The following is a 1,027,392-nucleotide window of genomic DNA, read 5'->3' as shown; positions in this document are numbered from 1 at the left end:
GAAAATTTAGGAAAGGTGACTATGCTCATGTTTTCATGTGCAACGATGACAGGAGGAGTATGTGGGAAAGGAGTCCATAAAACTTGGCGGTAAATGATAGAAGAAACTAAAGAAGGCCAAAGGAGAGATGGAGGGACAAGATAACAGAAGACCTGAGAGAGAAAGTCTGAAAACGAGAGGAAGATGGGGAAGGAACACCTGGAGGAAGAAAATTAGACTCTCTATGACGCGGGAAAAGGCTGAAATAGATACGCCTTTCATTGTTCACGACATTTCAAAATAAGCAGAAGTTAATGAATTTATACTAAACTAGCTGGTGTACCCGTGCTTCACTCCGGAATTCTGATGATGATGATTATGCTGCCTGTTTTTAGGGGCCTAACATCGAAGGTCATCGGCCCCTACTACGGAATTCTACACTGTATACAGAATTCTAGATGAAATATATACGCTGTGAATAAGATTTTATTAAATTGCGTAATAATATAGGTATCTAAAAATTAAATATGAGGCGCCTTCCTGTAAAATATCGTTCCATCCAGCGTGAATAAAGTTATTTATCCTATACTGTAGGGATTTATTTCCCGACTTTACATATAGATTTTCATTGAATTCTGTTCATCCATTTTCTCGTCGCTCGGCAATGATATGGATTTAGCAACAAAAATCGATTTTTAATTTGTTATCATGGCCGGTACAATAAAAATGTAGAAGTCATAAATTATCAGAAATTTAATTCCATATAAATTTATTTATATAGAAATTGATCGATAGCACCACTATTAACATAGATTTTTGTGAATTGGATTTCAGGCTTTCCCCTAAACTACCATTTCACTCAGCGTGAATAAAATTGTTTGTAGCCTAGATCGTAGTGCATCATTCCCTGACTTTACATACTGATTTTCATTAAATTATCTTCAGCCATTTTATCGTGATGCGCATACATACATACAGAGAGACAGAGATGACGGAAAAGTTAAAAGTGCATTTCCTTGTTACTGAGGACAGGACCGATACAGAAATACCATTCTTTTTAAATTCTGAGCAATGTACAGACAAAACTCTTATTTTATATATATATTGTACCTTCCCCTGTCCGCCATTTAGCCTAGCTCAGCGGAGACGCTGCGTGGTACGTTCATGCATAAAGGTAGATATGGGTCAAAAAGTATATCTAAAATTCACTTAAAATCATAGGACAGGTCCTAGAATACATTATTCGTAAGTGAGAACTCGAAAAAATAATAGGGTGGAAATGTTTATTAACAATAAGCGTGAGACAAGAATGGTAATTTCCCGAACAAAAAAAAAACAAAACTTACAAAAATATTACAGTAAAATTTGCCTTCACAATTTTAAATAGAAACACGGGTCTCGTATCTAAATTACAATTACTACTGTGAAATACGGTGGTATTATTGTGTTTTTGACGTAGGATTCAAATAAATTAAACTGTGCATGGCATGTAGCCTCGATCTGAGTCGTCTCTTTACATGAAATATAATTATAGATTCGCACATCTTGACCTGATTAAACAAATCCGAACTAGTCGGTAAATAAACACAAAAAACACTTGCTTGGGACTGGCATTTACCCCCAAAAGGACACTGAACTTACAATCACGGGATCCGCCCGGAACAAATTGGAGAGGGAACAGAACCTCACAACCTCAAAATGCACGTGATGCAAATCCCTTGATCAACGATGCGTACAATAAAAATGGACAAAAACACATCGGACAAACACACACAAGGTCAAAATAAACAAATCCTGAAAAAAAAACAAAAAACATATATATTGGACATCATCGTCTGGGGTCCTGGGTCTCGAACGCGAGACCTCTAGGTCTTTGGATGTCAATTGCCATGTATTACGCACGGTGGGTGATCGCCGGTTAACATAGCAACCCCTGGTCAGCAGTAGAGAGAGAAAGTGAACGGCGAAATATGTTTACACGCAAACAGAACTAACCTGCCTCGGTCTAGATAACGGGTTTGTATGTACAGCCAGTCCATTCGATCATTGCGGCTCAGTCAGCCAACATCAATAGTCTTCACCTGCGTTTGGGGACATAGAACCTATTCTCCTCTTGGCTTTCAAAAGCATTCTCGTCTTTCAACACGTTGTCAGAGAGGCGGGTCTCTGAGCTAAACTTACATCCCATTATGGCACATCAAACTGTGTCCCAATATTGGCTGCACCCGGCTAAAATAGCGACACGAAATGAATTATTATTATGCCGCAATTAGGCCTCACATCAGCCTGTACTCAAATACATAATTCGCATCTCTCAAGAGGATAGCCTGTTCTCTTTACGTTGTCTCACGCCTCGCATCTAGAATACACAGGTTCGAATCTAGGCTCACTCTTAGCCTATACTCGCATCCAAACCTCCTTGGGCTACTTTCACACATATCTCACTGCGGTGTCACACACACATATCTCGGCTCTATCTGGTCACGCATCTACCCTGTAAAGGTTCTCATCCCAAACACGGGTAAGGATTAGTCTGTTGCGGTGTCATATAAAAGACCCTCTCTGGATCACAACGATATAAATATCTATCTGGTCTCGCTGCAAGAAGAAAAACAAGCTCCATGCGTAGTAATGCTCATCCTAAAGCTGTTAACTATGTCGTCTCCGATACCGGGTTCCCCGTTCGAACCTCTGGAGGTAAGTTGACCTCCAACTCATTTTGACGACTTTGATATCAATATAACCCTCGCATCCACACATGGTGCATAAGAAATCTACATACAAAATCGCGTAATAACCACTAAACACTCATTACCCTCATACCATCTAAAGCAAAGCTAATAACACATGGCTGGTGCCTGCCGTCAGCCCCAAGCTATTACTTAACCTACACTAGAAATAAACATGTCTAAAGCATTTAGAAGCTAAATTTTAAATATTTACATTACTGAAAAGGCCCCGAGTCGAATCTATACCTACAAGTCACGATTAAATGCAGTTCAACTCATCTGAAATCCTCCTCCATAGCCTCAGCGCGTCGTCCAGGGCTGCATTGTGGAATTAGCACATTCTGGAGCTATGTGCACTGGATCGTGAAGCCTTGCACTCGAATCTTGGGAATGCCATTACAGTTGCTCTCTTCTTCTTTGTCGATCTTCGGCAAATCCTGGAAACTGGATGATGAAGTATGACACTCCTCTTCACTGCCTTGTATGTATTCGCATACAATGCCGCAAACTAGGCCAGATGTTAGTAACTTTAATCTGCTACTTATGATGTTAGTCCGACCATGAGTGAAGCCTATTATGGGTATGCCACCCGGTCACAACAAGTCCGTATGGCGTAAGTACGCGTACCGCACCAAATTGAAGAACTTGATCCAGTTACGATATTTGTTTACTCACAGAAAATGTTCGGGTGAGCTAGTCTACTCCCTATCTATAACGTTCTAATCACTTTGTTAGAAACACTTTGTCTCGAGACTGTATACGAGAGACACGCACTATACACTGGTCTTTCAGCAACTAGACCCAAGCTCACACGGCTGCAAACGTATTTATAGTATTTTCCAGTTTCTGGTGGACTGGGTACTTCCCCGTTCTCACGAGAGATTGTTTACCGGCCGTCCCTTCTCAACGGTTGTTTGAATTTAAGTAAGGAAACCTTTAATATGCCTACTTGTCACCGCTATGGTGCAAATAGTGATCCATAATTCCAATCAATATTTTCCAGTGTTTTACATTCGCCGAAACTTGCACTCGTGTGAAAATAACATCTCAGATTAGCACGGTACTAGGCCTTGAGTGCTCAGATTTGGCTATGTGTTGTTGGCACTACTGCATTCACGTGACAAATTCAAACATCTCTGTCTCACGATCTTCCTTCTCCTATTCTGACTCGCTTGGGAACGCTATCTACGGGGTCTCCACGAGTAAGTTCAAAATAAGGCATGCTTCCCCTTTTCTATGAGTAACCGCAAGGACTGCTGCTTGCGCTACAGGGTTCGCTCCCGGAAGTACCGTATCACCACATTACAAAGTACGATCCAAATATCTTCATGTACGTTAATAAAATATTCAGAGCCCGAACTACAAGACTGGACAGAACCGGATGCAGCTGTGCAGCACTGGACACCTGACAAGCGAGCCGACTCCAGGATGGACACATTTTTTAAGTATTCCACGTGGACTATCACTGACAAACAAGTATGCTCTTGATCAAGAGTAATCTGTTATTGGTTACAGCAGAGGCGACTGTAGAGTGTCATCATTCTATTTACAGTTGGAGATGGTAATGCTCGAGTCGCCGGCCATTACTGAGGAAACCGTGAGAACTATACCCGCGAATGTGTTGATTTTTCTTGAAACGCCGACGAATGACAAAGAACTTTCCCTTTTTTCACACCAGAAAAATGCTGCAGGGAGCTGTACTTTAAATAAGACTACGGCCGCTTCCTTCCCACTCCTATGCCTTCCCTATCTCATCATCGCCATAAGACCTACCTGTGCCAGACCAACGTGAAGCAAATCCGGGAGGCATTAGGAAGTATGTTGCAAAACTGAAGAAAGTATTCATGGATTTAAAAGACGGATTAACGAAAATACTTGTCTAAAATAATTTTGAATGATCAAATAATACACTGCTGTGCAAAACTTAAGGTCGAAAGTAATGTTCGCATGTTGTGTGACGGCCAAGTAACATGCTTTGATGAAACTTGAACCATACATAGGAAAAACTGCTATAATGTGGTACGGTAGGCAACAGAAATCAAATTCCTAGATCCCAATAATATTGCACTTCAAACCCCCGGCGTGGTGTTGGCAGAAATTATAGTACACAACCTCTTATTCTCAGCAATTAAGGACACTTTTATTCTCCGTCCCGCGTAGTAGGGAAAATAATACTAATCCACCAGCGGTAAAAGTTCATATAACCACACTTCAGCTGAAAATTGTAGTGTAGATACATTGTAGTATAGATACAGTACCTACATTTAGATCGTGCCATATCTTGCCTGCTATATTCGTGTGTTATCTTATGTGTGTATCTATTAGAGCGTAGTATTAATAATAATTTGTCTAAGCATTTAGCTTTGTTGGTAATCTTTGAGTACAGTAGTTCTTCCACATTTCATTTCCGTTTGTGCTTAGTAGTGACGTAAGGTACCGGTATTGTAATTAGGATACGTCTGAAAGTAGTTTAAAAAATACTGTAGTGTATTGTACAGTAGTATACGAGTAATATCCTATTAGAATTTATTGTGCTTATCTTATTATTGTAAAATATTTGTGTAGCACTGGTGTAGTAGAGGTATCCGTAGAAACTCATACTAAAATTCTGTTGTTGTAATTAGGATAGGCTTAATTGCAATTTGGAATTGTGTAGTTCTTGTGTATTACTTTCGATATTCAGTAATTAACAGCAGTTTTTATCCTGTTAGGGGTTGTAGGATAAAAAATAGAGTACGACTAAGTAGTATTGTAGTGTATTCATATATTAATTACCTTATTGTAGTGTGATCTTTGAGTACTATCCCAGACAATATATCCCTCCGTTCACTTATTTTTTGCAAATAAGTTATTTTATTTTTATTTTTATTTCTTCCGAAAAGAATGGCTAAGGAGCGCGAGTGTACGAACTGTGGGTGTGGCGAGGCATTGAGGGGTATGAGGGAGGTGTTGGAGAGTTTGAGGGAGATAATTAGGATTCTCACAGAAGACAGGAAGGAACAATGTACAGGTTACAGTAGGTGTACAAGAGGGAGGGGAAGGAAAGGGGGGAGTTGTAGAAGACAGGTGGTCTAAAGTTCTAAGGGGAAGGAGATTGCAGGCTAAGGGCTCTATTCAGGATCAGAATTCAAGACAGGTGTCTGTGTGAAATCAGTACGAGTCACTCCAGGTAGAACAACAGAGGGAAGATGAGGGATAGGGAACTGTTGCTGAGACGTGTGGAAGGAGGAAGGGAAAAGGTAGGAAAGGGAAATGTAGAGTAGAGGATAGAAAAAGACAGGTGGAACAGGGTCACTGGAAGGAGAAAAGGGAGGAGGAAGTAGCTTCTGCAGTTATCAGGAAAGATAGGGTTGACCAGGAAGGGAGGGGATCAAATGAGGTGGGTAGTGTTGAGGCTCTGGTCATGGGGGATTCCATCGTTAGACACGTGGGGAAAGTGTGTGGAGGAAAGGGAACCAGGGTAGAATGTTATCCAGGAATTAGGTTGAGGCAGATGTTGAGGAAAGTAGAAGAGAGGGAGGAGGGGAAGGAGAAGGTGGTGGTGGTAGTGTTTCACGTTGGTACCAGCAACGTAAGGCAAGCTAGTATAAGTACCAACATAGTTGGAGATGTGTGGGATCTGGTAAATGCAGCACGGATGGAGTTTAAGAAAGCGGAGATTGTTATTAGTGGAATACTATGTAGGAGGGATACTTACTGGACGGTGATTGGGGATTTAAATGAGACTATGGAATGGGTATGTGGGAAACTGGGAGTGAAATTTCTAGATCCTAATGGGTGGATAGGAGATAGGGATCTGCGCTCAGATGGCCTTCACTTAAAACGCAGTGGTACGTATAAGTTAGGAAATTTCTTTGGAAGGGTAATAGGGAGGTACATTCAGGGAAACGGGGTGGCCTAGGGAGCGGTGATAAGGGAACAGAGAAATGGAAATCAAGTAGGGATGACATAAAATTGTTAGTGTTGAGCTGTAGAAGTATTGTGAAGAAAGGAATAGAACTAAGTAATTTAATGGATATATATTTACCAGATATTGTAATAGCAGTTGAATCATGGCTGAGAAATGATATAATGGATGCAGAAATTTTTTTACGGCACTGGAGTGTGTATCGTAGAGATAGGATAGGAATGGTAGGAGGGGGAGTATTCATTCTGGTGAAAGAAGAATTTGTAAGCTACGAAAATGTTAAAGATGAGAAACATGAAATTCTAAGTATAAGCCTCATTTCTAAAGATAATAGGCAACTTGATATATTTGGAGTGTACAGACCGGGAAAGCGTAGCACTGACGCGGATACGGAATTATTTGATAGGATAGTCGGCTATGTGGGAAACGACATGGAAACAAATGTGATTGTAGCAGATCTGAATTTGCCAGATGTCAGTTGGGAAGGAAATGCAAACGACGGGAAGCATGACCAACAAATGGCAAATAAGTTAATATGGGAAGGACAGCTGATTCAGAAAGTGATGGAACCAACCAGAGGGAAAAATATCCTGGATGTCGTGCTGATAAAACCAGATGAGCTCTATAGGGAAACTGAAGTAATAGATGGTATTAATGACCTTGAAGCTGTTTTGTCATAATTAAAAATAAATGTGATAGAAAGGAAGGTCTTAAAAGTAGGACTATTAGGCAGTAGCATATGGCTGATAAAGCAGGCATGAGACAGTTTCTAAAAAGTAACGATGATCGGTGGAAAACGGTAAATAAAAATGTAAACAAACTCTGGGATGGGTTTAAAGAAATTGTTGAGGAATGCAAAAACAGGTTTGTACCTTTAAGGGTGGTAAGGAATGGTAAAGACCCACCATATTATAATAGAGAAATAAAGAGACTAAGAAGGAGGTGCAGACTGGAAAAAAATAGAGTTAGAAATGGCTGTGGAAGGCTCAGGAACTTACTAGAAAATTGAATCTAGCAAAGAAGGCAGATAAGGATAACATGATGGCAATTGGTGGTAATACAAATTTTAGTGAAAATGGAAGGGTATGTATAGGTATTTTAAGACAGAAACAAGTTCCAAGAAGGACATTCCAGGAGTAATTAATGAACTAGGAGAGTGTGTATGTGAGAATCTTCAAAAGGCAGAAGTATTTAGTCAGCAGAATGTAAAGATTGTTGGTTACAAGGATAATGTCCAGATAGAGGAGGAGACTAAGGCCAAAGAAGTATTAAAGTTTACATATGATAACAATGACATTTACAATAAGATACAAAAGTTGAAAACTAGAAAAGCAGCTGGAATTGTTCACATTTCTGGAGTGAGTAGGAGGGATACCGACTGGAGGGTGATTGGGGATTTAAATGAGACTATGGAGTGGGTATGTGGGAAACTGAGTGAAATTTCTAGATCCTAATGGGTGGATAGGAGATAGGAGTCTGCGCTCAGATGGCCTTCACTTAAATTTAAAATGCAGTGGACAATGGGTTGGGATATAGTACAATATCTGAAGTACTTATTTGATTATTGTTTGGTCAGAGGAGCTATACGAGATGAATAGAGAGTTGCTATAATAAGCCCTGTGTATGAAGGAAAGGGTGATAGACATAAAGCTGAAAATTACAGGCCAGTAAGTTTGACGTGCATTGTATGTAAGCTTAGGGAAGGCATTCTTTCTGATTATATTAGACATGTTTGTGAAAGTAATAACTGGTTCAATAGAAGGCAGTTCGATTTTAGGAAATGTTATTCCACTGAAGCTCAACTTGTAGGATTCTAGCAAGATATAGCAGATATCTTGGATTCTGGAGGTCAAATGGACTGTATCGCGATTGACCTGTCTAAAGCATTTGATAGGGTGGATCATGGGAGACTACTGGCAAAAATGAGTGCAATTGGACTAGACAAAAGAGTGACTGAATGGGTTGCTATATTTCTAGAAAATAGATCTCAGAGAATTAGAGTAGGTGAAGCTTTATCTGACCCTGTAATAATTAAGATATGATATGAGTAAAGGAGTGGAATCGGAGGTAAGGCTTTTTGCGGATGATGTTATTCTGTATAGAGTAATAAATAATTTACAAGATTGTGAGCAAGTGCAGAGTGACCTCGAAAATGTTGTGAGATGGACAGCAGGCAATAGTATGTTGATAAACGGAGTTAAAAGTCAGGTTGTGAGTTTCACAAATAGGAAAAGTCCTCTCAGTTTTAATTACTGCGTTGATGGGGTGAAAGTTCCTTTTGGGAATCATCATAAGTATCTAGCTGTTAACATAAGGAAAGATTTTCATTGGGGTAATCACATAAATGGGATTGTGAATAAAGGGTATAGATCTCTGCACATGGTTATGAGGGTGTTTAGGGGTTGTAGTGAGGATGTAAAAGAGAGGGTATATAAGTCTCTGGTAAGACCTCAACTAGAGTATGGTTCCAGTGTATGGGACCCTCACCAGGATTACCTGATTCAGGAACTGGAAAAAAATCCAAAGAAAAGCAGCCCGATTTGTTCTGGGTGATTTCCGACAAAAGAGTAGTGTTACAAAAATGTTGCAAAATTTTGGTTGGGAGGAATTGAGAGAAAGAAGAAGAGCTGCTCGACTAAGTAGTATGTAGGATGTTAAAAGGTTTGTTTTTTTCACCTATTCAATACATATAAATTTTATAATTTAGGAATTTATTGTAGATTCCACTTGAGACATGTTTCGCCCTTCATTGAGGGCATCATCAGTCAAAATATCACCTCAAGGTAAAAAATCAGGTAACTGGTTAGTAGTAGACATGTACAAATTGATACATATTATTAACAACATACAAAAATTAAGTAGGGGAAATAGTTGCACAAAAGTGATGGTTGAACATGTAGGTTTATAGATGAAAGGTCAGCACCAATGCCTAAAAATAACATAGTAGAGTTCTGCAGTGGTGCTCTGGAGAAACAGTTGACGCAATCATATGATAATAAAAAGTTAAAAATATTTACATTATAACAATTAAGGGAGAAAAGGTGTAGTGTTTGGCGTCAATGTTTTTAACCTACAATTGATGTCAAAGGTTGGTAACTATACAGTATTTACATTGTTCTATTGAACAGTTGAGAAAAAGTTTTAAAAAATATTTACATTTAACATTCAGTGTAAATGTTTGTAAATAAAAACTAATGTCAATGGTTGGTAACTATTAGTAATTACATTATCTAATTGAATAGTTGAGAATTTACAATTAAATACATATTTACACAAGAGCAGTTGGTGCGCAAGGATAAAAAAAATTTCTAGTACCAAGTGCGTCCTGATGTTTTAGAGGTTGGAAGAAGGAAATAGCATTGATATTTCAGAAAATGTAGAGCAGTTTATTTTAGTTAAAAATCACCGGGGGTAGGGAAAATTTCATAGCCGTATGAGTGACTGACCAGTCTCCATCCCGATCTCGGCGCTGCAACTGGAAAACTTTCAGTTTGATGCCTAAAAAACCTCATACGGCTATGAAATTTTCCCTACCCCGGTGATTTTTAACTAAAATAAACTGCTCTGCATTTTCTGAAATATCAATGCTATTTCCTTCTTCCAACCTCTAAAACATCAGGACGCACTTGGTACTAGAAATTTTTTTTATCCTTGCGCACCAACTCCTCTTGTGTAAATATGTATTTAATTGTAAATTCTCAACTATTCAATTAGATAATGTAATTACTAATAGTTACCAACCATTGACATTAGTTTTTATTTACAAACATTTACGCTGAATGTTAAATGTAAATATTTTTTAAAACTTTTTCTCAACTGTTCAATAGAACAATGTAAATACTGTATAGTTACCAACCTTTGACATCAATTGTAGGTTAAAAACATTGACGCCAAATACTACACCTTTTCTCCCTTAATTGTTATAATGTAAATATTTTTAACTTTTTATTATCATATGATTGCGTCAACTGTTTCTCCAGAGCACCACTGCAGAACTCTACTATGTTATTTTTAGGCATTGGTGCTGACCTTTCATCTATAAACCTACATGTTCAACCATCACTTTTGTGCAACTATTTCCCCTACTTAATTTTTGTATGTTGTTAATAATATGTATTAATTTGTACATGTCTACTACTAACCAGTTACCTGATTTTTTACCTTGAGGTGATATTTTGACTGATGATGCCCTCAATGAAGGGCGAACCATGTCTCAAGTGGAATCTACAATAAATTCCTAAATTATAAAATTTATATGTATTGAATAGGTGAAAAAAACAAACCTTTTAACATCCTACATTCAGTATCTTCAATACGGATAACAATGATTTTTATCACTTGTAAGTAGTATGTTCCGAGCTGTCAGCGGAGAGATGGCGTGGATTGACATTAGTAGACGAATAAGTTTGAGTGGCGTTTATAAAAGTAGGAAAGATCACAATATGAAGATAAAGTGGGAATTCGAGAGGACAAATTGGGACAAATGTTCATTTATAGGAAGGTGAGTTAGGGATTGGAATAACTTACCAAGGGAGACGTTCAATAAATTTCCAATTTCTTTGAAATCATTTAGAAAAAGGCTAGAAAAATAACAAATAGTGAATCTGCCACCTGGGCGACTGCCCTAAATGCAGATCAGTATTGATTGATTGATTGATTGATTGATTGATTGATTGATTGATTGATTGATTGATTGATTGATTGATTGATTGATTGATTGATTGATTGATTGATTGATTGATTGATTGATTGATTGATTGATTGATTGATTGATTGATTGATTGATTGATTGATTGATTGATTGATTGATTGATTCATGTAAACAGCATGCATATTCACAGTTTTGTTTGTAATCAAGACGATTGTCTCTAACTGTGTAGTCTTTTCTTCTTTCTGTTCCATATTACACGATGTAGAAGCACCCAATAATGTTCATGATAAAGGGATATCCTTATTTATAGTCTTGTGACAATATTCGTTAGCGGATGGTAAGTAACGTCACTCATATGAATAATAAGACAATAGGGCGTGGTGTCAGCAGTAATGTTTTCAGATGGTTCAGATTCTAAACGAATATCGACAGGGGATTATTTTATACATTCTTCATGATAAGGGCAGTCTATAACTACACTCGGTGCTTTATTTTTAAATTCTTCAGGTGAAAATAGCGGACGATTTTCTTTCTGATAATACGATGACTGGAATTTACAAAACATGTCATAGAGCATCACAAATTTGTTTTTCTCAAAACGAATGTCCTTGTTTTCGTATGGATACGTTATTCCATTGAGATATTGAGATATTGAGATATTTATTAATTTACAGTGATCAAACTGTGAGCTATCTTTTTCATGGTTGAATTTACGGTGGGTTTGAAATACAAAAATAATATACAAAGGCTTTTCAGTAAAACGTTATGTTTTAACAGCCCAGCTATGCTTGTTATAAGAGCCAAAGCCATAAATTTATATACCGGCTATGTGAATATTTTGAGGAAGTGCCTGATAACGGTGGGCCTCTTCTTCCTCTTACTAAATTGGTGGATCGAGTTTGTGACGCTTTAAAAGAAGTAGACATATATAGGTCTTTTCTACTCTGATGGCGGGCGGCCAACAAGCTGTCAGGGGAAGTGGAGTGGAGTGTGAATATTTTGAGGAAGTGCCTGATAACGGTGGGCCTCTTCTTCCTCTTACAAAATTGGTGGATCGAGTTTGTGACGCTTTAAAAGAAGTAGACAACTATAGGTCTTTTCTACTCTGATGGCGGGTGGCCTTCATGCTGTCAGGGGAATTGGGGTGCGGGCAGTATGTCACTGCCCAATCAGGTAATAGATCGCCTGGCGGAGGCGCTGAGAACTACTCAGTATCCCGGGGAGTTTACCGCGCTCACTTCGCTCTCCGAACTGCTGTGTTGCCAAGTAGCCTTGCGGTGTGCATGTGGGTATTACTAGAAGCTTGCTTGACGAGTTTGTTTTAAGATAATTCTTGTTTTATGAGTAATTCTTGCCGTGGCCTTTACTGCATTATTCGATTAGCGTGCTCATGACACGTGATGTAACGTTAGTTTGTTTCTATTTGCATTGCTCAATGTTGTTGTATGTAATAACTGCACTATATATCTTATAATGGCGAAGAGGAAGGAGATAAGGAGCCAGGGTAGAAAAGTGATCAGCGATGTTCATGAATATTTTCAAAAGGAAGCAGAAAATAATGGGCCTTTAGTCAGTGTGTATAAAGTGCAGCAGAGAGTGTCGGAAGCTTGTCAAGTTAGTACGCGAACCGTTCAATGTATAGTAAAGGAAAGTAAAGACATTACCTACCCAGTCATCCGGTTCCATCTCATTTCAATCACTGCGCAAACGAATCAAAAGGAACTGTATAACAAAAGCAATCGACAGATTCCATAAAGATGAAATAAGAGGAACTCTCCTTAGTTACGGTATTACGTAAAGGTGAATACCCGACACTGAACAAATGCGTTGTGTAACTCTGTACTTTTGAACGAATCATTTTTCGATCTGTTGTCAATGCACTTTTTATATGCATTATTAATTAACTCGTATCGTACTTACATCGAAGATATAATAAAATGTGAAAAATAAATAAAAACTCATCCACAGGCCATACCCGAACTATAAGATACAAAGTTCTGTATTTTAAAGTTATGTGGATTTCAATACAACTTTAACACGCGCGCGGGCTCTCCTGGCAACGTTGTATTAGTGGCCTCTGTCTCTTTCCCTTTAACGGCCTCTCAAGTCGTGCTGGATTGGTCGGCCCCATGCTCCCCGCTAAACCTGACAGCATGTCGGCTGCCCACCATCAGAGCAGAAAAGACCTTTAGTCCTGATCAAGTGGTGTGGTTAGATGAAACGTAGACAAATGCCGGACATTCTAAAACGGTGGCCTGGACAGATGAAACTGTAGCAGGGACTTTCAAAGCACCTACTGGGAAGGGAAGTAGACTTGTTTTGCTTCATTTAGGTGGCGTTAATGGATTTGTTCCGGGAGCTATGCTTCTTTTCAGATCAAAGAGCACTCGTGATTATTACGAAGAAATGAATTGGACTACTTTCACAGCGTGGTTTAAGAATGATTTGCTACCAAACGTAATTCCCAATTCCGTAACTGTTATGAACAATGCACCCTATCACTCTGTGAACTAAATAAAGCAGCGACAATGAAAGACAGAAAAGATATCAATCTTCTGTGGTTGGTGGGAAATAATGTACCGGGGATATCTGCAGATATGACAAAGGCAGAGCTGCTACAACGTGTACAACTCCATAAGCCTAGATTTTGCACCAAGGAAATGGACTCCAGGAAGGGGGGGGGGTGACACTTCATAGGGAGCGTCCCAAGCAGTTCCGAGATGGGTCCCTCAATCTCCGCGAACTAGTGAAAACTAAAACTCCCTTTTGGAGGGTTAATTTAGAAGGCAGTGGTTGGCATTACATATTCAGTTGCGCGGTAGGCGGTACAGCCAAATACAGTTGAGACAATACACGACACTGAGCGAGATATCGAGGGACAGCTATTGGAGCTCACTCTAGCGGATAGACCTGAACGGTACTGATTCTGTCATAAGAGCACGTGCATTTTTGTGTGAAGTTTTTGGTGTTATATATGCGTTCTCAGTGAGTTGACATAATTAAATAGTAGCGTGTGTCATTCCTTGATATCTCCTCTCAACATGAGGGGAAAGGTATGTGCTGTGTTTGGCTGCAGTAATTACGAGGTAGAGAAAAATGCACGGTCGTTCTTCAGGTTCCCTCGTGACAAGAACATGTAAGTAATATTGTGTTTGCATATATATTCTTCCACTGACAGAGATTTTTAGAGTACTTCATGTTTTAACGGGCTTAAAATATAATATGCATATTTTATTGTATAGTGCAGCAGTTAACCTTCAATACCGATGTGTTGTTGTAGGTGTGATCTGTGGGTTTTGAAATGTCACAGAAGCGATTTGGTTAAGGTGTACAAGAAAGAAGGGACGTTACGCTTATATAAGAATTATAAGATCTGTTCAGATCATTTCCAGGCCAGCGACTTTAAAAATCCTTGACTATACAGCCAAGGGTATGTTACATTTTTACTCTAATTGTACGTAAATATTCCTCAAAGCATCACTATCGACAACATTTTCAAACTTTTCTTTCTTTTATCCCTCTTCTCAGATTAAAGCCGGAATTTTATAGATTTTCTTTCTGTTAGTAGGCTTCATGTTAAGAGGAAAATTGTCCTGCTATTAAATGTTAATTCATTGCATCGTGTGTAAGGAATGTGCCGATATTTTTATTGACAAATGTCTTAATGTGATGAAACAATGTTTTTAAATGAGGAAAAAGACAAATCCAACCGTAAGATTTCAGGCAGGTATGCTAAAGCTAAAAGAAGTAATGCATAAATGAAAGATCAAGCCATTTCACAGCAGTCCATTTCACACCTTGTTTATATGTCTAATTTCAGTCTTTAAATAATAACCTTTAAAATAATTCTTCATTCATTTATCCAGAATTGCTTTAGCAACTTCAAAGTTAATATCTCAATACCACTTTCTTTCTAGACGTAATTTATTTATCCATTTCCGTATATACATTTCCATTGATATTTGAATTTAGCGCGATTTATTCAGGTCAAGTCACTAGGAGCGCCACCGTCGAATTGTCTCCCATTTTAGCAAGGTGAAATCCGTAAGTGTCGTGTATTGTCTCTACTGTATTTGGTACAGCAAATTCTAAACACAACACCGTTACCGTTGCGCGCGAAGGGAACTTTGTCGTACGGTGAGTAATAGTGTTTGTTAGACGAAAATTTGTTGAGATTCTTTCGCATTGAACGAGATTTTTGATCCAGTTTTTTAGAGAGTTTGGAGTGAAATTATAATTATACGCGTTCTTAGTGTGAAGAAATAGTATTATGATCATGAACTTACTTCACATTGAACTATCTAGCTGTTGGGAGTAAACATGTGTGTGTTTGTGCTTCTTACCTGTTTGTTTGGAATAAATAAATTCAAAAAATAAACTGTGTGCATTATGCTGTTTTTTTACTTCTTCCTTTCGTTCTCCTGTTTTCCATTCCCATACATAAAAGTCGTGGGAGGGTTCAACGAGCGAACGAGCGAGCGAAAAATGAGGTTATGTTAGATCGTGATTTAGGCAAGTATGGCGTTTTGGGGTTTTATATGAATTGCATTAACATTTTCAGTAATCAATGTTGCATTTATTATTTAATGGATGTAATTTTACTTTAAAATGCGAACGGTTAAACAACGATACAAGATAGCGTTATAACAGGATTGCCAACATACAAATACGGTAACTGCAATTTACTTTTTTAAGTATAAGATACGAGAGGAGCTTGTGATACAACTTCCCTACCGAAATGCAATCATTATCTCTATCACAATTAAAATTTTAACAAAGTAACAACTGTCATTATCAGGTTTATTACGAGGTACATTCGTGGTATTTATTTCCTTATGTTGGCGGAGAAAAAGGGGCCACTATAGCTTCCATGACCTGTTTTCTCAGTGAATTTTATTATACAGGAGTGATGGATCTATTTCTCTTAAATGATACTTGGTGGACTCCATCGCTACGGCTCAGGGTCATAGGGTAATTAGGCTTCCTCCTTACCACTGCCACTTCAATTCAATCGGGCTAATTTTGGCACAAGTGAAAGGATATGAGACTGAAAATAACAAATCCTTCTGTCTCAATGATGTCGAAAGCTTAGTGCACGAGGCAGTCAAACTTGTTACAGCGGGTAAGTGGAAAAGTGTTGTGAGTCACACCTGGAAAGATCTATATCAGGCAAAAGAAGCTGATAGAATTGTTGAATGTCGAGTGGAAGAACTTATTATTTCCATGGGTAAGGATGACAGCAGTGACTCCAATGTCATTAGTGACAAGGACGAATACACCGTAATTTTCGGAGACTGTGGCGTATTCCCTTTGTATTGGTTACTGTGAGTACATAATTTGTACTCATTTTACCACGGTGATACTATTTTCATGGTTTTACTTTTTTCTGACTTATTTTAATTACAGTGATACTATTTACAGAGTTCGGTTTTTAATGTTGTTATTTTATATTACGTTTATAGCCTACTGTTATTGAGTTACAGTTATTCTATTCTCTGAGTGTGCTTCATTTTGACTGGAATGTTTTGTTATTATATTTACGCTGTTTTTGGTTTGTGCTCAATTTCGACTGGAGTGTTTTGTTATTATATTTACGTTGTTCTTGGAGTGCAGTTAATTTTAATTAGAACGTTTTTTATTATGATTAGGTAGGCTATTCTTGGTTTTCAATATATTAGAGCTAGTTTTCGGACATTTCCGTACTCATTTCCATCGCATTAACACAGAATTTTACCTACGTATGCGTGGAATATTTTAGGAGTGTGTGTTTGTTTATATCGTACGGTTCAAAACCGGCAACACTGTCTGAGAAACGTCAGGGCCAGACAGCCAGCGGTTGGACTATAAATGTCGTTATCATAGGTAAATTTTAATATTTCTTTAGTATTAGTCGCCTCCTCTATCTTAACCAACAATATGTACATACTGCCGACTGAATAGTTCTGCCTTTTCAAGATCCTCACATGCAGACTCCCCTTGTTCATTCATGATTCCTGGAATGGCCTTCTTGGAACCGGTTTCTGCCTTAATGTACCTATACATACATTTCCATTTTCCACAAAAAATTATATGAATGCCAATATTATGCTTGTCATCATGTTATCCATAGTTGACCCTTTGCTAGATTCAATTTCCTAGTAAGTTCCTTCAATTTTTCCTTATTTTCACAGCCATTTCTAACTCTATTTCTTTCCAATCTGACCTCCTCCTTAGTCTCCTTATTTTCTGTTATAATTTAGTGGGTCTTTATCATTTCTTACCACCTTTAAAGGAACAAACCTGTTTTCACATTTCTCAACAATTGCTTTAAACCCGTCTCAGAGTCTGTTTACATTTTTGTTTACTGTTTTCCACCGATCATAATTACGTTTTAAAAACTTCCTCATGCCTGTTTTATCAGCCATCTGGCACTACCTAATTGTTCTACTTTTGAGACCTTCCTTTCTATCACAGTTTTTTAACTGCAACAAAACAGCTTCCTGATCACTAATACCATCTATTACTTCGGTTTCTCTATAGAGCTTATCTGGTATTACCAGCACCACGTCCAGAATATTCTTCCCTCTAGTTGGTACCATCACTTCCTGAATCAGCTGTTCTTCCCATATTAACTTGTTTGGCTTCCTGTTGTTCTCATTACCTTCTCAATTGACATTTAGTAAACTGAGATCTCCAACACCGGTCGAGTTGGCCGTCGCGCAGTTGTGAACATGCATCCAGGTGATAGTGTGTTCGAAGCCCACTGTCGGCAGCGCTGAAGATTATTTTCTGTGGTTTCCCATTTTTACACCAGGGAAATGATGGGGCGGTGCCTTAATTAAGGCCACGGCCGCTTCCTTCCCATTCCTAGGCCTTTCCTATCCCATCGTCGCCAATGGACTATATGTGTCGGTGCGACGTAAGGCAAGTTGTAAAGAAAAACGAGATCTCTCGCTACACTCACATTCCTTTCCATATCGTTTCCCACATAGCGCATAGCCGATAATCCTATCAAATAATTCTGAATCAGCGTCAGCGCTACCCTTTCCCGGTCTGTACACTCCAAAGACATAAAGTAGCCTATTATTTTTATAAATGAGCCCTACACCTAGAATTTTATGTTTGTCATCTTTAACTTTTTCGTGGCTTACAAATACTTATTTCACCAGAATGAATACTCCCCATCATACTATCCCTATCCTACCACTACGATACACACTCCAGTTCCGAGGGAAAATTTCTACATCCATTGTATTATTTCTCAGCCATGATTCAACTCCTATTACAATATCTGGTAAATATATATCTATTAAATTATTTAATTCTATACCTATCTTTACAGTACTTCTACAGTTCAACACTAACATGTTTATGTCATCTCTACTTGACTTACAGATCCTTGTACCTTTATCACCACTCCCTTGACCACCCCGTTTCCCTGAAAATGCCTCCCTATAATCATTCTAAACACATTTCCTAACTTATCCGTACCACTGCGGTTTAAGTGAAAGCCATCTGAGCACAGAACCCTTTCTCCTACCTACTCATTAGGATCTAGAAAGCATGTATATAGAATGTACTTTCAAAGTCTTTCTTTGGCAGTCTTTTTAAAGCAACAACAATGAAAATGTAACGAAAATAAACAATCTTTAACAAGAAGGAGATACACACATGTTCATAATAAACAGAACACCTCAAAAGACTAGAAATTGGAAGTTCATATTCACAGGACATGCTCATTATTGCGTTCTGCAGAATTGATTAGCATTTCAGTCACCTAGTTTCAGCATGTGTCCTGTTGCCTAGTAGTCACTGGGTCCTCTATGGGCATTGAGAACTTGTTCCATTCAGGTGGGTCTCAAACCCAGAATTACATTTCAAAATATCAATGTCCAAAGGGCCCAAGAATTCATCTCAGGAACCTTTAATTACACTTAAGGGTTCACAAGAAACGCTTCGTATTATACTTAAAATCTAGTAAGCTTTTACACTCGCTACCCTTACTCAATATGGGAGCCACACTCAAATTGCGGATCGAATGGTCCAAAAAATACAGGAGCCGAAGCTCCTACTGGATGACCAAGAAATAGAAAAGCAAAACAATAATTTAAAGGCCGAGAACAAAATGAAAGGGATGCTGAACACGTCAAGCGATCCGGTGACATGACATATCATAAAACCTCGTTGGTCAGAAGGCCCGGCGACAGAGACTATGAGACATTCCACAAGGTGACTAAGACAATAAAGGAGTTAAAGTCCGAAACACAAGATAGAAACTTAGAGTTAGAAAACTTAGTCACCAGAAAGAAAAGTGCATAAGGGAAACAAGGGTACACACTCGTACGTCCTGATATTTTCATAGTACACACAAGGTGGTTCCATATCGTCCGTAGTCAGCCTTTAAACCCACACAATAAAACCTAACTGAAAATAAGGTGTCCCTCGCCTGTCAAATGGGAGCGGGACTCCGTTACTCCCATAGGTCCGAGGCTTGCTTAAAATGTTCTGAGCTCGGTCGATTCATGAAGCAGGATGGTACCCTACTTGCACATAGTCCAAGTGAGGATCTCTCCTCTAACGGGCAAAGTATTCACTGGCATCCTGGAAGGGAGGGTGCGATCAGTCGTTGAGAGTAAGCTGGATGAAAACCAGTGTGGTTTCAGACCACAGAGAGGCTGTCAGGATCAGAGTTTTAGTATGTGCCAGGTAATTCAAAAATGCTACGAGAGGAATGGGCAGTTGTGTTTATGTTTCGTAGATCTAGAGAAAGCATATGACAGGGTACCGAGGGAAAAGATGTTCGCCATACTGGGGGCTATGGAATTAAAGGCAGATTATTAAAAGCAATCAAAGGCATTTATGTTGACAATTGGGCTTCGGTGAGAATTGATGGTAGAATGAATTCTTGGTTCAGGGTACTTACAGGGGTTAGACAAGGTTGTAATCTTGCACCTTTGCTGTTTGTAGTTTACATGGATCATCTGCTGAAAAGTATAAAATGGCAGGGAGGGATCCAGTTAGGTGGAAATGTAGTGAGCAGTCTGGCCTATGCTGACGACTTGGTCTTAATGGCAGATTATGCCGAAAGCCTACAGTCTAATATCGTGGAACTTGAAAATAGGTGCAATGAGTATGGTATGAAAATTAGCCTCTCGAAGACTAAATTGATGTCAGTAGGTAAGAAATTAAACAGAATTGAATGTCAGATTGGTGATACGAGGCTAGAACAGGTCGATAATTTCAAGTATTTAGGTTGTGTGTTCTCCCAGGATGGCAATATAGTAAGTGACATTGAATCAAGATGTCGTAAAGCTAATGCAGTGAGCTCGCAGCTGCGATCAACAGTATTCTGTAAGAAGGAAGTCAGCTCCCAGACGAAACTATCTTTACATCGGTCTGTTTTCAGACCAACTTTGCTTTACGGGAGCGAAAGCTGGGTGGACTCAGGATATCTTATTCATAAGTTAGAAGTAACAGACATGAAAGTAGCAAGAATGCTTGCTGGTATAAACTGGTGGGAACAATGGCAGGAGGGTACTCGGAACGAGGAGATAAAGGCTAATTTAGCAATGAACTCGATGGATGAAGCTGTACGCATAAACCGGCTTCGGTGGTGAGGTCATGTGAGGCGAATGGAGGAGGATAGTTTACCTAGGAGAATAATGGACTCTGCTATGGAGGGTAAGAGAAGTAGAGGGAGACCAAGACGACGATGGCTAGACTCGGTTTCTAACGATTTAAAGATAAGATGTATAGAACTAAATGAGGCCACAAGACTAGTTGCAAATCGAGGATTGTGGCGGCGTTTAGTAAATTCACAGAGGCTTGCAGACTGAACGCTGAAAGGCATAACAGTCTATAATTATAATGTATGTATGTATGTATGTATGTATGTATGTATGTATGTATGTATGTATGTACACTGACTGACAGAGCAAATGCAACACCAAGAAGGAGTGGTTCGAAAGGGATGAAAGTTGGGGAAAAAACAGAGACGGCACGGACGAATAATTGATGTTTATTTCAAACCGATATGCAGGTTACACAATGCGCACGGCATCGACTCAGTAGGATGGAGGACCACCGCGAGCGGCGATGCACGCAGAAACACGTCGAGGTACAGAGTCAATAAGAGTGCGGATGTTGTCCTGAGGGATGGTTCTCCATTCTCTGTCAACCATTTGCCACAGTTGGTCGTCCGTACGAGGCTGGGGCAGAGTTTGCAAACGGCGTCCAATGAGATCCCACACGTGTTCGATTGGTGAGAGATCCGGAGAGTACGCTGGCCACGGAAGCATCTGTACACCTCGTAGAGCCTGTTGGGAGATGCGAGCAGTGTGTAGGCGGGCATTATCCTGCTGAAACAGAGCATTGGGCAGCCCTTGAAGGTACGGGAGTGCCACCGGCCGCAGCACATGCTGCACGTAGCGGTGGGCATTTAACGTGCCTTGAATACGCACTAGAGGTGACGTGGAATCATACGCAATAGCGCCCCAAACCATGATGCCGCGTTGTCTAGCGGTAGGGCGCTCCACAGTTACTGCCGGATTTGACCTTTCTCCACGCCGACGCCACACTCGTCTGCGGTGACTATCACTGACAGAACAGAAGCGTGACTCATCGGAGAACACGACGTTCCGCCATTCCCTCATCCAAGTCGCTCTAGCCCGGCACCATGCCAGGCATGCACGTCTATGCTGTGGAGTCAATGGTAGTCTTCTGAGCGGACGCCGGCAGTGCAGGCCTCCTTCAACCAATCGACGGGAAATTGTTCTGGTCGATATTGGAACAGCCAGGGTGTCTTGCACATGCTGAGGAATGGCGGTTGACGTGGCGTGCGGGGCTGCCACCGCTTGGCGGCGGATGCGCCGATCCTCGCGTGCTGATGTCACTCGGGCTGCGCCTGGACCCCTCGCACGTGCCACATGTCCCTGCGCCAACCATCTTCGCCACAGGCGCTGCACCGTGGACACATCCCTATGGGTATCGGCTGCGATTTGACGAAGCGACCAACCTGCCCTTCTCAGCCCGATCACCATACCCCTCGTAAAGTCGCCTGTCTGCTGGAAATGCCTCCGTTGACGGCGGCCTGGCATTCTTAGCTATACACGTGTCCTGTGGCACACGACAACACGTTCTACAATGGCTGTCGGCTGAGAAATCACGGTACGAAGTGGGCCATTCGCCAAAGCCGTGTCCCATTTATCGTTCGCTACGTGCGCAGCACAGCGGCGCATTTCACATCATGAGCATACCTCAGTGACGTCAGTCTACCCTGCAATTGGCATAAAGTTCTGACCACTCCTTCTTGGTGTTGCATTTGCTTTGTCAGTCAGTGTATGTATGTATGTATGTATGTATGTATGTATGTATGTATGTATGTATGTATGTATGTATGCATGTATGCTTGTATGTATGTATGTATGTATGTATGTATGTATGTATGTATGTATGTATGTATGTATGTATGTATGTATGTATGTATGAAAATAAGGAAACCCACCATTAAAATATAGATAGCACGCCGTAACTGTTAAATGTTAGAGGAGAACGCTGGTATCTTCGCGTCACCGCACGCAGATAAGTTCACAAGTTAGTTCAAATAGCTGCCTACCTTACCGCTGACCAATTCTAGTGTTGTCTTCTGGGAGGAGGGCCTCACTTAATGTTGCACAGTCGCAGATTCAGATCGGATCCGTAACGGTCAAGCTTACAGTATTCACTGGGAAGAGCTGGTAGCTGATTGGTAGATGGCATAAACAGGCAATAAGTTAACTGTGCGATAATGACATAACCAGAGAGTAGTGGCAATTTAGAAACAAAATACTGTAGCTCAGTATGTGCCAACCCCAATATCCAAGCAATTCCCAACTAAGTTGAACAAAATCCAAGACCCTAGGCGAACATCAGAACAACAGTATGGTAGTAATAACTCGTAATGAACTAGTAACTAAAGTGAATATTGTTCAGTTCGGCTTGCCTCGGTGAGACTTTACTATGTTCAGGTGTTAGAAAGGATGCCTGCAATTAGGGAGAGCCGTACTTCTGTCATAATAATAATAATAATAATAATAATAATAATAATAATAATAATAATAATAATAATAATAATAATAATAAATTATAATAATAATGATTTTATTAAGATAATTTAGAGTCACTTTAACCCTAAGGTCTAATCGTGACTTCTAACTGTAGAATTTACATTAAATTACAGGGTGAAGAATGAAAAAATATAAAAGTGGTATTTTAAACTGAACATTTATTTTTGAATACAGACCAGTGTCTTTGAAAAACTTGATAATTTGTTTGCACAGTGAAGAACATGAGTGTGTCCCTTTAATATCCTTAGGTATACCGTGGTACTGGCGCCATTTGTCATACAGTGAACAGTCTGTAATGATGTGCTTCACAGTCAACCCACTATTGCATGTTGTACAGATGGGAGGCAGTTTCTTCTCAAGGAGGTAGCTATGACTTATCTTGGAGTGGCCAATCCCTATTCTAGTTGTTAGGACTTGATCTTGCCTGTGAAGGTTGTGAAGATAGTGTTGTACTGTAGATTCCGTTGTTACTTCGTGGAGTTTGCTGTTCGAAGTTTGAAGCCATTTTATCTTCCACTGTTGGTATAATTTTGTTTTAGCATAGGCAATAAAACAGTGTGAGGGGTAGCTATTGTTAGATCGCCTAGCGGGAGGTAAGTAGCGTCTTTAGCTGCTTGATCAGCAGATTCATTGCCTTGAATACCTCTAAGAGAGGATGACTTGTTTGCCTTCTTTCATGATGTTGTTAAACAACAGTTGTATTTCTTGTACAAGGATGTGTTTCGATGATGGACTTTCTATTGCGTTTAATGCACTTTTTGAATCAGAAAAAATGATGGAGTTATTACAGGTGCTGGTTTTCAAAATATATAGCATAGCCTGCTTTATTGCGTACAGCTCATTAGAGAAGACTGTATAGTAGTCAGGCAATCGGTATAGCATGGTACGTTCAGGATATATAATCACACATCCATTTCTTTCCTCACATTTTGATCCATCAGTATAGATTGCAGTGTGCCTTGGGTATTTGTTAGAAATTTCAAGAAATAATTGACGGTAGTGAGATCTGTCAGTTTCATCTTTGACACTGTAATTTATTTCAAAGTTAATTTTTGGAAGGGTAATAGTCCATGGTGGGACATTAAGAGAGTTGTCTGTGAGGAGTATTGGAGGGATATTTAAATTTAGTTCTTCAAGAAACTTGGCTATTCTGACATTGAAAGGCTGTGGTTGTGATCCTGATTTAATGAGTGTGCCTTGATGCTTGTTAGGAAAAGCATACAACTTAAATCTTGATTCACTCATAGTTGCTACCTTGAGCGCGTAAGTCAAACTTAGTTGTCTACGTCTAATTGTGAGTGGTGGTTCATTTGCTTCTATTTGAATGCTGGCTACTGGACTGGTACGGAAGGCTCCTAGAGCAATTCGAAGAGCTGAGGACTGGATGGAATCAAGGATTTTGAGTGAAGACATTCTTGCGGAATTGTATACAATGCTGCCATAGTCTAATTTAGCCCTAATAATGGCTTTGTACGTGTTCATTAGCACTTGGTAGTCTGCCCCCCAGTTCTTTGCTGCCAGGATCTTCATTATGTTCAGCCTTCGCAAGCAGTCATCTTTAAGGTTTTTCAGGTGAGGTATCCAACTTAACGTTGTGTCGAATAAAACTCCTAAGATTTTCATAGTTGTTACTGTTTCAATTTTGTGATTGTCCATGTACAGCTCAGGGTCTTGTACAGTATGTTTACATTTGGAGAAGAGTATGCATTTGGTTTTAGTTTTGGAAAACTTGAACCCTGTAACTTTAGCCCATTTTTTAATATTATCAATTGATTCTTGAAGTAACTGTTGAGTAGTTAATTTATTTCTTCCTGCACTTAGTATAGTCAAATCATCGGCAAAAATGCAAGCCTTTACTGGTAGGTGAATTTTGGAGACAATGCCATTTATTGCAACGAGGAATAATGTGACACTGATGACTGATCCTTGGGGTTCTCCATTGTCAATGGTTACTTCATGTGAAAGAGTTCCATTTGTCCTGACTTGAATTCGGCGATCTTTAAGGAAATCATAAATGAAGTGAAGCATGTTTCCTGAAATATTATGTTTCATCAGTGTTTCAATTAGATAGTCTTTCCACACCATGTCATATGCCTTCTCAATGTCTAAACTAACAGCTATGAGGTGCTGATTATTTAGGAGAGCTTCTCGGATTTCTGATTCTAAACATATCAGAGTATCTGTTGTTGAACGTGCTTGACGAAAACCATTTTGTGCATCACTAAAAAAGTGTATATGTTCCAAATACCAACGTAATCACTTGTTAACAATTTTCTCCAGTAGCTTACGCATTGTATTTGTCAAGGCGATGGGACGATAATTATCTGGGATCAAAATGTCCTTTCCTGGTTTGAATATAGGCACTACAATAGCACAACGCCATTGATCTGGAAATAGTTTGGAACTCCATATATAGTTGAAAATAGCAAGTAGATAATTGAGTGCACTATGTGGAAGCTGTTTTAAAAATTCATATGGAATGGTGTCTGGGCCAGGACTAGATCTGCCGCATTTGTTGAGTTCTGTAACCATTTATTGTAACTGTAAAGTATCATTATAAGCATAGTTCGGTGTAGGTACAGTTTCACTTAAGTCTGTTGGATCTCGAGTTATTTCATGCGAAGAAATTCAGGTTCATAATTGTTATCGCTAGAGATTTTTGAAAATGATTTAGCCAGTTGATCAGCTATTTGTTGAGGTTCATTTACAATTGACCTAGCGACTGGATCTCTTAGAGAGGTAATACAGAATGTATTGTATTTGCCACTTATTCTTTGGATTTTATTCCACATAACTTTTTGTGAAGTTTGGCAGCTTAAGGAGGAGACGAATGTTAACCAGGAGGTTTTCTTTCTTAATTTTATTTTATTTCGTGCTATTGCTCGGTGTTTTTGAAAATTGATTCTATTTTCAGGCGTAGGATTTCTTTTGTATAGGTAGTAAGCACGGTTTTTATTTTTGATAGCCTATTTACAGGAGTCATTCCACCAGGGAACCGTTTTCTTGAAGGGCATAGGAGCTGTTTTTGGGATGCTCTGGTCAGCAGATTTAATTATTACTTCAGTGAAGTCTTAAACAATATCATTGATGTGCTTAGAAGGGAATTTATTTGTTGGAGTTAGATCATTTAAATAGTTATTTACAATCTTTCTAAATGATTGCCAATTTGCCTTATTTAAATTCCATTTACAGTATTGGAGTTTTGATGTGTTGTCTGGAGGACTTTGATCATCATTAATTATGATGGGGAAGTGGTCACTTCCTTGTAGAGTTGAATAAATAGACCAGTTAAATAGTGCAGCTATGTCTGGCGTACATATAGTTAAATCTATGCTACTGTATGTTCCGTGCTATATCAAAACGAGTTGGAGCAGTTGAGTTCAATAATACTAGGTTAAATTCATCTAGTATCTTCTTTATTTCTTTCCCCCTTGCATCAGTATTGCGACTACCCCATAAACTGTTGTGGCTATTAAAATCATCCATCAAAATGAAGGGTTTGGGGAGTTGGTGTATTAGGTTTCTTAAATCATCAGCGTGAGATGTACTATTCGTAGGAAAATAAACATTACATACACATATAGCTTGTGGTAGGTATACTAAAACTGCGACTGCTTCTAAATCAGTAGTTAAAGGAACCTCTTGAAGGTGTAAATTATTTTTAACATAGGTGGCTACGCCTCCACTTGCATGATTTGGATTAATTCGGTTTTTATAATGTACGTTGAACTGTCTTAAATGGGAAACAAAGTTTCTCTAAAGTTAGTTTCTTGTAGACAGACAACTGAAGGCTGATGTTTATTTAGTAGAAGTTGTAAATACTCTCGCTGTGATCGAAAACTGTTGAGGTTCCATTGAAGTAATGATATAGTCATAAGAATGACAAACAAGTGTAGAGGGGATTTTATCATCAATATGTGAGGGAAGTAGAGTCATCGCTGGAGTAATCTGGAACTAAACTGTTAATTGCTTCACCTCGGTTTTCACTGCTAGCCTTAAGCAGTTTCTTGACTATTCGAGTACTCCTGTTCTTAATGGATTTTTCAGTGTAGTATGGATATAGTTTTTGAAGGGCTTGGGCTAAACCCTCTAGATCTTGGGTGTAATTGGAAGCTATTGCTGCAATGTCATTAACTCAAATACTGTTTTCAAAAAAGGATTGGAGTTGTAAGTAATTGAGGGGAAAGGACTGATTGTAGGCTTCTAGAACTTGCTTAATTGGCTTAAGCATATCACTAATAGTTGTGCTTTCTTTTTCTGTCTTTAGTTTCTTGTAAGTTTGTTTTGTCTTGTGTTTCCCTGTCTGTTCACTTGTCTTAGGTTCAGTTGTTAGGGGAGGTTCCTTAAAATCAAGGTCTTTTCTTCCTGTAGTTTCACTGCTAGATAGTGATATTGGTCTCTTCGATCCAGCAAGGTGAAACATGAGGGGTTTTGAGGGCATTCCAAATGAGAGTTTAGAGTCGTTTCGACTGAGGGTAAAGGCCCACAGTTTTGATTTTGAGAACACTGAAGAGATATAGATGTAGCAGTTGTCTGAACAGTAGTTTGTGAGGGAGTACAGGTAATATTTTCTTGACAGTTTGTTTTAATTTTTTGTGTATCCTCTACTAGTTGGGGAAATTCTGTTAGATTGATCTTGCCACGAGAATGACTGTTTTGATTTAATGAGGAGCCTTCATTTATTATTTCATCATTATCAGGACAGTTTCTAGCTAAGTGTCCCTCAGTTTTACAAAGAAAGCAGGTGAGTGTGTCAGATGATAAATAAATCCAGTTATTGGTACCCTCATATTCGATTTGGTGTGAGTCTGGAAGTTTGTTAAGGTCTTCATTTTGAGTATAAATATGTCTCCGAAAACTGAGAATGTGAGAAAATCCGGGGATTGTTAAACCTGCTCATTGACATTGGTTTAAAGCCGAGTTTGAGAAATTCTTCTTCAATAACAATATCATGAATCACAGGGCAGACATTGGATAGAATAAATCGTTTGTTTTTAGTTAGGAGAGGTCTTATTTCCAAGGAGACATTATTTATGAGAATCTTAGGATGTTTTGAAATTAATTCTTCCACACACTTTTGACTTGCAAGGAAGATACATATTCTTCTATTAGATATCCGTGAGACAAATCGGATGTTACTAGGGCTAGTGACTTTTCCAATTGCTAGTATATAATCTCGGATACTAATACCATCGCAAGATTCAATAACAATAGCTTGATCTTTGGTAGGGTAGGATTGCGTTGCTGCAGAGTAACTTAACCTTGGATTGTTAGGAGATTGATTAAGTGTGTTAGGAACATTAATAGAGGTTGTCATGAGGTAACCTGGTTCACCGGTACGGGTGGGAATTATGCTTTCTTTATTCTGTCGATTCGTGAGGTTACTTGAGACTTGCTGATTTTCATTATTTAGATTCATTGAGTTAGAAAAAACTTGACGACCTCCATCAACAGAGGCGGCCATTATCGGTTAGCTAACAAGATGAGGTTATAGGTATGAGATTGATCCTTTAATGAACACTAATCTCCACAACGCAGATTTAAAACCACAATCACTACAAAAGTACTTAGCAGCTTCACTCTGGTGCTTCAGACGGTAAATTTTAGCTTAGAATGACCGATTATTCAATAGTTCCAAGCAACAATATTACACGCGAACATCATGTAAGTCACCTAAAAGAACTCCTCTACTGGAGAAATCGTGAATTTGAAACTAGACCTACTTCAAACTGTACTCAGAAGATGTCAATACAGTAATTCGACGTAATTTTCTTATTGTGAAGTTTCATGTACTGTATGAAATTCTACGTGTTTTGTTTACCAATCATCAAGAAGTTTGGACCTTCTTTGACAGAGGTCACTGATAAAAACTATCATGCACCCTGGTGCGAAGTGGAAGAACTTTAATTTAAAGAGGTTTTGTATTCATAAGCTAGTTTTTTTACTAAATTATGTTCATTCATTTTTGGGTTGGCAATATTGATCTTTTCTTTCCGCAAGTTTTGAATTTAGCCAATCATGAATTTCTGTAATTAATTTTCTGCCTATCACAGGCTTCTTCCTCGATTCTGAGTGTCACTTTTGATGTTATCCAATAAAATAGAGAGGGGGTTGGCTGATTTATTCGTGAAAGGTCTCGAACTTTCCCCGAGGGTTTATAAACTGCGGAATTTCTCGTCTCTTGGCCATCTCATCGTCGTCTAACTAGGAGTGTGTGTCAAGCAGGAGGCGGGAGGTGCATCGTTCATCAGGCAGCAGTTCTTCAGCAAGGTAATGGCCATCTAACATCTTACTTTTGCTAGCTCCGCAGTTTAATCTGAGGGAAAGGTCCGAAACATTAACTATGTAACCAACTTCTCTAAAATGTAAGTTATGCCGGCTAATGTAAAAACTTCATAAAATCTTTAACTGTAAATCGGGGATAGAGAGTGAGGTACCCTCTCGAGCTCCCCTTCATATTGGTTTGAGGCGACTACGTTTTGTAACTGGTCTTTTTCCTTTCCGTACTGTCTTAATTTATTCTTATACGAGTCACCTCCATAGTTTGGGAATAGCCCCTGTTTCATCGGCCTAGTGCCCTTTAGGGTTTTAAAAATTCACATTTAGGAGTGCAAATACTCGCCTCCATTCAATTTGGGTTTCGGGATATTTACTTAACCTATTCTTTTCTGCTACGGCCCAATAGGTTGGGTACTAGATACCTCTGTTTCAAATTTTGTAAGTTGTGCCTTGATGGCAAGTAATTAAATTTTTTGCCTTGTGTAGGTTTGGGAACTGAGAGCACTTTAGCACTTTTTTAAATGTTGTAAATGTGCCTCTGGGAGGCCGGATTTTGTAATTGCTGGAGCAAGGGCTCCATATATTAGGGGATTTCTGCCCTTAAATAAAGTTGTGATCTTTGTAAATTCGAGCGTGTAGCTCAGGAAATGTAAGCGAGGGGCTTGAAGCCCAGGACTTGTAGAATTCACTACCTTGTATTTTACTGGACTCATTTCTAACTTGCCTATAGTACCTGTATATTGTTATTTGTTGATTTTTTGAAATTCTAAAAAAAGAAAAGAAAATATAACTTTTGTTAAAGTTTTAAATTCCATTCCTGACTTTGTAGTTAGACCCATTCACCCCGGCACCTTCTTTCACCTCTGCGTCCACGGGTAACCGCGTAACAACAATTATTATTATTATTATTATTGTACCGGGCGGTACACCTCTACTCTGTTTATTTAAAAGTTGCGCCAGTTGAAACTCCTCTTCTGGAGGAAGGTTGAACTTTATCTATTCTATTAATTCTCTACTTTCTCAGAAGATGTCACCACGTGGAAAATTTTGAGTTTTTGAACTGTGTCACTTTTGATGTGTTTTTGTTTCGCTTGAAGTAAGAAGTGTGAACTTTCTCTTCTAGAGGACACTACTGAAGAATTACAATAGTGCAACCTAGTGCGAAATCAAAGAACTATTTTGTTGGAGAAATTTTTATTTCAAAAGTTTGTTTCTTGTTAAATTTCTTTCTGTTATTGTTTAAGTTGGCTGTATACCCCTCTTTTTCCCCTTAGTTTGGATCTAGCCAATCCCGAATTTCTTTAATTAATTTTCCACCAATAATGTGTTTCTTTTTCCTCTATGTAGGGGTTTCTTTTCCCGAACCAATAAAGATTTTGTGGGAGGGTGTTTTATTTCCCCTAACGCCTAGAATCTTCCGCGAGAGGATATAAACTGCTGATTTTGGGGTCTCCGGGCCACTTCTGTTCCATCTTTCAGTGTATTAAGTACATAGCAGGAGGCGGGAAGCGCCTCTTTCCTCGGCAGCGATCTACTACCAGGTAATGGCCTATTAATATCTTCTTTTCTTGCTAGGTCGGCAGTTTAACTCTCGCGGCGGGTTCGAAGCGTTTTCCATCATGTAACCTTTTCCTAAAATGTAACTACTCTTTTCTTCTTTTTCTTGTAAAGTTACATATTGGGATAGAGAGTGCTAACCCTCTCGAGCTCCCACTCACATTTGTTTTGAGGTGAACTTATTTTCTCAAACTTTTCTTCGTTTATGTAATGTAAAGTGTTCTTCTCTAAGTCACCTCTGTAGTATGGGATTAGCCCTTGCGTTAGTGGCCCAGAGCCAGATTAGGTTTTAAAAGCAAAGTGTATTAGGAGTGCAAGTTCGCCTCCTCTCAAGTTGTATTTTAGAGGTCATGTATTAATCTTTTCTCACCTAATAGACCTCAGTAGGTTGGGTATTTTACCCCTGTGTATATGTCCTTTGAGGACAACTTGAAAGTTGAGTTTGGTGTGGCCTGGGAGAGGCTTAACTTTAAGAGCGAGTGGCTCTTTTCTAAAACTGAGAGTTGTATGCCTCGAGGAGGCTTTGCTGTGTAATTTGGAGCAAGGGCTCCAGGGTTTGAGTGGGGTCTTCTGCCCCTTTTGTTGAAATTGGTATATCGTAAAGTTGAGCTAGTTGCTCAAGAATTGTGTTTTCAGGGCTCGAAGCCCAAATTCTTTAATCCCTGTAATTGTACATTTCAAGTTGTATTTCGGCTACTAAGTACCTGTTCTATTTGTTGTTACCTAATTTTGAAAAGAAAATATAACCTTGTTAAATTTTAAAATTTAATTTCTCTTTAGTAGCTTGAGACCTATTCACCACCCAGCACCTTCTTTCATGCTTAACTACCACAAAAACTCGGTAACAAGTGGTAGCAGAGCGTGGTTGAATGGGTCTCAATTTAGCCCCTTTTGACGGCTAAACATTGCTTTGATTCGAACTCTAACAATTTTCTCAGTTGCTGGAATTTTTTGAGTTTTTCAAAATTGTTCTGTCATCATGCCCGGCCCTCGCGATGTTCTCCTCCTTAACTACTTGCGCAAAGAGGAGTTGATATATGAGTTAACTATCAGAAACGTTCAATCTGGAGGCACGGTTGCAATAGACACTAACAAGCTTAGAGAGTCCCTTGATTTGCCCATTTCCATCCCCAATTTGGGAGAGAAAGAAATTGACGACTCTCTTTCCACGATTGTCGAGAATATTACTGGGCTAGCATCGGTAGTCAGCTTTTTTGATGAAAACGATCCATCTCCTAATCAAATTAAGCGTGTGCAAGGCAGGCTGTATCACTTTGCAAATAGAGTTAATGATCTATTGTCTCTAAAGGTGAATGACGTTCAGAGGAAGCAAGCTAATACGCTCCTTGAAACTATTTCTGAATTGTCTAATAAGGTCACTCAATTGCTAACCGGCGAAGCTCCTCCCAAAACTGATCAACCCGCCACGGTGAATGTAGGTAACGAGGAAGAGCCTCCTCAGGGAGAAGTCAATAGGATAACCGTTGCTGCTCAAACTATCTCTGCCCCATCGAACAACGAATCTGAACGCCGTGCGTCATTGAGTAACATCCGCTCTGAATTAACTTCCTTGCCCTTGAAACCTTTAACGACTATGACACCTGGGTTCAGCAGCTTGCCTCATCCATTGGCAATGTTGCTTAGAGGTATCTCTAAGTTTTCCGTCAACACCACCAGTGACGTAATTTCATTTTTAAGATTTCTAGTGGAATTTCAGGATCATGCCCTTGTGTTTTCTCTTTCCCCATGTCAAATTTTGCAAATTATCTATCCTTATGCTATTGGTGTTCTATCTGACAAAATAGTTAGAGCCATTGCCGAGCAATCTTCTATTGAGGATTTCCACGCCCATTTGCTAGCTAACTTCATCCCGGCTAGGGCCAGGTCCTCCCTTATTCAGAAATACTATTATCGGGTACAGCGCTTGGATGAAAACCTGGCAGACTTCATCCAAGATATTAAGTTTTATACTAGGGTGTTTGCTCTCCACTTCCCTGAGGATCAGACCGTGCAAGCTATTGTTGAAGGGATTTCACCACCCTACAGGTCATATTTGTGTTTCGCGGCGTGCCCGCAAACCTTCTCTGAACTGGAAGCATTAGCCGTCTCTGCGGAAGGAGTTAGGTATGCCGATTCCTTGCGTGTGGCGAAAGAACCCCCGCCTTCCTTTAGTAACACTCGGCCTCCACCTCGCCGACTAGTCAATCCCCGTAAATGTTATGCTTGTGGGTCGCCTGACCATCTGCGGAATAAGTGTCCTCTGATCAAGTCAAGTGGGACAAGGAATGGAGTAGGGTCATCACAAGGCTGTTTTAAGTGTGGGGCCTTCTCACATATCGCCAAGAATTGCCCAAACTCAAATAGCACCCCCTCCTGCTCAACTTCTGGTGCAAATTCCAGCTATTCCAATAATAAAAAGTGACTAGTGGCGTCGGCTGAGCCGACTAATCCATCTTCCCGAGAATTAGCCCCTAGTAAACAGGTTGTAAATGCAGAGAACGACCAGCCTTCAAATTCATCTTTTGAATGCCCTAAAGAGTGTCTTAGGATTGCGGCGGATACCCCCGCACCTGTTCCTTTTCTTAAGATTGAGTTAAATAACGAGCCTATAACAGCTCTCTTAGATTCAGGCAGTGTTTGTTCCATTATTTCGGCTGATTGGTATTCTAAATTGAAATCTGTTTGTAAACTCCCTGACTATGTCTCTTCTCCTGTTCAATATGTTTCGGCTAATTCATCTCCATTAGAAATTCTAGGTTCCATACATGTCAAAATTCGGGTTTTTAAGTTTACATGGAAGATCAAATTGTTTGTGGCCAAGCGTTTGTCTTGCCCCATCATATTGGGAGCGGACTTCATTTCTCACACTGGTCTTGTGCTCGATCTCCAGTGTAGGTCGTGCATATTCAAATTTGCGTCCAATTGTAGAATTCCCTTGTTAAAGTGTAATTCTGTATCATGTTCATCTATTTCGCCTACCCAGGATGAGATGTTGTTAGACCTTAGACATCTACCTGAGGAGCAGGCTGATAGTATTCGGAAACTGTGTCAGTCGTTTCCCGAGGTGTTCTCTGATACTCTTGGTGTTACTGACCTTATTGAATACAAAATTGAGGTCACGGATTCAATTCCTGTCCGTTTTCCACCGTATAGGCTATCTCCACCTAAAATGAAGGCTCTGAAAGAAATCATCGATCAGATGTTGAAGGATGGTATTATTAGGCCCTCTAAGTCAGCGTATTCTTCGCCTATTTTTCTAGTCCCGAAACCCCAAGGAGGCTTCAGGCCTGTCATTGATTACAGGGCTCTCAATCGGAAGGTGGTGTTGCAATCTGTGCCCCTTCCCGACCTTCATTCTTGCTTTTCATGGTTTCGTAAGGCCAAGTTCTTCACCATCTTGGACTTGAATCAGGCCTATAATCAAATTCCCCTTGCCGAAGAGTCTAAACATCTTACAGCGTTTGCCACGGACTGGAATTTATATGAATACAACCGCGTGCCTTTCGGGCTCCCCACGGGGGCAGCTGTGCTCACTAGGCTACTAGATAGGGTCTTTTCCGACATCAAATTTGAGTACTTATATCACTACTTGGATGATGTCGTCGTATTTTCCGAAACCTTTGAAGAACATCTAGATCATTTGCGAGAAGTTCTCAATCGCCTTCGTAAGGCTGGGTCAACTGTTAAGTTGTCCAAGGTTGCCTTTGCTAATCCCTCTATGTCATTCCTAGGGCATATTGTGTCACCTGATGGTGTAGCAGTCGATCATTCTAGAACACAGGCCATCCGTGATTTTAAACCTCCTAAGGACATCAAAGGTATCGCTAGATTCATTGGTATGGTGAATTTCTTCAGGAAGTTTATTCCTAACTTCGCTAATAGAGCGGCGCCCTTAAACCTTCTTCGTAGGAAAGGCATCAAATTCGAGTGGGGACCTTCTCAACAAGCCGCTTTCGAAGATCTTAAATTAGCTCTCTGTAATGCCCCTGTACTTGCTATGCCTGATTTCTCGAAGAAATTCATCGTCCAAACGGACGCGTCGTCGTCAGCTGTAGCTGCAGTCCTTCTTCAAGAGACTGAACTAGGGAGGCGTCCCATCGCCTATGCATCTAGGACTCTATCGGTTCAAGAAGCCAAGTATTCCATCTATGAGCTCGAAGGGTTGGCAGTCTTATTCGCCTTAGAAAAGTTCCGTCTCTATCTGGAACATGTCAAATTCGACCTGGAGACAGATAATCAAGCCTTAAGCTGGGTCTTAGGTAGGCCGCGTCGTACTGGTCGTATAGCCCGTTGGGCCATCCGTATTTCTGCCTTCCAATTTGATGTACGACATATCAGAGGTACCGAAAATGTTGTTGCTGATGGACTCAGCCGTATGTTTCATAACGACGTCGAGACCCACGAACCGGTCGATAGTTCATCACCTTCCGAGTCCATACTATCTGGTGTTAATGCCATCTTAACAGGTGCTCCCATGCTTTTTAGGGATATTGAGAAATACCAACGTGAAGATCCGACGCTGGCTCCTATAATGGAAACCCTTTCTTCTGGGGAACATGTTGTCCCTTATGTTCTGAGGAATGGTGTTCTATGTTGCCCTTCGAGGCATGATAAGTTGATGAAAGTTGTTGTTCCAGCGGTTCTTGTACCTATGATCTTCAAATACTATCATGAGACCCCATTGGGGGGGCATCTTGGAATCTTTAAAACTCGTGAAAAGATTCGTGAAATGTTCATATGGAAAGGTATGGACGGTGAAATTCGAGAACTTGTAAAAGCTTGTAAATCTTGTTTGATCAGTAAACCCACCATGTCCACTAAAGTAGGCCTTTTGTCTTCTCATCAAGCGTCGCGCCCCATGGAACGCCTGTATATCGATTATGTGGGACCCTTCCCCCAGTCAAAGGGTAATGCCAACAAGTTCATCTTTGTGTGTGTAGATGGTTTTACAAGATTTTCCTGGTTATTTCCGACTAAGCTGGCTACCGCTCAGTCCACCATTACTTGCCTAAATTCTATTTTTGCTTCTTTTGGTCCGTGCCAATACATTGTATCTGATAATGCTAAAGCTTTTACATCAAATCTGTTTCGTAAATTCTGTTTTGACTTGTCCATCTCTCATGTAACTACATCTGCTTATTACCCTCAACCATCTCTGGCTGAACGGGTTAACCGCAATCTCAGGTCCGCACTTATTGCCTATCATCATGAAGATCATTCTAGGTGGGACACGTCCCTGCATTGGTTAGCTTTTGCTTTGAATTCGGCGGTTCATGAATCTCACAAATTTACTCCAGCTTCTTTGATGTTTAAGTTCGTTCCCAACACGCCGCTCTCTAACCTCTGGTCTCTGAATGACATTCTGCCCGAGACAATAGATCCGGACAACATTAAAGATCTTTGGAAGAAGGCTAAAGCTAATCTTAAAGTGTCTCATGAAAAGGTTAGGGAAAGGTATGATCGTGGACGGAGACCCACCACTTTGAAGGTAGGTGACCAGGTTATGGTCAAAAATTTTGTTCCCGCGGGCAAGCTTGCCCCCAGATTTCATGGGCCTTGTATCATTCTCGATTTTCTTACGCCGGTTACCTTATTGCTAAGTAATCCAGCCACCGAGAGGATATTTAGAGTTCACCTGTCCCAGGTGAAACCGGTGTAATTTCTGTGTTAACTTGCTCCATATTATTTTGAAAGGATATGAAGGTTATATTTTTTTTTTTGAGTTTCACTTTTAAGGCATTCTGCCCCTTCTGTAATATTTTGGTTTTAGATGTAAGCCTTATGTAAAACCTGCCCCGACCCGTTAAACTGCCATCCTGTTCTTGCCACGGCCATTACCACGCTCCCGTCTCCTGCTCCACTCTACACAGTGGCTTAATGAATACCATGAATATCTGCACGCCGCTGGCCCCTCACTCTCTCTACAAGCCTGTACCCTCAAAGAAAATAATTGTCCAACACAATTCTGCCGCCTAGCTTTAATGTTTCAGCGCCCCCGCAGCCGCGCAGCGCCGTGCAGCGACTGGGGAGGGGGATGGGCCCCCTCCTCTCCAGCGAGGACGACATGTGCACGGCGAGCCGGAGCTCACCTCCCGGCCAAGGCTGATGTGCGGCGCACGACCTGCTACATGCCCGCAGCCTGTATCTGTTCACCGCGGGCGCGGCGTACTTCAACACCTCTGCTCCCCTCATAGTGCGGGCGAGCGGTATCTCAGGGTACTTGAGGGGTCCGAGCGGCCTCCGTTGGACGCAAGCTGCAACGGCCGGTCTGGCCATCCGACTCAATCTACATCAACTACATGGACAGTCACCATAAGCAATAATTACATTTGGGAATTTAACAACAATATTTGGTGGACATTGCAAAATTTTTCTTCACCTTTAAGTATTAAAAGTTTATCTTCAGAAATACAAATTCTACAAACATAAAAAATTTACTGCACCGGCAACAACAAAATTTTGAAATTGCAACCAACCAAATTACTAAAATCTTATAAATGCTTCCGCAATTAATCTTAATATCAACATCAAAACTTGGACCTTATTTTGGAAACAAAGCTTATGTTCTTCTGTGTTACCCCTTGGAGGAACTTTTGGGGGGGGAGGTCTGTACCGGGCGGTACACCTCTACTCTGTTTATTTAAAAGTTGCGCCAGTTGAAACTCCTCTTCTGGAGGAAGGTTGAACTTTATCTATTCTATTAATTCTCTACTTTCTCAGAAGATGTCACCACGTGGAAAATTTTGAGTTTTTGAACTGTGTCACTTTTGATGTGTTTTTGTTTCGCTTGAAGTAAGAAGTGTGAACTTTCTCTTCTAGAGGACACTACTGAAGAATTACAATAGTGCAACCTAGTGCGAAATCAAAGAACTATTTTGTTGGAGAAATTTTTATTTCAAAAGTTTGTTTCTTGTTAAATTTCTTTCTGTTATTGTTTAAGTTGGCTGTATACCCCTCTTTTTCCCCTTAGTTTGGATCTAGCCAATCCCGAATTTCTTTAATTAATTTTCCACCAATAATGTGTTTCTTTTTCCTCTATGTAGGGGTTTCTTTTCCCGAACCAATAAAGATTTTGTGGGAGGGTGTTTTATTTCCCCTAACGCCTAGAATCTTCCGCGAGAGGATATAAACTGCTGATTTTGGGGTCTCCGGGCCACTTCTGTTCCATCTTTCAGTGTATTAAGTACATAGCAGGAGGCGGGAAGCGCCTCTTTCCTCGGCAGCGATCTACTACCAGGTAATGGCCTATTAATATCTTCTTTTCTTGCTAGGTCGGCAGTTTAACTCTCGCGGCGGGTTCGAAGCGTTTTCCATCATGTAACCTTTTCCTAAAATGTAACTACTCTTTTCTTCTTTTTCTTGTAAAGTTACATATTGGGATAGAGAGTGCTAACCCTCTCGAGCTCCCACTCACATTTGTTTTGAGGTGAACTTATTTTCTCAAACTTTTCTTCGTTTATGTAATGTAAAGTGTTCTTCTCTAAGTCACCTCTGTAGTATGGGATTAGCCCTTGCGTTAGTGGCCCAGAGCCAGATTAGGTTTTAAAAGCAAAGTGTATTAGGAGTGCAAGTTCGCCTCCTCTCAAGTTGTATTTTAGAGGTCATGTATTAATCTTTTCTCACCTAATAGACCTCAGTAGGTTGGGTATTTTACCCCTGTGTATATGTCCTTTGAGGACAACTTGAAAGTTGAGTTTGGTGTGGCCTGGGAGAGGCTTAACTTTAAGAGCGAGTGGCTCTTTTCTAAAACTGAGAGTTGTATGCCTCGAGGAGGCTTTGCTGTGTAATTTGGAGCAAGGGCTCCAGGGTTTGAGTGGGGTCTTCTGCCCCTTTTGTTGAAATTGGTATATCGTAAAGTTGAGCTAGTTGCTCAAGAATTGTGTTTTCAGGGCTCGAAGCCCAAATTCTTTAATCCCTGTAATTGTACATTTCAAGTTGTATTTCGGCTACTAAGTACCTGTTCTATTTGTTGTTACCTAATTTTGAAAAGAAAATATAACCTTGTTAAATTTTAAAATTTAATTTCTCTTTAGTAGCTTGAGACCTATTCACCACCCAGCACCTTCTTTCATGCTTAACTACCACAAAAACTCGGTAACAATTATTATTATTATTATTATTATTATTATTATTATTATTATTATTATTATTATTATTACTTAATGACCGGTTTATGGCTGAATGGTTAGTGTGGTGGCCTCTGGTTCGGAGGGCCCTGAATATTCGACTGGATCGGGAATTGTAACTGCGTCGTCTATAGTTAATTCCTCTGGTTTGGGGACTGGGTCTTTGTACTTGTGTTTGTCTCAATAACCACACAACATATCACACTAAAAACCACCACAGAAACACACAACAGTGAATGCATCCTTCCGCATAGAGCTGACGTAAGGAAAGGCACCTGGCCATACAACTAGGCTGAATCCATACAAAATGCCGAACCAGTTAAGTGAGAAAATGCCACGAATTATTATTATTATTATTATTATTATTATTATTATTATTATTATTATTATTATTATTATTCTTTCTTTCTTTCTTTCTTTCTTTCTTTCTTTTTTTCTTTTCTTTCTTTCTTAATCTGTTTACCGTACAGGGTTGGTTTTCCCCTCGGACTCAGCGATAGTTCCCACTTCTACCACCTCAAAGGCAGTGTCCTGGCGCGTGAGATTTTGGGTAGCGAATACAACATTGGAGGAGAACCAGTACCTGGCGCAGACGGCCTCATCTGTATGCTGAATAGCGGTCTTGCGGGAAGATGGGAAGATTGAAAGAAATAGGCAAGGGAAAGGGATGGAAGCGGCCGTGGTGTTAATTTAGGTACTATCCCGACATTTACCTGGAAGAGAAGTGGGAAACCACGGAAAACCACTTTGAGGATGACTGAGAAGGGAATCGAACCTTTCTCCCATTCAGTTGACCTCTCAGGGCTGAGTGGATCCCGTTCCAGCACTCGTACCACTTTTCGAATTTCGTGATAGAGCCGGGAAACGAAGCAGGGCCTCCGAGGGTGGCAGCTAATCGTACTAACCACTACATCACAGAGGCGGGCATTATTATTATTATTATTATTATTATTATTATTATTATTATTATTATTATTATTATTATTATTATTATTATTATTATTATTATTATTATTAATGTTACGGAGTTTCCGTGGAAGAGAGAGGTGAAAGAAGGTGCTGGTTTGAACGGGGCTATCTACGATAGTCAAACATTAATTTAAAACTTTAAAAGGTTATATTTCTTTTCAGATATTAAATTTTCACAAACAACAAGATTTCAGGTACAGAGGTAGTTTGATACAAAATAGAAAAACAGAAAAACCAAGATTTGGTGAGTTACAATTTGACCTTCAAGCTCATAATTTACAAAGGTCCCAACACCAATAATGTTGCGTTTAGACAGATAGTTAAAGGGACGAATCTCCCAATTACTTTTACAGGATATTTAAAACACAATTCTCAAGAACTCTTTGTTCCAGCGGTTACTGCTTACGGCCTTCCAAAGGCACCACTCAATATTTACACAAATATCTATTACATTACAAGAAAAGAGCCTCTATGCTCTATAATTCAACCAAGGAGACTGCGCTCCCAAACTCTTAAAGCCTTTAACTTTTACACTTGTGATTAGAATGTCTAGTTCAATAAAAATTTACACTTTCTGGCCTCTCTAGGCACAACCTACATTTCAAAAGTCTGTAGCAGTTGCATTTTAAGAAATAATACAGGGGTATCGAATACCCATTCTACCGGGCCTTCGTGAAAAGTACAGGTTAAAGTTACTGGCCCAAAAATCAAAATGTACAGAGGCTGAAACTTACGCTCCTTGAAATCAAAGATCAAAACCCTACTTGGGCTAGTGGCCCGACGATGCAGAGGCTAACCCCACACTACTGAGGTGACTAGATGGACAAGTTAAGTTAGAAGGCTACAGATAGGAAATGGTTACAAAAACATAGTCACCTCAAATACAAGTTGATAGGGAACTCGAAAGGGTGTCGCACTCTCTATTCCCGAATTTCAGTTAAGTACTCTTGATTTACTCGAAGACTGCGTGCCAAAAGCCTGGATTAAATTCCAAACCCCTCCGCAGTGCTCATATTGAGTGAGGTCATATGGCGCTGTTGATGGTGATTCGTCCGTTGGATGGAGGCGTTAAGCCTTGAGCAGACCACTTGGTACTCTTCGACAGGAGTAGGCCATGTGCCGGCACCGGGTTTCACCCTCTCTCTACTATCATATATCACGTCATTCATTTCATCTCATAACTTCTCTGATGAGGTTGACGTCTTATACGTCAGGAAGGGCATCCGGTCATAAAAACCCGCCAGGACTGATTCGTCTCACCTCATACCCGACCCCGTATGGAAACGGGACAAGGGATGAACAAACAACAACAACAACACTCTTGATTTACTCGAACTTTTACATGAGAAGAAAAGAGTTTACATTTTCGGAGGTGGACTGTTACATAGTTAAAGATTGGAACCTTCCCCTCGAGTCAGCTTGCGGAGATAACTACAGAGATAGAAAAAATGGTGGCCATTACCTTAGCTGATGTTCTGCCTGTCGATGGGTGAGGCAAACTATTGAAAACGGGTTACATAATAGGTGACGGCTTAGGAGGTTGAGAAGGTTCAAACACTGCATTAGTCAAAACCCGACTCAGTTTCTGATGGGGCAGATGTTTGTTGAGTAGCAGCAGATTTCCGACTGTGAATAGATTTACTAGTGTACTCTCCTGTAGATACATTTACCATAGGAACTTCGTCGCTTTTAAGAATAGCGGCCCCGGACAAAAGTTGACTAACCCTACTAGACATATCCGACAGGTGTTCCAATAGATTGCTTGCTTCCTTGGCATGATTTTCCTTCAATTTTAGAGACAATAGGTCCCTAGATCTATTGTAGAAATGACCGAGCTCGATAGCTGCAGTCGCTTAAGTGCGGCTAGTATCCAGTATTTGGGAGATAGTTGGTTCGAACCCCACTGTCCTTTTGGGGATCATTTTAAGTATCTAGGTGTTAATATAAGGAAAGTTCTTCATTGGGGTAATCACATAAATGGGATTGTAAATAAAGGGTACAGATCTCTGCACATGGTTATGAGGGTGTTTAGGGGTTGTAGTAAGGATGTAAAGGAGAGGGCATATAAGTCTCTGGCAAGACCCCAACTAGAGTATGGTTCCAGTGTATGGGACCCTCACCAGGATTATCTGATTCAAGAACTGGAAAAAATCCAAAGAAAAACAGCTCGATTTGTTCTGGGTGATTTCCGACAAAAGAGTAGCGTTACAAAAATGTTGCAAAGTTTGGGTTGGGAGGAATTGAGAGAAAGAAGAAGAGCTGCTCGACTAAGTAGTATGTTCCGAGCTGTCAGCGGAGAGATGGCGTTGAATGACATTAGTAGACAAATAAGTTTAAATGGAGTTTATAAAAGTAGGAAAGATTACAATATGAAGATAAAGTTGGAATTCAAGAGGACAAATTGGGGCATATATTCATTTATAGGAAGAGGAGTTAGAGATTGGAATAACTTACCAAGGGAGACGTTCAATAAATTTCCAATTTCTTTGAAATAATTTAGGAAAAGGCTAGGAAAACAACAGATAGTGAATCTGCCACCTGGGCGACTGCCCTAAATGCAGATCAGTATTGATTGTTTGATTGATTGATAAACGCAATTCTCGCGGCATAGAGAAGGTAGTATATAGAGATTGAGGCGGCGGTGTGCTAGACAAAGGAAACGAATGGACATCGACTTGGAATTTTACAGTACCGATGCAACGCAAGGCAGATCATGGACAAACGCTAACGAAGAACAAAGAAATACAATCATAAGACTAGCCATGGCTACCGCCACAAGTTATGTAGCAATGCGAAATTCCATCTACCAAACGAGAATTGCGTATGTTCGCTGTGTGGAAAGTGCTGCGAAAAATACCATATTGTGTTGTGTTTAAAAAGGACCAAAAGCATCACGCAAATTAGCAAAGAATAATGAAGAATTTTATGTAATCATATAGTATATTGTATATGCTCTTTCGGGTGCTTTTCCTATTAATAATTTGGTGTATTATCCATCTTCTTTTTTACCCCACTCTACCTTCAGGATCTCTTCTTTTAACACTTTTCGATGACAAATATTTTGGTTAATTTGGGAAAATAATTGGACATGCATCAGGGAGAAGCTCATTATGTTTAGGTGGTGGTATAGTTAAGTTGATTTTACCATCACAAATTGTATCCCCTGTTGGAAAACTTTCGTGTGTGACAGGTTTTATGCATACGACTGAATCCTTCCCAGGTTCATTATCCCTGTTGTGTAAGATCAATTAGTGTAACCTCTTTGATTCTTGTTACACCTTAGATTTGTTTTCGAGGGCTTTGAAATAAGCAAAGAAACGCACTGCAAAAGAGTATATTTGGATCTTTTGTTGTTTTATAAAGATGAACTACGATTCATTGTACGCTGCTAAATCTAAATAAGTACATATGGACATTGTAAGTATTCAAGAGTGTTTATTAGCGAGAATAAAGGTAGTTTTGTACACATTTTGGCGACCGCAACAGGACATGGCTTAATTGCAATGGATAACGTAACGAAAGTTCGTGCGGTTCATCGACGTGCATACACGTGGATTTACAATAAGATCGTCAACAACTTATAGAGTGAAGAAACAGATCCTGTTGTCATTGAAGAGGACTTTAATTTACTGCAGGAGAAACATCAAGAACTACGGACACTGGACCAGCAGATATTCGATTTGATCTTGGAGCAAGATATGGATGAGGATGACATAGAGAAAGAGGTTAGTGTCACTGATGATATAATTTGTAAATTTAATAACCTGCAGATTAAGGTAGCTGCTATGTTAAAAGAGAGAGAACAGCAGAATACTATCAGTGAAAGTGCTCCAAGTGTTGACTCATTTACTCAAAGAAAGTATAGGCTTCCACTTCTAGAACTTAAAAAATTCAGTGGTGAACCGAAGAGCTGGTTACAGTTTTGGGCCCAGTTTGGAAAAATTGATGAAGATACCAGTTTAGATCCCTAGGATAATTTCCAGTATCTTATTCAAGCCACTACTGAAGGCTCTCGTGCCAGAGAAGTGGTCAGTAGTTATCCTGCTACTTCTGAGAACTACCCTAGGGCTGTGGAACCATTAAAGTCCCGTTTGGGAGAGAGGATGTACTAGTTGCAGTATATGTTAGAGAGTTGCTTAGGCTAGTATTGCAAGCTAGTAACCCATCCTCTGGCATGACCTTATGATCGTTATATGACCGGCTTGAAAGTTACTTAAGGGCTCTGGAAACTTTAAAGGTTACCACGGATAGGTATGAAGCAATGCTTTTTCCTCTCATGGAGTATTGTTTGCCTGAAGAACTTCTAAGAGCATGGCAACGATCTCTAGCTTCACATCAGCGAGAGGCTAATACACAGGGTGAGGACCCCGGAAAGGCTCGGCTGAAACAACTCATGGACTTTTTAAGATCTGAGGTCGAAAGTGAACAGAGAATTTCTATGGCAATGGATGGTTTCGGTCTCAGGGATGTGGGTAAATCTAGAGCGAACGTCACAATGCCTACAGTAAAAGGTGCAATGAGGCAATCCACATTTGTTTCAAATGATATTCTCACTGCTGCAGGGCTGCTCACCGCCTCTAAAGAGGAGAGGAAATGCCTATTTTGTTCTTCTGGTCACAGTTCTCAAGATTGTATTAAAGCTCAGGACTTGTCTTTATTAGAAAGACGACAAGTAGTGGATAAAAACAGGGCATGTTTCTGCTGTCTGCGAGTTGGGCACCTAGCTAAGAGATGTAAAAACCGTCCCAAATGTGTCATTTGTGGAAAGGTGAATTTTGCATTAATGTGTGGGCGGATTCAGAAAGAGCGATGTGGCAAAGGGGATGAAGTTTCTCGGCCAGTGATCCAAAATAATAATAATAATAATAATAATAATAATAATAATAATAATAATAATAATAATAATAATAATAATAATAATAATAATAATAATAATAATAATAATAATAATAATAATAATAATATAATCAAAGACGAGGCCCTCGCAGCTGCAGCAAATCATTGCAATGTTCTAATGCAAACACATGTAGTTTATGTCAGAAGTACCGGTAATGATCGATTGCGTAAGGCGAGACATTTGATCGACTCAGCATCTCATCGCTCATATATATTGGCCTGTACTGCTGATGAAATGGGGTATGTTCCACGCTCTCAATAATTAATTCAGCATTCACTGTTTGGAGGAGCTACCACGGAAGTCGTGCAACACAATGTTTTCATACTTTACCTTTCTAAATTGGACAAATCATACCATAGCCATTTTGATGTGCTTGAACAACGGAAGATCTGCGGACGAATTGCTACTTTTTAGATGGCCCTTGGATACAGGAACTTGCTTCGCAAAATATAGAGTTAAGTGATGTTGGCTCTTCGGCAGATAATGATATTTTAGTTCGAGCTGATTTTGCTGGCAAATTTTGGACTGGTAGACGGGTACAATTGAGTTCAGGACTAGTAGCAATGGAGGCAATTCTTGGCTGGACATTGGCAGGGAAAATTCCTGACATCACACCCAGTAATGAGAATCTAGCCATGGTGGTATGTAGGATGTTAACCAAAGAAGCCACCATCACAGATTTGTGGACTCTAGATACTTTAGGGATTAGTGATCCATCTGAGAAATTCAGCAGATCTGAGATTGAGTCTACTACGCAGCAACATTTCCTTGATATAGTATCAGTCAATAAAGAAGAGAGTTTTGAAGTTCACCTCCCATGGGTTGCGAACCATCCTCCACTGCCTGATAATTACCAATTATCACTGAAGAGACTTATATCTACTGTTAAGAGATTGAAGACTGAAGGTTACTATGATGCTTATCAGGAAGTACTATATGATTGGCTGAGGGAAGGGGTGATAGAAGAGGTGCCTCCTCAGGAAATGGATGTTCATTGCCACTATTTGCCTCATCGTCACATTGTGAAACCTGGATCAACAACACAAGTGCGCCCCGTGTTCGATGCCTCGTCTAAAGAAAATAAACAGCTCGGCCTCAATCAATGTCTTGAGAAAGGCCCTAATTTAATTGAGAAAATACCTTCTGTGTTGGCACGTTTCCGACTGAAGAAGGCGGGAGTTGTTGGAGACATAAGAAGAGTTTTTTTCCAGATCAGCTTTCGCAAGAGGGACAGAAATATTTTGAGATTCTTGTGGTTAGACAGAAATGAAAGTCTCAAGACATACAGACATTGTCGTTTTGTATTTGGAACCTCTCCAAGTCCTTTTCTATTAGAATCATGGATCAAACTTCACCTTGAAAATACATCAGTACTATGTGAGGAAGGAAAGTCACCATGGCCCAAGTCATTTGTGGAACTTCTTATCCATAGCTTCTATCTTGATAATTGCCTTGCCAGTTTGGACGATGAAGAACAAGCTTAACAGTTTATTGATGTAGCTTCAGGTGTCATGAGGAAACGGCAATTTTGTCTTCGAGGGTGGGAGTTGACCGGAAGTAATGGTGTTTCCGGACCTACCAATGTGTTAGGACTCTTATGGAACAAGTCCGACGATTACCTATCAATCAACATACATAACTTTTTTCGATTAGCTTCGAGAAAATAACAAAGAAAGTTATTTTGAGTCCTGCCATAGAATTTTTGATCCGGTGGGTGTCACATATAGTGTAGCATTAATACCAAAATTGATACTTCATCAGATTTGGAGGGAAGTTTTGACATGGGATGAAGAAGTCAATGAAGAAATCAAAATTATTACCAGCGTAATAATTTATACCCTCTCCATAAATAATTTTGGACTAACCGCATGGTTGTGGAAATTCGTGTTCTTAAAGTGGTTCGCCGCTTCGTTATTCATTAAGTAATTCATGGTCAAAGATACCCTTATTTTCTATACTTATAAACTGGAATCTTCTCGGGCTGGAAAGGTTATTATGATGCCCTTCTGTCGTGTAAGTCCAGACGGTGCCTTTACTGTATTCTCCTGCATTCTAGTGGCGTAGGTATGAACTACCTCACCACTCGCGCTTACTTCCTCTGGGCGCGTGTGCGCACGTTATCGCGGACGCCGTGGACAGACTGATGGATCTTGAGTAATCGCCATTACGGTTTGGAAAGTGAAGCAAGATGGTAGTGTGGCGTGTCTCTCTCCCTAGCGAGATGAATTGTGGAATTATGGTGGACCCAGGCTGAAGTTACTTTGCTAGGGCTTAAGCTCTAGTGAACCTCGAAGGTTCTCTTTAGATTTTTCTTCCTCGCCTGGAATTTGTAGTACATTTTAAGGATTTCCTCTACTATATGTAAGTATGGATATGATGCTGGAGCGACCTCACAACTACGGCGGTATGCTAATCTATAAGTGTTTTTCCAACTCATCTTATACCGTTTCTGTGTGGCCAACTGAAAATTCCAAAATGTGAAGTGTGTGCCGGGACGCGATGTAGTTTTGCATCATCTAAAACCTACGTTTTTGCCTTGTGGTATTTGAACATTTTTCGGGTTATTAAAAGGAACTTACAGTATATGTAAATAACTTTTGTCAACTTGGAACTTGCGTGTACTGTAAATGAATAATTTTGGTTTTCTTATTCTTCGAGGTTGTAAATTCAAAACTTAATGTTTGATTATGGCTTTCTAGGCCTAATAAGTAGGAGGTAAACGCAATGTTTTTGCTGGGTTACTAACCAAGCGAGTAGCTACAAGGGTGTGGGAATTACATGTGTTTTCTGTTTCCGTTCTAACTTCATTTCCGTCTTCCTTATTTAATTTTATTTCCTATTTGCTTTGTAGTTGGGTAGTATTTCAGCGTCCCGTTTTTCTCTTGTCTCTTATGATGTTTTTGCCTATTGTTGATTTGTGGCCTGTGATTGGCCCTTTTCCTTGACTGACCTATCGTGCTTTTGTTGCTATGGAAATGAAAATGATGTTGATATTGTTGATGAATGTTGATGAATGTTGATGAAGATGAACTGATGTCCCCGTTACGAATTTTGCTTTGTGGGCGGTTTAACCTGTTTCCCTTTAGTTGATTTTGGCAATTTTCTTTCCCTACCTGCATATTTTTTTACCCGGTGTTGCGGATATTATTATTATTATTATTATTATTATTATTATTATTATTATTATTATTATTATTATTATTATTATTATTATTATTTTGGGTATTCCGCTCTTGGAAACTTGATCGTAATTTTCCACCCATCCTTGTAGGAGCTCCTTTGGAAATACCTTAAAGAACGTTTCAGTATCAACAAAATAACTGTTTAATTCAAATTGATCCAAGGTTGAATAAGATGTGTGATAGAACTAAGTACTTGTCAAGGTAATTTATTGGTATTTAAAAGATACCTTCGAGTTGAAGAGGCGTTTCAGAATTGTATGTAGTCTGGTTAATTTTCTTTTTCCTTAATTGGTTAACGAATTTTTTTCTGTAATGACCGGTCGACCGTAGGTTTTTCTGATATTTGAGCAGTAAGTTTTTAAAATTTAATTTTCCAGCGAGGATATACCTTTATTAATTTGTAAGTTACTTAAAGTTTGTTATTAAATCTCTCTTTGTTTCCAAGTAAGTATTGGTGTTTTTTTTTTAAAAAAAGGGTAATTTTGAAATGACCAGGTCTACATTTAATCCACCCCTCTGGTGTCATCGGTTTATTAAATGGTGAGTGATGGTTCCTTTTTTCTCTTTCATTAGTGTTGGTCTCGCACGTTTCCATGACTCTGATCTGTGCCTTGGCTGCATGGTCAGAGCATTTGTGCTGTCACTTGGGGTGATTGTGTCATCAATTGCTCTAAGTGCTACAAAATGAAATTCTTGAGTTGGCTTGAAGAAGTTCCTCTTTTAGCTCAAGTCAAGGTTCCTCTTTGGTTATCTAACTGCAACAGCCCAAACGACTCCTGGACACTTCACATTTTTCAGATGCCTGTCAGATATCATATGCAGCGGCTGTATTCCTGCGTGTTGAGAAAGGGGGTGAAATTTGTGTTCACTTGGTTGCACCAACTGGAAAATCAGGCAAGGGATTGGCCATTCCCAGGTTAGAACGTTTAGCAGCATCAATGCCAACGAGATTATATGTATCGATTGTAAAGGATTATTGTATTCACGATATTAAGGCAAGTTTTGGACAGATGATTCAACTGTTCTCGTTTGGATTCAGCGAAGTGAAGCATGGGATATTTTTGCCATGAACCGGATTAAAGAGATACGAGAACTGTCAGTTGGTTGTGATTGGCGACATGTTCCTTGAAATGAAAACCCATCAGATCTTCCATCACGTGGATGTTTTGTGATACAATGCCGTTGGTGGGAGGGTCCTGTTTGGTTTTCTTATAATGAGGAAGAGATAAATTTGGAAAGAAGGAAGAATGTCTTTTCATTGATATTAAGAAATTCAGAAGACACCAGTAAAGATAGGTATTACCGATACTTTTCTCAGTACAAGAAAATTGTAAGGATGATAGGCTGGATGTCGCACCAGCAAAGCTCAACGCATACATCGTGACCTGACAAGTGAGGAATTTGACACGGCAGAAAGTAAGATTTTACGGTGGGTGCAGGAGGAAGTGTTCATAGATGTTTTCAATTCCAAACTAGAGAGCTTAAATCCATTTGTTGACGAACAGGGATTGATTCGTTTGATGACCAAGATATCTAACCGAGATGATGTCAGGGACTTTTGCTATCCCATTGTGCTTCCAAAGGCTGATCACCCAGTCGTTCAGCGACTGATTATGGATGCCCATCTTAGCAACTGTCAAGCTGGTACGAAGATGCTTTTGTCAATTTTGAGGCAACAATATTGCATTCTAGGAGGTAGACAAACAATTAGAGCTGTTATTAACTCCTGCATGATTCGTAAACGTCACAGTTCAAAGAGGTTGGCAGCTCATTCTTCACCATTACCTGAGAGTAGAGTGCGTGACGCAAGAATTTCTGAAGTTACTGGAGTTGATTTTGATGGTCCTCTTTACATCAAAGCCGATGATGGAACCTCGAAGATGGCATGGGTTTGCTTATTCACTTGCGGAGTTTACCGTGCAGTTCGATTGGAACTGGTGTCTTCGTTATCCACAGACAGCTTTCTACAAGCTTTTAGACGTTTGTGCAGCAAACAAGGAAGACCTGTCATTGTCTACAGTGACCAGGGAACAAATTTTGTTGGGTTTAAGAACTCCTCTCACAAACTGGACTGGAATGCAATCTCACAATACAGTTCAGCGCGGAAAATAGTTGGCGTTTTAATCCTCCAGCTTCGCCATGGTGGGGAGGTTCGTGGGAAAGACTGGTAGGAATGCTCAAAACTCTTCTCCATCGAGTGCTTGGTCGATCATCTGTCAACTATGAAGAGATGCAGACAATCCTCTGTAACAGCTAAACCGTCATAAATTCTCGGCCGTTAACCTATTTGTCTGACAACCCATCAGATCTGGCTGTTCTAACTCCAAACATGTTTCTACACGACATAGAAGAAGTAGGAGTACCTGAGTATGACCTGTTCGAAGCAACTGATCTTTGGGAAAGGCTGCAGTATCGCCATCAGCTGAAAACGAATCATAGAGAAAGATTTCGTACTGAGTATTTAGGTCAGTTGAAGTTATTTGCCAGCAAGGATAAGCCACATGATCTCAAAATGGGAGAAATTGTTTTAGTTGGCAATGATGACACTAGAAGAATGGATTGGCCATTGGGACGAGTCGTTGAGCTTGTTAAGGGAAAGGATGGCAATGTTAGAGTAGTTTGTGTCGTCACTGCTTCAGGCGAGCTTATAAGGCCAGTTCAAAAATATATCCACTTGAACTCGAGTTTCCACCACCTGAGGATACCCAGGAAATCCGAAACCACCTAAGGAAAGACTTTGTTCCAAGTGAAGAAAATATAAAGGATAATCACGAGGCCGGAGCATGTGTCTCCTCTACTCCTCCTGAAGGTGGTCCTCAAGTTTCAAAGCAGGCAGTGAAAATAACTCGCCTAGGACGATTGATTCACAAGCCAAAAAAGTTAAATTTGTGATATGTGTCGATTAACATATTTATTTGTGTTATGTTGTTGAATTTTATCATTTTGTAATTGTTTCAGGACTATATTTTATGAAAGTGGTAAGTTGTAAGTCAATTCATGTTAACATTCATTTGACAGGTGGGAGGATATTTGTGTGAGATCAGTTAGTGTAACCGCTTTGATTCTTGTTACTCCTTAGATTTGTTTTCGAGGTCTTTGAAATAAGCAAAGAAACGCACTGCAAGAGAGTAGATTGGGATCTTTCTTTTTGTTGTTTTATAAAGATGAACTATGTATCATTGTACGCTGCTAAATCTAAATAAGTACATATTGATATTGTAAGTATTCAAGAGTGTTTAGTAGCGAGAATAAAGGTCGTTTATTCCCACAATCCCGTTTAAAATTACAAATCCATTTTGTTTTCATTCCTCGTCTGAAGTAAAACGAAACGAGGTAACAAAACCTTTTTTAAATGCCATAGTTGTTACGATACATGGAAACACAACATTTTCTGGGCATCTGCAAATACACGAAAAATTTTATTAATAAGCCAAATTCTGTCCGCACCTTCACAAATAATAACGTTATTGATTTAGCGTCCCACTAACTACTTTTACGGTTTTGGGGAGACGCCAAGATGCCGGCATTTTGTCCTGGAGGAGTTCTTTAACGTGCCAGTAAATCTACTGACACGAGGCAGGCGTATTTGAGCACCTTCTAATACCACCGGACTGAGCTGGGGTTAAAAAGCTGTTCACGCTACTCAGTTCTGCTTAGCCTTCACATTATTTCAGTAATAGCCTCTACGTACGGTATGCATATTCTATCACTTATCTTGTTAGGTATATCTACTCGAACCTATGCATGAAAAATTAAACGAAACACGAAACGAAGTTCACTAGACATCAACATACACGGATAGATCCCGCGCTTTCATTTTGGTCTCCATTGGAAGTTGCCAAACTTACATGACTTCGGCTTGTAACTGTAATCGGCTACTGGCTATGGTTTCTTCCAGAGCCATCTACAGTTAAAGCCGGAAGGTACGCTTGGCAACGCAGTACGTATCTGTCAAGCGGAAGGCCGAGAGAAAAGGGGGCGCGTCCGACTTTGAATTACATCACCCATATTCACCACATTTAGACCAATACGATGATCATGATAAATGCACACTTTTCGTAAAATGTTACTAAGAAACACACACATCGGTAAATGCATTAGAAATACACATATAATATGAAAAAAACACTTGAGAACAGTACTCTCAAGCTCCATTATTGTGGAGCGTTGACAGCTTCCTCCGGTTAATGTTTTTATCCTCTCTGCTGACATAACTCGTGTTCTTCATCTGCTTTCAACACTTATTTAACACGACATTGGTAAATGTGGACAAGACACAAGCTGTCGCACCATTATTGTCATGCCCACAATGACGGCGTTCAAACCAGAACTGTTCAATCAATCAATCAATCAATCAATCAATCAATCAATCAATCAATCAATCAATCAATCAATCAATCAATCAATCAATCAATCAATCAATCAATCAATCAATCAATCAATCAATCAATCAATCAATCAATACTGATCTGCATTTAGGGCAGTCGTCCAGGTGGCAGATTCCCTATCTGTTGCTTTCCTAAATGATTTCAAAGAAATTGGAAATTTATTGAACGTCTCCCTTGGTAAGTTATTCCAATACCTAACTCCCCTTCCTAGAAACGAATATTTGCCCCAATTTGTTCTCTTGAATTCCAACTTTATCTTCATATTGTGATCTTTCCTACTTTTATAAACGCCACTCAAATTATTCGTCTACTAATGTCATTCCACGCCATCTCTCCGCTGACAGCTCGGAACATACCACTTAGTCGAGCAGATCATCTTCTTTCTCTCAATTTTTCCCAGCCCAAACTTTGCAACACTTTTGTAACGCTACGCTTTTGTCGGAAATCACCCAGAACAAATCAAGCTGATTTCTTTGGATTTTTTCCAATTCTTGAATCAGGTACCGGTATTCCTGGTGAGGGTCCCATACACTGGAACAATACTCAAGTTGGGGTCTTACCAGAGACTTGTATGCCCCCTCCTTTACATCCTTACTACAACCCCTAAACACCCTCATAACCATGTGCAGAGATCTGTACCTTTTATTTACAATCATATTTATGCGATTACCCCAATGAAGATCTCTCCTTATATTAACACCTAGATACTTACAATGATCCCCAAAAGGAAATTTCATGCCATCAACGCAGTAATTAAAACTGAGAAGACTTTTTCTATTTGTGAAACTCACAACCTGTCTTTTAACCCCGTTTATCAACATACCATTGTCTGCTGTCCTACTCACAACATTTTCGAGGTCACGTTTCAGTTGCTCACAATCTTGTAACTTATTTATCACTCTATAGAGAATAACATCATCCGCAAAAAGCCTTACCTCCGATTCCACTCCTTTACTCATATCATTTATATATATAAGAAAACATAAAAGTCCGATAATACTACCTTGAAGAATTCCCCTCTTAGTTATTACAGGGTCAGATAAAGCTTCACCTACTCTAATTCTCTGAGATCTATTTTCTAGAAATATAGCAAGCCATTCAGTCACTCTTTTGTCTAGTCCAATTGCACTCATTTTTGCCAGTAGTCTCCCATCATCCATCCTATCAAATGCTTTAGACAGGTCAATCACGATACAGTCCATTTGACCTCCAGAATCCAAGATATCTGCTATATCTTGATGGAATCCTACAAGTTGAGCTTCAGTGGAATAACCTTTCCTAAAACCGAATTGCCTTCTACCGAACCAGTTATTAATTTCACAAACATGTCTAATATAATCAGAAAGAATGCCTTCCCAAAGCTTACATACAATGCATGTCAAACATACTGGCCTGTAATTTTCGGCTTTATGTCTATCACCCTTTACTTTATACACAGGGGCTACTATAGCAACTCTCCATTCATCTGGTATAGCTCCTCCGACCAAACAATAATCAAGTAAGTATTTCAGATATGGTACTATATCCCAACCCATTGTCTTTAGTATATCCCCAGAAATCTGATCAATTCCATACGCTATTTTAGTTTTCAACTTGTGTAACTTATTGTAAATGTCATTGTTATCATATGTAAATTTTATTACTTCTTTGGCCTTAGTCTCCTCCTCTATCTCGATATTATCCTTGAAACCAACAACCTTTACATACCGCTGATTGATTACTTCTGCCTTTTGAAGATCCTCACATACACACTCCCCTTGTTCATTAATTATTCCTGGAATGTCTTTCTTGGAACCTGTTTCTGCCTTAAAATACCTATACATACCCTTCCATTTTTCACTAAAATTTGTATGACTGCCAATTATGCTAGCCATCATGTTATCCTTAGCTCCCTTCTTTGCTAGATTCTATTTTCTAGTAAGTTCCTTCAATTTCTCCTTACTCCCACAGCCATTTCTAATTCTATTCCTTTCCAGTCTGCACCTCCTTCTTAGTCTCTTTATTTCTCTATAATAATAAGGTGGGTCTTTACCATTCCTTACCACCCTTAAAGGTACAAACCTGTTTTCGCATTCCTCAACAATTTCATTAATCACATCCCAGAGTCTGTTTTCATTTTTATTTACCGTTTTCCACCGATCATAGTTACTTTTTAGAAACTGCCTCATGCCTACCTTATCAGCCATATGGTACTGCCTAATAGTCCTACTTTTAAGACCTTCCTTTCTATGACATTTATTTTTAACTACCACAAAAACAGCTTCATGATCACTAATACCATCTATTACTTCAGTTTCCCTAAAGAGCTCATCTGGTTTTATCAGCACCACATCCAGAATATTTTTCCCTCTGGTTGGTTCCATCACTTTCTGAATCAGCTGTCCTTCCCATATTAACTTATTTGCCATTTGTTGGTCATGCTTCCTGTCGTTCGCATTTCCTTCCCAATTGACATCTGGCAAATTCAGATCTCCCGCTACAGTCACATTTCTTTCCATGTCGTTTCTCACATAGCCGACTATCCTATCAAATAATTCCGTATCCGCGTCAGTGCTACCCTTTCCCGATCTGTACACTCCAAATATATCAAGTTGCTTATTATCTTTAGAATTTCATGTGTCTCATCTTTAACTTTTTCGTAGCTTACAAATTCTTCTTTCACCAGAATGAACACTCCCCCTCCCACCATTCCTATCCTATCTCTACGATACACACTCCAGTGCCGTGAGAAAATTTCTGCATCCATTATATCATTTCTCAGCCATGTTTCAACTCCTATTACAATATCTGGTAAATATATATTAAATTACTTAATTCTATTCCTTTCTTTACAATACTTCTACAGTTCAACACTAAAAAATATATGTCATCCTTACTTGATTTCCAGTTCCCTATTCCCTTATCACCGCTCCCTAGGCCATCCCGTTTCCCTGAATGTACCTCCCTATTACCCATCCAAACAAATTTCCTAACTTATACGTACCACTGCGGTTTAAATGAAGGCCATCCGAGTGCAGATCCCTATCTCCTACCCACCCATTAGGATCTAGAAATTTCACTCCCAGTTTCCCACATACCCACTCCATAGTCTCATTTAAATCCCCAATCACCCTCCAGTCAGAATCCCTCCTGTTGATTGTCATCTCTTCCCAAAACAGGTCAGGATAGAGAGAACAGGAATTCTTTATAATTTTCACAATCCAGGTACTCTTCATATACCACTGTTCTGCAGGCACACACAACACAATGTGATGGCACGACTAACCCGCCTCTCTGAAATACTTCAAAATAGGGATTACCTGTTTCATTATTCTGCAGGAGACCAAAACAAGTGTCACGGCTTATCCTTCTGGATATTGTCCTTAGTGTATACCCAGAAGTGTACAGTATATCACCCTGACATCTCAAAGTGCCCACAGAAAATCACATGATAAAAGTGAGTCTATCTTGTTTTATTACTTCCGTACTGAGCCCAATAGAATCTGTCTTGATGTAATCAGACACTTCTAATTGGCTATAGCCAAACCTCACTTTTCCATACCTCCACCGCCATCACCGCAACCCTAGAACACCCTTAGCCGTAATTTTCATCTCACGTCCTAGAACTTGAAGTGCAGCAACTTTGTAGTTACAACTAATAATCTATAAGTACTGGCTAAACCTTCTTTGTAAGTTATCACTTTGAAACTTTATTGACAGTAAATAATTTGCTTTCGCAATTCCAACGAAACTTTTTGAGTAACTCTTCTTCCTTTTAGTGCAATAATAATAATAATAATAATAATAATAATAATAATAATAATAATAATAATAATAATAATAATGCTATATGCTTTACGTCCTACTAACTACTTTTACGGTTTCTGGAGACGCCGATGTGCCGGAATTTAGTCCCCCAGGTGTTCTTTTACTTGTTAGTAAATCTACCGACACGAGACTGACGTATTCGAGCACCTTCAAATACTACCGGACTGAGCCAGGATCGAACCTGCCAATTGGGGTCAGAAGACCAGCGCCTCAACCGTCTGAGCCACTCAGCCCAGCCCTTTTATTGCAAAGTTATAAATGTTCCCTTACAATTATGAGGTAAGACAAAAAGTGTGCTTTCACTGCTTACCTCACGATACTGTATGAGATTGTGAAGCATTTTCATAGATTTCTTTGTACACATTTAACACTAACATTACAAGAAGTGAAAACCAAAACCAAACCCCATGGCACTACAGCCCATGAAGGGCCTTGGCATGCCAAGTGACTGCTGCTCAGCCCAAAGGCCTACAGATTACAAGGTGTCGTGTGGTCAGCACGACGAATCCTCTCGGCCGTTATTCTTGGCTTTCTAGACCGGGGCCGCTATCACACCGTCAGATAGTGAACCTCGATCCAGCCCTCATGTCCAGGTAAATATCGCTGACCTGGCCGGGAATCGAACCCGGGCCTCCGGGTAAGAGGCAAGCACGCTACCCCTACACCACGGGGCCGGTCCTTACAAGAAGTGGTTCCTACATAATTTAATAAATATGCATTTAGTTGAGACCACTTTGATATTGTAATATTTAACCATCTGTTAAACATGCCATTTCTGTTACCAACAGCTGATAACTATTAACATATACAGTGACATTCATATCTTGGTGAATTTTGAGTAAATGGGTTACGTTTGGCATATCTTGTTTACCCTACTCTACATTTCCAGGCTCCTGCCATCAGGATGTTTTCTTTTAACACTTTTCGGTGACAAATATTTTGGCAAATTTGGGAAAATAATTGGACATGCATAAGGGCGAAGCTCATTACGTTTAGGTGGTAGTATGGTTACGTTGACTTTACTATCGCAAATTGTATTCCCGATTGAAAAACTTTCGTGTGTGACATCTTTTATACATGCGACTGAATGCTTCCCAGGTTCCCAATTATCCCGTTTAAAATGATCAATCCATTTTTGATTAAATTCCTCGTCTGAAGGAAACCTAAACGAGGTTGCAAAACCTTTTTAATGCTATAGTTGTTACGATACATGCGAACACAACATTTTCCGGTCATCTGCATAACACGAAACGTTTTATTAATAAGCCAAATTCAGTCCGCAACTTCACAGATAATAACGTTATTGATTTAACGTCCCACTGACTACTTTTACGGGTTTTTGGAGACGCCGAGATGCCAGAATTTTGTCCCGGAGGAGTTCTTTAATGTGCCAGTAAAACTACCGACACGAGGCTGACGTATTTGAGCACCTTCTAATACCACCGGACTGAGGTGGGCTTAGAAAGCCAGCTCTACAGTCAAAGCTATTCAGCCCTGCTTAGCCTTCACATTGTTTCGATAATAGGCTCTACATATGTCTGTTCTGTCACTTATCTTGTTATATATACTCGAACATATCCGTGAAAAATTAAACGAAACACGAGAGGAAGTTCACTGAACATCAACATGCACGGATAGATCCCGCGCTTTCACCTTGGACTCCACTGGACGTTGCCAAACTTAAATGACTCCGGTTTGTAACTGTAGTTGGCTATGGTTTCTTCCTAGCGCTTTTAGTTGTCAGTGAGTTGGCAATCCTTCCTGGCAAAAAAACAACTACTGCACGTCTTGGCTTTTCTACCTGGCCATTCTCTTTATTCTCTTTGATTCTCACAGTTCCCTCTTAGCAGTGATAGAGTACGGTCGAGTGGATAATCGCTGTGACGAGGTAACGTGGACGTCCTCGAGGTGTGAAAGTTAATCGTCGAGCGAGAAGAAACAGTTCAATTGGAGCAAGATACAGTAGATAATTTAAGTGAAAATAGTGGAAAAGTGAATAATTCTGATAGGCAAGATAAGTGTGTGGATAAAGGACTTAGTGATCAGGTTCCGAAGGCTGAGCCACAGGAATTTTACCCTAGTACACATTTGGGGCCATTTGTTATTTTTGTGGAGTCAACCACATCAAAAAATGTTGGTTATATGCATCCCATGACCTTGGGTAGATCTTTTTATGAGCATAATATCCCGGAAATCAAAACTGTGGCACGAAAGGGTAGAAATAGAGTACAACTTGAATTTGTATATGCCGTCCAAGCGAATTCATTCCTGAAGCATCCCATATTAGCTGAACTTAAACTCAGGGCGTACATACCCAGCTCCAATGTATTACGCGTAGGTGTTATAAGGGGAGTAGAAAAAACCCTAACTGATGCTACTATATTACAACATTTAAAGTCTACGGCAATTATAAAATCAGTTCAACGTCTGAATCGTAGGATTATTAGCCAAGAGGGTAATCAGTATGTCCCAACGGGATCTATTAAAGTTGTCTTTAGGGCACAGAAACTTCCTCAGTATGTTTCATTGTATCAGGTACATTTAGAAGTTGAACCATATGTTTTTGCCCCTACCATTTGCAAAAGATGCCAAAGATATGGACACGTAGATAAACATTGTAGAGCGACAAGTTCAAGGTGTGGGCGTTGCGCCCTGCACCACAGCACGGAGAATTGTACAGAAACATTTCTTCAGTGCGTGCATTTTCAGGGTACCCATTTAACCGGGGCCCCTGAATGCCCAGCACACCAGCAGCAAGTACGTATTAAAAAGATCATGAGCACTGATAACGTATCGTTCAAGGACGCGGTGAAGAAAGTACAGCCTGTTGAATACAATACTGATGCCAATTTTCCCCCATTAACTAGGGAGGTTCCGACTCCTACACCAGAGGATCCGCGAAAGAGAAAATTTACGCAAGTAATTTTGCAGTCTCCTAGACCTGTGCCCGCCCCGCGATATGATCGGGATGGTTATTATAATTTAATTCGAGCTACCCCTAGTATGGAAGTGGATACTACCCGAGTGGCAAATTTTTCTAACAGTCCTAGCCAGAGGATCGCGACTTCTACAGACGTGCCTGCCTCCACTAGTAGCGCCTCTATGACGCAACCGATTTCTTCGTTTCAAAGACAAAGAGACCATCTACAAAGTGGTATTTACCAATCTATCAAACAATTGGTGCAATTATTGGGGGATGACCCAGCAATAGCTCATAATATAAATCAGTTAAGGGTCAAGGTTTACAATTTCATACAGTTCTATGATCAGAATCACGCAATGGAACTCTAGGAGTCTCATGAATATACGTCATGAGCTTTTTAAATTGATTCAGGAAACCGTACCGCATTTTTTAGCAATACAAGAAACTTGGTTTGACCCTGCGTATCGCATCGCGTATCCTAATTATAAAGTTATTCGTAACGACGGGCCAGGATATGGAGGAGTCGCCTTTTTGGTTCACTCTTCCCTGACATACAAACTTAATTCGAATATTCAGGCAATACCCTCTACGTATGTTCTAGGAATATATTATAAGCAAATCCTGCTTATGAATATGTGTTGTTCACCAGACGTTCCCATTACTGAAAGGCAATGGGATCAATTTTTTCACAGAACCATATTTTTTCATTTTTGGGGACTATAATATTCACCATACGGTGTGGGGAGGAAATATGGACACGCCTCAAGGTAAATATTTCCTCAATGCAATAAACAAGCATTCTATTGCAATTTTGAATGATGGTTCCCCTACGCGTCTTTCTGCACCTTCCACTCCTCCCAGCGCAGTGGATTTAACTTTATGTAAGCGAAGTATGTTGTCTATCACCACATGGCACACTTTAGGTGACAATTACTCAAGTGATCATTTTCCCATTGTTATTTCATATGGTGTAGGCAGACCTATTTCTGCACCTGCGCATTCATTTGACAATAACGCTGTTCGTTCGTTACGGAGATTTAAACCGCAATTATATACCGCATATCTTGAAGATAATTTACGACGAATACCTGACAACTTTTTCTCTTATCAATCGTTACTTCAGATTCTAAAGGATTATATTAATCTTCATCACCCCATAATAGCAACCCCCACTCCAACTTATAGGCGCCCTCCGAAAGTTAAATGGTGGGACGAGGAATTCCATTTGCTGATACAAGCTCGTAAGAGTTTGTTCCACCAATATAGGCAACACTCCACGCCTGAAAATTACTTCCGGCTCAAGCATCATATAGCACACACTCGAAAGGTTTTGCACACAAAACGTCGTTTAGCTTGGCGAGAGTTTATATCTTCCCTTACTCGTAAAGTTTCTATAACAAATTAGTGGAATGCTATCAGGGCGCTCACAAGAGTTACGCAACATTCCCCTTCCATGACAATACCACGCCAGGTGTTATCAGATTTTCTTGTCCGTGAGACTCCAGATTATGTAGTACCTCAGTATGTCCACTCACAAGACACGCACGATACACGTTTTTCCATGTTATTACAGCCGTCTGACCACCAGGAATTAGAAGCAGTTTTTCAATCTTGTTCGATTTCATCTCCCGGTCCTGATAATGTATCGTATCAGATGCTTAAATTATTACCACTTAGAGCTAAGAAAGTATTATTACAGATGTATAATGATATATTTCGAAATTTTATTACACCACCTACCTGGAATGAATTTTTCTTATTCCTATTAAAAATAGACAGCTACCATCTGAACCGAACAATTATCGCGGTATAGTGTTAGGTTCATGTTTCCGCAAAGTCTTTTTAAAGATATTACTTCGGAGGATTTTATGGACACTGGAGTATTATAGTCTAACACTGCAATATCAATATGCCTTTTTCAAGGGACGTAGTTCATATGATGCGTTTAATATGTTCGTTATCGACTTGTTACTAGCTCGTCACAGGAAACACAGCACGATTGCGTTTTTTCTAGATATTCAGCGGGCCTATGACTCTGTACCACTGAATATCTTATGGGATAAACTTGCATCTCTCAAAATACCTGAGGGCATTATTATCATTCTTAGACAATTGCTTACATATCGAACATTGTACTTTAAAACAGCACAATATGCAATACAGCCACGTCAGGTGAGTACAGGTTTGCCTCAGGGAGATATACCGAGTGCATTCTTTTTGCTATATTTATGAAGGATTTCGAAACATTCTCCGTCATGCTCGTATACAGGCGTACGCAGATGATTTTCTGATTTATTATACGCATAAGAATTTACAGGTCTGTAGACAGCACATCATGTACCGGTATACGCTTAGAGAGGCCATAACATGGTTGGATGTTCATGGACTACATCTTTCTATCGCTAAATGTCGAGCGATGATTTTCACACACCATCGTATCTATGATCGAAAACCGATTTCTTTTGATCTTTATGCAATCCCCATAGTTAGTCAACATAAATATCTAGTATTACTTATAGATCAGAAGCTTACATGGAAACAGCATTTTATCTACTTACGATCGAAAAGTGATCAGTATATACAGATAATAAAAGCTGTCACCCGTAGACAATGGGGAGCGGACCCGTGTGTGGCAATATCATTATACAAGTCTAATATTAGATCGATATTGGACTATGGAGCACATATCTTTTACTTGGCAACAAGTACGAATTTGAATACTCTTAATATATGTCTATTCAAAACATTACGCGCATGTATAGGAGCTCTGAAATCAACGCCTACAAATGCACTTTTGGTGGAATCTTGCGAACCTCCCTTACGTATACGTAGCAAAATGCTTGCTATGCAATATTTACTTAAAAAATTTTCTCTGACGAGGCACCCTTTGATCCCGAAATTACAGCTCCTCCATGAGTATTATTCCATCCGGCGTCATGGTTTACGAAGACTCCCCGCTCAATATCATGCCTTTGGTGTGTTAGAATCAATCCAAGGTACAGTACTGCAAAGTGTTACTTTACTGCCCTATACTTTACCGTATTATGTTTCCCATTATCGACCACAGATAATCTCGCCTACCCGCAGTAGCTATACTGAAGTCATTGTGCACAGGAACCAGATCATTTGCCCGCTAAAAGATTGAAACTTTCCTGTATCTCTCCAAGCATACATATATACACAGATGGGGCCAAGAATACCACTGGGGTTGGAGCTGCTTTCTCTATACCTACAATAAATGTCAAGAAACAATATGGTTTACCTAGAGATTGTTCGATTTTTATTGCGGAATTATTCGCTATTCAACAAGCTTTACTCTTTGTTCAGCGGCATGGCTACAAGCGAGTTACGATATATACGGATGCGATGAGCGCGTTGCAGCCCCCTGATTTCCTATGCGCTATCTTATAACTGGTATGTATATAACGTTAAAAGTCTTCTCTATGTGCTTGACAACTCCGGTATTTATATAACTTTAGTCTGGTTACCCGGACATGTGGGTATTTTGGGTAATGAAAAAGCGGACTTCCTTGCAAAACAAGCTTCTCGTCTCCCTGTTCCGAATTCTAATAATATCGTTCCTTCGTCCGATTATACAGTTGTAATTCGACAATCAGCGCGTGATGAATGGCAAAATGAATGGAGACAGACTGCACAAGTCAAAGGTACTTTTTATTATCAGCTACAAACATCTACCGGTAAAACCATGGTTTATGAGAAGATTATATTCCAGAAGACATATCACTAACATTATTAGGTTGCGTTTTAATCATGCACTTACACCATTATATAAATTTCGGTTCCATATAGCTCATGATTCAAACTGTTCGTGCGGTGCAAATAATCGCGATACGAACCATTTACTGTTTGAGTGTCCTACATGTGTCAATCCACGTAAGAAATTTATTAGTACTCTTATGCGACTCAAGCAGGTTTTTCCAACCAGTGTTTCTTGTTTGCTATGTAATCCTTCTGCTGAGATCATGAGAGTCATAAATACGTTTTTGGACGAGGCAAATATTGTGTTGTAAAGTTCTATGTAGTGTATGGCGGATCGTATTCATATGCTCCTGGTTCCGTTGGGGTGATTCATCATATTTGTGTGGTATTCAGTGAGAGTGCTATAGTGGAATACAGTAGTATGTGTCCCTGTCAAAGAATCGGTTTTTCAAGGATTGAAGTGTTCATTTGTATCCAATGTTGTTCAGCAAGTAAGGAAGTATAGAGTGATATAGTGGAATACAGTGGTGTGTAACTCTTTCAAAACATAAAAGCAGTTTTGCTAGGATTGAAGCGTTCCGTTGTACAAGTGTTACTCAGCACGTAAGGGATTTTAGATTGGGTGAAATATCTTAGCTAAAGCCCAAAAGCTTCACCAACAACAACAATAACTCTTTGATTCTCTTTGACCTGGCTTATAGTAGTATACTCTTTGATAGAGTATAATGTATTACACCACGGCCGACTTGATGCGTCGCTCTAGCTAGCTCCTTACCGGCCTTGACAATCGGGTCCACGCACTGTAATCGGAGTAGTTACACAGCTCGACACGTGGCGCTGGCGGCCAACCTATTCCCGGTAGAAATGCATACTTCTTTATGGAAAATATATTGACTTTGATTGATGATTTATCGTAATTTAGAGTTATGGAGAATGTTACAAAGGTTAATATTGTTAAAATGATTAATCCTAAAGGTTACTTTCGTTGATATTTGCACAAATTATGTCGTGAAATGAAACTGCGGGGAGATGACTTAGTCCAGCTGACGTCCTGATATTGACTCTGATTGCCGATGTATCTTAATTTAGGGAATAAAATAGTATGTTACATTTACTAATATTGTTAAAATGATTAATCCTAAAGCCTACTTTCATTGACATGTGCCAAAATAACGTCGTGAAATGAAACTGCGGAGGATGGAGTAGTCCAACTGACGTTCCTTAATTGTGAGGAATAATAGTAATCTTTTTTATTATCATGGCATTTAGATACATAGCAGAACTTAGCACAATACTTTTGTCTTCTGATGTTAATATTAAGATTAAGAGTCATTGTTCAATTAGAGTTTTAAAATTCTTCAGGCGCTGCTCTCAGGAAGGGGGCTGGACAAAACATAAAAGTCTTACATTTTCTATATTCGTTGTATGCATAACACAAATATTTTGACTCAAACATGTTTAAATTGTAATTTCAATATTAATATAGTTTCTGATTGCATTTCATTCATACCTTTCACTAAAATATTAAATACCCGTCAAGTTGGCCGTGCTCAATTCAGACAGTCATTTTTACTTGCAATGCAGTAGGGTGGACCAAGTTGGCCACGCTGCATGCAGGTGTGAGCTGTGAACTTGAACCCGGGAGATAGTGGGTTCGAACCCCACTGTCTGCAGCCCTGGAGATGGTTTTCCGTAGTTTCCCATTTTCACATCAGGCTGTACCTTAATTTAGGCCACGGCCGGTTCCTTCCCACTTCCTTGTCTATGCCTTCCAATTTTTCCATCACTTGCACAAGGCCCCTGTTCCGCATAGGTTGCGGCCGCCTGGCGCGTGGTACTGGTCATAATAAGAATAAATTGCGCACAAATGTGCATTACATTTTAGAGTAATCCAATAAGGAAATTGTTCTTTTACTGCATTCACTAAAATGGTATCGATCACATCGTTTGTTACATAACACGCACACGCACTGCACAGATGGGTCATGAAAACCAGGTCGTACGCACAGTTTGTGATGGAAACCATGTATGGCCAATCTGTTCAGAGCACTCCTCAGTTCGTTGTTCGGCCCAGTCCAACTTCGATTAATCATTGCGTCCGTCCGGTAGAATTCCAAGTCAATTTCCGATCGTTTTCTTAGTCTAATATGAAGTAGTTCTTGTTCTTGTCGTGTGGAGGGTAATTGTAGTCTCATTCTTATGTCTTCCATAAGGAAGGTTTCTCTGGCTAGCTCATAAGCAAGTCTTGATTGTGACATTTTGGAAATACCTAAAATTCTTTTCAAGAATCTTGCCTTGACATTCTCAATAACTCTAAGGTCAGATAGAGTTAGATGTTCCCAAATTAGCTCCAAACCGTATGTCAGGGCAGGTAGAACCTTTGCATAGAACAGCGTCATGGCTGTATTTAGAGACAGTTTAGTGGGTTCCTTCATATCATACATATTTCTGTTGGCTGCCAATGACCTTTCTCTTACATGAATTCTAAAAGAAGTAGAAGAGGGCTGGAGCGTAATCCCCAAGTATTTGAATGAATTCACAACTTCCAGGGCTGTTTCACTACTTGTTATCCTGTCATTTGCTGCTATTCTCCCTCCTTTCCGGAAAACCATTTGGACGGTTTTCTTTCTGTTGATTATGAGACTGTTCATGTCGGCATACTCATCGAGGTTATCCATTACTGCTTGTAGGTCATCTCTGTTGTTCTATCATATTGCTATGTCATCTGCATCATGGTACATCACAACTGATGTGTTGTGGTTGATATTTGTGATATCTGCTAAGGCTATGTTAAATAGTATCGGACTAAGGGGGTCCCCTTGCAATACCCCGTTGCTTTGTATATTGGCTGCTGAGGATGCTTTGCCATCTTGTACCGTGACCCTGTTGTAAGCAAGTATGTTATTTATGGCTATGGTTAGTGGGTTGTTTGCTCCAATCATATTCGCTAGTTTTCTAAGGAGTATTTCTCTGTTTAAGAGGTCAAAAGCCTTCTTAAAATCCACAAAGATTACATAAAATTTCCCCTTTGACCACCTCATTGATTCACGTATATTGTCCAAGAGATTCTTGAATGCATGTAATGTCCCTCTTTCTTTCATGAAACCAAATTGAAGTTCGGGGACCATAGTTCCTGTTTCTGCAATTAGTCTGTTCTCTAGGATCTTGACATAGGCCTTACAAATGTTATTTTCGAGGGCAATACCTCTTTACGAATCAGGGTCATCCCTGTCTCCTTTGCCTTTGAAGAGCATTTTGATATGCGACTGTCTCCAACCTTTAGGTATTTTTCCTGTCGTCAAACACGCGCTGAACAGAGTGATCCATGTATGAAGCAGAATGTCACAGGTGTCTTTCAGATTTTCATTGAAAACTTCATCTGGGCCAACTGCCTTCTTATTTTTCATGGACTGGATAGCAGTTTTGACTTCCTCCTGATCTATAGGTCTTGTTGTACAATATAGATTTTCTCGAAGTGGGAGAGCTATGTCAAGATTTTGCTGATTAAGGATCTCCGAGAAATGTTTCTCCCATGTAGCCATTGGGAATTCGGGAGAAGAGCACGTAGCTCGTTGTTTGAGAGCAATGTAAGGGTCTTTCATAGCATCTTGGGCTTGCTATTTAGCCTTTTTTTCTAGGTATTGCGCCTTCTTTTGTTTGAGTAGATCCTTATATGTTTTCCTTTTCACTGCATACTCAGCATATGTGGATTCCACACCTGTTTTCCGTGCCTTGTGTAAAAGTTCCAAAGTATCTTGTCTGACCGTGAAGCACTCCTTGTCGAACTATGGCTTGGCGATCCTCGGAGTCTTCTTGATTTGTGCTTTCTTTATGAGGTCTAGAACACTATCCAGAGCAGCGTCAATCATTCCTTCATTTATTTATGGAAAATCCCTATTTAAACTTGCAGTTCCTCTACCCGATTTTTACCCTGTTATTAAACATTCCGCTTATCGTCAGTGGCAAGAAGATTGGACTCGATCAGCTTCTTATAAATGTTGCTATTGTTACAATATTCAACCTTGTATTCCTCCCTATCCTTGGTATTTGAAGGGTAACTATTCTCGCCGCCACATTACCAACATTATTCGTCTTCGCTTTAATCATGCCCTTACTCCTCTGTATAAACATCGTTTTAACCTCTCCCCCACTCCTCCTGTCTATGTGGTACTCCGTATGCTGATGTAAATCATGTATTATTATTCCAATGCGCTGTGTATGATGCTTTTCGTCCGGCTTTTATTTCTCGTCTTATCAGTCTTCAGTTCAGAAAGCTTTCCCCACCAATGTCTCCTGTTTGCTTACCGATATGTCTCCGGCTATAATACATGCTATCAATCAATATTTGGATGACTCTCATATTCATTTGTAAATTACTGTCTTTTTATTGTTTGCTCGGTTACATACTCCTGCTTCCACTGTTTTTTACTTCTATGCACTTCCTTTGTTACGTTACGCGCTATTTAAGATGTGTACATAGACATGATGCTCAACTTTGTTCTTGTGACCTTTTTAGTGAGACTCATTGCGTGTGATCTTCGTAGTGTGAATAATTGCGTGTGATTTCGCATATTAAGTGTAATATCACGATAATAAGTGTAGTGGCTGGGTGAAATAATAGAGCCCATAACCTCTCCAACAATAACAACAACTTCATTTATCATCTGAGATACTCTTTCCAAGTCTTCTTTTCCATCCTCTATGATAGACATACACACATTCCTTGTAATGCATAGATTAGGACTCTTCTTGGTTACTGGATTTTGATTTCCTAGCTGAACTTTAATAGCGACAGGTATGTGCTTCCTAAGAACTGCTGTCGGATGTGCGGCCATAACCTCTCGATCAAGAATTGTTAGGCAACGTCCTTTGACAAAAAAAGAACAACAGTACTTTTACCATTTGGAGCCACGTAGGTTACTTCTTCTGCTTTATTTACTAGTTTATAGCCTTCATCTTGTAGGTAATCAAGAATAATGTTAGTTTTATGATCAGATTTGTCTAAACGACAGTTAATGTCGCCCCCCAGAATCACATTTCTGTCATCTTTTACCGCTGTTATTGCCTTAACTATATGTTCCATTGCATCGTCTGCTGGTCTAGCAGGGCTAATGTAGATACCGATGATGGTTATTTTTTCCGTCTCAATTATTAGCATATTTTCGTCTTTATGGACTTCCCTTGGTGTACCTATGCCTTCTCCATACAATATACTATCTCCTCCTTCGGGCCTTCCTCGCTCCTTTGGTGTGGCTAGAACATGTCTGCTGTAAAACTGTGGAAAACTTAGGTGTTCCAGTAGAAAAGTCTCAGTAAGTATGGCTATATAAAACTGTTGCCAGAAATTATCAGGAAGGGAAGAACAAAGAGATTTTAAACCTTCCACATTCCAAAGAATAATGTCCAAATTTAGTGCCTTAGTCTTGTCGCGTGATCTTATTTTAGACTTACAACTGTACACCGGCTCTTCCTCTTCAGAGACGAAAAGGCCGAACTAAGATTCCCTGAGGCCAGAAGTTTTCGTCCTGTAATGAATCAAGGTATCTCAAATCCACTGCTATTTTGAATGCCTTGTTTGATCCTTTTGTTTGTAATGACTCGCATTCGATATCTCCAAGGATACTATTTGTTCGGAGGAAGTTTATTATAGATTCTGACTCTGTTTCTTTGAGGAGCCTCCCCATATACATCCACGCTTTCTTGGGAGCTGCCTGTAGCTGTCCTAAATTTGGTTTAGTTCTGATTATTGTGCCCCCTTTTGCATGCTCAATTCTATTCCGTAATGTTGTTGGTCTTCTTCTTTGATGGGTCCAGTATTGGCCTGATTGGCATCATCGTTTGTTTTTTCTGCCATATTAGTATTTTCTGTCATATTTTCGTTACAGTTGTCAAGGGAATTCATGCTGCATTCTTCCTGAGTACCTCGTTTATGATTATGAGAGTGGTCCTCGATTATCGTGTTATCACCTGGTACCTGTAATCGTGGCTTCCCGTGCATTATAGTGCTTGGTACTTGGGAAATGGGAGATTTGGTTTGTTGGTCCATGCTGCTTTGTTAGAGTTGTGTTTCACCTTGACTACAGTATTGTAGTTGATCCCGATTGTGTGCAGAATTTTCATCTATTTTTGGAGTTGCAGGATTTCGTATTTCTTTATGTTTTCTCTTGTTTGGCAGTGAGGGCCAACTCGCACTTTCAGTGTTTTTGAGATGGTCAGCTAGAGTTTCAGATTGTTTCACGTGTACCTCAAATATTTGTGCTAGTTTCGTTAGTAATGTCTTATTTAGGGCATCAATAGAAGATTTAACATCTGCTATTTCACCTTTAATTTCCGATTTGTTCGGTATCATGTCCAGTCTCTGAGCCAGGCTCTCAATTTTGTCACCTGCCACTTACTTTTTGTTAATTATCTCATGCTTGCACTTCTCACACATCCATAATAATTTGCAGTGTTTACGTTCCAACATTTCAATTTCACCTGAGGTCATTAAAGTGCACTCCTTGTGATGCCATCTTTCGCAAATCCCGTCACACTGTATAGATATATCTTCCTCTCTTACTCTTTTGTTGCAAGTTCCGCAAGTTACCACTTCAACGCTGCACCCTGATGTGGCCATCACTTTCGTACTATCTAAGCTATAACTTCTTTGAATGCAAGATTCTGGTTTCTTGTTTTCACTTGTATGCGGAAATTTGTTACACGATTATCCTGACCATACACATAAATTAGCACAAGGATAACACTTGTAGCACTTGTTATATAGATTTTGATGTAATTGATCTTATACAATACCTGAAACTTCACTTAAATTCACTATTATTCAATACAATTTACGACTGCTGGGCGGCGGAAAGTAACAGACAAACATGGTTATCCTACCCAGTTGTATCCCCCGATCCGCAGTCTCACGCTCCAGGACACTGCCCCCCCGACCCGCAGTCTCACGCTCCAGGACACTGCCCATGAGGTGGTAGAGGTGGGATCCCTCACTGAGTCCGAGATAAAAGCCGACCCTGGAGGGGTAAACAGAGTAAGAAAGAAAGAAAGAAAGAAAGAAAGAAAGAAAGAAAGAAAGAAAGAAAGAAAGAAAGAAAGAAAAACGAAGGTAAATACACGAAATACGTAGAAACGGAAAACTAAGATGAGAGTGCTACCTGCTTTTAGGCACTCCGTAGTTTTGTCCTGATCTACAGAGAATTCGTGAAATGATAGTTTCCCTTTGCTCTTTTTTTTTCCTGTTCGGAATACAAAAAAGGCACACAGCAATATATATTCGAATATTTCCTAACACAGTTAAAGAAAAGCATATCACCATAACATTTAAAAACTAATTAGCGCATAAATAAAAATCCTTGTTCAGGACGAAGTTACAGCGAGATATCACTTTGTTCTTGTTTCCATAAAATTTCTGCTCGAAGTACGAAAAGGAGCACAAGAATGTCAGAAATTCCAAGATTTGTAAACACAATTTAAAAAATATAATCACCACACTACACAATAAAAAACCCTCATTAGTGCATAACTATCAGATCTCAATATCAAGCCAACAAGCAACTCATTGCGAACACATTGCCAACATTTACGGCAGCAAAACCAAATAAATAAAAGTGGAAATGCGGCAGTTTGCGGTTCACAGCTTCCTGTCAGTGGGTAGTAGGCCAGTGCTCCAGCGGCGTAACGGTTAAACTTTCCAATCACAGCTCTGTGCTGGGCTTCACTAGCGATTGTCAAGGCCGGTATTTATTATTATTAGAAAAGCGCACGAATGTGCATTACAAAGATCATTGACCGTTTTAGTCTTTGCTATAGTCGCATAGAGATTTGTTGTTGTTTTTACATCTTGTGATGTGATACATGTCACAGAACTGATCACACAGAGAACATTCACATTTTTCATTTGGGTCGTGATAAGACCTATTTTTACATATTTTATGGTGGTACCCGTGTACTGCTAGTTTTATTATCACATGTCTTAGCTTCTGGTTGGTGTTCATCCAATTTCGATCCAACATGGCATCTGTGCTGTAGAACTCTAGCGGAATTTCTTCTCTCTTCTTCCGCCTCTCCGCTAGGTGTGCTTCTGCATTCATTGTGGGTGGCAGTGGTAGTTTTATCCTCAGTTCTTCAATATGAAAGGGTTCCCGTGCTAGTTCGTATGTTAGGCGGGAACGCGTGTATTTTGAGATGCCCATTATGGTCTTTAGGAATTTTGCCTTAACTCCTTCTATGGTGGCCAGGTCTCTCTTTGTTAGTCTTTCCCATATCAAGTGGATTCCATAGGTGAGTATTGGTAGGATCGTTGTGTCAAATAGGCGCATAGCTGTTTTTAAGGATAACTGCTGTAGACTGTTGATGTCGTACATGGCTTTCATGGCTGCAACTGCTTTGTCTTTTATGTGTAGTCTGAACGTCCCAGTAGTCTGTAAGGTTATTCCCAGGTATTTGAATGAGTTTACTATTTCCACTTTGCCGTCTTCGTATTCTATGTTGTCGTTTACTGCGTTTCGTCCGCCTTTCCGAAAGACCATCTGTTGAGTTTTTTCCAGTTTATTTTCAGGCTGTTTTTTCCTGCCCATTCAGCCAGCGCTGAGAAAGCGTGTTGGAGCTCTTCCTTCTTTGTTGACCCTAGGACCATGTCGTCTGCATATATGTAGATCACTGCATCCTTTGCTCTTTCTCTGATTGCTTTTGTTGCGTCCGCGGTGGCAATATTGAATAGTATGGGGCTGAGTGGATCACCTTGCAGCACTCCATTAGTTTGGGTGATTTCCTTTGTTTTATGGGTCGCATCATCTATGGTGATCTGGTTGTTTGCCAGAATATTTCTTATTAGAGCTGTAAGGGGAGTATTTCCAGCCATAGTTTGGAGTTTTGACATTAGTATATTCCTGTCTATTATGTCGAAGGCTTTTGTATAGTCTATGAAGACTGCATAAAATTTTCTTTTGTGAAGCCGTTGTGCTTCTTCTATGTCACTGAGTAGGTTTTGGATTGCATGCAGGGTTCCTCTTCCTCTTCTAAATCCAAATTGCTCTTCTGGCATTTTGGGGTCTACTTCTTCAACTATCCGGTTGGTTAGGGTTCTTGTTAGCAGCTTGAAGATATTGCTTTCTAGAGCGATTCCTCTGTATGAGTTTGGGTCGCTGATTTCACCTTTCCCCTTATAGAGGGTTATAAATGTTGATTTTCTCCATTCATCGGGAATATTTCCTAATTCTAGGCATTTATTAAACAGTTTGGACCATATTTCTGCTAGATGCTGCGCGGATTCTTTAAGGTGCTCATTATAAAACCCGTCTGGTCCAGCGGCTCTTTTGCATTTTGTAACTTTGATAGTGTCTAACACCTCTGCTTTGGTGATGGGAGGTATCGCTTCAGGCTGGTTGTTGTATTCAATTTCGTATGCCGCCTTTTTCCTTGCATTGTTGAGAATATGAGTGAAGTGCGTTTCTCAAGTTCCTATTTCTACGTTGCTACTTCTTGATGATCTTCTGGGTCTAATGGCTACATATGGGTCTTTTATTGCTTCTTCAGCGGTTTTTTCACCTTCTTTCTCTATGTATTGATTGCGTTCTTGTGTTAGTAGGTTCTTGTAGTATTTTCGTTTTTCGCCGTATATTTGTAGATCTTCTGGTTTTGACGTCATCTTAGCTTTATGCAACGCATTTAATGTGATTTTTCTTTCTGTGTAGCACTCCTTGTGGAACCACGGTTGAGCTTTTCTTGTGTTCATTTTGTGGGTTATACTTGCTATTAGCATATTGTTGATTGTTGCTAGGGCTTTGTTTAAATCACTTTCTTTGATTGCCTCTTCTGCTTCAGTTACATTTCCTAATGCTCTCTCTAGTTCTGCCAAGTTTATCTTTCTGGATACGGTGATTTTTTCATTTGTTGTTATGACTTTCTTTGGAATCTTGAGTGAGAATTTGGTCTGTATGGGGATGTGTTTTCTCAGCGGGGTTACTGGTGAAGTCCACAATCCCTTTTGTTCTAGAATGTGTATATCGTCTCCTTTATGGAATACCAGGTCGATGGTGCTACTTCCATTGTGGGCAAAGTAAGTTTTATGTTTTGGGTCATTCACTAATTTGAAATTTTCTTCATCAAGAAATGTGAGGACAGCTCTACATTTCATGTCGGGTTTGTCTAGTCTGCAGTTCATATCTCCTGCTAGTATGATATTTTCTTCTGTGTTTGGAATTTTCCTTAAGGAAAGCGTTAGGAGCTCCATTATTTCTATGTCTGTGTTCGGGCTTATATAAATGCCTATTACAGTGAACTTTATTGTTTTTGCAATTATTAGATTTTCTTCTGTATGTAGGGTCTTCATGGGTCCTATCCATGGTTTGTAGTAGGTAGATACACCTCCTGATGGCCTTCCTTCTGTTGGTTTCCTTGCTAGGGAGTGGATAGGGTAGAATCCTTGTATGTCTATATGTTTCGTGAGGAATGTTTCTGTGAGGACTAGTATGTCTGATGTTTGTAAAGCGTTTTCTGGTGCTAGTTTTAGTAGTCCGTTTAGCCCTTCTACATTCCACAGGAGCATGCTTATGGGATTATTCGAGAGATACGCCTTCGTTCCTCCTGGAGAAACGAAATCGAAATCGGCGCACAGTTATTCTTCTTGGCCAGAAGTCAGGATTAGATGTTAATTCTAGACATTCGAATGGGATTCCAACTTTATAGGCTCTGTTTTCTCCTCTTGTTGTGATCTCTTCGCAACTGATGTTTCCTTGGATTCCTTTCTTCCTCAGATAGTTTGTCACCATTTCTGTAGTCGTTTCTTGGTTCAATTTCCCAATAAATAGCCAGGCTTTCTTGTCTGCCGCTTGTAGATCATCTTCTACTGTTCCAGTGCCAATTAATATTTTAGGTGCTGGTCGGCGTTGTTGAGTGCTTTTTAATTTTAGTTGTGACTGCTGCTGTGTATTTCTTTCTTCTTCCGTATCCGCTCTTATTTGTACATTTGTGTTGTTGTCTCTTGGTTGTTGCTTATCGTTTCCTTTTTCTGGGAGTGGGGGGAATTTTTGTTTGGAATCCTTGGAGTCTTTGTTCCTATTGGTTGTTTCATTGGTTTTCATACTTTTTTGTTTGGTCGCAGATGGTTCCGGTTCCCCTGTTGAGTATCGGTTGATTGCTTTCTGTACTTTTTGCTCTATGACTGCATCCAGTGTTTGTTGTATATATTCTGTCATTGATTCCACCTTGTGTGTCAGTTCTTCTATCTTTGGGTTATTTACTAGCATGCCCTCTATTTTGGACATGAGTTTCTGGAGTATGTCTTCTTTCTGTTTAATTGCTTGCAGATTTAATTTACAGGTCTTACATATCCATGTTAAGTTGCAGTTACTTTTGCACATTATGTCAAATTCTCCTTGTTTTATTCCAGCGCAGTCTTTGTGATGCCATAATTCACAGGCTCCCTCGCACTGTATTGCTTGTTCGTCCTCTTCAAATCCTCTCTTGCATGCACCACACTTCTCTTCTCTTTGGTTTTCTGTGCGTTTATTTGGCGACATCTTTGGGCAAGTGCGCACTTTCCGTTTCCTCCAACGAGCTAGAAAGAGGACTAGTCCTCTTGTCCTCTTTCTAGCTCGTTGGTTTCCTCTAACGGTGTTTACTCTGTGAGTTCTTTTTTAGCCGTCCGTAATCTCTTTGTCTTTGTTTTTGCACTTGTATAAATTGTAGTCTGCTATAAATGTTGTACACCTGATATTGGTTAGTTGACACTCGTGTTAGTTTGTCTCTTTTAGGTATCTGATTCTTCTATTTGTCACTTACGGGTTGATTTATTTGGACTATAGGCGAACACCTTCTGTCGCATAAATTTATAACGTCATGGCCATCTATATACACTCCTTGATAACTGGAGAACTATCCACGAGTATTTATAAATTCCAGGATAGCCAGCGGAGTTTTATATATGAAGTTAATATCGATTGCTTCTTGGCGAATACTTCTCAGGCATTCTGGGGCGAAAATTTAAAATGGCGGGTCTAACACAAATCCTCAATAGGCAGTTTTGTTATCCGATAGGCCGTGATTTCCAATTGTAACCGTCACTGTCGATTGTTTACCATGTTCATATCAACAATGGCTCTCAACGGCTTCATGGACCACGGAACGCTATTATGTAACACTAATAACCTGTATGGCTGGTCATTAAACAATGTACACAAGAATTCCGAATAACTGATCGAACACTTAACTATTTGCAGTACAGTTTGCCTGTTTCTATCTCAGATACGACGCATCACCGCATACATTTCACATGACCATTTGTGAACTGTGACTTTTCCCCAGTCACTACACACAAATATTATTTCACGTGTATATAAACACAAAGCTGATTCCACCAAATATACGTCAGTAGAGTTCTCATAGAATCGCTAAATGTATTACGATATGCACACGCAGAACAATAGATAGGAAAAACACATACACGAAAGTTAATTCAAATTACAATCCACCAAATATACGGTAACTGTAAAGCGTGAAATCTATCTATTTTTCCGTCTTCATAGACACTGGATGATATCAATATAACACCCAATTCCAATTATCTGTGCTACACCGATATTTTCAAATGTATAACAAACATAAAACACATTTCCTCATACAAAACACCACACCTGTACCTATACCTGTACGAATGGGTACCTGAGACTTCTTCCTCTTAAAAGATTATAATTATGAAAGAAGAAATCATAGAAGTCAAACCTCTATCCTCTTTGCAGGACGAATAGAAGTACATTCATTTCTATTCGTCCTGCTCTTTGGTCTAAACCCGGTATAAGGAGCGCAGCGAGGGATCCAGTCAGCCATGATTACACAAACCGACGCAAACGCGTCCTGATCCTTGAACGCGTCCGAGTCGTAATGGTGCAGTACTTGGTGCAGTATATGTGCTAAACTCGTCCTCTTTGTGCTAAACTGTGCTCTTATTTTGTTTTTACTGTATTATCACAAAGATATTATAAACATTCAGAAACAGTTAACAAATCTAATAAAAGATGTCGAATTCAAATTTAATTCTTTGTCAATTGTGGATGGGTAGTGTAAGTGTGTTTAGCGATAGTTTTATGTGGAATTTTGGGATGTATTCGCACATTAGCATACTATGTGAATGATTTCGATAATATAGCCTAACCTTAAATTAATTTGGCATTATTGTACCTTAATGAAGGAAGTTAAAATTAATGAATATATAAGAATGTGTCTTTCGTATGTTAAATTATGGATATAAATTTAAATAGAATGATTTAATTTAATGCTTGTGAGTTCAAACACTTTTATGACATAACTCTGTAAGATACAGCTACGGTCCTTTAACTAATTGTTTGTTTTCTATTTTGATTTATAGTGATGCCAAAGCAATACACTCTTGTTTAGGTTCCTTATTGGTTAAACCAGTGATATTGCACATTTTATTGTTTCCTAATTTTCTTTGCAACGCCTCTTCTGCGATATGGTCAGTGCAAAAATGATTTCCATGCTGAATGTAAGTTGACTTTGTATGTTGACTAATGAATTCTGTTATAAACAACTACAGCTGGTGTGCAGATACAACATGAAGTGTGGCTGAAAGAAATATTGGAAAATGAGGATAAAGTAGAGAAATTAAGTAGAGGCTTAAAATTGTAAATTTTTATTTTTCATTTCAGTTGGAGCCTTATATGACTGAAAGTTTTATAATGTCGGCATTTCAAAGAATGGGAGAACAACCCCAGAATGTAAAAGTTATGAGAAACAAATACACAGGGGAGCCAGCTGGCTATTGTTTCGTGCATTTTTCAACGGATGAGGCGGCTTTAAATGCCATGCACAAACTTAGCGGAAAAATTATTCCCAACACAAATCCAGTAAGTTTATCTTATCCATTTGAATTTGTTCATCAGGCTGTTTCTTGGGTGCAACTTCGGTAATGGTACAAGACTAGCTCTGTGAGAGCACTGTGACGGGAATGAAAGACAATGCTCTTTTGTTGTTAGTAGTACACTTACACCCACCAGACATTCTACCAACTGTTGACATAAGTGCGTTGAGAGGTTATAATTTTTTGGTGTTAGTTTCTTTACAACATGTAGGCCTATGCCTCAAGTTATAAACTTCATATCTGGTCTGTATTGTCAACCTTAATGGGCTTGTTGAACTACAGAAAATTCCCACATATACTAGTTCAACTTGTATCATATGTTAACACATTGGAGACGGCCATATTTGAATGTGCTACTTTCCAGAAATTGCAGGATTTTTAATGGTTTTTGAAAATATTTCATTGCTAGGGTAAGCCATGATAATAACATCTTTTGGAATGCATAGAAAGATCACACTTTCTTCTACACAAAAATGAGTTTTAATTATCATAGTAGTGCAGCAATTTTTAAATATAAATTTATGAAAGTAATATGTTTTACAAACGAGAAGAAAATCTGACGCAGCTATGAATGCCAATTCGGTTAATATTTCGAAATTTGACTTTGTGGGCACATCTACTGAAACACACTAATACAGATTCTAACCTAATTGGTCAATTTGCACCGATATCCTTCTTTACAATCAGTAATTTGCATTCCCACTGCTCTTTGTTTGACGGCGGGGTTGCATCGAGTTGCTGCAGGTACATGGGAAACGCCCTCATTTTTAGGAAGCAGTATAAAGCAGTATTACTGAACCCACTTCAAGGAAGCGATGTAAAACTACGTTACACTTCACACCAATTTGAAATTAGCTCATTTTCTGCATTTACTAGCCTGAAGCGCCAGAATCATCACGTTTACTTAATGTGTAATTGTTATCCTCATCCTCATTTCCAGAAGTCGTTTCTATCATAAGCAAATCCATTACGGATTCATTGTCAAAATTTTGTACACTTGAATTAGACATGCTAAATATTCACAAGAATACACAAACAAGCCTGCCTCTCGAACACACACTCTTCTTGTCCGCATGTACCGTACGTACTTTCCCGCCCATTTCACAGCTGAGAGTCAGCGATGATGCAGCCTTAGGTTATGTAGGAACGTGGCTGTGTTATCAATGCCTTGCAAGAAGAGCTCTCGACTTATGCTCGTAACTAATATATTTTAAGCCTAAAAGAAGCATTCAACAGTATTTTATACTCCGCACGGCCTTACTTCTAAATTGAAGTTTCGCAAAACAAATGAGCATCGCCTTCCCTCTGTTGCCAGCGCGCTACGCCTGCGAGAACAGCTGATGCAATATGACCGCGGTAAACAGCCCTTTTAAATTGTAATACAGTACTCAGAAAAACAAATGAATATGGATTGAAAACAAATTCACAAGAACTACACTTTCTAACAATATCTGACACTAAAAGAAAATATATTATTAACAATAAAAGAGAATGAGGAAATAACACATCACTAACGGCTAATGGCTGGCACAGAAAGGAGGTTATGGCCTACAAAGGGAACACACTACTGATCTCAGAGTCACTGGAACCCTCCAACAATATGAAAAACACACTAAATATTGAAGGAAAATGCAAAAGATTGCGAACCGTACCGAATACCATACATGCTGAGCGAGATAGGTTAACCACGTGGCGAATGTAAATATTAGAGTTGGCAACAAAGTTTCGAGATTGTGCTCTGCCTATACAAATCGATATGAATGGCAACTTGGGATTGGTTGGATTTCTATGCTTCAGTGCATAACCACCAGACAGAGCCAAAATCTGCTAAAACGTCAATTTAGAAGTAGAGCCGTACGGAGTATAGTGAAGTCAGCTCGCTGAAACGGCTGCTACAGTGAAGTCGTGCTCGTAGTTTCTCCGAGCTCCGTCAGCAGCAATGAATTAGCGCGCCCGTAGTTTCTACGAGCGGCATCTCCAATGTGTTAAACTGCAGAAATGTTCTCACTCTGCATAAGGAGTTAGACTTTGTTTAGTTGTGTGTTTTTTTAATTGATCCTTTGTGTTGTGATGTTTTATTATAAAAGTAAAATGATATTTAGAGCAGGTTGGTAGGTCCCCGGCAGTGACATATCTATATATCTCCTACATGTAATATGAAGTAAAATTTATAAGATTCCACTTCTTAAATTCTGTGCTTTATTTCTTGTACTGTTACTGAAGTTATGCCACAATTTCATATTGCCATTGGCTATGCTGTAGGATTTCTCTGTCGAGTAGTGTCTTGTATTTCATTGTTATTTGGAGATTGGGAAATGAAGATGAATTTAGTTAGCTGAAACATTTTCAATGTACAGTCAACCCTCAATTACTTGTACTAAGTGGGTGAAGGTCTGTTAGAGTTACTAAAAATTTGTGTTATCGAAGGGAATTAAAGTTGTGGATAAAACTTTACTAATGGTGGTGCAAAAGAGAGGTTAGAAATCCAACATGCTGTGGCTCGCATGATTTCATAATACGTTGCACAAGGCTTTTAACCTAGATGTGGTTTGTGACAAGACCGTTGGTCTGTTTTAAGTAGATTATTGGGTAATTACAAGAACGTCGGTCTAGATAAGTTAGGCTAAAAATTGTGAATTTCACTCTTTCTGTACTTGACCCATTGAATTCTAATATTATTGGCTATATATAAGGGGCAGTCAAATGAAAACCGAACACCCGCTACAACATGACAATAAGTACAATAATTACCAAAAACGTTAATACATTTATCCCACTGGGAGACAAGACAAATCAATTCGTTTTGTAGAAAGGGGTGGGTCACTAATGGATCTACAACCGCACCCACTCTTGCATTTCTTCCTCCGAATGAAACCAACGTCTACGAATGTCTTTATTCAGTTGCCGAAAATGTGAAAATCACAAGGTTAAAGATCCGGGCTGTACAATCGCTGAGGCATAGCCTTCGCCAGATTGGAAGTATGGGGGCGAGCATTATCCTGCAAAATCTGTCTGACAGCATTCCAGGGCGTTTTGCCTTCATGGCGCATCACAGTTTCTGCAAAATGTCTTCATAGTGCTGTGCATTGATTGTGGTTCCATGCTCGAGGAAGTTGACAAGCAGAAGGCCTCTGCAGTCAAAGGAGGAGGTCATCATGACTTAACTGGAACTTGTGTGATCAGCTTTGGATTTCTTTGGCTGGGGTGAATTGCGATGTTTCCATTGTTGGCTTTGCCGTTTGCTCTCAGGCTCAAAATGGCACTATGTTTCATCCCGTATGACAATGCGGGATAGAAACACATACTCTTCCTCGTGGTACCACTGCAGATGGATTCAGACAAGACGCCATTCTGTTAATCTTTTATCCCTCCGTCATTTGATGCGGAACCCACTGTGCGCAAATTTTGGGGAAATGCAAATAATCTTTGCTAATGGCATGCACGGAGCCATGGCTAATGCTGACTGGAACACACATTTCTTCCTCTGTGATCCGTCGGTGATTCTGCCCTATAACATCAGGAGTAATGGCTCGATCGGCCTGTCCTGGGTGCGCATTGTCTTGCAGTGATGTGCACCTTTCTCAGAATCTCCTATGCCACTTGTGCAATTTCATCATGGACATTCAGTGTTCGCCATACACAGCAGACAAGCAACGAGTTTTGCATGCTTTAACACCCTCAGCCACCAGAAAACAAATCACACTTCTTTGCTTGCCTCCATTTCTACAGCTGGACGAAAACACAGGACCATTCTGTGCACTAACAAAGACATAACCAAGGACATAACCCAACAACTGTGTGCACCTGTGAATTATCACTGTGCAGTTTTCTTACCACAGTGATGGCAGTTTGATACCTAACAACAGTGTTGCCACATTTTGTGTGGAATGTGTGTTATGGCAGGTGTTCAGTTTTCATTTGAATGCCCGTTATATAACACAGAATACCCATTTAAAATAAGATTCTATGTGCAATACACTGTATAATACATAACATAATGTAATGATGGACTGAAATACTTCTTGGTAAAGCTTCCGTACCCGGTGTGCAAAAGTGAGGTTAGACATCCAACATGGCGTGACACGGGCGACGTCACATAACACTCGGGAGGCTTGCCAACTTACTCATTCTTAGTGACAAGACCAGAGCTTGGCCTAGATTTGCAAAGATAGGTTAGAGCTGCTAAATTACATTTTTTTCTTGCCGTGCGGGCAGTATGCGCCGCGGCCATAGTTGGGGGCCACTGTTCTCATGACAGAGCTTGGCCTGGATTTGCAAAGATAGGTTAGAGCTGCTAAATTACATTTTTTTTTTTCTTGCCGTGCGGGCAGTATGCGCTGCGGCCATAGTTAAGAGCCTCTCAAAGGGAGTGTGGCCCCCAAAGGGGGCCACTGTTCTCATGACAGAGCTTGGCCTGGATTTGCAAAGATAGGTTACAGCGAGTTAAAATTCATGGTTCTCTTACTTTTAGCGAATATGGCAGCCCTGTACTTGCACACGATGCGAGCTCCGTCGGAGACATTAGAAAGCTTGTCCGGCGAATAGGAACTCTTCGCAAATATTAGCCGGCCAATAGAAACATAGCACATGGTCGCTATCATCTCATTTATACAGTCTCGGTTTTAATTCTTCTATATAAGTAAGAATACTTTTTGGGGCGGGATGGTGGGTTTCTAGCAAGCATGAAAGATGGATCTCTCCTTTCTGCTACTTAAGGTATTGTTGCACTTCATTCTTATGATTTTTATCATCCCTAAGTCTGCACACCGGGTATGGAAGCGGCACCCACTTCTTACTTTTCTTAGTTTATCACTCACATCTGCAGTTTCATTATCATGAAAATGCAGAAAACTTGAAATAAGTAAGAAGCACACAACCAGCGTTGTTTTACTGAATCTATTAAAGAAACTACAGTATTTAAAATAGTTTATGTTGGGTCCACCTTGTCAATACACTTTAAATTATTGAAAATTACTTTATTAACTCGTACAATATGCATTCCCTTTCTGTTCCTGAACATGTATGAATTAATAATTTTTTTTTCTGTTTACAATTGGCTTTACGTCGCACCGAAACAGATAGGTCTTATGACGACGATGGGAGTTGGAAGGAGGTGGCCGTGGCCTTCATTAAGATACAGCCCCAGCATTTGCCTGGTGTGAAAATGGGAAACCACGGAAAACCATCTTCAGGGCTGCTGACAGTGGGGTTTGAATCCACTATCTCCCGGATGCAAGCTCACAGCTGCGTGGCCTTAACTGCATGGCCAACTCGCCCAGTAAAGTAATTTTCAATCATTTAAAGTGTATATTGACAAGATGGACCCAACATAAACTAATTTAAATAGTCTCTTTAATAAATGTATTTAGACAAGTCACTACAGGATCAAATAGAGTACCTGTTTTGGTTAAGTTTAACAACAGTTTAATTGAATAGGGGAGTTTCCACATCACTCCTCTTTGACCAGTTAATCTTCACTGAGGGCTAACGGTCGCTTGTGCGGGCTACTATTGTAGCCCAGACCACTTCTAATCCGTTTGGCGCCTGTATGGCGCGCCTAGTCAAGCCAGAAACACACTCGGCAGTTAATTGCAACATTGACAGGCAGTTATAGAGAGTATTCCTAGTAGCGAATATAGGTACTCTGTACTGCAACAAAATAAATGACTGGGCTTCACCTGTAGCCTGCGTGAGCATCCGAGGGTTAATTTAGCCAATTACGTTGCTCGAGCCGTTTATAAGTGTAAAACCTTTTCTGAACCCTTCTGCCATCTATTGAGTGGCGTTTGTGCATCTTGATGATCACAGAATTCAGGAGGAGAGCCATCAGGATCTTCACTTGTCCTGCTATCAGCATGGCGACTTACAGTGCTGCTTTAGTCTTGTTTTTAAGGATTTAGCTGAAAATTATATTGCATGTATGTTGTTGGATTAAGAAGACAGTTATGCTGATAGTGACAGTCATTTTTGTGATCCGAGTGGTGGTAATGATGCAGAAGATGGTGCAGGTGACAGTGACATTTAGACAGTGTGGGTGGAGTTTGGAATAGTGCGAAAGGTTCTTATTTCATGGTGAGACTGGTTTGCATGTGCACTTTGAGGATAGCTCTGAACCTCTAGATATTTTTGAGCATCAGGATGTAGTGCTACACGAAGGCTAATACAGAACGAAGGAAAATTTTAGAGCATTTCTTTTCTGATAAACTAGCAGCACTTATAGCAAAAGGGGGGGGGGGGGGGGATAGTATGTGCCTGATTAACATATTGTACGTTTCATGTTAACTTTTGCCGTAGTGAAGACGGTGATCATACTTGAGAAGGGAAAAATGACCAAATAAATTTCTCAACGGGTAAACCCGGTTAAGGTTAAATCTGGTGAACGTTGTGGAATTCAAAGTCCTATCCACTCTGCAGATGAAGAATACACACATAGTATCCCCTGCCTGTCGTAAAAGGGGCGACTAAGGGATGATCAAATTAGAACCATGATACTATTTGTAATTAGTACCACCACGCAGGGAACACCATGGGTCACTTTTACTTGTGCGTAGTACCACTATGTTAGGTACACAATAAGTTTGTGATTAGTAGCGACAATGTGTACTCAGGATACATTTTACAGTACCTGTGATTCGTACCACTATATGAGCAACACCATGGTTCTTCATTGCCTATGTTTAGTACCCACTATGTGAGGAACACCATGGGATAGTGCGAGTCCCTGTAGTTAGTCCGCTTATGTGAAGAACACCATAGGTTTGTGTTGCCTGTAAATAGCGACTCAATGTGCAAAACACCATAGGTCTGAGTTACATGTGCGCATTACATTACCTGTGAGTAGTAAGTAGTACGTTTTGTGTAATACCGCAATACTACTTTGATTAGTACCGCAACATGACAAATACCATGGTTCTACTTTCCTAGCAATGAGTACCATTATGAGGGGCCGATGACCTGGATTTTGGACCCATTTAGACTACAAGCATCATCGATTCAGTACTGTGCTTGAGAAGGTGTCCCTTGGTCAGTAATACTATTGTTTAACGCTAGTTTCTGATGACCTAGATGTTAGGCCCCTTTAAACAACAAGCATCATCATCATCATCAAAGTTCTATCCAGTAATGAAATGGTGTATGGCTTTTAGTGCCGGGAGTGACCGAGGACATGTTCGGCTCGCCAGGTGCAGGTCTTTTGATTTAACGCCCGTAGGCGACCTGCACGTCGTGATGGGGAGGAAATGGTGATGATGAAGACAACACATACACCCAGCCCTCGTGCCAGCGAAATTAACCAATGATGGTTAAAATTCCTGATCCTACTGGGAATCGAACCCGGGACCCCTGTGACCAAAGGCAGCACGCTAACCATTTAGCCATGGAGCCGGACTTCTATCCAGTATTCTTGCATATTGTCATCCAGAATCCTCAAATATCAACCATTTTCCAGCCATCTTCTCTCACTGTCATATATCACATTATCTTAGTCATCAGAGCACCCACATCTGTTGAGGAAACAAGAAACTGCTAATTTTATTCAGTTCAACTTTGATGCCAATCCATGGGTACCATCTGTTAATTTGTATCCAATTTTTTGGCTGATCCTGTATTATAAAAACAGAAGTAGGTCCACAGGATGGAGTATTGGGCATGTAGGGAAGTACACTTGAAATGGTGTTCTTCTCAGTTACTGCTATCAGTGTTGGCGATGTTGCAGTCACAAAAGGGCCTTTTGTGTACACCCACCATCCCAATAGAGAGGAGGTGGAAGCTAAAATTATGAAACAAGAACTGAAGTGGAAAGCAACAAGTCATTCCAAGCGTCCTCCTGAGGCTAGAGGTGGTAGAATACACCCACAGTATCCTCTTCCTGTTGTAAGAGGCTTCTAAAAGGACGACCAAAGTGTTTCAGTTTGAGAGCATGGGTTGGCAACTATGGTTCCCATAGTTGAGTCTGGCATTGCTTCCACTTGTGCCAGTTCTCCTCACTTTCATCTTTTCTGTCTGACCTCATTCGGTAAACTCTTGTTTTTTTCCAACCCTCATGGTATTACGAGGGTAATCCCCCAAAAAATAAGGTCTCCTTTTTTAAATATATATATAAATACAGAACTCTGTTCATGTGGCTGTTGGTCACAATATCGTGAAGTGTGTTTCCCGTGCTCGCATGTAAACATGCGCACACTGCGCTGAGGCACTCAGTCTTGGCTTGGCAGCCGTAGAGAATGGAGCTCCTGTTGGATGTTACTGCGAAGTGCGCGCAGTTATTCGTTTTTTTTAACGCAAAAGGTACTGAACTGATTGAAATCCATCGCCAATTGACGGAAGTGTATGGCGAGTCCTGCATGGATATGAGAAATGTTCGTAAGTGGTGTAGAGAGTTTGCAGCTGGCTGGACTGAAATTCATGGCGAACAAAGGAGCGGGAGACTGTCAGTTTCCGCCGGGACAGTCTTGAAGTTTGAGCAAATCATGCGTGAAGATCGGCGGATCACTTTGGTTCCTGATGTTTCCCGAAGCGCCGCTCACAAAATTTTAATGTTAAAGTTGGAATACCGGAAGGTGTGCGCAAGATGGCTGCCACGCATGCTGACTGAAGACCACAGGCGGCAATGAGTTTATTCTTCCCGCACATTTCTTCAATGCTTTACAGCCGAACTGGACAACTTTTATGACTCTGTTGTCACGGGTGATGCAACCTGGGCATTCCACTCAACATCTGAGACCAAGCAACAATCACACCAGTGGCGGTAACCCTCTTCGCCAAAGCCGTGGAAATTCAAGCAAACACAGTCTGCCGGTAAAGTCATGACAACTGTGTTTTGGGATCGAAAAGGGGTATTGGTGGTCGACTTTATGCCCGCTGGGACCACAATTAACACTGGCAGGTACTGTGAGACCCAGAAAATCTCAAGATGTGTAATACAGAACCGGAGAAGAGAAATGTTGAGCAAGGGCATAAACATTCTCCATGACAACACGCGCCCGCATGTCGCCCGGCAAACCGTTGCTCTCCTGCAACTGTTTCAGTGGAACATCATCACCCACCAACACTATAGTCCTGATTTGGCGCACAGTGACTACCACTTGTTCCCTAAGTTGAAAGAATATTTGGCTGGAAAGCGATTCAACACCGATGACGAGGTGAAAGATGAGGTTCACAACTTCCTGAACAGCATAGCGGCGAGCTGGTATGACATGGACATACAAAAGCTGTCCCAGCGTCTACAAAGATGCATTGACCAAAATGGTGATTATGTTGAAAAATAGCTAAATGTTCAAGCTGTAAAATAATGTATACCATTGTAGAAATAAACAGGTCTATGTATTTTTTAAAAATAGGAGACCTTATTTTTGGGATTACATTCGTATTATGACAAGATCACAACCATAATGTTTGTTGTTTTATCTATTTTAATGTTATAATTTTTTTCCAACATTGTCTTTATCTTATATACACATGTTTTAGTTATCATATGATCTATTTAAATTTTTATTTTCCACGAACCTGCTACGCTGGCGTAGCAGGGGGAGAGGTGATACTCCCAGGTGGCGGATAGGGGGGGTCCTAACCAGCTTGCCGGCGGACTTGAGGGAAATAAAATACCTCTCGCGGACCAAACACGCAGACGAATACACCCATGGTATCCCCTGCCTGTCGTAAGAGGCGACTAAAAGGGGCGACCAAGGGATGATTGGATTAGAACCATGAAACTACTTGTGATTAGTACCACCACGCGGGGAACACCCTGGGTCTCTGTTACTTGCGCGTAGTGCCACTATGTTCGGTACCAAATAGGTTTGTGATTAGTAGCAATCAGGAGCACTGTGCGGTCAGGCTTTTACGGTACCTGTGATTAGTAGCACTATATGAGCAATACCAGGGTTCTGGCTTGCCTATGATTAGTACCCACTATACAAGGAACACCACGGGATAGTACGAGTCCTTGTGGTTAGTACATTTAGGTGATGAAAACCATAGGTGTGCGTTGCCTGTAAATGGCGCCGCTATGTGTGAAACACCATAGGTCTGTATTACATGTGCGAATTTCACTACCCGTGAGTAGTACCATGATGTGTGTGGAATACCGCGAGTCTACGATACTTTTGATTAGTACCGCACCATGTCAGATACCATGGTTCTACTGTCCGAGCGATAAGTACAATTATGAGAGGCCGATGATCTATATTTTTGACCCCTTTAGCTGTTAAGCATCCTCGATTCAATATTGAGGTATAGAAATAGTCCCTTGGTCAGTATTACTATTGTTTTCCGTCATTTTCTGAAACCGAGGCATTGCGGGTCGGCTCCACTGATTGTTTTAACTTCATATCCATCCGTTCATTTTTCGTCCTCACGCTTTCAATTCTGGTCAGTGGAGGATTTTGAATTTTTATTTTGTCATTGCATTTAGTCTCATTTCGTACCATCAGGGTCGATAACCTCGATGTTAGGCCCCTTAAAACAACAAGCAGCATCATCAATTTTTATTTTGGCTGAGGATGGCCACTAGGTGGCTGGCTGATACTAGTCCCAAGACTTATCTAATATTATATTGTATTGAAATTTATTTCTTATAATTACAGTTCAGTACGGAATAAAAATGAAATGTATAGCTTATAATAGTCAGTAGTGTGCGACGTCTGAGTAGGCTTTCTCTAGAAGAGAGAACCTCAGAATACTGATGCAGAGTAGAACATGGTTCCTTGATGGAAAATGTGATGTGAGTCCATCATTATTCATACAAATTTTCACCATCGTGAAGTAACATATCGGTGCTTAGTAATGAGGCTGCCTCTCTGAGCAGTAGCACTGGGATAAGTTGCATTTTATCTCTAGTGTACGCCCTTCTGCCTAGCAAGAAGAAGTGGCAGTATACAAAAGTCTTTGAAATAATAATAATAATAATAATAATAATGTTGGTTTCATGTCCCACTTAATATTTCACTGTTTTCGGTGGTGCAAGAATGTTGTCCGCGGGAGTTTTTTCATACCGAAAAGTCTACTGGCGTGGGGCTGACATATTTGAACCCCTTCAAATTTCATCGGACTGAGCCAGGATCGAGCCTAGCTCAAGAAGGCAGTGCCTTAACAATCTGAGCCACTCAGTCTGGTGGTCCTTGAAACAAGCTCATGGAAACCAGAAACTCTAACTGTTCCTGTAACAATGTAATGTTCCAGTTTGAGCAAAACCGAGGCCAACGTGAGAGACAGGCCACGGTCCACTAAAGTCACGTGACAAGACCAGTCCCAGGAATGGCAGAGCGAAGCCGGTTATTACATGTGTTCTTGCGGTGTTATTGCTAGTTTGTTGTGGATTATGGAAGGAAATAACGGATATTTTGTGTTTATTTGAATATGTTGGTGTTGTGCAACAGTTCCTTACATTCATAGTGTTGTGTGCGGAAGTGTAAGCAAGTATTTATTTACAAAAATGTGTATATAACCTCAATGTTCTTCACTTCATTCAGCAATGTTGGGCTGCAATACACAAGTTGGATAAGTTACAACTCCCAGTGCTGAGGATTTAGAGGTAATACATTTATTTCCTATTTAATTACAGATACCGGTATATGAAAATGCCTCGTCGCTGTAGTGTCTTCGGCTGTCGGTCTAATTGTGACACTGAAACTGAAAAAACATCGACTTTTTCCTTACCGACGGATAAAAGCCGCCGTAAGCTATGGCTTCGTTACATTCCGACAGATTTTTCTAAACTGAAAAACCCAATAGTATGCATAAAACATTTTGATGAGTCGTGCATAATTCGAGTGGACAGGGTTACAGTTAAGGGAGAGCTGAGAGAGTTTCCAAGAATAATTCCGAAACTGACTGAAACTGCTGTGCCAACTATTTTTACAAATACACCTTCATATTGTTCGAAGTCCACTCCCAAAGTAAGACGTCTTGCTGATGTAGAAGAGGATAATCTTCAAACAGCTATTCAGGATAGTATTGAATCCAATAAAATTTACCTGGCAGAGGACTCGTTGAAGTGTCTGAACGATATTAGTTTATTTCTAGAAACCAAGCAAGTTTATTCCAATAAGTGGACTGTAATTAGGCATGAATGGAAATTATTTATTTGTCTGCTGGGAGTTGATAGGGGAATGCCATGTGTTACTACCTTTATCACTGTACTGGAAGATTTGACATTCAGTGTAAATATAAAAACCGGTAATGACTTCAGTGTAAATGCTTCCTTCAAAAACATTAAGATATTGAACTCTATTAACGCTCTAGAAAATATTATGTCACAGGTGGAAAAGGGAGAAATAGTGCCTAATATTAGGTATAAGGTTGACTGCGCTATTCAACTTTTGCAAACTATTCCCAATTATGATGACAACGAACAGTTAAAATTTATAGTAGAACAACTTAATGTGTCGCAGACCTCAAAAAACAACAGACAATATGGTAACAGAACTATGATAGTAGCATCTTGTTTATATATTTATTCAGTCTCTGCATACAATGCTCTTCGAAAATGTGATTTAATGTTTTTACCACATCCTAAGCTCCCTCTGTGGATCAGCGGTAGAGTGTTGGCCTCCGGATCCCAAGATAGCGGGTTCAAACCCGGCAGAGGTAGTCGGATTTTTGAAGGGCGGAAAAAAGTCCATTCGACACTCCATGTCGTACGATGTTGGCATGTAAAAGATCTCCGGTGACACATTTGGTGTTTACCCGACAAAATTCATTAAATCTCAGCCATAGACGCCCAAGAGAGTTTCGGTTTACTCGGTCTGCCACCTAGTGGGGGCCTAGAGTAAAACGGAACGTCGAAATTGACGAGCAGACAGCCAGATGGTGTCAAATTGAAATGTCTGCACATGGTAGCTGAGGCTATACGATGATTATTATTATTATTTTTATACCACATCCTCGTACCTTACAGAAACTTATTTGTAATTATCAGCTAGTGAACTCTTCACTACAAAGCAGTTCCTACTTAGAAAACAGGGTTAAGAATTTAAAAGAACATGAGCTCTTAGTTTCTCTGTTGATGAACGAGATATATATACAGCCACAGTTGTCATTTAAGGGTGGTGAGATATATGGAAGTAGCAATTTTGATGCACAAAGCATGAGCAAAAACTGCTCAAGTGTTCATGGTATGTTGATGTGGTGGCTATAATTCCAGTTGCAAATATGACAAGTGAATAGTTGAAATCATTAACTTGTAATGTTTTGTGCATGATGGAGAGAGTTGGTTTCAAAGTTGTTAGTCTCATAGCAGACAAGTGTGAATAGGAAATCATTTGAACTTTTCACTCCTAACAAAATTCTTCAACCCAGTATTGAGCATCCCTTAATTCCTCCAGGAAACTGTTTTTTATGTTTGACACTGTACACATTTTGAAATGTATTAGGAACAACTGGGGAAAAAAAGCGTAATGTCAACAAGACTATGTATTTTCCTGATGTGAATAATCATTCAGTAATATTGTCAGCACAGTATAGACATTTGGAACTGGTATTTGAGAAAGAAAAAAACTCTTTAGTTAAATACGGGCATACACTTTCAACTAAAGTTTTGTACTCAACATCTATTCAGAAGCAAAATGTGAAATTAGCATTAAAAATTTTTAATGATAATAACATAGTAGCCTTGAAGCATGCCACGAAAGACCTACCTGGAGTTTCTGAAGAGAGAAACCAAACTGTCATCTTTCTACAAATTATTATGAACTGGTGGAAGATCGTTAATGTTAAAAGTGCATTTGAAGGGAAGAGATTCAATGATCCATTTGGGGACGAAATTAGAAAAGTAACAGATGAGCAGGTTCAGTTCTTAAGTGGCATGTGTCAGTGGCTGAAAATTTGGAGGGCCTCAGTTCGGTCGAGTGATGCTTTAAGATCACACAGACCTTGATTGTAACAACTGAATCTTTTCTTCAGATCATTCCATATTTGTTTGACAAATATAGGGTGGATTATATCTTGTTGGGTAAATTTCAAAGTGACAGCCTAGAAGGTCGTTGTGGATCCTACAGACAGCTAAGTGGTGCCAATTACTACATTAGTTACATTCAGGTTCTAGAAAATGAAAGGAAACTAAGGTTCAAAAATGATGTACTGTTTGCAGCTCAGAATATAAGCTTAAAAACCTTGAGACCTGTTAAAGAGAAGCAAGATTGTAATTTTGATTTACAACAATTTTCTGAAATTCTGGATGTACCATTCGAAATGGATGTTATTCCTTGTAATACTTTGCCCATACTGACCTATGTAGGAGGGTATGCAGCTAGAAAGGTTTTACAAAAGTCTAAATGTGATATACCGTATGTAGTGTATGGCTTCAGTTAAGTAAGGAAGTTGAGGTAGATCCATCATATGATTTTGTTAAGGAACTGGATAGGGGTAAACTCACTTTGCCATCTGAGGTAGTTGTATTTACAGTTGGATTGGTGTGGCATGCAGTCTCTCTTCTTGTAAAAAATTTCATTCAGCATTTTATGTCATGTGGGAAACAACTCTTTGTTGCTCAAAAATAAGTTTGTCAAAATTAGAGAAATCAGACATACATAATGCTGAATGTAAGTGTTCTCTTAACAACACACTGTTAAACAAACTTGAAAGTGTATCTCTCTGTACAAACAAAATTCTACTCAATAATTTTGAGAAAAAGTCAAATGATAAACCACGTTCCAAGGTGACTTCAAGGAAGATAGAAAAGCTTAACAATTATTACAATTACAATTGAAAATAAAATGAAATTACAAACAACATTTTCTCTTAAACTCTTCTTTAAGCCAACCTATTCCAACATTACTAAAAAGGTAAGCGATTTACACACTTCATTTTCTCTTTAAACTCTCCTTTCTTTAACACACAATTCTCCTTTTGTTTCAGACTTCAATCCTAATTTCTCTTTCAATTCTACACAAGTTACTCCTTCCAACTACCATTTGACAAGCCACTTACCATCAAGCACCCTTCTTCTCTCGGACTTCTGGATAAACCTCACTTAAAATGGACCACAGAAGCATCTCTACGCTATAAAAATTATAAGAATTGGATCTGAACTCCACTCTGATTTATTCCCGACGTTCGAAATATTTAACACTGATAAATTTTCTGTACTACTCTTCTTGTTTCAACATTGCAATTTACTGTAGACCTCACTTGAAGTGAGCAATGTATTAATGCACCATTTGGAATTGTCAGCTACATTTTATTCATTAATGTGTTAATCAATATGTTTAGGATCTATTAGTTTTCTATTACGCCCTCAAACTCCACAGGACACCTATTTGCTATATTTAAACAAGGACTTTCAGGAGGGTGTATAAATTTTACGACTATCCACATTTCAGTCTTTAAACTATTGTCAACCATTTCGCTCACCATTTGTAACATCATCTTCACATTTATATTTAATTTAATTACAATCAGGTACCTGATTATTTACCTTTCAGTTTGAGATATAGGCTGATGATGCTCTTGATTGAAAAGCGAAACATGTCCCTACAGTTTTAATTCTTTTTATGTATTGAAAAGGTGGAACAAATAAATTTTCATATTTATTTGACCTTATTTTTAAGCGTATTAATTTGATGCTTTACTTGGTGAGTGTAGCATATTTGTCGCCTTTGTGTATCGTGTTTCCTGATCGTTACAGCATCGTGTGTGTTTTACAGCTGAGGATTCAGGACGGTAATCGTCCTGCAAGTGAGAGAGGCTAGCGACGTAGCGGCTTCATTAATCAGGATGAAATATTGAGTTTTTTATTGTGTGGTTCGTGCACTGTTAACCATCGTTTCTGTGCGTAGTTCCATTGGAGTTGTAGGCCAAGTAATTTTTCTTTCGGTTCTGTGCTTCTCTCCCTGTCGATGCCGTATATTAACAATGTATGAGACATTGATGTTTGTATGTGATCGTTTCGCGTATTTCAGTGCAGTTGTGTTCATACTTTGTTCATAATTTTAATGCCTTGAATGTATATCAGAGAGCTGTGTTTGGTGACAGTTTCTGATATTCTCTCTTCACATTATGGTCACAAAATGTAACAAGCGTTATCTCCAAGTGTTTAGAGATACCTATAAAATGAAATTTCTGTTCATGTTACTGTCTGATTAAGGAATCTGTTATGTAATTTGTTCCGTGTTTGTTACATTATCTTGTAACAGTTTTTATGTTTTCTTAGTTTAAAATTTTAAATATTAATGGTCAACTCACCTTGAAACTGTAGATATGTATGCCTTTTATGTTGTCCTTTTTTTTATCGAGACTGTGGTGGAATATACGTGATGAAATCCAATTTTAAAAAATCTTCCTATTTTCGATTTCTAAAAGTTGGCAGGTATGGATATAACAGCTTTACCAAATGAAGCATTCGATGAAGATCATAGAGTTGTGATATTAAAAATGAGAGTGGGAAAAATGGAAAACACTAAAGGAGATAGTAAAATAAAAGTGCAGAAATTAAATTTCTGGAGAAAAGAAGACACCGTGGTGGAATGACGTGAGAGAAGCAGTGAAGAAAAAAAAAAGAAGAAAGCATAGCAAGAATGGAATAGAATTAAGAAAGCAGAGGGAAGTATCTTCATAATAATAGGAAATATAAGAAATAAGTAAGAGAAGTTGGGAAGAATTTACACAAAAGATGGAAACGGTTGGAGCTGACAGTAAAAGAATGCCGTATGGAATTATACGAAGTAATAGGAAGGAAAGTGTTTTATCAAAGCTGATGGAAGAGAAAATAAAGAAAAGATGGAAGGAGTATTTTGATAAGCAGTTAAATGTGAGAAATTATTCAGAGAAGACAGTAGCAACACGGTGTGACGACTCGGCAATAATGATGCTGTAAGTCATAATATGTCGCATAAAATATGCTACCAATTTTAATCTAAGGTTTTATGGTGTACACCAAAAATTTTAATAGTCTTTGTAAGAATATGTTCATTTTTATATATATATATATATGTATGTATTGTTGTAAGTTATGTTAATATTGTACTTAGGCCTTGTCACTAAGTTTCCTATGGCTGATGATGGCATACAAATAATGCCGAAAGCGGTCCCAGTGTTTAAAAGGTAATAAATATGTGATGTGTTAATGACGTCACATTGTTTTTGTATTGAAAAGGTGGACATAACTATCCTCAATTTATAGTGTAATACTCTTCTGCCTATAACATTAATATTTCTATTGCTGTATGCTGGTAATAGTTACAATGAAACATTCTTAACTATAATTTATTTTATTACAAGTTTACTAGCAAGCATGAAACACTTTATTATATTTCTGATCATATAACTATATAATCTAGTGATTAGAAATTGTATACCACCACCTCTCCTACCGCGCCGGCCAACATTCTGATGGTAAAAATATTTTCGATAAAGTGGATTCGAACCGTCTAACCATGGCTTCGGACGATGCTGACCTAACGCTTTAACGACCACAGCCACCTGACACCGCACGACGAATGCACGTATTACACTACTTATGTATGAATGTATTTATACTACACATTACAGTATTTATATCACCAACAGTATTTTATATAATATTATAAGGAGACTGCATTTTAAGGTCTGTTGTCCTCGTTAATGAGAAATGCCTGCTGCATAATATCTTAGAGCAACCAGAATCATTGCTTCTAGCAAAATAGCATTATTTCGCGCAGTTGACATTTTAAATGAATCCTCCTTTGATACTAGACAATCCTTGTTGTTTGCTTATGAATTATACATCAATCAAAATACTCCGTTACACACAATTTTCCAAGATTGTAAACTTTTGTTGGAATGCGGCTTCTTAACCTCACACCCACATCAAAATTATTTCCTATTTAACCAAAGACTTCAATAAATTCTTCCATTTTTCTAATGCTAATACTACGTTCTAATTTTAGTACATTTTCTGTTAAAGTGCTGCAGTACTGGCAGTCAAAACTAACCCTTCTACTAGGAAAATCATAGATATGTTAATAAAATGTCAAGAAGGTTGAATATAAACAGCAGTTTAAACCTACAATATAGAAGGTTTAACTTTGAACTAAGTTTAAATTTGATACTAAGTTTAAACCAATATGGGGAAAATGAAAGTTAGTTTAAACTCAGACTTAAACCAGATTAAAATAAACTTCGTTTAAACTCATTTGGGGAAAATGACCCTAAGCCTCATATAACAACAGTCGTGTTTTAAGACAGTAAGTGTTATAATATACGGTACCATTGTACTGTATTGCGCAAGATATGTAGAATAAGCAGTTTTGAGCAATTGTATCTCCTGATTCCTCCCAATTTTTCCTGATTTTTGGTTTTGTAAAGTTGGCAGGTATGTTTAAGGCACATTTTGAGAAGTACTAAGCACTGCTTATAATTGAAGGGAAGAGGGTGATCTGTTGGAACGCAGAGGAGTTCATGACTGAAGGACATTTGAAGGTGGCACAACTGACCGTCGGAAGAAGCTTTCTTTGCTGCAACATCACATTCATAGCTGGCTATGTGGGCTGTTAACCTCTGTTAAGAGAAAGCTTCTTAAGAACAACAACTCAGATTCCTAAAAACTGGATTATGGAACATTATTCTGGGGAGGTTTTCATTTACGTAGCCTTTCACTAACAGTAGTCAGAAAACTATGTTTATATCATTACATAACCTTTTGCAGTTTTAACTCTTGGACTTCTGAAGTTATTTCTTTTAAACCATTTTAGTTACTTTTAAGGTTAGGCTGCATAATATGTGGAGTATCTTACATATCCTTTTCTACCTAACTATGTATCTGTACTATTATAAAGCGAGATTACTTAATATTTTGTTTTTTGCAGCCTGTTCGTTTCAAGTTGAATCATGCAGGAACAACAGGTCGTCCCTCACTTGACCGTGAATTTTCTTTGTGGGTTGGAGATCTTACACCTGAAGTTGATGACTATACGCTTTACAGAACATTTGCATCCCGTTACCAGTCCATCAGGACAGCTAAAGGTAAAAATCAAACTGCTAAAATGACTATAAAACTACAGTAAGTATTTTTCCTGCATTGAAGAATTTTAGGTTTCTGGTATCACAAACTTAACACGTTGACTGCCAGGACACGTAGCAAGAAATATGCCAGCTTTCTTTCACCAGGCGAGTTGGCCGTGCGGTTAGGGTCGCGTAGCTGTGAGCTTGTATCCGGGAGATAGTGGGTTTGAACCCCACTGTCAGCAGCCCTGAAGATGGTTTTCTGTGGTTTCCCATTTTCACACCAGGCAAATGCTGGGGCGATACCTTAAGGCCACGGTCGCTTCCTTCCCACTCCTAGGCCTTTCCTGTCCCATCGTCGCCATAAGACCTATCTGTGTTGGTGCGACGTCAAGCAAATAGCAAAAAAAAAAAACTTTATTTCTACTGTGCATATTGTAAATCAGAAGTTAAACAATATTCCAAGTGATATTTCACTTAAGTGTTCAGTATACATACTAAATACAATAAAAATTTGTAGCACCCCAAGGTACCACCGTGGCCCCACAGAAAAGTTCACTGCACGATTTTGGCTAGATGGCTAGAGCAGAACAATCTAGTGCTACTAGAAGGTTGTGTTGCTTGTTAGTACTCATTGTAGCCAACAGACTGTGCCACGAATTGTTTACTAGTGCTTAACACTACAAACCCAAGGCACTCGTAGTTCTACAGTAGGGTGTGTGTTAAATACTTCATGAACTCAGGGGATAATGATGCTATTTGTTCAGTCTGAGAATTGTGGTAAGTAGTGTCTATTTCAAGCTGATCTGTTATGTTTTGCAAGACTAAAAATGCTTTACCAAATTGAATTTGAAATATATAAAAATAATAATTTGGAAACCAGCAGGCCAGGATTTGCTGTGAGGCAATAGCGGTATGCTAGCATAGCAAAATGAACAGCTCAGCGGTCTGCTGGCCTGGAAGGGAAAGTCACATAACACTTATCAGCAGACTTTGTACGCCCCGTTGCCTCGCAAGATACTTACTCAGCGGTACAATGTACCACTCTGGCAGTCAACGTGTTAAATTTAAAGTTGCTTGGATTTTCTGTTTGTTCGTATTTTCAAACTAGGCCTACAACTTTAAAATAACAGTTACTACATTTGTTCCTCTCCTTCTCTCCAATTTAATAGTGCCTGTGCTTAATAAAGTTTTGATCCACTTATATGGCTTATGCCCTTCCTGATGCTGTTCATATGTAGAAGGATATATTCACTGTAGCGTGTTTCTGTGATGGTTGGTGGTGTGGTGTGTTCTATCACCGAGCCAGAGGAGTTAATGAGATGCGACTAAATTCTCAGACCTGAGCAGAAATCGCACCAAAGGTTGCAATGCTGACTATTCAACCTTTGTGCTGGTCGACATTTAATGCATTTCTGTGGTACATAATAAGTTAGTTTTTGTTATGTACTTTATCAAAATTAATCTAGTCTTTTTTTTCTGTGCCAATTCTGAACTTCATTCTTTCCTCCTAGGTTGAGAGAACTGCCCAATGATGTTCAGTGTCATCTGGTTATGGTAGTTTTTCACTTTAAAGGTTCTGCAAGTTTGATGATCATTTTGTCTCGTTTGTTTCTTTTACTTCAGTTGTGCTCAAGACATTCAGCCATTACAGACATATAAATTGCTGTTCAGTCCAGCAGCCATCAGCACTTTTCATGGCCCTTGTAATCTGTACATCGCTTTTGTCTCTTGGCACACACTATTACATAATGAGATGCCAGTGCTTTTTGATATAGGGTTTTATGATGTCGTTTTTAACTTGTTCTCGGTGCAAAAGGGTGTATTTGTAATGCTGAGACTTAGTTCTGAACATTCAGTATGCATGAGGATGCTATTCAAGTTACCCTTGCAAATGTCACGTTTACTGATGGGTTCTGCTCAGATTGCAGAGTCTGAACAACCCAGGCATTGAAGTCTCCTAGAAAGATAATTTTGTCAGAGCCAGGTATATTTCACACATTTGCTCTCACCTCCCACGATAGACTGTCCCATTACACTGTTGGCCCTAAAATTGTTTCTTGATAGGAATGACACTTCGACATGAACATCAAATATCTTAATCAGAAGGAAATTGTTAAACTTAACTGGAGTGCAAATATTATATTCTAATGTTGTTTTAGACTGTGATGTCTTGTGAAACAGGCTCCTGGGTGCTGTCATTAAAATGTAGAATGGTGAGTATGATCTCAAATAGATTTTGGTACATTACGGTGAAAAATATAAGGGATTCTAAAACAAGTTCTGTAGTCCAAAACATTTTCATATTATACTTACTCCTCGGCGCTACAGCCCTTGTAGGGCCTTGGCCTCTCTGACGATTCTAGCCCAATCTTCACGATCTTCTGCACGCCTCCTCCATCATCTTATTCCCATCTTTCTTAAATCCTCCTCCACCTCATCCAGCCATCTTTTCCGAGGTCTTCCTTTCCATCTTCCACCACCTGGATTTCCTTTGTAGATCTTCTTGACACCCTATTATCCGGCATTCTCCACGTGTCCAAACCACCTTAATCTGTTGCTTTTTATTTCGGTTACGATACTTGGATGTCCATAGAGTTCTTCCAATTCCTTGTTTTTCCTTTTTCTCCAAAATTCCCCTTCCTTCACTGGGCCAAAAATCTTTCTCAGTATTTTTCTCTACCATCTGTTCAACAGTTCTTCATCTGCCTTGGTCATTGTCCATGTTTCAGAACCATAAGTTACCACTGGTCGTAATACTATTCGATAGACTATCAACTTTAATCTTCTACCAAGGCTGCGTGATCTAAACACTTTCAGTAAAGCTAAGTAAGCCCTATTGCCTGCAGCAATCCTCGCTTTTATTTCCTCTTTCATGTCATTATCTTTTGTCACCAGCACTCCTAAATACTTAAACTTTTCACATCTCTCGTAGTTAATCCCATTCAATTGTATGCACTTGTCTTCCCTAACTATGGTCCTCCTAGATGCAAACAGGTAATGAGTTTTGGCATTATTCACTCTTAGGCCCATTTCTCCTCCTTCCTTTTCTAATCTATCCAGTCCTTCCTCTAGGTCTTTCAATCTTCTAGAAAGCATATCAACGTCATCAGCATACGCCAGATTCCGTGTTACACGGTTGAACAGCGTACTGCCTGGATTACTGACCTCCACCTTTCTCATCACACGCTCCAAAACCACATTGAAGAGTAGGGTAGATAACACATCCCCTTGCCGCAAACCTTGGTTTACTTCAAACTCTTTAGTAAGATTTCCTTCTATTTTAACCATGCATTTAGTACCCGTTAGGGTCATTTGTACCAGTCTTATCAATTTAGTTGGAAGCTCCATGTCCATCATTGTTTGATACAGTCCCCATCCTGAGCTTTATTTAGACAACGTCGTTCTTCCAGTTGTTGACACTTACCGATTTCTTGGGCTCCTCTTTGACAGTAAATTATCGTGGGAGCCACACGTGCGGCAGTTAAAAGTGCAATGCACTAGGAAGCTTAATATCCTTAAGTTTCTTAGCAGCACTTCTTGGGGGGCTGACCGCACGGTGCTCCTGCGATTCTATCGGGCACACATTTTATCCCGGTTAGACTACAGCAGTGCAGCATATGGCTCCGCAAGACCAAGCGTTCTTGCGAAGCTGAACAGTATCCACCACAGCGGGGTTAGGTTGGCGACAGGAGCTTTTCGTACAAGCCCCATCGCTAGCCTGCTCGCTGAGTCTGGTGTGCCGCCTTTACACCTGAGGCGCCAGCAACTTCTACTTACATATGCTGCAAATTTGCGACAGATGCCACTTCATCCAAGCTATCCTTGCGTGTTCAACAATGGCAACCGTTTGCTGTACGCTGCTCGTCCTCGAGCGACGCGGCCAGTTGGGATACGCTTGGATAGCATTTCCGAATTGTTTGACGTACCTTCGGTTCCTTGCCTTGTCAGACAACGAAGTGGGGTACCTCCGTGGATCGTACGACGACCCGAAATAATCCTGGATCTGCACACTGGCCCAAAGGAAAACACGGACCCTTCGATTTATCGGAGGCTCTTCCTGTCCGTTGTTGGCCGCTATCCAGGTTCAGTCGTCGTCTACACGGATGGTTCAAGGACAGATACAAAGGTGGGCTGTGCGTTCGTTGTTGACAATGATAGGTTCCGCTTTGCTCTTCCGGCAACCTGTAGTGTGTACACAGCAGAGCTCTATGCTATCTGTGAGGCTCTGCGGTACGCACTGTACAATGAGCGCCGACACTTTCTTCTGTGTACTGACTCCTTGAGTTTGCTCCAGTCTATAGATACCTGTTTCCCTCGGCACCCTCTGGTGCAGCTAATCCAGGACCTGCTGGCCGGGTGTTGGGATGCTGGCACCAGAATCACGTTTCTGTGGCTCCCAAGCCACATGGGCATAGAGGGAAACGAGTTAGTAGATCAGGCTGCCAAGGAGGCAGTTACACTGCCCCCGTTGCCTTTCAAGGTTCCAGTAAGTGATACTCGCTCCCAGCTGCGACATCTTGTTATGTCCCATTGGGAGATGGAGTGGCAGGCCATTCCACTTCCCAATAAGCTGAGAGCGATAAAAGGAACAATGAAGGTATGGAGGACTTCCCTTCGGGCTTCGCGGAGGGAAGCCATGGTATTATGTCGTCTTCGGATCGGCCACGGTATCTTGACTCGCTCGCATCTTTTGAAAGGAGAACCGCCTCCGGTGTGTACCTGCGGCGACCATCTTACCGTGGTGCACATCCTTACGGAGTGTGTGGACCTGGTCGATCTGCGCCGTAGTCTTAACCTTCCGAGTACTATCTCCCTTATCTTGCGTGATGACGAGCAGTCAGCAGACCTTGTCGTCCGCTTTATGAGGGATAGTGGACTGTTTTATCGTGTGTGATGCTGTCCTTTGTCCTAGTGTATTTTGTGTCACTTTCGCTTTTATCCTATTGACTTAATTTTAGTTTGTGTTGCGTATTTTAATGTGTTATTTTAACGTCTCTCGTCAATTATGTACTACCAGGCAATGCCTTATTCTTTTGTTTTCCCGTAGATTCTCTTATTTTATTAGAAAATAAGGCATTGCGCATTAGATCCACTGATTGTTTTAATCTCACCCTCATTTTTCTCCATCATTTTTTTTAAAACTCTAGTCAGTGGATATGTTTTTAAAATTTTAACATCATCTCTCATGTCGTTTATCTCGTTCTATTAGGGGCTGATGACCTTCGATGTTAGGCCCCTTTAAACAACAAGCATCATCATCAGCGTTTGATACAGTTTCCTCCTTTTCACACTATCATAAGCATGCAGAAAATCCACAAACAGCTGATGCACATTCACATTATATTCATAGCATTTCTTCATTATTTGCCTGACAGTGAAGATGTGATCTGTTGTTGATCTACCGTGTCGAAAGCCACTTTCGTAGTCTCATAGAATCTGCTCAACCAGTGGAGTGAGTCTCATAGGCAAAACCTTGGCTGAGACCTTATAGACCACACTAAGCAAAGATATACCTCTATAATTTTCACAATTTGCTTTATCTTTCTTCTTATGAATTGGGCAAATAATTGCTAAGCTCCAGTGCTCTGGCATTTGTTCTGTTTCTCAAACTTCCACAATTAATTGGTGAACAAGTTGCGTCAACTGTTCACCCCCGTATTTAATCATCATATTATGTCTCCGATTAATTCCATTGATGACATCAAGCATAAACATTTCTTCCTTGATCAGAGTTAGTCAGAGGCTCTTGTCACAGAGTATTCAGACCCATTCATGCATGCAATCACTTTGATTCACGGTTTAAACTTTTGAAAGGCCATGGAAAAAAAAAAAACCAAAATTTATCCAACAGGGTGCATTTACATTATTCAAATAATGCTTTGATAAATCACTGGCAAACATAACCTCACGCAACGAAAGAAAAAAGCACACAATTCAGACATCAGCATTGACAATGTTGTTCGGTGCGTACGAATTGATCATATAAGCCAACTGTCGTCATTGTTCGTGTTCGTGGATTCTGATTCTCCGCACACTGCCTGCTGCGTGATATTGTGGTATTCCTTAAAACGCTGAATACAAAAAGAGAGACGATTTTGCACGAACTTTGCAAATATGAAGCACACTGAAGTGAAAGTACGGAACGGAAGATGCGTTCTAGCATGACGCAGATAAATTTTGAATTTAAGTTACGCTTTAAAATGCTATTCTCTTCAAATGTAAAGGCAATTTTGAATTAAAAGTCTGAAATTTCGGTAATGGGACCAACATTGTTCTTTGAATTACGATTTATCCATATTTTGAATTAAACAATTTAAATAACATGCGAAACTATACCTCATGTTTTAGGGATCGAGACCTTTTTCGAATTAGGTGGGATTTTGAATTAACCGATTTGGAATTATCGAGGTTCTACTGTATATTTTTTAGATCACTACAGTTAATCTACAAAGTGGATTATGAGGGTCTACTGTAATGTGTGTGTGTTTTTTTTTTATGCCCCATTAGCTACCTGTTACACTAGACACCATGGTACTAGAATTTTGTCCCACAAGAATTCTTTTACATGCCAGCAATACTATTGATGCGAGGCTGGCATGGAGCATCTCCAGCTTGAACTAGGTTCGAACCTGCTGATTTGGGTTCTGATTTATGATGACTCAGCCAAACAGACCCTGTGTAAAGCTGTAACCTGCACTGGAACTTAGTATTAGATGAGGAATGGTGGAGAGGAACGATATTTACCTCCACCTTGTGTCTGAAGGAATCTGAACGGGTAAACAGAGCCTGGTTTCCAGTCCTGAAATCTTTAAATCCTGGAAGACACGATACCAGCGGCAGAGCAGATATAGCAACGGATGATCAGTTGCCTGTCTTTGGCCTAAGAACAGCCAATCAGCGATCCCACTTCCCCAGCATGGCAGACCAATAGGCAAGCAGCATACCGTAGCCTGCACTATATAATGAGGTGGAATCAGAACACTTCATTCCACTGAGAGCTCCGCTGCTATCAAAGTCAGTCGGAGCCCTTGACTATGCTGAATGTTGTCTGGTGAAACATCAGGACATTCACGTACTCCTGGACCACGGCCTACAAGCCCGGAAAACACTTATGTGATTTGTAGCGCCGGCCGTGAAGGCCTCAATTGCTATTTGAGAGTCAGCTGTTTGTAGATCACACTAGTCACGTTACTGGCACCTGGCTGGCTGACTGCTTTGAGTGCTGTTATCTTGTAGATTATTTTATGAGAGAAGTGCCTTTTACCACCTGGTATGGAATAATGATGTAACAATGAGGGCTAAAGAAGTTGTGTACAAGGGATATTACTTACCTTCGAGTACAGGCAGCTGAAATGAATTTCCTGAGGAGTGTGGTACAGAAGACAGGGAGGGATAGAGTGAGAAATGAAGAGATAGGCCCTACGGAAAGAGATAAATGTGCAGACATTAAATGACACTGGAACAGAACAGATTGAGATGGTTTGGACATGTCAAGCAAATGAAAGAAAGATTGCCAAGACAAGTACTGGAAAGACAGATGACTGGGAAGAGAGAACGAAGACCAAGATTACAATGGATGGACTCTGTGAGGAACAGCATAGGACAACGGAACCGGAACTGGAATGTAGTATTACAAGGAGCAGCTTTCAAAAAATAAGAACCGACTGTCACAAATGCAAACTTTAAAAGAGCATATACTATCACAATTTGATATAAATGGCTTTAATGTCAACACTATTTCACAGCGGAAGGAAAACTACAGCTTGTGTATTGCAGTCTATACATAGCTCTACACACAGCTATACAATTGATGTGGATTTATCAGTGAGTGGCATATTAGTTGACAAGCTGTAAATCTGTTTTCAAGAGCAAGGCACTTTCAGCATAAATATATCAAAGAAACTGAAGCAACACGTCCACAAACATTGTTGGCATCAGGAAGGGCATCTGGCCGTAAAAAACATACCACCAAGAAAGAAATCAGGCTATCCAGGAGATCAAAACTCAGAAAGATTTACAAAGAAGCCCGTGAGAGAGAGAGATTTATTAAAGAAATAAATCATCCGTCCTCCAATGAGGGTGGCCATTTGATCCGGAATACAGTTTCAGTGGAGTTAAAAAATATCAGTTTTATCATTGAAGCTGTTATCTTCTTTTTTCCCAGGGTTAGTGGGGGGAGGAATGTCAATCACATTCTCAGGTACAGATGGAAGTGAATGATTTGCAGTGTGTCCCTCCGTATCTGTATTACTATTTTTTCTAACTCGCAGAATGGAACTTTCAAGTTTTGTAGGAAGTTCGATGTCTGGCTAGGGAGGGCGCCTCTTGCTCCGAATAGCAGGCCTCTGACAATCCACCGATCGATAAATATTTTATACTTAGATGAAAGGTAAGGCAAGCATGGAACATAAATAGCTTGCTTTTCTAGGTTCACATCCCGAGCCTGATCCAGGTCCCTTTCAAAGCGAATGGTGGGATCTAAGACCATCGCTTTAATGTCCTCTCTGTTGATGGCTACAATGTCCGCCCTCCGATTAGAGTCATCGGTAGAGACACAGTGCACCTCCCATCCACGCTGTCTCAAGCCTTGAGCAATCGACGATTTTACACGGTGGTGTCGGTGGTTGCGCATTAGTTCAGTGCTCCGGCAGAATCCCAGCACATGTCCAAGGATTTCTGTCTCGTTGCAGCCATTTTGGTGGCAACGCGTTGTGTTGAACGACCTACCGGGAACCGACCTGACTGCGGTGAGGTTGCATGTCATCTTCACTGCATTTATGTATTCAGAAGAGAACAGAGGTGATTTATGAGTCATCCAGGAGATTGCTTTCGGGCAGTCTGAATATAACACTACTCCTTTTCCTTTATGTGGTAGCTGGCACCACGACTGAAGGGAATTATCAGCAGAACAGGCAGTCGGAGTTCTTTTAAGAAAGGTTCTCGATTTAGATTGTAGATTAGTCTTGAGGTAGTGGTCTTTGATAGGCAAAGTGTCTTCTTTAAATTTCACTTTTTCGATCAACTTAAGGTTTGTTTTCATAAGATAATCCTGTATTATTTCCATTCCATGTCATGATAGGGGAAATCTTCATGTGAAATAAACAGATTGATGTCTGAACTAAAAGCTTTTGAAGTAGTTTGATGTCACTCATAGCAGCGATCACTTAATTAACTCTGTTCTTGATGTGTTTTATGAAATATTTCCTAGTTGTTTGCAGAGTCATTCCCAATATTTATAGCTGTTCACTCTTGCAAGTTCTGTGTTTGGTAAGTTATATTGCTCCATTTCTGAAAGTAACCAGAACAGTCTTCAAGTTTTTCTTTTTTGTCCAGGTAATAAGTTTATCAAACGCTTCATGCAGCTTTTCCTGTGACGTGAATGCTAGAGCCATATTATCTGCATAATTTAATATGGAGGTGTCTTCTGTTTGTTTGTTTTTTTGTCACATCCATCGTGGCGATGTTAAACAGCAGAGGGGGGTCTCCCTGTAGTACTCGTACAGTTTGTTCTTTTGGCTTGGATCATGATACTTGATCTGGTCCCCACACCTTTGCAAACTATGTCGGAATACTAAGTTCAAGTAAAATCTGAGACCCTTGCCATTAGATGACAACTTTGATCCTTTGTGTGCCTTTCCATAAATGGATATCTGCTTGTTGCTCCTGCGTCTGGTTCCTGTGACCTGGAAAGTAGCCAGTACTGTTCCTCTCATTCAGGGGTTTGGTGACTGAATATGTTTATATGTTTAATATTTTAATATTATTTTCATTTTATTATTTATTATTTTAATATTATAAAAATATAGTTAGTGTTCATAAACCTGTATTCTATCATAAGAAGACGCTACATAAAGGGGCTTTTCAGACTCAGTGGCATGTAAATTATCATCAATAAATTCAATTCAAGACTCATAGTGTCAAGATTGCAATTGCAGTCTAGTAAGGAAGATGAATGGTGGGGTATACATCAAGTGGGTGAATTATTATAAGATTACAAATTTTTATTCTTAACATACTTTATTCGGTTTTGGTTTTGTTAGAGTTTCGTTTGTCCATGAATTATTTTCTAACGTAAAGTTTTTAACTTCCTTTTAATTCTCACCATTCCTTGGGTCTCACGTACTTTGTATCATTACTTAGTGAGATTATTTTACTTAAAATCGTTGTCTTAGTTTAAAAATGCTCTTTCTTTCTCAAGATATTTATGCCATTAATTTAAATTTGGTCTTTTCAGTGATCTTGGATAATGCTGGATACAGCAAAGGCTACGGTTTCATTCGATTTGCTAATGAGGATGAGCAAAAGGCATGCCTTACACAGATGAATGGTTATAAAGGATTGGGTGGTAAACCTATTAAAATAAGTAATGCTGTGCCAAAAATACACAGATTTCAGGCTTCAAGGTAAGTGAAATGTAGAAAAGGATTATTCAATTTCTTATTAGAATTTTGTGCTTTTGGATACAGTGCGCTTCCGGTTTTTTGCGGTAATTAATGCATGAATTTCTGTGAATTATAGAAAACCATGGATTATCCTAATTTTTCCATTGTACCTAGTATAAACCAAACCATTGGTTAAATATAAATACCGTATTTACGTGAATCTAATGCGCACCTTTTTAAAAAAAGACTTATGCAATATTCAAAATTTGGGTGCGCATAAGATTCGATGGCACATTGCGTTTTGGTACACACTTGAATCTGTCATTCACCGGCAACATCATTGTTTAATTCTCAACTTTGTTACATTATTGTTGGCCTATTAGTGCGTAGTGGGTTTGCATTAGTTAGTCACGAAATAGAAGGCAAGCAGAGAAGAGCATCGTATGATATTTTCAAGCGTAAAGTAATTCCTTATGCTGGAAAATACGGTAATGGGAGGGCGAGACGAGACTTCAGTGTAGCTGAGAGTAATGTTTGTGTATAAAAGAAACAGAAATTGACATTATTTGTACTGCTACTGGAAAGTGACTAGTGACTCCGTAACAAACAAAGCAAAAGAGGTGGTTGCAGTTCTTAATATACCGCGGCAAGAGTTTAAGGCTAGCCGTGGGTGGGTTGATTGCTTTATGAAATGGGTGGGCTTATCTCTACGATTCCATACAACAATATGCCAAAAGCTTCCACAGGATTTTGAGAAAAATCTTCAAGAATTTCAGCAGTATGTCAGTTTGAAAGAAAAGAGTGTGAGGGATTGATTCAAGGAGCATGTTGCACAAGGACTAAATGAAAAGGCTGAAGGAAACACAATAGAGGAAGAGTGGATAGTAATGAAAAATGAAGTTAGCAGGACTGCTGAAGAAATATTAGGAAGGGGGAAAAGATCAACTAAGAATCAGTGGATAACTCAGGATATACTAGACCTGATTGATGAACGACGAAAATACAGGAATGATTGATGAACGACGAAAATACAGGAATGCTAGAAATTAAGAGGACAGAAAAGAATACAGGCGATTAAAGAATGAAGTGGATAGAAAGTGCAAAGTAGCTAAGGAGGAATGGCTGAAGGAGAAGCGCAAGAATGTTGAAAGTTGTATGGTCCTAGGAAATGCATACAGGAAAATCATGGAAACCCTTGGAGAAAGGAAATCTAGGTGTATGAATATTAAGAGCTCAGATGGAAAGCCACTTCTTGAGAAAGAAGACAAAGCAGAAAGATGCAGGAACACATCCAACAGTTGTATCAAGGTGAAGATGTAGATCATTTGGTTCTGGAACAAGAAGAGGGTGTTGATGCTGATGAAATGGGAGACCCAGTTTTGAGGTCAGAGTTTGACAGAACTGTTCGAGACCTAAATCGGAACAAGGCACCTGGAATTGATGACATTCCCTCTGAATTACTGACTGCCGTAGAAGAAACCAGCATGGCAAGGTTACTCCATTTAGGGCCGGTTCTACCACCTACTGGTAAAGTAGCGCGTAACTTGCCCTCCGAGTAAAAGGATGTTTCCGTTGGACCCCTCCCAGGTAAGCACTATTGGCAGCATAATTCGTTGTTACCTGGCGCATAGTTTATCGGCCGCTTCGAGGGCCCGATAAGACTTTACCTGCCGGGCAAGTTTTGAGAGCTGAACATTATTAGCTGTATTTCTGGTGACATACAACTTAAATTAGCTTAGTATACTGAAAAAAGCTTGATACTGTAACAGTAATCTATATTGTGTTGCAGGATTTTGAACATTGATGCTTCCCTTGAGTTGCAACGGTCACACCAGCCTCTGGCATCGGTAGCATGGGGAACACATTTTATACGTCAAGCTTTCACAAAGAAACTCTAAAAGGATATAAAAACAAAACCTAGTTGAAAATCATTTACGAGGTTTGTCCGGAAAATACGTATAAAAGTTGAATAATAACTTTATTTGACAATTATTCAGGTATTACAATATGGTCTCCTTCAAAGTACTCTCCCTGAGACAAGATGCACTTCTGCCAACGCCATTTCCACTGTTGATAACATTGTTGAAAGTCTTCAGTTGTGATGCTGTTCAGTTGCCGTGTCGTTTCTCCCTTGATGGCTTCCACATCACCCAAGTGCTGCCCCCGAAGCACCATTTTGCATTTCGGGAACAGGAAGAAGTCACAAGGGGCTAAATCATGTGAATAAGGCGGGTGGTCTGTCACGGTGATTGAGCTTCGGGCCAAAAACTCACGCACAACGAGCGACGTGTGAGCGGGCGCATTGTCATGATGAAGGATCCACCTGCCCCCTTGTGCCAAATGCGGTCGAACTCGGGCCACACGAGCTCTGAGACTTGATGTTGATGCGCTGTTCCTCAATCAGAGAGAGCTCCATACCGACGGCAGGTGAAAACGGGTAACTTTCAACAAGCAGCCGCACACTGCTACTGACACGCAGAGCTCTCCGACTCGAACTGAGCGTTGAGAAGATTGGCGACAACAGCAGTGCCTTAAAGTTAAAAACTTTTATTTTATAACCACGTATTCAATACAAAGATAATGCACTCAATTATTTATAAAATATTCATGAGGTACATTGGTTTTTAGGATATGTTTCGTTCGTCTTTGCGAACATCATCAGCTATAAATAACAAAGCCTAAGGTCAGGGCCCTGAGTTTATTTAAACGGTTAAAAATTTCGTTATATTAAAAGAATGGTAAAATTGTGATAAAATAGTTGTATAGTATTAAAATTAGACTGTAACATAGTATAACGATTAGCATCAAGAATTTTTCATAAAGTACAATGAATATTGATAATCTGAAAAGTAAAAACAATCATAAGGGTTATCAAATTAGAAAAGATTGTAATAGTAGACATTAAAAAGACTTCGATGTTTGAAGTGTGGATTAATTGTAGAGTTGTTGGGTATAAACTTGAAGTTTGAAATCCATTAGACCGGTGAAGATATTTGCTAGCGGTAACAGCGTGAATAGGACAAGGCAGGCCGCTTGTTATTGCCTCTAGTGAATTGTGTTGGGTTGAGACTGATAATATTGTAGGCACTAAAATATGTCCATATGTGACGCGTGGATAATGTTGAAAGCATGAACTTTAAATTATTTAAATCTGCTGTGATAGAAAGGGAGTGTCTGCTGACGTTAGTTGTTAGTTAGTTAGTTAGTAACCTGCTGTTGAGATTTATCACATGTAACAGCAGTGCCACCTGGCGGCGCCTCCACGATACGTGATACGTCACCCCGACGGATTTATACGTATTTTCCGGACAAACCTCGTAAAATGGGCTAGATTTTCTACTTCTTCAGTTTTCAGACGCTACGTATAACTTAGTGTGTGTATCCTACTTACCCCAAGCGTTCTCGTAGCGGAATGGCTAACACACTCGCTTCATAATACGAGGTATGCAGGTATGCAGTGAAACTCGGTTAAGAAGTTCCCGCATAAGAAGTTTTCCCGCCTAAGAAGTGTAATATTCTTGGTCCCTTGATCAGTTGCATTAAGATATATGTATATTTTTCCTGTTTAAAGTGTTCCGTTGTAAATATATTCCCTGGTTAAACAGTGCATATTTTAGAGCCCCTTGAGATAGAAAACGTCCGCTCAAAGCAGCGCATGGTTAGAACCCTCCAGTCTCCGCGCAAGTTGTACCCTGTGTTAGACTGGTCGCGCGCTCGCGGTATGTGTCTGGTGTCACGGAACATGTGCGGGCCTGCCAAGGCCATAGGACGTCACGCTAATGACAACACGGACACCAGATGCTCACTGTCACCTTGTGGAATCGAATTGAACCCATCAGTCGAAATTTTCACTCCACCGTTCCATCTAGCGGAATAGAATCGAACGGGATTCTACGTGGGAAACATAAAGCACGCAATGGATGGTTTGATAAAACTTTAATGCAGTAATTTGCGGGCTGCAACAGGGTGAAGTCATTAATCGAGGTGGTCTAAACATGAATTAAAAACCGTAAAATGTATTTATCCCCAACATTACTGTTAATCTACCACAAAATTGAATATTCTAACCTGTTTGATTTTTCATTCCCTTGCTTATTTCCTTCCAGGCATTCTTTCTTACGTTGTTGTTGCAATAATACTTATGGGTCTTGCCGTAGAGGAAATTACGTTTTTGAACTAAACTGATAATATTTTCTGTGTCCATTATTAGTGAGGTGAATAAAAACAACTTCCCGACTGTATGCAGGAAGCAGCCGACTTGCCAACAGCCAGCTGATACATATGCCGCCACAGCCGGCCGAAAGATCCCGATCGTTTACGAAGTTGAACGAATGTTGATAGCCAACTGGGTGTTGGTGGGAGGCACACAGACGCATTGCAATACCACGTGTTGGCATAAAATTGAAAGTTATTTTTGATTTTACCTTTATACCAGCTAAACATTGTATTATCATGTCGCTCGTAATTATTACATCGCATTATTAGAACGTAACACAAGGATGAGGAGACATTAATGAAAATTCTCGCGGGGAAAGAAACTGTTCACGTTTAGATATGCTAGCGTTGCTACTGCGCCTTTATCACTCCCACGTAATACCCCAGATACTTTTCCATGCACTCATTTCTGCAACTTCGAACCTGTGTTTCTTTTCTTCATTACCTATAGCATGAAGAGGATTGAAGCGGGAAAATAAACTCAATACTGGCTTGGCCATGCAGTACTTGTGAAACAGCCAGAAACTACGCCCATTGCCGTGACAACCAGTAGTAATGCAGGGGCGATTTAGGCCTAGGTTCTAAGATCTCTAAGAATAAGTTGCTAGATTTCCCATTTGCTGCCGTTATCCTTGAAGCAGGTGTCAGGGGTGTGAGGAAGATAGAAAGCACATGCTAACAAACTGTAGTACACGTCTTATCTTTGCGTCTTGTAAACCTAAGCTACGGATTGCCAAGCACAGTGTAGCGTCGTAATTATAGGAGTCGGTGAAGTTGGTTGTACTTGTAATATCAACGTACAAACTTTTTAAGTGAAAATGAGCGGAACTCAGAGGAAAGATATCAAGCGAATGGCACTAACAATAAAAGATAAAGTGGAGATTATAAGGAAAGTGGAGTTATCTACACTTTCCCGTGTTGCCTTGGCAAAGGAGCTGGGGATGCCGCTGTCTACTTTGAACGGTATTATAGCGAAGAAAGAAGAGATCTCTGCTTTTGCAGGGAATACTTCAGCAAATTGTAAGGAAGTTTAATCTGAAAAGTACGATGAAATAGAACAAGCTCTGCTAATGTGGTTTAAACAGCAGCGAAGTTTAAACATACCTTTCAGTTGTACTATTGTGCAGGAGAAAGCCGCATGCAAATTAAGGGTACCTTTTACCGCATCGAACGGGTGGCTGGACCACTTTAAAAATCGAGCCGACATCGTTTACAGAACAATTTGTTGCGAAGCAGAGACTGTAAGTGCGGAGGAAAGGAAAGCGTGGAATGAAATGGTTCTGCCTGCTAAAATAAGCAAACCTTGCAACATTTTTATATAACTTAATATGTTCCCTTCTCTTATCAAATATATTTTAATACGGTATGTTCAATTATTTTACTTTATCTCTAAAAATATTGTCATGATAATCAAATTTTTATATTGTGGCTTTCTGTTAGCAGTTCTTATATATCGGCCTATTTCGGTATTGTTCACAAACAAGGAAATCTGTTGGCTGTTTCACATGTATTTCAAAGTACAGAATAAGTTTTTGGGCATTACCCCTTTTAAGAAGTTTCCTGCTTAAGAAGTTTTTTTTTTTTTTTTCAGTCCCTTGAAAAATTTCTTAACAGAGTTTCACTATTTCAAAGAAATGTTTAATCGCAATATTATGTCTTCTAGGAAAATGCTTTATACAGTATGTGTGCTACTTATAGAAAGTGATGTTATGATTAATATAGCATAATAGGACTGTGGCCCAGGTAGCAGATTCCCTATTACCGTATTTCTTGGCATAATCGTCGCACTTTTTATACCAAAATTTTCGAAAAAAATTGTAGGGTGCGACCATTATACGATGAATATTTAATACCAGTATTTGTATTACTCAAAAAATGTATTTATAACTAAATTGTATTTGATACAAATTTAAGATGCACGTAATACTCGCGTTTATACATCAAAATAATTAAAATAGTCTAAAACAAAATTCATAATTTTTCGCAACAATTCGGCGAACGTTTTTCCAACCTGAAAATAAAAATGAAAGTATTAAGTTAATTTGTCATTAATTTGAGTATTAAAGTTAAAATATTACACTTGCAAAACATTATCGCTTTGTTGTGAAATGCGGACTTACCGGTACGCAATTTATTCCAAATCTTCGGTGTCGCTATCGCAGGTTTCGCTATCTGATGCGCCGTCCTCGCCTCTGTTAATACCAGTATCAGATTCTTCGTCTCCCTGCCACACTGCGTCATCTTCGGAACCGTCTAGTGCATTCGAAATCCCAGTCCTTTTGAAGCTCTTGGAGACTAGTTCAGGTGGTAATAAGATCCCAACTCTTCTTCACCCACGAGCATAACAAGTCCAAGGGTGGACGCCTGATATTTCCGGCGGGCGTCAATTGCTGATCGCCGCTCATCATCCACTCGTAAAATCGACCTAAGTGGTCTTTAAAGGGTTTATTAACACATACGTCTAGTGGCTGCAAAGCAGATGTTAGGCCACCAGGAATGACTATCTGTCGTGTCTTATTTGTAGTGAGAATTTGCTTCACTTCGTTCACGAGGTGACCTCGGAAACTGTCTAAAACAAGCAGAGCTGGTTGTTTTAGTAGTGCACCAGGTCTTCTATTCCACGCAGTTTTAACCCAGTCCAGCATGAGTTCTACGTCCATCCAACCCTTTGGTTGCACTCGTACATGAATTCCACGGGGAAAGTGTATATTCTTAGGCATCGTTTTCCTCTTGAAAATGATGTAAGGCGGCAACTTTCTCCCGTCAGCTGTAATGGCTAGCATTGCCGTGCATCGCAATTCCTCACTACCGCTGGTTTTCATTAATACACTCCGTGATCCTTTTAGCGCAATAGTGCTGTTGCGAGGCATATCAAAAAAGATTGGAGTCTGATCGGCATTACCGATTTGAGAAAGCAAGTACGAAGTTTCCTTGCGCAAACGTATGACAAATCGGTGGAAATTTACAATCTTGTCCGTGTAATCAGCAGGCAACTTTTGGCTTAGTGTTGTTCTCCTTCGCACTGACAGATTGTGTCGTCGCATGAACCCCTTAATCCACCCACGAGTCGCCTTAAACTGAGTTACCGGTATGTTGTGTTTGCGCGCTACCTCCTGTCCCTTAATTTGTAACATTTCATATGATACACTGCCGCCATTGTTACGTATTTCACTGACGTACCTAAACACTACTTCATTCAATTATAGGAAACTTCCCTGTTTTAGGACCTCTAAACGCGCGTCTAGAAGGGTTTGTGCTTTTTAGCTTGTTTTTTACTTTCCGCCAGTCACGCACCAACTTTTCACTCACAGAAAATTTGCTTTGTGCAGCTCTGTTCCCGTGCTGTTCAGCGAAGGCAATTACGCTTAGCTTGAAGCCCGCAGAATAGTTTCTATATTTACCCATAATCGCTTATAAATGCTTCACACGTTAATGTTTTGCGATATAAATGACTTTCCGTAATTGTTCACTATTAAAACAAATTATTTCTGCAAACACCCAAAACACAAATTAAAAACTTACATTCTCACGCACACATGTCTACAGTAATCACGTAAATCTGAAACAAATAAATGCATCTGTGATCTGTCCATTCCAGAGCAGCCAGTAGTGTTAGGCAGCAAGGAAGCATGCAACAATTGTATCAGTTTAGCTCGTTGGTTGCGACACACTACTGCGCTTGCGCAAAGCTCGCAAACCGGAGCTCTAGCGAGCGCGGTGTAGATCTACTGTATAGTTGTCAGTTGATTGTATTCCGAGATGTCAGTAACAAACATTCATTTTTTTCAATTTCTTTTAAACATACGGTAATTAGGTTAATATTTCTTCCCAGTTATTGATGATTTTACATTACATTACTGACGAGTTTATAAAATAAAACTTTAATAGCATTGGATAATAATTATCTTGACTGCTTGGATAAAAGTTTTCATCCCATGCCCGGACACTTATGACGTAGTAGTAAGATAAGAGTCTAGCGATGACAACTGAGACATCGTAAATAATTCGGCTGAATAATTCCGTGGAAATCTGCGTTATCGTCTTGGATTTCACTTCGTGCGCAGTAACACAGGAGCCGGCCCCATGGTGTAGGGGTAGCGTGCTTGCCTCTTACACGGAGGCCTCGGGTTCAATTCACGGCCGGGTCAGGGAATTTTACCTGTATCTGAGGGCTGGTTCGAGGTCCATTCAACCTACCTAGCCGGTATTTCCTGGCGACGTTGCCGATAAGCGATAACTTACAGCCTTAGTATTTCAAATGGGAACTCATAATATGTAGGTGGTGAATAAATAGTACACTGTCTCGCGACCACGTTGTCAAACTGCCGATAGTCTACCGGTAAGCCATGCGTCGTACATATACCGGTATTATTTATTTATACGTTGTGCAACATGTCTCAAACGTGACTGTGTTGCCAAATTGCCCATACACGTATTTAAATTGCGCATTCATGTGCAACTTACGTTGCAGTTCCATTTACCTTTTAACCAGATTAGTGAACAAAATTTGGACGTGCGACGATTATGTAATTAAAGGTTTAAAGTCCGATTTTTGTATTGAAAATAAAGGATGCGACGATTATGCGGTGGCGACGGTTATGCCGTGAAATACGGTAGTTGTTTACATAGTATTCTTGTAAATGATTTCGAAGAAATTGGAAACTATTCCATTCCCGAATTCCTCTTCCTATGAATGGATATTTACCCCGATTAGTTCTTTTCATTTACTGTAGGCTTACCATCCAATTTTATCTTCATAAAGTTAAACATTATAATGAAATGCATTATCAATAAATGGAAACATGTGGAACTAAATGAAGTCACAGAGCTAGTTGCAAATAGAGCATTGTGGAGATGCTTAACACTTTGGCGACTATGAGACCTGCCGGCGGGTCACGTCAACTCTTTACTTCTGGACAGTGAGACCTGCCGGCGATTTCATGACACATTATATATACTGGAGCCGTATCGCGCGCCGTTCACAGAATATGCTTTCGTTCTTTCTGGTTTGTCTCTACATAAGGCAAACTAACTTCGTATACAGTGGGACATGCAGGGAGTACATAGGAGCTAGGATAATTAAGAAATTATTCAATATGCTTGTTCCATTACTCAATTTTATGTGAGGAAAATATGTACAAATATAAGAATAGAGACATTCAGGTTAACACTGTTCATAAAATCATAACTATCAGTTGTATTGGAGTTGAATATTTAACAGCATCGTTATTATTATTATTAATAATAATAATAATAATAATAATAATGTAAAGAAAATTATATGACATATGGATTATTAAAACAGTTAATAATTTGTTAAACTAATACACTGATGGTAAAAAAAAGGGAATGAATGCAACAATGTGAGGTACCGCTTCAGTGTTGCTTATGAAAACAAAGCAGGCACAATGATGGCTTCTTGAGACAATCCTCACAGTACGTGGACACTTTCCTGCAGTGCTGCTGAGCATAAGTTCTGTCATGGATGCTCACTAGTTCTGCATAACAACTGGCCCAACATTTACGTACTTTTCTATTTCGGCCATCTTTTTCTTCTGTTTCCTTCAAAATATGACGGCGTTTGGGAGAAGTGGAGAGAGTAGCTGCTTTTCTCACACTGTTCCCCAAAATTCCAATGACCAACTCCTCTTTAAATTTTCCAGTTTGAAATTTCTCCCCCATTACTTCATTATGTAAAATGAGCGCATTCACAATAGCCGTTCCAAGCAGGAGTTCCAGTGCAACTTTATGATACCATCTAATTGTTCTCCTCAGTACAGTGAAATAGCTGCTCAGTTGGTCAGATAAGTCAATACCTTGCTTCTTTGGGTTGTAGTATAAAATTGCTTCAGGTTTCACTACGTTTCCGCCTTTCCTATTCTTTTTTCCTGTATCAATCAGTTCTATTTATGTCTCGTAGAGATGAATCTCACATTACGTTTATCTTTCCAGTTTGCTACAACAATTCCAGAATTACTTTCTTTGCCAACTATCTCTTGCTTCTTCGTTAATGTACATAGCAGTACAGTTTTGGGAATACCTTTCAATTTTTTTCTTAGAGTTCCTACTGAATGTGTGTCATTTTCTATCAAATACTGGGCAATCGACAAATTATTACAGAAGTTGTCTGTTACCAAAGTACGACCTTGGCCAATATAATCCTGCATTAACTTTTTAACAACAATATTACTGACTCATTCATCAGATGTAGAAGGAACATGGGTCTCCTTTCCCTGATAAACAATTACCTCGTAAGTGTATCCTTTCGAATCGCTCAACTTGAACAATTTAATGCCATATTTTGAAGCTTTACCAGCGATGTATTGTCTAAAAGACAAACGACCTCGAAAAGGCACCATTGTTTCATCAATTATTACAGCTTCCCCAGGAACTTTGAAAGTTTTGAAATTACACACAAGAAAGTCAAGCAATGGTCTAATTTTACCGAGCTTGTCTGACTTATCTAGTTTGGCATTATCTGCAAAATGAAGAAATCTCAAAATATCCTTAAATCGGTCACATGTCATTACTAACGGTATTTTTTTTTTTGCTAGGGGCTTTACGTCGCTCCGACACAGATAGGTCTTATGGCGACGATAACGGTATAAAAGCGCTGCGGTATAAAAAATGCTTTGACCAATAGTCTGATATTTTTGGGTACCTTACTAGCCCCATATAAATAATGAGTGCGAAGAAGTTCCACAACTCGGGCTCAGTTACATTACATCTATCCATTTATTTTGTTTTGTGCTTTTTCCATTGCGGTTTGTTTCCACCAGTATCAAGTTAATAATGTCATTACTAATGAGTATCTCTGTTGGCATATCCCTGTCACATAAATTCTGAATTTTCTCTGTTGGTGGACGTTGGAACTGTTTAAGATGTTGTCTAGTGACATCGAACCATGTCCTACCTGAATCACTGGTGTTTGAAGGCTTGGTTGACCTGGTTGTTCATTTGCAAGTATCTGCCCCGTGTGTTGTGTTCGTTGTCGCAGCTGATCCCCAGGTGGCTGTCCATTAACTTGACGCTGAAGGTTGTCCCTTTTTTGTATTTTACGTGGACGAGGCTGATCTTCTTCCTCCGAGCCTTCGACATATGAATCATCTGTACTTTCAGATGAAGCCACATACGATGAACCACTGTCATTTGCGTCTTCTGCATCATCATCGCTTACGGAAAGAATTGCGGCTGAGAAACGGGTTTCCCGCAGTCGGTTTGAAGTCTCATGAGAAGTTGACGGAAGGGGATCTGGAATGCATGTGCTTGATTCGCAAGATTTAATTTCAATTTCGTTTTCCTCATCGTCCTCCGAAATAATCTCTTGGAGTAATTTAGAAATATTTTCCACATCCATGCCATTTATTCTGGAAAAAACAATATTGTTCACTAGATACCCCAAGCAGTGATATAATGTACGATATGTCTCAAAATATAACTAATACATATCTTTGACTCATTTGAAACGTAAGAAAGTAAGAAATTCAGCTCACTTACCGAGTCATTGTAAGAATCATATCAGCAGAACTGCTTCACAACACTACGTTCGATCAAAACAAACAATGCTGCATAAAGACCGCCAATTCAGTGAGGTCGCCGGCAGGTTACAGAGTGAACGCGAATCCTGTGCGTTACTTGTGGACGATGAGACCCGCCGGGCAGTCTCAGCACACAGTGCACCGTAATGCCTATAGGTTGTACTTAAGATGTGTAATACAGAGGTACCAACTATTACGGATTGTCCGTAAATATTACGGATTTCACCTCACGGTTACGGAGTTACGATCAAAGGGGAAATTATTACGGAAAAGCTGACATTACCACGAAAGAATAATTTTCTACTGAAACAAAGGAAAAGGAAAAATGTTGAGTCCTTTCGAGCCTTTCTCCTAAATCGTCTTTATTTCAATGCGTGTGAGTTGGCAACGTTACTTATTCGATCGTGACTTCCTTTTGCTACCCATAAGCGTTGTAAAATTCATTGTGAATGAAGGAACTCAGGCGCTGCTCTTCTCCACTACAAATCCTTCAGTGATGTTGTATTTGCTGTGTTAACTGTACCTGACAGTTGACAGAAAGATTGAGAAAGAAGTGAGGCCTACATTAAGCACATCTGCACGAAAATGTCATCACAGTCGGAAGGATGCTTCAAGAAAAACTACACTGAAAAGCAGCTGCCGCGTGAGAAACAAGCTACAAGGAATGTTTTATCACAGAACCAACAGGTTGTGTGCAAATGGTATTGTGTAATATGATATACTTTTGGATAGATTGCTAGAGGGAAGGGCGAACGGGGTGTCATTATCAAGAAGGAAGGAGTATGCTTTGGACTTAACTCGAAATTTTTCTCGGGTTCGGAGGGCGATTACTGATAATCCACTTCAAAGTTGGCACCTCTGGTAATAGTATGTGATATATCCATTAGAGTTCAAGTATCTCTGATTTTTCATTTTGTTCTTAATGAATAAACTCGGAAAACAATACGCCGCCGTCAACGTGTTAATCAATTCACAGAAGCCTGCAGATAGAATACTCAAAGGCAATAAGTCCGTAAGGAAGATGTGTGTGTATATAGTTATATGCAGGGAATGAAAATAAATTTTTAAATGTAAGTTAGAAAGACGATGTAAACCTGGGTACCTTCTATTACGAAGCGAGCAACTTGACCAATCTACTACGAGAATAATAAGAAAATGTAATCTCGACATTTTAATCCCAATTAGGTATTGATTTTGAAGCTCATAGATTCAAATCACGAAAGCTTGACATAAATCATTGTCCATAACACTTAAAACGCTCCCCTTATTAGGCTATTTGGTGATAATCAGCAGATGCAAGCACAGGAAAATAAGACAATCAAAATGAGCTTCATACATTTGGCGATAGCACCACAGTTGAAAGCAAGAAGTCGCTGAAAATCAATCTAGCCAACTCCGTATATAGGTGTCTATCTCCGGGTAGCTACCTAGTGCTTGCACAGAAGCGGTTACACGCAAGCCAAAGTACCAGCTGATTTACACCCGCAGGTAGTTTACCTCCCGGGCAGCTGCCAGCCATTTTTCCAGCAGATGGTCGAACCGGCCCTTAGTATGTAAGATGTATGAGACAGGAGAAGTGCCATCCAATTTCAGCAGAATGTTGTTATACCTATTCCCAAGAAAGCCAGTGCTGACAAGTGTAAAAACTACCGCACCATTAGTTTAGTATCTCATGCCTGCAAAATTCTAACACGTATTATTTACAGAAGAATGGCAAGACAAGTTGAAAATGAGTTGCGAGAAGATCAGTTTGGTTTCAAAAGAAATGTAGGAACGTGAAGCGATCCTGACTTTACATCTTATCCTCGAGGATCGAATTAAGAAGGACTAGCCCACGTAAATGGCATTCGTAGATCTAGAAAAGACATTCGATAATGTTGATTGGACCCGGCTATAAAGATTCTGAAGGTGATTGGGATCAGATACCGAGAACGCAGAATTATCTACAATCTGTACAAAAATCAGTCTGCAGTGATAAGAATCGAGGGCTTTGAAAAAGAAGCAGCAATCCGGAAAGGAGTGAGGCAAGGCTGCAGTTTGTCCCCCCTCCTTTTCAATGTTTACATAGAGCAGGCAGTAAAGGAAATCAAAGATGAATTTGGAAAGGGAATCACAATCCAAGGAGAGGAAATCAAGACCCTGAGATTTGCTGATGATATTGTTATTTTACGTGAGACTGCAGGAGATCTCGAGAAGCTGCTGAATGGTATGGACAAAGTCTTTGGTAAAGAGTACAAGATGAAAATAAATAAGTCCAAAACAAAAGTAATGGAGTGCAGTTGAACAAAGACAGGTGATGCGGGAAATATTAGATTAGGAAATGAAGTCTTAAAGGAAGTAGATGAATATTGTTACTTGGGTAGTAAAATAACTAACGTTGGCAGAAGTAAGGAGGACATAAAATGCAGACTAGCCCAAGCAAGGAAGAGCTTTCTTAAGAAAAGAAATTTGTTCACTTCAAACATTGGTATAGGAATTAGAAAGATGTTTCTGAGGAGTTTCATCTGGAGCGTGGCATTGTATGGAAGTGAAGCTCGGAAAGAAAGAGTATAGAAGCTTTTGAAATGTGGTGTTACAGAAAAATGCTGAAGGTGACATGGATAGTTCGAATCATGAATGGAGAGGTACTGAATCGAATCTGTGAGAGGAGATTGATTTGGCTAAATTTGACGAGAAGAAGAGATAGAATGATAGGATACATCTTAAGACACCCAGAAATTCTTCAGTTGATATTTGAAGGAAGTGTAGGTGGTAAGAACGATAGGGATAGACCAAGGTATGAATATGACAAGGAGATTAGAGCAGATGTAGAATGCAATAGTTACGTCAAAATGAAAAGGTTGTCACAGAATAGGGTGGCATGGAAGGCTGCATCAAACCAGTCTATGGACTGATGTCTCAAACAACATGTCATCACACTTTGGAAAGATAAAACAAATTTGATGGACCAAATAGGCAACACTGTTGATAATGCCAATTTGGTTTGATGTGCCACATAAATTCATGATTGTTGAGAAAAGGACAAAAGAATTTGCCATCAAAACATCATGGTGTGAAAAACAATGCATAACTGTAATGCTGGCTATCACAGTAGATGGGCACAAACTTCCCCCTTTCTAAATTTTCAAGCGCAAAAGAAGCCTCAAAACCCCCTAAAAATGGAAAACTATTCTTTGATGATTTCATTGTTCAAAATCAAAAGAAGGGACGGACGACTGGAACTTAAATGCTTGACTGGCTCCGAAACAAATGGGAACTCCGTCCTGGTAGGCTTTCCAAACTACCACCAATGCTTTGTATTGATGCATTTCGTGGTCATCTCACTGACAACATAAAAATGAAGATTCACAGCCTAGCTAGTGATCTTTTATTGATGTAAGCGACAGATTCTTCACAGAATGATAGCACCGCCTACTTGAATGTTGACCAAAGTTTTTCGATGCCATTAGGATATGTTCTAGGAAGATTATCTTTCAGGAGTTCGTGGAATTTGGTTTTAGTGTCGTCGTTCAGACAATCAGCATACAGCTTATGCCTAGTGAGCTTTTCTGTTTTCTTCGTTGTTCGTGAACAAGCAGGGCCATCACAGATCATATCAGTCTGTAATCGGTCAGCGCTAGTCAGGGCCCTTGCGATTAAGTTATCGCGCTGGTCTCAGGCATGCATAGTGTCATAATCTATTAGATACCAGTGTTTTGACCTTGGGTGCTGCCAAGATGTCTCAAACTTATCTTTCTGTCGGAATAGGATGTTGTTGATAACCAGATCATGTTCCGAGCACTTGGTGAGTAGGAGAGTTCCATTAGAGTTGCCATCCTTACAATAATAATTATTAATTTAATGTTGTAATGGTCCACCTTTTCATTATTATAATATGCAATGTTTTTTAATTACATTACTAGAGACTAGTTTTGGCCTTGACCGGCGATCATCAGCCTTAGGGGGCTGTCACACAGGCTCGATCGAACGACTGCGATCGACCGACTAAGAAAACAAACCTACAGAGGGCAGTGGCACCAGTCACACAGCATCGATCGTCAGCGATCAACTACGAGCGATGAAGATCGACTGGTTTGTAAAAACAAACGTGTCCGTTTTTCAGTCGCAGTCGTTCGATAATGGCGGACGCAACATAGTCATCTGTTGATGAAATCGAAACATTAATTTGCTTAGTGTATGAAAACAAAGTGGTGTATAATCCTAGACTCCCTGGATATAGTAATAGGGAGACCGTGAATTTTGTATGGCATTCTATAGTGTGGAGAATTGGGACAAAAACTGGTAAGTAATTATTAGATTTATTACGATTATCTTATGAATAGTGTTATCTTAGATTATTTATTGATAAAGTACATTATACGGAATAGAGTGGTAAAATGAGTTACACTAGGAGAAGTAGTAATTATCATTCTTGTAACTTAATTGAAGAAATGTTTGGAAAACATAAGCAGTGCTTTCCTAACCTCCATCTCGTACCTAATGAAATGAATACCATTGTTTGCTTTAATGACAAATAAGTGTAGGCCTATGCCATAAGTAGGCCTACTACATGTATATTTTCTTTGTCACAATATTCTGATTCATTGTTTCAGGAAAAAGTTGTGCCAAAACATGGCAAATTCGGAGGGCTGGATATCGAACTTGGAGAGATAACATCCTCCCTCTCCTCCCAGGTTCTGCTGTACAGAAAACATAAAATGGGTCTACTTCAATGCCCTCAACTTTCTGGAACTCTTCATTGCTGGAAGAAGGTACAATTCTGTAATATTTATTTTTAAAAGTAGGCCTACATTACAGACCAGTGTTCTAGTTGTGAAAGAGTGAGGGGAAGATTCAGTCTGTAGGCCATAAGTTCCACCCATCTGTTCATTAATTTATCAAATATAACTGAAAGTAATATAATATAATCTAACCTAGCAATCATCTTACTAAAATAATTATTGAAAGTAACAATTTCTTAAACAGAAGGCTTGTGTCCAGACTAAAATGTAGCTCCAATTTAGAAGAATTGCATTAATATGTTGTTCATTTTTTCAGTTCTATAACAAACACATCTATGGAAGTGGCACCTGGTGTATGAGAGCCTTTTCACCAAGCTGAAATATAGGAGGAGGAAGCAGAAATAATTTGTGTTGGAGGGGTTTAACTCCTACAGTTCAGAAATTACTGAAGGGACTTCAACTTCCAGTCCAGTGGCTTCTGCTTCTACAAACAGCTTTGCCAGCAGTTAAAAATAAAAGAAACAGAAATGTGAAAGTGACAGTGATGTGTTAAGTGAATATTTAGAAAAGATACTGAAAACTGAAAAGAAAATATAATCAATGTTATTTTTAGTGTCTTCATGATGACATGGAAAGAATGAGTGAACTAGGTCGAAGGGTTTTCAAAGTTAAAATTCAGAAACTGTTGTATACAGTGTTAGACCAAGAAAGAATCTAATAAAATTTATGTTCTTGAGAAATGTTCTACTTTTTAAATTAAATCATTTTTTGTTATACTTATCTATCAATATTTATTGGAATACTCAGTGAGTTATGTGTATTAGGACCTGATGGGAAAGAACCTTAACTCCAATTTTTATTAATTATTAGCATTATTACAACATCTTAATTTGTATATTTTATGTGGTAGAACAGGTATGGTTTACAAGGAAAGGAGTTTTTGAAATACATGTAGTAGGTCCTTTCTGTGTGTATGTAGTAAGCAGTTGTAAAGCACAGGTGGTCTGAAACCAGACCAGCGTATTGATAGTTCTGTCCAAGAGCTGACTTCCTTCTTATGGTATACTGTTGATCACAACTGCAAACTCATTGCACTAGGTTTGTACAGCACAGGTGGTCTGAAACCAGACCAGCGTATTGAGACTTCCTTCTTACGGTATACTGTTGATCGCAACTGCAAACTCATTGCACTAGGTTTGTACAGCACAGGTGGTCTGAAACCAGACCAGTGTAAGGACATTAGTAGTTTTGTCCAGGAGCTGACTGCCTTCTTACAGAATACTGTTGATCACAACTGCAAGCTCATTGCATTGGGTTTACTGCATCTGTGTTCAATGTTGCTTGCTATACTGCCGTCCTGCGAGAATACACATCCTAAATACCTATTTTAAATTATCTACCTGTTCCAGTTTTGTATTCTCAACCTGACATTCAGTTCTATTTTATCTCCTCATTCCAAGTACTCTCCTGCCATTGTACCTGTCTGCACCAGCAATCACTACTTTCATGTCTGTTACCGTACTTATAATTTATTAATAACATATAGGCCTACAGAGGGCATCAAGGTAGACTGCTTATTTTATTTCTTGTGCTGTAGATCCATTAATATTAGATTGCACAGTTTCAATAGACCAAGTTGTTTGCATAGGACAAAATTCTTACTACAGTTATACCTGACAGAATCCCTCCCTGCCACCTTATAACTTTGTAACTTAGGTAGCCTTTATCTCCTCATTCCAAGTACTCTCCTGCCATTGTACCTGTCTGCACCAGCAATCACTACTTTCATGTCTGTTACCGTACTTATAATTTATTAATAACATATAGGCCTACAGAGGGCATCAAGGTAGACTGATTATTTTATTTCTTGTACTGTAGATCCATTAATATTAGATTGCACAGTTTCAATAGACCAAGTTGTTTGCATAGGACAAAATTCTTACTACAGTTATACCTGACAGAATCCCTCCCTGCCACCTTATAACTTAGGTAGCCTTTATCTCCTCATTCCAAGTACTCTCCTGCCATTGTACCTGTCTGCATCAGCGATCACTACTTTCATGTCTGTTACTGTACTTATAATTTATTAATAACATATAGGCCTACAGAGGGCATCAAGGTAGACTGATTATTTTGTTTCTTGTGCTGTAGATCAATATAAACAATGAAAAACAAAGATGAAAAATTCATTTGTAACTATTTTGACGGATGTTTCCACCAAAGTTTTGTAGATTTTAATCTACAACATAAAAAACTGTATTTTGTGTGATGTGATATTAAGGGGATATGATGGCAGAATATGTACATTATTTATAAAAAATATATTCATATGACAGTTACATGCTTGTAATAACAGGTTGAGTAGATTAATTACCCTGTAAGTCAATCCAAGATCTTACAAGGCCCATACACCCTACTCTGTCAAACATTCATTTATATAATTGGTATTTACAAACAGTTTTGACAGGCAATGTAAGATATAGCAAAATTAAATCATTTACCACCTGAGGCCTAAATAACATTTTACTGTAGACGGCAATAGTAGTCTATTTAGTTGTTAGAAAGGCATACTCTTCACTTCTAAAAATAGAAGGCAAGGTGCTTGTTATTAGCACCTATTATTTTTTGCAGTGGTTGGTTCTCATTTTTGGTGAAATTGAAGGCAAAGTTTTCATTTTCCTTGAACTGATACATAAGGAAAGTATTTCAGGATGGATAGATAGGCTTGGTCATGTTCATATCAGTAAAGAAGTTACATATGAACAATACACAGAAAGGCAAAATCAACATTGAGGTAAGAAAGAGAGTCCTACCAGACCTTTGCGGAAAAAGTTGTTACTCTCTACCAAGGAGTTTACCAGTAACTTGGATGGAAGTGCAGGATTTATATTAATTGGCTTATTATTGCCAAGTGAGCAATTAGATCAGCTTGCCAGTGCAAAGTTTGGGGAGACAGTACTTTATGCTTAGTGATGAGGATAATAAACAAGACCTTGTGTGTAATTTACATGTAGTTTTGACAAGTATCAGTCTATTACACTGCCAACGTACTTATTAGAACAATATTCCAGAAGCTTTTCCTATAGTTATTAAGCTAGTGTACAGAGCACTAGCCTCACCTGAACTCCTCAAGAAATGTACACATATGTGAATACACAGAATCCTAAAGAGAATTTACTTTGGAAGAGATGTCCATAGACAACCTTTCTTCACGGCCATTTGGTAAAATTAGCTGCTTTCGAAGCTGCTGTAGTCTTCAATGATATAAATTAAAACAGGATTGTCATTCTTGCAAAGTTTGGATATGGACCTGGATTCTTTGCACAAAACGCAGTAGACCTACAGAAATTCAGCAACATGCTTGTCAAGAAAGCAATATGATACTATTCTGAACATGGCACAATAACAAAGAAGAGGAGAGGCAACAAGAGATTTGCAGAGGATCATGAGGGAGAGAAATAATGTAAGGAACTCCATTGCTTTTATCATTTTCACAATATTCAGAGCATATGTGCATTTTTCTTTCTTTCAAAATTATTTACAGGATTGTAATGAAACTTGACACACTATTTCTACATTAGGTAATGTAAATTTTGACTGGAAGCATTTCTTGATATGTCTATTATTTTGGTAGGTGGGATCTCACCAAGTGGTATGAAAAAAAAAAAAATGTTAACCTCCATCTAATAAACACCTCAAAATATCATTTGAAAAGACAGTAATTATGCTCCAGGATCCAGCATCATTAAAACAAATAAGCATAAATGGTATCAGTCTTAATATTTGAAATACAATGAGCCACTTTTGTGAGGCTTTTGTTGGAATTTTTACCCTGTCAAGAATTCTGGCTGTAGTGCTCTATGAATGGCATCATATAATGGGAACAAATCCACTGATGTATTGTGAGCAATCCTAAATCTGTATGAGTCACCGATGTCCAGAAACCTGTAGGCCTAAATAAATATATTTCCACTGTTGATGGTAGCACCTTCAAATTATGAATTCAAATTGATGTAGCCTACATAACAGTTTTCAGTCCTTTTTATCAATACTTTATTAGAATCCTGCAGAATGCCACTAATCTTTTATTTGATATATTTTGCCACGGACATACAGTAGTTGTTTCGAAGGTGAACATCACTTTTGACTTTAAACCTAAAAAAATCGTTGTGAATATTGAATTTAACGATAGTGTCAGCCTTTCCTCAGAACTTATACTTTTCCTGTAATTTGTTTGCCTGATGTTTATTACTGACTTCATTTTTTCCTCTAATTCCTTATACCGTAATTATTGATGGGCATTCGGTACTAGTTCCTGAATTTTTCTTCGTCATTCCGCAACGAAGGCACACTTTGGTGGAATTCTCCATGGCTCTTTACCTTGTCCACTGCGATCGTCTGGTTCTTTCCTTTCTCCTAATATATTCATAGGTTAGAATCATATTTCCACCCGAATTATCGCTTTCACAACACATTCTTTTTCTCTCGTGAATATGAATACATCTATAGCCTGTACGGTACTGGGCGGGAGTATCAGCTGTTTCCGTGCAGTCGATCCCTCTCGATCGATGAGCAGTGTGACAAGGTAAATGAATTTAGTCGTTAGTACTCGATGCCAGTTGGTCGCTCTTGATCGTTCGATGCCCTGTGTGACAGCGGGCTTAATGTAATACATCTAATAACTAAACAAATGTACAAATACACAATTTGCATTAAAATCTGGGATGAACTGTGTAATATTTGAAAAATATTTAGGCTCTAAATTCTTAGAATCTGGAGTATGCTCATCATACAAACTTTCTTGCATTAATATTCATAGAATTGTTAGTTCCGTCACTGCTAATCATAACAATTTCAATTGCAAAACAGGAACTGGTAAATGTTGATTCTGTAGTCAGATCATCAATCACCAAATCTACTTGAGTGGTATTAGCAGTATGCAAGCCACTGGTCGCCACTGTAAATAACCACCAGCTGACGCAGAACTGCTAGATGGTGTTTCCACATCAACTAACGTAAATAAAATGAAATGTTCCCGTAGTGCTTGTTCAAATCATGCTGAAAAGCTGTTTGACATTGTCAGGATGGTACATGAACATATGGTTAAAACTGACACATTCTCTTTTTTTTTTTTTTGCGAGGAGGGAGTATGTTAGTCAAAATGGCATAGGTTAGATGAGACTTACCTCTCGTTGCGACATGTGGTGCGTGGCCTATTGTTGTGTGCCTCATACTAACGGTTGTGAGATTCAAAGGAAAAGGAAGCGGTGGGGCAAGGGAAGAGGTCGCGGAAAGGAGAGTGGGGGAGAATTAAGGTGGGGCCGAAGGATGTGGGAAAACAGATTGCTGTTGAGGAAAAGTGCTGTGAATAGTATAAAAAACTGAGTTATGACTTGTTGGTTTGACATTTCTAAAAATGGGAATTAGAAGGTCAAATAGGATATTTGGCTTTTCTGAAATGTCATTAAGATTATGATTTGGGTTAAAATATTGATCTATATGTATGAAGCTGCTTTAAGGAGGGGTCATTTGTTGATGATTTTGAGAATTTTCATATCTTGTTTTATGTCTGTGAATTTGTGATTATAGTCATGCATATGCTGTCCTACAGCTGAAAATTTATTGTACTTCAGGGCATTGACGTGTTCCGAGTACCTTATATTGAAGTTCCTCCCAGTCTGTCCGACGTAAGAAGAATTAAAACTGTTGCAAATAATCCTATATACTCCTGATTTTTAAAAACTATTGAACTTGTTTATGGATGTGGCATTATGTAAGACTTGTGCATTCCTATGGTTGGTTTTGAAAACTATTTTTACATCGTGCTTTTTAAAGATGTTGGTGTCTTTGTAAATTTGTTCATTGAACATAAATATAGAAAGGGAGGAGTTGGTTTGTTTATCTTTTTTCAAAATGGTAGAGGGGCAATATTTATATTTATTGCTTATTCTTTCCATAAAGAAACTGTTGTATCCATTAGATTTAGCTATATTACGAATGGTGTTCAACAAATTTTTGAGATCTCTTTTAGACATTGGAAAATTGAAGGCTTGGTACACCATGCTGTTGCCCGGGGTGTGAAGAATCTTGATGGATTATAGTGACTGTTTGGGTGGTTCCCTATGGGAATCAACCTCCATACCATCTGATGGCCAAGCAGGCATCAATTTTTGGTAGTGAGACAAAGTCTGTCATAGTGCACTGGTACTGCCGGTGGCTACAATTGGCCTACGCAGTGGCCTCCACGGTAAGCACTAGCCATGCGTCTTGATAGGTTTGCTAGGTACCAACTGATGAGCCCAGTGGAAAGGAGAGTGGGGGAGAATTAAGGTGGGGCCGAAGGATGTGGGGGGGCGAAATGCTGGCAGCCAGGAATGAGTTAACTGGAAATTTTATGATGTCCAATAACAGACCATTTATATTGGTATTATAGTTAATGATTGGGCGAATGGGGGCGCTGGTTTTGTGTATCTTGGGGAGGGCTTTGACAGTGGGTAAACCTGGGTTCATACTTAGTTTTTCTTGATCTTTCAATAAATACAAAGTATTCTTGAGGGTCTGCTTAAGTTGATGTTGGGGTAGGGTCCTTCTTTAGTGTAGAGAATGAGCTATCTTTAAAAAATTTATTTGCTTGGCTTACATATTCGTTTTTATCCATTATGTACCTTTGCCTGCTTTCGTAATTATAAGATTATCATCACTGATTTTCTTTTTGAGAGCATGTATTTGCTTTTGTATGAGTATCGAATCCTTGTAGCTATTGTTGTCATTAGTAGGGGATGAATTGCGGGAGTTAATGTTGCTTTTTGGGTTAAGAATGGAATTTAATTTTTTTTTTTACTTCAATTCTTACTTCGTCTTGATTATCTGCTGGCAATTTGCTAATGGCTAATTCTGCTTCTACTGTTGTAGTGATGGCTGTGTTCAGAGTGTTAAAATTATCCCAGTTGTATATAGGACCCCTGGCTAAAATGGAACTTTCATCTTCATTCAATCGTACCGTGGACAGATTTATGATCGGAGGGTGAAATTGGTTGGGCATGTTAGGCCTAGTGTTTTTATTGGTTTCTTTAGCATAGTTATTGTTGAGTTTAGAGTTCATTAACGTATGCGGCTTTTTCTCTAGGGTTTGTTATTTCCTTGATAATACAATAAATAATCTATTGTCAACTTGGGCTTGAAATAGTTTCCAGTGAGCATCCAAAAGTAAACTCGTAGTTTCGAAGTGAGTCTCATATAGTCTATGGTTAAAAAAGGACTTGTACAAAAAAAAAATTTCCTCTCTCAGTCAAATCTTATTTGCTCTAGTTTCGGTTTTAGCAATTTGAAAAGACGAACCATGATCCTTAAACTTACTTTTAAGGAAGTTGGGTTTCTAATTGTTGATGTTTGAGAAATTCGATGTCTTTCCCCAATTTAGCTACTGTATTTTGACTTTAAGACCTAAATATAAGTAGACTCTGTTTTGCCTGGTTGGCTTCATAATCATACGATATAAACTTCATGGTTTTTATCTGTATTGAATTGTGATCACAATAATAATTATTAAATGTCATAATGGTCCACCTTTTCAATACTATAATATGCAATATTTTTGAATTACATTGTAACTGTTCCACCTCGTCACAACACTTGGGGAGATGAAAGTTATTATCTTGGGACACATGAATATCAAATAAACTATTTGTGGCTTGCCCGCAAATTGCCACGCAAATAGAAACAATTAACATTCCATGGTTCCCCATTTCTCTATGTAATGTTTGGGCGCCATGGTTTCAGTTTTAAATAAAACTGTAAACCAAAATTTATATTTACTAGCATAGAGACTTATACTTAGATCACAGGGGTAGGATTGTAAATAATTAACCTTTAAGTATCGCTTAAGAAAGAAAATTAACGCAATATAAAATACAAATTAATTTATTATACAAAAAAATGAGATGAATCGGAAAAGTTTCCTTAAAGCGTGGAGGAATTTATAATTTACTGAATTTACTATTGCTTGCTTTATCTAATTGAAGCTCACCAATTGCAGCTTCCGTTGAAGTCATCTGGTTTCCGTGGTTACTCGTTCTCTTCTTCTCGATGTAGACTTTGCTCCATGGACATCCTTCCTTCTCTGATATGGTACGGGCTATCTGGACTAGCACTCCCTACATGCCTAGTCTTTAAATTAGACATTGGCCCTATACTTGTAATAACTGATCAGCGTTGATCGTATGAGGAGAAAATTCAGAGATATGAATTTTTCCATATTAGTAGAAATCTCAATCCAACTGAGCTATACTATTTATACGGTACAGACTTGTACCAAAATTCCGTAGACTTGAACTAAACATAGTTCTTCGTCCACAATATTTACTGAATATCACACAAGCCATAAGCTTGTTTCGTTTCTCGTAGATCCGATAACATAACCGAATCTAAGTACTGTATCGAAGCGATAACACATTGTATAAAAATAACTATGTCGCGGAGCGACCACACACTGTTTCAAATATCAAATCGCGTCGTTCAAAGTAGATGTTCACAGTAGAAGTACTAGTGATGGAGTATCCGTAGTTAGGTTGTAAGGTTCTAAGCTCTCGTTCTCGTGTTGAGAATCAGTATATATCCGGGCTCACCCCCACTCTTGGTAACAGTTCAATCTCAAAACTCATATCCAACGAAGTATCTGATTCGATAGATTGAAGCATCAACTCCCCTTCCCTTCTTCCTCGACAAGTCCAGAAGGCGTGGCGATGATATAGCTGACCAGCTTGCAAGCCTCGCGTACGGGTCGCTGTTTACTAGCCTTAGTCATAAAATAAACCCATGACTCACGCAAAATCCCAAGCTTCAAGAATAACCCTCCGTATACACAAATATGAGATGAAATGAAAACGACTATGTCTCAACATATTGACCGTATTTACAACATAATGAATTCTTATCCTACATAATATAATAATTTAAATAATAAAACGATGTTATCATATATACAATATGATTCCAAAAAGCCTTGATTACAAATGATTGACGTTGAATAAATATGTTACTACAAATAATTGCCGATAGCGGATAAACTTGATATCAAATGATATCGCGTAAAATGATATTATATTAAATTAGTAGGGCTGGAGAAGCCTGGACAGTTACAACATTACTAAACTAGGGACTAGTTTCGGCCTTGGCTGGCCATCATCAGCCTTAATGTAATACGTGTAATAACTAAACAAATGTACAGGCACACAATTGATATAAAAACAATGTACAAACACACATCGTCATCATCATCATTGTACAGTTCCAGTTTCCCGGGTACAGTTAATGAGCCTTTTCCACTTCTTCCTGTCCATATACAACTTGTTATCTAGAATATTATCCACTGGCAACTAGATCAACCTTGATCATGTCCATCCGTTGGGTTTTAGGTCTTCCTGCAGGTCTTTTCCCCTCTACCTGCCTTTCCAGAATTTATTCTGACTTTTCTTGTAGGCTCCATCCTCATCAAATGCCCATACCACCGTAGTCTGGATGTACCAATTCGGTCTAATAGGGATGTCTTTATTTCGGCTTCTTTCCTTACCTCCTCATTTCTTAACTTGTCTATCTTGGTCTTCTGGATGGTGGATCTAAGAAATTTCATCGCTGGTGCTTGCAGTCTTGATGAATCTCTTATTGTGAGGGTACACGCTTCAATACCATAGGTCAATATTGGTATGAAATAGCTGTTAAACATCAGTTTGGCCGGTTTTGGAATCGTGTCATCGCATAAACGTGTTCTTACTTGTTGGTAAACACACAATTGACATTAAAATCTGGGATGAGCTATGTGTAAAATTTGTAAAATAAATTAGGCTCTAAATTCTTAGCATCTGGATTATGCTCATCATCCAAACTCTTTCTTGACCACAATTAGTTCATCCGCCTTTAGGGGTAGTTTCCCACCCCAAGGGCAAGAGAGTGCCCCATCCTCTTATCAGCACGTCTGCCCCTCTACAGAGCCACTGACATGATAGAAGGGGACTAATTCCGGGAGTCATTCGTCGCCTACGTGCCAGTTTGTCTAGCCACTGGACGCCACTGTAAATAACCACCAGCTGACGCAGAACTGCTAGATGGTGTTTCCACATCAACCAACGTAAATAAAATGAAATGTTCCTGTAGTGCTTGTTCAAATCATGCTGAAATGCTGTTTGACATTGTCAGGACGGCACATGAAAATATGGTTAAAACTGACACTGGGTAAAGAATGGGAATCTGTCAAGGATCGTGTGATTGTTGATGTGCAGCAGCAATCCCACATTAAAAGATATCACGCACAGGCGTCTTCCGAAGATCGGTACCAGTGCAACAAGTCCTGCAGCGATCAGGGGGTTGCAACAGGAGCAGGATTGTGCAGTATGGAAGCTCCTTGTGACACATTCTTACTTTGTAGCTGGTACAAATTCATAATTCATTGCAGTGTCCATGAAGTTAACCTGAATAAATGATAGACAAAATTAGATAAAATTAATGAACTTCAGGACTTTCTATGCCATTGACCACAATGAATTCATCTGCCTTTAGGGGTAGTTTCCCACCCTAAGGGAAAGAGAGTGTCCCATCCTCTATCAGCACATCTACCTCTCTACAGAGCCATTGGCATGATAGAAGGGGACTCCTTATCCGGAAGTCATTCGGTCGCCAGAACCTCAGTCTAAAGCAGGGTGCACCACGTGGCAGATTTGACATTTGAGTAGGACTCCTTACATCCCAAATTGTCGTGGGTAACAGGTAAAGGAAAAGCAGATATGGAGTGGGTTTCCTTTCCTATCCGACTTCCCTTGGTCAACCCTCGTTCTTTTCTAATCCTGAGAGTATTAGTTTTGCTAGGCCTAGGGAGTCTTCATTTTTAATGGTTTTCGTGAGCGTTCTCTTTCGTTTGTTCATTCTTCGAAGGATCAAACTACTTCCTTTTTCCCTTCTGATTAGTGTTAAGATTGCCCAGTTGGAATAGTTAAAATAATACTACTACCATTACTTTCAAACATTCAGTTTATTGTTAACTACTATCCTTCATCCTAGAGCTTTATTTGTGTTTATTAATGTTTCTCCTCTTTGCTCTGCCATTTTTCCCACAACTTGGTTGTAATCCGTATCACGCATGTGGATTTGACCCAGTTTTATGGCCAGATGTCCATCCTGATGCCAACCATGTATTTTTCCGTCTAGTGTTCACATTAACTCAGGTGGGTTTTCAGTGATGATGGGATATGGTCTTAATTAAAGTACAACCTCAGCAATTGCCTGGTGTGAAAATGGCAAATTATGGAAAACAATCATCAGAGGTGCCGGTGGTGATGTTCGAACCTGCCAACTCCTGCAAGGAAGCTGGCCTGTAGCGTGCAACTAGCTCGTTCAGTCGTGTGTGGTTTAATGCCATGTCCGGATTATAATGCTGTCTCTTAGAAGCCGTCACATATATATTTTTCCATTACCTGTTAACATATGGCAATATGAAAGGTGTTAAATCATGCAGTTTATTATGTGTACAGCACAGCAAATGCCAAGCTGAGAGAAGAAAGTGAAGGAATTCTGTATGTCGACAGCTATCTAAGTTTCATATGTAACGCGAATCGAAATGGGCAGCCCGGCAGGCAAATGAAGCACATTTGAATACAGAACTTTTTCTTGAGAAGTACTTGTCCAATTTTGTAAATAATTGTGGTGCTGTAACATTCGTAATTTTTATGGTTATGTGCAGAAAACAGCATAGTTCCATTAGAGAAAACAAAAGTTAGTACCATTATCTCGGAATATATTGATATCATGAAAAAGTATTGCAAGTCTGATTTATGAGCCCCTAGGTATCGTTACTGAAAGTGAAAACAGGATGTCAATATCTGTAACGATTCAAGAGTTATTTAAGGTGGGCTTCTTAGCTGAATAACCCAATATATATAAATACAGTAAAGCCCCGATTATCCACGAGTGCCACACAATTTTGTTTAAATTATATACCTAAAAAAAAAAACACATTTTAATCCAAGCAAAAAACAGGGAAAATACAATAGGCCCTACAATGCAAAGGTCGAAAATTACTGACAGGTTGATTGTGCATCGTAATACGAAGGCCTTCTCGAAATTTGTGGATGAATGGCAGGCTCTTGCCCTTTTGTTTTGGTCATGGCTTTTACATTCTGTGATCACTGACCTTGATGACCTGAGCAGGCAAGTGTATTGATCCATTCTGTCAAGTTCATTGACCTTCCCCCTCTATACACATATTCTCTCAGCCTGCCAGTGGTATCAGTTGTCGGTAAGCATGCTTAGTGTCAGTCATGTTTTATGTTTCTTTTTCAGTGCTCAAGTTTAGTGTTTCGTTAGTTCCTGAAATTAATAATGTTTGAATAATGAAAGAAGGTTATGTTAACGATTGCACAAAAACTTGAAATGATTTCTGAAATAGAAAATGGCGCTTGAGAGAAGCAGATGTTTTTGGATTACAGGATCAGGGAAACAACAGTATGAGGCGTTTTAAACCAAAAAGACAAACTGTTGGCCTTTGCATCAGTGTCGGTCAGTACTTCTGGGATGAAGAAACAAAAAACAATGTAGAAATCCACTTATAATGAACTTGACTCGGCATTAGCGGAATGGTTAGCTATGTGCAAAGTGATGCCACCCCCGTGTCTGGTCCTACCATTTCGAGGAACAAGATTACGATGCACATCTGGCAGAAAAACACATGTTCAGTAAAGTACAATATAGAATTTAAAAGAAAGGATTTTCCAAAGCAACAGCAAAAACTAGTGACTGTTTTTTTTGAAAAGACATAACTGAACACTTTTTGTTAATACTACAGTATTGTTTTTTGTTTACAATTCTCTATTCTAGTGATTTAGACATAGAACAAAGGTTTCTGCTGTACTGTACATATTTTAAAAATTGTACATGTTATGTTTATGTACAATAAAACTTACTTCTTATGCTGAAATTTATTTGATCTTTACATGTCATTTTTAGTCTCTTTCGGGTTATCCGCAATTTCTCTATCCATTACAAGATATTAGAATCATTCCGTATTGACGGTTTTCACTTTACAATGGCGAAAAATGAAAGTATCCTCCAAATCAATACATCATATATTCCGTCATTAGACGGAGTAAACAAGATCAGACATGTTTCGGCTCGTTTGAGCCATCTTCAGTGAAAAAAATTAGCGGGGTTGGAATAATTTACATAATATGAGTTGAAAAAATGCTAAAAAACATAATGAAAGCGCAAATGAAAAAACAAACAAAAGAGAGCCTATACGGAAACAAAATTAGTACAAATATACAATATTTACATCAATATGCAGAGCAAAAAACAACTTATTGTGACAAAATTCAGTGAAACAGGTGTTAATTTGAAATAATAATAGATACTAAAAACTGCGTTAACCTAAGAAACAAGGGAATGAGAAAACAAATGATGTAGATGGAAATGAATGATAGTAGCACATGGTGAGGTTGTGGACCTCATAGTTTACAAACTATTGGTTTATAAAAATCACAAAACAGTTTGAAATCGCTGTCAAAATCATCTTAGTGGAAATCCATCACATCAAACTGGTCAGGAGGAGAGCGGGAGCAAACATTTTGAGAGAAACCAAGCCTGAATTAACCTGCAGGCGAAAAGCCTGTGATAAGGAGAAAAAAACACTATGAAATTTAAGGCTTTAGAAATAGCAGCATTCTCACTATCTTCTCAATCTAGCAGTCCCTTTCTTCATTATTGTTTCATAATGTTGGCTGGTGTTTTGCCTTATTCTCTATCCGCTGTGCCTTGCCACCAACCAAATACCGTGGATAATCAATAATTAAAAAGTCACACTTTTAATTGTTATTTTAAGTATGTTATGAATTGATTAATATTTTTACTAATAATAATATATTTACGTCCCACTAACTACTTTTTGACAATTTTTGGAGACACCGACGTGCCAGAATTTTGTCCCGCAATTTTTTTCATGTCAGTAAATCTACCGACACAAGGCTGACATATTTGAGCACTTTCAATTACCAGCCGACCAAGCCAGGATTGTACCTGCCAAGTTGGGCTGAGAAGGCCAGCACCTCAATCGTCTGAGCCACTCAGCCCAGCGATGAATGTTGTTTTTAAAATGTAAAATCACATATAGCCTGTAGATACATCTGCTCTGAATTTGCACACAGTTACATAGCTGAATCACATTGGAGACTGGTGAAGAGGATTCAGATTAAGTAATCCACCTCTTTTCTTGCCATGTTGTAATATTTAATATTGTGTGTAAACTAAATTTGTACACTGGAGGTTGTATTTCTCATCTGAATTCAAAATACATCTTGTCATGTTCATGCTTTCTGCAGTGTTTTCTCTTTGTCTTATTTCCTGTGACTTAATTTATCATAGATATGAATCGGACTCTCTGACTCCTTGGGCACCCATCCTTCATCCATCTAGTAAAAATATAATTAATGATAATTGATAGATTGCAACATGATTGACCTGCTTCAATGAAGTTGACCTTGTTCCATCAACTCAACTGTAACATAATTATCAATATGTAGCATATACTCATCTACTTTGATTCAGTTCCTAAATATGACTAATACCTTTTCTCTTAGAATTGGCATTTCTCAATCACTTAAATGCATTTTGAAAATCTGGTTCTTGTAACTGCTATGTGTCCTCTAACCACACTGGGTTTACTGCATGTTATTCTCTGGTTTAAAATTTTTCAGAGATCCTTCCAGGTAGGAAGTAGGGCTTGTGAAAAATTACTGAAGACTCTACTTTTCAAAATATTTGTAATAAACCATTACACTCTGGTTTTAAGATCATTCTATTGTGCAGAGCATCTATTTCAGCTTAATGACCACCCCCTCACCTCCCCCTCCCCCCAATAATAGGAAATAGAAACATTTTGGGGAGGCCATACAAATCATTCTTTAAGCTGTATGCTGATGAGCCCAATTGGAACACTATGGCAATACAGGGTCTCTACATGGGCTCATAATTTTGTTAATTTTGTTTTATTTGATAATATATTAATTGCTGGTTCTGAATTGAGCTGTGTATTACTATGAAGTCTACCAATTAAGTTAATCATTGTCAAAACATTTGGCCCTCCCTATCTCTGTCGTGTTCCTCTGGAAGGTATGTTTCTTACTTGTGTGTGTATTAGAATAAAGATCTTTATAACATTTGTTTAGATCAGGTCTATTGTCTTGAAAAGCTGTGATGAATTCCATTAAAATTGTAGCTGTAATTCTTTGTACTTGGAAGGTGGCAGTAATTTTGTTTTCTTGCGTTTTTGCCCAGTTCAACAGACTCAAGGTGTACGGACTACTTTGCGGCAGTTTCTCAGGAGGGTACTTCTAGGTGTGTAACTTCTCTGTACTTACTGAAATCTTCATACAAATTTGAAAAATATTGCTATAGTCTACATTGCAGATCAAGTGTGTTGCCAGGTATTCTGTTCCATATCTTGAAATTTTCCTTTTTTTTTCTTCTGGAAACTGGTGGAAAACTGAAAAATATCTCTTCACATGCCTTGTATTTGATAAATTAAATAGGTTTATATATTCAATCACTTTCACAACTTTTCAGTAAGGTAAAGCAACCTAAATATTAAGTCATGTTCTTTAAATGCTACTTTGTCTTACCATAAATAATAAACAGTAAGCATAAAGCTATAGTACATACTTTTGCTAAGGTTTTATAGTAAATTTTAAAAATTGTATGTGTAAAAACCTGTAGTAGACTGCTTGTTTCATGGTAAAAAGTTGGTCTATACTGCCGTCACCAAGAGAACCGAACCTGGTGTAAACAAAGAATATTGCAAATCCGTATGTATCCATCCGCAGTCTGAACGCTGATTGGAGAATCACTGCGCTTCTCCTGAGCACATGGCAGGAACCACGTAGGCAGCCTTGAAACTGTCGTTACTTCACTTGATTGCGGTGATTGTCAAAGAGTTAGCTCTACATAGACTGTTGCTGGATACCGCTGATGTCAACATGTAGTTGACACGCTATTGTGATGTGGATTACGAGACAAATTATACTCAATGTCCGTGAGAAATAAACAACAATGAATGGCAAATGACATCTGCGTATTAAACATATCAGAAAAGAAAGGTAGATATGAATTTATGGCCAAAACGTAAATACAGTACATAATAAATCAATCACAACTGCGCATGTAAGTAAAACTTCACACATTTAATGTTTCAATAAAGTATAATTCTAGAGGGGAACTTATAGCTTAGAAAAGGCAATATTAAATAAGTGCAGTACTCTACCTAATCAGAATCTGATAAAGGACGAGCTCCTTCCAAGTCAACGCTTCTTCGATTTCCCAGGTAGTGTTACCAATCCTTGGTGCAGTCATTTGCTGCGGGCGGAATTAATGCTTCACTCCGAAACACCAGTGAATTCGGTGATCCATATTGCACGAGAACAAGTAATGTCTCAGTCACTCACTCACTGTATCTGCTTGCTTCCCATGCTCACAGCTTAAGAAATGGTGGGTCAAGCATGAGCGCATGCGCTCCTGGTGCTCTTCAATTTGAATATTAAATAACAAGGAATACAAATGGGTTTTTTTTGTGTGTTTTTCTGACTTAATTTATTTGAGGAATTATATTTTGGACATTTTGCATCTAGGATCGCATTAGCCATGATGTGGCTGATGAACTAGTTTCATGTCTCCGCGAAGGTGTGACGCAGCAGCACTAACCAATAAACGTTCACCCAAGCACGTGCTTATGTTTACATCACGACTGGTTCTCTGGGTGAAATCTGTATAGAAAGCCTTGCTTAGTTAATGCTTCTTCATTGGTGGTGGCTGTTACTTGTCTCTAGGCATACAATTTTCTTACTTAACATACCACCTTACACTTGACTAAACAAACCCAATTCTTGCAAAGAACATGCATCCACACAAATTGCAATTTATAGGTAGTGAACGTTGTGGCTTATTGAAGTGTGCTTGCTGTTTGGACATTTCGCTTCTACAACTAACAGTTGGACATTGTCAGGTATGGATCGCCACCAAAGTAAGCGATCCTCTGCCAGTATTTTTTATGTCTGCGGGCTTATCTTAGTTCCCTTCATGATTTGCTTAAGCTGGTCTTTGGTGTTGTGCCAGAGCAAGGTTCACAATAGAGGATTTGGTGAATGAGCCTACTGTCATTCGTATAACATAGATGTCCCCAGTTCATCGTAGTCAATGACAGTGACACTTTTAATACGTGCTTTCTCTAAAACTGCAAGATTGATGATAGTCCTCCCACTTGATGTTCAAAATGGAACACAGTTTCTGCTGCTGAAAGCACTTCAGCTTCTTTATGTCATGGTGGTATAAGGTCCAGGCATCATATCCATAAAGTAGGGTTGGAATTACTACAGTTTGTAAACCACGAGTTTGGTACGAACAGTTAAGACTTTCTTTCTGAAGACTCTGGGATAATCGTCCAAATGCCATGTGAGCTGAGCAGAGTATTTTCCGTGTCCTGTTCCAAAAAGTGGTCATCTTTTTCATTGTCATATCTGAAATTGTGATATAAAATTCTTCAATGGGTGTTCCTGGAGCAGGTTGTGAAAGTAACTTGGGTTTCTGAAAGTTGATGGTGAGGCCAAAATGATCAGACACACTTGAAATGATTGGCGGATTGTTGTATCTCATCGTGTGTAAAAGCAGGTGATGCAATGTCATCAGCATGTCATACAATGTTGCCATCCAAATGATCTCTGGCGACACATTTGGTGTTCACACGACAGAATTAATTAAAACTCAGCCATAGACTCCCAAGACAGATTTCATTTACTCTGCCACCTATTGACATAGAGTAAAATAGAACTGAAATAGACAAGCAGGCAACTAAGTGGCATCAAGTTAAAATCTTTGCACATTGTAGCTGAGGTCATACAATTATATATATAATTCGCTGGGTCCATCAAGGACCACGTTAAGTCTTGTTGCATTTGACACTGAACTTGGCCTTCTTTAGAGCCCAAATTTCCCTCATTCTTTGTGAGTGGGCCTGCTTACTCTCCTCTGTCCAAGGGGCACCGTGTGTGTCTTCTCTTCGGTTGCTCGTCTTGGTTTAGCCCGTTCGTCAGTATTTTCTTGCAGAAGAGATCTCTGTTAAGGGCGTCTTCAGCTGAGATATGTAGCATTTGCAGGTCTTCTTTGGTATTTCTAAACCAGGGAATTGTGGTTTTGGGGTTTGAATCAAAAAAGTGAGAGATATCTTTAGTTAACTTTCTTCCGTCCATTCTTTTCAGATGACTGTAAAATTGTGCCCGTAATTTTCTCTATTCTGCTGTAGACTTCCTCGTTGGATCTCTTTTGATGGATTCCATTTCTGTACTTTGATCCCAAGATTCCTCTCACAATTTTGCGTTCTCTTTTCTCCAGTTCTTCAAGGAGTCCTTTGTTGGCATTTAGAGACAGGGTTTCGGCTGCATATAGAATTACTGGCTTCAGAACTGTTTCATAGTGACGTATCTCTGTGATTTGGAAAAGGCATTTTTTGTTGTAGATTGTGCGGGATGTTTTGGTAGGCTATTTCCAGTTTGTGAACTCGCTCCTGAAGTGCTTCTTTGTCCAGTCCATTTTTCATGATGATCTCACCCAGGTATTTGAATTTGTCTACTCGGGTGATGTCCCTGTATTTTGTATGGAGTTTTGGTGGAGCCTCTTTGATGTTAGTCATTACTTCTGTTTTCTCAAACGATATCTGCAGACCAGTTTGTTCGGCAATTTCCTTTAAAATTTCAACTTGAGCTCTAGGGGTTTCTATGTCGTTTGAGAGAACAGCAATATCATTGGCAAATGCTAAGCAGTCTGTTGCGATCCCCTTAGATTTGGTTCCTATTCTTAATGGACTGTAGTTGGTTTCCTGTAATCTCACTTGCCAGGTTCTGATGATCTTTTCAAGAACACAGTTGAAGAGTATCGGGGATAGCCCATCACCTTGTTGGACTCCTGTTTTGATGTCAAAGGAATGCGAGAAACATCCATGGAACTTCACCTTGGATTTTGTATCGGTCAGGGTGACTCTAATTAATGCCAGCATTTTCAAATCAACTCCAAATTCATTTAAGATGTTTAGCGGGACTTCCTGGTCAATGGAGTCGTACACTTTCTTGAAGTCCACAAAGACAGACACATACTGCTTGGACCTTAGTGTACAATATCTGATGATCGTTTTGAGATTTTGGATCTGTTCGGCTGTTGAGCGACCTTTTCTGAACCCTCCTTGGTATTCACCTATTTGATGTTCGACTTGTGCTTCCAAACACTCCAGGATGGCAAGTGATAGAATTTTGTAAGTCACAGGTAGCAAAGATATTCCTCTGTAGTTGTTGATCTTCATGCTGCCTTTTTTTGTGTAATGGATGAATCAAAGCTATTTTCCAATCTTCGGGTAGGGTCTCCTTGTTCCAAATTTCTTCTGTTTACTTTTGCAAGATATCAAGTAATTCCTCTGGGGCATATTTCCATAGTTCTGCTGCTACTGAGTCTTCCCCCGGTGCTTTGTTATTTTTGAGACAGGCAATGTGGCGCTTGATTTCATCTCTGTCGGGTGGTCTGGAATCTGGGTACATGAGTAAGGATTCCTTGGTCTCAATGGGGCTTCGCAGTTTGGAGCAATTAAGTAAATTCTTGAAGTAGTCTGCCAGAATACTGCAATTTTCTTCATTTGACGTCGCCAGTGTGCCGTCCTTTTGCTCAAAGCATAGAGATGGTGGTTTATAGCCAGTGAGTTTGCGTTTGAAGGCTCAGTAGTACTCTCTGCTTTCATTCTTCCTAAAGTTTTGTTCTATCTTTTCAATGAGAGATTTTTCGTATTTACGTTTCTCAGTTCTGAACACCCTAGCTGTTTGGGCACATTGAGTTTTGTAGGTTTCCCAATCATTTTCTGATTTCGTAGAGTAGTACTGTTACCACGCATTGAGTCTTTCTGTGAGGACTGATTCGCAGGTATTATTCCACCAGGCATGCTTTTTGCTTCTCTTGATTTCTGCAACGTCTTTGGCGGCCTCAACAAGGAGACTTTTGGTGTTGTTAAAGTCACAGTCATTTGGTCTAGCCTTCTCCTGGAACTCTCGAACCTTTTCCGAAGTTTATCATTGTCGAGGCGTGTGATCTGTTTGGCTGTCTTCCTTGTGTTTGCGGGAATTAGTTTGAATTTGATAAGAGACATATAATGATCTGAGGCCACATTAATGCCTTTCTTTACCTTGACATTCCTAATCTCAGGGCTGTTTCTCCTGGAGATTGCAACATGATCTATTTGGAACTCTGCAAGAGTTTGGACGGTAGAACACCAAGTCATTTGCTTTCTGGGTAGATGGCGAAAGTGGGTCGACATGACCTGCAGGTTGTGATTTTCGCAAATGGTCACCAGTCTTTTGCCATTGGGATTGGTTCTTTTGTGAGCAGGATAATTTCCTATAACTTTCTTGTAGTTCTGTTCACGACCTAGTTGGGCATTGAAGTCACCCAAAAGAAGCTTGACATGGTGTTTGGGGATTTTGTTTCATTTTTCATCCAGTAGGTCCCAGAAATTATCAATTTCATCTGGATCAGACTTGTTCTTATCGTTTGTAGGAGCATGTGTGTTAACTAGGGCGTAGGTTTTGTTCGCACATTTAATTGTGAGTATAGACAATATGTCATTCACAGGTTCGAAATTTGCAACCGATTTAAGGATCTTGGTTCTAACAGCAAACACGGTTCCAAGCATCACAGCTCCATTGAGGATTCCTCTTTGCGCTTTGCTCTTGAAAAATCGGTAGCCTTCGGATTAAAAAATGTCTTCATCTGGGTATCTTGTTTCCTGTAGGGCCATTATGGATATCTGATTTTCTTGAAGAGCTTTGGTGAGGGTTTTCAGCTGCCAGTTTGTGTAAGTGAAATTATGTTGAAAGTTGCTGGAAAGGTTTTGGACTTTGGCCTGAGTTTTTGACTCTTCGGGATACACCGAGATGCTCCGACTCGTCTCTTGCATTATGTCGAGTCTCCCCCAGAATCCGAACGAGACTTGTGCACCGTGGCGTTCACGACGAGGAATTTATCCGAAGATTTACCCCTTGGGGTGTGTTTCTTGAAACGTTGCGCCATATTGCTTCTTGACTTTACTTTGCTTTGGACGGGTATCCATCCTTTTACAACTAGGGTTGTTAGCCTCAAGATGTTTCCTGGCTTCTGGTCATTTACCTGTCTTCGCCGTAACCCTGGCAAGGGACCAGGTTTTTTTTTTTACGGTGGTATTTTATTTCCCTACTACCCTCTGACTCTGCTGGCGGCAGAGCCAGCGAGCTTCCCCAATTCCAATGGGACGCGGTGGAGGTAACGGGCATATCCCCACCATACAATTACTATTATTATTATTATTATTATTATTATTATTATTATTATTATTATTATTATTATTATTATCATCATCATCAGTTTAATATTATCAGCATACTGCATTTCAGTTGCCTTAGTAACATTGTTTAATTGCTGTGAGCGAAGTCTGGCCAAATTGAAGAGCCCTTTATCAAAGCGATACTTGATCCCTATGCCTGGGTGGTTTGTAGGTTATATTTCACCAGACATGATAGCCAGGAAAAGAGCTTTAAGGCATGTGTGATTGGAAACATGCCATCATGAAGTGCCTGGACTGAACTTACAAATCATTCTGGGCTGCCAAAGCACCTTAAGCACTGCCCATATAGCAGATCAGGGCCGATGACCTTCGATGTTATGCCCCTTAAAACAACAATCATCATCATCATATAGCAGATCTTGGTACAGAATCACAGCCTTTTCCACATTATAAAATACCATTAACAATGGTTTCTTTTGCTCCCTTCACTTTTCCTGATGATGTCTTGCACAGATCATATCATTTGCACTGTGGAAGCTCGGAAACCACACTGAGATATGCAGAAAAAGAGGTATATTTTTCTATTTCTTAGTTTAAACTAGAGAAAAATCGTAGCATGCACTTTCCGTGGCTTAATTAGCATAGCATAAACATTTGTAGAGGTTAAAATGGCAGAATTTATGCAAGTTCATGTTAAAAAGATGTACAAAGAGAGAAGAGTACCATAATTTAATTTTTCCTTACAAAATTTCATGTTTTATTGGTTATACAAAAGCCTAATTCTTGTGTTAGTTAATGTTCAACTTCAGTTACAGTACTGTGCATAATAATTCTGCAATATGCGAATAACAGGAACCATCAAGTCAACCTAAAGACTTGAAGTACCAAAGATGGTCAAAAATCTTAATATAATCGAAATCATATTCTTTGTAGAAATAGCATCAGGTTTATGCATACATTATAACTCCTGCTTAAAGTTATTCTGTAGATTCACAAATAAGTATTTATTATTTTCCACCTAGTCGATACAATGATTGCTTAAGGCAATTTAATGGTTAAAAGTGATGCATGTTTCATATATTATCAGCATCTTCAGCCACATAACACTGTTTAGATGAAAAATATATAAATTGACAAAGTAATGCTTAAGAGGAAGTGTCCTTAAAATTAACATAAGATTGACAACATTAAAACAAACAAAAAACTCAAGAGTCTTAATTGTAAATCTATTGAAGTGCGATACGGGCCATGAAGCTGATTTTATGTTATTCTGTAGTCAAAGCAAAAGATAAAACTACAACTTTGTGCATACTGCTGAGTGTCTTCAACATTGGGTGCTTCACCATTTTGTAAGGTCATCAATGGGCTGTGTATCCTAGCACTGAGGACTTCATTGTTAGAAAAGCAACAAAAGGGGTTGTTTAACTACAGGGAGATGATTCATGATTTTTGTTTTACTGTACTAGCAGTTAGCAAAGCTAGTAACTGAAAAATGTCACAAATTTCATAGTGAATCACTAATACTAGAATTTCCTTCAATTATCTCAAGGAGGATGAGTTTTTACTGCAAGAAGGGAATGTCTTCCTGTGAATAAAGAGGTACAGTAGAACCTCGATAATTCAAAATCGGTTAATTCAAAATCCCGCCTAATTCGAAGAAGCTCTCTTTCCCGGAAGCATGAGATACAGTTTTGCATGTTATTTCAATTGTTTAATTCGAAATACGGATAATTCGTAATTCGAAGTACAATGTCGGCCCCATTACCGAAATTCAGACTTTTAATTCGTAACTTCCTTTACATTTTAAAACAATAGTATGTTACAATGTTACAGAGTAATTTCAACTCGAAATTTATCCGCTCCCCGTCATAATAGAACGCGCGTTCCGGAACGTGGAGGGGTAGCTTTCCGCACTTACTTCGGTGGGTCTACAGTGCGCTTCATGATTGCTAATTTAAACATAAGAGTTTCATTTTTGGTCCGTATTGAACTGAGAATGGAAGATAGGAAAAAACTAGTTTTTTCCTATCTTTCATGATTGCTAAGTTGAATGAATCGGAATTCTTTTGTATTCAACCTTTTAAGGAACGCCGTGATATCACACAACAGGCAGTGTGCGGGAAAATAGAATCCGCGAACACCGGCGATGCCGACAGTTGATGAAAAAATTCGTAGGCACTGAAAAATATTGTCATCGCCGGTGAAACTGCATTGCTTTATTTCAATGCGAGCCCAAACGGTCTTATGGTTTTAAAGGAGAAATTGTCAGCCGGGAAATCGTACAAGGGTGAGGGATGGGGGTCATAGTATAATAATGTGTTGCAATGCACATGGAAGCAAGATACTTTATCCCCTCGTCATAGGAAAGTTCGATAAGCTACAATGTTTTAAGGGCGTCGGGCACTTTCCATGCCAGTACAAAGCATCTAAAAATGCAAACAGTACAGAAATCCAATAAATAATGCATTTGCACAGGGGAACCGGCATAATTTATCCTCGTCTTTGAATTGTGCGATTTTTTTTCTTTCGTTGCGTGAGGTTATTTTTGTGAGTGATTTATCCAAGTGCATTATTTGAACATTGTAAATGCACCTTGTTGGATACATTTCGGAAATAGTTTTTTCCATGGCATTTGACGGGTTTAAACTGTGAATCGAGGTGATTGCATGTATTAACGGGTCTTAGAATACTTTGTGACGCGGCAAGTGTTTACATTTCTGGAGTAAGAGAGAAGTGCCATGGCGGGAAATCGTACAAGGACAGAGTTATAGGAAAGTTCGATTTTAAGGGCATCGGGTACTTTCTGTATAAATACAAGGCATCTAAAATGCATACAGTATAGTAATCCAATTAATAAAGCACTTGCACGTGGGAGCCAGCATAGATTTCTCCTCGTCTTTGAATCATGCTTTTTTTTTCTTTCTTTCGTTGCGTGAGGTTATGTTTACCAGTGAGATATCCGAATGCATTATTTGAATACTGTAAATGCACCTTCTTGGATACATTTTGGAAATAGTTCTTTTTTTATGGCATTTGAAAGGTATAAACTGTGAATCAAGGTTAAATGCATGCAGTAACGGGCCTTAGAATATGTTGTAACGTGGCAAGGGTTGGTACTTCTGAATTGCGAATTGGCGATTAATTCGAAATCACGTAATTCGAAGTCCGATTTGTGTCCCAACGACTTCGAATTAACGAGGTTTTACTGTAATCTTATCTGAAAAAATCTGGTAAAGAGACAATTGCCACTGACCAAGAGCATCTGGAAGATTTTCATTGTACATCTTCCAAAATGGCCTTGGAAGATGTCAACAAAGAATTGTTACATCAGAATTCCTTTTTGAGCAGAGAGATAAGTATAGAAAAATAAATTTGTTGCATATGAAAAGATTTACAGTTTTAGAGGGCATGAAATTTCAAAAGATTAATTAATCTGAAATGTGGTAGAAAATTGCATGAATCCTACCTTAGTACGAGTTATGATTGAACCACTGAGTTTTTCTTCGAAGTCAAAACTGAATTATTGGAAGAAGGGTAAAGAAACATGGGTCAACATGGTACTCTTGGTTCGGGGCACTGGGAAATCCTCTTTCTTATAATCAACATTGTAGCTTCTGTGAAAGTTCAGCACCAGTACATGGTCGCTTAACCCTTTCCCTCCCACATTTTCATTCTGCTTATCCCCAGTTTTACGCCTATTATTTAGGAAACATTGAAGCAGGGCACATAGTTTCAGAAAAAATTAAATATTATAAAGACAATTGATCCCAATGATTTCACATTTTCAATAATATTAGAAAACACACCATCGCATCCATTTCTGTATTCATTGAGTCATAAGTTTATTGGTTCAAAACTCCACCCCGTGCTGGTGATACTCGACACAGAGGTAGGCTGTAATTGTCACATTCTCATGTTGTCAGAATCCCTCTAAACCAATAACAGCGTGATTCTGGAAGTGGAATGTTGCCCATGTATATCAGCTTTTATTTCCTCTCAGCAAGTATCTTCCCATTCTGTATCTATTTTACCGGAATGCGCCTGTTTGAATGCTGCATTTATATATATGCAGTTGGTTATGTCACTGAATAGTTTTTCTCTTCCTAACATACGTAAAAAAAAATCTATACTCTTTCAAAATTATGAACAAGCTCATCATCCATATAATCATTTGGAGTAACGAAAAAAATGTTTGTGTTACCTGAACTGCCGCTGCATCACCATCAAGTGCGATTTCTCGATATCTGTTTTCACTTATCACTGTTATCTCTAAAATTATCTTCGTTGATATGTTATTTACTAACTAAAAATTCATCTCCAGCCCTACTCAACGATTCTGTGCCATTTTTTCACCTATATTCAGCACAGTTTCTATATCCGCAGTATTCAATCCTGCCATGTTTACAAACGAAGCAGCTGGCCTGCGCTCGTGGAAGTTCAAGACCGTTGCCTAGACAACTTCAAGACAGATTATCCCCCTTCTTTTATTTCCTAAGCCTTGTAGATTGTACTGCGTGTTCATGAATGCCTTATGAACACTTCACTGCCGAAAAAAATACTAAACTATCGCATAGATCGCAGACGTATGCAGATAATGCAGCCGGGCGCTAAGGACCGGAAGACAAAGTGAACAGTCGGGAGCTAAGGGTGGGAAATTGTTAAGATCAGATATCTCAAATTATCATCATTGACCAGCTCTAGTTATCCCTTCCATCTTTGTCCATGAACCCCTCTTCTTGCTTAACCTTCTCCCAATCTTGTTGTGTCTCCTTGACATCTTTCTTTACTAGATCTGTCCATTTTTCCTCTGGACCTGCCCTCTTTTGTAGTAGAATGTCACCTGTTCCCACCTCCTCTCATATTTTTTAAATTCCCGGTTTTGTCTTCCTGGTCTTCTGGATCATGGTGAGTAGGAACTTCATTTCTGCAGTTTGGAGTTTAGAGTTGTCTTGCCTCATTAATGTAGTATCCAACCAGTGAGCACAGAATAATATAGAAATGGCAACTGCAATACATTCGCTCATTGAATCCAGGTTTTGCGCATGTCGCCATATTGGCGAGACGACCCGTGGCGGTTTATTCCTACAAGAATCTGTAATTTCAGTGACATTTCAGTGTTGTTATTTTGACTTCTTACCAATCTGATGGAATAGCATATTAGTCATAATGATGTGTACTCGACAGTCTAGAACACTTCATAACCACAGTAGCTTAAATGCTTGGAACTATGAGATCAAATGGCTTGTTATTACATCACATTCTATTTTGCTCATATTGCAGATTTGCAAGGTATAGGTATAAAATATGGAACATTTTCACAAAGGCATATATTAGACAAAGTAACATCATGAATGGTTTATGGGTTATTATACAAATAGTATTTACACATAATGCCATACACAAAAAAAAAAAAATATAAGCAGTATGTTGCCTATTATTAAGATAATTACAAGGCTAATAACAAAACTTTTCTAAAGGAAAAATATGGGTTAGACCCTACATAATTATTATAGAACTGGAAAACCAAAAAGGAAATAGAAGTAAATCATATAAATGTAAAATAGAAAGATATTTAGACATCAGTATTGTTGATTAACTAAGCTGTCCATATCATGGCTGAATGGCCAGCATCTTGGCCTTCAGTCCTTGAAGCCCTACGTTCAATTCCCAGCTGAGCCAAGGGATTCTAATAAAAAGGTTAATTTCCTTGGTTCGGTATCATTCTGTGATTTTATTTTACGTAAATAAATATCACACGAGAACACGTTCACTTCCTTGTATAAATTACTTTATTTACTCTGTACTTCACAACACACAATTATACACACTAGCAAATGATACTATATACAACGCTTAATAGCGGAGTACCCTGAAGTCGATTCTGACAATTACAGATATCAACAACAGTGACACGCGCACTATAAGGCCGCTATTAGCCGTGGGCGACTAGTGGATTTAAGTACCGGGCGATCAGTGGCGCAACTTGTGAATACTTGCTCGGTTCATACCGGGGAATAGTCAGTTGAGAGAATGGCGTCCTACGAAGAACTTCTTCTTCTTGCTCTTCTATTATAATGGAAAAACCGAAGGGTTAGGAAAGTGCGGAAACATCCTATATTTGTTTTTCGGCTGACTAGAGGATTATATTATACATTGTTTGACGATCTAAATGAGGATAGTACATTTTTCAATTACCTGCGCATGTCAACGTCGTCATTTTGCGAACTGCTTGGCCACATAAAAGAAGAAATAACGGGAAACGACATAGGACTAAACAAGTGTTTCCCAGTTCAGCTGTAATTCACTAACAGAGCCATATAATGGATCAATGGTACTTGTAAATGTAAACGATTATAGAATTTATATGGGCATTACGTACTGTATTTCCATATAAGAGTAGTAAACGTTTTATAATACTCACACACCGGGCGAGTTGGCTGTGCGGTTAGGAGCGCGCAGCTGTGAGCTTGCATCCGGGAGATAGTGGGTTCGAATCCCACAGTCGGCAGCCCTGAAGATGGTTTTCCGTGGTTTCCCATTTTCACACCAGGTAAATTCTGGGACTGTACCTTAGTAAAGGCCACGGCCGCTTCGTTCCAACTCTTGACCCTTTCCTATCCCCTCGTCCCCATAAGACCTATCTGTGTCGGTGCGACGTAAAGCCACTAGCAAAAAAATATATAATACTCACCTAAAGTTCTTTAAAATGCTGTTCCAAGAATTCAGTGTTTTTATTTTGTCAGTGTAGGCCTAAGCTTCAGTTCTGGGATCCCAAGTGACCGGTTTTCATTCTAAGTCAAAAAGGGTCTTCATTATTTATTTGACTTTCAAATTATTGTGCCATCTCCTTCATTTGCTGTTGTAGTTTATTTGATGTCTCCATGTTCAATAAATAAACTATCACAATAAGTAAATATTCACTCTGCCACAGCACGAGACCAAACAAGGTAATGAAGAAAAAGATAATGGTTAGGTGGATCGCTGATTCAATTGCGTTCCATCGTCCGCATTACGTCAAGCTGGTGTGAGAACACGAACTTGAGTGATGTTTCCGTATGCGCGGAGAGGTACATCCGGCGACTAGTTGCGCCACTAGTCGCCCACGGCTAATAGGCTACATTTACTGCAATGCCCCGTAACGCAGTTGAGCAACTAAAAGTCGCCAGAGCAGTCGCCGGCTCAAATGACGGCCGGCAACTAGTTGCTCAGTTGCGCCACTAGTCGCCCGCGGCTAATAGGCTCCATTTGATCCAATGGTCCGTGACTCGCCAGAGCAACTAGTTGCGCCACTAGTCGCCCACGGCTAATAGCGGCCTAACATACTCTCTCTCGAATTTATCGCCTCGCTCACTTTTGCTTGAGTCCAATACTCATAGACTCCACCTCGGAGCCCAACAGTCACTCCCAGTCCATCACTTGCCTGAGTCCCAAGAACTAAGAACTGCCTTCACTGACTGACAGCTCGATATTTATACCACTCGATCAACCATCTAGAATGATCGACTTCTGGAAGAGTTCTTACAACACTCTAATGGAACACACTTGAAATATCGATCGACCAGCTAGTCGAATGGGTACTCGAACGTTCCTCCGCTATTTACAAACACCTATGGAAATATCTACAACATTCGTAATGTGTCTACATGTATCTGGATAATAAAACCTTACAGTAAGTTTCCAGAACCTTTCATATATACCAAATATAGTACAATAAGTCTAACATACGAACATTTTGGAATTTTGTACCGCTTTCGACTCTCTAGATTTTGAGGTTAAACAATACGTATTTGAGGTTCTACAATTTTATATTACATATTTACAGGGAAATCATATATTAATCATATTTAACATTTATTAAAAGATAATTTAGCCTTAAATAAACTATAATTAAAATATATTAAACATACTAATTGAAGGTTTTACACCAATTACAATGTCATACCTACGACATCGGGGACTGGGCGTATGTGTTGTACCCAACATTCCTACAACTCATACTGTACACTACACTAATACGCAGTTTGTTGAACACAGGAGACACTGCTCACTCTCACCGGAGGATCTGCCTTCCAGGGGCTGCACCAGACTAGCCACATGAAATTACAGCAAACTCCCGATTATCCGGTTTGCGGATTATCCGTGCTTAGTTTGGAGATTTAAAAAAAATACAAAACAAAGTCTGAAGTACTGTATTCTGTTATTACAACAAATGTTTTTGTTTAGAATGCATTGTTGTGCTTTCGACTCACGTTTTACCACCGGAAGATGCTGCGAGTACCATTCCCACTGTCGGTCATCCATGAAATATATTCTGTTGTTTCCCATTTTATCTTCAGGTGAATACCGTGACTCTAACCATGTAATTTGTCCATGGTCAATTTCATGTCTATATCTTCATGCCTGACCATTTTCCTAGGAGCTAAATGTAAATAATTTCCAACACCCGTAAAGCTGCTGATCAAAGGAGAAGTTTTATTCTGGTATAGTTCCTTTCAGAATTCTTGCTCTGCGTTGATATGAAGTGAAAGCATACTCTTAACCCATTGATGCTCCTAATTATGAGAAAAACTTTTTCAGCTATTTTTTATCGTTCATGTTTATAATGGACCTGATAAGAAGTAAGAACTGAAATGTCAAAAAATAGATTCTCCAAGTATGGAAATTTAAGTTGCCTAGGAGCACATACGTAGTCGAATTTAGAAGGAAACGGTAGCTTTTACATTCACTGTTCATATATTATTCCAATTTCTTTGCTGAGGAGCACATACATAGTCAAAACCAGAAGGAAACTATAGCTTTTCACAATCATAATCCACATATTATTCCAAATTATGGGAATTTCATTGCCAGTTGACTGCTTGCGGAATACCTTGAAGCATTCACTTGGGTGCAGAGGTGCATCGCATTTTCTGCATAAATACATTGTGGGATTTCGTCATACTCACGAACGCCTGTACTTCATCATTTCTGTGTCCCAATACTGCAGCGGTATGTAGCTAACAACTGGTCATTGATATCTACACCACCCATGTGTTTATTATACTGGGCAATGAGATGTGGAAAATCCACCGATATTCTTCTCATCTCAATATCTGTAGGACTTCGTCTTTGTTTCGATGTTGTTGCGGTTAGGTAGATGTTACATCATCATTGTCATTCCACCTTACCACCAATAGGTCCTTTGTAGACGATGCAGAGGTTGCAAATCGGGGATCCTTTTACCAGTTTTTTTATTTGTATTCTTGGAGAACCCCAGTGACTCCTAATCTCCTCCAAGTTAGCTCGTGCAAAAAAAGGGGGGAAATGATCAAAATACACCTTAGTACCAGGCACAAGATCTACACAATCCAACAACCCTAGAACCACATCAAAGATTTTCATATGATAATACCGGACAGCTTGCGGTTTTCAGCTAGAAAGTCAATAGTGCTGCTACCTACATGGCTTGGAGTGACCAATTCTTCAATAACGTATTGCCATCTGTATGATTTCTTGGTGCAGTGGCGTGTTGTTTGTAATGTATCAGTGTTTGTCACTAAATAATCTTATATTGCTATTATATTCCAAGAAAAGCGTTATGCGCTGAAAAAATTAACGAACAAGATAATGGCAATGGGAACTGATCAGGACCGCAAGTATTAGAAAAATAATGACCTCGCATCTATGTTGAGGTTACGTTCTATGTCCCTTATATTAAGAAATCAATCAAATACTCCACTGAAATATTGGTGGGACGTAAAACCAATATCATTTACAAATATGGAACTCTAGTACACTCAAACTTGAGGGTCCTCGTTGTTAATAGTACCATAAATTTCACAATTGAATACTTGTGGGCCTGTAGCGTAGTGGTTATCGCGGTAGTCTTGAGATTGAAAATTGAAGTCCATGAGTGTTTGATTTTGAAGTAAAGCAACTTGGTGCCTTCAATACTTTATTGCATTTGATATGTCTTAATGATACGATATCACAACTTGATGACGGACATGACTGTTGCATGCGTAACCATTTTCAACAATACAAAATCATCTGACCAATCGGTAATAGGCTTGGAAAGTGCCAACTTCAATTAATGAAATAATTTTACAAAAATGAAAAGTCTCTTCATAACATCTTGCCCCCCTTGAAAGGAGTTCTTTCAACTAAAGTATTGTAACATTTTAATCTTATACCTATTGTAAAAACACTTATTCTGAACATATGCATTAATACAAAACTCTATACATACATATTTTTATCATTATTGAAATTATATCTTTGGTGAAAAATAACACAAAGTTAAAGATATCACAGGAAATCTTGAATTCAGTTCTCCTTGTCATCCCCTTCAATGGGAAGAGGGCATATTTTCTTGATGCTTCGGGTAAAAGTTCCACCAGCCGTCCGAACGGTGACAACCCTCACCTCACCATCTCGTCCAGGGTGAACTTGAACTATCCTACCTCTAGGCCACTCTAGAGGACCGGGCGAGTTGGCCGTGCTCGTAGAGGCGTGCGGCTGTGAGCTTGCATCCGGGAGATAGTAGGTTCGAATCCCACTATCGGCAGCCCTGAAGATGGTTTTCCGTGGTTTCCCATTTTCACACCAGGCAAATGCTGGGGCTGTACCTTAATTAAGGCCACGGCCGCTTCCTTCCAACTCCTAGGCCTTTCCTCTCCCATCGTCGCCATAAGACCTATCTGTGTCGGTGCGACGTAAAGCCCCTAGCAAAAAAAATAGCACTCTAGAGGAGGGATGTTGTCCTCAATTAATAGCACCAAAGAATCAACATCAATACGTCGATTGGTATCATGCCACTTGACGCGTTTTTGCAATTCCTGCGAGTATTCTCGCTGCCATCTCTGCCACAACCGCTGCCGAATTTTCTGCAAGTGCTGCCAACGTGACAAGCGGTTATCGGATTCTCTCAACAAATCCCTTTGCACGGGTTGCACGATCGAGTCACTTAGAAGAAAATGTGCTGGTGTTAAGACTTCTAAATCATTTGGATCATTTGGCAAGGGAGTAGGGGGACGTGAATTTAATACCGCCTCTATATTGCAAAGAATAGTTAGCGCACGTCCCTGTGTTTCAGTCAGCAAATGTCTTTTCATCATCTTTACAGCTGCTTCCCACAATCCCTCGAAGTGGGGTGACCGGGGAGGAATGAAACTCCACTGTATCTGCTGCTGAGCGAGTGAGGAGGTAATGGTCGTTGACCCCTTTTCCAAAAAGGATTGGATATCTTGTAGTGCTTTCGCTGCTCCAATGAAATTCTTCCCATTATCAGAGAAAAGCGTTGCACTGCAGCTAAGAAAGCTTTGGTTGTTAGCTCTGACACTAACTCCAAATGCACTGCCTTGGTACTGAAGCAGGTAAATACAGCTACATAGCTCTTGTAAGTATGAATGCGGCCCCTTCTGTGGCTTTCTCTTACAGATATTGGACCTGCATAGTCCACTCCTGTGGTAACAAAGGGTCGAACAACTAATGTAACCCTTTCTTTTGGTAAATCTGCAATGCGTACCTCTGGAACTGTAGGATGGTAACAAAAGCACTTCAGACACCTCTTGACAATCCTTTTCGCTTCTCTTCTGCCGCTGATAGCCCAATATCGTTGTCGAGTTGCATGTAGCAGTTGCTCTGGGGGACGATGTTCATTTTCCATGATCATTCTGGTGATGTGATGATTTGCTGGTAGAAGCTCAGGATGTCTGTTCTGATGTTAGCTCCGAAAAATGAAGCCTTCCTCCAACCCTAATCAATCCGTCACTATCCAGAAACGGACTGAGTGACTTTAGAGAACTCTTCTTTGGGAGGTCTTGATTATTAATTAAGCAATGTAGTACTTGAGGGAATGCTTCTAATTGTGTCCATTTGACTACCTGCTTCTCTGCTTTACAAGTTTCTTGTATTTCTAGTGAACCTTTTTTCCTTTCTGGCGATTTGAGTTTGCAATTATAAATGAATCTTTGACAATATGCTACTATACGGCATAATTTCGGAAATGACGAGAATTTATTCAGTAGAATGCTGGTTGATGTTGCTGTCAACGTAACTGCTGTGACCTTCAGCTCTAGTAGTTTTGTTTCAAATTCTTCTGAATGCTCTGGTTGTTGACGTTGTGTGCGAAGCCAAGAAGGTCCACTCCACCACAGCTTTTTATCTTCGAGTTCTAATGAAGTAATTCCTCTTGAGAGAAGATCAGCTGGATTTTCAGTCGAAGGAACATGCTTCCAGGTGGTTGCATCAGTGGCTTCTTGAATCTTTGCAATCCTGTTTGCCACAAATGTCTTCAGCAGCCTTGGCTCAGTGTTGATCCATCCCAAAACAATTGTACTGTCACTCCATAATCTGATCTGACCAATTTTTTCTTTCAAAGCACTCACTGTTGTTTTGACAAGTTGTGCAAGAAGAAGGGCTGCCTCCAGTTCGAGTCTTGGCAACGAAATGGTTTTTAAAGGAGCTACTTTCGTCTTCGCACAAAGTAAATTGGAAATGTAGAGACCACTTTGCGTTTGACAAACTGCATAAATGCATGCTCCAAAAGCCTTCTCTGAAGCATCACTAAATCCAAACAAATCAAAAGAATCAGAGCAATTCCCAGGATTTATGTTTCTCATAATTCTGATGTTGTTCAGTCTTTCTAATGACGCATAATACTCGTTCCAAATCTGAAGGTGCTCTCGAGACAATGGCTGATCCCATTCAAATCCATCTACCCATAAGTGTTGCATCAGCATCTTCCCTTTGATCAGTACTGGACCCACGAGTCCTAGTGGATCAAAATCTGTGCGATTTTGGAGGCGACTTCTCTTTTGTATCTTGGTGACTGCTTTGCCAGCTCAACTCGAAACTTAAGGCAATCTTGTGCTGAGTCCCAGAGGAGTCCACGAGTCTTACTAGCTTCACCTTTGTGTCTAAAACCAGTCAAGTCCCTTCGTCGCTTTTGCTCTCCAAATCCTGCAAGATCTCTTTGCTGTTGGACCTCCATTTCCTCAAATGCATTCCACCACTCTTGAGTATATTTTGTATTTGCCGCCGTAGCCCGATCACGTCTTCTAGAATGTCTCCAGGCTTGTTGAATGTTGGGTCTGCCAAGCGAATGTCCTTTGGAATAATAATCTTGTCCTTCTTGATCTCCAACTGTGGCAATCGTCCTGTTATAGTTGGCAAAACTAGAAATTCTGCTTCCACCTCAAATTCGTCATTCCTTGAAGCGAGATGTACTCTCGTAATTCTTTTTGTTTCCACTGTGGAACAGTCTACTCCAATGATCTGTGTGTTTGTCTTGACATTCGGTAAACCAAGTTTCTTATACAGACCTTCCTTTATTAGATTCGACTGAGATCCCGGATCCAGTAAGGCTCGGCATGTCATTCTTCTTCCGTGAACATCTTTCACATCAATTAAAGCTGTTGACAAAAGTATTTGTGATGTTACTCCTTTCGCCAAGCTCACATTGAATGAAGCAGGTGAATGCTGAGATTCGACACAGGTTTATGGGCACTTGATTTTCTTTAACACTTTGTTTCTGTTTGTCATCTTCCTCAGCATGTAAAGTGTGTTGTGAAGAACTCCACATTTCTTGCATTTTGATCCTCTGCAATTTCTTGCAATATGTCCTGGTTTCAAACAGTTATGACACTGTCCTTTTTCTTGAAGCAGTTTTCTTCTGTCTTCAACTGATCGTTTAATTAATTCTTCACATGTAAAAATGAGGTGACTTCCACCACACAGATTACAGCTTGCCTGAGACGTCGTCATAACTTTCTTGCTAGGTTGTCTGTCCTTCGAATTTGCCTTCGTGTTCAATGCCTTGGTTTTGTTATGATTTAAAAGCATGTATGATTGGGAACGCTCAGTTAAAAATTTCAAGAAATCATCCAATGTTGGCATCTTTTCTGGAGTGTTGCCTTTCACCCTTTCCTGCCAGTCTCTTTGCTCAATGAAATCCAGGTGCTTCTTTGCTAGATGAATAACCAATGTGTCCCAATATTGTACCGCTTGCTTCATTGCTTTTAATGAAGCCATGTGAGTTTGAATATGAAATTGTAATTGCCTGAGTGATTCAGATTTGTTCTCCTTAAAAGCTGTAGGAAACTTGAAAAGTTCATCTGGATGTGTCTCGATTATCATCATTTGATTATCATATGTATCTACAAGCAAGTTCCACGCACTTGTGTAGTTTTCTTCTGAAATGGTAAAACCTTGAATGACTTTGCGTGCCTCGCCCTGCAGAAGACCGATCAGATACTGATATTTTTGGATATTTGTTAGTTGAGTATCATTATGAATGGTTGACTCAAAACTTCTTAAAAAGCAACCATTTTGTGAATTCGCCGTTAAATTCCGGTAATTTAATTTCTGGTAATTTCTGCATTCTTCTATTATGATGTTGTGGAACTTCCTGTTGATGAATGGCGTTGTTTACTGCCGTGTTCATTTGAGCTAGCAAATTATTTTGAACGTCGTCTGCTTCATCTATTATCGTTTGCAGTTGTGTAACTGCGCGGAAATAAATAGATTCAAATAGCTCTCGCTCTCCCTCACATTCCTCTTCAAACTGTAGGGCAGCTATTTCATCAGTTATCTCTGTTTCCTCTATTTTCATTTGTACTTCTTCAAAAGAATTCCATAGCTTTTCACATTTTTAAATTCTAACCTTCACCTCCGATTTTGACATGTCAGCTGTAATTGACTTTATTATTCTTGTTAACGTGCCCTTTACTCGACCACGCGATTGTTTCAATTTCGTTAGTTGCGACATATTGAAATTAAGGTTATGCTGTGAAAGTTTGAATGGATTGCGTGAAGGTTATGTATAATTGCAAAGGAATCGTGTTGGTGACTTGAGGTTATATGACAAAGGAATTTGGATCTTTTTTATTTATGACAACAGGAGGAGGATCAATGGGCTTGAATTATCATTTTCTTATTATTATTATGTTGATCAGTGCATGTTTATGTTACGAAAACGTGTGCTGAGAGAAAGAGGCTAGAATCTGAGAGTACCGTATGTATAGCAAGGATGATATATATATGTTGAAAGAGACTCACCCTCTCACGGAGATTCTTGCATTGAGCGGTGAGAAGAATGTAAATCTTGAAATCCTGTCTTTACTTCTTTGGATGTACCAAGTACGAAAACTCGAATCGTACTTGCCTGATTACTGATTTGTGCTGCAACCCGTTGAAGTTGTTGGCCTCAGCGGTCTGATTTTCGTTATGAACGAGAATGCAATATCCGTGAATGATTCCACGAATTCGAGATGTATTGTATTTTTACTCAGCTGCTTAACCTCAATAGGGAACATGCATGATCCGGGGTTTTAATTAAAAATATGCTAATCTGATTCAAAATTTCATGCAGAATTCAAAAATGTGATCAGAATGTACAAATAATAACTCCAAACATGATTAAAATCTACGAAAATGTCACGTCACGCAAGTACGCGATCTCATTGGTCTGACGTCATCGTACAGGTTGACTGAATTAGCAGACGAAATAACACATAGTGTGCTGTGAGAAGCAGGATACACTTCGCGTATTTCTACTTTATGTTAGTGTCTGGTATGGTTAAATTCGAGGTCTATACATTGGATAATAATCTGAGTGGTATATTTTAGACTTAAAATGAATCCTGCGCAGACAGTGAGGCAGAAAACTTATAAATGGTGTAGAGTTCCGATGTGCAATAGCACATCGCATACCATACCAAACACATTGTTTATAAATGTTCCAAAGACGCTAAAACTAGGCAGAATGGATTTTGGCGAGCCGGAGAAATGCTGGTGATATATCGGAAAAGTCTACAGTTTATTTTTTTGAAGATTTTAACGTAAGATGAATTTGTTTGAATTTTCAAATCACTTTTCCATGTCAGCTGTTCTAGTGGTAAAACTTTAAATTTTAATGTATTATGCTTTATTTAAATGCTTCAATTACATCTTGGAATATGAAAGTAATAAACAGTGCATTAAATAATGCTGATTATTAAAGTATTCTCCAAACCTAACCTATGTTTTGGGTGATCCATGTCAAGATAATAAATCAAAGGGGTTATGAACCATTTTGACAGCTCTAATTCTACCAATATATCTTGGCATGGGACAGTTATGTATGTCTTTATTGAAGAGCTTAATTGGTAAAGAAATTTAGGCTATATCTAAATACTCTATAATGTAACAAAGAATAGGCGTAAACATCATGAAAGGAAACAACGTGAATTTAACAAACGTATAACTCTACACAAAACCAATGCTTGTCTGTTGGGGGTCTTATAAGTTAACAATGCTCAATTATAATAATTATCATAATATTAATGAAATAAATAACATAATTGCACACAGGTGAAAATAGTGATCTAGGTGTTTAAAATATTATCCTACTTAGCCAAAGTTTTAGGTTCTACAAGCCAAGTCAATAAACCGAAGGGTAAAAATACCGCGCGAGTTGGCCGTGCGGTTAGGAGCGCGCAGCTGTGAGCTCGCATCCGGGAGATAGTGGGTTTTGAACCCCACTGCCGGCAGCCCTGAAGATGGTTTTGCGTGGCTTCCCATTTTCACACCAGGCAAATGCTGAGGCTGTACCTAAGGCCACGGCCGCTTTGTTCCCATTCCTAGGCCTTTCCTGTCCCATCGTCGCCATGAGACCTATATGTGACGGTGTGACGTAAAGCAAAAAAAAAGAAAGTCACAGCACCCAATGACATTCCTGTATTGAGCGACTAAAATGTCACCAGGACACTTTGCTTTCCTGATATGCTCAGCTTGTTAAAAGCCAAATGTAATTAATGTTATTGTCTTCACGCCTCGCTAACTACTTCTACGATTTTTGGGAGACGCCGATGTGCAGGAATTTAGTCCTGCAGGAGTTCTTTTACGTGCCAGTAAATCTACCGACACGAGGCTGACGTATTTGAGCACCTTCAGCTACCACCGGACTGAACCAGGATCAAACCTGCCAAGTTGGGGTCAGAAGGCCAGCACCTCAACCGTCTGAACCACTCAGCCCGACTTGTGAAAACTAGATGAAGTCATATTTATCTTTATCATGTTTAATTTTTTCCCTCCACAAAGATATTTAATTCTCTTTCATGGGCCCCGGAAGTGGGTAAGCCAGTTGTCCCAACCATAAATATATATTTTTTTTGGGGGGGGGGGGAATGATAGATTATAGCCCTATAGTACTATGATCTTTCTTTCTTTCTTAATCAGTTTATCCTTCAGGGTTGGTTTTCTCTCGGACTCAGCGAGGGATTTCACCTCTACCACTTCAAGGACAGTGTCCTGGAACGTGAGACTTTGAGTATGGTGATGAAACTGATGAGGAGGGCCATTACCTCGCCCAGGCGGCCTCACCTGTTATGCTCAACAGGGGCCTTGTTGGAGGATGGGAGGATCGGAAGGGATAGACAAGGAAGAGGGAAGGAAACGGCCGTGGCCTTAGGTGCCCGGAGGAGAAGTAGGAAAATACGAAAAACCACTTCGAGGATGGCTGAGGTGGGATTCGGAACCGTTCTACTCAGTTGACCTCCCGAGGCTGAATAGACCCCGTTCCAGCCCTCGTACTATTTGTTTTCAACTTTCGTGGCAGAGCCGGGAATCGAAACCGGGCCTCCGGGAGTGACACACATTAACTACTACACCACAGAAGCGGACTAGTACTATAATGCTACCTATATGTTTATGTTAGTGCTGAAATCCGATTTCTTACTTTACTAATGCTGAAAGCCCGAAAATGTAATGTTATTCTTTAATAGGGGAATCAGTCTAGAAGGAAATGTTGAAAGTGATGTGATATCTATCCAGGTTCGTTGTTATCCTAATACTATGGGTTACAGTACATTGCACGTATATAAAAGACGCCACTTACAAACTTGCTTGTTATCCGCGAATTTCTGCGGCCACAAAAGTCACATTTTTCAAGAATGATGACATCTACACATGGTAGATTGTCTGACTGTGCTGTTTTGAACGTTTCTTCTGTCATTTCGAAGTTATTCGCGATCATGAATAATAAACAATCGGCTTTTAGCAACGGCTGATGCACAACGGCTGGTAGAGCTCCATGCGGTACTGGATCGTGACGTCACAGCGCGCCGCTTACGTCAGAGGCCGTTTCACTCGCCTTGCGGAAAGGCACTATTAAATATTTTTTTAATGGTAGAAAACAAGGCAACATACCACAATGTAATACGTTTACGTACTATTTCATTGGTGTGCTTTTCAAAAAAAATATTTTTGAAAATGATGCATGTTCCCAATTGCGACACATTGTTTTCACTTCTGCATTTCACATTTCATGATCTTGCTTGGTTTGAACATCTCAGGTTATCGAGAGCCATGCTGTTGGGCGCCAATGTTTGGTTTTGATTTTGAAGTAAAGCAACTTGGTGCCTTCAATACTTTATTGCATTTGATATGTCTTAATGATACCATATCACAACTTGATGACGGACATGACTGTTGTATGCTTAACCATTTTCAACAATACAAAATCATCTGACCAATCGGTAATAGGCTTGGAAAGTGCCAACTTCAATTAATGAAATAATTTTACAAAAATGAAAAGTCTCTTCATAACAATGAGTTTCAAATCCAGTCGGCTCTTTTTACTGTAAGAAAATAATAATAATTTTCTTTACGCCCCACCAACTACTTTTACGGTTTTGGGATACGCCGACGTGGCGGAATTCCATCCAGCAGGAATCCTTTTACGTTGCAGTAAATCTACCTGCACGAGGCTGACATATTTGAGCACCTTCAAATACCAGCGGACTGCCCCAGGATCGAACCTGCCAAATTCAGATCAGAAGGCCAGCACCTCAACCGTCTGAGCCACTCAGCCCGGCGTAAGAAAATTATTTTAGAGGCTTGAGCACCAGTCCAACTAATTTAATACGCATGTAGGGTAATTCTTCACGCATAAATATGTGAAAGAAACTTTAGGAAATTATATATACAGATTGGTATTCAAGGTACGGCAAAAGCGAGATAGCAGCATGTGGTGAGTTCTTGTGTAGAGTTTGGGAAGATCGGCCGGGTACCGAAGCAGAAGAGGAAGAAGAAGGAATAATTACCAAAAACTCCTGCTCCTTAATTACATCTTCTCTTTCCCGAAATCTTAATAAATCATGGATATTGCTAAGGTATACCTCTGACACTTTGGCTGAATGGTCAGCGCTTCGTGGCCCTTGTCTTTCTTTTGATGATACTTGATGGTCCTCTTCCATTTGCCTTCTGAGAGGATGGTTGGCCAGTTATAGTAGTAGTAGTAGTAGTAATGTTTTATTTTACCTGGCAAGATTAAGGCCTTCTTATACTTCCTCTTAAAACAATAATCACCACCACGGAATGGTCAGCGCACTGGCCTTTGGTTCAGAGGGCCCTGGTACGATTCCCGGCTGAGTCAGGGATTTTAATCACGTCTATTAATTCGTGTAGATCGGGGGCTACTGGTTTTGTGTTCGTCATACGCATCTTCAAATATATACAACACATCACACGTAAAACAACCACAGAAACACGCAATAGTGAATATCGTCACCTTTCTTTAAAAACATCATAAGTCAAAATTACAAAATTTTACAGGAGAGACAAAAAACGTTCCATGGCCTCAAATGATGACCTTTTTGTCCTTTTATGGGTGCCCACTGTTAATTCGCCATGAAATTCATCTTGTGACTACACAGACATATAAGTTTAAGTAATATGCATTTTATAATCGGATCAAATATGGACTTACGAGCTTTTTAATCTTACATTCAACATATTTTATGTCACGAGGTTTTTGAACTAAAAATGTGGAATGAAGATTTAAAAGTCCATAGTTTGTTTGTTTGTTTTTTTTTTCATAATTTTTACTTTTTACCTACTAATATAGTCCGCCTGGTGGCCGTGATCATTAAGTCCTTGCAGTCTATATGGTCTGACACCGGGGTTAACTCGTTTGAGTCCCATTCATCGAAAAACTGTTCAACATCAGAATGTTGTCCGACTGGGTAGGGGAGGTGGTGGTATACAATTTCTAATCACTAGATTGTGTGCCAAAAGTTGGATTGAATTCCAAACCACACAGGTACGGTGTGAGGGCATATGACGCTGTTGATAGTGATTCGTCCATCGGATGGGGACGTTAAGCTTTGTGCAGACCCCTTGGGGTTATTCGACAGGAGTAGGCTACATGCCGACACCAGGTTTCACACACTCTCTACCTCATCACCATCATCATCATCATCATCATCATCATCATCATCATCCCACATCCAGACCCACAGGTCGCCTTTGGGCGTGAAATACAAAGATCTGCACCAGGCGAGCCAAACATGTCCTTGGACACTCCCGGCAATAAAAGCCACATGGTAAAGAAAGACCTACCAATGTACCGATTGTTGATTTGTAAAGTTTTTGGAAAAAGTAACACTGAAGAGAAAATCAAAGAGTTCACATATTTTAGTTGTTCATAGACTATTATTAAAGAAAAGAAGAACCAACTTGGTAATTATTTTTAGTATTTTTTGATTTCATGTAATCTAAAAGAAAAAAGTACAACTGAACTATAAATATTTACAGTTATGGCCCACAGTTCAGTAACATATGACTGTCCTCATTATTGATGAGGCAAGGTATCACAGAAATGGTGATATTCACTGTCCAGTACTTGTTTTAATTGTTGGAGGTGGTTCCTTTTCTCTTTCGTGATCTTCAGCTTTTGAGTATACAATGGTGGAATCTTGTCTTTTGCACACTGAGTATCACCCCTTTGTTTCCTTTGAGGAAGATTATTCCAAGAATCAGAGTGATTCAGCTTGTATTTGATAGTCCCACTTGGGTTATAATGAATGGTCCGGATGTCTGTAACAAGATCTCCCACTTTTCTTCCAGGATGCAATGATTTGTAGATCGTACAGGCTTTATTGTAATTCTTGAAAAAGTCGTGCTGAAGATATTTGACATTGTAGGGTTTGGGATTCATCCTGGCATGTTTACAGACATCTATGTATGCTGCTGGAGAATAGATATCTTGATTTATAAGACGTTTCTCTATTGTGGAGTGCATGGAGTCACCCCCTCTAGGGACACCATGATCTTGACGTCGGTATGGGGGCTTGTGTGCTTGTTGATCCCGAGGGCTACGCCAGCTCGGGGTTACCCATGCTGGATTGGCCTCGGTGTAGGGCCAGACTAACAAGGTGTCCCCCGAGTTGCTTGAGACGTGTCTGTGCTCTTTATTCTTCAACACTATTTCTACCCTTCCAATCTCACCTTCTTAAATTTCATTCCTCTTCCTGTCTGGCCACCCTCTCTGCCTCGGGTAGATTAGGTTAGTACGGAGGTTTTATCCTCCCCCAATCACAAGTTTCGGGTCATGGGGAGGTGATGCATGGCTACTGGGAGAGTAGTTCCAAGCGACCCCCTCCAGATACCGGGCGCCCTCTGGAGTAAATAGCCTTGCCTTCTGTACATCTTGTTGGCTCTGCCGAACGTCGACCTCATATTTCCGGAGTACTCGTGGGACCAGAAACGGAACCTCTTTCTCTTCCTTCTTTATCAAAGGGTGGCACCCTTCATAAAACAGCGTCGAAGATTGCTAAGAAACAAAAGCGGTATACTCCAGTTCCAGTGGATTATGTAAGTGACGATTGTCTTCCTCGATTCCTGGTTGCTTCCAGGGTCGATGGTAAGAGTTTTCTTGATGAATGTCCTTTCATGGTCAGTAATTTCATCGAAGAAATTGTTGCTGGTGAAGTCGACGAGATGCGCAAGCTCCGCGATGGATCCGTACTTATCAAGACGTGTACGGCTGAACAGTCCAGACGGCTACTTAAAGCAAAGTTATTCGGAAAGGTAGAGGTGAAAATCGAGAAGCACCAAAGCCTTAACACCTGCAGGGGAGTTATATTCCACAGGGATTTGGTTAAGTCTTCCGGTGATACGATGATCCGGTACCTAGCACGTCGGGGTGTAACCGACGTGAAGAGGTTGAAGAGGCGTGTGGGTGAGAAGCTACTCGATACGGGTGCTTTCATCCTTACCTTCGACGCCGAGACCGTACCTGAACGGATAAAAGTGGCAGTGTATCGTCTGACTGTTCGTCCATATATTCCAGCACCAATGAGGTGCTATAACTGTCAAAAGTTTGGCCACACCTCATTGCGATGTACAGTTTCAACGACCTCTAAAATGTGTGGGAAGTGCGAGCATGTTGGGGTTGAATGCACACCACCACCTGTGTGCGTCAACTGCCCGGGTACATATGCTCCAATCTCCAAAGAGTGCCCCACATTCAAGCGGGAGAAGCAGATCCAGGAGATAAAAATGCTGGATAAGCTATCTTATCCAGACGCCTGGAGGAAGTTCAAGTCCATGGCTGCTCTGGAGTTCTCCATCTCCTTCGCTCCACAGAGTTTTGTACAGAACACCAGTACTGAAAATGCATCGAAAAGTCAAAGCCAGCAGCTAAATTCAATAACTAAGGAAACTGGAGATTCAAATCGTGAAGCACCGAAAAGAGCGTTAGTGTCAACGTTGCCTGGGAAGGGCCCTTCCCAGGAACGTTCGGCTGGGAAGTCCTCCCCCAACAGAGCGGGGGGAAAGACTTCCCCAAATAGGGCTGGAAAGTCCAGCCCTCCTTCCAATGCCCAGATCATAAAGGAGGAGAAGGTGAAGCCACAGAGCTCCCTTAAAAAATTGGAGAAGAAGCCTTCTCCAACTCAGTCGGGGTCCACTGGATCCCCGAAGAAATCTGGCAAGCCATCTGCCGGCTCTCCTCCAAAAAAGAAAGAAACGGTGGGCAAGAGCGAGAGGCCCCAACGTCCTCTTGTTCGATCACTTTCTGGAGAACCTAGTTCTCCCAGAAAGAAGGCCCACTGTTCCCGAACAATGAGATCACCGTCCACGGAGTGTCCAGTCACTGTGCCTCCTTCTTCTGAGGAGACAATGGAGACTGAGCCACTCATTGTCGTGGATGCTGATTGTGACAATAACGATACCGACAAAGACGGTGGATCCTGGCAGGTAATGGACCGAACGAAGGGCAAGAAATTGCTCTGAATTCTAGGCTTTACCTAGCCACACAATGGCAGTAATGCAGTGGAACTGCAGTAGTTATCACTGTCGCCTGGCTGAGTTACGTCAGTTGATATCCGTCTATGCGGCCTCCATAGTCTGTCTACAGGAATCTCGTTCGAGGCGTGGACACGACACGACTATGAGAGGATATCGTCTTTATTCCAAAGACAGATTAGCTGCGGTTGGCACGGCAACTGGGGGCGTTTGTACCCTAGTTCGCTCCGACATCTTCAGCGAAGAAGTACCGCTCCGTACTCAGCTAGATGCAGTTGCAGGTTTCATTCCGTTGCCATTAATGACAACGGTTTGCAACGTGTACATTCCACCTGATTACGACCTTGAAATTCGTGCACTACAAGATTTGATCACTCGGTTGCCGCCTCCTTTCCTCATGCTGGGAGATGTGAACGCCCGTAACATACTATGGGGTTCTCCGTCTTCCTGTGCTAGGGGGAGGATGGTCGAGTGAATGATCAACCTGTTTGATCTTTGCATGCTTAATACAGGGGAACCACACATTTCAGCAGTGCACATGGCACATTCTCACACCTAGATGTCACTTTGTGCAGCCGTGCCCTTGTTCCCCTGCTACGGTGGCAAGTACACGACGACCTCTGTGATAGTGACCACTTCCCAATAATTCCAACTCTCTTGAATCAAAGACAGTCTGAAGTACCCAAGCGCTGGTTACTTCAGCGGGCAAATTGGCCAGAATTTTCGAAATGCGCAGTGATCGCTGATGATATGCTGATATAGATGTTGATTTCCAAAGGGAATGATGATATGCTGGAGTCTGACGATCTCGTTTCTTCCATTACTACTGGAATTTTGGGTGCTGCGGAGGAAGCAATTCCTTCCTCATCCGGTATTCATCGCCGGAAACAGGTCCCATGGTGGACGGATGAAATTTCAGCGGCCATATGTGATCGCCAACAGGCTTTTAAGCATTATCGTCGGAATCCTACGGTGGCCAATCATATCACTTTTAAGCGTCTGCGCGCGAAGGCCCCTCTTTGATTCGAGAAAGTAAGAAAGCTACGTGGGAAAAGTGTGTCGTCCATCACGGCACATACTCTGTCATCACAAGTGTGGACAAAACTCCGCCGTATTGTCGGAGTACAGAATGTGCCCTCAGTACCCGGAATCTCCATTAACGGAGATATAGTTATGATTCCTTCACTCATTGCAGACCACATCGCGTCACATTTCGCAAATACGTCCCGCTCTAGGAGATACGACCCTGCATTTCTTCCAATTAAACGTGAAGCAGAGTCACTCCATCTCTCTTTTGCCTCTAGTGCTTCGCATCCCTACAATGTGCCCTTCACGGATTGGGAGTTGAGGAGTGCACTCACGCTATGCAGAGATACGTTTCCTGGACTAGACAAAATCCATAATCAAATGCTTAAGCATTTGAGTGACATATGTCTCAGGAATATCCTCACCCTATTCAACAGAATATGGAGTGAGGGAGTGTTTCCATCTCATTGGCGTGAGGGAATTGTGATACCAATTCCCAAGCCGGGTAAAGATCCAAAACTTCTGGATAGTTATAGGCCAATATGCCTTACAAATGGCCTCTGTAAGCTATTTGAAAGGTTGGTTAACTGGCATCTTGTGTGGGCCATGGAAAAGGAGGGTCTCTTGTCGAACTACCAGTGTGGTTTTCGCTCTCATCGGTTTGCCACTGATCATCTGGTCAGACTGGAGAGTGCCATTCGGGAGGCCTTTCTTCGGAAGGAACACCTAGTCGCCGTGTTTTTTGACCTGGAGGAAGCTTACGACACTACCTGGCGATATGGGATTCTCTCCACACTACACCAGTGGGGATTTCGGGGAAATTTGCCAACGTTTATTGAGAACTTCATGTCCCTCCGTCTCTTTTGAGTCAGAGTAGGGAATGCATTTTCTCAATATTACGTTCAGGAAAATGGAGTACCTCAGGGATTGGTACCGAGTGTCACGCTGTTCGCAATCGCCATCAACGGCATAGTTGCCGCTGCTGGGCCCGCAGTCGTTCCTTCGTTGTATGTAGACGACTTAACTCTACATTACAGCTCCGGAAGGGTGGCGTTTGCTGAGAGACAGCTACAGCAAGCTATTAACAAGTCGACCGATGGGCCCTGCAATACGGTTTTCGATTTTCAGCAGCGAAAACCTCTGTTGTACACTTCTGTCGACGTCGGCCTGTGCATCCCGAACCAGGGCTCCACTTGCGAAACAGTGTCTTACCAGTGGTTGACACCTGCAGATTCCTGGGTCTCCATTTTGATATGAGACTTACGTGGCAGCCCCACATCTGTCAGTTGAAGGTTGCCTGCATGAAGAGACTTAACATGCTTAAGTTACTCGGCGGCACTTCGTGGGGGGCTGACCATGCGGTACTGCTACGATTTTACACGGCGACGGTCCTCTCCCGGATTGGCTATGGAAGTGCGGCTTATGGCTCAGCATCAAAATCTACTCTGAGCCTTTTAGACAGTATTCACCATAGTGGAGTAAGGCTGGCAACGGGTGCTTTCCGTACTAGCCCTATTCCCAGCCTACTCGCTGAAGAGGGAGTTCCACCTTTACGGATAAGGAGGCAGCAGTTACTCCTAACGTACGCTGCCAAAATTCGTGAAATGCCGCTACATCCAAGCATCAATGCATCTATCGCACCCAATACCACCAGCGGTGCCAAGACTGGCCGAATGCCACACGGCCGGTTGGGTTTCGGATTGATAGCTTGTGTCATGATTTGAATATTGATATCGGTGGTTGTCTTGAACGAACTGTTAGTGAGGTTCCTCCGTGGTTGGTTCCACGACCGGATATACGTCTAGATCTGCTGCGTGGACCCAAGGTGAACACGGATTCCTCCGTTTATCGGAGGTATTTCCAGGACTTCGTTCACCAATATCCGGCTGCGAGACTTATCTTCACGGATGGTTCTAAATTCGGAAATATTGGTTGCTCTTTCGTCATTGATGATATGAGTACAAAGATCTCACTCCCTAAAGTATGTAGCGTGTATACCGCAGAGCTTTACACCATCTTAGAGGCTCTGCAGTTTGCACTGCATGAAGAAAGAAGCCACTTTCTTATGTGTACCGATTCGTTAAGCTCTCTGCAGTCTATTGAAACCTGTTTCTCGCAACACCCACTGGTGCAGCAGATACGTGACCTTCTAGCCAGGTTAAGGGATGCTAGCACCAGAATCACTTTCGCGTGGCTTCCAAGCCACGTTGGGATTGCAGGAAACAAACTTGCGGATAAAGCTGCAAAGGAAGCTGTACTTTTACCTCCAAGACCAGTCAGTGTACCTGCTAAGGATCTTTGTTCTCAGCTACGTCGAACCATCTTGGCGTCCTGGGAATCGGAGTGGCTAGATATCCGAATTCCCAACAAGCTGAGAGCAATTACGAAGACAACTACCGTGTGGCGGTCCTCTTTCCGACCTTCACGGAGAGAGGCCATAGTACTGTGCAGGCTAAGGATAGGTCATTTACGATCCACGCACTCTTATCTCCTAGTGTGTTCTTGTGGTGCCGACTTCACCGTGGCCCACATCCTCACAGAGTGCGCCGATCTCTCTGGCCTAAGACGGAGCCTCGGCCTGCAGGAAACACTCGAACGCATACTAGCCGATGACGCGACTACTGCTGATCTCGTCATCCGCTTTATGTGCGATAGTGGACTTATCAAGGGTATATAAATTACAGGTGTACTGTTACTCAGGGAGCGTACGTTCCCTTTTGATACGTTAGTAATCCTTTCGGCCTAATTCTATAATTGTTTCTGTTTTATTTTTTACTGCGTTTCCAAATTCCTTTGTTGAATAAATAATTTTGTTTTATATTTTAAATTTCTTTTCCACTTATTTGTTCAGAGAGGATGATTACCTCATTGTACTTCCTCTTAAAACAAAAATCACCCACCTGCATGGAGTCACACTCCGTTTGTGTGTGCCCGTTCTCTAAATACTTTTGTGTAATAGTAATATCACGCAAAGAAGAAAGGTTTAGAAGTGCATTAGACAGAGTGATATTCCTATTCTGATGACAACATCAATCACTATAGAGAATTACTTCGTCACCACGCTCAAATGGTACCTCATTACTAGAGACGGGAATTATAGACACTAAAAACAGTTAAAATAGGCATGTAAATAGGCACTAACATGTAAAATAGGCATGAAAAATTACTTACAATTTAATAACACACTCTATTACTATAAAAGGAATTTATAACGAGCAACTTTTCAATGTTTTCCGGTAACAATCTTCTTCTGTCGGACAGAATGTTTTGTACTGAGAGAAAGATCTCTCAACATCACAGGAACTGGTTGTACAAAACTTCAATGAAGCCACTTCATCTGGTTTTAGTTCAACTGCTTCATCTACCTCCCTCGTAGCACCCTGGCTACTTTTACCGTCGTTTTCCATCATGGATTCTGCTGCAGGACTCTTATGGGACTTTCTGCTGACAGCGGCTACCTTCCCAGAGGTTTGGTCAAACCTTCTCCAGACTTTTTCCACAAACCTAAATGACTCCACAAGGGAAAAACTACTCTTCTCCAACTCGGGGATTGCTCCCGGCAGCTTGCTGAAGTTTGAAGATGCTCCAGTTTATATAGGGGGATATTAGCTCCCACAATTGCAGTGCACAGGTGTGTAGAAAATTGTTGTTGGTTGCTGCTCACAGGTTGGTTTTTTTTTTTTTTTTTTTCTTCTTCTTTACGTCGCACTGACGCAGATATGTCTTATGGCGACGATGGGATAGGAAAGGCCTAGGAATTGGAAGGAAGCGGCCGTGGCCTTAATTCAGGTACAGCCCCAGCATTTGCCTGGTGTGAAAATGGGAAACCACGGAAAACCATCTTCAGGGCTGCCGACAGAGGGGCTCGAACCCACTATCTTCCAGTTACTGGATACTGGCAGCACTTAAGCGACTGCAGCTATCAAGCTCGGTACTGCTCATAGTGGACTGGTAGAAAAGCTGCGATGACACAGTTTTCTGTACTCTTGTCAAATGCATTGCAGTATTTCTATGTTGATCTATATGGTATCTTTTCACATTTGATCTGAAAAATAATAACATTAACTTAAATTACAATGTTCCTATGTCTTCAATTTCTGTGGTTGGGCTAATTGGCAATAATGCTTAGTATAAACATACATCTGTTTCATAAAAAAACGAAAAAGACTATTAGAGGTGATGTTGCCAGAAGTATAAAACTTAAAGTAGGAACAAGAGAATTCGTATATACATGGAAATATGTCCTAAAAAATGTTAATTTATAATCTGGTAGTTTCCTGTAGAGTTCACTGGGTGAAAAAATAATAAAAATGACGTGAAACGATACCTGAGTACCGTAGAGGAGAGATCCTTCCTATATGCTTGCCAGGGACTCGCCAAGCTGCCCTTAGCAGTGTTCTTACTTATATAGAAGAATTAAAACGGAGGCACTATAAAATCTCAGATTTGTGAACGTTTTATATGTTGCTATTCGCCGGCTTTGGTCAGCCAGGTCAGCTGTCATGAAGACTATTTTCTGTTGCCTGAAATAGATCCTGCATCATGTGTGCCCACAAGGCTGTTACTCTCCTTGAAAATTAGAAAACCGCGTGATTTGAAATTGTCGTGGCATGCGCCCATAACCTTACTTTTTGTCTCAATTTAGCAAAACTCTAGATGGGAAGCTACAGCTTACACACTCCAGACTCTTATTGCTTCCCCCCGCCCACCCCCAGCACAACGGTTACTAACTGAACCTCACCAATCCAGACCAACGGTCTTTTCACTGGCCTGGTCTTGTTAAGGTAGTCTTTGCAGCCTTTTAAAACACACTGTGACATCGTCCAAGCCATGCCATCTTGTGTGTCTAGCCTCTGTGACGTCCTAGCTGCACCATATTCGATCTTCAACCTATGTTTCGCAAAGGCTATCTCCCACTATCTCCCGGATGCAAGCTCACAACTGCATGCCCCTAAGCGTACAGCCAACTCGCCCGGTGATTTTTCTTTGGGCATTGCTACAGACACACTTCTTCTTCACAACAAGTCACAACACGTTCTGAAGATAAAGCATACCCGTACAACAGTTCACATCGAGGAGGAGGTATAAGGGATATAGGTTATGCAACGTAGTTCGACGTTGATTTTTTCTTGCATATGTCTTACAAGGTTGGAGAGGTTGAAGGCTTCGTGGTCAAATGGTTCTTTGTTTCTCCTGATAGAAAATTCCCAAGAACTATTTCTGGTGATTTCGGAGAATTCCCATTTTTGTTCGTGGGGTAAACAGATCTTGAGAAATGAGAAAATTCTGTCGAGCACATCAGAAGAAAATCGCCTTCTTTAAATAGATTAAAAAGGCATCAAATAGGCAATTATACCCCAAATAGGCACAAAACCCTGAAATAGGCATTTATAGGCACAATAAAACCAACGAAATCTAGCTTAAAGAACCCTACAACGAATTTATATCTCAAAAGCAGCCTACGTTTCTGAACACAGGAATAAAATGGGCAAATTCCGGTCTCTACTCATTACGTATGAAAAAACACAATTGAAGCAAATTCATTAGCTGTCATAGATCCCTCTGTTTCGTCCCACAAATAACAAAATCCGTTCCTTGATTTTATATAAAAAATAGTGTAGTTGTGCACTACTAATTTCGTTTTATAGTACACCACCGATGCTTTCAGGGATGGACAAAGAAGAACTGACTGAAGGTCCAGTGTATACACATGTTTGCCTACAACCTTGTCTCCCTCTTTTTCTTTTCTTGCCTCATCTTTCTTCTTCTGATGTTCACTGTAAGTTTCAAGAGATATGTTTTTTTATCTTCTATCCAATCTTCTATACCACACTGATCCTTTTTCGGTTGAAATATTTAAATATTCATTTCAGTCAATATGTCACCAAATACTTTGAATCTCGTGGCTTCTAAATGATTTTCACCACAATAATTTTGGTATTCCTGGAATAGGTGAGCTTTTGATGTCCAGACTGGTTCCAAATACAGCTTGGTTGTAGATTTTCTGCAGTAATGAAACGGAACTTTGGGCAACACCATAAGAAAACTGCGAATGTGTTCTTGACTTTCCTTGTGTTTCTGTTGTGTCTTGGTCAGTGATTTCTCTTCATTTGTTGTAGTTTCATGGATTTTACCATTTTGACCCAGTTCAGAACTGACCATTCTTTCATGCCTGAGATATTAAGAAACATCTGCTTGCATACCCTAATATGAACACAGTTATTTTCCAAATGAAAAGTCAGTGACCTGTTTCTTCGAGAAGAATCACCATGGCGATTTTTAATATCCTTAGTGTGTGAAACTACCAACATTTTTACGTACATTTTCTTCTCTTTCCAACTTACTTTCCAAAATTGTTGAAATATCTCTTCCCGTTTCAAATCCGTCAACTCTTTGCACCTTATTACCAATTTTTTTCACTTAAAGTGCATCTACACCTCGGTAACATCTTCCTTTCCTGACGAGCAGTTTGGTATTAAGCAAAGGACCTAAACATAATTGGGGCAACACCTCAGTATTACAGAACATCACAACCACTGTAACAAACAGAATTAGCTATACAAAGAATTCCACATGAAATACGCGAAGAAGTCGGGCACGATATTGCAAAAAAACTACCACAATACGTCAGCAAAGTAAAAGATAGCATCTCTAATAATAAAGCGAACAAAACGCACATAAATAGTCTTAAGAACAAAGTCAGGCAAGATAATCTCCTTATAACAAAAGCTGACAAAGGAAATACAACAATAGTTATTAACAAGGATGAATACATTCAAAAAAAAAAAAGAATGTTTCAACAATGATACGTTTCGTATTATACACAAGGATCCCACTAACACAATACAATGAAACGTAAAAAGCTTACTCAAAAACACACGTTTTTTGTTAACTGAAACAGAAGCAAATAATCTAGTAACAATGAACCCCCAGCTACCGAATGCAAAATCTCTTCCTAAAATTCATAAAGAAAACACACCGATGAGAACCATAATAAATTACAGATCTAATCCCACATATAAGTTTTCCAAATATATTCAAAAATTTCTTAACCATTATTTTTTTTCAAGCTAATAAAAGGATACGTAATTCAATAGACTTATGTAATAAAACAAAAGATTTACAGTTAGAACAATACCACTCCATAGCCTCTTACGATATAACTAATATGTATCCAAATATCCCTACTAAAAAAAACTTTAAATATAATTAGAACCAATCTCAAAACTTACAGCAGATTAAGTACCTTAGAAATTGAAGAATTCATGACGTTACTCAAATTTGCATGATACAATTTATCAGCTAGCAGGTTTACCAATGGGGTCTCTCGCGTCCGGTATACTAGCAGAAATTTATGTAGATCGCTTAGAATACACTTCACTTTGCAAAACAGACGGAATTTTTTTCTGGTGCAGATTTGTTGATGACATTTTCATCTTCGACAACAGAACAACTTATGTCTCAAATATTATTACAATATTTATAAGTCCACCTGTTCAATACAATACAGAACAACTAACGATAACACTGTATTGAACAAAATAAATGCCATAGATACGCATATACAATTTATTAAAGAATCCGAAAATAACTGTAAGCTTAACTATCTTGATCTGACGATTACTAGGCACGAAAAACACCTGACCTTCAAAATTTACCGCAAACCCACTCGTACAATAAACACTACAAAAACGGACTCCATTCACCCTAATTCCCATTTTAAAAAAGCTGCATACCATAGCATGATTCATAGAGCATTTAGTATACCGTTATCTAAAACAGACCTTAACGAAGAACTACAACTAATTCATGAAATAGCCAGAAAAAATGGTTATAAAAAGAAATGGTTAATTCCATTATTTGAAAGAACAAATCCCGACCCAAAACTACACTGGTGAAACTAGATCAACCTAAGAAAGATTATGCAACTTTCACTTTTAATAACACGTGTATGTATTCTCTAACTAATATCTTTAAAAAGCATAATCTTAAAATAGCTTTCAGAACTACACATAATAGTAGGCACAGCATACATAACACCAAGACAGTAAACAGTAATAATAAATATCTTCAGTCAGGAGATTATCGAATTAGTTGTAATAACTGTTTTACAAGTTACATAGGGCGTACTGGTAGAAATTTTATGATCAGATATAGGCTAATGAACATGTCAGTGCCATCAAGCATAATCATTTTTCTGCAATAGGTCAGCACATGCCCGAGTACAAGCATAAATTCACGGATATAGGTAATGATTTTAATATATTAAATACAAATCCTAAAGGTCCTTTGCTTAATATAAACGAAGAACTGTACATAACATTTGATCAATATACAAACCCCAATTACAATATTAATGAAATAACTGAGAAAACTAATATTTTATTTAATAAGATTATTCCCATCATAAAGAATGATTACCTCAGATTAGTCAACAGACGACGTCATACGCAAGCTATAGCGCACACAGCGGACATGCACTCACCCCTCCACCCCCCTCACAACAGGCGACACCAACACCAGAAGTACGAGATACAATACGCGACAGACAGCCAAGCAGCATACATCTCAACCACTCCACAACAGTAAGTAGATTGTTACAGAACTCATACAATAGTACGCAACTTATATTCAAAATTTCTAATTCGTTTATTTCGACTTGACATTTATCAACACCAACATCATAAGAAAGGAAAGAGCCACCTACAATTACGACCTTGTCATTCAAATTGAACAATTTCCAGAACATCAGCGAAGTCAAACAAGCCAGGTTCAAGTCACAAAAACGAAATTAGAAAGATAAAGTGGTTGAGTTTTACATCAAGTGTATCGGCTAAGGCTTATGCAAATTCAGATTTTTAACTCGCATGTTCATCAGTCTTTTTAAAACAACATAAGAATGTACTGTCACTTGTTAATTTAAACTACAGACAGACATTTGCATCTAAGCATACCTTGCAATGTTTTAAATACTTTAATGTGTTTATATGTTTGTATAATGGGCAAATTTCACATTATTTCAATGTAATACGTAACGCTGAACAACGCAAGATTTATTGTTATCAACTGTTTTAGACTTTCAAAAGAGCATTTAAGCACGTTCAACCATGTTTGCTACTATTTTAATGTAGATATGTAATATATTTTATTGAGCCATCAGCATATAATTACACTTGACTGGCATATTTTACTGCTAATTTACTGCTGTAATATTCACAAATTCAACAAAGCTCGCCTCATACATGACTAAACATTTATAAGAATGGAACTTGTTTCAACTGAATAGGCAAAAGCCTGTGGTAAATTATTCTTACATTATGCATTAGAAAGAAAAGACGAATCCATTTTATTATAATTACATATGTATATTGGGTCATTATATTATGTAATAAGGGTATTTAACTTGTTATAATTTTAGCTATATTGTAACATTGGAATTCTTAGCAAAAGTGTAATCAACATAATGTTAAATTTCAGAATATATCATAAAGCTTTTAGGAATGAGGCATAATACAAAATGCAACCATAAGATTCTAATGCAGCTGAGGATGACCTTGTGAGAGGTCGAAACCGGTCCTATTATACATGTGATATTCCATCATACATGTGTTATTTATTGTATTGATTAGGTGGAACCTTTCTTTCTTTTTTTATGATATTTGGTGGCTATCAATACGGAACAAAAATGAAATTTATAAATCAAGATATAAATCAAAAAATCACGAAGTATCAATCATCACAATAAAGAAATCTAAAAAAATTCACTTGGCACATAATTAACCCCTTGCCTTACCTAACCGTTGAATCGATGGGGTGCGCTACCTTGGACTCGACTTACGTATCTGCCGAATCGACGGGGCAATGCAGTGGCCTGCGTTATTGACGAAACAGTGAAGTAATTGATTATTAATTCAACAGATGGCATTAAAAGGTTTCTTTATATTACAAGGAAGTCTCTTATCGCTGTATTTACATTATCTTTCTGTGAATCACCACTGTATTTGAAGATGGCTGAACAGCTGTTATAGAGATTATTCAGTTAGTAAAGATGAGCGAGCGGGAAGTTATGAACATCTTAATAGATAGTGATTGTGATGAAGATTTATATATCTGAAAGTTCTTCTTGTGAATGTAGTGATGAAGACACCTTATCTGTGCTTAGTGAAGTTAGTGATAATGATACGAGTGATGAAACAGACGTAAATATTGTGACTGTAAATGTTCCCGCGCACCGTAACGAAAAAATAGAAGAGTGGTAGTGGAAATCTACGTGTCCATTACAAGATATTCCTACAAAAGTGCAATTTGCGGGAATTCCTGGGGTAAGTCCTGTTTTTGAAAACCTTGAACTTACGGCTAAAAACATGCTAGATCAATTTCTCGGTGATGACTTTGGGCAAAGTGTTTGTGATGAGACAAACAAATGTGCGTTAATAGGTGAGTTTATTTCCTACAGTATATTTTTTCAGTGTAATGTAGCAAATTTCATTGAAATAGTTATTCGTACTGCGTTGGCCTTTGGAGAACAAGACCGCTGCTGCAGACTCATGGCCTGAAGATGACGGGAGGACAGCAACTGCAGTTTTGGTTCTTTGTAGGGGCTACTACTCGCAGGAGCACCCTGATTGTCTTCATGACGCATGGTTAATGCCGTTCCAAGATTCCTTGTATTTCTAAACTATTGTCGGTGCCAATAATCGAACCCAGCTTGCCTTAACGAGATGGTAGAATTCGAGACTGGAACCACAGTGGTGGTCTGTTTAATTCTGAGTGTTTATGTACTGGTTTCACATTATTTGAGCAAATAGTTGCAGAGATATTAATATTTAAATACAGCCGTGTATGAACCTCATTTGCATCAGAATTTAAATGGTAAATCGAAGGTTCAGAGCACATGTTTATATAAGCAAAGGGGTTAAGAGGAAAATCAACATAAGGAGCTTGGCCTTTGCAGATTACATTACGATCCTAACCAACAACTCTAAGGATGGTGCAGTTGCTGTTCAATCCTTACACGAAACAGCAGTGAAGACTGGACTACAAATATCATGCGACAAGACCAAGTACTTTGAGCGTAAGCACCCCGGGAAAACCCCTTCGACGACCATCAATGAAAAGATAGGAAAAGTCAATCGATTCTGGTATCTTGGTGAATTAGTCCACCCCAGTGGTATAGGCGAAACCTCCATCTTAGACAGATGTGGCAAACTCGTCACAGCATACCAACTGTCGTGGCAAAACCTTTGCAACAAAAAGTACACTTCAAAGAATTCCAAAATATGCCATTACAAAACCGTTGTCAGACCCCAGTTCTTATATCTGCAGAGACCCTACTGATGAACAGGAAAGGCACCATGGACGACGTGGAAAAATTTGAAAGATGTATTCTCCGGAAAATTCATGGGCCAAGAGTGCTCCCAGATAGAATCTACTGTTAAAAAACAAACTCTGAACTGCACCGACAGTTGGAAAGTGCTAACACTAGCATGCAACATTTTACGGGCACTTTCTGAGAATGGACAACGGCAAGCTTACGAAGGATCTTCTCGCTCATCAAAAGCTACAAGACTGGAAGCATGTGGCTCAGTGAAGTAAAAAAGGACTTAGCTCCTGCTGGGATTTCTGATACTGATGTCTCAGACCACCCTAAATTTTGTAAATAGGTAAATTCCTGGTTTCCTGTACCAAAAGTTGTAAAATCTCGCAAACCTCTTTCACAAGAAAGAAAGGGAAAACTAATAGCAGGACTTGAAGTATTGGGAACGAAAGCAAACATCCAATAAGAACTAGTCGTAAGCGCTCCCATGTCAGCCTAAGTCACTAATTACGTGGTATTCTTCTTCACAGTACCATATCAAGTCCCCCTGACGGCGATCACTGTGGCGAATGCAGTACGATCCCTTGCTAGGTGGAAAAGTCTTTTAGCACTATGAATTCCAGTCCATTCATTGATGTTTCCAAGCCATGAAGTTGGCCTAAAAGTAGACATTCACCGGGCGAGTTGGCCGTGCGCGTAGAGGCGCGCGGCTGTGAGCTTGCATCCGGGAGATAGTAGGTTCGAATCCCACTATCGGCAGCCCTGAAGATGGTTTTCCGTGGTTTCCCATTTTCACACCAGGCAAATGCTGGGGCTGTACCTTAATTAAGGCCACGGCCGCTTCCTTCCAACTCCTAGGCCTTTCCTATCCCATCGTCGCCATAAGACCTATCTGTGTCGGTGCGACGTAAAGCCCCTAGCAAAAAAAAAAAAGTAGACATTCAAAAAGTAGCCGGGCAGCCCATGGAGGAATTTCATATCAAGACGCATTATAACGAATACTGCAAAGCAGCATAGATCATCTAGTATATACAAGGGCTGTAAATAAAGTAGTGGCAACGTAGTCCAGACATTCGCAGGAGAAGCGCCAATAGGATTCGGGAGCGGTCAGGTGGCGCTGTGTAGTGTGCATTTAACAGGCATACAGTTAGGAGTGTTTTTGCCATGTGGCATTGAGGTGTGAAAAGTGTAGATTTCACCGCTCGAAAGCATGTTTTCAAAAGGTTATCAGTGTTCGTGGATTAAAATCTAGGTTTCCCGTGGCAAAAATGCATTATAATATTATCGAGGTTTAAGTGAAGCCTGTGGCAAGAATGAATTACTGTATAGGACGGTTGCACGATGGGTCACGGCGTTTAGTGCGGGTTGAAACGTGGTCTTGGAACACCCTCCGTACTCACCAGGCATGAGTCCTTGTGACTTTGACCCGTTTCCGAATTGAAAGAACCCCTCCGAGGCCACCAATTTCCTGACATGGCATCTGTACTTCGCGCAGTAGGGCGCGCCATCACTGTCATCAACAGAGAACTGTTTCCAATGGCTTCCTGACATTTTTTGGCAAAATGTAATAGACTTTGCAGGTGACTACATTGAAGGAATGTAATGGTTCATTAAATATTGCATTCTATCAATATTGCCACTACTTTATTTACAGCCCTCGTAGTACGTTCTTGTACGGTAAATTTTTTACTGAATGTTACCATTAGTCCTCTACTTTTAAAGGTTATGTTTTACTCGAAAACATGGCTTCAGATGCAAGCCTTTCTCAAAAGTTCTTGAATGCATTATATTCAATTCTGCCTGTCATTAATAACACACCACAAAATTAATTGGGAAGTTTTTAATCACAACTCAAGAAATTTTGGTTTAATCTTGACCTTAAGCTCAGCTGCGAAGTGCATCGAGACTCCACAAGCCAATATACTGCAGGTGGAAAATGATACAAACCTTTTTTAAATGTTAGGCTGTGCATTATAAAATGATAAGGGCATTTTAACATAAAAACATAAAAATAAAAATGTCCATCTTATATTTTGGTCAGTACGGTAATGTCCCAATATCCCAAGACCTCTCATGGCTTTATGTAAGGTGCAGCATCTGCTCAGATCATGAGAACACAGTCGTATGTATTGCCTGATGGTGCTAGAGGATTGAGTGCATCACTGAAAATTGTGGCAAATGTGCAAGGTTCACCTTAGGTAATACTTCAGAATGAGTAAAAGTGCAGAGAAACTACATTTTGTAAAGACTTTGTCCCACATACTCAGAAGGGAGCCACGAGCAACTACAGTGATAAGAATATCTCGAGCAGGGTGACCATACGTCCAATGATCTCATTGTATCCTTCTGTCCGGCGTCTCAGAAAAATGTTCAATAATTCCATAATGTCCTCCGTTTATGATAATAGTAAATTTCAACTGCCATATTTTGGCGTTTTGCTTTCAAGGCGATCTTGTATTTAGAAATTTCACCATAAAATGTCGTATCAGTATGTTCTATAAGTACATTCTAAGTCAACAAAGCATTTTAAAGAAGATAAGTTCATCAGAAAAATACAGTTAAGCACATGTTAATTGCTTACAAATCATTGGGCTCTTTTTGGTGTTCCTCTTCTTCTTTTCATTAAAATGTATTATTATTTTTCCATTTTAAGACTACTTTCCCTGGGCATGTTTAATAACATGTAATGAAATGAAATCAATATATCTGTGCTTTTAATCGTTATTCTCTAATGTCCTATATTTTTCTTGAATGTCCTACATTTTGGGGCACCATGTCCTTTTCTTTCTGCTTGTGATATCTGGTCACCCCAATCTCAAGTCATGAGACATGAGAAATCTTTCCAACCGGGCGAGTTGGCCGTGCGGTTAGGGCGCGTGGCTGTGTGCTAAGTATACCTGTTGGAATTTTATGACTTCCGTGGTTTCCTTAAACACAAGGCAAATGCGATGTGAAGATGATCCTTTAAGGAAGTTCTTGCCAGTTCCTTTTCCAGTACTTGTTCTAATTACCACAGTGACAGTACATTAACACGAATATCTATAGGTGTTATGTAGCCGTCCTTTTGTTCTTGTTATTTGGTCACCGGTATATGTATTAAGTTTTTGGAAATGTTATCTTGTACTCATGAATATGGCATTGAGTGAAAGTATTGATTTTCAAATGTGCTATATTTGATTCTGCCCATCTTGAAAAACGATTAATCGAGGCTTTAGCATTGATGGGAATGAAATTTCTGACGGTTGATGAGTGAAATGGAATGGATAATGCAGGATTTTTAAACCATGATTTAATTAGGATGCTTGCGGGACTATGTAATTTGTATGAATAATCCAGGAAACCGTTATTCCCAGGAACGGATAATCAAGGTTGCACTGTAATAGGATTTATATAGTGTCATCTTAGCTTTCAGCGGTGCTTGTTTATCACACAGCCGCCGTTGTCTTACTTGGTGGTAAATTTATGTTGCTGTGCTAATTCAGTTATCCGCCTTATATTTTGCAAAGTTTTCTTTCGATAGTATACTTCCCAAGTACTTAAACTTTGGAACACTGTCCAGTTTGGTGTGATTTAGTACGATTTGTGGTTCATGATCTTCCACTGTCTCTTCGTCACCACCGTCTTAGCCTTGCTGGTATTTAAATCGTGTCTCTCAAATTCTTGATTCCATCTCTGCAGCCTTTCCTCCACATCCTTCTTGGTTTCACCCCAGATAACATCGCCTGCAGAGACTAAAGCTTGTAATTCCTGCTACTTCTTCCTTTTTAGTACCTTTATCATGGCATCCATCATGGTGATAAATAGGAGGGGTGACAAAGCTCTGCCAAGCTGTACTCTTTGTTTCAAACTATTTGGATAGGCTGCAACCCACTTGCACACAACTTCTAGTTTTATCCTCACTGTTATTGTTATATTAATATTAATCGTATGGCGTCAGGTACCATGTGCAGGCATTTTAATTTGACACCATCTGGCTGCGTGCTCGTCAGTTACGAAGTTTTGTTTTACTCTAGGCCTACCAGATGGCAGAGTAAAACGAATCTCTCTCTTGGGCATCTATGACTTTTATTTTTGTCAGATGAACTCCCTAAGTGTCACCAGAGATCCTGTGCATGCTGACATGCGACACTGAGTGTCGAACAGACTTTTTCTGCCCTTCAAAACCCCGACCATCCCTGCCAGATTTGAACCTGCTATCTTAGGATCTGTATGCCAACACCCTAACTACTGATCCACAGAAGGAGCTATCCATACAGTATCTTCATTTTTGCAGTAAGTTTGATGATGATGATGATGATGATGCTTGTTGTTTAAAGGGGTCTAACATCTAGGTCATCAGCCCCACAGTAAGTTCGTCACAAACCTTTAACTCTTAGGCATTCCCACATACACTTCCCTGATATGCTATCATAAGCCTTTTCGCTGTCTAGGAATAGTAGAAATAGTGGTTTCCCTTTTCTCCGGTACTCCTGAGCCTTAACGATATATTGTTCCTCTTCCATAAAAAAGTTCTACAATTCCTTTTAAACTAGTCGGTGATTTTTTTTTTTTCAGAAGTATTAGCCAGTGTAATGCCATTATAGTTGGCGCATTACTCTCTACTCCTCTTCTTGAAAAGTGGTATGATTATGTCCTTTTACCAGTCTTCTGGAATGTTATTTTCCTGCCATACTTTGTTGGACTGCTGCTGACAACATATCCGCATTCAGTTCATCCACTCCAACTGCTTTCCCTTTCCTCATACTTTTCAGGGACTTTTCTATTTCAAACCATTTAATTGGTGGTTCCATCTTTCTGCTTGGCGTGTTCTACTGTGATGTAGCGCAGTCACTTCACTTATGAACATATTGAAAACGGTCTTCAATTCACTTTCCTGTTCTATTGCATTTTCCTTCTTTATCCCTGTTCTTCACTACCCTGTACTGGGCTGAGTGCCTTAGACTTTGGAGGCGTTGGTGTTCTGACCCCAACTTGGCAGGTTCGATCCTGGCGCTAACCAGTGGTATTTGAAGGTGCTTAAATACGTCAGCCTCATGTCTGTAGATTTACTAGCACATAAAAGAACTCCTGAGAGACAAAATTATGGCACCTCAACATCTTCGAAAACCGTCAAAAATAATGCACAATAATTTCCTCTGCTACATCCATGTTTTTGTCTATTCACTTCTTGACCTACTTGGTCTTGTACGGTGTGGGGTTGGTTTTTTTTTAGCATCCATTTTGCTCTTTAATGGCTATTTTGACTCTTGTTATTCCATCAAGGTATATCTTTTTCCTTCTTGGTCGATCCTGTTACCCTCTACTGTTGTTTCTCCATTTGGTAGGTTTCATTGTATTCTGTTCTGATATCCCTCCTGCAACTTGGCTGCTTCTGATTTCTGTCTTTACTTTTAATTTCTTCTTTGTTTTCTTCTGAGTTACATTAGTTGCATGGTTTAAGTCCATGAACACCAGTGTATGGTAGCTGTACATTATTTTGCTGGGAATGACCCCCATTTTCCCCTGCCTTTATTTATGATGACCTAATTGATTTAAGTGTTGTTTGCCGTTCCAGCTGGACCTGTTTATTTTGTGGCTCTCCTTTGTTTTGAAGAGCCTCCGTGGCTCAGGCGGCAGCGCGTCTGCCTCTCACCGCTGGGTTCCGTGGTTCAAATCTCGATCACTCCATGTGAGATTTGTGCTGGACAAAGCGGAGGTGGGACAGGTTTTTCTCCGGGTACTCCGGTTTTCCCTGTCATCTTTCATTTCACCGACACTCTCCAATATCATTTCATCTGTCAGTCATTTATCGTGCCCCAGAGGAGTGCGACAGGCCTCAGCAGCCGGCACAATTCCTATCCTCGCCGCAAGATGGGGGCTTCATTCATTCCATGCCTAACCCGGTCATTGACTGGAAAACAGGTGGTAGGTTTTCTCTTCTCCTTTGTTTTGAAGAAGATAATTTTGATGGTCATACCTCTTTTTCTTTTTTTTACACAGATCAATCAGTTGTTCGTCTTTTGTATTTCTGTTTCCAAGCCCTTGTGGCCCATTGATGTCCTCATAGCCACGCCTCTCAGCTCCAATTTGTGCATTTAAATCTCCAATATTTATAACATTTTCTTCATTGATTGCATGACCCAAGTCTTAAAGAAATTTTTCTCTTTTCATCAGCACTGGGTTTAACTACGGTTAGGTTGAATGGAGAATCCCACCTTCCAATACTTATTTGTTTTTTATTGCTAGTTCATGTATTTATGTAACATAATCTAGTTTAAAATCTAATTACAGTATTAAAAAGTACATGTTTCACTCCTAATGTGGAACATCTTGAGCCAAAAAAAAGATACAAAAATTGACATAAACAAAATAAAAAACACTTATTATGATAATAATGATAAGATAAAATGTTCCTTCATGTTGGGTTAAAACCTCAACAAGTCATTGTTCGAGTTTTAGATAAAATCTGATGTAAAGGATCTTCTTTCTTCAAAAGCTGGAGAAGTATGAACTTATAGTGTCTTGAGGATAGACTTAAATTGTGAAATTTTAAAATACGATGTTCGGGGGAAACTCCTAAAGAATAACCGAAGTTGAGGTTGATTTTTTGTTTTTAAGTTTTAAGATGTTGAAGGGAGTCTGTAACGAAAGAAATGAAAATTTGTTTTAAAATGTCAGATTTTGCCAACAAAAAAAATCAATGACTAGAAAGTTTTACATGATTATGACAGGAAAATTATGACAATTTTATTTTTCCCCATATTTCCATTTGAGAATTAAGGGTGGGAAAATTATGCGAGGGACAAAATTGCGCTGAGTAAATATGATAATCGATTTATTGGGCCCATACAATGGGTGATATGAATAAACCAGAGATGTATCTCTTGTCTCATAAATATTAAGACATGTCTCAAATGTATACGAATAAAAAAGCGATGTCTCAGCAGTGACCTTTGCTCCTTGAGACACACTTCGTTAGCGGATTCTCTCGGAGACACATCTCCAAATGTATATGAATAAACTGGAGCTTAGTCTCTCTGAATACCGAGCTCGATAGCTGCAGGCGCTTCAGTGCGGCCAGTATTCGGAAGATAGTGGGTTCGAGCCCCATTGTCGGCAGCCCTGAAGATGGTTTTCCGTAGTTTCCCATTTTCACACCAGGCAAATGCTGGGGCTGTACCTGAATTAAGGCCACGGACGCTTCCTTCCTACTCCTAGCCCTTTCCTGTCCCATCATCGCCGTAAGACCTATCTGTGTCGGTGCGACGTATAGCAAGTTGGGAAAAAAAGGAGTCTCTCTGAATGGAGATTGATCTCAGAATTTCTTGAGACTGCCTAGAAGGTGTCTCAAGGCGAATCAGGCTTACAGCGTGATGGCGGAGTTTATGATGGTTTTACAACGGAGAAGAAAAATTTATAAAGCACGAAGAGATTCTCTCGAACATGATTATAAAGATTTCTACCGTTTCCGGAAAGAAAATGTGGAATGGTTAGCACAACATTTTCTGGAGCTAATACACGAAACATTCATATAACAGTAATGATAAAGATGATGACGTTGATAGCCATTAACGATAGGATTTACATGCATCATAATGTCTAAAATGTTCAAAATCAAACCAGAAATATGCAAAACCGTGTAACATACAATTCTGAAAATGTTCTTAGTAATTATTAAATTAACTTAATTATTTTGAATCTATTCCACATTTGTGATTTTTTTCTGTACATTGATATTTTTTCTATTCACAAAATACGACTTAATATTTTATAAATAAAATTAATTCACAATCACGGAAAAGGCCAAAACAAAACATAGCTATGTTTAAGATATGACTTACCATTTTTCACTTTGTCCTGCTCCTTAGCTGAATGATCAGCGCAGTACTCCTCGATTCAGGGGGCCCCTGGGTTCAATTCGCGGTTGGGTCAGATTTTAACCTTAAATCCTCAACATTCCAGCAACTCACACACAACACTATCCTCCACTACAATAACACGGCAGATGACACCCATCCTCGTCGGGGGGTCTGCCTTACAAGTGCTGTACCAGGCTAGAAATAGCCACACGAAATTATTATTATTATTATTATTATTATTATTATTATTATTATTCATATTTTGATATCTGGAAGGATATTTTTTTCAAGTCTGAAAATTATCGCTCTCTATTACATGTTGGCCAAATGGTATTGAACAAATGTGTGAGTATCTTTGGTCCTGGTGTAAGCTATCCCATTTATGTTTACTTTAAGTGCCGTAAAATGCCTATTTCGGTTGCACTGTTTCTAAGTTTATTTAAAAGTTTCAACCGGCTGCTCGTGGCCTTGACAAAAATATGCTCTAAGTGATTTCACAACATTTAACAGATTCGCATAATGACAGTATTCGGCCAATGATTTGCTGCCTCTGTTAGTGCTGCTCTTTCTCAACCACCACACCAAAATCTCACTTGCGCCGAATACTACAAGGGAAGCATTTGGTTTGGATCAGACAGATTTCAATGAAACTTCGATGAATTGTCAATCCACCTGTCTTAAATTTATTGCTGATATTCACTTTGTCATAAAATCAACAACATTGTTATAATTAATTGCTAAAGAACAGCTGGGTGGTTTGCAGCTGTATTGACCTCGCGTATTCACTGTAGAAATTCACTGATAGTTCTATTTTAAAGAAATGCACTGATAGTTCTATTTTAAAGTTACATTATTCAGTGTGCTTTAGAGTGAAAATTACATTCTGACAACATGAACAGAAAGTCTTGCTCGTCAAACCCATTTTACTAACATGCACAATACAGTATGTGAATATTTCAAAATATTGGGCTTTTAATATGTCATTTACAATTGAAGCTAAAATATGTAATATGAAATCCTCGTCATTTGTCTATAAACTTGCATGCTATAAATAGTCTTAAATTTTCGGATTCTTGTTGAGAGTCATTCATTTTGTCACACTGTGGGTAACCTATATAACAACGTCAATCATGCAGCGATGTTCTGATGTCTTAATTGATCATCCTACCATGTTTCATTGAAATCGCTGCCATCTACACACCACGTTCCATTTAAAACTGGAGCAAGAATTTACTGTCAATAAATACTGGTACCGGTACGGCAGAACGGTTATTACCATTGAGTTCCGGATGCCTTAGCTCATAATGTTACTAAGTTTCATTGCAATTTGTCCGGTCCAAATCAAACAACTCCCTTGTTACTTATATTCATTTATGAATATGGATAGCATTTTGTATTATTTCTATGTTTTAAAAGTTTGAAATTTGGACAGTTTATGCAACAGTATATAGGGAACGTGCATGGTACTAGTAACAGAGCGCTCTGGCGGAGTTCCGAGAATTAATACAGTGAGAGTGCATTCCGCTGGAAGACTTGCTTCATAGTTAACGGCAAAAAATATCGTTGCATATTGTCGTCAAGATAAATATGAAGTAATTCTATGGAAGTTGTAATGCTGTACATATAAAAATACATTCAAACCTGATATTGTTGTCACAGGATGAAATGAAGAACAATATTGTAACTACCGCATATCTATTAATCTGTGAAAAGTCAAATTTCGCGAGTGAGATTTCCGGTGAAATTGACTGTGCTTTTGACAAACTATTGACAGGCAGCATCTGGTAAAGCAAATAAACAGGAATTCAGTTGGATTAACCCATTCCAGTCTGGGCCTTAATATCCCTAACAAATATTCTGGACTGGCCATTTTGAGTTATATTTAAAACATTATATCTGTACCTGTAGGAGATATTTGCATGATTATTTTTTCTTTGTGCTTGTTTGTGCATCTAGTGTTGAAAAACGGTGTTTGTATTATGTCAACTATCACTTGAGATTTTAAAATTGTTTATATATTATACTATGTTTTGCGAATGGAAAAAAGGTCTGACGGATAACTAAGCAAGTACAGTTTTCTGAAATACTGTTATATTTACCCTATTTTGCTAATATAAAATGACCATTGCAATTACAAAACAACTACAATAATGAGTACGATAAAAAATAATAATTTTTCATAATAATAATAATAATAATAATAATTACAATAATGAAAATGGGAGCTCTTATGCAATTTTATTTTAATTGATAAATTTTGTCAAAAGTTACTTGAATGTAAAAATATTGTTCCATTTACCACAGATGACTTCTGAGAAAGGTAAATTACAGTCTTCTAAACAGACAACTTTACTAATATGTAGACAATCTTACGTATTCACGCAAATTTGATATACGCTGGAACATGCGCTAGGCCGTAAAATGAACTCCAATCATAATGAAATGTAAGAAGTTGTTTCGAATTCATATGTCAATAATATGTTCATTTGCGCATAAACTTATATCATAAAATATCGAAAATATCACTTTCGTCAAGCACGTATGCCGCGAGAAGCCATGTCTTAGAGCTCACTGAGTGACAACATCTACTGATGCATGTTGATCGAAAATGTTGTAAATTCTCTGACTTAGACATAATACTGCCATCTGCTTAAATACTCGCGTAACTAATACATGAAGAAACACGATCTAACCAACAGAATGCGTGCATAGCTCGTTCTTGATTTTTAGTGAATTGTAAAACCTTACTACGGCCTATGCCCACAGCACGGCCTGAGCGTAATTTCGGCCGCTGCGAGCTATGCTCGCTGTTAGACCGGAAGGAGTTAAGTAGATAACACGGCATGTTGCTAAGCGAAGTTCTGATAAGAAAAATTTATACGAGTGGATTATGTGCAGGGGTTATAGTTCTACGTTCTTTATTATTGGTGGCAAGAAATTTGCTAATACACAAGCTACGTAAACAATGTCACTGATATACGGAAGCAGATCTTGAGGAATATTTTTCAAGATTTTGAAAATGGTCACCCTGTGTGTGCATCTGTCAACATGAATTCGCACACTTGCTACACTCTGAGTTTGTAACATATCATCTTCTGTAAATCTCCCATTGTGAAGAAAAGGCGGCATAACAAGTAAAGATTGATGTGACTGTGTTTTAAAACCTGGGAATCCCTTGTCGGCTAATATAACGTCCCCTTCACTCAAAAAGATTTAGGAAGCCTGAATTGTTAACAATAAAAGTATCATTAGTTCTTCCACCATAACAAGGGAAACAAAAACAATAGTTCTGTTTGGGGCCACAGCTAATAAAAATTTAAATGTATAACATGACTTGTACGAAGAATAAATGTAACATCTCTCATCTGTTCTTGCTGGCGTTTCTGATTTCATTTCTGTGCAATCTATTATAACCCGTGCATCAGGATAAAATATTTTAAAAGCGCTAGGCAAAGTATTATGCAGGGATAGTTTGCTAGGCCACAAAATAAAATTAGTAGTGCGTTTCTTGACTACTCCGAGAGCAGTAAAAAATATTCGCGCAGCAGTAGTCCGATGTACACCAAATATGACTGCCAAGGCAGAATAGGTTATACCCAATTTCATTTTCATTAAAAAAAGAGTAAACAAACATTGTTATTACTTATGTTTACAGACACTTTAGAAACAAAGAGAGAAAGTAAAAAACTGAATGTTTCAAATTAAACTGTGCCTCATTTTTTATGCTCTGGTATCCATAAAATGTGGTGTTGGGACCACAACTTTTATACACCTTTTCCGAAAAATTTGGAGGTACTGTGATTGACTAGCACTGTGTGCGTACATCATTCCCACTAAAAACACAAGTGAATTCGAAAGTCATTGCTTCAATCTCAAATGCTGCTTACATCGACTTATGTAGTTTTTCACACTCATTTTTCACAATAAATTCATGAATTTCCTGATTAGAAGACGTATGTATATTTGAACATTTCTTTCGTTTACTCGCTCTTAAAACCGGGATACATCACATTCTCTTTTCGGTTTCTTCTTATAGCTCTCATGAAACATAGATGGTATATATGATGGATGATTTTCAGTATTACTAGGTTTTCCTCCAACAAAATGTTCACTGCAAATGATGGACCATTTGGTGGGTTCCGATGGAGTTCTGTGTGCACTGAAATGCAGGAAAGCATTTATTATTATTATTATTATTATTATTATTATTATTATTATTATTATTATTATTATTATTTGGCGTAGTCAAGACACGTGCGCATGGAAGGACATGAATGTAAACATATGAACCTGCTGCAATGCATAGTTGAAATGAAATGTACTATTTCAAAGTGTACTTAAATGAATGTTCTTGACTTGGCATACCTGATATGTTTGAAATGTGTGATTTATGTCACAAATGAAATAAGGTAGCCTACTGTACTTACTTTATCCTTCCGATAGCAGAAATCCACTTCCTGCATCTGTCCGATTCCTATGGATGGCCAGGAAATGTGTGAAATGTAATTCCTTTCCATGCGTGTTTCTTTGTGTGTTGTGGCAGTTCATTGCACAACAGTTTCTATTTGATTTAGGCATTTTGATACACTACTACTACTACTGCTACTACTACTACTACTACTACTACTACTACTACTACTACCACTACCACCACCACCACCACCACCACAATTTCACACCCACAGTTACACAGCCTGGACTGACTGCTCAAGACAAGATCACCAAAATGTTACCGATTTCTTCCGCTAGAGGCGCTAAGAGCGGCTGTGCACGCTCCCTATCGTATTGGTTGTATATTATATACCGGGTGAGTTGGCCGTGCGGTTAGGGGCACGCGGCTCCGAGCTTACATCCCGGAGGTAGTGGGTTCAAGCCCCACTGTCAGCAACCCTGAATATCGTTTTCCGTGGTTTCCCATTTTCACACCAGGCAAATGCTGGGGCTGTACCTTAATTAAGGCCACGGTCGCTTCCATCCCACTCCTAAACCTATCCCATCATCGCCTAAGACCTATCTGTGTCGGTCCGACGTAAAACAATTTGTAGAAAAAGTACATTATATGCAGAAACACCCCTAGTTATGTACAGGTATGATCAATAAAATCTTCATATTCGTGAAGAATGGAGTACGAAGCGTGTTTAAAAAGTGTTAGAGTGACTTTCAATGACCGCAGAAAATTATGCATTTGAATGTGGATCCTAAATGTGATGATAAATACAATGTAACTTCTTACACAATATCTTGAAAGAAACTTACAGTACAAGAAAAGAAACCTTAAATCAGTCGTTCCCAAGCTGGGGTGTAAGTATACCAAGTGTACCAGCTACTACGTTTATGTAAGCCTAGAAAGAACTGAAATAATTGAATATTGATTAATACAAAAGGTATACAGTAGTTTGCAGAATAGGCTCCCAAGTGAAACACAACTGAAGAAGAAAAGGCTGTCAAGAACTATTCTAAATGAAAAAAATATCGGTGGGTGTTCCATTTCGGTTGTACTTGTTTGTTCTGCTCTTTTCTCCCTTTCATGTATAAGATTTTCCATTTGCAGTTGTAAAACTCGTTTTTGCACTGAAATGAGTTCTTCTGTTTTTTGAGAACACACTGTTGCTTTTCAATCTTTTTCACTTGTAAATCTAACACTTTCATCTGTTCCAACAAAACCACTCTTTGTAGCTCTCCGATTGTTAATTCACTCGTCAGCTGACAGATACCAGAGCCAGTGTGCGAGACTCATCTTAAGCGGAAGGAGACAAGTCTCGTTAGCAAGAAACAAACTTTATTCATATACATGACGAGTTTTGTCTCAGAGTTACATCTCATTTTTATTCATATCACCCAGTATGTCATAAGATCAAAGCAGCTTCTCTTTGGCAAGGCACATACAATTTGAATAATAAATGCTATATAAGTGATCATTTAGTACATTTAAAAGTTTAGTTTTATTGATACATTCTTTTTGATCTGTCTTTCATGATGTTGTTTTGGTGTTACAGTGGTACCAGTCACACAACAAGTTCAACGGCAGGAGGATACAGTTCCAGCCAGGACTACAGCCAGTATTATGATCCATCATATTGGCAGAATTACTCTGCATGGCAAGGCTACTACGACACAAGTTCTGATCCAACGGCTAGTTCAGCTCATATGCAGGCTACTCAGGATTACTTACAAAGTTTGAGTGCTTACTCTGCCGCTCAAGCAGTGGATGAGAGTATAAACCCAGAAGATGAGATGGAGCTTGTTGGTAAGCGATCATTTCCACATAACATTGTATAACAGTGAACATTCATCCTTCTTCCTTTCTTTGTCAAGCTTCGCTGTTGTGTACACATTATTGACTGATAATAATAATAATAATAATAATAATAATAATAATAATAATAATAATGGCTTGTGGCCTCCAGACAGGTGTGGTACAAGTCTTTTAAGTTGACGCCATATAGGCGACCTGTATGTCTGTGATGATGGGACCCTACGATGAATTCTGATGCTAAAGATAGAACAAACACCCAACCCCCTTGACAGATAATTAACTAGTGAAAGTAAAAATCCCAGAATCCCCAATCTGGCCAAAAATCGGACCCCAGAACCCCTTGGACCAAAGGCCAGCATGCTAAAAAATGTAACCATGGAGCCAAACGTTGACTGGTTAGGTTTTGTCAATGCCACTGTAGTACCATTTAGCAGAGCAGTGTGGCAGTGGAAGAGACACAGCACTCCTCAACTAATAACAGTATTTCTTGTTGATAAGTTTTAGAGGCTTGCGACATAGTAACCCATCACATTTTGTTTTCTTCCGACTGCAATATTAAGACATTCAATATTTATAGGTCGGACGCTCATTCTTGGCTGGCCATTTGCGCGTAGGAACAATAGAGCGAGTCTAGACAATCATGTGACTTACCCATGCCAGTCTTTGGGCACCCTTTGCCCCGCTCGTACATCACCGCGCTGCAGGCTGTATAAGAAGTGGTCAGAGCAAAGCAACTTTCATTTCACACGAAATCTTTATACACATTATTCTCTATACTAAAATATTCACATCACTAGTAGGCATTACTGTACATTCCAGTTAACTTAAAAAATAATACATTTTCTAACTTTCTACTCAGATAAAGTACTCATTCACACGAGCTAATAGTGGAGGCCTTTAATTCAGTTCCTCTGCACCTGACCTCGCTGTGTCCTCACTGTCTCCTGATTGAATGTTCTCTTCGGATTCACTGTCACCGTCACTGTCACTTAATGTCACTACTGCCATTAACTGTGAATGCTATTCTTTCAATCGCATCTTCGACTAGTCCTTCTCGTGCATAATATTCGAATTTGTTTTCCTCTGTGCGACGGCAAACCTTTCTCCGTTCCTCTTCCCCGATTTCTGATAACCTTTCCCTGCACAAAGCGATAACATCGTCCATTTTAAATGTGGTGTTCCTACTTTCTACAATAGAGTAAAATAATATATTATTATTGGTCCACCTTTTCAATACAAAATGAAAATTACATAGGGACTAGTTTCGACCTAGTAATAGGTCATCATCAGCCTGAAGTAAATTAAAGTGTAAATATCGAAGAAAAACATAAACAATGTAAACATAAGTACAGTCTTTTTGAAGGTACATACCATGTGGGAATTTGAGTAGAGATATATTAAAAATAATAACTCTTCCAATTGACGAAGCACTGAGCGGAAGTTATGTAAAGTTCGGTGCGCCGTATATTATAAAAGACCACTGTGCACTAAAAGATGTAATAAAGAAGAAGAGTAGGTTGAATGCTGGCTTCTTCTTAGCTGTTGTATATTCGAAGAAGATTACGTCGTATTTTATAAGGTATTGAAAGACGTCAACATCCTTGTATTTTGACGTCTTTCAATACCTTATAAAATACGACGTAATCTTCTTCGAATATACAACAGCTAAGAAGAAGCCAGCATTCAACCTACTCTTCTTCTTTATTACATCTTTTAGTGCACAGTGGTCTTTTATAATATACGGCGCACCGAACTTTACATAACTTCCGCTCAGTGCTTCGTCAATTGGAAGAGTTATTATTTTTAATATATCTCTACTCAAATTCCCACATGGTATGTACCTTCAAAAAGACTGTACTTATGTTTACATTGTTTATGTTTTTCTTCGATATTTACGCTTTAATTTACTTCAGGCTGATGATGACCTATTACTAGGTCGAAACTAGTCCCTATGTAATTTTCATTTTGTATTGAAAAGGTGGACCAATAATAATATATTATTTTACTCTATTGTAATCACAGTTCAATATGGATCTATCATTATGAAACTTATTTCTTTTAATTCCTACTTTCTACCCATTGTTTCACATCAGCCCATATCATTTCTATGTGGTTTAAATCAGGATGGTAAGGGGGTAGTCTCAAGGTAGTGTGTCCATGTCTTGCCATAATTTCATCTATGAGATACTGCTGATGGAGCGGTTTGTGCAATTTAATGATGTACAATTCGGCCTTTAGCATACTCTCTTCAAACGGAATTCCTTTCCCTCTAAGCCGTGCTTTCATGGTGTCTTTCCTACTATTAGAGGTTGTTCAGACAAACGTTATGATATTATTATTATTATCATCATCATCATCATCTGTAAAAACACACTAACGAAAACAACTCTGACCTACACAGGTGTTGGATTGCAAAACTTTGTTACAACTTGAAAATCTGTTTCTTTTTCCTAGCCTTGGGGTTGGCACTATATGTGGATTAAGCCTAGTTTTATGGCCAGGTGCTTTTTCTGACACCAGTCCTATGTGGAGGAATGTATTCACTGTTTTTGGGTGATCAGTAACACCACATTTCAAAAGGTTCTATTTTCTTTCTCTCCGAGCTAGTTATCGTCCAAGTTTCACTTCGATACAGTGTCATGCTCCAGACAAAAGTCTTCCAAAAAAATATCTCGGTAAAATCAGTGCCAATCTCACTTCATAAGAAATTGTTTGAGATACAGCATGTAATGAAGCAGTATTTGCAATTATAGCCAGATTTATTCAATGATATCCTTTATTCAGGGGGTTAACACTAAACCCTAAATGATTTCAAAAAAGCCAATTTACAACTATGTAATTCCTATATCAATGTTTGAAGTGAGCAAATTTCTTTTCTTAACCCTCGAACCGGAAGTTGAAATAGCTCTAACTGGTGGGTGAGCACCACACATTTGCAGTACCTGTCACTGTGACAGATGTATTATTCACAGAATACACCGAAACATTCAGCATGAACTGGACTATTTGAAAAGTGCTTTGCATTAACCCTCAATGTAATATTCTTTTTAATTTTGCGCCCCTTTAAATGCTCTCTAAAATATATATATATATATATATTACTTACACATCAAATATAACTTAAATGACTAATCAGTTTTTCTGAAACTTTCTAAAATATGCATTTTGTAGAGAAATTAATTCTGATGATAGGCATGCAAATCTTAAGTGAATAGTGTTCATACCTGCCAACTTTTACGGTTTATCTGTAAAATTTACGGAAATTGCGACATTTTACGGATGGACAGTGTCATTTTACGACTTCACGGACAAAAACTTGAAACGTCAACATTCTATAATCTCTCCACTTCCATACAATCGATTGTTTGCGTGGGTTGAAGCACACTCGGTCTTGGTCGAAGGCAAATCCACGATAGTCTATAACTCATTCTTTGATATGATTGGTATTTTTAGCCGTGTGATGTTTGTGTCATTATTGGAATTGAATTTAATAATGTTATTTGTTTAACGTCCCACTAACTACTTTTTAAGGTCTTCGGAGACGCCGAGGTGCCGGAATTTAGTCCCGCAGGAGTTCTTTTACATTCCAGTAAATCTACCGACACGGGGCTGTCGTATTTGAGCATCTTCAAATACCACCGGGTTGAGCCAGGATCGAACCTGCCAAGTTGGGGTTAGAAGGCCAGCGCCTTAACCGTCTGAGCCACTCAGCCCGGCGGGAATTGAATTTAAAGCCGGGGTAACAGTTCTTCCATGCGAATCCTCTTTGGTGTGAATCGAACGTGTCGACAGGCTTTGCTCCAAAAATTATTTGTTCCAGTCAGTTCGCTTGTTGTGATTTAACGTATATCCTTTGTCCACGTGAGTGTTCTTTGTTCACGAAGTTGGCGTTCGTTGAAAGTTTTGGCCTTTTAAGGTTATGACAATATTTTAATGAAGTGTTCAAGTTCTTGTGTTCTTCGTGCTTCGCAGTTTCCTATATTCATTGGATTAATTACATTTGTTCCAGTGACTGGGTATACCGCTATTAGCGAAGCCCATTATATTATAAAGAAGAAGAATTGCATTTGTTCCATGTGTATGGATGCTTTTTACCATGTGCATATTCTTTGTTCACAAGATTGGCATCGTGTTCATTCAGTTGTTAGAGACTTTGTGTGCTTTGACATGTTTTAATGAAGTGTCTGACTGCCTTGAGTGTTTGTTTGAATTTTATGTGACGTTCAGTGATCCAGATTAATTTCGATTTTCAGTACATATCGAGACACTTGTTCTCGGACATTTTCATCCGCTACATTCCTATTGTAGATTATCATGAATAAATCCAATGAGAAACTACTTCCAGACATTTAAAGAATCATATTCTGTTGATTTTTCCATGCATACTAAAATCAAGGAAGGGAGGAAAATTTGCCTTTTGCACGGTATGTGGGTGTGATATTAACATTGCACATGGTGGAAGAAACGATTTAAGTGATGATGAGTTAGTTATTGGCATTCAAGCTTCGAACATTGTGAATGATCTCCCTTTTCTTTTCATCAGTGAGAAACTACTTTTCTACTGCCTGTGACTACATCATCAACAAGTTTCCACTCAAGGATGATTATGTTAAAGCATGCTCAAGTTGCTAGGTTAGACAACGTTGAAGATGCACAGGTTTCTTCCATTCATTTTTTCTTGGAGAAGTTTCCTATCATGTTATGCAAAGAAGAGAAAGAAACTACAGATGAGGTGATAAATGAGCTTCAGGGGCAGTCCACAGCTCGTCAGGTAGATGACACTTTGGCTGCAAATCAAGATGCTGCAAGTGATTCCAGTTGGGCACAAATATCAAGAATTCGTGGAGCCGATGGACTTCTGAAGTATAAGCAAATTTCTATAGTAGTGCTCTCCATTCTCACCATACCCCATAGCAATGCAGAATGTGAACGTGTTTTCAGCCTTGTGAAGAAAAATAGAACACAGTTCAGATCCTGTCCAATGAATCTCTGGAGTCTATTTCTGTTTTCAAGACCAAGAGTTCTGGTTCCCATTATGACAAAACATTTTCTCAAGACTTTTTGCAGGTAGCTAAAAAGGTCACAACTGTGATTTTAAAGTTGAACTAGCGTGTGATTTGCAGTGTATATTATATTATTTCTTGCCTGTGTTACCTTAAACAAGTTGTATTGTGTAAAGCCTTTTTTCAATTATCGCATATCTGCCTAATTTATCAAGGAAGTCCTGTCATGTATGCTCCAAACTACTATTCACCATGCCTGCTGCTGTTTAACATGGATTTCTTTATTGTTATGTTCATCTACAAATCATTGGAACGGTATTGTCGCTGCTGCTGTTTCAGCAGTAATACCGTCGCTATATGTGGATGATTTTGCTCTGCATTATACCTCACATAATATGGCAGTCGCAGAGTGGCAATTGCAGCATGCTATTAGGAGAGTGGAACGGTGGACTTTAGAACATGGCTTTCGGTTCTCAAGCGGGAAGACCACTGTTGTTCACTTTTGCCGGAAGCGAACTCTTCTTGCGGATCCTGAGCTTTTCTTAGGGAATGTTGCTCTTCCTGGCGTTGACACCAATTTCTGGGGCTCCTGTTCGATAGCAAATTATCGTGGGAGCTACATGTGCGGCAGTTGAAATTACAATGCACCAAGAAGTTAAATATCATGAAGTTTCTTAGCAGCACTAATTGGGGTGCAGACCGCACGGTGCTCCTACGATTTTATCGTGCACATATATTATCCAAGTTGGACTACGGCAGTGCAGCATATGGCTCAGCAAGGCAAAGCGTCCTTGCACATCTGAATAGCATCACCACAGCAGGGTTAGTTTGGCGACGGGAGCTTTTTGTACAAGCCCCATTGCTAGCCTGCTCGCTGAATCTGGTGTGCCACATTTACGCCTGAGTCGCCAGCAAATGCTTCTGTCCTATGCTGCGAATTTGCAACAGATGCCACTTCACCCCAGCTATCCTTGCGTCTTTCACAATGGAAACCGTACGCTGTACAGTGCTCATCCTCGAGCAACGCGGCCAGTTGGAATACGCTTGGATAGCAGTCACCGAATGTTTGATGTACCTTCGGTTGCCTGCCTTGTCAGATAACCAAGTGGGGCCCCTCCATGGATAATACGACGTCCTGAAATAATCCTGGATCTGCATGCTGGCCCTAAGGAAAACACGGACCCTTCGATTTATCGGAGGCTCTTTCTATCCGTTGTTGATCAGTATCCAGGTTCAATCGTTATTTACATGGATGGTTCAAGGACAGAAACAAAGGTGGGCTGTTCATTGTCAACAATGATAGGTTTCTTTTTGCTCTTGCGGAAACCTGTAGTGTGTACACAGCAGAGCTCTATGCTATCTGTGAAGCGCTGCGTTACGCATTGTCCGATGAGCGCCGACACTTTCTTCTGTGTACTGACTGCTTGAGCTCGTTACAGTCTATTGATACGTGTTTCCCTCGGCGCCCTCTAGTGCAGCGGATCCATGACCTGTTGGCCGGCTGTTTGAATGCCGGTACCAGAATCACGTTTATGTGGCTCCCAAGCCACGTGGGTGTAGAGGGAAACGAGTTAGCAGATCAGGCTGCCAAGGAGGCAGTAACACTGTCCCCATTGCCTTTCAAGGTTCCAGCAAGTGATATTCGCTCTCAGCTGAGACATCTGGTTATGTCTCATTGGAAGATGAAGTGGCAGGCCACCCCTCTTTCTAATAAGCTGAGAGCGATAAAAGGTACAACAAAGATGTGGAGGACTTCCCTTCAGGCTTCCCGGGGGGAAGCAGTGGTTTTATGTCGTCTTCGGATCGGCCACGGTATCCTGATACACTCCCATGTATTGAAAGGAGAACCCCTTCCGGTGTGTACTTGCGGTGATCATCTTACCATGGTACATATCCTTACAGAGTTTGTGGACCTGGTCGATCTACACCGTAGGCTTAACTTCCCAAGTACAATCTCCCTCATCTTGTGAGTTGACGAGCAGTCAGCAGATCTAACATCCGTTTTTTTTTTTTAGGGATAGTGGTCTTTTTTATCGCGTGTAATGATGTCCATTGTCCTGGTATATTTGTGTTCACTGCGCTTTTATCCAATTGACTCAATTTTAGTTTGTGTTTGAATATTTTACTGTGTTATTTTAACTTTTAACTTGAATTATATATATATATATCTGTACTTCCAGGCAATGCCTTATTCCTTTGTCACCTATATTTTCAAATATTTTATTAGAAAATAAGGCATTGCGAATTAGACCCACTCATTGTTTTAATCTCATAATCATTTTTCATCCCCATTTTTTAAACTGCAGTCAGTGGATACATTTTAAAATTTTAATTGTATCGCATAGTGCCATCCGTCTTGTTCCATTAGGGGCTGAACCTTCTATGGTAGGCCCCTTTAAACAACAAGCATCATAACCATCATCACAAATCATTAGCCTATGATGTAAGTAGATATGATTTCATTGAATTAATCTGTTTAAAGCATCAATTATTGTATTTGTAGCCCCGAAGTTGTATTATGTTCATCAAGCCAGGGTATAATACCAATATAAATGGTCCGTTATTGGACATTATAAATTTTGCAGCTATCTCGTTCCTAGTCGCCAGCATTTCGCCCCCGTGTGCTAGGTTGGGCTTGTCAGTTGGTACCTAGCACACCTACCGAGACGCATGGATAGTGCATGCCGTGGAGGCCACTGCGTAGGCTACTTGAAGCCACCGGCAGTGCCAATGCACTATGAGAGACTTTGTTTCGCTACCAAAAATTGATACCTTCTTGGCCATTAGATGATATAGATGTAGATTCCCATAGGGAATCTGAAATATTTATCCCGAATGAGTAAATTTTATAAATCTGAAATATTTGTCCCGAATGAGTAAACGGGTGGGTTTAAAGCAATTGTTGAATGTGAAAACAGATTTGTACCTTTAAATGTGGTAAAGAATGGTAAAGATCCACTAGATTATAACAGAGTAAAGAGACTAAGGAGGAAGTGCAGGTTGGAAAGAAATAGTTAGAAATGGTTGTGGAAGAAAGAAGAAATTGAAGGAACTTACTAGGAAATCGAATCCAGCAAAGAAGTCGGCTAAGCATAACATGATGGCCACCATAACTGGCAGTCGTACAAGTTCTAGTGAAAAATCGAAGGGTATGTATAGGTACTTTAAGGCAGTAACAGGTTCCAAGAAGAACATTGCAGGAATCATTAATGAACAAGGGGAGTGTGTATGCGAGGATCTTCAAAAGGCAGAAGTATTCAGTCAGCAGTATGTAAAGATTGTTGGTTACAAGCAGAATGTCCAGATAGAGGAGGAGACAAATGCTATAGAAGTATTAAAATTTACATATGATAACAATGACATTTACATAAGATACAAAAGTAGAAAAATTGAAAAGTGGCTGGAATTGATAAGATTTCTGGGGATATACTAAAGACAATGGGTTGGGATATAGTAGCATATCTAAAGTACTTATTTGATTGTTGTTTGCATGAAGGAGCTATACCAAATGAATGGAGAGTTGCGATAGTAGCACCTGTGCATAAAGGAAAGGGTGATAGATATAAAGTTGAAAATGACAAGCCAGTCAGTTTGACATGCATTGCATGTAAACTTTGGGAAAGCATTCTTTCTGATTATATTAGACATGTTTGCAAAATTATTAACTGGTTCGATAAAAGGCAGTTTGGGTTTAGGAAATTTTATTCCACTGAAGCTCAACTGTAGGATTCCAGCAAGTTATAGCAGATATCTTGGATCAGGAGGTCAAATGGACTGTGTCGCAATTAATCTATCCAAGGCATTTGATAGGGTAGATCATGTGAGACTACTGGCAAAAAATGCGCAGTTGGACTAGACAAATGAGTGTCTGAATGGATGGCTATATTTGTACAAAATAGAACGCACAGAATTAGAGTAGGCGGAAGCTTTATCTAACCCTGTAATCATTAAGAGGGGAATTCCTCAAGGCGTATTATTGGACCTTTGTTTTCTTATATATATAAATAAATATATGTATGATATGAGTGGAATCAGATGTGAGGCTTTTTGTGGATGATGTTATTCTGTATAGAGTAATAAATAAGTTACAATATTGTGAGCAACTACAAAATGACCTTGATAATGTTGTGAGGTGGACAGTAGGCAGTGGTGTGATGATAAACGGAATTAAAAGTCAGGTTGTGAGTTTCACAAATAGGAAAAGTCCTCTGAGTTTTAATTACTGCGTTGATGGCGTAAAAGTTCCTTTTGGGGATCATTGTAAGTACCTAGGTATTAATATAAAGAAAAGTCTTCATTGGGGTAATTACATAAATGGGATTGTAAATAAAGGGTACAGATCTCTGCACATGGTTATGAGGGTATGTAGGGGTTGTAGTAAGTATGTAAAGGAGAGGGCATAGAAGTCTCTGGTAAGGCCCCTTACTAGAGTATGGTTCCAGTCTATGGGACTCTCGTCAGGATTACTTGATTCAAGAACTGGAAAAAATCCAAGGAAAAACAGCTCAATTTGTTCTGTGTGATTTCCGACAAAAGCGTAATGTTACAAAAATGTTGCAATGTTTGAACTGGGAAGACATGGGAGAAGGGAGACAGGCTGCTCTATTAAGTGGTATATAGATGTTGATTCCCTCCGAGATGTCGGTGGAGAGATGGTGTGGAATGACATTAGTAGACGAATAAGTTTGAAAGGTGTCTTTGAAAATAGGAAAGATCGCAATATGCAGATAAAGTTATAATTCAAGAGGATCAATTGGGGCAAATATTTGTTTATAGGAAGGGGAGTTAGGGATTGGAATAACTTACCAAGGGAGATGTTCAATTAATTTTCATTTTCTTTGTAATCATTTAAGAAAAGAGTAGGAAAACAAGAGACAGGGAATCTGCCACCTGGGCGACTGCCGTAAATGCAGATCAGTCGTGATTTATTTATTTATTTATTTATTTATTTATTTATTTATTTATTTATTTATTTATTTATTTATTTATTTATTTATTCATCCATTCATTCATTTATTCATTCCTGGAGTGATAGAAAGAAAAGTTATATATGTGTGATATGAGTGGAATCAGACATGAGGTTTTTTGCAGATGATTTTATTCTGTATAGAATAATAAATGAGTTGTAATATGAATCGTGTAGTTTCAAAACCCCCTATCTCCAATTTTCACGAAAATGGAGATAAAGATTGATTTGATTTTGCTGTGGGCATGTCCACCGCTGTATACTATTAGTACGCATCAAATCCCGCTCTAACAGTTCGAAATTCAATGTCAAAGTACGGGGTTATTTTCATATTCCGCCATCTCCAACGCCTTGCGCTCGGCGATAGATAACATAACCCGCCATCTCCGCCGGCCAATAGGAAGGCAATACGTAACCATGTGTTAGGGGCGCGAGGAGCTCTTGGCGCGACAGTGAGGAAGCATTTGTGTTGACACAGTGTCGTGTATTGTCTATTACTAATGGATTCACCTCATAAATGTATTGAGAAGTGTAGCCCTGGCAAGGGTAGAAAGAAATTACGTAACGAACAGCAGTGGAAATGCAAGGAAGCAAAAATATCAAGGTATGTTTTCTTATAGTAACATTATGTTATTACGTTCCTCTCTTGTGAGCATAATTGTAGAACTGTATCAGAAATTGCACTTTTAGAATAAGCTTTAGAAAACATGTATTGCTGCATGAAGTCGGCGCGCGGTGTTGTGCCGGATCGGTCGTTCTCCTCTCACAAAATGGCCGCAGTTCGAATCTCGGCCAGTGCACGTTCGATTCCCGAAAGCCCGTACCATTGTGGCTTTGTGCAGCTTCTGATATTACCTTCTATGGTCACATTGAGAAGCAAACTTCCCTTTCTTTTTCGATGCAGGCCATGCGTAAATACCTATGATATTTTAGTAAACATACACATTCTCGTAAGTGAAAAGGGTGTTTATTACACAGGTACTCGTCGGCTGGACCTCCTGTCACACCAATGTGCGGCCACAAATCCAAGGCCTACCAGTGCGGAGATATTTCTTTGTTGGATGTGAAGAAGTTTCATTCGGTATTCTACTCTACAGCATCAAAACTGCAGCAGGATAGTTTCATTATTAAGCATGTTTCTTGCATACCAGTGACGAGACGCAGGCCGGGTAACAATATCAGATCCGGAAAAGCTCACACATTCAAGTACACTATTCGGAAACGGGATGGAACGATGGTACCAGTTTGCCGAGAAGCATTTATGGGAGCTCTCCTATTGAAGAAGGACAGAATTCAAGGGGTACTAAAGCGTCATTTTGAATCTGGGGGAATGCCTGTGGAGAGAAGAGGGGGAGACAGAAGAAGCTATGCCAGTAAACCAAAACGTGAGGCCATCTGTAAATTTATTGAATCGTTTCGTGCTAAAGAGCCGCACTACTGCCGTACCAAGTCAGCGGCACGTATGTACCTGCCATGTGAACTAAATATCAAAGAAATGTGGAGACAATACAATACCACTGTTGAACCTGAATTGCAGGCAAAGCACGCCTTCTTTAGGAATATCTTGAATCGTAACTATAATATTGGTTTCGGAAGTCCGAAGACTGATGTTTGCTCAACTTGCTCACAACTAGACGAGGAACTAAAAAATTGCACATCAGAACATGCAAAAGTTGCCCTGCAGACCAAGAAACGAGTCCACAAGTTAAAATACAGTGCATTCTACGAGTATTTAAGAGAAGAAGATGAGTCTATTCAGTCTGTTTCCTTTGATTGTCAGAAGAACATGCTATTGCCCAAGCTAAATGACCAAAGTGCTTACTTCAGCAGGCAAATAAATGTGTACAACTTCACTGTAGTGTTTGGAAGCTCTAAGACGTCACTGACGCACGAAAATGTGATGATCTATTCATGGAATGAAGCTGACTTTCGTAGAGGTGCTAATGAAATTGCAAGTTGTTTGTTTCATGCTCTTAACAGCATTGATCTGTCACAAAAAAAAACTGTACGCCTATTTGCAGACGGATGCGGTGGACAAAATAAAAACAGTATTCTTGTGGGTATGGTTAGTAAGTGGCTTCTATATGCACCAGTGACTGTGAAAGAAGTTGAAATTTACTTTCCTGTAGTTGGTCATTCGTTTTTACCACCCGACAGGGTGTTTGCACGTATAGAGAAAGTTGTTCGAAAAAGAGAAGTTATCCTTAAGCCAGAGGTATACAACAATATTTTCAGTGAACATGGGAAGCTTCTCCAGCCTGGTTGTGAAGTACCAATATTTGACTGGAAGACTGCTGTTCGAGATGTGTTGAAACCTGTCGGCTCGTGGCATTTTCAGTTCAGTCCTGCGAAAAGAATTTTTCTAAAACGGAAGAAAAGCAATATATTGGTACAAGGGGAAGTTGCTTACCGTTGTACATTTGGCCAGCCAAAGAGTGTGTTAAAGAGAGGCAAAACCTTTTCTGGACTGGTTCCACAGTTAATCGAAAAAGGCAATGTTCCATTAAACAATGCAAAAGTGAAGGATGTGTGCAGATTGGTTGAGAAACATTATGGGGCTAGATGGAGGGAGCTTGCAGATCTCCAGTTTTATGTTTCGCTGGAAACACGACAGGCTGAACATCGTTGCAGTATGACAGAAGAGCAAGAAGAAGAAGAAGAAGAATACTGTGAACCAAGAGATGATTCCGTATCCTTGTTTTATTAGATTGCAATAATATGATTATGTTTTTATTCTTCAGAGACAAAAACATTCCATATTCTCAATGAACATTTAAACATTTTATACTGTATTTCATGTTTTCAATTCGTTTTCCATCTCATTGTGCTACACAGATGTTAGTAAGTGAAGTAAACATAGTATCTTTGAGCATTAGACACTAAGAGTATGTTTGCAATATCCATGTTTACTTTCAAACCCCGCCATGTCCACCTGTGACTTTCAAAACCCCCTATGTTCAAGATAAATATTGCCCTAGTACAAAAATGTAGAGATGAAACTGCATACATTTTGTGTATTTTGTTCAATATGAGCTAATTAAAGTAAAAGTAAAGAAAATGTTAAAAAGGAGTGTAAAATGCAGTCATGGCAGTTTTTTGCCCTTCCTGAAAAATTGATTTTTTTGGAGATAGGGGTTTTTGAAACTACACGACTCATATTGTGAACAACTACAAAATGACCTTGATAATGTTGTGAGGTGGACAGTAGGCAGTGGTATGATGATAAACGGAATTAAAAGTCAGGTTGTGAGTTTCACAAATAGGAAAAGTCCTCTGAGTTTTAATTACTGCATTGATGGGGTGAAAGTTCCTTTTCGGGATCATTGTAAGTACCTAGGTGTTAATATAAATAAAAGTCTTCATTGGGGTAATCACATAAATGGGATTGTAAATAAAGGATACAGATCTCTGCGCATGGTTATGAGGGTATATAAGGGTTGTAGTAAGTATGTAAAGGAGAGGGCATATATCTCTGGTAAGGCCCCAACTAGAGTATGGTTCCAGTGTATGGGACCCTCACCAGGATTACTTGATTCAGGAACTGGAAAAAATCCAAAGAAAAGCAGCTCACTTTGTTTTGTTCTGTGTGATTTTCGACAAAACCGTAGCGTTACAAAAATGTTGCAAGGACTTGGGAGAAAGGAGATGAGCTGCTCGATTAAGTGGTATATTCTGAGATGTCAGTGGAGAGAAGGCGTGGAATGACATTAGTAGACGAATAAGTTGGAGTGGTGTCTTTAAAAATAGGAAAGATCGCAATATGCAGATAGTTATAATTCAAGAGGATCAATCGGGGCAAATATTTGTTTATAGGAAGGGGAGTTAGTGATTGGAATAACTTACCAAGGGAGATGTTCAAATGATTTTCAATTTCTTTGTAATCATTTAAGAAAAGAGTAGGAAAACAAGAGATGATGAATCTGCCACCTGGGCGACTGCCCTAAATGCAGATCAGTAGTGATTGGTTGATCCTAGACCTTTTTTATCCTTGCTTCGCCAAAAACCTGTGATGTTTTAGTGCGACGTTACACCACTAGCGAAAGAAAAAAAATACTGATAAAAATTGTAATTTGAGAAAATAATATTTTCCTTTTTTTTCAGAACATAATGTGCCATTGGATATTGAGAAGATGAACAGAGAATTGATAGAACGTGACTATTGCTTGTATGACGCATTGGAAAGTTCAAAGTGGCTACCTTTGGAAGGATTGGAATGTTCGTGAAATATTCAATATGGATTTGTTTACAAGAATAAATCTTCTGTGGCCAGCAATGTCCAGTTGTGATGCTTTCTTGTGTTTTTGTATCAGTGAACTTCTTCCTATTCATTTTGTGTTCTCAGTGTCATTGAACTGCATTTCATTTGCATATCAAGCAGGTGAAAAAAGTGACATCATGGACTTCATTGAAATGAAAAGATTTCTGTCTGCTCACAATCTAGTTATTGTAAGTTCAAGCATTTGATGATTGATTAAAAAAATTGCACTTTTAATGAACCATGAAAATGTGTCTGTCAAAAGAAAAGTGCTGGGTAGAGACTTGAAGGAATTGTTGAACTAAAAATGTTGATCGATACAAAGATAAGACCTGTGAATAAAGGATCTGCATGTGGTTCCCTTATTCTCTAAAACCTGTTTAATAGAGGATTAATATTATTTTGTAGAAATACAGTAAAGTACTTGAATTCACACTTGTAATTTACGTCATGTTTACAATTCCATCATATTTTCTATTGAAATAAGAGTAAGGATGAATACCAGAAAAACAAAAATCTGATGTGTACTGGGGCTGTTGGGAAGTCACGGTCACAGGTCTTTTGTGTGTAGAATACAACCCATAGGTATTACGAATAACTGAATGCACATAGTTATTGTATGATTTTCCATAGTTTCCCATTTTGACACCAGGCAAATGCTCTGGGGCCACAGCCTTTTCCTTCCCACTCTTAGCCCTTTCCTATCCCATCGTTGCCATAAGACTTATCAGTGTCAGTGCGATGTAAAGCAAATTGTAAAAAATATATATATTGAATATACACTTTTGACATGAGGGGCCTGTGTCTTCATTTTATGTTTATTAGTGTATTACAGTTTGCTATTGTTTCAAATACATTGTATTATTCCATTATCAAGGCTGCTGAAGTACCACAACTTGACCATAGGTAGTCAGTATCCCCCATACAGCCATCTGTTATAACAATATTGTATGGGGAAACTTATTACAGAGGTTCAAAGATTGGTGTTCTGTGTCGTTGGCTCTCAGCACATAATGAACTCTTGTAGGACAAATTTATGACAAGCTGTCATCCCTTAAATCTACAGCAATTTAAAGTACACTAAGCAAATGATATTATTAATAGTAGTGTGTCAGTGTCCTTGTTAATGTATATTTAGATGTGAATATATTTGTAACATTTTATGTATTGTGTATTTTTAAAAAATGATACTGTTCAATCTGGACAAAGTATACATTTAACAGACATTGAAAGGTTCGACACAAGGTTGTTTATATACTACAATAAAGGGTGGGTTCTTATATACCGTATATGCGTGAATGCCCTCTAATCTTAGGAAGGGAAGTGTAGAAGTTTTTTTGAGTTTGTATAACTTTGTTTAATATTTACATTGAAAACCATATGTGCAACAGTACAATAAATTAAGTAACAAAGCAACTCATCGTGTCGTAATCTTCATTCTTATGTATTTGTAAATGCAAGATCATCCCAGAAGTATTTCTAATGACGTATTTTACTTCTTTTGAATAGCTCTGCTATGTGGCGTCTCTTCAAAATAACCTACATCCACAACTTCCATTGCATTTCGGTCATTGTCTTAAAGTTGTTGTGTACAGTTACACAAAATTACACTTTGCACCATCATATACCGGAGTACCTAATTATGACGCAAAAAATCTGTAATATTCTAAGGAATTATTTTGCTCATCACCAAGATATTGGTAAACATAAGCACTGGTCATGTGGATATTGATTGTGGGATCTGATAACTATAGACACCTACAATAGCCGTTAGTTTCTGTACTCAGCCTACTCATTCACGTACTTACCACTGCATAGAATGCCAGAATGTATATCCTTTATATTTGTTATATTGCATCAAAATAGACCTCAGTAGAAATGTTGACATGTATTTATGGAATGGAGAAGGCCCATTTTTGGCTATTCGCATACTCGGCACCGACAACATTCAGCTCCATTTATCTGTAGGCCTACGACACACTGCTTGCCACACAATGCGGAGACAAGGCTCTTGAGAAATCTCGGGACCCTGCCTCAGACTGCCCATCACTATCCTGCAGTGCAATTGTCAGTTTGCCCTCACTCTTCCATAATATGGATCTTCTTTGTAGCTGTGAATAACCTACAACAAAAGTCACACCAGCCATCTTGAACACATGCTACTACTAAAATTGACCCCTCACAAATGATGCAATACATATGTGACATGTTTCTCGCTTATGGTGTAAACAGAATGGATGGAAAAATGCCAACTTCTAGATTTCTGTATACCAGGAGCACTGTACCAATCTTGACACAAATAATACCTGCATCTCAACTTGTTGCTGCCATACCTTTGAAAGAATATGCAGGGATTTTTCCCGTATATACAGTAGCTTGTATTTAGACAAGTTTATCAGGAAACGTGATTCCATGTCAGCTTTTGCTGCTGCCTAAATTTGAATTTTGCTTCTCTCATTGTGGTCTATCAAAAACTTCTGCCAGTTCACAGTTCTCATTCTCTTTGCTCTAGTTTGTCTCCTACAAACATGCCAACTTTCACATGCAAGACATTAATCATACTCCCAATTACAAATGTTGATACCAGATGCTGGTAATAGTGAAAGTATTAAAAAAAACTGACATCAGTTGAAATGCTCTGTTTGTGTCAGTGTAAACTGATCACTAACAAAGGAAGAAGCTTCGTAGTCAAGGTATGTACTAAATAAGATAAGGATAGTCAGAAACTGAAAACACCTTGAACACTTATTGATGAATGCGATATATTCACAAATTGTTTTCCCTGATATTGAAGAAACATCCTGATATTTCACTTCTGGAAATTGGCATGTTTATCATTTTGTATTTGTAGGTTTCAGATTTCTGCCACATTAGCAAATAACTTGGCAGGAATGTTGGAGTGTGTTGTAAAAATTGAGAAGTGATTACTATTAGAGCAGTGTCCTCCATGAGAATTAATATTTGGAAATTGGTTTCTAAAAGCTACTTAGCTGTATTCATTTTAGGACATTGAAAGTTTTGAAATTAGTTTCACATTTCATTCTAAATATTCTTTCATAATAGCTAGATTGTAAGCACACGCTTTCATTGTAATATTTTCATCCTTATGATATTTAATATCCTATTTGTGGTACATTTTAGATTTCATTATCCAAATGTGTTAACCATTTGGTCCTTTCATTTTTTTATTATTTAATATTTTACTAGTGTATATAAGAAAATAGAATACTGGAATAATTCCTTGATCCTGGCTGGCCACTAAAGGATTTAATCCTATAACAGAACTGATGATTATTGCAGACAAAGTTTGACTGTATCTTTGTAATTAGAGAAAATATGTGATTCTGTCCTTTATATATAGCATTTGTAAAGAATAAAATAAAATTTGTAATAAAATTTGGATGTCTTAAATTTGATAAGCTCATAAGAACATGTACACTATTTCATCCTTCCCCAAATTTTGCAGTGCCAAACTTACACCAAATGGCAAGTTTTAAGTTTTCTTTTAATGATGATGATGATGTTATTTGTATTATCCTCCCCTGTGGACAACTTTGCCACAGTGGTGAGGCTTGCACGTCTCAATGAAGCAAATAGCCGAGCCGTAAGTGCAATCATATCCGAGAGATGCCTTGAGAGACCAGACTAACGAGTGGTTCATCGAAAGGTGGGTAGCAGCCTTTTGGAAGTAGCAAGGGCAGCAGTCTAGATTATTATAATTCCATTATAAATTGTTCGTTACTGGAAATCGTAAATTTTACAGCAAACTCATTTCTTGGTTGCCATTGTTTCACCCCAGTATGCCAATTTGGGCTCATCAGTTGGTAACTAACACACCTACCTAGACGCATAGCTGCTGCAAATACCTTAGCTAGGCCACAGCGTAAGCAGTTGGTATAAGTGAAGTACATTGGCAGGAAGAGCAGGATTTTTGGTCAGGGGACTACAGAATTGTTGTTGTTGTTGTTTGAGTCAGTCCATAGACTGGTTTGATGCAGCTCTCCATGCCACCCTACCCTGTGCTAAACTTTTCATTTCTACGTAACTATTGCATCCTACATCTGCTCTAATCTGCTTGTCATATTCATACCTTGGTCTATCCCTACTGTTCTTACCACCTACACTTCCTTCAAAAACCAACTGAACAAGTCCTGGGTGTCTTAAGATGTGTCCTATCATTCTATCTCTTCTTCTCGTCAAATTTAGCCAAATCTATCTCCTCTCACCAATTCGATTCAGTATCTCTTCATTTGTGATTCGATCTATCCATCTCGCCTGCAGCATTCTTCTGTAACACCACATTTCAAAAGCTTTTATTCTCTTTCTTTCTGAGCAAGTTATCTTCCATGTTTCACTTTCATACAATGCCACGCTCCACAAGCAACTCTTCAAAAACATCTTTCTAATTCCTATATCAATGTTTGAAGTGAGCAAATTACTTTTCCTAAGAAAGCTCTTCCTTGCTTGTGCTAGTCTGCATTTTATGTCCTCCTTACTTCTGCCATCGTTAGTTATTTTACTATTCAAGTAACAATTTTCATCTACTTCCTTTAAGACTTCATTTCCTAATCTAATATTTCCTACATCACCTGCCTTCATTCGACTGCACTCCATTACTTTTGTTTTGGACTTATTTATTTTCATCTTGTACTCCTTACCCAAGACTTCATCCATACCATTCAGCAACTTCTCGAGATCTTCTGCAGTCTCAGATAAAATATCATTATCATCGGTAAATCTCAAGGTTTTGATTTCCTCTCCTCGGACTGTGATTCCCTTCCCAAATTTCTCTTTGATTTCCTTTACTGCCTGTTCTATGTAAACATTGAAAAGGAGATGGGACAAACTGCAGCCTTGCCTCACTCCTTTTTGGATTGCTGCTTCTTTTTCAAAGCCCTCAATTCTTATCACTGCAGACTGATTTTTATACAGATTGTAGATAATTCTTCATTCTCGGTATCTGATCCCTATCGTCTTCAGAATCATAAATAGCTTGGTCCAATCAACATTATCGAATGCCTTTTCTAGATCTACGAATGCCATGTACGTGGGCTTGTCCTTCTTGATTCTATCCTCTAAGATCAGACGTAAAGTCAGGATTGCTTCACGTGTTCCTACATTTCTTCTGAAGCCAAATTGATCTTCTTCCAACTCAGCTTCAATTTGTTTTTCCATTCTTCTGTAAATAATACGTGTTAAAATTTTGCAGGCATGAGATACTAAACTAATGGTGCGATAGTTTTCACACCTGTCAGCACTGGCTTTCTTGCAAATAGGTATAACAACATTCTGCTGAAAATCGGATGGGACTTCTCCTGTCTCATACATCTCGCACACTAAATGAAATAACCTTGCCATACTGGTTTCTCCTAAGGCAGTCAGTAATTCTGAGGGAATGTCATCAATTCCAGGTGCCTTGTTCCTATTTAGGTCGCTCACTGCTCTGTCAAACTCTGATCTCAAAATTGGGTCTCCCATTTCATCAGCATCAACAGCCAGAACCAAATTATCTACATCTTTACCTTGATACAACTTTTGGATATTCTCGTGACATCTTTCTGCTTTGTCTTCTTTCCCTAGAAGTGGCGTTCCATCTGAGCTCTTAATATTCATACACCTAGATTTCCTTTCTCCAAAGGTTTCCTTGATTTTACCTGTATGCAACATCTAGGACCGTACAACCTTTGACATCCTTGCACTTCTCCTTCAGCCAGTCTTTCTTAGCTACCTTGCACATTCTATCCACTTCATTCTTTAATCGCCTGTATTTTTTTCTGCCCTCTTCATTTCTAGCATTCTTGTATTTTCGTCGTTAATCAATCAGGTCTAGTATCTCCTGAGTTATCCACTGATTCTTAGTTGATTTTTTCTTCCTTCCTAACATTTCTTCAGCAGCCCTACTGACTTCATTTTTCATGACTCTCCACTCTTCTTCTATAGTGTTTCCTTCAGCCTTTTCATTTAGTCCTTGTGCAACATGTTCCTTGAAACAATCCCTCACACTCGTTTCTTTCAACTTGTCTAGATCCGATCTTTTTGCATTCTTTCCTTTCTTCAATTTCTTCAACTTCAGATGGCATTTCATGACCAACAAGTTGTGGTCAGAGTCCACGTCTGCTCCCGGGAAAGTTTTGCAATCCAACACCTGGTTTCTGAATCTCTGCCTAACCATAATGAAGTCTGTTTGATACCTTCCGGTGTCTCCAGGTCTCGTCCACGTATACAGCTGTCGTTTGTGGTGTTTGAACCAAGTATTGGCAAGGACTAAATTATGATCAGTGCAGAATTCAACCAGCCGACTTCCTCTTTCATTCCTTTGTCCCAATCCAAATTTTTCAACTGTATTACCTTCTCTTCCTTGGCCTACCACTGCATTCCAGTCTCCCATCACAATTAGGTTCTAGTCACCTTTTACATATTATATTGTCTTCTGTCTCCTCATATATTCTTTCAATTTCTTAATCATCTGGTGAACTAGTAGGCATATAGACCTGCACTATTGTGTAGGGCATTGGTTTGATTTCAATCTTGATGACGATAATTCTTTCACTATGCTGGTCGTAGTAGCTTACCCACTGTCCTATTTTCTTATTCATTATTAAACCAACTCCTGCATTTCACCTGTTTGATTTTGTGTTGATAATTCGGTAGTTGCCTGACCAAAAATCTTGTTCTTCCTGCCAACGTACTTCACTTATACCAACTACATCTAACTTTAGCCTATCCATCTCCCTTTTCAGATTCTCTAACCTACCACAACGATTCAAACTTCTAATATTCCACGCTCCAACTCGCAGAATGTCAGTATCCATCTTCCTGATGATCGCCCCCTCTCGTGTAGTCCCCACCCGGAGATTCGAATGGGGGACTAGTTTACCTCCGGAATATTTTACCCGGGAGGAAGCCATCATCAGTACATCATTCCTATAGAAAGAGCTGCATGTCCTTGGGAGGTAGTTACGGCTGTAGTTTCCCATTGCTTTCAGCCGTGTAGCAGTATCAACACAGCTAAGCCATGTTGAGTATTATTACAAGGCCGTATCAGTCAATCATCTAGATTGCCACCCTTGCAACTACCAAAAGGCTGCTACCCCCCTTTCGATGAACCATTCGTTAGTCTGGTCACTCAACAGATGCCCATCCGATATGGTTGCACCTGCGGCTCGGCTATCTGCATCATTGGGACACGCAAGCCTCCCCACCGCGGCAAGGTCACATGGTTCGCAGAGGAGGACTACAGAATTATAAACACAAAATCAAACAGGGGAAATGCAGGAGTTGGTTTAACAATGAATTAAGAAAATAGGGCAGCAGGTAAGCTACTACAGTCACCATAGTGATAGGATTATTGTTGTCAAGAGAGACACTAAGCCAATGCTCACCACAATAGTCCAGGTCTATATGCCTACTAGTTCAGCACATGATGAAATCGAAAAATATATGAAGTGATAGAAGATTTGATACAATATGTAAAAGGCAATGAGAATCTAATTGTGATGGAAGACTGGAACACAGTGATAAGCCAAGGAAGAGGAGGTAATGTAATAGGAGAATTCAGATTGGGGCAAAGGACTGAAAGAGAACAGCAGCTGGTTGAATTCTGCACCGATCATAATTTAGTCCTCGCTAATACTTGGTTCAATCGCAACAAACCTCGGCTGTATACATGGCCGAGACCTGGAGACACTGGAAGGTATCAAATAGACTTCATTATGATTAGGCAGAGATTCAGAAACCAGGTGTTGGAGGCAAGACTTTCCCAGGAGTGGACGTGAACTTTGACCGCAATTTGTTGGTCCTGAAATGCCTTCTGAAGTTGAAGAAAGGAAGGAATGCAACGAGATGGGCTCTAGAAAGTTGAAAGAAAAGAGAGAGAGGGATTGTTTCAAAGAACAAGTTGCACAAGGGCTAAAAGAAAAGGCTGAAGGAAATAAAATTGGGGAAGAATTGCCAGTCGTGAAGAATGAGGTGAGTTGGGCTGCTGTAGAAAGGAAAGTTCAACTAAGAATCACTAGATAACTTAGGAGATACTAGACCTGATTGACGAACAACAAAAGTAGAAGAATATTTTAAAAAATAAGGGCAAGAAAGAATGCTAGCAATTAAAGAATGAAGTAGATAGAAAGTGCAGGACAGATAAGGAAGAATGGTTGAAAGAAAAGTGCAAGAAAGTTGAAGTTTGTATGGTCCTAATTAAGCTACATGGTGCATACAGAAAAATCAAGGGCAAATTTGTCAGGCTGAGTGGCTGGCCTTCTGACCCCGACTTGCAGGCCTAAATTCCAGCACCTCGATGTCTCCAAAAACCATAGTGGACATAAGGCAAATAATATTAGCATTATTATAGCTCATTCCATGTTAAGAAAACAGGGCTGCCATATCGAACGGCTCTGCTCAACACCATCATGGGAAAACGGCATCACATAAATTTGTGAAATTCAGTATTTAAGTTCAAGACAAAAAGCGGAAGAAACTAAGCTACAAATTATTTTTATGAACTAAAAGGGACTGGGGTTTACAGGGGCTAATTATGGTTTGTACAGAATCAGAGGTAAACTGCGGCACATAAGAGCTCAGCATTGAAGTGTAAGGCAAATTGGCGGAGAAAATTGACAAATAATTTTTATAGGCTCGAGGGGTGAGGGATGCACTTAATTGCATTTAATAAATTTCTCCAGGCAATAAATGCTAGAAAAACTGTCAAAACAAATACTGTGCATGACTCTACAATCGATCACAGTATTAATGTTAAAGATAGAAATCACACACTATACAGTTGTATTTGCTGATACTATCTAAGCTCTACAATCACTAATGGATAGAGTTGTAAGAGTCAGCAGCCAATACGGACTTGAAATAAACACCGCAAAGACAAAACTCATGGTTATACATACATACATACATACATACATTATCATTATAGAATGTTATGCCTTTCAGCGTTCAGTCTGCAAGCCTCTGTGAATTTACTAAACGTCGCCACAATCCTCGATTTGCAACTAGTGTTGTGGCCTCATTTGGTTCTATACCTCTTATTTTAAATCGTTAGAAACCGAGTCTAACCATCGTCGTCTTGGTCTACCTCTACTTCTCTTACCCTCCACAGCAGAGTCCATTATTCTCCTAGGTAACCTATCCTCCTCCATTCGCCTCACATGAGCCCACCACCGAAGCCGGTTTATGCGTACAGCTTCATCCATCGAGTTCATTCCTAAATTAGCCTTTATCTCCTCATTCCGAGTACCCTCCTGTCATTGTTTCCACCTGTTTGTACCAGCAATCATTCTTGCTACTTTCATGTCTGTTACTTCTAACTTATGAATAAGATATCCTGAGTCCACCCAGCTTTCGCTCCCGTAAAGCAAAGTTGGTCTGAAAACAGACCGATGTAAAGATAGTTTCGTCTGGGAGCTCACTTCCTTCTTACAGAACACTGTTGATCGCAGCTGCGAGCTCACTGCATTAACTTTACGACTCCTTGATTCAATCTCGCTTACTATATTACCATCCTGGGAGAACACACAACCTAAATACTTGAAATTATCGACCTGTTCTAGCTTTGTATCACCAATCTGACATTCACTTCTGTTGAATTTCTTACCTACTGACATCAATTTAGTCTTCGAGAGGCTAATTTTCATACCATACTCATTGCACCTATTTTCTAGTTCCCAGATATTAGACTGTAGGCTTTCGGCACAATCTGCCATTAGGACCAAATCGTCAGCATAGGCCAGACTGATTACTACATTTCCACCTAATTGAATCCCTCCCTGCCATTTTATACCTTTCAGCAGATGATCCATGTAAACTACGAACAGCAAAGGTGAAAGATTACAGCCTTGTCTAACCTTTGTAAGTACCCTGAACCAAGAACTCATTCTACCATCAATTCTCACTGAAGCCCAATTGTCAACATAAATGCCTTCGATTGCTTTTAATAATCTGCCTTTAATTCCATAGTCCCCCAGTATGGCGAACATCTTTTCCCTCGGTACCCTGTTATAAGCTTTCTCTAGATCTACAAAACATAAACGCAACTGCCTATTCCTCTCGTAGCATTTTTCAATTACCTGGCGCATACTGAAAATCTGATCCTGACAGCCTCTCTGTGGTCTGAAACCACACTGGTTTTCATCCAGCTTCCTCTCAACGACTGATCGCACCCTCCCTTCCAAGATGCCAGTGAATACTTTGCCTGGTATACTAATCAGTGAGATACCTCGATAGTTGTTGCAGTCTTTCCTGTACCGGGCGAGTTGGCCGTGCGCGTAGAGGCGCGCGGCTGTGAGCTTGCATCCGGGAGATAGTAGGTTCGAATCCCACTATCGGCAGCCCTGAAGATGGTTTTCCGTGGTTTCCCATTTTCACACCAGGCAAATGCTGGGGCTGTACCTTAATTAAGGCCACGGCCGCTTCCTTCCAAATCCTAGGCCTTTCCTATCCCATCGTCGCCATAAGACCTATCTGTGTCGGTGTGACGTAAAGCCCCTAGCAAAAAAAAAAAAGTCTTTCCTGTTCCCTTGCTTATAGATAGGTGCAATTACTGCTTTTGCCCAATCTGAAGGTACCTTACCAACACTCCATGCTAATTTTACTACTCTATGAAGCCATTTCATCCCTGCCTTCCCACTATACTTCACCATTTCAGGTCTAATTTCATCTATTTCCTGCTGCCTTATGACAATGAAGTTTATTTACCATCCTTTCCACTTCCTCAAGCATAATTTCACCAACATCATTTTCCTCCTCCCCATTTGCTTGGCTGTTCGCAACACCACCAGGATGATTTCCTTTTACATTGAAAAGATGTTCAAAATATTCCCTCCACCTCTCCAGTGATTCCCTGGTATCTATTATGAGTTCACCTGAATTACTCAAAACACTGTTCATTTCCTTTTTCGCTCCCTTCCTAAGATTCTTTATTACTGTCCAGAAAGGTTTCCCTGCTGCTTGACCTAGCCTTTCCAAGTTGTTACCAAAATCTTCCCAGGACTTCTTTTTGGATTCAACAACTGTTTGTTTCGCTCCGTTTCTTCCATCTACGTACAACTCCCTGTCTGCCTCAGCCCTTGTTTGGGGCCATTTTTGATAAGCCTTCTTTCTACGTTTACAAGCTGCTCTCACTTCATCATTCCACCAAGATGTTCGCCTTTTCCCATCTTTACACACAGTTGTTCCTAGGCATTCCCTTGCTGTTTCTACTACAGCATCCCTGTATGCCACCCATTCACTTTCTATATCCTGAACCTGCTTACTGTCTACTGTTCGAAACTTCTCACTAATCATATCCATGTACTTCCGTCTAATTTGCTCGTCCTGGAGATTTTCTACCCTTATTCGTTTGCAGACAGATTTCACTTTCTGTACCCTAGGCCTAGAGATACTTAGTTCACTACAGATCAGATAGTGGTCTGTATCATCGAAAAATCCGCGGAAAACTCGTACATTCCTAACAGATTTCCTGAATTCGAAGTCTATTAAGATATAGTCTATTATGGATCTGGTACCCCTAGCCTCCCATGTGTAGCGGTGAATAGCCTTATGCTTGAAGAATGTATTCGTAACAGCTAAACCCATACTAGCACAGAAGTCCAGCAAACGCTTCCCATTCCCATTAGCTTCCATATCTTCCCCACGTTTACCAATCACCCTTGCGTATCCTTCAGTTCTATTCCCAACTCTCGCATTGAAATCGCCCATTGCACTATTCTATCCTTGCTGTTGACCCTGACCATGATGTCACTCAATGCTTCATAAAACTTGTCAACTTGATCCTCATTCACACCCTTACATGGTGAATACACGGACACAATTCTAGTCCTAATTCCTCCAACTGACAAATCTACCCACATCATTCGCTCATTTACGTGCCTAACAGAAACTATGTTCCGTGCAATGGTATTCCTGATAAAGAGCCCTACCCCAGACTCTGCCCTTCCCTTTCTAACACCCGTCAAGTACGCTTTATAATCTCCTATACCTTCCTCGTTATCTCCCCTTACCCGAATATCACTTACTCCTAGCACATCCAGATGCATCCTCTTTGCTGACTCAGCCAGTTCTACTGTCTTTCTTCCATAAGCCCCATAAAATCAGACTTCTGCACTGTTATATATTTTCTGTTCTTTTATATGGTGTAGAGACATGGACCTTAAATAAAAACACAAGGAAGAAGCTGGAGGCCTTTGAAACATAGCTTTATGGGCAGATCCTGAGAATATCTTGGACCCAAAGAATGACAAACGTGGAAGTAATGAGAAGGATGAACACAACACCTCAGTTGATCAAGATAGTGTAATGCTGAAAGGTGCAGTATCTGGGACATATCATGCGCAACACAACCTACTCCAAAAAATACTCCAGGGGAAAATCAACAGCAAAAGAGGTCCTGGAAGAAGACGAATATCTTGGCTTGACAATCTTAGAGGCTGGTGCAGTATGTCATCAGCTGAACTGTCCCGCTCTGCCACAAACAAGACAAAAATAGCCATAATGATCGCCAACATCCGAAACGGAGAGGCACAGAGAGAAGAAGACTTATCGCACAAGTCTCACTCAACACAAGACAATTACACACTGATTTAATGCCTAAAAACACACGCAACAAATAAATACTGTAGGTGACTTCACTACAGAAGTGAGGTGCCGGCAGTTCACAGAGTGAGGGACTACACGAGGACTGTACCAGAGAAACACCGAAGAAGGAAAATTAAGGAAGGCAACGACGCAATGGCCGTTCCCTCCATTGTGCTTCCTCCCTACGAATGTATTTTTGAAAAAAAATAAAATGTAGTTATTTTAATAACTTATGGGGAAAATGCCTCATCTTTTTTATCTCTCTTTCATAATACATTACAAAGTACAGTATAATATCCCTTAATGACAAGGAATTATGGGTTTCTCAGAGGGGGTGTGTTCACTCCTTGTAGGTCCATAAGAGCAGTACTGTTTTAACATGGAATGAGCTATAGGAAATATTTGAAGAAACAAAAACTAGGTGTATGAATGTTAAGAGCTCAAATTGAAAATCACTTTGAGGGAAAGAAGACATGGCAGAAACATATCCAACAGTTGTATCAAGGTAAAGAAGTAGATGATAAGGTTCTGGAACAAGAAGAGGCTGTTGATACTGATGAAATGTGAGACGCAATTTTGAAGACAGAATTCAACAGAGCTTTGAGAGAACCAACTAGGAACAAGACACGACTGTCCATTCTTCCTGTATTGTGTGTCCTTCAGCCTTTTCATTTAGTCCTTGTGCAGCATGTTCCTTGAAACAATCCCTGACAACAGTTTTCTGCGGTTTCCCATTTTCACACTGGGGCTGTACCTTAATTAAGGTCACGGCCCCTTCCTTCCCACTCCTAGGCCTTTCCTATCCCATCGTCGCCATAAGACCTATCTGTGCCAGTGCAACGTAAATCTTATTATTGAAACAATCCCTCAAACTCTTTTCTTTCAACTTTTCTAGATCTCGTCTCCTTGCATTCCTTCCTTTCTTCAATTTCTTCAACTTTCGATGGCATTTCATGACCAATAAGTTGCGGGCCGAGTCCATGTCTGCACCTGGGAAAGTCTTGCAATCCAACACCTAGTTTCTGAATCTGTACCTAATCGTAACGTATTCCAAACCAATAGTGATGGAAAGTAGTTGAGTGAGGTCAAGTGAGGCTCAGAATATAAGACTTAGAAACAGTCAGCAAGGAAGTAGAGGAATTATGCTCCCTAGGAAAGAAAATAAAACAGTGCTGAAAAAGAGCAGGCTGGACATAAAGAGTAGGTTAATATCAGCAAAGAAAGACTTCATGAAGTAGAAAATTCACCTGGCTACAAACATTGATAAATGCATCAGACTGTCATTTATCAAAGTATTTTCCTAGAATGTGTTACTGTATAAGAGCAGACTGCAACTGCTGCAGTCAGAAAGAGAATAGAAGCCTTTAAAATGTGATCTTCTAGAAGAATGCTTAAGGTGGAAGTGATGGCGTGTGACCTCCCGAGAGACCTGGTACAGTACTTGATCGCTATGGACAACCTGGGTGTATGTGACTGATGGTGATGCTAATCAGGTAGGGAGAGGGTGAAACCTGGTATCAGCACATAGCCTATTCATGTCCAAAAAAAAAAAAGGAAAAACTAAATGGTCTGTTCAAGACTTTTAGCATCCCCAGCAGAGGAACGAATTGCCATTACATGGTCTTATACAGAATTTTTCGCTCTTCATGATGATGTCCAATTAGCCATATATAATTTATACAAGGTCTGTTTTTCACAATTATGTTATTTTGATTAGAGTCTATTTTTAACTTACCATGTAATAGATTTTAAAAATCAATCATCAAAACGGTTCTTTTGGATTGCCTGATCTAATAGCAAATACTTTCCCTGCACAATAAATTTTACAAAAGAAGAAAGCTATATTTTAAAAAATTAAATATAATTGAAAATTAGCCCACCTGGTGACCATGATCATTAAAGCGTTGAAGTCTAAACTGTCTGACACCGTGATTAGCTGCTTGGAGTCCCGCTGGTCGAAAAAATGTCACCATCAGAATGTTGCCCTGCAGGATAGAGGAGATGATGTTATACAATTTCTAATCACTAGATTGCATGCCAAAAGCCTAGATTAGATTCCAAACCTCTCTGCAGTGCCCATATGGAGTGAGGGCATATGTCGCTTTTGATGGTGGTTCGTCCGTCAGATGGCGACGTTAAGCATTGAGCAGACCCCTTGGTGCTATTCGACAGGAGTAGGCTATGTGCTGGCACCGGGTTTCACCCTCTCCCTTCCTACTACCATATATCACGTCATTCATTTCATTTCAATAACTCTTCTAATGAGCAATTTGTGAAAATTTGAATTTTATAATTCCACATTTACAATACTGTAATTGTCTTTATTAAAAAGACTACATTAAATTATACTTGTGAAACGTGTTTCGTCATCTTATGGGACATATTCAGTCACAAACATTTATTTATTTATTTATTTATTTATTTATTTATTTATTTATTTATTTATTTATTTATTTATTTATTTATTTATTTATTGTATGCAAATATACAGGCGTTAGCCCAATTACAAAATTTGCTCATAAGTTCTAATCTAATCGTATAAAATATAATTTAAAAATACTAAAAATAAGGCGAGGACACGTTGAAATAAGTAAATAAAAAGTCTTTATATCCTGTGACGCGGCGTGATGGCGTCTTGTCAGTCTTCAGTGTTAAAATGGTGCGGCGTGAACATGATATGAAGCTAGAAGTCCAATTAAAATCATAGGTTAAAATTGTTGTTCAAAACAACGAATTGTCAATTATAAAACAACGTAAGTGGCTGTGCGAATAAAATTATGTGCATATTGTACATAAAACAATGTTGTGGTAATGCCACATTAAAATAGCTTTCTAGATTGGGAGGTGGAGTTATACTGATGATGCAAGTTGAACTTGATTGTATGTTGACAGTAGGGGCCTCCTTGCCCGTCCTACGTCGACCACTCCACCTCAAGTGCTAAAGCTAACTGAGTGACGTCCTTGAAGGTCGTTGAGGACTGACTGTGAGGAGAGTTTGATGTAAGGGGAGAGGCGTGAGGTAAAGTATTACTCACGCGCCTTCGTGAAAAGAACTTTTTGGTTAACTCCTCGAAAAGTTAATTGATATCCTCCGATATCTCATTAAGATTATAAATCGGGTTGCATCTTTGATCAATATTTATACAAATGTTTTCTAAAAAATGTTCAATAGATTTCCTTTCTTACATAATTTGAAGGTCTTGTTTTATGTCCGTGAATGTATGATTGGTGTCGTCCATATGAGAACCGAGTGCTGAGAATCTGCCGTAGTTTGACGCATTAACATGTTCATTATAACTTATGTTAAAATTGTGGCCTGCCTGTCCAATATAACTGGCGGAACACTGCTGGCACTTAAATTTGTAAACACCTGATTTCTGAAATTTGCTACTGCCGTTATTGATAGTGTGCTGATTGAAGAAAATATGAGCGTTGTTATTGGTTGTTTTAAAAGGAACTTTCATATTAAGTTTCTTGAAAACATTCGTGATTTCGTATATTTTAGTGTGACTAGGGCCTATAGGTAAAAAGGGCGTAACTATCTTCTTTCTTTTTGGTATTCGTGGTTAATGTGCAAAATGATTTCTCAATTTTGCTAATAATTTTATCCGCAAATTGCCTGTTGAAACCGTTTCTTTTTGCTATAAAATAAATAGTATCCAACTAATTTTTACGATCTGCTTCTGACATGGGTATATTACAAGCTCTGTAAATCATACTGTAAAAGGAGGCCCTCTTATGTGCTGCCGGGTGTACGGAATTTTGTATAATGACGTTTGCCGTTTGAGTGGGTTTCCTGAATATTTTAAAACCTAAGTTTATTAGAGTCATTAATAATTGTAATAATAATTTATTACTGTGATGTCGTATTAACCGATGCAACTTCAGAAAAAGCTATGAAACTTCAAAGGGCAATGAACTCTTGCATACGATTTATATTTTCTTTGAACTTTAGGACACACATTTCTTCCTATTATGAGAAGCTATCCTGGCTGAAAATCGATCAACTAAGAAAATTACATACTGCGACACTAATGTTTCGACTTCTGAACGAAATCTACACCTGAATACCTATCCTCACATTTTAACTTCCTCTCATCTATCCATGGACATAATACCAGATCGACTTCTACCCTTATGATACCGGTTAATCATTCATCTGTATACAACTCTTTTCAAGTGTCTGGGGCAAGGCTGTGGAACACACTCCCTGTCAGTATATGTAATAGCACTTCAACAGTCTCATTTAAACGGTCTTGTCGAGATTTCCTCTTAAATACATGATCAGCTTGTATGAATGTTAGTGTGTATGAGTGCAAGTGTGATGTAGAACTATTGTTAGATGATGTAGATGTAGATATGCTAGATAATATTAATCATTAAAAATAACAATTATCTCTCTCTCCAGTCGTTCCACTCATGACCGAGTATTGTGACCCAAGGACTTCGTTGTTTCTTTTATAAGCTGATACCATTCTGTACGTACTTGCGTTTTCCAGACAGTAACTCTCCATGGTAAGTCCATGATCTCTCGTACTTGATCAACCCATCTTTTTGCGACCCGTCCTCGTGTCCTTGTGCCAGAAACTTTTCCTTGGACAATTAATTTTTCCAGGTTGTCATCCTCTCTTCTCATAATGTGACCAAAGAATTGCAGGATTCTCTGGTACACAACTTGGCATAAACTTTCTTGTATTCCAATTTCCCGGATGACAGAATCATTTGTTCGCCTGACTGTCCACGGTATTCGCAACATCCTTCTCCAACACCACATTTGAAAGGCGTTGATTCGGTTCCTGTCTTTAGCTTTTAAGGTCCAAGTTTCGCATCCATACACGAAGATCGAGAACACAAGCGAATGGACAAATCTTTTCTTCGTATTCATAGATATTGGTCTATCTTGCCAGATCTTCTTTAATTTTGTCATAGCTGTACGTCCTAGAATGATACGTTTGATTCCTTTTTCACAGCTACTTTTATCCTCGATTATTGAACCAAGATAAGGAAACTGACAGACTCTCTGGAGATTGTTAAGGAGCTGTGGCAGCTGAATCTCTGCACCTTTGTTGAGAATCATTAGTTTTGTCTTGTTCCAATTAATTTCCATGCCAAGTTTGTGACTTTCATGTTGTACACGATCCATTATCTCGACAAGCTCCTGTACACTGCTGGCTACAAGTGTGGTGTCATCTGCAAAACGGAGGTTATTAATTCTCTTCCCACCAATCGAAAATCCTCCTTCCCAACTGTCGAGGGCATGCCTCATGATATATTCACCATATATGTTAAACAACTGAGGTCATAAGATGCATCCTTGTCTCACACCTTTGGAGACTTTGAAACTTGATGAAAGATCACCATCACTGTGACTTTGGGTAAGTTGTTATGGTATAAGCCTTTTATAAGTGAAATGAGATGAGATGGAACTCCCATTTCCTCTAGAACACACCACAACTCCATAAATTTAGGTAGTTCCTAGGGACTGTTAATGTTATTTTTCCAAATTATGTGATTATGTACCGGTACTGTATTTAGTGGTTAAGTGTAAGAGAGGGCCGTGAGCCCTAACTTCGCCTCATACAAAGGCATAAAATAAATAAAAATATAAATAAATAATGTCAAGAAAATTTAATGCTTTATTATTTTCACTTTCGAAAGAAAATTTAACCTGTGAATCCATATTGTTTAATTGTTCTAATACCCCCTGTCCATTAGTAATTCTATGGTCAATTACTGTAAACATGTCTACGTATCTCAACCAGCTTATTATTCCTTTAATATTGTTGATTTTGCTATTTTCAAGAAAATCCATATAAATTTCCGCCATAATTCCCGAAGGAAGACCTTCGTGTTTATATATTTGGCCATTGAAGGTAAAGTAATTGTTAGCGACGACGAACTCCAAAATATTAATAATATCGGCTATCTCTTGCCTACTCAAATTACTGCATTTAAGTAGATTACGCTTTACAAGATTTATCGTTTTTGATACTGGAATATTCGAGAACATATTTTTGACGTCAAATGAATACATCTTATGGTTCGATTGCATGTTTAAATCTTTAATACCATCGCAAAATCCTTTGGAATTCTTAATAGACCCATTACCCTCAAATCTATAATGTTTTTAAAGTGTTTAAATCTAGACGTCTTATATATAGGGCTACTTCTGAAATAAATTATGGGTCTTACAGGTATATTCTTTTTATGTACCTTCGGTAGTACCCTAGCCGTCGGGATACCCGGGTTCATATTAATAAGTTTTGGGAATCCCTTTGATCAAGGATGAAAGAAGATCGTTTAAGAAGTTGTTTTAAGTTTCTCTGGATGATATTCGTCGGGTCATTTTTTATAATTTTGAACTGTGCGAAAAAGGATTCGGTTTTCTGTATGAATCTTTATTCATAATGACCGTCGCATTCCCCTTGTCCGCCTTAGTCACAATCAAAACATTCTCCGTAATTGCCTGTTTCAATGAAGCTATTGTTTGGTTATGATGTGTAGAAACTCTATCTTTGTTATTATTTATTAAATTAGAAAGTTTTTCTTAATATTACATCTCGTCTCTGTTTGGTTCTCTATCGGTAACTATTGTATTGCATTTTTGGCTTCCGCCGTGATCGTGATCGCGTCTTTAAGTTTAAATTGAACGGGCCAATTGAATTTGGGACCTTTCTCCATAACATTTATTTCGGACTTATCAAAACAAGTCTCTGAAAGATTAATAACAGGCTCTTGAAATACAGGAATGGTTGAATGAGTCTGATTGTTATGATCCTTAGGCGAGGGAGAATCAGTCTCAGTTCTCTTACTATTGCGCCTAAGTGTACTCGTTTTGTTGACTAACTTGTTCTGTTTATCTACAAGAAGAAATTCGATTTTATAATTTACGTAATTTTGAAACGAACTCCATTCTAATGGGGCAATGGAGGCAGACGCGATGAGATGGGCCTCGTATAACTGAGTGTTAAGTAATGCTCTTTTCCTATAAAGAAATGTAATTTCGTTCCTGATCCATAGAATGTTGGATTTATATTTATATCCTCTGATGAAGTTGACGTCAGAAAGGGCACCCGGTCTTAAAAAACCGCCACGACAGATGAATCTTACCTCATACCCGACACCGTAGAGAAACGGGACAGGGGTTGGACCAACAAATATAATTGAAAATTCTTGAATGGTGCGGTAACACAAAGAAGTCCGGTAGCGAGTAACCTATTTTGTTATTGACTGTACGTTGGTGATCAAGCAAGAAGAAATGTTTACAAATGTATGAAATAGAATCTAAAAAGGAGCTCAGTATCAGATAGCATTCGTAAGTTATCACTTTCGCCCAATGATCCAGAGGCAGATATGATAAATACAGGGTCTCCCATATAAACTATAGAGTCGATGCATAAGTTCGTGCGGTATTCTTTTGGGTTGGCAGCAATGCGGCGTGAAGAGATTGCTTATCGTTATTCTGTTGTTTTAACTGAGTTTGGACGTTGCCTGCGATATACATAAGCCCGGGAAATACAGCACACTAGACTCGGCCTCGAGATACTTCCGACAAGCGCCGCTGGAGCTTTCTTTACTGAGCTGTCTCGCCCGCTCATTGCAACACGTCCCAGTACGAAAACCTATAAAAAATCATTAAAACTAGCAATTTCACACGACACTAAAAAGAAGACCACGAGCAGTTGTATGACTTTCTACAACGTATTTCTTACACTTTGCTTAAACGAAATAAGTACCGAAATAGCAGAGAAGTCTATTAGCGAGTTTGTAACTTCTCCCCGTTTTCTCTAATTCTGCCTCAATGTATCCGATAAACTGATCGAGATTGCGGTCATAAATAACTTTGGGTTTAATCCCCACCTTATAAATTATTAGCTATCCTACCATTTCCTCCACACATCTGATGTTGCGTCATTCGTATTGAAACCGCTGTTTGGAGAGCGATGTTATGCCCGTTTCACCATTAGATAATCATATATAATTTTTCAGCATCTTCTCATGTGGTGGGCAGTGCAAGGATCTCAAATTAGTAGCCAGTCGATGTTTTCCTATGCCAGGGGACGCAAATTTTTAGCGTTGTTTCTCCATATTTCACTCTTTTTTCCCGTAAGATTCAGTTTATTGTAACAGGAATAAAGCTCCTAAATGATTTTTGTAGAATTATTTTCAATTTGGTTTACATTTTGATCAAGTTCAGATAGCTTAAATCATTTTTCTGACTTCATTACCGTATCCTACTTCTCAGTATAAAGACTGTTTTCCGTAATCTGGCATTTGAAATCATCACTATATATTTAGATTTAACAGAGATTTTCGTAGCCTTTCCTTGACACAGAAACAAGACGTGTAGGTACTTCTTTTTTGTTTGCGGGTGACGTAGATCAGTTATATACCGAAGATGTGGTATATTTATCGTTATCTGAAATTATACATTTTCCTAAATTTTGATGGCAATGCGTCATTTCATGGAGCTGGAGCCTTCCTGCGTTTGACACTTTTCTGTTGTGAACAGGATATACACAGAAGGAACTTCGTTGGTGAGAATTCAATTGATGGATGTGCTTACACTGAAATCTGATGTATTAAAATGCAAGCTACATACTCATTCCTCGAAACAGCTTGCCTGCATTTCTCTCTTAAACCGCACTCCGAAGGAAAACTCTGGAATGCTACATTATCTTGCTTTCTAGCGGTATCCGAAGTAAGATAGAGGTACACAACAGTGCACCGTGCTTTTCAACCTCACGGACACTCACCGACAAAAACAATACACACAATAAATTGCATAAAATCAACGCATCACAATTACTCCGTATATCACAATATTAAAGTCCGCCTGGAGCAGAGCAGAAACTTGACATCTAGCAGCCACACCATAAACTCGGTCGGGCCATCTCTTCAGCGGCAAATTATTATCAGCTACGTCCCGGCCTTATATATCTCGTAGGCAACGGTTTGGAGCCTTGTTAAAATGGGAGACAATTCGCAAGTGGCGGCCCTAGTGGCGTGACCTGAAAATTAGCGCTAAATTCAAATTACAATTGAAATGCATATAAGGAAATGGATAAATAAATGACGTCTATAAAGAAAGTGTTACTAATATATTAACTTCAAAGTTGCTAAAGCAATTTTGGATAAATAAATGTAAATTTATTTAACAGGTTATTATTTAAAGACTGAAATTAGACATATAAACAAGATGTGAAATGGACTGCTGTGAAAGGGCTTGATCTTTCATTTATGCGTTACTTGTTTAAATTTAGTATTCTTACCTGCTCTTTCACGGCTAAATTTGTCTTTTTCCTCATTTAAAAGCCTTCTATCATCACATTAAGGTACTTGTCAATAAAAATTCGGCACATTCCTTATACACATGATCCAATGAATTTATATTTAAGAGCTGGACAATTTTCCTTTTAACTTGAAGCCTACTAACACAAAGAAAATCTATAAATTTACCCTCAAGAACATTCAAAATTTCCCTATAAGCAATACTCACCATTACATTAGGGTAAAGCAAATTTGCATCATCATATTATTTCAACAAAATATGTACATTTCTTAAATCACCCTTTTTTCTTTCAGTGCTTGACAACGCATTACCGCGTTCCAAACAGGGTAACTTGGAATACAACCTGCCATACACACATGCATATGCATTTTCTTGAATTAAATCAAAACCCACAGGTCTCACTTACAACACATCGGTATTGAAGGTTAACTGCTGCACTATACAATAAAATAAGACTATATTTTAAACCAGTTAAAATATGAATCGCGCAGGTCAGAAATGTTCGAAGTACTATACAAATCTCTTTGTAACTGGAAGAATATCTATAAAAACATAATATTTACTTACATTTACTTGTCACGAGGGAAACGGAAGAAAGACCGTGAATCCTTCTGCACTTCATAGTCATTGCAACCAAACACAGCATATATTCTTCTCCTTGCTGATGGTGGGGTTTGGGTTGTTTTTGGACTATTACCCAGTCACCATATTTAGGGATTATCGTCCCGTTTTTTGTTGATACAAACAGATAGTCCACACGTATCACTTATTATAGAATTTTATTCACTCGTGTGCTTGTAATGTTAATGCCAGTACAAATCATTATCTAGAGGTATGTTCAAAGTCGAGGCACAGTGGTTAGAGAATGGGGGTTCAAAGAATGTAGGAGTGTAAGACCTGTGATAGATACCGAACAAAAGAAAGTCAGTTGTTTACAACGTTAGTTTAGTATGATCAAGAAACTGGTTTAAGAGTGAAATTATATTGGGTGATGGTTCATATAATAAACACTGAACACTTGTTGGTAAAGGTATGTTCAATTTTATTAATTACTGAAATAAAATACGCTGAGAGGGTGAATATTGAGGGCATTGAAAGAGCAGGTGATTACTATCGCCGTTTGGACGTCCACAATACAGTATTGGAGGTTAGAAATGTTAAAGCGGTATTTGTATGCAGGCGTTAATGCGTGGTTAAAACGCAATCGTATAATGTTAATGATGTGTCGTCGGGTATAGGAGCCGTTTAGATACCACGGTTTCGTTGGAATTTAGGGTTGCAACTGATAATAGAATTTCCCTTTGGTACTTGCAGTATGTTGCCATAAATTCTGCCAAGATTGCCGAGCATCGTGTTTAATAATTGGAAAATAATCTGTAAGAGGTATTTTTATCTGAAGAGGATCAAATAAGGAATTACTGGCTGCTTTCGCGGCTAGATCAGCTTGATCATTTCCTGGGTGTGCTGAATGTCCCTTTATCCATATTAAATTAATGTAGACTCCGGAATGTTCGCGTTGATATAGTGTGTATTTAACCTCATATAAATATCCATTATAGGACTGTGTGGGGGTACTAAGAGCGTGAAGAACACTTTGGGAATCCGTAAAAATGTTTACCTTAGGAAAAGCATGTTGTTGAACATAGAATAATGCTTGTCTAATTGCAAAGAGTTCAGCCGTAAAGATAGTTATATGATTCGGTAAATGATAATGGAAGCTTGTAGGTGTATTGTAATCAAGAAAGGCCGCTCCTACGCCGTGTTGACGCCGTGTTGAGACTCCATCTGTATATATATTTACGTCATTTTCGATTGATGAGATTTAAATTTCTTTGCTATTGGCGTAATTAATGCGATACTTCGTGAGGATTGATACTTTATGGAAGAGGATTGAATAATAATATGAGGTATAAAGTTGAGAGTTTCGTATGGAAAGGAATGCATGGGTAATTGGGATGTTCGTAGAAAAGAGGAGCGAAGAACGTGCATCTCGGCATAAGCCTGATATAACGCAGGTTATCTGCCGTTTTTGGGAGGGCGTTGGTGATAATATTCATAAATAAGTTGTAGTTTGGGTTTAATAATGGAACTCGATCGAGTAAGGTGTTTCAAGATATATTTTTGCAAGCATTAAACGTCTAATGAAGAGGGCATTCACTTGTTTCAACCAGAAGAGCATTAGTGGGGATAGTTTTAAGAGCACCAATACAAAGTCTTTATGCTTTGTGTTGGATTATCTTCAGTTGTGATAAAGTAGTTTCGGACGCTGTATCTATTATGTGAGCACTATAATCCATATATGACCGTATAGTAGCCCGATAGAGCATTAATGCGGTCGAGGGTGAGCCACACCCTCCCCATCTATCACTACATAAATCAGCGATCCAAGCAATAACTTAGTGAAATATTCATGGGGAACAATATTTGAGGCCCGGATCGTGTCGACCGGGCAAGGCACATACATAACCCTGAGCTGAAAACCCCCCCTTGTAATCAGGTAACAAGGGCAAGACTACATCTATTAGAAATAAAAGAAGAAATGGTTTAAACCAGGGGATTTATTAAATAAATATGAGAGAAAAATTAAAGCAAGAAAAGAAAATCACACAAAATAAATAGGGAAATTCATCGTATTACTGATGGACGTACCTTGTTCTTTCTCACATAGTTGAAACATGGCGTGAAAACTCACTAATACTCTTCAAAAAAAATGATACGTAATTTAAAATGCTCACTGCTCCTCGACACATCGCTATTACAATACCAGCAGCTTCCTTCCATCATAAACTATTCAACCAGGTCGCCCGTTTTACCGAGATTCAAATATCCAAGGCACTGCATCATGTATTCATTAGGCAACTAACAATGCGAAAAGTTCGCATAACAATAAGCCGTGCCGGAGAACAAAAGGCAGATAAGAATAACGACAGATGAGACTGAGCACAGCCTCCATGGACCAATCAAAGCCAAGACAAGAGCCAAAGAATACAATAGGTACGCCCATGCGCAAATACGAAACCAACATGGCGGGTACTCAAGCTGAGCATCAGCCATGAATAATAAATAAATATAGCTCTGCGCTGAAAACCAAACAAGGCGCAGAATTTGAAAGACAAATACAACAGGTCAATCGGCATATCAACCTTTCCTCTCCCACACATTCGAACTCACATGCATACCACATTCACGCACACACAATGAGGGTATCGGGAAAATAAAACACGAACGGCCGTTCAGATTTCGTGCTCAAATACAAACCATAAATTATGGCTCCACGGTCATTATCAGTGGGCCTCACGTACTCAAATGTTTGCGTGCGGCGTGCAATTACACGTAAGGTCAGAATTGGACATTACTTTATTCACATCACTGGCATGTTGCGCCTTGTACAACCTGGATTGGTGTCTCCTGCGGTCGAGACAAGGGGCACATCACGAGGATCACGCAGTATTAAAGCACGCAGTGCACCAAATCATAACCACAGAGACCCTTTTTCAATCATAACAACAAGACCACAAATACATTCATTCAAAGCACATCGTATGACGGAGCGGAAAGATGTATGCCATCGACCGTAACATACGGGAATAAAACGTCACCAAATTTAAATATAAACCAAGTATCACATACCTGTGATTATCAATGGTAAAATCAAATAGCAGTTAGCGTGAAAGGTCCAGGCTTGAACACATTAAATGAATATTTGAGGCATAAAAATGCCACACCGAACATAGCGGCAGCCATTGTTAGTATCTGCCCCACATAGAACAGCAAAAGAACTCCACAGAGTAAAAACTATCGCTCAGCAAAACGAACGACCTCACAGATAAAAACAGAGCGTGTGCTGCTCCCTACTGGACGTCATTAGACTGACACACAAAACTGAAGGAAGCTATTTACATAATTAAATGTCAAATCGTGGAACATGCGATAAGCATGGTTCAAATATCCAGCGGCACCGCCTTTTAAAATGCTCCGAAACTCGTTGATCAGACGAGTGGACGCATTTTAAAAGAGGTCCATGACTTAAAACTACGAGCGCGCGCCCACTTAACCTAGGTACTTATGAACTACTTATATCTACAATTATTTACGGACACATGAAATTTGCAAGAACAGTCACCACATTATACATTTTTAAATGAGAAAGTCTGCCTCATGGGAGGTCTGTATTAGCTTGTCACGTGCAACGCTGATTTACATCAGTCCATTATTACACTGTTTCATTCGCGCACTCAGGTTGAAATCTAGGCATTCAAAAGTCAAGGCGGCTGGGTATAATATTTCCATGCACTCAGGGATCTGGATGTGAATTCAGTTCAACTCCAGCAATTCGAACCACTTCCCTTTTTTTCTATTTCCTTTCTTTCCTTTCTTTCATTTCCGTTCTCATTCATGAAACACGATTTTTACCTGAAAGAAAAGGCATGTTAGAAAACCGGGAATTCATTAAGGACAAGGTTAATATACACCACTACAGATACGTAAGATATGGAAATATACGAGGTTTACTGGCTTCTTTGATGGTAAGCCTTTACCATCGAGACGTGGGCCTTGCTCACCTTCTTACTTACTACATCTTCCAGTTCTACTGTCATAGGTCCTAGGAATCTGGTTACCTTTTTAGGCTGAGACCATTTATAACATAATTTGGCCGTGACTTGATTTGCCGTTGAGCTCAATGGAAAAACTTTCACTACGACCAAGTCTCCAACTTCAAGCTTTACTCTCTTTCTGTTCCGATTGTACCTCTCAGCCACACGGTCTCGAGCCCTGGTCAACTGTGTCACTGCTTCCTTCCATTTGGCCTCTACGTCCATCGTCCTGGACGGTTTGGACAGATACCCAATATTCCACTTCAATTGCAGTGGGTCGACGAGATCTCTACCTAGAAATAGAGCAGCCGGGGCTTGCCGGTGCGACTCATGTACACTGCTGTTGAATGCTAAAACAAAGAAATCAAGATTACAGTCCCAGCTGCGCTGGTCAGCGTTGTGAAAGGCCGTCAGACAAGCTTTGAGATTTCGATGGAACCTTTCAACGTGCGAGGGTTTGGGATAGTGAGGGCTTAAAAACACATGCTTGATTCCCCACCCAAAGCATAAGTGTCGGAGCTTACGACAGTTAAAGGTGGACGCATTGTCGGTCACTATCGTCTTAGGGGGTCCGTAAATTCCAAAAATGTGCCGGGATAGGAAATGCACAACGTTGTTCGAATTTATCTTGCGCACGGGAAATAGCCAAACAAATTTTGAAAATGCATCAACGACGGACAAGATCCCAACGTTGCCACTCTTGGACTTGGTGAGGGGGCCAAAATAGTCAATGAATAACCTTTCTCCGGGGCATGTCGCTATGTCAGCAGAATGGGGTCCAACGAGAGAAGACTGCGCGGGTTTAGCCCTCTGGCAAACATCGCAACTTCTTACATACTCCAAAACATCACTTTTCAAGTTAGGCCAGAAGTAGTCGCGAGAGATTCGATTTAAAGTTTTATATTGACCTAAATGAGCGCCCAGATAGGAGTCGTGATAAAACTGAAGTAGCATGGGCCTCAATTTCAAGGGTACGTAAATTCTGTCACTACCATTTTTCCGACACCGACGGGACAACAATCCTCTCTTAACACTATACGACTCGTCTTCAAGAGAGCCATCCGCGATTCGTTTCAACAACTCGCGACACTCGGAGTCGTCCTTCTGGTGTTCGGAGATATCCGTGAAGGACCATGGGAAATTTTGCAAAATACTAATGGTGTTATCTTCTTCGGTTGGGACACGGTCTTCCTCAGGTTCGACCGTACTCTCCTTCACTCCCTCGAACATGCGCGACAAGCAGTCGGCTACAACATTGTCCTTTCCACGGACATGTACGACAGTAAATTTGTACGCAGATAATCGGAGAATCCATCTGGCGGTTCGACCAAGTCTTTTCACATTAGCGCTCATCCACGAGAGAGCTTGATTGTCCGTGTGGATGTAAAAATGGCGGTGCTCAAGATACGAGCGAAACTTTTCGACACCCAAAACTACTGCTAGGCATTCTTTTTCGTAAATGGAATACCTCAGTTCAGCTCCATGTAGTAGTTTACTGAAGTACGCGACGGGGACTAGCTTACCCTGCTCATCGGCTTGATTGAGCACCGCGGACACAGCGAGCTCGCTGGAGTCGCATTGCAAGGTGAAATCGCGGGAAAAATCCGGACTATGCAATACAGGGGCTTCACAGAGTGCCTGTTTCAATTGTTCGAAGGCCTGGGTTTGATCATGGCTCCAGACAAAGCGACAACCTTTTCTTTTCAGCAGGTTTAAAGGGGCCGAAATCTGAGAGAAATTTTTGATGAACCGGCTGTAAAATCCTACCATACCAAGAAATCTTCGCACACCGCGAACGTTTTTGGGCGGGGGAAAATCTTTGATGCACTTAACCCGATCAGGGTTTACACCGATTCCAGAGTCAGATACAACGTGGCCTAGAAAATTTAGCCGTTTGGTACAAAGAGAGACCTTCTTTGGGTTGATCGTGAAGCCGTGCTTGCGCAACCGACTGAGAACTTCGCGAAGATGGGCCAGGTGCTCGTCAAAGCTGGGTGAAAAGATTAGAAGATCGTCCAAAAAATTAAATACACAGGAAAATTTGAGGTCACCGAAAATTGAGTCCATCACGCGGCTAAGCGCTTGTCCTCCCACAGAAATGCCCATCGGGACTTTATTGAATTCGAACAATCCAAACGGAGTGGCGAAGGCAGTACAGGGGCGACTTTTAAGGTCCAAGGGGATCTGATAATATGCGGAATTGAAGTCAAATACAGTGAAGTACTTGGCGCCATGAAAATGCTGGAAGGCACTTTCGATGGTGGGTAACGGGAAGCTGTCGAAGACAATGTTCTTGTTGACCTTTCTGTAGTCTATCACGAATCTCAGCTTGCCGTCCTTTTTAGGGATTAGGAAGGCGGGACTACTAAAAGGGGACTTGGAGTGACTGATGACCTTCTTATCTAGCAGGTCGTTGACATATTCCCTCATAGCGGACAACTTCGGGGGCGAACAACTGAACGGAGGGGACCTCACAGGAGTGTCATCTTTGAGTTCGATGCAGTATGAAAAATTCTTAGCACACCCAAGCTTATCGGTCAAGACGTCGGAAAACTCCTCTAACAGGCAGTTCAACATGAGATTTTGGTTTTCGCTGAGCTCACATGAGGCATTGATAAGAGGAGGTTCCGTCAGAGCGGACACAGTGGGACGCTGAAATGGTGTCTCAAAGGGGTAACTGACATCAGATTTAAAGCGAAAGGCAAAGGATCGATTAATGAAATCGAGGGACAAGCCGGTAGCCAACATAAAATCGGTGCCTAGTATGATCGGCGCGGACAGGTTGGGCACAACATGAAACGTCCAATCCCACGACAAACCATGTATCTTGATATGGCACTTGGTTCTACCAACGGGACACACCTCACGACCATCGACAGACACGTACTTTCTCGGGTTCTCACTTTCAGGAAGATACTCTAATTTCATAGAAAGCACTAGGGATTTGTCTACAAGAGAAATACACGAGCCGGTATCCAACAAGCCATACAATACACGAGACCCAATATAAACTTTGGCCCATGGGGTAGATGACGGAAGGCCCCAGATCCTTTTATTGAGACCGACCTTAGGCGCCAACGGCGGGCCATCACGCCGGCGCGCCTCTAGTTTCCCTGCTGAGGGTTACAACGAGGACATACGCGCGCTGTGACACCAACAAGACCACACTGAGAACACTTTGCAGGAGGCCTGGACCAACAGTTCTTTGAGACGTGGCCTAATTTACCACAATTCCAACATGACTTGACTCTACCACCCTTTACAGGAGCTGTGTTGGATGGTTGGGTTGCATTGACATAAAGCGGGGGCGGAGTTTGAGGGCTGGGCCTGCGTTCGGGGCTACGGACGAGACGAGACGGAGGAGGGGAGGTACCAAAACTAACAGATTTGATGGGCGTACGACAAGCGACGTCAGGAAAAGAGCACTCGGATGGGATGGGAGGCGGACGGTATTGTTTGTTTTGGCTAACAACGCCCTCGAATTCGCGACCCAGGTTGATGATGTCGTCGACGCTCTGAACTAGAGACCGTTTAATGTGTAGCTTGTAGTCGGGGGCAAGATTTCTATAGAATTGGTCAAAAATCTCGTCTTCGGGCACCTTAACATTCATGCGGTTAAATAACGTCAAAATCCCAGTGGCATAGTCGTCGATGCTTTCACCTACTCCTTGGGTTCTACGGAAGATTTCCTGCTTCAGACAGTAGTCCATATCAGATACCCCGAATCGCTCCTTTATGCGGCTGGCGAATTCACTCCACGTTATGATACTCCCTTTAATAAGCCTATACCATTTGAGAGCCGGTCCCTCTAGCATTCCCGGGATGACGGGCACAAACAAATCGAGAGGTAACGAGCTACACTCAGCTATGTCCTCAACTCGCTCCCAAAATTCAATTACACTGGAGGAACTGGGCCTAGGAGAAGGGGAAGTTAATCGCTTACGATTTTAGTCAGGAATACGATTACGAAAGGTAATGACATTGTTATCGTCAGGGCATGAATTACAGCGGTTGCTTCCCGCGGACGAAACATGGAGTTCATTCGTCCCTTCCTCCATTTCGCTTTCCGGGTTAGGCATGTCGCTAGTAACACTATCGTTACGATTATTTATTTTTACAGCCTTCTGATTATCCATATCACAACCCAAGTTTCAAAGGTTTGAACACGAGACACATACACAATATAACAACAATGGATTTGAATTCAACAATGCACATAAATTATAGATCACACTTAAAATTAGGGCCAGAGACTAACTGAATCATGAGATTAAATTAAAGCGAACAGAACTGACTTCGAATGGGTTTCCAGCTCTACCTCGTCCGATTTTCTTTCAGAGGAGGTATCCCAGTCGAGCACGCTTCTGCTACCATTTACTGAGCCACACCCTCCCCATCTATCACTACATAAATCAGCGATCCAAGCAATAACTTAGTGAAATATTCATGGGGAACAATATTTGAGGCCCGGATCGTGTCGACCGGGCAAGGCACATACATAACCCTGAGCTGAAAACCCCCCCTTGTAATCAGGTAACAAGGGCAAGACTACATCTATTAGAAATAAAAGAAGAAATGGTTTAAACCAGGGGATTTATTAAATAAATATGAGAGAAAAATTAAAGCAAGAAAAGAAAATCGCACAAAATAAATAGGGAAATTCATCGTATTACTGATGGACGTACCTTGTTCTTTCTCACATAGTTGAAACATGGCGTGAAAACTCACTAATACTCTTCAAAAAAAAATGATACGTAATTTAAAATGCTCACTGCTCCTCGACACATCGCTATTACAATACCAGCAGCTTCCTTCCATCATAAACTATTCAACCAGGTCGCCCGTTTTACCGAGATTCAAATATCCAAGGCACTGCATCATGTATTCATTAGGCAACTAACAATGCGAAAAGTTCGCATAACAATAAGCCGTGCCGGAGAACAAAAGGCAGATAAGAATAACGACAGATGAGACTGAGCACAGCCTCCATGGACCAATCAAAGCCAAGACAAGAGCCAAAGAATACAATAGGTACGCCCATGCGCAAATACGAAACCAACATGGCGGGTACTCAAGCTGAGCATCAGCCATGAATAATAAATAAATATAGCTCTGCGCTGAAAACCAAACAAGGCGCAGAATTTGAAAGACAAATACAACAGGTCAATCGGCATATCAACCTTTCCTCTCCCACACATTCGAACTCACATGCATACCACATTCACGCACACACAATGAGGGTATCGGGAAAATAAAACACGAACGGCCGTTCAGACTTCGTGCTCAAATACAAACCATAAATTATGGCTCCACGGTCATTATCAGTGGGCCTCACGTACTCAAATGTTTGCGTGCGGCGTGCAATTACACGTAAGGTCAGAATTGGACATTACTTTATTCACATCACTGGCATGTTGCGCCTTGTACAACCTGGATTGGTGTCTCCTGCGGTCGAGACAAGGGGCACATCACGAGGATCACGCAGTATTAAAGCACGCAGTGCACCAAATCATAACCACAGAGACCCTTTTTCAATCATAACAACAAGACCACAAATACATTCATTCAAAGCACATCGTATGACGGAGCGGAAAGATGTATGCCATCGACCGTAACATACGGGAATAAAACGTCACCAAATTTAAATATAAACCAAGTATCACATACCTGTGATTATCAATGGTAAAATCAAATAGCAGTTAGCGTGAAAGGTCCAGGCTTGAACACATTAAATGAATATTTGAGGCATAAAAATGCCACACCGAACATAGCGGCAGCCATTGTTAGTATCTGCCCCACATAGAACAGCAAAAGAACTCCACAGAGTAAAAATTATCGCTCAGCAAAACGAACGACCTCACAGATAAAAACAGAGCGTGTGCTGCTCCCTACTGGACGTCATTAGACTGACACACAAAACTGAAGGAAGCTATTTACATAATTAAATGTCAAATCGTGGAACATGCGATAAGCATGGTTCAAGGGTTCTGCTCCCCAATTACGCCTGATAACTGTTTTTAGAATGTTGAGGTAACCCTCGGCTTTTCTGCGTAAGATATTAATATGAAATTTCCAAGTGAGACTGCGATCGAGTCGTATACCTAAATATGTATGTTGGTTAGTAAAGGGAATGCTAAAGCCGTCAAGGCAAATGGGGCTATTGTCAAATGCACGTTTATGGGTGAATATCTTTTTTTTGCTAGTTGTTTTACGTCGCACCGACACAGATAGGTCTTACAGCGACGATGGGACAGGAAAGGTCTGGGAATGGGAAGGAAGCGGCCGTGGCCTTGATTAAGGTACAGCCCCAGCATTAGTCTGGTGTGAAAATGGGAAACCACGGAAAACCATTTTCAGGGCTGCCGACAATGGGGTTCGAACCTACTGTCTCCCGAATATTGGATACTTACCGCACTTAAGCGACTGCAGCTATCGAGCTCGGTGGGTGAATATCATTGCTGCACACTTTGAAATAGAAAATTGTAGGCCGTGATTATTGAACCAATGTAATACTTTGCTCATAACAGTGGAAATCGTTTGTCGGCAGTCTTCAATGTTTGTGTGTGTGACATAAATCACAAAATCGGCTGCGAAGACTAACACTAGCAAATGGCGTTATTATTTTTTCTAAATCACTCATGTATAAGGCGAATATTATGTCACTTAATATTGTTCCCTGAAGTAAGCCATGAGAAGTCTGTCGACTCGGAATGTGGTAGTAGGCAGATTTAATTGTTAATGTGCGATTAGAGAATAATTGATATAGCATGGAAATAAATTTAAAAGGAAAACCTTTCATGGATAATTTTTCCCATAAAAAGTGTAACAATACGGAATCATAAGCACCTTTTATTTCTGAAGTATGGCTATGGTACTCTGTTTTGTCCACCGGGCTAACAAAATATCAAGAATTAGTATATTGATTGGATCTTGGGTATTACGTCCTTTTATAAAGACGAATTGGTACTTGGGAAACAGGTTATAGTAATCTAACACCCAAATTTATCGCCGAAGTAAAATTTTACAGAAAGTTTTACGTATGCACGAGCTCAACACTACTCCGCGAAAATGGTCCGGAATATCGGAAAGGTTATGCCGTTTTAATATAGATTTTAAATAAAAATCATTCCAATGAGTAGGGGTATGCACAATGTGTAAGATATCGTTATAATAATTGAGGAGAAGACGTTGTGCCTGGGAAGGGAGTAATTTGAGCATAGTGTATGTTACTGAGTCCGGGCCCGGAGATGAGCTATTTGCAGTTGATATAACAGCTTGTAGTTCATTTAATTGATTGTGTTAAGGTGGAGAAATGAGAAGGAGTTGTATTTACTGGTGAAATAAATGAAGGTTTTGTATAATCTGGGGTGAGCGAGTTAAGAAAGGAATAGAGCACGTCTCGTGGAAGTGAACACTGTGATTGGTGTTGAAAGGTTCTTGTGATCATTCGTATGGCGTTCCATAAATGGGTTACGGGGTTATGAGAATTTAATGATGATATAAATGTTTTCCAGGCATTTCGCTTTTTGTATTAAAATAAGTTTGGTTTTGGCAATGTGTCGCTTTAGTTGTAAATAATTGGCTTGGGTCATTGATTGGCGATAAGTTTGATACAAAATCTTGCGGCGGTGAATGAGTTCGTGGCATTCCTTATCCCACCATTTAATTGTTTGAGATGGTAAGGGTGAAGTTGAGATTATTGATTTGAATGGGTGATACGTATTTAAATATTGATTCAGAATTGTAAGGAGAGTTGAAAATGTAATATGACAACCGTGTACACGTGTTAGTGCATGGCTGACGTATTCACTATATGTATTATTATTAAAATTCGAAGGAGCGTATATTGCTAACTTGATCTGTTGTTTGATTCGTGGTTTGGGGTTTACTAAGACCTTAAGTAATAATTATTGGAAGTTGGTTGCTCGTATGAGTATCAGCTAACGTATGCCACGTACTATATGGAACCATAGATGTACGAAATAACGTTAAGTCCACGGCACTAGGTGGTGAGCCAGGAGGGGAGAGACGTGTGAGAGAACCGTCATTAATTATCGTAAAGTTATGTTGGTGAGATGTACAAAGAAAATTTGAACCCTTTGGAGTGTCAGATATACTTCCCCATTCTGTGTAGTAGCAATTGAAGTCGCCGAATACAAAAATATTTGGAAAGGGATCGAATTGCTAGAAAAATGGGACCATTGGCGTTTTGTAATATAAAGATCTGGAGGACAGTATAGATTAACAAAATGAATATTGTTATAAATTAAATCTACAACATAAGTTTGAAGAATCTCATTATGAATTAGTAAAGGCATATAGGCAAAAGAATTGTGGATACATATTGTAACATATCGCAATATGCCACATATTATTATGAGTAACACACAGGGTTCATTAAAAGAAAGAATTATTGCATGTAGGAGGACAATGGCTGTTAGGAAGCTATACTGCGCCTAGTTAGAGTGAAGTCGGAACCAAGCATGGATAGACGGACATTTTTCGAGTTTGAACGAAACTGTTGGACGTGTAGGCGCGGAGGTTCTGTCCGCTCGTTAACATTGTCAACCAACCACGTGCTGGAGTGGGGAGAACCGAGCTTCCGGAGCTGGCAAACAGCAAGCGGTATGGAGACAACTTGACCCAACCTGGTATAAAATTTCATTGGAATCTGTCGGATGATATCCGTCACGGAGCCATATTCCACAGTTTATTCGTATGGAGAAAACGAGACCTGAATTATCATATGCCTGTGAATAATAACCTTGTGTAATTATGCCTGTTTCATGTGTAGTACGTTCAAACCGATAGCTTAGTTTGAACCTTGTTTGGTTGCTGGACCGGAAGCCGGGGGTGGGCGGGGCGAAGTTTTTTGGCAGGACGGAGGAAGGAAGGTTGTTGAAAAAGAACTTGGAAAGGGGAAGCCGCGCCATGTTAGAAGCGCTGTTTGTTTTAATTATGGTGTTTTAATTCATGTAATAAACATTGATCTGGACAGTTACCTCTGTCTAAAATATTCGTATTTGAGTAGTCGCCAGGGTGCGGGCTGGTGAATGACTGTATACGTTGCTAATTTCAGACTGTGAGTGCTCGTTATATTTGAGGCGTCTCACGTATGTACTTTGTTGACGTTAGCAACGAATGATCGGGACGCTGGCGCGAATGCGCGTATGTCGTGTGCGTACCGTCTTATATATTGCCGTTGTGAAGGACAGGAAACTGCCCGCAATCTAATGGTGCATTTATTTAACTGTAACTCTGTTGCACAGGTTGTTGCCTAACTGCAACCTAATCATTAGAGGTGGATCCCATGTGCTCGCTGCATAAAAAACCGCGAAGAAGAAGACTTAAACAACAACTATATTGGAGGATACCGAAGCCTACTGGAGAATCATGGCCGTCTTTGGACTCGAGAGGACGAGGCCTCGATTCCTGGAGATCGCTGAGAAGTCAGGCTAAGGCCTGAATGACACCAGCGGTCATGTGACCGCCGTTGCTGGTTCCTGTCGTCAAAGCTAAGCTTTCTAATGTCTATTAGCATGTTGTAGTTATCAGATATATATACTATAGGCGAATTAGATTTCTGTGTAAATATTTGTGCATATTTAACGTCAGCCAGAGAGGCGTATGTATTGATTTAACTTCAGTAAAGTAAATGTGTTCATAAGCTATAGCATGTATTAGCTTGGGACGTGAGTGTGTTATATAGATGGTTGGGAATTAAAGGGAAGAATTAGGTTATAGTTAGTATTGTATAATTTTTATTTTCTGGTTACTTGTTTCTGTCGGTGTGTTCTACTATTTTATGTGAGATTTATTGGATAGCGTCCTCACAGAATCTTTAGGCCTTAAGCCTTAAATGTCGCATGGGAGCAAGGGTCATGTTATCAGGATTAGAGAAGGATTTTTCTTTATCCTTTATTTATTGTCATCTCTGCACGTAGCATGCATTTCAGGTACAATTTATGACGTGCGACAGAGCTGTGGACACCGTAATGAATTAAGATCTTTAGATACGGTACGCAGGGAAAGCAGATTTGGAATTTGTGCGGGTCGGACTTATGTGACGCGAGTTGTGAGGCTAGAGGATGCTGATATATGCATAACGAAGGGACAAAACTAGGAGAGTTTACCTATGGATTGAAGCCAAGACGACTGAGCGCCCATCTGTGTTGAATTAAGTGGGGGTCGAACCCATGTTACGTTGCGTAAAGAGCTCGTGTAGCCCCAAATGGCAAGTGAGGCCAGATATGTGTATGAGATAGGCAGTAGCCCTATGTATTTGCTGGATCGAGGCATTATCGTATGTAAATTTGCCGGCTGGTAATGTGGGCGGATTGAAAGTAAGATCCGACCTTGTTATTGTGAGGAGAGGAACCTTGTTTCGGGTACGGAGACCTAAGCCAGGCAGGCCAAGCTGGCGGGGATCCGCCAGCAGTGAATGAATGAAGGCCTTAGCTGACAGCGAGCCACTGAGTCCAGCCTGTTAGAACAATTCTAAGAAACCTGCAGCCCCTTGCTAGCCCGTCGTGTTTTGGTTTGTGTGTCACAGCTGTGTGCATTCCTTTCAGTGAGAGTGCAAGTCGGAAGTATTGTGCCGGGCCAGGCGCAATTGGTCTACGCCCACATATCGGAGCTGAACCCCGATAGATATCCTATGATATGCATTTTCCCATGTGTCCTTTGTTTACATGTGTGTGTGTGTGTGTGTGTGTGTGTGTGTGTGTGTGTGTGTGTGTACATATGTTTTTCTGATGGTGTTGTGACCAGTGTTTTATTGTTTATTTTGCTTAACCAACGTTGTTTAAATGTGCGTCTATTTTAGCTCGTAAGCTAATAGCTGGGTTGTAAGGTTTCTTAACCATTCTCATTTGCATATGGCTCGGGCCATATTTAGAGTCTGTGTTTTTCTTTTGGAAGGGAGAGTAGGATGGGTTGAACAAGAGGTTAATTTATCCCAGTGTCCGAATATATTTGCATCGGACCGTGTTTATATCAAGTTAATGTGTATTTGCCTAATAGTGTATTTTCTGATAACACGGCATTTTCTTGGACAATTTTAGTACTGCAAACGTTAGACATGAAATTAGAAAGTTTAGCGGCGGCGACAAACCACTCGAATGTAACGCGTATCCAAGTACATTTCCCCTGGGATCATAAATGTTTGTTCATCGGGTCGTAACCCGATTTATGTAAATTTGATTCACTTGTTGTATTTTTCAAATAATGTGCCCGGCACAGGTTTTCTTTGGCCCAGAGAGGTCGTTGGTTCGTTTAATTTTTCTTTACTTGTGACATTTAGTATGAGTGATATCTATGTTTTATTGAATAAATCCATCTTTGCTTTTCTTTTTGGGTTCTTATTCACTAGAATAATGATCGTAGATCCTGTCCAGGTATTAATTTAGTACGATTCATATTATTGCTTGATTTATTTTCTCCCAAACACATCGGACCATTCCACGCGCTCTTTCCGCTGTAGCTAGCCCACTTTTATGACAGGGGATACGGTTCAATATAGCTACTCCTGCGAAACCGTGACCATCTTGTCTTAGAATTATATACCCCGGTACAGTAAAATGGGAGTTAGGTGTAAACCATGTTTCTTGGATCATAATAATATGGGCCTACTATTCTTGAATAAGCAATTGTAATTCTTTTTTTTTTTTTGAATTGCACTCCTAACATTCCATTGAAGGAAGTTGATCATACACGTTTAAAATGTTAGCTATATGATCACGAATTTGTAAATTACGTGAGTAAGTTGGGGCTCATTTCCCAAAGTCTGTATTAACAATAGAATTGTCCGTTGGATTTCTTTTTGAAGACGGTCCTTCAACTGCGGGGCCTGTGAGGCCGACATATCTCTGTTAACCCGATTTTGTAAGTTGGATGTGGAATGTTGCACTGTCAAGTTTGCTGATGAAGTAGTAGGTTGAGAAGGAAGTCGTTCTATAGGAGTATTTTCATTTCGAATTATGGACATATAACTCCGTTTATCATATCCTGGGGCAGGCGAAGGAGGCGGAGAATACATTACCACATGTGTAAATTTCCTTTTTCTAGGGTTTTCAGTAGGAGATGGGGTAAGCTCATGAGATAATGGAGGAAAATGGGTAGGGGTTTGTTCTGGGTAATATACAGGGAGTGAAACTTTGGCTTTCGCTTCTGCAAATGAAATATGTTCTGTACTCATAATTTTTTTTCAATTGTACTTGATATTTTTGTTCCGGACACTCTGAAGATCCTGTGAAATGTTCCTTTTTACAATATTGATGAACTGTTCTGTACATTGATTGGTGGCATGATGTTGGGAGCATTTACCACATATATGAGTTTGTGCCTTACATTGTTTTTTCCGTATGTCCGTAGCTTTGGCATTTCCTACATCTGATAGGTGTAGGGCTCAATGTCTAAATACACTTTGTATAACGCTGCTTGTTGTGGTAAGGTTTGTGCACGAAATATGACCTTGATTGACCCTGTAGGTAAATACTCGGTTGTGTCGTTTTGTACGACTTTTCGGTTAAGTCGTTGTATTGCTTTGGTAGGCACCGGTGTTTCAAGTTGTTGGAGGATTTCATCATCTGAGAGGTTTTTATCAATACCGCGTATGAGTCCTACACGGAGGACATTAGAAGAGGGGATGTATGCTTTGACTTTTAGCGTCTCTAGCATAGGGTTACGTAAAAAGGCATTAGCCTGGGCTGCTGTGTGAAAGGTTACTTGAATATGATTTCTGCCTTTACGTTGGAGTGATTTTACATTTAAATCCTGTTCATAGAACCTTCGTCCTAGAGCCATAGGGTGTAATTGGCCTATATTTTTATCAGCGGTTGATTCCACGAATACTTTGTAAGGACCATAATGAAACGTATTATAATACTCAGGTATAGTAGTAGAAGGAGCTACAGCACTGCGTTGAGTATTCTGTTGATCAGAAAAACGTACCTTGTTCGATGGGGGGCTGCCCTTATTGATTACTTGTTGATTATTTGGTTTGCTTTTCAGTAGAAGATTCTGAAGAATCATTATCTATGGATTCATCATCCATAGGCACTTCGATTACTTTATCCACAATTAACTGATCGCATCTGAGAGACATAGGCTCCCCACTGGAGGCGGCCATGGTTCAGTACACTCTCACTATATACACAAAAGAACACCAGCAACCAACACGCCGCACACGATATCACTAGTACACATACGTCGTACCGTACGGCGAGCAGGCGACTGAACACAGTATATATCTTTCCACTGATAATGAGAGGAGATATAAAGTAATGACTCACGCTACTGATTACTTATGTCAACTTAATGCAAACACATAAATAACGCCAAAAACTTCACAAACAAATACACGTGTTCTTATGACAGAATCAGTAACTCCCAGGTCACTCAGCTAGACAGAGCTCTAATCGCTGCCCTCGATATCTCGTAGAGTGTCACGTATTGTCTCTACTGTATTTGTTTGCAGTTTGTGGGTTGTGAAACAGAGGTTTTTTATTGTGAACGTAGTATTTGTGTACATGTCAGAAAAACGGATATGGAATGTCAAGTTGAGAAAAGTGAGCATTTCTGACACATTTTACTCTTTGAGTTTAACCGAGGATCTAGTGCATCTGGAGCTGCGAGAACAATTTTTGAAGTGTACGGGAACGAAGCAATTGCTAAAAGAACAGCATAAAAATGGTTTTCCCGCTTTCAAACAGGACGGTTTGACTTGTCTGATGATCCACATTCTGGAAGACCTTCAGATTTTGACGAAAATCGCTTGAATGAGTTGCTTCATCAGAATCCTCGTCAAACAACGCGGGCAACGACGCAAATTTTTTTTATGTGATCTGTCAACTCTTAGATGCCATTTGCATTCGATGGATAAGGTACAGAAATCGGGTATATGGGGACCACATGTGCTAAGTGAGAGTAACAAAAATCAACGTGTAAACATCTGTTCGGCATTGCTGGCCCGGCACCGGTTGGCTTGTGATAGGCACGATGCATTCAGTTCGAACATTGTCACCGGTGACGAGAAATGGTGCTTGTATGTCAACATGAACAAGAGGAAAGAGTGGCTCAGCCCATCAGAAAAAGCAACTTCCCATGTCAAGGATAGTGCCCATCCACAGAAAATTATGTTCTGTGTTTTGTAGAACAAATATGGCATTCTTTAGCATGGACTTCTTTCGAAAAACGTAACGATTACCTCTGCTGTGTATAGTGACCAGCTAAGAAGGCTTGCCGTTGCTACTGACGACAAAAGACAAAGACAACAACCAGTCTTATTGTTCCATGATAACGCTCGTCCACATTCAGCGCAACTGACCAAAGGTGTGATTGCTGAACTTGGCTGGGAACCTTTTCCTCATCCTTCATATTGCCCTGACTTTGCCCCCTCAGATTTCCATCTTTTCCGCTGTCTTTCTAACCACGTTCAGGGACAAGTGTTTTCTGAAGAAGCTTCTCTTGACCAATGGCTAACAGATTTATTCCAGCCAAAACCAAAACAGTTCTACAGGCGAGGCATTCAACTGTTAGCTGAACGTTGGCAGAAGGTCATAGAGAGTGTAGGTGAATACATCACTGATTGATTGTGAGTTACAGTGTGTGACAGTGACAGTAAAATAATATAAAATATAAGAACCGCACGAACGTATGCATATACCCAATTAAACCGTCCAAGCGGCGTCTTTACTCTCCGATACGTAAGCTGTAGTATTGGAGGCGCGCGCTTAGTTCTTGACCTTGCAAGCAGCATGCACGTGTTCGACCTCGCAAGCTTCAGTCGCCAATGTAAATCTCTGTTGTTAACATGGTGAGACAGTTATCATTGCAACAGCGTATTTTCGTATGTAAAAGTTACTTTAAGTACAAGTCGGCTCGACGGGTACGCGATGCATTTGTTGAGCAATTTCCTGGTGAAGCGCCACCTTCACGAGCACAGATACAAGTATTTTGTAAATAAATTTAAAACTACTGGCTAAGCGCTCAATAAAAAACATGCACACATACAAATAGTTTAACAGAGGAAAGGCTAGATGACATTGGCGCGAATCTTGAAAGGTCACCGAATAAGTCACTCACAAAACGAGTACAATAAGTAGGGGTTTCGGTGTCTTCTGCACACAGAGCTACAAAACTGTTTACACGTCAAACCGTACAGGTTTACATGGGTCCATTGTTTAAAAACTGCTGATCCAGACACAAGAGTAAGATATTATGAATGGTATCTTGCATCATTGAATGATCGTTTATTCAACCTACAATTTGTGTTCTTTTCGGATGAGGCCTGGTTTCATCTTAACGGTCGTGTGAACAGTCATAACTCTCGCTATTGGTGGTCAGAAAATCCTAATGGTGTTTATGAAGTCCCTCATTGTGATAGGAAGATTGGTGTTCGGTGTGCTGTTAGTGCAAGACGAATAATTGAGCCTTTTTTCTTCAAGACGACAGTAAATGCAGATAAGTACCAAGATGCCACTTTGACAGCGTTCTTCCCTCAGTTAACGGAAGAAGAAAAATAGCGTGGGTGGATTCAACAAGATTCAGCCCCTGCTCATACAGCAGAAGTTTCCCTTTCTCACAATCTCGGTGGTGTTTGCAGGTGCTGGTCTATCACCCCCCCCCCTCGTTCTCCAGATCTAACAGTGTGTGGTGTTTACTTGTGGGGTAAACTGAAAGAAAAAGTGCATTGAACAAATCCTCACACATTGGAGGGACTGAAAGAAAACATTAAGAATGTAATCAGAAACATTACACTAGCAGAACACACTCGCATCAGCCAGAATGTAGTCACCAGGTACAATGCCTCTATAATCCAGGAAGAACGACACTTCCAGCATCTTTTATCAGGTAAGCTTTCATAAAGATCGTATGTACGCATAAAATAGGGCGGCCGGGCGCGACATAAGTTTGACTGAGGCAACTGCCGTAGCACAGAAAACACCGTGGGTTCGGTCTTAGTTTGTATGGGGAGACCCTGTACGCCATTGATGAGATGTCTAATTTATCGGGAAAACATATTCTTCGTTATATGGTAAATGGACCTACATCATTGACAAGATGGCTAATTCAGCAGGGAAACATGTTCTTCACTTGCCACAATACCACTGCGAACTTAATATTATTGAAATGGTATGGGTGTAAGTGAAGTATTATACAAAAAGGAATATCTCATTCATAAAACAAGAAATTAGGACTTCAATTTTGGCTGCATACCAACATGTGACAATACAAAATTCAGAAAACTACGTTGAACACACACAGAAAATTAAAAGTGAATTCCTCAAAGGACATGGGATTCAAGATTAAAATGTTATACAGTTTTCAAATTCTTATTCGCTTTCTGATGCATCGCCAATTATTCCGATTTAGTTGAACTGGATCTTCCAGGAACACGAAAGAAATTATGGAAGGAAAAACACCACTTGAACATAGTGGTCATGCCTAAAGGTAATTAGAACCATTTCAATAATATTAAGTTCGCAGTGGTTTGGTGGCAAGCGATGACCATGTTTCCCTGCTGAATTACCCATCCTGTCAATGATGTAGGTCCATTTATCATATAGCGAAGAATATGTTTCCCGATAAATTAGACATCTCATCTTTGTTGGATGCGCTTGTGAACGGTTGGCTGTTGAGAGAGCTCTTGCATTATTGTAGTGAAAAAGTAGTTAAAACCTATTAAAATGATTTAAATTTTGTGTGAGCGTGTTCCATTAAGTGCTATTTATATATTGGTGTTTAGTGCTTGTTGGTAGAAATTGGGACTAGTATTATTTATTTAAATTTTATAACAAGTAATTCAATTGGTGTTCAGTAGATTACGATTTCTAGGTTAAGTAGCTAGGTGTACGTACTTTATTTCGAATTTAGGTTTAGGAAACACTTTAGGTAATAATATTAACTTTTAAAACAATATTTTTGAATATCCGTAGGTTCTTTGGTATGATACTTACAAAGGCAGATTATCATAAAGAGTTCTAACTCATTGTAATTTCCGCCGCTACTTTTCCGATATTTCATACAGAAATCCGTTCAAACTATCACGAAGGTAATAAGCCTGTAAACATCGATTTAAAGAGAAGTTAAAGAGAATTCACAGTAATTTCACTGGATAATTACGGTACTTAACACTTATTTGGATTGTTGACGATTGTTGCTACATGCACATGATAGTTGCGTAAATAAATACAAAGTCAGATGATTCATTATTCCCATAATGTGTAGTCTTAGTTCCCTGCATACTTTGTACTTTCCACCTTCGTTTATTCATCGAGTAAAAGTTAATAATCAAATTCCTATATCCCAAAAAAAATTTGCATTTCAAGCCCCCGGCGTGGTTTTGACAGAAATTATAGTGGACAACCTCTTATTCTCAGCATTTAAGGACACTTTTATTCTCCGTCCCGCGTAGTAGGGAAAATAATATTAATCCACCAGCCGTAAAAGTTCATATAACCACACTTCAGCAGAAAATTATAGTGTAGATACATTGTAGTGTAGATACAGTAAATTTAGATAGTGCCGTATCTTGCCTGCGATATTCGTGTGTTATCTTTCGTGTGTATCTATTTAGAGCTTAGTTCAAATAATAATTTGTCTAAGCATTTAGCTTTGTTGCTAATCTTTGAGTACAATAGTTCTTGCAAATTTCATTTCTGTTTGTGCTTAGTAGTGACATACGGTACCGGTATTGTAATTAGGATACGTCTGAAAATAGTTTAAAAATTACTGTAGTGTGCTGTACAGTAGTATACGAGTAGCCTAATATCCTATCATAATTTCGTGTGCTTATTTTATTATTGTAAAATATTTGTGTAGTAGGGTACTGGTGTAATAGAGGTATCCGTAGAAACTCTTACTAAAATTCTGTTCTTGTATAGGGATAGGCTTAATTGCAGTTTGGAATTGTGTAATTCTTGTGTATTCCTTTAGATATTCAGTAATTAACAGCAGTTTTTATCCTGTTAGGGCTTGTAGGTTAAAAAATACAGTAGTATTGTAGTGTAGTCCTATATTAATTACCTTATTGTTCTGTGCTCTTTGAGTACTATCCCAGACAATATATCCCTCAGTTCATTTCTTTTTTAAATAAGTTATTTTCACTTTATTTTCATTTTTTTGTAAAGAATGGATAAGGAGCGCGAGTGTACGAACTGTGGGTGTGGCGAGGCATTGAGGGGTATGAGGGAGGAGTTGGAGAGTTTGAGGGAGATAATTAGGATTCTCACAGAAGACAGAAGCGAAGATAGGACTCCCTCAAACAATATACAGGTTATACTAGGTGTGCAAGAGGGAGGGGAAGGAAAGGGGGAAGTTGTAGAAGACAGGTGGTCTAATGTTCTAAGGGGAAGGAGATTGCAGGCTAAGGGCTCTATTCAGGATCAGAGTTCAGGACAGGTGTCTGTGCGAAATCGGTACGAGTCACTCCAGGTAGAACAACAGAGGGAAGATGAGGAACATGGAACTGTTGCTGAGATGTGTGGAAATAGGAGGAGGGAAAAGGTAGGAAAGGGAAATGTAGAGTAGAGGATAGGAAAAGACAGGTGGAAGAGGGTCATGGGAAGGAGAAAATGGAGGAGGAAGTAGCTTCAGCAGCTATCAGGAAAGATAGGGCTGACCAGAAGGGGAGGGGATCAAATGAGGTGGGTACGGTTGAGGCTCTGGTCATGGGGGAGTCCATCGTTAGACACGTGGGGAAAGTGTGTGGAGGAAAGGGAACCAGGGTAGAATGTTATCCAGGAATTAGGTTGAGGCAGATGTTGAGGAAAGTAGAAGAGAGGGAGCAGGGGAAGGAGAAGGTGGTAGTGTTTCACGTTGGTACCAACAACGTAAGGCAAGCTGATATAAGTACCAACATAGTCGGAGATGTGTGGGATCTGGTAAATGCAACACGGGCGAAGTTTAAGAAAGCGGAGATTGTTATTAGTGGAATACTGTGTAGGAGGGATACTGACTGGAGGGTGATTGGCGATTTAAATGAGACTATGGAGTGGGTATGTAGGAAACTGGGAGTGAAATTTCTAGATCCTAATGGGTGGGTAGGAGATAGGGATCTGCGGTCAGATGGCCTTCATCTAAACCGCAGTAGTACGTGTAAGTTAGGAAATTTGTTTGGAAGGGTAATAGGGAGATACATTCAGGGAAACGGCCTGACCTAGGGAGCGGTGATAAGGGAACAGGGAACTGGAAGTCAAGTAGGGATGACATAAAATTGTTAGTGTTGAACTGTAGAAGTATTGTAAAGAAAGGAATAGAATTAAGTAATTTAATAGATATATATTTACCAGATATTGTAATAGGAGTTGAAAAATGGCTGAGAAATGATATAATGGATGCAGAAATTTTCTCACGGAAGATGAGTGTGTATTGTAGAGATAGGATAGGAATGGTGGGAGGGGGAGTATTCATTCTGGTGAAAGACGAATTTGTAAGCTACGAAAAAGTTAAAGATGAGACACATAAAATTCTAGGTGTAAGGCCCATTTCTAAATATAATAGGCAACTTGATATATTCGGAGTGTACAGACCGGGAAAGGGTAGCACTGACACGGATTCAGGATTATTTCATAAGATAATCAGCTATGTAGGAAACGACAAGGAAAGAAATGTGATCGTAGCGGGGGATCTGAATTTACCAGATGGCAATTGGGAAGGTAATGCGAATGACAGAAAGCATGACCAACAAATGGCAAATAAGTTAATATGGGAAGGACAGCTGATTCAGAAAGTGATGGAACCTACCAGAGGGAAAAATACCCTGGGTGTGGTGCTGATAAAACCAGATGAGCTCTATAGCGAAACTGAAGTAATAGATGGTACGGTATTTGTGATCATGAAGCTGTTTTGTCGTAGTTAAAAATAAATGTGATAGAAAGAAAGGTCTTAAAAGTAGGACTATTAGGCCGTACCATATGGCTGATAAAGCAGGCATGAGGGAGTATCTAAAAAGTAACTATGATCGGTGGAAAACGGTAAATAAAAATGTAAACAGACTCTGGGATGGGTTTAAAGAAATTGTTGAGGAATGCGAAAATAGGTTTGTACCTTTAAGAGAGGTAAGCAATGGTAATGACCCACCTTATTATAATAGAGAAATAAAGAGGCTATGAAGGAGGTGCAGACTGGAAAGAAACAGAGTTAGAAATGGCTGTGGAAGTAAGGAGAAATTGAAGGAACTTACTAGAAAATTGAATCTAGAAAAGAAGGCGTCTAGGATAATATGATGGCAAGCATAATTGGCAGTCATACAACTTTTAGTGAAAAATGGAAGGGTATGTATAGGTATTTTAGGGAAGAAACAGTTTCCAAGAAGGACATTCCAGGAATCATTAATGAACAAGGAGAGTGTGTATGTGAGGATCTTCAAAAGGCAGAAGTATTCAGTCAGCAGTATGTAAAGATTGTTGGTTACAAGGATAATGTCCAGATAGAGGAGGAGACTAATACTAAAGAAGTATTAAAAATTACATATGATAACAATGACATTTACAATAAGATACAAAAGTTGAAAACTAGAAAAGCGGCTGGAATTGATAAGATTTCTGGGGATATACTAAAGACAATGGGTTGGGAAATATTACCATATCTGAAGTACTTATTTGATTATTGTTTGGTCGAAGGAGCTATACCAGATGAATGGGGAGTTGCTATAGTAGCCCCTGTGTATAAAGGAAAGGGTGATAGACATAAAGCTGAAAATTACAGGCCAGTAAGTTTGACATGCATTGTATGCAAATTTTGGGAAGGCATTCTTTCTAATTATATTAAGACATGTTTGTGAAACTAATAACTGGTTCGATAGAAGGCAGTTTGGTTTTAGGAAAGGTTATTCCACTGAACCCCACCTTTTAGGATTCCAGCAAGATATAGCAGATATCTTGGATTCAGGAGGTCAAATGGACTGTATCGCGATTGACCTGTCTAAAGCATTTGATAGGGTCGATCATAGGAGACTACTGGCAAAAATGAGTGCAATTTCACTAGACAAAAGAGTAACTGAATGGGTTGCTATATTTCTAGAAAATATATCTCAAAGAATTAGAGTAGGTGAAGCTTTATCTGACCCTGTAATAATTAAGAGGGGAATTCTTCAAGGCAGTATTATCGGACCTTTATATTTCCTTATATATATAAATGATATGAGTAAAGGGGTGGAATCAGAGGTAAGGCTTTCTGCGGATTATGTTATTCTCTATAGAGTAATAAATAAGTTACAAGATTGTGAGCAACTGCAACGTGACCTCGAAAATGTTGTGAGATGGACAGCAGGCAATAGTATGTTGATAAACGGGGTTAAAAGTCAGGTTGTGAGTTTCACAAATAGGAAAAGACCTCTCAGTTTTAATTACTGCGTTAATGGGGTGAAAGTTCCTTTTGGGGATCATTGTAGGTATCTAGGTGTTAATATAAGGAAAGATCTTCATTGGGGTAATCACATAAACTGGATTGTAAATAAAGGGTCAGTTGCAATTCAGCTAGCGAGGTGAACGGACGTGGTGCTGAACGTGCGGGAAGTACAGGAGTGCGCGAGCATGGGAGTGTCAATTGAACAATACAGATGTGCTATAGGCAGATGGCAGGCCCGATGTAGGAAGAAATCGTTACAAACGGTGAAAAACGATATCAACATCACTCATACAGTAGTGTCATTAGTTGTAGTGATGGTACTATTAGTGATTGGCGGAGTGGAGATGAACCCTGGCCCAGGACTGACATGGGACGATATCGAGAAGATTAAAGAGATCATGCAAGAATGCCATACAGAAAAGACCAAAGAAATGCTACTAGAACAGAAGAATGATTTCAAGGACTTGAAATCATTTATACAAACAGAACTGAAGGGTATTAAAGAGAGTGTATTACAAAACAAAAATGAAATACATGGTTTGAAGAAGAAAGCACTAGAGGTAGAAGAAAAATTAAGGAAACTCGAGGAAAAAGAAAAAACACGGTCGAAAGAAGCGAGGAAGAAAAACATAATAATCTACGGATTGGCAGAACCAGGGAGAGAGAACTTCAATGACTTGATAGATAGAGTACTCTCTCTAATCAGAGAGAATTTGAAAATAGAGTGTAATGATAGTGATATTGATAACGCCTTCAGATTAGGAAGAAATATGGGAAAAAGACCAGTAAAAGTCTGCATGGTATCTGGTTTGAAGGCCCGTAAAATTTTGGAAAATAGCAGAAACTTGAAAGGCACGAAGATATGGATAAAGAAAGATCTAGACAAGGAAGAAATGGAGAATGTACGAACACTACGCTTTCATCAAGGAAAAGCTAGGCATTCGGGACTAAAAGCCTTTATACGTGGAAACAGACTTATTATATCAGACGATTCGTGGAGCAGGGCATGGACAGCTGGTGAACTACGTGAGCTAGGGCATTGTCCTGATACGTCAGATAAGCGGAAGTACAGCAGTACAGTGAGCGACGCCAGCACTCCTGAGTCAACAGGTACGTGTGCAATCCTACCAAGCAAGGACAACGAACTGGATGTTGTGACGACAGAAACCGGACATCACCAACCCAGGAGATCTACCCAAGAAGGAGATGTGATCCAGAGAAAGCAAGACACCGCAGGGAGAAAAGAAGAAAAGAAACGTAAGCCAGCGTTAAATTTAAAGGACATATGGGCAAAGAAAGGATTGACTAGGTCAGAGGAAGCTAGAGGGTCAGAGGAGGAAATAATTAGTTCCCCAAGTGGATCTATTATACAAATAGAAAAACCACGAATAACGAGAAGCAAGGCCCTGGTAGCAACAGATATACCTATGAACAAGTAACTAGACTGGGTAGTGGGATTAATCAACATAGAGGGTATACTAAGTAAACTGGGAAATGATGAATTTATAGATTTAATGAGAGAGAGTGAGATTATTGGTATAGTAGAGACATGGGTGCCGCCTAGTAAAAATGTGATAATACCGGGATTTAAGGTCTGGAGTAAAACAAAATATAAAAGGAGTACGAAAGGGCGTCACCCAGGAGGGATAACAGTTATCGCAAAAGATGAAATTTGCAAACAAGTGGAGATATGGGAATCAGGATGTGAGGACATGATCTGGGTCAAAACAAAAAAAGGAAATCAAAAGGGGAGAGATATGTTTATTGGCTTTGGCTATAACCATCCATCGGGGTCCCCGTTCGAGAAGGAAAATTTCTTTGAAGAACTCGTCGACGCAGTAAATCAGATAAAATTACTAAATGAAGAAGCAGGAATAATTATAATGGGGGATTTTAACTCAAGGGTTGGCCTAACTAATCCATTATACGATAAAGAAATCGGGGAATTATTAATAGAAAAAAGGAGCAGCAAAGACAAAGAGTGTAATAAAAATGGAGAGAAATTATTAGAAATATGCGCGATAGAGGAATTGTACATTTTAAATGGGGGATGGCCGGGAGATGAATCAGGCAACCTAACATATATAGTTGAGTCAGGAGGGAGTGTTATAGACCTAGTACTGGCATCTAGAGAGGCTTTAACTCTTATTAAAGAAATCCAGGTAAAAAATTGGACAGCGTCTCATCATTTCCCAGTTGCTATTCGGCTACAGAGAGAGGAAGATAATGAAGTAGACAAACAATTCTTTAACTATGAACAGAGAAAATTAGTAAGATACAGGTGGAATGAGGAAAAGAAAGAACAATTTAGAGATTACTATAGGGGTAAAACCTTTGAAATTCTGAGAATAGGCATGGAGTATATGATAGAGGATAATAACCTAGATGAGGCAATAAGAATGCTTGAAAGATCAATAGAAATAGCTGGTAAAAAAATGGTTGTGAGTAAGAGTAGACAATATAAAAGAAATGTATGGTATACGGAGGAGTGTAAGGAGAAGAGAAATCAAGTGATTAAGGCTTTAAAAAGGTATAGAAATGAGGGATCTCAGGCCTTACGAGTAGATTTTTGTAACCAGAGGAAAGAATACAAAGATTTAATAAGCGATAAGAAAAGTAAATGGCAGGACAAAGAATCAAAAATATTACTAAAGTACTGTAAGGAAAATGAAACAAAGAAAGTATGGAACAAAATTAGCACAATATGTAAGGGTTATAAAAGCTATGATCAAGTAAAAATATCTAATGAAGAATGGTTAACGTATTTTAAGGGGTTATTAGGGGGTAAGGACACATGGGTAGAGAACAGAAACGAAATTGGTATACTGAGACAAATGGAGTGTACGCTGCCTATACTAGACGATATAATAACCACAGACGAGGTACTAGATGTAATGAAAAAAGGGAAGGGCGGAAAATCAGGTGCTGCTAATGGAATTACGCATGAATTCTGGAAAGAGATAGGTAACAACGGTCAGATGATTGAAATAATAACTAAAATATTCAATAAAATATTTGAGAGAAAAAAAATTCCAAGATCTTGGCAGGAAGGAGTAATTTGCCCGATCTACAAAAGAAAGGGAGAAAGAACGAATACGAACAACTACAGGGGGATTACATTGTTGGACTCACTAAGTAAGATCTACACTGGGATTTTAGCGAAAAGAATTATGAAATGGGCAGAAGATTACTCTATTCTCTCGGTATACCAATCAGGATTTAGGAAAAGAATGAGAACTACTGACAATGTATTTATAATCAAAACGTTAATGGATAAGTACATAAGAAAGAAAGGTGGTAGACTATACATTGCAGCAATAGACCTACAAAAAGCTTTTGATTCAGTCAGCAGACGGGCTGTCGTTGTGAAGCTGGCCGGAATAGGAATGTCAATGAAAATGATTAAAGCCATAGAAGAACTATATGCCGAAGTAATATGTTCAGTTAAAGTCAAAGAAGATGTAATGATAGGAAAGATACACTCGAACATTGGACTTAAACAGGGATGCAAACTATCACCAATACTGTTTTTGCTCTTTATTAATGATGTAATAGAATGCCTAGCGAAAGAGAATAATACTAGCCCTTGCTTATACAATAAAGAGATCCCCGGTCTAGTCTTCGCAGACGACATCCTGCTGCTCTCACTAACAACAGCAGGTATGCAAAGTAACCTCAAAAAATTGGTGGAATACTGTAATACATGGAATTTGAAAATAAATACCAAAAAAACAAAAGTAATGGTTTGCAAAAGAGGAAATAAATTAAAAAGAAATGAAAGGCGATGGCTGCTAGATGGTGTTGAATTGGAAGTTGTAAATAAATTAGAATATCTAGGAATAATATTAACAAAGAATGGGTTGTGGAAGAAACAGATACGCCATGCAAAAATAAAAGGTGTGGCCGCCCTATCAAGTATAAAGGCCTTAGAAAAGAAGATGCCTAATTTGCAATACAAAGTACATAAAAATGTTTTTAATGCCCTTGTGGTATCAAAAGCACTGTATGGGGTTGAAATATGGGGTATAGAAGTTGATAAAAAAGAACTAGATATCATAAGTAACAAATTTTGTAAAATAATAATGGGCCTACCAGAATGTGCAGCAAATAGTGGAGCGAGAACTATATGTGGAGATATCAGCATCCAAGCAGACATATGTAAGAAAATAGTAAAATATTGGTTAAGATTAAAAAGAGGAGAGGGGAGGGAAATATTAAATCTAGCCTACCAGCACCAGATGAGACACTTGGATGAGAATTATTGGTTATCGAAAGTAAAAGGTATGCTAGACAAAATAGGAATGGGGCTATATTGGGATAAGGAGATGAACGGTAAAGAAAACAGCTTCATTAAAATACTAACGATTAGAGTAAAGGACATAGAGAAACAGACGATCAGAGAAGAATGTGAAACCAAAAGAACACTAGTAGAATTCTGTGGCCTTATCCAATATATGTCAATAAGAAAAAATAGAATCACAAATAGGGAACTAAGAGGTGTGTTGTGGTGGCTTTTGGGTTTATACAAAAATAAGGGAATAAGTGAGAAACATAACGTAAATCAGTGTTTATTTTGTGATGACATAATGGGAGAAGCTCATTTACTGAGAACATGTAAGGGAACGGAGGCACTGAGAACTAAATACCTTGGTGATGAATATAAATTAAAAGTAGAAAGAGAGAAAGAATTTTATACAATAACCAAACTGTTAAATAGAGAATGGATTACCCCAGGAAAACTAGCTAAATTTTTCTGTATTCTAAGAAGCATGTGGAAGAAAGAAATTAAAATGAGATTTGTAATAACAGAAAGTAATAACAGTACAGGTCAATGATAGTAAATGTAATATACATGAGCACGATGATGACTGTACAACAAGAGATCTCGGAAATACTATAGTTATAAGTTTAGGACTATGTTTATCTTGTAGTTGTTCAGTGATCATTTATATTGGATGTTGTATATTGCTAAGTAACAGATTTAATTCAGCAGCATGCTAACAGTAATGAGTTCCTTACAATCAGGTCGTGTAAGAAATTAAAATGAGATTAGCAATAAAGTAATACCAGTGTTAGTAAATGATAGTAAATGTATGTAGATGAGCATGAGGATAGACAAGTAATTTGTAACTATAAGTATTATTAGAGGAATGAGAGGTAATATGGAAATAGAAAAATGTAATAAGCAAAACATGATGAAAATGTAAGTTAGAAGCGCAGCAGAGAAGCAATATGACGACTGTACAACAAGAGATCTCTGAAATAGCAGATGTGTATGAGTTATAAGAACGATATCTTCTAACCATATAAGTATATAATACAACTTTACAGAACATTATAGAGTAAGTCGCTAAGAAGTAAGGGCGACAATGGTTATAAGTTTAGCAGTATGTTTCTCTTATAGTTGTTCAGTGTTGTTTCATACATTAGGAATTGTATATTTCTAATTAGTAGATTTAGTTCATTAATATGTTAGCAGTAATGTGTTCCTTACAATGAGGTTGTTTGTTAGCCTGTTTTTAGTTTGCTTTGGGATTGTTAGTTTGTTCTGGCTGCTGTAGTATAGTAGAGTTGGGAAAGGAGGAGATAGGCCTATCCTATCTCAAGCATAGTGTTGACTCAGTACTCCTGCACGTGTAGATTAGAGTAAGGTGTGAACAATATTAAACCAGAGGAAACAAGTTGTCAATCAGTCAGCGAAATATGAGCCGAGTTATGGATTCCGTCTCGGCAGTGGAATACAGGCGAGGCGGCCTACATGTTGAGCTAGGTCATCCGCACACATGTGGGCTATCACACGAAGGAGTGGTGAGGAAACAATATTGACAACTTAAGGGGTCTACGAGGTTTCGATTTCGGAGCCTCATGAGACGGGTCTGGTCGTGACATCCCTGGGAAGGGTGGTAGGAGTTCCTCACCAGGGGGGATGTCGCGACCAGACAGATTCAGGTTAGATGTAGTATATATTCAATGTAAATTTGTCATTTTGATTCTAACTTTTCTTTTAATGTTATAACGTAATAAATAAAAAATTCGTTCAGTTAGTAAATTAAGGTAGGGAAGATACATGTTGTCCTAGACTATATAATATTGTTAATGTCTAGGACAAAATAATTCATATTCAGTATAGTAACAGCCAATAATTGTAAGAGGGTATTGTAAGTCATGTATCATAATTCAAGGAATTGCAATAAACGAATGCTCTCTCCCCAGCTCCAGGCGATCCGGAATTGGGGGACGGGAGTATTCTATTCTATTCTATTCTATTCTAAATAAAGGGTACAGATCTCTGCACATGGTTAGGATGGTGTTTAGGGGTCGTAGTAAGGATGTAAAGGAGAGAGCATATAAGTCTCTGGTAAGACCCCAACTAGAGTATGGTTCCAGTGTATGGGACCCTCACCAGGATTACTTGATTCAAGAACTGGAAAAAATCCAAAGAAAAGCAGCTCGATTTGTTCTGGGTGATTTCCAACAAAAGAGTAGCGTTACAAAAATGTTGCACAGTTTGGGCTGGGAAAAATTGAGAGAAAGAAGGAGAGCTGCTCGACTAAGTGGTATGTTCCGAGCTGTCAGCGGAGAGATGGCGTGGAATGACATTAGTAGACGAATAAGTTTGAGTGGCGTTTATAAAACTAGGAAAAATCACAATATGAAGATAAAGTTGGAATTCAAGAGGACAAACTGGGGCAAATATTCATTTATAGGAAGGGGAGTTAGGGACTGGAATAATTTACCAAGGGAGATGTTCAATAAATTTCCAATTTCTCTGAAATAATTTGGGAAATGGCTAGGAAAACAACAGATAGGGAATCTGCCACCTGGGCGACTGCCCTAAATACAGATCAGTATTGATTTTTTGTAATTTTTTTAACTATTAGGCCCTACTTTATTAGTGCACCCGTCCGTGCAGCGGTCAGTGCCAAGTTATCCCGGTAGCTCTTGATTTCTTCTCAGTGTATTCCATTTTCCGCTCATAAAATCTGTGATTTTATATATAGTTATTTTACGTGGTTTCGGATGAGAATCAGTCCGCTGGAATACGCGGCACGGGAGTACCTACACGCACAAGTACGAACCTGTGGCCGATAAGTTCAAAGGAATCTCTTACCGCTTGTAGAACTAATCAATTGCTTATATCTACAAAACTTATTAACTAACTTACAAACTAGCCGTTACCCAAACAGAAATTAAGACACAGTCACTTACTAAAAGAAAAATATAAGATTATTTACCGTATTGAATAAATAATGTTCGATGTAAGATAAAGTAAAATTTGGGTAGTATTATTTGAGTAATATTTAAACATGAAGGATTAGAGTCAGCGCTGGCTCAAATAAAATAAAATAATTAAGGCTTAAAATATTTACATTCTTTCTTAATTAATGTTCAAATTCATATTAATATAGGTATCTCAATATTCGTAGCCATGTTCCGAAAAGTATTTCATTTTCTCAAATTATATTCAAAAGGTCACTGAGCAATCACGGAATCAATAAAAATACACGTTGTGAATATTGTCACATTAATTATTTAAATTATTCTCACAACATTTCAGTCATCTCGCTGAGATAAAATGAACGGTTTGCTAACTTGAAACGTAGTAAAATTAAATGGAAAAAGTCAGATTGTAAATGTAAATCTGCTCATATTTTCACGTAATTATTTCCCAACAAACTCTTGCGTGAATATTAAATTGTAAAAGTGTTCTCCAACTTTCCATTCATAAATTATAATCATTCATAGATCTGAACTCTGATTATTTGGTCACATATTTCGAGTACGCACAAGTAACAACTTACGAGCTAAGACAATACCTCCCTAAAGCCTACGACATATGGCTCCTAACTAACCATTATCATATTCTTCATATTTAAAATACTTCAATTGAAATCATTATTGCATGAAAAGAAATAAACATCTAACTAACTATTCAAGTAGTTTCCAATCCACACACTCCTCTATTAACGGCTCGATGTGCTCTAGGAATATGCTCTTTCTCAATATTTCATATGTATACGAGCTACTCAACTCGTATGGATAGTATAGAATGAAATTATTACGTATTATATTGTAACGTCACCGCACTAAAGAATATTCAATGTATACTCAGTCATGAGTCTAGTGAACTGTATATTAAAGTACTCTCATATACTCAGTACCCGTTATTCACCAAAATCAGACAAAAATATAACTGTCACGATACACAATTCTACCATAATACATGTCAATCTTACCTTAAAATGGTCATCGGCGCGATGTTCACACTTTAGCATATTCTTTCCAATATGGCACAGAAACTCACTTTGTAATTCTAATACACGTTTCCTCATCGAATGGCAACTCTTACTCTTTCCGTATAACATAAACAAACCTCTATACTTTAACTATTAATCAATATACTCCAATAACTAATCACATTTCAACGCCATTCCACATATACTTTAACATAACACCGGCTTACATATAGCCGAATGCATATAGCCATTACTCCCAAAACTATATGCTAAACATTCTAGAATTGCCTTGTAAAATACGTAGTTAATAACCTTTAACTTAAAAACAATAGTACGAGTTCAATGCCCTCTTTCTATGAAGAAAAGAATACTTAACTTGACAATATTCATCGTATCGCGCAGGTAATTCGTGACGTAATCTATGTACAGGTAAGCGAGATTAATCGAAACTTCACTAGTAAATTAGACTCATAGCTACTAGGTCTTCACAAGTAACACTTCTTTCTTTTATCCAAACTAGTTTCCACTGTATGTATGCAAGTGTGGTAGCCTGTATATGTCATAATAGCATTCTAATTCTACACTTCCATCTTATCTTATAGCCTTAAATATCTCACACATCACTTCATATTTCACACGCGTTCTTAAATAATTCATAAATATCACCAAATATTCAGCACATGCCGAGTTAGATTGAGGGTGCAGATTACAAGAAACTACTCTACTAAAGAAATGTATGGACTTAGCTCGTCAGTTGCTACGTTTGGTCTGGTTGTTGCTCCATCCCTCGGCTGTAGTTAGACCCTCCGATCGGATCTGGATCTCTGGTTGGATTGCATGTTCATGGTCATCAGCTGGTCACATGACTCGCCGATCCACTCCTTATCGTCCGGTATTTTGGCTGGCCGGTGCTCATCCACGTCATCATGTCCACTGGTTGGCCGGTCCAATCATCCTCAGCTGGTCCTCTGGCTCGACGGTGCATATTCCCAGTTCAGTCCATCATGTTGATTTAGCAGATAGTCATCATTTCGAATCTGTAGACAACGAAGAAAATTCTTTTTGCGGAGCAATCAGTCATGATATATTCCATATTTCTATTATTTATAGTAATCGTCGAAGTTTTCGTTGATTGGAAAAATTTCTCCGTAAATAGTTATTAACTTTACTGCCACAGTAGTAACTATCTTCTCGTATGAAATAATCAATATTGTAAAATGGTGAGTTCCTTTTCCTTCAACCGTAGAGTGGTTGCTCACGAATCTAAGTCAGTCGTATCTCACCACAAATTAATTATTTATATAATTTTTGCCTCTTTTCTTAGCATACACCGGTGAATAATTTATCGTATGCTATCGCCGATTGTAAATAGTTAATATTCTCCTCAGTAATTAAGAATATTCTTCAAATATGTATCTTCGCTCGTAACTGCGTCTTGCTTATCCGAATGTAACTTTTTTGAGTATATTCTTAAACAATCCTTCCGCTGCTATATTTTTTTAAAACAATTCAAAATGAGCCTCTACTGTTCTGGTGTGTCTTCCAAATTAATCCGTTCCGTGACGTACGTAGTCTTCTATACGCTGTATTAATATGAAGTTCATTGCCTTAGTAGATCGCATGGGCCATACCTTCCTACGCCGCCATTTTGAAACTGGCAAAGAGATGCGAACGGGCACATTAGTATTATACATATATTAGTAAAAATGTTATTATTACAATTTAACTTTAAAAATTATAGTTTATCATTTGAATAGCACTCTGAACTTCGCCGTATCATACCTTAATAACTGTACAGTCTCTCGATCTGTAGAGAATGAGGTTCAATTGTATTCAACAAATATATCGAGAATTTCTTTTTTTTTTTTTACTAAAAGGATTTGCATTTTATACCTGTCCTTGCACAACTTTGTACGTGAAGTAGACTTGGCATTATTTCTCCCCATTTAACACGTACTGTATTTTAATGTAGACACACACTATATATAGAGAAAGTGTGTAGTAGTAGTGGTCCAGTCCTTGTACCAAACTGAGAGGATGCATGTACAAACTTTCTCTTCTTTCTGCAGTGCCAAATTTCCTTCCCAACCCCAATGCTTTAGCGATAGAAATTTAAGGATGAAATAGTTTTCTGTATGCCTATATTGTTAATCGGTACCGTATTGTATTTCTACAAAATATTTGCTGTTTATTAAGCTGTCTTGTAAAATCAATATGAATTTTCATTTTGGTGGTACTTCCGTATCCGGCCGGCATACTTAGGAAAGAGAGAAATCATATAAAAATGATGTGCTGCGATACTCAAATAGTTGAAGGGAGAGATCCATCCTTTATATACTTACCAAGGACTGACAATCCCATCCCTAACTAACTAACTAACTAACTAACTAACTAACTAACTAACTAACTAACTAACTAACTAACTAAATAAATAAATAAATAAATAAATAAATAAATAAATAAATAAATAAATAAATACCTAACTAACTAACTAACTAACTGACCAAATTAACTAACTAACTAACTACCGGTAACTACAAAAGTTTTCATTCCAAACCCTGAAGGGTTAGAGTAGGCCTCAGAAAGGGTAAAGCCAGGGGGGCTCATTCCCGACTCCCGCGCTTTGCTTCCAGCGTAGCAATGCCTCATGCTGACGTCACGTGGAGGTCTCCTGTCGGCAGCTGTTGCGGTGAACGATAAGGAACTCGCTTTCAGTATAGATCTATTTTGCGATACGCAGTCTTGTAACATTTTTCGTGTTGTGTTAAAGATGAGTAAGGTTTCTAAATATATAGTTAATTGTGCTATGGCACAATGTACTAATTGGGGATCGGAAACAACTGGTGTCTTGTACCACAGATTTCCAAAACGTGAGGAGATTAGGCGAGTGTGGATGTTGCGCTGTAAGCGAAGTGACAAATTTAATCCTGATAATGCCACAGTATGTTCCATACATTTTCGTCAGGAGGATTATGAACGAGATTTGAGAAATGAACTACTGGGATTACCGCAGAGAAAAATCTTTCAGGCAGATGCTGTTCCGTCTCTGTCCATTGCAAATTGGCATGGATTTAGACCTTCGTGTTCAACAACTAGCACCGTTCCCAGCGAAACAGCAGAGCCGGCAGGCCTATCTGTCTACTACTTTTCATACAATATTTAATAAATCGTAATAAATTTGACCAGCTACGTGGAAGTATGAATAAACTAATTCTGCCGTGCTACGGTATTGTATACTGGCTAGGGTAGCTGACTTTAGTTTAGAAGGCTTGGGTTCGATTCCTGGTACTGGAATTTTTTTAGATCTTTTTACTTTGTTCTGTTGTTTGCCAGCAGAATGTTTTATGTGAGAACACCGAGTTACGACAGTATATTAAACAACTATCCATATACTTCGCACGTTAAGTAATTAGGCTTATTTTACTTAACGATCGTAGTTTCGATTTTATATATGTTTAAAACGTGATCACTCATAAAGTTTTATCTTCATTTTACTGATTTCCAGTGATAGAGATTTGCGTCATGAAGTTAGGAGCGTGAAGAAGCGGGCGCTGTTAACATTAGAGAGGCGACTGGCACGGAATCGCTTCAAAATGAGATCTTAAAACTCCGTAAGGGGGTGGAGATTTTGGAAAAGGAAAACGCGATTTTAAGACGGAGCGAGGCTGCTCTAAAGAAGCTCAAGGAGCCTAGGTATCTAGTCTCAAAAAGATGACAACCGTCTCCGCCGAACGTGAAGGAGAGTGCACACAGAGAGGAAGTAGTTGAGATTCTGTCAAAATGTTTTACCCAAGGCAGATTCGATGTCTCTTGAAAGGCAACAAACGAGTGAAATGCTCCTCGGAGGACATAGCAAATGCTTTGTCTTTGAGATCGCTTTCCAGAAAAGCATATGATTATTTGAGGAACCGGAACATTCCTTTACCATGTCGGTCAACCTTATAAAAATGGATTCGATGCTTTAAATGTAGGCCCGGAATTTTAACAGAGGTGCTATATCTGTTGGAAGCCAGCGCAGTAAATTACAAGGAGTCTAAAAAGATCGCGGCTTTTACATTTGATTAAATGAATATAGGCGTACGAATTTCATACGATTCATCTGATGACCGCATACTAGGGCCTTACAGCAATGTCCAGGTAGCGATGGTTCGAGGGCTCTTTGCTGCATGGAAGCAACCCATTTTTTATGATTACGACGAAACAATGATGTCAGAGTTGTTAAGAAACATAATTAGTAAACTTGAGGCTTGTGACATTCATATTGTCGCAGTAACTTGTGACATGGGGGGCAAAAATGCCAAAGTGTGGAAGGAACTAAACGTACTGTACACAAGAACAAGAGCTTTTTTACCAATCCAGTGGATGATAAAAGGAAGGTGTGGATATTCTGTGATGTACCCCACCTCTTGAAATTATTGAGATACCATTTTTTATATGAAGGTTTGATGTTAACTGATGGTTCAGAATTTCAGAAGAAGACAAGAGAACACCTATTACAAACTCAAACAGGGGACCTATCAACTACACATCATATTAATGAGGTTCATCTGAGTGTAAAGGCAGATCCCGTCAGAATGTGAAAATGGCTGCGCAGTTATTTTCAGGTGCACAGCTCTTTAAACAAGGACGCTGAAAGCAACTTCATCGAGCTAGTCAATGACACCTTCGACGTGTTGAACTCCAGGGCACCTAAAGATGAAAAGACTCCTCTTAGGAGTGGATACGGCTTAAACTTAAGAAGCCAGGAAAATATTCTGAAGCGCTTTCTGGCGGTGATTATACAAGTGAGATTTGGTAAACGGAAAACTTTACTTCCGTTTCAGAAGGGGTTCATAATATCTATAAACTCTCTCTTAGGACTTTTTGAAGACATGAAACATGAAAATACGTCTTATTTTTTTAACTGCCAGATTAAACCAAGACTGCTTGGAGAATTTTTCTCACGTGTCCGTGGCCTAGGAGTTTTTTTTATAGCAATCCGTCCCCTTTTGAAGTTCGTAACAGAATTCGACTTCTATTACTCACAGGGAGTAATGAAATTCCTCTCTCCTATAGTGTGTCAGTGGAAGCTGAAAATAATTCATCGCTGAGTGATACGGATATTTTTCATCCTGATGCTGATAATGAGGAAGATTTCTTGAGCTTCGTAAGCAATGAACTATGTATAGATGTTTTTGAGGGGCCGTTAACACCTGTACCCGTAGATGAACAGGAAGAAACGTTGGAGTTGTTAAGGATGGAAGACTTGAGCCAGGACTTCGAAACTGAAGACGTAAACCAGGATGCAATTAAATACCTTGCAGGCTACTTGGCATTTAAATGTCGCTCTGTTGATGACAGCTTGGGTGATAAAAGTGAAATATTTGCCTTGCCACAGGAAGTGCCCCACGACTGGTTATCAATCATTTCAAACCAAAGAATGGTATCAAAAATTATGCAGTTTGAGGTACTGTTTGGAAGTTTTCACGGGATTTATATTTCTAAGTGTGAAAGAGTAATGCAGACTTTGATATCTATAATTAAATCAAAATTTCCAGAACTTGACGATAATATTACGTATATCACTGTACGTCAGAACTAGGACTTTTATTAGAATAAGTCACATCAACAAAAAATATCATATAGATGCTATGAAGAAGTATTCAGCGAAAAAGAGTCGACTGTGGGCAGCTTCAGCTTCTTCAACAACTTCCTAAGTCATCAAAACGTGAGTTTTAAATATGATTAAACCTATAACTATTCCAGTGTGTCTATGTATGTATTGTTCTTAAGCCGGCTTTTTAGATGATGATGCTGCTGATGATGATGCTTGTTGTTTTAAGGGGCCTAACATCGAAGGTCATCGGCCCCGCTTTTTTGATGTAATTGCTCAGAGTTTCTTCTATTTTTCTATCAACAGTATTATATCACTGATCGCAGGTGGTATGTTAAGTGCCACTTTATTATAATAAAGCCAACCTTTTAATTATTTATAAGAAATTAAACTTATTTTACCTAATTATCGAGGTATATGCTGCATGCAGGCAATGCAGGCGCGCGCTTCTAGCCCTCCCGGCTACGTCACGCGCGATCAACCAATGAGAGCGCTGTGAGCGGGAATGGCCTACCTAATATACTCTACCTACCTTGGGGTAAAGCCTTCTCTCTGGCCAGGGATTTTGGGAGCGGTGAAGGTGATTTATGGAGAAGGTGAGGGGTTAGGCGGACGTGGCCTACACTATTCCGGCATTCACCTTAGTACAGGAGAATGGAAAACCACACTCAGGAGAGCTGACTGTTGGAACCAGACACTCTCCATCTTCCGAATACAGAGGCATGGAGCCACATTAGAGCCGTGGCCACTGCTCAGTTGGAACACAGAGTTATCGGACCACGGACCAGCTGTGGCCACTTGTAGGCCGGAACTTCCTCTGCGTCTACTAACCTTCCTGCACTTAGAAGAATTATTACTTACATAGAAGAATTAAAACTGAGACTGTAAATAAGCTGAATGCCACCATTTGCTGTGTTCCTACTCACTAGAGACGGGCTGCAAACGGAGTCGCGAAGAGTCGACTCCACCGGCTGAAGAGATATCGCGCGAGTATACGAGCAAATTGTGTTCCACCAACATGGGGAGACAACTGCTGTGGGGTCAACGATGTCGTTCAAACTTTAAGAGGTTGATCGTCGTCAAAAATAAACATTTTCTTGCAAATTGCTTTACGTCGCACCGACACAGATAGGTCTTATGGCGACGATGGGATAGGAAAGGGCTAGGAGTTGGAAAGGAGCGTCCGTGGCCTTACTTAAAGCCTGTGTGAAAATGGGAAACCACGGAAAACCATCTTCAGGGCCACCGAGAGTGGCGATCGAACCCACTATCTTCCGGATGCAAGATCACAGCTGCGTGCCCCCTAACCGCACGGTCAAGTCACCCGGTCAAAAATAAACATATGCAGAATGTGTTGGATGATATTTGCCATTGACTCTTATTGAACAAGAAATACCCTTTAAATATAACAGTTTTTATATGTGTTGGCAGGTTGCTATTGAACATACGCATCACCGTTGGGCTAGTGGTTAACGTTCCTGACTGTCACGCGGACCACCGCCAAAAATTTTTACTGCCGCTTTCTTTCATATCTATTTATTTCACTGTCCATGTAGATTGTGAAGACTGTGAAATGATAAGCTGTGGTATGTCAAATCTCGGCTTTTCTGTTACGTTCATTACCATTGATGTAATTATGATACGAGATGGAATGCTAACCGGTAGACGTGCGGGCTGCTAAATTTAAAGGTCCATTTTCTCTTTAAATAAGGGCCATCGCAGAAACCCTCGCACACGTATCTGTGTTCATTCCATCACGCTTCCTTCCGTCCATTCTTGGGACAGGGAGGAAACCGACTATGCCTTAATTTTTAGGTACAGCCCCAGCGAATATCTGGCATGAAAATGGAAAAGTACGAAAAACCATCTTCAGAGATACCGACAGTGGAACTCGAACACACTACATCCCGAATGCAAGCTTACACGGTTCACTCACATTAGAATGGCGACTCTCCCATTGGATGTTGTTCATTCGCAAACGTCTCTAGGTATTCACCGACCAGTTTCATATTCTCCCCAACAGAACATATATCGTGTCCAGGTACTGAGCTGCCATATTCGGTAAAAGTAAGAGAACCGCCAATTTGCATACTGGCCCCTTTAATTTCCCTAGCCCTGTGGTCTTGTTACAAGCCAGACCTAACCAATCCAGACCAATGGTTTAGTCACCCACTGGACCTAACTAATACAGCCCAATAGTCTTGTCACTCGTCGGACATAATAATCCAGACGTTATCCAGCCTACTGAATGTTATGTAACGTCATCCCAGCCGAGCCATGTTGGATCTCTAACCTAATTTTGGCCCGATGGACCGGGTAGCATCCTAGTTCACCATTCAGCCGCTAGGATCGCGTTCTTGCCCCCGTGTATTAGCATGGCCGTATATGTCAATAAGTAAATTATTTCGTGTTTATTATCCTCTCTAACTCCTACTCTTGTGAACAGCATAAATCAGTTTCTTGATGATGCACATATTATATTATAATCCTCTGACAGTCTCTTTATGCTCACTCTTCCATTGCAAAATGTTTATCATAATTTTGGTAGGATATAAATCTCTTTACCCTCTGTCTATATGTTATCATCGTTTCTTATGTGACTCCTATGGTATGTTGTTTTCTATCAATTACATTTTAAAGTACAATACGAGTGATACATGTGTCAGTGTTAAAGTAATTAATGTTTTCGTGACCGGACGATAACACATGAGTCCAACCACACGTTTCAAGAAGAAGAAGAAGAAGAAGAAGAAGAAGAAGTAAATTATATCCTAAATAAAAAGAGCTGAATGTTTTTGTGATTATTGACAGTACTTCATTTATAGAGCGGTGCTGCATTGGCTTGGATATGTCATTGAAGTTTCAAAACTTTCCTTTTGAGAGGCTTCTTATCAAGTTTCAAAACTTTCCCTCTTCTACTTGAGTGGGTCGAAGCAATGTTGTCTAATAGAGGTCTCAGAAATTTTCATTGTAGAAAAACAGCTGGTTTGTCGTATTTACACTTTCTACACTTAATTTCACTGTTGAAAATGGCTTTCGAAGAAAACGTACACTTTTTAGTAACTTTCTTCGGGGCAAGTACTGTGTAGCGGAGGTGCCAAAATCCGTCGTTACTGCAAAAGTGCCACAGACGATGATTTCCGGTATCTGAGGGCTCCTCGATCTTGAAAACGAATAAGACCCAATGATGGACTTTGAATAGCTGGAGAAGAGATATGTTCTAAACAGCCTTTACAGTCTGTTTGTTCTTTCGCCACACGAACCATAATGTCATTGTATTCCGCTTGGCGTCTTAGGTAGCTGAAGAAGATCTCGATGTCATCGCTTGTTAGGTTCCTCGTCAATGCATAATGCAAATGTATACTTATGAGGTATTTTACGCAGGCTACAGTGGATTGGGTAGTCAAGATCTATGCCTGATACATTTCCCTCATGAACCTATTTTACTTTCTCTTTCCAAACCCCATGGCACTACAACACTTGAAGGGCCTTGGCCTACCAAGCGACCGCTGCTCAGCCCGAAGGCCTGGAGATTACGAGGTGTCATCACGTGGTCAACACGACGAATCCTCTCTGCCGTTATTCTGGGCTTTCTAGACGGGGGCCGCCATCTCACCGTCAGATAGCTCCTCAAATCATATCACGTAAGATGCGTGGACCTCGAACCAGCCCACAGGTCCAAGTAAAATTCCCTGACCTGGCCGGGAATCGAACCCGGGTCCTCCGAGTAAGAGGCAGGCATGCTACCCCTACATCAGGGGCCGGCTCCTTAATATATGACAGGAAATCATTAATTAACCAACTGAGGCGTTCATCTTCAGTACTAAAAGATGCTCGTTTGTTCTCATTCCTGGAATATGTCCCCTGTGAGGTGTTGCAGACGTCATGCGCATTGAACGATTTCAAAAAATGCTCTATAAAACAAATGATGTATTTTAAACTGTATTTAATGCTCTCGGGACAAACCACCTCCATACTTTTCAAACCAGAGATTGTTCCGGGAGGAAATACAATACGGTATTTTTAGCTCTTGCTACATTCATTTTCTCCAAATTTGTTGGGCAAATTATTTTTCTGGTTGTTTTCCTAATTTAAAATTTCTGAGCTTGAAGAGGCCTCTCAAATGATCGCCGGTCACAGTAGCAATGTTTACAGAGAAGTCAGTGACAAATTTTGGGATCGCCCGATTCTTATGACGTAACTCGGATCAAAACTTAGGAACCTAATTTCATCAGGTGGAAGTCGTATCTCATGCGTAATACTTCCTCAGTATAATGTTTTGAACATTCACTGGAAACTTGTGAAACGAAATTCCACTACCTTCAATTTCTCGTGAATAAACCATGACTGGAACTGCGAATGCTTAACATCAGACTAATGCATAATACATTCACAACCAACTCAGTTAATAAACACGTTTAAAGGCGCGAACCTGGTAGACAGGGGCAAGAAAGCGACCCTAGCTGCCCGGCACTGAACTTCAGTGTGACCACTTCGATAGCGTTCTACGGGCTCTATTTCCAGGCCTTGTATTATAACGTAGGCAACGGTATGAAGTACTTCAGAATAATACTACTGCAGTAAGTTACGTGTTAGGGCAAGTGAATGTATTTCGTCTTCTCATCAAAACCTAATACAATAATTGTTCGGACGAATAAATACATTTTCCCTTGCGTTCTAGGTCAGCTATTACTTGGTATTCTAGACCACTCAATCTCTCGACTATATTATATGGTGATGAGCTTGAGCCCGTCTTAAGCTGGTCAAGCAGATGATGTCAGGATTTGAACAAGTTCGAGTTTTACTCGAGCTTGTAGTGCGTGACTCAATCTAACGGCTTATTCTTAACTAATACCCAGTGAACTTGAGGAGATGCTGGATAATACCGATTCGAACTCTCTATTCTTTTATTTCCGTGTATTTTTACATATCACTTCGGCCCGTATCTGCATTATGGAAACAGAATTTGAGTTTGTGAGGTGATTTGCTACAAACACCTCCTCAGAATAAACGAATTGTCTACGAAAATGTGCCGCCTGAACCTTATAAATACAGGACATTAAAATAGGGTTGCCATACGCCACGGATTTCACGAACAGTCCGATTTTAGAGTAAATGAAAACGTCCGGGCCGAAAAGGCAAACGCCCGCGATATTTGCTGGATTTGAAGTCAACTTCTGGTAATTAAAAAAATTGCTGTCAAAGAAGCATCAGTATGTTATCTCTTTGCCTTCACATTATATACAATCCAAAGATAACAGAACAGCTTTCGACATATCGAAACAGTGGGCAGGCAGTCATCTCCGATGGTATCAAATACACACCATTCTAGAAGGAGAAGAAGAAGAAATACAGTAGAAACAATACGAGACATTTACGGACTTAGCCTTCTTAAAATGAGAGACCAAGGTCAGTATATACTGACCTTGTGAGAGACAATTCGACGGTGGCGCTCCTAGTGACTTGACCTGAAAAGTCGCGCTAAATTCAAATATCAATGGAAATGTATTAACGAAAATGGATAAATAAATTATGTCTAGAAAGAAAGTATTATTGAGATATTAACTTCGAAGTTGCTAAAGCAATTCTGGACAAATGAATGAAGAATTATTTAAAAGGTTATTATTTAAAGACTGAAATTAGACATATAAACAAGATGTGAAATGGACTGCTGTGAAATGGCTTGATCTTTCATTTATACATTACTTTTCTTTTGCTTTAGCATTCCTGCCTGAAGTTTTACTGTTAGATTTGTCTTTTTTCTCATTTAAAAAACATTGTATCATTTCATTAAGAAACTTGTCAATAAAAATATCGGCACATTCCTTACACACATGATGCAATGAATTAACATTTAAAAGCTGGACAATTTTCCTCGTAACATGAAGCCTACTAACAGAAGGAAAATCTATAAAATCTCGGCTTTAATCTGAGAAGAGGGATAAAAGAAAGAAAAGTATGAAAATGTTGTCGATAGTGATGCTTTGAGGAATATTTACGTACAAATAGAGTAAAAATGTAACATACCCTTGGCTGTATAGTCGAGGGTTTCTAAAGTCGCTGGCCTGGAAATGATCTGAACAGATCTTATAATTCTTATATAAGCGTAACGTCCCTTCTTTCTTGTACACCTTATCCAAATCACTTCTGTAACATTTCAAAACCTACAGATCACACCTACAACAGCCCATCGGTATTGAAGATTAACTGCTGCACTATACAATAAAATATGCGTATTGCATTTTAAGCCAGTTAAAATATGGGTCGAGCAGGTCAGAAGATTATGAAGTACCATAAAAATCTCTTTGTCACTGGAAGAATACATATGCAAATACAATATTACATTTTCTTGCCATGAGAGAAGCGAAAGAAGGACGGCGCATTCTTCTCTACTTCATAGTTACTGCAGCCAAACACAGCGCAAACCATTCCCCTCATGTTGAGAGGAGATATCAAGGAAACACACGCTACTATTTAATTATGTCAACTCACTGAAAACGCAAAAGTAACACGAAAAACTTCACACACAAATACAGGTGTTCTTATGAGAGAATCAATAGTTCTCAGGTCTACTTGCTAGAGAGAGCTCTAATAGCTGTCCCTCGATATCTCGCTGATCGTCGCGTATTATCTCTACTGTATTTCATGTTATACAGTATATCCTGTTTGATTTGCGAGATTGAGAGTTGTCGATACAGTGGGTGGTCAGTCACCTCTGGCAATGAAGAGTACTACTATAATAAATAATAATAATAATAATAATAATAATAATAATAATAATAATAATAATAATAATAATAATCGTATGGCCTCAGCTACCGTGTGCAGACATTTCGATTTGACGCCATCTGGCTGTCTGCTCGTCAATTTCGACGTTCCGTTTTACTCTAGGTCCGCTAGATGGCAGACAGAGTAAACCGGATCTCTCTTGGGCGTCTATGGCTGAGATTTAATTAATTTTGTCGGGTAAATACCAAATGTATCACCAGAGATCTTTTACATGCCGACATCGTACGACATAGGGTGTCGAATAGACTTTTTTCCGCCCTTCAAAAATCCGACTACCTCTGCAGGGTTTGAACCCGCTATCTTGGGATTCGGAGGCCGACAATCTACCACGGATCCACCGAGGCAGCTAGTACTACTATTATCCTCTTTGATTATAGCTGGGCCCACGCGAGTTGAAGTCTGACATTTGAGCGGCGAAAACAGTAACTACGAAGGAAACTGCGTTGTCATAGTTACCTCAATCTGCGGCATATCACCCTTTTGATACAGGCTGAATATTTAAACAACTATGTTGGCCTAATGCAGTTAAATAAACGTTGACCCGTTCGTAAGCTCTTGTTAATAATTCCGGCATTTAAGACAGAACGCGTCATTACCGATAAATATGAGATTACATATACACTAAACCGACAATAACCTCAACAAATGCACGTATCAAATAGAGAATAGAACTGTAGAACTAGCCACTGATGAACTTACAAAAAATAAACTAAGGACGGAAATAATATTCAGGAAACAAACACTTCAAATATTAAGTAAACCAGCAACAACTAACGCAGCTAACACAGTACTACTGCGAATAATACCACGAAAGCGACTGAGGGCAATCCAAAACCACGTGTCGATAGCGTTCTTAAATGTGGCATCTATGTTATCGTTGCCATAGCAACAGACCATTTTCGAACAGCGTTAGTCAACTCTTTCTCGCCGGTGGCGCTAAACGTCAGACTTCAACCCTCGTGGGCTCAACTATAGCTTGTTGAATGTTCGCATGTTTTGTTGTGCTTGCGATATAGTTGTGTTATATTCAGTGGCGGCTGGTGCAGAAAATCAGCTGTGTGCTGTAACCCATCCGCACTCCAAAAAATAAAAATATTTAGAAACATACCGGTATGAGGTTTTCAAGAGGCTCTCCACTTAGTTTTCCGCACTGAACAAACACGCAAACAACCCCAACACATATACACATTCCTCATAGAAAAACTATAAAACTATATAATTAAACACACAATAACACCTGCAATGGCAAAATATTCACGAACTCAAACACTTGGTGTGAGCGCGCAAAAACAGAACTTCCCAATGCCACCAACATCATTGAAATAAAACCAGCAACGGCGTAATGCAAAACTACATGTTATGTTTTTATAGTGACATTTATAAACTAGACATTTTTAATTAAAGAAAATAACAATATCATGTCCTTATTTTGACAACATAAAAAGTACAATTTTTATAGTTCATCGATTTATAAATGTGGCTATGGAATAGGCAAGTCGGTGGTATTCTATCCTCTTTGGTATTAAAAGACCTGGCGGGAACAGCTCGACAGTATTTTGTTTTCCTGTTTGCATTGAGCAATCCCCTCATAGATACTATCGCTGAGTAAAGAGGGTGCCAGCTGCCACCTTCTCATATTGGTCGTAATGCAAGTGTGACTATAGTAGGGCCCAAGAGAGTTGAAGTCTGACAGGTGAGCGGCGAAAGCTGTAACTACGAAGTATGCTGCGTTGTCATAGTTACCTCCATTTGCAGCCTACCACCCTTTCAGACAGGCTGAGTGTTTAATAAAACATTTAGGCCTAAGCCTAATACAATTCATTTACCCTTGACCAGTTCCTAAGCTAGTGTTAATAATTCCAGCATTTAAGACAGAACACGACATTATCGATATATATAAAAGATTTCATAATCACTAACAAAATCATCAGTTTCTGACAATAACCTCAACAAATGCACATGTTAATCACAGAATAGAACAACACTACCCACATTGATAGTTTTTTATTATTTAACTCGGATTGTTAACGGTACCTGTACAATTCAGGAATAAACTACGGTATAATAAACACAATAGGAAGACGATACTTCATCGAGAAAATAAATCAGTCAGAATATGAACGACGAAAGTGACTGAGAACAAACCAATCCACGTGATTATAGCGTCCTAAAATGTTGCAACTCTGTTATCGTTGCCATAGCAACAGGCCATTTTCGAGCAGCGTTAGTCTACTTTTTCTCGCCGGTGGCGCTAAACGTCAGACTTCAACTCTCGTGGGCCCTACTGTAGTGCTAGTGCTGCCTGTCTGTGGTCGAACGAAAGAATCGCTGTGAAGTGATGTCTTGGCGGCTGTTGTTTCCACAGCCTATCTCTCTGTATCGGAAACGTTGGGCACGCATGCGCAAAAGGCAGAGCTCCTGGTTTCTGGCTAAAACCTTAGCTCTCGCTGAGCTGTGACCACACAGCACCCGGCGTGGAGCGCACCAGTAGTTACCTGGTTGTGAGGGGAGTTCAATAATTTCTTATTCTTTGGCTGGCGTCTTTTTCAATGCACTGTATTTGATTGTTGATAATAGTTTTAAACTAATTTATTTTTCCAACAGACAGTGTGCTGCAGCACTTCAGCACATAAGGTACGGCCGCCCCTGGTTATATTGTATTAAATAGTTGTTATTATTTGCCTGGTGGTTTAATAATGTCGGCTAGACGATAGGTTAAGTTCAGGGAGGAATATAGTGAATAGTTTCCAAGTATAAAGCGAAGAAGAACTGAATATGAAGTTTTCTGCAAAATTTGCGGGTGAGTAACATCACGTTTATACACAGACCCATTGAAATCGTTTTTAAATTGTTAATTGTGAAGGTGCTACATCATTGTTTTCCTAGAAAAATTATTCTATTATACGTTTTTCCTCTTCACGGTTCCTACATTTCAATCAGTAATGGAGGTAGACGTGATATTCACGTCCACGTGTAATCGAAAAAGCATAAGACGGAAGTGGGTTCATCAATTTCCAAACAGCTCACCAGCTTTTTCAAAACACAGGCAAACAATCGATCACTACTGATCTGCATTTAGGCCAGTCGCCCAGGTGGCAGATTCCCTATCTGTTGTTTTCCTAGCCTTTTCTTAAATGATCGCAAAGAAATTGGAAAATTATTGAACATTTCCCTTGGTAAGTTATTCCAATCCCTAACTCCCCTTCCTATAAAAGAATATTTGCCCCAATTTGTCTTCTTGAATTCCAAATTTATCTTTATATTGTGAACTTTCCTACTTTTAAAGACATCACTCAAACTTATTCGTCTACTGATGTCCCCCCACGCCATCTCTCCACTGACAGCTCGGAACATACCACTTAATCGAGCAGCTCGTCTCCTTTCCCCCAAGTTTCCCAGCCCAAACTTTGCAACATTTTTGTAACGCTACTCTTTTTTCGGAAACACCCAGAACAAATCTAGCTGCTTTTCTTTGGATTTTTTCCAGTTCTTGAATCAAATAATCCTGGTTGGAACCAATACACTGGAACCATACTCTGGTTGGGAGTCTTACCAAAGACTTTTATGCCCTCTACTTTACATCCTTACTACAACCCCTAAATACCCTCATAACCATGTGCAGAGATCTGTACCCTTTATTAACAATCATATTTATGTGATTACCCCAGGGAAGGTCTTTCCTTATATTAACACCTAGGTACTTACAATGATCCCCAAAAGGAACTTTCACCTCATCAACGCATTAATTAAAACTGAGAGGACTTTTCCCATTTGTGAAACTCACAACCTGACTTTAAACCCCGTTTGTCATCATACCATTGCCCATCTCACAACACTATCGAGGTCTCCCTGCAGCTGCTCACAATCTTGTAACTTATTTATTACTTTGTACAGAATAACATCATCCGCAAACAGCCTTATCTCTGATTTCACTTCTTTACACATATCATTGACATCAAGAAAACATTAAGGTCCAATAATACTGCCTTGAGGAACTCCCCTCTTAATTATTACAGGGCCAGTTAAAGCTTCGCCTACTCTCTGAGTTCTATTTTCTAGAAATATATCCACCCAATCTGTCACTCTTTTTTCTAGTCCAATAGCACTCATTTTTGCCAGTAGTCTTCCATGTTCTACCCTATCAAATACCTTAGATAGGTCAATCGCAATACAGTCCATTTGGCTTCCTAAATCCAGGATATCTGCTATATCTTGCTGAAATCCTACAAGCTGAGCTTCAGTAGAATAACCTTTCCTAAAACCAAACTGCCTTCAGTCAAACCAGTTATTAATTTCGCAAACATGTGCAATATAATCAGAAAGAATGCTTTCCCAAAGCTTACATGCAATGCACGTCAAACTTACTGGCCTGTAATTTTTAGCTTTAATTCTATCACCCTTTCCTTTATACACAGGGGCTACTTTAGAAACTCTCAATTCATCTGGTATCGCTCCTTCGACCAAACAATAATCAAATAAGGACTTCAGATGTGGTACTATATCCTCAGAAATCTCATCAATTCCAGCCGCTTTTCTATTCAACTTTTGTATCTTATCGTACATGGCATTGTTATCATAGGTAAATTTTAATACTTCTTTAGCATTAGTCTCCTCCTCTATCTTGACATTATCCTTGTAACCAACCATCTTTACATACTGCTGTCTGAATACTTCTGCCTTTTGAAGATCCTTACATACACACTCCCCTTGTTCATTAATGATTTCTGGAATGTCCTTCTTGGAACCTGTTTCTGCCTTAAAATACCTATACATACCCTTCCATTTTTCACTAAAATTGGTATGACTGCCAATTATGCTTGCCATCATGTTATCCTTAGCTCCCTTCTTTGCTACATTCTGTTTTCTAGTAAGTTCCTTCATTATTTCTCCTTACTCCCACAGCCGTTTCTAATTATATTTCTTTCCAGTCTGCATCTCCTTCTTAGTCTCTTTATTTCTCTATTATAATAAGGTGGGTCTTTACCATCCTTACGACCTTTAAAGGTACGAACCTCTTTTCACATTCCTCAACAATTGCTTTAAACCCATCCCAGAATCTGTTTACATTTTTATTTACCGTTTTCCACCGATCATAGTTACTTTTTAGAAACTCTCTCATGCTTGCTTTATCAGCCATATGGTGCTGCCTAATAGTCCTACTTTTAAGACCTTCCTTTCTATCACATTTATTGTTAACTACGACAAAAACAGCGTCATGGTCACAAATACCGTACCATCTATTACTTCGGTTGCTCTATAGAGCTCATCTGGTTTTACCAGCATCACATCCAGGATATTTTTCCCTCTCGTTGGTTCCATCACTTTCTGAATCAGCTGTCCTTCCCATATTAACTTATTTGCCATTTGTTGGTCATGCTTCCTGTCGTTCGCATTTCCTTTCCAATTGACATGTAAGTTCAGATCTCCAGCTACAATCACATTCCTTTCCTTGTCGTTTCTCACATAGCTGATTATCTCATCAATAATTCTGAATCCGTGTCAGCGCTAGCCTTTCCCGATCTGTACACCCCAAATATATCAAGTTGCCTATTATCTTTAGAAATGAGACTTACACCAAAATTTTATGTGTCTCATCTTTAACTTTTTCGTAGCTTACAAATTCGTCTTTCACCAGAATGAAAACTCCCCCTCCTACAATTCCTGTCCTATCTCTACGATACAAACTCCAGTTCCGTGAGAAAATTTCTGCATCCATTATATCACTTCTCAGCCATGATTCAACTCCTATTACAATTTTTGGTTATTTATTTATTTATTTATCGTATGGCATATAAATATATACAGAAACAAGAAAGCAAGTACATTATATTTTAATGTCCAAATATGTTATCCATTCTAGAGCCTCGGTATTGGCCTCTAGAAAATCAAACCAATCTCCATTGTAGGCTCTTCTGCTACACTTCTTTACAATGTGTTCGATGGTTTGAAAAGGAGCACCACAGTCACACTCCAGGGATTGTATATTTCCCCATTTATATAGGGACGCAGCACAGACACCATGACCACATAGAATCCTATTAAGGATGGACCAAGTTCTTCTTGGGAGATCAGACCTCGAATTAGGTGGGAAGAAAGGCCAGAGATGTTCACCTGTTTTTGAGATCCAATCTTCCATCCATTGGGCATAGGGATTGAAATTGTCTTCTGTGAGCTTCTGAGCGAACTTAACTGGCGGATGTCTAGATTTCAACCGGTTCCTCTGAAGGTCAGGAATATTGGAGTGGATGGGCAAGCCACGGTTCTCATTTATCTTGGAGTATTCTCTCAACAGTGCTTGTGCTCTACGGAATGAAGGAGGCATGATGTTGCTCAAGACAGGAAGCCAGTGGGTAGGAGTTGATCTTATTACACCTGAAATAATCCTCATTGTGTTGTTGAGTTGAGTGTCCACAAGTTTCACATGACAGCTGTTGATCCACACAGGAGCACAATATTCTGCCGCAGAGAAAACTAAACTAAGGGCAGAACATCTCAAGGTAGTTGCAGAAGCACCCCAGGTTGTACCACACAACTTCTGCAGAATGTTGTTACGACTCCTAATCTTTGCTGCTGTATTTACTAGATGTTGCCTGAAGGAGAGTGTCCGATCTAATGTTATACCTAAGTACTTTGGGTAATTATTGTGTCTGAGGACCTTACCGTTAAGAGACACTTGGAGAGTACAGTTTGCCATTTTGTTATTTAGATGAAAACAGGACACCTCAGTTTTGCTGGTGTTTGGTTGGAATCTCCATTTCCGAAAATAATCACTAAGAATGGAAAGGTCATCAGTTAAAATGTTCTCCGTTTCCTTCAGGTTACTATGACTTGTAGCTAAAGCTATATCATCAGCATAGCAAAATTTTCTACATTTCGTTGGTGGCAAATCTGATATATACAGATTGAACAGGAGAGGAGCCAAGACTGATCCTTGAGGGAGACCATTGTTCAATCTTCTCAGCTTGCTAGTCCTATTCCCTAGAACAACCTGAAAGAGTCTATTATTCAGCATGTTTCCAATTAATTGTACCGTGGTTTTGCATGGTAATACCTGAAGAAGTTTATACAGCAGCCCTTCTCTCCAAACCGTGTCATAAGCAGCAGAAAGATCCAGAAAAAGAGCAGAGGTTTTCAACTGTTGCTGAAATCCTGCTTCAATGTATGTTGTGAGTGCAAGGACTTGGTCACAACAGCTACGATTCTGCCTAAAACCAGCTTGGTCAATAGGGATGTGTTGATAAATTACAATGCTGATTCTGTTGTATAATAGTCTTTCAAGGAGTTTATAGCAACAACTGAGGAGAGCGATTGGTCTGTAGCTTTGTGGTATATATTTTGGTTTGCCAGGTTTCAATATGGCAAGGATTTTAGTCATCTTAAACTCCTTGGGAAAAACACCTGTCTGAAGTATGTGGGAAAGAAGCACGTCAACCACCTTCTCGCATTCCGTCCCATATTTACGATAAATTCAGGATGTATTCCATCAAAACCTGGTGCCTTACCAACTGTCATGTCCTTTAATGCTGTATCAACCTCATCAATCGTGAAGGCTTCAGAGTACAATATTTGGTAAATATATATCTATTAAATTACTTAATTATATTCCTTTCTTTACAATACTTCCACAGTTCAACACTAACATCTTTGTGTCATCCCTACTTGACTTCCAGTTCCCTGTTCCCTTATCACCGCTCCCTAGGTCAGGCCGTTTCCCTGAATGTATCTCCGTATTACCCTTCCAAACAAATTTCCTAACTTATACGTAGCACTGCGGTTTAAATGAAGGCCATCTGAGCGCAGATCCCTATCTCCTACCCATCCATTAGGATTTATAATATTCACTCCCAGTTTCCCACATGTATGTTGGGTATTCAGCCCGAAGGCTGGTTTGATCCTCTGCAGCTCCACCAACAGCTGTCATAAATAGCCTAGGTGTCACTGAAGAGGCATACTAGGGAAATGAGGAGTGAGGTAGTTTCCCGTTGCTTTCCTCACCGAGCCAGCTGTTGCTATTACATATCAGTCTGCCAAGCCCTCTGAAATGCATGCACCAACCGACCCTATGAGCGATATTTTCACACCATTCATAACAGGGACTGGCTGCATAAGGAATGGTATTACTAGCATCACTCATACCTCAGTCACTTTCATATTGTCAAAGCCAAGGATGAGACTGAGACAGGTCAATGAAAGTAACAAATTTGATATAGCCCATACCAGAAGACATAGTGCACTGTAAACACTACATCTCGCCAGCAAAGGTTTCCCACATACCCACTCAATAGTATAATTTAAATCCCCAATCACCCTCCAGTCAGTATCCCTCCTACACAGTATTCCACTGATAACAATCTCCGCTTTCTTAAATTTCAACCGTGCTGCATTTACCAGATCCCACACATTTCCGTCTATGTTGGCACTTATATCAGCTTGCCTTACGTTGTTGTTACCAACATGAAACACTACCACCTTCTCCTTCCCCTCCTCCCTCTCTTCTACTTTCCCCAAAATCTGCGTCAACCTAATTCCTGGATAACACTCTACCTGGTTCCCTTTCCTCCATACACTTTCCCTACGTGTCTAACGATGGAGTCCCCCATGACCAGAGCCTCAACCTTACCCACCTCATCTGATCCCCTCCCCTCCTAGTCAGCCCTATCTTTCCTGATAGCCGCAGAAGCTACTTCCTCCTTCCCATGACCCTGGTCCGCCTGTCTTTTCCTATTGTGACCGTTCGCGGACGCGCGTGGTTCGAAAATAATAGTAAACTTCTTAATATGCTCAGCTAGAATTCAGTGGTTTGTACAGACTCCACTCTAGGGTATGGCCCTTCGATGAGAAAGCGGTCACATCCCCTCAATAATTAATCAGATGATGATCCTACATCTTATTTCAATATACTAGATTCTCACTTAAATTAGGCAGGAAATAAAAAAACCGCAATAAGAAATTGGAAGGACAATAACTTTAATAAAACAATACTAACTGAATATAATTAAAACAAACTGAATAAGCAAACATATTTGAAAGATATTCTTATACACTCCCTATCATGCTCTGTTAGAAATCATGTCCTTCTTGAAAATTATCCACCATAAAATTAAAACATTATCCTCACTCACAACTCTCCTTGATACTTCATTTAAATAATTATTAAACACGTTGGAAAATCAGTAAATTAAGTCTTCATTTCCTCTTAACTTCTTTGTTCATTCATTATATCTCACTTGTTAGCCGTACCTTGTCCTCCCCGCTCTACCTATTTCTATTTGTTTCATTTTGTAAACACCTAGCTAACTAACAATAACTTGAATTTCCTAACGGTCTTTCAATAAACATAAAACCGACTCAAATAAATAACAATAATACCATCGTCCCATAATTGGGTGACCACATGCCATCATCCATCCAAAGGCTACGCATAGCTGCATCTGAAAATTAAGCACTAACTACTAACATATTAAATGTCCTAATGCCAGAAGATCTGCGCCGCGTCTGCACCTCTCCATCATGCTGAAAATAATGCTACTGCATGAAATTGCTACCTCAAGCAATGCTACAAGTATTAACACACACTTACAGGTGACAATGATCTCAAAAATTCTAACTACCGTTCGAGTAACTTGTCGAAGATCCTACTTACATGTTCGCTTAACTATTCCGCTACTTCTGTTATATCAGAACTGAAATCATGACAGTTCATATACTCAACAGAAATCCCTTCGAAATGCATTCAATCAGCATTAAATACATCGCTCATTTATCTAGCACTCAAAATATGCGGCGGATATACCGTTCAATAACACCATCCTATCATATTGATCATCTCGAAGAGTCAACTTACCAACGCAATACACAATTCAATAAATCATTCACTAATTATGTCACACCAAATTATAACTTCAGATGACCCTACATACCTTATGCCATCACAATATACACCGCATAAAAAGAACAAATCCCTTTCCTCAATAAACAAGCAAAAGCAATTGAAGAGCTTCACTATTATACATACGAACATCACATAGTTCGACTGAATGAACACATCACAACATTCCGCGGAATTACTTACATTAAAGGATCACCACATCGATTATATTTCACACACGGATATACTGAAAAAGTTACCTGTAACACTCAAAATCACACATTCGCTTCACAATTATTCCATTGATACAGGAACAGCGCAGGTAAGATCACGCCTAACCCAAATATTTACAGACGGCGAGCGAAATTCTAACATATGCGCGGTCGGATAATACAACATTAACTTAACACCATTATCACGTTAGCAACTACAAGTAAAGCAAAAAGGACAAATGTACGTCTACTCATCATTAGAAGATCCAGTCTTCATTCCATCATGTGTGTAGCGGTGGTCAGGTCATTTGTTCATGCCATCTCGTCTATTTCAGCAGAGCTCGAATCCATCAAGGACCCTGCCAGTTTAAGCACACATTTCCTCCTTATTTATTTCTTGATTCATAACTGTGGATAGAATTACTGGCTTCAATCCTGAAACTTGTACAAGAAACAATTAAAAAGAGTTCACACAGATTTATAATCCCACTTCATGAGTTGTTAATCGCCTACATAAATCAATGCTATATGACGCTTATTAAGCTTGTTTAATGCTATTTAGCCCTTCGATCTTAGCAAATTCTCTAAGTTTTTAGGCATGTACCAGAGCTATGCTCACTATTTGCTTCCTAACTGGTTTCGTCATGCAAGTATTGTCAGAAAAACAAAATTCTATCTTCATTATTTTGGCAACAATATATTATTCGCTTTTCACGATCCAGAGAGCTACCATATTACAACTTCATTACACCTGATTTTGACATTTGAGGAACTTGTCACCGCAATCGCTCCTTCTTATATACAGAAATACACAAAGGAACACATCCTCTTTCTAGCTCGTTGACCGTATGCCTTCAAGATGATCAACCGTATATAATTTCAAGTTATTCCATGGCCTCCTTTTGACGTCTTCCGGACTAAATATAATGTCTGACCTTTCTTCCTCTCAGCTGTTGATGCAATTATTGATATCTGCCTGTAACTGAACTGTTCTTCATTCGAACTACCGTATACTACGGGGTTCTGAGTTTGCTTTTCCGATTTCCAACTACAAGATCTCCCATAGATTTGCGAGTTGTATCGGCTTTCGTATATTATGCAGGGGCGGTTTCTCCATAAGGTTGCAGGTTTGCGCTACCCCCATTAATTTTTTCTGTTGATTTTAGATAAAGTTTTATAATTTGGATTACTCAACTACTGTATTTTCATTCAACAAGACAAACCTTTCAAGAGCTTGAAAGAGCAAATATTGACTACAGGAGACTACAAGCCGGTACTCTTAGATGTTCAATGCAGGAGCGAAAAGTTTGCAGCAGAGAATCAACCTGAGGTAGGATGAAACCATGGCTGCAAGAGGGGTGCGCGGGGCTGATGGAGGGGTGCTTTTAGGCTGCTAGAGGTGTGCGCGGGGAGAGGAAAATATAGGCGTTGCTTCTTATACATTGCTTAAATGGAGGTTTATCATCCTGGCTCCTCCTACCATGGCCGATTTGATCCGTGGCTCTAGCTAGCTCCTTGCAGCGCAGGGAGGGATCCAGTCGGCCGTGCTCCTACGTAACCAACTACTAGCAAAGTCGCTAGAGACCGTTGGCGCTCAATGTGAGAGTCTGTTATAGAACAGGGATGTCACCTAGCGACATTGGATGGAAGTTCATCTGCTGGGTATATAATTAACAGCTTTAAATTTGAAAATAAAAACCGCCATTTCTTTCAGTATAGTTGTGAGCTTTGTTATGCGCGAAACAAGCTAAGTAGCTTATTGATTTCACTGTGTAAACATTCGTGCCAGGGTGTGTTTTTATTGTTGTGCGTTTTTATCAGTTAGTGGTATTTTGCCAGATCATGAATTCGGTGCACTTTAATGTCTGGGCCGTTTCCGCAACGGCCTGTCGAAGAAAAATACGAGGTGAAACGAATGGGTGGCCCACGCAGCGTTTAATTTCGAAACCAGATACAATACCGGAATTAGGCTACCTCAAAATGTTTTTATTTCAATGTGGTAAAGGAGTTCTTAAATGAAATAAGTTACTGGGTTGTAGTAATATTTCTGAAAATAGAAATGTAAAATGTCTGTTTTATTTTTAATAATAAAACGTATTGTTGATGTACCTGGATTTGAAAATTAGCCTGTAATCATATTATATCAATGGTAAAAATTATGCACCACTGAACTTTCAAACCACCAGTCGCCACTGATATTATGAACACATAAATTAGCCGTACATCAACGATTTACTTTACTTCCATGCCGTTCACATGAATTTATTTAACTTATGACTTTCAATGACTCCTTGACATACGATTACATGCCATTGAAAGGTCATACTATCCTCTCCTCTACATTTCCCTTTCCTATGTTTTCCCTTCCTCCTACTTCCACACATCTCAGCAACAGTTCCCTGTCCCTCATCTTCCGTCTGTTGTTCTACCTGGAGTGACTCTTATCGATTTCGCACAGACACCTATCCTGAATTCTGATCCTGAATGGAGCCCTTAGCCTGCAATCTCCTTCCCCTTAGAACATTGGACCACCTATCTTCTACAACTCCCAACTTTCCTTCCCCTCCCTCTTGTACACCTACTGTAACCTGTACATTGTTTAAGAGAGTCTTGTCTTCCTTCCTGTCTTCTGTGAGAATCATAATTATCTCCCTCGAACTCTCCAACTCCTCCCTCATACCCCTCAATGCCTCGCCACACCCACAGTTCGTACACTTGCTAACATAAACACATGACAGTATATTTTTAAACCAGATCCACGATCTTTCTTAAACTGCCAAGTGTTTCTTGTCATTGTGTTCATAATTTGTTATATGTTTTAGGACACTCTATTGATAAGTATTTTAGGCAATTGTCATTGTGTGTAACTTATAATTTTGTCATGATTTATTCTCAACCTATGAAGAAGTATGTAGGCAATACCCGTGATGACAGTTGTCAGATTCCCATTGATTTAATTATCTAGAAGAACTGATGATGACTCCAAGGGATTCGAAACCGGTCTTCACTTAATAAATATCCAAAATTTTACATTCTTTGCTAGATTCAATTTTCTTGTAAGTTCCTTCAATTTCTCCTTACTTCCACAGCCATTTCTAACTCTATTTCTTTCCAACCTGCACCTCCTTCTTAGTCTCTTTATTTTCTGTTATAATATAGTGGATCTTTACTATTTCTTACCACCTTTAAAGGTACAAACCTATTTTCACATTTCTCAGTTGCTTTAAACCCATCCCATTGCAATTTTCCATCGATCATATTTACTTTTTTTAACTCCATCATGCCTATTTTATCAGCCTTTATGGTACTGCCTAACAGTCTGACTTTAATACCTTCCTTTCTTTCACTACGACAGAAACAGCTTCGTGATCTCTAATACCATCTATTACCTCGGTTTCTCTATAGAGCTCATCTGGTTTTACCAGCATCACATCCAAAATATTCTTCCCTCTAGTTGGCTCCATCACTTTCTGAATCAGGCGCCCTTCCCATATTAACTTATTTGCCATTTGTTGGTCATGCTTCCTGCCGTTCGCATTACCTTCCCAATTGACATTTGGTAAATTGAGTATACCTGCTACTATCACATTCCTTTCCATATCGTTTTCAACATAGCTGATTATCTTATCAAATAATTCTGACAGCGTCAGCGCTACCCTTTCCCGGTCTGTACACTCCAAAGACATCAAGTTGCCTATTATCTTTAAATATGAGGCTTACACCTAGAATTTCATGTTTGTCTTTAACTTTTTCGTAGCTTAAAATTCTTCTTTCACTAGAATGAATACTCCCCTTCCTACCATTCCTATCCTATCTCTACAATACACACTACAGTTCCGTGAGAATATTTCTGCATCCATTATATCATTTCTCAGCCAGAATTCAACTCCTGTTAGAATATCTTGTGGGTATATGTCTATTAAATTACTAATTCGATTCCTTTCTTTACAATATTTCTACAGTTGAGCACTAACATGTTTATGTCATCGCTACTTGACTTCCATTTCCCTGTACCCTTATCACCGCTACCTAGGTCACCGCGTTTCCCTGAATGTACCTGTCTATACCGAATACCAATATTTCTTCAAGTCGCTGTAAGAGCGCAGTAGTATATGCACAATCTTGGCGATCAGTGTGGGTGTTGCATTGTGTTACTGATGCATGTATTTGTACGAAAAGCTGAGTTATTTCGCACAATGCGTAAACGTGCCTGTCCACTTCCGGTTGTACAAGTGATATTTTGTATAAAACTGTGAAATAAACTAATCATATTATGCTTATAGATATTTTCAAAGTTCTTTTAAAGTGTACTTGTTTTCTTTCTTTTGTGCAAGTCGGTTTTTTGTAGAACTGAAGCGTCATATTTTTTCCTCAAAATGTTCAACTGTTGTGTTGCATTTTGCAAATCTCGTCAAGGTGGTTCGCAGCCCGAAGAAATACAATTCCATAAAATACCTGTTAGAGGGAATGAAAAAAGTGGCAGTCGGCTTTATCTTTTCTTTTTCGCTAATTGCTTTACGTCGCACCGACACAGATAGGTCTTATGGTGACGATGGGATATGAAAGGTTTAGGAATGGGAAGGAAGCGTCCGTCGCCTTAATTAAGGTACAGCCTGGTGTGAAAATGGGAAGAAACGGAAAACCATCTTCAGGGCTGCCGGCAGCGGAGTTCGAACACCCACTATCTCCCGGATGCAAGCTCACAGCTATGAGCCCCTAATCGCACGGCCAACTCGCCCGCTGGATATATTTAGGCAAGATCCTAATAAAGGAAGTAGTTTTATATCTTCGGATTACTTTCGCCTTTGTTGTCTTTACACCTTAACACCTTATTTCAGAAGGTGATTAAAGCTGTGGAGGATAGTGGATACCCTGTTGTAAGAATTGTGACGGACAATCACAAGAACAAAAAGCCTGCATGTTTAGACATTTTTGACAATCCCAAATATCCAAGCGATAATGTCCCATTAAGTCTACAAACAGAAAATCAAACTCTAATTCGCGGATACTTGGGTCGTATTGTTGGAAAGAGGTTGGGGGTGTGACATTTCCGTCAGCAACACCAATAAATGGAACTGATTATGCATCAGGACAGAGGGGAACATCGATACTCAAAACCTTTTGTTTCTCTGGTGACTACTACTACTACTACTACTACTACTACTTAAATTTTTTATTCCTCCCATGAAGGGGAAGGCGGGCCTCTTAGACGGTAACGCCGTCTCTTAGGCCGGGAGATTTGTTACAGTGAAGGAGATGCTCGGAGAAGGTGAGGGGGTTGCGGGCCCATGGCCTATACTAGGAACTTCCCCGGCATTCGCTTTAGTGCAGGAGAATGGAAAAACACCGAAAACAATTCTCAGGACAGCCGACGGTTGGGGCCAGCCGTGAGCTCCAGCCCTGTCCCGTCTCCCGAATGCAGAGGCGTAGAGCCATGGTAGAGCCGTGGCCAACCCTCCTCTGCTCGGTTGGCCGGTCAGAGTACAGATCTGTTGGACCACGGACCAGTCGTGGGCACTTGTGGGCCAAGATCCAGTCTGCATCTACCGACCCTGCTCTGGTGAAGCATTTGCAGGAGTTTATAGTAGCTGCTGTACCATACTGTCGGAAGTCCTTCAAACTTACGAGCGTTATACGAAGACTTGCAAATTCTTCCCTTTCAGAATGTGTTCTGTTACAGTGTCCGGTCAAAGAATGTCAACAAACCAAGTTCTTAAGACCTATATTAACTGATATTGTGTTGCCAAGACCACTAAATGTTAACCGCCCGGTGTATCACTAAAAAGCCGCTCCAAACCTTCGTCCAGGAAAATCTTTGAATTGTGACGTAAAGTGGCCAACTGCGACGTCATAAAGGTAATTTTACCGATAATTAATATTACTGATGTAATTTACAAACTTGAGTGGACATATGACTATACTGCATAGTGTTTTGTAGGCCGTCGTCATAATGCATTGAGAACTTTGTGCATCGATGCCTGCCATCTAACGGAGAATTTTTGTCGCAGTCCATTCGCAAAAAAAACTCCCATAGAGCAGGCCACGGCCGACTGTATCCCTCGCTACGCTTCTTGTACCGGCCTTGATAATCGGCTGTGAAGCTCAGCATAAAGCTGTAATTGGAAAGTTTTACCATAATGCCGCTGGAGCGCTGACCTCCTACTCACTGACAGAAGCTGTATACAGCAAATTGCCGCCTTTCCAGTTTTATTTATATTGTTTTGATGTCGTAAATGTTGGCAATGTGTTCGCAATGAGGTGCTTGTTAGCTTAATATTGAGAGCTGATAGTTAAGCGCTAGTGAGTTTATTTTTTTATTGTGTTTACAAATCTTGTAATTTGTGACGTTATTGTGCGCATTTTTGTACTTCGAGCAGAAACTTTCTGCAAACAAGAACAAATGTTGAGTGGCTCAAAGTGATTTCCCGCTGTAACTTCGTCCTAAACAAGAATTTTAATTTACACGCTAATTCGCTTTTTTAATGGTGTAGTGATATGCTTTTCTTTAACTGTGTTTGGAAATATTCGAATATGTATTGTTGTGTGCCTTTACGTATTTCGAACAGGAAAAAAGAGCAAAGGGACACTATCATTTCACGAATTCTCTGTAGACCAGGACAAAACTACGGAGTGGCTCAAAGCAATTAGCACTTTCATCTCAAATTTCCGTTTCTATTTCGGGGATTTATCTTCTTTCTTTCTTTCTTTCTTTCTTTCTTTCATAATCTGTTTACCCCTCCAGGATTGGCTTTTCCCTCGGACTCAGCGAAGGATCCCATCTCTACCACCTCAGGGATTTTTTTGCAAGCTGCTTTACGCACCGACACAGATAGGTCTTATTGCGACGATGGGATAGGAAAGGGCTAGGAGTGGGAAGGAAGCGGTCGTGGATTTGGGAGGGTTGAAATTTTGTTGGAGAATTTTTTTTCGTGTTTTACATAATGGGCTGTGGTTAATGGTATTGTATTTTATGCAAGGTTAATAATGTTCTTTGTTGACATCTATATATCGTATTTGCTGACCGGAGATTCATATGTGAAATATTCTTATACTCTGTGTCTGTTTCAATCCGACGTTGATTCAATAATTCTCCCTTCGTTATTTTCCCCTCTGAAATTTAATTTAGACTTACAATACGCGATAACGCTACTTTTGGTGTTTAATTATTCATATTTTGAGTCAATGAGTTGCATTTCATGACGTTCGACTTGTGATATTTTCCTTAGGTGACTCGGAATAAACATGCATAACCTTTTCCTCAACCTCTCATATCGCACACCGATGTCCGCCAGGTTTTTTTTTTTTTTTTTTTTTTTTTTTCTGGATTACGGTCTGATGTAAATGTATTTGGTCTTGCTCTTCGATCATATATCCAATAGATGGCTGATGACGTCACATTCTTGAAGCAAAGGTCTCAATCAGCTGACTGGTGGGTAGTGCGAGAGTTTTGAACATTGTGTTATAGGCGAGAATAGTGATAAGTGTTCTTAAAAGTGACTTTTTGCTACTGTTAATGAAGCGATGGTGCACTATTGCGTAGCGTTTGGATTAAACCTTAAAAAAGGATCTGACATTTCCTTTCACGGGTAAGTAAATATTTACCTAAATATGATGATGATGTAAGGTGGTGGTGGTGGTGATTATTGTTTTAACAGGAAGTATTCGCAAAAAAAACACCCATAGAGCAGGCCACGGCCGACTGGATCCCTCGCTGCGCTTCTTGTACCGGCCTTGATAATCACCTGTGAAGCCCAGCATAAAGCTGTAATTGGAAAGTTTCACAATAATGCCGCTGGAGCGCTGGCCTCCTACTCACTGACAGAAAGCTGTATACAGCAAATTGCCGCCTTTCCAGTTTTATTTATATTTTTTTGATGTCGTAAATGTTGGCAATGTGTTCGCAATGAGGTGAGTCATACAGTTGTTGTCAGGTGTCTGTAGGATACGTACAATTACAGGTAATTTATTTCATTGGTTAACAGTTCCAGTTTCCCGGTTACAGCAATGTTGAATACTGTGCTTTTATTGATTTCAGTTTCCCTGCTGATGAGACAAGGAAAAAGCAATGGGTAGTTGCACTAAGAAGAGAAAATTTCTTGCCTGAAAAGCATTCAAGATTATGCTCTAAGCATTTTTCACCAGAATGCTTTGGTAATGAAGTATTCGGTGTGGGAGTTAAACTGAAGCCAAATGCAGTACCAACATTTTTTTATTTTTCGCCCCACCTTTTACCAACTGAGAAGAAGAGAAAACTTCCTGTGAAGAGGAAACTTCAAGTGGATCCTGTTGCATCAACAAGTTGTGTGTGAGCAGATTTTCTTATTTATTTTTTTATTATTTTCCATAGATTTATGCAGGAATGTGGCCTGTCATCCTTATGTGAAATATTTGTCTTTAAGACATTTAACATACTGTTCAACTGCAACATTTATTGCAGCATATTAGGTTATATATTACACATAGGTAAGACATTTTTGTTGTTGACACTTATAATTTTCATATTTTTTCAGTGTTCCTCAGGAAGAGGAGAATGAGTCTCTTCCTAAAATAAAGGTGTTCAGAAAATCTTATATTGGTGATTACACTGAGAAAATGGTAAAGTCACCATGGAAAGCAGGTTGCCACGGAAGTTATTCATAAAACCCATAAGAAGCTAAAATTGGAAAGGCAGAAGTATCGGCGAGCTATTAATCAGTTGCAGAATGGGAAAGCCTTAGTAAACCATCTGAAGGAGAAAATGATGATAACTGAAGATGCTGCTTGCATGACTGAAGTAAGAAAACAAAAGCTTATTTTTTTTTCGGTTTCCCTATATCCGCTAGCCTTTGATGGTGCTATTTGTGGATCCAACCAATCTCTGGGTTGATGACCTAACAGACAGACATACATAATATTTGGACCCTTTAGAAGTCTGTAATTTGTTTTAATTGTATCACAATCTCTGTTAAACAAATATTTCAAAAATAATGTAATACCATAAATTAACTTGTGAAAAAGCATAATGCACCTTTTAACTTCCATTGTTCCAGAAATGTCTTTCTCCTGCTGCTGCCCAACTTCTGATGCGAACAAAGGATGGTGATACAAGAGCAGAGTATCCTTCTGAAATACGCTGCTTTGCACTTACATTGAATTTATATTCAAGACGTGCATACCGCTACTTGAGGGATGTATTTCCTCATGGTTTGCACCATCCAAGTACACTGCGGAAGTGGTATCAGTCGGTGGATGGTAAGCCAGGATTCAGTTCAGAGGCTGCGACTGCTCTCATTTCGAAAGGGAAGGAGATGTCTATCAATGGAAAGCCCCTAGTGTGTGCACTGATGATAGATTAAATTTGATGGAAAAACAATTTCTTGGTTATATGAATTGTGGTACTAAAATCAAGGATCAGGATTTACCAGAAGCCAAAGAGGCTTTAGTGTTTATGGTGGTCTCACTAAATGGACACTGGAAAATTCCATTGAGTTATTTTTTGATTACTGTAATGGTTTAAGTGGCTCGGAGAGAGCAAACCTAGTGATTGAGTGCCTTAATTTTTAAATGACCTAAATGTAAATGTAGTGTCACCTACTTTTGATGGTGCTGCTTCTAATTTATCCATGGCCCGTTGTCTGGGAGCTTCTTTTGATGAAAATAAAATGGTGAACTGGTTTGAAAATCCCTCAAATGATTCTAAAGTGTTTATCTCTAGATGTTTGCCATGCTATAAAATTAGTGAGGAATACGTTAGGAGCTAAGAGAACTTTTGCCAGGGGTGATAATATCATAGATTGGAGGTACTTAGAAGAGTTAGAGAAACTTCAGAGTATCGAGGGCCTTCATCTAGGAACAAAACTTACCAAAAGGTACATTCACTGGGAGAAGGAACCCATGAAAGTAAAGCTCGCCACACAAACATTCAGTGAAAGTGTTGCAAGTGCAATGACATATTGTGACAGTGACTTAAATCTTTCTCAGTTTCAAGGGTGTGAGGAGACTGTAAAATGTGTTAGGCTCATGAACAATATGAACAGCCGTAATTTTTGTTCAAGGGGATGGCAGAAACCATTGAAACCAGAGAATATCCACAGTACGAGGGCCTACATTCAGGAGGCTATTGAATATATACAATCACTGCAGGAGATAGATGGTGGTGTTTGTCTAGTGAAGTGCTCCAGGAAAACGGGTTTCATAGGCTTGATTATGTCTAAAGTTGTCTTAGAAGTGTATGACTCAATTTTGAACATGTCACAGCTGAAGATGGATTTTCTGCTCACCTACAAACTTAGTCAGGATCACCTGGATGTATTTTTTAGTGCCATTAGGAGTCATGGTGCTCATAACAACAACCCCACAGCTAGGCAGTTTGAAGCAGCATATAAAAGACTTTTGCTCCATATACAGATAGGTACTACAACCAGTGCCAATTGCTCTGCAGTTGACCCTACTGTAATTATGAACTGTAGATACCTCACTCAAATAAATGTTGATCCTATTCATCTGCCTGCCAACAGTACTGATGTACTTTTTGTTAGTCATGATCATGACTACATTCCACACCCAGCCAACTTGACACTGTATGTTGAGGATGTAGTGGAATATATAGCAGGTTTTGTTGCGAAAAGATTACACAAAGTAGTTAAATGTGATGTTTGTAAGGCGGTTCTGCAAACAGCAGTTTCACATTCAGCACTCCTGAAGGAGTAAAACAGAGGTGGCCTTTCTATCGCATCATTAGATGTGATTTACCTCTGCATGGAAGGTGAAAAGATGATGCGACAATTCCAGCACAAAATGGCAAGGATGAAGGACCCTTTAAATGTACTTGTAATGGCACCACTGAACCATGCTAAGAGAGAAGTGTTTGATGAACTTCAGGAGCATACATTTGCTTCTCCGCCCCTTGACAACCACATTCATCACCTAAAGTGAGCAGTTTTTATGGAATACTTTAAAGTGAGGTTCCACCATAAAGCACGGTTTGAAACAGAAAAACTTCACAGTGTGAGGATACCTATGAAGCTTTCACACAAAGACTGTTCTATTCAAGAACCAGTAATGTAAGGAAGGCTGCTTTATAATATAATTATTGCATTTGCTATATAAACGTGTTAGAGTGTGTAACACCTCTATGAGGATTTCTATGCTTCCTGTGACTGGAATATTTATATAGACTCGAGTTGCTTATGTAAGAGGATGCTGGTGTGATATGCTAGTTTCACTGATTTGTATTAGTGTTCTACTTTTAGACATATTCCCTCTAATCAATCTGTCTATGAGTCAGGTTGATTTTTATAGAAATCCATTCTTAAATTACTTTTATATTGGCATGTCTTGTTTCTGTACTTTGGGGAAAATATTACTGAATGCTGCAGGACGTTTTCTTTTCTTCAGATGTTACCTCCTATTTTAGGCCTACTTCAAATGTGGCAAGTGCATTAGTTTATGGTGGGCTTTAAACTAAGCTTAATTTAGTAGGTGGCAGTGGAGTGAAATTTTACCTGTGTAGCATTTTATGTATCCCTTTGTTGTTATTATTATTATTATTATTATTATTATTATTATTATTATTATTATTATTATTATTATTATTATTATTTTGTTGTTGTTGTAGTTGAAGCAGCATATTATAAGAGATCCTTGCTTCATAGGCATAAATAGGTACTACAACCAGTGCCAATTGATATGCAGCTGACCCTACTGTATTGTGAATTTTTATAACTTACTTTAAGTGAATATTTCTTGTTATGGTACCTGTTTATCTTTTACCCTGGAGAGTTCATTTTTGTTGCCATCTGTTGATGCTGTATGGTTCACTTAAGTATGATACTTGCGTTATTTTCTATCCATAATGGTCCTGTAGGCTATGTGTCACTCTTTGCATCTTGTGTTTGGGCATTGGTTTGAAGTAGGCCTATTTCAGTCAAAAGTACACCAAGCACGGTAAATACAGTATTTTAAAGTTGTTTTTGGAAGTTATGAAGTGTTTATTGTATATGTCAGTCGCATTCATATTTAAAATTAGGCTACACTTCCTTACGGACAACTTTCAGAGGTTACCTTTCAGCTATTAATCCCTATATGATGCGGTAATTGGAAAAAAAATACTTGTCTCTTACATAATAATAAATAATTAACATTAAACAATTGCTGTTACTCACTGGGATGTAATACTTGCAAAAAAATACGATCATAATGAGGGTACATCCTATCGTAGGTCTCTTTTGGTTTTAAGGATTTCCGTCGTAATTACGTACGGTATTAGAGATTTCTTTACCTATAAATGAGCTATACATTTCCTTGCCTGCTGGTAGTTTTTATTTTGACTTTTTAAAAGGTGACTATAATGGACTAAATTATTATCTGACACAGTTCAGCTAGAAGGAGATGTTTCAAAATGTATCAATTGATAAAGCAGTAGAAATCTTCTATTCAGTACTACATCATGGCAAGGAACTTTACATCCTTATACGGAATTTTAAGACTCCCAAATTCCCAAAGTGGTTTAATCATAAATTGAAGTCACTGATTATTGAAAAGAAGAAAGCACACAAGCGATTAAAAAAACAGGTCTCAATAGTGATTATCAGCATTTCTCGAAATTAAGAAATGAATGCAAGTCTGAATCTAAACCTTGCTATACAACGTATGTCTCCAACTGTGAACGAAGTATTACTTCCAATCCACAGAAATTCTAGCAATATCTCAGTTCTAAAAGTTTATGTGATAATATTCCTTCAACAATGCATCTTAATGAAGTTACAGCAGATACTGGAGAAAATATTGTCAATCTTTTTGCTAACCACTTTTCATCTGTTTATTCTTCTTAACAGAATAGTAGTAGTATGTCATATGATTATCCATTCTCTGTCAATCTATCAGTTATAAACATTAGTAAGGCAGAAATTTACAACAAACTGATATCTCTGGAATTAAAGAAAACTGTAGGACCTGATAGTGTTTCAACTTACCTGCTCAAGTACTGCTCATTTATTTTATGCGAAGCACTTTTATCTGTTCAACTTTTCATTAAATCAAGGCGTTTTTCCAGTGGAATGGAAGAAAGGATTAGTTAGTCCAGTTTTCAAAAATGGTGATAAAACTGACATAAAACAATATAGATCAGTTATAATCTCTTCTCATATTTCCAAAAATTTTTACTCAATAATTCTTGACAAAATCACACCTCTCTTTAGAAACATCATCATTGATGAGCAACATGGATTCTTTTCAGGACGGTCAACCTGTAGCAATCTTCTTTTATTCTATCAATTCCTCTTGGATGCAATAGAGAACCACTCCCAAGTGGACTGCATTTATACAGACTTCTCAAAAGCTTTTGACACTGTCGACCACGATATCATGCTGCAAAAACTAACAGGCTACGGAATTAACGGGCCTCTCCTCTCATGGTTTGAATCGTACCTTGAAAATCGCCTGCAGATTGTTAAAAATAAGGAATCATTTTTCTGCGCCTATTATTGTTACCAGTGGAGTTTCTCAAGGGTCTCACCTTGCACCCTTACTTTTTACTCTCTACATAAATGACATTAAAATAAACTTAAGAATTCTGAATTGCTTTTGTTTGCTGACGATGCAAAAAAATTATGCAAATTAATTGTCCACTTGATCGTTTAAAACTTCAAGAAGATTTACATCATCTGGAAAAGTGTTGTTGTTTGAGTCATCAGTCCATAGACTGGTTTGATGCAGCTCTCCATGCCACCCTATCCTGTGCTAACCTTTTCATTTCTACGTAGCTATTGCATCCTACATCTGCTCTAATCTGTTTGTCATATTCATACCTTGGTCTACCCCTACCGTTCTTGCCACCTACACTTCCTTCAAAAACCAACTGAACAAGTCCTGGGTGTCTTAAGATGTGTCCTATCATTCTATCTCTTCTTCTCGTCAAATTTAGCCAAATCGATCTCCTCTCACCAATTCGATTCAGTATCTCTTCGTTCGTGATTCGATCTATCCATCTCACCTTCAGCATTCTTCTGTAACACCACATTTCAAAAGCTTCTATTCTCTTTCTTTCTGAGCTAGTTATCGTCCATGTTTCACTTCCATACAATGCCACGCTCCACACAAAAGTCTTCAAAAACATCTTTCTAATTCCGATATCAATGTTTGAAGTGAGCAAATTTCTTTTCTTAAGAAAGCTCTTCCTTGCTTGTGCTAGTCTGCATTTTATGTCCTCCTTACTTCTGCCATCGTTGGTTATTTTACTACCCAAATAACAATATTCATCTACTTCCTTTAAGACTTCGTTTCCTAATCTAATATTCCCTACATCACCTGCCTTCGTTCGACTGCACTCCACTACTTTTGTTTTGGACTTATTTATTTTCATCTTGTACTCCTTACCTAAGACTTCATCCATACCATTCAGCAACTTCTCGAGATCTTCTGCAGTCTCAGATAAAATAACAATATCATCGGCAAATCTCAAGGTTTTGATTTCCTCTCCTTGGACTGTGATTCCCTTTCCAAATTTCTCTTTGATTTCCTTTACTGCCTGTTCTATGTAAACATTGAAAAGGAGAGGGGACAAACTGCAGCCTTGCCTCACTCCTTTCTGGATTGCTGCTTCTTTTTCAAAGCCCTCGATTCTTATCACTGCAGACTGATTTTTATACAGGTTGTAGATAATTCTTCGTTCTCGGTATCTGATCCCTATCATCTTCAGAATCATAAATAGCCTGGTCCAATCAACATTATCGAATGCCTTTTCTAGATCTACGAATGCCATGTACGTGGGCTTGTCCTTCTTGATTCGATCCTCTAAGATCAGACGCAAAGTCAGGATTGCTTCACGTGTTCCTACATTTCTTCTGAAGCCAAATTGATCTTCCCCCAACTCAGCTTCAACTTGTTTTTCCATTCTTCTGTAAATAATACGTGTTAAAATTTTGCAGGCATGAGATACTAAACTAATAGTGCGGTAGTTTTCACACCTGTCAGCACCGGCTTTCTTGGGAATAGGTATAACAACATTCTGCTGAAAATCGGATGGGACTTCTCCTGTCTCATACATCTTGCACACTAAATGAAATAACCTTACCATGCTGGTTTCTCCTAAGGCAGTCAGTAATTCAGCGGGAATATCATCAATTCCAGGTGCCTTGTTCCTATTTAGGTCACTCACAGCTCTGTCAAACTCTGACCTCAAAATTGGGTCTCCCATTTCATCAGCATCAACAGCCTCTTCATGTTCCAAAACGAAATTATCTACATCGTTACCTTGATACAACTGTTGGATATGCTCCTGCCATCTTTCTGCTTTGTCTTCTTTCCCTAGAAGTGGCTTTCCATCTGAGCTCTTAATATTCATGCACCTAGATTTCCTTTCTCCAAAGGTTTCCTTGATTTTCCTGTATGCAGCATCTACCTTTCCCAGGACCATACAGCCTTCGACATCCTTGCACTTCTCCTTCAGCCATTCTTCCTTAGCTACCTTGCACTTTCTATCCACTTCATTCTTTAATCGCCTGTATTCTTTTCTGCCCTCTTCATTTCTAGCATTCTTGTATTTTCGTCGTTCATCAATCAGGTCTAGTATCTCCTGAGTTATCCACTGATTCTTAGTTGATCTTTTCTTCCTTCCTAACATTTCTTCAGCAGCCCTACTGACTTCATTTTTCATGACTCTCCACTCTTCCTCTACTGTGTTTCCTTCGGCCTTTTCATTTAGTCCTTGTGCAACATGTTCCTTGAAACAATCCATCACACTCTTTTCTTTCAACTTGTCTAGATCCCATCTTTTTGCATTCTTTCCTTTCTTCAATTTCTTCAATTTCAGATGGCATTTCATGACCAACAAGTTGTGGTCAGAGTCCACGTCTGCTCCTGGGAAAGTTTTGCAATCCAACACCTGGTTTCTGAATCTCTGCCTAATCATAATGAAGTCTATTTGATACCTTCCAGTGTCTCCAGGTCTCGTCCACGTATACAGCCGTCGTTTGTGGTGTTTGAACCAAGTATTGGCGAGGACTAAATTATGGTCAGTGCAGAATTCAACCAGCCGACTTCCTCTTTCGTTCCTTTGTCCCAATCCAAATTCTCCTACTGTGCTACCTTCTCTTCCTTGGCCTACCACTGCGTTCCAGTCTCCCATCACAATTAGATTCTCGTCACCTTTGACATATTGTATTAAATCTTCTATCTCCTCATATATTCTTTCAATTTCTTCATCATCTGCTGAACTAGTAGGCATATAGACCTGCACTATTGTGGTGGGCATTGGTTTGGTGTCTATCTTGGCGACAATAATTCTTTCACTATGCTGGTCGTAGTAGCTTATCCGCTGCCCTATTTTCTTATTCATTATTAAACCAACTCCTGCATTACCCCTGTTTGATTTCGTGTTGATAATTCGGTAATCGCCTGACCAAAAATCCTGTTCTTCCTGCCAACGTACTTCACTTATACCAACTACATCTAACTTTAGCCTATCCATCTCCCTTTTCAGATTATCTAACCTACCACAACGATTCAAACTTCTAACATTCCACGCTCCGACTCGCAGAATGTCAGTATCCATCTTCCTGATGATCGCCCCCTCTCGTGTAGTCCCCACCCGGAGATCCGAATGGGGGACTAGTTTACCTCCGGAATATTTTACCCGGGAGGAAGCCATCATCAGTACATCATTCATACAGAGCGAGCTGCATGTCCTCGGGAGGTGGTTACGGCTGTAGTTTCCCGTTGCTTTCAGCCGTGTAGCAGTATCAACACAGCTAAGCCATGTTGAGTATTATTACAAGGCCGTATCAGTCAATCATCTAGACTGCCGCCCTTGCAACTACCGAAAGGCTGCTACCCCCCTTTCGATGAACCATTCGTTAGTCTGGTCTCTCAACAGATACCCATCCGGTATGGTTTTACACCTGCGGCTCGGCTATCTGCATCATTGGGACACGCAAGCCTCCCCACCGCGGCAAGGTCACATGGTTCGCAGAGGAGGCTGGAAAAGTACTGTATTCAAAATGGGTTGAAAATCATGAGAAATATAAAATAATATATATTTTTTAAACAAGAAGAAAATATCATTTCAGTACAAATTTAGTAATAATAACATTCTAACTCCTGTTTCACAAGTTAATAACCTTGGTGTTTATTCAGTTATAACCTATCGTTTAATGAACATATAGAAAATATTTGTAAGAAAGCATTTAAAAATTGGGTTGCATTACTAGATATTCTAGAGAATTTTCAAACTTAGCTACCTATCGATTGCTGTATGTGTCTATGGTACGCCCTATACTAGAATACTGTACACCTGTTTGGAACCCTTCTCATCAGACCTCTATCCATAGATTAGATTCAGTAAATTTCTTCGTTTATATTCATTTAGAGCAGGATTCTCATATGATAATGTTAATTATACATCCTTACAACAGTCCTTAAATCTGCATAGCCTGTCACAACGCCGTGAATTGTTGGATACACTCTTCATTTTTAAATTGCTTCATTCCTTGGTGAATTGTCCACAACTCCTTGCAAAAATTAACGTACATGTACCAGACAGACGAACAAGGTTCAAGAATACATTGTCTACAAATTGACATAGAACTAACTACGCATTCAATGAGCCAATTGAACGAATATCAAGATCTCTAAACACTTTTTTGCTAGTTGCTTTACGTCGCACCGACACAGATAGGTCTTATGGCGACGATGGGACAGGGAAGGAAGCGGCCGTGGCCTTACTTAAGGTACAGCCCCAGCATTTGCCTGGTGTGAAAATGGGAAACCACGGAAAACCATCTTCAGGGCTGCCGACAGTGGGGTTCGAACCTACTATCTCCCGAATACTGGATACTGGTCGCACTTAAGCGACTGCAGCTATCGAGCTCGGTAATCTCTAAACAAAGTGGATATTGTTGTATTTAACTGCTCATTGTCAAAATTGAGAAATCACATAATCTCCAGAATTGACTATTACTTTGCTGTGATTACTTGTAATATCATTTCAAACATTGATATAGGAATTAGAAAGATGTTTTTGAAGACTTTCGTGTGGAGCATAGCATTGTATAGAAGTGAAACATGGACGATAACTAGCTCAGAAAGAAAGAGAATAGAAGCTTTTGAAATGTGGTGTTACAGAAGAATGCTGGAGGTGCGATGGATAGATCGAATCACGAATGAAGAGATACTTAATCGAATTGGTGAGAGGAGATCGATTTGGCTAAATTTGACAAGAAGAAGAGATAAAATGATAGGACACATCTTAAGACACCCAGGACTTGTTCAGTTGGTTTTGAAGGAAGTGTAGGTGGTAAGAACAATAGGGGTAGACCAAGGTTTGAATATGACGATGAGATGTAGGATGCAGTAGTACGTAGAGATGAAAAGGTTAGCACAGGATAGGGTGGCCTGGAGAGCTGCATCAAACCAGTCTATGGACTGATGACTCAAACAACAACACAACCCCATTGAACTTTCTTTTTAGTGTGTTTTGTTTATTCTTCTCTACTGTTATGTAAAATGGTATTACCGTTAATAAAGTATTATTATTTATGTCCACGGTTTTTATTGTAATTTACGCTTAACCACAACAGCTAAGCAGGGTACATCTCATATTCCGATTTCTGCTTCGAACTATCCCCCAGTCAGGTGATCGAGATGTTGACTTCAAGCCGCAACATGGACGCAAGGTCTGTCTAAGGAGGTCAAGTCACGAATGCTACTTATGGAGCCGCCATATTGGGTCTTTAAGGGAGCGTAACCAAAGGCAAGTGTATTCGAATTTAGAGGATTTCGGTACCGTGCATTGAAATAAAAAAAATACCAACTATTTTTCATAAATAATTTAATTGGGCATCTCTAGTCATGTATATATAACTGTATAACACTTAAATGATATGAATACATTCACAGCTATTTGAATAGGAAGATAATTAACAGACCCTGAAAGTGATTTTTTTTCTTTTTTGAGAAACAAGAATCAACAGAAAAGCTCGTGTTCTTCTCTTTTACTTCCTTACAATTTGGCCTTACTGTGTTTCTTATTAATATCATCTGTCAAATACGAAATCTTATGGACAGAAACATAGAAATCTGTACAGTACCTATGTCATATTATGATTACCGGTACATGAAATACTGAACTTGAAGTACTGTATTTAAAGTACTAAACGACGGTTGTAATAAATTACCTTCAGCGTTTTCTTTATTAAGAAAGTAATTACCGATACTGCGTTTCTAAAAGGTTACCCCAGTATGTTGACAAGCACTGAATGCCTCTTGAGTTGAGTGCATTAAATTATCTTTGGTAACTGTTGTTATCCATTCATGTGGTATTTCTTCGGTTGTACGGCAAAAATATTCTGCACATACGCAACAAGTATGTTGTTCTTACCTACTCTTAACTAGTTTATTGATAACCCACGCAGCTGTATAGTACAGAGTGATGGTGGTGATTATAGTTTTAGGAGGAAGTACAACTGGACAACCATCCTCTATAAACACTAATCAGAAAAAAACAAATGGAAGGTGACCAACACTTCGAAAAATGAAGGTATCAGCAAAAGAAAGATGAAGGCCGCAAAGTGCGCGGAAATGAAAAACTTCCTAGGCATCGAATGCGCTAATGCCGTCGCGGTCGGAAAAGAACAAGTGTTGACCAGGGGAGGACGGATGGGCTAGAATAGTGAAAGCAATGTCAAGACTCAGCTAAGGGCCTCGTAGTCACAACCCAAAATAAATTCCCCCCGTGGGTGGGGCCAATAGAACAACGCCCACGGTCTTCCCTGTCTGTCATAAGAGGCGACTGAAAGGGGCGTTAGGCGCTTCTAACTAGGTAGCGTGGGTTGGCGACCACGGGGCTCTTAGCTGAGCCGTAATATTCATGCAAATAATAATAATAATAATAATAATAATAATAATAATAATAATAATAATAATAATAATAATAATAATAATAATAATAATTGTTACGGAGTTGTCCATGGTAGGTAAGGTGAAAGAAGGTGCTGGGATGAACAGGTCTCAAGCTACGAAATTAAAGTTAATTTAAAATTTAACAAGGTTATATTTTCTTTGCAAAATCAAGAAATAACAAGAATGGCAGGTACAGAGTAGCAAAGCAACTATTCGAGCATGTACAATTACAGAGTTACAGGATTTGGGCTCCGAGAGCCGGACACACAATTCTTGAGCAATGAGCCCAACTTTCCTTCTATACAAGGTTCAGCAAAGGGGCAGAAAACCCCAATCATGCCTAGGAGCACTTGCTCCCCTTTACACAGTAAAGCCTCCTCGAGGCACGCAAAAACAAATTTTTATTTTGGAAAGAGCAACCCGCTCTCAAAGTTCTAGCCTATCAAAGGCCACACCAAATTCCACCTTCAAGCTGTCCTCCAAGGACATAGACACAGGGGTACAAATACCCAACCTACTGAGGCCTATTAAGTGAAGAAACAGAAATATTACATGGCCTCGACAACACCAACTTGAGAGGAGGCGTTCTTGCACTCCTAATACACTTTATATAAAACCTACTTGGCACTAGGCCGTTACTGCAAGGGCTAATCCCATACTAGAGAGGTGACTTATAGAAAGAGGCAATTTACATTACATTAAGGAAGAAACGGTTGAGAAAATAAGTTCACCTCAACGCAATATGAGTGGGAGCTCGAGAGGGTTAAGCACTCTCTATCCCAATATGTAGTTTAAAAGATAGAATTGATACTAGGTGTCTTTACATTTTAGGGGAAAAGTTACATGGTAGAACGGCTTCGGACCTGCCCCGAGAGTTAAACTGCTGAGCTAGCAAGAAAAGAAGTTATTAAACGGCCATTACCTGGTGGCTGAACTGCTGCCCGAAGAAAGAGGCGCTTCCCGCCCCCTGCTACGTACTTTACACACTGATAGATGTTATTGAAGTGGCGCGGAGACCCGAAAATCAGCAGTTTATATACCCTCGTGGAAAGTTCGAGGCGTTTCAGGAATGAGAACACCCTCCCACAAGAATTTTATTGGCTAAGAACGAAAACCCCTACACTAGATGAAGAAGAAACACATTATTGGTGGAAATTTAATTACAGAAATTCCTGATTGGACAAATTCAAAACAAGGGGAAAGATTGGGGTTAATATTGCCAACTTAAATAAGGACTGGAAGAAATTTAACAAAGAACAAACTTTTGAACCCAAAATTTCTCCAAAAACACAGTTATTTCACTTCGCACTAGGGTGCACCATTGTAGTTCTTCAGTAGTGTCCTCTAGGAGAGAATGTTCACACTTCTTACTACAGGAAAAACAAAAATACATCGAAAATGACACTTTTCAGAACACTTCAAAATTTACAAGTAGTGACAACTTCTGAAAAACTTGAGAATTAGCACTGTACTTAAAGTTCAGGCTTCCTCCAGTAGGAGAGTTTCAACTGGCGCAAATTTTACATTAGCGGCGCGGAGGTGTACCGCCCGGTACAATAATAATAATAATAATAATAATAATAATAATAATAATAATAATAATAATAATAATAATAATAATAATAATAATAATAATAATAATAATAATAGTTAAGAAAATTAAAGCCATTGGTAGACACGATTTCATAAGAAATAGAAATTCAGTCACTATTAAAGTGAGTTAATCTAGGTTAGGCTTTTTAGGGATTACATTAGGATATTATGTTAGGTTACGGTACATTAAATTACAGTAGTTGGTTAGTGCGAGTGAAGCGAGTGTTGTGATCTTTAAGTATGTCCAGCCATATAATGTACTCTATAGAGCATTTAAGATGAATGAAATTTAGCTGTAAATAATAACTACAGTACAATATATGACTGCTATTATTAATAAAATTGTTGTAATGATGGCCAGCTGGACATAAATTGTTGGTTTGAAGTGATAGGCCTATTGTTTGTTGTGATTATAATTGCTAAATGAACAGGAACAAGCATTTCAGATATCTGTGAAACATTTCTACGTTGCATGTAGGGTTAGAATGATACTGTGTAGTTTACATGAAAAGGAATGGAATGAAATGGCGTTTGGCTTTAAGTGCCAGGAGCGTCTGAGGACAAGTTCGGCTCGCAAGGTGCAGGTCTTTTGATCTGACCCCCATAGGCGACCTGCGCGTCGTGATGAGGATGAAATGAAGATGACGACACATACACCCTACCCCCGTGCCAGCAAAATTGACCAATTATGGTTAAAACTTCTGAACCTGCCGGGAATCGAACCTGGGACCCCTGTGACAAAAGGCCACCACACTAACCATTTAGCCATGGAGCCGGACACACGAAAAGGAAATTTTCATAAACATGAATACTAGTATTACATTTCCTGTTACTTTTCTTGCTTGTTTTGAAAGACAGTTCTCTTTCTTTGGGAGGTTTCCTCTTATATATGTCAAAGACTCAGGTGGATTAGGGACGTTGGAAATTATTGGGATGGAATTCCACTTGAGTAGTTTTCGTCCGTCTGCACTCTTTAGTTCAAATTGCGATTTTTAAAAATAATGCTAGAAGAAAATACATAATAAGACCTATAAATACAAAACATCGTTCATATAAACATACTATTATTCAGGAATAATACGAATGTATAACTTCACTAACCTCGTACAAGAAGCAATTATCTGTAGGTTGCCATTTGTCACGCCTACAGTTTTGTACCCACTGAGCTCTCCTTTGCTTATTTCTCGGGAAGCGAAACACTCTAATTCCGTCAGCTGTCTTATTTTGACAAGTTGGTGCGGCGCAGTACCCCGTTTTCCTTCAAAATACAAGTAACAGTTCACATTATTGCATCGGACATGCCCACATAACGTTATTTGAGACCCAATATGGCCGCTACCGCAAAGGATTGTGGTAGCGTGACCAGACCTCCCTAGACAGACCTTGCATGGACGACGTGGCGCTAAGCGCACTCTATAATATTAATGCTCTAAGGTCTTGCTTCAGTTCGAGACAAACTGCCCTTAATTATTAATATCGCTCATTTCATGCCTCTTTGCGTGCCATCTACTGAACCTGTATACAACTATCTACACCTCATGAATGACCTCCAGCGCCATCTAAAATCGGAGACGGAAACTACCTGAAGCTAGCTACAGATTGGAACCATAAGCCCCATTAGACTTCCACTTTGCTTCCACCTTTCCACTACTATCTTTTTGTTTCGCTTTTGTTCCCAATTTGGTCACTACCAATATAGGTAGAAGAGAGCAGATCTGCTCAACGTACCTGAAACTGAGAATCACACAATTGTATTCATTTTTTATACTTTACATAAATAATTGCATTATGTAGTTCAGTATAAGTTACACTGGTGGCACAGCTTATACAAATAACAACTATCCGGATGATGTGAATACGCCCTGACGTTGGTAGCAATGACTAGGTCATAGGCCGTAGTGTAGATCGGTCGAGTATTATTGGAGGTTAACGTAAAGGTAGGAAAATATAATTTAAATAGTTATGCAGGATCACATGCCTTTATTTTAGTACAAGAGAAATATTAATATACCACAAAGCCTTATTTTGTTACAAGAAAACATTGTACATATTCACAAACATGTATTTTGGTAGAAGAACTTAATGTGTGTACAGTATAGGAAAAGTAAACTTTATGTTTGCCACTATGAAAACAAATACTCATTGGATTTGTAACATATACATTGTTGATTCATAAGATTAGTTATGACCGAGCTCGATAGCTGCAGTCGCTTAAGTTCGGCCAGTATCCAGTATAATCGGGAGATAGTGGGTTCGAGTCCCACTGTCGGCAGCCCTGAAGATTGTTTTCCGTTGTTTCCCATTTTCACACCAGGTTAATGCCGGGGCTGTACCTTAATTAAGGCTATGGCAGCTTCCTAGGCCTTTCCCATCCCATCATTGCCATAGGACCCATCTCTGTCGGTGCGACGTAAAGCTAATAGCAAAATATATATATATTAGGAAACTAATTTTCTTTTGCACTGCAAAATAAGTATTCATGAACTGAGAGAAAATAAAACGTATAACAGAACCACAGCTGGTTTTATACTTCGTATGTTTAACCCTCCTATGTATCCTCTTTGGCATGGAATGGACCAATCTTCTTGTAGTCGCTGACAAAATACTTTGCCATTCCCGTATGAGACATTCTTTCGAAGCTGTCTTACTACACATGTTTCGTGTTTGCTTCAAGTTTTCTCCACAGATGCTCAGTTGCGGTCAGGTCCGGATTCTGAGCTGGAGTTCACGGAGTACCACGAACGTACAATGCCCAATGTAGTTTTGAGTCACTGTCTAGTTGAAAGTAACAATTTTTTCAAGACCCTAGGCATCAACATTCTGTTGTAAGTTCGCTTTGAGAATATTCAAATACATAAACCTCTCCATGGTACCATCAGTAAACACAAGTGTCCCGACACTGGAGGCTGCCATACTTCCCCATACCATACTCCACCATTTCCATGCTTGACCATGTCTTGAAGGTTTTGAGGGTCTAGTTCTGGTTTCGGTTTTCACCAGACCAATATCCTAGCATTGATGTGAAAGATATTAAATTTACTTTCATCTGTAAATAATACCGTATCACAGAAACCTGTTTTGGATACAGACTGGTGCACGAATTCAACCTCCATTTCTTGTTCTCTTTACTGATGTAGGGTTTTCGTCTAGGTAGCTCGAAGGATTGAGGATGGTATGGATTGCCCCTAGAGATATCCTGCAGATAGTGCAGACGCTGCCAATGTGGGAAATTTTTTGAGCATCCTCGGCAGAATTCTTGTTTCTCTAGTCGTTAGCTTTTGTGGACGACCTTTTCTTTCACCATTGATTACTGTTCTGTCTTTATATCATTTAATAATGGATTGCACAATCACTTGACTTATTCTGATTATATTTTCAATATCAGAATATGACTTGTAATGAAGATATTGAGAGACAACAATGTTTGTTTCTCTTTGTGACCCATTCTGCTGTTCCACAGTACCTGTGTCTTGCCAGCTGATTCTTCACGGAGTAGAAATTCAGTATGACCTACATTACTTTCATAGCATGATAAGAATGTAACATGTTAGAAATTGTAAATGGAATACCTTGTAGAGGAGAGATGTGTTTACTGCGACAGCTAAGAATCCACCCGCCATCCCCCAGAAGTAATTTTGCTTTTATAACCTAATGCAATTTATCATGCGCCATTGTCCATCGCCTAAATACTTACCAGCATTTCCATTGGGTGAGACTCAATGGGATATGACGTCACTCCTAGCAATGAAGTAAAATGAATTTTGTTACCAACCCGCGCACAAGAAATACACAACTTTGTCACTAACCTGCCCTAACGTATCCAGACCAATGGAGGTGTCACGCGGGATACTAGAGGCCTGGGGCTACTTCGCGGCTTCTAACGCAAGGGCTTACGCTCCCAGACCCCCTTTGCTTGATCCAAACCAATGACTTTGTCACTATCCTACCCTAACCAATCCAGACCAGTGGCTTTGTCACTAACCTACCCTAACCAATCCAGACCAATAGCTTTGTCACTAACATACCCTAACATATACAGACCAATGGCTTTGTCACCGTACAAGATTCGCAAATTCAAAAGTAGCGCCGCTGCACTAGGAATAGTTCTTTAGATGAACAGTTGGCAGGTCTGTGCACCGCACGATCACGACCATCGCGAGAAGTAAGTGAGAGAGAAACAAATGTCAGTGCAATTGCGCTAAATGCGTGCGCTGAAGGATGGTAAGTCTTACTGAACTTTTGCCTTTCAGGGTACATCACACGTCTGCACAAGTGTTCCTTGCACTATGGGGTTGGATCAGCTGCTTTTTGGCTACAACTAGTTGCCAGTTTGATGTATGAATACTTTGTTTCCGGTTGAATGCCGTGCGAATTACATCATTTTCAATTTTTATAGAACATTTCCATGCCATATGAAAAACTGTATAACCAGTGACTCAGTTATATTACACTGCATTATGTCACCTTCAGTTTGGATGTAGTTTTTAATTGATTATTAAAAATACGCACTTCGTTTTGCAGTACATAGTGTATGAATACTTTTTTCCACAACTGTACATATCTTTGGACGGGAAGATTACCTATTGTTTTCCTTTTCGCCATGAGATAACGTTAGGTGTGCCATGTCGTGACAAAGACATTATTTTATTTTATTTTTCTGTAGCTTGTTTTTAACCTCCTTGCTTTTCCCTGTTGGGTAATATGGAGGCTTCGAGCCTAACAATTTCTTTCATCAGCTATCATGTTATTTTTAATCGTTTTAAAGACATTCGTCTCATCAAATCTCTTTGATTTGATTTGGCATGATGTATATATCTTTTCAAGGTACTGTGCCAAACTTGTATATATTTTTGAATGTTGACACAGTTAAGTATGGGAGCCTGTTGTGTTTTATTAGTCAGTTTTAACTTAAATGTTTTATTATAACTCGCCTCACATCGTAATGGGATGTGATTTATTTGTGCAGATCTTGGGGTGGCTTTTATTTTCATATGTGCCTTTGTGGGGACAAATTCCTGGTTCCTTTGTCAAAGATGTAAGCGAGTTTGATACTGGCCTAGTTGAATGTGAAGATTTTTCACCTGCTTTGGAAATTACCACCTCGGTATTTTCATTCGTCGCAGCTTGTTGGATACATTTATAAATAAGGATTACTTGGCATGTTTGCTTGTTTTGGGACACAGCTGTCTCATATCCCTGGATATTTGTAATACCTTGGATATCATGAGATGATTGTTCTGTGATATTTATGTTTCCTGACTATCACCCTGTGTGGTTGACAAGTGTGCACGTGTAGGGATATATGATACCAATGTAAATGGTCCGTTATTGGACATAATAAATTTTCGAGCTAACACATTCCTGGTTGCCACCGTTTTGACCCCCTGTGTGCTAAGTTGGGCTAGTGCGTACCATGGAGGCCACTGCATAGGCTACATAGAGCCACCGGCAGTGCCAATGCACTATGAGAGACTTTGTCTCATTACCAAAAATTGATGACTGTCTGGCCATCAGATGATATAGATGTTGATTCCCGTAGGGAACCTGAAATATTTGTCCTGAATGAGTAAATTGTAACAATCATACAATTATTTATAAGTATTGCATCTGGGTGATGTAACAAGCCCATAACTATTTCAAGGAGAAGAAGAATAATCTAGAAGACATTGGTACCAGTAGTATGAAAAGGCTAGGAAACAACAGATAGGAATCTGCCACCTGGGCGACTGGCCTAAATGCAGATAAGGATTGATTGATTGATTGATTGATTGATTGATTGATTGATTGATTGATTGAAATTTATAATACCAATATAATTGGTCCGTTATTGGACATTATACATTTTCCAGCTAACTCATTCATGGTTGACAGCATTTTACCCCTGTGTGCCAAGTTGGGCTCATTAGTTGGTAAATAGCACACCCACCCACCAGCCTGAGAGATAGGCTGACAACAAGGGCGAAACATGTCCCAGTTTAAGTGTCGTGCTTAAGTTGTAAACATTCACATGAATGTATTGTATTGAATAGGTTGACCACTTCAGTTAATTTGCTTGTTTCATATTCATTTACAATTTTCAATATGGACCAACCATGCAGTTTATTACATACATGCCACTTAGTCGAGCAGCTCGTGTCCTTTCTCCCAAGTCTTCCCAGCCCAAACTTTGCAACATTTTTGTAACGCTACTCTTTTGTTGGAAATCACCCATTAAAAATCAAGCTGTTTTTCTTTGCATTTTTTCCAGTTCTTGAATCAACTAATCCTGGTAAGAGTCCCATGCACTGGAACAATACTCTAGTTGGGGTCTTACCAGAGACTTGTATGCCCTCTCCTTTACATCCTTACTACAACCTCCTAATACCCTCATAACCATGTGCAGAGATTTATACCTTTTATTTACAATCATATTTATGTGATTACCCCAATGAAGATCTTCCCTTACATCAATACCAAGGTATTAACAATGATCCCCAAAAAGGAACTTTCACCCCATCAACGCAGTAATTAAAACTGAGAGGACTTTTCCTATTTGTGAAACTCACAACCTGACGTTTATCCCCGTTTATCATCATACCATTGCCTACTGTCCATCTCACAACATTATCAAGGTCATTTTGCAGTTGGTCACAATTTTGTAACATATTTATTACTCTGTACAGAATAACATCCACAAAATGCCTTATCTCTGATTCCACTTCTTTACACATGTCATTAATATATATATAAGAAAACATGTTGTTGTTTGAGTCATCAGTCCATAGACTGGTTTGATGCAGCCCTCCATGCCACCCTATCCTATGCTAACCTTTTCATTTCTACGTAACTATTGCATCCTACATCTGCTCTAATCTGCTTGTCATATTCATACCTTGGTCTACCCCTAACGTTCTTACCACCTACACTTCCTTCAAAAACCAACTGAACAAGTCCTGGGTGTCTTAAGATGTGTCCTATCATTCTATCTCTTCTTCTCGTCAAATTTAGCCAAATCGATCTCTCACCAATTCGATTCAGTATCTCTTCATTCATGATTCGATCTATCCATCTCACCTTCAGCATTCTTCTGTAACACCACATTTCAAAAGTTTCTATTCTCATTCTTTCTGAGCTAGTTATTGTCCATGTTTCACTTCCATACAATGCCACGCTCCACACGAAAGTCTTCAAAAACATCTTTCTAATACCCGATATCAATGTTTGAAGTGAGCAAATTTCTTTTCTTAAGAAAGCTCTCCCTTGCTTGTGCTAGTCTGCATTTTATGTCCTCCTTACTTCTGCCATCGTTAGTTATTTTACTACCCAAGTAACAATATTCATCTACTTCCTTTAAGACTTCATTTCCTAATCTAATATTTCCTACATCACCTGCCTTCATTCGACTGCACTCCATTACTTTTGTTTTGGACTTATTTATTTTCATCTTGTACTCCTTACCCAAGACTTCATCCATACCATTCAGCAACTTCTCGAGATCTTCTGCAGTCCCTGATAAAATAACAATATCATCGGCAAATCTCAAGGTTTTGATTTCCTCTCCTTGGACTGTGATTCCCTTTCCAAATTTCTCTTTGATTTCCTTTACTACCTGTTCTATGTAAACATTGAAAAGGAGAGGGGACAAACTGCAGCCTTGCCTCACTCCTTTCTGGATTGCTGCTTCTTTTTCAAAGCCCTCAATTCTTATCACTGCAGACTGATGTTTATACAGATTGTAGATAATTCTTCGTTCTTGGTATCTGATCCCTATCATCTTCAGAATCATAAATAACTTGGTCCAATCAACATTATCGAATGCCTTTCCTAGATCTACGAATGCCATGTACGTGGGCTTGTCCTTCTTGATTCGATCCTCTAAGATCAGACGTAAAGTCAGGATTGCTTCACGTATTCCTACATTTCTTCTGAAGCTAAATTGATCTTCTCCCAACTCAGCTTCCACTTGTTTTTCCATTCTTCTGTAAATAATACGTGTTAAAATTTTGCAGGCATGAGATACTAAACTAATGGTGCGGTAGTTTTCACAACTGTCAGCACCGGCTTTCTTGTGAATAGGTATAACAACATTCTTCCGAAAATCGGATGGGACTTCTCCTGACTCATACATCTTACACACTAAATGAAATAACCTTGCCATGCTGGTTTCTCCCAAGGCAGTCAAAAATTCAGAGGGAATGTCATCAATTCCAAGTGCCCTGTTCCTATTTAGGTCACTCACAGCTCTGTCAAGCTCTGACCTCAAAATTGGGTCTCCCATTTCATGAGCATCAACAGCCTCTTCATGTTCCAGAACCAAATTATCTACATCTTTACCTTGATACAACTGTTGGATATGCTCCTGCCATCTTTCTGCTTTGTCTTCTTTCCCTAGAAGTGGCGTTCCATCTGAGCTCTTAATATTCATACACCTAGATTTCCTTTCTCCAAAGGTTTCCTTGATTTTCCTGTATGCAGCATCTACCTTTCCCAGGACCTTACAGCCTTTGACATCCTTGCACTTCTCCTTCAGCCAGTCTTCCTTAGCTACCTTGCACTTTCTATCCACTTGATACTCTAATCGCCTGTATTCTTTTCTGCCCTCTTCATTTTTAGCATTCTAGTATTTTCGTCGTTCATCAATCAGGTCTAGTATCTCCTGAGTTATCCACTGATTCTTAGTTGATCTTTTCTTCCTTCCTAACATTTCTTCAGCAGCCCTACTGACTTCATTTTTCATGACTCTCCACTCTTCCTCTATAGTGTTTCCTTCAGCCTTTTCATTTAGTCCTTGTGCAACATGTTCCTTGAAACAATCCCTCACACTCTTTTCTTTCAACTTGTCTAGATCCCATCTTTTTGCATTCTTTCCTTTCTTCAATTTCTTGAACTTCAGATGGCATTTCATGACCAACAAGTTGTGGTCAGAGTCCACGTCTGCTCCTGGGAAAGTTTTGCAATCTAACACCTGGTTTCTGAATCTCTGCCTAATCATAATGAAGTCTATTTGATACCTTCCAGTGTCTCCAGGTCTCGTCCACGTATACAGCCATCGTTTGTGGTGTTTGAACCAAGTATTGGCAAGGACTAAATTATGATCAGTGCAGAATTCAACCAGCCGACTTCCTCTTTCATTCCTTTGTCCCAATCCAAATTTTTCAACTGTATTACCTTCTCTTCCTTGGCCTACCACTGCATTCCAGTCTCCCATCACAATTAGATTCTCGTCACCTTTTACATATTGTATTAAGTCTTCTATCTCCTCATATATTCTTTCGATTTCTTCATCATCCGCTGAACTAGTAGGCATATAGACCTGCACTATTGTGGCGGGCATTGGTTTGGTGTCTATCTTGACGACAATAATTCTTTCACTATGCTGGTCGTAGTAGCTTATCCGCTGCCCTATTTTCTTATTCATTATTAAATCAACTCCTGCATTTCCCCGGTTTGATTTTGTGTTGATAATTCGGTAGTCGCCTGACCAAAAATCTTGTTCTTCCTGCCAGCGTACTTCACTTATACCAACTACATCTAACTTTAGCCTATCCATCTTCCTTTTCAGATTCTCTAACCTACCACAACGATTCAAACTTCTAACATTCCACGCTCCGACTCGCAGAATGTCAGTATCCATCTTCCTGATGATCGCCCCCTCTCGTGTAGTCCCCACCCGGAGATCCGAATGGGGGACTAGTTTACCTCCGGAATATTTTACCCGGGAGGAAGCCATCATCAGTACATCATTCATACAGAGAGAGCTGCATGTCCTCAGGAGGGAGTTACGGCTGTAGTTTCCCGTTGCTTTCAGCCGTGTAGCAGTATCAACACAGCTAAGCCATGTTGAGTATTATTACAAGACCGTATCAGTCAGTCATCTAGACTGCCGCCCTTGCAACTACCGAAAGGCTGCTACCCCCCTTTCGATGAACCATTCGTTTGTCTGGTCTCTCAACAGATATCCATTCGATATGGTTGCACCTGCGGCTCGGCTATCTGCATGATTGGGACACGCAAGCCTCCCCACCGCGACAAGGTCATATGGTTCGCAGAGGAGGATAAGAAAACATAAAGGTCGAATAATACTGCCTTGAGGAATTCCCCTCTTAATTATTACAGGGACAGATAAAGTGTCACGTACTCTTATTCTCTGAGTTCTATTGTCTAGAAATATATCCACCCATTCAGTCACTCTTTTTTCTGGTTCAATTGCACTCATTTTTGCCAGTAGTCTCCCATGATCCACCCTATCAAATGCCTTAGACAGGTTAATTGCGATAGAGTTCATTTGACCTCCTGAATCGAAGATATCTGCTGCATCTTGCTGGAATCCTACAAGTTGAACTCCGATGTTTGCAGAGTTATGACGCATCTGTTGGAAGTGGAAGGGATGACAACTCCTGCAGATCTGTCTCCTTAAAAAAATACATTCAATTTTCAATATATTCTTTTCATCATAATGCCTTTTTTGTTATTTATATTATACCATTTTCCTCAATTTATTAATGTCTTAATTTTCAGGCTATGATTTCCTACCTTTCAGACGGCCGATGGTAGGGTTATTATTCCCCTGCATCAGGTTCATCAGCCGCTTCTCCCATTATTTTAATGATATGAGTTTGTTTCCAGTACACTTTAATTCTGCTTTATATTTCAGTCTTGTTTTCATGTTTTGTAAAATGTTTTAACCAAAAATTGTTGGATGGAGATAGGTAAATTAAATTTAGCAAGTAGTTCACACTGAACTGCATTTATTGCACTTGTTTTCTTGTGCTTCTTATCTAGTAACGGTGACTTCGAAAACAAAATTGTATTTTCCTTTAAAATGGAGATAAAAGCGGACTGGAATTCTACATTGTCTTCTGCCGTGTTGAACATTGAACTATCCGAAAGTCGTCGAAGTGTTATATACATGGCATGTGCTCGACCTTGATCAATGACACTGAGTGGTGGCTGCTTCAGACACTCAAGTTTACGCTGTGCTTCCGCTCTACATTTTTATTCACTGCAAATGAGGAGTGGAAGCTCATCAGCAGGGAGACACTCAGACGCTCAGCGAGCATACGCGCACGCGCTTAGACTAATTTTTAGTCTACCACCCATTGAATCATTTTCTTACGCAAGCGCCTCCATGTATTTTCGGCCTGTTAGGGCCTTTATGACATCGGCGTTTGATATTTCATTACTCTTGGCCTACAGTTAATAATGAGAGGGATGATTCGTATTTTGTTTTGAGGTTTTGGTGGTCTCAGAAGAGATTTTGCTTTGAGGTTCTCTTTAAGTTTGCGTGAAACCAAGTAACCTCTGATTGAGTTATAATTGTGCACGAGATGACGCATTAATGTTTTATGGGAAGTTTATGGGAAAAGTACAAGATATGTCCATGCCTATGCGATATATTAAAAAGTATTATACCAACAAGCTGTAAGTACCTTATACCCTCATAGAAGATTATTTTCAGGTCTCTGTTTCTACCTCTTCTTTTCCCTTTATTGAAATTTATTTTGAATAAATGTTATTTTCCTTTATCCTTCTCCTTTCCTTTTGTCTACTAATTGTGCAAATATTTCATGACTCTTTTCGATGCATGGGTCAATTTCAAACTGTTTTTAGTTTGCCTTGATCAGGGTCTGCAGTATTGGATTTTACATTCTGCTACTGCGCTCACAGCTCAAATTTGGTTCTACGATCATGCTACGACTGAATTTATCTCTGCGGTATCTTTGATTTTGAACTTTAGGGTCCTCTGGGATTGTTACACATGCTGCAGATGAAAGTCCTCAAAAAACATCTGTCAAATTCCTATATCAATGTTTGAAGTGAGCAAATTTCTTTTCTTAAGAAAGGCCTTCCTTGCTTGTGCTAGTCTGCACTTTAAGACCTCACTTCTGCCATCACTTTGGTCTATTGCTCCCCTATTTTCTTTACTTGCTCCTCCATTCCTTTCAGCCATCCATCCCTTGGTCTTCCTCTTGGTCTCCCCCATGCCATGCATCTTCCTGGGTATTCTTTTCCTCCCCCCTTCTCTTCACCCATCCATTCCATTTAAGCCTTGATTTCTCTATCCTATGGTTCCTCTTGCACTAGTTCTTTAACTTTTTTATATCTTCTTTCCCTCTCCTGCGAACCATGTGACCTTGCCGCGGTGGGGAGGCTTGCATGTCCCAATGAAGAAGATAGCCGAGCCGCAGGTGCAACCATATCGGATGGGTATCGTTGAGAGACCAGACTAAGGAATGGTTCATCGCAAGGGGGATAGCAGCCTTTTGGAAGTTGCAAGAGCGACAGTCTAGACGATTGACTGATATGGCCTTGTAATAATACTCAGCATGGCTTAGCTGTGTTGATACTGCTATTTAAATCTAAGAATTTCATTTTTGTCCGTATTGAACTGAGAATGGAAGATAGGAAACTTAAAAGGGTCCACCTTTTCAATACAAAAATGTTATAGTTTATTTACAACATATATTTGATACTGCTACACGGCTGAAAGCAACGGGAAACTACAGCCGTAACTAACTCCCGAGGATATGCAGCTGTCTCTGTATGAATGATGTACTGATGGTGGCTTCCTCCCAGGTGAAATATCCCGGAGGTAAACTAGCCCCCCATTCGGATCTCCGGGTGGTACTACACAAGAGGGAGCGATCATCAGGAAGATGGATACTGACATTCTGCGAGTCGGAGCGTGGAATGTTAGAAGTTTGAATCATTGTGGTAGGTTAGAGAATCTGAAAAGGGAGATGGATAGACTAAAGTTAGATGTAGTTGGTATAAGCAAAGTACGTTGGCAGGAAGAACAGGATTTTTGGTCAGGCGACTACAGAATTATCAACACAAAATCGAACAGGGGAAATGCAGGAGTTGGTTTAATAATGAATAAGAAAATAGGGCAGCGGGTAAGCTACTATGACCAGCATAGTGAAAGAATTATTGTCGTCAAGATAGACACCAAACCAATGCCCACCACAATAGTGCAGGTCTATATGCCTACTAGTTCAGCGAATGATGAGGAAATCGAAAGAATATACATTCATTATTTATTTACCATAAACCTTTACAGCATCTATGGAAGGCCAGGGGAAAAAGACAAGCCCCCTACACGTAATGCCCCCTGACCTTTAAAATAATTACCTAAATCCTAAAGTAAAACAGTCATATACACTATTTACAGGTAAAGTAACAAAGTATAGCATAATATATACATATTTCTCATTTATACAACCTTTCACTCCCTCGTTCATTCTTCCACATATTCACACGCATTTTCTCACGGTATGTGCTTCCTAACATAACATTTAACTATATTTACATTTCTACATTTAATGTTGGCGGGTAGATCGTTCCAAAGTTGCACTGAACGAGCAAAGAAACCTAGTTTGTAGGACTCAGTTCGCGCAAAGGGGGGTATAAGACACACCCCTTTGCCTCTACGGACGGAGCTGTAATATAAGGAGAGTCAAGGGAATGGTCAAAGGTGAATAGCCCCTGTGAGAGACTTGTGTAAGAAGGTGATGTCACTTTGTATACACAAGGAGGCGATTAACGGGAGGGAAGACGGGCAGCTGTTCTTGGTAATTAGTCGTTCAGCGCGACGTTGGATTCCTTCTAGTTTGTGAAGGTTAGCTGCAGTGGTAGGGTGCCAAGCAGGTAGACCATACGTTAGTATAGGTCTCACTAGTGTCAGGTAAGCTGTCCGTATAGCATTGGACTTGCACCCACGGAGGTTTCTATGCATAAAACCGAGCACCCTGGCAGCTTTGCATCTCACTTCCTCTGTCTGTGTGTTCCATTTTAGTTGTTCAGAAATGGTTATTCCTAACAAATGCATAGTTTTAACTCACTCAATATGTACATTATTAATGTTATATATACATTCTACTGGGTGTCGAGACCTAATTAACCTAATGTATTTACATTTGCCAGCATTAATACTGAGACCGTTGACGTAACACCACACTGCTATAGTGTCCAAGTCTGACTGTAACTTCAGACAATCATCTGCACATTGTATATCCCTGTACATTACAGTGTCATCAGCGTACTGAGCTATGGTTGAGGTCACACATTTAGGTAAATCAGAGACAAATGCATTAAATAATAAAGGTCCGAGGACGGTGCCTTGACATACTCCTGAGGTTACTTTAACAGTCGATGATCGAACTCCATCAAACACAACACGTTGTGTTCGACCCTCGAAAAATGACCGCAACCATACCAGTACACTTCCCCTGTCATTCATCTGTCTTAATTTTAACAAAAGTCGTTCATGAGGGATTTGATCAAAAGCTTTAGCCCAATCCAAAGCCACTCAGTCAACCTGAACAATTTTAGATTTATCCAGAGAGAACTGCCACTCATCAATAACCTTTGTTAATAAAGTATTACAGGATCTTCCTGGAAGAAAACCGTGCTGGCTTTCACTTAGCAGATTACCTTCCCGGAAGTATTCCCGTATATTAGAGGCTACCAGTCGTTCCATACATTTACATACATGGGATGTGAGAGACACCGGCCGATAGTTGTCAATGAGTGCTTTGTCCCCTTTCTTGAAAATCGGAACTACATCAGCACACTTCCAATCTTGGGGTAGTGATCCACAGTGAAGCGACAGGTTGAATAGTTCGCAGAGAGATGGTGCCAGTGACTCAGCGCATTCACGGAGTATACGGCTGGGTATTTCATCAGGGCCGCTCGCCGCATGGGGTCGAATCCTCTTCAAACTTGCTAGTACCTCAAGTTCTGAGAAGTAGAGGCTGCTGAGAGAGAGGGGTGGTACGGGTGTGTTGGTTATATACATGTCCCCAGCTGATTGTGCCTGGGAGAAATTCTCTTTAAATTTGTCAATGAAGGCTGAGGCAATGTCTGCGGGCGTGGAGATGGATTTCCCGTTAGCTTGAAAGGAGCTTGGTGCAGCGCTGCCACAGTTCCTTTTTAGTAGCTTCCACAGCTTTTTGGTATCTGAGCAAGCCTTGTGAATATACTGATCGTAAGCCTCCTTGATCCTATTTTTAGTGTCTTTGCGTGCGGATTTGTACTTTTCCCATGCTTGTTCCGTTTGGCACTGTTTCCACTTTTTGTATAGATTGTTCCCTTATTAACTTCAAAAGTTCTTTCAGTAGTAAGGTAGAGAGGGATTTCCAGTCAGCTTTCCTGAAGTTATATTGAGGCCTGGATTTGTGTTTGACAGGTTTTCTGCAATCTAGGGTAGCTAGAGTCTCTTGAATGGCGTGGTGATCACTGAAGCCGGGTATGACTTCAACTTGAGATACTGAGGAGGGATGATGGGTGAGAAATAGATCTAATATAGAACGGGATGTTTTGGTGATACGTGTTGCTTCTAAAACAAGCTGTTCTAGAAAGAGATCGTAGAACGTGGTTAGGAATGTGTCTGCCAATGGATTTCCAGGGATGGGAGCGGAATCACGGGTCCATATTATGTCCAGGTTAAAGTCGCCTGTGAGGTAGACGGCATTGTACTTATGCTGAATGAGTTGCATTTGTCTTAGAGCTTCCAGTAATCCTTCATTTATACAGGGCTTGGATTTCGGAGCCCGATATATGCTACCTATCAAGAATTTGTTGTCCCTACATGTCACCTCCACCCATAGAGCTTCACTGTCAGTTTCCAAGTATCCAAGTCGGATTGGTTGTAATTCCGGTCGTATAGCCAGGAGAACACCCCCTCCAGATGTCCAGGTTCTATCCTTCCTGAATAACAAGTATGGTTGTGGAAATACTTCGTCATAAGTAGCACTGCTCACCCACGTTTCACAGACACTTGCGATTGATGGTTCAATACTTGCCAGTGATGTTCTTATCTCCTGCTGTCTCCTATAACCCATTATACTATGGGCATTAAATGAGAGAATGGTGATGTTTCGGGAGCCCTGTAGACTGCTAACTGAATCATTACTATTTACAGAGTTATTTACATAATTTACTTTGTCTGGAACTTCGAAGAACAAGTCCGATGGTACGGGGGACAACACTTCCAGCACTGCCAAGATGAAAAGCCACGTTTTATTTTATGGTAATCAGATGGAGAGATTTTCGCGCAGGTCTTATACGTGGACATTTCACACGACACACACTTCACGTACAGCTGATTGATGCGGCCCTTAGAACAGCAGATATGACATTCTATGTTACTCGCATTTCTGTTCGGAGGTCCTGGATTTGTTTCTACATCTCCACATGCAGCTATGGTCAGGAGAATGAGGTGAAATGTTGAAGAGGATGGTCTGGCAACCCTGCACCTTGCTTGAAGCGCACTGCCAGTACTAGCGGTCACATACACATTTTCACAGGCGCACCATGTTAAGCACAATATTTTACAATTTTTCACAATTAGCAAGATCTCTTGGAGGATTGAACCACTAGGACACTCACTGAACACCACACCATTAAAGATCACTTTGTTATTTCCTCACGTGACGCGTTTAACCACTATAAACAACAAGAAAATACGGAGCACTTGGAACACTACATGTCGACCCGCCGCCATATGAAGATTTAATACAGTATGTAAAAGGTGACGAGAATCTAATTGTGATGGGAGACTGGAATGCAGTGGTAGGACAAGGAAGAGAAGGTAATACAGTTGAAAAATTTGGATTGGGACAAAGGAATGAAAGAGGAAGTCAGCTGGTTGAATTCTGCACTGATCATAATTTAGTCCTTGCCAACACCAGGTTCAAACACCACAAATGACGGCTGTATACGTGGGTGAGAATTGGAGACACTGCAAGGTATCAAATAGATCTTCATTATGATTAGGCAGAGATTCAGTAACCAGGTGTTGGATTGCAAAACTTTCCCAGGAGCAGACGTGGACTCTGACCACAACCTGTTGGTCATGAAATGCCATCTGAAGTTGAAGAAATTGAAGAAAGGAAAGAATGCAAAAAGATGGGATCTAGACAAGTTGAAAGAAAAGAGTGTGAGGGATTGTTTCAAGGAACATGTTGCATAAGGGCTAAGTGAAAAGGCTGAAGGAAACACAATAGAGGAAGAGTGGATAATCATGAAAAATGAAGTCAGTAGGGCTGCTGAAGAAATGTTACAAAGGAAGAAAAGAACAACTAAGAATCAGTGGATAACTCAGGAGATACTAGAACTGATTGATTAACGACGAAAATACAAGAATGCTAGAAATGAAGAGGGCAGAAAAGAATACAGGCGATTAAAGAATGAAGTGGATAGAAAGTGCAAGGTAGCTAAGGAAGACTGGCTGAAGGAGAAGTGCAAGGATGTCAAAGGTTGTATGGTCCTAGGAAAGGTAGATGTTGCATACAGGTAAAATCAAGGAAACCTTTGGAGAAAGGAAATCTAGGTGTATGAATATTAAGAGCTTGTAACGTTCCAGACGTCACAGTGTAATTATGTTAATTTTATTATGTGTGATTAATTCAGGAATTTAACGTCATGATATTTATCTTGGTATGTAATTGTATTATAATTCATGGTTGATCATTTGCTCACTATCATTTCATTACTTTGTAACTACGACTTGTAAACGAGGGCTGAATCTCCTAATATTCACTTAGATTCTTGCGACATTCGTTTAAATTTAACTTGCAGTAGATTTCCTCTATCTTGCCACATCACCGAGGAAGAAGGAAGGACAAATTTAGACATCAAATTCTGGGAAAAGCGAGCACGTGTTTAAGCGTTGTAACGACAGCTACCGTATTTCGACCAGAATAATTCAAACTGATCACCGCCTATATATTCAATATAATAAATAGTTCACTTTAATCAATCTGCCGTAATTAGCCTTTTGATTTCTAATTCTCCTGCTTAATGATTAGTGCACTATCACCCCACCCCTGTGATAAGAGTCCGTCCAAGCTTGATTATAAATTTTTATCTTTAAGTCATCAACTTAAAGATTGGCGCCCTTAGCTTGCATGGTTGCATTTCTCGTTCAATGATTGTTCTCCAAGAGGGGAAGTCACAAGCTCAGATGGAAAGCCACTTCTAGGGAAGGAAGACAAAGCAGAAAAATGGCAGGAACATATCCAACAGCTGTATCAAGGTAAAGATGTAGTTATTTTGGTTCTGGAACGAGAAGAGGCTCTTGATGCTGAAATGGGAGACCCAATTCTGAGGTCAGAGTTTGACAGAGCTGCGAGTGACCTAAATAGGAACAAGGCACCTGGAATTGTTGACATTTCCTCTGAATTACTGACTGCCTTAGGAGAAACCAGCATGGCAAGGTTATTCCATTTAGTGTGTAAGATGTATGAGACAGGAGAAGTCCCATCCGATTTTCAGCAGAATGTTGTTATACCTATTCCCAAGAAAACCGGTGGTGACAGGTGAGAAAACTACTGCACCATTAGTTTAGTATTTCATGCCTTCAAAATTTTAACATGTTATTTACAGAAGAATGGAAAAACAAGTGGAAGCTGAGTTGGGAGAAGATCAATTTGGCTTCAGAAGAAATGTAGGAACACGTGAAGCAATCCTGACTTTATGTCTGATCTTAGAGGATCGAATCAAGAAGGACAAGCCCGCGTACATTGCATTCGTAGATCTAGAAAAGGCATTCAATAATGTTGATTGGACCAAGCTATTTAAGATTCTGAAGGTGATTGGGATCAGATACCGAGAACGAAGAATTATCTACAATCTGTATAAAAATCAGTCTGCAGTGATAAGAATCGCAGGCTTTGAAAAAGAAGCAGCAATCCAGAAAGGAGTGAGGCAAGGCTGTAGTTTGTCCCCCCTCCTTTTCAGTGTTTACATAGAACAGGCAGTAAAGGAAATCAAAGAGGAATTTGGAAGGGGAATCACAATCCAAGGAGACTAAATCAAAACCTTGAGATTTGCAGATGATATTGTTATTTTATCTGAAACTGCAGAAGACCTTGAGATGCTGCTGAATGGTGCGGACGAAGTCTTGGGTAAGGAGTACAAGATGAAAATAAATAAGTCCAAAACAAAAGTAATGGATTGCAGTCGAATGAAGGCAGGTGATGCAGTAAATATTAAATTAGGAAATGAAGTCTTAAAGGAAGTAGATGAATATTGTTACTTGGGTAGTAAAATAAGTAAGGAGGACATAAAATGCAGACTAGCACAACCAAGGGAGAGCTTTCTTAAGAAAAGAAATTTGCTCACTTCAAACATTGATGTCGGAATTAGAAAGATGTTTTTGAAGACTTTCGTGTGGAGCATAGCATTGTTTGGGAGTGAAACATGGACGATAAATAGCTCAGAAAGAAAGAGAATAGAAGTTTTTGAAATGTGGTGTTACAGAAGAATGTTGAAGGTAAAATGGATAGATCGAATCACACATTAAGAGATACTGAATCGAACTGGTGAAAGGAGATTGATTTGGCTAAATTTGTTGAGAAGAAGAGATAGAATGATAGGACACATCTTAAGACACCCAGGACTTGTTCAGTTGGTTTTTGAAGGAAGTGTAGGTGGTAAGAATGGGACGGGTAGATCAAGGTATGAATATGACAAGCAGATGTAGGATGCAATAGTTACGTAGAAATGAAAAGATTAGCACAGGATAGGGTGGCATGGAGCGCTGCATCAGACCAGTCTATGGACTGATGACTCAAAGAACAACTTATCTTCTTTCATGTTATTCCTATTCTACATCTCAAAATTTCATCTCACTGGCCTGGATCCTGCTTTTCTCTCTTCCTCTCATTCCCCAAGTTTCTGAACCATATGTCAGTATTAGGATATGGGGACAATCTCCATTCTACACTAAGCTTCTGACATTTTTGAAGTGTGTTTCTGCTAGTCTCCTCCACTCATGCAGTTCCTTATCGTTTCTTCCATTTTCCTTATTAAGCTGCCTGGGTACTTCAAGCCCTCCTCAGTTGTTCCCTGCCAAAATCATTATTCCAGTTGTTGATCTATTCTTCTTCCTGGTTTAAGCATCAATTCATGTTACTTTATACTAAAATTCATGTCATATCCTCGGACTATTTCATCCCATATATCTAAATGTTCATGAGCTTCCTCCTCCCTATTTCCCCACACCATCAAATTATGTGCAAACACATTGTTTTCCTCTTTTCTTCTCCAATTTCCTCTTCTACTCCCATCATTATGGGAGGATTCAAAAGAAACAACTTAATTAAATGTAATTAATTAATTGAGTTTCTTTTCAGGTGTAATTCTGTTTATAAATTTGTTTATTCGTAAATTAGTTTTGACAGACTGGAGAACCTAACAGTTATAAATTAACTTGCCCTCCATGTAAAAGGATATTTTCATTTTGACCACTCCCACATAGTGCCATCATAGTTATCCGGTGCGTGAATTATCGCTGACTTTGTAGGTCTGATAAGGTAGGTTCCCTATAGGAATCTATGTTCATATCAAGACTATACCTGCTAAACAAGTCTTGAGAGCTGAATATTATCAGGTGTATTTTTGGTGAAATAAACTTTAAATTAGTTCAGTATGTTGATAAGAACATAGTACCATAACAATGATCAATATTGTATTTCAGGTTTTTAATCATGAATGCTTGACTTGAGTTGCAACAGTCACTTGACTCTCTCACGTCTGCAGCATCGAGGACACATACAAGCTTTCGCAAAGAAACTCCACAAGGACACAAACCTATTTGGAAATCATCTCAAATGGCCTATAAACTTTCGAGCTTTTTCAAACACTAGTTATAATTTGTCATATATGCTAACACATTCAGAAGCTTTCTCATAGCATAAAGGCTAAGGTACCTGCTTTGTAACATGAGGTACACAAGATTCGAGCCCCATTATGCCACATTTTTTAAATTTTATAATTAGCTGTTGTTGTTCTTTTTTCATACCTTCCTTTATTGACAATATATTTCACTGAAATGTTTAGTCACAGTATTATATCTATTTTTTTTGCTAGTTGCTTTACGTCGCACCGACACAGATAGGTCTTATGGTGACGATGGGACAGAGCTGGGAGTGGGAAGGAAGCGGCCGTGGCCTTAATTAAGGTACAGCCCCAGCATTTGCCTGGTGTGAAAATGGGAAACCACGGAAAACCATTTTCAGGGCTGCCGACAGTGGGGTTCGAACCTACTATCTCCCGAATACTGGATACTGGCCGCACTTAAGCGACTGCAGCTATCGAGCTCGGTGTATTATATCTATTAAGGAAATGCTTTGTACATGTGCTACTTATACAAAGTGATGTGATTAAACATTAGAATGAAATAAATAACACTGATATGCATTTTTTTTAAATTCTGGTATAAGGGAAAATATTACTGATTCTTGTTAACTAAAGTGCCCTGAATCCATATCTGTGTTTAGATTATCTGTATCATGGCAGCGTTTTTTTGTTTTTGAAAAGAAAGTTGAAAAAATCAAAATTGGCAAAGTTCATTATTAAAAAGAATACATATAATTTAATAAGACAATTTATGTGAAATAACTACTTAGGTACTGAGTGATGTAGAATCCAAATCTGTATTCAGATTTTCTCTATTGTGTCCTGTTTTATGTAATTTATAGAAATAAGGACGAAAAACTACAAAATTTGAACAATAATATCATTAACGTCAAATTAGGCTAATTTTTAAAATATTTTAACACCGCAATCAAGCGTAATCAATGACACTTCAGCAGTCTTAGTTAGGTTGTTAATTAACTATTCAACATGGGTTCTCGAAAGAATTACGACATGAAAGCAACGTCTTTCTGTGCTAGGCACGCTATCAACACAGAATATTGCTCAACGGAAGAAGAAGGTCTAATGACATTTCAACAGCCTCATTAAGTGGTTTTCTAATATATTGTTGAACATAGGTGCTCAAGTAGAACTACGACATAAATGTGATGTTTTTCTGGTCTTGTTACAAACTAAAAAAATTAGAACTATTCTCTATCTTTTGAATAAGACTATACCAAGTACACATGCCAAGGTCCAATATTACAAAAAATGACACGGTGTTGGAATGCATTTCCTATTAGCTTTTATATACTCATTTGTACGGAAGAAGATGCTCTAATGACATTTCAACAACCTCATTAAGTTGTTCTCTAATAAATTGTTCAACATAGGTGCTCAAGTATAACTACGACATAAATATAATGTCTTTCTGGGCCAGTTACAAACTTTAAAAAATTAGAACTTATTCGCTATTTTTTAATAAGACTAAATCAAGTACACATGCCCAGGTCCAGTATTACAAAAAATGGCACAGTGTTGGAATGCATTTCCTTATTAGTTTGTATGTAATCATTTGTATTGTTCTATACTCACTTTCATCATTGTGTAACAATATTTGTATTCATTCATATTCCACATTGACCATGGCTCAAGGCCATCAATATTGTAATTTTCACTTGTACCTAAATCAAGTTACTCATATAATGACAGCTTTTTTAAGTGAAGTTTTTTTTTTTTTATGTATTCAATTTTGTAGTAGATTTTAGATCAGTTTTAACCAGGTACCTGATATGGTTTGGGGGTAATGGTACGGCTGATGATGCCCCATAGGAAAGGGTGAAACATGTACCATTTTTTATTTTAATAAGGATTTAACTCTAATATATTGAGTTGTATTGAATAGGTGGAAAAGAAATAAATTCTTACATTTATCATAAAAATATATTGTCGCTCAGTACGGACCAGTAATGAGATTCGTAACTTGTAATATTACATACATAATGCCGTCCCAAAACATGATAGGTCTGCCTTCCTGGTGTGCATGTTAGATGGCGTACAGCACTCATCTGGCATTATCTCTCTCTCTCTCTCTCCAAACCCTCCTCCAACAATTATCCAGCATCAGACACACTCAGCACTCATCCATGAAGAGGACCCACCGCCATTCAATCAGTCAGTCACTACTGATCTGCATTTAGGGCAGTCGCCCAGGTGGCAGGTTCCCTATCTGTTGTTTTCCTAGCCTTTTCTTAAATGATTGCAAAGAAATTGGAAAATTATTGAACATTTCCCTTGGTAAGTTATTCCAATCCCTAACTCCCCTTCCTATAAACGAATATTTGTCCCAATTTGTCCTCTTGAATTCCAACTTTATCTTCATATTGTGATCTTTCCTACTTTTATAAATGCCACTCAAACTTATTTGTCTACTGATGTCCTCCCACGCCATCTCTCCACTGACAGCTCAGAACATACCATTCAATCGAGCAGCTCATCTCCTTTCTCCCAAATTTTCCCAGCCCAAACTTTGCAACATTTTTGTAACGCTACTCTTTTGTCGGAAATAACCCAGAACAAATCGAGCTGCTTTTCTTTGGATTTTTTCCAGTTCTTGAATCAAGTAATCCTGGTGAGGGTCCCATACACTGGAACCATACTCTAGTTGGGGTCTTACCAGAGACAGCAGTATTACTTTGATGTACAGGTAAACCTCGTTGTATGCGATATTTACATTCCGCGGAATTGCCGCGCATACCGAATTCGCGTAAATCGAGAGTCATTTTATATGTAAAATATAGGGTTATGTTTCCATGTACTCGCATGTTAAGTTTAAAATAGCAAATATTATTAGTATTTCTAAAAAAAATCATTAACATGTTTCTTAAATGCATTTTAATGCAAACTTTATACTCTTAAAAATGTAACACTTAAACACACAACAATAAAATAAACTCTGCATAAAAGCTCCTGACTTTAGCTTGAATAGCAGCTCCGGAGAAAGGCATGTGTTGTTGGTTGTGATGCTCAATCCGATCCATTCTTTGCATCACTTCCGAGCGAGATTTGGCCATTCCAATCGCACTTAAGTTAGCAAAAGATTGAACAGTTTTTTCAAATTGATTCGGCATTGTCACGAATAGTTCTCACAGTGGATTCACTAAGTCCCAAAGCACGCTGAATATCAACAATATGCTCACCTTTCTCATAGCAATCCAAAACTCCTAACTTTGTTTCTAACGAATATGACTTCGACAGGCACACTTTCTTTCCGTTTATCCGGCGTTTTAAATACGCCTGTCAAGTGCAACTTCACAGCTCTACTGATCGGAACTGATGATTCAAGTCTCGACAAACATGACAGAAGATGCGCATAGAGATATGCTCGTCTCGTTTAACCTTGGCGCGCAATATAGTGTAGGTTAGAGTTAGGAACGCGTGTCTGTACCCGCCTTAAGGCATTACAGCTTCCACGTACAGTATTCTTAACAGATGGCAGCACTAGACTAAAACCAAAATCGCATATATGCGAAAACGCGGATAACGAATCCGCGTATAACGGGGTTTGCCTGTATATCGGACTGGAATGCTGCAGTTTGAGTTTGTTTAATGTATACATTGGTGCTGGAAAGTCTGAGAGAACCCTATCAATTAATTCTGCCACACACCCTTCGCGAGTTTCTTTATGTAATCGCTTGTTCTCTGTCCACCCATTCATTCCACTGCTCACCTTCTATATTATTTAACCCTCTTTGCACAATAAATTTTTCAAGCAGTTGTCCACCACTTCATTCGATGCATTTCATTTTCCAGCAGTCTGAGTTTGAGTCAAAATTACATAACACCTTCTCCCAGAAACCATTGTTATATGCAACATCAAAATGAAATTAACATATGTGTCTTACACTTGCATTGCTCACTAGGAATGTCTTTCATGAGAAGGACATTTTGACGTCTAAGATTACAAAATTTGGAATTGCCAATGTTCACATTACGATATTCTTCTTTGAATAAAGCATGTGCTTCCTTCATGTGCACTGTAAGATAATACTTTTGAACACGTTTCCTAATACCATTTTCCCATATGGTCATTTCATCCTGGAACAGTATATACAATGTCCATTCGACACAAGAATGTCACCACCAATTCTCTGTGTTCACCAGGGCCATTGGAACTTTGTTCCTTTTCTTTCTGCAGTTTTAAACCTGCCTTTTCAGCTAAGCTACTCACAACTGCTAACTGTTTCCGTGGTGATGCTGGCAACGCAAAGTTTTCTTCACTGCCTTCGCAAGAGATTTTGTGGAATCCTGTAAGGAGAAGGGACAGAAGTTCTGGGGGTTCAAAGTGTGAATTATTCTTCTGCTTGTCAGCTCTACATTTCCTCTTGTCATTCCCTTCCTGCTTCAGTATGTGTCTTCCTCTCTTTCTTTGTCATAGTTAATGACGTTATTTGCCATAATAATTGTCTGGCGATGTCTTTTCTTTCTTCATAAAACTAGCATCATGTTGGGTTCTTTCTGATAATACTTTCTCTGGTTGGCAGCTTTCCTTGCTCTCTGATCATTGTCCATATTTGAGTTTTGAACTTTAGAAGTTGTTTTTTTTTTTTTGTTATTTGCTTTATGTCGCACCGACAAAGATAGGTCTTTTGGCGACGATGAGGGAGGAAGGGGCTAGGAGTGGGAAGGAAGCGGCCATGGCCTTAATTAAGGTACAGCCCCAGCATTTGCCTGGTGTGAAAATGGGAAACCACGGAAAACCATCTTCAGGGCTGCCGACAGTGGGGTTCGAACCCACGATCTCCCGAATACTGGATACTGGCCGCACTTAAACGACTGCAGCTATCGAGCTCGGTGAACTTTAGAAGTAGTCACCTAGATGTTTGTAGACACTTGGAGACACACAGATACAGACTCACCATATGCTATGAACAGGAACAGGAAGTAGAGATTCTATATATCAATATGGTGTCTAACAGGAAGTGTATATCATTGCCATCTAGTGAGAACATGAGGAAATAAGAGCTCTCTAATGTCAAATCAGAAATTGATAACATGTCACATATGTGACTCATCCATAAGTCACAAACCTGATCATTTAGTCACATACGTGACCATTAAAGAAATGCAATAATAAATGGCATTTTAAAAATCTTTTTCAATAAATTAATAAAATAATAAAATAAACCTATTTTATTTCTGCAAGCAACATTTGGAGATTTCCATTCAAATATTATGGCTTGAGCGGGAATATAGACTGATTTGGTCATGATTGTGACTCCCAAAAACATGCCAAGTATTGTGTCATTCGGTACCTTCTCAGAACTTGCCTACCAGTTACGTTATGATATAGTATTGTTACGTGTCAGTTCCGTGGTAGCTCGTTTAGGTATTTCCAGGAAGGGGCTGGTGACTTAGACAAGCTGGAATCTCCCAGCCGACCTGAGGGGTGGGGCTGGCCTTCCTGTGTATTGTTTTCGGCGCCCGGCTTACCTGTGAGTTTCTTTGAGATTCAACACGAATGTTCTACCTCCAGTGACAGTGAAATTTCTGGATCAAATTACGTGAGCTATAAAAAGGAAGATGAGTCCTGGAGAGTCAGTTGTTGTTAGACTCGGAGTCAAGAGTTGGACTCCATGTGGGAGTCACTGTTAGAGTGAGCGACAGTTGGGCTCCGAAGCGGAGCCCATGTGACGCTCAGTGAGTTGGGGTTCAGTGACTGGGCTGAGAGCGTCAGAGGTGTTGGCTGTCGCTAGGGTTCCACCGAGGTCTCAACGAAGAGCTGTTGTAGTATTGGAGAGACCAGTGAGTGTGTAACTGGAGGCAACAGAATGAAAGACTGTGTACTGCCGTAGGAGTACTCTGTGTGTGTGCGTGCGTGCGTGCGTGCGTGCGTGCGTGCGTGCGTGCGTGCGTGCGTGCGTGCGTGCGTGCGTGCGTGTGTGTGTGTGTGTGTGTGTGTGTGTCTCTCCTGAAATAAATTAGAGTAATCAAACCGATGTTTTATTCATAACAGTATTATTGAGAATATCTTCAAATTATAAAATAAATAAACAGTAGTAACTTTAAATTAAAATCAGATAGAATAGAGTTACACCTACTGTACTGACCAATATTTAAACATCATATTTCTGAATGTATGTACTACATTTGAAAGATTCAGTTTATCTCAAGATCTCAACTTCTGAGACAAAAATAAAAGTCACCACAAGAAAGGGCACATTTTCTTCACTGAAAATCAAGTGTTTGGTAGTAAATATAATGATAATTTTCTTTGCACCTTGGTTTCAAAATCCAACTTTTCCATCAGTGGGTAATTCAGTTTCTGATGACAACAGCTCTATTGGAAGCTTATTTAACATGCAGTTTGAATACAGTGTATTAATGTCCAGATACAGTATATAATCATAGGGTTTATTCTCCACTTTCACATAACAATGTATACACTGCAAAACACCACCCTGCATGCTTTTTTTGGATAGAAGTATATACTGTGCTATCGCGAATAATTTTAAAATCACGGTTATTTCTCCTTAACGCACAGTACCACGTATATTCAGGAGCTCCCTGAAAATACACGGGGTCTACCCCGTACGCCATATAGGAGACCGTGCAGAATTGTTTGAATACATCAGCCAGTAACGCGACATCAAGGTCAGTATAATAGTTATGATATTCCTCAAATTAGTGCATTCCCTTTGCGTCCCAAACAGGGAAAGCTTTAGTTTTATCTTGCAGTCTTCCCATTACGGACGAAAAAATGCCTCCTCATTGCCTGTTAAAGGATTGTTTGGTTTATCGGCTGTATTGAACCATTTGTACTGAAACATCGCTTTTTCATCTGCATTTAAAGCATACCTGTGCTGTTCCACGTTTTTAGCAAGGTCAGAGCCTCGAGCATCACTCTTATGTACCATGTCCCATTAAATTTAATGCAGGGAAAACAGATTACTAGTGCGAACCCTGGAGATCTACTGCGGACCTTCTTGATCTGAAGTCGTATTGACTTCTACTTTAGCCTGAATCCATCTCCAGAATATCTTCAAAAATCTTTGCTCAAGGATAGTTTTTACACTCCCTTCTATTTCCTTTCTTGAAGGTAGGTACAATTGGATGGTGTTATGCATCACTTGACCAAGCGCCAAAAGTAGATTTTCAGATATTGACACAAATGCAAAATCGTTTGTATTAATTCATATTTCCAGTTAAATGTGAGGTATTCTGTACCAAAATGAAGATAGAAACATAAATTTTCTACTTAATGTATAAAATTTAGGGATATTTGAAGTATATTGTCGTAATCTGAGATAATGGCGCTTGGTCACTTGATGCTTTATTGAGGTTACGTTAGTTTTTTGTTTTGCATCACTTGACCAACAAATAAAATTGTCATTTAGTGAGCGAATGGACTTTTAAAAATTCAGTGCAATGTAAGATATGATACTTGTTAACTAATTTTATTTAAATACAGGATTAAATTATATATAACAGCATACTACATGACATAAAAAAACATGAATTTTAGAATATAGTATACCAGGCGAGTTGGCCGTGCGTGTAGAGGTGCGCGGCTGTGAGCTTGCATCCGGGAGATAGTAGGTTCGAATCCCACTATTGGCAGCCCTGAAAATGGTTTTCCGTGGTTTCCCATTTTCACACCAGGCAAATGCTGGGGCTGTACCTTAATTAAGGCCACGGCCGCTTCCTTCCAAATCCTAGGCCTTTCCTATCCCATCGTCGCCATAGACCTATCTGTGTCGGTGCGACGTAAAGCCCATAGCAAAAAAAAGAAAAAAGAAAAAGAATATAGTATAGAAATTACACTGGTAGATCTTGGTATTATGGTATCATAAACACATAGTTTCTCCAAGTGAAACATAATGCACGATTTTAAGGATTTTCAAGTTCAAAATCCATATTTCCACAATCAAACCCATCTATATCATCGTCTATTCCAGGATCACTGAACAAGCCGTTATGGAAAGGCTTAGCATCGTTGGGAATTAGCTTCATGAGGAAGCGCAGGTCGTTCAGCTTCGCTTCTGAAACTGGTTTTCCATTGGGCCATAACGGAGTGAGCAGACCATGTAGAGCTGATCCATTTTCATTTTGAAGCTGGCGACCAATTGCAGATTTCTTAATATTCACTTCAACAGAGCTTTCTGCATCAAAATGCGTTTTGAAGAAAATGCTATAAGGTTTATCTTTTCTCAACTCTATTTCTCTCATATGCAGCCAGTTTAACTTCTCACTGTTTGTACCTGTCTTCCTGTTTACAATGTGCTTCTCCAAATGAACTGTACTATGAAAATCTGGTCCAGTCATTCTGTGCACAACAAGCGGGTTCCTCTTTCGGCACACCTTCATTACATTTATGTAGTCTTCGGCGGTATAAAGGCGCTGCTGAAATTATAAAGCACATTCTATATCCCCAAAGTCGCTGTCGTTAGGGAGGAAGCTATGGCCTGGAAATAGGAATTTTTGTGTTATCTTTTCAATGGTAGGACGTTGTTCCAAAACGGTTTTCAGAAGTAGAACAATCTTTATATTACGATTCTGGCCTCCGCAAGAATCTGACCACAATATGACTTCTTTGGCTTTGTGCACGATTTCCATGAGATGCTTGTACAAGCAGGATCCAACCTCCTGAGCCCCTCGTCCTGCTTCTCCTTCCAACCAGACATAACAGTGACTTTTATTATCTTTCCCACTATGAATCCCCAAGTTATATAACCACAACTGACTTTTGTAAAAAACCACATTTGTGGGAATATGGGGCAATGGCAGTGTATATTCAAGGTCAAAACAAAACATTTCCAGTTTGTCATCCAACTTCGATTTTTCCATATCGGAGGATTTTAGGTTCTGGGCGTATGTTGCAACTTTAAGATGTTCCTTCTTCTTGTCGTCAAAGATTTCATTTTCGCTGCCAGAGGAATTCTTAATCTTGAGCTGCAAAATGTCACAGAGGTTACATGTGTCCTTCTTGATGCTCTTTCTTTGCAAATTGAATTCTGTCAGGAATATCCTTTTATACAAAGAAAGTGACACAGGATTTTTGTACCGTACTCCTGCTTATATAAATTGTACATCACATCCATTGTAGTATCTGGTGCCAGAAATTCTCTCTGTGTTTGTTCTCTGGCATAATGGGATTTGTATTTTGGAAACCTTTTTATGTGGTCAACTATTTCTTGAAACTTATTCTGAGGGCATCTGTTCCTTTCACCGGCGATTCCTCGATCCCTTATACCCTTTGGTGATTTTATCTTCTTTAAGGCTAGATGTACTCGACCACTGGACATTCTAAAGGTCTGGAGAAAGAAAGTCCTGCAAACTTGAATTCCACATATGTCGTACTTCCTGGTCACTGTTTTTCTCTTTGAATCTTTCACTCTTTCCTTTTTATTTCGTGCTCACTCACCATGGCACAAATGAGTGCTGTTTGAGCATCGTGAGAATCTGTATTATAGAATTTTTGAAATTCCTTTTGAGCATTTTCAGCACCTAACTTGTAGAGACATTTGCAAGGGCATGGATACTCGCGAAACTCCTTAGATTCCTTCAATTTTCCCCTCTGGGTCATGTACGTTTCATTCCTTATACATTTCATTTTTCTTGTCTCCCTATTTTGGCTGGGATATTTTCTTTTTCGTCCTTTCTTTGGTCTTCCAGAGCGTAATTCACTTTCATCACTAGTTTCTGTCCTTGTTTTCTCCTAAATAAAGACAGAAAATTATTACTATTAATAATAATATTTAAGGTTATAAATCTGCATAAAGAAACTTAAATAGATTAATGAAATTTTAAGTATATTTAGTAACGCATTTAACACACCTGAAATTCGTTTAGTGCAGTCAAGTGTTGTTGGCTAACTTCTGCTGGAGAGAATGTTGTGGGATCTACACCTTCAGTTGCCTGTTTCTTATCAGATTCTTCCAAAGCGATTGGAACAGCTTCCTCTGTTGTTTTATTTTCCTAGAATAGTGGTTCTTCGATTACAAAAATTTAATATTTTAGGAAAAACTAGCAAACGTGCATACACAGTTCGAATTTATTATTTAGAAGTGTGTTTAACAGCATACTGTATCGTGACGTATTATGATATCTAATAGCTGCCTCTGTGGATCAGCGGTAGAGTGTCGGCCTCCGGATCCCAAGATAGCGGGTTCAAACCCGGCAGAGGTAGTCGGATTTTTGAAGGGCGGAAAAAAGTCCATTCGACACTCCATGTCGTACGATGTCGGCATGTAAAAGATCTCTGGTGACACATTTGGTGTTTACCCGACAAAATTCATTAAATCTCAGCCATAGATGCCCAAGAGAGTTTCGGTTTACTCGGTCTGCCATCTAGTGGGGGCCTAGAGTAAAACGGAACGTCGAAATTGACGAGCAGACAGCCAGATGGCGTCAAATTGAAATGTCTGCACACGGTAGCTGAGGCCATACGATTATTATTATTATTATTATTATTATTATTATTATTATTATTATTATTATTATTATTATGATATCTAATAAGTGTAACGATAACGGGCCGCACCAACTTACCACAGATTCGCGTAATGTAACCAAAGAATTTCGGTCATCTGTCAATGAACTCAGCGTTATGAAGCTGTTCGTTGACTGCCAGTGATCTGCGTTTAATGAAACGGGCGTAGCTATTGCAGGTGTGATGGGACGCTCTAAAATATCTTCGGTTTCCTAAGATAGGAACGATCGACCTCGATAGCTGCATTCGCTTCAGTGCGGCCTGTATCCAGTAATCGGGAGATAGTGGGTTCGAGCCCCACTGTCGGCAGCCCTGAAGATGGTTTTCCGTGGTTTCCCATTTTCACACCAGGCAAATGCCGGGGCTGCACCTTAATTAAGGCCACGGCCGCTTCCTTCCAATTCCTAGGCCTTTCCTCTCTAATCGTCGCCGTAAGACATGTGTCGGTGCGACGTAAAGCAAATAGCAAAAAAGATAGGAATGCATGTTAAAGTCATAAAACAATACATACAAGCACTGATTTGTGAATTAACAGAAGATTATTGAGGTTTACTCACCTGAAGCATCTGATTCTTCGCTAACAAGAGAATTCGCTCAGACCGAGATATATGAGGATAACGGTCCATTGTGATGTGCTTAGGCTTAAACACTTATCACCATAATGGGGGATTTCGGTAAATAAAGAAAGAATAGATTAACTACAATGGTGACACATTGCAGAGAAACAATGCGAACTCGAAAGTTGTGTAACGAGGAAGAAAACCTTTGCGGGAATCTGCGATGCGGGAATCTACATGTAGCATCACTGCACGCATGTCTTGTGGTCATTTGATGCATAATTCAGACTCAGAAATGGTGGTTGGTCACTTAATGATTGAGAGGTTGGCGTTTGGTCAAAATTCATTTCCTGAGAAATCATATTGAGAATAAGAATCCGAACAATAACCTATGTAAAGTTTACACCTTTAGCTACCAGATGGTGCAATAATCTTTAAAAAATCCATTTTGGCGCTTGGTCAATTGATGCATAACACCATCCAATTATTCCCTTCTTCAGGTCTTCTGGTGTCTTCTTTTCCTTCCATATAACTCTCATCGCCCAGTATAGCCACTGCCTCTCCAGCTGTTGTCACCTTCATCCACAAGTTTTGCCTTCACTGCTTTCATCTTCCTTAATGCAACTTCCACTTCCTCCCATATTAAGTCCATTTTCATTTGTAGTTCAAATTCATCCTCCTTAATTATTTCCTCCTCTGAGATATTATTTGTATTTAGCAATTCTTCAAAGTACTCCCTCCACAAGTCAGGCTGGCCTTCTGAGCTCAAATTGACTAGTTTGAACCTGGCTCTGACCAGTGATATGTCGGCCTTGTGTTCCCGGGAATCAATATCTACATCATTTGATGGCCAGGCAGGCATCATTTTTTTGAAAATGAGACATAGCTCTCATAGTGCATTGGCACTGCTGGTGGCTTCAAGTAGCCTATGCAGTGGCCTCCACGGTATGCACTAGCCTTGCGTCTTGGGTGGTGTGCTAAGTCCCAACTGACGAGCCTAACTTAGCACACGAGGGCGAAACGCAGGCAACCAAGAATGAGTTAGCTGGAAAATTTATAATGTTCAATAACGGACCATTACATTGGTATTATAAATTTACTCATTCGGGACAAATAATTTAGGTTCCTCATGGGAATCAACATCTACATCAAATGACATTATTATCATCAATTCCTCCACATCATTTTGAGTTCCTTTTTTTCTCCACCTTTTTGCCATCTTTATTTACCATTTTGACATACTCCATTTTTTTGTTTCTCTTTTAACCATTCCGTATAATACTTTTTTCACTACTTACATGATATTCTTTCATCATCTTGGTCCATTCTTCCATGCACCCTCCTCTCTTCTGCCACTACTCTTTTTGGTTCTCTCTTGACTGGTATTTTTCTCTTGCTTCCTCTGTCCTATTTTGAAACCATGTTCTAAAAGTACTATTCTTCTTCTGCACTATTTTTTTCCATCGTTCAACCACAGGGTTTCTTTCCAGCTTTTCTTCATGCTAGTCGTACCTCTTTCAAGTTTTGCTGCTGCTCTTAGTGTGTTTTTAAATATTCTCCATTCTTCTTCTCCCATTTTTTGTTCATCCTTTTGCATATTTCCTTTTACTATTTTCATATACTCTTTCCTAGTTTTCTCATCTTTCAGCTTCCATACTTTTATTCATATCTCTTGATTTTCTGTCCCTTCCTTATCCTTAGTCCCTCACTGTTTCATTACCAGCAGTCGAGAGTCCCTGCCAAACCTCTGATTGTATTACCTTGATATCCGTAATACCTGTCTTAATTTCACTTTCAGTTATCATATAGACAACCAGTGACTTTCTAGACCAGTCTCTACTGTAGCAGGTTATTTTTTCACTCCCTTTCTTTTTAAACCAAGTTTCCAACCAACTATCAACTATCCCCAACCTTCTTTTCCAAGCATATGTTCTGTTTTCTTTTATTCATTAAATGATTTAGTCCTCAATTCAGTACAAGATCTTGTAATTTTATTACAGTTTAGTGTTGTGCTTTGTGGTAATGCAGTTAACATATTGTTTTCTGTTCCCGCCTTCTGATCGATGGCAGTGTCAGGAGGTAAATTAAGCCCTGCACAGTTTTAGCAACAAGCGGGAACTTCTGTTTGTCACATCACTCAGTTTTACTCTAATTGAGCTATTAGTTGCAGCTGTGATGTGATTTAATTCTGTTTTCATTCATATTTTTTAATGAATGTCTTTGAAATGTACCTGTAAAACTCTTTCATTGTACGAAAAAATGAAAGTGAAGGGGGAAGGTGAGAGAGAAAGAAAGAGTTGTCTCTTTATAAGAAGAAAAACTGTCAAGATGGAAAATTTTGAAAGGAACCGTCATGTTCTGAGATAGTTTTTACAGTAACATGTAAGTCAAATGAAAAGTGGGAAGTGTATATTGGCTATTACACACACTGCCTAGGGGACAAGTTTTGCGTAAGTTATCCCTATTGAATGTTATAGAATTTAAATAGGATGACGCAGGTAGTATAAAAGATGCTTCATTCTATTAGATGAGTTTAAAAAAAAAGTAAACTCGTGTCCTCATCCCGAGGTGGAGCAGCTCTTTTCATTCACACCCCCATTGGAGGTGAGCTGTATGTACAATTTCAACCACACACCAGCCCTCCTGCCATTCTTAACCTGCCAGTGGTCACTAGGATGAAAGTAACGCAAGTGGTCACGCGTTGAGCAAAATGCTCACGGTATGTTATGACGTGTTTACATAATATCCAAGCGTAAATGTATTAACACATTAAACGAACATAAGAATAAATCTCAAATGGTTATAACTGTATCTGGAAAAAAAAATTCCCAACTTTCTAAAATTGTGTGTGCATCTTTTGCAATGCCCTTAACACAAGGAGGATGAGTCACTATATTTTCAGCACAACTACGTGAGTGTGGATTTCCTCTTGGTGGATGTCTGCCCCACTTTATCACCTTATCTTTCATTATATAAACATTGTCACTAAACATTAAATTCTCATTTACCTCCAACATATGTTGTTCGCCAGCTGTAGATTTTTCTCCAGGTACGGTACCATCAGCATGTTCTTCTGGCTCTGACTCTTCAGTTATCCATAGTGTGTTCACTGTGTTCTCTTTCACAGTCCGAGTGCCTGTTTTCGCCCTCGAGTTGATCACTAGGAATTTCATCAAACCAACCTAAAATCTCACGGCTTGAAGCCGTTGTCACGCACTAATTACACAACACATGATTACAATAAGTTGCAAAGAACTGTTTCAACTATGAAAAAACATACAACAATAGCGAAACTATTACACACACAGAAATTAGCGCAAACGTGACTGGTCGCACATGAAGCAAAATGTTCACCCTTGATGGTCGCTGATAATTCCTCCCTCCCTGTCCCTTCTGAAGGTCACAGATTTGTATTTCAATGCATCTGTCCTTCTCTCAAAACTGCAGTGCGAAGGTACACCAGGGCTCAAGTTCGAAACTACACACTGTTTAAAAGAGCAGATGATTTTCAATGACCGTGAGCGTTTTGCTCATATAGCGACCACTGGTGGGTTAAATTTCTGACAGTACCGGGAATCGAACCCGGGCCCTCAAGGACGTCAGCTAATGACACTAACCGTTACGCTACGGAGGCGGAGGTGAGTAATAAGGTGCAAAACAAAAAATATTAATAGCTTTGGTTATAGGCAGTAGCTACGTCCATTCCACTTCTTTGTTCAGACTTCAGAATCACTCACCAGTCAGATTTATTTTACACAAGTTGTAAGTCCAGTGGATAGCTTTGGGAGATTTGCAATATGTCCATTATTAAGAACTGTCCACTACTGGTTAAAATTAAAGCTACCGAGTGAGTTGGCCGTGCAGTTAGGGGCACGCAGCTGTGAGCTGGCATTCTGGAGATAGTGCGTTCGAACCCCACTGTCAGCAGCTCTAAAGATGGTTTTACTATGGCTTCCCATTTTTGCACCAAGCAAATGCTGGGGCTGTACCATAATTAAGGCCACGGCCGCTTCCTTCCCACTCCTAGCGCCTTCCTATCCCATTGTCGCCATAAGACCTATCTGAGTCGGTGCGATGTAAAGCCAATTGTGAAAAAAAAAAAAAAAGCAGAGGTGGGGACACATTTTCCTTATGAAGACTCACAACTGTAGTCCAAAAATAAACAATTTTCTATCAATAAAATTAACAACATTTCAGCTTTGGCTTTTCTGGCAGGAACCAGCACACAATATTGTGCAGACAACCAGGATTTGGAGACCCAGAGGTGTTGGATCATATGCTAGGGAAGTGTTTTGTAGGCAAATTGTTGAAAAACGCAAGTCATCATAGGGTGTGCTCTTCAAGTAGCCACATCACTACAAAAATTGCACTGGGAAGTTTTGAGGAGGTGCACTGTGTTTCGGAGGATGGCAGATATCATTGAGCAGATATAATCTGTATTAACAGGAAGGAGGGATGAGGACAGATTTTTGACCCAACGGTGCAAATGGAACAGGACAATCAGCAAGTGGTTCGCAGTAAATAGAGAGATGGATAATCCACTTAGTCAATACTCTGGAAATGTAAATACGTTTATAATACATAGTATTGACTAGGCGAATTATCCATCTCTCTATTTACTGTGATTACCAAGCTCGATAGCTGCAGTTGCTTAAGTGCGGCCAGTATTCAGTATTCAGGAGATACTGGGTTCGAACCCCACTGTCGGCAGCCCTGGAGATGGTTTTCTGTGGTTTCCCATTTTCACACCAGGCAAATGCTGGAGCTGTACCTTAAGGCCATGGCCGGTTCCTTCCCACTCCTAGCCATTTCCTGTCCCATCATCTCCATAAGGCATATCTATGTCGGTGCGACGTAAAACAACTTGTAAAAAAATATATGGATATTTACTGTGATTAAGTCAATATGGACCCAATACTGGCCATTATGGTCAAGATTATTAATAAGCGGTTCACGTTGATGAGGAGAATGCTATCTATCATCCCTGCATACTCCACTTCCGTGAGAGACAAAACCTGAACACAAAGGCATGGGTAGTAAAGAGGCTTGGAGCTCAGAGAACAGCTTTCAAGCTCGTGTTAGCCATCCTGAAAGAATTCTGCATCACTGAAAAGGAGATAGATGACATAATGTACTAATATTTTGAAAGATTCTCTTAATATTTTTGCATTACCATAAATATTGTGTCATTAGATTATAAATGGAGAATCTAATTTTAGACATTTACATGTATTTGTGCCAGTTTCTCCTGGACCATGTGGTCATCTGGAATGCCAGATAGATGATTTTTTTTTTAGAAATATATCTGTATTTAGGCCTAAAACAGCAATACAAAACTGCTCTATGGCACCGTCAAGGAAAATTCCATGCAGTGTTCATTAACTTCTCCAAAGCATTTGTCAAATTAAACAGAAATATAATCTCCACAATATCTTGAGAAGGAACAATGTACAGATCTCAAACAACATACTCACGTCAGAAATCATTACGCAGACAAATGAAGTCCTGCAGGGAGGCTCCCTCAGTCCTGTATTATTTAACAATGCCGTACAATTGATAAGACAAGTATCACCAGAGATCAAAATGAATATTATATTTGCTGATGACTTAGTAGGGATCCCTGGATAGAGATGAACTACAAAAGGTAATCAATGCATTGAAAAAGTGGACTGACCAAAACAAGTTACTGACAGAAAAGAAGAAAACTGGATGCATGATCTTTAGAAAAGGGGGTAAGATGTACGATACACAAGGAAGACAAAAACTTAGTGAAACAAGAACCTCTACAAACAGTAAACCACGTCAGATATCTGGGTTTGACCCTACAGACCACAACAAATTCTTTCAGGTTACACACCAAGCAAAGAGCAACAGTCACCACACAAAATTGCGATAATCTTCAACAGAAAAATTGTGCTTATACTCACGTATGGACTGGAACTGACCTGGTACAAACTGCACACTGAAGACTTCCATACTCTAGAGAACATCAAGGCTCGCTTCTTGAAGGTTACACTTGGAGTGTTAAACGCACACTCTCCAGGATGGTGTGCATGTTTGTCTGAGAGACCTTCTTGATAGAAGATCTCAGAAGGAAGCTTGATCTGCCCTACATTCCCAATTGGAAACAGGCAGTAGATGAGAGAAGACATCTGCAAACAGTTTTACACAGCAGAGGCAGTGGTGAACCAGATCTGGACAGGAGCTCCACCACTTCAGAACGTCTCTGGCGGTCCGTGAATATCACCACAAGATGTGCAGAAATCACTCTTTCCATGAAGCGGATAACAACTGTGAATGTATTTATATGAAAATATCTGCGAAAGGTACATATCTTAACTTGTACAAATAGGAAAATATCAGTGATAAACTTTTGCACGAAGTGACAATGAATATTTATAGGGTTTTTTTCAAATTATGTATATTTTATGGCCATTTTGGCTGCAATAAATTGTTACTAAAACAAATAGTGTAGGGTAGACTACATTAAATAATGTTCAGTTAAAAAATTTTTAGATCAAAATGAAAAGACCAGGCAAGTTGGCTGTGCAGTTAGGGATGCGCAGCTGTGAGCTTGCATCCGGAAGATAGCGGGTTCGAACCCCATGTCGGCAGCCCTGAAGATGGTTTTCCGTGGTTTCCCATTTTCACACCAGGCAAACGCTTGGGCTGTACCTTAATTAAGGCCACAGCCATCCTTTATACTGCTAGACCTTTTCTATCCCATTGTCGCCCATAAGACCTATCTATGTCAGTGTGATGTAAAGCATATTGTGTGAAATGAAAAGACATTACATTAATTTTGCTTGTTACTTTTAAAGAAATATATGAAATTTTTGTGTTGTGGAAGCACTTTAAAGTTTATTTTCTTCATATATTTTATCAAAATGTGATCTTGGAATTATAATGAGAGATTTCAATGCTAAAGTTGGTAAAGGTTCTGAAGGTGACTACGTAGGCCCCCTACAGTCTTGGTGAAAAAAATGAAAAAGAGGAACAGCTTAGTACATTTGTTGGAGAAAATGGTTTTGTGCTAATGAATACATCATTTACCTTCCCACGCATACATCTGTATACCTGGAAGTCACCTGGAAACTCATTTAAACACATTATCTGAAACCAGATTGACTATATCCCAGTAAACCAAAGATACAAGAATAGCTGTACTTCAGTGGAAACATCCCCTAGCACTGATATTTACTCAGACCATAATCTTTTAGTTGGTGTTTATACAATTAGTTTGAAGAAAACTGTAAAGAAAGTGGTTACGAAGTACGATTTACAAAAACTTTAACAATCATCCACAAAAGATCAAGTTGAAGTGCAACTAAATAATGTGCTAAGCACTATACCTAACAGTTTGTACACTGAAGAAAAAATTGAAAAATTAAGATGCACTGTGGAATTGATTAAAAAATGAACCCCTGAGATCAGATTTTGCCAAAAAGAAGACCTGAATGACTGATGAGATCCTCAGAGTGATTTTTATTTCATGTGGCTATTTCTAGCCGAGTGCAGCCCTTGTAAGGCAGACCCCCCGATGAGGGTGGGCGGCATATGCCATGTGTAGGTAACTGCGTGTTATTGTGGTGGTGGATAGTGCTATGTGTGGGGTGTGAGTTGCAGGGATGTTGGGGCAGCACAAACACCCAGTCCCCGGATCATTGGAATTAACCAATGACTGTTAAAATCCCCAACCCAGCCTGGAATCGAACCCGGGACCCTCTGAATCAAAGGTCAGTATGCTGACCATTCAGCCTACGAGTCGGACCTCAAAGTGATGGAGAGGAGGATTACAAAAAGTAACACTGATGAATATAAAAACCTTAATAAAGAGATCAGGAATAAAATAAGAGAAGTCAAAGAAAACGAATTGCGGGATAAATGTGCTGAAATAGAACAGTTACACCTAAAACATGACAGTTTCAACATTCACCATAAAGTTAGGGAGCTGCCTGTAAAGTACAAAACAAGTACAGTGAACAAGTTGGTAGACAGCAGAAGATAAGTCATTGTGACTCAGAAAAGGGCAAGCATTCATGGAAGGGATACATAGAAGTGCGGTTTCTTGACAGTCGGTCAGAACCGCTACAGATAAACTGTGAAACAGGACTGAGTATTCTGTTAGAGGAAGTGCAAACAGAAATAAAGGCAATTAAAGATGGCAACACTTCAGGCCAGACAACATTAGTACAGAATTTTTTTTAAACTTTTCAACAAGGACAATGTGAAGTGACAAACTATAATGTTCAGTGATATCGACGATTCTAGCATTATTCCTTATGAGTGGCAAAAAATCTGAATTCGTTGCACTACCTAAAACACCTGGAGCCAAAGCCGTGATTAAGGTACAGCCCCAGCATTTGCCTGGCATGAAAGTGGAAAACCACAGAAAGCCAGACTGCCATTGGTGGGATTTAAACCCACTATGTCCCTAATGCAAGCTCACAGCTGCTCAGCCCTAACCGCATGGCCAGCTCGCTCAGTCTGGACGGATCAACAAAGTAGCATTGACTAGCCACAGTATGGTTTTAACTTTTTTTTTTTACATAGTTTATGCCTCCATTGGAGCACTTTAATCAGTCATATACATTAAAGTCTAATAGTATTAAATAGAGTCAGCTCTTCAGCTTCTTCTTCCGCTCCCAAAACTTGATCCTGTCAGACCTGGCTGCCCTTTCGTTGTCACTAATGGTGTATTTCCTTCATTCAAATTTTATGAGTTTGTATCGTGTTTATTCCTTCGAATCCTCTTCTCTTCTCTGCCTTCAATTTGGAGCATCGATAAATTTTATTCTTCTAAGTCATTCATGATCTCTGTGAACCAAGTGATCAACAGAGTAGCATTGACTGTCCACAGTAATGTTTTGACATTAATATAAAGGAAACCAAAGTTATGGTTATAAGCAAAAACTTTACCCGTATGTGTCATCTTGTAATCGACCAGAAACCTGTTGAACGAGTCTGGAAATACACATATCTCAGTACCATCATTAACGATCACTGGGATAATTTGGATGTAGTGAAGTCCCACGTTGGAAAACCAGGATTGTGTTGAATAAATTGAGGAAACTTTTTAAAAGTCATGAGTTAACGTTAACATCAGCCACAAAAGTGAGACTTCTTCACTGGTATGTGTTTTCTGTTCTCTATTATGGTGATGAAAGTTGCTCAATAAAAAATTAGAGGCCTTTGAGCTGAGGTTCTACAAAAGGATGCTAAGAGTGTCATGGATAGATCATGTCACAAATGCAGAGATCTTTTTTTCTCAATGCCTCAGTCACATCATGAGAAATAGAAGCAGATATCATCAACTGCAAGGAATCCTGCTAGGAAAGATACTCGGAAAGAGAGATATTGACAGGAGACAAACCTCCAGCCCACAAAGTTCAGTAGCTGCAGTCACTTAAGTGCAACCAGTATCCAGCATTCGGGAGATAGTGGGGGCGAACCCCCCCTGTCAGCAGCCCTGAAGATGGTTTTCCAGAGGTATTCCAAGTAGGTTACATCAGAGACAGCACAGTCAAGGTAGTTGCCGACATCCGGAACGATTAGGAATTAGAAGAAGAAGAAGAAGTAGGAATGAAATAATATTAGGACAATCTGCATATCTGCTATGCATGAAGAAATTTTTCTCTTCTCTTGCCTTTTTCATGGTATCTTTAAATGAAATCACTTAATGAGCCTCTGTTGCTTCCACTGTTTCTTCCTCATCCACGTATGATGCAGCAGTCACACATTGTCATCAATGGACTCATAATCTGCTGAAGCATCTCCAAATTGTGTAGAGAATCCATCGAGTTAAGATCTAGTACTTTCATTTTCATTTTCACCACTTGTGGAACCATGTCCATGTCTGTTATAGAGAAAATTTTATCCAATAATACTTATTTTGTAATATCTGTGTCCATTAATGAGAATGTCTGCAATTAAAGAACATTTTTCCCATATATGCCCTTGCATTTCTCCCAGGGAATTAAAAAATATCCATTTCTAGAAGAGTCTACTATTCAGAAGTGTCCATTAGGAGAAGTTTCACTGTGCGTAGTCATAGAGGCAACACTGTCTACAGTCACTTAAAAAAAGAAACTTGAAACATTGCTTCCTATTCTATGTGATCTCCTGTACTTAGACTCATAATGATTTCTTTACAGTTGTGTTTTGGACGTTTGCTGCCAGCATGGCTTTCACACCATTTCTACGTTTACCCTTGACAGACCTTACTGGGTGTGTAATAAATCGGCAACATTTTGACAACTGTGGTGGGTTTGAAATGCGAATGATGGACTGTCTTGAAGCATATGGTATGGAGCGAGGCAAAAAGAAATGTGCCGATCTTATTGAGGACTTCCAGGAGTGTTCTTTCCAAAGGAAGCAAGTAAGTTATTCTGACTTTTTAAAAACTTTATCTAAAGAATGGAAAGAAAGAAAAAAGTAATCAATCAATCAATCAATCAATCAATCAATACTAATCTCCATTTAGGGCAGTCGCCCAGGTGGCAGATTCCCTATCTGTTGTTTTCCTAGCCTTTTCTATCCATCAATGACATTGGAAATGTATTGAACATCATCCTTGGTAAGTTATTCCAATCCCTAACTTCCCTTCCTATAAATGAATATTTGCCCCAATTTGTCCTCTTGTATTCCAACTTTATCTTCATATTGTGAACTTTCCTTCTTTTAAAGATGCCACTCAAACTTATTCGTCTACTAATGTCATTCCACACCATTTGTCCGCTGACAGCTCGGAACATACCACTCAGTTGAGCAGCTTGTCTTCTTTCTCCCAGTTCTTCCCAGCCAAAACTTTGCAACATTTTTGTAACGCTACTTTTTTTCGGAAATCACCCAGAACAAACTGAGCTGTTTTTCTTTGGATTTTTTCCAGTTCTTGAATCAAGTAATCCTGGTGAGTGTCCCATACACTGGAACCATACTCTCGTTGGGGTCTTACCAGAGACTTATAAGCCCTCTCCTTACTACAACCCCTAAACACCCTCATAACCATGTGCAGAGATCTGTATCCTTTATTTATAATCCCATTTATGTGATTACCCCAATGAAGATCTTTCCTTATATTTAACACCCAGATACTTACAATGATCCCCAAAAGGAACTTTCACCCCATTAACGCAGTAATTAAAACTCAGAGGACTTTTCCTATTTGTGAAACTCACAACCTGATTTTTAACCCCTTTATCATCATGCCATTGCCTACTGATCTTACAACATTATCGAGGTCATTTTGCAGTTGCTCACAATCTTGCAACTTATTTATTACATTGTACAGAATAACATAATCTGCAAACAGCCTTACCTCTGATTCCACTCCTTTACTCAAATCATTTATATATATAAGAAAACATAAAGCTCCAAAAATACTGCCTTGAGGAATTCCCCTCTTAAATATTACAGGGTCACATAAAGCTTCACCTACTCTAATTCTCTGAGATATATTTTCTAGAAATATAGTAACCCATTCAGTCACTCTTTTGTCTAGTCCAATTGCACTCATTTTTTCCAATAGTCTCCCATGATCCACCCTATCAAATGCTTTAGACAGGCCAATCGCCATACAGTCCATTTGACCTCCAGAATCCAAAATATATGCTATATCTTGCTGGAATCCTACAAGTTGAGTTTCAGTAGAATAACCTTTCCTAAAACCGATATCTTGCTGGAATCCTACAAGTTGAGCTTCAGTGGAATAACCTTTCCTAAAACCAAATTGTCTTCTGTCGAACCAGTTATTAATATCGCAAACATGTCTAATGTAATCAGGAAGAATGCCTTCCTAAAGCGTACATGCAATGCATGCAGTTCTGAAATTTTCAGCTTTATGTCTATCACCCTTTCCTTTATATACAGGGGCTACTATAACAACTCTCCATTCATTTGGTATTGCTCCTGTAATCAAACAATAATCAAATAAGTACTTCAGATATGGTACTATATCCCAACCCATTATCTTTAGTATATCTCCAGAAATCTTATAAATTCCAGCCGCTTTTCTAGTTTTCAACTTTTGTATCTTATTGTAGATATCATTGTTATCATATGTAAATTTTAATACTTCTTTAGCATTAGTCACTTCCTCTATCTGGACATTTTCGTTGTAACCGACAATCTTTACATACTGCTGACTGACTACTTCTGCCTTTTGAAGATCCTCACATACACACTCTCCTTGTTCATTAATTATTCCTGGAATGTCCTTCTTGGAACCTGTTTCTGCCTTAAAATACCTCCCCTGTGAACCATGTGACCTTGCCGCAAGTGCAACCATATCGGATGGGTATCTGTTGAGGGACCAGACTAAGGAATGGTTCATCGAAAGGGGGGGTAGCAGCCTTTCGGAAGTTGCAAGGGCGGTAGTCTGGATGATTGACTGATATGGTCTTGTAATAATACTCAACATGGCTGCCATGTTGATACTGCTACACGGCTGAAAGCAACAGGAAACTACAGCCGTAACTAACTCCCGAGGACATGCAGCTATCTCTGTATGAATGATGTACTGATGATGGCTTCCTCCCGGGTAAAATATTCCGGAGGTAAACTAGTCCCCCATTCGAATCTCCGGGTGGGGACTACACGAGAGGGGGCGATCATCAGGAAGATGGATAATGACATTCTGCGAGTCGGAGCTTGAAATGTTAGAAGTTTGAATCGTTGTGGTAGATTAGAGAATCTGAAAAGAGAGATGGATGGACTAAAGTTAGATGTAGTTGGTATAAGTGAAGTACGTTGGCAGGAGGAACAGGATTTCTGGTCAGGCGACTACTGAATTATCAACACAAAATCAAACAGAGGAAATGCAGGAGTTGGTTTAATAATGAATAAGAAAATAGGGCAGCAGGTAAGCTACTATGACCAGCATAGTGAAAGAATTATTGTCGTCAAGATAGACACCAAACCATTGCCCACCATAATAGTGCAGGTCTATATGCCTACTAGCTCAGCCAATGATGAGGAAATCGAAAGAACATATGAAAAGAGAGAAGATTTAATACAATATATAAAAGGTGACGAGAATCTAATTGTGATGGGAGATTGGAATGCAGTGGTAGGCCAAGGAAGAGAAGGTAATACAGTTGAAAAATTTGGATTGGGACAAAGGAATGAAAGAGGAAGTAGGCTGGTTGAATTCTGCACTGATCATAATTTAGTCCTTGCTAATACTTGGATCCAACACCACAAACGACGGCTTTATACGTGGACGAGACCTGGGGACACTGCAAGGTATCAAATAGACTTCATTATGATTAGACAGAGATTAAGAAACCAGGTGTTGGATTGCAAAACTTTCCCAGGAGCAGACGTGGATTCTGACCACAACTTGTTGGTCATGAAATGCCATCTGAAGCTGAAGAAATTGAAAAAGGAAAGAATGCAAAAAGATGGGATCTAGACAAGTTGAAAGAAAAGAGTGTGAGGGATTGTTTCAAGGAACATGTTGCAAAAGGACTAAATGAAAAGGCTGAAGGAAACACAATAGAGGAAGAGTGGATAGTCATGAAAAATGAAGTCAGCAGGGCTGCTGAAGAAATGTTAGGAAGGAAGGAAAGATCAACTAAGAATCAGTGGATAACTCAGGAGATACTAGACCTGATTATGAACGACGAAAATACAAGACTGCTAGAAATGAAGATGACAGAAAAGAATACAGGCGATTAAAAAATGAAGTGGATAGAAAGTGCAAGGTAGCTAACGAAGAATGACTGAAGGAGAAGTGCAAGGATGTCAAAGGTTGTATGGTCCTTGGAAAGGTAGATGCTGCATACAGAAAAATCAAGGAAATCTTTGGAGAAAGGAAATCTAGGTGTATGAATATTAAGAGCTCAGATGGAAAGCCACTTCTAAGGAAGGAAGACAAAGTAGAAAGATGAAAAGAACATATCCAACAGTTGTATCAAGGTGAAGATGTAGATAATTTGGTTCTGGAACAAGAAGAGGGTGTTGATGCTGATGAAATGGGAACAAGGCACCTGGAATTGATGACGTTCCCTCTGAATTACTGTCTGCCTTAGGAGAAACCAGCATGGCAAGGTTATTCCATTTACGTAGGTGCTTTGAAAAGTTCTCGGAATGTACTAGAATTAGGTATCTTACCTCGGTGAAACTGCTTTTATTTTTCAACATAGTCTCCCTGTAGACTAATGCATTTGGTCCAGCGATGTTCCAATGAATGAACCCATCTCGAAAATGAGATTCCTCCAGGCCTGCAAAATACCTCTCCAATTCGGCTGTCAGTTCTTCCCTTATAGAAAATCTCCGTTCACCGAGGAAAATTTTCAGCTTGGGGAATAGATGAAAGTCTGATGGTGCCAAATCAGGTGAATAAGATGGATGTGGCAACAATTCGTACCCCACTTCATGAAGTTTTGCCATGGCAATAACACTTGTGTGCGGCGGAGCGTTGTTCTGATGAAAGATGACCTTTTTCCTTGCCAAACCAGGCCTTGTTTCGCATATCTTTTCCTGTAGTTGGTCTAGGAGGTTTGCATAGTATTGCCCCGTAATTGTTTGGCCAGTAGGAAGATAATCTATCAGCAGAATGCCTTTTGCATCCCGGAAAACTGAGGCCATGGCCTTTCTGGCCGAACGCACTGCCTTTGCTTTCTTTGGTGGTGGTGAATCAGCATGTTTCCACTGCTTTGACTGCTGTTTTGTCTCTGGGGTATAGTAGTGGAGCCAAGTTTCATCTGTATTCACAAACCGGCGCAAAAAATCTTGTTGGTTGAACTGAAAACGGGCCAGACTTTGTTCAGACATTTCCAATCTGGTGCGTTTATTGTCCAATGTCAATTCTTCGGTTAAAATATAATATACCCGTTCAGAAGACATCCCTACAGCTTCAGCAATCTCCCGCACTTTCAGTCGACGATCCTCCATGACCATTTTATACACTTTTGCGATAAATTCTGGGGTCGTAACACTGTTTGGCCATCCACTACGCGGATCATCATCCAAGCTCTCCCGACCAAATTTAAACTCGCTGGTCCACTTGGCAACAGTTGAAAATGAAGGAGCAGAGTCCCCCAGTGTGTTCTGAAAGTCGGCATGAATTTCCTTTGCTTTCATACCTTTCTTTACAAACTGTTTAATCACTGCTCGAATCTCAGTTTTTTCCATTGTCACAAATCACTACGCGGGAACAACAACAAAGAGTCCTCACTACCACATTCCTGCAGCTAGAGCATTGACGCGCCACATGTTAACTCACAAAGGATGTGTGATTATTGCGCGGGAACCTCGTTGCTGTAGCACTGACATCTAGCGGTGATTCCGAGAACTTTTCAAACCGTCCTCTTAGTCTGTAAGATGTATGAGACAGGAGAAGTCCCATCCGATTTTCGGCAGAATGTTGTTATACCTATTCCCAAGAAAGCTGGTGCTGACAGGTGTGAAAACTATCGCACCATTTGTTTAGTATCTTATGCCTGCAAAATTTTAACACGTATTGTAGCAAGTAAGTTGAAGCTGAGTTGGGAGAAGATCAATTTGACTTCAGAAGAAATGTAGGAACACGTGAAGCAATCCTGACTTTACGTCTGATCTTAGAGGATCGAATCAAGGACAAGCCCACGTACATGTCATTCGTAGATCTAGAAAAGGCATTTGATAATGTTGATCGGACCAAGCTATTTAAGATTCTGAAGGTGATTGGGATCAGATACCAAGAACGAAGAATTATCTACAATCTGTATAAAAATCAGTCTGCAGTGATACGAATCGAGGGCTTTGAAAAAGAAGCAGCAATCCAGAGAGGAGTGAGGCAAGGCTACAGTTTGACCCCCTCCTTTTCATGTTTACATAGAACAGGCAGTAAAGGAAATCAAAGAGGAATTTGGAAAGGGAATCACAATCCAAGGAGAGGAAATCAAAACTTTGAGATTTGTTGATGATATTGTTATTTTATCTGAGACTGCAGAAGATCTCAAAGCTGCTGAATGGTATGGACGAAGTCTTGGGTAAGGAGTACAAGATGAAAATAAATAAGTCCAAAACAAAAGTAATGGATTGCAGTCGAATGAAGGCAGGTGATGCAGGAAATATTAAATTAGGAAATTAAGTCTTAAAGGAAGTAGATGAATATTGTTACTTGGGTAGTAAAATAACTAACGATGACAGAAGTAACCAGGACATAAAATGCAGATTAGCGCAAACAAGGAAGAGCTTTCTTAAGAAAAGAAATTTGCTTACTTCAAACATTGATAGAGGTATTAGAAAGATGTTTTTGAAGACTTTCATGTGGAGCATGGCATGGTATGGAAGTGAAACATGGACAATAACTAGCTCAGAAAGAAAGAGAATAGAAGCTTTTGAAATGTGATGTTACAGAAGAATGCTGAAGGTGAGATGGATAGATCGAATCACAAATGAAGAGATACTGAATCAAATTGGCGAGAGAAGATTGATTTGGCTAAATTTGACGAGAAGAAGAGACAGAATGATAGGACATATCTTAAGACACCCAGGATTTGTTCAGTTGGTTTTTGAAGGAAGTGTAGGCGGTAAGAACGGTAGGGGTAGACCAAGGTATGAATATGACAAGCAGATTAGAGCAGATGTAGGATGCAGTAGTTACGTAGAAATGAAAAGGTTAGCATAGGATAGGGTGGCATGGAAGGCTGCATCAAACCAGTCTATGGACTGATGACTCAAACACACACCCTTCCATTTTTCACTAAAATTTTTAAGACTGCCAATTATGCTTGCCATCATGTTATCCTTAGCTGCCTTCTTTGCTAGATTCAATTTCCTAGTATGTTCCTTCAATTTTTCCTTCTTCCATAAACATATCTCTATTTCTTTCCAATCTGCAAAGATTTGATTTTAAACTGAAAGTGGTGTGATGAATGTTCTTTAAAACTAATTAAGTCTGAAAATGATATCACAGTGAATTACTACCAAAGTTGTTTAATGTCTTGGTACTTAAAAAGAAGCTAAATATCATCTCCTAACTGTCAAACTAGCGAATCTGCAGTTGGGGTCTAGATTTTACTATGTACATAAAATCAACCCTGTAGCAAATATTGCATCTGCAGATCATTTTGTATGGCTAACATATAAAACCAACCATAAAAATATAAAAATGGAATATATGTGAGCAGTCACAACTTGTTTTAGCTCTCCTGATTAAGTGACAATTGGCATTGTTGGTATTTTGCCAGAGAGGTATTCTTTGTGACAATTGTTGTTTTAAGATTTTAAAGGCTTTTATTGTCATAGTATTAGTGAAACTGATGAGAGAGAAATCACACTTAACAAGAAGTTGAAAGATAGAAGAATTTTTAGGATTATGGGCATTAAGATGGATATTGTAGGGAGCCAAGTTTCAATAGAGTGTAATCTAGGCCACAAGTAGGGTTGCCAAATGTACAGTTTTACCGGGAAAATTGTATTTATTTTTCATTTTGCTCCGCGGATGCTGAATGTACTGCTTTTCAGAAACCAAATTCTCTATTTTGACTTAATGCATTTTGGACCATAGTACCAGTGTTACGAAGTATGCAATTCTGATCAAAGAGTACATAATATTGTGAGCACTGATTCTGACCCAAAATCACTCGTCACTACCGGTTCCAGTCACAAAGGCTGAGTGTGCTCTTCATGTCATATCCCTAGAGATTACCATGTCTAGCATGGATCTTGTTCATTTTGTTATTGGATTGCTTTGTGAGTAGACATAAGTTGCATAATGACGACTATAACAAGAATTGCAAGGAATTTCACAAAAAGATTTTGTTGAACAAGAAACTGTCCAACATGATATGTTCAAATGAGAAAGCTTGTGAAATGTAACTTTGTAATAAATATTTGACACTGGTAGCCTTTATTATTACTTAATATACTGTATACATAATCTCTTCTTTCATTCATTAAATTGTGGACTCAAACCTAGGAGACAATGTCATATAATTTGCAAAACTGAAAGAAATCCATTTGATACACAATTTCCTACTTATTTATTTGTATCAGAAGCATACATTTTATATAACATAATGGTGCATAATGACATACAAGCATATCAAATAGTGTATGCCCAGGATTTACGTTCATGAAATGGGCTGTGGTTTGGTCTTCACCACATTCACATAGCCTGGATGTGCCAGAAAAGCCTCACTTTACCATATTGATTCTTGATCTACCAACCCCTGTGCGAAGCCTGTTCATTGATTTCCAAGTAGACCACTGTTCCTCATGTCCTGGAGGGAGACGTTCACTTGGTAGCATCCAACCAGCAAGTTGAGGATTTCTAGTTCTCCATAATCTCAACCTTGTAGATTGAGCAGATTCGTTTAGATCTTCGGTTGTATTCAGAAAACTCCTCCTAGACCTCAGTCGTCGATGGGCAGGTTCATATCCGTACAGTGGGTGTGCATGTGAGACAAGTGCTTTAGTTCTCTCATTCATGGATGCAACTTCTCTTTTATCCTCCTCAGTCCGTATGCAGCATATGCTCTACATGTGGTTTTGTTTACTTACAATACAAAACAATTTAAAGAAAAAACAGTAGATTCTATCATGTGGTGTTGGTAACATCTATTACGATTTCCTACGATGTCAGCATAAACGATCTCTAGTTATACGCTGAATGTTTCCTCGACAAATGAATACTAATTCAATATGTCGCCCAACAGAGTTTTTGGTTTCTCTGCCATCTAGTGAAAACTGAACATGAAGTTTGACACACAGGTATCCAAAAATTTAGTCATATTAAAATGCCTGTGAAGCAACAGAAATGTGGTTCTGCAGGAGAGTGACCAGAGAAAAAGGAATTATATAGTGTTGGAAGAGATAAGCGAGAAAAGATGTCTGATCAGTGAAACAGCAAAAAGAAAGGCCAAATTAATAGGGTACATAATAATTTCATCTGCTGTATACTGGAAGGGAAAGTTCTGGGCAGAAAGGAAAGAGGACAGCCAAACCTGTCGTAATGAAGGAACTTGGAGAATGCATGAGGAGCTGGTAACAGCAGTGACAAGTTGATGATAACCATAAAGATCTAGGAAATGGTTGTGGAAGTAGAATTAAAATATGTTTCTTGCCTGTGAATACAATGGATGCGCACTATGATAGTTAATGGCATGTTGTAATGAGATGCAATCAGAACTGCACTTAGTGTTCATGGATATAAAGGCCCTCTAACAGACAAGAAGTATGGAGGTGTAAATACATAATGCTGATGTAGAAAATTACAGTATGACAGAAGAATTTCCTGTGGACTTACTGGCCAACATTATCAGTCTTGAAGAACTATGTAGTATGAGATTATCTTGTGTGAAACCAGCTGGGCTAGACTAGAACTAAAGCTGGCGGAAGGGAGAAGGATGGAAATAAGTAGGGAAAAAACAGAGTACAGTATAAACCCGCTTATCGAGGAATCCGTGTTAACCAAGGCACTCGTCTCATCACAGTAATTAATTAAATTAACAGTAAAATTAGTAACAGTGTGCTCTGTACTTCTGCAGAGAAGCGCTACGCAACATGTACCACACACATACTTTCTTCTTCCTGACCTTTTTTCCAATTTAATACAGTGAACACAGTAGCGGCACTAAGAAGCTCCCACCCCCCACCCCCACCCCCCCGCAATAATTGAATATGGGCTCCTCGTTTCCTGATAAGGAAAGTTACAAGTTTATTTCGTAGTACAAGGTTGTATATTATTACAATAAACAACAACGGTGCAACAATAATAATAATTACCGTACACAATTTAGTTTTTGCATCCGAAGGAATTAAAATAATACTCTTATATGGTACGAACAAACGCACAAGAAATGCATATTCCAATTATAGTAACCAAAACACGCTGACCGTCACACTATTAAGAAATTATCTCGTTCTTAGGACCAAATAATTTACAACTCAACCATCCATCGTAAGCCTACTTAGCTACACTGACTGCCGAAAGTTACAAACAGGCTTGAAACTTCAATATTTCGAGTTAGATAAGGAGAATGTTTTTTTTATCACATCGTCGCTGACTACTGGGTTCTCAGAACTGGCTAATTACTTCACAAGCCTTGTTGATTGTTGTGAGTGGCAGCAAGGGATGATTATTATTGGAACAAGTTGGGAACCCACATTATTTCAGAAATAACTACTGTACTCCTATTGACGAAAGAAGCTCTGCAATATGACAGCCTAAGTTTGGAATAACCCTCTGTAATACAAATAATAGTGTGTTGGGTTCTGTAGTTTTATCAGTATATTAAGTCACTCTTCAGCTACTGAATTAAGAAACAGTCATGGGCCCCTTCACAAGCCATGGGGGTCTGTGGGGTCCTTATCGCTGCCACTGGGTGGACACATCATATTAATTTGATCCTGTTTTACATCCAGATGTCATTCTTTGTATCAATCTTGTGTAGAGGATTTATATATGTTTATCGTTAATAATAACAAAAAAAAAAAAAAAAACATACTGGTTATCAGGACTGTGTTAAATTCAGCAGGTAAAATAGCTACATGTTCACAGTATGATTCTACAGTTAACTGAGACAAATCAGTGACTTCATGTACCACAACACAGCACACGCTCCAGCCTAACTGGTTTGACAAAACACATCAGCTTGTTAAGGTGAATAAATTCTATAAAGAAGCTGGATACAGAAAGTGGTGAGAAGAATATTTTGAGAGGAGGGGTGGAAGGATAGACAGAAATGGAGGTCACTGATCCATTACACTACCTGACAGGAAGTTGGAGAAGATGATTTTATAGTTTGAAAGTAATGGGGCAATTGTTACTTTGCTTTAATATTTTAAACTTGTTTTCCATCCCTAACATTTTTATCTTGGAAGCACAGTAGTAAATTTGGAATAACCCTCTCTAATACAAATAATATTGTGTTGGGTGCCTTTTCTGCCTTTTTGATAAATCTCAATTAATTGTGAACTCTACATTTTTTACATCTTTTTATCAATTTAGCCATTTCAAGGTTATTTTAAAATAAGATACTATACTGTTACTTTATTTTAACAGTGCATTAATCTAACCTGTATTGCTTTCAGCACCAGCGTATGGAAGCCATGCGACTGGAACGCCAACGTCAGTACTTATTTGGCGACAGAACTAAGGAAGAACATTACGCTCCAGGACCAAGGATAGACAGTTATTAGATTGAATATATTTTAATAATTTTCCTTTTATGTACATATTTGTGAAAGATAATGGTAGTGTTTCCTCTGCAGCAATGGTATAGATATTATTAAATAACAAATTTGAAAATGATCTGGATATCACTTGCATTTTATAAATTGTGCACTTCATTAAATTTACTCTGCTTCATACATCAATCCTTGATTACAAAAGTACACATACAAAGAAAGAGTGAATCCCTTGTTCTTGTATCCTTGGCAGATTCCATCCAACCTTCACGAAGCTATGTGCAATAAAGTCAAAATGTTTGTACATCATAACAAAATAACATTCTCGAAATAGTTCTGAAATACTGATGCAGGACAACCAAGAAGGTGTGTCCTTTTATATTTATACCAACTTTTACCTGTGGTTTTGCATACATGGAATTTGTTTTTGTGCCAGTTTGTAGAGTTGATTTACTTTGGAAACTATATCAGAATGTGTTCTATAGGTTTTGGGAAATGTAACATGTACAGACAAATCCTGCAGTCATCGGCCAAAAACTGTGATCCAGGAGAATAAGAATTTCAACCTAAATATAGTAACATGTACCTGGATCTGTGTGAAGCTTCTTGGTGGTGGAGTACATGTATGATGTTAATGTCTTAAACACCATTGATCAAAGATTCATATTGCTGTGTATGTTATGGATCATTATTAAATTCTTTTGGTTACTGTCTATTCATTTTCATGAGCTCGTAAAGGTTTCTACGATATTGGTCTATGCACGTTGCAGTTTGATGATCTGTATACACAGGAACCATTTTATTTAGCGCATGGTTACATCACTAAAAATTCATATTTACAATTATCTCATAAATACAAACTGATATCCAGGTCACGAATGTAGTCTATTGATCTCTCTGCCTTAACCGGAACTCTGTTGCATCGCCAGGGAAAGCTCTCAGAGGACATTCTTGGACTACATTGTGAACAGTCTGCTTTTCAGTGCCACAGTCACAACTGAAGAAGTTATTTTCCTCCACTTGGGCAGGAAATCGGCACACCTGCCAGTGTTGATTCTTATTCGGTTAAGAACCGACCAGATCATGTGTGGTAGTTCAAAGTCCTGTGGCTTGGACGATATGTATGGCATCTTAAGATGTGATATACTAACAATTTGTTGGTTATTTTGATCCACCTTTTCAATACAAATTACAGTTTGTGTTGCTAAGTTGTAATGTTACAACACTAATTTACCGGGACATGTTTCGCTTTTATTCACAAGCAACATCAGCCTATACAATTGCCTCAAGGTTTGTCATATTTGGATTATTGTTACAAATTTCATTACATTGAATGTAAATCTAATTTCAGGGATAACAATATTTAAAACACAAGAATAATATACACATTAAAAATTATGACAATATGATTTGCAACGTTAAAATGGAGTAACTCTTAATTCTAAAACACATTGACGTCCAAAACACACTTTTTACAATTTGAAAATTTGGCTAAAAATTGTTTGCAATGTTAAAATAAAATTGATTCAACTGTAATTTGGCATTCAAATTTGAGTCATAAATATAAATATAAATATTGGATGTTAATATATAGGAGCCATAGTTTCTGAAGTGCGTTGGTTTCTAGAATACAGTAACATTTCAGTATTGAGAATTTTAGTTAAGAATTGTGCTCTCTAAATAATGTTATTTAAAAAGACTGTAATTTTGCATTATGCATGATTAGTCATGATTATAATCTAGAATTGAAGTCTTGGGTTCATTGGAAAATGGCTTCTAGATTTGATGAGGCTTGCTACTGCAGTTTGGCAATTTGATCAGAGGAAGTATTGACTTATTTAATTCTTGTTTGTAGCGACCAGACTCTCCGTTGGAAGTTGATTGTTTTGATGTAAGTTATTGTTAAAAGGGGCTTCAATCCAAACTTTGAGTATCTGATTATGTTTCTTTCGATTTATAGAATGGAAGAAGCATCTGGAACAAATGGAAATGGACTTAAGTAATATTGTGTGTGTGTGTTGTGCTTGTAATGTGAGTGTTGATGTTGCATTATCACTTACCCCTTTGTCTGCTGCTACAGAGTCTTGTGGACCTTATTGCATTACTGTGACTATTGCCTGTAGTGGCTCTACTCCTTGTGTTGTACGTATGAAAGAGCTGTTGTGAAGGGCGGGTAGGGGGTTGAGGGGAAGAGATGTTGGGCGGGGCGTTTGCTATTGACGTGCTATGTGGTAGGGAATTCTTATCTGTTGTCGAGGTGGGGGTGTATATTATTCTTGTGTTTTAAATATTGTTATCCCTGAAATTAGATTTACATTCAATGTAATGAAATTTGTAACAATAATCCAAATATGACAAACCTTGAGGCAATTGTATAGGCTGATGATGCTTGTGAATAAAAGCGAAACATGTCCCGGTAAATTAGTGTTGTAACATTACAACTTAGCAACACAAACTGTAATTTGTATTGAAAAGGTGGATCAAAATAACCAACAAATTGTTAGTATATCATAGCATAGTTCAATACGGGTCTAATAATTAGTTACATGTAATCTTAAGATGTCCGTCGTAACACTAATCTGCCATGTCTGCCTCCAGCAGTGATTATTATTAAACCCGTTGTCAACTAATATCCTTGCAGTTTCCAGGGATGGGTGACGAGAGCGAAGCTTTCCTTTACCAATGCTTGGGATGTCTGCGTGAACAGGGAGGTGAGGATTTTTCTGTAGTTTATTGTACTTCTGAACAAGTGCTCTTCCCCGCCACATAGAAGGATGTGGTATGTGGCTAAGTTGGTATAGGCCTGATTGTGCCAGTTATAAGATGCATGGTATGGTTGAGCTGTGTGTCAACAGATCTTGTGTGAGTATTATTCATCCAAGCTGCAGAGGGTAAACCAACCTCAGAGCTGAGGTACGGAGTGTCAAAACAGAGGATCTCCATGATGTACCACAGAGTTTCTGGAGAATGTTATTTCGAGTTTTTATTTTTCCAGCTGTTCTTAATGGGTGGTGTTTGTAAATGAACATTCTATTAAGCATCCCCCCTAGATATTTCGGGTTTCTGTTATGTTTGAGTAGCCTTGCTTCAAAGTGAACTCATTGTTCGCCAGCTTGTTGTTTAGGTGAAACGTTGAGACTTCTGTCTTAGCGACACTTGGCTGCAATCTCCATTTGCGAAAATATTCACCAATAATTGTTAAATCCTTGATCAATATGGACTCTTCTTCAAGATCTTTATGCATCATTGCAAGAGCCCAGTTGTTAGCATACCCAAACTTTCTTGTCGTGGTTACAGGAACCATAAAAGTGCTTATTGCAAGTTATCTATTGAAGTTAAACACGTACACTAGCATTGACTTTTTGTAGATTTCATCAAGAGCTACAAATGGTGTCCATATATCGTTGATGTACACCCCAGCCCAAAGTTTCTGAACACTTTATAGTTTCTCATGTACACTATCAATTAATTGGCGAGGAAAAGACTAAAATTCTTACAGTACTTCACTCGGTATATATTTTAAAGGTAACAAATCATATTTAAAGAATCACAGGTAACACGCTTCAAAGATTAAATGCAGAGAACAGTCATACTTTCTTACAATCAAAAGATATTTGTTCAACCAGTTTCTGCAAGAATATTGCAGGAATTTCACTCCAGGTAGTCTAAAGAATGTTCCAGAGACTTCCTTCTGATTTAGGACATACTTTGCGCACCCTGTGATCTAGTCCATCCCATATTAGTTCTGTAGGGTTTAATTGGGAAATTAAGCTGGCCATTCCATGATTATGAGCTCTCAGTTTTCTTCCTTTGTGTTCAGGTATGTCTTATAAATATTTTATATGTGTTTGGGATCGTTTCCCTGTTTGAGAGTAGAAAATCAGATACAGGAAAATCGGTTTGGTTTCAGAAGTGGAAGGTCAACAACAGAGCCCATTTTCATTATGAGACAACTAATAGAAAAGTAATGGGAGTATGGGAAGGATATATGGTGATGATATTCATTGACATTGAAAAGGCATTTGACAGTGTCCCCAGGACTAAATTTGGGACAGTCTGGTGCAAAAAGGAATTGGACAGCAATTTATAAAAATGATCGTGGCAGTGAACAAGGAATGTTGTAGTTGCGTGCAAATACAAGTTGGTTCAAAATCACTAGTGGGCTGAGACAGGGAAGTGTTTTATTGCCAATCCTGTTTAAAATAGTAATGGATGACATCATGAAAACAGTGAAAGCAACATATGGAGGAAGAGAAATGAACATCATGTTATTTGCAGATGATATTGTGATATGGGGAGACGACGACATGAAGGTTCAAGAACAGTTGGATGTGGTGAATGGGAAGATCGAAGAATGTGAATTGAAAATAAGAGTAGAAAAGAGTAAAACTCTTGTTATGACTAGAGGGGAGAAAGAAGGGAAAGGTCAGATTAGACTTGCAGACAAGCCCCTGGAAGTAGTGGAGACGTTCAAATACCTGGAGAGTGAATTACTGGAGAATGCCCAACTGGATGCTGAGATTAGTAAAAGGATTCAAGCTGGAAGATGTTTCTATCATAGTGTAAGAAACATGTTGTGGAACAAAGATGTGCCAATGGAAGTAAAGGAAACTGTACAAGATGTGTTACGTACCCACAACAATTTACGGAGCAGAAACTTGGACAGTGACAAAGAAGGATGAGAGTCGAATACAGGCAGCTGAAATGAAGTTCTTGAGGTGTATGATATAGAAGAGACAAAATAAGGAATGAGAAAATCTGGGAAGAAATTGGGGTGGAAAAAATTAATGATAGAATAGAGAAGAGCATACTAAGATGGTTTGGGCACATAAAGCAAATGAGTGACGAAAGAATGCCAAAAAAAAGTGTTGGAAATGAAAATGCAAGGAAGGAAAGGCCATGGACGACCATGTTTGAGATGGAAGGACACAATCCAACGCAGTATTATAGAAAGAAACCTGGACTGGGACATGGTGTTGGAGGAGGAGTGGTGGAAAGACCGAAGAAAGTGGAGAGGAACCATATTTGCCCCTACTCGGCTACAGCTGGATAAAGGGAAATGATGATGGTGATGATCCTGTTGAAACAGAATCCACACCCTATCAGTCACTGACCAGATGGAAGGGCACACCTGGAGAGGATGCTGTAGTTCGATTCAGTCTAGGATTCCATTTAATCTGTGAAGCACACCCACTCCACTAAATGAAAAACATCCTCACACCATCACTGAATCACCTCCATGTTTCATTGTTGGAGTAATACAGTCTGAGTATATTTTTTTTTGTCAAGGATTGGCAAACAAACAATGACTTTGGCCACACACTTCAAACTTAGATTCATTTATCCATAACAGAAGTTTCCAGTCATCAAGTATCCAGTTTTTGTGTGCAGTAGCCATTTTAGTCCCTTTTGCTTATTAATTTCTTCACTGCTAACCTGTCCATAAGACCTCCTTCCCTTAGGCAGTTTCACAGTAGTGAGAGGTAATTCAGTGCTGTGAGCTTTGTTTAACTCTGCCTGAATCTCAACAGGAGCTAAGAGTTTTTCTATTTCTCTTGCTTGAGAGTATCAGCGACTGATCTTCAGCTTTTTTCAGGATATAGTATCTCCCACATCGCTTTCTGTCCTCATTCAACTTAGTTTGCATCAGCCTTTAAACTTATCATAGGTAGTGGATAAGAAATATATTCTTTTTAAGCAATATGCCTCACAGAATATCCTTCGTTATGAACCGTATTGACTGCTGAACATTTCTCTACATTTTAAAGTATGGCCATGCCCAATATCTGCAATAAATGGAAAGGATAATAATAAGAACAACAACAAGCCAAACCCCATGGCACTACAGCCCTTGAAGGGCCTTGGCCTACCAAGTGACCGTTGCTCAGCCCAAAGGCCTGCAGATTACGAGGGGCCATGTGGTCAGCACGACGCATCCTCTCGGTCGTTATTCTAGGCCTTCGAGACCGGGGCCGCCATCTCACTGTCAGATGACTCCTCAATTCTAATCACGTAGGCTGAGTGGATCTCGAACCAGCCCTCAGGTCGAGAGAAAAATCCCTGACCTGGCCGGGAATCGAACCCGGGGCCTTCGGGCAAGAGGCAGGCACGCTACCCCTACACCACGGGGCCGGCGTTGGTATTATTTAACAACAGCATATCATGTGCTGGCATCAGGTTTCCCCTTTCCCTTCCTACTATCATATATCATGTCATTCATTTCATCTCATTAACTCCTGTGATGAGGTTGACATCAGAAAGAGCTTTGGATAATTTACTACAAGGTTCACTTCACTTCATACCCGACCCCTTAGAGAAACGGGACACGGTTTGGACATGCATACACCACCTATTTACACTCCCTTGGTACTTCCAGATCAAGTTCCTCACACACTGCTAAAATTAATTTCCCTGTTGTTTCGTTTTAGTGGTCTCCTTGTCTAAAAAAGAATGATAATAAAAGGCACGTCATCTGGTCGCCATCATCATGATTATGGTCTGACATCGGTGGTTAGTCGGTTCGAGTCCCATCCGATGAAAAAAAATTGCACTATCAGAAGTTTGCCGGCAGATAGGAGAAGTAGATAGATGGTGGTATACAATTTCTAATCTCTAGATTGCATACCAAAAGCCTGGATTTAATTCCAAATCTCTCTGCAGTGTATGGGGTAAAAGTAAGTAAACTGTCTCTTCATCCTAAGGTGGTGCAGTTCTTTCCAGGCACTCCCCTCCACAATGGAGGTGTGCTGCATGTACCATTTTAACCACATACCAGCCCTCCTGCCATTCTTAATTTCTGGCAGTACCAGAAATCAAACCCGGTCCTCCAAGGATGGCAGCTGATAGCGATAACTATGGAAGTGGACTTCATATCGAGTGAGGCCATACGATACTGCTGATGATTCGTCCATTGGATGGGGATGTTAAGCCTTGAGCAAACCCCTTTGACAGGAGTAGGCTATGTGTCGACACCAGGTTTCTCCCTCTCCCTACTTCATTATCGTCTTTATCTCGCCCTGAAGTGCTGGTCGCCCGTAGGCATCAAATAGACCTGCACCAGGCGAGCTCAACATGTCATCGGACACTCCCAGTACTAATAGCCTTGCAATAAATAAATGAATGAAATGGGAGGATAAATTTCTAGCAGACAGAACTCAAAGAAGAAATTGTGCAGTAACCACAGTCTGCAATTGAGCCTGCAGTTATCTTTCCGATGTTACTATATGGAATAGAAGGATGGACATTTACCAAGGCACTCTGCAAGAGACTGGAGGCATTTCAAATGTGGATGTACAAGCAGATGCTCCGCATTTCATGGAAGGACAGAATCTGGAATTCTGAGGTGATGGATTGACTGGCATAAAAGACAGGAATCCTGTTGGCCATCAAAAAAAGCAGAAGCTAAACTAGTTCAGCACTATAATGCAGAATGACAAGTACTGAATGCTGCAACTTGTCACAGAAGGACACGGAAGACCAGATGGACTTTATGGCTGAAGAATCTTGTGGACTGGTACGGGTTGAGTTCTGCATCCCTGTTACACACCACTGCATCCAAAATCAAGATCCCATGTTGATTGCCAATCTTTTCTAAAAGACATGAAGACTTGTTTAATTCCTGACTGATTTAATCTGTTCTTCAATCGCAGTCTATCATCTCGTATTATTCTTACATCAAATAATTATGTTCCCAGAAGGAAACCATAATTTAATTTTGATTGCAAATGTTAAAAACATCATATTATTCTTGTTTGTAGTATTCTGCTGATGTAAGATCCTGTAAGTATTTTAGGTGGCTGCTTGACTCCTGGATGGAGATGAAGTTCTTCAATTTTTTTCCACACTTCCCAAAACCTTTGCCTCATAATGCAGTCACTAATGCCATTTGATATAATTTCAATGGATTTCAGAAGTCTAGGCAAGGTTTTAAGTTACGTAGGTGGTTTGAAAAGTTGTCGGAATGTACTAGAATTAAGTATCTTACCTCGGTGGAACTGCTTTTATTTTTCAACATAATCTCCCTGTAGACTAATGCATTTGGTCCAGCGATGTTCCAATGCCTTGATATTCTTACCCCAGTTCATGAAGTTTTGCCATGGCAATAACACTTGTGTGCGGCGGAGCGTTGTCCTGATGGAAGATGACCCTTTTCCTTGCCAAACCAGGCCTTGTTTCGCATATCTTTTCCTGTAGTTGGTCTAGGAGGTTTGCATAGTATTGCCCCGTAATTGTTTGGCCAGTAGGAATATAATCCATCAGCAGAATGCCTTTTGCATCCCAGAAAACTGAGGCCATGACCTTTCTGGCTGAATGCACTGCCTTTGCTTTCTTTGGTGGTGGTGAATCAGCATGTTTCCACTGCTTTGACTGCTGTTTTGTCTCTGGGGTATAGTAGTGGACCCAAGTTTCATCTGTAGTGACAAACCGGTGCAAGAAATCTTGTTGGTTGGACTGAAAACGGGCCAGACTTTGTTCGGACATTTCCAATCTGGTGCATTTATTGTCCAATGTCAAGAGCCGCAGCACCCATCTTGCGGATAATTTTTTCATGCCCAATTCTTCGGTTAAAATATAATATATCTATTCATAAGACATCCCTACAGCTTCAGCAATCTCCCGCACTTTCAGTCGACGATCCTCCATGACCATTTTATGCACTTTTGCAATAAATTCTGGGGTCGTAACACTTTTTGGCCATCCACTACACGGATCATCATCCAAGCTCTCCCGACCAAATTTAAATTCGCTGGTTCACTTGGCAACAGTTGAAAATGAAGGAGCAGAGTCCCCCAGTGTGTTCTGAAAGTCGGCATGAATTTCCTTTGCTTTCATACCTTTCTTTACAAACTATTTAATCACTGCTCGAATCTCAGTTTTTTCCATTTTCCATTCTCACAAATCACTATGCCACTCTTGGTCAATACCTGTTCTCTTATGACCACAGCAATGTTAAGTTTACAAGGCCTAAAGTGTTTTTAACATGGATATGTTTTTGGCCTGGGGATCTATCTGGAATTCTTCATCAGCATCATCATTTTCCAGCTCCAGTTTCCCGGAGGTGGTGTACAACCATTTGCCACTTCTTCCTGTCAAAGTATAGGTTCAGTTCCTCTATGTCCGACATCATCACGTAGTTGCTCTAGGGAGCCGGTGTTACTTGCTCCGCTCTGGACAGCTGTTTGTCACGTGACGAGAGCAGCGGACAGGCGGGTTGCATACCATGGCCATACTGTACTTGGCGCTCGGAAATGTTACCATGTTGCCCCCATTTTTCCCGAGCTAAGCCCAGCCATCGAGCGAGAGATCCCAAGGTGGACCGTTCGATCGTTGGCTATCACTTTCTAGAGGCATTTAAGGGATGTTAAGGATTGATGACCAAGCGGGATAAAAAGAAATGTTAAAACAACACTCTGACATTTATTCACATAAGCAAACAACAAATAAAATACTCTTGCTGATGTGTTTTACAAAAATAGAACTTCCATAATATTGCATTTCTTCATTTATGGTAACACGTGCTCTTAATCTCCAGCCTTACTGTGCTGTAATGAAAACCAAAGAAAAATTAGGCCTCTTGCCTTTCCGAATCAAAATATTTGATTGAAAGAATTAAATAAGTTAACATAGAAGTTCATAAAATCATAAACAGCTGTCTTGCTAACGAGTGTTTTACAATAAATGTGTTCAAAGCTTTACCAACTCAAAGTAGTCTCAACACGTGGTTTTAAGATGTACTCAACTGAATTTATCATTTACAACATTTAACATTAGTCAATGACACCAACATGAACTTTAGTAGAAAATGAAAATTGATTTCAAAATTAATTAATTATTATTCTGATTATTATTATTATTTTCTCATCATTTAATTAACCTATGTTTCATTGTCACACGATCGTGTTCTCATTAAATTTCCACTGCATTATTTACCTAATGATCGTCATTAGCATTTCAGAATAATTATTTTCAATTAATTATTAATGACTTGGTTTCACCATAACTCCAAGTAATCATGCAGCTAACGAACTACACTTCTGATCTTTGTATTTCATTTCTATTCAAATGAATCTTAAAATATTTCAAAGTTTAACTATAAATGAGTCAGAAATTTACATTACCAACGTGTGAGCTAGTTAAATAAATTGTATTTACAAATCGAGTGCCTTCATAAAATAACGAGATGATCTTTCCTTTTAAATCTCGATAATGAAGAAAATAAATCCTTTCCTAGTCTTCCTCGACTTAAGTTAACCAAACTTTCCCTTAAGGGCATGAAAATTACTTCTTAAGGCAACACACAACGATGAGTGTAATCTGCGTCGCAGCAGGTGCACGACCAGATCAAATTAAATGGGGCTAACATGATACAAGAAAAATATACATACTTGCATGCACACACACATTCACACTAGGAAACACGTCTTTTATGTACATTGTTTACATCGAGTCCTGTTTTGGCAAGTTTATTCATGATTTTTATAGTTGGTCAGGTCGCGTAATATCTAGCAGAAATAATCTATGCACTGAAATTATCCTTCATTTATAGTGGCTAGTGATCAAAGTCATGGGTATCACTTGGTAGAAACACATTTCACATATCAACGTAAGTTCATCTAACTCATAAAATTTTAATGGAAGATTCTAGTAAAATCCATAAGCACTACCATCGTTTGGGCTACAGGTTGAAACTATCGCGAGCGTGAGCCTTAATCGTATTATTTTTATTCCCTACTTGTGAAATACACTCGCAACACGTGCTCCAATAATTATAATCTATCCTGCGTTCCCAATACACAAGAATAAGTCAAATATCACCATTAAATCATCAATTGCACAATTATACAACAAGTATCCCTCAGGATTGGTCATATTCCAGACCCTTCATGAACAGAGCACATTCAATCTCACATATAAGGACTCTACAGTAATTTTATGGCTCACGAGCGTTTAATTCTGTTTTACCCGATCTTTAGTCAATATTATTATTATTTAAGTGACTATTACATCTACTGATCCTCGTGGAATATCGTAAAATTAGATGACTTCATCATAAATACAACAAGTGATCTTAAAAGACACTAGGTTCAACCCTATTCACTCAAAATGTACACGTAAATTTCAGTCCAGTAACTTCCAACATTACAAGGAAAGTAGATTTATCGCGTGGTCAGTGATTATTAAGTATAAAGCTCCTAAGCATGGGAAATCAACCTACATGTCTACTCTAATAGATTCGAAAATTTCATTCACACGTACCTAGTCTACCACGACACCTTAAGAAGTGGAAAAATGAAATATTTCTAACTACAACAAACTAATAGATCTACGACTTAAAGAAGAAAGACCTCTAGTTGTACAAAAGGTAAGACCGATAAATTAAATTAAAAAGGTACTAAAGTTTTGATGGAGTTCGATTCCCGTCGACAGTCAATTATTTCAGCATTTTCCTCCGGTCAGTCTCCTTCCAATTACCAGACACGCCTCACATTTTTACAGCTCCATGGATGCTCCATAGCAGGTGTCCCTCGATGAAATTATGATGTCGGTGGTTGCGGAATTATCCATCTTGAGGTGTTCAACTTCCAAGACGACTTCGGTAGAATGCCGGTCACAAGCTGTAACTGAGATGACAAAATTAAGTATATTCCACAAGCGCACGTCGAATATAGTTAGCTCGTCTACACAGTCACACTTAACTTGGTGTTTAAAGCGTTTTTATTCCATAGGAATACACTAATGGTTTCTCTAAATTCTAGCAGAACGGCGTCGACTTGAACTGAAATTACTTCTCCACGTGGTCCGATACCGTGGTGCAGCACAACACGACGAAGGATATTCAGAGTAAGAGCTTCAGAACTTCAGAGTAAGAGTTTCAAGAGAGCGATTTACTCGAAACAAGGCCTTTTTATATTATCAGCCTGGGAGGTGTGATCTTCAACGAGAACGGTAATTGGCTGATGGTCTCATTTAATTGGCGCAGACTATTCCAGAAACAGACTGAGTTGCGCACGTGCGGTAGTCACGTGGCTTGCTCTGACCTTGGCACAGTCCTGCCGGTGTGTCACCCCTCTGAACGACGAAAAAAAACTCGTTCTTAGCTCGCCACTACTCCCCAAATGATATGCTGCGATTCCAAGCAGACAATAAAATTTTCACTTTCCACTTGTTGACAATATTCATAATATCGCCAATTTTAACGGGGACAATATGAACAACAGCTTTTATAATAATGAAATGGCGTATAGCTTTTAGTGCCGGGAGTGTCCGAGGACATGTTTGGCTCGCCAGGTGCAGGTCTTTTGATTTGACACCCGTAGGCGACCTGCGCATCTTGATGAGGATGAAATGATGATGAAGACGACACATACACTCAGCCCCCGTGCCAGAGAAATTAATCAATGATGATTTAAATTCCCGACCCTGCCGGGAATCGAACCCGAGGCCCCTGTGACCAAAGGCCAGCATCTAACCATTTAGCCATGGAGCCGGACTTAAAATAATAATAATAATAATAATAATATTAATAATTTGGAGCATGGATCATGTGAGCCGAACAGAACACAGATTACAGAGTATAACAGGACAAGAAAATTATTCATTGACAAAGAAAATATACAGCAGTGTGCAATATTTCCTGAATAAATACATTTTTACGATTAACTGAAGCTTTGGGAAATGCACATTTACCGAAGGAAATTTATATGAATTGTAGATATTCTTTACACTTCCATTAACATACATTTCAATATTTGTATGGCATTTCTGACTATTCAAATTACACCTGTAAAATGCAATATATCCCTGGTGTACTCTTCCTTCACAGGACCTTTGGCTCGTTTAGATAGTATTGTATCAATGCTTGGTACTATCGTTTGCGTACTAGCAAGTTGCAAAACACATTTCAAGTTTTCATCAGTGAGCCTACTACTGTGTCTAGATTTACAAATCTTCATTAAATGAAAACATCTGTTCACATAAATAAGTTGATCCAAATATACGCACAATACAAGCATTAAATGTGTACAATCTAGGAAATATCTCCCGTGGAAAACGAACATAAAATTCAGTCAAATTGTTTGTGTTTGCAAACCTATCTTTCATTTGAGTATCGCACTGTAAGTCAATCAGTTCTAGCTGCAGTTCTGGTTTAACACGTTTCCACATCCATTGAGAAGGGCATAGCAAACACCTGCAGATCCTTTTCTAATGCCTGAATATCATGAAACCTACTCTCAAAATTGTCATATAGTGACATTAAAACCTCTTTATATTCTTCCAATGTTTTTTAATGTGATTGAATATTTTATTACAATTAAACATTTTGTTGTGTTATTTTCGTGAACTATTAAATACTCTTCTTCCCAGGAAGGTTTGAAACTTGTTGGCGTCGATGGCCTACGCTGTGCTGAACTCTCTCCCATAGTAAATGCAATATTAACCAACTAGGTTTAAACATTGTGTGGTGTAAGAATAAGGACGGAAACACTACTGTCACTTCACATAAGTTCATGCGTATCAATGCGCTATACCTTTGCGCCACTGGCCTGCAATACGTACTACATCATGCACGTTCCCTACTTGCTCGCTAAGCTGCTCTTGTTCTTTGAGAACGGGGACCAAACTGGCTCCAAAGGCATTTCGCTCTCGATTGACGATACCTGCTCTATGTCCTCCCACTTGACATTCCTCTTGCTGACTTCCGACATCCCTGTGTCTATCCATCAATTCATTGGCCTCTCCCCTTTTGTTTCTCTGTCAAAGTAAATTCTTTACTGTTTGCATCCTGTCCATCCTCATAACATGGAATTAGTGTCATCAATTTAGTGTAGACAATTTTGTGCAGACAGAAACTGACACTGTGGTAACCAGGCACCAGTATTCATCATCTATACTAAGTCTGTGTCATCTTCTTCCTCACATTATTACCATGTGCTAGAACTGTATATACACTAGGCACAAATGGTGTGTGTTTTAAACAAGTTTCCACCGTCTTTGATTGGCGTTAGGTCTAGGTCATGACAAAGCCCCTTTGGTTATAATCAAATCAATCAATCGTCAGTGATCTGCATTTACGGCTGTCGCCTGGGTGATGGATTCCGAAGGCAGCAGATTTTTTCTCATAATATGTATCTTGCACATATTTGTGCCCGTAAAATTGTGTGCTCAATCAGCGACCATTTCGTTGGACATAGATCTTGGTAGGTGGGGCTATCTTGTGACATGGTATGGGAATGTTGTGTGCTGGATCAGCTGCCACACTGTTGGATGTAGATCATGATACTACATATCGCATCTTGGGAAGAAGAGGGCCACAAATGCAAAAGTGATTCTGAGAAAATGGCAATGAATGTAATAATACACGAGGGTCGAGTCATAAGTCATGGCAACCAGGTTTTTTCTCGCAAACAGGAGAAAACACGGAAAATCTAAGATGTGCATTTGGAAATATAGGGCATGTACTTATGCATAGTGCCTGAAGACAAATTCTGACTTAAGGAGATTCTCGTAGGAAAGTGACAGAACACAGGCCATCGGTAAACATTGTTCTATTATGGTATAGACAGGAAATACTCAAGACTACATACAAAGGACAGATCTCCACTGTTCACAGATCTTCGAAATAATCACCCAAGGTTTCCACTGTGCGTTGCCAGCGGTGGGGCAGGCGCTGAATACCATTCACTGCATGTGTATCGCCAACGTATGACACCTCTCTCCGAAATGCTGTTACAGTGTCCTCTTTGTTAGCACACCTAATGCTTCCCGCAGCTCTGCATGGCATTGGCATGCATTTCTGCCACAGAGAACTGCTATTGTAATATATGATCGTTGTTCCTGCTTGTTGACTTCCATTTTGTGACGCTCTCACTCACACACTGAACTTGGGGGCATGCTTAGACCCACACTGTTGTTTACATACACCATCTAGTGGCATCATACGCAAGTACATACCATACGTTTCCAAATGCATATCTTACATTTTCCGTGTTTTCTCCTGTTTGTGAGAAAAAAATAGTTGGCATGACTTATGACTCGACCTACGTATAAAAATATATTAAAAACTGAATTTACTAGACCTTTTTAAATCTTACATTACAGTTACCTCAGAAGTATCATTTTGCACTTGTGACCCTCTTCTTCCCAAGGTGCGATATACCTTTCATTATCAAAACTCTTTATCTTAGCGGGTGGAGTAAATTGTCATAAGAGGCTGCTAAGAGGGCAATGACCAAAGAATTTGCACTTGCTCTCTCTTCTTCTAAGCCCATAAACATATCCATGATTCTGTGCTTTTCCGTGTAACAGAGAAATTTACACACATCTTTTTTTTATTTTACATCTTGTGTGGCCCTTCTTTTTCTTTGGCTGATTCCTTCATTCTTCGAAGGGTTGATCCTCTTTCTGTTTCATTATTTTCTGATTACTGTTGAGAGAGGATGGTTACTAATACGAAAAGTGAAAAAAAAAAAAATTCAAACTGGAGATTTACTTTAAATTACTTATCGACTTCAAGAGACTGAAATATTATTTTACAATTTAATACCATGGTTTAGTAATTTTGGAACCTGAAAATGAAAAAAGATGACATTTTCTAAACAATTTAATTTCACTGTTCAAATAAAAAAACAAAAGTAACACACAGTCGATTTGTACACCTATTGCCATTTATCACATATTGCCTATCCACTGTAATGCTTCACTTAACATTTTTCTATACTTTAACACTTCCTTTTCTACACCTCACTGACACTTTTACCTAACTTTATTCGTCATCCATAGCGTTATGGTTAGCACTATTAGCTGCCGTCCTTAGGGGTCCCTACTGCCAGAGTGTAAGAATGGCAGGAAGGCTGGTATGTGGTTAAAATGGTACATGAAGCTACCTCCATTGGGGGTATGCCTGAAAAGAGCTGCACCACCTCAAGACGAGGACGCTAGTTTACTTTACCCAACTACACAAGCATATTTTGCCACCTCTTGCTTAATCATGATTTTCAATCCCTCAGGCAACCTCCTGATTAATGTTACAACCCTCCCCTGTGGAATCTACTCCCATTCTTCTTCAAGACTTTCCCACAGGTCCTGTAGGTTGTCAGGATAATTCTAGCAGACCCTTCTTCTTGATTCATCCCACAGATACTTAGTGGGATCCAGATCCAGACTTGCAGTATCCAGTATTCGGGAGATAGTGGGTTCGAACCCCACTATCGGCAGCCCTGAAGATGGTTTTCCATGGTTTCCCATTTTCACGCCAGGCAAATGCTGGCGCTGTACCTTAAAGAATGCCATGGCCGCTTCCCTCCCACTCCTCGCCCTTTCCTATCCCATCGTCGCCATAAGACCTGTCTGTGTCGGTGCGACGTAGAGGACCTGTTACATTATTCATCGATCCAGACTTAAGAATATGCCATGTCATTACATGAATCCTAACTTCATCCATATAGTGTTGCACACTCTGGGCAACATGGTGGGTGAGTGTTGTCATGCATTAGCATGAAATCATCACAGCTGAATGAAACAAATACACAGCATGCTGCTTAAGGATTTTATTCATATATTGACGTGCTGTGGGAGCCTCCGTGGCTCAGACGGCAGCACGTCGGCCTCTCACTGCTGGATACCGTGGTTCAAATCCCGGTCCCTCCATGTGAGATTTGTGCTGGACAAAGCGGAGGCGGGACAGGTTTTGCTCCGGGTACTCCGGTTTTCTCTGTCATCTTTCATTCCAGCAACACTCTCCATTATCATTTCATAGCATTTATCAGTCATTAATAATCACCTTGGGAGTGGCGACCCCATTGTAATAATAGCCTATATATGGTTCATTCATTACATCCCTGACCCGGTCAAAGACTGGATAACAGGTTGTAGGTTTTCATTTTCATCAACGTGCTGTAAGGGTCCCATGCTTCACGAAGACCAGATCCATCCTTGCTATCAAATCTGCCCAAAAAAGCTTTCCTTTGTAAAAATGTATAGGGATAATATGTTCTTCCCCAGTCCTCCTCCACACTCTTTCTCTGCCATCTGGTGTTGGGAGCCAAAATCAAGATTCCTTGGTGAACAGCACTTGCTCCCACTGTTTCATCACTCAGTCATAATGTTCTGTTGCACAATGCAGCCAAGCAATACAATAATGTCGGGTAAATTCTGGACCCACAGCAGATTTTCTGTAATGGAGACTGCCTTCTACTAAACTTCTTCAAAAAGAGAAGTGCTCTAACCAAATCCAGGGCAGCCAAAGTGCCTTAAAACCACCCACATAGATTATCTAGACTCAGTAACAAAGGCGTTTTCCAAATTGTAGAACTCTAAAAGGAGAGGTTTTTGTTGCTCCCTGCACTACTCCTACAGTTGTCTTGCCCAAAATATCATGCCGATAGTGCTTCTAGATGTACGAAACCCACTCTGAAATTCTGGAATTATCTTCTCCAAGACAGTTTGGAGTCGACTCAGCAGGATTTTAGCAAATGCTATGGAGAGCAAGAAATTGCTATGATAATTACCAGTCCCACCTTTCTTGAGATGATGACTATGGTGGAACTGTTCATGTTAACAGGTATTTTATGGGTTTACTATATTATAGGATCAAGGAATAGAGCCTGGTTTTCAAGATCCTCCTACAATGAATTCTAGATGTTTCTAGATGTATGTTGTCTGGTCCAGCAACCTTTCATAGTTTTAGACTATGAAGGGCTGTGTTGTATTTATGGAAAGTTGGTGGGGCTGTCATCCAAGGTTGTGAAGAATATTGCAGGATATTTCAAAAGAAAGTTGTCAACAACACATCAGTGGAACTATGGTTTAACAGCAAGCTGAAGTGGTCTTTCCAGCACATCAAGATGCCATGGATGTCAGTAAGGACGGAAGTATTTTCAACAGCTTTTAGAGTTCCTAAAGAGGAGAGAATAGATCCATACAGTTCTTTAGGCCTTGCATTAAAATTCTGTAGGTCCCTGGCATCTGACAATATTGTACAGTGAAACCCCTATTTTACATCACTCTGAAGACATTTTGAAAAATTTTGTAAATTCAAGAAAAGTGTAAAATAAAGAATATTTCTTTAGCACAGATTTTGTTTGCCATACAATTTAAAATAATAATGGAATGTTAACTTAAGGACTTAGGATTACAAAAGAGGATAGAAAGAACTGAAAAAAGCTTTAAAAAGCAAGAGTACAGTATGAACATAAATGACTTACCGAAGGAAGAACACAATAGCCTACACATCTACGAGTTGGGTGACATTAAACATACGGTAAACACAACTGTTAAAACTTGTAAAGACAACATATATTCACAGTAGTACAAGAAAAGACAATAATATTACAAGGCCTACTTCTTCAGCCGATGAAGAACAGACATATGCTTTTTCTTCTAACGTTTCATCAAAATACAGTTCATCTCTAACACTGCGTGACAGTAACATACTGTCCTCGACATCGAACTGCTGCAGAGTCACCTTTTCCACTAGAGTTTTAACCTCCTCTATGTCATCATCTTCCTTGTCATCATTCTTCTCTCTAGATGTGTAGTCTTCCAGTATTTGATCTTCAGTTCGGACCTCAGCAGTGGTCAGATCATTGTCAAAAGTGATATAGTTATTAAAGTCAAGAGTCAGCCAGCTTAAATGTAAATCAGTCAACTGTCTCTTGCTCCATTAATGTAAGCAGTTCTGAATGGTTGACATGGTTAAATGTCTCCAAGCTCAAGCCACAAAATAGAGAGCTGATAAAATACTTAATTTCATTTTAGATGCATTGTCAAGCGGTGCTCCTTTTGGTCATTACCACAGCCTTTCTGATCATTTGCGTGCAAAAGTGGTATTTAAAAGAATGAATGATGCCCAAATCCAATGGTTGCAGTTGACTCATGCAGTTTGAGGGGAAAAACAACCTTAACATTAGTTCTTTGGATGAGCCAAGAATCGTCCTGTTTTTGGAGCCATTTGCATATCCAGCTGATCGGTCTTCCACGGTTGTGAATTTGCTCGGTACTTTCTTGGTAGCTTTTGTACGTTTTTGAAGAACTGAGGATTGTTAACTTTTCCAAAGACAAGAGTGGAGGCAGCTTTTCATTTCCATCAATATTACAGGCTGAAGAATTGTAAGAACTATGACCCCACAGTAAGGATGTAAAGGTGGTGGGTTTTTTTTTTTTTTTTTTACGTCGCACCGACACAGATATTGGAACCTTTCCCACCGTCCCCCATGACTCATGGGACCATGTGACAACAAACCAACCCTTTCGGGTCACGAACACATGGGACCATGCTCCACGGAAGTCGATAGTCAAGGGATCTTTTCGGTCTGTGCCGATTTCTCCTCATTGGGATTGTATACTTAATCCACTCACATGAAGGGTTATCGACCATTCGACCTAGCTAGATCAGAGCTACTCTCCCGTTCCTGAGGTCTGAACACGGACTCCTCAGGGCCGAAGAACGTTCGCGGCAAATAAAGGCTATAAAACATAAACTACCTTAAAGGCCTACAATGAACGGAAGAGGATTTTGGATGCTTGTTTTTCGGCAAAGAATAAGCACAAATAAGTTTACCAAATTTACTAAGGCGCTCGTTGAAATATACACATACACTATGACATCCTTGGAAAATTAATATAAATTGACAAGTTGAAAAACAAATATTTAGCAACGGTAAAATCCGTGCTACCATCCATCAGTTAAACTTCATCCACATTCCATAAGGATATTTATGTGGATGACCACAGTTCCTAAGGATACTTCAAATGAAAGAAGACTTCCATCCGAACTAACGAAACAAGCTGATGGATACCTGATTTGACATACACAGAAAAATATACATCCCCGAGGGATGTCCAATCTCGTTGGCATACTACGTCCATACCATTTGTTTTGTCTGTCTATCTCCCGTTGGATATCAAAACTGTTGAGTGTTACACAAACAAAATATAACACAGATTACCTATTTACAGTTACAATTCGAACCATTTTCCTCCAAATATCAGTATTCCCTGGGACCGAATCCCATGTCATGAGGTTAAACATTTACTTACACTAATTCAACTACCCCGGAGTGGTCATTCTATCTTATATCTACCGCCACCAAATATCTGTACGTGAATAAAAAGAAATATACTGCAGAAATAATCATATGTTTACGTAAACCATGGAAAAGGAAATAATATTGCGCGTCTCCACCAATTGGAAGACAAATGAAATAAAAATCACACGAACATCGACAACGAACCCGTCACTTCCAACAACTACCAGTGAAAAATTCACGAAGTCTAAATTCGCCCAGAACAGTACACAACATAAAACAAGATCACACTCTGAAAAAGAAACACATATTATACACCAACACAAAGTATAAATGGCTGTATATCATCTCGTAGCGCCCGCTACTTGAGCGAGCTGTCGGTCCCTTCTGTGCTCCATTGAGGTTCGAACCTGAGACTCTGGTCGTCTCCATCAAGGGTCCTGTAATCAAGCCCTAATTAGTCTAATCATGTAGAGGACAGTCATAAATTCCTACATTGCCTTTAGATTATGGCTGGTGGATCGTGTGTGGTAATTACGTAAATATTCTGTCTTTATTCTCACAGAAGACTGCACCGTCTTAAAGAAAAACACTTCTCGGCCAAGCGACTACCCTCATCTGCCCTCTCACAAGGACCTTCCCTTTCTGGGGCCATAAATCACTCATTGTGAACATTCCCTTTGCACAGCGGCGAGAGAGCATTTACCGCACTCAATATCGGCAATCACCGAGTCATCAAAATCATATAATCGAGCTAATGCAGGGTACACCTGCTCGAACCAGCTCATACTATCATTATGTCCTTGAATCATTTCTCAAATTAAGTCGCTATCTTATACCAAAAATCCCGTCAACTCTCCAGGAGTCTGGGGTTCAACCATACGTTTCTTCCGTCGTACATTTTTTACCACAGTTACGTCAGCCTTTAACCCAAAGAACAATGTCCCCTAATCTCTCCACCTTGAGGCGAGATTGTGTACCTGTCATATACTACCCTACTACTCGAGATATATCGGTATATAAAAATCACCGATCACATTACTTTAAGAAAATACATATAATAATAATAATAATAATAATAATAATAATAATAATAATAATAATAATCCACTAACCTGTTGCTTGAAATGTATCAGTATAAAACACTGATCAAGTTACATTAAGAAAATAATAATAATGATAATAGTAATAATAATAATAATAATAATAATAATAATAGTAATATTCAGACATGATCAAACTCAACTAGAAAATCTCTACTTTATTAGCCTAGCTAATGTGTAGGGTGGGCCAGGTTTGAACCTCCGCACGTCTTTTCTCGAACGTCTTCAGTTACAGCCAAACTTATACACTAGCATGCAAAAACTAACTACTGTCTCTACTTTTATGACTTGAGTGCTGTCACTATCCCACATTAACTTCTGTATAGGTACATGTTAATGATACTGACACCGACTAATCCATGCTCGTATTATGCAGTCACGCAGATGAAAATATGGCATTAACCTGGCCAAATTTCTATTCATTTTTCCCCCTTAAATCCTTCTCAGCACTCATAACAACAAAAAAAAAAAATATAGGATAGCATGCGGCTTCTAAAAGGGGTCCCAAACTCTATACATCCTTCCTGGTTCACTTCCTTCCCATATCTACTTACAAGAAACAAATTAAACAAGGGTCATCCGACCACTCCAGGTAATTAACCTATCAATTACCTCATCATTAACCCTATCTTTACAGTAACTTTATTTACAAGGGGAAATACTAACATTGGAAGAAATTAGCTCAATACTCAACAGTTTATGATGTTTTTCTGGCCCCCGTCCGAAGTTTTCAGGGGCCTGCCATCGGTGCTCACTCCATTTCGCTGGCTCGTGCAGTCCTTGGTTCTAAGCGTGTGATGACCTTGCTGGAGTGATCCATCTTCCTGGTGAACAAATCACTGCAATTATATTCACACAATCTTGCACACTTGTTGATCACTCGACACCATCCAACTTCCCCTCTATCGTTCTAGAGCGATACTAGTTACGTGATGCTAATTATTATGGATATCTCAGCTAGTCTATTTAGTTAAATCAGGCAAGCTGTGATTCGTGGTTTCCTCCTTCCCAAGTCTATCGCCTCCTACGTCCGTGACTTATATCAACCGTCCTTTTCTTACTTTCTTGTCTCGATTAAATCAGATCCTGAACTTATCATTCTCCTTTACTTGGTGTTATAATCTGTTCCGGAAATCCTGCTCTCAATGTTACATGAATTTAACTGATAATATTTCTTCACACGATCTGATTTTCTTTGAAACAAAGTTTACCAAATCCCAAAGTTAGACTTCTCGAAGCTGAGCTCCCTTACTGCTACAGACATTAGCCTTTTACAGTCACTACCTAAGACATAATGACAAATATTCAGAGTTTACTTCGCGATCGGACGTCGCACAAATACCTCTGTCATATAGTTACATTTTCTACTATCGCTGCACACTGGAAAACACTTTTAAAACTTCACTCCCGTTTCTTTGTGTCAGTAATTCAAACAAAAAAAGAGGTGGACCTCGCTCGCGGACCGCACGTAGTTCCACCTTCTGAAGCTCGTTTCTGACTACTCCTCCCCCGAGAAACTGTAACAACTTATAGCCAAACCGGGAATAGGGGTGGCTAACGTGTCCTCTCCCCACTCTGATTCTGGCCTTTCCTGGATAAACCAGCCTGTCGAAATTAGCAATACGCTAGACTGTGTGACTTGGATATGCACAAGGACGGTATGATATGCGGAGTTGAATATGTTCGGCGGATCTGCAGTAATTAATTAATCAGCTTGGAGGGGAAATAGGGAATCCCCAAAAGCATCTGGTTTCAGCCATGGCGTCCGTACGCTACGGGTCTTATATAACTTGTTTACCAACGCCTTTCGCTTGGAGAGTATTTTCTATCAGAACTCTTGACTTTATAATTCCACCAAAATTCAGCACACTCCTCTAACAGGTGCAGTTTTGTTAATCAAGCCTTATTTACGCCAAAAATGCATTAAATTTAGCCCGATCGCTCTGGCATCGCTGTACGCTTGCAGATGTTTTCCAATATGGAGTCGCTAAATAGTGTTCTTCTCCTGCTTCTTCTATGACGTGTGCCTAGCTCGGGGATTCCTTAAGCCACCCAGTGGGCGGGTGAAGGCGCCTCTCTGGCGGGCTTCGTATTGCACAACCTGACGATACCCCCAGCATCCACACAAAGAAAGCTTGCTGCCAGCCTCCTTACCAAGCATATCACTTGAAATAAATACTAATTGTGCCGGTACGGTCACATCTGCCCCTCCGTTGGTTTCAAGAAATTTGAAACGGAGTTGCGAATTTCTTGAATAATTACCACTCAATCCGTCCTAATATCAATCTTCTGTAGCTGCTCTAAGTTTCTGTGATTCCAACCTCAACTGGGCATTTTCTCTCTGGAGCAAGAAACATACTCGTGCCATAATGTCGCGTCTCTGGTACAGCTCTACGCACTCCTCACAACTCTGGTCACTCAAATCATCTCGTTCCTCCACCGTCATTACATGGACTGCTGGATCTTCTTCACCATCTCCTTCTTCGTCCCCTGGATCCTCATCTTCGTCTCTCTCTAAATCCTCTTCCTCTTCTTCGGCGTTCTCGTCTACCTGATTGGCGTCTATTCTGCTGCTTCCTGGAGGATGATGTAACTTTAAATGTAATTTATTTCATTTCTCTTCAAAAACCCTTTCGAAGCCAATTTATTCTCATGTTCAATGGTTTTCGTTGGTCCATGACCTCAAAGTCTATTTAATTTAATTATATACTATTTACCATGGAATGTATTGTACAGTAGGTGTTAGACCATTGCTCACTACTGGTCTTGCTTGTCCTCTCATTTTCTTCGATAACGATACTCAGTACCCTGGGATCTAACAAATCATCCCGGGCTCGACTTCTATGAACACAAAGTTCAAACCTTCATTTTTCTTCTTCCTCCTCCTGCTGGATTTGCCACAATGGTATCGGTCTTCCCTCTTCCGCGGTCTGTCGTTTAGTCTTGCATGCTGGATTGATGGCTGCCTCGTTTGAATTCCGGAAAGTTGCTTCTTTCTTCTTCTTCTTCGCCATCTCGGTTTGCCGTACGAACCTCGGTGTAGGCTGGAAAAACCTCCTCTCGTCATCCGTGACGTACCTTTCCTGCGTTTCTTCGTTCGGCCAATATTCTTACCAGCAGACTTATTTAAATGCTCCTTAGAGTCAGCACTAATTTGCTGTCTGGGCCATTGAGCTTGAATTTTCCCGTTAGCTATCTCAGTCATGTTCGCCTCCTCGTTAATTTTCCTCTTCAAAAGGCCTATACCAGCCGTCCGCTCTTGCCTCTCTTGCACACGCCCAGCTTCCTCTATTGGTTTCATTGGGCTAAATTCCTTCCCAACTTCCGGAAAATCCTTCCCTACTTTAATTTTCCCGAACTCTTCCTTTAATTCCTGAATCATGGCGTCGTGGGTGTCTACTTTGAGCTTGACCTTCTGAGTTCTATGTGACCAGTCCTCGATCCTATCTGAAAGTTTATCGTTCCTCTTGTCGATTTCTTCCCGGATCGCGGTAATGTTTACGGACGTTAGCTCTCTTTCTTCTGCTACACGCAGTTCGATCGTGTCGGTAAACTCCTGTCGTAACGCTTCGGCTTTATGGCGTACGTCATTCAGCTTCATCTGGGTTTGGGATATTTCCCGAGTTATTGCCTCAGTTTCCCTACGCTGATTTTCCTGGTATTCAACTGTCGCCTTCATATGTTCGTCTAACTGCTCCGCGACACTTGTGCTTCGAGCCTCAACACAGTCAATGCGTTCAATTGCCGTGTCCATGGTCTTACTGATCTCCTCCTGCTTTGCCTCTACGCTCCCTACTCGTTCTTCTAAGCGTTCGGTTATCTTAATGCAGCGTTCCCGATCGACTCTCAATTGTTCGACCAATTCGTCCTGCCGCTCATCGATTCGCTCTAACCGCTTATTAATTTCTTCCCTTCCTACCTTACACTCTGTCTGTACCTGGTCTATCATTTCTTTGAGGTTTTCCTGAATGTTTCCAATAGCCTGACTCAGTTTTCCCGTCATCTTTTCCTGAATATCCTCACTAGATTGATTCAGTTTTTCCGTTAAATTGTCCTGAATATTTTCACTCGTTTGATTCAGTTTTTCCGTTAGATTATCCCGAATATCCTCACTATTCTTATTCAGTTTTGCCTGCATCTCCTCATTATTTTGATTCAGTTTTTCCTGCATCTCCTCATTATTTTCCCGCATCAGTTCCTTCATACCCTGCATGTCCTCGCGCAACTCCCGTAAGAGTTCCCTGACTACTTCCATATCCATCGTAATACAACTGTTTTCATTAAAATGAGACCCCCTTCACCTTCGGACCTTGGACCTCGGGTTGATAGACACACAAAACAATGTTCGTTCAAGAATGCGTTCCCCCCGTTCAACTTCGAAATTTTTTTTTTTTTTTTAAATCAAAACATTACTTCCAAAACATCGCCTCAAATACGGCGAACTCGAAGTTGCCTAACCTGTACCCCCTTATTTCACCGAGAGCAAAATCACGATTTAAAAACATAGCCTTTTTTATCAATAATCAATTTTGAATAAATTAATCACGCGCGCATTAAATTACCAACACAGGTGGTATATGCCAATAAAACAGGTCATCCGTCAAGCATTGAGGCAGATACACCCGATACAATAGGTCATACCGTCCCAAGACTTTCCGTCTGAAACCTAATTTATTGCCATTTCATAATCAGCTCAAGGGCCTGAGGTTACCCTTGCTAAATCACGAGCAATCTACCTTAATACGTAAATAACCTTCCCTACTAGCAATGAGGCCTACATCAAACAGTACCTTCCGACTCATACCCGCGAATACGATTACCTGAAGGGTATCGATATTCATTTTTCCCCAGATTCTGGAAAATCATTTCATTGTTTCCTGGACTCGATTGGATCCTTATTTACCTTCCGGGTACGTCCATTGCTTTGAATGACCGTCATGGTTATTGCCATGATAATAATAATAATAATAATAACCACGACATACCGAAAAAATTCCTCAAATTAACATTTATTATTTACTTAGTCATTCAGATTTAACTACTGGTCCAATTACGTGCATCCAAGTATGAACTAAATCAGTTCCTTGTCATAATTGGCCATTCCTATCCATTTTAACTTAGGCATATGTGCCATGCGCCCAATAAAAGAAAAATATTAAAATCCGAAAATACCAACCGAAAAATGCCGAAAATGCCTACACGCAAATGCCGAAAATGCCAACACGGAGGGCGCCATATGGAACCTTTCCCACCGTCCCCCATGACTCATGGGACCATGTGACAACAAACCAACCCTTTCGGGTCACGAACACATGGGACCATGCTCCACGGAAGTCGATAGTCAAGGGATCTTTTCGGTCTGTGCCGATTTCTCCTCATTGGGATTGTATACTTAATCCACTCACATGAAGGGTTATCGACCATTCGACCTAGCTAGATCAGAGCTACTCTCCCGTTCCTGAGGTCTGAACACGGACTCCTCAGGGCCGAAGAACGTTCGCGGCAAATAAAGGCTATAAAACATAAACTACCTTAAAGGCCTACAATGAACGGAAGAGGATTTTGGATGCTTGTTTTTCGGCAAAGAATAAGCACAAATAAGTTTACCAAATTTACTAAGGCGCTCGTTGAAATATACACATACACTATGACATCCTTGGAAAATTAATATAAATTGACAAGTTGAAAAACAAATATTTAGCAACGGTAAAATCCGTGCTACCATCCATCAGTTAAACTTCATCCACATTCCATAAGGATATTTATGTGGATGACCACAGTTCCTAAGGATACTTCAAATGAAAGAAGACTTCCATCCGAACTAACGAAACAAGCTGATGGATACCTGATTTGACATACACAGAAAAATATACATCCCCGAGGGATGTCCAATCTCGTTGGCATACTACGTCCATACCATTTGTTTTGTCTGTCTATCTCCCGTTGGATATCAAAACTGTTGAGTGTTACACAAACAAAATATAACACAGATTACCTATTTACAGTTACAATTCGAACCATTTTCCTCCAAATATCAGTATTCCCTGGGACCGAATCCCATGTCATGAGGTTAAACATTTACTTACACTAATTCAACTACCCCGGAGTGGTCATTCTATCTTATATCTACCGCCACCAAATATCTGTACGTGAATAAAAAGAAATATACTGCAGAAATAATCATATGTTTACGTAAACCATGGAAAAGGAAATAATATTGCGCGTCTCCACCAATTGGAAGACAAATGAAATAAAAATCACACGAACATCGACAACGAACCCGTCACTTCCAACAACTACCAGTGAAAAATTCACGAAGTCTAAATTCGCCCAGAACAGTACACAACATAAAACAAGATCACACTCTGAAAAAGAAACACATATTATACACCAACACAAAGTATAAATGGCTGTATATCATCTCGTAGCGCCCGCTACTTGAGCGAGCTGTCGGTCCCTTCTGTGCTCCATTGAGGTTCGAACCTGAGACTCTGGTCGTCTCCATCAAGGGTCCTGTAATCAAGCCCTAATTAGTCTAATCATGTAGAGGACAGTCATAAATTCCTACATTGCCTTTAGATTATGGCTGGTGGATCGTGTGTGGTAATTACGTAAATATTCTGTCTTTATTCTCACAGAAGACTGCACCGTCTTAAAGAAAAACACTTCTCGGCCAAGCGACTACCCTCATCTGCCCTCTCACAAGGACCTTCCCTTTCTGGGGCCATAAATCACTCATTGTGAACATTCCCTTTGCACAGCGGCGAGAGAGCATTTACCGCACTCAATATCGGCAATCACCGAGTCATCAAAATCATATAATCGAGCTAATGCAGGGTACACCTGCTCGAACCAGCTCATACTATCATTATGTCCTTGAATCATTTCTCAAATTAAGTCGCTATCTTATACCAAAAATCCCGTCAACTCTCCAGGAGTCTGGGGTTCAACCATACGTTTCTTCCGTCGTACATTTTTTACCACAGTTACGTCAGCCTTTAACCCAAAGAACAATGTCCCCTAATCTCTCCACCTTGAGGCGAGATTGTGTACCTGTCATATACTACCCTACTACTCGAGATATATCGGTATATAAAAATCACCGATCACATTACTTTAAGAAAATACATATAATAATAATAATAATAATAATAATAATAATAATAATAATAATAATAATCCACTAACCTGTTGCTTGAAATGTATCAGTATAAAACACTGATCAAGTTACATTAAGAAAATAATAATAATGATAATAGTAATAATAATAATAATAATAATAATAATAATAATAATAGTAATATTCAGACATGATCAAACTCAACTAGAAAATCTCTACTTTATTAGCCTAGCTAATGTGTAGGGTGGGCCAGGTTTGAACCTCCGCACGTCTTTTCTCGAACGTCTTCAGTTACAGCCAAACTTATACACTAGCATGCAAAAACTAACTACTGTCTCTACTTTTATGACTTGAGTGCTGTCACTATCCCACATTAACTTCTGTATAGGTACATGTTAATGATACTGACACCGACTAATCCATGCTCGTATTATGCAGTCACGCAGATGAAAATATGGCATTAACCTGGCCAAATTTCTATTCATTTTTCCCCCTTAAATCCTTCTCAGCACTCATAACAACAAAAAAAAAAATATAGGATAGCATGCGGCTTCTAAAAGGGGTCCCAAACTCTATACATCCTTCCTGGTTCACTTCCTTCCCATATCTACTTACAAGAAACAAATTAAACAAGGGTCATCCGACCACTCCAGGTAATTAACCTATCAATTACCTCATCATTAACCCTATCTTTACAGTAACTTTATTTACAAGGGGAAATACTAACATTGGAAGAAATTAGCTCAATACTCAACAGTTTATGATGTTTTTCTGGCCCCCGTCCGAAGTTTTCAGGGGCCTGCCATCGGTGCTCACTCCATTTCGCTGGCTCGTGCAGTCCTTGGTTCTAAGCGTGTGATGACCTTGCTGGAGTGATCCATCTTCCTGGTGAACAAATCACTGCAATTATATTCACACAATCTTGCACACTTGTTGATCACTCGACACCATCCAACTTCCCCTCTATCGTTCTAGAGCGATACTAGTTACGTGATGCTAATTATTATGGATATCTCAGCTAGTCTATTTAGTTAAATCAGGCAAGCTGTGATTCGTGGTTTCCTCCTTCCCAAGTCTATCGCCTCCTACGTCCGTGACTTATATCAACCGTCCTTTTCTTACTTTCTTGTCTCGATTAAATCAGATCCTGAACTTATCATTCTCCTTTACTTGGTGTTATAATCTGTTCCGGAAATCCTGCTCTCAATGTTACATGAATTTAACTGATAATATTTCTTCACACGATCTGATTTTCTTTGAAACAAAGTTTACCAAATCCCAAAGTTAGACTTCTCGAAGCTGAGCTCCCTTACTGCTACAGACATTAGCCTTTTACAGTCACTACCTAAGACATAATGACAAATATTCAGAGTTTACTTCGCGATCGGACGTCGCACAAATACCTCTGTCATATAGTTACATTTTCTACTATCGCTGCACACTGGAAAACACTTTTAAAACTTCACTCCCGTTTCTTTGTGTCAGTAATTCAAACAAAAAAAGAGGTGGACCTCGCTCGCGGACCGCACGTAGTTCCACCTTCTGAAGCTCGTTTCTGACTACTCCTCCCCCGAGAAACTGTAACAACTTATAGCCAAACCGGGAATAGGGGTGGCTAACGTGTCCTCTCCCCACTCTGATTCTGGCCTTTCCTGGATAAACCAGCCTGTCGAAATTAGCAATACGCTAGACTGTGTGACTTGGATATGCACAAGGACGGTATGATATGCGGAGTTGAATATGTTCGGCGGATCTGCAGTAATTAATTAATCAGCTTGGAGGGGAAATAGGGAATCCCCAAAAGCATCTGGTTTCAGCCATGGCGTCCGTACGCTACGGGTCTTATATAACTTGTTTACCAACGCCTTTCGCTTGGAGAGTATTTTCTATCAGAACTCTTGACTTTATAATTCCACCAAAATTCAGCACACTCCTCTAACAGGTGCAGTTTTGTTAATCAAGCCTTATTTACGCCAAAAATGCATTAAATTTAGCCCGATCGCTCTGGCATCGCTGTACGCTTGCAGATGTTTTCCAATATGGAGTCGCTAAATAGTGTTCTTCTCCTGCTTCTTCTATGACGTGTGCCTAGCTCGGGGATTCCTTAAGCCACCCAGTGGGCGGGTGAAGGCGCCTCTCTGGCGGGCTTCGTATTGCACAACCTGACGATACCCCCAGCATCCACACAAAGAAAGCTTGCTGCCAGCCTCCTTACCAAGCATATCACTTGAAATAAATACTAATTGTGCCGGTACGGTCACAATATGTCTTATGGCAACGATAGGATAGGAAAGGCCTAGGAATGGGAAGGAAGCGGCCGTGCCCTTAATCAAGGTACAGCCGCAGCATTTGCCTGGTATGAAAATGGGAAACCACGGAAAACCATCTTCAGAGCTGCTGACAGTGGGGTTCGAACCCAATATCTCCCGATTACCGGATACTGGCTGCACTTAAGCGACTGCAGCTATCGAGCCCGGTAGGATGTAAAGGAGAGGGCGTATAAGTCTGTGGTAAGATACCAGTTAATCCTAAGTCCTTAAGTTAACATGGTTCCAGTGTACGGAACCCTCACCAGGATTACTTGATCTGAGAAATGGAAAAGATCCAAAGAAAAGCAGCTTGATTTATTGTGCCCAGGGGCAGGTTCCCTATCACTTGTTTACCTAGTCTTTTTTTAAATGATTTCAAAGCACTTGGAAGTTTGCTGAACATGTCCCATGGTAAATTATTCCAATCCCTAATTCTTTTTCGTATACATGAATATTTGCCCCAATTTGTCCACTCAAATTCCAATTTTATCCTCATATTATGATCTTCTCTACCTTCAAATGCTGCAGTGATACTTATTCGTCAACTAATGTCACTCCACGCTATCTTTCCACTGACAGCTCGGAACATACCGCCTATGTATAGGCGAGTACACTTGAGGGTCCACCTGTTCAATACACAAAATAATTATTGATTATTATCTCATTAACCTTTTATCTGCGGTACATGTTTCGTTCAATATTCTGACATCTGCAGCTGCTACACTAATGACTAAGATTAAAATTGATATTAAAATTAACTCAGGTTTTTAAGGAATATTCCTGATGCTTATGCTTATGTGAGCTATCTTGTCTATTATACAATGATTAAAAACATTAAAGTCAATAAAACCAAAAACTACATCTTCTTGCTTATATCAGTCCTTATTAAAATACACTTTTTAAATAAACCCTTGAGATAAAGAATCTTGACTTGGATCTTGAGTTTGAAGAGATTACATGTCTTGAGGAACCTTATACATTGCTGGTTGTCAGGTGATATTAAAATAGGGCCTATGTATATGGGTGTATATTACTACATCAGACACAAGGTGACAGGCAGCAAGGCAGGCAACGGCATTTGAGTCAGCTATAGGGAGGAAACAAAAGGGTGACTTAAAAACTATGCGCACAGTATATCCACGGATAAACCTTCACGAGGGTATACATGGTCCGTTTTATAAATAAATAACTTGAGAAGTCCCCTATTATACACAATGCAGTAAAGCAGAGCACACTGTCTACAGTAAGTGAGTTGGCTGCAGAGCTGCTTAACAAAGGGGATCTCGTACAAGATACGTCTTTGATTTCTACTACTAAGACCGTATTGTCCTATTCGAATTTTAAAGGAGTCCCCTTCTCCATACAACTATTATCTTTTACTCTTCAATTTTATTATAAGTTTGCTTAAAACAAAGCAATGCCATAAATTACTCACAAGTGTAGCACCGGATACAAGGAGACAAATGCTTTTGTGTTTGAATTATCTGTTTTCCAATAAATATTCCAAAGACTTTATAAGTTGTGTGATAATCATTTTTATTATTCACACTTGTTCACGTGGTCATTTTATTAGGAACCTTTCAGGTAATGTCTTCTTCATACCTTCCGTTTTATAGTGTTTTATAGACATTTCAAAGAAAATACTGATTGTATTGAATAGGTGGAAAATAACACACAATAAAATTTTACACATTTAAAAGAAGTTACTTTCAATACGGATTAAAAAACAATGAATTTTACAACTTGCAATGAAAATAGTGCTCTCAAGAATTTTTAAGAACTCAACTTAAGTAGCGCATTTTAGTAATTTTTTTTTTCAAACAACTGAAGGTACCCAAAATGAGAGTGAAACATGTCCCATTATATTAATTTTAATAATTTTAATATGTATATGTAATTCTTGTAATTATATGTTGTATTGTATTGATAAGATGAACTTATATAAAAAGGAAATATTAATTTCCTCCCCACTGAAGACATATTACATAGTCGAGCATCTCATTTCTTTACTCCCAAGTCCTTCCAAAACCCAAAGTTTGCAACATTTTCATAACATTACTCCTTTTTTGGAAATCACCCAGAACAAAGTCCGGCTCCATGGCTAAATGGTTAGCGTGCTGGCCTTTGGTCGCAGGGGTCCCGGGTTCGATTCCCGGCAGGGTCGGGAGTTTTAACCATCGTTGGTTAATTTCGCTGGTACGGGGGCTGGGTGTATGTATCGTCTTCATCATCATTTCATCCCCATCACGATGCGCAGGTCGCCTACGGGAGTCAAATCAAAAGACCTGCATCTGGCGAGCCAAACTTGTCCTCGGACACTCCCGGCACTAAAAGCCATTACGCTATTTCATTTTCATTTCATTTTTACCCAGAACAAATCGTGCTTCTTTCCTTAGGATCTTTTCCAGTTCTCGTATCAAGTAGTCCTGGTGAGGGTCCCATACACTGGAACCATTCTCTAAATGGGGTCTTACCAGAGACTTATATACCTTCTCTTTTACATCCTCAGTATAGGTTTATTTTTTCCCTCTTCTGTTTTGGCTATTTGTTGGAATTTCTTTCTTTCTTACTTTATTTATTTATTTATTTATTTATTTATTTATTTATTTATTTATACTTTTTCCAATTGGAGATTGTCCCTGGGGACAAAGTATACAAGAAAACAAGCTGAATAATAAAATTAATTGTGAGTTTGTAAGCACATTTGACATTCTGTATGTTGTTGCATTAAAAAGTTTGGGAAATATGGTTCTTCAGGATTTGGATAGAATAATTCAAGGCAATCACAGTAACTTATCTTATTAATGCCTGATTGAGGTTAAATGATTTGCAGAACTTTACAAAAAAGTGAGGAATGGTTCATCTAGCACGAACCATTAATCCTAAGACTTTGATGCCATTCAACTGGTATTCTTGTTGATAGAATGGGATGGTTGGTTCATACGGTATGTTGTTCTCTTTACCTCATTGGAATGTATTTTGGATGTCTCAAATCAGATCTACAACTTGTGTCTGAAAAGTTTGGTGAATGGTCGTCTAGGTTGTACACCGTGCTAATTCGGACGATGCGTTCGTGCATATGCATTGCGAGACATGACACCAAGTGCCCCCTGTCGGTCAACTCAACACAGTTAAATGGAGTTGAACGCTGCAACACATCGTACAGAGTCAGTGTGAGGACTCGTGTCATTGCACAATGGAGTGAAAAACAGAGCAACGTGTTAACATGAAGTTTTGTTTCCACCTAGGCAAAACGACAACGGAAACACATGCAATGTTAGTGCAAGTTTACAACGCTCAAGCAGTGAGTAAAAAGTGCATTTTTGACTGGTTTAAAAGCTTTCAAGATGGAAAGGAAGGTGTTGAGGATGAGGCGCGTTCGGGTCGACCAACCACAAGCACATCTCCAGACAACATCGAACGAGTGTGACAGATGCTTGCGAATGATTGGCGACTATCCTTACAAATGATAGAAGATGAAGTGGGTGTAGGCAAGGGCAGTGTAAGGACCATTGTTCACGAACATTTAAAAAAGCGGAAGATTTGTGCCTGGTTTGTACCGCACAATCTGACAAACGAGCAGAAGCAAACTCGGATGGAAACGTCGGGAGATTTCATTGACATTTGTGACCAAAATCCGGAGGTGTTGGAAACCATCATTACAGGAGACGAGTTGTGGGGCTACCAGTATGATCTGGAGACCAAGAGACAGTCACTGGCGTGGTGTTCAGCATCTTCTCCGCCTCCCAAGAAAAGTCGGCGCACAAAGTCCAAGATTAAGACAATGCTGATCGCCTTTTTCGACAGCAGTGGTGTCATTCATCATTAATTTGTACCCCAGGGTACACCTGTCAACGCGGAATTCTATGAGGGAGTTTTGAAACGGCTACTGCAACGCATCAGATGGGTTCAGCCTGATCTAACCAGAGTGGACAGTGGAAGCTCCTCCACGACAATGCCCATCCGCACACCGCGATCTGCGTGACCCAGTTTCTCGCTGAACGCCAGGTGACTCTTCTTCCACACCCTCCGTATTTTCCAGATTTAGCGTTGGCAGATTTTTTTTTTTTTTTTTTTGTTCCCCCATCTTAAATTAGCCCTGAAAGGCCACCGGTTTGACAGTGTAGCAGGTATCCAACAACACGTGACAAGGGTTCTCCGGGAGATTCCAAAAGGAGCGTTTGCTGCCAGCTTCCAGTAGCTTTACAGTCGATGTCAAAAGTGTGTTGTAGCTAAGGGAGATTACTTTGAAGGCCAGCAAAGGAGTTTTGTGTGTAACTTACGTTGTCTTTATTTCATGAGACCATTCACCGAACTTTTCAGATACAGACTGTATTACAAAGCCCTTCCAGAGGTCTTTGAAGGCTATTGTGTCAATTCGATGGGTGCTGCCCGTAATAGAGAGACCGTGAACATCCTTAAGACTGTAAAGTCTGAGACCCTAAATGCTTGGGCAGTGGAATACATGTATTTTACACACTAGCACTATTAATATATTTTTCTATGAAAAATAATACAGTTCCCTTTTCTTCTTTTAGCTCTTTCGTTGAGTGTAATTTAGCATATATCATTTTTATTTTAGAGTTTGGCAGTGCTGAATTTGACAAACTCCATTAAATTTACACCTTTGCTCAGTATAACAATTTCTTGGTACTGCTACTTCCTAACCTTTCCCAAGTTTTTTGGGGTAGGCACTTGATTGGGCCCAGTTTTACGACCGGATACCATTCCTGACGCCAAACCTATCTGGAGGGACAAATTCACTCCTGCGTGCTGCTGTGATGGTTGGTAGTTTGAACGGATGAGTACTAAGATGAACACACATACTCTGTCCCCGAGCCGGAGGAATTAACAATACGGTACCGTACGTAGTTAAAGGTCCCTTGCCCGACCAGGAATTGAACCCGGGGCCCACGCACTATTCAGTCAAGAAACGGAACTCTCAGTGTAACAGGTTTTTTTTTTAAATTGTTATGTTTGTGAGTTGTACAAGTAAGCCTAATTTACAATTAGGTTTGACAGACACACTTTGGAATGTGTCCAGGAATCTAAAAATGAATTACGATACTGTACATGAGTGAAGTGACCGGAGAAACTATGTGCAGTTATGTTTAGCTGCCACTCTATTCAGCTTGAATTTAGGTTTTAAAATATTTCGTAGGAGACAATAAATGCACGTGGTTGGAATGTAGGTTATCGGTATTGAAATATCGTTATACATAACATTGTGTTCCAACGTCATTACTACGAAGATAACGGTTTGTATGGAGAATTATTAATCCATTTAAAATTAAAAAGAACTATACGTGTAAATTCTAATGAATTTCGCATTTTGTCTTTACTCTGGAATCGCTTTTGACAGTTGAGCCGAATACGTCCGAATATACACGAAGTTCGCCTGGCCAACCACATACAAAAAGTACTTGATCTATTCTAACAGATGTCTCTGGTTTTGTTTCTCTCCCTCATGCTGAAGCCGTTGAAGCTTCACCTGTCATGACTGTCAGTTGATGTTGCCGTTACCCGCGTTGTCTGGAACTTTATTTCTGTAATATTTTGATTTGATTTTCTCTGATCAATTAATATCTGTATGCTATAGGTAGTTCTGTTTTTTTCTGATTTTGACACATCTGGCAACATCCTTGTTAGACAGTTGAACGTCTAGTGTTTATTTGTATTGTTGATTTGACATATTTTGAATCGTCATTGCGACCTCGTGTTTTCGTGTTTGCCATAAGGCAGTGCGTTAGGTGGATACATTGACATTTTTCTAGAGCTGCATGACTGTAAAGTGCAAACTAGTAGTTACTGTGAAGTTGATAGGAGTGCAAAAAAGGCAGTACAGTTACGAAAGACGTTTTCATCGGTTACCGTACGTCAATTTCGGTCTTTCTCAACGTGACACATGATGAAGTTTAAACGCCGTAAGTATATGTCTTTCATCCATAATGCTGATATTGACTTGTTTATTTCAATATTTACTTTTTTTGTGTTTCTTCTGAACATTGTTTTATTGCCGTTGTTTGGTTAGGGTAATAGTTCTATGTGAGCACGTGGTCGTAGCCGCTTCGTGTACAGCGCAGCCATTGAGCATTGCGTGGGGTTCACACGAGCAACACCAAGTAAATATGTCACTTCCCGACTGTCATAATGGCGGGAATTGAAATGCAATTCATCGAGATGTTTCTTAATTTTGTCTCATTACTCATTATGATATATCAGCCCGAACGTAGCATTTTATTACAAGCACACGATGTTTCCTTTTTTTTTTTTTTCTCTCTCTGGACAATTTAGCTTTGCTTTCCATGTTTACATCATGTTTGTAAAAACAGGTCTCGTGCTCATTGTGCCAAAGCTTGCATGACATGAGCTCTGTTGACGTGCAGAGTAGGTTATAAAAATATGTAATTACATAATTTGAGGAATTGTGCCAATAATGACTACGATTACAAATACCTGAGCTAACACCTGCACAAATATCTGTTCTGTCACATAGTTTCTTCATGTACTGGTATTAAAATTTTGATGTTTTAAGTATTAATAGTGTTATTGGCACATGGAATTCTCGTTACTATAGGCTTAGTTACATTTTTTTTTTTTTTTTTTAAGCAAGAATCACGTTATGTGGGTGATAGGTGATTTTGTTTTCTGTACAGGTTAGGAGACATTTTGACAGCGAAGTAGAAAAACTGTCTAGTTGATCTATCGTTAATAGAAAGGAGGATTGCGGTCCGATTTCCGGCCGGATTAGGGATTTTAATTTTGGTTAATTCTTATCTCGGAGACTGGATGTTTTGAGTTCGTATTAATATACATTCAAGTTCAGCTAAATGAATGAATGAGGAACTTTGGGACCGCGTCAGTACTTCCATTTATGTTCTGTATGTATGTATATATGTAAAATGCCACTTTGCTCTGATTTCATACCGTAATTATTTACGTGTTTGTTACCGCTCCCTCACCCTTTCAGATGAATGAAACTTGATGGTGCCACGGAATTCTGCATTAGGAATTGAAGGTTATGATTTTGGTGTTATTAATTTTGAGAAAGCTTTCCTACTCGTTTACTCTCCGAAGAGGGCCGATGACCTGCGATGTTAGGCCCGTTAAAACAACAAGCACTCTCCGAAGAGCTTCTGCTAGCACCAGATTTCTACGTTCGAAACCTGGTGCTAGCAGCTATTATTCTGTGTGTTTTTCCACTTGCTCCAGGAAAGAGTGAGGATAGTGCAGTTCGTAACACTGTTACGAAGTTCCGGTAATCTCATTGTTTGGTCCCTTAATATAGCGTAATCGGTGCCATTAAACACAGATCGGTCCTACGCTTTACAGGTATCTGAAGATCTGAAATAGGCACGTGCAGTAACTTAAATGACGCAGAATTAAGCAGTGTTTATTAGCTGCTGCTCGGACAATAAATTATACCTTGTTCAGAAACTGATTAAAAATGTCATACTTCAAAACATGTTTGAAATGTAAACGTTGGTTTTATTTTAATCAGTAGTTCAGTTATAGGTCTAGAAAATCATTTCTATTACTCAGCCATTTGTGCCCAACTTCGGCAGATGATTTACATGTGCACCCCGTTTAACAGCGACCGCCGGACTTGGAATGATTTTTCTCGAGTATGCTACGTACCGTACATTGCATACATAAGTTTTGAAATAGCAGCATAAATTGTAATACAGTGTGTGTTTTCATTTGAGGAACTTTGGAATGCCGTCAGTACTTCCCTTGAGCATGTACTCTCTCTCTCTCTCTCTCTCTCTCTCTCTGTGTGTGTGTGTGTGTGTGTGTGTGTGTGTGTGTGAGAGAGAGAGAGAGACCGGGAACTCGCAGTTGAGAGATGCTCTCTGCTGAATGAGCCTCATTCGAACCTCTATCCTAGGATTTGAATGATGGCTACTTGGGTGAATGGTCGGCGTGTGGCTTTCGGTTCGGAGGGCCCGGGGTTCGATTTCCGGCCGGGTTAGGGATTTTAACTTCGGTTAATTCCTCTAGTCGGAGACTGGGTGTTTTGAGTTCATCTTAATAGACATCGTACAACAAATCAGCACAGAAGCGCGCAGTAGTGAATACATCCCTTCACATTGAGTTGGCGTCAGGAAAGGCAACTTAGCTAATTACATATAAAATGCCGACCCCATGTATCTGGGAGGAGGAAGATAAGAAGAAGAAGAGTGATGTATCCTACCTAGGCTTGACGGGCGGGAATCTTCTATGCTACTACAACTCCATTGGCTATGAATGTTCCGAGCTGTCAGTGGAGAGATGGCGTGAAATTACATTATAGTAGACGAATAAACTTGAATGGAGGTTTTAAATGTAGGAAAGATCATAATATGAAGATAAAATTGGAATCCAATCCAAGAGGACAGATTGGGGCAAATATTCATTTATAGGACAAGGAGCGAGTGATTGGAATAATTTATCGATGAAAATGTTTGATAAAATTCCAAGTTATTTGGAAACATTTAATAAAAGACTAGGGAAACAGTTGATTAGGAATCTGCCTCCTGGGTAGTAGGCCTAAAGGCAGGTGATTGATTGATTGATTGATTGATTGATTGATTGATTGATTGATTGATTGATTGAAGTAGATCACATGATCTGTAACTGGCGCTATTAATGCTTCCCTCTGACAACGGTTTCTCTTAATCCTCCTTGCGTGTCTCCTTTTTTCTTGTTCTTATGTTTACCTCAGAACTCAAATTACGATGTGTCAACATCGAGATCAGCCCTATCTGGGGTTACACAGAATTTTATTTTGGGCGGAGGAAATGAAGAGACTAACCTGCATACAGTTCTAGAACACTGAATGAGACGCAACCATTATGAAAAACTATTATAATCCATGAGTTGTAATGCAGAGATCTCCCGGTTTTTGTGTGGTAGGTCTATATAAATACAGTTTCCTTGTTTCCTACAAAGTGAATTTTACAAATTTTGCGTAATACTTGTTTATATATATTTTTATGTTTTTCAAGTTTTTCTGGAACCGTAGCAAACTTACCTACAGTCTCATCAGACACGTGCATATTACAATGAATCGTCAGTAAGGCAAGTCCATATAACCGTGATTCGTATGTTGTATTTCTCCGATATATATCTGAATTACCTCAGTATGTGAAAACTTCTTTCTGCAGAAGCAGTCGAAACTGGTCAAACAGGAAAGATCTTTAGAAACACATATTAGGAAAATATTGTTTTAGGAATGTCTGTTTCACAGGATTATTTTCTCGCCTTAATGAATATTCACTTTGTCATTTCCACATAACGCAAGTCGTTTCGGTAGCACTGCACAGCAGGCTGAATAGATGGAAAATCACTGACTTGGCATCAACGATAACCAAAGAAGTCGTATCGTAAGAAAACTTCCCTTAAGATAAAATAAAGTTTTCCTTTCTGAAGCAGTATTTCCCTCTATGTACTGACTTGAGTTAATGAGTGTAATTTAATTTTGCATTTTTGATGGAGGACCAGGAAAGAAGAAATTTCGCCCGTGGCTTAGGGACTATTTGGTTTCCGAAGTCTGAGATATTTGTTTTGCTTTACTTATTCTTTCTCAAACTGTGTACGATAATCGATTTCCCAGTAGTGTGTGTATCACGTTCTTAGAGTAGCTGCATTATTCAGGATCCCGATGTTCGAACGCCGGTGATAGGGCAGTTGGCAATTCAATGATTCTTCCCCTCTTACAGTCGGCATTCGAAAGAAAAAAATGACAGATATGGCGCGAGTATAAATCAGCTGTTCTGCATTGCCAAATGGAGTAAGCAGTTTTGTTTCGAAATAAAAAGAGCTATGGTTTCCACACGCTGGTCAAAAATGCGAACATATTTTATGCATGTTTACATTAATGATCATCCCAAAGTTAACAAAACATGCAATAATACAAAATTATATAACCAGCCAATTTGATTCTGTCCAGTATATTTAATAAATACATCAGTGGATCTACAGAAGTGCGTATTACTACCATTTTAACAAATGCGGAGTAACATTGCATCAACAAAGTAGCCATGTGATACTAGCAACTCTGTCGTCTAAAACAGCCATTGTATTCACTCGTGCCAAAATCTTACGAATATCTAGTGGTACCATTCTAGTGGTTTTCCTAAATCTTTGGTGTCTTTTAATTTCGGTCTGGTGGTGTTAATTCAGTCTAGTGGCTAGTAGGAACTCTGAGGCTTAAATCCAATCATTACTAAGGATTATCGAAGGCTACATTCGGGAGTAAAAATCATTCACTTAATGAAATGAAATGACGTATGGCTTTTAGTGCCCGGAGTGTCCGAGGACAAGTTTGGCTCGCCAGATGCAGGTCTTTCGATTTGACCCCTGTAGGCGACCTGCGCGTCGTGATGAGGATGAAATGATGATGAAGACGACACATACACCCAGACCAATAACCAATTAAGGTTAAAATTCCCGACCCTGCCGGGAATCGAACCCGGGACCCCTGTGACCAAAGGCCAGCACGCTAACCATTTAGCCATGGAGCAGGACATTCACTTACTAGAATACTAGTTTTGATCAGTTTTCTTCTTCTTATTTCTTTTCCCCACACCTTTGGGGTCGCGGATGCGAACATGTGGGTTTGGCCCTGTTTTAAGGCCGGATGCCCTTCCTGACGCCAACCCTATGTGGAGGGATATGATCGCTATTGCCTGTGTCTGTGGTGGTTGGTAGTATGATGTGTTGTGTGAATATGAAGAGGAGAGTTGACGCAAACACAGCCATTCTCCGAGCTAGAAGAATTAATCAGGCGCGATTAAAATCCCCGATCCGGTCGGGAATCGAACGCGGGACCATGCGAACCGAAGGCCTCAACACTGACTATTCTGTCAAAGAGTCGGACGTATGTTTTTATCATAGTGTGTTCAAAAACGTTTAGGGCAAACAGGTTACGAGACCAACTACAGCAATGAGGGACTTTTTTGACAGGACTAAGTGTTAATAAACTCTACTTCTTTCGTTCTCAAAACCTCTTTAGACGTACAAAGGGCACTAGGAAAATTTTGCAATACGAAAAAACGGTTGGGTGGACATCCCTGTTATGGTGAGGGGTGAAAACCGGTCTAGAAGACAGCAAGGCGCGATCTTCACACCAGTTGTTACCAAGCAGTGGGATTGAAAGCAAGTTATCAGTGTGGTCTAAAGGTGAATATCACGCAATTATCCGCTACAATTTTTCTCGTGGATTAACTGTTGACCAGTGCCTGGAGGAAATGACTCCTGTGCTGGGGAAAGACTGCCCACATCGGACAACAACTTTCCGCTGATACAAAGAGTTCCAGAGGGGAAATTTTGGGGTTGAAGACGATCCTGGTTCTGGGCGACCGTCTGAATCAGTGACTAAGGAAAAAATTGAAACTGTGAGGAAAATGTTGCAGCAAGAGAGGTGGTTGACGTATCGGCAGGTAGAAGAGACCCTCCACATTCCTGCACCAGTTATTCATTCAATTCTACACGACCATCTCCATGTTAGAAAGGCTTGTTCCCTTTGGATGCCCCATTCACTTTCAGAGGAACAAAGGACATATCGAGTGAAATGGTGCCGAAAAATGCTAAAACAGTTTGAAAATGGGACTTCGCGTAACGTCAATAGCATCGTTACAGGTGACGAAACGTGGCTTTATTATTACGATGTCCCAACAGAATCCCAGAACAAGGTGTGGCTGTTTGAAGATGAGGGTACTCCTGTGACTGTGCGAAAGTCAAGGTCAGTGAAGAAAAGGATGATTGCAGTATTCTTCACTAAACGGGGCATCCCGATTCGGGTTGTGCTAGAAACACAAAGGACAGTTACTGCAGAGTGGTACAGTGAGCCTTGTCTGCCTCGGGTTATCCAGGCTCTCAAGCAGCTCCGTCCAAGGTCACGGCTCAACACTTGGTTCTTGCATCACGACAATGCTCCAGCACATCGTGCTAACGTAACAATGGATTTTCTTGCCAGGTCAGAGTTGACTGTGCTTGATCACCCTCCATAGAGTCCTGATCTTGCCCCATGTGACTTCGTACTCTTCCCAGAAGTGAAGATGAAGCTGAAAGGGCAGCGTTTTGCATCCGACGAGGAGCTTCTGGCAGCATGTGATCAAGAGTGTGAAAATGTAACCGAAGAAAAGTGGCAGAGTTGGTTCAGTGACTGGTTTCGACGTATGGAGAAGTGTATTGAGTGTGGTGGAAAGTATTTTGGAAAAGTCTAAAGCATTTACTCACATTGCAAAACTTTCCTAGTACCCTTTGTATAATGTTATTGGTATCATTTCTTGAAGTCAGCCGTTTGAATGCAGTAGGCCTAATCATTTTTACCATTTGTAACCAACGACAAAATCTGAACTTGTGAAATGGAAGCATACGAATGAAACTAGACCTTCGGTGTCATGTCCTGAATCATTGTGATGCCAGTGGGAGAAATTGATTCAAACAGTCGGGCTGAGTAGCTCAGGCGGTAGAGCGCTGGCCTCCTGAGCTCCACTTGGCGGGTCCGATCCCGACTCAGTACGGTGGTATTTGAAGATGGTCAAATACGCCAGTCTCGTATTGGTAGATTTACTGGCAGGTAAAACAAATACCGCGGAGCTAAATTCCTGCACCTCGGCGTCTCCAAAAACCGTTAAAAAGTAGTTAGTGGGACGTAAACCCCATAACATTATTACTGATTCAGACAATTAGCAGATGATAATAAATTGGTCTAGTGGCGAGGAGGAGAGCAGATTCAGATTGTTCGATTTCATTTTAGCAGTTTGCACAAGTTTTTATAGGAATCCCTTGCCCCAACTATGGCATACCTACTTCACTTCATAAGGAAAAGGAATAACCATATCATGTCATGGCCATCAACTACATCATCTATCTTGATCATTAATGGGAATTGATTCTGGTTGGCAGTACTGCCAGTATTGGACTATAGTCATAGGACCCAGAAGAATGCAAGTTGGTTCATCCCGATAGGGCGTGTGTTCGATTCCCCGTCAGGAAGTCGAAAAGTTTAAGACAGGAGATTTTCACTTCCAGAGGTGCACATGGCCCTGAGGTTCACTCAGCCTACACCAAACATGAGTACCAGGTTAACTCCAGGGGGCAAAGGCGGTCGGGCTTAGAGCTGACGCCAAGTGCCGAGGTTACGGATAGTGGAGGCCTTTACCTTCCACTCCTCCAAGGGCCTTCATGGCCTGTACAGAGATGACTTTGCTTTTTGCTACTTGTGTCTTGGTATAGCAGATAGCTTTCCTTGGTCATTATCGTAGACGAAAGGGTTGAAAAAATGTCTGCTCCTAACTCCTCGAGGACGAAACTACAGTACAAGTTTTTAATGTTTATAGTCTTTATCTCTTTTTGCTTGAAAAACTGTGATTGTGTGTTTCATAAGCTAAATACAATAAAATATCCTGGCCAGTATTTAATCCTCCGTGGATATGAAAGGCAAGGGATATTTTCTTGTTACCGAATATTTAAGATTGATTCCGTTGCCAGACCAAAGGCTACTTCCACGTAGGAATTGAGAAAGCAAAATTGGATGGCTGCGCTCCAGGCGCATATCTTGAATGCGATTTTGCGATGTTTTCCACGTTCCGTGAAAAACGCTGGGGTAGTTTTTTTTAGACATTAAGTTCAACTCCGAACTTTTATATCTATACACCGCAAGAATATTGGCTTGCCCTAGTGGCTCTCAACTTGATAGACTGGTGACGACAACGGGTCTGCTTGCCATATCAAACATGGCTTCCATTCACTTACTCCTGTCTCTTCATCTCCGTTGACGGGTGCAGAGTGGGTCTTGGCCCACGGCTCTTACGTGGCTCTACGCCTCTGTATTCCGGAGACGGAGAGGGGCTGGTTCCACCGTCGGCTATCCTGAGAATAGTTTTCCATTCTCCTGCACTAAGGCGAATGCCGGGACAGTTCCTAGTACAGGCCACGGCCGCCAACCCTCTCACCTTCTCATATCTCTTCGATACAAATCTCCGAATCTGAGAGGTGGCGTCACCGTCTAGCAGGCCCGCCTGCTCCTTCAGGATAGGAATGGAAACATTTAGTAGTAGTATTCTTCACCTCTTGTCTCGTTCGGTCAACTGGTGTTGTCTTGCTACCTCGACGTGTTAGGTCTGCAGTTCATAGAAAGTCTATAATTCTTCCCTTTCTTTCGCCATTGCCTTCATTAACCGACGAGTGATACAGTATTTCGTTCTCTTAAGAAGGGATGCTTCTCATTATACTTCTCCTTAAAACGTTTTTATCACCGGGCGAGTTACCCGTGCAGTTAGGATCGCGTAGCTGAGAGCTTGCATTCGGGGGGTGGTTGGTTCGAATCCCATCGTCGGGAGCCTTAGAGATGGTTTCCGCGGTTTTCCATGTTCACACCAGGAAAATGGTGGGGCTGTACCTAATTAAGGCCACGGCCGCTACCTTCTCAATCCTAAGCCCTTTCCTGTCCTTGCGTAGCCGAAAATCTTCGATATGTTAGTGCGACGTTAAACCAATAGAAAAAATACGTTAATCGTCATCGCCACTCATGAGTACACAGGACGGATGGCAAGATATCACCTGATCCTAAAATGAATAAACTGTATTCGAGGCAGAATTCGCATTTGCTTTCACCAGGTTACCGCAATATTTCCTTCGACGTCAGTACCTCACATAACTCACCGGTACACCGTTATCTAGACCAGAGATGCTCACGCTGGGCATTCCGTCCGGGGGGCGCCCAGAACTGTAAGTGGGCGGACTGGCAGGCGATGAGCGCAGCGTATGCTATTCAACCACAGTACGTTGTGGCTACGTCACAGGCCTTGAAGGATGGGCGAAATTCTCCCAGTCACTCTCGATTACTGCTGCGATACCCAAGTTTGAAATGGGGGCAGAAAATAATGCAAGAAAGAGGGCAGAGATCCATGCCACTTTCAATTTACGTTATAAGAAAAAGTTATTTATGTTCATTGCCGTTTATGTTTTTTTTTTTTTTTTTTGGTATTTGCTTTACGTCGCACCGACACAGATAGGCCTTATGGCGACGATGGGATAGGAAAGGCCTAGGAATGGGAAGGAAGCGGCCGTGGCCTTAATTAAGGTACAGCCCCAGCATTTGCCTGGCGTGAAAAATGGGAAACCACGGAAAACCATATTCAGGGCTACCGACAGTGGGGTTTGAATCCACTATCTCCCGATTACTGGATACTGGCCGCACTTAAGCGACTGCAGCCATCGAGCTCGGTTTATGTATTTTAACCGAATACAATAAAGAGTTAGGCCTACAACCTCAATTTTTTTTATAATGTGCGTAATAAATTCACTATTACATTTCAAGAAGTGCTTTAGAAACAGTTTTAATATAATACGGAGTTACGGTGAATAAGCTGTGGCTTGTGGTCGTTTGGGTTTAAATTATCTGATAAACTCACCAAAAATCCAATCATGCTTACCGGGAATAACATCAATGAGGTTACTTATTTGAAGGCATACTGTACATCTACCTGGTAGATATATTTACGTTGTTTGTGTACTTTAATCTTGGATAGTAAATATATATGTCCTCACTTGTGATTAAACTCCCTCTCGCCATTTAGAGGCTAGTTATTACCACCGCACGCCTGTTAAATCTTAAATACCGGGCGAGTAGGGAAAACTTACACGCATCAAATAGTTCTGAGATGGGCGCGTGCTTACCCCTCGCACCACTTACCCCGCATTCACGCGACTTGTCGTGAGACGACCATAGCACGAAGTGTCGTTTGGTCAGCACGGTCGTTATTCTTGGCATTCGTGACGGGGGCTCACCGTCAGATAGCTCCGTCAAGGCCTGACAAACATCTGTTCTGTCCGTGGTGACTTGTGAACTGAGGTGCTGTTATGTAGTTTCAAAGTGGTAGTGTAACTGTGCCTTAGTTACACATTTACTGCATAATGAACAGTTTTATCATTAATATGCATTGATTCAGAGAACTCGCATTTGTCACAACTGAATTTTGTAGCTTAGAGCGTAGTATCTGTTACTCCTGCCGTACCTACAAGCTGCCACTTCTCGTCATACCTAGATAGTAATCTGTACTCTGTAGGCCGACGGGCTGAAAAGCGGTCGCTTAGTAGGCCAGTAGCCTCTGGGGGCCGATAGCGCCAGGGGATGTATTTATTTATTTATTTATTTATTTATTTATTTATACCGTGCGAGGTATAATAATGGCGATATTCACGAATTTACAGTTTTATTCCTCGAGCATTGGTGACGTCGTTCAGTCGTCATGGTATTGAATCAACTGGAGATAGTATCCGGCTCGTTGGCTGAATGGTCAGCGGTTCAGAAGGTCCCGGGTTCGATTCCCGGCCGGGTCGGGGATTTTAACCTCAATTGGGGCTGGGTGTATGTGCTGTCTTCATCCTCATTTCATCCTCATCACGACGCGCAGGTCGCCTAAGGACGTCAAATAGAAAGACCTGCACCTGGCGAGCCGAACCCGTCCTGGGATATCCCGGCACTAAAAGCCATACGACATTTCATTTCAACTGGGGATGGTGGTGGTCTTTTTCGTGATTGTTTTAGTAAGCTGCAGAACCACATGATCATTAGCCCCCATCAGTAACATAACAAGACGACTATCGAAATTAAACGTGAAGGAACGATCACTCGAAGAATTAGGAGAAAAGAGTTTAAAACGGGGGAGGGGGTTATGAAAGCTGATTTGAGAACTGTTGTTACCATACGCTGGTCCACAACGTGAATGTATTTTAATAGAAACTAGCTGTTTGGCAGTGCAACTCAGCTGTTTTACCCTCGCCCATAATATTCGCCATGTTCTTTCTTGTGAATATCGGACTACAGAATCTGAAGATCAACCTTTATGTTTTGTTCGCTGGCTCTTCAGAATACTCTGAAGCTATACATTAATTAGCCGAGAGTTGTGTACACTTCCAACTCTTCAGCCAAAAGGTCATTAGGATCAAACTCAAGGATTTTTTATTTTCATGTTATCTTCATTATACGAGCGCTACTAGACTTTCCAGCACCAAAGCGAGAGTTAAGGACGCCGTTTCATGTAAACTATGTACACTTAATACTAAAGCATAGTACGTTTCAGCTGCCTCTGCAGTCAGCTGTAGCAAGCCTGCCTCTTTGAAAGAGGCCTTGGGTTCGATTCCCGGTCAGGCCAGGGTTTTGATAGAATTCCAGTGTGGTTCGCGTAAGCTTTATAACATTATGAAGAAGTAGAAATGATTCATATCTTAGGTGGAATTCCTTTTAGAGTAGAGATGTGTTCAATGCGATGTCCAGGGACCCACCAGCCCACCCCCAGAAGTACATTTACTGGTATAACCTAATAAAGAGTAGTACACGCCATTCTCCATTGCAAGAATAGCTACTGTCATTGCTAAGGGTAGGGGCATGATTTTTTCTCATTAATTTATGTTCGATTTCGCGAAAAGGAAACAGGTTTTCGTGTTATTTCGCGAAATAGGGCCAACCCCATCGCTTTAATTTTGCGTTAACCATTTCCTAAAATTATTCATAAAATGTTCAATTCGTAACATTTTGTGAATTGTTTATGCGAAATATTGATAAGTAAATACAGAGAAACAATATTGAAAATCATTCATTAGGCCCTGTTCCGTACGTAATCTTGATTAGAACTATAATATAGCCCTAATCAAGATTACATAACAAATTACCCATTCACCCTGTATGTCCGTAGTTTCCATCCTATATTGTCATACTATTAAGGGATTTTATAGAATGATAATACGAAGAGATACTTCTGTCGAAATAAGAAAACCTTATTCTATCTTCTGTTGCCCTTCACACGCATTATATTGGAATACAATTTCAAGATCGTTATTTTCTATAAATTTCGCTGCATTGGTAAATTGTGCTTTAAACTGGCATTGTCGCTTTAATTCGCTGCAATTCGCCAAAACAAAATCACTAATTTCTTAACCAGATTAATATGATTCGTTAAGATATCTCAAAATCACTTCAAAATAGTTCTTGTCGCGCTTATCGTCAATGCGAAAAAATGATTCCTCTAGCTATGGGGAACGTGCAAATTACTACTAGCGCTAAAGGTGGCGAAACTGTAAGGTAGTGTGCAGCCCATGTTGAATTAACTAGCGTACAACTGTGGTGGTGATTGATGGAAATATTTATTTGTTATTTGTATAAAAGTGAACACGTTATTTACATACAGAGGGGATATGGAGCGTTCTCGTTGTGCTAAACGATAGTTGTGTCGTGAACTGCTATAATTCAGAACATTATAAGTTACTAGTGATTAAGATTTTCGCGTTGGCATGGAAGGAATGCGAAAAAAGACAGACAAAAATGGAAATTGGCAGTGAACCGAATGAAATAATCGTGAAATAATACCAGAAATATTTCATTCATACATAACTGACCCCTTGAAAATAACAGTGGTGTAAAATTATTCAATAAGACATTAATGACGTTTCATAGGTTCCTTGTCGCTGTTTATTACAACGCTAAATTCATTGACCCGGTAATTAATTGTGTACTGATTCCAGATTTCTCTTCTTCTTCTTCTTCTTCTTCTTCTTCTACTACTTCTGCCGATTTTCCCACGACGTGTGTGGGATCGCGGGTGCGACTGTGTCGCACATGTGGATTTCGCCCTGTTTTACAGCGGGACGCCAACCCTGTGTGGAGGAATGAAATCTCCGTTGCGTGTTTCTGTGATGGTTGATTCCAGATTTCACTCTTTCTTTAAATAAATCCGAATTAATTCCTGCGAAAAATATTAAAGGGAGTTATGACTGAATTTAGAAACTCCTTCAGTTCTGATTCTATTTTTACCAAATTTAGGTTTTACATTTAGGTACAAATAAACACATATTTAACCAAATTAGAGATATGTACAGTAGATGTATTGATTCTAACGATTTTTTCAGTTTTCTAGTAAACAATACTAGGCAGATACCCATGCATTTCTACGGTTTTCAACAAAGTTATCTTTCAGAGTTTATAATTTTGGAGAGATCACTGTCTGCTACCCTATAAAATACACCCTCAGTTCGTACGTCAAAGGGTTTTGGAGGAATGGTTATGTATTTTCGGATCTCAAGACTCATTTGAACCCCATACAATTGGAATGTTTTAAAACTGTATGTTATTTAACATGTAGGACGTAGATGCGACCAACCCGTGAAATTTTGACTTTACGTCGAATAGTAAGGGAGGAACGTTTTGTTTTAGGGGTGCATTTTTTAAATTATTATTTACCACCTGTCACATGGAAGACCAACTTTCATGTAAATGCTCGTGGGTGAAATGTCTAACCATCGTCGTCTTGGTCTCCCTCTACTTCTCTTACCCTCCATAACAGAGTCCATTATTCTCCTAGGTAACCTATCCTCCTCCATTCGCCTCACATGACCCCACCACCGAAGCCGGTTTATACGTACAGCTTCATCCATCGAGTTCATTCCTAAATTAGCCTTTATCTCCTCATTCCAAGTACCTTCCTGCCATTGTTCCCACCTGTTTGTACCAGCAATCATTCTTGCTACTTTCATGTCTGTTACTTCTAACTTATGAATTAGATATCCTGGGTCCACCCAGCTTTCGCTCCCGTAAAGCAAAGTTGGTCTGAAAACAGACCGATATAAAGATAGTTTCGTCTGGGAGCTGACTTCCTTCTTACAGAATACTGCTGATCGCAACTGCGAGCTCACTGCGTTAGCTTTACTACACCCTGATTCAATCTCACATACTATATTACCATCCTGGGAAAACACACAACCTAAATACTTGAAATTATCGTCCTGTTCTAGCTTTGTATCACCAATCTGACATTCAATTCTGTTGAATTTCTTACCCACTGACATCAATTTAGTCTTTGAGGGGCTAATTTTCATACCATACTCAATGCACCTATTTTCAAGTTCCAAGATATTAGACTGCAGGCTTTCGGCACAATTTGCCATTAAGACCAAGTCGTCAGCATAGGCCAAACTGCCTACTACATTTCCACCTAACTGAATCCCTCCCTGCCATTTTATACCTTTCAGCAGATGATCCATGTAAACTACGAACAGCAAAAGTGAAAGATTACAGCCTTGTCTAACCCCTGTAAGTACCCTGAACCAAGAACTCATTCTACCATCAATTCTCACTGAAGCCCAATTGTCAACATAAATGCCTTTGATTGATTTTAATAATCTACCTTTAATTCCATAGTCCTCCAGTATGGAGAACATCTTTTCCCTCGGTACCCTGTCATATGCTTTCTCTAGATCTACGAAACATAAACACAACTGCTTATTCTTCTCGTAGCATTTTTCAATTACCTGGCGCATACTGAAAATCTGATCCTGACAACCTCTCTGTGGTCTGAAACCACACTGGTTTTCATCCAACTTCCTCTCAACCACTGTTCCCACCCTCCCTTCCAAGATGCCAGTGAATACTTTGCCTGGTATACTAATCAATGAGATACCTCGATAGTTGTTGCAATCCTTCTTGTTCCCTTGCTTATAGATAGGTTCAATTACTGCTTTTGTCCAATCTGAAGGTACCTTACCAACACTCCACGCTAATTTTACTACTCTATGAAGCCATTTCATCCCTGCCTTCCCACTATACTTCACGATTTCAGGTTTAATTTCATCTATTCCTGCTGCCTTATGACAATGGAGTTTTTTTTTTTACCATCCTTTCCACATCCTCAAGCGTAATTTCACCAAGTTCATTTTCCTCCTCCCCATGAGCTTGGCTGTTTGCAACACCACCAGGATGATTTCCTTTTACATTGAGAAGATGTTCAAAATATTCCCTCCACCTCTCCAGTGATTCCCTGGGATCTATTATGAGTTCACCTGAATTACTCAAAACACTGTTCATTTCCTTTTTCGCTCCCCTCCTAAGATTCTTTATTACTGTCCAGAAAGGTTTCCCTGCTGCTTGACCTAGTCTTTCTAGGTTATTGCCAAAATCTTCCCATGACTTCTTTTTGGATTCAACAACTATTTGTTTCGCTCTGTTTCTTTCATCTACGTACAAATCCCTGTCTGCCTCGGCCCTTGTTGGGAGCCATTTCTGATAAGCCTTCTTTTTACGTTTACAGGCTGCTCTCACTTCATCATTCCACCAAGATGTTCGCCTTTTCCCATCTTTACACACAGTTGTTCCTAGGCATTCCCTTGCTGTTTCTACTACAGCATCCCTGTATGCCACCCATTCAGTTTCTATATCCTGAACCTGCTTACTGTCCACTGTTCGAAACTTCTCCCTAATCATATCCATGTACTTCTGTCTAATTTCCTCGTCCTGGAGATTTTCTACCCTTATTCGTTTGCAGACAGATTTTACTTTCTCTACCCTAGGCCTAGAGATACTTAGTTCACTACAGGTCAGATAGTGGTCTGTATCATCGAAAAATCCGCGAAAAACTCGTACATTCCTAACAGATTTCCTGAATTCGAAGTCGTTAAGATATAGTCTATTATGGATCTGGTACCCCTAGCCTGCCATGTGTAGCGGTGTATAGCCTTATGCTTGAAGAATGTATTCGTAACAGCTAAACCCATACTAGCACAGAAGTCCAGCAAACGCTTCCCATTCCCATTAGCTTCCATATCTTCCCCACATTTACCAATCACCCTTTCATATCCTTCAGTTCTATTCCCAACTCTCGCATTGAAATCGCCCATTAGCACTATTCCATCCTTGCTGTTGACCCTGACCACGATGTCACTCAATGTTTCATAAAACTTGTCAACTTCATCCTCATCTGCACCCTCACATGGTGAATGCACGGCCACAATTCTTGTCCTAATTCCTCCCACTGACAAATCTACCCACATCATTCGCTCATTTACGTGCCTAACAGAAACTATGTTGCGTGCAATGGTATTCTTGATAAACAGCCCTGCCCCAGACTCTGCCCTTCCCTTTCTAACACCCGTCAAGTACACTTTATAATCTCCTATCTCTTCCTCGTTATCTCCCCTTACCCGAATATCACTTACTCCTAGCACATCCAGATGCATCCTCTTTGCTGACTCAGCCAGTTCTACTTTCTTTCTCCCATAAGCCCCATTAATATTGATAGCTCCCCATCGAATTCCATTTCGTTCGTCAAGTTGTTTCCAAGGAGTCCCTCGCCTGTCAAATGGGAGTCTGACTCCGTTACTCCCATAGGTCCGAGGCTTGCTTAAAGTGTTCTGAGCTCGGTAAATTCATGAAGCAGGATGCTACCCTACTTACACGTAGTCCAAGTGAGGATCTCTCTTCTAACGGGTTATGGACCACCGGTGAATTGTATAGTCCTAGCCGCCTGAGCACAAGGAGGGCCATGACTCAGAATATGTCCGAGATGCCCGCTCCCATTCCATAGCAACTGGTATCCCGACTCTCAGGACCACTTACTAGGCCACTCAGCCGTTGCCCATGGTTCACGATCTAGGACGTAACTACAGTAACCCACAAACATGAACTTAGACTTTAAAAAATCGAGAGTGACCCTGGAAAGTACGGATTCGACACTATTTTCGTTTATTTTTATATCTCACCCCTCCTCAACTCCCACCACAAAGGGGACTGAACTTGGACTTTAAAACTCCGGAGTGTTACTATTCATCTCAGCGACCCCAAAAACTATGGATTCGACACTATTTTCGACCATGTTTATATCTCACTCCCCTCTAACCCCACCACCACAATGGGGCATAAACTTGGACTTATAAAAAATCTGGAGTGTCACAATTCAGCTCAGCGACCCCAAAACTGTGGATTCGACACTATTTTCTATTATTTTTATATATCACTCCCCCATCGCTCCCCCCCCCCCCTTCCGAAGGGGCTGAACTTGGACTTTTAAAAATTCCGTAGTGTCTCTGTTCAACTCAGCGACCCCGAAAAGTATGGATTCGACACAATTTTGGATGATTTTTATATCTCACCCCCTCGCCCCTATGGGTTCCTGGGGGTGTTTTAACCCCACGTGGTTTGTCTCCTGATACTAAAAATCCGGAGTGTCACTATCCATTTCAGCGACCCCGAAAACTATGCATTCGACCTATTTTCGATTATTTTGATATATCACCTCCCCATCGCCACCCCCCTCCCGAAGGGGCTGAACTTGGACTTTAAAAAATTCCGTAGTGTCACTATTCATCTCAGTGACCTCGGAATGTATGGATTCGACACTACTTTCGACGATTTTTATACCTCACCCACTCGCCCCCTTCCCCTCGTCCCTAAGAGTTCCTGGGGGTGTCTTACCCCGGCGTGGTTTGTCTCCTTGTACTAAAAATCCGGAGTGTCACTATCCATCTCAGCGACCCAGAAAACTATGGATTCGACACTATTTTCGATTATTTTTATATATCACCTCCCCATCGCCCCCTATCCTGAAGGGGCTGAACTTGGACTTTAAAAAATTCCGGAGTGTCACTGTTTCATCTCAGCGACCCCGAAACGTATGGATTCGACAATACTTTCTATGATTTTTATATCTCGCCCTCGTCACCCCCCCCCTAAGGGTGCCTGGGGTGTCCTACCCCCCACGTGGTTTGTCTCCTGATACTAAAAATCCGGAGTGTCACTATTCAGTTTGGTAACCCCGAAAACTATGTATCCGACACTAGTTTCAATTATTTGTGTATATCACTCCCCCCTCGCCCCCCACCCCAATGGGGCTGAACTTGGACTTTAAGAAAATTCAGAGTGTCACTATTAATCTCAGCGACCCCAAAAAGTATGGATTCTCCACTATTTTCCTTTATTTTTATATATGAACCCCCCTCGCTCCCCGTCCCCGCCCCTAAGGATTCCTGGGGTGTATTACCCCCATGTGGTTTGTCTCCTGATGCTAAAAATCCTGAGTGTCGCTATTCACTTTGGCGACCCCGAAAACTGTATTCAACACTATTTTCGATTATTTGTGTACATCACTCCCCCCTTGCCCCCACCACAGAGGGGACTGATCTTGGACTTTTAAAAAATCGGAGTGTCACTATTCATCTCAGCGACCCCAAAAAGTATGGATTCTCCACTATTTTCCTTTATTTTTATATATGAACCCCCCTCCCCCTACTCCTAAGTGTGTTTGGGGTGTCTTACCCCCACGCGGTTTGTTCCCTGATACTAAGTCAATAAGTGTATCAAATTTGGTTTAATTCGCTCCAATGGTTTAGGAGGAGATGTGGTACAAACCCACCCACATACATACAATGACTTTTATATATAGACTAGCTGATGCACCCGTGCTTGATGTACCCGTGCTTCGCTACGGGATTATCAGAAAGACTGTCTGTGTGGTTTTCCTACCTGAAGTCGTCAGAAGGAATGTAGTGATTAAAAGCAATGTTATATAAAATACTCGATCAAATTAATAAATCGCACATTTTTTCACTTTTAACGAACAGTAGCCTACTATGGTGCCGATCCAACAGTCCAAAGTTCCAGTGCTGCAATGACCTGACCGCAGACAGCCGTGAACATTTCTCTGCCATTATTCCGTTAAATATGCACACTCCTCATTCCAATCAGTGCCTCAGAGTAGGAATTGAATAGCTCGAATGCTATGATGAACCAGTTTGTTACGTATCAGTAGTATCAGAAATGTATCTAACTCCCCAGCTACTTCCCGCCAATTTTCAGGCAGGCTGTTATATTCGGTACGACCGGGTGAGTTGGCTGTGCGGTTAGGGGTGCATAGCTGTGAGCTTGGATCCGGGAGGTAGAGGGTTCGAACTCCACTGTCGACAGCCCTGAAGATGGTTTTCCGTGGTCTCCAATTTTCACACCAGGAAAATGCTGGGGCTGTAACGTAATTAACGTAGAGACGGCTTCCTTCCCACTCCTAGCCATTTCGTATCCCATCGTTGCCATGAGTCCAAACTGTGTCGGCGCGACGTAGAGCAAATTTAAAAAAACTCGGTATACAGCAGTAATCCCATCTATCGGAGATGAATGGCAACAGAGACACAAAGCAAATCACAACAAACAATGGTCAATGTAATGTTGTTGTTGATCAATGTTATCATCTTTCTCTGTTGTAGGCCTTCACAATCAGTTTTCTTTCGACTCTGTAATATAAGGCCGTCTTATAAAATAAATTATAGCGTAGACTGTAGTTTCTTATTCCCCGATTTTACATACCGATTTTCATTAAATTCTGTTTACCCATTTTCTCGTGACGGCGCTGATATGATCTTAGCAACAAAAATCGATATTCAAGAATATCTCCTTTATCACAGGCGGTACGGTCAAAATATATAAGACATAAATGATCGGAAATTTAATACTATGCAACTTTATTTCTATAGTAATAGTCAATAAGGCCACTAATAACACAAATATTCCAGAATTAAATTTTGGGCCTTCCCCTAAACTACCATTTCGCTCAGCGTGAATAAAGTTATTTATGGCTTAGATTGTAGCGACTTATTCCCCGACTGTGCATACCGATTTTATTTACGATGGGATAACTAATAAAAAATATTTTAGAATTAAATTTTAGGCCTTCCCCTAAACTACCATTTCTCTCAGCATGAATAAGAGTATTTGAGGCGTAGATTGTAGCGACTTATTCCCCGACTGTGCATACCGGTTTTCATTAAGATAGGACCACTAATAACATAAATATTTGAGAATTAAATTTTAGGCCTTCCCCTAAACTACAATTTCTCTCAGCGTGAAAATGATTAATTATAGCCTGGATTGTAGCGACTTATCCCCGGACTTCACATATCGATTTTCATTAAATTATCTTCAGCCGTTTTGTCATGATGCGTGTACATACACACAGACAGACAGACAGATCGACAGACAGACAGAAATTACGGAAAATAAAAAAATGCATTTCCTTGTTACTATGGACATGACTGATACAGAAATACCACCCTTTTTAAATTTTGAGCAATGTGTGTATATATATATATAGAGAGAGAGAGAGAGAGAGAGAGATACATAGATTAGCAACCCGCTACTGCTCATCACCTGCTACATGTTTTACTTTCAAAAATTCAGAATGGAAAGTTGAACTGTAAAGAGATGCACATTCAGTCATAGAACGTGTTCGTTCTTTCTGTCCTTTAGTTCCGCTTCTGGTTTTCCTGGTTTCCCATTTTCACACCAGGCAAATGCTGGGGCTGTACCTTAATTAAGGCCACGGCTGCTTCATTCTCACTCCTAGCCCTTTCATATCCCAACGTCGCCATAAGACCTATCTGTGTCGGTGCGACGTAAAACAGATTTTTTAAAAAGTTACTCTTCCCAATTTGTTGGAAAGAAAATATTTCTCGGCGTCTCCGAATTGAAGCACACCATCTGTTAGAATAGCTTTCCTTTGACTACTGATGAACACGGCCAGTGGTTTGTTCGTTTCCAGTATTCAAGAGCAGTGTCTGCGTCTCGTGACTTAATTATTTGATCCACACTTTTACCTTATTTTCATTTTTCATCTTAAAATCATGTTGAGATACCGATCAGGATAGCTCTTGTCTTTTTCCTTCCTTTTTTAAGCACTTGTCACGGTTGCCACTATCCATGGTTCCGCAAGACAAGCAACTTCGATTCATACCGTCGGTCATCTTTGAAATGGCTTCCCGTGATTGAGGTGACCAAGGGAGGCCATACAAGCAGTTACATTTCACGTTTCATCCGTTGCGATCCGCTGCGAGGATGGGGAGGGTGAAATAAGGTAGATTTCCGTGTCACTATAAAGGAGTTGAGTGAAACATCTCATAATTGTGTATTATTTATTCAAAATCATAATTGTAATACCCTATGATAATAAAAAATAATGGGTGCAAGAGGTACTACACTCAGGATGATGGCCGAGTTGTGGAAGAGGTTTGCCATCAAGGAAAGCTACCTAGCCACGATTGCCGAGGCTGCTGTGCGTGCGTCCGTGCTGCTTTAAGGAACCATTTATATTCCAAGACATAAACATTGTACAGTACTGTTGTATTATGGTTATGGCAAACCCGTTGAGGGCCACTTTCCTAAATAAAAGATTATATCTACGACCAAATATCTGAACAACCTTCAGGTTTGTAAACAGGTGTTTTATTACCAAAAATAGTTCATTGCGTTTATTTGACCCGAAAAAAAATTCCTTGAAGCCTTTTTGCCTCGTAATTTCCATTATATCAAACTAATACCATTTTATTTCTGTAGCATTATAGGAAATTAACAGCCTGTCAAGAAAAGGAATGTGAGATCGCTAAATGCTGCCCTTAGGTCAGTGGCACATTAAAACAAACATTAGCCTATGTAGCCTGTCTGCCTCCTCCCGATACGTCCGGTGCATGCTTGGAAATGCCGAAACGTGCTTCGTAAGGAGTGCCATAGAGTTAGTATATAATACACTAGAGGTAGCATTGGCGCTGCAGTCGCGTGCGAAGTTGAACGAGCGCGCTGTTTGGCAAAAGCTGGATTGTTTGGCACTGTCACTAATGGAGCTTCCCAATAAATTGAAGTTTATACTTCTTTGAAGGAAAATGTCAGTCTCCTGTGCAACTTATGGCTGCATAGAGTGGTTCATAAAGGGCCATAGCATATCATTTCACAGGTATTTTTCCTTGAAATTCATTTTCGTACATGACACTCATTGTCATGTGAATTGGCCTACTTGAGCTGACTTCACAATTGATTCCCCTGTCGGCGTGAATGAGATTCTTTGGATCTTACCTTGAAGACTGAAATTAATGTTTTACGAAATATAAGGGATGACATTTTCCTTTCACTGAATGGCCATGCGCATGATACCGAGCGAATGGCTGCAGGCTTTAGGTCACGTAGCTGTCAGTTTACATTCAGGACATAGTGGGTTTGAACCCCACTGTCGGAAGCTCTGAAGATAGTTTCCAATTCTCACACCAGGTAAATGCTGTAGCTGTACCGTAATTAAGGCCACAGTCGTTTTCTTCCCATTCCTAGCCCATTCCTGTCCTATAGTCATCGTAAGACCTATGTATGTCGGTGCGACGTAAAGCAAATTGGTACAAAAAAGAAAATAAGGAAAGATGTGCATGATAGCCTGGAATTATGGTCCGTTTTTCACTTTTTGTGTGTATTTATAGTAGGCCTATTAAAAGCTATTGAATATATTTTCTGTATATACAGTTTGTTACTTTCCCTTCAAACAATGCGTGTAGGAGTCACCATTCATAGCTTACCACATTTTACAATGTAGAGACTAGATGTGCCACACCGTGTGAACATCTGAGTCCTTTACTTTCGTCAATATTATTATTCCTTTAAATGCCATACAGGACTGTATACAAGCATAATGTATAATAGACTGAACGAGTTTGCGGTGCGGTTAGGGCCTCGCAGCTGTAAGCTTGCTTTCAGGAAATAGTGGGTTCAAACCCCACTGTCCGCAGCCCCGAAGATGATTTTTCGTGTTTTTTCCATTTTCACACCAGGCAAATGCTGGGGCTGTACCTTAATTAAGCCCACGAGCGCTTCTTTCCCTTTCCCAACCCAGCATCGCCATAAGGCCTATATGTGTCGGTGCGATGTAAATCAAATTGTAAAAAATATTGTAACTACTTTTTCAATTCTCTTCAGTCATATGTTTTATCACTCTCCCTTTCCATTAAAGGAAATCATTTTACAAGTTAAAATCTTAAAGCAAATCATACATTTCAGGAAAAGCTAAATAAAAACTCCATAATAGGCTGAAACCACAACCGAATGTCATATTTCCACTTGTAATGATGTTTAGAAAACATCGACAATAATAATAAGAAGAAGAAGAAGAAGAAGAATTATTAAAAAAGTGGCTTTACGTCCCACTATGTACTTGCACCGTTTTTGGAGACGCTGAGGTGTCAGAATGTTTTCCCCACGAGAGTTCTTTCATGTGCTACAAGAGGCTGACTTATTTGAGCACCATCAAGTATCACCGGACTGAGCCAGGCTCGAACCTGCCAACTTGGGCTCAGAAAGCTAGGGTCTAAACCGGCGATGATAATATTTTGTCTACTTTACCCCAAAATCTCGCCAACGTTTTTAGGCCTAAAATCTCGCTCATCCGCTTCGCACGAGAGAGGACATTTTCGGTCGTTGGGCAGAATTATACCAAATTCATGGTAATTTACACAAAAAATAGCAAATATACGAGCCCTCCTTCTAAACGTATGTTGTTAGAAGACTTAATATGAACAGTAAATTGATTTTTGTTACTTAACTGCACCTGAACACCGTCCCCTTTAATTACGCATTTAATCCTGTATTCATGCTTTTTTGGCTTTCTTTTTTACTGGAGAGAAGCATCACAAGTATACTGTAGTATCTGAGAATATTTACATGTAAGAATTTTAAACCTTATGTATATCCACACAGTTTTAAAAGGCCCCGATTTAACATTGATGAGTACGGCGGAATGAGCTTTTTGCCAAACACCTGCGATTTCAACATGCTCCGCTCGCTACACTGATTCTCTCGTAGACGGTGGCGCCAATGCTACCTCTAGTGAATCATTTACTAACTCTATGAGGAGTGCCAGCGCTCTCCGCTAGCAACCATTTTGTGTAGCCCCAGATTTATATTTTCTTGACTGTATCGGTATATGTTCACTGGAACTTTTTCATAGTCACTACAAGACTAAATACAGCAATCGTCTCTGATCTAAGCTGGCTGTGATATTGGAAATGTGACCGTTATTGACCCTGATGTAGAATAGGTCTGCTCCTAACTGAGGTAGTAATGGAGCTTTCTTTACTTCGGCTATTGCAATGGAATCATTATCAACCATTTAAATAAAATAGTTTAAAATAGTAATTGCTATTCAATAGATTTTATCACGATTTCATCCTAAACAAATAAACTGGCATACAGCCAGCCCTGCCGTCTAGGAGTAACGAGCTTGCCTCTTACCCAGATGCTCCGGGTTTGATTCTCGGTCTGGTCAGGGATTTTTACCTGGATATTTTGAGCTATCTGACGGTGAGAAAATGGCCCTGGTCTAGAAAGCCAAGAATAACGGCCGAGAGGATTCGTCGCGTCGACCGCCCGTCACTTCTTAATCCCCAATCCTTCAGAATAAACAGCGTTGATTATTGTTTTCATTTTTAACATTTATGGTTGTTTATTCACTATGCTCACCGAGCTCGATATCTGCAGTCGCTTAAGTGCGACCAGTATCCAGTATTCGGGAGATTGTGGGTTCGAACCCCCTGTCGGCAGCCCTGAAGATGATTGTCCGTGGTTTCCCATTTTCACACCGGGCAAATGCTGGGACTGTACCTTAATTATAGCCACGGTCGCATCCTTCCTGCTCCTAGCCCTTTCCTATCCCATCGTCACCATAAGGCCTATCTGTGTCGGTGCGACGTAAAGCAGATTGTTAAAAAATGTGGTGGTGGTGTTCGTGGTAGGGGAAACGGGAAATTCTTAGGCAACTTAGTGTTGAGTCTTTTATATGTTTATATGTTCGACATCACGTACCATGAAGTGCCGAATGGGAGCTTTCTTTCTTTCTTTCTTTCTTTCTTTCTTTCTTTCTTTCTTTCTTTCTTTCTTAATCTGTGTACCCTCCAGGGTTGGTTTTTCCCTCGGACTCAGCGAGGGATCCCACTTCTACCGCCTCAAGGTCAGTGTCCTGGAGTTTCACTCTCTGGGTCGGAAATACAACTGGGAAGGATGACCAGTACCTTGTCCAGGCGGCCTCACCTGCTATGCTGAACAGGGGCCTTGCAGGGAGATGGGAAGATGGGAAGGGATAGACAAGGGAGGGGGAAGGAAGCGGCCGTGGCCTTAGGTACCATCCCGGCATTTTGCCTGGAGGAGAAGTGGGAAACCACGGAAAACAATTTCCAGGATGGCTGAGGTGGGAATCGAACCCACCTCTACTCAGTTGACCTCTCGAGGCTGAGTGGACCTCGTTCCAGCCCTCGTACCACTTTTCAAATCTCGTGGCTGAGCCGGGAATCGAACCCGGGCCTTCTGGCTGATCAGCGGTCGCTTGGTAGGCCAAGGCCCTTCAATTGCCATGGTGGATTTTTTTTAAACTTATGTTAACATACTATTTGCATAATTATAATAATGCTATACTGTTAAGTGAATTGGGAGATACTGCTTCCCCTTTGCACACTGTAATGGATTTGAATAAAGCTGGGAGGTATTAATGTATACCTTTAATGAGATTTCGTCTAACATGTCTTACTATACCAGAACCTCATAATCACTAAAAATGGAGTTACTACCTTTCAGGAGCAGACATATTTAACGTGTACACTTTATATTCCCAGAGATGCGTTGGTTTGCAAAGTACGGTTTTTGTTAATTAGGCAGTCTATTTGGAAGGTGTCGAAGAAACTTCTTTATTACTTCGTCGTGGATAGTTTTTGTTTAGCGTAGCTCCTCCAAAAGTCTTGAGTCTGTCTTGACCACCGATAATGTGTTCCAATTAGCACACCTGTCTTATCCTCACAGTTCGAACGAGTCGCAGAAAAATGTAAAACGTGATGGCTTATGAGTGTATGACCGAATGGTTGGTGCCCCTGAAATATTCTTATATAATTCCCAAGATTACGTTCACTTCTGCACGCAGGAGTGCTTCATTTTCAATAATCAGTTCGTCGATATCCATTATAGGAAATAAAGACAGCAGTAAATGATTTTATATCACTTTTTACTTACTTAGCTGACTACTGTTATGAACAAACAAAAAAACTGTGTTTTCGGAGTAATCTCAAAAACTGTTGAACGAATGTAACGAAACTTCCACTGGCGTCTTTGCTATGTCCTTAGGAAATACGTAGGCTAGGCTGACATGAGGAAGCTGAGCAGAAAACAAACAAAACAATTCGAACGGGACTGTGTCGGCGTCACGGCAGAAGTTTTGACGTACCGCGTGATAGATATAGTTGAAATAAAGTATCTAGGTAGTATGTGTTTGACATGTCTCTATCACTGGGGCAGTACATGTTCTCGGCAGGAGCTCCAGTTGAACGACGACTACTACTACTACTACTACTACTACTACTACTACTACTACTACTACTACTACTACTACTACAACTACAACACTGACTGAGCAAATGTCATGGGATAGCGGAGCACTGATGCGCAAGTGTGTTGTCTGCGCACCACACGCCCCCTGTGCCAGCGGCATTTGTATAGGAGACCTTGTGAGCAGTGGCTGTGCATGTGACAGGTGTAACATGGAACGTCGTCGTGAGCTGACACCATTCGAACGGGGTATGGTGGTCGGTGCCCGACGGATGGGAAATGCGATCTCGTAAGTGCTGCGGGAATTCGGCTTCACACGATCAACCGTGTCCAGGGTGTATCGTGAATGGTTGAATGCGGGTGTCACCGTCCACAACAGACGAACGACCGGCCGTCCAGCCATCCTCGATGACCGTGACCGGCGACATCTGAGACGGATTGTCAATAGTGACAGACGAGCAACCGTGCAACAAATCACGGCTCGGTTCAACACAGGCCGTGCTAGACGCGTCTCCCAGTGGACAATCCGTAGGAACATGGGTTCTGTGGGATATGGGAGCCGGCGCCGCACACGGGTGCCACTGTTAACCCAACGTCATCGGTCACAACGACGCGCATTTGTCGCCAGTCACCAGGGATGGACACTGGAACAATGGCGTAACGTGATATGGTCGGACGAATCACGATTTCAACTGCACCATGCCGATGGGAGGCACCGTGTATGGCGCAGACCACATGAAGCGATGAAGCGATGGATCCCGCCTGCCTCGAAGGTGTGGTCCAGGGCGCTGGTGTCTCTGTTATGGTCTGGGGTGCATTTTCCTGGTATGAAATGGGCCTCCTAATTATTCTGGAAGAGACTTTGAATGGAGCTGTTCGGAAACCATCTCCACCCATTTTTGGCCTTCCTGCGCCCAGATGGTTCTGCGGTGTTTCAAGATGATACGCGCCGCCACATCGCTCTCACGTCGCCCGGGAATGGTTCCAAGAACATGCAGCGGAGGTCCAACGACTGCCATGGCCACCCAGGAGCCCCGATATGAACCCTATCGAGAATATCTGGGAGTCCTGGAACGCAGGCTCCGTGCCATGGAGCAGACCAGTATTGGCGGCCGCTCTGCAAACGATTTGGTGTCAGCTGCGTCCAGAGGACTACCAGGGACTTGTCGACTCACTTCCACGGCGTCTCACTGCAATTCGCAGGGCCAGAGGAGGTCCCACACGCTATTAGGTGACTATCCCATGACATTTGCTAAGTCAGTGTGCTGCTGCTAAAACGTTTTCATTCCGTCTTTAAAGGGGACGGTGGGGCTCCTATACGGTAATGCCGTCTCTCAGATCAGGGAGATGTGATACGGTGAAGGAGATGTTCGCAGAAGGTGAGGGGGTTGGCGGCCGTGGCCTACACTAGGACCTGTTCCGACATTCGCCTTAATGGGGGAGAATGGAAAACCATTCTCAGGACAGCCAACGGTGGGGACCAGCCCCATCCCATCTCCCGAATTCAGAGGCGTAGAGCCACGGCAGAGCCGCGGCCCCACCCCTCCTCTATTCGGTTGGTTGGTCGGAGTGCAGAGCTGTAGGACCACGGACCAGACTTGAAGTCAATTCACCACTGATCTGCATTTAGGACAATCGCCCAGGTGGCAGATTCCCTACCTGTTGTTTTCCTAGTCTTTTCTTAAATAATTGCAAAGAGTTTGGAAATTTATTGAACATCTCTCGTGGTAAATTATTCCAATCTGTAACTCCCCTTCCTACAAACGAATATTTGCCCCAATTTGTCCTCTTGAATTCCAACTTCATCTTCATATTGTGATTTCTTACTTTTAAAACCACCACTCAAACTTATTCGTCTACTAATATCATTTCACGTCATCTTTCCACTGACAGCTCGGAACATATCACTTAGTAGAGCAGGTCGTCTCCTTTCTCCCAAGTCTTCCCAGCCCAAACTTTGCGACATTTTTGTAACGCTACTCTTTTGTCGAAAATCACCCAGAACAAATCGAGCTCTTTCCTTTGGATTTTTTCCGGTTCTCGAAACAAGTAATCCTGGGGAGGGTCCCATGCGCTGGAACCATACTTTGGTTGGGATCTTACCAGAGACGTATATGCCCTCTCCTTTACATCCTTACAACACCCCCGTCATAAACCCTCATAACTCTGTGCAGAGATCTGTACCCTTTTTTACATTCCCACTTATGTGATTACCCCAATGAAGATCTTTCCTTATATTAACACAGTGATTCCCATAAGGAAATTTCACCTTATAAAAGCAGTAATTAAAACTGAGGGTCTTTTCCTATTAATGAAACACACAAGCTGACTTTTAACCCCGTCTATCATCATACTGTTGCCTGCTGTCCATCTCACAACATTATTGAGGCCATTTTGCAGTCGTTTACAATCTTATAATTTATTCATATTACTCTATACAGTATAACATCATCCGCAAAAGGACCTATCTCTGATTCTAGTTCTTTACTTAAATATAATGTATATATAAGAAAACATAAAAGTCCAATAATACTGCCTTGAGGAATTCCCCTCTTAATAATAAAGCTTCACCTGCTGTAATTCTCCGAGTTCTATTTTCTAGACACACAGCCACCCATTCAGTCACTCTTTTGTCTAGTCCAGTTGCACTCTTTTTTGCCAGTAGTCTCCCATTATATACCCTATACATAAGTCAATCGCTATACAGTCCATTTGACCTCCTGAATCCAAGATATCTGCTGTATCTTGCTGGAATCCTACACGTTGAGCTTTAGTGGAATAACCTTCCCTAAACCCAAACTAACTGCCTTCTATCGAGCAAGTTACTATTTTTGCAAACATGTCTAATATAATCAGAAAGAGTGCTTTCCCAAAGTTTACATGCAACACATGTCAAACAGACTGGCCTTTAATTTTCAGCTTTATGTCTATCACCCTTTTCTTTATACACAGGGGCTACTATAGCAACTCTACTCTGCAACCGCGACGTCAGTTGAACGAAATGAACGAAACTCTCCTCACGACGCCCGGCCACCTTAATCTTGAGACGCTCCCAATAAGCCATTTGACGCTCGCCATCGATGATTGTTTGACTGTCTGGAATTCTGACAAGCCGTTCTAACCTCTCGAATGCGTTTTCTATCATTTTGCCCATACGTGGCGACGTTTCGCCAGGTGAATTAGCGCGCTAAATCTGTGACTGCCCAGTTAGTCTGTCACTTCTTGGTGATATTGCGGTTCCTTTCGCTGGAACGTCCCGTGGATTTATATTTATTGTGTTGTTCGTGTGCTCATTCTTGTTTACAATAATTTAGTTTTGCGTTGTTTAATTTGCAGCGTAGTGTTTTGTGCAATCCACACATCTGCATATTAAAAGAGTTTACTAAAAACTGCTTTGCCAAATCCGTCCGTTCTACAGGACCGATTTGCTTCATTTTTGTTTTATTCTCTCCCGAATCACCTGCTGGTGAATCATGAGACATCGGTAGGTCTCTAACTTCAGCCAACTTCGAGCAGTCATAAAATCAAATCATTAAATGATCACTCCAATAATTGCAGGCGAAGGCTTACCCTAACCCGCAATACATGTTGTAGGTTACTTAGCAGGTTGCTAAACGACTAACACTTTCATTAATATTCTGATTTATGATTTTCATCCTTAGTATATCATTGCATGCAGCCATGTTTGATTACTATCTGTCAAGTCAGAGAGTATACACTTCCTCTGATCACGGAAGAATACTGCTAGATACTCTTTCATTTTCTAATTTTTTCCAGCTTCCAAATATATTCAACAGATGGCAGAGCGTTCCTAATAACTTACATGCTGCTAAGAGAAAAAGTCTACGAACAAACAGATCCCATCAAGACATACGCCTTAGACATTATCTGGGAACACCTATCGAAGGATAACCTAGCTACACTAGAAAGAGTGTAGGCCATGTACCTTAAAAACGTTCTCTGCCTGGAAAACAAGAAACCCCGCTCCTTCGAGACTAACCCGTAAGCTCACAAGACAACCACTGTATATACAAGAACTGCGATTAAAAATACCGTTGCCTTCTACGACAAAATACAAAGTTTTACATCAAGAACTACAGGATTTAAAAAAAAACGAATATATGGATAGATATTTACCAAATGGATGAATTCTGACTACGAACTGCGACATGCCATAACGTGCTTCTTATAAAATGTTCATAAAACCATTGAAAGGTGAGGCAAAATTCGGTAATATGACTACGACTGGCGTATCAAGACGAGTTATCTGGCGGAGCAGCACGTGTCCTCTAGTTATTCTCTAAAATTCATCTTGTCCTGTCGGTAATGCGAGACTCATGTGATGAGTGATGGCTATTCGGTCCACTGGCTCCATGGCTAAATGGTTAGCGTGCTGGCCTTTGGTCACAGAGGTCCCGGGTTCGATTCCCGGCAGGGTCGGGAATTTTAACCATCATTGGTTAATTTCGCTGGCACTGGGGCTGGGTGTATGTGTCGTCTTCATCATCATTTCATCCTCATCACGACGCGCAGGTCACCTATGGGTGTCAAATCGAAAGACCTGCACCTGGCGAGCCGAACATGTCCTCGGACACTCCCGGCACTAAAAGCCATACGCCATTTCATTTTTCATTCGGTCCACTGACATGTTCGTTGCTCGCTCCGCTGTTCTCTACCCACTGCGATAAACAAATGCTAGCACTGCTTTGTCCAATACAATCATATTTTGAATATGAAATAGTTACAATACTGCATTCCTGTGCTACAGATGTGTCTTTTACTCGTGAAAACTGGTGTTATTGCGAATATATTTTACGTATGTTTTATTAATGGCGGAAAAGCGTGTTAAGTGTTCTCCAGGGAACGTCTTCCATTAGAAAATAAAAACCTTGAAATCAAGGCCGCTTCCGCTTCTGAATATTTCTCTGGTAGTAGAGTATTCCAGCCTCAAATTTATTTTCGCTACAGACATTCACCAGCAACAGCTTTCACTTCCACATTTTTGCTTCCGCAAGTGTCTATTTTATCCTTATGGTCTGCTTTTATGCTCCTTTAAAATCTTGGAGCGAGTTTATGCCCGTGGAAAAGAAAAAGGCTGTATTAATGTTATTTTTGAAATTGAAGTATGTGAACCCCAATCACCAAACTTCGCGAACCGCTACTGACATTGTAATAGCAAAGGTGCTAGCTATATTGGTTAAGATTTGTTGATCAGCTTGCTCCAAGAATATTCCTAGCTTAAAGGTGAAATACTGTGCTTCACAATCCATGAATCGACACGTGTTGTAGTATTGAACCAGAATTTTACTAATCCATGGATATGCTGTAAATACTGTGGATTCCTTGGACTCCGCCATCGTTTCATGGCTCATTTAGCTCTAAACAGCGTTCCTCCCCTCTCTTTAGACCATTGTGTGTTACACCAGCAGGATGGGATGGGAGTTTCGATCTGTATTCTTTCCCCACGTGTCTCGTAACTTTCCATCTTTGTTTCCAGTTTCTCGTCATGCGCAGCTACTGGGAGAAATGGACGTATGTATATGATTTTGCAGCGGTATTCGCCGGAAATAAATGCCTCTAAAATACTTGTTTATAAATTGTTAGACATGAATGCAGACACCGACCGACCTTCACAATCTTATTTATGGAGTCTTTCGAATGTTGGCCTTTGTAATTTAAGGTGATAATAGTGCAAATATTGCAAAATATACAAGCATTCATGAATACACATGGGTGATGAATGTGATGATCAAGTGCCTCACATGAATTAGCAGTGAGAAAATGTCACGCTATCACAATACAATTTCTATTCGTCATCATATTATTTTCAACAGCACAAATTATTTAGTAGATGCCGATCATTTCTGAATATAATTCATTAATTCTTTCTTTCTTTCTTTCTTTCTTTCTTTCTTTCTTTCTTTCTTTCTTAATCCGTTTACCCTCCAGGAATTTTTTTTCTCGGACTCAGCGAGGGATCCCACCTCTACCTCCTCAAGGGCAGTGTCCTGGAGCATGGGATTTTTGGTCGGGGGATACATCTTGGAAGGAGGACCAGTACCTCGCCCAGGTGGCCTCATCTGCTATACTGAACATGGGACTGGTGTGGGGAATGGGGAGACTGGACGCGATAGACAAGGAAGAGGGAAGGAAGCGGCTGTGGCCTTAAATTAGGTATCATCCCGGTATTTGCCTGGAGGAGAAGTGGGAAACCACGGAAAAACACTTCGAGGATGGCTGAGGTGGGAATCGAATCCCCCCTCTACTCAGTTGACCTCCCGAGGCTGAGTGGACCCCGTTCCAGCCCTCGTACCACTTTTCAAATTTCATGACAGAGCCGGGAATCGAACCCGGCCTCCGGGAGTGGCAGCTAATCACGCTGACCACTACACCACAGAGGCGGACTGAATATAATAATAATAATAACCATCGTCGTCGTCATATGGCCTCAGCAACCGCGCATGTCAGTTTCACCGTTCTGCCTTAGGTTGGTATTACACTATCGAAGAAATTTGTCAAATATCTTTTGTAAAATATATTTTATAAAATATAGGTTATGACAGTGTAATGGAGGAATCTTTTATAAAATTTCGTTGATAACAGTTATGAGCATTCCGTTATCTTTTGCAAAAGATTTGACTTCTTACATCTAAAATGGCGGGTCGTAAGTTCAGTTAGAATGTTGCTACAACAAAACTGCTTATGCTCGAGTATGAAAAGTTGTACAACACAAGACGCCAGGAATATAAAATTAGAAATTTAAGAGAGCAACTGTATTTAAACGTAGCTGAGGTGATATAGGAAGGATCCACAGTTTTGGACGTGAAAAAGAAACTGAATTGATTACATAACCAGTATTTGTCTGAAAAACTGAATTTGAATATAATGTTTACATTATAAATTATATTTCTTCCATTCCTTTAATTTTGATTTTTGTAAGCAACTTTTTTTAATTTTTCTGATAAGCCACGTGAGATAACCTAAAACCTTGTGGGTTTTAAACTTGTAGTATGAACAAGCAGACAAATGTAGAACTTGTGGTGTCCTCACATGTAATGGGGTAATTTAAAACATACCGGTACGTTTTATGAGAATTTTGGTCATTAAACAATACAAGTGAAAAGTTAATAATAGCGAAACATGCGCATAACTGTCCTTCATGCATTTTTTTATAAAGGATGATAAATTATGTTATGCAGTGTAATGGTGCAATGGATGTATGTTATAATCTTTTATAAAAGTTAACTTGCACAAAATATTTTACAAAAGATCTGTGACAAATTAGTGTAAATCCAGCCTTTCCCTACGAGTTGGTAGACAAACGGATATCTGTTGTGCGATCTGTGGCTGAGTTGTCGGGTGAGCACCAAATGTGTCGCCAGAGATCTTTTAACTGTCTAATTCTGTCGGATTTGAATCCACGAATTTAGGATGTGAAGGCCGGGCACTGATCCGCAGAGGGAGCTATTTCTGAATATGGTGGTTTTTTTTTTACGTCCCACTAACTACTTGCTTTTTGATGGTTTTCGGAGACGCCACATGTCGGAATTTTGTCCTGCAGGAGCTCTTTTGCGTGCCAGTTATTCTACCGACAAGAGGCTGTCGTATTTGAACACCTTCAGATACCACCGGACTAAGCGAGTATCAAAACTGCCAACTTGGGATCAGAAGGCCAGCGCCTCAACCGTCGGAACCACTCATCCCGGCTATGAATAGGGTCAAAATGTTGGAAAATGCTGTATACATGAAAGTCTTCTTTCTAATTATGCGCGCACACAGTACCAGAACGTTGCCGCCTAAACGCAGAGTGGCTTAGGATGGAACCAGTTAACTGAGGTTCCCTAGTCCTTACATGGCAGTAGCATTTTTCTTGTATAATACTGACACTTTCCACATGTCTGTTTATATTTCTGCACGCAGCATTTCTTTCCTACATTCAGTAGTAGTTTTCTTGTTAGAGTTGAATTCTCTTGGGTCGTTATGCTATGAACAAAGTTGAATTCTGTTGGGTCATTATGCTATGTAGTAGAAAAAAGAATGATGAGCGTAAATAGTTCCCAGGGGAACGCTGTTTGTTCCTGTTGTACTATACGTAATCGTGTCTGTCCTTGCATTGAAAGTGTTCTCGGTATTGTCTTCGGCAATTTTCTCATATTCACACTTTCCTGTTTGAGATTTCTCGTAATATTTTGTGTGTGTGTGTGTCAAGGCTCACATTGAGTAAAACAAAGAAAATATATCGAAGATATTTAGAAGTGGATTTTGGTGCCGAAGTATGAACTTAGAAGCAACAGATCTCGAAGCTGGTGTATGTTTCGTCAGTATAATTAGTAATCCTAGGAATTGATGTGATCAAGAACTGAGAACAGTTATTATTAGCCCGCCCGGTGGCCGTGATCGTTAAGGCATCAAGTCTTTATGGTCTGACACCGTGGTTAGCCGGTTCGAGTCCCGTTGGTAGAAAAAATCACCATCAGAATGTTGGCCGGCAGGGTAGGGATTTCAAGGTATACAATTTCTAATCACTCAAGTTCTAATCTCCGCAGTTCATAGGGGGTGAGGGCATATGCCTCTTGATAGTGATCCATCCGTTGGATGGGGACGTAAAGCCTTGAGGAGGCCTCTTGGTGTTCATTATTATTATTATTATTATTATTATTATTATTATTATTATTATTATCGTATGGCATTTACAAGCATAATGTGCAAAAATATACAATGAACATATAAATTAAATAAATAATTAAACTAGAATGTCCAGCTTCAACAACCGTCCACTGCACTTGGTGGCAATTCGTGCAGAGCCCGTAAACCGTCCTTAAATGCTGGCGGTGAACAGTTCTCAACAACATGAAGCAATGTCTGCTTCTCGGCACCACACTCACACGCAGCACTTTCACAATATCCCCACTTTTTCATCATATATCGGCACCTGCTGTGGCCTGTTCTGAAAAGGTTGAGTTTTGACCACTCATGTCGAGGGAGATCGAAACCTGGCACTTTCTTCGTTGGGTCTTTAATCACAAAGGCGTTGGTGGGTGGATATTGTTCCCATCGCTGCCCCCGTTCTGCTGTTTCACAGCATTTTTCATGGGAGTGTAGGTCAGTCCAGAGTGGATTCCGGGATGTTAACCTCATCACAGGTGGATCTCGTAAGGCATTGAAAAAGAGCGAGTTCTTGTGTGCTAAGGTCTTCTTGAGCAACTACTTTCGCTGCTTTTCTCCTCAGATTTGGAGGAGCAATGTTTGCTAAAACAGGCAGCCACTGATTAAGAGTGGACCTCACTGTACCAGTAACAACTCTCATGGTTTCATTGAGCTGTGCGTCAATCTTGCTCGATTGTACGCTGTTTTCCCACACAGAAGCGCAGTATCCACCAGCCGAGTATGCTAGAGAAAGTGAAGCAGTGCGAAGAGTGTTTGCATCTGCACCCCAGTTGCTGCTCGCTAGTTTATGCAGCAGATTTACACCTGTACTCAGCTTCTTTGACAGATTCAGACAATGCTGTTTGAACGACAAGGATCGATCCAGTGTGACACCCACATATTTTGGGAAGAGATTGTGGGAGACTTCTGTTCCGTTAAAAAAACAGGTAGTTTCCGATTAGCTGTCATGTTATGCAAGTGGAATATTGTTACTTCCGTTTTACTAGGATTTGGCTGGAGTCTCCATTTGTGGAAAGTGTCACACATGGTAGCTAGGTCCTCTGTAAGTACATCCTCACAGTGTGCCAAATCCGTACTCTGAGTAATTAAAGCTAGATCATCTGCAAACTGTATCTTTTTGAAGTTGTTTTTGGCTGGTCATAGATGTAAAGATTGAATAGAATGGGAGATCATACTGACCCTTGAGGTAAACCATTATTTAGAGATCTCCACCTGCTTCTTGGTGCTATTCGACAGGATTAGGCTGTGTGTTGGCACCGGGTTTCACCCTCTTTCCTCCTACTAACATATATCGCATAATTCATTTCATCTCATTCAATCCTCTGATGAGGTTGACGTCAGGAAGGGCATCCGATCGTAAAATGTATGAATCAGAGGAATGGCATGCTAAAGAAGAAAGTTATCTTACTCCCCAGCTACTTCCCGCCAATATACAGGCAGGCTGTTACAGTCGGTACGACCAGGCGGTGTGGTTAGGGGCGCGCAGCTGTGAGCTTGCATCCGGGAGATAGTGGATTCGAACCCCACTGCCGGCAACCCTGAAGATGATATTCCGTGGTTTCCCATTTTCACACCAGTCACACCAGGCTGTACGTTAAAGCCAAGGCCGTTTCCTTCACACCACTATTCATTTCCTATCCCATCGTCGCCATAAGACCTACCTGTGTCGGTGCGACGTCAAGCAAATTAAAAAAAACTCGGTACGCTGCAGTAATCCTATCTATCGGGGATGAGAGGAAACAGAAGACAAAAAGCACATCAACAATGGTCAATGTAATGTTATTGTTGATAAAGTTTATGAGCTTTCTATATTGCAGGCCTTCACATTCGTTTTATTTCGACTCTGGATATTAGGGTGTCTTACAAAATTATTTATATCGTAGACTGTAGTTCCTTATTCTCAGACTTTACATACCGATTTTCACAAAATTCTGTTTACCCATTTTCTCGTGACTCGGCGCTGATATGGACTTAGTAACAAAAATCCAAATTCATGAATATTTCTGATTATATGTGGTACGGTAACAATGTATGACATAAGTGATCGGAAATTTAATAACTTCTTGCATAACTACTGCTAACTTACGACATATCTAAAGTTATGTTAGTTATGTAGTATTTATCGATACGACCACTAATAACATAAATAACTTATTTGAGAATTGCATTTCAGGCCTTCCCCTAAACTACCATTTCACTCAACGTGAATAAAATAATTTGTAGCCTAGCTTGCAGTGGTTTATCACCCGACATTACATACCGATTTTCATTAAATTCTCTTCAGCCGTTTTCTATTGATGCGTGTACATACATACATACATACATACATACATACATACAGACAGACAGACAGACAGACAGACAGACAGACAAAAATTACGGAAAAATAAAAAGTGCATTTTCTTGTTACTGTGGACATGACATACAGAAATATCATTCATTTCAAATTCTGAGCAATCCTCTAAACTACCATTTCTATCAGCGTGAAAATTATTAATTATAGCCTAGATTGTAGCGACTTATTCCCCGACTTTGCATACCGATTTTCATTAAATTCTCTCTGGCGGTTTTCTAGTGATGCGTGTACAGACAGACAGACAGACAGACAGACAGACAGACATTACGGAAAAGTAAAAGGTGCATTTCCTTGTTACTGTGGACATGACTGATACAGAAATACCATTCTTTTCAAATACTGAGTAATGTACAGACATAACTCTTATTATATATATGTAGATTACATTTCAGGCCTTCCCCTAAACTACCATTTCACTCAGTGCGAATAACATTATTGATAGCCTAGATTATAGCGACCTATTCCCCGACTTTGCATATCAAGTTTCGTGAAGATACGACCACTAATAAAATAAATATTTGACAATTAAATTTTTGGCCTTCACCTAAACTACCATTTTTCTCAGCGTGTATAGCCTATGTTGTAGCGAATTATTTCCCATCTTTGTCTAGCGATTTTCATTAAGACACGACCACTAATAACATAAATATTTGAGAAAAAAATTCAGGCCTTCCCCTAAACTACCATTTCACTCAGCGTGATTAAAATAATTTATACCCTAGATTGTAGCGGTTCATCACCCGACTTTACATTCCGATTTTCATTAAATTATCTTCAGCCGGCTCGTGATGCGTGTACATACATACATACATACATACATACATACATACATACATACATACATACATACATACATACATACAGACAGACAGACAGAAATTACGGAAAAGTAAAAAATGCATTTTCTTGTTACTGTGGACATGACCGATACAGAAATACCATTCTTTTCAAATTCTGAGCAAAGTACAGACAAAACTCTTATTTTATATATATATAGATGGTTAGGGCAACTGGCCTCCCACTTCCGAGACCCATGAAAAAGAAACATTAAATGTCTAGTTCATTTTTCTACGTATATATTGAACAACACACCAGCCTATATTCATGTTAGAGTGATGGCAGATAAAATTATGGTGACCGTGCTTTAGGTGATGTTCTACTGAAGCGATGAAGTGGAAAATGCATAGTAAAATACAAAATATATCCTGAGCACAAGGTCAAATCCAAAAAATATACAGTCACACTAATTCTGGGTGAGGAACAGTGCTGCATAGAATGTAGACTGTGCTGCATCTTCTGGTGAGTAAATAAACTTAGCAAACGTTACACCTAGGCCTATAAAACTTTTTAAAGTCTTTTGCTAATGAGTAGACCCTTTGGAGTAAAAAGTTAAATATGATAAAGATTAATATAACTTCATCCAGTTTTTCACAAGCCGGGCTGAGTGGCTCAGACGGTTGAAGCGCTGGCCTTCTGACCCCAACTTGGCAAATTCGATCCTGGCTCAGTCCGGTGGTATTTGAAGGCCCTAAAATATATCGGCCTCCTGTCGATAATCCTGCGGACTACATTCCGGCACCTCGGCATCTCCGAAAAGCGTAAAAGTAGTTAGTGGGATGTAAAGCTAATAACATTAATTGCATTTAGTTTTCCACAAGCTGAGCATATCAAGCAAGAACACTGTCTTGGTGAAAATTTAGTCACTCAGTATCGGAATGTCTTCGGGTGCTGTGATTTTTACCCATCGGTTTATTGATTTAAATAATAATAATGTTATTTGCTTTACGTCCCACTAACTAGTCTTTTACGGTTTTCGGAGACGCCGAGGTGCCGGAATTTAGTCCCGCAGGAGTTCTTTTTCGTGCCAATAAATCTACCGACACGAGGCTGACGTATTTGAACACCTTCAAATACCACCGGACTGAGCCAGGATCGAACCTGCCAAGTTGGGGTCAGAAGGCCAGCGCCTCAACCGTCTGAGCCACTCAGCCCGGCGGTTTATTGATTTGGCATGTATGACCTAAAACTTAGGCTAAGTTTGTACAATATTTTAAACACCAACATCACTACAGTGTGTAGTACCAGTAATGTATTTCCACTGCAGTGTGCAATTATGCAGTTATTTTATTTATTTAATTAATATTATGATAATTATTATCACTGAGCATTGTTGTCCCCAGCGGACAATAATTGGTTTTGTAGAGATGTGCATTTCTTAAATTCACGTTGTTTTCTTTCATGATGTACACGACTACCTTTTGTTGTATTATAGAGTTTGTTTTACAAGTTTCTTTACTCGCACGGATACAGATAAGTCTTTTGGCGACAAAGGGAGAGGAAAGGGACAGGAGTCGGAAGGAATCGGCCGTGGCCTTAATTAAGGTACAGCCCCAGCATTTGCCTAATGTGAAAATGGGAAACCACGGACAACCATCCTCAGGGCTGCTGACAGTGGGGTTCGAACCCACTATTTCTCGCACTTAAGTGACTGCAGTTATCGAGCTCGGTATAGAATATTTACCTGTAGCCTAAATTTGTTTACAAATGTAAGCTCTTCAATAAGGAAATAAAAGAATAACTGTCGCATGCCAAGATAAACGTGTATAATTAGAGCCGTCAATTTGGGTCATAAACCCTTTGATTTATTATTTTGATATGGATCACCCAAAACTTGGGTTAGGTTCGGAGAATACTTTAATAATCACCATTAACGTATGCACTTTTTATTACTTCCAGATTCTAAGATGTAACAGATGCACTTAAATAAAGCATCATATATTTGACTTTAAACTTGTACCATTATTGGAATAGCACTCATGAAAATGTGATTATAAATTCAAACAAATTCACCTTTCATTAAAATGATCTTCACAGCAATGAACTGTATACTTTTCCGACATATCACCGACTTTTCTCCGGCTCGCTAAAATCCATTTCTTCCGTATTTTACGGCCCTTTGCCACATTAATATATATTTTCTCGGTGGTATGCGATGTATTAGTGCACATCGGAATCATACACCATTTATAAATTTTCTGCCTCACTGTCTGCGCAAGATTCGTTTGAAGTCCAAATTATAACACTCACATTATTATACAATGCATAGACATCGAATTTAACTATACCAGATACTAGCATAAAGTAGAAATACGTGAAGTGTATCCTGTTTCTCACAGCACACTATGTTTATTTTGTCTGCTAATACGGCCAACCTGTGCGATGACGTCAGACCAATGAGATCGCGTACTTGCGTCTCGTGACATTTTCGTATCTTAATTTGGATTTTTATCGTATTTGGAGTTATTATTTCTACATTCTGACCACATTCCTGAATTCTGCATGAAATTTTGAATCAGATTAGCACAATTTTAATTTAAACCCCGGTTCATGCATGTTCCCTATTGCAGTAAAACACTTAAGCGTTATATGACATTCTGAAAAGAAAAAGAAAAAAATACCGTGTCCAGTTTGCCTGTGAAATATTGATGTGTACTTGTATTTGTCTATCATCATAGGGTGCAGACATTTAAAAATATGTTCATGAAGTTAAGTATACTGTATAAACTACAATTTAATAGGCCCACCCCAATACTGTCCTAACCCTCTTTCTTTTCCGTGCCACCGGTGTGTCAGAATGTGAAAGCTCCATACCTAAAAAGGACGTGAAATTGCTTGTAAATATAATATACGGAAGATAATAAATATGTCAATAACTACTCCAATAACCTCTATTGGCTTTCCTAAGAGCAATGTAGAAAGCAGATATCAGAAGGGTAGTACTCCTTAAACAACAATGTACGATCTACGGGCAGCAACACTCTAGGCTTCATTCACCGTAACCGCGCTAAGCGATTCCCGCGTAAAAATATAGGTCAGACAACAATCGGGACTCAGGGTGACCCGAAGTGATATGAATGGGTCACCGGTGGGCCGTCCGACTCGGCTGAACGGTCAGCGTACTGGCCTTCGGTTCAGAGGGTCCCGGGTTCGATTCCCGGCCGGGTCGGGGATTTTAACCTTAATTGGTTAATTCCTATGGCACGGGGGCTGGGTGTATGTGTTGTTTTCTCATCATGACGCGCAGGTCGCCTACGGGAGTCAAATATGAAGACCTGCACCTGGCGAGCCGAACCCGTCCTGGGATATCCCGACACTAAAAGCCATACGACATTTCATTACCGGTGGGCCGATCAAAACTAGCAGTATACCTCGATCCTTTGCTTCAATTGGAACACTATGTTGCCATTAGTTAACGGAAATTCGTAACTAGGACGTAGTTACTTACTTCGCAATTCTGGGAAATTCGCTCCGACGGATAAGAGTAACATGTTTCGGGGCACATGGTGACCCGAACCGGACGGAACGTGTTAAAGGTTAAAAAAAAAAGAACTGTATAATTAGAGTGTATTTGAGCCTTTGAAAATGCAAGCATAACTCGTGAAATTAAGTCATTTATGTGTCACCCTTAAAATTGAAGAACATCAATGTATGTCATTTAATGATTCAAATATTGTGTAATAAAGTTAAAATTAACCTACAATTAAGACAAAAAGTAAGAAATATTAACAGTTGTGTTATGACCCGGACCACGCAAATGTAAATATGTGTAAAAGGAATTATATTAATATTCTTTTATTGGTATTGTTTCTGTAATTTGTCAGTTCCATTCCATCACGAAAAAATATAGAACTCATATATTTTGGTAAAAATTGTGCCATCCGATCTGAAGGGGATAAACGTTGCGTTTTAAGACGTCCCCAAGAGGACAAATTGGGGCAAATATTAATTTATAGGAAAGGGAGTTAGGGATTGAAATAACTTACCAAAGGAGATGTTCAATAAATTTCCAATTTCTTGGTAGTATTTTATTGATATACTAGCTGATGTACCCGTGCTTCGCTACGGGATTCTCAGAAAGACTGACTTTGTGGTTTTCCTAACTGAATTGAACATAGGTCATTACAAAAATGTCAGTAGGAATGTAGCGATTGAAAGCAATGTTATCATATAAAATACTCGATCAAATGAAAAACCGCACACTTTCTCACTTTCAACGAACAGTACTACGGTGCCGATCTAACAGCCCAAAGTTCCAGAGCTAGAATAACCAGGTCGCAGACTGCCGTGAACACTCCTCTGTCATTATTCCGTTAAATATGCACACTACTCATTCCAATCAGTGCCTCAGAGTAGGGATTGAATAGCTCGAATACTATGATGAACCAGTGTGTTACGTACCAGATATATCAGAAAATGTATGAACCAGAGGAATGGCATGTTAAAGAAGAATGTTATCTTACTCCCCAGCTACTTCCCGCCATTATACAGGCAGGCTGTTACAGTCGGTACGACCAGGCGAGTTGCCCGTGTGGTTAGGGGCCCGCAGCTGTGAGCTTGCATCCGGGAGATAGTGGATTCGAACCCCACTGCCGGCAACCCTGAAGATGGTATTCCGTGGTTTCCCATTTTCACACCAGTCACACCAGGCTGTACCTTAAAGCCAAGGCCGCTTCCTTCACACCACTATTCATTTTCTATCCCATCGTCGCCATAAGACCTACCTGTGTCGGTGCGACGTCAAGCAAATTTAAAAAAAAACTCGGTACGCTGCAGTAATCCTATCTATTGGGGATGAGAGGAAACAGAAGACAAAAAGCACATCACAACAAACAATGGTCAATGTAATGTTATTGTTGATAAAGTTCATGAGCTTTCTATACTGCAGGCCTTCACATTAGTTTTCTTTCGACTCTGTGATATTAGGTGTCTTACAAAATTATTTATATCGTAGACTGTAGTTCCTTATTCTCAGACTTTACATACCGATTTTCACTAAATTCTGTTTACCCATTTTCTCGTGACTCGGCGCTGATATGGACCTAGTAACAAAAATCCAAATTCATGAATATTTCTGAATATATGAGGTACGCTAACAATGTATAAGACATAAGTGATCGGAAATTTAATAGCTTCTTACATAACTACTACTAACTTACGACATAACTAAAGTTATGTTAGTTATGTAGTATTTATGGATACGACAACTAATAACATAGGGAGGTAAGGGTTATTCTGCCCGAAGGCAGGTCCGAACCTCCGCAGAGGTGTTTCTGAGCCGGAGTTTACGTGCGGTAGGGTGGCCAGTTCCTTTCCGCTCCTCCATTCCCCTACCCCCCACCAACAGCGCGTGGCAACCCATCCAACTCCTGACCACGCCCAGTGTTGCTTAAATTCGGAGATCTCACGGGATCCGGTGTTTCAACACGGCTACGGCCGTTGGCACTAATAACATAAATAACTTATCTATTGAGAATTACATTTCAGGCCTTCCCCTAAACTACCATTTCACTCAAAGTGAATAAAATAATTTGTAGCCTAGATTGTAGTGGTTCATCACCCGACATTACACACCGATTTTCATTCAATTCTCTTCAGCCCTTTTCTATTGATGCGTGTACAGACAGACAGACAGACAGACAGACAGACAGACAGACAGACAGACAGACAGACAGACAGACAGACAGACAGATAGACAGACAGACAGAAATTACGGAAAAGTAAAAAATGCATTTTCTTGTTACTGTGGACATGACCGATACAGAAATACCATTCTCTTCAAATTCCGAGCAATGTACAGACAAAACTCTTATTTTATATATATAGATTTGTTCTTTTTCAGTGTTGATTATTATTTGCTATGAATGGTTTTTTTTCCTTCGTATTGCTCTCTTGGTAACACATTCATTGTAGACTTATACATCTGCGTTCCATTTCTTTGATTCAGGACCAAGTAGCAAGCCTTTAGGTGTTAATAATAATAATAATAATAATAATAATAATAATAATAATAATAATTCCGTGTGGCTATTGTTAACCTGGTGCAGTCATTGTAAAGCAGAAACTCCGACGAGGGTTGATGGCGTCTGCCATGTATATGTATAGAATCTGTACTATAGACAACGGCGTGTTAGTGTGGTGGACGATACTGTTGCAGAGAACACATACACCCGCTCCCAGAACCAACAGAATTAACCGTTAAATATTAAAATCCCTTGACCCGGCCACGAATCGAACGCGAGTGCGGAAGGTCAAGATGCTGACCACTTATCCATGGAACCAGACGGTCTTTAGGTTACTTGGATGGATAAGACATTGAAAGAGTGAGAGTTACCGCGTGTATTTCAGTGCACTGCGCACTGTTGTTCATTTTCTGTCTCTTCTAAATCGGCGTATGAATACCAAATGAAGTAAACTTAACTATGAACTACCCGCCACTGAATATGAATATACAGTATAAAGGTATTTTATTTATTTATTTATTTATTTATTTATTTATTTATTTATTTATTTATTTATTTATTTATTTATTTATTTATTTATTTATTTATTTATTTATTTATTTATTTATTTATTTATTTATTTATTTATTTACAAATTTTGTATAATTTTTTACTGTTTGTGTTCTGTAGTTCGTCCTCCTTGTGACTGAACAGTATCTGAGTGGCCTAGTAAGTCGTCCTAAGAGTAGGGTTGCTTGTTATTATGGAGTAGAAGGCATTTCAGGAAAAAAGAATGAGTCGTCTTGCTTCTAATGCTTGGGTGGACAGGACTACCCGATCCACAGATGGGCCCTCACTGAGCCTACTGTATGTACGGCTAGTACCCGGCATCGTAGATACAGAAGCGTTAACAAAGTTTTCAGCAACTGTGGGTCCTACAGGAGTTATGGAATCCCACTTCTGTTTGTGAGTTCCTTGGAAACGACCCTCCAACAAAATGGAATGTAATGAGTTGGGATCGGATTTTTTAAAAATTCTTATGTAGACACTTACGTGTAGAGTTCTTCCTTATTGGCGCTATTGCATATATTAAATATAATATCTTATTTCTGAATATAAGTTTCATATTAAGGACGACACCACGGTACCAACAGCAGTGTCAGATACGAGGTTAATGTCATAAACAGGTACCTCATCACGGTGGGAGTCCACCTAGGGTCAGGACTCTCTTCGTGGCTTTTCACACTAGTAATGGATGTCCAATGGGCAGTCCCCTAGAATTTGTTGTATGCAGGACGATGTCATGATTGCAGCAGAAACTAAAGAAGACCTTGAAAAGCAAGTAAAGTTGCGGAAAGAGAAGACCGAGTACCTTGGACCACCAAATAAAGGAGGAACTCTCCAAATTGATGGTAAACCTCTAAACAGAGTTCAGTCATTCAAGTACCTAGGATCCAAAATTTCACGGTGATGGGTCTCTAAATGAAGAGGTACGAGATAGTTGAAAGGCTGCTTGGAAAAAATTGAGAGATCTCACAAAAGTACTATGTGATAAAAAGATTCCTGTGAAACTTAAGTCTGTGTTATAGCCACTGTCCCAAGGTCAGTAGGTCTAGCGTTGTATGCAAGCGAATGCTGGCCAGCTAGTAAGACCATAACGAAAAAACTGCACACATTGGAAATGAACATTCTGAGATGGCATCACTCGACTGGATAAAATGCGGAACGAGAAGATCAGGGAGATAATGAGTGTTGCCTCCATTGCCGAAAAGATATTGGAGAGTACACTCCAGTGGTGTGGGCACCTGAGGAGAGCACAGCACACTTCTGTGGTGGCAATAGCGTTCAACTTTGAGTTAGACCTGAAAGGGAAAACTTAGAGGTAGGGCAAAACAGAGATGGATGGACACAATCAACATCGATATGAAAACTACAGAACTAAGGCAGTAGTATAAGTCAGTGATCACGGCAGCGGCCGCCGCCGCCGCAGGCCCTCCGCAGAAGCATCCGCCACCGCCGCAGGCCCCTCCGCAGAGGCCTCCGCCGCATTGACTGCGCTGGCTAAGAGCGCGAGTCTAACCTCACATCCACCATCTTGGAGGGGCTTAACCTAACTTTTTATGCGTAAGAGAGCTAGCCTAACTTCGGTTTTACCGCCGAATGCCCTACCTGACGCCTAAGAGAGTGAGCCTAACCTCACATCCGCTATCTTGGAGGGGCTTCACCTTACTGTTTATGCGTAAGAGAGCAAGCCTAACCTCATGGAGGGGCTTAACCTCAGTTTTACGGCCGGATGCCACCCTGACGCCTAAGAGATCGAGTTTAACTATACAGACGCTATCTCGGAGGGGCTTAACCTAATGTTTTACGCACAACAGAGAAAGCCTAACCTCATGGAAGGGCCCAACCTCAGTTTTACGGCCGGATGCCCTTCCCGACGCCAATTGCACAAGATGGAGGCTATACACAGCTCCTTATGAGACGGCTTAAGTGTGCTTGCGCAAGATGGCGGCTGCTCTTAGGAGACGGTCAAGGGCGCTTGCGCAAGATGGCTGCTATACATAGGCTCTTATGAGACGCCCCGAGGATGCTTGCGCAAGATCGCGGCTATCTAATTCTACAAGATGGCGACTATACATAGCTTCTTATGAGACGGCTTAAGGGCGCTTGCACAAGATGGCTGCTGTACATAGGCTCTTATGAGACGCCCTAGGGACGCTTGCGCAAGATGGCGGCGGCTATCTAATTCTACGAGATGGCGGCTATACACAGCTCCTTATGAGACGGCCTGGGGGTGCTCGCACAAGATGGCTGCTATATATAGGCTCTTATGAGACGCCCTAGGGATGCTTGCGCAAGATGGCGGCTATCTAATTCTACAAGATGGCGGCTATACATAGCTTCTTATGAGACGGCTTAAGGGCGTTTGCACAAGATGGCTGGCCGGGCTGAGTGACTCAGACGGTTAAGGCGCTGGCCTTCTAACCCCAACTTGGCAGGTTCGATCCTGGCTCAGTCCGGTGATATTTGAAGGTGCTCAAATACGACAGCCTCGTGTCGGTAGATTTACTGGCACGTAAAAGAACTCCTGCGGACTAAATTCCGGCACCACGGCATCTCCGAAGACCGTAAAAGTAGTTAATGGGACGTAAAGCAAATAACATTATTATTACAAGATGGTTGTTATGCATAGGCTCTTGTAGACTCCCTAGGGATGCTTGCACAAGATGGTGGCTATCTAATTCTACAAGATGGCGGCTATACATAACTTCTTATGAGACGGCCTAGGGGTACTCGCACAAGATGGCTGCTATACATAGTCTCTTATGAAGAAAGCTAGCTTAGAGGCTACTGCGCAAGATGGCGGCTGCTATTGTGAAGATCTGTATGCGTGCGGCAGAGGGCAATTTGAAATTCCACGTGCTCTTGTTTGTAAACAAAGCTACGTGCTTTTTGATAGCGGCCATCTTTAATCAACAGAGCACCGCGCTGCCATTTTTAGCTACTACCTTAGATTCGTGGTAACGGGCAATTTGAAAAATTCCACGTGCTTTTTTTTGACAACTGCCATCTTTAAGCAACAGAGCATCATGCTGCCATCTTTAGCTACTACCTTGAAAATGTGGTGGCGAATTTGAAAGCAATCCATTCGGTTTTGACAGCTGTCAGCCGCCATCTTTAAGCAACAACGCATCATGCTTCTATCTCTACGGCACTAAACCTCGTCCGTATACATGTGGTGGAGGGCAATTTGAGAAAATTCCACGTGTTTTTTGACAGCTTCCATCTTTAATCAACAGAGCATCGTACTGCTATCTTAACAGCACTAAACATCATACCTTTAAAATGTGGTGGCGGGTAATTTGAAAAATTCTACGTGCTTTTTTGACAGCTGTCATCTTTAAACAATGGCGGCTATACATAGGCTGTTAAGGCCTCCTCCTCCGCCGCCTCCTCCTCCTCCTCTGTCAAGGCATAGCTTTATATTTCTATCGAACAAGTTTAAACGTGCCTCACGAAGGCAAGAGTGTGCACGTGTTGCAGCGATGGCATCATTATAGTTGTGTATGTTTAGACTTATGGTTCATGTTTGTGGGTTACTGTAGTCACCTCCTAGTTCGTGAACCATGGGCAACGGCTGAGTGGCCTAGTAAGTGGTCCTGAGAGTCGGGATACCAGTTGTTATGGAATGGGAGTGGGCATCTCGGACATATTCTGAGTCGTGGCCCTCCTTGTGCTCAGGCGGCTAGGACTATAAAATTCACCGGTGGTCCATAACCCGTTAGAGGAGAGATCCTCACTTGGACTATGTGCAAGTGGGGCAGCATCCTGCTTCATGAATTTACCGAGCTCAGAACACTTTAAGCAAGCCTCGGACCTATGGGAGTAACGGAGTCCCACTCCCATTTGACAGACGAGGGACTCCTTGGAAACAACTTGGCGAACGAAATGGAATTCGATGGGGAGCTATCAATATTAATGGGGCTTATGGAAGAAAGAAGGTAGAACTGGCTGAGTCAGCAAAGAGGATGCACCTGGATGTGCTAGGAGTAAGTGATATTCGGTAAGGGGAGATAATGAGGAAGAGATAGGAGATTATAAAGTGTACTTGACGGGTGTTAGAAAGGGAAGGGCAGAGTCTGGGGTAGGGCTCTTTATCAAGAATACCATTGCACGCAACATAGTTTCGGTTAGGCACGTAAATGAGCGAATGATGTGGGTAGATTTGTCAGTGGGAGGAATTGGGACAAGAATTGTGTCCGTGTATTCACCATGTGAGGGTGCAGATGAGGATGAAGTTGACAAGTTTTATGAAGCATTGAGTGACATCGTGGTCAAGGTCAACAGCAAGGATAGAATAGTGCTAATGGGCGATTTCAATGCGAGAGTTGGGAATAGAACTGAAGGATACGAAAGGGTGATTGGTAAATGTGGGGAAGATATGGAAGCTAATGGGAATGGGAAGCGTTTGCTGGACTTCTGTGCTAGTATGGGTTTAGCTGCTACGAATACATTCTTCAAGCATAAGGCTATTCACCGCTACACATGGGAGGCTAGGGGTACCAGATCCATAATAGACTATATCTTAACAGACTTTGAATTCAGGAAATCTTTTAGGAATGTATGAGTTTTTCGGGGATTTTTCGATGATACAGACCACTATCTGATCTGTAGTGAACTAAGTATCTCTAGGCCTAGGGTGAGAAAGTGAAATCTGTCTGCAAACGAATAAGGGTAGAAAATCTCCAGGACGAGGAAATTAGACAGAAGTACATGGATATGATTAGTGAGAAGTTTCGAACAGTAGACAGTAAGCAGGTTCAGGATGTTGTTGAGTCATCAGTCCATAGACTGGTTTGATGCAGCTCTCCATGCCACCCTATCCTGTGCTAACCTTTTCATTTCTACGTAACTATTGCATCCTACATCTGCTCTAATCTGTTTGTCATATTCATACCTTGGTCTACCCCAACCGTTCTTGCCACCTACACTTCCTTCAAAAACCAACTGAACAAGTCCTGGGTGTCTTAAGATGTGTCCTATCATTCTATCTCTTCTTCTCGTCAAATGTAGCCAAATCGATCTCCTCTCACCAATTCGATTCAGTATCTTCATTCGTGATTCGATCTATCCATCTCACCTTCAGCATTCTTCTGTAACACCACATTTCAAAAGCTTCTATTCTCTTTCTTTCTGAGCTAGTTATCGTCCATGTTTCACTTCCATACAATGCCACGCTCCACACAAAAGTCTTCAAAAACATCTTTCTAATTCCGATATCAATGTTTGAAGTGAGCAAATTTCTTTTCTTAAGAAAGCTCTTCCTTGGTTGTGCTAGTCTGCATTTTATGTCCTCCTTACTTCTGCCATCGTTGGTTATTTTACTACCCAAGTAACAATATTCATCTACTTCCTTTAAGACTTCGTTTCCTAATCTAATATTTCCTACATCACCTGCCTTCGTTCGACTGCACTCCATTACTTTTGTTTTGGCGGTTCAGGATATAGAAAGTGAATGGGTGGCATACAGGGATGCTGTAGTAGAAACAGCAGGGGAATGCCTAGGAACAACTGTGTGTAAAGATGGGAAAAGGCGATCATCTTGGTGGAATGATGAAGTGAGAGCAGCCTGTGAACGTAAGAAGAAGGCTTATCAGAAATGGCTCCAAACAAGGGCCGAGGCAGACAGGGATTGGTACGTAGATGAAAGAAACAGAGCGAAACAAATAGTTGTTGAATCCAAAAAGAAGTCCTGGGAAGATTTTGGTAACAACTTGGAAAGGCTAGGTCAAGCAGCAGGGAAACCTTTCTGGACAGTAGTAAAGAATCTTAGGAAGGGAAGGAAAAAGGAAATGAACAGTGTTTTGAGTAATTCAGGTGAACTCATAATAGATTCCAGGGAATCACTGGAGAGGTGAAGGGAATATTTTGAAAATCTTCTCAATGTAAAAGGAAATCATCATGGTGGTGTTGCAAACAGCCAAGCTCATGGGGAGGAGGAAAATGATGTTGGTGAAATGATGCTTGAGGAAGTGGAAAGGATAGTAAATAAACTCCATTGTCATAAGGCAGCAGGAATAGATGAAATTAGACCTGAAATGGTGAAGTATAGTGGGAAGGCAGGGATGAAATGGCTTCATAGAGTAGTAAAATTAGCATGGAGTGTTGGTAAGGTACCTTCAGATTGGACAAAAGCAGTAATTGCACCTATCTATAAGCAAGGGAACAGGAAGGATTGCAATAACTATCGAGGTATCTCATTGATTAGTATACCAGGCAAAGTATTCACTGGCATCTTGGAAGGGAGGGTGCGATCAGTCGTTGAGAGGAAGTTCGATGAAAACCAGTGTGGTTTCAGACCACAGAGAGGCTGTCAGGATCAGATTTTCAGTATGAGCCAGGTAATTGAAAAATGCTACGAGAGGAATAGACAGTTGTGTTTATGTTTCGTAGATCTAGAGAAAGCATATGTCAGGGTACCGAGGGAAAAGATGTTCGCTATACTGGGGGACTATGGAATAAAAGGTAGATTATTAAAATCAATCAAAGGCATTTATGTTGACAATTGGGCTTGAGTGAGAATTGATGGTAGGATGAGTTCTTGGTTCAGGGTACTTACAGGGGTTAGACAAGGCTGTAATCTTTCACCTTTGCTGTTTGTAGTTTACATGGATCATATGCTAAAAGGTATAAAATGGCAGGGAGGGATTCAGTTAGGTGGAAATATAGTAAGCAGTTTGGCCTATGGTGACGACATGGTCTTAATGGCAGACTGTGCCGAAAGCCTGCAGTCTAATATCTTGGAACTTGAAAATAGGTGCAATGAGTATGGTATGAAAATTAGCCTCTCGAAGACTAAATTGATGTCAGTAGGTAAGAAATTCAACAGAATTGAATGTCAGATTGGTGATACAAAGCTAGAACAGGTCGATAACTTCAAGTATTTAGGTTGTGTGTTTTCCCAGGATGGTAATATATTAAGTGAGATTGAATCAAGGTGTAGTAAAGCTAATGCATTGAGCTCGCAGTTGCGATCAGCAGTATTCTGTAAGAAGGAAGTCAGCTCCCAGACGAAACTATCTTTACATCGGTCTGTTTTCAGACCAACTTTGCTTTACGGGAGCGAAAGCTGGGTGGACTCAGGATATCTTATTCATAAGTTAGAAGTAACAGACATGAAAGTAGCAAGAATGATTGCTGGTACAAACAGGTGGGAACAATGGCAGGAGGGAACTCGGAATGAGGAGATAAAGGCTAATTTAGGAATGAACTCGATGGATGAAGCTGTACGCATAAACCGGGTTCGGTGGTGGGGTCATGTGAGGCGAATGGAGGAGGATAGGTTACCTAGGAGAATAATGGACTCTGTTATGGAGGGTAAGAGAAGTAGAGGGAGACCAAGACGACGATGGTTAGACTCTGTTTCTAACGATTTAAAGATAAGAGGTATAGAACTAAATGAGGCCACAACACTAGTTGCAAATCGAGGATTGTGGCGACGTTTAGTAAATTCTCATAGGCTTGCAGACTGAACGCTGAAAGGCATAACAGTCTATAATGATAATGTATGTATGTATGTATGTATGTTTAGACTTGCAGATCACAAAAGAAGTGATTGAAACATAGCAAGACTAGAATCAAACACTGTGCTCAATGTTGTTAACTTCAACGTGCGTTCAGAACAATGTTTGATGTGTTCAGATCGTTAAATAAGTGATTAAAACATAACAAGACTAGAATCGAACACTGCACTTGATATCGTTACTTACAACATGTGTTCAGAACATGTCAGGGTAAACCTTTGTTCAAAGACGATGGATTCGAACAGAGATAAAAATAATAAGACTAGAATGCTGGACAGCTTGTGCAAGATAGCGGCTGTTATAACGTCCTCATCTTCCTGCTCGGTTTATATCTCTATCGAACATACAACGCGATCTTAAGCATAACGCATAGCTTTATATCTCTATCGAACATACAACGCGATCTTAAGCGTAAGGCAGTGCACATACTGTGTAACAACTCGCTCGGTAAACGATAATATGAATACTACATAAGTACAACTTCAAATGATTTGCTTTCTATCATTTGTCTTGTGCGGAAATCAAAACTACAGAAAAACCATACTGCGTAGCCAAGTCGCTCAGTAAACGATAATCTGATTTAGTTACAATAGAAGAAAATATAGATTCAAACCCTGTTCTCTTATCGCAAACACGGAAAGTGATATTAAACAGAACGCTTAGTGCTATAAGAAATACATTGGTTTCATTTAAGCCCCTAGCAGTCGAACAAGTTACGCATAAAAATGTAACATGAAATAACAGTCAGTCTGTTGGCATGGGTTACAAGCACGTAGCTCATGCGGAAAGTAAAATGGAACAGAACGCTAGTGTTATAAGAAATACACTGCTTACACTTAAGTCCCTAGCAATTGAACAAGTTATCGCATAAACATGTAACATGAAATATCAGTTCGGAAACATATTGTTTCAATCTGTTGGCATGGGTTACAAGCATGTAACTTATGCGGAAAGTTAAATTAAACAGACCGCCTAGTGCTATAAGAAATACACTGCTTACATTTAAGTCCCTAGCAGTTGAACAAGTTATCGCATAAACATGTAACATGAAGTATCGGTTCGGAAACATGTTATTTCAATCTGTTGGCATGGGTTACAAGCTTGTAGCTTGTGCAGGGGAGGACTTCTATGCAAGATGATTGTAAAATGCTGAGCCGAAAAAATTATCGTGCTACATACATGATAGGGAATGGAACTCAGGGGTTACGTCATATCAGAAGGATAAAAGGACTCTTCCTCCACCACCTCCTCCTGACCGCGTCCTCCTCTTCCTCCCCCTCCTAGGGCTAAAGGGCAAAAGGGCTCCTCCTCCTCTACCACCTCACTACGCCCTCCTCCTGGAAGGAGTTAGCTGAAGTTGGTACATTTTTAACAGCAGCAACATCCTCATCGATTGTTATCAGCAAGAACGCTTCTACTTTGTTAAGTGTAGCAAATTAATCTCTATTGGTAAATGGTTGTGTGTTCAGAACCGAAGAAATTCAAACCACACATAACAGAGAATGGTACCCAGGGGTCACGTCTTATCAGAATTACCTAATAAAGAATAAAATCCCCGGCGTATTAGTGGTGCAATGAGTTGCGTTTTACTAACAGAAATCTGTATCTGTTTGATGGTTTTTAGTGTTTGGAACTGAACTTTTTGAGGATGGTAGCAGTGAGGTTAGCGATGTTCTGTTGTTGGATTTTAAATTTCGCGCTACGACGTGCATACGGTGGCAGCCTGTAGGTTTAGCGCCGTGAAGATGGCAGCAGTGAAGTTAGCGATGCTCTGTTGTCCTTAAAACTGAGGTTAGGGTCCGTCAAGGTGACAGCTGTCAAAGAAAGCGCGTGGCTTTGTTTACAAACAAGAGCACGTGGTCGTGATGTCACGGTCACGTGGTATGCCACGTTAGCACGCGGAGTTCAAAATCCACGCCCACGTGGTTAGAACTCGTCAAAAAACACGTAGATTTTAAATTTCGCGCCTACATCCTTAAGTTAGTGCACATAGGTCATGCTAAGATAGCAGCACACTCTTACGATTGCTCCACGCACTAGCGGAATACGTTTAGTACGATAGTCGATGCATGCATAATCGATAGGCGATGTGTACACGCTTTTAAGCATCGTTATTCTTACTGCTGCTATGTTCACAAGATTTTTAAACATAGCTATTTTTTCTGCTTTAAGTTCGTGCGCATAGGTCATGCTAAGATAGCAGCACACACACATGCGAACGTTGTACATTCTAGCGGAATAAGTTTAGTACTATAGTCGATGTATGCATCTTCGATAGGTGATGTGTACACGCTTCTTACTGTTGCTATGTTCACAAGATTTTTAAACATACCTATTCCTTGTGCCTTAAGTTTGTGCGCATAGGTCATGCTAAGATAGCAGCACACATACATGCGAACGTTGTACATTCTAGCGGAATAAGTTTAGTACGATAGTCGATGCATGCATCGTGGATAGCTGATGTGTACACGCTTTTAAACATCGTTATTCTTTCAGCTGCTATGTTCACAAGATTTTTAAACATAACTATTCTTTGTGCTTTAAGTTCGTGCTCATAGGTCATGCTAAGATATCAGCACACTCATGCGATTGCTGCACGCTCTAGCGGAAGAAGTTTAGTACGATAGTCGATGCATGCAAAATAGATAGGTGATGTGTACACGCATTTAAACATCGCTATTCTTACTGCTTCTGTGTTTACAAGATTTTTGAACATGGCTATTCTTAATGCTGCTCTTAACGACGTAGAGCATAGAATTTAAAATCTTCGTGCTGTTGGCGAGTTCTACGTGGGCGAGAATTTTGAACTTCGCGTACTGACGTAACATACCACGTGACCGTGACGTCACGACCACGCGCAAGTTCAGTGTTCAAACACTAAAAACTGTCAAGCAGATACTGATTTCTGTTAGGAAAACGCAACTCATTGCACCACTAATAGTCGGGGATTTTATTCTTTATTAGGTAATTCTCTGGGCGAGGTACTGGTCATCCTCCCCAGTTGTATCCCCAGACCCAGAGTCTGAAGCTCTAGGACACTGCCCTTGAGGCGGTAGAGGTGGGATCCCTCGCCGAGTCCGAGGGAACAAACCGACCCTGGAGGGTAAACAGATTACGATACGATTAGGTAATTCTGATAAGACGTGACCCCTGGGTTCCATTCCCTGTTATGTGTGGTATGAATTTCTTCGGTTCTGAACACAAAACCATTTACCAATAGAGATTAATTTGCTACACTTAACAAAGTAGAAGCGTTCTTGCTGATAACAATCGATGAAAGTGTTGCTGCTGTTAAAAATGTACCAACTTCAGCTAACTCCTTCCAGGAGGAGGAGGGCGTAATGAAGTGGTAGAGGAGGAGGAGCCCTTTTGCCCTTTAGCCCATTAGCCCATTAGCTCTTTAGCCCATTTGCCCTAGGTGGGAGAGGAGGAGGAGGACGCGGTCAGGAGGAGGTGGTGGAGGAAGAGTCCTTTCATTCTTTTTCCCTTCTGATAAGACGTAACCCCTGGGTTCCATTCCCTATCATGTGTGTAGCACGATTATTTTTTCGGTTCAGCATTTTACAATCATCTTGCATAGAAGTCCTCCCCTGCACAAGCTACATGCTTATAACCCATGCCAACAGATTGAAATAATATGTTTCCGAACCGATATTTCATGTTACATGTTTATGCGATAACTTGTTCAACTGCTAGGGACTTAAATGTAAGCAATGCATTTCTTATAGCACTAGGCGTTCTGTTTAATTTTACTTTCCGCATAAGTTACATGCTTGTAACCCATGCCAACAGATTGAAACAATGTTTCCGAACCGATATTTCATGTTACATGTTTATGCGATAACTTGTTCAACTGCTAGGGACTTAAATGTAAGCAGTGTATTTCTTATAGCACTTGCGTTCTGTTTCATTTTACTTTCCGCATGAGCTACGTACTTGTAACCCATGCCAACAGATTGACAGATATTTCATGTTACATGTTTATGCGATAACTCGTTCGACTGCTAGGGGCTTAAATGTAACCAGTGTATTTCTTATAGCACTAAGCGTTCTGTTTAGTTCCACTTTCCGTGTTTGCGATAAAAGAACAGGGTTTGACTCTATGTTTTTTCTATTGTAACTAAATCAGATTATCGCTTACCGAGCGAGTTGGCTACTCAGTATGGTTTTTCTGTAGTTTTTTTATTTTCGCACAGGACAAATGATAGAAGGCAAATCATTTGAAGTTGTGCTTTTGTTGTATTCATATTATCGTTTACCGAGCGAGTTGGCTACGCAGTATGTGCACCTCCTTATGCTTAAGATCGCGTTGTATGTTCGGGGTATAAAGCTATGCCTTAACCGAGCGGGAAGAGGAGGAGGACGTTATAACAGCCACTATCTTGCACAAGCTGTTCAGAATTCTAGTATTATTATATTTATCTCTGTTCGATTCCATCTTCTTTGAACAAAGGTATCCCCTGACATGTTCTGAACAAATATTGTAAGTAACGACATCGAGTACAGTGTTCGATTCTAGTCTTGTTATATTTTGATCACTTACTTAGTGATCTGAACACATCAAACAATGTTCTGAACGCACGTTGAAGTTAACGACATCGAGTACAGTGTTTGATTTTAGTCTTGTTGGGTTTCAATCACTTCTTTTGTGGTCTGCAAGTCTAAACATGCACAAGTATAACGATGCCATCGCTGCAACACGTGCACACTCTTGCCTTCGCGATGCAGGTTTAAACTTGTTCGATACAGATATAAAGCTATGCCTTGGCAGAGGAGGAGGATGAGGCCTTAACGACCTATGTATAGCCGACATTGTTTAAGGATAACAGGTGTCAAAAAAGGACGTAGAATTTTTCACATTACCCGCCACCACATTTCAAAGGTATGAGGTTTAGTGCTGTAAAGATAGTAGCACGATGCTCTGTTGATTAAAGATGGAAGCTGTCAAAAAGCACGTGGAATTTTTCAAATTACCCTCCACCACATGTATAAGGACGAGGTTTAGTGCTGTAAAGATAGTAGCACTATGCTCTGTTAATTAAAGATGGCAGCTGTCAAAAAGCACGTGGAATTTTTCAAATTACCCTCCACCACATGTATAAGGACGAGGTTTAGTGCCGTTAAGATAGCAGCATGATGCTTTGGTGTTTAAAGATGGCGGCTGACAGCTGTCAAAACCGAATGGATTTTTTTCAAATTGCGGCCACCACATTTCAAAGGTAGTAGCTAAAGATGGCAGCATGATGCGTTGGTGTTTAAAGATGGCGGCTGACAGCTGTCAAAACCACGTGGATTTTTTTCAAATTGCCGCCAGCACATTTCAAAGGCAGTAGCTAAAGATGGCAGCACGGTGCTCTGTTGATTAAAGATGGCATCTCTCAAAAAACACGTGGAATTTTTCAAATTGCCCGCCACCACATGTCAAAGGTAGTAGCTAAAGATAGCAGCACGATGCTTTGTTGATTAAAGATGGCTGCTGTCGAAAAGCACGTAGCTTTGTTTACAAACAAGAGCACGTGGATTTTCAAATTGCCTTCCACCGCATGCATAAACATCTTCATAACAGCAGACGCCATCTTGCTCAGTAGCCTCTAAGCTAGCTTTCTTCATAAGAGCCTGTGTATAGCCGCCATCTTGCGCAAGCATCCCTAGGGAGTCTCATGACAGTCTGTATATAGCAGCCATCTTGTGCGAGCACCCCTAGGCCGTCTCATAAGGAGCTGTGTATAGCCGCCATCTTGTAGAATTATATAGCCGCCACCTTGCGCAAGCGTCCCTAGGGAGTCTCATAAGAGCCTATGTATAGCAGCCATCTTGTGCAAGCGCCCTTAAGCCGCCTCATAAGAAGCTATGTATAGTCGCCATCTTGTATAATTAGATAGCCGCCATCTTGGGTAAGCACCCTTAAGCCGCCATCTTGAGTAAGCACCCTTAAGCCGCCTCATAAGGAGCTGTGTATTAGCCATCTTGTGCCATTGGTGTCGGGAAGGGCATCCGGCCGTAAAACTGAGGTTAGGCCCTTCCATGAGGTTAGGCTTGCTGTCTTGTGCGTAAAACGTTAGGTTAAGCCCCTCCAAGATAGCGGATGCGAGGATAGGCTCGCTCTCTTATGCGTCAGGAAGGGCATCCGGCCGTAAAACTAAGGTTAGGCCCCATTAGGATAAACTAGCTCTCTTACGCATAAAAAGTAAGGTTAGGCCCCTCCAAGATCGCGGATGTGAGGTTAGGCTCGCTTTCTTAGCCAGCGCAGTAAATGCGGCGGAGCCCTCTCCCGAGAGCGTGTGAAGGTGGAGGCGGCGGAGGGGCCTGCGGCGGTCGTGGTGGCGGCCGCCGAATCCCTGACTTATAATATACTACTTAATGTCATTGGATGTTCACAAAAGGATAAATTGGTGACGGCATTCTAGAAGAGCAAACCCTGCAACTTGAAGCGAGAATATGCCATGAATAATAATAAGTCCACCAAGTTTCGTTTCGTTGCAGTTGGTCCCGTCCATCCTAAATGGCTTCCTTGTAAGCGTATCTTACCATTGACATAGTCAAGACCAGCGTAATAAGGAAAGGTCTGGCCTGGAGCACAATTACGGAGTGAAATGTTGGAGAGCCCCCATCATTTCTGGACTCCAAATTACTTCCAGACTAGTATAGTTTAAGACTAAGCAAGGCCAAGCTAAGGAAAGTGGAGAAATACCATAAATATACCGACCAGCTGGAGTTGCATAACTGAAAATGATGACCCATTATTTCCTACTTGTGACCTCACTTTATCTCTTTCAGCTTACGTCCTTCTCGTTACATATCATTTCGTTAATGTGTCTAAAAGTTGAAGTTTATACTTTGAATATTTCAATCAGGCAGTTCAGTAAGAGCCACTGGCCATTTTCAAAAAATTTATGGTGGTGATGATAAAAGAACTTTGTTTGTTCTGATCTTGTAATTTAAATGAGTTGAAGTACTGTATTACTGCGTGATAACGAGAAGCTCTCTGAAATATTTCTTACTCATAGGTACCAATGTAGAAATGTACTCATCACTGCCCGTCTGGCTGACCTTTGTGTTTTTGTGTTCCGCAGCATGGTCAAATTGCTTTTTACGCAGTATCAGCAACGAGATGGTTTCTAATAGATGTTACAAGCCTCTAGTCTTAGTAGCTATATTATTTTGAGAATGATCTTGTCTCGACGAAATAACATATCTTTGTAAACAGGCTTTGTGATTAAGCGAAACAGATTTGACGTCACTGAGATCGATCAAGGGCTTGCTGTCATTTGACATGGATTAAATGACGGCTGGAAGGTTATGGGTCATAAGGCCATGGTTACTGCTGTAAATCTGCGAGAGAAAAGTCGATATAAGCAGTTGCTGCCGTAAGATAAAGATGTAACGTGGGTGGCTTGTCTGCGTTCTTGGGCTGCTTACCTGGAAAGAAAAAACGGTCAAGTTATTTCTCCTCGATTAAGTTATCATTATCCTCCTTAATTTAGTAGTAAATGTCTGAATCATTGTGGTACCTTTACTGGTGTGGGTTATTTTATTAATTTGGCTACTTGGGCCAAGAAGGAAACATTGGAGTGGAGTTTAATTCCATCGCTGCATCTTCCAGGAGTGATGGTGGTGGTGATTATTGTTTTAAGAGGAAGTACAACTAGGCAACCATCCTCTACATAACGCTAATCAGAGAGAAAAATGGAAGGGATCCGACACTTCGAAAAATGAAGATATCGGTCAAAGAAAGACAAGGGCCACGAAGGGCGTGAAAATGAAAGACTCCCTAGCCCTCGCAAACCTAATAGCGTCGGGGTCGGAAAAGAACAAGAGTTGACCAAGAGAGGTCAGACAGGATAGATGAAAGTGAGGAGTCTGGCACAAGTAAGTGGAAGAAATGCCAGGACTCAGCTGAGGGCCCCGTGGTCGCCAACCCACGCTCCAAAGTTCAGAGCTCCTGAGACCCCTTTTAGTCGCCTCTTACGACAGGCAGGGGATACCATGGGTGTTATTCTACCGCCCCCACCCACAGGAGGATTCCAGGAGTGAGCATGGGAAACCTGCGTTTCTGACATGTACAGTTGAACATATTATCGTAGAGTTTCAACATAAAAGTTTCGGTAACTGTTTCTCCCCAATACATCGTCGGTAAAACACGATGTACCGGCGAGATGGCCGTGCGGTGAGCTTTCATCCGGGGATAGTGGGTTCGAATCCCACTGTCGGCAGCCCTGAAGATGGTTTTCTGTGGTTTCCCATTTGCACACCAGGTGAATGCTGGGGCTGTACCTTAATTAACTCCACGGCCGCTTCCTTCCAACTCCTAGCCCTTTTCGTCGGTGTCGTAAAACTTGCGCCGTGTCAAAATCAGTAAAACTTGCGCCGTGGACATTAATCATTCTAGGATCTCATTAGCGAGAGGTCTTGTTTGGGAATTCCACAGGGAAGTTTCGTATTTCAGAATGTGACAGTGTCTGATTTCTTCATCTTTATATCAGCATCACTGTTTGAAACAATTTCATTTGTCACTTATTAATCTTTTATACCCAGGGGAATGCTACAGGCCTCGCCAGGGCACACAATTTCCTTTCCTTGGCAGTAGCTATGGTTCATTGTTGACCCCTATCACTTCATAAGCAGTGCATGTCAGCGGAAACGTAGGATGAGACAGTTTTTTTTTTCTGTTTTCTGTTTTCTTTATTCAACAAATTCGCTACCATTCCATTTGCCATCCATTAATCTTTGTCCGGAAAAGTAACCCAGACCTCGAATTCGGCAGCATTTTCTTCCTTTAGTGGTATTTCATCCTTCATTCATTCTATTCCTGACCCTGTCAGTTAGCTACAAACAGGCTGTGGATGTTCTTCATGTGACTGAAAAGCTGATTCCAAGTTTCCACACTTGGTTTGTAAATAAAGTCAAACTACGTAGTTATACACATTTCACCCACTGATATAAATACAATGCAGGTCTTTGAAATGTGCAAGAATCCAACATTGATAGAGTGAATAACATTTTATATATATTAACTAGCAATTACCCGCGGCTTCGCTCGCGTGGATTTTGTAATTTGAACAAAGTAATCGTTCCTCGGCATTTTACTAAGACATTACCGGTATCTGAAAATTTATAAAATCTCACCCAAAAATTGAGTTTCATTTACCCCAGAAATTCTTTGTAAACTATGTTTGTGGTATTACCTTTTGGGGCTAATACGACCATGCGGCATACAACTGTTCATGCGAGAAACAGTTTTCTCTTAAGTAGAAAAAATAAATATATGTTTCTTTATGTTTAAAGGAGATTCCAAATACCTATTCCCACATCTGTAACATCTTCAGTTTTTGAGATATACAAAAGTATCCCCATAGAGATAATTCAACCCCTCGATCAGTCCTTCCTCCACTCCCACCCCCATCTAAGTGTATTTTCCGAAAATTAAATTTGTGTTTCTTTATTTTTAAATGAGGTTCCAAATACCAATTTTTGACGTCTGTATCATATTTAGTTTTTAAAATATAAGTATCCTCATAAAAAATAATTCAACTATTTTTCACTTCTTTTCACCCCCCGTAAAGTGGCTTCTCCGAAAGCAGAAAGGTGCATGTTCCTGTATTTTTTAAGGACTCTCAAAAATACCAAGTTTCTTGTCTCTAACATGTTAATTTTTTGACACACAATGTAAATATACCGGTAGTCATTTTAAAAATTTACCCGCTTTTCCAATCTTTTCAGCCCCTTAACTGGATTATCCAAAAACCAAAAAGTAACTGTTTCATTATTTTTAAGGAGATTCCAAATACCAGTTTTTATGTAAGTCTATAATACCTTCAATTTTGAAATAAATGTATACTCATAAAATAATTCAACTTCTTCTTCTTCTTCTTCTTCTTCTTCTTCACTTTTTTCCATCCCTCTCCCGCCTTAAGTGGACTTTCCGAAAACAAAACATATGTGTTTCTTTATTTTGAAAGGAAATTCAAAATACAAACTTTCAAGTCTGTAGAACAGCTTCAGTTTTTAAGATAAAATATCCTCATTAACATATTTCTTGTGATGCTTGTTGTTTTAAGGTGCCTCACATCGAAGGTCATCGGCCCTTAACATATTTAACTTCCTTATTTACTTATTTTCAACCCCACACCCCTTACGTCGATTTTCCGAAAAAAACAAATGCGTGTTTCTTCATTTTTAAAGGCGATTCCAAATCACGTCTGTAGCATCTTCAGTTTTTGAGTAATAAGTATATTCATAAAAGTAATTCAGCTCCTTTTTCACCCCCTTCCTACCCGTTAAGTTGATTCCCCCTCCCAAAAAGTGCGTGTTTATTTTTAAACGAGATTCCAAATACCAATGTTCATGTATTTAGCATCTTCAGTTTTTAAGATATAAGTATCCTCATACAAATAATTCAACTGATTTTTCAATTCATTCACCCCCCTTAAGTGGATTTTCCGAAGACATAAGAACACGTGTTTCTTTACTTTGAAAGAAGATTCCAAATACAGTACAAATGTCAATGCCTCTAACATCTTCAGTTTTTGAGATATAAGTATTCTCATAAAAAGAATTCAACTCTTTTTTCACCCCAGCCCGTTAGGTTGATTCCCCCCACCCCTCCAAAAATGCGTGTTTCTTTATTTTTAAAGGAGATTCCAAATACAAATTTTCACGTGTGTAACCTTAAGTTTTTGAGATAGAAGTTTCTCCAAAAAATGAATTAAAATTTTTTCACTACCTTTCACCCTCCCCCCGTAAGTCAGTTTTCCGAAAACAAAAATACCCGTTTTTTATTTATAAAGGAGCTCCCAAATGCCAATTATCACGACTGTAACATCTTCAATTTTGAGAGTTGATTCCCCCCCCCCAAAAAAAATGCGTGTTTCTTTATTTTTAGAAGAGATTCCAAACACTTTCGCGTCTGTAACATCTTTAGTTTTTGAGATATATGTCTTCTCATAGAAGGTGACCAACCCCTTTTCCCCCCTTTTTCACCCCCCCCCCCTTAATGGGATTTTCTGAAAACAAAAAAATACGTCTTTATTTTTAAAGGAGATTCCAAATACCAATTTTTACGTCTGTAAACTTTCAAGTTTTTGAGATATAGGTATCCTCATTTTAAAAATTCACCCCCTTTTCGCCCCCTCAGCGACGGAATATCCAAAAATCCTCCCTTAGTGAGCACCTACACCCTAATATAAATGTATCCTGAAAATTCACTTCTTTATGTCCAGAAGTTTTGGCTCGGCGATGATGAATCAGTCAGTCAGTCGGTCAGTCAGGACATGTTATTTTATATAGAGATTTCAAAATTTCAGTTGTACAGATATTCACACCATTCGTTGAACCGGGATATAAGTCCCTGCTGTGCAGCGCAGGTATCAGTTGCTTAAGACAGCTGCCAAACCACTTCTACTGCAGGCGAGGAATCTCCACGGCGCAACTTTAACAGAACCTTGTCTTCGTGTCCAGATAAAGAGGAGAATTGTAGTGTATATTCACTCTTTCAATTTTTTATACAATAATAATATTAATAATAAATAAAAAATAATAAATAAAAATAAAAGAAGCAAACCGCGAGGGAACCAGAAAAATGAAGCTTGCATTCCACCTTACAAAAAACACATACAATAAGAAAGCGATCTCTATTAGGACAAAACTACGCTACTATCAGGCAGTAATTCAACCAGAGTGCTTGTATGCTTCAGAATGCCTGGGATTAACAACCAGGAAAGACATTGAAGAAATTGAGAAGAAGGAAAGAAAGATTTTAAGAAAAATCCTCGGTCCAAAGAAATGTACTGACACGTATCGATTACGCAGTAACATATATATAAAACATGCAGTAGGATTTCAGATGCCATTCGAAAGCGAAGACTTAAATTTTTTGGACATATTTCAAGAATGCCCGATGACAGACTTGCTAAGAAAATATTTTAACCACTTCAATAAGCCCAGTAGAAAGGGCAGTTCTTATAGAAAATGGTTTGTTAACACGAAGGATTTGCTAGAGATAAACATCACACATTAAGACATCTACAATAGAATCACCTTCAGAAAAAAGTTACACACATTTAAGAGAATTGTAGTGTATATTCACTCTTTCAATTATTTAGACAATAATTATATTAATAATAAATAAAAAATAATAATAAAAGAAGCAAACCGCGAGAAAGCCAGAAAAATGAAGCTTGCATTCCACCTTACAAAAAACACATACAATAAGAAAGCGATCTCTATTAGGACAAAACTACGCTACTATCAGGCAGTGGTGCACAGCTGGCCAAAATCGATAAAAGAAGAAAAATGTGTTTAGAGACCCTTCAACTGCTAACGGTTATTAAGATACGTCAAAGTCATTATATCCAGTAACTAGGAATTATTTTACTTACCCACTACCGGGCTAGTTGGTCGTGCCGTTAGAGGCGCGCGGCTGTGAGCTTGCATCCGAGAGATAGTGGGTTCGAATCCCACTGTTGGCAGCCCTGAAGGTGGTTTTCCGTGGTTTCCCATTTTCACACCAGGCAAATGCTGGGGCTGTACCTAATTAATGCCATGGCCGCTTCCTTCCCACTCCTAGCTCTTTCCTATCCCATCGTCGCCGTAAGACTGTCTGTATCGGTGCGACGTAAAGCCATTAGCAACTTACTTACTTACTTACTAGCGTGCTTGCTTACTTACACAGCCTGCCTAATGCCCATGATCGTTAATGCATCAAGTCTCTATGATCTGACACCGTGGTTAGCTGGTTGAAGTCCCGTTGATGGAAAAGGAAAATCACCGTCAGAATGTTGGCCTTCAGGGTAGGAGAGGTGGTGGTATACAATTTCTAAATACTAGACAGTGTGCCAAATGCCTGGATTCAATTCAAAATCTCTCCGCAGTGTTCATATGGAAATACCATGCTCGCAGCTGCGAATTCTGCATTACCTTTTCTACATCCTATTCGATATTTCAGTAGGAAAATACATGCCGTAAGTACACTACTCGAATGTTCCACCAGCTTAGTTAAATACAGTACTGGAATGTTCCACCCGATGCTGAATTTCTTTTCGAGAGTGATGTTGGTTATTATTGTTTCTTTTCGGGATTATGTGTATCAGATTGCAAGTTTTCGATACAGTCTTGGTAGCAGGATGGATCACAGACTTAAGCAATTTTTTAAAATTATGTTATTCCGGTGAGTATAGATGACGTCTCAAAATGAGTGTAGACCCTGAGACCACGAGTTCATCGAAGACTCTCAGGATTTCCACCACCTTTTTGGGGATCGTCCTCTTGGCACCGATCATAAGACTCTGAATATCCTCTAGCTGGTATTTTTCTGTATATTATGGCACTGTAGGCAAAATTATACTGTTACGAGTAAAACTCCCGTCTGTTTCATTACTCCAGTTTACTTCAGGATGAGCCAATAAATGCACACCCCCACAATTGTAATTAACCATGAATGGCCACACTTACTTATTACAAGTGTATTCACAAGTCTACCTTACGGCGCAGCAGGCGGTCCAGCCCGTTGCTATACGTACGGACGTTTAATCCATACTTTCACCTTCCCCAAGTCCAGTCACCTCATACAGCAGCTGTGCGTAGACCGCTGGATCTGAACACAGGGCTACGGGCAACTCCACACACGTTGACTGTTAGTTCGATTCCACAAACAGTCCCGTAGTTCACATGCAGTGAACAACTAAACAGGTCAACAGTGTTAAACAGCAGGACGATACTCACAACAGAGAATATTCACATACTAGGTCCATTTACCCTCACATTCACGATAGCGGCCTCCCTCGCTGACTCACAGCGGTCATCAGTCCACAGAAATATACTAACATACAGCACTCTCATGTAGTACACACTCTTCCGTTCCGTCGTCTCCAGCCCACCTACACTGAACTCTCCAACACCACAACTCCTGGTTCAGACCTCGGTGGATCACTAGCGACAACCAACACCTCTGTCGCCCTCAGCCCAGCCACCGAATCCTAACGCGGTGAGTCTCTCACTGACTTCACCACGGAGTCCAACACTGATCCTGAGTCTAGCACTGACTGACTGACTGTCCGCAGCTAGCCTCCCTTTTTATAGCTCGGCTGATTTCAGCCAGAATTTTCGCGAGGTGGCTAGAGGCAGAACATTTCCGTTGAATCTCCAAGAAACTCACAGGTAAGCCGGCCGACGAGAACAATGCACGGAAAGGCCGGCCCTACCCCAAAAGCCGGCTGGGAGATCCCAGATCGTCTGAGTCACCAGCCCCTTCCTGGAAGTACCAAACGGGGCTGGCATGTAACAATACGTTCCTTTTTGTCGTCAACTTCGGCTGGTTATCGTGGAGTCTAGAATATAGCCTGCTTTTCTCTTAATGGCGATCAGATCAGTTCTTGTGTTGCTGTTTGTTGCAAGACCCTGAACCTTCTCGTGTACTTTAAAGCCTTTGGCTCGGAAGATGGACTGCACTATAGATGACCTGATGGTGTGGCGGCGGATGTTTCTGAGAGCTTCACCAGAAGGTCAGAAATCCAAGACGTGAGCTAACGTTTCGGTCTCACCGCAACTTCTGCGAAGGGTATCCTGATGGCATCTTCCTGGTATGGCTCTTACAGGCACCACGTTGCATGTCATTTTCAGAGCATCCCTCCACTCTGAACTAGAGAGACCTTAATGTCGCCTTAACCACTGGTTACAAGGAGCGAATTCTTTATAAAGGCAAATTCCCTGTTCTTTACTTCGTAACTAACACCACTTCGGAAATTCCTGATGCCTTACTGAACTGGCATTCGAGTAAGTATCATTTTATGCCTTACAGTAAATTAATCATATGCACCATGAACAAAAAGGGTGAAAGATAAGTAGCCTTTCTTGACCCCTGTAACGACTCTCAACCACGAACGTATTCTACTATCAACTTGAATTACTTTGATCGCATGTTAATAACCTTTAACGTGCCATTAAACATAGTGACACGAGTCTCTCTCGTCTAAGCATTCTTAAATGCCTGCAGAGTATGACGAATAACAGACTACGCCTTCAGGTCAGTTACGAAACGGAGAGTTAGGGGGCGGTGGTTGGACTTCACTGCTCAGTGTGTTCAGAGAAGTCATGTACTTCTTCTTCATCTTGTACCATATCCTCATTGTATGTCGGCTGTCATGAGGGCGATATGGTTCGTGTTCTCAGCAACTGAGTGGGGGTACTGAGCCCACACCATTCTCGTAGATTCCGTAGCCAAGATTTTGTCCTTCTTCCCCTACTTCTTCTCCCTTCAATTTTACCTTATAACATAAGCTGAAGGAGTCTTTATTTATCATTTCGAATGATATGGGCAAAGTACTCAAGTTTTTTTTCTTTTTGGTGTGCATGACCTCTAGCTCCTTGTTCAGGCGTTGGATACTTCAGTGTTACGTATTTTGCCAACCCATGTACAGTCGCTCAAAAAAAAAAAAAAGTGAACACAATCATGGTATTGTACACTTTTCTCAGAAACAATTGAACCCATAGATATTAGTCCACTAATGCCCGACTCGTTGGCTGAATAGCCAGTGTTCTGGCCTTCGGTTCAAAGGATCCCGGGTTCGATTCCTGGGCGGGGCGGGAATTTTAACCGTCATTGGTTAATTCCATTGGTTCGGGGGCTGGGTGTTTGTGCTATCCCCAACATCCCTGCAACTCACACACTACACATAACACTATCCTCCACCATAATAGCACGCAGTTACCTACACATGGCAGATGCCGCTCACCCTCATCGGAGGGTCTGCCTTATAAGGGCTGCACTCGGATAGAAATAGCCACACGAAATTAAAAATTAAGTCCTCTAATGCAGAAGACGGGAATATTAATTCCCGCTTGACTCCTGTATAGAATAGAGGCACATTCCTGAGTGAAGTGCTTCGCCGTCTGTCTGTCGGGACCACTGTCGTACTCTGGAGAGGGTATCTTGTTCCATTTTGAATAAAGAATCTGCACATACTCAAAACTAAGGCGAACAATGTAGACTCAGAAACAGACTTTCACGGAGACATCAGAAAACGCAGATTAAAATTTTACTGACAAATGAAAAGAATGAACCCTGACGCACTCACAAAACAAAGAGTCGAATTCTATGCAAAGAGGAGTTTAGCAAATACTATGAAATGGATCGGCGAATTCGAAATCAACCTTAAATGGACAGGAAAAACACAAGAAAACATCCAAAATCGAGAGATCGTTAGATTGAAAATTCACAATTTTTCAAATTGATCAAGAGGGCAAACGGGACAAAATGAAAAGAAGCCAACTGAAAGAGAATGAAAGAAATATCGTCACAAGAAAAGGCAAACGCCTGTATTCATTTTGATTAGTCCTTTATGGGATTAATCGCAACTAATAATAATAATAATAATAATAATAATAATAATAATGAAACGTCTTGACAAATAAGGGATAAGTTTCATGCTTATGACAGCAGATGGGGACATGCATACTAGGAAACGTACTACTCACAGTCAAAAAGGCTGCTCTGCTCTCTTGGAATGTATTTCAGTGGATGCTACAGTATAATAGAGCAAGCCCGTGTTGAACGAAACGAAGTCGAGGTATAAAGTAACATACAAGATCGTTGCGAGTTAACTCTCATTTCTTGCTTCATTTGGACTATTTTTAAGAATAGTAATATTACGTTAGCTTGTTGTATACACTTTTATTACATGATTGTACATTTCATCTTAATAGCTTTAAAAATAATATACTCTTTTTGATCTGTTTAACTGTGAGATTATGAACTGACCTACTGATGGAAGTTAAAAAAGGACCACATGAGGACTAAATAAGGCTAATAATGGTTCATTTAAATAACATGATGTAGTTTTTGGTGATTTATACTCTCATGTCTACTGTATGTATTTGTTCAGTTTATCCATGACAGATGTGAAATACAAAATAATTACGAATTATGTTGTATGCAGCTTTCATATATATGCTAAAAGGGCATCAGTCGAGCAACATTAAGCATTTTTGTGGCAAATGTGAAAGAACAGATCTAATTCTGCTTAACTGCTTGAATTCATAACCATTATTGACATATTATGATTTATTTTCCTTTCTGTAGGATATGTTATTTAAGCCAGGGATAGTTTTTATTTAGTTCTCTTTTTCAAAACTAGCTTTGATAGACAGAGGCCCTTTGGCATGAGCCAGTTCATAAGGAGGATATTTTTATTATGTGCATTTATGCTTATTGTACCTTTGACGTACAATACCTTCGTATTACTTATGATCATTATATGTTTAGTCAGTACGGTACAGTTACGAAATACTGTATAAGGTATGTGGTGTTGTATCTGTGATCTTTTAACTACAAATCAACTGAAATACCGTATATACATGTAATACTTCGTCTGCTGTATAAAAGCATCGATTCCGAAACTTGCGCATACATATCTGGTAGAAAAAATAATTTTTGTTAGTTTTTGAAATGTTAGTATTAATTTGACGCGAGAAATTTATGATAGATTAAGAACATAAAACTGATATTCGAGCTACGTGATCCAACGTTGTTTTGTATCAGTAAGATAATTCTAAAATACGGTTGAGGCGTTGGCCTTCTGACCTCTGACCCCAACTTGGCAGGCTCGATCCTGGCTCAGTCCGGTGGTATTATAAAGGTACTCAAATACGTTAGCTTTGTGTCGGTAGAGGGACAACATTCTGGCACTACGGCGTCTCCTAAAACCGTCAAAAGTAGTTCGTGGGACGTAAACAAAAGTAACGTTATTGTTATTGAAATATTGTTGAATGTGAAACTCGATGGAAGCGAAAAAATTACACTTCCTGCTACGACTGAAACAAGCGGCTGGTAGTTCTTTTTAACGGAAGTTGGTATGTCAGATGTCCGGTGTGAGTGACGGGGACGGGGTAAGAGTCAAAATGACCTCCGACTTCAACATGCTATTGTGCCACCCATATTACCATAGTGAACCTGTAACCTAGGCTGGCGGGTGGCGTTTGGTAACATTGCTGTGTTCGTACCTCTTCCTCACAAGTCTGTACGGTGTTCGGGAAAAGCTCACGCAAGTACTGTATTTCTCGCGGTGCTCAAGAAGCTACTTTTTTTTTCATTTTTTGCTATTTGCTTTACGTCGCACCGACACAGATAGGTGTTATGGCGACGATGGGACAGGGAAGGGCTAGGAGTGGGATGGAAGCGGCCATGGCCTTAATTAAGGTACAGCCCCAGCGTTTGCCCGGTATGAAAATGGGAAACCACGGAAAACCCTCTTCAGGGCTGCCGACAGTGGGGTTCGAACCTGCTATCTCCCGAATACTGGATACTGGCCGCACTTAAGCGACTGCAGCTATCGAGCTCGGTGCTCAAGAAGCAAACAACCTCGAGTGTCGTTTTATTGATGACTAGCTGTTAGTTTTTGTGATTGCAGCAGCGGAGAAGAATAGCAGTAGAAGAGACTGATGGCGTGGTGGTGATTACTGTTTTAAGAGGAAGTACACCTGAGCAATCATCCTCTATTAACACTAATCAGAGAGAAAGAAAGGAAGGGATCCAACACTTCGAAAAATGAGGGTATTGGTCGAAGAAAGACATGGGCCACGAAGGTCGTGAAAATGAAAGACTCCCTAGGATTCGCAGCCTAACATCGTCGAGGTCGAAAAGAACGAGAGTTGACCAAGGTGGGTCGGATAGGATAGATGAAAGTGAGGAGCCAGGCACAAGCAAGTGGAAACAATGACATGACTGAGCTAAGGACCCAATGGCCACCAACCCACGCTCCCAAGTTGAGAACCCCTGGGGCCCCTTTTAGTCGCCTCTTACGACAAGCAGGGGATACCGTGGGTGTTATTCTACCGCCCCCACCCACAGGGGGTCAGCTAACTGTACTCAGTCAGTTGTTGTTGATAAGTTTTAGGGCCTAACGACCTAGTACGCCATCACATTGTGTTTCCTTCCGGCTGTGCGATATTACGACTATTCAAGGCCTAGGCTTTCAAACCCATTATTCCCCTTCTTTCGAGTGACCGTTGCTACGCGTTTTTTCTCATGTCATTAGATATCTTCACGCGGTTTTGAACCTCACGACAACAATAATCAAATCCACGAATTAGTTTCTAACCACAACAACCGAACAGTATTTCACGTCAGTGCACAACCCGGCTCTCCCCGAGTTTCGAAAAATTATGTTGAGCCATTTTCCCGTGATGTCAACAGTGACTTAACCTACTTTCGACTTTTTATACTTAATCCGACATTAACACCAAGTACAAGGCTAGCGTTTGAAGTTTACAGACAAAATTATGAAAATGAAAATCCACAACCTGTTCCAGTCATTTGACCGGGTCAGGAATGGAATGAATGAAGCCACCGTCTAAGGCGAGGATAGGAAATGTGCCAGCTGCCGAGGCCTGTCGCACTCCTCTGGGACAATGATAAATGACTGACAGATGAAATGAAATAATGGAGAGTGTCGCTGGAATGAAAGATGACATGGAAAACCGTAGTACCCGGAGAAAAGCCTGCCCCGCCTCCGCTTTGTCCAGCACAAATCTCACATGGAGTGACCAGGATTTGAACCACGGTATCCAGCGGTGAGAGGCCGGCGCGCTGCCGCCTGAGCCACGGAGGCTCTCAGACAAATTTATAATTGTATTTATATAGATTGATCTGGATGATAATAACCACATCGCAGATTATCCATATGCCATTAATTTCGTTCATCACATATATAAATTTAATTATAGTTTTGTTTACACTCTTCAGATTTTTTACTAAGAACTTCGTTTTTATCTCGGATTGAATAACTTGTTGAAAGCTGGGAAGGCATGAATATCGTCAAATTATGTGCATATCATCTTAAAGTAAAAACCCCATGGCACTACAGCCCTTGAAGGGCCTTGGCATACCAAGCGACCGCTGCAGATTACGAGGTGTCGTGTGGTCGGCACGACGAATCCTCCCGGCCGTTATTCTTGACTTTCTAGACCGGAGCCGCTATCTCACCGTCAGATAGTTCCTCAATTCTAATCACGTAGGCTGAGTGGACCTCGAACCAGCCCTCGGGTCCAGGCAAAAATCCGTGACCTGGCCTGGAATCGAACCCGGGGCCTCCGGGTAAGAGGCAAGCCCGCTACCCCTACACCACGGGACCGGCATCATCATCTTAAAGTACTGATCTTTAATGTGATCGCCAACTAATAAATTTGTATATACTGTACACTCAGGTTTTAGATTCGATCTAGCAACTATGTTATCGTGTTTGATATATATTGTTGTTTCTTCCTTCAGACTTAAGTAATGGTTTCAACACAAAAGAGATAAAGCGTGCCATTTGCGCTTGGTTTCATAAGATGGGTAAAATAGACCTTGAACTCGTATGTTTTTGGATGTAGTTTATAGTAGAAAGATTTGTAGAAATGATGAAAAGAACATAGTTCTGACAGCTGATGCTTTATACATCACGAATCACTCTGCCGTGAACTCTTATCAGCGAAATGTATGAATAGAGCTAAGTTTCCTTATTCATTATTCTATTAATAACTTATTTTAATTGAATATGTATCGTCGAACTGCCAAGTGGAGGTAGAGAAGCCCGGCTAGCGAGGTTTGTAACACTCGCCAGTAGTGATTAGAAGAGCTAGAAATGTTGGGTGCTGCACCTTAATTATTTTCGTTATGCCTAAATTTGCTTTTCTTGCAAAGAAAACATAAAATGTTAGCACCTTTTCCCACATGTTTAATACCTTTTTGGCTTCTCTGTCGCTTTTTTTTCCTAAAGATATTAAACAAGAAAAGCCGAACATTTCGTCTGTAAAGCTTGGTTCTATGTAGTTCCTCAGCATGTCGCTAGAATCGTAGGCTCCCTATACTGCACTAATCGGGAGCTTAAGTACGCACCTGATGATTGTTGAACTAATAGCTTGCCGCTCGTCGTCAGCTGCTTATCTGCTGGCCTGGTTAGTATTACGTAGGTGATGGATCAGAATACGCCTTGACTGTATGTGGTGTCCGTCATTGTCCTATTAGCAAATAGCTTAATATACTCTATTTGCTTTTACTGTAGTTATTAGTATCAAGTATACTGAAACAGAAAATGAACACCGAGAAAATACGTGATCGTGCTAAACAGTTTAATGCTGATAGTATTCAGAGCAACGGGTCAGTTCTGAGGTGCACCCTCCCACTCCGCACAAAAAAGCACTAACGTAATCATGTTATGCAGTATATAGCTAGGGCAAAATATATGAAGAATAAGGAGGCTATATGAAATTTCTTAAACGGACTGTTGTGATTGAAGGAAGCAAAGCAGATACTAGAACAGAGGTTAGCCAAAAACTCTGATGTTGAAGAATGTTGCAACAAACAGGCATTTAACATCGACTGCAAACAAAATATGTTGACGTTGAACATTCCTTTTGTATATATAAGTATTTACTTACTGACCGGAGATGCACCCTCATTGAAAACGACAATGAAATGTTAAATGTTATCTGTTTTGGCAGTTTTCTGGACAAGTGATGTTAATAACATTGTGTTTTGGGACTCGTTTTAGGCAGAGTTTAATACATGATAATATGAGTAAATTTTGTGCCCTTCTAAATAATGAAAAATAGGTGTTGGTGATGTTTGTATGAATATTTAATTAAAAATTTGCACCTTTTCCGACTATATTAAAACACCTTTTTAACCAAAATTTTGCATCTAAAATTCCTAGCTCTAGTGCCGGTATAAATAATGCTGACCCATTTTCATATTTATTAAGGATCCAGAATACTACAGCCTGGCTATTAAGAATTAAGTTGAAACATAAAAATCAAAGTTTGTACAGTGAAACATGTATTAATGACATAAACGAGTCTTCAGCCATCAGCCCGGAGGCTGGTCGGATGCTCAGATAGCTGTACCAGAGGTTATGGGGTTATAGGGAAACTGCAAAATCCGATGGCGGCGATAAAATGAGTCGTACTAGGCAAGATGCGGAGTGAGGTAGTTTACCATTGCTCTCCTCGCTGGACCAGAAAATGCTATTGCAGCACGACTGACGCTTTCATAACTCAGACACACTGGTTGTGCTCTAATGCCATTACTCAGCACCGCCCATACCTCAGCATCTTCCAAACTGTCACAGCCATGGGTGAGACTGAGACTTCGGTGGAAGTTACATCTTGTGTTACGGCCTGTGTCAAGAGACAGATGCACAAGTACTGTGTCCATCAAGAAATGACATCAGGCAGATTTAAATGAATAGGCACTTTAAAACAGTTTTTAGTCGTAATACTAATACAGTACTTCTGATGTTTCTGTTCATGCCACGATTTACATTAGCATTTCATTCGCTGAAATATTATTCTTCGATTTTAAAACAGAATTGATTTGAATTTTACTACATTTACGTAAACATTTCTGGTAATTTCCTTCCTGATAGTCCACGTTCACTCGCTTTTTTTTTTCATTAATATAGTAACATAGAACATGACATAAAGTACATAGTGCAAGTGTTTACTATGTGAAAGAATATGTAGGAGATACCATGCGATGACTGATGGAGTGTAAAAACAGCTCGGTATCACTAAGGATGTTTTGAACCGATGAGAACTAAAGTTCAACTTTCTGCACATCGTGCGTTTTTCCGTTGTTATTATTTGAACTTTAACTGATAAATGTTATCCTTTAAGGTTTCTTTCCTAAGTGAACTCAGGTTATCTTTGAATAGGATAACTTCATGCAAAAGAAAAAATACCCAGATATTATCTTATACAGCATGAGAATGGTACAGTACCGCCCTAGAAATTTGTTTATTTTTTTAAATTCCCAACTCGAATGGCGTACTATATTGTTTTACACTTTATTTTTTTCTACCCAAAATGAAGTACATTACACATTAATTGTTACGTCCACCTTCTCAACATAATCTCCTGGTAACAGTATGCACTTTTGCCATCAATGTTTCAGGCTCTCCAGACCTTCCTGAAACCATTATTTCGGAGTGCTGCGTACCCATGCCTTGACAGTTCTGTCCAGTTCTGCAAAATCCGCAAAACGGCGACCACGCAGAGGTTTCTTCGTGTTCCCGAACAGGTGATAATCACTTGGTGCCAAGCCGGGAGAGTGTGGCAGCACCGTGAATCCCATTTGATCAATGGCAGCAGTGGTCTCTCGGCTGTGTGGGACCGGGTATTGTCATGTTCCAGAAGTACACCTTTAGTCCATTTTCCTGGCCGCTTAGTTTAAATGGCACGACGTAAGCGCTTAAGGGTTGCCACATATGCTGCACTGTTAATCGTGGCCGCAAATTCCAGCCAGTCAATGAGGATGATGCCCTTTGTGTCCCAGAACACTGTCGCCTTTCGCTTGCCAACTGATGGCACGGTTCGACATTTCTTTGGCGGTGGACTGCCCCTATTCTTCCATTGCATCAATTGTTGTTTCCTTTGTGGCTCATGGTAATGGAGTCATGTCTCATCACCAGTCACAAGCCTAGCCATGAGGTCGGCAGGATCTTGATCATGGCTTTGCAAAAGTTATCTGCACACGTCCACACGCCTCTGATTTTCGTCTGCAGACAAGAGTCTAGGCACCCACGTGGATGACACCTACCCTAACTGTAAGTGGCCGTGCAGGATCCGCTGCAGGGTGTTTCGGCTAATTCCTGTGGCTGCCTCCTTGTCCGTAAATGTGACGGATTTGTTCAGTCATCATTGATCTGCATTTAGGGCAACCGCCCAGGTGGCAGATTCCATATCTGTTGTTTACCTAGCCTTTTCTTAAAAATTGCAAAGATTTTGGAAATTTACAGATCATCTCCATTCGTAAATTATTCCAGTCCCAAACTCCTCTTCCTATAAACGAATATTTGCCCCAATTTGTCCTCTTGAATTCCAAATTTATCTTTGTCTTGTGATCTTTCCTACTTTTAAAATCAGCACTAAAACGTATTCCTCTACTAATGTCATTCCACTGCATCTCTCCGTTGACAGCTCAGAACATAACACTTAGTCGAGCAGCTCATCTCCTTTCTCCCAAGTCTCCTTCGATGGCCTCTTCGGCCCGGGCAATGTTGACTGGTGTTGACACTGTCCTATTCCTTCCAGGACTGTTCCCTTGCCCACCGATGTGCGCCCTGTTTTCCAACCTTCCACCCAGTTGTAAACTGGTTTCGTGACTGCGCATGTTCTCCACAGACTGCCACAAAGCGCCGATGAATTTCTGCAGTGGTCACGCCTTCTTTCCATAGGAACCAAGTCATATAGCGCTGTCTTTATCGGTTGCTTTCCATGTTGTCTGTTCTTGACAGTGTTGTTATGAAATGGCTATGACGAGTGCATTCGTTGGCCCCTGTGCGTGTGCAGGTTACACACGTCACCACCTTAAAAAGTCAAATGTGAACCATACCTGGACCTACAAAAAATAAAGTGCAAAACAATATATTACGCCCCTTCTAGAAAAACGTTGACGGTCCGATTGAAACAATGTAAACACCAATCGTGCAACACTGGACGGTCGCGTACTTTAGAATTCGTGCTTTAACACCATGACCGCCATGTTCTTTCAGAAGGCGGATAATTGTCATTTCGGTTTAAGAAACATACTCTAGTAAACGGTAGATGTAACCCTGAACTTATTTTCACAGTACTTACCCTTGCCGCCAAAATGACGAAATGATGACTCTTTTATTTTTATTTTTTAGAAAGACGGGTAACTCTCGCATTCCTCATAATGGGCCTATTCTGTCTTCAACTGTTGATTTGCCACATATTGTGGTCGATTTATTCAACGAACAGAAGAAAATTGTAAATTTATATCTCTATAACCTACCTTGGGTCATGTATAAGTGACACGGGAAATTGCGAGAAAGAGATAAAGGGGCGTATTGTCCTGGGACGTGCAGCCATGAGTAAACTAAGATGTGGCAGAACAGGGCACTATCCAAAATCACGAGGATTCGATTGGTTGGTGCCGTAGTATTTGCCGTGTTCTTTTACAGTTGTGAGACATGGACCGTCAAGGCTAAGGACAAAGACCACATCGATGTCTTTGAGACGCGGTGTTGGCGTAGAATGCTACGTGTAGCTCGGATCGAAAGAAGAACAAATGAGTCCATCATTACAGAGCTGAAGATTGTGAAATTTTTCTCTGCACGTGTCGGTGAAAGAGTACTTCAGTTCCTTGGACCTGCAGAAGTCTATCATAGAAGGCAGAAGACCGCGTGGAAGGACAGCAAGCAGGTGGCTAGATCAGGCGAAGATAACTGGCCTTCCTCTATAGAAGATCGAGTTGGATGGCGACACTTTGTGAAGCATGTAGCTCTCCAGAGACAAAACAATGGGGTCACGACACTCATTAATAAGTAATACGACTGATGAGGATTACGATGTATGTATTTATATAATATCTGATTAGCACAAAGGAGGAAACAGCCGAATTCCTATTCAAAATGATTCATTTTCTCGTACTGTGGAGAGCCTATGCAAGAACAGCAGGCGTATGGCGAAGTTCTGATGCTTTGATCGTTCATCCTACCAAGTTTCATTACATCGGTCTGGTCCAACCCAAAAGGTGCCCTTGTTAGTGGAAAAGTACGGAATCGAAGGCAAGTCACCAGGATGGGAAGCTACCAAGCTAAGTGGAAGGCATACAACCCATTGAAACCTGAAGTTCTTTCCCCTCAATTAAAATATTAATACCGGTACTTGTGAAATGTGAGACCTCTTGAATTACACAAAATGAACACTTTTCTTCAAAAGAAGATATCACTTATTTTAATTAATTTATGCTGTATGCTATGTCCACTATAATTTGGTCTGAAAAGTGTCATTTCTTCTGGGGGCATCGTAGCCGGGTGGCTTCTCAAGAAGGCAGCCGTGGTTCGAATCCTGTCCAATGCAAATGGGATTTCAGAAGTGTAAAGTCACATTCCTATGGTTCGGATTCCACGTTCTTGTTAAAAGGGCGAGATATCAACAGCTACGTAAAATTACATACACGTTTTTGAGTGTAATTTATTTATTTTTAACTGCTCGTTATTGTATCTTGTTCGAAAATATTTTCTTCTTGTCTCTTGTAAAATTTAATTCTCTTGACTCATGCCTATTCTGGACTGTGACCTTGAATTTATTATGGTTACAACTGGAGAGGAGTGGCCGTAGGTAGTATTTCACTATTTTCCTGGAGTGACACAAAGTTTTTTTCTTTGCTATTTGCTTTACGTCGCACCGACACAGATAGGTATTATGGCGACGATGGGACAGGAAAGGGCTAGGAGTGGGAAGGAAGCGGCCGTGGCCTTAATTAAGGTACAGCCTCAGCATTTGCCTGGTGTGAAAATGGGAAACCACGGAAAACCATTTTCAGGGCTGCCGATAGTGGGGTTTGAACCTACTATCTCCCGAATACTGGATACTGGCCGCACTTAAGCGACCTGCAGCTATCGAGCTCGGTGACACAAAGTTGTCGCTTTGTATTTGTTTAAGAACTTCAACGGAGTGATACTATTTGAATGGCCGGCGTTGAAAAGATTCAAGGTCCTGGGCAAACGAGTGACAATTAACGTGCATTTCTAGTAAATAGGAGACAATTTACTTAAAAATACTTAAATCACCCAGTGTCAACATAGCACCAAACTTCCGGTATTCTGTTTTTGTTGTTGGAAATCTTGATCAACAGTCTAATGGCCTACATGTTAGGTGTCATCCCGCAATTCGCCTCGACTTGACAAGAAATCTACTTTTCGAAACTAAGGCTGGAATTAGTTTACAAGTTGTTGGTGGAGTTTCTCCTACGATAACAAGAGTGACCTGAATCCCCTCGAGCTAAGATAGCCAGGTAAGTCTACTTTCTCACTGTTTAACATGGGGACTGAAGCTGTTTCAGTAGTACATTGCGTTGTCAAACTGACTGACAAGCCAGTCTACAGAATATCAATCAAGCTTTCTATTGTCTAATATTGTAGCAAGCAATAAGTGTATTCATTTCAGTTCATTCAACTTCAGGACAGCATGCATTGTCTTACCAGGGCAAGCGAATAGAATGGTGGAAACCGTCCATCATCAAATTTACATTTCGAAAGCGTCTCTTATTCGAACGACCTTTTTTAGCTTGACTTTTATGCTGTCAAAAATGACAAATTCGACACATCTTTCCCGAGCTGCTAACGCAGCCGCTGTCAAACGAGCTGGCTATCTTTAAAACAAAAGAAAATGTATCAACAACTGAACACTTATATTATTCAACTGTTGAGTGATTATTTGAGGTCAACACTAATGTAGAGTAAAGCCAGTTTAATGGCCGGATGCCCTTCTTGGCGCTAGTCCTATGTGGAAGGATATATTCACTATTGTGTGTTTTTTCAAGTGGTTGTTCGTGTTACAGCAGACATACCCGTCCGAAAAACGAGGAATGTTCAATGTCAGAGGAATTGACCAAACGCGGTTAAAATCACCAACTCACCCATAAACGCACTAGGGATCTTCTGAACGAAAGGCTTTGACGCCGACGCTTCAGCCACGGAGTCGGAAATTTATGGGGGAAATCTCAGAACCCTTCGACATACAATCAGGCGTGAGACAAGGTGATGGACTCTCTCCTATTCTGTTCAACGTCGACCTAGATAAGCTTATAGAAGATTGGGAGAAAGAACTCAATGTACCTCACTTTGCAGATGATCTGGCGATACTAACAGAGGATGAGGAGACTGCCGTTAAATAGCTCGAGATACTTAAGAAAGTGCAGAAAATGTTGGACTTCAATATCGTTCAAGAAAACTAAATTCTTATGTTCAGAGACAGATAACAAGAGCCTGAGAACAAAATATGTTACAATTGGCATAGTCCCTTACTTTAAATACCTCGGAAAATTTATCGAACCGACAGGCCTTGAAAAGTTCCAACAAACTCGTCTCCAAAAAATTAAAAAAAGCATTAAGGTTAGTCGAAAACGTCTACAACAAAATGTCCATATCAAGACATACAAAAAGTTTCGACATTACAACACAGTCATGAAACTAACAGTCCTTTACGCAAGTGAAACACTGCCACTCAACAGAAAACAAGAACTTGAAGAAATCAAAAAAGAAGAGAGGAAGATCATTAGGAGAATCTTAGGAGCAAGATACAGTTACAGGTTACAATCAATCAAAACAACAGAAACGTTTCCAAATATCGAAGTTGACATTAGGAAAAGACGAATGAAATTCTTCGGTCATCCCACTAGTTTACCAGAAAATTGATTGACGAAAATGGTACTAGAGGTAACTTCACTTAAGAACTCAACATCCTGTCTTAACCAACTTCGAAAGGACCTGAAAAATGCAAACATAAGTTCAACACACATTCTGGAATGAGATCTTTAGACACCAAGTAAACGACTAGGAAGCTACATCAGAGCAACCACAACTAAACCAGTACAGACCAAAGTGGTCGGAAGAACGCAAACATGCCTTCTCGGAAATAATGAAAGCCTATTTGAACAACAAGAAGAAGCCACAGAAGAATTGATTGAGTTATTTGCTTCACGTCTTCCAATATTCGGAGAATTCGCTAATAATAATAATAATAATAATAATAATAATAATAATAATAATAATAATTCGTCCTGGCGTATACGACCACAGATGCAGGGTCCACTTCCGCCATCTCACTTCATCCAATGCGTCGTCAGGGCTCACATACATCGCTTGCGTGTCTTCTCGGATTATTAGTCCAACCGCGTGGTCATCGTCCATCAGGTGACATGTGGTATGCAGTATGATTGGTTCTCTATTCGTACTTCAGGTTTTTGGAATAATTTATCGAAGGAAATGTTCGACAAATTTTCAAGTTCTTGAAAAGCATTTGAGAAAATTCTAGGTATATAATTGACAGGGGATCTGCCACCTGGGCTGCAGATGATTGATGATGATGATGATAATAATAATAATAATAATAATAATAATAATAATATAATACTAATAATAATACACCTCCGATTTGTCCGGCTCCATTGCTAAATGGTTGGCATGCTGGCCTTTAGTCCAAGGGGTCCCGGGTTCGATTCCCGGCAGGGTCAGGGATTTTAACCTTAATGAATTAATTTATTCCGATGGTTTGGGGGCTAGGTGTATGTGTTATCATGAGCATTAGAAATCATCCTATATGGGGCCCCATCCTCACAGACGTGCAGATCGCCTTTACTGCGTCAACTCGAAAAACCTGCACCAGGCCTCTTCGGAGGCCACACGCCATTATTATTATTATTATTATTATTATTATTATTATTATTATTATTATTATTATTATTATTATTGCCTCCGTTTTGACTTGAAAGATGGATGTGAGGGACAACAATACTTTGTTAAAGGCCATTAATTTAGCCTATACAAGGTCATTAACAAAATTCAGTCCCTTTAATCGACCTGTGAGGTTCACTAAGTTTCCACGATCAATGATCATGAGCCTTCGGGTAAGAGGCAGGCACGCTACCCCTACACCACGGGGCCAGCTATAAAATAATTTACTAGTCCCATTATTAACCTATAAGCATAGCGAATAGAAAGAGGAAGTGAGAGCACTTCGACTCGCTTCCCATTACAGCAATGGAGAAACCAGTGTCTACAGTGCGGAGATTTGCCGCTGCAGCGCAACGATCGCTTTGGGTGAACAGATGGCATTGTTTATACTGGATGCGCCCGTTTTCGCTTATAGCGGGAGTGATTTTTTTAGTGTAATATAACTATATTTTGGAATATAGTGAGTGTGAAAATGCCGTCGTGCTTTGTGCCGGGGTGTCGATCTGCTTACAGGTCAGGTGAAGGTAAACATTTCTTCTCTCCACCTGAAAATGAGGAGCATTTCTCTCAGTGGGCTAGAACGATCCGAAGAAAAGACATGCAGCTTACGCGTAAGTCTAGGATTTATGAGTGTCATTTTTTCGGAAGATCTTCTGTAAAGATAGACTCGTTATTAATGGGGAAACAGTTGAAACTCCGAGAATAAGGTGGAGCTTAAAGCCAGAAGCTGTCCCTCACATTTTTCCTAACTTCCCGTGCTATTTAAGGAAGTCTCTGAAAATTCGAAAACCCCATTAAAATGAGAGTTACTCAAAGAACATGTTGGCAGTGACAATATTAACAGTAGTAGCTTAGAATGTAATGAATTAAATTTTCCCTCGACATCTAAAATACTTAACAGTGACGATAATGTAAAAATAAAAGAACCTGGTCTCTGTTTGCCCTGTAAAGTAGCTGATAGTGACGTTGATGCTTCTAGAACTATTCTAAATTTGAGGAGACAAGTTAAAAACCTTGGTAGGAATTTAATTGGAACCAAAAAGAAATTAGTTGCATGCGTAGCTAAATTAAAGCAGATTGCAAATAAAGTCAATGTGTCAAGTGAAGCTGAAGACACTCTTAAGTTCCTCAGCAAGAAACAAAAAATAATTGTGGACACAATGCTCAAAAAAATGTAGCACCAGCCCGAAAGGTATGCTCTGTTCTAATGAATTTATATTAGATAGTTTGCTTTTGAAAATCAAATCCGCTAAGGGTTACAGACATTGTTTGAAGCATGAGTTACTTCCTCTCCCTACCGAAGTTCATTTGAGACGACTATGTAAAGGGTTCAGGTGTAATTATGGTATTAATGGAGATGCTGTAAATGCAGTTAAAGATTTTTATTTAAACGAGCAAGACGAAAACAAGCGACTAGGTATAGTGATTTTTGATGAAGTGAAATTGAGAGAAGACATTAGATTTCATACAACTACACTGACAGTTGACGGATTTGTTGATTTAGGAGATGAAACTCCCTACGACAAGAAGAACGTCCTTGCCAATCACGCGCTTGTATTTGTTTGTCCCTTTGTTGCACAGCTGGATCCAGCCTGTAGCAGTGTATGCTAGCAAGAATGCAACTCATGGAGAACTGTTGTCAAAAATAATAATTCAGTTCATAATTCAATTGGAACAAGCTGGGGTGAAAGTAATTGGTTTTACGTGTGATGGAAGTCAGTGTAATAAAAGGGCGTGGATGAATTTTGGAATTTGAGGGAAGAATGATGAAATGCTCCATTGAAAACCCGGCAGATCATCAAAGGCGAGTGTGGGCATTTTCTGATTCCGTGTGTATTTTGAAGTGCATACGTAATTATTTCCACGATAACGTTCTTTTGCTGTATAAAGGCAAAGAGGTGAATTACAACTTTTATAGACAGTTGTATCAAATTGACAATTCTCCTGAGTTCGCTGGTCTTCGATTTTGTCCTAAGATAACATCCTCCCACTTAGACCCAACCTCATTTCAGAGGATGAACGCCAGGTTAGCTTTTCAGTTATTCAGTAATAGTGTACCCGACGCTGTTTAGAGAAATCAAGCCTACTGAATTCAGTGATAGTGAACACACAGAAATTTTCACACGGGAAATCAATAATCTTGCAGATGCCCTTAACTCCACATTGCCCGTAAAAGGACATTATAACGGTTCTCCTTCACACAACATATTGCTTGAATTTTTAGAAAATATCTCATCTCAGAAAAGCACATTTGCATCTTCAAGAACTTTGGAATTAAGAGTAACCTTGAAAAGTACTCTGAAAATGGCGGACTACTTGTGGAGCAGAGGATTTAGGTATGTCCTGGCGGCAAAATTCAATCAATATCCTTTGGAGCGCCGTTTCGGTATTTTGCGTTCCCTTAGTTGTGACGATCTCCCTTCCACTGTGGACTCTTTACATTTACACATGCTGCAGTCTGTGTATATACCTACCAAACTCGCCTTAAATTCGACCGCAAATTGCGTGTCAGTGATTAGATTCCCCCCTCACTTCATTTGTTAGTCATATCCGTGCAATGGCTAAAGAAAGTGAACGTAACAATAAAGAAATTAAAGATTCAGCAGATGTCAAAATTAAAGAAAAAATAGTACTCACGGACTGGGAAATTGAAATAACCCTTCCTTACGAGGGAAACCTCACAGAACAGAATTTAGTGTTTTACTTGGCAGGCTACATAGTAAGAAACAGTGACAAAATATGTTGACTTCTTACTTACATTGTGCTCGCCCTCTTCGTAGTGAACAGCCGCCTGAGCTTCCTCTGGCAACATTTGCACTCATTAAAGATTATGGCACGAAGAAAAGCTTGCGATACTTGACATATCCTTCACCGTGTGTGTTTAGGTTGCTATTGCAAGTAGAAGAGGTCGTCTCAGAAAAATTGCTATCAGAACAAAATTTATGGGGTGATATATTTTTTGCATGTTTGGACAGCATAGACTCTTTAGTTGTCCGACCCACAAACTTTGGATGCAGCAGTGATCACCGATATGACCTTGTGGGAAAATGAGTGTTTCATTACATTAAGTGCCGATTCTTCTTCCGTACGAAGGTAATAAGGAAAGAGCTGCTATCGTCCAAATCAGCGAAATCGTCCCGTTCCTAACGCTTTCGAGGGTGAGTTAAAACTTTTTGTATATGTCTTAGATAATGTGAAGTGCATAATAGTTTCAACTATATCTCAATACTTTGTAAGTCATTTCAGAATTACTGATGTTTAAATCTTTTCAGAGGATAACATTAAGCCATTAAATTAGTGTGTTTACTAGCGTCCTCTATATTAATGGTTATGAATTTCATGTTTTTGGTCCGTATTGAACTGAGAATAATATATAAGTAATAATAATAACAACGTAAACGTTTCCACCTTTTCAATACTAAAATATATTCACAAAATTATAAATTACACGGTACTAGTTTCGACCCATCTAGGGGTCATCGTCAGCCGTATTGGAGCAAAGATCACTTTTGGCGAAATCCTAAGAAAATGTTATTTTAAAGAATAACAAGTGAAATGAGATGTTATTATGGTAATAGTTAACAATACAAGGAATATACATACTAAGAGGTTTTTAACAAAGAATGAAGTATAAATGGGGTGTTGTAAAAATTATAATCATGGAAATCAGTAAGTTCTTGTATTGAAATGACATATATATAAAATTATATGTGGCTTAGGAAGAGGGCTTAAGGTGGGGCTGAAGGGTGCGGGAGAAAGTGTAATTGTCTTGGAAAAGTACCTTTGATTAAATTTAGGATTAAGTTTAGGTTGGCTGCATTATTGTTTCTGAGGAAAGTGATAAATAGATCGAAGAGTATGTTGGGTTTCTCTGAGATTTCATTGAGATTGTGACTGGCATTAAAGTATTGGTCTAGGTGTATGTAGTAATTTTCCATTATGTTGAGTAAAGGGCCCTTGTTTGCTAATACGAGGATGTCCATGTCTTGTTCAATATTGGTGAAATTATGGTTATAATCTTGCATGTGTTGGCCGATGGCTGAAAACCTGTTGTATTTTATTGCGTTAGTGTGCTCGTGGTATCTGATAATGAAGTTTCTCCTGGTTTGCCCGATGTAGGTTTTTTTTACAGGTGGTACATTTGATCCTATAAACTCCTGATTTTAAAAAACTGCTGGTCTTGTTGATGTGTGAAGTATTGTATAAAACGTTCATGTTCTTATTGTTGGTTTTGAAGGCTATTTTAACGCCTTGTTTCTTAAAGATGTTGGTTAACCCCTAGATGGGTCGAAACTAGTACCGTGTAATTTATAATTTTGTGAATATATTTTAGTATTGAAAAGGTGGAAACGTTTACGTTGTTATTATTATTACTTATATATTATTCAGCGTCCTCTATTCAAATATTCCTGAACTGTACACACATGACACGTGAAAGGGAATAATTCAAAGATCATTCTGGCAACTGGAAGTCTTAGAGAATTTATTTTGTGTACGTTTTGTATACTGTTGTGCCGCTTATTGTATTAACGTGAGCAGCGCTCTTCACCCATAGCTACACTAGCGCAGTCTCCTGCCACCGCTTATTAACTACGAGAGTGCACTCGCTTCCTCTTTCAATCAAAGACTTTAATATTACTTATCTAGACTCACAGAGCGCGCTGATGCAAAGCGTAATATTGAAGACTTTCGCGCATCGCCATGTTGCGGGCGCTTCAGCTTGGAATGCATGGCTGGCACGTGGTAATGTTTACAGACCTATGCATGTTTTCGATTTGAATCATGCCTGTTAGTGGATCTGGTTTGGTATTATATGTGACGGAGTGATAATATATTGTCAAATATTTTCAAGCGATGTGGGAGCTGATACATTACGTTAGTTAAACTGATCGGCAATATTAGGCCTAAAGTTAGGCATTACCTGTGGAATGGAAAGATATTCACGAGGGTGAATTCGTGTGCAGCCTTCATTTGTACAGACTGCTATCAGAAGGAATCTGGTATTTCATTTCACATGTGAGTAGAAATTGAACTGTTAAAAAATAACTTTCATTTACCATAATCGAGAACTAAACAGGTTATAGGGTGGTTGATTCAGAAAACGCATGGACATGAAATTTAGAATATTTAGGCTTCTTTTTCTTGTTTGCCTTTTTCCATTTCATCGGGGATATGTTCTGAAAAAAACCTACATATTTTTCATACAAACTGTGTAGCGGTATTGCAAATTTGATAAACCTGGGCCTAGAATCCGTAAGATATGATTGATACAACTTGATAAAACCTAATATTAGAGTAAGGTATTGCTTCAAATTATCAATTATCTGAAAAATGATTTATTAGTATCGTATGTCTTAATTTCTCCAATATTCCCACTTGCTTTATAATAAAAATACTATTGTTAATACGCTATTCCAAAAAAATCTGACAGTATAAAGTCTAAACAAAGCTCATTACAATCTTGTCAATCCTAGTCTGCATTAGAAAACGCTAATCAAATTAACTTTTCACTATGATATGAATCTTTTGTGTTTGCAAGTGCTTTACTTACAATTTCATTTTATTTTCTTTCTGGTGTAAATCATGGTGCTCATATTAGAGAAAAATTAGAACGCACTTTCAATTTTTATATGCTCAGATAATGTTAATTCAGAATGAGTTTGTAAAAGCAGTCATATTTAAGAAGATAATATTGTGAGGAGGGTTTTACATTTTAAATCATACCATTCTTACTTAAGCCTAACCGGGCGAGTTGGCCACTGTCGGCAGCCCTGAAGATGGTTTTCCGTGGTTTCCCATTTTCACACCCGGCAAATGCTGGGACTGTACTTTTAATTAAGGCCACGAGCTCTTCCTTCCCATTCCTAGGCCTTTCCTATCCCATCGTCGCTATAAGAACTATCTGTGCCGGTGCGACGTACAGCAAATTGTAAAAAATAAAACTAAACCACGCAGAGAAACTCTAACCCTAGACATTAATTTCATTTTAAGACATACACAATAGAAGACAAGCACCAGTGTAACGAATGTCAGGCAACATTTACCTAAATCAAAATCACACAAACATGATAATTTAACTTCTACTCATCCAATTACGTTATTTCATATCCAAACCAAACCAAAACTCATGGCACAACAGACCCGAAAGGCCATGACCTACCAAGCGACCGCTGCTCAGCTCGAAGGCCTGCAGATTACGAGGTGTCATGTGGTCAGCACGGCGAATCCTCTCGGCCGTTATGTCACCGTCAGATAGCTCCCCATTGTAATCACGTATGCTGAGTGAACCTCGAACCAGCACTCAGATCCAGGTACAAATCTCTGACCTGGCCGGGGATTGAACCCGGAGCCTCCGGATAAGAAGTAGACACGCTACCCTTACACCGCAGAGCCGGCATTTCTTATTCAGAAAATGGTAAAACATGCATCTGATTTTTTTGTTTTGCTAGGGGCTTTACGTCGCACCGACACAGATAGGTCTTATGGCGACGATGGGATAGGAAAGGCCTAGGAGTTGGAAGGAATCGGCCGTGGCCTTAATTAAGGTACAGCCCCAGCATTTGCCTGGTGTGAAAATGGGAAACCACGGAAAACCATCTTCAGAGCTGCCGATAGTGGGATTTGAACCTACTATCTCCCGGATGCAAGCTCACAGCCGCACGCCTCTACGCGCACGGCCAACTCGCCCGGTCATCTGATTTTTTTAGAAAGATTTCTGCAATCATGTACTTTTTAAACAATCTGTTCAGATAATTGAGTAAATTTGCTGTAATGACTTATCTAAGAGGAATCATAAGCGATGTACCTTTCATAGAAAGATTTTATTTCACAGGTTTCCTTTTTTGTTGATATTGAAGATTATTGTTATCGGTACAGGAGTTTGTAAATATTTAATTTGTGTGTTCTCCAGCTGCTGAGAGACAGGTCATTTTTATCTCACGATATGTAATCATACCGCTTTTTGATCATGTCTTCATATTTTCAGTAAAGCTAAATAATTGTTGATCCTAGGTTTCTCAAGAGGCAGATTGCCACGTGATTCTCGTCCTTTGAGTCTGGCCTTCTTGCCATACGTACAATGTTCAAACACATCAGTTACAAACATGACCCTTATATTAAAGTGAGCGACATGATCATTTTCGAGGTACCGCTGGTGTATTTTTGTAGTAGTGTATATTTCATTCTTCTTATTCAGTCTGCTAAAGGTTTCTTTTTTTAGGTGCTCCACCTGCAGGCTATCCAAAGGATGTGTAGATTGTTCAGTTTTTATACAGAAGTATATTTTAATATTACCACAGTCTTGATATTATGTATATTTATTGCGTGTGTACACGGTAGCCGGTGTAGGCTGTCATTAATTTAATAAGGCGAATGTTTTCATGTGTGCGAAATGTAAGTTAAAGCATGAATTCCATACTTTCTCCGCGTCAAGCTGAGGAGCGCCCGCAATATGGCGGTACGCGCATGGACATGTTTTCCCCAGTCACACGCTTCTGCGCAGCCAGCGGTGTGAGGCCTTGCTTTCTATACGCTATGCTATAAGTATTGAACGAGTTATAGGAAACAAATCTATTTTGTTCGTTGCCGGAGGAACAATGACAATTCTACAAACAATAAAATACTTAGAAGAACAAACTAACGTGAACTGAAACATGGGATGGTACATGCCCCAAAGTTACCACGGACCACAGAAGCAAAGCTATGCACTCTAATTGTTATATTCGAATGCTGACTCCCTCCGAAGAAAACCCATGTCATATAGCGTTCACATATAGTATCAACATAAAATGACGGCGAAAAGAAATTTCTCTGGGGCACTATATGCCCCATTTTTCCACTCCAGAGTTAAAGTAATTTACAGCGGAGCTAGCTAGTTACAACACTGCTAGCAAAGTCAAACAAGTTACCAACAGCGAGCCATTCTTATACAGCTCACCTCATTGGCTACTGATCATATTAATTTAAATATTGTACAGTCTGCAGTAACGGGTTATTATTCAGGAATCCTTTCTATCTAATCAGTTCTCAAATGCGAAAAATTTCCTGAAAGGAAAAGGTGTTAAGAGTTCATTGAAACATTATCTAATGAAAAGCGGGTGAGATGTTTCAGTATTTAGGAATTTTTTTCCAGATTTTTTAAGATATGAGTTTTTATGCTATTTCTGCTCGTAATGCCAGTTTGGATATAATTTTAGTTTAATGAAAGCACGATGTGCAGTATAAAGAAATACGCTATAGGCAGATTCAGTCAAAAACTTATTGTTTCAGTTCAGTTTTAAAGACCTAACTGGTGTCAATTCCATGAACATCGGGGGCAATGCTACTTGATAACATTAGAAGATCTTAAAAATATCTGGGTATTTTAATTAGGATGTTTTTTAAAAAATCATTTTCACTGTATAGGAAGAGTTGGGCCTATACTGCTGCCACCACCCCCCACCATCAGTATAAAATCTGTCCATTTACCCACGAGTCTTTCAAAGAGTTCATTGAAACATTATCTAATGAAAAGCGGGTGAACTGTTTCAGTATTTAGGAATATTTTTTTTTCCAAATGTCGTAAGATATGAGTTTTTATACTATTTCTATTACCGTTCTGGTAACCCTAATTGTGGTAGATATTAATGCGGACATCGTCAAGTATGCTCTTTATCCTTGATGAGTTGTACTAAAGACGATATATATTTAACATGCTTTGCGTCCCGTGGGGTGGTTTCTTTCGTGTACCGGTATACATTAAGTGTGTTACCGTGAATGCCTGTCAGTTAACTTCGTATGTAGGTCACCGGATGCGAGTGGCGAACGGCATCGCCGAGAAGTAAATCATTCGAGGCGCAAGAGGCTCGCATATGTATTTCGGATCATACGGTGTTGTTTCTTCTTCACTTATGGAATCCCATTGACAAAAGGTCCGCACTTCGAAAAATGAAAACCCTTTCTCGTGGATAGTCGAGATTTCTTCTGAGGACGCAGAGCACAGTTCCCTGCGAAACGTTAAGAATTTCTTCTTTCCTTGACACGGCATAAGCCCAAAAGCCTATACAGTATCATGTCTTTACATACACTGATGTCAGTGCGTGAGAAGGTGCCGTGTGCTGCGCTGAATTGTGGTTGTTCCACTGTAATCGGATCCACTATCTCCCGGATGCAAGCTCACAGCGTTCATTTCTTGAGTATTTCTATTTCGTTACGTATAGCCTCTGTGTTTCTAAGTATTCGGAGGGTCAAGGGACTGCATTACCTTCGCAGGTAGGTCTCGGCAGTACCGCCGACCTCGCAAGTAGAGTTTCCTTCACACACGTGCTAGTGTTTTGTCGTCACTGTGGGTATTTGGGAAACAAGAGGCTTGTAGAATCGTCGTCTCTCTCCACTCTCGAGAACAAGTGACGTTGCACAGTGGCGGATTTCTAACGTAGCTACCGGTCTATAGTTTTGAACATTTTCTCAACTATGTACCTTATCGCTGATAATTTCACAATTGTCGCAGGAAGGGGCTGGAGGAGGGGACGAAAGCTTATCAAAGCTATATAATGGCCCTATTCACCTTTAAAACTGCGTTATCCTATCTTATCTCAGCAAATACAACATGGGCTCGTCCAACTCTTTTTCTTTTTCTTCTGTGTTTATTTAGTATCTACAAATACAACTCTTCGTGTATCTTACCCTTTGATTAAAATACGACAGTAGGTTTCGAAATACACTTGAATAAAATCTCGTCCATGCTTCTAAATAATAACTAAACCAACCAAAACCAATTTTATGGCGCAACAGCCCTGAAGGGCCATGGCCTACCAAGCGGCCGCTGTTCAGCCCGAAGACCTGCAGATTACGAGGTGTAGTGTGGTTAGCACGACGAATCCCTTCGGCCCTTATGGCTTTTTAAGTATGAGTGAATATCAGCTTTTAACTTTTGGGCAGTTACAAATGTATTTTTATGATATTGTTTGATTTAGATACCTGAGATACCTGGGTCACCTAGTGAAGATACAGTAACTTGACCATCCAAGACTTGGCTTTTCGTGCTTCCCAGCGCAACTCCAGATGAATGCGAAATATTTCCTGTTGGGCTCTCGTTCTCCTCCAGGTTTGCGACGCCTAGAAAATCTAACATGGCTCTCTCTTTCTTCAACCAATACCCTCAGTCTTCGTGAAATCGTGAATTCCACCTCGTTCTCCTACAATTCATCTTAAGAGGAACAGCTATCCTGTTAATATATCCTTTAAAATTTCACTTACCACTGTACTCCACACATACTAAGTAGGCATACATGTGGCTGCTATGCGCAATGTTCTGGGCACTTCATATGAAGCAGCATTAAAGAACGCCAGATAATCTGCAGCATTGCTGAACCTATAATACTGGGCGAGTTGGCCGTGCGGTTAGGGCGCGCAGCTGTGAGCTTGCATCCGGGAGATAGTGACAGTTCTGAAGATGGTTTTCCGTGGTTTCCCATGTTCACACCAGGCAAATGCTGGGGCTGTACCTTAATTAAGGCCACGGCCGCTTCCTTCCCACTCTTAGCCCTTTCCTATCCCATCGTCGCCATAAGACCTATCTGTGTCGGTGCGACGTAAAGTAACTTGTAAAAAAAAAAAAAAAAAGGGGGGGAAAAAGGAATTATAATATTTGGGTCCCCTGCCAATAGTAATACCCCCTCCCTCTCCTACACAGGAAGATGTTTTCTGAGTTGTCACGTAATAGAAATAGGAAATAACTTGGTTTATCTTACTACTGTATTTATTTATTTATTTATTTATTTATTTATTTATTTATTTATTTATTTATTTATTTATTTATTTATTTATTTATATGTTCGGCTCGTGTGGTGCAGGTCTTTCTACTTGACGCCTGTTTATATTAATATTCTAATCTCACTTCTGCATTTCTCTAAAAAATTACAGAACATTAACATATACATATCTACAACAGTTATAAATCCACCAGATATTATATATGACCTAAATGAAACGCATTTCTGCGGACAAAAGGAGTATCTTTGCACATTTCAGCCAATGATTTTATTTTAAAGAGCCTTTCATCTTGATATTTCCTGTAAATTCGGTAATCAGTTCCTTTTTATACAGAGCAGGTGCATGTTCATAATTATGTACGCATGGCAAATACCACCTGAAATTACATAAAAGAGGGATGAAAAAACTGCTACAAAACAGGTTTACTTCACCACCAGAATAGCCAACAAGTAGCCTGTCGTCCAGGAAGAAAAAAATAAAAAACTATATTAAAACATTAAACATCTACTCCAGAATGATCCGCCTGCTCAGTACGAGTCACGCGCTATACAGGGTGTTTGGGAGGTAAGAACAAATAACCTTATGGAAGGTGAGGATTGATATCCGCAGTTTGTAATACTGTATATATATTAAATTTAGCTGGTTTTGTCCGAGGGAGAAGCTTGAAGTAGTGCGATGTTTGTGAGGTAGATAGTAGCTTATTTTGCCCCTCGGCTTATACCACCCGCCGTACCATGTTGCACTGCAGCTGTACTAGTGCGCCGTGAGCTGTATACAAACATCATTTCACTGCTGCTTCAGGACGTATGCATCCGTCATGTGCAAGAAACCGTTCTAAGTAAATCACTTCACTGCTGATTCAGGACGTATGCGTCCGTCATGTGCACAGTTCTTAAATAAATCACTTCACTGCTGTTTCAGGACGTATGCATGCGTAAGTTGTGTGAAAATGTTTTGTGTACAAGAAGGGAACGTTTTCACACTGAAAAATATTGTAATGTTTGTAAGTCGTTCATCATTAGGTACAAACATTTTAATTTTCAACTTTCTTTTAAATGTTTGGAATAGGACATTATTCTGATTTATATATATATATATATATTTAGGGCTCTACCAGTAAATAGCAGAAAACATATTTGTACTTTTTCTCCCGAACACCGTGTATATTATTTAATTGGTATACATTGGCGTAGCAATATTAAGGGGACCAAAACAGGTAATGCCAAATTTCTGCAGAAATGGTTGCTGCATCTAGAAAGTGTATATAATAAAAGTTGTACAAAATACAGGATCCGGCAAAGGTTACTTTTAGCTGACTCTCCCTAGGGCTGGGGGCGATTTTGCTTTTTAAAATAATAAATTTAGCATTTTGCAGTGTTTATACATTCGCAGTTTAGCTTTTTATGGTGTCTTGAATAAAGCAGAATTTAAGTTGATTCTGATAACTAGGTAGTGTCCTTGATAATATTAATATTCGCCACTAATCAAATCACCGTGACAAATCTTCTTGGTCTCAGAGACGGCGTTACCCTGTTCGGGTATGGAATGAAAACTTCAACCCACCCCATCCCTGGCCACAGTTAATTGTTTGCTCTGTATTCATCATGACCCACCGCTTCGAATGACTTTTATTTGCTTCCATTTAAGTATTTTTAGACGGGCGGGCTGAGTGGCTCAGACGGTTGAGGCGCTGGTCTTCTGACCCCAATTTGGCAAGTTCGATCCTGGCTCAGTCCGGTGGTATTTCAAGGTGCTCAGATACGTCAGCCTCATGTCGGTACATTTACTGGCACGTAAAAGAACTCCTGCGGGACTAAATTCCGGCAACTCGCCGTCTCCGAAAACCGAAAAGGTAGTAAGTGCGACGTAAAGCCAATAACATTATTATTATTATTATTATTATTATTATTATTATTATTATTATTATTTTGACATTTATCAATCCATTGCCAATGATTGAAGATGACGTGGTTTATTCTGTAGTACACAGACCCTTATAGGCGATAAATGCCGAAAAGGGGCTAACGAGCTCTGTAACTCCCGCATTTTTCTCAAAATCATGAAAATCTTTCTAGAAAGACTCTACCACTGGTCCACAGACTGTGACTGGAGTTTTGGTTACGTCAGTTCCTGCTGAGTTATGCGAGACTTTGGCATATGTATAGAGACAAATGTTTCAGTCCTCTTGAGATGTTAAGTGGCCCAATTACAAAGATACCATGTGAATTGTCATGAGGTGTGCTCGTTCTGACGGAATCTTCCTTCCACTGCATCTGGTAGCTTAGTAATGTCATGCGCCTGCCGGTGTCGGCTGGAAGTGCTTGGAGTGGAGTGGACTATTTCAGCCTCCTGAGGAGCAAGAGGAGAAGATGCACCCATTCGCGCACCTTAAATGTCATTCCCCCTCTCTGGCTCGCCCAGCTCGGTGTCAACTCCGCCCGATTGCAAGTGGCAGGGCTAGCTGTCCGCTAAAATTAGATCGCAGTTGGTTCGGCGCTCTGGGGCAAGGCACACACAGCGCTCTATGGATTGGTCGGCCAAAACGTCAAAATAATTGAGAACCATAAGGCCCCCACAAAGTACTATTCTATATTTAAGAAACAATGGCTAGCATTTCAGTGACTCAAAAATAAGTCTTCGCTCCTCTAACCTGTCATCGTCAGACACGTGGGGTTTAATCTTACTGCCTGTGGAAAATGGTATGGAGTAGTTCAAGTTCAGTTCGTTCACCAGTGTGAACTATTCACATTTACCATCAGGCATTGATCCAGAACTTCCGAGTTGAAGGATGGCTGGGCAAATCTCCCTTAGAGGGAAATCTTATATGTTCGTTTACAAAGTCTATTGTATTATTATTATTATTATTATTATTATTATTATTAGTTCGGATCCATGGCTAAATGGTTAGCATGCTGGCCTTTGGTCCAAAGATTCCCAGGTTCGATTCGGGGATTTTAATTTTAATTACCGTAGTTAATTCGTCTGGCTTGGAGGCTTCAGCATTATAATTCAGTTTAGGTAGGGCCCCATCTTCTTAGGCGTTCAGCTCGCCCATACGGCGTCAACTCGAAACACCTGCACCAGGTCTGACGATGATGCTTGTTGTTTAAAGGCGCCTAACATTAGGTCATCGGCTTAACACCAGGTATCTGCGGAGGTCACACGCCATAATATTATTATTATTATTATTATTATTATTATTATTATTATTATTATTATTATTATTATTATTATTATTATTATTATTATTATAGTATTGTATAGTCAGTAGTGAAAACGAACGTATGAATTCGAAACACCACAGTATGTCTGCCCCCATTGTCACATTTCCTGACACGGGATCGATCAGTGATGAGGTGAGATGAATGTATATGGCATGTTTTATTACGGCCGGATGTCGTTTCTGACGTCAACTTCAGGTAAGGAGTTAAGGAAGAGGAAATAAAATGTAAACTCCTGTCCTCATCCTGAGGTGGTGCAACTCTTTTCAGCATACCCCAAATGGAGGTGAGCTGCATGTACCATTTCAACCACATACCAGCCCTCCTGCCATTCTTAAATTTCTGGTAGTTCCGGGAATCGAACCCGGGCCCCCGAGGACGGTAACTAATAACACTAACCGTTACGCTACGGAGGTGAACATGTGAAGATGAAATGAATGATGGTGAATGAAATTCGGTGAGGAAGTGGAAGAAGTCCGCTGTGGTCTATGAATAGGAATTGTCCCGGCATTTACCTGGAAATGAAAACGGGCAACCACAGAACAATATTCTCATAACAGCCGACAGTGGGCTTCGAACCCACGCGTCTCCCGAAGGAAGAACTTTATCCAATAGCCGTAGCGCATTAACACTCCGCTCGGTGAATTCGAAGCACCACATCAGTCGATTTTTCCATGAATTTTCTTTTATTCTCTTCTCGTCGAATTATCTTGTATAATGCTGAAGAGATAATTTTTAGTCCGGAATTTGTCACTAAAAATGATGACGTTTGCTGAAAAGATTTTTTCGAGATTTAAGAAGCTAAGGGTAACCTGATAGAGCTATTTTTCGTCTCAAGTAGATCGTTATGTAACACGTAATTAATGTTTTTGTTGATGTTTTTCTTGGATTTTTAATAGGAACACTTTGAGTTGAATGGCCTTGTTAGTAATTGTGTACGGTATGCTACAATAATGTAATTTGTTAAGACATGTCAGACGGATAGGGTCCGACTCCTTGCTCTCCCCGACCTGGCCTTCTAAATTCCCCCGTGGAACCCAGGAAATGTGTTGGTCTGGTCTCTTAAGAAGACTTTATATCGTTTTCGTGTGTGAGGTAGGGGCACTGTTTTGGATAGTAGCCACTCCTGCTTCCGCTCTGCTGAAGTTGATGATTGCTCCATTCCGCTTTGCCGGTTACAGGATACACTCCGTACAAATCATATTAGCGTGATCAGGATTGCCACCTTTTTACCGTGAAAATTCGGGACTTGGAACCACAAAACGACCCTGACACATCTGTTACTGGTATTTGTCATTTTACTGCGACTTCTAAGCTATGCTTGATTGATTTACTGGCATGTAAAAGGACTGCCGGACAAAATTCCGACATCTCGGAGTACCAGAAATCCGTAAAATGTAGTTAGTGGGACGTAAAACCAATAATATAATTAACAAACCGATGTTTTATCAGCTATTTGCTTACCTTCTTAGTTAAGTGTAGCAGTTCGTTACTTGTGTGTACGATTCCTGTATTAGTTTCGCATGATCATCGTGTTGAAAGGAATAATTGGAATTCAAAACAGACTTTGGCTTCGATGATTACATCACTCTGCCATGACATATTATGTTTCTTTGAAACTAACCCTTTTTTTTTTTTTTTTCAAGAAACTGAAATTCATTCTCTCTCATATATGGTGATTTGTCAGAATGTTTGGTTTGGTTTGGTTCCTCGCTTATCTTCAAAGAAGTTCCTTGCTGTGGACAAAAGGATCTATTATTGGAGCTTTTAGCCATCTTTTGATCTATCGCGACCTGCTGGAGCATTTCCGGGAGCGCTTGCGCGGCCAGCTGAATCACTGAGCCATTTATACCTCGTGAAGTTCGTGCGTTTGCCAATTGACAGAATGGAAAAGGGTAGTGGCTGTCTGTCGAGCGTAGCATCATATGACAACATTTGCCGAGCAACGTCCTGTATTGTTTGGGCTGCCAACTCTTCAATCACCTAACCACTAAATCACTATTTCTGTCTGTCGTGTTGAAAATGTGCCAAGTTCATTGATATATTAAATTTCAAATGAAAGTACGGAAGTTATTTTCAGTCCGTCTGGCCGTGTAATTTACAAAAATGTACTGACGTAGCTCAATGGTATGAATCCCTTATTACAGAAATGCTGTTTCTAGAGTTCTGCTGTTGGGATTGTGTAACTAACGGCTGCCATTGTGAGTGTCATTTTCATCATACAATCTAAAAATGCTTGGTTGCTTCTTGAGTTGGAGACAATCTCGAGTTACGTGAGCGCACATCGCAGTGATATGTATATGGCAATATTAACCCAGTTCGTACATAATAATGTTGTCACTACGACGTTCGAATAAGTCTATGAATGTAATTTAGAATCAAATGGTTGCACTTGATGTGTATGGTCAGCATCAGCATAATATTGTATCTCGGGTTCATTGAATATTTATAGATATCTTTTGTTTGTAATCTTTAAAAAACAGTAACCGTAAGAGCGCATATTGGACGTTATCTTTTGAAGATAAACAAATGCTCTTGGGATTTTTTTGTAGATTGCATTTTGAGCTACAATGTTACCAAAATAATGTACCTATAATAATTTAGGCAACGTGTTCACTTTTGAGGGTTCCGGACATGCAATTTTATCGGCCTTCTGCCCGACTCCATGGCTAAGTGATTAGCGTGCTGGCCTTTGGTCACAGGGGTCCTGGGTTCAATTCCCGGCATTGTCGGGAATGTTAACCATAGTAGGTTCATTTTCCCCTGGCACGGGGACTGGTTGTATGTGCCGTCTTCACCATCATTCCATCCTCATCACGACGCGCAGGTCGCCTACGGGGGTCAGATCAAAAGACCTGTACCAGGCCTCTCCTGAGGCCACCCGGCATTTCATCTAATCGACCTTCTTCATTTTTATTTGAATTGCTTGCACTCCAAATATGTTAGCATATTATATATAGTATTTAGAGCCTCCGTGGCCCAGGCGGCAGCGCGCCGGCCTCTCGCCGTTCGATTTCTTGGTTCAAATCCCGGTCACTCCTTGTGAGATTTGTGCTGGACAAAGCGGACGCGGGGCAGATTTTTCTCCGGCACTCCCGTTTTCCCTGTCATCTTTCACTCCAGCAACACACTCCAATATCATTTCATTTCATCTGTCAGTCATTAATCATTGCCCCAGAGGACTGCAACAGGCTTCAGCAGCCGCCACAATTCCTATCCTCGCCGCTAAATGGGGGCTTCATTCATTCCATTCCGGTGAAATGACTGGAAACAGGCTGTAGATTTTCATTTAATTGTGTAGTCTTTAATAATCTCTAAAAATATATCATTTCTAGTGGTGAAAGAATGACTGAAATGGATTGAGTGGTTCCTGATATTACCCTCCGTATGCAAACTCGCAGACTTTCTCTCTCTTTATAATATTATTGTGGATTAAGGTTTGTTGTATTTCAGATGATCTTGGTGTCATTCTATATCGGAGTAATGTATCATTTGAATTTAGCGATATTGATTGCTAATGAAATAAAATATAATCTCAATACGGAAGCCGAGAGGGTCTACAGAAATACGTGTTCGCTGGAAATATGGGAGACATGGTCACTCTAGTCCTCTCATAGCTCCATCTGTGGATCAATGCTAGAGTGTCGGCTTTCTGATTTAAGATATCGAGTTTAAACTCGGTGGAGGGTATCGAACTTTTCAAGGGTGGAAAAAAGTAATGTCGTACGATGTTGGCATGTAAAAGATCTCTGGTGACACATTTGGTGTTTACCCGGCAAAATTAATTAAGACTCGGCCATAGATCGCACAAGACGGATCCGGTCTACTCTGCCACCTGGTACAGGGAAAGATATGTCGAAATTGACGTGCGGGCAGCCTAAATGGTGTTACTTCAAAATGCCTGCGCTCGGTGGTGGTGATTATTGTTTTAAGAGGAAGTACAACTGGTCAAATATCTTCTAATTACATTACTCATATGAGAAAAAATGGAAGGGGCCAAACACTCCGAAAAATGAGTGTATCGACCAAAGAAAGACATGGGCCACGAAGGGCGTGAAAAGGAAAGACTCACTAGGATTCCCAAACCCAACACTGTCAGGGTCAGAAAAGAACAAGAGCCGACCAAGGGAAGTCAGATAGGATAGACGAAAGTGAGGATCCCGACACAAGCAACTGCAAGCAACGCTATGACTCAGCTAAGGGCCCCGTGGAGCTGCTAAAAGTGGAAAACAAGTGAGCAAATGCACAGTTGGGCAGCGGTGATGGTATTGTTGATAATTGTTTTAAGAGGAAGCACAACTAGGAAACCATCCTGTTAACACTAATCAGAGGTGGGAAAATGGAAAGGGTCCGACACTTCGAAAATGAAGGCGTCGGCTAAAGAAAGACAAGGGCTACGAATGGCGTGAAAAGGAAAGATTTCCTAGGATTTGCAAACCCAATACCGTCGGGGTCAGAAAAGAACAGGAGTTGACCAAGGGAGGTCGGATAGGATAGATGAAAGTGAGGAACCGGCACAAGTAGAAGCAATGCCAGGACTCAGCTGAGCGTTTCGTGATCGCCAACGCACGCTCCCAAGTTAAAAGCTCTGGGACCTCTTTTAGTCGCCTCTTAGTATGAGAGGATAATATTAATAATAATAATAATAATCGTGTGGCCTGTGCTACTGTGGTGCGTACCTTCTGATGTGATACTATCTGGAAACGAAAGCGGAATTTTACTGGAACGGATACTATGGGTGAGTTAATTGAATTCTCTCAGGTGACAGATTTTTGACCGTCCTTAGCTAGGGCGAAGCCGTGAACTTGATATCATGAGTCGGACATCACCACTGGTCCACCAAGGCAGATTTCATTACGGATATTTTGCTATCGATCCCATATTGGTTGTGCCTAGACGATGCAAATGTTGGAGGTGAGTGGAAGTTCGTGGCTGTTCCAGATCTCTGCAGTTCGAGTTTGAGTACTGACCTAGAATGTCATGTTTATCATTTACCCTTTTCATAAGGATATGCTTAATTTCCAATGTAAGTAAGTAAACTCGTGTCCTCATCCCGAAGTGTTACAGCTCTTTTCAGGCACACCCCCAATGGAGGTGAGCTGCATGTACCATTTCAACCACATACCAGCTCTCCTGTCGTTCTTATATTTCTGGCAGTACCGGGAATCGAACCCGGGCCTCCGAGGACGGCAGCTAATAACATCAACCGTTACGCTACGGAGACTAACATTTCCAATGTGAAACGTATTTATTGAGTTGGTCTTGTTCTTAGGCATTTTTTTTTCTTGGTGATTCTTGATTTTTTTTAAATGTGTGCATTCCTTTGCGATTTACTCTACTGATATACTTGATGATAAGTTACAGAGCTCCGTCCTCTACAGACTGTACCAAAGTTCAAGCATCTTTTCATATTTGTGAAGGAGTCCGTGCTGCTAGATGTGAACAGGAGTGAGTGACTTACCGTAAAATGTTAGGTGCAAACACACGTTATTTATTGCTGCATTACGAGCACATCGCGGAGCGATCATGCTACCACGTTCCTCCTGTGATACGAGCACTGCTAGGAATGTCATTCTTTATGCAGCCAGACCCTGTGATGATTGGTAAGTCTTGCTGCAGTCAGCTTTGGTCTCATAAGTAATAGCATCATCTAGTACGTCTCTTTAGGGGCTGACTGACCGAGGCGGGTAAAGGCGTGATCAGTCACCCGGAAGGACGTGGGTTGATTCTGCGCCAGGAAGTTGAAAAATTTAAGAAACGAGATTTCCACTTCCGGAGGTGTACATGGTCCTCAGGTTCACTCAGCCTACTCCAGACATGATAACCAGGTTAATTCCTGGGGACAGAGGCGGCCGGGTGTGGAGCTAATCACTCTCCCTCACCAAGTGCTGAGGCTACGGATAATGGAAGCCTTTACCTTCTCCCCCCCCCCCTCCTCCCCCCTCAGGGCTTTCATAAGTATGGAGATGACTTTGCTTTTTAGTACGCCGATTTAGTGATGCCTAGGCAATTTATGTCAGCTGACGGTGAAGCTGTTGAGGATCAAATCATCATCCGGGCTGCAGACTGAGCAGATAATGGATAAAGTAGTGATCTTGGGAAGCAGTAATTCAGGGTTCAAATTCGAAGAGAGGTAAATATTATTTTTATTCGTGCCTGAAAAACTGTTTAGATTGAGAAGAATCCCAAAGCGCGTTCTCCCCATCACAATGTAAGTAGGCCTACTTGCTCACCACGACTTTTGATGGATGCTCCACATTTACTCGTCAGAGTCCTACGATATTTAAACTGATGGTATCTGAACTTGTGAGATCTTTTCTTCTGTCACCTCTACCCTCCATCAGGTTTCACTTCGAACAGATTTCTACCGGGCGAGTTAGCCGTGCGGTTGGGTGCACGGAGCTATGAGCTTGCAACCGGGAGATAGTGGGTTCGAACCCCACTGTCGGCAGCCCTGAACACGGTTTTTTCGTGGTTTCCCATTTTCACAGCAGGCAAATGCTGGGGCTGTACCTACATTAAGGCCACGGCCACTTCCTTCCCCTACCGAGCTCGATAGCTGCAGTCGCTTAAGTGCGGCCAGTATCCAGTATTCGGGAGATAGTAGGTTCGAACCCCACTATCGGCAGCCCTGAAAATGGTTTTCCGTGGTTTCCCATTTTCACACTAGGCAAATGCTGGGGCTGTACCTTAATTAAGGCCACGGCCGCTTCCTTCCAACTCCTAGCCCTTTCCTGTCCCATCGTCGCCATAAGACCTATCTGTGTCGTTGCGACGTAAAGCAAATTGTAAAAAATAATAAAAAGGAACTAATTTATTCACATATTCCTAAGATTTATAACCCTCCAATTATTTTCTGTCGACATAGTCATTGGTTTGTGTGTAGAAGAAAGGACTTCTATGGAAGATTTTTACCGAATGTCACTCTCTTTGTCGGTGCTGGACCTCAAAAGCCTCAACGCTATACATGCCGTACACGATTGTGATCTACAAAATCACTTTGTAAGGCTGGATGCCAGCTCCATCAAGCTATTATTAGTAAAGTCAATACGTAGGTCCCACAAGTTGGTACTTGATTTCTAGTAGTAAGTACACTTCTGTCACATACGATTTATCCATTCAAATTCGTGATTATTGGTGGTGCTTAATGAAGCAGCAATGCTGATCCAATTTTTGGAGTTAGTTTGGCAGCCAATGCAATACAAACTCGCTCTTTATCCGGCCTTCTGACCGAACTGGAATTCGGTTGTTAAATGCAGTAAAACGCCGGTAAGACGCTCTTCAAGCGAACGTTTGATAATCGCCTATAAACAGAGATGGCGTATTAAGGGGAAGTGCCGCGATGAGTAGCTCAGAGGGTAGAGCGCTGGCCTTCTGACTCCAACTTGGCACGTTGTATCCTGGCTCAGTCCGGTGATATTTGAAGGTGCGCAAATACGTCAGCGCCGTGTCGGCAGATTTACCGGGACTTAAAAGAACTTCTTTCTCTCTTTCTCTTTCTTTCTTAATCTGTATACCCTCCATGGTCGGTTTTTTCCTTGGACTCAGCGAAGGATCCCACTTCTACCGCCTCAAGGGCAGTGTTCTGCATTGCGAGACATTGGATCTGTGTATACAACTGGGGAGCAGGACCAGTGCCTCGCCCAGGCGGCCTCACCTGCTATGCTGAACAGCGGCCTTGTGGATGTATGGGAAGATTGGAAGGGATAGTCAAGGAAGAGGGACGGAAGCGGCCGTGGCCTTACCATCCCGGCATTTGCCTGGAGGAGAAATGGGAAACCACTTCAAGGATGGCTTAAGTGGGAATCGAACCCACCTCTACTCAGTTGATCTCCCGAGGCTGAGTGGATCCCGTTGTAGCCCTCGAACCACATTTCAAATTTCGTGGCAGAGCCGGGAATCGAACCCGGGCCTTCGGGGGTGGCAGCCAATCACGCTAACCACTACACCACAGAGGTGGACTAAAAGAACTTCTGTGGGACAAAATTCAGTCATCTCGGCATCTCTGAAAACCGTAAAAGTAGCTACTGTGGCGTGAAACCAGTAACATTATTATTATTATTATTATTATTATTATTATTATTATTATTATTATTATTTATCGGAAGACAACCAAATACGTACAGTATAAATGATACGAGACATGTTCCATGACCTATTATTGACATAATTTCCATCCTCCCAACGACGCAGTTCTAATTGGAACACGGTTCTTTATTATTGATCTTAATTTTGACGATAGCCCGCCTGGTGGCAATGGTCGTTAAGGCGTGAAGTCTAAACGGTGTGACACCGTGGTTAGCCGGTTCGAGTCCCGTTGGTCGAAAAAAAATTCACCAACATAATATTGGTATACAATTTCTAATCACTAGATTGCGTGCCAGAAGCCTGGATTAAATTCCAAACCTCTCCTCAGTGCTCGTATGGAGTGTCGATGGTGATCCGTCCGTCGAATGGAGACGTTAAGCCTTGAGCAGACCCCTTGGTGCTCTTCGACAGGAGTAGGTTATGTGCCGGCACCGGGTGTCACCCTCTCCCTTCCTAGTGGAGTAGGTATAAAAGGACAGAGCTGGCGCAGGGGCTAATGCGCAAGATGGCCGCTATATACGAGCTCTTATGGGACTAACTGTGGGGAGCTGGCACGGGGCAAATGCGCAGGATGGTGGCTATATATAGGCTCTTATGGAGAAAGCTGGCCCAGGGTGGGATAGGCGGTATACATAGGACTTAAGGAGATGGCCTTGGGACTAATGCTCAAGATGGCGGCCGCGTGTAACTTCCTAGTGCTGAGGCCCCGAGGCAAGATGGCCGCTATACATTGGTTATATGAGACTAACTTTAAGGAGATGGACCAGGAGCTAAGGTGACACATTGTTCTTATAGGCCGAACTCTACAGAACTCCCTCAGGAGCTCACAACTTGTAACTATTGACCTATCTATTAGTTTTATCAGAGCCGGGCTGAGTGGCTCAGACGGTTAAGGCGCTGGCCTTCTGACCCCAACGTGGCAGGTTCGATCCTGGCTCAGTCCGGTGGTATGTGAAGGTGCTCAAATACGTCATCCTCGTGTCGGTAGATTTACTGGCACGTAAAAGAACTCCCGCGGGACTAAATTCCGGCACCTCGGTGTCTCCGAAGACCGAAAAAGTAGTTAGTGGGACGTAATGCAAATAACATTATTATTAGTTTTATCAGCCTGGCATTCGAGAACTGAGGCAAGGGTTGCCAAGCAAGATGGCTGCTATACTCTATTCGTGTAGACCTAACCAAAGGGCTGCCTCAAGGGCTCACAACTTATGACCTATTAGTTTTATCAGCCTGACATTCGAGAATTGAGGCAAGGGCTGCTATGCAAGTTGGCTGCTATACTCCATTCGTTATAGACCAAACTAGAGGGCTGTCTCAGGGGCTCACAACTTGTAACTTATGACCTATTAGCTTTATCGGCCTGACATTCGAGAATGAGGCAAGGGCTGCTATGCAAGATGGCTGCTATACTCTTCGTATAGACATAACTAGAGAGTTGCCTCAGGGGCTCACACTTATGCCCTATTAGCTTTATTAGCCTGACATTCGAGAACTAAGGCAAGGGCTGCTATGTAAGATGGCTGCTATACTCTATTCGTATAGACCTAACTAGAGAGCTTGCTCAGGGGCTCACAACTTATAACTTACGACCTATCAGTTTTATCAGCCAGACATTCGAGGTGAGGCAAGGGCTTCTATGCAAGATGGCTGCTATACTCTATTCGTATAGACCTAACGAGAGGGCTGCCCGAGAGTTTCAACACTTGTAACTTATGCCCTATTAGATTTATCAGCCTGACATTCGAGAACTGAGGCAAATGCTGCTTTACAAGATGGCTGCTATACTCTATTCGTTTAGACCTAACTAGAGAGCTGCCTCAGAGGCTCACAACTTGTAACTTACGACCTATTAGTTTTACCAGCCTAACTTTCGGGAACTGAGGCAAGAGCTGCTATGCAAGGTGGCTGCTTTACTGTATTCTCATGGACCGAACTCTAAGAGTGCTACCTCAGGGGCTTACAACTTGTAACTTATGACCCATTAATTTTATCGCCTAACTTTTTGGAACTGAGGCAGGGGCTACTGGGCAAGATAACCGCTGTACGTTGGTTATGTTAGACTAACTTTAAGGGGCTGACCGTCCGGCTCCATGGCTAAATGGTTAGCGTGCTGGCCTTTGGTCACAGGGGTCTCGGGTTCGATTCCCGACAGGGTCGGGAATTTTAACCATAATTGGTTAATTTCGCTGGCACGGGGGCTGGGTGTATGTGTCGTCTTCATCATCATTTCATCATCATCACGACACGCAGGTCGCCTACGGGTGTCAAATCAAAAAAAGACCTGTATCTGGCGAGCCGAACTTGTCCTCGGACACTCCCGGCACTAAAAGCCATACGCCATTTCAATTTCAGGGGCTGACCTATCGCTCATCCTTCTAACCAGCTGCCCTTCATAACTTTAGTCTAGCACAGGAGCTAGTGGTGGTGATACATGGGCTTTTATGACACTAACTTAGGGAGAGCTGCGCTAGGGCTTTTCGCTTATTGGGCTAATGGCGGGGGGGGCATCCTCCTAACAGGATGCCCTTCCTAACATCAGTCTGGCGCAAGGGCTCCTGCGTATGGATGGGCTCTGATGGGACTAACCTGGTGGAAAGTTGCTCTAGGGCTCTTGAGGAAAGATAGTTGCTCGAAGCTTGGAGGTATGCAGGTGTTAGGGTTACAAGCCAACCGGGATGTTGGAAGGTAGAAACCGCTATCAGCGCCACGCTAGGGTTGTAATCTCATCTTACCGAGGTGTAGCCAGTACTCTACTCGCTCTGTGAGGGCTCTGACATCAACTATTTAATGCTTGGAGGTATGCAGGTGTTAGGGTTACAAGCCACCCGGGATGTTAGAAGGTAGAAACCGCCATTAACGCAGCAGCTGAGGTTGTAAGCCTGTCTTACAGAAGTGTAGCAAGTACTCTACTCCTTCTGCGAGGGCGCAACCGCATAAAGGACAAACGAGCTAAATGGTGAAAGGGTAGAAAGGCTAAATGGTTAAAACCGCAAAAGGGCCAAAGGGCTAAAGGAGTAAAGGGCAGAAGGGCAAAATCCCAAAAAGGCTAAGGGACTAAATGGCAAAAGGGCAAAATGGTTTACATTTTTCTAGTATTTAGGATGTCTCTCCTCCTTTATCCGAGATTCAGACCGGCTCTACAACTAGAGGTGGAGTTAACATCCTAAGGAAGGGAAAATGTTGGAAAAGAGTCTACCATTATAGCTACTCGAACCACTATATGCTACAGAAGGATGACTTAGGTGAGAGTGAGGGCTGGGAATGTAGGAAGGTGTTTAGGTCCCTGTACTGCCGAGAGAGAGCTTACAGGTAAGGTGTTCACTTTGAAGAGCTATTACTCAATAATACCTGCACGTCGTAATTCTTGCTCTATTTCAAAAATATCTGCTTTATATTCTGTGTAACCAGCATCTTGATAGGCTCTTAGCAGTTGCAAACATTTTACGAATAGACTGGGGTCTTTACAGTAGCTTACGTCTACATGGGGTAACAGAGGCTTGTTGTGAACTTTGAGCCTGCATGCAGACAGTTGATGTGTAGAGACTTGTTTTGATATAATACGTGCTTCTGCAGTCGCGTTTCTAGGTACAAACTTAACTTGTTTTGATAGCAAAGAAGCGTTGAAATCATCTTCTACATCATACGTCCTTTCTTCTTGAGATGTTTGCACGGTGACAGAACGTGTAGTAGGCTTAGAAAATGAAGTAAAATCATAAAGCTCTGATGGCAAAGAAACTTTGAGATCTTCTTTTCTTCTTCTTCTTCTTTATTATCACTATTATTATCAGCATCCTCATCATCTTCATCATCATTTTGCTTCTCTTTATCTCGAAATGTGTGCTTAGTAACAGAACTTGTAGCAGGCCTAGACAACGAGGGAGAATTAAAATTCTCTCTCAGAGGTGTACTTTTTAAAAATAAATCAGTATATGCTTGAATACGGTTGAGCTTTTTTTATATTTTCTTCTCGATGAAGCTACATTACACGTGGCTTCGTGACGTTGAGCGTTGTATGCGTTCTTGAACTCTCTTCTACAATGTTTGCATTGAAAAATTGTCCTACAAAATATCTCATGACGTCTCTCGTGATAGCCTGGGGGAAATGTTTTTCCACGCTCTTTGCAAGTATAGCTAGAAATGGATTGTTCCATGATGGACTTTATCTTCTGCTAACATATTCTTCTTTAAAAGAAACGAACTACATCTACTAGACACCTTCTACTCTCTACTTATATAATGTAATACAAAGCTGTGTAGATTAGAAAAGTAGCCTATAGTAGCTTTAGGACGAGACCTCTTACCACGATGTAAACAGCTTGACGCTTAACAGTAAACTAATACAAAAAGCGTATAACCTATCTTATATACCTTATACGGGGTGGGTGGGGAGTTTGGAAGGGATAGTCAAGGAAGAGGGAAGGAAGCGGTCGAAGCTTGGTTCATATGGGCAATATGTTATATATTTCTGATGAAATCGAGCCTCCTGCGTCGATTGACACCTCCACCTCCTTACCGGCTGTCCTTACTTACGCCAGCCCGTAGTGGGGTGATTGAATCACCATGGCTTGTATTTCTCTCTGTGCGTGGGGGGTGATGGAGTAATGCGTGTTTTGGAGCAACTTTCGTAACTTCATCTGTTCTTGCAATAGCATATGTCAAAAAGTGCTAGAAACAACGTTTCGATTCGTCAGATTTGGAGGCTTAAATGTCAAGGAGACAAATATCTCGAAAACGGTGCGTCCTAGAGCAAAACGGACAATTTTCGTGGCAGACAAATTACCAAAGGGCCTAGTAGCAACCGAACCGTTGGACCTATTACTTTATAATTTATGCCATATTGTTCTAGATAGCGAGATCAGATGGAGTGTTTCATGGCTAGGGGCCATGGAAATTGTCCCTTGTCCCAGATAAATAACATCTGGGCACAAGAGGAGGAAACAGCAAAGTGAAAGGATGAAGAGCTATTGGAAATCAGGATGAATGTACAAGGTTGCTTTCCCTGGTCCGCAGATGGCCAACAAATAAGAAGAAATAAAAACAGTGAACGAGTGCACCAATTCTCTTGCAACTAACCTCTTCAAATTGAATATAATTATTTCTTGACAGAAAATTTTAAAAGAGCTCGTTTCATTTTCGTCGCAAATGAGTAGAATTTATCTGAGGGACTGCTAATTTCCCTGAAATTTCACGCGAAAATTGCTGTCAGTTCAGCCGTAATTGCGATAAAACGTGCATTATTTCTTAATGCATGTCTCAGTAACATTTCGCGTTTATCGCTAATAACAAAAACATCTCTGCCCTGATGATGAGGATAAATTATTTTCAGAAAGATTGTGTGTTTTTCCCTTCTAACCGCTCACTCTCCTTCCTTAAACAACATGAAATGTGGAATTTAATATGGCTTACTAAACAACGAGTAACGTTCATTAAACGTTTAAAAGTTTAATTTTGTGAAACTACAATTCAGGTTCAGATTAAGCAAAAACGAACTTATCAGTTGTTTCTGTTACGGTGATAAACTGATTATAATTAGCTTTCGTAGCATCCATTAGTAAACACGGAAACAGATTTCTGCCTAGCGCCTTGGAATAGGACACAGTAACATTGATTTCTGCGGAGTCGGAGTGTATTTTATGAGAGACCATTCGGTTTCCGCCGTGATTCCCTCCCATCGTAATCAATATGAGAATGTTTTATCTTTCTATATATAGACAGCTGCATGCTATTTGAAGGAAAGATTGGCCTTTATTTCTGTATTTGTTAGCTTCATTGGGGGAATACATTAAGGATTATCAAGCAGGCAGTGCCAGGAACGAGGACAGTTTTCCTTTCTGCAGCTCCGTTAATTAAAGGTATATATTAATGGCTCGACATTATATTCGGGCTTAACCTGTCGTTTCGTAAGGCTAAGCGGTGCAAACACTAACATATTGAAAGCAATCATAATTTGTTACTTTGCCGTACGTAGGCCAGTCAGCTGCTTGTGGAGTATTACTCAACTTTGAACCAAAGAAAGCTGAAAGTAGAGAGAGAACGCATAAGATTACGATAGTCATGTGAGGCAGTAGGCCGTGAAAATTTCCCCAGGAGCTCTGAACTTGGGAACTTTAAGGTGTGGCTATCCCCTCTTCACCTATCCTATTGGATCATGTGGTCCGGCTCCATGGCTAAATGGTTAGCGTGCTGGCCTTTGGTCAGAAGGCTGCCGGGTTCGATTTCCGGCAGGGTCAGGAATTTTAAGCATCATTCGTTAATTTCTCTGGCACGGGGACTGGGTGTATGTGTCGACTTCACCATTTCATCCTCATCACGACGCGCAGGTCGCTTAGGGGAGTCAAATCTAAAGACCTGCACTAAAAGCCATACACCAGTTCATTTCATCGGATCATGAACTCGTCGAACTCCCTCGTGTTTTGGGTTGATCTGTCCCAATATCCCTTGGTTGTCTCAAACGTATATTAGCTGATGTAATCCTCATTGGCTGTTGAAAACTACCCAGTTCTCACCAGTGACTGTCCCGAAATATGTGGTTTTAAAGACGTAGCTTAAAAATGGTGCTTCAAAGAATGATTTTGTTAATGCATGTCCTCGAAAAGTTCGTTCGGGATGTTTTGATATTCTAGTACTGACTGGAGGGGACGTCGTTGCTAAACGTCCGTGAGTATAACCTGAAATTACCTTACACGTGTCTTCTGGGTGGGGCTATTTGAGCAGCAACATTGGCTGCCAGTATTCTTTGGATCCTGGCATAATATATATCATATCATACGAAATGAAAAGCGAGTCAACAAATGATCCTTTTAAGGACCTGCTGTCCAAAAACTTAGGTCACTGTGTGAAGATTTGTCAGTTGAATACGGAAGGCCTTCTTCTTCTTCTTCTTCTTCTTCTTCTTCTTCTTCTTCTTCTTCTTCTTCTTCTTCTTCTTCTTCTTCTTCTTCTTCTTCTTCTTCAGAGTACTATACCAGGGCCCCCTGACGTTGGCAATCACTTTGGCGAATGTCGTGCGATCTCTTGCTAGATGGAAAAGTCCTTCAACACTGTGAATTCTAGTACATCCTTTGATGTTTCCAAACCACGATGTTCGCCTTCTCCCGACCCTGTTCGACTTGGTTTTGTTTGCATTTATTTTTAGTCCCATTTCCTCGCTTATTGTAGGCCTACTAATAATATTGAGCATGAGTTGGAGACCATCAAAATTGTCGCATAGGTTGACCGTATCCTCCGCATATCTTATGTTGTTAATTACACCATCATTTACTTTTGCTTGGTGATTTTCTTAAACTGTTTTGAAAATTTTATCTGAGTAAAGGTTGAATAAAATTGGAGATAAAACACAACCTTGTCTAACTCCTCTTTGAACGGCCTTTTGTCTCCGGTAAAGATTTTTGATATCCGTAAACTCCTATATCCTTTAAGACTTCTACAAGTTTTGGATGTTGTACTCTCTCACATGCAGAGGTGCCAACTAATACGGAATGACGGTCAAAGGGGAAATTATTGCGGGAAAGCTGACATTACCACGAAAAAATACTTTTCTACAGAAAAAAGAAAAGAAGGAAAACTGCTCAATCGTTTCGAGCCTTTCTCCTAAATCGTCCTCGTTTCAATGCTTTGAGTTGGCAATGATATTTATTCGATCGTGACTTCGTTTTGCTACCCATAAGCATTGTAAAATTCGTTGTGAATGAGGGAGCTCAGGCGCTGCTCTTCTCCACTACAACTCCTTCAGTACTGTTGTATTTGCTGTGTCAAGTGTACCTGACAGTTGACAGGAAGAGTGAGAAAGAAGTGAGGCCTACATTAAGCACATCTGCACTGGACTCGCTTATGGCTCAGAAGACGAAAATGTCATCACAGTGGGAAGGATGCTTCAAGAAAAACTACACTGAAAAGTAGCTGCTGTGTGAGAAACAAGCTACTGTACAAGGAATGTTTTATCACAGAACCATAGCGAATGGAAAGAGGAAGTGAGAGCACTTCGACTCACTTCTCATTACAGCAATGGTGAAACTAGTGGCTACAGTGCGGAGATTTCCCACTGCAGCGCAACGATCGCTTTGGATGAACAGGTGGCATTGTTTATATTAGGTGCGCGCGTTTTTACTTGTAGCGGGAGTAAATTTTTTAGTATAATATCTATATTTTGGAATATAGTGAGTGTGAAAATGCCGTCGTGCTTTGTGCCGGGGTGTCGATCTGGTTACAGGACAGGTGAAGGTAAACATCTCTTCTCACCATCTGAAAATGAGAAGCATTTCTCTAAGTGGGCTAGAGCGATCCCAAGAAATGACATGCAGCTTACGCGTAAGTCTAGAATTTGTGAGTGTCATTTTTCGGAAGATTATTATAAAGGTAGACTCGTTTATTTTTAAGGGGGGAAAAGTTAAGCCGGGAGCTGTCCCTCACATTTTTCCAAACTGACCGTCCTATTTCAGCAAGTCCCTGAAAATTCGAAAACTCCCACTGGAACGACAGTTACTCAAAGAACATGTTGGAAATGACAGTATTAACAGTAGTATCTTAGAATGTAATGGACGAATTTTTCCCTCTACATGTAAAGTACTTAATAGTGACGATAATGTAGAAATATAAAATCTGGTCTCAGTTTGCCCTGTAAAGTAGCTGATAGTGACGATGATGCTTCTAGAACTATTCTAAATTTTAGGAGACAAGTTAAAAGCCTTGGTAGGAATTTAATTAGAACCAAAATTAAATTAATTGCATGCAGAGCTAAAATAAAGCAGATTGCAGCTATAGTCAATGTGTCAAGTGAAGATGAAGACAGTCTTAAGTTCCTTAGCAAGAAACAAAAAATAATAATTGTGGATACAACGCTAAAAAAATGTAACACCAAACCCAAAGGTATGCGCTATTCTATTTAATTTATATTAGATAGTTTGATTTTGTAAATCAAATTCCTTAAGGGTAACAGACATTGTTTGAAGCACGAGTTACTTCCTCTCCCTACCGAAGTTCATTTGAGACGACTATGTAAAGGGTTCAAATGTAATTATGGTGTTAATATATGCCGTGAATGCAATTAAAGATTTTCATTTAAAAGAGCAAGACGAAGACACGCAACTAGGAATAGTGATTTTTAATTAAGTGAAATTGAGAGAAGACATTAGCTTTAATACAACTACACTGACAGTTGACGGGTTTGTTGATTTAGGAGATGAAACTCCCTACGACAAGAAGAACGTCCTTGCCAATCACGCGCTTGTATTTGTTTGTCTCTTTGTTGCACAGCTGGATCCAGCCTGTAGCAGTGTATGCTAGCAAGAATGCAACTTCTGGAGAGTTACTGCAAAAATAATAATTCAGGTCATAATTCAATTGGAACAAGCTGGGGTGAAAGTAATTGGCTTTACGTGTGATGGAAGTCCATGTAATAACAGGGCGTGGATGAATTTGGGAATTGCTCCATTGAAAACCCGGCAGATCATCAAAGGCGAGTGTGGGCATTTTCTGATTCCGTGGATATTTTAAAGTGCAAGGTGAAATCTGGGTACACAGATCAAGGCAGGAACTATATGCGAGTATAGAACCAATCTCGAGTGTGATAAGAAAGAGAAGGTTAGAATTTGTTGGACATCTCATGAGGATGGATGACAGTAGGCTGACGAAGAAGATAAGGAATGCAACCTGCTTAACTGGAAATAAGTGGATGAAGGAAGTCAGAGAAGATTGGGAGACTATTGGCATAAAGGAAAAATATCCACTGTTGACAGTACAGGATAGTTCCAAATATAGTCCTCTCCGTGTAAGGACGTACCCTAAGGGTGCAACCTTACCCTTTCTCCCTTGTAATATTAATATATTGATTTATGGTTACTTTTCTTGCTGTTGGGTCTTTTTCAGTGTCGGTAACCATACAGTTTAGGGACCCTACTTGCCGATACGACGTCTTACATTTACCGTTAATCTGGCACGTTGGCAACGTTCAATCACTGCTCTAGCGTGAAGTGCGTGTTGCCACCGCATCGCCGTTAAAGTCACTAGTGATACATTTGCGAGAATATTTAAAGCATATTTTCTTTTTCTGTGGGATTGTAAATCTATTTGGCTAATACCAGGTAAGTAGGATTGTGGCATGTTCGGATAATGCATTTAATAACATAGTTTGTGTGAAATGATGAAAGTGTTCAAATACGTCAGTCTCATGTCTAGATCTACCGTCACATGAAATAACTCTTGCGGGACGAAATTTTGGCAGTAGAACTTATAACATTATTATTTTCAAATCCGCAGTGAACTTGAAAGCTGACCTAAATTCCGTTCACGGAGCTTGGCACATTAGTATTCCTATATGTTTCCTGATAAGCTTGAAGATATAACCAGCCTGCAGGCTGAAAAATGCCCAATAATCTCTCTTCTTACTGGTTACCGGTATTGAAGAGAGAAGGAAATATTCGCGCAAAAGAAAGGGAAGTCATTGGATGTCTGGAACTTTCGAAAATCACACTGCAAAGACTTATTAAATAAATTGCATCGTTTAACACGCCCCTCTTTGCAAGAATATGGTTATAGTACGCCTACTGTATATCAAAATAAAGGCAGATAATTTAAGTGAGAAAGTGTGTTTATTTTCTTAATTCCTCATTGAGGATATATTCATAATTATCTTGATTTATTTCATCTTATCTTTTATCATTTACTAGGGTAGGGAAACATTCATTATCGGTGTTTACATTGAGGTTAGTTTGTTATGGTTATGTCTGATGATTTTAATATGTAACCAGGCAGGTTGGCAGCAGTGATCAGCCATTACAAAAAAAGAGAAAAGAAGAGCATCGGGCGGCGATATTTACTTTCTGGGGTATTTCCTTACGTGGCAATTACTATACAAAAAGCTCGTGGAAGGTCACAGATGGACAGACACCAGGATCCAGATTCAGATCACGGAAGCCGAGAGAAAGAGGAGGAGTGAGAGAATGAAGAGGTATTGGGAAGAAAGAAAACGTACCAAACAAGTCACTCGTGATCCTCAGGGGTCGTAACGAACCTAATAATAATAATAAAGTGCATACGTAATTATATCCACGATAACGTTAATTCCTGTAGAAAGGCAAAGAGGTGAATTTTAATTTTTATAGAGGGTTATATCAAAAGGACATTTCGGAGTTCACTGGTCTTCGAAGTTGTCCTAAGATAACATCCTCTCACGTAGACTCTATCTCATTTGAGAGGATGAACGCCAGTTTAGCTTTTCAGTTATTCAGTAATAGTGCAGTCGATGCAGTTAAGCTGTTTAGAGAAATTAAGCCTAATGAATTCAGTGATAGGGAGCACACAGAACTTTTCACATGAGAAATCAATATAATCTTGCAGGTGCCCTTAACTCCACATTGCCCATAAAAGGGCTTTGTAAAAGTTCTCCGTCACACAAAATATTTGTTGAATTTTTAGAAAACATCACAGGATTTAGGTATGTCCTGGCGGCAAAATTTAATCAAGATCATTTGGAGCGTCATTTCGGTATTTTGCGTTCCCTTAGTAGTGGCAGTCACCATTCTACTGTGGACTATTTACATTTACACATGCTGCAGTCTGTGTATATACCTACTAAACTCGCCTTAAATTCCACCACAAATTGCGAGTCAGTGATAGATTTCCCCCTCACTTCATTTGTTGGTGATATCCATGCAATAGCTAAAGAAAGTGAACGTAAGAATAAAGAAAGTAAAGATTTCGCAGAGGTCAAAATTGAAGAAAAAATAGTACTCACGGGGACTTGGAAAATGAAATAACTCTTCCATACCAGGGAAACTTCACAAAGCAGAATTTAGTATTTAACTTGGCAGGCTACATAATAAGAAAACATGGGTCAAATATGTTGACTGCTTAGATTGTGCTCGCACCCTTCTTAGTGAACTCCCACCTGAGCTTGCACTGGCAACATTGGTACGAAGAAAGGCTTGCGATACTTGATATATCCTTCACCGTGTGTGTTTAAGTTGCTCTTGCAAGTAGAAGAGGTCATCTAAGGAAAATTGCGATCAGAACTAAATGTATTGGGTGATATATATTTTTTGCATGTTTGGACAGCATAAACCCTATAGTTGTCCGACCCACAGATCTTGGATGCAGCAGTGATCACAGATGTGACCTTGTGGGAAAATTAGTGATTCATTACATTAAGTGCAAATTCGTCTTCCGTACAAAGGAAATAAGGAAAGAGCTCTTATCGTCCAAATCAGCAAAATCGTCTCAGAAGTTCTCCAAGGTTTCGGACAGCTAACGCTTTCGAGGGTGAGTTAAAACTTTTCGTATATGTCTTAGATAATGTGAAATGGCATAGTAGTTTCAACCATATCTTAATACTTTGCAAGTCATTTCATAATTTGTTCAAATCTTTTCAGAGGATAACATTAAACCATTAAATTAGTATGTGTTTACCAGCTTTCTCTAGTCAAATATTCCTGGACTATACACAATGGCACATGCAAGCGAGTAATTCAAAGGTCATTCTGGCAACTGGAAGTATTAGAGAATTTATTTCATGTATGTTTTATATATTGCCGCGCCCGCTTATTGTATTAACGCGAGCCGCGCGGTTCATCCATAGCTGTACTAGCGTAGTCTGCCGCCACCGCCTACTACGAGAGGGCACTCACTTCCTCTTTCCATATGCTATGACTGAACTAACAGGTTGTATGCAAATGTTATTGTGTAATATGATATACTTTCGAATAGATTGCTAGAGGGAAGGGCAAAAGGGGTGTCATTATCGAGAAGGAAGGAGCATGCTTTAGACTTGCCTTCCGCCCCCGAGAAAAATTTCGAGTCGATTACTGATAATCCAATTCAAAGTTTGGCACCTCTGCACATGCAAGGATGTTGTACGCTGTCGAGGCATTAGCAAAGCTAAATGCCATATATTGCACAAGATCCTGATCGATAACAACATTGACATAGCCTCGATCCAGGAAACACTTGCAGAAGATGAAATCAAACTACATTCAACAGTCTACATATCTGGATTTGAATTACTAGGTGCTGCATATGACAAGGTCACTTGTGTCGACTGGTACTGATAGCGGTATTCATGAGATTGTTTGTAAGGTAGGAGAATGTACTGTAGTCAATATGTATAAACCTCCGAGGATAAAATGGCCTGTGCATGTGCTTCACACTCACAGCCATCTTGCGATATATGTCGGAGACTTCAGCAGTCATCATGAAATGTGGAAATATCGTCATAATGATGGAAACGGAATAGCTTTGATTGATTGGACAGAACAACACAACCTCCTTGTCTTTGAAGCTAAAGACCGATGTTCATTCCGATCCTCTGCTTGGAAGACAGACCGTAATCCTGATCTGTGTTTCGTCTCATCTGGCGATAATCTTCAACCGTTGCCATTGTCGAGACAGGTTATGGCAGATTTTCCACATAGTCAACACCGGCCAGTTATCCTTGAAATGGGCTAAAGTACCCCAGTAATAAGATCATTTCCACATTCTAGATGGAACTTAAGCAAAGCCAACTGGAAAACCTAAATAAATATGCGGGATGGATTCCACTGACAAGATGGACAAGAGTTTTGTTGGAGCTACAGTTCGGTCCAAAAAATATCCCCACCTATAGATTTTACTTAATGCATGTCAAAACAACAGCAAAGAGGCTATATACATTGTTTACTAAACTTTTTTAGTTTAAAAGTTAAATTAAGTTTTACAGAACATATTACATCAAACTCAACTTACATTAATATTTTGTGTCCACCTCATGCCTTTTTAAGGGCCTGAACTCGATGTGTTAATAACTCAACAAGTTTTTCACATGTACTAGGTGGAATTTCATGATACCAGACTTGAACAATTTTCTCAATTAACTCTATTCTACTTGTACAACATTATTTACTTCGTTTTTGAGACATAATTGCCCACAAATTCTCAATAGGGCTCATGTCGGGAGAATTTGGGGCCCACCATAACCGCTCAATACCTAGATCTGCGCAACACTCCTGGACAACCCTGGCACGGTGACAGCTAGCATTGTCATCTTGGAAAATGAGAGGACCAAGATTTTCTCCACTGAAATGATCCCTTGCTGTATTTAATGCCTCATTTTTAAGGATATCATAGTATTTGAACCCTGTAATTGAACCTGCGCAAATCTTAATTCTTCCCACTCCTTTAGCAGTAATTGGTCCCCATAGCATTACATTTTCACTGAACTTCTTCGTTTCCACTACACAGTCTTTCTTTAATTCCTCTCCTGGCTCCATCCACAGTTTCAAACCACTGTCACTGCCATACACATTAAATTTCTTCTCATCCGAAAAAATCACTCTCTTCCAGTCCTCGGATGTCCAGTGTTGCTACATATCGACAAAACTTTTTCTTTCTTCAACTTCTTTTTTTTTTCTTCCTTCAGGTTGAATTCAGAAAGGCATCTTAGCATTGTTTGATGGGAAGGTGAGGTTCCAAACTCCTGCCCAATCTTAAAAGCAATCTGCTGTGAATTCAGTTTTCTGTCTTGCTTTGCCATCATTTTCATTGCCCTGCACAATCTGGGACTGGAGATTTTCTTCCGACCAAATTTGTACCTCAAACTTGACTTTCCAGTTTCAGATTGTTTCTTCAATGTATTTCCCACAGTTTTGTGTGGTCAGTTGATGATTTCCTAGCAACTTTCCTATTCGAGAATCCTTCTGCTTTGAGTCCCAAAACCATCCCTTGCTTCCTTGGAGAAAGGTCTTTTCTCTTTCCCATAACCTGTGAAACCAAATATTTGTATGAATAACCGTGGAAACACAAAGTCGTTGTTAATTATGCTTTAAATGGCACAATAGATACATATAAAAACTGTCTGGATACTCACGGAATTAGGTTTTCACACAGTTCTTCATAAAATGCACACAATTCAGCTTAACAAACAACAGCTGACAAAAAATTGGAGGGAAGATAAACTAGAGGCAACTGGTGGAGTGAAATGAAACTTCCAAGTATGTAAATGCCATCTAGTATCAATTTTTGTAACTAACTGATGCATATTTCATTTCAAATTAACTTGTCGAGTCAATGACCCATCGATTTCAAACACTTAAAAAGGCACGAGATGGACACACAAAATATTAATGCAAGCTGATTTTGATGCAATATATTCTGTAAAACTTTATTTTACTTTTAAACAAAACAAACGTTTAGTAAACCAATGAAATATACCCTCTTTGTTGTTGTTTTGACATGCATTAAGTAAAATTTGTAGGTGGGGATATTATTTTGGACCGAACTGTATCAGCAGTATTGCGAAAAATTGTCCCAAGAAGCTCTCGCTGGGAATATGTTCCTGGGTAAACAAAGGAATGTGAGAAACTATATAGGGCATTTTGTTTAAGTAATGATAATGAAATTTTATGATCTACTACATAGCCTAGATACTGCGAGGCGTACTAAGTAGACTGAGACAATTGAATCTATGGACTTCGGTACATCGATTAGAAAGGCATGGTCTCTTGAGGAAGCTCGGTGGTGGTAAGTCGCCCCATCGAGCAATTGAAGTTGTCACACCCAATCAAATTGAATACAATATAATTTCTATTTCAAGAAACCCACAAAATAAACACATACAATCAAGGTTAAGAGGGAAATAAAAGTTCTTAAATGACTAAGTTCCTCAAATTCTGAACATTTCAACCCTTTCACTTCAGAAGTAACAGTAGCCCTCAAAGATATGATAGCAGGAAGGGCGCCAGTTTTGATGGTGTCCATCCCGAATTCCTTCTCAACTGTGGAAAATACGTAAGAAAATGGCTGGCTGGAATTTATACAGACATTCTCAAATCATGCAATACACCACATGAGCTAAAAGAACCCATTGCTATGCTTAGTATGATCTACAAGCTTCTGGACAAGCTGATTTCCAGCCGAATCAGCCTTACAATTTTCGAAAACTTACCCGTTTAACAAAGCAGGTTTTCGTTCCCACCGTACCTGTTTAGATCAGGCCCATTCTCTGACAACAATCATTGGAGTTAATTTCCAGATCAAAAGACTTCAATAGCTTTCATTGATTAGCAAACGATACTTTGTCAAGACAAGGATTAATGCTCAAACTCCTAATCTTTGCTTAAGAATTGGGAATCTTAAAAATATTATGCTCATCAATAGAAACTTCCATGTCCTAATTATGAAATAGTAACACGATGAGTTGACGGAGGAAGCTTAATAACGGTCTTCTCGAGGTTCTGATCTGGCTCCCGTCTTGTTAAATCTATATATAGCAAATATGCCAGAAACCATATCCAGAAAGTTTGGATACGCTGATGGTTGGGCCCTTGCTGTTAATCATTGAGTCTTTCAAGTTACAGAGGAAATACTAACCAAGGACCTATCAACTATGAGCAGTTATTTTCGTAACTGGAGGTTACAGCCTTGTGTTGTCAAGATAGAAATATTCTCTTTCCATCTTAACAATAAACTGGCCAATAGAAAACTGCATATCTACTTTGAAAATATACTATTTTAACATAATGAATATCCCAAGTATCTGGGAGTTACTTTCTATAAGACTCTTAAGCTTCAAAGAACACCCTACTAAAACAACCGCTAAACTTAGAACCCAAAACAATATCTTGCAGAAACTGTGTGGTCCGACGTGGGGTTCATCTGCTTTTGCACTCAGGATTTCTGCCCTTGGACTGATCTGCCCAGTAGCTGAATATTGTACATCAACCTAGTTCATTAGTGTTCATATCAGGCTTGTTGATACTCTACTCAAGTAAACCATGCGTTTCATTTCATGGACAATCAGATGCACTCCAACATTCTGGTTGCCGACATTAAGGCATTTACCACCCCATTTGTGAGGCGGGCCGATGATCTTAGATGTTAGGCTCCTTTAAACAACAAGCATCATCTGTGAGGCGAGAAAACAGACTTACTGACGTGTGTCATACGATATGCAATAATCCTTCTCTCTCTGTGCATCATGATCTGCCTGATATTAACAGAAGCACACTTCGCTTTCACCATCCTCCCATGAATACTGCAAGGAGACTTGTTGAAAGTGAATTAAACATGTCTTATCGTTGGAAGCAATTGTGGACGATCTCTGCTACACCAGAACAACAAACTAGGCCATGCATTACAACCAAGCCACCAGGTTTTGGACTCTGCAGAAAGATTTGGTCTACTCTAAACAGAATCAGAACAATCTGTGACCGATGTCCAGATTCCCTATACGAATGGAAGAAAATTCCTTCTCCTGGGTGTAACTGCGGTACTGAACGACAGACTGTTCACCACATTATCCAAGAGTGTCCAATAACCCAGGGAATCCAGCTGAGCTTTCCTTGGCTACAATAAACTGCATTAACTAAATAAAAGATGTAAATCTGTCGTTGTGACCCTTGCTGTGTTTACTACTGTAAATAGTTATTTTGTGAAGTTATGTTTCACTTTTATTGTACTATATGCACATACTGTATATTGTAATATAATTTTAATCATACGCTAAATAAATAAGTACTGGCTGGGCAGTAGTCGACTTGGCATTCTCCGGGAGGGGGAGTAGGCTTTTGTTACTTTAATCTTCGATTACTACAGGTGTACTACTGTCGCAGAATTTGTAGAAGTACGTGGTTTTAAAACTTCACTGTAATGTGTCGAGATTTAATCTTGGAACATTGTATTTCCATGTCCTATCGTGAAGCATGAGTTATTGCACTGGCAACAAAGTAAAGTTGAATATTTAAACATGTCTATGCATGAACGAAGTCTGATTAACGGAGTTAGTTTTGTCTATTCTATCTCGTACAGTGGCGATTAATTTTAGCACAGTTTATTAGAATATGGCCTCCTGACCTCAAGATTGTGGGTTCGATCAAGACATAATCGATTGCCTCTCAGAAATACTTCAATGCGAGGGACCCGCGTTTGTAAATTTACTCGTACGCTAAAGTATCTGTGGTTAAAGTTATGGCACCCCGACAACTCTGAAGATCGAGGATAGTTGAAGGAACGTGTGATATTTAGTACTGAAATCGCGATAGTTAATCCGAACTCAGAAATAAGTTGTGGTTCCAAAGTGAAATTTACTTGGGGCAAGTGTGAAAAAATCAAGGACAATCTAGATTCAGTGTACATAATCTCAGAGTGCAAGTTTGGGAAGTATGCAGATATTATTGCCTTGCAAATCATATTACTTTTATTTCCCATCATCACCAACATTCAAATACCACGAGGTTGTGATATTTAAAAAAAAAGAATTTCCTTTCTCTAAATTTATATAACCCATTAATGCCCAGATAGAAAAAAAGCCATAATATATTTTACTGAAATACAAAAGGTATTTCAAATGATTTGCGCTGTTGTAGTTTTGGAGATATGCACTATGTGATATATCACGGGCATTGAAAGGTATCAACGTATGAATGTTCTTCATAATATTGTAACGTGTCAGAGAATACGATAATACTGATGTGAGCAACATGAAAATAGCATACTGTACTGTATGTAGGCCTACAGCGGCATGAACGTCAAGTCCTTGAAGAGTTTTTGTGGACGTTTGGGGAAGTTTGATCGAGATGTAGACCGACGTTGCATTTGACACAGTAGAAATTTATTCACCAGTATCCAGTATTCGGGAGATAGTAGGTTCGAACCCCACTGTCGGCAGTCCTGAAGATGGTTTTCCGTGGTTTCCCATTTTCACACCATACCTTAATTAAGGCCACGGCCGCTCCCTTCCCACTCCTAGCCGTTTCCTGTCCCATCGTCGCCATAAGACCTATCTGTCGGTGCGACGTAAAGCAACTTGCAAAAGAAAAAAAAAAGAAAGAAATTTATTCACTTTTTGTGGCAAACGCAGCCACATTGGATGCTCCGCCGTGCTACCAAATGGTCCATTTTGTTGTATTTTATATCCTCTGGACGACTCTATTCCTGTAAGCAACTTGCAAAAGAAAAAAAAAGAAAGAAAGAAATTTATTCACTTTTTGTGGCAAACGCAGCGACATTGGATGCTCCGCCGTGCTACCAAATGGTCCATTTTGTTGTATTTTATATCCTCTGGACGACTCTATTCCTGTGGGACTTACAAGTTTTGATGTGGCCCATTCTGGGCCAACCAACAGAGCCATAATATTTCTTCTTGTTAATACCAGAAGAGTTTTTGTTCATCTGTCCGTACAACTTCCACTACTACAGATGCAGTGCGCAAAATCGAAAACGTGGCCAGTACCTATCATCTTAAAACGAAATTTTTACCTGTTTAGTATTTTTGCGGACAACCCAGTGTACTCAAATAGCCCAGAAAGAAATGAACAATGTAAAAATGATATCGGCATTGTCCTTGGTATAATAAAACATACGTCACAAAAAATATAACGGATTGTAAGCATGTGAAATGTAATGATAAATAATTACCTTTTCTGTAAAATTAAAGGTACGGAGAACACCCGGTGACTACTTTCAGCATTTTGTAAAAGTATTCCTGTGAGATAATTTTCTGTTTTAGAAGCAAATTGGTGTAAGACAGTGCCATGCTACAGTTGAAACATTTGTTGCAGAAACAGTTTTTCTCCATTTTTAATTTTTTGACGCTATATGATTTACTAATATGTTCGTGATTACAGGTGCAAATACTACATTTTGTTCAGCCGGGCTGCGTAGCTCAGGCAGTAGAGCATTGGCCTTCAGAGATCAGGTTCTATCTTGGCTCAGTCCGGTGCCATTTGAAAGTGCTCAAATACGCCATTCTCGTGTCGGTAGATTTACTGGCACATAAAAGAACGCCTGTGGGACAAAATTCCGGCACATCGGCGTCTCCAAAACCCGTAAAAGTACTTAGTAGTACGTAAAACCAATATTATATTATTTAAACGTCTACCGTATAGCTCTGGCTTGCAGCCTCTGTCCAGTATTTCATTTTGCGTCTGTAATCGCGGAAATATTAGTAACTTCTGTACCGTCAAAGTGTAGAAGTATGCTTAACTGAAACAAATGATTATTGAAACATTCCTGCAGTAAAAAATCTTAACAGCAAACAAATGAAACTCACATACAGCAAGTGGTACTGCACAACATTGTAGAAACGATCTAATGAAGTAACCTGCCGAATTAGAAAAGGAAATAAAGAATGTTTTTTCTTTTGTATGATAAATCATGCCATAAACATTGAGGGATTAATCGATAGACTTTAAATAAAACATAACATTTGCATCTTTAAAGTAGTACATTCACATGTTCCTGGCGCTTGTGTTTGCTGGGAATATTTTAGAACATGCACGTTGCACTTAACATTCTACCAAAATAGACCCTGGAGTTTGTTATTACTAGCTCTAACCTTTGACTGTCTAATTCATTGAAATATCTTATTTGAGACATACTTGCTGGTTAACTTTGCGGCATGCGAGTTAACGATGCGTAACCTTTTAACAGTGTGTGTTGGAGAATGAGATTGAATAGAATGTATTTTGGATGATCTTCAAGCTCAGTATAGTGTAAGGTATGGAGTTAATAATAGGTTTTTGGCAGTCATTGGTGTTAGCAAGTAGATAGGACAAAAGAACATGGCGATGCGGAAGCTGTGTAGAATGATGACTCTTGTTCTTTGCATTGTATTTCGATAAGAATTCAATTCTCACTTAAGCCTATTTTCATGTAGATAATTTTGAAGTATGGTCATTGTTTCTCCTGTAGACCATATTTTATCTCGTAGCTTTAATTACCGCTGTTCCTTGGTCCAGAAATGTTGATTCCGTTAATCGATATTTATATGCATATCGCCTACGAAAGCTTTACTGCAGCCAGATATTTCAGTGCAGAGAAGAATTAGTATGTACTCAAGAGCACGAACCTCCCGAAATTATCCTCTTTGCTTTGTATCCATAGGTTCAATCGCTTGAGGATTGCTTTACTCGATCAGCAACAATGGACATATGCATCGCAAAGAGTTCGGAATATTAAGGATACAGTGCAATAATAAAATAATTACGGGATGTCGTTAATTGTATCACAGAGTCACACTACCTGGAAGTGTAAACTTTTACACACTCAAATGTTTTTCTTGCGATATCTAACGCAAATAAACAGTAATCAAGAAAAGGTTTTTTTTTTTTTTTAAAGTGAAAGTTCTCTCTGTCTTAGTACTGTGTATGGCCTTCTCTGGCATTTTTTTTTTGCTAGGGGCTTTACGTCGCACCGACACAGATAGGTCTTATGGCGACGATGGGATAGGAAAGGCCTAGGAGTTGGAAGGAAGCGGCCGTGGCCTTAATTAAGGTACAGCCCCAGCATTTGCCTGGTGTGAAAATGGGAAACCACGGAACCATCTTCAGGGCTGCCGATAGTGGGATTCGAACCTACTATGTCCCGGATGCAAGTTCACAGCCGCGCGCCTCTACGTGCACAGCCAACTCGCCCGGTCTTCTCTGGCATTGTTCCGGTCTCTGAGCCGCTGTGGCATACTTGCAATCAGTACATTGACGTCATCTTGAGGAAGAAGTCCGATTCCATCTGGAAAAAAAAAGGGAGCCTAGGAGTGTCTGTGGAGATTATTCAGTCTGTCCCATGCATGCTCAATGGAGTTCGTGTCCGATGGATTAGCTGGCGAATTCATATAGTTGATACCCGCCTCTCTCATTAAGTTCCTCACCGGTGTACCTCAATGAGGGCGGGCATTCTCGTCGACGAAAATGAATTCAGCATCATATTCGTCCCTAAAGGGTTGTACAAATGGTTGAAGAATTACACTGGCATACCGCTTGATATCAAAGGTATACGACAGCCATGCATAATCCCAGCCCAGAACATTACAACACCATCTCCAAATGCGTTCACCTCTTGAACATGCTGGTACTTTCTACCGCGTCCTTTCTCCCTATGTCGTAGTGTATCTGGCCTATGTGATTTCAATGTTTCATCCGCAAAAATAACATTACGCCATTCATCCAACCCTCAGTTAAGATGTCGGATTGAGCCGTTATCTCGCAACACGATGAAGATTCTTTGGTGGAACCACTGGGGCTCTTGCGTATATTGTACGTGGGCTCTTTTGGGACTAACTCGGCATAGCTGTGCTAGGGCTCTCGAGACAAGATGGCAGCTATATATATAATATAAGAGTTTTGTCTGTACATTGCTCAGAATTTGAAAAGTATGGTATTTCTGTATCGGTCATATCCATAGTAACAAGGAAATGCACTTTATACTTTTCCGTAATTTCTGTATGTATGTATGTATGTATGTATGTATGTATGTATGTATGTATGTATGTATGTATGTATGTATGTATGTATGTACACGCATCACGAGAAAAGGGCTGAAGAGAATTTAATAACAGTCGGTATCTGAAGTCCGGGGATGAGCCACTACAATCTAGGCTATAAATAATTTTACTCACGCTGAGTGAAATGGTAGTTTAGGGGAAAGCCTAAAATTTAATTCTCAAATATTTGTATTACTAGTGGTCCTATCGATAAATACTACATAACTAAAGTTGTATAGAATTGAATTTCCGATCGTTTATGTCACGCATTGCTACCGTACCGGCGTTGATAACACAGATATTCATGAATTTGTATTTTTGTTGCCAAGTCCCTATCAACGCCGAGCCACGAGAAAATGGGTTAGCAGAATTTAATGAAAGTCGGTATATAGAGTGGGGGAATAAGAAACTACAATCTAAGTTATAAACATTTTTATTCGCCCTGTGTGAAATTGTAGTTTAGGGGAAGGCGCCTAAAATGTAATATTTAAATACCTTTGTGTTTAGTCCTATCGAAAAGTACTGCATAACAAAAGTTATAGAGAATACAATTTCCGACCACTTATGTTTTATTCAATTTTACCATATCGACTATGATAAGAGTGGTATTTCAGAGTCGGGATGAAACTAAATGTGAAGGCCTACAATATTGAAAGCTCATAACATTGATCAACAATAACGTTACATTGACCATTGTTTGTGGTGATGTTCTTTGTCTCTTATGCTGCCGCTCAACTCCGATAGATGGGATTACTGCTGCGTACCGAGTATAACCGCCTGATTGAATACTGGCGGGAAATAGCTTTCTTCTTTAACATGTCATTCCTCTGGTTCATACATTTTCTGAGACCGTTCTGCTGGTACGTAACTCACTGGTTCACCATAGTATTCCAGCTATTCGATCCCTACTCTGACGCGCTGTTTTGAATGAGCAGTGTGCACTCTTAAGGCAGAGGCTCACTTAGTAGTAGTAGTATGACCTGGTCTGGAATTACAATTTAGGCATATTCCAAATTATAGCACCACAGTTCACTAAATAACTCAAAATTCAACCCTGAAAAGAGCTGTTTCTTAAAAAGAGCTTTTTCCTCTTCACTTCTATTGTTCATTTTATTCAAAATTAGCAGTGAAAAGGGGATTTCTCCTCTGGCTTGGAGGAAAAAATTGCCTCCGAGTCAGATAGATTTTTCCGCCGCCAGTGTAGTGAATTGAGATTTTCCGACTCATCGGGTACTCCTAGGAAACAGATTAGTAAAAGGGCATAGTTTTTGCCCTGGGAGTCTTCACTATTCGACCCCCCTCCCCTAAAAAAGACTAAGAGTGATCACGGCTGCCTGCGGCGTGGTCATTCCAGCCCTGGAACTTTGGACTGTTGATCGGCAGCGTAGTACTGTTCGTTAAAAGTGAGAAAATGTGTGGTTTTTCATTTGATCAAGTATTTCATGTGAAATCACTGCTTTTACTCGCGCCATTCCTACTGACGTCATTGTAATGACCTATGTTCATTTCAGTTGGGAAAACCCCTAAGACAGTCTTTGAGGATGTAAAAAGGCAGGTGGAGAGTGAGTGTCTGCCATTATAGTGCAATTCCCCAACCTGATTGTGACTGATGGTAAGCAAGCGGGCCTACCATTACAATGAAAATTCCCTAACGCAGTCTTCACATGAGAAATGACGTTAGGTGATTTCTCCGTCGCGTTTCTAGGGTAACGGTTAAGAACTGTGCAATTTAATACAGTGTTGCTCACACCGTGTTCTCTACCTCTACAGTGTAGAATTCCGTAGCGAAGCACGGGTACATCAGCTAGTCGGTTATATGAGACTAACTTTAAGGAGCTGGGCCAGGGACTGATGGGGATACATTGTTTTTATAGGTCTAACTTTGTAGAATTACTTCAGGGGCTCACAACTTGTGAATTATGAACTATTAGCCTTATCGGCATATACTTCGAAAACATGAGGCAAGGGCTGCTATACTCTATTCGTATAGACTTAAGTAGAGAGCTACCTCAGAGGCTTACAACTTGTAATTTATGATCTACTAGTTTTATCAGCCTAACTTTCGGAAACTGAAACAAGTGCTGCTATGCAAGATGGCTGCTATACTCTATTCGTATAGACTTAAGTAGAGAGCTACCTCAGAGGCTCACAACTTGAAATTCATGACCTATTAGTTATATGACCTCGCTTTGTACAATTGGTAAGAAACCGGGCGAGTTTGCCGTGCGGTTAGGGGCCGCAGCTGTGAGCTTGCATCCGGGAGATAGTGGGTTCGAGCCCCACTGTCGGCAGCCCTGAAGATGGTCTTCCGTGGCTTCCCATTTTCACACCAAGCAAATGCTGGGGTTGTACCTTGATGAAGGCCACGGCCGCTTCCTTCCTATGCCTTTCATATCCCATCGTCTCCATAAGACCTATCTGTGTCGGTGCGACGTGAAGCGAATTTTAAAAATTTAAAAAATGGTAAGAAAATTAGTGAAATCTGTACTTGCGTTTTTCTCAAAATACAGTTTTCTTAATAGCAGCAGTAAATAATTAATGTATTCTTAAGTATTGCACCTAGAAGCATGAACTCTGTTTTAAATGCTCAGTATCTTTTGCCGATTCTAGAACCACAAAAATCTCAGAAAATGAAATATCCTACTTTAGTTACCTTTCTGTGCAACGAGTCATATGTAGATAGGTACTCGCCGTACTCTGTCTGCAACCACAAACCATGGATACTGTGACCACTTTAAATCGCAACTAGTCATGTTCTGTATGTGCGATTTCTTAATATGTTGCTTGATACGAACGGCAGCGAGTCGGACATGGGTGACAGACGTGATTAAACCAGGGAGTTGTTAAAAATAGCCAAACCCTGAGAGGGACAAGTGAGGAATGAGGGCCAGTTTAGTTTTCTGTCGTGGTCACACATGGGTAAGAGTTAATTGCAGCTCTCTTTCTGCGTTAAGTGATTCAATTCTAGTTTCCGTGCAAGAGAAAGTTCTCTCAGAAATGACAGGGCGTAGTTCATAATATCTTAGAGAGAATATTGTCTGTTTCTCCGCAGATCAGCGATTGGCACGGTAAATGGTGATTTGTTCCTTGATCAGTTCAGTCGCTATGTTGTTGTTCTTGGTGGCAAAAAGCTACGTCTGTATGTCATGTTATGTCATAATTTCATCAAACGCTATACTATACGCACGGATGGATAACACAATCTAATGAGGCTGCAGTAAAATGAAGGGTTCTAGACAAAATATGATTAGGAAGTTTGTTGTTCTGTATGTGAAAATGAAAATCCACAGCCTGTTTCCAGTCATTCGGCCGGGTCAGGAATGGAATGAATGAAGCCCCCATCTAGCGGCGAGGATAGGAACTGTGCCGTCTGCCTAAACCTGTCGCACTCCTCTAGGGCAATGATTAATGAATGACAGATGAAATGACATGTTATTGGAGAGTGTTGCTGGAATGAAATATGACAGGGAAAACCGGAGTACCCGGAGAAAAACCTGTCCTGGCTCTGCTTTGTTCAGCTCAAGTCTCACATGGAGTGACCAAGATTTGAACTACGGAACCCAGCGATGAGAGGCCGGCGCGCTGCCGCCTGAGCCACGGAGGCTCTTGTTCTGTATGTGCGATTTCTTAATATGTTGCTTCGTATTGCTACTCCGCAGCGACATTTCACTTGCTTTATGGTAAGAATTATGAAATATATCGTCGATAGGCTTTATGAGGACAAAATATTTCATCTGGACATAATACATCCACGGTATCCCTTGCCTGTCTTAAGAGACGCCTAAAAGGGGACCCTGGAAGCTCTCGACTTCGATCGTGGTTGGTGACCATGAGGTCCGAGATGAATCTGATATTGCTTCCACTTGCTTGTGGTAAGCATTTCATATTTCCTAATAACTCCTGTTCTCTTCCGGCAGTTTGCGAGGCCCAGGCCCTTCCGGCCCTTCCCTTTCTTTTACCCATCCTTCGAAGGGTTGGACCTGATTAGTGTTACGAGTGGATGGTTTCCAGAATTGTACTTCCTCTTAAAACAATACTCACCACCACCGCCACCACTGGAACATGTAATGATTTCATGGAGAAGAATGTTACTCTTCTCAGCTCGCTATCTTTATTCCTGAGATCTCGCGAGAACACCATCGTCCGGATATTTGCATGGATCCCGAATTTGTGTCGAAGCGATCCCTGTTCTTCAGGAACATAGAAACATAATACACTCCGTGATCTTATGCAGACCAGAGGTGCTTAGCTGGGCCCCCGTTGAGGCTAGCCCAGTGCGGCCAGGCTCGCCTGACGTAAATGTGGGAAGCTTACATAACAAGCATACGTCACAGTGAAGCGAGAGAGCGGACACACTTTGCTGGGAAGGGAGGGAGCATTGTCGTTTGTTTGTGATTACGAAGCCCTCCTGCACTACTCAGTAAAATGCTGATTGGGCTACTGTATATAAAATAAAGCTCTATAACCTTAAAAAAATCTGACCTTTTCAACATATTCCGATTTGATTTATACTCGATATAAACAGGCAGTTATATTTTCGTATATTTATTCATTCAGAGAAAACTGACACCTTATAATTTTTGTTACAATCTACAAACAAATATACATGGTTTAAGCGTACAAGCTACGATTTACAATTTCTTGGATGGGCATGACAGTATTTCCATTTTTAAAGGTAAAATTTATGTTATTCATCAAGCAAAAGTAATATAATTACATAATTAAATAAGTTTACTGCTTGGTTTTGCACAGTGTCGTAGTCTGGTGTGACTTTCCCCGTTCACTGAATTTCTGAATATAGTATTTAAAATTTAATAGGCGTCCGATGGTAACAGCTAGCCTCTAATGGCAAGAGGGAGTTTCATCACGAGTGAACACACAAATATTTACTATCCAAGATTAAAGTACAACAACAGTGTTAATGTATCCACCAAATAGATGTACAGTATGTCTTCAAGTAAATAACCTAACTGATGTTATTCCCGGTAAGCATGATTGCATTGTTGGTGAGTTTATCAGGTAATTTTACGCAAACAACCACAAGCCACAGCCTATCCATCTTAACTCCGTATTATATTAGAACTGTTTCTAAGGCACCTCTTAAAATGTAATAATGAAAATTATACATTATAAAATGTGAGGTTGTAGGCCTAACTCATAATTGTATCCGGTCAAAATACATAAACTGCAATGAACGTAAATAACTTATTTCTTTTAACGTAAATTGAAAATGACGTGGATTTCTGCCCACTTTCTTTCATTATTTTCTGCCTCCATTTCAAACTCGGGTATCGCCGCAGTGATCGATAGTAACTGGGAGAACTTCGCCCAAGCTTCACGACCTGTGATTAAATTTTATGTAAAATATACATTGTATATACATGAAGTGGTTAAGTGTAAGAAAGGGCCGGGAGCCCTAACTTCGCCACAATAAAGACGCTTTAATAATAATAATAGCCACGTCACTCTGGTTGAATAGTAATACGCTCATCGCATACCAGTCCGCCCACTTACAGTGCTGGGCGCCCCCGGGACGGAATGCCCAGCGTGGGCACCTTTGATATAGACCGTGAACCGTTGAATTTCCGAGTCCACTCGGTCAGTCACCACTGATCTGCATTTGGTCCTGTCATCCTGGTAGCAGATTCCCTATCAGTTGTTTACCTAATCTATACTAATATATAAAGATGTAAAGTTTGTTTGTAATGCTAATGGCTAATCTCAGGAACTATTGGACCGATTCTAAAAATTCTTTCACTGATAGAAAGATACATTTTCCCTGAGTGCTATAGGCTATATTTTCAAAACAATTCTAGTGCAAGGGGGGGGGGGGACGTAGGGAGATATAAAATGCTAGGCTAATATAGGCAAAATATCGAATTTGTCGTACAAGGACGAGACAAAGCTCATTTTAAGCCCCTTGACGCAAAGAACAAAACTTGGTAAGCCCTACGGGCCCTAAAACCAACCGTTATTGAGATATTGGCACCACACTACCCCTGCTCTAGGAATCGGATAAAGAAATGAACTGCCCTAATCATGGCAACATCAGCTCCAGTATGCTTACAGCAGCGAGATTATCTACAATATATCACAAAAACCGAACATGTTACAGGCATAAAATTTGGTGTTTGGAATCTCCTTTGAAATAAAATTACACACATTTTTGTTTTCAGAAAATCCACTTAAGGGGTAAGGGTTGAAAGGAATTGAGGAAGGAGTCGAATTCTTTATATGAAGATACATACACTGACTTAGCAAATGTCATCGGATAGTCACCTAATAGCGTGTGGGGCCTACTCTGGCCCTGCGAACTGCAGTGAGACGCCGTGGAATTGAGTCGACAAGTCCCTGGTAGTCCTCTGGACGCAGCTGACACCAAATCGTTTGCAGAACGGCCGCCAATGCTGGTCTGTTCGTGGGTGCAGGATCCATGGCACGGAGCCTGCGTTCCAGGACATCCCAGATATGCTCGATAGGGTTCATATCGGGGCTCCTGGGTGGCCATGGCAGTCGTTGGATCTCCGCTGCATGTTCCTGGAACCATTCTCGGGTGACGTGGGAGCGGTGTGTCGGCGCGTTATCATCTTGAAACACCGCAGAACCGTCTGGGCGCTGGAAAGCCAAAAATGGGTGGAGATGGTCTCCGAGCAGCTCAGCATACCGCGTACCATTAAAAGTCTCTTCCAGAACAACTAGGGGCCCCATTCCATACCAGGAAAATGCACCCCAGACCATAACAGAGACACCAGCGCCCTGGACCACACCTTCGAGGCAGGCGGGATCCACCGCTTCATGTCGTCTGTGCCATACACGGTGCCTCCCATCGGCATGGTGCAGTTGAAATCGTGTTTCGTCCGACCATATCACGTTACGCCATTGTTCCAGTGTCCATCCCTGGTGACTGGCGACAAATGCGCGTCGTTGTGCCCGATGACGTTGGGTTAACAGTGGCACCGTGTGCGGCACGGGCTCCCATACCCCATAGAACCCATGTTCCTACCGATTGTCCACTGGGAGACGTGTCTAGCACGGCCTGTGTTGAAGTTGCCGTGATTTGTTGCACGGTTGCCCGTCTGTCACTATTGACAATCCGTCTCAGATGTCGCCGGTCACGGACATCGAGGGTGACTGGACGGCCGGTCGTTCGTCTGTTGTGGACGGTGACACCCGCATTCAACCATTCACGATACACCCTGGACACGGTTGATCGTGTGAAGCTGAATTCCCGCACCACTTCCGAAATCGCACTTCCCATCCGTCGGGCACCGACCACCATACCCCTTTCGAACGGTGTCAGCTCACGACGACGTTCAATGTTACACCTTTCACATGCGCAGCCACTGCTCACAAGGTCTCCTATACAACTGCCGCTGGCACAGGGGGCGTGTGGTGCGCAGACAACACACCTGCTCATCAGTACCCCGCTATCCCATGGCATTAGCTCAGTGAGTGTACAACTCAGAAACGGAAGATGTCACAGACGTTAAAATTGGTAGGCCATACTTGTAATCTTTTAAAAATAAATGAAGGCACTTTTTCTGAAAAATCCACTTAAGGGAGTGAACATTTTTTAAAAGCAGGTGATATTTTAAAATGAGTATCTTCTTCTCTTCTACCGGTTTTCCTACACCTGTGGGGTCGCGGGGTCGCACATGTGGATTTGACGCTGTTTTACGACTGGATGCTCTTCCTGACGCCAACCCTATATGTAGGGATGTAATTACTATTGCGTATTCCTGCTGTCGTTGTTAATGTGGTGTGTTGAGTGAATATGAAGAGGAGAGTGTTGGGACAAACACAAACAACCTGTCCTCGAGCCAGCAGAATTAATCACACGCGATTAAAATATCCGATCCAGCTCGGAATCGAAACCGGAACTCTGTGAACCGAAGGCCTCAACGATGAACTCTCAGCCAAGGAGTGGGGCAATTTTTAAAATTAGTGTGTCTACAGTATATCTCATAAACTTAACATGTTACAGGCGTGAAAATTGGTAGTTGTAATCTCCTTTAGAAATAAAGAATTTTTTTTTTTTTTCCCTCACATGTAGAGTTCCATGTCGCATGTTCCAGATTTAGCTCTGCCAAAAAAGGCAATGCCACAAACGTGGTTTGCAAAGAGGTTCTGGCGTAAATGAAATACGATTTTTCGGTGAGCTTTTATACTTTTATAATGTTTTAGTGCAGTAAAGCAAAGCAAAGTCACCTCCGCACAGGCCATGAAGGCTCTTGGAGGTGTGGAAGGTAAAGGCTTCCACCATTGGTAACCTCAGCACGTGATGGGGTAGAGTGGTTAACTCTACGCCCGACCACCTTTGCCTCCAGGAATTAACCTGGTACTCATTTTTGGTGTAGACTGAGTGAACCTCGGGGCCATATGCACCTCCGGAAGTGGGAATCTCGTTTTTAAAATTTTACGACTTTCTGACGGGGATTCGAACCCACGTCCTTCCGGACGAACCGAGCACGCCTTTACCGCCTCGGCCAGGCAGCCCCTTCTTAGTGCAGTACCGAAGAACAATTAATTTTTATCAACTTACGAAATCCTCGCGAGCGAAGTCGTGGGTAACGGCTAGTCTTAAATAATTTCAAAAGAGTTGGAAATTTATCAACATCTCTCTTGGTACATTATTCCAATCCCTAACTCCTCTTCCTATAAATGAGTATTTCCCTCAGTTTGCCCTCTTGAATTAGAGGCTACTTGGCCTAGGCGGTAAAGGCGTGCTCGATTCACCCACAAGGATGTGGGTTCGATTCCCCGTCAGTAAGTCGAAAAACTTAAGAAACGAGATTTCCTATTCCAGAGGTGCATATGGTCCTAAGGTTCACTCAGTCTACACCAAAAAATGAGTACTACGTTAATTCCTGGGGGCAAAGCTAACCACCCCCCATCAAGTGCCGAGGTTACGGATAGTGGAAGCCTTTACCTGGACTCTTGAAGGGCCTTCACGGCCTGTAGGGAGATGGCTTTGGTTTTTTTTGTTTTTTGTTTTTTTAAATTCCAACTTTGATCTCATGCTATGATCTTTCCTACTTTTCAAAATTCCACTGAAGCTTATTCGTCTACTAAGGTCATTGCAAGCCATCTCTCTACTGAACCCCTGTGGGCCGGAGAGGGTATCCCCTGCCTATCGTAAGAGGCGACTAAAAGGGGCTCATAACTTGGGAGTGAAGGTTGGCGACCACTGGGCCCTTAGCTGAGTCCTGGCTTTGCGTCCACTTACTTGTCCCTGGCTCCTCACTTTCATATATGCTATCCGACCTCCTTTGGTCAACTTTGTTCGTTTCCGACCCTGACGGTATTACTGTAGTTCACGAGGCCTAGGGAGTGTCTCATTTTCACGCCCTTCGTGGCCCTTGTCTTTCTTTGGCCGATACCTTCATTTTTCGAAGTGTCGGACCCTTTCCTTTTTTCCCTCTAATTATCATTTAATAGATGATGGTTGCCCAGATGTAGTTCGTCTTAAAACACTAATCACCACCACCTCTCTCCGCTGACACCTCGAAACATTCTGCTTAGTCGAGCTATCCAAGGAACTTTCGCGAATTGCTTGGTAGATATCAGCATAAAGTTAAAAAACTAAAATCCAACTGTAGATGCTAACCACCGAACATATCAACACCACAAAACGTCTTTGGTAGAACTTCACCGCAACGATAAACTAATCGTACTGCCTCCTGATAAAAGCAATACCTTTATCATAATGGATACCGAAGGATATATAGAAAAAGTAGCTGCTTTCTTAGAAGACGTACAAGAACTTTATACCGGTCATATCAAACTTTGTTATCAGTGTAATGACGTAACAAAACGACCTCCTAGACTGGACGAACTTCCTATTATACAAACAGAACTTGCATTGTCAGTTGTCTCGCGTATCGCATTGTTACATACAGTATCACATCACCTTCTGAATCTTGCCATTTTTATCATAACCGGCAAATAATTGTGATTAAATTTGTTTGTTTTCCTCCTTTCTCCATTTGGAGTTAATTAAAGCATTATCTTTTATGACGTTTATTTCGTACAGTCTATCAAGTAATATCTAATTACATACTGTATAAACAGTTGTCGCTAGCGTCCTCAAAAGTGGACCGAATGTTCCTTTTCTCTGTCACTTACTACGAATAGCTATGAAGCAGTTCATTGTCACTTCAGTGAAGAATTAAACGCTGCCACCCCAACGTTTTGCAGGTTGTGAATGTGTTAAAACGAAATACAAATGAAAAGAGAAATAAAAGCTCGCTGCCAGAGGAAGACGGACGCGACCAAGCAAGCTTGTTCCTACTCAGTGTGACTGTTGAAATCCTGGTCATAACCGCAGGACCTCTAGTTTTACGTGGAATCCGAACCACAGGCACGTGATTCCCACGTGCATTGGTGAGATGCCAGTGACTATGCCGCTCGGCTATCACGCCCCTGCAGCAAGACATTGTTTCAGCACATAGTGCAAAATTAAAGCGATAGAAAATGCAGAATGTACTATATTGTAGATGGAATTGAACTGCTGCATACATCGTTCACTATACAGTCCAGATGTACCGGTACAGTAGTATGAACACGGTGACGGGGGACATTCAAGCGCCGCAGCCATGGTCGCACCGGTACGCGAACGATGTTTTCCTGGCTAATAAAGAACGGCAGAGCCTTGAGAAACATGTCCAGGAGTGGAAAATCTGCTTGGCTGAAAATGGACTCCGATTAAACGTTGAGGAAACGGAGTACATACAGTACATGGATTGTGGACTCCAGAGGAGCGAATCCATCAAGTTCAAGTTCAATGACCAAAATTTAAAGAAAAGTGATTGATTCACGCACATGAGCTCGTTCATCTCTGTAGATGCTGACACTTCCTGATGCCATGCACATGTCGATGCAGCGTGGCTGAAATGGAGGCAAGTTGCTGTCGTCCTGAGTGATCGCCAGATGCCTGTTCAAATTAAGACCAAGTTCTGCAAGAATGTTGTACGTTCAGTTACCCTTTATGGAACTGAAAGCTGGTGGTCAGCCTCCGTAAAACATGAAAACATCGCACATGTCATGGAGATGCGTATGCCACGATAGGTGCTTATATCGTGGGAGTGGCATCCTTCGAGGAGAAATTTTTATTGACACGTGCCTTAATGTGATGGTACAATGCTTTTAAATGAGAAAAAAGACAACTATACTAGACTTAACTAAAGTTGGCGTCTGACAGGTAAGGTTGGAGGGAGGAGCACTGCACGTGCCATTTCACGATGTTGCCACATTCCAGCATTCCTTTCTACATGCTCTTACCCCTCGCTTCCGGCTCACTTGTTCCCTCCTTCATTCTGACCGCTGTGATCTGTTGTGGACTACCTGGCCGTGTCGTCCCATTTGCGATCACTCTTATACAATCAGGTTGTTATCAATGACAGTGACAGGTTTAGCAACTCCCAGCAAGACGAGCTGCCCTGAATTTTATCTTCATGGCAACCGCAGTCGCCCCACCCTCGTTTCCATGGCAACCACACAGCCACTCCCTTTATCCCGCCTCGACAGGCAGTAAACGGACCTCCCTCTAAGAAATGTCAGATACCAACTCTTATTATTAGCAGTATATATTCGTGAAAGTTCAGACAGGACTACTAAAGCTAAACAAGTAATGCATAAATGAAAGATCAATCCCTTTCACATTAGTCCATTTCACATCTTGATTATATGCCTAATTTCAGTCTTTAATAATCTGTTAAATAATTTTTCATTCATTTATCCAGAATTGCTTTAGCAACTTTGAAGTTAATATTTTAGTAATACCTTCTTTCTAGACATAATTTGTTTATCCATTTCCGTATATGCGTTTCCATTGATATTTGAATTTAGCGCTAATTTCCAGGTCACGCCACTAGGAGCGCCACTTGCGAATTATCTCCCTTTTTAACAAAGCTAAATCCGGAAGTGTCGCGTATTGTCTCTACTGTATTTGGTGTAATGTAGGTGATAGCATTTTCTTCCGGCTCACCAATTTTAGGAAATGAAGCCAAGGGAGTCAGCCTTTCATTTCCATCTCCCTTTACTCTTATTCTTCATGTTTTTCTTCTCATTTCAGTGGTCCTCTTCATTATCTTCCTGATCAGTACAGGCTAATAGCCACGCATTTTTACTCCTTGCGAAAATATTCCAGACAAAAACTACTACCATCACCTTCAACTCATTACCATGACGATTGAAAATATTTCCATCTCAGAAATTTTCGGCGTTGACTTCGCACTAAAAGTCTAAATTCGTGAATATTTCTGTTATTAACACCTATGGTAAAAATGTACGAGACAAAATGGGACAAATATTTCCGAAGATATTTGGAAATTTATTATAAATGTAATAATTGCGATTATTTATGTTATTAATCCTCGTATGGTAATCAAATTTGCCCGTCTATATAATATATTGCATCTCTCTTTTGGCACAGGCGAGACCAAAATGTAGCTTTCACTAAAGTCTCAGTCTCATTTATGGCTGTGGCTGTGTGGAAGCTGCCGAGCGAGTTGGCCGTGCAGCTGTGAGCTTGTATTCGGGAGGTAGTGGGTTCGAACTCCACCATCGGCAGTCCTGAAGATGCTTTTCCGTGGTTTCTCATTTTCACACCAGGGAAATGCTGGGGATGTACCTTAATTAAGGCCACGGCCGCTTCTTTCACACTCCTAGCCCTTTCCTATCCGATCGTCGCCATAAGACCTACCTGTGTCGCTGCTACGTAAAACCATTTTTTTAAATGTACCGTATGGAAGCTGCTGAGTAGTGGCATTCTGAGTATGACTGGTACGAATGAATGTTGCCACTCGTGTCTTGCTCAGTGAGGAAAGCAGTGGCAAACTATCCGACTTCTCAGCTCGCCTAGTATGCCTCACTATGACACCGACGTCGGTTTTTGCTGTTTCCGTATAACTGCATAAATTTTGGTGGTGTTATTTGGAGATCCTATTAGCCTCCGGGCTGGTGACTTTACAGATGGGCAGATAGACATAGGTAGTCTATTGCAGCCCCTATAAGGCAGACCCTCCGACGAGGGTGGGCAGCGTGTGCCGTGTATAGGAAACTATGTGTTATTGTGCTGGAGGATAGTGTTGTGTGTGGTATATGAGTTGCAGGAATGTCAGGGACAGCACAAAGACCCAGTCGCCGGGGCAAGGGAATTGTCCATTTTTAAGATTAAAATCCCTTTAACCCCGCCGCGTATCGAACCCAGGGCTTCTCGAAACAGTAACATTCATAAAGTAATTTGACATTTTGGTCCCCTTAATATTGTTGTGTCACCATATAGCTGGTGCACACTCCGGATATCCCAAATACCGAGTTTCAAGAAATTCTTTTAAGCCGTTCTTCCGTGATATTCACACAAACAAACAAACAAACAAACAAACAAACAAACAAACAAACAAACAAGCAAGCAAACACAGATAAAAATTGAACCCATTTCGACTGTTGAATATTTAGTTAAGATAAAAACGAAGTAGACCTATGAGGCAAATATTTGAAGTGTACAGATAGAAATTATTATTATTATTATTATTATTATTATTATTATTATTATTATTATTATTATTATTATTATTATTATTATTGTTACCGAGTTTTAGCGGTAGGTAGAGGCGTAAGAAGGTGCGGGCGTGAATGGGTTTCAAGCTACTAAAGAGAAATTAAATTTTAAAATTTAACAAGGTTATATTTTCTTTTCAAAATTAGGTAACAACAAATAGAACAGGTACTTAGTAGCCGAAATACAACTTGAAATGTACAATTACAGGGATTAAAGAATTTGGGCTTCGAGCCCTGAAAACACAATTCTTGAGCAACTAGCTCAACTTTACGATATACCAATTTCAACAAAAGGGGCAGAAGACCCCACTCAAACCCTGGAGCCCTTGCTCCACATTACACAGCAAAGCCTCCTCGAGGCATACAACTCTCAGTTTTAGAAAAGAGCCACTCGCTCTTAAAGTTAAGCCTCTCCCAGGCCACACCAAACTCAACTTTCAAGTTGTCCTCAAAGGACATATACACAGGGGTAAAATACCCAACCTACTGAGGTCTATTAGGTGAGAAAAGATTAATACATGACCTCTAAAATACAACTTGAGAGGAGGCGAACTTGCACTCCTAATACACTTTGCTTTTAAAACCTAATCTGGCTCTGGGCCACTAACGCAAGGGCTAATCCCATACTACAGAGGTGACTTAGAGAAGAACACTTTACATTACATAAACGAAGAATAGCTTGCGAAAATAAGTTCACCTCAAAACAATTGTGAGTGGGAGCTCGAGAGGGTTAGCACTCTCTATCCCAATATGTAGCTTTACAAGAAAAAGATGAAAAGAGTAATTACATTTTAGGAAAAGGTTACATGATGGAAATGCTTCGAACCCGCCGCGAGTGTTAAACTGCCGACCTAGCAAGAAAAGAAGTTATTAATAGGCCATTACCTGGTGTTGAACGGCTGAAGAAGAACGAGGCGCTTCCCGCCTCCTGCTATGTACTTAATACACTGAAAGATGGAACAGAAGTGGCCCGGAGACCCCAAAATCAGCAGTTTATATCCTCTCGCGGAAGATTCTAGGCGTTAGGGGAAATAAAACACCCTCCCTCAAAGTTTTTATTTGCTAGGGAAAAGAAACCCCTACATAGAGGAAGAAGAAACACATTATTGGTGGAAAATTAATTAAAGAAATTCGGGATTGGCTAGATCCAAACTAAGGGGAAAAAGAGGGGTATACAGCCAACTTAAACAATAACAGACAGAAATTTAACAAGAAACAAACTTTTGAAATAAAAATTTCTCCAACAAAATAGTTCTTTGATTTCGCACTAGGTTGCACTATTGTAATTCTTCAGTAGTGTCCTCTAGAAGAGAAAGTTCACACTTCTTGCTTCAAGCGAAACAAAAACACATCAAAAGTGACACAGTTCAAAAACTCAAAATTTTCCACGTGGTGACATCTTCTGAGAAAGTAGAGAATTAATAGAATAGATAAAGTTCAACCTTCCTCCAGAAGAGGAGTTTCAACTGGCGCAACTTTTAAATAAACAGAGTAGAGGTGTACCGCCCGGTACAATTATTATAGCATGTATGTCTACCTCTTAGTCTCGTATCCTGATTCGGGGCTCTGGATGAGGTGAGATGAATTTATATGTTATGTTTTATGGCCGGATGCTCTTCCTGACGCCAACTTCAGTTGAGGAGCTAATGAAGATGAAATGAATTATGGTGAATGAAGTTGGGTAAGCAGGTGGAAGTAATCGGCTGTTGCCTATGAATATGACTGTTTCGGCATTTGCTTGGAGGTGAAAATCGGAAACCACCGAAAACTATTCTCGGGACAGCCAGTGGTGGATTCGAACCCGCGCGTCTCCCGAATGCAGAGCTTAGCTCAGTAGCCGCAGCGCGTTAACACGCGCTACCGCTCCGCTTTATTATTATGATGATTATTATTATTATTATTATTATTATTATTATTATTATTATTATTATTATTATTATTATTATTATTATTTAGTTATTCTAGCCTACTACAGACGTTTTAGTTCACCTGCTATTGTGTGATTGTAGTTTGTGTACACAAGTGTCAATTGATAAAGTCATGGTCGTGTCAAACGGATGTGACGATTGTTGCTACTACGTCAGTCGTACTGCATATATCAGTCGAGTGGGAGCCGAACTCGCATATGTTAAACGGTGTTGGCATTGAGTGAAGGGATGATACGGTTTATGCTGCTACTTTCCACATAAAGTATACGAAAGAAAAGAATGGAACGAAGTGTAGACGTTAATGAAGATTGATAACAAATTTTTTCGATGTTTGAGGTACTTACTGCTACAGTTAACCGTATTCTTTTGTTTGTCCAACTCTTGTCCCGTTTCTCTACGGGGGCGGGTATGAGGTGGGATGAATCTGTCATGGAGAGTTTTTATGACTGAATGTCCTTCCTGATGTCAACCTCATCAGAGGAGTTAATGAGATGAAATTAATGACGTGATATATGATAGTAGGAAGGGAGAGGGTGAAACCCGGTGCCGACACATAGCCTACTCCTGTCGAATAGCACCAAGTAGTAGGAAGGAAGAGGGTGAAACCCGGTGCCGGCACATAGCCTACTCCTGTCGAATAGCACCAAGGGGTCTGCTCAATGCTTAACGTCCCCATCTGACGGACGAATCACCATCAACAGCGTCATATGCCCTCACTCCATATGAGCACTGCGGAGAGGTTTGGAATTTAATCCAGGCTTTTGGCACGCAATCTAATACCACCACCTCTCCTGACCTGCCGGCCAACATTCTGATGGTGGAAAACATTTTCGACCAACGGGACTCGAACCGGCTGCAGGAGCACGGTGTTATAAAGGAACGGCCACTTTAATGTTAATTTGAAAACATCCAAGTAGACAAACGTTTGTTCGCTTATGCCTTTGGCCGTTGTGATATATGCATCATAATAGGTTTCAGGAGCTATTAATATTGATCACCTGCAATGTAGCTCCCTCTAATAGTGTCGGCCTCCGGATCCTAATATCGCGGCTTCAAAAACTGCCGAGAGAGGCATGTTTGAAAGGTGGAAGAAAGGACATTCGCCATTCTATGCTGTACATTGTCGGCATGGTGTTTACCCGACAAATATGATATTCGACGGCCTGCCTGTCTTGATATCTTTCCTCTTTTCAGTTCGAGCAAATGTTGGGATAGTACTGTGTGTTGTATCTTGCTCCAGTCCTAGTTCCTAAATAATTCTTACTTGTGCCAGGCTTCTCACTTCCAACTATCCTATCCGACCACCCTTGGTCAATTCATGTTTTTTCCGACCCAGAAGCTATTAGGCTTCCGAGGGCTAGGGAGTCTTTCATTTTCACACTCTTCGTGGCCCTTGTCTTCCTGTGGCCGATATCTTCATTTTTCGAAGTTTCGGATTCCTTTCATTTTTTCTGTCTGATTAGTGTTATATAGAGGATGGTTGCCTAGTTGTACTTTCTCTGAAAACACTAATCTACCGGGCGAGTTGACCGTGCGGTTAGGAGCGCGCAGCTGTGAGCCCGCATCCGGGAGATAGTGGGTTCGAACCCCACTGTCGGCGGCCCTGAAGATGGTTTTCCGTGGTTTCCCATTTTCACACCAGGCAAATGCTGGGGCTGTACCTTAATTAAGGCCACGGCCGCTTCCTTCACATTGCCTGTCCCATCGTCGCCATAAGACCTATCTGTGTCGGTGCGACGTAAAGCAAAAAAAAAAAAAAAAAAGCACTAATCACCACCACCACCTAAATAATTGTAGTTCCGCTTACACAAGAGTCATAGTAACACGTCATTGTTTTGAAGAACCACAGTATCCTTTGCTGCTATAATGGACAACAATACACTATGAAAAGTCCGGTGTGGTGAATTTTGTCAACCTAAGTTCGTGGGTAAGTGGGTGTAAGCCCATTATACTTACGAGCACTTTGGTCTTCCTTTTGTACGTGCATGTAGCTCAAACTACTACATCCTGGTTTGTTTCAAGCTTGTCCAGAACTAGCTGGTAACTCAAGGTATAGTCCTCCCAATTACCACATAGGCTACACTCGTTAGAGCAATTAGTAAGTAGAGCTTGAGACCAGCTGTACTGGTGGGCCTTCTGTTTTAACAGTCTCAAGTTGACCGAGCGACTTGGCCGCACCGTTATGGTCACGTAGCTATAAGCTTACATTCGGGAGATGGTGAATTCGAATCCCACTGTCGACATCCTTGAAGATGGTTTTCCGTGGTTTCCCCATTTTCACACCAGGTAAATGCCTTAACTAAGGCCACGGTACAGTATAAACGTATGCTTGGGAGATGGCGAGTTCGACACGTCCACCGTCGGCAATCTGAAGATAGCTTTCTGTGGTTTCCCATTTTCTCAGCAGTTGATAACACCTCATCTAGAAAGATCGATGCTCTCTCTTAAGTTAAAGAAGTCTTTCTAACTGAAGCTGAGTAGAACTGTAACCACATTTTAACCATACGGGTAATGTGTGCGAATTACGAGCATCCGCCTGTATTACCGCAGTCTTAAGTCTAAGGAATGGGAAGGAAAATGTGGCTACACAGGCGTATTTATGAACTGGAAGCACGTTCGCTCTCAGGGAAAGCGGAGGCAATTTACGTAGTTCATATAAACAGGAGGTAATTTACGTTCCATAGCTCATGTAAGTTTGAGGTAATTAACGTTCCGTAGCTCATATAAACAGAAAGTAATTTACGTTCCGTAGCTCATGTAAGCAGGAGGTAATTTACGTTCCGTAGCTCATGTAAAGAGGAGGTAATTTACGTTCCGTAGCTCATGTAAGCAGGAGGTAATTTACGTTCCGTAGCTCATATAAACTGGAGGTAATTACGTTCCGTAGCTCATATAAGCAGGAGGTAATTTACGTTCCGTAGCTCATGTAAGCAGGAGGTAGTTTGCGTCATTTTTCGAGCTGGAGAGGCAATTTACCGGCTCTGGTTTCGTCAGACAGCCGCTTCTTGAGTTTCTCATTATCTGATGTCCATGAACTAGTTATCACGTTCAGCCTCTTCCAGAACCTGAGTCACGTACTTCTGTTTCTCTGTGTGCAGCGTCCTCTGTGTTTCTCGTCCATCTTCTGTTGATTGTTTTTAAGGGGCCTAACATCTAGGTCATCGACCCAATCTAACTTCAAGGAAACGTCCTTCTTGTCGTTCGTTAAATCGGATAGGAACTCTTCCCTAGCCCTCTTTCTGTTCAGGGTTGCTGTCGTGCATTTGTCATTGAACCATTGATTCCTTTTCTTCCCATTGATTACGTCTACCACTTTGACAAGCACGTCCTATATCTCGTGCAGTATTACTTCTATTTCGTCCATTTGCCTCGTACCAAAACGTGCTAGAAGTTGCAGTTGCCAAACTCGCTGAAATGCCTGCACCACTTGTTGCTTGTTGTTTTAAGGGGCCTAACATCGAAGGTCATCGGCCATGCCTGCACCAACCGATCCTATGAGCGACATTTTCACACCATAACAGGGACTGGCCGCATAACGAATGGCATTACTAGCATCACTCATACCTCGGTCACTTTCATATTGTCAAAGCCAAAGATAAGACTGAGACCGATCAACGAATGTAACAAATTTGTTCTAGCCCACACTAGAAGACAGTGCACTGTAAACACTAGATCTTGCCAGCAAAGACATGATCGTGGATGAATCGTGGGTAATTCCATGGCAGAAATGGGATTTGGACCAGGTGGAATTGTGTGTGCTTGGTTCTTTCTCAGTAAAACGTCGGTACATGGTGGACACCACGTCCCGTCACCCCCTCTCTCTTAAATGTATGAAAAATACAAACTATGCAAATTTTAAATATACACATTATATATGTAAGTTTCGATGTTTGAGCTTGCATCCGGGAGATAGTGGGTTCGAACCCCACTGTCGGCAGCCCTGAAAATGGTTTTCTGTGGTTTCCCATTCTCACACCAGGGCAAATGCTGGGGCTGTACCTTAATTAAGACCATGGACGCTTCCTCACCGCTCCTAGGCCTATCCCATTGTTGCCATAAGACCTTTCTGTGTCGGTGCGACGTAAAACAAATTATAAAAGAAATTAAATGTTTAACGGGCATCTGTTGCTGTACGGTTTAATGTCTAAATGTCTTTAAGATCAGTATGCAATCCATCGTGTCCAGAACACGAAATAATACGTCGCCAGGTACTGTGGGACATTTTTCTCAGCATTGCTTTCATAACCTGTCTTAAAGTAAGTCTCGCAACTTTCAATTCGTCAACCATAACATAAGGTTGCTCTGCAACAGTATTCTTGATGAACCCCCCAGGGTGTTAGGTCGGGCTTCGAGGTGGCCAGTCAAATGGAGCTGGCAAGGAAGGCGATCCACGGCCAATCCAGCATTCTAGTCGCACTTCACTGAGATATTCTCCAACCAAAACGGCAGAATGAGGAGGCATTCCATCTTACTGAAATCAACATTCATCCTTGACCCCTCTGGTATGTTTCAATATCAGCCGGTATCATGACGTGGGGAGGGTTATTCTCAACCTTTTCATAAAAAATAAGGGTGTTCCTTTGATCAAACAGACAATAGTCTATGATCGGAAACTCCGGTTTACGGCACATTCATCGTTAAAAGTCACATTGCCACGTTTCGAGATCGTAACACCTCGTAAAGTGCGTCTGATGCTTCCTTCCTTCCTTCCTTCCTTCCTTCCTTCGATTTAAATCATTATCAAATAATTCTTGAATACTCGTTGGTCGTAACTTTGTCACGCTTCATGTGCTTGCACAGAGTTGACCGGGGTATTCCCAATTCCGCGGATCGTTTGCCAGTTGGCTTCTTCGGTGATCTTTCCACTGACTATGGAACTTCTCTGCATTGTACCTCTATTGTTAATCGTCTACCACTTCTTGGTTTATCCTTCACAATGCCAGTAGCAAACCGTTTCTGTTCTCAACGCAAAAGTGTTTTCTTTGGAGGAGGTTCTCGTCCGAATCTCAGCTGGAAGTCTGAACGCACCTGTTCCAACGTTTTCTTGTTTTTGGTCTCTCATGAACCCAAGCGCTTGTGACAGTGGGTTCTTCAATGGTATATAGACAGTCGTATCAGCCATTGTTTTTATCTAAAACAGAAAAACAAAGACATTGTTATTGCGTTATATATATATCATAATTATGTTAATTCATGGGGGGTGACGGGGCTGTAGTTCAGCGAGATGTGATTGTAATTTTGGTGCAAGTAACAACATTAACATCATATACTGTAGTAATTATGAATGTCGACTCTTAAGTTTTTCTCATAAAATACACTAACATGTTCAGCTCAAATTTCAAATTTTTTCACGTACTAATTTCGACTGTCGAAAAATACATATTTGCATTATATATAGTATGTGACAAAATCATCAGTGATCAAATAAATAACAGACATGCTCGGAATATCAAGACACGTCACCCTCACGACCTAGGGAGTGGGAAGGGTACGTAAGGGCAAGTGACACCGCTCGCGGTCTTGACTCTAGCTCCATTAGCGTTGCAAAGCTGGTTTTTGGCGACTACCAGTATTATTTAATGTTCAACTTATGTTTGTAATTTCATTCTGTTTTTTTGCCGCATATAGTACTGGTACTTCGTTTAATGTTGTACGGCTTAAGGCGAGTTAAATGAAACTCTTCGTAAAGGTAAATAAATACTTGTAACATCGAATGAGGTCTAACTGTAAAGCTGTGAAATGAGGAAAAAGTAGAACTTCGTCTCGCGCTTTGCTAAATGTTGTCATTACTACTCATGTCACCGGATAGTTGAATATAGGTATGAGTAAAGAATACAAAGGATTTCAGTCCTACTTGTACGAAATGAAATATTGAAAATCTGATCCAATACAGAGTTTTGGTCTCAACACAGGAGATGAGTATATATTTCAAAAGAACGCATAGCCACTTCCATCGAATACCAGAAACTTCTACATTATGAGAAAAGTCCGGCGAACGAGATAAGCAGAGATAGACACAAGACGCTTAGAAATTCTATTCTTGTTTTCTGAAAAACCGACTCTTATCTCCGTAAAACTCAAGTTTGCTCTTTCTCTCCCAAAAATAGACAACTTGAGTCGCTTAGGGAGAAGTCCAGCTGGCACTTTGCCTCTCACCAAAATACTTGGGTGGCAAGCACTTTGGATAGGACTATCCTTCAAAGTGACTGCAGTAGTTCCAACAAAAAGCGCGGGTATGTGTAGAAGTAATATTTCTCGTAAAATAACAGAAACAACCGGTGTTGTGGACCACTTTCCTGACTGTTGACAGACAAGTGTACGTTGCAGTTGAGGATATATACGCATGTTAAATTCCCATTATGAACTATGGTTTGAGAGGGGACTGAATAGATTACGTTTAGAATAGGAAACCATGTCCGTAAACGTTGCGTTACAATAATTTCAAATCAAGGGATTTAAATCTCCCGCTTCTGCTGGATGAAGGCACGGTAATAAATTAACTAGTTGTGATTCAGACAAATTTTTAAGAAGCCAGTACTCGCCAATTTGGTAACAGTGTCCAGTGTCCAGGGAAAAATAAAAACGTATTATTTCTGTCATAGTAACAATGTTTTCTTTGTAAACAAACCAACATTCATTAATTTTGTAACAACGTCCAGTGTCAAGTGAAAAATAAAGAAACTTCTTTTTGTCACAATATATATACTGTATATATTTTTTTCGTGGTCTTCAAATGTTGGTTGGCATCTTGGTCCACTACAACAGCTCAACTTGTAGGATTCCAGCAAGATATAGGAGATAACTTGGATTCAGGAGGTCAAATGGACTTTACCGCGATTGACCTGTCTAAGGCATTTGATAAGGTGCATCATAGAAGACTACTAACAAAAATGAGTGCATTTGGACTAGACAAATGCGTGGCTGAATCGATGGCTATATTTCTAGAAAATAGAACTGAGAGAATTAGAGTAGGCGAAGCTTTACCTGTCCCTGTAATAATTAAGAGGGGAATTCCTCAAAGCAGTATTATTGGACTTTAAGTTTTCTTATTTATACATATATAAATGATACGAGTTAAGAAGTGGAATCAGAGATAAGGCTTTTTGCGGATGATGTTATTCTTTATAGAGTAATAAATATGTTGCAAGATTGTGAGCAACTGCAAAATGATGGAGAGATGAAGTTCTAGTGAAGGAGTGCCTGCTTTTTCTTGGATCGAATAACATCATATTTGCGTAATCTACCCATAAGTATTTGATACATTCATTCCTCGAAATACATTTAATCACCGTACCTTCTTCGACTGTAGTGAGCCCTTCGTTTATTTCTCCTTTATTCATATTTATAACTTCAGTTTCTTGGGGGGATTTACTGTTAGACCAAGTTCGCGAAATCTTTGTAAAGCTAGTTTAGTTAGTTTTAATGCTGAGTTTCTATTTTTTCCTGTAATAACTGTTATCTGCGAAGCCGAATATTGGTAGAGGTTGAAATCCGTTTGCAACCATGCATGTCGGATAGTTCTTTTTCACTGATTTCTCGAGAAATATGATTGTATAAAGTTGCATTACACCACGATGTAAATAATGACCTTAGTTTTCTTTAAATTAACCTGGATTTGAGTTGTATTATTCTCTTGAAACCTGAAAATGATATCTTCTTTCTTTCTTCCTTTCTTTCTTAATCTGCTTACCCTCCAGGGTCGGTTTTTCCCTCGGACTCAGCGAGAGATCCCACCTCTACCGCCTCAAGGGCAGTGTCCTGGAGCTTCAGACATCGGGTCGAGGGATACAATTGGGGAGGATGACCAGTACCTCGCCCAGGTGGCCTCCCCTGCTATGCTGAACTGGGGCCTTGCGGGGGATGGGAAGATTAGAAGGAATATACAAGGAAGAGGGAAGGAAGCGGCCGTGGCCTTAAGTTAGGTACCATCCCGGCATTTTCCTGGAGGAGAAGTGGGAAACCACGGACAACCACTTCCAGGATGGCTGAGGTGGGAATTTAACCCACATCTACTCAGTTGACCTCCCGAGGCTGAGTGGACCCCGTTCCAGCCCTCGTACCACTTTTCAAATTTCGTGGCAGAGCCGGGAATCGAACCCGGGCCTCCGGAGGTGGCAGCTAATCACACTAACCACTACACCACAGAGGCGTGAAAATTATATCGCTCAACTTATTTGGCGCAGGTGACGTAGCTAACGTTTTCCGAGCCAAAGTTTTCCGTAAGTGTGAATGACCCACGTTGTCGAAAGTCTTGCTTATGCGTAGGAAAACCAGAGTAACGTCTTGTTTATTGTGTTTTGCTGAGTTGAACACAGATCTGAGGACAGTGGTGTTTATGATTGTGAGAGGTGATTTGATTAATGAAGTGATGAAAGACTGGTAAAAAAATCCAGCTGATTATATTTTCTTTAAATAAATTCTGCTTTGTATCTACCAATGTACAAATGGATCTTGAATTATTGTCATGAGATTGTATATTACGCTCTCGTTAAAATATAAATAAATCTTATTTTTATATCTGTTTAAACATTTGCAGTTCCCACGCTTCATAATTTAGTGTCTGCGCCTTCGAAACAATGTCATTCAAGTTGTGGTTATTACATTTCTTAATTGTATTTTATCTCCCATCCGGCTCCAAATCGGCCAATCATCTGTAAAATTCTGACCAAGTAGAATATTCTCAATGGAACGATTGTTTGTATTCAAATCTGTTCCCTACGCTAGTGCTTACAGTCAATTGGGTACCTCATTCCAGACTGTGAATTTCCCGTCTCCACTGTATTGGCTGAATGGTCAGCGTTGAGGCCTTCTGTTCAGAGGTCCCGGCTGGGTCGGGGATTTTGCCAACGGTCGTAGCCGTGTTGAAACACCGGTTCCCGAGAGATCTCCGAAGTTAAGCAACATTGGGCGTGGTCAAGATTTGGATGGGTTGCCACGCGCCGTTGGTGGGGGTAAGGGAATGGAGGAGCGGAAAGGAACTGGCTACTCTACCGTACGTAAACTCCGGCTCAGGCACATCTCTGCGGAGGTTCGCACCTGCCTTACCTTACTCTGACCGTAAGGTAACCACAAATATACCTCAATGTTGTAGCAAAATTCCTAAATTGTATAAACTACGGTAGCTATCGTACTTAGGCCATGTAGATGGCTCAGGTAAATGGAGGAAAGCAATCTGATTCGCGGCCGTAAACTCAGCGCTTTCATAGTACGGATTGAATAACAAATAGGCCTGCTATGACGGACCAGTGGGTCAAGTACTGTACCAGTAGTTATCGGAACATGTATTATCCAGAGGAATGGCAAGATAAAGAAAATGATCGAACTTCGCAGCTCCTCCCTGCCAGAATTCAGAGAGGGGCTGTTCCATTTCGAAAGGTTACTCGCATAGATAACGCGTGACGCGCACGTCCCGCTTGAGGACAGGCAGTCCATTCAAGTATCGGGATGGTTAGCCTTCCTACTACGATAAAAATATAGGAGGCACGGAAGATCAGATTATGCTATTCCTTCTTCGTTACAAAGGATTCTTCAGTAAGATAAAAATTAACAACGGTAGGACACAGGAAATAAATTTTGAAATCCTTCACCTAAAAATTGTCCTGTAAACATTCCACGCGAGTCTAAGTCTCATGATAACAACACGACCTGTTCATTTAATGGATCGGTTTTAAAACACTCAGTGAGTCTGTCGCGATTACGAAGTTAGCCTTGGTTACGGTTCATTCGTGCGTGAGAGAAAACTATTTGAGATTGGAGAATTACGTAAGATTTACGCAACATTTACATGGAAAATGGTTGGCGTCGTTTATGTTGTTCTTTAAAAGACTGGAATGAATAAATAAAAGTCATTTGTATCTAAACTGTGGTTTTGGTGTGTTACGTGGCCTAAGTTTTGTATGTGTAGTATTTTCCATTTACAGTATTAGACACAGTTTCCCACACCTTGTGGGGTCGCGGGTGCGAACTCTGTCACACACACACACACACACACACACACACGCGCGCGCGCGCGCGCGCGCGCCCTATTTGGCCCTGTTTTATGGCTGGATGCCCTTCTTGACGCCAACCTTTTATATATATATATATATATATGGAAGGATGTAATCACTATTGCATGTTTCTGTTTTGGTTGATAGTGTGGTGTGCCGTTTCAATATAAAGAGGAGAGTGTTGAGACAAACATAAACAACCCGTCTCCGAGCCTGAAGAATTAATCACACGCGTTTAAAATCGCCGACTGGTCGGGCATCGAACCCCGGACCTTTTGAACCAAAGGCCTCAGCACTGACCATGCAGGCGAGGAGTCCGACATTATTTGTATTATATAGGGTATGGCTTTTAGTGCTGAGAGTGTCGCCTGCTCGGTTTGCCTGTTTCAGGTCCTTGGGCGATCTGCGCGTCGGCGTGTGAGATGATGATCATGATGATGATGATGATGATGTTTGGAGATGCCTATCCGTGTCGAATAACACCGAGGGGTCTGCTCAAGGCTAAACGGGCCATCCGACTGATTAATCACGATCAATAGTGTCATATGCCCTCACTCCACATGAACACCGCAGAGAGGTTTGGAATTGAATCCAGGCTTTTGGCACGTGATCTTCTTCTTCTTCTTTTCTAGCCTATTTCAGTCCACTCCTGGATATAGGCCTCTTCCATATGCTTCCATCGTCTTCGGTCTTGAGCCACTTGGAACCAGCGTGTTCCAGCCAACAGCTTTATGTCATCGAGCCATCTCTTCTGGGGTCTTTCGATCCATGGTTTCCAGTGAACAATCCTAGAGGTCCACCTGTAGTCTTGTCGAGCTACGTGTACTACCCATTCCCATTTTAGTCTTGCTACTCTCTCCAGGATGTCTGTTACATTCGTTCTTCTCCTGATGTACTCTGAACGGATCTTATACCTAAGGCTGATCCCTAGCATCTGTCGCTCCATGGCTCGTTGTGTTCGGTGAAGCTTGCGAGCACTTTCCTTCGTCAGAGTCATCGTTTCCAGACCGGTAGTAACTGGCAGCACGCACGTATTATAAACTTTGGTCTTCAGGTTAATTGGAACATCGTTGTTGGTCAGGATGAATCTTAGTTTTCGGAATGCTATCCAACTCATACCTATCCTGCGAGGAATTTCTGCACGTTGGTTGTCTTTTCCAAGTTTTATCTTGTGTCCAAGATAGATGTACTCATCGACAGCTTCTATACAGGGTTATTCACCTAACATGTTACACGGAAATAACTTCTAAACCATTGAAGATATCGGCATTCTGTTTTCATATTCGTAAATGGTACGTATGATAATATAAAATAACGTGCAACTTAGTCTCACGGGATGATTAATAACAGAGATATTGATACTACATATTTTTAAATAGAATGGCACAAATTCATACAGCTGGCCTAAAAGTTCAACTGAGTAAAAGTTCAAATATGTAAATATTTTTAAAATCGGACAGTTACTTTTGAGATATCAATAAAAATCGCATTTGGGCTTTTGCGTGCCGCATCAGACGACGTGCAGTCGGCCAAGGACGTATTGGCACGCAAGCTGCTTCCTGGGATTTATTCCAGCCACAGAACGGATACCAGGCATGTACTGTAAGCATAATGTGATGTACCGTAACACACCCTGGGCGTGCAACGTTGTTGTATGACTGGCAAACACACAACGGGGAAGGGAGATTAAAGTTGTTTTGTTTTGAAATCCATGCTTAATCGGTTGCGCTCAGTTTAGAGTCGTTTCCCACGGATGGGAATGGGAAGGATTTGGAAAGGACGTCGGTCGCGGCCTATCCCAAAGGTACCTATCCGGCATTTGCTTGGTGTTGAACATGGGACACTATGAAAATCACTTTCAGGTTGGGCGAGGCAGGACTCGAACCTGGGCTCTCCCGAATGCACGCTACTACAGTCGCGCTTGAGCTCCGCGGAGATTAATGCGTGTAAAATAAATAAATGATAGTGTTGCTGCCATCACACCACGATCAACTCTGAACATCCCACATAATAAGTCGAGCTGTTTGTCACCTAATGTCTAACCTGTCCCAACCCAAATAATCCAGCATTGGTAACACTGCTCCTTCGCCTGAAATAACCCAGCACAAAACGAGGTGCGCTTTGTACTACACAGACGCACACACACCCAAGCAAACGGCGCTACATGACCACGCTGTCAAATCCCCGGAAATGAAATAACAACAAACAGCCACTCTTCTTCGCAGCCTGTCGAGTTTCTTAATCGCGTGTAGCGGCTAGCATTCGTAGCTGTCGCCGCGGTGGTCCGGGTTCAATTCCCGGCTCTGATAAGCAATTTAATTCTGGTTGGAGGGCTGGAACGGGGTGTACTCAGATTCGTGAGGCAAAACGGAGAAGAGATGGGTTCGGTACCCATTTCAGCTATCCTGGCAGTGTTTCCGTAGTTTCCCACCGCTACTCCAGGCAAATGTCGGGATGGTTCCTTACATACGGCAACGGCCGCCTCCGTCCAAATTCCCCACCTGCATTGCAAATACAGTACACTACTACAGACACCACAATAACACAGGTTATCGGACACATTCTAACAGACATACATACAGTCCACATACACACACAAGCACATGGGACTAGACGACCACGATGTCCAAGTCCCGGAAATGAAATAACAACCACTATTCTCTGTACCCCTTCGAGTGTCTTAATCACGTACCTCGGACATTATTAATTTGCTTTTCTAGAAGGAGCTCTTCCTGTGTTTTGTGTTATGTTTATTTCTCAACTCATACAGTAGTATGTATTGTACACTAAAACCAGTGACAATTATAGCTTTCGTTATGGTCCTTTCAAGGCAAAGTTCTTATTTTATTCCTTTAAAACACATCAACACTCACTGTTCTGTCATGAGTTCGCCTGCTATACACACTTTGCAAACCCATCACATGTGTACGAGGTGCTTACATGCCTGGTATCCATTCTGTCGTTGAACTCACTCCTAGGAAACTGCCTGCGCGCCAATATGTCCTTGCCCGACTTCACGCCGTCTGATAGGGCAAGCAAAACCGCGCATGCTGTTCTTATTTATATCTCAAAAAGTAATTGTCCGATTTTGAAAATAATTACATATTTGAACTTGTATGCAGTTGAACGTCTATGCCAGCTGCATGAATTTGTGCCGTTCCATTTAAAAATATGGAGTTAGTGTCAATATCTCGGTTATTAAACACCTCATGAGACTAAGTAGCATGGTATTTTACAAGACCCTGGGTACCATTTACGAATATGGAATCAGAATGCCGATATCTTTAATGGTTTAGAAGTTATTTCCGTGTAACATGTTAGGTGAATAACCCTGTATATTGTTTTCCCATTTTAAGTGGTTGACTGTCTGGGCTTAGTATTTTCGTTTTATTAATGTTCATTTCCAAACCAATCTGCAGTTTTTAATTCTTGGATCATGCTTCCTAGCTCATCTCGATTTTCACTTATGAGCACAATGTCATCGGCAAAACGCAGGTGGTTCAAATATAACCCGTTGGTTTTTATTCTTTTATTATCCCAATTAAGGGTTTTGAATACATATTCCAAGGCAAGGGAGAGATTGTCACCTTGTCGATCTCCTTTGCCAACTGGGATTTTATTGGTGATGAGATCTTCGTCCACTCTGACTACCATTGTTGCTTGATCATAAATGTTTTCCAGTAGCTTTATACACCTTGAGTTTATCATGGCATTTTGAAGTGCCTTATGATTGCCCAAATGCACGTAATCTAGTGATTAGAAATTGTATACCACCACCTCCCCTGCTATACCGGGTAACACTTTGATGGTGAAATTTTTTCAACGAACGGGTCTCGAACCGGTTAATCAATGTGTCAGACCAAATACGCAGACTTGACGCTTTAACGATCATGGCTACCAGGCGGGCTACAAATCATTGTGATACGAGTGCCGAGGGAATTAAGGGTAGATTTTTTGCTAGTGGCGTTACGTCGCACCGACACAGATAGGTCTTTTGGTGACGATGGAATAGGAAAAGCCTAGGAGTTGGAAGGAAGCGGCCGTGGACTAAATTAAGGTACAGCCCCAGCATTTGCCTGGTGTGAAAATGGGAAACCACGTAGAACCATCTTCAGGGCTGCCGACAGTGGGATTCGAACCCACTATCTCCCGGATGCAAGCTCACAGCCGCGCGTCCCTAACCGCACGGCCAACTCGCCCGGTAAGGGTAGATTATTAAAATCAATCAAAGCCATTTATGTTGACAATTGGGCTGCAGTGAGAATTGACAGTAGAATGAGTTCTTGATTCAAGGTACTTATAGACAAGGCTGTAATCTTTCACCTTTATTGTTCATAGTTTACATGGATCACCCGCTGAAAGGTATTAAGTGACAGGGAGGGATTCAGTTAGATGAAAATGTAGTAAGCAGTCTGGCCTATGCTGTCTGACTCGTTGGTTGATTGGTCAGCTTACTGGCCTTCGGTTCAGAGGGTCCCGGGTTCGATTCCCCACCGAGTGGGGGATTTTAATCGCTTCTGAATAGTTCTTCTGGGTGTTTGTGTCCGTTCCAACACTCTCCTCTTCATATTCACACAAGACACTACACTACGAACCACCACAGAAACACTCAGTACTGATTACTTCCCTCCATATAGGGTTGGCGTCAGGAAGGGTATCTGGCCATAAAACAGGGCCAAATACACATATGCGACGCAGTTCGCACCCGCGACCTCACAGGTGTGGGGAAAACGGTAGGAAAAGAAGAAGAAGTCCGGCCTATGCTGACGACGTGGTCTTAATGGCAGATTGTATCGAAAGCCTGCAGTGTAATTCGTATCTTGGAACTTGAAAATGGGTGCAATGAGTATGGTTTGAAAATTAGCCTAAGACTAAATGATGTCAGTAGGTGAGAAATCCAAGAGAATGGAATGTCAGATTGGGAGTACAGTGCTGGAACAGGTAGAAATTTATTCAGGTCGTGTTTTCTCCCTGGATGGTAGTATTGTAAGTGACAAAGTGCAGTAAAGCTAATCCAGTGAGTTCGCATTTGCAATTAACAGTATTCTGTAAGAAGGAAGTCAGCTCCCGGGGAAAACTATCTTTACATCAGTCTGTTTTCAGACTATGCTTTATGGGAGTGAAAGCTGGGTAATCAGGATATATTATTCATAAGTTAGAAGTAACAGACATGGAAGTAGCGAGAATGACAAGTGGGAACAATGGCAGGAGGGTACTTGGAATGATGAAATAAAGGCTAAGTAAGGAATGAACTCGATGGATGAAGCTGTACGCATAAACCGGCGTCGGTGGTGGGGTCATGTGAGGCGAACGGAGGAGGATAGGTTACCTAGAAAAATAATGGACTCTTGTTATGGAGGGTAGAGGGAGACCAAGACGACGATGGTTAGACTCGTTTTGCAGCGATTTAAAAATAACAGGTATAGAACTAAATGAGGCTACATAACTAGTTACAAATAGAGAATTGTGGCGGTGATTAGTAAGTTCACAGAGGCTTGCTAACTGAACGCTGAAAGGCATATGAGTCTATAATGAAGATGCATGACGTTTAATATTATAAATACCCTCATATGACCAAATATGATATTGTATATTATTATACAGTAATTGTTACAACTCCGAGTATCTGCAATCACATAAATGAAATAAATATTGACATGTATTATTTTCTATCTTTAACTATGATTTTTTTAAAATGCTGTCCCAGTCGTTTAATATTTTTTGGTGCACCCCAATTTGTAATCTTGATCACCCGTGACGGACCAGCAGTTTTTCCCCGTTTTGAAATATAAGGTTTCATCACCTTACAAGTCCGCCTCTGTATTATAGTGGTTAGTGTGATTACCTGCCACCCCCGAAGGCCCCGGTTCGATTCCCAGATATGCCACGAAATTTGATAAGTGGTACGAGGACTGCAACGGAGTCTACTCAGCCTCGGGAGTACAGCTGCATAGAGGGGGGGTTCGATTCCTACCTCAGCCATCCTCGAAGTGCCGGGATGGTACTTAACTTAGACCACGGCCGCTTCCTTCTCTATTCCTTGCTTATCTCTTTCAGTCTTAGCACACCCCACAAGGCCCCTATTCAGCATAGCAGGTAAAGCAGCTTTGGAGAGGTACTGGCCCTCCTCCCCACGTGTATCTCCGACGAAATGTTGTGTCCGGGGGAAACTAAATCTGGACGGTAAACTGACTAATCACCTTACAATAAAAGTAATTAAATTCAGTACGAATACAATATTTAACGTTCAGCACTCGGCAATGGAACGAAGACAGCACCGGGCTGTTAACATAAACAACCGCTTAAGCACAACGTGAGCAGTTTCGCCGATAGAACTCGTTAAATCTACTCACATACATTATTTGGTATAAAATTAATTCATGGACAACAAATCAAATTCGGGGGAAGTCCCACGAAATTCGGGATGGATGGCAGGGGATTCGGGGCGGACTGGAACATTCTTAAAATGGTTGGTGAATATTAGGAAGATCCAAAATCGTAAAGTGACTTAATAAGGATTACATCTTCTTTACCATCCAAGAAGAACTTGATGATTCATGGTGTGGGTTACAGTAGTCACGTCCTAGTTCGTGAGCCATGGGCAACGGCTGAGTGGCCTAGTAAGTGGTCCTCAGAGTCGGGATACCAGTTGCTATGGAATGGGAGTGGGCATCTCGGACATATTCTGAGTCATGGCCCTCCTTGTGCTCAGGCGGCTAGGGCTATACAATCCATCGGTGGTGCATAACCCGTTAGAGGAAAGATCCTCACTTGGACTATGTGTAAGTAGAGTACCATCCTGCTTCATGAATTTACCGAACTCAGAACATTTTACGCAAGCCTCGGACCTATGGGAGTAACGGAGTCCCACTCCCATTCGACAGGCGAGGGAGTCCTTGGAAACAACTTGGCGAACGAAATGGAATTCGATGGGGAGCTATCAATATTAATGGGGCTAATGGGAGAAAGAAAGTAGAACTGGCTGAGTCAGCAAAGAGGATGCACCCGGATGTGCTAGGATTAAGTGATATTCGGGTAAGGGGAGATACCGAGGAAGAGATAGATTATAAAGTGTACTTGACGGGTGTTAGAAAGGGAAGGGCAGAGTCTGGGGTAGGCCTCTTTATCAGGAGTACCATTCCACACAACATAGTTTCTGTTAGGCACGTAAATGAGAGAATGATGTGGGTAGATTTGGCAGTTAGAAGAATTAGGACGAGAATTGTCTCAGTGTATTCACCATGAGAGGGTGCAGATGAGGATGAAGTTGACAAGTTTTATGAAGCATTGAGTGACATCGTGGTCAGGGTCAACAGCAAGGATAGAATAGTGCTAATGGGCGATTTCAATGCGAGAGTTGGGAATAGAACTGAAGGATATGAAAGGGTGATTGGTAAATGTGGAGAAGATATGGAAGCTAATGGGAATGGGAAGCGTTTGCTGGACTTCTGTGCTAGTATGGGTTGAGCTGTTACGAATACATTCTTCAAGCATAAGGCTATTCACCGCTACACATGGGAGTCTAGGGGTACCAGATCCATAATAGACTATATCTTAACCAACTTCGAATTCAGGAACTCTGTTACGAATGTACGAGTTTTCCGGGGATTTCTCGATGATACAGACCACTATCTGATCTGTAGTGAACTAAGTACAGTAGTGTGCAAATTAATTAGGACATGCTCATACTTTACAAGAAATTGAAGTTGGTTAGCTGTAACCGATTTTATCTGCTCAACTGTTGTACTGTTGATGGACTATTGTTGCCTTGACCATGAACAACAGTTGTCGGTCCCCTCCAGTTCAGTTGAGTGCAACAGTGTGTGTTATTTATGTGTTTTCGAGAGGAAAACTTTGTGTTTGTTTTAAAATGGACATTTCACCAATGAAGCGGGCAAAAATAGTTGCTCTTCGTGAATACACATCTGTGACTATAAGAGACATTGCCTCTGTTGTTGGTGTGGGAAAAATCTAGTGTTTCAAGACCTCTTAGGGCATATCGTGACACTGCCTCATTGTCTCCAAAGAGAAAAGGCAGATGTGGACGGAAACGAAAAACCACCTCTAGAACTAACAAAATTCTACTTAGAAACAGTAGAATTCATCCTCACAAGACAAGCAAAGACCTTCAGAGAGATTTATTGGCTACTGGGGTTGAAATTGATTCTTCAACGGTACGGCGTAGGCTTCTTGATTGTGGGCGGAAGGCATGAAAGCCAATAAAGAAGCAGTTGTTAAACGCCTGCCATGAAGAAAAACTGTTAGCATGGGCCAAAATATATCAATCTTGGACCTCCAATGACTGGAAACGTGTAATTTTCAGTAACGAATCACATTTTATTGTTCAAGATTACAGAGCACGGGTTGTCAGGTGAAACACCCATGAGGCAGTGCGAGCTGAGCATCTTGAACAGACTCTAAAACATCCCCCCCCCCCCCGCCAAAAAAAATGTTTTGGGGTTTCTTCACTGCAAGTGGTCCTTGGGCTCTAGTTCCAGTTGATTGCACTTTGAATTCAACCAGATACATGGAAATCCTTAGGCGCAGGGTTGTGCCATTCCTACAGACCTTCGCAGATGGTGGAGGAACATTTCAACATGATCTGGCCCCGTATCACACTTCTAAAGCAGTCAAGACATTCGTGGAAGAAAACAACATTAATGTGCTTCAGTCGCCTGGTAATTCACCAGACTTAAACCCCATAGCGAATTTGTGGAGTATTGTGAAAAGACGTCTTGGTAAAATGGACTGTTCAACAAAGGAACGCATGTTAGTAAATGTGGTAAAAGTGTGGTTTCATGACGGGGAACTACGAAACATCTGCTCTAACCTGATCGAATCTATGCCACAACGTGTTCAGATGGTCATTAAAGCAAAAGGAGGACACATTAGTTATTAATATTCAGTAAGCTCCTAACTGTGTTATACATATAGTAATAAATCTTGTCCCAATTAATTTGCACACTACTGTATCTCTAGGCCTAGGGTAGAGAAAGTGAAATCTATCTGCAAACGAATAAGAGTAGAAAATCTCCAGGACGAGGAAATTAGACAGAAGTACATGGATATGATTAGTGAGAAGTTTCGAACAGTAGACAGTAAGCAGGTTCAGGATATAGAAACTGAATGGGTGGCATACGGGGATGCTGTAGTAGAAACAGCAAGGAAATGCCGGAACAACTGTGTATAAAGATGGGAAAAGCGAACATCTTGGTGGAATGATAAAGTGAGTGCAGCTTGTAAACGTAAAAAGAAGGCTTATCAGAAATGGCTCCAAAGAAGGGCCGAGGCAGACAGGGATTTGTACGTAGATGAAAGAAACAGAGCGAAACAAATAGTTGTTGAATCCAAAAAGAGGACTTGGGAAGATTTTGGTACTAACCTGGAAAGGCTAGGTCAAGCGGCAGGGAAACCTTTCTGAACAGCAATAAAGAATCTTAGGAATGGAGGAAAAAAGGAAATGAACAGTGTTTTGAGTAATTCAGGTGAACTCATTTAGATCCCACGGAATCACTGGAGAGGTGGAAGGAATATTTTGAACATCTACTCAACGTAGAAGGAAATCTTCTTGGTGGTGTTGCGAACAGCTACGCTCATGGGGAGGAGGAAAATGATGTTGGTGAAATTACGCTTGAGGAAGTGGAAAGGATGGTAAATAAATTTCATTGTCATAAAGCACCAGGAATAGATGAAATTAGACCTGAAATCGTGAAGTATAGTGGGAAGGCAGGGATGAAATGGCTTCATAGAATACTAAGATTAGCATGGAGTGTTTGTAAGGTACCTTCAGATTGGACAAAAGCAGTAATTGCACCTATCTATAACCAAGGGAACAGGAAGGATTGCAAAAACTATCGAGGTATCTCATTGATTAGTATACCAGGCAAAGTATTCACTGGCATCTTGGAAGGGAGGGTGGGAACGGTGGTTGAGAGGAAGTTGGATGAAAACCAGTGTGGTTTCAGACCACAGAGATTTTGTCAGGATCAGATTTTCAGTATGCGCCAGGTAATTGAAAAATGCTACGAGAAGAATAAGCAGTTGTGTTTATGTTTCGTAGATCTAGAGAAAGCATATGACAGGGTACCGAGGGAAAAGATGTTCTCTATACTGGGGGACTATGGAATTAAAGGTAGATTATTAAAATCAATCAAAGGCATTTATGTTGACAATTGGGCTTCAGTGAGAATTGATGGTAGAATGAGTTCTTGGTTCAGGGTACTTACAGGAGTTAGACAAGGCTGTAATCTTTCACCTTTGCTATTAGTAGTTTACATGGATCATCTGCTGAAAGGTATAAAATGGCAGGGAGGGATACAGTTAGGTGGAAATGTAGTAAGCAGTTTGGCCTATGCTGACGACTTTGTCTTAATGGCAGACAGTGCCGAAAGCCTGCAGTCTAATATCTTGGAACTTGAAAATAGGTGCAATGAGTATGGTATGAAAATTAGCCTCTCGAAGAGTAAATTGATGTCAGTAGGTAAGAAATTCAACAGAATCGAATGTCAGGTTGGTGATACAAAGCTAGAACAGGTCGATAACTTCAAGTATTTAGGTTGTGTGTTCTCGCAGGATGGTAATATAGTAAGTGAGATTGAATCAAGGTGTAGTAAAGCTAATGCAGTGAGCTCGCTCGCAGTTGCGATCAGCAGTATTCTGTAAGAAGGAAGTCAGCTCCCAGACGAAACTCTTTACATCGGTCTGTTTTCAGACCAACTTTGCTTTACGGGAGCGAAAGCTGGGTGGACTCAGGATATCTTATTCATAAGTTAGAAGTAACGGACATGAAAGTAGCGAGAATGATTGCTGGTACAAGAGGATGCACCCGGATGTGCTAGGATTAAGTGATATTCGGGTAAGGGGAGATACCGAGGAAGAGATAGATTATAAAGTGTACTTGACGGGTGTTAGAAAGGGAAGGGCAGAGTCTGGGGTAGGCCTCTTTATCAGGAGTACCATTCCCCACAACATAGTTTATGTTAGGCACTTAAATGAGAGAATGATGTGGGTAGATTTGGCAGTTAGAAGAATTAGGACGAGAATTGTCTCAGTGTATTCACCATGAGAGGGTGCAGATGAGGATGAAGTTGACTCGGAATGAAGAGATAAAAGCTAATTTAGTAATGAACTCAATGGGTGAAGCTGTACGCGTAAACCGGCTTCGGTGGTGGAGTCATGTTAGGCGAATTGAGGAGGATAGGTTGCCTAGGAGAATAATGGACTCTGTTATGGAGGGTAAGAGAAGTAGAGGGAGACCAAGACGACGATGGTTAGACTCAGTTTATAACGATTTTAAGATAAGAGGTATAGAACTAAATGAGGCCACAGCACTAGTTGCAAGTAGAGGATTGTGGCGACGTTTAGTAAATTCACAGAGGCTTGCAGACTGAACGCTGAAAGGCATAACAGTCTTTAATGATATATGTATGTATGTATGTATGTATGTATGTAATGTAATGTAACAACAACTTGTGTTCACAAAGTTAGGGCCGAACGCGTCTGTGGTGTCTTGGACGAGTGTGACGTAAGCGTTGCCATGACTACTGTTGACGTGGCAGCACACAAGCAGATCCATTGACCACGACTGCCTCTGGTTGTGGGCTGCTTCTGGATTGCGTCTTAGGATTTCGTCGTGAGTGACGTAAAGAATCGATAAGTGCGCCCTCTGAACCTACATGTTTTTTCTCTGTAAATTGGAAGTCATTTGTGGGACATCTTGCATTTCATGGGCGATGTGGTTCACGTGGACCCCACTGTTGATTCTCTTTTCTGTACTATATTATCCCCATATCCTCGTAGTATTTATCGCGATATCAGAGGTCGTAAACGACTAAAAGAAAGAACATGCAATTTGAATGGTTACAGAAACATATTTTCTTAATTCTAAAACTGTAGTGTTTGTTGCCTCACGGTATTTTCCCAAGGTTTGGGTTCAGTCAGGGCATACCACCACATATAGTATACTCCGTCCTCGTCTCTCAACTTGAGAGCGTGGATTGGCGACCATGGGCACGTCACGGAACTCCTTAGTTTTTATCTGACCTTCCATGACCGTAATGGTGGTGATTGTTTTAACGAGAAATACAACCAGGCAACCATCCCCTCTTTGCTCTAATCAGAGGAACGCGTAGAACGTGGAAATGGGACTTCCAAGGCATCGCAAAGCTAATACCGTCGGAGTTTAAAGAGAGCCAGAGTTGAGCAAATAAATAGACCAGTACAAGACTCAGTTAGGTGCCTATTGTCGCCAGGTTGAGAGTTTCTGAAGAGTTTCCTCTTTTAATCACCTCTTACGACGGCCAGGGGATGCCGTTGATGTATTCTCTGCCTTCATCCACAATGGAGAGACCTTCCATGGTCAGCTGTTGTTCTCTTCTGACTCTGGTGAAATTAGGTTTGCGCCGCGATCTAGAGTATAGCGTTTTCACACATTTCTTGCCCTTTTTCTACTCTTCTTCGAAGGGTCCGACCTCCTCCTCATTCTCCTATGATTACAGTGTAGGTGATCATCTACTTTTTTCTTAAAACGTTCATCACCGAGTTTTCTCATATCACTGGGCCTAAGGAGTCACGTTACTATTGCTGTTTTTTATTATTATTTTAGGGCTTTGAGATTTGTAATCAGTATTCTCATGTACTTGATGCGAGGGTAAACTCAGTCACCAATATCACCTCCTTTGTCGTCACCATCAGTTGTTCCTGTTCTTGCGTGGCGATTGAAGCTGAAGTGCCGTATGCAAGTGAAATCTTGGTACTTAATAATAAAGGTGATATGGAAAATATCTTGAAGGAGGAAAAGAAGATCTTGAGGACAATTCTAGGCCCAGAGAAAAAATAAAGGATATAGACTCAAATCACGCAAAGCTACAGAAAGACTGTCCAACCTGGCCGCAGACATCAGGAAACGGAGACTGAAGTTCTGTGGACACGTTCACAGACTATCGTCTTCAAAGCTAACCCACAAGATTTTGACATATACTGAAAAACTGGAGAACGTACCATGGGTACAATATGTTAAAAATGATCTGGAAAGGCCCAGATAGAAACATTACAAATACTGGACAGAAACATTTACCGTCAGAAGTAAAATAGATGGGTAGTAAAGCCAGAGAATAAAGTCCCTAAAGGATCGGGGACTAAGTGGTCAGAAGGAAGGAAACAGGCACACAGTGAAAGAATGAAAGCAATATGGTCTGTTAGAAAGGCGAATCATAAATGTAATGCGTAATCCAACAGAGTCCATACGCAATTAATAGTAATAATAATAATAATAATAATAATAATAATAATAATAATAATAATAATAATAATAATTTTAAAAGACAAAATAACGAGAACCTCTAAAAAAAGTATAGACGTTATAGGATTCGAACTCACCCGTTTCGTCTCGTGTATAATTCTTATCAATCAATTACCAACTCTAATTTTTCTAAAATGAAGTATTACCGAGCTGAATGGCTGCGCGTGTTAACACCGTACGACTTAGGTGCCAAGCTCTCCATTCGGAAGACGAGTGGGTTCGAACCGCACCATCGACTGTCCTGAGAATGGTTTTGTGTGGTTTCTAATTTTCACTCCCCGGGACAGTTCCTATTCATAGGCCACAGCCGATTCCTTCCACCTTTTTACACAATTTCATTCACCATCGTTCATTTCATCCGGCATCCGGCCGCAAAGCATGTAATATAATTTCACCTCCTCATTCCCGACTTAGAGGTGGACATACAAAAAGAGTATCCGCATCGTCGTAAGGCATCACTGCCAATACCGTTCAGCCTTCAGGCAGCTAGAGACACATGAAGCCTCACGTCGCTAATTCTGGCGTCTTCTGTCGAATATTCTTGTATAATTTCTTTAGGGCCAAGGAAATCATAGATTTAAACATGATTTTAATTAAATATTCTTCCTGGCCTTCTTCCAGGTTACTGGGGTCGAAATTGGATATGCATTCGGTCTAGTTTTGCTGCCGGATGCCCTTCCTGACGTGAACCCTATGTACAGGGATGTGTTCGCTATTGCGTGTTTCTGTTGTAGTGTGGTGTGTGTATATGAAGAGAAGTGTTCAGTCTGTGAGCCAGAGGAATTAACCGTACACAATTAAAAACTCTGGCCAGGCCAAGAATCGAACCTGGCCCCCTCAGAACCGAAGACCATTACGCTGACCATTCAGCCGAGGAGCTGGACCATGATTTGAATCACATTTTTGTTCTGTACTTTGCATCTCTTCAACACGTACTACATGTACGTAACGCAACCTAATAGGTTGAAAGTCAATTTCGATTACATTTTAATTGTTCAAATCGTAATGTTTAATCTTTATTTTAAATGTCAGACTAACAATACACACGCATAATAGTGTTAGCTTCAGATTGCAATGAAAGTTAACAATCAGCAACGTAGAAACGGACGAAGGTCATGGGGATGACACTGATGGAAATGTAAAGAAAGAAGTGATGAACATGTGTTTGAAAAAAAAATGCAGAATATTTATTCTAGGTCTTGAAACGTGTAGATGTAGCTCTTGGAGATATTAAAAGCAGCAGTTTCACAACTGCCAGAAGTTTGCTAATTTGGAAAACACATGGTACAAAACAGCTGAAATCTCTCGCGATGCTGTAACTTCTTCTTCTTCTTCTTCTTAATCTGTTTATCCTCCAGGGTCGGTTTTTCCCGCTGACTAAGCGAGGGATCCCACAAAACAGCTGAAATCTCTCGCGATGCTGTAACTTCTCCTTCTTCTTCTTAATCTGTTTATCCTCCAGGGTCGGTTTTTCCCGCTGACTAAGCGAGGGATCCCACCTCTACCGCCTCAGGGGCAGTGTCCTGGAGTTTCAGACTTTGGATCGGAGGTTACAACTGGGGAGAATAACCAGTACCTCGCCCAGGCGGCCTCACCTGCTATGCTGAACAGGGGCCTTGTGGAGGGATGGGGCGATTGGATGGGACAGGCAAGGAAGAGGGAAGGAAGCGGCCGTGGCCTTGAGTTAGGTACCATCCCGGCATTTGCCTGGAGAAGTGGGAAACCACGCAAAACCACTTCCAGGATGGCTGAGGTGGGAATCGAACCCACCGCTACTCAGTTGACCTCCCGAGGCTGAGTGGACCCCGTTCCAGCCCTCGTACCACTTTTCAAATTTCGTGGCAGAGCCGGGAATCGAACCCGGACCTCCGGGGGTGGCAGCTAATCACGCTAACCACTACACCACAGAGGCGGACTGATGCTGTAACTTGATGCCCATAATTTATTTATTTATTTATTTATTTATTTATTTATTTATTTATTTATTTATTTATTTATTTATTTATTTATTTATTTATTTATTTATTTATTTCTTTCAAGTTCGATGCAAAATAGAATCAGTAAAATTACGATTGACGTCCAATATGTGGCGAGTATATTTTAAACGTTGAAATGAGGCACGGTACGCAAATTTCCTCCTGTTTAAATGAGCTGCGATATGTAATTTGCCTCTTGTTAACACGATTTACGGTATGTAAGTTGCCTCCTCCTTACCTGGGAGAACGAACGTGCTTTTCGTATATAAATACCCCACTGTACCTGCATTTTCCTTCCCGTTTGCGGACTCAGGACTGGCGTTGAAAATACGTTTCAATGGAATATTCGCAGTTGGTGGTGGGTCTAATTTATAATACTTCTTTTGGCCATCTCACAGGAGAGAAGCTGGCGACTTCTGATTTGTAGGCGTCCAGAATGTAGTTGGTGAATTCTCTTATTTACAACACTTCGCAGTGAGCCTCCGTGGCTCAGGCGGAAGCGCGCCGGCCTCTCACCGCTGGGTTCCGTGGTTCAAATCCCGGTCACTCCATGTGAGATTTGTGCTGGACAAAGTGGAGGCTGGACAGATTTTACTCCTGGTACTCCGGTTTTCCCTGTCGTCTTTCATTCCAGCAACACACTCAAATATCATTTCATCTGTCATTCTTTAATCATTGCCCCAGAGGAGTGCGACAGGCTTCGGCAGCCGGCACAATTCCTATCCTCGCCGCTAGATGATGTTTAAATGGGGTATGAGATCTTCTCCAGCCTCCCACTCTGACGAGTTCAGTGTCAGACCTAAGATGAAACGCTGGTTAATTGAGCAAACGCCTGAAAAGCTTTACATCTGATTTGCTTTTGACATTTTTGACATGCTCTGTTGGTGAAAAATATCTAATTCCCTCCATGGGAATTTAGAATTTTCCATTCTTGTAATTATGTATATAATATTTTGTGCTTACTGTTCATGCATATTTAATCTTTGTATTGTTTTGTGTACGTTACCGCACGCTAATAATAATGATGGGGGCTTCATTCATTCCATTCACCCGATCGAATGACTGGAAACAGACTGTGGATTTTCACATCATTTCGGCCGATGAACAAGTAGTACAGTGTGAGATAACACTCTGCGGGCTTTGAAAATTCGACGTCTTAGACAAATGGGAGGCCGTTCACGCACGACGTTCCTAGTAAACAAGAGACAATTTACATACTTAAAAAACAGTCTCGTTGGAGGCTTTTATATCACCCCCTACAGAGCCTGGGCGGGCAAGTAAGAACGTGATTGAGTGGGACAGCTGTCTACACTGTCGTCCTGGAATTTCAACTGACTTCCAGTATACTGTATAGCTACGTGCTCGCTGTCTCCATTGTGGGAGTGATTATAAACATACTCTCTGTAGGCATCATCCGGTGAAAGCTGGCGTTCTGTGCTGTTCGTGTACCCAAGCAGAGTTGTCACGCTCGACTCGAAGCGGGCAAGGCCGTGTATTTGCATTACGCAATACGTCTGCTCTTCTCTACTGAGCCTACTGCTGATAACAGGTGCTGTATACACAGCTACTTGATTGTGCTGGCTCCAGCGAGTCGCTTTGTATGGCTCAGATGTGCTATCTCGACAGATAACAAACACCGTCAAGAATTGATCATTTGAATTAAGAATTTCATTCGCGATGTTGGATGATTTTTAAAAAAATTAATAGATCAACAGAAGTTTTCTTCTTCCTGACTTTCCTCCAGTCTGGTGTTTTGTTTGTATATGAAGACAAACACCCCGTTCCCCAGCTAGAGCAATAACCATATACAGTTAAATCCCCCACACGTCCGGAAATCGAACTCTCAACTTTCAGCCAAGGAGCATGCAATTTAAAGAGTGCCACAGTCACTGGCTTGCTAGTGGTTTGCAGGGGTACCATTCCAAACTTATTTCAACAGTTTTGTTCTCATTTCCATCATAAATAGGTGGCATCGTTAGCCGTACGGGGCTCTTTTCAACTTTTAAGGAATCGTCTTTATAACCATCAATAATGTCTTAGTCAAAATTGCATAACCTTTCTGATTTATAATGTAATATGTTTACAGACCTATATACAGCACTGTAGATAATAAACTTTGTGTGGTATATTTGTCCTGTGACCGGGCGTGTTGGCCGTGCGGTTAGCGGCGCGCAGCTGTGAGCTTGCATCCGGGAGATAGTGGGTTCGAATCCCACTGGCGGCAGCCCTGAAGATGGTTTTCCGTGGTTTCCCATTTTCACACCAGGAAAATGCTGGGGCTGTACCTTAATTAAGGCCACGGCCGCTTCCTTCCAACTCCTAGCCCTTCCCTATCCCATCGTCGCCATAAAACCTATGTGTGTCGGTGCAACGTAAAGCCACTATTAAAAAGAAGTCCTTTGGCAACCCGTACCTTGGGAAGTATGAATAAATACATTAATAAATACAAGAATAAATAAATAAATAAATAAATAAATACGACATTTGGTAGGTAAATTCTGAAATCGTTTTTCTTAAATTCCAGATTGGATACTGACTAGACAAATCTGCAAAAACGAGAAATTGTTATTATTATTTATTTAATTTTATTATACCTTAATCCAATTTTCAGTCCTTTTATAAGAAAATAAGGCATTGAGAATTAGCCCCACTGATTATTTTAAATTCATAATCAGTTTTCACCATGATATTTCAAATTCTAGTCACTGGATAATTTTAAATTATTCCATGTCGTCTCATCTCGTACCATTAGGGGCCGGTGACCTAGATGGTAGGCCTCTTTATACAACAAACATCATCATGACTGTGTTGTGTTGTATCGTGAGCAGATAGAGAGGTGTATATTGAGACGCGCCCAGTCCCTGTTCCAGAGAAATTAATCAGATGCGGCTAAAATCCCCAACCCGCCGGGAAATGAACCCGAAGTCTTCCGCCCGAAGGCCACTACACTGACCAACGAAGGAGCCGGATCATGCATGGCTGTAGAAATAAAATAACTTTTTTTTTTTTTGCTAGGGGCTTTACGTCGCACCGACACAGATAGGTCTTGTGGCGACGATGGGATAGGAAAGGCCTAGGAGTTGGAAGGAAGCGGCCGTGGCCTTAATTAAGGTACAGCCCCAGCATTTGCCTGGTGTGAAAATGGGAAACCACGGAAAACCATCTTCAGGGCTGCCGATAGTGGGATTCGAACCTACTATCTCCCGGATGCAATAAAATAACTAAAAGTGGAGCAAGGTGTGAACATACGGGAAGTTATTGCTATTTAACTGTTTGGGCAAATCGTGTCACATTACAGTGGATTCTTACAATTAACCTTTGCTTCCAGCTGCTGGTCACGCCCCCAACTTGGAGGGAGAGAGCATTTCTTTGTGGCACATGGATGACGTTACATAATGTGTTTAAGGAGGGCTTATGATGAGAAGTACTTTGCAGTTACCGGCGGTAACACGCATGCTTCTTGTCTCTTGTGTTGCTTGTTTGTCAGGCGGAACAGAAACGGTTCATGCTTAACTAGCTGTAAACTTAATTTGAGTAGACCTTGTGTTTTACGAGTTCCACGTCTCTCCTCAAGGTTAAGTAACATAATGTAAGGCAATACAGTATTTGAAACTATTTCTCCTAAATAGTGTTACTGTTGGTGAACGTCGGGCAATATATTTCTTAGATTAGGTCATTGTTTTTATAAGCCCCTGTGGGTAGATGAGGGCGGGGGAGAGAATATTCCTACGGTATCGCTTACCTGTCGTAAGAGGCGACTAAAAGGAGGATCAGGGGTTCTGAAGTTGAGAGTGTGCGTTGGCGACCACAATTCCTGTAGCTGAGTTTGTTATTGCTTCCACTTACTTGTGCCAGACTCCTCACTTTCATCTTTCCTACTAAATCTTGCTCTCGTTAGACCCCGACGACATTAGAATTGCGAGGTCTAGAGAGTCTTTCATTTTCACGCCTTTCGTGGTTCAGCAAGGGTAGAGATACAGATAACATATGCAGATAGTTACAGCGTAGTTCTCACGACCTACAAGAAATGCTCAAAGTGGCCTCCATCTTTTCTTTGAGTACAAATTTGACATCTTCGAAGCACTGAAGCACAAATTTTGCCTGAAATATTCAGGGACTGTAGGTGTTCAAATTCAGATTGATTGCGTTCCTTGAGTTGTTCCACATCACGAATCTTCACGGAGTACATTGCATGTTTTAGTATGCCTCAAACCGAGAAGTCCGTCAGGGTAAGATCAGAAGAATACGTAGTCCATTTAACACGATCCCACGATCAGTCCATAGTGAGGGAGTGCCTCATCTTGTTGCCATATTAACTTTTATCGAATTGACTGCAAGTGTTCAAAAAGTGGACTGTTTACTAGTTCCATCAACACTTCGCAGCATCCCATTAAACAAAATTGTACCAATTCACTATATCATTCAGCTCCTCACTCCAAAGAATGGTTTTGTAAAATTGTGGATCGGCTTCTTGTCGTATTGCGTACCATTCGCAGCATTCTATAAGCCTATCAAGAGCATCTTCATTTAGGCCTTGAAGTAAAGTGGACTTACATGGTCTAAACTTCAACGTTGTCTGCATCTTTTGTAGGCTTGTTCGATGTATTCCATACTCATTTAACGCTTTTCTTGTTGATTTATATGGTGACTGCACAAAACATTGCGCAACGATATTATTAAATTCCCTTCTGTTGTAACTGTTTTTGGCCCACCTGATCGAAGAAGTTCCGTTACCATTCCAGTCTGTTCAGATCTCTTATTCACTTTACGAATATTTTCTCTACAGGGAGGTGCGATGTTTTGAAAACTTTCCACAAACAAATAAGTAACATCACCGGAATTATTTTCCTGTTTCCAGCACATTTGCACTACAAAAACATGCCGCTGCAGATTTCTGTCCATTGTCTCGCAAACAACATGAACAAACAAGCGCTAACAACAGCATACTCATTACTATCAACTTAATTTCGTAACTTCAAATATCAAGTGAGTTATGGGAACTACTGATCTTGTCAAGTAACTGCTTTACTAGTCAATCGAGCGTCTACATACTGCTAGTGCCAACTGACTTATGGGCCACCCATTTTCTTTTACAGCGTTATGCCCATCTGTGGAGCGCGATAGAACTTATTTAGCTGATGTTGATTTTTTCTTCTCAAAATCTCTTCATCTGGGCACTGAACATTTTCCTCCATTCTTCAGTCCATGATTTATTGGTCCTGGTATTCATTTTCTCAGCAAAGTGATGGTTGTTGACTGCTTTTTTTTAACTGGAGTCGATCTTGAATAATTTCCTGTGGGATGCCAATTTCCTGAAGGTCTTTTTCTGTTTCACTAAGACAGTCGTTCTTGACTTTCATTGAGAGAGTAAGATTGAGAATCCTTTTGGTGAGCCTTTTATTGTTCATTCTGGGAATGTGGCCATAGAACTTTAATGACCTTTTTTCCTGATGGTGTTGGTGATCTTTTCGTAATGCTGATAAAGTTCTCGAGACTTCAGTTTCATCCAGATTCCCTCTGAGTAGACTGGACCAAAGATTCCCTCAATATTTTCCTCTCCTGTTTCTCTATGTCTTAAATACGTGATCTGCCTTCAATGATCACGGTTTCCGAGGCGTATAGTGCTTCACGTTTAATAACAGAGTTGTAATGCCCTAATTTTGCTTTCCTGGATATTGATTTTTTGTCATATCTGTTCCAGTGAGTCTAGAGGCCTTTCATTATTATGAGCATGGTACGCAAAGTTTTCTCGGAGAGCATTTACCAATGAATGGGCATTTGGATATGCTTTTGAATCATATGAAACTAAAAGAATAAATCTTATCGAGATAGCATGACTGCATCTGGATTACGCCTATGTGTCTTTCCACAATATGGACAGGATCTGTCCCCTGCTCTCGACGCCGCCAAACCTGCACACGATGGTCATAGGAGGTTATGGAGAAGCGGGAGTCATCACTGAACATGATGCGACGCCACTCGTCCTCTATCCATGCCTCCCGGGCAAGGTACCACTCCAAACGTAGGCATTGGTGTTCTGGTGTCAGTGGCAACGGACGCATGGGACGGTAGGACCCCAATCCGGCGGATGCGAGTTGTCGAGACACTGTGCGGGAACTCACAGAATGTAGAATCTCCAGTACATGTTCGCGGATGGCGGGTGCCGAAGTTATGGGATCCCGCAATGCTTGGCGCACTATATGACGGTCCTTCCTCGGAGCGGTGTTCGTTGACCCGAACCTGCACGACGTGATGTACCCATTGAGTCCAACATCGGGCCACTGTGACATCTGAATGACCCACATGCCTGGCAATTGCACGATACTACCAACCAGCCTCACCTCCCACAATGCGGCCTCTGTCAAATGCTGGCAGTTGGTGGACGTCTAACGCGTTTGGGAGGGATCGCGGGTGCTTCGTACTGTACATACTCCTCTCTGCACCTCTTGCTTAACACTGTCTGACGCACAGCAGTTAGCTGGTAATAACTTACCAACAACAGGGCTTACCAACAACAGGACGGTGCCGTCACGAATGCACTCTGGTGGGCGTTCTACACATTACAGATCCTTGTAAATCTAATCATTTACTCGCGCATCCATGGTATGCATGTATACCGAAATGGGATAATTCTGGGCCACTCCTTCTGGGTGCTTAACTGTTTTGTCAGGCAGTGTAGAAACATAGCAAAGTCTACAACTTCATTGCTTGAAAAATTCTCCGTCCTGTGATTTAGGGTAGGCCGCAGTTAAGGGTCACAGATTTCGTTCACACTTTATTATGTCAAAAATAAACAGATAAGTGTCCTAGGATTATTTGACTTTGGCACTTACTTAACGAGACAGTGGCCCTTTAAGTTGAACAATCTGCATACCTGATGACAATTTACGGGTGAGCATCTGTAGCGTCGCTGGTCTAGGGATCAGTTTCATGGGCTTGGGATATTGTAGGCCTGCGCATTTAGTTTTCTTCCGGCTCGGGGATATTAGAGCATTTGAGGTCAAAGGAGTAATCCAACCACCTGCTTTCATGACTCTCCCTTCTAGTATTTTCTTCTTGTTTTCGTTCTATTTTTCTGATTTATATTGGCTGATGAATACGCGATTTTTTACCTTTTCAAAACAGTCTCGACACTTAACTCGTTACCGTGACGATTGAACATTACTGTATTTCTCCGTGAGCGATGTTCGGCGTTGATGGACTTCTACATTAAAAATCTAAATTCGTGAATATCTGTGTTATCATCATCATCATCATCATCATCATCAGTCGTTTCACTCATTTCTGAGGGTTGTGATCCCATCATGTTGTATGTTTTGTTATTTTCTTCCATCCTTGACGGTTTTCTGATTTTCTAAGAATCCGCTGAAAAGACAGATCGATGATCTTTTTTTATTTGATTTATCCATCTGCTGGCTGCCCTTCTGCGTGGGCCTTTACCATCGACTTTTCCTTAATTCACCATTTTTTCCAGGTTCTCACCATCTCTTCTAACAATATGGCCAAAAAACTGAAGGATCCTCGGGTTGACGCAAAAAGAAAGGCGTCTGGAGATGTTGAGCTCCGCAATGACGGACGAGTTTGTTCTTATTTCTGTCCAGGGCGCACGTAGCATTCTGCGCCAACACCACATCTCAAAGCTGCCAATGCGAGCTTTGTCACTAGCCTTGAAGACCCACGTCTCTCATGCATAGTTGAAGACAGAAAGTACAAGTGTTTCTACCAGGCGGACCTTTGTGCTCTTCGTCATTGCCCTCTCCGGCAGATCCTGGGTAGTTTACTCATGGCAATTCGTCCTAATGTGGTTAGTCTCCTTATCTCGTCACCAAAGCTTCCTGTAACAGAGATCTTTGAATCAAGGTAGACATAGTCCTTAACATTTCCCGGTTCCTTTATACAACCTGTGAGCTGGACCTGTGCTGCTCGATCGAGATTATCATAATTTTGGACATGCTTAGGTTGACCTCCAGTCCTTATACTCCACTTGCGTGCTTTACCCTTGCGAGTTTTTCAAGTTCAACTTCACTACTGGTAAGCAGAGGAGTTTCATCAGCAGAGCGCAGATTGATTCTTCTTCCACCAATTGAAATGCCTCCAGTCCAGCCATCGAGGACTCCCTCATAACATATTCGCCATAAATGTTGTGTTATCATAGTTGTGCGTTAAATATGTATGAGGCATAAATGATCGGAAATTGTAATTTCTATAACTTTAGTTACCTACAGGTTTTAGACGGAACAAACATTTCCAGAGGTACTGGACGTAGCTTCCACCGAAGTCCCAGTCTCATCCAATATGGAAGCTGCTGGGGTATGAGTTGTGCCACTGCCTTCGTAATGTCCAGGCCGTACTGTACCTCTGATGACGTCACGCTTTGGGGGGAACTTGAAGGCGATACGCATACGCTCCGCTTGAATAACACACTCGTTTAAATTACTTAAAGAACTGTTAACACCTTATAAAACCAAAATCTATCCTCAAACATTTGTTAATTCTGACATACAATGCATATCCTTCTCCGTAACGTTCATTTCTCGCGTATATACGTTCGTTTGCGTGAATACAGCCTAACACTTTGAGACATATTCTTGCGATTTTATTCATTTTCTGGTCAACTGGAATATTCACATCATACACACTGACAGAAAACATGCAGCCAATTACCATTACTATTTATTACAAATATAAATTATTTCTGTACCTCACTGTTTCCACTCCATGAACACTGCAGCTTTCCTGGATCTCTTACAGGAAGTTACACCAGTATGGAGTAGGTCTGCTCTCTTTGAAGCACTTTGTTGAATACACAAGTCGGTGTGAATTTTGGAAAAGTTACTTAAAAATATATTCACCCAAATATTTATAGGCCTACACTGTCCGGCCAGGTCTTCCAATTTCTTCCCGCAGTCACAAATGACTAGAGAATCAGCCAACTGCATTGACTTCAAAGCCAGGGATTTTTTGACACACTTAGGATTGTCTGAATTTAGAAATACCATCTTATTATATCTGACACCAACACACAAAATACTTTGTACACCTCAATTCCAAGTTCTATTGACATGTCTGATGGATACTTTAAGCTCCCTCGATTTAGGAAATTCAAATATCTTACTTCTGGAGGCAATTCATAAATAAGATCTGAATCTGTCAGAAGATAAGATTTACATAAATCACACTGCTGTTTGATACTCATTTTTTTTCCTATTTGCTTTTCGTCGCACTGACACAGATAGGTCTTACGGTTAAGATGGGACAGGAAAGGTCTAGGAATGGGAAGGAAGCGGCCTTGGCCTTAATTAAGGTAGATCCCCGGCATTTGCCTGGCGTGAAAATGGGAAACCACGGAAAACCATCTTCAGGGCTGCCGACAGTGGGGTTCGAACCCACTGTCTCCCGAATACTGGTTACTGGCCGCAGTTAAGCGACTGCAGCTATCGAGCTCGGTGATACTCATAAATAAGACTTGCATTTTCAAATACACCAAATTCAGATAAGCCGTAGGTCTGAGTACATAAAAATATAGGGCCTACCTAATGTTACCCATGTTTATGACATAATAAAAAAAATTAACTCACCATCTGGACGGGACACTCTTATTTCTCTCAGGATGTGTTTTCACACAACTGTGTTGTGATTAACTATTACATTCTCCCTGGGAATAGCCTTCTTCCATAACTTAACTCGTTCTTCATCAGAAGGAAACACTAATACCGGAGTGTACTCTCCTTGTTTATAATTGGGAACGTGCATCATTTTCAAAAATATTTTTTTTGAAAAGTACACTAATGAAATAGTACGTAAACGTATTACATTGTGGTATGTTGCCTTGTTTTCTACCATTAAAAAAATATTTAATAGTGCCTTTCCGCAAGGCGAGTGAAACGGCCTCTGACGTAAGCGGCGCGCTGTGACGTCACGATCCAGTACCGCATGGAGCTCTACCAGCCGTTGTGCATCAGCCGTTGCTAAAAGCCGATTGTTTATTATTCATGATCGCGAATAACTTCGATATGACAGAAGAAAGGTTCAAAACAGCACAGTCAGACAATCTACCATGTGTAGATGTTATCATTCTTGAAAAATGTGACTTTTGTGGCCGCAGAAATTCGCGGATAACAAGCAAGTTTGTAAGTGGCGTCTTTTATATACGTGCAATGTACTGTAAACCATAGTATTAGGATAACAACGAACCTGGATAGATATCACATCACTTTCAACATTTCCTTCTAGACTGATTCCCCTATTAAAGAATAACATTACTAATGCTGAAAGCCCGAAAATGTAAAGTAAGAAATCGGATTTCAGCACTAACATAAACATATAGGTAGCATTATAGTACTAGTCCGCTTCTGTGGTGTAGTGGTTAATGTGTGCCACTCCCGGAGGCCCGGTTTCGATTCCCGGCTCTGCCATGAAAGTTGAAAACAAATAGTACGAGGGCTGGAACGGGGTCTACTCAGCCTCGGGAGGTCAACTGAGTAGAAGGGTTTCGAATCCCACCTCAGCCATCCTCGAAGTGGTTTTTCGTATTTTCCTACTTCTCCTCCAGGCACCTAAGGCCACGGCCGTTTCCTTCCCTCTTCCTTGTCTATCCTTTCCGATCCTCCCATCCTCCAACAAGGCCCCTGTTGAGCATAACAGGTGAGGCCCCCTGGGCGAGGTAATGGCCCTACTCACCAGTTGTATCACCATACTCAAAGTCTCACGTTCCAGGACAGTGCCCTTGAAGAGGTAGAGGTGAAATCCCTCGCTGAGTCCGAGAGAAAACCAACCCTGAAGGATAAACTGATAAAGAAAGAAAGAAAGAAGGAAAGAAAGAAAGATCATAGTACTATAGGGCTATAATCTATCATTCCCAAAAATATATATATATTTATGGTTGGGACAACTGGCCTACCCACTTCCGGGGCCCATGAAAGAGAATTAAATATCTTTGTGGAGGGAAAAAGTTAAACATGATAAAGGTAAATATGACTTCATCTAGTTTTCACAAGTCGGGCTGAGTGGTTCAGACTGTTGAGGTGCTGGCCTTCTGACCCCAACTTGGCAGGTTCGATCCTGGTTCAGTCCGGTGGTAGTTGAAGGTGCTCAAATACGTCAGCCTCGTGTCGGTAGATTTACTGGCACGTAAAATAACTCCTGCAGGACTAAATTCCTGCACATCGGCGTCTCCGAAAATCGTAGAAGTAGTTAGCGGGGCGTGAAGCCAGTAACATTAATTACATTTGGCTTTTAACAAGCTGAGCAGATCAGGAAAGAAAAGTGTCCTGGTGACATTTTAGTCGCTCAATACAGGAATGTCTTTGGGTGCTATGACTTTTTTTTTTTTTGCTGTTTGCTTTACGTCACACCGTCACATAATGGCGACGATGGGACAGGAAAGGCCTAGGAATGGGAACAAAGCGGCCGTGGCCTTAGGTACAGCCTCAGCATTTGCCTGGTGTGAAAATGGGAAACCACGGAAAACCATCTTCAGGGCTGCCGGCAGTGGGGTTCAAAACCCACTATCTCCCGGATGCGAGCTCACAGCTGCGCGCTCCTAACCGCACGGCCAACTCGCGCGGTATTTTTACCCTTCGGTTTATTGACTTGGCTTGTATAACCTAAAACTTAGGCTAAGTTGGATTATATTTTAAACACCTACATCACTATTTTCACCTGTGTGCAATTATGTTATTTATTTCATTAATATTATGATAATTATTATAATTGAGCATTGTTAACTTATGAGACTCCAACAGACAAGCATTGGTTTTGTGTAGAGTTATACATTTGTTAAATTCACGTCGTTTCCTTTCATGCTGTACATGCCTATTCTTTGTTACATTATAGGGTATTTAGATATAGCCTAAATTTCTTTACCAATTAAGCTCTTCAATAAAGACATACATAACTGTCCCATGCCAAGATATATTGGTAGAATTAGAGCTGTCAAAATGGTTCATAACCCCTTTGATTTATTATCTTGACATGGATCACCCAAAACATAGGTTAGGTTTGGAGAATACTTTAATGATCAGCATTATTTAATGCACCGTTTATTAATTTCATATTCCAAGATGTAATTGAAGCATTTAAATAAAGCATCATACATTAAAATTTAAAGTTTTACCACTAGAACAGCTGACATGGAAAAGTGATTTGAAAATTCAAACAAATTCATCTTACGTTAAAATCTTCAAAAAAAGTAAACTGTAGACTTTTCCGATATATCACCAGCATTTATCCAGCTCGCCAATATCCATTTCTCCCTAGTTTTAGCGTCTTTGGAACGTTTATAAACAATTTGTTTGGGATGGTATGCGATGTGCTATTGCACATCGGAACTCTACATCATTTATAAGTTTTCTGCCTCACTGTCTGCGCAGGATTCATTTTAAGTCTAAAATATACCACTCAGATTATTATCCAATGTATAGACCTCGAATTTAACCATACAAGACACTAACGTAAAGTAGAAATACGCGAAGTGTATCCTGCTTCTCACAGCACACTACGTGTTATTTCGTCTGCTAATTCAGTCAACCTGTACGATGACGTCAGGCCAATGAGATCGCGTACTTGCGTGACGTGACATTTTCGTAGATTTTTATCATGTTTGGAGTTATTATTTGTACATTCTGATCACATTTTTGAATTCTGCATGCAATTTTGTATCAGATTAGCATATTTTTAATTAAAACCCCGGATCATGCATGTTCCCTATTGGCTTTGCAGCCAGACACACAGCAACGCTTAGGCATGGTGATTTCCCTCACTGATCATCTTAATTTAAGTATATACAATTTGTGGTTAATAATAAAACACAGAATGCACTAACTCAATTAATTTTTCACTATAAATATAACTTTACGCTAATAAACTACAAAATTAAAACACTGAAGAACGATTTTCTTAACCTATAGCTTCACATAAATACACGCTGACACTAAGTTTTCTTCACTAATTAACGACTTTCCACTTAATAATGCAGTCGATGACGACTCATTCTCACATATATCTGAGTGAACACGCGGCCATCGTTAAAAATTTAAATAAAACTGCGAAAATCTATGTTTAACTCTACTAACTCAAGTGCTAAACTTCCCCCCTAATGATCAGCTGATTGCTTTCCCGCGCTCGTTACACTACGGCCTGGACATCACGAAGGCAGTGGTTGTGCTGAGTAATGACATTCGGAGCACGGCCAGAGCGTTTGAGTGTTATGAAAGGTGTTGCTCATATGGTCAACCGTGCTGCAGTAGCATTTTCTGGCACAATGGGGAAAGCAGTGGCAAACTACCTCACTCCTCATCTTGCCTAGTACGCCTCATTTTGGTGCTTCCATGGGTTTTTTGCGGTTTCCTTATAACGCATAACCCTTGGTGGTGCTATTTGAGGATCAAACCAGCCTCTGGGTGGATGACCTAACAGACAGACTGGACGTAATGTAATGTAGTAATCGCTAATATGTCCGTTGTTGTTGTTGTTGTTATATTATTATTATTATTATTATTATTATTATTATTATTATTATTATTATTATTATTATTATTATTATTATTATTATTATTATTTGTAAGAGAAAAGTGGTCCGGCCCGCGGTGTAGGGGGCAACGCGTCCGCCTGTCACCCGGTGGCCCCGGGTTCGATTCCAGGCCGAGTAGTGGTTTTTAATTGTAAATGATTAATATCCCTGTCCTGAGGACTGGGTGTTTGTGTCGTCCTTAACGTTCCTTTCCTCACATTCAACACTTTACACTTCCGCCATTTATCAAATACACGCAGGTTCCTCACATATGGTGCAAGTAGGGGCAAAATATCTTTCTAGGTCGACGCCCCGAACAAATAGCATTTGAAAAAAAAAAAAAAAAGAGAAAAGTGCATACATAAATCATAAAGAGTCAGAAATTACATTTTACACAACTATGACTTTTCTAATGTAGTCACGTCCTAGTTCGTGAACCATGGGCAACAGCTGAGTGGCGTAGTAAGTGGTCCTGAAATTCGGGATACCAGATGCTATGGAATAGAATTGGGCATCTAAGACATATTCTGAGTTATGGCCCTCCTTGTGGTCAGGTGGCTAGGTCTATAAAATCCACAAATGATTCCTGACACATTAGATGAGATATCACTAGGGCTATGTGTAAGTAGGGTAGTATCCTGCTTTAAGGATTTTTTACCGAGCACTCTTAGAACGTTTTAAGCAAGCATCCGACTTATGACAGTGACGGAGTCCCACTTCCATTTGACAAGCGAAGGACTCCTTGGAAACAATTTGGCGAACGACATGGAATTCGATGGAGAGCTCTCAGTATTAATGGCGTATATGGAAAGAAGAAAGTAGAACTGGCTGAGTTAGAAAAGAGGATGCGTCTAGACTCGTTAGGACTTTATTCGGGTAAGGGAAGATGACGAGGAAAAGATAGGAGATTATAAGGTGTTCTTAACAGGTTTTAACAAGTGAAGAGCAAAGTGTGGGGTAGGACTGTTCATCGGGAATACTATTGCAGGCTACATAGTTTCTGTTAGGCACGTAAATGAGTGAATTATGTGGTGGAGGAATCAAGACGGGAAGTATCTGAGTCTATTCGTCATGTGAGGGTTCAGATGAGGATGAAGTTGACAAGATTTATGAAGCACTGAGTGACATCGTAGTCTAGGTCAACAGCAATGGGCGACTTCAATGCGAGAGTTGGAAATAGATCTGAAGGATCTGTCTAAGGTGATGGGTATATGTGGGAAGGATATAGAAGCGAATAGGAATGGGAAGCGTTTACTGTACTTCTGTGCTAGTATGGGATTAGGAGTTACGAATACATTCTTCAAAAGGGCCATCCACCGTTACATATAGGAGGGTAGAGGAAGCTGATTCATAGCAGACTCTATACACTATAACCAACTTTGAATTCTGAAAATGTGTTAGGAATGTGAGGGTATTACGCAGATTTTTTGATTATAGAGATCACTATCTGATTTGTAGAGCCTAGGATACAGAATTGAAATCTGTCTACAGACAAATAAGGATGGAAAATCTCCGGGACGAGGAAATTAGACCGAAGTACATCGATATGATCAGTGAAAAATTCCAAACAGTAGACAGAAAGCAGGGGTTTTTCTTAGTGGCATAACTTCGCACTAACACATTGTAGGTTTTCGGCGATGCAAGGATGTGAAAGGGCTAGGGTTGGGAAGGAAGCTGCCGTGGCCTTAATTAAGGTACCGTCCGAGCCTTTACAGAGCGTGAAAATGGGAAACGACGGAAAAACATCTTCAGGGCTGATGACGGTGGAATTCGAACCTACCATCTTCCGAATGCAAGCTCACAGCTACGTGACCCTAATCGCACAGCCAACTTGCTCAGTAGTAAGCAGGTTCAGGATATAGAATAAGAAGGGGTGGCATGCAGGGAACTGTACTAGAAACAGCAACGGAATCAACTGCTTGTAAAGATGGGGAAAACGGAATATCTTAGTGGAATGGCGAAATGAGGGCAGCTTGTAAACGTAAAATGAAGATGTAATCAGAAATGGTTCGAAACACTTGCGCAGACGGGGAATTATACATAAATAAAAGAAACAGACTGAAACAAAGTCCTGGGAAGATTTTAGTAATAACTTGGAAAGGCTAGGTCAAGCGGCGGGGATACCTTAATGGACAGTAATAAAGAATCTTACCTAGCTAGATTGCTGCAGTCGCTTAAGTGCGGCCAGTATCCAGTAATCGGGAGATAGTGAGGGCTGTACCTAAATTAAGGCCACGGCCGATTCCTTCCCATTCCTAGGCCTTTCCTATCCCATCGTCGCCATAAGACATATCTGTATCGGTGCGACGAAAGCAAATAGCAAGAAAAATAATAATAATAATAATAATAATAATAAATAAAGAATCTTAGAAAGGGAAGGAGAAAGGAAATGAATAGGGTTTTGTATCAATCACGTGACCTCATTGAAATCAGTGATTCCAGTGATGTTAGAGAAATTACGCTTGCGGAAGTGGGAAGGATGCTAAATTAACTCCATTGTCATACAGCGACAGGGATACATGAAATTAGATCTAATAGGCTATAGTGAATTATAGTACCCGTCTCCTTGGCTGAATGGTCAGCGTTGAGGCCTTCGGTTCAGAGGGTTCCGAGTTCGAGTCCCGGCCGGGTCGGGGATTTTAATCGCATCTGATTAATTATTCTGGCTCACGGTCTGGGTATTTTTGTTTGTCCTAACACTCTCCTCTTCATATTCAGGCAACACACCACACTATCAACCACCACAAGAACACGCGATAGTGAATACACCCATTCATCTAGGGTTGACGTCAGGAAAGGCATTCGGCCGTGAAACAGGGCCAGATCAACATGTGCGACACAGTTCCAACAGGTGTGGGAAAAGCGGGAGAAGAAGAAGAAGAAGAAGAAGAAGAAGATATTGAATTATAGTGGTAAGGCAGGGATGAAATGGCTTCATAGAGTAATGCGATTAGCATGGAATGTTAGTAAGGGAAATTCTGATTGGGTGAAAACAGTAATTGTACTTCTGAGTTAAGCAAGGGAACGGGAAGGAGTTATTTCATTGATCAGTGAACCAGACAAGGAGTTCACTGGTATTTTGAAAAGGATGGTGCGATCAGTGGTTAAGAGTAAGTTGGATGAAAAACAATTTGGTTTCAGACCATAGAGGGGCTGTCAGGGCGACATTTTCAGTATGCACCAGGTAATTAAAAAAATGCTACGAGAGGACAGTTATGTTTGTTTCGTAGATCTAGAGAAAGCATGTGGCAGAGTACTGGGGTGGTTGTGATTATTGTTTTAAGAGGAAGTACGACTGGACAACCATCCTCTGAAGGAAAAGATATCAGGCGTACTGAGATATTATGTGATTAGCTGTAGGTTATTAAAAGCAATCAAAGACATTTTTATGTTGACCTTTGGGTTGCAGTGAACAGTGATGGTGGAATGAGATACTGGTTCATAGTTCTTATAGGGGCTGGTCAAGGCTGCAATCGTTCACCTGTGTTTTCATAATTTACGTTGATCATCTGCTGAAAGGGATTCAGTTGAGTGGAAATGGTGTAAGCAGTTTGTCCTGTGGCGACTTGGTCTTAATGGCAGATTGTTCTGAAAGCCTGCCATCTAATATATTGGAACTTGAAAATAGATGCGGTATGATATGAAAATTAGTGTTTCCAAAACTAGGAGTGATGACAGTAGGGAAGACACCTAAGAGAATTGTATGTCAGGGTGGTAGTATACTAAGTGAGATTGAATCAAGGTGCAACAAAGCTAATGCAGTGAACTCGCAGTTGCGATCAATAGGATTCAGTAATAAAGAAGTCAGTTTCTAGAGCAAACTATCTCTACACCAGTCTGTTTTCAGACCAACTTTGCTTTACGGCAGTGGAAGCTGGGTGAACTCAGGATATATTATTCATAAGTTAGAACTGACAGACATGAAAATAGCGAGAATGATCGCTGGTACAAACAGGTTTCGAACAATGGAAGGAGGGTATTCTGAATGAGGAGATAATGGCTACGTTAGGAATTAACTCAGTTGATGAAGCTCTACGCATAAACCTGTGGGGTCATTTGGGGCGAATAGAGGTGGATAGTTTACGGAGGAGAATAATGGACGCGGTCATAGAGGGTAAGAGAAGTAGGGAGAGACGAGGACGGCGATGGTTAGACTCATTTTTCTAGTTACGTAAAGACTAAACGAGGCCACAGAGCCAGGTAAAAATAGAGCATTGTGGAGGCGTTTAGTAAATTCACGGAGGCTTGCAGACTGAATGCCGAAAGACATAACAGTCTATAATGAAGATGTATGCATTGTACAGTTTTTCGTTACCGCTGATGTAGGAGAAATTTGAAATTTTCTTTAATGGTCCCCTTAATATTCTACACCACTGTGTACTAATTAAATAGCATATACTGTAGATAGGAGCACTCTTCGCCTATCTCTGAACTGAAATACCGAGGTTCAAGACATTCTGTCAAGCCGAGACAAAAATTGAACTGAATCCACCCTCGATCTGTATAACTAATCTGAGATAGAAACGATGTATGAAGTACATATTTGAAGTGTACGGGCAATATTGTGCATGCATGCATACATTATCGTTATAGACCCTTATGCCTTTCATCCTCCTGTGGGTGGGGGCGGTAGAATAACACCCACGGTATCCCCTGCCTGTCGTAAGAGGCGACTAAAAGGGGCCCCAGGGGCTCTGAATTTTGGAGCGTGGGTTGGCGACAACGCGGCCCTCAACTGAGTCCCGGCATTGCTTCCACTTACTTCTGCCAGGCTCCTCACTTTCATCTATCCTATCCGACTTCCCTTGGTCAACTCTTGTTCTTTTCAGACCGTGACGGTATTACGTATGGAGGCCTAGGGAGTCTTTCATTTTCACGCCTTTCGTGGCCCTTGTCTTCCTTTGGCCGATACCTTCATTTTTCGAAGTGTTGGACCCCTTCCATTTTTTCTCTCTGATTAGTGTTATATAGAAGATGGTTGTCTAGTTGTACTTCCTCTTAAAACAATAATCACAACCACCACCTTATGCCTTTCAGCGTTCAGTCTGCAAGCCTCTGAATTTAGTAAACGTCGCCACAATCCTCTATTTTGCAACTAGTGCTGTGGCCTCGCTTAGTTCTATACCTCTTATCTTTAAATCGTTAGAAACTGAGTATAACGATCGTCGTCTAGGTCTTCCTCTACTTCTCTTACCCTCTATACCATAGTCCATTACTCTTCTAGGTAACCTATCCTCCGTTCGTCTCACATGACCCCACCATCGAAGCCGGTTTATGCGTACAGCTTCATCCATCGAGTTCATTCCTAACTTAGACTTTATCTTCTCGTTCCGAGTACCCTCCTGCCATTGTTCCCACCTGTTTATACCAGAAATCATTCTCGCCACTTTCATTTCTGTTACCTCTAACTTATGAATAAGATATCCTGAGTCCACCCAGCTTTCGCTCCCGTAAAGCAAAGTTGATCTGAAAACATACCGATGCAATGATAGTTTCGTCCGGAAGGTGACTTCCTTCTTACAGAACACTGTTGATCGCAACTGCGAGCTCACTGCATTAGCTTTACTACACCTTGGTTCAATCTCACTTACTATATTAACATCCTGGAAGAACACACAACCTAAAAACTTAAAATTATCTACCTGTTCCAGCTTTGTATCACCAATCTGACATTCGGTTCTGTTGAATTTCTTACCTACTGACATCAGTTTAGTCTATGAGAGGCTAATTGCCATACCTTATTCATTGCACCTATTTTCAAGTTCCAAGATATTAGACTGCAGGATTTCGGCACAATCTGCCATTAAGATCAAGTCGTCAGCATAGGCCAGACTGCTTACTTCATTTCCACCTAACTGAATTCCCCCCCCCCCCCTGCCACTTTATACTTTTCAGCAGATGGACCATGCAAACTACGAACAACAAAGGCGAAAGATTACAGCCTTGTCTAACCCCTGTAAGTACCCTGAACCAAGAACTCATTCTGCCATCAATTTTCACTGCAGCCCAATTGTGAACATAAACGCCTTTGATTGATTTTAATAATCTACCCTTAATTCCATAGTCCCCCAGTATGACACACATTTTCCCTCTGTACCTTGTGATATGCTTTCTCTAGATCTACGAAACATAAATACAACTGTCTGTTCCTCTCGTAACATTTTTCAATTACCTGGCGCATACTGAAAATCTGATCCTGACAGCCCCTCTGTGGTCTGAAACCACACTGGTTTTCATCCAACTTCCTCTCAATGACTGATCGCACCCTCCCTTCCAAGATGCCAATGAATACTTTGCTTGGTATACTAATCAATGAGATATCTCGATAGTTGTTACAATCCTTCCTGTTCCCTTGCTTATAGATAGGTGCAATTGCTGCTTTTGTCCAATCTGAAGGTACCTTACCAACACTCCATGCTAATCTTAGTATTCTATGAAGCCATTTCATCCCTGCCTTCCCACTATACTTCACGATTTCAGGTCTAATTTCATCTATTCCTGGTGCTTTATGACAATGGAGTTTATTTACCATCCTTTCCACTTACTCAAGCGTAATTTCACCAACATAAATTTCTTTCTCCCCACGAGCTTGCTTGTTCGCGACACCACCAGGGAGATTTCCTTTTACGTTCAGAAGATTTTCGAAATATTCCCTGGGATCTATTATGAGTTCACCTGAATTACCCAAAACACTGTTCATTTTCTTTTTCCCTCCCTTCCTAAGATTCTTTATTACTGTCCAGAAAGGTTTCCTTGCTGCTTGACCTAGCCTTTCTAGGTTATTACCAAAATCTTCCCACGACTTTTTTTTGGATTCAACAACTATTTGTTTTGCTCTGTTTCTTTCATCTACATACATTTCCCTGTCTGCATCGGCCCTTGTTTGAAGCCATTTCTGATAAGCCTTCTTTTTACGTTTACAAGCTGCACTCACTTCATTCCACCAAGATGTTCGCTTTTTCCCATCTTTACACAGTCGTTCGTAGGCATTCCCTTGCTGTTTCTATTACAGCATCCTTGTATGGCACCCATTCTCTTTCTATATCCTGAACCTGTTTACTGTCCACTGTTCGAAACTTCTCACTAAAATCATATCCATGTACTTCTAATTTCCTCGTCCTGAAGATTTTCTACCCTTACTCGTTTGCAGAAAGATTTCACTTTCTCTATCCTAGGTCTAGACATAATTAGTTCACTACAGATCAGATAGTGGTCTGTATCATCGAAAAATCCCGTACATTCTTAACAGACTTCCTGAATTCGAAGTCGGTTAAGATATACTCTATTATGGATCTTGTACCCCTAGCCTCGCTGTATTGCGGTGAATAGCCTTATGCTTGAAGGATGTATTCGTAACTGCTAAACCCATACTAGCACAGAAGTCCAGCAAACGCTTTCCATTCCCATTAGCTTCCATATCTTCCCCACATTTACCAATCACCCTTTCGTATCCTTCAGTTCTATTTCCAACTCTCGCATTGAAAGCGCCCATCAGCACTATCCTGTCTTTGCTGTTGACCCTGACTACGATGTCACTCAATGCTTCATAAAACTTGTCAACATCCTCATCTGCACCCTCACATGGTGAATACCCTGAGACAATTCTCGTCCTAATTCCTCCAAATGCCAAATCTACTCGCATCATTCGCTCATTTACGTCCTTTACAGAAACTATATAGCGTGCAATAGTATTCCTGATAAACAGTCCTACCCCAGACTCTGACCTTCCCTTTTTAACACCCATCAAGTACACTTTATAATCTCCTATCTCCTCGTTATCTCCCCTTACTCGAATATCACTTACTCCTAGTACATCCAGACGCATCCTCTTTGCTGACCCAGCCAGTTCTACTTTCTTTCTTCCATAAGCCCCATTAATAGTGATATCTCCCCATGGAATTCTATTTCGTTCGCCAAGTAGTTTCCAAGGAGTCCCTCGCCTGTCAAATGAGAGTGGGACTGCGTTACTCCCATAGGTCCGAGGCTTGCTTAAAATTTCTGAGCTCGGTAAATTCATGAAGGAGGATGCTACCCTACTTACACATAGTCCAAATGAAGGTCTCTCCTCTAACGGGTTAGGGACCACCGGTGGATTGTTTAGTCCTAGCCGCCTGAGCACAAGGAGGGCCATGACTCAGAATATGCCCGAGATGCCCACTCCCATTCCATAGCAACTGGTATCCCGACTCTCAGGACCACTTACTAGGCCATTCAGCCGTTGCCCATAGTTCACGAACTAGGACGTGACTATAGTAACCCACACCACGAATCATACACAAATGTAGTTTTAAAAAATACGGATAACTGTAATATTCATGCTATTTAGGCTGATGGACAAGTGTAACCTTACGATCAATATCATTAACTCCTGAGTTCGTACTGTACAAAGGTGTCTTTACCGTAGTACACGTTCGTCGTGGTTATAACGGAACCAGTTAGCTGTTTATATTATCAGAGGCTGTTATCACTTAATGCATGTAAAGGATAGCCTATTTATTTCACGGGGAACTTAGCCTTGAACGCTATCTTCATTTATAGTGGCGTAACTTATTGGCTCAATCCCGCAAATCAGCGTTTTAATGCTAGCCTTTTTTTCGTATAAGCGGTGTGCCTTTTTTGTTTCAGGAATCTTCAGGGGTGACCGGTCCTTTCGTCATTTTTTAAGAATAGATACAGGAATAATAAGAAATATGTGGAAGAAATTTGGTAGTTATTACAAATGATCAAAACACACTTATTAATAAATCAACTTCCGTTTACCTAGGCCTAAATGATAATGAGAAATGACTGCTTAAGTTACCACTAACCATAACAATAGTAAAGAAATTCCAAATGTATATGACATCCAAAAAAGAATTGCGACAAAGATACAATTTAGTTTCTATCGTGCCTAACGTCTGGTGGATACAATATTTATTTTTACATTTAATTGTTTAATATTTTCTTCAGATCTTGCGTCTACAAAAGAGGGAATAATTAAGATTAATGTGAGATTTGGTGAAAATCCTATTCCCAAATTCGTTTAGTTAGGTCATCTGGACTTAAAAACTCTGTATTAAATTCCCAAAATTCATTCGTTGGAGATAAAATCGTGCTGAAAACTTAAGCCTTGAATTTACATTAATGTTCTCCTCAAGAATAACTTCCTTGAGAGAAAATTTGTAAAAACAAGAAGTTATGAAATATGCATATACCCTGTACATTGGAATAAATAATTAATAATAATAAACATTTCCGTAATTTTGCGTGCCGGAGTTCACCAAAATGGATCCCTGGGTGTGTACATGAGACTGTGTTTTGGTACAAATGCTTCGAAGCTCAATACGTTATGTGGAGTTGTTGGCGGAATGCATACATCAGTATCGGTATGTCATTTGTATGTCTTTTTTTTTTTTTTAAGGTGGCCGTTATGTGTTACATACAAACAGCTGTAATTCCACACACATCGCGCGTTGCACACATGCATATATGAATGTCCTTTTGACTTGAAATACTTCATGCCACTGCCTCCTGAAGTGTTGTCTGTTCTTCCTGAAACGCCATGTGTATCGGAACTGTACAGTGTGAAAACCTTACATATTGCGAAGAGCCAGGAAATAGTTCATTTAATACCCCAGTGTCTGTTTCTGTTTTCTTTCTTAAATGCCTATTTCGCAGTATTTAACGCCAATAAATATGCTCAGCCCTTCAACACCGAAAAGGGAAACGACTTCGATATATTAAGAAATGAAACCAGAGCCAAGAGTTTAGAAGATAGCACATAATTAATCTTTACTGCTATTCTGTGCTACATAGTATATTGGCTCTGAAATCCCAGCAGAGCTTGTGTGCAGTCGTGGCGAAATAATGGTCACAGGTGCATCCTTACTTTGTTAATTTATGAAACCCCACTTTATTGTCTTTTTCGTTTTTACAATCGCCTTCCGTACCCAAGTTGTTGATCTCGAATATTGAGCTTGGCAACCTTCCTCTTACTTTGAAAGTTTACGGTGTTTGATCCGTTTAGATTTAAGGACGAGATTGAACATTTATGGTATCGCGAATGATTTTCTCGACTTTAATGGACTCCATGAGTCAATAAATTCCCGGAGTGATCTCATAAACAGTTCATTGGGTACCATACATGGGAACCCCGCGACTCTCCCGCTTCTAATTTTTAGGAAACTGAGTAATACTGCGTGCATTGAAAATGTCCGCTCAGGGTCCGACAACAGGTCACCGCAGCTCTCGTGTGCAGGGAGCCTAAATACTTGCCTTCAGTATTCTTTCATTGTGTGCGTAACTGAAACTGAGTTGTATGCAGTAATTTTTATGGTGAACAGCCAAACTCCGCTCTGTGTTCTCGCCCTTGTATCAAGTAACGCCTTTCAATCACCTTCCCCTTCTTATTTAGCCCCCTTTACGCAAATATTGCAAATGTGTAATGTATCCAGTCCCACCCTGTTTGTTGATCCGACCAGTTATATTTCTTTCTTTCTTTCTTTCTTTCTTTCTTTCTTTCTTTCTTTCTTTCTTTCTTTCTTTCTTTCTTTCCTGTAAGCCTCATTGATATTGATAGCACCTCATTGAATCCTATTTAATTGAACCTTTTCCTTGGAAAGGAGAATTGAAACACAGTGTCGTATATCTTTTTGTAAGTCCCATCAATAATATATATGTTGCAAGTGTAATTTTTGATGACTCGCGTGTCAATACTAAAATTAGCATACTAAGAGCAATTTCTTATTGTTTTGTGATTTTTTTTGGGGGGGGGTGATAGTGCAAGATTTAGAATTTTCTTTGTTAGCCTGTTGTTATCCATTATTCTGTGTAGGTGACCGTATTGCAACCCGCGTGACTGGTGATGTTCGTTAAGGCATTAAGTCTACTGTATATGGTCCGATATCGTGGTTTGCCGGGTCGAGTCCCGTTGTGGAAAAACATTTCACCATTAGAATGTTGGCCTGCAGGGCATGAGAGGTGGGTAGGATTAAACTTCTCTGTTGTGTTCATATTGAATAAGGGCATTCGACGCTGCTGACCTAGTTGTACTTCCTCTTAAAACAAAAATCACCACCACTGCCACCACCATCGTCCGTCCTTTGTGTTATTCGATAGGAGTATGCTATGTGCTAACACCTGATTATCATAAGTATCACGCCACATGCAGACGCACAGGTCGCCCATGGGCATGTCCTCGGACTCTCCCGGCACTAAAAGTCGTACGATAAATGCAGAAAATAAAATCGCCATTTACTGATTGTATCTGCGAATTTATTCTGTGATTTGATAGATTTCCTGTGGTTTCATTTTTCATTTACATTCCATTTTCGCATAATGGTCCTAGATTCAGGCAGCGCTGTAGTCCCAAAATTCTCACCGGGTATACTCTAAGTCAGGGCATGACTAATCCCGAAAGCCAGATCACCCTTGTGTTTAAATTTGTGGATTACAATAAACTGCCCTCAGTTTATGATGACAAAGAAGAAATCCACATTTCAATGAACTAGTTTGAAAATCATAATTTGCTTGCACAGTAGTTTTCTACAGGACCTACTTCCAGTTATTCATTAAAAAACTATCCAAGGTACCTCTTTTATTTGCGATCACACTTTTCACTGGAACAAACTCTTGAACTGGTGTATGTTGCAGTACGGTGGTTTTTCAGCCACGTCTTCATATATTTTTCAGGCTTAAATCGGTCAACTGGTGAGTCTTTTGAACGTGTGAACATAAGGTGTTGGGGGCACTTTCGTGTATCTGGGGCTATGTGCTTTCTCTGTTCACCATCCCTAAATTGTACCACCAATTAGTGGAACATAAATTAATAATAATAATAATAATAATAATAATAATAATAATAATAATAATAGTAATAATAATAATGCCGGACAAGTAAGCAACGAACAGTAATGACCTTAAATAAGTGATGGTTGAACCTTTGATGTTCAGGATTACGAGCGTAGCTGACAGAATGGGGAAATTAAAAAGGAAAGAAACCAAAGTAGAAGGTATACTCAATTAATCCGAACGCATACTCTAATGAGTGGAGCTGGCTCCATGGCTAAATGGTTAGCGTGCTGGCCTTTGGTCACAGGGGTCCCGGGCTCGATTTCAGGCAGGGTCGGAAATTTTAACCATAATTGGTTAATTTCCCTGGCACGTGGACTGGGTGTATGTGTCGTCTTCATCATCATTTCATCTTCATCACGACGCGCAGGTCGCCTACGGCGTCAGATCAAAAGACCTGCGCCAGGCCTTTCCGGAGGCCACACGCCAATAATAAGTTGAGTTAGGCAGAGGGCATACGACGCATACCCGCGTGTACCCTAGACTACAGCTCTGGTCCTAGGATTTCTTTCTCTAGTTTTTCGATGTTTTTTATTTGTGACCTGGCGCCAATTATTAGAGTTTCGGATAGGTCATGTGCTTCTGGTTTGGCGACTGGGTTGTAATGTCATAATTTTGCGTCTTGTGATACAGATTTTTTTTTGTATCTGTTCCAGATGAATTATTATTATTATTATTATTATTATTATTATTATTATTATTATTATTATCATCATCGTCGTCGTCATCATCATCATAATTCTTATGCGTACACGGTCACTGTCATTATCTAATGATATAGCCTGTTGAAGTAAGTGTGAGAGGTACCGATTAAATTCTATGACATTCTTAAAGTACTTTTTTAAACAACTTTTTTCCAATTTACTTTAAGTCTTTTAAATTTCTTTTTTTTTTACGTTTTCTTGTTATTTTCATTCTCTCCTTGTTTGTCCACTTATTTTCTGTTTTTAAGGACGACGCACACACATACATCCATTCCCCGAGCCAGTGGAAATAACCAATTAAGGTTAAAATCCCCGACCCGGCCGGGAATCGAACCTTGGGCCCCTTAAACCAAAGGCCAGCACGCCATAGAGCGGCACATAGCACTTCTAATGTTGCATGTGCTATCTCTAAGGCTGATTAATGTGTAACTCCCATACCACCCTCAAGGACTCCACGTATGAGATGTGAATAACAGCAATGAAAAAATGCATCGTTCTTAATTTTTTCGTCTATTGTTTCTCTGACGTAGTTTTTTCTCTTGAGTGAAGACGGTAATTGTGATGTAGAGTGCTTGGGACAGCTGTATATGTAAAACCAAAAGTTATGGCGTCATAATAGCGAAGCTGCTGGAAGGAAGTTCTCGCAGCTGCTTGAAAACGTTAATGACGTTCGTGTGTTCTTGTGTCGACGTTCATGTTACATGCCACAGTAACCCAGTTTCTGCACCTTAGATCCCTCACCCTACACTGGCTGCCTTCTTTTTCCTTTGGCACCGTGACAGACGCCATACTAACACTTCACTCAATGGAGGAGGGGGAACGATAAATCGAGTCTTTATTGTAGTAAGCAGACGTTTGTCACAGTCATGTAGCACTTGCTTCAGCTGAACAGGCGTAACATTTCAAGGCCTCTGTGGGCACGACTATACGAGCCACTTCAAGGAAAGTTAAGACAACTATATTCATACGTTAACATTGATGCTTTCACGGCCCGTACTTGTAGACATGATATGGGCATTTGGGCTTATACCCGCATTATTGGAGAAGTCTTCCTCGTGGACACTTTTATATGCAACCACTTAACAGTTACTATCGTTTTCCATTTAATTTCGAATAGAAATGAATCATTGGTTTAATTGTCTATTGATGTCGAAGCGTTTTTCATTTACTTGGCGCATTCTGAAAATCTGGTCCTGACAACCCCCGTGGTTTTCAATCAGTTTACTCTCAAGCATTGATCACACCTTCCTCTCCAAACTGTCATCGAACTCCTTGTCGGGTATACTAATCAATGAAATACTTCCGCAGTTGTTGCATCTTCCTGTTCCCTTGCTTGTTGATAGGTGCAATACTGTTTTCGTTCTATCAGAAGGTACCTTACTAACATTCCTTTTCAATCCTTTTACTCCACGAAGTCTTCCCATTAAATTTCACCATTTCAGGTCAAATTGAATTACTTCTTCCGGTTTATGACTTGTTTAACCATCCTTTCCACTTCCTTCAGCGCAATTTCACTGCCATCATTGTTCTCCTCCCCATGAACTTAGTTTTTCGGGACTCCCGACAGATTTTCTTTTACATGCAGAAAATATTCCTTTCATCTCTCAAGTGATTGTCTAGTGTCTTCATTGAGTTCATCTAACGAAGACACTATTCATTTTCCTTTTCTATCCATTTTTAAGATTCTTTATTACAATCCAGAAAGGTTTCCTTGCCGCTTCTGGTTAGTACCGAAATCTTCCCACGATTTCTTCTTGGGCTCTATAATGATTTGTTTCGCTTTGTTTCTTTCATCTATGTAAACTCCCTATCTCTATTACTTCTTGTTTGAAGTCGTTTTCGATACGCCTTCTTTTTAAGTTTCCAAGCTGAAGTAAATTGAAACAACTTACAATAAGTAAATGAAGGTGCATCTACATCAAGTACAACGATCTTACTTTTATTCGTAATATTCGTAACCACTTCAAAGTAGTTACTTATTGTAAATTGTTTCAATTTCTCATAGTAGCGCCTATTACGCTCTTTTCGTTTCATCTCTTTTATTCCTTCATCATTCACTTTTCTCGTTTAATCTCTTTCTTTTGCACGTTTTTGCCGAATCCTAACAACATTTTCTTTTCCATTATTAGATTTGTTATTCTATACAACTGGCCACAATGTATTCACGACAGCTGACCTCCAGCTGAGTGCACGAGTGAACTCAGTGCCATCTTATAACCGAGTATGCGTGTGACGTCACATATTTAGTACAAATTTTGCCTTATTTTGAAACGCTACTTTATGAAAACTAGGTTTTAGATTATTTTTTTTTAACAGGTAGCCTCCTCTTTGATCTGTCAATTGAGACATTAAACATAATCGTAAGTTAAATACTCTCGGCGATATACGCGTTCTACCCAAACACTAAAAGCGTCTTAATTTTTTTTTTCTCCCATGTACCCGTTGTCGAGGAACGTAAGTCTACGTTAAAAGAATTCACCGGGCCGCAGTCTCTCAAAGGTTGGAAATCGCTATTCGATGCTGCCTAGTCTATTTCTCCCTGACAGCTCGGAATTGTGTCTTTAGTTTGTGAGTAATTGAGTATGGGTGACGAAATGAAGTCTAGATCGTTAATACGGTTGTCGGCTAGCGTGCCAGGTTGCGCAGTAGTGCAATAATGTATTAGCAGTCGTACTAATAAAAAAATCTGTATACAGTAGTTTAACACTTCTATAGTTATACATTGAATAAACCTCGTTGTTGCATATTTTTCTTACTAATACACATGATAGGCCTAAAGGCACAAATACACTTGTTCCAAGCCGTAGGAATCTCTTCCTGCAGTTCACTGGCGTATTTCTTCACGTTCACCGCCTTTATGATCGCATTTGCTGGTAATCTAGGAGCAAAACCTTTGAAGAAGCCGCGTGGTAGCACGAATAGAATAGAATGCTCGAATAAACAAGAACAGAACAGTGATACCCATATTTCAGCGGTATATTATTCTCAATAGTAATAATTATGTCACTGATAATAATTCGGCTACTAACCTCATTCCGCACTCATGTCCGTAGTGCTGTGAGAACATGAAGTTCGCAAGATATATAGCCACCTCTTGGCTCTTCATTAAGTAATTTCTGTCTGTGGTAACAATGACAATTCGACTGTACTCTTTCGTTAATATATATTTCATTCTAAAACTTTCGTCATCTAGGAAAAATGGGTCCATCTCTTAAAGTGTTTTATTTTACGAACAAGTCCAGCCTCCATAACCTCTAAAGTGGTCTATGCCTTCTACGTTACAAATATCGTGGAGATAATCAACATTATCTTCCATTCTTTCAATCATGCATAAGTCGGATATTTTAACATGATTATATTTACTGCAGACAGTAAATACCACTAAATAAAACTGTTCACTCGTTGTTTCTTTTTCGTCACTCGCTCCTATACAACCCTTAACCAAGGGTCCTGGTCTGTAGGTGTAACAGATGTATACACAGGAGGCTTATACACGGTTTATTAGTAATATAAACGGTGTATAAACCTTGTATAAAAGTACTACACCATTTACACGAGCTTATTTCACTTCAGCACAAAAATTATTGCTGTTTCTACTGGAATTAACATTTTTAGACGATTAGCAACTCATCATGGAACTCCTCTTACTTATATGTATACGTTTTGTAAATCGGGATACCAGGGCTAGTGGGTGAAATAAATGCATGAAGACAATTTCTTCGTTCAGTTAAATACTCTGATGATGGCAAAAGTCGGCAATAATGAAAATGCTTATATTGTGAGAACCATTATTTTTCAAAATGATTTTTAACAACACTGTTATTAAAGACTTGACTACGTGGGACTACAATAAGACGTGGGCCGCTACCAATTAAGCATGTATCTCATTTAATTAACCTTTGTATCATCTTTCTTGTACAACCTCCTGGATCAATTCTTCCTTTTCCCGCGCAGCTGTGAGCTTGCATCCGGGAGATAGTAGGTTTGAGCCCCACTGTTGGCAACCCTGGAGATGGTTTTCCGTGTTTTCCCATTTTCACACCAGGCAAATGCTGGGGCTGTACCTTAATTAAGGCCACGGCCGCTTCCTTCCCACTCCTAGACCTTTTCTAACCCATCGTCTCCACTCGCCATAAGACCTATCTGTGTCGGTGCAACGTAAAAGCAAATTGTATTTTTAAAAACCTTCCTTTTCAGTCCCAAGACTAAGAAGACAATAATTATTCTCTTCAGTTTCGATTTCCGACCAGATCAGAGATTTTTACCTGGATCTGAGGGCTAGTTCGAGGTCCACTCAGCCTACGTGAGTGTAGTTGAGGAGCTATCTAACAGCCAAGAATAACTGTGGAGAAGATTCGTCGCGCTGACCTCGTGTCATCCATCAGGGCTGTAGTGCCATGTTTTTTAAATTTCAAGAATGCTTAATAAATAAGCAAATTTATTGATCAGTAGACTCAAGCTGAAATTTCGGTGTCTCTTAAAACGGAAATCTGTTGAAGAGTTAATCGTGGGGCTGATGATCGCTGTGCCCGTTAACAGTAAATAAAACAACCCTACCGTTGTCCTCCTGCGGATCTTAGTCCAAATATTCAATTTATCATGAATCGAAATGCAGAAAAAAAAAAAAAAAAAAAAAAAAAAAACGTGCAAGATCCGCAGGGACAAAGACATTTTATTCACAAGCGAAGTGATGCGTATTTCATCATTGCGGACGTATATGATTACAAATTCAGACCAAATGGAACACACATGTCACAGTAAAGGGTGCGCTGAGAGTCGCATCAATGCACAGAGTACCCCCACCCCCCCATTAGCGGCAATGCAGGCGTGTATTCGCGCATACAAACGATCACAAAGGTGCGAATGGCATCCTGCGATAGACTGTCCCAAGCATCTTGCACCTTTTGATGCAATTCGGCAATGAATGGTTCTAGCAGGCTCCGGAGAACGCGTAAATTCCCGCTTCATCATGCCCTATACGTGTTCAATTAGCGAAAGACCCGGTGATCTTGCTGGCCAAGGCAGTTATACACCACGTGGAGCACGTTGCCTCGCAGCAGCTCTGTGTGGACGTGCATTCTCCTGCTGAAAAAGAACATCACCTTCCTGCGAAGAAATGGCAGTAGCACGGGGACAACAACCTGTGTAGTGTAGCGGGCACTGGTTACGTTACACCGTGCAAAAGCACCAACTGTGACCGCGAGTTGTAACTGATGGGCCCCCACGCCATGAAGCGTGGGGCACTGTGGAATAGGCCGCTCACCAGGTCTCCGCCGTGCGCGTCTACGTCCATTCCCCTCTCCAGTCGATACTTCCACGACGCCAGAGTAGCCGTGCTTGGCGGTATCGTGATGTCAGTGCTACCCTGGCCAGAGGCGCACGTGATCGTAATCCTGCTACAAGCACACGGTTCTCAGTGGTCCTTAATGATAAAACAGGTGCAACATGTGACCAGATTTGTTTCCTGGATGATGTTCGGTCGGCCATCGCTGCTTGCAGAATATGTCGATCTTGGCGTGCGTCTGTCGTGGAGTCTCTTTCGTCACCCAGTGCAAACTGCAGAGCTTCTAAAGGCGGGTACAGACATGCGCGCCTAACTCCGTAACGTAACCACGTCGCGCGCCAAGGTTAAACGGGGCAATGTTACGCACCGCGGTTGCGAGGTAAACTTTTCTGCCCCGCGCCGCAGGTCGTAACGCGTAACCTACCAGTTGAGACAGTGCAGCTTTGAAAGATGGATTTAGCTGCAGCAGCCTATATTTATTTGCATTATGCAACTAAACGGAAACATAGGCGATGTTGGCAAACTCGGCTATATTCATGTAGAACTACACATGGTGGTTCAAATTTGCTGGCTGACATGAAGTTTCAGACAGTTAGTGGGCATTATAAACATTTTACTTGCTAAACCTGACCAAGACGTCGTTTCCGTTTCCAACGCTTTGTGTTGATTTTTGTTTTCGAGTTCCGCGCAAGGGTATTATTGCTTAGGCAATCAAGTCGGAGGTTTAAATGTTTCAATATGGGTAGGTTTTTTTTACAGATAGGTCTTATGGCGACGATGGTATAGGAAAAGCTTAGGAGTGGGAAGGAAACGGCCGTGGCCTTAATTAAGGTACAGCCCCAGCATTTGTCTGGTGTGAAAATGGGAAACCACAGAAAACTATCTTCAGGGCTGCCGAGAGTGGGGTTCGAACTCAATATCTTCCGGATGCAAGCTCACAGCTGCACGCCCTTACCGCACGGCTAACTCGCTCGGTAATATGGGTAGTGAAAGCATAGTAAAACAATTATTAAACACGTTTTTCATCAAATGAAAATAAACAAGTGATTGACTGTAGCCGACCCTGCTCAGCGATTTTCAGGCCTGACGACGGTTTTCTGTTCTTTAGTTTTACAATATTATATTATTACAGTATATAAACCAACGGCCGTAGCCGTGTTGAAAGACCGGATTCCGTAAGATCTCAGAAGTTAAGCAACATTGGGCGTGGTTAGGAGGTGGATGGGTCGCCACGCGCTGTTGGTGGTGGTGGTGGGGGGGGGGGGGGTAAGGGAATGGAGGAGCGGAAAGGAACTGGCCACCCTACCGCACGTAAACTCCGGCTCAGGAACACCTCTGCGGAGGTTCGGACCTGCCTTCGGTCAGAATAACCCTTACCTACAGTATATAAGATTTTAGAACGGTGAAGTGACTGAACTGACCGAAATACACATTTCGTCTTTGAAAGAAAGTCGTAATTCTCTGCAGACTTTTCTTTTACTTTTCCTCTCCATGCCTTTCTATTACATTCGGGAATGCGCAAACTCATAAGTAATTCATAAATTTTACCGGGCGAGTTGGCCGTGCGCGTAGAGGCGCGCGGCTGTGAGCTTGCATCCGGGAGATAGTAGGTTCGAATCCCACTATCGGCAGCCCTGAAAATGGTTTTCCGTGGTTTCCCATTTTCACACCAGGCAAATGCTGGGGCTGTACCTTAATTAAGGCCACGGCCGCTTCCTTCCAACTCCTAGGCCTTTCCTATCCCATCGTCGCCATAAGACCTATCTGTGTCGGTGCGACGTAAAGCCCATAGCAAAAAAAAAAAAAAAAAAAAAAAAAATCATAAATTTAATCTATAACAACGCCTGAACTTCTGGGGCAGGAAATACCACTGTCTTATGCGTGTTGTACACCATTACATTTTCCTGTCAGTTCAACATTTCACAAGAAATTTGTCAAATCTTTTCAAGGCTGTTCAACATTGCTGAAGGTTTGATAAGATTTGAATTGATTTGGCAAGGTTTGATAGCATTTCGTTTTAACATAAAGGAAAGGCAAACAGCTGTTGTAGTTGTTGGACTAGCAGCGGGGTACAGTCTGAAAACGAAGAGAAACGCGCAATAAATCACAATTTACATGGGCAAAATATTAATGTAGTTATCTTCAACATAATTTTTGCAATGTATTTACTGCCATAACATCATTTGTAGAGGTTAAGTTATACTTCATAGCTATACTCACATTAATTGAATAAAAATGACAGCAATGAAACGGAAATACGTATCTTATTACATGAAAACATATTAGAAATTCAATAATAATAATAATAATAATAATAATAATAATAATAATAATAATACATGTCTTTCCTTCTTTCTTAATCCGTTTACCCTCCAGAGTTGGCTTTTCCCTCAGACTCAGCGAGAGATCCCACCTCATCAATTTGATAGGGCCTAAAGTTGCTAAGAAGGATACCACATTCAGAGAGGCTATCTCGGTGCAAGAGAGACTGGCAGTGACAGTACGATTTCTAGCAACCGGTGATTCAAACACTAGTCTGCAGTATCTTTTCAAAATATCCAAACAGTCGATTAGTGTTATCGTACCGGAATGTGTCAAGCTCTGATTGAAGCACTAAACGGAAATATAAACGTAAGTAAGGAATTTATTGCTGGGATATTCTATGTTTCATACATCAAACATTATCTATTTTAATTGCTTATTCAACACAGAAACACTACTTTGTAAGTCTAATCAAGTCCTGAAAATCCATATCCACATCGTGGGAATTGCTTACTGTATTTCACTCAGTGGACAGACTCGAGTTGGAGTGAGGAGAATTGGGTGTAGTAGTAGTATTCGGCGAGGATAAGGAAGCTGAAGGAGTGGGTGTTGAAACGGTGTAACCTTGAAAATGTGATGGGTTCGGCAGCTGATGAACATTATGTTATGCAGCATGATGGGGATATTGGGAATATGTAGAGTGAACCGGAGAATGGAGTGGATGGGGAAAGTGGCCATTCCTTAAAATTTTGTTGAAATGCCTGGGATGGCCAGTTAGCCACAACATTTCCTTAGCTCTGTATATTTCAATAAATGCAGTATGTTTTGCTCGGTCAACAACATTTTTACTGATCAAGCAGACAGAGGCGAATGTGTGTTACGCGCCGAGGTCCTGTGTACGTCCAAGCTTGCTGTAACTTCCGCGCGCGCAGCTCTTTGATGTGACGCGGGAAAACCGACAAGCAGTGGAACGCAGCGAACCTCGTTCCGTATCGTTCATGTTGCGGGCTAAGGTTGCGCGACGAGGTTACGCAGTACCGTCCAGACAAGAGCGCGAAGCGGTTACGTTACGATGTTCTGTTACAAGTCTGGACGCGCCTTAAGATGGCGAAACGGTACGCAGTATACACGCTACGCACATTGGGAAGCGAGATCTTCGTACTAATATCATCGGAGATAAAAGAACATCCTACATTTTCCCCGATTATAGAACCATCCGTAAGGACATGTCGCGCGGCCGGATACTGGTGAACGAAGTCTTGGATTTTCTTGTAGCAAAACAATACACCGGCCCATCGCTCCCGAATTGTTGTGATTGATAAAGTGATTACTCCACAGGCATAACGCTGCTTACATTTAGTCCCGAAATTCACACGACCTCTATCCTAATGAGCGCAACTGAGATGCTATCGACTGGGCGAGTTGGCCGTGCGGTTAGGGGCACGCGGCTGTGAACTTGCAGCCGGGAGATAGTGGGTTCGAACCCCACTGTCGGCAGCACTGAAGATGGTTTTCCGTAGTTTCCCATTATCACACCAGGCAAATGCTGGGGCTATACCTTAATTAAGGCCACGGCCGCTTCCTTCCCATTCCTAGGCCTTTCCTATCCCATCGTCGCCATAAGACCTATCTGTGTCAGGCGACGTAAAGCAAATAGAGATGCTATCGAGAGGGATCTGAGCGCCCCTGAATTAAGTTATGAAGCTGTCGTAAGTTCAAGGACATGCCTGTACATGCATGTATAAAAGTTTAGCTAGACCAGACGAATGTTATGAAAGTGCATGGATAATAAGGAAAACTGATGCTAACAGAATTACCACTAATGTGAGGAAATACATGAGAAAAACAGCAGGATATACTAAACAGGATCGTAAAAGAAATAAAATGGTTTTTAGGTCATTTAGAATTAAATTAGCAGTACAATATATACATCGTTATCAAGAAAAGCGGAAAAATAATGTTCGATGAATTGTTATAGGACGATTTTCTGAAAAATCTCAAGTACAGGAACAAAATCCATCGGTCGTCCAATGAAATGTTGGCGAGAGAATGCTTTATAGGGTCGTAATAGGCCACTAGGTATAATACGTGAATGGATGGCAATGGTGATTATAATTCTTACAGCGCTAAGTTCTCATCACCCAAACAACATAAACATTTTGTGTGACATTAACAAATTGTCTGGCCAGACACTTTCTCCTACTTCTGTCATTAATTTAATTGCAGCCTCAGGTATAAGACAGTGCCGTATGGACAGAGGACATAATTAGTGATTTACTCACATTATTGTGTGCTTTGTTCTCTAGCATAAAAAAAAAATTAGCTACGTTCGGAATCAATTACACTGAGCGAGTGGCTGTGCGGTTTGGACCACATAGCTGTCAGCTTCCAATCGAGATACAACGGGTTCGAACCTCTCTGTCGAAGCCTTGAAGAAGATTTTCCGTGGTTTTCAATTTTCATACAAGTAAAATGCTGGAACTGCACCTTAATTAAGGCTACGGTCGCTTTCCTCCAACTCCTAGGCCCTTCCTATCCCATCGTCGCCATAAGACCCATCTGTGTCGGTGCGACGTAAAGCCCCTAGCAAAAAAAAAAAATAATAATAATTGAGGAGGAAACTCTTGCCTAAAAAGTTTAAACATTACTACATGTTTATAATGAAAGGGAATGTTTGAAAGTTCTTTATAAAGAATTAATTCACAGTCAGGGGCAAGGCCTATATAAAACATGGTTATGTTTTAGATTTTTGAAAATGTTTCGGGTGTGACAAGAAAAGACCAGTAATATTAAATGTACCTTTCAAATGATTTATTTAATTAATATAATTTAATTCCATATAAAATCGCCATCTACTGAACATTTCTCAGCTTGGAGCAAAATTTCGTAAGAACTCGAAACAATTTAACATCTGTTGTTAATTAGTTTCGATATTCTTAATTTTGCGAAAGGTCTTCTTTGATTGGCCAAATCCAAGATTTTCCTGATGCTTTTATGTATTTCAGCAATACTTGGTCCATACTCTTAGTCCGTGTCTGTGAAGTATGGAGTGTACGTTTAAATGTTGATTACAGTAATAGGTTAAGTGAAATTAAAATTTAAGTATTAATTTACTATTCTCTGGTTGATGACCTGTACAGTATTATGATGTACAGTTTTCTATATATTTTCACAATTTATTTTTCAAACGTAGAAAGTCACTTCACATGAGCAAAATTCACACCACATAGGCAGGAAATGGCTGCATAATGAATGGCGTTACTAACATTGCTCATACCTCAAATCACTTTCTTATTGGCATGTGGCCGTTGTCAGAGCCAAGATGAATCTGAGACAGGCCGATGTTCTAGATCATACCAGGAGATACAGCAGTGAGTCTTGGCTTTTGTTCCTCTGGAAGCTCAAAAATAGTTTATACATCTGATTGAGAAAACAACTTCTTCACTTGTATATGGACTGTAATAATGAATTCGGTGTTAAATTAAGCAGATCCAAGCCCTCCGAATGTAAACTGTGAGGTAGCTTTATGCCCTTAAATGAAGAGTGATCTGAGGTACAAAAACATAGTGTCGGTATTTTCGACTGCAAGTTCTACATAAATAAAATCGTATTACTATTTGCAGTTTTTTAATACTAACGTGATACTTGACTTTTATACCGAATAGAGAAATAATGACCTATGTCGGGTTCAGTTTAAGGTTTTCTGCTACCGCTTCACGGTCCGGCTCCATGGCTAAATAGTTAGCATGCTGGCCTTTGGTTCAGAGGGTCCCGGGTTCGATTCCCAGCCGGGTCGGGGATTTTAACCTTCATTGGTTTATTCCAATGGCTCGGGGGATGGATCTGTGTGCCATCTTCAGCATTAGAATTCATCACAGGTAGGACCCCATTCTCATAGACACGCAGGTCGCCCATACGACGGCAACTCGAAAGATCTGCACCCGGCCTCTTCGGAGACCACACGCCATTAACCGCTTCACGGGAAAATGTTCATGAAACTTGGCGTTTAAGTTTAGGATGAGGACCAGTGGTATATTGGCTATAAATTGTCCACGCATTTTATGAGAAAAGAGGGGAGGGGGGTAGGATGCTAAAACACAACACTCGATGGTTCTATTTCACGGATGGTTTTACAGGAAAATGGCTCATAACAATGTGTGTTTATAATATTAAACTCTTTTGTTCTGCACCTTCTTCCGATCCAGTGAAATATAAGAATAATATCAGTGGTGGTCGATCTTAGTTGAAGTCAAGAGTGGATAACGAACTCATGGAGATCATCCCGACAATGTTTTAAAGGCTTTGGACATCTGTCTTTACTTTTAAATACTTCGTTTTCATATTAGAAGAAAGAGATCAAATCAAGGGAGAGAGAGAGAGACAGAAGATAAAACTACCAAGGGCTAGAGAGAGCCACGAAATGAGAGTAGATCACGACGATCAGAATCTTAGAAACAACATGAGAGGTTGACAACAATGTAATCATAAGTATTTATCCCGTTAATGACGCGTGCAACAACTAGGCCTAGCAACTGGATACATTTGAGAATATTTGTAAAGATGTATTCGGCAACTCGATGCGTCTTATGTTTAGCCGATTTCACCGTGGTCCACTTTTTCACCGAATGCGTGAATCTCTTTGACGTTAGATGAAACCTACTACTGATCTCATCATTCGCTGTACGGGTGACGGTGGTGTGATTATCTCTACAGCGTGCTCTTAATCAGAGAGTTTACGGAAGACGAGACTACTACTGATCTCATCATTCGCTGTATAATTGACAGTGGTCTGATTTATCTCTACAGGGTTTTCTTAATCAGAGAGCTTACGGAAGACGAGACTACTACTGATCTCATCATTCGCTGTACAGGTGACCGTGGCCTGATTATTTCTACAGCGTGCTCTTAATCAGAGATCTTCCCTTTCTTTTGATGGATTAGTTTCTATTTCGGTTTTTAAAAATTATGTATTTTTTCACTTTTCCAAATTCATCCTTTGACTATTTATTTTTATTACTTGCATGTAATTTGTTGAGAGGGGACTGAAAACATCAGTCTAAATGCGTCTTCTAGAGCATTTGCGGAAAATGACCTACATATATTGTTTTACGTAGGTTATGTATATCTTTATTACTCTCCCTACTGCAGTGGTTGAGAAACTACCCACAGTTAGACAATATCCGCTCCTTGGCTGAATGCTCAGCGTAGTGACATTAGGTTCATACGGCCCTGGGATAGATTCCTAGCCGAGTTGGGGGCTGGGTGTTTATGATCATGTTTACACACATCATACTAATAACCGCGCCAGAAAGAATCCAATAGGAATCCATCTCTCCACGTACCGTAGTGTTGGCGTCGGTAAGGACATCGGGCCGTAAAGCTGGCCTTAGATGTCGACCCGAGATAATTGGAAGTAAAGCCAGGAAAGAAGAAAAAGAAGAGGAGGAAATAGACTAAAATACTTGTCCATTGACATCGAAGTAGAAATAGGGAATACTCTCAAACTAAATGATAGTTCATTACATACTTCTGTTTTAATCACGTGGATCCAGTCCTGCTGTTCCTTCCTCTCCCTCTCTTACTCATTCTCACTCTCCACATTTACCACAGCGTTAAATTGCTTGCGTCTGACAGACTCTATAATATGTCCCTGAAATGTCCCAGTCTCTTAACTGTGCAGTGTAAATGTTTGAGTTCAGGGTTATCTGAGGTTATCGAACGAACCGAAAGAGTGCGGTACACATATAGCTGTAGTTGTTTACTGGCCATAAATTTTCCAACTTATTCAACAATTGAGCCACCAGTGATTATTATTTAGTTCTCAGATGAATATATTGGTGTTCATCACTGATATATTGGTCTTGTTGTGCCAAAGACGGAGGCTGTTGTGTATATCCAGATGACACGCTCTATATATTTGTTTTCATTTCGTTTTATTTCCTTGCTAGAGGAAGAGGGGAGATAAGCTGGTCGGACGTTTCAACTCGTGGAATTTTAGAGGTTTGTCTTGGATCTTCGCTTTCCCCACTAAAATACGCAGTGTTCTTATAAAAATGCCATGTGATGCCGCTTTTTATACAGAGGGCTGCAAATGAGGAACACGTCATATATCGTTGTACCAGTGCACATGGCTATTCTCAAAATAGACTGATCAAATTACAACACATTTCTAACAGAGATCGCCGTTTTAAAATTGATAGCAGATCATAAATAATATGATGTACATGTATATCAACGTTCTCTGAACAGACAACATTAATTAAATAATAAAAATGATCAGCGAAGGAAGATCATCTAAAAATAAAAGAACAAAACTAGAATGCATGCTTCTATTTTAATCTTCCTTTTATCTGCTTTCTATTTTCGTTTCCCCCTCTATGCTACTCCTCCCCACTCCTATTCTTATGTTGACAGTTCCACTAGAAATACATTCGCCTGAGTGGTTATTAAAAATTGTAGTATGAAATATGCTTCACTTGGTTAATGATTCAGGTAGGTACCTTAAAAAATGACATTATTTTATGGTCGCCGAGCCGCGCTAAGCATCAGACAGTGAGATAACAGTTTTGGCGGTAAGGACTTTCTCAGGTCAACGAACCCAGTCGTCTAAAACGTGCGTTTAGGATTTCTCGAATGAAGGGACTTCTTCGCTGTTCATCTTCTTTTCCCTCTTTTTAGTTCACATCGACCATACTCTCCCGTCCAGTGCTAAATACAGCATCTCTCTACCTTTTGTTACCGCTATATGTATTCGTGTGGCTTTAGTGCCGGGAGTGTCCGAGCACATGTTCGTCTTGCCTGGTTTAGGTCTTCCTATTTGACATCTAAGGGCGACCTGCGCGTCTGAATGCAGGATAATGATAATGAGGTAGGGAGATCCCCCTGTAGGAGGAGGTGGTAGAACAACACCCACGGTATCCCCTATCTGTCGTACGAGGCGACTAAAAGGAGCATCAGGGGCTCTCAAGTTGGGAGTGTGGGTTGGCGACCACAGGGTACATAGCTGAGTCCTGGCATTGCTTCCAATTACTTGTGCCAGGCGCAGTAGAAGAATACACCCATGGTATCCCCTGCCTGGTGTAACAGGCGACTAAAAGGGGTGATTAAAGGATGATGGATTTAGAAGCATGACATTACCTATGATTAGTACAATCACGTTAGAAACATGCTGGGTCTACGTTACATGCGATTAGTACAACTATGTGAGGAACACCATGGATCTGTGATTAGCAGCATTCGGAGAGGAGCACCACGGGTTTACATTACCTGTGATTAGAACCACCATATGTAGAACCCCATTGGTCTGCGTTACCTGTGATTAGTACGACTGTGTTAGGAACACCATGGGTCTGTGTTACTTGTGAGCAGTACCACTATGTGAGAAACCACAAAGCGTTGACATGGCGCATTGTCCTATTGAAACATGGCATCTCCATCATAGTACTCTAGCACCAGAAAGGGATGCAGATGGTCTGAAAGAATGTCCACATAACGTGAACGTGTCAGCGCTCCCTGCAGCCGGACAATGGGGGCTTAATTGCAACCATGAGAACGCCGCCCAGACCAGAACTGAACCACCTCCCGCCTGGACGCAACCTTGTTGACACGTAGGATCTATAGCTTCATGGCTCACGCGCCCTTCAGCTGGGTACAACTGGAACCGGGATTCATCGGTCCATACCACACACCGCCACTGTTCTATGGTGCATAGTCGATGTTTGCGGGCCCATGCACATCGTTGAGCTCTGTGGTGAGGTGTCAGCAAAGGGAAGCAGTGCAGTTGCCTCCTTAAAGTCCTGGTAGAAATAGGTTCCTGACTCCCAACATTCAACTGGGCGGTGATCTGACTCACGGTAGCCCGTCGAGTGCCCAGTATGGTTCTGTGGAGGCGACGTGGTGTTCGTTCGTTAAACACCTGTGGTCTTCCCGTGCGGCGGTTTACGCGTGTGGTAACATTATCTCTGCGATATTGAAGATCTACCCTCGATACTGTTGATCTCGGAAACCCGAATTCTTGTGTAATCTCCGCAATGCTATGACCCATGCGCCGTGCGCCAATGATCATCCCACTTTCAATGTCGGTTAACTCGCGACATATTGTTATCTTCACGACATTGGTGCCTGTGACATACTGCTCAACTAGCCGCAACGCACAGGGGTCATACACGGCATATTTTCTAATGGGACACCCCTTCCCGTGACTTTTGGCCACTCAGTGTGTTTTTACTAGGTACTCTGTCATATGCCTTCTCTAGATTTACGAAGCATTAACATAACTGTCTATTCCTCCGTAGCATTTTTCAGTTACTTGACGCACACTGAAAGTCTGGTCCTGACAGCCCCTCTGTGCTCTGAAACCACATTGGTTTTCATCCGGCTTACTGTACTCTCCACCATTGATCGAACCTCCTTTCCAAAATGCCTGTGAACACTTTGCCTTGTACACCAGTCAGTGAAATACCTCAATAGATGTTTTAATCTTTCTCGTTCCGTTGCTTGCGGATAGGTGCAATTTCTACTATCGTCCAATATTCCTTGCTAATCCGGCTACTCTACGAAGCAATTTCATCCCTGTATTGCCTTTATATTCTACCAATTCAGGTCTAATTTAATGTATTGATGTTGTTTTATGACAGTAGTGTAGTTTATTTACCACCCTTTCCACTTCCTCGAGCTAATTTCGCTGTCGTTGTTCTCCTCCCCATGAACTCGGTTGTTCGTGACTTCAACAGAAAGATTTCCTTTTATGTTCATAAGATTTTCAAAATACTCCTTCCACTTGCCCAGTGATTCCGTACGATCTACAACGAGTTCACCTGATTTACTCAATGCTCATGTCCCTTTTCCTTCCCTGTCAATGATTCTTTATTACAGTTCAGAAATGTTTCTCTGTCACTTGACCAAGCCTTTCTTGGATATTACTGTAACCTTCCCACGATTTCGTCTTGAGCTCTGCAGTGTTTGTTTCGCTTTATTGCTTTCATCTACGTCACTTCTTGTTTGAAGTAATTTTTGATGCTCCTTTTAAATTTAGAAACTGCCATTACTTCTTTATTCCATCAAAACCAAGATGTTCGCTTTTTCCCACCTTTACACTCTGTTGTGACTAACCATCCCATTGTTGTTTGTACTACAACATCCCTGTAAGCCACCCATTCTCTTTGTACTACATCCTGAACCTGTTTATTGTCCATTCTTCGAAACTTTTCACTAATCATATTCATGTACTTTTGCCTAATTACCTCGATCTGAAGATTTTCTACACTTACTCGTCTGTAGATAGGCTTTTTTGTCTATCTTAGGCCTGGTTATACTTAATTCACTGAAGATCGTATAGTGGCCTATATCATCAAAAAATACCCTAAATGCCCGTACATTCTTAATAGATTTTCTGAATTCAAAGCAAGCTGCGATACAGTATACATGTGTAATGGTGGAAAGGCTTATGCCTGAAGAATGAATTCGCAACTGCTAACCCTTTAGTAGCACAGAAGACCAGTAACCGCTTCCTATTCCTATTAGTTTCCATATTTTCTCCATATTTTACCCACCACCTCATATCCTGCTGTTCTGTCTCCACTTCTCGCATTGAAATCGCCCATTAGTTTTGTCATACCCTTGCTCTTGACCCTGACTACGATCTCACTCAGTGCTTCAAAACCTTGTCAACTTTATCCTCATTTGTACCCTCTCATGGTGGATACATTGAGGCATTTCTTGTCCTAATTCCTTCAACTATTAAATCTGTTTCTTCGTTCATTTACGTACCTAACAGAAACGACGTTGGGTGCTATGATGTTCCTGATGAATTATCCTACCCCACGCTCTACCTCTCATATACTTGTTACGAGCCCCCTATAATTCCCTATCTCTTCCTCGCTATCCGGATGTTATTAATACACGCTTGTTGTCCAGACGTATCCTCTTTGCTGACTCAGCCAGTTCTACTTTCTTTCGTCCATAAGCCCCATTAATATTGATAGCTTCCCTTCGAATTCCATTTCGTTCGCTAAGTTGTTTCCAAGCAGACCCTGGCCTGTCAAGTGGAAGTGGGTTGGATTCCTACTCTGCCATAGGTCCGAGGCTTGCTTAAGATGTTTTGAGCGTGCTCGGTAAAAATTCTGTGACGTAGCATGCTACCCAAATGGGAATATCTCCTCGAACGGTTTAGGGGCCAGCAGTGGATTGTATAGTCCTAGTCCTCTGAGCACAAGCAAGGCCATGACTCAGAATATATCATATCCTAACTCTCAGGACCACTTACTAAGCCACTCAGTCGCTGCCCAGGGCGTGACAACGGTAACCCACACCACAAGACAATAATAATAATAATACCGAGCGAGTTGACCGTGCGGTTAGGGGCACGCAGCTGTGAGCTTGCATTCAGGAGATAGTGAGTTCGAACCCCACTGTCGGCAGCCCTGAAGATGATTTTCCGTGGTTTCCCATTTTCACACCAGGCAAATGCTGGGGCTGTACTTTAAGTAAGACCACGGTCGCTTCCTTCCCACTCCTTTGTTGTAACCAAGGTTGAAGTTTACAAAACACAACTTTTATTGCTTCACTTTATGATATTTACACAAATAACTGAAATTTATTTTGAAGCAAAAAGGAATATTGAATCTTGAGAAAAGTCTGTCTTTATACAATATGTACAGGTTTACAGTCTTTATATACACTCCTATCTTGAAAAGATAGTCTTTGTGGATTGACACGTTGATAGTCGAGAACTATCTGGCACACTAACATGAATGTCTTTGAGAGTCCTTGTTTGTTGAAGTGCCTGAATTCCTAAAAAGCAAGTTCAATTGATTGAAGAAATTCCACCTAGCGAAACTAAGGGAGCTTGCATAACTTAGGGAATGAAAATGGCTTGTAAAAGAATTACGGAACATAGGCAGCGGAAACAGGTAAGGGAGCGGTGACCAGAGGTGAAACCTCGTACTGCCAGAAATTCAGTCCACCTGGTCGAAGCACATTTTCAAGAGGAGTAGCCTCCGTGCTCGACGTAGGGTGTATTCTGGAGCTGGACACCGGGGCAAGTGGGCAAGTGAGCATTTTTTTTTTTTTTTTTTTTTTTTTTTTTTTTTTTTTTTTCGGGGGGGCCCCCGAAGCCCGCTCCCCCCGCGTGACCAACGACTCAATCTACTTTGGCCTCCGACATGCTATTATTTCTAAGAAGAAGAAAGAGATAGCAGGGGAGAGTGGGAAGTGATACAAGGAGTATCTGCCTGTTTCCATGTCAGACACGCTACCAGGCGATATTGTATTAGGTATATGGTAGTGAAGTTTGGTATTGAAGGGTCAGGGAAAAACCACATAGGCAGAAAGAAGAAAGAGCCTACATGTAAAACCTGACATCTTGTGATAGCACATGCAAGGATGTGGGCTGGAAAAAGACCAGAGGTTGTGTTAGTTAGGAACAGGTAACATGCACAAAACATACACCAATTCCTTGCCATTCCATCGTCTGGGGATCAGTCCGTCTGGGCACTGCTGTGACTAGCACGGTCCTTGCCGGCTGCGGAGCCATGCGTCAAGTACCACTAGGGCCTGTCGCACGACTCCACCTCCTTGGGGTACCTCGTACCCAGTCTCCGATCCCGGAGAATGAAGCCAAGCCCGCCGAGGCGGGGGCCTCCTGGAAGGTGGTGGGTCATGGCGCCGGGCCTCCTTCCTCTCTGCCCGCGCCATGGCCCGGTAAACAGGGCAACTGCGATGGGAGGCCGGGTGGCCCCCCGAGCAGTTGGCGCACACCGGCGCGTCTCTAAGTGTTGCGCAGGCCGTGTAGTAGTGATCACCACCACAGCGGTTGCACCTCACCTCGAGCCCACAGCTAACCTGACGGTGGCCCCACCTCAGACAGCGGAAACACTGCAAGAGCTGCTGAGGGGGACGTTTCACTCTCACCTGACTGCCGCTACCCGCTGAGGTCCTCTCCTGATTGGCTCCTCGGTTGACTGCTGTCCTGGGAGCAGTCCTGGGTTGCGGCTTGGCGGTCCTCTCCTGGTGAGCCAGCGTCGCCTTCTGCTTCCTGGTGCGGCGTCGTCTTCTTCTTCTTCCCGGGGGTTGCTTCTCGGCGGGGGAAGAGGCCGCGTCCTGGTGGCCCTCTTCCCGGCCTGGTGACCCCGGGGTAGTTGGTGGCTCCGCTGCGTCGCCATCTTCTTCTTTCCCCTGGCTGGCGGCGGCGTCGGTCGGTCCCAGGGGTTGCTTCTCGGCTGGGGAAGAGGCCTCGCCCTGGTGGCCCTCCTCCCGGCCTGGTGACCCCGGGGTAACTGCCGGCTCCTCTGCGTCGCCATCTTCTTCTTTCTCCTGGCTGGCGGCGGCGGTGGCGTCGGTCGATGCTAACACTCGACTGCGTTCCCTGTCCTGGGGGGCGCACATCGAGGTCTGCAACTCGACAGACTTGCAGGCAGGCTGGACCTGGGCAGCAGTCTCAGTACGCCAAGGGGCGTCCTTCTCCACCGCTGTGCTGCTCTCCACCAACACGGGCGCGTTCCTGGTTTGCGCCCGGGTAACAGGCCCTTCCTGGTAGGCCTGCGTCTGCGACCACTTCGCCCTGGTTGTCGCCTTGTTGGTCTGCGTGTACTTCGTGGAGTACAGCTTTCCAACTGGAGTCGCGCCGTCGCGGCGCTCGTGAGCGCCGCCGTCGTCCTCGGTCGTTGGCTCCGTCTGCGAGGCTGCTTCCTGGTAGCCCGAGACGTCCAGGTGCTCCCTGAGTCCTGGTAGCCGGGCAACCTGGAACTGCTGGGACGCGCGCTCCTCGTAGACCCTGAAGCTGGCTGCGTCGTTAGGGCGAATGATTATCGCCCAGTTAGGAACCATAATGCCGATGATCGGCAGGAGAGGCTCTCCGATGAACTCCGCAGTCGCATTCAGGTTGTCGAAGACGCGCAGCGTCCCCTGGTGTTTGCCATCTCCCAGCCGGTTGAACACCACCAGTCCCGGGCGTTCATAGCTGGGGACATCCGTCGCGTCGAGCGCGTCCAGCAGCTTGTCGACGGCTCCCTCGTAGTTGTAGTCGACCAGTCTCACTGGTGGGGTCGGCTTCTCCATCTTGGTCCTCCTGTAAGATAACCTGAAACAGAAGAAAGAGCGAGCACTGAGAAGTGCTACAGCTCAGACAATGCTCCTTCGAAAATGTACTAATAAGTACAAGTGCCTGGCTGATACTTGAAAAGTACAGAGCGCCTGGCAAGGAGAGAGAGAGCGCAGCGAGAGGCACGTATGTCCTTTCACTACGGCAGTCAGCTCGCTCCTGCAAGTGAGCATTTTTTTTTTTTTTTTTTTTTTTTCGGGGGGGCCCCCGAAGCCCGCTCCCCCCGCGTGACCAACGACTCAATCTACTTTGGCCTCCGACATGCTATTATTTCTAAGAAGAAGAAAGAGATAGCAGGGGAGAGTGGGAAGTGATACAAGGAGTATCTGCCTGTTTCCATGTCAGACACGCTACCAGGCGATATTGTATTAGGTATATGGTAGTGAAGTTTGGTATTGAAGGGTCAGGGAAAAACCACATAGGCAGAAAGAAGAAAGAGCCTACATGTAAAACCTGACATCTTGTGATAGCACATGCAAGGATGTGGGCTGGAAAAAGACCAGAGGTTGTGTTAGTTAGGAACAGGTAACATGCACAAAACATACACCAATTCCTTGCCATTCCATCGTCTGGGGATCAGTCCGTCTGGGCACTGCTGTGACTAGCACGGTCCTTGCCGGCTGCGGAGCCATGCGTCAAGTACCACTAGGGCCTGTCGCACGACTCCACCTCCTTGGGGTACCTCGTACCCAGTCTCCGATCCCGGAGAATGAAGCCAAGCCCGCCGAGGCGGGGGCCTCCTGGAAGGTGGTGGGTCATGGCGCCGGGCCTCCTTCCTCTCTGCCCGCGCCATGGCCCGGTAAACAGGGCAACTGCGATGGGAGGCCGGGTGGCCCCCCGAGCAGTTGGCGCACACCGGCGCGTCTCTAAGTGTTGCGCAGGCCGTGTAGTAGTGATCACCACCACAGCGGTTGCACCTCACCTCGAGCCCACAGCTAACCTGACGGTGGCCCCACCTCAGGCAGCGGAAACACTGCAAGAGCTGCTGAGGGGGACGTTTCACTCTCACCTGACTGCCGCTACCCGCTGAGGTCCTCTCCTGATTGGCTCCTCGGTTGACTGCTGTCCTGGGAGCAGTCCTGGGTTGCGGCTTGGCGGTCCTCTCCTGGTGAGCCAGCGTCGCCTTCTGCTTCCTGGTGCGGCGTCGTCTTCTTCTTCTTCCCGGGGGTTGCTTCTCGGCGGGGGAAGAGGCCGCGTCCTGGTGGCCCTCTTCCCGGCCTGGTGACCCCGGGGTAGTTGGTGGCTCCGCTGCGTCGCCATCTTCTTCTTTCCCCTGGCTGGCGGCGGCGTCGGTCGGTCCCAGGGGTTGCTTCTCGGCTGGGGAAGAGGCCTCGCCCTGGTGGCCCTCCTCCCGGCCTGGTGACCCCGGGGTAACTGCCGGCTCCTCTGCGTCGCCATCTTCTTCTTTCTCCTGGCTGGCGGCGGCGGTGGCGTCGGTCGATGCTAACACTCGACTGCGTTCCCTGTCCTGGGGGGCGCACATCGAGGTCTGCAACTCGACAGACTTGCAGGCAGGCTGGACCTGGGCAGCAGTCTCAGTACGCCAGGGGGCGTCCTTCTCCACCGCTGTGCTGCTCTCCACCAACACGGGCGCGTTCCTGGTTTGCGCCCGGGTAACTGGCCCTTCCTGGTAGGCCTGCGTCTGCGACCACTTCGCCCTGGTTGTCGCCTTGTTGGTCTGCGTGTACTTCGTGGAGTACAGCTTTCCAACTGGAGTCGCGCCGTCGCGGCGCTCGTGAGCGCCGCCGTCGTCCTCGGTCGTTGGCTCCGTCTGCGAGGCTGCCTCCTGGTAGCCCGAGACGTCCAGGTGCTCCCTGAGTCCTGGTAGCCGGGCAACCTGGAACTGCTGGGACGCGCGCTCCTCGTAGACCCTGCAAGTGAGCAGGCAGGGAGCTCCTATTTATAGTACACTCGATGGTCAGGCACGCGCACTGAGGGCTGCGCGTCGAAGCTAGCAGAATGATACACAGGCGCGCGTGCAGCTGGCTGGCGGAGCGAGAAGGGAGCGCCGGACATACAACATCCTTGCCCTTTCCTGTCCCTTCGTCGCCGCAAGACCTATCTGTGTCGGTGCGACTTAAAGCCAATTGTAATAATAATAATAATAATAATAATAATAATAGCCTCCATAGCTCAGACGGCAGCGCGTCGGCCTCTCACCGCTGGATACCGTGGTTCAAATCTCGGTCACTCCATGTGAGATTTGTGCTAGACAAAGCGGAGGCGGGACAGGTTTTTCTCCGGGTACTCCGGTTCTTTCATTCCAGCAACACGCTCCATTATCATTTTATAGCATCTATCAGTCATTAATAAATCACTTTGGGAGTGGCGACCCCATCGTACTAATAGCCTATATATGTTTCATTCATTCCATTCCTGACCCGGTCAATGACTGGAAAACAGGTTGTAGGTTTTCATTTTCAATAATAATAATAATAATAATAATAATAATAATAATAATAATAATAATAATAATAATAATAATAATAATAATAATAATAATAGAGAATTACATTTTATGGCAATTGGTAAGAATGAAATTGACACGATTATCAAACCAGATCTTAACATATTTTAAAGATAATAAGACCCAGCCAACTTGGTTCAAAGAGGTGAAAAGGGACCTACAGGAGCTGGGCATAACTTATGAAGATATAAACCCCGAGTTCGATTCCCGGCCAGGGCAGGGATTTATACCTGGACCTGAGGGCTAGTTCGAGGTCCACTCAGCCTACGTGATTAGAATTAAGGAGCTATCTGACGGTGAGATAGCGGCCCCGGTCTAGAAAGCCAAGAATAACGGTCGAGAGGATTCGTCATGCTGACCACACGACACCTCGTAATCTGCAGTCCTTCTGGCTGAGCAGCGGTCGCTTCGTAGGCCAAGGCCCTTCAAGGCCTGTAGTGCCATGTGGTTTGGTTTCTTCTTGTTTCTGTCTGCGATAGGCTTGAGCCTTCTTTATTTTCCATCCCATGCCGAGTTAACTCGGATGTCAACATGTCCGGTATCCCAAACACGAGTTAACTCGGATTTCAGGCAATGCGCTCTTCTCCACTTCCGAGATCAGTCTGACCCAGTACTTCTGTTGTTCATCGCGTGCTCTGTACAGATGACGGACGATTCATAAATCGTCTTAGTGTATATTTACGACCATAGAATTGCTTGATGGTGTACAGTATGATGGTCTCAGTGGTCTAGAATTGACATAGTCAAAGTTATACTGGGAAGAATAAAGGTATCAAATTTTTATGGGAGGAGGCTTAATATTGCGCCATCTGGCCTTAAAGCTGTTTTGGTACTGTTTTGGTAAACTCTTTTGGCCCTTAAGGAAGTCTTGGTATATTGTTTTTCGGACCCAGTACTTGAACGAAACTATATTTTTAACCTGACTGACAAGTAACACAGTTGAGTTTTGTACTTCCCACATAATAATTCACCAAATTTTTTGTTCATACTGTGCACAATATTTCTGTTGTTCGTGTGCTATTAGCCAGTATTATCCCTAAATGTTGCATTGTGGAAACTTAAGCTACACCCAGGAGGGCTCCTAAAATACAGGATGTTGTTACCTGAGATTGGACCAACCTAATTTCCTAGTACATCATGGAATTACTTCATGGTATACTTTATGATGGTCTCAGTTGTTCTGGCATTGACAGAGTCAAAGTTAAACTGGGAAGGAAAATTGTATCAAATTTTATAGGAGGAGGTTTAACAGCATGAGATTCGCGGATAACATCGCATTGTTTCCCAGTGGCTTTGAAGAACTCAATTCTTGCTTACAGTCAGTGAGCCTGAGTTATGTCCAACAAATGGGTCGTGTCAGGCAGTGTGCTGATCATAAGCACACTGCTAGGAAAGGTCAGTAATACATCTACCTTAGCCAGCTTGTAAATGTGAAGGAAGATACGAAACCGGAGATCTCTCGACGCATCAAGTCGAGATGGCAATCACTTGAGAGGTTCTCTGCAATCTTCTGAAAGGCACTGGGCCGGTCAAGTTGCTCGCAAGACATCCGTACTGGAGTGGAGTGCAAGAGACCAACTGAGACCAAGAAGAAGACCACAGAACCAATGGGATGAAGGCATTCGGAAGGTCGCTGAAGTTCAGTGGCAGAAATCCATTTCACTTGGAAAGAATTTAAGAAGAATTATTTGACTGAAGACTTTGAAGCCTCATTATTTTGATAGAATTGGCTACTGCTGCTGCTGCTGATGATGATGATGATGATGATTATTATTATTGGGAAATGGTACGTGCTCCCTAGGCGCTCTTTCTTCTAAAATTGGAAAATATTTGGGAAGTGTTACGATCTAAAACATTCTTACATCATTATGGCGCTTATCACACACCGAAGCCGTCTACAGGAAGAGAATTCAGATAACTCACATGTATAGAGAACTCTTCTGGAGATTATTTTGAGTAAATATTTCGACATGATAACGCGTTTAAATGTTGTTCGGTTCTTTTATATATCTTAGTTTTCTGATAATTTTGCCTGTGTCTACACTGCAAATACATTTCTAAAACGAGATACCATAACAACAAACATGCGATATACTTAAGTACTAAATTGCACCACATTATGCAAGTTTTTGGTGTGAATCATTGTACGTCCATAATGAAATGAAAATCCAATTGATGGCGTGAATCGCAGATGCAATGTATAACGAGAAAGTAAATGCCCTTAACTGTCATCTCCTGCCTCGAGTGAGAATTGCTCTCCAAATATGACCTTGGATGGAGCACATCGTTGCAAATCTTTCTTATTGGAGGGGTGATTGAACTTGTCCATTATATAGGGGTGGGCGTTAACATGGAAAAGAAATGAACGTGTAGAAAAAACTATTAAATTATGTAAAAACATGGGTCTTAATGGGAAAAATGTTTAGAGCAAATGTGAAATATCAGTGAAAATGAAAGCAAACTACAAAAGCGTTAGATTGTTCGTCATATGCCTCTGATTTCTAGATTGCAGTTCAGGACAATGCCAGAACAGCCTTAAATTCCCCTGTAACATACTGTAGCGTTTCCGTTACTGATGGTTTTAGTCACGGCAGAGAGAATGAAAAATTGTGATTAATGGATTTAAAAAATCTTTGAATGGTAGTCATTTTTTTTACTAAATTGTATCAAAGGTATAAAGTTCTCGTCAGTGAAATTCGAAGATAGCTTTAATAGCTAATTCTCGTTATGTAAGGTTTTCTGGTACCGTAGAATTAGGTTAATTCAAACCTCAAGGCCCAGAAAAAAAAAATGGAATTAACACGAATACGAATTAAACAATATAGCACATCGTACTTACCCGAATCTTTAATTCGAAACGATCCGTACTTTTTCACTGGTTCCTCGAGTTGTTTTGACAGTAGAATACGACGAAACAGTACCAGGCCATAAAACAGTAGGTGACAGTTTATCATAAAAAAACACGTCAAAAATAAAAATACGCATCAATCATGGCACTACAGACATTATTAATTCTTCACAGCTTGTTGAAAAAGTTGGCATTTTGGCTTTGTTTCTTTGACCTTTTTTTGACACAAGTTTAAAAGTTAGACTATCACTTCCATTTTGTTGTCCCTCGGAAGCATAGCCTAGCCGTTATCGCTAATACATCTGCTATTAATACTGTACCTTCCAAGTCTTCAGTAGCCAGTGGAATGTCTCATTTTATCTGCTGACAGCTGTCAACTCCACGTGGAGTTCTGAGTTTAGTCCCGTGTCGTCTCAAAACTCACGAACAGGGTCAGTTCTCATTTGAATGGATAAATGTCCACCCTACCCACATAACGACTGTAGATGTTTGAAAATATAATCGGGATTGTGTGAAAAGGTCCATTGTTAGTGCCAGCCGGAACTGGGTGCCCTCTTGTAATTGGCACCTTTCTCATCTAGAGATGGGCTGTCGTGAGTCTCGCACAAGGTATACCGTACGTGATAGAAGTTTGAGAAACCCACGGAAATCAGGTACATCCTGGCAAATTGTTTCACTTAAAACGCTGTAGTCACTTGCAATTATAGTATAGCGGCACACGCGGATGACTGTCTTTTATGACAAAACAAGAAGCCTTTCTCGTGGACAGTCGAGATTTTCTTCTGATGACGCAGAGCACAATTCTCTGCGAAACGTAAAGAATTTCACCTTATTTTCTTGACACGGCATAAGCCCAAAAGCCTATACAGTATCATGTCTAAAACAATACTGTTTCCCCCGACCTGTTCTCTCTCAGCTTATACAACCTATAACCGGTGTACATTAAATTTAGTTTATCCTTTTTCGAAGTAATACATTTCATGTTGTGCACTGCTCGGCAGAATAACTGAGTAAAGATCAGTATTATACTTGAAGAATTTGATCTATGGTAAGGTGATGAAATGAAATGGCGTATGGTTTTTAGTGCCGGGAGTGTCCGAGGACATGTTCGGCTCGCCAGGTGCAGGTCTTTTGATTTGACGTCTTTAGGCGACCTGCGCTTCGTAATGAGGATGAAATGATGTTGAAGACGACACATACACCCAGCCCCCGTGTCAATCATGGGTAAAATTCCCGACCCTTCCGTGAATCGAACCCCTGTAGCTGGAGGCCAGCATGCTCACCATTTAGCCATGGAGCCGGGCATGGTAAGGTGATAATTCCTGCTAACAATGCATGGGATATTCCGTTCTAAAAGTGGGGTTGAAGGGCACAGTGAGTCACCGCGCGCCTCATCCCTCCTACGGTCATCGCAGGCACCTGCTATCCGGAGTCGTGAATTTTGAGACTCATTAGAATGTGAATTTGATGATGATGATGATGATGCTTGTTGTTTAAAGGGGCCTAACATCTGAGGTCATCGGCCCGAATGTGAATTTAGCCACTAGTTTGTAGTCGTGAGTTTTGATACTATTTTCTGCTAATTTTAGCCCGTGAGTTTTGAGGCGTAACCGTTTAGGCCTAATGAGAATTTTTTTTTCCGGTTAGCCAAACACAAAGATGGCTGTCTTGAAGTCCATTCAGGGAGCATACCCTCAGGCGCGTAAGTTTTGGAAACTTTTCTTAGTTTCAGATCTTCTACAATTCCGTAGCACCAGCACGATTCTACTCTACATTTCTCTTCCACCCAGAGAGCATTCCATCATCCTCAAACATAGTTCTTTTGAAAAGGTAAGAGTTAGATCTTTACTTCCAATTAAACGCGATTTTTTAAATATTGTGTTGTAAAGGAATGGTAGGGACAGCGAGAAAAGTTTTTTCCACGAAAAAGTTATAAACGTTCAAATTAATGTTCTACTGTACCGTACTTGGCTTTACTGGAGAATGTGTGCTGTCACTCAACTCGATGGTATGGGATTTATTGCTGTGTTTGCAATACGTTATCATGCATCCCGTAGGTCAAGGCGAAAATTCTTAGACGATGCGTGCACTGTACCTATGAACTCAGTGCTTGACTACAGGCTAGCCTGCCAAGGCCATATACAGTAGGCTATTTGATAATGCTGTCTCGTATCTTAAATCTTAAGTCGGATATTTAAGCTCCTAGAGCCGCATTGACAGATGAGGAGCTGTGTGTATTGGTTCAGAGCAACAAAGATCAAGTTGGGAAAAACCTAAAAAAATGGGGGAAGCTCAGATGTTGTGAGCGGCACTGTAGGCCTACTTTATAAATTACTAGCAACAATCAGTGTAACGTTATTGTTGAATAGGTGTTTTTTTTTTGCTTTACATCGCACCGACACAGATAGGTCTCTTGGCGACGATATGATAGGAAAGGCCTAGGAATTGGAAGAAAGCGGCCGTGGCCTTAATTAAGGTACAGCCGGGCTGAGTGGCCTTCTAACCCCAACTTGGCAGGTTCGATCCTGGCTCAGTCCGGTGGTATTTGAAGGTGCTCAAATACGACAGCCCCGTGTCGGTAGATTTACTGGCACGTAAAAGAACTCCTGCGGGACTAAATTCCGGCACCTCGGCGTCTCCGAAGACCTTAAAAAGTAGTTAGTGGGACGTAAAGCAAATAACATTATTATTATTATTATTATTATTATTATTATTATTATTATTAATAATAATTAAGGTACAGCCCCAGCATTTGCCTGGCGTGAAAATGGGAAACCACGGAAAACCATCTTCAGGGCTGCCGACAGTGGGGCTCGAACCCACTATCTCTCGATTACTGGATACTGGCCGCACTTAAGCGACTGCAGCTATCGAGCTCGGTGAATAGTTTTAGAGGAGTGGTGGTCATTACTGCCTTAAGATGTAGTACAACTGGGCAACCATCCTATTATTATTATTATTATTATTATTATTATTATTATTATTATTATTATTATTATTATTATTATTATTATTATTAATATTGTGCTTTTACGGCCGCATGGGACCACTGTAGTCCATTTCTGTCCGGCCTTTTATGATGTTTTATGTAGTTTTTTTTCTTTTCTGTTCTTCCAGTATTTCTTCATTCTATCTGATCTTCGTTGTCGTTGTCGTTCTTCTTCTGAAAATACCCTTTTTTAGTTGTTCCCTTTTATCACATTTTGGTAGGAATCTAATTTTACTGTTCATCAATTTATTTACTTTGTTTGATTTATTCTTTAAATCTTCCAGTGTTATGTCTAATTCTTTCATGTCTTGTTTTATTTCTTTTATCCAGAACAGGTTGTTGCTTGCTTTATATAACACTAATCAGAGAGAAAAAAAATGGAAGGGATCCGACACTTCGAAAAATGAAGGTATCGGCTAAAGAAAAACAAGGGCCACGAAGGGTATGAAAATGAAACACTCCCTAGCCCTCGAAAACCTAATAGCGTCGGCGTCGGAAAAGAACAAGAGTTGCCCAAGGTAGGTCGGATAGGATAGATTAAAGTGAGGAGCCTGGTACAAGTAAGTTGAAGCAATGTCAGGACTCAGCTTAGGGCCCCGTGGTCGCCAGCCCACGCTCCCAAGTTGAGAGCAGCTGGGGCCCCTTTTAGTCGCCCCTTACGACAGGCAGGGGATACTGTTGGTGTTATTATACTGTTTTAGAGCATCTGGAACGCGCGATTTAACACTTATAAGGTACAAAGAAAATGTGGGTTTTTATAGTAAACTGAAATTTAAGTGCACATGCTGGGTTTTACACGGGAAGGGGTTTCCCATTAGAAAATGTGCCGTGTATGACACCTGAGCGATGCGGCTAACTGCGGCGTAGCTGAGCAGTCTGTCACAGACACTAGTGCCGTGAAGATGGCAACACGTTGCGAGTTTTAACCGACTTTGAACGTGGGGATGATCATCGGCGCACGACGCATGGGTCATAACATTGCGGAGATTACACGCGAATTCGGGTTTCCGAGGCCAACAGTGTCGAGGGTGGATCTTCAATATCGCAGAGAGAAGGTTACCACCCGCGCAAACCACCACACGGGAAGACTACAGGTGTTTGACGAACGGACATCACGTCGCCTCCGCGGAACCATACTGGGCGCTCGACGGGCTACTGTGAGTCGGATCATCGCTCAGTTGAATGTTGGGAGTCAGGAACCCATTTCTACCAGGACTGTAAGGAGGCAACAGCATCGCATAGGCTTCGCCAGCCGATGACCAACTCGTGTCCCTTTGCTGACACCGGGACACAGAGCTCAACGACGTGCATGGGCCCGCGAACATCTGCAGTGGACCATGGAACAGTGGCGCAATATGGTATGGACCGATGAATCCCGGTTCCAGTTGTATCGAGCTGATGGGCCCGTGTGAGTGGGGCGTATGCCCCATGAAGCTATGGATCCTGCGTGTCAACAAGGTTGTGTCCAGGCGGGAGGTGGTTCAGTTCTGGTCTGGGCGGCGTTCTCATGGTCGCAATTAGGTCCCCATTGTCCGGCTGCAGGGAGCGCTGACAGGTGCACGTTATGTGGACATTCTTTAAGACCATCTGCATCCGTTTCTGGCGCTAGAGTACGCTGATGGAGGTGTTTCAACAGGACAATGCGCCATGTCGCCGTTCTGTGGTGGCACGTAGGCCGTTGGAGGAGCACAGAGTCGACGCCTCGTCGTACTGCTGTCGTTTTTAGGGCTCGCGGAGGAGCTGCGCGTTATTAACACCACTCAGTGTATTTTGTGGTAGGACTATTTGCCCATTACTTTGGTTTTTAGTGGAAAAAAAGGTTCGATATGGCCGATATTTCTTTTTCTTCTTCTCCATTATTCAAGGTTGGCCACAATTATGGTTAATTATTGAAAAATCAGAATAGGTTTTTGTTTGAGATTAACATCTGGGATATATAGTATCCTTACCGCATTTCAGCATAGTTGGTCCTGTAGTTTAACCGTGATTGAGCGAGAAAGGAACAGCTATTATGCGATTTTTGCAAATTTCGGAAATAATCTATTTTCAGGTCAATATTTGGAGGTAAAGCTTAGTCATGTGACAGTTACTTCTGACAAAGTTTATGGAAAATTTCATGAAATTCCCAGCGGTCTAGACGTTATGTTTCGGGGAGACAAACATAATTTAATTTCTGTTTATTATAAATTCTTTCTCAGCTTAGAGGATGCCGGAAGACAAAGAATACCGTACACAATACAGTGAATTTTGATTAAAAAAAGAAATAGTTTGTAAAGAAGTTGAACAATTAAAAACGATTTATGAAGTTGTATAGAATAGATAACATAATGTTTCGAGGAGTTTGCATAGTAGCTCTTTGCCCGGTTGTGCGCGGGCTCGATTCCGGTACAGGCACAAAAGTTTAGACTGCCGTAAGAAATTAGCGCGGAGTTCACTCACAGTTGATAGAAGAAGCTTTAGTTATAATTCCACTCTCTGCCATCCTTGAAATGGTTTTCCGTGGTCACCACATTAACCTCGTGGCGAATGGCGAGATGGTTCATAATATACGTGATATTGCCGCTCCCCTCCTAACGGTAAACTGTGAGTTTTCTGCTTTAAAAATTGTCCATAATATTTTCTTGAGTTGACTATATATTTTAATATGATGGCCGAAATTTAAATTCAGGCTAATCTCGCTTGTTCTCTGAAGGAACCACGAGAACCCATAATAATATTGGCATCCCCTGTGGGCGGAGGGACGCAGACGAATAGTACACCCACGGTGTCCCCTGCCTGTCGTAAGAGGCGACTAAAAGGGGCGACCAAGGGATGACGACAATAGAACCATGAGAGGACTTGTGATCAGTACCATTACGTGCGGAACACCATGGATCGACGTTACTTGCGACTAGTACTACCTTGCGAAGAAAACAATGGGTCTAGGTTACATAGGAACAGTACCATTATGTGCGGAACACTACGGGTCCAGGGCGTTGCTTGTGATAAATATCATCGTGTACATTCGACCGGTCTGTTTCACTGTGTTCAGAATGGGTCTGCGTTACCTATGAGTAGTGCCACTTTATGAGAAACACCATGGGTCTACGTTGCCTGTTATACGCACCACTATGTGAGAAAAACCACGGGTTTGACTGGCGCCCGTGATAAGTACCACTATGTGATGAAAACCATGGGTGTGCGTTGCTTGAGAGTAATACCATTATGTGAGGAATACAATGAGTTTGTGTTGCCTGTGGGCATTACCATAACGTGTGATACGCCTTGGGTCTACATGCATGTGATTAAGGCCATGAGTATACGTGGCCTGTGATTAGTTCCACTAAGTGAGGAACACCACGGGAATACCGACTGCCGTGATTAGTCGCACTATGTCAGGAGCACCATGGGTCTGCGTTGCTTGTGAGTAGTACCCTTACGTGCGAAACACCATAGGTTTGTGTTACCTGTTAGTGGCGCCATTGTCCGTGACATACCATGGTCTACATTCTTCTTCTTCTTCTTCTTCTTCTTCTTCTTTTCCTACCGCTTTTTCCCACACCTGTGGGGTCGCGGGTGCGAACTGGATCGCACATGTGGATTTGGCCCTGTTTTACGACCGGATGCCCTTCCTGACGCCAACCCTATATGGAGGGATGTAATCACTATTGCGTGTTTCTGTGGTGGTTTGTAGTGTGGTATGTTGTCTGAATTTGAAGAGTCCCCGAGTCAGAAGAATTAATCAGAAGCGATTAAAGTCCCCGACCCGGCCGGGAATCGAACCCGGGACCCTCTGAACCGAAGGCCAGTATGCTGACCATTCAGCCAACGAGTCGGACATACCATGGTCTACATTACCTATGATTAATACCATCATGCGAGAAACACCATGAGTCTACGTTGCCTGTGATTAGTATCACTATAGGAGGAACACCATGGTTGTGCTTTACTAGTGATTAGTACCATTATGAGGGGCCAGTGACCTAGATTTTGGAGCTCCTTAGATAAGTTTCATCTCAGTACGTAGGGCATTGTGAATTGGATCCACTGATTGTTTTTGTTTCACGATCATTTTTTAACCATCATTTGTTTTGGATTCTAGTCAGTGGTTCATTTTTAAGTTCTAATTTTCATTTCGTTCACCTCGTACCATTAGGGGCCGATGACCTAGCTGTTAGACCCCTCTAGACAACAATCATCGTCATCATCATCATCATCATCATCATCGTAATCAGTAATATTAGCGAAATATTCCGTGCAAAATAATTTTTTTTTTTTTTTTTGCTATTTGCTTTACGTCGCACCGACACAGGTATGTCTTACGGCGACGATGGGATCGGAAAGGGCTAGGAATTGGAAGGAAGCGGCCGTGGCCTTAATTAAGGTACAGCCCCGGCATTTGCCTGGTGTGAAAATGGGAAACCACGGAAAACCATCTTCAGGGCTGCCGACAGTGGGGCTCGAACCCACTATCTCCCGATTACTGGATACTGGCCGCACTTAGCAAAATAATTTAAGACGCTATTAATTTATTTTGTTTTTAGAGGGAACTGGTAATATACACAAAGTGATCCTTTTCACAATGACATTAATATCAAAACAGCCATTAATATTCCACATGGATGTGTTTAGTGCAATGTGTTTAGTATGCAAAGTATTCTGTCTGTAGAAATTAATGTGACAGGTAGCCGAGAATAGAAGCAGCCAAAACTGTGATCTATTTGTCTGTTTGTTAAGTCCTCCGTGGATGGGAACTTACGTAGAATGAACGTTGTCAAAGGAAGACCTCGCGTCACGCGATCTCATTCACTCTAAATATAGTGAAAGTCACGTGTAGCGCACGCAATGACGTAATCAGAACACTCGTTATAGTATTACACAGTTTTTCTTGCTCGCTGGATATCTGGGGAAAGGAAGGCAATGAATGAACTTGAAATAATGTCGATTATGCAACTAGCATATAGCAGCGGCACGCTTTTAAGATCGATACGACTGCACTGAGTTCACAGGGAGCTCCTCAAGTTTGGTAGACATCGTCCTCGATTGGGAGAGGGAGTATGGTTCCAGATGATGATGATGATGATGATGATGATGATTATTATTATTATTATTATTATTATTATTATTATTATTATTGTTACGGAGATATCCGTGGTAGTTATGCGTGAAAGAAGGTGCGGGCGTGAACGGGTCTCAAACTACGGAATCAAAGTTAATGTAAAATTTAACAAGGTTATATTTTCTTTTCAAAAACAAGGAAATAACAAGCATGGCAGGTACAAAGTAGCAAATCAAAAGGGTAGTTACAATATTTACAGAATTTGGGCTTCGCGCCCTGACTTTACACTGCTTGGGCAATCAGCTCAGTTTTACCCCAAACACAAGTTTCAACAGAGGGGCAGAAAACCCCATTCATGCCTAGGAGCCCTTGCTCCAAATTACACTGAAAAGCCTCCACGAGGCGTACAACACTCAATTTTCAAAAGAGCCACTCGCTCTTAAATTTAAGCCTCTCCCAGGCCACACCAAACTCCACCTTCAAGTTGTCCTCAACGGACATAAACACAGGGGTAAAATACCCAATCTACTGAGGTCTATTAAATGAAAAGCAGGTTAATTAAATGACCTCTAAAATAACAATTTGAGAGGAGGCGAACTTGCACTCCTAATACACTTTGATTAAGACGTACTTGGCACTAGGCCGTTAATACAAGGGCTAATCCCATACTAAAGAGGTGACTTAAGAAGAGAACAATTTGTTTTACGTTATCGAAGAATAGGTTGAGAAAAATAAGTTCACCTCAAAACAATATGAGTGGGAGCTCGAGAGGGTTAGCACTCTCTATCCCAGTATGTAGCTTTAAAAGAGAATAAATGAAAAGAGTAGTTACATTTAGGAAACGGTTACATGGTGGAAAGCTTAGAACCCGCCCCGAGAGTTAAACTGCTGAGCTAGCAAAGAAAGAAGTCATTAATCGGCCATTACCTTGTTGTTGACCGCTGCCGAGGAAAGAGGCGCTTCCCGCCTCCTGCTATGTACTTAATACACTGAAAGATGGAACAGAAGTGGCCCGGAGACCCTAAAATCAGCAGTTTATATCCTCTCGCAGAAGTTTCTAGGCGTTAGGGGAATGAAAACACCCTCCCGCACATTCTTTATTGGCTAGGGTACAGAAACATATCCAAGTAGGGGGAAGATACATCGGATTGGTCGAGAAAAAACTCAAAGAAATTCGGGATTGGATAAATCTAAAACAAGGGGAAAAAGAGGGGTATACAGCCAACTTAAACAATAACAGAAAGAAATTTAGCAAAGAACAAACATTTGAAATAAAAATTTCTCCAACAAAATAGTTCTTTGACTTCGCACTAGGTTGCACTATTGTTGATCTTCAGTAGTGTCCTCTAGAAGAGAAAGTTCACACTTCTTACTTCAAGCAAAACAAAAACACATCAAAAATGACACAGTTCAAAAACTCAAAATTTTCCACGTGGTGACATCTTTTGAGAAGGTAGCGAATTAATAGCGTATATAAAGTTCAGACTTCCTCCAGCAGAGGAGTTTCAACAGGCGCAAATTTTAAATTAGCGGCGTGGAGGTGTACCGCCCGGTACAATTATTATTCCGGGGTATTTGTGGACCGCAGAGGTGAAAGGTGCCGGGATGAATGGGTCTAACTACAATGTCAAGAAAAGAATTTAAAACTTAAACTGAAGGTTATATTTTCTTAAATTCAACCTTAGTAAATTTTCATAACAATGAAACGTCAGGTACAATGACAAATTTTAGACAAGACAAGAACGTTCAAAATTTAGTGACAGTTTAAGAATCTGGGCTTCAAGCCCCTCGCTTTATAATTCTTGAGCTCCTAGCTCAAATTTACAAAAGAACACAAATTTACTCAAGGGCAGAAATCCCTCAATACATGGAGCACTTGCTCCCAACTTACAATATCAAGCCTCCCAGAGGCGCTTTTACAACACTTGAAAAGAGCTAACGTGCTCTCAGTTTTCCAAGCCTACTCAAGGCAACATAACATGAAAACCTAATAATCACTGGCCTTACAAGGTACTATTTACAATTAGAATCGTATTACACAGAGGTATCTAGTACCCAACCTACAGGGCCTTAGTGGAAGAGAACAGGTTAAATAAACGGCCCGAGTACAACTTGAATGGAGTCAAAGATTGAGCTCCAAAAAATTTTAAGACCTATAGGGCACTTGGCCGACGAAACAGGGGCTAATCCCAAACTACTGAGGTTGCTCGCATGGAAATAACTTTAGTGCATTGCAGAAACAAATGTGGCACCTCAAACCAAGATGAAGGGGAGCTCGAGAGGGTATATCACTCTCTATCCCCGATTTACCGTTAAAGTTTTACGAAATTTTTACATTAGCCGAAAGGAGATTTACATTTTAGAGAAGTTGGTTACATAGTTAAAGTTTCGGACCTTTCCCTCGGGTTAAACTGCGGAGCTGGCAAGAAATAAAGAAGTGGCCATTATCTGGTAGAAGTTCTAGCAGCTGACGAAGAGGCCTCCCGCCTCCTGCTTGACACACACAGTCAGTAAGATGACGATCACTTGGCCAAGAGACGTGAAAATCCGCAGTATATAAACCCTCGAGGAAAGTTCGAGACCATTCAAGATTAAACTAGCCACACCCTCTCGTTTTTATTGGTGAATTTAAAAGTTACACTGAAAATCGAAGAAGAAGAAGAAGAAGAAGAAGAAGAAGAAGAAGAAGAAGACTGTGATTGGTGGAAAATTAATTACAGAAATTAGGGATTGGCTAGATTCAAACCTGGCGGAAAGAAAAGATAAATATTTCCAACCCAAAAAAATGAACATCAGTTAGTAAAAAAAACTTATGAATACAAAACTTCTTTAAATCGAAAGTTCTTTCACTTCACACCAGGGTGCATGATCATAGTTTTTTGTAGTGACATCTATGGAAGAAAGTCCAAACTTCTTGATGAATGGCAAACAAAACAAGTAGAAATACAGTCAGTTCAGGAAACTTCACAATAACAAAATTACATTAGATTTCTGTGGTGACATCTTCTGAGTAAATTTATAAGTTGGTCTAGTTTCAATTTCACTGTTTCTCCACTAGAGGAGTTCTTATAGGCGCTAGATCTAAATGCGCGGCGTTGGGGTGTACCTCCCGGTACAATTATTATTATTATTATTATTATTATTATTATTATTATTATTATTATTATTATTATTATTATTATTTTCTCTTTTTTTTCTAAGACTTCAACCTTAAGGCTGGTAGAATTCTCAGAATAGGCGATTCTGTTTATTTGAACAACCGTTCTCGACCATTTCCTGAATCCACTTACCTGAATTGCAAAACCCGAATGAGATTTTTCCGTAATAGACACTTTGCCGACTCCAGCCCCCAAAGTCACTTTCCCGAATCAAATAACCTGAGTACCCATTTACTCGAATGGTAATTTTCCCGTAAATAATAATACACCTTAATGGAGAAAAAAACAAAAAAAAACCGAATAATGTCAACGAAGGTTGGCGGAACCGTTTCCAGTTAGCGGTTATGAAACGCCAATGCTTCTAACAGCAGCAGAGAGATTCAGCGTAAAACAAGTGGATACTGAGTGTATAATGGAAGAAAAAGTCCAGGCGGAACAAAAAAGTTGGTCCTTGGTAGAAACAGGGGAATCGTACAAGAATAGCAAAGTAAATGAGAGGTTGACTTACTTACGTCGCATGGGATATAATTTTTCTTCGTATCAATAAAGTCATGTATACAATAAGTTAATGATTTTTGGAAAGTTATATGTAATGTGTTTCACTTTTTTGTTACTGGGAAACAACATTGAGATGATATTAAAATTAAATTAGGATTAATTTTCGGGCTTCGGAGCTAATAACATTCAGGTAAATAGCTTTCGAAGAATCGGATTCGAGTTTACGGATTCGGGGATTTGTTCCTTTAGGAAAGTGGTCATTCACAGATTTTTATTCGGGTTTTTGTACGGGAATCGCGAATAAGAAGCTTTACAATATCCATAGGCGCTGCTCGTGTCCTGAATATCATTACTTGGCTCCACTAATTGTTCTCTTTCATAGCAAGTCCTATGTTCCAAGGCCGTATCAACGTCACTTCTCAAGACGTCATAACCCTACCGTAGCGTAACGACACAAGTATACCAGCTTTCTTTATGACGCGACAGATCTGCATAAGAACAAGACTTGCTAATGCAATGTACGTGATCTTACGTCGAGTAGCAACTGGCTCAGGGACTATACAAACACCTATATTACGTAATATGGGCGAGGATGAAGGGTAATGGGAATGTAACACACTAAGGGCCGGTATTATAATGATGGTTTAAACTGAAGATTGAGTTAAACTGTAACTTGAGTTTAAACCGATGTTGAGTCTTATAATGGCGGCTTAAGTTAAACTGAGGTGAAGAAGGAAATACGATCTTGGTAGCAGTGACTTGCAAGAAAATATGACTATCGATAATATTTTGTTTAGTTCTTGTACGTAAAATGGCGGATAAAAGCAATAAGCGTTGTCCTAATTTTACTTGTAAGGAAATAGAATTGCTTGTGCAATTAGTACAGAAATATTTATATAGTCCGTGAAACAGTGGCCTTATGAATTCCTCCGAAATCACCCATTTTAATAAACATACTACGGGAGGCATAAAACCGCAATGCTATTAGTAGCTGACTAAGGGGTTCTACAGCATGATTTCTAAAATAGAATCTACAATTTACACTTCTGACATTCAAACAGTTCGAAAAGTCATTTTTACATTCTTACCTTTTCGTTGCATGTTTTATTCTAGCACCAATTTGCTGAAATAGAGTTATGACAGTCTGTTTTGTAAGCTTAAATCTATTTAAAAACTATTTTTCATTCCATATATGAAAGTGACGTCCCCGTGCTTGGAAAACTCGTAGTGCCCGTGGTCGTTCAATAATTTGATCCACTTCTTCTTCTTCTTCATCGCTTGGTATTTCTTCAAACACCTCAAAAATATCTTCGAGATCCATTCGTTCTGCCATGTTGTAAGGTTATGAATTCTTAAACTTCAGTTTAAACGGTAGATGAGTGGCAGTAAAATTAATCTCTAGTTAAACTTAAGATTAATTTTTATAATACACGACTAACAGATAAACCGAAGTTTAAACTGAACCAACAGTTTAAACCTTTATTATAATACCGGCCCGAAATGGCAGATTTAGGTGAAGATACAATGAATATCTCTCAGGAAGGCTATCTGAAGCCAGTGTTGCCATATGGCCAATAGCATTTTCCCTACTAAAGCAAGAGAATTTACTTTTTTCTAAGGTTCATTATTTATATGCTATAAGTATAAAATACGTACCTAATAGCTCTAGACTTCAACTAAGTTATATTGTCTAGTTTACCCCTGGCACAATTCCGCCACCAACTAGCATGTATCAATTCTTACCTCTATCAATTTATTTCTCCACATTCCCTTAACAATATTGAATAATTTAGCAATTCTTCCCGGGTGCATCCACTCTCTGTTCAATAACTTTACAGCGGTATACAATTGAGTTTCGTTATCAGTTTTCCTCCTGTCCCCCTCATCTATAAATTCTCTCTAATTTCCCTTGTCTCTAAACAATATTTTATAAGATATGTCCATCCCATTTCTTCAGAACATAAGAGACATGTGTGATCATCCCTATTCTGTATTTTTTTATTTTTGTGTGCCCCCATTAACCGCCATATTATTCCCCTCACTTCCCTTTTTCTTATATTATCTACATTTGTCCTCATTCTCCCAATTACATTACAGAATTCCGCTAGTGACCTCTTATTTTTACACTGTGAAGCAATTTGTAGCTTTTCAATATCCTTAACTGTTAGGACTATTTTTGTACATATTCGTTGCTGCTCTGTGCAATTCATTTCCCAGTAGTATCCCATTCCTACCGTTTCCACAATGTTCCTTACCCCACCCAGCCAGTACCCTTGGTTCTGATATTTCATTCGATGTTGGTAGACTATCTGTAACACTTCGCCACCTGATCCCAAGGTCAGTCTTAACCAATACTTAATTATCTTTTTAACAATATCTCCGTGTAGACATATGATTGCACATCATTCTTAGTCCACAATTGGCTGTACAATTGGATAGTCCCATTATTAAGCAAATTTAGTTGTGATTACCTCAAGTGCAGACACTTTTTCTTCAATTCCCCCGATCTCTGCTCCGTACAATACGTATGATTTAACTACTGCATTAAATTCATTTTCATACACCCTGTAATCAGTGTTAGGCATCTTTTTGTCCAACTTTTTTTCTAAGGAAATTCCCTACACCAACATTTACTGAGGCTAATATTGTGACTAGTGCTGTAAATGTGGCATTAATATTAATTGTCTGATGTAAAATAACCGTATCGGAAGGCTGGCCGGAAATGAGGTCATTTTAAAAATTAAAATACACTCCCTGTTGGCCGTGCGGTTAGGGGCGCGCAGCTGTGAGCTTGCATTCGGGAGATAGTGGGTTCGAACCCGGCTGTCGGCAGCCCTGAAGATGGTTTTTCGTGGTATCCCATTTTCACACCAGGCAAATGCTGGGGCTGTACCTTAATTAAGGCCATGGCTGCTTCCTTCGCACTCCTAGCCCGTTCCTGTCCCTCGTCGCCATAAGACTTATCCGTGAAAATGGGAAACCACGGAAAACCATCTTCAGGGCTGCCGACAGTGGGGTTCGAACCCACTATCTCCCGGATGCGAGCTCACAGCTTTGCGTTCTTAACCGCACGGCCAACTCGCTCGGTTGAAAAAAGCTACAAGGTTACCCGTTAAGGGAGGAGATTCGAGGAGGCCTGTAATTTAAGGACCTGATGAAAAAAAAGGTCTGAAAGAGGAGGACAGCAGTCCGAGAGTGGTGGCGTTCATCAAGAAAACCTACTCCTAATATTGGGAAAGATGGTGAAGAAGAATAAGAATAAGAATTTGAAGAACTAATTATAATATTTCATACTAATGTGGATGAAAGCTTAAGAAACGACAGTGCGAGATAGTCGATGCATAATTTCAATGGAGCAAATATCATTGTGATTGAAGTTTGTAGACGTGCATCACCTTTTATTCGAGGAACTTTTCATATTAATTTATGTTTCTGAAGTATTTTAGGATCCATATTTGACCAATGACTTCGCCTTCGTGCATACTTAAGCCAGCTATATTTATGCATAGTCATGTGCCGTGGTTCCATGTGCTGCTACGAGACTTGTGTTGGAAGGACGTGGGAGGAGCCAGTAATATCCAAAGAAGAAAGATACATGGATACAGTATGCGGGAATATTGTATTTTACAGCCCACACAAATATGTGGCTCTTTTATTTTGTTAAGAATGCATGCGTTGATGAAAAGATGTCCAAGAGCCCAAAGTAATAATAATAATAATAATAATAATAATAATAATAATAATAATAATAATAATAATTAATAATAATAATAATAATAATAATAATAATAATAATAATAATAATAATAATAATCCTTTCGAATCCCGCCTATTACGCTTCACTCCTGGAATATTTCCGATTCATTTTCAGCAAAACTTGGATGAAAAATAAAGTTTTCGTTACTTATTCTGGCTCTTCTGTATTCCACCCTTTACTTGCTGGCTTTGAAAAGTAACGGTCCCGTTACCTGCGCTCTTTAAGCATATACCCTTGTAGAGAACAATATGACGCCTGTGTTATCCCTTTTCTCCAGCTCACATTCCTATTCCTTAATTCTAGAAAATTTTACTTGTCAGTTTCATGTTGTCCTTCGTGTATTGAAGCGCCTTTGTTTTTAAAATACCTGATAAACTGATTTCAGAAATTCTTGAATATGAATTAGATTAGAGAAAATCGTATAAAATATTGCTGGTGCTACAACCACGAAGATGTAGAAGACGAATCAGCTGAACCAGTTCGGACGCTTCAAGATGCCTATACAGCGATGCTAGTGGTTCGACAATTTATTATCAGTGCTTCTGATGACGACTGTAAATTCACAGTTTAATTGAATACAAAATGTTATTATTCACTGATAGGGTTCCCGAAACAGATTACGATTAATAAGGTTTTTTCATTTTGTGTGCGTAAGAATTACGCTTAGTAGGACTATGTTATTAATAGGTCTAGCGTTATATAACATAAATACTGTATATATTGGCATACTGCAGATGTAACATTTACAATATTTCAGTACAATACATTTTGTCTGTTATACTGTGCCTGTTTGGTTGTCTTCCGCTTAACCAACGGTTAATGCGCAACCCCTCGGAAGAGCTCCTATCGGGTTTTATTGTAATAATAATAATAATAATAATAATAATAATAATAATAATAATAATAATATAAACTTCACAGTGCAGGTTGTGACCGTTGAGATGACGGGTTCGAACCCCACCATCGGCAGTCCTGAAGGTGATTTTTATTGTTTTCCATTTTCACATTAAACAAATAACGGAGCTGTACTGAAATTAAGTCCACAGTCGCTACCTTTTCTATCCTCTGTTTGTACGATGTTAAACAGATATCAAAGAGGAAGAAGAACCAACGAAATATGGTATTACCACCCTATGATCCCTTTGATTTCGAACCTTCTTCTGTACAACGGCTAGCGGTTTATTTAAATCACCCTTATTGTACTAAAGAGAATTAATCTACAGGTAAGTTATAGAAAATGAAGTAGGAAAATTCTTCACGCAGGTTGTTTCATTAACTTAGCAGTGCTTTTATACAAAGTTAGAACACTCGAATAAGAATGTGCTTGATCACCTTCTTGGCTGGATGGTTAGCGTCTGTCAAGCCGTTTTCCCGTGATGTTCTCACAAACGAACAGACCGGCAAAGAGACAGAAATTGAACTGAACCCACTTTGCACACCTATTCCGAGATAGAAGTAAAAAAACTGAAGTGTTCAGGGAAGATAGTATTTTTATTTGTGTATAAAATAACAAGTCCGCCTCTGTGATGTAGTGGTTAGTGTGATTAGCTGCCATCCCCGGAGGTCCGAGTTCGATTCCCGGCTCTGCCACGAAATTTGAAAAGTGGTACGAGGGCTGGAACGGGGCCCATTCAGCCTCGGGAGGTCAACTGAGTAGGTCGTGGTTCGATTCCCACCTCAACCATCCTCGAAGTGGTTTTCCGTAGTTTCTCAATTCTAATCCAGGCAAATGCCGGGATGTTACCTAATTTAAGGCCACTACCGCTTCCTTCCTTCCTTCCTTCCTTCCTTCCTTCCTTCCTTCCTTCCTTCCTTCCTTCCTTCCTTGTCTATCTCTTCCAATCTTCCCATCTCCCCACAAGGCCCCAGTGAGGCCGTTTGGGCGAGGTACTGGTCTTCCTTCCCAGTCTCCCCGACCCAAAGTCTCACGCTCCAGGAGACGGTTACGTCTCAAAACTCACGGGCTAAAATTAGTTACAAATAGTATCAAAACTCACAACTACAAACTGGTAGCTAAAGTAAATATTCTAATGAGTCTCAGAATTCACGACTCCGGACAGCAGGTGCTTGCGATAACCGCACGAGGGACTCACGCTTCTCTTACGACAGGCAGGGAATACTGTGGATGTTATTCCGCCACCCCAACCCATAGTTGAAAAATTTATTATTATTAAAATATTTTGTCTTGTCTTGACGCTAATATAATGCATTTTTTTTACCTTTCACATAAATTTATAATAGTGACGTGTGGCCTCCGGAGAGTTTTTTTTTTTGCTAGTGGCTTTACGTCGCACCGACACAGATAGGTTTTATGGCGACGATGGAGAGGTCTGGTGCAGTTCTTTAGAGTTGACGCCGTTCAGGTGAGCTGCACATCTGTGAAGATGAGGCCATACCTAAGACGAAGTCTAACGCTGAAGACGGCACGAACATCCTGTCCCCGAGCCATAGGAATTAACTAATGAAAGTTAAAATCTCCGACCCGATCAGAAATCGAACCCGGGACCCCCTGGACCCCTTGGATCAAAGGCCAGCATGCTAACAATTTATGCATGCAGCCGGACGACATAAAATTAAAGTAGGTATATTGCTCGCTGCTAGTTAAAAAAAAACTGTCAGTTGGTAGTACTGGGGCTTAGTTCCATTATGCGCCCGGAAGGCGGCATTTACTTGAATAATGAATTTTATTTAGAGATATTAAAGATGAAGACAGTTAATTCACTCATTTAGTTTCAACACTTTGAGATTTATTTGGAAAAAAGGCGTATTTCTATTTTTCGTAGGAGTTCATCTATTCGCTTATTTCAATAGATCAACTCGACACTCTCAAACCGTTTTTTTTTTCTTTTTTGCTTTACCGACACTAATAGGTCTTGTGGCGACGATGGGAGAGGAAAGGCCTAGGAATGGGAAGAAAGCGGCCGTGGCCTAAATTAAGGTACAGTCTCAGCATTTACGTGTTGTGAAAATGGGAAACCACGGAAAACTATCTTTAGGGCTGCCGACAGTGGGGTTCGAACACACTATCTCCCAGATGCGAATTCACAGCTGCGCGCCCCTGACCGCACGGCCAACTCGCCCGGTAAAAAAATGTTCATGAAGCATCCGATTATTCTGGGCGATATAACTACATGATATTTGAAACTCACTGGATTATTTAAATTGATTATTCATTCGATTATTTAAATAATCGGTTGGAAGCTATTCGATTATTAAAAGTACTGCATTATCCCATCACTAATAGGGAGGGCATTTATCCATTCAAAAAAGAATTAGCCCTGCTCGTGAGTTTTGAGACTGGCCCAGGTAGAGAAACCTGTTCTTACTAATCCTCTTCCTGGAATTCGTGAGTTATGACACTCGTGAGTTTCGAGACTCATGAGTTTTGAAACGACACGCAGGAGACTGCCCTTGAGGGATCCTTCGCTGAGTCCGGGGGAAAAACCAACCCTGGAATGTAAACGGATTAAGAAAGAAAGAAAGAAAGAAAGAAAGAAAGAATGAATGGATGGATTAACAACTGTTTCTTGTTCGTGCAGTACTGGGTGATGACATTCGAACCTGTCAAAGATTATTCAGTGTGTTCTGTTCTCTGCTGGTCGTCTTGCCAGCGCTGTGTCTGTACATTGTTTCAGAACAAGATTTCTCCTTGGGTCTTTCTAATATTATCACTCCGTACTTCGAAGAGGGTACTTCCTATTAGCAGCGTTTTGTTTACATCCCCATGAGTAGTATTTTTAAAAGCAACATTTTTGGCCACGCTGAGTGGCAGAGCCGCGGTCTAAGGATTGCGAGTCTGTTTCTTACTCGGAGGTCCTAGGTTCGATTCCTGGCAGTGTCAGGTATTTTTAATCTGAGGGCTGGTTCGATGTCCGCTCATTCTATATGAGAACAATAGGGATGTAGGCAGAGAAAGTTCGCGCCAGATAGCGCTCGTGTACTACTGGGTAAGCGCAAGGCGATCGTCTTATGTTTCTCCCAGTCAGCTGCGAGTAATGTATAGAATGTGACCGACATTTTTGAGCTAAAGCCAATTGTACTCCAAGACTATATTAATAAATTGTATGGGTATATCCCCTGGTATATTACGGACGATTTTCAGCGTTTAAGCCTTAAACAGCTGCAAAATGAGCTACGGACCAGAAACGCTAAAACTCGCGGGAGGAAGGAAGAATTAGTACAGCGGTAATTGGAAAATTCTAACACGCTTTATTATCCAAATAATGAATAGGAGTCAGCATGCCTTTTCCTAAAGATTACAATTACTTGAGTATTGTACATTGATAAATATATATAAATGTACCTCCACAAGACTTAAATCATAAATAAATATTTTTTTTCTAGTTGTTTTACGTCGCACTGACACAGATAGGTCTTATGGCGACGATGGGACAGGAAAGGGCTAGGAGTGGGAAGGAAGCGGCCATGGCCTTAATTAAGGTACAGCCCCAGCATTTGCCTGGTGTGAAAATGGGAAACCACGGAAAACCATCTTCAGGGCTGCCGACAGTGGGGTTCGAACCTACTATCTCCCGAATACTGGATACTGGCCGCACTTAAGCGACTGCAGCTATCGAGCTCGGTAAAATAAATATTTAAACACGCACTTGCTCCCCTTGCTTATACACTTCGATTCATGTAATTTTTAAGGTTGATGGCTTACACGAAACTGCAGATACAGCCTCTGTCCACCACCAAAGGCATGTGAATATTCTTGAGGTTCCCAGTGCCGGTTCCTTTGAATATTTGACCATCAGCCATAAGGTGAAGATCACAATCACAAATTTGCATCTGATGGATTATTTCGCATTTAGAAAATCGGAAATAGATGGAACACCTGTTTCCAACTACAAATCATTGTGTTATGCTGGATACAGACTTTTCAGTGAAAAGCTTGTTTTGTTTATAAAAGGTTAATTTCAATCGGGTGAAATTCTAAAATGCAGTGCTGTGAAATCCGTGCACACAAAACATAAGACCTATGATCTGAAGCTTATTTTAGGATTACCTGGTGATATTATAGGAGGGGAATGTGAACGTTTTGCTGGAGCAGGCCCCAAGGCATGTTGTAAGCATATTGCTGTTGTAAGCTACACATTAGACCACTTCCCAAGACTGGTATTATTTAGTGTTCAGAAACATGCAGCCAAAATTTATAAACTTTTCTGCATCCCCCTACCAAACGTTTGAGGCCAGTTAGCCCTATGAAAGTGGAATGTTTGCGCTTGGAAAAAGTTTTGCTATGTATAATCTCAGTTGCACCAGTTATAACTCTAGTCGAGGGGTATTTCTGTCTAAAAGCAAGGGGGCTGTTTTCAAGGACACTTTCTCTATCAGGCCAAATGTTCAACTCTTTAAATTGGAAGTACATGACATTAATCCAAACATTAAATATTCTCCCAACAGTAGTTTTATGGGTTCCGAGTTTAAGGCATAGTTCTTTGTCAGATTTGTTGTCCTTAGTCAAGAAGAAACACAGTCTGGTTTCAAGAGGGAATACCTGTAAATTGTATCTGTTTTCTCCCAGAACAGCAAATTACAATGTTGGACGTCTACAAACCCTGTATAAAGCAATATGGCATCACGATTACGCATTGTTTGCTCAACAACCAAATTACCTGCAGTATTTTTGAGTGCTGATGTCTTTGAAAATGGGAGTCACAAATGTAACATTCACGTCTTCGGGTATATTCACGATTTCTTCCCGTACTTCAAGGGAGGTTATTTCTGCATATTCCGATACTGTAGGCTTATCGTGGTAATCAAGCAAATTTCTGGCGTATGGCCTCTTCATTGTTTTTGTTGTGTTCGCGGTCGACGGGAAAAGCGATGGAACAGCGCCCTGTTTTAATATTGCTCTCTCATCTTTAAATACAAACGCATGAATTCGGTGGTTGTTATCAAAATGCCTAATCAGTTTATAGGTAGAAAATAGGAATTATTTCTTTTCGTAAATCGCACTTACCCAACAAAGTTTCCGTGAAATCACTGGGTTGAAAATAATGGGAACACCCTTTAATATTTTCGGTCAGATTCTTCTCACCGAAATTTTTCCTTCTAATAGCTTGTAACCATTTCTTCCTCATTTCTTTATTTTGTGGAAACTGGTGAAACGAAAATGGGCTTCCCTGATAATTTCAAAGAGGAACACTGCAACAGCTCGACATAGTACGAAAATAACAATTTAAGCAACTTAAATTCGTGGATATTTAGCGACATGAGTACACAGGAGACAAATGAAGAGGGGATTGCGCTTACCCAGTAAAACAGCAGTGCGCTCTATCGGTGCTAGTTCTATACATCCCTATTGAGGAGCTATCTGACGGTGAGATAGCGGCTCTGGTCTAGAAAGTTAAGAGTAACGGCCGAGAGGATTTGTTGCGCGCAAGTTCGTCGTGCGGTTAGGGTCGCACGTCTGTGAGCTTGCATTCGGGAGAAAGTGGATTCGAACCCTACTGTCGGCAGCCCTGAAGATGTACCTGTACCTGGATTAAGGCCATGGCCGCTTCCTTCCCACGCCTAGCCCTTTCCTATCCCATTGTCGCCGTAAGACGTATCTGTGTCTGTGTGATAGGAAGCAAATTGAAAAAAAATCGTTGCCCTTCCTCGCGTAATCTGCAAGTCATCAGGTCGTAGAACGTTCTGGCTCTTATATTGTGAGCTTACGCACCAAAACAACTGGCATTTCACTGTGATTGAATACACAGCAGTGTCATCCAAATAGTTTTTCTTTTGTAGAAAAGAATAAGTCTTACACTAATATCACTTTACTTCATCTTCTGGTGTCGTCTCGTCACTAAACGTTTGCAACCATCGTGGAATAAGTTTTCCTATTTTGCGCTTCCCGTATCAAAGTCGCCTTAACGTGGATGTCTAATCTCTGTCGGAGATACTGTGTTCAGGATAATCTTCTCGCCCGCTTCCTCGTTTCTTGTTTCCTCTCTGTGATCAGTTTTATAAGTCTGTGTTTGTGATCGAAATAGGCTGCTTTCCTGCGTTTTGCGAGGGTTAAGACATCACACGGTTGACATGAGATCTTGAACATTCTGCGCACTGATAAGACGTACGCCACGCCAACGAGTTTCGACTGAGAGGTCACGGTTACTCACAGAATGTTTTAATTTCAGAAGCACACTCCTTGAACATTGGCGTATACTGAGGGCTCCCAAGGCTATCGGTGAAGCCCTAACCTCAAATGAGAACGATGGAAATCTAAAGCACATTATAATGTAAGCATCTGACACATTGTTCCATTTACAAAACTTGAACGCAATGAGGTAAGACGTCGCTCGTATTTCTGGGTACAAGGCATCGGGGAAAGATATTGCAGCCCAGACACTGCGTCCTTCTCCCCTCGCTTCGCCTCGCACGGCTTGCTGCTGAATGTCCGATACTTGCGTGGACCAGGGGAATAGGTGTGCTAAGCTTCGGTCCGTCAGATCGCCACTGCTAACGAAGGAGATAGCTCAAAGACTGGAAGTTCTCTGGAAGTTTCCGAATTGGTACATGCGTTCCTCATCTTATATACTTCTGACTTAATTATACAGATAACAGAGTGCTGGTATTTCATTCTTTTGCTTATACATCCTTGTAGAAAGACACTGCAGGCTACTGTTCTAGGAGTAATATATTCTTTTTATAGGTTGATCTGTTAAAATGAAATGCGATCTTTCAATTTAGTGTTCTCTTTGGTTAGTTGGAATCGAACCTGTGATCATGGATCAGACACCACCACTGATCTCCTGAGGAAGCTAATAAACCAGTGAACGATGGGTACGACTGCTGGTAATGCTGTAAAATTCAACATTTTAACTAGACTATAATTATTATAATAATGTTATTTGCTTTACGTCCCACTAACTACTTTGACGGTTTTCGGAGACGCCGACGTGCCGGAATTTAGTCACGCAGGAGTTCTTTTACATGCCAGTAAATCTATCGACACGAGGCTGACGTACTTGAGCACCTTCAAATAGACTACCACCGCACTGAGCCAGGATCGAACCTGCCAAATTGGGGTCAGAAGGCCAGCGCCTCAACCGTCTGAGCCACTCAGCCCGGCAACATTTTTAATTTAATAATAATAATAATAATAATAATAATAATAATAATGATAATAATAATAATGGTGCATGGCATCTGTATAGGCTTGGTGAAATGAATGGCGAAGACGTGATAAACATCCAGTCCCCACGCCAGAGGAATTAAGAGCACGAGGGAGTTGATTCTTAGAATTGAACGGGGCCCATCGGACCAAAGGCAAGCATTCTATCCATTTTGCCACAAAGCCAGATTTTAATTTGCTAAACCTCCATTGATCAGGTGTTGATTATTGACAGTAGCAGAGGCCACGGCAGTAACTTGTGAAACACCACCGACAACACAGCCTGTTGGCTGCAGCTCAGAACGCGTAGAGCTTGACATTCACTAAACAATAAAAAAACAGTAACCCAAGTCTAGTGATAGCCCACGTCTTGCTTCCAGCATACGCCACTGCCTTGCAGTGCTGATTCTGGTTATGATTCCTACATCTAGGTCCCACTCTTGTGTTACCCAAAATCTTAAAGGTAATTGAAATGTCTTTCCGTCCAGGGTGAGAATAGAATTGGGTAACCCTCCTGGTGGCTTTAAGTTTGACACCGTAGTTTGCCGGTTAGTCCCCCGTTCGTGGAAAAAAGTTTCACTGTTAAAATGTTGGCCAGCAATAAAAAAAATTATCAGTAGATCGCGTGCCAAAAGTCTGGATTCAGTGCCAGACCTCTCCGCAGTGTTCACAATATGTTGTAAGGGCATATGACGCTTATGATGGTGATTCGTCCGCCTGATAAGGAAGACGTGTTAAGCCTTGAGCAGACCCCGTGGTGTTAATCGACAGGAGTTAGCTATGTGCCTACACCGGTTTTCATCCTCTCCCTACCTCATCATCATCATCATCATCATCATCATCATCATCATCGCATATCCAGACGCCCAGGTCGCCCATGCTCGTGAACTAGAAATATTTGCACCAGGCGAGCCGAACATGTCCTCGGACACTTTTAACAGTAAAAGACATACGATGAATAATAGAGTTGGTGATTTTCTGCTTCCTGATTACTTAATACGCGTACTACAACATGTGACAATAAAATTTGGTGAATGAAGTCAGAACGGTCGATCCGGAAACACTGGCGACCCGCAACGCTGCACCTGCGTAGCAGCAGGTTTTGACCCTCTGCTCCCAACGTTGTTCAGTTGAGCATAGTGTGTGTGTGTGCCGTGTAATACCTGTTAGGCTCATTGCGTGTTTAGTGCGTTGGTTCTGAACTGCGAACAGGAACATGAACAACCAAAAGATCAATGTACAATTTTGTTTTAAGCTTGGCAAGACACCGAAAGAAACGCATGCGATGCTTGTACGTGTTTATGAAGATCAAGCACTGTCCTTGAAGTGTGTGTACGAGTGGTTCGCCCGTTTTCGAGGAGGCCGGGAAAGTATTTCTGACAACCCTCGTAGAGGAAGACCGGCGACTGCCGTCAGTGACGAAAACATTGAGAAGGTGGGGGACATTAATCACGAACGATCGGCTATTAACTGTGCGCATGATAGCGGATGAACTGTAGATTAACCGTGAATCCGTGCGACAAATCGTTACCCAGAGGTTAGGGAAGAGGAAAACGTGTTCTCGTCTTGTGCCATATCACTTGACTGACGATCAGAAGCGGGCACTGTTTAGAGGCCAGATCTCAATCCTCCAGACTTCTTCCTATTCTCACGACTCAAACTCGCTTTGAAAGGAAAGAGATTTGACGATATTCCTGACATCCAACGAAACGTGACGAGGCTTTTGTACACCATCCCAAAGGAAGCTTTCTTGCAAAAGTTTCCAAGACATGTATCGCCGACCTTAGCAATGCATAGTTATGGGAGGGGACTATTTCGAAGGACAGTAAGGTCATTGTCGTGCATTGTTCATCTACGGTATGTTGATAGTACAGCACTATTCACCGAACTTTATTGTCACAGGTTGTATTTCTTACTGTCGCGAAACAAATGAAATTCGCTGTAAATGCCTTGAGCATCAGGTTTAAGTATTCTGGAATTGTAGTACCAATTATCTCCCGGCCCTAACGGGGTTTCACAATAAAAACAACAGCTCCTTAAAATGTAAGATATCAGTGCTAAATTTGAATACAACATGTATAATTGTTGCAAGCATACGGTATTAAAATGCGGTAACTATAGTTTTAGACGTTTCTTCACACCTGTCTCTCCAAATTCCAGTTTGCTCATAAACGATTTCTTTTTACACAGGCTCTTTTTTCGTTCTCGATACCATTAACATCCCATCGTCGCCGTAAGACCTATCTGTGTCGGTGCGACGTAAAGCCACTAGCATTTCATAGTATTCAGGGATTTCGAAATTTTCAGCCCATTACTTTTTGTGTACGAGAGCTATTTAGAACTAAATACTGAGGTAAAATTTTATGCAGTCAAACGCCGAAATTTTATTTGGATCACTTGTACGGTCTTCGTGAATCATCTCTGCATTAAGATAGGCCTACACATAGCGTGCATTTTCAGAAAAAAGTTTTGCCTGTTATTCAAGGGAACCTATTATATGTACAGCCTCCGAGCAATATCTACCTATATTTTTTGTTTCTCTGATACATAATCTATTAATCTTCCATCATCTGATCTTATCGTATGCCCCAACCATCTGTGCCTACTATTACTCCCATCAAAGGTTCATAAACCGTCTCATTCATAATCGAATCTTCATATCATTATATGCTGAATTTTTCTACTATCATTATCCCTATCACAAGCTACCAGTCCTACATTTAGACTCGAGAAAAGTCTGAAATTAGTTTGTAGAAGAATATCATATTCGCTGCAGCAATACCTCAGACTGAAAATACAACACATCAGTACAGATATACTGTAATGCAAACTGTTGTAACAATCGTTGACGGAACCGTCGCTAATACGTGCGTAATTAGTTTTTTGTCATTGAATATTCTATACGATAGTCTATATGACACGTATCTACTTATCTTACGGTACGGTACTTATCTAGTATGTACAATGCCTGCAGTAGTTAGCTCACAGTGCATTCCAAGTGAAAATGAAAATCCACAGCCTGTTTCCAGTCATTCGACCGGGTCGGGAATGGAATGAATGAAGCTCCCATCTAGCGGCGAATATAGGAATTGTGCCGGCTGCCGAAACTTGTCGCACTCCTCTGGGGCAAGGATTAATGGCTGACAGATTTTAAAAAAATGTGAAATTGGAGAGCGTTGCTGGAGTGAAAGATGACAGGGGTAACCGGAGTACCCGGAGAAAACCTGCCCTGCCTCTCCTCTGTCTAGCACAAATCTCACATGGAGTGCCCGGGATTTGAACCCAGCGGTGAGAGGCCGGCGTGCTGCCGCTTGATCCACTGAGGCTCTCATGAATTTCAAGTGCCTACTAATACTTCCATCTGATGTCCACAGATCGCTCCTCGACATTAAATTCACTGTCATTGTTAAACGTCTTTTAGAAATGTGTATTTGTCCAATTTTTCGGAGATTCGGCACCAAAAATAATGTAATATTATATATAAACGGAGATATTTGCGCATTTGTTCCTCTTTTTGTTAAAGCCTTCATTTCTTCCTTATTTCCTTCCAAGTGTATCGCAAAATTTCAGTATAAAAAATTAAGTATTAGCTTAATATTAAATAAATACAGACAGATGTGCAAACCCTTTAAAACTTTGCTGGGATGATCTTCATAGCAACTCTCTTTTCATCTAGTTATCGGCTCTCTTCCACGTGATCGCCACTGATATTTACTTTACTCTTCACACTATCGTGAAAAGGCGTGGAACTAAAAAGTTTGTTAATAAGATTGTAATTTTTCCCACGTGTAATTTTCCTATAAAACCAAATGTGAGAGACGTCGAGTTTTATGTTTTAAACCCCTTCTGAAGCCCTCCTTCTTAGCATATAACTTAGTTGAGATCCTACTGTCATTTTCTTGAAAATCCACATATCCGTTTTCCTGTGATAATGAAACAGACAGAACCCTACGTAGGACATTATTTCTCCTGTCCGGTATAAAAACCAAGTATGAGATTGATATTTAAAAAAGTACAAACAAAAAGGTGATTTTTATATTGTATTGGGGTCATCAGTCCGTAGACTGGTTTGATGCATCCCTCCGTGCCACTCTGTCCTGTGCTAGCCTTTTCATTTTTACGTAACTATTACACCCTGCATCTGCTCTAATCTGCTTGTCATATTCATACCTTGATCTACCTCTAACGTTCCTACCGCCTACACTGCGCTCAAAAACCAACTGAACAAATCTTGGGTGTCTTAAGATGTGTCCTACCATTCTATTTCTTCTTTTGGTCAAATTTAGCCAAACCGACCTCTACATTCCTAATAGTATTGTACTTTTTATTATAAAAATGTTATTTGTTCGGGGCGTCGACCCATGTGCATCTTTTGCCCATACTGGCACCATATTGTATGAACCTGCGTGTTAGTGGAACGGCGGTAGTGTGTGTTGTGTGTGAGAAAAGGAACATTAAGGACGTAACAGACATCCAGTCCCCAGGCCAGGGATATTAATTATTACAATTAAAAGACCCTGACCCGACCGGGAATCGAACACGGGGCCGCCGGGTGTCAGGCGGACGCGTTGCCCCCTACACCGCGGGGCCGGACAATAGTATTGTACTCACTATGAATTTGCTTATGAAAGGTAAATGTTTTTCCATGTAATAGAATCGAATTCTACTGAATGAAATTGGGATATTTGAACGCACATTTACGCTGTTGCTTGTCCCGTAGATCTTTAAAAAAAAAAAAAAGTCACCATCGCCTGCCATAATGGAGAAGATTGCTACGTAACTGCAACCATTTTCGCACCTTAACCTTTAGTTGCTTATTAGAGGACAAGTAATTTCTGTTCTGTGTTTATTACTGTGGTTTTTTGATGACTGGAAAAATAAAAGATTTGTTTGGTGCATCTTCGTGCTGTGGCTGTGAGGGTGTGATTAATTATGGTGACATGTTTTATGAATATTACAGTCTCGCACTATACCATCTCGACTGGGGAGTCTGGTGTGATAAGGATATTTACTTAATGAGGTCATCGAGCACACATTTCAGATAACATCCCCTTTCCTTCCATATCTCTAGGAAATGCTACCTCTACCTCTACTTATCTCTCTACATAAGCTTATTCGACAGCAATATTCACTAGAATATAACGACAGGTGTTTAACACCCCATTAACTGCCAACAGGTTAGAGAGACGCCGTGATGTCGGAATTTTGTCTTGGAGTACTGTCGATATTAACCTTAAAATGACACTACTACCGAGTGAGTTGGCCGCGCGGTTAGAGTTGCCAGTTGTGAGCTTGCGTTTGGAAGATGGTGGATTCGAATCCTACCGTCGACAGCCTTGATGCTGTTTTACCGCGGTTCCCCATTTTCACACCAGGCAAATGGTGGGGCTTTACCTTAGTTAAGGCTCTGATCGCTTTCTTTTCTAGCCTAGCCCTTTCCCATTCTTACGTCGCCGAAAATCTTCGATGTGTGACTATGACGTTAAACAACCAGCAAAAAAGGTCACTGCTATAAACAATAGTAGACTTCAGATCTCTTAAAATAATATGCAATGTATTTATTTTACAATTTGCTTTACGTCGCACCGACACAGATAGGTCTTTTGGCGACGATCGGATAGGAAAGGCTTAGGAGTGGGAGGAAGCGGCCGTGGCCTTAATTAAGGTACAGCCCCGGCATTTGCCTAGTGTGAAAACGGGAAACCACGGAAAACCATCTTCAGGGTTGCCGACAGTGGGGCTCGAACCCACTATCTCCCGGATGCAAGCTCACTGCTGCGCGCCCCTAACCGCACGGCCAACTCGGCTGGTAAATAATATGCAATTACCCTGTAGTAGTTTTATTCTCTCTTTCCTCGTACTTTGGCTTTCAAGGCCGGGTTGAGTGGTTCAGAGGGTTCAGGCGTTGACCTTCTGACTTCAACTTGGCAACTAAGATCCTGGCTCAGTCCTGTAGTATTTGAAGGAACTCAGATACGTCAGCCTCGTGTTGGTAGATTTATTGGCACGTAAAAGAACGTCTACGAGACAAAATTCCGCACCTCAGGATCTCCGAAAACCGTAAAAATGTAGTTAATGGGACGTAAAGCCAATATTATTATTTTACTTTTGTATTATTTGCGAATTGACCACTTAGGACCACTGTACAATTTCATTGTTTCCTTGTCTGAAATTTCCTCTTCCTCCAGTACTTCTTCATATGGACGCTATGCTGTTTCTTTCCGTTCATCCGTCCACGCTCTTCCCGTCTTCGCAGTTCTTTCGACTCTAAACCCTTCCAAATTTTGATTCATGGTCCGAAATGTTTTCTATTCTAACATCTGAACTTCCTGGATGTTGAACTTCTCTTGGTCTTTACGAACTTCCTTAATCCATGCCGTCGTTGTCTTCTTGATCCTCTACCGAGCCCGATAGCTGCAGTCGCTTAATTGCGGCCAGTATCCAGTAATCGGGAGATAGTGGGTTCGAGCCCCACTGTCGGCAGCCCTGAAGATGGTTTTCCGTGGTTTCCCATTTTCACAACAGGCAAATGCCGGGGCTGTGCCTTAATTAAGGCCACGGCCGCTTCCTTCTAATTCCTAGGCCTTCCCTATCCGATCGTCGCCGTAAGACATATCTGTGTCGGTGCGACGTAAAGCAAATAGCAGAAGACTTCTTGTTCCTCAGGTAGCCGAGTAATGTTTCGTTAGTCTGGTTTTGTCCATTCTATACAATGTCCGAGAAATGATAACCTAGTTTTCATGTTCCAGTTTTTTCTCCGTTTCTGTATACAGTAAAACCTATCAAGCTGGACTGCCTCTGTACCACGGCAGCTGCAAATCCCCATTAGTTTATATATAGTCTACAGTTTGTTGTATAATATGACCACCTGTCTAATTTGGATCTTGACCCCTATCTGGCTATACTTCAAACGTTTTCCACCTGCATAAATTGACCATTGTAGTTCAAACTTAGCGTGGCAGTATACACATTACACATAATGTAACAAGGCCGAATTCCAAGCTTCGTGTCACCCTCCTTATTTGTCTCTTCAAATGATGATGTGCAAGTAAATGGACATTGGTCGGTTTTCCAACTTAAAAGTGGTCGAGGGTCTGGATTCCAGGATGTTATCAACTACAGCAGGCTAATTACTGTTCGACTTGAAAGAGGACAGACGGGGAAACAAGTTGTGAGCAGTATTCATTTAATTTGACCACCATCGGATCCGGGCAAGCCTGATCAGTCCAAAATGCTTATGTGTACTTCAAGGTGGTATAGAAACTTACTTGTTCATTAAGGCCGAATTTGACTTGGATAATGTGGTATGTATACATACTGCACTACAATATTGTAATGTTTATGTCCTCACCTGCTTGTGAGTAAGAATGCTATGCAGCACTTTTTGTGTAACAAGACCACCTGTCTGTGTTGACCAGGTTTGACTAGAACAATAAGTGGTCAGCTTACACATTTACCGCGATTATATTTCATAGTAACTGGTGGTATTCAGTCACAATTTCCACCTCGTGATTAGACAACATTATAATAACAAAGAAGGAACTGTCTAAATCACCCCGGCGTGAAACTCAATACTGGTACTAATATGAGACATTTCCAAACTTCATTATTTCTCAGCTGACAACATTCTAATATTCACAGCAATCTCTGTCTGCGGGCACTACAACAGACTTTGTTGTTGACCTTAGCAAAAGCTTGTTGTTTTTTTCTCCCCCAGCATTTGCTATCTATCACCAGCTAACTATAAAAACCAAACCAAACCCCATGGTACTACAGCCCTTGAAGGGCTTTGGCCTATCAAGCGACCGCTGCTCAGCCCGAAGGCTTGCAGATTACGAGGTGTCGTGTGGTCAGCACGACGAATTCTCTCGGCCGTTATTCTTGGCTTTCTAGACCGGGGCCGCTATCTCACCGTCAGATAGCTCCTCAATTATAATCACGTAGGCTGAGTGGACCTCGAACCAGCCCTCAGGTCCAGGTAAAAATCCCTGACCTGGCCGGGAATCGAACCCGGGGCCTCCGGGTGAGAGGCAGGCACGCTACCCCTACACCACGGACCAGCTAACTATGCTAACGTTAAAAACTCAGTAACAGTGGATTTTGATGAAACAGAATGCTACTTGCAAAATATTGTTCTATTTTCTTTATATATATAATTGGCTTTACGTCGCAGCAACGCAGATAGGTCTTATGGCGAAGATGGGTCAGGAAGCGGCCGTGGACTTAATTGAGGTACAGCCCTAGCATTTGCCCGGTGTGAAAATGGGAAGCCACGGAAAACCATCTTCAGGGCTGCCGACAGTGGGGTTCGAACCCACTATCTCCCGAATACTTGATACTGGCCGCACTTAAGCGACTGCGCTATCGAGCTCGGTACTGTTCTATTAAAAAAATAATAATTTAGTCCAGTATAGCTCTTCACAAGTGAGGTCAGTTACTATTGGTAAACACATGTAAGTCGTTAGTCACCTTTATTTAGAAAAAAAATTAGTGTTTCGGAGATATTTAATGTATGCGAATTGGTCTTCACTTCTCTGGATCTTAGCACTTTCAAACGATCTTGCCCGAGATAGAGCAGCGTACAATTATCCGTGGCTAAATACTGGTTCGAGTAAGTAGACTACTCACTTTTTCAGGAGTTAGTCCCTGCGCTTTATTAATGCTCTTACAGAAGGCTGGTCGACTTGATACTTTCCCATCTGTTGATTATGTTCAGAAGGTGGGGAAGGTCAGGGAATGAAAAAGTATCTAGCAGAGAATAGTATACCTCCATCATCAGAGGAAGCGTTTACTCTCTCTTGACAGGTGGTAATCGAACATGGCTGCTTGCAATGAAGAATGAAAATCACATGTATCGGAATATTAATGAAAGCAACCCACGAGGTACAGAATGTAGGGTAAGCCTTCTCCTGCAATTTGGAGTGATTATTTAGTGATTTAATTTGATGATTAATAATTAAATTTGACTGAATTCAGATAACTATCAACGTCACATGATTCACCGCCCGGTAACTCCGGAGAAAATAAAACAGAAATGAAGCAAATTGGTCCAGTAGAACGGACGAACGGATTTGCCAAGGGTGTTTTTAGTAACTCTTTTAATATTTAGATTCCTTTTCTTCTGTTGTTAATCATTACATTAGTTCAGCCTATATTACTGCCACCACTAGTATTATGTTTGCTAATGTTCCCACGAGTCATTGAGAAATCATCTCTGTTTTTCACTTCACCGATCTGGTAACCCAAAGTGATACACCACTAAAGTTTCGCTTTGTTGGAACTTCTTCATTTCTCTTTGCGTTCTTCGTCGTTTACTGTTTACAGTAGTCTGACATATTTTTATTTGTGCAGTACCAATACCAACAACTGTCGTCTCATGTGGAGGTCACAACAGGAGTTTGAGCTTTCTCACACTAGCTGCTTGTCAACAAAGTCCACATCGCTGGAACCATGTCCCACATTTTACGCTTATGGCAAAATTCTCACACCTACCTCTTGCACGATGCTGGAGAGAGGATAAGGATTCTTTATGACCTTGATTATGACTAAGCTGCGCATATTTCTTAAAATGTCCGTTTGTTCCTATAGCCGCTAAACAAACAAACAAACTAAAGTTAAAAAACAGTTTTGGCTTAAAATTGCGACCAATAAAAGGCATTTTATTGATTCCTATAAATGCCTGTTTTGACCGTTGGTGCCTACTTTGCGATAAATGCCCATTTGAGCGCCTAAAACGTAGTTCTTTAATTTATAAAATTTTATTTTACCGGTACTTTTCGCTTCGGTCTCATTGGTCGGCAGAGAGTAACAGGCCACTTATGATCGTTGAAACACAGCAGACGGTGTGGTACTCTTGTGTCTGCTACATCCAGTCAGTGTGCAGCTTTTGTGTAGTTGTACGTTACTGTAATCATTCTTTTACCGAGCGGGTGGCTGAGCGGGTTTGGGTCACGTGGCTGTCAACTTGCATTCTGGAGATAGTGTGTTCGAACACGACTGTCGACAGCCCTGAATATGGCTTCGTGGTTTTCCATTTTCACACTTGGCAAGTGGTGGGGGTTGTACCTTAACTAAAAACGCCACGGTCGCTCCTTCCCACTCTTTGCCTTTTCGTATTCCATAGTCGCCATAAGACCTATATGTGGCGGGCGACATGAAGTATTTTGTACAAGAAAACCCATATTTTAGTCCGCCTCTTTGGTGTAGTGGTTGGCGTGATTAGTTGCCACCCCGGAGGCCCGGGTTTGATTCCCGACTCTGCCACGAAAATTTGAAAAGAAAAAGGTACGAGAGTTGGAACGGGGTCCATTCAGCCTCGGGAGGACAGCTTAGTAGAGGTGGGTTCGATCGCCACCTCAGCCATCCTCGCAGTGGTTTTCCGTTGTTTCCCACTTCTCCAGGCAAATGCTGGGGTGGTACCTAACTTAAGGCCACGGCCGTTTCCTTCCCTCTTCCTTGCATGTCCCTTCCAATCTTCCCATCCCTCCACAAGGTCCTTATTCAGCATAGCAGTTGAGGTCGCCTGGGCGAGGTTCTGGTCCTCCTCTCTAGTTGTTTCCCCCCGACCCGAAGTCTCACGCTCCAGAGGGGTGGAATCCCTCGCTGAGTCCGAGGGGAAAACCGACCCTGGAGGGTACAAATATTAAGAAAGAAAGAAAACGCTTTTTAAAATATATTTGAATTAATTGAATAACTTTGTCAATTTCACATTTTTTGTGTTGATATTCATTGTGTTGATCCTTGATGATTAAATTTAAAAAAAAAATGTTAATATTTTACAGTTGGTTATTGAGCACGAAGTCCCTGACAAATAACAACAGCTGACAAAGCTACTGTGTAACTATTAGGGACTTTGAGGTTAAAGGAATAATAATTCAGTAAATGGAAACCAAAGCAACGAAATGAAAAAAACAAGGATCATGAGAAGGAAAAGTGAAGAAGGGAAAAGTGAATACTAAGCATATGGATAGGGAGGATATGGCAAAAGTTTCCAAAATTTAGTTAGGTTATAGACTGCCAAAAACTTTTACTTTTAAATATATATGCTGTAATGTAATTGGGTATTTTCATAGAAACAGAATTCTATTAGACTTCAAGGAGAGCATTGTAATTATTCGTACAATTAAATAAGAAATTTACAACATAAATATTCATAGTGTTATAGAGTTATTTAAATATTGCGTCTAAAAATAGTGATTCACATTATGCTTGAAAATGTTCATAGAAACAGAAACCTGTATTAATGATAGGAGAGCATTGAAACTACTGATAGTTTGAGATAAAATACAGTACTATATATACTCTATTTTGATGAATGGATAGAGCGAAAATGAATATTGCCGCAGGGTCTGGTATTATGTGAGTGTAAAAAAACCGTTGCTGATAAAAGTAGTATTAATTTTTAGAGAGTTATTAAACATTGAATATGCATGTAATAAAACAAAATGTTTAATTGTGAACGATAAAGGGAGAACTGAACATTGAGTGTAAATACGTTTTGAGGGAGTGAGGCAAGTGAAACCATAGGGATATGCAAGCACCCTGTTTTGAGGGAGGGAGGCAAGTGAAACCATAGGGAACTCTAAGTACCCTGGTTTATAAAACCTTTAGCTCCTTGATTAAATGTGATGAACATTGGCCCCTAAATGACACACAAGTAAGTCAGTTTACTGTGAAATATAAGATATGTAGCTGGTTTCATGAAACAAGTGGAATGTATGGTCTAATTCTGTAGAAAACACCAATTAAAGGTGTTACGGGATTACCCGTGGAATGCAGAGGTGAAAGAAGGTGCGGGCTGGAATGGGTCTAGCTACAAAGCTGAGATATTAATTAAAATTTCAATAAAGGTTATATTTTCACATATTGAAAAACTTAACAAATTTCACATAGAATTTCAACAAAAAACAACAACTCAACCACTATCCACTAATCAGGTACAAGGTATAATTTTACAAACGAAAGCCCGAGTTTCGGGGTCTTTACAAGTTCTGGGCTTCGAGCCCCAGTTTCACAATCCTTGAGCTACTAGACCAACTTTACCAAGGTACACTCATTTGTTCAAAGGGCAGAAAACCCCTTCATTCAAGGAGCACTTGCTCCCAACTTTTAACCTCAAGCCTCCCAGGGGCACTTTTAAAACACAAGAAAGAGCTGACCCGCTCTCAAAATTTCAAGCCTATTAAAGGCAATACCAGACTATTAGGCTACACTAAATTGACATCAAGGCACTGCTTATATCAAATGAAACGGGGGTATTTCGTACCCAACCTACTGGGCCTCAGTGAAAAAGAACAGATTAAGTAAATGGCCCAAAATACCAAGATGAATGGAGGCGTTGCTTGCACTCCTACATGAAATCTTTTAAAACCTAAGGGGCACTAGGCCGAAGAAACAGGGGCTAATCCCAAACTATGGAGGTGACTCGTATGAGAAAACTTTAAGACATTACAGAAAGGAAGAAACAGTAGCGAAACGTAGTAACCCCAAACCAAAAATGAAGGGGAGCTCAAGAGGGTAAAGCACTCTCTATCCCCGTTTTACAGTTAAAGATATGTGAAGTTTTACAAAAGCGACGGCAAATTACATGTTTCAAGATAGGCTACACAGTAAAGGTTTCGGATCTTCCCCGCGGTTTAGACTGCTGAGCTAGCGAGAAATAAAGATGTTAAGTGGCCATTACCTTGTAGAAGAGCTGCTGCCGGATGAAAGAGGCGCTTCCCGCCTCCTGCTACACTTCCATACACTAGGCTAGATGTTGTTTGAGTGGCCGAGAGACAGGAAAATCAGCAGTTTTTATACTCTCGGGGAAGATTCGAGACCTTTCATGAATAATTAAGACACACCCACAGTCGTTTATTGGCTGGCTAAAAGTTACGCATCAGAATTGAAGAAGGAAGACACGATTGGTCAAAAATTAATTACAGAAAAAATTGATTGGCTAACTTCAAAACTGGCGGAAGGAAAAGATTTATATTGCCAACCCACAAATGAAAGAACGAAATTTAGTAAAGAACAAACTTATGAATACAAAATTTCTTCAAATAAAGTTCTTCCACTTCGCACCAGGGTGCATGATCACAGTTTTTTAGTAAGAGAATGTCCACACTTCTTGATTAATGGAAAACAAAACAAGTTGAACTCCACACAGTATTGACAACTTTGTAATCACAAAATTTATGGTAGTGCCATCTTCTGAGAAAACTTATAAGTTGATCCAGTTTTAAAGTTTAGAGTTTCTCCTGTAGAGGAGTACGTTACGGCGGAAAATTCAAATGTGCGGCGTATAGGTGTACCAGCCGGTACAAAAGGAGTTAGCTTTTTGTTATTGAATTCACATGAAAGTTTCAATTAAAATGACTTTCAAGAAACAGGCCTAGAAATTTAGTTGTATTCGTATTATATCCAGGTGTACCATTCCATAGTATAAGACAGTTTACTAAAACATATTGCAGCATTTATAGAAACTGTATTAAAAGAGAATAAATTTATCGTTAAGCTCATACACCCATGAGCCTATCTAATACGCAGAACCGCGGCCACTCGGCGAGGCTTCGATTCAGCGAGATGAGTTAAGCCCGGTTCACATTAGATGTGCCGGGCCGTTCCGATCAAGACTGATCAAAAATCGCTAATTATTTTAAATTCAGTGGAATCGTTCTAACTGCATGTTCCGAGCCGTGCAGGGAAAGATCAAAGCCCGGTTCACACTAGATGTCCCGGGCCGTTCTGAGCAGGTCACGACCCGGGCGTGGAACCATCAGGCCGATTCACACTATACGTGACGCGATCGAGCCGATCTACACTCGATCCTCCTTTTCTGTTCAGTCTATCCCAGTACCTAGGTCCGCTAGTAAACAGTAGTGCCAAAAATTAAAATGCCTTTTTCAATCGAATCATTAGTTAAAATTGTCTTGATTTTGGACGAAGAAGAGGAGAATAGACCCATTCGGAGGTTTAGGGTGCGTCAAATGCTGACAAAGTGAAAAAGAGAAGGAGAAATGTTCACCTTATTTCCAGAGTTAATTAATGATTCGATTGAAGAAGGCATTTTAAATTTTTTGAACTACTGTCTACTTGCGGACGTACTAAGATAGACTGAACAGAACAGGGGGACCGAGTGTGAAATGGCGCATTGTCCTGTTGGAAGTGGCCGTCATCATTAGGGGACACTGTTGATATGAACGAATGATTTGGTTACCATTGATGTCCAGATACGGATCGGTGTACCGGAATAAAGGGTCCCAGTGTGCGCCATCAAAACATCACCCAGATCATCACACGTGCCATAGCCTGCCATGGAAATCGACATATTCCCACTCGGCCGTCGACGCCATGGACCAGGAATGTGGTCCTACACTTCGAAAAATGAAGGTATCGGCAAAAGAAAGGTAATGGCCACGCATGGCGTGAAAATGAAAAACTCCTTCGGCCTCGTAAACATAATACCGTTGGGGTCGGAAAAGAACAAGAGTTGACTAAGGGAGGTCAGATGGGATAGTTGAATGTGAGCAGCAATGCCAGGACTCAGGGTCCCTTTTTTGTCGCTTCTTACAGCAGACAGAGAACACCGTGAATGTTATTCTGTCGCACCCATACAAAAGGGAATGTAGGGGAAAACCAAGGCAGCTATGTTAGACTCAGGTTTTCATTTTAATGATACGAGTTGTGGAACGTTAAGGCTACAGAGCTACTTGCAGACCAGCAGACTGAAATATATAACAGTCTGTAATGAACGTATGTATGTATGTATGTATGTATGTATGTATGTATGTATGTATGTATGTATGTATGTATGTATGTATGTATGTATGTATACAAAATATTAAGGGACAGGCAAATTTAGATTAGTATCCTTCACAGCTCTGTTCATTAGCGCATATCAGTTATCACATTTTAATTTGATACGGAGTTTCTAAAATCTGTCACGGTTACTGGTCAAGAGTGGCCTTCGGGAGTTCTGGTAAAGAATGGCTTGATTTCTCGCTATTAAAGAAGCGTGCCAGTTGCTACAGTAGGCAGTGTTCAGATTCCCGTGGCCGATGTTTATAAATAACCCTGCCAATGGCCTAACTCGGGTTTTCTTTTTTCTTTCACTCTGTCTACTGTATATAAGTGAGATTATAATCCTGTCTGTGCACTTCAAAATTTTGAATCATACTGCGTATTTTTCTCGGATTTCATGTCAAAATGTGGAAATAGGTTCCGTTTAATGTTTGTTTATGAGAACGTCACGAGAAAACGGATCAACAAAATTTCTCAGAACTCGGTATAAGTTTAAAGATAACTGGGGTACACTAGGATACATTTATCTGGTCGATGGAAAAAAAAAAACCGCATGGTGCAACATCCCCGAAGGGTCATGGCCTACCAAGCGATCGCTGCTCAGCCCGAAGGCCTACAGATTACGAGGTGTCGTGGGGTCAGCACGACGAATCCTCTCAGTCGTTATTCTTGGCTTATTAGACCGGGGCACCTATCTCACCATCAGATAGGCCTAGCTCCTTAGTTGTAATCACGTAGGCTGAGTGAACTTCGAACCAGCCCTAATACCCAGGTAAAGATCCCGGATCTGGTCGGGAATCGAACCTGGGGCCTCCGTAGAAAAGGAAAGCACGCTACACGGCGTGACGCAACAATATTAAGTGGACCAAAACAGGGAGTGTCAAATTACTCCGTTAAGAATAACTACTTCGAAAAGCTGTACCTACATTATAAAAGTAGTGCGAATTATAGTTTCCAATCTTTATACTGTACCGCACATAACAAACAAATAAGTGATAATTACATTTTACACAAATTTGCAAACACCTCAGGAAATATTATTTTAATATTTAAAGTGTTTCAGATCAGATAGTGCGAAATCGGCTGCACGACGGAGGACTGATGTCAAGGAAGCCTGTGCCAACGAAATATCTTCTTAAACCATACACACAAGGCAGCTCGTGTGAGATGGCTACCAGGAACAGTGGAAGCTGATGGGGTCACCATAAGCTTGTACCCATACAGCAGGAGCAGTAGAGCCTGGAGAGGATCTGGTGGGAGATTTATGAGCGCCGACAGCAGCGAGGAGGTTCCGTCATGTTTGGTCGACGTACGCAACTTAATTCCTATCCAGGGTAACATGACTGGTCTGCATCTAACTGTAGCTACAGATTTTGCTGCCACTGTGGGCTAGGAATTTGCATTAGCGAATGATAATATTCGTACCCATCAAGTCTGAGTGGTCAAACAGCCGTCGCGTTTAATCCCAGATGCGCTGAAGGCGTGTTGATGCATGTAACAATGCTAACGGAGGAAATTTTGAATATTTCATGCAAGAAATAATTCCATGTGTTATGCTGGTACGTTCTGCTCCTGTGTGTTTCCCATTATTAGTGTACTATGCCGAGTTATATAAAAACACGGAAAAAAAGCATTTCCGAAACCATGTCCATATTGTTACATGCTAGCCCCATGGCAGCTCTTTTCGGTACTTCCAGGAAGGGGCTGGTGACTCACACGACCTGGAATCTCCCGGCTTGTGGGATGGGGCCTGCCTTTCCGTGTATTGTTCTCGGCGGCTGGCTTATCTGTGAGTTCCTTGGAGATTCAACGGGAATGTTCTGCCTGTAGTGACGTCGTGAAATTTCTGGATCAAATCACGCGATCTATAAAAAGGGAGGCTAGCCGCGGACAGTCAGTCAAGAGTTGGACTCCGTGGGGGAGTTAGTGTGAGACTCAGTGTGTTGAGGTTCGATGGCTGGGCGGAGGGCGACAGAAGTGTCGCCAGTGTCCCACCGAGATCTGAACGAGGAGCTGTTGTTGTAGTGTCGGAGAGACCAGTGAGTGTGTAACTGGAGGCGACAGAACGGTAGGCTACACTGTGTGTTCGTGTAACTCTGTGGACTGAGGATCGCCGTGGGCCAGCGGGGAAACGCGCTATCGTGAGTGCGAGGATAAATGGACATGCGTTTATGTTCGCCGTTGTGAGTATGGTCCTGCTGTTGAATACTGTTGAGCTGTTCAGTTGTTCACTGCATGGGAATGCGAAGTACTGGACTATCATTGGAGTCGAACCGATGAACAGTCGTCGTGTGTTGTATGGCCGGTGGCATTGTGTTCAAATACAGCTGTCTACGCACAGCGGCTGTAGGAGGTGACTGATCTTTGGCAAAGTGAAATCAAGGATTAGTGTCTCAGATAAAGGAACGGACTGGACCCTTGCTGCGCAATAAGGTATATAGATTTGTAAACAGACTGGTAATTATAGTGTGTGTGCATTTATTAGACCATCCTGAAATAAATTAGAGTAATGAAACAGATGGAGTTTTATTCGTAACAATATTACATATTCTCCTACGTGTGAGGAATGTGACCTGAAAGTTTGACTTGCCTGATTTTACACTCTGTATATTTGCATTATAGTATCTATCCCAACCTAGGTGTTATTTATATAATCAATATTTTAAATTAAGATATTGCACTTTCTGACAAGGAGGTAGAAGCGTTTGAAATGCGGGTCTATCGTCCAGTTCTACGAATATATTGGATGGAATATCGGATTCGCAATTCGGTTCTCGAGGAGTTTGGTGTGAAGGACAGGTTCATTAATAAAATCATTCGAATCTTCCATAGATACAATGGTCACGTCTCAAGAAGAACGGAAACCAAGGATACGCTGGTAGTAGCAGGGAAAATGAAAAAAAAAAATCCCAAGATAGATCGGTCAGATGACGATGCTTGATGAGAAATGTATGTACGGGTCATCAAGAGCTGGCTCGGCATCGAAAAGCATGGCGAGAAATCGTCAATCACTGCTGACATTTCATCACTCCGTGAGAGAGGGAGAGTCACATATGTACATGTACACATTCCGCCACTTTACGATAATATGTACATATCAACTGTAAATTAAGCCGAATACACACCAGCGTACAAAACACCGAGCTGCACGCCGAACGGAACGGCGAACCAAGAGCGAAAAGTTGGGGATATGTTCGGTGTGGTGTTCGTCTGTTTTCCATTTGGTTCAACGGAACCATTGTATCGAGTGGCATGTCCCTGAAAGCCGAGCCATATATTTACAGTATAGTCATCTAGCCTTGAAGAAGAAACGTATTACATATTCATCCCTGCTTGCCCGGGTTCGATTCCCGGCTCTGCCACGAAATTTGAAAAGTGGTACGAGGACTGGAACGGGGTCCACTCAGCCTCGGGAGGTCAGCTGATTTAGAGGGGGTTTAGATTCCCGCCTCAGCCATTCTCGAAGCGGTCTGCTTTACAGAATTGTAGAATTATTATTATTACAGTATTAACCAAATAACCACAGAAAGAATAACAATTTAAGATCTGTTGTGCCCTTGACAAAATAACACGATAATTCGGAAATTAAGTAGGAATCACAATCGACCATGGGTGGGATTTTGTGCCACTTTTGAAAAACAAGTTCTCATACAATTAACACAAGTGAATAACTGAATGATATGACTATACACATCTGAAGTGACAATAATATTATTTTAATGTATGAGGTGAGATGACTCTCTCGTGGCGGTTTTTATGACCGGATGCCCTTCATGACGTCAACCTGTACAGAGGAGTTAATGAGATGAAAGGAATGACGTGATATATGATAGTAGGAAGGGAGAGGGTGAAACCCGGTGCCGGCAAATAGCCTACTCCTGTCGAATAGTGCCAAGGGGATCTGATCAAGGCTTAACGTTCCCTTTCGACGGACGAATCACCATCAACAGAGCCATAAGCCCGAACTCAATATGAGTAATACAGAGAGGTTTGGAATTTAATCCGGCTTTTGGCATGCAATCTAGTGATTAGAAATTGTATACCACTACGTCCCCTACCCTGCCGGCCAACATTCTGGTGGTGAAAATTTTTTCGACCAACGGGACTCGAACCGGCTAACCACGGTGTCAGACCGTTCAGATTTCAACACCTTAACGATCATGGCTACCAGGCGGGCTAAAAGAAAACTCCATGTAATAGGTAAAAATTATTTTTTTTACCCCTGATCCTGTCAGGGTTGAAATGCACTAAATCCTTGTTGACGAGCTAGAATTCTTTAGTCTACTGAGTCTCTCGCACATATGGGCCAGGATTCGACACTGTATTCTTGTTTATGGTACACAGCCGTTCCCATACAACGTCATACAATTTCTTACTCGATATATTTGGTTCGCTGATCGATGCAGCTAGGATGGAACGTTGCACGATAGCTCTTCTTTAAATTTCCTCGCGCCTCATCAGAGAGTGGCCGTAATTGTACACAATTTCAAGCATCAGAGCACCTCTCTCAGTATGAGCACTACATACTCCACTACACAGCTTATGGACAGGCTGTACTAGGAAAGTTCAACCTTATAAAGACTGGGGATTAATATTTTTATGAACGTTCTTCTTATTTGTTGTCCGATTCGTTGGCTGAACGGTCAGTGTACTGGCCTTCGGTTCAGAGGGTCCCGGTTTCGATTCCCGGCCGGGTCGGGGATTTTAACATTAATTGGTTAATTCCTACGGCACGGGGGCTGGGTGTATGTGTTGTCTTCATCATCATTTCATCCTCATCACGACGCGCAGGTCGCCTACGGGTGTCAAATAGAAAGACCTGCACCTGGCGAGCCGAACCCGTTCTGGGATATCCCGGCACTAAAAGCCATACGACATTTCATTTTTCATCTTATTTGTTTATGTGGCACATGATTACTTATCATTAGTAGTAAATGGAATTTACATGAATATCTTACTAATTAATGCATTGGCTATGACGTAATAAGTAATAATATGTGTAATTTACACACACTTCAGTTTGTCACAAATTAATAAGAAAATTGACCCTGCTGTGTTTTGTAAACTTCTCAGGATCAGGTTCAGTGTTCGACTTTGCAATTTGCATTCTTCCTTTCAGACGTTTGTCAGTAAGTCAGCAGCGCCCATGGTGTTTTAAATATTTCATCACCGAAAATGGTTTGTTTTTTTTCAAGTTGCTTTTAAGTCGCACCAACACTGATAGGTCTAATAATACAATGTTAATTAATTGCTTACGTCCCACTAACCACTTTTACGTTTTTCGGAGACGTCGAGGTGCCGGAATTTTGTCCCACAGGAGTTCTTTTACGTGCCCGTAAGTCTACCGTCTCGAGGCTTACGTATTTGAGTACCTTCAAATGCCACCGGACTGAGTCAGGATCGAACCTGCCAAGTTGGAGCCAGAAGGCCAGCGCCTCAACCGTCTGAACCACTCAGCGCTGCACGATAGGTCTTACGGCGACGCTGCGATAGGATAGGGCTAGGAGTGCGAAGGAAGTGGCCGTGGCCTTAACTAAGGTACAGCCGCGGCATTTGCCCCGAAAATGATTGTTCACATGGGTATATATGTGCTGCCAAATTCCCAAATAGAGCTGATCTCTTTCATTGCATGGTCACTCAGATGGTCCAGTAGAGACTGTTGAAATTAAGGAGTGACACACACTTTCGCTTTTTACTGAAGGTTCCATCTGAAAAATTGCAGGCACTGTCTCAACATCAACATGGTAGTCCACTGAAAATAATTCGAACGAATTTTCAAATATCTTGCAATCTGTAAATGAACTCGTGATTTTCAATGAGGTTGGCATCATTTCCAAAATCAGTAAATGGATAGATTGTCATTTTGCTAAATGTTGGAAATTTTCTGAATTATGTTCAAGAAGGTTAATTGAAATTTACTGTTGGAAGAAGTGAGGTATTACCTACTTTGTACTCTGTGGTGGAGTCACTGTGATACCAGTCTTAGTGAGCTAAGCAGTGATGAACCTCAGAAATATAGTTTGAGCATGTGATCTGGTCTGGTGTTGAAATACGTCTTTGTGACGTAAAGCTTCTTCTCACACGTCTCAAGAGAGTGCGCCGTCTAAATTTAGGGCGCAGGTTTCATTGTACAGGAATTAGGGAGGGAGCGTCTGACGTCAAATAAATATTTATATAGCCAAAGTGATGCCGGTAGCGAAATCTCCTGCGGGACATCGGGAGTGGCAGGAATCCCGTGATTTGTGTGAGACGGTTGGCGCGGGCCCGCGTGCACCTGCTTACGTCCCACTCTGCCGCCGTCTAGCTCGTGACTGGGGCAGGCGCCGCACCGCGCCGCTCGAGAAGTTCAAAATAACACTTGTCCGCTCTCCTTAACGTTTGCCAATATTATCCACCCGACTATTTGAAGCATCGGGATGCTTGCAGAGTCAGGTGGCTAAATTAACTTACCTCTGATAGAACGAAATTGTTGAAGAGAATGCAGTTGCCATGTCATTGTACGCCAGATAATGCCCATTGCGTTCTCCAGATTTTGCTGCCAACGTACAGTAGAGCAAGCCACAAGATGAGAGTCCTTCGCTGTCAAAATTACGTCATTTGGCCAAGAAGTTAATGCAACTCGGCTTTGGGATGTATTGATAAAGACACACGACATGTGTATTTTGCCGCAGGAGTTGGCCATGCAGTTCGAGTCCCATAGCTGTGAGCTTGTATTCGGAAGATGGTGGGTTCGAATCCCACCATCGGTTGGCAGCCCAGAAGATAGTGTTCCGTGGTTTCCCATTTTCACACCAGGTAAATACTGGGGATCTTAACTTAATGCAGACCACGTCTGTTACCTTCCCATTCCAAGCCCAATCCCTTCCTTGCGCCGCCGAAAACCTTCGACGTACCTATACTAGTGCGACGTTAAACCAGTAGCGAAAATATAAAATAAATGCATTTTTAAAACATTCCCTATTTGAAAGGTACAATGGGAAAAAATAAGGCCACTATCAAGCTGTTGAACAGATCGAGATCCGCTTTATTTATTTCTTAAAGGGCCTCAGCATTTCTTGCTCTTGCTCCCTGCGGATATTGTGGTACACCATTAGGTTTGTGAGCCCTCATCTATTACTATCCTTCCATTTTACCTGACCGGTTCATTCTTTCTGGCATAGGACTTTTCCTTTATCGGTTGCCACAACGAGAAACTGTGAGTTTCCTTCTTTAAAACAGCAGCCACTTGACAATTCTTTCGCTGTTAACAACTTTCTTCCAAGTGGCATTTCCTTACACTAAACTAACCTTCATTAGCTTAGTCCCATTATTTCTGTGCAGAGATTTAGGAATGAGATTCTCGTACCATTTTTTAACAATTGACGGTCAATGAATGGCAGTCTGGATATTTCCAGCATGACTCGGCAACCGCGCATACGGCTAACGAGTCATTAAGTTTGTGACGTACCCACTCGGCCCATAGATGTGTGACAAAATTATAACGTGGCGGCTCACTTTAATATTAATATAAATTGTTTCTCCATAAACAATATCCCATGGGCGCCAGCCTTCAAGCTTATGGCTTGAAAACGATAGTTGTAATTAATAATAATAATAATACGTAATGAGACTCGAAAAACTCCCAGGGGTGAGGTGACGGAACACAAATCATTAAGTACACTAACATTGTGATGTTTGGAACATCACAGCATGTGATAAATTATTGAACTGTCTAATTAATTGATAATATGTATATATTTAATCACTGATAGGTCATTTTTAAATTTATATATATATATATAGGGTTTTAATCGTCCATTTCACATCATTTAATTTCTTTGTATCGTGGCTATAACGTATTCTGAACGAACCACATATTGGGTAAAGTATTTCAACATCATTCATATTAATAGCTTGCAGTAAATTTTCCAATAGCCGTTGTGAGGTGACCAGAGTCAGCAGGCTAATTTCAGCCCATTTCCAGGAAAAGTACGTCATCAAGGTTACGAGAGACCTTACCGTCTCCACCTCATGAAGAGACAGTTGATACATTATGAACGCCCACTTTTCGAACTTCGCTACCTGACGCTTTATTTCAGCGGGAAAGTTCAGCCTATGTGAATGAACGTAATGAAGCAACGTGATTGATTCACAGCAATACACAGGAGAAGGGATGAGACCTCGAATCTTACTGGACCATGTGATACGGCTGATGGAAGGAGACTTTTGAACCTATATACGTCGAAGACAAGAGCTGGAGAGGACATTCTTATTCTCGCTCTTAGACGCCGAGACACTCTCGGAAGACACTCTTACTACGATTCTACGTCTGCACATCGGAGAAGATTTTAACTTAGTTCACTTCGCATCTGAGTAATACCGTAGGATACTACTCAAAAGTTACTCTCATTGGGACTTGTTATCTCAATGACGAGAGGTATAGTCAACGGGAGACCGGTTTTGACTAGTACAGGGAAGGAGAGCTTTTATTATTAATTTAGCTACGCTACTGTTCCGTAATACGGAAGAATACAAGTGCATTCTCTCCATGAACATAACTCATGGTGGTTTTGCATTTAAAATTAGGACTCATTGCGACTTTATGTAAGGAGTACAGTAGGAAGTGTTAAAGGCAGGAAAAGCAGAAATAGGACTGGAATCCAACAACAGATGACGCAGCCGGTACGAGAGATGCACACATCATCAGCTTCAAGATAACAGAGTCTACATATGGTAAGCTAAAGGCATAAGTTACTGCAAGTCTTCGCGCAACAGTTCATTTTCTTAGAGTTTATTTCATTCAATTTTTCTTTTGTTTCCGTAAGTTCAGATTTCGTTAATACGCCGTTACGTCACGTTTTTCAACCTAAAATATAGCTGTTTTAATTTGTATTTTATGAAATGATTATTAATGATCCTTAAATTCCAAGTTAGTGTACTTAATGGTTAGTGTCCCGTCACCCTACCTCTGGGAGTTTTTTTGAGTCTCATGACGTATTATTATTATTATTATTATTATTATTATTATTATTATTATTATTATTATTATCAACTATTGTTTTCAAGCCATAAGCTTGAAGGCTGGCGCCCATGGGATATTTTTTATTGAGAAACAATGAGATATCATTTATTTATATTACTATTAAAGTGACCCGCCACGTTATAATACTGTCACACATCTGTGGGCTGAGTGGGTACGTCACAACTTGGAATTTAAGGATCATTAATAATAATTTCAGAAAATACAAATTAAAACAGCTATTTATTAGGTTGAAAAACATGACGTAACGGCGTGTTAACGAAATCTGAACTTACGGAAGCAAAATAAAAATTGAATGAAATTAACTCTAAGAAAATGAACTGTTGCTTGAAGACTTGCAGTAACTTATGCCATTAGCTCACCGTTTGTAGACTCTGTTATCTTGAAGCTGACGATGGATGGATCTCTCGTACCGGCTGCGTCATCTGTTGTTGGATTCCAGTCCTACTTCTGTTTCGTGCATAATACACTAGCTGTAATATGACTTTCCTGCCTTAACACTTCCTACTGTACTCCTTACATATACTCGTAATGAGTCCTAATTTTAAATGCAAAAACAGCATGGGTTATGTTTATGGGGAGAATACACTTGTATTCTTCCGTATTACGGAACAGTAGCGTAACTAAATTAATAATAAAAGCTCTCCTTCCCTGTACTAGTCAAAACCGGTCTCCCGTTGGCTATACCTCTCGTCATTGAGATAACAAGTTCCAATGAGAGTAACTTTTGAGTAGTATCCTACGGTACTACTCAGATGCGAAGTGAACTAAGTTAAAATCTTCTCCGATGTGCAGACGTAGAATCGTAGTAAGACTGTCTCTGTGTCTAAAAGCAAGAATAAGAATGCCCTCTCCAGCTCTTGTCTTCGAAGTATATAGGTTCAAAAGTCTCCCTCCATCAGCCATATCACATGGTCCAGTAAGATTCGAGGTCTCATCCCTTCTCCTGTGTATTGCTGTGAATCCATCACGTTGCTTCATTACGTCCATTCACATAGGCTGAACTTTCCCGCGAAATCATAGCGTCAGGTAGTGAACTTCGAAAAGTCGGCGTTCATAATGTTTCAACTGTCTCTTCAGAAGGTGGAGAGGGTAAGGTCTCTCGTAACCTTGATGACGTACATTTCCTGGAAATGGGCTGAAATTAGCCTGCTGACTCTGGTCACCTCACAACGGTTATTGGAAAATTTACTGCAAGCTATTAATATGAATTATGTTGAAATACTTTACCCAATATGTGGTTCGTTCAGAATACGTTATAGCCGCGATACAAAGAAATGATGATGTGAAATGGATGATGAAAACCCTATATATATGCATATTAATTTAAAAATGACCTATCAGTATTTAAATATATACATCTTATCAATTAATTATATAGTTCAATAATTGAATACCTCACAAGTTTAATTGAGGAAGTTTTTGACAACAGAGTAATTAGTAAACCATTAGGACCCGCAAGATCCCCTGATCTTACGGTTTGCGATATTTATTTATGGGAAAAATTGAAAAAATAAGGTTTTTCCAACAAACCCTCACACTGTAGATGAACTCAAATAAAATATCACGAGAGAACTCGAGGCTATCTCGGTAGATGAACTAATGCGTATGAATGAAAATTTCCTTTGATGAAGCCAGAAATGTGTAGATGCAGGTGGAGGACATTTTCAACATCTTCTGTGACAAGGTGAGAAATTATTTCACTTTGATTATGCGTTATTATGTGTGCTTTTTATTTACATGCGATTCATGCGGGCGCTCTCCCGGCCCCGAGCTCAACGAGTTGCCATGTGCTCGTCTGACCAGCTCGCCCATCTACCCGCTGTCCGGCTCCATGGCTAAATGGTTAGCGTGCTGACCTCTGGTCACAGGGGCCCCGGGTTCGATTCCCGGCAGGGTCGGGAATTTTAACCATAATTGGTTAATTTCGCTGGCACGGGGGCTGGGTGTATGTGTCATCCTCATCACGACGCGCAGGTCGCCTACGGGGGTCAAATGAAAAGACCTGCATTTGGCGAGCCGAATCTGTCCTCGGACACTCCCGGCACTAAAAGCCAGCCATTTCATCTACCCGCTGCGCCGCGCCGCGCCGCGCCGGCCGGCCGGGCGGCCGGCCTTTCTTTTGAGCGAAAGACCCTGTACTTATTTAAAATACCGACAGAACAATATGAATTTGTTACTTGAACTAAATGCTACACTATAAATTACTCTGCACTAAAGTAAACTGCACTAATGAGCAATTGTATTAGAGTTGTCGTTTTGGTGTAATGGTGTGGTCGGCCCTGCGAATGTAATCGCGTGGCGTTGCACGTGACTGCGATGTCGTCAGACCTCGTACTGGCGGCCGTTTGAAGAACAGTTGAACAGAGAATGGACAAGACACGTGACCTCAGCGCATTTGATCGCGGCCTGATTGTAGGTGCCAGAGTATGGTCCATTCCATCTCTAAAGTCATGCAAGCACTGGGCTCTCCACGGGCTACCTTGAGTACATGGGTTCAGGAAAAATCATTAGCGCCTGGGATCATCTGCCATAGTGTACAACGTGTTGATGGCAGGAGGTCTCCTTCGCGCGGATGGAAGGAGCTGATAAACGGGCCATAGTGCGACAGATCACTTGCGAATTCAATGCTGGACAATATGAGCAGCCATACCATACAGCTACTTGTCGTAATGGGCTACATAAGTCACTTGGGTGCCTCTGCTCACAATCAGTCAATCTATCTATCTATCTATCTATCTATCTATCTATCTATCTATCTATCTATCTATCTATCTATCTATCTATCTATCTATCTATCTATCTATCTATCTATCTATCTATCTATCTATCAATCAATAAATCAATCAATCGATCAATCAATAATGTCATTCCATCGATCATCATTGATCTGCATTTAGGGTTGTCGCCTGGGTGGCAGATTCTCTGTCAGTCTTTTCTTAAATGTTTTCAGAGTAGTTGGAAATATATCAAACGATCTTACCGCAGGTCATAAGACACAGACTAACATGGGCAGAAGAACATCACCATTGGATTCGCAAAACATAGAAAATGGTCACCTGGTACCAGTTGATACAGGCCTATGGCAGGGTACGAATGCGTCGCCAAGAACATTTCGCAATGGATCCCCCTCTTGTCAGTAGAATACGGGTCAAGAAAGTAATCAGTAAAATTACAGTTACTTTACAGAATGTTAGTCTTAAGGAAATCACTGATTTGTTTCGCTTGCGACTGGAATATCACAAAAGTTTGCTAGGAAAAGGAATACATTACTTCAGTTAGTGTGTGTGTTTTAGCATAGAAGCATTATGTCATTATCATAACTACCTTGGAATTTTCGATATGATCTTTCCCATCATTTTTATTTTACGTTAATGATTTAGCGTTTGAAAAGGATATCAATTTACTTTGCAAATACATTAATTGTTTCTTAAAATTCTGACGTCTTAAGGGGGAAAGTACGTATTTGCGTTTACTGAAAAGACGCCCTACAGGGGCACTTGAAGGAATACCTGTGTTTATCTTTAAGAACATCGTTGGAATGTCTTTGAAAGTACTGGAGAGATAAGAAAGTGCTCCATCCTGAACTGGTGAAGCTGCTGGTTCTGCTGTAGTAGAACTGAAAAACCTTTTTTCATCATCACTTAATTTTTCACATTTCTGCTTCCGTGCGATGTGTATCAATTACTAGAATGTAACGATTACGATTTCCTTTCAAGAAGTAAATTGCAAGTAAAAATTACATTTTGCAAAAAGTAACGATTGCTAAGACTATAATCTAGGGGACGATGATCTTAGATGTTAGGCCCCTTTAAACAACAAGAATCATCATCATCATCATCATCAAGACTATAATCGTTACAAGTCATTCGATTAATTTTACTTTTACACCCTCCTTCGCCACAACAGACACCCCACATATTTGGGTGTAACACTGGACAGAACACTGTCATTCAAAGAACATTACGAACGACTGCTGCCAAAATGAAGACAAACAACATCCTGCGGTACCACTTGGGGTGCCAGTGCAACTACTCTCCGTTGCTCGTATTTAGGTTTAGTTTATTCTGTCGCTGAGTATTGTGCTCCGGTGTGCATAAACAGTCCGCTTGTAAGATTAATAGATGTACAACTGAATAACACCATGCGCATGATTACAGGAACAATTATGTCAACTCCACACAGTGGCTCCCTATTCTCAGCCACATCCCTCCACCTCATTTGCGGCGTTGCAACATTCTGATAAGAGAAAATCGGAAGATCCAGACCAACAAACAACTAGTCTACCTATTTATGGTGAATTTGCTGATCTACATGTGAAACGATTACGTTCAAAACATCCCCCTATCTGCAGAGCGGAGAACCTCGTAGCTAAGAAATTCAATCTGGCTGAGAGATGGTCTCATGATTGGAAATTGTTTGCCCCTCAAGAGAGTTCAGAAATGCCCTGCATAACTGAGAAGGTGCCCTGGTTCATTCAAACTAGAAAGGTCTGGTCGAAATTAAATAGAATTCGGACCAATCATGGTGTATGTGGGGGATCTCCTGTACAAGTGGAGGAAAAAGACCTTCACCATGTTGCGAGTGTGGCGCTGTAAGGACAGACTGTTAGGCACTTAGTTCAAGAATGCCCACAAACATCTTACAGTGGTGAATTAAGAGACTTCTTCCTAGGGACACCATAGGCACTTCAGTACATTCGTAATCTTGATATAGAATTATAAATAATTTTAATGTATGCCATACGATAAATACACAAATAAATGCTCAATTACTTCCCAACTCTGAGGTCTATCAACGTCCCTTTACCAGAGAACGATACGAGGACCTGATGTCAGATCATGTCTACTAATTTGTTTTCCTTCACCATACTACAGGGCACAGCAAGACTGGCCCATCGCTCCTGAGTTGTGGCCGATTGGTCCGATGAACACTGTACGGACATGAAAATGTTTGTCTGGCCCCAAAAGTTGCCCTACCTCAGTCCGTAGATCTCTCGGCAGCATATGATACTGTTAATCACCGAATTCTCCTTGGAAAGGTATACAGCATGACAAAGGACTTCCATCTGACTTGTGCCATTAGAAACCTACTTCAAAATCGAAGTTTCTTCGTTGAGTTCCAGGGAAAAAGAAGCAGGTGGAAGATACAGAAGAACGGACTACCTTAGGGAAGCGTGATGGCACCAATGCTTTTCAATATTTACACAAATGATCAGCCTCTTCCTGCAGGGACGAATAGTTTCATCTATGCTGATGATTGTGTCATCACTTCTCAGGGGGATAACTTCGAGGCGATTGAACAAACATTGTCCACAGCTCTAGACACTCTTGCTGGCTATTACAAGAAGAATCAACTAACACCAAACCCAACTAAGACGCAAACCTGTGTTTTCCATCTAAACAACAGAGAAGCTTCCCGAACTCTGAAGGTCACTTGGCAAGGCATAGCATTACAACACAATCCTACCCCGAAGTACCTCGGAGTCACTCTGGATCGTGCCTTAACCTACAGAAAACATTGTTTGAACATCAAGCAGAAAGTGGCTGCTAGAAACAATATTGTGCGGAAGCTAACTGGAACATCTTGGGGAGCACAACCAGACATAGTGAGGACATCTGCCCTTTTGCTCTGCTATTTCGCAGCTGAATACGCATGCCCGGTGTGGTACAAATCTTGCCATACCAAAGCAGTTGATGTAGCACTCAACGAAACCTGCCGCATTATTACTGGATGTTTGAGACCTACACCTTTGGAAAAAGTGTATTGCCTTGTAGGGATAGCACCTCCCGATATTCGCCGTGAAGTGGCAGCCAAGAAAGAAAAGAGAAAGGTGTTGACATCGGAAGCCCACCCTTTGTTTGGATATGAGCCACCACGCCAGCGGCTTAAGTCTAGGAAAAGCTTCTTGAGAGTAACCGGAACACTTGCAGGAACAGCGCAGCAAGCAAGAATTCAAGAATGGCGCGTCAGGAGTCAACATACGAGGATCAGTCAATGGATGACCCCAAAAGAGGAACTCCCTCCTGGCCATGTCACAGATTGGGTGAATTGGAGAGCACTGAACAGACTGCGCTCTGGTGTTACGCGGTGCAGGGTAAACCAGAAGAAATGGGGTTTCGAAGTGGACAGTACCTTGTGTGTATGTGGAGAAGAGCAGACCACAGCCCATTTGCTGCAATGCAGTTCATGCCCATTCAGCTGCACAACAGAAGACCTGGTTAAAGCGAAGCCAAATGCACTTGATGTTGCAAGGTTTTGGGCTCACATAGTTTAATGTGGCTCTTCGCCATTGGAGTATTTATATAATTTTTTCATTATCTTTAATTTTAAGCTTATGTATGCTTCTGACACGATATAAAATAAGCGTATCCGTATCGAGAATCGATATGCAATCATGATACAGCCGCCTTTTGACAAGGCTGCCCGGTCTGTATCACGTATCATCTATGAGTATCTGTTAGTTTTCCACACATCAGTCGTGTATCATCTGTTGAGTGTTGGCTCTCCCCACCCCAGCTACAGTTCGCTGCTGCCAGCTCTTCTAAGAGCCGCGATCAGATTATATATATATTGCACAGTTCGATAGGGTTTCCAATGTATTTTTGCGATTTCCTCCCAATGCGTCATTCTTTTTCAACCAATTACAATGGTGGGAATGCTTTGGGTCCCACGAAACGGTCCTTTGTTGATAATAACTTATCAATTGTTGAACATTTTCCATGGACTACTCCGAATCCATTTTTCTTCAAATCGAAATATCCCCAAACAAAGGTTCATGCAAAACTGAACGAAGTCGGAAGGACGGTGAATAGGGTAGGGGCGAAGGGAACAGTGACGGGGACTCGGAGCATGCGCAGCACAGAGGCGATGATGATACGGAGTGCCGATCGGGCAAACGCTCCGTTCATACTGTCCGTATCTGTATCGCGTATCTTCCCTTTGATGCGACGGCAAAAAATCGACTCTCTCGGGGAACATCCCCGATCCGATCATATTTGATACACGATCTTGTACAGAACTCTTTTTTCACAAGGCCAATCATGATACAGATACGGTGATCTGATACAAGTGTGGACGCACCATTAAGCTCATCTCGCTGCTCTGAGCAATCACCGCTTATTAGAAGAACCTTTGCGTGGCTCCGTAACGCTTCTGGTGTCTTGTGGGGTCTGTACCACTCCGCTTTGCTGCCGTAATTGCTTATCAGTATACGTGAAAATGAACAATGAACAATATTCGTACAACAGCTCCTTGACTGAATGGTCAGCGTGGTGGCCTTCGTTTCAGGAAGCCCCGGGCCCCGGGATTTTAACCGCCTCTGGACACTTTTTCATGCAAATACAACACATAACATTGCTAACCACGACGCAATGGTCCATATACTGTAGGGTTGGCGTCAGAGAAGACATACGCCGTAGGACTGGTCATAATCCACAAATAGTTGGAAAAATGTCGAGAAGAATATAAATCCACGGAACGTTAGAGCGGAAGGAAGTACTGTTATTGCCAAGGATTGACCTATTACTGAGCGGTCTACTGTACCTTGCCTGGTATAGCCTACTGGTGAAAGAGCTACCTCGACAGTTGCTGCAATCCTTCCTTTTCCTCTACTTAATAAGAGAGAGACTACGTTCGAATTTTTGCTCTGAAAACCCACACCAGCAACAGTTGCTGGGGCTGTTTTGCATGGTTGTGGAGCGGTAATCTTCCTGTTACATTACGAACGCTTCTGTTCTAAAGGGCTCATGATAAATGATAGGCTCATGAAGCACACCCAAGTCTATTTGAAATGCTTTGGTCACAGCATATGGAGGAGAATGGAGCTAAAGAGAAGCTGATCACGGCAGGCGAGGTGCAAGGAGCAAACCCCGAAGAAAAGCCCCAACAATGCGAAGAAGTAGCTTGGGAGATCTCTACAATACATCAAGCGACGCATCTAGCTCACGATAAGAGAGCATGGTGAAACCTCTGCAGCCACAGAAAGAAAGAGAGAGAATGTATTTGCTTTACGTCGCACCGACACACACATAGGTCTTAATGCCTAGGAGTGGAAAGGAAGCGGCCGTGGCCTTAATATTAAGGTACAGCACCAGCATTTGCCTGTTGTGAACATGGGAAACCACAAAAAACCATCTTCAGGGCTGCCGACAGTGGGATTCGAACCCACTAACTCCCGAATGCAAGCTGATAGCTACATGGCCTCTCGCTTGGTGAGAGAGAGAGAGAGAGAGAGAGATGTCTGTGTCCTCAATTTTGCAGTGTGTCATAACCAGATGCGGCGTGTGCTGGAGAGATGGCTTTTGTCCTCCAGCATTGTTTTATGATACGTGAAGCTACCGGTACTACTTATTAATTTATGGCCATCCTATTACATTGCAGAATATGTGAAACGTTATGCAACATCCCTAACATCCTTATATCGCAATCTCTTCCTCTGAGTTTCAGAAGGGAACTTTAGCTTGAGTTTTGTGTCCTAACAGATCTCTTGCACTCCTAGGAACGGGTTCGATTCAGACTGAAGTGGGTGGTATTGAAGTATGTTTTAACTGCGACAAATCAATTTTATTGGCTACCTGCACGACAGAATTCTTATACTTCGGCATCGCCTAAAATCTATAACTGTTTATGTATGTATGTTGGGTATTCAGCCCGAAGGCTGGTTTGATCCTCTGCAGCTTCGCCAACAGCTGTCAGAAATAGCCTAGGCGTCACTGAAGAGGAGTACTAGGGAAATGAGGAGTGAGGTAGTTTCCCGTTGCTTTCCTCACCGAGCCAGCCGTTGCTATTACATATCAGTCTGCCAAGCCCACTGAAATGCATGCACCAACCAACCCTATGAGCGATATTTTCACATCATTCGTAACAGGGAAAAGGACGTTAAATATATATATATATATATATATTTTTTTATTTTTTTTTACACAGATAGATATTATGTCTACGATGGAGTAGGAAAGGGCCATGAGTGGGAAGGAAGCGACCGTGGCTTTCAGTCAGGTACAGCCCCTGCATTTGCCTGGTGTGGAATTTGGAAACCACGGAAAACCATCTTCAGGGCTGCCGGCAGTGGGGTTCGAGCCCACTATCTCCCGAATGCAAGCTCACAGCTGCGCGCCCCTAACCGCACGGCCAACTTGCTCGGTTTGTCATCTCATGGAGAAGTGAGGGTTGATAATGTCACCCATACTTGATATATAGGCGTAATTGTCTCTGCGTGTTCATCATGATCAGTCCATTTTGCATCTCATCTCCGTTCCGTAATACTCGAAATATTATTTTCTTACAATTAGCCCAATATGCTTTTATTTACTGTATCTGTAATTTTTTCTTAGAAATCATTTTTATGTATGTAAAAAGTGTCCGACATAATTCGTAGTGAGGGTATAATTATGTTAATCTTGCAAGTTTAGTGGCACATTTCCTCCAAAATTACCTCTTGTAAGTCATATAAGATGAGGAAGTAGAATTTCGTGTGGCTTTTGGTAGCCCGGTGCACCCCATGAAATGCAGACCCTCCGTCGAGGGTGGGCGGCATCTGCATGTTAGTATGGTAGAGGATAGTGTTTTGTGTGATGTACAGTTTGCAGGAATGTTGGGGACAGCATAAACAGCCAGTCCCCGATCCAAGGGAATCGACCTTTTAAGATTAAAATTGCTCGACCCGGCCGGGAATGAATCTGGGGTCCCGAAGACTGAAGGTCAAGACACTGACTACTGACTTTTAAGTTATTACCTCGATGTTAATTAACATTCATGTTCCCGTAACTGTATTTCATATTACGTTAATTAGCGCCTTCTTTAAAACGGGATTCCTTCCTTAACTGTGCACTTGTACCTAAAATACGTAAGATAGTCGTACCCTTCAGCCGAGCCGGCCTGTGCTCAGGTCGCTAGTCTTAGAAGCATTCTTGTATTTCTATTGTGTAAATATGATGGCGTGCCTTTTACGAGTCTCCTTTCAGGGCCTGTCAGCTTTGGAGTATGCAAAGACGACCACTGGGACCACTTGCTGTGTTTGGCATACCTTATCATTTCTATTACTTGTGTCAGACTCTCCACTGACATATTTCCTATCCGACCGCCCGTATAACTCTCGATATTTTCCAACGCCGATGGTGTTAGATTTATGAGACCTAGAGGTTTTTCATTATCACTCTTTTCGTGGCCCTTCCCTGTTTTTTCGTTTTTGCTTTACGTCGAACTGACACCGATAGGTCTTACGGTGGCCTTGATACAGTCCTAGCAATTGCCTGGTATAAAACGGGAAACCACGGAAAACCATCTTCAGGACTGTCGACAGTGGGGTTCGAACCCACTATCTTATCACCCGAATGCAAGCTGACGTCTACGTGACGCAAACCGCTCAGCCAATTGTTCGGTCTGGTTGTTCTTTTTTTCCTTCAATATTCGTCGTGTCGGACTTCTTACTCTTTCGCCTATGATTAAGAGGGAATAATATTTGATGTACATTCGTCCTTAGAACAATAATCACCGAGCAATGCCAACTTGCATTCGGGAGATAGTGGGTTCGAACCCTACTGTCGGCAGCTGTACCTTAATTAAAGGCACGGGCGCTTCCTTCCCCCTCCTAGCCCTTTCCTATCCCTTCGTCGCCATGAGACCTATCTGTGTTTTTGCGAAGTAAAGCAAATTACAAAAACAAATCTTCTTCTTCTGCCCCAGGGGCTCTGAACTTTGGAGCGTAGGTTGGCGACCACGGGGCCCTCAGCTGAGTCCTGGCATTGCTACCACTTACTTATGTCAGGCTCCTCACTTTGATCTATCCTATCCGACCTCCCTTGGTCAGCTCTTGTTCTTTTCCGACCCCTACGCTATTACGTTTGCGAGGGCTAGGGAGTCTTTCATTTTCACGCCCTTCGTGGCCCTTGTCTTCCTTTGACCGACATCTTCATTTTTCGAAGTGTCGGATCCCTTCCGTCTTTCTCTCTGATTACTGTTATATAGAGGATGGTTGCCTAGTTGTACTTCCTCTTAAAACAATAATCACCACCACCACCACCACCACCACCACCACCACCACCACCACCACTCTTCTTCTTCTCCCGTCTCCTGACAGAAGGTTGGCTATCACCATGCAGATGTTGCACCACTGTCGAAGGTTCCACGTCCAGGATCCCAGAATAATCTTCTCGCCCACGTCCTCGTTTCTCTTCCATGATGAGTTTTATCAGGCTGTATATATCTTTTCGGAAGATTTGACCGAAATAGGCTACTTTCTTACGTTTTCGAGGGTTAAGACTTCACATGATTTCTTGGCGCGACAGAGTAGCTCCTCATAAGTGACGTGGTCTACCCATGAGATCTTTGAACATTCGATATTGGGCTCTTAGACTTACAAGCAGATTGAAGTCTAGAACAATTTGTGGGGTGTGGACAAGGAACCTGAAGGAAAATGTATATATGCGTTATGCAAAGTAAAGTCCTGTCCTTGTCCCGAGGCACACCTCCGGTGGAGATGAGCTGTATGTACTATACCAGCCCTCCTGCCAGTTTTAAATCTTTGCCCGGGCGTCCGAGGACAGCAGCTAATAGTGCTAAATCATTACACTACGGAGGCGGATGTATTAATAATAATACATTTGGAAAGCATTGTAAACTTTTGGTGTTCTTATCTTTCTCTTTTTCTCCAATAACATTTCCAATTGCTGGGGACCGAGCAGCCCATTTCCGTGTTCTCTCTAGCATTTTGTAATCAGTGCGCAACTACCGTGGGAGGTGAGTCCGCTGTTTCCATAATTCAATCGTCTCCAGGTGGGACGATAATTACTCCTCTGTATTGATTCCATCAAAGTCTTATTTGTCTCTCCATTACTCTGTTGTCTCTATGATTTCAGTTGCCCTCTAGTTAGCATTTCCAATTTGTCTTCGCTGGGAGAACTTGCTTTCCTGATTAAAATAATTAACTTACCTTGAGTAACATGCACGGTCCATATTTGTTCATCAGCTACGTATCTTGTGTCTTTCTGAGAGAATCGCCACATTCTGTTGTTTTCTTCGTTAAAAAGGAAGATTGCCCAGACCTAATGAAAATCTCCGAAAATTGCAATATCAAGTTATTTTATATATCATGGGAATGTACCAATTCAAGCGTTAGTTTAGTTACCAGCCAAACATTACGTTTTGCACTTTGGAAAAACTCTTGGCATGAGCAGAGAAAGTTTACAACCTGTATTTCTGACTCAGTCAAGCTCTTAGTGAATCGATTCCCTACATCTGCCTATTTTTTCTTTAGAGAAAATATTCTCTCAGCAAATACTTTGGACTCAGGATTACTAAACAAATAGCATACGACGCACTTTTACTTTTTTTATTTTTATTTTTTTGGAAAATGGCTCATTTTTCAATGTCAGTCCCCTTACTCCTTGAACTTTCAGCTGAATACTCTCGCTCGCGTTATTTCCGCACGATCGAAGGTCCGCATATTTGCGACGTCGTCGCCATTTATTGCGGTCGAAAGCGTTTTGAGGTGTAACATTGCCTTTTTTTAATGTCTCCCATAACCCTGTCTAACCAACGCTTCTTGGATCTCCCACGTGGCCGTCTTCCGACAGAGTCCAATCTCAAAGCCGTGTTAGTGATTGAATCCACTACACTTCGGACAATGTGTCCATAACATCTGAGCCGTGCTTCCCGCATCTTCTCTGCGATCGGAGCCTCGCCCATTCGTAGACGGACATTCTCATTTGACATATGATTCCATCGTGTCATCCCAAGGCTCCAACGCAGCATCCGCATTTTCATCACATGGAGTGCATGTTCGTGCCTTGATCTTGCCGGCCAAAACTCGGTTCCATATAGGGCGCCGTGGCGAACTGCAGTCTTGTTGGGTATCCGCCGACACAAAGGATTCCAGTGACTTTTGCCATTTCTTCCAGGTTGCGTTAACTCTACTACGGATATCGAGGAGGATATCACCATCGCAACTAATGCCTGAACCCTGATACATGAACTTTATGGTCTTTGTCAGTTGTTCGTCACCAATGCTGAGGGTGTCGTAAATTTTCGGTCCACTTTCCATGCACTCTTTCGTGTTTTGAGCCTTATTCCGTTGGTCTCAAGGCGGGTCTTCCACTGTTGTACCTGCTGCTACAATGCCATGCGAGTTTCTGCTGCTAGAAGAAAATCGTCAGCTCAGAGAAGAGACCATGGGTGGGGTGTTGAAGGTCGGCTGTTATTGCGTCCATGCAGAGAATAAACAGTAGTGGTGAGAGGGCTGATCGTTGGTGGACTCCTACGCTGATGGCGAAGGGTGCCGAAACTCCAACTGGACAACGAACAGCGCTGTTGACATTTCGATACAAAAGTTTCGTCCCTTCGATGTAGGCTTCAGGAACTCTGTGCAAGCGGTAGTACATGACAAATACCTGTCCCAAGTCTAAAAAGGCAACGTGAACAGCCTTGCTCTGCTTTCGATGTCGTTTGAGGTGTAAGCGAGCCGTGTGGATATAACAGCCTATGTTGTACCACTTCTCTTAACAAACCCACATTGGCTTGGCGTGATAGAAACTGTGTTGATAAGGCGGGCATCGAAAACTCTTTCAAATATTTTTAACTTGTGGTATAGTACTCTTTAGTTTCACAAAAGTGTTCATACAGAAGGTTTGTCGGACCCTGAGGTTGAAGCCGCACTTATTTCGTAAGTTTATTGTTGTAAACAACTAAAATGAAAATCGAAATATAAAATTCACCGATTTGAACTAGTATTTCAAATAATGGATTTAGTAAACTTTAAACAAATGTAGTTCTCCTTGCAATAGTATTATACGACGTTACCGTGATGTAAACTGGCTTGGCACGTGCAACGCGCAACTAGACAACAATCAGAATGAACGAGAAGATGACCATGACGCACTTCCTGGTGAATCAGATTAGCCAACAGTATATTTAGCTGCTACCAATTATTCAGAGTGCCATTTATCACAATATCGATTTTAAACTATATTTTCGCGATCATTTTAAAATAGATTTCCTCTGAAAACACCACTAGATCGTACTGTATATGTTCATTTCGATAACATCAGTTGCATTGACCAAAATTCGAGCCACGTCCACTTAAGTGAGATACTTCAGACGAAGTAGCTCACCTGTTAACGTCTGAACTGTGCTAAATGGATTATTAAATGGGATAGTGGGCTCGATCTCTGGGAATAGGTCCCTTTAAATCTTACCATCTGGTGATTTTGATATCACATTGCCTGTGCCACCCTAGAGCAAAACCTAAAAATCTTAATCGATGGGAAGCTAACCCTTAAATGCATGGTGTAGAATAGCTGTAACAAGGGTTTAGAAAATGACATGAAGGAATTTCTTGAAAGAACCAGTGAGTGGTTTCCATGCGCTTCTTCGTGTTAACATAATATCTTTGACACTGTTTGCTCACTGATAGGCTGCACTGTGGATTTGCAGGGGTATTTACTGATGAGCGTTAAGAGGTTTCAACATGCTACATCGAACTGAAATTTGGAAGTCGTTTTGACTCAGTAAAATACATTTTTTGAAGATTCAAAACTCAACTGATCACTGGCCAAATGGAATATCGAATGAAACCCCTGGAATTTTCCTGAATACAGTTAGTTCACACTGGTTTCTTTCATAAAATGTGAAATGTTTCTTTGCTTCAACAAAGATAAGAACTGCTACACATGTTTCCACCAGCAGCCTGAAGTGATCGCTCTGGTATTTTTGGCCATGATGATATAGTGTTCTTAAAGTAAACTGAGAAAACTGAATCCAAGGAAGAAGGCTGAATCATGCTTTCAACTGCAGTTTTATCAGCGAGTGAACACACACCATGTATGCAAATTAGTGGAAAGGAAGAGAAAGAGCACTTGTGTTTATATATATATATATATATATTGTACATAGTAACATGTCAAAAGTGAGACGAGTATTTACAGCTCCGCACGAGCAGTGGACTGCTCTAGTGGGGGGTGGTTTGTATGCCAGCCAGCTACCGTGCGTTTCGGCTATCACATTGTAGTGCAGTGGTATTCAAACTTTTTGGTTGGCGTACCCCAAAAATCCAATTCTTTTACCTTCATATTATACTTGTTATTTCTGGTATAATTGTAATGTAGGGGATAAGTGGAAGATGATGATTATAGTTAATATAATTGCTGAATGCCAAATAATATTAACTATAATCATCCACAGCTTAGCCCGCTTGCGCAGGCATGGCAAAGTTTTGGCCGGAGATTTAAGATAGCATGTCCTTCCTGATATCCCACCCCAGCAACACCGGGAATCAAACTACGGTCGCCAGGATGACAAACAAGCTAGCGGTGGTCGCAATAATGACAATAATGCATTGTGTATATATATATAAATATTGTCGCTGGGCAAATTAAACCTCGTAACTCCTTCGCAGTAAACTTAACTGCTTAATGACAGCCCAATTATCCGACCATTGGAGTCGCCTTCTCCTGTTGTATTTGCGTAAGTTGCCTCTTGAGACAACCCGCGTACCCCTAGTGGCACGCGAGTACCACTGGTGTAGTGCAACGAAGAATAGGCTACAGTTATTATAAAGAACATGTAATATGAAATATGGATATCTGCTTGCACTCATGGGCGCCCGCAGGATGTTTTCCAGGGGGTGGGGCATATTAACAATTTTCTTGAATATAATAACCAATATAACGTCAGCAACATTCAATTGTTTACTGAAATTTCCAGTTAAAGCAGATGCTAGATGACTGTCAGTAAGTTCAGTTTATGAAATAATCTGGTGTGATATACAATTAAATATCTTAGAATTCTAGCCCCCACCTTGCGGGCGCCCATGCTTGCACTTTAAACTACCGACGTGGAATTTTTACTCTATAAAATGTTTTGTCCTATGATCAGTATTTATAAAGAGTTTTTTGTTTCACAATTTGTTTTACATCGCACCGACACAGATAGGTCTTACTGTGACGATGGGATGGGAAAAGCTTAGCCTGGTGTGAAAAATGGGAAACCACGGAAAACCATCTCCGGGGCTGCCGACAGTGGGTCTCGAACCGACTATCTCCCAGATGCAAACTCACAGCTGTGCGCCCCTAACCGCACGGCCAACTCTCCCGGTGTAACAGTTTTAACAGACGATGTAAGACGCAGCAGATTCTAAATGACCATATTATTTAGTTGTTGGACAGGCGTACAAGACAGTGGCTTGTAATTGAGTTGTTTTGCAGTGTTTGGTGTTCATTTTTTGTGAGGTTATAGGCAACGTTTTCATTTTACTTCAGTTGAACCATAAGAAGAGTATTCGGGGTGGGTGTGTACAAAATGAGAGCTAAACTTGAGGAATGGGTTGGCGGGTTTCCTGTTGGTGGTAAGAAAATAACCAACCTACGTTGTTCAGACGATACTGCACTCATTGCTAGTGGTGAGAAAAAAAAGTGATGTTCAAATAGGACTACAGATTAACATGAACAAGGACAAAATGATAGAACCGAGAAATTAGCCAGCACCGACATCTTCAAGGAATTGGAGAACGTCTTAGAAATGTTATAGCTTGGTTCAGTCATTTCCAGTTCAGAGGGCTCTGTTCCAGAGATTAAGAGAAGAACAGCTATGGCCAAAAATATAATGACAAATTTGTCCCATTTATGGAAAGATCGCTCTATCTCGTTACCACTGAAAATGAGGTCGTATCAAATCTCGTATTTTCAGTTTTCCTCTGTTGAGCCGAGACGTGGACTCTTCGTGCTACAGACCTGAAGGAAATGTATTCTTTTGAAATTTGGGGCTGGCGAAGAATGTTGCTCATACCTTGAACAGTATTTCGAACAATGATTCCATTATAAACCAGCTCAACCTCAAAATCAGTATTAAACAAAAGAGTTTTACAATTTTTTGGACACACTATAACGACAACATAGAAAAACTGATCATTCTTGGAAATGTTACCGGCAAGAGAGATCGTGGACGAATTCCCACTCGATGGTCGAACATTATCAAAAGTATAACTGAGTAGATGTTCAGGTCTGGCCGAGGGCCGCAAAAGATGGAGACAACTGACCAAGAGCCTCCTCGGCGATCACCACTATCCTCAGAATTGAGGGAACGATAACAAAGAAAGAGAGAGAGTGAGGAGGGGGGTGGGGTGGAAGAGTGTTCAGGAAAGTGAAGAAGTCGTATATAAACAATATACTGTAAAGCAAAATCAACGTTGATGTTAGGAACATTTCCGTAGAACGGACCTGTACAAGATCTGCGCTCTCCGAGCGACGGAAGGACACCGCCCCTCGTTTCTCCTCCTTTGTACCGCTCCGGTGGGGGTGGTTGTGTCAGCATGTCTGGCCATCCCTTGTCGCGTTTCCGTACGGGAGATGAATCTTCGTAGCGAGTTTTTATGACCGGATCCTCTTCTCGACGTCAACCTCATCGGGGAAGTTAATGAGATGAAATGAATTGCGTGATATATGATAGTAGGATGTGCTAGGAGTAAGTGATATTCGGGTAAGGGGAGATAAGGAGGAAGAGATAGGGGATTATAAAGTGTACTTGACGGGTGTTAGAAAGGGAAGGGCAGAGTCTGGGGTAGGGCTCTTTATCAGGAATACCATTGCACGCAACATAGTTTCTGTTAGGCACGTAAGTGAGCGAATGTTGTGGATAGATTTGTCAGTGGGAGGAATTAGGACAAGAATTGTGTCCGTGTATTCACCATGTGAGGGTGCAGATGAGGATGAAGTTGACAAGTTTTATGAAGCATTGAGTGACATCGTGGTCAGGGTCAACAGCAAGGATAGAATAGTGCTAATGGGCGATTTCAATGCGAGAGTTGGGAATAGAACTGAAGGATACGAAAGGGCGATTGGTAAATGTGGGGAAGATATGGAAGCTAATGGGAATGGGAAGCGTTTGCTGGACTTCTGTGCTAGTATGGGTTTAGCTGTTACAAATACATTCTTCAAGCATAAGGCTATTCACCGCTACACATGGGAGGCTAGGGGTACCAGATCCATAATAGACTATATCTTAACAGACTTTGAATTCAGGAAATCTTTTAGGAATGTACGAGTTTTTCAGGGATTTTTCGATGATACAGACCATTATCTGATCTGTAGTGAACTAAGTATCTCTAGGCCTAGGGTAGAGAAAGTGAAATCTGTCTGCAAACGAATAAGGGTAGAAAATCTCCAGGATGAGGAAATTAGACTGAAGTACACGGATATGATTAGTGAGAAGTTTCGAACAGTAGACAGTAAGCAGGTTCAGGATATAGAAAGTGAATGGGTGGCATACAGGGATGCTGTAGTAGAAACAGCAAGGGAATGCCTAGGAACAACTGTGTGTAAAGATGGGAAAAGGCGAACATCTTGGTGGAATGATGAAGTGAGAGCAGCCTGTAAACGTAAAAAGAAGGCTTATCAGAAATGGCTCCAAACAAGGGCCGAGGCAGACAGGGATTTGTACGTAGATGAAAGAAACAGAGCGAAACAAATAGTTGTTGAATCCAAAAAGAAGTCATGGGAAGATTTTGGTAATAACCTGGAAAGGCTAGGTCAAGCAGCAGGGAAACCTTTCTGGACAGTAATAAAGAATCTTAGGTAGGGAGGGAAAAAGGAAATGAACAGTGTTTTGAGTAATTCAGGTGAACTCATAACAGATCCCAGGAAATCACTGGAGAGGTGGAGGGAATATTTTGAACATCTTCTCAATGTAAAAGGAAATCATCATGGTGGTGTTGCAAGCAGTCAAGCTCATGGGGAGGAGGAAAATGATGTTGGTGAAATTATGCTTGAGGAAGTGGAAAGGATAGTAAATAAACTCCATTGTCATAAGGCAGCGGGAATAGATGAAATTAGACCTGAAATGGTGAAGTATAGTGGGAAGGCAGGGATGAAATGGCTTCATAGAGTAGTCAAATTAGCGTGGAGTGTTGGTAAGGTACCTTCAGATTGGACAAAAGCAGTAATTGCACCTATCTATAAGCAAGGGAACAGGAAGGATTGCAACAACTATCGAGGTATCTCATTGATTAGTATACCAGGCAAAGTATTCACAGGCATCTTGGAAGGGAGGGTGCGATCAGTCGTTGAGAGGAAGTTGGATGAAAACCAGTGTGGTTTCAGACCACAGAGAGGCTGTCAGGATCAGATTTTCAGTATGCGCCAGGTAATTGAAAAATGCTACGAGAAGAATAGGCAGTTGTGTTTATGTTTCGTAGATCTAGAGAAAGCATATGACAGGGTACCGAGGGAAAAGATGTTCGCTATACTGGGGGACTATGGAATTAAAGGTAGATTATTAAAATCAATCAAAGGCATTTATGTTGACAATTAGGCTTCAGTGAGAATTGTTGGTAGAATGAGTTCTTGGTTCAGGGTACTTACAGGAGTTAGACAAGGCTGTAATCTTTCACCTTTGCTGTTTGTAGTTTACATGGATCATATGCTGAAAGGTATAAAATGGCAGGGAGGGATTCAGTTAGGTGGAAATGTAGTAAGCAGCCTGGCCTATGCTGACGACTTGGTCTTAATGGCAGGCTGTGCCGAAAGCCTGCAGTCTAACATCTTGGAACTTGAAAATAGGTGCAATGAGTATGGTATGAAAATTAGCCTCTCGAAGACTAAATTGATGTCAGTAGGTAAGAAATCCAACAGAATTGAATGTCAGATTGGTGATACAAAGCTAGAACAGGTCGATAATTTCAAGTATTTAGGTTGTGTGTTCTCCCAGGATGGTAATATAGTAAGTGAGATTGAATCAAGGTGTAGTAAAGCTAATGCAGTGAGCTCGCAGTTGCGATCAGCAGTATTCTGTAAGAAGGAAGTCAGCTCCCAGACAAAACTATCTTTACATCGGTCTGTTTTCAGACCAACTTTGCTTTACGGGAGCGAAAGCTGGGTGGACTCAGGATATCTTATTCATAAGTTAGAAGTAACAGACATGAAAGTAGCAAGAATGATTGCTGGTACAAACAGGTGGGAACAATGGCAGGAGGGTACTCGGAATGAGGAGATAAAGGCTAATTTAGGAATGAACTCGATGGATGAAGCTGTACGCATAAACCGGCTTCGGTGGTGGGGTCATGTGAGGCGAATGGAGGAGGATAGGTTACCTAGGAGAATAATGGACTCTGTTATGGAGGGTAAGAGAAGTAGAGGGAGACCAAGACGACGATGGTTAGACTCTATTTCTAACGATTTAAAGATAAGAGGTATAGAACTAAATGAGGCCACAACACTAGTTGCAAATCGAGGATTGTGGCGACGTTTAGTAAATTCTCAGAGGCTTGCAGACTGAACGCTGAAAGGCATAACAGTCTATAATGATAATGAATGAATGAATGAATGAATGAATGAATGAATGAATGAATGAATGAATGAATGAATGAATGAATGAATGAATGATAGTAGGAAACCCGATGCCGGCAGATAGCCTACTCCTGTCGATTAGCACCAAGCAGTCTGCTCAGGGCTTTACATCGCCATCCGACGGACGAATCGCCATCAACACCTGCATATGCCCTCACTCCATATGAGTACTGCGCAGAGGTTTGAAGTTTAATCCAGGCTTTTGGCACGCAATATAGTAATTAGAAATTGTATACCACCACCTCTCCTGCCCTGCCGGCCAACATTCTGAGTTTTTTTTTTTTTTACCAACGGGACTCGGACCGGTTAACCACAGTGTCATACCATATAGATTTCATGCCTTAACGATCATGGCCTTCAGGCGGGCTTATAATAATAATGATAATAATTATTATAATATAATATTAGAATATCACTCAATGCTGTTACGTTCCATTGAAGATCTTCAACATCGGAACAGATCCACGTACTTAGTACAGGTGTTAATTTATTCTAATAATAATAGTAATAATAATAATAATAATAATAATAATAATAATAATAATAATAATAATAATAATTAGAGCTTGGATGTTTAAGACCTAAATCGTCCAAATATGTAATTAAATATGACCTTTAAAATGACAATGTGACTAAAAAAAAATTAATGCAGCTATGTATGACCCTTTTAAATTAAAAATCACAACAGCAAAATTTGCTATGCTAAGTTCTTGCACTTTCTGTTTACCGACATGGCCCGATTGTCTTTTTTGTTTTCTGACATTGGTTTTATGCCGCACCACTACATCGAAGCTTTTCGTCGACGGAAGGAATAGAAAGGGCTGAGATTAGGAAGGAAGCGGCCGTGGCCCCAATTAAGGTACAGCCCCGGCATTTGCCTGAGGTGAAAATGGGAAGCAATGGAAAACCATCCTCAGGGCCGCCGACAGTGGGATTCTAGCCCCCCCATTTCCTGAATGCAAGCTTACAGCTACGTGTTACTAAGAGCACGGCCAACTCGCTCGGTGGGTTCAGTCGTCTTCCTATTTCAAGTAACTGATGCTTGAAGACAAGGGCTATAAAAAGACTTCACTACTCGAAATAACGGAAGAAAAGCGTTGAATATATAAAATATATTTCAGTACCATGTTAGAATCTCCAAACTAATAAATGGCCAGAGAAGAAATACGTTCATTTATAAAGAGTAATTTAATTTATGTGAACAAACTTATGACCTCAAGTCTTTTTTGTTTAGATTTATCAGTTTATCAGAACGGGATTTTATGTTGTTGGCAGTCGAAAGATAAAGGATTGGTCGTAATGAAATATCAGAAGGGTTCGATGCCTCCTCTTATTTACATTTGTTATCGAGAATAGTTGCTCACAAACGTTCGCTAATTACATGTGATATTTAATGCACGTTCGCAGATCCAAACGGTTTGCGAAATTCCAGTAAAGGCGCTTTCATTTCAAGAAAAAAGTTTCACGAAGATTGAAAATTTTTTACAACATCCTACTTAGGCTCAACCAACGGACCGCACAATGATAGAGAATATCTTCGTATTCAGAACTGATATCTCTGTGGAATTCTTGAAATTGTCTGAGTGAGCGCATGTGTTTGTTGATAGTTAACATGTTTCACCACTTCTTCCATCACTTCACTACCATTTGCAGTTTACGAACACAGAACTTGTTTATGAACGAAGCAGTGGACGGCATTGAGATCACAACCTCCTGAATTGTGAACTTTTCTCCACACGTATGCGTCAAATCCTGATCGTTGCCCACAGATCACTGATACGTTTATCAAACGATCCCAGCTCAGCCCAACGGCATTCACAGATTCCTCCATTGTCGGAAAGATATCCTTCCCCGTAGTAGTGCCTTTTAATTATACAAGATCCAGTAATTCTTCAGCAGCGTTCAGATTGTGTTCAATTCTACGAATAAATATGACAAGTTGAGCTGTATCGGACAAGTATGTTGATTCGTCGGTGCTAAACAATAAACTACGAAATGTGTTGCCTTTTCGATGAGTTTGTCGAGCATCCTGTGCCTCTTCACAAATTCGGCAGGCAGCTGTAGCGTGTGAGAGCGGAAGGGCGTCGAACGGATGCATTTCATTGGGACACAGTATTTCTGATGCCTCAATGATGCATTCCTTTATGAAAGCCCCTTCTGTGATTGGCTTTCCGGAAACTGTAATCTTACACACAAATGTGTAGGTCACGCACAGGGCCGCTCCGTTCAACACTCTGGATTGGGCACATTCCTATAATTTATGAATAAGAAACAAACAACATTATTCCATTGAATTTCGAATGGCCGTACATTTGTTACAAAATCAAGTTTAAAAACGCTAGTTTTATTGAATATTCAAAGTGCCTTTCGACTCATTAACCTTCTTAGCGCGATCTTCGACAGTTAAACAGTCGTACGCATCTTTATGTATGGATTCGTAGTGACACATTACATTATATTTTTCTGTCCTCTAATATTCGGTGACTTACAACACATTGCATATTGTCACCAACAGCTACAAAAAATAAATATCCCACTACGTATTTAAAGAGCATGATTGGTGGTCATTCTTCCATCCCTTATAGATGAGCACAAGCGAAATACCAATTGAAAGCTGACTGTCGCACTGGTCTTTGTTAAACCTCAAATGACATGCTGAGACGCCTTGCCTTGCTTCCCGTTCGCAAGCGGGCTCGTTTGGAAGGGTTCTAGGACATTCCGTACCACTTGAAAGAGAATGGAAGTATTGCGAATTTAAAAACGACTTTGTAATAAATGTATTAATTGTATATCCATTGTCCACTACTGGCGCAGAAGCCTCCGCGCGGTGTGACCACTGCTAATGTTAACCTTCCGTCAGACGCACATGACCTAATTGGTGCACGTGTTAATTTTTATCTCGTATCCGCCATTCGCGGGGACCTAGCTACGGTACTTCCATCTTTCAGTAGTTTCCTATTTCCGCGTGACTTTCAAGCCCATTTCGGCCAGTTCATCACAATCTTTTATTTTACTTGATAATGAAATAATGCAGTAGTTTATAAATATTCACTATAATATTAACATTATCCATCCTTGTGCTCGTAAGGGCACATTGCACCCAACACGATGTATATTTCTATTGTATTGTTTTGTTTCAGGCTTTATACATCAAAAAATAAACTTTCTTATGATATCTACATAAACATAAATATAGTTTAAATGGCAGTTGTTAAAATAATATAGAAGTTTTCTTCAGCAAATGTTGTAAATTATTTTTGTTTCTGATTTCTAAATGTGCCTGTTAGGCTCATTACGCTCCCTGGCGTGGAAATGGAATTCCAATTTGACATCAAGTCCTGGCGTAAATATTTGGGAATTACGGGAAAACCGTTCGCAGCTAGATAACGACCTAGGTGGTACGAAATGTCCGGACACCGTTTGGAAGGCTCTGGCTCAACGAGCACTGATGTACAGGTCTGCCGTACAGTCCTACCAGTGTTTCGCGGAAACAGTTGTCACTCTGTACCGAAGTGTTTGTCATTTATTTGGAGGAAGTACAGGATTCAGATCAATAGATTTGTCGTTGCTGAGTGAAGCAATTAGGTCAGCTTATCAGTGCAAAGTTTATAGAGACAGCAGTTTTTATATGGTTGGTGGTGGTAGTAGACAAGGCCATGTGTGTAATTTGCAAGTAGTTTGTGACGGTAGTCACTGCCTTCAGACGTCAAAATGTAATAATACAAGTTATGAGGCTAATGTTATATTCTTAATATAGCCTGAAGTGTGTTTGAATTGGGAGGGAGGGTGCTAATCGTCTGTGTGGAATTAATATACCCTCACCACCGCTACGCTGTAGATCTGTAAACTTTACTCGTTTTCAGGCAGTAGAGTAAGTTTTTGAAGCTAGCATGGAAGCAGCAGCCATAGAAGCTATTTCAGTGAATACATCCAGTGATCTCCCAAGGTAGTGAAGGGTTTGTGTATCCTGTGACAACATCTGGATAAAACATGGACACCCCCCCTCCCCTATCATGGAGTGTCAGCAGTTATCAGTATCGACACTGGTAACGTGCCTAGGTAGGAGCAGCACAAAGACCATTGTACGAGAAACAATTCGGGGTCCCGTGGAGGTGTGAAAACAGCAGGCATGAAAAAATATTTCTTTACTCTCGGGATAAACATCTACTACGATATGCTAGGTATCTAGGGGATAGCGATTCCAGTGCATGCAAAGCAGTGAGTCAAAGCAAGCCTTATGGTGAATTGTTGAAAAGTTCAGAGTGCATTGGATTGAGGTGTCTTGTTGAGCAACGTAAGGGAAGTTTTGGATGACGGTAAGTCAATCGATGGTTAGAACAGACTGAGAAGAGGATATATTAACTTCAGGACTATTGTGGGAGTGCAATTAGAGAAAAACTAGGTGGCTTAGGGGCAATGTGCAAAGCTATGCAGGCCACTTGTTTCCATTATCTCTCCACAAGTAGCTCACCTCATCATTGGCTCTGCTCAGATTTGTGGTCTTCCAGAAGCTGTTCTTTTAGCCATTAAGCCAGTGTACAGGACACTAACCTCACCTGAACTCCTTGAGTAACGTACACATGGGATAACACAGAACCCTAATGAAAGAGATGTCCTAATACAACCTTTGCTTTTCTGCCTTTAGGCTACTGCAGTTGATGAAAATAAAGCCAGGCGTGACCTTCTTACAAAACTGGGATTCGGACCTGGATACTTTGCTCAGAAGATACAACAAAAATCGCAACATGCGTGTCACGAAAGCAGGTGATGCTATCCTGAACATGGCCAAATTGATAAGAAAGATAAGGTAACAAGAGAAGTGCAGTAGATCAAGAAGGGGAGGAAGAATACAGTTATGGGGGATATTAAGCAGTATACCATTACATTTGATTGTTTTTCTCAGTTTTACAATATTCAGAACATATGTCCATTTTTCTTCGAAACTACTTACAGGATTGATGTTTACGCTTTCCGCTTCCTCTTGTAGTTTTGTCGATAATTTGGGGTTCTAGGACATTTCGTACCACTTGACCGGCTGATTACCTGCGAAGTGTCATTTAATGACTTTTAAATATTTAGGAGAAGACATTCCGTACCACTTGAAAGAGTGGGGAATATTGCGAAGAAAAAACGATATCCTATACATGTATCCATTACTATATCCATTGTCCACTACTGGCGCAGAAGCCTCCGCACTGTTACTGATGTTAACTTTCCGTCGGGCGTAACTGATCTGATTGGCACACGTGTTAATTCTTATCTCGTATTCGTCACTCGCAGGGACCTAGCTACTTCCACCTTGAAGTAGTTTCCTGTTTCCGCGTGATCTTCAAGCACATATCTTCCAGTTCATCAGAATCTTTTATTTTACTTAGTTAATATTCACAATAATAGTAATATTATCCATCCTTGTGCTCGTCAGGCAATTTCGTTCGAACACGATGTGTATTTCTATTGTATTGTTTCGTTTCAGGATTTATACTTCAAAAAATCGACTTTCTTATGATAATATTTACGTAAACATAAGTGATAAGTAAAGTTTAAAGGGCAATTGTTAAAATAATATATAGTAAAAGTTTTCTTCAGCAAATGTAAATTATTTTTGTTTCTGATTTCTAAAGTGTGTCTGTCAGGGTCATAATGCCCGCTGGCGTGGAAACGAAATTCCAATTTGACATCAAGTAGTACGGATTGTCCTGGTTTAAATATTTGAGGATTACAGAAAAACCGTTCGCAGGTAGATAACGACCTAGGTGATACGAAATGTCCTCAAAAATCAAGTGGTACGGAATGTCCGTGGTACGAAATGTCCGGACACCATAATTTGGAGTTTATATCCGTTTTGACACCTGTCGTGGTGTACACCAGTTCTTGAATAACATGCAAGCGAATTGTTTTGAAGATCAAGACAACAGCTCTTGATCCTACCACTTACTCTTTATCGAGCCTGATAAATCCTTCTTTTCGTCTTAACGTTCAGACTTTACTACCGAGTGACCTACAGATCCGTTATCTGCGGTGTGTAGTCTACTCCAGTACTGACTGAACAACAATTTGATAAGTCTGACAGAAATATGTAGATCAAGACCCAACTCTCGGTATTCATTTATTTTGAAATTTAAACATTACTTTTGGATTCCCTCGAAGTATACCATCTTGTGAGAATACATATCCTAAGTATACGAAGTAATAATAATAATAATAATAATAATAATAATAATAATAATGATATGCCTACCCCCTAGTCCCTTTGTGAGATGAAATTATATGGCAGGGTTTTTTTTTTTTTTGGACGCCAGCCTCAGTTGAGGAGCTAATGTAGATGAAATTAATTATGGTGAATGAAATTGGGTGAGAAAGTGGAAGGAATCGGTTGTGGCCTATGAATAAGATCTTGCCCGGCATTGTCTGGGAGTGAAAATGGGAAACCACGGAAAACTACCTTCAAGGCTGCCGACAGTAGGGTTCGAACCCACTACCTTAATTAAGGCCACCGCCGCTTCCTTCACACTCCTAGCCCTTTACTATCCCATCGTCGCCATAAGACCCATCTGTGTCGGTACGACATAAAGCAAAAAAGGAAAAGTTCAAAAATGTATTTGTAATATATTAATTGAGGACCTCAGATGTAGTAGTAGTAGTAGTAGTAGTAGTGATGATAAACATAATTAGAATGCCAGTAAATTGCATTTGAATAACCGTCCTTCAAAATGTACCCCGAACGAAATTTTGCGTACCACTGCCATGAATAATAGTAAACCATTTTTCGTCTTCAGAGGTGTAATTGAATCACAGTGTGAAGTGAGCTTTGTCCGTAACTCTTATTTGTTTATTATCTGTTGTATGTTTTGTAATTTTAGTCCTTCAGACTTCAAATACCCAAACCCTATTCCCTTGAGTGTAGTGGAGTTTGCTCCGTTATTCCGTCTTCTTTCAACGTTTTCTAAGTCGTAGCATTAACGCCGGGAAATTGACATTTTTCTGGATAGGGGTTGAAGTTTGGTGTCACGAGTTTACTGAAGACAACTGTGGTCGACACTGCAGTTGTAATACCCCCTGCCGGTCGATACACAGTAGTAACTTATTTTAAGACACCGCATAGTTTATTGCAGCTGAGCATGAGCTATTCCGTGCTGTTGCCCGAATCACTGCAACATTTCAGTTCGTGCAGTCTTTTACTTAAAAGAAACTGATGGGACCCTCCTTCATTCTATAAGAAGGAAGTCAGTTCTTAAACTAAACTATCTTTACATCGTGGTGAAAGCTGGGTAGACAGGACATTTTGTTCATAAAACAGAGGTACATGACATGAAATAACGGAGAATGATTTCTGGTACAAGCAGGTGGGAGGCTACCCGGATTTAGGAATGAACTCGGAGGGCGAAGCTGTGCGTATAAACCAGCTCCGGCGATAGGATCATGTGCGGCAAATGAAGGATAGGTTATCTAGGAGAATAATGGACTCGAAGTTCGAGTCTCAAACGTCGAAGGTAAGAGGCATGGCGACGATAATCAGACTAATTATTATTATTATTATTATTATTATTATTATTATTATTATTATTATTATTATTAAAAGTAAGAGATGTGGATGTAAGTTCGACTCTTTGGCTGAATGGTCAGCCTTCGGTTCATAGGGTCCAGTCTTCGATTCCCAGCTGGTTCGGGGATTTTAATCGCGGCTGATAAATTATTCTGGCTCGGGAACTAGGTGTTTGTGTTTGTCCCAACACTCTCCTCTTCATATTCAAGCAACACACCACTCTATCAAACGATCACAGGAACACGCAATAGTGATTACATCCCTTCACGTAGGATTGGCGTCGGGAAGGGCATCCGGCTGTAAAACAGGGATACATCTTCATGTGCAGCACAGTTCGTACCCACTACTCCACGGGCGTGGGAAAAGCGGTTGAAGAAGAAAAGACCTCAGAACTAATTGTGGAGGCGCTTATTTAATTCACAACGTGTTTTGGCTGTGGTCGTCTTCTCTAATGAATAGGCTAAGTAGGACCACGTGAAGCCACTTTTGTCTTTATTCGTTATCATTCGTGAGAAGTCGTGTTTGTTTGTTCACAGGCCAACTACCTGGCGAGTTGGCCGTGCGGTTAAGGGCGCGCATCTGTGAGCTTGCATCCGGGAGATAATGGGCTCGAATCCCACTATGGGCAGACCTGGGGGTGGTTTTCCGTGGTTTCCCATTTTCACACCAGGTAAATGCTGCGGCTGTATCTTAATTAAGGCCCGCTTCCTTCCCACTTCTAGCCCTTTCCTGTCCCATCGTCGCCATTAGACCAATTAGGCCAATTGTAAAAAGAAGAAAACAAACAGGCCAACTGAAGAATGAGCGCGCCATTCTGCGGAAAGTGTTTTGGATTCTACAGTTGTACTGTTCAAAGTGCTTATCCATACTTGGGAACTGCTATGGGCAGTAGTTAATTTATTAACTATAAGAATTGTGAATGTTAGAACGTCCAGGGAGGTTGTGGAGTGAAAGAGACTATTTCAGGTGATATTTTCTGTCCACCATTTATGTCATTTCTTTCCTTCATATAGCTTATATTGTTGTGTGACTAGCGAATTTGTAATGGTTTGCGGGCTGTATGGTTGATGGGACCAAAAGCCAAATAAAAGATAAACAGTCACCCACCCGCCACTGAACACAGTCCGTGAGGATGTTACATGTTAAATGTTTTCCGGCATTGTATTTTACAATTGGCTTTACGTCGCACCGACACAGATAGGTCTTGTGGCGCCGATGGGATAGGAAAGGGCTAGGAGTGCGAATGAAGCGGCTGTGGTCTTAATTAAGGTACAGCCCCTGCATTTCCCTGGTGTGAAAATGGGAAACGACAGAAAACCATCTTCAGGGCTGCCGACAGTGGGGTTCGAACCCACTATCTCCTGAATGCAATCCGCGCGGCCACAGGCTCGGTGGCATTGTATTTAGTGAGTTTATAATTCACATTACGTTTTGCGCCATTCCTTGCCAATAACTCTTACGAAGATCAGGTACTTCAGCTAGTTATTTATAGTACTAACGTTGATTTTACGGGAAGGTGATTACTATTAAATTTAAAGTTGATCTATCACCCAAGTTTCATTGAAATCTGTGTCATCCAACCTAAACAGTTCCCTTGTTACGATAACTGTCGAACGTCATCTTACCCTGTAATGAACCGCTCAACTTAAGGGTCCTAGTGCACACAGTTATAAAAGGAAGTAAAAAAGGAGAAAAGAGCAGAGTGAAAGTGAGAACGCTCTGTTGTTTACAGCATACAGTACAAGCTAGGAACCAGACTAGAGCGTGTGCGAAATGCTCAGTAGACCGAGAAATCAAATCTACGACCTTGGCATTGTAATCCAATCACCTCCATGACGACACTTCGACGTAAACTTACGGCTAATAAGCTAATCTTTCCTCATCGTCATTATTACCGCTTCATACGTAATACCGAGCGTTTCAAGAAAGCTGTCGAACCAGTCTGCTGGGAAATTACAACAGATAAATAAAATTTACTCTCCAAGTGTTGAACGTCGTTTTTTAGTTGTATGGGTGGTCACTTGCAGGGGAGTTTGAATTATATCGATGGCTGCCTTAGCCAAATTCCACTGTCGGCAGCCCTGAAGATGGTTTCCCGTAGTTTCCCATATTTTTCACACCAGGCAAATGCTGGGGTTGTATCTTAATTAAGGCCACGGTCGCTTCCTTCCCCGCCGGGCTGAGTGGCTCAGACGGTTAAGGCACTGGCCTTCTGACCCCAACTTGGCAGGTTCGATCCTGGCTCAGTCCGGTGGTATTTGAAGGTGCTCAAATACGTCAGCCTCGTGTCGGTAGATTTACTGGCACGTAAAAGAACTCCTGCGGGACTAAATTCCGGCACCTCGGCGTCTCCGAAAACCGTAAAAGAGTAGTTAGTGGGACGTAAAACAAATAACATTATTATTATTATTATTATTATTATTATTATTATTATTATTATTGCTTCCTTCCCACTCCTAACCCTTTCCTATTTCATCATCGCCGTAAGACCCATATGTGTCCGTGAGAAGTAAAGCGAATTGTCAAAGAAATTACAGCTGCTGAAACGTACTTTCTCTGTTTTGGTCTGCACACGTTCTGGCTAGTGACAAAACCCCATTGGTCTAACATATCACGGGTGCATAGCATAGACCATAGAGCCTCTCGAAGATAATAAGCCTATACTTGTTTCGTGTCACATCAAGTAAACACTGTAAATATATTTTGAGTAGAATGTGTCTTCCGAATATCTTAGTTTTTAAAAAAATTCTCTACCTTACCTTAATCACCGCAAAGTTAATCATCTAAATTCTAAATTTCTCCGCTATCGTATCTCATCATGGAGGTGTGCATGGGCAGCCTATTTTGCAGTGAGCCCGTACAGCCTGCGCGCGTGTGCGTGTGCTTGAGTTCCTGTTATACTTGCGTACGAAATGCAAATCTATGAATTCGAGCCCGTTTTCAGTGCTCTGTGCTCGTAAATCCTTGTGTGAAGATTTCTCGCTCCTTCGTTATTCTTCTTCTATAGGAGCACATTTCCTTTTGCTATTCTGTATTCCTAATAATGCAAGTTTTTATTTAGCGTATGGCTTATACAGACAATATCAGTAATATATATACATATTTACAGCTGAGAAACAAATTAATTTGTGCTTCACAATTGAATGTCAAGTTTTTCAATCCAACGTACAGCTTCTGGGGAGATACCAGCAGGAAGTCATCTTCATCACCGTGATACGCTCGAAAATAATGCAAGTGTTTAACATATTGTGAACTTCTTAACATGAATATTATCTTATGCTGTATGTTTTTACAAAATCATTTCTGGTCATTATGATTATTCTACATATTAAGGCTTATTCCAAAGGGAATGTTGGACATGTTAAAGGAAGAAATTTGAATTATGAAACAGAAGCTCTCTTTCTCTTCTCCATTAAAATACCGTTACTGCGAAATCTGGAGCATTTTTCTGTTCTTATTCGTTTACGGATATCGAGGTGTACATTTGGACATTTTCTAGCAGTAATGCCCACTCTGTGGCTCTGCATATTTTTTATGTTGTAAAAAAAGCGAGGTGTACATTAGGACATTTTCTACCAGTAATGCCCACTCTGTGGCTCTGCATATTTTACGTTGTAAAATTAGGTTCTATGCTGGGTTGAGTGGTTATCACTGATCTTACTAATTATACTACTTACTTTCGGAGATAAAGGACGTGATTCTATCCTAAAAAGTGCGATGTGTCGTTCTAGAATGGAGGGCCCCAGTGGAAAAGAGGCACGTGCTATAAAACGATAAGTTTACAGGAAAGAGGAGTTTGTGTCTCTGTTGAGGCATGGATTTGAAAATATCGAAACTAGTCCTCAAAAGAAACAGCATTACACGCAGTCTATTAAATATTGGCTACGCATTTATTATGCATTTTAGAAGAACAATGTCACTGTGTCATTTGCCCATTGGGTACGTAATGCTTCGTTTGTAAAAGTAAAGGTTTCATGAATACTGTATCGTTTTAAATAAGATGGTGGGTATTGGGGTAGGAATAAATTAAAGCTTTAGGCTATTGACGAATTAAGGCTTTTACATCATTAGGTATAAGAACCAGCGATCAATGAATGACCTGACAGAGAACATCAGTATGTGAAGTGCCTCATGTAAGTTTCCTTCCTGTGCTGCTGTCATCTCATCATTTCAGGAAGTATAAATAGATGGTACAAACTGCATTAGACTGCAAATAGCAACATTTTTCAGGTTTTATTTTATCAGATTGGCCCGTGAGAAATTAACGCTAACTCATAAGGATATGACATGGCATGGAATGGGCCTCTTTCCCACTACGAATGTTCGAAGGGAGGTTGTACAGTTGCGCTGATGATCGCTGACGCAACATTCCATCTCTCGTCACGCAAATATACCTGTAGAGTTGCGCTGAGGTTTTGTCCCAGTGGAAAACAAGAATGTGAAGAAAGACCAGTTCGTGTCCCATTTGCGACCACTGTAAAATATTAGCAGCAACCTATCAGAGTTTTCCAATGTCCATGCAGGAGGGGGACTGCTAAATAATAATAATAATAATAATAATAATAATAATAATAATAATATGTGCTTTACGTCCCGCTAACTACGTCTACGGTTTTCGGAGACGCCGAGGTGCCAGAATGTAGTCCCGCAGGAGTTCTTTTACGTGCCAGTAAATCTACCGACACGAGGCTGACGTTTTTGAGCACCTCCAAATACCACCACCGGACTGAGCCAGGATCGAACCTGCCAGGTTGGGGTCAGAAAGCCAGCGCCTCAACCGTCTGAGCCACTCAGCCCGGCACTACTAATTAGGGTGTATTCCACACAACCTCTCTCTTGAAGGTTTTTTTGAGATAATTGAGACGATTAAAGGCAAGCCGTGTGCTTTATATAATGGATACTCTTACAGCAATATACGGAAAAGACAGGGATGTTTGGTGACATGGTTTTTGTTTTGTTTTATCGGCAGCTTTACATCGCACGAGCACATATAGGTCTTATGGCGACCGTGGGATAGGAAAGGGTTAGGAGTGGGAAGGAAGCGGCTGTGGCCTTAATTAAGGTACAGTCCCAGAATTTTTCTGATTGTTGTGAAAAAAGGAAAGCACGGAAAACCATCTTCAGGGCTACCGACAATGGGATTCGAACCTACTATTTCCCGAATGCAATCTCATCTTTTCGCTCTATCATTATAGAATTATCATTTCTTCAACTTATTTTAATCTAAATATTTTCTTAACATTAAGTTCTAAAATCTTGTAATGTAATCTGAACGTACAGACAAAAATTATCATTTTATTTATATAGGGGAAAGTAGGCTGAGTGGCCGCGCGTTTTAACGCGCTACGGCTATGGAGCCAAGCTCTGCATTCGGGAAACGTGTGGGTTTGAACCCCACCGTCGGCTGTTCTCAGAGTGGTTTTCTGTGGTTTAATATTTTCACTTCCAGGAAAATGCCGGTACAGTTCCTATTCATAGGCCAGATCTGAGTCCTTCCACCCCTTACCCAATTTCATTCAGCATAACACATTTCATCTTCATTAGCTCCTTAACTGAGGTTGGTGCCAGGAAGGGCATTCGGCCGTAGAAACACCTCGTATAAATTAAACTCATCTCGACCCTGTATCAAGAGACGAGACTAAGGGGTCGACATACATGCAGATAGATGAAAGTAGGCTAATTATATTTTGAGCAGTTGCTTAGTTAACGTGTCAGTATGATGTTTGAACAGTTTGAGCATTATTTAAGCAGTAATTTAATAGTGTCCCCTACTGTATAAGAAAGTGTAGGTTAACTGTTAAGTTTGAGATGAGCTACAGTTGCTTCAAAAAGAGTTGCTTTATCGAAGAAGCAAAGTGTTACAGCAAAATCCTTTGTTTTGAAATTGGAAAGTGTAAAATTCGACGGTTTTAATACGCCCATCTTTTGTCCTACTTCTTAAAACACATTTAACCGCCTGTGCACCCACAACCATCTAGTAACTCTAAATGAAAGGTTCATTTGAGTCCTGTTTATTCTCTGTTAATCCCGATATTAACGCATCAATCTCAATCGGTAAATATAAGTAATTTAATGAATTTCAACATACGATTCGTAAGAATCCTAGTACCGTATGTAGTTTCGCCAGTTACTTGAGGGATGTCTTCCTGTATCAGTCCTTCAGTAAGGAATTCCCTCACAGCAACCTGACTGTATGTCACTGATAAGAGTGATCGTAAATGGGACAATGCCTAACCTGTCAAAAATAGTTTTGTATTCTACCTTAGTGATCGCAAATGAGAAGACACCTGCGCTTATGACTCTCGCTCCGCCCATTTCCTCGAATACTTTGCTTCCAACAAGGTATATTATCGATGTTCAGTGGGAAAAAAGTCCTAAAATGTTGCTGATGGTTAACAGTTTTAAATTTTGTAAAGATGGAAACCTCAGGCGTGGTCAGAAATGGCGATACTGTTAAGTTTGGTACGTTGTATTATTATTATTATTATTATTATTATTATTATTATTATTATTATTATTATTATTATTATTATTATTATTATTGAGAAGCGACGAGCTAGACCATTCGGCCACTAGGAATCTATTTCTTGATGTCACTCAAATTGCAACTAGCTTTTTTAACCAACACATTTACGAAAATGAAGTAATTTAATACATTACCTCGCCATGTCAGTATTATTCTCCCCATCTTAGCATGATAGTGTAGATGCAAGTATCTTATGGTATTCTCATTGTGTTTCTCCTCGGTTAGTAATATGCTATGTGCCTTCCTCTCAAGGAATTTCCCGATCTTATCAGTCAGTGCACATGACCTCATCAGCGCAGCTGGCATCTACCCGTCCGAGGATCCTACATAATATACAGTATTTTGTTCAGCTTATTTCTAGGGAATGGGTATGACTTCCGGGGTTGTAGTTCTTGCAAGGCCCCTTTCACATGATCCACTGCTTTCCACGCCACGCTACGTCACGTCACTCCACTCCATTCCACTCCACTTCTCAGACATTCTGTTGTTCCCTGCTGTCCACTTCCGGTAACATGCCCGCTAATTCTAGTCAGCACCACATCTTTTGCGTCTCAGTTCGACTTTGGACCATGGATGTGAACGTTATCGTTGGGATTTATATTCTTACGATAAGAAGATTGAGGAGAAAAAAGAACTAGGGTTCAATTGGGTCCATCCATTGAATTCATATCGCCTAGAACGAGGAGCGCCGAGCTCGATAGCTGCAGTCGCTTAAGTGCGGCCAGTATCCAGTATTCGGGAGATAGTGGGTTCGAACCCCACTGTCGGAAGCCCTGAAGATGGTTTTCCATGGTTTCCCATTTTCACACCAGGCAAATGCTGGGGCTGTACCTTAAAAGGCCACGGCCACTTCCTTCCCACTCCTAGTCCTTTCCTGTCCCATCGTCGTCATAAGACCTATCTGTGTCGGTGCGACGTAAAGGAACTTGCAAAAGAACGAGGAGCTCATCGTTTTCTTCTAGATGAACGTACCAGTGATCCAGAAAAGTTATTTAATTACTTTCGTATGAGTAAGAACGCGTGTGACTGATGAATTGTTGTCAATCCTTGAAACAAGTTTACAGCATCAGGACATCAACATGAGAAAATGTATTCTACCGTCATTTTGAGACAAAAACATCGAATTCGTGGTGCACACCGTCGGAACGAACTAACCTGATATAGTGAGCTACCAGTCGCCAAGAGTGGAAGAGACTTCAGGTCGGTTGACAAGAGTTGAGGGAGGTGGCGCCACCAGAAGTGTCTCGTGTGAATCCTTCAGGGCCCCTTTCTACACCTCTGGTGGAGTGGCGTGGCGTGGAAAGCAGTGGATCGTGTGAAAACACTTGTTACCCAGTACCAGGTTCAGGTTAGGTAAAGAATAGCACACCCAGTACACTTACACCAAAAACATAAATTCCACAACAGTGTTACACATCCTGTCAAATAAAAACAGAAAATGTTAAACCAAACATGCAAGATCAAAGATAACTTACCTCAAAGGATAAAACGAATGGAGAGCAAGCTTAGAGTGGATCAAGCAAGGGTGACCTCTGTATCAGAACCTATCTACTAAAATTTAGAGTTTAATTCAAACGCTTGTCATTAAAGGATAACACCAGTTTAGGAAAGGTAAAATTTAATAAAGGTATATAACGTTTACAGAGGGATAAATGATCGGGTTGGGTAAGAAAATGGGACAGGTTATTAATTAAATAAACCGAGAAGGATAATAGAAGAAATATGAAACCAACATCTTAGTACGGTGAAAATACACACATATTCCCCGGGAGCAGAAATCAGGAAGGGAATAGCCTCCCAAAATATAATTCACAGAAAACCCACCGCACAAGGAAAGCAAAGAGATCAAACCTGAATTAATTAAGTTTAAAACAAGGTCAGTAAAAATCACCACTGACACATCAAGCCCAATGAAACACAAGGAGAAAACACTGCTTAATTCAATAAAATAAATTAATTAAAAATGGAGAATCTCAAGGGTTGTCACAACCAATCAACCGTGAAGAGGTGAAAACAAACGTGAAAACAGTAACTGTCACCACTAAGTCTTCTGGGCCAGTGTAAATGCTAGGAGAGAACACTCCTAAAATCAGTAATTGTTAATCAAACGTAACAGAACAGAATAAGTGATGATATCAACGATCATCAAAACAAGCCTTGGATAAAATGAGTAATCAGTAAATACAGACTATACTAGGCTGAGCTCAAGCGAAATCGACACCAACGTGTCACGGATCCCAATCAAATCAGCCTCCAGATTTCATTCGAAAAAACTCACAATAACGGGTCACCAAGACGACGAGAAAATAATGTCACGTCATAAAAATATGTGACAAATCACCGCACAATAATAGGGGTCGTTTCATTTTTCTCATTACAAACTCAATTACGATAAATGGTTTCCACCATAAGGGGAGTCGCGTTAAAGGTTAGCTTTTAGAACAGATAGAAATAATTAAGATAACAGCCCTTTTGTTAAGAATCTAGGTGAAATAATACACTACGAAGTATTTGACAGAAGAATAAAATAAGCTTACATAAAGCAGACGTTGGAAGGATAACCAACGGGTACAGAATTACACATGGATAAGTACAAGTTTGAATGCCTTCATGAGAAGGACTAAATCAAAATTACTAACCTCCTATTATTTTTTCACAAACCGGATGAATAATAGGATTTAGAAAAGGGTCAGTAAATTAAGTTAACCGAAACAGCTATAATATAATATAAAATGTACTAACGAGAATGCCGGTACACCCTGGAAGGTTGTAGTGGAAATGCAGGTCGAAACGATAAGCCACAAAAGATTTACATACAAATATAGAATAAATATAGAAAATATACAAAATAAATCATTTACAAAATTCCCATCCTAAGGGGGGGGGGGGAGTGAAAACCGCGATAAACCCCGGAAATATAACGCAGCCTACCTAACACATTTGTCTCGTAGAAAGAACAGGGAACAACTGCCAAAATGGCTACCCCAAACACTCACAAGGTCGACCGCACTCTCGTTAGTGACAGCAAGAAGGGGATGAGATAGACCAATCACGTGCGGAATACAATACAGGACTATACGGAAAATGATCCGTTCAGTTCTGCTCACATGTTGATGGATAAAGAAATTCCAATGTTAAAATATCCTTACAGGGCCTAACAAACAATGGTACGGGCTGTATGATGATACCAGTCATCTACCATGAAATTAAAAAAAAAAAAATACACTGGGCCCCTCAATGTGTGCAGCTAAAGCCCTCCTGCCTGCACACCCCTAAGCCTCTTCGAGGAGTGGACGGTAAAAGGCTTCTTCTTGTGTTGTTTTTACTGTCAAATTTCGCCTCCCTACTGCAAGGAGTAAGAGCGTGTGTACTCCTCCTCTCGGGAACGTTGGAGCCTCTAGTAACAATGACTGGCATCATTCAATTTCATACTGACTCTTTAAGCTCTGTGCAGTCTGTTGATTCATGTTTCTCGAAACATCCGCTGGTGCAACCTTCCAGCCAGGTTGTGTCAGCTTCGAACGGGAGGAGGGCTGGTATGTGGTTAATGTGCCTCAAAAGAGGAATACGAGGACACGAGTTCACTTTACTTAAGTACATACATTTCAAGTGTTCTGTTATTGATGTGTTCATGTCCATTCCAGCTTTTAAAAGTCACGTAGGATTATATTTTAAGTTTCAAAACTCGTTCGTTGAATGTATGGATAATGATTTTTGTTTACATGCAATTTCTTAAGAGAAGATGGTTGCCAGGTTGTGCTTCGTCATAAAACAACAATTGAGGGGTCCCGGGATCGATTCCCGACCGAGTCAGGAATTTTGACCTTCATTGGTTAATTCTGATGGTTCGGGGCCTGGGTGCGTAGCGTATTCAGCATTATCATTCATGTAGGTAGGGCCCCATACCCACAGACGCGCAGGTCGCCTGTCTGGGGTCAACTCGAAAGACCTACACCAGGCCTCTCCGGAGGCCACGCGCCGTTATTATAAATCACCACTAGCACTTTCATTTTTCTTATCCGACCTCCCTTCGTCAACTCCTGTTCTATTCCGACCGATTCTTTTCTTGCCCCTTCTCTTTCTTAGATCGATGACGTCATTCTCCTAAGGGTCAGAACTTTTATACTGTCTCCTGTGATTAGATTTACCTAGTCTCAGTATCACTACACTTACAAGTTCTTATTTTGGGATGTAGAAAATGATCAATTATCAGTCAGAAATCAGTAACACAGTGCAGACTGAGTAACGTGTTTCTCCATTTCACTATGGTTTGCAGCCATGTTTGTATAGTATTAAGTGAACTATTCCACTTGTTGTCTGGCAAGAAAGCAGCAAGATGAAAAGTACTGTTAACTTGAATTCAAACACGTTATTTATGTGCAAGAAACAGCGTGGTAACTTTTCCTCACGCTGCGTCGAATACGTGGTGATCAAACGCCGTAGTGTTCAGATAAGCAGCTCCGGTTCACGAAGACAGTTATCTAGGTCAGGCATCGTCAATCGAGAGCGAAATTCCTTCGGAGCCAGTTTGCTCCCAGCTCTCGAGGAACGAGAGCAGCTTAGCGAGCAAGTAGGGGAAGAAGTAGGGGAAGTGCATGACGTAGTATGTACTGAAGGCCAGTGGTGCAAGTACAGAACGGCCACGGTATGCAACCCGCCTCTCTGCTGCTCTCTTGTCACGTGATGAACACCCGTCCCGAGCGGAGCAAATAACACCGGCTCCCTAGAGCAACTACGTGACGACGTCTGATCTAGGTAGAAAACACCCTACGGCTGTTAAGATACTCGCATGTTTCATGTGACTTCTTCTTCTTCATCTGCTCCTCCTTGGTCGAAGCTCGATTGCGAATATCGTGACCTTTCACGCAATTCTGCAATTCCATGTATGGCGGCCGTCGGCTGTGTGCTTTATTTGGCACTCTCTTTATCTGGTTGATGCATCGCTTTGGGGCACGTTCTCTCTGTATTTTCCGTCAACTTCGCTCTAGATGAGATGCTTCTTGATGCTGTCTCACCGGATGAGATGGCCGAACATTTTAAATATTTGCCTTTGCTTGTTTGGAAGTACTGTATTTGGGACGATGCGTAGCTCTGTCACCTCGAAAGCCTTTATTCTCCTGCGGCATGCAGCATATATTGTACATTACTCAGAGCCATACATGGCGATAGGAAACACCAAGGCTTGAAGCAGTCACTTCTTTGTTTCGTTGGTAATATGGTGACCTTCCCATATTTTTGTTAGACCAGACGGTGCATTCTTAGCCACAACTATTCTTCGCCTTCGCAATTCTGGAGATGCGAACTCTTAAGTAGACCATTTCTTCCTTGACATCCATATCCTGTATAAGTTAAAAACGACGAGGACTTCCTTTACACGGACATAAATTTCATCCTTTATCCAGGTGCTCAGAGAACTTGACTTTGTGATAGAATTGTTTTGGGGATGAACTGCAGAGTCTGAAGTCTGATTTATCACACTTATTATATTAAGTTATTTGATCAGATTTGAGAACCTATATTGTGGCAGCGAGGTAGAAACATTTTCTTGTGTCTTGGGGTCTTGTTCTCATCATGATCTTCTTACGGAATGCGAGGCACCACAAAATTCGTCGCGCCATTGCTCAGGCCCTCAGACACACTGGAAACACTATTCATGTAGAGGTACATGGTCTATCAGCTAATGGGAGTCGATATTATAGCATTCAAGAATACACCAACAGCATTCATTATTGATTCTACCGTTCTCTTCGATCCAACGCCAATCAGCCGAGTGAGTCAATGAAGGGAAGAAGATAATATACGAATATACCAACCCCTTCTATCGCCAGAAGTATGGTATTGCAAACATTGATGTTATCGGCTTTTTAATCGAAGCAAGGGGAACCATACCGAAGAAGTTCGTCTCTTCTGCGAACGTTTAAATATAGATTTGTCTCTGATCCAGACTGTAGTCCTGACAGCCTTGCAAGGGTGACTGTCGTTACTCTGAAATGATTTGTATTCATAGTACTACCAGCTATGCGATTTTATAACAGTTTAAAACTCTACGTATAGTTCTTGTAAAATTGACCTCAGTGGACTAGCAGTCTTCTTGAGGTTTATTCGTCTTTCAGAATAAATGTTGTTTAGATGTAGAATGGAAGATAAGGAATAATAATAATAATAATAATAATAATAATAATAATAATAATAATAATAATAATAATAATAATAGAAGAAACTAAGGCGGACCTCCGAGAAATGAATATTACGGACGACATAATAGAAGATCATGGAGCCTTTAGTACAATAGTAGCCAAGCAGAAATTCGTGGAGAAAACTGGTAGGAAGTGGTCCACAGAACGCAAGATGAAACGCGGTGGGTTCATGAAGAGAATTTAGGAGGATAAGAAGGCGAAAACCATCAGGCCAACGGACAAGTTAACACGCTCTTTGAATGGGCATAACGAAGAAAGAAAGAAAGAAAGAAAGAAAGAAAGAAAGAAAGAAGAAGTGTACATCCCTCTAAGTACATTTTTACTGTTTTTGAAACACCTATTTCGGTCCCATCTTCAAAAATGACAAATATAGCCTCATACTACCGATCGTTGAGGCAAGGCGAAAGGGGAAACTTGGACGCGAGCGGAGATGATGTCCGGGACACGGAACCCCAAACAATGGTTCGAAATCCACGATATGGCAACTCTTATCAAATACAGTAGAGACAATACGCGGCATTCTGCGAGATATCGAGGGACAGCGATTAGAGTTCTGTCTAGCGGAGTGACCTGGAGTTACTGATTCTGTGATAAGAGCACGTGTATTTGTTTGTGAAGTTTTTGGTGTTATTTATGCGTTTGCAGTAAGTTGACATAAGTAAATAGTAGTGTGTGTCATTCCTTTATATCTCCTCTCAACGTAAGTGGAAATATATGTGCTGTGTTTGGCTGCAATAACTAAGAAGTACAGAAGGATTCGCGGTCTTTTTCCGTTTCTCTCGTGACAAGAAAATGTAAGTAAATATTGTGTTTGCATATGTATTCATCCGAGATTTTTATAGTTCCTAAACTTCTGACCTGCGCGACCGATATTTTAATTGGCTTAAAATATAATAAGCTTATTTTATTGTATAGTGCAGTAGTTAACCTTCAATACTGATGTGTTGTAGGTGTGATCTGTGGGTTTTGATTTAATTCAGGAAGATGCATATGTGTGTGGCTGCTTGTGTTCCAAGTTATCCCATTTGGAATGCCGTAAAGCGTTGTCAAGCACTGAAGAAAATATGGGTGACTTAAGAAATGTACATATTTTGTTGAAACAAAATTATGGTGACAATTTGCTTTACCCTAATGTAATGGCGAATATTGCTTATAGGGAAATTTTGAATGTTTTTGAGGCTAAATTTATAGATTTTCTTTCTGTTAGTAGGCTTCAAGTTAAAAGGAAAATTGTCCTGCTCTTAAATGTTAATTCATTGAATCATGTGTGTTAGGAATGTGCCGATATTTTATTGACAAGTGTCTTAATGTAATGATACAATGTTTTTTAAAAGAGAAAAAATACAAATCTAGCCGTACAGTTCAGGTAGGAACGCTAAAGATAAAAAAGTAATGCATAAATGAAAGATCAAGCCCTTTCACAGCAGTCCATTTCACATCTTGATTGCATGTATAGTTTCAGTCTTTAAATAATAACCTGTTAAATAATTCTTCATTCATTTATCCAGAATTGCTTTACCAACTTTGAAGTTGATATCTTAATAACACTTTCTTTCTAGACGTAATTTACTTATCTATTTCCGTACATGCATTCCCATTGATATTTGAATTTAGCGCGAATTTCCAGGTCACGCCACTAGGAGCGCCACTTGCGAATTGTCTCCCATTTTAACCCGCCAATGTACGGGTTGGGTCTGTGAGACCCATGCGCTGGTATTTCCAACATTTTCTGATAGACGGTGATAGCTGCATACTTCCGGCTTCTGCTACCTTCCTGTTATCACCGGTGTAGTATTACTGCGGACGAACATGGAAATGATTGCTTTAGAACGTGAGCAGTGGTAAGTTAAGGTGCTCTGTGGGCCTGTGAGACCCAACCCGTGCAGTCGTGTAAGTTTTTTTAACATAAGCATTTTAGTCTTTCCATGTTAACCGTGTACATAAAAAAGATTATAGAGTGATTATATCATAGCGTCTTGTCCAAATCCGTGGTTTAGCTAGCCTGGCTGTCTTTCACCTTAGTTCCTTGGGTTTTAAGTACAGAGGTGAGACTGAAAATGGGTTGACCTGGGCTAATCAGTTCGTTTCTTCGTAGGTCTAAGAAAAAGGAGTGTTATGATGTCAGCAATCCAAGTGATATGGAACGAGTTGCCGCATTATTGGAGGAACCATTATCAGATGATGAAATTTACTGTGGTTTTCCTCTCGTCGATGCACAGCGACGATAAAACTGAGGAAAGTATAGAAAGAAAGAGGAAGCCTGTAATAGTCACATTCCATAATTCAGCTAAGGGTGGTGTAGGCTGTGTAGACGAAAGGACGGCTCCAAACACCAGACGTTGGACAATGGTGGTCTTCTATGTATTGCTGAATATTACAGGCTTTAACGCATATTTAATATTCAGAGCCAACAAACCTAACTCTCCAGACGTAAGAAACAGAATAATTTTTTTGAAGAAAAACTCTTGTTTCTTCTAACTGTCTCAAGATATCTTCCTAAGAGCATTCGCGATACTCCAAGAAGGATATCAGGGTTGCAGGACGTGAAAATACAGAAAATAAAAGAGGACGTCGTGCATACTGTAGAGTCAGAAAAGACCCGCTACTCGTGCTGTTTGTGCAGAAACTTAATATATCTTGAACTCTCCGTATTTGTGTGCAGTGAATGTAAAGCTGAAATGTGAATGTTCCAGTGAACATTCTGGGTCGTGAAGATTAGGTTATGATGATTTCATAAATTTTGACTTGATAAGTTCTGAATTTTTTGTTCAAATAAAATATTGTATGTAAATTTGCAGTGGTTAGAGAATTGCTTTGTAAAATGTTAAGTAAGTGTTAATCATCAACGGTTTTGTGACAGCATAGTGTTTATAATGTTAGCGGAATAGGAGAGAATGAATACTGAAAATAAAAATATATTAGCATACTATAAAAAAGAAATATGTTGATGGGTCTGTGAGACCCAACCCGTTTACTCATGTAACATTTTGTGACCCGTGCACTGGCGGGTTAATAAGGCTAATTCCGGAACTGTCGCCTATTGTCTCTACTGTATTTGCTCTTGGAAAACTCACTCCATGATGGTCGCCGACCTTCTGTGTGAGGAGATGGCACGACGCCGAGGTAGAGCTGGAATTTTCTTAGGCGCCGTTAAAAATGCTGAATTCACTAAAACAAGTCTGACGCACTTCAGCTCCTTCAAATACCGCCGGAATGATTGAGCCGATATCGAACCCGCCAACTTCAGCTCAGAAGATCAGCACTCTACCGTCTGAGTTACCGAGCCTGCCGGAAATAGAAGAACGTGATGGACACGGGAATTTTTTTTCTGTAAAGTACATGTGTCCTGGCCTGGACGATTTTTTAAATTTTTATTTATGACTACCGGGGTCTTGCCCATTCAGTCAAGAACACTGTTGTACCGTGATAACATGACCTCAATAAACACATACACAGTTAATTTGCTTATGTCCATACCTGACGAAGCAACCACAACAAGCGAACTACAACAACAGTAGAAAAGCAAATTATAATAGCCCGTTCACATTAGCACTGTCACTTCATTTGTTTACCCCATACCTGAAGAAAAACCAGCAAGGATCTTCCAGCCCGTGGTCATAATTTGTGTGTGTGTGTGTGTGTGTGTGTGTGTGTGTGTGTGTGTGTGTGTGTGTGTGTGTGTGTGTGTGTGTGTGTGTGTGTGTGTGTGTGTGTGTGTGTGTGGGAATATGCAAAGATCTTGTTAACAACTGAGTCGACTGTAAAAGGAGACGGGAAAGACGAAATTACCAAAGTGTGTCTTTCTCTATAGACCTCCGATATTTACGGTCTGTCCTCTAGATGTAGAGTGAGACGTTGCTCGGTAGCTTCTCCGAGGTTCGACACTTCCGGACAAGAATCTTCAGAGAACATAAACCACGATTTCTGTGTTTATAACCTTATTTGTGGAATTGTATTTAATTTTTTGTTTATATATTGAACGTCTTCTCTATTTCGAAGTTAAAATGATGACTAAATCTCTGTAAAGACACAGCAATCTAGTTCAGCACTTACAGGTTTACACGAACGTAAATATTTCTGCGTGGTTGTGAAGAAAATAATTTGGCAGCTTAGTTGAATCATTGTGTATGTATGTATGTATGTATGTATGTATGTATGTATGTATGTATGTATGTATGTATGTATGTGTGTATGTACAGTTTGTATCCTCCTTGCATTTCACTGACTAACGAGCCCGGATCATCTTAACCGTGCAGTCATGCGAAGATCATATTTGTAACATTCCGTGCCTTTCATCACTTGTAGTTGGCTTGCGAAGCGCAGCTGGGTAGTGTAGGGGATATTATGCAATGCGTGAACTCTCCCAATTGGCTCAGTCATCATTTAATTGGCAGTGAAAAGCAAGTGGCAAGGAAGCAGAGTGAGCAGTGTTAGCGACCAGCTTATGTCAACCGCATGCGTGTTTGATCACCTGCTGGCGCTTCCTTGCTACCTTCGATTTGTTTGTTCTATCATTTTGTTCGTACTGATTAGGTGCTAAAAGATTTCTCCTTGCCCGATAAATAACTTACCATTCATTCGCGGGTTATTCTTGCATAATGTATTGAGCTTGCCAGACATCTCTTAACATTGCCTCTACTTCTGTCGCGTGATAGGAATGTTGTTTGTGAAAAGGAATACAGTGCATCAAACATGTACTAAGTGTTCTTAAATTTTACTTCAGCAATGTAAGCTATCTACATTAGTTACTGATTGTAGTTTCTTGAACAGATGTACATAAAATGTTAACTTTTTTCCTCTCTGTCTTTATTTCCATCTTCGTGTTGTCCCGGTTGGGAAAATAAACATTTACATTCCTTGTGTGTCTATGAAAACAAGCACTTGTTAATTCGACCATTGTTCCGTACGATTCTTGTATACGTCGCAGTTTTCTACTAGGCTAAATTGATATCTTGTTGACTAATTAACGAAACTTAAATTATCGGCGGTTATGTTTCTGTTTGTTGTAAATGAATGGGCGAGGCGAGGGGTTTACAAGCCTTAAAACTCTCACTTTTATACTGAGGTTATTCTATTCGTTCGCCTCCCTAAATAAACAAATGTTTAATGTTCGTCGTACTGAATGTCAGGTAAGCATTGGAATAAATATATTTTACAGAGATGCCAACTACTACGGATTTTCCATCATTTCTTCGGTTTATTCACGTATACTCCGGCAATACAGAAGCATTACACGAAATCGAAATGGCCTTTGTAACTTCGCGATTTCTCCCGCGAACATTAAAAAAATGGTTTCGTACGTTGGAAACTCGCTGTTCTGTTACCTGTGAATTAGTAATGAGTTGCCCGCACTGATTACTACTCCTTTGCCTGCTTTTCTTGCAGATTTTGTGGCGTGCATTTCTTTCAGTGAGGTGAAAAGCAACATTAAATAACAAGATGTCGTGTAAACGTAAAAACAGTGAAGAACCGAGTGACCGTAGACAAAAACGTGTGACTAGAAAAGTATTAGCGAAAGCAGTATACGAAGTGTTTCCATGCCTAGGATCATCGAAAATTTCACCGAACCAAGTGTTTCGTGAAAAATGCAAATATGCGTATTCAGTTAAACATGAATGAATCGATGACTGTCCACGCAGTGTGATACTTAAAGAAAACATGAGTATGTATGCATCGCAGGGCAGTGCAAGACACTGTCATCCTTGTTTTCTAAACTGCAAAAAGTGACTTTGATACCGTCATACTGTTATCTGCAGCAAGCCATGTCACTACGGAAATCACATCTGAAGGTTGGCTTCACCGGATATATTTTGATGCTGTAAAAGATTTACATCGTTAAGTATTTAAATTTAAGTTTATTGCTCAGTTGTTTATTTTTGCGTAATAGATGAGTGAGGGACGGAAGAAGTCACACTTTACAGTGACGGATATTGAAATCCTGCAACCTTCTTCGATATAGGTTGATTTGTAAAGTGTAGAACTCAAATTCCATCTTCCCCCATGCTGTATACTGCAAAGGAGATTTCCAGTGAAAAGGTAGCCTTTAGTAGCCAATTAATCTGCAAACATAGTCGTTCTCGCCCCATATGTTAATAATTTAATTATTCGTTCCTCAGTCACTGAGGAACGCCTGACACACACACACACACACACACACACACACACACACACACACACACACACACACACACACACACACACACACACACACACACACACACACACACACACACACACACAGCGACTCTCCAAGGTGTTAGGCAAAACCTGAGTTTACGGCCGTAAAACGTTCCTTATGGAAGTTAATTGTATGTTAAAACAGTCATAAATTCCTTTTAACCGTGTATGTCATCACAGGCGGGACTGGATCTGTAACTTGCGGTTTCCTCATATTTCTGTGCTCGGAAGAACGACACATGAGATGGGTGTGGGTGATACATTATTATTATTATTATTATTATTATTATTATTATTATTATTATTATTATTATTATTATTATTATTATTATTATTATCCGGATCCATGGCTAAATGGCTAGCGTGCTGGCCTTTGGTCACAGGGGTCCCGGGTTCGATTCCCGGCAGGATCGGGAATTTTAACCATCATTGGTTAATTTCTCTGGCACGGGGGCTGGGTGTATGTGTCGTCTTCATCATCATTTCATCCTCATCACGACGTGCAGGTCGCCTACGGGAGTCAAATCAAAAGACCTCCACCTGGCGAGCCGAACTTGTCCTCGGACACTCCCGGCACTAAAAGCCATACGCCATTTCATTATTATTATTATTATTATTATTATTATTATTATTATTATTATTATTATTATTATTATTATAGCGTTATGCCCATCTGTGGAGCGCGATAGAACTTTTTTAGCTGATGTTGATTTTTTCTTCTCCCAAAATCTCTTCATCTGGACAGTGAACTTTTCCTCCGTTCTTCAGTCCATGATTTATTGTCCTGGTATTCATTTTCTCAGCAAAATTCTGGTTGTTGACTGCTTTTTGAACCGGAGTCGATCTTGAATAATTTCCTGTCGGATGCCAATTTCCTGAAGGTTATTTTTTCCTTTTCTATTTCACCAAACAAGTTGTTCTTGACTTTCATTGAGAGAGCAAGGTAAAGCATCCTTTTGGTGAACCTGTCATTGTTCATTTTGAAAATATGGCCATAGAACGTTAATCGCCTTTTCCTGATAGTGTCTGTGTTCTTTTCAGAATGCTGATAATTCTCGAGACTACCGTTTCAACCAGATTCCTTCTGAGTTGACTGGACCATTTTCCTCAATGTTATTCTCTCTTGTTTCTCTATGTCTTTAATAAGTGATGTGCCTCCAATGATCAAGGTTTCCGAGGAGTAGAATACTTTCAGCAAAGTACGGGGGCAATGGTTTGCCAATCTTTGTGCTATTGAATTTATTGACTCGGGCCTTTTGCATTACTCTTGTATCCCAACTGACCATACTGAAATTCGATCCCACAACTTTGAACAAAGCGGGGGTGAGATGAACATTCAGTTTAGCCCTCTAACACAACAGCAACCCGGATGAGCTCATTAAAAATAAATTCCAAGAAGCAAACAACAAGAGAAGATACAAGTGGATTCAACACCAGAATCGGTTCAGTAATAATAATGTTGGTTTTACATCCTACTAACTACATTTTTTATGTTTTTGGGGGGCGCCGAGGTGCCGAAGGTTTTCCGCAGGAGTTCTTTTACGTGCCAGTAAATCTACCGGCACAAGGCTCACGTATTTGAGCACTTTCAAATACCACCGGGACTGAGCCAGGACCGAACCTGCCAAGTTCCAGGTCTCGTAATCGCTTTACATTTTCTCAGCAGTTTCGAGGCCTAGTATAGGCCATTGTACTCGCTTTTAGTTCCTGTCTTGTTGTAGGTTACCAGACCGTGGTACATTAAAGTACTTCTTGTAATTCATGCTTTCGGAAAATGAAATTACGCTTGATGAGGTACAGTTCTGATTACTCTGTCAGCTACGTTCGTTATTTCTGGCTCACAAGGTCAGCTTAGAGAACAGTTATGCAAACTAAATTATACATATCCTGCATTTGTGTTGTCCCTACACAATGAGGGATTCGGCCGTAGCCTTGACCCAATGTGATGTGCTACGCAGTGTAATTATTTTTCATTGTGAAAATTTCCAGCCTTCGAATGGCCCTTGATGAACTCTTAATACCAGTTTGGGGAATGTCCTTTAGGCCCACAACATGCCAGTCTGTTCGCAAAGGTGGGCCAAGGCCTTTCCCTCGGACGTATTAACGGATATTTATTTAATAGATTTCTGAGACACGCGACTCAGGTGTGATACAAATACTTCTTTAGTCACTATTTTGAAAAAGATGTTTAAGTGGCCTTTCTCAGTGGCTTGGAGCATGGCATTCAAAGTGTTGTACGCGTACAACTAGGGGTACGCGGGGTTTTCTCCAGGTGGTGGTGGTTGTTTTAAGAGAAAGTACAACTAGGCAACCGCCCTCTATATAACACTAATCAGAATACAAAATGGAGGGGATCCGACACTTCGAAAAACGAAGGTATCGGTCAGAAGAAGGCAAGGGCCACGAAGGGCGTTAAAATGAAAGACTCCCTAGGTATTGCAACCTAATACCGTAGGGGTAGGAAAAGAACAAGAGTTGACTAAGGGAGGTCGGATAGGATAGGTGAAAGTTAGGAGCCTGGCACAAGTAAGTGGAAGCAATACCAGGACTCAGCTAAGGGCCCCGTGGTCACAACCCACGCTCCAAAGTTAAGAGTCTTCCGTGGTTTCCCATTTTCACACCAGGCAAATGCTGGGGCTGTACCTTAATTAAGGCCACGGCCGCTTCCTTCCCACTCCTAGCCCTTTCCTGTCCCATCGTCGCCATAAGACCTCTCTTTGTCGGTGTGACGTAAAGCAACTAGCAAGAAAAAAAGTTAAGAGTCCTTGGGGCCCCTTTTAGTCGCCTCTTACGACAGGCAGGGGGTACCGTGGGTGTTATTCTACCGCCCCACCCACAGGGAGTTTTTCTCAAGGGGTATCGGTGCGCATATTTATCGTAGCTTGTGGCTGTTTTTAGTGAGCAGCCTTTTCATTTTCAATAAAATCTTGTTTTGATTTAGTTTTTTTGTCTACCACTACATAGAGTCCCCTTTCCGAAGTATTCATTCTAAAATTTGTGCCCTCCCATTGACTAGGTATGGACAAATGCCTACTTATGCTGCATTGCCCTTTTCTAATTTTTTGTTTCGAAATCCACTCCATTTCATTTTTTTAGTAGCAGTATGTATAGTACAATAGTAATTGTTGCTGAAGAAGATGATGATATTATTATTATTATTATTGATATTATTGTTCTTTGGCATCCAGCAACAGTCACTTGTTATTTCTGGTATAATCGCAATATACTTGTACTTCGGGGGTACTAAAGTAAAACAACTGGAATTTGCGGGCACGTCACCCAAAAGTCAACTCAAGTCTCCGCTCAGTCTGTTGGTGTTTGAAAATAATCAAATACATCAGCCTCGTGCACCTTGGCGTCTCCAGAAATTGTAAAAATTTTTCGCGGATTTTAAAACCAATAACATCATTTCTTACATAAAAATAAATAATTCCAAAAATCACGTCTAAACCGGTGGGCTACATTTTATTGCACAATAATGACCAAAAATGTATTATTTGCAAAAATCGTGTGATAGTTGAAAGTGAGAAGGTGCTTGCTTCTTTCTCCCTCAATTACGCCCAAACTACAGGTCAACCTGAACTGAAATTTGGTGTGGATATATCCCAAATATTCAGTTTAAATACAAACCTCTTCGATTTTTCAGTAATTAACCTTTTCAAATCATCATCATCATCTAAAGGCTTCGCCTTGTCGCTGCAACATTGATCTCTTCTCTCTGTGATCCTTTTCATCTCTCCCTTTTCAAATGGCAGTTGTTAATATGTAGGTATTTACTGAACTTGCGCCTGTTTTATTCGATCAAAATATTCGGCAAATGGTTTTTCCTATCATAGAGTGTGGACAGGTCATCTCCATTTTCTTAACTCAAATTATTCTGCTGGAAATTACGCTGTTGCGTGTTGAAATACGCGTTCCAGAGCTTCTGAAAGTAATCCACAATAACATTACACTGACATCTTAGTTGAAATGTGCTCTGTCTTTAGTATTGTCACTCTTCACAAAGGCCATCCGGTCTCAAACTTCCCGTCAAAACAAAAAAAATTAGCTCCAGTGACTCCAGAAATAACGGAGGTAAGTTGAAGACAGTTTATAACAGAAATTAAACTGTGTACTCAAGTTGAACCTCATTTTCTTTCACATTTGCTGTGGAGGTGGTCATCGTTTTTTTTTCATAAATGTCTCCCGATGCATTGTACCATTCATTATATTATTTTCTTTTGGATCCATTTTAATCATTTTTCCGGTGTTTATTGTTTATCTGACTAGATCAGGTTAAATTGCAACGCTTAAAATCTAGATGTACGAACTCACACCGGAGTTTTCTCAGCAGAGATGACTTTGATCTGAATATCTAACATAATTCCATTTTTTTAAATTTTATAGAAAGGTCGTTCATTTTTATTTGTAACTAGCTGATGTACCCGTGCTTCGCTACGGGATTCTCAGAAAGACTGTCTTTGTGGTTTTCCTACCTGAAGTCGTGGGAGGGAATGTAGTGATTAAAAGCAATGCTATATAAAATGCTCGATCAAATTAACAAACCGCGCACTTTCTCACTTTTAACGAACAGTACTACGGCGCCGATCTAACAGTCCAAAGTTCCAGTGCTGCAATGACCAGACGGCAGACAGCCGTGAACACTTCTCTGCCATTATTCCATTAAATATGCACACTGCTCATTCCAATCAGTGCCTCGGAGTAGGAATTGAATAGCTCGAATGCTATGATGAACCAGTTTGTTACGTATCAGTAGTATCAGAAATTTATCTAACTCCCCAGCTACTTTCCACCAATTTTCAGGCAGGCTGTTATACTTGGTACGACCGGGTGAGTTGGCTGTGCCGTTAGGGGCGCATAGCTGTGAGCTTGGATCCGGGAGGTAGTGGGTTCGAACTCCACTGTCGACAGCCCTGAAGATGGTTTTCCGTGGTCTCTAATTTTCACACCAGGAAAACGCTGGGGCTGTAACGTAATTAACGTAGGGGCTGCTTCCTTCCCACTCCTAGCCCTTTCGTATCCCATCGTCCCCCCTCTAGGGACACCATGACCTTGAAGTCGGTGTGGGGGCTTGTGTGCTTGTTGATCCCGAGGGCTGTGCCAGCTCAGGGTTACCCATGCTGGATAGGCCTCGGTGTAGGGCCAGACTAACAAGGTGTCCCCCGAGTTGCTTGAGAGGTGTCTGTGCTCTTTATTCTTCATCACTATTTCTACCCTTCTATTCTCACCATCTTTAATTTCATTCCTCTTCCTGTCTGGCCACCCTCTCTGCCTCGGGTAGATTAGGTTAGACATTAAAAAAAATAAAAAAAGCAAAAAATGTTTTAAAAATACGTTAGTGCGGAGGTTTTATCCCAATCACAAGTTTCGGGTCGTGGCGAGGTGATGCATGGCTACTGGGAGAGTAGTTCCAAGCGACCCCCTCCAGATACCGGGTGCCCTCTGGAGTATATAGCCTTGCCTCCGGTAAATCTCCTTGGCTCTGCCGGAGGTCGACCTCATATTTCCGTGAGTACTCGTGGGACAAAAGACGGAACCTCTTTCTCTTCCTTCTTTTACAAAGGGTGGCACCCTTCAAAAAACAGCGTCAAATATTGGTTAAAAACGTAAGCGGTATACTCCAGTTCCTGTAGACTACATGAGTGACGAACGTCTTCCTCGATTCCTGGTTGCTTCCAGGGTCGATGGTAAAAGTTTCCTTGACGAATGTCCTTTTATGATAAGCAATTCAATTGAAGAAATTGTTGATGGTGAAGTCGACGAGATGCGCAAGCTCCGAGATGGATCCGTACTTATCAAGACATCTACGGCTGAACAGTCCAGACGGCTACTTAAAGCCAAGTTATTCGGTAAGGTAGAGGTGAAAATCGAGAAGCACCAAACCCTTAACTCCTGCAAGGGAGTTATATTCCACAGGGATTTGGTTAAGTCTTCCGATGATACAGTGATCCGGTACCTAGCACGTCGGGGTGTAACCGACGTGAAGAGGTTGAAGAGGCGTGTAGTTGATAAGCTACTCGATACGGGTGCTTTCATCCTTACCTTCGACGCTGAGACCATACCTGAACGAATAAAGGTAGCAATGTATCGCCTGACTGTTCGTCCGTACATTCCGGCACCAATGAGGTGTTATAACTGTCAAAAGTTTGGCCACACCCCATTGCGATGTACAGGTTCGACGATCTGCAAAATGTGTGGGAAGTGTGAGCATGCTGGTGTTGAATGCACACCACCACCTGTGTGCGTCAACTGCCCGGGTACGCATGCTCCAATCTCCAAGGAGTGCCCCACATTCAAGCGGGAGAAGAAGATCCAGGAGATACAAACGCTGGATAAGCTATCTTATCCAGACGCCCGGAGGAAGTTCAAGTCCATGGCTGCTCCGGAGTTCTCCATCTCATTCGCGGAAAAGGTCGCAGACGTACGGATCACTCCACAGAGTTTTGTACAGAACACCGGTACTGAAAATGCATTGAAAAGTCAAAGCCAGCAACAAAATTCAGTAACTAAAGAAACTGGAGATTCAGCATGTGAAGCACCGAAAAGAGCGTTACTGTCGACGTTGCCTGGGAAGGGCCCTTCCCAGGAACGTTCGGCTGGGAAGTCCTCCCCCAACAGGGCGGGGGGAAAGACTTCCCCAAATAGGGCTGGAAAGTCCAGCCCTCCTTCCAGTGCCCAGATCATAAAGGAGGAGAAGGTGAAGCCACAGAGCTCCCTCAAAAAATTGGAGAAGAAGCCTTCTCCAACTCAGTCGGGGTCCACAGGATCACCGAAGAAATCCGGCAAGCCATCTGCCGGCTCTCCTCCCAAAAAGAGAGAAACGGTGGGCAAGAGCGAGAGGCCCCGACACCCTCTTGTTCGGTTACTTTCTGGAGAACCTAGTTCTCCCAGGAAGAAGGCCCACTGTTCCAGACCAATGAGATCACCGTCCGCGGAGGGTCCAGTCACCGCGCCTCCTTCTTCTGAGGAGACAATGGAGACTGAACCACTCATTGTCGTGGATGGTGACGACAATACCGACAACAACGGCGGAAAATGGCAGGTAGTTGACAAAAAGAAGGGCAAGCAATTGTCCTAATTTCGCAACACTACCAATCCACACAATGGCACTATTGCAGTGGAACTGCAGTAGTTACCACTGTGGCCTAGCTGAGTTACGTCAACTGATATCCGTCTATGCGGCCTCCATAGTCTGTCTACAGGAATCTCGTTTGAGACCTGGACACGACACGACTATGAGAGGATATCGTCTTTATTCTAAAGACAGAGTAGCTGTGGATGGCGCGGCAACTGGGGGCGTTTGTACCCTAGTTCGCTCCGATATCTTCAGCGAAGAAGTACCGCTCCGTACTCAGCTAGATGCAGTTGCAGTTCGCACTCCGTTGCCAGTAATGACAACGGTTTGCAACGTGTACTTTCCACCGGATTATAACCTTGATATGCACGCACTGCAAGATTTGATCGCTCAGTTGCCTCCTCCTTTCCTCATGCTGGGGGATGTGAACGCCCGTAACACACTATGAGGTTCTCCGTCTTCCTGTTCTAGGGGGAGGAAGCTCGAGCGAATGATCAACCTATTTGATCTTTGTTTCTCAATGCAGGGGAACCGACACATTTCAGTAGCGCGCATGGCACATTCTCACACCTGGATGTCACTTTGTGTAGCCGTGCGCTAGTTCCCCTGCTACGGTGACAAGTTCACGACGACCTCTGTGATAGTGACCACTTCCCGATAATTCTGTCTCTCTTGAATCAAAGACAGTCCGAAGTACCCAAGCGCTGGTTACTTCGGCGGGCAAATTGGCCAGAATTTACAAAACGCGCAGTGATGGCTGATGATATGCTGGAGTCTGTTGACGACACCGTCCCTTCCATTACTACTGGAATTTTGGCTGCCGAAGAGGAAACAATTCCTTCCTCGTCCGGTATTCGTCGCCGGAAACAGGTCCCATGGTGGACGGACGAAATTGCAGCAGCCATACGTGACCGCCGACGGGCTTTTAAGCATTATCGTCGGAATCCTACGATGGCCAATCATATCGCATTTAAGCGTCTGCGCGCGAAGGCCCGTTTTTTGATTCGAGAAAGTAAGAAAGCTACGTGGGAAAAGTATGTATCACGGCACATACTCCGTCATCACAAGTGTGGACAAAACTCCGCCGTATTGTCGGAGTACAGAATGTGCCCTCAGTACCCGGAATCTCCATTAATGGAGATATAGTTACGATTCCTTCAGTCATTGCAGACCACATCGCGTCACATTTCGCAGATACGTCCAGCTCTAGGAGATACGACCCTGCATTTCTTCCAATTAAGCGCGAAGCAGAGGCACACCATCTCTCTTTTGCATCTAGTGCTTCGCATCCCTACAACGTGCCCTTCACGGAGTGGGAGTTGCGAAGTGCACTTGCGCTATGCAGAGATACGGCTCCTGGACCGGACAAAATCCATAATCGCATTTGAGTGACAGATGTCTCAAGGATATCCTCACCCTATTTAACAGAATGTGGAGTGAGGGAGTGTTTCCATCTCAATGGCGTGAGGGAATTGTAATACCAATTCCCAAGCCAGGTAAAGATCCAAAACTTCTGGATAGTTATAGGCCAATATGCCTTACAAATGGCCTCTGTAAGCTATTTGAAAGGATGGTTAACCGGCGTCTTGTGTGGGCCATGGAAAGGGAGGGCCTCTTGTCTAACTACCAGTGTGGTTTTCGCTCTCATCGGTCTGCCACTGATCATCTGGTCAGACTGGAGAGCGCCATTCAGGAGGCCTTTCTCCGGAAGGAACACCTAGTCGTCGAGTTTTTGGACCTGGAAAAAGCTTACGATACTACCTGGCGATATGGGATTCTCTCCACTCTACACCAGTGGGGATTTCGGGGAAATTTGCCAACGTTTATTGGGAACTTCATGTCCCTCCGCCTCTTTCGAGTCCGAGTAGGGAATGCATTTTCTCAATATTACGTTCAGGAAAATGGAGTACCTCAGGGATCGGTACTGAGTGTCACGCTGTTCGCAATCGCCATCAACGGCATAGTTGCCGCTGCTGGGCCCGCAGTCGTTCCATCGCTGTATGTAGAAGACTTATCTCTACATTACAGCTCCGGAAGGGTGGCGTTTGCAGAGAGACAGCTACAGCAAGCTATTAACCGAGTCGACAGATGGGCCCTGCAACATGGTTTTCGATTTTCAGCAGCGAAAACCTCTGTTGTACACTTCTGTCGACGTCGGCCTGGGCATCCGGAACCAGAGCTCCGCTTGCGAAACAGTGTCTTATCAGTGGTTGACACCTGCAAATTCCTGGGTCTCCATTTTGATAAGAGACTTACGTGGCAGCCCCACATCCTTCAGTTAAAGGTTGCCTGCATGAAGAGACTTAACATGCTTAAGTTTCTCAGCGGCACTTCGTGGGGGGCTGACCGTGCGGTACTGCTACGATTTTACACGGCGACGGTCCTCTCCCGAATTGACTATGGAAGTGCGGCTTATGGCTCAGCATCAAAATCTACGCTGAGCCTTTTAGACAGTATTCACCATAGTGGAGTAAGGCTGGCAACGGGTGCTTTCCGTACTAGCCCCATTCCCAGCCTGCTCGCTGAAGCGGGAGTTCCACCTTTACGGATAAGGAGGCAGCAGTTACTCCTAACGTACGCTGCCAAAATTCGTGAAATGCCGCTACATCCAAGCTATCAATGCATCTATCGCACCCAATACCACCAGCGGTGCCAAGACTGGCCGAATGCCACACGGCCGGTTGGGTTTCGGATTGATAGCTTGTGTCATGATTTGAATATTGATATCGGTGGTTGTCTTGAACGAACTCATAGCGAGGTACCTCCGTGGTTGGTTCCGCGACCGGATATACGTCTAGATCTGCTCCGTGGACCCAAGGTGAACACGGATTCCTCCGTTCATCGCAGGTATTTCCAGGACTTTGTTCACCAATATCCTGCTGCGAGACTTATCTTCACGGATGGTTATAAAATCGGAGATAATGTTAGTTGCTCTTTTGTCATTGATGATATGAGTACGAAGATCTCGCTCCCTAAAGTATGTAGCGTGTATACTGCAGAGCTTTACGCCATCTTAGAGGCTCTGCAGTTTGCACTGCGTGACGAAAGAAGCCACTTTCTGTTGTGTACCGATTCGTTAAGCTCTCTGCAGTCTATTGAAACCTGTTTCTCGCAACACCCACTGGTGCAGCAGATATATGACCTTCTAGCCAGGTTAAGCGATGCTAGCACCAGAATTACTTTCGCGTGGCTTCCGAGCCACGTTCGGATTGCGGGAAACGAACTTGCGGATGAAGCAGCAAAGGAAGCTGCACTTTTACCTCCAAGACCCGTCAATGTACCTGCTAAGGATATTTGTTCTCAGCTACGTCGAACCATCTTGGCGTTCTGGGAATCGGAGTGGCTAGATATCCGAACTCCCAACAAGCTGAGAGCAATTAAGAAGACAACTACCGTGTGGCGGTCCTCATTCCGACCTTCACGGAGAGAGGCCATAGTACTGTGCAGGCTGAGGATAGGTCATTTACGATCCACGCACTCTTATCTCCTAAAGAGGGAAGACCCCCCAGTGTGTTCTTGTGGTGCCGAATTCACCGTGGCCCACATCCTCACAGAGTGCGCCGATCTCTCTGGCCTAAGACGGAGCCTCGGCCTGCAGGAAACACTCGAACGCATACTAGCCGATGACGCGACTACTGCTGATCTCGTCATCCGCTTTATGTGCGACAGTGGACTTATCAAGGGTATATAAATTACAAGTGTACTGTTACTCAGGGAACGTACGTTCCCTTTTGATACGTTAGTAATCCTTTCGGCCTAGTTTTATAATTATTTTTTTTGTTTTATTTTGTACTGCGTTTCCAAAATCCTTTGTTGAATAAATAATTTTGTTTTATATTTTAAATTTCTTTTCCACTTATTTGTTCAGAGAGGATGATTACCTCGTTGTACTTCCTCTTAAAACAAAAATCACCACCACCACCATGCCATCGTCGCCATGAGTCCTATCTGTGTCGGCGCGACGTAGAACAATTTTTTTTAAAAACTCGGTATACAGCAGTAATCCCATCTATCGGAGATGAATGGCAACAGAGACACAAAGCAAATCACAACAAACAATGGTCAATGTAATGTTATTGTTGATCAATGTTATGAGCTTTCTGTATTGTAGGCCCTCACATTCAGTTTTCTTTCGACTCTGTAATATAAGGCCGTCTTATAAAATTAAGTATAGCGTAGACTGTAGTTCCTTATTCCCCGACTTTACATACTGATTTTCATTCAATTCTGTTTACCCAGTTTCTCGTGACGGCGCTGATATGATCTTAGCAATAAAAATCCATATTCATGAATATCTCCGTTATCATAGCCGGTACGGTCAAAATATATAAGACATAAATGATTGGAAATTTAATACTATGTAACTTTATTTATATAGTAATTGTCAATACGACCACTAATAACACAAATATTCGAGAATTAAATTTTGGGCCTTACCCTAAACTACCATTTCGCTCAGCGTGAGTAAAGTTATTTATGGCCAAGATTGTAGCGACTTTGCATACCGATTTTAATTAAGATAGGACCACTAATAACATAAATATTTGCGAATACAATTTCTTTCAGAGTGAATCAGGTTATTTATAGTTTACAGTATATTGTAGCGACTTATTTTAGAACCATAATTGTGTCTTCTTCTTGATTTCAAAAATTTTCGGTGGATGCGAAGTGAAGTAGGTAGTCATGAATTCCGCTGTGGAGGAAAGCCCATAGATTCTACCCCTGTTTGCAGAAGAGACCTCTGTAGTTGTTGGGAGAAGACAATGAAGACGCTTAATTTCTTCACTGAGGAGACTGAATAATGCAGGTGTTACTGATTATAATGATTATTAATCTATTTTCAATGCTCTTTCTTGAAGGGCATGCGTTATTTCGGTGTAGTTCCTTCTTTCACCTTCTTCCATGCCATTTACCATAGCTCAGGTGTTATGGTGATACACCGGGAAGCTGCACTTGCTCCGGGCATCCAGATGCACGATACCTTATTTACTATTCCAGCAGATTCTTACGACACGAAATTATCAAGGTGAGGCCACTGCATAGGATCACTGATCTCGTTCGAGTTTCAGAGGGCTGATCTACATCAAAAATAAACAGGTACAGGCTCATGTCCAAGGATTTGTGCCAGTGCCCTTTATTTAACGAGAATTTTTTTTTTTTAATTTAACAGCTTGCATGCCTGTTGACAATTTGCGTGAGAGTACCAGCAGCACTCCTTGTCTAGTGCCTGACTTTCACGTGGGCGTCTTGGTTTCGAGGCTGCAGTTATGATAAGAAATGGAGAGAGACCGAAACTGTTTCGCAATAAAAAAAATAGTATAAGTAAAAAAGCACTCACGCGCTGAACTGTTTTGAGAACTTTTTACTAGTTTGCCATGTCTTTTCTTGGAAAATGTATAAATCACTTTCATGTGTCAGTGTCGTTCAACAACGAGCTAAGCTCTTTTTGTCATTGTGTATGGTAAAATCAACACATTATGATAAGTGAGAAAGAGACGTATCAAGTACAACTGTAGTGTATAGAACTTAAATGCAAGGAGGGGAGTAAAATATTAGATTCTTCCTATTTTCATGGTATAGATAAAATAAAATATCTTAGAACAGCATTCAGTTGCTTGACGACCCAGTAAAGTTATCATTTGAATTAAATGAACTCCTTAACAGCATGAAGTGAACTGAAAAAAGTAAGAAACATTGAATTTTCATATGACAGTGAATAAAATACTGTATGTGGATTATAAAGCTGAACAATTTAAGCCATCATGAGATTACTTGCTATTGATTGGGTCATTTGCTTTATATATTAAAACATATGGCATTATTTTTTTACTGGATGCGCCTCTCCTCTCTGGAAAAACGAAAGGTGATGATTCGGGAGGTGATAAGAAAGATAAAGTGAAGATTTTAAAAATTAATAGTACCAAATACATCGCAATTGGGAAATATCCCGGTGGCAGTGGTGACTTCCAGAAGTGTGATAATAAAGTTAGAACATAATTACCCAACAACAACAACAACAACAACAACAACAACAACAACAACAACAAGGGTACAACAAGCATTTCCATGGAAAGAAAACATTACAAGAAATACTACTAGTTTAACATTCTAAATCCTGCATCATCATATACAAATTCACACACAACTTAATTAATTCCAGTACTTAACTGGAGCTTACTACTAGCTTAACATTACACGTGATGTCCGGCTCCGTGGCTAAATGGTTAGGGTGCTAGCTGTTGGTCACAGGGTTCCCGGGTTCGATTCCCGGCAGGGTCGGGAATTTTAATCATAACTAGTTACTTTCGCTGGCACAGGGGCTGCGGGTATGTGTCGTCTTCGTCATCATTTCAGCCTCATCACGACGCGCAGGTCGCCTACGGTCGTCAAATCAATACCTGCTCGTGGCGAGCCGAAATTGTCCTCGGACACTCCCGGCACTAAAAGCCATACGCTATTGCATTTCATTACAAGTGATAATCGAGAAGAAATACTACTAGTTTAACATTCTAAATCCAGCATCATCATATACAAATTCACACACAACTTTATTATTTCCAGTACTTAACACTACGGCTTACAATACTATTGGTTGAACTTACTACTAGCTTAACACTACAAGTGATGGCCGGCTCCATGGCTAAATGGTTAACGTGCTGGCCTTTGGCCGCAGGTGTCCCGGGTTCGATTCCCGGCAGGGTCGGGAATTTTAACCATAATTGGTTAATTCCCCTGGCACGGGGACTGGGTGTATGTGTCGTCTTCATCATAATTTTATCCTCATCACGACGCGCAGGTCGCCTGCGGGAGTCAAATCAAAAGACCTGCATCTGGCGAACCGAAGTTCTCGGACACATCCCGGCACTAAAAGCCATACGCCATTTATTATCACTACAAGTGATAAAGTGAAGTTAAAACATAAATACCCAATAACAACAACAACATGAGTAGGCCTACAACAAGCAATTATATGGAAAGAAAATATTACAAGAAATACTACTACTTTGACATTGTAAATCCAGCATCATCAGATATAGTCCAGTTCACTACCGTTTTTGTACTGCAACTGTAAACAGAGCAAGAGTTGACGAAGTAAAGATGAAAGTGATGGTATAATAATGGCTCGTGGCCTCCAAAGAGACCTATTGTAAGTCTTTCGAGTTGACGCCTGCTAAGAGGCCTGCATCTGGGGACGATCAACTATCAGCCCTTAGCAACACTCGTCATAACATACGAAATTTAAGCGAAATGTGAATATTGGGTGTGTACGAGACCTTTTGGTACTGCAGTCTGCGGGCATATTTTTTATGAATGCGCCTCGTGTAACAGGGTCTACGATGGGCCGAGCGAGAAGGAACATCTCAGCAATTTCTCGAACTGTCTTACGTTGGTACGCTAGAGGCAACTTAAGACGATGCGCGTTCCCCTCCATCTTTGATAAACTGTAATTAACGAATATTAATAGTATATTGAACCATATTTCTTGGCTTACTGTCGTCCTTATCGTCACCCGATGGCGGCGGCGACAACTTCGACAACGAAAGGATGGAAAACAACGGTACTGAAGGAGCCGCCAACTTGAGATGAGGAAGATCTTGCTGATCGGCGACAGTCACGGACAGCAATGTAATGGAATTCTTCGGTCAAAATTAGGCCCAGCTAACATAAAACTGGACGTTGGTGTTAATGGAGGGGGGGGGGGTTACAGACGATGGAGGGCTAAATGAAAATGTAATTACGGAGGAATTGGGCATGCCATAAGTCATTTGCTAAAAATTAACACAAACAACAAATGTAATGTTGCATGCTATACCACACGGACATGATATACCTAACTTAAATCATGTTACTGAGAGAGCAAACATATGATAGGGTTAGTTAATGCATCTGAAATTGTAACCAGGGATAGAATAGCAATTAATTTTGAAAGTGAGAGTTTACCTAGGGATCATATTACAAGGCACGACCTTCACATGAACAGGCATGGAGAAAATCAAGCGTGTCACAGGCTAGGATTCCATTTATACTCAAAACTGAGCTGGAAAGTTTATACACAACAACTATGTTCCCCGAGTGATATTTTTATTGCAAAAACTGAAGAAATGTCTTAGTAAACCTCAAATATTATCTACTTACTATGCTTTCATTCACATCTATAGTATGGAACGCCGGGCTGAGTGGCTCAGACGGTTGAGGCGCTGGCCTTCTGACCCCAACTTGGCAGGTTCGATCCTGGCTCAGTTCGGTGGTATTTGAAGGTGCTCAAATACGTTAGCCTCGTGTCGGTAGATTTACTGGCACTCCTGCGGGACTAAATTCCGGCACCCCGGCGTCTCCGAAGACCGAAAAAGTAGTTAGAGGGACGTAAAGCAAATAACATTATTATTATTATTATTTTTACGGAGTTTCGTGGACTTTCAGAGGTGAAAGAAGGTGCGGGGGTGAACGGGCCTCAAAATACGAAATTAAAGTTAAGATAAAATTTAACAAGGTTATATTTTCTTTTCAAAATTAAGAAATAACAAGCATGGCAGGTACAGAGTAGCAAGGCAACAAAAGTGCAATTACAGTATTTACAGGATTTGGGCTTCGAGCCCCGAACTCACAATTCTTGGGCAATTAGCCCAACTTTACTCCAAAATAAGTTTTCACAAAGGGGCAGAAAACCCCATTCATGCCCAGGAGCACTTGCTCCAAAATTACACAGTAAAGCCTCCACGAGGCATACAACCCTCAATTTTCAAGAAAGAGCCACTCGCTCTCAAACCTTAAGCCTATCAAAGGCCACACCAAACTCCACTTTCAAGTTGTCCTCCACGGACACGAAAACAGGGGTAAAATACCCAACCTACTGAGGCCTATTAAGAGAGAAAAGGTTAATTACATGGCCTCAAAAATACCAATTTGAGAGGAGGCAATCAGCACTCCTAATACATTTGTTTAAAACCTAAACTGGCTCTAGGCCGCTAATGCAAGGGCTAATCCCATACTAAAGAGGTGACTTTAGAAGGAAACAAATTACATTACATTAAGGAAGAATCGGTTGTGAAAAACAAGTTCACCTCAAAACAATATGCGTGGGAGTTCAAGAGGGTTAAGCACTTTCTATCCCAAATTTTTAGTTTAAAAAGATAGAATTGAAACTAAGTGTCTTTACATTTTAGAGGAAAGTTACATGGTGAAAGGTTTCGGACCCGCCCCGAGAGTCAAACTGCTGAGCTAGCAAGAAAAGAAGTTCTTAAACGGCCATTACCTTGTTGTTGAACTGCTGCCCGAAGAAAGAGGCGCTTCCCGCCCCCTGCTACGTACTTTACACTTTGAAAGTTGGTACTGAAGTGGCCCAGAGACCCGAAAATCAGCAGTTTATATACTCTCGCGGAAAGTTCGAGGCGTTTGAGGAATGAGAACACCCTCCCACAAAAACTTTATTGGCTAGGGTTAAGCAATATATCCCCTCTGGGGAAGATACACCTGATTGGTTATAAATTAAAGAAATTCGGGATTGGCTAAATTCAAAACAAGGGGAAAGAAAGGGTTATACAGCCAACTTAAACAATAACCGAAAGAAATTTAACAAGAAACAAACTTTTGAACTAAAAATTTCTCCAAAAAACAGTTCTTTCACTTCGCACTAGGGTGCACTATTGTAGTTCTTCAGTAGTGTCCTCTAGAAGTGAAAGTTCACACTTCTTACTACAGGTAAAACAAAAATACGTCGAAAACGACCCAGTTCAGAAACTTCAAAATTTCCAAGTAGTGATATCTTCTGAGAAACTTGAAAATTAATACAGTAGATACAGTTCAGACTTCCTCCAGCAGAGGAGTTTCAACAGGCGCAAAATTTGAATTAGCGGCGTGGAGGTGTACCGCCCGGTACAATTATTATTATTATTATTATTATTATTATTATTATTATTATTATTATTATTATTATTATTATTATTATTATTATTATAGTATGGAACAACAATAATGGGGACGGGGGAATTCCACGGAGGGTCAGGGTGTCTTTATATGGCAAAAGAAAGCAATCAGGTGCATACAGGGAATTTCAGACAAGCGATCATGTAGGGCCATTTTCCAAGAACTGAGAATAATGACTCTTCCCTCATTATATGTTTACCAATGCATGATGGCCATTATTGAAAACCTGATTAATTACCCATTAAGGAAGGAGGTACACTAACCTACTACAAGAAGAAGAAATTAGAGACACTCGTCATGTCAGATTAAAGAAAATGCAAAAATATCATAACTACACAGGAATGATACTCTTTAACAAGTTCCCATTGGAATTAAGATATACGTCTGTGAAATCCTTTCAAAAGACTAAAAAGCTGGCTGATGGGACACGGCATTTACAGTATACAGGAATTTGAAGAAAAACTGGTGCACCTTTTTATCAGTTAGTAAAGATGTGTAAATATGTGTGTAAATATATACATATGTGGATTGTAGCACAGCATAAAATCGTTACTACAGTATTGCGCCGTTCCCGCGTCCAGGCAAGGACACAAGAGATCCAGACTAGCTCTATCTTCAATAAATCGGGTGACTGAGTTCTACGGGTGTGAGTTCCGCAACGGAAAAACGACCAGGTCAAACAACGGAATTCCCTAACTAACGCAGAAAGACGTCTCTTACTCGTATTTAGCTAGGTACCATTCTCATTAATTCTTAAGAAAATCGTCGTCGATCGTTACTACTACAATCTTACAACTAAACCTTATGCTAAGAACACAGAGAAAGAGTTTTTAGGTTTCACAATTCAAAATTTATTTAAATATTAAATCAGATATTCAAGCAATTAGTTCAAAATTTTACTAATGAAGTAGCCTTAGTATTGACTGACTCATCGTCGACCTAGTAATCCATATCCGTCGATAACATTGGAAAAATCACGTCTTTTCACTTCACCCTAAGTGATTGAATGTCTTCTCGGCTTAAATAGCTTCCTTTCTTAGTACTCATTCTTCTCCGAAATCATCAATTAATATTGCAAATGACATGACACATGTGGGAAGATTCTTAAAAAATAAACTGCCCTATCCTTCTCTTTCAATTCACCTAGCGAGTTGGGTGATGAATAAATAAATTGAATTGGATACAGCTACTAGTATTTACAAGTGCCTTCATGGCAAGAAAATAAAACATGAAAATTATTTACATTGAAAATGTAGGATGCATCCACAGAAAAGAAAAGAAAACTCTTATCAACTATTATTTATAGTCCTTCTAGTTGTATTATTTTGAGAAATAAAGAAACACATGTGGACTTTCTGAGCCATTCTTCAGTCAAGAAATGGAGTTCTATTTGTTTAAGTCAACCGTCCTTGGACATCGCATCAGATTATGTTAACTAATACTTGATATTTATTCAAAAAAAAAACTATCACAGTACTTAAAATTCAACTGACTGATTGACTGTCCGTAGCTTTAAGACTATCAATGAGGGTATTCTAAACTCTTCTTGCGTTATTCTGACAAGTACACACATATACGTTTTACGTCTTAAATATTGCTCTCTGCCTATTTAGTTGCTTTTTTAGACACTCATATTTCCTTGTGTTACACATCATGAGCTAAGCTACGTCCATTGTAAGTCGTAATCATCCAATAAGTAACATCTTCGCAAGATTCAATTCATGAATGTAAGGTAATATGACCTTATCTTATTGACATAGACTACGTGCGTACGAAGTAGTAAGAAACGTCATCACACTGGTCATACAGGGTTATAATAACACATGCTACCAATGAAAATCTACTTAATAGGATGACAATATCTCCAGCTAAAAGAAAATGATTCTCCTTCGAAACCCTAGGTCACCAGCGATCGGCCTATAGATTGAAATTCATCCCGAAGTGTAATTATTCAGTGAGTTCTCGAGATCTTCCTAAGCGAATCAGTGAAGGCTCCAAACTATCCAGAGTAAACATTTGCTTCTCCAAGTAACTTAATATGGATAAAAGAAACGTTGCACTCGACGTCCTGAGATCATGTCCTGAGCTAGATAAAATGCGTAGGCTTAAAATCATTGCGTGGAATTGGCGAGAAATCTGTGATCTTCTCCATTATAACATTTGAAGTCACGAGACCTTATTTCATGCAACTATGACTCTCTCTCGAAGAAACAATAACTAGTACCATTATACATCATCAACGACTCTATATCATATCCATGACGCGTTATTTATTACACTTATTTCATATAACCACACTATCACTTCATCACGTAGCTCATTACCTTGGCTTGCACATGAACGTGCCGCGACATTACTAAAATGCCTACTTTATTTACTACAGTCATAGTACCAAATTTAACGTAACTTGGAATAGTCTACTGCCATTCCTTCATAACACAAATCCTATACCTGATCTCGTACAATTTGACGTTGCTTAAGTTTATAACACGCAGATATAAATGCCTACTTCATTCTTACACATCACTGATAATAATAATAATAATAATAATCTTAGCGATCTCTTCACGCATATCTCTGGAAAACATTACGAACGAACATCACTTGGTGACCACGCCTACAAATGGAATTGACGTTTCGTACGGATGAATACCTATTTCCAATCAATTTAGCTAGATGTTTGTTTACGCACTGTGTTCGCACCAATAAATATTACAAAGCAAAATAAAGAAAACAATATCTTCTTACTTACGAAAACGACTTGGATATTGGACTTAACTTTGCTCAAGATGGTCTCGGCGTTTCCTCCTCTCCGGTCATCTGAGACTATGAACTGGTCATCTGGTTCCTCTACAAGTGGTTGGGTACATCGTGGCTTCTCATCATCGCTCACTGGTCATCCGGGATAGGCAACATCGTCTCGCCTCGTCAGGATCCAAGCAGCATCGCCTTGCTTCCTTACAGACCCATGATGAAAACTCGTGCGTATGGAACAGAACAATGATAGAATGTTTGACTCATTGCTGACATTTTTCAAGTACTATAGCTCTTGCGTTGTTCAGATTGTACAGGTTTTTACTGGAAAACAGTTAGATCACTAAATAGTCCAGAATTGTCTAAGACTTATATTCAGTATATTCTGATTCGAAAATAAATTTCTTTCCGCCGTCTTTTATCAGCCTAAATGCATTTAATTTACTGGTCCGTAAGTGTCTTTCAATGTTAACCGGTGTCGGGCAAATTTCATCAAGGGCTTGCGTCACTGCGTGACGTAGTTCCACAGTAGTATATCTTATCTCTTATTGTTTCTCGTATTAAATCTCCCGCGGCGTTTAAATCTTGATCTCTGCCAAATAGAGTGTAGTCGGGAACTAATCTTCGTTTCCAAATCTCCAATATATCGCTCCGCTGAATAATTCCTTTAAAATGAGTTTTTCGTCCTGTTAATACACCGAAGTCAGATTAGATAGTAAAAGATGAGCATCTTTTTTCTTGAATAATGGTTTCAAATAATGTCCATCTGTCATTTTTTTCTGCGCCTTCTAAACGCGGCTATTACTGTAACCGACTGACGAAAAGACTTATAATTTGGCCCGTACTGACGTTAAATGTATTTTATTTGAGATTTTGACCGCAGAGACTCCATCTTTGTTGCTCTAGCTCTTATAAAGAATTGTGAAACGGCACATTAAATATTCCACGGGAATGAAGGATGTTAAATAGTATATGTATAGTCATGATTTTTAAGAACATATTTTGTATGGATTGTTGTGCTTTTGTCTATTACAATGTACGTTGTTTAATGACAATAAATTGTGGTTTGAACCAATTATCTCCCGAATGCAAGTACATAGCTACGTGGCGCAAACCGCGTAGCTAGTTGTTCGGTGGTAAGAAACCTTGAATTCTCTCGTGATAATAGCCTAAACACAAGATATGGATTATGAACTATGGAAAATGGCTCACTGCAGTCTGCGAACCGACAGCAGTATACGGTGGAAAAAATCCGTGGTACTGCTGGATAATTGTAGTATATGGGCCCATTCGGAAGCTAATAGCCCTTGCTATCGTACTGTTTATCTAAGAGTTTGCCTTAGGAATATCGGCATGAATGCATAAATTCGATTGGTTCATAGATTTATCCTGGCGAAGTTACACACATTTTTCCTTTCTTACATTTGAACTGTCAGTGGAAGAATCAGCATACGTAATATTTGGTTCTATGAACAAAACCATTCGGTTACAAAATCAGATTTTAAAAAAGAACATTTATGAAGTTGCATAATAAAACTGTACGAATAAAACAAAAATCAATAGCAAAACTGAAATAAGAATAATAGTTGTCCTGATTGAAAACTTTTTCCTAGGTAACCGTCCTTCGAATCGCAGTCATTGCAAACATGATTTTTGAAATCGAATGTCACGTCCCAGTGGATAGTATTCTACGTAAAACTAAACATCCCGTGCCTTCTGACTTCTGATGATTTGCCACGTAAAAGATTTCGAATTGATGTTATTGACTATAGCAGTTTAACGTCGTTAGCCCAGATGAACCACATGTTTTAAAGGGGGGACTTTTTGATATGGTTTATTGTAGTGATATTGTACTTCAACAGCACTTTCTAGATTTGTGAATTGGACTCCTCTGAAATATTGTACAATTAAATTTTTAGTCTAGCTTTAAGTTCTCTTCTTTATACTTCTTGTTTTATGTCATTGGAATGGATTGCTTTGTTAGTGTTGAATAATGAGTATTCACAGATTTAAAAATGATTCATATCATGTAAATACTGTAATAAATATCAATGGATTTCTCCTTTCTCAGGAGATCTTCCCAGGCTTCATCGATAAGGAAAGATTACATGCCTTGTTGAGAAGAATCTCTGCGAGAAAAATATAATATTACTCTTCAAGGAAAGCCAATATTGTCAGCATAACAGATGGAACATCAGATAACAACAGAAGGTGTGTGTTTTTGACGATAATGATCCAGATACTAAGTAAGATAATTTCTGTCTTGTTAGTTGTAGTCCTTTGATAAAGCAGATAGTACAACTTCTTGTTGAACCATTTCCGAATCCTTAATTCAGGATTCTAGAAAGTGCTTTAGTTGCAGCTATATAGGCTACATGTTAAAATATTTTTTAAGGTTTCCAGGAATCAGTGCTGGAAATGGCTTTCTTGCATTCCATGTATTTTGCACTCAATTAGCTGAGTGCAAAAATAGGAATTTCTGATTTCAGTAATATTTTACTGAAGTAAAAGTTGTCTACATATCGTTAAACGAAATACAGTAGGGGAAGATGGGGCAAGTGAGTCCTGTTAAGAAACAAAGAACTGTGATTTTAATTATATTTTTAAAAGCTAATTGTTTATTTTTAGGATAGCACAAACATTACTTAGTTTACCAATATATAGATGAGTTTTATGCTTACGAACGAAATATTCACACAACTTAATTTCCTACATATCGACGCGCTTGCCCCGAGATTGGGCAAGTGACTCAAAATCACAACCATCAATTATATCATGTTTGTCTGCGTTGTTACAAGTAAACTGGGAAAATTATAGCAGCAAACTTCACTATGAAGTTTAAATAATAACATGATTGAAAACGGAAATTAGTATGATTATTGTCTCTAATTCTAGGTGTATTACATGCAACTTTAATTCTTCTCTCTGTTTTCGCGTTAAATATAGCTTTATTGATAACCTTACCCTATTCTAGAAAGAAGTGTTGCGTGTGGAATACCGTATTTCAGAGCTGCTGGGCAAGTTGAAAACTCATTGTCTCGTATTTTCTGTAATGCTTTCTGAACTTCATCGTCATCCCATGTCCTTTTATCCGTCTTCCGATTATAGAAGCGTGGTAGTTCCACACTGGAACAATGAATAAATTATGCTCCTTAAGAAAAACGCTCAGATAACCGTTTTACTAGAATTGGTAGTGATTTGCACCACATCAGTGTTGTACTCAGCTGTAAATTTATTGACATTTCAACCATCCTTAAAATACCATCTGCTTGAGATACGATTTCAACCTGCAATCTTTGGCTTGTGCCATCACCATTCGTGATATTTAGTCAAGTAAACAGAGTGTAGACTCAGTTTATTTATAGAAACGGAAGCGAAATCACCTAAATTGTAACCGGGGCTGAGTGCCTCAGACGGTTAAGGCGCTGGCTTTCTGAGCCTAAGTTGGCAGATTCGATCCTGCCTCAGTTTGACTGTTGATGACGTAGGCCTATACTGAATAAGAACCCTATTGTCGGCAGCCCTGAATATGGTTTTCCGTGGTTTCCCACTTTCACACCAAGTACCTTAAGGCCACGGCCGCTTCCTTTCCACTCCTAGACCTTTCCTGTCCCATCGTCGCCATAAGTCGGGGCGACGTAAAGCCAATTGTAAAAAAAGAAAAGTAAGTGCTCTGTGAACGACGATAAGGTTTTGGAAATCGACTGACTAGCCACGAACTCTGGCCTTGATACGCACAGAATGCCTTGAGAATGAATATCAGAACGCCAACTTCACTCCAGACTCGGTGACCCGCACCGTCGTTCCTCCAGAGAGGTTAGAGTTGTCATAAAAAATATTACATGGATAGTATAATGTCTGGATACTTGTTTCGTCCATGTAGAAATGCAGGTTGTTATTGTCTCTGCAATACAGGCGAGTTAGAAGATGCAAAGGTGAAAAAAAAAAAAAAAAAAAAAAAAATGAATATTGCTGTAGACTTTCGGAATATCGTTCTTATCGTCTGCTTTTTTGTATACGTGTTGGATGAAACGCTAATGAAACAGATGATGATGATAATGTATGGATATCCCCCCCCCTCCCAGTTTTCATGTGCTGAGTTACCTGTTCTGTAGCGTAAACGTTGTAAATGTTGCCGTGCAATATTCATATTTATAAATGTAATATATTTATCATATGTTTATGTATTTTTTAAAGGTGGGTAAGTTTTAGGAATGTACCAACGTACCGTTCATCTTGGAATCATGTCCTTTCAAAATAATAAATATCTCCTGTAACAAAAGAGGATTTTATCATTTAACTACAAGAAACGAAATCCCCATACGACACAATAAACATATTTCGTTTCTGTTCTCGCTTTGCTGCGAGTGTTTGTATCTATTGTCAGAATTTGCATCCATGGTTAGACTTGGAAATCTATTAATACGCTATTGAATTGTTGTGGAAGAGTTCAGTGGGGAGTTTCTGTGTGTGTTTTTAGAGTAGAATTTCGCTGTTGTTTCAGATAGGCAAATTTACCCTAGAATAACATCTTATATAACAAGTATTGATGTGTTGACAGTAGGTTTTCAGGGAAATATTTGGTCAGTGTGACTGAAAATCTAGAACAAAGCTGCCACAATCCGGATTTAAAGTCAGGACTCGATGAACAATATGAATGCCCACCCGTTAACAGCATACGACCGTAGATAAGTTATGATGACTTACGGCTGCGGGTGACTGTTTGATATTACTTAGTTACAGTGCAAAATTGTATTTTATTAATAACTAAGCGGTATGGGGTCGCCACTGTCGGGCGTATTGCCAAATACTATAATAATCACTTCGAGACAACTCCAGTCGGCTGCTCTGCCCGTGAGAGAAACCAACATCTTCGACACTGTTTCAGTCCGTGATTTTATTTCTCCATTATTTGGTGTATTGAAAAAGATGTATGAGTAAGATTTTTTCTAGAACTAAATTTAGTTTTAAATTGGCGCACAGTTCATATTTACTGTAAAAACCTAAGGAAATACAATACACCGACCAAATGGCTGCGCGATTTGGGTCACGTAGCTATCAACTTGCATTCTCTCGAGAGAAAGTGGGTTCAAACCCCGCTGTCGGCTGCCCTGAGAATGGTATTTCGTGGTTTTTCATTTTTACACCAGGCAAATGCTGGGACTGTACCTTAATTAAGGCCACGGTCGCTTTCTTCCCACTCCTAGCCCTTTCGTATCCCATCGTCGCCACAACATATTTTGCTTTTACAGTTTTCGGAGACGCCGAGGTGCCGGAATTTTGTCCCGCAAGAGTTCTTTTACGTACCGGTAAATCTCCTGACACGAGGCTATTTGAGCACCTTCAGATTGCACCGGACTGAGCGAGGATCGAACCTGCCAAGTTTGGGTCAGAAGGCCAGCACCTCAACCACCTGAGCCACTCAGCCCGGCGTCGCCATACGACCTAGCCATGTTGGTGCGGCGTAAAGCTTTAAAAAAACGTATAAAGCCCTAAATATGGAGTGGTATTCCTTCACTCAGTCCCATATCCGAAAAACACTAGCTCAGTCCCAGATCATACTTCATCTAATTTTCACACCAGGCAAATGCTGGGGGCTGTATCTTCCCTCCCCTAGACCAGCCAAACATATACTAGACTACACGAAGTTCCCCTTCTCATTTTTATAAAGTTAGGTACGTTTAGAAGTGTTGCCGAGCATATTGCTTCTCGTCAGGTAAAATGAATTAACCTTCCATACATATGCTCAATTAAAATTAATACTGGTGGGAAGACATTTACAAAAAGGTTATTATTTAAAGACTGAAATTAGACATATAAACAAGATGTGAAATGGACTGCTGTGAAATGGCTTGATCTTTCATTTATGAATTACTTTTCTTTTGCTTTAGCATTCCTGCCTGAACTTTTACGGTTAGATTTGTCTTTTTTCTCATTTAAAAAACAGTATATCATCACATTAAGACACTTGTCAATAAAAATATCGGCACATTCCTTACACACATGATGCAGTGAATTAACATATAAAAGCTGGACAATTTTCCTCTTAACATGAAGCCTACTAACAGAAAGAAAATCTATAAAATCCCGGCTTTAATCTGAGAAGGGGGTTAAAAGAAAAAAAAAGTATGAAGATGTTGTGGATAGTGATGCTTTGAGGAATATTTACGTACAATTAGAGTAAAAATGTAACATACCCTTGGCTGTATAGTTGAGGATTTCTAAAGTCGCTGGCCTGGAAATGATCTGAACAGATCTTATAATTCTTATATAAGCGTAACATCCCTCCTTTCTTGTACACCTTATCCAAATCACTTCTGTGACATTTCAAAACCCACAGATCACACCTACAGCAACACCTCGGTATTGAGGGTTAACTGCTGCACTATACAATAAAATATTCGTATTATATCTTAAGCCAGTTAAAGTATGGGTCGAGCAGGTCAGAAGATTACGAAGTACTATAAAAATATCTTTGTCACTGGAAGAATATATATGCAAACACAATATTACTTACATTTTCTTGTCACGAGAGAAGCGAAAGAAAGACCGCGCATTCTTCTCTACTTCATAGTTACTGCAGCCAAACCGGCACATATTTTTCCCCTCATGTTGAGAGGAGATATCAAGGAATGACACACGCTACTATTTAATTATGTCTACTCACTGAAAACGCATAAAATCACCAAAAACTTCACACACAAATACACGTGCTCTTATGACAGAATCAATTGTTCTCAGGTCTACCCGCTAGAGAGAGCTCTAATAGCTGCCCCTCGATATCTCGCTGAGTGTCGCGTATTGTCTCTACTGTATTTGAGTTTATTTCGAGTTATCTAAATTTCGAGATATAGAGAATATCGTGTATGAGCATGTATAGCACCACGATAGCACATAATTGAACTATATGTATCTACGGACTTATACTGAATACATTATTTTAACAGCACTTAAAAATATACAAACAAACTCTATTTTACGGCATCACTTTTATTATGACCCTTATTACAGTACATTTTTAGAAGACAGGATACAGTATATACAGTAGAGAAACAAGAAACATACGTCCGTAAACACGTTTGGAAAAAAAATCCTTTAGTCTCTTGTGTTTGTTAACCTTTCCTTTCTTCACGTTGAAACTTCTCGTCAATACCACGCAACCGAGATTCGTAAATGGAGCTTGTCATCCGCAGCTTCGGGGGTTGCTTTCGTACGTGACTGGCAATGAATTCACACCCGACAAACAGCGAGGCTTCGCCGATTTTCCAGTCACTGGAAGTTTTAGTTTTTCGGTTCCCGTCATATTAATTCCCGGCATCACTTTAACCCTTTCTTTACTTGTTAACTGTTCCTCACAAACCACAAATGCCGTATTGCACAGTTACTGTTGCACAAAATTCGAGTTACAGAGTATTTTTTGCTTCGAGGGAGGAAATGTTTGCTTCAAGAAATAGAGAAATTCGTGTAACCGAATTCGAGTAATAGAGAAATAAATACATACGAAGAATAGGAAAAACGGCCGGGAAATTTAAGTTACCTCGAGGTACTGAAAATTCGAGTATTAGAGGTTCGAGATATCGAGGTTCGACTGTACGTAGACTGCAGTTTTGCTATATGTAAGATAAATCTTTACTTGTGTATTATCAGCGGATTATTATTATTATTATTATTATTATTATTATTATTATTATTATTATTATCGTATGGCATTTACAAGCATAATGTGTAAAAATATACAATTAACATACAAATTAAAATATAGAGGTAATTAAACTAGAATATCCAGCTTCGACGACCAGTCCACTGCACTTGGTGTCAATTCATGCAGAGTCCGTAAACCGTCCTTAAATGCTGACAGTGAACAGTTCTCAACAACATGAAGCAATGTCTGCTTCTCAGCATCACACTCACACGCAGCACTTTCACAATATCCCCACTTTTTCATAATATATCGGCACCTGCCGTGGCCTGTTCTGAAACGGTTGAGTTTTGACCACTCATGTCGAGGAAGATCGAAACCTGGCACTTTCTTCGTTGGGTCTTTAATCAGAAAGGCGTTGATGGGTGGACATTATTCCCATCGCTGTCTCCATTCTGCTTTTACACTGAATTTTTCATAGGAGTGTATGAAATGAAATGTCGTATGGCTTTTAGTGCCGGGATATCCCAGGACGGGTTCGGCTCGCCAGGTGAAGGTCTTTCTATTTGACTCCCGTAGGTGACCTGCGCGTCGTGATGAGGATGAAATGATGATGAAGACAACACATACACCCAGCCCCCGTGCCGAAGGAATTAACCAATTAAGGAATCGAACCCGGGACACTCTGAACCGAAGGCCAGTACGCTGACCGTTCAGCGTACGAGTCGGACATAGGAGTGTAGATCAGTCCAGAGTGGATTCCTGGATTTTAACCTCATCACAGGTGGATCTCGTAAGGCATTAAACAAAAGTGAATTCCTGTGTGTAAAGGTCTTCTTGAGCAACTACTTTCGCTGCTTTTCTCCTCAGATCTGGAGGAGCAATGTTTGCTAAAACAGGCAGCCACTGAGTAGGAGTGGACCTCACTGTACCAGTAACAACTCTCATGATTTCATTGAGCTGTACATCAATCTTGCTCGAATGTACGCTGTTTTCCCAAACAGGAGCGCAGTATTCACCAGCCGAGTATGCTAGAGAAAGTGAAGCAGTGCGAAGAGTGCATCTGCACCCCAGTTGCTGCTCGCTAGTTTATGCAGTAGATTTACTCTTGTACTCAGCTTCTTTGGCAGATTCGAGCACTGTTATACGGAAGTTATGGTAAAATTTGTATTGCTTTGGCAATAAGGTTACTGACAATTACGTGAAATTTAATGCGGTGGTATACCTGTTCCCGGATGTTTAGTTTGTTTAGTGCTATTTCTTTAAAAGTTATATTACAAGAGTCCGATATTAGTCTGTTATTAATCTATAATGTGGAAGTTCCAGCCAAGAAAAGAATTGGGACTGAAATCTACACATATGAAGAAAATGTAAAATTAATTGAATATGTAACAAAATACAAAAGTGTTGTAGAAAATAAAAAGTCTGGTAGAGTTACATGTAAACAAAAGGTAAGATTCAAGGTATGTTTCATGTCAAATAATTCCTACCACTTATGCGCATTCGGGCGAGAATAAAATTTGTCTTCATAATCAGTGCCACCAATTTTGTTAAAATGTTAAATTAGTTGGGAAAACCCGGATATCACTAGTAGGCTGACATACATGCGGTGGAGGATCGTTCATTTTAGTCTGTTATTAATTATTCCATTTATTGTTGCAAATTTAATGAGTAGTTACTATATTTTATGTTTTTCAAGACAGTGTTACAGTAGTAAGTGTAATGTTGTCATGAAGTACAGGTAAATGAAATCTATGTAACCTTCTTTCATTTGACTAATTTAGAATACCAAGCTCGATAGCTGCAGTTGCTTGAGTGGGACCAGTATCCGCTATTCAGGAGATAGTGGGTTTGAACCCCACTGTTGGCATCCCTGAAGATGGTTTTCCGTGGTTTCCTATTTTCACACCAGACAAATGCTGGGGCTGTACCTCAATTAAGGCCACGGCCGGTTCCTTCCCACTCCTAGCCCCTTCCTCTCCTATCGTCGCCGTAAGACCTATCTGTGTCGGCGCGACGTAAAGCAACTTGTTAAAAAAACAACGATATGCGACGAATACAAGAGGATACGTGGAATACGTATGACTTACTATCCGGAGGAAAATACTGTGAGGGTAAGATACCCCTAGCACCCGTAGGGGCTGGGGAGGGAAGTAGCATACAAAAGTAATCGAAAATAGTGTCGAATCCAAAGTGTGTGCGGTCGCTGAGATGAATAGTGACACTTCGGATGTCGTTTAAGTCTAAGTTCACCCCCATCGGTATGGGGGATGTGAAGATGTGAAAAGGAAAATGTCTGTCCAAAGTGACCGTGATTGTGGGAGGGGGGGGGGGGGGTGTTCTAGCAGAGCTCTCAAGCAAACTCGGTACACACAATATCTGGGAAAAAATACTTTGGGGATAAGCCATCCATAGTTCCCGTAAGGGAGTGGGTGAAATATTAAAATAATCGAAAACAACCGATGTTAGTGTGGAATCCATAGTTTTCGAATCGCTGATATGAACTGCGACGCTCTGGATGCCGTCTAAGTCAAAGTTCGGTCCCAGTCGAAATGGGGTTTGGAAGGCAAGAAAAAGAATATCCAAAATGACCGAGATTATGGATGTATGTGTGTTCCAGCATAGCTGTCTACCAAACTTGGTACACAGATGACTTGCTATCTGAAAAGAAAAACTCTGGGGGGCGGACACCCCTACCATCCTTAGGGATGGGATGGAAATGGAGTGAAATAAAAAAAATAATAGAAAAGGACCCGTATTAATGCAGATTCCGTAGTTTTCGGGGTCGCTGAGATGGATAGGACACTCCGGATTAAGTCCCCGTACAAGCCCCATCGATATGGGGAGTGTAAAAGGGTGAAAAAAGTACTATGGAGTAAGACACCCTTAGGGGAGAGAGTGAAATGCAAAAATAAACGAAAATGACTGATACTAGTGTCGATTGCATAGTTTTCGTGGTCGTTGAGATTGTAACAGTTCAGGTCCAAGTTCAGCCTCCATCGGCATGGGGGTTGAGAAAGGGTGAAAATGTCCAGAGTGACCGAGATTGGTGTTAAATCCACCGTTTTCGACGTTGCTAGGCTGATTAGGTGACAGTCCCAGTGACGGTTGGAATCGTGTATATCCTAGCCAGAGCGCGACGCGTAAATGCATTCAGTCATAAAAGAAAGAAAACCTACAACCTGTTTCCCAGTGATTGACCGGGTCAGGGATGGCATGAATGAAGCCCGCATCTTGCGGCGAGGATAGGAATTATGCCGGCTGCCGAAGCCTGTCGCACTCCTCTGGGTCAATGATTACTGACTGACAGATGAAATGAAATGATATTGGAGAGTGTTGCTGGAATGAAAGATGACAGGGAAAACCGGAGTACTCGAGAAAAACTTGTCGCGCCTCCGCTTTGTCCAGCACAAATCTCACATGAAGTGACCGGGATTTGAACCACGGAACCCAGCGGTGAGAGGCGGACGCGCTGCCGCCTGAACCACGGATTTTTCACATTCAGTAATAACTTACTTTTATTTATTTATTTGAAGTGATCAGCTACTTTAAATAATCTCAAACTAAAACTTAAAATTAAACACATAACAACAACTCTAAATCTACAAAAGAGTTCGTAAAATATCAGTGAACATCACGGTAAGTATATTTACAAAACATCACTTCAAACAGGTAATAAGAATCCTAAAATTAAACATTCAAAAAAGTACCTGAGTCGGGTACTATAGCTAGTTTTACAATAATTAAACATTGAAGCCGGAAAATTTGTATAACTTTACTGACACTGAAAATTATTTTCGTTTTGTTACAGCTGAGGTAGGACGAGGTTAATGATTCAGGAAATCCTTATCTTGACCCAGTAAGTTGAAACGATGAGCTTTACAGATCCGAGATTCTGTGCGACGATGGGTTGATGCTAACGGAGGGCACTTTGAACATTTCATGTGGTACGCTGGTACGCTCTGTTCCTGCGTACTTCCCATGATTAATGTACTATGTCGAGTTGTAGAAAATTAATTCTAACATGGAAATGAAGCGTGTCCATGTAACATTTTTCTTCTAGGAATGTGTGCTGAAAGTTTAGCCGTACATTATTGCTTCGCCCTGTATGGGACTGACGTACAAGGCAGACTCGCAAGGTGACCTTCCGGTAGCAGGTCACGGATTTTTTTTCATACTTAGAGTACGTGAAGATGACCCTTCCAATATGAATGTCCCAAAGCATAACCATAATCGAGTTGGCCATGCCCAAGGCCATTGGGCCAGATATCCAGGTATTCTCGAGAAAATCAGCTTTGGCAAATTCTAAGTGTCATATATCAACTTAACGTCCACGAAGTGGATAGCACCCGACTATGTATCAGTGGTTCAAGTCCCGCTGAGTGCATAGTTTTCTTTTCATCCTTCTTGTTTCATTCTAAGTATATTGTAGGTACAGAAATGAAACAAAACGTCAGGTAGAAATGAAACTTTTTTGTATACTTCCATTTTTAGGCAAACATTTAGCGCTGAAGTAAAATAAACAATAATGTTGTTTCCTTCCCTACAATAACATGGAAGAAATAAGCTTCGTTATACTGAAAGAATGGCTGAAATCCGTTGAGTGAGCAGAGATTACAAACAAACTCACATATTTTCTCTCTTCATAATATTGATATAGATTAGCTGGGTCAGACTGAGCTCGAAGTGGACAGGGTTTGATCCCGACTTTTTTTAATGCTATTTGTTCGGGGCGTCGACCTAGAAAGATCTTTTTTCCCTACTTGCACCATTTGGAAATTGCGGAAGTGTAAAGTGTTGAATGTGAGGAAAGGAACGTCAAGCACGATACAAACACCCAGTCCCCAGGCCAGGAATATTAATCATTTACTATTAAAAACCCCGGACCCAACCGGGAATCGAACCCGGGGCCGCCGGGTGATAGGCGGACGCGTTGCCCCCTACACCACGGGGCCGGACTGATCCCGGCTTACTAGGGTGGTATTTCAAAGTGCTCGAATACGTCAGCCGCGTGCTGGGAAAGAATCCCTCCGGGACAAACTTCCGACGCCTGGACGTCTCCGAAAACTTTAGTAGCTGGTGGGACGTAAAACCATTCTTCTTCTTCTCGTCCTTATTTTACAATTTCGCTTTACGTCGCACAGACACACAGACACCGATAGATCTTATGGCGACGATGAGATGGGAAAGGGCTAGGAGTGGGAAGAAAGCGGTCGTGGTCTTAATTAATTACTGTCCAAGCATTTACCTGGTTTAAAAATGGGAAACCACGGAAAACCATCTTCAGGGGTGCCGACAGTAGTGTTCGAACCCACAATCTCCCGAATGCAACTCAAATCGCGCGGCCACTTGCTCGGTAACATTATTAATAATAATGTTATTTGTTTTACGTCCCACTAACTACTCTTTTAAGGTTTTCGGAGACGCCGAGGTGCCGGAATTTAGTCCCGTAGGAGTTCTTTTACGTGCCAGTAAATCTACCGACACGAGGCTGACGTATTTGAGCACCTTTAAATACCACCGGACTGAGCCAGGATCGGACCTGCCAAGTTGGGGTCAGAAGGCCAGCGCCTTAACCGTCTGAGCCACTCAGCCCGGCGGTAACATTATTATTAGTGGTCTTAACTACTCATTGATACATTTTAGTCACGGATCGTATGTGTACAACCACTTACCGTCTAATAAATCAGGATCTGTTGACTCACATCCGCTACAGGACAGAAGCGGAAGCTGTGCATTTCATTCATGTATCGAGCTGTTTTCGCGCGCGAGGAAGTGCCTACCCTACCGGAAGAGTTGTACGTGTAGCCAATAGAAGAGCGGTATCTGGGCACTCCCTCCAGCCTGCCTACCACAGAGTAGGAGTCTGCACTCGCTATCGTGTACTTGTTTTGAACTGGCCTGGCCTCGTCCTCCCTTTTTATAACCGTACCATTATAAGACGTGTGTTAATCTTAAGCGTGAACAGTTTTATGTACATCGTAGACGTGCTTATCATGTTTCCATCAGTTGTGCGAATCTAGTTGAGAACAATTGTTTCAAAATCGCCTTGGGCAATACAATTTCGTCTGCACACTGCAAGATTTTTACTCGGATGAGGAATACAGAATTCGAAAGTGGTTCAGTCCATTTTCTCTCTATGTGAGCACCGTGGGAAAACGGCTCGACAGCATTGCTTGAAATCTATATTTAAGTTCAGGATTATCCGGAGAGTTGTTTCATTAGTGAACAGTGGCGTAACAATATTAAGGGGACCAAAACAAGAAATGTCAAATGTCTCCGTTAATATTCATTAGTGTGATTAGCTGCCACCTTGGAGGCCTAAGTTCAATTCCCGGCTCTGCCACGAAATTTGAAACGTGTTACGAAAACTGGGACGGGGTCCGCTCAGCTTCGGGAGGTCAACTGAGCAGAGGTGGGTTCTATTCCTACCTCAGCCATCCTTGAAGTGGTTTTCCGTTGTTTCCCAATTTTCCTCCTAACGTTAGGCCACGGCCGCTTCCTTCGATCTTCCTTGCCTATCCCTTCCCATCCCCTACGAGGTTCCTGTTCAGCGTAGCAGGTGAAGCCGCCTGGGTGAGGTACTGGTCCTCCTGCCAAGTTGTATCCCCGACTAAATATCTCGCACTCCAGGACACTGCCCTTGAAGTGGTGGAGGTGGGATCTCTCGCTGAGTCCGAGGGAAAAACAAACCCCTGAGCGATGAACGGATTAAGAAAAAGAAAAAATAACGGAGATATTCGTGATTATTATGTTTTTCACAATTTCCAAATATCTCCGGAAATGTTTGTTCCATAATAAAAGTTATAGAAACTCCAATTTCCGATCGTTTATGTCATACATTTGTACCGCATGGCGTGGACATATTGTTCATTTGTAATGGTAGCGAGTTAAATGGCAGTGATAGTTGTTGTGATTGTTTTTGTACGGTACAAAAACACATGATCATCAGCCCATACTGATCAGGTAGATAATGAAAATAGTCGTCGAAATGAGGAGGAAATCATGAAGTAGAATAAGAGGAAAGGAAGTTATGTAAGGTGGAGAATATGAGAGACTCCCTTGACCTCGGATGCCCTAATATCGCCGAGCTGGAGGAAACATAAATGATCTATCCTACAATGTCCTTTAAGTCCATAAAACTGATCAACAATAAAAATTGAGATGATCTCTCTCTCTCTCTCTCTCTCTCTCTCTCTCTCTTCGGCTGTCATTCATCTCCGCTAGATGACATTACCGTTGCAGTTGTATAAAATCCACCCTGTTAGCGGAGGGTTTAGCAGCCAATAACCACGAAGTTCCTGTTAAGTGTTTTCTCGAACCGTGCCTTGGTAAATGACAGGATACATAAGAATCGCCCTTTATATCCTATTTTAGGCCTATGTGTCTGAAGGCGTTTTTAATATTCCTACCCAGTGTTTGTTTAAGGAATTGATAAGCTGACTGTTTTGCATAATAAAATCAGCTCCTTCTGTGGATCAGTGGTTGAGTGTCAGCCTCCGGATTCCTAGATAGCGGATTCAAACCCCGAAGAAATAGTCGGAATTTTGAGGCGGAAGAAAGTCCATTCGACACTCCATGCCGTACGATGTCGGCATGTTAAAGATCTCTGGTGACACATTTGTTGTTTACCGGACAAAATGAATCAAAATTCGGCCATAGACGCCCTAGAGAGATTCAGTTTACTCTGACATGTAGTAGGCCTAGAGTAAAATACATTAAAATACTTGTACACGGTAGCTGAGGCCATACGATTATATTATTTTTATTTATTTGTTTGTTTCTGTCAAAGTCGTGTTCCGATCCCGGTGCAAGAGGAAGTAATATGAGACTCAACTGAGGCCCCTTGATAGCCAATCCCCGGCTGAGTGGCGCTGGCACGTAAGAGAACTCCTGCCAGAAAAATTTCCGGCACCTCGCCGTCTTCGGAAATCTTAAAAATATTTAATGGAACGTAAATACATTATTATTATTATTATTATTATTATTATTATTATTATTATTATTATTATTATTATTATTATTATAGACTGTCTGTGACGACATGGGCGTGGTGGATATATATACGGTATACTGTATATATATTTGGCCAATTATAGACCGCTTAGAACCGAAGACTTGGTACAGTCTTTTCATTGCACCTGCAAAATCCACTATGTGAAATACACTGACTGACAGAGCAAATGCAACACCAAGGAGGAGTGGTTCGAAAGGGATGAAAGTTGGGGAAAAAACAGAGACGGCACGGACGAATAATTGATGTTTATTTCAAACCGATATGCAGGTTACACAATGCGCACGGCATCGACTCAGTAGGATGTAGGACCACCGCGAGCGGCGATGCACGCAGAAACACGTCGAGGTACAGAGTCAATAAGAGTGCGGATGGTGTCCTGAGGGATGGTTCTCCATTCTCTGTCAACCATTTGCCACAGTTGGTCGTTCGTACGAGGCTAGGGCAGAGTTTGCAAACGGCGTCCAATGAGATCCCACACGTGTTCGATTGGTGAGAGATCCGGAGAGTACGCTGGCCACGGAAGCATCTGTACACCTCGTAGAGCCTGTTGGGAGATGCGAGCAGTGTGTGGGCGGGCATTATCCTGCTGAAACAGAGCATTGGGCAGCCCCTGAAGGTACGGGAGTGCCACCGGCCGCAGCACATGCTGCACGTAGCGGTGGGCATTTAACGTGCCTTGAATACGCACTAGAGGTGACATGGAATCATACGCAATAGCGCCCCAAACCATGATGCCGCGTTGTCTAGCGGTAGGGTGCTCCACAGTTACTGCCGGATTTGACCTTTCTCCACGCCGACGCTACACTCGTCTGCGGTGACTATCACTGACAGAACAGAAGCGTGACTCATCGGAGAATACGACGTTCCGCCATTCCCTCATCCAGGTCGCTCTAGCCCGGCACCATGCCAGGCATGCACGTCTATGCTGTGGAGTCAATGGTAGTCTTCTGAGCGGACGCCGGGAGTGCAGGCCTCCTTCAACCAATCGACGGGAAATTGTTCTGGTCGATATTGGAACAGCCAGGGTGTCTTGCACATGCTGAAGAATGGCGGTTGACGTGGCGTGCGGGGCTGCCACCGCTTGGCGGCGGATGCGCCGATCCTCGCGTGCTGACATCACTCGGGCTGCGCCTGGACCCCTCGCACGTGCCACATGTCCCTGCGCCAACCATCTTCGCCACAGGCGCTGCACCGTGGACACATCCCTATGGGTATCGGCTGCGATTTGACGAAGCGACCAACCTGCCCTTCTCAGCCCGATCACCATACCCCTCGTAAAGTCGTCTGTCTGCTGGAAATGCCTCCGTTGACGGCGGCCTGGCATTCTTAGCTATACACGTGTCCTGTGGCACACGACAACACGTTCTACAATGACTGTCGGCTGAGAAATCACGGTACGAAGTGGGCCATTCGCCAACGCCGTGTCCCATTTATCGTTCGCTACGTGCGCAGCACAGCGGCGCATTTCACATCATGACGATACCTCAGTGACGTCAGTCTACCCTGCAATTGGCATAAAGTTCTGACCACTCCTTCTTGGTGTTGCATTTGCTCTGTCAGTCAGTGTATTTCAGCTTAGAACTTTGGTCGGTAATGTTCTGTCAAAAAGGTTCAGTATTGTGCGAATTGTCGAGGAATTCTCGCTCTTCATAATATACGTGCTGCGGTTCAGTATTTCTACAAAAATATTATCACATAGGGGTTTTCGCAGGCGCAACGACGATATATTTTTAAGACTGTGAAATTCATCAGAATTTGGTGCATAATTTGAGTGCCTACTCCATACAGTTCATCGTCTATTGTAGTCAGAACGGTGACTTGTTAATTATGGTGATGCGCGACTTTTTACGGGAACGAAACAGCGAAATGGATTTGCAAGGCACGCAGATGATCGAAACTCCCAACACTTCCATTATTATTATTATTATTATTATTATTATTATTATTATTATTATTAAAGAATTTGGCTAATTGTAGACCCTTAGAATATGGTACACAATGTTCCTTTTCCTTTTCTTCCCAGAACTTCTTCATACGTCAGCTGATCGCCTGCCTCTGTTCCTCAGATAAAACTGTCCGAGGTTGACGTCGAATTTGCAAAAGCGAAAAATCCACAGAAGTGATCTGTCGCCGGAAGGCCACTCTGTTAGATACGATGCATCTGGGAGCTTCAGTCTTTTTAGATCCCATCGTATCTCTTTTAGCCAATCGGTAGTATCTCGTTGTTCAGAAAGCCCGTGGGGCCGATGACCTACATGTTATGCCCCTTTAAACAACAACAATAATCATCATCATTTTCATCATTATCATAAAGCCCTTAAAGACCTGTCGAAGAAGAAGTCGACGTCTGTGTAACGACCTCTCCACCATATTGCGTTTCATTCATGACCCGTTTCGTTGCCTCTCATACCAGAGACTCCGTTCCTAACCCCGAGACAAAGACGAGTGGTGAATGTAAATTAGATCTCTGTGTAATTGGCAGATACGCCACTGCGGTAGTACTGTCAAAGAAGAAAGGTGAATAATGTTACTTGTTTTGTCTGGCCCTCATAAACTATCAAGTCATGCTTTGGCAGCCTCTTGTATAATGCATCGTTATGTAAAGATACTTGCGCAAGCGTCACACGCCGGACACTGGTAAGATGACGAGCCAAGTTGTGGCATGATAGTAGCGAACTAAACTTTGGTGGACGATCGTCAGGAGGGGGGAATGTAATGAATGACAATCGAGTAGCATCGGTTACTGCTGTTAATGCTCGCTGTCGAGAGTTATGGCTGTCAAGAAGCTTCATAAACATTGATCGAGGGATCGTGGATTTGATATAAGCTGTAGATCGTGTGATATGGTCCTCCACGGGGCAATTACATGGTGTTCCTTTGCCTAATTGTATATCGATCTCCATCACATATAATCAGGTATTGAAAAATACTGAAAGGAATCGGAGGTTTGATCGTTCTCCATAATGGAAACAGTTCATCTTAAATATTTGAGAGAGTTTGAGAACTTTCCGCCAGAATAACTATATGAATGAGATTTGATGGACGAGTTGGCCGTGCGGTTAGGGCCGCGCAGCTGTGACCTTGCACTTGCATCTGGGAGATGGTATGTTCGAATCCCACTGTCGCAGCCCTGAAGATGGTTTTCCGTGTTTTCCCATTTTCAAACCAGGCAAATGCTGGGGCTGTACCTTAATTAAGGCCACGGCTGCTTCCTTCCTACTCCTAGCCGTTTCGTATCCCAGTGTCGCCATAAGACATACCGGTATGTGTCGGCGTGACGTAAAAAAATGGTGGTCATTTTCCGTTCTCTCTTTCTTCTCCCATTCCTCCTTGTCGATGTCACAATATCACTTTTGCCCAAACTTAGCGATGTTTTCGAGTTTTACCCGTGCAGGTTAAGTGGTATCCGAATTAATTCTCGGATTGTCTTTGACCGTTGGTCCGAATTGGTTCCCGTTTTGCCAATGGATGTCATATAACACCAGAATCGGCAATATAATTTGTTTTCATAAATCAGTGTGCAGCAAGTGACTGAGAACCCTTGGATCAGAATCATCCGTTGAATAAATTTGCAAGCGTTATGTGATTTTCTGTATGGATGTTACCTTCATTGAAGCAGACATTTGTTATAGAATTCGATTTATTTAACATATTTCATTTGATAGAAACTTTGAAGGAGGTACTGAGTGAAGCCTACATGAAGCCGCGAAGTAACAAGAAAGGAAAACTGAAAAAAATATACATGATAAAGATAACTTCATAAAGCAACGTATGAGCGCGCGGTCCGCCATGTTGGTGTACCCAACCTAGAGCTCTCCTTATGGGGAAGCAATGATAATATAATCAGTTTTAAATCGCAATTAATGGAGCATTGGAATAATTAAAAAGTATAGGGACATGTTCACTCAAAGCATAAGGACATTGGGAACACTGACACGTCATTCCGAAGTCGGTAAATCTCCGGGATAGCAATAAAAATGAGTGCATAATAACGGCCGACAAATATTAACTTAGGTGCTGAATACATGCAATTAGCGATCGGTTACACAATACGAGTGAAAAACAGTTTCTGGAAACATTGCTGTAAATTGTGCATTCTTAAGGGGAGGTATGACTGAATTTTTCGTATTTTGAGCCCAAAACTCGATTTTTCTTTTTATTCATACAAAAATAGCCCAATTTACCTCTTTCAGAAAATGTTTTTATTTTAGTCATTCCGGCTTGTTTAAAGCTTGTAGAAGCCATTTAATATGAGCCCGCAGGACATTTAAAACCCCAGAACCACACCCATTTCTCCTGTAATGGCATAATGATAGTTTACTGTGTGTTTTTCACTGGATATTTAAGTATTTCGCGGCATATTTGCCGTAGAAGTACACCTGGGCATGCTGACAGTCACTTGTTTACTACGTAATCAATACAATTACGTTATGTTAGGAAATATTTTGATTTAACTGACGGAGAGAACGTTGTACCACACATGTAAACTTTGATAATTTAAATATATTATTTATCGTATTTGTGTTAATCGTAGTAGTACATGCATGGCTCCCTTGTTTGTTTATATTTTACTAACATGCAGAAGTAACATGTGGTTTCCATTCCCCCCCGGCGCAACAGCCCCGAAGGCCTACCAAGCAACCGCTGCTCAGCCCGAAGGCCTGCAGATTACGAGGTGTCTGTTGTGTGGTCAGCACGATGGATCCTCTCGGCCGTTATTCTCGGCTTTCTAGACCGGGGCCGCCATCTCACCGTCAGATAGCTCCTCAATTATTATCTCGTAGGCTGAGTGGACCTCGAACCAGCCCTCACATATATAGTGATATGACCTGGCCGGGAATCGAACCAGGGGCCTCCGGGTAAGAGGCAGGCACGCTACCCCTACACCGCGGGGCCGGCGCGTGGTTTCAATTCAGCGAGTGAAATATCTAAACTAGTGATTTTTCATTGACGTGTTTCATCTTAATTCTTGTATAAATATGTGATTTATAGCGTGGAGTTCACAGTGCGTCGTTTTAGTGTATAGAAAAGTAGTAATTATAGTGTTAACCACGTAAGGCCTAATCACGCCACCGTAACGCTTAACTGATACGTAAACACATCCAAATATTACACATATATAGTGATATACTTAACACTTTGCATACAAAAAGGAAAGGAGATATTCCAAGGGCATAGCATTTGTCACCATCTTGAATAGTTTAAATGAATTAATCATAAGGAGCACGCTTAAATCTGGAGTTAAAAACCCTCCGTAATGCTCTTCTTATGGAAGACGGCCTTGTTTTGGCCTACATCAGCTGATCGCTCAGAGCTTGATGTTGGTGCCACGTTTGGCCGGTAGAAACATAGGGAGCGACCTCTCTATCTGTTTGTATGCTGAAGGAACTAAACATAAACAAAGCAAGTGCGCTTCTCGTGGTCCACTGCACCGTGCGCTCGCTGCCATCTTACAACGCCAGTCATCTTTTATTCGGCTTACTGTTACCCAAGCTACCAGCGATCTATGTATAGAGATAAGTGACTATATGTAATGACACCGCCTAATTCGGCGAGTGAAGCAGAGAGAGAAACTAACTACCTCTCTCCTCGTCTAGTACACCTTTTCAGTGATGCCTAGGCTATCTGTGATAGACGATGGTAGATCTGTTGAGGAATCGACCAGCCTTTAGTGTAAGGACTCATCATATGCGCAGTATGGGATGCTATAACTCCTCACTTCGGATACAGCAAGGAGTAGGACACATATCTTGGTTCTTCCTTGAAATGTATGATCATCTGCATGCAGTATGACGGAAGAACTGAGAAGTGTCCTTTTACTGGGGATTCCTAGCGTCCATGCACGTCCCGGAATAAAGAGCAGTTTGTTAATCATGTAATTACTTATTATAGGATGTGTATACTTCCTAAAAATAAAGACTGAGGCTTTTGACTCTTTCGATACGTTACATGCATTTAGCATATGCCATTACAAATATACAACAGACGAAGAGAGAGAGTCCGTCTGACAACTGCCCCTATTAGGGAAATTAAATTATCGGCCTCCTAATAGGTTCATATGAACAATATTTAATTACCAAAAATATGGCTTCCTATTGAGACAGCTAAATACCATTCAGGAAACTCAAGCGTCAAAAATTACCAGTGTTTCGTCCCAGTGCGGCATGGGCTCATCAGTTGGATACCGCACCTTCCCAAGGCACTGGCCGGCTAGCACGCCGGTAGCGGCACCACTTTTTTATTCAAGTTTTCATTCCCCACCCTGAAGGCGTGGGGCGGGTCACCTAAAGGGTAACGCCCTCTCTCTGGCCAGGAGATTAGACGGGGTTGGGAAGAATTGAGAGAAGAGGGAGATGGGTAAAAGGCACTTTGAATAAAGGAGATGAGAATAAGGACGTGTAGGTTATCCAGCGCTTTATTGGCAGATTTACAAATACAAAGACATGTATAACAGAGATGCAAAGAAGGGAAGATTTAACCAAGGTTGCAAGGGAAAAGGTGAAGTGCAAGGATGTGATAGAAGGAGGAGAAATTAACAAGAGAAGTGAGTAGGAGGCTGAGGAGGTGAGAGGTTGGCGATGGTGGCGAAAAGTAGCGTGGTGGGTGTGGATAAGGTCGGATATGTGGACTAGGTGGTTGAGGAGGAGGGGCAGGTCGGAGACGGCAACGAGGTGTGGCAGGACGGGTTAAAGGTGGAGGAGGAGAACGAGATTGTTCAACCCGGTGTGGCGGCCGTAGAGCTGTCTACCATGGTGGAAAGTCGTTGAGCGTCGCCAAGTGTAGGAAGCTGGAGTCTCATTAAATACGTGGGTCCATCTGCGTTGAAGATCCGGAACGCTCGGCGCACTGGTAATCCTGCTTGACGGAGTTCATGGACGATGTCTTCAGATGATATGGTAGGGTGCACACCGCGAACGACGCAACTGTAGGTGGTAGGGCGGTCGGACGGCGGCGGTGACGACGGTGGACGGGCCGTATCTGCAGGCGCTTCGGTGGCAGTTACCTCGGCAGGTTGCTGAAGTAAGGTGCACTCGGGACGAAGTTGGTCAATGGTGGGAGAGATGGGGAGAGGAGACGTCATAAGGGGGAAAGGATGGAACATAACTGAAGTGGTTATAGGAATGTTGGAGGAGGTGTGAGCAGAAGTGGTGGTGGTGGTGGTGGTGGTGGTGCAGCTAGACGACGAAGGATGGAACAGTGTTGTAGATGGAGGTGGTGTGGTTGCTACAGACGAATCGGCTGTGACAGGCGTATCAGGTGCGTCGAGGAGTAGTTGAGCCATGATGTTCGGAGGAGTAGCTTCGACTCGATGGAGGCGGCGGTGAATACATGCTCCATTGTCTAGAAGGTTGAAGTAGTCGTCGGAAGAAGGAACGTACAGGAGTACATCAGACGATGGGTCAGGTCCGGCCTAGAGTCTGGAGGCGGTATGGATGCCTGTTGAGCGGAGTTCCGTGTAGATGTCATCATTGGAGAGAGCATGGTTAACATCACGGACGATGAGGGTGTACATGTTGGGAAGGCCGACTTCCGACTTGGTGCTTGATTGCCGTCGGAAGGGTGCAGTAGGTATAGTTATGGCGTCACCCGACCGACAAGAAAAAAAAGGACGTTGCTGTGGGAAGATTGGAGTCCACTTGTGAGTCCGCTGTCAGAGACTGCGAAAAAAAGCCCCCGTGCGACACCACTTTTTCATTCATTCAAGTAGTTATTTCATTCCTGCCCGGTAAGGGGCAGGCGGGCCACCAGCTAAGCATGTAGCTTTTTGGCCGATGAGTGAGTAGGCCTACATTTAAAAGTAGAATTTTGGAACACATACATAGAAGTATGTCTCGTACATACTGAAAACAACACATAGTCAAATACAGATTGAAACAGAGAAAATGTAAAACATACATAAGTATATAACAAGGAAATAGTATGTGATTTCTTCCATTCCGTCTATTTTTCATTGATTTCGGTTGGCACACAAAATATAAACACACAACACATCGTACTGAGAGAGAAATGTCTTCAGTTCATCTTGACGTACGATACGAAAAACACTATGGTGGAAGCAGAAGGAAATGAACGAACACTAGTGAAACAATGAGGACGCGAAAAACACAGAATGATGGAAAATGAACACGGATAGAGATGACACTGGTAGTGTCGTGAAGCACTCAGACACAGATATTGGAGGCCGGTACCACTGCCGAGAGGAGCATCATAATATCCAGTAAAAGAAAAGTGAGAATAAAAAGGCAGTGGGACAGAGGGGGAAGTTACGTGATAGGGGTGGGGAAATGGTAAGAGATAGCAGGAGAGCGGTCATTATTAAGGCGACACCACTGCAGCTGTACGTGTGATAAGCACAATGCAATGCCGACGTACTAGGGGTTAATTGCATCTCCACTTGCTATATATGCCCTCCCTGGATAGCATGACAAAAAATATGGCTTCTTGTTCAGACAGCTAAATAAAATTCAGGAAACTTAATCGTTAAAAATTACCAGTGTTTCGCCCTAGTGCAGCATGAGCTCATCAGTTGGATACCGCACCTTACCAAGACACTGGCCGGCTAGCACGGCGGTAGCGACACCACTGCTGCTGCTACTACTACTAAAATGTTTTCATTTCTTCCCTGAAGGGGGGAGGCGGGCCACTTGGACGGTGACGCCGTTTCTCAGGCCGGGAGATTTGTTACGGTGAAGGAGATGCTCGGAGAAAATGAGGGGGTTGGCGGCCGTGGCCTATACTAGGAACTGTTTTGGCATTCGCCTTAATGCAGGAGAAAGGAAAACCACGGAAAACGATTCTCAGGACAGCCGACGGTTGGGGCCAGCCGTGAGGTCCATCACTGTCCCGTCTCCCGAATGCAGAGGCGTAGAGCCACGGTAGAGCCGTAGGCCATCCCTCCTCTGCTCGGTCAGAGTGCAGAGCTGTTGGACCACGGACCAGCCGTGGCCACTTACGGGCCGAGACCCACTCGGCATCTACCGAGACCGACCACACCATTGCAAGCTATACTGTACATGTGATAAGCACAATGCAGTGCCGACGTACTAGAGGAGAATTGCACCTCCACTTGCTATATATGCCCTCCCGGGCTAGCATGACGATTGAGTTTCCTGAATTTTATTTCATATTGAATAACTTTTATATGTTGTTTAGGTGCAGAAGCCTCCGTGGCTCAGGCGGCTGCGCGTCGGCCTCTCACCGCTGGGTTCCGTGGTTCAAATCCCGGACACTCCATGTAAGATTTGTGCTGGACAAAGTGGAGGCGGGACAGGTTTTTCTCCGGGTACTCCGGTTTTCCCTGTCATGTTTCATTCCAGCAACACTCGCCAGTATAATTTCATTTCATCTGTCAGTCATTAAAATTATTGCCCCAGAGGAGTGCGACAGGCTTCGGCAGCCGGCACAATTTCTATCCTCGCCGCAAGGTGGAGGCTTCATTCATTCCATCCCTGACCCGGTCAATGACTAGAAAAAGAGGTTTTAGGTTTTCATATGTTATTTAGGTGCAAGCGGAGTCTGAGTTATGATTCAAAATTGAAATTGTCGATCATCAGATGGACTTCATCTTTCTGATTTTATTAGTAAAAGAACATCGAATTAATTTCTAAATTATTTATTTTGGCTTATTGTATAGCTTCTCGATAACATCCGAGAAATCCAGGGAATTTCCGGAGTAGGACGACTGGAGACATCTCTCCACACTATGTGTTAATGTTTTGTCGGGGAAATCTGCATTTGCATATTGGACTGAGGATTTTCTCCCACTAGTACAGCAGGTGAAATACCAGTGAAATACCACGTAAGTTGTAATGCTTCCTGTCCCCTTGCTTGTAGACAGGTGCAATCAGAAGGCACCGTACTCACCTGCCACGCTAATCCTGTTGCTCTATGGAGCTATTCCTGCTACTTTATGACAAAGCAGTTTACTATCCTTTCTACTTTCTCAAATGTAATTTCACTGCTAGCATTGTTCTCATTCTCATTTGCTTGGTTGTTCGTGACTTCATTTCATTTCATCTTAAGTTGAGGAGATAAAAAAATCATGTGTCCCAGTGATTCCCTAGGATGTGCAATGAGTTCACCTGATTTACCCAAATCATTATTAATTTTCCTTTTCCCTCTATTTCTGAGGTTCTTTATTATAGTCCAGTAAAGTATTCTTGCTGCGTGCTTAAACCTTTGCAGGTTATTACCGAAATCTTCCCACGATTTCTTCTTGAACTGTAGGCCTACAGTGACTTGTTTCGCTCTGTTTCTTTCATCGACGTACATTTCCTTCTCTGTATCAGTTCTTGTTTGAGGCCGTGTTTGATACGCTTCTTTGAACGTTTACAACCTGCCATTCCACTAACCATCAGGATTTCGCATTTTCCCAACTTCACTCGTTGTTGTTCCTAGGCATTCCCTGATTGTTCGTATTACAGTATCCTTGTATGCTACGCATTCTCGTTCTATATCCTGAACCTACTGTTCTTTTTTATGAACTTTTCACTAATCATATCCATGTGCTGTACTTATGTATATTTTTCTCACCCTGGGGATTCTCTATCCTTATTCGTTTACAGACAGCCTTCACGCCCCTGAGGCTCCTAACTTGGGAGAGTGGATTGGTGACCACGGGGCCATTAGATGAGGCCTGAAATTGCTTCCTCTTACTTGTGACAGGCACCTGGCTTTCATCTAACCTATCCCTCCTCCCTTGGTCAACTCTAGTTCTTTTCCGTCCCCGATGGTATTAGAACATTCGTGGCCTAGATACTTTGATCGTCTGACGAGAAGTCGCGTGCATGCGCTAATCTCAAGTCTCAGGGTCTGACAATAAACATCTGTTCCGTCCGCGGTGATTCTTGGTAACTAAGTTGCTGTTGTGAAGTTTAAAACTGGTAGTGCAATTGTGCTTTAGTTGTATATTTACTGAAGTACTGCATAATGAATAGTTTAATAATGAACACGCATCTCTTTCATTAAGCTCGCACTGTTTATCACGGATAAAGTTTGTAGCTTAGTGTGGTAATATCTGTTACTCGTGCCGTACCTACAAGCTGCCGCCACTTATAGTGAGACGCAGTTTTTTTGGGATATTTGTTCGTGGCGTCGACTTCTACAGATCTTTTGCCAGAGGAACCTGTGTGTAAGTGTAATTGCGGAAGTGTAGAGTGTTGAATATGGGGAAGGACAACACAAACACCCACTCCCCAAGCCAGGGATATTAATCATTTGCAATTAAAAACCATTGACCCGGCCGGGAATCGAACCCGGGGCCGCCGGCTGACAGGCGGACGCGTTGCCCCCTACACCGCGGGGCCGGACTGAGTCGCAGATAGTAGTCTTTCATTTTCATGCCCTTCGTGGCCCTTGCCTTCCTTTTGTCGGTACCTTCATTTTTGGAAGTGTCGGACCTTTCCATTTCCCCCCTCTGATTAGTGTTAATAGACGATGGTTGCCCAGTTGTACTTCTTCTTAAAACAATAATTACCGGGCGAGTTGGCCGTGCGGTTAGGGGCGCGCGGCTGTGAGCTTCCATCAGGGAGATAGTGGGTTCGAATCCCACTGTCGACAGCCCTGAAGATGGTTTACCGTGGTTTCCCATTTTCACACCAGGCAAATGCTGGGGCTGTACCTTAATTAGGCCACGGCCGCTTCCTTCAAACTCCTAGGCCTTTCCTGTCCCATCGTCGCCAAAGGACCTATCTGTGTCGGTGCGACGTAAAGCCGCTAGCAAATAATAATAATAATAATAATAATAATAATAATAATAATAATAATAATAATCACCACCACAACCAGTAGACAGACTTGACTTTCTATGTCCAAGGCTAGTTATACTCTTCAGATAGTAGTCTGCATTATCGAAAATTCTATTAATACCCTACATCCCTAATAGATTTACTGAATTCAAAGTTAGCTATGATATTCTATTATGGATCTGGTGCCTCCCGTGTGTCGGCGAATAGTCTTATGCTTGAAGAACTTAACTGTTAATCCCTTACTTGCAGTGAAGTCCGGTAAATGCTTCTCAATTCCTGTTAGCTTCCGTATCTTCCCCTCATTTACCCATCACCTTATCATATTCAGTCAGTTCTGTCTCCACTTCTCGTACTGACATTAGAATCACCCAGCACCTAGGCAGTTCTCGTCCTAATTCCTTCAACCGCGAAATCTACCCACATCATTCGCTCATTTTCGTGCCTAGCAGAACTATGTTGTGTGCTATGGTGTTTCTGATGAACAGTCCTACTCCACACTCTGCGCTTCTCCTTTTCACACCTGTTGTGTACAACTTATAATCCCCTATTTCTTCCTCGTTACCTGCTCATACCCGATTGTCATTAACTCATAACGAGCGCCCTGATTTTGAGGGGGCATAAACCTTAATTTCAGGTTTCTTGTTTGCTTCGTGAATGAGGCTACTGATGTCTTCTAAGAATCTCTTCATGGTCGAGTTGGTTAGTACGTTCCATCAGACGTTTGCGTCCCAACACCTAGCATAGGCGAAAGGTAGACTGTGGGAAAAAAAAAAAAAAAAAAAAAGAAAAAAGAAAAAAGAAAAAAAAAAAAAAACAACAGGTAGCCTATTTGCTTACTGTTCCCGCTGGACGTATTTCTTCTAGCTACACTAGTAACTGCGCAACTGCAGATTTATGCTATTCAAGATGGGATTTCTTCTCACATTTGACATGAAATAAAAAATAGAAATCCTAAATATACTTCAGTGAGGGTGCTAGGGTATTACAGAGCAGTTTGTGGGTTAGTTATAGGAATCTTACTTGGTCGCAGCATTTCGGACGGAAAACCGTAGTGAAGTTCCGATCTGCAATAATGCATTTTTCAATTCAGGCGTTGTTTCGCTATACAACCAGGGTGCGAAATCAGAAAGAAATGGTGGGAGGGGAGAAGGATCATAGGGCTTAATTCCCCCCAGAACCCCATGGCGCAACAGCCCCGAAGGACCATGGTCTACCAAGTAATGCTGCTCAGCCCGAAGGCCTACAGATTACGGGGTGTCGTGTGATCCTCTCGGCTTTCTAGACCGGGGCCACTATCTCACCGTCAGATAGCTCCTCAATTTTAATCATGTAGGCTGAGTGGACCTCGAACCATTGCAGGTAAAAATCCCTGACGTGGCCGGGAATCGAACCCGGGGCCTCCGGGTAAGAGGCAGGCATGCTACCCCTGCACCACGGGGCCGGCTCATAGGGCTTAAATCATCATCATCATCATCATCATCATCATCATTTCCCTTTATCCAGCTGTAGCCGGGTAGGGGCAAATATGGTTCCTCTCCACTTTCTTCGGTCTTTCCACCACTCCTCCTCCAACACTGTGTCCCAGTCCAGGTTTCTTTCTATAATGCTGCGTTGGATGGTATCCTTCCATCTCAATCGTGGTCGTCCACGGCCTCTCCTTCCTTGGATTTGCATTTCCATCACCTTTTTTGGCATTCTTTCGTCGCTCATTCGCTTTATGTGCCCAAACCATCTTAGTCGGCTCTTCTCTATTCTATCATTCATTTTTTTCCACTCAAATTTCTTCCCGGATTTTCTCATCCCTTATTTTGTCTCTTCTACTCTTCTGTATCATACTCCTCAAGAATTTCATTTCGGCTGCCTGTATTCGATTCTCATCCTTCTTTGTCATTGTCCAAGTTTCTGCTCCGTAAGTTTTTATGGGTACGTAATACATCTTGTACATAGTATCCTTTGCTTCCATTGGCACATCTTTGTCCCATAACATATTTCTTACACTATGATAGAAACAACTTCCAGCTTGAATCCTTTTACTAATCTCAGCATCCAGTCGAGCATTCTCCATTAATTCACTCCCCAGGTATTTAAACGTTTCCACTACTTCCAAGGGCTTGTCTGCAAGTCTAATCTGACCTTTCCCTTCTTTCTCCCCTCTAGTCATAACAAGAGTTTTACTCTTTTCTACACTTATTTTCAATCCACATTCTTCAATCTTCCCATTCACCACATTCAACTGTTCTTGAACCTTCCTGTCGTCTTCTCCCCAAATCACAATATCATCTGCAAATAACATCATGTTCATTTCTCTTCCTCCATATGCTGCTTTTGCCGTTCTCATGATGTCATCCATTACTATTGTAAACAGGATTGGTGATAGAACACTTCCCTGTCTCAGCCCGCTAGTGATTTTGAACCAACTTGTCCTGCCAACTTGTGTTTGCACGCAACTACAACATTCCTTATACAATGCCATGATCATTTTTATTAATCCCTGTCCAATTCCTTTTTGCACCAGACTGTCCCAAACTTTCGTCCTAGGGACACTGTCATATGCCTTTTCAATATCAATGAATGTCATCACCATATCATTCCCGTACTCCCAATGCTTTTCCATTAGTTGTCTCATAATGAAAATGGGCTCTATTGTTGACCTTCCACTTCTGAAACCAAACTGATTTTCCTGTATCTGCTTCTCAACCCTCAACCTTATTCTACTTTCCAGTATCCTTTCCATTATCTTAGCAACATGGGATATTAGAGTAATTCCCCTGTAGTTCTTCAAAACTTTCTTATCACCTTTCTTGAAAATTGGGATGATTATTCCTTTTCGCCAATCCTCAGGGACCTCCTTATTCTCCCAGACATTCCTGAGAACCCGATATGTCCACTGCAGGCCTACAGCTCCAGCTGCCTTTATCATCTCCACTGAAATTTCATCTATTCCAGCAGTTTTTCCATTCTTCATCTTTCTTACTGCCATTTCAATTTCATTCATTGTAATTTCTTTATCCATTTCTTCGTCAACTAATTGCCTTTCCTGGTCGTCCATTGAATGACTGTCATCCGTTCTTATGTTCAGCAGCTTCTGAAAATATTCTCTCCATCTATTTCTTATTTCTTCTGGCTTTGTTAAAATTATGCCACCTTCATCCTTCACAAACCTGGTGTTTACTTGATCTCTCTTTTTGTTTCTTAAGATACCATACAGTAATTTCTTGCTGCCCTGCGTATCATCTCTCAATGTCTGTGTGAATAAGGCCTAGCTTTTCCTCTTTTCTTCCTCCACTACTTTCTTGGCCAAATTCTTTGCCTCCACATATTTTCTTCTACTTTCTTCAGTCTTAGATGTTTTCCATGCTTTCCATGCCATTTTCTTTTCCTTCACTTTAATCTTTACCCTATCATTCCACCAGTGTGTTTCTTTGTCTTTCACATTTCCTGATGTTCTACCACACACCTTTTCTGCACATCCAACCAGTGCTTCCTTAAATCTTTTCCATTCCTCTTCAACATTCCCCACCTCAGTCCTGGGTACCAAGGGTATTATTTCCCTTTGAAATTCTTCTTGTATGCTTTTCTCCTTCAACTTCCATACTTTAATTCTTTTCTCTCTTCTTAATTGGGGTTTTTCAATCTTTCCAACTTTCAATTTTCCTATCACAACTCTATGATCTCCACCAAAGGCTTCTTCAGGCATGGCTGTTACATCTACAAGGTTCTTCCGCTGTTCTCTCTCTATGATTATATAATCAATCATGGTCTTTTTCCGTCTGTCTCCCCAGCCATACCTTGTAATCTTCTGACTGTTCTTCTTCCTAAACCAGGTGTTTCCAACAATCATTTGATTCCTCATGCAAAAATCCACCAACAACTCGCCTTCTGGATTTACATTTCCATATCCAAAGGGCCCTACAACATCTTCCTTTCCTTGTCTTAATTATTAGTGTTTAATTACTAGTGTTTATTTCAGGCAGTACCCGGCAGCAGAGGTCGTATATAATTCCTCTGTAAGTAAATTACCCCCTCCCTCAGAAAAATGTAAATTTAAAATCTCTTTATTTGAATTCTGATGTTATAACGAGAATGATAAACACTGGAAAGTTATTCCTGGGTTTCAGATGAACTTGCCAGAGTGAAACGTGAAAATTAGGCTGCGTGGTGCGGAGATGCCACCGTTACATTGTTTTATTGCTCAAGGTCTGGCGGCCATTCTATTATTTCTGTATTATACGTATTATTGCTGATGTTTTTATGAAAATATGCACAGTAAAACATTTTCAGTAATATATGCGTTTTACATTTTCCTCATTATTTTATAATGATAGAACTACCCCCGGGCAATATTTAAGTTGGGAGGAACCCCCACACATACACACGATTTCATATCCTGTACATAACAATTAAAGTTAGAAAAGTATTGCAGCAACTATTCACAATACTTTCAGCCTGAAGTACTCTGTAGTGGTAGCAATCATTTTACGGAAGTTTCAATGGGAAAATAACGTTATTCATTTGAAGGAGACAAAACAGCTATTTAGGTTATTTTAGGTGTGAGCCTTTCCTTTAGGTATTTTTAGGTACAATGAAACTCACTTATTTTGCATCAGGAAGTGTGGAATGCAATATATCTTGAAATATGTTAATTAAATAGCGATAGAAAATAGGTTAAAGTCTAACATTCCGGGTCCTACTCATAACACATCCAGACGCATCCTCTTTACTGACTCAGCCAATTCTACTTTCCTTTTTTCCATAAGCTCAATTAGTATTGATAGCTCCGCATCAAATTCCATTTCGTTGGCCAAGTTGTTTCCAAGGAGACCCTGACCTGTCAAATGGAAGTGGGACTCCGTCACTGCCATACGTGGGAGGCTTGCTTAAAACGTTCTGAGCGTGCTCTGTAAAAAAGAAAATCTGTGAAGTAGGATGTTACCTTACATACACACAATTCCAGTGAGAATCTCTCCTGTAGCGGGTTAGGGGCCAGCGGTGGATTGTATAGTGCTAGCCGCCTGAGTACTAGGATTACATGTTTCGATAATCTACTTGTGCATTTTAAGGACTGTTAGGACAAATAATAATAATAATAATAATAATAATAATAATAATAATAATAATAATAATAATATCTTGGGAGCTTTATCAGCATTCTGAAAAAATCACCGACACCATCAGGAAAAAAGGTAATTAAAGTTCTATGGCCACATTCCCAGAATGAACAATGACAGGCTCACCAAAAGGATTCTCAAACTTATTCTCTCAATGAAAGTCAAGAAGTCAAGGCTTAGTGAAATAGAAAAAGATCTTCAGGAAATTGGCATCCCGTAGGGAATTATTTAAGATCGACTCCAGTTCAAAAAAGCAGTCAGCAACCATCATGTTGCTGAGAAAATGAATACCAGGACCAATAAATCATGGACTGAAGAACGGAGGAAAATGTTCAGTGCCCAGATGAAGAGATTTTGGGAGAAGAAAAATCAACATCAGCTAAATAAGTTCTATCGCGCTCCACAGATGGGCATCAAGCTATAATAATAATAATAATAATAATAATAATAATAATAATAATAATAATAATAATAATAATAATAATAATAATAATAATAATAATGCTATTATTGGTTTTACGTTCCAGTAACTACTTTTACGGTTTTCGGAGTCGCCGAGGTGCCGGAATTTAGTTCCGCATGAGTTATTTTGCATGCCAGTAAATATACCCACACGACGCTGACGTATTTGAGCATCTTCAAATACCACGGACTGAGCCGTGATCGATCCCGCCAACTTGAGCTTAGAAGGCCCGCGCTCTACCGCCTGAGCTATCCACCCCAGCTAAAATTGTCTGTTGGAATGAAATAGTAACAATCATAAACACATTTTGAGTATTAAAGTAGTATTAATAAAACAGTACGGTCACAGCTTAATTTCTTGGTAGCTGATACGCGGGATAGGTAAATGTTCCTCTCGAAAAATGAGTGAGTTAAGTCGGATAATAAAATATTATCTATACATTCTATACGAATGTTCATTTTCATGTTTGTTATAGAAAGCGTATAGGCCTACTGCGCATGACATTTTGTGCACCTTTCCTCAAATTTTGCTGGAATGATGTTTCGTATATTAATAACTGCTGTACTAGAGATATATTGCATTATAATTACCTGAAGTGGCGTCGTTGTTTAATTGACAGAAAAGCTCGTTAATCACACTTTTCAAAATTAATAGTGTCGGTTTCGCCACTTTCGATGTAGAATAAAGCCATTGAACTTAATCTCCTCTGTAACATGGTACCGCGCAGGTATGTTTTTATACGTTTTAGTTTGCTGAACGATCGCTCCGTTGATGCTGCTGTGACCGGTAAAGTGAGATGAAGTCCCAGCACTGTACACAAATCAGGAACGCTACTAGCAGTGATCGAGTTTTCTACTAACAGAAGATCTACCAGTTCTTTACAGTTGAACTCATCGCTGTACCGGCCACGATCAGTATCACTTATATTTTACACACTATTAATGTGAAAATCACTCTTTTGTTGTGGTATTAACGCAGTTTTCAAAATCACTGTGTGCTGAAATGTCACTAACACAAACGTTGTATTCTCCTGAATTTTATGCTGCATTCTCACTTAAAATTTTAATCGACACGCCAGACGCGGATTTATCACAAGATGTAACACTATAGCTACATGGACCTGGGAAAGAATGTTAGCTTTTAAGAAACAATAATTTTTTTTACAACTCTTTCTTTCCTTCCTTTTCATGTTCTCTCCTGCGTTTCGGAAATACTTAAGATTTACCGGTACTTCATTTCATAATATAAACTTACGCACACGGCACCAAGCCACCAACTGAACTGACCACAGCTGTCTGTGAATTATCTTCCTGATCCGATTCTAAATTTCCTTTGAATGATGCAGTGCAATCTAGTGTTGGCTACTGAGTGTATGATTCGAAGCAGTGTATCGATTCACTCAAGTGTCCGAGTGAATCGAGTCGCAGGAACGGCGAGCTCACGGCACATGATTCAACTGACTCGCAGCAGACAGTGGTGAGTGGCTGACTCACGGATCGGTGAGACACGGCACATACACGGCTCATCACTGGAACACTGGACATTGGCGGGGAGCCGAACTTCCGCTGGAGCGAGGTACACAAAGCCATGGCTCACTGAAAGAATCGTACGCTAAACAAACTCTCGCTCTCAGCTCATTTGAAAATAATACCCACTTGCATTCACTGCCCTCTTCTTACAGAGAGGTTTAAAATAATAGATGTGTTTGCAGTGTTAAAAAGATAGTCAAAACATACTCACAAAGTAGCTAGTAAGTAGGTAGACTATTATGTTATTCTATTTATTAGTTTAATAAATCTTATTATAACTTGGTTCACATTCGTCAGTTAATTCAATTTAGCTCTCTAGCCTGTCCTATGACAATGAGTAATGCTCATGGCCACTGAAAATTATCTGTTTTATATTGCCAAGAACCGCTCAGTATTCTCTCAGTTCGTAGGTAGCATCATTGCACAAGATTTCACTCATCGAATCACTGAGACCATTGGTGTACGTGGACTCTAAATAAGTGAGCCGTCTGACGCAATAACTTAACTAAAAAGTTGAATCAGAAAACCGTGAATACAGTGAAATTTCCAAGTTCTTTGAAATAATTTAATAAAAGACTAGGTAGACAGTTTATAGCTAATTTGCCACCTAGGCGACACCACCAAATGCAGATCATTGATGATAGCGTGTACAGATATTTTTCATCTAATTCTATATACTTATTTCATGAAGTTGTCGCTGTGGAGGGAAAGGCTTTGTAACATCAAAACTTGATGCGAAGAGGTGGCTGCAGGAGAAACCTGAATCTGAAGCTGGATGACGCATAGTAAAGCAGTTCATAGAATAAAGTCCAGATGGCAGCAGCAAGCTTTGAATGCTGTTGCTGCTGTCGTATCAGTTCACACTACACAGAGGTAACAGAAGCGGTGACTCTAATGTACCGTGAATCGGATCACTGTATCGATTCAGTAACGTTAACGGAATCAAATGAGTCGAATTTCCCATCACTAGTGCAATCAAGCATGAGTTTTGAGTTAAACAGGAGGGGCGAGATGACTTAATCCGTGCCTAAAAACCCACAGTGAGTGCGGGATGTATCTCGGGATATGTAGGAACACTGACTGGCAATTAGGTTCACAGCGTTGATATTTTTGTACGTGCATGCTCCATCCTAGCTCAGCCCAGCTGTCAGTTAATACACAGCTCGGGGATTCACCAAATTGCATCAATCCTATGTCGCATCAGTATTCGCAACGTTCTAATAGAGTTGCGCCGTCATGTGCAGCGTAAATCAATCACATATGTTCGTAGATGATGTTTATATGTTACATCAATACAAAAAGCAAGAGCATTATGTGTACATTGCAAAATGTAATTTTGCACAGAATAAGTTCGCTGGTTGCATTTGAAATATAAACGAAATTATGTATTTGGGTACACTGTACTACTGAATAGCTTCGTAGGTCCCCTGAGCCCGGGGGCACTCCCTCCCACGGTGGGCCCCGCGGGTCCGTTAGTTACGCCCCTTGTTAAAGTATAAGATAAAAGCATGAAAATTGACTTACTTTAATTTTCGATATTGGGATATAGAATTGTTTTGCCGACATACAGTATTAGTGCAAACGTTTTATAAACCTCGGGGGTGTTGGGTACGATACAGACAGTTCATACGCTTGGTACATCAATAATTATACAAACATCCATCTACAAACAATCGAGAGTAAACCTTTAAGAAAAACCAAGTTCCAATTCCGTTAAGCCATGTCTACTTTTCGTTAAGTAAAATTAGAACTAGGTAAAAACTATATCTGAAAATGTTGCATTTTTGCATATATGCTCTACGATCTCTCTCCCTCTCTCTCTCTCTCTCTCTCTCTCTCTCTCTCTCTCTCTCTCTCTCTTTCTCTCTCTCTCTTTTAGTGTGTTCTTAAACCTATATCTTGTCATATGAACAGTGGCGTATGCTGAGTCCAAGACGTGGGGCTACCACTAGACTTAGGTTACCCCTTTGTGATGGTTGGTTTAGTGAATGACAAGCCCTTTAAGCGTTTTGAGCTGCAACGAAGAACAGTTGCCTTATGGATAATACAGGATAAACAGGGACATAATTACCCATACTACATGGCCTTAAGATTAAAAAAGAAAAAGTTGCACATAACCGGCCATTAACAAAAGGCAAGGAGGCGAAACTCCAACACTCCTGATATAAAAACCTAAGTGGGCTTACGGCCCAAAGATACAGAGGTTACTTCCATACTACAAGAGGGTGACTAAAGGAGGAACCTTTAAAGCCAAGACGAGATTGACAAAATGTAGAGTTTGAAAACTTTAGTCACCCAATTGCAAGGTTGAATGGGAGACGGCATTACATATTTCCCGGTAGGGAATAGAAACAGTCCTCAGACTTCGCCGAAAATCCTACATTTAAACCACTAGTTTACAAAATTACATTAAAAGAAAACGGCTAAAACTTTCCCCTCAAACTACCCGCAGGCGCTATCACATGTTTAGGAAAATTCTGCTATTACCTTGTATCGTTGGATATTCTTCAAGCAGGCCGCGCACCTGCCTCCTAGGCCTCCGTCAAGTCACGCTCCTAGGCACTGGAGCAATTAAGACAAGACGGCCCTGAAGTGCCCTGCTTATGTAGTTCTGTAAGGGGAAGCATCCCGATTAAATTGAACTACACTTTGCTGATAGGTTGGATTCCTGTACACAACCCCGGTTTTGATTGGCTAGAGAACATATTTACAAGCATATGATATTTAGATTACCGTACAGTAGAGGAGAAACCAGCTGAAGTGTTGACAACTTCGGTACATTAAAAAAAAACAGTCTTCAGAAAAAGGTTACCAATAACAAAAATGAAATTTCCTAATTCTAGGTTTGTGTTTGGTGCGTGAGAGTGAGCTAGCAAATCGATGTTAGAGCCATCTGACTTTAAAGACGAAATTATTTCAAAGTTTACAAGTTGAAGTCCGTTGGCATAGATGGCCGTAGAGAAGGCGCGCAGTTTAAATAGCCGGGGAACCGCTGGTATGATTATTATTAATATTATTATTATCTTCATACACTTCATATACACTAAACACATCACACTACCATCCACCACAGATACACGTAATACTGATGACGTCCCACCACACAGCGTTGGCTTAAGGAAGGATATTCAGCCGTAAAACTAGACCTGACTACGGTACGGGCTGACTAACGCATTTAGTAAAAGAACATGATTAGTAATAGCAATAATAATGTTACTTTCCCCCTGTGGGTGGGGCCGGTAGAATACACTCACGCTATCTCTAGCCTGTCGTAAAAGGAGACTAAAAGGGGTCCCAGGGGCTTTCATTTTTGTAGCATTTTTGAGTCTGACATTGCTTCCAGTTATTTGTGTCAGGCTACTCGCTTCCATATTTCTTATCCGACCTCCCTTGGTCAACTGTTCTTTTTCTGTTCTGACGGTGTTAGGTTTCCGAGGCTTGGGGAGTCTTTCATTTTCAAGCCCTTTATGGTGCTTGTATTTCTTTGGATAATACATTCATTGTAAGCATTGTTGGAACTTCTCAAATTTTGCTTAGGATGGTTGCCAAGTTATACTTCCCCTTGAGTCAATAGAAACTTGATAAACCACATTCCTTCAGACCATTTACAAATGAAACTGACCAATTAAAGGATGATGTACATGAAATACAGGCATTAGTGTAAGTAACCACCAAACACACACCTTTCTTGAAATACAGTATACTGGTGATACGCAAAATGAATGATGATGACATTACGTTGATAATAGTTTGTATGTAGATACGATAATAAGCTTTTGGGCTTTTTTTTTCTTTCCACAGAGAACTTTGCTCTGCGTCTTCAAAAGATAATCTCGTCTGTTCATGAGTAAGACATCAAAAAATGAATGAAGGTTTGAATGACTTGAACTTAAGAATGCTTTACCGTTGTCTATAGTAATTGGTACTCTCGTTCGCCACTAGATGGTTCCCTGTGCGCAGTGCAAACCATCTCGTGATGAGGAGAATACGAATTTGAAAAAAAAAATCGGAAAGAAATAATAATAGTGAAAGGACGCCTATATAAATCCTTAATGGCTGGCAACCACGCATTACTTAAGTGACAAAGTGTCCCTGTTGAAATACGTATTTCCACAGCTTCCCGTATAATCCCAGACCTGCAGTGTTTAGTGTGGGTAAGAGCTCGAACATCGGGTCGGTGGATGCAGGGTGAGTCTGCGCCTACAAGTGGTCCAGCCGTGACCCACAACTCTGCACTCTGATCGGCCAACCGAGCAGAGGAGGGATGGCCACGGCTCTACACCTCTGAATTCGGATGACAGAGAGGGGCTGGTCCCCACCTTCGGCTGTCTTGAAAATTGTTTTCCGTGGTTTTCCACTCTCCTGCACTAAGGTGAATGCCGAGACAGTTCCTAGTATAGGCAACGAACGCCTACCCCCTCACTTTCTCCAAGCATCTCCTGGTCTGAGAAGCGGCGTCACCGGCTAAGAGGCTCACCTCCCCTTCAAGGAAGGAATGAAAATATGGTAGTAGTAGTAGTAGTAGTAGTAGTAGTAGTAGTAGTAGTAGTAGTCGAACATCTTGGAACGTGACATGGATAGGGCGTGCTCAGCTATTGCTAATGTGTCTGGCTGGTTGAGACGGATATTACGTTGGTGTTCCTTGATTCGAGTACCAGTGGAACCGGAATGTTTGGCTAATGTATACCTTGCCGCAAGTACAGGGAATTTTGTACATCCTAGGATGTATTTTGTATTTCTTATTACTAAGAGTGGCGCAGCCTTTGTAAGGCAGACCCTTCAACGATGACGGGCACCATGTGTTATAAGTACAATGTACCTTTAAAAAAAATAAGGAAACAAGATCTTGCACGTAGAAACTTTATTTTACAGGCAGATAAAAGAATACATAGCAGTACACATTGCTATTCAACATACTCACTATTCTTGTTCCTCTACGTCAAGACATCGATGTTGGTTAAGACAGAAATCTGCTTCCAGTTTCTGAAGCCACTTCATGACGTTCATCCTCGTGCTTCATCAACGATCCGAAGAGATGGAAATCACTGGAGGCCTGGTCGGACGGTCATCGCCCAGCCCAGCTCGACAAGGTTTGCCCTTTTCTAGGTGAGATAAAGTGATTAGAGCTGTGTTAGTATGTGTCTTTTTTGGGGGTGGAGGGTGCCGTGAGGCTCCGCCCCGCCTCACAGCCCGTGGTGACCTACCTGTTTGGACAAATGACCGACAAGCGAGTACTAACGCAGGAACATAGCCTAGTACAAGAGTACAGAATAACTTGAGGTGCAAAGGCTAGTCTTCTGCCAGCTACTTCCACCCCTCCGTAAAGGAGAAGTTATGAGAAACCTCCCTAAACCCACCAGGCAATCCCATATCTCCTTTCGGCACTGGTTACCCTGTCGCGGTCATACCAAGACTTCCCCGGCGCTAGACCACTGCCGCTCAAGAGCCACTGTCACCCCCGGCCCATGGCCGCCTGTAAGGCTTTCAAGGTAGAAAATGGAGAAGATAAAATAAAAAATAAATTTTGACGCGCGGTCGAGAGAGAATAAATAAATAAAAAGTAGTCTTGCAAACGACCATGCGGATGGCCAGTAATGCGAAAGCTCTTCCCAAACAAGCTACTTCACATACCCCCTTCAAATTAGAATATTATTGCAGCCACCAAAAAAAACCAAACCAAACCCCATGGCACTACAGCCCTTGAAGGGCCTTGGCCTACCAAGCGACCGCTGCTCAGCCCGAAGGCCTGCAGATTACGAGGTGTCGTGTGGTCAGCACGACGAATCCTCTCGGCCGTTATTCTTGGCTTTCTAGACCGGGGCCGCTACCTCACCGTCAGATAGCTCCTCAATTCTAATCACGTAGGCTGAGTGGACCTCAAACCAGCCCTCAGGTCCAGGTAAAAATTCCTGACCTGGCCGGGAATCGAACCCGGGGCCTCCGGGTGAGAGGCAGGCACGCTACCCCTACACCACGGGGCCGGCATTGCAGCCACCACTTATAAGGACGGACCGCATAGAGAATGTGGTGCTGCACCATTGTTATCATAGCGGTGGTGGTGAATATTGTTGTAAGAGGACGTACAACTGGGTAATCATCCTCCGATAACACTAATCAGAGGGGGGGGGGGGAGTAGAGGGAATCTGACAATTAGAAAAATGAAGGTATCAGCCAAAGAAAGACAAAGGCCACTACGGGCATGAAAATGAAAGACTCGCTAGGCCTCGTGACCTAATACCGTCGGGGTCTGAAATGAACAAGAGTTGATCAACTGAGGTCGGGTAGGACAGATGAAAGTGAGGAGCCTGGCACACGCAATGCCAGGGCTCAGCTAAAGACCCCCGTGGTCGCCAACCCACGCTCCCAATTTTAGAGTCCCTGGAGCCCATTTTAATCGCCTCTTACGACAGGCAGAAGATATCGTAGGTGTTATTCTACTGCACTCACCCAGGAGATTGATTGATTGATTGATTGATTGATTGATTGATTGATTGATTGATTGATTGATTGATTGATTGATTGATTGATTGATTGATTGATCCGTGGCAAATGCTGGAATCAAGACGTGGGCTACCAGTAGACTTAGGTTACCTCTTTTCGTTTGTATGTTTACTGCACGTCAAGCCTTCAGCGTTTTAAACTGCAGCCAGTAGCCAACGGAGAAGCCTGTTGGCCTGTTGTGTTGTGAAATCTGCTTCACAAGCTACTGCCTTGGCCTCTGCTACTGCCAATACTCAATCTCTGATCAGTGGAGATGGTAGCCGAAGGTTTAGCAAATTAAAGTCCGTCTTTGTGGCTAAATGGATAGAATGCTTGCCTTGGGCCCGATGACTCCGAATCAGTTTTCAGAATCAACCCCCTCATACTGTTAAATCCCCTGGCTTGGATACTGGGTGTTTATGACGTCTTCGCCATTCATTTAATCCTCCTTAGGACACCACCAACCCTACACAGGTATTATTATTATTATTATTATTATTATTATTATTATTATTATTATTAGATACAAATGCTGAATTTTACAGCGGTCGTGTCCATCGTTCACTGGTTTATTAGCTTCCTCGGGAGATCAGTGGTGGTGTCTGACCCATGATCACAGCTTCAATTCCAACCAACCTGAAAGATTGCATTTCATTTTAGCAGTTGTGCCTATAAAAATAAAACTGTATTGCTCCTATAACAGCAGTCCTGCAGTGTCTTCCTACAAGGATGTAGAAGGAAACGGGAGTGAAATACTAGCACTCTGTTATCTATATAATTAAGTCGAAGTATGAGGTGAGGAAGTACATGGTGTTTCAAAAAGGACTTTACAACTTTGGCAGCTCATAGTTATTTATTCATTTCAGTTACAGGCATGGATTTGGTGTCATCTTGACTGACAGTAGATCAAGTTTTGACTCGCGTGGTACGCTAGTACAGAATCGCGCCATTACAAGCGCTAGCGGCAGTTGCAGCAAAGATGGCTGCCTTCGCCGGTCCCGAGCGCGCTCGCTGTGTGTTTTGGTTTGAAGAGTCAAAGACGGCGACAACTGTGCAATGTAATTTTCATACAAAGTATGGTAAAGATCCTCCCAGTAGCCCTACTATTTATGAGTGGCATAAGTGCTTTATTGAAACTGGATGATCGGTAAGCCATAAGAAATCCTCAAGTCGTCCACGTACGTCTGACGATGTAGAGTAAGTGTGACAACGCTTTGAGCACAGTCCTCGAAAATCGACAGGGCGTGCTTCTCGAGAGCTGGGCGTCGCACATACGACTATTAGGCGTGTGTTGAGAAAACGCTTACATCTCAAACCATACAAGTTCACAATGACACAGCAACTAAAAGACACTGATAAGATTGTTCGTAAGGACTTTTGTGTGGACATGTTACATCGGTTGGAAGAAGATGAACATTTCATTGGAAAGATTTTCTTTAGTGATGAGGCAACTTTTCACTTAAGTGGTAAAGTTAATAGACACAACTGTAGGATCTGGGGCAGTGAAAATCCAGTGAAAGTGCTAGAACATGAACGTGATAGCCCAAAATTGAACGTGTTTTGTGCATTGAGCAAGAGCGAAGTTTACGGGCCATTCTTCTTCAGTGAGAAAATTATCAACGGAATAGTGTACTTAGATATGCTGGAAAACTTTTTAATGACCAAGTACTCAGCATACATTTCATGCAGGATGGCGCACCGCCACACTACCTCTCCGACGTCCCGGATTTCCTGAATGTACACTTTCCGGGTAAGTGGATAGGACGAAGTGCATCAATTGCATGGCCCCCATGCTCACCAGACCTGACACCTCTTGACCTTTTCTTGTGAGGATTCGTCAACGATACAGTGTTTGTTCCACCCTTATCGGCTTCTCTACCAGAACTCAGGCGTAGAATCTGCATCGCAATTGAACGAGTCACGCCTGACATGCTGTAGCGAGTTTAGCAAGAAATCGACTTCAGATGGGATGTGTGCCGCATGACCAATGGAGGTCACATTCAACCTGTTTAGGTAAAACTTGATCTCTTGTCAGTCAAGTTGACACCAAAACCATTTCTGTAAGTAAAAAAAATAAATAACTATGAGCTGTCAAAGTTGAAAAGTACTTTTTGAAACACCCTATATATACGATGAGTAACGCATGGTTGATAGTAGTGGCGATCTGATGGACCGAAGCCTAGCACACCTATCCCCCCAGTCCCCGCTCCTAACCGCCATGCGTGAGTAGAGGGGAGAGGGACGAGAGTCTGGGGTGTGATATTAGTCTCCGATGCTTAGCTCTCAGAAATACGTGCGATGTTTTTTCTCATTGCTTTCGTTTTGTTACCATCTCCGCTAATGCTACGTATATTTCCTACCTTCGTATGCTGCCTTTTCTCCGATCACAATGGATGCCTACATTATAATGTGATTTAGACTTCCATCGTTTTCAGTTGAGGTTTGTGCTTCACCGATAGCCTTGGTAGGCCTCAGTGGCATCAGTAAATTCAATTCAATTTTCTCTCTCTGCCATCAAGCCGATATCGACTTCGGGCGACTGCATATGGAGTGCCTGCAGGTGTTCCTGTTTTCAACTTGACATTTCAGATCCTTCAGTAATGATGACTTTGTTGCTTCTTTGATGGAGCCTTCCAGCACAGTGCAGACCGTCCTCTTCTCGGGTTACTTGCACTTTTCCAAACATAAGCATTTTTTCTGTCGAATCAGACGTGGCAAAATATCCCAGCTTTAGGTCCACAATAAAGACATTTTCTTACCTTCTGAATAACCTACTTATTTGTTTCCTTGGCAGTCCAGGGCTGGCGTATATGAAAAATCTCCTCCAGCACCATTACCCAAACGCATCAACGTGCTTTCTACGTGATCGTAGTGTGCACAGACACATCAGGACATATGTATAGGAAGACTAGCTGATGTACCCGTGCTTCGCTACGGAATTCTACATTGTATACAAAATTCTAGATTAGGTAGTGTACACCTTGTGAGCAAGATTGTATTAAATTGCATAGCTCTTAACATTACCCTAGAAAAGCGACGGGGAAGTCACCAAACGTATTTTCTCATATGAAGACTGGGTTAGGGAATGTTCATTGTAATGGTAGGCCCGCTTGCCTACCATCACTCACAATCAAGTGGGGAAGTTTTCATTATAATGGCAGACACACGCTCTCCACCTGCCTTTTTACATCCTCAGAAAGACTGTCTTAGTAGTTTCCCGAACTTAAATGAACATAGGTCATTACAATGACGTCAGTAGGAGTGGCGCGATTAAAAGCAATGCTTTCATATTAAATATTCGATCAAATGAAAAACCACACATTTTCTTACTTTTAACGAACAGTACTACGCTTCCGATCTAACAACCCAAAGTTCCAGAGCTGGAATGACCAAGTCGCAGACAGCCGTGATCCGTGAACACTCTTCGTCCTTTTTCGGCGGGGGGATCGAATAGTGGAGAGTCCAAGGACATAAACTGTGCCATTTTACTAATCTGTTCCCTAGGAGTACGCGATGAGTCGGAAAATCTCAATTCATACACTGGTGGCGGAAAAAACTATCTGACTTTGAGGCACATTTTTCCTCCAAGCCAGAGGAGAAACCCTCTCTTTACTGCTAATTTGGAATAAAATGAATGTAGAATTTCATAAAAGTGAAGAGGAAGAAGCTCTTTTTAAGAACGGCTCTTTTGAGGGTTGAATTTTGAGTTATTTAGTGAATTGTGGTGCTATAATTTGGAATCGGCCTAAATTGTAATTCTTTTTTGCTAGTGACTTAACGTCGCACCGACAAAGATAGGTCTTATGGCGACGATGGGATAGGAAAGGCCTAGGAATTGGAAGGAAGCGGCCGTGGCCTTAATTAAGGTACAGCCACAGCATTTGTGTGGTGTGAAAATGGGAAACCACGGAAGACCATCTTCAGGGCTACCAACAATGGGATTCGAACCCTCTATCTCCCGGATGCAACCTCACAGCCGTGCACCCCTAACCGCACGGCCAACTCGCCCGGTACTACCAGCGTAGTACTACTATTACTAAGTGAGTCTCTGCCGTAAATGTGCACACTGCTCATTATAAACAGTGCGTCAGAGTAGGGATCGAATAGCTGAAATAGGTACTGTGATGAAACAATATTTTACATACCAGCAGAATCAGTAAATGTATGAACCAGAGGAATGGCGTGTTAAAGAAGAAAGTTTTCTAACTCCCTAGCTATTTAATATTGAATTTTCACGACCGCATTGTAATCGAAACAGACTTTCAACGTATTAGGTCGTGTTACGTACATGGAGTACGTGTTGAAGAGATGTTAAGTACAGAACAAAAATGGCCAGCTGGACACCAGTGGGATCCGAACCCACAACCTCCCGATTTCGCGTCGGTTGCTCTACCAATTGAGCTATGGTGGCCTAGGCCATCTTTGATCTGTTTGAAAGGATCTGAGTTACAGGTCTGGCATTGCTGCTAGCACACTGTAGAGTGCGTTTAAGTCGCCCGTTGTGGGGCATGTCAATGAATATTGAATATTCACGACCGCATTGTAATCGAAACATTTTCAACATATTAGGTCGTGTTACGTACATGGAGTACGTTGAAAGTCTGTTTCGATTACAATGCGGTCGTGAAAATTCAATATTCATTGACATGCCCCACAACGGGCGACTTAAACGCACTCTACAGTGTGCTAGCAACAGTGCCAGACCTGTAGCTCAGATCCTTTCAAACAGAACAAAGATGGCCTAGGCCACCATAGCTCAATTGGTAGAGCAACCGACGCGAAATCGGGAGGTTGTGGGTTCGGATCCCACTGGTGTCCAGCTGGCCATTTTTGTTCTGTACTTAACATCTCTTCAACACGTACTCCATGTACGTAACACGACCTAATACGTTGAAAGTCTGTTTCGATCCCTAGCTATTTCCCGCCAATATTCTGTCAGGCTGTTAATACTCGGTACGCAGCAGTAATCCCATCTATCGGAGTTGAGGGGCACAATGAGACAAAAAATATCACAACAAACAATGGTCAATGTAATGTTATTATTTTCAAATTCTGAGCAATGTACAGACAAAACTCTTTATTTTTTATATATATAGAGTCCAGTCCTTTGATTTCTGCTTTACCAAGAGCTATTGTAATCTGAGACGAATGTCGGGGCTGATAGAGTTATGATTATTGATGTCTGATTCCAAAAGACAGACACTGCCCATCTCTTTGACCACATCACAATCAGGCTGAGTGGCTCAGACGGTTGAGGTGCTGTCCTTCTGACCCCAACTTGGCAGGTTCGATCCTGGCTCAGTCCGGTGACATTTGAAGGTGCTCAGATACGTCAGCGTCGTGTCGGTAGAGTTACTAGCACGTAAAAGTTCTACTGCGGGATTAAATTCCGGCACCTCGGCTTCTCCGAAAACCATGAAAAAGAGTAGTTAGTGGGAAGTAACCCAATAACATTATTATTATTGATCACATCACCGTTGATCTTCATGTGTTACTAAAGAGAAAATCTGCAAAACTCTAGTTCCAATTATACAGTGCTTTTCGTAGAAAAGAGTTAAGACATTGTTCTGCGAGAGACTGGAGGGTAGTACTTGGACTGGCAAGTTGTAAGGAAGAAGGAAGAGAAGCATTGCACACTCTATAACCCTCTCTTAACAGATTCATCAGCCCTTGTTTGGAGCCATTTCTGATAAGCCTTCTTTTTACGCTTACAATCTGCTCTAACTTCTTTCTATATCCTGATCCTGCTTACTGTCCACAGTTCGGAACTTCCTACTCATTATATCCATGTACTTCTGTCTAATTTCCTCGTCCTGGAGATTTTCTATCCCTATTCGTTTACAGACAGATTTCACTTTCTCTATCCTAGGTCTAGAGATACTTTGTTCACTACAGATCAGATAGTTGTCTGTATCATAGAAAAATCCCCGACAAACCCGTACATTCCTATCAGATTTCCTGAATTCGAAGTCGGTTAAGATATAGTCTATTACGGAACTGGTACCCCTAGCCTCCCTTGTGTAGCGGTGAATAGCCTTATGCTTGAGGAATGTATTCGTGACTGCTAAACTCATACTAGCACAAAAGTCCAGCAAATGCTTCCCATTCCCATTAGCTTCCATATCTTCCCCACGTTTACCAATCACCCTTTCGTATCCTTCAGTTCTATTTCCAACTCTCGCATTGAAATCGCCCATTAGCACTACCTTATCCTCGCTGTTGACGCTGACTACGTTGTCACTCAATGCTTCATAAAACTTGTCAATTTCATTCTCATTTGCACCCTCACATGGTGAATACACTGAGACAATTCTCGTCCTAATTCCTCCAGCTGCCAAATTTACCCACATCATTCGCTCGTTTACGTGCCTAACAGAAAACGAACCATATTATTATTATTATTATTATTATTATTATTATTATTATTATTATTATTATTATTATTATTATTATTATTTGTTCGTGTCGGCGTACTAAGGATCACGTTATTTCAGCTGTCTTCTCTGGGCTTTGATCTTTGTCCAGTGCTCCTTTATTCGTTGCCAGTGTTGCTCTTTTCTTTCCTCCGTTCACGTCTTTCCCGTCTTCTACTTTGGCCTTTCTTGATGAAAACCCTGGTTGTCTTTTAGTTTCTCCTGAGTGGGTTGGTTCTTGTATATCTTCAAAAGTGATCCCCATCTCGGGTAGGTCCCTTACTAGCTCCTTGAACCAAGTTGGCTGGGCCTTCCTATCTTTAAAATAGGTAAAGATATGGTAATCGTGTTGGTTTCATTCTTAACAACTGACCATAAAACGCAATTCTATCATTTAGGGCAGTCGCCCAGGTGGCAGATTCCCTATTTGTTGTTTTCCTAGCCTTTTCCTAAATGATTTCAAAGAAATTGGAAATTTATTGAACATCTCTCTTGGTAAGTTATTCCAATCCCTAACTCCCCTTCCTATAAATGAATATTTGCCCCAGTTTGTCCTCTTGAATTCCAACTTTATCTTCATATTGTGATCTTTCCTACTTTTATAAACGCCATTCATACTTATTCGTCTACTAATGTCATTCCACGCCATCTCTCCGCTGACAGCCCGGAACATACCATTTAGTCGAGCAGCTCTTCTTCTTTCTCTCAATTCTTCCCAACCCAAACATTGCAACATTTTTGTAACGCTACTCTTTTGTCGGAAATCACCCAGAACAAATCGAGCTGCTTTTCTTTGGATTTTTTCCAGTTCTTGAATCAGGTAATCCTGGTGAGGGTCCCATACACTGGAACCATACTCTAGTTGGGGTCTTACCAGAGACTTATATGCCCTCTCCTTTACATCCTTACTACAACCCCTAAACACCCTCATAACCATGTGCAGAGATCGGTACCCTTTATTTACAATCCCATTTATGTGATTACCCCAATGAAGATCTTTCCTTATATTAACACCTAGATACCTACAATGATCCCCAAAAGGAACTTTCACCCCATCAACGCAGTAATTAAAACTGAGAGGACTTCTCCTACTTGTAAAACTCACAACCTGACTTTTAACCCCGTTTATCAACATACCATTGCCTGCTGTCCATCTCACAACATTTTCGAGGTCACGTTGCAGTTGCTCACAATCTTGTAACTTATTTATCACTCTATAGAGAATAACATCATCCGCAAAAAGCCTTACCTCCGATTCCACTCCTTTACTCATATCATTTATGACATGAGAGATCTTCTGGACATGAATATACACCTTATGGTTATGCTGATGTCTATAGCAAGCCATCTTTGTCTTTAATTGGACCAAGAACTTTCCTTAAAATCTTCCTTTAATGCCCAGTTTTTCTAACAGCCCTTTCTTGCTCATGGCAAGGCATTCCGCTGTATACAAAGTCCCTGGTCTTATGACAGTGCAATAATGTCTGAGTTTTGCGTTCAAGGATATGGACTCTTTATTGTAAACGTCTTTGGTCAGTTGATAAGCCATTTCCATTTTATTCATGAGTAACGCACTAGCTTATTTTTCAGAGATGTTTGGTTCTATCCGCTCACTAAAAGATATTTAAACTGATCTGTCCGTTTGATTGCCCCCTGGTTTATTTTTAGCTCTCTTGGTGATGTCTTGATGTTAGTTATCACGAGATTTTCGATGGTCAGTTAATATCTTGTGGTTCAAAAACGCGAAAACATGGAGTCCTCCAACTTGGGTTCACAGTTCTTTACTACTGTCGACGTAACAGTCGTAACCTCGCTCAAGCTACGAGATGGACAAACACGGATAGCCAATTGAATCAATCGCTGGTATCATATGATTATTATGCTGAAGAGATGAAAGAGTCAAGGTTTAAACCTTATCTTCATACGGTGGAGATGGTACTAGCAGCGGAAGACTTATGGCCGGTTTTGGTACACCACAGTTACCTGTGAGTTACCTAAATGCGCTTGTAACTTTAACTGCGCTGTTAATTTTAAGGAGTTTCCGGGAACTTAAATCCAGATTTATAAGCCCTGGTAGTAAACAGTACAGTTCTCGTCATGTTTAGTATCTTTCGTCCTTCAATATGTGTCTCTACACAAAATGTTTTCAGGGTTATTTTGGTAATATCTAGTTACTTTTACTAGCAGAAGTTTTCTACAATGAGAACTGGTTGGAAATATGCACACAGTCATCTCAATCAATCTGATTCAGCATGTAATAATCTCTCATCTAAATAGGCTATATAAACTAAGAGTTTTGACTGTATATTGCTTAGAATTTAAAAAAGAATGGTATTTCTGTATCTGTCATGTCCACAGTAACAAGGAAATGCGCGTTTTACTTTTTCGTAATTTCTGTCTATCATGTATGTATGTATGTATGTATGTATGTATGTATGTACGCGCATCACAAGAAAACGGCTAAAGAGAATTTAATGAAAATCGGTATGTAAAGTCGGGGAATGAAAATCGCTATGTAAAGTCGGGGAATGAGCCGCTACAATCTAAGATATAAATCATTTTATTCGCGCTGAGTGAAATGGTAGTTTAAGGGAAGGCCTAAAATTGAATTCTCAAATACTTTTTATTAGTGGTTCTATCGATAAATACTACATAACTAAAGTTATATAAAATTAAATTTTCTATCATTTATGTCTTATACATTTTTACCGTACCGGCTATGATAATAGAGATATTCATGAATTTGAATTTTTGTTGCTAAGTCGATATCAACGCCGAGCTACGAGGAAATGGGTAAACAAAATTTAATGAAAATCGGTATATTGAGTCCGAGAATAATGTAGTACAGTCTAGACTACAAACAATCAACCTGGATGAATGATAGTTTAGGGGAAGTCGCCTAAAATTTAATTTTTAAATACCTATCTTATTGGTCCTATCGAAAAGTACTACATAAGAAAAGTTATAGAGAATAAGATTTCCGATCATGTATGTGGTATTTCAGAGTCGGAAGAAAACTAAATGTAAAGGCCTAAAATATCGGAAGCTCGTAAAATTGATCAACAATAACATTACATTGACCATTATGAGTTGTGATATTCTTTGTCTCTTATGCTGCCACTCATCTCCGATAGATTGGATTACTGCTGCGTACCGAGTATAACAGTCTGCCTGAATATTGACGGGAAATAGGTGGAGGTGGGGGTAGGCATCTTTCTTGTATAGCATGCCATTCCTCTGGTTCATACATTTTCTGATACCGTACTGTTGGTACGTAACACACTGGTTCATCATAGTATTCCAGCTATTCGATCCCTACGCTAAGACGCTGATTGGAATGAGCAGTGTGCACACTTAAAGGAATAATGACAGAGGAGTGTTTACGGCTGTCTGTGGCCTGATCATTCTAGCTCTGGAACTTAGGACTATTAGATCGGCAGCGTAGTACTGTTTGTTAAAAGTGAGAAAATGTGTGGTTTTCCATTTGATCGAGTATTTCATATGGTAGCATTGCTTTTAATCGCGACATTCCTACTGGCGCCATTGTAATGATCTATGTTGATTTCACAAATACAGTCTTTCTGAGGATGTAAAAATGCAGGTAGAGAATGAGTGTCTGTCATTATAATGAAAACTCCTCAACTTGATTGTGACTTATGGTAGGCAAGAGGGCCTACCATTACAATGAAAATTCCTTAACCCAGTCTTCACGTAAGAAAAGACGTTTGGTGACTTCCCCGTCAGGTTTCTAGGGTAACGTTAAGAGCTATGTAATTTAATACAATCTTACTCAAATCCTTGGCTTTGACAAAATGAAAGTGACTTGAGGTATGAGTGATGCTAGTAATGCCATTCCTGTTGCAGCCAGTCCCTGCAATGAATGGTGTGAAAATGTTGCTCATAGGGTGGGTTGGTGCATGCATTTCAGTGGGCTTGGCAGACTAATATGTAATAGCAACTTCTGGCTCTGTGAGGAAAGCAACGGGAAACTGCCTCACTCTTCATTTCCCTAGTACGCCTCTTCAGTGATGCCTAGGCCATCTATGACAGCTGATGGCGGAGCTGTTGAGGATCCAACAGCCCTCGGGCTGAAGACTGAACATACATACATACATACATACATACATACATACATACATACATACATACATACATACAAACGTGTACACTAGATAACCTAGAATTCTGTATACAGTGTAGAATTCCGTAGCGAAGCACGGGTACATCAGCTAGTAATGTGAATATATGTACAATCTAATAATGCAAAAATTAGATATATTTCCCCTTCTTTCTTATTGACAGTACGCTGACATCATCTTAAATTTCCCCTTGATCGTTGTGGTCAGTAAAATTATAAAAATAAACCGCAATTACTAAACAGATCACTTTTCTATGATCCAGGACACAACAAGCGTAAACGAAAATAATCGCATAAATTAAAACGTGCAGCACACTTTGGGACCTGTCATTCCAGCACTGAAGTTCTGCACTGATGTTGCGATATCCATTTGTTCTCGCTGCAGCTGTTGCAGATTTTTTAGTAGACTGCAAAGAAACCGAAAACTCCCACTTAAAACACGCATATGCTGTTGTTCTCTTCCAAGGATACTGGACATGTACGACAAAATTGCAGTTTTTTCAGTTTTTGTTTCGTATCTCGGCGCCGAGTCTTGTGTGCAAAATGTTGCTTATTTCTGGTCGTATCTTTCTGGGAACTCGCTCATTTATCATTATTCTTTGACATGTAATTTCACCTGATTAGATGCCAAAACTTTAAAGAATTCCAATTTTTTTTCGGGCTTTCGTGGCACAACTTGAACAACACGAAAACAGTACAAACTACGATCGCCAATAGCCAAAAGTAAATAGCCATATCCCTAATTTTTTTATTAGTAGTTTCCTAATGTGTACTCCTCGAACTGAGAATTTGTAGTTCTTAATAACTAGAACGGACTAGTAATTTGAGATGTTTTACTTACACTGACCACGCAACATGCATTGACAGAAATACTCTCGTAACTGCTGACGTTTCAATCGAACGTAGCGAGCTAACCCTGACCCAGGGTGATAAGAAGGTAACATAAACTACAGCTCCCTGCAAGATGTTTAATTAAAGAAGTCCAGATGTTTTATGTTTATTGGGAGTCTATGAGACCTCACGTCACCGGTTAGATATAATATCATTTAAAAAAGCAATGAAAAATCGATATTTATCATTCAGCAGGCTTATATTAAATGCATACCGGTACGTAAGATATTCATTATTTAGTACACACGTAAATATTAATGGCAAATACTCCATAATTTCAGATTGGGTGTTCACTAACTGTTGGTGGGACTCATGATTCAAAGCCTGACAGAAGAGATCTTTGCATTATAGCTACACAGAAAGATCAGTTTGAGCCTGATGAAAATCCGTTTGATTCGAGTTCTATTTTATTTGACGATTCATTTCCTGTATTGGAAGATATATCTACAGCAGAAGATTCATGCTCCGAGGAGATTGTAACCGAAACAGCTGCGACAGATGGCACCATACAAGTGGAATCAGTGATAACGTGGAAGTAAAAGTATTGTCGACTCCAGCACATCCAAGCACGTTAAAACTACAATGAATGACTTTAAGTATACTATAACCAGTTCATTATCACTTACTAATGTTTCCGAAAGTAATATAAGACCTTGTACGAAACAGTGGCGGCTCGTGGCTGTAAAGTATGGTGAAGAGCTATTACCCGTTCGGTTTCGAGCGACAGATTTAGGAACTTCTTTCTTTCTTTCTTAATCTGCTTACCCTCTAGGGTTGGTTTTTCCCTCGGACTCAGCGAGGGATTCCACCTCTACCGCCTCAAGGACAGTGTCCTGGAGCTTCAGACTCTGAGTCGGGGGATACAACTGGGAAGGATGACCAGTACTTCGCCCAGGAGGTCTCACCTGCTATGCTGAACAGGGGCCTTGGTGGGGAATGGGAAGATTGGAAGATATAGACAAGGAAGAGGGAAGGAAGCGGCCGTGGCCTTAAGTTAGGTACCATCCCGGCATTTGCCTGGAGGAGAAGTGGGAAACCACGGAAAACCACTTCCAGGATGGCTGAGGTGGGAATAGAGCCCACCTCTACTCAGTTGATCTCCCGAGGCTGAGTGGACCCCGTTCCAGCCCTCGTACCACGTTTCAAATTTCGTGGCAGAGCCGGGAATCTAACCTGGGCCTCCGGGGTGGCAGCTAATCACACTAACCACTACACCACAGAGGAGGACAAGATTTAGGAACTACGTGTTGTTTTTGGTTGTTTTGTACTCGTACCTGTGACTGGCGGAGGGTCCAGCACGTGACCACGATTTATTGAATTTAATGTTTCGTCATGCCCACGAAAAGCTAGTTCTTGCTTACTTAAATAGAGCACTGCATCAATTACCAACTGAAGGAAAAGCCTATTTAAATGTACATTTTCACTGAACTGTACAATTACAATATACAGTCTGGCATTTTCCTTCAGGACATCAGAGATCGTATTTTGGTTTGTTTCCAATGTCTTGAAATCTAGCTGCCGTATTTTATGTTCTGCAGAGTCAGAGTGCTTATGTAAAGAACGTGTTATGTTCAAAAGGGCTGAAAATCCTTCTTTATTCCAAACGTTATTTTTATTGATAAAAGGCAAGCAGGCCCAACAAAACAACTTCTGTAGAGCTGGAGAGGAGCACAACCATGGAAATTCCTTAAACCACGATCGTTTGAAACTAAGATTGTAAGATTTACCGTAATGTTTCACTTCTTTTGTAGCACAAATTTGCAGTGATTCAGTAGGGCGATCAAAACGTAGAACTTCATTCCCCCTGGTTCTCATCAGGTGATGAGGTGTTCCAAACGCCGTACAATAAAACATTTTCTTTCCGTAAAACCAACAAATGTCATAAGAAAAATAAATTTAAGTAATTCATTATGGTAAAAATAAGTGGTGAAGTGGCACTTCACCTGAAAAGCCGTCCCTGGTACGAAATGGTATTGAGTGGCGTCTCACATCGTTATTTGTTGGAATCGGTTCTAACATAGAGGTTACCAGTCCGCATATAACTGTGAAGAAGCCGATAACTGTTGTTTCGGAAACTCATTTTAAACGTATCACCATGTTAAGTCACTGATAACTACACATCTACATTACAGCTACATTCCAGAAACCGGCCATTAATTTGCCACATCGCAGTAATGCTCTTTTCTTTTTTTTTACATTATTTGTAACATATTGCAGCGGGAGAACACATTTCAGTACAACCATGAGTAGAAATAATTAAGCAGTATATACACGGTTTTATCTAGTCAAGAAATTCAGAACTAGAAAATGTGATATATAGTCATTTATCAGCTTTAGTTGTACTATATACAGGTTATTAATTGAGAAATTAAGGGCTGCCCACTGTGGGATTCAAACCCATTATATCTCGAAAGCAGGCTTACAGCCAAACAATCCGAACACCGCGGCCATCTCGTTTGGTCTGTCGCATCGACTCAGACAGTCTTTTATTGCCGATGTGCTGGGACTGGGAAGGAAGCGACCGTGGCTTTAATTGAGGTGCTTGATGTGAAAATAGGGAAGAGTAGAAAACCATTTTGAGGGCTTCCAACAGTGGGGTTTGAGCCTACCGTGACCCGAACAGTTCGGCACTAGGTTTTCTCGGCGTGATAGTGTTATCAGCTATTTTCTTTCATGTTACTGAGTAGCCATAACTTCTCACGTCTTTCTACTGAATTGCCTATTACTCATGTGACTTTCAGGTAGACCTGCTACCCTGTATCCTCCTCCCACGACCTTCCTATTTTGTTACTCATTGTGCTGTTTTCGTGCCATCCTCTATGCCACTATCAATGTAGTGGTGATCTTTTGCGATAGCGACAATACGCGGAATGTTTATAAAGGCCAGTGCTTTTGTATTTTCTTTTTTAACGACTTAAAACCACGCTTTTTGGTGATTTATGAAAACGTGACGAAATGCGAAAGTTTCTCAAACTTCAAGACATACTAAAATGCGAACCGACCATTTTCCAAATAAAACTTATTTTATGATTTTTTAACTTTCTTATAATGGAAACTTAAACCTAGTATTATGAACTCCCTTTGGATTGCATGTAAATGCTGTTGATTGTTAAGTTCAAATACCCGTAGTTCGCCCAACCAGCTCTGTAGGGCCTAATGTATTTGGGGTCCTACAAGCAGGGTAGAAGCTGAAAAATATTTCAGTAAATCCAATTTAGATTTTAGTGATGAAATGAATTACCGTATGGCTTTTAGTGCCGGGATATCCCAGGACGGGTTCGGCTCGCCAGGTGCAGGTCTTTCTAGTTGACTCCCGTAGGCGACCTGCGCGTCATGATGAGGATGAAATGATGATGAAGACAACACATACACCCAGCCCCCGTGCCATTGGAAGTAACCAATTAAGGTTAAAAATTCCTAACCCAGCCGGGAATCGAACCCGGGACCCTCTGAACCGAAGGCCAGTACGCTGACCGTTCAGCCAACGAGTCGGACTTTTTAGTGATAGAAGTACACGAAGGATGTAACGAAATGCTCAGGCACCGGGTGTTCTGTGATTCTTTCAGTAGTGTATCACTCACTCATGAACATGACAATTTTATACATTTTATTTTTATTACTCTGATTTGGCATCTTCATAAATGTGCTTTTTCCTGTGTTATCCTGTATCATTTTGAAATATATGTACGACCCTTATCTTCGTATGGCCGACAGCTTCATTTTTCGAAGTGGATGGTTGCCTAGTTGTACTTCCTCTGAAAACAGTCACCACCACTTTATAGTACCTATACTTAATATATTTTTATTTTACTAATTATCTCTGCACAAATGCGATTTTAATTTCCCGTTAATATTATTAAGAGACATTGCTGTTTATCAGATTTAACTCATATTCTGTATTTTTCTTCGAAACTTTATAAACGCTATTGTTGTTGTAGTTGTTGTTGTTGTTGTTGTGTTTGTTTGAGTCATCAGTCCATAGACTGATTTGATGCAGCTATCCATGCCACCCTTCCCGCCATTTCTTCGTAACCACTACATCCTATATCTGCTCTAATTTGCTTGTCATATTCATACCTACCTTGATCTACCCCAGCCGTTCTTATCGCCTGCACTTCCCTCAAAAACCAGCTGAACAAGTCTTAGGTGTCTTCAGATGTGCCCTATCATTCTACCTCTTCTTGTCATATTTGGCCAAATCGATCTCCTCTCACCAATTCGATTCAGTATCTCTTCATTCGTGATTCGATTTACCCATCTCACCTTCAGCATTCTTCTGTAACACCACATTTCAAAAGCTTCTAGTCTCTTTCTTTCTTTCTGAGCCAGTTATCGTCCATGTTTCACTTCCATATGCTCCAAACGAAAGTCTTCAAAAAACATATTTCTAATTCCTATATCAGTGTTCGAAATGAAGAAATTTCTTTTCTTAAGAAGACCTTCCTTGCTTGTGTTAGTCTGCATTAAGCATTTGATATCCTCCTTACTTCTTCCATCGTTAGTTATTTGCCTACCCAAGTAATAACATTTCCTGCGTCACTTGACTTCCACTGCACTCCATTACTTTTGCTTTGGACTTCTCCTTCCTCAGGACTCTGACCATACCATTCAACCATTCAGCAATTTATCAAGATCTTCTGCAGACTCAGATAAGATAACAGTTTCAAATGTAGGGGTTTGATTTTCTCTCCTTGGATTGTGATCCCATTTCCAAATTTCTCTTTGATTTCCTTTACCGCCTGTTCCATATAAACATTGAAATTATGGTGTGTGTGTGTGTGTGTGTGTGTGTGTGAGTGTGTGTGTGCGCGCGCGCGCGCAAACTGCAGCCTTGCCTCGCTCCCTTTTCGATTTCTACTTATTTTTGTGCAGACTGATTTTTGTACAGATTGTTTGACAATTCATCTTTCTCGGTATCTGATCCCGATCACCTTCAGAATCTCAAGTAGCTTGGTCCAATCAACATTATCTGAAAGTATAAATGTTACAAAATATTACATTTCTAAACATTTCTACCCATAATGGCTAGTTCTCATAACTCTCGTTGTAATTTTTATTGCCCTGACTTGTGGTCTATAGATTGTTGAGATGACACTTTACGAGATTTGTGTCCTTGCAGGTATGCTATAGGACAGACTTTGCCGCCTGGTACCATATTGATCTGGCAATGGCTCCCTTAAGTGTGGCGGCATCCAGTCTCGTCTGCTGACTGTTCGCAGACTAGTCTGATCTTCGATTGCTTGAAGTACCAAAATCTTTTTAGTTAGAGCTCACTATTAGGGATGTACAACAACATATGTGTTAAAGTAAAATATGCCGAGTCCTAACGCTCTCATTTTTATCCGGTATCAGTCTCTTGACTTTCGTATTATATATTCACTACCTGGTATACTCGTGCGTTGCTACGTAATTCTACGTTATATGCAGAATAAATTCTAGATCAAGTCATGTACACGTTGTGAATAAGATTTAATTAAATTGCGTAAAAACATACTGTAGGTACAACTTATAAATATCATTTTTGTCCCGTATTGGCATCAACCCAACTAATGTTAGGTTGAGTGCGACGTAAAGCAAAATAATAATAATAATAATAATAATAATAATAATAATAATAATAATAATAATAATAATGTGTGGATATCAGAGGTAAACAGGAGAGTAGAATGAAGCTGCTGAGGCGCATATTGTATTTTGCTATAGTCCTCTGCTTTCCGAAGTGTCTTCCACGTGGCCTGATACCGTTTACTTTTCCTTGAACAGCTAGTATTTCGAGGCTATTTTCTCTCCTTAATACATTTCCAAGGAACTGCAGGGTTCTCCGTCTAACAAGAGTGGAAAGTCTTTGATTATGGAGGAGTCTGATCTTTTCTCCTGTGTGTGTTTTTTTGTTTGTTTTATTTGTGGTCAAATCCAGAACCCAACATCAGGGTGAAATTCGATTTTTAAAAAATAACAAAACTTGTGCCTCACTTGTCGTCAGGGTGTCGAGCTACGGATTCTTTTGGACTGAATCCTGTGGGGTTGCGTATATTGTTTTCCATTATCTCAGTTTATTTCTCTGTATTCTAGCGTTATCCCTAAATCATCGACCAATTCATTCATTCACTCATTCATTAAATTCAATTCACCTATTCATACATCTTACTCTCTCCCAAGTTGATGGCTATCCGTGACTGGGTGAGAAGAGTATTTATTTTCTCATTCATTCATTCATTCATTCATTCATTCATTCATGCACGAGCACAATTCAGTCATGGAATGAATTCACTCACCAATTCATATAGGCACTCAATCATTCTTTCAGTCATTCAATTCATTCAAAAGGTATGTTGTAATCGTAGGATAACTCTATAATTTGTTAAGATAGAAACCATATTTTCAGTGTCGACTTATTAAATGTAATAAAACCTTTCCAGTCTGTCAGACTCACAACAGTCTCAAAAGTAAATTAAAACACTATAAGCATACTTGTAAAAATTATTGTGTGTCTGACAGACTGGAAAGTTTTTATTACATACATAACTCTGTAAAGACTGACGAGACAATTAAGCACTAATACAACTTAGGAAGGGTAAGATACATGTATGTCCTAGACTATATCGCTCTTAACGTCTAGGACAAAATAAATAAATAAATAAAATTTGAATAAAAAACAAACTACAATTTATAAATTAGATTGCAATAGGTAATAAGTTTAATTGTAAATGTTTAATGTTGTAGTGGGGAGAAGAATCCATGTATCAAAACACACATTGGATTACAATAAATTATTACTCCCCTAGGTTCAGGTGATCCGAAACGGAGGGGGGGGGAGTATTCTATTCTATCCCTAAATCATCGATAGTATACAGAATTATATTCGTCGTACATAAACTTAGATTAAAGAAATATCGAGCGAGTTGACCATTCGATTGGGTACGCGTAGCTATGAGCTTGCATTCGGTAGATTGTTGTTTCGAATCCCACCGTCGGCAACCCTGAAAATTGTTTGCCGTTGTTTCCCATTTTCACACCAGGCAAATTCTGGGGCTGTATCTTAATTGATGATGATGATGATGATGATAGTTGTTTAAAGGGGCCTAACATCTAGGTCATCGCCCCCTAATGGTACGAAATGAGACGAAATGCAATGACAATTTAAAAGTCCAAAATTCATCCACTGACCAGAATTCAAAACGTGATGATGAAGAATGAAGGAATGAATGTAAAACAATCAGTGGATCCGACCCGCAATGCCTCGCCTTCCCAGAAACTGTATTACTAACCAAGGGGCTGCTTCCAAAGCATAATCGTGAATCGATGGTGCTTGTTGTCTAAAGGGGTTCAAAGTCCAGGTCAACGGCCCATCATAATGGTACTTATCGCTAATAAAGTAGAACCATGTTGCGGTACTGATCAAAAGTAGCGTAGACTCACAGCATTCCACACATTATGTACTACTCACAAGTATTGTACGTCACACAGGTAACGCAGACCTATGGTGTTTCTCACATAGTAGCGCCATTCGTAGGCAACGCAAACCCATGGTGTTCCTCACATAGGTGTACTAATCATAGGAACTCGTAATATCCCGTGGTGTTCCTCACATAGCCCAGACCCGTGATGTTTCTCACAGTTTCCGTTTTCATGTATCTTCTTGGTCGGGTTATCGATTGACCTATCTAAGGTGTTTGATAGGGTAGATCATGGGAGACTACTGGTAAAAATAAGCGCAATTGGACTAGGCAAAAGAGTGACTAAATAGGTTGCTATATTTCTAGAAAACAGAACACCGAGGTCGATGGCTGCAGTCGCTTAAGTGCGGCCAGTATCCAGTATTCTGGAGATAGTGGGTTCAACGCCACTGTCGGCAGTCTTGAAGATGGTTTTCCGTGGTTTCATATTCACACCAGGCAAATGCTGGGGTTGTGCCTTAATTAAGGCCACGGTCGATTCCTTCCCACTCCTAGCCTTTTCCTGTCCCATCGTCGCCATAAGACCTATCTGTGTCGGTGCGACGTAAAGCAACTTTCAAAAAAAAAAAAAAAAAAAAAAAAATCAGAGAAATAAGAGTGTCCCTCCACCTTACTTTTCCTGTTTCCCATATTCCTCCTATCTTTGCTTCTCTATAATCTCTTCCACTATACGTATCACCCGCTTTCGATGTCTTCCTTGTGGTTCCTTTCCTTTTGGTTTCTCTGTAAATACTCTCTTTGGAACTCGATCTTCTACTATTCGTATCATGTGTCCTCACCATTTCTCCAATCATCTCTCTAACAATGCGCATTTAAAATGGGAAATCGAACCTCGGTCCCTCTGAAACGAATCGAAAGCCAGTAGCCCGATATAAAAATAACTTTAAATACGCACTTCAAAATAGATACCACAAGAACACATGCAGAAAGAATTAACACACGTTCGGGAGAGGGGACCCAACAAACCCGCAAATACTTCACAAGCAACAAACAAGATCTGAACTAGGATGCAGCTCTTTGAAAGCTCATAGTAGGTCTTTAATTGCGAGGCCGGTGCCCCTCTCCACGCCCTGATCAGGAATGTGGAACACTGGGTCAGACCACATCACGACACACCTCCCACGATGGCCGCATCACATCACACGATCGATGCACGCGGACATATCAATAACTCTCCTTGGGACCTAGATTACAAGTTCACTTGAGCACGGACTTTTTCCGGATCACTCAGCCAGCCACGTCCCAGCATGTGCCTCACGTATGACCAATCACTACTGAAAAGAAACACGATTCCGGGTATCAATCGTAATACGGGATATTGCTAGTCAGCACATTCAGGGTTTTCTGCGACGGAAGGATGGGAAGAAAGCGGCCGTGCCCTTAATTAAGATACATATCCCCTGTGGGTGGGGGACGCTGATGAAGAATACACCCACAGTATCCCCTGGCTGTCGTAAGAGGCGATTAAAAGGGGCGACCAAGTGATGAATGAATTAGAACCATGAAACGACTTGTTATTAATACCATCACGCCGGGTTAACCATGGGTCTCCTTAACTTGCGAGTAGTACCACTATGTTAGGTACACAATAGGTTTGTGATTAGTAGCAATAATGGGTGGGTCACTATGAGTTTACAGTACCCATGATTAGTACCACTATATGCGGAACACTACGGGCTTACGTTGTCTGTGATTAGTACCATTGTGAGAATTTCTTTTTTGCTAGTGGCTTTACGTCGCACTGGCACAGATAAGTATTATGGCGACGATGGGATAGGAAAGGCCTAGGAGTTGGAAGAAAGCGGCCGTGGCCTTAATTAAGGTACAGTCCCAGTATTTGCCTGGGGTGAAAATAGGAAACCACGGGAAACCATCTTCAGGACTGCCGACAGTGGGGTTCGAACCCACTATCTCCAGAATACTGGATACTGGCCGCACTTAAGCGACTGCAGCCATCGAATTCGGTGTTCTGTTTTCTAGAAACCCATTTAGTCACTCTCTTGTGTAGTCCAATTGCGCTCATTTTTACCAGTAGTCTCCCATGATCTACCCTATCAAACACCTTAGATAGGTCAATCGATAACCCGACCAAGAAGATACATGAAAACGGAAACAGAAGAAGAAGAAGAAGAAGAAGAAGAAGAAGATAGTTCCTCTGACTCTGGGACTGGGTGTTTGTGTTCGTCTTAATACACATATCTTCATCTATGCACAATACACTACACCACCAATCACCACAGAAACACGCAATAGTGCATATTTCTCCTCACATAGGTTTCCAACCAGCCTTTCAGCTGATGACCTAAGAGACGGACAGGTTTGGCGTCAGGAAGAACATCCGAAAGTAAAACTGGACCACGTCCACATCAATTGCCGACCCCAGTAAATCGGGAGAAGTCCAGGAAAAAGAAGATTTGAAGTTACTTTTGTCTGGGATTGGAAGGAAGCATCCACGACCATGAGAAGTGTAACACCTCAGCATCTTCTTGGAGTTGAAAATCATATTGAATGGCGAACAGTAGAATTGAATCTACCTGTCTCCCGATTCCAAACTTCTATATCTATTCTTCTTCTGGTGCCGTCTCCTCACAGAAGATTGGAGATCATCATGCAGTATTTCGTGTTTCCTGTGTCAGAGTTGCAGTATCGTGGATGTTGAACCTCTGTCGGAGGTTCCGCGTATGTTCTGTTGTTAAGGACGTCCTCAAACGTTCTTCCCCAATATGCAATGTCCATCTTTACGATATACATCCAGTGGGTTCTTGGTCTTCCCACCTTCCGTTTTCCTGCCACATGTCTCTTCAAGTTAACATAAGCTGTCCTTGTTGGCTCCGTCCTCTTTACAGGCCCGAACCACCTCAATCTGGTAATGCTGATCCAATCTAACAGTGAGTCTCAATCCTAGCTTCCTTTCTAACCATGTCATTCCGTAACTTGTCCAGTTTTGTTTTTTGAATTGTGGACCTCATCAACTTTGTCTCAGATACCTGTGGTCCGATGACCTAGATGTTGGGACCCTTTAAACAACAATCATCATCAGGTGCTTGCAACCTCGATGAGACCTTCTTAGTGAGGGTGCAGGTTTCGATACCATAGGTTAAGATTGATATGAAGTACTGATTGAACATCACCAGCTTTGATTTTGTTGGTACTTTGGGATCCCAGAGAAGTGTTCATACTTGCTGGTAAAAATGAGAGTTCTCCTGCACCTCCTGCCACCTCTTTTATGGTTAGTGTGTCGAGAAATTACATTGTCAAGGTATGTACAGTTTTTCACACTTTTCAGTTGTATCAGGTTGTATTTATCTTTTCGGAAGATGTGGTCGAAACAGGCTGCATTAAGCGTTAAGTCTGGCTCGAGGAGTGTCGTAGTCTGCACATGAGATCTTGAACATTCCGCGATAAATCTATACTTCAAAGGCCTGCAGTCCTTAGTGTCCATCCTTCTACACCAGTAACACAGACATAAGAATCAGGGATGTAGGTTGCACACAAACACACTTCATGGGTTGTCCATCCAGACCTCATTCCTGTGTTAATATTCCAGAATAGGGCGCATTCTTAGGAAGTACAGTATAATTCCGGTTTTCACCACAGACCGGAAGTTCAAATTACTGTTTCGACCGGTCAAAGAAAAACCACCTCTTGAAACACCAGGCGTCTATGAAGTTCCATGTGGTTAAGGTCGCTCATACACTCATGTTCATAAAAAAAAACAAAAAAAAAAACAAACAGAACACCTGGAATGACTAGAGATAGGAAGATCATATTCACAGGACATGTTCATTAGTATGTTCTGCAGAAACGATTAGCATTTCAGTCACCTAAATTCAGCATGTGTAGTTGCGTAGTAGGCACTGGGTCCTCCATGGGCACTGATAACTTGTTGTATGCGTGGTGGCATCGACAAGTGTAAGGCACGAATGGCGTCCTAGGGTATAGCCATGCATGCTGCATTCGCCTGGTCCCACGGTTCATCTTTGGTGGTTCGTATTGGGTCACAGAGCCGCACCCGTCGTTTCACCGTATCCCACACATTTTTAATGGCGACAAGTCCGGTGATCGGGTGGGCCAGGGCAACAGTCTGACATCCCGTGACAACAAGGAGGCACGTGTTCATGCAGCAACATGTAGTCGCGCATTGTCCTGGTGAAATATGGCGTCTGGAGTGTCGTGCAGAAAGGGTATGGCTACGGTTCGCAGGATGTCATTCACATAGGTCAAACTGGTAACAGTGCCATGGACACGCACGAACTGTGATTTGTGGTTGTACCCAATAGCACCCCATACCATAATGCCTTGAGTTAGAGCGGTATGTCTTGTGCGAATGTAATCAGTGTGATGCCTCTCCCCCTGTCTGCGGCGAACCAACATGCGGCCAAGATTTTCAAATAAAAAAGAACATGGATTCGTCCAAAAACACTATATGCTGCCATTCCTGTCCCCAGTGACGTCGTTGCATACACCATTGCAGTCTAGCATTTTTATGCACATTAGTCAAAGGTAGGCGGAGAAGTGGACGACACACCGGTAACGTAGACCGTAATAAACGGCGACGGACTGTCGCTCCTTATAGTGTACGATGTGTTACAATGTTCCACTAGAGCCGAAGAGGACGCAGATCTGTCCTGTAATGCCATTCGGTTGAGGTAGGCCTATCAGTCTTCTCGCGGGGTGGCCTGGATGATGCGACCAGACCCATCTCGTCGTGTTCTAGACCTTCTGTGAACCATTCTGTACACACCCGTTGCACTGCCGACACACTTCGTTCCACACAAGCAGTAATTTCCCGGATGGATGCTACACGTTCTCTCCTGCCAATAATGCATCCCCTTTCAAACTCACTCATTTGACGGTACGGTTCTCGCATACGTCTGCGAGGCATACTGCACGTCTGCTCAAGTCACACCGATCCATTACCTTCGGTTTATAGCGACAACGAGAGCCGCAGGTACATTTTACTAGTCGGTGGTGGTGCGCCGAGATATCGAAGTGGACCTTGAACCTGAGGGCCGACGTGGTTCAAATGCTAATCATTTCTTCAGAACATACTATTCCACATGTCCTGTGAATATACACTTCCTATCTCTAGTCTTTCAAGGTGTTCTGGTTTTTATGAACATGAGTGTATGTTGGCATGACGAAAAGGCTTGTTAGCATCAGGGTGAAAGAACACATCAGGTCAGCCAAGAATGTCACTCTTTCATCCTCCACAGAAAATGCTAAAAGCCAGTCTGCCATAGCAGAACACTTCTTCAGTACAGACCATCAAATCCTCTTTGACTTGGCGAGGGTCATCGCGCCTGTAAAAGACTTCTGTGCTAGACTTGTGAGGGTAGCCATAGAGATAGAGCTGCGCCCAAATAACTTCAACGGGGAAGACGGCTTCACATACATGGAGACCTGTTCTCCATTAAATACATGCATAACACCATCATGACACAGCGCGACGGACTCCAGAAACTGTCGACAGAGGGCGGTGTATCAGACACTTCCTTCCCAACCATCAGAGCACGGAGCGATGATCCCTGAATCCATTAGTAGGGGGCCGTGGATAATAATGGTCGTGACTTCCACGTTCTTTGAAGAATTTCTATGATCAATGTCAGAAGCAGACCTTCACATGCCTTGATAAGGGCGAGTGTAATTTGGCGGAAAGCTCGGCTTTGCTTAGTCTCGCAAAATATAAGTGACTTTGATCCAGTATCACATTTATTTATTTATTTATTTATTTATTTATTTATTTATTTATTTATTTATTTATTTATTTATTTATTTATTTATTTATTTATTTATTTATTTATTTATTTAATATTTATTTATTTATTTATTTTAATACAATGAACCACGAAAATCTACGTTCATTAATTATCATTTCTCCGAGAAAGACCAGTGGCTCGAGGTCAGTTCTACACCAGGCATATGCTGGGGCTGTACCTTAGTCAAGGCCAAGGCTGTTTCCTTCACACTCCTAGCCCTATCCCATCGTCGCCAAGTAAAACAAATTGAAAAAGAAAAAAGGAACGAGAAGGCTTCAATGTTTCGGTCACGTCATGAGAAACAGAACCACATATTATCTTCTACAAGGAAAGATACTCGGAAAGAGAGGTGTTGGCAGGAGACAAATCTCCTGGCCAGAAACTCTCAAGACATCGACAGAGTTATTCCAAGCAGTGTCCGGCTCATTCCATTCCACTTGATTTTTCTGGACATTTCGTACCACTTAGGTCGTTTAACTACCTGCGAAGGGTTTTCCCGTAATTCCCAAGAATTTACACCAGGATAATCCTTTCCACTTGATGTCAAATGATTAACATAAAACGTAAGATAGGAATTTCTCCTTGAGTCAGCCAACTGTCTGCATCAGGTATTCGCGTTACAATACTTGATATACCTTTTTTTTTTTTTTTTTTTTGCTAGTTGCTTTACGTCGCACCGACACAGATAGGTCTTATGGCGACGATGGGACGGGAAAGAGCTAGGAGTGGGAAGGAAGCGGCCGTGGCCTTAGTTAAGGTACAGCCCCAGCATTTGCCTGGTGTGAAAATGGGAAACCACGGAAAACCATTTTCAGGGCTGCCGACAGTGGGGTTCGAACCCATTATCTCCCGAATACTGGATACTGGCCGCATTTAAGCGACTGCAGCTATCGAGCTCGGTACTTGATATACCGGAATTAATTACAATTCTGTAAAAAAAAGCCAGTTCCATCCATTTTCAGCTCATCATAACCAACTATTTTAACGTTCCTTAGCGCCACGTCCAGAAGTTATATCATTATTTCTCAACAAGTTAACTATTCAAAAACTTAATCGATGTGGACCTTCTAAATCACCCACACTATTGCCATGTAAAATTCAACAGTGTCATTAGCCGTTTTGCCAAGAAAATATTGTTACACTGTTGATGCCACCAAAAGATTATAACCTACACGAAAGAGTTTCTATAACGCATAACTCAGTATAGCATTGCAGTAGAAACTTATTAATCCGGACTAATTGGGACTCTAGGTTGTATGAATGAATGAATGAATGAATGAATGAAAGTCCGGATTAAACAAAATAACTTATGAAATGAGCCAAGGTACATATTTAAACACTCTGTTCAGTAAAACGAACGTGTACAGTACAATGCAGTATTTTAAATTTAAGAAATACAAAGGTTATTCAGTATACAAGATATAATTAGGCCCTACAAAATACAGACTAAGTAGTGCAGCACAGAATTAGAACATGGCAATCATGGCGAACCTTCATTGACCACACTTGACACGCTCACTGGTTTGAAGAAACTGCTCATATTTTGCTGTGTTCCTTTGAAATTAATTTATTTAATAATTAACTCACGCAGATGCTTCAAATGTTCGTAATATGCAAGTGTGTTTTCATCGTTGTTAACTTAAACGTATTTGACAATGTTTAGATGGTCTTTAAATTAACTAAGTTTTGAGTTAGAGTTAATATCATCTGCTTCATTCTAGTTATATTCATCCATTTCAGAGTTTTCTGCAGCGATCACACTTTTAATAATACCCTCCTCTGTTAAAATGTGATACCATGGATCATTTTCGTTTGCTTCTGACCACAACATTGCGCTCGTAATTCAGCTTTATACTGCAATTGCATTTATGTATTATTATTAAACGGTGTCCGGACCAGTGGGGTCCGAATTAATGAGGATCTACAGTATTGTATTTCTGTTCGTCTCCGATACTTCGGCAACGGTATTTTTTTTTTGCTAGGGGCTTTACGTCGCACCGACGATGGGATAGGAAAGGCCTAGGAGTTGGAAGGAAGCGGCCGTGGCCTTAATTAAGGTACAGCCCCAGCATTTGCCTGGTGTGAAAATGGGAAACCACGGAAAACCATTTTCAGGGCTGCCGATAGTAAGATTCGAACCTACTATCTCCCGGATGCAAGCTCACAGCCGCGCGCCTCTACACGCACGGCCAACTCGCCCGGTAGGTAAATCTTAATTGCACACTCTATTCCTCTATAGTGTATAGGACATTCTCGTATAAATGAGTGACTTAATATTCTGGAAGCGCATATTTAACGGCCGTAATGCATCCGTGGTACGAATTCTCCTGTTCCAGATATTTTAAAGTTATTAGCTAACACTTCGCAGATCAAGTGGTACGTAATGCCCTATGGTATGGAATGTCCTTGTTATTCCAAGCAGCTCACAACAGAGAAAGCACAGCTAAATTGGTTGCCAGCAGTCGGAACGGATAGGGACTAGAAGAAGAAACGATCATTTCATTTACGTCACACCGACACAAAGAGGTCTACGGTGACGATGGGATAGGAAGGTGCTGGGAGTGGGAAGGAAGCAACAGTAGCCTTATTTAAGGTACAGCCCCAGCATTTGCGTGGTAAGAAAATGGGAAACCACAGAAAACATTTTCGGGTCTCAGACGGTGAGGTTCGAACCCACTATCTCCCGAATACAGTTCACAGCTGCGCGACCCTAACCGCACGGCCAACTCGCTCGGTAGAATAATAATAATAATAATAATAATAATAATAATAATAATAATAATAATAATAATAATAATAATAATAATAAGACAATATCTCTGTCCATACCGGCTCGAGAGAAACATTAACTTTTGCTGAGAAGGCGGCAGCCATTCTCGAGCTGGAAAATATAAAGCGTGAAATAGCAAGATACTTCGGAATCCCGCAGAATACGTTGTCTACTTTAACGAAACTTTAAAAAAAATTGAAACTTGCCGATTTCGATTTTTTGAATAGTTCTAGTTTATTATTATTATTATTATTATTATTATTATTATTATTGTTAACGCATTCAAAATATGATTACAGCGAGGCGAGTAGCGGCGGTATCGAGCAGTACGGCTAATCACATTAGCGATAGAACAAGATGAATTTTATATTTATTTGTATTTATTTATTTTTATTTTTAAATATCTTTTAGCCAGCCTAAAAGTCATTATTTGATTCTTACTATCCATATGAAACTACGTGCTGAAATGAAACATATTGAAATATACACAATTGTAATGTTAAGGACAAACACACACACGCCCAGCCCCCGAGCCAGTGGAATTAACCAATTAAGATTACAATCCCATTAACCAAAAGGCCAGCACGCTAACCATTCTGTCTGGGCTGTGATATTTTTGAGATATTACAGTACTATCGAAGTATTCAGACTCTTCAGGCCTTTCCAATCGTGAAATTAGCAGTGTAGCAGTGGGCTCATCAGTTGGATTGCCACACCTTCCGAAGACGCTGGCAGCTAGTGGCCCGTTGAGAGACACTACTGCTAGTCTCCTTTATAGAACAATGCTATCACTACATTGATCAAGTGCTGCAGGGTAGATATCATGGAATAACATGGAATAAATGTACAGATAATGATGTCTTTCCCTTTATGTGCAGTCGGGTACTGTAAGCAGCTCGTGTGGATTTTGTCCTGTTTTACGACCGGATGCCCTTACTGACGCTAACCCTATGTGGAGGGATGTACTCACTATTGCGTGTTTCTGTGTTGGTTGGTGGTGTGGTGTGTTGTATGAATATGAAGAGGAGAGTGTTGGGAACACAAACACCCTATCCTCGAGTCAGAAGAATTAATCAGATGTGATTAAAATCCCCAACCTGGCCGGGAATCGAACCCGGGCCCTTCTGAACTGAAGGTCTCAGTGTTGACCATTGTAAGCCATAATGGCCTGGCATATTTTACAGTTCTGTTGTTCGTTACGAAACCATAATGGGAAAAATATTGTTTGTGATATTTAAAATATTTGTTTTCGAAAGTAATACCCTGGTTATTTGAGGATTTAGTTGTTAAAATAACAAGAAGACCCCTACGTTCCGTACACTAGAACATGTCTCATAAGTTTTCTTCGCTGCCCGAGAAAGTTAATACTTGGAAATGGTTCCTAGTCTACAACATAAATGAATACATTTCTACGCATCATATGTAAGGTTTATTCTATAATTGGGCCGATTACCTAGATGTTAGGCCCCTTTAAACAACAAGCATCATCATCATTATCATCATATTCTATAAATTAGGAATGATAGTTTTTCGCAGTAGCCATATTACGCGAAATGCCCTTAAAAGCTTGTATACTAGTGTCCAAAAGTTAAACATAAGTCACGACTAAGCAGGATAACAGGAAATAGCAAATCGCACGACATACCCACCTACCAACCTTACGTGTTTGCTCTATATAGGAAAGGAGTGTTCCCTGCTTTGACTAGCGGCGTAACCGCAAGGTAAACACAGCCAGTGGCTGCGCCCCATATTCCCTCAGTCGTGTTTTCCCTGTTATAGTGTGCGGAGTGTAGCCTTGTGATGAACATGACAACATAATGGCACAACGTCATTTGGACCCCGTTTTGCAGGGTAGAATACTCGGCCGGCTGGAAATAGGCCAGACACAAGCCGAAGTCGCCGTATCCTTTAATGTGCTTCAAAGTGTCATTTCCAGGCTTTGGAGACGATTTCGAGACACAGGAGATGTTAGTCGTAGGCCAGTACCAGGTCGACCAAGGGTAACTACCCCACAGCAGGACCGATATCTGGCCTTAACCGCCCGTCGTAATCGGATTGCATCTGCAAGGCAATTGTCGGCGGAGCTTGCAGCCGTCTCAGGGGTTGCCGTTTCCAAGCAAACTATGTACCGGAGGCTCAGAACAGCAGGGCTGTTTGCCTGACGTCCAGTGGTGTGCATCCCACTCACTTCAGCACAGAGACGGGCCCGTTTACTGTGGAGTCGTCAACATCGAAACTGGACTATGAATGAATGGAGGCATGTGCTCTTCACAGATGAATCCCTCTTCAGTTTGCAGAACGATTCCCGTCGCACATTAATCTGGAGAGAACCGGGTAGCCGATACAACCACAGGAACATCGTGGAATGGGACCAGTATGGTGGTGGTGGTGGTGATGGAGTCATGGTGTGGGACGGCATCATGTTGAATGGCCGTACGGACCTGCACATCTTCATGGGTGGTCCAAGGAACACTGTTAACGGTCGGAGATACAGGGATGAGGTACTGAGACCACATGTTCGACTCTTCAGAGGTGCGATGGTCCAGACTTCCTCTATGGACGATAATGCCCGACCACACCGCGCTGCTCTGGCGGTTGAATTTCTGGCTGGGGAAGACATTCATCGCACGGACTGGCCAGCGAGGTCTGCGGATCTGAATCCTATAGAAATGAAATGAAATGGCGCATGGCTCTTAGTGCCGGGAGTGTCCGAGGACAAGTTCGGCTCGTCAGATGCAGGTCTTTTGATTTGACTCCCGTAGGCGACCTTAGCGTCGTGATGAGGATGAAATGATGATGAAGACGACACATAGACCCAGCCCCCGTGCTTGCTAAATCAACCAATTATAGCATGCGGACGCATTGGGGAGGCTAATTGTATCCCGTCAGCCTCCACCAAGGACCCTCCAAGACCTTCGCATTGCCCTTTCGGAGGAATGGGATCGACGCATTGCCCTTTCGGAGGAATGGGATCGACTGCCACAAAAGTTATTGGACCATCTGATAGAGAGCATGCCACGTCGCTGCGAAGCATGTGTGGCCGTTAGGGGTAACCATACACCCTATTAACAGCATATTTTTTTGCGGAAGACATTGCCAAGTTTTGTTAGTTGTTGTCAAAGGTGTACCTTAGCTATCAGAACCTTTTTGACACTGTTTTTTTTGGACAAGTTGTGTGACATATGGTGTGTGATTCAGCTTCCGTTTGTTCAGCAATCCGTCTGACATTCCTGTCAGGCGGTATGGCCTCGTATGCTTAACTTTTGGACACTAGTGTACTTACGAATTTTCATTGTTTCATGATCTGTAAACCACTTTTTAATGTGTCTTGAAAACACATTAAAATGCGACATAAATGCGAATAAAAAATAAGACTCGTTTATGTTTTTAAAATTCTTATGGCAACATAACCATTTAAGGTTCAGTGGCAGTTTATGTTTGCCACTTAAGTCCCCAAGCTCATCCAGTTCCTTATGAATGTTGACGTTCCAGGTTTCTTTGAGTACCCAGGTGGTGTGTGGACTGTGTATTAGCCACTGTTGAGCTGGGTATGATGTACAGTGCAGTCAGGAGTGGTTTCTGTATTTGCAATCGCTGTTGACCTTCACGAACGAATGCTGTTGCCTCACGGAGAAACTAACTTAATATTCATGACGGGCAAGAATAGCTTTCTTCAATGGATTTTCCATTTTATAGGATTTATTGTGAAAAATAGTTCAATGTGCAGTCATAAGGAAAGTCACGTTCCAAGGAGCAGTGATACAATTGCAGAATGTGTGTAGTGATTGTTTCCTAAGAATGCAATGTCGAAGTCATTCTTTAGTCCTTGCAATTTTCAGGGCGCCACTTTAATATCGCTTATTTGTTGACAGCGGAAATATGGTTCAAAAAGTGTAAGGAATGCTTTTCTTAATGTCAATTAGACGTTGGCGCTTGTATGATTCTAGAAAACAGAGGTTCTGTCATGAAAGTAGTCAGTATAATTTGCCACTGTAGACTGTACTTGTTTAAATCTATGTATAATTTTGTCTGTACATTGCTCAGAATGTTTTTAAAAAAATGTATTCTGAATCGGTCGTGTGCACAGTAACAAGAAGATGTACTTTTCAATTTTCCGTAATTTCTGTCTGTCTGTCTGTCTGTCTGTCTGTCTGTCTGTCTGTCTGTCTGTCTGTCTGTCTGTCTGTCTGTCTGTCTGTCTGTATGTATGTATGTATGTATGTATGTATGTATGTATGTATGTATGTACGCGCATCACGGGAAAACGGCGGGAGAGAATTTAATTAAAATCAGTATGTAAAGTCGGGGAGTAAGTCGCTACAATCTGGGCCATAAATAATTTTGTTCACGCTGAGTGAATGGTCCTATCGATAAATACTACATAACTAAAGTTATATAGTATTAAATTTCCGATCATTTGTGTCTTGTACATTTTTATCTCACCGGTTATAACAGAGATATTCATGAATTTGGATTTTTGTTGCTAAGTCCATATCAGCGCCGAGTCACGAGAAAATGGGTAAATATTTTATTGAAAATTGGTATTTAAAGTCGGGGAATAAAAAATTACAGTCTACGCTATAAATTATTTTATAAGATGTCCTGATATCAAAGAGTCGGGAGAAAACTAAATGTGAAGGCCTACAATATAGAAAGCCCATAAAACTGATCAACAATAACATTACATTGACGATTGTTTGTTGTTATCCTTTGTGTCTTCTGCTGCCACTCATCCCAGATATATGGGATTACTGCTGCGTACCGAGTATAACAGCCTGCACCGAGTATAACAGCCTGCCTGAATATTGGCGGGAAATAGCTGAAGATTTAGATAAAATTCTTCTTTAGCATGCCATTCCTGTGGTTTATACATTATCTGATACTACTGGTACGTAATACACATGTTCATCATAGCGTTCCAGCAATTCAGTCCCTACTCTGAGGCACTGATTAGAATGAGCAGTGTGCACATTTAACGGAATAATGGTAGAGGAGTGTTCGCGGCTGTCTGCGACGTGGTCATTCCAGCATTGGAACTTTGGACTGTTAGATCGGCAGCGTAGTACTGTTCGTTAAAAGTGAGAAAATGTGCGGTTTTTAATTTGATTAAGTATTTTTGATAGCATTGCTTTTAATCGCTACATTCCTACTGATGTCATTGTAATGATCCAAGTTGAGTTTAGTTGGGAAAACCACAAAGACAGTCTGTCGAGAATTCCGTAGCAAAGCACGGATACATCAGCTAGTAGTTAATATCCTAAACGTTCGTTGCCATAAATATTTTGCCACCCCCATAGATAATGCAAGAAGGTTCGAGCTCTCAATATAGTAGACGTTTTGTGTTATTTATACTTTATTGCGCCCACTAACACCAGAATATTGACCGAACATCATCTATCCTTGTTCTGCCCTATAAACAAGTTTGTGCACAATTTGACTTCCTGCAAATGTTGTTGGCTGTTAACCTTTTACTGCATACATAACTCTTCACCTGCATAAATGGATATAGATTGTAGCCCCAGTTAAGAATTGCTAGTAGGTCTAAAACACTGAACTTGGGTTGAACATTAAAGCTTGAAATGTTCTTCACCAAACGAAAACGAAAAATAATTCATGCAGTTGAGGGTTAAGCTCAGATACAGAGAGTTTGCTCAACCAGCTTTGCAAAGTATTTGTGGTCCTACCGAGATTGTAGATGCTGAAAGATAAGTAAATACAGTTTAATTGTAAGTGATAGGAGAACACGAATTCCAAAACAGAATATTCAAGTATGTTCTATGATTTTCTCCAGCAGTGTCGCTTATTTACTGTATTTATTTTAATTATTTAATTAATTTTAGATGCTAAAAGATAAGTACACTTTAATTGTAAGTGATAGAACACGAATTCCAAAACAGAATATTCAAGTATGTTCTACGATTTTCTCCAACAGTGTCACTTATTTACTATATTTATTTTAATTAATTAATTAATTTAGCGTATGGTTTTTAGTGCCGGGAGTGTCCGAGGACATGTTTGGCTCGCCTGGTGCGGGTCTTTCTATTTGACACCCATAGGCGACTGCGCGTTTAGGTGTGGGATGGTGATCATTCTGAGGTAGGGAGAGGGTGAAACCCGGTGTTGGCACATAGCCTACTCCTATCGAGTAACGCCAAGGGGTTTGCTCGGGGCTTAACATCTCCATCCGATGGACGAATCACCATCAATAGCGACTTATTTCCTCATTCTATATTAACACTGTGGAGCGGTTTGGAATTGAATCCAGGATTTTGGCACGCAGCCGGCCCGGTGGTGTTGGGGTAACGTGCCTAACTCTTACCCGGAGACCCCGGGTTCGATTCCTGGCCAGGTCAGGGAGTTTCACCTGGATCTGAGGGCTGGTTCAAGGTCCACTCAGCCTACTGTACGTGATTACGATTGAGGAGCTATCTGTCGGTGAGATAGCGGCCCCGGTCTAGAAAGCCAAGAATAACGGCCGAGAGGATTCATCGTGCTAACCACACGACACCTCGTAATCTTCAGGCCTTCGGGCTGAGCAGTGGTCGCTTGGTAGGTGTTTCGCCATGGGGGTGGATGTTTTGGCACGCAATGCAGTGATTAGAAATTAGCGGGCGGTTAGGGTCACGCAGCTGTGAGCTTGCATCCGAAAGATAGTGGATTCGAACCCCACTGTCGGCAGCCCTGGAGATGGTTTTCCAAGATTTCCCATTTTCACACCAGGCAAATGGTGCGGCTGTACCTTAAGACCACGGTCGCTTCCTTACCACTCCCAGGCCTTTCCTATCCCATCGTCGCCATAAGACCTTTCTGTGTCGGTGCGACGTAAAGTAAAAAAAAAATGAAATTGTATACCACCAAAATATTCTGACGGTAATTTTTTTCACCATCGGAACTCGAACCGGCTTACCGCGGTGTCAGACTATATACACTTGACACTTTAACGATTCTACCTGCCGGGCTGTGTGTCACTGATTCATGAAAATGACCAGTTTATTTTGTATACTTTCTTTTTATTCTGATTTTACATCAGTAAAAATTTGTTCTTAGGAGTTGTCTGGCCGAGACGGTAAAGACGTGCTCATGTCACCTGGAAGGGCGTGGGTTCGATTCCCCGTCAGGAAGTCGAAAAATGTAAGGAAATAGATTTTCGCTTTCGGATGTGCACATAGACGTGCGGTTCACTCAGTCTTCACCAAAAATGAGTATCAGGTTAATTCCTGGGGGAAAAGGCGACTATCCACTCTACCCCTCTCAGGGCCTTCATGGCCTGTACGGAGATGACTAGGCGACGAGAAGTGTGAATAGAAGCAGTTTCTTTTAGCGATATGGAGGAAATGTTAATTGAATTCGTGAGGGTGCATGAAAATCTGTACGGCATAGGTTCAAATAACTATAGAAATATTATTATTATTATTATTATTATTATTATTATTATTATTATTGTTACGGACTTTTCCGTGGTAGGTAGAGGTGAAAGAAGGTGCGGGTGTGAATGGGTTTCAAGCTACGAAATTATAGTGCAATGTAAAATTAATTTAAAATTTAACAAGGTTATATTTTCTTTTCGAAAACAAAGAAATAACAAGCATGGCAGGTACAAAGTAGCAATTCAAAAGGGGTTAGTTACAATATTTACAGAATTTGGGCTTCGCGCCCTGACTTCACAATGCTTGGGCAATCAGCTCAGTTTTACCCCAAACACAAGTTTTAACAGAGGGGGAGAAAACCCCATTCCTACCTAGGAGCCCTTGCTCCAAATTACACTGAAAAACCTCCATGAGGCATACAACCCAGAATTTTCAAAAGAGCCACTCGCTCTCAAAATTTAAGCCTCTCCCAGGCCACACCAAACTCCACCTTCAAGTTGTCCTCAACGGACATAAACACAGGGGTAAAATACCCAATCTACTGAGGTCTATTAAAAGAAAAGCAGGTTAATTAAATGACCTCTAAAATAACAATTTGAGAGGAGGCGAACTTGCACTCCTAATACACTTTGATTAAGACCTACTTGGCACTAGGCCGTTAATACAAGGGCTAATCCCATGCTAACGAGGTGACTTAAGAAAAGAACAATTTGTTTTACATTAACGAAAAATAGGTTGAGAAAATAAGTTCACCTCAAGACAATGTGAGTGGGAGCTCGAGAGGGTTAGCACTCTCTATCCCAATATGTCGTTTTACAAGAGAATAGATGAAAAGAGAAGTTACATTTTAGGAAAAGGTTACATGGTTGAACGCTTAGAACCCGCCCCGAAAGTTAAACTGCTGAGCTAGCAAAGAAAGAAGTTATTAATCGGCCATTACCTTGTGTTGAACGGCTGGAGAAGAAAGAGGCGCTTCCCGCCCCCTGCTATGTACTTAACACACTGAAAGATGGAACAGAAGTGGCCGAGAGACCCAAAAATCAGCAGTTTAAATACTCTCGCGGAAGTTTCTAGGCGTTAGGGGAAAGAAAACACCCTCCCACAAACTCTTTATTGGATAGGACCCCGCAACAGATTCAAGTTGGGGGAAGATACATCTGATTGGATAGAAATTAATTGAAGAAATTCGGGATTGGATACATTCATAACAAGGGGAAGAAAGGGGTAAATATTGCCAACTTAAACAATGATAGAAAGAAATTTAACAAAGAACAAACTCTTGAAATTAAATTTTCTCCAAAAAAATAGTTCTTTGACTCCGCACTAGGTTGCACTATTGTAGATCTTCAGTAGTGTCCTCTAGAAGAGAAAGTTCACACTTCTTACTTCAAGCGAAACAAAAACACATCAAAAATGACACAGTTCAAAAACTCAAAATTTTCCACGTGGTGACATCTTCTGAGACGGTAGAAAATTAATACTGTCAATAAAGTTCAGACTTCCTCCAGCAGAGGAGTTTCAACAGGCGCACATTTTAAATTAGCGGAGTGGAGGTGTACCGCCCGGTACAATTATTATTCTCGATTATTAAATTTTTCACAACCTTCCACATATCACAGGCCAAAGAAGTTGATTCTGAAAAGAAGAGACACTGCGAACCTTGCTTTAAGTAATTTGAAGAAAAGTATCAGATACCCGCCAGTTGCCGGGAGGTGATTTGGTTGCTCTTCGGTGCTCGAGGATCTATCACAAAAATTTCAGTTAATTTCTTCTTGCGTTTTGGTATTCCTGATTTGTTTCTAAAATGTATTTGTTTAGAAGTTTTATATACCTAATTCGTTGTTAATAGTGAATCACCGGTATATGCAAAGAAAAATAAAGTATTCCTCGTCGGGATTCCTGTACAACAGGTAAATTTCAAAATTAAATAATATTTATGATCATTTTATCCTAAGATAAACAGTGTGAAAATTGGAATGGAATTTAGTACATCACTTTGATGCTGTTACCGCACGGTACCCCTTGTTCTAGGGTAGCTGTCTCTTATGGATTTTCTCTCTATAACAACAAATACAGGGTTTTTTTTCTTTCAGGTTTTTCGTCTGATAGCCTATAATTTTACCATAACAATGAAGATATTCACGAATTTAGATTTTTAGTGCAAAGTCCATCAACGCCAAACATCGCTGGTCACAATATCCTAACCCCATAAAACGGATCATCAGTGGCTTTACACCTTCTTGTTAAGTGAGATGTGATCTTTCTCTTCGGCTGAACCTCATCACCGCTTCAAAACTCCATAAGCCTGTGCACTAGGCCACACAGGGACGTTAATACCCTTATTGTAGCTGCATAGGAAAACTGTACAGTCGCTGAAACAAAGAATGATCGCATGGTAAGTTCATCGCAGAGACAGTTAGATAGGTACAGTGTTTGTTGTGGGTATTCACATAGTTTGTATCTACATGGGAGATAAATTATATTTTGAATAACTAAAGTAAGTCTGATAAAATATTACCGGGCGAGTTGGTCGTGCGGTTAGGAGCGCGCAGCTCTGAGCTCGCATCCGGGAGATAGTGGGTTCGAACCCCACTGTCGGCAGCCCTGAAGATGGTTTTCCGTGGTTTCCCATTTTCACTCAAGGCAAATGCTGGGGCTGTACCTTAATTAAGGCCACGGCCGCTTCCTTCCCATTCCTAGGCTTTTCCTGTCCCACAGTCGTCATAAGGCCTATCTGTGTCGGTGCGACGTAAAGCAAATAGCAAATAAACAAAATAAAATATTAAATGCGAGGGGAATACAATAGCATGCGCTCAATCATTTTTGAGCGGCCATACAATATTGTTTATGCTGCGTAAACTTGTCAGTGGTTATAAAGGGTGATATGAACATGCATGACAAACTATATGCGTTTTTTACAACATTAATGGATTTGAAAATGTTTTCTGAACTTATCACATTACAGCTCCGGTTCTGCTCTTCTGATGTGTCCAATATCTGTGCCTAGGCTGAGTTTAGGTCATTGGCCTGGCTGGTTTCGTCCATAGTTTGCCAATTTGAAGCGGTCCGTCGGGGACTTAGCGGAAAGGCAGAGTAGGGTTGGGGTTGACATTGTTCAACAGGGGTAGAGAGAAAGAGAGAGCGGGAGAGTGCGATATGTAGTCTGTCTTTACATGTAGTAGAAATTGATTGTAGAGGAACGATTTTGAAACGACTTCTAGTACAGTAATGAATTAAAGAATACTTTGTTTAACTTTTTGTTCAGTGACAAAATAATAGCCCAGAGTACGGTCCTGATTCTTACATTTGTGTGTCAGACTAACCTCCTGTGGATTAATTAAAAGCTAAACAAGACCACGCAACGTAAGCAATGTTCTGCATACATACGTGTGTTTTAAAGTAATTTGATAAAATATGAGGATATTTTTGTAAAAAGAAATATGGCATTCTGTTATTGACGTGTTCTTTTACACGTATGTTATACATTTTGTATTTCGTGCTTCGACAGACTGAAAAAAAAAAAGGTTATATCATAGGTTTTGGTCGTGGGTTTTTAAGCCTCATGCTCTTCCCGACGCCTTATGATTTTCCAAGTGAAAATTCTGTCCAGTGGATTCGACCTCGGCCTAGAAAGCCACTGTGCTAATCGCGCTTCCAAATGGCACTGCCATGCGCCATGGTAAATCTGCGAAACTGATGGGTTTGGAGACCAGTGCTCCAAATCTTCTCGCAAACAGCATCTGTCATCCGAGGTGTTTACCACACTCGCTACATGTAGTGGGAGAATACTTTATTTCACCTCTCCTTGGACTGGCGATCGCGGAACCCCTGATGAGTCTAGCAATACTTAATTTTGTGTCTAGCTTTTTCCTATTCGAATTTCCTTGATCAACGTTTGTTCTTTTTCGATCCCAGTAGCATTAGATTAGGGATTCTCTCATTTTAACGCCTTGCATGACCCTTCTCTTGTTGGACTCTTATTCTTCGATAGATCGACCTCTTCCTCTGTCTCCCATAAGGTGGAACTGATAATCTCGTTTTCTGGCTCCATGGCTAAATGGGCTCCGTAGCTAAATGGTTAGCGTTCTAGCCTTTGGTCACAGGGGCCCCGGTTCGATTCCCGGTAGGGTCGAGAATTTTAACCATAATTGGTTAATTTCACTGGCACGGGGGCTGGGTGTGTGTCGTGTTCATCATCATTTCATCCTCAAAATACCTGCATCTGGCGAGCCGAACTTGTCCTCGGACACTCCCGGCACTTGTTAAAAGAATCATGTTTACCCATTTCCTACGACAGTAATAATAGCCTCCTAATAATAATAATAATAATAATGATAATAATACCGGAGGTACACCCGCCCCGCGCATTTAAATTAAGCGCCGTGGAGTATGCCATCTGAAATATAAACCTTGCAACAACTAGTACTAGTACAAGATATGTAGCTACTATAAACTTACGTTGTACCCTCTGGTGTAAAGATGAACTATTGAAATTCTAGATAAATTTTGTATGTAAAAGTTTCCTAAACTGGAATGTTTAGTGTTTGTGTTTTATGTTCAGAAATTATCAACACTTCTGTCTCTTTCCGCCAACTTATGGCGTTGGCCAATCAGAAATTTTGTACATTTATTTATTCACCAATGAAAAAAATGTTGATATTTATTTGATTATCCAATGAGAATTGGGGGTGTGTCGGGCCCTTGGCCCAGAGTTTTCTGGAACCTTCCCCTCTGCTATAAAAGCTGGCACTTTTCGGACCAGGTTGTCTTAGTGGTCGCTCCAGTCTAGAGTGTGTTCGTATCGGAGGCGAGGGCCGCCTCATCCATCCATCTTCGGGAGGTCCACCATCTCAAGGTAATGGCAGATCCAGTTTAATAATAATAATAATGTTATTTGCTTTACGTCCCACTAACTACTTTTACGGTCTTCGGAGACGCCGAGGTGCCGGAATTTAGTCCCGCAGGAGTTCTTTTCCGTGCCAGTAAATCTACCGACACGAGGCTGTCGTATTTGAGCACCTTCAAATACCACCGGACTGAGCCAGGATCGAACCTGAGATCCAGTTTAAAATGTGATAGTTTTTCAAAGCTAGCTCGAAGGGAAGATTTCAAATCTTTAGTAAGGTAACTTGATAAATCAGGGAATAGAGAGTGAGGTACCCTCTCAACTTGATTTTGAGGTGACTATGATTTTGTAACATTTTCTATTTTGTAATTTCTGTAACTTAAATATTTCTCTCCATCTAGTCACCTCCGTAGTATAGGCTTAGCCTCTATAACCTCGGGCCATAAGCCCAAATAGGGTTTTGTGCATTAAAGGTAACTTGTCGCAAGTGTTCGCCAGTAAATTTAACCTTTTGTTTTAATCAGTGGCCTTGTAGAATGGGTACTTGTTACCCCTGTTAAACTCTATTTCATTCTTTTCATGTTAAAGATACCAGACTGTTGAGCGTATAAGACAGTGAAGACTGTTTAATTTTATTAAATGTAGGTTGCGCCTGGAAGTGTGAAGTTATTGAGCAAAGACGCTCTTCATATTGATGTAAAGGTTGAATGGTATATTGTTTGGAGAGTAGTCTCCTGGATAAATTTGTACAGCAAAAATGCTCTCACTAATGGTATAAAAGAAATTGGGAGATCCGTCTCCTTGACTATTGATTTAACCCTGACAGTAACACGTCCATATACCGGGCGAGTTGGCCGTGCGCGTAGAGCTTGTATCCGGGAGATCCCACTATCGACAGCCCTGAAGATGGTTTTCCATGGTTTCCCATTTTCACACCAGGCAAATGCTGGGGCTGTACCTTAATTAAGGCCACGGCTGCTTCCTTCCCATTTCTAGGCCTTTCCTGTCCCATCGTCGCCATAAGACCTATCTGTGTCGGTGCGACATAAAGCCCCTAGAAAAAAAAGTCTATAAATATCGCTTTAGTTACACCACACGTCTCGAAGATGTGCCTATTATTTAAAGTTACCGAGAGGCGTAGAGGCGCGCGGCTGTGAGCTTGCATCCGGGAGATAGTAGGTTCGAATCCCATTATCGGCAGCCCTGAAAATGGTTTTCCGTGGTTTCCCATTTTCACACCAGGCAAATGCTGGGGCTGTACCTTAATTAAGGCCACGGCCGCTTCCTTCCAACTCCTAGGCCTTTCCTATCCCATCGTCGCCATAAGACCTATCTGTGTCGGTGCGACGTAAAGCCCCTAGCAAAAAAAAAAAAAAAAAAAAAAAGTTACCAGACGGAATGACCAAGGAATAGAGGTGGTGGAGGGGATAACTCTCCCCTCCTTATGAGGACTAGATGGCATTCATTCGCACAACACGTCAGAAAATCGTATGGTGTAATTGTCAGGGTTAAAGGAGCAGTAGTGCTCAGGTAAGAATTGTAATTGGGAGCTTCTAGCTCAGCCTGTAAAATTGTTATCTGATTATTTTAGACCTCTCTAAAAGTGTTTTGCAAACTTACGAGCTAACTTTTCTAACTAATTGTTAATTACTTGGCAAAGTATTAACATTTGAAAAGAAAAAAAAAAAAAAAGAGAGAGAGAAAGGTTAAGAAAGGGAATAAAACTGCCAATTTTAAAGTTATATATCAATCGATTTTCATATATGCACCCATTTATGCCCGCACCTTCTTTCACCTCTGTGATCCACAAAAACACGATAATAATAATAATAATAATAATAATAATAATAATGTATGTGTATCTTTAGTCATCAGCCCGAAGGCTGGTTGGATCCTCAACAGTTCCACCATGAGCTGTCATAGATGGCCTAGGCATCACTGAAGAGGCGTACTAGGGAAATGAGGAGTGAGGTAGTTTCCCGTTGCTTTCCTCACTGAGCCAGAAGTTGCTATTACATATCAGTCTGCCAAGCCCAATGAAGTGCATTCACCAACTGACGCTATGAGCAAGAGTTTCACACCATTCATAGCAGGGACTGACTGCGTAAGGAATGGCATTTCTAGTATCGCTCATACCTTAGTCACTTTCATATTGTCAAAGCCAAGGATAAGACAGAGACAGATCAATGAAAGCAACACAATTGCTCTAGCCCATACCAGAAGACTTAGTGCAGTGTAAACACTAGGTCCCACCAGCAAAGGCATAATAATAATAATAATAATAATAATAATAATAATAATAATAATAATAATAAATTAACAACGATGGGCTCCAATTGGGTTACAAGAACATGAACCTTTCAATTGATTGCCTAGGTTTTACATTTTTTAAATATTTTTTTTTGCTAGTTGTTTTACGTCGCACCGACACAGATACTGTAGGTCTTACGACGACGATGGGACAGGAAAGGGCTAGGAGTGGGAAGGAAGCGGCCGTGGCCTTAATTAAGGTACAGCCCCAGCATTTGCCTGGTGTAAAAATGGGAAACCACGGAAAACCATTTTAAGGGCTGCCGTCAGTGATGTTCGAACCTACTATTTCCCGAATACTGGATACTGGCCGCACTTAAGCGACTGCAGCTATCGAGCTCGGTCTTTTACAAATGATCTAGCAATTTTCTCTGATTCCTTAGACATGGCTACAAAGCAAATTAATTACCTCAAGACACATGTAGAGAAAGCAGGCTTCCAGATCTCTTTGGAGAAATCGCAGTTCATAACTAACATCAAGCCAGTACCAAGAGAGCTGAAAGTAAGCCGGCGGGGTGGGGGGGGGGGGCAATCAAACGGAGAGATACATTTAAATATCTTGACGAGAGGATAGAACCAAACATCTCTGAAAAAGAAGCTTTCGCGTCGGGCATGAATAAAGTGGAAATGGTTTATCAACTGACCAAAATCGTTTACAACAAAAAGTCCATATGCTTGAACGCAAAACTCAGACATTATTGCACTGTCATAAGACCAGAGGCTTTGTATGCAGCGGAATGCCTTGCTATAAACAAGAAAGGCCTGATAGAAGAATTGAAGAAGTTCTTAAGGAAATTTCTTGGTCCAATTAAAGACAAGGATGAATATAGAGGTCTGCATAATCATGATCTGTATGCTCATGTCCAGAAGATCTCTGATGTCATGCGGAGAAGGGGAACATTTTATGGCCACTTGCTGAGAATGAAACCCACACAATTATCGACCCAGATCTTTAGCTATTTCAAAGATAAGAAGACCCAATTAACTTGTTCTAGGAGGTGGAAAAGGGACCTACAGGAGATAACCAAGAGCGCAACCTACTCAGAAGGAAACTAAAAGACCTCCAGGGTTTTCAAGAAAAGCCAAAGTTGAAGCCGGGAAAGACGCGGACGGAGGAAAGAAAAAAGCACCACCGGCAACAAATGAAGGAGCACTGGGTAAAGACCAAAGCCCAGAGAAGACAGCTGAAATAACGTGATCCTTAGTAGGGCGATACGAACAAAGAAATAATAATAATAATAATAATAATAATAATAATAATCGTGTGAGCTCAGCTCTCGTATGCAACAATTTAATTTGACGCTATTTAGACTGCCTGCGCGGTAGTTTCGACGTTCCGTTTTAATCTGCCAGACCAGATCTCTGTTGGGTGAGCTGGGGCTAAGTTTAAATGAATGTTGTCGAGTAAACGTCAAACACCGATATCCTACGACATGTAGTGTCGAATGGAATTTTTCCCGCTCTTCAAAAGTCCGACTATCTCTACCGGGTTTGAACTCACCATGATGGGATTCAAGGGCCGACTCTGATCCACAGATGGAGCTTGTCAACTACAAATTTCCTCACTGAAGAACTTACATCTCCTGAAGGATCACCCGCTGTGAGGGCTGGAATCTTCGTTGTTTTCCTTACACTGTTCATCTACCAAGCCCGAGTTGTCCCAGTTATTTGCCCGCCGGAGTGAAGGCCGTCGGTTGGCCGGTCCAAAAACAAGCAAGCTAGTGTTTACCATTCACGTGTGAAACAGGAGAAAGTTTGTCTTGACATAAATGACGGAGTAGTGTGAAGATATGGCGGTTAGCTGAGAATGGAGTGCCATTGCTACATTCGGAGCATTTAATTAACCGTTAACGACCCTGTCAAATTAACATGCTTCTTGCATTATAACATCGTGTTACTGTTGATAGTTTCCATTCTGAACGTTTTTCTGTTGTTTTCCTCATCTACTCGAAGAATTTCCTTTTCTTGATAAGGCTCGGTTCACAGCCTCAGCCCAGAAATAAAACTACGTAAACTCTCTGTCACGTTTCATCTCTCCACTCGGCCTTTACCTCAATTAGCGTCAGTTTCAGTAGCCAGGGGACATTCCCCTGTACTTGTAACAGAGCAGGGAAGTGCTTTTCAAAACCTTTCCATGGAGACACTTAACGAACTCTGAAATGAAAATATCACACACGTTAACAGTCTACTTCATAAGATGAATGACACAAACACACCTATTTCCAGTATTATTTACATTTATATGAGGCAAAAGAATTAATATATTTGCACTTTTTCTAAGAGGAGGAAAATGAACACAGCTTTACTCGTTTAGCGGTTCACATGTGCTTGGAGAGTTTAAAAAATGTATTGTTGGATGAATATGGGATATATTCACTCACATTTCTTCACCCTGGATGTTTAAACTACCACGTTTCACTGTTTTAATATTGGTCATCAGAAACAATCCTCAACCGGGAGAGTTGGCCGTGCGGTTAGGGGCGCGCAGCTGTGAGATTGCATCCCAGAGATAGTGGGTTCCAACTCCACTGTCGGCAGCCCTGAAGATGGTTTTCCGTGGTTTCCCATTTTCACACCAGGCAAATGCTGGGGCTCTACCTTAATTAGGACCACGGGCGCTTCCTTCCAACTCCTAGGCCTTCCCAATCCCATCGTCAACATAAAACCTTTCTGTGTCCATGCGATGTAAAGCAAATTTAAAAGAAAGATAGAAACAAATCATGTGATCGAAATCACAAGAGCCCGTTTAGCTAGATGCGGAAATTCTTACTGAAGTGAAATCCAGATTTTTTTCCAGATCGTCTCTTTGGTTTCTATCATTTCTAAACTCTGCTAGTTCTTCTTCACCAAGAAAAGTCCGCTAACTTCGGATGAAACACATGGACTTCTCATCCAGTCATAAGCATTTGCGTTCAGATCTGGGAAGTTACTTTCGAGTTTATCTCTGAATATTATTAGTTAATATAGTTAATATATATAGTTAATATATATGTATATATGTCCAATAATGGTAGAATGAGTTCTTGGTTCAGGGTACTTACAGGGGTTAGACAAGGCTGTAATCTTTCACCTTTGCTGTTCGTAGTTTACATGGATCATCTGCTGAAAGGTATAAAATGGCAGGGAGGGATTCAGTAAGGTGGAAATGTTGTAAGCAGTTTGGCTTATGCTGACTACTTGGTCTTAATGGCAGACTGTGCCGAAAGTCTGCAGTCTAATATCTTGGAACTTGAAAATAGGTGCAATGAGTATGGTATGAAAATTAGCCTCTCGAAGACTAAATTGATGTCAGTAGGTAAGAAATTCAACAGAATTGAATGTCAGATTGGTGATACAAAGCTAAAACAGGTCGATAATTTTAAGTATTTAGGTTTGTGTTCTCCCAGGATGGTAATATAGTAAGTGAGATTGAATCAAGGTGTAGTAAAGCATGAATCAAGGTGTAGTAAATCTAATGCAGTGAGCTCGCAGTTGCGATCAGCGGTATTCTGTAAGAAGGAAGTCAGCTCCCAGACGAAACTATCTCTACATCGGTCTGTTTTCAGACCAACTTTGCTTTACGGGAGCGAAAGCTGGGTGGATTCAGGCTATCTTATTCATAAGTTAGAAGTAACAGACATGAAAGTAGCAAGAATGATTGCTGGTACAAACAGGTGGGAACAATGGGAGGAGGGTACTCGGAATGAGGAGATAAAGGCTAATTTAGGAATGAACTCGATGGATAAAGCTGTACGCATAAACCGGCTTCGGTGGTGGGGTCATGTGAGGCGAATGGAGGATGATAGGTTACCTAGGAGAATAATGGACTCTGCTATGGAGGGTAAGAGAAGTAGAGGGAGACCAAGACGACGATGGTTAGACTCGGTTTCTAACGATTTAAAGATAAGAGATATAGAACTAAATGAGGCCACAACACTAGTTGCAAATCGAGGATTGTGGCGACGTTTAGTAAATTCACAGAGGCTTGCAGACTGAACGCTGAAAGGCATAACAGTCTATAATGATAATGCATGTATGTATATGTCCAATAACGGACCATTATATTGGTATTATATTATTAGTTAGTTGTGAAATATTTTGTTCTTTCTTTCTTTCTTTCTTTCTTTCTTTCTTTCTTTCTTTCTTTTTCTTTAAATTACAGTGAGATATATTTGGGACCAGTAACTCTTTCTTCATTTCAGGAGTATCGTCCATCACGGATTAATTGCTGAGCATAATTAGATATACGGGGGTTGTAAATAAAATAGTGGCAACACAGTTATTACAAAGAGTTTATTATTATTATTATTATTATTATTATTATTATTATTATTATTATTATTATTATTATTACGGAAATATCGTGGTCTACATAGATGTAAAAAGGTGCCGGAGTGAATGCGTGGACAGAGAAAAGCATAATTTAAAAGTCTAAATTCTAAAATTTTATTTCTTCCCTTTTTTCTGATTTTAAAATTTTGTAGATCATCTGAATAAGCAACAACAAATAACAATTCAAGAGCTCGTCAGCTCGGATAACAAGAGTGGACTGTAAATCCAAAAATCAGGTACAATAGAGAAAATTGTTGACACAGTAAGTTACAAGAAATGAGCTTCGTAGCTCTAAAGTTACACTACCTACTTCAAAGAGCACCTTTGCTCCACTCACATTCCGAAATTTTACTAGAACCAGACTGTCAGGGGCACAAGTTTTCTGTCAAATTTTACACTAGGTAAACTTCAAAACAGTGTTTACTGTCATTTCAGCTCGACAGTCACTAGTCAATCACTAATGACACTTTAAAAAAGGCAGTAAGTGCCCATTCTAAATGGCCTTAGTGTACAAAAGACAAGGTTTAAGAGATCGGCCATAAACAAAATGCTAGGAGGCGAAGCACTTGCACTTCGTTTGAAATACAGTTAAAATCCTACATGGGCTTATGGCCCGAAGTTACAGAGGCTAATCCTATACTACAGAGGGGTGACTTGATGCGAAATACTAAGTTCCAAAATGGTTTGGAAGAATTTAGAGTTTTTAGAAAATCACAATCACCCCTATTCCAAGCTGAATGGGAATTAATAGAGGGTGAACACTCTTCATTCCCTATGTTACATATTTGCCATCAGGGATTTGAGTAGAGTCATTATACTTGCTTGAAATTTACATTTAAAAGGCGATATTAAACTTTAGAAATTCACATTAAGAAAGAAGTTTGAAACCTTCCCCTCAAGTTAACTGTCTGGAGCTATCAAATATTTAAAAGATGTCTGCCATTACCTTGAGCTGTTGGGCCTTCAGACGACGCCCCCTACTATGCCGCACACATACATAACCGGGGTGATGAAGATGACAGAATGGCCCAAAAACGCCCAGCTTATATAGCAACTCAGGAGGAAGGTTCCCGAACTCTCTTGACCTAGGCAAAATGCCTGTATACGAGCCCAATTTTGATAGGCTATAAAAATATCTACAAAAATTCTGATTGGTTAATAACTTAAGGAAAAACGAAGTCTTAGAAGTGCTGGTAACCTTAGCACATAAGGAAAACAATCCACGAACACTACAGGTTCACAAACATATAGAATAGGAATTTCCGTTGAAAATTGATTGTCCGTCCTCCCGTCAGAGGGGGCACATAGGCCGATAGCAGAGATATCTAAGGATTAAAGGTCCAAACTTCTTCAGCTACGCAGTTTCTGATTCATAACACAAATGGCTTTTTAGAAGGCGCACAGTTCAAAATTGACGGAGAAGGTGTACCTCCGGTAGAGTTATTATTATTATTATTATTATTATTATTATTATTATTATTATTATTATTATTATTGGAGCCTCCGTGGTTCAGGCGGCAGCGCGCCGGCCTCTCACCGCTGGGTTCCGTGGTTCAAATCTCGGTCACTCCATGTGAGATTTGTGCTGGACAAAGCGGAGTCGGGACAGGTTTTTCTCCGGGTACTCCGGTTTTCCCTGTCATCTTTCATTCCAGCAACACACTCCAGTATCATTTCATTTCATCTGTCATTCATTAATCATTGCCCCCAGAGGAGTGCGACAGACTTCGGCAGCCGCCACAATTCCTATCCCCGCCGCTAATTGGGGGCTTCATTCATTCCATTCCTGACCCGGTCGAATGACTGGAGACAGGCTGTGGATTTGCATTATTATTAAATAATAATAATAATAATAATAATAATAATAATAATAATAATAATAATAATAATAATAATAATAATAATGATAAGCATCGCAAATGGGAAATATCCCGGTGGCAGTAGTCACGTATAGTAGTATAATATAATGAAGTTAACATAATTACCCAACAACAAATCAACAATCAACAACAAGAGTAGGCCTACAACAAGCAGTTCCTTGGAAAGAAAACATTACAAGAAATACTACTAGTTTAACTTTGTAAATACAAATTCTGTATACAAATTCACACACAACTTAAGTATTTCCAGTACTTAACACTACGGCTTACAATACTATAGCTTGAAAGTACTACTAGCTTAACACTACAGGTGGTAAGAAAGTAAAGTTAAAACATCATCAGTAAAATTGCACTATATCCATCCAGTTTAATGACCTACGAAGTTTCGGACCTTCTGCTAAGCGTGTGGGTCAGGGAGGTGGTCTCGGTTCATCACAGCGATGGAGCACTGATAGAATATCGGGAAGCCTGAGACCTCGGAGAGCTGCTTTCAGGAAACAAATCAAATAAATCAGTATGGAGGATGTTCCAAGACTTCCCAATGCCAACTACGCAACGCTGTAGTCACTGCTTCCAACACATAGAAGGGGGGATTATGCCACAAGAAATGTGGAAACTGCAATAAATAGTACGTTGCGTTGACAGTTCGACCATAGGGTACACCAGGGTGCGAAATCAGAAAGAAATGGTGGAGGGGGGAGGGGGGCGAGAAGGAACATAGGGCTTAATTACTAGTGTTTATTTCAAACAGTGTCCGGCGGGGGGGGGGGTGTATAAATTACCCTGTAATTAAATTACGCCCTCCCCAGAAAATGTACATTTTAAATCTTTTTATTTGAATTTTGTTGTTATAACAAGAATGATAAACTTGACAAAGTTATTCCAATCAGGTGAGAAGTTTGAGAGACTGTCGCTTTCTTAAGAAAGGCCTGACAAGGCGCGATTTGTCCTGATTTATTGCCTTATTAGTGGAAACTTCCTCAGCAGGACTAAGTTCTGACTGAACAAATTTGTCAGTTTGTACACTGCTTAATTGAATATTGTCCTATCGGCTACCTATCGCAAACACACCCTCTCCAAGAAGTACAGGAGTGGTGTAAACTCGAGCTACTTAGAGCAGTGACAGGGGAGGAGAGCTTCAAGCAAGTTATATTTTTGCCCGGGTTTCGGATGGACTTGATTTTCGCTTTAGTTGGGGTTCCTACGCCTATTTTCATGTTTCATCAAGGGTCATGGTACGCCGGAACTTGCATCCCCTTCATTGTGTATCTGCCGAGAGAGGCCCCAGCTACAGCGTAGCGCTATCATTCCTGCAAGGCGGGGAATCCAACGGGATGGAGTTTTCCTCACGCTGAGAATGTTCCTCAGCTTGTGCTTCACCGGTTGATGACTAATCGCAACTTCTAAGGTTAATTCTCGGATAGTCCATTGGTGGCCTGCGGTAATGAGGCCTTGCACTAACTCTACTTGGTCTTTAGGATGGACGACCGACCTCTGCGCGGTAAATCCACGTACACACCTCGAACCCCGGTCTTACCCATCGTGACAGTCCGATATAGCAAAAAGTAGGTGCTACAGGCTTTGTGACTTTGCCGTGCATATTTACCTCCTGTGTTTTAGACCACGATCGCTGTTCGACCTTCGTAAACATGTCTTAGGACAGTATGGAACACGTTGCCCACTTCAGTTGCTCTCACAGACACGAGACAAGCTCCAACAGATGCTATTCTCCGGACCACCTTTTGAGCAGACTAAAGCGGTTGTGACGTCATTGTCTCGTCACACTCGCCGTGGTTGCCAAACGAGCCGGCGCGCCATTCAAAGTTGTACTCCACCACTATAATACAGCACAGCTCACAGATTGAACCTCGAATGAATTTAAAAGAATTAATACACTAACGTCTGCGTGTTAAAATCCCATACAGTTTTTTAACGGCTTACATCTTTAAACAATTAATTTACTGAATTAAATTTTAAATGTAAAAACCTACAATCTGTTTTCCAGTCAATGACCGGGTCAGGGATGGAATAAATGAAGCCCCTTCTTGCGTAGAGGATAGGAATTGAACCGGCTGCCGAAGCCTGTCTCACTCCTCTGGGGCAATGATTAATGACTGACAGATGAAATTAAATTATACTTGAGTGTGATGCTGGAATGAAGGATGACAGAGAAAACCGGAGTACCCGGAGAAAACCTGTCCCGCTTCCGCTTTGTCCAGCACAAATATCACATTGATTGACCGGGATTTGAACCACGGAACCCAGCGTTGAGAGGCCGACGCGCTGCCACCTGAGCCACGGAGGCTTTCTCAGTTTTAATGTACTAACTACAATTTCACGATTAAAGCATTGCGAACGAATTCTTTTGACATGAACAGTAAGCATTACATTCATTAAATTATTACTATTTTTGTTTTATTATTTTATTTTATTATTCACTATTATTATCTAAATATATGGCCTGATTCCTCACGGGCGATTTTTAAATAAGCGAGAGAAGTGAGGATTATGTACTCGTACTGGAATTAACTTGAAACTGACAGATGAAGTTGGGGATCCAGGCGAAAACCTGTCGCACCTCCGCTTTGTCCGGCACAATTTCAATAAATTAGTTATTACAAATATATTTGTATAAAAATATTATTATATATTATTATATATTATTATTATCATCATCATCATCATGCAGGAGGTTTCAGCGTCAGCTTACCTTGTGCCGCAGTAATTAATATGTGTCGCTATCGAGTGGCTGCACACCCAAGTCGAAATCAGAGCCGGGGTCAGCACACGAGGTAAACTAATCCCGCCGTCAATACTATTCGCTCGGAAATGCTTACAAACAGGCAGAATCATATTTCTCTCGCCGGACGTAAAAATCTTGCGTTTCTTCTTCAACTTATAACAGTCGGGTGAATTTTTGTTCGGATCCATTGCACAATAATATCCAATAACGAGTAAGAAGAAACCTACAAACGTGCAGGAGACTACAAGAAATATGAATTAGCACACAATACGCACATACACTGTTTTTGTAAAAGCGAAGCACACTGATAAAATTCTGTCACTGCTATTTTAAACAGACTATGATTGGAACTGAACCCACGTGTTCAGGACATCCACTGAGTGAGTAAGTATTGCAGCTCCGCATTGACTGCACCATTGCCAAAACTCGCTCTGAGTAGCGCATCCCCCTTGCCCCCTCACCTACCGTGTGACAACACCGTAGGCGCTGCCCCTGTCGCCCGCGCCATCCCCTGGTCTATACACGCACTTCCGCTTTAGTCTGCTCAAAAGGTGGTCCGGAGAATAGTGAATGGGCGGTGCAGTCACATCATCCCCACAGCGTTGCCACAGTTTTATTGACAACCCTGGTTGCACCTGCGAAAACCGCTATGTGATCATATTTTTGGAGAAGTACTGACCCGCAGCACATATGACATAAAGAGCGAGAATTCCTTGACATTATTCGCACAGTATTGAACTTTAGATGACAGAATCTTACCGGCCAAAGTTCTAAGCTGAAGTACTTCACATAGCGGTTTTTGCAGGTGCAACGACGATATATCGGGCTCATTGGCGGCGTGTGGATAAAACGTCTGGGGGTTCACTGCTTTGGAGAATAACGTGTTCAAATTTATTGTTACTTGATGTGTACATAGAAATAAAATAGTGACATTGCTTGATTAGCAACGCGCTTACCTCTGAAGGTACACTCGAAGAAGTTACTAAAAGAATGAGGAATGACAGAGAGAGAATGTAAGGTGCAATTACTTTAAAAGCTGATGCAGTTTCCTCTGATTTTGAAGACGTTGCTTGCGTAGGAATAACTGCTTCAAGATCGTGTCAGTTGTTTGTCTACAAAAAACTAACTTTCGAGACAACTTTGTCTCCCATTTAAGATAGTTCATCATATATTACAAAAACCGAATTAATCCAAATCATGTAAGTGGAATAGTTTACAACATCAAGAAGTTCCTCGTACGAGAGCTATGCCGAAAGGTTTTAGCAGAGTGTGAGGGAAAAAAAATGCAAAACAACAATTACAACTTTTCAATATACTCTCCATTAGCACGTATACATTTTTCCATTCTCTGAAACCATTTCGAAAACGTCTCAGTCTTAGCTTCTTTCGGAATGTCACTTAGTGCACTCTCGTACGGTGCAATGACCTCTTCATCTGACGAAAACCGCTGCCCACGATTTTTTTCCTTGTTCTTAGGGAACAGAAAGAAATCACGTGGGGCCACGTCATGTGAATAGGGGGGATGAGGTAACACTCGCACTTTCTCCTTTTTCAAAAAGTCCATTGTTCTGGCAGCCCTGTGCACAGATGGATTGTCGTGATGCAGCACAAGGTGCCTACTCTTGGAGTTCGAGTGCTGTGACGTCCATGTGGCGAGGGTTTTGGGAAGACGATAATTCACGTACCATTCAGCATTGACTGTACGGCGCGTGTCCAAGGTTACAGAGGTGAGATGTCCCATTTTCTTAAAAAAGGAAAATGTTGCCACCATCTTCTTTCCAGAGCTCCGACTTCGAATTTTTGTTGGCTATTCCTCCCCTGAAAAGCACCACACAGTAGACTGTCTCTTCGTTTCAGAGTCATAATGGTAGACCTATGTTTCATCACGTGTTATGATATTGTAGGTGTCTTCGGACTGCCCTCCATTGAATTTTTCTAGCATGACACGACACTAGTCCACTCTCGCCTCCTTTTGGCTTTCTGTCAGGGAATGTGGCATCCAGGCACATCTCTTGGTAAGGCCTAAATAATTGTGAACGATGGTCTGCGCCGCTGTTGACTCAATAGATAGAGTCCCTTCAATGTCATAAAATGTAAGATGTGGATCTTCTTCGATCATTTTCCTCACAGCATCAATGTTTTCCTGAGTCACAACTGTTGCTGGGCGACCGGCAAGACGTTCATCTTAAATTGACTGCCGACCCCTTTAAAACTTGCGAAATCAATGACCAATTGTGGCCCTAGAAGGGGAAGCCTCACCAAAAACACCCAGAAAAGAATGGCATTCTTCAGCACTAGCATTCTTTTTATAATCATAAAAATCATTGCGCGAAAATCGCGGCGCGACAGATCTATCTTGCATCGTGTCTGACTCCGCACTGCCGGTGCTTTCTTCCCGCGCTGTGGAGGAACCACCGCTGGGAGGGTTTGCGCGCACATGTTCCAAGGTCGAGAAATGCCGCTCTTTCAAATTAAAAGAACCATATTGTCCTCAGAATTACGGTTTACAGGTTGCCAGCAACTTTTGGCATAAATGAAATGAAATGGCGTATGGCTTTTAGTGCCGGGAGTGTCCGAGGACATGTTCGGCTCGCCAGGTGCAGGTCTTTCGACTTGTTTCCCGTAGGCGACCTGCGCGTCGTGATGAGGATGAAATGATGATGAAGACAACACATACAGCGAAATCAAACAATGATGGTTAAAATTTCCGACCCTGTCGGGAATCGAACCCGGGACCCCTGGGACCAAAGGCCAGCAAGCTAACCATTTAGCCATGGAGCCGGACACTTTTGGCATAACCTTCGTATTACTGATTTGGAAGCAGTTGCAGTTTTATTATACTTACCACAGTCCATATGTGTGTATGCATTGTCTATTTTCCTACGAACAGTACGTCTCACATTGATGATTTAAGAAACCTAATAAACCAACTCTCCGAACCCTTCATTTTGGTGGATGATTTTAATACCCATAACAGGTTATGGGGTAGCCGCAATACGGATGCAAGGTGGAAAGAAATAGAGAAGATACTAGATGAATTTACTGTAGTGTTATTGAAGTCAACTGTTCCAACCCGTTTTGATATAGCACACGGAACATATAGTAATATAGATTTAATTATATGTACATCAGACTTAGCTGCAGTGTTTAACTCTACACGGAAGTGACCACTTCCCCATTATAATTAATGATGATTAAAATTCTCCAGAAAGAACCTCAAAACCGCCTAACTACAACAAATAAATTTCCGTCTAAGCACATATTGTTCAAATGTCACTGAAGTTATAATTAAATCTGCCGACCAGAGTATCCTGAGAACAACTCCCAGCCCCTTCAAGGAAACGGTTCCCTGATGGACGACTCTCGTAAAGGGGCTATCAAAAATAAAAACAGTGCTTACTACGTCTACAAAAGGAATCCTACGCCCAAAAATAAAACCATTTTTCACATATATTGAGCAATAGCAAGAAAGATCTAGTCGATGGATCAATTACAAATGAACCTCAAAAACATATCAACTCGCTAACTCATTTGCAGAATTACCTAGCGATAAAAATTATGAACCTCAATTTCCTCACATGAAGGCATCACAAGATTCAATAGATTTAAGTGAAACTGTACCTATGTTTACAGTGCTTTACAGTTACACGAAATTGTTACAGAACTCAACAAATGTGGCAGATCTAGTCGCGGCCCAGACACTATTCCGTATGAGTTTTTAAAACAGCTTCCACGCAGTGCACTAAATTATCTACTTGCTATTTTCAACTGTATATGGAATTCAAAACTATTTCCAGATCAATGGTTGTGCTATTGTAGTGCCTATACCTAAACCAGTGAAGGACATGTTGATTTCAGATAATTATCGTCCCATTGCCTTGACAAATACAGTGTGTAAGCTTAAGTTAATAGAAAAGAAAAATTGTTAACAAGAGATTACGCTGATATTTTGGAACATATAAAACACTTTGGTGATGCACAAGATGGTTTTCGTAAAACTCGTTCATCAGCAGATACTCTGATAAGTTTACAGTCAGAAATCCGAGAAGCTTTCCTGAATAACCAGCACCTCATATCTGTTGGTTTAGACATTGAGAAGGCATATGATATGGTATGGACAGTTTAATTGAAACATTGATGAAACACAATATTTCACGAAACACGCTCCACTTCATTTATAATTGCCTTAAAAATCGCCGAGTCCGGTCCCGCGATATAGGGGGCAACGCGTCCGCCTGTCACCCGGCGGCCCGGGTTCGATTTCAGGCCTATCATGGGTTTTTAATTGTAATGATTAATATCCCTGGCCTGGGGACTGGGTGTTTGTGACGTCCTTAATCTTCCTTTCCTCACACACAACTTCCACACTATTGCCATTCCAACTACATGCAGGTTCATACAATATGGCGCCAGTAGGGGCAAAAGATCCACATAGGTCGACGCCAAGAACAAATAGCATTAAAGAAAATAAAAGATGCCGAATTCAAGTCAGGACAAATGGAATTTTTTCACATGAAGTAACCATTGATCGTGGAGTTCCCCGAGAATCAGTCATCAGTGTCACATTACCTCGTCGCAATAAATGGCATTGTCTCCAACATTTACTTACCTGTAAAGGCCCCTTTTTGCCGATGAATTAACTATATTAAGTGCAGGAAGAAACCAATTGACGACTCAACATTTACTTCAAGCATCAATTGAGGGTATCCAGAAATGGGCTAAAGTCCCAGGGTTCAAGTTTTCCAAAACTAAAACCAGATGCATAATGTTCTCCAAAAATAAGCATGCGGTGCAAGACCCTGAGTTGTACATGAACAATCATAAAATTGAAACAGTTAACAACTATAAAAATCTTACGAGTTTTTTCGATACTACGTTAAGTTGGATACCTCACCTGAAAAACCTTAACGATGACTGTTTACGCAGACTAAACGCAATGAAGATCCTGGCAGCAAAGAACTGTGGGCGGGGGTGCAGACTACTAGGTGCTAATGAACACATACATAGCCATCATTAGAGCTAAATTAGACTACGGCAACATTGTATAAAATTCATCAAGAATGTATTCACACAAAATCCTTGATTCTGTCCAGTCCACAGCTCTTCGAATTGCTCTGGGAGCCTTCCGCAACAGTCCAGTAGCCAGTTATTCAAATAGAAGCAAATGAACCACCATTCACAATTAGACGTAGACAACTAAGTTTGATGTATGCTCTCAAGGTAGCAGTTATGACTGAATCACGCATTAAGTTCTATGTTTTCCCTAATAAACACCAAGGTATTAACATTAGATCAGAATCAAAACCACCCCCTGCGGGTGGGGGACGCACATGTAGAATACACCCGCGGTATCCCCTGCCTGTCGTAAGAGGCGACTAAAAGGGGCGACCAAGGGCTGACTGAATTAGAACCATGAAACTAATTTTGAATCGTACCATCACGCGGGGAACACCATAGGTTGCCTGTACTTGCGAGTAGTACCACTAAATTCGGTACGAAATAGGTTTGTGATTAGTAGCAGTAAAATCCTGGCCTGGTGGATTCCAGTACCCGTGCGTCGTACCCATGTGTGCAACACCGCGGGTCTGGGCGTAGCCTGTGAGTTGTACCACTATATGAGTAGCACCGTGGGTCTGCGTTGCCTGTGATTAGTACCCACTATGTGAGGAACACCACGGGAATACCGGCGCCCGTGTTTAGTACACCTAGGTGGGGAACCTTCTCGGTTTGCGTTGGCTATGAGTTGCGCCATTGTGTGAGACACACCATCGGTCTGCGTTACTTGTACGTATTGCAATACTTGTGAGTAGTACCATCTTTTGTGGAACACCGTGAGTCTTCGCTACTTCTGATTAATACCCCAACATGACGCATACCATGGTTCTATTTTACTCGTGACATGTACCATTCTGTGGGGCCTTAGACGTGGATTTTGCACCCCCTTTAGACACCAAGCATCATTGTGCTTTATAACTGGTTCCTTGGTCGGTAATAATGTCATTTTCGATCTGTATTGCGTCCGATCCACTGGTTTTTGTTTGTTTGTTTTGTGTTTTGTTGAGTTCCTGTCCATCCATTCGTTCTTCATGCCATATTTTATTTTTATTTTGGTCAGTGGAAGGTTTTTGCAATTTTTGTTCTTTCATTTCGTACCATTAGGGGCCGATGACCTTCGATGTTAGGCCCCTTAAAACAACAAGCATCATCATCATCATCATCAGAATCAAAACCACCGCCTTTCAGTGTCAGAATAGCCAAGTTTCTTGAATAATTGAATCTAAATATCCCTTCAATATGCCTTTGCTGGCAAGACCTAGTGCTTATAGCGCACTATGTCTTCTGGTATAGGCTAGAGCAATTTTGTTACTTTCATAGATCTGTCTCTGTCTTATCCTTGGCTTTGACAATATGAAAGTGACTGAGGTATGAGCGATGCTAGTAATGCCAATCCTCATGCAGCCAGTCCGTGCTATGAATGGTGTGAAAATGTTGCTCATAGGGTCGGTTGGTGTATGCATTTCATTGGGCTTGGCAGACTGATATGTAATAGCAACTCTGGCTCGGTGAGGAAAGCAACGGGAAACTACCTCACTCCTCATTTCCCTAGTACGCATCTTCAATGATGCCTAGGCCATCTATGACAGCTGATGGCAGAGCTGTTGAGGGTCACACCAGCGGAATCGCTGACGGACTGAACATACATACATCCCTTCAATACTCCTCTCACGTCAGACCATTCTGTTAATATCCTATCATGGACAATTACCCTTTCAACAGTTAACTTTGAATCAAATCGACAGATTTCAATTCCATCAATTATGTCTTCAAATTTCTAATAGATGCCCAAGGCATAGTGCACTGATGGATCAAAATGTGAGAAAAGAAATGGTTGTGGGATTATATATCCTGAACATTCCATGTAGTAGTGATTGCCTGACTTCGTACTATACAGTCTTATCTAATGAGCTCTATGCAATAAAGTAACCCATGATATACATTTTGAAAACCATCATCTGAAAAAAAACTCCTTCGTGATTTTTCTGATTCAAAAAGTGCATTACAAGCAATAGAGTGTCCATAATCAAAACACATTCTTGTACAAGAAAGACAACTATTATTTAACAGAATTATGAACAAAGGCAAACATGCCATCCTTATGTGGATACCCTCACACAAGGGTATTAATGGCAATGAATCCGCTGCTCAGGCTTTTAAAGAAGCTGAATATCTCCCATTAAGCGATGACATTATTACTTATGTTAAAGCAAAATTATACCAACAATGGAAGATAAGTTGGCTTAAAATTTTAAACAGTAAATTCCATGAAATAACAACGGAATATACAGTACAAGATTATCTTCACAACCTCCACAGGCAAGATGAAGTTCTAATATCTGGAATAAGGATTGGTCACTCCAGGATAAGTCACTGCTACCTCCTTGAAATGAAACGGCCTCCCATCTGCACAACATGCAATAGTGTGCTGACTGTGAAGCACATCCTCACAGACTGTTCATTGTACAACTAATAGCGCCAGTACCTAAGAAGATTAAGGAGGTGCTCTCATCTCCTTCACTGTGCAATCAAATCTTTAAGTTTTTCAAAGACACTGGACTGTATTAAAAAATTTAACTCTTCAATTTAAAATACCGGAATCTCTTATATTCCTCTTGTTCTTCACTCTGTATCCAATGGTTACAGTAATTGAATGTAAAATGTAGAATTAGAAGTCGCGATAAGACCTTAGGGTTAAAGCGACTATAAATCAACTTAATAAAAAAACATTCTGTAACTTTAGCATTGCATTGTATCCTTCATATTCCAAACTACTTATTTTTTGCGGTGTATAGTAATATTATTTTGGTCTTACATTCTGACATGATCATCTGCTTCTCAGTATCTTTCAGTGCACGGTATTCGTTACTTTCTTATTCAGCTTCTTTTCTTCGTTTTGAATCCATCCCAACAGTCTCCCATTTCTGTTCTGTCTAACATACTCGTACTTTTCACCTTGATACCCTGTAATCATCGTGTAGATGTTTCATCTGATAATGGTATGCTAAATTCAATATTTTCTTCCTGTTTCTCCCTGCTTAATCTTACCAAGAAAGACAACTATTATTTAACAGAATTATGAACAAAGGCAAACATGCCATCCTTATGTAGATACCCTCACACAGGGGTATTAATGGCAATGAATCCGCTGCTCAGGCATCCCCCTCATCGGTCGATCTTGGCAACGCTACTGTTGTTAGCTTTATTCACGGGAGACAGGTGGGTTCTAATCCCCCGTCGGCCATTCTCGAATTAATATCTTCACATAGAATTCTAATTCGAGCCCTTCGTTTTTTCTTGTCTTGTATGTATTAGTACAGGTAAAAAACTAAGTTCAGCAGGACTATTTCTACCCTGTCACTAGCTCTTAAGCTATCAATAATAATAATAATAATAATAATAATAATAATAATAATAATAATAATAATAATAAACTTGTAAAGCTTTCTAAGAGTGAAACTATTATATTTTGTATTAACAAATTTGCTTTACGTCATTTAGTCTAGGAATGTCTGTATGACCAAACTATGATCCTAAAATATTCTCTGCTGGTCGTTAGCGGTATGTAGATTAGTCTTCCTGCCTGTTCTTTTTGAATATCAACCTGATATTTGGTTTTTACAGCATCACGGGACACGGAATGGTGGATTTTCATGAAATTTGGTATCTGAGTTTAGGAAAAGGGCAGGTGAGTGAAAAGGATCTTACATATAAGGTGTTAATTTAAAAAAAATAACATCCTGAGAGGGGCGGCTGAGGGAGCCTGAAACTCAGTGTATCTTAAGGCAAAATTTACTTAGAATATCATCTGTAAACTTTTTTGTTCCACTCATTTTTCAGTGTAGGAAGTGTATAAGTATGCAGATTGTACCCGTCGTTGACGGACTATCACTTAACCATGTGCATGATTACATTTCTGTACAGGGATACAAGGGTCCAGATATCAGTGGCAGTCGTGTGAAAATTTTAAGTCGAAGAGCCAATAACTAGCTCTGCGGATATCATCCCGGCCATCTCTCAAACAGTTCGAACGTACACCTGATTGTATTTTTTAAATATTAACCTAATACTTGGTTTTTATACCGGAATTTTGAGATCCGTGTGTGTGTGTGTGGGGGGGGGGGGCAAAGAGAAAAGTCTGAAACTACGGAGAAAACGTAATATGCTAATGTGTCCTGCCGGGCTGTGTTGCTCAGACGTTTGAGGCGCTGGCCTTCTGACCCTAACTTGGCAGGTTCGATCCTGTCTCAGTCCGGTGGTATTTGAAGGTGCTCAGATACGCCAGCCTTGTGACGGCAGATTTATTGGCACGTAAATGAACTCCTGCGGGACTAAATTCCGGCACCGTAAAAGTAGTTAGTAGGACGTTAAGCAGATATTATTATTATTATTATTATTATTATTATTATTATTATTATTATTATTATTGTTTTGTTGTTGTTGTTGTTGTTGTTCCGGGGTATTTGTGGATCGCAGAGGTGAAAGAAGGTCCCGGGATGAATGGGTCTAGCTACAATGTCAAGAATAAAATTTAAAGCTTAAAGTGAAGGTTATACTTTTAGACACCAAAATTGACATTTTTTACAAGTAGCCGTTAAAAAAGAGTGGTAAAAAAATCCAAGATTCAGAATCTTAACACATTGGGCTTTAAGCCCCTAGCTTTACATTTCCTGAGTTACACGCTCAAGTTTACAAAAATTACAAACATACTCAAGGGCAGAAATCCCACTAATTCCTGGAGCACTTGCTCCCAAAATTACAACACATAGCCTTCCAGAGGCATTCCGAAATCTTACTTTGAAAAAGAGCTAACAGGCTCTCAGTTTCTTCTAGCCTATTTAAGGAAATATCAGAAAATTACAATCACTCGCCATCAAGGCACAACTTACAAATTTGAAGCAGAGGTATCTTGTACCCAAACTGTTGGGCCTTTGCGGAAAAGAACAGGTTAAGTAAATGACCCGAAACACAAATTGAATGGAGGCGTGTACTTGCACTCCTAGATATGACCTCTTAAAACCTAAAGGGCACTAGGCCGATGAAACAGGGGCTATTCCCAAACTCGTATAGAAATAACTTTAATGCATGGCAGAAACGAAAGATTACAAAAACGTGGCACCTCAAACCAAGATATAGGGGAGCTCGAGAGGGTACATCACTCTATATCCCCGATTTACAGTTGAAGATTTTATGAACTTATTACATTCGCCGGCAGAAAGTTACATTTTTAGAAAAGAAGGTTACATGGTTAACGATTTCGGACCTTTCCCTCGGGTTAAACTGCGGAGCTAGCAAGAAATAAAGATGTTATGTGGCCATTACCTTATAGAAGTTCTAGCAGCTGACGAAGAGGCCTCCCGCCTCCTGCTTGACACATACACTCAGTAAGATGACGATCATTTGGCTAAGAGACGTGAGAATCCGCAGTTTATAAACCCTCGGGGAAAGTTCTAGACCATTCAAGATTAAACTAGCCACCCCCTCTCATTTTATTGGGTAATTTAAAAGTTACACTCAAAATAGAAGAAGAAGAAGAAGAAGACTGTGATTGGTAGAAAATTAATTATAGAAATTAGGGATTGGCTGGATCCAAAACTGGCGGAAAGAAAAGATAAATATTGCCAACCCAAAAATAAATGAACATCAATTAGTAGAAAAAACTTATGAATACACAACTTCTTTAAATCAAAAGTTCTTTCACTTCACACCAGGGTGCATGATCATAGTTTTTAGCAGTGACACATATGGAAGAATGTCCAAACTTCTTGATGAATGACAAACAAAACAAGTAGAAATACAGTCAGTTCAGGAAACTTCACAATGACAAAATCATATCATATTTTAGTGGTGACATCTTCTGAGTAAATTTATAAGTTGGTCTAGTTTCAATTTCACTGTTTCACCAGTAGAGGAGTTCTTTTAGGCGCTAGATTTAATTGCGCGGCGTTGGGGTGTACCTCCCGGTACAATTATTATTATTATTATTATTATTATTATTATTATTATTATTATTATTATTATTATTATTATTATTATTATTATTATTATTAGGCTGATATGTTCGTTTGTAGCATCACCTCATGAAATTTTATGCCAAATCTCTCATAATATCTATACGGGATGCATCATAACTATACACACACACACACCCCTCATCGGTCGATCTCGGCAACGCTACTGTTGTTAGCTTTATTCACGGGAGACAGGTGGGTTCTAATCCCCCGTCGGCCATTCTCGAAATGGTTTTCCATTTGAACTCAAGGCCCTGTAGCTGTTAGTTTGCATTCGGGGGCTGGTGGATTTGAATTCCACAGTTGGCAGCCCTAGAGATGGTGTCCGTGGTTTCTATTTTCACACCAGATGCCATGGCCGCTTCCTTCCCAGTCCTAACCCTGGTCTATCCCATCGTCAACATAAGACCTAAAACGAATAGAAAAGAAAACATCTGAGAATACTATTGAATGACTAAACTGGAACTGGGGTGCCCCCATAGTCTCTGACAGATCGTCTTGTGTTTTCACTATGCCACGTCATGGGAATGTACAAACTGTCTGGATGTTCGTGACATGATTCATTACCCCATTGTTGTCGTTATGACTAAGGAATTTAATTTTGGGAATGTACCTTACTTGCTTAAAATAATTGATTGTTTTGAAATGTTGATGGAATGTGCACGTTCGTCATTTTTCTCGTAATCCGTTTAATCTCCAGGGTTGGCTTTTCCCTCAGCGAAGGATCCCACCTCTAATGCCTCAAGGGCAGTGTCCTGGAGCGTGAGACGTAGAGTCGGGGTGATACTAATGAGGAAGAGGACCAGTGCCTCGACCAGGCAGCCTTGTCGGGGGATGGGAAGATTGGAAGGGGTAGGTAAGGAAGAGGGAAGGACGCGGCCGTGACCTTAAATAAGGAACCGTCCCGGCATTTGCCTGGAGGAGAAGTGGGAAACCACGGAAAACCACTTCGAGGATGGCTGAGGTGGGAATCGTAACCCCCCCTTTTCTACTCAGTTGACCTCCCGAGGCTGAGTGGACACCATTCCAGTCCTCATACCACTTTTCAAATTTCGTGTCAGAGCCGGGAATCGAACCCAGACACCCGGGTGTGGCAGCTATTCACACTAACCACTACACCACAGAGGCAGACTCTTACCCAAATTGAAATTGGTTGTAGAAGCCTATACCTCCTGCGTTAAGACATGCTCTGCTATATCTCCAGTTTTCTTAGTGATGGTGATTACTGTTTCAAGAGAAACTACGCGTAGGCAATCATGTCCTCTTAATTTTCTTCATACGAATGGAAGAGTTCCATCCCACTGAAGAATGAGGATGTCCGCAAAACAAAGGGAAGACCACGCAGAAGAGTCCAGCTGACGTAGAATACGTCTATTCTATCAGACGTCCTTTACTACCGTAAAAACTAGCAAAAATATAATTACTGAGGAAGGTGCAAAGAGACTTTCAAGGTCAGATTACGCAATAGTAAGCGGCGCGTTGACAAAATGATTGTAACGCGGAACCACATACCGCGAGGTGTATCGATATCTGTAATTATTTTTTGAGAAAACATGACTAGGCGCGTGAAAAATTGTGAAATGGTTGAATTTTGTGGACATTTCCGAAATGTCTCTATCTTAATTTTAAAAAGGTGTAATCGTACCGCAAACGAAAACAGGTAAGAAAGAAGTAAAGAATGAGTCATAGAGAATCGAACAAGTCCTTGATAGCCGAGGTTGGGCGTAAGGGAACCTGTGTTACACGTTTGAAATCCGAGGGTGCCGAGCGCCACGAACTTAGTTTCCGTCCGGCCGATGGAGATATATGAGCCCGAAAACACGCAAGATGTAATCGAGTCGGAAACAGTGTAATTTCTCGACATTTACAAGAGAAGAGTCTAGCAAGTCTGCGCATTCTCTTCTTATACCGGTCTCCAGTCCCATAGGCACTTGGTCAGTCGTCCATTGTCTTCCGACCAGGACACAATGAGGTTATGATGTATTTCAGTTCGTACCCCTGTGGGGGGCGGGGGTGCAATTAATCCACGGTATCCCCTGCCTGTCTTAAGAGGCGACTAAAAGGGGGTCGGGGGACCCTGAACTTGGGAGCGTGGGTTGGCGACCAGCTTATTTTGGCATTGCATCCACTTATTTGTGCCAGGCTCCTCACTTTCATCTACACTATCCGACTTCCCTTGGTCAGCTCTTGTTCTTTTCTGACTCCGACTGCATTAGGTTTGCGAGGCCTTGGGGAAACTTTCACTTTCACGCCCATCATGGCCTTTCCCTTTCTTTCATCAATACCTTCATTTTTCGAAGTGTCATATCTCTTCCTTCCTCCTCTTTAGTGTAAATAGAGGATGGTTGCTCAATTGTACTTACTTTTAAAACAATAATCACCGCCACCATCACCTCTTTCAGTCTGCCGCCTTTTATATGTCTGTTCTCTGACCTGATTTCCCTCATTCCTACAAAGTTCGAGAATCTTGTTCCTTCCCTCAATAAAAGGACTGATAACCAAGTTGTTCCATTCTCATATTATGTAAACTTATCATGATCACCATCATCATCATCAGAGTTTAACTAAAGGAGCTAGAACCCTTCTATCATTGTGAGTAGCTTTCAATTTTGTATTCTTTTTTCATAGTTCATTCGCATACATACTGAAAAATATATTGTCCGGGAACTTCTCGTAGGCGCTATGGAGCTATGGGGTTTGTTCAAGGTCTGCAATCTAATTTCATTCACCGAGCGAGTTGGTCGTGCGGTCAGGGTCGCGCTGCTGTGAGCTTGCATTCAGGAGATAGTGGGTTCGAACCACTGGTTCCGTGGTTTCCCATTTTCACACAAGTCAAATGCTGGGGCTGTACTTTAATTAAGGTCACGGCCGCTTCTTTCCCACTCCTAGACCTTTCCTACTCCATCGTCTCCATAAGACCTATCTGTGTCGCTGTGGCGCAAAACATATTGAAAAAAAAATACACCGCAGTTTGTACGAATTTCAGTTTATGTATTTCTACATATACACGAACTGTCAAAAGAAGGGAAGGGACTGGTGTTTAACTTACTAATCCGTGCATTTTTTACTGTTTTTGTTAATTAAGTAAATGAGGCCACAGCACTAGTTGCATATAGAGGATTGTGGCGACGTTTAGTAAATTTACAGAGGCTTGCAGACTGAACGCTGAAAGAACAGTCTATAATGATAATGTATGTATGTATGTATGTATGTATGTATGTATGTATGTATGTATGTATGTATGTATGTATGTATGTATGTATGTTAATTGTCTTGAAATAATTAAAAGGAGGGTGGCAAACCAAAATCCTAATCTTGTGATTTTTCCTCTATATGTTCATGGTTACGTATTTCAACCCTCCAATTAAATTTAATCCTTTTTAGGACAGTATATATACATGGAATGCATCTTTAGTGGTTGTTAGAGATTTCTGTACAATTTAACGAAATGCTACTCTGTAAGCTGGGTTTTTAAGTTAGAAGTGTCCCTTTGAGCATAGCTGTTACACGTTGAAACTTGCGAAATTAAATATTAAGTAATAGTCAAACGGGCTCTAAACACAAATTCTTGAGCAACTCCGGTTAACCAGCCAGCAGTCCCATGAGTGGCGGCTGACTACTTCGACATCAAACAATCCTGGAAGGATGAAGGCTCGCTCCCACCTAGTGGAATCGAATCGAACCGAACAGCCGAAATTTCCACTCGACTGCTCACATCTAGCGGAACAGAATCGAACTGGATTCTACGGGAAACTTCAGGCTTGCAATGGACAGTCTGATAGAAGGTGTGAGGAGGCAGAAAATTACGAAGAAGAGTATTCAAACTTATTTGAATGTTTATTGCGCGATGAAGCTAAGTCTCGACGGTACTTCAGAGTTACTGTATTGCAATTTCAACAACTATTTCAGATAGTAGAATTTAACAGTAAAGTTCAATTTTACAGGAGGAAATGCTACCTCAGATGCAATAGAAGTCCGTAATCATAAAAAAAAAAAAAAACTTTAATGCAGCAGATTGTGTCCTGTGACAGGATGAAATCATTAATCGAGGTAGCCTCAACATTATTTTTTTACAATTTGCTTTACGTCGCACCGGCACAGATAGGTCTTATAGCGACGATGGGGTAGGAAAGGGCTAGGACCGTGGCCTTAATTAAGGTACAGGCCGAGCACTTGCCTGATGTGAAAATGGGGAAACCACGAAAAATCATCTTCAGGGCTGCCGACAGTGAGTTTCGAACCCACTATCTCCCGAATGAAAACTCACACCTACGCCAACCTAACCGCACTGCCAACTCTCTGTAACATTAATTAAAGACCGTGAAGTGTATTTATTGTCCACAACAGAGCAGTTTACTAGGTATACAGTAGCCTACTATTTGTTAGAAACACATATACGGCAGTTTGAAACCTAGGTAATGCCACTTAGAAATAGTTCACGTAAATATAATAAACTCTTAAATATAAATCCCATATGAGATGTGGCGTCAATAATTATCGTACTGATATACCGTATGTGGACTCCAACATAACATGATTTTGTGATGAAGTCAACAAAAATTATGAAATAAATTGTATATAGACTACAGTAACCCACCACAAAATTGAATATTCTAGTAAGTTTGGTTTTGCGTATTTCCTCCCAGGCATTATTTTTTACGTTGTTGTAGTAATGCTTGTGGGTCTTGTAGTAGAGGAAATTATATTTTTGAATTAAATTGGTAAGTTTTGCCGTGTCTTGCATTATATTAATAAATTAAATAAACTAACGCAAAACAGAACGTTCCCGACCGTATCCAAGAAACAGCTGAAGTTGATATACATTTGCCGCCAAATGGTCGTCCGAAAGATCTCGACCCGACCGTCTACGAAGTTGCACGAATCTTGATAATTCTGTTCGATTCCGCTCCGCTAGTCGAAAAATATTCTTGGCAGAGAATCCTGTTCCGTTCGGTTCGATTCGATTCGACTCGTGGCGATCGCCATCTCTATCTCCCATTTAAACACATGTTAAAAACAAATTCTGTTCGGTTCGATTTGATTCCATTCCACTAGGTGGGAGCGGTTCTTGAGTGGTCAATAAATACTTCTGGAATACCCGCGTATACTCTAGATCCGACGAGGAAGCTGATGGGGAGTGATCTACGAAAGCAATGGTGCCGTCTCAACAGACTGAGAACCGCTTAGGGCCGATCAGCCTTTGTCATAAGTTGGGACTCTAGGGAGAATATTGAGTTGGGCCCCTGGACAGTTTGGAGTGAAGTTCGAATTGCCTCCAAGTAGTCACAACTTTTAGAAATCAGTTAAAATAAGTTTTAAATGCAGTGTCGAGTCCGTACTCAAAACTAGGTTAGGTTAGGTTTAGTGCTTAAGTAATGATTTGGTCATAAATGCAACTTAAACCTTATGTGATGTTTTTTTTTTTTTTTTTTTTTTTTTTTTCAAGTTGCTTTACGTCGCAGCGACATAGATAGGTCTTACGGCTACGATGGGATAGGAAAGGGCTAGAAGTGGGAAGGAAGCGGCCGTGGCCTTTTTTAAGGTGTGAAAATGGGAAACCACGGAAAACCATCTTCAGGGCTGCCGACAGTGGGGTTCGAACCCACTATCTTCCGAATACTGGATACTGACTGCACTTAAGCGACTGCGCAGCTATCGAGCTCGGTAAAAGACGTTTTAATTAAGACATTATCATGGCAATCCGCCTGATGGCCATGATCGTTAAGGCGTTGAAGTCTAAATGGTGTGACACCGTGGTTAGCCGGTTCGAGTCCCGTTGGTCGAAAAAATTCTCCAACAGAATGTTGGCCGGCAGGGTAGGGGAGGTGGTGGTATACACTTTCTAATCACTAGATTGGGTGCCAAAAGTCGGGATTAAATTCCAAACCTCTCCGCAGTGCTCATATGGAGTGAGGGAATATGACGCTGTTGATGGGGATTCGTCCGTCGGATGGAGACGTTAAGCCTTGAGCAGACCCCCTTAGTGCTATTCGACAGGAGTAGGCTATGTGCCGGCACCAGGTTTCACCCTCTCCCTTCCTGCTATCATATATCACTTCATTCATTTCATTAACTTCTCTGATGTGGTTGACGTCATCCGGTCATAAAAACCGCCACGACAGATTCATTTCACCTCATACCCGACCCCGTTGAGAAACGGGACAAGGGTTGGACAAACAAACATTATGGCAGTCATTAAATGGGATGTAATAATTTAAATTACTGTCTTTAATTGATATTGAAATGTTAATATTAAGAAGGATATTCAAATAGAAACGAGCGGCCGAACATTAACAAGGAGAAAGCTACCCCACTGAACAGGGTCGCAACCGCAGGGAATATTTTGAGCATGGGCCTAACTCGAACATGTCCCTCCGAAGTTTGTGACTGTGGTTTGGTAAAGCAGACCATTGAACAAATTATTGAATGTTGCCCTCTGCGTTCTTATCGTGGAAGCCGTAATAACATGTCTGTTCTAACTCGTGATGTTTAGTGGTTAAACAAAATGTAAAAGTTGACTTTGTAAACTCATGTATTTTCTTTCACTTAGTATTTATTTAATATTGCCATACAATTAAATAAATATTATATTACGTTTTACGTCAAAATAATGAAGGATAAGTAATACTTCGGCCCACAACAAGAGGTTGCATGACGTTGCTGTGCCTTGAAATGAAGAATGTCTTTCCACATTTTGTGAGATACAACATCGACATTTAATGGCTATACTCATTTACATGGAATGCAGTCAGCTGCATGAGACAAGCAGAGCAGTCACTATCGGGTATGTGGAGCCAATGTATATAGATAACAGTCTCGTGTACGGTAATAGACATACTGTAATTGGTACCTGTGCGTAATGAGGGTGAGCAGATTTAGATTACTCGGAGTTGTAATCAAGTATTCACCACTCAACAGAACGTTATGGAAATATTATAAGATTATATTTGGTTTGTAATTGTTATTGGTATAAATGGTATTTCCTATCCTTCTGAGAAAAGTTAAGCCAAATAAAGAATAGTCAATGTATTTGAAGATAACAGGTCACTAGGCGCGTGTTTGAGAAGCAAGGAAAGGGGCCAGGGCAGAGAGAGCAGCCCCTGACTAAAGGATTCTTTATGTCTTAAAGTTAGAAGCTTCCGCGATATGTTCTTCGTACATTATGTGCAGGTCGTTAACGTTACCGTATTCTTTACCAAGGCGACTGATAAACCACTACACGATTCAAGGTAATCAGTCTCCCCGGGTTACTTCTCTCTCATGGAAAGAGGGTATGGAATTTCGTAATTAGCAGTCCCATTTACTTCGTGCTTTTAAAGTCTTATGTGGTTGTGCTCACAAATGACAATCTAGAAGAGCTAGAAAATATGATCCAAGAATGAAAAACTGCCTCTGCTAAGATTGGTTTTCAAATAAACATTGGTAAAACGAAAATACTAAGCCAAGACAGTCAACCACTTAAAATGGGAAACCAATATATAGAAGCTGTCGATGAGTACATCCATCTGGGGCACAAGAGAAAACTTGGAAAAGACAACCAACGTGCAGAAATTCCTCGCAGAATAGGTATGAGTTGGATAGCATTCCGAAAACTAAGATTCATTCTGACCAACAAGGATGTTCCAATTAACCTGAAGTCCAAGGTTTATAATACGTGCGTGCTGCCAGTTACTACTTACGGTCTAGAAACGATGACTCTGACTAAGGGAAGTGCTCGCAAGCTTCAGTGAACACAACGAGCCATGGAGCGACAGATGCTAGGGATCAACCTTAGGGATAAGATCCGTTCAGAGGACATCAGGAGAAGAACGAATGGAACAAACATCCTGGAGAGAGTAGCAAGACTAAAATGGGAATGGGTAGGACACGTAGCTCGACAAGACTACAACAGGTGGACCTCTAGGATTGTTCACTGGAGACTATGGGAATACAAGAGAGGCATTGGAAGACTCCATAAGAGATGGCTCGATGACATAAAGCTGTTGGCTGGAACACGCTGGTTCCAAGTTGTTCAGGATGGAAAACGATGGAAACATATGGAAGAGGCCTTCATCCAGAAGTGGATTGAAATAGTCTAGAAAAGAAAGAAAAAAGTGGCAGTGGGATCTGAACTAATGTGTTTGCAATTATAATATTAGCTTTTATCTCGACATTTGCCTAACGCGTGAAAATCCGGAAAACCACTCCCAGGTTAACCAAGAATTGAGTTCCGGAGGCTAAATACTCACCATTCCAAATCCTCGGACTGAGACAGGGCTCTGAGTCGAGCTTCGGTAACAGGTCACTAGGCGCGTGTTTGCGAAGTAAGGAAAGGAGCCAGGACAGAAGGCAGCCCCCGACTATAGGATTCATTATGTCTTAAAGTTGAAGTTCCCGCAATATGTTTTCCGTACATTATGTACAGGTCGTTACGTTACCGTATTTTTTATTAAGGCAACTGATGCACCACTAGTCGATTCAAGGTAATCAGTATCCTCAGACTACTTCTGTTTCTCTATTTCGCCTGGAATGCTGGTGTTGGCCATGCAGTTAGGGACGCGCAGCTGTGAGCTTGCATTCGGGAGATAGTGGGTTCGAGCCCCACTGTCGGCAGCCCTGAAGATGGTTTTCCGTGGTTTCACATTTTCACACCAGGCAAATGCTAAGGCTGTACCTTAATTAAGGCTGCGGCCGCTTCCTTCCCATTCCTAGGCCTTTCCTATTCCGTCGTCGCCGTAAGACCTATCTGTGTCGGTGCAAAGGAAAAGACCTAGGCTTATCTGTGTCGGTGCGACGTAAAACAAATAGCAAAAATGACCTGTGTCGGTGCGGCGTAAAACAAATAGCAAAAAAAGACCTATCTGTGTCGGTGCGACGTAAAACAAATATTGTAAAAGAGAACAGAAATAGTTGGCGGTAGGTTGTCACTATTGTAACAGCCGCAGGCTTTTGAGTGTTTCGTAGACTTACTTATTAGAAATAAAAGACAAAATGTTATGTGAATAATGAATGTTATTCAATAGAACGTGGTACTTCTCAAATGTGGGTAATAACTTCGTGTATAGTAGCCTCCGTGGCTCAGGCGGCAGCGCGTCGGTCTCTCACCGCTGGGTTCCGTGGTTCAAATCTCGGTCACTCCATGCGAGATTTCTGCTGGACAAAGCCAAGGACAAGTTTTTCTCCAGGTACTCCGGTTTTCCCTGTCCTCTTTCATTCCAAACACTCTCCACTATCATTTCATTTCATCTGTCAGTCATTAATCATTGCCCCAGATGAGTGAGACAGGCTTCGGCAGCCGGCACAATTCCTATCCTCGCCGCAAAATGGGGGCGTCATTCATTCCATCCCTGGCCCGGTCACTGACTGGAAAACACGTTGTAGGTTTTCATTTCAACTCAGTGAATTATGGGTCTGTGATATCAAAAAATAAGAGATATACCCTAATACTCGTCTTTGTTTGCCATTATTAAACGTGTTATACTATACAACTGACCACGATATATTCACAAAGACAGCTAACCTCCAACTGAGTGCGTGAGTCAACGCAGCGCCATCTATGCGTGTGACGTAACTATTTAGAACAAATTTTGCCTTACTTTGAAGCGCTATTTCATGAAAACTACTTTTCAGATTTTCTTTTTTTTTTTCTGCAACAGGTGGCCTCCTCTTTTATCTGTCACTTGAGACATTGAGTTAAATACTCTCGGTGATGTACGCGTTCTACCCAAACACTCGTGTACCCGTTGTCGAGGAATGTAAGTCTACGTTAAAAAGTGATTAACTAAACTGTGAACCTTGGCTCTAATGCCATCCTCTAGGTGTGATCGTTATCGCTGTGTTTGTCACTATTTATGTACAGGACGTGGTCTAGGGGTCCGAAACTGCATCTTACCCGAAGGCACCGGCTTCGATTTCCAGTCAGGTCAGGGATGCTTGTTACCTGAATCTGAGGACTAGTTTTAGACGCCAATTCAGCCCACGTGAGAACAGTTCAGGAGCCATCTGACGGTGAGATGCGGGTGTCCGGAAAAGTGCGAACGGAAATTTGCGAACACATCATTAAAGCGGAAATTTGCGCACACTAGGGATTATTACTACCTGACTAGGATTTCCCAGTCTTGGTAAATATTTCGTTGCCGGAAATTTGCGAACACTATCTTGGAAAAAAAAAAATACATGTAATATAAGCGACCTCTGTAAATAAATCAATCTTTAATCCATACAACGTATTTAATCTGATTTCTATCACACTTTACACAGGCTTTAGATTGTCAAAATCATAATTATCATCTTATTATTTTTGGGTATTGAAAATCAGCCTTCATAGGTTTCGTCATTTTTTTTCATACAGTACATTTGTCGTTTAAAATCGGCTTTTATAGGCTTCGTCATGTTTACATACGTATATATTTACATGTGGGTTACCGTAATTCAGTCCAATTTCTGAATGTATCTTTGTCTCTTCATATACTTTTATGGTTTTCTCAATCCTGTCTCCAGTTTCAAGCATTTCCTCTTTCTCTTCTTCCCTTGAAGATGCATTTCTACCCTCGTGTACATGCATTTTGTGTGTTCCGCTTCCTTCTTCAAACATTCCACCAGCATGTTGACTCTGGGGTGGCGGATTCCAACGACAGTATTTAATTTGTTGTGCTATCCTTCTACAACACTCGTGATTCTGTGTCCCTTACCGTAGCAACTCCACATTTCGATGGGGATCTCTTCATTTTGTAACCATGTATCTACAAAGTAGCCAAAAAAAAAAAAACTCGGAAGAATTTTTCGTTGTCGGGAGCTTCCGCATGAATCTGGAGCCATCCGTCATCTACGTCCTCCGGTTTCAAAAATGCCAGTGACGCACACATGGTGACGTGAAGCCTTAACTCATCATTCTAACGGTATTCCTCCTGTAGACCCAGACTTTGAATTTTTATCCATAAGCATTTCTTAATATGGAAGTGGCAGCCACTCACTTTAGTTGAGGAAAACTTGATGTAGAGCCGATATTGCAGCTGCCTCAAAATCGACAATGACTTTACTGGGACACCACTGTGGAACTACTTCTTTAATAAGAAGGAACAGGCAAATGTGTTTTTCTTTCTTCTTATTAGGGAATAGGGAAAATACCACAGGGAACACATATGTTTCGTCAGGCCGGTCTGCTAGGTCTGCGTGAACAGTGTAGACTTGTGCAAACTGTTTGCTTCAGCACCTAAATGTACTATCCATAATAAATTGTGTAGATGTTTTTAAACGTTATTTTCCTTTGTCTCCGCTGAAAACTAGGGTTCTTTCTTCTAGTCCGTCATCAACAAGGAGAAAACTGCTACCATGGCCATTTTCAAGATTTCTTCATTGAGAATAATGTCACCGCGTTCTTTTGGCTCTTGTTGATTTTCACGATCGTTACTCCGCTGATTTCGCAAGGTCCTCTTCATCGATTTGTCACAAAGTCATAACCTGAAATGGCCATATTGATTAATTAAAACATTTCTGACATTACGATGCATTTAAAAAATCATAAAAACCAATTTTGTAGAGCTTATTACGCTCTGTAAGTTTTGTTCAGTCAAAATTTGCATTTAAATACCATTTAAAGCTAAAAATCACACAAAAAGCACTTTTCGTCAAGAGAGTAGAAAAACTCCAACAATTTTTCCGGATGTACAAGCTGTGTCAAATAATAGTACACTATTAGTAGTAAATATATTAATTTTCGTAAATATACATTGCGTATTGTTATTTGTTGACCTATAATATAATTTGTAATACAAAATTCATTCTTGCTTTATGTTACCGTATGGCACATGCACTTTATATTAATAAAACACGAAGGTTTTTGGATAAGGACGTTTGTTTACCAACCTTTATTATGTAGGTTTCCTATTTCATCGGTGTATAACTCACATAACTGTGTAGTTGTTTCTCGAGCCCTCTTCTTGGCATTACACACTTGCGTCTTCACTTCTTGAGCGGCGTCATCAGGTGGTCCTCACAAATGTTCGCATACATAAAGTGCTTTTTCATTCTTCGGCAGCATCAAAGTGAAAAACAGTACGGGTATGCCTCCGAACCGGCGGCCGCATGTTTGTGATATGGTATGGGAGGTTGCAAATACAATGCCAGTGTTAAAATCGGAAAGCTAATTCAGGGTATATGGGATTCTCAGGATAGTGTTCGCATATTTCCGGCAACGAAATATTTACCAAGACCTGGGAAACCCTATTCAGGTAGCAATAATCCCTAGTGTGCGCGAATTTCCGCTTTAATGATGTGTTCGCAAATTTCCGTGTTCGCACTTTTCCGGCATCCGAGATGCGACCCCGGTGTAGAAAGCAAAGAATAAAGGGTCGTGCTGACCACACGTCACCTCGTTATGTGCAGTTGTTTGGTTTACAGCACGTGATAGTCAAGGCGGCCGGGGTTCGAGTACCGGCCACTGCAAATGAGATTTTGGAAATGGAAAGTCACGTCCCATTCAAATTTAATCTAAAACTGGACAGTCACGTAAACCTGTAAGATTGCTTTGTCCTGGCGTCATTTTATCACGCTACGAATTTCTTCCTCGGTCAAGTTAGATGACGGAAAATTTGCGGTTCGCCGTAGATTGCATAGGAAGGTGCCTAATTGCAATTTCCACCGTGCTTACTTTTTCCTCTACCAGTATCCTTTTTGATACTATACGTGGTTAAGCCCTTTCTCCAAGATCGAAATGGTTGGCTCATAAAAGAGCTTCTTCATGCAACAACCCCCTCTGCGGCTCATGAAAAACATGGGTTGAAGTGAAAAAATCCGCAACAAAGAAATTGTGCCTAATAGAGAATGAGATTTACTAAGTAGAATAGAAATGAACATGCAATAAAACTGTGGAAAATCTAGTCCATGTAAAAGGAAATAAACGTTAGAACAGAAACCTGAACCTTCTTGGTTGCTATCCAGATGTATTAATCATATTGCCAATGAATTCAGTGTTCCCTTGCACTCTCTTCTTTAAACACAGCATGCTTGATCCACTTAGCCTCTGGTCTCCCATCGTAGACCAATTCCAAGGATTGACGCGCCGTAATGTACGGAATGTGCGTTCAGTAGTACATATTGTTAGTGGGCCTCAGCTAGAGCCGAGTTTCATTTTCACGCCCTTCGTGGCCCTTGTCTTTCTTTGGCCGATGCCTTCATTTTTCGAAGTGTCGAAGTTGATGTTAATAGCGGATGGTTGCCAAGTTGTACTTCATCTTAAAACACTAATCACCACCACCACCACAGCCGAATAGAACGGTGTCGCTCTACAAATTAAATCACCATACTCATTTGGGTTTATACACATGGCCAGCCCAGATCCATCTCCGATGATTATCTGGTATGGGCTCGAACAAATTTGTGACTTTGACGGTATGAAAGTGACTGAGGTATGAGTGATACTAGTGATGTCATCAGTCCCTGTGGTGAGTGATGTGAAAGTGCCACTCATACGATCGGTTGGTGTACCTTCTGATTGAGTCCAGGCGCCTGTACACTGTAGAAAAATATCTAGCTAGGCTAGGTTCCCTCTACTCTACTAGTCCGTTTACACAGCGGAAGAATTTACTCTCGATAGAGTAGCGCTAGAGCTAGACCGTTCTACTGTCTGTGTACGCTGGCCTGACCGTCAAGAGTTCTAGCTAGTGCAGACTGACAGGCAGACAAGTCCGACCGAAGGAAACGCATCGCTGCAGCTATTGTCGAACTGAAGTTGCAGAAACGAAGTTCAAGAAGGGAAAATAAATTTATGCATGAGGAACTGGATAGCAGAAAGAGAAGGACCACATGTAAAGTTGCTGAGGAAATTAACTACTGAAGACATGAATTTGTATGTGAATTTCGAACGAATGTCTAATGAGGATCTCCAGTGTTTGCTTGCATTAATTAAAAAAAAAAAAAAAAAAAAAAAAAAAACAGGATACACATCTCAGAAAAGCGACTCAGTCTGACACTGAGATTTCTCGCTGCAGATATGTAAGGTGCAATCATTCATTAAATTAGATTTAATATAAATTGGATGTTAAAAATAATTCAGGATGTGACTCTACAAGTACAATCAACTGTTAAGTCCTATTCCCCCCCTTCCTTGACACTCCACTCTTGTCTTTTTCACTCACGCGAACTTTAAAATACTGCCACACTTGTGCTCCTAGAGCGTGAGGTCTATTTGACCGCGCGCATAGATCTAGATCTAGGTCAGTCTAGGTAGCTGTGCGCAATACACGTGGTTGCTCTCACTGGCGACACTAGCTGGAGCTTCGAGCGCGAGTTGGCAGAGAGCTCCAAGTACACACGTAGAGTTCCGCTAGATCTCTCTAGCTCTAGCGGTAAAAGTCTTATGTGTACAGGCGCCTTGAAACAATGGAAAACTACATCACTCATTATTATTCTTTAGTATGTCTCTTTAGCGACGCCTGCGCCATCTGTGACAGCTAATGTTGGCACTATTGGGGGTCCAGCCAGCCTTCGGGCTTAGGAGACTCGATATAAATCACGTGGCAGCCTCGTTATCTTTAATTAGAATGCAATAAAATACAAACCGTTCTATAGGTACGTTTTTAACGTCGGATTAACAATAAAAATAGATACCTTTTGAAATTTTAAAATTTTCCTCTGAACCCCACCCTCCTTTCTCCCTTCCCTAGCTGACCAAAACAGCAAGTAATTTTACCGCGGTCCGTGGTTTTGTCTTCTTTATGTGTACGTTACTGTCATGTCATTGAGTTTAGCTGCCCGCGGAGACTGATTACCCCATAAACAATATACTGTAATGTACACAGAACAACGAACTGTAGGAAGGGTTGCTGGATTTTTTCGGTCACTGAGATAAAATTGTTCCCACTCACAGAAATTCCCCAGCAGTCACAGGAGATGAGCGGTCACTGCTGCAGGGTGTGGGCCTTATTAGCTTAATCTCGGGATAGCCCCGCTAACCTGCCTGAGCTCCTCCTCGCTCGTTCTAGATCAACATTCTGGATCAAGCGTGATGGGAATCAGCATTTTAAAACATATAGTTTACTGTCGACCAAATTATTATTATGTGTACTCGAGTTTGGCGGCTGTTCATTAAATAACCAATAGACCTGCAGAAAATACAACGACTTCATCATTTTCCTTGCTTCATTTTAATTTTCATTTTACGTTAGGTTTTTAATTTGTAATTATTTTATTATCTTTTATCGCAGGTGATACGCAAAAATACCCGTTTTTAAACGTGTTTCAACCATGCGTCAATTTTAAGACATTGTTACTAAAAAAACCCGTCGTCTGAGCTCAGGCGGGTTGGCGGGAATATCCCGAGATTAAGCTAATGAGGCCCACCCCCTATTGCAGTGGCGGCAAATCTCCTGTAACTGCTGGGGAATTTCTGTAAGTGACCACAAGTTTATCTCAGTGACCGCAAATGTCCGGACGCCGTAGGAACAACGTAATAGTGATCCTTTACTTATTTCTCTTTTTCCTGAACTTTCCCATAACTAGACACTAGATTTGCATTAGGCCTAGTTTTTCGACCGCATGCCTTTCCTGACATCAACCGTATGTAGAGAGGGATGCATTATGTGATTCTATGGTGGCCGGTACAGTGTTGTGTTGTATGTAAAGTGAGGATAAATCTATTAAGACGAACGCAAACTAAAAATTGACTAGATGTGACTAAAATTTCCAGCTTGACCGGAATTGAACACGGTGACCTCTGAACTAGAAGCCACTACACTGACCATTCGGCCAAGGAAACGGATCAGAAATCCTTGATTAGTGTTAATAGAGGATGGTTGCCCAGTTGTAATCCCTCTTCACCACCACCACTTCTTCTTCATCACCGCTTTTCCCACATCTGTGCGGTCGCTAGTCCGAACTGTGTCGTACATGTGGTCGAGGCCCTGTTTTATGGTCAGATGCCCTTCCTGACGCCAACCTTATATGGAGGGCTGTAACTATTACGTGTTTCTGTGGTGGTTGACAATGAGGTGTGTTGTCCGAGTATAAAGAGGAAAATGTTGGGACAAACACAAACACCCAGTTCCTGGATGAGAAAAAATAATCAGGCGCGATTAAAATCCACGACCTGGCCAGGAATCGAACCAGGGACCCTCTGAACCGAAGGCCTCAACGCTGACCATTCAGCCAATGAGTCGGACCTCTTCACTACCACCATCACTTATATAAATGTACTGTTAAAAATATACATTAAGACAAATAGGTAAAGATAGCAGAGATATGTGGTCTTCTTCTTCTTCTTAATCTGTTTACCCTCCAGGGTCAGTTTTTCCCTCGGACTCAGCGAGGGCAGTGTCCTGGAGTTTCAGACTTTTGGGTCGTGGGATACAACTGGGGAGAATGACCAGTACCTCGCCCAGGCGGCCTCACCTGCTATGCTGAACAGGGGCCTTGTGGAGGGATGGAAAGATTGGATGGTATAGGCAAAGAAGAGGGAAGGAGGCGGCCGTGGCCTTAAGTGAGGTAACATCCCGGCATTTGCCTGGAGAAGTGGGAAACCACGGAAAACCACTTCCAGAATGGGTGAGGTGGCAATCGAACCTACCTCTACTCAGTTGACCTCCCGAGGCTTATTGGACCCCGTTCCAGCCCTCATACCACTTTTCAAATTTCGTGGCAGAGCCGGGACTCGAACCCAAACCTCCAGGGGTGGCAGCTAATCACGCTAACCACTACACCACAGAGGCGGGCAGAGATATGTAGTCAAATAAGCTTATTGCTACATTACCTTATCATTCTGCAACCTAATGATAATAATAATAATAATAATAATAATAATAATAATAATAATAATAATAATAATAATAATAATAATACGAGGACAAGTCAATAAGTATTCAATTTTTACAGTGTATTATAAAAAGAGTATACACTGTTTATTGATATCATTTTTCGACATAGATACCCTGCTTTTCAATGCACATGATCCACTGTTTCACAAGCTTTCTGATACCCTCTGCAACAGGTGTTTTGTTGCGCAACAAGCCACGTATGCACCACTTCCTTCACCTGTTGATCGGAGCTAATGTGCATATGGTTTGCCACGTTATCAACAGTCACTCCTCTTTTATTCAGGATCATATCATGCACTTGTGTGCAGACCGGGAAAGGGTAGCGCTGACGCTGATTCAGAATTATTTGATAAGATAATCAGCTATGTGGGAAACGATGTGGAAAGGAACGTGATAGTAGTGGGTGATCTCAATTTACTAAATGTCAATTGGGGAGGTAATGTGAACGACAGGATCATGACCAACAAATGGCAAATAAGTTAATATGGGAAGGGCAGCTGATTCAGAAAGTAATGGAACCAACTAGAGGGAAGAATATTCTGGACGTGGTGCAGGTAAAACCAGATGAGCTCTATACAGAAACCTATACGCCGCACGTTTAAATCTTGCGCTAATTAGAACTCCTCTACTGGAGAAACACTGAATTTGGAACTAGACCAAATTAAATTTTTCCTCAGAAGATGTCACTACCGTAAATTTTGTGGTTACGAAGTTGTCAGTACTGTCTGGATTTCAACTGTTTTGTTTTCCATTGATCAAGAAGTGTGGACATTCTCTCATAGATGTCTCTACTAAAAAAACTATGATCATGCACCCTGTTGCGAAGTGAAGGAACTTTATTTGAAGAAATTTTGTATTCATACGTTTTTTCTTTACTAAATTTTGTTCATTCATTTTTGGGCTGGCAATATTTATCTTTTCCTTCCGCCAGTTTCGAAGTTAACCAATCAATAATTTCTGTAATTAATTTCCAGCCAATCCCGTATTTCTTCTTCGATTTTGTGTGTACCTTTTGATGTTAACCAATAAAACTCCGTGGGTGTGTCTTGATCATTCATGAAAAAGTCTCGAACTTTCGCCGAGGGTTTTTAAATTGCTGATTTTCTCGTCTCTCGGCCACTTGATTAACATCTAACCTAGTGTATGACGTGTAGCAGGAGGCGGGAGGTGCCTCTTTCTTCAGGAAGCAGTTCTTCAGTAAGGTAATGGCCATGTAACATCTTATTTCTCGCTAGCTCAGCAGTTTAACCCGCAGGAAAGGTCCGAAACTTTATTAGGTAACCTACCTTTCTGTAATGTAAATTTCTGCCGGCTTATGTAAATATCTTTAATTGTAAATCGGGGATAGAGAGTGCTTTACCCTCTCGAGCTCCCCTTCATTTTGGCTTGAGGTGACTACGTTTTGGTAACTGATTTTCTTCTCTTCCTTTATGTATTAAATAATTCTTATACGAGTCACCTCCATAGGTTGGGATTAGCCCCTGTTTCATCGGCCTTGTGCCTGTTAGGTTTTAAGAAGCTACATAGAGGAGTGCAAGTATCCGCCTCCTTCCTTTTGTTTGGGCCATTTATTTAACGGTTATTTCTTTTACTCGAAGGTCCTGTAGGTTGGGTACGAGATACCCCTGTTTCAATTTGTAAGCTGGGCCATGGAAGGCCAGAAAGTGTAAGACATTTTTGATGTTGCCTTGACTAGGCTTGGAAAACTGAGAGCGGATCTGCTCTTTTCTAGTATTGTAAAAGTGCCTCTAGGAGGCTTGACTTTGTAATTCATGGAGCTAGTGCTCCATTTATTGAGGGGTGTTCTGCCCTTGCATAATATGGTGATCTTTGTAGAAATAAGGTCGAAGCTCAGGAATTGTTAAGTGAGGACTTTAAGCACAAGTTCTGTTTATACCAACTATCTTGTCATAACTAGATTTGACTTTTGCTACTAGTACCTGTGATTTTGTTACTTGTGAAATTTTTACAAAAAATATAACCTTTGTTAAAATTTTAAATTAACTTTGACTCTGTAGTTAGACCCATTCATCCCGGCACCTTCTTTCACCTCTGCTGATCCACCAAACCACGGTAACAGATGGTATTGGTGATCACGAAACTGTTTTTGTAGTAGTTAAAAATAAATGTGGAAGAAAGGAAGGTATTAACATTAGGACTATTAAAAGTACCATATGGCCAATAAAATAAGCATGAGAGGGTTTTAAAAAGTAACGATGATCGGTGAAAAACGGTAAATAAAAATGTAAACAGACGCTGGGATGGGTTTAAAGCAATTGTTGATGAATGTGAAAATAGGTTTGTACCTTTAAAGGCGGTACGGAATGATAAAGTTCCACTATATTATAACAGAGAAGTAAAGAGACTAAGAAGGGAGTGCAGGTTGGAAAGAAATAGAGTTAGAAATGCCTGTGATATCCAGTATTCGGGAGATAGTAGGTTCGAACCCCACAGTTGGCAGCCCTGAAAATGGTTTTCCGTGGTTTCCCATTTTCACACCAGGCAAATGCTGGGGCTGTACCTTAATTAAGGCCACGGCCGCTTCCTTCCCAGTCCTAGCCCTTTCCCATCCCATCGTCGCCATAAGATCTATCTGTGTCGTTGCGACGTAAAGCAACTAGCAAAGAAAAAAAAAGAAAAAAAAGAAATGCCTGTGGAAGTAAGGAGAAATTTAAGGAACTTACTAGGAAATTGAATATAGCAAAGAAGTCAGCTGAGATGGCAAGCATAAATGGTGGTCATACAAAAGTTAGTGAAAAATGGAAGAGTATGTATATGTACTTTAAGGCAGAAACAGGTTCCAAGAAGGACATTCCAGTAATCGTTAATGAACAAGGAGAGTGTGTTCGCGAGGATCTTCAAAAGTCAGAAATATTCATTCAGTAGTATGTAAAGATTGTTGGTTACAAGTATAATGTCCAGATAGAGGAGGTGACTAATACTAAAGAAGTATTAAAATTTACCTATGGTAACAATGACATGTATAGTAAGATACGAAAGTTGAAAACTTTTTTTTTACTAGGGGCTTTACGTCGCACTGACACAGATAGGCGATAGGTCTTATGGCGACGATGGGATAGGAAAGGCCTAGGAGTTGGACCAGCATTTGCCTGGTGTGAAAATGGGAAACCACGGAAAACCATCTTCAGGGCTGCCGATAGTGGGATTCGAACCTACTATCTCCCGGATGCAAGCTCACAGCCGCGCGCCTCTACGCGCTCGGCCAACTCGCCCGGTAAAGTTGAAAACTAGACAAGCAGCTCGAATTGATAAGATTTCGGGGGATATACTAAAGACGATGGGTTGCGATATAGTACCATATCTGAAGTACTTATTTGAGTATTGTTTGCATGGAGGAGATATACCAGATGAATGGAGAGTTGCTATAGTAGCCCCTATGTATAAGGAAACGGTGATAGACATAAAGCTGAAAATTACAGGCCAGTCAATTTGACATGCATTGCATATAAGGTTTGGGAAAGCATTCTTTCTTATTATATTAGACATGTTTGCGAAATTAATAACTGGTTTGATAGAAGGTAGTTTGGGTTTAAGAAAGGTTATTCCACTGAAGCTCAACTTGTAGGATTCCAGCAAGATATAGCAGATATCGTGGATTCAGGAGGTCAAATGGACTGTATCGTGATTGACCCCTCTAAGGCATTTGATAGGGTAGATCATGGGAGACTCCTGGCAAAAGTGAGTGTAATTGGACTAGTCAAAAGAGTGACTGAATGGGTGGCTATATTTCTAGAGAATAGAACTCGGAGAATTAGAGTAGGCGAAGCTTTATCTGTCCCTGTAATAATTAAGAGGAGAATTCTTCAAGGCAGTATTATTAGACCTTTGTTTTGTTATATATATATATCAATGATATGTGTAAAGAAGTGGAATCAGAGATAAGGCCTTTTGCAAATGATGTTTTTTCTGTTCAGAATAATAAATACAGTATGTACCTATTCTATTCGTACGGGCTGTTTGCTTTAGTACTTCAACGCACTGCCAGAAAATAATAAACTGAAAAGGATTTTATTCACTGAACATACATTTAACAAAGCCTTCAGAAAACATATATATACTGTATTTGTCTGCAATCATGTTAACCAAACATACAGCTTCTAATAAAGAAAAGCGCGCCCAAAATCTTGTATCATTCCTATTCGTACAAGCAAACTGAACACTTGAATATAAACAAAAAATAAAGGGTTCCTGGAACATGTTAGCATCTAGTGGAATGTCCCCAAGACTTTTCTAATTGCCTGACATCGTCGCCGCATAGAATACACTAATTTCTTGCACATGTCGGGGCTGATTTTCTGCTATTTCTGAAGAATCACACTTTTAAGTTCCTCCTTCGTACGCATATGTTGCCTACGGAGATTCCTCTTCAACGTAGCCCAAAGATGTTCGATGGGATTTTAATCCGGAGACTTGGAAGGTGTTCTAAGCAGTTTAGGAATTTTCCAGATCAACCATGTCTATTTAATATCAGCAGTGTGTTTTGGGTCATTATTATGCCGGAATATATAAACAGGTGGCATCCCCATATTTTCGGCACTCTGTTTCACGTTTGCCTACGGGATTGCATTATAGTCCTTCTTGTGCATTATTCCGTCGATGAAATGTATGTTACGCACACCTCTGCTGATGTACAGCCCCAAAACGTTACATACCCACCACCATATTTTACAGTTGGGAGTGTATTCGCCACATCATTGTCCGTACCAATTTTTCTCCATATTCTGTGGATGCTATCTGACACAAGAAAGGTTTATTTTTGTCTTATCAGATCAGATAACATCATTCCAGAATACTTTATCCTTATTTATATGCTCCTTAGCGAATGTCAGTGTAAGCCGTCTGTTTTTTTATACTTACATATGGCCTTTTCCGAGGGATTCTTCCGTAGTACCCATGCCGATACAGGATCCGACGGATGGTGGAGTTGCTGATCTTCTTTCCAGTTCGTTCCTCCTTGAATTGTCTCAATACTGGTGCACTTAATTTGGAATCTGACTTAATAAGCCGAACAACTAGCCGTTCCTTCCTTTCAGTTAAACACTTTCTGTCGGGTTTCCTTGGTGTGTTCTTACTAGTGCCTTTGTATTTAAATGTATCAACCACATATTGCACCGTAGAATGTGTTCTGATGACCAGTTGTTCAATCTTTCGTAATGAAAGTCCTTTAAGTGCCAGTTTAAGTATAGTGTTCTTGAGCTTCGTACTTAAATCTGCACTTCTACCGATGTCCACCACAGATACACTAGGAAGGAGACTATAGCACTTCAGTCGTATGCCGTCACTGAGACTTTTCGTGCATCGCAACCAAGCGGTGGGCATCATCCTGTCCATGTGTACGAATACAACTGATACACCCGTTTGTCGATGCAGGCACATTAATATCAAATCTTCTTGCCTGTATGTAAATGAGTATGGTTTTCACTAACGAATTGTCATTGACAAACCATGTTTTTACCCGTAATGTACGTTTCATTTCAGTTTTTCAATTGTGAATGTGAATATACGAGACTTGATAAGAAATTGAAGCCTGTACAAATAACAGAGACACATACTGTAAATTACAAGATTGTGACCAACTGCAAAATGACCTCGATAATGTTGTGAGATGGACAGTAGGTAATGGTATGGTGATGAATGGGGTTAAAAGTTAGGTTGTGAGTTTTACAAATAAGAAAAGTCCTCTCACTTTTAATTACTGCGTTGATGTCCGGCTCCATGGCTAAATGGTTAGCGCGCTGGCCTTTGGTCACAGAGGTCCCGGGTTCGATTCCAGGAAGTGTCGGGAATTTTAACCACAGTCGGTTAATTTCTCTGGCACGGGGACCGGATGTATGTGTTGTCTTCATCATAGTTTCATCCTCATCACGACGCGCAGGTCGCCTACGGGAATCAAATCAAAAGATCTGCATCTGGCGAGCCGAATTTGTGCTCGGACACTCCCGGCACTAAAAGCCCATACTGCGTTGATGGGTTGAAGGTTCCTTTGGGGAATCATTGTAAGTACCTAGGTTTAATATGAGAAAAGATCTTCATTGGGGTAATCACATAGATATGATTGTAAATAAAGGACACAGATCTCTTCACATTAGTGTTGGCTACTGAATGAATGATTCGAAGCAGTGTATCGATTCATTTAAGTGTCCGAGTGAATCGATTCACAGGAACGGCGAGCTCACGGCACACGATTCAGCTTACTCCCAGCGAACAGTGCTGAGTGGCGCACTCACTGGACGTTGACGGGGAGCCGAGCTTCCGCTGCAGCGGGACACTGAATCATGGCACATCGAAAGAATCGTGAACGAGCGCGGCTCAGTGAGACACATGATACACACGGCTCCTTATCGGCTCACTGGACACGCGGGGAGCCGAGCTTCCGCTGCAGCGAGGCATACAGTGAATCATGGCACATCGAAAGAATCGTGAACGAGCGCGGCTCAGTGAGACACATGATACACACGGCTCCTTATCGGCTCACTGGACACGCGGAGAGCCGAGCTTCCATGCTAGACTGAAAGAATCGTATGCTATAATGGACTCTCGAGCTCAGCTGATTTGAAAATAATACCCATTTGCATTCACTGTCCTTTTCTTACAGGGAGGTTTAAATAATAGATGGATTTATTTGCAGTGTTAAAACGGTAGTCACAACATAATTCTGAAGTAGCTAGTAAGTAGGTAGGCTATTAGGTTATACTATTTATTAGTTTAATGAATCTTAGTATTATAACTTAGTTGACATTTGACAGTTAAACTCGACTCTAACCTGCCCTATGACTATGAGTCATGCTCATGAGTCATGACCACTCAAAAGTACCTGTTGTATATTTTGGAAGAACGGCTCAGTATTCTCTCAGTTCATATGTCACATCGTTGCACAAGACTTCAATCATATGTGGACAGACGCAATAACAGTATGTTGAATCAGAAAACCAGCGGGCTACTGTACATCTTGGGTATCCTATACAAAATATGACGATTTAAAAAAATCTTCAGCTGATAGAAAAATACTTTTTAAGAAAAGACTGAGCGAGTTGTCGTGCGGTTAATATCGCGTGGCTATGCGCTTGCATTCGGGGGATGGTGGGTTCGAATCCCACCGTCGGCAGCCGTTAAGATGGTTTTTCCGTAGTTTCCTCATTTTCACACCAGGAAATGCTGGGACTGTACCTTAATTCAGGCCAGGGCTGCTACCTTCCTAACATTTCCCACCCTGGGTCGCAGGAAACCTTCGATGTATTAGAGTAACTAGCATTTTTTCTAAGAAAGGAGTTCATAGTATGAAGACCAGATGGCAGCTGCGAGCACTGAATGCTGTTGCTGCTGTCTTACCAGCACATACTACACAGATGCAGTAGGAGCGGTGACCAATGAGCCGTGAATCGGATCACTGTATCGATTCAGTAACGTGAACGGAATCAAATGAATCGATTCAGTAAAATGAATCGAATGTCCCATCACTACTTCACATGGTTATGAGGGTATTTAGCGGTTGTAGTTAGGATGTAATGGAGAGGGCATATGTCTCTGGTAAGATCCCCAACTAGAGTATGGTTCCAGTGTATGGGACCCTCACCAGGATTACTTGGAAAAAATCCAAAGAAAAGCAGCCCGATTTGTTCCTGGTGATTTCCGACAAAAGAGTAGCGCTGCAAAAATGTTGCAATGTTTGGGCTGGGAAGACTTGGAAGAAAGGAGACGAGCTGCTCGACTAAGTGGTATGTTCCGAGCTGTCAGTGGAGAGGTGGCGTAAAATGACATCAGTAGACGAATAAATTTGATTGGTGTTTTTAAACGTAGGAAAGATCACAGTATGAAGATAAAGCTGGAATTCAAGAGGACAAATTGGGGCAAATATTCGTTTATACGAAGGGGAGTTAGGGATTGAAATAGCTTACTAAGGGAGATGTTCAATAAATTTCCAATTTCTTTGCAATCATTTAATAAAAGGCTAAGAATACAAGAGATAGGGAATCTGCCACCTGGGTGACTGCCCTGAATGCAGATCAGTAGTGACCGATTGATTGATTGTTCAATACCGGCATCAGTTTTTAATTAATTTCGTGTGGCTATTTCTAGCCGAGTGCAGCCCTTGTAAGGCAGACCCTCCGATGAGGGTGGGCGGCATCTGCCATGTGTAGGTAACTGCATGTTATTATAGTGGAGGATAGTGTAATGTGTGGTGTGTGTTGCAGGGATGTTGGGGGACAGCACAAACACCCAGCCCCTGAGCCATTGGAATTAACCAATGAAAGTTAAAATCCCCGACCCGGCCGGGAATCGAACCCGGGACCCTCTGAACCGAAGGCCAGTACGCTGACCATTCAGCCAACGAGTCGGACACTGGCATCAGTTACGGCTGCAGATGGACGCCCGGATCTTTCCTCATCCTTCACGCTCGTGCAACCACTTTTGAACTATTCAATCCATTGTTAAAACACTTCGCTGTGGCAAACCATTGTCTCCGTATTGTGCTAAAAGTCTTCTATGAATTTCCGCTCCTGGTTCACCCTCAGACCGCAAAAAACGGATTACAGAACGCTGTTCTTCCTTGATGCAAGCAAAATGCAGATACTTATTGACTTGCCTACGTAATAATAATATGACCTAGGTTGCCAATTGTAAGTCATTTCAATTAACGTAACGTGAGCGACTTGCACATTTGTCGTTACTTTCTGACTTCAGCGCCTACGTAGTCAAGTAGTCTACCATTCTAGTATTAGTTGCGAAACCAGTATTGTTTGTTGACAGATCAGAATACTGAAAAAATTGCAGAATGAATGCCTAATTCCTTCCTATTCGTTTGAACATGGCGAATAACGAAGCCTCCGTGGCTCAGGCGGCAGCGCGCCGGCGTCTCACCGCTGGATACCGTGGTTCAAATCCCGGTCACTCCACGTGAGATTTGTGCTGGACAAAGCAGAGGGAGGTACTCCGGTCTTTCATTCCGGCAACACTCTCCAGTACCATTTAATTTCATTAATCATTGCCTCAGAGGAGTGCGACAGGCTTCGGCAGCCAGCACATTTCTTATCCTCGCCGCTAGATGGGGGCTTCATTCATTCCATTCCTGACGCGGTCGAATGACTGGAAACAGGCTGTGGATTTTCTTGGCGAATAACGATGACGAAGAAGAAATAGAAGGAGAAAGATCAACCAGTAGACTGGATGACATAGATGATTGCATTTTCGTCTTTTTATTTATTTTCATGAATAGATAACTCGTGTGGATCAGAAGGAACCTTAAACACTATGACTGGTATGTTTATCCATTGTCCTAGCGCTTTACCATCCTTGTGTCGCTGAAGATGCGACGTTAGACTACTTGTAAACATAAAATAAAATGTATCGATAGATTTGCCTTGCTGCAACCACCACAGCGTGTTGAATCATGCCCCTGTTAATCCCTGCTAGTTGGGGAGAAAGCACGGACGACCTCGTCTCACCCACTATTACCAGTTGTCTATTAGCGACTTACAGTGTTTATAACGTCTACTGTAGCCGGAGTTGTCAAATCGTCTACTGCAATCGACACGAAGAAAAGGTAAAGACTGAAGAGAGTGTGGAAGAAAGTGGTTTGGCAACCTCTCCACATCAAACGAGGATCACTTAGAACTTGCTAACTCAGCAGGGTGTGATTGACTGCTGGCTTCCAGGAACTGAGACCGTCATTTTTTGTCTTCAAGTACAACCGTTCCCAGTGAGTTGAGTATGTACCTAATACAGTAGTTGATTAAATGCGTCCAGCATAATGCTGACAGTGGTATCTACAGTCGGTGTTTAGGTTGCCATGTTCGTTTTGTCTACTTTATTTATTGTAACTTCGTTATAAAAATACCTGACATTCCAGGACTCTCATATCTTCATAAACAAAGCCTACCTGAGTACAAAATGAAAATAAACATGAGTCGTGAGTAAAGGACGACTCGAACTCGCACTGCTCTGAGAAGCCAGGTATATCTACCATACATTTTTCACAGCTATTTAAAGCATGCAGGTTTTACGCATTATAACTGTATTCACTCGGAGACCGACAATTCTCACTTCGGAAAAAAAAAAAAAATGCTTGTCTTACTGTAGTGTTATGGCCCTGGTTTTAGCCTTACTGAGCGCTCTAACAGTCAACTATCACGTCTGCTGTATACCGTTTACGTTCCGTAGTTTGCACCATAATATTTTTAATATTATTTTTTTAAATATTTATTTATTTTGCTATTTGCTTTACGTCGCACCGACACAGATATGTCTTATGACGACGATGGGATAGGAAATGGCTAGAAGTGGGAAAGAAGCAACCGTGGTCTTAATTATGGTACAGCCTCAGCATTTGCCTGGTGTGAAAATGGGAAACCACGGAAAACCATCTTCAGGAGCGCGGCCGACAGTGGGGCTCGAACCCACCATCTCCCGATTACTGGATACTGGCGCACTTAAGCGACTGCAGCTATCGAGCTCGGTCATAATATTTTTAAAAGAAAATTGTCTGTCAATTGTGATGAGACGAATCTCTTCAGTATGTTAGTGAATAGGAGTATCTGAAATTGATCGTTGTGACGTATGACTTCGGTGATACCGCTCAGCCATTTCTTTTCAAAAACAAATGGCTGCTTTGTCAATTAGACACGCAATTCTCCAGCGACAGCTGTAGGGGTGGATATAGTTTGTACAGTACAGTATTAAATATGATTAGAGAAGTGGACTCCGCTCTACATAAAAGGTTTTTTAAAACGGCCCTCGCTACCTTTTGTACGGTTTTTGCATTGTACGGGAAAGCCTGCATCAGGCGATATACACACAAAATTGCTGTACGATGTCGCGTAAGATACGGCTTTTAATTCGTAGCAGGTTGTGTATTATGTTCAATTAATGATTCACCCTTTATAGTAATCACGAATATCTTCGTTATTATTCATCGCACATTAAAGACGAATGGAACATAAAAGATCGGAAATTATATGTTACATAACTTTTATTATTAGAGGCTTTCGATGTGGCTAATATTAACAGAGAAATGTGACATTTCATGTTTTGCTCCTTAATATTACTACGCCACATTATTATTATTATTATTATTATTATTATTATTATTATTATTATTATTATTATTATTATTATTATTATTATTATTATTATTATTATTATTATTATTATTATTATTATTAATGGTTCATGTTTGTGGGTTACTGTAGTCACGTCCTAGTTCGTGAACCATGGGCAACGGCTGAGTGGCCTAGTAAGTGGTCCTGAGAGTCGGGATACCAATTGCTATGGAATGGGAGTGGGCATCTCGGACATATTCTGGATCGTGGCCCTCCTTGTGCTCAGGCGGCTAGGACTATATAATTCACCGGTGGTCCATAACCCGTTAGAGGAGAGATCCTCACTTGGACTATGTGCAAGTAGGGCAGCATCCTGCTTCATGAATTTACCGAGCTCAGAACACTTTAAGCAAGCCTCGGACCTATGGGAGTAATGGAGTCCCACTCCCATTTGACAGGCGAGGGACTCCTTGGAAACAACTTGGCGAACGAAATGGAATTCGATGGGGAGCTATCAATATTAATGGGGCTTATGGGAGAAAGAAAGTATAACTGGCTGAGTCAGCAAAGAGGATGCATCTGGATGTGCTAGGAGTAAGTGATATTCGGGTAAGGGGAGATAATGAGGAAGAGATAGGAGATTATAAAGTGTACTTGACGGGTGTTAGAAAGGGAAGGGCAGAGTCTGGGGTAGGGCTCTTTATCAGGAATACCATTGCACGCAACATAGTTTCTGTTAGGCACGTAAATGAGCGAATGATGTGGGTAGATTTGGCAGTGGGAGGAATTAGGACAAGAATTGTGTCCGTGTATTCACCATGTGAGGGTGCAGATGAGGATGAAGTTGACAAGTTTTATGAAGCCTTGAGTGACATCGTGGTCAGGGTCAACAACAAGGATAGAATAGTGCTAATGGGCGATTTCAATGCGAGAGTTGGGAATAGAACTGAAGGATACGAAAGGGTGATTGGTAAATGTGGGGAAGATATGGAAGCTAATGGGAATGGGAAGCGTTTGCTGGACTTCTGTGCTAGTATGGGTTTAGCTGTTACGAATACATTCTTCAAGCATAAGGCTATTCACCGCTACACATGGGAGGCTAGGGGTACCAGATCCATAATAGACTATATCTTAACAGACTTTGAATTCAGGAAATCTGTTAAGAATGTACGAGTTTTTCGCGGTTTTTTTTTTCGATGATACAGACCACTATCTGATCTGTAGTGAACTAAGTATCTCTAGGCCTAGGGTAGAGAAAGTGAAATCTGTCTGCGAATAAGGGTAGAAAGTCTCCAGGACGAGGAAATTAGACAGAAGTACATGGATATGATTAGTGAGAAGTTTCGAACAGTAGACAGTAAGCAGGTTCAGGATATAGAAAGTGAATGAGTGGCATACAGGGATGCTGTAGTAGAAACAGCAAGAGAATGCCTAGGAACAACTGTGTGTAAAGATGGGAAAAGGCGAACATCTTGGTGGAATGATGAAGTGAGAGCAGCTTGTAAATGTAAAAAGAAGGCTTATCAGAAATGGCTCTAAACAAGGGCCAATGCAGACCGGGATTGGTACGTAGATGAAAGAAACAGAGCGAAACAAATAGTTGTTGAATCCAAAAAGAAGTCATGGGAAGATTTTGGTAATAACCTGGAAAGGCTAGGTCAAGCAGCAGGGAAACCTTTCTGGACAGTAATAAAGAATCTTAGGAAGGGAGAAAAAAGGAAATGAACAGTGTTTTGAGTAATTCAGGTGAACTCATAATAGATCCCAGGGAATCACTGGAGAGGTGGAGGGAATATTTTGAACATCTTCTCAATGTAAAAGGAAATCATCATGGTGGTGTTGCAAACAGCCAAGCTCATGGGGAGGAGGAAAAGGATGTTGGTGAAATTATGCTTGAGGAAGTGGAAAGGATAGTAAATAAACTCCATTGTCATAAGGCTGCAGGAATAGATGAAGTTAGACCTGAAATGGTGAAGTACAGTGGGAAGGCAGGGATGAAATGGCTTCATAGAGTAGTAAAATTAGCGTGGAGTGTTGGTAAGGTACCTTCAGATTGGACAAAAGCAGTAATTGCACCTATCTATAAGCAAGGGAACAGGAAGGATTGCAACAGCTGTCGAGGTATCTCATTGATTAGTATATCAGGCAAAGTATTCACTGGCATCCTGGAAGGGAGAGTGCGATCAGTCGTTGAGAGGAAGTTGGATGTAAACCAGTGTGGTTTCAGACCACAGAGAGGCTGTCAGGATCAGATTTTCAGTATGCGCCAGGTAATTGAAAAATGCTACGAGAGGAATAGGCAGTTGTGTTTATGTTTCGTAGATCTAGAGAAAGCATATGACAGGGTACCAAGGGAAAAGATGTTCGCCATACTGGGGGACTACGGAATTTAAGGTAGATTATTAAAATCAATCAAAGGCATTTATGTTGACAATTGGGCTTCAGTGAGAATTGGTGGTAGAATGAGTTCTTGGTTCAGGGTACTTACAGGAGTTAGACAAGGCTGTAATCTTTCACCTTTGCTATTAGTAGTTTACATGGATCATCTGCTGAAAGGTATAAAATGGCAGGGAGGGATACAGTTAGGTGGAAATGTAGTAAGCAGTTTGGCCTATGCTGACGACTTTGTCTTAATGGCAGACAGTGCCGAAAGCCTGCAGTCTAATATCTTGGAACTTGAAAATAGGTGCAATGAGTATGGTATGAAAATTAGCCTCTCGAAGACTAAATTGATGTCAGTAGGTAAGAAATTCAACAGAATCGAATGTCAGATTGGCGATACAAAGCTAGAACAGGTCGATAACTTCAAGTATTTAGGTTGTGTGTTCTCCCAGGATGGTAATATAGTAAGTGAGGAGATTGAATCAAGGTGTAGTAAAGCTAATGCAGTGAGCTCGCAGTTGCGGTCAACAGTATTCTGTAAGAAGGAAGTCAGCTCCCAGACGAAACTATCTTTACATCGGTCTGTTTTCAGACCAACTTTGCTTTACGGGAGCGAAAGCTGGGTGGACTCAGGATATCTTATTCATAAGTTAGAAGTAACAGACATGAAATTAGCGAGAATGATTGCTGGTACAAACAGGTGGGAACAATGGCAGGAGGGTACTCGGAATGAGGAGATAAAGGCTAATTTAGGAATGAACTCGATGGATGAAGCTGTACGCATAAACCGGCTTCGGTGGTGGGGTCACATGAGGCGAATGGAGGAGGATAGGTTACCTAGGAGAATAATGGACTCTGTTATGGAGGGTAAGAGAAGTAGAGGGAGACCAAGACGACGGTGGTTAGACTCGGTTTCTAACGATTTAAAGATAAGAGGTATAGAACTAAATGAGGCCACAACACTAGTTGCAAATCGAGGGTTGTGGCGACGTTTAGTAAATTCTCAGAGGCTTGCAGACTGAACGCTGAAAGGCATAACAGTCTGTAATGATAATGTATGTATGTATATTATTATTATTATTATTATTATTATTATTATTATTATTATTATTATTTACAATCTGCTTTACGTCGCACCGACACAGATAGGTTTTCTGGCGAAGGATAGGAGTGGGAAGGAAGCGACCGTGGCCGTTATAAGGTAGGCCCTAGGCCAGGTGTTAAAATGGTAAACAATTGAAAACCATCTTCAGGGCTGCCGACAGTTGGGTTCGACCCCTCTATCTCCCGAATGTAAGCTTGCAGCTTCGTGACCGAAACCGCACACCTACTTGCTCGGTATATATACGAATAAGTCCATTAGTACTACGCAAAGTATTTAGAGGAGTGCATTTGCCTTCCTTTGAGCCCATAGACTATATCTTTCGTTCTTTTACTGCGGGCTTTCCTTTTGTCTTTAGACCAGGTTGTTCCAGTCTTCTTCTTTGGTCTTTCCCTTGGTTAATTGCCATTTGTGAATTTTGGATCTGAAGATTACTTGCTCGGTATTATTATTATTATTATTATTTATTATTATTATTTGCTTTACGTCGTACCTCCACAGATAGGTCTTATGGCGATGATAGGACAGGAAAGGCCTAGGAATGGGAAGGAAGCGGCCGTGGCCTTAATTAAATTACAGCCCGAGCATTTGCCTGGTGTGAAAATAGGAAACCACGGAAAACCATGTTCAGGGCTGCCGACGTTGGGATTCGAACCCACTATATCCCGGATGCGATCATCATTATCATAGGCGCCACTCATGATTTGCTACTCTAAGTGGTGTAAAAATGCAGTTGTGGTCCCAGGCTGCTTGTGTTTGGCGTCGCCTAAGTTCCGCTCAGTGAAATACAACGTATATGCTCACACGTTGTCCTCAAAGTTCCACTCAGCAAAATATCAACGCAGTGAAATATTCGTTTGCACGTTTTCCCGCATACACTTCCGTCGTTTAGCTGACCATGCTTACTCGCTGATGAAGTTTATGAAGTGAAGGGCTTCATTCCTGACCCGGTCGATGGACTGGTAAATAGGCTGTAGATATTAATTTATTGTGATTCCCAGCATATTTTTCATAGGTCAACTACGTAAACTATTCAGGCGTGTTGAAAATAATGTTATAAAAACGTCATTCTTCTTTCTTTTTTCTTTCGATTTTTGGACCACGGAAAGTAACCCTGTGCATTCATCGTAATCCTTCTTTTCTTGATTTCCAATAGTTCTTCATCCTTTCACTTTGCTGTTTCCTCCCCTCTTGTGTCCAGATGTTATTAATACCTTTCCTCTTTTCCTTCTCCTGGAAACCCTTAAAATGTTGTGTCAGTCTTCTGAAAGTTGTTCTGTCTTGTATTATATCGTCTGTTATTCCAATCTCTGTCATATCTCTGTTACTAGAAAGATTTTTCTCAAAATTAGTTATATACATTTTATTTACAAAACATACATTACATTCCATACGTCATGGGATGGGACTGCGTTTTGTCGAGTTTATTCCAACTTAAGTGAAAATGAGATGCTTTGAGACGGGCTCTAATGTTGCCTGAATCTTCGTACTTCTTTACTGTGTTCTCGATTCTTTCATACAACCTTCAGCATGCACTTTTCATTCTCTTTCCATCAACATTTAACTGAGATATGTACCTGAAGGCTGAATTTTCTGGTTATTTCTTCAAGTCAAGCACCACGCGTCGGATTCAGGGATTACTGCCAGAGGAGTTAGTCATACGCAGATGGCTTGCAGGACCGGTATATGGAAAAGTCCGCAGGCAACGTTCCATGTATGCATAATGTTCACAACATTCCATTTGAGCTTAAATTTCACTAAACCCACTTTTCATACAATCCTTGTTACCGCTCCACGCGGTTCGACACTATAATGAGAATCTAATTATTGTTGTCATTAAACTGTACAGTTTAAAAAAAACACACTACATGTTATAGGCGCCACTCATAATTTGCTACCTGGCTGGTGAAAAGAAGCAGGGTACTTTTGTTCAGTACGGTACTCGGTTACCAAACAGCCGCAGTTTGATCCCTGCGATGAGCAACTAATTTCTGCCCCCGTTCAGTCAATACTGGCGGATATCGGCTTTTAAATATTATATACTGTAGGTATTATTATTATATTTTATATATATATATATTATATAATTCACAATTTTAGAATTGGTTTTATGTGCTTCTTCGGTACAATGTACATGGAATAAGTACTATTTGGTACATACACACATGTGCTCCATACATACCTCTATATACTTACAGTGTTGACAAACAAATTTGACATATATATATAGGATATTTACTATTCATAAATAATCAAAATTATTAGTAGACGATTTTCATTAGTCCTTTGTATATGGTGGATGGTTCATGCCAATAAACTTCCTTACTGTATGGCAAGTGGCCAGGATTGCTGCCTTTTGTATTTCTCTGTAAGTGAGAGGGTGGAGAGTAAGTGCTTCAATGCTCCTGTGTAGTGTCTTTGGTAAAATACCATTACATCCAATCACTACTGGAATGATGATAACATTGTTGAGTTTCCACATGGATTTTTTTCCCTAGGGGCTTTACGTCGCACCGACACAGATAGGTCTTATGTTGGCTGAATGGTCAGCGTACTGGCCTTCGGTTCAGAGGGTCCCGGGTTCGATTCCCGGCCGGGTCGGGGATTTTAGCCTTCATTGGTTAATTCCAGTGGCGCGGGGGCTGGGTGTTTGTGCTGTCCCCAACATCCCTGCAACACACACACCACACATAACACTATCCTCCACCACAATAACACGCAGTTACCTACACATGGCAGATGCCGCCCACCCTCATCGGAGGGTCTGCCATACAAGGGCTGCACTCGGCTAGTAATAGCCACACAAAATTATTATTATTATAGATGGGTCTTATGGCGACGATGGGATAGGAAGGGCCTAGGAGTTGGAAGGAAGCGGTCGTGGCCTTAATTACGGTACAGCCCCAGCATTTGCCTGGTGTGAAAATGGGAAACCACGGAAAACCATTTTCAGGGCTGCCGATAGTGGGATTCGAACCTACTATCTCCCGGATGCAAGCTTCACAGCCGCGCGCTTCTACGCGCACGGCCAACTCGCCCGGTGATTTAATTTCTATGGCCAGATCTGTGTACTTGGATATCTTCTCTGTATGTGTTGATTGGAAGTTGTGAGGATTTTTCATTTTCATGTCAATTATGAAGTAGATTTTCTTGTTTTTATCTACAAAAGTTATATCTGGTCTATTGCAGGTAATAGTTTTATCAGTGATGATACTTCTATCCCAGTAACGTTTGTAATTTTCACTTTCCAAGACTGATTGGGGTTTGTACTTCCAATATGCTGTAGTACAATGGATTAGGTTATTTTGTGGGGCTAATTTCTGATGAATTTATGTCTGTATTTCTAGTCTGTATTTGCCATTAATCGACAACCTGAGGTTATGTGCTGGATGGTTTCTGGAGATGTATTACATCATCGGCACTGACATGAATTATTATTATTATTTAGTATAGATACATTAAGTGGCTATCATCACTAAGTGAAACTAAGCTTTGTGTTTTGGAACTCTCAAAATGATTTTTTCTCCCATAATTTTTATTTTAGTTAGTGACTTCGAGCATTTCAATCGATTTGTCATTTCATTACATCACCAAATAATTGGTTCTTAAAATTCTCATCGTTGTATCGAAGTATATCTTCACATTTGCTGGAAAGATGCTCTACAGGGTCACTTGAAGGAAGTAATGCCCATGTTTCGTTTAAAAAATATTCCCAGCAGTGATAGATATTGTAGGATAAGTTTGATGTCTTTGGAAGTACTAGAGAGGTAAGAAAGTACGTCATTCTGAACTGGTGAAGCCACTGGTTCCGCTGTAGTAGAACTGAAAAAGTTAGCATCATCAATTTTTTTTTTTGGTGGGATATCTGTTTCCATACGATGTATATAGATTACTAGAGTGTAAAGATTACAATTCTAAAGATTTTAAGAATTAGGTGTAAAAGTTACATTTTGTGAAAAGTAATGGTTAAATTTAATTTGATTACTCAGTTACTACCCAACCGTGGTTGTGCCTCTAATTTGCCCAACAGTTAGCGAGGGTTAGTTCATTCTGTTCGGGGTTTGATGTTTATTAGTTAGATATGTCAGTCAAACTTTCGCTCTATTGAGATTTTTGGTCTGTGTGAGCCTTCGAACGGATAAAATAACAATAATTTAGAAGGCATAGGTATTCATCAATCCTTACGCTTAGGCTTCGTTATAGAAGGTCCTGTTTCCGTGTATTATTTTCTCGATTATGATCTAATGAATTTCTTGCCATCTTTCGTCTTTCCTCCTGAAAAATCGATTAGCAATGAAATGCTGTATTTATATAACTTCGATATAAATTTGAAAACGTATTTTGCCTTAGAAAGGAGCTTTCAGAATACTGTACGGTACTTGGTTTTTCGTACATATTTGTACCAATATGTCTGAAACATGTTCTAGCACGAAACCTTCATAAAGAAGTTAAGCACTTCTCTATTGCAGCAGTGAGAGCGTTTAATGTTGCAATAGTTTTGTTGAACTAATGTTATCGTTTTGATGGGTCTCATTGCACTTAATTATATCCATATTTGTACGAGCCCCCTTACTGTATCTAATCGCTCTTGTAGTTTTCTAACGTGTTCGCTTCTTTGCCGTTATTCCTGTTCCTTCCATCGTTCTCCTGTATTGGCCGTACTATCTTCTCTTCCTCCTTTCCCCCCTCCCCCCTCTCTTCAGACTCTGTTTTAGAGAACTGAATAACCGAAGGGTGTAGGTAGAGTTGTATTTCCATGCGAAGTGGAAAAGAGGATGGTCGCCCTTCGAGTAGCCCATGGGCTTTATTATAAGGTTACTTAAAATTTTCCCAGAATATATTTACTTTATGAATTTGAAGAGCAGTCGCTTAAGTGCGGCCAGTATCCAGTATTCGGGAGATAGTAGGTTCGAACCCCACTGTCGGCAGCCCTGAAAATGGTTTTCCGTCGTTTCCCATTTTCACACCAGGCAAATGCTGGGACTGTACCTTAATTAAGGCCACGGCCGCTTCCTTCCTACTCCTATCCCTTTCCTATCCCATCGTCGCCATAAGACGTATCTGTGTCGGTGCGACGTAAAGCAACTAGCTTGTGAATTTGAAGAAGAAGATAGATCGTTTATAGTTCGTAATTCTTCTCACATTTGTTTGTCTCGTGATCACACTTCGCGGTATTTATAGGAACCATTATCATCATATTCGGATGACTAATGGTTCGAATCCGGCTTCAGTTATAATATTTTAAATTTTAAAAATATCCTCGGCCTAGAAAGCCAGGGATAATGGCCGAGTGGATTCGTTACGTTGACCACGCGTCATCTTGTAATCTGCAGTTCTTCGGACTGAGCAGTGATCACTTGGCAGGCTAAGAACCATCAGAGCTACAGCGCCATGGAGTTTGTGTTACATAGGCTTATAAAGGTAAGACTTCGTACGTTAACGCTTATTTCTAGAGTGCTGCTGGCTTTAATTCTTTCAAAAGCTCTGGCTGAGTGGATTCGAACATAATGTCTTAAAGTGGGAGTTTCTCGGGGAACACACGGAAAAGTGGAAAAATCTATAATTCTTAAATCTTTAAATATATCGAATTGTAGCCCTTTTTAAAATTCGATTCCCCGATTTAGAAAACTAAGAGGCGTTTTGTTTCAAAACTCGCAGATTCCATAATTTTTTTCAATATCTTCGGTCGATAATGGCTGATTTGAAAGAATGAAAACACTTCAGCTATTGTCAGTTGATAGCGGAACCGAGCATCAGATTTGTAACGTAACGTAAGGTATTATGAGGATATAATTTTCCATGCATCTCAGTTTAAACAGCTAAGAAACAATAAACATCTTGTAAATTTCTTTAACATTGTGTGAGTGGAATGGGATGGAGGAAAGCTCGAAAAGCAGTACACACCTCTTTTCGTATCAGGGAAACCTAAAACCACTCGCGCAATGCTCGGTTTTCACTTAAAGGAATGGCCAATAACATATTGTTTTTCTTAGGACTCGTATTTTTCAATGCAACGGGCTTTAACGCTTATGAAAATGAAATGAAAAATGAAAATCCACAGCCTGTTTCCAGTTTTCGACCGGGTCAGGAATGGAATGAATGAAGCCTTTACGCTTATAATAACAATAATGATAAATCAACAACAATTGAAAGCGTTCATTTTTTCAGGTTTTCGATGAAGTTAAATTATAGTTCCAAATTTTGGGTTATTTTGATCAATAATAATATACGTTTCTTCGAGTGCTATAGATTTTAAGAAATATTACAGTGTCGGAACTTTGTCCCGAATGAATCCCTGAACGTGGCGGAAGTCAACACCAGTCATTTGAAAGACTTTCGCATTTCAACTTCTGTCAGATTTTCAAATTCTGCCTTTCTTGTTGAACGAGTAGCTCAGTTGGACCAAGTTGCCGGGGTCGATCTCGGCTCACAAACAAACATCCCGATAGGGCACATGAAAGTATAACTGTTCTCACATTTATTCTCCTTGACTTTGTATACACATTTTGTGATGCCGGGCTGAATACTTAGCAAGAAAACAGAATGCTTGAATTGTAAGACCCGTGCTTTGTGGTTTGCGAGCACGTACCTATGTTATGGAGGACCGTTACATAAGGTTATCTGTATTTATATACATGGAGTGCCAGTTGCCAGTGTGTCAGTGTGCAGTGATGTAGATGTTGGTGTCAAAATTAATTTATTAAATGTGGCTAGAATACTTGTAGAAAACAATTGAAAATGAGGGTTATAAAAGTTAAAATTCTTCAGAGGCGAAAATTGAAGCAGCGAACGAAGTATGCGAAGTGTTGAAAAGCTACGTTTCCGAAACAGTGGAAAGTGAAGCAACACTAGACATTGATCATATCGAGTCCCAGTCAGATGATGATTTATGTTGTTATTCAGAAAACGATGTTTCACAAACAAAGTCGTCTTCCGAAAGAAAGTCCAGTACTTCGCAACGGTCAAGATCAGTGTCCGCTCCTTCTCCAAAAAGTAAGAAATAGAGAGATATCTTTTGAAGAAAAAGAAATAATTCCGAATTATTGGGGACTTCCAGGAACGCCTAATCATCACAAGAAGAAATGTAACCGTATATCCTGGTCATAATGTTAATGTTATTGGCTTAACTACTTTTTTTTAGGTTTTTGGAGACGCCGAAGGAGGTGCCGAAATTTAGTCCCGCAGGAGTTTTTACGTGCCAGTAAATCTACCGAAACGAGGCTGTCGTATTTGAGCACCTTCAGATGCCACCGGACTGAGCCGGGATCAAACCTGCCAAGTTGGGATCAGAAGGCCAGCGCCTCAACCGTCTGAGCCACTCAGCCCGGCGATCCTCGTCATCAATGAAATATATGAAATACATGGCTCACCAGTGAACGGTAACTCTACAGAATGATCGGCGAATGTGGAAGGTCAATCAAGGATAAAACTAAGGAACTAAAACAAACTGACTTTCCAGGAACTCGTGCAGCGACGATCAGAAAATCAAGTTGTGAAAGATCACATTTCTAAAAGGCACGCGAATTAAAATTAAAGAATTGGCTCCATCGTTTTAAAAATCTGTATACATTAGTTAGTCGCAAAATTGCAATCTACATAAATGAAAGACAAGTTAAAGACAATACCGGTATCGAACATGATGAAGTGATTCAGGCATTTAAAAATGACTGCATTTTTTTCACAGAAACTTTAATGAGAATCAGATATACAACGCGGATGAATGTGGCTTTAATAAAGAAATAGCAATGGGAAGAACTCTGGATGTTAAAGGCACATCTGAAATAAGAGGTGTTGTACAGTCAAAGCACAACAACACATTCATACTCAGTCATGCCTATAGTGTCAAAATCGGGAAAGGTAATGCCTAAATTATTTGTCACTTTGTATGAGCTCTCTGATATAAGTAAAAGATTTAAAGAAAATATGTTTAAGGCTGAAAATGTAATTGTAAAGTGAAATATTCGTCAGGAAAGGTGACAAAAGCTTTGCCCACGCCATCTTTGAAAGAAGCATTCCCTCCTTGTTCATGTGCACAGAACCACTGCCTTCGTAATGTCCCAGGCCGTACTGTACCTCTGATGACGTCACGCTTTGGGGGGAACTTGAAGGCGATACGCATACGCTCCGCTTGAATAACACACTCGTTTAAATTACTTAAAGAACTGTTAACACCTTATAAAACCAAAACCTATCGTCAAATATTTGTTAATTCTGATATACAATGCATATTCTTCTCCGTAACGTTCTATTTCTCGCGTATATACGTTCGTTTGCGTGAGTACAGCCTAACATTTTGAGACATATTCTTGCGATTTTATCCATTTTCTGGTCAACTGGAACATTCACATCATACACACTGACAGAAAACATGCAGCCAATTACCATACTATTTATTACAAATATAAATTATTTCTGTACCTCACTGTTTCCACTTCATGAACACTGCAGCTTTCCTGGACCTCTTACAGGAAGTTACACCAGTAAGGAGTAGGTCTGCTCTCTTTGAAGCACTTTGTTGAATACACAAGTCGGTGTGAATTTTGGAAAAAATATTCAAAAACATATTCACCCAAATATATATACACTGTCCGGCCAGGTCTTCCAATTTCTTCCCGCAGTCACAAATGACTAGGGAATCTGCCAACTGCATTGACTCCAAAGCCAAGGATATTGTGACACACTTAGGATTGTCTGAATTTAGAAATACCATCTTATATGTATCTGACACTAACACACAAAATACTTTGTACACCTCAATTCTAAGTTCTATTGACATGTCTGATGGATACTATAAGCCCCCTCGATTTAGGAAATTCAGATATCTTACTTCTGGAGATAATTCATATATAAGATCTGAATCTGTCAGAAAATAACATTTACATAAATCACACTGCTGTTTGATACTCTTTTTTTTTTTTTTTGCTATTTGCTTCTCGTCGCGCCGACACAGATAGGTCTTACGGCGACGATAGGACAGGAAAGGTCTAGGAATGGGAAGGAAGTGGCCGTGGCCTTAATTAAGGTACAGCCCCAGCATTCGCCTGGCGTGAACATGGGGAACCACGGAAAACCATCTTCAGGGCTGCCGACAGTTGGGTTCGAACCCACTGTCTCCCGAATACTGGATACTGGCCGCACTTAGCGACTGCAGCTATCGAGCTCGGTGATACTCATAAATAAGACTTGCATTTTCAAATACACCGAATTCAGATAAGCCATAGGTCTGATTACATAAAAATACAGGACCTACCTAATGGGACCCATGTTTATGACATAATAAAAAATTTACCTCGCCATCTGGACGTGACACTCTTATTTCTCTCAGGATGTGATTTTCAGGAAAGTGCTTGATACACACAACTGTGTTTTGATTAACTATTAAATTCTCCCTGGGAATAGCCTTCTTCCATAACTAAACTAGTTCTTCATCAAAAGGAAACACAAATACCGGAGTGTACTCTCCTTGTTTATAATTGGCTTTGCAGCCAGGCACACAGCAACTCTTAAGGCATGGTGATTTCCCTCACTGATCATCTTAATTCAAGTATATACAATTCGTGGTTAATAATAAAACACAGAATGCAGAAACTCAATTAATTTTACACTATAAATATAACTTTACACAAATAAACTACAAAATTAAAACACCGAAGAACGATCTTCTTAACCTATAGCTTCACATAAATACACGCTCACACTAAGTTTTCTTCACTAATTAACGACTTTCCACTTAATAATGCAGTCGATGACGACTCATTCTCACATATATCTGAGTGAACATGCAGCCATCGTTAAAAGTTTCAATAAAACTGCGAAAAACTGTGTTTAACTCTACTAACTCATGTGCTAAACTTCCCCCCTAACGATCAGCTGATTGCTTTCCCGCGCTAGTTACAATACGGCCTGGACATCACGAAGGCAGTGACAGAACTAACATCTTCTGGATGCGTACGGTATCCATAATGACGCAGAAAATGTATCAACAGTCCCCGAAGAAAAACATCACGACCCCGGAAAGCTAATAATGCCCAAACTGCTTATGAACTTCAACATCTAGACATAGTTTTACGCATATACATGTACATGGTATGTGCACTATCACATAACGTTGATTGTGACCAGGCAGCCGGCATATACAGCAGCGGGATAACATCCTGAAGATACAGTCCTTTCTATTCTAACAATTCTTCTCTTCACAATTTCAATACGCACACAAGTACGGTTGGGTTCTGACTGGACTATCAGAAAATACTCAGAACCATTTCCAAAACACAACGGACTATTGGTTTAAGAATTTGAAGGGACTGTGTGATAAATGTGAAAATAGTGGCGGTCATTAGGTGAGGTTGGTGTACAATCGAATTATATTTTTCACTTTTTGTGGGATAACATTGCTTCAGGGTGGATGTTCGGGACAAACCGCAGTTTGAGGAGTGTAATATTCACGAACAAGCTCCAATTCACGCAAAAAATAGGTTTCTTCACATCTAGAACCGAATATCATCCTTATTATTATTATTATTATTATTATTATTATTATTATTATTATTATTATTATTATTATTATTATTATTCAGTTAACTCGTGAAGTAAAAGCACTCGCGTTGCAAAAATTTGTATAACCTCTTAATTTATTTTGACATTACAAACATATTGGAAGAAAAAATTCACTCGTTTGTTATCTGCCTCCATCAGACGATTTGCTTGTCAGTGTTGAAGTTTCTCAAATGCGTCGGCCTCGTGTCAGTTAGTGGCCCACTTCCACTGAGTGCGTCGATCTCTCTGGCCTAAGACGGAATCTCGGCCTGCGGGCAACACTCGAACTCTTACCAGCTGATGGCAAGAATGATGCTGATCTCGCCATTCGCTTTTTGTGTAAGAGTGGACTAATCAAGAAAACTTTAAGTGCTCTGATGGTCAGAACTTGAGTTTCCTGTTGATGTGTTCGTATTGGTTTTAGCTTTTTAAAAATCATTTACAGAATTATTTTTCTACATACATTACCATTATAGACTGCTATGCCTTTCAGCGTTCAGTCTGCAAGCCTTTGTGCATTTACTAAACATCGCCACAATCCCATATTTGCAACTAGTGTTGTGGCCTCATTTAGTTCTATACCTCTTATCTTTAAATAATCAGAAACTGCGTCTAATCATTGTCGTCTTGGTCTCCCTCTACTTCTCTTTCCTTCCATAACTGAGTCCATTATTCTCCTAGGTAACCTATCCTTCTCCATTCGCCTCACATGACCCCACCACCGAAGCCTGTTTATGCGTACAGCTTCACCATTGAGTTCATTACTAAATTAGCCTTTATCTCCTCATTCCGAGTACCCTTCTGCCATTGTTCCCACCTGTTTGTACCAGCAATCATTCTCGCTACTTTCATGTCTGTTACTTCTAACTTATGAATAAGATATCCTGAGTCCACCCAGCTTTCACTCCCGTAAAGCAAAGTTGGTCTGAAAATAGACCGATATAAAGATAGTTTCGTCTGGGAGCTGACTTCCTTCTTACAGAATACTGTTGATTGCAACTGCGAGCTCACTGCATTAGCTTTACTACACCTTGATTCAATCTCTCTTACAATATTATCATCCTAGGAGAACACACAACCTAAATACTTGAAATTATCGACCTGTTCTAGCTTTGTATCACCAATCTGACATTCAATTCTGTCGAATTTCTTACCTACTGACATCAATTTAGTCTTCGAAAGGCTAATTTTCATACCATACTCATTGTACCTATTTTCAAGTTCCAAGATATTAGACTGCAGGCTTTCAGCACAATCTGCCATTAAGACAAAGTCGTCAGCATAGGCCAGACTGCTTACTACATTTCCACCTAACTGAATCCCTCCCTGCCATTTTATACCTTTCAGCAGATGATCCATGTAAACTACGAACAGCAAAGATGAAAGATTGCAGCCTTGTCTAACCCCTGTAAGTACCCTGAACCAAGAACTCATTCTACCATCAATTCTCACTGAAGCCCAATTGTCAACATCAATGTCTTTGATTGATTTTAATAATCTACCTTAAATTCCGTAGTCCCCCAGTATGGCGAACATCTTTTCCCTCGGTACCCTGTCGTATGCTTTCTCTAGATCTACGAAACATAAACACAACTGCCTATTCTTCTCGTAGCATTTTTCAATTACCTGGCGCATACTGAAAATCTGATCCTGACAGCCTCTCTGTGGTCTGAAACCACACTGGTTTTCATCCAACTTCCTCTCAACTACTGATCGCACCCTCCTTTCCAAGATGCCAGTGTGCCAGGTACACTAATAAATGAGATACTTCGATAGTTGTTGCTATACTTCCCGTTCCCTTGCTTATAGATAGGTGCAATTACTGCTTTTGTCCAATCTAAAGGTACCTTACCAACACTCCATGCTAATTTTACTTACTCTGTGAAGCCATTTCATCCCTGCCTCCCCACTATACTTCACCATTTCAGGTCTAATTTCATCTATTCCTGCTGCTTTATGACAGTGGAGTTTACCTACCATCCTTTCCACTTCCTCAAGCGTAATTTCACCAACATCATTTTCCTCCTCCCCATGAGCTTGGCTGTTCGTAACACCACCAGGAAGATTTCCTTTTACGTTGAGAAGATGTTCAAAATATTCCCTCCACCTCTCCAGTGATTCCCTGAGATCTATTACGAGTTCATCTGAATTACTCAAAACAATGATTTCCTTTTTCCCTCCCTTCCTAACACTAGCGGCGATTGGGAATGAAAAGTGTGTGTGTGTGGGGGGGGAACAAAATTACGGACAACAAATGTACCCGGGTTAGTGGGATATAGCGGCCGGGGTACATGCATGTAATCTGGAAGAAAAGCTACAAAGTGGTACATTTTTTATACTCTCTGGGCGAATTTCCACAGAGAGGTAAAGAATGAAACTTTCACCAATCGAACAATATACGTATGTATTACAATTAAATAGAAGTACGGCGTGATTATACAATTAAAAATCATTTAGTATTTGACTACACACAAAGAAACTAACAGACATTAAAGGGACTGCCAGACGGATGAATGCGCGCAACAATCTGTGAATCATACCTCAGTGTCCTTGATCTTAGCAAAAAGGCATACCTACCCCTGCAACCCTTTTTCATAGCACATGCAACGTCTCCACTACTTGATGCGGCGCTATGCAAATCGGTTAGCCGCGACGAACGACATTTTGTACGTATTTCTGCTAATAATTAAAGAAAATAAACTAAAGAGCTAGCCGATAAGACAAAGGGGCTCGTACAATTTTTTTAAATAATTCCAATAATTCCTAGTTTCAGCCGGCTAAAATGGAATAAAAATGTAATGTTTTCTCCACAAAGTGGGGGGGCGATTGCCCCCCCTCGCCGCCCTTAGTTCGCCGCTGATGTTTCCTAAGATTCTTTATTACTGTCCAGAAAGGTTTCCCTGCTGCTTGACCTAGCCTTTCCAGGTTATTACCAAAATCTTCCCATGACTTCTTTTTGGATTCAACAACTATTTGTTTCGCTCTGTTTCTTTCATCTACTTATAAATCCCTGTCTGCCTAGGCACTTGTTTGGAGCCAATTCTGATAAGCCTTCTTTTTAAGTTTACAAGCTGCTCCCACTTCATTATTCAACCAAGATGTTCGCATTTTCCCATCTTTACACACAGTTGTTCCTAGGCATTCCCTTGCTGTTTCTACTACAGCATCCCTGTATGCCATCCATTCACTTTCTATATCCTGAACCTGCTTACTGTCTACTGTTCGAAACTTCTCACTAATCATATCCATGTCGGTACTTCTGTCTAATTTCCTTGTCCTGGAGATTTTCTACTCTTATCCGTTTGCAGACAGATTTCACTTTCTCTATCCTAGGCCTAGAGATACTTAGTTCACTACAGATCAGGTAGTGGTCTGTATCATCGAAAAATCCCCGGGAAACTTGAACATTCCTAACAGATTTCCCGAATTCGAAGTTGGTTAAGATATAGTCTATTATGGAACTGTAATCCTTAGCCTCCCATGTGTAGCGGTGGATAGCTTTATGCTTGAAGAATGTATTCGAAACTGCTAAACCCATACTAGCACAAAAGTCCAGCAAACGTTTCCCATTCCTATTAGCTTCCATATCTTCCCCACACGTACCAATCACCCTTTCGTATCCTTCAGTTCTATTTCCAATTCTCGCATTGAAATCGCCCATTAGCACTATTCTATCCTTGTTGTTGACCCTGATCACGATGTCACTCAAGGCTTCATAAAACTTGTCAACTTCATCCTCATCTGCACCCTCACATGGTGAATACACTGAGACAATTCTCGTCCTAATTCCTCCAACTACCAAATCTACCCACACCATTCGCTCATTTACGTGCCTAACAGAAATTATGTTGCGTGCAGTGGTATTCCTGATAAACAGCCCTACCTCAGACTCTGCCCTTCCCTTTCTAACACCCGTCAAGTACACTTCATAATCTCTTATCTCTTCCTCGTTTTCTCCCCTTACCCGAATATCACTTACTCCTAGCACATCCCGATGCATCCTCTTTGCTGACTCAGCCAGTTCTACTTTCTTTCTTCCATAAGCCCCGTTAATATTGATTGCTCCCCATCGAATTCCATTTCGTTCGCCAAGTTGTTTCCAAGGAGTCCCTCGCCTGTCAAATGGGAGTGGGACTCCGTTACTCCCATAGGTCCGAGGCTTACTTAAAATGTTCTGAAAAAAAGCAAAAGCAAAAGCAAAGGTAAGCAATGTCACCTCCGTACAGGCCATGAAGGCCCTTGGAGGAGTGGAAGATAAAGGCTTCTACCATTGTTAACCTCGGCACGTGATGGGGTAGAGTGGTTAGCTCTACGTCCGGCCACCTTTGCCCCCAGGAATTGATCTGGTACTCATTTTTGGTGTAGGCTGAGTGAACCTCAGGGCCATATTCACTTCACTTCCGGAAGTGGAAATCTCGGTTCTTTTAAATTTTATGACGTCCTGACGGGGATTCTTCGAACCCCCGTCCTTTTGGGCGAACCGAGCACGCCTTTACCGCCTCGGCCAGGCAGTCCCTTAAAATGTTCTGAGCTCGGTATATTCATGAAGCAGGATGCTACCCTACTTACGCATAGTCCAAATGAGGATGTATCTCTCCTCTAACGGGTTATGGACCACCAGTGGATTGTATAGTCCTAGCCGCCTGAGCACAAGGAGGACCATGACTCAGAATATGTCCGAGAGGTGTCCGGACATTTGCGGTCACGGACAATTGCGGTCATCACAAAATCACGGACTTTTGCGGTCACTGAGATAAACTTGTGCCAACTCACAGAAATTCCCCAGTTGTTACAGGACATTTGCGGTCACTGCAGCAGGGGATGGGCCTCATTAGCTTAATCTCCGGGTATCCCCGCTAACCTGCCTGAGCTATGTACTGCTCCCTCCTTGCAGATCAACATTATTTTTTCTTTCGCCGGCATTATTTAGAGAATGATACCTTCAGACACAAACACAATTCTATATCGCAATTTCCTGGTGTAAGTATTTACCGCTGTGTGCTGTAAAGGATTTGACATTCACTAATAAGGCAACTGGTTATATGTACAGAAAGTATAGGGAAGGTCAACATGAAATCGTCACCTGGGTGTGTCTGAAGGAGAAGAACAAGTCATGTCATCCTTTTGGTAACATACAATTCTGTAGATGATAAATATTTATATTCTATTTCATATCCGGCCTCTCTTGATCAACTATTGTTCTCTTCCGACCCCCACGGTACGATGATTACCAAGCCCAAGGAGTCTTAATTTTCACGTCCTTCGTGGCCTTTCCCTTCTTTTTTCCCTAAAAGGGAGTCGGACCTATTCGAATTTTTTCTGTTTATTTTTAAAGGAGGATGGTGGCACCGTTCTAATTTCTCACAAAAACAGAAATCACCACCATCACGAAAACGAAGTCATCATTCAATCAAACAATTACTACTGATCTGCATTTAGGGCAGTCGCCCAGGTGGCAGATTCCCTATCTGTTGTTTTCCTATCGCCGGCGGTGTGAACGGTGTTGTACACATGTTGACTTGGCCCTGTTTTTTGCCCGGATACCCTTCCTAATTTCAACCCTGTGTGGAGACCCTTCCTGATTTCAACCCTGTGTGAAGGGATGCATTCTCTATGGCGATTTTCTGCGGTATTTGTTAGTGTAGTGCGTTAACCAGATGCGATTAAAATCCCCGACCCGTCCTGGAATCGAACCCAGAGCCTCTGATTCGAATACCTTGACGCCAATCATTTAGCTAATATAAAAACGAAATATGAGTAAAAAATTTGAAGTACACGCAGAAAATAATAATTTTATTTGTAGGCCTAAAGATTTTGTTCCAAGGCTTTGCAATTTTTCACAAGCTTGTATATTTGATATTTAAACTCTAATACTCCACAAAGTGAATTTTTATATACAAACATCAGAGGCTAATTCAAAAAATAAGTTTCCTATTTATTTATCGTGGAATAATTAAAGGTAGGCCAAGGTAAAAAAAAACACTGTTTTATTTCGCACCAGTCTTTCATTTTTAGAAAAACAAGAGTTAATTCATCGTTACTTAATTCAATTTATTTATTTATTTATTTACTGGCCTCCGTGGCTAGGTGGCAGCGCACCGAACTCTCACCGCTGGGTTCCGTGGTTCAAATCCCGGTCACTCCATGTGAGATTTGTGCTGGACGAAGTGGAGGCGGGACAGGTTTTTCTCCGGGCACTCCGGATTTCCCTGTCATGTTTCATTCCAGCAACACTCTCCAATATAATTTCATTTCATCTGTCAGTCATTAATCATTACCCCAGAGGAGTGCGACAGGCTTCGGCAGCCGGCACAATTCCTATCCTCGCCGCTAGATGGGAGCTTCATTCATTCCATCCCTGACCCGGTCAAATGACTGGAATCAGGCTGTGGATTTTCATTTATTTATTTACTGATTTATGTATTTATTTATTTCTGGTAGTCTAACGTCACGCTAACATATTTTTCGGAGAAAATGCGATGGGAAAGAATTAGACTCAGTGACTCACACGGTTGAGGCGCTGGTCTTCTGGCCACAACTGGCAGGTTCGATCCTGCCATCCCACGCTCCCAAGTTGTGGGCGCCCTGGGCCCCATTTAGTCGCCTCTTACGATAGGCAGGGGATACCGTGGATGTATTCTTCGTCTGCGTCCCCGACCCAGAGGGGGGCACAACCTCCAAATTCGAGTACCGGTACATACAATAATTTGTTCGACAGTAAATTACATGTTTTAAAATGCTGATTCCCATCACACTTTATCCAGGCTTTAGATTGGCGTAGTTATTGTACTGAAATAAATTTGGCATGTTTAAAATCAGCTGAACTAAAGCTTCGTCAATTATTTTTGTCACTTTTAGGTAAGCGTCGTTATAATTTAGTTACTTTGTACAAGATAATCATACTTAAGTGGCTTTTCAAGCTTAATGAGAAATTTAGGAAATACACAAACACACTCTCACTGGCACTCAATTAAAAATGTTGATCTGCAAGGAGCGAGCAGTTGCTCAGGCAGGTTAGCGGGGATACCCCGAGATTAAGCTAATGCGAGCCATCCCCTGCTGCAGTGACCGCAAATGTCCTGTGACAACTGGGGAATTTCTGTGAGTGGGCACAAGTTTATCTCAGTGACCGCAATTGTCCGGCAACCGTCCGAGATGCCCACTCCCATTCCATAGCAACTGGTATCCCGACTCTCAGGACCACTTACTAGGCCACTCAACCGTTGCCCATGGTTCACGAACTAGGACGTGACTACTGTAACCCACAACCATTTTCAAAATTCATTCGTAGAATATATAGTCCAGCGCTCTGGTTGAATGGTCAGCAGTCTAACCTTCGACTTATAGGGCTCCGAGTTTGATTCCTGGCTGGACCGGGAATTTTAATCGCGACTGGCTAATTTTTCTAGCTCGGGGACTGGGTGTTTGTTCTTTTCAAATGCATACAACACATCACACGCTAAACCACCACAGAAGCAAGCAATAGTGAATACATTCCTTCATATAGGCTTGCATCCGATCATAAAACCTAGGCTCAATCCATTCAAAGTGCCGACCCCAGATAACTGAGAAAGGCTAGAAAAAATATTAGGGCCTACTTGAAATGTTTCTTCTTCTGCCGCTTGTCGCACTTCTGTGGGGTCGCGGGGGCGAACCGTGTAGCACATGTGGATTTGTCCCTGTTTTACGACCGGATGCCCTTTCTGACGCCAACCCTGTATGGAGGGATGTAATCACTATTGCGTGTTTCTGTGGTAGCCGGTAGTGTAATGTGTTGTCTGAATATGAAGAGGAAACTGTTGGGACAAACACAAACACCCAGTCCTCGAGCGGGAAGAATTAATCAGGCGCGATTAAAATCCCAGACCCGGCCGGGAATCGAACCCGGGACCCTCTGACCTGAAGGCCTCAACGTTGACCATTCAGCCGATGAGTCAGGCATTAGTTGAATATATATGCTTATTTTTATTTACACTTAGTTTGTTAAGAGGGGATGGTTGCCAAATTGCATTTTTCTTAAAACAACCATCACCCTTGTCACTTAAAAGAACTCCCGCAGGACAGAACTCTGAACTTAAGTGTCTCTAAACCGGCCTCGCTGTGTAGGGGAAGCGTGCGTGCCTCTTACCCGGAGGCCCCCGGTTTGACTCCTGACCAGATCAGGGATTTTTACCTGGATATGAGGGCTGGTTGTAAGTCCGCTCAGCCTACGTGGTTGCAGTTGAGGAGCTATCTGACAGTGAGGTAGTGGCTCTGGTCTAGAAAGCCAAGAATAACTACCGAGAGGATTCGTCGTGCCGACCACACGACACCTCGTAATGCGCAGGTCTTCGGGGTGAGAAGCGGTTGCTTGGTAGGCCATGGTCCTTCGGGGCTGTTGCGCCATGGACTTTCGTTTGGTTCAATGCCTCTGAAAATTGTAAAAGTAGTGCGTGGGACGTAAGACCAATAACATGTGTTCAGACAAAAGTAACTTCATTACTTGCTTACTGTGTGTTTCTAATATCCTCAGCAATACAAACACAACTGCATCTGCTAGCCGGCCGGTTCATAAACGTGGATGATGTGACAGCGTACAGCTACCGGAACTAACATCGGTGCATTTCGCCAATGAGACTTTGCCATAATCCGGTTCCGTTTTAGAGAAAATGATGTAATGGCTCATTGCAATTTGTAGTTCGGTAGAAAGTGACCAGGTCTTTCTCGACCTAAAACGTCCATTAGAAAAGAGGAAATGTGCATGCTCCATATAGCAGTTGTTGCCGTGGTGGGTATTGTGTGTCAGGAACGAGGGGAGAGGGAACCAAACAAGAAGCAGCTGTGCTCGTTTGTGAAGGTGTATGAGAAATTCTGTTCCAAACACCCGCAGGTGTGGCGTAGCCGCTAGTACCTGCTGTGCAGTCTGTACAGCATTGCGTAGAAAACAGGCGTCTACAGTTTGTTGTTAGGGGCCTAACAGCTAGGTCATCGCCCGGCGTTTACAGTAATACATTTTTCTTCTCCTCCCACCGCTTTTCCCATTCCCTAGTGGGGTTACGGGTGCGATGTGTGTAGTAGAACATGGCGATTTGATCCTGTTTTAGGGTCTTGCCCTTCCTGACGTTAACCCAGTGTAGAGAGATGTAATCACTATTGCGTGTTTTTGTGGTGGTCGGTAATCCACAGCCTATATCCAGTCATTCCACCGGTTCATGAATGAAAGGAATGAAGCCCCATCTAGCGGCGAGGGTAGGAACTGTGCCGACTGCCGAAGCCTGTCGCACTCCGCCGGGGGAATGATTAATGACTGACACATCATATTAAATGATACTGGAGAGTAATGAATGAAAAATGACGGGAAAAACCGGAGCACGGAGAGAAAAACCTGTCCCGCCTCTGCTTTGTCTAGCACAAATCACACATGGAGTGACCGAGATTTGAGTCACGGAACCCAGCGGTGAGAGGCTGGTGCGCTGCGGCCTGGTGTTCGGTAATAATAATAATAATAATAATAATAATAATAATAATAATAATAATAATAATAATAATCGTATGGATTTGGCTACTGTGTGCAAGCATGTTGATTTGACGCTATCTAAGCTGTCTGCGCGCCAGTTTCGACGTTCCATCGCAGTAAACAGAATCTCTCAAGGGCTGAGTACGGCTGATTATTTGATGATTTTTATCGGGGAGACACCGAATGTGTTACCAGAGATTTTTTACATGCCGACATAGTCCGACATGGTCTATCGAATGGACTTTTCTCAGCCTTTCAAATATATGACTACCTCTGCTGTGTTCAAACCTGTGATCTTGGGATCCAGACGCTGACACTCCACCACTGATCCACGGAAGGAGCGCTGTGTGTACACGAGCAAGATTGTATTGGGGTAAACACAAACACTCAGTCCCAGCCAAACAAGTTAAATATGACCTTCTGAACCGAAGGCCTTGTTATAACAACAACATTATTATTATTATTATTATTATTATTATTATTATTATTATTATTATTATTATTATTATTATTATTATTATTATCTTTCTTTCTTTCTTTCTTTCTTTCTTTCTTTCTTTCTTTCTTAATCTGGTTACCCCCCCCCCCCCCAGGGTCGTCTTTTCCCTCGGACTAAGCGAGGGATCCCACCTCTACCGCTTGAAAGGCAGTGTCCTGGAGCGTGAGACATTGAGTCGGGGGCATAACTGGGGAGGAGGACAAGTACCTCGCCCAGGCGGCCTTACCTGCTATGCTGAACAGGGGCCTTGTGGAGGGATGGGAAGATTCGAAGGGACAGGCAATGGAGAGGGAAGGAAGCGGCTGTGGCCTTAAGTTAGATACCATCCCGGCATTTGCCTCGAGGAGACGTGGGACACCACGGAAAACCACTTCGAGAATGGCTGAGGTGGGAATCGAACCCACCTCTATTCGGCTGACCTCCCGAGGTTCAGTGGGTCCCGTCCCAGCCCTCATACCACTTTTTTTCAAATTTCATGGCAGAGCCAGGAATCGAACCCGGGCCTCCGGGGGTGGCAGCTAATCACGCTAACCTCACCACAGAGGCGGACATTATTATTATTATTATTATTATTATTATTATTATTATTATTATTATTATTATTATTACAATCAGTTCCCGGGATTCCGCTCGCGCTGAAACCAGAATTAATTAAATTTCAAAACTGTTGAGAACTAGGATGAACAGTTCAGTAACAGCCTAAATAAACTCTCTCTCTCTCTCTCACACACACATACACACGTTTCTGGAACTTGAGCGTCCGGCTCCTTGGCTGAATTCAACGTAATGGCCTTCGATTTCCGAGGTCCTGGGTTCGATTCTCGGCCAGGCAGATAATTTTGTGTATGGTTAGTTCCTCTGCCTCGGAAGATGGGTGTCTGCGATCTACTTAATTCACTTCTCTTCATCTGCATACAACTCACGCTCTACCAACAACCTCAAAAACGCACAATAGCGAATACATCCCTCCCCCATAGGGTTGGCGACAGGAAGGGCATCCCGCCATAAAACTAGGCCTTGTTCATAGCGAAACGCTCAATAAATTCTGAGAAAGTTGAAGAAGAATAAGAATAAGAAGAGGGGATAGGAGAGAGTGGGGTGGTGATTATTGTTTTAAGAGGAAGTACTACTAGGTAACCATCCCCTACATATAGCACTAAGCAGAGAGAAAAAATGGAAGGGATCCGTCACTTCGAAAAAAAAGAAGCTATCGGCCAAAGAAGGATAAGGACCACGAGGGGCGTGAAAATGAAAGACTTCCTAGGCCTCGAGTGCTCTAATACCGTCGGGGTCGGAGAAGAACAAGAGTTGACCAAGGGAGGTAGGATAGGATAGATTAAAGTGAGGAGTCTGGCACAAGTAAGTGGAAGGAATGCCAGGACTCAGCTATGGCCCCATGGCCACCAACTCACGGTCCCAAGTTCTGAGCCCATGGGGCCGCTATTAGTCGCCTCTTACGACAGGCAGGGGATACCGTGGGTGTTATTCTACCCCCCGACCCACAGGAGAGGATAGGTGAGAACTTGAGCAACTTGAGTAATTTGAGAATGTGAAGGAGTTTTCTACTGGTCGAGCCCAATTTAGAATATAAATGAGTTACGACGTAAGAGCTGAAATGAAAATGTTGTTAAGTATATTATTTCAGAAATAAATAAAAAGATTGACTGGATGTTTTTCGACATTTTCTTATTCTCACATTTAACTAGCCACGTTAAATACCGACTAACACAAACAAGGAAGGCCTTCCTTAAGAAGATAAATTTGCTGACTTCCAATATCGATATAGGAATTAGAAATATGTTTTTGAAGACTATCATCAGGAGCGTGCTATTTCACGGAAGTGAAATGTGGGCAGTAACTAGCTCAGAAAAGAAGAGAATAGAAGCTTTTGAAATGTAGTGTTACGGAAGAATACTGGATGTGAAATGGATACATCGAATCTAAATAAAGAGATACTGAATCGAATTGGTGAGGGGAGAAAGATTTCGTTACATTTGACCAGAAGATGATATAGAATGTTAGGACAAATCTTAAGAAACTCGGGACTTCTTCATATAGTTTTACAGAGCTCGATAGCTGTAGTCGCTTAAGTGTGGCCAGTATCCAGTATTCGCGAGATAGTGGGTTCGAACGTCACTGTCGGCAGTCCCGAAGATGGTTTTCCGTGGTTTCCCATATTCACACCAGGCAAATGCTGGGGTTGTACCTTAATTAAGGCCACGGTCGATTCCTTCCCACTCCTAGCCCTTTCCTGTCCCATCGTCGCCATAAGACCTATCTGTGTCGGTGCGACGTAAAATAACTTGTAAAAAAAAGTTCTTGAGGAAAGTGTTGAGGGTAAGAACAGTAGTGTTAGACAAAAGCGTAAATATGACAAAGAGATTAAAGTAGGATGTAGCAGTTACGTAGAAATGAAAAGGTTAGCATAGAATAGGGTGGCATGGAAGCTGCATCCATCGAGTCTATGGGCTTATGACCCAAATAACAACACAAATACTGTAATTGTTTCAACATTAAAATGAAGACACCGATTTTTTTACTTACTAAATTGATGTCAGTAGGTAAGAAATTCAACAGAACTGAATGTCAGATTGGTGATACAAAGCTAGAACAGGTCGATAAATTCAAGTATTTAGGTTGTGTGTTCTCGCAGAATGGTAAGATAGTGAGATTGAATCAAGGTGTAGTAAAGCTAATGCAGTGAGCTCGCAGTTGCGATCAGCAGTATTCTGTAAGAAGGAAGTCAGCTCCCAGACAAAACTATCTTTACATCGGTCTGTTTTCAGACCAACTTTGCTTTACGGGAGCGAAAGCTGGGTGGACTCAGGATATCTTATTTCGTAAGTTAGAAGTAATAGACATGAAAGTAGCAAGAATGATTGCTGGTACAAACAGGTGGGAACAATGACAGGAGGGTACTCGGAATAAGGGGATAAAGGCTAATTTAGGAATGAATTCGATGGATGAAGCTGTACGCATAAAACGGCTTCGGTGGTGGGGTCGTGAGGCGAATGGAGGAGGATAGGTTACCTAGGAGAATAATGGACTCTTTTATGGAGGGTAAGAGAAGTAGAGGGAGACCAAGACGACGATGGTTAGACTCGGTTTCTAACGATTTAAAGATAAGAGGTATAGAACTAAATGAGGCCACAACACTAGTTGCATATCGGGGATTGTGGCGACGTCTAGTACATTCTCAGAGGCTTGCAGACTGAACGCTGAAAGGCATAACAGTCTATAATGGTAATGTATGTATGTATGTATGTATGTATGTATGTATGTATGTATGTATGTATGTATGTATGTATGTAAAATATTCAGAATATCAAACTAAAAATGTGTTTGCAAACTACTTGTCTAGTATTGCCTTTCTTTTTATTTAATGCGAAATTACTTTGTTGTTTGTTTGTTTGTTTCATATTGCTGGTTTTCTAAGGCCTCATTGTTGCTACGTTTTTTTCTGATTGATAAATTAGTTTTATATATTTGAAGTTCCTAGTATAGTGATGATGGTAATGTTGATGTTTGTTGTTTAGAGAGCCTAATATCTTGGTCATCGGTCCCGTTCTGTTTAGTTTAAGACCTATTCCTGAGATGGTAGATTCTTAGGGGTGCTGATTTTTAGCTTTTCGCATTCGGATTTCTATATTTAATGTTCTGTAGCGTTGATCATTTTTAATTTATCTTTTTGAAGAAAAAACAAACTTTGGGTGAATACTAATTGATAATATATCTTCATAGTATTAATGTGAAATGAAATATGTTGGTAGGACCTCAAATACATTGCAGAACTACTTGAGTAAATTCATGATGAATTTCTCGATTCAAGTTTCCAAAATAAAAATAAAACTTTTATTTGAAAGAAATATTCCGTTTCGCATTTTCAACGCATTTTGTGTAAATTTCGCAGTTTGACTTTAAAATGTTGTTGACATGTGAGAAAAAATAAAATAAAGTACAAACCTGTATTAAACATTTCGCGCAATAACGCTTTTGCAAAAGAAATATCAACCTCCTCCTCGCACCCCCCCCCCAACCCCTATAAAACATGTATTATAGTTTTTCTGTTAAGCGTATCAGACACTAGACGTGGCCACAATTGTATATACATAGATTACATAATATGAAGTACATTTTTGATTTTCAGTTTTTTGAACTTTCCAACATGCAGATGTCATTGTGGTCTACCTGCCTGTCGCGCATTCAATTCAGTTTGATTCCCATTCGGAAAATGTAATATTTAACTCAAGTAAGAACTGAGATTTTATAAAAATACGTCAGGTTTTGTCATTGTGAGAAGTTGTGGATCCCTTGTGTTAACTAATTTCACATTTTATGATATCCATGAATGTTACTTTTCCTCGTCACGAAACAGAAACTGTGTGATTAATTACGTTGAATGCTTTGCTTTGAATTCTCTTGAGAAAATTAGCCATTGGTTGACAAGACCTCGTCATTAGAAAGAACTTCATGTTACGGACAAAAATCGTCTTCATTTATATTATTTTATTGTCTATGAACGATTTTTGTCCCATACTTGATATTATATTCGATTAGGCAAACAAAAGTCTGAAATTAGTTAAGTTCCTTTTGTGTGTGTTAATGTAATTCTACAAAACTTAACTTTTTTTGAAGCAGAGAAGAGAAGTTGGATCGTAGACTATGCATAATATTAGAATGAATGTTATGCGGTGTCTGACTCGTTGGCTGAATGGTCAGCGTACTGGCCTTCGGTCCAGAGGGTCCCGGGTTCTATCCCCCGCCGGATCGGGGATTTTAACCTTAATTGGTTAATTCCATTGGCTCGGGGGCTGGGCGTTTGTGCTGTCCCCAACATCCCTGCAACTCATACACCACACATAACACTATCCTCCATCACAATAACACGTAGTTACCTACATGTGGCAGATGCCGCCCACCCTCATCGGAGGGTCTGCCTTACAAGGGCTGCACTAGGCTAGAAATAGCCACACGAAATTATAATGTTATGCGGTACGTAAACCGGCCCAGTGTTGAATGGGCAGTGTGCCTGCCTCTTGTCCGGAATCTCTGGGTTCAATTCATGGCCAGTTCAATAATTTTTAGTTGGATCTGAGGGATGGTTCGAGGTCCATTCAGCCTACGTGCTTACAATTGAGGACCTATCAGCCGCTGAAATAGGGCCCTGGTGTAGAAATCTCGACCACATGACGCCTCGTGTCGGGGCTGATGCATCGTGGGGTGTGTAAGGTTAGAGAAAGGTGCAAGTGACGTTTTCTAAATGAAACGCCAACTCCTAATAGTTCAGTTTCAACGGAAAATTCTACGTCCTGTTTATGACTTCAGATTAATAGCCATAAATAACTCTAAGCTTGCTTTAAAAAAAAGTACGCTTCTATTTGAAAGAAATATTCGGTTTCGCATTTTCAACGCATTTTGTGTAAATTTCGCAGTTTGACTTTAAAATGTTGTTGACATGTGAAAGAAAAGTACAAACCTGTATTAAACATTTCTTCTGGTACTTTGGGCACATCGCCACAAGAACAGGCACGCTGGAAGAGCTTGCGGAGGAAAAACTTAAGGGCAAAAGACACCGAGGAAGACGTCCAATCGGATCGGTGGACCAGCTGCAACCCATGGTGCGGAAAATCCTTCCACGAGGCTAGATCCCAGGGAATCACTGGATAAGTGGAAGGAATATTTTGAAAATCTTCTCAGTGTAAAAGGAATTATTTTTGTTGACGTCGGGAACAACCAAGCTCACGGGGAGGAGGACAATGATGTCTGTGAAATTACGCTTGAGAAAGAGGAAATGGTGGTAATTAAACTCCATTGTCATAAAGCAGCAGAGATAGATTAAATTAGACCTGAAATGGTGAAATATATTGGGAAGGCAGGGATTAAATAGTTCACAGCGTTGGAACTTTCTGTGACGTTGTAAGGATATTTTCTGTAGATAAATAGAATTTTGTCCGCCTCTGTGGTGTAGTGGTTAGCGTGATTAGCTGCCACCTCCGGAGGCCTGGGTTCGATTCCCAGCTCTGCCACGAAATTTGAAAAGTGGTACGAGGGCTGGAACGGGGTCCACTCAGCCTCGGGAGGTCAAATGAGTAGAGGAGGATTCGATTCCCACCTCAGCCATCCTCGAAGTGGTTTTCTGTGGTTTCCCCACTTCTCCTCCAGGCAAATTCCGGGATGGTACCTAACTTAAGGCCACGGCCGCTTCCTCCCCTCTTCCTTGTATATCCGTTCCAATCTTCCCATCCCCCCACAAGGCCCCTGTTTAGCCTAACACGTGGGGCCGCCTGGGCGAGGTACTGGTCCTCCTCCCCAGCTGTTTCACCCAACAACTCGGTCACATATCTGTAACACTAAATCTGTGTCTGCCATGCTGTCTGACGGATAAAGCGGTGCGCCTCCATTGGGCTAAATCAATAATCGTGCGATATTTAATAATTAATCAGACTCACTACTTTCAGATTTCAAACTTCAAATTTTTAATGCACACAGAATCGCGCATTAACAGTTAAGCAACATCGGGCGTGGTCACTCACGGGATGGGTGGACCACGCCAGCACTTGTTACCGTTCACCAATTTCACACCTTCACTAATCAATATCATATCCGTTAAAATCACTGATTACGTATCTCTCAGTAATAAATTTGGCCCTTAAATACAATTTTAATTAAATAGACTGGGTGAAGAACATTAAATTGCACCGGTACTAGTAATGAATTCAAAATTCCCCCATATAGACTAAGAAAGAAAGAAAGAAAAAAAGAAGAAATATATTTTTATGTACAGGAGGAATAAGCCGCTACCAAAAAATGTGGAGAAAATTATAGTACTCAGTTTTACAAAATCAGCTTTGTGGAAGAGTAAGAACGTATAGCGATGTTGTATTTGTGTGTGTAATAGTGTGTTGACGAGGACAATCTTTAATATTTTATTATGTATCGCTAGTGTTTACTGACTCAGGTTTTATTGCTTATGGGGGCCGATGACCTTAGATGTTAGGCCACTTTAAACAAAAAGCATCATCATCATCATCATCATCATTTAGTGCTTATATAGTCCGGTTCCATGGCTAAATGGTTAGCGTGCTGGTCTTTGGTCACAGGGGTCCCAGGTTCGATTCCCGGTAGGGTCAGGAATTTTAACCATCATTGGTTAATTTTGCTGGCACGGGGGCTGGGTGTATGTGTCATCTGCACCATCATTTCATCCTCATCACGACGCGCAGATCGCCTACGTGAGTCAAATCAAAAGACCTGCACCTGGCGAGCCGAATATGTCCTCGGACACTCCCGGCACTAAAAGCCATACGCCATTTCATTTCAGTGCTTATATAAGTGCATGCTTGGACATACTGTTGTGCATATTTCGGGATTTTTGTAGCGCATATAATTCTCGGCCGGCCCTGCGGTCTAGTGGTGGCGTGCCTGTCTCTTACCCGGAGGCTTCGGGTTCGATTCCCTGCCAGGTCAGGGATTTTTACTTCATCTGAGGGTTGGTTCGATGTCCACTCAGCCTACTTGGTTACAATTGAGGAACCATCTGACAGAGAGATGGCGACCCCGGACAAGAAGGCCAAAAATAACGACCGAGAGATTCGTCGTTCTGATCACACGGCGCCTCGTAATCTGCAGGTCTTCGGGATGAGCGGTGGTCGCTTGGTAGGCCAAAATCCTTCGGGGTTGTTGTGCCATAGGGTTTGGGGTTTGGCTTTTATATAATCCTCAGTAATAACGATAAACCTGTTTTAAAATAGATGGACATCGCGTTCGTACGGAGGTGAAGAGTGAGCTGGGTCGAGAGGTCCCTGTTCTAGATTTAGCCTATCTGTATTTTGTTATTATTTGGCTGAATAGGACCGATTAACTGAATTGGTCTTGAATATTTGCACTCTCCTATATTATTTATTCAGATCAGTATGAGTATGGCAGTTCTCCACAGGGAACAGTTGATACTGGCAGTTTGCAGTTCCAAATCAGAGGTTCCAACCGAAATAATTTATTAAGAAGGAAGCCATTCTTTACAGTGTCGACTCACTTAATGTAATTTAGATTTACACATATAACACTATAACATACCCGTAAAAAACACACTAATGTTTTTACACGAGTGTTTTAGAGTTATACTATGTGTTATAATTAGTGCTTTCAACAGACTGAAAAGATTTAAAGTTATATTACGTAAAATAATTTAGGAACAAATTTAGTCCCAATCCCGCCATCGCAACTCTACAGCAACTCGTTTGTAATTCGCATTGTTTGTAACTTTCCTTTTCTTAAAACATAGTTCAGTTAGAGAACAAATGCCACAAATACGGTGTATGTGTGTTTTTTGTAGCAGTTTAATGCCAAACTAAGAGAGGATTTTGGCGATGCTGTGAGGAGAGAATCAGTGGCCAGACCTGGTGTGAACAGAACGGAAAACCATGTTCAAATCTGTTCATAGTGGGATTTGAGCCTTCCATTTCCCGAATGCAAACTTACAGCTACACGATCCACAGCGCTCGATAAAGGATATTTTTTAAATTGCTAGAATATCATCCCGAGGCGCGCGGCTGTGAGCTTGCAACCGGGAGATAGTAGGTTCGAATCCCACTATCGGCAGCCCTGAAGATGGTTTTCCGTGGTTTCCCATTTTCACACCAGGCAAATGCTGGGGCTGTACCTTAATTAAGGCCATGGCCGCTTCCTTCCAACTCCTAGGCCTTTCCCATCCCATCGTCGCCATAAGACCTATCTGTGTCGGTGCGACGTAAAGCCCCTAGCAAAAAAAAAAAAAAAAAAAAAAAAAAAAAGAATATCATCCACTGTTTTACAAGTGTATTTCGTCGTAATAGCATAGAACCGCCGAGCGTATGATCGATTAACTACGAGTAGACTTTCACCTGTAAACCTCAGACTAATCTCCTGTATCATAAGGAATATAAGCAGCCTGAGATTTTCAGTTTGTGGCAACTTAAGGAAATACATGAATAGTAGAGTCACCGTGCTGAAGGATGGAGTTGTATAGCCTATTTTGCAAGAAATGATTATCTGTTATGTATACACGATAGAGTTATCTTTCATTATACAACATTGTGAAACAATGCTGTAGTCGTCTTGTATGTTCTGGATTGGATTTATGAAACTTTGTGTCACTTGCTGTAAATCTTTAATCGGAATGAATTTCAGTACCGTATTATCATTTCATCTGTGCTTGAGGAGACACTGTATTAGACCCTATGTATTATTTTAGGTTGGTATTACACCGTCAAAAAAATTGTCAAGGGTCTTTTGTAAATTATTTTGTGCAAGTTAACTTTTATAAAAGATGATAACATGCAGCCATTGCACCATTACACTGGATAACATATTTTATCGTATTCAGCAAAAATGGATGATGGACAGTTGTGTGCATGTTTGGTTACAATTCATTTTTACTTTTATTGTAATGACAAACACTATCATAAAATGTATCGGTATGTTTTAAATTAAACCATCACAGGTGAGGACACCACAAGTTTTACATCTGTCTGCTTGTTCATACTACAAGTTCAAAACCCACAAGGTTTTAGGTTATCTCACGTAGCTTATCAGAAAAATAAAATAACTTGCTTACAATAATCACAATTAAATGAATGGAAGAAATATAGTATTTAATGTATTCAAGTTCAGTTTTTCAGACAAATACGGGTTACGTAATCCATTCACTTTCTTTTTCATTTCCAAAACGGATCCTTCCTATATCACCTCAGCTATGTTAGTACACTCGCTCTCTTACATTTCTATTTGTATATTCCTGGCGCATACTAGGACGTAAGCAGCTTTGTTGTAGCAACATTCCAACTGAACTTACGATCCGCCATTTTGGATGTAAGAAGTCAAATCTTTTGCAAAAGATAAACACGATGCTCCTACCTTTTATAAAATAAATTTTATAAAATATATTTTATAGTGAAATGGCGAATGGCTTTTAGTGCCGGGAGTGTCCGAGGACATGTTCGGCTCGCCAGGTGCAGGTCTTTTGAATTGACACCCGTAGGCGACCTGCGCGTCGTGATGAGGATGCAATGATGATGAAGACGACACATACACCGAGCCCCCGTGCCAGCGAAATTAACCATTTATGGTTAAATTTAACGACCCTGCTGGAAATCGAACCCGGGACCCTTGTGATCAAAGGGCAGCTCGCTAACCATTTAGCCATGGAGCCGGAAATGTCTTTGGCAAATTTCTTTTGCCTTAGGCATTTCGAATCAGTTTAAAGGACATTAATCTGGCATCAACCTCATGACTGAGGATGGAAGGGCCATACGCTTTCTGAGCTCAAGTTGGCAGGTTCGATCCTCGCTCAGTCCAGTGGTATTTGAAGGTGCTCAAACACGTCAACCTCGTGTCGTTGGATTTACTGGCATGTAAAATCTCCTAACCTACACCAACTAACCCTATGGCACTACAGCCCTTGAAGGGCCTTGGCCTATCATGCGACCGCTGTTCAGCCAGAAGGCCTGCAGATTACGAGGTGTCGTGTGGTCAGCACGACGAATCCTCCCGGCCGTTATTCTTGGCTGTTTAGATCGGGACCGCTATCTCACCGTCAGATAGCTAATCAATTCTAATCACGTAGGCTGAGTGGACCTCGAACCAGCCCTCAGATCCAGGTCAAAATCCCTGACCTGCACGGGAATCGAACCCGGGGCCTCAGGGTAAGAGGCAGGCACGCTACTCCTACCCCACGGGGCCAGCATATAAAATCGCCTGCAGAAAATAATAATAATAATTATTATTATTATTTCAGCCTGGTGCGCTTGACTGTTACGACACGAAGTCTATAGACACCGTGGTTATCGGTTTGAGTCTTGTTGGTGGGGGGGGGGGAATCACTATCAGAATGTTGGTCGGCATGGTAGGAGAGGTGATGGTATACAATGCCGAATCACTAGATTGTGTGCCAAAAGACAGGGTTCAATTCCAGACCTCTCCGCAATGTTCATATGGTGTGAGGGCGTATGGTGCTGTTTGTTGAGGTTCGTTCGTCGGACGGAGAATTTAAGCGTTGAGCAGACCCCTTGGTGTTGTTCGATAGAATTGCTATGTGCAGAACACCAGGTTTCACCCTCTCCCTACCTCATTATTGTCATCATCCCACATTCAGACGTGCAGGTCGGTCATGGGCTTCAAATAAATAGACCTGTACCAGGTGAGCCGAGTATGTCTTCGGACACTCCCGGCACTAATCCCCCTGTCGGTGGGAGCGGTAGATTAACATCCACGATATTCCCTGCCTGTCGGTAGATGCGACTAAAAGGGACCCAGGGAGTGTGGTTGGCGACCACGTGGCCCTTAGCTGAGTCTTGACATTGCTTCTATTTACATGTGCCAGGTTCCTCACATACATTTATCTTACCCGACCATTCCTTGGCCAACACTTTTTCTTTTCTGACTCCGATGGTATTAGGTTCGCGAGGCCTAGAGAGTCTTTCATTTTAACGCTTTTCTTTGGCCGATATCTTTATTTTTCGAAATGTGGATCCCTTCGATTTCCCCCCACCCTCCTCCTGGTTAGTGTTAATAGAGGATGGCTGCCCAGTTGTAACTTCCTCTTAAAACAGAAACCACCACCACCACCACCACCACCACCACCACCACCACCACCACCACCACCACCACCACCACCACCACCACCACCACCACCACCACCACCACCACCACCACCACCACCACCACCACCACCACCACCACCACCACCACCACCACCACCACCACCACCACCACCACCACCACCACCACCACCACCACCACCACCACCACCACCACCACCACCACCACCACCACCACCACCACCACCACCACCACCACCACCACCACCACCACCACCACCACCACCACCACCACCACCACCACCACCACCACCACCACCACCACCACCACCACCACCACCACCACCACCACCACCACCACCACCACCACCACCACCACCACCACCACCACCACCACCACCACCACCACCACCACCACCACCACCACCACCACCACCACCACCACCACCACCACCACCACCACCACCACCACCACCACCACCACCACCACCACCACCACCACCACCACCACCACCACCACCACCACCACCACCACCACCACCACCACCACCACCACCACCACCACCACCACCACCACCACCACCACCACCACCACCACCACCACCACCACAGCACTAAAAGCCATTTAATAAATAAATAAATAAATAAATAAATAAATAATATTATAAAGAATAAGAATTTTGACCCTTCGAAGAATGGAGATATGTGACAATGTCATAAAAAGATGGAACATTTGACAAGTCTTGCAGACCTAACACCATCAAGGTTGAAAGAACTAGTATAGACCAACGAGGCTGGAGAAGCGGCCTTCCTAATACGGGTATGAAGAAGCAATGGTTTGGGACCCTGTGATTGTACACGTCTTATAACTGTGACACCCTGATAGACTAATCGTCTTTTCACTTCAGAACGTGGGTTATTTCTCTCATCAATTGTAGGTCATCTCTTAAAGAGTATTTAGGGAACAAAGAAAAAACAGTCGTGTTTCTGGACATATCAGTATCTCTCGGCCATATCTGCACTTCCAAATTTACTTGAGATCGGCATGTCCATTCTTGAGATTGTCCATCATATCTTTTTGTATTCAGGTCGTCTTCCTCGACTCGGTTCCTCCATGTCCAAGGAGTGCATTTGGGATCTTGGATCAGGTACATTCTGCTCTACCTATTCTAGAACATCACGCAAAGTCATTCATTGGTGATATAAAGTCTGAAGATACATTAAATTGGAATTATGACAGACATCAACGGTAACTGTGCATGAAAGGCCCTTTTCAGGGCCACAAAATTGTAATTCATCTACTGAAATGAAATGGCGTATGGCTTTTAATGCCAGGAGTGTCCGAGGACATGTTCGGCTCGCCAGGTGCATGTCTTTCGATTTGACTCCCTTAGGCGACCTGCACGTCATTATGAGGATGAAATGATGATGAAGAGTCCCCGTGACACCCTGATAACGATAACATGAAGCACTCTATACTAATCGCCTTTTCGCTTCAGAACGTGGGTTATTTCTCTTGAAGGTCACTGCCGGGAATGGAACCTGGGACCCCTGTGACCAAAGGCCAGCACGCTAACCATTTAGCCATGGAGCCGGACATTCACCTACTGAAGCGCTCTCTATACTCTGATAGTGTTCAGAGTTTTGAAGGCGAAGTCTAAGGGTGCTAATAAGCAGAATTGGGACGATAAAATAAGCAAATAAGATCATTGATTAGATAAGAGAATCATAGAGTTGAAGATTAAGGCTCTCATCAATTGTAGGTCATCTCTTACAGAGTATTTAGGGAACAAAGAAAAAACAGTCGTGTTTCTGGACATATCAGTATCTCTCGGCCATATTTGCACTTCCAAATTTACTTGAGATCGGAATGTCCATTCTTGAGATTGTCTATCATATCTTTCTGTATTCAGGTCGTCTTCCTCTACTCGGTTCCTCCATGTCCAAGGAGTGAGGTACAAGATTATGTTCTTACCATCGAAACTGGTTCTCGCTGATAGAGGCGGGCCAACCTAAGGCTCTATAAGATGGGTATGCTTAGCCGCCATTTTGGTTCATACATGCGCAATGGGCCATGTGATCAAACTCTAAAATTCTCGTACGAGCGCTCGCTTCGTCACATTGAACGTATTGCTTTAATCACCGCGTGCAGGGAGAGAATAATGCTATATTTGTGTGGATATTTATTACATGATGGTGGGTTGTTCTGCACCTAATTGCAGTAATGTCTCTCCTGCGGGATACAGGTTGTTTAGATTCCCTTCTGGTCTGCAATAGGCTTCCACTGCCTCTGCTACACCTTCTACTTCAACTGCTGACTTAAACCTGCATCCAGTTCCCACTGACATTACTACACCCGTTAATTCAGACACATTGATCATTCATTATTCAGTTCTGCCCCCAAAGTCCGCCAACAAGGAGTTCAACATCCAAACACCATACTTACAATATTTGTCAACACTAAACTTCATATGACAAAAATAATTTGTTTAACGTTGGTGGTAGTACAACAAATGCATTATTGAAAATCAAAATGTGTGGTAGGCCTATATGCAGACAGGGTTTTAAACTATGAGATTTCTGACTCAAGTACTGAAACATTCGTACATTTTTAAAATCTGGTTGGTCTAAAGAATTCAAATTGTGAAGTTATGAAGTTCATTTGTAACTGTGAGGTCTTCTATAGGGACTATAAGCATTATATAATGCAAAATATTGTAACGGGAAAATTTTGAATGATAAAAGTACCATTGCATGTTCTCCAAGTTGCTGTAATTTAAAAGAAGAAAATATTAGACACTTCTTCAAAATTCGATCCTATGCTGTTGTGGACTTAAACAAGAATGTACGGAAACGAGGTAAAATGTATGAGACTGCTTCGGAAAAGAAGAGAAAATGTAAACAAGGAATGGAATGTTATTGTTTTGTAAATACTGTGAAATGAAATGGCGTATGGCATTTAGTGCCGGGATATCCCAGGACGGGTTTGGCTCGCCAGGTGCAGGTCTTTCTACTTGACTCCCGTAGGCGACCTGCGCGTCGTGATGAGGATGAAATGACGATGAAGACAACACATACACCCAGCCCCCGTGCCATTGAAATTAACCAATTGAGGTTAAAAATCCCTGACCCGGCCGGGAATCGAACCCGGGACCTTCTGAACCGAAGGCCAGTACGCTGACCGTTCAGCCAACAAGTCGGACTGTAAATACTGTAATAAAAGGAGACAGTAAATTTGTAAAATATCTTTTTAAATGTGCTGCCTGAGCAAGTTAATCAATGTTGCAACCCTTTGAAGTTGAATAAGGTGAGTCGTGTTGAGAACTAATACTACTTCTCCTCAAACCAGAGGAATCTCTGGGGGGAAAATAAAATAAAAGTACCGTCAACTTTGCCAAAGTCAAAAATTTCCAATATTCTCCACAGGTCGTGGGTCACTCCCCGTGCAAGTCACTGGTAACTGATTATCAGTGCAATACTGCAGGTTGGGAGAGAAGATTCGGCTATAGAAGTAGTTACTCTATTCCTACTTTCTTCTGAATGTAATTTATAATAGCATAACATTTGTTTCATGAATATTCGGTGGAATAAACTAAAATCCTCTGTTCATTACAACTGCATAAGCTGATGAGATTCATAACACTCACCAAACATTTTTATTTGTGGGAACAATGGCAGGAGGGTACTCAGAACGAGGAGATAAAGGCTAAGTTAGGAATGAACTCGATGGATGAAGCTATAGGCACAAAGCGGCTTCGGTGGTGGGGTCATGTGAGACGAATGGAGGAGGATAGGTTACCTAGGAGAATAATGGTCTCTGTTATGGAGGGTAAGAGGAGTAGAGGGAGACGAAGACGACGATGGTTAGACTCAGTTTCTAACGATTTAAAGATAAGAGGTATAGAACTAAATGAGGCCACATCACTAGTTGCAAATAGAGGATTATGACGACGTTTAGTAAATTCACAAAGGCTTGCAGACTGAGCGCTGAAAGGCATAACGGTCTATAATGATAATGAATGAATGCACGTAGAATGACTTTTTTAAATACTGGTACAGGGCGAGTTGGTCGTGCGGTTAGGAGTGCACAGCTGTGAGCTCGCATCCGGGAGATAGTGTGTTCGAACCCTACTGTCGGCAGCCCTGAAGATGGTTTATTATGGTTTCCCATTTCCACACCAGGCAAATGCTGGGGCTGTACCTTAATTAAGGCCATGGCTGCTTCCTTCCTATTCCTAGACCTTCCCTGTCCCATCGTCGCCATAAGACCTATCTGTGTCGGTGCGACGTAAAGCAACTAGAAAAAAAAAACTGGTAAATAAGAAAAGGGACTGAATTTTAGTAGAAAGAAATAAACTTAAAGAAACGCAATTGCTTGGGTGTGTTCGTCTTCGTACATCACATTTCAGCGTTTTGTTCGAAGAATATTTTACTTAGTATTTCGACAACATTGAAAATGGTGCTGAATCAGTTGCACGCAAGTATGAAATCCTGACTGAGATCATATGGTATCAAAATCTCCTAACACAATTTATATATCTTCGACACTGACCGATTACCACGCCAGATTCCACGATTTAAGAATGACAGTAGTCTATATCATTACCACGGTGTCCCTCATTTCATTTGATGGTTCCGCGGCGCATAGTTTACGAACAACCTATTCTACTTATCAATAATATAATAATCAAAAACCGATTTATTAGTAAGCTATTTTTTCTAATATTTCTCCAGTGAGGGTACTAGTTTGTTTATTAAAAGGCAAATAATCAACGACCTTACTTTTATAATCACCGTCTCGAGTAAAAATTACACAGTAATGTACGAAATATACTAATATTTATGTTGAATAACCGTTTGAGTAATACTGAGGATTAGTATTTTTACAGTATGTTAATTTAGCATTATTTTCTAGCGTAGAGAACAATAAAAAAGAGTGATATACAAGGCTAGGGCGGTCAATTGCCTTACAATGTAGTGCAGGAATGAACCATAATGGCGGGCGAGCATACCTAGTCTTTAGAGAGCCCTAGGCCGGCTTCTTACGCGGAGGCCCTGGGTTCGATTCCCTGCCAAGTCGGGGATTATAGCCTTCCTAGATCTGAGGACTGGTTCGAGGTCCACTCAGCCTTCGTGAGAATAATTGAGGAGTTACGTGACGGTGAGATAGCGATCCCGGACTAGAAAGCCGAGAATAACGGTAGAAAGTATTCGTCGCGCTGACCATGCATCACCCCGTAATTTGCAGGCCTTCGGGTCGAGCAGCGGTCGTTTGGTAGGCCAATGCCCATCAGGGAGGGGGATTTTAATAACGCTTCTGTATCTGTTTATTTCCTTATGTTATAGTGTCCGACTGACATGCTTTTCCCGTGTTCTCGAACTCGTATGCCCCCTGTGAGTGGGGGCGCAAATGAAGAATGTACCCCCGGTATCCTCGACATGTCGTAAGAGGCAACTAAAATGGGCGACCAAGGGATGATGAACCATGAGACTACTTGTGATTAGTACCATAATGTGTTGCCTGTGGGAGGTACCATAATGTGTGATACACCGTGGGTCTACACTGTCTATGACTAGTACTACTATGTGAGCAACACCATGAGTATACGTGGCCTGTAATTAGTACCACTGTGTGGGGAACACTACGGATTTAGGCGGCGACCGTGATTAGTTGCTTGTGAGTAGTAAGCTTATGTGAGGAATACTATATATTACATGTGAGTGGAGCCATTATGCGTGACATTCCATGAGTCTACATTACCTGTGATTAGTACCACTATAGGAGGAATACCACGGTTTGGCTTTACCAGTGATTAGTACTATTATGAGGGACCGGTGACCAGGATTTTGGACCTCTTTGGACAGCAAGCATAATCTCAGAAAATAAGGCATTGTGATTTGGATCCACTGATTTTGGATTCATGGACATTTTTTCATCATCATTCGCTTAAGAGAAATATTGTAAGCAGTTTGGCCTAAGCTGACGACTTGGTCTTAATGGCATATTGTGCCGAAAGCCTGCAGCCTAATATCTGGGAACTTAAAAATAGGTGGAATTAGTATGTTATGAAAATTAGCCTCTCAAAGACTAAATTGATGTCAGTAGGTAAGAAATTCAACAGAACTGAATGTCAGATTGGTGATACAAAACTGGAACACGTAGATAATTTTAAGTATTTAGGTTGTGTGTTCTCCCAGGATGGTAATATAGTAAGAGAGATTGAATCAAGGTGTAGTAAAGCTAATGCAGTGAGCTCGCAGTTGCGATCAACAGTGTTCTGTAAGAAGGAAGTCGGCTCCCGGACGAAACTATTATTACATTGGTCTGTTTTCAGACCAACTTTGCTTTACGGGAGCGAAATCTGGGTGGACTCAGGATACCTTATTCATTAGAAATAACAGACATGAATGTAGCGAGAATGATTGCTGGTACAAACAGGTGGGAACAATGGCAGGAGGTTACTCGAAATGAGGAGATACAGGCTAAGAATGACCTCGATGGATGAAGAAGTACGCATAAAACGGCTTCGGTAATGGGGTCATGTGAGGCGAATGGATGAGAATAGGTTGCGTAGGAGAATAATGGACCCTGTTATGGAAGGTAAGAGAAGTAGAGGGAGACCAAGACGACGATGGTTAGACTGAGATTCTAACTATTTAAAGATAAGAGGTATAAAACTAAATGAGGCCACAGCACTACTTGCAAATAGAGGATTGTGGCGACGTTTAGTAAATTCGCAAAAATGAAATAGCGTATGGCTTTTAGTGCCGGGAGTGTTCGAGGACATGTTCGGCTCGACAGGTGCAGGTCTTTTGACTTGACTTCCGTAGGCGACCTGCGCGTCGTGATGAGGATGAAATGATGATGAAGACGATACATACACCCAGTCCCCGTGCCAGAGAAATTAACTAATCTTGGTTAAAATTCCCGACCCTGCCGGGAATCGAACGCAGGACCCCTGTGGCCAAAGGCCAGCACGCTAACAACTTAGCCATGGAACCGGACAATAAATTTACAGAGGCTTGCAGACTGAACGCCAAAAGGCATAACGGTCTATAATGATAATGCATGTAGCCTATGTATGTATGTATGCTTTAGATTTTAGGCAATGGATATATTTTGAAGCTTTAATTATCGTTTAATTTCGTTGCACCTCGTACCATTAGCGGCCGGTGACCTAGCTGTTAGGCCTTTTTAAATTACAAACATTGTCATCATCGAACGTTAATTTCGTTGTGGATATAAATCAAGTTGAATGAACGGAGTTGGTGTACCTCCGCTACAGTTATTATTAGTTAGACATTATTATTATTATTATTATTATTATTATTATTATTATTATTATTATTATTGTTATTATTATTATTATTCCGGGATATCTGTGGAACGCAGAGGTGATGAAAGAAGGTGCAGTCTTGAATGGGTCTAACTACAATATCAAAATTAATTTAAGACGTAAACTGAGGTTATATTTTCAGAACTTCAAACTTAACAACTTTTCATAACAAGGAAACATCAGGTACAGTGATAATAATAAAACAAGTCAAGGAAAAATACAAGATTAGTGAACGTGACAGATTTTGGGCTTCAAGCCCCTCGTTTTACAATTCTTGAGCTCCCAGCTCAAATTTACAATTCAAAAATAGAACAACTTTAGTAAAGGGCAGAAATCCCCTAATTCCCGGAGCGCTTGCTCCCTAAATACAGTATCTGGCCTTCCAGGGGCACTCTTTACAGTTACAAAACTTGAAAAAGAGCTAACAGGCTCCCTGTTTTTTTTTTTTTTTTCAGCCTCCTCGAGGCAACATCAAAAATCTTACACTCTCTGGCCTTCCATGGCCCAACTTAAAATTTGAAACAGGGGTATCTTGTACCCAACCTATAGGGCCTTTGCGCAAAAGAACAGGTTAAGGAAATGGCCCGAAACACAAACTGAATGGAGGCGTATACTTGCACTCCTGGATATGACCACTAAAACAACCTAAGGGGCTCTAGGCCGATGAAACAGGGGCTATTGCCAAACTACTGAGGTGACTCGTATAGAAATTACTTTAACACATTACAGTAGAAAAAACAGTTAGAGAAAAACGTAGTCACCCCAAACCAAGATGAAGTGGAGCTCGAGAGGGTAATTCACTCTCTATCCCCGATTTACAGTTAAAGTTTAAATGAAGGTTTTACATTAGTTGGAAGAAAGTTACATTTTAGAAAAGCTTGTTACATAACTAAAGAGTCGGACTTTTCCCTCGGGTTAAACTGCGGAGTGAGCAAGAAGGAATAAAGTTGTGTGGCCATTACCTTGTAGATGTTCTAGCTTCCGACGAAAGAGGCCGCCCGCCTCCCGCTTAACACAAACACTCAGAAAGATGACGATCAATTGGCCAAGAAACGTGAAAAGCAGCAGTTTATAAACCCTCAGGGAAGGTTCGAGATCATTCAAGACTAAACCAGCCACACCCTCTCAATTGTATTGGTTAAATTCAAAAGTAACGCTCAAAATCGAACAAGAAGCCTGTGATAGGTGGAAAATTAATTACAGATATTATTGACTGGCTAGAATCAAAACTGGCGGAAAGAAAAAGGAAATATTGCCAACCCAAAAGTAAATGAACATCAATCAGTTACAAAAACCTAGAAATACAAAACTTCTTTAAATTATAACTTCTTATACTTTGCACCAGGGTGCGTGATCATAGTTTTTTGGTAGTGTCATCTGTGAAGAAATGTCCAAACTTCTTGACGTATAGCAAACAAAACTAGGAGAAATTCAGTCAGTTTAGGAAACTTTACAATAACAAAATTACATCATATTTCTGTGGTTACATCTTCTGAGTAAAGTTCTAAGTCGGTGTAGTTTCAGTTTCACTGTTTTACCATTAGAGGAGTTCGTTTAGGCGCTGAATTTGAATGCGCGGCTTTGGGGCGTACCTCCCGGTACAATTATTATTATTATTATTATTATTATTATTATTATTATTATTATTATTATTATTATTATTATTATTATTATTTGCTAGGGGCTTTACGCCGCACCGACACAGATAGGTCTTATGGCGACGATGGGATAGGAAAGGCCTAGGAGTTGGAAGGAAGCGGCCGTGGCCTTAATTAAGGTACAGCCGTAGCATTTGCCTGGTGTGAAAATAGGAAACCACGGAAAACCATTTTCAGGGCTGCCGATAGTGGGATTCGAACCTACTATCTCCCGGATGCAAGCTCACAGCCGCGCGCCTCTACACGCACGGCCAACTCGCCCGGTATTATTATTATTATTATTATTATTATTATAACAATATCATCATCATCATCATCATCTTGGTTTCCCTCTACTTCTCTTACCCTCCATAACAGACTCCATTATTCTCCTAGATAACCCATCCTCCTCCATTCGCCTCACATGACCCCACCACCGAAGGTAATGGATCATGAGCTTCCCTGTTCAAACAGCCTCTCAGCTTCGCTGTTCCCCTTGCAAATACTGTAGTCTTAGGGACTCGGTGTTACCTCAGATGTAATTTACAATAAATAAAGTGCAATTAAATAATTCATGAATTTGTGATTAATAACATCTAGCTTGCTTTTTGCAACAGTACAGTTTCATCTCTGTAAGAGATCATTCGAATTGCTTATATAAGCTCATTTGATTTAGTTGTTTTAATTATTATCACTATAGTACGTTAAGAACTTGGAAGTACAGCTAGCCATCGACTAAAATATTTCTGTTCTAGCTTCTACCTGCCGCTTCACCCACAGGTCATAATTTCCAGTATTAAAAAAGCAACTTGCTTTTACGTCGCACCGACACAGATAGGTCTTTTTTTTCTTTTTTAGCTATTTGCTTTACGTCGCACCGACACAGACAGGTCTTATGGCGACGATGGGGCAGGAAGGAGCTAGGACTGGGAAGGAAGTGGCCGTGGCCTTAATTAGGTACAACCCCAACATTTTCCTGGTGTGGAAATGGGAAACCACGGAAAACCATCTTCAGGGTTGCCGACAGTGGGGCTCGAAACGACTATCTCCCGGATGCAAGCTCACAACTGCGCGCTCCTAACCGCACGGCCAACTCGCCCGGCGCATTAAAAAAGAAAGGGTGCTGGATAAATTTAGATTCAAATGTGTGGTATCCAAAGTCTTTAGTAGAATGCATGGCCAGTTTTTTTTTTTGCCGATGATACATGTATGAAAATCGCCGTAAATAGCAGAGCAATATCACACATTAATCATGCATAGGGATAATCAAAGCTATTTAAAGGAGGCTTTGAACAGTGTTACCGGGCGAATTGGCCGTGCGGTTAGGAGCGCGCAGCTGTGAGCTTGCATCCGGGAGATAGTGGGTTTGAGCCCCACTGTCGGCAGTCCTTAATTAAGGCCACGGCCGCTTCCTTCCCACTCCTAAGCCTTTCCTATCCCATCGTCGCCATAAGATCTATCTGTGACGGTGCGACCTAAAACAAAGTTTTTATGAACAGTATTGAGAACATTGAACGTAATTACGATTCTTTAAAGTAACAATGTGTGTCCTTTCGAGTGGGTTCGAAATTAATAAATCGTACCTAGAATTATAGTTCGGCACAAACTACCGTGTGCAGGAATTTTAATTAAGTGCCATCTGCCTGTTCACTGTGAGGCGTGGTCGTTGTCACATCGAGTGCTCCGCAGTTGCCCCTTCGTACTAAGTACTGTGTTTACGTGTGTAATAGGTCTATGGTCTATGTACTATTAGACTTCTCCTATCTACCGCTAATAGTTGACTGTGTTTTATTTTCCTTTTGTTTCAAATAAGAATAGCAGCAGTTGGAAAATTCCGTTTGTGTGTGTTCATGTGAGTGCATCATGAACGATCCACTTGACACGGGTCAGGTAATTAACGGTGCCTTACAAGCATGCTACAGCAACTCTCCATCGATGACTCCAGACTTTACTTTAAGTGCCAAAAATCCTCCGAATCCACATCAACTTCTGTCGACTCAACAACAACCTGTCAACACCCACTCAACAGAGATGCAGGGAGCATCTGTCGCATTACTACAAAGAGGTCAGGTACCAGTACCAGCACCACCAGCCATCAAATCAGGTAATTCTGACTCTGAATTTTTCAAGTGAATTCAATTCCCAGTGCAAAAAAAAAGTGCTTCCTAGTGGAAGTGAACCCCGTCCTACAGAGAGTCTGGCATGCTCCTTGATAAAAACAGTTCCGGTTCAACTGATACCACAAACAGTCCTAAAGGTGCAGCTGTGGGAGAAATAAATACTTTATCCCCATCTGTTATTCAGCCCAACACTAATTAAAGAGTTGTGTATCGCAATAAGCAGCAAAAATAGGTACAATCCCAATGATCATGGCCGTTTCGTTGTTATCGTCGAAAGTGTAAACAAAGACGTGGGTAGTGTCCATCCAACGGCGCTTGGAAGGCTTTTATTTAACGAGCAGGTCGTGTGCCGTCAAACATCCTGGACATAAAACCCATAGGGCGAAACAGACTTCGAGTGGAAACTAGTTCAGGTGCAGTGGCGAATGAACTAGTAGAAGCATAATTTTTTCGTACACATAATCTAGAAGTTTACATTCCGTCTAGTGTTATTCAAAGACAACATTTAAAGGAAAAATGTTGACCCCTCACTTAGTGACGCTGAAATATTACGGGAGATACAAACCTCGTTACCAGTTGTTCGTGTAAAGTGCTTCACTAAGATTATTCGCGGGGAGAGAAGGCCTATCCCAGTTTGTCAGTTAAATTTTCGTGCACAACTGCCAGCATATATCCACTTAATCGGAACTAGATGCCCAGTGCATCCATTTATGATGTCTGTGCGATTATGTGAATGATGCTTGAGATTCAATCATTCTAGCCTGCAATGCCGATGTGCCCAACGTTGTAGCCGTTGCTCAGGGCCTCATGATATTAATCAGTGTTCAGATTTCATTACTCCCTGTTGTGTTCACTGCAAAGGAGCTCATCTCTCCACTGATAAAAGCTGCCCAGAATATAAAAAGTGGATTTCTGTTCGGGAACTTACGGCATTTAACATCTCGCAAGTGGCTGCGCTTGATATTAACAACAGGCCGTACGCGGACTCAGCGTCACGCCCACTAGTTAAATATTCAAAGTCAGGTGGAATTTCCCCCGCTACCTAATATTTCTGTAACCTCTTACATGTCAACATTAAAAGACTTTCCAAGACAACATGAAGGAAGATGCACCATGGAATATAACACAACGGAACCCCCATTCAACATTTAACCAACAACTCAACCATCCATTCGCTTCTCAGCGTACAGTGTCAGTTCCTGTAAACTCCTCAAGACGTCCGTTACAACCCTTTAAACCCAATTTCCCCTCCAACTTCTCAACTGGCCTATATTTCTCCACATTTACCTGTTACTCCGATTACTTACAATTCACACACCCCCAACCCCATCGGATAACATAAAATCCTGCTAAAAACAACGATCAACTTATCGAGCAAATATTCAATATTATTATGCTCATAGTAGGTCATCCTCAATCTTCAGCGTCCAGCAACATGATTACCAATATTTTCGCCACTGAAAATGGCCTTTAAAATCTTACAGTGGAACGGCCAGTAGGTGACCTCGAACTGAGGTGTTCTACAGCGTGAGATTCAAAGCCGAAATGCACATATATATATAACAGCGCCATCTAGAACGTGGCTCCTTACTTTACTGATCCAACAATCTTCGTTTCAACCATCTGACTCTCTACAACCCATGGCGATGAAGAATATGCTGCGACAGATTTTCCAATCTCATAATGGCATTTAAAATTCTTCAATGGAATGCACGATCGGCTATTTCAAACAAAGAGAGTCTACATAATGCACTTCACAATATAAAGCCTCACGTTGTTGTCCTGTCAGAAACATGGTTCAAGCCTCAAAGATATATAGATTTTCGTAACTCTACCACTATAAGGGAAGACCGTGATGATGGATATGGCGGTGTAGCTATTCTGGTACACAGGACATTATCTTACAGACAGCTAACTATCCAACGTAGTGCGGCCTCGCCATTTCAACTGATTGCAGCTAGGATCCAACTGCCCTCTAGAATTTTTACGATAGCATCTGGATATTGCCCACCGAGAACGGTAATCACCTTGGATATTTGTCAAGAAATCATGACGCAACTTCCTCCCCCGCAGATGGGAGACTTCAACGCTCATTCCAAGAGATGGGGTTGTCGGACGAGTGATCGCTACTGCAATGATATAGTCAATATGGTCGAACAATATAATTTAGTCATCCTGAATGATCATTCTCCTACATTGGTTCCTTCACCGAATCGGCAGAAATCGGCAGTTGACCTCACTATTACCACCCCCTCTGTATCCTTGTTCAAGGGACAAAAGATCTTTATAGGTCGACGCCCCGAACAAATAGCATTTTTTAAAATCCTTGTCCACCAACTGGTCCGTCCTTACAGATTCTGGGGGTTCCTACAACTTTCCCATTTTGATTACAATAGAGACTTCTCTTCCTCAGCACCAGAAAGTGTCAACAGGAAAATGGAACTGTTCTAAAGCAAATTGGCCAATATTTACAGCCAAAATGGATGAAGAGATATTACGCCTTCCACTGCAAACTTCCAGTGGTGTCAGCTACAATCTCTATATCTCCGCTATGGAGAAAGCTGCCTCCGATTCAGTTCCCCTGAAGAAAGTTGGATCTACACACACGGGAAAACCAGCTGTCTGGTGGACCCCAGATTGCTCTCGAGCTGTTGCAAGACGACGGACAGCACTTCGGCAATATCGGGAACAGCCCACTTTTGAGAGGTACCAGCATTTTCTGAACACAACAGCTCAAGTAAGGAGATTATTGAAAGAAAGGAAAAGACACAGCTGGAAGGAATTTTGTGCATCATTAGGCAGGAATGTCAACATCTCTGACGTCTAGAACAAAATCAAAGCCTTCCGCCACAACGATCATAGTCCACGAGCTCATACGATCTCACCAGCCTGTATAGAGAGATTCTTTGACAAAATAGCTCCACCGTTTGTTGATACTCAACCACTTCAGTTCAACACGAACCAAAGCACTCATTTCTTATGCATTCCCTTCACATTGGCTGAGATGAAAAATGCAATAAAACAATCTCCAAGTACTGCACCAGGTTTTGATAACATTTGTTACCCGATGCTGGCCCATTTATCAATCCATGCTCTACAATGGCTGCTTGGGATCACAAACGAAATATGGACTCAGGGATAATTTCCAATATCCTGGCTAACACAGATTGTGTTACCCATCCTCAAATTCGGAAAGGAACCAGAGGATCCGAACGCATACCGCCCTAACGTCTTATCTTCCTATGTACTGAAAACCCTCGAGAGAATTATCAAACTTCGACTCGAATGGTGGTTAGAATTTCATAATCTTTTACCACGAATTCAGAATGGTTTTCGAAAAGGAAGAAATACCAATTATAGTCATGCACTGCTCACTACGGACATATGTAAGTCATTTGCTAAGAACAGATACATGCTTGCCCTTTTTCTGGATATTTCCGCTGCAGACGACACTGTTGATATCTCAAGATTAGTGTCTAAATTGATGGACCTCGGCCTTCCTCATCCGATCATCAAGGGGATTAACAATCTTCTGCACACCAGATGGATATATATGCGTTATCATGACAATCTACTTGGCCCACGGAAATTCTCACAAGGACTGCCTCAAGGTGCTGTGCTTAGTGCCCTGCTCTACACCATTTACACCAGTGATCTAGAGACCATATTAAAATCTTACAATATGCTGACGATGTGTGTGTATATACTAGTGCTAGCTCTCTCCAAACTGTGGAAGCCCAAATGGCTTCAGCTGTATATCAATGATACCATTGGCTCATTGAAAATTATTTATCCCTATCGCCTTCCAAGTCTCAAGTAGTGATATTTACGTGAAAATACCCGAGAGTAACGCCCTTAACCTTGAACTTGGGACCGTATAGCTTTAGAGTCAAACCTCAGGCAAGGTTTTTAGATCTCACATATGACACTTGACTGTCATGTTCTCCACATATATCTGAGCTTACACCAAAACTGGAACGAACTCAGAATATTCTTCGTGCTCTCACCCGAACATGGTGGGGGCTGATCCCTGTGTTCTCCTCCTATATCGCAGTTTGATCCGATCCAAAATGTATTATGGGAGTATGTTTTATCATAACAGAAGCAAAGTCGCTCTGTGCAAGCCTGACAGAATGCAATATAGCTGTGTCAGAACCTGCATTGGAGCAATGGCTTCGACCCCAACAAATGCGTTGTTACTATAGTGCGCCGAACCTCCTCTTGCTGTACGTCGACAGTATTTAGCAGACACATTTGTATTAGACAAGATGTACAACAATGAACCACCAATCTGCAGCAGTCTGGCTGATTTAAAAACAGTTATGAGAGAGCACGGACACCGAAAATGGATGAAAAATATATGCCTTCTGAACAGTCTTCAGTTTCTACGCCCCATACTTCCATCGTCAACCTCCCACAAGTCTTGCCCTGCTTTTGAGATTCCGTACCCCTACTTATTGTGTTCTGTTCCAGTACATCTTCTTACAACAGACTTACTTCCTCTAATCAGAGTTCAGTCTTACTTTATAGAATGATGGCTCAAAAATTCCCTCACCGCCTGCAGTGAGATGCGATTTTTACTCTCCCGCAAATGAAGACTCTCGTTTATTCACTTTACCAAATGACTGGACTATTTTTACAGCAGAAGCTGTCGCTATTTCCGAAGCTCTAGCATACAGTTTAAGAGTTAAACCTTCTGCAGTTCTTATAATTACTGAATCTCTCAGTGTCTTGAAGACTTTACACTCACCTGCTACATACAAACTAACGGTTCATCGAATTCAGATCATTCAGAGAATTCGACACACGTCTCAATATTGCTGTGCACTATCTTTGGATACCTAGCCATAAAGGTATCGAACACAACGAATATGTTGACCGACTCGCTAGAGCAGCAACGCATTTGGGCGAACGACTAGATTCACCAGTGTCTATTCGAGATTATGTGCCACGTATCAAGCAGCGTTCCTGGACGCAAATTGGAGAAGAATGATATATTACAAAAGGGCAACGGGGAAAACAATGCGCTGCAGTCCAACCATACCCTCCTCACTCACCTTGATTCTCCAAATGGAATGCTTGTCGCTGATACATCACTTCTTATTCGCATGATTCAGTCACAGCAGTTTTGCAAATCATCTCTACCGGATAGGAGTCATAAACTCGCCTTACTGTTCCTGTGACCACCAAGCAATCGCTGACCACAACCACATCTTCTTCTCGTGCCATCCTTATAATGCACAGCGGAAAAGTTCATAACTTTACTTTCATTGAACTTCCAACTACCACTCAACATCCAGTGCATTTTATCATCCCAACAACCAGAGATGTATAATGCAATCGCCATATTTTTAAAAAGACACCGATTTGAGATTACAAAGTTCGACGTGGTACGACTTCAGAAAAACTACAGTTGCAGTGTCCCAATTTGTTCTTTTTTTCTCTTTGTATGTGTGTGTGCGCATTCTGTACGGACTCAGAACGCCATCCCAGTATTATATTATGGAAAATTCATATGTATATGTATTCTCAGTGCATATGTAATGTATATGTTTTGTATTCTAATGTATTTCTCCACGAACCTACTACGCTGGTGTAGCAGGGGGAGAGGTGATACTCCCACGTGGCGCGTCCCAGGTGTCGGATAGGGGGGTCCTAACCGGCTTGCCGGTGGACTTGAGGGAAATAAAATACCTCTCGCGGACCAAACACACTACCCCCTGCGGGTGGGGGACGCACATGTAGAATACACCCGCGGTATCCCCTGTCTGTCGTATGAGTCGACTAAAAGGGGCGACCTAGGCGCGGACATGGATTGCGGTTTGGTATAATATGTTGGACGTCCTGTGGATGGGAGAGGTTGAATACATTCACAGGTAATCTCTGCCTGTCGTAGAAGGCGACTTAAAGGGTCATGTGGCCATGGTCCCCTCTTTATTTTTTATTATTTTTCCGAGGGTCAGATGTAGACCATTTCCAAATTTTGATGTGCGTGCTGCCCGAAGATGGACTTCTTACGTGTGCGATTACGCCCAAAAGCCCGCAATGAACCACCCAGGACTCTTGCGGGTGGGAGTTGCATGTACCTTGGCACTAGTATCCGCCTGACAACACAGGTCCCCGCACAGCCGAATGCCAGTAGGACATATTATTATTAATTATTTTTTTAATTTTTTCTCTATATTTAGTGCTCTGTACACGCTATGGGGTACATGCTATTGCGGGTGACTGGAGGAAGGGAGTCCTAGTGTTCATTGCCTCAGCCATCCCGTATTAGGCATCGTCTAACATCGGACCCCGGGCAGTACCTGCTATGACCAGGTGGGTATTGCCTTGGCTGCTTGGTTCGGCTACAGAGACCCCTGATCGGAGTGGGTGGCATTCGGGGAGGAAGTTTTTGGGCATGGCTTCCAAACGAAGTCGGCTCTCTCAAGGTGGTCCCCCACCTAAGTCTTTTAACTTTTCCTTCCCTGAGAGGTTCAACTCCCTGGGAACATGCGCAGCGTGAAGGAATGGGATCCAGCTTCCCTAGGTTTCTGTTCGCTACCAGAACTGATGAGCATGATTTTAAGCTGGTGAAATCGACCCTTTTTAGTAGACACATCGAAGGCGTCTACGGCGAACTTGAGGACCTCAAGAAAATGCGCAACGGTAGTTTGCTTATGAAGATTCGTACAGCACTGCAAGCTGATCAGTTGCTTAAGTGCGACCACTTTGGCGAAATCCCCGTCAAAGTGGACGAGCATAAGTCCTTGAATCTGGTTCGCGCAGTCATCTTTCACCGCGACCTTATTTTGAACACTGACGACGAGTTGATGGAAGACATGAAGAACCGTGGCGTGACACACGTCCGGCGCATTACGCGCAAGGTCAACGGTGAAGACGTTGCCACTGGTGCCTTCATTGTCTCTTTCAAGTTGTCAGTGTTACCAGAGAAAGTCAAGGTAACAACTTATCGTTGCGATGTGAGGCCGTACATCCCGCCTCCTATGCGATGCTATCAATGCCAGCGATTCGGACATATGGTATCTCACTGTTCGAATCCGTCTGTATGTGGTACATATGGACGAATAGCTCACGGCGCGGAGGAGTGCACAACTCCGTACAAGTGCACTAACTGCTCCGGTTTTCATTCTCCTCGGGATCGGAACTGTCCGACATACCTGAGTGAGAAGAAAATCCAGGAGATCAAGACCCTGGATGGTGTTTCCTACCAGGAAGTGCGCCGTAAATTTAATTCCACGAATACACCTGCCCGTACACTCGCCTATAGCATGATAGCTCAGAGTCTTCCAGGTTCGTCATTTACAACATCGTCACCTGTCCAGACCGTTGGGCCCAAGGCGACTGTTACTGCTCCAGCAACGTCGCAAAGAGTCAAACTCGAAGGGGGGGACCACCCCACCTTCGACCAACCAGAAGTCTTTGCCGGCTGGCAATTCCCAGCCGGCACAGCAAGAGGGGAAGGCTGTCTCCCCTCCTTAATTGGTCGGCGAAAGCCGTGCCCCAGCCGGCGGAGGCGGCATCGTCGACCAGGGCTGGGAGACCATCTGCCCGCCCGTCTAAACTCGAAAAGAAGAAGGATGCGAAGTAGGGCGCCCTTGCTAAGCGCTCTCGCACTTCCCCTGCGAAGGAGATGTCATGCCCGCCATCTGGGGGGTATGAGTCTGCGCCAGGAGGTACTCTTGCCCCCAAACCTGCGCGCTCTCCTCGTAGGGGACCTACTCACCCCCGAAAAGCGTCGAAGTTCTGGGCGGCATCCCCGCCGTCTGTTGATGACGGGATGGATGTCGCGCTGTCCTCTACATCTACGGATGTAGATGTTGATAGTGTTTAGGCTTGCGAGCATTTTGTCGCTCAAAACCTAACACTCCTTATATCGTCCACACTATGGCACCGTTACAGTGGAATTGTAACGGTTATGACAGGCATCTTGCTGAGGTACGTCAGCTCATTAGTGAGTACGCAGCGAGTATAGTCTGTATTCAGGAGACCAACTTCAGACCTGGTCATCGTACGGTCTTGGAGAAATTTCAGACTATACTCTACAGAAAGATACTATGCTCACTGGGCGTCCGGTGGCGTTGGCATTTTTGTACGTTATGATACCTACAGCGAAGAGGTTCCATTAAGAACCCCGCTTGAGGCTGTAGCTGTTCGCGTTTCGTTGCCTGTCATAGCAATAGTGTGTAATGCTTATTTTCCACCAGGCCAGCATCTTAACATAACTGATGTCGCTGATGTTATATATCTGCTTCCCCCTCCCTTCCTCTTTTGGGAGATCTTAACGCCCATCACCCCATATGGGGCTCTGAGACGCCTTGCCACCGGGGAAGCGAGCTGGAAACATTAGCAACAGAGCTGGATTTATGTATTTTGAACACAGGGGAACCAACTCACTTTAGTGTACGTTATGACACATATTCTCGCATAGACGTAAGTCTATGCAGCCGAACGTTGGTTCCACTGTTTCGGTGGAATACACACGATAATCTCTGTGACAGTGACCATTTTCCCATCATCCTTACTTTGTTGAAACATAAATCCATCGAGGCTCCCCCTCGATGGATTCTTAAGTATGCTGATTGGCCAAAGTACTCATCACTAGCTGTCTTTAATACGATATCAGGCGGACCGTCGGCGAGGAAATAACTTACGTCACCCAAGTTATTCTTGCTGCTGCTGGGGAGTCCATCCCGTTCTTTTCGGGGACTCCTCGCCGAAAAATCGTTCCTTGGTGGAACGATGAAATAGCAGCAGCCATCAAAGAACGCCGTCGCGCTCATAAACTTTACCGTAGACAGCCTACTGTGGCCAACTTGGTAACATTTAAGAAACTCCGCGCTAAGGCGCGAGTACTTATTCGACAAAGTAAGAAGGCTTCATGGGAGAGATATGTGACGTCTGTCGGATTTCGGGTATTCAAGGATCATCTGCTGTACCGGGAATCTCCATTGCAGGCAGTGTTGCCACTGACCCTCTCGCGATTGCTAACCATCTCGCTAGTCAATTCGCGGATGTCTCTGGCTCCGGGAATTACCATCTTGATTTCCTCCCTCTGAAGCGGGAGGCAGAACGTCATCACCTTAGTTTTGCCACCCAAGCTTCAGAGGACTATAACGTGCCCTTTACGGAGTGGGAACTCCGCAGCGCCTTAGCGCTTTGCAAGGACACGTCTCCTGGACCGGACAACATCCATAACCAGATGTTGAAACACCTCAGTGATGATAGTCTACTATATCTCCTTCGTGTGTTCAACCGAATCTGGATAGAGGGTGATTTTCCGTCTCAGTGGCGAGAGGGCATAATCATTCCTGTCCTCAAGCCTGACAAAGATCCTAAGTATGCAGAAAGTTACAGACCGATTTGTCTTACAAACTTCCTGTGTAAGCTATTTGAGAGGATGGTAAATTGCCGACTCGTGTGGTGTCTGGAGAAACAAGGACTCTTGTCCGAGTACCAATGTTGTTTTTGAGCCGCTCGCTCGACTACTGACCTCTTGGTACGCCTGGAGAGTTCTATCCAGGATGCGTTTCTCCGCAAACAGCACTTGGTAGCTGTTTTCTTTGACTTGGAGAAGGCCTACGACACCACATGGCGACATGGCATCCTTTCAATCCTGCATCAATGGAGATTCCGAGTAACTTGCCGGCATTTATTGCGAATTTTTTTGTCCCTCCGTCTATTCCGTGTCCGAGTAGGGAGGACCTATTCGCAATACCACGTTCAAGAAAATGGAGGCCCACAGGGATCGGTCCTTAGTGTCACTCTGTTCGCGATTGCCATAAACGGTATTGTCGCTGCTGCTGGCCCAGCAGTAATACCGTCCCTATATGTGGACGATTTTGCTCTGCACTATAGCTCCTGCAGTATGGCAGTCGCAGAGCGACAGTTACAGCAAACTATTAGGAGGATGGAGCAGTGGACCTTAGAACATGGCTTTCGGTTTTCTGCCGCAAAGACCTTTGTTGTCCACTTTTGTCGTCAACGTACTCTTCACCCCCCTCCTGAGCTTTATTTGGGCAATGTCGTTCTTCCAGTTGTTGACACTTACCGATTTCTTGGGCTCCTTTTTGACAGTAGATTATCGTGGGAGCCACACGTGCGGCAGTTAAAAGTTCAATGCACTAAGAAGCTTAATATCCTGAAGTTTCTTAGCAGCACTTCTTGCGGGGCTGACCGCACGGTGCTCCTATGATTCTATAGGGCACATATTTTATCTCGACTAGACTACGGCAGTGCAGCATATGGCTCAGCAAGACCAAGCGTTCTTGCGAAGCTAAACATCATCCACCACAGCGGGGTTAGGTTGGCGACGGGAGCTTTTCGTACAAGCCCCATAGGTAGCCTGCTCGCTGAGTCTGGTGTGCCGCCTTTACACCTGAGGCGCCAGCAAAGGCTTCTTTCGTATGCTGCTAATTTGCGACAGATGCCACTTCATCCCAGCTATCCTTGCGTATTCAACAATGGCAACCGTTTTCTGTACGCTGCTTGTCATCGAGCTTCGCGGCCGGTTGGAATACGCTTGGAGAGCAGTTAGAGGTTGTTTAACGTACCTTCGGTTCCTTGCCTCGTCAGGCAAGTGGGCTACCTCCGTGGGTAGTACGGCGACCTGAAATAATCCTGGACCTACACACTGGCCCGAAGGAAAACACGGACCCTTCGACTTATCGGAGGCTCTTCCTGTCAGTTGTTGGCCGCTATCCAGGTTCAGTCGTCGTCTACACGGTTGGTTCAAGGACAGATACGAAGGTGGGCTGTGCGTTCGTTGTTGACAAAGATAGGTTTCTTTTTGCTCTCTCGGAAACCTGTAGTGTGTACACAGCAGAGCTCTATGCTATTTCTGCAGCTCTGCCGTACGCACTGTACAATGAGCGCCGACACTTTCTTGTGTGTACTGACTCCTTGAGTTCGCTTCAGTCTATTGATACCTGTTTCCCTCGGCACCCTCTGGTGCAGCGGATCCAGGACCTGCTGGCCGGGTGTTCGGATGCCGGCACCAGAATCAGAATCACGTTTCTGTGGCTCCCAAGCCACATGGGCATAGAGGGAAACGAGTTAGCAGATCAGGCTGCCAAGGAGGCAGTTACACTGCCCCCGTTGCCTTTCAAGGTTCCAAGCAAGCAAGTGATATTCGCTCTCAGCTGCAACATCTGGTTATGTCCCATTGGGAGATGGAGTGGCAGGCCATTCCACTTTCCAATAAGTTGAGAGCAATAAAAGGAACAACGAAGGTATGGAAGACTTCTCTTCGGGCTTCGCGGAGGTATTATGTCGCCTTCGGATCGGTCATGGTATCGTGACTCACTCGCATCTTTTGAAAGGAGAACCTCCTCCGGTGTGTACCTGCGGTGACCATCTTACCGTGGTACACATCCTTACGGAGTGTACGGACCTGGTCGATCTTGGCCGTAGTCTTAACCTCCCGAGTACCATCTTCCTTATCCTGCGTGATGACGAGCAGTCAGCAGACCTCCGCTTTATGAAGGATAGTGGTCTGTTTTATCGTGTGTAATGTTGTGTTTTGTGCTAGTGTATTTGTGTCAATTGGGCTTTTATCCTATTGGCTTGATTTTAGTTTGTGTTGCGCATTTTAATGTGTTAATTTAACGTCTAACGTAAATTATGTATATACATTTGTACTCCCAGGCAATGCCTTATTCCTTTGTCTCCTATATTTTGTCTTATTTTATTTCAAACTAAGGCATTGCGAATTAGATCCACTGATTGTTTTAATCTCATACGAATTTTTAATCACCTTTTTTAAAGCTCTAGTCAGTGGACATGTTTTAAAATTTTAACCGTCACATATCATGTCGTCCATCTCGTTCCATTAGGGGCCGATGACCTTCGATGTTAGGCCCCTTTAAACAACAAGCATCATCATCATCATTAATGTATTTCTAGCTGGCGGTTTGGTCTGGTACCTAAAGCCAATAAATTTAAAAAAAAAATGTCATCTGAGATCTTTTACATGCCGGAATCATGCGGCATAGAGTTTGGAATTGACTCTTCTCCGCCCTTCCAAAATCTTGACTACTACTACTACTACTACTACTACTACTACTACTACTACTACTACTACTACTACTACGGGTTTTACTACGCTGGCGTAGCAGGAGGAGAGGTGATAATCCCACGTGGCGCGTCCCAGATGGCGGATAGGGGGACCCTAACCGGCTTGCCGGCGGACTTGAGGGAAATAAAATACCTCCCGCGGACCAAACACACTACTCCCTGGTGGGTGGGGGACGCAGAAGGAGAATACACCCACGGTATCCCCTGCCTGTCGTAAGACGCGACTAAAAGGGGCGACCAAGGGATGATTGTATTAGAACCATGAAACTACTTGTGATTAATACCACCACGCGGGAAGCACCATGGGTCCCTTTTACTTGCGCGTAGTACCACTATGTTAGGTACAAAATAGGTTTGTGATTAGTAGCAACAGAGTGCGTTGCCGGCTTTTACAGTACCTGTGATTAGTACCACTTATGGTTCTGGCTTGCTTATGATTAGTACCCACTGTATGAGGAACACCATGGGATAGCGCGAGTCCCTGTGGTTAGTACACGTAGTAATGAATACCATAGGTTTGCGTTGCCTGTAAATGGCGCCGCAATGTGCGAAACACCATAGGTCTGTATTACATGTGCGAATTTCATTACCCGTGAGTAGTACCATCACGCGTGTGGAATACCGCGAGTCTACTCTACTTTTGATTAGTAACGCAACATGACAAATACCATGGTTCTGTAGTACGCGAACCTTTTCTTGATACCAAGTTCCCATTCAGCACTAGGTAGCTCAGGGATTAAGAAAAAGTTCGCGTACTATACTTTCCTAGCGATAAGTATCATTATGAGGGGCCGATGACTTGGATTTTGGACCCCTTTAGACTAAAAGTATCATCGATTCAGTATTGTGCTATGGAAGCACTCCCTTGGTCAGTAATACTATTATTTTACGTCGGTTTCTGTGAATGTGAGGCATTGCGGGTCTGATCCACTGATTTTTAAATTCATATCCATCCATTCATTCTTCGTCCTCACGTTTTGAATTCTGGTCAGTGGAGGATTTTGGACTTTTTATTTGTCATTACATTTCGTCTCATTTCGTACCATTAGGGGCCGATGACCTAGATGTTAGGCCCCTTTAAACAACAAGCATCATCATCATCATCATCATCATCATCATCATCATCACTTCTACGGGTTTGAACCCGGTATCTTGGGACTCGGAGGCCGACACTCTATCATTCATTTATACAGGGAGCTTATACTACGTTAACACTGCTTTGCATAACAGTATGTGCAGTTTCCTGGCAACATCATTTACTCGTATTTATTTTATGCCTTTATCAATGGCGAAGTTAGGGCTCACGGTCGTTTCTTACACTTTTGTATGTATGCAGAGTATTTAACCCAAAGGCTGGTTTGATCCTCAAACAACTCCGCCATCAGCTGCCATTGTTGAGGCATACTACTGAAATGAGAAATGATGTAATTGATTTTCTCACCGAGCCAGGATTTGCTATTATATATCAGTCTGAAATGCATGCACCGACCCTGTGAGCGCCATTTTTAAACCATTCATAACATGGACTGGCTGCATAATGAATGGCATTAGTTACTAGCGTCGCTCATACCTCAGTCACTTTCATATCGTCAAGGCCCAGGAGAGAGACATGTCAAAGAAAGTAACATAGTGTTCGTAAACATTAGGTCACGCCAGCAAAGGCATCTCTCTTTTTCTTAAAGGATCTCGGGCATACATTTTCCTCTGACTTGACAATGAAAATCCTTAGCCTGTTCCAGTCATTCGACCGGGTCAGGAATGGAATGAAGACCCCGTCTAGCGGTGAGGATAGGAACTGTGCCGGTTGCCGAAGGCGATCGCACTCGTCTGGGGCAATGATTACTTACTTAATCTATTTACTCTCCAGGGTTGGTTTTTCCCTCGGACTGAGCGAGGGATCCCACCTCTACCGTCTCAAGGGCAGCGTCCTGGAGCGTGAGATATTGGGTCGGGGGATACAACTGGGGAGAATGACCAATACCTCGTCCAGGCGGCCTCACCTGCTATGCTGAACAGGGGCCTTGTGGGGGATGGGAAAATTGGAAGGGATAGATAAGGAAGAGGGAAGGAAGCGGCCGTGGCCTTAAGTTAGGTACCATCCCAGCATTTGCCTGGAGGAGAAGTGGGAAATCACGAAAAACCACTTCCAGGACGGCTGAGGTGGGAATCGAACCCACCTCTACTCATTTGACCTCCCGAGGCTGAGTAGACCCAGTTCCAGCCCTCGTACCACTTTTCAAATTTCGTGGCAGAGCCGGTAATCGAACCCGGGCCTCCGGGGGTGACAGCTAATCGCACTAACCACTATACCACGGCAGTGATTACTGACAGATGAAATTTAATTGGAGAGTGTCGCTGGAATGAAAGATGACAGGGAAAACAGAAGTACCAGGAGAAAAACCTGTCTCTCCTCTGCTTTGTCCAGCACAAATCTCACATGAAGTGACCGGGATTTGAACTACGGAACCCAGCGGTGAGAGGCCGGCGCGCTCCCACCTGAGACACGGAGGCTCTCTGACTTGCTGCACTTTTATTTTCTCAGCATTGCCCCTTTAATAGACGGCATGATATCAAGTAACATGATAGTTATCCCAGGTCATACTCTAATTTTGTTAAAATTTTAATCCAAATCCACTAAGTTTTTCGTATGTGGTAGGTCCTCAAACATCCAAACACATTTTCACATTTATCTAGGCCTACAAGATGTGCTGATGGAAAATATTTCTCTAAATTGGGATAACAAAGTTGCGTGCATCTCTTTCGTCAACACGTGCCCGGCGCGAGCTTTGAACTCCTTAAGCTCTCGAAACGTCACCAGAGTTATTCTGTAAATATAATTTTCATTTATACTGATTTTGTGTGTAGTTCATAACTCTTCTCTTCGTGTGGGGTGGATTTCTTTTTGGACGTGTTTCGGTAACAATGTATGAAGCAGTGCTTCTCTTGACAGTGGCTGTACTTCGTAATTGGCGATAAACAGGTTGGCGTCCGCTCCTCTTTCCCCCCCCTGTACCCGTAGCTTGGCTGGTTATGCACCGTCGGGGACCCTCTTCCAGGCAGGCAGGCAGGCATGCCCCCCTCCCGGCCTCCCCGTGCAGCCTTGCCTCTCCTCGCCGCCGCTTGCGCGCGCTTTGCGCAGTCAGTGTGACATCGGCAGCACCGCGCGTTATAACAGAATCACGCCGGTAGGAGACAATTCTCTAGGTTAGACAAAAGTTTTGAGTGTTGTGTTCCACGTGTGTGTGCGTGTGGCGTGTCTGTCAAGTATGCTGCCTCCGTCTGGAGCCATGTCAGGAGGCCGCACTCTACACAGAGACCTTCATACGCGTTTGCAGCATAGGCCATCTCTCATAGCTTCAGGTAAACTACACCAAACTACGCAGCTGTTGGTTGAGTGTGCCTGTGAGTTTGTAATCAGGAAACGTGATTGTGTAATTGTGTTATGACCATCTCCAAGTGGAAATCGTTTTTATTGTACCGTATGTGCATTCGTGAGCCCTGATGGTTCTAATACCTTATGTAATTCTTATATTTGTTATCACAGTGTTTTCAGTGATTCTACGGAAGCTTGTTTTGATTCTCCATTTGTAAACCTTCTCCAGTGTTTGACGTGTTCAGAGCTGCTGAAACGAGTTTCTTGTTCTAGATTCTGTGAACGTAAATGTTTGGCGTCATTACCGATATGTTTAAATAACAACTGGTTGATGTGTGTTCAATTCAGTAACATCATCGCCTAGGATGGAATGGATTGTGTCCGAGTTTGGTGGTGCCTGGATTTTGCACGTGGTGCGTCGAGTTACATGAAATCGGAAGTGCTTGGCAACTGACGTATGTGAAAGCTGCGCGCGCATGCTTCTCCATTTATTTACCCGCCACCCATCCCGTCCTGTCATTTGAATAGTGTCAAGTCATGGGTTTTGAGTGATTGTGGGATAAAGTCTCAATCGTGAACCATAATGACGTTTTATATAAATTTAAACACGATGTTGTCTCCTTTTAAAATACAATAAATCGCACAACTGTGCGAAAGATACGAAAATGTAACTGATTATCCTGTACATCTGTTTAAGTTGCCTGCGCACGTTGCAGAATTCAATTCTTTGAAGAACAGATGTTAAGTTTAGAGTGCGTGTAAATTATTTGCCTTGCTCACGTGCCCGTTGTTATATTTTTAGTGGATGAGAATTTTCGTCATTGGTCTGCGATCGAAATGCGTTGAGGGACATTCATTTATTATTGAAAGAGAACAGAGTCGAGATTTTAAACTTAATGTCAGTTCCATAACAAGCAATCACTTTTGAGTGGCGTTGAGTTATGGGTTCATGTATGGAAATTCCGAGAAATGAGTAGAACTACTTAATCAGCAATAAGAAAATTTTCAGTGCAAGACCTTTCGATTTGGCTTACTTGTCTTAGAATTGAATGTACTAACTCTTGAAGAATCGCGATATAGGGTTTCTAGATATTCCTAGGCTAGGTCTTATCCGAAAGATGTTTTTCAAAATTCCTTTTCATTTTTAATTGTATATTTTCTGTTATGAAGTATAAAATCGAAATTTTGACGTAATTTTATAGGCCTCTTGAAATGATGTAACGATCAGAAATATTTGAATCGTTCGAAAACGTGTTTTTATTTATTAATATAACCTAATCTTGTACCATTTTTCTTGCATTGATTATACTAACTTGCTATTACAACGTAATTCCAGCGATATTTGGTAATGGTAGCTTTTTTCTTCAAGGGTAGTGTATTCCTCTTGTCAGATGGACATAAGAATTCTGAATTACAAAGGTTTTTGAGAGAACTTAACTTGGATACCCGGTTCGGATTCCACGTAAAACTGGAGGTCCCAGGGCTATGATCACGATATCGACAGCTTTCTTTACTTTCTTGAACTAATTATAAGTAGCCGTTTTTGTAACTGTTGAAAGGTTTGCTGTATTTGAATTTAATGTATTTAGTATCCCTTACGCGTTTTTGTGCCGGGAAAGAATTATGCAGCATTAGTTAATTATACATCCAGGGAAATTACCATTAAGCGTAATATAATTGCTCATGTAGAGAGAAACACGAAGTATATACTACCCTTAAAGAAAAGTAAAGAGTTCATTTCGTTTTGAATATATCTGCTCTTTCATGTTTCTCGTATTTCGTGTTCCCCGACGTTTGCCGCTCGATACTTTCGTGTAGCTAAAATATAAATACGGATTTCCAGGTACTGGCTTAAAATATTTAAGACAGCTTTCGATTTGGTAATTCATTGCGTGGCTGTAGAGTTTTTAGGCGTCTTTCTGCGTGGTGCCGTTGTCATGTGGCATCGTGCTTACTGCACGCGTCTGTCATGTCGGTCAGATCAGAACACTTGTGCCATTACTCGTGCACATGTGTGGCAGGAGTGTAGCTGATATTGCGAACATTGTGCTACGATTTTCGAGGGACGGTTCGCAAGCTTCAGATCGTTGGCTGCGAAATACTGTATGCAGAATATTCACGAACGCATTTTCTTGTTATACGGCTGATTTCATATAACTTATTTAAAACAGTATGAATATCTCATAGTGCATCGTCATTGGAGCTGTCCTTGGACTAGCGTTTGCTTCGTGAAAAACGCGAGTTTGTTGCCATGGCCCCCTTTGCCATCCTTTAATGAATAATCTCAACGTGCGGCACTATATAGACCATGTCTGTCATTTCAATTTTGCCTTTTAATTGCATGCTAATATCGTAATATGCATTTTGTTTCTTCTTTGGTGTAGATTCTTGGGCCATTATTGAATAGTACGTTTTTCGAATATTCAGATTTGTTACTGACCGGTAATTTGCCCAGTGAGTGGTTACATAGCTGTCAGCTCCGCAGTCGGGAGATAGGTCGTTCGAACCCCACTATCGTCAGCACTGCCTTCCCAGTCCTATCCCGTCGTCGCCATAAAACCTGTCTGTCGATGTGGAGTAAAGCAACTAGTTAGTCACTGACTGTAATTTGTTTTGTTGAGAAACTGCCCGTTAATTACTCGTATTGTGGTATAGGTTATAGGGAGGTGCATGCTTCATGCCAGTTGCATGCCTGCCTCCATGTGGAATGTCCGAGGAAGAAGGTGATCCAGTTTATGTACTGGCCGTCGGGTGATTGCCCTTTGCGGCTGTCTTATGGATGTTGGGTGTGTGCATGTTTGTATCAGTCTCAATTCTTCCCCTCTCCTTACTTTCCTTTCTTTATGTTTCTATTTATTTTTCACCTTTTTTTGTCTGATATTTTGATTTCTTGATGTTGCTAACTTTTTTCAAATTTTCAGTGCCTTTCCATCTGTTAACATGTTGAGAGAAATGGAATTTATTTAGGATAATTTTAGCAGTGTTAATGATCTCATGTAGGTTTTATTAATGTTTCTCTTCATGGGTATTTGGTGACATTGAAGTGCATGCTTTTAAACGTATTAGCGACGACGGCAGCGATTGGCCTTTTCTGCAAGTGTTCTCAGGTGGTTTTTATAATAATGGTGTAGAACGTAATGCAATACCGGTAGCATAAGCCTTTTTCTCTCCAGTTGAATTTCTTTTATAGTAATAAATATTACTGTTGTCGGAAATCTTTTAGAATCTGCATGTTCCCTACACGAGTCATATCAGGGGACGAATGAAACTCCATTTAAACTGATCCGGTTATTCACCTTTAGAGAAGTACACGTTTAGCAAGTGTGTTATCTTTTTTGTTTATCTTTTTTTTTTCTTTTCTATTTCTGTACTTACCAGGCTTAAGACTTACAATGTTTATAGTACTTGAGTACTATTAAGAGGATTTTCATGTTCCTGTATTATTTCACAGTTAAATTTTGTGCCCACAAACAGATTAAGAATGTCAGACTGCTTGGGTGAATGGTCAGCGTTGAGGCCATCGGTTCAGAGGGTCCCGGGTTCGATTCCCGGCCGGGTCGGGAACTTTAATCGCGCCTGATTCATTCTTTTGGCTCGGGGACTGGGTGTTTGTATTTTTCCCAGCACTCTTCATATTCAGTCAACACACCACACTACCAACCACCACAGAAACAGACAATAGTGATGATTACATCCTACCACATAGGGATGGCGTCAGGAAGAGCTCAAGTCGTAAAACGGGGCCAAATTCACAGTTCGTATTCGCGACCCCACAGGTGTGGGAAAAGTGGTAGTAGATGATGCAGATTATGGATATCGTGAACCTCGTCTGTTTACAGAACATTTGAGTGTGTTCAGTTTGTCAGGTCCAATTCACTTTGCAATTGTGCCTGTGACGAATGTTTGGGAGGATTGTTGTTTGTTGGTGTAAAAATGGGAAACCACAGAAAACCATCTTCAGGGCTGCCGACAGTGGGGTTCGAATCCACTATCTCCCGAATGCAAGATCAGAGCTGCGCGCCCTTAACCGCACGGCTAACTCGCCCAGTGACATTTGACATGTCTGTCATATAGTTTATTATTTAACTTGTCTGGTGTACTTTGGAGGTAGCAGGACCCATCATGATTCGTATGGATTTTGGTTAGTATTATAGAAAAAGTCTCCTTAGTTTCTAAAAAGATATGTTTAATAATTTGTTTTTCCATGTGAATTTAACGCTTGCCACTTTTCTTTCTTTCTTTCTTTCTTTATCATATGCCTTTTAGTGCCTGGTGCAGGTCTTTCTATTTGATGCCCATGGGCGTCCTGTGTGTCTGAATGAGAGATGATAATGAGGCAAGGAAAGGGTGAAACCTGGTGTTGACTCATAGTCTAATAACTCTTAAGGGGTCTGCTCAGTGCTTAACGTCGCCATCCGACGGATGAATCACACACGGTATTAGAAGTCTTCTCTCCATATTATACTGGAGAGGGATTTGGAATTGAATCCAAGCTTTTGGCAAGCATCTAGTGATCAGAAATTTTGTACCACCACTTCTCCTACCTCGCCGGCCAACATTCGGATGGTGATTTTTTCTTTTCCACCAACGAAACTCGAACTAAGATAACTCACCCACACTGAGCATCATCGTCATTTCCATGGTGTTGGCTGTGGTGTCCTTGCCTGTTGCGGCTGGTTTACTTCATGGTGGCCATGATCCTGCATGCTTTGGCTGGGATCGAACCGGTGCCACTTCGTGAGAAGCCAGTGACAATGCCACTCGACTATCAGCTTCCTACCCCCTGTGGGTGGGGGCGGTAGAATAACACCCACGGTATCCCCTGCCTGTCGTAAGAGGCAACTAAAGGAGGTCCCAGGGGCTGTCAGCTTAGGAGTGTGGGTTAGCGACCAGGGGGCCCTTAGCTGAGTCCTGACATCACTTCCACTTAAGTGTGCCAGGCTCCGCGTTTTCATCTATCCTATCCCACTTCCCTTGGTCAACTCTTGTTCTTTTCCGACCCCGACGGTATTAGGTTCCCGAAGCCTAGGGAATCTTTCATTTTGACGCCCTTCTTTCTTTGGCCGATGTCTTAATTTTTCGAAGAGTCTGATCCCTTTTTTTTCTCTGTCATTAGTGTTATATGGAGGATGGTTGCCTAGTTGTACTTGTTAAGACAATCACCACCACCACTATCAGCTTCCTCTCACCTTTTCCAAGCCGATTGCCCCTTTCGTAGTCTGTTTCAACAATGACGCAGGTCGTCGGACGTTTTCCAGATACAAGTTTGGATCGCCCACCAGTTGCAGCCTCTTCGGACATATAGTATTCACTGAGAGGCAAGGTCGTGAATCAGCCATCGTGTTCAGATTTTCTTCACGCTTTTCTGAATAAGTTTGGCATAGGGCTTGGCTCTGGTCTCTGTAGTATTGGCGCCACTTCGTTGGGCTGGGCTCACATGACGTGATCGTAAGTTTTCTGTGAAAGAATATCTGCATCATGTATCGGAAAGGCCATGCTAGAATATAGGAAGTACCTTAATTAAGGCCGCTTCCTTCCCACCCCTAGTAGCCCTTTCCTATCCCTTCGTCGCCGTAAGACATATCTGCCAGTTGTAAAATAAATATAAGATGTGTTGTCTTCTTACAGCTACGCCCTAGCTTTTGGGGTAAGTAGAGAAGTTAAAAAGCTTTCAAACCTCCACCCCCTTCTATCTCTCTCGCTGATACACGATGATGACTGTAGCGTCCACATCCACTGACCTAAGCAACAGCTACTGAGTTGCTGGTTATTTAATTCGATTCATTCAAACATGGGCGCTTGTCTTGTATGCTGAAGGTGTTAATGTTCTAATCCCGGAACCACCGACCTTTGTCAGATGTATTGATACGTTCGGAAACCCGTTCCAGGATAAAATTTCAGCAGTCAGACGTTCCTCAGAAGTACTCAATTTCGAGGAATGCTAAAACATAATTATTGTGAGGTTTAATCATGTTTTATACCGAGCGAGTTGGCTGTGCGGTTTGGGTCCGTAGTTGTAACTTGCACTCGGGAGTTAGGAGTTCGAACCCCGATGTTTTTCCGTGGTTTCCCATTTTCGTACCTGGCAAATGCTGGGGTTTTGCCTTAATTGAGGCCACGGTCACTTCCTAAACATAGCCCTTTCCTATCCTATCGTCGCCATAAGACCTGCCTGTGTTGGTGCGACGTAAAACAAACTTTTTTCGTACATAGGGGTTGGGTACGTGACGTAAGCTGTCACAAGTGATGGATTCGAACCTATGGTTTTTCGAAGTTTCCCTTTCACTGCAGGCAAATGGCGCGGGTCATAGTGTACCTCGAGGTTACGATCACTACCTTCTCAATCGTAACTCAGTTTTGTACGGTTGCCGGAAACTTCTGGGTTAATGCGACGATAAACCGTTAGCGGTAGCAAGGAAGGTTTCCTCTTCATTCATGGTCCAGTACCTTGGATAAATGGGCAGTGTCATGGTAGTTCAAGGGGTCGCGGGTTCAATTCCTTACGGGGTCAGATATTTTAACTTTCATTTGTTAATTCCTCTGGCTTGAGTGCTGGGTGTTTTGTCATCTTCAACCTTAGGATTCATCTAGGTAGGGCCCTATCCTCAGACGCCTGCCATAGAGGCTGTGCTGTGTAGTCCAACAAGTTTGAACTATATTCTTGGTAAGCTTCCTAGGATGTAATGGACGTTTCTTGGCTTCAATTCCCTTCGCACTTGTTTGCCTGTCGTGTAACTCGCTAGCCATTGGTTAGGCCAGGAACTGTGGATTTCGTAAGAATCAGCCTTGTGATAAGCCAAGTAGTTGAATAGTAATTCACGAAATTTACAATGTGGGGAAAATAGCTGCGCCCTTCAACGAGTTCACATATCTCCTGGATTTTCTGCGTGGGTATTTCCAGTGAACGGTTTTAAAACGTGCATGGTGTTTGCTTATACGTAATTCCATTTTGCTTATGATGATCCTATGGGTGGAGACGAACATAGACGATAACTGACATGCTGTGGAAAAGAAACTGATTCTTTTGGCTCATAACTCAGTTTTTTTTTTTTTTTTTTTTTTTTTTTTTTTTTTTTTTTTTTTTTTTTTTTTTTGCAGAAATTGTACCTGAATTATATTGATTTACATTTCACTAAAGTTCATTGTAATGGTTTGAACGTTTCTTACGACCAAGCGTGGCTAAAGCTGTTCAAGCAAATGCCTTCTTACTCGTTGATTTTGAGTATCACTACCTTGAGTGGTTTGATTGAATCTCAATGAACTTCTGAATCGCACCTGTTCGTTTTTTACGATATACGCATGTTGGTCTTGACGTATCGTACTGAAGGTGTTAGCGTGCGGTAGTATGTCTAGACACTTGGAAACAGGAACGAGGTCGTGCTAATAACAACTTTTGTCACTAGCTCTTGGCTAAATTTACATTTCTGTTAGCTCATCAATCAGTCGTCAACGTTGCCACGTTCTCGTTCCTTGGCTCTCCTGTGCCATACCTGTATAATCTTCTTTCCTTCATGCTTTCTTTGGAACATCAATTTGTTTTTGACATGTAAAGCGTTACATAGTCATACGTGCCTAAAACCAGCTGCTTTGTTGTGCGGCGCTTATCATATACATTATATATACTGCAAATGTGAGGTAATCGTCAGTGCTTCTTCTATTACATTGCTCGTTGATATATCGATCGGACCACCTGTTGCATGCAAAGTTTATATTAGTTATAAGGTATGATGCAGGATGTTGCCCCAAGTTATGCTTCGTCGAGGGCTATTTTCCGTAAAGGGTAGAATGGGGCATATATAGGTAAATGAAATGGCGTATGGCTTTTAGTGCCGGGAGTGTCCGAGGACAGTAGGCGACCTGCGCGTCGTGATGAGGATGAAATGATGATGAAGGCGACACATACACCCAACTCCTATGCCAGCGAAATTAACCAGTGATGGTTAAAATTCCCGACCCTACCGGGAATCGAACCTGGGACCCCTGTGACTAAAGGCCAGCACGCTAACCATTTAGCCATGGAGCCGGATGCATATATAGGTGTTTTTTGTCGTTAGCCACGACTATGCAGTTTAGAGGAAGTTCGGAATATATCGGGATAACTGCGCAGTATGGTGGGTAGGAAATGGGAATCTACATTGATTGGTGAAAAATTTAAAAGCATAGATTACGCTAATTCACTATTCCGGCATTGTTTAAATATTGAAGTTTATAGCGGAGACTCGGCTAAATTCACAGTATTAAGCTAAAATTGGAATTGAGGATTTATCAGAATAATATTTATACACTGAATTGACTGTTACTCGTGCTGTATTTTAGTACTTTAAAACCATATAAATTTGTTTTTTCAATTAATTTCATTAATTATAACTAGTCTTTCGGCTAAATCCGCAGTAGTCCATGAATTCATTGCTAATAGTACTGCAAATAATATTACTTGAAAGTAGTAATAAATGTTGTAGAAGTACTCACCTTAAAGAAATGTCTTCCGAACACTAGACAGGCTAAGTACTGAAATTTACAGTCTTGACCATAAGAGTACAAGATGTTTAGGGGAAATATAAGCTGATCAGACCACCTCGCAATGGGGTATTCCCGCGGTGAAGTTATGTTTCAACCGTATTGCGGATTTAGCCGAATCTCATCTCCATTTAACCCCTTGTTCTACGGTAGCTCTTCTCATTTCGATTCCCTTTCTTTCTGCTTTTAGAGTTAGTAATTCGGCTTCCGAGGTTTCTGCGTTAAAAAGTAAAAAATTTTAATTTCTGCCTTCTGCGATTATTCATTTTACCCAGATACTGCGAAATTCTTTAGAACCGAATATTCGAACTGATTATTCCTTCCCATACAGTATACCCAGTAAGATCTAAGAATTCTTAATTTCTTATAAAACGACAGTTTGTTGAACGAAACCATTGCATTTTAAAAATGTGTTCATTACCAAGACATGAGTGTTTAGTATATTTGAACTGTAGTTGAATGCTAAGGTTGTGTGTTTGGAATTTTTCTTTACATAGAATTCCGTTTACACTAGTTTGTTTATATACGTATGGTTAAATCAAGAATTTTAGTGGTCAGCCGAAAGAACGTCACATTATTCACCTGGCCTCGTTCCGAGATGTTTTCCTCATCACGATTCAACTTCCATGGGTAAAAATAAAGTTCTTCCCGTTCTGTAGAATAACGCTCGGTGCGGGGCTCTCTTACGTATGAACTGTCAGTGGAATCGGCGACTTCGTGCGCATGCGCCACGAGGAGACATTTCTCTATCGTCGGTATGTTTATTCACGGCTGTCAAAGGCATTGATGACATAACATGGCACTTCAAAACTATATTCATGCCAGAATGGAGGTGGGTAATGTAAACACCAACTGATCAGTCCTAATGATTAGCTAGTTTCCATTAAATTCCATCTCTTTCATAATTCATGTTCCCGATTGTTTCGCTATTGGTTGTGGTACGTAATCTGTTATTGCTTTAACATGTTGGTGCGGTGTCTTCCGGAACCTTGATCTATTTTAGTCAGTAATACTGTAGTTGCCTTTCGACTTCACTCATAGAAGTGGCAGCTGAATTATATGTGTGTTATATTTATTGATCGTCATGATTGTGTAAACCGCTCTCATATTCCTATAATTATCCATATATTTAACATATCACTTTTGTCTGTGCACTTAAAAGTTTCACCTCGTACTTTGTTTCTGTCTCGATTTAGGTATATAAAAGTCGAAAGTGGCTTCCGTTCAATTTTAGCCTATCTGTGTGGACATCGCGGGAAGACTGTTTGACAGAGTTTCTTGACACTATATCTAAGTTCAGGGACAGTACGAGAGTGCACTGCGCTATATTTGATTAGTATACAGTGGCGTAGCAATATTAAAGTGGCTAAAACTGGAAATGTCATATTTTCCCGGTAATATTAGTTGTACTAATAGTAATAATCCGATTCTTGATGAATGTTCAGCATGCTGGTCTTCGGTTCAGAGGGCTCCGGGTTCGATTCCTGGCTGGACTGGGTGTTGGTGATCGTCGTGATACACGCGTTCATCAACATACAACACATCACACTACTGTCTTAGAAACACGCCATAGTGAATACATTCCTCCACGTTGGGTTGGGGTCAGAAAGAGTGTCCGGTCGTAATCCACTTCAATGCCTACCCCAGATGACGGGGAAAGAAAAATGGAGATATTTGCAATTATTGTACTTTTGAAACCTTCAGATGTCGCAAATATTAGTTCTATCTGAACACTACTAATAACAAACGTAGCCTAGTAAAAACTGATCATTTGTTTCATACGTATTTACCGTACTGAGATATTGACGAATTTATATTTTTATTGCTGTCAACGCCGAGGATCACTAACATGAAAATATTGTTCAGTTGTCATTCGAGTTAACTGCCCATGGTAGTAGTTCCTGTCTCGATTAAGTGTAAAACTGCGTGATCATCAGCCCATATTGATCAAGAAGATGGGGAAATGAGAAGGAAAACTTGAAGTTGACCGGCTGTGAGCTTGTATCCGGGAGATAGTAGGTTCGAACCCCACTGTCGGCAGCTCTGAAGATGGTTTTCCTAGGTTTCCCATTTTCACACCAGGCAAAAGCTGGGGGCTGTACCTTACTTACGGCCACGGCTGCTTCCTTCCTACTCATAGGCCTTCCATCACCGACACGGTGCGACGTGAAGCACATTGTAAAAAAAAAAAAAGGTGGGGGAAATGAGAATCCCTATGATCAATTACGAGTTACGCCTGTTTAGTTTTTAGCTGAAATGTGGGGAAGAGTTCATATTTGGAGTCAGACATGCCGTTACTGACAACTTCAGTACTTCGTCAGCATGTGCAACAAGGTTGCCGTCTAATACGTGCAATGCCTGAAGTATTCGAACGTGGCCTGCAATCAATGAGGTGACGTGTTCGCGCATGGTGGACATTTTGAGGCCTTCTTGTGTGAGAATGCAATATCCCACTGGACATGGGATGTGCCAGTACTTCCCGGTACACAGTTGGGAATTATGCAGCTCGTTAACGATCAGCCATAGAACTTGTGGTGTTTCATCCCCCACCCCAACCAGAGTGATTGGGAGCAACCTGTACAATAACCGCCGGGCTGAGTGATTCCGACCGCAGCTTGGCAGGTTCGAGCCTGGCTCAGTCCGAACAGCCGCGAAATGTTGCGAAAGACCAGAGGCTCTTCGAAGTTACGAGTTGCGTGCAATGCAAGGGTGTATGAATTTTCCCACAATTCCCATTGGAGAGGGAGATTTGTAAAATCTAAACTGCAGATGTAATGTAAAACGTTCCTACTCCCTTTTAAGATATCCTGCTTGGGCATTGAAGAATCAGGAATTCATCAAAGGACAGAATATATCTACAAACGTGAGAGTATGTCTCTGAAACATATCACCTTGGATAGAGTGGCGACCATAGGACCTTATGTCTGACATTGCTTCTACTTTTGACAGGGTCCTTAAATTCATATTTCCTATCAGACCTCTTTTCGTCCACTCTTGTTTTCACCTGCGATATTACACCTGCTTTTTCTGGACTATCCCTATTTTTACGGATGCCTTCGTTCCTTGTAGAGTTGTTAAAACTTCATGTTTCTCCCACGATTATCTTGTATTTCTCCTTAAAACAGCACTTACCATCTACTACCTCACATGTTCTGTGAATACAGGTCTTCATCACTGCTTGATCGAGATGCACGTGACTAGGTTTTTGTGTCCAATATCGCCGGTTGAACTCTCATTGAGCACCATTGTCGTGGGGTCAGTTTCTAACCGCTCGTAGCTTATACACCAGTCGGATCTTTCTTCATGCAAGTTACTTCCCGGTCTTCTGATGTTTTTAGCCCCTCTCCCGCACAGAACTCACAAGATAATTTATACCTTGCATATTTCAGTGTCCTCTTCCATTACTACATTTCAGATGCAGATTTCATGTGCTGTCATGTTTCAGGGATAGTCCCATTTTTCTACAGCGGGCAAAGAACAGGGAAGACTAGACTCGTCGAACCTGTTACGAAATGTTATTGATTGTTATGTTCTTATTTTACCAGATCTTCAGACAGGCCATTTCCAATGGTCGTTTAATTTCCTCTGCCGAACCACTATTGATCAAGAGGAATGAGCCCATCGCATCGCGGTGCAGTTCACGTACTGCTCTATCTGTTCTTCGGATCGATGGTCATCATCTTGGTTTTCTGTCTCTTAAGGCGTAAATCCTGTACTTCAGCTTTCATCCCGTTCTCTCACATTGAACTGTGTGAGGTCTCATTCAGACGAACTATCAAGACGGTGACATCAACAAATCTTGATCTTGGACCTGTAATCAGAAGTTATTTATCCTGTTCATCCAGAGCAGTTCTCATTGGATATCCTTGGGCTGGGAAGAGCTGGGAGAAAGGAGACGAGCTGCTCGACTGAGTGGATGTTCCGAGCTGCCAGCGGAGAAATGGCGTGGAATGACATTAGTAGATAGGGAGGGGAGTTAGGGATTGGAATAACTTACCAAGGGAAATGTTCAATAAATTTCCGATGTCATTGAAATCATTTAAGAAAAGGCAAGGAAAACAACAGATAGGGAATCTGCCACCTGGGCGACTGCCCTAAATGCAGATCAGTAGTGATAGATATATTGATTGTACTGATAAGACAGTATTGGTGTAAACATTATCTTCGGCGGGCTGCAGCATTTACCTTAACTGTTGGAATTGATTAACTTGATGCTTCTAAGTGGTTGTGTTGTATTAATAAAGAACACAGAGAAAAAATGAAGCCCCCCATCTAGCGGCGAGAATAGGAAGTGTGCCGGCTGCCGAAGCCTGTCGCACTCCTCTGGGGCAATGATTAATGACTGACAGATGAAATGATATTGGAGAGTGTTACTGGAATGAAAGATAACAGGGGAAACTGGAGTACCCGGAACAAAGAGAAAATTAGTTAGAAATGTCTTCTCGTGTACAGCTCTTCAGGCGGCAACGAAACTTTTTTTACAGTCTATAAAACACAAAATGGAACGTTAATTTTCCTGCCTGTTTTCAGTGATATGTCATACAAGAGAACCTTCGCGCTGACGCTTCGGGGATTCTTTTTTATACTTACGGTACAGTACCAGAAGTTGACCTCAAATATGGCTGACCCAAAGCCATGGGCCAGATATCAAGGCAGTCTCGAGAAAATTGGCTTTAACTTATTTCAAGTGCCTTATATAAAAATAAACATTAACAAAGTGACAAGGGAGCACGTGTCTCAGTGGGTTGAGCCTGATTGTAGTAATCGAGGGATCGTTGGTTGAGTTCCCGCTTCGTGCATGGTTTTCTTTTTTCCTCGTCCCTCCCTCCCTTTCCCCGGTATGTTGTAGGTAAGAAGGTAAAATGACATGTTAACGTTCAATTTTTTGCTTTGATATGGAAAAATACGGACAAGTTCACTTTCCTACCCGACACTTTTCATTTTTTTACCCATACTTCTAACGATAACAAATATTCTTACTTAGAATATATGTACAGTGAAACGTAAGAGAGGGGGGGGGGGGATAAAAAGACAATATCACGCACGCGGCCGAACTTGTACCAGCGATCCCTATATTGCTAGAATCTGGTTCTTCCCATTGAGTCATATACTCTCGTTTAACCCTGTTAATATTTAACTGATATAAAGCACGCGGAATTTGTTAAAGCCGGTTTCTCGAGAGTACCTATGTATCTGGCTTTGGGACATTCATGTTTGACGGGTCATCTTCACGTACTATAGTCCGTTTTGGTTGAAAGCGTCCTGCGCGAGAAATGGTTGCGCATGCAGTGGTGGGAGCTATCGTCCCCCCACTCCTACAGCTGGTCCAGTCGCCAGGCTAGCGCTGAAGTGAAAACGTCTCTCAAGCGGCGCGTGTTGTTACGTGCGAGCTAAGTTGAAATTACTGAAGTGACGAGCATGGCTTCTAGGTCCTCTTCTAAATCTGGGAGACCACTGCGAGGCTAGGCACGTGAAAGTGTTTATACCATGAGTGAACATATGAAACATATCATCCAGATCTCAATCACACTGAGTCGGTTTGGGGAGATATCAAAGGAGAGGTCCGTGATAAGAATATATCTCACCGGGCGAGTTGGCCGTGCGCGTAGAGGCGCGTGGCTGTGAGCTTGCATCCGAATCCCACTATCGGCAGCCCTGAAGATGGTTTTCCGTGGTTTCCCATTTTCACACCAGGCAAATGCTGGGGCTGTACCTTAATTAAGGCTACGGCCGCTTCCTTCCAACTCCTAGGCCTTTCCTATCCCATCGTCGCCATAAGACCTATCTGTGTCGGTGCGACGTAAAGCCCCTAGCAAAAAAAAAGAATATATCTCAATTAAAAGTAATACAGCATAATTAGTTTTTAGCATAAAAATGTGTGCCATAGCATCTCTAATGCCTTCACTGTTCATAAATGGGGCGCTCCTACTCCCAATATAAATAAAAATGCTTATTCTGTACGAAATATTTCTCTGTCTTATAGATCACTCGTGACTTGACAGCAGACACACTCGACAAAAAGGAAGCTCTTTGCGGATATTGCTTGCACAGTATTCGCAAGACAAACGGAAAAAATGTTGCGACCACGTAAAAGACACTGAGCAGGAATACTGGGAGCGTGACAACACCATGCATAAGGAATTAGAATTAGACCAGTCCGACATCAACCTCGGTGAAACTTCAGATGACACTGATTCAGACGAGAGTGAAGGTTATTCTGAATAATTTGTAAATACGATCCCTGAACTCCGAATATTAAACGTGACCATAGAACACGTAAGAAGTCCGATAATATTTTTGCTCTGATTTTATGAGACAGATTTATATTGTCTATTGTTCCGGAGCATTTTGTTGCTGTTTTCGTTGTTGTTTTTGTTGCTGCTGTTGCTGTAGGAGACCTGTTCTCTCAGTCATAACAATAGCAGGTTATTCAAGAGTATTATATATTATTATATTTCTTCTGATGGACAAGAAAAGTAGACATTGTTAATGTTATTATGAAAGTAGCTGAAGTATTTCTACTAATGCTTCTTCTCTGCATTTTCCCGACAAATTTGCATTAATTAATCTCTTTTATACGTATTTCACTAGAAATCACGTTAAGTAGATGATATCTCCAGGCTGTCAGTGGAAACAACTTCCTCCTATTCGTTAGGCAATTGATGAACTGATAGCGCGTACCGATGCGCCTTTCCTTGGTATACAGTACAGTACAGTTTCAAACGAACTTCCTTTATTCGCAGTATTACCAGTTGCAAGTTACTGTCTTATGTTCAATTGATTTTCTACCAAATGGTTCAAACCTTTCAATTTTATATAACAGATTTCATATTCGTAAGAATGTATAAGAATAAATTAAAGGCTACAGAGTGCCAAAATATTGACCTCCACTTTTGCTATACACTGAGATTTATTTCACGTTGTGTCGAAAGCAACATCCGATATGAATTCTTTTAGGCATGACCCTCTGATTTCTTGACGTCACCAACATTTACGACGAAAGTTACGAAGTATTTCCGTACTGGAATAGAACTGAAATTTTAGAATGTTATGCTCAAAGGCCTGTGTAGTTAATTGACAAGTTTTTTTTTTTTTTTTTTTTTTTTTGCTAGGGGCTTTACGTCGCACCGACACAGATAGGTCTTATGGCGACGATGGGATGGGAAAGGCCTAGGAGTTGGAAGGAAGCGGCCGTGGCCTTAATTAAGGTACAGCTCCAGCATTTGCCTGGTGTGAAAATGGGAAACCACGGAAAACCATCTTCAGGGCTGCCGATAGTGGGATTCGAACCTACTATCTCCCGGATGCAAGCACACAGCCGCGCGCCTCTACGCGCACGGCCAACTCGCCCGGTGACAAGGTTTTAAGGCAGACAATCGAAATATAAGACTCGATTTGTACAATGTACGGTACTATTTTATTTTCACTAGTTTATCATATTAAGTAATTCCTACACCTTTGAGTTAGTGTGATGTATGTACACCGATGAGCCATTGCATAATGACCACCCCGACCCGGGAACGTATCGCGCCTAAGCTTTCCACACTATTTCAGTCAGTTCCCAGGGCTACGTCCGCTGCCTGAACTCGACTGTGTCAGCTGGAGGAAAGGTTCAAGTTCTTCCCCCACCACCAGCGCGAACGCTCCCATAGTTCCTCGCACACGAGGCTAGGCCACACCTCCGGTCGTCCAGAAAGACGCTTACTACGAAGATGGACTATAGAAGTATTTTAAAACATCCTTGACTTGTCTCCATGTTAGATCAGGATTTGTTTTATTGTCTTTCCCCTTCGACGAATCCAGTGTAGTTTCAGAAATTTGGCAATCTGGGAAGGCTGGCAGTTAATAAATGAAGTTATGCCATGTTATCAATAGTTATGTAATACTACAGCTTGCTTGTTAATTGGATAAGTACGTGGGAGTGTTGAAAATATTAGGCACTATACAAATTCCTATTCCGGTTTCAGTCCAGTATTCGGGAGATAGTGGATTCGAACCCCACTGTCGGCAACCCTGAAGATGGTTTTCCGTAGTTTCCTCATTTTCACACTAGGCAAATGCTGGGGCTGTACCTTAATTAAGGCAACTTCTTTCCTACTCCTAGCCCCTTCCTGTTCCATCGTCGCCATAAGACCTATCTGAGTCGGTGCGACGTAAAGCAACTTGCAAAAAAAAAAAAAGAAGAAGAAAAGAAAAAATCCGGTTTCACATCGAGGTGCAATAAGAAGTGAAACCCGCATGATTCTTATTGTTGAATGTTCTGCTGGTGATGCGTTTTAAAATGTCTGTTTTCTTCATCTGGCAAACTAGCAGAAGCGACAAACTAACGGTCTAGTATATCTTCTACCTTCTGGCAAAATCGGCATCTGCAGTTCGTTCTGTATGGCTAACCCATAAAATGAGCAATGAAAATGGATTTTACATGAGCAGTTACAACTTGTTTCAGCACTCGTGATAAATTGACGTTTTGCAATTTTCATTAGTTTAACAGTGGGGGAAGGAGGGGACAATCGAAAGTAAAACTAGGGCATAAACGATTCTCTTCCATCTTGGTGTCGAGCTTTTTATCCTCTGATTTGACGTTTGTATCGTCCGCCCTTAATTCTTCTTGCCATTACATTGCATCCTTATTACAATAGGCCAGTGCTGGGCAAGACAGATGTGTCATTTCACAGCTACAGTCATACAGTCTTCCCACACAACGTGCCTCCGTCGAAGGGCATGGTTTAAATTTACTTGGGCTAACATTTCTAATGTCTTATCCGCCCAACCTCCGTAAATCAGTTCTAAAATCACCAGACACGCGACACGAGTTTGCGTTACGCAGCTTGGCATTAATAACGTTACATTTCGGATCATTCGCAGGACTCAACGGCTGATAAGATTTTTTTCGTAGTAAACTTCTGTAGTTTCGGAACGGGTGAGCATTAAAGGAAACCATGGTAGTTTTAAAGTAAATATTTTCTGGGAAGCACGTGTGATGACAGTGTTCAATATCTCATTGTAAAGAGGACGGGCCATATACTCGCTATGACGTCATCGGCACGTCGTATGGATTTAGATGTTTTACGGTCGGATGTTTTTCCTGACGTCAGCTCTGTGTGGATGGATGTAGTTAGGCAGATCAGGTCAATATTTCTCTTCCTCGTGTTGGCGCCAAGTTCGAATGTTCAGGAGTGCAGAAGCATTGTGCAACTTTGTTTCAGAACTTCATCAAGCGACATCGAGGTTATTCCTGTGCTTCATGGTGGCTTTGCCGGGCTGTTACTCCGACGGTAGAGCGCTGCTCTTCTGAGCTCGAGTTGTCGGGTCGATCGCGGCTCAGTCTGGTGGTATTTGAAGGTGGTCAAATACGTCAGCGTCGAGTCGGTAGATTTACTGGCACGTAAAACTCTTACGGGACGTACCTCGGTGTCTTAGAAAACCGTAAAAGTAGTTAATGGGGCGTAAAATTATATTATCTTCATCCTGTTTTCTGAGGTAATTTAGTTGAGCGATCTATTGAGTGCTCTTCGTAGAGGTGATTGATGTACACTTGAACATGATGCATATTTGGGTGATAGAGTACTAAAATTTATGACTTGGGATGCAGAGGTATGCCTCAGCTGACTCACTTTCTCATTTATTTATTTACTCTCTGTGAAGTATCGCAGTTTTGTCTTCCTCTGCAGGCTCTAAAATGTACAAATAATAAACATTAAAAAAATGTTAATTTTCTAATAATTACTCTTACATTTCTCGGGGATAGTTCATGTTATAGTTTCATGACCAGGAACATTAATTCCCTATGTCCGGTTTTGTTCCTTCACGATTCCAACTTGGAATTTTTATAACACTTCCGGAATGAAATGCATTTTTTCCTTGTGAAATGTAAAATATAACCTATCAAAAACGGCTAACAATGGAGGAGAATAAGAATCGGTGAGTTAGGCATGATTAAATTTCGAGTTTAGGATTGATTATCAGTGCTGATTATGAAAGGAGCTTACTAATATAGACTCAAGTGTCCACAGAATCATGGCGATTAGAAAATCGAAGTGGTTAAGATGTTTTAAGATGACAACACCGATCGTCTCATTTAGACGTCTGTTTATAAACAGGGTTAAGGCTTTCAAAATGTCATTTCTTCTTCAGTGATTTCAGCCAGTGTTGCCTGTCAAACTGTACCACGTTACTTGAAGTAAAGTGGTTTTGTTACCCAGTGTAACACGATGAACACAAATTCAAATGAACCTGCCAGTACATACATTTTTGGAGGAAGAGGGAATTAACTGGTTTAAAGAATACGGGCTAACCTGCTAATCTCTTATAATGGCACTAGTATTACCATTCTTCAAAAAGAAGTGGTTAGGCATGTGTATTGTCACGAGTGAGGCCTTGGATGAAGGTCTTGCTAATGAGTTGCGAGCTTGCTGAGGTCGCTTCTATGGGATCGATTCCGCGCGGGGCCGAGCAGCAGCCGGCACGTGGACTGAGCTTCTGGTGTTGCTCTGTCTCCATGATAGGAAATGCGAGACGAGCTCGATCAGAATGAGATAAAAGCACGTACGGTTCTAATTTCCATTGTACAAGGTCTTAAAATGTAATGGATGTTCGTATAACAAGGGGCTCGTGGTCGCCACTCCAGGCTCTCAAGTCGTGAACCCTGCGAGGACGTCTCTTATATTCTTGCTTACCATCGGCAGAGTTTCCCTACCTTAATTTCTGTGGGAGAGTAGTGTGAAGTACAGAGCTGTAACTGTTAGCCGTGCTTAGTAATTCTGGGCTTTCTGAGCTCAAATTAGCTATTGCGGCTCAGATACTTTATCCTGGTGTCGGTAAATTTACTGCCCCGTAAAAGAACTCTTGTGGGACAAAATTCTGGTGTCTCGGGGCCTCCGAACCCTATCAATGTAGTTGGTGGGACGTAAAAAGCATTATTTCTGTTCCACTTCTTGTCTTAAATGCTCTGTTTTGGAACCCACGGTTTGGGAGTTTCGTTACTACAATTGAGTGGTTACCTCATTCTCTAAGATTTTATCATCGGTTATAGATCTTAAAAATACCTGACATCGACGTATCGTCGCTTTCTAAGGAAAACCTGATTTTACAGCAGAACGAAAACAAACCTGTCCTACGTGGTTGAAAATGGAGAAAAATGTCACTTGTAAATTATGAATTAAATTTGATAATGTTATTTTTAAGATTTTCATTTTTCCCCCAGGAGGTTTATGTTGACAAATCAGTCACCACTGACGTGCTTTTAGGTCACCTAAATGAAAGTTTCTCTTTCACTTGTTTACCGAATTTTTTTCTTAAACGATTTCGGAGACATTGGATATCTGTGGAACATCTGCCTTGGTAAATTATTCCAATCTCTTACTTTCTCTATATGCCTTTGCTGGCAGAACGTAGTGTTTACAGTGCACTATGTCTTCTGGTATGGGCTAGAGCAATATTATTACTTTCATTGATCTGTCTCAGCTTTATCCTTGGCTTTGACAAGATGAAAGTGATTGAGGTATGAGTGATGCTAGTAATGCCATTCCTTATGCACCCATTCCCTGCTATGAATGGTGTGAAAATGTTGCTCATAGGGTCAGTTGGTGCATGCATTTCAGTGGGCTTGGCAGACTGATATGTAATAGCAACTTCTGGCTCAGTGAGGAAAGCAACGGGAAACTACCTCACTCCTCATTTCCCTAGTACACCTCTTCAGTGATGCCTAGACCATTTATGACAGCTGATGGCGGAGCTGTTGAGGATCCAACCAGCCTTCGGGCTGAGGACTAAACATACATACATACTTTCTCTATAAACGAATATTAACCCCAGTTTATCCTTTTGGAATCCAACTTTATCTTCATATTATGAACTCCCTACTTTTAAAAGCTCTGTTCAAACTTGTTTGTCTACTAATCGGGAGGTAGTGGGTTCGAACCCCACTGTCGGCAGCCCTGAAGATGGTTTTCCGTGGTTTCCCATTTTCACACTAGGCAAATACTGGGGCTGTACCGCTTCCTTCTCACTCCTAGCCCCTTCCTGGTCCATCGTCGCCATAAGACCTATTTGTGTCGGTGCGACATGAAGCAACTTGTAAAAAATTGTCTACTAATGTCATTCCATGGCAGCTCGAAACATACCCCCTTACTCGAGCAGCTCGTCGCCTTACTCCCATGCCTTCCCAGCCCAATGTTTTCAACATTTTCGTAACTCTACTCTTTTGTCGGAAATCATCCAGAACGAATCGTGCTGCTTTCCTTTGGATCTTCCCCATTTCCAGAATCAGGAAATCCTGTTGAGGGTCCCATACACTGGAACCATACTCATAATGGGGCAGATACGATGTCTCCATTTGTAAGTGACGTTATTAGCAATTTATGCAAACTGTAATGCGAATTCCGCAGTGGGATTTTGGAACGAATGGTCTACTTACTTTCTATAGGGAAAGTAATTTTCACCGAGCCAGTATTACGAGAACTATCACAGTAACGTCAATACGTCATTATACTGTTTTTCTTTTTTTCATAATCTCGTATGACCAAAGATCAGATAGAGGTTAGTGTTTATTTTAACCTGTCGATATAATATATATGATTTCTTTCATTGATGAGCATAAGTTGGACACACACTGCAAGAAACCAAGTATTGGTGGGCCTAGCACATTGCATGGGTAAAGTTTTTTTTTTTTTTTTTTGCTAGGGGCTTTACGTCGCACCGACACAGATAGGTCTTATGGCGACGATGGGATAGGAAAGGCCTAGGAGTTGGAAGGAAGCGGCCGTGGCCTTAATTAAGGTACAGCCCCAGCATTTGCCTGGTGTGAAAATGGGAAACCACGGAAAACCATCTTCAGGGCTGCCGATAGCGGGATTCGAACCTACTATCTCCCGGATGCAAGCTCACAGCCGCGCGCCTCTACGCGCACGGCCAACTCGCCCGGTAATGGCTAAAGGACGGTGGTCTTGATATCCCAGCAGTCTCTAATGCTATACAGTGTCACAGTAAGCTCTTACTTACTGTACAGTCTCTAAGTTGTAATACAGTGCATTGAAAATAAACTACAATCTGTCCATATGCCCGTTTAATAGAAACGGCTGGGCCGAAACTTACGTACGCGCTCAAGCATAATTCTCAGGAAATTTTTATCAGGTAACAGCAGGTTCGGATTTTGCACAGTCTGTTGTCACCTTTAGAATATGAGAGACCCTTGTTGCTGTATTTGTTGGTATACTAGAGCTCTTATTTCTTTGCGCTGCCTCGTACGTGTTTTGAGAACTTATACACATGCTGGTCGTATTTTCGAGAAGTTACGTGGTTATTACAAAACAACTCGTTAAGCAAAAGCTGCTGGCAGGCCGGTAGTGAGTATTCTAGGCATTGCTTCGGGCACTGGATAGAACAGTTGAACACCACCAATCCGCCTTATGTGTAATTGAATTACTGTAATTTCTTCCTTTATCTGTAACCATAGGTTAGAAAGGTTATAAGGCTGAAGATGGCCAGCCCAGGCCGAAACTAGTCCCCAATTAATGTAATTTAGAATATTACATATTATAGTATTGGAAGGTGGACCATTACTACATTAATTTAATAATTACATTTATCTGTAACCGCCTGTTCGTCCGGCTAAGTGGTAGCTTGCTGGCATTTGGTGCATTGGGTCCGTGCAGGGTCGGGGATTAACCGATTAAGGTTAAAATCCGTGACCCGTTCGGGAATCGAACACGGGACCCCGTTAGACCGAAGGCCTTTTAGACAGGTAGTCGGACATAGGATAGTCGTTAATAGGGGTGGTCTCAAGGATGTGTGAATGCAATGGAACAGTGTCGGTAATGTACTGTCAAGTTAAAAGATATTTCTGGTCAGAATTCCAACACTGGCGAAGCACGTATTAATTGAATGACCATTTCTAAGTGAGGTAATTCTTCAGTGCAAATTCTCGAGCTTATATAACCGTCTCATCGTCTTCAAGTGTATAGATAGGGGAACGCGTTATCAGTTAGATAATGCTTGTACCATGGTTGGCTTATGATCTTCAATCGCTTGGCCTCTTTGCATTCGGAACTGTTTATATAGCGTTATTTCTCGGTTAATTTTAGCATACATTGTTTCTGTGTCACTATCAGTGTGTAACACCACATATTAAATAAATGGCTTATATTTCTCACACACTCGTCTTCGCCTGTATCCAGCGATGGTGCAGGGTTGCTGATCGCCACTTCCTGTCGTCGAGGCCCGTCGCTTGCATATATTATTCCCTGATTTCTTCGGGCGGCCATGGGGTCGATCGTAGCAGAGAACTGTTTTTGAAATATAATTTTCGTCTGCTCTAGTGACTTGTCCGTACCACCTGAGCGACGTTTCTCGCATTTTGTCCTTAATTGCTGGGGCAGGTTCGATCCTGGCTCAGTCAGGTGGTATTTGAAGGTGCTCAAATACGTCAGCCGTGTCGGTAGATTTACTGGCACGTAAAAGAACTGCGGGACTAAATTCCGGCACCTCGGCGTCTCCGAAGACCGAAAAAGTAGTTAGTGGGACGTAAAGCAAATAGCATTATTATTATTAATTAATGTGAAATTGAAACACTTTGTCGCGTCTTGGGCTCCTGTCCATTTAAAGACACACTACGGAATTCTTGACATCATCGTATAAGATCTGTGCTTGGTGACGCCCAAAGAGGAAAGCAACACAGAGTCTACGAAGAGATACATAGCTTGTCTCAGGCTGGGATTGACAAGATATAGCCATACCACCGGGCTCAAGAAATGGGTACATAAAAGCGCCCACGATTCCTATCGAGTCGTCATATACTCAACCACACGATGTACAGTACAAGGAGGAATGTGTCATATATTAACCTATATTTCCATATTATGCAGAGAAATATCGTTTGGACTCCATAAAGGTATTAGGATTGATGACAGGTGCAAGAGGCACCGTTACTCACATATTTCGCAACTTTTGTAAGAAATTTAATTTGGATAACCAATTCATTAAGGCCATTGGGTTAGTATTTATACCATTTATACTCCTTGTCTCTCTTGGCTATATCTTTGTCCTATAAAGAGTTCCTCATGGGTTTCAAAATATTGATTGATACGACCAACTTGATGTGTAGTTCGGAATATGCTGTACCTGGAGAGCGCTGGCATGTAAGTACGTAATTACTAAGATGGCAATCAGTCTTTTGACATAGGATGCTTCAAGGTTGATAACACCGATTCAGATGTGTGAATTGATGGAACAGTGGGATTTTCAAAGCGCACTTTCTCAGCACTGGAAGGAGTTTTATCTGCCAAGTTCCGAAATTTATCGTCGAAACTATATAACGGAAGTTTAATTTCAAATAATACTAGACAATAATCGTATTATTTCTCAAACGAAAATATTTCTTAAAAATGTAAAAACTATTATAAAATGGGCGTCAACAATCTGTTAACGCACCGTGATGTGGGAAGGTGATGACGCTGTAGCCTCCGTAGTTACCCATGGGGGACCTGCGCATCTGTAATAATGAAATAGGATGAAGGTTAAATCAGGTGTCGACACAAAGCCTGCTCCTATCGACTAACACCATGGAGTCTGTTCAAGGCCTAATGTCCTATATAAATTGTATACCACCACGTCTCCTACCCTGGGCCAACATTCTGATGGTGAAAATGTTTTTCCGCCAGTTAGACTCGAACCAGCCGACCATAAAGACTAGACTCCTAAACGATTATGGCTCCCAGGCCATCTGGAAAAGTAGGATCCATTTTGTTGAAGAGGACCTTGGTTTCCATCCGGACCTAGATACCGTTTGCAGGCCTCGGTGGATCATATTGTTCTCACTGGTTAGACATGAGAATTGAAGAGCGACGTTCCCCTGTGAGAGGGGCGGTAGGTTACTTCCACGATATACCCTGCAAGTTGTAAGAGGCAGATGAAAGGAGGATCAGGGGCTCTCAACTTGGGATTGTGGGTTGGCGATCGTGGTTCCCCTAGCTGAGTCTGGCATTGCTTCCGCATACTTCTGTCCGTTGGTCAATTATTCTTGTTCTGTTCAGACCCTGGTGGTATTAGGATTGCGAGGCCTAAGGAGTCTTTCATTTTCACGCTCTTCGTGCTCCTTCCCTTTCTTTCACCGATACCTTCATTCTTCGAAGTGTCGGACCTCTTCCGTTTCCCCTCGGATTAGTGAATAGAGGATGGTTGCCAGTTGTTTAAAACAATAATCACCACCACCATTGTCCGGTTCCATAGGTAAATGGTTAGCGTGCTGGCCTTTGGTCACAGGGGTCCCGGGTTCGATTCCCGGCAGGGTCGGGAATTTTAACCAACATTGGTTAATTTCTGTGGCACGGGGACTGGGTGTATGTGTCGTTTTCATCATCAATTCATCCTCATCACGACGCGCAGGTTGCCTACGGGAGTCAAATCGAAAGACCTGCACCTGGCGAGCCGAACATGTCCTCGGACACTCCCGGCACTAAAAGCCATACGCCATTTCATTTACCACCGCCATTTAAGAGTGGTTAGGGATGAGAGAACCGTGGTGGAATATTTCACGGCACATATTAAAGAATCCCGTTCAGGAAAAAAGAATACACTACAGTGTCTTCTAAGATTATCAGGGTAGTAAGAGTGGCACCACATTATTTTTTCTTAGTATAGGGACACTACTGAATATCGGCCTCTCTAATTTGTTGATTTGGAACTTGTCGAAATAATTGTATTGTTCCTTGAAGTCTGAATAACTAATTCTCGAGGCCTAGATAGGGTCTTGAAAGGAGGCCACAGAGCCCAATATTTGCCGAAAGTGGGTGTGTGGAAAATCTGCTAGGAATTTTCCTGGTAAGTCACTGTGGCATGAATTTGAACCACACAACTGAAACGTTTGAACTCTCTCTGATGTGACTTTATAGTACTTTAGTTTTGAATAGGTAGTGGTCTATTCTGAAGAACAACGTTATAGTGTGGCTGTAAGCTTGCATTCGGTGGATGGTGGGTTCGAGCCCTATCGCGGCAGTCTGGAGGAATTTTCCCGTAGTTTCATTTGCACACCAGGCAGACAGTTGCTGGAGCTGTGCGTAAAGGCCTTGGCCGTTACCTTCCGTATTCCAGTGTCAGTCGTTGACTAGGAAAGTAAAATGACATTAGCATCATTGCCAACATTAATTACATGCATATGGTTTAAAAATACGTATTTTCAGTTTTATCTCTCTGTTTATGTATAAAATAATTTAATGGAATTTTAGTTACATGGAGTACTGCTGACTTAGGACCACTAGTGTTTCTAGTTATTTCAACAATTCTTGATGGAGTGGTTCGAGAATCACTAATTAATATTTTGTTGCCATCCTTTCCTTTAAAGACTTACACACTTCATAATCACCGTGTATTCCCTAGTTCCGTTTGTGCATATCAGTGAAAGGTGACCACTTCCGGAAGCGTATCGGTTGTTTAACGAGGCCGATTCCTGCGGCTCTAAATCATTCCATGACCAGAGTTCTACCAGTTGACTTGTTATACTCGATAGCCACTAAAGAACATTATAAGCCTCGAAATCTGTATGAGATTGTAGTTCTCCCTTTATTACTTTAGAGCATGCTGAATGAGTAGTAGGTAGTAAAGTGTATTTTTTGATGACCAGTGGTAAATATCCTGCACATTCATCTCGCATCAATTTTTCCAGAAGAAATAATAAAATTGTATTGTTCTGTAGAAGAAGAAAGTTCGCCTGACTGGGCACCTGTGCACGTCTGGTGGTCTGGGGATGAAATCCTGTTTCTGATATAATGGAGTACCTTTACTTGTTTTCCTTACTGGACTAAAAGGTGCCATCGTTCAGGTTAGGTTCCATCATTTCAGCAATTTCATGCCGTAAATATCACATCTTTTTGGTTCTTATTTATTGTTAAAACTGTAGGGCTTTTAGCCTTTCGTTGTTTAATTTGCAAATTTACAGCAAACATATTGATTACGTGGACGATAGTTATTTTTTTTTGGTGTCGGTTTCATGTTTGGCTCATTCTTCTGTGCAAATGTGCAGTAAGTCACCTTTCATCGGAAAGTAGTGCGTGCCAGTCGCCTGTAATCCAAATACATCAGCTTTATTGTGCTGCTGATGATAGCCCGAGATTTCCTTTTCGCCTCAAGTGTCACTTAATGCTTACTTAGTAGTAGCTGATACTTCTTATCAAGCATTTTGCCTCTGGCAAGTTCCTAGAGAACAAACTGCTCTTCAGCATGATAGGGAGACTCGTATTTGGCGTATAACAAATATCTTGAAAATGAAGCTTGGTAACACAATGCAGAGGTTCCAACTATTACGGATTGTCCGTAATTATTAAGGATTTCACCTCACGATTACGGAATTACGGTCAAAGGAGAAATTATTACGGAAAAGCTGACATTATCACGAAAAAATAATTTTCTACGGAAAAAGAGAAGAGAAGGAAAATGTTCAATCCTTTCGAGCCTTTCTCCGAAATAGTCGTCGTTTCAATGCTTGTGAGTTGGCAACGATACTTATTCGATCGTGACTTCCTTTTGCTACCCATAAGCGTTGTAAAATTGTGAATGAAGGAGCTCAGAAAGATTGCGGGAAAAATGAGGCCTACATTAAGCACATCTGCACTGGAATCGCTTATGGTTCAGAAGACGAAAATGTTATCACAATGGGAAGGCTGCTTCGGGAAAAACTACACTGAAAAGCAACAGCTGCGTGAGAAACAAGCTACAAGAATGAGCAGCATTTAAAGTAAGATTTTATGTAATAATCCTTGCGGTGTAGCTTATGGAGTTCTACCTGTTTTATCAAAGAACTTACAGGTTGTGTGCAAATTTTGTTGAGTAATATGATATACTTTCGAATAGATTGCTAGAGGGATAAGGGGTGTCATTATCGAGAAGGAAGGAGCATGCTTTGGACTTGACTCGAAATTTTTCTCGGGGGTGGGGGGTGGGGGGGTGATTGCCGGTCCTGCGATCTAGGGCCTCTCACCCGGAGACCCCGGATTCTTTTCCCAACCATGTCAGAGATTATATTTCTGGATCTGAGGACTGGGTCGAGGTCCGCTCAGCCTACGCCTTTACAATTGAGGAGCTAGTTGACGGATAGTGACCCTGGGCTAGCTAAGAAAAACGCCTCTGAGGATTCGTCGTGCTGTGACCATACGTCACTGCGTAATCTACCGACCTTCGACCTGAGCAGCGGTCGCTTGATAGGCCAAGGCCTCTCTGGGCTGTTGAGCCGTTGGGGGAGGGGATGATACTTAAATTAACTGATGGCCTACGTACGGATGGGATTTTTGATGCGGGGAATTTGGTAACGGGTCCGAATTCAGATGAGAATGCAGTAAAGGTTGATTTTTGTAGAAGAAAACATTCTTAGTGCAGATATTGATGGGTATACTACGACTTGCGATTTATGATTACGTGGTTAGTAAATGGAAACACCATTACATTCGTTGGGATATTTCTGAGCATATTATTTTTATTATTTCATTTTCATTAAGAGCACAATCGTCTTACCTGTAAGTGAGAGATAGGTTCAAGGAGTGTGGATCGAAAGATTTGTAACTGTAACTTTGCTAGAATAAGAGCTCGGTCGTTGCTGTTCTTTGGAAGCAAGGCTTACGCGTAAACGCGATGTTGTATTTGTGTTCCCGATCAACGCTTTCCGTTAATTAACATGAAATTAGTTTTTTTTAAGCTGTGGACAGGTGTGTAGTAGGCTGAAGTTGTTACAGTGGTGGGATACGAGATCTCACTTTCACATACACTGCTATAGCATTTCCCCACAGCCACATAGTCATCTCGTGGCTCCTGAATCTCATGGTATGCATAAGTTAAGCCCTAGTGGCGCAAGGTCAAGATAAAACCTTCGATGAAAATGTCGTCGGAAGGTTTATGCCTAATAGAAGTTGAGTTCATGAGTGTGTGATAACTGAAATAAGTCTGTTTCCTGTTGCTGCTAAACATGAAGAGTCAATTTATGACTAATAAAAGGCATTTCTTAGTTCTTAAAAGTGCCTGTTTTGACCGTTAACACATATTTTGTGATAATGTCTATTTAAACACCTAATTATTGCTTTTATTTTCTGCTTCAATTCATCTTGTTGTTCGGCAGAGTAACAGACCTACGCCTTGACAATTGAGGAGCTACCTGACGATGAGATAGTGACCCTGGTTTAGCCAAGAAAAACGGCCCAGAGGATTCGTTTTCATTAAGAGGACAATCGTCTTCCCTTTAAGTGAGAGATCGGTTCAAGGAAATTCTCCGGCTACTGCATTAGAGCTGTCACAAGTGGAAATGATATTTTAAGTACATTAAGGACGTTCTTTTGACTGAAACGAGGCATAAATTTACACCAGAACTTTATAAAAATTCAGTCAACTGTATTGCAGCTGGAGAGTTCTAACTTCATAGAATTGAGGTCGATAACAAAGTGGTGGCTCTTTCAGTACATTGTTCAGGAGATAATTGAACTAGTTAAGTAAGTAAACTCGTGTCCTCATCCCGAGGTGGTGCAGCTCTTTCAGGCACACCCCCATTGGAGGTGAGCTGCATGAGCCATTTCAATCACATACCAGCCCTCCTGCCATTCTTAAATTTCTGGCCCCCGAGGACGGCAACTAATCATCATCATCATCATCTGTTTACACTCCAGGGTCGGCTTTTCCCTCGGACACAGCGAGGGATCCCACCTCTACCGCCTCAAGGGCAGTGTCCTGGAGCTTCAGACTCTTGATCGGGGATACAACTGGGGAGAATGACCAGTACCTCGCCCAGGCAGCCTCACCTGCTATGCTGAACAGGGGCCTTGTGGAGGGATGGGAAGATTGGAAGGGATAGGCAAGGAAGAGGGAAGGAAGCGGCCGTGGCGTTATGTTAGGTACCATCCCGGCATTTGCCTGGAGGAGAAGTGGGAAACCACGGAAAACCACTTCGAGGATGGCTGAGGTGGGAATCGAACCCACCTCTACTCAGTTGACCTCCCGAGGCTGAGTGGACCCCGTTCCAGCCCTCATACCACTTTTCAAATTTCGCTACAGAGGCGGACAACTAGTTAAGTCAATACATATTATACACATTTGATAGTGTCTATATAAACTGCTTAAAGGGCCTCAGCTTGAGGGGCAGGAATTCTACGCGCGTACATAATTGGGGTTCTGAAACTCTCTACACGCTAACGTACAGTGAATAAGGGGATAACTACTAGTAATCTTGATACTAGTTTGCATTCTGACAAATTCCTAGCTTTACTGATAACTGCGGTCACAATTTGACCAACACGTTTATGAAAAATGAATATTTGCAATATTGTTTTTGATTGTCGGTATTATGGTATTGAAGAAAAATGTATAATTAGTTCATATGTGAACTTTCGTTCATAGGAGTTAATATAATTTTAAGCTGACCTTTTTTTTAATTTAATGTACTCGTGTGGGTTTGCACCTGTCTGATGCACAAAAAGTAAATAAGTCCAGAGCGTGTTCAAAAAAGGCGTAGCGTAGTGTTTGGCAAATCCAAAGGAGGATTATGCGCTTGTTGGATGACCGGCTCTAGCTGCAAGCGTGATTGGTTCGGTGCAGCTATGATGGCGCCTGCGCGTTGTATTATTCAGGCTTTCAAATTGCATCCAGAATGGTAGTCCTGGTGAAGATAATTTGGCATTAGGAAGATGCAATATTACTTTATTACCATTTCACAAAAGTAGAAATAGCATAGTTAGAACGAGCAAAGCCGACAGATTATCATTCATGAAAAAAAAAATCAATACATTTCTGTTATTGAACACTTTTTAGAATAATGTAGCACTTCTTCCTTGATTTTCTGATCGATGTGTAAGTGGGTCCCGAATCTACTCATACATTTTCGTGCACTCGAGCAAGTTTTGTGAAGTCCTACGCCCATGCATGCACATAGTTATATAAAGGTTGCGAAGTATGAAATGAGCCAGGATAGTTCTACTTGTCTCAGGATAGTCCATGAAATGTTTTCTACCGCACAAGTAGGTCGAGCGAGCGGTCAGAAATAAGCATTTGGTTAATGCGATACTGTTCGCTTTAAATGTCAAAACGAAGAATGCATGAATGTTGACAATTGGTATTTAGTGACGTGTAACCTTTTCCAGAGAAGGAGGAGTGTCCCTTGAAATAGCTTGGTCGCCGAAATTAGCAAGTAGCGTGGAGAAGCAGGACAGGAGCGCTAGTATAGCACTGCCCGTAGCATTGAGTTCAATTGGTGAGGAATGCCGTCTGTGCTGGGGAACATGTAACCCGCTTACAGGCGGGAGACTTGGACTTTCAATGTAACTTATGATCAATTTAGGTCAACTGGACATCGATCATATTCTTTATATAGAGATTTTTTATGTTCTTCAAATATTCTCTGATTCCCATTGATGTACGAAAACCTAGGAAATTACCTTTTCTTGTATTGTTCCACATTACCCATATCCTGTTGATGTCTTCTGAAGTAAAGTAAAATGTATGTCCTTTTGACTTCAAATTCTCTAATGTAGAATGTAAGAACCTAGCGAGTGTCAGGTGTTTGCGTGTGAACAGTTTCCCCTTTAATAGAACAATTAATTTTTTCATGATCATACACTTTTTATTTTATTGATAATTACTATTCTAGTAGCTTATATCATAGGAAGTTTATTATTTAATAAATTCACACATCGTTATTTACTCGAAGGACACACAATTGAAGTAATTTGAACAATTCTCCCTGCAATTACACTTATTTTCATCGCTCTACCATCCCTCCGACTTCTTTACCTTCTTGATGAATCAATAGACCCACTTACCACAGTAAATAATCCCGGTAAGAAATTCCAGAGCGAAAATTGAAGGATTAATAATATTTAAACAAACCCCGATTCTGATAGGTCCAGGTTATCATGAATGTTGTACAGACGCAAGACTATGACGGTGGTAAGAATATGTGTGTTATAGGGAAGTGTAATCAGACCCATTTAACTCTGTAAAGGTTCAAAGAATGCAAATGGAATGCCATGAAAAATGCATTGACATCGCAAACCTAATGCCAGGCTCAGCTAGGGTCCTGTGGTCGCCGCTCCACCCTCCCAAAATGGCAAATGGAGTGAATGGGTAGATCACTGTCAGTCCTGGGAACAGACCAGTTTGTGTATGTTCTGGCGCTGATATAAATGGCGTACGGGTCTTGGTGTATTGCTATCAATTTTTAGCCTTGGACATGGCTACATAGTGCAGTTTATTATAACAAAGGCTCGGACAATTATGTGCTAACTTTCAAGAACCGGGCGAGTTGGCCGTGCGGTTAGGGGCGCACAGCTGTGAGCTCGCATCCGGGAGATAGTGGGTTCGAACCCCACTGTCGGCAGCCCTGAAGATGGTTTTCCGTGGTTTCCAATTTTCGCACCAGGCAAATGCTGGGGGTGTACCTTAATTAAGACCACGGACGCTTCTTTCCCATTCCTAGGCCTTTCCTGTCCCATTGTCGCCATAAGACCTATCTGTGTCGGTGCGACGTAAAGCAAATAGCAAACTTTCAAGAAGTATGTGATTAAGTTCCCAATGTACCGTATGTTCTTAAATTTGTACTGTAATAATTATACCCCGCCCCCGGTTACTCTAAACTATAGCCGAAACTTCCATTTGCTTGAATAAACCAGTCCATAGCACAAATGTTTCGTCAGACTTACTTCCCACATGACAGGCCGGCGATTGCCGCAGTTCCCGAATCCAGTAGTCGGTCGTTTCGTCCGTTATAATCCGTACTGCGTTGTCGCCAATTTTACCACGAATTCTGTGTACTGTCTCAGTAAAGTTTTGGTAACTAGTACTTACGCAGGTTGACTCGCCGGGGAGAAGTTTGACGAACTTCTCAACGTTTCACGTAGCAGTGGATGCTGCAGTTCATAAGTGGTTAATCAACCGCAGGAAATGCGTGACTAATATCAAAAATATCATGTGAGACCTGGACTAGGCCTCACATCTTGTATTTCGAGAAGCAAACATTGTCGGCTTATTTATCGATGCACGTATCACGTGTCTTGCTGTCGCATTATGTTTTGTAAATTCAATAATGCAGTTTCGTTAGTTTTAAAAAAAACGTCTCCAAACTGCCGCACAAAACTTGTAAGAGTACCGGTAGCGCTCTTCCACACTTTTGGGACGCATAGTATTCGTTAAAATGAGAACTCCACACTGCCAGTCTCCTATAAGTTTTGCTTACCACTGTAATTTCAGCTAACATTTCGTGTTATGGTATGGACTAGTGGAGGGACAGAGTAGGCTTAATGAGACTCGGCCGGCTCCAGCCACCCGCTGTCCTTAATGGCCAGAGAATTCCTGTATTAAAGTAGAATAGAGAGACAAGGGTGCACTGGCGAAACAGAAGCCTGGAACCAAAAACAGTAGAGACAATACGCGACACTTACGGATTTAGCCTTGTTAAAATGGGAGACAATTCGACGATGGCGCTCCTAGTGACTTGACCTGAAAAGTCGCGCTAAATTCAAATATCAATGGAAATGCTATACGAAAATGAATAAATAAATTACGTCTAGAAAGAAAGTATTATTGAGATATTAACTTCGAAGTTGCTAAAGCAATTCTGGATAAATGAATGAGGAATTATTTAAGAGGTTATTTAAAGACTGAAATTAGACATATAAACAAGGTGTGAAATGGCTTGATCTTTCATTTATGCATTACTTTTTTTGCTTTAGCATTCCTGCCTGAACTTTTACGGTTAGATTTGTCTTTTTTCTCATTTAAAAACATTGTATCATCACATTAAGACACTTGTCAATAAAAATATCGGCACATTCCTTACACACGATGCAATGAATTAACATTTAAAAGCTGGACAATTTTCCTCTTAACATGAAGCCTACTAACAGAAAGAAAATCTATAAAATCCCGGCTTTAATCTGAGAAGAGGGATAAAAGAAAGAAAAGTATGAAAATGTTGTCGATAGTGATGCTTTGAGGAATATTTACGTACAATTAGAGTAAAAATGTAACATACCCTTGGCTGTATAGTCGAGGATTTCTAAAGTCGCTGACCTGGAAATGATCTGAACAGATCTTATAATTCTTATGTAAGCGTACTGTCCCTTCTTTCTTGTACACATTATCGAAATAATTCTGTGACATTTCAAAACCCACAGATCCCACCTGCAACAACACATCGGTATTGAAGGTTATCTGCTGCTCTATACAATAAAATATGCATATTATATTTTAAGCCAGTTAAAATATGGGTCAAGTAGGTCAGAAAATTATGAGGTACTATAAAAATCTCTGTCACTGGAAGATCATATATATATATATATATATATATATATATATACAAACACAATATTCCTTACGTTTTCTTGTCACGACGGAAGCGAAAGAAAAACCGCGCGTTCTTCTCTACTTCATAGTTACTGCAGCCAAGCACAGCACATACCTTTCCCTCATGTTGAGAGGAGATACAAAGGAATGACACACGCTACTATTTAATTATGTCAACTCACTGAAAACGCATAAATAACACCAAAAACTTCTCACCCAAATACACGTGCTCTTATGACAGAATCGGTTGTTCTCAGGTTTACCCGCTAGAGAGAGCTCTAATAGCTGTCCCTCGATATCTCGTTGAGTGTCACATATTGTCTCTACTGTATTTGCTGGAACTTCCAAGGATCGAAAATGTGGATAGGATACATGTAAGAAGTAGAACAATCCGCCGAATAGAGAACGTATGTACTAATGGATAAGTACATCAGAATATTTAATTATAAAAGCTGCAAAAATATGTAGTTACATCTTTATTATAGACCGTTATGCCTTTCAGCGTTCAGTCTACAAGCCTCGTTTTTCCTGATCTCTGCCACAATCCACTGTTTGTAACTAGTTCTGTGGTCTCATTTAGTTCTATTCCTCTTACCTTCAAATCAGTAGAAACAGAGTCTAACCATCATTTTCTTGGTCTTCCTCTTTAAAGAAAATATTTGAGCCTTAAGTATAACACATCATTGTGGTCACTTAGGGCCATGGTTAACACTTGTCAGCCTTTATGGATTTCCAGTACTGCATCTTTGTGGACCACTTTGCTCCAGTTCTCACTTTCTCTTATCTACAACTTGCTTCTCTCTTGAAGCAGAACCTCAGATGATGATGATGATGATGATGATGATGATGATGATGAAGAAGAAGATTATGAGAGAGTGGAAGTACAGTGTCTGCCATTTAGCTAGATGATCTGGGTTTGATTCCAGACCAGATCGAGGGCTGGAGCAAGTGAGGAGCTGTCTGACATAAGAGGCAGCGTAGCATGCTGTATGTGCCAAGGGTTTATGATAGTATACAAAGCTATTGGTATGAATAAAGTCAGCACTGTGAAGGATGATTAAGGGGCCCATAGATGTGCAATATTATTGCGCAATATCGGGGTTTGTGCAATAAAATTGATACTGTGTATTTAATATTGAAGGGTTGTGCAATATATTGTACGAAATCAAGAAAGTTTGAAATATATTGCGCAAATCACAAAATACTGTGCTGTGTGTTGGCAATATTGCACCCCGTCCTCCCGCCAGTTGGTATCAACAAGCGTTGGAGAAGGTATCGTGATGGTAGGCAAAAAGGAGGAGAAAAAGTTTATTTTGGAGTTTATCAAAGTGTACCATGGCCTTCCGGCTCTATGGGACGTTAAGAGCAAAGCGAGGAGTTCATCATACAATTCACCATTCATGCGCAGAAAGTTTCGAAAATCATTTGGTTCCCATTTTCTGAGTTTATTGAGTAAATTTTCATGAGTGTACTTTTCTCTGTCTAGAAACCACTGTTTCGCCCTTATGCTTCTTTTCCGTTTCTGCTTCTTTTTGGCACTTACGCCCACGGCGATCAAAACGCAGCAAAGATAAGTGTCACTCAATATAATCACCAAATATAATACCGGCATGGATTGACTATATATTGCAACGCATATTGTACATCTATGACCGCTTTGCACAATATATTGCACAACTATCAATATTATCTCCACACGATTCTATTTATTGCACAAACTCTATTTTTGTGCAATAATATTGTACGTCTATATGCAGCTAACAATATATTGTACAATCCATTTTGCGCAATAATATTGCACGTCTATGGGCCCATTTAGAAATGTTTCAGGCAAGAAGAGATACCCTGTACTAGCTACCTTGTTAATTTGTCACTCTAATGGATGAAATAAGGAAATGAGTTGCATAACTCTCTAACAAGGAGTTAAAGACTCTTGCCTTAGCAGGTGATATGATAATGTGGGGCCAACCAGAGCTGCAAGCAGAAGAGAAGTTGAACAACTGGAATGATACGTTAAAACAATTTCACCCCAAAATTATTGGATCCAAAACAGCCATTGTCCATCAATGGACATAACATACAATCAAATGCCATATTTGTTGGCACTATAATAAGAGTGCAAGTCGTTTTTGATATCTCGACAGTACTGTAACGGATGATTGACAGATATGAATAGAATATAGAGAGCTGAACATTTTTGCTGCATAAGAAAGCTCAGGAGAGAAAATCAGAAAGGAATTGATTTAACGCCAATCTTTTGTAGTCATAGGATATAAACTTCATGGTTTTGATCCGTATTGAATTGTGATCACAATAATAACTAAACTTAAGTCGTAATGGTCCACCTTTTCAATACTATATTATGCAATGTTTACATTACATTTTTAATCCTGGAACTTTGGAGCCTGTAACTATAGTCAGAGCTAGATTAAAATGATTGTCCTCGTAAAGAGGTTGGACTACCTGAGACAGCTTAGGATTACATGACGGAGGATCAAGTGTGGGTCAACTAAATAAAGTAGGACCTCAATCACTTATAATTGTCATCACAATGTTCTTATAGAGCTACATATGTCATTCCACTTATAATAGTCATTTATTACAGGTATGTTATAGTGTATTTAGTTTCACATTTTGTATTTCAACAGGCTGAAAAACATACAAGTTATATTATATTTGTATTACTTTGAAAGGATTCCTTTTTGATTCCATAACTGTTCATTAACTGCAACATTTTTTACAGGAATATCCATAATTATTTTGTTTTCTAATTATTTTAGAGGAGGGAATATTTTGTATTTTTCATTTTATATTTCTTTCTCTTATTTGAATGAGATAATCTCCCCCAATCCCAGTGGATTACCTTCATATGTTATAATTTACTTATTGATATGTTGCAGCTCGGGAGCGCTTCCCCTCGTCAAGCAGCACAGACGAACAAGATTCTGGCTCGGAAGGCGAACATGACTCGGGTTTGTCCGGAGGGCGGCCTGGCAAACAGCCTGGAAGTCATTCGAGTCATGCCGTAAGAAAACGACGTGGCAATTTGCCAAAACATTCTGTGAAGATTCTGAAGAGATGGTTATATGAACATCGGTATAATGCCTATCCTAGTGATGCTGAGAAACTGACTTTATCACAGGAAGCAAATCTAACAGTTTTACAGGTACTTCATACTTATATACATATCATACTAGAATCATTGATCTGAGTGCTGAACAAGGACATTCTAATGAATAAAGCTTTCGGCATTTGGAAGATAAGCATTAGTATCAAGTAAAGAATAAGTAGTTTTGTAAGGGTGTAAACATGCTGGACGGATCACTCCTCACCCAGCGCTTATTACTGGAACTTCTTCACACAGGAAGCTAACAGATATTTAATTGTGGCTGTTCATCACTCTTCACTCAGCTTGTCCCTCAAGAATCAAATCAGTTTGATTATAGAGTGGTGTGTTTCTTTAGTGCCATTCTGCCATTGGTTGGCTCAAGATCATGGCTGCCTACTCGGCAATGTTATGGGCCATGAGCCTGATACCTATTCAGTTTATATTTATTCTGATGTTGCTATAAACCCTTCTGGCAGCACAAGTGACTACCATTTGCAAACCCTTAACACCTAATCAGAATCCAAAGAATTGACAATCACTTACACCAAAACTGGTTGCAGGAGATTAACCCTCAGGTTGCGTTAGCACAGTCTGTTATTTCGTCCTCTGAAACACATATTTGTCATTCATTCTGCTGTCCTCTCGAAATATGTTGAAATTCATATGCTTTACAGAACATCCCTATTCAACCCACCTCACAACAAGTATTGGTATCACATCATATGCAACAGCCCTCTAGTTCTAATAATTTGGCATCTCCCCCTCCACAATCTCTCAATGCCCTCCAACACAAACAGTATACTTCTCAACAATCTTCTCCATTTTCTCCAGCTACTAAAGTGGCTGCCTGTTTCTGAACCCAGAAACCACACCTTAAAAGTTTTTGGGTGGAAACTTTGACTAAATGTATTCATTTTATGGAATGATGTATTTATACTGAATATTTTTAAAAGTGAAATTAGAAATCAGTGCTTTATAGCATTATTTTGTGTAATTTCAAATATTTGAGAAAAAATTGCCTGACAGGGGCCTAATTGGCACGAAAGAAAAGCAGACATTAAATTTTAATATAATTACTTACATTTATCTTTATTTCCTTATTGTAATTGTCTTCAGTTGCATATTGTATTGTCATGATATTGTTAATATTTTTTAAGTTAAAATATTACCACTGGTGTGCACCCAACATTTTTAAGTAGGTAAGTTGCAATTGTAACACGTACATAACATCAAAAAATTAAAAGGATCTATTCTACAGATTAAAAAGTTGCAGTAAGACCTATTGAATACTTTTCACATTACACATTTTCCAATGGTATGTCTTTTGCAACAACAAAGAAAAAGTCTGACTAAGTCTTACACATAACGAGCTTTAGTGTGGAATAGTTTGAAGCATTCAGGGACACAAAGTGCTACAGAACACATTGGACACCACCAGCATGTCTCTTCGTGTTACTTTCCCATTTTACGCTTTTCCTTTATCTGCACAGGCTTTACAAGTGAATCCAAATCACCGAAAGTACCCGGCGGATGTGAATCAGTCCCTGCCTTTGAATTATCATCACTTGCATTACTTCGTTCTAAAGGAATCTCCATTCATATGAAAATAATGAAATATTAGCTAAATAAACTACAAAGTGCAAAATCATACCTGGGTGGAATATGATAGAATAGGTTATAAATACCTTCATCACTAACATGAAGTTCGAAATCAGGGTCTAGATCTGAATAATCTACCTCTTCTTCTGAATCACCGTCATCAAAAATCTCTTCTAAAATCTCTACAATTCCACTTTCATTCAATGATCCAATCAAGATAGCAGAAAAAAACATAGTCTAAAAACTTTGCACGATGTAAACAAAACTCTGAAAGCATGCGCCTTGAGCAGCTGGAAGCAAGGCTGGAAATATGGAGTGTAGGAGTGAACTCGAGCTGCTAAAAGTTTGAGAAAACAACGACAGAGGACATGAACGCATGGTATAGCTGTTATAAAATTCTTTAATATGGTATGTATAGTTTCCGCTCGATTCTCGTCCTGGCTGTGTTGACACTATAAGAAATAACCCACGATCTCCCAAATGCAAGCTCACAGCTGTGCGACCCTAATCGCACGGCCACTTGTTCAGTCGGTGTGTAAATTATTCAAGGATCTTAGATATACAAACATTTAATTTACAGTTCATTTACATTTAAAAGGTACATCAAACAAACAATACACAAAATTGGTTCAATTCATTTTGTAGTTATCGTCGTTTGGTGTAAAATAACGGCATAAGTTTTTTCTCTACAGTGAAACAGAGTACATCAGGCAACTTGGACACCTGGGTTTGTAGTATGGACATTGGAAAATATTCTTCCCATTACAAACTACAATAATATGTTCTGAGGTTAAATAAATATGAATTAAGTAAAGTACCAGTCACATAAGTAATTGTGATATAGCAGCAAAAATGACAAAATAAGTTCAGCACCCAGAAGGAGTGATTGAAAGTGAACGAAACTATATATATATATGCTGAAAGACCATGTGCCTTTATTGAACTGATTACAGTTTGGGATGAAAGAGACAAGGCCTTGGGCAGTTACAGGTGGAATGTTGGCGCAAGGTCAGTAGGGTGTCGTAACCCCCGCCAGCCGCAATGCATGCCCTTATGCGGTTCGGAATGGTGTCAGACGGCCTTTGGATCCTCTCCTAAGGCAAGTTTGTCTACAGTTGTTGCAGCCGTCCCTCGAGATCCTACAGGTTGGTACTGGGACGGATACCCCTTCCAATGTCATCCCACACGCATTCATTGGTCGAGAGGTCTGGGGATCTTGCTGGTCAGAGAAGGACCTCAGCATGCTGTAGGCAATCTATAGATACATGTGCTGTGTGTGCATGTGCATTATCTTGTTGGAACATTGTCCCAGGGTGGTGTGGCAAAAGGAGTAGGACGTGCGGACGCAGAATGTCTGTTACTATCACTGTGCCATCGAAGTCTGCTGAAGCACTATTAGAGGTGACCTGAACACACATCCTGTGATGCCAGGGATTACACTTGTGTGTCTTTCCACAATATGGGCAGGATCTGCCCTCGACGCTACCTAACCCGCACACAATGGTCATCGGAGGTTATGGAGAAGCGGGACTCATCACTGAACATGGTGTGATGCCAGGCGTCCTCTGTCCATGCCTTCCGGGCAAAGCTCCACTCCTAACACATGGGGTGTTAGGACCCCAATACGGCTGATGCGAGTCGTTCAGACACTGTGCGGGATCTTGCAGGATGTTGTAGAATTTCCAGTTCATGTTTGCAGATGGCAGGTGACGAAGTCATGGGATCCTGCAATGCTTGGTGCACTATACGACGGTCCTCGCTCGGGTTGGTGTTTCTTGGTCGACCCAAACCTGCACAACGTTATTGGGTGTCCTGATGTACCCATTGAGTCGAACCTCGGGCCACTGTGACAACTGAATGGCCCACATTCCTGGTAATTGCACAATACAATCAACCAGCCTCATGCAGTCCCACAATGCGGCCTCTGTCAAATGGTGTCAGTTGGTGGATAGGCTGTCTAATGCATCTGCAAGGCATTGCGGGTGCTTCATACTGTGCATAGTCCTCTCTGTACATTGTGCTTAACTGTCTGACTTGTTGATAATTGTGACATACCAGATTGTTTACTTTTATTATTGGTTATATGTGAGCACGTATTTCAATTGGAGCGTGGCTGGGGGTCTTGTTTACTTTTATTATTGGTTATATGTGAGCACGTATTTCAATTGGAGCGTGGCTGAAGATGACCCCCAATATATATGGGGTTGAAACTAGTCCCAGTTATATAGGACAATATGAAAGCTAATGGTATTGAAACTAGTCCCAGTTATATAGGACAATATAAAAGCTAATGGTATTGAATAGGCGGACCCTTCTCTATCCTTTGTTAGTGTAAGTAAAGAAAGTCATTTAGCAGTGACATTGAGCGAATGCACTTGCTTTGCAATGAAAGTGAAGACGAAAGTGACAATTATTCTTCCGAATTGAGTGATTAATTCCACGATGACAAACATGAATGTGAAGAAATTGAAGATGTTCAGACCGACTGGGTTACGTTTGGAGGGCCGCACAACAGATTTGATTTTTACCGGCAATAGTGGGAACTCTTCGAACAAAACCTGAACCATTGACAATATTTGAACATTTTGTTAGTGATGAAAAATTATCTCAATTTTAAAAAAATATACGCAACTTAAACACACAAGTTTTGCAACATCCCTTGTCTCTTATTCATGATTTTTTGAAATTAACACTATGAGATAACTTTAAAAACTAACAAAACACTGCACCCACATTGCAAAGTCTTTGACATACATGCTCATGTTCACACACACTGCTAGTGATGATGTTTTACATTTGGCGAGCACATAGTAAATGAAATGCTTCCTGATTTGTTAATTGACTCTCAGAACTAATAAGGTAATATTTGTCTTAAAGCCGTCCGGCTCCGTGGCTAAATCGTTAGCGTGCTGGCCTTTGGTAACAGGGGTCCCAGGTTCGAGTCCCGACAGGGTCGGGAATGTTAACAATAATTTTGATCAATTCCGCTGGCACGGGGGCTGGGTGTATATGTCATCTTCATCATTTTATCCTCATTAAGACGCACGGGTCGCGTACGGGCGTTAGAAAAAGACCTGTATCTGGCGAGCCAAACTTGTCCTTGGACACTACCAACACAAAGCCATATGCCATTTCATTTTTATCTTAAAGCTGTCCCTTTCTACTCATCACACCATGACGTCAAATGTCCTTACTCCTATCCTCTCAGCAGGTGCGTATACAGTAATCCCTAATTTATGTACTAGAAAGTTTTGGCTTGGCAGGTCCTACGTCCACTGCAGGCTTTCTACCTTGCTCTGCGAAGAACTCCTGCTAAATATCTAGACATTTTTGAGGTGGAAGGGGGCTAGTGGTTACTTTCTTGAATCTCCAGTGTCGTAAGTTCAGTATGTTACTGAACTTTCTGATTTTCAGACAAGGGACGACATTTTTAAATTTTAGAAAATTGCTAATAATAATGTAGTTAATGTTCCTTGCGAGATCATCCTGTGGCCTGGTGGAATTCATCCCACAACCCAGCAGTTAAGAAACGTAGCTGTTTTCTCCAAGAGGTCGAGGTTTATTGATAAGAATTTTAAGAACCAATTATTTTATAAAGTAAAATTATAATTATATGAGAAGTCTCAAACTAAAATAAAAATTATGTGGAAAAAAAATTTGGAAGTTCGAGTTGTTATGGTTAAGGCCTAGCACTTAGTGCCTTTCTGCTAAAAAAGAAGCACACAACGTATAGTAAAATCTTTTCCTTACAGAGTTTTGTTTCATTCCAGTGCCATGCTAATGAAGTGTTGGTTATTCCCTCAGCTCTTTCACTGTCTTAGTCAGACTGTCTTGCCTTCTCCACAGTGTTCTAAAAACTCATCTACATAAACAAGAAATACAGACATAGATAGAAAAATAATTTTCTTTAAAACTGTAAGTCGTTTGAAAAATTTAATTCAAAGAAGTCAATTTCCGTAAAATTGTCCGGAATATCTATTTTCAAACTGGCTTGCACAGTAAATTGTAGCTTATCGGGAATAAGAACAGTAGCAACAAATTTGGAGGAATTTACTCTAGTGTGAAGTCCCGTCACCACCACTTGTTGCCGGTGAAACAATATCGAGAATATCACTGTCTTCATCATGATTGATATTTTCATCATCACTAGGTTCACTTTAACTCACTTTCACTAAATAAATTATCACTATAATTCTCTTTCAGTATCATAATTTAGCAAAGAACACAAAACACTGCGCGATGAGGAAGCCATAGTTCATACAGTCAGCAGCTAGCATCATTCTTTTGTCTCGAGTTGGCCTTGCAAGGAGGATAAATATTGAGAGCAGTGCTGTTCCAAAGATAATATCTTCACGATGCAACAGATGTCGTTTGTGTTCATTCCCGGCTACAATGAAAGCAAGTAATGCAAAGCTGCATAAGCCATAGTACATATTCAGGCTGACACAGTGCGGCGGTAATGGAGAACCGGAGTACGTACTCAGGCAGGCGGGGGCAACAAAGTAGTTGAGATTGGCATTCTGTGAAATAACTGTAATTTTATTGATTACTTGTTGAGAAAATAAATTGTAATTGAGTAGAATATATTTCAGGTTACTGAAATTCAGCCCAGTTACTTTTACCTTGTAGTTGTATATTAGTCAACTATTGTAATTGCTATAAATAAAAATATTTGGTGAATTATTAAACTTGTCTTTTCCAGGTTTGCAACTGGTTTATCAATGCTCGACGACGGATTCTCCCAGAAATGATAAGACGTGAAGGTCACGACCCACAGCACTATACGATTTCTCGTAGAGGAAAGAAACTTGCAGGTGGCCAGCAGTCGGGAAGTATAGGCAGTCCTCGTCCACGTAGCGGACATCATTGGGATTTGAGTACAGGCGGAGCCAAGCGACCCACTGTGATGCGCGATCATGACGTTCGGGATCACGATTACGACGATAACGTGGGTCTCCTCTATCGTAGTGAAGAAGACAGCCCAAATGAATACGAGAGCAGCTCTCCGAGTGAAGAGGAAATGAGGCCTGCTCAGGCACCTTGGCATAGTGTGATTGTGTGCCGCTATGGATGCCAAGAGGAGAGTGCTCCATACCCAGCTAATAGGTGGTAAGTGACCAGTCATCTCAATTTTCAAATTAAATTTTTAGTCTTATCTATATATATAAGAAAACTTTGTCAAATTTTTCCATTTTATGAACAATTTCTGGCTTTTTTTTTCCTCAACTGACGTTTGACCCTAGGGATGAAGTATACAGTAAACGAGAGAAATTTCAAAAGGAATTGGTACAACGGTTGGTTATTGTTAGAGCCCGGATTTCCATGCAAATGAATGTTTTTAAATAAGCTGGTTATACTTCTCAAACTTTGCAAATACCTGTTTTATTGCTTAACAATTCCAAATAACCGTTCCTTTTTGCTGCATGTTTGCATGTATTGGCCATTTTAGGAGAAAATTCATGCATAATGCATAATTTGAAGATTTTGGATTTAATTGCGACTTTGAGCGTTTATTATTGCATAATATGACTTTTCTTCTGACTTAGCTGCATATGTAATATTAATTAGCATGGTAGTGCCTTTTAAGAATGTTGGTTTGCGGAATTTGGGACCATTTTTCCACATTAGACAGTATGTCTATTATTGGGGCGGGTTGTGAATGTATTCCTGGCATCCTATGTGACAACCAAAGTTGGTACGTACGGTAGAGGTCCTATAATCCAATTAGCCAAGCACTTTCTTATCTGTTGCTTGAGTAAACTTTGACGTAAGCCGGAAGGCCCCACGTCGATTTCTGTAATTCTTTGGAACAAGGTGTACCAGTCATACATTGCTATAAATTGAACCGTAAATTGAGCGTTACTCATTCACGGCTCATTTTTTCGTCTATCTTAGGCGAACAAATCAAAACTTGTATCACACTTCTGTGACGCCGTGTTACTGAGATGGCAGCTTACAGACCTTGGTTTTTGCACTGAATCCTCTGGAATTTCCTACCCGGAACTCTCACTCGTCATATGTCTTTGTTTTCGCAGCAGGCAATAGTTACCAGTTATTGAGGATGTTCAAGTATGTCTGCAATCATCATACGGAGAAGTAGCTGTGGCAGCTAGAAATAGGTTGAACAAAGTGATCCGTTCAAATCCTAATTTTAAATTCATCAAGCTTGTAAAAGACGTGTTGTGGTGAAAATGCAAAAGACTTACAATTTGACCACACTTTGTCCCAAATATCTTCATTTAAGTATGCATCTATCACTTCTTTTGACGTAGAATGCTTAAGAATGTGCTGACAGATAAACAAATGTGCTTACATCAAGACAATTTGAAGAAATCAGTTCTTGTACAATATTTCAAAAGGAACTGAATTTTGATAGTGCATATTTTCCAGTTTGTTGTGCATGTTTTGCCATATGATAGGGCATGAATGCATGCATATTTTGAGATTTGATAGTGCATGGAAATCCGGGCTCTAGTTATACTTGACATGTGGTTTCATTAAAAAATTTGGGAGATATGGTTCTTCCAAGATTTGGTTTGAATATTTCAAGCCAGTCACTGCAACATCTCTTATTAATGCCTGATAAGGTTAAATGATTTGCAGAACTTGACGAAAAAGAGAAGAAGGGTTCCTATTGGGCCAACCATTATTCCGATAACTTCGATATTCTCCAACTGGTACTCTTGTTGATAGAGTGATATAGTTGGCTCATATGTTGCTTTCTGTTCCTCTTGAACCTCATTGAGTTTTAAGGAAAAGTTTCAATGATAAATGGATATTACCAATGGAATAGTTGCTTTCGTGGATCAGTAATAATGTCCAACTCATGATCAAAAAAAGGAGAGGATTTCCACCAATCAATACTTATTTATTGTATATATTAAACTACAGGACCGGTTTTGACCTCATATTCAAGGTCATCTTCAGCTGAACCGTACATACATATTTATATAATGAAGCTTTGATTAAGATTGTGGTGTTGAAGGAATGCCATATGATGATGATGTACATTTAGTTACATACAAATGGGGCACGTCTTAGCGTGAACTGGCGTATATGTCATTCTGAACAATATTGCAACTGTATGTCTAAAATGTTGAAGGTCTTAAAACTAGTGTATAAAACACGTCTTTTCCTAAACTAACTTATATATATGTACAAGATAAAAACAATATATAAAAACACTTCATGCATATGAACATTCGATCTTGCTTGGTGGTCAATACATCGACTAACTTCCGTATTTAAGTCTTATTCACAGTTGTACACTTCAGCTGCTATTGTTGGAGTATGTAAAATTGCATGGATAAAAGTTTTGTCTTCCTGTGCGTATGTGAGATAAAACGCTTTCAATTTTAAAAAGGTGCCAAATTTATGGATGAAATTCAAGTAAAATATGTTCAGCTCTGCTTTGTGTGTTGCCCTTTTATTAGAACCAGTTCATGTTGTCTTTTTGGCGTCCGTAAATTTGGATGACATTGGTTTCAAAGTAGTGGCTCCTTTCCCATTTGTAGCTGTGCAATGATGTTATGTTTATCTGTGGAAGATAAGATTGAGTTATAAGTGATATTGTGTGGAGGAATGTCTAAGGGTTATGTGTGTGAATTGGAATATGTACTTACTGTTGTTGGTGTAGCTGAGTTGTGTTTGACATGCGAGCTTGTAATGTACTACTTCGTGTTCTTCTTGGGCTTATACTAGCTGCTGTGAGGGGAAGGGAAGGAGGGGTAGGGAGAGTTGTTGTTGTGGGGGTAGGGATGGAGCTGGGTGTGTTGTTTGGTGTTTTTCTGTTGCTTGTTGCGTTCTGTTTATCGATTAACTTAAGGTAAGGGGATAACTGTATTGAAGATGATGTTAGTTTTTTCTGTGATTTCATTTATGTTGTAATTTGGATTGGTGTACTGATCTAGAGTGATGTAAAATTCTTCTGTTATGTTGAGCAGGGGGCCTTTGGGGTTTATGTTTAGGATTTGCATATCGTTATCGATGTTTGTAAAACTGTGTTTATAGTCTGCGACATGTTGTCCTATTGAGGAAAAATGATTGTGTTTCACTGCGTTTATGTGTTCGTTATATCGGGTTAGGAAGTTTCTACCGGTACGTCCGATATAGCTGGTCTCGCAGTTATTACATTTGATACGGTATACCCCTGAGTGGTTGTATTTGTTGTTGCTGTTGATTGTCCTGACATTGTGTATGATGTTGGTACTATTGTGTGTAGTTCTGAATGCTATTCTTAGGTTATGTTTTTTAAAAATGTTAGTTATGGGGTATATGTGTACATTATTGAAAGTGAATAGTGCATAGTCTTTCTTGGGTTCGTTTACTTTTGTTAGTTTGGTTTTGGGTTGGGATTTTATTTTGTGAATGATTTTGTTAACCATTTCTTTCTTGAATCCATTGTTTTTAGCTGTCATGAATTAATTGTAATTCTTTGTTTAGATCTTCTTTTGTTAACGGTATATTGAATGCTCTGTGTATCATGCTATAGTAGGCTGCTCTTTTGTGTATGTTGGGGTGAACGGAATCCATTTTAATTGTATTTGAGGTATGCGTGGGTTTTCCGTATATTCTGTAAGAAAGGTGGTCATCATGTCTAGTTGTCGTTATGTCCAGGTAGTTCAGTTTGTGATTGTTTTCGGATTCCATGGTAAATTTTATATGGGAATCTATTGTATTGAGTTTATCTAATATATCAGTTTCATTTGTGGACCTATTGTCGAGGATGATAAAGATATCATCAACAAATCTACACCAAAAAAATATATGGTCTATTTTGTTGATGAATGTGTGCTCTAAATAGTCTACGTAAATTTCGGCAATTATACCAGAAGCGGGAGATCCCATTGGTAAACCCTGTTGCTGATAGATAGTATCATGGAATTTAAAGTAGTTGTTACTAATGGCAAAATTAAGTAATTTAATGAACTCTTCTATTTCCAAAGTGCTTAGATTGCTATGACTTTTTAGGTTAGATTCAATGATTTCTATTGTTCGTTTTGTGGGAATGTTTGGGTACATGTTTATTATGTCAAATGATGCGAGTTTGTGATATGGTTCAATCTTTAATCCTTTTGTCCTATTACAAAATTCTATTGAGTTCCGTACTGTTTTATTAGCTAAGAATACGTTGTGCTTTTTGAGAAATCGTTGAATAAATTGCGAAAGTTTATAGGTTGGGCTTGCTCTGTAGTTAATAATAGGTCTCATTGGAATATGTTCTTTGTGTATTTTGGGATAAGCTTTAGCAGTAGGTATTTGAGGATTCATTGCGATAAGTTTAGAGGATTCTACTTCTGTTAAAAGAAAGTGTGTAATTTTTAATAAGGTTTTGAGGTTCCTTTGTATGTTATTGGTCGGGTCTTTACATTTGAGGAAAGTGTTATCTTGAAAACATTCTTTGGTTTTCAATATGTATTGGTCTTTGTCGATAATAACTGTGGTATTGCCCTTATCGGCTTTCGTTATTAGTAGATTATTCTGTTTTATCTTATCTTTGAGTTTGTTACTGTGAATTTTGTCAATATATTGTGGGAGCCTTTTTTTAATATCATATCTGACTTCGTCTCGTAGCTCGTGGGATTTTCTGTATGGCGTTTTCTATTTCGGTGATAGTAGTTGTAATGTTCTGGAAAGTTGATGTGTTACCCCAATTGTGCTTGGGTCCCTTGCTCAAGATAATAGTTTCCATTTCGTTAAAAGACGTATTTGTGAGATTTTTTACGGGTGGGTGGAATTTGTGTTCAGTGATTTCATTGGGAAAGGTAGGAGAGTTCGTGTTCGGAGTTTCGGTTTTTGGGTTTGGTTTGGATGGTTGTTTAAGTGCTTCTAACTTCTTATTTAGTGTATTCTGTTTTTTGGTGGCTAAGTTCCTGATTTTTTCTGTCGTGATCTGCTGAAAATTATCCCAATAGCTATGTGGTAACTCGTTAGATGCCTTTAAATGTATTCGGTATAGTTCGTTGTTAAGATGTTGTTTTTTACGGTATAAAAACTTTATTTCTTCTTTCAGCCAGATTTTGTTTGTTCTTTTTTGCGTATTATGAGTTTGTTTGGTGTGCCTGTGTTTATTGTTATATTTTCTCAGGAATTTAGGTGTTAGGTCATTTTTTAGACATTCCTTCAGAAAAACAATGCTCTTAATTGCATTCGTTAGTTTGATCTTTAAGTTTCGAAATCTATATGCGTTCCATTTTGCCTGGTTGGCTGCGATATCGTAATCTATAATCTTCATTTCCGTATTGACAATTGCACAATTAAAAATTAAAAATTAATTGTGCAATTGTCAATACGGAAATGAAGATTATAGATTATAGATTACGACAACTCATGATCCTCGGTTTGCGGGTTTGATCTAATTGAGGTAGTTTGTTTGCGTGGTGGTCAGAAAACTTGGTACTCTTTGTTGCTGGCATGTTAATGATCCCTGGTAGCTCCTTGTCATTGACAGAATGAAAATAACTTGGTCATGGGAACTATCTATTAGAATTGCGCTTGTATGGCTAGACAGCAGGAAAATCACAAAGTCAAAATTATTATAACACACCACATTATCAGTTGCTTAATGATTATTATTACCAATGGAATGGACAAAGTGACGTGACAGTGTTAATGAAGGGGTGAACCAGGTCCATTGAAATTAAAGGGCTAAAATAAATTCAGTAAGATTTGTGTATCAACTTTGTCTCCTGAAGATTTACGGTATTTACATTTGGAAGTGCTGAATACCCCAGCCTCATGTCTAGATTTACAGGCAAGTAGAATAACTCTTGTGGGACTAAATGCCAGCACCTCAGCACTGTAAAAATAGTTGCAGAACATGAAACTTTTCATTTTCATTTCCCCTTGTACAACTCCTTCCAGGTCGGGGTGTTGGTGGCACTTCTCCACCGTTGCCTCTCCTTCCACCACTCCTCTTCAGTAAGTGTATTCCAGTCCAGTCTTCTTTATCTTATACAGTTCTTGTTCTCTCCTGCCTTCCTTCTGTCAGCCTCCAACACTTCGTTTGGTATCCTTTCCTCCTCCACCCTCATAACATGTCCAAACCACCTTAGTTTATCCTTAGTTTTCCATCCTGTCACTCATTTTTTCTACTCCTATTTCTTTTCTGACCTCAACATTTCTTACTCTGTCTCTCCTTGTCTTCCCTATCATACTTCTCAGTAACTTTATCTCACTGGCCTGAATTTTACTTTCATCTCTTGCTGTCACAGTCTTCCCTTCTTCTGATCTCCTTATCCAACTTTGCATCTTGCATTATTTTACTTCCCAAATATTTGAAGTATTCAACAACCTCATGGTTTTGTCCCCTGATACTAACAATTCCTTTTCCTTCTATTGTCATCACCATAGTTTTGCTCATCTCCATACTGATTTTCATACCATATTTCTCAATATTGTAATTAAAGCCTTAAGTTGGATTTGCACTTCTGTATTGTTGACTCCCCAGATCACTATGTCATCTTCAGACAACAATATTTTCATATCCCCTCCATATCTTGCCTTTGTTTTCTTTAGAATTTCATCCATAACTACTATGAACATAAGTGGAGACAATACACTTCCCTGTCTTAGTCCAGTTTGGTTTCTAAACCAATCCGTTCTCCCCACTGGAGTCTGGTCACATCTGAAACAATTCTTATACATGGCTCTCACTAGCTCCCTTGATTGCCTTCCACATCCCTTTCCTTCTAGGATTTACCACACCTTTTTTCTATTAACACTATCGTATGCTTTCTAGATCAAGGAATATCATCACCAGATCTTTTCCGTATTCCCACTTTTTCCATCAGTAACCTCATGGTAAATATAGAGTCTATCGTTGATCTGCCCTCGAAATCAATACTGCTCTGTTTCAAAATTTCTTTCCACCCTTCCTCTCATCCTCCCCTCTATTATTCTCGCCAATATTTTGGTTATTTGTGACAACAGTGTAATTCCTCAATAATTGTCACATACCTTCCTGTCATCTTTATTAAATACTGGTATTATTACACCTTTACACCAATTATCAGGTACTTGCTTTTTCCTCCATATACACCTTTGCAGCCTATATAACCAATGTAGACCAATAGGTCCTGCTGCCTGTATCATTTCCACACATATTTCATTGGTCCCTGTTGCTTTTTCTGTTTTCATTTGTTTAAGAGCCATTTCCACCTCTGCCATTGCAATTTCACTCTCCATTTCTGCATCTTCCTCATTTACCGCTACACTTTTCTGCATCATTTCTCACATTCAGGAGTATATCGAAATAATCTTCCCACCTATTCTTTATCTCTGGGTCGTTATTATATTTCCACTTTCTTCCTTCATTTGTTTTGTGTAGGTTTTTTACTTTTCTCTTATTTTTTATCAATCCATACAACATCCTTTTCCAACTCTTGTGTGAATCTCTCCAGACATTTTTTCATTTCCTCATTTACCCCTTTTTTACACTTTAATTTCCTGATACTTAATCTTACTTCCTTCTTTCCTACCTCTATTCCATGCTCAATTTCTTTTGTTTAACCACTTCCTTCACCTTTTCATTCCACCAAGGTGTCTTCTTTTCCTTCACTTTCTGCTAGAAATCTCTGCACAGCTTACAAATGTGATTTTAAATTTGGTCCATTCTTCTTCTACATTTTCTATTTCTGATATAGGGATGTGCTGTTTTAATTCCTCCTGTGATTTCTCCCGAGTTCTAATTTGCATACTTTTATTTTCTTCCATCTTATTTCTTTTACTCTCACAATTTTACCTATTTCAATTTTGTTACCACTACTCTGTGGTCTCCATCAAATGCCTCACTTAGTAGTGCTGTTACATCTATTAACAGTTTGCAGTGTATTTTCTCGACCAAAAATAATCAATAACTGTTTTTGTCCTTCTTTCACCCCAGCCGTATCTAGTGATCTTTCTGTTCTTCTTTCTAAACAAAGTGTTACGCACATTTTCTCTCACAAAAATTAATCACCTTATCTCCCTCGCTGTTTCTTTCTCCATATCCAAATGGACCAATCGCTACTTTTTCACCAATTCTGTCAATTCCAACTTGCACATTGAGGTCACCCATGACCCTGAATTCCACATAGGTGATTACAGTAGAACCTCGATAATTCAAAATCCCGCCTAATTCGAAGAAGCTCTCGTTCCCGGAAACATGAGATATAGTTTTGCATGTTATTTCAATTGTTTAATTCGAAATATGGATAATTCGTAATTCGAAATACAATGTCGGCCCCATTGACAAAATTCAGACTTTTAATTCAAAATTGCCTTTACATTTAAAAACAATAGTATGTTACAGAGTAATTTCAACTCAAAATTTATCCGTTCCGCGTCATAATAGAACGCGCGTTCTGGAACGTGGAGGGGTAGCTTTCGGCACTTACACTCACAGTGCGCTTCATGATTGCTAAGTTGAATGAAATCGGAATTCTTTTGTATTCAACCTTTTAAGGAACGCCGTAATATCACACAACAGGCAGTGTGCGGGAAAACAGAATCCGCGAACACTGGTTATGCCGACAGTTGACGAAAAAATGTGGCTCATATAATAAATTCGTAGGCACCGAACAATATTGTCATTGCCGGTGAAATTGCATTGCTTTATTTTGATGCGATCCCAAACGGTTTTATGGTTTTAAAGGAGAAATTGCCTGCCGGGAAATCGTACATGGGTGAGGGATGGGGGTCATAGTAGTGCGTTGCAATGCACATGGAAGCTAGATACTTTATCCCCTCGTCATAGGAAAGTTCGATAAGCTACAATGTTTTTATGGGCGTCAGTCACTTTCCATGCCAGTACAAAGCATCTAAAAATGCAAACAGTACAGAAATCCAAACATAATGCATTTGCACAGGGGAACCGGCATAATTTATCCTCGTCTTTGAATTGTGCGATTTTTTTCCTTTCGTTGCGTGAGGTTATATTTGTCAGTGATTTATCCAAGTGCATTGTTTGAACATTGTAAATGCACCTTGTCGGATACATTTCGGAAATAGTTTTTTCCATGGCATTTGAAAGGTTTAAACTGTGAATCGAGGTGATTGCATGTATTAATGGGTCTTAGAATACTTTGTGACGCGGCAAGTGTTTACATTTCTGAAGTACGAGAGAAGTGCCATGGCGGAAAATCGTACAAGGATAGAGTCATAGGAAAGTTCGATTTTAAGGACATCGGGTACTTTCTGTGTAAATACAAGGCATCTAAAATGCATACAGTATAGTAATCCAATTAATAAATCACTTGCACATGGGAGCCAGCATAGATTTCTCCTCGTCTTTGAATCGTGCTTTTTTTTTTCTTTCTTTCGTTGCGTGAGGTTATGTTTACCAGTGAGATATCCGAGTGCATTATTTGAATACTGTAAATGCTCCTTCTTGGATACATTTTGGAAATAGTTCTTTTTTCATGGCATTTGAAAGGTATAAACTGTAAATTAAGGTTAACTGCATGCAGTAACAGGCCTTAGAATATTTTGTAACGCGGCAAGGGTTGGTACTTCTGAATTGCGAATTGGCGGTTAATTCGAAATCACGTAATTCGAAGTCCGAATTTTGAGTCCCAACGACTTCGAATTAACGAGGTTTTACTGTACCTCCTCAAGTGTCTCCAAGAATTCCTGTATATTTTCTTCACTGTTTTTAGTTTGGATTACATAAACTTGGATGAAATCTTTGCTTCTTCTTCTTCTATCCTCAGTCGCACTGTGATTATTCTATCACTAACGTAGTCTACCCTATCCACATTTTCATCCAGCATTTTGTTAACAATCATTCCTACTCCATTCTTTGCCTCACCACCTCCATTCCAGTATAGGGTATACACTCTACTCATCCTCTTAACTCCCTTTCCACTTAGGATCACGACATTTATTATTTCCACCTTCATAATAATAACAACCGTTGGTTGCCCACTTATCAGAGCTCCCCCAGCAGAAGAACTGCACATGACTTTTCGCAGGGTATGCCGTAACCTTTAATATAAAACCTATAATGTTGGTATATTGTTAGAGCATGTATCCATATGCATGTTCTTAAGTTAATGTTTCATTTTACTATGTACTATGTACAGGGTCTTCACTTATGCTTGGAGGGGACTTTCTCGCTCGACCTTGGCCGCCAGTGACGGTTCAGTTGCCGGCTACCGCGCGTGCGTATGTACGGCAGAATACGGTGCTGAAAATCATTATCACGCATTTTACTCACCATTTTTACAGTTTATGCTGAAAATGTTCCCCATGCGCTTTAAATAATTGGCATCTTCTAATGAAGTTTTCGGTTACTCTACCAAGTTCTTCAGCAATGATGGATGCAATTGCAACTCGTGTATTGTCTTTAAGTTCATCTAGTGTGTGAGGATTGTTCCCATAAACTACATTTTTTAACATTCCCCACAAATAAAAATCGCATGCCGTTAAATCTGAGCTATGAGGGGGCCACAGATTTTTACTTATGATCCTCGTACCAAACACGCTTCAGTAAGAAGATAACCACCTTTAGTCTATTTTTATTGTTGAACCTGTAGGTTTGAATCTCTTGGCCAGTTGTTTTATTGTCCGATCGAAAGGAATGGTTCTCCCTGGAAATTTCGCTTGTAACTTTTGTCTTGTCCTAGCGCACGATTTTCTGCACTTAATGTAAGTATTATGCAGATATACACGTTCACGCAACGAATATTTCACATACATTACAGCACTATACACAATCACAATAAAACACTATACAGTACGACATACAGTACGCAGTAGCTTCATTGAACACCCTACTATCTCGGAGTTTAGCTCTCAACAACTGCAGAGCGCCGGAAACTGCGCGCTCCAGCGGCCGGTAGTGACCTGTCATCGGCAGCCAAGTTCGAGCGATAAACTCCCTTCCAAGCATAAATAAAGACCCTGTATGTAGATTAAGAGTGGTTTACTGTAAACTGTATTTCTAGCAGACCCTCTCGTCTCCTGCACACCAAAATAAAGACTTCAGTAGAACTACTTCTTCAATCTGCTGCCGACCTGCCCTGGTTTTACACGGGGGGGGGGGGGGGGGTAGTTTTTAATTTCTGGTGATAAGGCTTTTTAAGATTTCCTTGTAGACAACATTATAGTAGTTGATTTTCCTCCTTATGTATGTACTTATTGCAGCTGCCTGCCTGTTTACCCACTTATTTCTCCTTATCATCATCATCATCATCATCATCATCATCATCAATTTGAACCTGATCCAGTTTTCAGGTACAGTGAATGAGTGCTCTCTATTTACTTCTATGTAGATGTCTTCTCCAATAACCTGCTGCAAATCCAGACTTTGTCTAGCTAGATCATTTCTCATCTGATCGACCTCTCGATCTTTTGCCTTAGTTTTCCTTCTCAAACCACACTCGTTGTTCTTTGTGGGTGCAGAGATGACCAAACCGTTTCAACCTGGCTTTGACACAGATTTCACTGAGGGGTTTTTCCACTTGGACAAGATGATGTATCTCGTAGTTTCTTATTTTGTCCCTCATTGTTTTCTTAAGAACTTCATTTCCGCTGCTTGTAGTTAGCTGTTGTTTTTGGGTGCATGTTCCTAGACTTTATGTGGTAACTGGTACAAAGAAGCTCCTGTAGAGTATTAATTTTGATCTTCATGGAACTTGCCTGTCGCAAAGAAGTTTTCTCATAAGGTGATAAAACTGTGTTCAATTGTGCAGAAGGTTGACTATCTGTTGTTACTACAAAGATAGCAAAACTGATGTACTTGTTCCAACTTTGATTCATCTAGAGTGATGTTAGTACGGATGTTCTCTCGACCAGCTGGCAACATTGTCGATATGGTCTTTCTTATCTTGAGAGCAAATTGCTTGAATATAGCATTCTAGTAATTCAGCTTCTGTTGTACTTCAGCCTTACTATCACCTGATATTGAAACATCATATGCAAAGTCAGAAGCTTTAAACTCTGAGTCATCGTTGAGTCTCTTAACCCTTGTCATTGTTTCGTCCATTACAATGACGAATAAAAGTGGCGATAGTGTTATTGAGTATAAATATTAATTTTATTACAAACTATGCTGGTGTAAACAAGAAGTGTACTAGGTTTGTTGTATTATTTACAATGTTTGCTTTTTCTTTTCTCTTATTCACATTTTCTTGTTATTTTTCACACATTCTGTTCCTTGTTATGTACGTGTTGAAAAGCGAAGGATGTTTTTGTCAAATATGTTTAAATCAATAATGTAAGGGGAATGAACATGCATCCAAATATACACAACGTATGATGTGAGAATGGAACACTTAACAATGGTTAAACACAGTGGGAGACGAGAACAACAGAAACAACATGGAAACAAAAAAGGTCAAGGATACACTCGGATGTTGTCACGCACTGCAATTGTTAAAGACGAACATCTCACCAGACAAGTTTGTTCCTGCTTCCTAGTGTTGTCAGGATGACAGGCATATGCAAATACTGCTTAAGCTACTTTGAGTGGTTGTTAATATGGTGATGCAACTACTCTTGCAGTGTGCAGATATTTTAAACAGATACCATGCAGTTATAATATTTTTCCTGTGTAGAAGAAATTAAAATAAGAAAGAATAATATGTGTTTTAAAACTAATTATATCTTTTGAGAAAATTATGAACTTGGCAGCTTCAGATTTCGTGCTCTGAAGTAGTGTATAGCATTCAAATACATTTAAATTAAAATTGCTAAGAAACTGTGCTTTGTTTTAGGACTGTTAAAGGAACATTGCATTTACTGTAATGACAAATTGTTGCATTGTTTCAGCGAGGAGCCAGTCCCGCAAGTTCCACAGCCTGGTAGTTTGGTGACACATCCTGGAGCTGACTATTGGAGCGCTCCTCATCCCCATCATGTTCCTCATCACAATGTGTTGATTAAGTCCGAGCCACCTTCGAGTCATGACGAGATGAGTAGCAGCAACTTTTCGCATACGCAGGAAACTCCACCTCCTACTCCACCCGAGGATGAAGAGAAAGACAAGTTCAAGTGCCTATATTTGCTGGTGGAAGCAGCGGTGGCCGTGCGGCAGCAAGAGAAGGAGCGTCAACTTGCCCTACAAGTATAACACCGCATCATCGTTCTGGGAAAGAACGTTGAGCGTAGTCGCAGCTTATGTTGTTAATTCGTAATAAGAAATCTACAGTTGGATGCTACATCTTACTGTTGTCAGAAACAAGTTCAGCTGCACTGATAGATTGCCAAGCACCTTACGCTTACAAGGAACTCGGAGCCAACAATTCTGCCTGGAAGATTTCTATTTTTCTATGCATATTGTTGTTACTATTTTACATGAAGTTACAGTGTATTCTGACTATAGACTGAAGTTCATCAGAGACTTAAAATCAGGGCAAAAATACAGTTAAGGACCTGTTTGCTCAAAACATTTTACACCAATGATCGTGCTGTATAAAGGAATATTGTTTCCACAAGGTGTCTTCTAGTTTGCGTGTTTGTGAGAACGAGTGAATGAAGTAACGGAAAGGACTGAACGTGTGGTCGGGTATGTGATAGTGTGCGTTACTGATAACTGATCACTGCTCAACGATCACTGTATATTTCTGGAATGAATGGGAGAATGCACCCGTGCCGTATTTTTATTTAACATTGTTAATCTTGCTTTGTATGTACAAAGCTTTCGTCTCGAACGGTAAATAGCGACTTATTTTGGACTGTAATGTTGACTTTTTTACAATGGTACCAAAATAATAAAAAAAAGAAACACTACATTGTATCCGTTAGAGAATTGAACTTACTTCTTTAGGGGTTTTATTGGGCCAGATAGGTGATACTTAAAATATGCACTGCCAATCTTGAAATTTTACTTGATTTTAAGCCTTCAGGTCTACTTTTAGCAGTTACTTTAAAAAGGCTTGTGTTGTTGCTAACCACATAATCATGGTGGCTAGTTTAATAGACTTCAATTGTGACACTTTGATTGTTGGGAAATGGTATTTGACTTAAGAATGTCTCAGAGTAGCTGATTTTATAAGATCAATTTTTAAACCTTGTTAACTGTTTACGTATTTAAAACTTGATTGCAACAAAGTTTGAGTTGTTCTTTTATTTTGCTGAATCTAGACATTTTAAAAAACTCAACAAATTCAATGAAAGCTAAAAGTAAAAACTTTTAGGCTTAATATTTCTGTATATATACACTCAACTGATTACAAGTTCTTCCTTCATTGATCATTTCTCTTGGTTTTATCTTTTCTTCTGAACTGAAGTGATAAATGAATTTTAAATTTCTTTGACAATTAAAAAAAGTCTTAATCGTTTTTACATTTTGAGCTTTCCCCCGAACAAAAGCAATAGCATTTTGATTACTACCAAAAACAATACTTGTAGAAACTGTATATTAATATGTATACAAAATGTTGATTCTCAGGATTATTTTTACACAAGACAACTCCATAATATAGTCTGTATAGAATTGTTACTTGCAGTATCCCCACTGTTATTGTCTTTTCCATTTCTCAGTCATATTTTTGAACACTAAGAAAGTGCAATAGCCAGTGTGAGGTGCTTGTGATACTTTTCATATCAGAAAATTATATCATTTCAGTAACATTTACATCCCATTTCTGATTAGTCAATTGTGTTCATTCATACTTGAGTAAGAGATATGTTATTTTTATTTTCTTGTGTGCGTGTGACTTTTTTATTTTATTATAATTATAAATAAGGTTGGTTTCCTTAAACTATCATAACACACCTCCATTTTATTAGAATGTGCCACCATGTTGAGGGATGTGTATTGTGCCATATGGCTAGTGATAAATAAGGAAGCTCTATGAAGTAGTGAGGGCTGAATCATGATGCTCTGTAAGGAAAAGAATATTTAGTATATATTAGAAACATTGCCAGAGACACAGAAGAAACATTGAAAACGGCATGTTGATTTAAAGTTGTTGTTTGTTTTAAAACGAATGAATTATGAATGCAACGCTTACAGCTGCAGTGGAGCTGGTATATAGTGGTCAATCAGTGATTTTCATTTTTAGTCTCGTGAGTTATTCCATTTTGTATATTTTTTAAAAATGGTACTGTGACTGTTCTGATCAGTGAAACATGCTGGTAACAGGCACAGTTTCAAATCTGAGAAATTGATAGTACAATAAAAGAAAGATGGAATAGTATTGAGCTGTATGGTTTCCTCAGTGTTTGAACCTCTCCTTATGTCCATTCTGGATAATGTTAGTTATTCTCAACTTGATAATATTCACAAGGTATATGGAAATATCCTGCATTCTTCAAGGTTATACAATAAAACTGCTAAAACGCTCCTCAAGGGATCGGACGTTAACTGCATATTAACCAGGATTGTGTATTGAACGGGAAGCAAACTAATACGAGGGGCATTCAATACACTGTATAATGAAACACATTTTATTTCTCGGCCAATTTCTGTTTTAAAAAAATTGGAATTTTGTTTGGGACGTCTCTCAATATTTCCGCTTTGTCTCATAGAGTTTCATTAATTTCCGATACGTGGCAGCACTATAACTAGCCTTCAGAATGGCGTCTGTAATGGAGGTGCATACCAAACAGAGGGCAGTTATTGAGTTTCTTTCGGCAGAAAACCAGAGCATCACAGATATCCATGAGCGCTTGCCGAATGTCTACGGTGACCTGGCAGCAGACCAAAGCACAGTGTGTGGTTGGGCGAGGCGAGTTTCATTATCACAGAAAGGTCAAGCAAACCTGTCTGATCTCCCGCGTGCCGCCAGCCGCACACAGCTGCGATGCCTGCAAGGTTGGAATGTGATTGGCGGATCACAGTCGTACACATCACTGCTGAACTTGACGTCTCTGTTGGTAGTGCTGACACACTTATCCACCAGTTGGAGTATTCAAAGTTTTGTTCCCGCTGGGTTCTTCGACACCTAACAGATGTTTAAATCTAAGAATTTCATTTTTGTCCGTATTGAACTGAGAATGGAAGATAGGAAACTTAAAAGGGCCCACCTTTTCAATACAAAAATGTTATAGTTTATTTACAACATATATTTACACTTGGAACTAGTTTTGACGCTGTTTGGCGTCATCTTCAGCCAAAATGTGGGAAATAGGCCAGCATGTAGACATTTATATTACACAAGGCGTTACATTAAACAATACACATCTTACGAGGAGATAAAAACAGGGACGAATGTAGAAACAAATGAATCGTTGAGAAAGCAAAAGTTATAAATATTAAAAATAACCTTAACCACACATCTTGCAGTGCGAAAATGATTCCTGAATACAAAACGCACGCGCACACATCTCTGAAGAGCCAGCAGGCAGGAAAAAGTAAAGTGAAACCTTAAGAGTTCTTCTGAGAAGAGTTCATCATTTTTTCTATGTTCCGACTAACTAATGAAGTCTCCCTTGAGTTCCTGATAAACATACACAACCGGAAATTCTCCTTCACTCATGCTTTCACGTCTCTGCACAGTATTTAAAATACAATTTACCGTTGGTCTTTATAGCTATTGTTGAGAGTGAAGGAGAATTTCCTGTTGTGTATGTTTATCAGGAACTCAGGGAGACTTCATTAGTTAGTCGGAACATAGAAAAAATGATGAACTCTTCTCAGAAGAACTCTTAAGGTTTCACCTTACTTTTTCCTGCCTGCTGGCTCTTCAGAAGTGTGTGCGTGTGCGTTTTGTATTCAGGAATCATTCAAGGCAAATATTTTCGCACTGCAAGATGTGTGGTTAAGGTTATTTTTAATATGTATAACTTTTGCTTTATCAACGATTCATTTGTTTCTATATTCGTCCCTGTTTTTATCTCCTCGTAAGATGTGTATTGTTTAATGTAACACCTTAGTAAAAAATTGGGTTAAATGAAGAAGTTATATCATGTTCAAGATCATGCTTTCACGTCTCTGCAAAATATTTAAAATGCAATTTACCGTTGGTCTTTATAGCTATTGCTGAGAGTGAAGGAGAATTTCCGGTTGTGTATGTTTATCAGGAACTCAAGGGAGACTTCATTAGTTAGTCGGAACATAGAAAAAATGATGAACTCTTCTCAGAAGAACTCTTAAGGTTTCACTTTACTTTTTCCTGCCTGCTGGCTCTTCAGAAACGTGTGCGCGTGCGTTTTGTATTCAGGAATCATTCAAGGCGAATATTTTCGCACTGCAAGATGTGTGGTTAAGGTTATTTTTAATATTTATAACTTTTGCTTTCTCAACGATTCATTTGTTTCTACATTCGTCCCTGTTTTTATCTCCTCGTAAGATGTGTATTGTTTAATGTAACGCCTTGTATAATATAAATGTCTACATGCTGGCCTATTTCCCACATTTTGGCTGAAGATGACGCCAAACAGCGTCGAAACTAGTTCCAAGTGTAAATATATGTTGTAAATAAACTATAACATTTTTGTATTGAAAAGGTGGACCCTTTTAAGTTTCCTATCTTCCACCTAACAGATGATCATAAAGAGCAAAGAAGAATCATCTGTGCAGAATTGCTGGCTCGTTATGAGGCTGAAGGTGACAATTTCTTGTCATACATTCTCACATGATAAAGATGTTGATACCCATAGGGAACCTGAAATATTTGTTTCGAATGTGTAAATTTATAATACCAATATAGTTGGTCCATTATTGCCCATTTACCAACTGAGGAGCCCAACTTGGCACACTGGGGCGTAACGCTGGCAACCAGGAATGAGTTAGATGAAAAATTTATAATGTCCAATAATGGACCAACTATATTGGTATTATAAACATTGTCACAGGTGATTCATGCATTCATCACTTCGAACAAGAAACAAAACGACAATCCAAGGATTGTCGCCGCACCAATTCTCCCATGAAGAAAAAGTTCAAAACCGTACCCTCAGCTGGTAAAGTCATGTCTACTGTCTTCTGGGACTCTGAAGGGTTATTTTTTGTTCGATGTCCTCCCTCGTGCTGAAATGATCAACTCTGAAGTATATTGTGCTACTCTAAGGTAATTGAAGAAACTACTTCAGTGTGTTTATAGCCACAGAAATGCAAACAAACTTCTCGTCCACGACAACGCAAGACCTCACACAAGTCTGCGCACCCAACAGCTCTTCACAAAACTTCAGTGGACTGTTCTTCCTCATCCAACCTACAGCCCGGATCTCACGTCTTCTGACTTCCATCTGTTTGGCCCATTGAAGGGTGCACTTCGCAGGAAGCACTAGGTGGATGATGGTAAACTTATCGATGCAGTAGGACGTTGGCTCAGACATCGACCAGTCCAGTGGTACCATGCAGGCATACAGGCCGTAGCATTGCATGGAGATCATGTTGAAAAATAGGGTATTGTAGCAAAAGGATCGGGGAATAACATGGTGTATTTGAATCCTCATTAAAACCAACCTTACCGGGCGAGTTTGCCGTGCGGTTAGAGGCGCGAGGCTGTGAGCTTCCATCCGGGAGATAGTGGGTTTGAATCCCACTGTCGGCAGCCCTGAAGATGGTTTTCTGTGGTATCCCATTTTCACACCAGGCAAATGCTGGGGCTGTACCTTAATTAAGGCCACGGCTGCTTCTTTCAAAATCCTAGGCCTTTCCTATCCCATCGTCGCCATAAGACCTATCAGTGCCGGTGCGATGTAAAGCCATTAGCAAAAAAAAAAAAAAAAAAAAAAAAAAAAAAAAAAAAAACAACCTGCTTTTAGAAAAAGGTGGGTTGCATTAAATAATGAACTCCCTTCGTATATACATCATAACCTACAAAACATGCTCAACTTTAGCAGTTTTATTGAAATATTGCATGCAGGGAGCGGAGTGATGCTACGGCTATGGAGCCAAGCTCTGCATTGGGGAGACGAGTGGTTTCGAATCCCACCATCGGCTGTGAATGGTTTTCTGTGGTTTCACTTTTTTATTTTTTTACTTCCAGGCAGATGCTGGGATAGTTTTCGGTTCATAGGCCATGTGACTCCTACCACCTCCTTATCAAGTTTCATGCACAGTAATTCATTTCATCTTCATTAGCCCCTCAACGAACATTGGTATCAGGAAGGGCATCCGGCCCTAAAAATGTAATTTCATCTTGCATCATCCCTGACTCTGTATTGGGAAACGGGACTAATGGTAGACAGACATACATGCATACATACATACATTGAAATTTTGCATACTCAGTATTGTAAATGCTTCATGTACTGTATGCTAAGATGTAAAGTATTAATATTTTAACACTAGATCTATAAATGACACAGCCCTACTTCGCTTAATTCTTATGGGAAAAAATTAATTAATCTTCATCTTTCCCGTACATAAACCCAAACAGTGAATAATAACATTTTCTATACTATTTAACAGAGAGTTTGCACTCGACATGTCACCTGAAGTACTGATAAATGTCACTTGCATCAATACAAAAGCATTTTGCATGTGGGAACTGGTTCAGCTATCTTCATCCCGTCTCTTGTCACTTGTGACACTGGCGTGATTTTCTATGATTTCATCTAATTGAATAATTCCTGAAGCTAAAGGTGTTTTTCCATGGTTTCCCATTTTAACACCAGAACAATCAGTCAATTCTGATCTGCATTTAAGGCAGCCGCCCAGGTGGCAGATTCCCTATCTGTTGTTTTCCTAACCTTTTCTTAAATGATTTCAAAGAAATTGAAAATTTATTAAACATCTCCCTTGGTAAATTATTCCAATCCCTAACTCCCCTTCCTATAAATGAATATTTGCCCCAATTTGTCCTCTTGAATTCCAACTTTATCTTCATACTGTGATCTTTCCTACTTTTAAAGACGACACTCAAACTTATTTGTGTTCTAATGTCATTCCACGCCATCTCTCCGCTGACAGTTCGGAACATACCACTTATCATAATCCATAATCTTCATATCCGTATTGACGAATTACACAACTGTAAATAGGAAGGGAATTCCACCTTATCAATACCTGTTTATTATAATTATTATACTACAGTACTGGTTTCGACTCCCAGTTTTGGGTCATCCTCAGCTGAACAGTACATTCACATTTAGTACATCAAGCAATGATTGATATTACTTTGTCTGGGGAATGCCATATGATAACAAATGTTTAAATACGTCCAAGTGGGGCATGTCGAATCTGGAACTGACATGTGTGCCAATATGTGTGACACTGCAAGTATACGTCTATAATAACGTACTTTAAACTTAAAATTGGTTTGTACAACACTATCTTAACTTAAAGCTAACTTATATGTGATTAAGAAAAAAAACATATACGAATGCTTCATGCACATATACTTATAAGTTAGCTTTAAAATAAGCTGTGGATGACCCAAAACTGGAGGTCGAAACCATATAATAATAATAATAATAATAATAATAGTAGTAGTATAATAATTATAATAAACAAGTACTGATAAGGTACCAGATCCATAATAAACTATATCTTAACAGACTTTGAATTCAGGAAATCGGTTAGGAATGTAAGAGTTTTTCGGGGATTTTTCGATGATACAGACCACTATCTGATCTGTAGTGAACTAAGTATCTCTAGGCCTAGGGTAGAGAAAGTGAAAGCTGTCTGCAAACGAATAAGGGTAGAAAATCTCCAGGACGAGGAAATTAGACAGAAGTACATGGATATGATTAGTGAGAAGTTTCGAACAGTAGACAGTAAGCACGTTCAGGATATAGAAAGTGAATGGGTGGCATACAGGGATGCTGTAGAAGAAACAGCAAGGGAATGCCTAGGAACAACTGTGTGTAAAGATGGGAAAAGGCGAACATCTTGGTGGAATTATGAAGTGAGAGCAGCCTGTAAACGTAAAAAGAAGGCTTATCAGAAATGGCTCCAAACAAGGGCCGAGGCAGACAGGGATTGGTACATAGATGAAAGAAACAGAGCGAAACAAATAGTTGTTGAATCCAAAAAGAAGTCATGGGAAGATTTTGGTAATAACCTGGAAAGGCTAGGTCAAGCAGCAGGGAAACCTTTCTGAACAGTAATAAAAAATCTTAGGAAGGGAGGGAAAAAGGAAATGAACAGTGTTTTGAGTAATTCAGGTGAACTCATAATAGATCCCAGGGAAGCACTGGAGAGGTGGAGGGAATATTTTGAACGCTTCTCAATGTAAAAGGAAATCATTCTGGTGATGTTGCAAACAGCCAAGCTCATGGGGAGGAGGAAAATGATGTTGGTGAAATTATGCTTGAGGAAGTGGAAAGGATAGTAAATAAACTCCATTGTCATAAGGCAGCAGGAATAGATGAAATTAGACCTGAAATGGTGAAGTATAGTGGGAAGGCAGGGATGAAATGGCTTCATAGAGTAGTAAAATTAGCGTGGAGTGTTGGTAAGGTACCTTCAGATTGGACAAAAGCAGTAATTGCACCTATCTACAAGCAAGGGAACAGGAAGGATTGCAACAACTATCGAGGTATGTCATTGATTAGTATACCAGGCGAAGTATTCACTGGCATCTTGGAAGGGAGGGTGCGATCAGTCGTTGAGAGGAAGTTGGATGAAAACCAGTGTGGTTTCAGACCACAGAGAGGCTGTCAGGATCAGATTTTCAGTATGCGCCAGGTAATTGAAAAATGCTACGAGAGGAATAGGCCATACTGGGGGACTATGGAATTAAAGGTAGATTATTAAAATCAATCAAAGGCATTTATGCTGACAATTGGGCTTCGGTGAGAATTGATGGTAGAATGAGTTCTTGGTTCAGGGTACTTACAGGAGTTAGACAAGGCTGTAATCTTTCACCTTTGCTGTTCATAGTTTACATGGATCATCTGCTGAAAGGTATAAAATGGCAGGGAGGGATTCAGTTAGGTGGAAATGTAGTAAGCAGTTTGGCCTATGCTGACGACTTGGTCTTAATGGCAGACTGTGCCGAAAGCCTGCAGTCTAATATCTTGGAACTTGAAAATAGGTGCAATGAGTATGGTATGAAAATTAGCCTCTCGAAGACTAAATTGATGTCAGTAGGTAAGAAATTCAACAGAATCGAATGTCAGATTGTTGATACAAAGCTAGAACAGGTCGATAATTTCAAGTATTTAGGTTGTGTGTTCTCCCAGGATGGTAATATAGTAAGTTGAGATTGAATCAAGGTGTAGTAAAGCTAATGCAGTGAGCTCGCAGTTGCGATCAGCAGTATTCTGTAAGAAGGAAGTCAGCTCCCAGACGAAACTATCTTTACATCGGTCTGTTTTCAGATCAACTTTGCTTTACGGGAGCAAAAGCTGGGTGGACTCAGGATATCTTATTCATAAGTTAGAAGTAACAGACATGAAAGTAGCAGGAATGGTTGCTGGTACAAACAGGTGGGAACAATGGCAGGAGGGTACTCGGAATGAGGAGATAAAGGCTAATTTAGGAATGAACTCAATGGATGAAGCTGTACGCATAAACCGGCTTCGGTGGTGGGGTCATGTGAGACGAATGGAGGAGGATAGGTTACCTAGGAGAATAATTGACTCTGTTATGGAGGGTAAGAGAAGTAGAGGGAGACCAAGACGACGATGGTTAGACTCGGTTTCTAACGATTTAAAGATAAGAGGTATAGAACTAAATGAGACCACAACACTAGTTGCAAATCGAGGATTGTGGCGACGTTTAGTATATTCTCAGAAGCTTGCAGACTGAACGCTGAAAGGCATAACAGTCTATAATGATTACGTATGTATGTATGTATGTATGTTTGTATGATAAGGTGGAATTCCCTTCCTATTTTAAATTTTCAATTGTTACATACCACTTAGTCGAGCAGCTCGTCTTCTTTCTGCCAAGTCTTCCCAGCCCAAACTTTGCAACATTTTTGTAATGCTACTCTTTTGTCGGAAATCACCCAGATGCTGGGGCTTTACCTTAATGAAGGTCATGGCTGCTATCTTCCCAATTCTAGCCCTTTCCCTTCCCTGTATCACCGGAAACCTTCTGTGTATTAGTCCAATGTTATACCATCAGCAAAAGAAATCCTGAAACTAGTTATACACTCATTGTAATCACACTGACTCGATTTCCACAATGTAAAGTATTCATTGATTGTGATATTTGCTTAGTACCCGACCAACAGCTTTCACTTCATGTCCAGCCAGCCCTTCTAATGGTATGTTGTATCATAACATAACATTTTTTTTAAGGTCTAGTGTTAGGTTTTTACAGTCTCTGTCATTCATTTCTCTCATCTATTCTACAGTTTATTTTATGTCAACAACGCCTTTGTGGATTAGCTTTTTTTTAAATACCTAATTTTAATCACTGATGATGGACCTTAGAGTCTGAAAACTGATTCTGAACCAAAAATTGTGTGCTGATACGGCTGTCTACTTGTAGTAATAATTATCATCATCAATGTTCCGCTCCAGTCGCCCAAGTGTGGTTAACAACCCTCCTCCACTCCTTTCTGTCCTTCCACTTTCCCTGCTCCATTACTTTCGCCACATCCAATCCAGCTTCTCTAATGTCCTTCCAAATCTGATCCATCCACCTTCTTCTCGGTCTTCCAACTGGTCTCTTTCCCTTAACTTCTCTTTCCAATTCCCTTCTTGCTACCCGTTCCTTTCCCATTCTTTTTACTTGTCCGAACCATCTCGGTCTTGCTTACTGTATCTTCTGTACTAACGGTTCTATATTTAGCTCTTCTCTGATTTTAATATTTTTAACTCTTATCTATTCGTGTCTTTTTTAACCGATGTTCTTAAAAATTTCATTTCTACTGCTTGGATCTTACTATCTTGTCTTAATTAGTTACCAGCGTTTCTAGTCTGTATCTTTCAATTGGTATGAAATACTGTTTATATAATGTTAATTTAGTTCTCTTGGGTACTTTGTCATCCCATAAAAGCTTGATAAAATGTTGTACCTTTACATAATCTGTTATTAATTTCAGGGTTGATTTGATTACTTCCATTAATAATGCTACCAAGATATGTAAACTGCTCAACATTCTCTAACTGTTCTCCGTCTATGTTCACTTGGCTTCTCTTTTTCTCTTCTCCACAGTGCATGACTACAGTTTTTTTACTAATTATCATTCCAAACTCCTTCAGATTTTCATTCCAAATGTCCAGTTTCTTTTGTACTTCCTTCTCAAATTACCACATCATCTGCAAGTACCAAAGCATTCACTTCATCACCACTAATACTCTGTTTTACATGTTTTATGATTTCATCCATCAATATACAACCTGTGACAAAGTTCAGTGAATGAAGTCAGAACGGTTGATCTGGCAACACTGGCGACACAAAGCTGCACCTGTGTAACAGCAGGTTTTGACCACCTGCTCCCAACGTTGTTCAGTGGAGCATCGTGTGTGTACCGTAGAAGACCTGTTTGACATAGTGCATGTTTAGTGCGTTGGTTCTCAACGGCGAACAGGAACATGAACGACCGAAAGATCAATGTACAGTTTTGTTTTAAGCTTGGCAAGACACTGAAAGAAACGCATGCGATGCTGGTACGTATTTATGAAGATCAAGCACTGTCCTTGAAGTGTGTGTATGAGTGGTTCGCCCGTTTTTAAGGAGGCCGGGAAAGTGTTTCTGATAACCCCCATAGCGGAAGACCGGCGACCACCGTCAGTGGTGAAAACATTGAGAAGGTGAGGATGTTAATCACGAACGATCGGCAATTAACTGTGTGCATGATAGCAGATGAACTGCAGATTAACCGTGAATCTGTGCGACAAATCGTTGCCCAGAATTTAGGGAAGAGGAAAACGTGTTCTCGTCTTGTGCCACATCGCTTGACTGCCGATCAGAAGCAGGCATGTTTAGAGGCTTCACAGGATTTTGTCGAAACGGCATATGCGACACCAAATTTCTTGATCTGTATTGTCATTGAGGATGAAACCTGTTGTCTCAGGTATGACCCTGAAACGAACGGCAAAGCATGGAATGGCGTTCTCCGGGATCCCCTCGTCGGAAAAAGGTTAGAGCCGAAAAGTCACGCATCAAAACGATGCTCATCACCTTTTTCGATAGTCAAGGCATTCACTTTACAAAGCAAAATATTTAATGTATCCTCCTAATTCAATACAAAACATAATTCCAACATTAGATGGAGCAATAAAATTCTAACATGTTTTAACTCCTTTGAGCCGTCTTCAGTGAAACTGGGGGCGGGGGAGGGGGTTGAAGTAATCTACATAATATAAGCTAAATATGTGCTAAAAACATAATGAATGACAAATGAAAAACAAAAGAGACAGATGGAAATAAAAACAATAACAATATAGAATATTTACTTCACTAGATGGAGCAATAAATAACTCGCTAAGACAAATTTGGTGAACAAAGGGTTAATATAAAACATAATTGAAACCAAAAAATGTGCTAAACCTAAGAAAATCAAATCAAATAAAAGATAACAGACGGAAGTGAAACAATAAGTGCTAATAGTGAGGTTGCAAACTTCTTAGAGTGAATTTTTTTAGTTAGATAACACTTCAAAATACAGGACGAAATCACTGTTGAAATTCAGGCTGACAGCCTGTAGAACCACCATCCCACGAATGGCTAGGAGGGGAGCGAAAAAGCTTGAGAAACCAAGTTTGAGAAGAGACAACATGCCAGGTGAAATGTGAAATTTTAATATCTTGTAATAAAAGTCGAGGCATTATCCACAAGGAATTTCTACCTGAGGGAACGACGTTGAATGCTGCACGGTACATTGAAATTTTGAACCGTTTCATGAAACGTCTATGCAGGGTATGACCCCAGTACGCACAAGAAGGTTCATAGTTTTTTGTCCATGACAACGCTCACCCACACACAGCCATTACCGTCAAACAGTTCATGGCAAGAAAGGGGGTGGTGCAATTTGAACATCCCCCATACTCGCCAGATCTCAATCCTCCAGACTTCTTCCTATTCCCACAACTCAAACTCGCTTTGAAAGGAAAGAGATTTGACGATATTCCTGACATCCAACGAAATGTTACGAGGCTTTTGAACACCAACCCAATGGAAGTCTTCTTGCAATGTTTCCAGGACATGTATCGCCGATCTCAGCGATGCATAGTTATGGGAGGGGACTATTTCGAAGGACAGTAAGGTCACTGTTGTGCATTATTCATCTATGTTGATAGTACAGTACTATTCACCGAACTTTATTGTCACACATTGTGATAAACAATAATGGCAACAGTGTACTTCCTTGCTCGAGACCTTTTTTGCATAAAATGTTTCAGAGTCACCACTCCCCACTTGCACACTGCTTTTACTCTTACGATACAACATTTTTATCTTGTTAATTAATGATTTTGGTACATTCCTATTCAGTAGGCATTCCCATACATGTTTTGTCTTAACTGTATCATAGCTTTTTCCAAATCCAAAAATACGAAGATGAATTCCTTGTTCCTTTCCAGATGTTTTTCCATTATCGTTCGCACTGTAAATATCAAGTCTATTGTTGATCTATTCGGTCTAAAGCCATATTGTCCTTCCTATAACTGCTTTTCTATTATATCCCTCAGTCTTTTGTCTATGACTTGCTCCATTATTTTTAGCCCATGTGATAATAGGATTATACCTCTATAATTTTCACATTTCTTCCTATTTCCTTTGTTTTGAACAATGCTTCCTTATTGCCAATCTTCTGGTATCCTTTCATTCTTCCATATGGCATTGGGGGCTCGGTATAGCCACAGTAGTCCCAATGCTTCCTGCTGCCTTAAACATATCAGCATTGAATTAGTTTTTTCCACTTGCTTTCACTGCCCTTACAAGTTTCAACCATGTTATCGGGTTCTCTTCTTTTTCTCCATCTATTATTTTCATTTTCTTATCTCCTTCTTCCTCCCAGCAGTCATCCTCATAATAAAGATTTTCAAAATACTTTGCCATCTGATACACCACATATACACCACACAGCACAGGCTTTTTCGACGTCTCTAAAAGCGGACTGCTTACTCCTGTACCTCATCCTGTGTTTTTGATTCAGCCGGATGATGTATCGTCTTTAATCTCGCACCTAGCCGACACAAAAAGCAAATCGGCTGATGCCACGATGGAAGTCGGCCGCCCCCAAATATTCACCTGCGTCGTCCTGGATGTCGACACTGTTCTTTCCATAGACTCAATCCTCTCCGACCTCCACACGACTGGCATCTACCATGCTATCCAGATATATGACGGACTTGACCCAGTAACTTCCGTTCTTATCTACTGCAATAGTCCAGCTGCACGGGATCCTCTTCTTTATACTGGAGCATGCATCTGTCGTCACCTCCATTGAGTGGTCACTTCTCCTGGGTGTCTTCTTGCCGAGCTCCCAGCCACTTCATCTGCCACCGCTGCTTCGACCGCCGCCCCATGTCGCCTCTACATCCCCCCCGCCACCTCCATACAAACCCCCGCCCCAACCTTCGTCCTTCCCTTGGCACCACCACTACCACCACCACCACCACTACTACTATCACCACCTCCTCCCCAGCATGCCCCTCCTTTAAGGAGCCAGCATATTATAATCACCTTATCCAGCAACTCAAGGATTCCTATCTATAACATCTTTTTAATGTGCACTGGACTTTTATGAATCTCTTTCAGAGAGTTATTTTTTAACAGAGTGCTGCACAATATCTCACATGGTATGTACTTTTACGAGACCTTACGTGTCTTTGCATTGTTTAATTTCTTCGGTGTTTGTTTTAATTTTGCTTTAGGCCGATGATGACCTAGTACTAGGTTGAAACTAGTCCCTAATCATTTATGTAAATGAAACTCTTTATATTTTGTATTGAAAAGGTGGACCCAAATAATACATTAATTTACTCCATTGTACCATCACATGGAACCGTCTCGCTCTCCTCCCCTACCTCTAACCGTCCTAACACGTCCCCGGCCTGCTCCTCCTTTCCACACATCTACTCCGCCCAACGTCTCTTCTCCACCATCGCCTCTCTTCCAGTTTTTACTCGCTTCCCTGCTCAACTTCTCTTCCCTCTTTCACATGCTCGCCCTTCACCTAACACCTCCCCATCTAGCATAACCTTTCCTTTGCCACATCTTAGTTGCACAGCACTTACTCTACTACTTATATTGTAAAATATGTCTCGATCTTTGTACCACTGCATCTTATTGTAAGTAAAGCTCATTACCTCTAGCACTAACCCCACCTTCATCCCACAGCCGTTATATCATCATCCTACATACTTCTAATCTGTGTAATATCTTTTGTACTACTTTGTAACCATCTATGCTAATAAACTCACTCAACGAACTTCAATACTTAGGCATAAGCACAATTCCTCTCCCATCTCCTATATATTCACATCCTTTACCCACCTCCTTGTTCCGTCACATCTCCCCAACCCGCCTGCATCTCTTGGCCAGAGAGAGGGCGTTACCCTCTAGGTGGCCCACCCCACCCCTTCAGGGTGGGGAATGAAAACATTTAATGAATGATGATTTGCCATCACCTTTTGAAGACCCTTTTTGTCATGTACTATGGATCCATCTTCTCTCTCTAATGCCTTGATTTTTTTCTTGATTTATTATTTTCGATTTTATTACTCTGTATAATAGTTTACGATTTCCTCGACTATCTTGTTCAATTTCTCCTTTTCTTCCTTGATACTCCTCTTTACTTGTAGTTTGAATCTTTTGTATTCTACATGTAACCTTTCTATCTTAGTCTCATCCCTCTGATACATTTTTTGCTTTTCCTTATCCTTTTCTTTCTTCACCTTGTTCTTTTCTTTTATTTTGTCTGTCCACCACTGTGTCTCCTTTCCCTTAACCTTTGCTTTTGTTTTGCCACATACCTCAATTGCTGCTCACTGTGGACTAACAAGCAGTTTTGAGATCACAGAAATCGCATGTCCCGTATCCGAAACACTCGTGAAATATCTTTGCACCAGACTGAAATAGAGAGTCAGTAGTCACTTCTGGGCTGATCCTCTCACTGAACTAGTGCAGTGGTATTTCCTACCGGCTAATAATAGCATGTTGCCCTGTATTTGGAATGCCCACTTTCGCAATAGAAAGGCTGCTATGGTACCCGAGTAGTTGACATCTTTATTTCGAAACGCATCTGGAGCTGCGTGATGGATGTTCGAAGAAGTAGGTGTGTTAAATACGTGAACATTTCCCTTTCTCCACTTTGGACCCAAAAGTATTGGGATGCATAAATTATGCGAGAAAATACAATACTGAGATCAAGAACCACATAAATTTTGTCTCCTGTCACAGCTGTTAGTTCCTAACACACCTCGGCTTCTAGACACTTGTCTGTAAGCATTGTATCTACTGATCTCCTCTACTACGAGAGTTTGGACATAAGTCATAGCCACTATTTTTCTCTCACATTTTCATGGTTACCATACAATGGTCATACGTTCTGGAAAACATCACACTCATTGTACATGGACATGGCACAAGATGGCGGTGTATTGAACAGGTACCACGCACAGGGCGATGCAACTGCAGTAGTGAGTCACTCTGTGAGGAGGCAAGAACAGAGTGGGAAGTATTGGAACACCCACTAGGCTTACCGGACTTGTCTCCATGCAATTTTGATCTCATCCCCAAAGTGAAGAAACCATTGTGTGAGAGACGGTTTGGGACACGAAGACATTGACAACACTGTGAAACATGAGATTGGAAAATTCACACTTTGACTGATGTTTAGATTGAAAGAAGAATCCCTCCTTCCAATACTTATTTCCTTTTTTATGGCTAGTTTATGTAATTACAAGCATATTCCTGCTTAAAGTCTAATTAATGATTAAGAAAGTACATGTTTTGTTCCTCTGATCTGGAACATCTTCAGCTAAAAAAAAATGTATAAAGATACAAAAATTGGCATTTACGATGATGACAGATTCCCTTCAACACCTCAAAACTTTCTATCAAGATTTAACCTCAACTTCAGTTATTCTTATGGAGTTTCTCCCAGTCGTCATATTTTAAATTTAAGTCTATTGTCATCCACAAGTTATTTAGAGTACATACCAAAAGCTAGAGCAACTTTTTCCACCATTTTGAAGAAAGATCACTTTCTAGGATCTCGTACGCACACAGATTTTATTACAAATTTGAACTTTTTTTTTTTTTTTTGCTACGGGCTTTACGTCGCACCGACACAGATAGGTCTTATGGCGACGATGGGATAGGAAGGGCCTAGGAGTTGGAAGTAAACGGCCGTGGCCTTGATTAAGGTACAGCCCCAGCATTTGCCTGGTGTGAAAATGGGAAACCACGGAAAACCATCTTCAGGGCTGCTGACAGTGGGATTCGAAACCACGATCTCCCGGATGCAAGCTCACAGCTGCGCGCCTCTACGCGCACGGCCAACTCGCCCGGTAATTTGAACATTAACTTGTTTAGTGTTTTAACTCAATATGGAGGAATATTTTATCTCATGATCATAAGTGTTTTCATTTCATGTGTGCCAGTTCTTTGTATCTTTATACACGTTTGTTTAGCTGATGATGTTCCAAATCAGAGGAACAAAATTAACTTTTTAATCATTTAACTAGACTTTAAGCTGGAATATGTTTGTAATTACATAAATTAGTCATAAAAAAGCAATTAAGTATTGGAAGGTGAGATTCTTCCTTCAACCTGAACCTTAGTTGAGTTGATGCCAATACGGGATAAAATGAGATTAGTTGTACATTAATACAGGGTGAGGCGACTGGTATCGGACATCTCCCGCATCACTGGCCATCTAGGGGACTAATTTGAGGGTTTACAGTAAAAGTTATTGTACTCTATGAGAATAAACACAATGTAGCACAAGGATATCCTGGCCGACAGTTTCGTCGTTTTGTATCCTATATCTGGTAAACCTGCTTGGAATTTTTCATACACTTACCTGCATCTTACGCCCCTCACTCCTATCTGTATATTATTATTTGTCTGTAGTTTCTGCATCCTTGCCAATAAAAATAGTTGCAATGACTTATGCCTCAATCCTCGTATATTTATGGAACAGAAGACAAATGCATTTAACTCTTTCGCTTGTCGACTTACTTCCCTATATCAAAAGCATATCAGATGTAAGGCTTTTCAGGCGTTTGCTCTATTAACCAGCGTTTTGTCTTAGGTCTGACACTAGACTCATCAGAGTGGGATGTGTCGGACCCTACCCACTGACGCTGGGGTGTATGCAGGTGAACTTATCAGAAGCCTATGTAAGAGGCACAGTCTGATAACTGCATACGGGAGATAAATCTCCACAATGGAATTATTGCTCGCCTAGCAGTTCCGAATGGAAAACGCCTGAAAAGCCACACATCTGATATGTTTTTCACATTTTTGACATGCTCTATTGGTGAAAAATATCTAATTCCCTCCATGGGTAGGGTCTGACACATCCCACTCTGATGAGTCTAGTGTCAGACCTAAGACGAAACGCTGGTTAATAGAGCAAACGCCTGAAAAGCCTTACATCTGATATGTTTTTGACATTTTTGACATGCTCTATTGGTGAGAAATATCTAATTTCCTCCATGGGAATTTAGAATTTTCCATTACTTCCCTATAGCATTCGCTGCAGTAATCGACTTTTGTCAACTTGGTACTTTCTAGCTAAATTTTCCGCGTGCCTCTTTAATAAAGGCGCATTTAATAATATAAACATCTATAGTCATGCCTTGACTGTGTTCTAAGCATTGTTTGAAAATGCTGCTGCCAATACTGGACCTATGTTTGTTATTTTTCGCCCGCCCGCCAACATTCCTGTCAGTTGTCTGGCTGATACCAGGCTTCACTCAGCAGCTATGAGTGCGCGGAACAACATTAGTAATGACAGTGAAGAAATCTTCAATCTTTTAGTGGCCGATTCTGATTCAGACTGTTCAGTAAATTTGGACAATGAAACAAGTGATGATGTTCATAGTGATTGTTCGGAAGAAAGTGCCAACGAGGAATATCTTAATTTTGTATCGGACTGGTGGGATATTAGCGATGACATAAGAATTACAAAAAATGAAATTGTATGGGTCATCAAAATTTGCCCTGTCACATAAAGAATTTCTTCAATTTATGCCCCGTTCAGTGTTTGAGCATACAGTGAATGAAAACCTACAACCTGTTTTCCAGTCTTTGACCGGGTCAGGGATGTAATGAATGAAACATATATAGGCTGTTGTTACAATGGGGTCGCCACTCCCACGGTGATTTATTAATGACTGATAAATGCTATGAAATGATAATGGAGAGTGTTGCTGGAATGATAGATGACAGGGAAAACCGGAGTACCAGGAGAAAAACCTGTCCCGCCTCCGCTTTGTCCAGCACAAATCTCACATGGATTGACCGGGATTTGAAACACGGTATCCAGTGGTGAGAGGCCGACGCGCTTTGAGGATACAGTAATGGAAACGAATAAATATGCTGAACAGTGTTTAGGTAAAACATTTGATTTTCCTCAGCATTCGAGGTATAATCGATGGACTGAATGCACAATAAAAGATATTCAGACAATGGTGGCCGTTGATATTGAGATGAGATTGTGCCATAAATCAACATTACAGACTTACTTTTCCGAACAATATTGGCTTACTGCTATGCCTAATTTTGGCCAAATGATGTCGCGAGATGAGTACTGCCTTCTTTGAAGTTTCATTCATTTCAGTAACAATGAAAACCACATTGCTAAGGGGTCGCCAGGTTATGATCTATTTTTCAAGATAAGACCTGTCATTTCTATTGTAGAAAATGCGTACCTGGAGCATGCTTCACCTGGAAAATGCTTATCAGTTGATGAGTCTACGCTGAAGTTTACGGGAAGGCTGTGGTGTAAGCAATACCTTCCTTCAAAGCCATCTACAAAATGGGGTGTCAAATTGTGGTCACTATGCGACAGTACAAGGAACATGTTGCAAAAGGACTAAATGAAAAGGCTGAAGAAAACACAATAGAAGAAGAGTGGATAGTCATGAAAAATGAAGTCAGCAGGGCTGCTGAAGAAATGTTAGGAAGGAAGAAAAGATCAACTAAGGATCAGTGGATAACTCAGGAGATACTAGACCTGATTGATGAATGGGGTGTCAAATTGTGGTCACTATGCGACAGTACAAGGAAAATGTTGCAAAAGGACTAAATGAAAAAGCTGAAGGAAACACAATAGCAGACACAATAGCAGAAGAGTGGATAGTCATGAAAAATTTAGTCAGCAGGGCTGCTGAAGAAATGTTAGGAAGGAAGAAAAGATCAACTAAGAATCAATGGATAACTCAGGAGATACTAGACCTGATTGATGAACGTCGAAAATACAAGAATGCTAGAAATGAAGAGTGCAGAAAAGAATAAAGGTGACTAAAGAATGAAGTGGATAGAAAGTGCAAGGTAGCTAAGGAAGATTGGCTGAAGGAGAAGTGCAAGGATTAAATAACACTTGTATGTTTAATTATTCATCCACCTATTCAATACAATAAAATTTTATTTTAGGAATAGGTGGATGAATAAAATGTTATTGTATTGAATAGGTGGATGAATAATAAAACATACAAGTGTTATTTAATACAAATACTTTCAATACGGACCCAAAAATGAACTTTATCACATGTAATAAGTCCAAGGATGTCGAAGGTTGTATGGTCCTAGGAAAGGTAGATGCTGCATACAGGAAAATCAAGTAAACCTTTGGAGAAAGGAAATCTAGGTGTATGAATATTAAGAGCTCAGATGGAAAGCCACTTCTAGGGAAAGAAGACAAAGCAGAAAGATGGCAGGAACATATCCAGAAATGGGAGACCCAATTTTGAGGTCAGAGTTTGACAGAGCTGTGAGCGACTTAAATAGGAACAAGGCACCTGGAATTGATGACATTCCCTCTGAATTACTGACTGCCTTAGGAGAAACCAGCATGGCAAGGTTATTTCATTTAGTGTGTAAGATGTATGAGACAGGAGAAGTCCCATCCGATTTTCGGCAGAATGTTGTTATACCTATTCCCAAGAAAGCCGGTGCCGACAGGTGTGAAAACTACCGCACCATTAGTTTAGTATCTCATGCCTGCAAAATTTTAACAAGTATTGTTTACAGAAGAATGGAAAAATAAGTTGAAGCAGAGTTGGGAGAAGATCAAGTTTGGCTTCAGAAGAAATGTAGGATCACGTGAAGCAATCCTGACTTTATGTCTGATCTTGGAGGATCGAATCAAGGAGGACAAGCCCACGTACATGGCATTCGTAGATCTAGAAAAGGCATTCGGTAATGTTGATTGGACCAAACTATTTAAGATTCTCAAGGTGATTGGGATCAGATACCAAGAACGAAGAATTATCTACAATCTGTATAAAAATCAGTCTGCAGTGATAAGAATCGAGGGCTTTGAAAAAGAAGCAGCAATCCAGAAAGGAGTGAGGCAAGGCTGCAGTTTGTCTCCCCTCCTTTTCATTGTCTACATAGAACAGGCAGTAAAGGAAATCAAAGACGAATTTGGAAAGGGAATCACAATCCAAGGAGAGGAAATCAAAACCTTGAGATTTGCCGATGATATTATTATTTTATCTGAGACTGCAGAAGATCTTGAGAAGCTGCTGAATGGTATGGACGAAGTCTTGGGTAAGGAGTACAAGATGAAAATAAATAAGTCCAAAACGAAAGTAATGGAGTGCAATCGAACGAAGGCAGGTGATGCAGGAAATATTAAATTAGGAAAAGAAGTCTTAAAGGAAGTAGTTGAATTTTGTTACTTGAATAGTAAAATAACTAACGATGGCAGAAGTAAGGAGGACATAAAATGCAGATTAGCACAAGCAAGGAAGAGCTTTCTTAAGAAAAGTAATTTGCTCACTTCAAACATTGATATAGGAATTAGAAAGATGTTTTTGAAGACTTGCTTGTGGAGCGTGGCATTGTATGAAAGTGAAACATGGAAGATAACTAGCTCAGAAAGAAAGAGAATAAAAGCTTTTGAAATGTGGTGTTACAGAAGAATGCTGCAGGTGAGATGGATAGATCGAATCACAAATGAAGAGATACAGAATCGAATTGGTGAGAGGAGATCGATTTGGTTAAATTTGACGAGAAGAAGATGACAGGACACATCGTAAGACACCCAGATGGTTTTTGAAGGAAGTGTAGGTGGTAAGAACGGTAGGGGTAGACCAAGATATGAATATGACAAGCAGATGTAGGATGCAGTAGTTAAGTAGAAATGAAAAGTTTAGCACAGGATAGGGTGGCATGGAGGGCTGCATTAACCAGTCTGGACTGATGACTCAAACACATGCGACAGTAAAAGTGGTTACCTTTGCAAGTTTCAGACTTATGTAGGAAAAGACAGTGATGAGTCAGTCCCTGGGGACACTTTGGGAGAGAAAGTGGTAAGAAGCCTGACAGAGGGTTTTGAGAATACTGGCAGAATTGTGTATGTGGACAATTTTTTTTAAAGTACACCGCTTTTCACCCAGCTTTCTGAGAACAACATACGTGCCTGCAGGACCGTGAGTTGTAACCGCAAAGGACTACCTCAGAAGATGAAAACCCTGTAAATGAGAAAAGGGCAAAAACCTATGTTCTGGCATCTTCCATCCAAAGAAATGCTAGCGTGCGAGTGACAAGATACTGGCCGGGTAAACATGTTATCGACCGTTCACACATCTGAGATCGTGAAGATTCAGAAGAGGTCCAAAAAAAGGTGAAAGTGGCTACGTAACCATTGAAAAACCCAAGTTAGTTGTAAATTGCAACCATGAAATGAACAGAGTTGAATTTGAAAACTAACTATGCATTTGTACACAGGGAACTCAGGTGGTATCAAGTCTTGTGGTATTTTCTCATTGAAACTGTACTAATAGATGGAAGAATATCTTACAACAAGCTTCAAAAAAGGGCAATTAGTGCTCCTGACCTCAGAAATTCTGTCATAATGGGACTTGTATGAGAGTATCAGCGCAGTCCGCCAGTGAACTGAGGAAGACCTTCTGATTACATACCTCAAGCGCGCCTGACGGAGAGGCGGGGAGCAGCAGGACAAGAGTCACAAACCTAATTGTGTTGTTTGTTCCTACTACCAGCAAAATATTCAAAGAAAGGGAAAGGACTGTGCAAGAGGAAACAGACAATATTTTTTTTTTTTTTTTTGTAAGAATTGCCCAGGAGAGCCTGCATTGTGTCCCGTTCCATGTTTCGAGATGTATCACAGTAATGTGTGTTTCAAGGTCAAATGTCACTGCTTGTTTGCCAAAGTTGAGTTAAAAATGGTGCAATGGTGTTGAATCTCACTAACCTTAAAAAAAAAATAAAGTTTCAGTTCATTTGGAAAATACAAAAAAGTGTTCTGTTTAAAAATAGTGCAGCAAAAGAGTTGAAACACTAGTGAAATCCTTGGTCACAATTGTGTATTGACACTTTCAAAGTTTTCATCTTCTCCAAGTGGCAAAAATTCTTATTGGGCTTAATCTCTTTTTTTTCTGTGCTGTCTTCCTCTCCTAACAGAGCACTTTCAGTTTCAGAACCCGAAAGATGTGTGAAGCCTTTTTTCACAGTAGCAGTACTTTACCTGACAATATTCACCTTCCTCTTTCGAGTACAGTGGATTACCAATAATTTGAGGTGGATGGGATTGAGATTAACTCAGACTTACGAAATTACACAAAAATAATTAAACTTTACAGCACAGTAGTTAAGAAAACAAAAACACCAGTTTTATTACATTTTTAAGTGATTATCCAGTTTTAAAAGTGAAGCTTCCATGGTCTGTAGAGTAATTTCAAGCAATGTCAAGTTTCTTCTGTTTTAATGAACTGCACCACCTCAGGATGTTTGACATAAAGCATAGCTACCTGTAGTGCAGCAGTACAGTATCTGTCACATCTTCATCACTTTCAGATTGTTGGGTGCACTTGTTGTTTTTATGATAGAGACATCTTTAATTTGCAACTGTCCATCACCTCTTTTAACAACTCCACAATGTCAGTCTTGTTGATGCTTTCACAACCTGGAATCTTTTAAGATGGTTAGACAGTGGCTTATCATCTTCATCATTGTTATCCTCCTCACTTTCTGCACACTCTTTCTTCAAATTTCGTTCCATGACTTAACCAGTGTTCCTAACTTTATTTCACTCCACGCCTCAGCCACCTAGTACACATCCTTTACAGTTATTTTTTTTTAAAGCTCCAGCAACGTTACCCTCACCTTCTGTTGGTTGTAGAAGAGATTGTAGCAACTGGCATCGAAACATTTTCTTGGGGCATTCAAGAACTCCCTGGTCCATAGGCTGAATATTTAACAAGTGATGTTAGGTGGCAAAAGGAAGGCACGGATACAATCACTCTGCAGTTCTACTTCACTTCAGTGTAAGACTGCATTGTCCAGTGTTAAAATTGCTTTGCATTGCAAATCTTTCTTGTGCAGAAACTTTCTGCAAAATCATTTTTAAAAATCTAGAATTTTCTTGTCCATACACACTTTTTTAATGTGTATAAAGTATAGGTTATAGGCAGCGCTGCCATGGAAATGTTCTAGGTTTAGCAGACTTTCCATTAACAACAAGTTTAAGCTCATGATTTCCGAAGTGTTAAAAGCAAGGGCTTTTTTTTTTTTTTTTTTTTTTTTTTTTTTTTTTTTTTTTTTTTTTTTGTGTGACCACGAGCACTTTTTTTCTTAGCATAAAACTAGTGTTTTAGTTGCTAACATTTTGAAGTTGAGCCCCGTTATAAAGTTGGTCAGTTGTAATGTTCTTACTTTTCACGAGTTATTGAAATTTTGTACAAAATTGCACACTTGGAATCAACTGAGAGCTTCTTGCCACACACGTGTATTTCCTGTTAGTGATGGGCAGTCTGAGACGAGGTCTCGAGATTTCTCGGGATTTCTCCCCGCACTGTGCGGCGAGCAGCGTGTCGTAGGCCTACAGGTAGTCGAAGCTGAATGTTGTTTGTGCCGAGTATGCGAATAGCCAACCACGGGCCTTCTCAATTTCGTAAATACGTGTCAACAAGCGACGAGGGCGTTCATTTCTACCGATGTCTAGTTTGACGCAGTATAACATAATTATAAAGGAAACGCATGTCCGACTCGTTGGCTGAATGGTCAGCGTACTGGCCTTCGGTTCAGAGGGTCCCGGGTTCGATTCCCGGCCGGGTCGGGGATTTTAACCTTCATTGGTTAATTCCAATGGCTCGGGGGCTGGGTGTTTGTGCTGTCCCCAACATTCCTGCAACTCACACACCACACATAACACTATCCTCCACCACAATAACACGCAGTTACCTACACATGGCAGATGCCACCCATCCTCACCGGAGGGTCTGCCTTACAAGGGCTGCACCCGGCTAGAAACAGCTACACAAAATTTATTTTTAAGGAAACGCATTCTGGCATTGTATGTACTGGTAGGTACACGTACCTGAATACTAGAGGCGTGCATTATTCGAACTCAAGACGCGGCAAGATGCACCTTGCTGCATATGCACCCACCATTACGCTTGAGTGGAATGTGTAATCTAAAATGCTTCAGTTGCTCCAATTCTTTCGACAGGTAGGTGTACATTGTTATCAGACCCCACATTCAATAACTGCTTGTGTTTACCGATATTTTGGTGACGAAGGAAATAATTCCTTACAATGCTATAGAGTATTTGAGTCTTAATTAGGTACTTCGATATTATGACGGTGCAATGTGAAATTGTGTTTAGTTTTTTTTCTTCTTGCTATTCGCTTTACGTCGCATCGACACAGATAGGTCTTATGGCGACGATGGGACAGGAAAGGGCTAGGACTGGGAAGGAAGCGGCCGTGGCCTTAAGGTACAGCCTGGTGTGAAAATGGGAAACCACGGAAAACCATCTTCAGGGCTGCCGACAGTGGGATTCGAACTGTCTACTTGTACGCGATAACTTGAAGACGATGTCCGAAACGCAACGTAAGTTGTGGATGTCGGTTATTTTGAAGAGATGTCACATAGCACAGCCCGCTGTGTTGCTTATTCAAAAGAAGTAAAATACGTCAGCAGAAATACTTCTGGGATGATTGGACACTTACAAATGCATAATATCAATGAGGAGGAATCGTCACAGAACACCTCCGACCCAGTCTGAATCACAGGAAGCTACCCTGCCAACAACGATTGTGAGGCACCCAGGTAGGTTTACATCCTAATAACAGTTATTAACAAATTATACGGGTTATTCAGCTAAGAAGTCCACCTGACATAACTCGCGAACAGTTTAGGATACTGACATTCTGTCTTCACTTTCGTTAATGTTATTAAGGAGCTTATAGTTCAACATGCAGGGTTTTCCTAGGCTTTTGGCAAAATTGGTCATCATACACGTTTCCATATGAGAACTGCTGATGATAACTATCAAGCTTACACTTGTAGTTACTGGGACGTCGCACAGCTCGCAACACTCGAGAATCGGTCTCGAGAGCATTGCCATCACCTCTGCTGAAAGAATTGGAGCAAAGTCGGGCATTTTAGATTACACGTTCCACTCATGTGTAATGGGAGTTGCATATGTAGCAAAACACTACAGGAGGATCGGTCTCGAGATTCTCGCGAGAGTCTCGAGATATGCGACGTCAGTCTCGAGAGTCTCGAGCGAGAGCGTTGCCCATCACTACTTCCTGTACACCATACTTTTTTTTTTCCACTTGTTCAACCAGCCTACACTAGGAGTAAAATTAGAATCTGACTTCAAGTGGTTTCTATACATCAAAGGACTAGCTCTGAAAGTGGGCTTCCCTTTTGCCTTTATTGGATAAACAATATGAACAGTAACTCACTCGTTTTTTTCATACTTGGGAGTTTTCTCAATGGCTTTAGGGCGAAAGTTTCATAAGAGCACTTGTTAGTTAAAAATGTTTCAATTGTATTTCTATTTCTTCGCCACTCACCGACTGTCATCTCCCCAACACCATATTCTGCAGCAAGTTTATTTGAATGCCTTACCCTTGTCAGGTTGTGTTTCCAATTTCACTTTCAAGGTAACAAACTTCTTTGTATTTGTACTTTTGTCAACACTCGTAGCAAATAAAAATGAAACATTAACTGCTCAAACAAATGCAATGAACCACAACTATGTACATAAACGTCCTACTCATTGGCTGAATGGTCAGCGTACTGACCTTCGGTTCAGAGGGTCCCGGGTTCGATTCCCGGCCGGGTCGGGGATTTTAACCTTCATTGGTTAATTCCAATGGCTCGGGGGCTGGGTGTCTGTGCTCTCCCCAACATCCCTGCAACTCACACACCACACATAACACTATCCTCCACTACAATAACACGCAGTTACCTGTAAATGGCAGATGCCGCCCACCCTCATCGGAGGGTCTGCCACACGAAATTATTATTATTATGTACATAAACAATACGGTCAAAAAGCTGACATTTATTTTTAGAATGTGGTGCAATTTTGGTGAGAGAGAGAGGGAGAGGCATTGGGGTAGGGGAACAACCAGACTGTATTCAAGGTCAGTCTTCCTTGTGTTATGTTCAGCTTTTGTTTTGCATAAGGCACTCGTGCACTGAAAACTGATTATTTATGATTTTTTTAAAACTTACTTTTTTCAGCTCATATTTATGGGAATATCGAACTATCGAGACTCAAAATACTGTCTACTGTATATCATATATCAGAAGCTGGAATTCTTAGGACAGAGGGCAGTAGTGATCAAGGCACTTAGAAGTTGATGATTTTTATTTTGGATCCACAGAGGGCATAAGACAAATTATTCCTCATTTCCACTGGGCATGAAGTGAAATGGATGGTGGTCAGGAACACCAAGGCTTGTAGAACTTGTTGTACACAGTTTTCTGAATACTCAACAGATGCTGTTTTTGTGTAGTACTGTACATAGTTTACACATATACGGTGCACTGCCGCACTGGCTATTAAGCGCGATCATACATGCATATGTAGAACCAGTCCGAGGAATTAAGAAACTTCTACGTAGTCCAATGTCCTCATTGCCTGGAGGAAGTTTCAGATGCAATGTAGGTGTTTCTGATCCTTTGTAATAATTATTTGGTGACATATACAGGGTTTATGGGAAGTAACTAGGCATCGTAAGGTAAGTGTGAATTATATTCATTAAAGTTAAATTTTATGTATAGGTTGGGAATATGGATGCATACCTCAAAATTTAATATAGACAAATCACATCCAACAGTTTCTTCAAATGACCAGGAATGGAATTCAGTCTTCTGGAGACGGTTGTGAAGGACATTGGTGACAATGTCCCAAATCTGTACTTCCTGAGCTTAAGTAAGTTTTCGTACAATACAACACATCATTTGCCCAGCCCCAAGGTGCGAGATCTGGACTTCCTGTTTGCCATTTATAAGGCCTGCATCGCACAGCAGCATCCTAGAAACTTCTCTTTGAGCCACACATTTACAACACTTGCCGAGAGGGATGGTGCACCATTCTGCAAGAAAATAAGGTTGTTATTTTCACAGCTAGATCCTGTGGGCTGTACAAAATCTTAAACTTCTTGAAAGCAGTGTTCAGAATTCTTGGTGTTGTGCAGAAGATATGGGCCCATGACTTTTGTGGTTGTTGATAAGCAGCACACAGTTGCTTCTAGACAATTCTGAATTATTGTAAATGTAAATCCACAGCCTGTTTCAAGTCATTTGACTGGTTCAGGAATGGAATGAATGAATGAATGAACGAAATATGACCTCGAAAGTGATGAAATATGACATAAAAATTACAAAATATGACCCGAAAATGATTAATCTAAATATGGCCATTTTAAAATAAATCATAAATCGAAACGGCAATGCCTTTGATGCATATTTGTTAACTAAATTCTTTATTATTACTTTTATATCAATTCTCTGAATATACAAGTTTAGCAGTTATTCACAGTAGATTGCCCTTGATTCACTGATCAAACATTTGTGAATGCATACCTATAAAGTACTAAGTTCGTTATGATAATCAGATCACACAACATTTTAAAAGTCAAGACATGTTTGCTCCCTGCATTCGTGGTTTGAAATACGAGAAAAATAGAAATCAATTTACTTTAAAAAATATATTTTTGGAACTTTTAAGCCGAGATTCCATTAATATTATTCAAATGCATTAAAATTTAAATTGAGCACCATGAACCGAACTGATGATGATGCTTGTTGTTTAAAGGGGCCAAACATCTAGATAATTGGCCCACAAAGCAAATTAAGCAGATGTCATTCAATATATTGTGGTATAAAAATGTGTATTTCAATCTGCGACTAATTTGAAACAAAACAAAAACGCATGATTTCACAAAAGCTACAAGTTCAGAAGTAAGTGGGAGGTTGAGGTTCTAATATCTGAACAAAGACAAGTGAGCGATTGCCAGAAGTAATTAGCTCACTGCTGGGATGGGTTTTCCACGATTATTTCTATCTCTACCTGAGAGACCGGGTTGCCGAGTACAGCAGGTGGGGTGAAAGGTGCAGTGAGGTCTATGACCTTCACTCTATACAAAGGGTATTCCACTTGTAGTAACTGCAGATGTGATACCGAGAAGCAGTTTTGTGAACACTAGTGCGCACTTGGTAAGTCGAAGATGATTTTGTACAGCTACAGCTGTTGTCAAACTGCCGAAATATGATGTTTCTACGAAAATAACTGAAAATATGACCTTAAGGCAAAAAATAGGCAAAATATGCACTTATATGACAAATAAAAATCACTTAATTGTGACGATATTCACCTGATTTGAACCAAAATCCAACCAGGCAAGAAAATACAGAAAAATAAAAAATATGACATTTCCTAAACACCCGAGCCCTAATTATCAGTGACTTTCTTCTTAAAACCTAATCAGCTTAAACTAACACTAAAAAATGCATCATGTCTATTAACAGACAAAGAAAGAAATGAATTGATTAATATGAATCCAATATAAGACTTCACAGTTCATCCAACATTTCCTCAAAAGAAATTACCATTTTTTATCTGGGAATTCCATTAAGAACACCTTCACACGATCAACCGTGTCTAGGGTGTATCGTGAATGGTTGAATGCGGGTGTCACCGACCACAACAGACGAACGACCAGCCGTCCAGCCATCCTCGATGACTGTGACCGGCGACATCTGAGACGGATTGTCAATAGTGACAGACGGGCAACCGTGCAACAAATCATGGCTCAATTCAACACAGGCCATGCTAGACACGTCTTCCAGTGGACAATCCATAGGAACATGGGTTCTATGGGGTATGGGAGCCGGTGCCGCACACGGTGCCACTATTAACCCAATGTCATCGGTCACAACGCCGTGCATTTGTCGCCAGTCACCATGGATGGACACTGGAACAATGGCGTAACGTGATACGGTCGGACGAATCCCGATTTCAACTGCACCATGCCGATGGGAGGCACCGTGTATGGCATAGACCACATGAAGCGATGGATCCCGCCTGCCTTGAAGGTGTGGTCCAGGGCGCCTGGTGTCTCTGTTATGGTCTGAGGTGCATTTTCCTGGTATGGAATGGGCCCCCAAGTTGTTCTGGAAGAGACTTTGAATGGTGCGCGGTATGTTGAGATGCTCGGAGACCATCTCCACCCATTTTTGGCTTTCCAGACGGTTCTGTGGTGTTTCAGGATTGTAACGCGCCACCACATCGCTCCCATGTCGCCTGGGAATGGTTCCAGGAACATGCAGCGGAGGTCCAACGACTGCCACCCAGGAGCCCCGATATGAACCCTATCGAGCATATCTGGGATGTCCTGGAACGCAGGCTCCGTGCCATGGATTCTGCACCCACGAACAGACCAGCATTGGTGGCCGCTCTGCAAACGATTTGGTGTCAGCTGCATCCAGAGGACTACCAGGGACTTGTCGACTCACTTCCATGGCATCTCACTGCAGTTCGCAGGGCCAGGAGGCCCCACACGCTATTAGGTGACTATCCCATGACATTTGCTAAGTCAGTGTATTCTCTCCATTCCTTCGATAATGTTAACATGTACCCAAACATCCCGATTTCAAAAATGTGTTCCATTATTCACAACAATTTAAATAAATACAGTGGTCTAAGCCCACTAGAAAGATTTCATCTCTATTCTGAAAATGGTTTTGAATAACAATTATTTCACATTTGACAATACCATTTATCAGCAAAATGGGTTAGCTATGGGAGTGCCGGCATCAGGCACCCTAGCTGAAATGTATCTGGATCATTTAGAACACACCAAAATTAATAACAACATATTTAATAATATTATTTTTTGGACAAGATATATGGATGACACATTTGTGATCATGAACGAAAGTGCAACTGATGCCATCACCACTCTATCCAACCTTAATCACAATGACCCACATATCAAGTTTACACTAGAATCAGAGAACGATAAAAAACTCAATTATTTAGATCTAACAATCGTCAGAGAAGCTGGTTCACTGAGCTATAAAATTTTTAGAAAACCAACACAAACCGCTAACACAATCCATTAAGATTCCATACACCCATACGCCCATAAATGAGCAGCATACCATAGTATGGTACACCTGCTTTTAGCATCCTGCTGTCTAAAAAAGAACTTAAAAAGGAATTAGACACCATTTGCAGTATAGCTAAATTTAATGGCTACAACAGCTCCTTTATAGAGAAAATCATTAATAAACAGAAACACCAACCTTCAACCACCTTAACAAAAGAAGAAACTCGCAACAATTTTTTATCTACTTTAATGTTTAATAATAAACAAGTCTAACCAATCAAAGCATATTTAAAAAGCAAGACATCAAAATAGCCTTCAAAACTTTTAACAGAAACAGAGATATTTTACACAATACCAATTCTGTTAATCATAGCAATGAGTTCACCAAGTCAGGTGTTCATAGACTCAATTGTAATAATTGTAACGTGTCTTATGTCAGACAAACTGGTAGGAGCTTCCATACTAGATACTTAGAGCATGTTAACGCCCTGAAATATAACAGATTTTCGGCCATGGGACAGCACATGGGTGACACTAACCATAAGTTCACTAATATCAACCAAGACAAGAAAATTCTCAAAGTTACGCAAAAAGGCTCCCTGCTCAATATTACGGAAAATTGTTTTATCCATCTGGAACAGTTTTTCAATCTTAACTTCAACCTAAATTAAATTTCAGAAAAATCAAACCTTTTATTTGACCTTTTAATTTCTATCTTTAGTGTCCGACTCGTTGGCTGAATGGTCAGCGTACTGGCCGTCGGTTCAGAGGGTCCTGGGTTCGATTCCAGGCCGGGTCGGGGATTTTAACCTTCATTGGTTAATTCCAATGGCTCGGGGGCTGGGTGTTTGTGCTGTCCCCAACATCCCTGCAACTCACACACCACACACAACACTATCCTCCACCACAATAACACGCAGTTACCTACACATGGCAGATGCCGCCCAGCCTCGTTGGAGGGTCTGCCTTACAAGGGCTGCACTCGGCTAGAAATAGCCACACGCAATTATTATAATTTCTATCTTTAGTAATGTCTCAGATAAAAAGAATTCTTTCTTTTATAATCTCTTTAAATTCTCCTCTCAGCAGCAGTCTTTCTTTCCACACCTCATAATCTGCAGGCCTTCGGGCTGAGTAGCGGTCGCTTGGTAGGCCATGGCCCTTCGGGGTGTTGTGCCATGGTTTTTTTAAGTTAGATGATTTTCTACTTTTTTTTTCTGCAGATAACATTTTATTGGCTGAAAAAACAAAAACATGGCCACTTACTGAACATTTCAATACATGATTTTACAGATTTAAATTTACTTGTTCAGGTTTTTATTAATAATTATTTTAATTGGTTTATGTGTAAAATAGGAGCCTCTGTGGCTCAGACAGCAGCGTGTCGGCCTCTCACCGCTTGATACCATAGTTCAAATCCCGGTCGCTCCACGTGAGATTTGTGCTGGACAAAGCGGAGGCGGGACAGGTTTTTCTCCGGGTACTCCAGTTTTCCCTGTCATCTTTCATTCTACCAATGCACTCCATTCTCGTTTCATAGCATCTATCAGTCATTAATAAATCACTTTGGGAGTGGCGACACCATTGTACTAATAGCCCATATCTGCTTCATTCATTCCATCCCGGACTTGGTCAATGACTGGAAAACAGGTTGTAGGTTTTCATTTTCATTTATGTGGAAAATAGTTATATCGCTGAAATCAGCACTCTTTCCTGAAGCTTTTAGTATAATTTGTTTTGTAACATTGTAGGAGCTGGTAAGATAACCGACTGCCTCATGCTCAGAAATTATGTGTTCAATTAGACGTTTCTCCACCAGTTCCAACGTAATTTCCCTGACCCGCCTAATTTGGTGGCTGTGACCATAGGACAGTCTCCACATTTTCATACCCTTGTCTTCAAATAGATAGGCTTTCTGCTTGTAAATCCCAAGTTCTTCTGTATCCATCTCTTCACTGCTCCCGGCAGGCTCATTGGAAGTGTAGGATAAGAAGAAAGCCAGATAACTAATGTAGGATCCATTTCTCCATTAGTATTTGTCCTGTGTTCCTAGTCTTTCACCAGCAGTAAATTTCTTGTATTTATCTACATTTCTTCTTATACTGCACTTCCTCCATCCAAATTATTTTCATTAGGTTTCTTTCGATATTAAAAATTGTACAACTGAGCAAGTGGCTGCATGCTTTGGGTCATGAAGCTGTCAGTTTGTATTTGGGTTCAAACCTTTCTGTTGGTAGCCCTGAAGATTGTTTTCACACCACGCTGTACCTTAATTAAGGCCACGGCCACTTCTTTCTAAAACCTGTGTTGGTGTGGCATAAAAGCAAATTGTTAAAAAAAAAGTTCTACAGCTGTTAATTTATGCATCTGACTTCATGGCTGAATTGACATTACATTGATAGGGCTCTGGGTTCAATTCCCAGCCAAGTCAAGAATTGTAAACATAGCCATGATTTTATCTAGCCTTTAGCTTCATTTGGTTCAGGAGGGTGTTTGTGATCTTCTCAATGCACATCTTCATACAACACATCACACTACAGACCACCACAGAAACGTGAATGCATCCCCTCGAGATAGGGTTGGTGTCAGGAAGGGGATCGGACAGTAAAACTGGGCTTAGCGCACATTGGTAACGACTGCACATAATTGGGGAGAAACACCAAGAAATAAAGAAAAACCATAACGTGTGGCTGAGGTCTGCAGAACTAGGCCACACTGTGTGAGTTAGCGCACTAAACACCCCCACAACTTACCTGCCGCAGATTGCCAACAGTTGAACAACTGACTTCTTTCTGTGCATGCCATGAAAATGTTTCCAGGATGTACATTTGTAACACAAGCTGTAACATAATCAAAACTAACAAAAACTAGAAAAGGACTTTTGAAAACCTCACATGAATAACAAACGTAATGGACATTTCAACAACATATTGAACATTATGGAAAACAAGTTGGGTAGATCTATTACTGTCCAAAAGAAGAAATCAAATGCAAGACAACATTCAATTTAAGTACTAACGTTTTTGAAACATTCACTCCCCACTTCAAAAAAAATAAATATATAGCAGTTTCAATGTTTGCAGTTGGGTTCTCTGCCCTGGTTAGCCGTACAGTTTTTGTGGTAAACATCTTGGATCTGACTTTTACATAATTCATTCTAAAAAGTGGCTCTCTTCTCATAAATACAATACCAAACTTACTGAAGGTTTTGGTAGCCTGTCTGTGTAGATGTAGAAAAGTTCCTCTAGCAAAGTTTTGATAGAAATGATGAAGAGGGAGGGGCTTCAACTAGAGTGAAGAAGGGAATTATGTATCCGTAGAGGCAAACGTATGAGAAGGAAATGGCCCTGAGGAGTTCCGAGGGCCAGGTTGCCTGATATCAGCTAGTTGTGCAAACCTGATCTAGTTACAGACACACGCTTGTGTGAAGAAACAGATTGATGTGAGGTAGAAGTTGCTTTGGAAATTTTTTTGTAGTTATATTTAATTTTCTTTAACAAAATTCGCCATCATTCAGTTAGGCTCCTTTGTGTAAAATATCTTTCCCTTTCTTGTGCAATACAATCACAGATATCTTTCCTCCAAATAATGCGTTCACTTATTATAAAATATGCAGACTTTGTAGTCCTTTTGTTACTACCACTTTACTGTTTCATGCAACTCACTGTGCACTAGAAAGGACGATATTGATTTGATGTCATTATGGTGTGGGTTACTGTAGTTACGTCCTAGTTCGTGAATCATGAGCAACGGCTAAGTGGCCTAGTAAGTGGTCCTGAGAGTCGGGATACCAGTTGCTATGGAATGGGAGTGAGCATGTCAGACATATTCTGAGTCTTGGCCCTCCTTGTGCTCAGGCGGCTAGGACTATACAATTCACTTGGACTATGTGCAAGTAGGGTAGCATCCAGCTTCATGAATTTACCGAGCTCAGAATTTTTTTTTTTTCTATTTGCTTTACGTCGCACCGACACAGATAGGTCTTATGGCGACGATGGGATGGGAAATGCCTAGGAAGTGGAAGGATGCGGCCGTGGTCTTAATTAATGTACAGCCCCGGCATTTGCCTGGTGTGAAAATGGGAAACCACGGAAAATCAGAACATTTTAAGCAAGCCTCGGACCTATGGGAGTAACGGAGTCCCACTCTCATTTGACAGGCGAGGGACTCCTTGGAAACAACTTGGTGAACGAAATGGAATTCGATGGGGAGCTATCAATATTAATGGGGCTTTGGAAGAAAGAAAGTAGAACTGGCTGAGTCAGCAAAGAGGATACATCTGGATGTGGTAGGAGTAAGTGATATTCGGGTAAGGGGAGATAACGAGGAAGAGATAGGAGATTATAAAGTGTACTTGATGGGTGTTATAGAGGGAAGGGCAGAGTGTGGGGTAGGGCTGTTCATCAGGAATACCATTGCATGTAATAGAGTTTCTGGTAGGCACGTAAATGAGCGAATGATGTACGTAGATTTGTCAGTTGGAGGAATCAGGACTAGAATTGTCTCCGTGTATTCACCATGTGAGGGTGCAGATGAGGATGAAGTTGACAAGTTTTATGAAGTATTGAGTGACATCGTGGTCAGGGTCAACAGCAAGGATATAATAGTGCTAATGGGCGATTTCAATGCGAGAGTGGGGAATAGAACGGCAGGATACGAAAGGGTGATTGGTAAATGTGGGGAAGATATGGAAGCTAATCGGAATGGGAAGCGTTTGCTGGACTTCTGTGCTAGTATGGGTTTAGCAGTAACGAATACATTCTTCAAGCATAAGGCTATTCACCGCTACACATGGGAGGCTAGGGGTACCAGATCAATAATAGACTATATCTTAACCGACTTTTTAATTCAGGAAATCTGTTAGGAATGTACAAGTTTTCCGTACAGACCACTATCTGATCTGTAGTGAACTAAGTATATGTAGGCCTAGGGTAGAGAAAGTGAAATCTGTCTGCAAACGGATAAGGGTAGAAAATCTCCAGGACGAGGAAATTAGACAGAAGTACATGGATATGATTAGTGAGAAGTTTCGAACAGTAGACAGTAAGCAGGTTCAGGATATAGAAAGTGAATGGGTGGCATACAGGGATGCTGTAGTAGAAACAGCAAGGGAATGCCTAGGAACAACTGTGTAAAGATGGGAAAAGGCGAACATCTTGGTGGAATGATGACATGAGTGCAGCTGGTAAACGTAAAAAGAAGGCTTATCAGAAATGGCTCCAAACAAGGGCCGAGGCAGACAGGGATTTGTAGGTAGATGAAAGAAACAGAGCGAAACAAATAGTTGTTGAATCCAAAAAGAAATCTTGGGAAGATTTTGGGAATAACCTGGAAAGGCTAGGTCAAGCAGCAGGGAAACCTTTCTGGACTGTAATAAAGAATCTTAGGAAGGGAGGGAAAAAGGAAATGAACAGTGTTTTGAGTAATTCAGGTGAACTCATAATAGATCCCAGGGAAGCACTGGAGAGGCGGAGGGAATATTTTGAACATCTTCTCAATGTAAAAGGAAATCAAACTAATGAAAATGCAATTTCCAAAATTCGAATACGGACACCCTGTAGTGGTAAAAAGTACCTAACCATAACAGGAAAAATCTTTTTCTCCCCATGATTCGAAGCATCTGTAAACACTGTAACAAACCTGACTTCATTCAATTCCTTCTGCAATATTTCATAAGAATGAGGTGCAAGTACGTTCACAACAATGGCTTCACATTTCGTACCACAACAAGAGAATTTCTGTTCAAACCAATTTCTTATTAGTTTCGAAGCACAGTCATTTGAGCGAAAGCTATGATTTTCTTCAACCATGTGGTAAGTCCAGGCTCCTTCAATTGCAGCCACGTGCAGTTCACGGTCTGTTGCTGAAGTTGGCCGAAAAAACAAAGTTACACGTTTGGATGACGATGCCGCAATTTCTGCGTTTTTATGCGTCCTTGATTTTAGATGTTGTTCAATGTCGCTTTTCCCTCCATGGGACACTGAGAATTCGGTGTTACAAATGGTGCAACGAACATCACAATCACGATCGGTCAGTGTTTTCTTTATGAATGTGTACCTACGATAGAAAATAACTATTTGTTGATCTATACATAATTACTGGGAGTTGAATTGCATTAAATTCGCTATGAATTACTAAATGTGAATTGCATGCAGCCTACACAAAAAGACAGTACCGGTACTACCTCCTGCAAGTCTGCCTCTGACAACAGGTTAGAATTAACATGGAATGATGTAGAATATGCCTGGAAATACATCAAAACTGGAAAATCAGCAGGGGCTGATGAAATTAATGTAGAAATGATCAAGGCAATGGGCATTTCTGGAAAACATTGGATCTACAGACTCTTTTGTAAGATCTGGAAAGAAGGGGACATACCAGTCGATTGGAAAACAGGCATCATAATTTCAATCTTCAAAAAAGGAGACAGAAAGAAATGTTTCAACTATAGAGGCATCACTTTAGCATCTCAAGTTGCTAAACTTTATGAAAGAATTATAGAGCGTAAAATCAGACCCCTTATTGAAGAGAACCTCTTCGAGAACAGTATGGATTCAGGAAGAGGAGATCAACAACTGATTTAATCTTTACAGTCCGTCAGGTAATGGAAAAATACTATGTACACAACCAAGATTTGTGGTTAGCCTTTCTGGATATCAAGAAAGCATTTGATGCAGTGAATAGAGAGAAGGTGTAGGAAGCACTGAAGAAAATTGGAATACAGGATGACATGATACACCGGATCAAGAATTTGTATGAAGATACCCGAAGTAAAGTCAAAACACCTGTAGGAATGACTGAAACCTTTGATATAAAATCTGGGTTAAGACAGGGTGATGTTCTGTCTCCTCTTCTTTTCATCACTGTGATGAACGAGATTCAGAGAAAAGTTCACCAAACCATTGGAGGTAAGAAAATGAAAGTTATATTGTTCGCGGATGATATATGCTTGTGGGGAGACTCTAAAGAAGATCTTCAAGGACAAATAAACTCCTGGGCAGAATCTGCTAAAGAATATGGACTCATCTTCAGCCAAGAGAAAAGTGATGTTATGGTCATGAAGAGATACGGGCAACCAATGGGACACATTGAAATGGAGGGGAAACAGCTACAGATGAACCATGAATTCAAATATCTTGGAAGTGTTAACTCTGATACTGGTTCTATAGATAAGGAAATTTCCCACAGAATTCAGGCAGGTAGTAACTTTTACAAAATAGTTAGACATAATATGGAACAAGAAAATACCAACAAAATGTAAGAGTCATATATGAAACTTATTACTACCAATCCTGACCTGTGGTTGCAAAACATGGACCATGAGAAACAAAGATGTTAGTAGAATCCAGGCAGCAGAAATGAAATTTGTCTGTAGCATGATCGGCAAAACACGGAGGGACAGAGTCCGTAACGAGGAAATCCGCAAGCAGGCTCAAGTTGTAAGACTGCAGGACAAAATAACAGTGCAGCGACTGAGATGGTATGGACATATGCGACGCATGGGTGATAACAGATTACCAAAAAAATGTACGATCTAAAACTTGAAGACAAAAGACCAAGAGGGCGACCAAGACTCAGGTACAAGGACATGGTGAAGATTGACATTCAACAGAGAGGACATACTTTGGAAAGCATTGAAGAAGGAGAGAAGTTCAGGGACCACAACTGGTGGAGAAGCTTTGTTTGCCGACCCATCGCTTAAGATGGAACGACGTGGGATATGTGTGTATAAATTCTAAGTTAATAAGTCACTTACCTTTCTTGCAACGCAGTAGTGAACATACATTTTCGCTTCGGCATCTTTAATCCTGCATCATACACACTCCAACTGCTGTTGTTGAGAGAATTAACCAGGGACTTGCTTCAAGCAAGGAAAACAAATGCAGGCAGAGTAGCAGGGTTGCCATATTTGTTGTTGCTCATAACGAATATTGTCACAGCCTCCTATATTCCCTCTTTTACTCTTAGCTAGCTTAGTTGTTATGGATATAAAAACAGTTACCTTGCCATACATGAATTTCAGTATCTATAATAATTTAAAATATTACGTTGACGAAAATAGAGAATAAAATTAAAATTCATTTTCTAACAAAATGGGACAAAGAGGCATCCCGACAAAATCTGTCGGGACACCGGGACAACAGGTTGAAAAATGGTACTGTCCCGTTCAAAACGGGACATGTGGTCACTTTAACATATTTTAACCATAGGTGGAGATCATTGATTTTATTTACTATTTTTATTAGCTGCTAGATTATCCATAAAAACGTTAGCTAAAATGCCCAAAACTGGAGCTCCCATTGCCAGTCCCTTTTGATGGTAAATTTTGTTGTTGAAAGTGAAATAGTTATTGTTTAAAACAAAGCTTAATAATTTAATGAAGTCAGTTATTTCAAATTTGCTTAAGTTACTGTGTTTGGTGAGGTTTGTTTTTATAATATTTATAGTATCATTTATAGCGATGCTTGAGTACATATTGGTAATGTCATACGAGACTATTATATGGTTTGGTTGTAGTTTAAATTGTGTTAATTATTTGCAGAAATCAATGGAATTTCTTACGTACACTTCATTATTAAATTTAAAATGTTTGCTAAGAAAATAATGCAAAATTTTTGAAACTCTGTAAGTGGGACTGGTTTTGCTAATTATAATAGGGCGCACGGATACCATTAAAAAAAAATTGATTTTAGGTAATACCTTTGCAGTGGGTAGTTTAGGGTGAATGATAGTAAATTTTTGATGTTCTTGCTCTTGCAAAAGGAAAGACGAACTTTTCAACAAAATCTTTAAATTTCGTTGAATTTTTGGTGTGAGGTCTAGTGTAGGTATTATTGGACTGATGTAGTTGACCTTGCTTAATAAAATGGTGGGAGATCCTTTATCGGCTTTCGTAATGATTATGTCATTGTTCTTAATTTTGTTTTTTAATTCCATTATTTGTTTTTTTGAGACATTTTTTTGAGCATTTTAGCTAACATTTTTATGGATAATCTAGAGGCTAATAAATTATTAAATAAAATCAATGGTCTCCACCTATGGTTAAGATATGTGGATGACAAATTCGCCATCATTGATAAACAGCAAAACAACAGCGATAACATTTTAAAGTTCCTTAATTGACTCAATAATAATGTTACCTTCACAAAGGAAGATGAAATCAACAACTCTTTAAATTTCCTAGACGTAACCATAAATAGAGCCAGTAATAAATTCACATTTCAAATCTATAGAAAACCACCTTTGCCCCCTTGAGTATAAAATAAGAATCTTTGCACCACATTCCCGCAAATTAGCAACCTTTTACAGCTTGATCCATACAGCATTCAAAATTCCTCTTTCTAACAACAGCCAGAAAAAAGAATTACAATATATTAAGGAACTGGCTAAACTTAACGGCTACAAATCGGACACGGTTAATAAATTTTTAAACAAAATCAAGATAAAAACCGCAACTTATTTAACCCCTGCAAGACCTAAAAAAAAAAAAAAGTTTTGCTGCTTTTACCTCCACAAATCCAGCTCTTTACCAGATCACCAACCCAATTAGGAAACATGGTGTCAACATTGCATTTAAAACCCGTAATACAAACAGAAATATATTCTTTAACTCCCATACAGTCAATTCAACACACAACCGATACTCAAATTCAGGAATTAATAGACTCAAATGCGCCCACTGTAAATTTCTTACATGGGACAAACTGGACACAGCTTTGAAACGAGATACTTGGAGTATTACAATGCAACTAAGCACAACAAATACTCCGCTATGAGTATTTATATGAAAGAAACGGGACATAGTTTCACCACTATAGATCAGGACCTTCAGATCTTAAAGGATTATTAATAAGGGTATTTTAATGACTGAATTCGAAAACACCTATATCTTTTTAGACCAGCACTTCAATAAAAATAAATAAATAAATAAATAAATAAAAATAAATCCTTCGTTGATACCCCTATATCAACAGCAGCCAATGTCCTACTGCCTGGCCACACCCCTTCCCCTATGTGCACAAACAGCGATCTTAATGTCCCGCCCACCTCTCTTCACCCGATACACTTCCCGCCAACAATGACACACCCCTAAAATACGAAGAGTAGAGGTAAAGTGACTGTCAGACCACCACACACACGCAACACTGCCGGACATCTCTCCTAAAGTCACAAAGGTAGTGTTAAGAAGATTAATTCCACTAGCAAACAATCCCAATTATAACAATTCACACACTTTTCCGTCTTATTTCACAGACTTCAACACACATTACAAGCCGTTTCATTTACACCTAAGAATACAGTTGAACTCCTCTTCAGACTTACATGGATGCTAACTTCAAAAGCCTCACGACCTAGGCAGCATACTACATATTTAAAGAGAAGATAGAATGATCTATTATATGAATGAGACTTGATCAAAACATCCTCTACTTGCCATTTAACCAGCATCTTCGCTTCGAATATTATTAACATGTTCGCGGCCGCTCGGACATTGGCAACTATTACCGTGGTACCGTAATACTTTTTTTGTTTAAAGGAGTTCATTTCTGTGTCCTCGTGCATTTTAGATTATTATTTTAATTATTTAAATATTATTTATGTGTATACGAGCCATGACACACACGCTGCGTCAGCGGCACTACCGATGAGCTTTTTGCTTCCAGTGCCGTTTGACGCAGCATGTGCGTCATGACTGGTAGTGAAGTGGAACGCAGATTTTTTTTTTTTTTTCGATTGTAGAACTTCTTTACAACAGAAAAATAAGTTTCTGAACATTTCACACAAAAATACTGTGCAGTAGAATCTTATTATCGCCGTGTGAACAGTGTATACTTACACTACTCCATAAGCTGTACAATGTAACTAGTCAATACAGTGTGCCTACTTTTCAGTGACATTTCCTCGCAAAAATAACTCTTCTGCAAATGCGTTACATTCAGTTACAATGTTATTCAGCAAGTTGTCATCTGCAAGCAAGCGAAAATAATCAGTAGGTTTCGCGTCACTTGGCAGTGGAACCTTCATTCCCGGTCGACCGATAAAGTTTATTTGTTTCATTCAGGACGAATCTGAACTCCAAGAAATGACCCCTGAAATACTGCCCATGTTATTTGGCGGGAGATTTGGAGATGAGATATTACTTACGTCTTCCTCATCTTCTGCAATATGAGAACTGGGAGTAGACACTCGACACACACATCCGTGATTAAAATTTTCACTAAGGTGGCTACAGTCACATTTCGCACTGTCATCACTATCAATGCTGTCACTGTTTACTAGCGTTCAGGAGAGCTTCCAGACTATCATCATTAATTGCAAATCTCCTGTTTCTCCCGCTAAGACGGGATTTCTTTCGGTGAGAAGATTCTGAAACTTCGCTATTCCCTCTTGACATCGCAAAAACGTACGCCGAATTGTAATGGCTACAGAGATTGTAACTAACAATTGATCTGAAGCCCGGACTGCACATATGTTTAATAACACCTTAACAATGCACAGATAAGAGGTCCGTTTGTTTACATACATATTGGTGGAAATATGAGCTTTAATATTTGGCGCGGAATGTGACGCACATGTCGTCATCGGCACTGTGTGAAAGTGGAGTCATGATGCACATGTGTCGTCATCGATCGCGAACGTGTTAATAAACACTCTCGTTTCAATGAAGAAAAGATTTAATCTATAGAAGATTTTAACTAATCTATAAATCATTTTAAGCTGAACATACTGATTTCTTGTATATACTGAAAAATCTGTGTAAATATTTTGACTTCAATTGCCTACCGAGTATCAACATTATGAGTGATAATATTATTTTATATTATCTCCATTAGATGGGAACACAATTATGATATCCCATTAGATCTTTAAAACAAGATTAACCAATTCAATCCAAATAAACCATAATGTTCTTATATACCAGTGTAAATTATTGTAAACAATTAGTTTTTAAGGATAGTTTTAATATAACACCCACTTCAGAGCTCTGACTTAGAGTATAGAATTTATGGCTGATGATGCCTGCGGTGACAGGTGAAACGTGTACAATTACAACCTTAAAAGAACGATTATATCACAGTCTTAAAGACCTTAAAGTATTGAATAGGTGATTTTTAATAAATTAATATTTAAAAACAGTTAATATATTGAATTTCAATACGGTCTGATAATGAGAATTATCACTTGTGACTACAGAAATTACAAGAAAACCTTTAGTGTCATACTTTTCTAGAAGCCTGGCCAGGCAATGTATATAAAGATGCAGCCTAGGGAGTTGGAGTTGAGTTGTTAGCGAGACTTGCTAGTGAAAGTCGTGAACTCATGTTGTTTTTGTTGTTCTGGTAACTGGTTGACATGCTAATTTGGCAATGTTCTTCTTCTTTGTAGCAGTCAAGTGTTCAAAATGGTGGTTCATTAATGTGTGTGTATAATGTGTATATAATTTGTAAATAAAACAGTGTACACATTTGACATCAATTCGTGTTGCGTCCTTGTAGTTATAACAATCTATATATATATAAAATAAGAGTTTTGTTTGTACATTGCTCAGAATTTGAAAAGAATGGTATTTCTGTATCGGTCATGTTCACAGTAACAAGGAAATGTAACTTTTACTTTTCCGTAATTTCTGTCTGTATGTATGTACACGTATAACTAAAAAACGGCTGAAGAGAATTTACTAAAAATCGGTATGCAAAGTCGGGGAATAAGTCGCTACAATCTAGGCCATAAATAATTTTATTCACGCTCATTGAAATGGTAGTTTAGGGGAAGGCCTAAAATTTAATTTTCAAATATTTATGTTATTAGTGGTTCTATCTTAATGAAAATTAGTATGCAAAGTTGGGGAATAAGTCGCTATAATCTAGGCTATAAATAATTTTGTTCACGCTGAGTGAAATGGTAGTTTAGGCGAAGGCGAAAAATTTCATTCTTAAATATTCACGTTATAAGTGATCAAATCTCATTGAAAATGTGTATGCAAAGTCAGAGAACGAGCCACTAAAATCTAGCCTATACATAATTTTATTCATGCTCAGTGAAATGGTAGTTTGGGGAAGGCCTAAAATGTAATTCTCAAATATTTATATTATTAGTGGTCGTATTGATAAATACTACATAATGAAAGTTGTTGTTGTTGTTGTTGTTTGAGTCATCAGTCTATAGACTGGTTTGATGCAGCGTTCCATGCCACCCTATCCTGTGCTAACCTTTTCATTTCTACGTAACTATTGCATCCTACATCTGCTCTAATCTGCTTGTCATATTCATACCTTGGTCTACCCCTACCGTTCTTACTACCTACACTTCCTTCCAAAACCAACTGAACAAGTCCTGGGTGTCTTAAGATGTGTCCTATCATTCTATCTCTTCTTCTCGTCAAATTTAGCCAAATCGATCTCCTCTCACCAATTCGATTCAGTATCTCTTCATTCGTGATTCGATCTATCCATCTCACCTTCAGCATTCTTCTGTGACACCACATTTCAAAAGCTTCTATTCTTTCTGAGCTAGTTATCGTCCATGTTTCACTTCCATACAATGCCACGCTCCACACGAAAGTCTTCAAAAACATCTTTCTAATTCCTATATCAATGTTTGAAGTGAGTAAATTTCTTTTCTTAAGAAAGCTCTTCCTTGCTTGTGCTAGTCTGCATTTTATGTCCTCCTTACTTCTGCCATCGTTAGTTATTTTACTACCCAAGTAACAATATTCATCTACTTCCTTTAAGACTTCATTTCCTAATCTAATATATCCTGCATCACCTGCCTTCGTTCGACTGCACTCCATTACTTTTGTTTTGGACTTATTTATTTTCATCTTGTACTCCTTACCCAAGACTTCATCCATACCATTCAGCAACTTCTCGAGATCTTTTGGAGTCTCAGATACAGAATTAAATTTCCGACTAATTATATCCTGTACATTTTTACCGTACCGGATATGATAACACAGATATTCATGAATTTGTATTTTTGTTGCTAAGTCCATATCAACGCTGAGCCACGAGAAAATGGGTTAACAGAATTTAATGAAAATCGGTATATAAAGACAGGGAATAAGAAACTGGATTAAAATGTAGTTTAGGGGAAGGCACCTAAAATTTAATTTTTAAATACCTATGTTACTGGTCCTATGAAAAGTACTACATAACAAATGCTACAGGGAATACAATTTCCGATAACGTATATTTTATTCAGTTTTACCGTACCAACTATCACAGGAGTGGTATTTCAGAGTTGGAAGAAAAGTAAATGTGAAGGCCTACAATATTGAAATAGCATTACATTGACCATTGTTTGTGGCGGTGTTCTTTGTCTCTTATGCTGCCTCTCAACTCCGATAGATGGGATTACTACTGCGTACCGAGTATAATAACCTGACTGATTACTGGCAGCAAATAGCCGGGGAGTTCGAAAACTTTCTTCTTTAGCATGCCGTTCCTCTGGTTCATAAATTTTCTGATACAGCTGGTACGTAACACACCGGTTCATCATAGTATTCCAGCTGTTCGATCCCCACTCTGACGCGCTGTTTTGAATGAGCAGTGTGCATTCTTACGGCAGAGGCTCACTTTAGTAGTAGTAGTAGTAGTAGTAGTAGTAGTATGGCCTGGTCTAGAATAACAATTTAGGCCTATTTCAAATTATAGCACCACAATTCACTAAATGACTCAAAATTCAACCCTGAAAAGAGCCATTTCTTAAACTTCTTCCTCTTGACATTTATTAAATTCTACATTCATTTTATTCCAAATTAGCAGTGAAGAGTGGGTTTCTCAGAAATTTGCCTCCAAGTTTTTTCCGCCGCCAGTGTAGTGAATTGATATTTACTGACTCATCGTGAAGTCCTAGGAAACAGATTAGTAAAAGGGCATGGTTTTTGCCCTGGGAGTCTCCACTATTCGATCTCTTCCTCGCCGAAAGAAAGACGAAGGGTGTTCACGGATCACGGCTGTCTGCGGCTTGGTCATCCCAGCTCTGGAACTTTGGACTGTAATATCGGGAGCTTAGACCTGTCGTTATAAGTGAAAAAATGTGTGGTTTGTGATTTGATCAAGTATTTCATATGAAAGCATTGCTCTTAAATGCACCATTCCTACTGACATCATTGTAATGTTTGTTCATTTCAGTTGGGAAAACCACTAAGACAGTCTTTCTGAGGATGTAAAAAGGCAGGTGGAGAGTGAGTGTCTACCATTAAAATGAAAGCTTCCCAACCTTATTGTGACCGATGGTATGCAAGCGGGCCTACCATTACAGTGAAAATTCCCTAACTCAGTCTTCATATGAGAAAAGATGTTTGGTGATATCACCGTCACGTTTGTAGGGTAACGTTAAGAGCTTTGCAATTTAATACATGCTTGCTCCCAACGTGTACATGACCTAACCTGGAATTCTGTATAAAGCAAAGTCTTCTCCGTACAGGCCATGAAGGCCCTGGGAGTGGTGGAAGGTAAAGGCTTCCACTATTAGTAACCTTGGCACTTCATGGGGTAGAGTGGTTAGCTTCACACCCGGCTGCCTTTGCCTCCAGGAATTAACCTGGTACTCATTTTTGGTGTAGGCTGAGTGAATCTCAGGGCCATACGCACCTCCGGAAGTGGAAATCTCATTTCTTAAATTTTACGACTTCCTGACGGGGATACCAATATAAATGGTCTGTTATTGGACATTATAAATTTTCCAGCTAACTCATTCCTGGTTGCCAGCGTTTCGCCCCCATGTGCTAGGCTGGGCTCATCAGTTGGTACCTAACACACCTACCAAGACGCATGGCTAGTGCATACCGTGGAGGCCACTGCATAGGCTAATTGTAGCCACCGGCAGTGCCAATGCACTGTGAGAGATTGTCTCACTACTCAAAATTGATGCCTGCTTGGCCATCAGATGATATACATGTTGATTCTCATAGGGAATTAGCCTACGCAGTGGCCTCCACGGTATGCACTAGCCATGCGTCTTGGTAGGTGTGCTAGGTACCAACTGATGAGCCCAGCCTAGCACACGGGGGCGAAACGCTGGCAACCAGGAATGAGTTAGCTGGAAAATTTATAATGTCCAATAACAGACCATTTATATTGGTATTATAAATTTACTCATTCGGAACAAATATTTCTGATTCCCTATGGGAATCAACGTGTATATCATTCCTGACGGGGATTCGAACCCACGTCCTTCCGGGCGAACCGAGCACGCCTTTGCCGCCTTGGCCAGGCAGCCCCCTAGAATTCTGATACAATGTAGAATTCCGTAGCGAAGCACGGGTACATCAGCTAGTACATATATATATTATTTAATTTTCTATTACATCATCTGTAATTGGGACACCCTGTAGGTGATAAATAAATATATTCTATTCATTTAAAGCAAGAAGTGATGGGATATTTTGTACAGTACCACATATGAAACTAACTGTGGAGCACGATAGTGTACTCATGTCAAGTTTACAGTATCCATTGTAAACATAAGGACAGTTGATATGTGATCTAAATAGTGAATAAAATATTAAATAATTTTACTAACTCCAGCTTGTAAACAAAACTAAGCAGTGAAAAACATTGATTTTAGCACTAAATTATTCTTTATTTATAAAAATACAGAGTTATAATAATACACCACCTGCTGCATAGTATTTAGGTGATGGAGTGATATTTTACTTAAACAGTAAACAGACAAAGGTACATAATCTCTAGTAGTGAAAATATTGGTTAGTTTTTTGAATATACATGGGATGACAATTTACAGTAATCACTAGTCAGTACACTGACTACTGTACCATGCAAATTAATTGGAATAAGGTATTTATTTTCATAATTCTTCCCAACAGAGTGCCACACATTGCTTATTGTTATCTTCCGCACTCTCTATGCATTCATTGCGCTGTTATTCATTGGCAATTAATCTGTGCGATGTTTGTTTTAGGTTAAAAGTGTATTTATTTCGACGTGTATCACTTTTAAGGGATTCTGAGGTTTCCTTGAGCGATTCTTCAATCGATGTGACTTCCGGGAAGAGTAATGCGATTGTAGCATTATCTCAGAATACCTCCATAACACAAAGAGAGTTAGCTACTAAATTTCGTGTCGTGTAGGAACTATAAACAGAGCTATACAGCAACACAAACAGATTGTGCAATTTCACCAAAGAAAAACGGAAAGGAAAATTACACCAGCTGATGAAAGTTTTCTCCTCAGACGAAGTAAATCACACCCCGGGCGCATGAACTACGGGAAAGGGGAGTGGGGGTGAAACTGCATGATTCTAATGTTCATCGCAGACTTCTGGCAGCTGGAAGGAAAGCCTGCAAGCCTGTAAAGAAACATCTTCTCACAGGAGAAATATGCAGGGAATATCTCTTGTGGACTGGACGATGGAACACTGGAAGGAAGTTCTTATCTCTGGTGAGAGTCACTCCGAGGTGCAGGGGCAGAGGGTTCAATATGAGCACCAAGTG

At 40.7% G+C, this 1,027,392-nt stretch overlaps 3 protein-coding genes, 1 long non-coding RNA gene and 1 pseudogene across 10 annotated transcripts; all 5 read left to right on the top strand.

Moving 5' to 3' along the window:
• The first annotated feature begins 76,095 nt into the window (after nt 1-76,095).
• On the top strand, nt 76,096-211,332 carry Secp43 (tRNA Selenocysteine associated protein). Of its 4 annotated transcripts, XM_067147782.2 has the most exons (8): nt 76,117-76,255; nt 76,561-76,698; nt 76,862-77,059; nt 95,853-96,009; nt 106,226-106,394; nt 138,160-138,219; nt 193,450-193,700; nt 207,780-211,332. In XM_067147782.2, the coding sequence occupies exons 2-8, from the start codon at nt 76,666-76,668 to the stop codon at nt 207,899-207,901; spliced, it is 990 nt and encodes a 329-aa protein (XP_067003883.1). In that variant the 5' UTR covers nt 76,117-76,255; nt 76,561-76,665; the 3' UTR covers nt 207,902-211,332. The 4 variants fall into 4 exon arrangements, with proteins under 4 accessions (XP_067003882.1, XP_067003885.1, XP_067003884.1 ...); XM_067147781.2 differs by lacking the exon at nt 76,561-76,698 and having other exon boundaries at nt 76,096-76,255; XM_067147784.2 differs by lacking the exons at nt 76,561-76,698; nt 76,862-77,059 and having other exon boundaries at nt 76,096-76,255.
• Nucleotides 122,073-123,623, top strand: LOC137500934 (uncharacterized). Its single transcript, XR_011018289.1, has 3 exons — nt 122,073-122,407; nt 122,719-122,877; nt 123,164-123,623. It is a non-coding gene; the product is annotated as an uncharacterized lncRNA (long non-coding RNA).
• Nucleotides 211,333-309,697: 98,365 nt separating the features above from the next.
• On the top strand, nt 309,698-360,829 carry ND-15 (NADH dehydrogenase (ubiquinone) 15 kDa subunit). Its single transcript, XM_067148747.2, has 3 exons — nt 309,698-309,854; nt 349,740-349,963; nt 360,610-360,829. Exons 2-3 carry the CDS (start codon nt 349,766-349,768, stop codon nt 360,715-360,717), a joined length of 306 nt encoding a protein of 101 aa, XP_067004848.1. The 5' UTR covers nt 309,698-309,854; nt 349,740-349,765; the 3' UTR covers nt 360,718-360,829.
• A 35,951-nt stretch (nt 360,830-396,780) lies between these two features.
• Nucleotides 396,781-980,775, top strand: LOC136874184 (homeobox protein TGIF2). Of its 4 annotated transcripts, XM_067147779.2 has the most exons (5): nt 396,781-397,185; nt 731,286-731,425; nt 958,845-959,110; nt 965,355-965,761; nt 978,404-980,775. In XM_067147779.2, the coding sequence occupies exons 2-5, from the start codon at nt 731,401-731,403 to the stop codon at nt 978,702-978,704; spliced, it is 999 nt and encodes a 332-aa protein (XP_067003880.1). In that variant the 5' UTR covers nt 396,781-397,185; nt 731,286-731,400; the 3' UTR covers nt 978,705-980,775. The 4 variants fall into 4 exon arrangements, with proteins under 4 accessions (XP_067003880.1, XP_067003878.1, XP_067003881.1 ...); XM_067147777.2 differs by lacking the exons at nt 396,781-397,185; nt 731,286-731,425 and adding an exon at nt 921,839-922,112; XM_067147780.2 differs by lacking the exons at nt 396,781-397,185; nt 731,286-731,425 and adding an exon at nt 924,805-924,911.
• LOC137500949 (uncharacterized) lies at nt 752,370-772,181 on the top strand (annotated as a pseudogene).
• Nucleotides 980,776-1,027,392: the final 46,617 nt, after the last annotated feature.

Source organism: Anabrus simplex, chromosome 5, assembly GCF_040414725.1.
Source record: "Anabrus simplex isolate iqAnaSimp1 chromosome 5, ASM4041472v1, whole genome shotgun sequence".
NCBI classification, from domain to species: Eukaryota; Metazoa; Arthropoda; class Insecta; order Orthoptera; family Tettigoniidae; genus Anabrus; species Anabrus simplex.
The sequence above is the reverse complement of the archived record's forward strand: the minus strand, read 5'-3'. Positions and strand labels throughout refer to the sequence as shown.

What these genes read in the sequence shown, in the direction of transcription:
- Secp43 (XM_067147781.2), top strand. Translation starts at nt 76,211, where the DNA reads ATGTCGAATTCAAATTTAATTCTTTGTCAATTGTGGATGGGTAGT. An exon ending in GTCCATCAGGACAGCTAAAG is followed by an intron (nt 96,010 to 106,225) that starts GTAAAAATCAAA and finishes TGGTCTTTTCAG; the next exon opens with TGATCTTGGATAATGCTGGA. An exon ending in TCTCAGGAGGGTACTTCTAG is followed by an intron (nt 138,220 to 193,449) that starts GTGTGTAACTTC and finishes TTGGTGTTACAG; the next exon opens with TGGTACCAGTCACACAACAA.
- ND-15 (XM_067148747.2), top strand. Translation starts at nt 349,766, where the DNA reads ATGGCTTTCACACCATTTCTACGTTTACCCTTGACAGACCTTACTGGG. An exon ending in GTTCTTTCCAAAGGAAGCAA is followed by an intron (nt 349,964 to 360,609) that starts GTAAGTTATTCT and finishes TATTGCTTTCAG; the next exon opens with CACCAGCGTATGGAAGCCAT.
- LOC136874184 (XM_067147777.2), top strand. Translation starts at nt 922,019, where the DNA reads ATGCTGCCTCCGTCTGGAGCCATGTCAGGAGGCCGCACTCTACACAGA. An exon ending in CAAATCTAACAGTTTTACAG is followed by an intron (nt 959,111 to 965,354) that starts GTACTTCATACT and finishes TGTCTTTTCCAG; the next exon opens with GTTTGCAACTGGTTTATCAA. An exon ending in CCATACCCAGCTAATAGGTG is followed by an intron (nt 965,762 to 978,403) that starts GTAAGTGACCAG and finishes GCATTGTTTCAG; the next exon opens with CGAGGAGCCAGTCCCGCAAG.